The sequence below is a fragment of the Anas platyrhynchos genome, chromosome 14 (genome assembly GCF_047663525.1).
Source record: "Anas platyrhynchos isolate ZD024472 breed Pekin duck chromosome 14, IASCAAS_PekinDuck_T2T, whole genome shotgun sequence".
In the NCBI taxonomy this organism is placed as follows: domain Eukaryota; kingdom Metazoa; phylum Chordata; class Aves; order Anseriformes; family Anatidae; genus Anas; species Anas platyrhynchos.
Window position 1 is genome coordinate 6,887,582 of NC_092600.1, and position 1,149,112 is coordinate 8,036,693.

At 43.5% G+C, this 1,149,112-nt stretch overlaps 20 protein-coding genes and 2 long non-coding RNA genes across 70 annotated transcripts; 12 read left to right on the top strand and 10 right to left on the bottom strand.

Moving 5' to 3' along the window:
* The first annotated feature begins 1,646 nt into the window (after positions 1-1,646).
* On the top strand, positions 1,647-90,597 carry GALNT10 (polypeptide N-acetylgalactosaminyltransferase 10). 2 transcript variants are annotated; one of them, XM_072023543.1, is made up of 12 exons: positions 1,647-2,009; positions 45,169-45,271; positions 46,142-46,280; positions 49,714-49,880; positions 67,801-67,986; positions 69,908-70,091; positions 70,985-71,102; positions 78,385-78,492; positions 80,613-80,834; positions 81,495-81,611; positions 83,664-83,816; positions 84,534-90,597. In XM_072023543.1, the coding sequence occupies exons 1-12, from the start codon at positions 1,818-1,820 to the stop codon at positions 84,699-84,701; spliced, it is 1,857 nt and encodes a 618-aa protein (XP_071879644.1). In that variant the 5' UTR covers positions 1,647-1,817; the 3' UTR covers positions 84,702-90,597. The 2 variants fall into 2 exon arrangements, with proteins under 2 accessions (XP_071879644.1, XP_071879645.1); XM_072023544.1 differs by having other exon boundaries at positions 1,649-2,009; positions 83,667-83,816.
* A 3,214-nt stretch (positions 90,598-93,811) lies between these two features.
* SAP30L (SAP30 like) lies at positions 93,812-101,272 on the top strand. The gene is made up of 4 exons (XM_038186405.2): positions 93,812-94,331; positions 96,061-96,183; positions 97,598-97,696; positions 99,688-101,272. Exons 1-4 carry the CDS (start codon positions 94,146-94,148, stop codon positions 99,814-99,816), a joined length of 537 nt encoding a protein of 178 aa, XP_038042333.1. The 5' UTR covers positions 93,812-94,145; the 3' UTR covers positions 99,817-101,272.
* Positions 101,273-113,514: 12,242 nt separating this feature from the next.
* On the bottom strand, positions 113,515-115,185 carry HAND1 (heart and neural crest derivatives expressed 1). Of its 2 annotated transcripts, none has more exons than XM_038186404.2 (2): positions 114,465-115,185; positions 113,515-114,042 (listed from the first exon to the last, which is right to left on the bottom strand). In XM_038186404.2, exons 1-2 carry the CDS (start codon positions 114,966-114,968, stop codon positions 113,941-113,943), a joined length of 606 nt encoding a protein of 201 aa, XP_038042332.1. In that variant the 5' UTR covers positions 114,969-115,185; the 3' UTR covers positions 113,515-113,940. The 2 variants fall into 2 exon arrangements, with proteins under 2 accessions (XP_038042332.1, XP_027324462.1); XM_027468661.3 differs by having other exon boundaries at positions 113,515-114,045; positions 114,465-115,180.
* A 38,965-nt stretch (positions 115,186-154,150) lies between these two features.
* LARP1 (La ribonucleoprotein 1, translational regulator) lies at positions 154,151-197,303 on the top strand. Of its 6 annotated transcripts, none has more exons than XM_072023324.1 (20): positions 154,151-154,697; positions 169,485-169,511; positions 180,118-180,179; positions 181,451-181,516; positions 182,423-182,591; positions 183,326-183,457; positions 183,618-183,761; positions 184,518-184,680; positions 184,912-185,056; positions 185,278-185,452; positions 185,968-186,137; positions 186,301-186,660; positions 187,657-187,780; positions 188,335-188,540; positions 188,639-188,745; positions 189,125-189,276; positions 189,550-189,694; positions 189,835-189,944; positions 190,405-190,532; positions 191,594-197,303. In XM_072023324.1, exons 1-20 carry the CDS (start codon positions 154,280-154,282, stop codon positions 191,813-191,815), a joined length of 3,225 nt encoding a protein of 1,074 aa, XP_071879425.1. In that variant the 5' UTR covers positions 154,151-154,279; the 3' UTR covers positions 191,816-197,303. The 6 variants fall into 6 exon arrangements, with proteins under 6 accessions (XP_071879425.1, XP_038042434.2, XP_071879427.1 ...); XM_038186506.2 differs by having other exon boundaries at positions 154,152-154,697; positions 182,420-182,591; XM_072023326.1 differs by lacking the exon at positions 154,151-154,697 and adding an exon at positions 155,357-155,610 and having other exon boundaries at positions 182,420-182,591.
* FAXDC2 (fatty acid hydroxylase domain containing 2) lies at positions 196,084-212,833 on the bottom strand. Of its 6 annotated transcripts, none has more exons than XM_038186511.2 (12): positions 212,650-212,833; positions 209,458-210,004; positions 209,230-209,261; positions 206,416-206,480; positions 205,933-205,980; positions 203,068-203,159; positions 202,862-202,965; positions 202,003-202,124; positions 201,467-201,672; positions 200,672-200,777; positions 199,465-199,631; positions 196,084-198,300 (listed from the first exon to the last, which is right to left on the bottom strand). In XM_038186511.2, exons 5-12 carry the CDS (start codon positions 205,978-205,980, stop codon positions 198,144-198,146), a joined length of 1,002 nt encoding a protein of 333 aa, XP_038042439.2. In that variant the 5' UTR covers positions 206,416-206,480; positions 209,230-209,261; positions 209,458-210,004; positions 212,650-212,833; the 3' UTR covers positions 196,084-198,143. The 6 variants fall into 6 exon arrangements, with proteins under 6 accessions (XP_038042439.2, XP_038042438.2, XP_038042437.2 ...); XM_038186510.2 differs by having other exon boundaries at positions 209,230-209,347; XM_038186509.2 differs by lacking the exon at positions 209,230-209,261.
* LOC113845165 (uncharacterized) lies at positions 198,326-209,038 on the top strand. Of its 3 annotated transcripts, none has more exons than XR_005269370.2 (5): positions 198,326-198,488; positions 198,798-198,856; positions 203,028-203,161; positions 203,799-203,991; positions 208,900-209,038. It is a non-coding gene; the product is annotated as an uncharacterized lncRNA (long non-coding RNA). The 3 variants fall into 3 exon arrangements; XR_011803366.1 differs by lacking the exon at positions 198,326-198,488 and adding an exon at positions 198,500-198,715; XR_011803365.1 differs by lacking the exon at positions 198,326-198,488 and having other exon boundaries at positions 198,500-198,856.
* Positions 212,834-212,898: 65 nt separating the features above from the next.
* Positions 212,899-218,021, top strand: CNOT8 (CCR4-NOT transcription complex subunit 8). Its single transcript, XM_027468501.3, has 6 exons — positions 212,899-213,034; positions 214,227-214,420; positions 215,094-215,255; positions 215,489-215,633; positions 216,277-216,387; positions 216,709-218,021. The coding sequence occupies exons 1-6, from the start codon at positions 212,918-212,920 to the stop codon at positions 216,856-216,858; spliced, it is 879 nt and encodes a 292-aa protein (XP_027324302.1). The 5' UTR covers positions 212,899-212,917; the 3' UTR covers positions 216,859-218,021.
* Positions 218,022-219,221: 1,200 nt separating this feature from the next.
* GEMIN5 (gem nuclear organelle associated protein 5) lies at positions 219,222-238,434 on the bottom strand. 2 transcript variants are annotated; one of them, XM_027468492.3, is made up of 28 exons: positions 238,266-238,434; positions 237,978-238,132; positions 237,161-237,342; positions 236,239-236,390; positions 235,732-235,848; positions 235,409-235,541; positions 234,790-234,949; positions 233,951-234,163; positions 233,164-233,249; positions 232,623-232,717; positions 231,863-231,996; positions 230,662-230,735; positions 230,086-230,267; positions 229,850-229,989; positions 229,111-229,282; positions 228,629-228,856; positions 228,021-228,131; positions 227,476-227,604; positions 226,755-226,850; positions 226,319-226,456; positions 225,622-225,769; positions 224,956-225,075; positions 223,897-224,107; positions 222,951-223,208; positions 222,159-222,321; positions 221,143-221,719; positions 220,594-220,690; positions 219,222-219,866 (listed from the first exon to the last, which is right to left on the bottom strand). In XM_027468492.3, the coding sequence occupies exons 1-28, from the start codon at positions 238,432-238,434 to the stop codon at positions 219,711-219,713; spliced, it is 4,596 nt and encodes a 1,531-aa protein (XP_027324293.3). In that variant the 3' UTR covers positions 219,222-219,710. The 2 variants fall into 2 exon arrangements, with proteins under 2 accessions (XP_027324293.3, XP_027324292.3); XM_027468491.3 differs by having other exon boundaries at positions 235,732-235,851.
* Positions 238,435-238,461: 27 nt separating this feature from the next.
* MRPL22 (mitochondrial ribosomal protein L22) lies at positions 238,462-245,038 on the top strand. Its single transcript, XM_027468502.3, has 7 exons — positions 238,462-238,572; positions 238,681-238,726; positions 239,995-240,130; positions 242,063-242,128; positions 242,617-242,694; positions 243,471-243,540; positions 244,758-245,038. The coding sequence occupies exons 1-7, from the start codon at positions 238,509-238,511 to the stop codon at positions 244,967-244,969; spliced, it is 672 nt and encodes a 223-aa protein (XP_027324303.3). The 5' UTR covers positions 238,462-238,508; the 3' UTR covers positions 244,970-245,038.
* Positions 245,039-259,265: 14,227 nt separating this feature from the next.
* Positions 259,266-802,456, top strand: SGCD (sarcoglycan delta). Of its 22 annotated transcripts, none has more exons than XM_072023537.1 (11): positions 259,266-259,414; positions 350,946-351,074; positions 389,415-389,553; positions 573,149-573,209; positions 648,808-648,864; positions 702,617-702,718; positions 726,209-726,296; positions 728,674-728,793; positions 743,439-743,511; positions 774,875-774,998; positions 802,059-802,456. In XM_072023537.1, exons 5-11 carry the CDS (start codon positions 648,808-648,810, stop codon positions 802,365-802,367), a joined length of 873 nt encoding a protein of 290 aa, XP_071879638.1. In that variant the 5' UTR covers positions 259,266-259,414; positions 350,946-351,074; positions 389,415-389,553; positions 573,149-573,209; the 3' UTR covers positions 802,368-802,456. The 22 variants fall into 22 exon arrangements, with proteins under 22 accessions (XP_071879638.1, XP_071879630.1, XP_071879623.1 ...); XM_072023529.1 differs by having other exon boundaries at positions 259,267-259,414; positions 648,808-648,993; positions 802,059-802,444; XM_072023522.1 differs by having other exon boundaries at positions 259,267-259,414; positions 573,149-573,327; positions 648,808-648,993; positions 802,059-802,440.
* LOC139998705 (uncharacterized) lies at positions 410,675-429,633 on the bottom strand. The gene is made up of 4 exons (XR_011803428.1): positions 429,551-429,633; positions 415,685-415,844; positions 413,819-413,984; positions 410,675-410,859 (listed from the first exon to the last, which is right to left on the bottom strand). It is a non-coding gene; the product is annotated as an uncharacterized lncRNA (long non-coding RNA).
* A 22,757-nt stretch (positions 802,457-825,213) lies between the features above and the next one.
* Positions 825,214-847,763, bottom strand: LOC101802211 (uncharacterized). The gene is given in 17 exon segments (XM_038186534.2): positions 825,214-825,711; positions 826,821-826,851; positions 827,314-827,398; positions 828,023-828,075; positions 829,760-829,819; positions 831,339-831,428; positions 831,524-831,877; positions 832,212-832,556; positions 836,546-836,762; positions 839,594-839,705; positions 840,676-840,715; positions 841,310-841,424; positions 842,209-842,265; positions 842,502-842,575; positions 844,534-844,584; positions 845,173-845,517; positions 847,480-847,763. Coding segments are annotated over 17 exon segments (2,223 nt in total). The 5' UTR covers positions 847,601-847,763; the 3' UTR covers positions 825,214-825,638.
* Positions 847,764-850,617: 2,854 nt separating this feature from the next.
* MED7 (mediator complex subunit 7) lies at positions 850,618-852,118 on the bottom strand. Of its 2 annotated transcripts, none has more exons than XM_005029904.6 (2): positions 851,981-852,118; positions 850,618-851,583 (listed from the first exon to the last, which is right to left on the bottom strand). In XM_005029904.6, the coding sequence occupies exon 2, from the start codon at positions 851,562-851,564 to the stop codon at positions 850,872-850,874; it is 693 nt and encodes a 230-aa protein (XP_005029961.1). In that variant the 5' UTR covers positions 851,565-851,583; positions 851,981-852,118; the 3' UTR covers positions 850,618-850,871. The 2 variants fall into 2 exon arrangements, with proteins under 2 accessions (XP_005029961.1, XP_071879643.1); XM_072023542.1 differs by lacking the exon at positions 851,981-852,118 and adding an exon at positions 851,781-851,974.
* A 9,714-nt stretch (positions 852,119-861,832) lies between these two features.
* Positions 861,833-891,716, top strand: ITK (IL2 inducible T cell kinase). Its single transcript, XM_005029903.6, has 17 exons — positions 861,833-862,053; positions 874,535-874,639; positions 876,419-876,500; positions 877,904-878,032; positions 878,670-878,710; positions 879,544-879,695; positions 880,275-880,340; positions 880,519-880,573; positions 882,590-882,669; positions 883,307-883,443; positions 884,190-884,264; positions 884,982-885,153; positions 885,421-885,637; positions 886,073-886,137; positions 886,221-886,339; positions 888,478-888,635; positions 889,162-891,716. Exons 1-17 carry the CDS (start codon positions 861,883-861,885, stop codon positions 889,231-889,233), a joined length of 1,896 nt encoding a protein of 631 aa, XP_005029960.3. The 5' UTR covers positions 861,833-861,882; the 3' UTR covers positions 889,234-891,716.
* Positions 891,717-893,373: 1,657 nt separating this feature from the next.
* On the top strand, positions 893,374-946,812 carry CYFIP2 (cytoplasmic FMR1 interacting protein 2). Of its 7 annotated transcripts, none has more exons than XM_027468114.3 (31): positions 893,374-893,587; positions 899,561-899,701; positions 901,775-901,864; positions 901,944-902,021; positions 904,125-904,226; positions 905,123-905,304; positions 905,632-905,728; positions 906,437-906,565; positions 907,913-908,017; positions 910,669-910,760; positions 913,528-913,645; positions 914,527-914,646; positions 915,275-915,400; positions 916,207-916,373; positions 916,660-916,807; positions 917,187-917,340; positions 917,884-918,040; positions 918,772-918,868; positions 919,437-919,513; positions 920,445-920,553; positions 920,937-921,056; positions 921,735-921,934; positions 922,400-922,487; positions 931,054-931,197; positions 932,647-932,737; positions 933,432-933,562; positions 936,612-936,684; positions 937,206-937,300; positions 941,030-941,268; positions 941,742-941,889; positions 942,426-946,812. In XM_027468114.3, the coding sequence occupies exons 2-31, from the start codon at positions 899,585-899,587 to the stop codon at positions 942,591-942,593; spliced, it is 3,762 nt and encodes a 1,253-aa protein (XP_027323915.1). In that variant the 5' UTR covers positions 893,374-893,587; positions 899,561-899,584; the 3' UTR covers positions 942,594-946,812. The 7 variants fall into 7 exon arrangements, with proteins under 7 accessions (XP_027323915.1, XP_071879704.1, XP_038042221.1 ...); XM_072023603.1 differs by having other exon boundaries at positions 893,384-893,587; positions 910,672-910,760; XM_038186293.2 differs by lacking the exon at positions 893,374-893,587 and adding an exon at positions 896,821-896,959.
* Positions 922,500-957,861, bottom strand: FNDC9 (fibronectin type III domain containing 9). 2 transcript variants are annotated; one of them, XM_038186299.2, is made up of 2 exons: positions 956,431-957,861; positions 922,500-923,982 (listed from the first exon to the last, which is right to left on the bottom strand). In XM_038186299.2, the coding sequence occupies exon 2, from the start codon at positions 923,973-923,975 to the stop codon at positions 923,313-923,315; it is 663 nt and encodes a 220-aa protein (XP_038042227.2). In that variant the 5' UTR covers positions 923,976-923,982; positions 956,431-957,861; the 3' UTR covers positions 922,500-923,312. The 2 variants fall into 2 exon arrangements, with proteins under 2 accessions (XP_038042227.2, XP_021134562.4); XM_021278887.4 differs by lacking the exon at positions 956,431-957,861 and adding an exon at positions 925,517-926,153.
* Positions 951,728-961,726, top strand: NIPAL4 (NIPA like domain containing 4). 3 transcript variants are annotated; one of them, XR_005269322.2, is made up of 7 exons: positions 951,728-951,870; positions 953,253-953,501; positions 957,042-957,098; positions 958,067-958,157; positions 959,195-959,355; positions 959,462-960,933; positions 961,455-961,726. XR_005269322.2 is itself a non-coding variant. In XM_038186298.2 (7 exons), the coding sequence occupies exons 1-7, from the start codon at positions 951,729-951,731 to the stop codon at positions 960,508-960,510; spliced, it is 1,296 nt and encodes a 431-aa protein (XP_038042226.2). In that variant the 5' UTR covers position 951,728; the 3' UTR covers positions 960,511-961,726. The 3 variants fall into 3 exon arrangements, 2 of the variants coding, with proteins under 2 accessions (XP_038042226.2, XP_027324402.3); XM_038186298.2 differs by having other exon boundaries at positions 959,462-960,045; positions 960,499-961,726; XM_027468601.3 differs by having other exon boundaries at positions 959,462-961,726.
* A 363-nt stretch (positions 961,727-962,089) lies between these two features.
* On the bottom strand, positions 962,090-994,348 carry ADAM19 (ADAM metallopeptidase domain 19). Its single transcript, XM_038186297.2, has 23 exons — positions 994,161-994,348; positions 993,833-993,918; positions 991,410-991,480; positions 982,418-982,496; positions 981,451-981,527; positions 979,188-979,380; positions 978,662-978,727; positions 977,261-977,332; positions 976,220-976,386; positions 975,010-975,094; positions 974,638-974,777; positions 973,499-973,676; positions 972,726-972,815; positions 971,747-971,942; positions 971,357-971,465; positions 970,628-970,832; positions 970,019-970,099; positions 969,300-969,408; positions 969,063-969,198; positions 968,769-968,835; positions 968,004-968,219; positions 965,477-965,623; positions 962,090-964,618 (listed from the first exon to the last, which is right to left on the bottom strand). The coding sequence occupies exons 1-23, from the start codon at positions 994,219-994,221 to the stop codon at positions 964,544-964,546; spliced, it is 2,706 nt and encodes a 901-aa protein (XP_038042225.2). The 5' UTR covers positions 994,222-994,348; the 3' UTR covers positions 962,090-964,543.
* A 6,173-nt stretch (positions 994,349-1,000,521) lies between these two features.
* On the bottom strand, positions 1,000,522-1,007,741 carry SOX30 (SRY-box transcription factor 30). The gene is made up of 5 exons (XM_072023243.1): positions 1,006,945-1,007,741; positions 1,005,503-1,005,742; positions 1,003,917-1,004,096; positions 1,002,119-1,002,611; positions 1,000,522-1,000,963 (listed from the first exon to the last, which is right to left on the bottom strand). The coding sequence occupies exons 1-5, from the start codon at positions 1,007,516-1,007,518 to the stop codon at positions 1,000,588-1,000,590; spliced, it is 1,863 nt and encodes a 620-aa protein (XP_071879344.1). The 5' UTR covers positions 1,007,519-1,007,741; the 3' UTR covers positions 1,000,522-1,000,587.
* On the top strand, positions 1,007,714-1,011,956 carry THG1L (tRNA-histidine guanylyltransferase 1 like). 2 transcript variants are annotated; one of them, XM_027468602.3, is made up of 6 exons: positions 1,007,714-1,007,923; positions 1,008,271-1,008,447; positions 1,008,906-1,009,075; positions 1,009,822-1,009,910; positions 1,010,501-1,010,608; positions 1,011,162-1,011,956. In XM_027468602.3, the coding sequence occupies exons 1-6, from the start codon at positions 1,007,742-1,007,744 to the stop codon at positions 1,011,321-1,011,323; spliced, it is 888 nt and encodes a 295-aa protein (XP_027324403.3). In that variant the 5' UTR covers positions 1,007,714-1,007,741; the 3' UTR covers positions 1,011,324-1,011,956. The 2 variants fall into 2 exon arrangements, with proteins under 2 accessions (XP_027324403.3, XP_021125130.1); XM_021269455.4 differs by lacking the exon at positions 1,007,714-1,007,923 and having other exon boundaries at positions 1,008,307-1,008,447; positions 1,008,910-1,009,075.
* Positions 1,011,957-1,013,045: 1,089 nt separating this feature from the next.
* LSM11 (LSM11, U7 small nuclear RNA associated) lies at positions 1,013,046-1,026,315 on the top strand. Its single transcript, XM_038186252.2, has 4 exons — positions 1,013,046-1,013,619; positions 1,015,782-1,015,921; positions 1,016,643-1,016,726; positions 1,018,325-1,026,315. Exons 1-4 carry the CDS (start codon positions 1,013,184-1,013,186, stop codon positions 1,018,727-1,018,729), a joined length of 1,065 nt encoding a protein of 354 aa, XP_038042180.2. The 5' UTR covers positions 1,013,046-1,013,183; the 3' UTR covers positions 1,018,730-1,026,315.
* An 11,782-nt stretch (positions 1,026,316-1,038,097) lies between these two features.
* On the bottom strand, positions 1,038,098-1,086,554 carry CLINT1 (clathrin interactor 1). Of its 2 annotated transcripts, none has more exons than XM_027468599.3 (12): positions 1,086,341-1,086,554; positions 1,061,678-1,061,782; positions 1,060,940-1,061,036; positions 1,059,368-1,059,476; positions 1,058,311-1,058,475; positions 1,054,603-1,054,777; positions 1,050,775-1,051,009; positions 1,049,716-1,049,797; positions 1,045,349-1,045,426; positions 1,041,165-1,041,460; positions 1,040,323-1,040,527; positions 1,038,098-1,039,842 (listed from the first exon to the last, which is right to left on the bottom strand). In XM_027468599.3, exons 1-12 carry the CDS (start codon positions 1,086,379-1,086,381, stop codon positions 1,039,481-1,039,483), a joined length of 1,950 nt encoding a protein of 649 aa, XP_027324400.1. In that variant the 5' UTR covers positions 1,086,382-1,086,554; the 3' UTR covers positions 1,038,098-1,039,480. The 2 variants fall into 2 exon arrangements, with proteins under 2 accessions (XP_027324400.1, XP_038042179.1); XM_038186251.2 differs by lacking the exon at positions 1,086,341-1,086,554 and adding an exon at positions 1,082,890-1,082,908.
* Positions 1,086,555-1,149,112: the final 62,558 nt, after the last annotated feature.

The window sequence follows — 1,149,112 nt, forward strand, 5'->3', positions numbered from 1 at the left end:
TTTAGTCAAAGAGACTGGCCTCAGCGTGGCAGTGTTTCGGCAGTGCGTTTCCCTGGTGCCATGGAGCACAGCGAGGAGCCCCTCAGGTGCCAGCAGCTTTCCTGGGGCTCCTGGAGATCTGCCCGTGGCTTTGATTGAAGCCAGGCTTGCAAACACTTCTCGGGGGTCTTTCTAGACCCCCCCCATGTTCCTGCTGCGATGCAAGGAAGTCCACCCATTTATTGTACAGGCGGCTGCATGGGTATAAATGGTTTTCCTTGGTAACCCCAAGGGGATTCAATCCATCACGAAGCAGGTAGGAGAAACCCAGAGCATCCATTTCCAGTGTGATCACCAAGGAGCAGCCACGGTGCCCTTGCTACGAGGCTCTTCAGACGCTTTGATTGTTTGGGATGCTCCCAGGTACAAAACTGATCTACCTGCAGCACCGGCCAATTCCTGCCCCAATTTGAGCTCGTGCGACTCCGCTGAAGTCAATACACCAGGCAAACATTTCATTTAGCAAGCAGGCTCAGAATCCCACATTTAAGCATGTGTCAAGCCAGCCAGTAGCTTTGTTTTAATTAACTCTCCAACTTTGTGGCTGTCATTTCTTTATATAAACGAGGATGTTCTGCCAAGGGCAGAACGCAGTCCCGCGTGCCTACCTACAGACCTCTGCTGGGGCACGAGCACTTCTCAAAGGGGGCAGAGGCAGGGAAGGGGCTGGGGATGATGCTGTCGGGGTCCATATGGCTGCAGGATTAAAGCAGAGGCAGCAGAGCTTTCCAGCCTAGGTGCTCACAGAGAAAGCAGGGATAACATCGCCGTAGTTTTTTTTGTAGGATTTTGGTGGCCAAGCATTATTCAGCAGTGGCCAAAGCCTCCGCACTGCCCAGGGGTGGTTTGGTGATGCTGGAAGACCCCTCCCAGGCAGGAGCAGAGGCATTTCACGAGTCACCATCTTCTCCGCCCAGGAAGGAACAATGGAAGGGAAATCAGCTGGCGACAAATCCTCATTTATAATTAAAAGGGGAGCAGGAGCTGCCTGAACGTGCCGCAGCTCGGGAGCTGCAGCCTGCGCCCCCCAGCTGCTCCCCCCCCAGCAGCTGCCCCCTGGCGGCCCGGGGAACTTTGGGGAAGTTCAAAGCCCTTTGCTGCCCTTCTGCGAAATAACAACTTCTTTATGCTGGAAAAGACCAAATATATTTTTTATTATTATTATTTTTTTAAATTATTATTTTTAGCGGAAGCCCCAGTGGTGTCACAGCCTTGCTGCTGGCACCAGCCGAGCCGGGCACCTTCCTAGCTAAAGGGGCAAGTTGGCTCGTAAATAAGGACCAGATCCACCCCCCCATTTTGGGGGAGATTCCCCAAATTCCCCCAATTTTGCTGCTGTTAAATTTAATTAAAATAAAAAAAATAATAATTAAAAAAATGAATTAAAGGAAAAAAAAATAGAAAAAAGAACACATGCTGAGCCAACCCATCCAGTTCACGGGCAGCTTAATTAACCCCGCAACCCCCCCGCAGGGCGCTAATTGCCTGGGGGCACCTCCAGGGAGGGCGGGGGGGGGTGGCACAGGGGGGAGGGGGGGCGTGGCTTGTGCTAAGCCCCGCCCACTTTTGGCGTTTTGTGGGCGTGTCCCGGCGAGGCCCCGCCCCCTCGCGCGGAGCGGAGCGGAAGTGCCGGAGTTGGCGCTGCTCGCGCGCGGGGCAAGTTGGGCTCCGGCGGGGCGGGGGCGGCTCCGCGCCCCCCTGCTCGCCTTCATCCCCTCCTCCTCCTCCTCCTCCTCCTCCTCCTCGCCGTCGCCGCTCTCCTTCTCCCCGCGGCTCCCATGCGGCGGAAGCAGAAGCGGCTGCTGCAGGCGGTGGGGCTGGCGCTGGCCGCCCTCGTCTTCTTGCCCAACGTGGGGCTCTGGTCCCTCTACCGGGAGCGGCAGCCGGACGGCGGCGGTGGTGGTGGCGGGGGGGGGGCTGCAGGGCAAGGGGCGGCGGTGGTGGTGGAGGTGGGGGCTGGAGAAGAGACGGTGAGTGAGGGGGGGGGGTACTGGGAGGGTGTGGGGGGGGGTAATGGAGGGGTACTGGGAGGGTACTGGGAGTGGGGGGGGTACTGGGAGGGTACTGGGAGTGGAGGGGAGGGCTGCTGGGGGGGTACTGGGAGTGTAAAGGGTCCTTGGGGGGGTCCTTGGAGAGTGGTAGGGGCTGTGGGGGGTACTGGAGGGGGGCTTCTGGAGGGGTACTGGGAGTTTAGGGGGTGTTAGGGGGGTGCTGGGAGTGTATGGGGGAAGTGGGAGGGTACTGGGAGGGTGTGAGGGGTTTGGAGGGGGTGCTGGGGGGTTCTGGAGTGTGTATGGGGCTGCTGGGGGGGTCCTGGGGGTGATTGTGGAGGCATAGGGGGTGCTGGGGGGGTCTTGGGGGTGATTCTGGATTTGTGGGGGATGCTGGGGGGGGGGTCCTGGGCGTATATGGGGTGCTGTGTGTGTAGGGAGTGCCCAGCAGTGTGGGGCTGCAGTGGGTGGGGGCCAGAGCTCAGCTGCGGTGTGTTGTGTTCGTGCATGCCTGGAGGATGGGGCTGAGCTTTTGAGGACCCCCGCCCACATCTCAGTGTTTGGGGGGTCTCGTCTGGCCCCTCTGTACACGGGGATGGGGAGCAGCTGCCCCACAGCAGCAGGGATCTGGTGGTTTGAGCCCAGGGGGAGGCAGCCCCCCAGGAGGCAGTGGCAGGAGGGAGGCTGCCTGCAGGGAGGGAGCCGAGCGCGGCTCCTGTGAGAAATGGGAGCAGCTGAATTGACGTAAGCTGAGGAGAGAAGGGGCTCGAGTAGGGGATGGGGTGGAGGTGGACGGTGAGTACTTTCTTGGCAGCTTACGGATCCAGAGACCAGAGGTCTGCTTGCCTTTCTGGCCGGGCTTGGTAAGGGAATAAAGCAGGATCTTCGCTCTGAGGAGTAAAGAAGGGAAGTTTGCCCCCTCCTTGCAATGGAAAGAATAGTAAATGTGTCTCCTGAGGGCATCCCTTCTGCTCCATTTCTCCTCACCTGTCTCAGGAAGGTATGGGGAACGCGCATCACCAGTTACTTCAGGGTCCCCACGGACCTTGTGGCAAGGGCTAGCAGAAAGCACCGGGTGGAGCGTGAGGGCGATGCCTGTGCCCTGATCCTCCTCTGGGGAAAGAAGAGCACGGAGCTGTTCCCATCGAGGTGGGGAATGCCCGCTGGGTACCTGCTGCTTGGTGGTGGTGCAGCAAAATGCATTCCTTGCTCGTCCCTCTGGGGTAGAAACAGGCAAACCCCCTGCTTAACGTGAGGGACACGAATGCCAGATCACCCGGATTAGACATTTGTAAGCTCGGTTTAGCTGCATTTACTTTTGGCTCTGTAATTGCTTTATCCCATCCTTGCTTTGGCTTCGTACCATTACGAATGATGGGGGCTTGAAAGCCTGAAATGTCAGTGTGTAACTATCGGTTCAGCTCCTTGTTCAAAACCACTTAAAACTCTCAGTTGTCTCAATCTTCCCCTCCTCGGAGACTTGCCATTACGACTGCACCGTAAAGGTGGAGAAACTTAGCGTGGCAATTTCTGCTCAGAGAGCGAGGAGGCTCCAAGAATGAGGCGCTGAGGTTGAGCTCTTCCTTCCCAGCAGAAACGTTCAAATTCAAGCATTTTGGGTATACCCAGGCATAACCGTGATTGTGTCCTGGTCATTTGCCATGCTGACAGGGGAAGAAAAGAAAAAGTCAGTAGGTACCTGCCGTAATGTGGGGTTACATAGCAGACCCCAGACCTGCCCAGGGATCCTTTTAATGCACAGTGATCTTTGTGTGCCCACAGTTCCTGATGCTATTGCCTTATGCTTGTATTTCTGTTGCATGCAGGCGATCTATTTTGCATGACTGACAAAATTAAGCCCTGTAGGCTACTGCTGCACAGCTCCACATAGTACATGAAGACCAGTGTAAAATCATGCCTCTTCTAGAGGTGGCGAAGGAGGAAGTCGGTAATTATTCTCAGGCTTCAAAGCTCCTCGCTGGAGGTAGCAGTTAACACTGGTTAAATCTACCAGGGCTGAAAATACAATAAAAAGCTGACTTTTTATTTTTCGTCTTCCAAAGTCATCCCTGTGCTGCGGGCCTTGGGTTGGAGCAGCTGTAGGCCAGGCAGTTTGTGCAGTGCATCACTGCTGGTTTCAGTGTGTTGTCTTCTCAGAATTAAAAAATGTCATATCACTTGTTATACAGAGCGCTCATCCTATTTTTCTTTGTGCTATGTCTGTTTGAAGTATGACGGCTGTCAATAAACTGAGATCTGCTACTGGTTTGGGTGTGTGGTGAGCTGGGCAGCAAATGTCTGTGCCGATTACAGGAGAATTTGAAATAAAAGCTCTCTGCTCTTGTGTAAATCAGGATTGCTGGGTCTTAGGCTGAAGGCTCAAATTTCCTGCCTAATTAATGAGGAACTATGGGTTGCAGTGGGGCTGACAGTAAAGATACACATCTATCACAGATATTTTTTTAAGGACTGCGCCCTGAAATGATAGCTTGTGTTACACTGAGCAAGGCAAAACATACCCTGAAGGACAGCTGGCTGTCTTGGTAAAAATAATTTCAGATGATGCAGAATAAAGATAAAACATTTTTTTTTACTGTTGTCATAGAGTTATCTGCCAGCTGACTGCAGAGAGTTTGTCTGTTGGGTGTCTTCAGTTCTGGTGGTTCCCGTCTCTTCTCCTATGGTCTTGACAAATACTCACGGTTTTGGTACTCACTAATCAACTTCCAGCCTGTAAATTAATTTGCTGTTTGTCTGCTCGTTCACGAAGCTGTATGGAACAGCCAACTTCTTAACACCAGTACTGTAGTTTAAGACCACAGGAGGCTATATCATTAAAAGAATGATGTGCATAGCACTCAGGAAATATTTTTTTCTTTCTGGCTTTAATTTGCCTACTTGCGCAGGCTTAATCTGTGAGTTGAAGATGTTTCAGATGTGATAGAGAAATGAGCTTTTCCATGAAATCTCTGCCCGTGCTCATTCTTTTGCTTAAATAGTGTCTGCTCTTTGGTAATTTTATCTTTCAGAGTAACAGCAAAAGGGCAAAGTTTTAAGAAACAGTTGGATTAAAACCGTAAAAAGGCAATTCTTAGAATATACAGTTGCAAAGTTTCAATACTAAAATTTTAAAGTTCAAATTGTGCCAAGAATTCGTGTAGCAGTGTGCCTTGTGCAGCTTCTTACCTTCAAAATGGCAAGGTATCAGTACACGCTATTTCACTTTATTTAATCTTTCTAGTGGCTGAAACAGACGTGTCAGAAATTAAGCAATCAGGAGCCGTGTAAATATATTCTAGAAAAGATTATGCTAAATTGTTTCTGCAGAAGTGCCTAGGCAGCTAATTGCTTCTGTATTTACATGTTGAGGGGAAAACACGGTGGCTGAAAATAATTCATTGCCTTAATACCGGGGTTAGGTTGGCGTTCTTCCTTCCTTCTGCTGTTGGGTTTCTTCTTCTGGAGCTCTGCTGGCTGCCTCTCCATCCCTGGGGACAGGGGATGGCCTCGAGTTGTTAAAGTCCTGCTAGAGATGTCATTAGGAAAGCAGATTCATTGAGTTTCTTTCTAGTACACCTGCATGTGAGGAAATTTCCTTTATCATTATGTATTTACAGTTGCTCCTTGGATGATACGAACTAGCAAGCCCTTTTTTCATGGGGTGTGTAACAGCTTTGGCTGGTGTGGTGGCTTTCAGCGGGGACGATGGGCTCAAGGTGCTAAAATGTTTCTGCTGACAGCAAAAGTATTAGCTTAGCTTCTTGTGCTGGTGAGAAAAAATGGCAGGATGTGTATATTGGCATGCTCACGGAGTGCAGATTGACTCCGGTGTAGCTTCATCTTTTTTTAACAAGTATTCGATAGGTAAAAACATATGATCTGTAGGTGTGGGGGATTGCAAGAGAAATTCAGCCTGTTCCTTCTGTCTCGAATCCCCGCTGTCCGCCTCAGAGGCTGCTGGGCACCGGCAGCTGAAGCGTTTGATGTGTGGTCCTGCAGCCTGCAAAACCACAGATGAGGTGGGCTGTGGGCTGGAGGTTTATGCTTGGGCTAATGCAATTATTTACGTGGTTTTTAATCCTCTGCAGAGATGCTGCTCCGTACCTGCCAGGTCGGGCAGGAGATCTGTGTGATGTGCCCTGTTAGGGGAATGGGGCATATGAACTCTGGGAGAGATTAAGCTTGAACGTCTCCTTCTCTGAATTGCTGGATAAAAGCATTGGAGCAAATTAGCAGCCTTTCATTTTACGCATTTCATTTGGTATGATGCATGCTTTATAAAGTCACCCTGTAGCTTGTTGTAATAGTAATTTGTGTTCTATAAATTCACTCGCGAGCATGATGGAAGTGTATAAATCACATAGCTGATTGTGTGGTGCCCTCTGCTGCCAGCTGTACCTGGCTGCTCGTGGCTCGGCAGCGAGACACGAGCTGCAAATGGGATGGAAAAAGCCTTTGCGAGAATGCAGCCCTTGGATGATTTGGGGTTGTAAACTTTGGCTTTCATATAATTAAGCTTAAAGAGTCTGGGCTGTATTGCTGAGAAAGGAGCCCTGGTTAGGGGCTGGGAGCAGCGCGGTGCTGCCTGCCCAGCTGCTGCTGCTGCTCTCATCCTCGTCAGCAGGGGAAGATGATCGGCTTTGCCATCCCGGCCTCAGGGCAGCGATGAAACTGTCACCAATTGTCAGCTTCACCTCGCGGCTGGCAAGCACTGGCCGGGAAGGGGGTGGCTTAGCAGGCTTCCCCTGCTGCCAAGGCTTCCTGAGGGCTTGGGGAGAGGGAGAGGAAAACCTTCCTGCTCTCTGCCAGCAGGTGAATGGAAAGCCAACTCATCGTGCTTCCCGTGCCCATGTCTTTGACAGCTAAACTGGTGGTGCCATAAACCTCCCTGCCTGGTGGCTCTCTGCCCTCTGTGGGACGGCCGTGTTATCCCTCCTGTTTGCTCGTTGCTTGTCTGCTGATACAAAGGCAAACTTTGGAAAGCTTATTTTGATAAGCACAGCGTAAAACAATTGACAACTGAGAGCTAAAGTGCAAGTGCTCAAGATAAAAAGCATTTTTTATGCCTGATTTCTAGTATAGGCTACTCTAAAGTTCATTATTTTAGTGCAGCTGCAAAATGAACATTTTCTCCTGGACTAGTTACATGTGGTACTGCAAAGCGAGCTGAAATGAAAGCCCTGCTTCCTTCTCCAAAGGACAGAAGACAAGAGTTTGGAGCACATGAAGTGGCTAAACCATCTTGCAGCCGTGAAGTTTCAAAGCCCAGCCGGGAAGGGACGTTGGCTGATAAATTAGAGCTTTCCCTGGTCTTGTTATTCCTTCTGGTGGTCATAACTGTGATGGTAACACGGAGCTGAGAGCACAACCAGGCTGTGCTCTAGCTCCTATGCTGCATGAAGATGAAAGGTGTGTTGTATTTGCTGTTCTGCTGGGGTTCTCCTCTTCACCAGCCCTGTTTACCAGCTCCTGTTACCAGCCCAGCCGTGCCATGGCTAGCTGTTCAAACGTGCTCTCTCTGAAGCTCTTAAAAGCTGTGATGCATAATTCCTGTCCTTGATTGAGGACTTCAGCAGGAAAACTTTCTGGCTCCTGACACCCTGACTGCTTTGTTAGGTCACCAGTAAAAACCGTAATCATACAGGCATCTGCGGAGCCGTTCATTTTTCCCATATGAACGGGGATCAGATGGTGAGACAGCGAGATTTGGGAGCAACTGCACTTCCAAATACCCTGTCAGGCATTTGACCAAGTGGGCTGAGAAAATAATGGGAAGCTTCTTACTACCAGCGACGTGTTGAAGTCAGGCAAAAATGCTTTCTAACAGGCCTTTAGTTACACAGTGCTACCTTCCACTCCCTATTTAAATACAATTGCAGTCATCGATATAAAAAGATAAGGAGCAGTTGTTAACTTTGCTGTCTCTCTTGTTTGCTTCCCTTGGGAGCCACCTATAACCGCACTTGCGTCACATAGGAGCAGGTCTGGGTTAACTTAACACAGGGGAAGCTGTTATCCTTGTGTTAGAGCACCCTGTGCACTGCTTGTGTCTGTGCAGCCCTGTCCTGGCATGGGCAGGAAGCCCTCGGGCTCCCCCTGAAAAGTACGGAGCTGCTGGGGAGAGTTAGGAGTTGGTAGGAGGTATTGTTGCTCCCTGTGCTTGAAATATCACTAGGGAAAAAAAAAAAAAAAAAGACCTGTACTGCATAAACGTATTTGGAGCTCCTGTGGAAGCAGGTGTTCCTACGTGCCAGCTTGGCATCGTGCTGAGCACAGCAGAGCTGTCGTTTGTAGGGTTTTACGGAGCGCACCCCAACCAGCATGCAGCGTGCCCGGTTTTATGGCACAGTGTGCTTCAGGGTGGCAGAAACGTGTGCATGAACAAAGCTGCTGGGGTATTTACCATCAGAGGACTTTGCCTCTCTCCAGGGTCCGTCATGCCTCATGTTTTCCATGTTATCTCTGTAGAGCGACCTCGATAAGTTGTGCAGCTTTAAGTAGCTTGATAACATAAATACTGCACGATACCAGGCAGACACGGGGACAGAGGTGGCTGCAGTAACTTTGTGCATGTGAAATCCTTGACGAGTAGCAGAGAGGCACTCTCAAGTTAAGTGACTGGAATGCATGTGCACATTTTCTTCTGAATCACCTTTAGTGGAAAATTGGAAAGGAATTTTTCCAGAGCTGAATGAATTAAAAACTGGGAAAATCTGGTAGGATATACAGGGATGGTAGTGTGCAGCTTGGCCTGAGATTCCTCCGCTTCTAGAGAGAACTACAAGAGAAACTGTGATGACTTCAGATCCCAGTTTGCTTGCAAAACTGATAACTCTCAATGTTTTTTAGCAGTGAACAGAAAGCATGAATCTGTTATCTGATTTCAGACTTCTGAACAATTCCTGATGCTCAAGTCACTTTCAAGAGTATAACAGTGATACTCTATTCCCTAATCCATAGCAGGTGCCTCCCCCTCCTTTGTTTTATGTTTTTTTTTTCTTTTGTTTGCCATGAAAAAAAAAAAAAACCTTTCGAGCTTTTCATTATCTCCTTTAGAGTTTCCTTGTGGTTTTACTTTCAGATCTGGCATGCTGCTCATGCCTTCTAACAATCCAGAGAGCCAGAAGTGTTACTAGTCCTGCTTTATTCAACTTGAAGCATAACCCCTGGGTGGTAATGGTATCTCTTCTGTCAGGGTAACTGACACCGTGGTGTTATTTGCTGCATTTTGTGTTACCTTGCCTGGATAATGGATAGGTAACAAGGATGGGGGTGTTTATCTACACGGCTTTGTTACGAACATAAGTAGTACTGGATATCAAATTATGGCTGACGTGTCAGACTGTGCCTCTTTTGTGAGTAGATTTAAAGGGTCTGGCCACGATTGCAGAAAGCTATAGATAAGTAAATCGATGTGTAGTGCAGTTAGCAGGCTGCCCCTCCTTCCCAAATGCTTGGGTAGAGGAGTAACCTGCTGAGCCTGAGATCTGCTGGCAGCTCTGCTTCCAAGTCCTGCGTGCCCCCGAAAATATCAGAAATATGTCACTTGACACTTCTGCTTATTGTTCATAAACTTGATAAAGCTTTAAATTGCAGCTTCAAAGAAGGGAGGTCTACCACATCTTGGTCCTTAAATCTGCTTTTCTTTCTAAATAATTAGCTCTTTTCCCTGCCCTTTTGCAGTTGCTTCATTTTCTCTAATCTTAGCTTCAGGGTTAAAAGAGAGCTCTCTAGAGCATATATCTATAATTAAGGCTTCTCAACCACAGCTACAGCAGAGTATAAGCAGCGCTCCAGTCTCGCCAATACTCTGGGAAGAAACTCATTTTAGTGGAAAAGCTGCTGATTTTATTGAATCTGAACTCTTTCAGCTATCCCACTCATGGAGTTCCCTCTGATGCTATTTTGTGCCTTCCCACTTCACAAAGTTACCTTTTTCAGGTCGATGATGTTTTCTATAGCTCACAAGAGAAAAGTTTGTTTATTCTTCCTGTCGCTTTCTTGGAAGCACAAACTACCAGCTACAGCAATTAGCGTCCATCACTGGTGTATTCAGAGAGCTTGAAACATCATTGAATTCATTTTTAAGGTCTGACTTCTTTGGGTTTTGCTACAACTCTGTGCAGGCATCTTAAGGAAAACTGGGTTCTTCATTTTTGTCTATTGGAAATCATGATACAAGCACACGAGCATATTGCTGGGATGAAGTCTCTCATATTGTCTGGGTGCTCTCAGATGTCTTACAACTGCTGTGAGCAAGAGCATATTTACAGGCAGCTACTACATGCTGGCTGATGGGCTTGAAATTTGTTCCCTGCAAAACGTGGCTTGTATTTCTGTAGCTTTTGATTTCTTTTATTGTTGAGTCAAATTAAAATGACAAACAGTTAAACTTAGTGAGGGTCTCAAATGGAAAACCCGTTGCAAGAGAGCTGGTGTAACAAGCGTGGATATTGTGACTCTTCCCTTGGCAAGAAACACAAAATAAAGGGAAGAAAAATGGAGTCAGCCGAGACTTGAATGCAGAGCAGCACCCACCCTTTAAGTTTGCTCAGTGTTTATTCAGCGACTGTGTCTTCCAGTCTCAACCTCTTATTAATCTTTCAGCTGCAATGCTTTTTTTCTCTCCAATTAGCACAAGAAGTGGCAGAAAGTAACTTCTAAAAAAATCGTCTCAAGGCAGTGGATGCTGGCATCCTCTCCCGTTACACTGAGCGCTGCTTCTGCAGTGAGGTCACTGATTTGTGCTCAGAGCTGCTCCCCTCAGCACTAATGTGTATTTCTTGCATGTATGTCATGCTCAGCTGATGTAGCAGTGACTTGACATGTTTCCCTGATGTAGCTTTTGAATTCAAAACTGTCTATCCTGTGTGGCTGAGGGTTCGCAAAGTGACCGCTCAAGCTAAAATCCCCAAAAGCATTGCAGTGCATTTTTTAAAATGCACAGGAACTTCAGTTGTTTACTGAAATAATGACCAGCCAGGGTGTTAAATTTCAAAGAAGTGTTGAAGAGTGTTTTTTTTTTTCAGGTACAAACATCAGAACTTCCATCCTAACCTTGCATGAACTCTTTCTGCTGTAGAACTTCTATTCAGTAATAGAAATAAAGGAGTTGCAGACTAATAACTAATTAGTCTGTCTCCTGCAAGAACTTTCTGGATAAATAAAATCTGCATCAGTGTATCACTACTCTTTACCCAAGTTCTTGGAAGGAGAATGGAATATTTTCTTTGGTCAAAGCCTCGCCCTGATTTTGGACTTGGGATCTTATCTGGAAGCACTGTTAGCTGTGTCTCTCATGGGTAGAGCTGCTTTGCTTCCGCCCTGTTGAGCAATTATTTTTACAGGGTTGGGTTGTTAGAAAGGGTTCTGCTCTGCTTTATCTCCAACATCTGCAATCCTTTGCTTGCAATTGTATGTGCAAACTAAGGTGACTTTTCAAGGGTAAGTCATCTCCTCCATCTTTGCTTATGCTTACCTAAGAAGATCTAACGATTAAAATCTCTAATAGCCTGTCTTGTTTTTCCAAAGTAGAAGATTGTATAGCCTTGTCTTTGCGTAGGTTACTTGTGTTCAGAGTCATTTGGGAGGTTACTTTTATCCAGTTCATGACACTAGCAACAAAACAATTTTTCTCCATGATGGAGAAGAGGTAATTTGTTCTTTCTTTCGCATACCTAACATTTCTTAGCCTTTAGATGAAGTCCTAAGAAGAAATTTCAGAGACTAGTAAGCACGAGCTATTGCTTAATGAATAAAACAAGTGAAACAGTGTGCAAGTGTTCTTAATGTTTAGACTAAAGTTTTCAAAGGTGTCTTAGGGTGTGATGCTCCTTTGAAAAATAAGAGTCTTAGTGACTTTGATCTAGGGTATGATACAAAAATACGGGATGCCAGACCTGGTTATGTATAAGATTATTTGTTGTTTTTTTTAAAGAAAGAGCAGTTCCTTCACTTCTGCTCAGACTGACTTTAATCTCAACTCTGCTTCCTTGATAGTGGCACTCTTTAGAAACTGTACTTTCAACTTGGATAAGTAAAAGCAAAAATATATTCCTTCACTGAAGAAAATCAGAACCCCCAAAGGTAGGTAAATACAAGCATAACTCTGGCAAGGGCCTCAATTAGGCAAGTAAGTTTCTAGCTGTAACATTACAGAAGGTCACTTAAATTTAGCCAGACTGTCAGTTCATATTAACTACTACTGAAGATTATTCAGTATCTCAAAAAGAAGTGAACGCTGATTATCTTTTTGTCTTCTCATTTATCTTGCATGTGATCAGTTGGCAGGGTTTAGTGTGTGATAGCCAAGTAATAAGGACTAACCCTTTTCTCACTCATGCATATGGTAGTTTTGCTTAGCCGCCAATACACTGATGTGCTGCTTCTCTCGTATTCTTAGGCTGCAGCTTGCTATGATGGAAACAGCAACAACAAAAAATTAGTTTTAGATGCTAACTTTTTTGTGATGTTTTGGAATCTGTTTCAAGGAATTGATTTTAGTCTGGAAAAAAAAAATCTCACTTCAAAAAAGCAGCATCTGTTCACAGGTCTCCTTCACAGTGGCAAAGAAGTAATCTTGGCACAATTAAACTGTTTAGAATGAGACTTCTTAAATTTGTTTTGTTTGCCTGGGACTGAGGGCATGGAATTAAACTGTAAAAACATCTGCAAAGTATTGGTAGACCTGTTTTCGATGCAGAAATCTATTTGTATAGAGAGAGACCAAAAGACTACCAAAATCATTGTCTTTGCTACCATTTTCCTGCTGTTGCTGCTGCTACTTTAGAAAAGTGGAAGGGAGGTCAGCCTTTAAGGAGTAAATTGTTCCAGTAATTGCCATGTGTATATCTCTTTCCTCTTCCTTTAATCATTCAAACCAAACATGTTTTTTTAATTTAGGATGCACTGAGGAATAAAAAGAACTTTCAATAAACAGCTGACTTCCAGTACGGGCAGTTCCAGCTACAGAAAAAGGTGCTAGTGAAGCTGGAAGCATGTGATGCTGCACTGAAAGTGTAGGTGCGTAGGGCTCAGTTCTTTACCAAGACACTAGCAGTTTATCTGAACTCCAGTGTTTACAGAATTTGCATCAATTGCATTTGTCTGTTGCACTTTGCAGAAGGATCTGTTAAATTACGGGTGCTGGAGAACTCCTTTGGAGAGAAGCTGGAGAGGAGAATTGTGTGCTGTGCTTCATGGAGCATATACATTGTAGTTAAAAATACATCTTTGACATCTTTGTATTGAAATTTGGCCAATTCTTCCTGTAGTGCAGTTAGAATGTGCAAAAGCTGCATCTCCACTCTTCCAATTAGTCAAGATTTATCAAAATGTCCCAGCCTGAATTTCATATAAGAATTAAAGGCATCTTTGCTCAAATACTGCTAGAGGAACCATTTCTTTTGTGATGTCTTCTATCATTGTTGCTTATAAAACAGATGTTTAAAAACATTGTGAGGAAAAATATCAAATATTTACCGTTTCTGTAATTGACTTTAAAAACAGCAACCACAATTCTACTGCAAAATCTATCTTCTATTTCAGTTCACGGATTTCAGCCACTGTTTTGACAGGATAGGCATTGGTCTCTTTTTTTTTTTTTTCCTGTCCTTGGTAATAGATCCAGGGGATCTCTTCCCTTATTGTCTCTTGACAGGACTGTTGTCCTATTTGACCATCAGTATTTTGCTGACCCATGTAAGCCAAAGTTTCTCTTACCTTTTCTCATAGTCTCCATCCGCAGGTATGTGTTGGGGAGGGCGTTGTTGCTGGACTGCAAGATGGAGTTTAAGAACTCCCTCGGTCATCCTGCCAGATGTGTGTGGTTTGCTGCTGCCTTGTGCTGTCTCAATCGAAGAAGAAATGGTGCTGCTGCTACATGCAACGTAGCATGGCTTCTGCACACACAAACTTCAGTTAAAGCCTCAATAACCACTTGTAGGGGAAGTTGGTTCTCTTCTTCCTCTGTATCCTGCTAAGCAGGATGTCACGGGCACCATCACCTAAACTAATTCTTATGTTAGAGCTGGACTTCTGAATTTAAATTTGCTATCTATAGCTGTTCTCTTCCAACTGCGGTCTCGTGGATCTGCCTGAGGAGAAATTTCCCTCTTCTGCCTCAAATTTTCTGATCTTCGCATGCAGATTGTATGCTCTGTGAGTGGGGATGTGGAAGATTGGAAAAGTCTTATCTGAAACAAGTGAAGGTGCTACTTGAGTTGTCCTTGATTTCAATTGCTGCAGAGTGTGTATAAAAGATAATAGGTCTCCTTCTACCATAGTTGCTTATGTTCTGCAAATACAAACTTGGGCCAACTGATTACAGAACAAGAGTCCTTGACAAAGCCAATTGCAAACTAACAAAGTGTCTCAAACTTCAGTCTGTGCCAGGATCCTTTTCCTTGCATTTTGGCCAAAGCTGTTATCAGTTCAAAATAACACTGCTTTTCAAGGGTGAAAGGCTTAAGCTCTGGAAACAAGTAGCGTGGTTGTGCCATTCAGGGCGCTGATATTTTTATAACAAGAAGCTGCTCATAGTGGAAAAGCTTCTGAGAAGCATTCTGTAAACTGATGCACATGAGGAGAGCACTGGTGTTTGCAGGTAAATTAGCTGGGAATTGTCAGTCATGTAAGAAAAGTTAAAATATTGGCTTAACCTGAAAATGTTAAATGAAATAAACTATGGGTTTTCTCTCTGGATATTTGAAAACAATAAGTCATCTGAAAACTTGTTCTTTTAAAATTATTTCTAGAGGGTATGAATCTTCAAGCCTTATGCAGTGAAGTCTATTTTTGTAGTCCTTGAAAACAAAACCTGACAGACCATATTTGCCAGCACTTACATTGCTCTGGTGACAGTGCTTCTTTTTAAAGCATGCCAGAGGAAATGCTTTGTGCTGGAGCATATGTCAGTGATTAGAGGGACCGGTGCTGCAGGATAAAATGGGAGAATATTGTGTGTAGGAAACACTGAATGGGCTGAACATGAGAGATATAGTGGTGTATGGATTAGTTGTAATGTAGGAAAGGAAAATAGTTATTTTAGGGTTATCTGCTTGTAACTAATGTACCTTCTTGTAAATCAGTTCATATTTAAGGAGGTGGACAGCTTGTTCCCTTCTCTGCACGTTTCCTTTAATTTCTTCATTTAGATAAGTGTGTGCCCTTTTATCTCCCGTGTTTTATATAACACAGATACTTGCACACTTTGTTTATGCCAGAGTGAACTGAAAACCCTAGAAAGTGAGAGCCTTTGGTACCTAACTCCTTCTGTGGATTTCGGCCTAAGTGGGTTTAAGGGCTTAGGCTGACAGCGATCCTCAGAAACCAGTTGATCCTCCCCAAACCTTAAGCCCATGCTCCCAAGGCTCTTACATGTGTTTTAGGTCTATTTTTTACTTTCCTGTAAAGTTCTTGCTTCTGAGTAACTGTTGAGCTGATTAGAAAAACCATTAAATTCTCTGGGTTCATTAGGGAAAAGTGATGGCTTCATGAGAATTGATTTGTGTTTCTGCAGTGCACAGGAGACCTGGTCAGAAATCTGTAAGGAAAAAAAGTAAAATGCTCAGAGGAAAAAACATGCTTCTCGTAAAGTCACATCAACTGAAAGTACATTTATTTTCCTTCCCTAAAGTTTTTCTATAGAAAATGCCTTAAAAGTCAGATTGCTTGCTGGTACTGGTACAAGAAAAGCAGCTTCAATAATTTGACTTTATATTGTATCACAAGTACACCACAGCTTCCTGAAGGGGCTGGCTGGGCTTTCACTGGTTACTGAATCCAGTGTTTAAAGGTCTTTGGCATTTCCAGTCTTCTGACTGGCGCAATTGCTTTATGCTTTCAGTCTCCCATCTCAGACATGAGATTTCTGGATCTGGTTTCTTCCTTAGCTTGTCAGAGCTGTGACAGGATCTGACTTTGAAACCTTGTTGTTTTTAATCCCTTTTTTAATTCCTTGTAACTGTTAAGAGGTTTAGACATTTAAGAGGAGCACTAGCTTACCTCATAAATGAGTCACATCTTCACATTAGCAGTGTATCTTTAAAAAATGTTTTCAAGCTCATTGAAGTTGTGTTTATCAGTAGTGAGTTCATGTGGGCTGTTTACTCTATGTGCAGGTACAGCCTATTTTTGCAGAACTCTGCAAATGTGTGGCTATTCCTCCCAGAAATAGCATCTTTTGGAAAGGCAATGGCTCTGATCAGATCAGCAGTGAGGCGCCCTTCCTTTTCTGGTGGAAGCTTGTTGAAACGAAGGTATCTGTATCTTGCTCAAGAATTGTCTTGATATACTGCTAAAGTAAATTTGTGCACAGACTCTAGCAATCTCTTCCATTTTGGATGAGGGAATCATTACCAAAGAACGGTTTCTTCCATCCTATTTATAAACCGTTAGCTTAACATGTGGGTTTGGGCATGTCTGGTGCTCCTGGATTATGCAGCCAGGCTTCTCTTCTTGTTTCCTAAATGAAAGCAATGTGTACCACATCACCATTCGTTGTACCTGTAAGCTGTCCTCGATTCTGTGCTGTGTAGTCAGCAAGAAGGGTTAGGAATTAGAGGAGATGAGTTTGTGCACCTGCGTCTTGTTTGAAATCACACTGTGCAAAGCTTCTAAAGCCTATAAAAACTCCCAGCGGATCCTCAGAGGAAGCTGGCTGGTGGTGAGGACCCTAAAAGCTGCTCGGTTATAGAGTACTCTTAAAATTTAATGAAATGTAATCCAGCATCCTAATTGCATGTCTGGGCTTATGAATTTGATGGTGACTTCTAGCAACTCCACTTAGTACCTAATGCATTGAAACTCCCTGTGTAACAAGAAATCTCTCACCAAGAGATCTTAATTTTAACACATAATACTTGGAAAAAAAACAGGGAGGGAGAAGCAGCAGTTGCAAAGATATCCACTGATTTCTTGGAGCTCCTCAGGTTTTAAGTTTCTTTTGTGGTTCAAAGCAATCTTGCCTTTAGTGTATGAAAACTACCTCCTTATTTTGCAGAATGGCTTGGACAACTTAGAGGATGTATGCAAGAAATTACTGTGCTCTGTAGCCAAAATAGTAGAAGCATTAAACAATGCTCTTCCACAAAGGAACTGTGGAGCAGCTTTCCAAAGGGTTTTTTTGTAATTCAACAAGTAGCTACAAATGCTGGCTAGTATCCCTGGAATATTTGGGAAATGGCACAGTTTTCAGTAGGAGTTGGTGAAGAGTTAGTTTAGGTGGATCTCTGCCATGTAATGCCATGCTATTGCTTTGGTCACCCTGGCTTCCTTGCTGTTGACTTCTGCTTACCAGCCCTTTCTGAAGGGTGGCAATAAGACTATAGGGAATGCTGCTGAGCCTTTTATCCTTTGACCTCTGCACACAAGTTCTTTGTAATTCATCTGTTTGGGTGTGAAAAGGTGGGCAGGAAGGTTATGTTATTCCCTGGATTGTCAAACTGTTCTGGTTATTCTTACACTTTTGTTGTATAGCTGTGCCCCAGTCTGAAGTGAGATGTTGCTATAGTGATTCTTGCTCTTCGTGGTGGTTTGCATTCAAGCCCAGAGTAGTCCAATAAGAGAGCTGGTGTAGTTCTTGCCAGTCATGTATTTGTTGACCACAGGAGGGTCACTGACTGTCCTCCACTTCTATTGGGGCTGCACGGGCTGATGTGGAAATGCAACTGCACACATCTCTGGAGCATCCTCTCCACCTCAAAACCCGGTGCAAGTGCCACTTTCCTCATCTTGCCATCAGACAGCATCCTATCCCAAACCCAGCTGGCAGAATGGGCTGTGTTGGGCAAAATTCTTGGCACCAATTCTAGCAAAGCTGGTGGTTTTGTAGTTCTGGACAGCTGGCATCCCCTGGGCGCAGCCAGCAGGATGATGGTGCCCAGCTGATGGCAAAGTGCTTGTGCTGAAGCAGCAGTCCTGGATGTGATGGATTGCATGTCCTCTTGCTTTCGTTAACAGAATAGCTCTTTTCTTTTGTATATATCACAGAAACTGGAAATGTTACTGTTGATGCATTGCAGTTCTGTGTGCAGGGGTGTCAGTTGGATGGGCAGCTTTCTCTTAAAGAATAGCTGATGAAGCACTGGTTGTCAATTGAGGACCAGGCAGGAAGGAAAGGATCTCTCTGCTGCAGCTCTTGCTGCCCCAACCTTGCTCCTGTTGTGAGGAGGACAACTGCTGTACTTCAGAAGGTCATAGTTAAAAGAAGTTACAGAACAGGACCCCAGCGGAGTGTAATCTCCTCAAAAGTAATCTCTTGGGAACTGTGCCTGCTTGATAAGCAGACATTTAAAGGAGGCATAAGCATTCCTAAAGAGTAAGGGAAAGTTCATTTGCATCCAGACAAAGACCCTTTGGCCATCCGGACTTGTCTGCGATGTTGTTTGCTGCTTGCTTGTAGGCGACAAGGTGCTGTCTGAGCTGTGGATATAAGGTGCTATGCGACGTATTTTAGCAGCACTTAAGCTGCCTTGACCTAATTCTCTTGCTTTTTAGAGAAGCGTGGATTAGCAGCGGCTTGCCAGGAAAAGTAAGCGGCAGTTAATTCTTGTAAGTCAAGTCCCGAATGACTGTGATTTGGGTAACATCCTTGTAGGAGAAAATGCGGCAAACATCGAATGACTGTGATAAAGGGTAGACGGAGTGATCCTCGTGCCAAGCAGTGACATGACAGACAGGCAAATTGCACGGTGAGGCTCGGATTGTGCCGGCGACTTCTGGCTGCTGCTTTCTTCCTCTCAGTCGTGGCTGATCTCAGCTCCGAGCAAGAGCGGCTTCCATGGAGGCCTTAAGGCATTCCACGGGATTCCAGATTGTTCTGCAAATGCTTTCTAAATGCTGTCTTAATTAAAGATTTCTCTAAGTCAGAATTAAGTTATTAAAATGTTCCAGGCATTTTCTAGAAGTCTCTGAAAGCTGACTGCACATTCCTTTCCAAGCTGATCTACTCCTTGTTCTGGGCTACAAAGTGATATTGTGCTGCTGGCGGGTTACAGATAAGTTCAAATAAATGATTTTTTTTCTGAAAGCAATTTTTGCCTTTTCTTGAACTAATGCTGCCATTGAGTAGCTCTTTAGGATTTTCTAATCTTGTAGCTGTGGACATTCAGCAGTAATGGAAAAAAAATCTGGTGTTCTTTGGAGGGCATTTCCAAAATCCCTGGGCATGTCAGCATAAGGCAGCACAGCATACAGACTAACAGCCATTTAAAATGTTTTCCTTCTTTTCCCCACAGCCTGTGGCTGCTTATAAAACACTGGGTGATCATACATGATAGATTTAGTACTTTACGGAAAAATTGCATTGTGTGGAGCTGCAGCACGACAGCTTTGTGGGATGCCAACAAGTGTTTAATACACTGTTTGGGTGATGGGAAGGTAACGAGGGCTTGAGAGACCTGCCCGTACACAAGTTGTGCTGCCCTGGGTCTGTCCCTGCTGGGAGCTGAGAAGCGTGTCTCTGCTGTTATAAATGGTGATTAAAGCCCTGAATCTAAATGATGCAGTGACTTCTAGGCATGTGTACGTGCATGGATTGGGTGCTTCTGTAGGACTGTGCTGTTGGTTTGGGGTTTTAATTAGGGTCTTTGAATCTTAAGGGTACATCCCAAGTAGCTGTATTTTAACTTTCTTGGCCCCATGAGCTGTGTATGAAATTCCTTGTCCTAAAGCCACAAGCCACTTCTGCATTTTGAAGCGTAAAACTCTTCATGCCCTTCCCAGGACAGTAGTCATAGCAGCTGTATCAAGAAACCCCAGTACAGAAGCAAGATCCGAGCAACACTTGGCTGTGTCATGCTGAGCGGGCTCAGAGCCCTCGTACGCTGTGCGGTGCTGAACTTTGTGCCAGGCTGCTGCGAGAGAAGCAATTACAGGCTGAAAGCAGCCCTTAGTGCTGAAGGGAAGGTGCTGACAGATCAGCAGCAGAAATTCAGGCTTCATAGGCTGCTACAGAAAAGGCTGCGTACTGGAGGGCAGTGCATTTCTGTAACGGCAATGCGGAGTTCTCTGCTTATAAGCTCTCTTTGTAAGAGAGCTCTAGGTCTGCTATCTTCCCATTTCATGTTCTGCATAGATTTTGATGCTCTTTGCATTTTAGAGGTAGCTTGATAGAACTAGTGGCTTCAGAGTTGTATTTTCCAGGTGAGAGCAGGTAACTGCTCTAGAAGCTGACATTCAACCTCCCCTTACTCAGCCGGCGCTAGGAGTGCTTGGTGCTTCGAAGGTCTTCCCAAGCCTGCAGTTCACCTTTGACTTCTGGCTGCTCAATTTTATCAAGTTGCAAAAGGTATAAGAAACAAAAGCAGAACCTTGACAACTTGTGTTGCTGCTTTTGGGACCTGTGAGCAGCCGTGAAACTGCTCTTCAAGCTGATGTTCGGCTTTTGACTGGCAACTGCAAGAGCACATCAAACAAACCCAGCCCGAAAACCAATGTGTGGTTGTAAAGAGCTCTGTTATGTGCATCGTCTGGATATTTTTTTTCCCCAATAAACAAAAAGCTAATTGTGTTCTTTATATTTCCTTTCCCAATAAATGAAAAGCTGGTTCTTTATATTTCCTTTGCAATCTTCTGGTGTATCAACAGCCATGTAATTATCTATCCTTATTAAAGGTTCTGCGGGGGAATGGATGACTGTCTCTGTGTTTGCTGTGCTATTACTGTTAAGTAACAGGGAAGCCTGCTAGGTGGTAAATCAGTAAAAGCATCGCTGGGAAACTGTGTGGTTACTGAGTGCTTAAGCCAAAGGCAAATTCTGAAGTGTCTTGCTCTGAAAGAAGAATGGAGGGTGGTACTTTCTGAGCTTCACACAGGGCAGAGGCTATGCAGTGAAGGCAGAGTGAGAGCATTAGTCTGTGGGGCTGAGAACATTTATCTCCTAGAAGGAAAAAGTATGACGGGACTATTTAATTATATCTTAAGTTTCCCAGGAGATATGAACCTAAAGTGTTGTGTTCAGCCCCTTCTATCACTGTATTTCATAATTTCTTTGTAAAGCATCTTACCTAGAGAAGCTGGTTTTCTAGCACCAGCTTTGCTCCCCTATTGTTGCTCTGCCCTGCTCTTGAAAGCATTTTTGCAGATTTGCTTGGTGTGAGAGATGCTTCCTCCAGAGCAGCCTGAGTGATGAGGCTTACGGCTGCTCACATTAAAAAGTCATTGAGTTTAGATGCAGAAGAGTTGCCTCCCTCTGACCAGCACAAGAACGGACATTGGGAAGGTGAGGAAGTGGGAAGGTTTATGTAGGTTTGGGACCACTTCACTGCAATCTGAAGCACAAGTTAAGTGTTTATTCAGAAGATTTCCACTTGCAGTATTACATGCACATATTACTTGCAGATATCCACAGCTTCTCGGGGCAGCCTGTGTGGCCATGGTGATTTGCACAACTCAGGACCCTTTGGAGGAGGCAAACAGCCTTACTGCTGCCTTTGAGTGGCTTTCAGAGGGAATAGAGGACCTGGGTTAGAACCGAGTTTCTCACTGGATTAAAATCCCTGCTATTGTTTCATTTTGTAAACCCCTATTTGAGATGGTTTAAATATTAAAACCATAATGGAAGTTCCTCAGGAGAGGGATATCATTTTGTGCACCCATAATGTTGATATCCTGGCTAAAATAATAATCAAAGGGAACTCCTTTCTAGGGGAGAAGTGAAGGGAGATATTTTGGGTATGGCACTTGTGTCAGAACTTCTGGAGCTTATGCCTCTTACTGGTAAGATTTTGGATGTTTGACCTGTAGTATCAAAGCCAGCTGGATTATGGGAATTTCAGGTTTTTTAAAAAAACATCTTTCTAAAGAAGCCCAAGAAGCCCAATTAGTAGAATTCAATTCATAGGACTTTAAAAATTAATGGTAAGTTCCCTTATAAAATATAGACCACTTGAGAATAACCTAAGAGCAGGCATATGGTTTTGATTTTATTTTTTCCTTCAAACACTGGCACAGTACTGAAGCCAGACAACTTTATTTTCCTGATGCATTATAACCAGCTGCAGATGTTTTAGACATTGCAAGTTTCTAAATGTGCTTTGACAAATGTCTCCTGGAAGCCAGGAGTTCTAAATATTACATGCAGTGTATTCGAAGGAAATGTTGAAAATAAAGTTTTAGGAATTAAATGTTCAGTGGCTGAATCAAGAAAATTTACTTTCTGCCCTTGTCAGGGGTTTTATTGGCTGCAAACTCTTTTATAAGACATGCACAGATGTTAGTAGGGGGGCATGCATAGAGACCAGAACAAATATTGCTGTGGATGGTCTTACACAGTGTTATTTATTGGCCTTCAATAACTAACACTTGAAGGTGGACATTTGTTTGAGATGGTACTTCAACATATATCTAAAGGCTGGACTGAGTTTTATAACTGCTATGAAACTCTTAAGCATAAAGTCAACAAAATTCTGATGTATGTGTTTGAACCTATGGAAGCATTGAGTTCTGCACACCAGTGGCAATGGCATGACCCTCTACTACAGAAGCTCTTGTGATATTTCAATTGTTCTGTTTGGGATTGAGATAAAGGATTTCAAATAAAGATATTTTGGTGCTTTTTTTTTTTTTTTTGTCTTTGCATACCTTTGGAGTGAACACGTGCTCAGAAAGGAATCTTCATTGGTTGCACTGTGTGTATGCACAATATGAGATGTTGCATGTTCATGTATATGGCTTTGTGGTGGAGAGGAGCTACTTGATTAATGACATTGGGGAATTACATCAGGTGTCCTCGGTTTCCAAAATTCAGACAGCTTGACTCACTGCTACATAAACCATTCATTCATTTCTGCATAGCCTGAGAGAGGTTGGAGAAATACCTATGCTTTGCTACGCACACCTCATTAAAAAGTGATGCAGCATTCATCACCCTGAGTTCTTAGTCTGGGTGATGCAGAAATTGAGAAAAGAGGCAATGTTAGGGGATAGGCTGAGTGCCTAAGGTTAATTGCTCAAAACTAGGTAGCAGAAATATCCCTCTAGGCAGTGAAGTCCCAGACAAGCAATACATTTGACATGGATTTAATTGCTTATATACTAGCAGTTCTTTAAGTAACAGTGGTCCTAATTCTTTGAAATGTTTCTAGAGGATTGGAAAGGGAAATATGAATTGTTTAAATGTTATCACTAACTTCTTGTGCAAGGTCTTTATGGGTAAAAGATGTTTCAGAACAAGACACATACCTTTACGTTTAAAGATTAATGATACATCTGATTTATACCCTTCAGGGTAGCCAAAGGCAGTGGCCGTGCCCGTCTGTTACCCCTAAAGATCATTCCTCCGGCTTTGGACCAGTTTAAGTATAAGCCAGCTTGTGCTTGCTGAAATCCCTAGAGGCTGCCTGGCACTGGGGAACAATTCCAAGAGAAGATTAGAGGTGGCAGGCGTCAGTGGGTAACTACTTGAGCAGGGACCTGGCTGCTTGCTGCAGGAACATGGCACGCTGCCCTGCGCTGGGGAGCCGCATTGAGCAAATGCAAGTCTAATGATTTGGATTTTGTTACTTCACATTAGTGTTTAAAACTGCTTAGATATAATCCTCACAGCAAATCTCTCCATACTTTGAGATGGTGAACATTCACTGCCACACACTGGTTTTTAGGTATGAACTGGTTACACTGAATTCTTGTGCAGCTGAACAAAGGCTCTCGCTGGTGCCTGGCAAAGAGAAGATTTCTTGTTTTGATTCTGTTTGTATAGAAACATAAAATGGTTCTTTGTATTGGTGGGCTATAATAAATGAAACAGCCAAATGTTCAGGGTTTGATGCTTCCCAGTCATGTAGCAACTCTGGAAAATGATATATACCCAATGCTTGGTCGGTATGGGAGCGAGGGGGGAATTCTGCTGACTGTGGCTTGCTGTAGAGGTGCTGGCTGCATGTGCTTAGCTGGGCATATTTTCCTGTCTAACAAAGTATAATTGGGAAAGTTTAAACTAACGATTACCATTCATACCACACATCTTTATTAGTGGTTGCTCATCTGAACCACAGAGAAGTTTTTCCCCCAGTCACACAGGATGCTTCCGCTGTCTGCAGCACTCGCTCTGCTTTTTTGCCTTGACTTCATCAGGAAGATCTCAGATAGCTGCCAGGGCCCCTCAGCTGCAGAGCTGCTCTGATGTGTGCTCAGAGGTCCACTCTGTTGTTGTGTGTGTATCGTGGTGTTTTTCTTCACCCTTACTTCACTTGGTTGTCCTTCAGCCAGGCTCCTCTTCACCAAGACTTTCTCCCTCCCTTGCATAAGGAGGTGCCACCACAAGCTAGGGGGACTGTCACTTCTCTGTCGAGGTAATTAAGGTTTTCCTGCTGTCACGGACTACAAGCTTATGTGATTTGCCTCTTCGAGTAGCTGTGATTATCAAATAAAGGATACTGTGTTTGGCCCAAAGCAAAGGTGGCTCTGCTGGCAGGTAACTTCGTTACCCCATTGACGTGTGGGCCATCATTTGAAGGGCCTGCATTTTCTAAAGGTCTGCATTTCTGATTGAAAGACAAGTCACAGTTCATTTTCAGAAGCATCAATTTAAAACGGAATATTCAATTAAAAACAAAGCATTTTCAGGCAGCGCTCAGAACGTATCAATACTTTGAAATCCGTAGTAGCTATGAGTTCTGGCTTGCATCTTAAGGAAAAGAATATGATCCCACCTTTAATGGAAACTAGCAGAAAGTTGGCTTCTGTTTGATTTTAAGGAATTTGGCATAGTTTCTTGTCCCCGTGGTCTAACTGGAATATCTTGGCTTGTCTGAAACCAATGCTGCTTTTTGAAAATGCATTTAAGAGAACTGCGGAAGTAGAAGTATTTGATTTTTCCCACATCACCACCACCGTGTACTATAGTTTCTTCATACTTTCCTTCTTGGATGAAATGTTTAGCCAACTCTAATGAGAGCTGCTGCATAAGTTATTCCAGACAGTCAGAATGTGCCTTTAACTATAAGCATTTTCCATTTTGGTTTGTGGGGTTTGGTTTAGTTTTTGGGGGGCAATGATTTTTCTGAAGCTTGTAAAGATTGTTTAAATAGAATAATGTTATGGAGTCACGGTTAATTAGGATCTTTGTTACTGAGACTAAAATGTTAGCATGGGCTCGGTGCAGTTCTGAGAACTAAAGCCGTTTAAAGTTTTATATAGGGAGGGTGGTTCAAATTGCTGCAACCAGTTAAAGTTGCCTAGGCGTGTTGAAACTAGGTGTACTGAGCAGCCAAAAATGTGCTGAATTTCCCACCTCCCAGTAAGCATTTATGGATTCCTTTAAGGCTGGCACTGAGGTTTCCCTTTTTCACACAAGCGGTTTTCTGCTTTGCAAGATTTCAGGCTTAGTGAACCAAAGGGGTCTGCAAGTTAGGGGAAGCTGGAGCCTGATACAAGTTCCTACATGAGGGAGTATCAAAGTGTGAATTCGAGGTTGCTCGTGGTAGCGATATCAAGAATGGCAAATGAGTTACCTTAATATAGTCTCTTCTAGACTACCAGCAATCCAGTAACCCAAGAGCATGTGTTACGTGGGGTTTTGATGCACATTGTCGCAGTGATGGAGGCGATCCCATGGTCTGCCCTCGCCTTCCCTCACTTCCCACTCTGTTGTGCTGGTACAGATCTGTACGGGGACTTACTGTAAATTAGATCGGGGAGATGAGCTGGAGTCAAAACAGGGAAAAGGCTTTTTAAATAAGCTTGCTCCTGAAAAAGATGAGTATAAAATAGCAATGAAATTCAGCAAAAACACTCTTGTGGTGCTGTGTAAAGCAACGAGTCTGCTCTCACCTGCTCAAAGCTGCAAGGGTTTACCTCAGGCCATGGAAAAAAAGGTGTCAGGATTTATCAGTCTAAGGCTAGTTTTATTTGAAAGTACACAGCTGCCTTGATTTGTGTTTGTTTTGTGAATTGGAAAGTAATTTCACCAGACTGAGTATTAAGAATCTTATTATTTTTTTGTAAGATTGACGTCTCATCTCTTATAGCATGTGTTATGGTCCTTCCTCCTCCTAATGTCATTTGTGAGAATCTGGTCCTACGGAGGCTGCTTCAGAGCTGCTGTCCCAAACGAGATTATTGAAACGTTGCCATCTATCTGAGCTTTTTAGGGTTCATATTAGGCAACTGCTCTGGTTTATGCTTTTTGGGTTGGTGAACCTGTCTTGCCTTTTTGCACAGTGGTAAACTCATGGGAATACATAAATATTTCCTAATCTGGAAATGTCATCTTGAGACTTTAAATTTTGAAGTCTCTTTGCTTGTTACTTCAAGTTTCAAGAAATGTTCTTAGAAGTAAAAAGAACCGGATCACTTTATGTGTGGCCCCTGGAGTGTTTTATAACACGAGGCATGAGAAAATGGGTCTAGTTGAGGGCATCTGCGAAGCAACACTGAGAGAAGTGAAAGCTTTGAGAGAGGTGAAAGTGTTTCCTTGCTCTGTATGCATGTCGAAGGGAATTCAGATGCATTTGAAAGACCACTCTGGCAACTTGCTTTGCCGTACTGAGGCTGACTTTTAATGTTAGATATGAATTATGAAGCGATCTGAGTCTGTATTCAGTGTGTATCTCTTAATAGCATAAAATTATTCAAAGTTGAGTTGTTCCCTAGCATTAGATGCCTGGCATATTTATGATTCTCGCCTTTCTAGCAAAGGTGGTAACTTTTACATGTAGCATTTTCAGAAGACAGTTGCTTTTTTATATTGCCTTAAAATATTTATCTTGTCTCCCAGCAATCTCAGAATCACAGAATCTCTAGGTTGGAAGAGACCTCAAGATCATCGAGTCCAACCTCTGACCTAACACTAACAGTCCCCACTAAACCATATCCCTAAGTTCTACATCTAAACGTCTTTTGAAGACTTCCAGGGATGGTGACTCAACCACCTCCCTGGGCAGCCTGTTCCAATGTCTAACAACCCTTTCAGTAAAGAAATTCTTCCTAACATCTAACCTAAAACTCCCCTGGCGCAACTTTAGCCCATTCCCCCTCGTCCTGTCACCAGGCACATGGGAGAACAGGCCAACCCCCATCTCGCTAGAGCCTCCTTTAATATACTTATACAGAGTGATAAGGTCACCCCTGAGCCTCCTCTTCTCCAGGCTGAACAAGCCCAGCTCCTTCAGCCGCTCCTCATAGGACTTGCTCTCCAGGCCCCTCACCAGCTTCATCGCCCTTCTCTGGACCCGCTCAAGCACCTCGATGTCCTTCTTGTAGCGAGGGGCCCAGAACTGAACACAGTACTCGAGGTGCGGCCTCACCAGAGCCGAGTACAGGGGGACGATCACCTCCCTAGCCCTGCTGGTCACAGTGTTTCTGATACAAGCCAGGATGCCGTTGGCCTTCTTGGCCACCTGAGCACACTGCTGGCTCATATTCAGCCGACTGTCCACCATCACTCCCAGGTCCTTCTCTGCCTGGCAGCTCTCCAGCCATTCCTCTCCCAGCCTGTAGCTCTTCTTGGGGTTATTGCGCCCCAGGTGCAGGACCCGGCACTTGGCCTTGTTAAACTTCATACAGTTGACCTCAGCCCATCGGTGCAGCCTATCCAGATCCTCCTGCAGAGCCTTCCTACCCTCAAGCAAATCGACACACTCACCTAGCTTGGTGTCATCTGCAAACTTACTGAGGGTGCACTCAATGCCCTCATCCAGATCATTGATGAAGATGTTAAAGAGGACCGGCCCCAGCACCGAGCCCTGGGGGACGCCACTAGTGACTGGCCTCCAACTGGACTTGGCTCCATTTACCACAACTCTCTGGGCCCGGCTATCCAGCCAGTTTCTAACCCAACGAAGCGTGCGCCAGTCCAAGCCAAGAGCAGCCAGTTTCTTGAGGAGAATGCTGTGGGAAACGGTGTCAAAAGCCTTGCTGAAGTCAAGGTAGACCACATCCACAGCCTTTCCCTCGTCCACCCAGCGCGTCACTTTGTCGTAGAAGGAGATCAGGTTCGTCAAGCAGGATCTGCCTTCCATAAACCCATGCTGACTGGGCCTGATCGCCTGCTTGCCCTTCAAGTGCCGCATGATGACTCCCAAGAGGATCTGCTCCATGAGCTTCCCTGGTACTGAGGTCAAACTGACAGGCCTGTAGTTCCCCGGGTCTGCCCTCCGGCCCTTCTTGTAGATGGGCGTCACGTTTGCTAGCCGCCAGTCAGCTGGGACCTCCCCCGATAGCCAGGACTGCTGATAAATGATGGATAGGGGCTTGGCCAGCTCCTCTGCCAGTTCTCTCAGTACTCTTGGGTGGATCCCATCCGGCCCCATCGACTTGTGCACATCCAAGTGCCGTAGCAGGTCACCAACCAGTTCTTCGTGGATGGTGAGGGCCACATCCTGCTCCCCGGGATCTTACGCGTGCTGACATCCAAAATTAAAATTGTATGTATTTAGTGGGTTTAGTTTGGGATTCAGATCAACACTGGGGGGGGGAAAAAAGTTTGCAATACAGCATAATGTTCCCTGATCTCATGGGCAGTGTCTGTTTCTTGCTTGCTTGTGTAGGTGTGGCTGATTTTTGGTGCTATGGTCCAAATAAACTGCCTACATCGTGTTACTGGTTTTGGTAAAATGTGGTGCTTATTTTTTTTTCCCTGAAGCATGACAACCAGCCTTTCCCTTGCAGTTCCACTGCTACTTAAGAAGTCACCTTTCTTACCCCCAGCCCGTTTCATCCCTGCATCCATTCCCTAAGAGAAGCACTGCAGAGACAAATGTTTTCCATGATAGGTTGGTTGATGAAATGTTATGACATGCTATAGCCACTTGAAAGCAGTTGCTGTTGTCTTTAATTTTACGATGTCAAGTTGCTCTGCTCTAAGTAAGTGCCTAAACTCTCCTACTTCCTTCTATAAAGGTCATTATATGTGGCTCACCTGTAAACATGTCATGTTGGTGTGTCCTCTCCTTTCTGGAGGAGAGAACAGATGTTCCAGCTCACCGAAAGGTGTTTCAGTCACTTGCTGCAGAAGATGGTCATCAGGCTGTCAAAAGCAATCTTTATAGGCAGGCTGGTCTTTCGCAAGGAGATGTGTTTACAGAGCATGAAATTAACATTTTTGCACAGAGGCAAATAATTGCTTACAACGGAGGCTTTAGTAGCAGATTTGAAGCTTGAATGATTATGAGTGAGGTCAGGTGGAGCACGGAGGGATGTCCACCTCCCGAGCAAAGTCACTCCAAACTTTTTAGCCGATTCACTTATGCCAAAAGGTTTGAAGATGTTGCAGTGTTCACGCCTCGTTTGTCACTTGAAAAGAACTTGTAATGAGCTGTGTTGTGTCTGTATATGTGGTATGCTTCCTTCAAAATTGTTCTTGAACAGAAAGCTTTTTTGATTTGCAGGGAGGGAACCTGCATTCCCATATTAGTCTAGAGTTATTATATAGTAGTGCTCTAGTGCTGTCAATATTTTTGTTGTTGTTCTTTTTTAAGAGACTTTGTAGAAAGTGTCTGTGAAGTAGGCCTTTGTCGTGAACAAAAGGAAGCTCTGTAAAAGCTTTTTGTGGTCAGGAGATCGGTCTGAAGGGCCAGTAGGTCTTGGAGAGAGTCGGCTGCCCGGAGCTGCTCCGGTGAATGCACTTATTCATCGGGTCAGGGCTTTTCCTTGAGCAGTGATGAAAAACATTTCCAAAGAGCGGTTATTGGCAAAATTAATCAGATTGATTCCTCACTTATGACACAGATCGAGTTTTGAACTTTGGTCTCTTATGGTAATAAGAGCAGTTCATTATCACTGACTGTGTCTCGTCAGTCCCGGTTTGCTCAGCCTGCTTTACTCCCCACTCAGCAGATACACGTCTTACAAAACATTTGAAAACCACTCAGCTTAAAATAGAAAAAAACTTTCTAAAATAATTTTGTTCTGTTGCAATCAACTGTGGCACAGAATTTAGGAAGTCTGCCTAATGCTAGATGCAAGTGTCCAGTCGGACTTCAAAGTGGAGGAGGCTCTCTCTGCATACCGCAATTGCAAATGATGCTGAAGACTTGGAGCGCTCCATTTTCAAAATATCTCTGCTTTTACAGGGAGAGGAAAATGAAAATGTGGCCAGCATTGCAAACACTGGTTTGAAAACCTATTATTTACATGCTTCATGTTACATCCATGATTTTGCCATCACTTTTCTGCAGGACATTATTCTTCAGAGGCACTGGAACTCCTTGCATCATCCTTATCATTCTGAATGGCTCTAATGATAACACCTTTCTGTAGAGTTATCTCCGTCTGTACTAAAAGCCAGTGACAGGACCATTTAAACGAAACATCTGGTCACCAGTAGCAGTGATTGAAGAACTAGTACTCGTTTATATATCCCAGGGTCTTTGAACTGGGCGTATCCGTCCATGTGGTGTAAGGAACAGCTCTGCATCTCCAAACACCTGGCAGGTTTGTCCTGTGTGTGCTGAGGTTCCTTGTGCCCTCCTGCACTAAAGAGGAGCAGGAGGAGGAGGAGAAAGGTAACGTTGCTATACAGTGAGCAAGGTTCCTGTCCTCTTCCTGCTGCAAGACTAGGGGTGTTTGTTCTGTGTCTTTGTTTGCTTGCAGCAGAGCAAACAGCACAAGCTTTCATTCTGATTTCTGACTTATCTTAGGGAGGAGAAATAAAAACTAAACAATACACATTCAGCAAGGTCACCACACCAAGCATCACCTGAATACTACCCGGAACAACTGTTCTGGAAACACCCAAAATCCAGGATAAAGGATACACCTCACTTCTTGATCTCATTGAAAGAAGGCTTAAAACAAAACAAAACAAAAACAAAGTTTACCTTTAAAATTCCTCCAGACAGACAAAAGAGTGCCATGTCTCTGTACACTTCATGTAAGCTGTGCAGTAGCACTGTTTTACCAGCACCGTTTTTGCTTTGAGGTGTTACACCATAAATCTTAGGAGGACACGAGATGGTGCATGCAATGAATTGCTCAGATGCACCTCAACAAGACCTGCTAATAGCCTTCCCTATTTAAAATAGTCCCAGCGGAACAAACTTCTTTGCCTGTTTAATAAGACTTGGTAGAACAAACACGTAAGCAAATGTGAGGAGTTTATGTAGGCCATTCTCTTCTGTACCTTATATACAACTGTGTTTTATTTCTTTATTGATTTTTTTTGTCCCCACTTAAACAGTGTTCTTTCAGTATGAAGTGAGACTCATAAAAAAAATAAGTATAACATGTTCCAGTCAGATTGGTTGCTTTATTCTAGCACAACAAGCTACAAAATCTCCATTGCAGAGAATGTCATCCTATACAACAATTTTTCTCAGTCCCATGGAGCTTCATTATAGTGAGGTCAGGCTATGTGCTGTGGAGAAGAGAATTTAGATTTTATTATAGGGCTAACTCTGTGCTGTTGTAATGATACTGAAGGACAGTAAATGCTCCAAATAATTCAGTTTCTTTGGAATACAGTTCTGTGCTGTAGGAACTGGAGCAGACCTAGGAAAAAGGAAAGCATTGTAGGATGTTTTAGTGTGATTCCTACTGGATGCTCGTGAGATTGTCCAGCTGCTACAGCCCTTGCTTATTTTAAGTTTCTAGAAGCCAGTCAGTGAAGGTTACCAGAGCTGGGTGTTCTCACTGTACATGTATGCTCAAGGGAGAGATCTCTCTAAAGACCCTTCTAAAATGAGAGTCCTCAAAGTCTGGCTTATGGCTTAAGATGGGACACATTAATTTCTCGTGTGATTGAAAAGCCTCTGCCACAGTTCCAGCTTTTAATCTCATGCTTCTCGATTTTCTTCTTGCAGCAGTCTGAAAAAGCAAGGGGGCTTTCTGCAATGCTTACCCTTCCTGTCCACCCAGTCATCTCTGCCCTAGTCAGCACCCATAACTTTACATGCTTTTGTATGTGATGTTTCTGTAAATATCTCAGGATGAAATTTTTTTTGAGCAGTAGGAAAGAATCATAAAGTCAGTGATCTGTCATCACCCATGACAAAATGACCAAACAGCTGCTGAGCAGCATAATAAGTGATTCATATCCTGCATTTGTTTAGGTAATGTTGTTTTCTTTACCCTTTGAATGGTATCCTAATTTTTTGACATGTTTTTTGGTTATGTTAGGACCACTTCAGGATTTTAATCCTGTTCTCCACTTAGCTGGCAACATCAGCAGACTTAAACATGCTTTTTATCCCTGTACTGAAATCAATACGTAACCTCAAAGGGTCTAGAAAGGTTCTACAAAATCTAATTTTGACACGACGTGGATGTTTGCATCAAAACATGTAGGTCTTGATTAAATTTCAGTAAATTACAGTCTGGATATCAAGAGTAACAAGGCTGTTGCCTACTCATGTTTGCATTGCTCAGTGGAGTGATGCCTTCTCTCGCAGAGTTGTTACCTGTCCCAGAAGAAGCTGCATGGCTCTTAGTTTTTGTCCTGATGCTGCTATAGGTAGTACTTGTTTGTCACTCTCTAGGTGACATCCAAAAATGATTTGTCACATTTGTACATGTACATAGTATTTGTATCTGCATTCCCGGTCCCTCTTTTCCATAATTCCCCAGCTGTGCTTGTGCTTTTCCAGTTATTGGGAATCTCACCGGTCTTACACAGGCAGTTGGATACAACTGTGAGTTGACCTCAGACTGTCAACAGCCTTCTTCCCAGACCCAACCAATTTATGTCACCAGATTCAATTTTTTTCCTATTGTACCCTAAGCAGGCTCAGCGTGCTGCTCTTGCTACCCCTCTTGACACTTTGAGCAGCCAGGTAATTCCTTGCTGTGTTACCACTTGCAGCTACCTGGGTCAAGTGGTGATCACTGCTAGAGAGCATCTCCAGGAGGCACAAATCTGGCCTCTAGATTCTTCATTTCAGCATAAATTGCTTGATTCTTTCCTGGCCTTGGGCCAGCTTCATCCCAGTTTCAGGGTAGAGGTAAAAGCCTTGGGACAATGTAAAGACGTGTGATGTTCACAGTTAAACATGTTCAAAAGGGGGAGAGGCATAGGGGAGAGGTATTAAACTTGGGAAGCATGACCAGATGGCACATAAGATAGGATTTGGGGGAATTCTGCCAATTCCCTTTTGCCATCCCTCCCTTGTGGTAGACACTGCCTTGCTGGGTACGCGTGCCTGGCACCTCAGTGTCTAATGGGGTAGAAGTCACCACCCATTTATCGTAAACACAACCTCCTGTGAGCGTGCCCAGAGCTTTTGTGGGATAACTTCAGCAGCCAGTTCACGGTGAGATTTTGGTCCTTAACTCTGTGATGTCTCCTGCAAATCTTTGTAACCCACCAGTGATGGTTTGGATTTCTAGAAGGTGTTTGAAGACTGAAATTAGCTAATTCTAACTAAGTTAGCTCTACCTTTTGTTCCAAGTGGGATCATGCAGCTTTTGCCTGGTCTCCAGGAGTGGCTCATGCTTTTTGACAGAGAAAGCTGTTTTCAGGAATGCTCTGACTACGAGTCTCCTACAGCCTCTCCGCTCTGCAGCGCCCAGCAGGACTCCTTGCCATCAAGGGCAGCGACTCTATTTACTGCCTTCTGCTCAAGGAGAACTTGGCAATGCAAACAAAACACGAGTATATCAGAGGAACTGACAGCACAAATGGGGAAACTGGAGGCTTGAGGATGGCTCAAACGTTTTTTGAGTACCAGAGGTAATAGCAGGAAGTCTGATGGTGAGAGGAGCGTGATTAATTTTGGCATCGATCTGAGCGTTTGCTATTGCTAAATGCAGTGTGCTTGTTGTTTGAACCAGCAGTTAAATAACTTGTTGGGAAGAAGAGGCGTGTAAAACGTTGCCTTTTAGTGCTGATGTTTTCAGTTTAGCATAACACTGTCAAGAAGCACCAAGTCTGCCAGGAAGTTGGTAGAAAATTCTCCTTTAAAATTCTTGAAATATCTAAAAGGAAAATAGTGCTATTCTGTTTTAAACAACAGCAAAGAGGGATTTTACTGTGTTGCTACTAATAAAATGTCACTTGGAGCCTGATGCTAGACGCATGAACTAGGGAGCAAAACCTGGAGTACCACCTGAAGTAATAGTGATAAACACGTTCAATTAAAACTGAGGCTTTTTCTAACCCACAGCTGTCACAGCGGTTGTGACAGGTCCTGTTGGCTGAGCAGTAACTGGAAGGCAGGAAAGCAGAGTCAGCACTGAAGTTACTGACTGAGGAGTGTGGAAAATAAAACAAATGTGTGCGGTTCCCCTTGCTTTATTGGCGTTGGTTAGAATTACTTTGTTCAAGTGGTGTGTAAGTATTACATTAGCAAGTTACTGTTCCTGTAGCAGATGGTAACGTGAAAAAACAATCTCTGAAAATACCTGCAAGCCTTCGGATCTCTCAGGTTCTTCTTAGATTCCTTTGGGCCTGGGTCTTTATTCAGCAGGTGTCTGTAGCAGGGAAAGCAGGGGAGGTCCTGTGTCACCCGTCTGCATTTCCAGTGACAGTTTGTTGTTAGACTGCAGCTGTGACCTGCTGAGGAGGGTGAGCTGGCAGTGTCTGGGGATCCTCTCCTGTGCTAGCAGGTGAGTGCGGTTGGTGGCTGCTTGACATCCCCCAGCGCTGAGTCTGACTTGCTGGCAGATGTTGTTGTCGCTCCTGGTCACATCATGCTTCCCCACGCATTCCTGCTAGGAGACACTTCTATCGTTTTATGGGATTTCAAGTGATGGATAAAGCCTCTATTAAAAAAAAAAAAAAAGCTGAAATACAGACTTCTTTCTAGTATCTTTCAAAATTTTGGGGGGAAAGGACAATTTCTAAGCTTCATACCCTGCTTGCTAGGGAAGCAGCAATGCTCTGTCTATTTTTCCACGTAAAATCCAGATCACTTCTGTTTTGTGTGGGTTTTTTTGGTTGTTTTTTTTTTTTTTAAAACTATCACTGTCAGCAAGCTTTCAAACTGCCTAGTTCCTCCTACTAAGAAAACATGTTTATAATACAGTCTCTTGTCTTACTAGTGGCTGTCTTTATCACAAAATGCGAGGCATCCTAGTAGCATAGTTTGCACATTAGAAAGTCTCAAAATTGAGATCTGTGCAGCATGGTTTCATCTTGGTTTATCAGTCTGAAGGAAAATACTTAGACCTCTCTCTGGACATCTAGATAGATTTCTCTGATGGATAGATTTGTCAAAATGGATAGATTTTTGTCCTGTTCTCACTTCAGTTTGTTGGACCTTTAGCAGCCGTCTCAATTTTCTCAGCAGTTACACTAGGATTTCCCAAGGTCTGTCCATTCCATTTCATGAAATTGAATGCTATTTGCAAAAATAGTGGTAGCTCTTCCACCTTTCCAGTCACAAATGTATTTTTTTATAAACCGAACAAAGTAAAATTTGCAATCATGTACTTACCAGGTCCAACTACTTGCAGTACCTAGCGTATGTGTAAGTTTGTATTTGCTGTCTGCGTACTGTAAATCTCACCTGTGTAGTATTGATGCTGAGGATGGTACACTATGTTCTTTGTGGTATCAGCCATGAGATTTCTGAATTTCTGCTGGTATGATATAACGTATAGTGTGGTTCTCTGCTAATTTTCAAAATCCTTGGAAGTTGTGTCCATCTGAGCAATCTTTGACTGGCCTGATGTTCCTCTAATCTGATCGGGTGTTCATAGTTTGAGTACAGGGAATTCATGGAGATGATGGAATTAATAGGTTTTACATCCAGCGTTTTTCTTAAAGCATAATGCAGATTAGTCAAGTGTTTCTGCTTATGCAGCATAGTCTGTAAGTCAGAGATTCCAGAAAGCGTGTACAGCAGAAAGGGAAGGAGAAGAGAGATGGGAAGGCTTTAATCTTGTTTTGAATGGCAGTTGGGAGATGACTTAGATAAGTCCTCATACCTTCCATATTCGCTGTCAAAGCACATCGTGGTGGAAGTACCTCGGGCAGTGTGACTAACGTGTTCCCAATCTCAACACGAGGATAGCCCAGGGAGCAAACTCTTGTTTGGGAAACTTAGAGCGTGTTGCTGTACATTAAAGCAAGGTCACTGAACCTGTGCCTGTCGCTCGAGGGGGAAAATGAGGAGGTTTCTGATGCAACTAAATGCCCGCAGGAGCTTACTCCACGACTTTGAGCAGAACCCTTAGACATGCTACTATGTGGGAAATCCAGCATTTATGCTGATATCAAGGGCTTTAAACATTTAAGTGAATGGAAAAGACGAGTGCTTTAATTTGCCCACAACACCTATGAGTCCTGTTCCGAAGTCTAAAAATGTTTCAGCTGGGTTTTTGACAGCTGAAAGAAATCTTGAGCCTGAAACTGTGCTGTGCTATCAGGTATGCTCTAAAACCTGGGGAAGAAGTCACTGTTTGCACTGACTTTGAGATGGCATTGTGCATTTTGGAGGCTCGGATTGAATTAATCAAACACTAGGTTTAGAACAGCAAACACTGCAAAACCATAATATTATTTCTAAAGGTAAGTGAAGAACAAAGTGTAAAGTATTTGGTAGAGAGAGATGACTAAGCTGGATGTCAGATCACTGTCCTCAGCTGATGTCTTTAGATTTTAATCAGCTGATAAACCAGGATGTTTTTGCAGATAAACATTTCTTTGTGGTAAGGGCTTTTCAGCAATTGAGGTCGAATAAAACTTAAACGAGGGAATTTAAAAGGGGGAAAGTTTTGGTTCCACAAAGTACTGCCCTAGCACTTGATCCAAAAAGCTTTCTGCATTAAAAAGTATTGTGTCAGCTAAAATTGGGTAATGCTTAAGCAGTAGGCCGTCTTGTCCACCAAGTTACAGCATGCACGGCCTCTTGAAAGAATCCTGAAATTATTTCTTTAATAGCTCTGCAAACAGTTACCAACTGTCCCCGGGTATTCTGCAGAAAAGGCTCTGCTCTGTCCTGGAGCACTGATTTCTTCAGCTGGTTCGGGTTCAGCTGTGGTTTAATTCACTGACACAGGCTAAGAACTGCTCAGGAGTACGGGCAGCAGTTCTGCCTTTAATTCCTGAAGGAGCCAGGCAAGTTATCTCCATACCCTGAAGTGTGACTGTCTTAAAGAACAGCACAAATCCGAACATATGGATTTCGATTTTCGTGGTGTTTCTGGTGGGAGAGAAGAGCACGATGGCCAAATTGTAGGATCTTGGCATTCTGCAGGGAACCTCTAGATCTGATTCAAACTTGTTGCTTGGATCTGAGTCACAACATAGCTGTGAAGATGTACTTGACTTTTTTGTCTTTGAAAGCACTTAATCTTTCCGCATGATGTGCTGCCATTTAGTTCTGCCTTTCCTTTTAACAGTTCCTGAAATGCCGTAGATATGGATTATATTAATGTAGCTTTTAAATTTTTGATGGACTGAAATAGCTTCAAAAACTAACCTTTTGAAAACACTTGGGTAGGATGCAGGACAAGCTTTTAGCAGCTTCCTTTTTCTACTAGTACGCTATCTCCCGTTCCAGTAAATGAGGAGCTGCGACTGACTGAGGTTATGCTGGGCTTCCAGGCCCAGGAAGAGTGCCTCCAACTGACGTTGCAGATTTTTATTTATTTATTTTTTAGATCTGAAAATCTCAGCTATTTTCACAGTAGTACCAGGGATGGAGTCTGGTTGCACTGCATGGGTGCTGTACATAGTTGTTCAATGCATGCTGATAATCTAACACATTTCATTATAAAAAATAAAATAAAAATTCCCCATGGTGCAATAAAACTTTATTTACGAGAAGGTTACCACCATTTAGTGTTGATGGTCCCACAATAATTAAAATGTAGGCTTTCCTTCCTCCCAAAGCTGTTTGTCTTCCAGGATTTGGAAGACTGGAGCAAAGCTGGTGCTGCATGCTGGTGAGGTTACACGTTTCTTATTTCTGCTTTGCTGGGGCACGGCTCATGACAGGCTGCACACAAAGTGCGTGCTCTTGAGTCTTGCACTGTGTCCTCCGGAATGATGGAGCAGTCTGCACGCTGTGCCCTTATTAATTGCAACTTGCCAGCACTGCAGCTTGTGCCAGTGACTAGATTTTGAAATGATAGTGTCTTAGCTCTGTCAAATGTTCGGAATGCTGCAGAGGATTTTTTGGCTGGTGGTGTCAGCAGCAAAGAGAGGAACCTCTGAACCATGTCCCCGGCTTTCCTCGTGTAGTTTAGGCACAGCTGTCTGGGAAGTGAAATGCTCTTCCTTCTGGCCTTTCAAAGCTCAATTTCTATTAACAACAGAGGAGGAAATCCTGCCTTTTTTTGTGTGTGTGTGTGCTGTCAATTGCTGGTTTAAAATATCTAGTGGCTGCCTGGAGTGCTAATGGAGTTATAATCAAAACTGAACTCTTGCAGTGAATTTCTGCTCAATATTTTTGACCTAGCTCAAGTTAGCACACAGATACATTACCTACATCTGCCTCAGGCTAAAACTTCCTGTAATAAATAAAGGAATGCTTTCTATTTGCTCTCCATTTCTGTTGTTTTTCTGGATCGTTTTGTCATCTTCAGCATTTTGTAAGGTATAAATGCAAGATATACTTGCTGAGTTGCTAGGATAAATGGAGAGACCTAGGGTGAATCTGCCATTCTTTTAATAACATCTGAAGATCATAGTTCCTTGGGTCTCATTATAGCTACTTGGTTTACAAAAAAAAATTAAAGGAAAACTCAACAGAGTAAATGTTTGAACAGGGTTTGAAATCCATACAGCATTATGATTAGCTGTATGCACTTGAACAAATCTTTTTTCTTCTTGTATATAAAGCTCTTGGCTTACATCTCCATCCACTCTTCTTGTATTCTGGCTGGAGCCAGGCACACTAAATAGTGATTACAGAAAAGATTAAAATTCCATTTTTGTGTTTGGTGTTTAAATGCTGATCGATTCCTTTGGTGGCATATTAAGTAACAGCATGGTAGACAACAGAAGGGGCTTATTTACAGCAATCTGTCTAAATCCATTTTCAATATATTGTTTAATATGCCTTTCTACTTCAATTCATTTTTACTTTAAAAAAAAAAAATGGAAGCAGGCAGGAGATTAGTTTAAGGTATTGCTGGAGAAGTAATCACTTAGTGGTAAACAGCTTCCAGTTTTTAAGGAAAAGTTAATGTGCTTGAGCTGAAACAGAAGTTATGGGCTTGCTCTAGGAGTTAATGGATAAAATTCAATGGCCCGTGCACTTACATAACTTGACTAGATGATTGCAATAAACCTTTTGGGCTTTGAAATCTCCCCTTTGTTTTGCTGTTTACAACTGACCATTTCAAAAAATGGACAGATTTTTGCAAAATGAGAAGCTAAGGTAGAGAAAAACAGAACTACAAAGTCTATAGCCTGGTACTTCTGTTTGCTGACCTGTTTTACAGGGGCAGAAATCCAGAGCCTTAATGCCAATTTACCCTAACTGTGCGGAGCAAATAACTTCAATGTTCAAACAATGGCCATTAGAATTGGCTGAAGTTGTGCCAGGGGAGGTTTAGGTTGGATGTTAGGAAGAACTTCTTTACTGAAAGGGTTGTCAGGCATTGGAATGGCCCAGGGAAGTGGTGGAATCACCGTCCGTGGAGGTCTTTAAAAGATGTTTAGATGTAGAGCTTAATGATATGGTTTAATGGAGGACTGTTAGTGTTGATTGGGTGATCTTGGAGGTCTCTTCCAACCTAGATGATTCTGTGATTCTGTATTTCACAGTTAAGATACAGATAAGGAGGGGATTGTGCTTGTGGGTTTTGGACAAAAATGTTAGGCCTTCTACTATGCAATTAGAATTCATGGGGAAAAAGGATGAAAGTGAAAATTTACATGAAATGCAGTATTCCAGGTAAGACTTAGCTCCCCACAAGTGAGATGCTTGTTTAATAGCGAAGGCAAAAGTTGGTCCTAGAAAACTTTCTGTGTTTTGCAGACTGCTTAGATATCCGTCTAGAGCTTCTGTTGAAGGAGTATCATCAAGTTATTTAATTTGCATAAATGAGTCAAATCCCATGCAGCATCCTTGAAGAAAACCACTAAAAAAAGTAACATTCTGGTCCATGTGTGCTGTCTGGATTTCTAGAGCTCAGACATAAAATTTTTATAAAAAAAAAAAAAGAAAGAAAGCTTCCAAAATAATGTCAATGTCAGGAACCTGCTTATTTTGACAATGAGGGAGACTGGGCGTATATGCACATATTCCCTGTGACAGTGGTGGCATGCTGCCTGTACCTTTACACACTGCTCCACTAATCGTGATGACATGAGCATAAAAATTGCGTTTGGGGGGAAGGTAAATGTTTATCACTTGCATTGACTTTTTTTCAGTAGTCTGCTTAAGTTGGTTTTCAAAGTGTGATTTCTAGCACAAAATGCTTTGCTACCAGACTGCTGCGACTGTACCTTCCCTGCAGGGCTACGCTGATCGTGGGTGCTGGCAAGTTCACTGAAGCAAAGACACTGACGTTCGTTTTCTAGCACTGAAAGTCACTTTAAAATTAATGTTCAGACATTGTTGACAGAACTTGTCAGTGACTCACAGCAGGCTTTTCAGATACGATGCTTTAATAGTGACCTGTGAAAGCAATGTAAGTGTTGTAAGTTTGCTTGCAAGTGATACCGTTAAGAGAAATATTTTAAACTCTTTAACACTTACCCAAGTTGAATTAAATTTAGTGGAGCATTTCTGAATTGTATTGACTCGTGTGACTTATCTGCCCAAGGCTAAAACAGCTCCACAATGCAGCATGTCTGTCATGGCCATCTGCAGCTACGTCTAGCCTTAAAGATTGAAAAGGTGCTTCTAGAAAGGTATGTTGATCCAAAGGAGATTAACACCAAGTTTATCTTGTGTGAATCTTTTGTCTGGCTTCGTTTGTACAGGGCAGTAATGTTGTAAGAAGGGAAGGCAGAGGAACAGATGAGTCACGCTGTGCAGACCTCTTTTTCCTTCGCCAGTGCTAACGTAGAGAAAAGTCAGGCCTTTCGAGTCTCCAGGAGTGAGAGCTTACAAAAAGGCTCTGTGCAAGACTTAAGGATAAATAACTCATATTCTGTCTCTCCAAAGCCCAGTGCTGTAGTTTGGAAGGGTCTGAATGGCTGATGTCTGTGCTCTGTCGTTTTCCCCTCATCCTTAATGTGAAGCTTGCAAATTCCTGAAGTCTTTCTCTTGACGTGTGGCTTTGACCCAGCTTAGCTTAGCCAAATTCAAAGATTTTTACGCATAAATTTGAGAGCAAGACGTGATGTCTCTACTAGACTTCCTGCTGTCCGTATGCCTCATTTGGACTCCACATAATGCAGTGGCAGTCTCTGTGATTTCTTCTTTTTAATGGAACTGGAGGATGGCATGCTGTCGTGTCAGGTTTGTTTGCTTGCTCTGCAGGTATTTACATGCACATTGCTGACCTCTATGAACAATGGCTTGAAGCTGTGCAGAAAATTTATTTCTCTATTCCTAGTATCTCATATTGAAAACAGAAGCACAAGGTCAGCTCCAGCCCAGTACTTGAAGATGCTCACCCCGAGCATGGAGGCTGAAACTGCTTTTTAATGGCTTTCAGATTGCTCCTTGTCCTTGGGAGAGTTAGGTGCTTTCTGTAGGCTTCATGCAGATGTTGGTCTGAGTCCTTTGAGGTATAATTTGAGCTGGTCTCCCATCTCCTGAGCTGTTGTGTGCAGGAGCTCAAGATCCACCTTTCCTTCTTAGTGTATTTCAGATAGAGCAATCCCCCTGGGATGCTTTTCCTAAGGGACATTTACAGGCTAGAAGTCGAAGGGAGCGAGATGCTTCTGCAATTCTGGCTCAAGCTGCTGAAGTCCCAAGGAGATGTGGGATGTAAAACATTCTTCCTAACTTCTTGTCAACTTGGATGTCTTTTTGCTGATTTGTTTGTTTGTTTGTTTGTTTTTTGTTTGTTTTTTATTTTTCAATTTTCTTCATTGTGCCTGATGTCCCCTGGTCAGTTCGTAGAGATTTTGACATCTGGCATAGGGTGGCGCAGTGGTGTTACAAGGCTCTGAGCTGCACTCTATATTTCTGGTTAGATCTAGCCCCTAAACAGCCTTATAATGCCTTGTGGTGGGAGGGATTTCCAGAGTAACTGCAGGTAGCAGGTTTTACAAGTGTTGGATCACAGCAAATGGTGGAACAGGCAGTGGCGTTGTAAGCCATTCTCCTTGTACTGCTCATCCAGTCCAGAGAGCTATAAAGAGCAGACAAAAGACTTTAAAATACTGAGTTCTCAAACTGGCCAGCTGTTCCCGTGCCCAGTATGACACTTCTGCACATGCCGAGTGTGAGGGAGGTTGGCAAAAAGCTGCTGGCAGGGAAGGTGTGTGGTGTGTGAGGCCTTCCAGGGCTCCTGCTGGCACAGGAGCATCCTGGGGAGGAGAGGGGCCCATGAACAGGCCTGGCAAAGAGGAGATCTTGTAAAACAGAGGCACAAATCTCAAAGAAACAGTAGCATGTGCTGTGGAATATTTAGTGGGGTTGATGGGGAGACCTGGGGAACAGACAGCTTTATGGCTGGTCTGGGCATGAACCCCCTGGTTTTCAAGATGCTCTGATTGTGTTGTTGACACCAGCTTCAGATTGACCTGAGGACAAGCTTTATGCTTACTCTTTTCCCCCAGGTGTGCTGCTGTCCACTGTGTTCAATTTGCACTACTACTGAAAGTTTTTTCTTTCACGTTTGGTTCCTGGTGCGCGTGTTCATTTTCACACTTAAACATACTTTTCATATCAACAGGTGATACGTCTAGAAATCTGCGTAAGAACAGTGGTGTTTAATGGGACAGTTATCCAATTTAGTTTGATATTTATATCTAAGTTCACTGATGGTCAGAAACCCATCCAGAAAGGGAAAAGGGACATTGTGCTTCTTCACCACAGCTCTGCTGCTCTGGAGCTGCAATGCCCCAGTACCTGTGATTTGGGAATAGGTGATGCCTGTTCCCTATAAGAGTGCCTCTTATAAAGCCTGTTTCCCTCAGCAAATGCCAACAGGTGAATTGAAGATGTTAGATCGCTGGTGACAATCTTAATTTTGTGCCCTAATAGGTGCAGATTGGAATTTGGGAAGGTACACCACACATTTCAGCATTTGAACGGAAATAAAGATTTAGAAGAGTAGAATTAATAGGCTAAAGGGGCAGTGATTATTAATGTAAAATGAGCTATCAGTTTTGATTCAGGTAACTTCATCAGGTGGAAAATAAAGGAACAGATGATGAAGATGAATAATGATGGGCAGGATGAAAGAAATCGGATATACCATCTAAATACAACTCCACCGGGCTTTTTCTTTGAAGTGGTCACTTCTTCTGGATATAACTGCCCTTTCCTGATAACCAGCCTTTACTGGCAGCTCTGTTTTTCACCACTGTTATTCCTATCGCATAGTGTGGTCTCACTCTCCCCGTGAAGCCCTGAGAAATTCCTTTCCCTCCATCTTTGTGTCACGTATATTTTTCAGAGAATACCCTTGTTAGCTCCAGGTGACAGAGGTGGAAGTTCAGTAATAGTTCTTCACGCTGAGAAGTAGCTGCGTGACTCCTTGTCCATTTTGAGTGCCCATCAGTGTTCCTGCGGTGAAAGTACATCTGAATTGCAGGGAGGGAAATGCTCTGATATTGATACTCGTTGATATGTGTAACCGAGTGTCTGGTTTCTTGGATGAAACTCAACTTTTGCCAGGTCTGTAAAATGTCTTGCCAGATAAGTCAAGCAGCTGAGTGTAAATCACTCTGTGATCCTTGATTTGAAAGGATCTCGAATGATTTTAAATCTCTTGCATGGAAAAGAAAATCCCAAGCAAGTTCTAATAGTTCATAGGGCAACTCTTAATCAGGTTGAGCTCTCTTTCTTGTGGACCACTCATTTATTAACCTCTGGCCTGGTAATACAGCCAGCACAACTCGTGCTGTTTGTGCAGTTCCTTTGCTAAGGGTTACCACCCAAAACCAGGCAAACAGGGTATGCACCTTCAGCTTCCCTGCTTCACTTGGACATCTTAGCTTAAGTCCAACTTTGATGCGCTGAGGGTGCTGAGGGTGCTGAGCTTGAGTGGAGAAAACACTAGCAGTGTGCCTTTCCTACTGACTGTAAAAAAGGGTTGCTCTGATGGGGATAAACCTGCAAAACCTTCACAGCAAGGCTCAGCAGAGCTTGTCTGCCAGACTGCAGTGAGATGTGCTTCAGCAGACAGAAGGGAGTGAAATAGCAAGTAAAATGCCCAGATGCCCTACTTGTGCAAGACAAATCTAGGCATGAAAATAACGAGTTTGTAGTTTATTAAAGCAAATGGCATCTGTGCTTTTAATGCCAGAGATATCTGGTAACCATGCAAGGTTACTATGCCAGCTGTTGCTTTTTATTGGTGGTGGTTTAGTTTGATTGACCCATTAGAGTGAGACTTGAAGCCTCTCGCCCTCTGAGCACTTCCCTGCTTTAGCTTTTTTTCTTTATAGAAATTTGTATTCTGTGGAGCTTGCTCTGCAAGTTGGAGGCATTAAAAAGAAAAATTCTCATTCTTAGAGATGTTCTCTTCTTGATCCTAAAGCCTATTTAAAATATATATACATATGTATCTCCCTTGTTTTCTGGGGATGTCAGTGTTTTTAGAGATGTATTGCGGTTTTATTTCCACACACCATAGTCTCTTTGAACCAGAATTCACCCCATCTTTCATTTGCTAACTTGTTCCCAAAGCACTCATTGCTTTTGAATTTCAGAAAAAACATCATGAAAAGAGCAGCTCTAATTGCATTCGGTGCAGGCTTATGCCTCATGTGAAACTTGCTTTTAAGTTGAGCAGCAAGAGTCTTAATAAATGACCTTTTAAATCTTATTTTTATTTTATTCAGGTATAGTAGTGTGCTCATTAATAATGATCCTGCAATAGGTCACCCATTAAAGCTTTATTGTTAATTAAATAGGAAGTAAGATGTATTAGATGTTTTCAAAATGAAAATGGGAGCTTTTAATAGGTTCTCTGATTAAGAATACTGGTCTGCATACATGATGTTGCACTTGGAAAAAATCACTTAGCTATAGATAAAGTACTGTTTTGAGGCAAGCAAAACTTGCTTTCTTCCTCATCCCTTTCGGGGTTAAAAACTGCTTGCTTGTGAGAGTCTGACCTTGAGGAAGATGTATTGTCTTCTCTTACAGGAAGTAGGAGGCTATCAAAAAATGTTTCACAAGCTTTTTTTGTTGTTTTTTTTTCTTTTTTTCTACATATGCAATCTTTTGTTTAAAAGGCATCATACGTGAGGCAAAAGAGAGACCCTTACTTTGGTGATGGACAAAGGAAAAAGGACTGGCATAACAAAGAAGCCATAAGGAGGGACTCAGAGCGTGTGGGTATGTACGTAAGATTACTGTGCATGTTCTAATACAGTTTGTACATCAGTTTGATTCTATTTAGTAGTCTGAGCACAGAATGTATTGTTGAACTTGAGGGTCAAGATACTGTTGGCATGATGCAACAGTTATTGCATGGTAATCCCAGTTAAAGCTGCCTCCACCAACTCTAAAATAACCATTATGAGATGAAAGGATGTTGATAACATTCTAGTATTTTTAGGATAGGTACAGTATTGATTTTTAGAAGCTTACTAAAAAAAAAAAAAATACACAAAACACTAAGCCTTTCCCAAAAGTGGTAAGGGATCCAGAAAGAAAAGAGGTGTAAGAAAAATATTGTTGATCATAACATTCATTCAATTTTTATTCCATTGTTCTGGATTTTGTCTTGCATTATATAGAAGGCTCCATTTTGAGCATCACAGCTTTACGCTGGTGTGTCTGCAAGGGCTCTTCCTCCTCTGTACCAGAACTCAGGTTGTTAAATATACATATCCATCTGTGCTGAAAAAAGCAACATCGAGGTATTTAAACCATATGTATTCTTCCTGCTGTGAAACAAAAAAAAAATACTCTATAGATCCTCCCCAGCATTGCCATAGCCCCTTCATCTGTTTCTGATGTTAGAAGGAAGACTAACTTGTAGGATTTGCACAGCTGAGTAGTTTGTAGCAAAATCTCGTATCAAATAAAATTGTTAGGCTGATATGGTTGACCTAGTGCTAAGTATGACATACAGCACAGAACTAATGAAGGGGTTTTTGAAAGGGCTGTAAGGTAACTGCCGTCCTTTTGATATATGGATTGGTTTCTGGCCAGTTAAGCACCAATTAGTAGTAATGATGCATGTTTACTTTCTGTCTGTAGGAAATGGAGAACAGGGAAAACCTTACCCAATGACTGATGCAGAGCGGGTGGACCAGGCATACAGGGAAAATGGCTTTAATATCTTTGTGAGTGATAAAATTTCTCTGAATCGTTCCCTTCCAGACATCAGACATCCAAAGTGAGTACATAGTTTGCTTTTCAACAAGTGAAAGTTTACAAGCTCTAAATTACCACATCTGCAGGACTGTGCTCTTTATTATGGTCTTTTGTATCTTTGTCAAATACAAGCCTATCACAGCTGGGTTCCTGTTGGCACTGCTGTCTTATTCATAAAGGACAGTGTATAATAACTGCAATGGGAAATGCAGGAGACGAACCAGGAAAAAAATAACTTTCAATTCCAAAATAGTTAAAATTACTTAAAACTTGCAGCCCTGCACAAAAGGAATCGCGAACTTAAACGGGAGGAGTCGCATGTTGCAAGAGATGAAGGAAGTAGGCAGTTCAGTTCCTGAGCCCACAGACATAGCCAACAACTTTTAGCAGCTAACAAGACAGAGCTGTTTCTCTCTATAGTACAAGCTGGTGTAAACGTCTGACTTGCTTCACAAGTGCACTAAGCACAGTTGGGTAATAACTTTGTCACTAAACACTGTTCGGTTCTTAGGTATGCCTGTAGCTGGAAATGACCATGAAATTTTTAGGAGCAGAACAAGACTTGGGTAGCTCCACTCTATGTGTGAAGAAGAGTTTTGTCAGCAATAACATCTTCCTCATAAAAACCTTTCCAGGGCTTTTAAGTAGAGACTAGTTCCAATTGAATTTTGGATTTTGATTCACCTGTTTAACTCTTGTTGATACTAAGCTGAGAGGTTTTTCAACTGCAGATTTTAATTTGAAAGCCTTGTTAGACATTTGAGTGAAAGCTTGTTTTGTGTAAAGCCATTTTTATCACAACTTAGTGAATCTGAATCCAGCATTCACTTTATGCATGAGGTATAATTTGCAGAAATTGGTTTTTATAATTTGGGCATTTGAGAGCACCTCTTTAGCTGTCACAGCCACCTAACCATATACTCTATCTTGACATCCTTTCTCAATGTATACCCATAAACCAGCGTAGCGAGTATAGCTCTATAAATGCTTTTGGCATGCAGCTGAAATGTTTAAGTATAGAGGTTGTTCAGGTAACTAAAGATGTTTGGTCAGCTAATACTGAAATTCTAGGAAATAGTTTGAGATTGCTAACTTAAAGAGTTTCCTTTTGGGGCTGCTGTGGGCTTTGAGAATTTAAGCTTTTGACAATACAAGTATTTCCTCACCTGAGGTGTTAATATATCACCTTATATTCCCCAGTGCTTCACAAAGTTGCTGATTCCTCATTGCTAATTCTGCAATTTAAACTTTTTAAAAACATGAAACTTCTGACTCTAGTCCCCAGTTAAAATTAATAAGTGAAGTGTCTAAGTCACCAACACCTTAAGCTGGGATTAATGATCCTGCTGCAGCTGGTTTTGCTTGACGTTTGACACATCCTTTCCCCCAAAGTAGTGAGTTATAATTGCGGAGGTCTCAAGATGAGGATAAACAGCATGTATATAATGGTTGCAAGGATTAGGTGGGCAGGGAATGGGGCTGCATTTAATGGAGATCTTCAGTAAAGGAATTCACAACTGGAAGGGTCTGTTGTGCATTCCCTGCCCATTAAAAGAAAAGATACACTTGAGGTGCTATGTTTCATGTTATTTGGGAGCTGGATGGGGGCAATTTATAATGAAGTTTGGCTGAGGTAAAGCCCATAAAGAGCACTACAGAAAGAAGCAAGCTGTGCTTTAAAGCACTTGCTTTACCTAGCCTTTTATCTTTGGTAAGAGTATGGGAATTCGGAGGTTCGGAAGTATGCCCAGAGGTAGAAGGGAGTGTAAGCACAAGGTGAACTGGTGAAAAAGAGAGATCTACCCTGCCTTTTTACTATGCTTTGGGACCATGGTTGAGGTTCTTCCCAACAGCTGGCCTGAGGAGGGACAGAAGCAGCCACTGTTTGCAGCAGTGAGGTGCTGGAGCTGCTGTGCAGCTCTGCAGCCCCAGGAGAGGGGAGAGCCCTGTTATCTCCACAAGCTCTGGCCGACGTTCCCCTGCCTGGGCAGAGCTGCCAGCTGGCTTGCATCGCCTGTCAGGGTCTGGAAATCCCGTGGATTTCTAACACTCATGCTGACACTGAACCAGCTCACTTCTGAGGTGTTCTGTGTGGATGTGTGTGAACCAGTGCCTCACCTCTGCTTTTAAATGTGGAAACTGCAGGGCCCTGGGGAAGGGAGTGTGCTGGATCTACCTTGTGCATCCAGATGATACAGCCCTTTGTTCCAGCAGTCATGTCTTCCCCAGCTAATAGTTCTTTTAAATGTCTCTGTTTTTTTTAAATATTAATTTTACAGGTCTTGTAAAGCAATTGCGGATGTGATAGCTGGAGGGAAACTTTCTTTCCATGTTTAATGGTTAAACTTAATAGCTAAAGTTTCTACTTGTTCAAGTCAGAAGATGAGAATTGCAGTTTAAGAAGGGTTAGAAGAGATTTGGGGGATCTCGTTTCATCCTGTTACAGAATTACAGCTAGCAGCTACCTCAGAAGAAGGTTGATTGCAATGCCAAGGACTGGATGAAAGCAGCCATAGCCTGCAAACTCTTGGCAGTACCCCAAGACAATTCATTAGACCCAGAATAAGCCACTGTCTTTTCACGCAGGCACCACAGTCACTTCCTGTAACCACAGATTTATTGGGCTTGTATCACATAGGTGTATCCTTCTCCATTCCCTGGGAAAGGCACCAGGAAAAAGCTGCCAGTGCCAGGGCTATTTTGTTCCCATCTGCCCTTCTGAGAGCAGGGAGAGAACTACCTGTGTGCATGCACTCTGCTGTGCATGTGCTAAAATCCTACTCTGCAAATGAGCTCTTGTGCGTGCTGTGTGATAAGCACAGTGTTGTGGCAGGGCAGCGAGTGGAGGATGGCCTCCCTCCTGTGACAGTGGAAAGAAGACAGCCCACCCTGCTAGCTCTGTCATTAATATGTTCCAAAAATCTGTGCTCATGTACTTAACTCTGTCGGTTTTCAACTGGACTGGGGTTCCAGGAAAGTAATAGATTTACCTGCTAGTGAACAGCTGTTAGGTAATTTTAACTGCAGCTGCGCTTTGTGTGGCCTTGGATCTTACCTGTTTAAAAAAGTTCAAACTCCACTCCCAGGGCTGCACCTGTAGGAAAATAAACACTGCACTCACTGCTGTAGTCTGAATGTTCTTCATGAGGCTATCTTGAAAACACACCTGCAAGACGAGGGAGCATTACCCCTGTTTCAAGGTTAAGGGAGACTTGGGGGGATGCCCACAAATTCTAGGAGTCCATATGGTGACTCTGCAAACCTGAGTTTCCAGCCTCATTCCAGTTCTTCTGTGCTTTGTGTTCAAAACAAGGGAGGCTAGACCAGGTCAGTGTTGTCTTGAGTAAGTTTTTTTCATGCAGTTGCATAAATTGGATGAACTGAGTTGCTTAATGGCAATTAATATGTGCTAGAGTTTCTTGGCACCACCTTTGACCTTATTCTTCTATGTCTAGCTGCAAGAATAAACTATACCTGGAGAAGCTTCCAAACACCAGTGTGATCATACCATTCCACAATGAAGGATGGTCCTCTCTCCTCCGCACAGTGCACAGCGTCCTGAACCGCTCCCCTCCCGAGCTGATAGCAGAGATAGTGCTGGTGGATGACTTCAGTGACAGAGGTATGATAATACACGTGTAACATTTTATCCTATCTTTATCTCTGCTTATCTACCTAAGAGATCGATGAACCTGCAAACAGGTGTATAAGGAAGGTGACTAAAGAACTTCTTTCTGGCCAGCAACAGAGTTCAGGTAAATCTTGTTCCAGGATGTTTTAAAGGCCAAAAGTCTAGCAAAAATTATGTTCCATATTCAGTTTGTGATATTTAGCTACTGATGGCATAGACTGTCCTGTGTTTTGGACACCACAAAGAGGGAGCCAGCTGAGCAGGATTAGGTGTTTGGCATTCAGAATTCAAAAAAAAAAAAAAGGGGGGGGGGGGATAGGGAGGGAAATAGCTCACTCCTCCATCTCATATTTTCTTCTAGATACAGAAAAGAAACCTTGATAGAAATGTTTCTACCTTAGACTTGCAATGATTTGACTTTTCTCCTGTGTGTTGTGCCCCTGGAAAGTAAATCTGCAGCATCCAAAGCTTTGACTGCTTTCCCTTGCTGACTTACACTGTGGTGCAAAATAGGGAGAGGGGTCTCGAGCAAAGAGCAATCATTTGGGATTGGGTTTAAGCGTTAACATTTGAAGACAAAAAACTGCTGTCATAAGACATCACCATAGATGGAGGAACCATTTTTAGTTGTTGCAGCAATGTATATGTGTAGCTGCTGAATGTACGTGTTCTGTAGCAGAAAGATGAGATCTTTTTCTCTGAACTATTTACACACTGTGTGATTTAAATTAAGATAGAATTTAACTTATATCTTGAGGTAAAACGTGTAGTTTTTACTGTTGCTATGGTGAAAAAGGCACTCAAGTGACGGAGGAATGAATGTCTGTCCAGTAGACATTACAGAGTTAATGAGATCAGGTGGAATTTGAAAGCCCTGTGAAATAGCTGGCTCTCCAGTGTTGAAGAGGGTACAGTGACTTTAAGGGATTTTGGTCAGATTTAGCAACTGTTTTCTCCATTAAAATTACTAAGATTATTTAGCTTTTTTACGAGCTGCAGAGTTTGAGTCCTGCCACTGAGATTATACAACTGAGGATAAAGCTCTCTGTATGGATACTAAAGGAGGCATCTTCAAAATTCTGGCATATAGGAAACTCCTAAAATGAGCTTGTGAGTATTTAGTGTTCTGACCTTTATTGACTTTAAAATAAGCACTACCCAGTAGCTACGGTATTTGTTCTAAGGTATGTCTCTAATTAGTTTGCAAGCAAGGCATGCTGGTTGGAACAAATCAATCAGTTATATGAAGTATTTCTTTAGAGGATTTTCAGACTAAGCTGGGAGATAAAATACCCTCCCAACAAGGTCTCCTTATTGCTACGCAGTCTAGAAGCAAATTAGACATGCAGTAACCACAGCTGGATTGTACAAACGAGTTTCTTATGGGAGAAGTAGAAGTAATGAGATCTGGTCTTCCATGGATCTGTTTTCCTTGTTCTCTAGATGTGTCCTTCTGACCAGGTGACAGCACTTCTGTGGCTCTCCCATCACTACCCCTCCTCAGTCCATGCACATGCCTTCTGTCCCTCTTGCTCTGTTCCACCTGCATCTGGCGAGATGCAAGCTCTTCTAGTCAGTCATCCACCTTCCATACTAAGGTTGCAGGAAGTAGCTGATATCGATTTGCATGCAGCAACCATTTACAGATGGACACAGAAGACTGCTGGTGTTGGACAGGGAGCTGAATTGTCAAGGGAAGAGAACGAGACACAGGCACAGTGTGCTAATGAAAACCTTTTTTTGAAACCGATGTTTTCCTGCTAGCTCAGTTGATCTATGCGTGTTGAGACAATTACTGGTTAGGATGAAGCATATTTCCTTCCCTGCTGTCAGTTCTGTGTCTGCACCGTGGCGTTTCCTGCTGGCTGCTTCTCCTCCAGCAGTCAGTGTTCTTCCCTAACCACGCTGGAGCTGGCTTCCACATGCCTCCTGGAGCTTAAATAGATCCTTAGTCTTCAGGAGGCAGGAGCACTAAGTCCTAAATACATAATCTTGACTCAAAACACTGTTGGCTAGAAATTTCTGGTTCTAATTTGTTGCATGTTAAAAAAAAAAAAGTCTTGCTTTAACCCAAGACCTGAAAACTGATCATGTAACACCTCAAACTGAGTTGTGTGAAGGAGGGAAACTTTTACTTCATATGTACACTTGAGAAGTCTACATTCTTGGATATGGGCTCTTTGATCACTGCTCTGGTTATTTATCTCCTGTCCTGAGCTGATGACCATCACCACCTCTGTTCCACAGAACTGGTGAGCAGTTAATAGTGAGGAGAGATTTTCTTTGAAAATCATAAATGATTAGTCTTCAGTGTTGTCTGCCAAGTGGAATGCTATGCTTCTGTTTCAAACACTAGTCCCACAGATTTGTAACAATCTTTCTTCTGAAATTATAGAACCATTGCTGAACATGGTGATAGCTGGAGGGCCTGTTTGAGATCAGAGAAGCAGAGTAAGAACAGTAAATGTCAGCCTCTTTCCCAAAGAGATCAGTAAACAGTCATCGTAAACTCCTGTGAATAGCAAAAGATGAGAAGAATAATCGCTCAATAAAACCCTATTATTTTTTTTATCGAGAGATTACCCAGACAAGATAAAATATCAGATACACTCTGCTGTGCCTCCTGGTGGCCTTTCACTTGAGGGTTGTCTAAACAGACCTCTAGCACCTTAATAGCTCATTAAAATAGACTAACCTTCAGAAACTGGGCTATCCCCAGCAAGGAGGCTGTATCCCTCTTGCTAGTAGGTCTTGTGAACTGACCTGCATTTAGGGTTAAAGGCACTGGAATTTGCCCAGCTGCCCTTGGGGTTCTCTTGTTAGTGTTGCTCTATTGTTCTGCTATTGCACTAGTTTCTGTAGGTGGTGATTAGTGTCAATCCATCAGCCTTTTTTGTCTCCCTGGTCAATTCTCATACACAGAGAATCTCTACTTCACATAAAGAGGGCTTAATAATAGAAATAGTGAGTATGGAGACACCAGTAAGTATGTGGAGACACATCACATAGTAAGTATGCTGCACACATCAGTGGTTTTCTGACTTTCCTAAGTTTTTCATCTGTTTTCAAGCTTGAGAGTAAGAAATTCTTGCTGTGGTTATGAAGAGAGTTGAGAAGTCAGCTAACAAAGTGACAGGAGAGTGAAGACAGATTTCTGGGTTAGCTGGCGGCTGCTGTGCTTTCCAGCATACCTGAGAGGCAGCTGGGTTGCTTTCATTATTGGAGCTCTTGGACAGATGAATCATCTTCTGGAAGTGTCAACAGCCATTTATTTCTTAATTTGTTTGAGACACAATTCTGTGACCTTTAACAATAAACATTTTTCAGCCAAAAAAGGCTGTCCCGATGACAACAAATCGTAACAGCAAGGAGCAAAAGCTTTACAAGTCATGCTTTTGAAATGTTTCCTTTGCTTTGTATGTGAAAAATCTGAATGTGCTGGAACAACTTGCTGTCTGGAATTTTATTGGATGTCTGGAATATAAAGCAAATGATCAAAATCGAGCCCTATTTCAAAGTTAGTGCTGGATTCCATATCAACCACATTGCTCTGGGAAAGCCCAGCTGTCTGTGGGACCGGTCTAATGCCGTGCAGCAGTAGCGTCCAGTTTGCCTGAGCTGCAGGGCATGCGGTTGCCTCCAACAGCTGCCTTTCCTAACACTGGGCTTTCTTTGTCTGTGGGGATACCCTTGTTAGACAGTCTTCATAACCTAGTTTGGTTTAAAAGAAGCTGCTTTCCAGCATGTTCCAATGGAAAGAAGATGCTTTACAGTGTTCCCAATAGGGCTGCTATGATAATTTATGCTTTTTTTCCCCCCAAAGTTTGTGGGGATGTTTGGTGATACAAGGATTCTCTTTTTCTGACCATGAGTATTTAAAAGCAATAGGAAGGCTTTAATATGCAGAAGAGTATAGATTTTATTAGAGGGAGAAACCAATTCAGTAGCTATTTTTGGAGAGTAAAAATGAGCTGCCTGGCATTGTCTTTTCCTGCATCCCAGGGAGAACTGCTGAAGACCCATGCTAAAGACTCTCAGCTATATCATGGTGGTCCAAAATAACACCCTCTGGATAAGCAGAAATCAGAATGCTATACATGTAAATTATAACTTCAGAATTCCTGATCATAAAAATGCTTAGTTGTGGCAGTCCTCCGTGGATTTGTGGCTTCGCTTTTCATTTATATGGCTATTCTTTACTTCTGATCTCAGTTAAATTAAGCCTTTTCATATGCTGACTTGCAGGGTACTAATTATATCCCTCAGAGCTTGTTGTTACCAGAATGGCCCTAAGTAAACTAAAATGCTTTTTTCATGTATATCAATTTTCTCCTGGGGACTGTCAGATGTGAAACTTGTTTGCTTTTTGATTATTTAATTACAATGCTGTTGAGCGGTAAGCGAGTTCCATTATATCATAGAAATGAGGAGGGGAAGAGAAGTTGAAATGCAGGTCAGTCTGTAACACTGCAGGTTTTCGTATCGACTCTGGTGTTTTATTATTGCCAGCAGGCAGTGAATAGCAGACAGGCAGTTTGTGGCGCTTCGGGGGCTGCTTCTGTTTCTAGGTGAACAATCTGAATCTATGGTTGGGAGAAGTCAAGCTGTTCATCTCAAGTGTGTCTTGTGCAAAATGGATTGCTGGTCTCCATCTAATTCTTGTAGCTTGCATGAGCAAGTGTAAAGCTGCCCTTGTCTCTTGCTACATCAATGTTCAGCCTTGAGTTAAAAGAACAGGGCAGAGTTCCATCATCAAGGTCTCAGATAAAGATGTTCAATGGTATTAGCCCTGATATCAACCCCTAGCGTACACAACTAGTGACTGTCCAGCCCCCTAGCTGCTGATTACAACCCTCAGGGCCTGAAAGCTCAGCCAGCTTTCAATCCACTGTCCACTTAACTAGCAAATATTTCAATTGGTTTGTCCATAAGGGTGTTACGAGAGGCAGCATTGAAAGCCTTATATAGGTAAGAAAAACTCCAAAATGAGGGAATTCAAATGTACTGGAAGAGCAGACCTAATAAAATGGGCTGCACAAGCACATTGTATGCCCCAATGCCCTAGTTGCCTTGCTAAGTCACCAAAAGGCAACAGTCTAGGCAAGACATAGCTCAAAAAAATCGAAGAAATTGTTTGTGTTAGTATGATTATCTGGAACAAACTGATATCATGTATTTTCTGACCTTCCTTTAAATGAAAAAGTCATATTTTTACCTTTTCACCCTTAGCAGTAATTGAAAATTTTAAATTATTCAAGGCATTGTAAACCTTGTACTAGAAGGCTGTACCTATTGTTGAATGTCATTTGAAACAAACATCTTGCCATGTACTTGGGGTTAGCTACGTGCAGAAGAAAACCTTCACACAGGCAGTTCAGAAGTACTTTGGGTAGGTATTTCTTATTCTATGGTCTAGCTTGACAGAAATCAGTGACTGTGGCTAAGTGCTTAAATTTCATATGCATCACGTTTTACCATTCGGTTATTTGCATATTGCCTGACAGCCCGTTCGTGCTCAGTTTTAAGACTCCTTTTGTGTAAATGACAGTGTTTTAGTACAAGTGTTGTCCCTTGTTGAAGAATGAGAACCGCAGCATCAGTCATCTCTGAAGCATATGTTACATGCAAAGCACTGTGGTGATACAGTGCTGAAGCTGAACGTGGCAGCACTGAAAATGCTGCAGTCTCGGAGCATCAGGGTTGTTCTGGAAGTGCTAGCTCAGCTGGGCTGTCAGCCTCACGGCGTGGTGTGTATGTACAGAGGCAATACATAAAGACTTAACGTCCTCTTTACAGTAGCCGGTCAAAATCCACACCTGTGACTGAAAGGCAGTAACAATTTTGAATGAATTTAATATATTTAATACAATATGACAATGCAATTGCAAAATCAACCTTCTGGCTCAGAGATTTAAAAAAAAAAAGCCTTTCAGAATGTGGCATGCACACTCAAATATATTTGATTTTGAGGAGAAAAATGTTATAAGCAGCGTGCATGGGATTTTATTTTTCCTTGGGGGATCATTAGGGTGGTTCCAGGTTAAAACTTTTGTCTTTCTTCCACCAATACTTTGTTCCCCTGGGCTGTATTTTGTGAAAATGTAGCGGTTCTGAAAATGTTTCTGTTCATTCATTTTTAATGTCTTTTGCTGTTTTTACAGGCTCTTTGCTTAGCTGTTTTTTTCAGCATGACTTTGTGCAATAAGAATTAGAGCAGCTGTTTTATGGTTGGAAGATACCTAAGTGTTGTGAGCCTAGAATGCAACCTGCAGCCACCGCTCATCTTTGAAAGACAGCAATAGTCTTTTAGACCTTTTAATAAAGGAGTCCAAGGAATGTTTTCCCTGAGTAATGTCATCTGTCTTCACCTCTGATAAAGTTGCCTTTGACCAACTTTTTTTCCATTTGATTCATGCTCTCATCCTGTAGGGTTGGTCACTTTTCCTTGTTTGTGCTGTCTCCACCATTCTGTAGCTTGTTTGAAAGTTTCCTGGTGGGAGTCTTGGAGCTTATCTCTTCAGTTAGTGTCAAAGGTAGCTGCAGCCAAATCCCTTTCTTCCCTTTTAAAGATAAGTCCCCATGACTTTTTAATATTTATATTGCAGTACAAGTAATTCGGAAGGTAACCATATGGGATAATCTGAATGGAAAAACAAATGTGGGTAAGGCTACTTGGCTTAACCACATGTAGCATAATTTGGTCTGAAGGGCATGCCACAAAGCACAGCGTATTGAAAAGAAAAGGCAAGGGATGATTAATGTGTAATTTGGTGCAGCATCAGGTATGTAGCAAATACAACTCTGTTCCATTAACCACATCTGCCAGGCTTTAATTGAAAGAAATCATGCTCTTAGTATCTGAAATAGAAAAGGGTTTAAAACCTGAATTCGTTTTGATCTTTAAATGGAACAGTAAAGGATTTATGCAGCTAAAGAGATTATCTTTTCATCTTTAGGCACAAGCACTGTAAAAGTCATTTTTTTCTTCTTAAATGCACTAAAGTGCATCTGGTTAGTACATCTCTGAATAGAGTGACTGTGCTTAGGACAAAGTGGTGACAGTTTTTCGTACTGAATTTTGAATATGATTATTTTAAAGCTTTTAACCTTGAAGTATTTGGGGGGAGGGAGGGAACAACAAGCTTTTCTTAGGCAACTGTTTTTCTACAACCTTTTCTTAAATGTTTCTTTCAAATTCTGGTTTAGAAGCCGTGAAAACTGTCTTGAACAACTTATAAAAGGATTATTTTTGTAAATTAAGTTACAGGATGAAGAGGTGGTTCTTTTTGCCCTTAACATTCATTGAAAATCATCTCAGGTTTATTTAGATTTTCATAACAGCTTTGAAATAACTATCAGTGACATCTCCCCTTGGGTAAGTGGCAGCAGGTTGGTCCTGCTAGGCATACACATTTGCAAGTCTGAGAAAAACATACTTTTCACTCTCATTAGAATAAAATTATCACAAAACATACTCTCATATTTGTATTTCATTAAAATTCAGCTTCTGGATGATGTCTGGTTTCAACATGGTCCTCTGCCTTGTGGTTTAATGCTACCAGGTGCATGAAGTCACAGTGTAAGGAGTTAAGTAATTCAGACTGCAATCAAGGTCTAAGACTTCCAATGTTAAAATGCTTCTGATGGAAGCCAATACCTTGCAATTTTTCCATGATGACTTGACTTTGGTGAATATCACTCACTCAAGTAGTGGCATGAAATTACAAGTGAAATACGATTCAGGCTCCAAAGTCACTTACATGGTTGTGACCTACAGTCTAGATGTGATGTTCACTACCAAAACTCCTGTGTGGATTCGGGATTACAGCAGAGCGTTTGTATTGTTGTAGTGAATTTGTGGACTACGCAATATTCTATTCTATAGTGAGCACCAAGGAGAGAGGAGCATAAAGCCGGGTGCAGTTGTCCAATTTCAGTTAATGAAAACAAGTAATTTGTTCTCTACCTCCGGCCATGTCTTGTGGATGTGAGATATTTCAGACAAGCGAGTGATAAAATTTGCTTTGGATGCACAGCGAAATGTGGCTGGGATTCAATTTTCTAATTTTTTGCTTTTTGAGTATTCATTTTTTAATGTCTTCAAACACTGTTTCTGTACCTGAGTGTACCTTCATAAAGGGATATCTAAAAACTGCATTGTTCATTAAGCAATATCTGGAGAGTATTAAAAGTATATTCTCTAGTGTTTTAAAGGACCTGAGAGCCCATTTTAGTTGTTTACTTGAGTTTTTTTTTGTGACAGCCTAAATTAACTCGCTGCTTTACTTTTCATCTTCTTGTATTTATTACTTTAAGATCCGTTGCTACTGCTGAAGGATCCTTCTGGAAAGGAGATGAGGTAGATTAAAAGGGTCCAGTTTACTCTGACCTCTTTCTGAGCTAATTATTTTGTAGTGAAGGATGTCTGGCAAACTAAAGTTTAGAGAAAATAATTGAGGAGCAGGCTTTCCATTACAGCTCATTAAATAAATCTAACTGCATCGCTTGCTATTATGATACCCAATGCATGTAGCTAGCTATTAGTGCAAGCTGCAGGAAAACAGATTTAATTTTCTTCTCCTCACCTTGAAGTATGTGTCCTCATCTACTAAAAGTCAAAAATATCTAGATACCTGTCAGCTGCAGTGCAAATCAGCATTTTAATGCTTTACAGCTGCTTCTCCATAGAAGCTAATTAGAAATGTGATTTGAACACCCTTTGCTAGAGCTCGTATGTGATGTCTGCTATTGGTAATCACACTTTCTGCTATTTAAGTGAAAGTTTTCAGTGGTATTGACCAAGTAGCTGTTGTAACATAGAGTCTTTGATACAGGTGAACACTTCTTCAGTTTGAGAAAATTGAAAGATAATGCAATTTAGAAATACAAGTGATAATCTAAAACATTTTCTGCACAGATTTAATTGCAGTGATATTTTCTCAATAAAGAAGTGGGACACTCATTCTTTCGAGATAGCATCTATTCATAAATATCATGAAAACTGCTGTTGCCTGTTAGCAATAAGCTAAGTGTGTGACGTCTCCAGTGGAACATGGTAGTTTGCTGTGTTGGACAGTGGAAGCCAAGGCTGAAGATGTCAAAGCAGCACACCTTCAGGTATCAACACTACCCTCTCCTCTGTGTAATCGAGCTAAAATGAATGTGTGAGGTGAGAACAATATTGTTTTCCGTTAGATGTTTTAGTTGTGGTATCAGCACAGCTGTGAACAGTCCTGGATTTGTGCTTCGGGAGTTAATAGATTTACTGACCTTTCTGGCAGATGTCAGCAACTTACTTTAATAGTTGCATCTCTTGCCAATAAAATAAACAAGAGCATTGGGAACTGATGGCAAAGAGGTCTGGAAGAAATGAGCGAAGTGTTAAGTTTGGCATTTAGGAAGTTTATTTTACAGAGTTTGTTACTATAAGTCTTTTTTTTTTTTTTCCTGCAGCTGTATTGGTAACTTTTTGTTTGACAAATATTTCATTTTTTGTTCTAACTTACTATAATGCAAATGTTTCATCATTCATGGTTGCTAATATATGAGTATCATTGTAAGAATGATGGATTGTCAGTTTTCTAATACTCTGTTTGGCTGCAACCCCAAAGCAAAATTTTTGTAGGTCTGTGCTATTAATTTTAGCCTTCATAATTATTCTTCCTCACCTTAGACACTTGAGATCAAAGCTTTTGGACTCCAAAGGGTTGCGTTCCTACCAAATCAAAGCAACTTTCAAATGGGTCATCTTGGACCTAATGGCATATTCTCTAACAGAAAAGTCCAGAATAGATTTTTCTGTTAATTCTTGCACTTTCTGGAATCCTTTGTTGTTGTTTTGCACAGACCAAATACTTTCAGGCCAAGAAATTCTCTTTGCCTTTATCAGCAGTATTCATGTAAAGCCTAACCTCTGTGGACTCGCTTGTTTGTGGTTGCTTTTTTTTTTTTCTTTTCCCCAGCAAAAATCAGTAACTTTTAAGGCTTTAATCTCCCAGCTTTGATATGTTCCAAAATGTTTCAGCATGAAATGTCTTAACACTTTATCTGCCTGCATCTCTCCAATTGATGGCAATTTGAGGGTTGTTTGGTCTCAGTCATAGGTTTTAGTCATGATATCTTACCTAATACATCACTCTCTGCAGTGCAAGTATACTGATACAGTAACCAGAAGTAGAAGCAGCTCATCCTTCTAGCACAGCAGCTTCCTCTGACTCATTCATTCCCTGTGCATTTGTTCTGTTTTGAAGCCTGCTGATTGCAGAGGAATTGTGTTGAGTTGGTTATGTCCTATGAGTAAACTTCTGAAACACTTTTACACCCTCACTTGTCTCTGTAGTGCTCAAAAAGCAATTGATAATGTAGATTAAATGCAGTTAAAGATCAATCTGGTCTTGTGATTTTTAATTCCAGTAGGGAAAGCGAAGCATAAACTTTCAGGATCCTGAACCAGTGTGTGGTGCATACATGAGCCTCTGATTGCTGTCAGTGGTGATGCCATTGGTGCAATGGCTTGTCTTAACAATTTTCAGTGTTTTCATCTGCCCATGCAGTATTTTTCAATTTAGTGAAAGTATATTAGCATTGAGCAGGAGTACAGACATCCCCATGGTTAAGCAGCTAGATAATCAAAAACACCGATTTGGCCTTAAGATGAGGGCACAGATTCCCCACTTTAAAGGCAGTATTTGGGACAGTAATGCCCTTCCTGCTAGTCACCATGGCTACATCTAACTTGTGCTGAATATTAAGTGTGCTGCAAGGAGTTTGCTTCTGTTTCAGCTGCTGCGAAGGCTATGTAGCTGAAAAACTGTAGCTATGTAGTATGCCAGCAAAATACTCTCTGGTATCAAAAGCAATTAACAGGGAAATAACTGAGTCACAAAATCACCTCTTTAGATCAAATACAGTCAACAGAGGAGGAAAAAAACGAAGTGGGTGCTTTAATCTTGATACATATTTAATGAAATTGGAAGGGAGAAGAGTAAACTAATGAGAATGACTGTTTCATCCTAGGAAAGACTGGCGCAGAAAGAGAAACTAATATTGTAGATGAACCAGGGAGTCAGTATGGAAGATGTAAGAACTGATGCTCTTAACAAACAAAAGGTGTTTAAACCTTACAGCATGAAGGAAGGATGAGTAAATGATTTTTTTTTTTCTGGATTCCCTCAGGAAGAAACAGTTGGAGTGGACTCCTTTACAAATTAAACTTTCCTGAAAGAATAAAAGGTTATGCCATAGCTCAGATAATCATTCCTTATGTATTTCCCTCGTTGGGAAATGCAGCCTGTACTAAACTTTCCCTGGGGTCTAGGTGTATTTATATGTTATGCCAGTAAGTGAATCTTCTCATTTCATGGTTAATCCTTTATCTCTGTTCACTCCCATTATCTCCTGAAAACATAGCTGAGCAGGGTTTGGATGTCAGCTCTAGGGTGGAGGAAGCTATGAGAAAGTTCCCTTTGCAAATTCAGGAAGTTATTGATATGTGTAAGACAGCTGACGTCTAAACAACTTGGGATTCTGAAAGCACGCAGCACAGGTTTGCACATGTGGTCTTTGCCCCCAGCAACTTGCAGTCTGCCTTATTTCTTAGGTCTTCTACTTTTGTGCATTTTATTGAACGTACAGTTAACATTTCTGTCAGTGGACATCTAGGAAGAGAACAAAGCCAGTTTGACTCAAAGATTTCCAGAAACCTAATTTATTGTCTCTGTATATTATATATATTAGCAAGTGGGGTAGTACAGCTTCCCCAGGGCTCAGACCCAACGCTGATGCAGGGTGTGCTGTGGAAACTGGGCCCTGTCCCTACTGCCAGTGAAGCAGGACAGAGAGCTGGCAGAGCACAGGTCTGCAAAGCTAAATGTCATTTTTAGACAATCTACCACAGAATTATAATCAGGGAAGCAACAGCTATTGATATTCTCCCTTCCCAGGCCTTTTCTTCTTCCTTTGTAAGAAGATTCTGCTTGGAAGGCTGTGATCAGCTTAATCAGTTGCTATTATAGGGACTGGTGTTCACAGTAATTTATTAAATCAGTTTATTATCCTCTGAAACTTCACTGATCAGAGGGTGAAAACACTGAAGGAAAATTAAAACTAGTGTAAGTGCTGCCTGTTTGCGTAACAGCACATTTTGCTGTTTAAAAGGATTACTCATCTGTACCAAAACAGGGGGAGAAGTTAATTTCAATGATGTAGAGCTTTCTATTTCAGGGAGGCCTGGCTTGCACATTGTGATAGATTCAGGAAGAAGTATAATTCATTCTTAAATTGTTAAACAGCAAGTTAGGCCCAAGTATCTAAGTAAAGATGAATGGGCTCGTTTGTAATCTTAAATGAGCGTGTCTGTGTGTGGGAGGCTGGGATAACCAGTAAACAAAGGCTGGGCAAACAGTTGCTTTTGGTGCTTAGAGAGTAGCCAAAATAACCTGGGGGAAAGAAAAACTAGCCCTGTGTGGCTGCAAGGAGATCCCGCAGGTCCTTCAATTCTCCTGTGCCATGTGCCCTACAGCTGGAGGGAGAAAGTTCTCTGGATTTTCAGAGTGTAGCAGCTCTCTTTTCTTCATAATTGAAGTATCTCAGCAGGAGGTAGGGCAGAGGGAACTTCTGTGGCATCTGAATAATGCAGGAAGGTGTCTGGGAAGGTTCCTGGTTTCTGCAGCGCTGCTCAGTCTGATGAGGTCGATAGTACTCATAAGAGCAAGGGCACTGGTGTCACAGATGTGCTGTACAGTGTAAAATGCAGAAGCCGAACTGATAGGTCTGAAGTAACACATGAACCATGAAGCACTGCACTAGCAGAATTAAGGAGGGAAGCACTTCCCCTGTCCTTTCTCTGGGCATAAATCTTTGTCGTAGTTTCAAGCCCTGACTGGTACTTACAACGAATGAATTTGTTTCTGTGCCCAGATCACAAATGTTGGTACCCCATTCCCTTCCAAATATTGCAGAGATCTTACAGGGACATATGCAAAAAGTCTTTATGCCAACCACGCCATTGTCATACAAGCTCTGCGTTGAGGCCTAGAAGCTTTACCCTGCCCTCCTCTGCAGAGGACACCTCTTCCTGAGTGAAAGTAAAGTGTAATTTTTTTCTGCAGCTACTGTGAGTTCAGGCATCTGTGAAAATAAAGGTTTCGTGGAATGGGACCAAAACACTCTGCTGTCTTTTCAGCCCTGTGACCGGTTAATAACCTTGACAACTCAAAAGCCCGAGCAATGGCCGCGTGATTCAGAATGTTTGACTCGAACCCTTCCAAGCACAGAAAGCAGATGAGCACTTCTCAGTTGCCTGTCAATCCCTGCAGCTGGAGGTGAAGGCCTTCTCGATCAGTCAGGCTCTGGAGAGTCCCAAACTGCTACTGAGCATGGGTCTGCCCTATAAGAGCCCGGTGTCTTCCTCAAAGCAACACCTACGTTTGTGTCTCAGGATGAGAATGACCAGACCGATCAGCTCTACTTCCTGCAGGGCCCCTACTTAAAAGCAAAACCAAGCTCTGGGCTGCTCAGCAGGCCTGATGGGAGCACTTCTTGTCAGAGCTCTCGGCCTCTGGCAGCAGCCTGCTGTGTGCGCCCAGCTTGCCTGGGGAGGGATGGCTGCAGAGCCGCACGTAGCAGTGGGTTTTGTAGCTGTGTCCCCATATGCGATTGCTTCTAAGCAGGTGCTGCAGCTCTTGGTGTGTGATTTGTGGGAGGGGAAAGGGCACAAAACAGACGAGGCTTCATCTGTTAGCTGTGGCAATACAGTAGCTTGCTGCTGTCTGCAAAACCACACTGTGTAAGCTCAGGGGAATACGGTTCCTTTGTGTCCCATGGCAGCTCTTGAGAGGAATAGCTGTTTAACTTAAAGTACACAGGGAAAACAGTGTTTAAGGACACGTTAAAAACTTGACAACTGCTGAATCTTATTCACTGATAGCTGAGGGAAAATACCTTTGGTCCAAGCCAAATCAATTCAAAATAAGCTATAAAGCTGCCGGTGGCTTTGCACCTGCCTCTCTGAAAATGTGGCTGAGCCACTGGGAGGCAGAAGAGATGGGGAGGGAACCTTCCCACTGGAGAAGATCCAGCCACAGCTGCATGGAGACCGAGGGAGAGGATGGGCTCGGGTAACTTCTGCTTTGCCTGAGCAGTTTAGTCTTATGGATCCTGGGACTGCAGTACCATTTAAGCTGGTCTGTGCTGTGGATCCATGTTTAAGTTGCCCCGTTTCTCATTTATTTGCCTCTCTAAGCTTTAAAGAAGATAATCCTTGGGCTCCTCTGTCTGCATCCAGCTTCTACGGTTTTGAAGTGGTAATGTTTCCTACGTGCCTGTTCAGTAGGGAAATGTGCAGTAGCTGGGGTGAAAGCTCAGCTGGATGTAAAAAATCCCAGCCTTGGAAAGTCCTTGCCATGCTGCAGGTGGTCACCAGCCTAATGGTGTCTGAGAGTCGCTCTGCTCGGGTGGTGAGGCCAGAAGAAAGAAGTGCAGTAGCAAGACCACAGGAAGGTGTCCCAGGGAAAAAAGCTTTGGGACTGCTTACCTTACGCAGGCCTGCTGAAGCTTCTATTCTTCCTTTGCACAGATTTTTATGTACAGTTCAAAATAAAGGAAACTATTTCCTGACTGGTGGTAGTTTTTAGAAATTCTTGGCTGGCACTGTTAATGTATACACTGTATATCAAGTTTATAGCAAAGTCTGTTAGCAAGCTACCAGCCTAGTTTTTAATCTAGAGATAATCTTACTCTTGTTTATATGTTTGGGCTATATTACTTTGCCCAGAGTAAGCACAGCCATTGGAATCCATCCAGCTCACCTAACAACTTTCATTAAAGAAAATTGTCCTTGTAATAAAAATTACTCAGTGTGACAAGACGCTATAATATATTTTTTAAAGCCTCATAAAATTTTGTAGCAGTTAATGCCTCTTGTTTGTTTTTGGAAATTTTCTTTTAAAAGTAAAAATTGACTTAATTTTGACAATATTTGTTTCATTCTTTTACAAACATCAAACAACTTCCATCTGGGTTCCTGAAGGCCAGGCTGGAGCAGTAATAGAGCAGGGTTAAGGAAAGAAGAAAAACTTCTCTTTGAAACGTGCATTTCCCTGCGTTTTGTATTTTTTTAGTGAGGTTGCTTCAAAGTCTGTGACTCTTCAGTAAAAGGAAGTAAATATGTTAATAAAGTCTTTTAGCTTGCTGTTCATAATATGTGAGTCTTAAACTTATAAAATGCAATGATCATGCATGGATTTTTCTACAGCTATTGGGAGCAGCTTGTCTGAGCATCATCTCTCCTAGCAATGAGGACTGCACTAGATAACGTGTGGGCACTGCATCAGTGAGAACAGGCATGTGCAGATGAAGTACCTGCAGCTTGTCCTTGCCTCTTCCATCCGTCAGAGATATAAGACGACTTCTAGTCTGTGACACATTTCTTGTCAATGCAGTGTAGAGCAGACCACTTGCTACAAACATGAAATGTTTTGGTACAGTGTTTTTTTCCTATGGAACAAGAAACTGCTAGGCTGCCTGGAGGTGTCATCGCAGAAGAAATTGCAAAACAAACCAGGGTAGCTCAGAAAGGTAGATGATGACAAAACATAAAATTAGCCACACACAGGTGGAAGACAAACCTCTGGGATTTTTCACAGTCTCATATTCTCATTTCTGTTGAAACAGAGTCACAGGAGACATGAATATTTTCCATTGTTTTGGAGCCATGGATTTTTTTGGACTTTCCCATGTTTTATATCTCTGCTTTAAATAAATATTGCAGGATCTAATCTTGCAAATGCTACCGTATCTGGAGTTACTGGTAGGGGAATCAGATCAGACACAAATCTTCTGTGTGACAGTTTCCTCCTTTTATTATAATGAGCACTGGCAGCTACTCTTTTACTTAACTTGTCTTTGGTAGAATTATTAGGCCGTACCTTATAGTTTTTGCTTGAAGTGAGGACTATTTTTCTCTTCTGTGATAACCTAACAATGGCAAAGGATGATCTGTGATGTTAGACAATGGTGGCGGTCGCCTTTTTTTTTCTCCCCTCTCTTTTTTCTTTATTTTTTTCTTCTTTTTAAGTCTATATGCTACCTCATGAGGAAGGCAGATGTACTAATAATGAACCTAGTCTCTATGGAAGCCTCTTATTTGAAAAATCTGTAATTGAGTGGACCAAATTTCTGGTTGCTTGTGAAGATCTATTCATAAAGGACTTGAAAAGGATGACGAAAAAGTGTGCTAGACAGCAAAAAGTACTAAAGGCCTTATTGAGCAGGCAAACCTCTGTGGATATTGTGGGACAATTAGACTTGTTAGGCCAAAGAGTAAAATGCATTTGTGAGAATAAAATCCTGGGGAATGTTAAATAAAGCTTTGAAAAAGGTAAAGAGCTTGCTAGTATTACCTCCAAAGAAAAGAAGTCAATTTGGGTTATCTTCCAATGAAGGTAGGTATAATTGCTTGAAAGGGGAGGTGCAGAACTTAGGTAGTCAAAAGGATTTTGCCTGCTTTTTCTTCCAGCAGCTAAAATGCTAAAGCATAATTGCTGGGTCAGCACCATGCAGGAGAGCTCATAACTTATTTATTTGCCCTGCTCCTCTTTTCACAGAGCTATTCCAGTGCTGGACTTCCCTAGCACCCTATTCAGGGGTGCTTTTACACTGTCTGCCTTTTCAGCCCCTACCTTTTGTGCCTGTTTTGGAGTCGAGGAGGACTCCACTACACAGCCTGTTGGTGCAGGGGTGGTGTGTGTTCTAGGACCACTCACTGCACCTAGGCAAGCTCCTGCTTGGTTCCCTGAGGTCAAGGCATATAAACTGCAAGGTTATTTGGCTTTGAATGATCGCTTCCGTTGCAGTTTTTAGTGTATGAGATTTTAAGATTAGCTAATTGCTTAGATTTGACTGGCTGGCTTTTGCTTAGAGAGGCTTGTCTCCCTGATCTTTGGCTGATGGCAGCAGATAGTACGAAGCATTAATGAACAGTCCCTGGCACACTGTGAATGGGGTTTGCTGTCAAGTCAGAACTTCAGATGCCATTAGTGATTAGGCTAGCATCAGCTCTTAGCCCATTTTTGGGATTTTCTTTGGTGCTTCGCTCTTTGATGTAAAGACAGCTGTATGCCCCTCACTCTCTGTGTAGACCAAGCTTTTATTTCCACATCTAAACAAGCTATCCATTGTTTTGATCTCTCAGTAATCTTTTTCTGCAGCGTTTCTATCTGAATTCTTGTTAATCATGGTGACTGCAAATGTTTGTGCTATTTCAAATGTGGCTTCAGTCCATATTCAGTAGCATGAATATTCCCGTATTTAAATGCAAATATCTCCTCTGATAAGCATTTTATGTAGCCATCCAAATACATACAGAGGCTACGCCTGCCTTGCTGGCTTGGAGGGACATCTGGCTTTTTGCTCTTTTTGTATCTAAGCATGAGTGGATGGTCCTGTTTTGTGTTTAGAAGAAACCAAACACAACTTAAATGCACTGAGTGCAGTTTAATTCTAAACGTAAATTCTTCCATGTCTCTTCAAAGCTATGTTATTTTTCTGCAAAATGCAGAAATCCCTGCAGCCTGTTCAGATGAAGTTCTCCCAGAGGTCTGCTAGTTGACTTTCTTCTTTTCCCTTTTCTCTGTTTTTTTCCTTTCTTGTCTTGTACTCCTCCATCTTCTCCTGGTCCCTCCTTTTTTTTTTTTTTAATTACTCCTGAAGTTTGAGAACATCTTCAGAAGTCTTGTTTAAAATGTTACATTTAAAATTTGGGTTCAAACACTATTATTATTCTTTTTTCTTGTTACTGCATTAGTTAACTGCTGTGGACCTACCTACCAGAGGCATCATTTTCTGGTAAAGAAGGAACTACATTTTGATGAAATTACTTGTTAAAGTGTTTTACTTCCTCGTTTTCATACAGAACACCTGAAGAAACGCCTGGAAGATTATATGGCCCAGTTCCCAAACGTGAGAATCCTCCGAACCAAAAAAAGAGAAGGGCTGATAAGAACTCGGATGCTGGGGGCCTCCATGGCAATAGGGGATGTCATCACCTTCTTGGATTCCCATTGCGAGGCCAACGTCAACTGGCTGCCACCACTGTTAGGTAAGCATGGTGGTGCTGAGTGTTGTACGTGGCTGCAGACTGAACTGGTAAAGAGCTGGCAATGCCTAAATGCCTATTTATGTTGATTTTTTTATTTCTACCTGCTGCTGTCTCCTCACGCTGTGAGTAAATGGACAAAAACACAAAATATCTTAAAAAAGGAAGAGAAAAAAAAAAGAAAGATGAGTGAATTGTTGGCAACTTGTTGCCTGTATTACAAGATTTTTTTTTCTGTGCTAGACTGTTCAAAAATCCTCTCATATGCTTAGTTTAATTAAAGAGTAAAGATCATATTTTTCTATTTCCTCGCTAAACAAAATCTTAAATAATTTACAGCTTGCTAGAAGAGTAAACAATAGCATGGTCATTCTGCAGCTTGCAGAGAGGAATTGCTTTATGATTCAGAAAAGACCTTTATGTACAGATTTTAAGTAGCTTCCAGTTTTTTTTTCTCCTGTATAACTATATTCAGCTTCATAGTCTGCTAGCCTGTGGAAAACACTTCTTGTGAATAACAGCTGCTGGTATGTATTTGTGGAAATGTGTAGTCCTTTCCAAGGCAGTTCTCCATCTTTAAGGAGGCATCAGTTTTATGTTAGTTTGTTGCAAGGATGACAAATTGAAAGGACGGTGCCTTCTGCTCCTGGTGTCTCTGTGCCTCTGGCCAGCCACACCTCTACCCAGGTGCTTCTTGAGGAAATTTCTGTTTTAAGTAGCGAGCTGCCTTTTTTGTTTGTTTTTGCAGTGCTCAGCTGAGTGGAATGATGCTATCTGGATTTTGTGCTTGTTTTGGAGGGGTGTGTTCTCTGTGATCTGTGCCCTGCTGTAGATTTGGTAGGTTTTCCTATGCACTGCTCTTCCCACGTTATTTAGAGTGGGCATCTTGCAGTATCCAGTTTGCTTTGGCTGCCAGATATGATGCTGTATGAAAGTAGAAACTTCCTCCTAAAGAAAACCAAACTCCTTTACAACCTCATTGCAAGTGATGTATCCAAGTGCTCTCTGAGGTGTGGCTTTGTGGAATATGCTGGCAGCAGCAATCAAGTGGAGGTTTGAGAAAGAAGTCAGATTTGTCAGCAGGATTGCTGGATGGTAATGCTGTTGCTTTCACAACAGTTTGTATCTGGTAATAACGTAAAACATTTGCTGCTTCTTGAGCTCTAGGGAGGGAGGGCAGAATTAGCTCAAATGCCATTTAAATGAGAACATGTACAGTGAGCTTTAATTTTGAAGCATAGAAAGGATTTCTGTTAGACGTGCATTGGAAGCTGAGACATCGTTTGTCGCCTCGGCTCTGAAAGTTAACTTCCAACAAGAGACCTTCTCAGTAATAAAGTATTTAAGAAGTTCCAGATGTTTATTCATGAATTAATCCTGTTTTGTATTATTTGATTGGAAGAAAAGGCTGAGAGGAGGAGGTGAACTTGCATTTCTTGAGCCTGCTGAGAGTAGTTATGCCATTAGTCTGGATCGCTTCCTGCCAGATCCTGGCATAGCAATTAAAGTGAGGTGGTACAATGGGTTATTGCCCTGGTTTTGAATCTGTGCAGAAAGGGTTCACATCCCGGTCACTCATTAAAACAAGGCTGCTAACTAAGTAAATGATTGTTGTTTTTTTTAAACCTGGTGGTTTGGGTATCTGTGGTGGCATGACTGTGTTTTTCTATTCTGCCTCAGAGCAATGGTCATCATAGCAAGAGTGCCCGGTGTTTTGATGTCAATAGTTTTAGCTCTGATATCCCAGCTATCTCAGAAACACCAGATAAATTGATAAAATTGGAGCATCTGCTCAAAAGAGAATGAAAGGGGAGAAAGCTATATTGCTCTCGGACGACTTGGTATTTTGGTGCTCTTTTCGGTAATTTGATGGTCAAAAGAACCAACTGGTGCAGGTCTTCTAATGTGTTTCTCCAATCTTCAGATCGCATTGCCCGAAACCGCAAGACTATCGTTTGTCCAATGATCGATGTTATTGATCATGACCACTTTGGATATGAGACTCAGGCTGGAGATGCAATGCGAGGTGCATTTGACTGGGAGATGTATTACAAGAGGATCCCTATTCCTCCCGAGTTACAGAAACCCGATCCCAGTGATCCCTTTGAGTAAGTTACTGAAACGCAGCGTGCTAAGAGCTGGCTAACAAAATAACACCCTGCTACGGGGTTGGTTTACACCTCCGTGTATTAGAAGCCAGAAGCTGATTGTAAGCTACTTGGTTTTTGGCAGCTGTTTGCTTTGTTGATTTAAAAGAACTGTATTGTGTAGTAGCTGTGAACACTCTCCTTTTCATTGCTATTTTTTGCCACCTTAATTCCCGCAGAAGTTAACATTTCATTTAAAACTGTAATGTGTAACATTTAATGTGGTCATTTATTACTGAGATCTTTCAAACATAACTTAGTATCCCTAATGCTCTGCCAAAAACAACAAGCCAGTGGCAGCTTATATGTCATTCCCAGGTGGGGGGAGAAGAAAACCTAGCAGAATAATTACAGCAATTTTGATGATTGCAGTGCATTGCAGAAGTAAATCTGTGATCAAGTTATGTTCTGCTGTTGCTGTGCTTGCCAACATTGAGACAGTTCTGCTGTCCTTTTTACTTCTGCGGCATAAAAAACAACGACAAAAAAACACCCTTGGAGGTCAAGCTCAATGACTTGATCATACAACTGAGACAAAGAGCACTAATGTGCAGGATATGGGTCCCTCTGGAAGAGGTTATGTTCTGTCACTTAATGGTGAACTCTCTTGCCTCTTTGAAGGAGAGGCATTTATTGCTTCTGAAATGAGCCTGGTCTAGTCCTCCTCATTTGCAAGTGGGAAATTACTAGATAATGCAAAAACAATTGCTTGTTCCTGCAGGGTAGCAAATGCACTGTGAACTCTGGGTGGTGAAAAGAATGTTTGTGAAATCTTGCTTTTGTTTTTTAAATGTTTAGCTAGAGATCTGTATCCTTGAATATGTTTGTAATATGGAGTCTGGTTTTTCCTTAAGGTCTCCTGTAATGGCTGGAGGACTGTTTGCAGTCGATAGAAAGTGGTTCTGGGAGCTGGGAGGGTATGATGCAGGTCTGGAGATATGGGGAGGAGAGCAATATGAAATATCCTTTAAGGTGAGCTATTTTCTCTGGAAATTACTTTTGTTTTGAAAAGTAAGAATTGTTCTGAGACACAGAATGTGAATGATCTATCTTGTCCTTGCTTTTGCGTGTGACTAAAGGTGAAAGAGCTGGGAGTAGTAAGATAGTGTGCAGAAGAATCAGCGATGATGAGGGTCAGTTTTGGAGCGTTAGCTGGGGTGCCCCCGTTCTGTGCTCACAGCTGCAGATGCATGTGCTCTTCCCAGCAAGGGTAAGTCAGCTTGCGTGGAGCTATCTGTAACTGTTAGGCTTTTTGCACTCACCCTAGCAAGAAGATGAAATATTCTCCTTCAGTGAAAGGAATCCAGGCATCTCATTGCTCGCCTGGTTGAGTACCTTGGGCCTGAACTTGAGTTTCCCAGCGATGAGAGTAACTTACTGTCTGTGCTCAATCCATCTGAGTCCTGGCTGCGAGGAAGCGAGCCTATTAATTACCCTGAAAGAAATCATCAACAATCGGAATAATAGCGCTGCTGCTGGCAGTGACTTCACATCATTATCTACCTGGCATGGGGACAGCTCTGTTACTTACTGCGTGATCAAGCTGCTCAGTTCGAGGGCTTTAAAGTAAGAGTTAGCCAAAAGCGCATACTAATAGTAACAAGGCACTGTGACCCAAAAAGACCACTGGTAGCTGTGTTATCACGGAATATGGCACTCTGAAATATACTCTAGGAAACCCACTGAGTTGCCCCACATTGCTTCTCTTCAGTGGTGGGAATCCTTCCCATAGCCTGTGGAGGATTAAGTAAAGATTTCAACATTTAACTCTGGGCCACAGCAAGGTTTCTCTTTCAGAGATTGAATATATGGTGGATATGGGATATATGGGTATATGAATATATCTCATAGGTGTCTGGGTGCCACTGAACTAAGCTAGTTGGCCTCAGCACAGGCCCAGAAGTCAGCAGCAATGCTCGTATAGTGCACAGTTTAGCTTCAGCAACCGAAATTTCTCATCTGTCTCCCCTGACAAAGTCACGGATGATGTCTAACAAAACAGATTCTGAGATCTCAATGCCTCTGGGCAATATCAAACTATATACAGCAAGCCGAGTTACCATGCATATGTACAACATAACACCATACAGCAAACATTTTTTTTTCAGTCACAAAAAAATCACAAAAAAATAATAAAGCCAATGTGGAGATCCCTTCTCCTCTGTAACAGCAGCAGGGAGGGAGGAAGGGAGGGACTCGCTCTTTGGGGATGCCATTACAGGTAGTGCCATTTATTCATTGTGTTGCATGTAACAAAATTGTGTAACGGTGTCATTCTCTGCAGGAGGGGTAGTGGCAGCATTCAGCCTCTTTTCCTTGGCCCTTTTCGAAAGTGCTGGTTTCCAAGAGTGATGACAGTGGCTGGGCAAGCCCTTTGTCTCTAGTGCCCCAGCAGACAGTCACACTGCTTGATCTGCAGGAAATAAGACTGCTTCATTCATCTGTTTGCTTATCCTCTCTGAAGCACGCTGTGTTTTATTTCAGGCCAGAGATGGTAATTTATGGAGGGATAAGTTTGCTTTAATTAATCTCTGCAAAGAACCCCTTTTTTTTCTTTCATTGTGCAACAGAAAAAAATGAAGTTTTAACTGAAGGAGGCTTCGTATATTTTCAGAAATTGAGATAAATTTGATACATTCATCTGTGGCTGATAGATTTAATAATTCTGCTGGAATTGCAAGAATAGAAGGTTTGTTCATAGAATTTATGAAGCTATGACGTTTCCTGGAGAGCTTAGAGCTATGTTCTTACCTTTGGAAGCAGACTGAGATTTTGTAATTAAAGGGGCACTGTCAAATAATTTAAAGCACTGGGTATAGACATGGGGTACCTACTTTCACATTATTTATTATTTAATGCAGATTCAGATTCTAAGCGTGCCAAATTTACAGCTCAGCTTTAACAAAGAGTCCATTCCTATGGCTGGGAGTTGTGGGTGCAGGTACTGGTTTATACTGATGGTCTTTCAACCACTGCATCAGCTCGGGCTTTCTCAAGCCTCACCAGGAGGAGATTTTTTTTCCCCCTCAAACACATTCTTTTTTTTCAGCCATGTATGGACTGTACTTTGCAGTTTTTTCCCTTTATTTTAAAATCCAGAACTCTGTGCCTGAGAGACTGCAAATAAACAAGTTTATTTAGGAGTCTCATGCCTTTCTGTTCTGAGATCCTATGTATTTCTGCCATCAGCTAGCTCTGCTGCATGCATTGAAGGAACGTTCAGGCTGAGAGCAAGCCAGCAGAGAAACCATCAGTCTTTAGCACCTCAGGAAACATTTAACCAGGGGATGGATCAAATTCCATTAATAAAAGCCTTGTTTCTTGGATGAAACGTGTACACAAAGCTTCACTAGAAAACACAGCATACAGTGGGGACAAAAATAATTCAGGCAAATGTTAAATTAGAAACAAACTTCCTAACTTGGGTCCTAACCCTAAATACTGGCTAGCAATCTCGATCCCTTAAAACAGGAATTTGTAGATTAGAAATGACAGTCAGTCTATCCATTTAGGACAAAAATGTGTGCTCTTTTGACTTGTGTATATGCAGAATAGCTCGGTGTATCAAACCAATTCTTCTAAAGGTCTTCCTGTGTCAGGTCATGTTCAGGTGAAACCGAAGATTTCAGTCTTGAATTTTAGTTGCTGGCATTACACCTATTCGAACGAGCCGCATCCTTTTGTAAGCCTTACATGCAGGATGCTCCAGGCAAAGTGCTCTGCAGGTCTGTGTGGTGTGAGAACCATTTTCCTTCATCTCAGTGGATTAACAAATACTAACCTTTTAGTGCACTCTTGGATTTTGAAGAAAGGATAAAAAAGCATGCACAAGTGTTTCTGTGCAGCACTGGCTACATTTCCTTTCTGCTGCCCCTAACTCTACAGCCCTAGTTTCTGTGTTCAGTGGTCTCTTCTGACAACGTTTCTGGTTGTGTCACTGAAGTTAGTGCTGACTGGGGCCTTTGCTGCTTATTCCAGGCACATACTGGCGCTGCTTCTCAGCAGCTCACGTTTGCCCACACTGAAACAGGCCTGGCATTTTGCTTTTTCTTTTTTTAAGCAGCACATCCTGCTTAACTCTAAGGCTCTCAGCTTCAGTGAAGGGTGGCTTCTTTCTCCCTTCCTATCCTATTGATGCAGAGATCAGTTTCAGACTGTCAACTAGAATTTTTGCTCTCTGTTCACCCTAAGTGCTTAGGTCAGATTTCAGAGTAGCCTTCCACCAAGCACCAGCAGGAAAATGGGCATGCACACACCCCTGTCCCCCTGTGAAATGCAATTATTGGAAAGTGCTATCGTTGTGCAATTATTGGAAAATGCTCCAGACGATAAGGAGGAGCCGTGCTGGTGTGTATTGTGCAAACACACAGATCCCAACGCCTCTTTAGTCACCTCAATCTTTTATAGAACCGTAAGTCCCAGCTGTAATGGCAGCTGATGCTTACAATGCAAAGAATTACAATTTTCCTGAATTACTGTTTGCCCTTGCTTTCATCCTCTCACTTACCTCGTTACGCAGAGAACCCCCTTGGCTTCTCCTCCGTGTCCTTTTCTTCCCACCTTTCAGTGTATGCTCAGACACCCAGCCAGCTTCTCTCCATTGATCCACCCCATGCGCTTTATATTTGTTGTGCCTCGCAGAAGCAGCTTTCTTTTCAAGGCTTGACTCACTCTTTTGTGTGTGTGTGCTTTTGTGTTTTTTTTTTCTTCCTGTCTTGGGAAGCATTGGCTCATCGTGCTGCAGTCTCTGGAAACCATAAACCTTGTACACCCAGATAATTTGTGTTCACACACCAATCGTGGTATTGTATTGTGTGTTTGAGAGGAGAGGTTTAGCTGTCTTACGTGTCATTGTTTTCTGAAATGGCAGAACGGGAATTGGATCAGAATAACATTCCCATGTAGAGAATAGGTGCCGTGTTATCTTCTGCTTTCATAGCTAAGTCAAAGGCTCTTGAGTCACTTTATGAATATGGAGTTATGGCTCTCCAGGCCACTGAGAAGACTGAAATAATACCACCTGTGTTACTTACTTCTGTATATGCTTTAATGATTAGGGAGAGATTGTAGCCATAGAGAAATCTGCTGCAGTATTCCCGCTGACCTCACTGTAGCCAGGTTTTCGGTTAATTCCAGCAGATCTGTCAGCTGCTAGGTTCCTATCTCAAAATGTAGATTGGTGAAATTGTGCCTGGGGAGGAAGAGAGATTTCCTGCTCTCTCCTAATGAGATCTGATTAGATCATTTTGTAAAGCCCAGCCTGCCGGACCAGCTTTAATTCTTGTTCTTGCAGCGTTCCAGTAAATTGTTGTTTGGAATTAAGCGCATCAAGTTCAGGCTCTGATGTTTGCTGTCATGTCAGCTAGTGAGGTTAGGCACCAGCTCACCCTTCTATAAAACAGCAACCAAAAAAAAAAATAAAAGAAAAAAAAAAGGAAAAAAAAAAGCAACTGGCTCCCTGGCCTAAGGAGGATGCAGTAAGTGGCAGGCAGTGTTAGAGCAGAGGCACCAGGAGCTCCCCCCAGAGCAGCGCCGCTTCAGCTGTTTGGCAGCGCTGTATTTTTAGCAGTGTAAGTTCTGATGTGTCATGCCTGTGAACTGTGGCCTTGTTTAAAAACAACCAAATATTGCCAGCCGAGTGGAAGTGTTCTCTCAGCTAACGCGCAGCTATTTCGGGTTTGCTTCGCTAGCAGTTATTCCTTGACAGGCCCTCGAATGTGATTCCCCTGACCTTTAACTTTCTAATGCTTTTGCTAGCTGTGTTTTACTGATACACGTCACACTCTTCCCCTCTCTCCTTTCTTCCAGTTTTATAGATAAGGGCTGGTAATTGTCTTTATGGAGGTTGTAATGAGTTCTGTCACTGCACAAAGAAGCTCGCTAATAAAATAAATCAAAGCAGCAATGAATGAATGGAAAGCGTGCTTTTAAAATTAGATTTGTACTGCGAGTGCCACACTGTCACTTGCAGCATGAGACAATATTAAAAAAGCACTGAGTTGGCAAAGTACCTGGAAAGGGTCGTGGAGGTGTCTGCTAGCAGGAATTAAGAAGCCTTCTGCTGGCTTCACACAGCGGTGTTGCAGCATCACTGGGGAGTAAATATTGTAAGGCATGATTAGGAAAGGAGCATGTAAAACTGATCGTAAATTTCACTTATGCAGTAAGTCAGTTGAGTGGCTTTTCTTATCATGTCATTACATGGGTTTATGTAGTGTCCTCCTGTGGGCCTGGAGTCTTTTTGTACCAGCAAGGAGCTCTTGGCCCCACATCTCATCGCTCTGTCTAGCCTCCCGTACCCCTTCATCCCGGTGTGCCATACAACGTTTGGGCAGGCAGCAGGGCTAACAAGCTGGTGTTTTCGTTCAGGGTTGCTTTACCCTAAAACACAGCTGGTTGTGAACCAACGGGGCTTACTTGGTGCTGGTGCAGTGTACGATGTGAAAATACAGGTTGGTGAGGGGTGTTTCTGCCTGTGCAACTGAGCTCTAGGCTTCTCAGCTGTTCCTGCAGGTTTTTTTTTATAGTTCCCAGGTTCTGGACAGATCTGTTGCAGCTCTTACAGCTTTGTACAAACCCTCTGTCGTAGAAACAAACAAACAAAAAAAAAAAACATCTTAAACTATTCTTTTCTTGGTCTACCTGTTAATTTCCTAGTGGTGAAATCACATCGTGGCTCTCTGTAGTAAAAAGCGCAGCAGACAGAGAATAGGAAGCATTTCTAATTCAACAAGAAACTTCACAGAAGCCGAGTGCAAGTTTCTTTTTTTATATTCATCTCTTCTGCACCAGACTCTTAAGACACAGCAGGGACAAAAGGAATGAAATTCTGTAGGAGTGTTTGTCAACTTTCTTCTTGTCTCTCTCTCGCCGTAACGGCATGTAATTAAGTACCTTGAACTTTAGAAGTTGTCTGTGAAAAATATTCCACTAACTGAGAGCAACCAGCCTCCATTAAGTTATACACAGTCAGCAAATGACTGTAATTATTAGGGCCAGTAGACAGAGCTGAAACTCCAGAGGACTTTAGTGTCAGAGCTAATAATTATGCAGCAGCCTTGGCCAAATATTTCTCTGCCGAGCTAAGTATTTAATATTGTCACCGTGGAATATTAATAGAATTGCCTGCTATGTGTGAAGCTGTTGACTAAGCTCATCGTACGGTGAACTGTGGTGGCTCAAATTAGCCACAGTGAATGGAGAGCTCAAGAGCTCTGCATCAGCTTGCAGCACCAGCAGGCCTTCTTTAATACTGCTGCCTTGGGGGTATTAACACAAGATCTAGGGACAAAACGAAGGCCATTCAATGTCATGCTTCAAGAATTTAGAAAAGCATTTGGCTTGAATAGCGAAGAGTACTTTTCACTATTGATTAGGTATCTCTGGGAAGCACGTATCGATATATTTCTTAAACCTAATGGAGCAGATGAGCTGCTGCAGAAATGTCTCCTTTGGTTTCACTTGTTTGGGCAAAATGACTACACCCAGGCTATAAATAAGGAATAGCAGAAAGTTGTTGCAGACTGTTGGCACAAAGTGAAGTCTTCCCAGATGGGGAAGGAAACATCTGGGTGTAATCCAGACATTAATCAAGCCTCAAGGTAGTCATCTTTAACTAGCAGTGTGTTTCACTGACTTTCTGAAGACTTTTTTTTAAGGCAAACTATGTTTTTACCAGGAAGGGATTTCTGCTTAACTGTAAGGTTGCAAGAGCAATTAGTGCCTGTCAGCAATAAAACCATAAGAGTGATATCCCAGACTTTGCAGTGATAACCACCAGGAAAAGTAGCAGGTCTTTACTGCTTTCTGGCACTGGCGCGGGCTCATGAATTCCCCGGAGCATTTTGCATAAGACCTGACCTGTACTATATATATGGCCTCCTTTATAAACAGTCTAAACCCAGGGTCTTATATGGCAGTCCAGTTTAATTATTATGATCACTATTGCTGTAATAGCATGTGTCAATTGAAAGTGTGCTGTTCTCTGGATTATTTTCTGTTCTTTCCTCTAAGAAATGCAAAATTAAACTGTTTAGCCATTGGGCTTGATAGTACTTGCACTAAATCAGGGCTTGCATGGCTCTAATCACGTAGTTATAGGATTTGAGACGAAAGCAAGGAGGGAGGATATTTCAGAGTGTGTGTACTTTAAAGTTAAAAAAAAAATCTGGGTTAAGCTTTTTCATAACTTGAAAGTCTTTCTTCTCTTTTTCTCCATATAACCAAGAGTGAATCCATCTCTGCTGTTTCACAGGTATGGATGTGTGGGGGTCGTATGGAGGACATCCCTTGCTCTAGAGTTGGCCATATCTACAGGAAATACGTTCCTTACAAGGTTCCAACAGGAGTCAGCCTGGCAAGGGTAAGTGGCAGCGATGTTCCCCCTCACCGTGCATGTGATCAGACAGCAGCCTCTTGGAAGGTTTTGCAAAGCAAAAGCTCTTCTATTTTCTCCATCTCAAGCTACAAAAGATGTCCATCCGCAATGTGGCTGTGCTATTGTCTTCTGTTACCCCACAATGGGAGGAAAATTGAGGCTTGTAGTACACAAATTGTACTCATACGGGGGTCAAACGAAGCAGTTGTTGCAGAGGAGGATGTCTAGCACAAAGGGAAGAGAGTCTAGGGGAGCTACAGACACGTACAGACAGCTCCATGCTCAAAATACCAGCTATTGCTAGGTGTTGAGAAGGAGCTTTGCAATCAGGCACTTGGTATGGAATCACCAATAAAAAAACAAGGTACAGTTTTATTTGTATAATAATTCAGTCATTTTAGCTGTGCTCTCCAGGAGCAGCAGGCTTCAGCGTGCTGATTGTGTTTCGGTGATTGAAAGACCTCTCGGTTTCAAGCATCACAGACCACTGAATGAGCAAGCTGTAATTCTCTGCAATGGAAGTTCTGTGCCATCTTATTTTTTAATCTAATGTACCCCAAAGAGGAAAGAGCCTTTGCTTATTGTGCAGTAGCTTTGTCCAATTAATTTCTCAAATTGAGAAGGGATTGCATTGCCCTCTGGTGGGGAGAAGAAAAATCATAGGAGCAGGAAGGCTGCAAAACTATAAACCACAAGAAGGTACCCTGCTGTCGTGCAGTCTTACAGCTTGCACGGTGTTAAAATGTTTCTCGGTTTGATAGCATTGCCCTAGTTATAGAGTTGACTTTATTACCCAGCCCAGCAATGACCTGTCAGAGGGACAGAGCGCTCTCCTGTCTGTGCCATCTCTTCAGGAAGGAGCTATATTTCTTCTGATTCAGTATTTGTCTCTTGCATACCCCCACAGTGCTGGAAGGAAATGGTGGACAGGTGCAGGGAAGGCTGTTTTTTGGCATCTAAGATTATAAAAGTCACCTTGAGGTGAACGCGTGCTCTTGTTTTGTGTAGGCTGCACTTGGGGCAGGGTCAGCACACTGCTCATTCTTAACACCTGGATTTATTTTGGCAGTGGGTGACCACTGCTGGACTGACTGCCTCCAAGCGAGGTGATCAGTACTGTTGGGTCGCTGAAGTCGTGACTGAACACGTCACGTTTCTGTGTGGCACCAAGAGTATCCCTGGTGCTGCCAGAGAGCACTCGAAGGTCCGATGGTCTCCTGGGTGCCTGATGGCAAGCAGCAGGGCTGACTCTGGAGGCTGGTGTGTGCTCATTGCTGGGATGGATTTGCTCAGTCGATTAGGGTGGTGGTTTAGGGTGTAGCATTACAGCGATACATGAATTCAGCATGTGCAGTTATCTGTATTTTTCCCAGAAGAAAAGAAGTCTCACTGCAGAGCCAGTGCAAAGCTGGAGTTAACACTGATGTGACAGGCATGATCTGGGGGGGATATTTGGTTTTGTGAGACTGCTGTGCAGATCAATGTGAAGTATTCTGCTGCCAGGGAGTAAACCCTTTGCTTCTGTTCTCAGTGGTCATCCCCTGAAAGCTGTGTATTCCTACTGTATCTCAGAGTTTCTCTTAAACAGCTTTTTACACAAGGAAACCAAAAAAGAGCGGTAAGAATATTGTGAACTGAAGCTTTCCAGAAGGGAGTAGTACAAATCCCATTCCTAGGTGAATATAAAATACAATAGGAAAGATATAAGAAAGAAGCTTTTTGTCAGGGACCTTTGAATGGCCAGTGGTATTTACCAGCATCCTTCTCTGAGTTGCTTTTTTTTTTATTCTGAAAAATAAAATAGAAAACCAACTTTTGATTAATGTTGTTTTTCTTAGCCACAAGGAACTAGATATAATGGCCAAGTGCCAGGATTCTGTTTTGACCTCAGCTGAAAATATCTTTCTAAAAGTCCCCTGGAACTAGAGAATAATAAAAATAATCTCTCTCCTAAAGCTGGAGAGAAAGAGTGGATGTGAATGAAAATCCTTCCTGAGCAAAAACAGGGGAGCTGTTCTGAATGCTAATGTTGATGGTTTGTACAGAGATCTCTCATCTGTTTTTTTTTTCCCCTTGGTTTTCCCACATGGCTGTTGCCCCCACAGAACCTGAAGCGGGTGGCCGAGGTGTGGATGGATGAGTACGCAGAGTACATCTACCAGCGCAGGCCTGAGTACCGGCACCTTTCTGCAGGGGACGTCACGGCTCAGAAGGAGCTCCGCAACAACCTCAACTGCAAGAGCTTCAAATGGTTCATGAGCGAGGTGGCCTGGGACTTGCCCAAGTTTTACCCACCGGTGGAGCCTCCAGCAGCCGCCTGGGGAGAGGCAAGTTTGGGGTCTGAAGTCGGCAGTGGGCAAACAGGCTCAAAGCGTTTCAAAGACCAGCATTCCCATACCGTTGTGTTGGCCTGCTCAATGAAAGCAGTGAGACAACAGTTTCTATTAGTGCAGAAATAGAAAAATAAATAAAAAAGGAGACTTGGCTCGGTCTGCATGTTATGTATTTAGTAAAAGGCAAAACACGCCAACGGGGAGAACTAGGAATAGGAGGCAGCTGAGCAGTAGTAGAAATGTTGTATTTCCAAAGGGCTACACAACTGTTCTGAGCTGCTCTGCTCGTTGGTTTTCCCATCTGGAAGCCAGGAAAGTCATCCCTGGTTTGAAAGTCAGCTGTGTTCTGGGGGAAGAGGCACCTCAGGAGTGAAGTATTGGATTGTTGTACACAGCACAGCAGGCTCTGCAGTTGTGTAGCTAATGGTTTTTGCTGTGTCCTGCAGGTTATTTTACAGCTGGCAGTGGGTCCCATTTTGAGCTCCTGTGCTTTCTTCTAGCTGCTATCTGCCAGCTCAGATATATAGTTAAACGAGGAATCGTAAAACTGTTTCCATACAAATACCGCCACTATTTGAGGCAGTTTAAGTCTTCTTTTCTTTTGGCTGTCACTTGATAAGAGCAGGAGATTCAGCGACTAATTTGCTGTTTCAGATTCGCAATGTAGGAACTGGGCTGTGTGTGGATACCAAGCACGGAGCCCTGGGATCCCCTCTGAGGCTGGAAAGCTGCGTGAAGGACAGAGGAGAGGCAGCATGGAACAACGTGCAGGTAAGGGTTTGAGAGGCAAGGCGTTTGCAGAACTCTGTCAGGTGAGCAGAGGGTGCTGTGCACCCCAAGACTCAAATGCTGATTTCACTTGATGGGCTTGGTAGCCCAATGTGGCATTTTAGCTTGTGGTATGGAGCCTGGCAGACTGTGCAGGGCTTTTACCTCCGCTTTGAAGTTCTCGGAGTAAACAAAAGAAAGCACAGGAAAACAATATGCCAAAATAATAAAAGAAACCGGTAACAAGGCAGCTGTAATATGTAACAAAGTGAATATTAACTTCAAAGGTTGTGCTGAAAGAAGTGATAGAGGAGCATCATGCATATTAATAAAGCTGCAGGAGCATTCAATAACCGCTCACTATCATCCTCCTGACAGGAGGCAAATACATTATAAACACCCAGCCGTTGCTGGAGAGAGATGAAACTAGCCGGGCTATAGATTCACCCTCTCGACATATAAGGTGCCAGAAACGACAGCTTTATTGTAGCAGAAGGGAGGGAAATATTAGTTTGTCTAAAGTGTAGTAGCTGAGCTGAGAAAAGATCAAGAAAACAATGCCTCTATTACAGAGCCATGCGTAACTCTTCGGGGGAATGGCTTCAGTACTAGGAGATAACGTGTTGCTGCATATCAATTTTGATGCATGAAAACTAGAAACCAATTTACTCGGGCACGGTCCAAAACTAAGCCTCTGTTGTGTCAGGAGGATCTTAAACAATTAGTGTTGGCTTACATTGAGGAGGAGAATGCGTTTGGGGTTTTTGTGTTGCCTTGAACCTAAATGATTATGGTAATTTCTCTCACAAGAGAGGCTTAAAGGGAGACAGGAGCAAAGCAGCTTCTTTGTGCCAAAGGTTTTGGCCATGCTGCTTCAAGTAGTAGCGCTCTGTGCATTACTGGTCTTTCTTACTGTCCCACGAGATCCTCTCTGAAGAGAGAGACATTCCCTCACCTGGGGCCAAAAGGAGCCCCCAGAAGAGCCCCTTCCCCGTGGGGTCTGAGGTGGGACATGCTGGCCAGCAGCCCTGCAGCTCCACCTTGGCTGGTGCCAGTCACAGGGGACGCTTGCACCCTTGCCAGAGACGCTGTTCTGTCAGAGTGGGAAGCAGAAGCTTCACACCAGCACCTGCATTTAAACACGTCTGTTATCTCTTGTAAGATTCAGCCTTACAATGCTTAAAGCATATGTGATAAGCAAAGCCGTGATCATCATAAGATGCAGCTAGACCGTGCTCCTGTTTCAAGCTGTGGCTGAAAGCAAGAGCCGAGCATGAATGGGGTGGTACATCCACCGACAGTTCCCCCATGTTCCAACACTATAGATTCAAGATGTGCTGGCATCCAGCAGCTTTCATTAAAGCCATGATTTTGCCAGGCATTTGATAGGTTATGCTTAGTCATTAGAGCTAAAACCTTTTCTTTTCCTTGGTATCCCTCCTTTCACTTCACCCCAGCAAAAAGAGGTCTGGAAGGACTGAGTCAGTGCAGGGTCAGTAGAAGAGAGCACCAGGAAGCACTGCCCTAGCGTTTACCCTTCCAAAGCTCCCGTGAGCTGGGGTGGGAAGCTGTGGACCTCCTGCTGTCTGGTACCAGAAGGCACGGGGCAAACTGTTCTCAAGGTGACTGCAGGCTGCCTGTGCAGACTTGGATATTTACTGCTGGTGTTAACTCAGAGCTCCTGTAGCTCTCTCCCCCTTTTTTTTTTTTGCTAGCTGCGAAGTGCTGTAATTGGTCAGCTGCTCACTTAATCCATGATGTATGTCTGCATTGCAGAGACATTCAAGGCTGCTATTAGTACCCAAGCTAACTAGCATGGCTGTGTGCAGCAGCACAGCCTCATTGAGCATGCTGCATGGCAGGCCGCGGGGTGGCTCTTACGGATCCCCCTAGTCAGCAGTCCCTGTCCCCAGAGGGGGAAGCAGTTTTTCTCCAGGATAGTTTTGTCCTTTCCTTGAAGCAGTCTCCACTCTGTAGGCAAAGAAGGCGATGTCGTAGTGCTGGTGGAAGCGCTGTGCCCAGTACCTGCCGTCCTGAGGGTCTGCTTTGTCCCAGCAGGTATTCACCTTCAGCTGGAGAGAAGACATCCGTCCCGGGGACCCTCAGCATACCAAGAAGTTTTGTTTTGATGCCATTTCCCACAGCAGCCCTGTGACCCTCTACGACTGCCACGGGATGAAGGGGAACCAGCTCTGGAGATACAGAAGAGTGAGTGTGTGCTGTGCGCGCGTGCACACGCGTGTGTGTTCATTAAGGTGGCAAGGTGCCTGTAGGCACCTGAGTTCCCTTCAGATGACACCACCCGTGTTTTATTCATCTCTCAGTCACTGTGCCATTAATTACCCTTGATCAGAAAGAGCTGACTGCCCTGCTTCATGGGTTAGGAATGGTGAGCGCAGCTTCTTCAGGGTAAAAGGGCATTGTCCGTGCAGTCCTGTCCAGGGCTGGCGGGGAGGTGATGCAACACCCTTGCAAAACCAGTTTGCAAAGGAGTGTGCTGTGTTTACTGGCTTCTTCTGAGCACTAGAAGGTCACGCCAAAAGTAGATAAGGGTTTATTCATCCTCCTGCTAAGCAATGCTTTTGTTGCAAACAGGTAAGCACATTCTTGATGAAATGCCGTGTCCTAGCCCTTGCAATCTGCACGCACAGTGCTGCAGCAGGAAGGGAGCCTGGTGCTGGAGCACCTGCTCTCAGCAATAGCTTTGGACCTTCCCAGTGCAGGTGGGAGGATTGGGTTCAGTACTGCAGCAAGGGAGGGGGTGGAAATGGGAGTGCTACTTACCCACCAGTTAAGCGTGGAACTTCTTCAGATACATTCAAGTGACAAAATGGCTTGCCTTAGTTTTTAAGACTTCTTTCAGTCAGTTTTAAAACAGTTCTGCTTCTCGGCTTAGTGCCCTCACCTGAAATTTCTCTTCTCCAGGACAAGACCCTGTACCACCCAGTAAGCAGCAGCTGTATGGACTGCAGTGAGAGTGATCGAAAGATCTTTATGAACAGCTGCAACCCCTCGTCTCCAACACAGCAGTGGATATTTGAACATACAAACTCAACCGTCTTGGAAAAATTTAACAGAAACCTTGATCTTTAAAAAGACTGACTGTATATATATATACATATATATATATATATTTTACAATTATAGTTTTTACTGGGGAGGGTTACGAAAAATTTTTTTAAGGATACTTTTTTTTAACAGTTAATGAAGGTAAAAGGGAGAATCTCAGGAGAAGGTAAACTAGCAGGCCAGTCTTTATTGTGAAGATGCTGCATCCTTCTCTTCTGGGCATGGTGGAATTCTAAAGGCTTTGCCGGAGCCATTTCTGTGCTGAGACTGGAATAGAAACTCTGTTTTTAGAGGAGTCTGAATGTTGATTCCAACTGCTTTTCTTTTTTTTTTTTTTTTTTTTGATGTTTTATTTCCCATCTAGGTCTGGCATTAAATGATTTTTTTTCTCCAGGACCCTCAAAGTACCGTACTTTATGTAGCTGCTATGCAACCTGCTGAAGCATTCCCGCTTAGGTGCTTTATCTTCCAAAATCCATCTAAGTAAAATCTTGAACACAAAATTTAATCCTCTGATGTCATAGACATTAAAAAAAAAAAAAAAAAGACATCAAAATGTAAAATGAAATGATTTTTTTTTTGCCTTAAACCAAAATATATTTCAAACAGGTTGGCTGTTATTACTTTCCCAATGATGACTGTGATAAAGGAATGAGCTCTAGAGGAAATGCAGCCAAGTGTTGGGGTTATCACCGTGGTTATTAGCGATGAGGAATCTGGGTTTCTGCTCCATTCACTTTACAGTCAGTTTGTCACTCACTGTTGAATCCTCAAGGTGAAAGATTAGTAGAGAGTTTTTAAGTGAGCACAGTTCTTACAGGTTAATGTTTTTGTTAGGAGCCTTTGGATATCAAATTCACCTCTTATACCACATCTTTTTAGCATGGACACCTCCAGAGTTTCTCAGAATTAAACACGAAGGCAACTTTATTTTTTTCTTTAGAGGCTAACTTAATTCACAGGTGGTGTGAGCGGATTAATTCAGGATAATTGAGTCAGGGCCGGGATTAGCCATTGTTTTGTATCCACTTATTCATCAGTCTGTATGTAGTTTATTCCAGTGATGAGTCCTGTGGTCAGTGGTGGTGTAGGTTTGGGGGAGCATGCTCTTAATCTCTCTCTCCCTTTCTGTACAGCTCACTGTGACAGGAGATCTGTGTGCTTAAGCAGAGGTGTGGGATCAAGGGGCCGGTTTCACTGGTACCCTGTCCTTGTGTAGTCAGGTTGCAGCACAAGGTATTACCCTTGTGGTTGGGCTGTGGGATCGACCAGACACTGAAACAGAATTATCTCATCCCAGAAGCTGCAAAAAGAAGGTGCTGACACTGAAGGATGAACAGAGGACCATCGGTTTCAAGTCTATCTAAAAGTGAGTGTTTAAAAAAATGAAACAAAACACTGGTTTCAAACGAAGTTGTTGTGAAAACATTTAATAATTCAGTTAACTTATATTGAAGGCAGCAGTGACATTTTCTAGCAAAAGCTGTGAATGATGGTGCAGTTAACCTTTTGCAAAGATGCTTCCTAAATCAATGCAACTAGGCCTTTTCCAATAATGATCCAGCTCCACAGTTTGTCCAATCGTCCTTTCAATAATGTTGCAGCAAGAGGTAGTGTGCAATCGCCTCCAGGAGTGAAAGGCTGAATCGCTCAGGGCAAGAGCAGTGTACCCCGTTGGGACTCTAGATAAACACGGTTAATGGACCTGCCCTCCTCGTTGGGGCAGGGAAGCTCTGCTCTGACATATCTTTTCTGTGAAATCAGGATTTTTGCCTAGTGTCAAGAATTGGTCAGGCTGGCTCCCACCTTTGCAGAGCTCTGCAAGAAGCCCTTTCTCCTGTTGCCAGCTGTACGGCCACTACCTGTGTTTTAGATGTCTTTGAGGCCTCGCGGTGCTGTCTGTAAACTGGGAGCAGACTAGGGCATGACTACCTGCATCTCTAGTGCTCGAGTCTGATGTATTGACTGTGAGGTCAAAATCATTTCCACCTTTGTATCCTCACAGCTGAAGCTGTATCTGAGCTGTGCTGCCAATTTACCTGCTTCGTGCTGTTACAGAGCAGGGGGAAATGGGCATTGCATTGCGGCTGGGACTGGGGTTGCCAAATGTATTAGTGTCTAACGTTTTGGGAGTGAAGAAAGGCAAAAGGCTCTAGGCTTTCCCTGTGACAGTTCTGCAGCAGTATTGAAATGGAATTGAGACCAGTGTCGATGTTGTTTGTTCTCGGTACCTACGATCTGTCATTAGGATCCCTTTTCATTTCTATGGGAGAGAGCACCACTTCCCAGTGCTTTGTGTCCGACTTGCTTTCCTTAAGTTATTAATGCTCTCGTTAGTCTAGTAACATTGACTGTGGATCGCTACATGGCCTGACTAGGTGTCTTTATGAATGTTTTAGTACCTGTGGAACAAGAAGCTGTTTGTCCATGAGCAGTGCAATTTTTTTTATATATATATAATTGGAACACAATCAGCAAGTGATATACATGGACATAGGGCATTCTGATTGCAGCTTGCAGCTTTCTGTGGCTTAGTTTTCTAACAAGAGGATTAGTTTCTGTTTCTAAAATGCATGGCTTGCTTTGTACTTGGGCTCACCTTGCAAAGAGAGCTTCGAGTCCTAGCTGGTTAGCTTGCTGGATGCTTGCTTCAGAGAGAAATATAGTAACAAGCAGGTCTTTTACCACAGAGTGATCTTAATTTGGTGAGAAAGGACAGCTCTTAGTAGTATGCACCAAAAGGTTAGGGATTGTTGAGGCGTTTCCTGCTTGACAGACAACCACCAGTACGAGGAAACCGGAGCTGTGGGGTGACTGGTCCCACTGGGTCCTTCTCAGTGTGGTTGATCTCATCTGTTTTCTCAAGGCTTGCCATCTGAATTTGTAAGTACCCCACAAATTCTGTACACTTCTGACTGGCTCACTGTGCTTTGAGCTGTTAATTTATTTACATCAATTAAAAGTTTCAATACCCTAGAGGCTTTGCTGACTAATGAGAAGACTTAATATAGCCAACCATTCGCTGATTGAGAAATAGAAGCTGTATTTCACAGTCTACATCTTTTAATCGAGCCTTTGCTGGGCAAACTGGTTAATTATTCCAATTACCTTTGGTTATTTGTAAGCAAAATTGCTAAAGCATGAATACATAAGCAAATCTTCATATCTGCATGCAAGTCAAGACTGGAGATTAAATACCAGTGATTATCTAATGCAAAATAAATGCTTTCCATTTTCCCCCAGAAATATTCAAACAAACCCTCACTGTATGGCTGCATAAATTCTGCTGCTTTTAAATATCAGAGTCCCAGACGAGAGTGGGATCCCTGGATGTGTGTTATGTCGCATAATAATACTTTGATTTGCTCTTGAAGTTCTTGGTTTATACAGGTGCTAATCTCTAAGGTCTACAGACAGTAATAGGTTTGGGGACCTCATATGTGCAAGGTGCCCTTTTTCATGCCTGGGCATTTAACTTTCCTTTCCACAGCATAATAGAAGAAAGTGTGACCCTTACCAAGTGGGGGAATACAGCATCATTAAAATAAAGATGTGCCTTTTTAAATGTAAATGTACAGCAAATGCTTAAACTTGAACCATTTCCTAGTGCCTTGCTGGACAAGAGAGAAGAGGGGAAAGGGTTGGGGGGGTTAAGGATGTATGAGAAAGCTTGACTCGTGCAGTGTTTGTGTGCGTGTGCTTTTTTTTTAAAATGTTTGACTCCAAGTGCAAAATTTGTGTGGATGACAGTAATTCAGAAGCTCCCGAGTTTCCTCTGTTAAATTGATGTCATTAATGACTTGGGGGCGGTAGGACAGATGGTGTCTCTCCTCATAGGAAGAGTTGGAAAGAGTGGCAGCTTCCTTTTGGTACGCTGTGATGACTAAAGCTAGACCAGAGCATGTTTCAGTTAGCTGCTGGATGTTTCACCTCATGGCGAAGGCTGACACATTTCACTGGCATGCAAGGTCCTGCTTTTTATGTTCTAAGTAGCCAAATCAGAAATCACAAATAGTCCCAAGGACACATCAAATCTCTGGCGAAAGTGTCTTACAGACAGTCGACACCTTCCGTCACTGAGAAACCTTTAAAGGGTGTGTTCAAATCTTTAATACAGAAGTAGCAAGAAAGCAATTTCTCCCCTTATCTTTCTTCCTGGTTTGTTTTATTGTAATGTCTGTGCTCGGGGCTTTGCTTTCCTTTAGTGGAAAGTTCCAGTCAGCAAACTTTGCTCTTCCCTGCTGCCCTGAGACATCAATGTGCTGAAAGGCACAATGGCAGCACCAGCCAGCAGTACTGCAGGAACACGGTGCGGATCATTAGAGCAGTTCTGCTGGCTCGCATCGCTGAGGGGAGATGAGGGATATATCCTAAAAGTCATACTGGGCAATTGCGTAACTGCTGGGTTAAAAGGGAGAAGCCTATATCTTAAATTGTCCTTCAGGATATGGACAGAGACTTGAATGGTTTTGACTGGAGAGAACAGCCCCCAGCAGTCAGCCCGTCATGCTTGCTTGCAGTCAAAAGAGTGCTGGTAGTTATGTCTGAAACAGTCTGGCTTTGCTAGCAGGGGATTCGAGTGTGCCATCCATTCCCACCTGCTGCAGTTCATGTTCCCACTCACCTACCGTGTTTCTATCTACTTGTGACAAAGCCTGATGGTGCCTAGGTCAGTCCTTACCCGAGAAGCAGCAAGCTGGCTTTCCATTTAACAGTTATTTAGCATGGCAAGCTTCTTAAATCATTGGCAAGTTGTTGACAAAATGGTGAATAGCTTTAGGTTATTATCAGAGTCTGTGGAGGTATGGTTTAAAGGCCTTTCACGGGATATGTAGTAACAGGGGAGGTGGACTGGGGGGCAGGAGCAGGAGGTCCTTTTCCATTTCCCAGTGGCTTATTGCTTGATCCTAAGCAAGGCGAGTCTGTGTGCTGCAATTTCCCAACCTGTGTAAGATTTAGCTTTAAGTGCTTTACTTGCCACCTTAGTGTCGAGTCCATATTTTTAAAAGAAGTTTCAAGTCTTCGCCTGGTTCAAGTGGAGGGGAGAGATGCAATGGGTGGAGAACGGGAAAGCTGAGATCCAAAATTTCCATCAGCGTTCAGTGCTCAGTTGTCAATTCATTTCACGTTCTTCATTAACCAGTCAGATTGACTTCCTTTATAAGTTTAAGGTGTAACTGAAATAAACTCACCTTCTGCTTCAATTGCTCCTTTATAGTGTCACACTTTAACTTGGAGATCTGTGTATGAAACTAGGCAACAATAGATTATGGAAATCCTAATAAAAATTCCTGTCTGTTTTTTAACTCTGCCTCGGCTTTAATCACTGCATTTGAGCTTTCTTGATGCTTCTGTATTACCCAAAAGGCTTCAATGATTCCAGCAGATGTGAGGGATTTGGGAGTTTTATTTAAAGATACTGGATCTGTGTGGTCTCACAGCTACTGGTTCAACTCTAGGAAAAAAAAAAAAAAAAGTTCTAATCCCAATTAGTAAGCAAGCAAACGTGAACTTCAACCACAATAAAATCATGCTAAAAAAATGATCAAGCTAATTAGTCTAAAACATTAGCCCTTATTATAACAGTAACAAATAGCTTTAGCCTGTAGGGTGGTGAAGGGAATTTGTTTTAAAATGCATTCTCCACAATCTTGGTGATAAGGTCTAAGTTTGTCTATTTCTTGTATTGCATGCATTTTATCTGTAAAACTGGATGGTGCCTCTTGAATCAGTGTATATTTATTTCTGTGCATATTAGGACCAACAGCCTAATATCTGGGGGTGGTAAAGGACTTGTAGCACTTTAATGTAGTAGCTTTCATAAACTGGGAATCATTGATAGAATGCCTAGTGTTTTTAAAGTTGAATGGACTTCCTTTTATAATATATTTAAAATAAATTTTTAATGTGTTTTCTGAAACTGTGTATGCAGAAATGACTGTTCCTGCCCGTTTTGCTCTGGTGATTGATTTCCCTTCTCTCTGCTTCTTATGAGAAGAAGCTTAGTTACCCTGGTCTGACATTTCTCTGCTGTAGGATTCCGGCCACGTTACGCACTGCTTTCCTCCAGCCCCACTGGGAAACATCCCTCCCAGCTGCCCTTTGTATTGGGTTATAAATTTGCAGGGTTTACTGCTTTCATGCCTGAACACTGCTGGGCATACTTACCAGGTTCAGGCAGCTGGGGTGACTTCGGGGCAGGAGCTGTGAGTTCCCGTCTGCCCCTCAGCTGCTTCCAGGCAGCTCTGAAGCCAAGGGGAACACCCCATCGCACCCCAAAACAGCAGCCCATCCAAGGAGCAGCATCTCACCTCAGCTAAGTTTAACACAAAGCAGCAGCCACAAGGGAAGGAGGATACCTGAGGAGAAATCTAGGGAGATGTGGACTGTGCTGGAGGATGTGGAAAGAGCTAAGTTTGTGTAAGGGGGTGCTCTGTGCCATCCTGGAGTCACTGGGGGCTGACACCTGGGCAGCAGCTACCATGCCTGGGACACTTCCCTCCCAGCCTGTCATCAGCCACATGTTCAAAGCGACAGAAAGCTTTCCTGAAAGGCAGCTTGTGTGTTTGCTGACATGATAAATGGCCATGAGAATGGAATTTAAAAAACACCAAAGCCTGTAAGCACGTCTTTTCTGAACGCTTTTTCCTGCAGTGAACGTGCTCCCCCTTTTTTGGGGGAGCACAGTGCTGCACATCAATTGTCTAGCCTAGGGGAAGATGGAGCCCTCAGTTTCCTTTCTCAGTGTGCCTAACTTGTGTACAACTGCTGGTAGATCCATCCTACACCTTGGTTTTCAGGGGAGGGCTTTCAACAGCTCACTGCCCTTTTTGTGCTCTGGTCTTTGGGCAGTGGGAGCAGTCTTTTAGTCCAAGACTGGAGGGGGTGTAAGAAAAAAAAAAAAAAGCTTCTTTCCAGGGCATCTTCTGCAGCACGTACTTTTTGGAGAGTAGCATTTCTGTCTCAAAAACCTTGAATGGATGCTGTTAAAACAGTAGGTTCCAGATGACAGCTACATTGCAGACTTATCTGTAGGAGGTAGTGCTGCTCCAACTAAGATTTAAAGGCCTGCGCAGGTTTCCCTAATTTGATTAGGGGGCTGACTTGGATGGGCAGGCTATTACTGCTTCAAAGGCACTAAAACTGCCTCAGTGCTGATGGGTTTATGAAACATTGTTTCTCACTTCATTGCAGTTCCCACAAAGAATTATTAGATCAGGTTAGTGATAGATACCTAATAAAGAATGTCTCTGTGAAGCAGTTTATTTTACAGCAAGCTACTTCTGGACTACCAGACTGTGAAATCTTGAGGTTCCCATGAGGATTAATATGCTGAAATAAACTGCAATTATACGAAGACCTCCATTTACTTTTTTTTTTTTTTTTTGGAAGACTAAAAAAAACATGTCATTGTGTTAGGCTGAGCTGGAGGTAGTTAGCATTGAAACAGCAAACAGAGAGTGACAAGAGCAAGTTTGTTTTTATTTTTCTGGTTGTTTTGTTTTTTTTCTCCTCTCAGTAGGTGTTGCAAAACAATTTTAAAAGAATGGTTTCATTTGCATGGGATAAGATTGCAGGCAGAAATACAGCCTGATGGTAAGTACCGACCTGTTCAGGCACTGTTGGTGCCTGTTCCTCCAGTTGCTCCCAGCTTCCCATGGAGCAGTCAGGGGAGCACCTGCAGCATCTCCTTGTCACGGGGACAGGAGGAAGCCCTGCCTGACACAAACACGCTCCCTTTTATCTAGTTGCTTGCTTCTGTTATCATCTGCCCCTGCGGTTTGTGCTTTGAGCTTCCCAAAAGTCAAGGCAGTCCTGCCTGACAATCCAAGACTATTTCAGTGATCTCTTTGCCCCTCACTATCTGCTTGTTGGTCTGCAGGTGAGTTGTGTGTTTCCACCACCTTCCCCTTGGGGTGGCCAGCTTCTGGGAGCGTCATCCCTGTAAGATCACACTGTAGTTCTGCAGCACAAACAAATTATTCATCGCCTGAGCGCACCAGCAATAAAAACTAAGACGAGTCAGAACTTTTGAGGAAGTGGCTGGAGACTGGGCCCTGCCCTCAAGATTTATTGACACACGTGGTATTGCAGGAGCTGCCTGGAACACGGATATTTAGGTGTAGGACACCCCTGTGGGTGCTGCTGGGGGCCCGCTGCTCCCACAGGGCTGCGAGCGGCCTCTTCCCTTCAGAGGTATTTCATGGGGGTGCATGCAGCACGGTTCCCTCGGTACTAAAGCACACTGAGCGTATGATTTCAAACTTTACAGAAATATTTTGTTCTTTAGCACCTTCTGTTTATGCACAAAGCCTTTTATTCAGATAGAGGCAGTGCTTTTCCCCTCTCCAATATCTGCTGTCTGGTGTCCCGCAGCTGACGGCACCTCCAGAAGTGATGCCTTGTCTCCACAAGGCAGTCCTTTTATTTTTTATTTTGCCCAGAGAGGAAAGAAATGCAAACTTTCAAGTTATCCTGCATTAGGAAGCACTTTTCCAGTTTCAATCTTTTCACTGTCCACCTCCTAATTAGAAAAATAATTTTTTTTACACCTCAGGTGCTGGTGGCACCAGGACCAGGCAGGAGCGTGTCCCGGGGACTTATTTACGAGCACAGGGGGAAAGAAACGCACACAGTTGGACGTTTGCTTTTTATTTTGACCACTTTTTTTTATTTTTGACCACATTTATTTTTTTAAACGTCGGTCGGCGGGCGGGACGTGGGGCTGCCAGCCTGCGGCCGGGGCCCGGCGCTGCGAGGCGGGGGAAGCCCCGGGGCCTGCGGGGCCGGGTCGGGGGGCGATGGGGGCCGCGGGGGTCCCCCGGTTTCCCCGGGGGAAGGGCCGGGGCCGGGGGGGCAGCGCGGGGCCGGGCCTCGCCTGAGGGGAGGCCGCGGGGGGGGGGGGGGGGGGGGGGGGGGGGGGAGCGAACCGCGTTGCCCTGGCAACGCCGCGCGCCCCCCTCCCCTCCCCTCCCGCCCCGAGCTTCCGGCAGCCGTGCGAGCGCGGGGCCGGGCGGTGCAGGCAGACGGGCGGCTCCTTCCTCCAATCGCCTCGCGGAGCGGCGGCGGCGGGTTCCGCCCCTCGAACCTCGCGCGGCCAATCGGCGAGGCGCTTGGAGGGCGGCGAGGGCGGGACTTCCGCCGCCGGGGAGGCGGTTTTGTGTGTGAGGAGAGGAGCGGGCGGCGCGCGCGGGGTCCCGGCTCCCCCGCGGGGTCGGCGGCGGTGGCGGCGGTTTCGGGGCCCGGCCCTGCCCGGCTCCGGCCTCCTCCGAGCCGAGGGGCGGCGGAGCGGCCTCCTGCGGGCTGCTGAGGGGGCTCCCCCCCGGGAGGGGGCCCCCGCGGTGTGCGGCGGGCGGGCGGCGGGGTCCCCCCCGGGGGCTGAGGGGCGGCTGAGGCGGTTTGAGGGGCTGAGGCGCTGAGGCGGTTCTCACCCCCCGGCGGCCCGGGCGAGGGTCGGGCGGGCGGGCGATGAATGGTTTCAGCACCGAGGAGGACAGCCGGGATGGGCCTCCCGCAGCCCCTTTCTACGGCCAGAGCTGCTGCCTCATCGACGACGGGGACCGCTGCGTGCGCCCCGCCGGCAACGCGTCCTTCAGCAAGAGGATCCAGAAGAGCATCTCGCAGAAGAAGCTCAAGCTGGACATCGATAAAAGCGTGAGTGCGCCGCCCGCCGTGCCCGGCCCTAAAGTTGCTTCTCCGCACGGCGAGTTGGGCTCTGCCCCCCCACCCCTCCCCGCGGTCCTCTGAGCCTCAGGAGCTGTGGGGATGGTTTGTGGCAGGAACTGCGGTGCTTTGCTTCGCAAACTTGCTGCCTCTGGTGCTTCTGCGCTAGGGCACAGGGTTTCACGCCTGGGTGCAGAGGCAGCGGTGCCTGATGGCACGGAGGGGCTCCTGAGGCTCACTGCGGCAGCCCCGAAAGCCGAGGCTGAGAGGGAAGGCTCTGCGCAGAGGGTGCTGTTCGCAGGGAGCCAGGCAGCAAGCCGGCTTTGCTCCGGGGGCTGCCGCGCTGCTTTAATTTCGGTTTCGTACTGGAACGTGCTTGTGCTGCTAGGCGAAACCAGCGATACAGCTCACTATCTCTATATACGTGTAGCTAACAGCCCTTCTTACTAATTAAAGTCACAGCGGAGCAGATTACTAAAATATAAACCGCTGCATCACGGCCACAATGTGCAGCAACGTGCGGTGTGCTGCCTTACAAATACAGTACCCACATGGTTATTTGCTGTTCGGCACCGAGCAGCCCGGTTTGCTGCTGGCCGCTTAATTCCACGAAGTGACAGCTGACAGCTCAAGATAGAAGCGGGTTGTTTGCCGGGTAGAGAGCAGGTATAGCGCAGCAGCTCATGAAGACTGCAGGAGGAATTTCTCAGAAGCGACTCTGTTTCCGGAAGTCTGCTCTGCTTGCCTTTCTTATCTGATCTTTAAAGGTTAAAAGCATTAAAAACAAAGAAGGTGAAGTTCTGAGGCTGGCCATGTGGCAGCGTCTCCAGATGGTCAGGTCACTTTTATACAGCCAAAATACAAAATGTCATGGGAAGAGGGTGACTAAATTTGAAACCTTGTGGTTTTTAGGAATAGAATTAGATTTTTCCTGGTCGTAGTCCCCAGCAGAATTACTTAGTGGCATAGTTGTTTCATTCTAGGAAAAAACTCTTTGTTGTTAGATGAAAGGCTTTATAAATAAAAAGAGAAAATCAGCCTAATGAGCTCAAAATGAAGGGAAAGTATCAAGTATGCTGCAGAAAGGGATTCTAAATGTAGGGTGCTTGTGTTACCTGGAGATATTCTTGCCTTATTGGCATCAAATAATTTTGATCATTTGTATGTATACGAATTTTAGTGTTACAATATCTGTTAAAACATCAGTTCAGGGGTAAGATAAGCTGTGGAAGGGAGATGCTTTTGCTCTTACTTCGTCTGTTTTAATTGATGTAATTAGCCAAGTTTTGTTTTGCCTAGGTTTCGAAACCCTTGTGTTAATAATCTGATGTGCTATTCAAACCAGAAAGTTCACCAGGGTGAAGCAGAATAATATTTTACTTGTTAGTTACCTGGCTACTCCTAAAGAAAATGCATTTCCTGCAGGCCATTCACTGTGTCTTTCTGTTATATGACTACAACCATAAAAAAGAACTATGTTATCTCTGAGATTCAGGTTCAACTGGAGCTCTTTGGTATTTGTAATGTAAATTATCTTTAACAGAAGTGTATGATACCAGGCCTGGGGTTTCAGATTAGGAATTTCTTAATGTCAGCCTCTTACCCTCAGTCATGAGGTAGTAAGAACGCACGCTGTGGTTCTGGTGTCTAAGGGCTGCTGTTGAGTACTGTTTTACACTACCTGTTTTGATTGCTTTTTTTTGCCACTTCTGATCCGTAGGTGAGACATCTGTATATATGTGATTTTCACAAGAATTTTATTCAAAGTGTCCGAAACAAAAGAAAAAGGAAGACCAGTGATGATGGAGGTGACTCTCCTGAGCATGACACAGATGTCCCAGAGGTTAGTAGGCACCGAGTCATTGTAGGATGCTTTACCAGTTTTGAGCATGATGAAGTTTCACTTGGATGTTTTTGTGTATCAGAAAATAATTTAATTTGCAGCTCCACTGAAACTACTGTGGAGTTGCTCTGATTTTTGAGGGGAGACTCTTATTGTGTGGTATCCTCATTTTCTTCTTCATCCCTGTATGAAATCTTTGAACCAGTCAGTCTGTCTATGTTTGGGAATGTGATCCTCAGGGCTACTAGGCTTCTGCAGGCCTTTGCATGTACTATTTTTAACACTATTTAAAATTACCTTCAAATTACAGACCGTATTTGTAAGGCTTTTTATTTTAAGGAAACTGGCATATTCCTTTCTGGATTTCAAAACGCTAGAATCATCTCTTCTCTGTCCCGTTGCGTGCAGTGTTTGTTTTGGTGATGATTCTGGTACTGTTGACAACGCAAAAAGTTGTGCAAAGGTAATGTTCACAGAGCAGCTGAGTTGTGGCCATGTCAGCAGAGCCCTCTGCTGGAAATGCCACCCGTGCTGGGAAAAGGCATTCTTCTGAATTAAAATAAGAAATGTTTTGCCAGCAAAACTGTCTCCCTGCACCTCCTGCGTGGAGGTTTTGAAAAAGTAGTAATGTTTGTTTTGTTTTCAAGGATATGTGACCCTTTGTTGTAGCTGTTTGTGCTTCCATTCCGTATGGATCTCTGCTGAAACTTTACAATACAGAGTTTACATCAGTTAACCAGAAGGGCTGGTGGAGGCCCAGCTGGCACCTAAGAATGCTAGTGCTACAGGGCGTGCAAGCTGTTTGGTGATTACAAACGGAGGGATGCACGTCACGTAACAAAATATGGATCTCTGCAGTGTGTCATTCTTCATGATGTTTTCTTCTTGGTTTCTGGCAGAGCTTCCTTTTGTCTTTGAAACGTGGCATCTCCCACCTGATCTTCATCTTCCTGTAGCCTCCCCCTGCCCCCTACTTTTAAACTCTGCACTTCCCATTGAAATATTTGAATTTCATTTCTTCTCCATACTCTGTTTTATGTCACAAGCCCTTTGTTCGATGCCTGCTAAATTGATATTTTGTATGTGAGTTTTTTAAACCTTGTGGGAACAAAAGATTCCCCTTTGCTCAGAGGTTGCAGAGGTGTAATTGAGAGCAGAAATTGGCCAGCAATTCTGTTGACAGCATGTGAACCAGAACAAAATTTTGTATTTCCCTGAGGCTATTTTGGTCCTTTAACATTAACAAGTACAAAATAGATTTAGATTTGTCCATAAGGCAAGCTGATGTGGTTCTAAATGTGAGCAAGGAACTTTTTCTCCTGAAGAGGAAATAGCTCTTTTTAGATTATTCCGCATTTATGCTTAATAGATGCTAAAGGTAGTGCTTATCTCCTGTTCTCTGTATCACTTCCAGGTTGATTTGTTCCAGCTCCAAGTGAATACTCTGCGACGTTACAAGAGACATTATAAGCTGCAGACAAGGCCTGGACTCAACAAGGCTCAGCTAGCAGAAGTAAGTGATGGCAAGGGGTACTATTATCTTCATCATTAAAAATCGTTTTCGCTCCTATACTGAGGTGCCCACTTTCTGGACACCAGTACCTGTGGTGGCTATTGTTAGCACGTCCCATGTGCTCTGCAGTAGTTCTCAGGAGATGGTGCCAACAGAAAGCTGCGTGCTTTCTTTCACTGGAGATGGTCATGGAAAACATGGAAGCTGGCTATTGAAAGCATGTTTTAGTAACTTGCTTTCCTCTGCTTCCTTTCCCTCCTTGTTCATAGTCCCCATTCTAATACCTTTAGGAAAGAGAAAGAGAACCTAGCTTTGAGTGGCTTGGATGTTATCTGAAAATCACTGTTCTGCTGGAACTCAAGCATACCCATTAATAGTCACCTGAAGTGCCCCTATTATTTTCTCTTTCCTCACAGCCACTTGAACTGGTTGGAATTGCTTATTATTTAAGGCAAAATCTGACCATGACTTCCGATTGCTTATTTCCCTCTCTTGTCCAGATTATCTTATGATTCTCTAGTAAGTTAACATGTAAAAGTCTTTTTTTTTTTTCTTAAGGTCTTTTCCTGTGTTGTTGTTTGTTTTTTTTTTTCCACACCATACTTAAGAAATAACTGTGCAACTCTGTTATTCAGGCTAGTTGTGCATGGTGTGCATCTGCTCTGCTCTCTCTCCTCACTTGATCTGAAGGTTTTCTCTACGAAAAGTCTTTTCTAAACTTGGAGGAACTGTAGCAGTTAAGAATGATGAGGTTGTTTTTGTAAGCTGAGGTTGTCACAACTGTCTGCCCAGAATTGAATAGTTTTGCTGCTGCTTTAAAGAACAACAACCATCAGACCAAAAAAGACAGTGAAACACTTTCTAGTTCTTTCCAAGTCAGGGAATGAGTGCACAGAGTATAGAGAATGTGTAGTGTAATGCACGTAGGAGCAAGGTAAACGAAGTAGGGTGGTTGTGTGTCCACATTAGTAGAGCTGATTTATCATGTTATAACGAACTGTCTGCCAGTTACCTCCTGCCATGAAAGGCTACATACTTGAGCAATTTACCATTCATATGCTCAGGAGGAAAAAATAATAAATAAAACTACTGTGCAAGCAGAAAATAACCTTAAAGGGAGCCTAACTTAAAGTTGTCACACACTTCCCAGATTTCCTGTGAAGTCTGAGCAGCTTTGACCCTACGCTGGATCCTCGTCCAGCTCCCATGCTTGAATCACTGCTGCCTGAGGCTCTTAGACTCCTGCTGCTACCCCACCGTAAGGAAAACTCAAACTTCCATAAATCTTCTTGGAGTGACTTGATGCAGGCTGAGGAATAAAATTCAGCTTTGGAGCTGTATTGGGTACCAATAAGAGCTTATTCCCTATTAGAGGCAGACCTCATCCAGCTCCAGTGGTTTTTTTTTATTCACTTTCTGAGGAAAAAGCAGCTAATGGTTCAGGGCTTATGCTCAGTTCAGAGAGGAGTAGCCTTAACTGAACTCTAATCTTCCCATTGCAAATCCTCTGGTGTACCTTTCAGTAAAAGCTTAAGTAAAAGCTTATTTTTCTTTTGACTCAAAATCTTCGCTACATCTGGTTCACAAAGCAAAGTGTTTCAGTATTTCTGACACTCTCCTTAAAATACCATGATGCAGGGAAAGCTTACTTTTCCAAATAATCTCGGCATGAAATGCCACTGAAGAGAGAATATGCTGCTTTGGCAGGAGGACATTCTGGCTTCCAAATTCTGCTTGTAGGTTGGCTGCAAATAGTGCTGACGTAGCAAGACTGCTCGGTTCATATGCGTATTGCAGCTGTAAAGAGAGAGAGACAGAGAGAGAGAGAGGTAAATGAGGACTGACACTTTGAATTGGTGCATGTTTGCCTAAAAGCATATTATGCTCAGTGGCCATAAAATAATTTTAGGAAAACACAGAAAACCCGTAGTTCTGGATATTTCCACTTTTTAATTTCCGAATTTTTGTCTTTCTGCATGTTCTCCTTCTAGACTGTCAGTCGTCACTTCAGGAATATTCCTGTGAATGAGAAAGAGACGCTTGCATATTTCATCTATATGGTAAAGAACAACAAGAGCAGGCTGGACCAGAAATCAGAAAGTAGCAAGCAACTAGAATGAAGATTAACAAGACTCGGAATAAGAGGGATCTTGAAGGAACAGATGGTATTGTGCATTTTAGGTATATAAAAACTGTTGAAGTATATTGTAAATTTTTTTTTAAACGCAGTAAGTCTGGATGACAGGAAAGTATAGACATTCTTATCAGGAATATATGAAAACATGTGCACAGCATGTTTCTGAAGACTTCTCTTCCCCTCGTTTAAAAGTCACATTGGAATCAAGAAATGAGGATAATGAGGAAACAAAGTAAACTCGTAGGACTGCAGAGTCTGCCAACTCAGTGTTTTAAAACATTTCTGGAAATCTGCATCTCAATGTAATTTAGATCACAGATGGATTTTTTTCACTGAATTTAGACTGCATCACAAAACACCATGCAGTTTGTCTTGGCACAGGACTGGAATAGCGGCAGAGATGAAATTCATTATCGAGGTGCGTGGGTCAGAAGTTTGTCTGAAGCTTGCTCCCCACCTACACGTGCTCTGTCTTGCCTTGAGTCAGTGCTTCAAGTCTCAAACTTCTACAAATGCTCCAGCTCACCAAATGTACTCCAGTGAACGCTACTTGACTAGTCTGAAATTTTATTTTTTTCACCTTGTTTCACCCGACATGGAAGCCAAACAACTTTCTACAGTCGCTGTTTTTCTAAGTTCTTTTATTTAAGAACTCACTACTTAATTGTCTGTAAGCATTTAAGAACTTCTGCAGTTCTTCAGAATGTGGTATCAAGGCAAATACAGCTTATTTGCTGGGTTTGATTGCGTTGGTAGAAATGCTCATTTAATTCACTTGTATGTGTTTCCCTTGTATTCAAGGCTGGGTGATGATAGGTGAAAGAATGGGTTCAACATCTGTCTCTTAATCTCTGTGCCACGTCAGCTATCAGTCACAGGTGACGGGATTTTCACACTGAAGCTAGGCTTCGGCAGATGTCCCAAAACTGCTGTGTGGATTAAGAGGCTTGGCAGTGTAAAGACATGCTAACGGGTGTAGTGCCATAAGCAGGGTAGCAAACTGGCTGGAGCATGATGCATTTCATCTGCCTTTACAAGCAAACAAAGCATCCTGAGTATTGAAGCACTTGCCTTTTATGAGCATTATGTGTGCTTTCTGAGAGTTCTCTGAAGCAGAGGGTGGCATGCTGGTGCTCGCTAACAGGGCACTGTAGGAAGAAATAATATCCTGTTATTTAAGGCCGAGGTGTCCTTACAACTAACACAGTAGTTATTTTGGCAAAAGGAGCTTATGAAAGTGTTGCTCGTGACTGTCTGTTCTCCTGTGACCTCAAATTCTACTCAAGGGGATCTCACGATTTAAAGCACCACTCTGTTTCCATGCTGTCCTAACCAATGTCTCTGCTCTGTCAAAAGATGCCAAGACTCCGCGTAGAGAGTGTATTCTCAACAAGCCTTAAGCAATGAACTGAACAGTAAAAAAAAAAAAAAACAAACAACATTGGCTAGCATTTTGCCAATGGCAGGTTTTAATATTCCCAAACTGGATGAAGCTTTGTTGAAGAACAGAACACACAGGTCACAATCCCAGCTTTGTACTGCATCACGTGTTTTGTAAGGCATGAAGGGTTCACGCAGTGAAACTCTTGCTGAAGCTCTCCCAGGGTCTCTTTAAAAATCACGTCAATTTAAAGCAAGCTGTTCACATCAGCTGTGAATTGTGTGCTAATATTCTATCAAGTTAAATGAATTTCAGTGTGTTTAAAGTCCTGTGTCATAGGCACAATAATCTGTTATGGTACATGCCCCATTTGTGAAGTTTTGGAGAGTGTGATGGTTTCAGCATTTCCTTGTTTGTTTCCATATGGATTTTAAGAACATTGGACATGAGAGAGGCTTGCGGAATGAGGAGAGGATGTCTTGCATTGGTATTTCATAAATGTTTAAAATTTTCCCAATTATCCTGGTCCTTTCCTTACTGAAAGGGTGGAGCAATTCCCACATCAGTCAACATGATCTGGCTTCTCTCATTCAAGACAGATAGGTAAAGTGGTACGTTCTCTGACTGCATGTTAATATTCCAAGTGCTCATGTAATCAGAGGATATCACCAAGGGAAAACGAGTTTCTGAGTTGAGAGTTGTGCCTCATCGTAACTTCTAGACCAAAACTGTAAAAAATGTAGTTTGGGGGTTTCTTTTTTGTTGTTGTATTTGTGTTTTTTTTTGTTGTTGTTGTCATTTGATTTTATGTCTAAAAGTAAATAAATCTGTTGGGGGTGTTTTAGCAGCCAGCAGCAAAATGATTCTTTTCAAGGAAATACGGTGGCAGGTTCCATCTGTTCAGGTGTATTCACTGGAATGCTTTGTGCAGAGGTGGTATCCAGGAAGCTTTTTTTTTCTGAAAATAATCAATGGATGTAAATTGTGATTCTTGGTTTCTCTCTTAAAGCAATTATACTTTTGGGGAAAAATTCTTAGTGAAATATGATGATGAAGAGATGTTTACCAGCCATTAGCAGTTGTTTATAAGGTGGAAAGCTTCGGGGCAGGATACCAAAGAAACAGAAGAGTCTTTGGCTGTCAGACCCCATAGCCTTATAAACCCTTGCAAATGCCTTATTACCTTGTTCTCAACTTAGCCAGAGCAAAAACGCCTTGAGCAAAAGAAAGCTGATGTCTCGCTGGAAGGGTTAGCCACTTTCTGGCTGCCACACTATAAACTGAAATCACATGTCAATTCAGTAGCAATATCCATGTTCAGGGTGCCTGTGATTCTTGAAAAGCATTTAGTGTCTAATAACCAGAAAACGCAACAATGCAATTGTCATTCTGTATAATACCGTTCTGTGTATTTGATTCCTTATGCTGCATGCCAATTAAAAACAGACTTTCCAACTTTTTTTAAAAAAAAACCTTCAAGTAAATGTGTTTGAACCTCACACTTGTGAAGCCATGAGGTAGGACATTTTCTCAGCACTTTTAGATGGGACTCGTTGGAAAGGTGGAAGACCCAAATTGCTTTGGCTGGTGTGATAAGTTGTTGGATTTTTTTTTTCCTTTTTGCATTTTGCTTTTCACAGATGGGCCTTAAATTCTGTCTAGCTTTGAACCATGGAGCTCAAGCCTTGGGGCATGGGGGATGACCACGTCATCTTCTGTTCATAATAGTGGAAGCTTCCATCTTCCAAGCCTGCATAGGTGACGTTCACCCAGGGGCAGAGAATCGTCTTTGAAGCCCTCAAGCCATTACATAGCCAAACTCAATTACATAGACTAATTCAATTCTCACTGAAAAGTTGTATCAACTTCATTAGACCTCTGACCAGATCCAAAGCCATTAGTAGGAAATCCAAATAATGCAGAAACATCTCTAAGAGTTAATTTCATCCTCTATGCTGACCCTCTGCTCACTTTAAGGGAAGAAGAAGAAATCATTGTTGGTAGTTATTGGCTTGAGCTCAACTCGAGGGAGTTTCAAGTATGTGAAGACTGGAGTAAGCAGCAATCTGATGGCTGAAAAATGCAAATATATCCAAGGAGGCTGTGTTAGAATGCATTTAAAAAAAAAAAAAAACTGCATCATGAATATCGTATATCAACCTGAACTAAACAATTGCATCAAAAGCTAACGTTTCTTTTGACAGGCACTTTAGATGCTCAGACTGAGAAAAGCAGAAGGGGCAGGTTTGTGCTGCTTGTCCCCAGTACTGTGGTATCCCAATTTTCCTTAGAAATCTGGGTGTAAAACAGTAGATACTGTGGCATGCAAAACTTGACCTAAACACGTTAAGTCTGGCATTTTAAGTTAATCTAAAGTGCAAGCTGGCTTTGGAGAGGCTTTGGAATGAAGAGCAGAAAAAATCTGCAGTAAGTGCATTTTTTGAAGTGGGTCACAGTGGCGAAGAGACGAAGAAACAGGACACGTGCGGCCCACAGAAGGAATGAGCAAAACACCCTTCCACTGCTAGCAGCACGGGGAAGGTTTGTTCTGTGTCGACTCTCGTAATGGATGTTTTATGAGAGGGGAAGAAGGGGGGAGCTGTGCACTTTACGTCTTTTGGTTGAGCCAAATGTAAATACCAATGGGAGATCTTCAGCAGTAACTGCAGTTGGAGGGGAGAGGAGCGGTCTGCTGGGGGACTGTTTGTTTACACTGGCCGATCGTTCCGCTTCCCCAGAGCACTAGCGTCACTTTTCCTCCACACATTAACAGAGTGGGTAACACGAGGTGGTCTCCCTTCCGAAAGGAGCCCTTGCACTGCCCGCAGCGCTGACTGAAGAGTCCCAAAGGCGAAGGAATGTTTTTGATGCCTCACTCCTCTTGTCACTGACGCCCGTGAGCCATCTCTAGCTTACCGAGCTGGGGAGGGCTCATTTTCCCCTTTCAAAGTGCAAATGAACTGTTACAACGGGAGGTACTCCTCGCACTTCTCACAGCTATTCCCGCTCTCGCGTTTTTGACTTGCCTGCGAACACATCTGTTTGGAATGAATTAGTGGTTGAAGAAAGAGTGGGGAGAGAAGGGGGGCTCCTGCCTTAAACTTGAACTTCCCTCGCGAGCAGCTCTGCAGGCCGTCCTGTGCTTCAGCAGGCTCTGGGATCTCCTGCTGCACCCCGACGGGGCTGGGTGTGCTCCTGTCCTAGGTACAGCTCTCTGCTCCACGGCCACGGTGCAGGGGAGGTAAATCGCAGGTAACTGGCAGAACGGCTTGGAGTCTCTTAATGGGCTTACTGGGAGAGAAAAACTGTGTTCCCTCTTCTGTTTCTGGCCTCCATGTGTTGTGCTGATCTTATGCCAAATGTTTTGGACACCTTGTATTTTTAACTGTAAGATAGCTGTGTATTGTTAAAGCGACTTAGTAACTTATAGCGAGACTGTAGAACTCATTTCTCTGAGGTGTAGGAAATGTCCTGCTTCCACTGTGTATGAGACTTTAACTCTGTACTGTCTGACAAAGATCAAATGCTGAATTTCACTTTAATAAATGATCTATCTAGCAACAAGGCCTACGTTCCCTGCTGCGTTTGCCTTTCTGCCCTTAGCATTTTCAGTTCCAGAGCCAATGAAGTTTTGCTTTGCATGGATGTTTTGTGCCAGGCTTGTCTGATTCACCGTCATTTCCCACCCACCTTCCTAGGGCTGAAAATATTGCAGACGTGGAAGGGAGAATGGCACCTGCTGACTAGGATATGCCAAGCCTGAAGTAGAAAACTCAGGTCATCGGCTATTTTGTGACATAACTGTGTGGGTTGCTGCAGGATAAATCACGGAGTCTCTGGAGTGCAACAAAAAGCCTCAGGAGGAAGCTGGAGTTAGCTGGAGAGTTGGGGGACCTTACAGTGCAGGGAATTTGGGGCTTTTCCATGACAGTTTTTTTTTTTTCCCCTCCCTGTCATGAACAGTCAGTCAAGTGCGATGTCTCATTTGATTGTGTTTCCTAATGAATCTTCTTTATGCAAAGTTCAGCCTTGAGCTTCTGTTTCCTTCTCGAGAACACCCTTGGCTGCGTTTCATGCATGACTTCCAGCTCCCGTCATCCAGTCACAGCGGCGTGCCCGGCTGATAAGGTGGGTGCTACTCCTGAGCAATGCTGTCACACAGCATCCCAGCATTAAATCCATTGAGAGATCCTTTTCTGTGTAGTGCTTTGTTTCATTTTCCTGTAGTTTTTCATCTCAAACATCATTTTTGTACACCAAAGATGTCTAATTTTTTTTTTTCTGCAGCAAGGAAGTGAGTGATGCCAGAAATTGGGGATTTGGTACTTGTTCTCCTGAACTCTGTCATGGCGTTTCCTAAGTCTCTGCTGGCAGTGTCTGAGGTATGTTTTAGCCTTGATTTTTAGCCAGGAAAGAGGTTGTAGCGTAGCTTTTCAGACACTTGGACTCTCACAGAGGAGGATGAGAGGATGTTGAGAGTTTTATGTTCAAAATACCTGACCTGAATATATCATTGTCAAGTTAAATCACACTGTTCATGTGCAGTAAAGATTTGCACAGATAATTCTCCTTGAAACAATCACACACCACCTCCTGTATCCCTATTCCTTGGTGCTGTCCTGCAGCCAGCTGACCTGCGCGCTCCTCATTGTTTGTTTTCAGCGAAATGCCTGCAGGGAGGAGGGTGGCAGCTTGTGCTGCTGCTCTTCTGTTTGCTGCTGGTGGCTTCCAGCCATGCGGAACATGTCTGGTCATACTGGAGTGGTGCCTGTGGCGGCGTTCGGTCCCCCCCTGCCCTACGTCCAGGGTGCTAGCTTTTGGCAGGGAGGAAGTGAGAATTCTTGGGAAGCGACCTTAGAGAACTGAGTCAAATTGTGATGATCTTTCTCACTCTGCTGTGAGAAACAGCGATCAGTAATTATTCCTGAGTCTAATCTCTTGGTTAAAGACAGACCTCGATGTATCGGAGAGCTGGGAGAGACTGAGCTGGCACACCAGGAACATCCCAGTGTCCTCACCGTCTGTGTTTGTGGATATGTCTGGAGGCCTTAGCAAAGAACTGGGAGCTTTTCTGTGCGAGGCAGCGTGCTGCAAATGTTGTCCCTGTCCCGGGGAGCTCACAGCTGAAGAAGACCAGAGGTGGCACAGGCAGGCACCACAGCGCAAGGAGCAAGGGCAGGTCGCTCCGCAGGGCATCACTTGCTTGTTGTCAGGCTTTTCTAGGAGGTAGCAGGGAAAGGTCTTCAGGTGAGGACAAGGGCAGCACACCCCAGTGGAAAGGGAAAAGCTGTGTCATTTATATTCCCAAACAGGTGAGCGTGGGTTCTTCTGCCAGCACCGTGAGGTGTCTCGTGCAGGGAGGAGAGGCAGAAGGGCTGTAGGAGAACAACCAAGCAGCAGTTATGCAGGTGCCATCTTCAGCAAGAGAGAGTGTACTGGAAACTGCAGTGATAGAAACAAACTGCTGGTGAATCTGTGATTTGTATAGACAGACAGATAATGTCGCTTAATCTCATTCTGGCTCCCCGCCAAGCAACCCACAGAAGATTTCATGCTCGAGCCCGGAGAGGAATCCGCTCAGTCTCTTTTTAACGCATTTACACTGAGAAACTGCACCAGCAGCAGATTGATTTGATCAACCCGAACCCACACGCCCCCCTCTGCGCTCCTGGCTGCCGTGCGAGGGCAGTGTTAGCTCAGCAAGCTGGGTGCTGGGTGCGCGCTGCCTGCACCTCCCAGCCCGGGGCTGTGCGGCTGCCTGGGGGGGACCAGGGACATTTTCCTGTCCCAAGGATGGCTCCTGCGGAGGAGCTGCCCGTACTTGTCAGATACCGGAAGAGGGATTACGCTGTAGTGGGATGTGGAGATCATAAAAATGGCTTGTTTGGTGTTTTTTTTTTCTCCCTGGTGGAGATTGAAATTGAACATGTCCGATTCTCTGCGTGAGCCTTCGTACGGCCTCCTCGCAATGTTGATGGAAACCAGGCTTCGGTTCTCTGCTCCTCAGCAGAAAAGGGCAGCGCAGAGGACTGGGGAAAAATGTGAATGTGGATTTAATGGTTTTATGTTTTAGAGATGTGGTTGAGCAGGCTGAGTGTGGAGAGGAGAACCTCAGAGCTTTTTTTTTTTTTTTTTCCTTCTTTTAATTTATTTCCCTTGTACCCAATAAGGGATGACTGCACAGTTCTGCCAGCACTCAATCTCACTTTGCCAGGAGTTGGAGCCAATTTCACATCTCTTATCCTTGCAAGCACTGTTGGCTTCTTCCCTAAGTACCTCAAAGCCCCTTAATGTGCTTTTACTTAATTGTTTTTGGAACATTTTCCAAGATCTGCTTCCTTTGCGTGTTGCAGGAAGTGCTCTGATCGCTGCGGCATCCTCAGCAGACAGCACCGAGGTGGAAGCAGAACTGCCAGAGTACAGAAAAGCAGGGGCTGAGACTGGGAAGGAGAGAAGCATCAGGTAGGTGGATGTCTCTGCTGTTCCTGCCACAGGTGGGGATCACCAAGGAGCCTTAGAACAGCAGGCAGCACGTCCAGCCCCTCCGCACAGAGGTGGAGGGGAACAGCCCAGCACCTTCCCAGCCACAGGGGGCAGCCAGGATCCCACTGTCCCAAAATGGGGCCGTTCAGCTCTTCCCTGTCTGGTTTGCCCTGGAAGGATCCCTGTGCCCCCTAGGTTGACGTTTTCATTGTTTCAAACCCACCTTCTCAACAGAACCAGTTTGTTTTTCTTGGAATTTCCATTAGCTTACTGAGCATGAGCCCTGACCCTCATGTAAAAAGCTGGGATTTAGGAGTGTTTGGTGTTCTGCTGCTGGCCTTGAGTCACCTCAGCTCTCTGTTTCTCCATTTCCCCAGGGATTAAAAACATGTTAAAGGCCCTTCACTGACCATTTCTTATAGGCTAGAACAAAGTACAGTGCTGGGGGAGCCACTGTCCTTCACCAGGCCACTTCTCACCCTCCCTTTTCTCTTTTCCGTGACCCTGTTTTCCCCATTCCTCCCTGCTGTTCATCTGATCCAAGTGGCATTCCCCAAAGGAGGCCAGTAAAGGTGTCTCTGCAAGGACTTTCCCACCTCTTTACGCCATGTTCCTACAAATAGGAGCCTAAAAGTGCATGGAATTGCTTGTTTTCGACCCTAAAAAGCTGGCTTGGTTCCTGGCTGTTTTGCAGCGTGAGTTGTTGAATGCAGCAGCCCAGGCACGGGTTTGTGTCAAGCTGGTGATCCTTCAGAGCAGAGCCTGCCCTCTGCTCTCTCTAACAGACATGGGACCAAAGTAGTAGGAACCGAATGGGAAAGGTTGAGCAGGTGAAGGAATTTTAAGGTTAATACAAACCTTGTGCACTAGCTTAGGTTTGTAACTCCTCCCAGCTTCTTGTTTTGGGAAGGAGCTCCCAGCTGAGGCACCTAAACCAGGCTGCTCTGACCCCCATGTCTCCCCCAGCTGCTCCTGCAAGTCAGTTATGGGCCAGGAGGATTTTTTTCAAGGTAGCTGTAGCCTAAGAAAAAAAAAAAAATCCTTTTTCCTCTCAATTCCTCAGCTTTCAGCCACTGGTGGCGCCATAAATTCCCCTGGCTCTCTGGTTACTGTAAAGTCTTTCAGGGTGGTCAGGACCTGAATTCCTCATGTGGAAGGAAGAACAAGCAGGCAAAAAGGAAGCACTGCAAGCAGGGACCTTCCCCGCCTCCTCGGTCCCTCTTGCTTTGTGCTCCCTCAGCTTGAGCCACCTGGATAACCACCTGCACGGCCACCCCCCAGTGAACACCCTCCCACCAAGCCACACTCCCCGCGGGGGCTCCAGTACTGATCCTCCGTGAGACAGCCCCAGCTCCCACCAGATTCCATCCTGGAGCCTAAACCCAGCTGCTGCGTGGGACACGAGTGGGCTGCTGTGTGGCACGTGTCATCCAGCTTCACCTGAGGGCCGTGCTGAGATGCTCTGAGAAGAGCAGCAGGAAAATGACCACGAAGGGTCACTGCAGGAGAAGGTGCTTGCTGACAGGGTTGCTCCACCACTGAGCAGGACAAGGAAGGGTCTTCCTGCAGAGAAAGCCATGGTAAGCACATGTGCCAAATCCTCTCCAAGCACAGGTCTTGTGAGAGGAGTGAATGCTTCTCCCAACACCCCGCACTGGAGAAGGGGCTTTCGTGGAGTGGATGGAAGTAGGGGCAGCCACAAGTGTACAAAGCCAAATTTATTTAAAAATAATTAAAAACAAAAATGTGGGAGCCTTTATCTGCCCTCGTGGCTGCAGTCTTCCCAAGCCTGGAGGCTCTTTCTACAGCTACGGGTTGGAAATGCATCTTCCCTTTGGGTGGGTCTCAGAACCACGTGATGAACCGGGCATGGAGATTTGAGGAAAAATCCCCTGAACTTTGCAACTGAGGGGCCCTCCGCTGGACAGCAAACCTTCACCTGAGTGGTACTCGCAGGAGACAGTCTGACTTGGGAGCCAGCAACTGGGCTCAGAGGCTCCGAGTGTTGGGAGAGGATCAAAAAGCTCCCCTGGCTGTAAATCTTTCACCTGCCATGTTACTCACTGGGGCTTGTGGCCATTCCTCCGAGGTCGGCCCCGGGTCAGGATTTCTCCTGTCTCTTTAGCCCCCAAACCTGGAGATTTTTGTCTTATCTTTGACGCCATCTTGACACCGAAAACAAATTATGGCCCAATTACCCTTCCCAAGAGGGGCTGGGGCTACCCTAAGTGCCCAAAACTGTCGGGCGCTTCCTTAAGAGCTGGTAATTAGTGGGGTGCAGGCTGGGGAGTGGGGACACCCCCCTTGGCATGGGGTCCCCTCCTGCACGGGGACATCCATCCAGCCCCGTCCTGCCTGTGCTGGCCGTGCTGTGCCCCAGTTTACAGCAGGCAGAGCAGAAATGGGGCTCCTGCTGGCCCCAGCCAGGGGATGCAGAGGTTTGGGGGACACCCCCAGACCAACTGCCCCCATCCCTGCCCCGTGCCACCACCCGGGGCCTGGCTCTGTGACACCGCAGCTGCCCTGGCCCTGGCCATGACCTTCGGGGCGACCTTGAGCGAGTCCCTGCTGGGGCTGGGGACCGGCGCTGCCGCTGTTTCGGGTGCCAGCAGGCGCTGAGCTGGGTCCCAGCCCACAGCCCCTGCCCAGTCAGCCCCAGTGCCTCTCCCTCTGCCTTCCCTTCCCTTCCCTCCCTGCCCCCAGCCGTGCAAGGGGCACCGACACCCCCAGCCCTTGCTGTTTTGCTCCAGCTCCCCTCTTGCTCCTGGGTGAGCAGTGGCTGCGTGTTTCTTTCCTTCTTTTTTTTTTTTTTTTTTTTTTTTTTTTTTTGTCAGATTGGTATTTTATTTGGCTCCATACTGTCTACCGAGCTGTCCAGCGTAACCCTTCCCTCGCTGCTTCTGAGATAAGGCCGGGCTCCCCGGAGATCAGATAAACAGGCCCATAAATACCTACAACAACAACAAGCAGGGTCTCGGCTCGGCAGGAAGGCAGAAGTATGCGAAAGAACGCGAGGAGCCGAATCTCCACGCACCAAACTCGGGCGGTGCAGAGCGTGGGGTGGGAAGCGTGCCCCAACCCCGCTGCCCCCAGCTCCTGCCCCTTTGGCTGGGTGGGGAGCCGGGGGGCAGCGGGGTCCCCTCCGTCGTCCCCGGTGGCTGGATTCCAGCGGAGGGGATGCGGCACGTAGGATGCTGCCCCGCGGCCGTGCGAGCGTGTGCTTCTGCCCGGGCAACCCGGGAGGCTGCTGCTTCCCCGCGGCATCAAGTTCACGGCAGGGTCGAGCCGTGGGTGTGCGGATCCTGGCCACTGGGCTTTGCTGTCAGGTGGCCAAAACCGTGGAGCCGGTGGCCGAGAGGTTCTTGTGCCACTCGGGAAATGTTTCTGGGGGAAAAAAGAGGGGATGCTGAGGGAAGGGGGGCTGGGAGTGACCAGCTGCTGCCTGCCCGAGGCTGCCGGGGCTTCTCTTCCTGCTGTGGGGTTTGCTGTGGGAGCAAACGAGGCTGCTCTGGGGCATCCCCCAGTCTGCTTTTCCCCAGCTCGGTGATCCCCAGGCACTGTGCTGCTTGCAAATACACCCCATCCAAAGCCTGCCTTTGGGGCAGGAATGTGGCACAAGGGGACCGGAAAAGTTTAGCGCTCGTTTTCACCCACCCTCAAACACCATCTGATCTAACCTCGCAGGAAAATCCCCTTGCTGGGCAGGGAAACCCTCTGCGGAAGTGGAAACGGAGCATTTGCGCTTGGAAAATCACAAAGGAGCGAGGGAAGCTTGCACGGGCAAGACATTTCCCAGAAGTGTGCTGCCGGCAGGTACAGCTCACCAGAGACAGGGGGTGAGAGCAGCAGCGATCCCCCCGCTGCAGGCAGAGCACCGCCCGCCCTGCTGCCTGTCCCCGTCCCAGGAGCAGAGCTGGAAACCCACACGAGAAAAAACACCGGGGACTTTTGGTGGGGCAGCGCAGGGTCCCCGGGCTGCAAGTGACGTTCCCAACAGATCCCGTGGGGCTGGGACTGAGGACACGGCTCCTGTGCACGTCCCCTGCCCTCCGCAGCAGAGCAAGTCCCAGCACCCCGTTAACCCTTTGTCCCACCCAGTGCCACGGGACAGCCCCGAGTGGTGCCATATGGGCAGGGGGATGCGGGCTGGCACGTGTAAACAGGGGCTGGGCTGGGCGCGTTTATGGCACGCTGGATTGCAGCATTATGGAGATGGTTTGGGAGCGTTCCCGTAGAAAGCCAGCCCTTTAAGGGATTGTGAAACTTAGCCATAAAATAGGATATTTGGGGCTGATCTGCTGTAAATGTTCTTTTTTTCGTTCTCCCTCAGATGTGTTTGTTTTTGGAAAGGCCCCGTTCTAGCTTCGCTTGTGGAGTCAGAGTCGCGCTGAACTTTTTACAGCCCGAATGAAAAAAAATCCCCCCGCGGGCGGGTTGCTCCGCTCCGAGAGGCAGCTTTCCTCTCCGCCTCGGTGGAGGAGATGAGGAAACAGCCGCGAAGTGGGGCTGGGGAGGCTTGGGAGCAAGGGGAGGCTGCACACAGCCAGGGTGCTCGGTGAGCTTTAGTCGTGCCATTTGGGGGCTGTGCACACACCCCGATGGGCACGGCCCTGGCTTATGGACATCACATCGTTATTAATATTCCGTTAGTCACAAAAAATAGGTGTTTTCAAATAGAAAAGTGAACGCTTCCAGCTCGTATTAGCCATACAATTAATTTCTGGCTCTTCCCCATCCTAGTGTTCTTTGCCCTGCGCAGCCTGACGAGCGTTCGGGTTGATCCCGGCATCTCCAGGAACGGCAGCGGGGCCAGGCTGGGGATGCAGGATCCGGCCCTGAGCCCCTGTGCGCACGTCGTAGCAGCAAGTCCTCGGTAACAAAGCCGCCGCACGGAATAAAGGAACGAGGATTCAGCTTTAATTATTAACGATTATTAAAGTTTTATGCCTGAGAAGCAAAAGAGCTGCACGGGGATGATTTGGGGCTGCGTGAGCATCGGTGTGTCCATGGCTGGCTGCGTCTGTCACGCTGGGACAGCGAGGAGGGGACACTGCAGCTTCCAAAACACGTCCGAGGCAGCGCTGCAGGGATCGGTCCCGCTGCCACAGCACTGCCAGTGCTGGAGCCACGCAGGGGGAGCAGGGTCTGGGTTTTCCAGTGAGAGCAGGGTCCTGTAAGGGGCAGGGGAGTCGGTGCCTGTGCTGCAATGAAATGGGCTCCATCCAGCCCGCAGGGAGGCCTCATCCTGCCGTCCTTCCCCAGGATGAACGCGGGTCGGAGCTGGCTCAGCAGGGAAGGGGCTGCAGGGCAGGGGCAGGCTGGGGACGGGTCCGTGGTGGGGACCCGGCCAGCTCCTGGGGCGAGCAGAAGGCAGAAAGAATCCCACTGCCCCCAGTCACCCTTCAGGACCCGGGCAGAGAGCCGAGCCCTCCCGGGGTCCGGCTCCATCCCCATGGCTGCGCTCACCCTGCGGACATTGCAGCCTTGACACAAATCGTTCCCACACAAACAGCACAAAAACAACCCCGAAGGAGACGTGCGGAGAGGATCCCGGCCGAGCCGTAGCGGAGACAATCCCTTAGCACGGCTCGACCCCGCGGCAGCGCACCGACAGAAGACCCAGCCTCAACCCCACAAAACCCCTCAGCAACACGGGATGGAGGCGGGGGGCCCGGCTGGGAGCCCCCACAGTGCCCAGAGCCCTGCAGCCCCCCTGCCCCTTCCTTCCCCTGCCCCTTCCAGCACCACCTCGGCCGCTTGGCCACGGCTCTTCGCGCGGCGGGGAAGGAGAGGAGGCTGGAGCCGAGGCCGTTTGCATGAAGTTTAAGTTTTTATTCGTTCGCTTTTGCGGCTGGTTTCGAAGCAGTCAGTTTTTTAAATACGTGCTGCGGCGCGCCCGGTCCCTCGGGAAGTGGTCGTGCGGAGCTGAGGTAGAAAACCCGGCCCAGGAGCGGTCCCAAATGCACCTCTAGGTAGTTTCAACGCAGCCACGCGGCTCGGGGCTTTACAGCAGCGACCGAGTGACACCGGCCCGGCCCGGCCCGGCTCGGGAAGGGAAGAAAGAAGGAAGGAAGGCAAGAAGGAAGGCGGCGGGGCGAGGGTGGATTGAGCCCGGCCGCCGACGGGGCGGGCAGGATCCGGCCCTCGCTCGCGTCCCGGCGGGGCCCCGCTGCCCGTGCCCGGGGGGAGCCGCCGCGCTCCGGGCAGAGCCGAGCCGGGCAGGGGTCGGTCATGGAGCGGGGCTCAGGGGTTCAGTTCCAGAGCCCAGACCTGCTGGGGCCACCCCGTGCGGCCCTTCAGCTTCTTCTCGCCGTGGCCCAAGGGCTGCGAGGAGTAGACCTCGGGCTGCTGCGGGAGGGAGGGGAGACGGGGAGAAAAGAGCGGTGAGGAGCGGAGCGGGGATTTGTTTTCTCTCTCTCTCCCTTTTTTTTTTTTTTTTTTTGGCTTTTTTCTGCAGCGGGGAGACCCGCGGTTCCCCCCGGGCAGCAGCCGGGACAGGGGCAGGACGAAGCGCCCCCCGCCCGCCCGCCCCAAATCCCTCGGGGAACGCGCCCGGGAGCCGGGAGCGCAGCCCCGGAGCCGTCGGGGCGGCTTTTCCTCCGCTTTTTTATTCTTTTTTTTTTTTTTTTTCTAGGGGAAAAAGGGGGGGGAGAAAAAAAAAAAAAAAAAAGGCAAAATCTCCGGCAGGGTGTCCCCCCAGCCCCGGCGGGGCGCTGGGCAGCGGGGCCGGGCAGCGCAGGGGAAAGGGGCCCGGGCCCCCCGCTTACCGTCTCCCTTTTCCTCTTGTTGTCCCGGCCGTCGGCCTTCTTCAGCTCGGCTTTGAAGCCCTCGGGGTCCCCGGGCTGGCTGTCCTTGGCCAGCACCTCCATCAGGTAGGCGATGTAGCTGGTGGCCAGGCGCAGCGTCTTGATTTTGGAGAGCTTGGTGTCGGCGGGCACGTTGGGGATGCACTCGCGGAGCTCGGCGAAGGCGCTGTTGATGCTCTCCGTCCTCCTCCTCTCCTTTTTGGGTCCCCCGACCCCTTTCCTTCGACCCAGGCGACCGCTGAGAGCCTCCAGCCTCCCCTGGCCGGCCGGGCCGTACTCGGCGGGGCCGTAATTAGGGCTCTGCCCGGGGAGCTCGGGGGTCACCTCGGCCGGGCTGAGCACCCAGCCGGGGAAATAGGTGCGCTCCTGGTGGCACCGCGCCGCCGGCCCGAAGAGGAAGGGGTCGTGCAGCATGTGGTGGTGGTGGTGGTGGTGGTGGTGCTGGTAGCCCCCCACCAGGTTCATGGTCCGCCCCGCTGGCCCCGGGGGCCGCGCTCAGCACCGCACCATGGCCGCGGGGGCCGCCCGGGGAGCGCTGCCCGGCTGGGGGCGGCGGGGAGAGGGGACGGGGACAGGGACAGGGATGGGGACAGGGATGGGGACGAGGATGGGGACGAGGACGAGGTCGACGGCGACGACGGGACGCTCCTCCGTGGGGCTGCGGCGGCGGCGGCGGCGGCTGGCTTTGGGGTTTGGGTTGTTTCGTTGTTGGCTCCTTTTTTTTTTCTTTTTTTTTTTTCTTTTTTTTTTTTTTTTAACCCCTTCTGGAGCCTCCCCAGCTTTGCCTTTATATAGGGCCGGGGGGCCCCCGGGGCTCCCCCCCCCGCCGCGGAGCCAATGGGCAGGGGAGGATGCTCGGGGGCCCCGGGGGGAGCGGGGCGGCGGAGGGGGGCGTGCGCCGCGCTCCCGGCTCGGTTTCTTTGGGCTCGCACCTCCGCCGCTCGCTTTCTCCTCCTGCTTGGTCCCTGCCCGCGGGGAGAAGGGGGCGAGGAGTGACCCGAGGGGGGACCCCAGCTGCTGCCCCGTCGCCGCTCGATCCCCTTCGCTTTTCTGCTGCCGGTGGCGGGGGTGCCCGAGCCCCCTTCCCCGGAGCGCAGCGCCCGTCGGGGGGCGAGGGGTGGCAGCGGGGAAGCCACGGGTGCTGCATCCCCGACGGCCGGGCCAGGAGAGCCCCTGGGGGCCGCAGTCCCGGGGCAGGGTCCCAGACCCACGCAGGGGAGACCCCACGGGAGTGTGATGCGGTGTGGCCAGGGCACGGCAGCACCCGGAGGGCCAAGGGTGCTTGGAGCACGTCGGGGAGCGGGGTGAAGGCACCGTGGGGTGTCCTTTGGGTGTCCGTAGGCTGGGCGCATGGGGTGGGCTCCCATCACTCGGGGCACGTTGCACACGCGTGTGCAGCACACCGCTGCATTGCACGACTGCACGCCGCACACACACGGGTCCGCCGCACACGTGCAGCTCACACAAAGACCCCCACGTCTCGAGCGGGAGGTGCTGCACGCCTCGCTGGGCTGTGCACAGCACAACCGGCACGGGCACGGGCTGCGGGCACAGCTCACGGGCACGCACCCACGCGCAGGGTGCTGCACACTCCCTCAGGGCTGCACACACACACGTTTTGTGCACGTGCACAGTGCAGGCCTTGCACGTACACACGTGTGCAGCCATGCAGACACTGCACACATATAAATATATAAAAATTATACTCTGCATGCAAACATATGCAACACAACAGGGCAATGGGTTCAGGGGACGTGCCCTGTGTTACCCCGTCCCAGTTTGTCCCAGTTTGTCCCACTGGGGCTGGGAACCTGTACCCGCCGCAGCCCCAAACCTGAGCCCTGCTGGGGCCATTATCCCGCTCTCCCCTGCACCCACGGGTGACGGCTGCTGGGGTGACAGCACCCAGGTCCCAGCCCGGCCAGGTGACACTGGGACCTTCCCCAGTTTGTCCCAGTGAGGACAGCCCGGGCACTGCGGTGGTGATCGCGGCACGGCGGGGCAGGAAGGGGCTTTGGGCCCGAGGTATGTTAGCGATTAGCGGCGCTTTGCAGCGATTCATCTTGCAGCGGAGGGTGGAAACGTTGGAGGGTTGTTTGCAGGCGCTTGTATTAATCATCCGGGCTAACACACCATTAACGTCCTCCTGCATTTTAAAGATGACAAATTTTATTTGACTTCTCTCAATCACGGTTCCCGGGCGGATTCGGGAGCCACTTAAATGCCTCGGATTTTCCATCGTTAGCTCTTACAAGGCGAGTTGCAAAGGCAGGAGGCCGGGGGCCAGCCCCCACCCCGGTCAGCCGGGGCAGGGTGCGAGGGGGTCTCTGCTGCTGCCGGGCCCCAGCAGCTGGGGGGGAGCAAACTGGCCCAGCCCCGCTTCACCCCCCTGCTTTTTTCTTAGATGATGCAAAGCCCCCCCCTTCCCCTCCCGCTTTATACAAGCGCCCTGCAAACATTTGCTAGCGATTACCCCGCCGTTGGAGTCGGGCCTTGGATAAGTCATCGTGTCCCCCCCTGTCCCCCCCACACCGCCCCATTCCCTCCCAAACTGGGGTCTGGGTGGGATCCCCGAGCCCTGCGTGGGGCCGTGGGGTGCTGGTGCCTGCCTGGGAGAGCCGCAGGGTGCGGGCACAGCATCGCCTACGGTGCCCAGGTCCCCTTGGCCTCCTCACTGAGCCCCTCCCCAGCCCCAAAAAGCCCTGATTCAGCAAACCACTGGGCTGGGGGCTGCCCAAAAGCCTCCCATCACCAGAGCCCGGCATTGCACAGCCTGCTGACAACCTCATCCTGCTGGAGCTGGGCGTTACAGCATCGCCTCGGCCCAGCAACACCAGAGGGAAGTGAGCCCAGCCCCAACCTGGGCATTATCCTGCTTTATCCCCCCCAAAAAAGAGGTCCCCGGACCCTGTGCTTTTTGGAGGGGCTCAGCTGAGCAAATAGCGGGACCAGCGTGGTGCTTTTCCTTTGGAAAATCGTTCTAATCTTTTCGTGTTTTAATAAAATAATAAAACCGGAGCCCTTTTCACTCCGACACCTTCTAAATCAAACCAGACTGCCTTTGTCATGGCGTCCAAATTTAGCACTTCTCAAGCTTTTGGTGAGTTTCTTTAATTTCACGTCTCCCCGCTCGTGATTGGGGGGAAACGCCGAGCGTTTCGGATCGGGCGATTTACGGCTCGCATCGCGGAGGAGCCGGGTTTCTCTCCACCTGTTTTCCTTCAAATCCTTCCTGGGGAAAGGCTTCCTGCCCTCGCAGCCAGCCGGGGGCGAGGGGGCCGGTGCCACACATGGCCACGGGGGGAGGTTATCGAGGGTCTCTGCAGCCCCCAGCACCCCGGGAGCCTCCCCGCTCAGCTCCCATCACCTGCCCCGCGCGGGGCTGTGGATTCGGCCCCAAACCCTCGGCCACCTCCTTATCAGCGCCCGGCGCGCGGCAGCGCAGGGTGTCCTGTGACTTTGACGCCAGCTCTTCTCCCCCCTCCCCTGCTCCCTTATCTAAATAGGAGCGTAAATCAGGGCCTTGGCAGATGCCCTGGCAGGACAGGGACTCCATAAAAAGGGGCTCTGCTCCAGCTCTGTTTACATTGCAGCCCCGTAAAATATTCCCCTTGTCTTCCCCGCTAGCATCTCCCTGCAGGGGCGCCGCCGGGAAGGATCCGGCCCTGATGCCCCCCTCCCCATGGGGTTGTGCCCCCCCCTCCAGGGCAGGCTGTGCCCCCGGGTAGCTCCGCACCCAGCCGTGCCTCCGAGCCCCCCCTGCAGGAGCGGGGCTGAGCCCGGGGCAGCTGGGTTGTGTCTGAAGGTGCCCCCGGGTATTTATAGCACCGGCCTGGAATAACGCAATAATAATCACTCAGCACCTCCCAGCCTGGCTGCTCCTCCGGGCCTCGGGGAACGGCTGCAGAAGGCCTGGGGAAACTGAGGCAGGGCGGGCTGTGGTTCTGGGGAGGGTTTATGGGGTGGAGCGGGGCTGGCTCCAAGCGCTGCAGCTTCGAAACCCTGCTTGGGTGCACAGGTGAGTGCTGGAGGCACGGGGGCTGCTTGCACCCAGGCGAGGTGCTGGAGCATCACAGCAGAGCACCACGCAGCCCTTGCAGAGCTGCTGCCTGTCCCAGCACGGGCTCCAAACCTGCTGCTTGTGGTCCCGCTGCTGCTGTCACGGCACCGGTGAGGCCGCCGGGATGTGCCCACGCAGCTGGGCTTTTGGAAACGCAGGGCAAGGGACCTGGGGTGCAGCACGGCTCTCCCAAAGCTGAACAGGCACAGCCACGGCCCCTCCTCGTCCCGCTGCCTTCCCAACCCCAAATTCTGTCCCGAGGTGACAGCAGCACAGAGCTCTCGGCCTCCCTAGACTTCTGGAGAGGACTCCAAAAGGGTTTTCCTTTCCTTCCCAAACTATTAAGCGAGCGCGGGGACAGGCTGCTGCTTGCCAAAGCCCTGCCAAAGGAATGGGGGGGGAATCTGGGGACAAACCCCGTGGCTCCTCACCCCCAGGCACGTCCCGTTGTGGTGGCCGTGGCGTGCTGAGCCCGAGCCCCCCTGTTCCCAGCAGTTATCCCTGGCATCTCCTCTGTATACACGTCTCCCGCGCCTGCCCTCCCCGCCACATAAAGGATGACTGCAACCATTGCCTCTCGAGAAATACAATCTATTTATGGCCAAGCAGCCCCTGCCTTGTCTGGATAAATCAAAAGGAAAACAAAGCTTTATGGAAAAAAGATTATTAAATTTTCCATGTGCTCCTGAAGGGATGCGCCAGGCGCTCGGTGTTTATTTTTTTCCTCTCTCCTCGCGCGTACTGTAAATGACATCGTGTTTACAGAAGTTTTTATGTCATCAGAGCAAAGTCACAGCTCAGCTTCCTCTCCTGTGTATTTTATGTAGATGGATGTGTCTGTGAGGAACATTCAAGCTAAACAGAGCGCTGGTTTATAGGAAAATGTATTTATTTGAAAAATCGTAACTCACAATTTCGGCAAAACCGGGCTCCACATTTATTGCCGCTAATGGGGTGTGGCGGCCATAAATTAACCTGGAAAATTGCTGCGGCCGTATCAACAACGGCTCATTGTGCTGACGGAGCAGGGCCGATCCCCAAAGACGTCCCGTGTCAATTTGCAGTTGCGTTTGGATGCAAACAATAGGCAGGGGGGGGATTTCGTGGCAGCCTCGGCGCTCCCTGCTGGATCCCATCCCCAAATCTCTGCTCTGAGCTGGTGAGGGTGCCCCGAGTGCCATTCCCTGAGCTGACGGCTAATGAAATCAGTGGAAGGGGTCTCTACCTGCCACAGAGGGGATTTTCTCTTTATTTTCCATTACCTGTTACAGGCACATGGTTGAAAAATATGGAAAAAAGGATCTGTGAGCGCCAGGTCATGGCGCAGGTACCCTGTGCGCATGGTGAGCCCCAAGTGCCCATGGTCAGCTCCAAGTGGCCTGTCCTCATCCAGAAGGAACCTGAGCAATGAAGCAGGAGCCGTGCTGCTGCCCTAAATCCTCAGCCTCCCACCCAAATTCCCTGCAGAGACCTCACTGAGCCCCTCAGGGCAGCTGCAAGAGGTGCCCTGCAGTGGGTTTGGGGCCGCCTGTGGGTTTGGTGGCATCTCCCCGGCTGCAGGGAGAGGCAGCGAGGAGCCACGGGCTGGTGCAGGTCCCTGACAAAAACCAGCGCCCGCCCCTCCTCCGTACTCTTTCCACTCCTGAAGCAAATTTACAAGGGCTCTAAAATGTCATGCTCCAGGGCATAAGCCAACTGCTAATGGCTGGGGATTGGGAAAGACATTTCCTCCATGAGAGAAGGATTGCATAATCGCTTATTAAGGCAGCTCCTGGCGTCTTCGTCTCCAGCATCTGGTTTGGGGCATGGCTGGAGACAAGCTGCTGCATCCGGGTGGGTGAGAGCCGGGCCGGTGCCTCCAACTTTCCCTTCGTCCTGATGGGAGCGCAGGTTTGGGCCGCCTCGCCCGCATGTGCGTGGAAAAAGGCGAGGGGCTGCGGTGTGGGGAGCTTCTCCCCTTCCGTCTGCCCTCCTGGTGGTGCCAGGTGCCCTGCCCACGGTCCCCTAGGCTTAGAGCATTTCTGAGGATCGGGGCTTCCCACCCTTCTCTCCATGCCTAGCCACTGTGGTTTTCTACTACATTTGGACTAGAAGCGGCCTGGAGCAATTCCAGGTCCCTTCGCAGAGCTCCTGGTGCCATGATCTGGGCTAAGCCTTCCCAGCACTACACAGCAACAAGAACAATCTCTGTTTGGGGGCATTATCAGTGTGGATGCTCCTCTATTACTGGTGTAGGAATCGCTTCTCCGCTGTGTGGGGGCAGAGGAGCTGCTTTCCTATAGGCAGCCCAGCCTCTCCGCGACACCCCAAGCCCTGCTCCCTACCAAAATCTGCAGATTTGCCACGGCTGTGCAGCTCAGCTGCAGCCGCCTGCCTCAAATGATCCAGTTGCTGGGGATACTGATGGATGGGAACCAGTGCCCCCACATTAGACCAGAACTAGCGTTATGCCTCCTGATATAAACCCTTCTTGGAGCCTGGTTTATTCCCACAGCTCCTGGTGCAGTTTCACAGGAAGGGTAACAAGAATTGGCTTTATCAGCCCAAACGGACCCGTTCCCCCGCTGCTATCCCGTGAGTGTGAGCGGCTCGTGCGCCTCTTCAAATGTGGTGGGGGAAAAAATGCAGACGAAGCACCCTGCGTTAAGCAGAGAAAAGGCAGATGCCACAAATTTATTAAAGTGGTCAGGAGGCTCGAAAGCCGGAGGCAGGAAATGAAGCTGAGCAAAGATGAAAACCTGAAGGAAACTCGAGGTTTGGGGGGAGAGACGTAGGGAAAAGGGGGAAAGAGGGGCTGGGATGGAGCTGGGGGTCAGGGAGCATGGGGACCCCGCTGTCCCCAGATTTGTACAGCCACCAGGCTGCTGTAAGGCTGCAGCAAGTGGTGCAGGCTGGTTTTTCAAGACCAGGTTCATTTTCTGCCATTTGTGATGATTTTAAAAATTAACAAGCATCTGCTAAGACTTTTTCACAACTGAAAATTATTTGGGGGCTGGGGGTTTTAAATAATTTTAGTGCTTTTTTCCACCCTCCTTTCCCATTTCATAAGCGGGAGATGGCAGAAGCAGGAGTGCAGCCGGGATCAGACCAGGGCTGCAAATATTTTCCTTTTTAGGATGAAAAGCTTGGGGGGAGGAGATGGCGAAGGAGCTGGGGGTCAGTCAGTTTTGTTGTTTCTTTGAGTTTGGGTTTATGATAAAAAATAATAATAATAATAATAATAATAATAAAAAAATAAAAATGGGGAGAAGTAAAAATCTGGAGATTTGCAAAGCAACCGTATCTTTGGTTAAAACATTTCAGCACAGAAATTTGCGTTGATCACTGGTTGTACCCAAGCCTCTGCCTCGCCATCCTGGCTTTTATAGGTGCAAACCTGCACGATAAGGAGGGGGGTGGCAGGAGGGGCTGTCCTGGATGCCTGGTTCATCCCCATCCCGTCGGAATGTGCTCCCAAAATACCATGTGGGAGAAGCATTGCAGACACACCGGCCCCACACTGTGCCCAAGGAGGTGGCGAACGTGATGCTGTTATCTGCCGTGGGCAGCCACCCCAACACCCCATGCATGGCTTTTGGGGTGTCCCAGCTGGGGATGTGCTGGGAATGGAAAAGTGAATCCAGAGCCGTGGAGAATAATGAGTACATTTATTGTATGTCAGTGTCTGAGCCCTCCTAATGTGCTCTGGAAAAAAAAAGCTTAAAATCTAGCTTATTTGGAGGAAAACTCTTCTGTAAAAATGCTGATGGTCCCCACCCCACACTTGTCAAAAATGAAACAAAATACTTTGCTTTGAGCTGAAGATATTTCTGCTCTTGGCTCCTTGTTTCCCAGAAAGTGAACGTGAAGGGAAAACAAGCCATCCCCATTAAAATGTCTTTAATCGAAACTCCAGTTTTCTGTTAAACTTTGCTTGGAAACATTTGGGGCAGCTTCGTGCAAACCAGTCCTCCCCTTTGAGAAACCAGTAAAAGAAAAATAAAATAAATAAAAGCCATTTCTGCAGGAAGCATCTTGTTTGGGCGAAAGAAAGAGGTTTGTTTTACGCTATAAATGCCCCGAAACCCGCCCTCTGTCTCGCCGGGGATGTTTTTACAGAATCCAGGCGAGGAGAGGGGCACTGGCGGTGTTTTGCCTTCTCCCCTGCTGCTGCCAGCGCTGGCAGAGGGTAGCAGGAGCCTGGCTCTGGGTTCAGCTGCATTTGGGGCCTGATTCGTGGGCGAACAAGCAGCCTTTTCCAAGGAGGTGCTGTCAAGGCCCCTTCGTAAAATCCTTGTTTTTAGATGATCCACTCCCAAAAAATCCCGGTAATTCCTAAGGCTGCAATTAAAACATCAACAATATCATATACATATATTAAATATATATATTATATAGGAATATATTTATATGTAATATATATTAAAATATATTTTTAGTATAATTATATATATTATATATTAATATATATTTAATATAAATTAATATATATTAAAATACAGAGGGACAAGAGCTCACTTAGCTGGAGGGCCGCCCTCCCAGTGAGTGCCATCAGACCCCGATTTGGGCATAGATGCCTCTCTATGGGGTCTTTGGCTATGTTTGTCATGCAGCTGGCTCCCAAAAACCCAGCCTGATGGCTCTGAGCTCCCTGCCCTGCCCTCTGGCAAACACCATCAGTACAGATGGGGGTGAACCTGCCCGGCCATAAGGGTGCTGCTCTTCGCGTTCCCTCACCCGGGATGAGCCGGGGGCCAGGCCTCTCTGCTGCCACATCTCCCTTTCGGATGGTTGTTGTTGTTTTCTCGAGCCGAAACCGAAAGAAATATCATTTCTGAAGATGACAGGCCTAATTTACAGTGTCATTAACCAGAGCCGAAACCTTAGATGGGCTGGGTCTCCTGTGTGCGGCGGGTTTCCCTCGCGCGCTGCAGCTGATCTTTCTCTGATTATGCCAGATAAAGGCCTCTGCCGGTCCCTTTCCCCTGCTCAGTCCTTGGCTTTCTTCATATGGATGTCATTATTCAGCATGTGGGACGAGGAAGCCATTTCTCCCCCTCTCTCACACACATCCCCACCAAATGAAGGTAACTTCCCCACAGCTCCCTGGTGAGCTCGCGCTGCCCCGATGTATTTGTAGGGGTACAAATAGGCACAGAAATGGAGGCCGGAGCAGTGGCTGGGAGCAAAACTGCTGGACACAGAATAAGGCCCCAATGGGCTGCACCAGGCCCACAGTCATTGGTGTTAAATCCAACTAGGATTTTTGGGAGAGTGGTCGCTTTGGGCCTGGAGCAGCAGGAGGCTTATGAGCGGTGCAGCTGAGCGTGCTGTGCTGAGGAAAAAACACCTCACCAGGCAAAGAAACTTCTATTTGCCCCTCTGCCCAAGTTCCTCCTGTGCTGATAATGAGCCCAGTCAGTCTCCCTAGAGCAGCAAGGACATTTTTCCCCCCCTCCTGCCCTGGCGCCTGGCAGGACAGGGCTGGCAACACGCCTCTGTCACCGCCGCCCCATGGGGAAATGCCCCGGAGCAGATCAGCCCCCAGCTGGCCGAGCCTCCCCCGGCCCCCTGTGGGAGCAGACAGGAGCTGTCTCCTCGCTAATCGCCCCCCTGCAGCCCTCTGGCCGAGCCCCTCGCTGCTATCTGGGGCCATCGCAGCCGCTGCGGGCTGACTCAGGCGAGATGCAGCCAGAGATGCTGCAGGGCCTGCAGGGCTGCGGTGTGAGGCCGGGGGAGGAAAATCCCAAATATACGTGTCAGAAATGGAGAGCTGGGGTGCTGGCTGGTTTCCTAGATGTTGTTTCATGACCAACAATCAGAACTGGACCTCTTTGCTGCCCAGGGGACAGAGGGACAGCCACAAGACCCACTCCCGAGCTGCCCTGACAAACCACACCTCGCCGAGCTGGGTGCTGGCCCGTCCTCCTCGCCCTGAGCAGCAAACGCCAGTGTTTTTCCTCTTCCTCTGTCAAATCCCCCATAAATTTCCCTTTGCCGGCTCCACCAGCGCCATGTTCCCGTTAAACTTCCAGGCTGATTCCATCCGTCAGTGTCACTGTCTGGAGCTGGAATGTGTCACCCTGCTCCAGAGGAGCCATTTATTTATACGTAGCAGAGCATTTCAGGACAAAGTGCTGGGCTGGATCACGTTGGGAAGGTTTTTTCTGCGGTTGTGAGCGCCGATCCATCTCGTGCAGCAGGAGGAAAGCGCCGCTGCTGGATTCTTTCCTATTTATTTTTCCTAAACAGAAGGCTGAGGAGGGGGAGAGTTGCCTACCGGCGGGATCCTGCACTTCGCTGAGTGCCCTAAGCAGAGTTTGGTTTGTAAAGGCTTCAAAATCCACAGGTCTGCAGGAGGAATTTCTTAGTGACCAGGCATTAGATGCAACCGTCAGAGCTCAAGGGCTGAAGAATAAAATGAAATGATGCTCCTGCCCTCAATAAGCATACAAACATGAAGCCAAATGGGGAAACCCTGGGTGCTGGGAAATGCTCTGTCCTTTCTACAGCATTCCCATCCCTGCCTGGTGTGTGTTTGGGGGATCTGAGTGATGGAGGTGAGGAGCCGAAGGGACAGCTGGGCACCAGGAGGACAGCCACCCATCGGCACCACGTCATCTTCAGGGCAGCAGTGGAGGACTCAGCTGCCTTGTTTTGGACTACCAGGCCCTTAGGTAACAGCATGTCACCAGTAATAGGTTTCCCGTTGCTTTTTCCCAAGCTACCTGTGGTGGCTGCTGCCAGGGGCAGGCTCAGATGCGCTGGAAAAAGCCTCTCCTCGGGGTGCTGCCCGGTGACCTGCATATGGTAGGGGTGGAAGAGACAGTCAGTCTGTATTGCTTTGTTTATAAGAACATATTTGCAGTGATTGATGTCCAAGCTGTGGAAGTATGCTTGCAAGTGGGACTTTAAAACATGAATCAAACGATGTTTGGAATACGTATGCTGCTCTGTCAAACATTTCTCCGCGTTTGGAGTCTGCAGAGCCCGTGCATCCAGAGGTACCGATGCTTGTGCAGAGGTGTCTGGTGGGAGAGCGTCTGCCCTGAGCGTGAGCACGGGCATCCTCCTGCGTCCTCCCTCATCCTCAAACATCCTCCTGCATCCTCCCACCCCAAGCATCCCCTCTCCACACTGGCCAAAACAGGTCAGGGAGGCTGCTGGGGCTGGCAGGGTGTGGGGATGCCACCAGGGACAGGGTTGGGGTTTGTGCCCCTGGCCGCTCTGCTGGGCGGTGTGTGCCGAGGTGTCCCATTAAGCCCTGTCCATCAGGGGACATTCCTTTCCACGACGCTCCTTACTGCCAAATCCTCCCTCGGGAACACCGAGGAATGAACACGGCCCTGGAGGACAGAGTCAGCTTTCAGGCTTCCTTCCCCTTTAGATAACCCGCGGAGAGAAGAAAGGTCTGGAAGGGGCGGGCGGTAGCCAGATGTGCACGGAGCGCATGGAGACCTCGGCCGGAGAAGCACATGCTTCAGGTTAAGCCCCTGAGCAGTCCCAGCTGCACTGGTATTAATGAAGTCTTTGCTTAATCGCATGCTGAACGCTCTCCTGATAAGGGCCAGGATGGTTCAGAGGGGATGGGGAAACTGCACGGAGCTTGGCTTTGCGTGTCCCACTCAGGATGTCCCACGTGGGGACATGCACACATGGCTGGGTGGCACCAAGCGATGTGCCAGGCTGAGATGAGAGCCCTACCCTGGCCTCCCAGTGTCAGACACCAAAACCACCCTTCCTGGGCAAGGCACTTGTGGGGGATGCCCGGAGGTGTTTGGGTGCCAGCTGGATGCTCTTTCCTAGCTGTAAATGACATTTCCAGTGCCAGATTCAGTGAGGGCATTTGGGACCTGAGAGAGACACCAGAACCCAGGCATCCCTCCAGGATGGGCAGAATTTCCTCCCTCCAGGCTTTCTGCTGCCCCTCAGGGACACCGCATCCACCCGCCTCCTTCCTCCACCCATGACTTTTATTTTTTCCCCCCAGGAGCCCTAAGAAAACCATCGGAAAGAGATTTCCAATCGATGAAAAACAGAAAGCCCTCTGTTCCTCCGCCCAAACGCGCTGCCCTTTCGCGAAGCCTCTTTAAGTGCGTGCACGGAAAATGCATCCAGTTAGCAGATCCCCTTCCCTAGCAGGTCAGCTTTCTGTGCCTTTTAGCACAGGGGAGATTTATTCACTTCACGGGTATTTTTAAAAGGTATTTTCTTTATAGCTGGGCTTCTCCTGCTTAGGAGAGATTAGGAGATCGTATTTCATGACTTCTCGTGGATTCCCTTTCTGAAGCTCTAATGAACTATGGGTGAGTGAACGCAGTAATCCAGTCTGCGCAGGAGCTTGTTAAAGTCGCTGATTCCATTATAATAACTAGCTGCATCTGATCAGATTACTCCTTTAAACCACCGATTACAGCGGCGTATTAGTGCTCCCGGAGCGGTCAGCGGCAGCTGCAGGATGCGGGCGCTGCCCTGCACGGCGGTGGTCGCCCGACCCCTGCCCGCTTTCGTTCCTCATCGAAAGCAGGAGTGAGCAGCTCTGAAACCATCCAGAGCATTAAAAAAAACCAAAAAACAAAAAACAGCCGTGCCTGCAGCCAGACCCATCTGCCGGCGCACAGGCAGAAATGTTTCTTTGTCTTGGGAAGCATCAGCAAAAGAAATTCCCTTTGAGGATCGGGTTGTGTTTGCAAGCCTTCAAACCCCTCATCTGGACAATAACAGCTTCTGTCTAAGAGAGCCAGTCCCGTAAGGCACCGGCCAAGCCCGCAGTATTATACTTTGGGAGGGTAATTAGGGCTCTGGTGCTGATAAGGCTGCAGACCTCACCCACCTTCTGCTCTGGCCATGCCGGAGGGATGAGTGTGCACGGGGCGGCTGCTGGCCGGGCTCCTGGCTGCACGGACAGCAGGGATGGGAGCAGCACAGGCAGGGCTCTGTCCCTATTTCTGCCTCCCAGGTCTCCAAAGCCGCCTCTCGAGCTCCTCCGGGGCTCGCAGAGGTTTCCGTGCTAGCGCCGCGCTGCCCGAGCTGCGGAGGAGGAGGCTGGATGCTCGGGCTCGCAGGGAAAGGCACGCCACTGGGGACTCCTGATGATCTCATTAACTCACGAGAACAGCAGAAAATAATTGCTCACGGTTCAATGCAGTCCATCTGTGTGGGATTTTCTCGATAATAAGTGCATACGGCCTGGTTTTAATGGTTTTCAATGTTTTTAAACTGAAACATTTACTCGTGCCGGAGCCCGGGCAGAAATCAGTTCCAGCCATCGGTGCAGCGAGGGGATTTGGAGGCACAATTCTCAGGTTGACTTTTTAACAGGGTTCGTACAAACTATCCTGCCCGTAATGCTCGTGTAATTGATGCTTTTGAATACTCGGAGGAGGCCAAAGCCCTGTGAGACTTTGGAAGTATGTTTTATAGTATTTTCTGTTGTGATACATAAAAAAACCATGAGTCAGGCAAGCAAAGCTCCTGGGACCAACTCGAAATTATTTACACACACACAGACACACGTTTTTAAGTGATTGCACTTAAAGCTTTTCAAAATGTACTTTTTTTTTAACAAAAGCTGATTTTTCACATAATCACAGGACTCCAGCAGTTTTGGTGTAAATCCTGCCCTGCAGCCAGGGCTTGCAGCAAAGGCAGGAGGTGCTGGCCAGCCAGGGCTGACTGCGCTGTCCTGCAGCAGAAATGCTCCAAGGAGGAGCTGATTTGTCTAATTTCCCTGGAAATTGGGAAATACAGCAGCTGGCACAAAGCAGAGAGGGACTGTGGGGTGTTTTGGTGGTCAGGGTGGGCAGTGATGGGCTCGGTCCCTTTCAGAGCCGATGTGTGAGCGCCAAGTGGGTACTCGGAGCAATTTCCAGGGGAAAAGAGAACTTCGCAGGCATCTTGCAAACACACACTGACTTTCCTTAAAGTAAATCCTATTTAAATGATGCTCTGCCCCCTGCCAAAAGCCTGTCCTAATGCTCTCCCCATGCGGTGAAATGCTGGGTGTTTTCTTTGGTTTTACGCTGCCACGCTCCCTGAGAACAGAGCACGCTGGGGCTCTGCACCGCTGGCATCCACTCTGCACCCGGCCAAAACCTTCTCTGGCACCTCTGGGGGGAAAATAACCCCCCTACACCCTTATCTTGTAGGCTTAATCCCTCCTTTAAGTGGCACTGGGTTAGGGGGCTCCTGTTCCAGGGCATTGCTGAGCCGCATCCCCAGGGGAGCGATGCTTCCCCCGGCCCCCTCCGCGCCTGGCCCGCCGCGATGCTCAGTGCTCGCTGCTCGGGTGCTGCCTCCCTGAGACAAAGCAGACCCCGTCCCGCTCGCTCCCGGCCGCTCTTGGAAACCTTGGAGTCCGAATCTGGCCCGAAGCATTTCAAATATGCCCCGTGCAGGCTGGAGCGCGGAGCCTGCCTTAAGTGGGCAAGGGATTTGGTAATCGCAGCCTCCCGCCGCCACCTCGGCCCCGCCAAGGGCACGGCAGCCCGGCTCCAGCCTCTGCAAAATGCTGCTGGGAGGCTGGGTTTTGTGTGGTAATAACAGCTCATGTGCAGGGTGTCCCTAAAAATCGTTTAGGCTCGACGGAGCTGGTTTGTGGTGGGGAGTAATGCTGGGGTTATTTGGGAAAGGGCATTTATTTGTTTGCTTTGGAGATGTGCTTCCTTTCCCTTATGGGAACCCAAGAACTGCTGCAATATTCCCTGGGTTTAGCAGTCACAGAGGAAACTGTCGTAAGGAAACTGCTGAGAAATAGCATTTTGAAAAAAATAACTCTGTCACGGGCTCCCAGAAGCAGCCCGGGGCTGCTGGGGCACTCTCCACCCACCCGTCTCTGCACAGGCACAATTTCCACACACCCCCAAAGCCCCTCATGGCAAAAGGGGCTGAGCTCGAGCTGCTGCACCTGCCTGAGCTGCAGATCTACTGGGCACGGGGTTGCCAGGATTTGCAGGGCATGGGGGAGCCTTGGGTTTATCTGGTATTGGGATTACAAGGTCACGGTGCTAACGCCTGCGGAGCTGCCTGCAGGTCTTGTATGTCTTGTGCTGCAGCACCGTGTTCAGGGAAAGGGCCAAGAACTTGGTTTAAAGGTTGAGAAGTGCTGTGGGTGACTCCAGCAGGTTTTTGTGTTCCAGTTTGGGTTTGAAGGAGCTGCATTTCAGCTTTTAACTTTTTTTTTTTTTTTTTTTTTTTACCTAACTCCTTAAATTACAGGAAGTGAATTCAGTGTAGGGAGGGAACATCTTCTGGGCAAGAATAAAGCTGTGTTTTAAATAGCTGAAATGAAGCACCTTGCCACAATCCCCCTATGTCCCAGGCCTCCCCCTGGCCTCACCAAAGCTGTCTGGAGTTTGGTCTGAATTTGTAAATCACTTTGTTTACCCCCAGGTTTACATTTTATTTTATTTTATTTTATTTTATTTTATTTTATTTTATTTTATTTTATTTTATTTTATTTTATTTTATTTTATTTTATTTTATTTTATTTTATTTTATTTATTTTTAATTTGTGAACATTCTTTTACAATCTTTGCTGTCATTTATCAATGTGATCTCTGCTGGCCAGGCATGGATGATGGAAATGAGCTGGTGGCAGTGGGGATTTCCCTTCGTGGCTTTGCTAAGGCACAGGGACTCCTCAGATATCGATGATTTGTCCCAGCACAGCCCAGCCAGCAGTCCCAGGGAACAGGGTGCTCCATCCCCAAACAGGGTGACACGTGCTGGGAGTGGGTGACACAGCGGGAAGGGGCACCGTGTCCTGCCACCGGGGTGATCCACACCAGGAGGGGCCGACACCTGTCCCAGCCCAGCAGCTGCAGGGTGGCTTTTGAGGGCTGGGTCCCAGTTCCTGAGGTTTTGGGAAGGTTTTGGGACACCTTGGCCATCAACGGTGTGTGCCCACGCAGGGCATCCCCGACGAGGAACAATGATGGACAGCGGGGCCGATGCTTTTTTTTACCCACAAACGATACCCGCCACCGGCACTCCGGCTTCGGCTAATGTCCTTTCACCGTGCATTATATAAATAATATAAATAACTCGTCCTCGGACTTCAAACATGCCACTTCAGATGTATGGCGGGAGATTACAGAGTTTGTTAAAGCTCAGGTCTTCAATCATCCGGGCAGCTTCGAAGCTGCTCACTAAAATACAGATCAATGCTTCAATTTTATGGGAGGCCTGTCCCATGTGACCAGACCCAAATCCCTTATTTTATGGCTTGCTTATACATTCCTGGTGAAAAACGGTTTACATTTTGGGCCCCGGGAGCTCTCCTAAATCAGCTGCCAGGTTTTTGCAGCTGGTAGTAAAGGGAAGCGCTGTCATCGGGCTGCCCGGAGGTGAACAAACGAGCCGCCAGGCACGGGACTGACGGCTCGCCCCGCGGCACAGCGGCTCCCAGGGATGCTACCGCGGCGAGGGCCGGGGTCTGGCGAGGGGCAGCACCCCGGGCACCCCCGACCATGCTGGTCCTGCAGCAGCATCTCCCCCCCCAGGAGTCCCCAAAGCTTTGGGGTTTTGGAGATGTGGATGAAAGGGTTAACGCCGGGCTGGATGGCTGGAAAGGGGAGCGCTGCTAATCCTCCGGCTCTGGCCCTGCTAATTATTTGCTGATTCAGCTGCCGAGCTGAGCCCAGCCCCAACGCGGGGCTTTGGCCCGCGCCTGCTATCAGCGCCGGGATGTTCTGGGCTCTGCGCTCGGCTTCGCCTGTTTTCTCTCTGGAGGCAGAGCTGAGCACAGCGCCCCGAGCTGCTGGTCTGCCTTACATCATGAGCAGGTTTTGCAGGGAAACTGAGGCAGGGTAGGGGCATTCAGGTGGCTGGGCAGACCAAAGGAATCTTGATCGCATCCTCCCACAGAGCCGCAGAGCTCCATCCTTCCCCATCAGCGCTGAGCAGGTACATGAGAAACAACTGAGGTGCTGTAGGGGGCAAGGGGATGCCCCCACAGCCCACTCAGAGCAGCCCCAGTGGCACGGGGAGCTGGGGAGGCTGCATTAGGGCAGGGAGCACAACGCAGTGCTCCTGCCTTTGCAAACCATGTCGCTTCCCTCGCTTAATGAGCAGAACGAGCATCCAGCCTTCTCCGTATGGCTCAGCGAGAGAAATCCCTGGGGGCACAGCTAACTAAGCCCACTCCAAAGTCCATAAACCCCCTGCTGCCGGCCACTGCCCCACTGGGGCGGCCTCGGCGCTGAGTTATGGCCGGGAGGGCTCTCGCCGGCAGCGCGCAGTCGGTAGCAAGCAGTGGCCGTAACTCCTGGCCCTGTGAGCACACGGGGCCACCCCTCTCCCAGCTCCTGCCTGGTGGTATGGGACAGAAAGCAGCTGCTCGGCTGCTGGAAGCACCGCGGGCTGCGGCTGGACGAGGTGGAAGGAGCACGGCTGGAAGGAATACGGCAAATGAGGCGCGAACCCAAAGTGGTGGTTGGATGTGGTACGTCAGGCACACGGCTTTTCTCCCTGGGTTCTGCTGGCTGAGGCTGCTGGCACGGGGAGCAGAGAGCCCAGCTTCCCTGCACAAGGGGTTTTGTCTCCCGTGGGGTTATTTGTTGCAGGATTTCCCTGATGCGATTGTTCCCCTGGCCCTGCAGAGTGTGCATTACCTGCAGCACCGCAGGAAGCAAAGAGCAGAGGCATCCGCTGGTACCCAAAGCTGTGACGGGACGTCTGAACAAGGCAGGTCTGAAATCCCACCGGGCTGAGCTCCTCTGCCTCCTGACAAATCCACTTCAGTGATACCCCAGAGGCACTGCTACAAAACCCATTTATTGCAGTGACACCACCAATATCCCGCACGGAGGAGAAGTTTTGGGTTGCGTTTGTGCCTTTTGAAACAGCGGGCAGCACAGCTGGGGGGCATGGGGACCCCACAAATGGGGTCCCCCCAATTTGCCCACACACTTGGCTTAGGGCTCTGAAGCTGCTCGTCAGGTGTTAATTAACAGCAGAGGGATGGAGTCACTCCTGCAGGGGCAGAGGCAGGAGCCAGGGCAAGGATGCTGCTGGAGCTGGATCCAGGCAGGGGCTGAAGCCAAGTTCTGGCCAGGGCAGGGCTTGCAGAGAAGTGCCAGGTGATCCTATCGTGCCCTTACTAATCGAAGCTGAATTTCCATCTCAGGGAAAGCAGACAGCATCCTTCCTCTACCTATTTAGGGGCTGGTTGTTTTTTTCTTTCGCAGATGGGTAAGTTTGTTTAAAAAATAATAAAAAAATAGAAATAAAAATAAAAATATTCATCTTGCTTTGAAAACGCTGTAAATAAAGGAGTTCACTCGCAGGGCGAAGCTCTCCTTCTCTTTGCAGTTGCCTCCTGCCAGCGCTAATTGGAGCCAACAGGCACAGCACGAGGGGAGCAGCCCCCTTCGCAGGCAGCGCTGCAGCCCGGAGAGCTTGTTTGCAGCCCGATTTCAGAGCCGTAAGGAGGAGGGATCTGTCATAAACCCTGGCAGCTCTCGCCGAGCGAGCGGTGCTGCTAGAATATTTAAAACCCGGCGTTTGGGTGGAAAATATAGAAAACACGTGTGTTTCCATGCGAGCTCTGCTGCTGCTCTGAGCCGGGGCGGCAACGGGGGCACGGGCTCGGCCCAGCTGGGGATGGGGACGGCGCTTTGGCAAGGTGAGACCTTGGGGTGGGGTGGGCACGGCAGGGCCTGGGGGCACTGACAGGGGCTGACAGCCCTAAGCAGCCTCAGCTGGGACCCTCACCCTGCCCACGGGCGGGATCCCTATAAACTCAGTGCCTGGGTGGGCCTAGGCCCCCCTACAGGCTGTGCTTCTCCTTGGGGACCCCACAGCTCCACATCATGGCTCATCTCCAGCCCCATCTCCTCCAGGGACCTTGAGGAACGCCCAAAGCCCCCCAGGGGAGCGGTGCTGCTCTTTGGGGTTTCATCTGGCAGGTGCTGGGGAGGGGAAGAAGTGATTTGGGGAAGGAGTCAGTGTTTCTTGTGGCCTTGCAGGTTTTGGGGGGAACTGTTCTCTGTGCTCATCCTAAAACGTGCCCTCAGGCTTCTGGGGTTCTTCGAGATAATGGGGTAGAAAATGCCTTTCCCAGTTAATGAAACTCACATTTGTGTCTTTAAAAAATAAATTAAATGTAATGGGGAAATGCTGTAACTTAGTAAAGGTACTTCCAGGATTACTTTCATCAGCAGAAAACAAGAAGAGACTTCCTGCATTGAATATGTTGGTAAGTTTTTCAGGGAAAAGTGTGGGGGCTGCTGACCTGATGCTGCTCAGGGTGAAGGACCGGTGCTTGGGGACGTGGTGGGGGCAGCCTGGGGTTGTAGGGGCAGCGGGACCACCCTCAGCACCAGGATGTGGGATGGGCGGTGGGCATCCCGCGTGGCCTCACCCAACACCAGCATCTCCTCTGTTCCCCAGGGACAAGCTGAGCTCAGGGAACCCAAACCCCGGGTGGGGTTGGGACCCCTGTGGGGGCACTGCAGGGAGCAGGAGGTTGGGGGGGCTCCGGCGAGGACTCGGCCGTGCCCCAAAGCGGGGCGGCTGCCGGCTCCCCTAATCCCCCCGCTCGGGAGGAGCTGTTTGTTCTCCTCCGGCCTCGAGCGGCTTCAAAGGGGCTCCAGTCTAGACTGTGCCAAGAGAAATTACGGCCCCGCCGCGCTGACATAAAGCACGGGGGAAGGAGTCATTTGCTCTGATGTAATTAAAACAAGATAGCCCCCCGCGCGTCAGCGGGCTCCTCGGGGCTGGGGGCTTCGGCCCCACGCTTTAAGGGGTGCTGGCACGTCCCACCCCCAGCTCCGCCAGCCAGTAGGGTGGGCAGGGAGCCCTAACGTCACCTGCAGGGGTATAAAGGGGAGGGAGGAGCTGGGGGTCCCTGGGGGTCTTTGGAGGGGGACAGGGGTTGGGGCAGCCCTGTACAGCCCCGAGGTGAGGCAGAGCGGGTCTTGAAGTGCTTGGAAGTCTCCCGTCGGAGTGAGTCTGGGGGGAGCCTTCCTCCAAGGCTCCTGGGGTGCAAAACTTGGGAAAAGGGTCTTTTCTCCCCCCCAAAATAACTATCTGAAATCACTGCTTCTTCATTCAGATGCCAAAGGACACATTCTTCTGATGGTAAAAATAAAATCCTTCCCCTTTCAATTAGATGCAACTGAAATGGAAGATTGTTTCTATTACTGCCCTTACACCTAAATTCTTTTTTTTTGTTTTTTTATATGAAAGTGGAGGGAGAGGAAAGAAAAGATGCAAGGAACAGATATTTAACTTGACTCAATTTCCATTTGCACAAATTTAAGCTAGCAATTCTAATTTTTGAGTGATGTTGTTGGCAAATGAAAGCAAGAGCCTCTGATCAGTACTCAGAATTTAAAAATTATTATTATATTAATATTTTAAAAGACTTCTTTAAAAGTTAGTGATCATTTATTTGTCAGCAAGATGATGTCCAAACAAAGCTTGATGACATTTCCTATAAGGAGAAGGAGGCAGTTATCAGCAAAGCGATTTGAGGCTCTGCTTCAACAGCATTGTTACACTTCGATATGTGAATACAGCTGAGAGGGAACTCATATAAGCTGTGACAACTGTTTTTTTCCTGTTTATTCCCAAAGTGCTGTGCAGCTGCACCTGCCCCAGGGGAGCTCTGAGTGCAGAGGGACCCGATCCCAGCTGATGCTCATGGGGTGTTTCCAAGGCAGGTGGAGCGCTTTGTGCCTGGGCTCCTCATTTCCCTGGCAGCAGCCTGAAATCTTCCACCTGGCAGCTGGTTGCTGAAGCTACTTTGAGAGGGCTGCATGTGGACAGCAAACGGCCTTGTTGCTGGTAAATCACTCGGAATAAATGTCTGTGGGAGCTTTGGGAGCCCGTGGGTGCAGGCAGCAGCACTGCCCCAGGGTGTTCCCATGCACAGCCATGGGGCATGATCCTGCCTGGAGCTGAGCTGTAGCTTTTACTGGGTTGTGCCCGGTGCAGGACAACGTGCTTCACCCCTTGCCAGCATCCTGATTACACCCACAGAGCTTATCCAAACCATGGCTCTGCATACATGAACCACAGCAGATCATCCTACCCGCATCCCCCCCCAACGCTGGGGGCTGCCCCCATCTTCCCAGCACCAGCACGGGCTCCGCAGCCACATAAATTTCAGCTGGGTGCTTTGAAGTCTCCGGCCGGGCCAGTTGTTTTTGTTTGTGGCGTGGCTTATCGCCCCGCTGCCTCCTGCCTGTCTCTCGCCGTGCGGCCCTGCTTGCCAGGGCCCGGCGGGCTGCCAGCGGGGCTGATAAGGATGATGGATGGCGAGGGTGCTGGCTCCACCGTGGCCCAGCCGCTTCCTGGGAGCCCCAACCGGCCCAGCTCTCCCCGGGGAAAGTGGGTCTAAGGGATGCGGAGCTGCCCCAAGGATGGTGTGGGTGCGAGTGGTTTCCTTACCCCAAAAGCAGGTTTTGGTGCTGCTCGCATGCCAGCCCTGGGAGGGGGCAGGAGATGTCCCCCTGCTCTGCTCCATCACCTCTAGGGTGATGCTGGAGCCCTGCCTGGTCCCCTCCATGGGATGAGGGCAGGGGATGGCTTTGGTTGGCTGCATTTTGGTTTATGTGGGGCTTTCTGGGGCAGGAGCTTCTCTTAGAGGGCTCTGCATGCCCTGGTCTGTGTGGTGTTGTGGCTCCAGCACTGAGAGCTCCTTGCTGTGGGGTGTGGGGCATCCCAGCTGGGACACATTGCTGCATCACACCACTGACCCTTTGGGAAGCTCTCTGCGGTGCTTTTTGGAGCTGAGTGGCTGCTGCAGTACTCAGAGAACTCCCCCCGTGGTCGGCTCTAGTTCCCGGCTCAATGCAAGCCAAGGGAAATATTTCCATGCTGCTACCGCAAGGACCACAGAGTCGTTTCCTTGCGGTGCTGTTCTTGCTTCTCTCCCTTGCTAGGATTTTCCTTTGCCTCTTTTTGACCCAATCCTTCCTTCCTTTTGTATTTATTTCCTATCCCCTTGTTCCCTAACTGTGCCTTGGAGGACTGAATGCCTCTGCTCCCAGATTTGAGCTGCACAAAGCAGGCATCCCGACCCTTTTACCTAGTAGGATTCTGGACTTGGTCCCATCTAAGGGGCAGGTTAAAGCACTGCTGTGAGCTCAGGAAGAGCCCGGGGTGTGGAGATTACCGCTAGCCCATTTCCCCAAAGCATCACGAACCGACCCGTGCCAAATGTGAACACGGGATAACACGTGCTAATCGCAGTGCCTCGGTCAGACAATGGAAAACTTGGGTGCCTTTCCACTCCAGCCTCATTACAAGGGTTTCTTAAATGGAGGCTGTGCTTGTAATTAAATAGCCATAGCTTGGCTCCCAAAGACAGGAGGAAAAGGCAATTTAAAAATGTATTAAAACAGGGGTTTTGGCAATTCTCCTGGATTTAGAACAATTCAAGGATTTAAATTGTTCCATTTCAAATATGTCAGCTTGCTTTCAATGGAATTAAATAAAGATGTGCAAGATGGAGGGAAGGCAGGATGCTTTCCTGGACGCTTTCCCTTCTCTGGCTACCAAGGGACAGGGTAAAGAGGGGCTCACAGAGCAGATTCCATAGCACTGGGTTTTCTGTGCTGCTCTGCGGCTGACTCTGCTGATAAGTCCTATTAATATCAAATTTTCCAACATTTTTTAGCCCAGCTTCTGGTTTTACCCTTGCCTCCCGCACTCCCTGTTGTGCACACCTTCCCCTGGAGGGACCGGCTCCGAGCATGAGCTGTGCCTGTCTGGGGATGGACAGAAACCTCTGCAGCTGCCTTTTCTTGCACTGATACCATATTTCAAAGGATGGTCTAAAGGTGGGTTAAAAAAAAAAAGAAAAAAAGGCTCCCTGGGTGCTGTGCCTTCACACACGCCCTTCTGCCTGGCACACAAGGTGGGTAATATTGTCATGACACAACTTTCCACGTCCATAGGGAGAGATGTATCAAACATTTGAGAACCACATGAAAATCTACCACCACTTTTACTTTGGGAGAAAAAGATACAGCCCTTAGTTGCTCTTCAGATAGCAGCTGTTGTACTGGGGAGGCTTATCTCTGTGACAGCAGCCGAAGCTCCTTGCTTGAATACGGGTAGCTGCTGGGGAGGAAGGGTCAAGCAGCCAGCAGCACCCCAAAAACACCCCTCTGGTGTCAGTGGGCAGCTGAGAGTGAGCGGGAGATGCACTAGGAGATGGCTTACTCAGAGAACAGGGAAATAGAGCAGCGGTTTGAATCCAGCCCAGCTCCTGATCTGCGAGGGCTTGACATAAGTATTTAAGCCTTTGCTTGGGATCTGGTGATAGAAGAGGGCTGGAAAGCACATTTCTTTTATGGTTAAAGGTCCTTTTGTCGGTCCATAAATTCAGACCGAGGTCTGTTTATTCTGTTTACTGCAGTTACCTAACCTGTGAGCCTCCACATAAATCACGGCGAGCAGTGATTTAGAGGGGAGCTGCTCTCCCCGTGGCGTGTGCACCGCGTCCCCTGCCCAGACCCCCACGCAGCCATCCCACTCCTCCAGAAGCCGGCAGATAAGAGCAATAAAAGCCACAGCTCTCTCTAGCATCACTCCTGCTTAATTCTTTTGGCATGATCAAGCCACTAAATGATGGAAAAAGGAACCTGAGCTGCCTTTTTTTTTTTCCTTTGTTTTTTAAAGGAAGCAGCAGCTGTATCCCTGGGCTTCTCAACTGCAATGTCCCATTTCCACCCCGTCACCCCTGGGGATGTCCAGGCACTGCTATCTGATGGGGTTTTACTAGAAAAGGGGCTGGCCAGGTGGATTCCCCTGTGGAGCAGCTCCTGACCAAGCCTCCCTCACCTGAGAGGTGCTGGCTCCCTGCAGCCAAAATGGGAGCCAGATAAGGGAGTGATGCCCAGATAACGGCACCGGCTGCTCCTTGCCAGCCCCCTGGGGAAACCAGCGACATCAGCTATCGGCAGAACGTGTCAGCGTTGGGGGGGAGAGCAAGGTTTGGGCAACTGATGGGGGAAAAAAATCACTTTTGTTAGCCCAGCCCCCCTGGCACTCCAGGCTTAGACCCTTTGGTGATGGAGGAGGGATGAGCCAGAGCTGCCAGCACACTTGGGAAGAAGGGGGTGAGCCCCCAGCATGGGGAGATCCCCGCTTCCCACCGCCCAGGCTCCATCCTCCAAGTCCCTTCAGCCCTTCCTCCGCCTCCTCCCACCCGCCTCACTCAAGCAGCCTCAGGATCCCCTTGGCCTTCCCCGTTGCGGCGTTGCTGCCAGGTTTGATGCTAACCATTGCGCTCCCCTCCCCGAGCCCCCCCGGTTTTCCTGCCCGAGCGGCGCAGAGCTGCATCCTCCGAGAGCCCCAGCTGTCTGCCTGCCCGAGACTCGCCTCCCCGGGGAGCGGGACGGGGGGATCAGCCCGGGTCCTCGCTGTTTAGTCTACCCATCAGCTTGGTGACAAGGAGTCTAGCAGCTGGCAGAAAGCGCTTTTATAATTGCCGGGATGCCGGCTTCGAGCTGTTTGCCCGGTGGCTCTTTCTTGCTTTAAATCATAGAGAAGGGGGGAAGGGGAGGCTGATTGGCAGGGGGTTGGATGAGAAATGCTACACCCCCGGTGTGGAAGTTTTGGCAGCTGGAGACAGCTCTCGGCTGACCCCAGAGGGATGCCGGGTGTTGGTGTTGGGGAAAATAAAGTCAAGAGGCAGCTGGGCAAGGCACAGCATCCTCCGGTCAGGGCATGTTGGCTCTGCCATGGCTGAGGCAAAGCCAACAGGAGAAGCATATCTGCCGTGAGGGCTGATCTTGTCTTATCCTAAAACCCCATTAAATCCCACTGGGGTGCCAATTTAGAAAAATCCTATCGGCTTTGCTGCATGCAGTCTCAGAGAGAGATGCTCAGAGGCCAAAGGGTGAAGCTCTGATGACCAAAAATCACTCAAAATGTAAAGAGGACCAAGTGACCTATGTTGGTCTTTGGGATGTGAGGTTTCCTGCCTTTAAGGGTGCCATCAATCCCGCTGCAGGGCCCTGCAGTGCTCTGGCGGATGCAGACGACTCAGAGGAGCCTGCAGAGCAGCAGGGATGACAAAGTGGACGGCACGACCTGGCCAAAGAGACGGGGTTTTGTTTTTCTTTGGCACAGCGAAGGAGGAGGACATGATAAGAGCCTCCCAAGACCTCTGAGATGACAGTGATCAATCGCTCTCCGGAGCTGGAGCTGGGCCAAGATGTAATCAACTTAATTTGCAAAGAGAAAGCTCAAAGGTTAGATATTAAGACAGATGTTTCATGCTCTGCAGGAGGACAGGGAAGCCCGGCCCGGGTTACATGAAGGTTATTCAAAACAAGCCGGGCAGGGCAGCGTGGGAGCAGTCAGGTGCAGACGTGGGGCTCAGGAGGACGTTAATTCCCTCAGCTCCAGGCAGGGGACATCCCTGTCCCACATCCCTGTTCCTGCAGCTCACTCTGTCTCCACATTGGTCAGCCAATCTTGACCCCAACCATCTGTCCCCTTGGCCAGGATCCCACATCACAGCATGGCCTGGATCCTACAATGTCCCCACAGCAGCTCCTGCCCTGTGGTGGGACAGGGACCTGGGAGACCTTCCCCAGCCCTCCCTCACCCCGCTGCACCGCCCTGGAGGTGGCATTTCTGAGCCCCAGAGAGGGAAGCCCGGAGGCTTTTAGACACTTACAAGCTATTTTACAGGAGTTTTCTAAGCCTTGCTTTGGGCTGGTGCCTCTTGGCATTTTAAGGAGGAAAATTATGAGGGGGCTGAGGCCTATTAAAATCCAAAACTCGACCACTCCTGCAGAAACAACCCTGCTTGTTCCAGGCTGGGTTTTATGGCTGTTATGTGTATGTGATAAAAACTTGCTTGGGCTAGCATTAGAGCGGTGTGGCTATCGCCCTGTTCCAAACCGCATGTTCACGGGCGTGTTCCCGATTTGCTGAGGCGCTCCGAGTTTGGAAACTTTTCACTCCAACAAAGCGGGTGGGGAGCGGCGCCCATTTGGTGTTTTGGTGGTTCTTTCCAAGCGAAGTTAGATCTGGTTAAGAAGCTGTATGAATCGAGATGATGTGTGGTTAAAAAGAAAAGCACTTTGCCTCCTTTTTTTGGAGCTTCCACAAACAAACTGGTAGCTCCGAGGTGCCGGGGCAGTGCAGGCCTTGTGGGGTTTGCCTCTTTGGGCTTCAGGGGGCTGCCAGGATTGGTGCTGGTCCTGCTCTGCCCTCCCAGAGCTCCCATCCCTCCTGCCCAAGGTGCTTCAAACAGCTTCCGAGCACCATGTTCCCCCAGGGACCCCAAATCCTCCATCTCCCTGTCCTACGCCCCCTCCCGCATCCTTTTGGCTGGTGCCCGCCGCCTCCTGCTGAACACGGAGGGCAACCAGCCGGAGTGGCAGGGCTCACAGCCAAGGTGCCGTGCTAGCCACGGCAGGATGAGGCCCAGAAGGGAAGGAAAATCAATCCCTTGCTATCCTCCTGCCTGCCCCACCAAACGCCGCCACCCGCAGGCCTGCGGGTAATGGCGGAGGAGCCCCGGCCTTGCGGCGCCCATCGCCCGCCTCGGGTCTGCTCCCACACCAGCCCCTTTGGGAGCCTGAGGGGACGGCCCCGGCCCCGCAGCCGTCCCCAAAACTTCGGGGCTCAGGTGCAGGGAGCGAGGGGATCTGGCGGGCCGCTGGCACCATCTGTCGGCAGGCGGCTAGAGCAGGCAGCTCCCCTTCCAAGCGGCTGAGGGGGCTCGTGAGGCCACCCTGGGGCCAGCCCTTCAGCCTCCCCTGCCTCATTTTTGTGGCACCATCCACGGCTCTGCCCCTCATATGGCTTCCATCCCACGGCGATCTGTTTGAAGCTCTTCCCAGTCGCCAGATTTTCTGAAAGGCTGGCTCTGCTTTCTCTCCAGCTGCCATTTACACCCTGTGTAACCCCCCTGTTCCCCATCCCAGGGCAGGGGTCTGTGGCTGGCTGTAGGGTGGGCACTGCTGTTTCTGCAGATCCCCCATTGCTCGTGGCACCGTGCTGGGGTGGACAGGTCCCTGTTGGGCACAGCCTGGCCGTGTCCAGCTCAGACACAGAAAGGACGAGCTGCAGGCTGGTGGCACAGTACTAGAGACACCCCTTCCCTGGCTAAGGGAGCTTTGATGGGAAAGGTCCTCTCTTCGCAGCCCTACATTTCCTTACAGGAGGAGCTGCCCGTCCCTGCCCTGTCTGTGAGCCATCCCACAGGGCACGGGTGCTGCAGGCTGAGCTCTCGTGATCCAGGGCCACCCCCTTGGGCTCAGAGGACTGGGAGCCAGAACATCCCGCACCGATGGCCCTGCCCAGCTGGTGGCAGGGAGCCTCTGGCCTCTAGCACACCTCCAGAGCATCAGCGACTGGGGAGCTCAAGGCTGAGTGCTCAAGGCCAGTGCTTCTGCGGCTGTCTTCTCACACATCCCTCAGTGCTGTCCAGTCACACTGGGGATGCTGCAGAAATGTGACATTTCTCCAGCCTAGGCTGTTTCCATGCCCGCTCAAGCAAGTCATTGCCCCCCTGCTGCAAACTGCTGCTGGTCAGAGCCCCAGACCCTGGATATGTAGCACCACCGGCTCTCACCTCCTGGGACACCTCTCTTGGCTCCATAGCCAGCCAGAGGTGGGGTGAGGGCGGAGATGAAGGCTGTGAGGGGCTGGCTGCAGGGAGTGAAAAGCATTTTGCACCCCTGGGACTCAGCGCCCTGCACCGCTTGGTTTGGTGCCAGTGGGGGGAGTTGAGGAGCTGAGACTGGGGGGAAGGAATCAGCTCACAACTGCCCTGAAGGCAGAGGACATGGAAACAGCAAAAATGCCTTTCTTGGGAACCCATCACAAATGGGATTTTATACAAATTTATTGCATGTATAGATGTATTTGCAGCCGTGTTTATGTAAAGGCTGCATCTCTTGATGAAATGGTGCTGTTGTGCTCGGCACCTGCGCTGTGTGATGCCTGCTCTGGTCACTGAGATGCTATCTTGGGGACTTGCTGCCAGTCCCGGGCAGAGCCAGGGCGGCTCAACCTGTACCGTGCTGGGGACACCTTGCAGACGTCCGATGTGTTCCCGAGGTGGATTTCTGGGCTGGCGCCAGGCTGGAGGCTTTCTGCAGGTGCCTGCCAGTAAACCGGGAGCTCTCCCTGCCCGGGGCTTGCTGCATTTCAAGTAAACCCTTAGTCCCTGCAGGTAAAATGTGTCTCTCCTGAAAGAGGGAAAGGGCTTGCGTTCAACATTTTAGATCAGAGGGGATCCCCCGGCTGAGAAAAGCTCTTGGCTGGGTGTCTGGCTGAGATGGGCGTCCCAGCTCAGCAGGCGGCAGATGGCAGCAAAGCCGGGCTCAGGCTGTGCCTCCCCTGCCTGAGGCTCCCAAATCCCCTCCTCGCTGTGTCCCGGGTCAGCAGCAGTATTTCTTTCCTAGCAGAGTGTCCTTGCAGGGAGAGGGGCCTTCAGCCAGCCTCTGCACACCCCCAGTGCTTTATCTGCAGGGACCCACGGCTGGGGCAGTGCTGGTGAATTCAGGCCCGAGCCGTATCCCAAAGCAGCCACCTCTGCTTCGCTGCGTCTCTGCGGGATGTGGGGAGGCACAGTCCCAAAACCTCCCTCCTTTACCTGTCCTGGGGTCTTTCCCCTCGGGGAAAGGATTAAAGAATTTGCACTGTGCTCCCTGCTGTTTTGCTGGGGGTTGCTGGTCCCTCTCAAGGGAGATCCTGAGACCTTGAAGAGGGAGGAGCCCCCCAGAAATAAAATAAAAAATAAAAATAAAATAAAATAAAATAAAATAAAATAAAATAAAATAAAATAAAATAAAATAAAATAAAATAAAATAAAATAAAATAAAATAAAATAAAATAAAATAAAATAAAATAAAATAAAATAAATAAAATAAAATAACAACAAAACCAGCAAAGCACCAGGTGGGGCAGCTGTATCAGGTTTGCAGTGTTTGTTCCTGCCCCCAGCCAGCACAGCCGGAGCCACGAGCCCCTCACAGGGTGACCAAGGCACCCAGAGACGGGGTGAAGGCAGAGGGACAGCTGGGGGGGGCGAGGAGACGCCTGTTTGGGGGATTTTGTTGAGTCACGGTTTGGGACTGGCAACCCTCCAGCACTTCACAACCAGCTGGAAGGAGTTTGGGGCCGTGCCACCCTGAAAGAAACAGGAGGGGAAACGAGCTACAGCCCTGACAGGGAGCTGGGAGCATCTTTTCCAGCCCGCCCAGCTCCCACAGCCCCCTGCTCGGTTAAAAGTAAATGGGGAGGGAGCAAAATCTGCTCTGCGGGCGTGCAGCCCCGCTTGTGGGGCAGCTGCCACCGGGAGGGTGGGCACAGGACAGGATCAGGCTGTGCCTGGAGGCATGGGGGGCTGCAAAGAGGGGACAGGCCCTGGCCACATGATTTTAGGGAACTCAGCCTGTCCATAGGAGCGTAGAAAGGCTGCAGCAGACCTTGTTTGGCTCACTGCAAGCCCATTCTTTGCTAGCACCTGCCCTGGTGGGAAATTCTCCCTGCTCAGATGCAGCCCCTCTCTCCTGCCTCCTGGGGCACGAGTTATCTCCGGCGCTTGGGTCCTGGGTGCTGGCATCACCCCACCCAGCCTGGCTTGCCTGAGATGCTGTTAAGAGCCAGGGCTGCCCTCTCCTGATTACACACGTGTGTGAAGCTGCGTTTATCGTGGGCAAAGCACTGCTGGCTCATTCATCCTCTCTGGCCGCCGCCTCCGCTGCCAAGAGCCCTGTGCTCGGACCCCGGCTGCGCTATCTCCCCTCTTCACGTGAACTGCACTATTTGCAGCCTGCCTATCTGAAAAGCAGCACCAAGCAGGACGGGGGCCCTGGCCTCTGCCCAAGGCAAGGTGCCATTTCCCAAAGCCTGGGGACCTGGCTCCTGCAGGCAAGGATGGATCCTGATTGCTCCCTGCTGGTGCTGCGACCCCCTGGGGGCCAGCAGCTGCTCCTGGGGTAGAAAGACCTCCCAGGTGAGACGAAAAGGGTTAAAAAAAAATAAAAATGTGAGCACTCGACCTCACTGCAGTTTGTTTGGGAGTTTTTCTGGTGTTTGGGAACACCTTGCACTGCGTTGGGCAAGGTCGGTGGCATCCCAAGCGGTCCCCAAAGAGCAGCTGGGGCGCCTGCATCAGTCAGCAGATCCCCTGCTTGGAAAAGGGACAATGTGGAAGTGTTTGGTCCCCCAGTCCATCCAGAAATCTTGGGGAGGGGGATGCAGGGACAGCTGCTGGAAGCTGTGGGGAGTTTTTCTCTGGGTTTGTCTGAAGATCGATCAGGTGTGCCTGGGTGCCCCGTGGTCAGCAGGAGCACCAGCAGCTCGATGCCCCAGCCTCCACCAACATCGTCAGCAATCTTAGAGTGTTGTCACCACACACAGAAAGGCAGGAGGCACCTTAACGAGGCTCACTAACGTACATTAATTAATTAAGAGGTAAGGCAGTACCCAGAGAAATGGCCAGCACAGAAACCACAGTGCCACATGGCACAGGATGGCTTGTGCCTCCCCGAGGGAGCACAGCGGGTAAAGCAGCCTCAGCACCACCAGGATGAGAAAACGGAGATTTGGGGCTCTGCTGCTGCCGTGGTGTGGTCCCAGCGTGGCTTTTGGCTTTCCCTCGCGTCGCACCAGCTGCAAGCAGCCCCTGCTGCTCCGCAGGCCCTGGCTGCCGTCCTGCTCCGTGCCCCAGCTGCCTTCACGTGTGCCTCCACGCTCAGATAAACTGCGGGGATGTTTTGGTTTGGCACAAGCTTCAGTTTTGCATCTTTAGGAGAGGAATTACAAAATAATAAGATAAGCCTGCAGACTGGAAACAAGCTCAAGAAAAGCCTTCTCGAGTGTAAAGAAGTCTCCGCTGCCCTGCAGACCTCTGGGGTGAGTGTGATTTGGGGCCATAAATTCCTGTAGAGGGTTTCTGAAAATCTGGAGAGACCTCGGCATTGCCCTGGGGTGGGACTGTGTCGAGCTCAAGCTGGCTGTGCTGAATAGAGAGAAGATTCTGCAGCAGGAGCAGCAGCTTGCAGGGGTGGAGAAGGGAAATATGGGCTTTTCCCCCTACTTGTTGTCTGTTTGTTTTATTTCAGAGGTAGGAGAGGAGAGAAAAGGTGAGGAGGGTGAGTGTGGCAGTGTCTGGCTCCTGGTGTCTCCACTCTGAAGCTCCGGCCCTGCTTGTCGTCAGATGAAAAAGGGTTTAGGAACAAAGGGTGTTAGCTAAGAAGCATGAAAATCTAACAGACTGAAACACCGGCAAGAAATCTTGGCTCCGACTGCATGCAGCCTCACGTTGCATTCATTTTGCTCATGATTTAACTTCAAAGTCTAACAAACACCCTGGCAGGAGGTTGGACTCTTACAAGCCAGCGCCGTCACTCACGCCGGATGATGAAAAGCCCTCAGATCACCACAAAAGCTGGCAAGCAACATAACAAAATCCACCTGCGAATTCTGCTCTTCTGAATGCAAACAGCAGGAAAAATCTTTGGCTGGTGCTGCCATGTGAGCAGCACTGATCCACAAAGTGCCATGCGGCGAGGTGGCATCCAGAAGTGGCTCGCAGCCCTGTAGCCCCCACCACCTGGAAGAGGAGAGGTGCCACCACCTGGAAGAGGAGAGATGCCATCACTGGAAGAGGAGAAATGCTTCTCCGATGGCGCTGCTGGAGATTGTGAGCAGGGAGAGCCAAGGAGCTGCTTTAGTTGCATTTCTTCCTCTCTGGGAGGGAGAAGAGGCTGAAGCAGACTCCAGTGGGAAGTGTCACTGCCTACCTGTGCTGTGTCCTCATTTGTCACCGTGATGTGCTCAGGAAATCTTTCCCTTCTCTAAAGCAGAACTATTTTACCCAGCCCCTTCAGCATTCCCAGTGCTTACACAGAGGTCAGTGGGATGAACCCATTTTGCAGAGCAGGTAACAGAGGACAGCACCAGTCCTGTGCCCAGGTTCAGCTCCCTGGTGCTGGGAACATCTCCAGTCCCTGGGCTGGGTCCCTTCTTCCCTTGTAGCTTGCTTGGCTGCCAAGAACCAGAGCTCGTTTGGAGGTGCAGGGGTAGAAGAGGCAAGGGCCAGAATCAAGGCATAAAACGGAACCTCTCAGCCTGGATTTGTGGTCCCTTCCCCGTGCCTGTGCTGGCTCTCCATGGACAGTGGATGTACGAGCCTCCTGGATGCTTTGCAGGAGGGTGTCCATGAGCATCCCGTGGTCTTGCTTGTCCCCTGGAGCCATGCCATATTCAGAGGTTAAGTAGAAGTGCTGCAGTTTGTGCCTTTGCAGCTCTTGAGGAGCCACCACTTAGGGCTGGCAGCAGTAACATCCATAAGCCACTGACCAAGCAATCCCTTTCTCCCATCTTCAGGACCAAGTTGGGTTCTCCAGCCCTCCTGAGTGCCCCTGCACAGCCAGGGCATCCCATACAGCCCCCTGGGCCCTGCAGCACCATTTTACACCCCCAACCCACATCCCTGCAGTCTGGGGAGCAGAGGGACAGCGGGTTTCCCATCACCCAGCCCAGTCCCACTTCGCACTCACCCAGCCACAGCTCGTTCCCATCCCCAGTGACCTCCCCGGGGACAGAGCATGAGCGTGCGCCCTCGTAGCTGTCCTGTTTGTATACACAGGCCCGCTGTTGACACAGATCTCTTAATCCCCCTCTCTGTCCCAGGGACTGTGCTGGTACAATGGGAACCGAGGCTGGGTGCTGGCACTGCACTTTGCTGAAACCCTTTTACCTCTGACTCGCTGATCAGCTGCTGACGGGGTGTTATCGGCGGCCGTGCCCACGTGCTGGCAAAGGGGCCTGTCCCCAGCTCAACCTGGTGGCACCGGGAAGAGGCTCAGTGCAGAAACCTCAGCTGTGGGCCATGAGAGGATATCCGAGCACCATGCAGGAGCACTGGACTTCTGCACTGCTTCGTGAGAGCAGGTGGCTCAGCCCCACGTTCAGGACAGATTTTCAGTCGGAATTCCTGTCCTGTTCTTGCGATGCCCATCAGAGCCCAAGTCATATGAACCTGAGGTGTTTGTGCCTGCTGCTGGAGTCAACACGGCTGCAAAAGTGGAAACAAAAGCGCAGTGGAAGGATGCCTGGTGTCCTTGAAATCCTGGGCCCAGAAGTCTGAACTCACACACAAAATAATGGGAGAATTTTAACTTTCCATCTCCCTGTTTCCCAGTTCCCTAGCTGTCAAAGAGGGAGAACGGCACCGGCCGGGTCCGTACGCACTGGAGCAGCGCACAGCTCCCAGCACGCTGCCTGCCAGAGAAACACCCGGCAGCAATGTAATTATGTTGTGGTTCAGGGTAAGATTTGAAAGGCAAGGCCCAGGGCTTTGCTTTGACTGCAGAGGGGTAAAACAATATTTAAATAGCTACCAGCCTCTGAAAGCAGCAGGACTCCCATGGGAAAAGAGAGAATCTGCGGCCATGCGCTGCTGATGGGTTTGTCACAAACACGCAACCTGCAAGGGGGGAGAATGGAGCTGCTGGGAGCTGCCCCTGATTTAGTATTTCATAAGGCTGGTGGATGACTCTGAGCCTTTTGGTTGTTAATTATCCCTAGGTGCTTAGAGAAAAATATCCCAGGAATCCCACTCGTAAATCTTATCGATTCTCACCTTGAGTCTTCGGGAGCTTTTCGGGCACCTGCGCAAGCTGCCGCCACGTGAATTAATTGAGCTCCGTGGACCAGCTGCTGGCTGGTGTCTCCCTGCACATTGGGCACGAGGCAGCAAGATGCACGTCCCCAGCCAGCTCTAGCACGAGGTGCTCCTGGCAGGAGAAGCGCGGGCTCTAGGGACTTGCAGCCCATTTCCAGCCTGCTTTGTTTCTCGGTGGGATTGGCACGTCCTGAGAGGGGGATGCAGGATGTCTCATCTGAAGCACAGAGACCTTGAGGCATTCTGAGAAATGATGGCAAAGCTTTTATACCTCATCTCTGTTTGTGAAAACGTCTGAAAGATTTTTGCTGAAATTTCTGAATGTGGAAGAAGTGCAGGGGGAGGAGGAGGCAGTGTCCTTGGCAGGTAAATATCCATTTCAGAAAATATCAGCCTCAGTGGTCAACTTCGGCTGTGTTTGCCAAAGCACCTGGAAAGAGAAATCACTTAGGGGGATAAGTTAAGGCAGCCTCAGGTTAATATATCCACAGCAAAGTATACAAGGTGGGAAATTCTCATCTAGAGGAGGTATGGCTTTCTGCAGACCATATCATCAATAACAAGGCAGTGGGGGTGTTTTCACGATTCTTTTTGAGCAGACAAAGTTATTTATTGGCTTTAGGAAAGTCCCACAAGAACGCCGACTTTTGGAGCAAAAAGTTGTGATGATAAAAGCAGTCACCTACCAATAGATACATTTTCCCACTCGATCTATTTATTAAAAACATGCAAAAACTGCCGAGCAGCCTTAAGATGATTAATTCTGGGATTTTTACACCCATTTAAATCTCACTTTTTAACACCAGGAATAGACATACGGAGCATTGCTGACACAAACCTGTTTGCCAGGGCATTTTCCAGAGGACTGAAGATGTGCATGAGCTGAAGAGGAGTTCGGCAGAGCAGATGTGAGCCGGTCTCTGTCCCACTGGTGGGGCATGGGGCCTGAGGAGCACGGTGCTGCCAGGCTGGTCTGCAAGACTGAGCTGCTGAGCCAAGCCTGTGGGCTGCGGAGTCCTGCTAAGCAAAAGCACTTGGTAATGGGAATGTAATGGAACTCGTTAGTGTCTGCCATTTTATTAGGCGGGTTGAAAATTATTTATCGGTGCGGATGCGCTCAGTCTTCCTGCTGATCGCTCGTATGTTTTGCTAGAAGGGTACAAGCACATTTATCTCAGAGCCAGGGAGTCTCTCCTACCTCTCGGAATCACTTGGCCGCAGATATAAAGGGACCATGGGACTGTCTGGGAGCACTCAGCGTATTCTGATTAAATAGCAGAATAAAAGGTTTGGGGTGTTTCCTTTTAAAATACTCAACTTCTTTGGGAATGGCTCCACACCAGCACACCACAGCGCGAGCTTTTTCCTTCACAAATAAGATCTTTGGAAAATCTTGCCTCGGTGGATGTCAAAGGTAGCCCTGCAATTTGATCGATCACGCTGAATTTGCAAGTCTCGGGGGAGCAGAACAGATATGGCAAATATCTGGGACAGCTGAGCGAGTCAGAGGGCAGCAATGTGAAGGACTGCTGGAGAAGAATTTGCATAACCTTGAGTGTGTCGTCCCGCACAGCGTCCCTGCCCGGCAGAATTCACAGAGCAGCAACAACTACGTAAATAATTCAAAGCATATGACTCAGGATAGGAAGTTTGGGTTTTTCTTGGCAAAATCCCCTTTCTCTTTTCACAAGCTTTAAGGTGCCCGATCCTTAATGTTCTGCTGTTCACGTTTAAAGCATGGGCTTGCAGCTGGTGGCCTCACCAGGGGACAGAGCGATCACCACTCGCTGGTAGCCAGCAAGCGGGGCGAAGGTGCTGGGGAATGGCACGAGATTCGCTTTGAAAGTGTGCTCCTGGTCCAAATGACCTGCGAGGTTGGCACAGCTTTGGGATAGAGGGAAAAAAGATGCGATGGAGAGCACACCCAGTGTGCTGCAGCTGCTCACGGGCACTGAGGAGCAGATTACAGCTAAAGCAAAACCCTGTAAAACACACTTCACATTCCTCCTCCGAATCCAGCGCCTGTCAGGCTCTGCTACTTGCTAATATAGCTGCTGTCGTTTTACGACCCGTGGTGTCTAGCTGGGCTCTGATCTGGTTTTCATGTTGCTGAGAAGGGAACAAGGGTGGGAGAGATGTTTCTTTTTTTGCTGTTGTTGCTTTTTTAATGTTAGTTATTTACAAGCACATCTCTTTCAGGAGAAACATACTCCTGGTTTGGCCACAAATTGCTCAGGGGTGTTGATATCATCTTAAACACCAGGCAGTTCAAAAACTGTTAACCTAAAGGTGGGTGTTTGGAGTACATCAGCTGAAAGGTTCAATGCATCAGGAGCTCGGTTTAAAACATCAGCCACCCTGCTGGACCCTTAGCAACTTGCTGTGGGTTTTTTGAGGGCTGGGGGAAAATTCATGGGGCTGAAGGGGAACAGCTCAAACTGCTCAACTCGGGTCAGAACCACACATGGTACTTGTATGAATATAGATAAAATCAGGCAATTGGAATATGAAAAGGGGGCTGAGCTACATCAGCTGGCAGGAACGGGATGGTGTAGCTAAGGGGTACATCGGTCACGGCTGCTTTGAGCTTTCCCCATGCACACACCCTTAGCAGGAGGCCTAAGTGCTCCACTGAATTAAAGTGAGTCCCAAAGTGAGGATCGCTGCCCCAGGCAAGGTCGTCAGCCTGGCAGATACAAAGCTGGGGATATTCAGGGTCAGGTGAGGCTTGGAAGTGCTCGGAGAGGTTAACGGCCACCATCAAAGCGCCTTTAAACCTACAGGCCGGTGTCAAAGCAGCCGTGGTGTCTGTGACAAATACGCAAGCCATGCTTCACTCAGGGAGCAAATAAGTAAGCTGTTGTACTCAGATCAAGGGAGGCTGGGAGCTTCTGCCCAAATCCCAGCTCTGCGGCTGCTGATGCCGGCAGAGGAGTTTCCCCTGAGACTGCTTCCTCAGGGGCTGCTCGGTGGCCGGCTGCGCTGCTGCGCTGAGGCGAGGAGCACAGGGCTGGGAGGCAGCCCCGCAGCCGCTCAGCGAGGTCAGGCAGGCACGGGGACACGGCCGGGGTGAAGGATTAGCTGGAGAGGCAGGCTTGGGGATGGCAGCTTGGTGCTTTCGTCGAATTTGGGGAAAGCGGAGCTGGATTCGTTCCCAGCGCCGCGGAAATGCAGCGACTTCTTGGCTGCTTCTCAGCGCGTCCCTGGAGCCTGGGAAGAGAAAATTCCAGCTACTGCCACAGTAAATGTTGCCTGGTGGGCAGAGGAGGGGGAGAGGGGCCTGGCAGAGGTGAGGACACCGAGGGAGGGCTGGGGTGCCTGAAATTGCTGGACATTGCCAGTCTGTTTAGGCTGACTCAAGTCTGCGTGCACAGAGCACAGCTCGCTTGCAGAACTGGGCAGGAGCTTCCCTTCACGTAAGGCTGTCTGAGAGGTGGCCACCAAGGGCAGCAAGGCAATTTGTCCTCTTGGCTGCTGCGTAAAGGCTGTACCTAAGCCCGGCTGCTTGCGTGGATCCCTCTTGCCCATTAATTTATATTTTAGCATTCAAAACTATGACAGGGTTTGGTCTGGCTGGCCACGGGGTGAGCGTGGAGCACGAGACTCACTCAGCTCGCCCCTGCCTCACAGCCCTTGAGCCACTTTGGCTCTCACCCACTGCGGGCCGCTTGCTGCTCACGTGGCAGGCAGAGCCCAGGCTGTCATCTGCTGCCCAGCTGGGACTGGCACCGCATGTCCCAGGGGGACTGAGCTCAGTAACGCTGCACCCGGCTGCGGGAAGGGGAAAGGGACCCCACCAGGCTGCTTGTCCCCCAGAGTGCAGCCAGATGAGGCTCCTCAACCAGCAACGGGTTGTGCTCACCGCCTGGGGACCCGCTCTTTGCAGAGGGTAAATGTGTGAGCGGGGCCCAAATGGACAGGAGTTGTGCAGTCCCTGAGCTAAGCTTGTAAGAGAGTAGAAACCCCCCGGAAAACATGGGACGGGACTACCAGGAGTGTAGGACGTGGCCCTGTTGTTGCAGCTCAGATATGACACCGTCCACTCCGGATCTTCAGCCTGGCAGCAAGGCCAGCAGCCACCTCTCCTAGAGTTATAATCAACTTACATAAATTTCCTTTTGCAATTTTACCGGGCAGATTCTTACACGGTATTTGGGGCCGTGGCACGTGCTGGTGATCCCTGAGGCTGTGGTACGTGGTGACGTTGTGTCACACACGCGTGCTCTCTAACTCGAGGGTAACCAGGAGGATCCCGAGGGAGAAAACCCTTTTTAAAGCCTGTGTGGGAATGGAAGTTTCCTCAGGCTCCATCCTGGTTTCAGGGCTGGAAACATGAACTGGAGAACTAGGCAATGAGGTTATGGACCTGGAGCTGGCTATCAAGGGACGCGGGAGGCCAAAATGGCCTCAGCGGAGAGCCAAAGACTCCTCCCTGTGGGGGTCTGTCAGACCTTTGATTCTGTCACCCTCCTGAATGAGATGCTGAGCTACGTTTGCCTCTCCCCTCTCCTTCCCTTCTAATAGCTAAGCTGTGAAATCAGCTTTTCATCCTTCTCCACGCACCGTCAGCTGGAAGCTGCGTTCACAGAGCCTTGTCATGCTGTCAGTTTTCCCGAGGGGTCTGCACAGATGCCTCACTGGAGCTCTATTACAGCCAGGTTTCCTGGATGAGCATCTCCGGGTACGAGCGGAGCACGTGCTCTTTGTCGGAAAGAAGAGGCTGGGGCAAGGCTTGTTGTCAACCAAAGCGTCACCGAGAGGCACCGTGAATCAGGTCTTGCTACACGATAACAGCAGCAGCGCAAGTTTGACATCACGCCTTGCTTTTTGTGGGGGGGTAATTTGTGTGTACGCAGGATTTGGCCTCCCTGCCCGGCCTGCTCTAAGTATTAAGGGACGAGGACTTGAGGACATCAGAGACAATCACGACCGAGCAACATTCCGTCCGCGGGAGATTAATCAGGCATTTTAACCTCCTCAAATGAAAGTGTGCAGGTTTTGCTGGGTACAAAAGCCAGTCCTTTAATCTCCTTCCATGAAACACATTGCATTCCCCAATCATCTTTGTAGTCCTTGCTCCATTTCATCATCCCTGAATGTGGATAACCACAATTACACACACTGCTCCAGAGGAAGGTTCATCAGTGCCGGCTGTAATGGGATAAAGAGCTTCTGATGCACTCGAGGCTCACGCTTGCCTTTTTCATGTCTTTTGACGTGGCGCAGTCAGCCTATGACAGGGACCAAGCCACTCTCCCCCGGTCACCCTCACCAACCGGTCTTTCTCATGGTCACATTGAACCCTCCTGGGCCAGGCGCTGTCCTCACAGACCTCTGCCTTGTAACCTCTCCCTGACGGCCCCACAACCCGCTCCCATCCCACGCTGGGCCCCGTGTCACCGTGCGGGGTGCAGCCAGGAGCGCACCCCTCTTGTGGTGTCAGGTGCGGAGCCCCCATCCCAGAGACCCCTCTTATGCTGTCAGGTGTGTTGTCCCATCCTAGAGACCCCTCTTATGGTGTCAGGCGCGGATCCCCATCCTAGAGACCCCTCTTATGGTATCAGGCGTGGAACCCCATCCTTGAGACCCCCCCTCTTCATCCTTCCTCCTCACCCTCCCCCCCAACACCCTCACCACCAGCAGCCCCCATTTTAGGGCCGGGCACCCCCAACCCACGGTGGGCGACCCCTTCCCACCTCCCCCAGCCCCACAGCAGACACCTTCAGGTCCCTACCTCAACCCCCCCACACCCCAAAAAGGCCCCTTTAAGCTCCCCCCTCCCGCCCCCAGCCGTTGCATCAGGCACGTGCGCGCGGCCGGCCCCGCGGGGGCGCGCCCCGCCCCTCTCCCCGCCCCTCCCCTCCCTTTCCCTTTAGCCGCCGGGCGGGCGCGCGCGCGCGCTCTCGGGCACGCGGAGGCCGGGCCGGGGCGGCGCGGTGCGCGCCCCCGCGGCTTAGTCGCGTGGTCCCCGCGCGGCTCCATATTGCTGCGGCCGGCCGGGTAAAGGGGGGGGGGGGGGGAGGGAAAAGAGAGAGAAAAAAACCGGGTAACAGCAGCGGGAGCAGCAGCAGCGCTCGGGGGCGCGTTCAGGGGAGTTCCCCCCGCGGGGGCGCGCAGATGGCGACGCAGGTGGAGGCGCTGCTGCCCGGCGCCCCGCTGCTGCCCGCCGAGGAGCGCGCCCTGGTGCTGAAGCCGCCGCAGGACGGCGGCCGGGAGAAGGGCGAGCAGCAGCAGCAGCAGCCCCAAACCCAAACCCAAACCCAAGCCCAGCCCATGGGCCCCGACGGCGGCCCCGCGGCTCCGCGGCCGCCCAGCGCCAAGCAGCAGAAGGAGGAGAGCAACAACCAGGAGAAGGAGAGCCTGCTGCGGGGCGCCGAGCCCGAGGAAGGAGCCGAGCCCCCCGGGGGAGGAGGAGGAGGAGGAGGAGGAGGAGGAGCGGGGGGGCGCAGGGAGTTCATCGAGGCCCCCCCGCCCAAGGTGAACCCCTGGACCAAGAACGCCGCCGCGCTGGCGGTCAACGGGCAGTCGCCTCCAGGTAGGGGATTTGGGGGTTAGATGAGATTTAGGTTTTTTTTTGGGGGGGTGGAGGGGTATGGAAAGGGGGGGGGTTGCAGCGCCGACCGCGCCCCGGCCGGCCGCGCCATGCGGCACAGCGTGGGGCCGGCCCCGCCGCGGCCTCCGGGGGGAAAGGGGGCGGCGGAGGGAAAGGGGGGAGAAAGCGTGTGTGTGTGGGGGGAAATAGGGGGCTCAGGGGGAGAACCGAGGGGTCGGGGAGGATGCCATGGGTTGGATTTTGGGGGTGCCCGGCGGGGTTGGGGCCGGGCACGCGGCGGCGGCGGCCTCCCCTTCCCAGCATTCCGCCGCCGCGCAGGCAACGTGGTTGCTGCCCCGGCTGGCGGCGAGCATGTGATTCCCCGGGAGCGCGGCCTCCTCCTCCTCCTCTTCCTCCTCTTCCTCATCCTCACCCCCCTCCTCTACCCTCACACCCCCCCCTTCCCATAGGGGGGCTCCCCGCCCGGCCCTCCCCACGTGCGCGGCTCCTTTCTCTGCCCACCCGCCCCCTCCTCCTCCTCCTTTTTATCCCCCCCCTTTCCCCTTCCTCCTTTTTTTTTTTTTTTTTTTCTCTCCTCCCGGTATTGTGGGGGCCGGGCGCTGCCTCCCAGCCTCCAGCAGGATCCCCCCCCCCCCCCCTCGGGGAGCCTTCCTCCCATTTCCACGGCCTCCCCGAGCCCCAGCAGCAGGGCCCTGGCGCGGGGCTGGGATTGCAGAACTCCATTTTCCTCCACGGGCGTCGCCTCCACCACCGCCGCCTCCATCGCTCGCCCCTGCTGAAATCGCCGCTGTTTGAAGCAGGGCGGCGAGCCTGAAGTTTGCACTTTTTAATTCTCCTCGGCCTCCCCGCCAGGCTGCCAGCCAGATCTGACATCAGGCTCCCCGCCGTGGTGGTGGTGTGTGTGTGTGGGGGGGTTATTTTTTTATTTATTATTTATTTTTTGCAAGAGCGGCGTGCGGGGCTCGGCCGCGCTGATTCATCGGGAGGGGATCGATCCCCGCCGGGCGCTCAGCGCGGCTCGGGGCGGCTTCCAGCCGGAAAGCTGTCGGCGTAATGGTGGCGAGGAGGAGAAGTTCGGTGTGCCAGGTAAAGGGCTGGGTTTGTCGCCGGCCTGGTGCGCCGTGACACGCAGCTGGCCGCATCGCTCCTTTGTGTGGGAGCCGGGCCCCGCCGCGCTCCCTGGAAATCAACCCGAAGCTGTAGGGACACAAGAAAAGGTCCCTCAAAATCCCGTGCAGGCGGCTGCAGGCCCTTCGGAGGTCAGGGCTTTGGGGCGTAAGCCGGCACTGTGGTGGCTTTGTGGTCCTCCAGGTGATTTTTGTTGTGGTAGGGTGAGGGGCTGATCCCGCAGCGCACGGGGTTTTGTTGGGCCCGGCCTGATTGTGCCGCTGTTCCCGGAGGTGTTTAAATAATGGAATTGGTTTTGCGACGCTTGGCAGCAGTGCCCCAGACACTGCCGCTCGGCTCTCCCGCACTCGGGGCATTGTTTCTTCGGCCGCCTGCTTCGTTAGCAGAGGAGAAGATGTGTCAGGCGAGCACAGCTGGCTCGCTCCCACGAGAGGCAGGGTAACGTAGTGGCCTTTTACCCAAGTGCCCCCTTGGAGGGTTTGTGGGCCCTTGCCATGTCTGTGCTGCTTTGGGCGGAGGGTTTCTGACAGCAGATATTTGTAGAAAGAGACTCGAACGTGAGTTTGTGCAGGAGATGTGCTGGTGAGGTGAGCTCTGGTCTTGCAGTGACCTCCAGGAGATCGCCCAAGAAAAGTGACTTTGCTGTATGCTTGAAACGCGTTGGGTGCTCATAAATTGTGGAAGGGCATTACTGAATGGTTTTGGTTTTTAAGCATCGCATGGAGAACCGTGGGTTGCGATCTCAGCACTCCCAGTGCAGTGCTTGTGTGCCAAGATCCAAAATATTTCCAACCCTGGTCCTGCCAGGGGTAGCGAGGAGACCTAGGAGCCAGCGAGTGTCAGGTCAGCTCTGTAAAGATGCGGAGATCCCTCTGTGACTAGTTTTACAGGCTTGGAAAGGCCTAATTTTTTTATAATGATTGTATTAATCATAGGCCTGTAGAGCAGATTCAATGGACGAGGCATGCTCCTGAAGGTGTTCACCCCATGTGTGTTGGAAGTGGTGCTTGTAAAAGTGAAGGGATGGAGCTCTGCCACAGATAAAACAGCCGCGTTCAAGATCATCCCGAGCTTCTGCTGCCCGTGTCTGAACACAGATGTGGAAAAGCTTGGAAGTCCATGGGATTGTGCAGGTTTCTGAGCCGCTTGACTCCCTGCTGCTGAATGCCACCGGGGAAGGTTGGCTGCACGACGGGGGCTGATGCTGGGGAGCTGTCTGGATTCGGTGGGCCAGGCTTGATCCTCGGAGTTGGGTGGCTCGCGTACCAAGTCTTGGGGTACACCGAGGGCTGGCAGCGAGGTCTGCGGTGGGAAGTTGGAGTTAACCTTCCTGCGTGCTCAGGGAGGTGGACTGCTGAAGCGAAGCCTCTCCTCGCTGCTTAGCCCCTCCTCCCAAAAGCACGGCAGCGTGGCGTTAAGTGGAGCAACCATTAGGTCGGGTTAGGCAGCAGCGATACTGCTGATGCTGGAAGCTCGGGCGCTGGCAGAGAGGCGCACCAGGAAAGCTCCCTGGTGCTCGGCAAGGTGCGCGCCGCCTTGGTGAGCTTGGGGTGGGAAGGGGGGGATCCTTAGAGCTGGACACGTGGACATGGCACACAGGAACATGACCGAAGTGGCAAGGCTTGCGTTAGCACATACTGCTCACGAGGGACGCTGACAGGGCTGGTGATGACTCCTCATTTTTGCTCGCCGATGATCAGGTAGCGAGGGCTGTGTGACCGTCCCCTGGCTGAGCGTTCCCTTATCACATAAAGCAGCCAGAGCCCGACGTGCGAAGGCAGGACGGCAGGGAGGGTGCGCGCAGTAGCGAAGGAAGCCTTTTCTGACAAAAACAGCTTTGTGCTTTTGGCTATAAACCAAACTTGAAATATTTTCTCCAAATCCTTCTATAGAGGAGGAGAAGTGTGGCTTGCAGTTGAGACAGCTCGACCTTCTGGAACATTTTGTGCTCCTCCGTTGTGCCCAGCACCAGCGCTGGCGGTGACGCAAGCGTTGGTGCAGGCAGGTGTTAACAGCACCCCGTTTTGAAAACCTTCTGGATTTCTTTCAAGAAACGTTGCATCAAGGCACTTGGCACTTAATTTTTAAAGCCGTTTCACATCTTGGAAGGAAGAACACCCAGGTTTTAATGGCTGGCACCGCCAGCTCTGGCTGCGCTGACTTCTATGCAGTTTCTCCTCCTGGTTGCAGAGGCTCTGCCGTGAGAAAGCAGCAGCCGGTATCTCCTGGTGGAGGTGCAGGAGGTGCTCTAGCTTCTTGAAGAGAGTTTGTTGCCTGCCATTTGGCAGATGCACGGGGAGGATAAGCAGCGCCTTGCGGAGGGCACACCTCGGTTCCTAGCAGCAGGCACCGGGGGTGAGCTGACTTCAGAGAGCGCCTGGTGGTTTATGGCTGGTACTGAGGAGAGGGCAGGGAAAGAACGATCCGGGAGCTTCTCACCCCTCGCTGACTAACTCCCCAAAGGGCTTTCCTTGAAACCAGCCTCCAGTATAGGAGATAAGCTGTATGGGAAGCTTGTTTTACCCCTGGCATTTCTTCACATTCGGAGCAGACACGCACATCTGCCTGCCTGGGTATCCAGCAGGGCAGAGCTGCACACACCTATTTCCAAAGTGTTGGGCAATTCTTGCTCTGTCGTGGCACGTAATTGTGGAGCTCTTGGGGCTGTTGGTTGCAACAGAACTGCTATCGCAGCAGGAGTCCTCCCCCCGTCGCCCCCAAGTTTCCTCTCTGCCATACGGTTTTGTTCCGATCCCGCAACTCGCCTTTGAGTAACGCTTCCCGTTTCAGTGGGGAGCACGAGGGCAGCTGGAACTCCCTGCTCCCAAAACGTGAAGGAAGGTTGGTGCTTTCCCTCCCCCGCGTGCCTTTGCCCTTCAGCTTCGTGCTGGACCTTTGCCCTGTTGTGCACTGTTTGTTTCGGGAAGGCTGGGGAGCGCGGCGCGGCTGCTGGAGAGCTGACTCATGGGCTGTGGTTGCTGGGATTTGGAGCTTTTTTTCTACCTGGACCTCTGTTTCCCGACTGCCAGCCACGAGGTATCGCCGGGTGATCCTCACCAGCCTTCTTTCACCCCCACCGCCCTTCCTTTAGGGGTTTTATTGCCTGTGATACCACGGGGGGGTTGTGCTGGGATCGCAGCTGGGATCGTGGGGCTGGGCGGAGGGAGGGCGAATCGGGTGCAAAAAGGGCTGGGAATCGGGGCGCCGGGCTGCAGTGCTCTGCTCTGGCTTCCAAATTATGACACCTGATCCTTTCACTACGCTCAAATAGTGTGAAATTGTCCTCAGGGGAATGCCAAATGCCGGCTTGGATAGAGTTAGGTTTCTCCTTGCATGCTTGAAACTACTCTGTAAGGAATCTCCGATCCCACCTCAGCAGTAGCTCGTTTGGCTAAATAAGGAACGGGCGTTTGAGTAGAAAGCCGTGCTCTCTAGACCAGATTAGATATTGTAATCCTTACAGTTACCGCAGCTGCAAACAGCAAGCGTTAAAAATATAATCACCTTAATGAAAACCTAAATACACTTGCACACTGCCGGAGGATTGCGGTGTCCTTTGTGACCATGCAGCTCTCGGAGGAGCCCTGCTCCCAGCTCAGCAACCAGGTAAACCGAGGTGCAGCTGCCTCGCTCGCTGTGGGGCTCGTAGATAACCAGGGGCAGAGCTGGGAAGGCTTTTTGCTCTGCCCTCCCGGTCTGATTGGGAGTGGTGAGCTTTGTTCCTTCCCAGCCATGCTGCACGTTTCCATTATGGCCTTTGAAATGTTATTTATCTGGTCGTTTTGGCACTGGAGCCTGAACTGATGCACTACCGGCAGCTTAAATCTGTGTGCTGTGCGGTCTCCAGAGTGGCCAGCTCTGCTTTTGCTGCTGTCTTCAGTCCCAAACTTGTTCTGTAGGGCCTAGACCTTGTCACGTGGGGTTGGGAGATTTTTCTCTGGGCACTGAAATAAAAGTGGCTGATGCGAAACTCCAGTAGCAAGTGGTCGAACTGCGTGGCTTCAGGTAGGAGGAGAGAAAGGAAGGCTTCTTAGAAGTCAGCGCGGTGTTACAAGAACCTAGCGCAGCGGTTTGTGTATTTAGGCAATGCTGGTTGGTGACCAGAACAAATGGGAACCGAATTTGCCCTTGAATAAATCAATTATCGGGGCTGTTTGTGGGAAGAGTCCCGGGTCAGGGTCAGGCTGGGGTGGCTGGAAGGGGCGCACAGGGGGTGCTGCAGCAGCGAGTGCGACCTGGCGCGAGGCGTTTGGAACAAAGCGGGTTTGGTGGCAGCTTTACTGCTGCACAAGACATACGGTTTTTTGGGAAGGGTTGTGGAAAGCGTGGCCAAGTACAGTGTCACCGTGTTTCCAAACATAGGCTCATCCTGTAACCGCAGGTTCCCAGAAAGCCCTCCTGCCTGACCTTCCTCTATCAGGGCACGTGTTTGTACAGCGCTGCTGGGGGGCTCCTGGGGGCAGGGCGTGTTGCCTTTGCCCAGCAAATCGGCACTGGGCACGGGGTCGCTCTGCCAAACCCAGGATCCCAGCGGGCTGCTGATGGAATCGCGGAAGCCGTCCCCAGCGCCCAGCTCAGGTGTGAAGCTCGCTGTGGGTTTTGCTGGGGTCAGGAGCTCTCCGGGCAGCATTAACGCTCCGTGCACTCGAGGACGTTTCTCCGTGACTTGCACAGGGAGGGAGGAAGGGCTGTGAGTTGCTGGACTAATGCCTGCATTAACAGTGCTTTACCTTCAGCGTCCTTCTGGGGCAAAGCTGACTTAGGAGCAGCCGCTTGCCTCGATGCTTTTGGGGTCGTAGCACCGTGCGGGAACACGTGGCAAGTGGTGCTTCCTGGCGGGTGCGAGGGTTTTTTTTTTGGTGTTGTGTTTTGAGCCAGCCTATTTCTTTCCATGGTCACAAGTCGGAAGGACTGGCGGAGATCTCAGCTGCAGATAGCCTGGTGCTGACGGGCTGTGGGAGGTGACAGTGGCAGCCCTGGGTCAGCTGGGAGCTGCCGTTTGTTTCGGAGATGGCCGAGCCCTGGCTGAGCCTCTGACGAGGCCCAGGAGCAGAGTCCCTGCCCCAGGAGGGCGATCGGGGAGGAGAAGCATCTCTGCTGCTCCACAGCAATTTTTTTTTTCAAATTTTTTTTTTTGGTGCAGAGAGCCCTTGGTGGCGATGACAGCACTAGCCAGGGAGGTCCTTGGGGCACCTGGAAGAGCCGTGGGGCTCAGATGGAGCTCACCAACATCACTCACATCCTCGCCACGCCAGCAGCGACAGGAGAGCTGGGCAGGGAGGGTGGAAACGCGCAGCGAGAGGGCTCGGCACACACGTGCTCTGTGCCGGTGCCGATCCAAATCCACAGACCTGAGCCCATCCCCAGCTTTGTCAGCCACAGGGGCACAGCCCCGAGGGTCTCTGCAGGGCAGGGGGCTCGGAGGAAGCAGCATTGGTGTCCCCAGCACGGTGCCGAGCGCGTTGTTCCAGCCGAGCGGCGGCGGCGCTCCCGCAGAGTGACTCTGCAGTCTGCAGGGCATGGCTGCATGGCGGGGAGCAGCAGGAGCAGCAGCAGCCCCTCTGGCAGCAGGCGGCAGGGCACGGGGACGGCTCGCTTCTCCTCCTCCTTTCCCAACACCCTTTGGGTTGGGTTTTTTTCTCCCCCCACTCGCTGGTCGGTCGGGTGATAGGTGGAGAGAACGGGGTGTGTGGGGGGGGTCAGGGTTAGATTCGGGAGGTAGGAGTCGGTCTGAACCGCTGAGAAAAGAGGTGAGTTTTTCCTGCCTGAAGTATGCGGGGAAACGAGTATCAGATTGGAAAAGCCACAAAAATGAGGGGAGGGGAAGGGAGGGGAGGCTTCGGGCGGTGGGAAAGGGAGAGGAAGGTGCGTGGGGAGGAGGACCGGAGAGGTTTGGGGGTGGTGCCGGACCTGCCCGCTAACTCGGAGGTGCCGGATGGGGGGTATGGTGTTAAATCCCTCCAGCTGGCTTGTTCGCAACATCTTTTCAGCCTGCTTCCTTCCTCCTCCTCCTAACCCTGCCTCTGTAAGAGCCTGGTTAGGGAGCAAATGAGCGATTACTGATGTGCCGAATGTTGGTTACCAAACTGCCTGGGTTGCACGCTTACAGATGAAAGAGGCTGGTGAACAAATGGAATCGAATTTATAATTAAGCAAGATTTAATGATTGATAAGCCAATGCTCGCGTTATGCTACAGGAAATTAGTTTCTTCAGATTCTTCAAGGTCAGATCTTCCATTTTTTTTGTACGGAATGTCGCAAAAGCGGCGCTGAATTTATTCCTGCAAGGCCGTTCAGATTCTCATTACAAGGATTTTCTACCTTTTGCTGGAGCCCTGGTGGATATTTGTGCAGTCAGCACAGTGCAGGAACAAGGTCCGTTTCTGTCAACCCCCCAAACCCACTGAGCAAGCCTCCTGAAAATAAAGACCCTAATACCAAATTCCTGCGTGCCTGTGGATGGCAATGCCCTTGGTCTCGTCTAGCACAGGGAGAGATTTAAAGGGGTGACCAAGGTACTCGGCTGTGTCTGGGTGCCGACAGGCGGCCACAAAGGAGAAAACAGAGCAAAGGAAGTGTGAGGATTGATACCGGTACACACTGACCCAGAGAAATGTGGAAAAATGAATCCTAAAAATGCTGCTAGGAGGTTTTGCTCTGACTGGAAGAGAAGCGATAGGGTGTTTGTGCTGGAGATCCCACCCAGTAGGACAGGAAGCGAATCACGGAGGTGGCTCCGCCATGTGCTCGGATGACAAAGCATGAGGTTTTCCTGGCTGTAATCACGTTAAATTGCAGCTTCCAATTCCCTGCTAAACCTTGAAAGCTCGGGGGAGTACCTAATGGGATCTGATGCGGCTGGGTGCGCGGGAAGCCACTGCACAGGGTCTTGCACTGAGCTGAGCAAAAGGGGGACTGGTTCCTTTTGGCTTCCCAATCCCAAGTGAACTGTTACGCTGCTGTTTTTTTTTGTTGGTGGTGGTGTTTTTTATTTTTATTTTTTCAAATCAGAGGATGGTGGATGTGACACTTGCACTCTGAGCAGGGAGGAATTTGATGCAGGTGACCCTCGTCTTTAAAGCATAGAATTAAACCTGGAAGCACAACTTTGAAGAAGATGTGGAAGGGACGTACCAGATTACGGCAGCCAGCACTTGGCGTTGACATCTACATTAAGCTAATTAACAGCAGAGAAGTGGAACCAAGGAAGGACAGAGGTGGAGGGTGATCAGGAAAGCTCTGAGTTTAATTAAAACCAACCAGGTAGCCTGGACCGGAGCGGGGAATGTCTCAAATAGGCTGTGAGCCTGAGGATTTCTAATTCTGTTAAGGATTTTAATTGTTGTCTTTACTGTGCTGCCTCCTGCACCCTATAGACCCCTTGCTTGACCCTCTACCTGCAGCACTGAGGTGAGAGCCTTGGATTTCAGTCCTGGGGCTTTCATGGGGACTTATGGCATCCCTGCCTGGTGTCATGGGCATATCTCTGATACTGGGGCTGTTGGGGGATGAATTTCTGGCTACCGTTTGCCCACTGGGGTGGGAGAGAGATTCTCCTACTCCGTGGGGAGAAGGATGTGCCTCGCTCACCATTTATTGCGCTGTCCTTAGGCAAAACTTTGCTGTTGTGTGTTGGAGCACTGCCTGCCCTCGTGTGCACGCAGAGCGAGCAGCAGGGCAGTATGCAACAAGCCTGTCATAGGGAGACCCCATCCTCTATCAGTCGCCATAGGGTGGGATCCAGCTGGCTTCTGGGCTGCACCAAAATGGCTCCTGTAGCTCAACAAGAGTCTCTTCAAACACCTTAATTCTGCCTGGTCATGCCTGAAACTTCACTGCCCGTTCAACATCCAGTAGCTTCAAGAACAATTTGGGGAAGGTGACTCTGCCTGTGCCGGACCCAGGCTGGTGTAGGCTCCTTCTGGGCTGATCTGGAGGGCTGGAGGCTTCCAGCAGTGTCACTTCAGGCTTACAGGTGATTAAGGGCCACAAAGCAGAGAGCTGGGTCACCGGCTGCTTCATGGGAACGGTAATCAGACTTCTCTTTTGCTCCTTCCCTGAAGGTGCCACCTGCTTTCTCCACGGCTCCTTGTCTGATGCGTGAATGGAGGGGTTGGAGCTGTAAGCACCGTGCTGCTTACCCGTTTGGGGAGTGGGGAGAAGGGGTTAATGGCAGGGAACATCAGTGTTTGTTCTCTCCAGTACAAGCACTGATAAGTGGATGGGAGAAAAAACAGCCGTGACCTTACAGTTATTTTCTGTGTGTCTGCGCAGATGTGAGCGGTGGGTCCGCGGGGCTGTTTGTTTGGAGAGCTCTCGTTTTCTGTGGTCAGGCTGACCAGGCACATTCCTCCGAACCCCTCTGGCATCGCTGACACCTGGCGAGGAGACCTGGGCCCATCTTTTGAGCAGGTCCCCAAAAGGTGCTTTGGCCGGGTCCCACCAGTGGCTGTGCTCGGGTCCGTGCTGCACGGCATCAGTCGGCTCCTCTCCCCTGCAGTCAGGAAAAGGCTTACAATCACCAATTCAGCGGGGTTCATCGTGTGATTCAAAAGCTAGGGAGCTCTCTCAGATAATAATGCTCTCATTTTGCAGCAGGGGACTTCTTCAGGGGGTGTTCCCCTTGCAGCTCGGCGAGGCTGGAGCTCTCCGTCCCTTTCCAAGCACACGAAGTTAGCTGGGGAGTCCCAGGTGAGCTCCACCAAGGCCACAGTCATTTCTGCACTGAAAACCCATTGCAGTTTGTGGGAGATCAGTGTCAGAGCTCACCCTGCCTGCAGCTCATCAGCCTCAGCACAGGCAACTGGGGCATCCCCAGGTAGTGGCCCATCTGTGAGAGAAGGAACTGAGCCTCTGCTCTGGATGGAGATCAGAAAACACTTCAGAGGGTCTAACAGCCTGGTCTAACCCTTACAAAGAAGGAATTTGGGAGCTGACAAGTGCTTCTGCATTTTTTTTCCCTCCCATCTTTTTCTTGAACTGACCTTTGAGGTGCCTTTGGGCCTGACCGCCGTTGGTGTGCAAGACCTTTTATCTGGGTTGCATCTTCCACCCAGCTCCAGCTTCTGCTTCCCTTTGCGGGGGTGAGGAGCCTCCTCCTTCCTGGCGTTGTTAGGAGGTGCTGGAGCTGGCAGCGGGGCAGGGTGGGGAAGAGCAGGACCCTCCCCGAGCAGGCTCAGCAGGTAAGGAAGGAGGGGAGCAGGAAGCGAGATCTCAGCAGGGACCTAATTGGCCTTGCTAATCTCTGGGCTTTGGGTTTCTTGCTTTGCTGCTTTTTCCTAGCAGACCTCGCCCCCTTCCCTGCCGCTTTGAAGTGGCCGGTAACTGTCTCAGGAACCTGTGTGGGCACCGTGTGGGCCTGTGAGGGGACGCCAGGGGGTGGGATCCGAGCTGAGAAGTCGCCTGGGGATGGAGAAGAGATTGAAGGAACGCCGGTCTCTGCAGCAGATGCTGGACTGCGTAATTGGGACCTCTTCCCTACCAGTGCTGTTAGCATCAGGAGGATTGCCTGTGTAGCCAGAGGAGCAGAAGTGAAATTTCCCCACCGGGTGGAAGCTCTGGTCTGGGGGAGATGCCCCCAGTGGTCCTGCCGTCCACCAGCATTTCCCTGCCCCGTCCCTCTCCTGGGCAGCCAGTGCAGCCTCTGAGCCATCGCGACCAAGCTCTGGTCACAGCTCTGCTGCCGAGTCCCTGTGTGACCTTGGAGAGGTCATTTTTGTGCTCGCATCCCAGTCTTTCGTCTGCAAACCATGAGGGGTGAGTTAGTTACAACTTCCATGGTCTGAAGCCGGGACAAATCAGCCGGTGCCTTTCTATAGCTGGGAAGAAGCGGTGAAGGACGCGGGCTGCCCAGCTGCTCGTGGTGAGACAGAGGCAGCAGGGATGGATCCTGTGTCCTGCTGGGAATGACTGAGGACCCTGCTGTGGTGGCACGAAGTGCTGGGGCTTTCCTGGGGTGCATGGGGCTGGTCCTCAGGCTGCAGCCATGGCTGTGGCTTGGGTGGCGGAGCAGGGGGGAGGCTCTGAAGGAGCTGAGGGTGTCTGAATTGAGCACTCGGGCATATCTGGAGAGTAGGGGCTTGGGGGGTGCAGCAGGAGGAGATGTGGGCTCCTAAATAATGGGCTAGCCTGCCTGGAGCTGTCCCAGATACCTGGATGGTGGCAGTGGGCAGTTAGCCCCCAGGGAGGGGGTTTGTGTGTGCACGCAGCAGCGTCTCTCTGTAAATGCCCCAGTTTAACACACGGTCTCCTCCTCTGTTTAAAAATACCACCAGGCAAAAACCGCGATGCCGTATTCCCCCCTCCAACCCCCTGCGCACCTAAAATAGGAAGGACTGTCCTCAATTCGGTTACGTTTCTTGGGCTTCCAGCGCTGCAGCTCTGGGTGGTGGTGTTCAGAGCCGGTACCCCCGTGTCGTGCCCGCGCCCTGGTGTGCGGGTGCTGCACGGGATGCTCAGCGCCCTCCCAAACATCCTGCCGGCTGCCACGCATCCTTGACCTCTTCCTGCTCTCGCTTTTCCTCTACCCCCTGTGCCGATAGCAGGGAGAGGCACGAAACTTGGTTTCCCCCGAGATGCAGGCGGCGAGGGTAACGCATGGAGCTGAGCGGGATGTTCACGTGCCGGGGAAACACCTGGCTTGGCGGAGGTGGGCACTGTGACAGAGATCTCCACTGCCTGCTGGAATTATAATCCTCCTGCTGAGGCATCAGCTCTCGGCCTTCCTGGTTGTGTTTTTTTTTTTTTTTGGGCCCAGGGTGAGAAACGAAAGAGCCTGCCTGCGAGAAGGGGAAGGAAACGTGAGACCACAGGGCCCGAGTTCTCTCGCATCGCGATAGCGGCGCCGTCTTGCCCCTTCCCGTTGGGTTGCCTGGGGATGGTTTGGTGTTGAGCTGGCACGGCGAGGCTGGGCGTAGCGGGGAGCTGTGGGGTAGCAGGGGCAAAGCTGCCTCCCCTGTGTGGGGAAACCTCCATCGAGTGGTGTGGGGCTGCTCCAGAGCATCATCCCCTGGCCTGTGGTAGGGCGCCTGCCTTGGGAGCCTTGGAGGGAAGCGGGTGGGGAAGCGCTGCGGGAGAAATCCTTGGGGCTGGTGGGTTTCAACACTGAGGCTTTGCTTGAGCAAAAAGCTGTGTGGTCAGTGTGTTTGGGTCCTGTGTGCTTCATCTGTAACCTTCAGGGACTGAACGGGGCAGGCAGCTTTGGTTCTGAAGCCTCAATGGAGCCCTTTTAACACACAGCCCCAGTGAGCTGTCTGTGGCCTGTCGGCCACACGTGTTTGTGCCTCCTTCCCCCCCCCTCCGTGGCTTTTCTGGGGAAGAAAGCGCTGCCCGATTTAGGCTTCTCTTGGGCACACCAGGTGCTGCCTCTAATTGGCAGGCTAATTTCTAATCTAGTCACTTGTGCTTGCAGGGAAGGAGGCGTCCCAAAGGGATGTCGTGCCTGGCAGTCCCTGCCGAGCCCTGCCTTGTGCGCATCCTCCGAGCACCTCTGTGTTTCAGAAAAGCGAGTCCCAGGGACAGATTGCTCCGTGCTCCTTCCCTGCAGGGCGAGGAGCTGCGTGTGGATTTAGACCTTCCCCAACCACTGGTGTGATGAGTTGGGTGGGCTCAGCTCAGCTTCCCCCGGCCATGAGGGCTGGAGGACACGCGAGCCCCGTTCCTCAATGGGGGTCATGCTGGCACCTCTGGGGGAGAACACGAGCTTTATCCACCCCTGGGCAGCACGCGTGGCCCCTCGTTTTTTAGTGGCATAAGGCACTGAGGTGTTCCCACCCCTTCTTGAGTTGTGATGGCTGGGTGAGCCTTGGTGTCCTTGAGCCCAGGGTTTGGCTGCAAGCTGAGCAGCGCCCACTTTGCCTTGGGGTGGTGGCACAGCTGGTAGGGAATGTCCCAAGGGGACCTGGCAGCAGTTGTGGCTTCTGGAAGGGGCATCCTGGGCCTCTCGTGGGCTCTGCAGTGTCTGGCCAGGCTGAAGGTGCCTCTGGTGAAGAGTTGGTGGGCCGGGCTGCCGGGAACGCAGGCTGGAGAGCTGCGTCTGGCAGGGCCGCACCGAGGGGATCGTGTGCCAAGACCTGCAGTCGCTGGCTGGCACAGAGGAGTTCCTCCCCTCAACCAGTGTTTTTCAGTATTATTTTCTCAATTGTTAATCTTTTTGGTGGTACCCAGTGCCGCCAGCTGACCCAGGCGGGTGGGATGTGCGGTAACCACCACTTCCATCCCGGTCCTCCTCGGAGAACTCGGCTGGGAGCAGGGAAATAGAGAAATGGCCTCTGCTTTGGGACCTGATGCTGGAGCACAGGGTGTTCCTCCTGGTTGTTGTGGGAGCCCTGAGCTCATCAGCAGTCCTCACAGAAGCGCAAACTGTTGGGATGTGCCTGGCTGAAGCGCTGTGGGAGGGCTGCAGCAGCACCTGCAGTCTGCACGGGCTCCAGCCTGGTGCTTGGAGGCTTTTCTGGACCCTTTGGCATTTACCCAAGCATGGCCACGAGCCCTCTGCACGATGACAGAGGGATTTTTGATTCTTTTTGCCACTTGCTTCCGCTGCTCCCAAGTGGGATGGAAGCATCCCTGCCTGAGGACGCCTTGAACTGTGCTTTTTGGGGGCAGAGAAGCAGCAGCTTGCGGCTGGGGGTGTGTTTCGGCTGCTTCTGCATTGGCTGAGCCCTGGCCAGAAAGCAGCGCCCTGCCAGGGGGAGTCCTTGCTGCAACTGCTGTGACTTTCCAGCTGAATGTGTGTTTTGGGCCGCTGATAAGCTGGAGCCAGGGGCCTGCCCCCTGTCCTAGGAGGACCTTGGCTTGCTGGCAGCCTCCCTTCCCCCTATTCTTCCGAGTTCCTTGAAGAAAATATAACGTATTGCTCCCAAAAATATGCTGTTTTCGTAGCTTCTTAGGAAGCCTCTATCCACAGGGTTTCTCCACGCGTGGTGCCTGCCCTGCCTGCATCTCCAGAGAATGGATCTTACCTCTGATCCTCCCCAGCTGTTCAGTACACGTTGTCCTTCCAGTGACAAATAGGCTCCATTAGGAGACTACTTTTTTGTGTGTGCTTCTAACTGGGAATTTCCCCGGGGTGGGAGGGGTGAGTAGGCTGTTATTTCGGGACCTGAACCCATCCAGATCCCAGTACCTCTGCTCCAAGGGCTGTGCTTGCTGAGAGCCATCTGAAATAGGAAGGCCATTGCCCAGGGCCATGTGTGATGCTCCCCTGGCACCCTGGGGGTGCTGAGGTGGGTGCCAGCTCTGGATTTGGCTGCCCCCTGCTCTCCCCTGGCTGGTCACAGCATTGTGCTCTGTGCAGGTCTCCGTTTGGTAACGCTGGGCAGGGGGCTGTCACCAGCTAGGTCGTGGTGTGGGACTTTGGACATCTCCCGAGCTTTTTATTCCTCACTAGAAGCCAACACAGAAGGTTATTAATGAGAGCAATACACTCAAGTAAACACTAACTTCTTCAAAATCTTTCTCGCAACAAGTGGTTGAATTGAGGTGGGTTCCAAGCAGATTGATATTTAACTTGGGATACTAAGAAAATACTTCCTCTGTTTAGCTAAAGCAAACAAATCAAGAGAGGAGGGACCTTTTAAATGTGATTTGCACTCCAGCTGCAACCAATACTGATATTTTCTTTTTTTTTTTCTTTTGCAGATATATTTCCAGCTGACGGCCAGTCTGGTATGTATTAATTAAAAATGGAGTTCTTCAGTCCTCCCTCTCCTCTGCCTTTCCTGCATTTCTCTTTCTGCAGAGTCAGCATTAACCAAATGTAGATGACTGGTAGAGAAATATGCAACAGATGTTATTTAAAAAAAAAAGAAAGGGGGGGGGGGAACCTACAATTTTGTTATTTCTGTATGGCAAGTGGCATCTTCATGCTTTCTTGTAGTGATGGTCTCGGGCTCTTCCTCCAGGCTGATACCATTGTGGTGCCAGGACTGACAGTGGGGTTTTTGTTTTACCCAGTGATAGCACTGGGGCAGACGCTGTGATCCCAGGAGCTGTGGTGCCTTTTGGATGTCCCATAGCAAAGGCACTGGGAGTCGGGGCAGTTTGTGAAGTGGCCTTGTGCGACCACGGTCGCATCACCGTGTCCACCTCCTGCCCACATTTCAGGCTTTGCAGTGGGATCCCGTTTTCCAAGTTCCCAGCAATAGCGGGAGGATAAATGGCTGCTGATGGTGAAGCTCTGCATGATCGGGGTTTGGAAGTACAGAAATCAGCTCCGTTGCCTTAAAGCTGGTTTCAGTTTAAAAAAAAAAAAAAAAAAAAAAAAAAAACCACTATTTTTGAGGGGTCTGGTGTGTCATCAGAGACAACTTGGTTCATGAACTGCACAGAGGGTTGGAAGTTGTGCACGTGGATTTGTTTCCAGAGCTGGCTAACGGGGCCGTCACACACAACTAGATCCCCTGGAGCTGCTGAAGATGCCTCTCTGGGTTTCAGAAAAGTTTAAAAACGCTTGGGTTGCTTTTCACAATTTTAATCACTTTCAGAACATGCTTGAAAGTGAAATATTAAGTACGGTGCAGAAGGAGGAAAGGGGTATATCCACGCATTAAGTACAGCAGGTCTGAAGCCAGGACGCAGCAATGACTGCACGGAAAAATTCCCATGGCTTAGAGGTTTTTTCCTCCCTCCCCTCGTAAGATGCTTTCCTCCGCCCTGCCTTCATCGGTTGTTGTGCTCTGCCTGCCCGTGCTGCAGACTCAGATGGCCTTTGGCTGGCACCTCTCCATGCTCTGCAGCTGCTGGGGACCTTCACAGCTGGCTCTGGGGTGGAGCCCAGGCGTGCGGCTGCGGCCGGCGATAGCGTGTGGCGTGGGTTGTGTGTCAGGAGGGTCGCAGAAAACATTGCCCGCAGAGCCGGGGGGGCACCCCTCTGTATTTTTAAGTAGATAAATGGAAGCTGAAGCAGGATTTCTCTTAATGATAGCTTTAACACTGCACAGTTCTTTCTCATTTCTTCTTGAGAGCAGCCTTAAAGCTGGTGCTGCGCCGCTTCTTGCCGTGCGCCCTGGGAGCCCCGATGGCTCCACACACAGCCCTGTGGATACACCGAGGGCAGGGTGGTGCTGCCAGCAGGGTGCTCCCGGATCAGAATCTGGTGTCCTTTAGCCCAAGGAAGCATTTTAGCACAGTGACTGAAGGTGCTGGGTTGTGGTAAAAGGGTTGGGACCTGCACGGGCCAGGAGCCTGAGCTGAAGCACCAGCCATTTTGTAGGCACGGCAGCAGCAGCGTGCCCCAGAGCGTGCGGCTGCTTGTTGGTGTGAGGCTGCTGGAGGCGTTGTGCCCTCAGCCTGGTGTCACGGGCAAGCACAATGGAGGTGGAAAGGGAGCAGCGTTTGCATCCTGGTTACCTAACAGCGTTTGGAAATGAAGCTGCTCCCTCGGAGAGAGTACCAGGGGCCTGCCTCGTGTCTGGCACAGCCGTTCCCAGGCCTCTCCCACGCTCAGCAGCCAGGCTCCAGTTGCTTTTCAGAAGAAGCCACTTGAGACCTCGTGATCCAGAGTTGAGGTGAACCTTGGAGAGATCTCAGCACCCTTGAGAAACGCGTGCTGGGCTCGTTGGTGTGTTGGCAAAGCAGGAGGAAAGGCTTCCTCCCACTCGGGCTCCCCACTTCTGCTGTCAGAGGAGGGCCTTGAGGATGTCTCCGCTCTGTGGATGTGTCAGCCGTGAACATCTAACCCCCCACGAGGCTGCCCACCTCTCAGGCCGTGTTGTGCAGGAGGTGTTGAAGTTTGCTGCCTGCTGTTCAACGAAGAACTTCTGCTTGCTCTGAGCACACCTACCAGCTTCATGCGATGCTCCCGCTGCCGATTTGTCAGGGGATGCCTTCCTGACATCGCTGCAATCAGCACATCTCCCTCAGCAGTGGAGAACCCCAGCCTTTTTGGTCACACCTCCTAAGGGCTGCTTCTGCTCAATTGAATTCCTCTCCTCTGTACACCCGTAACACTGCTGTGCCCTTGTTGAAATGCAGAGACCAGACCTGACTGCGGGGTTCGGTTTCATACAGCAGCAAGTGATGCTCTTTGTCTCATTTTTACTACTCCTGATGATTTTTTTTTGGTCGTCTCCATCCTGAGCTGATCACTGGAGAGCTGTCAGCAGGGCCTGATCCACCTTCCCTGAGTTATAAACGCCACTTTGAATTGAATGCTCTTGAAGCTCTTTCATAAAGAGATGTGGGTGATGCTCCCGCTGCAAGGAAGCGGTTTTTAGTCCTTTATAAAGAAAAGGAGGGGAGACGGATCTCTAAATTAGCACAGAAAGTGCTGTGCTGCGCTCCCTTCTGTGGCCGGCTGCTCTCAGCTTCCTTTGGGAAGGCTCGCTCTGATTAAGGGCTTTTTGCTCTTTTTACTTTTTTTGTGCCTTGAGAAAGGAGAGGCAGCCGCCTGCAGCGCTGGAATCGCCTGGATGGGCGAGCGTAGTTTGTGTAGCAGGATGCACGGGGCTGTGAGCCCTGGAAAGAAATAGTGTTTGTTACAGCAGGTTACTGAGAGGCTTGGATTGCGCTGCCTTTGGCTTGAGGTGGGGGCTCGAGTGAGGGTGTTTTATTCTGTGCCTGGAGAGCGTGCCCTGAAATTGGCTCAGCTGATTTCTGGAGAAACACTGCTTAGAGGGAGACTTAGGTCTGGCCTCCCCAAATCTCAGTGTTTGCCGTTCCTGGTCCAACCACCCCAGGACAACTGCTTTCCCCTGCCCCCAGAGACGGGGCTGTGTTTCTGCCTGGTGGTGCCATTGTCATCCTGGTCCCTCAATATGAACTGCTGCTGTTACACGGATTCGGGGAGGCAGATCTGCGGCTGGTTTGATGCAGGCTTCAAGCACAAGGTCTGGTGGCTGCTTTGTGAGTGCCCGGTGCCCAAGGGAGGCGGCTGGTCCCGCAGGGAGGGCTCTGCAGGAGCAGGGCTGGGCAGAGGAATCACAGCAAGGAAAGACTTAAGAGCGATGTTATTTGGATTACCTCAGTCTCCTTTCTAAAAACGCGGCCTCTGGATCTCCTCTTGGAGGTGACAGCTCCTCCAGAGGTGTGCTTTGTGTCAAGTTTGCACCTTTTCCTTGCGCGACCCCCTCTCCTCCCTGGGCTGCTGCCTGCGGTGGGAACCGGGCGGTCCCTGCTGCAAGGGGGCTGGCGGCAGCGCCCGGCTCTCGCTCCCTGTCTGATCCCTGTTAAATATTTACAGTGAGACGTACCAGATGCTTCTGAGGAAGGCTTTTTGTCAGCTTCCAAGTCCTCGGTCGCAGCTGCGGCGAGGCTGACGGCCATTAAAGGGCTTGCATCTGTGCGGGGCTGCGGCACGGTGACCTCGTGCTGCTCGCGCCGCGGGCCCCGCCGCTTGTGCTGTCTCATCGGCTGCAGCGGGCTGCGGGTGGAGAACACCCCTCTGCGGATGACAAGAGATTAATGATGTCTGGTCCTCGGGCTTTTTTTTCTTTGAAGCTCCTCCACTGCAGCGGGAGGGGGAGCGGGCGCTGCTCTCGCAGGACCGGCCTTTTGTTGCCGCGCACCTTTCTTCTGGGGCTGGCTCTGCATGGAAACATCACACGCCTGACCCCCGCACGGCTGCTTCTGCCCCCCTTTTTGTTCCAGGCACGGCCGTGTCTGCCTCCTTGGCTTCCACAGAAGGAGGAACAGGCTGCTCCAAGCGAGGCAGAGCTCCTGCTGCCAGCTCCGAGCATCGCCACCCAGGGCTGGATGCCCCGCTTCTCCTTGCTGCCAGCCCAGCAGCTGCAGCCTTTCTGCCCAGTGCCCCCCCCTCCCCATGCTGGTCACACACTGGTCAGCTTCCCGGCATACCTCCTGCTTTCAAGATAAGCTCCAGGACCTTGGGCTGGGCCCTGTTTGCTGCTCTTGCTGCTTATCAGCTCTCGGCCGCTGACAAGGTGACCTGCAGCACCAAGGACCGGGCGGGAGGGAAGGGCTCCCCAACCCGTGCCGTGCTTTGGGATGGCACCGCTGGGACCCACAGCACATCTGTGTGTGTCTGTGTGTGTCTGCGTGACCACGTGCACCCCGCATCACTCGTGTGCTGAGCACCCCGGCCCTGGTGCCAGGACCCGGCTGGATGCGGGGCTTGCAGCGCGCCGCGGAGGTCGGCTCCTCGGGAGGGGCGGCCTCGCTGGGTCATCGTTTTTCAAACTAAATATAGTTGCCTGCGCTTTCATAAGGCTGGGATTTTTGCGTCACGTGATTTGTCTTATCCCTCCTGGCCGGCAGTCAGTCAGAGTAGGGGATCTTGTGTCTGAATGGGTAATAATTAACTGTTAACTAGCTTTTCATTAGGGGCTGGCAGAACAGGCAGAGCGGTGCTGCGGAGGGAAGCAGGAGCGGAGGAAACCCCTCTGGGTCTGTCCTGGAGGGTGGAGGCCGGTGCCGGTAGGACACCCCCCTTTAATTTGCAAATCAGCAGCCCCCAAAGGTGGGTGGGTTGGTTTTTCTTGTGCCTTTTACGAGGAGTCGGAGTCCTGCCGTGTCCTGCGTGTCTGTCCTTGCCGTCCTGTACTTCCTGCTCGTCGCCCCTCCCTCTCCCCAGCCGCTGATTTTTTTTTTTCAGGTCACGATCTATCAGCTGGGCTCCGGGCTGCCCTGGAGGAGAGCCTGACCCCCAGCTCCTCCATGACTTGGCTCCTCTGCCTGCCCTCATTCTCCCCCGGGCCCCTGCGGCCTCGTCTCGGTGCTGAGCGCTCCGCGGCGTCCTCCCCTCCCCGCCCCGCCGCGGAGGTGCCCTTGCTGTGCCTCGGCGCCCCGAGCAGCAGCAGCTGAAGCCACTCGCCTCTTTTCTCAGGGCTCGGCCTCTGCAGCCCCAGCCTGCCCCTGACGGACGTCCACAGGTTGCAGGACCCGTGTGGCATCTGCTGCGGGCGCCGCCGGCTTTCCCAGCCCTCTCCATTAACTGTTTAATCCGCCGGGGAGCGTTTGCAGATGTCCTCGGAGGCATGGGGGTGGCTGGCGTCACTCTCCTGCGGGATGACAGGGGAATTGCTGGCTCTGTGCTCTGCCGGCCAGGGACGTGCCTGTGCCAGGGAAGCCGGGTCAGGCACTGGGGCTGGAGCTGTGTGGTAGTGTGGGCGCTGCTCCCCTCGCCCAGGGACAGCGAGGTGGCTCCGTATTGCGCCCTGGTTGTGAGATGGGCATCCCTGGCTGAGTCCCCACCGCAGTTTGGAAGCCACCAGCTCCCAAACTCCCCCAGTTCTTGCAGCAAAGACCATGGGAGAAGTCAGCTTTCTGTAGAAAACTTAGGAATTTCTTGTTGTCTCCTCCTGTGCGACCCAGGGATCGGTGCAGGGCGTGCGCGTTTGTCGTCGGTAGTGAAAGTTTCCTAGAAATCCTCTTGGGGGAAGGACGTCACTTGAAAAAGTGGTTGAAAGATGTCACTTGCCCTTAAGATGGTTCATTTGCTACCTTTAATAGCAGTCAGCTGTGCCAGGAAAAATCCACGCTGTCCTCAGTGGTGCTGTTCCCGGTGGCGTTTTCCTTACCCGCTCCTTCCTGATGGCTGCGAGCAGCAGGGCTCCTGCCCTGAGCTGGAGGGCTGCGGGAGAGGTTTGGGCAGCGCCGGTAAATCCACCCCGGTCCTGGAAGCAAACTGTAGTAAGACGCTGTGGATGTGTGCGTGCAGGAGCTTGTAGCTCAGTTACAGGCATCAGCCAAGGGATGCAAGATGTTGTGGAGCTGGGAACGCAGCTCCAGTGCCATGGTCCCAGCCCGGCGCTTTGGCTCCGTCCCGCTGCCTCCCATCACCCTGCCCTCAGCCTGCCCCTCTGCATCTCCCTGGGGCCAGCCCCCATGCTCCGGGATCCTGCTTTAGGACACGCAGGTAGGAGTGTTGCCGTGCTCTCTGCAGCGCTGTCAGATGCCCTTTTTGAAGTTATTTTTAGCCAGTGATCTTTGCAGCCGTCGCAGAGCTTCCATTGCGGAGAAGTGTAGGCAGCTCCTCGCTTCCTTCCCTGTGACAGCAGGGCTTGCGAGGTGGAGCTGGCTGCCGAGGAGCTGCAGAAAATTGCTGGGAAGGCTTTGAGCCGTGGTGCCTGCAGCTTGTCTGGCTCCTGCTGAATGTGCTTCCCACGTGCTTTGTGGGATCCTGCTCCGCTCTGCAGTTTGATGTCTTTTTGCTTGATCCTTGCCCGTTGCACAGCAGCTTTTCTTCCACGTGCGAGAAGCTTCCCAGTTGCAGGGCTGTTGAAATTATCCCTCCTAGCATCTGGCCCTGGCCGTGAAGGTGTGCTGGGAGCTGTGTGACCGCTGCCCTGAGCAGTGTGGTGCTGGCTGCAGCCGCTTCCCTGCAGTCCCGGAGCAGGAGATGCCAGCTGCCAACAGCTGGAACATTTCCTTGCGGCAGCATCTGGTTTAAAACTCCTGGCGAGCTCTGTTCTGGTGCTCCCTTGATTTTCCACGCTCATGCACAGCTACAGCTGAGGTTCGGTGGCAGGCAGAGCAGAGCAGCGCTGGAGGAGGTGCAGTCTCTGTCCTAGTTTGCCCTGTACCATGCGGGTTTCGTGCACCTGATGGTGTCCCCAGCAAAATGTGGGCATGCGAAGCCAGCCGCTGCTGTAAGTCCCGGAATTTCCCTTTGTGTGCAGAGCTTTGGGACAAGTGTCACAGCACTTGTAACGCTGGGAAGGCTGCTGTCAGCTTGCAGGGCACGTCTGCCCTGCGGGACTGATCCTATAAACCTCTCTGGAGGAGGCGTGGTGCTGGTGGGCACAAAGATCACCGGCTGTGGCCTCTGGCACCTGGGCTCGGTCAGGCTCCTGCACCAAGCTGGGCTTGGCCCTGGCTGGATCCCTGCTGGATCCCTGCTGGATCCCTGCTTCTTGTGGGAACTGCTCTGCAGGGCTGCCCTGCACCTCGTGTCCCCGGAGGGACTCGTGCCCTGCTCCAAAAGGCTCTGAAGGTGTTGGCTGCCGCCAGAGCAAGCAGCTTACCCCCAGGCTGCTTTTCTGTGGCTGCACGATGAGTCTGCAGAAAAACGGAGTGATGGAGCAGTGAAGTAGCATCCTGCACAGCTTGGGAAGGAGGGAGGCTGCTCCGGGGAATCCGGGGCTTCCAGCTCATCGCCTCCGCCCCGGCAGGATCCGCAGCACGGAGCCGTGCCCCTGCCTCAGCCTCTGCAGCACAAAGTCCGAGCTCTTGGCTGAAAATCCGCCTGAATCAGCAGTTTTCCCTAGATGCCAGCCCGCGGACTAGCAAGGCTCTGGGGCAGGCAAGCTCCCTTCAGGGGGACTTGAGTCCTGGGGACTTGGATCCGGGGGAAGGAAGGATGTGCTGTGTCAGGGCTGGGGCACGTGCAGAGCCCCAGGACTCTGTGGACTCTGCATTCCTGCGAGCATCGGCTGCCTTTGAGAGGCTGGAGCGGGGTGCCAGGAGCAGGCAGGACAGTCACTTGCTGGAGACGCAGATATTTCTGCTGCGTAATGCCCCAGCCCTGCCCAGCCCTGCAGATCTGTTCCCCCTCTCCATCTGCCTTTTCTAAATATTCTTCACAAGCTGCAGTGGATGTAAGGGGCAGCTGGGAACCAGGCTGGCTGGTGGAGGGGTTGATTTCCCCAGGTAAGGTGGTAAATGTCTCCTAGGCTGCATGCAGCAATCCTGCAGCATGTTCCATTGCTCCCCATTTGCCCAGCTGAGCAGTGACAGAAGGCAGCAGGATTTCCTCAGCATGGCTCAGCAGGGGCCCTCCCAGCCGTGTGCCACGCGACGTGCCGCTGTCCTTGGGGCAAGGTTTGCTTCTTTTTTCCTAGCCTGAGCGCGTGGCTTAGCCTTGTCTGCCTGCCTGCCAGCACGGTCACACCCCCTCGGTCTCCTGCCTTTGTGTGAGCAGCCCTGATCCCATCCTGATCCTGTCAGAGATCTCGATGGGTCTCGGCTCCATCCTCGCTGGCCTGGCTGCGCTCCCTGGATCGATCCCTCCGTCAGGCTGCAGTGCCCGCGCTGCTGCAGTGCTGTGCTCGGCGTGTTTTGTCTTCCCCAGAGCTCTGCACACGCTAATGAGTCCTCCCAGCGCCTCTCAGCTAGATAAGGGCTCCCTGTTCCTATCTGGCTGATAAAAACGAGTTCTGCTGCTTGCCTTAAATCTGCTCCTCTCTCCCCCGCAAAGATGCTGGAGTCCAGGGCACCCGCCCCTCTGCGCTGCCTCCCTCTGTCCTGGCACGGGGTGGGGGGCCTCTGGGGCCACAAAAGGGCATCTTGCCCCCAAAGATGCTCAAAAATATCCCTGCCTGTGAAGCTCTGGAGCTGAAACAACTGGAGAAGAGGGCAGGGGGCCGTCCCCATCACCACGGGGCTGCAGTGGGGTGGGAGCAGGCGTCTAGCGGGAGGTTTGCAGTGGGCTGGGGAGCCCTGCTGCCCCCCAGCCCTGTGCTTAGCCGGTCTGTGGACTGACTTTGGTTATTATTTTACTTTTTTTCAGCAGTGCCAGGTCCCTTGGTATCCATGTCAGAGTGGGCAGGTGCTCCCTACCTGTGGAAAGCCAGGCTGGCTGCGGGTTTGTGCCATAGTGCTCGGTGCCTTTTGAAGCTATATTTAGTTGGTGACATCTGTGGGCGGCAAGTGGAAGATTTTTCGGGGCTGGTTTGGTTTGGAAGCGCTCTTTCTTCCTACGCCGGTAGGGAAGTTTTAAAAGCCTCGTGGCAGGCTTTGCGCCGCGGAGCCGGGATTTTCATTGAGGTGCACGTGGAATAAGTGAGGCGCACGTGGGATTGCCGCTGTTGGGTGGCGGGGGCAGTGCCAGCGGGTTGTGCTGCTCCTGGGGGAAGGGGAAAGGATTTGGGGACCCAGCTGGGAGCTCGGGCTCTCCCTGGGGTGAAATCCTCCCATTTTAATAAAATTGCCACGTGGGAGCGTTATGAAAGGGGGCTGGGGAGGGGAAGCGTGGATGGCTCCGTGCTGCAATGCCTGACTCGGCCTTAGTGACACTTCAAAGCCTCCAGCGCGGAGCAAGGCAGGACCAGCGGGATGAATCACGCGTTTCGAGGCAAGGAAGGGGACCGGTTTTGATCATCTAGGCAAAGTCGACCTGGCTTATGCAGCAGATCAAAGCCAGCTTTGAATGGAGCTGGGTAGGCTATCCGGGGTGGGTCCCGGGGTGTCCCCGGATAGCCCCAGCAATTCCTCGGGGCTCTTTTCCTCACCTTCCCCTCTATACCCTGCTCTGGAGCGCTTTTGTTTCGAACAAAGCCAGCGGAGTTGGTGCTGCAGGGCTGCTGGCGCTGTGCAGAAACGCTCCCTGCTGCCAGAGGGATGGCCCCAGGCTGAGCAGTGGCACCGCCAACAGCGGGTGCCTGGCACCTGGCTCAGGCTGCCCCTCAAAACCCCTCGGCCCTGCTACTGCTCAGAGACCTTCAGCCAAAAGCAGGAGGCAGGAGAGGAGATTTTTTCCTGGTTTTGGGAAGGTGGTGTGTGAACAGAGGCTGGGACAGGGCACAGAGGGGCTGGTGCTGAGCTCCCTCACCCGTCCTGCCAGGGCCCAGGGGAGGCACCGTGCCTGGAACAAAACTTGGGTGAAAAGCTGCGGAGGCTGAACCTCATTCTGAGCCTCGTTTCAGCCTTTTTGGGACCGGTGCCGCCGCCTGACCTCGTGCCGTTCTGGCAGGGTCAGTTCTGACAGCAGTTTCCACGCCAGGCTTTTAGGCTACGAACCTCAAAGCACCCCAGAGGCGCTGGGCTACCTAATTGCTTCTGGCTGCGGCAGGGTTGAGGAGCTTCTCAGATCCGGCTCCTTCTCCGGCCGTTCCCTCTCGTGAACTCGCTGCCCCGTGCTGGGACGCACCGGAGATCAAAGCGGGCCACGAGGCGAGCGGCGTCCGCGTGCTGCGGGCTCGGCCACGTGGCTGCAGGCACGGGGAAGGCCGGCAGTGCCGGGGAGACGCCTCGCCTGGTCAAGGGCATGTTTGTTTGGCTGCGCCCAGCAGCGCATTGGGCTCTGCGTGGAGCAACCTCAACTCCTCGCCACCTCTCTTCCCTGCCTGGCAGGGCCGAGCTGAGCATGGGGTGCCCAGGGCCGGGGCTCAAGGTCCCATCTGCTTGGGGAATCAGCCACCTGGGTGAAGCAGGAGGGGCAGCTTAGGCTGATGGGCTCGCCCTGAACCTCTGTAGCAAGGTTGTGTGCTGGGCACCTTCCCTTCATCCTGACGGGCCCTTCTGAAGCTCTTCTTGCTGTTCGCCTTTCTGTTCGGAGCCCTCCTGTGCTGAAGGGGGAGGTGGCTCGCTTTCCCCCTGCCTGCTTCCACAGCCCTCAGCTGGGTGTTAACACTTCTCTCTTCTCCTCCTTCTGCAGAGCAAACGACTCCTGCGAAAGTGGTGAGGGCCGCCAACCCCAGGCAGCGGAAGGGAAGCAAGGTAAGTGTGTGTCTGCTGCCTCCAGCTCCTGGTGCGGGTGTCGGTGCTGTGTGAGCACCTCGGGGGGCTGGCAAGGAGACCCTTTCCAGTTGTGGAGGGGTTGATATGCTCACCGGGCTGTTAGCAAGCAGGAGAACATCCTCACTCTCCACCTCTTAAGCATTTTAGCATCTTGCACAACATGGACTGGGTCCTTCCCACCTGGGCTGGGGGAGAGTTGTTCGTGTCCCCTCTTGAAGGGAGCACTCAGAGCGTGGTGCTGGTTGTGGGAAGCCTGTATCTGCAGGCCTGCTTTCATCCCTCTCCAGTTTGTTCCTTACTGGTACACAGAGAGCTAGGGAAATTGAGCAACAAAGCAACTGCTCTGGAAGATCCAGGGCGATCTGTTCCAGCGGCTCGATGTGTGGTGGAGGAACAGTTGCTCCTTGAGAGCATTGCGTGCAGCTGGGGCACAGTTAGGGAACCTGCCTCCCGGGGAGACAAGCGTGGCACCTGGACAGAGAGACATGGTCTTATGGGCAATTTGGTGACTCCAAATGAAATTAGAAATAATAGGCCCCTCAAGGGCAAGGAGGAGTTTCTGTGCCCAGATCATTGTGAATTCAGTGCCCAGCTGTGATTCATTGCATACCCCGGCAGCTGTTCTTAGGCCCTGTCCTTGTGCAGCTCTTCATCTCCATCCTGCTTCCAGCAGCATGTTTCTTCCGAAAACTGGGGGAGGTGGAGATGGTGATGGTGGCCTGGTCGTTCTGCTGCCAGATCCCTTTGCTTTGCTGTTGCCAACACGTGGTTGCAGCTGGGCGCTTAAATGAAGCTAAGCCTGGCTGTAACCTGCCACCAGGTGGAGACAGCTGCTTTGGTGGGATGCCAGGGCTTCAGGTGGATTAAGGATGCTGAAAGTTGTGTGCTTTCCCTGTCCAAGGGACAAGGACTACGATGAGTTACCTTGGGCAGCTTAGTGCCTTAAGCTCTTGCTGAGGCAAAAAGCTTGGTGGGAGCTGGAAGCTCACAGGGCTGGTGGCAGCCCCACAGCAATCCGTGATGGGCATAACCTTACCTGCAGCTATCGGGGATTAATTTGGGTGTTACGTGGGTGGGGAGAGAGGTTTGTGCAGTTTGGGTGTGATGCCCAAACCTCCTGGGGACAGCTGTTTGCGGGACACCGGTGGGTGATGGCAATGGCAGGGAGCCTGGGAGGGCTTCTGGCTGCTGATCCAGGGAATGGCACCCGCAGGTTGTGTACTAACGAGACCTTTTTCTTTGGATACAAGGTTGGTGACTTCGGTGATGCTACAAATTGGCCTACGCCTGGAGAAATAGCCCACAAGAGTGTCCAGGTGAGAACACACAACCCGCAGCTGGTGTCTGACCAACAGTATTTCGCTCCCCTTGTAGCGTGCCTGGAGAGGCTGCGTGCTTGGCAGGCACCTCTGCACGCTGATCCTCCAACACAACAACACCAGGGGCTTGCTCAGCTGAGCAGGTCAGGCCCTTACAGACCTCTCTGTCCCTCTGTGGCACTGGGAACTCTGCTGATCCGGGCTGCTCGGGGTGCTTAGTGCCAGCGTGGAGGCATCCAGGAATAGCTGGGTGCAGGGCATTGCCTTTTAGGGCTGCCCGGCGCATTGGGCTCCTTCCCTGGGCGCTATTCTGGGAGCACGGAGCCTGGTCTAAAGCCCCGGGCTTGGCAGAGCAGGTAGGGCAGCTCCCGGACCCGCTCTCCTTGGGGCTGCTCAGTGCAAGGGGGCCTGGGCAGTAGCTGCGACTTGCAGTGGAGAAACTGGGAAGAGCTGTGAGAAAGGGCTTGGGGCACGGGGAGAGGGGGAGCTTTCCTACTGCAGACACGGGTGGTGTTGAAACCTTTCTATTTTGGGATGCTGCTTCGCCAGCTCCTGGTCGTGTGTCAGGGCGTGAGGGTCACTCACCCTCTTGCCCCTGTCACTGTCTGGTCCCTTCTAGGAACCACCCGTCTGGGAGCACCAGGCTTTCCTGGCAGCCCTTCTCTGTAACATCTGTGCCTGGGACTTGTGCCTCTGCTTGGGCACTTCCCAGCATCCGTGGGGCACCTTGCTCTGCTCAGACACGAGCCCTTCCCCAGGAACAGGATAGCTCTAGGGAGCATGAAACTGGGGTGCCCCTAGCCTAGGGCAGGGTCCTCCTGTTCCTGCTCTGACCAGCATTGCTGGGCTCTGCCTCCAGCTTCTCGCACCCCTCACATTTTTCCTGTATTGATATCTCAGCAGCCACACAAAGCTCCTTCCCTCCGGAAACTGCCTGTCAAGAAAGACATGAAAGAACAGGAGAAAGGAGATGGGAGCGATGGCAAAGAGAGCCTGAAAACCAAATCGGATGAGTCCGGGGAGGAGAAGAATGGTGACGACGACAACCAGAAGTCGGCCCAGAAGAAGAAAGGTAACACAGGATGATGCAGACTCCTGGCACAGACCGGCCCTGGGCTTAGCCTGCCTCCCCCTCTGCAGCCCAAAGCCAGCTGGAAGTGTCTGCTGCTTACCCTGTGGGCTCAGGGTTACGGTCTCAGTGCAGGGATAGCCGTGGTGGGAAGGTGTTTGCAGGTTTTAGCAGAGCCAAGTGCTGTTTTGGTGACTGGAGAGGCTCAGGCAGGTGCTGAGGGCTCAGATGGCTGCGTGGGGTGGGGATGAGTACGGGTCTGGGGTGGCCTGGCCAGAGAGTGCCTGTTCAGCACCCTGTTACAGGGGAGCAGGGCCCAGTAGGTTCATCTGTGTCTGTCTGGGGACAGCAGTGTCTGCCTTCTCGTGTGTGTTCCACGGAGGCACAGAAAAGCCTCTGGCTTTGGGTTGCATCACCTGTGGTTGACACTTGGGCTTGGTTTAGCCTGAGCCTCCGCGGGTGGAAAGGAGGGGAGGAAGGACAAGTGCTACAGAGCCATAGTAGAGTCTTGTACCGTGCTGCTCCAAGCCTGAGAGCCCCAGCTGGAGCCATTCAGCATCCTCGTGGTGCCCCACGTACAGTTTTGGTGACAGCAAGGCCCTGAGGGATGTCCAAGGAGAGGTTTGGTTCGAATGGCCCTGCTGCTCCCCACACTGTGTGTGTGGAGGAAAGGGTCTGTGGGGTAGTAGTGTCTGCTCTCTGAACCTGTGTCACACCCAAATTCTGTCCTTTTGCAGGCAACAAACACAAGTGGGTCCCTTTGCAGATAGACATGAAGTCAGAGGTGCCTCGGGACAAAACGGCCTCGCGGAACAACCGGCAGAACGAGCAGCACAGGCACCCCTCCAACAACCGCGGCGAGCTGAAAGGTGGGCGCTCGGGCTGGGACCCCGCTCTCCTTCCCCGGCCACGGGGAGGGACCCAAACTTTTTTGTGCATCCAAAGAGCTCCGAGAGCAGCTGGCTTGATCCAGGGAGCTGTCTTCCCCTGTAACACCCCTCCTGCCTCTCTGTTCCCCGTCTGCTGCAGGCTGGCACCCGGACAACAAGCACGAGCGCAGCTGGCAGGACCACGACGAGACCTCCAGCGTGAAGAGCGAGGGGGGAGCCGTGCGAGGAGCCTTCCGCGGCCGAGGCAGGGGCCGTGGCAGGGGCCGGGGCCGTGGCAGAGGAGGTACTTGCTGTTTGTGCTGCCTTGTGGCAGAGAAAGAGAGCAGGACACGTGCCGAAGCATGCAGGGCTGTGCGTGTGAGCCGGGCTCTGAAGCAGGCTGGGAGGGCAGGGTGCTGCAGGGGGCAGAGCAGTGCTGAGGCAGGTCATCCCCGCTGGGCAGCGAGCTGCTGTTCTCTGGCCAAGGAGGGCTCTAGATGTGAGATCCCCCGCGAGGAGCTACGTGCTGCTGCGGAGGCGGCATCCTGCTGAGCTGATTTTACTAACAGCAAATTATTCCTGTTAGTATTTTAATAAAGGCAAACGTCTTTCCATTACTCGGGCCAAGCTCCTCCACCTGTTTTCTGCCCTGTGCAGCGGTTAAAGCTTGCTGGTACTCTGCACGGGCTTTGTCACGTTGAGAGCCGAGCAGGAGGCGTTGCTTTTATGGGGAAGAGGGTCTGCAGCAGCGTTTGGTAGGGCTGTGCCTGTGCAAACCCTGTCAGAGCTTCAGTGCAGAGCCTTGCTGTGTTATCTAGGCTAGCAAGGTGCCCTTGGATGAGAGGGTAAATGGCCTCCCTGCGTTATGGTGAGGCTTTGCAGGGATCCCTTCTGCAGCAAAGGCTGAGGGATGGGTCGGCAGTGCCCTGTTTTGTGCTGTCACGGGGGCCCAGGGATGGTGCCGAGGGAGCTGTTGGTGCAGGAGCCTGGCCCCACGTAGCAGCTGGCAGGTCCTGGGCCCTGTGCTGACAAGGGGGCTTCCCTCGTTGCTGTTTTGCAGCGCACTTCGACTACCAGTATGGGTACCGGAAATTTGAGGGCTCGGACGGCTCCCGCACCCAGAAGTACGCGAGCAACATCACTTACTACTTCGACAACATCAGCAGCACCGAGCTCTACAGCGTGGACCAGGAACTGCTCAAGGACTACATCAAGCGCCAGATGTAAGCACTGCCTCTCCTCGTGGGGATGTTGTTTGGGGGGGGGGGGGGTGTTTGTTGCCCTCCCTCGAGGCTGTGGCTGATCCCTGGGGCAGGGTTAGGGCCGAGGGGTGTTTGCTTTCTGTCAAGGGATGTCTCTGTTCAGCCTCGAGCAGGCGTGGGAGGGATTGTTCCCATGGGGGTGGCCCGAGGAAGGTAGCAGGAGTGCATCTCACTGATGTGTTGTCCGTGCAGAGAATATTACTTCAGCGTAGACAACCTGGAGCGAGATTTCTTCCTGCGCCGCAAGATGGACTCGGACGGCTTCCTGCCCATCACCCTGATTGCCAGCTTCCACCGGGTGCAGGCGCTCACCACTGACATCAGCCTCATCATCAAGGTGAGGGCAAGGACAGCTGAACTTCTGCCTTCTTTGGCTTCTTACTGTCCCCGTGTGAGAACTGTTTTCCATCTGGGTCATGGGTGAGATCTGAGTGGCACCTTCCCTTGTCCTTCACCTGCTCCCTACTCCTCCCGGACCACCTAGGGAGGAAAGGCTGGGGCTGAGCCTCTGCGGGCCAAAGCAGGGCCTTGAATTAACTCGGTATCACTTCCTTGCAGGCCCTGAAGGACAGCAAGGTGGTGGAAATCGTGGACCAGAAGATCAGAAGAAAAGAGCAGCCAGAAAAATGGGCTCTGCCTGGCCCTCCCATGGCAGACTACACACAGACGGACTTCTCGCAGTTCATCAACTGCCCTGAGTTTGTGCCCCGGCAAAGCTTCCAGAAGGAGACAGGTGAGTGTAGGGGGAAGTGTGGGACCAGCGTTGGTGACACGGCCAATGGGAGAGACTGAGTCACGAGTGTTCCCCGAGTCAGGGCTCTGCTGTTTGGTTTCAGGGACTGGGCTTGAGAGGCCAAGCAGGGGATCTGCTTGGTGGTGTTGTAAGAGTTGGTTTTGGCAGGAGATCTGTTAGATCTGGTCTCACTGGCTCCAGGCTGTCACGGGAAGGTTTCCCTGGGAGCAACAAAGTCACCACCTGCTTTAGGGCTCTCTGCATTTCTGGGAAACCCACGCCCGCAGAGTTCTGTGGTCACCACCAGCATCACAGCCTTAACCAGAGTTTGTTTTTCTGCACTCTGGGGCAACGCGCTGGTAAGCAGGGCTGATCCTGCCTTGGCTGCTGGATGTTGACGTGTCCCACAAGCTGTGCTGTCAAAATAACCCCATCTAGGTCGGGTGCTTTAAGTATACAGCTCCCCAGGCTCTCTGCCTCCTCCTAAAACATCTTGTGGCTCTTCTCAACTCCAGAATCTGCTCCTGGCTCCCCGCGTCCTGCCAGCCCGGTGCCCACCAAGACGGAGGAGGTCAGTAACCTGAAGACGATGCCCAAGGGCCTGTCCGCCAGCCTGCCCGACCTGGATTCAGAGACGTGGATCGAAGTGAAGAAGAGGCCTCGGCCCTCTCCTGCCAGGCCCAAGGTGTGTAGCGGCTGTTGGGGTGGGGGCTGCCAGTTGTCTGAGTGACTTTAGCTGCAGGCAAGCAGCAGTTTTCAGACAGCATGACATCTGTTGGTCATGGGAGCGATGTCCTGGTCTCTCCAGTCCCCACTCACTGCATCACCGTTGCCTCCCCCACCTACAGAAACCAGAGGAGTCGAAAACCCCGCAGCAGCAGAAGCAAAAGGACCAAGATGAACCCGAGGAGTTGGATTTCCTCTTCGACGAGGAGATGGAGCAGATGGACGGCCGCAAGAACACGTTCACCGACTGGTCAGACGAGGATTCGGATTATGAAATCGACGATCGGGATGTGAACAAGATCCTCATCGTGACGCAGACGCCTCCTTACCTGCGCCGGCATCCTGGCGGGGACCGGACTGGCAACCATACATCCAGGGCTAAAATGAGCTCAGAGCTGGCCAAGGTGATCAACGACGGGCTGTACTACTACGAGCAAGACCTGTGGACGGAGCAGTTTGAGCCAGAGTACTCGCAGATCAAGGTGAGGGCGGCAGATCTGGGGAATGGAGCTTGTGGCTCCTCGCAGGGAGCCTTGTGTGCAGCACCTTGGCCTTGCTGGCAGCTCGGGGTGATAGAGCAGGTCCCAGCCCGAGCGTAGGGTAGAGCTCAGCTGGGATTAATCCTCTCGCAGAGCTCAGGATTCCTGGCTCCCAGTGTCATGCTCTGCTATGCGGAGGATAAATACAGCTCAGCAAAGTGCTGTAAGGCTGCAGCCAGTTAGACGAGGTGCTGGTAACGAGGTGACCTGGAAAATGTGCTGTCTGCCAGGGTCTGGGCTGTTGGAGACCAGCAGCTAGCGTGCGGGCAGTGCCAGCCTGCTGGAGGGAGCTGGCTGTCTGTAGTGCCCAGCACTTGATGACATGGTCCCTTGAGACCTCGCTGACTGGGGATGTGTTCATTGACGACTGGGCCATGCTTGGCTCCTTGTCTTCCCCGGTTTTCTGCCAGTTTCCATAGACTTGGGCTTTTTATAGAAAGCCCATCTGCTTCTCTGAAATACTCGAGTCCTATGTTGGTGGCACTCACAGTCAGGGACTTGTCTAGCCTGCAGTGACGGTGGTTATTTGGCCACGAGGTGGAATGGCCTGTGGGAGCTTCCAGCTGGGCTCCGTGTCCCCGTGTTGGTCCCTGGCACACTGCTGAAGCCGTGCTGCTCCTGGGGGTGGCTGACACTGCGGGTACAAGGGGAGCAAGTGACAGGGGCTGCTGTGAGGGTGCTTCAGAGAAACGAGAGCCTGGGCCTAATGGGAGAAGCAGGCAGCTCGGATATGGTCCGTGCAGGGCCCTGTTGTGTGTCCACTGTTTCCTCTTAACCTCTGAGCAACGTGGCACCCTCCTGGGCACCCGGGCCCCGTTGCTGCGTTTTGTGCTCAGCGTTGCGGCTGTTGCACAAGCAGAGCGGTGGTCACAAAGAGCTGTTGAGATGAGGGGAGAAGAGGGCAGTTGGTTGCTTCATCGTCTTCCTCTTCCAATGCAGCAAGAGGTGGAGAACTTCAAGAAGGTGAACATGATCAGCAGGGAGCAGTTCGACACCCTGACCCCAGAGCCCCCCGTGGATCCAAACCAGGAGGTCCCTCCTGGCCCCCCCAGGTTCCAGCAAGGTAAGAGACAGCGGGACAAGAACAAGTAGGGCTGAATTTGTCTCCGCCTTCCTTCAACAGCAGCTGGGGGGAGGAAGGAAGCAGGGCCACAGGGTACTTCTGGGCGAGGGAACCATCCTTCCCAGAGCAGTGGTGTTGTCCCAGCTGAACATTTTGGAGTTCCAAAAGCAGGAGTGTCCCCACTGCGTGAGGAAACTTGGGCACGCCTCCATGTAACACCAGGGATGTGACTTCCCTCTTGGACCCTCCCATCGCACTTCCCTCGCTGGGTTACCTGATCTGCTGGGCCTTGCTTGCCCCTGCGTGGGGCCTGGTGCCCAGGCAGAGCTGCTGGCCTGCCCTTCTCCTAGAAAATACCTTGGAGGGGCCCTGAAAGCTCAGGTTTTGGGTTGCCTGGCCAGGGTGGTCACAGACTGGGTGTCAAGCTGCTTGTCTCAGGAGGGTTGGGATGTGCCCATGAATTCGTGTCCTCCCCAAAACTCCCGTTCCTTGGCTGTGGTGGTGCTCTTGTGCTCAGAGCTCCGTCTGACACGGCGGGGGGTTTATCTCTGCAGTACCCACAGACGCGTTGGCTAACAAGTTGTTTGGAGTCCCCGAACCTTCCACCATCGCCCGGTCTTTGCCTACAACCGTACCAGAATCACCCAACTATCGCAACGCCAGGACCCCCCGGACCCCTCGCACGCCGCAGCTGAAGGACCCGACCCAGACCCCCCGGTTCTACCCAGTGGTGAAGGAGGGCAGGACAATAGATGCCAAGGTGGGACCAGGGCTGGGAGGCTGGGGCTGGGAGGCTGGGGCTCCCAGGTGGGGCCTGGAGGGGCAGGGGACGCGTTCCTGATGCCCTTTGTCTTGCAGACCCCACGGAAGAGGAAGACGAGGCACAGCTCAAACCCCCCGATGGAGTGCCACGTGGGCTGGGTGATGGACTCGCGGGAGCACAGGCCCCGAACCGCCTCTATCAGGTACTGGAGATAGGTTCCTCCATGACCCCATGGCTCCTGAAACAAGAAAGGAAGGGAGCAGGGGAAGGAAGGGAAAGGGCAGCTTTTGGTCTAGCGGGGAGATCTCCTGTTAGGCTGCAGACGGGGTTGGACCTCTTGTGTTCTTCCTGGAGGGATCTAAGGGAAATCTGAGACTTTGCAATAACAGTAAGAAACTCGTTTGAGAACACTGGTTCCAGTCCTAATAGGATCCCCATTAGCTCAGGTCCCAAACCCAGAGCAGAAGCAGTCACAGGGAGCTGGTGGGAACAACAAAGGAGTGCAGCGGGGTGGAGCAGGATCCTGCTGTGCTGCTGGCTGGGTACAAGGAAAGGGCTTGACCGGGGTCTTTTATGCACAGCTCCAGCCCCTCAGAGGGCACCCCAGCTGTCGGAAGCTACGGCTGCACCCCGCAGTCCCTGCCCAAGTTCCAACACCCTTCCCATGAGCTGCTCAAGGAGAACGGCTTCACGCAACACGTCTACCACAAGTACCGTCGGCGCTGCCTTAACGGTAGGTGTGGGATGCCGGCACCACTGGGTTTGGGGCCGGGTGCCTTTGATTTGCTGCGCTGGGGCGCAGGGTTTGGCAGCAGAGTTTGCACACAGAGGTAAATGGGGTCCTACAGGACAGCCCTGCTGGTAGCTTGTGTTTCCTCATTGCCTGGAAAGCGAGCTGTGGCTCAGGGTGTCCACTAACAGGGGCTGGGTGTAGTCCCAGAGCCCTCCAGTGTGTGAGCCCCTGTGCACTGATCGGTTTTCTCATGAGTCCCTCTCCCCGAAACAGAGCGGAAACGACTGGGCATTGGTCAGTCCCAGGAGATGAACACGCTCTTCCGATTCTGGTCCTTCTTCCTACGAGATCACTTCAACAAGAAAATGTACGAGGAGTTCAAGCAGCTGGCTGTGGAGGATGGAAAGGAGGGATACAGGTAGGAGAGGAGGGACAGAGTGGCCTTTCTTGGGAGGGGAGTGAGGGAAGAGAGGTGTGGTTTGTGTTTTTGTGATACACAGCAGGACCCAGGTGTTCTGTGCACCAGTGTCTGAGCACTGCATGTTCTCCCGTTCCCAGGTACGGTCTGGAGTGCCTTTTCAGATACTACAGCTATGGGCTGGAGAAGAAATTCCGGCCAGACATATTTAAGGACTTTCAAGAAGAGACCATCAAGGATTACGAAGCTGGTAAGTGCCTCCTTTGGCTTCTGCTGTGCCTAGCAATGACGTAGCCCAGATGTGTGGCTGCCCCGTGCCTCCTTTTCTGGCTTTATGGCAGCCAAGGAGTGCTGGGTGATGTGTGAAGTGACGGGCTGTCCCTCAGCATTGCTGGTGGTGAGAAATGCTCCTGTGCAGGGCTCTGAGATGGAATGGGGACTGCTCAGTGGCCTGAAGGCTGTTGGGGGTATGGAGGTAGATAATGGAAAGCTGTGGATTTCCCACAGCTCACCACGATCACCTACCCAGTCCCAGAGCCTGGGGACACCCCCGTCGAGAGGGCTCCCAGTGCCTGTGTAGGTTGCTTTGCTCCAGGTTCTCTGCGTTGCCTCGGTTGTGCCAGCCAGTGGGACAGGAGGGCCTGTGGGGCGAGCAGTAAGCTCTGAGGAGAGAGCTCTGACTCCTGGTTTGATTTTTCTCTCCCCTTCAGGTCAGCTCTACGGGCTGGAAAAGTTCTGGGCCTTCCTAAAATATTCCAAAGCCAAAAACCTGGACATCAACAGCAAACTGCAAGAATACCTCAGCAAGTTCAAGCGCCTCGAGGACTTCCGAGTGGACGTGAGTAGAAGCAGTGCCCGCACCACGCTGAAAGCCCCCACGAACACCCCGACCCCGCAGCCTCTGCGAGGACAGAGGGCTTCAGGGGCCCTGTCCCCAGCAGTGCTGGCCAGGGGGTGGGTGACACCTAGTGTCGTGCCCCATCACTGCAGCTGGGCCAGGAACCAGCAGCCTCAGCTGAATCCTGCCATTCCTCAGCAGCTTCATCGCTGAGACAGCGATGTTCAGCCCTGCTCAGCCCCTGGGATTTCTTTTTTTTCAAGCAGCCCTGCGAGGTTTCCTTTCCCCAGGGCCTTTCCCTGTGCCGTGGCTGGGCAGTGAGTGAGGCTGGGCATGGCAGGGTTGTGCTGACATTTCTGATCAGGTGCTGAGGCTCGCACAGCATCCATGGAGCACAGGGACATGAGCAGACAAGGGTGAAGGTTAGGAGAGGTGACTCAGATGGGGGCAGAAAACCATTCGGTGGGGGAAGGAGGATGTCTGTTGGTTGGGATGGAGCAGCAGAGCAGCACGTGCTGCCTGTGCTGACATGCTGGGAATCTTCCTGCTGCTCCTTGGGTCTTTTGGATGCTGCCTGAGACACCGGTCAGGCTTCCAGTCACTGCTGCCTCGCTGTCTCTAAAGCAAAGCAGTTGCTGCAAGGTCTGAATATTGCGCATCCACTTCAGGGCAGCTCTCTGGGGAAAGGGATGAGTGCATCTTCCCTGATGAGCTGGAGAGAGAGGAGGAAAGTGAGCCTTAATGGCTTGAGTGAAGCCAGCCTCATGCAGACTTCGGCTCCCAGACTTCTGCATCGTGCCCCTTTTGTGGAGGAGGGAGGTGCCTAAGAGCAAGGTGTCCCCCTTGTGCTTTCTTGGAAGGCTGGCTGCCAGCAAATCTGGCAGTGGGAGATGTGGAGAGGAGGGGCAGCTGTCCCAGTCCTGTGTGCGTGGGGTGGGCACGCGTGATCCCTGTGGGCTAGAGAGGCTGCAGACAGGCTTGCAGCAGGGCTGCCTTCTAATCCGGGGGGAGGAAATGCGTTTTGAGGCGGCTGTGCTGATACTGGGGTGCTTCCATTCCAGCCACCCATGGGAGAGGAAGGTGGACACAAGAGATACCCGACGACATCGGGGGGAGACGGCAGGAAGCGCTACCCATCCCAGTCTTCCAGCAAAACGGTCAGCCAGTGCCCAGCCAGCCAAGCCCACGCCTCGCCCAGCCAGCCTGCACAAGAGGATGCCAAAAACCTGAGCCAGCAAGTCCCTGCCCCTGCAGCCGCAGAATTGCAGACAGTGGGGAAGTAGAGGGGCTGCAGCTTCTGCTTCCCTCGGGGAGACGGGGTGGGGTGGTGGGGGACTGGCTCGGAGAAGGGGAGCCCCGAGGGGTGGGACAGGAAGGGAGTTGGAATGTGGGTGCCCAGGAATAGGCTGCTGGGGAGAAACTTCAACGCACACGATTTTTTTTCTCTTGTGGCTGGAAAGCAAAGACGATCCGCATCTAAAACACCGTTTTGCTATTACAAACCTGACCAGAGCCAGACCTACCCCCACCAGGCCCACCCTCTGCTTTTCTTTACTGCCCCCCTTCCCTCTCGTGCACACACTCATGTCTTAGTGTCTTTAAAAAAAAATATGTTCTGGCTGGGTTGGAAAGGGGAAATTTTTTTATTATTATATATATATATCAAGTTTTAAATTATTGCTAGAAGTTTGTCCAGATTTACCAAAACAAGTCTGCTCTCTGCGGCCCCGACGACTCCCCTCTGTGTCCCCCCCCTCGGACCGCTGGCAGCCCGATCAGGAAGCTCGGAGGAGCGAGGTTCCCCGCCGGGGACCGAAGCCGCAGCGCGTCGTGGTGCTGCGGAGCCTCTGATCTCCATGACCCCGCCGGCGGCTCCCCTTCCACTCACGGCGCTGCCTCGGGACCGACCACCGCAGAAGGAACGCGTCCTCTTCGTCCTCCCCGTCCCTCCTCCTCCTCCTCCCTGGTGTCTTCGTCTTCATCCTTCCCCGGGGTCTGGCTCTCCCTCCACCCGCCTCTCCCTTCCATCACGGACGTTTTGAAGCAACCAAAGGACCTTTGCCAAGGATGGGTTTGTTCTGACTCCTTCCTGCGAGGATGGCTTTTGGGGGGGGCCAGCAGGCGCCAGGACTCGAGCCTGCATGGACAGTGCGCCTCCCCGGGGCTGCTCGTCGCACGCAAAGACAGGACTTTGCCGAAGGAGGCTTTCTCTTCCTTTTCCCTTGGAAAAATGAAACAACCAAGAAAAAAAACAACACATAACCCCCCCCCTAAAACAACAAAAAAAAACTTTGAAAAGACACATCTCCTTTTGCTTTCTTCCTTGGAAATATTAATTGAAGAAAAAAAGACAAAACAAAAAAAAAAACACAAAAAAAATACAAAAAAGAAAAAAGAAAACAACAACAAAAAAACAAAACAAAAAAAAAGTTGCCTTACGGTGGAGCTGGAACAGGGAGGCTCGCTGGCTTCCTGCACCCCGGGGTGTGCTGGGTGCTCTCCCTGCCTGCCCAGAGACTCCTCACGGCCCCGCTGCCGAGCTTCCCCGCGGCCTCTCCTCCGCCCCGCACTCGCTCGGACCTCGCTCAGCTGCACCCTGCTGTGGAGAACCCCCCCAGCTGGCCCTGCTCCTGCAGGGGAAGGTGCTGAGGGCTGTCAAACCCAAGACTCGTGCTCGGGCCGTAGCTGAAGCCGCTCCGTTGTGTATATACCGTTGTAGCATCCTCCCCGCCACGGTGACTGCGTTCGGGGCCTTGGGGGGGCGAGCAGGGACATCCAGCGGGCACCCTGGGGACTCCTTGCCCTGTCTGTAGCCTGATGAATGGCGCTGCTCCTGTGGCTGGGGCGCTGCTCGTGGGACTCGCTGCGGGGACCTCTTGCCTGGGGTTCATCGCACGTCTCGTCTCAGCGGGAGGCTGCGCTGAGCCCTCCGAGGGCTGTGACAACGCCCTGCTGCTGCCCCTTGCTCGGCTGAGGCGAGGGGGTGCTCACAGAGCTGCTGCGCCGTGTCCTGGGCTCCTCCGTGTGGCACCAGGGGGGCTTCGGCCGGCAAATCCCTCTTGAGCTGTGCTCCCCCAAAAGCGCGTGGCTGAGGGGGCGAGTTCCAGGCTGAAATCTGTGCCCAGGGTCCAGAAGCAGCGCTGGGAGGTTGTGTGCCTGCTGTGAGGGTGGAAGCCCCTCTTCAGCGAGCTGTGCTGGCCTTGCTGCTGCTGCTGTGCTGGCTCCTGGGTTGGGATGTGTGCTTTGCAGCTGGCTCGGTCGTGGCTCCGGCGTGCTGGCCTCATGTACCGCGAGCGTGCTTCTGTGCATGGGGGCTACTGGAAGATGCAGCTCGTCGCGTTACCCTCGGCAAAATCCAAAGCTGGTAACGAACAGCATCTTCCTCGAGTATCCGCTTGATACAGTGCTGCAGCTGGTAGCTGGAGGAAGGAGTCATCCCTCCAGGGCTGCCTCCGTACGGCTGCAGGGCTGGTGGACAAGAGCAGCTGGGAGCACAACTCGGGGTGCTGAGCACGGGCACGTTGGCCAGAGCGGCCAACGGGGAGCCGGAGGTCAGGGGTGGCTGCGGATGCTTGCTGGGCCCTGTTATCACCTTCCCAAACTGCCTCTGCACCGAGCAGGTGGGAAGGGAGAGGAGCGGGGCTGGGCCGCGTGGAGCAGCTTCGTGACCTGCTGCTAGTAACTGAAAGCACAGCTTGGGTTTGAGCGAGGCTGGGTAGCTGCTACTTTGCCATTTCCTCCTAGTGTGATCCCGTTCTGGTCCGTCTGCCCCTACCACGCCATCCCGCGGCTCGGTACCGCTCGGAGGCCCCGTTCAGGGCACGAAGGTGCCCAAGCCATCGGCGTGCTCCAAATCCGCAGCAGCGCTCTGGGGCCTCGGAGCGGTACCCGGCCCGGGCTGGCGAGTAATGTCTGTACAGCGCTGCGGCCTTGACTGTTACCTCCAAATTTCTCTTCTCTTGTGAGCCGGAGTCAGATTTGTCACGTTACGGACCTGGCAGGGTTCGGCCCTGATTTGGGAAGGAGGCGCCTCGGAGGCTGAAGCCGGGGGTTGGCCAAGGGCGTTGGAGATGTTTTGCTGGTTGTTGGCAAGTGGAAGCGGGTTCGAATGTGCCACAGGTGGTCCTTGCTGCTGTGTTCCCTGTATTCCTCTCGTTGGTGCGTGTTCTCTTTGGAAGCCGGTGGTCTGCTTGTGAGCAGGAAACGAAATAGGAAAGGAGGAGAAGCGAGCTCCTGCTGCGGAGCTGTTCCTTGTGGAGCAGGCTGGGGAATTGCCGGGGTGGTAGAGAAGGCTGAGGAACGTCCCAGAGAATTTCCCAAATCCTGAATTGATTTTAAATTATTCTTCCTTTAATTTCGAAGGCCGAGACTGTGTAGTCTAGGCACAGAAGACCTTTCCCCCCCCCTCATAGTCAGTGGTTTGTTGCATCAGTGTGGCTGAGGGCCCTGGGGAGCGGCGCTGCCGGCCGGGTTTGTGTGCCAGCGGCCTGGGTGAGCGGCCACGTGCTGCCGTGCGCCTTGCTCTGCCCTCTGTGGGACAGCAGCGGCTGCAGGGAGCCACGGGGAGGTGGAAAGAAGGGAAAGAAGCAGCCCCAGGCGGCTGTAGCTGGCTCCCGGGGCGGCAGGGCCTGCAGGCCGCCACCGAGCAGGGCTGCGGTGCCCGCCAGGCCCAGCCCCACACAGGGCTGGCTCCGTGAGCCCCATGGCACGTGGACACCTTGTGGGGTTGGGACTGCTGTGCTGTGGTCATGGATGGGTTGTGGGGCTGCATGAGGTGTTTGGCCTCCCTCACAAAACGTGCCGGTGCCACACATCGGGCAGCACACGCCGCTTGCCGCACTGCGCCCCCAGGGAAGGCGGGCAGCTGTCCGGAGAGGGGTTTGCTTTCGAGGAAGCTTTGCCCTCCAGCTGAGGAAGGAGTTTGGCCTTGCTTTTAGCTTGGATGCTTCGCCACAATCATATTTCATGATTATTATTATTATTTTTTTTTAATTTTAATGGCCTGGATGATCAGGCATGCTTATTGCCGGGACTGCAACGCCGCTCGTGGTGGCAGCACCAGGCTGGTGCCCAGCCCCCAGCACGGCCGGAGGGAGCCATGGCTGCTGGTGCAAAGTTTGGGGCAGCCAGGGGAGTGTGTCCTGTCTCCTCCTGGCTGCTGTGTGAGCCCTCTCCTCGCCGAGGTCCTGTACATCCACCCCCCTTCGGGGCCCAGGCACCTGGGACAGGTCCAGACCTCTTGTGCGGGTCAGTGGTGGAGGTGGGTGGTGCGTTTCAGAGGAGGCTTCGTTGCTTAGCCACGCTCATTTGAAAAAGGAAAAAAAAATAATAATAATGCTGCTGATGCTCCATTTGCTTGTCTGTCCTGCTCCCTGCTGTGTCCCTCGGACCCCTCCCCGTCGGCAGCCTTGCCCTGCAGCCCCTGGGTTCCCTTGAGTTTTGGCAACTGCTCGTTTTGCTTCGGCCGGGTCGCCCGTACTGCCCGGGGTGAGGCGTTAACCTTGGTGTCCTGCCACGTGTCTGCACGCTCAGCATCGTGGTGCGGAGGGGGCCTTTTAGCTGTTAATGCCTTTCCAGTTATTTTAACAAAAGGAAAAAAAAAAAAAAAGGAAAAAAAAAAAGGAAAACTGTAAATGTAGCAAGCTGTGTTTGCAATGCTTCTTTTCTCCTGTCTCTCCTCTGAGACTGGTTATGTCACTTTGTCACTGTTTTGAAATGGATGCTAGGCTCTTCTTCAGAGAGGGTTGCTACACTTGATGTTAAATGCCTCACTGACTTAACTTTTTTTTTTTCCTCTAAATGAAAATTCTCATCTCAGTGGCGTGGAGTGGGTGGATGGATGGAGGGCAGTGTTTCAATGAGTAGTTTACAGTTTCACTTTCTGCAGACACTTGAACATAGGACCGATGTATCTGTGACAAGCACATCCCCTCGGTGGGAAGCTCCAGAAGAGCGTGGACCGGCCCGGGTGCCAGCCACCCCCTTGCAGTGCTCGGGCTAACCCCAGAGTCCCCCTGCTGTCCCTCTGGCTCCCTCTCCTGTCCCCATCTCCACCACGTCAGCCCCGCACGTGGGCTGGCGGGGACGGTGACACCCATGCCGGGATGGGGTTTGGCAGCCCTTGGTCCCCCCCGAGCTTCGTGTGCCTGCAGGGACGGCAGCCACCCCGCTCCCCCTTCCTCTCCCAGCCTGGCCCACTCCTGTTGGGGTTGGAAATCCTCAGATCTGTGACTCGGAAGCAAGCACTGGTGGCGGTGTGCTCCGAGCTGCTCGGGCGGTGTGGGTTAGAGCTCGGCCTTCGGTAGCTCGCCTGGAGCAACAGGGGTGATGGTTCGATGTGCTGGCCCTTCTCAAACTGTGTGTGTCCCAACCTCAGCCTTCTGTTCCCAAAACTAGAAAGTGTGTGCAACCTTCTTCAGCTGCATTTATCGTAGAGACAAACTTAAAATGACTCATCACAGACCATTTATCACTTGGGAGGAAAATCTTGTTAATATGGCCCGCTGTACATGATCCATCTTCTGTCGATAGTACATAATCTTTGACCCATGTGCTAGGATCATCATCACATATAAAAGGAAAAGAGACAAATGTAAAATACTTGAATGAGAGCTTGTATTATAACATTAATATTATTCAGAGTATCTGCTTTCTAGGCTGATGTGATTCATTATTCTAGTAATGCTTTAGTCCTTTGTAATTTGTGGTAATTATGCTTTTTCCTTTTTAATACAAAAAAAAATGTATAAAAATAAAAACTTCAAAAGACAATGCAGTCTGGGCTGTCTGTTCTGCTAACTGATGTGCCCTCCCCAGAGGGCTGTGGGTTGGACGGCCGGGCTGGGTCGATGCAGGTGCAGTTGAAGGAACTGGAGGAGGGTGGAGGAAGAGACTTGGCTTCCATGGGCTGACAGCAGGTAAGTGCAGAGCAGGTCAGCTCTACAAAAAACTTTGCAGCATATCTTGATTTTTATTGTATAGGTACTTGTGGATCTGCATAAAGGGGTGAGTGCTGTTTGTGTTGGTTTGTGGAGTGGCCATGAGGACGAGACAGCCCCAACCTCAGATGCACTTCTATCTTGCATAATGAAAAACTGCTGAGGGCAAATCAGGCCTGTGTGCGTATGGAAGGGAGTATTTCTAGAGCCGTGGCTTCACTGACTTTTTGTAAGGCCCACATGCGAGGCCGTCTGAGGTTGGGTAACACTAAGTCTCAGAGGAACGGTGGTTGTAATTCCTACAGTATGTAGCCGTAGTGATCTTGCTGGTATGTCTACACAATGCTGCTGAAAGAGGCCAAAATGTGATCTGTGTTATAACCTTAATGAGGATTCAGTAACCCCCCAAACCATGTGGCTTATGTGCAGGCGGCTAAAACCAAGAATCAATACAAGTTTAAAAATAGCTTTCTAGAGCAGTTTTTTCACGCTTTAGGTAGAAAATAACAGGCGGTGACTGTGGTCATCTCAAGTCGCATGTTTCAGTTCAGTTTTGGGAACTGTTACTCGTGCCCAGTAACTTGTTTCCCAATTAAGGTACTGTTTGGCATGAATTGTCCCCAGCTCTCCTTGTCGCTGGGCTCTGCAAGAATGCAGGCTGCAGGGTTGGAGGTCACTCTGCCCTCTTGGGTGTCTCTGGGATGCTTTCTGAGAGAGGTGTGAGGCTGAGGAGGACCCTGTGCCTCTCGTAGGCTTTGGTTTGTCTGAACACCGTGTCTGTTCCATGCAGGTAATCCAGCACTCCGAGGACACCATAACACTGGTTGAACCTGGAAACCAAACAGAATAAACAGCACTGGAAGTAACTGAGGTTACCTTGCCCTTCCTATTTCTATCTTCTTTCAGGGCCCTGATAAGCCATCCGTGTGATTGCTGCTGCTGTACCAATTTTCCTCGCAGCCCTAATGAAACCTGGGTGAAATCTATGCAGCTTCCCTCCTGCTGCTTCGTTATCCAGGTACGGTGACACCGAACAACAGCCGTCCCTGCACACAGCAGCTCAGAGCTGTGGGAGCAGTGGGGCAGCCACCTTGCCATGTCTGTGCATCCAGCCCAGGCTGCCCAGAGACGTGGAGCTGACGTGCTTCCAGCACTGCAGATGCTGGCACAGCTCTGCCCAGACAGCAGCTGAGCTCTGCGGCGATCTGTGTCCTGACATGAGCCGAGCTGCAGAGGAAATGACTGGTAACAAGAACTGGCTCCATGTTCTGGGTGTTGCCCTGCGCTTAGGTTGCAACAGAACGATCCCCATTTTCTATTTCTGCAGGAGAAGCAAATTGTGTTCGAAGAAGTACGGCAGATGGGGACAACTCTTCCACGATTTTGGTATGTTTCCCTGAACAGCCTACTGAAACAATACTCCTGTGTAAAAGGGGGCTGGGAGTCTTTGCCAGGAAGGGTTAATTGAGATTGTTTGTGCAAGGTGTTATCTGATCACTGTTGCTAATCCCTGTGTATAGGAAAGGGACAGACAGGGAGGCTCCTGCAGCAGATTTGGTTTTGCTATGTGATTTGTCCTTGCTGCCTTGAATCTAGATCATATGCAGTGTCTTTTGGGCTTCCAGGAAGAGCCTTGCGGAGAACTGTCTCTGCACTTGTGCTGGGGGAAGTCCAGCACTGTCTGCTTCCCTCCCATGTCACTTTGGGAAACCTGAACCACCCAGCCTCAGCTGTGCGTTTGTGCTTTGGAGGTCTCCAAGTCAGCTGATGGAGAAGCATAGAAGTCAGCGAGGTGGCTGGCAGTCGGGTGGGAAGTCAGCAGGAGCCCGGTGAGACCAAAGCTCTGTTTAACTGCTTTGAGAACTGATTTTGGTCTGCCAGCAGGTGAGCTGCACAGGCTTCTCTGCTTATACACGAATCATGCTCCAAAAGGAGCTTTGCCTGTCGGCAGTGACAGGGTGCAGGAAGGAGGGGGAAGGGGAGCAGGGACCTACTTGAGGTGGTGGAAGTCGTGGAACTCCGGCGATGGCAGGAAGGGCAGGTGGTAGCCGCAGTGCGAAATGCTGGTTGTTATAAGAGCAAGGGAGAACCACGCTGCGATTGAAACAATGTGGGACCCCATGATCATCGGGCCAGTCATGACAGGCAGCGTGTTGGAGAGCTGGAAATGAGAAGCAAACTGCCTTGTTAATGGGTCCACAACAAGCAGGTTCTCGCCTAGGAGCCAAATTGTTTCGCTGGGGTGCATTAGTTCTCTGCAAACAGCATAAAGGGCATATCCCTCTGCAAACATCTTGCTAAAAGTACATAATTAGCACCAAAGAAATAATTTTGCTCTGAGTCAACTTAGTTTTACTCACTCTGAAACGTAGTCACAGTACAAGCTCCCCAAACTAGTAGTAAAACTTGGACATGAGAGCAAACGAGGGGCGTGAGGGCAGCATGGTTCTAGTACCTCACCCTGGAGTCAGAGGTGAGAATTTCAGCAGCTTCTGGGAAAAAAGCTGAAGCTGCTCTAGGGAAACCTAGCTGTAAAGGGGCACTGGCCTGTGGACGTTTGCAGACAAGAGTAGTGGTGTGGTGATCCCAGCTGCAGCACTTCACTGTGTCCTACCAGTGCTACTGGTAGCTGCTATGGCCCAGACGAGGCTTACTGCACCGATGGGGCTCAGCTTGACTCCTGGATTTAACAAGCTCCTCTGCTACCCAAAGGCTGCCAGTTAGGGAGATTCACAGAGCTGGAGCTGCAACCCAGTCCTGTTATTAACAGGAGGTGGTATTTAGAGGTATTTAGAGGAATCTTCTGAAGGCGGGATGCGTTTTTATGAGAAGTCTTGGCTGGAGCAAGGCTGGGAGACACTCAAGGGGGGTTTGCAAGCACTGACTCCAGCCACCAGCATGAAAATAATGATAGAATTGAGTCCATGCAGTAACCTAGCCTGTGTAAATATTACGTTTCTTGCTGAAAGCACAATCTGTGCTCCCAGCTCTTTCTCTACTCTTAAAGCTAATAGAGTCTGGTATAAACAGGCACTGCAATACTTCCACAGCCAGGCTTCTTGGAAATGCAGTTTAGCTTCCTCTTCTCAGAAAGAAGATTCTAAGGAAGCATTTGCTTTTTGTCTCTTACCACTCCTCTTCCTCCCATGGAACTCGCACTCCACGCAGGAAGTGGAAGGTGACCATGAGGAGATCACTTACTATGTGCTCTAATGGGTGAGCGTAAATGGAGACCACACCAATGGGGGCTGTCCATTCGTGGTGCTTCTTGTGAATGTGCTTGTACAGGAGGGGCAGATGAACAAGCCTAAGTAGAGAAAACAGAAATATAGGTTTTGAGCCCCCTAAGAAAGGAACATAGAGTAATGTAACAACTTTTCCTTGGGCCGGTCTCATGTCTCCTCTTGAAAATGGGTTTTAGAACAGCTGGGAGTGAGTGCAGGACTCCTGGCTTCTCTCTTTCTTCATCATTAAGTCCTCGTTCAATGGATTCAATGTCTGTTGGTTGATGTTGAACTTAGGTTCAAGTACATCCCATAAATCCAAGTCTCTGAAAGACTGATTCACTCAAACCTTCCCCTTAGGGAAAGACTCACTGTATTTTTTGCTGTTTTGACTTTTCCTACTGGCAACTATTAGAGAAAGAATAGTAAGTGGCCATCCTTTTTTTTTCTTTTGTGCCTGTGTCCAAATGCTTTTTTTTTTTTTAACAGCTTTTGTATAAAGCTATCTGTTTACTTTATTCCTGAATCTCTAACCTGTTCCACATTTGTAGTTTTTATCCATTTCTGCTTACTGTAGCAGCATTGCAGCAGCCAAGCCTCATGTAGTAAGGATGTTCCCTAGTATAGGAACTTATAAGTAAGCTCCAGGACCTACATCTTTCCATACAAATACAAGGTTGTTGGAAGAGGGACTGTTGCTGTTTCCAGAGATGGGTATAACCTTAAAGGCAGAGGGGCAAACCACTGAGTCCCGTTCCAGTGCTCAGCTCACCTGTGTGAATAATAGAAGAGAATTTCCTCAGTTATGGTAAAGATGCTCAGCTCGACAAGAAACCACTGGAAGGTGGGTAATTCCTTGCTGAAGGTGTTGCCCCACCATTTCATGACATGGAACATAGGCACAAGCATGGGCAAGGAGATAAAGAACTGATTAAACAGCGCTGTGTAGATGGCTTGTCGCAATTTTTTTGTGTCCACCTGCAAAAAAGAAGTCAGGATTTGAGGCTACATCAGAAGCACTGGGTCCTTGATTAGGAACAATAAAGAGCTTTTAGATTTGTAGGATGCTTTTGTATTAGTTAGTTTAGGGGTCAACTTTTTAACAAGCAGTCTATCAAGATCTGATCCGTAGCCTAATTACAAGAACATTTTTTCTCTCTGCCGTGGATATACAAGACTCAGCTTGACTCTCCTTGAATCCTATCTGGTTGGAAGAGAAAACCATAACTGGTTCTTCTCCCCTCTCCTAACCTAAGAGACTCCAGGAAGTGTTTAGCCAGCAGAAGAGGCACAGTGACAATTACTTACAGGATCATTCTTGCCCAGCTGAATGCGATACCGAGTAATGAAAGTTGGCTTTCCTGTTACATCAGCCACCATAAGGATTCCATTGAAGCACCAGAAGGCAAGGGCAGGAACCAACGCAGCCCCTGTGACATGAGGAAAGGTCAGAGATGTGTGAATACATTGAGAGCTGTGGCTAAATCAGAAAAAAGATACAGTGGATTAGTATCCAGAGGACGTTGCTTGGACCTAAGTATACCAGGTGCATAATCCCTGCCCTGTGATGCTTTAAAATGGAATATGGGTAGGTTCTGGCACCCAAGTAAGATCTAGGGAATGGTGAGGTTAAACTGCACAAATACCCCATAGGCTAAAACCTGCCACAACACGCTAAGAAAAGATTTTTCTAGGAGGTTGGGGAACCTCTGTCACGAGTTATTTTTAAATACACATTAGATAAGATCAAGTTGATTCCTGGGACCTTGCAAAATCCCTACCGAGCCTGTTCACCAACTGCTAATCACAGACAGAGAAGGGTTGTACACTACGGCGAGCGTAAAATTTACTAATTTAACTTTAATTTTCAGTAATTAGTTCTACTGAGTCATTCATTTCTCACAGGAGCAGAGAGTATGTTTACACAGGGAAGCCGTTCTGTACTTTCAGAAGCAGCAAAAAGATCAGGTTTTTAATCCCTGTAGTAGGTCTAATGAGGAGCCACTCCAGAGGTGGCACCGTTGCACTGTCACTTACAGCTGGCTTTGAAGCCTACATGTGCTTTTCAGCAGGGAAAGCAGGCTGTTTGGGATGGAACATCCACGTCCCATTTTAAATACAATACGTGCCCTTGTACAGCAAAGGGTTGTTAATCTGAGTAACTCACCAAAGAGGAAGAGTGACCATTCCTTTCCCTCAAACCGGTTGTAAAGATTTAGCCATGCTGTTTGCCAGAAATTGCCTGAGGTCTCCCAGATCTTCTGTACATACCTGTGGGAGTAAATGTTGTTAGTGACTTATCTTTTCACAACGTGCTTATCCCCTCTCCACAGAAATGCTTCTCCTCAAGCCCCTTTGTTCTAACAATCTCACCAAGAAGCAGAGTTCATGAAGGCAGTGAATATGAGCAGGCCTGTACCAAGGACCATGGCAGAGGTCTTCACGGCATCCCAGAGCTTCTCTTCCTGTGAGCAAGCAACAAGAGTAATTAAGTATATGCTGCGGGGCCCCGTGCTAGGCTTTCTGGTATTTGAAATGCGTGGTTAGAGGCGGTCCCATGGTGGTCTGTTTTGCTTTACAGATTCTAAAGAACGCGGTAACCGGGCTGTTCTGGGATAGTGTGTGTAACTGGGGGGGAGAGTTCACCCACGTCCACCTGATGTCTTCACAGAGCCCTGAAGTGTCACTGACATGGAATTTCTCTGGTGTAATCAAAGGGAGAGGATGGGCCACTGATCTTTCCCTCCCCATTTTTATTGGGTATATTTCTGAGTACCTGGAGGACTGTAATGTAAAGGGCTTCTGGATAACTCAGAACAGTAGCAATGGAAGACCTGGGGGTAAGGAACCGGGCTCCATCTCTACATTTCCCTCACTCTGCCAATTTATTCTCCCTCCCAGTATCCAATATGCTATCCTCCAGCAGTAATGAAGAACTGTTATGGTCAGGTGATCTGATTAATAGCTCCAGTTAATTCAGAACCACTTCTTTCAACTTTTTTCTTAGCTTTGAAGAGTGCTTCTGAAGAAGCTTAGCCTTTTTTTTTTTTTTTTCCCTCTAACTGTAACAGAGGTCTAACAGAGGATAATACTTTGCCTTGCAGATACAGCCCATCGCAGATACAATTTGATTCTAGTACTGGGAGTACGACTTGTCTAGAAGGTACCATGTGTGATCTGTACAGAATAACTGCCCTATAACAAGAAGTTAAAATACACAACTTCAGAGAAGTAGGAAGTTCACTACATTTCTGTTCTCAGTCATGGAAGTGTTACCTACTAAACAAATATCCCCATGTAAGTATAATGGCACCTGTGGTGTTAACAGGACTCCTAGGACAGTAAGGATTTTAACCACACAAAGCAATCAGACCAGTGTGACTTTTTGATTCTAGGAATAAGAATATTCAAAAAGCAGTATTTGATATATTTGAACAATTAAATATGCAAAAATGATTATCAATTATATGACAAATATATAATTAAGTGTCTTAACATAGCCCAGATTGGTTGTGCAGTTCAGAAATCTTAGTTTGAGTCTTCTTGGGTGAATACACATTATATTTATCTGCAGGATGATTTAAAAAAATAAATAATAATTCTAAAATACTATAGCGTAATAACCAGCTAGTGTTTTGTTCTGTCCTTCCTGGTTTTTTTCAACTGTGTTGTTTAGCTGCAAAAGCAGACTGGAGTAAAAATAGTATGATTCATAGTTGCTGTCCTGTTTGTCTCCTGTCAGAGAGGCCAAATGAGAGACAGCTCACTAATGCATACTAATGCATGTTGAATGCAGGTGTGTGTAGGGCAATGCAATACAGGGAAACCCTCTCGACATAGCTTTCAGTGTGAAGAGTTTTTTTAAGATTCTGTAACAGCTACAGAATATTAATCATTGCCCAGAACTTGTCAGCAGTGTTTATCTGTCCCAGGACAGAACTTTGCTCATTAGCACTGAAACTTTCCTCATTAAAACAAACATTTGTTCCTATCGTTTCAGTTTTTATCACATTAGCAACTGGGAAGAAAGTAATTTACAGGACTCCTGCCCTACAGCTTCATGTTTGTGAACCTTGTAGGCTTGTATTTGAAGCAATACAATCAGTTGCCAGCATTATGGCTGGGTGTACTCAACTGAAAATGCAGGGCTGGTGAAAGAGCCATCTATTCCAGCTTCAGATAGTACATGCTCAATTTTGGGCTGGAGGTTTGCCCTCAAGTTTCAGACTTCCAGTTGTATCCGTGTTACGCCTAATGTATACTGATATAAGATAAGAATTTCTTAATATTTAAACCCTGGAATATCATCTAGGTATTCTTTAGAAAGAAATATTAAAAGCTATAAACATTTCTGAGCCTTTTAACAGAATTGTATCATTTAAATCCTTCTTTTTCATAGGATGACAAAAGAATATACCAAAGAAAAACTTTGAAGTCAGAATTTTTAGTTAGACCAAATAATATTTCAGATTCTTTAGCATCCTCCAGCCAGAAGATCTCAAATAATTTCAAATATTAATAACTTCTAATACACACCAGAGACCATGTATGCCCTGCTTTAAGACAGTAGCCACTGCTCTGCAATCTTTAAGCAATTTTAAAAGCCATTTGGACAGAAACTGTCTTGTTTTGAGACTGCTTTTATTGCATGTGAGGAAGTGATTACGTGAATGAAGCCCACACAGTATAATTACATGAGCTGTAGAAGCAGAGAAGTTTACATTAAAAAAAAATCTTGTTCATCAGGTCCAAGTGCTAACACCCTGTTTCTCTTCATGCCAGCGGCTCTGGCACAGTGGTTTCCAAATTCTGCTCCACTGATCGCCTGAGACGTTGCCCTTAAAGGGCTTATACAAGGTGACAAATTCCTTAAGTGCAGAGCAGGGTTGCTGCCTGCAAGGTAAAAAAGAAGCTGCACCAGCTGCGAAAGACTCTGCTCAGCTGGCCCACCACACTGGGCCTGGTTAGGTAGCAGAGCTGCTGGCTACAGCAGAGAGTTGTGGTCTCCTGCCATACAAGCAGAGGTAACAGGCCCTTCACCACATAGTGCTGTAGCCACGGTGCACTGGAAGTGAAAAAATGTGAAAATGTTGCTGTAGTGATGAGCGATGAACTCCTAGTTGTGTTAAAGCAATTTGAGCGTTGTCTGTCACTTCTCTTGGGAGGTTATTCAACACATCCAGCTTTCCAAAGCGCCTGCATAACGCTTCCTTTAAAAGGTGAACTTTGAGTCTTTACCTGTTTCTGCTGTGCAGCCATGGTGGAGTATCCAGAGTCTCTCTTCATCTGAAATAAGAAGTGATACAAGTGAACTTTGTACAGCTGGAGGGTGGAAGAACACAATGCTGACCGTAGCAAATCACTTCAAGCTCAGTTGCAAAACTGTACAATAGTAACCCTCTATGCTCTGTCCCTCCTTCATTTTTGTCCATGGCACAAAACCGAGCTCTTTAAGTCTTACAGCCCCCACATCTCCCATATTTCCCGATGTGTATTAGTATTTTATGAACAGAACACATCAAGTCTAATAGTGTAAGTGACAGCTTACTGAGGACTGCAGAATTTAATCTATTTTGCTTTTCATAGTTGGAAGAATATTCAAACACAGGCATGCTGTGTTACCTAAGGTAACAAAGGAAAGTGGAGAGAAGGTACAAAGGCACCTGTCTAAGGTACAATGAAAATCAGAAAATGATCATTAGACAGATGATATTCTATTACCTTTACGATGATAGCAGGCCTCCTGGGAGCGCTCCTCTTGCAGCTTGTCAGAAGGGGGGAATGCACTGCCAAAAAGAAACCATCACAGGAGCAGAGGGATTAGTGATAGCTTTCTGGGTACAGCCTTCCAAATGCAGTTCTGTTTATTTACAAGCATTTCCAGCTTTGTTTCCCTACAACATGCTAGTGTGCAGGTCAATGGGCAGGAGACAGAAAAATTGGACACTTTCTTCCTGCTTGGGTTCCTGCTTACTCATGGACAGAAAAAGGTGAGGCCTTTTCTGCTTACTACTGATGTTAAACAGTTCTGGGAAGACAAAAGAAATCAGACAAAAAGTGATTTGACACTGGAAACCACAAGCCCCAACTCCCAGCCCTCTATGTCAACACTAGGGTTGCAAATACTCCAAGGGGAAATGCTAAATTTTGGTAGCAACCTTAAAACAAACAACTTCATGTTGTCTCTCTTTGCCAATAAATAAAAAAATAAATAAATGGGTGAGAGGTGCTATTGCTTAAAATCAGAATGTGTTAGGGAAGTCCCCATGTCCTAGTACATCTCGTCATTCCCCAGATTGAGAGCTCCTCTATTAGACTTTGTGAGCTACTAGAGTCAGTCTTTGAGATCTTTTTTGTGTTTTTTCCCCATTATATCTAGTTTCCCAGCCACAATCTTACTAATAAAATATCGTGGGACTCTAACATATCTGATGAAGAATGCCTAAGAGTTACAGTAACAAGCAACCTGCTAGTCTGAATAGAGCAGGGTAAATAATTTGCCACCGGACAAACTGAGCTTATCTTCATTTGCAAAGACCTCCTGATCATGATGAAGCAGTCTGTTATGCAATGTGCAGTGTGTTCCCATCTTGTCACACAGGTCTTCTCGGTGCAGGTGTGCCTGCCGTCTCTATGAAAACACTGCTAATAGTTGTAATAAGTCAAATAATCCATTACTTTTTGGGCACCTTGCTCTATTCCAGACCCTGTTTTAACACTCCTTATTCTTCAAGGATGCTCTACCTCACTACTTAAAATCACAACATCAGTTGGAAATAACTTCTCGACCCCTTGGTCCAACCCCTTGCTCAGCATGGGGCCAAGTCCAAAGTTAGATCAGGTTGATTGGAGCCTTGAACTGTTGACCTTTGAGTACATACATGGAGATGCTACAGCTTCTCCAAGAAATATGTTGCAGTGTTTGACTACCTTTACTGTAATTTTTTTCCTAATATCTCATCAGAATTTCCCCCGTTATAACTTGCATCCCTCATCCTTTTGTTGTGCACCTCCCTGTCTTCCCTACAACCACCCAGCAGGGAGCTGAAAACAGCACTGAATTATTCTGCTACAGCAGTACAGAAAATAGTATTGGCCATAGTTATCTGTGATAAAAGAGATTATTCTACTCCTAGATAATCTCGTAATAGACGTTAGATCTTAGAGAGGTAGATATCTCAGTTACTATTTGCAGCACCATACAGCAGTGCTGATTCAATCCCTGCTGAATCTTTGCATGTCAAAGGCTAAAGAGCAGAGCACAGGTGAGAGCGTGACTCTGCTTTGAGTTCCTGGGAAGAGAAAGAGCCAGTGCTTGACCGAGTCTCACATGGTGTGAGTTTGGAAGGAGTTAAAATTGTAATTGCATTTCTAGTCCTCCTCCTTTTTAAAATAATCAGATTATGATAGAAGTCTTTGTTGGGCAAAGCCTTCTAGTTTGAAACATATTTGCTTAACCTTCCTCTCCCCCAAATCTCAGTCAGCTACCTTTACTGTCACATTTACAGAATAAATTTTATGTTACTTATATTAAAACAAGACAAATTTTGATGGACCATATCTTTCCCCAGCATCTCATTGCCTACCCCCTTTTTCGCTGGATAATATCTTTTCTGATTCAGAATACACCAAGTACATAAACAAAAGCATTCATATCACCACGGCTGTTTCAGCAAACAAAAAAAATCCTTCCAAGTACTTGGCACTGATCTCTTTTGGCATATTACACAGCCCCGAAGCAAACAGCGAGGACCTCAGCTGCCTGCAGTTATTTGCTAGCATTAGATAGAACTGGTGCTATGTAAAATAAAGGCTCTGTTTATTTTTTTTCAATCTAGTTAACACAAAATCTGATCAAACCAAATTCTAAATCCTGCAGTAAATGTAATTGTTTTTCTGATCATGCTCTTAATGGCAAAAGGGAAACAGGCACCAGCCAGTAAAGAATTCCAATACAAACCTTTTTTTAATTGCCATGTATTTTATCATTTCTCCAGCAACTGTGTATCAGATCTGCTTTCACTGTATTTTCCATTTCAACTATCAGAAAAGGCTAGTTTGTCTAAGTCATGTTTTAAAATCCATAAAATAATCTGGAATAAAATAAACAGTTACACAGCTTTAATAAAGGAACTGCCATACTTTTTACATCTGTTTTAAAGTTTACATTATTATTCAAGTCCCATCTTTGCTGTCCCCTTACAGTTCCTGCTGCCCAGATAGTCCCAAGCTGAGACTGCACAAGCGCCTGCTTCTCCTTGTACTGTACCCAGTCTCCTATTGCATCGCATCCTTCTGACACCAGCTAAGTCCTGCTGCTGTCAGGTACAGCTGGATAACTGTCTGCAGTGATGGAGTGGCTGCCAACCCCGTTGTTTGGTATTTTTTTCCTTCCTGCTTGAAACTTCTACTTTAGAACTTCATTGGAATCAAGCTTTGTAGTACATAGACAGTGGAAATGTTGCCCGGGAGAAATAAGAGTATGACTGTGAAAGTACAGAACCTATAGAGAGGAGAAAAGTAAGGACAACCTACCTGGTCACCCCTGAAGTTGCATATCAGCCACACTGTATGGAGAGAGACAAGACTAGATGTGTCTGGTGGGGCTCCTACTGTGCCAAGCAGTGCACAGATTTGAAGGCAACTACAGTTCCTATTTTAAATGTACATATGACATTGCCTTTTAATTATTTCTTCAGAGTTTCAATCATATATTTTCCAGCCACTATGCCCCTGAGCTCTGGCTGCCCGCTCTTTGCTTACCTCCTGCTAAGTGTAGCCTAGGAGAGGTCCTTTGTGTTTATCCAGAGCCCAGAGTTCAACTCCTCACCTTTCACTACTGCTGCGGAAACTTTATGAGGGTTTAGGCAAAGGAGTCGGGGGTGTGTTTCCAGGCAGGAGTTGGCTGTCCCCTCCCAGACAAGTCATGTGAAGCCAGGGCCATGTCACTGGCAGTACTGGCAGCGTTCCCTGTGCATGTGCACATGCTGTCATTCGGTTAAGCATTCAGAATACATCTCTGCAGGTAAGGGTTTTTCACCAAGAGATAATGACCGTGTCTGAGAATAAAGAAGGCAGCTACACCTTAAAAATAAATAGTTTTTGCAATGCCCTAACTCATGTTTTAGGCACAAAATAGCTAATGCCAGTGCAACTGAATGAGTCAAAGGTGTATTTGTTAAAAGCATAAGGGTTATTGCGGATCGTGGCCAAAAACAGCAGTCCAAGATTTCGTTGTGTTGGCCTAACTACAGATTTCACCATGAGTTGCTGCATAGTGTCTTCAGGCAGTTGCAGGTACTGGTTCTATCTGTAAGGATGAGACGCAAATAGGTTAGAATGTGCTTGGGCTCAGTTGTGTTTAAATATGCTTACAGACCATAAAGTCTGTAATTACAGTATTGCAAGATGTAATTTGCAGTAGTATTTGTCTTTATTATGCAGATGTGGCCCTAATCTACTACTTATCTAATATACAGTGTCCTATTATGAGCTAAACTCTGAGAATCATGGAATCATTAAGGTCGGAAAAGACCTCCAAGATCATCTAGTCCAACCGAAGAAGTGAGGGTGTTACTGGACATATGGTACCAGATTTATTTTTCCACTCAAGGAAAGACAAGGACCATCTCCTCTCCCTCACGGTTAGCTTTGCATGGCCATACATGTGTGAAGCAATATATGTTGTTGTAAGCAGCATCTCAAGCTAGCAGTAGTTAATGCTGCATAGCACAATAGTAGATCTGCAAGCACGAATAGTGGTGGTGCCTAGTTGTCTCTGCCTGACTTCTTCCACCTACCATTATATCTATATTTTTATCAATTAACTTTTTCTTGAAGGAATATTCCTGAACTCCCCCCTCTCAACCAGTGCTGTGTGTCATCAGTATGGTACACTTTTGCTGCTGTTTCATTTCAGATTTAGAAGCTTTGCTGTTTTTATCGCCACTTTCTCTTGACTCATAGCATCAATTCCCTGGTGGGGAGTTTTTTTAGTTCTCAGCTGTTGCTACTAATTGTTATTTACTGTAGACAGCAGACTCAACAGGGAGCAACGCAATTCCTCCAAACTATTTGCACATGTACCGAGGAGGAAGTGGGAAATGGCACCTCAGGAGAGTGAACGCTGTCCCGTCCTTTTTTTGGACTTGATCTTGCACTGGGAGGGCTGTTCATCCAATATGCTAAAGACTGTGATAAGCCCGTGAATTTCACAGCCCTCAGTGTTCTTTTTTAACCTCTGTTCAATTCAGACACGGGTTATATCTGAAAGATTTATGCCCAGTAGTAACAGACAGATTAGAGCATTAGTCATAAGGATGTAAACTTCATTTACCTGCTGCTGCAAGTCTGGGTCTAGTGCAGGTCAGCAGTAACCTGAAAGCTGCTTCTGTTGGTTAGCCTGGGCCCTAAACTGGTACCGTCACCAGAAACCCTCCAGTTAATGCAATCCCTGCCAAAGCTCAGCTCTGAGGAACACACAAAGTTCTGATTTTCTCTTAGTAGAAACGCTTTTTTGATCAGACACTTCATAAAATAACTTCTCTGTGTTAAAGGTGATAACTTTCTGCCAATTTAGCATGTTGCGTGACTTGCACAACCTGAGTGAAGTTCTGAGCTGAGGAGGCAAAATGGGAACTATCGCCTACAGAGATAAACGTGGCATCAAAACACAGCTCAGAAGATGCTGACAGCATCAAGGTCGCTTGATAGAGAGCAGCGTCCAGAAAAAACCCTCTCCTTTTACATCTATGTTTCTGCTGAGGCATGAATGCTAAATCTGGGAGACTGAACTGTGCCTGGAGTGCGAGAGATACCAAGATTTATGTATTTTTTCCAGGTACTTTTATTTATCTGATTGGTAAGCAGGCAGCTGAGTCAGTGAAGGCTTCCAGCTGACCCCGAAGGGTGGGCAGAAGTAATTCTGCAGCACTATGAGGAATATAACCTGTTTTTAACAGATGCAACCCTGCCCGGGGAGGCTGGCAGCCTGAGGGTGAGGCAATCCAACGGCAGCGCTGTGACCAGAGAACCTTCCACATCAATCACGGATCTGCCATCAGCCCGCAAGGCAGCGGTGCTGGCGGCTGCGTGACACCAGAAGCCGTGTCGGGCCGTTTTGGGGAAGTTTTGGTGTTAATGGGACTTAAATAACGTGTCTGGGGCAGAAGCAGCTGAGCGCTGCCACACGGGGCCGGAACAGAGACCGCTGAGGCGAGGCGGAGCTGGCAGGGCAGGGTCGGGCCGGGTGACAAAGGCCCGCAGCTCCCCCCCCCACCCGCAGCCTTTGGACTCGCCCAAGCTCCGCGCTCTGTGAGCGCTGGGCGAGTCCATCGCCTGCCTGAGGGGGAGGAGCCGCGGCATCCCCTCAGCCCAAGGGCAGCGGCTTTGCGCATGCGCACAGCTCCCCGCGCGGCGCTCCTCCCTCCCAACTCCCCTCCCCTACAGGCGTGCGCGCGGCGGGCGCGCGGCACAGGGCACGTTGCGGCGCGCGCGCGCCCGCTCCCCTCGGCTTTCCCCAGCGCTTCTCGCGAGACCCGGCGGCAGGGCGAGGCGGAAATCCCGCCTTAAAGCCCCGGCGGGAGGCCCTGAGTGCGCCTGCGCGGGGCGCCACAGGCCCGGCCCCGGCTTCCGGGCAGGTAGCGGCGGGGGGAGGGGGAAGGGGGGGGCTGGGACCCCTCAGGGACCCCTCAGGGACCCCTCGGAGCCCCCCGGCCCTGCCCGAGCTCCCCGCAGCCCCCCCGGGCCTGTCCCGGGAGCTTCCCCCCGGGGCCGGGCGGGTGGCGCGGGGCCGCCCCGAGGCGCTCCCGGGGCCGTAACCGGGCTGTGGGGGCGGCAGGGCCCGGTTGGGGCCCGGCTCTGCCTCAGGGTGAGGCCGGGCCTCGCCCAGCGGCCTGCCGGGTGCCTCAGCCCGGGGTGGGTTGGGGTGAGGGGCTCCGGGAGCTGCGCTGTTACCTGTGTCCCCCGCAGCTTCTCCTTCGCCGTGTCTGCAGGCTCCTAAAACCCCCCAAATCCTCTAATAAACTTCACGCGGGCTGTCGGGAGGTGCAAACAGAGCCGTGAGCTGCTCTGCCGGATCGCTGCTTCCTTCACGTAGATCTTTGTTCACGTAAAACACCGTTTCTTCTTCCTATTTAGCACAGCACACTGATCAGATCGCACAGCTTGCAGCTCTGCCCTGCCATCGGAGTTTGTCAGCTGTCCTTGCCCTGGTTGCTGCAAGATGCCAGCAGCCCCTGCAGAGAACAGCCAGGTTATCTGCGAAGTATGGGCAAACAACCTGGAAGAGGAGATGAGGAAGATTCGGGAGATCGTGCTAAGTTACAGCTACATTGCGATGGTAAATGTTTCATACTTGACCTATTTGTCTCAGCGAATGGATTTTGGGTGGGGAAGGGGAATAAGCTGGTTCTTGGACAAGAATTGATTTGCCCTGTTTCTGATCTAACTAGACTAGAAGTGGTGAAAAACCAGAAAACTGTTTATGTTCGTTTCCAGAACATGGTGCATGTGCAGTGTTCTGTTCCTATTGATTGATAGGCAGGGAAGAAAGAGAGCACCTGAAACAGCTGAATTAATTTAATATTTAGTCATTCAGTGTGTTAGTTTATGGAACAGAAAGTGGAACGGGTCAGATGTACAAAGTCTTTAGTGTTCTGCTGCCCTATTTGTCCTTTGAATTTCCTTCCCCTTTTGGCTATGGAAACTGACGCAGAACTGTAGGACAAGAAACCTGCCAGTGACAGCGCATTAGCAGGAGTGCCTCTTCTTGGTGTGGTCAGATGTTGGTTCTTGTGGAAGAAAAATGTTCTGGTTGTAGATAAGATGGTGTGTTCCAGGAAGTTTTATTTAAGAAGACCAGAATATCCTCCAGTTGGGAGGAATCTCTGCTCTTAATAGCCTCTGTTCACTTGGCAGGAGCTGGTCAGTTACATACGTATTCTTAGTGATGTACTGTAAGTTATGCCAACTTTGGCTGGGGATACTGAACGTAAAGATGTGACAAGTCCGTTATAAAAGTGTGGCATAATAATACACGTCCCTTCAGAGTCTGTAAAATCCAATGTAGAACAAAGTTGTGCAAATAAATAGAATCTTTTGTTGCCATACACTGATAGGAAATGAGCTTTCACTTCAATTGTTGTTCTGTTTCATCTCATCGAGACTGTTTATCACCTGTTTTATTAGCTGTGTTGTAGGAGTGGACACAAAAAGATGTTGGGCAGGAGAGAAATGTTGTAAGATATGCAGGACTGTGTTCTTTATGAAAGTTTTCATGTATGCTGTAGAAGTTATGTGATGTAATCTAAGAGTAAAAATAGTCTAAAAGTTTGGGTTTCAGCAAAGATAGTATACAATCACTGCCTAAAAAAAAAACAGTTTCCATATAGTAGGTGGAAATGATAGGACACTTGTAACAGTTTTTAATATCCATAATAGAATATGAAACAGGATTACAGACCTGCAAGTGTGGAATTGAACATACTCCTAGTGGAACAAGTGATGAAATAAGATTTGCTTTTCTTTCCCAGGACACGGAGTTTCCAGGGGTTGTTGTAAGGCCGATTGGTGAATTCCGCAGCTCCATCGATTATCAGTATCAGCTCCTTCGGTGCAATGTTGACCTTCTGAAAATTATCCAGCTGGGCCTCACTTTCACAAATGAGAAAGGAGAATATCCTTCTGGGATCAACACCTGGCAGTTTAACTTCAAATTCAACCTCACGTAAGTCTTCTAGGGAGTAGTCTGCTCTCTGCTGCCGAAGCGGTGCTTGTCTTTGGGAAATGCAGAAGCCTGTATGTTCGTCATCAGTGGTTTGTTTTGGGCAATAACAATTCAGATGCTAATACTGATTTAATGGGGCCCTATTTTTGGCATGACAGGAGTTGCAATATTTCTGGAAGTCAAAGCCATGCTAAAATGCTGTCCTTAACACCCTTTCCCTTGTTAAATAGCCTGTGCCCAGTAATTCTGTGTGCCTTAAGCTTTGTACACTTTCTGTATCTACCTGTCTCTATATATTATGTAATCATTTAAACAATTAAATCTATCTCTTTCTGCTAAAAAGAAATGGATATACTGTTTGCAGCAAAAAGGAAAATCTCTCTGCAGATCCATGCTAAAATATAAACTGGCATCTAAAGAAAAAACGGTGGAATTGTCGTATCTGTTAAAGGGAATGAATCTTGTTAAAGGGAGTGTAAATCTCAACTGCAATCCAGTTAAGATTGCAGATTAGCTTGTTACATATTTAGGAAGGTGCAGTGATGATATTGAAAGTGATGTGATATGAATTGTCTAGAGACACAGACGTGGAGAGACAGCCTAATGGTCACTCCAGTTTTTCAAAATGCAGTGGGTGGGGAATTTTTCTGAAAAAGCTGCTTTTCTCCTTCAGGGAAGATATGTACTCTCAGGATTCCATAGACCTCCTTGCAAGCTCTGGGCTGCAGTTCCAGAAGCACGAAGAAGAAGGGATCGATACCCTGCATTTTGCTGAGTTGCTCATGACTTCAGGGGTCGTCCTTAGTGACAGTGTGAAATGGCTGTCGTTTCACAGGTAGGTTGGAGGTGATCACTGATGCTCAGAGGGTTTCCTCAGAGTGTTTTCTGCTTTTCCATGTTGCCTGGAGTTTTATGAATATCAGATTATGTTAAGGTTTGAAAACTATAGGATATTAGAAAGCAAACTCCAAACTACTGAAAACTACTTTCTTGTGAAAAATGTGGTATTAGTACGGATGAGTACAGGTGCTGCCTGTTTATCTAGTTCCTGTATGTTTTTGGTTTTAGTGGTTATGACTTTGGCTACATGGTGAAGTTGTTGACAGATTCCAGGTTGCCAGAAGAGGAACACGAGTTTTTCCATATCTTGAACCTTTTCTTTCCATCTATCTACGATGTGAAGTACTTAATGAAGAGCTGCAAAAACCTCAAGGTACTGGCATCTCCCCAGCAAACAAGCGACGGATAGATAGATATCAGTGCTGCAAACGGACAGTAAGGCAAATGACAGAACTGCTACCCATACCATCTCTAAACTGGAGTGCGTATCAAAGCGAATAGCCATACATACACACCTAGGCTTAAGTTTGTATCTAGCAGATGCTGCCTTCCCAGTTTTAAGCATACCAGTATGTTTATCATGTATGGGACTTTTGCATAACCTTGTGTATCTCTAATTTCAGAGGACAGCTGTAATTCAGTATCCTTTATTCTTTCCTATGCAAGGTGGGGCATTTTGTTTCGCGTGAACTACTGCATGACTTCATTATCTGGTAGACACTCAGAGGGTAGAAAGTAATTTATCTACTGAATCACAGCCTTGTTTCAGGAAAGGGTGGGAAAGGTGCAGCATTTGTAATCTCTGAATATATACCCACAGTCATCTCGAGTATCTGCAGCAGGAAAGCAAGCTACCTAAATCTAGGCAGAGTATATTTACATTCTTGAATGGTTGTCACCATTTGAGTTCACTCACAGTTGGCATGTGTGTTGCTGGAAACTTGTGTTTTGGAGAAGTGTGGCAATCTTGGTAAGACAGGGCTTGTACAAAACAGTCTGGTCTGTTTTCACTGCAGGGCGGCCTTCAAGAGGTGGCAGATCAGCTGGATTTGCAGCGAATTGGACGACAGCACCAGGCAGGATCAGATTCTCTTCTCACAGGAATGGCATTCTTCAGAATGAAGGAGGTAGTGCGTTATTCTTCTTTCTGGTTCTTTTTCCAGTCCCTATCCATCAGTGCCAATAGAACTGATGTCGTTGGCATTTTTGGTTTTTGTTTGAGCCTTGTGGCTGGCACACTTCAAAATGTCAGTAACAGGAAGTGTTGATACTTGCACACACTTTTTCCATTCATACTTCTTTCCAGTCCTTATTTTACTTCCCTTGCTGAATCCTAGAGGTGGCTGACTTCAGACAAACTCCTTGATTAAGGCTAGGTGCTTTCCAGTTTAGGAAGGAACAGGAACTGTTTAATTGTGCCTCTCTTTTTTTTTTTCTCCCCTCTGCAGTTGTTTTTTGAGGATACAATCGATGATGCAAAGTATTGTGGGCGGTTGTATGGCCTTGGCACAGGAGTGGCTCAGAAACAAAATGAAGATGTGGACTCAGCCCAAGAAAAAATGAGTATTTTGGCTATTATCAACAACATGCAGCCATGACAAGTGGGTACACCTCAGCAGGACATGGTTACTGTATTGGCAGCTGCTGTCCTCAACTATTTTCCCTAAGCGTGTTTCAAAGGGCATCTAAAGTATACAGTCTGCAGAAGGCCTTCAGTTTTGCTGAATGAAGAGCTGCATCTTCATTTGAAAACCAGAAGGAGAGAGTTGACTGAATTCCTAATGCCAGCATTTGTGATTTGCCATCTTTTTAATGTGAAGGGCAAAAGACACCAACTACTGTGTATACCTCTTTTTTTCCCTCTTTATACTGTACAGAATCTGCAAGGAATACTTCAGAGTAGAATATCCAGTAAAGCTAAGGGTCTGGAAATCCAATGAAATCGGACATAGACATGCACATGAATTTGCAAATTGTGCTTTAGAAAGCTTATTTTAAAACTTCTGCATGTTGTGAGGGTCACAGCTTCACCTCATGGTTCGCTTCTTTTATCTTTGTATAGCCTGTGGAAACTGTTCCCTTTGATCACTGTGGAGGTTTCGGAAAGGATAACATTAAAAATGATCCTTGCAGCTAAAACTATTCAGAGATTTGCTTTAACAACACTGGGGATGGATATTACTGGAATTGATTTGATCCGCTCCATAGTTTCTAATTCTGTGTGGTACAGGTTTGACTCATGCTGAGCTTTGGCTTAGTTCTTACAGGCATTAATAAACTGTTCTGGAAGTAGATTAAGTTAACCTTTGCTCGAGGACCTCTTGACAGGACCAATATTCTGACTTCAGTCTCCTTCAGCTAGACCTACAAATTTTATTCTTCTTGTTCTACCACAGCTAGTTCAGCAGATGGGTAAACGCTTGTCCCTCTTCTCCCCTACTCCTCCAGTCCCTAGTTTTACTATATGCTTAACAAGTGACAAAGTAGCTTCCTTCCTTTTCATTATAAACAGCTGAAAAGCAGCTAGAGGATGGAAGAAGAGTATGGGATTCTGACTTTTAAAATACAAGCCAGTCTATAATAGTTTTTTCTTCCCCAACAGCTCTGTAATGGCATTTCTTTTTTTAAAAAAAATCTTAAACGTAAAATGCATTTTAAACAAGCTTAACTCTTACTTAGGAGTGATGGTTTAGAGCTGGTATTTAAAATGGTTGTAAATAGTACTTGTTTTTAACTTTTGTAAAATAAATTTTTTTAAAACTGGCTTTGTTTTGGATTTTCCATCAAGTACTAAAATTCCTCAGAATTGAGGATTTGTAAGCTGAATTAGTGCTACCTGCATCCTAAAGAGGGAAGATGCTCAAGTTTCTTCCTTCTTTTACTCTTTATGATATGCTGCCGCAGTAGTTCTTAATAAAATCGGCTTTTAACTTTTGTCAGCCACTATACAGTAATTTTGAGTTTAAATGTACTCATTCCCTTTTTACTCTTCTGTCAGCACAGGAAGCAGTACTATGGCCTATTTCAGCACAGCTTAGCCACTTGAAGTGACAAATCCATTTTGCTCCTGTGAAGTTCTACTGCTTCATCTTGACTACTTGTTTTGCTTAATAGGAGAGCTGTTTGGTTAAGCAGTAGCTCCCCCTCCTGGTTTTTAAGTGCATGGTAGAGAATTTAAGCAAATTTGAATCACCAGCTTATTCTGCAGGTGGATTAATCTCTTTTCGTATAACCCCTTACTTCTGTCTACGGCTATTTGAACTGTTTTGATGCTGTACTTGCCTTGAAGCAGGAAATGTATCAGTGTCAAGTCTGTGTTCTGACTACGTGAATCTAGAACAGTTCCTGATCATAATTTTTTTTTTTAAGAGAAATCTTTTGTTTACCAACTTTCTAAATCTATGTCCTCCTATACCGTGACTTTTTTTTCTGCTGTACTTACGTTGCTTCTAGAAATTACTAAGATGCTATATTCACTAAGGCTTTCACAGGCTTGCTTTTTCAGGAAGAGTTAGTTTTTATGTTAAGATGGGAGAAACCTTAAGTAGGCTCTAAGACTGGTCAATATGTTGCATGTTCAAGACTCCATAATCTGGGATCACTTTAGACATGTAAGTTACAGAACCTTTACAGAATTTACTAGTACCTTATTTTACCCTTGCTATAGTTGAAAAAAAAAATTTGGGCACAAACAGTTTCAGGAACAGGTACTTCTGCTTTTCCTGACCTGGAAAAGTCCCTTATCTCTTGCCAGTTATGCTGGAATCAACTGTAACAACTCTTGCCTTCCCTTTTAACTTGTATACCTGGCTTCATTCCACACGGTTTAAGTCATAGCACACAATACTTGCTCTATCTAGCATGTTCAATTTATGCTGTACTTAAAACAACAAAAAGACTTGTTTTTAAATGCACTCACCCTTGATTGACATCGATTTATATTCATCAAATTAAATGTCAATTCCTGCTTGTAGAAGACTTTATTTAGAGGAGGGAAAATAAATTCACAATGCTCCTAAGAACAATACTGGTTGGAGGGTCAGACTACTTAAAGGAACCATTATTTTTTTCTGGAGGGTGGCTCCTATTCTTCCTCTGCTGAAAGACTGATATAGCTGCTCAAAACTGTTTCTCTTAAACATAAATTCCAAGAGCTTTCCTTGGCTTAACTTCCAACAAATAAAAAAAGATAATACAAAAATCCTCTACTGTTTCAAGGCCACAGTCTACTGCTTTTCAGTTCTCTAACAGTCTCTTTAGTAGTAGTCGATGACCATGAGTGTCTGTATATAAACCTGATTTTTTTTGTATTTTTTTTCCAAAACCGTAGTCATCAGTAACCACATCCATAGAAACAAACCTTCAGTTGAAGGAAGAACAGCCTTGGCGGTGTTAATTGGTGTTAAGCAATTGAGGATAGCTCTGAGGAGCTGTGCCTGGTCCCAAAACGTCATGTCAAGAACTTCCCACCAGCCTTCTTGTAAACGTTAGCACTACCGTGTTTACGGAGGAGATCCAATGCCTGTTCACGGAGTTCAGGAGGACACTGGGATCCCATGTGAAGGAGTACAAGGCAACACTCCAGCACATCAGGGAAGGGATAGAACTGGAAGAAAAAAAAAGGTAAAGTGATGTCTGCTCTTTCAGTTAGAATAGTTCGACACGTTCAAGCAGCCAGCTCTAAAAACTGCTTTACAGTAGCCTTGGAAGAGACAGTCAGGAGTCAGATGGATTTTTTTTTCCTCTAGGACATTAGCACATTTAAGCAAGTTTGCTGCCTTAGGTAATCGCAGTGATAGTGCCTTTAGTTATCTTACAGACTAGAGAAGAGAGGGGACAAGGCAGACAAGGAGACATGGTTTTGCAGCACATGGTGTGGTTTCAGCAGTTTCTGATCAATACAGGTCATTTTATACTTGACATTCAAAACTCAACTATCAAACCTGTTTTTGCAAACATAGTAAGTATCAAGGGATTACTTCTAAAACACATCAGAAAGTGTCAGTCAGGATATTCCATTGAGAAGCTTTATCTGCACTCTCCAACAGCATGGAGACCTGTTAACTCTTAAAGCTGCCATAGCATCAATTCAGTGAAAAGGAGGATGATCCTGCTCATGTACGTGAGCCAGCCTGTATTTACACTAGCACTTAGACAGCAGAGTAAGACATCTTTGTCTTACAAACCTAGAGTGCAACTGTGGCACAGAGTCACTGCTCCTTACCTTATGTTAAAAAAAAAAAAAAAGGGTGTGGGGAGCATTATATGGTGAGACTGCCCTTACGAGAAGACTGTCTTCTTTCAGAACCATACTACCTCTTCTGAAAACTTACCTTTAAACTGTCTGGAAATTCTGCTAGTTTCTGCTTTGCTTCTAGAAGTCGCTTCGTTAGCTCAGGGAGGGTAATCGTTTCCTTTACTTCATCTTTACTGTCAAGAAAAGAGCAGGTGTAATGTAATGAATTACTGTTTGGCTTAAATGACTACACAGCCTCCCTACTGTAGTCAGAGCACAGGAGCGTTAGACAAGCGTTACACACACCCTTTAGTTCTTTCTTGCTGAAGTCCCAAATAATTGTTCAGCAAAGAGACAGCGCTGTTAGATCACGGTTTGTCCTTTTCATTATCCTCCCCTTTTTCAAGTTGCCCTGCTTACTCACTGTATCAACACAGCCTGTGCATCAGAAAGTTGTTGAGCTGTGTTAAATTCATGCATGTGGTGATGCCCCTGGGATATGCAAAACTTCTGAGCAGTAGTATGTTAAAGTGTCCCTGGGCAATGAGCTTGAGATTAGAGGGCATCTGAGCTAAACAAGAAACCCACTGCACAAACAAAAAAAGCAACACCTTTCAAACCCTTTGTTCACGTTCTGAAAGCTTACCCGTTTATCTGGCTCTTGTCAGAGCTTGGTTTATCTGATTCATTCTCTGAACTCTGCGGCACGTTGCCTTCCTGGATGCTTCCATTTGTGCTTTCCTGGAGATTGTTCCTCTGCTGCTGATGCTGGTGTATCATGTCTGCTAAAATCTGCTGGACCTCAGCTATATCTCTCTGCGTGTTCTGTAAAGCAGCAGTCGCTTCTGAAAGAAGCACTTTGCAGCCATTCAGTTTTGACTGTCTGTCTACCAAATCGACTGAGCTAGTTCTCGAGTCACTTTCTGGCTCACATCTCTGAAATTCGGTTGTACTGCTGAGATTTTCATCCATCTTAGTTGCAGTTTGATCAGGAGTATCTTCAGGAGAGGAGGGACCTGATACGGAACTCTGCTCAAGAGCTGGCTGCTCACTGGGACACAGCACAGGATCCAAATCAGTCTTTTGCAAGACTGTGGAATCTTTGGGTGGGTTCCACCACAGGTCATACAGCAGTCCATAAGCCGCGAAGCCCTCTAAACTTCTGCAAGCAGCCATGCTTTGAGAATTTGTGCTGTCCAGTTTGTCTCTCAGGTTCTCACAACCTAATAATGACCAAAAAAAAGGATTACAAATAGACTATAAGATCAAGAGCTGCAGGGGAAATGCATGACATGCTTTGGAGGAGAAAGAGAGGAACAGTCCAGATGATTTGTTAAGTATGAGAGGAACACAGCTTTCCCGTGTGCCCATTGCCCTTATGGATCAGAGCATGCTGGATTTCTAAGGTTACCAACACTGAGTGATGTTGCTGAGCTTCCTTCCAATCAGGAATTTTCATCTCCCAGTGGCCCTTGCACCACCCCGATTCCATAGACAATTAAACAAACTCAGCGTGGGAGCAGTACACTTCCAAAAGTCACGGGTTTCTTTATATATAGGAATATTTTACTCCTGATACTATGCCTAGTAATAAAAATGGGCACGTAGCTCTGAAGGTCCTCTTGTTTGTCAGTGCCAGGAGATGTACCAGAAAAGCCTTACCTTCAGGAAGGAAGATACTGCAAAGCTCTTGCATCAAAGTAAAATTGCCAGCATCGTAGCTGCGGGTCACAGCACCAAGAATACTTTTAACTGCTTCATTCCAAGCAGCAGCCTGATAGCTCAGTGCTGCAAGGGTCAGGTCATGGGAGATATGGAAAAGCACCTAGAGGAAGCAGCAGAGAGCACAATGAATAATTTTACTGCTAAGCATGAATGACTCACTGGTTAAAACCATTATAGAAAAGTCCAGAAGCACATGACTGACTCAAAAGCAATTTTCACAATGATGCAATTTACATAGTTTCCTTTATGTAGGAAATCAGAGCGCTTTTACATGACTTGCCACTGTGCTTGCATGTGTCCTACTAATTTGTACATCAAAAGTCAGTGACTCACTGAGGTCAGAGAGCTGCAGGAGCACCAGTTTATGACCAGACTTTCTGAACTCCAGGATATTTTGACAAGCACTCCTGCTTCTCCTGACAGTTCTACACAAAACCCCGTATCACTGCTGAGAATAGTCAGCTATGCCAGTCAGTCCCACCCAGCCAGCACGTCAGTGCTCACCACTGACGCCATACGTGAGTTCTTACCCTGTGCAGAAACAAACTGGTAGATATGGAAGCTGCCCCAGGTGCCTCTCATCTACCTCTCTCTGACTATAACCTCATCTTTTAGCAGGATGCAGAAAGCAGTCCCCTGGAAACAGCTCACCCAGCACCACAATATGTCTGTGTTTTACTGCACGTGCCGTAGCGAGGCTTAGTGTCTATACAGATCCAGTCCAATTACCTGTTTTGGGTGGGTGTTGCTCGTAGAAGGAGGATGCTCAATACTCCGTAGCTGCTCCTGTGCACATGTGGCTTTTTCAGCGGTGTTCATGCCCAGCTCCTTCTGCCACACTTCTATCACCATGTCAAAAAATGAAGCGTCTCTGTTCAGCTCCCAGCTGTGGTAACAGGGAGGCACAGGGCTCTTTCGGTTACAGGGATTTCTTTCACTAAGGCACTTGCAAAGCAGTTCGTTGAGGCAGAAAACAAGTCTTTGCCCCTTTAAAAAGAGGGAAAAAAAAAGCATTGAGCTGTTGCAAAATGAAAAACAATCCCTTACTGACTACAGAAGTGGTCAAAGTTAAAAACGTGGCTAGTAGCAGCTTGCTCGTGATGGTGCTTCACAACAGCAGCTACCAAAGAAAAGTACTGACAGACTGAGAGGCTCTAAGGTCAGAAGGAAGCCTCAAAATGAGTTAAAGTAACCTTCTGCTTCACAATCCATATAACAATGAATTCCTGGATTAAACCTGTAATAGCAGATGGAGTTACAGTGAGCACGTTCATTATGAATGACTTGAATGACACTGAACACCTTTTACCTCTTTCTTCTGATTAGTATTATGTACTGATAATAAATAAATTAAAATGAATCTGAGTAAGAAAATGCAATACATCATTAACAAAAAAAAAAGAAAAAAAAAACACAGAAAAACCTCCACTACCTCTCTTACATACCTAATATGCACAGAGCCTATGTGCCTCTCCACCACATGTCCTTTTCCTCTGCAAATATGCATTTATTTATTTAAGTATTATCGCACAAACTTTTACCAATTATTTTGAGGCAAAACCCATTCAGGGCTTCCTGTGGATTGTTAATATATGGGCAGAGGTACAAAGTTCATCAAGTTAATCTGGAGAGAGACAATGCTAAAATGAAGTGGAAAGGAAAGAACCAGACTCACAAATAATGTTTTCTGTTGTTGAAGGACCTCCTGAGCTCCAACCCAGTTTCTGGATAACAGCAGCTCTTGGGCACATCTGAAAGACAAACTTGCCGACAATTCCTCCTCTCCAGATATCAGAGCAAGCTCAGCAGCAGCTTTAAGGGATGTCACATCCCCCTTTTTTGCCAACACCTTAACTGCATCATAGGGTGAGGAAGCTCCCAAATAACTGAAGAGATACAAGCAAATTGATCTCAGGTTAGTACTAAGATACCACTTCGAAATTGCATTGCAATAGTTCTAGCACAAACTTACAAATGAAGATAAACTTTTATTTTCCACAAGGAGTCAGAGTTCTCATCACTTTGCTTTAAAAAAGGTTGCTAGAGACAGAGGTGCCTGATCCAATGCAAAGCTCCAGAGGGAAAGTGACACATCCTACTAGTCTGGATGGTGGGACACACGCCATGCATGGCTTAGAAGAGTAATACAATAAACAGATTCAAGAGACAAAAATTAGTGCATTTGTCCAGATTCCAGGTGAATCTTTTCAGAAGTGTAAACACTCCAAAAATGCCAGAGCTACAATCAACATCAAGCAAATCCAGTACAGTAGTCCAAGCCAATATATTTCAAGCATAATTAGTAATTTTGGTAGTCACAAATTTGAAACATTCTAATTAGAGGAGGGAGACCCACTGATTAGGATGTTAGCTAAGGCAACAAGAAACTCAAGTCAATTGTTGCACTGCATATTTCCAGTAGAAAGGTTAGAATGCTCATACAGATTTTTTGCATACATCTTAATTTTAGTCTTGTCTAGACGAGTTTTCCAAGACTTCCACTAATGTCTCTGAGAAGAGGTGGCTGCACTATAGCATGGAATTTGGGCCTTCTGCTCTGAACTGCCCCCTGGCGCTTCTTTTCATACTGCACTACAGGGAGTCAGTTTAGTGAGATCAGCCTCAGAAAGCACCTTAGACAAATAATGAACAGGCCAGTCATCAGATCCTACTGCTAAGAAGTCAAGCGTTTCAGGTATTAAAACAATTCTGTCTTCTTACCAGTAACACTTACCATTTGGCAGCCATGGAATAATGACCATCTTTCTCTAACAGAGCTGCCCAACTGGTGTAGAGATCCTTCAGAATTGGATCTTCTGGACGCAACCTGGCCTTAGCAATTACAATTGCTTCCCTAATGCACATAAGAGAAACCGGACAGAAAAGTTGATTGACTGTATAAAAACCAAATACCTCCTCCTTTTGTAAGGGAAGTTTATCTTGCACTTAAAAAGAAACTGCCTCAAGTATTTTATGTCCAAGATCAAAAAAGAAAACTGGTCTCATTAGATCAGAAAACCAATGCCATTACATCTGAGATCCTATCTTATTTAAAAAGCACCCAACACTTTGAGAAGCTCCAGAACACTAACACCTGTATCTGGCTACGCAATCCACCATGGGGAACATTCTACAGAAAACGTTTTAATTCAAAGTAAACAAGAACTATGTTGTTTTATTCTATTCTTTTTCAGTTATTGTGTCTTAAGCATTAATATGTAGCGCAGCAGGTAATTTTTTTTACATCATACTTGTATGTAGAGTTGGTAACTTCCCTATAAATACTCTTATGCAGCTCCCACGGTGCAGATGTTACAGCACAATGGCTGTAACCCACAACCATCAAAGGAAATCTACCCCACTAGAAAGTACCAAAATCTAAATATAAATATACAACAACCTGTAAAAATGATTCACTTTCAGGAGCTCAACAGCCTCATATACTTTATGGATGGACAGGAGATGGGAGGCAGCTTTCACATATTGCTCCTGAAAGCACAGCTGCTTCGCAAAGGCTTCTACTGTCCAAACCCAAGCCTGATATCCAACTGCAAAAGAAAAGGCAATACAATTTACATGCAAAGTTTTAAGACTGAAAGAATTCCTGCAAGATTGACATAATCACTAGTTTCTTCAACATGTAACTTTTCTCTGCCCCATATTAGTGTTTTTGTTGTTGTTTTTTAATCATTCTAATACAAACTACTGAGGAAACGGGACAGGTAAAAGCTTGGACTTGAACACAACTGTTAAGACTTCAATATCACAAAAAGGTATTTAAACCAACAGCAAGCCAGAGGGACTGCTACCAGCTTTAAGTACCAACTTTATCCTTGTAAGTAATGCCTGCTCCTCTGAGAAGTCCCAAAGGAAATAACTTTATTTTCTCCTACAGCAACCTAAGGGTGCTTGTGGGAACATCCAGGTCTTTTCCTCTGTCATAAGCAGGATTTGTGTTTGACTTTTGTCATCATGCAGTTAAAGAAGCAACTTCTTTCCAATCCAGAAAAACCATGAGTTTCCAACTCATGAAATCATAATGCAGTGACCCTTAGCAGCTAATTCAACCTACTTATGTGTTACAAGAACAAACATACCCATAGGCGAGATTGCTACCAGCTGGTCTGTCAGCTCTCCCCTCTCAGCAGCTGCCTGGAGGACGCCCTTCATATCTCCTTTCCACAACATGAGCTGCTGATAGAGCTCAGGATGTCCATTCTCCAAGTGATATTTTCCTGTTTGAAGTAAACACACTTCCTAGTTACCTATTGGTGTGAATGCAACAGTGTTATTCACCATGGCAAAATACATTGGCAAAAATGAATTTGTTCTGGCATAAGACATTGCAGATTTGCATCTGAAAGCCATAAAAACTGTTTGGGAAAAGCAAGTCTTTTGTTCTCTTCACAAAGACCTGCATTCTCAAACCTACACTGTGCTCTGCAGTAAAGAAAATTCAAGCGTTTTTCCTAATCTGTTTTCTCCTTGAATGTCACAGTGACAGTGTCAAATTGGTCTCATTATTCCATTTACCTTCCACATCAATCATGTTGTGCAGAGAAGCTCTGTCTGCGAAGAGCCCCAGGTGGATACGATCCCCGAGGTCAGGGGACACTTCTTCATTATGATCTAACACAGATAAAGAGAATGAACATTCAAGATTTGATACAACACAGGGAACTAGGACCTGCCAAGTCACTGTTCTGCTCCACTACACTCAACTATAGCAAATATCCGTGTCTTCCACTTTCTTACACATACAGGGATTTAACACGTGCTCACATTCACAGATCATTACTCAGAATTTGTTTCTGAGCTCGATTAGAAGGACTATGTGTGAGCAGAACGTTTATTCCAAATCAAACATAGCAAGTTCCCTTGCATTCGCTGAGTCTAAGGAATCACACCGTGAAAATAAAAACATCTTCCACATGGCTTATTTTCTCCTGCACATGTTGTGCTTCTGAAGGTGAAAAAAATCTTTGCAGCTCTACAGACAATTTTACCCCTACCTCCACTATACAGGATCCTACACAAAACTTGTCTGGAGCATCTACAGAATGCTGAAACACTTCAGGAGAAGCGAGATAGGAGGCTATAACCAGTTGCACAAAGGCCAAAATACTCAAAAGTTAATGCCTACTGGTCCAAATCAAGTCCTTAGACACTTACTTCTGAATACTTTGGAGCAGTTACCCCCTAAGTATTTTACCCAGTTGATCAGATGGAGGAAGCTGCAGTTTAAGATCAATACCTTTGGTTTTCAGACATGTAGCCAGCCTCAAGCAGTCCTGATGCAATTCATCTTTTGATCTGTGATCCATGGATGTGGTGAAGGGTAGAATAGAGCGAGGCTTCTTCTTCTTCAGAGAGGCATCAAAAACTGAAAAATCAGTCACATTTTAGTCCATGCTGCACAGTTACAAGTCTACAGCAGAGCTCTCAGAAATACTCAACAACAACCCTGTTCCTTAAATATGAAAATAAAAAGTGCATTCTCAAATGCCACCCGCATCTCTTTTATGACAATTCTAACATTTCAACACTGATCATTTAGCATATTTTTCTGCCCATCTTGCCTGGACAAGAACTAGCAGCTACAAGGCAGGATCTCAGCCCACATTAAACACCAATTGACCTGACAAGCAGGGAAAATAAAAGAAGAAAACTGAAACATTACAGAGATTTTAAGAGATTCTCTCTTTCTTCACCACTTATTTGGTGTCTTATTAAGAAGGGAAGCTACAGCCAAACTCCATTCTAGCAGTCCCACATCAAAGCAATCTGAAACATACTAACTTGGTTTCTCTTTAGGTGGATCTTTTTTCACGGGAATGGCTTTCTGGGTAACAAAAGGCTTTGACAAACTGAATGGAGATTCAGATGCAGATGAAGATACATCCTTGGATGCTGTGGAGTTAAGTGATTAAAAAGTGATTAAAAAAGGAAAAACCCATAGAAAGATACCTGACATACACATTCTGTAACAATAATTTAAAAATACAAAGAAAATAAGCTTTGCTTTGCCATACAACTGAATAGTATTTTAGGGAAAGTAAATAAGAAGAAAATGTTACAGAACTGTCAGAATGCTAAGGAAGATGTCAGAAGGCACTAATGAAGGTCTATCATTACAAGACTTATCATCAGAAGGCAACACTGACCAAAAATGATGCTTTTTCAAGACATGGTTAATTTTGTTCACTAGTCCAGAATCTCTTAAAGACAAATAGTCCCAAACTAGTTTATAAAATTATGATTTCAGAACACCTTTCCTATTTCCTTCAAGTGGACTACTTCAATAAAACAACATTATGAGAAAATCCTGCATGAAAGTACTAAGCTTGCTGATGCCCTGAAGGCTGAGCAGTCTGGGAACCATTAAACTAAGACAATTTAATTATTACCAGGTGTGGAAACTTTATCAGGCAACTCCATCTCCCGAGCTTCTTTTTCTCCTTCATGGTCTGACACTCCATTTTCCTCTAGCAATACATCCTTCACGCTCTCATCTCCATTCGCGACATCACTTAGATCCTGTTTGGCTGGACTCTTTCCTATAGGCTTTTTCTTCTTCTTGGCTTTGACTTTTGGTTGGATACTTCTTTTTTTCTCTAATTCTATACTTTTTTTGCCTATAAAGGTCACAAAAATTACTTTCATATTATTTGTAGAGATTTTTAGTGTACAAGCTGTCTGCCTCCCAAAATCAACATTTAGTTTTCCAATAGGGATACGACTCTATTTAAAACTGGAAAGTTTACCCCTGAAGGGGTAGCAGGCAGGCTTGAATTTAACATAAAAACTTTACTACTATTTCATGGCAACCCTCTATTTCCCAGCTCCCACATCCTCTTCAGGAAAGGATCTTTTGTTTGAATATACTTACCCTGAGGTGGCCGTGTATGTTCCTGCTTTGAGATGTACCACTTGTGAACATAAAAGTCATCAGCTCCAGTATAAACAGAATCTGAATCCACTGGTGACCACTGCACACACAGTAGCCGGCCCTGGTGACCTCGATAGTTGCAGAGTGGCTCTTCCTTCATAACATCCCATACCTTATGAACCAGAAAGAAACCCAATTACTCAAGAAGTCTCATCTTCCCTTAAAACCCTGCATTTCCTCTTCAGTGATTTGCATTTTATGATCTTCTCTATTAGTGAGCTGCAGATATATTTCAGTTACCGATAGGTAAATGGAGAAAACTCAAGAGCTTGCTTTGTTCGCAGTGATAGATCTGTGTAGTATCTTTCTTTTTTAAAAGATCCAAAAATGCTAATACGAAAACAGTAACAACTGGACTTAGAAATCAGTTTGTGAGGCACAAAAACACATTCACTGACCAGCTTCTCTCTACAAATTCTCATAAGTCTGCACTAAAAGCCTTCTTTGCAACATTCTCATTTGTGCAGCGTATAGGAAAACCAGAAATAAACATAAGGCAAAATGTATCTCTCATTTTCAGCTATCCAGAATGAGATTGTTGCCAGGGGAAAACATGCACTCATTAAGCAAGTTAAGTTCACAAAAGCTTTGTTGTTCACTCAGCTGGGTTCTAAAATACTGCAGAATGGATGATTTGAAAGCAAAACAAATACATTTCTGAGTGGCTGCAGAGCAATACCTGTGCAGTGCCATCATAACAAGCTGATACCAGTCTGCCCTCATGGTGGGGACTCCACGAAAGACTTGTGATTTTAGCTGTGTGCCCCGACAGAGTTCGAAAAGGCTCTGTTATTGTCAAAGGACTTTCTGAAGTGTTCTCTGAAAGAAGAAAATGATAAGTATGGCTGGCAATACAAACCAGGAATAGAGCAAATCAAGATGCCAAGACTTGGAATATAATCTGCAATCTATTACCTACGACACTCTTCAGATTATGCACATAAATAGTGGCATTGACTGAGCCTGAAGCTATCAAGTAACTCAGCTCTGGCTGGCTCCCATGCTCGTGATGCCATCGAATAGCGTTAATCAGTTTATGATGCTGCTGGATAGTGCAGAGCAGCTTCAAGCTTGGAGCCTGAAATATTTCAATTGACCTGAAATGTAAGAACAGCAACATAAGAAATTTATGTCAGAGAAAATGGGATTTTTTTCTTGTTGTTATCCTGCATAAAAACGACAATCCATGAAAAAGAATAGCTGAATTAGTTTTTCTTTTCCAGATTCAAGTCACACCCTGGTTTAATATACAAGAAAGCGTGTTTCAATCAGAGTAGATCCTTGTAAAAATGACCTAACGTGATGTTGTGGATTCTCAATGTCACAAGCAACTACACTAAACATCAGCAAAGAATGCTGTATTATCACAATTCAGGCACACAGGCAATGAATCAAGAGACAAACCAGAATAACAAAAATACTTTTGCTTCACTAGAGTGACTCGACTCAGGATCAGCACATACACAACCTTAACCTACAAACAAAACATACCCATCCTCATTGCCAAGAGCCAAGAGTTTTCCATCTGGTTTCCAGCTAATCTCTGTACGTGCAGGCAGTTTGTGCTGTGGAAAGAAGACACAACTATTACCAACAATCACACAAACTCTTAAGTCTCTTTTGGATGCATTTAACAGAAGACTGGCAACTGGACAGAGTTACGATTACCCTGCAAAATGGAAGTCACAAAACTGCTGGTTGAGTGATGTAGCAGTGACATAAGCTCAAGCAATTAAGAAGGACTGCAAAATGATGCAAGTACCAGTGATTATTTTTATCAGTTCAGTGAAATGTCTCAAAGGAAGTCTGTCTGGATTCCAATAAGACATTAACACTCAATTCTCCTTATGCTCTGTAGAAAGCCCCAGACTTTCTAAGAAAATTCTACTACCCTTCAAAAGAAATCAATGTTTACTGTAATTCTTCCTATTCTTTCTAGTTTGGATGCAAGTGACTTGCAGTACAACTATGATTTAGATGCCTAAAAATGATTATTTCATTGCTTATGACACTAGTCTCTTAACTTCCAGCTAGTCTTTTACTCAAGCATGAAGCTACAACCTAGCTGACATAAATCAATATAGCCTGACTGACTTCAGTTGATTTATGCTGTCTTACAGCAACTGAAGACTTAACCCACTTCACTTTCTTTATCCTTTCAACTAAGAAATGACTGAATCATACCAAAGAGCTAGTTATGGTCAGCTATCCCCAACTGATCTGCATTAGCAGAAGTGTAACAGGAAATAGACTCCTGCAGAATCATGAATGCCTTTACTTACTGCTATGTTTATTTTAAAAACTGAAAAAGTCAATGTTTGCAACAAAAGAACCAGAGAAATTGAGGTAGTTAACCCATGCATGCCCACCACGCAGTCTAAGCTATGACATCACTCAGGATATTACTTCAGCTGTGTTGAAACTGGAAAGCTCTGTATAAATCAATTAAAGAGCCATGTACAGCTTTATAAAAGAAAAATAGAAAGGTAAGTAACTCGTTCCAGGAACAGATGTGCCATGTTGACACTGGGGAAGAGAAGACTCTTTCAGTGGCAAACACAAACTGTCTAAAGTGTTTCACGGGTAGAGATTAAGGGTTTTATTTATTTTTTGTTACAGATTCATCACGGAGGCTACAAAAACTATGACACGGTTACTGCAGATCCATAGAAAAAGACAAAATCATACTCACTTTGATTGAATTAGTGTCTCTGATGACCTTGTTGATGTCATTTGCCTCCCCACTAAGCTTCCAAGGGTTGTGTTGAAAAACAATACCTTCTCCAGCACAGCTATATAAAGTTACAGAGGGTTGTTCACCTTCTCCTGTTCAACAGGGGAAATGACTAAATATATTATGTTGTTCATTAGTCTTAGCAAAAGCAATTACTCCCACTATAAATCAAATGTTATTTTAAAAAGCTGTATAAGTGCTTTGATTGCCTGAGATGTAGCAGCAACAAATTCTCACAATAGAATCCTCTGAAATGACCCCTTATTTCTAGGTATCTCCATAGTACAATCGCTTCACATATTTACACTCCCTTTAAAGCTTGGTCAGTGGAAAAAAGAAACAAGCTGTATAAGAGTAGCTACTGGCACTGTTCTGTTTAGTCTGAATGGTAGAAACATACCTATGGAGCTACAGAACCCATATCTGACCCTAAACAATTACAACAGAGAGCCCATGCAGTTACTTCTTTGTAATACCCTGAGATAAGTGCAGAGGTGCTGTACTCTACTCCCACTTACTTCCTTTAAAGCTACTGGAATTCAAAAACTAGAACAGATTGTTTTGCTCCGTTGCAAAACTATTAACGATTCCTCTAGCAGAACACACCCTGAGTAGCTTGAAAGGATGGCTACCAAGCAAAGGATGGTGTGCCAATTTCATGGCATCTGTGGGCTCTGTGCAGATGTCCTACTTTGTCACGAGACATTGCAAGACTCACCAGAAGACAGAGGTGGAGTTGGAGGCCCCCAGGCTAGTGTGTACACAGTCTTCTTGTGGTAAGTACTGGAGATCTGAGGCGGCTTGTTCTTTGCACTGGGCAGGAATATAAGGAAGAAGGGGTAATCAAATTTCAGCAAAGGGAAATACAGATGAAAATAAAATAATCAAAGCACTGTATTCCAGTGGTGAAAATAGACACTGCCTTCTGTAGGACAGTACTAGAAACAGAACAAAACTGTCTTGATGAACTGCACATGCATGTTGCTCTTCATTTTCTGATAACATCTTTCTAGTTAAAGATTTCCTTGACTGATGACCTCCAAGAGGTGATGGTTATGCAATTTGAGCAAGGTTACTTAAGAGCTACCAGACATAATGAAGAGATGAAAAGATACACTGAAAATCCATCTGACTGCTTTTAATTTAATCCTATCTCTTACCTAATACAAACATATACCTCAGGAATGACCATATCACCTAATGCATAGTGACATACCAGCAAGATCTGACACTAATGAACTAGAAAGCTTCTTTCTTACCTGCTGGAAAAGGTGTCAAATATGCCAACTTTTCCATCATCTGTTCCAAAAGCCAAGCAACCTTCCTTAGTTGGATGCCACGATAACTGCAAGAAAATGAGAAAGGAACCCAAAATTACACAAGCCACAGACAATTTATTTTTAAGTAATAAACAAAAAGTTAAACATCGAAACTGATAAGCAAGCACTGTCTCTTATATCCACTCTTCCAACTATAGCCACTTGATTTGATCACTCCACAATGAGTATCAAAGACTCTCCCCATATCAGTTATTGGGACAAGACGAAAGGTACTAAAATCATTAAAATACTACTTGATATCTACATTAAAAAATAGAAATGGGGGATACTGTAGGACAATGAGAAATCTTTTGGCACAAACAAGAACAACTACCATGTTTTAAGGCTGCCACCTTTTACCAGACCAGATTAGCCTCTGGCAAATCACTAGTCATACCCAACCTGAAGATATCCATGTCGGGCTTTGTGCATGTCATAAACCTCCCAGCAGAGCAAGAACCATGGATGAAGCAAGAAACAATCACAAAGGTGCATAAAAACAAAAACGCGAGGAAGTTTCTAGAGCTGTGAAAAGGTCTGAAAGCGTGTTGCTTGATTCCAAAATGTACTGTATACCAGAATAATTGAGCACAAAACGCATAAATTAGCTTTATATGCATTTGGTTGGGAAAAACCTTTTTCAGAGTGAAAGACATTCTTCAATGAGAAAAACAGAATAAGAGGAAGAAAAGAGACAAGAAAAAAAGGGAATCAAAAGCACACTTACTGCTGTAACCTTGGATTTTATGCTTTGCCAGAAGGTTTTAACGTCATAGATATTGCTCATGGACAAAGTATTCCAGACACGGATCATGCTGTCCCCAACACCAATGGCAAGGCAGCCTGGGTCCACAGGGGAGAAGGCAAGACTATAGACAAATCCCCCAAGCGAGGGCATTGTCCAGCTACAATCAAGAGTTGATAGGTCCCAGCACTTCACCTAAAGAATATTTAAGGAAGAATAAATGGTAAATGTAGTGACCGGTATGACACGGAAAAAACAAAGCGAGAGGAAGTGAGGGGAAGAGTCAGAGGGTCAAATTCAAGACAATGTATGCCATTTCCACCCAGGGGAGTACATCACAAACGGCTGTAATAATTGGAAGACTGTAATGGAACAGACAAAATGACTATGCTTTAATAATATGGTCCTCTTTTGACCTCAAAACAGGAGGCTCTCTGCTGCTTGTAAACGGCAAACAAAAACAACAAAAAAACAAACTTCAGCTTGTACAAGTCAGTACTATAAATGAATTTAAGAAGGAAAATAAAGCCACATTAAAGTGGCATACACAGAAAGACCATGGTAAGCTCTCATTATTTAATGTTTACCATTCAAGTCCAGAGGGGGATAATCATTTGGTCCATGATGGTAGTAAACGCTTGATCTTACAAACTAACAAAAACACACACAGTCTGTGCTCAGAACAAATTTTAAGCCATGTTATAAAATGCTGAGATAAACCCACTTTAAGAGAAAATATACAGCCAGAAAAGGGGCAGTTTCACTCAGTCATACTGTATAGCCACTGCTATTTTTACATTAATTTCAAGATGGGTTCTTACATCTCTATCCATTGAAATGGAAAAAAGCAGCTCTTTGTCTTGATGCTTCACGGAACACAGATTGAACACAATACGGGAATGATTTTGTCCTTCTGAAGATCCTAAAAGTGTCCACTTGCGTTTTCCAGGTTGGGTCAAATCCCAGAGCAGCAGTTCTCCTCTGTAAAATTTAAAGTGTATACTTCATTATTCACTTCAGAAGAATAACACAGGTTGTTGATGGTAACACGTGAACACGCTACAAGAGTAAAAGTAATGCCATACTAACTCTAGACACACATGCGCTACATGTCCCTATACACAGATATACAAGACCCTATAGATACCCATACCTAAGCACACTGAAGACTGACATGCCATTTTCTCCCATTAAATGGGCAAAACCACAATCAGTACCATTAGCAGTTGATACTCAGATTATAAGATAAATAATGGGACAAATAATACTGTTCTAGAAGTCTGAACTCCCACTTTAACTCTTGGCCCGTCCTGTCTCCAGCTAGATCAACAAAGGAAAAAGATGGGAGAGTCAGTGTTTCCTACCCAGTTCTTCCTTCAGTATTGAATAAATTAACCTACAGTTACTGTCTGTACCCAAACTGCTGTGTGTCCTACTTACCCAAAGGAGCTGGATACAATTTCTGTGGAACGACCAGAAGGCCAATGAACAGTCAGCCAAATACGCTCTTTGACAGCAGGATCAATAGCTCCACCTCTTCTCTTTGTGGGTGGCAACTTCAAAGTCATAACACCTATGGAACCAAAAGGGATCATCTAGACCTTGTACATCAAAATCTGACAGAAAAAGAAGTCCTGTAAATCTGAAGCTTTAAGCACACTCCCCACACTTTAAACTATTGGGTTACAAATGAAACCTGAACTTAGAGAGGAGCTCTTCCCCCATATTGCTATTGTTTATCTCACAGTATTAATCGTACTTACTTCTGCCTCTAGTACAGCTCCATATTCGTATGGTCTGATCTTTGCTTCCTGAAGCCAGGTAACAACCTTTCTTCGTGGTTGCATCTTGACTCAGCTCCCCATTTGGAACTTCACCTGCTTCTGAAGGAAATACCACAGAAGTGAAATTATTATGCTCTAAAATTCAAAGCTCTGTAAAAATTACCTGAAAATACATTGCTCTGTATCAGAAAATAATTGAACTCAGCAGTTGTCTCTGATTAGCTACTTACTGACTTTCTATGGATAAGGAATTCAGTTCTCTAGAAAGAATCATAGAATCATAGAATATCCTGAGTTGGAAGGGACCCTTAAGGATCATCAAGTCCAACTCTTGACACCGCACAGGTCTACCCAAAAGTTCAGACCATGTGACTAAGCGCACAGTCCAATCTCTTCTTAAATTCAGTCAGGCTCGGTGCAGGAACTTAGAAGGACATCTAAGTGAACTAAAAAGCACTTCACAAACTATTAATCACTTCTACATACCTTGGACTTCATCTTGCCAAGCAGGTAACCTTTCTTCACCTGGCACAGGGCACCAGGCCAGACAATGTATTTCATCGTCATGACCTCTTAGCCTATGAAGAATTTCTTTTTTCCTGCTGATGTCAATTACAATCACCATGCCATCCTTGTAGCTAAAAACAGAGATTTCAATTAAAAACTAGATTCTTGGATCCTTGTGGAATATCATCTAACCTGACTGCCAAGCTATTTAACAGGATCACTATCTCCGTATTACAAATAGAGATGTCAATTTACAAGCAATATGAGAATAGCTGTCAACTCTGGCTTAAGCAGAGCACTGGCATACATACAGCTGCCTTCTCTTCAAGACGTGCAACCACACAGCACATTTGGCTTCAAGAAAGACACCAATTTAGTAGCAATACAGCTCTCAGAAATTTAAAAATTAACAGTGGCTTTTATAAAAGGAACATGTTTTCTTTACCACAAGTTACTTCCATTCCCTTACTTCTCTTGTGTTTGTTATCCCTCAAGAGAACTGTATGAAGTCTAAAGGGCTTTCAGGTTCCATACAGTCTCAGGTTTGCAAAGGACGGGAATTGCAACGATTGACAATGGCCTAATAAAAACTACACAACTCTATTCAGATAGTAAGCTACAGATAGTTCAGAAGTAAGCTACAATAGGATAAACACCAGTGAAGTCTATTCAAGAAATATGAGTTTTCAGTAACTTCAGGGTTTCAAACCAAACCCGGTCCTGTGAATTGTTACAGAATTCTACATCTTGCACATTTGCTAATCAAAATGTTATTTCTAAGTTGTTGTATGCCAGAAGAAAAAAAACAGCCAACAAAACCTCTTAAAAATAACCTTAAAATTGTGCAGCAAAATATCCAAACAAGAATCTTTCAGGAGAATGGGAAGCAAAGCATATTTACCCAACAGCCACGAGGTTTTCATTATGAGGAGAACAAGTGAGACAAAAAATTGTCCGAGGCTCTGGGAAGAATTGCTGGCTGTCGCTTCTGCTATGCCAGTAACAAACAATTATCCCTTTTTCATCACCGGATACAACCAAATCTTTCACAAGGGGTGACCAGTGCAACGCTGAAACTGCATTCTGAAGAAAGACAAATGAATACATTTAAGGCTGTCTAGTATGCTTGGCCACTGAATTTATTTTATAGGTGGTTTAAAGAATTAAAGCACAGAATAAAACAAAGTGCATTTAGCAGTGGTTTCTTTTGGATGGAAAACAGACAAGGATACTCTAACAGCTTGCCTTCATTCACGACCTAGAAATTGTGTAACACTGCACAACTAGCAGAAAATACTGTGAGCACTCCCCAGTTATCAGTTGGGTTAACTCTAAACTTTTTCAATTATTTTGGGCTTTTGCACATTTGACTGATTTGCCAGCATCCTGAGACACAACAGCTGTCCATGTGTATGTTTTTACCCCTGTCCTGTGTGGGATGATAACTTGCTGAAAAGATTTGAGGCAGGCAGGGTCTGGATGAGTGGCATTGAGCACGTGCTACAAGCACAGGCATGCTCCCAAAGCTCTGATGACTGCTTGAGGGTGTTATAACAACACCACAGACCTAAGGCTAGGACAAAAACCTGCCCAGGAGCATTCACTCACCCCTTCTAACTTCACCACCTGGGGATTCTCCCTCGGGTTAGGGTGAGACCCTGACCTTTAGGGTGAGACCTGAGGTATAAAAGGGCGGCTTTGGGCCTCTTAACTCCCACCTGGTGCAGGTCGTGCTCCGCCAGCGGGCCCAGGCTGTCGGCGTCCCACAGCTGCACGCTGCCGTCGTCGGAGCCGCTGGCGCAGAGGCCGCCGTGCGCGGGGTGCCGGCAGAAGGCGAAGGCGGCCACCCTGTCCGTGTGCCCGAGCAGCTCCCCTGCAGCGACACCGAGGCGAGCCCCGTGAGCACCCCGAGCCTCCCCAGTGCCCCCTCATCCCCCTCCCCAAACCCCCTCACCCCGTGAGGCGAGGTGAGGGGAGCAGCGAAGCCCCCCGCTTCACCACGGTACCGTAAAAGGCGGGCGCGGCGGGGCTGCTGACATCCAGCAGGCAGATGCGGTGCCTGGCGGCGAAGCCGAAGAAGCGGCCGTCGGCGCTGGTGTCGCTGCAGCGGCTGCAGTACCAGTTGGGCGAGGCGGGCAGCACCCTGCCCGCTGCCGTCCCCGCCGCCGCCGCCATCTCGCCCCCGCCGCCGCCTCTCCCCTCAGGCTGGGGGCGCTGCCGTCGGGCGCCGCGCCGCGAAGCGTCGCGAAATGCCCGCCCCCCGCCTGCAAAGCGCGGCCGGGAAGATGGCGGCGGGCAGGGCGCTGGGTGCCGGTGAGCGGGGTTGGGGTTGGGGTTTCTCCTCTCTAGCCCCGGGCTCCTTTGGTTTTCTCGGGGCTCTCAGGGCTCTCCCCCGTCTCACCCCGCTGCTTCCTCTTGCAGGTGGCTCCTGGCTGCGTGGGCTCCTGGGCTGGGCGCGGCCGGAGAGGTGAGTGCGGGTGCCTGGGGCTCGTTCGGGGCTGCCCTCGCTTCTTATTTGTGTATGAGTCGGCCTATAAAGCCTTACACATATAGCATGAAACATATTTTTTTTAAAACCCTACGTGTGAAGTATAGAAACTTTTGCTTGTTACTTCTTGTAACGCGTTTGTGTCCTCTTCCCTCTCCAAAAATAAATAAGTAGAGTTGCTCTCCACATGCGGCCGGAGCGCCTTAAGGCAGGGAATGCGGAATTCCTCAGGCCGTCAGGCGCGTTCGTGCCTTGTGCTGAGGCATGAAGGGCAGCACTTATTGTTGGTTACATTGTTAAATTGCGAAATGACGTTCATGTGCTCGTCAAGTATTGTCCTGCGTTGGTAGGTGGTGTTATATCTGGTGATGCTGAATTGTTGTTTCGATAAATAACTGAAAAAATAACCCATAACGTTTACATTTATATAGTGTCCTACTTCCTACTGATGCAATGCGACAGCTTTCCAAGGTGTACAATGCCTTCTTGAAACTAACAATTTGTGTTCTGCTTGTCAGTCTCTTTTTAAAATGCTTTACACCATTTGGCAACCCAGACAAAGCTGCTCAAGGCTCAGTAGAGCTCAGTGTCTGCTCTTGATCTCGGCTGTTTCTTGGTATTGCCAGTGGCTGCCTGGTGCTGCCCTGTCCAGTCAGCAGGGGGCAAAATGCAGCTTGGTCTCTGAGGTGAGCAAACCGAGTGAAAACTGCGGAAGTATTTTTGCTGTCAGCTATCTTACAGTGATTTCATTGCATTTTGAAAGTAGTTGAGATTATTTTCCCTTTCAAATTTCAGATAGGGTGAATGATTAAACACTTCTAATATTGTTAGTACTTAGTCCCTTGAAAAGGTAGAAATGTTTACTGTTAAAATGTTGTTAGAAGTTAAATAAGTATTGGTTAGTCTTGGAAAACTGAAGATGTGAATTGTTTATGTGAGTAAGGAACTCCTCGCAAGACCAGAAAGGTAATAGTGTCTTAGTATGATGAACAGGGGACATTAACTGTAAAATCTTATGCTGCACAAATGCATTTAAGGTTCCTGGCATACTTTAGGAATCCTAAAGCTTTCTGTTGAATTAAAAAGCCTTTGCAGTGTGAACTGTGAAAGACTTGAGCAGTTTTATTTGGAAGTATTCAAATGTAACAGGTCTCTTCATCGTGATGGGTAGATTTGCAATTTTCCAGATAAAATGAACAGCAAGAACGTTTCTGTTCAGCAGCAAAGACTCTGGTTTTGTCTTGCAGGTGGTTAGCATCCAGTAGTGTTTTCCCTCTGTCATGCATCCACACAAGTGCATGTCTACAGAAAGTTGGGAAGTGGGAGAAAAAGAACAGGATCGTTTACCCTCCGCAGCTGCCTGGAGAACCTCGCAGACCAGCTGTAAGGATACACCTGTGAATTTCTTTACCTGTTCATATTTAGCAGTTTCAGAGCAGATTGTCTCTGCATATATTCACAAGGCACTACTCTGGTAGTTTATTCATTTGTTTTTTTAAACATTTTAGTTTGCTTGGCATGTTGATATTGGAAAAATTAATATCTCCTGGATGTTCTCCATTTCTAAGTTATATTGAAACTGCAAGTTGCTGTGTAGCTATTGCTTACTTAATGTGTTGCTCATGATAAAGATGCCACCTTCCTCTGCTTGTAAAATTTCTCTGAACTACAAAGAGATAAAAGTTGTCGGATGTATCACTGTAAACTTGTCCGGTACATAACATCAGCAGTTAACTAGGGAAGAAGACAGCTGGATTGTTGCTTTTGCACGGAACTATAAACGTGACGTTCTTTAGTAGTGGAACTAATGGTGCCTCTTTACTGTTAGTATAATAGTGTATGCTTTCCATTTCTTTTTTGTTTTTGTTTTTCCTGCTTTGTAAATTCTGAGGTCTGATGCTTGCCTCTTACTGTGGCCTGCCTCTTAATGGAGCTGTTTGTAGGTTGTCTGCTCTCACAGTAATTGGTTTGCTTGCTTGATATGGTCTGGAGGGTTCTGAAGTTGTGTGGGGATGGACATGTGAGTCAAGCATGGCATGTGATTGCAGAAGTCTTTTTTTCTTAGGAAACCACTTTGTAAACACAATACAGTGGGACTGTTGCTCTTCCATCTGTTGCACAGCAACTTGTGTTTGCTAAACCATAAACGGAAGTAAAGAATCTAAAATCCTTTTGTTACCTGTATCCTCAATAAAGGCCTTTTGCTGGTCATGCAAGAGAATTTTTGAAAAGTCAGCTTTTTAAAATGCAGTCATAACTGATGGGATTAGGTTTGATAACATCAAGTTTATGCAGTTTCTCCATGTCTCCTCTTCCTGGTCCTTTTAAAACTGCGAAGTACAGTTAAGTGTGAATAGAAGCAAGTCCTTTGAGTCATTCATGAAAGTTAAGTGTTGCGCCTTTGGAGGGAATAAACAATGCTGCTTTCTCTGTACATCAACCTGGCAGAGTTTTAGGTGAATTACTCAATATTTCATCATTCCTGAAAGCTGATGTTTTTTATTTCCATTTTCATAATTGTACTTCATTGGGAAGTAAGCTCTTTTGTCCTGTGCTAGGCATACTGCTCAGCAAAATAAAGTATTTACATCTCAAAAGAACAGATTTATTTTTTTTCTGACATGCTTTGTGGACCATGAGCACCTGTCACTTCTATCAACATTATGGCCTAGAACTTAGAAATACATGCTGTGAACTGTAGTGACTAATGCAATATATATGAAAAGAGTTATCAACCAACTCAAATCAAATTCTTTCTGTGAAGAATGCCACGTCCTTCAAATTTGTATTGCTGTTAAATTTTACTAGCTGCTTTTGTTCCCTGTTGGTAGAGTAATAATGTTAAATGGCTCTTTGGAGACAACTCTCAATGCCAGTCAAACTTGAAACCCTCCTCACTTCTGAAGAGCTAATTAGTTTCATTCTGGTAATAGTGCTTTGTTGCTATCCCAGTAAGTTCACTTGATGTCAGAGTAATAAAGACTGTATGGGCACGTGAGTCTTAGACTGCTTCAAAAGGTGGGAAGGAGGAGAGGAAAAGATGGAAAATCTGACTAGGCTTTTCAGGGACCTCTGTTTATAACAGTTTAATTCTTAAAGATCGTATTAAAATTCACTGTGTGCTAACTATTTCTTTTGTATAATGCTTTCAGTTTAAAATGGCAAAGGTATGCCTGACTTGGTGTGTTCATGGTACAGTAGGGAGAGCCATGCTTCTTTTATTCCTAGAATGAGCATGTGTTGCAGAGTGAACGTATGCTTCATTCTTGTTTTCACAGCAAAATTACCAGTCCTTTAACTTTTTTTTTCACCTAGGAAATATATCACTGTCGGAGGGACATAAAATACAGCAAAGATAAGATGTGGTATCTGGCAAAACTGGTAAGCAAAAGTACAATTAAATTTTGCATTCTGAAATTCAGTATTTGCCTTACCTGCCTAGTTTAGTCAGAGTAATCACCATCTTAATAACAGAGTCCTGAGGAAGAGCATGCACTAGTGCAGGTAAGCGGCTGTTCGTAATTTTGTTTAGCTTTGTTTATCTTAGTATGCTCTCAGTGCATACCCAGGATCATACACAGTTCATGCACTGTGGAAGAATTTTCATGCTAATTTCGGCCTAGCAGTAGATGGCAAGGGGAACTTGGAAACAGAGTAATGGGCTGTTTTTTTCACTTAAAAAAAAAATAATTATTTGGTTGAGAAGTACTGTATGTAAGGTATTGCATTGAAGAGATGATGATAATTAAGGAAGCTAAAGTCTTCTGACTTGCTCTTTGTAGTGGTAAAGTAATTTAGATACTGTTTTTTGAGTAAGAGAATGGAAATATTTGTAATTGCAAAAGTTAACTAATGCTTTATAATTGCAGATAAAAGGAATGTCCATTGATCAGGCTCTTGCTCAGTTGGAGTTTAATGATAAAAAGGGAGCAAAGGTGATCAAAGAGGTATGCAGTAGTATTCTCTAACCCTCCTAATTTCAATAAAACATTTAAATCAATAAATAGCACCAAAGATTTGGAGATGTGTCTAAGTCTACTGGGAACACATTCAAACCACATTCATGTAATGTGACAAAGATATACAGAAATAGTTTGTGCTGAATGTTTTATTTTGTAATGATAACAAATAACATGGGGGTATCATCTTCTCTGTAATGATGCTTGATGTTAAGTTTGTAGTAAATAATGCAGAATCTGTCACTGTCCACTATATCAATGTGTTTTGGTTCTTCAAAATCAGACGATGAGGGATAGTGTCAGGGAAACGACTGAGTTCTATAAAGGCATAAAAGTTTTTCATACACAGTAGTTGTTAGGAGTCTCAAATTGTTTGCTGGCATAATAATAACAAAGAAGAATCACACATTAGCCGAAAGTATTGAATGGCATATGTTGATTTTTTTTTTTTTGGTCTACCTTGAAGTTTGTTTTTAGTCTGTCTAATTAGATGAAGGTCCATGGATGGAATACTGATAATTGCTCGTGGGAGCCATCTTCCCCATGTCCTCTCCTCCCTGAAAGTGTAATAATTGTCCTGAAGCTTTTCAATCTGTGTGCAGAGAACACATTTATGTAAGGGATGTCTATTTTCTAATAGTTTTGATGTCTCTAGAATACTTTTCTGTAATTGACTTAAACTTGCAATTTCCTCCATCTTATCCAGAGATAAGAAACAGCATTGCTTCAGTTTCTGCTCATACTTCTATCTCTTCTTGTTACAGGTTCTGTTAGAAGCTCAAGAAATGGCAGTAAAAAATCACAATGTGGAATTCAAATCAAATTTACATATAGGTAAGTTTTTTCGTATTTCTGTACACAAAAATACCATCTTACATGTACTTGATGAAACAGTTTATTCTTAAAGGTTCTGTTGCTTCAAATCAGTAGAAGTGGATGGATAGTTTCTGTTAAACATGTCTTTAGCGAAACATTAAAGACATGTGCTCCCTATTTTAAGCAGAGCTGAAGTTAATGTGGTTGTTGGTTTTCTGGCCATCAGTTTCTCATAGTTGGTTTCTGACAAGTGGTGTTCTGGCACTGACTAGATGCATTGTTTTTAAAGATACTCATCTGTGAATGGAATTTCTGTTCCCAGTGTGGAAACAGTCCCAAAGAGGAAGCTGCTTGACATGAGTATAAAAGACTAGATAGCAGGAAGTAAGCTGGTATTACTTTTTAATGCAGCCAGTGAACATAGGTTGTGGAAATTTGTCCTGGAATAGTACTACTGCCTTTGAAGAATCAGAAATTTAGGCTTCTCTTAGAAACATTGTGTGCAAGTAAATGGGTATTGACAGGAGACTTCTTAATAAGACAGATAATTATGGAATAAGGCTGTAAAAGCTACCACGTTTTCTTGCCTAGAAACATGAGAAATACTTACGTATAGGTGTTTTCAGTCTCAAAGAAAAAAAAATCTGCTATCTTGCCAAATACGATGTGTTATCAAATTCACCTCATCAGCTTAAAGAAACCTGGATTGTAGAGATTTGATTAGAATTCTTTGGACCCTTCCAGGCCTCTGCCATAAAGACAGCTTATTTGCTAGTGCAGGACTGGGTGTGTAGATAATGAAAATACTTATAATGAATGCAGTATTGGTCAAGTGGAGGAAAAATAAAGTCTATTAAGACTTGTCCAGGAATAGATAGACAAAGTACTGAAAAGCAATTGAATTAGTACCACATTTGTAAGAGCTATATAAGTTAGCAAGCTTTCTGTCTAACTATGTAGCTTTGCTTGGTTTTCTTGTTTATTATATATTCACGTGAATGCTTTCTAAATACACTTTTTTGGTGCTCCTGAAGAGTGTAAACTCATCCCTTGGATTTCTCTGTAGCAGTATCTGCTAAAAGTAATGTAAGCTGGAGGGGAGAATCATGAATGGAAATAACTTTTTCTATGCAATTATGAAAAATACACTGAGACAATGTTTTAATTGCAGATATGTAGTAGTTTATTCTGAGACTTAAATGGTCTTTTCTCTCCTTCCCCCTTTTTTCTTTCAGCTGAGTCATTAACAGGCAGAGGCCAATATACGAAACGGATTCGTTACCATGGTAAAGGCATGTTTGGCATCATGAAACTAGTCAGGTGCCACTACTTTGTGAAACTGGTGGAAGGTCCTCCTCCTCCTCCAGAGCCACGAAAGACTGGTTTTGATCAAGCAAAAGAATATGTGCAACAGCTGCGAAATAGAACACTTGTTCATACACTGTGACAAACTCTTGTGACTGTATTGGTACTCCTTGTTTGACAGTGTAGTTATATAAAATAATAATTAAAATCATGTGTTGGGTGTATTTTAAGTGCTGCTGAAGCTGGATTCTGCAAGAATGACCATAGTCTTTTTCTTAATTTTCAAGCAATAGAGAAAAATCTTGGAAAAGCAGCAACAGATCTTGAGTTACTTGGACCACAGCATTCAAACTTGTCCGCGCTATCAAATCTAGAGCATACAGGGCACCTACACAATTTCTCAGGAACTTTGGTTGTCACAAAACTGATGCAGCTATCTTTTTGTTATATACATTTGGGTCTTTTGTTGTAAAAATGCACAATGGACAGCTTGCAAGGTCAAGATTTTGAGTAAAATGGTCAGAATTGGACATCTCAGAGTAACTACAACACTTCAACAAAGCTGGCAACAATCCTAGATTATCATGCATCATTTTAGGATTCCTTTTGCTGGTTCCTTACTGTCTGTTATGTGTCTTAGGCATTGTGTCTGGCAGTAAGTAAAAAACTTAAAGTTCAGGTTTTGAGAGTGTCAGTAGGTGGCATTGTTTAGTTTGTCTGAGAGGGACATGGCAGAGAAAACTTGCAGCATGTTGAAACTGTTCTTGATTCTGACTGTGGCATTAATAGTCCGATATGTATTTGGAGCTCAAGCTGTTCTCTGTAGAAACTCAATAAGAGTAGCAGGCATTATAGGGAGGAAAGCTTATCTTGGTGAAGAGTGAGCTAATTATTCTGTGGTGTCTGGGAACAAATTGCTTTTGTAATGCTGAGGCAAGTAAAATGCTGTATGGATTTAATATGGAATAGCTTGTTGCATACATGAACCAAGCTTTCAGTTCTCTGAAAACAATCTAATTTTTATGAAGTGAAAAAGGGGGCAAAAAAAAGTCAATACGGAGAAATCTGTCTTTACCCAGTCAAACTTTCAACCCAGATGGCCAGAGATCATGAACATCAGCATAAAGACAGAATGAGTAGTTGCTTGTTTATGAAAATAGTCTGGTATTTAGACCTTTTCCATTCTGGGAACATTAAAGTGGGAGATTAATTGCTTACATCGTTTGGATCATTTTACCACCCTGATAAGTGGTGGCTTTTCTACATTCAAGTAGTGGTGAAAATAAAGCCATATTTTCACCACTACTTGAATGATGGTCAAGGGACAGTTCCCACAAGGAAACAAATTCTTTGTCTTAATGAAGGTGTCATACAGCTGATTCTTTGGGCTACCAAAGCAAAGGGAGTGCTAGGGGATTGTGAAGTTACACAAGAAGTACACACATAGATCATACCACTAAATGGGTGCTTACTTGCACTCTTTTTCTGTAGTGCACTTACAGAAGCATTACTTGTTTTATTGCAGGGATTTAGTAACTTTTATCTGAAAGGTGTGTCTGAAAGATGGAAGAAACTTCTGTAGGTCCTGATGTGTTTAAGGAACTGTTTTTGGTACGCTATAATAACTGTGCTTTGCTCTGCCAGCTGCCCTTACCTCTTTTGCCATATTGACTCTTAAAAGTTGTAGCAAACTTGAATTACTTTTATTTTGGGGGGCTGTGGGAAGCCAGTGATTTGGGAAAACGTTAAAGAATTGCAAAATAATTGTTGTTTAACAGTGCTTTTTCATCTAAGCATGTAAAACCTGGCTCCTGGATACTTTATCCCATTGCTTCTTTCTGCTGCAAACTGTAGATTTCCCTTCAGATCCCTTCTTGACCTCCAGACAAGATTGAGTCTATACATGGATATTCATTACTCTAGTTTTCTCTAAAAACTGAAACAGAAGTGAGAATGTGACTGTCCTTTCCAGCTTCATGATACAGCAGGTGGCCCTGATGCTCCTTTAATCAAACAGTTTTGGTCTTTAAAATTTTTCAGGCAGAAGGCAGGATGCTTGCATTCTAGTTTGGCTGCTTGTCACTCCTGTTTTCCTCAAAACAAAAAGTAGGATTCATTTTTGACATACTTTTCAGCCCACACCTTACACCTTAGTACCCTTTTCTTCCCTCTTAAAGGTGTGTGACCCACAGTGGATCCTTAGGGTATTGGCTAAAGAAGCTCCACAACTTTGGCTGTAACAGTACAATGGGGGATTTGCAAGATAAGGAGCTTGAACTGACTTCATCCCTGCCTTTCACTTGTAGGAGGGTAAGAGTGTCTGAAGTGCTTTCATTAATGGGTGTACCAGAGCATTGATATGGGAACCTGCCTGAATCTGTTTAAAAAAATCAGTAAAATCTAGTAATAAAACTTTATACCATCAAGTTTTCTATGTAAATGCTTTTTTGATTCTACTGTGTTTTCTTAGTAATTAGTATGTCTACACTTTAGATTTTTTTTATATGGATTCAGAAAGAAAGACTTGTTGCAGTTAACAGTACTTCACCAGAAGATAAATGTTTTTATTACTGTGCCCTCCAATAAAAGGTTATTCTTAAATGAGTTGTCACCAGACACGAGGAGGAGAGGGACCTAGGCCTCTACTTGATGCTAATTTTGTTGGTAACATCTGGGGGCAGTGTAAACTCACCACTTGTGTGTGTATGTGCTGACACTGCAGAAATAGGGGGAGGAGCAAGTATGCGTGAAGGTGTAGTAAGGCTTCAGGGAAATCTGAAGAGAGCAGAACTGTGAGCTGTGCTCAGCAATGTGAGATTTAATTGAGGAAAACTTAACCTGCTGTTGGGCTTGTTCATAAACATTTTAAAGTATTTAGTGAGAAAGTCAAAGTACTTCAGTCAACCTGATGTCTTTCTGCACGTGTTGTATGTGGTTTGTTTTCCTTTTTAGAACTCCAGAGCAATTACTGAGGAGATTATTTATGGATCTTCCTAAACCTACTTTTGAACTTACTTGAAAAGTGTTCATCAGCCTTCTCAAGAACATGGAAGATAAAGATGAGTGATAAACAGTGACTGGACCCTGATCTTCGACAGTGTTAGGGCTTAAAGGGTAAAGGGGCAGCCAGGCCTGTTCTGCCTGGTGTTACAACAGCTGTGTTGCAGTACCTGACATGAATTTGGCTAGACCAAGGTCGTGCAACGTAGATCTTCTGATTAGCTCTGCTTACACAAATACGAGAGCTGTGCTAGCAGTACTGCCACCTCAGCATTGCAGAGATGCTTGGGGAAATCCTTCACTCACTGGAGCATAGGAACAATAGGAATTGCTCTTGGCCTTCTGTCAATCCCCATGAAAACCCATCAATGGGATGTTGGAAGGTCACTTGCAAACAGAATTCTCCTCTAAATGGGAATAAGGTTACTCCTAATATCCTCAATGAACCATGTAAACAAAGTGACATTCTTCACCATATGATCTATTGTTCTCTTGAAAATGACCTTATTTCTCACTTTTCAAAGAATGAGTCTTTATTGCTGAATGACAGCTATCCAGCTGTATTTCAGCCTTTTAATTTAAAATAATTACTAATTAAATGAAATAGGAGACTGTAATAGCAATAATAATCACACAAGTTACTGTGTGCTGGAGCCTTACCTAGGGAAAATAACTTCAAAGGAAGGGAAAGTTTCAGGAACAAGATATCTCTTGAGATTAGTCAGCAAATGCAGAGCTAATTTTATATTTGCTCTATACCATCAACGCTCTCCTGTTGTTTCAAGGAAGTTGTACGCTAATAGAGAGGGCAGGCTGCCATTGAGGAGAACAAGCCAAGGAGAGTGTACCTTTATATTGGGCGAATTATGCGTCCACCTCAGAGTATTAACTGGGGAAATGAACCTGAAAATATGAAATACACTTGAAGAACTGAGCATTCTTGCAATTAAAGGCAACTTGGGGCAGAGCATCTGATGAACTAGCACATGTGTGGGTGCTGCTGCTGTGTATTGCTGAGTAGTAAAACTGTTGGGTTTGTGTGGTAGAATTAATTTTGTCATGCATGAACCTAGATTTTTTTCCCTTTTTTCCCTTCACCAAAAATAATGAATTGGAGCCTTAAACTGTAGATTTATGTGATATTTTATTTTAAATTAGCTTGGAGTGGGACCATTGTCAACACTACATCAGGTCACTTATGCCTTTGTCTAACAACACTGGAAAACCTGCAAAAAATGAAATCCCTCTGCCACTTGGTAGCATGTACTGATACTGTGCTACTCTCCCTATGCAAACTTCTTGCACAGCTCAGCCTGAATCTTCCAAGATGTACGTTATTGCTGTCCTTTGTTCTGTTGCCTGGTGTTACAGTGACATGTTTGACTCTCCCATTGTGACTGTCCTGTTGCTATTGGTGTTAACCTTTGTGGCAGATGAACATGCCTAGCTTCAGCCTCCCCTCATAAACCTAGCTCTCTGGGCCTCATACCTTTATGCTTTCCAGTTTCCCCCTCTCTGCTGCAGTTGGGAGTCCAAGACCAAGTCCTTCACCAGCATTGACTTTCCTCAGTGTGCTGGCCGTGCTTCTGATGGAGCCAACTACACAGTTTGCTCTATCTGTGAGGGGAGAGTGGTGTTGGCTCGCATTCAACCTTGATGTTCATGCAACTCCCAGCTCCTTTTTAGGTTGCTCATCAAAATTGCAGTAAGTACCTTTGGCACCTGTGTTCCAGCTCTCATTGCTTTGCTGTATACACTAATGAGGACTCCTTTACTACCAGGAAATTGTTTTGTTTTGTGGATGATGATCTTTCTTTCTTTCCCAATAGAAGAGTTGCAAAACAGTTTTCTGGCTTCTGTTATTAATCAAACTCCTAGGCTAGCTAAGAGTGGAATAAAAGCATTTGTACACGCTATTGTGGTTAACCTCTATCAATGTATGCAGCTAAGAAGCAGTGAAACGTGTCTACATCTCTCCTATTGATTATCTTCTTCAGAGGAAGACAAACATAGGCCCTTACTGTATGCTGGCCATGTAAATTAAAGCTTTAATTAAAAGAAAACAGAGTGGACTGTGAGGCACACTGCACTGGGCCATTAAAGTATTGCTATTCAAAACCAGCTCTTCTAGATGCCCCCGATTCCTTGCCTTAGTTTTCCCCGCTTAAAATTCCCCATAGTGCATTAAGATGAACTCAGTAGTTAGTAAATTTTCCCCTGTGTAGTTTACAAGCTCAAGGTTATGGGCTAGAACAAGTAGTGTCATGCTATAAATCAGGTGTAATGGAACAGCTGGAGAGCATGCACACAAGTCCTGTTTCCCCTTACACAGCGTGTGTCCTAAAACTCCGAAGGTAGTGTTGGCACAAACAGAGAACCCCCCACAAATGGCTAATTAAGTTATTAATAATGAGCTTTGCCCTGCTACCATCTCTCTTGGAGTAAAGAGTGCTGGGAAGTTCTTACAGGGCTGTAAATCAGGAAAGAAGCTCTCAACAGAAAGAGGATGCAGCTGAGCTCCGTGGTGGTGCAGAATGGAGGATGGGATATCTGCTTCTCAGGAGATCTTTTTCCAGCAATTTTTTTTTATCATAGTGTTTTGTCATAACTTAAGTGGATTTAGCTTTCAGCTCTCCCTTATGGTTCTTGTTCTTAGAAAGTGCTTTTTTTTTTCTTTCTTCCTTTTTTTTTTTTCCCTCCCCTAGGCCTGGAATGTGCTGGAATGTGTTACAGTTCAGTGAGCCTGAATGTTGCTCTGTCTTCAAGCAAGAACTCTCCTTGCGCAGGGTGGGATTGTCTGAAGGTCCGTGGATGAGTTCACATTGTTCTCTCAGCTCAGAGCACAGGCAGCAAGCAGCAACCTGCAGCCCTCTGTGTTGCGACAGACATGCCCTGAACCTGTGGCATGGTTCTTGCAAGAAGACGACGAATGGGAATATTGAACCTTAAGTTGGAAAGGTTCAGTCACTGGGGAAGAGCTCTATGTAGAGGTTATATTAGAGTAGCAGAGCTATGTTAGAATAGCGTAACTGTGCTTATGCTCTAGCTATGTATTGTCTGCCCTGTTCATGTGAATTGTGGAAGCATCCAGAGATCTGCTGGCAGTGACCTTTTTTAAAAAAACAACAACAACAAACAAGCAAACAAAAAAAAACACAAAAAAACCAAACTTTTTTTTTAATTAAATTTTAAATAAAATATTAAAAAAAAAAAATTACACTGTTCCTTAGTTTTTTAACCTAGTGTGGCCAGGGCATTAGGTAAATGTAGAAATGTGGTTGCAGACATTTGAATGAGGGAAGACAAATGGCACCTTCTCGACCAAGAGATTCCTGGAGACATTTGCATGTAAAACAACTGGAAATGTAGTGCCCTTAAAAGGGGAACGTGACTTCAAAGTCAGCAAAGGGTGGTGGGGATAAAATGATGAGGAACTTGGGTTTACTGTGGGCTGCCTGGAGTCAAGAATAAGGGGAAGAGGTGTGGTACAGTTACACCTTTCTTACCTACAAAAATCTGTGGCAATTTCTGCTGGAGAATGAGGCAATACCAGCTAAACTACTGGCTAAATAGCTACAACGGTCTGTAGCATGTCACGTTTCAATGCAGAGATTCCCACTTGTTCTCAAGTCCTAGAATTTTCAAAGATGCTCTTAATTTTTATTTTTCTTTTGCTATCCATCTCTTTTGCTATGCTCTCTACTTTTGTGGGGATGGATGTTTGGAAAGCAGTTAGTGTTCATCTTCTCCATCTGTTCTGATTCTGGCTATGTCTGCCTTTTTGAAGATTTTCTGAGTCTGTGCTGGGAATGCATTTCTTTTGCTAGTGTTGAGAGATTTATATTTTTAATGGGTATTTGTTTTATCTATCTTTGCTAGATTTATTCATTTGATAATCTTAATGTTTCAGCAATGTAGGCAATCTTCTCATGTCCTGATCTAGCATGCAGGGATTTTATAAATTTAACAGTTTGGCTTTTGGATCAGATAGTCAGCAGAGGTAAATCCTGCAATGTGCTGAGTATGTTCAACACCACTGAAACTGAGGGTATTGGTAACTTGCAGGGTGCCTGAAGCATCTTTGAGGATTGTGTTCTTAGTATCTTTCTTTACACATGAAGCATGTGAATAAGTTACTCTGCAGTGCACGTCTTTCCTTGCTAGACTCTGTCCTTTAATATGATTTCTCTCTAGTAAGTTACTTTTAAAATATTTCTTGTTCTCTGATACAGAAACTACTGACTTATTGCTACATTAAAAAATAATCAATATTTTAATACTTAATAATTCAGATCCTTTATCAGAGAGCATAATACCTCCACTTTTTAAAACTAAGTTTGAGATGTTATATTTAGGGCCAAAATTCTAGGTTTCGGAAGGAGGCCAATAATATATTTTCCCGATGTCATGCCTGGAACAGCAGGGGAATAGGGACAGTGATCCAGGGGTGCTTCATATACCTACAAGGTGAAATGCAACAGCAGCCCCAGCAGCAGGCTTGGCAGAGCTCTGACTTTGGCAGGCCAGCACACTCGTGGCACTGACAGCACAAACATTTTGTGGCAACTGTGCAAAGCAGGCAGCCAATTATTTTACTAATGATTGCTTCTCAGTGCTCTCCTCCTTCATCTGCCCTAGAGAGGAAAACTTTCTCCCCTGTATTCTGTCCTCTTGGATAATGGCCTGAACGGATTATTTCTGTAAAGATGTGGTGATAACACCGCAGTGGTCTGTGCTGTGTGGGACTCAGCTATGTAATTACATTTCTTCTCTAAATTCCCTCCTTTTCTAGACTTTATTTGTAGACCCAGTCAGTGACCATAATAATTGTAGCAGGAATAGTCTGAGAGTTTATATGCATGCTGAATTCTCTCTGAGCTGTTCAGTCACTTTCTGCCAACCAAAGTGATTGGAAACTTAATGCTTAGAATGTTTCTAAAATTCTTTGCCTCAGAGCATCACAGTTAATACTTTGCATAAGAAGGTGGTGACCTTCTGCTGACTCATTTGCACAGCTGGTCCAGGTTGACTCCAGGAGTTTCAACTGAGGAACTTAAAAAGAGGTTTCTGTGCCTAGTGAATTCTCAGAGTAGTCATGCCCATGGGGAAGTTTAAGCTTAAAACAGCATATACGTGGATACAAAGGAAGAAAATGTTTGGTGTGGTATGTGAGTATGCCAGGAAGAGTGGTAATTCTTCCTGCTTGAAGGTATGTTCTTGATCAGTGAGCTGAAGGTTAGCTGTTATGCTTTAAGCAGGAGTAGGATGGCAGGAATCCCAACTTAAAGATCTGTTTCTCTTTGCTGAAGTCCAGGGTTTGGCTCTGTGTTTGGAAATTCCTATAGGTTAATTCTAAGTCTTTAAGTTATACAGCAGAAAAAGCTCAGGCAGTTTCTGGATAGCCTACTGAAAAACTTCTCAGCTTCCTTAGCAGTCACACAGTACTATCTTCTCAAGCAGAATCTTTGAGGATTCCTGGGCAATACGACCGTGACATCACTGTGACCTTAATTCTGATAAATACAGTGATAAATACAAGCTGAGCTGCATCCTGCTGGTGCTAGACTGCTACTGGCCTCTGTGCTAGCTAGATTAGAGCTAGCTGGAGTGTTCTGCAGTGAAAAGCTAAATTCAAAAACTGCCCTCCTCCAACAGTTTTAAACACAGAGGGGTATAGCTTCCTAACTGAAGACTATCCTCTACCTCACTACTGTTGTCAGCTATGGAATCCAATACAGCCCTTTCATCTAGTGACAGTGATGAAGTGGTTATTAAATGCAATGGAAACCATTCAGCCCCCTTTTCATTAAAAGCTTCACTCTTATCTGTGGCTTTCAATGTTCTTGGAAAAGGGCTGGATGGAAATACAGAAATAGGGAGCAAAATGCTACCCTATTTTTTGGGGAGGGAGGGGGAGAGAGTGTATTCAAGTGCCCACAAATAGGCCTTAACATTTAAAGCCAAGGACTGATATATATTCTTGAGACACTGGGGCACCACTTCTCTCTAGTTTGGGCACGGGACTTAAGAGCAATGATCCTAGTGGATTAAACTGTGTAGAAATGTCATCTGTTGGGGACTCATCATGGAATAAAGCACCAAACATTTGAGAAATAACCATTGCTTTTCATATAAGACATGCCAGAAAAAGTCCGGAAAAAATGTCAGAGCCCTTCTATTAGCCAGCTCTTTTGCATACAAACATAAAATATTAATTTAAATCAACTGAAAGGCATTAAAAACTTGATGTTCTTTCTTTGCCCCAGAAGTACTCTGCTGATAAGAAACAAATTAAAAATGCAGAGTTTTTGAATAGCAAAAATGCTGCATATTTCAAATGAAGTTGGTCTTTTTATGTGTAACATTTTGGACTAAAAAAAGTGCACATAAAAATGATTACTGTAAATGGTGAAGACATCAAAGTTTGGCATCAAAGTTAAATGAAAGCACTTGGAAGTCTGTTTGTTTGATCTGTATATAAATAAGCTTAAAAAGAAGCCAGGGCTTTTTTACACAGCTGGAACTGGGTAGCCAGTTCAATTCTGCTGCATCCTAGGGATTCCCAAACTAGGTTAGATCCAAACACGGTCATTATTCATTTATTTATTTATTTTTATGTTTTCCCTGCATAGCTCTATGGTGATACACCAGGGGAAATGAGTTGGGAGAAGCCCCAAGCCATAGGCTCTTGTAAATGCTTGAGTTCATTTACGAATGGACAAAGTTTGGGATGCTGAAAGAGAAGTCTGCTTCCTCTTCTAGACCTGGAGCAAGTACTACCAAAATCAGAGGAAATTGGGTCCTTAACCTTCTTGAAGGAAAGGTGTTTATTGGTAACTAGTTGTCCTGGTTATGTTTCACCAAAGATCCATTCCTGGCTTGGCAAGAAGGTATGGATTAGGAAAAAAGAGTCAGAGCTATGTTAATTTATATCAGCTAAGGATCTGCTTTAGAACTGAGCCATATTAATGTTCAATTAACTTAAATTCTCTCTTAGGAAAAAAAAATCTTGAAAAGTGGAATTTGTATGAGGAAATTGCAATTTACTTCTTTAGCGCTTTTCACCGAAAGACCCCACTGTGCTTTACCAGTGATTAATTCTTACAGGAGGACTGCATGGTGCAGAGGAATTGCTCTGAACTCTAGGAACCCTTTTGGTATAGTGCAAATGTCTTTATCTACAGAGAGCCAAACTTCAGCTCATTTATTTTGGGAGCTGAAAGTTGTAAGCAACTAGAAACAAGGCTTTAAAGAAAAACACCTTGACCTCTGTAACTTCTGCTTAGTGTCCCAAACCTTTGGGATCAACAAACTTTCAAGGCTTAAGCGAGTGTGATCGTTAGTAAGATGGGATAAATTCAGAGACTGTTTCGTTTGGCCACTAATCATGGCCTCTGCGAGCACAGACCTTTCACCAAGAACCTGAGCTGGAGCTACACTCAGTGGTCCAAAGGAAGACGCACAGCTGTGAATACAAAATTGAAACGTTATTCATTACCTGATACAGGAGAATACACTGCTGCTTCACCCTGACACCTGTTAGCAGTGCAGGAGTTGGGTGTACATCCTCTCTGGGAGGGCAGGCTGTCTCAGGAGTCACACCGTAGCCTGATTACTTCAAGACCCCTTCTGGGAATGTTTTATGAGGTCACTGTGGGGCAGCCGGCAAGACAAGTCTCACAGGAGGACTTGCCCTTCAAAAATCCAGACGTATCCTTAGGGAGCATGCCTCTGACTTGTAAAGGTATTGTTTTTCCCTGCTGCAAAGGTTGAAGTTATTCCCCCATGTTCTCTTCCATTAAGCAGTTCTACAAGACTTTCCAGAACACACAAAAAAATCATTATCTTGTTAAGGATGGGTTCCTTCTTTCTGGGAGATTTCCCCTGTGAAGTGCTAGAAGGAGAAACCTAAAGTCTCCATGTTGCTTATCCATTTTCTTGCTGGGAGTGGGAGTGTATGAAAGCTGCTCTATGTGAAAACAGCCTTTTTTTTTTTTTTTTTTAAGTGAAAGAAATAATAAAAATCCTCACCTAGAATGAAAACATTTATTCATACTTCACCCCAAGTTTGTGGGCAGGAAGAAGAACCAAGAGGACAATGCTATCACCTACATCTCTCTTACCTGAGAACTTCTCTGCAAGTGCCAAAAATCTGTTTTCCTATGAATGCAGGAGAGTTCTTGAAATAATCTCATTTCAATCTCTCATGATATTTTTAATGGATTCCAGGATGAGCTGGTTGTTATGTGTAGCTTTTTTACATACAAATTTTGGTTTGAACCCAGCTGAATATTGTGTCCAATTAAAAGCAGAATCTCTGCTAAACTAAAGGCAAGGGGCACAGTGGGGAAGGTTTCCATGCAAATGAACCAAACAACAAAACCAGGAGGACTGAATGTTTGTTATTCATACACACTCTTAGAGGCAATTATTGTTATTTCATTCCTTAAAAACTGCCTGTTCTAAAAGGAAATTATTGTATTCTAATAAGCACTTGTTTATTAAAATTGCAGGAACTGAAGTTGAGTATGAATTATTAAAATGTCTGTGAGGTGCAGAGTTGTTTTTCTTTTGCCAGGCGTCTATGGAAAAATAGAAACAACAGGAGAACATGCAGCAAAACAGAAGGGGCGAAGCACAAGTAAAGAATTGGCCCTGGATCAAAGGCCCCAATCCTGCTGGCCACAAGATGTGATTCCCAAAGTCTGCCAGGGCTGCAAACCCATGCAAGGTGCAGGGTGGTCCCTCTGCTGGTCTGGGGAAGGGCCTGGGCTGCCTCCGTAAGTTTGCTGCTCTCATCAACTGGTATAAGGCTGAGCCATAACTCTCCCTTGAGAAATAAGGGGAAATTTTAATGGGAAGAAGAATGCCAGGAGGGCAAAAGTAACAGCAGGTGGATTGCAGCACATGGCAAAGAGGAAGGAGGGAAAGAGCCATCTGTGAGGATGGCTAGCATCTGGTTATCTATAAAGGACATGGCCTACCCCACAACTTCCAAGTACTGATGAGGTTTCATCAGGGATGTAAGAGCAAAGCAAAGGAAGCCTGGAGAACTCGATAGATTCTGCCTTTTAAAAGTTAACAGCTTAGCCCTTAAGATGTAACAGAAAATGCAAGGATGTTGACGTGATGGCTTTGACGTGTTCTGACAGTAAGCACAAGTAAGGGTGTTTCCTCCATTTGCTCTAAGCTTTTGACTTTGCTCTGTCACTATGGGAAATTCACCATAAAAAAAGAAAAGAGAGAATCTGAAGTTCTGTTGCAAATTTTTCTTAAGCATAATTTACCACAGAAAGGAAGCTTATCCAGCTTATTGCACCGCCTGCATATCTCCCAAACTCCTCAGTGGTGTCAGAACCTGCTGACCACGTTTCACAGATGGAAGAGAAGTCTGGAAGAGCACGAAGTTTCTAGAAAATCAATGATAGGCAGAGTAGAGATCCTATAAACCCCTGAAAAAGTAGCGATGACCTCCAGAAAAGAGACCTTATCACCATCCTAATTCAGGAAAACCTTCTACTGGAGTTCACATTTTCCTAGAACATGACCTCCAGCAGTCACTTAGTGCAAATCAAGAGGAAATCAAACTACATCTTTTCTTTCCGTGCTAGCGTGGGTGAATTCTGCAGAACCACCAAACCTAAATGTCCTCTACAGGTAATCCAGGTAATCACTGGGACATCCTGTCTAATAAATGAGTTCACCTTGTTTAAACAGCACCTGTGCAATGGCATTCTTTAATTGCCCTCTGATTCCTAGGAGTTTGCTATATGGCTGTATAGTTTTGTCCAAGAGAAATATAAATCAAGTGACTTTTCTTTAAGCAAAACAGCCTGCCGTGTGACAGAACACAGGTACAGCCATATAAATATTTTTCATTGCTGTTATTTATGCAAGGTGGTGAATACATCTGTGCCATTTTAACCAAGTTCCCTGCTGCATAGTTTTGCTTCTGTCAGTCTCCCAGCAGAAAAACATGTTTTGGCCTAGCGTTGTCTGCATGTTACTGTTTTCTTCATTGCACTCATTTTCTTCACATTTATAATTTAAATGTCTCCAGAAAGAATTGACAGTTGCCTTCTCCAAAGTAAAGGACAAAATGACTTGTGTTAATTATTCCTTCTCACTTACCGGGACATATATTACTCCAAGGCTTTTAGTGCCTTCAGCCAAAAAGGGTCATTACAGCAAGCAGCATAATGACCTGACCAAAAAATGTAAGTGGGGAAGAGTGAGTCCTTCTCTGCTGAGCTCTCTGAAGTCATTAATGGATGCCTTGGGAATTCTACAAAGCAACAGCTCAGAAAACAAACAGAATTGTTCAACGTTGGATATCACTCTCATGACATCTATGCTATTACAAAGATTTACAGCTGGAATAATTTGATCTGGGTTTTTCTCTTTCCCTCACTGACTCACATTTTGGAAGGCAGTCAGACCCTTAAAGTTGGGTTTTGCATAATTGAAGCACCAGAACATATTAAATGGAACGACTAATGGGGACGAAGCTTTTCCCTTCCTTCCAGCCTGGGTTATCAATTATGAATTAGCGGCAATCTGAGATCAAAGGGGTTCCATTTTTTGCAGCTGAATTTGAGGATTTTGGAACTGAACAGATGAAATGCAGTTAATGACTCTTTTCAGGAAGGCAGAGACAGGAGTTAACTGACAAGGGTAGAGTTAAATGTTTGCTTTTATGTATTTCTGAACATGGACACATTCTCAAATGTAAAACTGGACACTGGGATCAAGTTACTCATCTACCATGATTCTGTTAGAACCTAGATCCTCTGTGGGGCATGGCAGATGGGAATCTGATCTGTAGCATTTTTCTTAATGCTGCATGTGACCGAGTTATTGAGACATCCTATAGAAGTGCATTAGGGTTACAACTGTATTTTGTTGCACAGCTGTTTTGCCCTAACACATTTAGTTCCGTTGCTGCAGAGAAAATACATCTCTGCAGCAAGAATAGTTTGACACATACTTAACACAAAAAATCTGGAGGGTTTTAATTTAAGAGCTGCTATAACCTGAAGGAGGGAAAAAAGAGCAGTCTAAGGCAGGACTTAGCTACACACTCCCCAAAGTAGCAAACAATAAAGCAGTTTATGATTCAAGATAGAAGATTGTGCCACAGAGACCTCAGAAACCTTTAGGGAACAAATGACAATCTTAGACCTGCTGCGATTTCTGCAAGAAATGTGCACGGACACTCAACAAAACACACACATGCATTGGGTGCTGATTGTTTAATTATTATTTTTTTTTTTTTCATTGAAACACTCTGGTTTTGAATAAGCAGTACCCACATCAAACCCGCTAAGGTGTGGGTGATTAGGGTGCTGAAAAGTCAGATTAGCCCAGCAGTGAGGAGGTAAAGGACACTGGAAGGGGGATGGGAGGCTCAGGTGATGCTTGTGATCACCTGAGGGGAGGATTCAGAGCCTGCTGGGGCTCATAAGGGTGAACACAGGAGCTGTGCTGGTTCTTTGCAGCTAGAGAGGAAGAACTTCTTCACCCAAGGCTTGAAGGCAGTAGGAACCTATGAACAGCTTCCTGAGGAGTCCTGGCTGTCCTGACCATAGTAAGTGATTGCCGTGATAACTCCCTGAGAAAACATTTGGGATGCTGAAACAGTGTTATGGGCTGGAGTCTGGGACCTGTCCTGCGGAGTTGTTATGTCCATAAGAGGCTGGACTTGTTGCCTCTCTCACTGCCTGGCCTCTCTTCTATCACTGTTACTGGCAATGTGTTCCCACTTCAAAAATACTGCAGAAAAAGCTAGTTATATCATATATATGCTTCTAAGTAAGATATTTTTTGGCCTCCAAGTCATCATCTTTAATAGAATTTTCGATATGTTTCATGGTATATATTGCTTTTTTTGCTTGGGTAATGCCTTGTAAGTAGGACTTTAGATTAATTTAATTTTAATTGTTTCTTATTTTGTTTGGATAATGCCTTATAGTAAGATTTTTTTAAATTAATGCAAACCTATTACTAAATTATAATAGAGTAATTATGGAAGTAATGAATTTATTATCACAGCTGCTGTTAGAATAAGTAAAAAGGAGATTCTAATGACCTGACTCTCCCTTGCTTTTACTGATCTATCAGAAGAAAGCGTGGTTTGGAGTACTATATTCTTATATTCAAACAGTTTAGTGTTTGGGGAAACTTCAGAAGTTCATGCTTACCTAGGATGTCAGGGAAATATTTATTACGGAACAAGAAACCTTTTGTAATTGCGCTGAATGCAGAGGCCAACTAACAAAGCCTGCTTCAACTTTTATTCATTTTTTTTTCCTTTTTTTTTTTTCTTTTGTCTTGGAAACTTCAAACACTCCTTTTGAGTCTTCTTAATGACTTTTTTTTTTTAATTTGTTTTTACTTTGAAAAAGTTCTGACTTCTGGGGTGTGTGTGTTCTGTTGCTCTGAGTTGTGCAATCCCTTTTTTTTGATTAATTGATGGCTGTGATGAAAAGCACCTGGAAATGAAACTATCTCCCTCAGATAGCAGGAAAATGGCAGGGAAACAATTTCAAACAGTGGCTTACACTATTCACTTGCTTGGGTCAATCTGGGTTTGTTCATATGTTGTTCATGTTTCTCCAAGGGCTTCTCTAGTTCATGATGCTATTTTAATTCAGTTATTTGGGAACCTGTAAATCTCTGAGGAGACAATAGAAGGTATCACAGAATGGTTGGGTAGGTAGGCACCTTAAAGTCTACCCAGTGCCACCCCCTGCAGTGGGCAGGGACACCTTCACCACACCAGGTTGCCCCCAGCCCCATCTAGCCTGGCCTTGGGCACAGCCAGGGATGGGGCAGCCTGTGCCAGGGCCTCACCACCCTTATAGCAAAGAATTTCTCTGAATATCTAATCTAAATCTCACCTGTTTTAAAGTGATTACCCCTTGTCCTATCCATACACTTCCTGATAAAGAGTCCCTCTCCAACTTTCCTGCAGCCTCTTACAGGTACTGGAAGGGTGTGAATCTACGTGTGACCTAGGTGGGGTCTTCTGGAAAAAAATATTTTTGAGAAACCACATGGATAAAAGACGGAACCCTCATTTAAAATGCTGTGGTAAATTTGTCCTTGATGACTCTTTAAAATCAGTGTGAGGTTTGTTCCTTTAAAGGCTCTTCTTGTAGAAGCACAGCTATTCCTTAAGAATTCAATATTCTGTCTGGACAGGGGTGCTAACGGGTGTGCTGAAAATAGAGACAATAATAACTTTTCTGTTGATGTGTTATTTTCTATCTGATGGCTTAAGTCTGCTCCAGAAATGGGCAGCTCTGCCCTCTCACCTCTCGTGTAGAAGTGGTTCAGCTCTTTGGCTTTAGCTAGCCGGAGGAGTTGTGCTTGTGGGATGTGGAGGCTGCTTCCCTGTGGGTGTTGGGAGTTTGTACCTCAGGGGATCTTCCTTAAGGAGAAGGTGAAGAGCTCTCTGTGGCACCCAGGTCTTCAGAAACCTGCCTGCTTTGAGTTACTCATTGCTTTGAGTATGATGGGGTGGGACGTCTTTCCATGATTAGGGAGAGGGATTTGGCTGATGCAAGCAAATAAATTGTACACTCCCTATCAGGCCCATCTTTGAAGGCTGCTAGCTGCTTACTTACCTCCTGGCAATATGTGTAATCCTTAATGCTTTTGTAATGGGTTCTCCTCAGTGGTTTTGGCCTTTGATCCTAGATGTAGGCTCCCTGCGGGGAGGTAGCCTTGTGATCCTCTGTGCTGTTTCTCTACTCTTCACCCACATGCCTGGGCTGGAGATAGAGATGCCACTTTCTTTTGAGGCCTGATCTGGGAAAATGTGTCCTTGCAAAGTGCAGAGCAAGGCTGTTGTGCTTGGAGGGCTGCAGAGCTGTGGGCTGGGGAATTTAAAACCCATTCTGTATCTGCCATTTCTAAGGCTCTGCATCCTCTGGGCTCTTCCCTGCTGCTGCCAGACCATGCAGCAATTTCATTCCCTGGAGCGTGTCAGTGATGTGAGCGAGTAGGTCCCATCCCCTCTGCTTGCTGTTTGTTTTATTTGGTGTGTTGTTAACCTTTACTCGCTGCACTTATTTACTTCGGGTTTTAATAGTGTGATAAGGTCACAACAAATTTAGTGGGAGGCATTTTAAGCACTTACAGCAATAAATCACAGTGTACATCACTCTTATGTGGTTTATCCGGAACCAGGGAAATCCAATTTGGTCCATAATATGAAAGCTGAATAAAGCTAGGTATCATAGGAGAAAGCTTTGACGTATGGCTTTGAAAGAACCTACACACTTCTCCTCTATAAATTAACAGATATTTTGCAGAGCTGACAAGTAGCTGATATTCTTGGAACCGGTCCTATTTGTGTTTTTTTTTTTTTTTTCCTCCCATTCCAGCCTCTAGATCTTTCCCTTTTGAAAATCCAAAGAAGAAAAAAAGGTTGTTCTCTAATGTGGGTTTTAAAACTCTGGTGGTATGGGCACATCTCACAAGTACAATGAACTAGCTGGTAGTGCATGAAACCCTAAAACCCTGGGGACTCAACTCTGCAGGAATATCTTATCTATTCCTTTATATGCTGATTTTATCCTTAGATAATACAGCCTTTGTAGGTGTAGGATCAAACCAGCCTGCAGGTCATCTGAAGAGCTGCAAAGTCCTAGTGACCAGAATGAATAGCTACAAGCTCTCTTCAGGACCTGCAGATAAAGCACACGGGAATGTGTCATGGGCTGCTAAACTGCACTGGCCAGGAAATGGGCTTGATAATCTAGTATATATATCCTGCTTTAATTCCTGTTGGCTTATGGCCCCTGCAATATCCCAGGAGCCCTGTCAGATGCCTGACCTTACCCCTGCCTTTAGTCCAGCAAAATTGAAAGGATGTTTGAGAGAGGAAGAGGGGGAGGAAAGCATTAGTTGCAAGCAGTAGTGCTAGACTCCTGAACTCTCTAATTCTCAATAAAGGAGACAGATTTCGCTGATAAGTAAAGTCTAGCAACCACCTGGGTTTTAAGTCAACATTAAAAATTAAATACCAGTTTCCACGTTATTACAGGTGGAATAAAAATGTTGAACCTTACCCTGTTCATAGCGAGAACAAGCTGGAGGCTTTGTAGGGCTCAGCAATGCCATTACCATGAAGCACAAAAGCAGTGTGAGGAGGAAGGGCTGTCTCCTCATGTTTCTCCTTCGTGTGGGTAGTGACAGAAGAAGAAACATTCTCTCTGAGTGAGAGACAGCACTGTGATATCTGCCAAACATGCCAGGTAGCAGCATGTCTTGGCTGTGTGAGCAGCACACCTGATGGATGCTCAAACACAGCCCCTGTAAAAACAGGCAAGTTGGGTTTTGCCAGGCAGTGCTGCCCCTCGCTGTGTCAAATGCTCCCTGCAAGAGAAAATCCTCAAGCAATGGATTAAAAAGCAGTGAGAGCTCATCAGAATCTGAACACATAATTTCGAGGTAAATAAAATCTTGTTGTAGGGGGAGTGGATGAATTTGTGTGGGCTGTGAGAAAGGCAGACTTCACTCTCACCATCATGGGGCGGGGGTTGAGTTCATGTAACCATTGCTTATTCTGCCATTTTGAGTTCTTGACTGATGACTTCCTGATGTCTGTAGCTCCTAGCAATATCTGTTGGCTTTTAAATGCCTGAACCTCCTACTTTCATCTACGTATCTGACCTGTCTGCTTCAGTCTGGGAGTGAACCCAAACTTTTCTTGTCATGAAATCCCAGGATTTCTTATTTAAGTGTGTGTAGTTTTAGAGTATTTTTATTGAGAATACTGAAGAAAGAAATAGCTGGTGCACAGGACCTGTGTAAGCAGGCAGAGGTTCTGTTGGCAGAACCACCTGTGAAAGCGGTCAGTCCTTGCTGTAACACTTAAGGAATGAGGCAGCAGAGCTTTAAATGAACTGGATGTGCCCTTGCTGGAGGTGCAAACTCCATGGTTGTCGCTGGCCAGGAACAGATGAGAGCGATGGCATCCCTGGGAAATGGAGCACCAGTCTTTAAGTGGTCTGTGCCGCCACCTGAAGCCCTGCATCCTGGGCACCCACCAACAGCAGTGTGCCATGGACCGAAGGCACCAGCTCGAGCACTTTGCATGCAGAATAGTCTCACTCAGTCTTTAATACCTAACTATTCTGATCATCCTCTTTTAATTTTTTTTGCTAACTACACCCATAACTTTGCTCTAGTAAAAATCTGCTTAATGCATAACCATGTTGTAAAGTGGAGCTACGATTCAACTTGCCTAATCCTAAAAGAGGCATTTGTTCAAAAAAGGTCCATTTCCCTAGGAAATGTGCTTTGATTTGTGAAACAGAAAATGTATTCATTTAACTGAGCCGTTCATGTGACAGGTCACTATTTCACCCTTTTGGTGCAGTAAAAGTTTATTCTTTTAATAGGTTTATTGCTTTTCAGTTATTCGTTTCCAAAGGACTCACTTGAGTGCTGCAGCTCTGATCTGAAGTACAGAAAATTAATTCTTTTTATGGTAGCCTATTCCTTTCACAAGTCCTCATTTTAAGTGTAGCTCAACTGTATTGCAAATAACAGTATGTGGTCCTAGAGAGAGTACCAGGACTCTAATTTAATAGTGTGCTGGAGGCCTTATAATGTCAGCACTGCTGAGCAAAACTCCTCTTTGAGCCCTCCTTTGTGTCCCAAGGGCAGCCACAAGTGGATTGCAGTAAGGTACCAGGCTGGCTGCTATTGACTTGCCTGGCTGCTGCTGGGTGAGTGGGTTCACTCTTCTGCTTTTGGATTTTGTGGTTCTTAGCCTCATTAGTGAAAATGAGTGTCTAGAATGAACCATTGTCTTAAGCTCTGAGATGCATTTTTACTGCTGAGATTTATTCTCTGTTGACTGAAGTACCTGCTGGGGTTTCTGGTGAGCTGTAGGGATGAGATGGTCCTCTCCACCCTGTTTGGTGACAAGACACTGAACACTGGCTTATTTTCATTTTGTGTGTCACACTAGTATCTAATCTCATGTGAAACCAGAGCCCCTGTTTATTTTGCAGCACTGGGTCCAGTATGTACCTAGTGGTTTGACATGTAGGAAATGATATGGATATTGAAGATGTGCCCTTTTCCTTAGGGAATCTAAGGTGGAAAGAGCAGAAGAGCAGCCTTCCCTAGGGAGCTTGCTGGAAGCCCTAGCAGTGACCTCAAGGCTACTTTGGGTGCTGGTGGCAGTGCAGGTATCAGTGACTGTGTGTGGCCCTGGCTACACAAGAAACAGGCAGCTACCATCTGTGAAATTGAGCACTTTCCCTCAAAAATTAATTAACTTAGCTGAGATTCCATAAAGTAATACAGCTAGATCTCCCTGGAGCCTCCCAGGAGAAGTCTGTTTTAAGTCAAGTGTACTGGGAGACCATACTTGGAAATGAGGCAATTATTAGTTTAATTCATTCATCAAATTAATTTTATGGAAGCAGAGGATGCCAGGCTCTGGGGGAGGTGGCTATGGCCTGTAGCACATAGTGGGATCTGGCTCTGGTGGGCCTGTGGCAGGCAGGGCATGAGGATGGACCACTCTGTCCTACTACTGGTTGTATCCAAACCACCCTTAGCTGAAAGTAGCCCCTTGGTCTGTTCTTCCTTTGCTTTTACAGGTGGGTTTTTTTACACTGCCCTCAGCACAAGAGCATCCAAGGGCTGTAACTGCACCAGCCTCAGCATCTTCCTTTGCTGCAGCTGCTCTGTCACCTGAGTTCAGGAGAGCCTGGAGAGGATAGCATCAGGAGCTGGCCAGGGCTCCCAGACAGCAGCTTGCTCATCAGCTGCTAAAGGGAAGGAGTTCTGACACCTAAATTAGTCTGATAGTAGGTAGTTTGACTACAGCCCTGAGCACCACCATGAAATGCATTAAGTGAGCTGTCACATGCTGTTTGCTGTTTTGATCATCCTCTGCCCGGGAGACAAGTGTGTGCACAGCGAGTTATTTGTAGCAGTAGGCATTTATTTATTTATTTTAAACAACCATGCACCCATCTCTGCTGGAGAAAGCAAACTGAAACGTGGAGATGGTTGCAGCAGAGTGTGGTGATGGTCCCTTAGTCACAGAGAATCTTCATAGGCTCTGACTAGTTGCTGAGAAGATGGCCATCTGCATCTAACCCACCCAAATAAACCTGCTTTCTGTGAAGCTGTTTGGCTGTTCCACCAAAGCCAGTGTGTCACTGCTAACATAACTACTGCAGGTTTGCATATACCTTGGTCTCTAACCACTTGCTTGCCAAAACTCTTGGAAAAGTCCTACAAGTGTGAGCTGTTTCTTATCTGTTCTTAAAAATCTGCCCATGCTGGAGATCAAATCTGACTTGTTTAAAACATTATTGTGTGTGACAAATATAGCTGTATAGATTACAAGAAATACTGTCTAGTTAATTAAAATCAATATAAATATTTTAATCCACACAGTACAAAAAGAAGGGGAAGCCATGCTACCTCTAATTGTCAGGCACTCTAGTGCCAAGAGGTTCTTCTCCAGCTGAAGTGTCCCAGGATTTACTAGCAGTTCTGTCAGAAAACCTGTACAGTTCTTGAAGAGTTTTGGATAGGTACAGAAACACATGTATGTAGCTCTTTTCATTTTATTCATTGGTTGGCCTGTTTTTCAGTTCTTTTACAAGAATCAGAACTAGGTTTAAATACTATTATTTCAGTACCCATACTAACTGCTGCCTTCCTGAGAAAGCGCTTTTTCCAGGTTCACTGGGGGCACTTGTATTTCCTTACACCAGTGGATGTGCTTATTCCATCTACACTCAGCTTGTCCTAATTTTTGTTGATTTCTTGAGTCCCTTTACTTGCTAATTGTCTCTATTTAAGTCTAAAATTTTCACATTTTTTTAAAGGCATTTTGTTTTCTGCCTAGCCCTTACAGCTATATTTTAGCATTGATGTTATGTTCAAGTACTCATCGTTTGTTTCAATCTGTCCAGTGCTGTTTTTTTTTTTTTTTTCCCAAGTGATTGCTCTGACTTTCCACTCCTTGTATTTGTCTCTATGTAGGTTTCTCTGTGTGGTAATGCCAAGTGGTTTGTGGGCTACCTGCTTGAAATGCTTTCTGCCATGATATTTCTGGATACTTGGGCTCCAAGGATTACACCTGGGTAGCTCTTTGTGACTTGCCATTTATGCTAGGCTGTTCACCATTTTGCTTGTACATGTGTGTATTTCAGGCAAAGTAATTGAGAGCGTTTGGTGATTGGCAAAAATAAACTCTTGTTTAGAATATTCAGTTACAGTAAAAACAAGAACAAAAACCAAAAAATCCTATAGGCAACTGTTTCATGCATTAAAGAAAATCTTCAGTCCAGATCTGTAGTCAGTGTGGGTAGTTAGGGTCTGGCGGCCGGAAGATGTCGTGCTGTACGGAAAGGTGGAGCCCCTCCCTTGATGGACAGTAGCGTGTGGCCTGTGATGTAAGCAAGCGGAAGTGACGCTATGGGCCTCGGGTATATAAGCCCATGTGACTCAACAATAAATGCCATTTGCCATCCACCACATTGGTGTCTGTGAGCTGATGGACCGAGCGGCCTGGGGTTGGCCGCCGTGCCGTTCCTGAACCAGGTCGCCACTGCCCCCTGAAGGCAACAAGTGGTGCCTAAACCCGGGAAAACTCCTGGATTCGGGTGAACGGCGGCCGGAGCGGCGGGACCAGCCCGGCGGGGAGGAAGCTCCCGGACCAACAAGGAAGATGGAAACCCTTGTGAAGGTCGTATCAAAGTTTTGGAAGCTATGGGGTGGCTCAGCTGAGGAAGCCAGGGGTGCCGGTGGGGAACCAGAGCCTGGGGAAATCTGGGAGAGACCACGGCCATGTGCGCCCCAGTACGGTGCTGAACTAGAAGACGAAGAATTGGGTGAAGAAGCCTCCGGCGGGAACGGGGATGAAGCGTTAGGTTTTACTAACAAGTGGAAATGCGAAAAAGAGAACGGTTGCGGGGACGACCGGGGAGGAGGTAGAAGCGTGAGAGAGGGGCAGAGAGCCGATCGGAACAGCCATCCGAAAACACGCTCCTATGGCGCAAACGCCTCGCTGAGAAGGCGGCGGGGCGAGCCACGAGGCAGGGAGCGGCCCGCCCGCAGGGGTGGGGGGCGGGGCCGGAACTCGGAGGTGAGCAGTCAGTCAAGCTCTGACTCCGGATCAGATAGCGATTCAAATTCGGAGGAGGAAATGGGGACAGATAGCAAAAATATCCCCATCCGAAATAAAGCTGCACCGCGAGGCAGAGAAATTCCTCTCACAGATTGGAGGAAAATTAAGATTGCGTGCACCATCTTGGCTCTATCGGCCATGCTAGCGTTCCTGGTCTGGGTGACAGACGGGGGGCAGAGGGTTCACTCACCAACAAACCCTAAGGAGGTACAAGCGATTGTTAAAGCCATTGTGGATAAAGGGCTTCATTCTGCAATGGTCTCCACCCTCGTAGATGGTGTTGTCAGGGGAGACAACATGCTCCCGTTTGATATCAAACAAACTTGTAGACTGATCTTTGACGGGGGTGGGATGATCATTTTTAAACGAGAATGGGGGGACAACTGTATGAGACAACTGGCCCAAGTAACTGGGACGGATCACACACTGTATGGCTCTAGCCTGCAGCGGCGAATGGGTACGGACCCAACAGTGATCACCCCCCAGGCGCAAGTCCAGGGCCTGAGGGCCCACGAAGGTATGGCAACTCGTGCGGCCAGAGAAGCTCCAAACAGCCGACGCCCCAACTTCAGAACAAAACTAATGAAAACTGAGTTTCTGTTCACAGGAACGGGTCATCGGGCACCCCTGTAATCTGTATACCCCGGCGACATGAGAAGACAATAAGTCAGCAAGCATCCTGTCTAAGCCTGAGAGTTCCACACTGGCAGAATCCAGACACCAGCGAAGCGGCCTCCGTGGGTGGGGGGCTGCAATGCGTTTGTGTGATCTTATCTTTGGACCTTGTATACTAAATATGCTTGTGTTGTTTGTTAAAAGTTGGTTAGAGAAAGTTAACATTATGTTGGTAGAACACCAACAACTACTTTAAGAGTGTATTTACTCAGGGTTACCAGTTACCTCTTAGTTTTCTCCTGGTTATTGTGCCTTTTGTTTTTTAGTTAAGTTATGATGTCTACATCTTAAGATTGTTATATTTTAGCTAATTTGGTTGTGCATAGGGAGGGGGGAAATGTGGGTAGTTAGGGTCTGGCGGCCGGAAGATGTCGTGCTGTACGGAAAGGTGGAGCCCCTCCCTTGATGGACAGTAGCGTGTGGCCTGTGATGTAAGCAAGCGGAAGTGACGCTATGGGCCTCGGGTATATAAGCCCATGTGACTCAACAATAAATGCCATTTGCCATCCACCACATTGGTGTCTGTGAGCTGATGGACCGAGCGGCCTGGGGTTGGCCGCCGTGCCGTTCCTGAACCAGGTCGCCACTGCCCCCTGAAGGCAACAAGTCAGACATCATACCTTGACCTCAGTGGGCTTGAAACTTTGAAATATGTAACTTTTGCTGGCTAGCACCTCAGTCCAGGCTTGGAGTGAAATAAGACCAAAGGGAGCACTTGGAGGTAAATATTCAGTGCTGTATGTGGGGAGTTTAGCCATCCACATGATTGCCACTAATGGTAATGATAGTTGTGAGTTTACATCCTCATGCATCAGGTTGCAAAATTACCCCTTTGGTGCCATTCAAGAGTCTCTTAAGGTTCCCTCTTCCCTTTCTGCCATCAGCTGGAGCACCTGCCTCTCCTCCAGAGCCCCCCATGGGATCTGCTTCACCATTCTCATGTAACAGGTCTTGTTATCCAGGGTATTTCATTAGTATTTACCTTAAGGAGATGATATAAATAATCCTGCCAAGGCACAATAATACAAATGGGAAGAAACAATCAGGAAAAAAACAAAAACAACTACAACAAAAAGAAACACGCCACACAACAGAACGATGTTTAAAACAATTTCTATTTCTCTGGTACCCAATATGCTGGGCAAGACCCCTCTGCGTTCACTTATGACATCTGCATGGATCCTAAGTGACCACTTCTGCATCTGCAGGAAGAATCCCTACTGACTATGTAGTTACCTATGCACACTGTGGTCACTTCAGCAGCAGGAACTGCTGGGGACTGCCAGGCTTTCCACCCAGGGGGTTAATCCAGGCAGCTGGTTAATCTGCACCACAAGTGGTGTCCATCAATTTATCTGTGCACAGCACGAGCTGCCTGGGGCCATCTCCAGCACTGTCCAAAATTTGCAGTCTTGTAACAGCCAGTGGCTTTGTGTGTCACTCCATTGCAGAGATAAGCTGGGGGGTTCCTGGACCACCCCAGGCAGTGATGACCAAGGTACCTGCAGACACAGCCTGGAGGCTGAGTTGCATTGCTCTTGGTTTTCTTGCTGAAATCATAATTATTAATTCACAGAACTTTCCACAAACCCAGTTTAGGTTCTGGTTTCCATGCCTGCTCGGGGAGTACAAGGAGTTCATGCTTTGCCTTCCTGGGAGGTTACACCACTGTGCAGAAACCCCTCTGCTAGCCTCAGAAAGGGTTGTGAAATGCAACAGCATGCTGCTCTGTTCTGATGCTTCAGTTCAGCATGGGCTCTCTTCTGGGTGAGTTAACCTGTGCTGAGCTCGATCATTTGCAGCTGGGTGGTTTCAGGCCTCTGTCATGTATCTGTTATAGTTCCTAGTTCGTTCATACCATCAATCACTGTGCCTATGTAAGATTAACCAGCAGCTCTCAGTAACCACTTAACCAAGAGTGGGTAAGCACTGCACAGGGGAGGTTGCTGAGTTGAATATGGATGACAGAAGATATTTTTCTCTCTGCTTCCATGCACTGATGATCAGACCTGAAAGTCTCTTGCTTTCTTCAGTGAATTTTAATACAGAGGTGCCTGCACAGCCTCTGATCAAGGAACACAGTCACGGTGTAATGGTGAGACGGATCATGGAAAACATCCCATGGTTCCACAGAAGTTTTCCTTTATTGTCTTCTTCCCTTTGCTGATTCCTTTCTGTTACAGAGCACTGATGTGATGAGGTGTGGCACTCTAATGCTGCTGACAATGTTCTGGGTTTGTTGGTCTTGCTGGGAAATGTCGATATAACATCAAAAGCAATCTGGCATAGGATGAGCACTGAGGTGATCTGTAGACCTGTCAATAGCTGATCTATAGGGCTCAACGATGCTTCACACCCTGGCAGCTGAGTGGGAAGTCAAGGAGTCGGTACATAGGTTTTGCTCTACCAGAGGGTTTTAAGTCAGCCCTATTTTTCTTCACATTGTTCAGACTCAGCATGACCATTGTGGTCAGATAACCTCCAAAGTATGCTTAAACTGTGCTGGAAAATAATTTTTTTAGGCTGAATCTAGGGCTTGGACCACAGGCATGATCCGATTTAGCCTCTAGGTTTGTTTGTGTTGCAGGTATGTTGTTTGATTTGGCTCTAGATGTGCTGAGGTGGGAAGGGATTTTTTGGTGTTGCAATATCCAGCTTCATGCTGGCCTTTTTCTGCTTCACAACCTATTTGGTGCAATCTGCTAAATTCATTGTTGATGCACCATGAAGGGATCTGACCCCCGCTGCAGTTTTCTTGCCCACTTAAGCATGTTTACTTCTCTTTGCCAAAAAGATGGTGTGTGAAAATTGCTTTTATTACCAGAAAAAGAAGCTTGCAATAAAACCTGTCTCCTTGGGTGCACTAATTCTATTTTACGAAGAAAGAACATATTGTTTTAATTAATCATATGAAAGCAAAATTAACATGATTATGTGAAAGGTGCTGTAAATCATTCTGATCCACATCAGTGAACAAAGAGCACTTAGTTATTCCAGAGTTGTTAAAGATTTTATCTACCCAAGTGAAAATTCAATTAGCACAACCCAGTCTCATATAAAACTAGGGATTCTGACTGCAGGAAAAACTTTGTGTGTGAATACTACCTTGTGCCACTTTGATAAATTACTGTAATTAACTGTATCCCACGCAAGCTAAACAAAATTTACAGAAATGGTGTTGTACAAAAAGAATATCTCCTCTCATTCTTAGGCAGAAATTTGAATAGTCTCAGTAATATTGTTTTGAACACCCGATTCTACATCAAGGTAAAAAAATAAAAATAAAAATAAATACTACCAACAAATGCAGACAGCTCTGGAACTTTTTTTCCTTCTGCTGTACTAGAAACAGGCTCTGCACTTAACATGTTTCAATTAAGCAACTTGAATTCAATTAGTTAACCCAAGACATTAATAGTGATAGGCAAACTAAGAAAGAAATGAGATTGCTTAGGAAAAGAGCTCTGTTCATATTCCCAGGCCAGCAGGGAGACTTGTGTATGTGTTAAAGATAAGGGCAGAATTGTTGGATGTGGCAAGTTATGCCAGAATACATCATCTTAATGGAAAAATAAGTATACAAATAAATGGATTTGTCGTCTTGGGCATGTCTTCCCTCACCTGTTAATTATATTTGTCAGGTTTTGGCTGATTCCTCCAGTAAGGAAAACCTGCTGTCAGTGTCTGCAGGGTTGGGCTCTTTTTTAGCCTGTGCATAAAGTGACATCGGCACAGCTCTGGTTCGAGGCTGGTTTCTGCGCTGCTCTCATCACGTGCGGCTCTTCATATGTGTTGAAAAACACTGCTGGGGAAATAGTAGTGGCCTTTTCTAGTGAGAGTAGTCGAATAGGGTTAAAGTGGCAGGATTAAGTGTGTTTAATATTCCAGGGAGGTATTTCTGCTGTAGAACATTGTTTTCTGACTCATGTGCAGAGGGGTATAGACATGGTATGCAGTGTCCTGTAGCAGAGCTCTCCCTAGAAGTCTACCCTTCTACAAAAGACAGAAATTACAGAATAATCCATTTAGGCTGGACCATGTGTACTTGGAAAGCAGTCTTGCAGGATCTTGAATGTAATTGCTGTATATTCGTATTGGAAAAAGTAGCTGTTTAAGAAATGATCAGGTGGAATCTGGGCTTCCTTTCTTCATCTTGTCTTGCGCAGTTTTTTCCACTGAGAGATAGGAAAACATTCATGCTAAGGTTGTGCGATCTGAAGGAAGAACAGGAAAATGAAACCCTCTTTTCTGTGCTGGGTGCTTGGGTGTGCAACGTGTCCCCTTTCTTGTTTCAGTTGTTTACTATGGTTGGGCTTTCTCTGAGTAGCTTTAAACTCCTTTCAAATTTAGCTTAATTGTCCAAACTTACAACTGGAGAAGTGTGGTGGGGGAAAAGATGACAGCAAACACTGGAAGTAGGTGCCACTGCAATTTAGATTAAGTGAAAACACCTGGCTGTGGGGCTCAAGTTATGTTTCAGCATGTTCCCTTGAAGGTAAATGTGTAAGGAATTGAGTGAACTCCAAACACCCATGCTGGAGAGGGTATCGTTGGGATCTGCTCCTGCACCCCCTCATAAAACTCCCCCAGCCCGCAGCAGCTCTGCGGATCCTCCCCAGTTCAGTTTGCTGTTTCTCAACAGCTCGCTTCCATGCCAGTTTAATTTCAACTCTGTACCATTTCAGACTTTTTCCTTTTAATCCCCTGCTTATTTCTTTAGCAGAAATGGCCAACACTTTTGGGTCTAGGTGGATTAGTGAAAGTGTGTGTGCGTTAGCAGCGAGCGATCTCACTGCGTGGGAAAGCCCACAGCGTGTTTCCTGTCGGTGCCAGATTAGCTTCACTCTTCCCTGCTGAGCGAGGAAATGGGTCATTGCTAATGTTGTTTAATTTCCTTTCTCTGAGGTGGGCTGTGGCTGCCTTTAGGTCCATGTAGCTCTATTACATGCGGTTTGCTGCTCCTAAGCCTCTGTGTCTTTTGGTAATGTCATAAGGGATGGTGCTTGCACAGAGCTAAAGAAGGTCAATTGTGGGACTTATTTTTTAACCTCTCTCAGATATCAGTCTGCATTCCTCACTAAAACAAAGTTCATTTTATCCGAGTCAGACTTGCTTGATTGTGAACCTAATCTGTCATCCTTTTTCCTTTTTAAAGCCTGCAGTGGTACCTCATGAAATAAGCAAATGTGCAACCGCCTGCCTGAAGCATCCCAATCTTAGGGCAAGGTTCTGGGGAACAGTTTTAGGTTAATTTCCCCTTTTAATGAAGTCTGTTTCCTCTGTTGACTTTCGAGTCTTCTTGGACATGCTGCTGCTCTCTAAATGACATGGGACAGGCAGTTTGCTTGGGTTTTGTGCAGGGAAGGCACACGATATTTATTTGGAAATCGAAATGACAGCAAGAATTAGCTAGTCCAGATTTTTTTTCTTCAACACTAGGTTTTGCAGGTAAATTATTCATGTAATTCTAGCAAACCTCTGCCACGTCTGCAGATGCCTGTGTGTTTACATGTGTGTGGGCAGCAGCAGATGCTGGAGGCAGTGACCATCATGTATTACCCCCCACTGCTGATCTGTTTTGCCATCGGACATGGAGTTCCTGGTGTGACTGGATCATTCCTGTACCACGAGTTGTTGAAATAAGGGCATTTGCTCACACTTGCTGTTCCAATTGCTGTGCAAACCCATGCAGATGGCTGTCTTCCTTGTTGATTGAAAAGCAATGACAGCATGGGCTGGGGCTGCCCTCCCCATCTTTTGCACTGATTTAAAAGTCAATCGTATATTGAGTAGTTTATTCTTCCTTTCCTCCTTGCTCCCCCTTGTGTTTTCTTGGTCTGTTTTCGAATCAAACATTAACTTGTATAATTTCACTGGCTGTCAAGCTGTGGTGGAGTTTATTTGGCTAGTCACTTTTTGTTTTGCAAAATTAATTTGCTAAAGCTATATTTAAGTGTCTGTGGAAGTCAACAATGAAACATCACATTCTTATTAGCAAAAATAATACAGCTGCTCTGCAGGGATTTTGAAGGCTGCAGTACAGCAAATGAGATGGACGCTGGTGTGAGGAGAGGAAGCTCTGCAGTGATCGTTCTCTGCTGGGGGTGGTGGTGGGCTGGTCACTTGTCATCATTATGCCTCCTTCCAAAAGGGTTTCCTTCTTGGTTGGAGCTGCAGAATTTGACCAGGAGGCTGTTCCTGGTGTCCAGGATCATAGTCAGCACTTTAGGACCGTTGCTTTTTGTCTCCTCCTCCCATTGTTGAAGGATCCCTCTCTCCATCCCAACACTGCAGATTCCCCACTGGGTAAGGGTGAGGTTCTCCTGGGGTTTGCTGTGTTGCAGAAAAGTTATGAGGAGGGAGAAGAAAAAGAAAGAAGCAATAAAGAAATTCAAATGAGACAGAAGAAAAACTCCAGCATATGTATTGATGATATACATATATATCTATATCGTCATATCTTCATGGGGGAGGGGTGTTCATTCATGTTTTTGAATGTTCTGAGATGTTTTGTTGTTATCATAAATATATTCTGGAATAAAAGAAATAGTCTTCTGTTGGGACAAATAAAAAGCCTGATTTTATATCAGTGTAGAATTTCAGTGTCCTGCTAGATTCTGGGGTTCACCTTTCCCAAATTAGAGTTCATCCCTCAATTTGGAGACCAATTGGAAATCTTATAACTGGTAGGACGGAGCTCTGCTGCTACAGAGAGCACGAGCTGTTGTGAATGCAGAGCTGCACTCTGAGCAGAAAGGTGATTGAATTCCTGGGAGACAAACAGCTGGAGCTGTACTGACATACGGCTAGGGGCACGGATCCGGGGGTGGATGAGTCCCTTCTATAAATAATTGAGGAATACAGCACAGGACAAAAAGGACAGAAACCAATGGCAAGGACAAAAATGCACACCTAGGGAATATGTGGAGAGTGGAATGAATCAAATAGAGAAAACCAAACTAGAACGGGAAAGGTTCTGGGGTTACAGCAAATAACAATGCTCCTCTCCTGTAGAGTGCTTTGAATGAAAGGCACTTGGTGAAAGTGGTTTATAAACTGTACACTGGATTGAATTCCCACTGAAACCCATGGAGTTGCTTCCATTTATTTATTTATCTTTAATGATGTGATTTGGGTCTCATGCTCTGATCTCTTGTACTTTGTGCTTTCTTACTTTACTCAGCAAATGTATCAATTGATTTCAGCTGGACTGTCTGAGCACTAAGGCTATGTTAACTGCAAGTTAGGATATTCCTGCTTGATGCCTATGATTGCAGGCTGTCACAGGATCAAGAACCTCTTTTTTCTACTGGAGTTTTAAAAGGACTTTCTAGTACCAGCACAGCTAACTTCCCAGTGCAATGGTGGGTAGGCTTATAGCTGACGGAATAATACTTTAATGAAAGATGAAGAACTGAGAGGGTTGAACCTATTTGCAAACTTTGGGAGTACTCAGAAGGTGTTTTCAGCTGAGAATCCTGAGTTAGGGGTCAGGTTAGTGGGAGAATGGGCTACCAAAAAGGAGTCTTGCTTTGAATTCAAAGCATCATTAGAAATTAATAAGAAACATCACTGCTTAACCTCTTCAGATTTTATTCCTTTCCCTCTAAATTAAGTAAACCCAACTTTCTCTGTTTCTTTTAAGGTATGTGACCATGCACCACATAATGCACTTCAGGGTGTAAATCAGGGAAGGGAACCTGGGGCTTGACTTTCATTGTCAATAAATACTCAGAAGAATCTGGGAGTTGCAGCACAGTGAGGAAAATCTGTGGGCTGAAGGGGTAGGACACTGAAAGTGCAGTGAAGCAGAGTGGAGAACAATGTTTATTGAATAAAACCATTCTGCTCTTGATCTGTGAGAATTAGATTTAGAAAGAATTAAATTTCAAAGAGACTCAAGCAAGCTGATTTGGTGATGTGGGTTTTGGTGTAGCACAAAGGCCTGTCTTGTTTGCACAAGTGTGGTTGCCAAGGTCATGTCCTTGAGCTGTATGTGGTTTTATTAGGGATAAAATTAGAAGACATTCTCAATGTCTTTGAACTGGAGGGCACAAAGTACAGTGAAGTGATAGGTGCTCCTGAAAGATGTGATGAAAATTTCTCAGCTGGACAAAATTTGGTACTACACCGTACATCAGCTACCTAAAAACACCCTGCAAGAAAGCTCTGACAGGGAGCAGAGTGGGTTTGTGCTGGGAAAACAGCACAACAGCACATACATTAAATGTTGTGGGGTGCTTGGGGTGATGGCTGGGTGGGTGCTGCAGAGGTCTGCTGTGGGAGGCAGCAGCTGCCATGTCACAAAGACACCAGAAGAGGACGTGGTACCAGGGGTGTTTGTAGGGAATGAGTGCTCCTCTCCCATGCAGCTGGCAGGGCAGGGAGGTCTGGTGAGATGGTGGGTTGGTTTGGTGAGAGGCAGCAGGAGGTGTCTGAGATTAGTTGTGGTTTCTTTCTTCCCTGTGCTCTTCAGCAGCTTGCGACCTTTCCTGGCCACTTCCTCACCCTTCCTTGTAATGTTTTCCTCCAGTCTGTGACTGTCTGCATTATCCATCCATCTAGGAGGAGTGTTGGCAGAACGGGCTGTCACTCCTGATGATTGACAAAAGGAAGGACACTTGTCCTTTTGTCTACCAGTGCGATAAGCAAATCCAGTGCCAGTCATTTGCATGCAGGGAGAAACGTTTCATTAAGAATTTCATTAAGATGGTAATGTTTAATGTTTCCTGGAAAAAATGAGTTTTTGGGTTGTTCAATTATATAATTAAAGTCAGAGAATTAGGGAAGATTGCAAGCTGCTTGCATAATGTGGGCAAGTTTAATGGTAAAACTTGTAAATAAGTTCAAAGGAAATGAGCTCTCTTTATGTTAGCTGCCTTGAATGGAGTTTGTCTCCTGCAAGGGTGAGGGATGTGGAGGAGGGCAGACGTGGAGTTAAGAGGCTTTGACACAGGAGTGTTTGAGCAGGCAGCTCCTGTTTTTTCTCTGCATTTGGGCAAGAGGAGGCAGGTGACCTGGTAAAGCACACAAAGCACTGCTGAGCCAGCCTGCTGCAAGAGCCGTACCCGCGGGTCCTGTGGAAATCATGTAGTGCAGAGGCTGAGACTTGAGAATATTTCTTTAGAACAAATTCAGATATTGCAGTGCTGATTCCATAAGCTACCAGAACATGTCCTATCTGCTTTTACAGAATAGGTTTACTTCACGTAAGATCTCAAGGCAATGGGAATGATGTAAGATTGATCCTTCTCTCTGTAGAGGATAAGCTCGGATGGTGACTGTGCCCTATCAGCATCATTTCCACTGCAGCAGACTGAGGCCCTCTGTCTCCCCAGTCTTCCCAAATTGTACCTGCTATAAGGGGCTCTCCTTTTAACACCCTGGGTTTCCCAGAGCACTAGAGGAGCTGAATGTGGAGTTTGTTGGCATCCAGATAGCTTGTTAGGCTCCCTGACAAATGTCTTGCACCAACGCTGGTTATCATTCAAGTGGGGTGTGTGACAGGGAGCTGCTGGGCTTCTTTCTGCTGAGGGTTACCAGATCCAAGTAGTTATTCCAGAAGCTCTCTGAATCTTTGCATAGAATCCTATAAATGACAGTCCTGAAAAGGAACATAAAAACAGGAATTTATTAGAGAGAATTCCCAACAGAAGCTCAGGCAGTATAACACCTTAAAAAGAACGCGGTGACCTGACAACACTGCAACAATAAGTCACGTATTATGTCCTTCTCTTTTTAGTGCCTTATATACTTTAAGGAGATGACCGTTTTGGATGCACCATTATTCTTTATAAAGAAGATCTATATTTGAGTGATTGAAAATAGCTGTTCCTTGCTTTAGTTCTTTTTTTGTGTGTGTTCCAGTTCAGTTAATCATGGATGTTTATTTTAATTTGTGACTTTTGAAAGTTAGCCAGCATATTAATATTTCACATGCAATAACCATTTATACAGATTAATTAATTCATTACTATTTTCCTCATTCAGCTTGTGAAAGATCTGCAAAGATTCCCTTATCTCTTAAACCACATCATTTTTCTAATTATTTCCTAAATTTGCAACCACACCCTAGGTTGTGGGATAATTTGGAGCATTTAATTTGGAATATGCGGTTTTGACGCTATATTTTTGGGACATGAGATCAGGCCATGTATTTGTTAATGCTAACAGTCTGGTCTTGGTGGCAGGGTGCCCTTACCCATTTCTAGTAAGCCTATGCATCAATATCTATTCTCTTTTCCTGCAGATTAACACTTAACTTTTTTTCCCCTGACCTCTGTGCATTCAGCAAATCTTTTCAGCACATTGACAAGAATGATGCATGGGTCTTTCCTTATTATTTATCTGTAAGGTATTATGAGTCAATGAATCACACATTTGCCTTCTGCCTGATAAATACATGACTTCGGGGAGAAATATACCCAGTCATTACTAGTCAAATAATTGTAAGTCCTGTGAGTTTACTATTGGGTCATTAAAAATGTGTGTAGGCATTATACTGGTCAAAAAGGGATTACTGGGTTATTGAATGGGAGGCAAGTGATTATAGATTAAAGAATTTAATTTGCAAATAGCTTTAAATAAATACATACCATGCACATTGTCATCTGGCAAACTTCTGGGTTCTTTGTGATACAAGTATTTCTATTATGTTGCCTATTAACAGTGGTATTACTCTCCTGTTACATCTTGCAATGGGACCTGCCATAGCATTTCAGACCTGATTTGCTGGCCAGCTCTCAGTTCTTTCCAAAGAAACTGCCTGAACTCTGGGATTCATGAGACCCAACAGGTGATGCATGGATTTGCCTGTGACCTGCAAGGTCCCATCCTTGCCCTACAGCCCAGTTTGGCAGCAACACAGATCTAGAGCAGCTCTCTGCTTTATAGTACTACCCTCCATTTAACATTTCTATAGTGACTGTCATTATTGTGTTGAGAAGAGCAGAGTATATTTTGCTTCCCACATTACCTGAAGGAACTGGGTCCATTACTGCAAAGTAGTTGAAAATGCTTCATAGATGGGGAAGATTGATGAGCAATAAGTTAAAAAAATTTAAAGATGTGTATAAGTCAAGCTTTGCACGGTATCTATTTATCATGTTGAGTGGATTTCATCTCCAAGATGAGTTCAGACCTTTAAAAGGAGGAAACAAGAGCATTTGCTCTTGGAGCAGCAATTTTAGAGAACTTGAAGGAGCAGCAGCCATCACAAAATTAGTCTCTCTCTGGGTTTTTATTGAACTCTTACCAGTTACATGTTTATTGCTGCAAAGGCTTGGTTGCTGCTGTTGGTAAGAGGCACACAATCAGATGCTTCAACAGTGTAATTATTCTGGTGTGGAGGCAACAAAGTTGTTCCAAGGTCATGTTGTCACATCAGAGCAGGCTGTTTCCTGCATCTCATTTTTATGCCCACACACAAAGACGCTTTTCTGGCTGATATTTATAGAGAAGTCCTACAGTCATTTTAATTATGCACAACATACTGATGCCTGCTTCACTGATCATAATTGCAGCTCTGACCTGTTTTATTTTGTGATTTAGATGCCTTCTCTTAAGCATTGCTCTGGGGTATGATTTACAATGGCGGGTACTGGAAGTGAGGAGACAGCCATTGATAACACAACTTCAGCTGGTGGAGGCTGAAACGTGCTGGTGGGCTGTCGCTGAAGGGCTCCTGCATGCTCTTGAGGAACACGTTGCCAAGTTTCAAACAGCCAGGAGGGGACAGACTGGGACCTGCCTATCCCATCCTGCCTAGATGACCTGTCTTGTCCGTCCCTTTCAATTCTGTTTCTCCTCCCAGCACTTCCCAGCATAAAAAGTCCCCATGCCAAAATTTTCACTTCTTGTCTGAATCACTTCTTCATTCTGAAAGTGATTTTTTGGGATTGGAGGGATTGGTCGCACAGAGGCAGGTCCAAGAGCAAAGTGAATGCTTATCCGTAGGCAGCCTTTGCTCTGTGCCTCTTGCGGCGCAGTGCTGCTGAAGAGAGGCACTCCAGCACTGTTGCCTCATCCCCTCTGTTTGTCACATTAAAGATTCACTAACCAGTGAAATCCATTTCTTGTAAAACAAGGAAATGTGGGAATGTGGCATCTCACGAGCAGCAGCGCTGCCAGCCTGCATATCATAGCAAAAGCACCCCCAGGGAGTGTCTGGGAAGACTTAATTTTTTAAATCCCCTGTCATGTTGTTATGTCACTCTTTCATTTGCCAGCAGAGGTGTCAGAAGACAAGTCCCGTGGGGCTTCTGCAGTGCTTGGCAACAAAGCATTTATCACCTAACGTGTTTAAGTGGTTTTCCAGGGCAGGAAAGGCACGAGTGTTTGGGAGAGATGGCGATGCCTTTCTTTATCTTAGAAGTCTTCCTCAGAGGGAAGTTCTGCTTGGCAGCATTCTTGCTGATGGAAGGAAGCTGAAAGAAAACATTCTCTTTTTGGAGAATTGCTCTTCCATGGAGTGTAGTCTGCAGGGCTGTGTTTTAGATGCTTTAGCCCTGCCAACAAGTCAGGGGAGGCCTCGTGTGTTCAAAGCCACCCCAACCAGCGCTGCAGGATGCGGCCTGTCCTCATGCAGACACTGTGGTGGTTCTCACAAGCTGAATCTGGAGCCCTAAAAATGACTAATCTTGTGTCCTGGGAGTACAAATAAGGCTCTTCTAGCTGCATTAAGAACTTGGGCTGTTCCACAATGTGAAAAGGTCCTCATACTGTGTCAGTGCAGACCACTGGGCCCGTCCTTATCAAGGGGCAGATGAAAGGTAGGAGCTGGCTTCAGTAAATGCTCTCTGAAGTAGATAGGGCTGGTTCAATTTTTTCTACGTATTTTTAAAGGATTTAAGGCTTCCAATGAATTCTTCAATTCAGGAAAAAAGTGATGGGGTGGTAGACTAAGGAATTGTGTCTGCAGATGACTGAAAGAAATCTAATCAAGAAGCGATGAGGAAGGTGGCTCATTGCTGCCTTTGGTTCTCTCCTGGCATCAATTTGATTACATTCCTTTCTGTGGTGATAGTCTGCTTTTTTTTTTTTTTTTGGTATGTCATTCCCTTGTATTTTAAGAAAACATGACATGGCATAGCTATCCATACAGAATTTCAGGAGAAGTGATGATCAATAATGTAACGCTAATTGCCATGGAAGCATTCAGCACAGGGCACCTAACAGCCTGTTGGAATGGTCTATGGCTTTTCTCACCTTCAGGTTAATGGTTTGTTGTGTGCTTAGCCGCTCTGAAATGGGTTTAAAGCCACACGCTGGATCTAGTTTGAAGAAGCTATAGTAAAAGATGAATTGAGATGTTTCATATTTTTTCTTGCAGGGAAGAGAAATGTAGAAAGTATGGATCATATTCTGCAGCATTCCCAGGCTGCTACTGCTAATAATTTCAGGAGTAGCTGAGACAAATTTCCCTTATCTTGTGTACCTCAGCAATGCATATTTGTCCCAGTACCATTAAAAATAACGGTATGGTTATTTTTGCTTGCAGAGATGTGAGCTGTTGCACCAGTTCAATCCTTTCAGTGTCGATGCCAGGGCTTTGTGCTTCACCCTGTGCTCCCCAAGCTGGGTGCTTGGGGGGTGAAAGCAGCACTGCGGAGGGAGGTGGCTGTGGGTGCCTCTGACTCCACCTTTCCCCCCTCCTCTGATGGTGTGTTCTGTGCTTTTCTCAGCAATTTTGGTGCACAGCTCTTGAGGCATTATGTATGCTGTACTGCAAGCGTGCGTATCCTTTCTCTGGTACGAAGGCTCTTGGATTGGTCTTCAGGTGTTTCTTATTGAAGGAGGTGAGGTATGAGCACCTTGGGGAGCTTGGTGGTTGCTGAGGCTGTCACCACTGCTCCCTGTGAGCTGATCCTCATCAGAAGCCACCTTATTACACCATAATCAGCAAGGGAATGTGCCAGTATGAGCAGCTTACTAAATTTTATCAGATGACAAATATTTTCATTTATTCTCCACTGCAGAAGAAGCCTTGGTTACTCTTTGGGAAAATTGAACACGGATAATAGGTTCCCACTAATGCTCTTCTTCTATCTTGCTTGCTCAGAGCCAGTCCCCTCTCTTCAATAGGAAGACCAGCTTGTCTGTTAAACATATCGCTGCCAAAGCAAACTGTGGAAATCTAATGATATTACATATTGCTCTCAAAGATGGAGAAAACATTTGAAATACTCCAGCTTATCACTAAGCTGCCCGGTCATGAAAAAGTGGCAAGTTAATGCATTCAAATAGTATAAAAATAATAGAAGAGGATAAAAATTTTTCAAGAATTCCCTGCTTGGTGCTTACTTTTCCTATCAAAAAGACCAATGCTTTGGCTAGATTGGTATGATTGTAATAACATCTCTGAGACGTGATTTGATGTGATATTCATGGAGGTATTGTTTGGGAAGCTTATTCTATTTTTTCCCTACTGATTTCATTCCCTCTGTAGTTATGCTGAAAAAATAATTGAGTGTACATATAATATCTAAGTTTTTAATCATAGCAACTAACCACTGGTGAGCTTTAGTAACAATTGTCTTTCTCCCCAAGTATAGGACTATACAACAAGGGATCAGATTGGTTTTGTGACTTTGCAAAGAACTTTTTCTAACCTTGGGCAAACCTTTTGATCACAGTTACATCCTTGTTCCCAGTGTTACTAAATCTAATTTAAACCAAATACTGTGGTAATAATGGGTACTTTGATATAAACTGACTCTTCCCCCTCCCTCCTCAAAGATCTCAATTTCGAGTATTTCCTGACTTTACTGGCAGGCCACCTATCTTTGTGTCTTGAGCTGTTGGGTCACGTCTCTGTCACCTTTCTTGATTTGTATGAACCGTGCACAAGTGTTTGTGTGGCTGAGTGCTGTAGGATGTGCAGTATTACAGGGCTCAGGGAGCATAGCGTGGCGTCTCTGCTTTGGATGGTCACTGCAGCTCCTGCTGCTTCATTGCAGATGGGGCTGTGCAGGATGGGTGAGGGGCTTCAGGAGCACTCAGTCACAAACTGCAGCCCCTTTTTGCTTGCTTAGATCTGGGAGTGTTCCTCATTGTGTCAGGAATATGTCGTTCAGCACTGGGTAGTTTAAAGTATTTGAGAATTAATTCAAGAGCCTCGCACTAACTATGGCTCGCAGCCAGGGTGGTTTTACATTCAGTGTTACATCTGTTGATGGATTTGTTGCCTTTAGCCAGATTGACTTGGTGTCTTCTGAGAACAGGAGGGGGGAAAAAAAAGTATAAAGACCCCCAGGGTGCCCAGAGTGTTTGACGTGAAGTTTGGAAAGAACAGAAAACATTGCTGCAGCCCCAGTTTGTCTTCTCTTTGGCCATTCCTGTTTCTGTAGTGCAACAATATCTGGACAAAACTGTCTAATTGCTAGGAAAATCTTGTGTCCAGGCTCTCTCCCAGTTCACTAAGGTACCTGCTCCAGATATGAAGCTGATAGCACAGGCAAGATGTAGCCCAAGGGAGATCTTGGGATCTCTACATCTTGCCAGGTTCCTGCTTTGTGAAGAGACTTGAGGGTACAAGGAGGGGTTCCCAGCAATGGTCGATCAGCACAGTAAATCCTGGCAATTCCTCCCCATCACTCACAGGAAGGGGACACCACATATAGATATTGGAATTAATTGCTTCCCAAATGACAACACATTAGGTTTAATTATCCATAAAATTGAAGTACAGATACTTTTGGTCCAAAATAATTTTCCAGCTCAATAATCTATAGTGGCCAACCTCTCAGCATTGTCTTATTTTTCCAAAGGTGTTTTAGGGTGCAACAGTTGAAAATGTATCCATCAAAACACTTTTACCTGGGGTAAATCTTCTTGTATTTGGCAGGTTTTTTGTTTGTTTGCTTCCACAAAGCAAAAAGCCTGGCTGTTGGATAGACTAACTGAATGACCTCTAGGATTATGAAGTAGATGTAAAGTGCTGCCAGATCGAAAGAGTAGGGTTATCTTCTACTTTTTAGCTGATTGCTCTTGTGAAAAGTAGAAGTGGGAAGAAACAAGCCCGTTAAAATAGATCACACTCATCCTTTTAAACTATTTGTATTAACTGAAATAAACCAGATCAAATGGAGAGAAAATACCACAGAGAAACTTTAATCTACCTACAAAACTTTCTAAAACTAAAATAAAAAGCATCCCTCAGGATCCTATGATTTTCCCCATCAGGTTCTCCTGGCCAGCTTCTATGTGGGGCAAATCTGGAGCACTTTCAGCTGAGTGTGGTATCTTCAGGTTTTGTGACAATTTGTCATTTGCTGGGGCTGTGTAAAGAATCAAATTGGGCAGTGCTTAAATTACATTGAAGTATGACTGAGATGAGGCAGAAGAGAATGAAAATAGGGCCATTCAACTTGTGTTTGTTTCTTTGTTTTTAAATACAGCTCACACATATCCATTGGAGTTATCACTACACAACCACATGCATACCAGAGGCCTCAAGAAAGGACCACTTTTATCTGAATATGAGCACCTGGAATTAAATAGTATTAGTAGCATCTCCTAAGAGATTGAGAGAGATGACTTCTGCTTCTGGGGGAAGTCCTAAACAGTGAGTTTTGAGCCAGCTGTCCATGAACAGGTCACACCACTGAGAGTTGGTAGCACTGCTTCTAGTATCTTCACCTATTCACTATTTGATAATTCCTCTGCTGGAAGGAAACGTGTAGATACTGATCTCACACTGTTAGTTTCCTTTCCCATTTCTTCCTCAGTGTGTGGGAAGAAAATGCAATATAGCCTGTTATTCGTGATGACCTTGAATTCAAGGAGTTAAACAGGAGATAGGTATGGGATAGGTGAGATCAAGCATGGAAGTATATTAGTATTTCCATGGTGGCAGCTTGGATCCTGCTTGTCTGTAGCCACGCTTTTTGCTTATGTCTACTCTGTGTCTCAGAAGCATCATGTGGTTTCCTATTGCTTTCCATCTAAATCATTCTTTGTTGAGCAAACTGCATACTTCACTGAACAAATGCTAAGCATTCCCTCCTTAATTTGGAGTATATATTATTCTGCTAATGCTTGTATGGCTACTTTTTATTTTTTTTCAAGGTCATTAGTCACTCACCACAATGGTAAAATGTGATGAACAACCCTATGAAAAGTTCAATGAAATGAATAACTAGCTTTAAACTATTTTATGGGCAAAAAATGGCAGCAGTAAACTGGGCAGTGTTTTTAGGCAGATGGATTTTCTATGATTAACCTTGCAAGGCTGAAATTCAGTCTTCTGCATTGTTCTTTAAAAACCCTTAGGAAATTACTCTAATTATCAAGAATTTCTATTATTTTCTTGTACTCTTTTCTTAAGTAAGACATAGTTGATAACTGGAACTTCCCTGCCTCTCAGATATAGTACTAGACTTCTCTCATTTCTATTAATTTCAGATTTTTTCCCCCATAAGCCACAGAGTAGGTAATGAACTGGTGCAAGTTGGAGCTGTTCTCATGAATACACAACATACCATGATGAAATAATAAATTTGTGATAAAAGGTCTTACCATAGTAACGGGCATCTTGATATAATGAGTCCCTGGTATTTCAATTAGAATGGTAATAAAAGTATCAGCCCTGATGTTTGTATTTACTTATTTAGGCATATAAGTAAATTATGTGCGGCAGGTCTTAAAAAATAAAAATAAAAAAATAATACAGGAGCCATCAGGCTGAACAAGAGAGTGAACTGTGATATGGTACGATAAAATGATTCCATGCCTTCCTGTGAACACATCGATCTTCTACCACGGAGACACAAAGTATTAAAGCAGCTCAGTTGCTTTATCTAGGTAGAGGTGTCCTGCAAGACTTGATTAGGTTTAGCAAGTTGATCTAAGGCTTTGAATGGTGGGTGTTCTGTCTGGGTAAAGCATTGTCTTTATGATCAGAAATGAAAGTGAATGCTAATTTTTTTTCTTCCTGTTGCCTTGCAGGCTTTCATACTCCAGTGTTTTCAATTCCTTCTTTTTTTGTTGTTGTTCTAGTTCTTTTTTTTTTCCTAAATATTTTGCTCCGATGCATGTGAAGGTGAAATTTGCCTTTCTGGAAAGAATCTGTTCAACAATGCATCTCCATCCTGAAGGCTTACTAGATTGTCTCATATGGATCTTGATTCATTTTTTTTGCAAAGGAGTGGATTCCTGCTACAACTGTAATTGAGCAGCAACTTCAGTGTTGTCTTTTTGTTTTTACTGATTATATTCTAAATCTTATATTTCATTTTATCTATAAAGGCCCCCGAGAGGGCATTTCAAAAACATTCAATTATATTGAACAAAAATTGTTTCTACCCTTCATAGTTACACAAGAAGTCTTGAGAGCACAATCAGTCTTTCCCAAAAGACCATAAAAGAACAAGGAGAACTGAATTTTTACTGATCTTGTTTGAAGCTGCTGTAACTTTTGGAATATGGAAAGTTCAGGTTTGTTTGTGTTTATTGATGGCAATTGCTATAACCCTTGCATTTATTCCAATTAAAACATTGTGCAAAAGTAAAAAGGTGCCTGAGCAACTTGTGAAATTTTGGTGAACTACCTGCCTTCAATTGAGCTGGGAGGTAGTATTTATATGAAGAGAGTCTTCTGGTCCCTGAGATAACAGCATAGCTGTAGAACTGATCGCCTTGGAGCCGGAGAGTTTTTTTTTTTGGGGGGGGGGCGTTGGAGATGCCCCAAGTGAACACCATGTGGCTAGGTATCATCTCCTTTGAGTCCTGTTATTCTTGAAACATTCATTATATGATAATGCAACCATGTAAATAAATGAAGGGTAAAAACTCTGATTCAATGGAGCTAGAACAGCAATGTTTTGGAGCTGATGGCTCCCAGCCTTGGAGTAATCAATGTTGGACAGGGCCAAATGTGTTCCTTTGTGAGTTGGCCTGGTAAAGAAATACTTCTATTTGTTTCTACTGTGGTTACAAATGGCTTGAGTTTTCTAAAGATGGCTTCTTGTTGTCAAATTATTGGTTATTATACTGTTGTTGAAATGCTAGACTGAATATCTCAAGTGCCACTTGAATTGCAACAGCAGATTTGTTGGCGAGGGATGGAGACAGCGAGAGAACACAATGCTCGCCCAGGGAGAGGTTGAAACTGTCACTTTGCTTTTTAATGGAGACAGGAAAGGTAATTAACAGCTAGTGTTGTGTACAGATTCGTATTTCATAGGGAAGATGACTCATTTTGGCTCTGAGCAAGTATGAGAATGAAATTAAACCAATGCCTGGTGTCATGCCAGCAACTTTGGCATTTTAAAAATATCTCCCCTCTGTGTCCCAACACAAGCTCACTATATTTTCAAAATCAGTATATGCTTTGTAGGAGCAGGGTTTTCTGTGGTCTCTCTGTAGGTGAAATACGGATATAGTTTTTATTTTCCTCCTTGCATCCAAATTAATTTGGTAACCTCACTTTGTGTTAGCTGTATGGCTTTTATGTGCGTTGGCCTGTTTCCACAGAGGTCTTGAAGTTGTGCTAGCTCAAGGTTAGATTTACTAGGAGCAGTAAAGGAATTTGTGGAAGAGTGTGCTGGGCATATGCTAAATCTGACATGAGGAAAGGATGTAATTAGTACTTGTGTTGGGGTCATGATACCTAAAACCACGGAGTCCTCACTTCTTTGAGTCTCTCCTAGAGGTAAAATAGCTCCAGGCAATCAAGACAGAGTGGTTCTTATCCTGCTTATTCTTTGGTCTCTTCCAACTACTTGGGGCTTCTGATCCCAGGGAAAGTCATTGAGATGGCTCTTATATATTTCTACTTGCTCATTATAAGTATGATTACATATTGAATTTCCTAAAATTTACAAGTGGAGACAAACTCATAGAAAAGCTTTTCCTAAAGCAGCTGCATAACTCAAAGAGGGCCTGAGATCCGAATGCAAGGACTGTTATGTCTAGGAAGGATGAGGAGAGCAGTTCTCTACCTTTTTTTTTTTTTCTCTGCCTTTTCATTCTGCAGAATTCCCACCCTCCCCTTTCTTTCTCTTCTCTTTGAACAATACGTTTCCACACATGTGCCGGCAGTGGGGTGGGTGGCTGGCTGCGTATCATCACCAATTAGTGGAGAGACTCAGATCTCCCTTGGCCAAGGATCAGTGAACAATCTTTGTAGTAGGTGAGATGAAAGAGCAAGAGGAGTTACCTTCATCCTCAAGGAGGCAATTTCCTACATACTGTGTCACAACAGGTAGAAGTAGAACTGGCCCTCAATGTGCCAGGCACGGACTGAGAGATGGGGGCAAGCAGCAGGTGGACAAGGACAGGACTGTTCCCTGCTATTCACAGCAGCCATGGGACCCCAGCAGTTTCTCCATGGTAACTTCTATCAACACCAACAAACTGTTAAGGAAGTCACAATTCCAATATGTATATATTTACCTTTCACAGATGTAAAGGATTATCATTACCTTTTTGATAGAGTAACAGACAACCAGTAATGAGCCACATTTTGAGGAATATTTTAATATATTCTAATGTTATCTTTATTCTGAACTCAGTAAAAGTTAGTAGGGACCTTGATTTGTTAGAAAAAAACATCATCCATAAATAAACATCTGCTGATGGTCTGATTCATTATCTCCTCCCCCACCCATTTCCAAAATAACAACCTAAATCCACCCTCCACACACCCCTCCCAGCTTTACCACAGCAGGAACAGAATTCAGATAATGAGGGCATGTGGAAAAGGTTACCAAACAAAGCTAAGGGAGTTAAATTTAGAGAAGGGAGAGCTAACAGGTGGCCAGAGAAAAGGAAGGGAGGAAGACTTTGGAGAGGCAGTGAATAGAAATGTGATTGCATTTGTTATGAGGTTTTTATATTAGGGAAAATGTTGGGAGTAAAATAAACCCTATAAAGAACTATTTAAAAATGTATTGTTTGCAGAGAACTGTAATCAATCTAACTGACAGTCAGAAAGGTCTATTTAAATTACAGGGCTTTTCTCCCTTGTGCTCTTACTAAAATCAGCTTTGAATTGGGAAGAGTATAGAAACCCATAGTGAACTCATCCATGGACACACTAAACTATTTCCAAGTCTTAACTGCATTTTATGCCTCTCTTTTTTACAGTATGATCTGACCTGGTTTTGGTCCAAGGGTTTATCTTGGGATGTTAACACCAAGATCCAAGTGCCTTCCAGACCTTTGCTTGCCTGTGTGTCTTCAGAGCAAGCAGTTTCTATGTCTCAAAGCTAACCTTTATCAAAGGACCAGTGAAAAAACAGATATCTAACACAGTCATCCACCCACTGCTTTCACTTGGTAAAGACAGCTTTGAGAGTGACTGACTCCTAAAAGAGTGATTCTTCATGCAGGGGGCTGAGAAGTATCTAAAGAAGGAAACCAAAGTTTGGCTCATAGTGTTGTATGCACTATGTTGGGCTTCTTGTGATGTTAGAGGATATTTTCTAAAAGACAGATCTGGTTCACTTTGTGTGATGAGAGACTTTGACTAACTTGATGCTATGTTTTAGTGAAATGATACTGAAGCTTTCTTAGCTTTTATAGACCTATTCAAAATTTGTATAAACCACATGTTGGCCACAGAGCTAGCTTCCTTTTTTTTTTTTTTTTTTTTTTTTAAATGGAGAAATGGGATTTATCTTCAGCATTAATAATCTCTGATGCTGTTTTTGTCTATCCATCAGTCCTGGAATGAAAGGGGTTTCCCTTCAGAAATATCTATCTGTATATGGACTCTAAAAGAATTTTCATACATAAATTGCACATTGTATGTATCTGACTTTGGACAAATGAATCCCATATGAAGTGATTTTGAACTGAACCGTTTTGAACTGAAATTTGGAGTCAGAAGCCACATTAATTTTCAGTCTCCTCCCCCTCCTCCAGAATAACAGTGTTAAGGCCTTGGGTGATATATTATTATTTATATTAGTGGAAATCCTCTGAGGATTGATTACTTCCTTCTTGTAGAGTCTAACTAGATTAAGTAGGTGTATTATGATGATGCTGTATTGCTACTTTGTTTTATGTGAAGAAATAGCTTAAAACTTTACTGTCCCTGAACCACGATCGGTTGTGCATTGATGTGGCCGGGGTGCCTTCACATTATCTCAGTGTAGCTTGTGGCTGGTGTGTCAGAACACAGCGTTGTGCTGAAGACAGTGTTTTTAGGTTTCTTTTTATGATTGAGGGACAACTACTTGAATTTCTTCAATGTGATGGACACTGACTCCATTTTCAGAAATATTGATTCTGAACAGGAGCATTTAGATAGTGACAGAGCCATTGTTACAAGGACAATAACAAGGCTTTTCTTTCTCTCTCCTTTATATTAGTCCCTGGAAAACATAGCCTTGGCTACCTCAATCAGCTTTAAAGTGGAAAATGCAGCATGCAGCCTCTGTTCTTTACTTGGTGGGAATAATTTTATTTTGGGTGTCCTTTTTGTTCAGAGGATTGGCCCAGCCTCAAATGGCCTTTCTTTCTAATTCTGCCCTGACTTTGATTAATGCTATCTCTCTATTTGGGGATTGACTAATTAAGGCTATCCTATTTGAAATCAGTTTGCTTTGCTTTTTTTCCCCCAATGATTATTTTGAGTTTGAAATGAAGCAAGACATCCTGTTGTACAACTTCTTTAAAGCGTTTTCTTTCCCAGTGCTAGAAGCAAATCAGATTAAAACTCCTTTGCTTTACTTTCGAGTGTTCCCTGATCCAATCTATCTGTGCTTATTTAACCAAATCATCTTGTTTCATATTACTGTGTTACTAATTATAGTATTGATTACCTCTTCCTCTCATTCATTCTTTTCTCAGGCTTGTTAACCAGTAGCATGAAATTCTGCAGGGTGAGTTTGCTTAGCATATCCTTGAAATTACACTTGGAAACTGCTACTTGGACAGTTACTTTAGAGGCATTCTTGGAGGTCATTACAGTTTTTGTCAAGAACAGTTTAATTCTCTGCCATTTTCCACTTTTGTTGTTATTGTGGATTGTCATGGGAGCAAGTTAATTTGGTCCAATTTCCTCCTCATGTTCCGTCCCTCGTCTCGTGAATGCAAACACATGAAAGCTGGACTCTGCAGAAAATTAAACTTGTGACAAGTAATTTTTGTGACAAACGGTTTAATGAGAAGAGAAAAATACCTCTAAAAAATCTTCTTTCACTTAATAAGGATAATCTAAGAAGTTGTATGAAAATCCCTGGAGGACAGCTCTGTCCTGTCTGCTGGTCACGTTACGAGCCATTCTAGGACCAGTCTTGGGCATGTACAAACAGGAAGGAAAATTAATGGGCAAGCAAAATTAAAGTCTTTCTTTGAAAAGCAATCAAAGCTCCTCCGTGGTGATCTAGGAGAAGATAGATCAGTGGCCCTGTCATCTGGAGACAAATGTTATATGTGAAGGGGCTGAGTCCCACAATCTGCAGCAGCTCAGCTCCACACTGTCCTCTGGGCTGGCTCACTGCTAGGGATGATGTGGAAGTAGCCACTGCCTGCTCAAGTCTAGTGGCAGATGTATAGAAAAATGTATGAAAAATAAATAGATGTTGAGCCTGCCTCAGATAAACCTTTCCAGTTTTTGGCAGCTGCTGGTTTTAGAGGTGTTCAAGCCAGCACTGGCATCCAGACCCTTAGGTACTAAGTCTTCATGACTTTGTCTAGTCCCTCTTAAAATCCTTTGTCTTCTGCAATAACTTGTGTCAAGGAGTTCCATAAATTAGCTGTGTATAAAAGCACTTTATTTAATTTGTGTTAGACATGCTGCCTGATGGTTTCATCAAATTCCATCCCTTACTCCCACTTATTCAGATATGAAGAGTTGCCCTCTCACGGCCTTCCCACTCCTGGCTTTACAGACCTCCTGCTCTCCCCAAGCTGCTCTCCTGCCATGCTCCAGAGAGCCCTGAAGGAAATCAGGGTGTATTAATGGCCTGTCTGGAGCAGCTCAGGATCAGATCCATCAAGCAGTGCTGTGGACTTCAAAGGGAGCACTCTGTAGCAATGAAGGCAGCAATCTTATCCATGCTATTGAAGGATGCTCTTTGCAGGGGGCGTTTACCACAGTCTTGCCTTTCTTGCACAACTACTCACGCAGGCGTAAGCATGTTTTTAGGATAACTTTCTTACAGTGGGAATCAGTGGTCTCCCTGCAGGTGGTTCAGTTGTCACCCTGTGTGTTGGTGTCCTGGGAGTCAGCAGGCTGGGGCGCTTGGTCCTGCCCTGCTGCACAGGCTGGGGAGCAGTCACAGCCCTGCTCCCTGCTTCCAGGTTCCCTCTTTGTGACCTGGATCAATAGGTGCTCAGCCTCCTTCAAATCTACAGTGAAACATCTCTGTATAAGTTATAGGTGTTACTAAAAGACTGGCGAGGCAGCAGCTAGGAGATTACATGCAGTATCTGAGAGGCTTTTGTTGTTGGAAGCTGGCTTGTTTAGATGTGAAGAAATCAGAATTTTTATAAGCAGATTTTTTTTTTTTTCCCCAGGTCTGGATGCTCCCAAAAGCAAGAACATTTCCGTCGGGTATTAAAATCTGGCTTTTGCTTTCAGTGGCAGGCAAGGACGTGTGTTATTACTGTACTTGGACAAAATGTCACTCAGGATAATACAGAGCTGCAGACAAGCATCGCTTTAAAAGCAGGCCCTTGTCTCTCTGTATTTCCTCAGCACACTGAACGTTTGGCTAAGCTCCAGGAGCTTTCCAAACACAAACAAGTATTTATGTATTAAGCCTTTTTATCAGGCTACGCTCTGTCTGAGCTGGGATGTGGGCAGCCTTTCTAATAAGGTGTATGCAGAATTGTTAATGGCTTTCCCATCAACCTGTGCAACAAAAATATAAAAACATTTAAATATTAAAAGTGCTTAATACTTCTGTTTTGTAGAAGTAAATTACTGTCTCTCTTCCACTAAACGCTGTTAAGAAGAATGAACTAATTGTGGGTTCAAAAGAAACCCTAAAATTTTTCCTAGATAAATGGATTCCTGTATGTGTAATGGTGAAAGTATGAAAAGAGGGTTGAAACTCGGAGGTGGCTTGTGTCTGATGCTGGAATGTGCTTCAGCATCTCTGGTCCAGCCCTGGTCAGCAGGTGACACTCCCTCCAGCTGTTTGGTTCCTTATATTAAGGGAGCTATTCAGCTTGGGCCTGGCTCCAGGTAGCAGGTGATAATCAAACTAGTAATGCTCGTGCAGTTGTTAGCATAAGCCAGGCAGCAATTTAGGATTTCTAAATGCAGTTCAAATAGAAGCAGCACTGGCTGCCTTTAATGGCGAGGGTGAGTGGGAGTCAGGAGCTGTACAATGCTGTGTGATCTCTGGTCCACCACCCTTATGCAGTGGGTGACTGCCCTGGAGCAGTTGTAATCACGCTGGCATTTCGAGTTGATGAAGTTTGAATTGCTGGTGCTCCGGCTGAGCTTGTTGCAAACTCCGGTAAAGGATTTCAGGGCTGTTACTCTACTCTCCTATCCTTACCAGGCTCACTGGAATGAAAGGGATGCATTTAAAATATGTTTAAATATTTAGATATCTTTTAGAATTGAAGATGCAATCTGTTGTTCAGACCTTAGTTTCCATGTTTTCTGTCAGTGGAATCATCTCCAAAATAAGCTACTAACTCTGAATGCATGCCACAACAAAAGCTAGCCTCAGATAGTACCTTGAAATAGTCTAATCAGCTGTGAGATGTGCTTTGTATTCACAATTTCAGTCATATTGACCCCCTTTCCATACATTTATAGATGACATGCTACCTCCTCAGCCCTTAGACAGGAGGAGATAGCTCTCAGAAGGAGTTTCAGTGTAAATGTTTGTCTTTATGGATTTAAATTTCACTTGCCTCAGATAGTATCTAAAATGATGTCATGTTTTCATCAAACAGGTAAGTAAGAGTTATTGTACCTCTATGGGAGTTTAATGGAAACAAGTTATATCTGCATAGGTATTAAAGGGGACAAGATCAGGGCTGCACTATTTCATTTCCCCTGCCCCTTCACCAGGGACAATCAGGATCCTTATCACTAAAGTTGCTGAGAAAGGGACACGACAGTGGGGGAAGAAACCTGGCAGTGCTCTGGAGAGCAGGGAGGGCGGTGGAAGGTGGGTTAGACACATCCACAAGGTATTTTTTGGCTTCTGGTTTGAGGTTTCTGGGAGCTTTGTGGGGAGACCCTTTCTGAGGGAGCTGCTGTCACAGAAATGGATTCATATGAATGTGGCTGAGAAGTAGTCTTTGATACACCACGCTGTCTATAAAACTCAAATATTTGGGCTCAGTCACAGTCCACTTTTAAACCTCTAAAGGATACTGAAGTTCATCATATCTCTTTCCTTCCAGGAGTATTTATTTACTTTTCTTTCACCCTTGTTTCTTGCTGGTCCCTGTTAGCATGCAGCTCTCCTTGCATCTAGAGATCAAAAAAACCTGTATATGTGGCAGGGTTGTTGAAAGTAAAAAGGGGATAAAAGACTGATAGCTGGGAATAAAGCCAATGTTGTGGTTTCTCTAAAAACACCTTTCTGAAGCATAAACGCTCAGGAGAAAAGACCAGATGTCGTGTGTGTGTGCATTTTTAACATGGCTTTGACTAGAGGGAAGTGATAAAGATAACTACCTCTAGAAAGAGGGACCTGGAGCAGGTAGGAAAGGATTATGAGCTGAAGACCAAATGCTCCCCTTTGCTTGTACTTCCTCTTGTCAGGGAGAGAGGGAACTTTTTGGCTGATTGATCCTTGGGCCAGAGCAGCTGTGGCTAGTAGACAATAGATGCTTTAACCACAAGTTTCATCAAACACTCTCAACAGAGCCTTTCTTCCTCAAATGAAGAGGAGACGCCCTTAGCATCTGCTCTGGCTGAGGATTGCTTTCTCTTGTGCTCTGGGATCCCCTCGCATCTGCTCAAAGCAATGAGCCTCCTCTGTAGAGAAGGTTTCTAGGCCTGCCAAGCCAGAAGGACAAAGTGATGCTCAGCCAGCTCTTCCCTGTCCTGCTGTTCTGTGTGACTTGCACGGGCACTCAGTTTGGGGAGGAAAAAGGCTGCTGACCCACAGCATGAAAGTGAAGGGTGCCAGCCCCAGAGCCTCTTCCCCTAGCGTTTCAGTAGGGCACTAGCTCTGTTTCCCCCCATCTGGGTGATGCACTGAGCATGACCCTGTGCATCTTTTTTGACAAAAAGCCAAGACCACGGAGAGCTCAGGGAAGTGAGCTGGGTCACACTGTACTAATGCTCTGTGCTCACAATCCCCATGTTAAATGGTGTGCAGATACACAGCTGACACGAGCTCCCTGAGGTCAGAGGAGCTGTGGCAGTAGAAGTTTCTGCTCAGTGGCTGTGAACAACGTGTGTTGCTGCTGCAGGATGAGCTGTGAACAAAACACGGTGCTGGGAGGAGGGAAGGAAGAGTCAGTTCAGAGTAATTTTTCTAAGCAACTTAAATTGCAAAATGGAGCTGTTAATGCCAATGTAGCCTGATGGGCACAAGGGGCAAGGAGTTGCTGTGCTTCTCAGTGCCAAATCACTGCTGTTCTGTGCAACTTCAAGTGAGCCAGGTCTCCCTTTCTCTGTTAATCTTCTCTGCTGCAGTAGAAAACAGAGGGAGGAGAAAGGGAAGGAGCAGGAATCTCCTGGAAAATGTCAGAGACTGCACCAGAGCATGAGCTGTCCTGGGACACCTGAACAATCTCAACGTTGTAGTTGTGTTGTTAAGGAAGTGTGTCTAGATATTAGCTCTGCTGCAGTTTTTCTATGTAGAAAGCTTACTTAAGCATGATTTCTCCCAGGACAGTTAGTGCTTTCCTTCCTTTCTTTCTTTCTTTCTTTTTTTTTTTTTTTTTTTTTGGACAAGCATAGAAGGATGAAATGGATCCATCCACAAAAGCCCCAAAAGCTGCTGTTTTCACCAGCAGAGCTGGCTGTCACCTGGGATGGCCAGGAGCATCACTCATGGAGCATCTCAGTAATTGGACTTTGCCAAGAAAGAAGTAAATAAAAGGTACCTGGTGAGGATTGCTCCAATAGCACAGATTTCACAAATTGAAAACATATTAGCTTCTGACAGCTCTGTTCTTCTATAGACAAAACAACTACATTCCCAAGAGCTCTGTGCTTAAAGTTCTAAACGTTTTTCATTTTAGTGAATTCTTCGTGCATCTAAAGAAGGCTTTTAGCATCTAAAGAAAGCTCTTAAAGCCTGAATTTTACACTGTTTTGCACCTTGATTTATCATTCACACCAATGCCAGGCAGGCTCAAAATGTTCCTCTGCATCTGATTTGGCAGCACTTCACATCCACTTGGCACTGGGGCATATGTTTACATCTTTTGTTCCACTGGGTATGAGGCAGTCAGAAATTTGGGCCTCTAGATACTTCTAACAGTTGAACCCAGAGTTGGGCCTATTCTCTGGGACTTGGCAAGATTTCAATTCATTTCTTCTTTGCTCTGCTCATCCTGCCTCTATTTTCAGCTTCTGCCGATAAAACTGGAGAAGAAACATGGTTTTGAAAACAAAAAGCAGAAGGTGCATCTTAAAAACATGTTTTTATTTCTATTTCATGGCTTCATCCTTCCTGGCTGTGTGCAGCATACTCCAGACTGGAGAAAGGTTGGGAGGAGAAAGCTTGTGCAGCAGCTAGTATTTCATAACAGCCTTTTCTTGGGCTGGTAGAGGGAAAATTTGGTGCTTTGGCACCAGTGTGCCAATATATAATTGAGTCAATAGGTGCCTTTTTTTCCCTCTCCACATGGATGAATGAATTTGGCTTATGGATTTTCCAGTAAATCACTAGGAAACTACTCATGGCTTAGCCTTCTTTGTAGGGCTTCTGCTCTGCCAGTTACATCAAACAGAAAAGCTGGCAGCCTGGCAGATCCATACTCCTTGTCCCAGTATAAACTGGGGCTGCTGTTTGCCTAGCAGTGGGGTGCAGCCAGCCCCTGCTGGTTTCTGTGAGAGGCGGAGGCAGGTCCAAGGTCGTCCTATTAACAAGCAGAGACCAGTGGAGTGTGAAGGGCTCTCTCAAATCAGGAGGCACGCATGGTGTAATCTGCCAGGCTGTAGCTGGGCAGCTTTGGGGCAAGCTGTCATTCCCAGTGTGCCCTGGTGGCCAAGAAGGCCAATGGGCTCCTGGCCCGCATTAAAAGAAGCGTGGGCAGCAGGCCAAGGGAGGTGATCCTACCCCTCTGCTCTGGCCTGGTCAGGCCTCACCTGGAGTGCTGTGACAGTTCTGGGCTCCCTGGTATGAAAAAGACAGGGATCTCCTGGAAAGAGTCCAGCAGAGGGCTGTGAAGATGATACAGGGCCTGGAGCATATTTCCTTTGAGGAAGGCTGAGAGACCTGGGTCTGTTCAGCCTTAAGAAAAGACGACTGAGAAGGGATCTTATTAGTGTATGCAAATACCTTAAGTGTGAGAGACAGGGATTTGGCCAACCTATTTTTTTTTTTTTTATTCATGATTCCTCCGGGAATTCATGTCTCAGGAAACCTGTGTTGTAGAGAGGAATCCAGGAATTCAATTCATTGTGTATTTCCAGGCACTGCTAGTTGGCTTTGAAAACTACAGCTTATAATTATTTTTGATTATATCGATGTTTGTATGCTAGTGTGCATGCTATGGGCCAGATGGTACAACTGTTGTTACCTGCATTGCAGATGTAATTTGGCCCAAATGATGGTGTAAGTCACCCCAAGTGTCTCCCCAGCGTCAGAATTAAATATTAGTTTCTGTGAATATTATTTTTTCCCTCCTAAAAATGAAACTGGAAAAGTAGATATGGTGAAAGGAGGGGGGAAAAAAAAAGAAAAAGTAACAAACAGTACAGCTAATGCAAGGCTAATCCTTGGCTGCAGCTTTGGGCTTTTGCAGCACAAATTAGAGAGCAGCCTTCGGATTTCAGTGGTCATCCCAAAAGAACTGGTGCTAGTCACCCACGATAGGATTAGGAGAGCACAGAAGCATAGAGCCTGTACCAGTTTTGCAATCCTTCCCATCCCCATGAGCTGCTCTGTGCAAAGATAACCTGTAGACAAGTCTGTGCGGAGAGGAGAGGTTTGACGACAGCAGGAAATTTTGGTACTGCACAAAGCGTTACGCTCCCTGATTCTTCCTCTTAAAGAATTCAGTGTAGTCTCTTTGAGAATAGGCTTATGGATTGATTTAATAGCTGTGGTACGTGTGTGATACCTAATATAGCTGGCATCTGATGGATGAAAGGCAAAAGGAAATAAAAATCCTGAGGCAGGATGGAATGATCTGTAATCACAGTTGCTAACACTTGTGATTTTATCAAATGTCCTGGGGTATGTGGTGATGTTTATGGAAGTCCTGTGACTATATAAGAATGTTCCTTTGCAAAGAGGAAAAAACAAAACCACAAACCAAACAAAAACAATTTAAAGAGCAGAGCATTATGCTGTGGACCTGAAGATTCAAACCACATGGAATAAAAAGAGCATTGCATGTACTCTGTTTTATGGGAAAAAAAAAAAAAAGCATACAAAATACTGTGACTTTAACCTCCTGATTTTCTGGTCTATGCACAAGCTCTTGGAGTCATTCTAGACCTTTAGCAAAAAGTGTAATAACGTTTCAATGCTCTGTGGGTTTTCAGTAGTTTGTGTTTCCAAAGCAGGTAGTCCACGGAAAAGGGTTTGGATGCTCTTTGTCTGCCACTGGCCTAGGCTGTAAGCTTACAGGAATCTAAACCTATTTCTGGCTTAATCACAGAAGTCTGGGTTACCCCTCCTGAGAATAAACTGGATTGTATATTGTAACTGCAGCTCATGGTGAGGAGAGGAGAGCCTACTCTGGATATCAGTGTAAAGCCTTTAGTCCTTTCCCTGCCTTTTGCTGTTTTCTCCCAGGTGTTGTGACAACCTTGGGAAACCAGAACAGCTTTCAGAACAAACAACGCAAACAGTGAAGTAAAGATCAAGGATGCTTTAAATGAAGTGTAACATCTTCACACTCCTTCCTTTAATGTGCTGGAAAATAAGTCCAAAAAGAGAAATATGAAGGGCAATGAATTTTGACTCCTTCAGTACTTAAAGCTACCAACGTTTCTTGCTGGGAACTGGATTTCAGGAGTCATTGCTGAGTTAATACTGCAGTACCATATGCATTTCCTCTGATCTTGTCTTGCAATGTAATTGTATTGCTGTGGTCATCTGCATTCTCTCTTCAATTGCTTTATGCTTCCCCTGCAATAAGAATGCTGAATTCAAGATCTGCATTTTGAAAAGTAAATCAGCATAAAACATCTGCATACAAATGGCTCTGAAATGAGTGAACTTTTCTTCTTTGGCATAGAGATCCTCAGAGCTGTAGCAGTGCTGTGAATGTTTTCTTTGCTTGGTTTCTAGCAACTCATGTAGGCACGAGTCCTTTTGCATTGAGATCAGAAGAGTCTTGTGATGGACTGGGCTTGGGAGTAGACTGCTGGAGCCATGCCTGTCTTTGCTACAGTGCTATAGCCAACATAATATAGTGTTATAGCCAACATAATGGGTAAATCAAGGCACAAAGAATTTAGGTGGTTGCCCTAAATGCTAAGGCCAGGTAGAAATGTGATCCAGCCCTTTGGGTGAGCACTTCTGGCCTATTTATGTGTAACAGGGCAGTGCTTCCACTGTCTCCATCAGTACTTCTTTCCTCAGGGGAAAGCTGCTGTGCTTCTGAAGGGCAGCTTTCCTAGGAGTCCCTTTGAAAAGCCACTCCCCTGTGGATAGCGGTGATGTGGCAGCATCTGTGCATCACTGGGTTTGGCTGACTTGAGCTTCCTGATGTGGTCTCTGACACTATGTATTCTCTGTTTTTACGTAATAAGAGATACCAGGGAATTAATAATTGATTTTGTTTCTCAGATGTAATGTTTCAGTTCCTGACCCCTCCTAAAAGTAGACAGAAGTCTGAAGTAGATGGAATTAGGCAGTTTGTATCTGGATAGATTTTCTTAGCGCCTGGCCTGTCAAATGTTAAGTCTATTTGAAGATAAAAGACCAGTGCTCATTGTAGTTATGCTTCTGTAAGCTGGACTCTGTTGATGCTAATGGGAGCTGTTTGCAGGATATAGGGTCAGCACTTAACACCAAAGTATTTTCAGAGAGTGGGGTCACTGATCAAATGAATTTTGAAAGTATTCACTTTATCAAAGGTGGGTCTCTGATCCAGCCCAATCCTGAGCTCCCACATCTGTGACTTCAAGCAGAGGTGGAAATTTCTTGCAGGAATCTTGCTTTTGTGGTTGGGGAGGTGCTGGGACTGCTTTGCTTTGATTTGGAGTTTAAGCAGCATCCCAAAAGCCAAGCACAACTAACTCCTCAAGATATCTGGCTTTATTTCTGTTGTGTGCTGTCCTTACTTCTGGTACGTGCTTTCCTTATGTGCCACCTAAATCAGCTCAGAGCCCATGGCAACACCAGAGCGCTATGCAGACAGGCACTGTTTTGCAGATACCGCAAGGGAGGCAGCGCAAGGTTTGCACAAAGCTGCAGAGCAAACACGGTCAGAACTAGGGTTGCTTCTCTTCTCCTGTCTTTAGATCATATTGCGAAACCAATTTTGTGACCTGCTTCATTTTCTGGCTTTAAAAGGAAAAGAAATTTCCACTGTACTAAAAGCTTTGACAATACTCACAGGTGTCTAGGGATTATGTGACTTCTTAAAATCATTGTGTGGCACAGGAAGATATATCAGGGTGTTTTTATTTTGTTTTCCAGAATTAGCTTGTCGAGGCATGATTAAGTAGACTTGATGTGTTAAGTGCATTCATTCTTTTCCAATTCTTTTTTTATATGTAAATCATGTTTTCCTGATGCATTAAATCCACCCTAAAAAAAAACCCTCAATTATTTAGACTTCCAGAAAGTTTCAACACCTGTTAGCTCACCATAGAAAATATAACAGCTTTATTTATTTATTTATTTACTGCTCAGAGTTATAAAACCCCTCTTAATGAATTGAAATAGAAGTGAATTGTGTCCTCATTTGTGGTTGCAAGTTGCTATTATAAATAACGTAAATGGATGTTTGTGAAGTGGTGTAGATTTTTTTTTTTTTTTTTTTTACAGAAATGTCAGGAAGAGAGGCAAAAAAGCCTTTTGGTTGGCTTGTGGTATGCAATATTGCAATATCACTTGTCTGAGCTGTGCATAAGTCTTTGTAAACTCACTGCTCTTTTTGTTCCTATCCTTTTGTCTTAAGAAGTGCTTCTATTCCAAAATCCCATTCTGATGTTACCTCAGCTTCCCTGTTAGAAACAAGAAGTATGTTTTTAAAATAAATTCAATTTCAGAATTTGTTTGTAGCAGGAAAATGGGAAACGCGCTGTATAAATCTTTGGCAGGGACTGCAGAAAGAAATAGTTTTTTACAGGATACAGAGTGCAGAACTGGTTTTGAAATCAGTGAAGCAACACGGATGATTTCTAGTACCTAAAATACTTCATTTAGTATTGAAATATATCATTACTTACCAGAAAAAAGTTTTATATGTTTATTTTTTAAAACATTTGCCAGATGCATCCTAAGAACAACATCCTTAATAAGTACCTGGACAGTAAGATATGCTTGCATAACTTCTTTGCAAGGCTGTTTTTTTTTTTATCCTCCTCCATCCAGCAAAAACCTGCTGCTTTTAGAAATGAGAAACACATAAAATAAGGTCTGAAAAGCATTCAAAATTAGGCATTAAAAAAAAAACCTGAAATTAGTAGGACTTGTTAAATGTTTCACATTTTTCTCTTAAATATTTTGTTGAATTGCAGCTCAGGCAGTAAGATCTGGACTGACAGGGGGTCTAAATACTTCTAGCTTTATTCTTTCATAATTGAAACAAAAGTTAGTGTAATTCTTCATTATGTGCTAAACTTCAATAATTTTTTTTCCAGAAAAATACACATGTTAAAAACTTTCTGAATTTTACAAGTATTACATTAAAAACATAATCCTTCTTTTTGGCATTGCATTTTTCTCCTCTGCTTCTCTCTTATTCTTCAATGCCAGTTTTGACTGCTTAGCTCAGTTACGGGAGTTTATCAAAATAAAAAATGTTTGAAATGAGTGTGAACATCAGCTGTGAAGCAATACATGAAAATGGGAATAAAAAACAATACCTTGTACATCATCAGCTATTGAGTGTTTTTTTGATGGGTTTTAAACTGCCCATTGCGTTTACATTAAAATGTTCCAATTAGCAAGTCCTCCAGCTATTCCTGATGTTTGCATTGTTCAGTGTAACTAGTATCACTGTTAAGTTTGGGAAGCACCAAGGTCAGCACCAGGATCTGGGAGTCTTCAGTCAGACTGGAGCAGTAAAACATGCCTCTGCAGTTGTTTAAATCTGGATTGAGCCCACGGGGGTATGTTTTCCCATATCTGGCACTGAGATGATGTATTTAGTCTCTAGCATGCAGTAAGTTGCTATTTTTTTTTTTCCAGCGAAGCCAATTCAGTGGTGCGAGGCTCAGCTAAGGATGTATTTGGGGCTGCTGCTGTGTTGCGGCAATAGACATGCTGCCACTTGCAGTAACTCACAGCTTTGGGAACGTTTTGTCTTCTGCTCTCTCTCTGACGGGCCTGCTGGAGAGCGAATTCGATAAGCGTGCTTTTCAGATGATGATGATGGAAGGAAAAGACTGCCATGAAATCACTACAGGATCCTCTCCCCCTCTTTGCCTTGCACTTTGCCTTCATTTATCTCGGAAAGCTTGAATTGCAGTCCCGTTGCTATTAACCTTTCGATTGCTGGCATTTTACCCGGAATGCTTGGCTCCAGCTGGCAGCGGACAGGGGAGGATTTGAGCAACTCTGTAGTGATGAATTGGTGCTGGTGCTTTACTCAGCAGCTGCTCTCTGGGACGTGGGAGTTGAGCTGTGCAGCTCCACAGTCTTAATGCTGCCTCTGCCCAGGCAGAAGACTTGTAACATGGGAAGGCTTGCCCTGATGGGATTTTTCTTTCTGCTACCTGTGCTTTGCTTCTCTTTGTACAAGGACACAGCCTTTTTTGGCTCTTAAGACAGCAGCTGCCTCGCAGCCCCCTAAAGCTTTGCTTTCTGCTGCAGGGCTGATGCTGGAGGGGGAAGCACAACACCAGGGTGTCCCTCCTAAAGGCTGGCTCCTCTCTAATACAAAAAATACTTTTTGTCTAGGCTATGTCACTGAGTTTCAAGGTGCATTGTGGACCAAGGTGTTAGTGTTAGCACTGCCATGCTGTTTTTGGCCTTCCCCAGTGCATCCCAGCACCACGGACACGTGGCGTGATGCTGGACATGCAGCTGCCAGTCCTGACATCTGCTCAGCGCAGGGCAGGGGATGCTTTGTACCAGTTTTCTCTAGCCTGTTGGTATAGCACGCAGCAAGAGGTACCATAAAGCACAGAGGTGGGACAAAATCTGGTCATGTTGCTTGCAGGGGAAGGTGGCTGCCATCAGCAGGGCCATCCCAGGTCTGTCCCCAGTGAGTTGTTGGTGGATCTGAGCGAGATATCAACTACTGCTCTGAGCCCACAGGGCTCTCACAGGCACCTGACTGTGTATGAGCAGCCTGTGTTCTGGTATGGTTAATATTCTGCTCTGGAGAATCATGCTAGATACATGTCAACAAAAAACTTGGTCTCCAGAGAAGCTTTTATTTTAAAGAGGTAATTGCCCATCTCTTCTGCATAATAAATGCTCTTTTTTTTCCCCCTAGCAATGCAGCAGAATTTACCAATGTGCAAACACTGTGGGCAACATCTATTATTTAACTTTCATTACCATTAATATGAATTAAATTGATGGTGTTTGTTAGGATGTTTTATGTGTTGTAGCAATGCCATAGGGAATTCCTTTTGAAAGGGGAGAATTTCAGGAAAAGGGAAGTTGATTTAGTGGCTGGAAGGAAAAGACTCTGGAGAGTTGAATTTAGTTCTCAGAACTGAGAACTGAATTTGGTTCTTTGCACAACCTTGCGTAAATATTGCAAGACCAGAGTTTCTCTGAAACTCATCTCCTATTCATACAGCTTCCAGAAGCACATGGATTTTCAACACAGTTCTGGTAACCCAAATGAGATATGAGTTTAACGATGTTGTGTCCTGCTCAGGAACAATCACAAAAATGCAAGAACAGATGGCAGCTAAAATATGTGTAATTAGTGGGATGCGACCAAGAAGCATTGGCTGTTCTGTGTATGCTGTAGAAACAATTGTGCAGTGATGTAATTGGAATTTATCAATCTAATCAGAACAAAAGATGCCACACAGAAATGGACGTGTCAGGTGAGAAATCACATACCCAGATGTGTGATTACTTGAGTGTGGGAGTTGCAGTCATTCTCAACTCCTGGAAGCATCAGAAGGCATTGCTACCTGAAAAGGCAGGTAGTTTAGAGGCTGAGTGACCTCTGTCCAGTCATTGTGCATGTCCCTCTGGTACTGTCATCTGTTGAGAGAGCAGGAGAAAGTTTGAAAAGAAGAATTTTAATTTAAGGCCAAGGATGTTCTGCAGCAGGAACCATTTCCCCTCTCTGCTGGCTCCTGCAGGTGCTTGGCCAGGCGCTCTCTGGTGGCATTGGGCAGCCAGTGTGTGGTAGTGCCTGTTTCGTTCATTATTTGGTGTTCGTGTGGGCTCAGTGTGTTGTGGTGCAGACAGAAGGCTCTTGATCCTATTTACATTTCAGATCTCAGAAACATTTTCAGAATAATATTTTCAGTTCATTTAAAGAAATAGGAGGTAATGAAAAGAAAACCCAAATTCAAAGCCCCAAAAACCCAGTAGCTGCATTATATTTAACCTGGGTTGATGAAAATGGCTCAGTATGAGATGGATTTACCCACATGTCTGGTTCTAGTAATGCATATGCTACCACAAGTGAGACAGGTTTGAGCTGCCATTATTTTCTCGTTTCTCTTCTGGTGTTAATTTTATTTGCTGGACAATAAGTTCTCTAAGAAAAACAATGGCTTGCACAAGAGACTATGAGAACAAGCCTCTAAAAATACACAGGTATTGATAACAGGCTAAAAGGGAAAGATGACCCCTGTTACTGTAGTTATTGTAAGGTCAACCTAAAGCACTGGTTTTATTTCCAAAGTTGTGTGGAGACTGACAAACGCATGAAGGCGCTACCTTCATTGCATCGAGCATGAAATGGCAACAACTTTCTGAACGCTCTTGGGCCAGGATAAGGAAGAAACTTCCTATCTCATTGCCAATCCCCAGACTCCTACTATTGCATTTTTAATATCTACTGCAAAAAACTTCTGTGGCTACGGACCACATATTTCTGATCCCTGTGTGCTTCCAAGGGAGTGTTTCCATTAAAAATTCAGAGCTTCTGCCTGCCACTTTGGTTTATATATTCTGTCCATGTCCGGTAGCAGTTTCTGTGAATGTTGGGCCAGCAGAGTAGTTAAAGCTTCTGTTTATTTCAGTACAAAATATGGACAGGAGCTCATCTGAGGAGCCAGCTCCCCAGGCTGTAATCTCTTACAGCATAAGCTGAAAGGTCACCAACCTGTCAAAATCTTCAGAGCACTGGTTTTTCAAGTCATTGCTCATATGAGGATGAATTCCAGACCAATTCAATCTTCTCATAGCTCCTAAATAGTAATATTGGTCTTCCTTCCTCCCTTGGATCAGGGCCCATGAGCAAAACCAAGATTTGAAAAAGACTCTCACTGTTTCTTCTGGGGCAGGAGATGAGAAAATGAGCTTTTCCCTTTGGCTTGCTTGCCAAGGCAGGAATGTCACCTTTTTCTGAGAAGGCCTGGGACAAATGCAATTTATCAGGCCACATGGGGTTGTAGCTGGAGTTCAGACATTGAGATCTACAGTTCTGTGATTCTGTGATCTATGGGAGATCTCCTCAAGTACTGAGGGTCTGTCTGCAAATTCTGGAGAAAATGTTTAATTTTACATTATCAGCATTTTTTTTGGGGGGGGGGAATAAAAGAAAGAAATCTTGTCAGAGAAAATGCTTTATCTTTGACGAAACTGTCATTTTTCCAGGGGGAGGGGGAGTCCCTTAGTTCTAATTTCTCTGGCCCATGTTTTGACCTGACTGCCTCAACCACAGCAGTTTGCTTCCTTACTGAGGCTGTTACTCTGAGGATCAGAGTAAGAATTTAACTCACATTATGTGCAATCCATGCAAGCGTCTTCCTTTTATATCAGGAATTTTAGGATTACACTGTTGCAGAATGAGAACTTGTGAAATTCTTGAGAGATTTCACAAGTTCCTGAATTTCATGTTCCCCATTTAGCAGTACTGTCCACCATAGCATGAGATGAACTGTCTGTGTGAAAGTATGTGAAAACCTAAATGCTGGTTCATAATGTTGAAGTTAATGCCTGTCTGTGGAGACTTCACTGAACTCCTACTTTCTGCAAAGCAACAAGCATGGAGATGTCGGTCATGTAGTAACCTGGTATAATACCCAATGGGTAATTTGTTCTGACAAATTTTATGAGCAGGAAAAAAAAAAAGAAAATCCTCATCAGGTGTGTGTCACACTGTCTGACCCTTCTCTGTGGTTCATTTACCTCCTGGAAGAACCACCTGCTTTCTGCTTTGATGCTCCATTTGCAGTACTTGAGGGAGGAATGATTACAGTGGCATGCAGCCACTGCTTAACTTCTCTCCAGATGTGTGCTCCAGATGGCTATCCTGAGAATCCACCCCAGACCCAGATTTCCTATTTAACACTGACAAGCTTGATTCAAACTGAAACAGTCTTCTGTCGCACCTTTCTTCTTTCTAACTGGTAGCATCCACAGTGTGGGTGGTGTAAGCCAGATGTAGTCCATAGAAGGGTACACTGTAGCTGTTGTTGACTCACGGTACCATTAAAGATGAGGGTATTAGACTATTAGACTCCAAGTGTACGGCTTCTCTTCATTTACACGAATGGCTACAATCTGCTGCATTTCAGGAAGATCAGAACAGACCCTCTGAATCCCAATGTGTTGGCACTGGATAAACTGTTCAAGCAAATGTTTTTTTTTTTGTTTTTTTTTTTTTTTTTTAGCATTCATTGGGCTCGTACAAAATAATAGATTGCTTCCTTGTTGCCTCTCTCAAGTCTTCAGTTTCATCTCTCTGAACAATAGCATCAGCCTCTTTCTTCCTGAGCTCTCTCAGGATGTTATTTGTTTATCATATTTCTTTAGTAGCAACCAGTGTAGCTGAGTGATATAATTTAGCTTTGTGAAGTCCCAACCATGGTGGAATTCAAAGTGGCTTCTCTGGAGTTCAGGAAAGCTGCAATGAGAGGAAGAAAGCAAGTTGTGCTCTCTCCATATACTCACTTCTCTATCCTTCTTTAGATTCATAACAAAGCTCTTGTATTTATTTATTCTACTGCGGAAAAAATATTTTTTTCCTCAAGTTCTGTTGATCATCTCAGGGTACGTAGCAGAGCTATGCTTTTCAAATCATGTCCCCTGCAGGTGTGACATTAGTTATGACAAAGCACATCAGATCACTGAGTTTGTCTCGGTGCTCTTGATTTGGGGTCAGGTACTCCCTGGGAATAAGGTGAGCTCTCTGCACGAGGACACATCTGCTGTGACACCAGAATGCAGTGCGTATCACCAGTTTCAAGTGTATTTGGTTCAGGACAGGTGTTCAGGTTTGTTTGGAGTTATCTTGCTATTTGCACTTTGCTAGTATGTAATGGTCTTGTTTCCTCCTACGTTTTCTCGCAAACCCAGCATGTGGCCTACTCCATCCTTCTGTAGTCCCAGAGATCCCCTGGCTTTTCGAGTCACCAAATGTGATGTGAAGCCATCCCTGGGTAGTGCTGGGCCTCAGCAAGTGGGTGTAGCAGTTGCTTGGAAAAGGTGAAATCTGCAGTATTATAGGAAGATGAGGTTTGGTGTTGGAAGGCCAGGTTGTGCCAAGGAGCCTGATGAACACCAGGGTTGGCTGGAGTCATCGGACCACAGCTATGTGGTCACAGCATGGAAACAGTTTTCCGGAGGCTGTGGAAATAGAAGGGTAATTCTGCACATGATGCAATGGAAGGGGAGCAGCAGGGCTTGCTGCTCTGGTGTATTCCTCCCTATCAAGTCTCTGGGAGTACATTCAACCCCTTATTCCAGGAAATATACCAAGAAAGGGCAAATATGCTGGATATTTATAGGCCTTCTTATGGGCTTCCTTATTACTGCCCAGAGTCCATCAGGGTAGGCATTTACATACTGCTTTGACCTTTTCTGCCTGCTCAGAGAACACAGATCCTCTGGTTTTCCAGTGACCTTCCAGTGTACTCTTTCATGGGAAGACAGAAATAAGAAAATTCCCAAAGGAGCCACAAGAGAAGAAACATTTTTCTCTCATTAAAAAAAATAAATAAAAATCCACTTTGTAAGTATTCATAATTGGCAAAGAAAGAGGTTTTGTAGGCTTCTTTCTTTCTTTTATCATGCGTGTGAATCAAACAGGGAATTACTTTCTTTTTGTCACCTCTGCTTGAGATAATAGGAATAATTTTTATCTGTGTGAAGCCAGTGTTGAGAATATTTCTAATACATCCTATGAAGAGAAGCAAAACTTCCACAGCAAAGACTCCATTAATCTTTGCTGCCCTGATCTAGATTGACTTTTTCAGTGCATGAACTAAATCATTAGCAACACCAGGGATTTCCCCTCCACCTGTGGTGGAGAGATCAGTGGAAATAATAAACAAATGTGAGCTAACGGGCAGGCTGATTAGTGTACACATACTTGTTCATGCTTGGAGACTTTTCTAATATCTCTCTTGGCTTTACATGCCGTGTATTGACTCTTGTGTGGCAAAAGGTCAGCGGTACCCACTCCCCAGGGTCTGCTTATCATAGAAGGTATTTATGCTTGACCAAACTTCAACCAATTTTGACCTTTTTATTATTATTTTTAAATATCTATTTTAAATATCTGTGCAATTTATTTATTCATTTGGAGGGTGAGGAGAAGAACAACTCTTTTGCTAGCCTTTCCAAGAGTCACTCAAGGGAGCAATTTTTTTTTTTTTGCAAATGACAAATTATCTCCACCAAGACATAATTTCTCTGAAAACAGAATAATTTTAAACCTAATTTTCTTACTTAAAAATTTGGAATCTCTTGTGTGTGGGTGACGAAGTTACAGATGTTTTCAGATATTTGGGAATTGTTCACTGGTTAGCTTAAAATATTTAGCTATTTTCATGCTTCATTTTGAGGTATGTAAAATAAATGGAATCATAAATCACTCCTTAAATATTCTATTTGTTGCTGGGTGACTGGAAATAACAGATGGATTCTTACAGGCGGGATTTAATTTTGCTCTAAGACAGTGAGGGGTTAGAAACCGGTACACAAGATCTCAGCCCCATAAAGCTTTGGGTCCATTTGCATTTGTCTTGGGAACTTTGTAAGGCATGAGACTTGCATTAAATGGGTACCAGCTGTAACTTTGGATCAGAGTCATCTTCAGCATCGGGGTGGTTTGCATCCAGGTGGAGGCGTTTAAATAGTGTGAGTGAAGTTGTGATTCCTGCATTTTCCAGAAGCTTATTGAAAATAATAAATCTGGGGAACAGGAGGGACCAGACGTTTGCTTGATATATTCATTGTGTGTCTGCCAGCAGTGCCAATGCCTTCTCTTCCTACAAGAAAAGGAGAGGGAGGGGGAAAAGAAATTGTGGTCCTCTGCCAGGAGGCTTGCACCATCTGTACAGCAGCCCCACATATAGATTGCTGTAGGGTGGAATTAGGTCACAGGGAGGGGTTTCATGGGACAAGAAAAGCAGCAGTGTTTTCCCATGTTTCTTGCATTAATAGAAGTTACCTGAGTACCCAGACGTCAGGCATTGGGTTTAAATAAAGTTTAAAATGCACCTTCTAAGGAGGTCTCCCTTGAGTGTGTTTCTAAGCAAGATCACAGCTTGCAGCAGTGTCCAGAACTGAGATGCTGTGCAGGCAGCAGCTCTTCAGGTGATCAGGGTGCAGGCTTGCTTGTGTGCGCATATTGGCCACGGTACCATTTTGTGTTGCAAAGCTTAAAGTGCTGAGTTTGGGCACTGCCCCTTGCAAGCAACGCTTTTGTTGTGCTGTGTATTGAGTCAGAAAATATCTTGCATTTCCAGGGTCTGGCTGCACCAAAGCCAGGTTTGTGAAGATACCAGGATGCAACTTAGGAACAGCAAATCTCTGTCTCCAGAGGATCTTGAGCTGTGACAGTGGTGTCTGGGATACCAGACACAGCAATACAATGCTCTAGTGACCAGTGAAAAAGATTGTTCATCTTGTACGTTGTCCTAATTTGTCTTGTATCCACTGTGCACAAACTTGGAACCAGTTTGTCAGGCTCATTTAAGCAGGCTTCTGCTAACATACCTAGACACTTGACTGACCTCAAACACTTTCCCATTCACTTACCTGCTCTTTTTCTTGTAATGGGATCCTTTGGTAAGAGTGAGGTTGAGAAAACTGCAACTGGTTTAGTAGCAGGCACGGCTCCCATTTCCATTTTCCAAGTCAGTGCCTAGCTGAGTGCAAACATTTAGTTTTCCTTGTAGCTGAAGGCAAGAGTCTCTCCGGCAGTAATCCCACAGAGCCCAGTGTACACACTTCATCTTCCGTGCTGGGCCCAGCTCAGTGACATTTGGCTCGGAGAACTCTTTCTGAGTACATTTAAAGTTCAGCTTTGACTGGGAAGATTCTCCATCACAACAGCATCTTCATTACCACCAACTTGCAAAAGGGGAGAGAAGCACAGACTCTGCTGAGGTCAATCTGCAGTCACAGCGCTCTTGGCATGCTGAATAAACTAAGTTTCAAGATGGTGCTGATGATTTTGCTTGCATCCACCAGAGAAAGGTTATTGAGCATTCAGTAAATCTCCTGAGGATCAGTTATAAAGAATGGTATTTACAGGAGGGTAAACCATAAATCTTTATGACCTTCTTGCAGTTAGCAGCATTTAAAGTTGCATTATTCTTTTCTTTTCCTGTAGACAAGGCTTTGATAAAACTATCTGTCAGTTAACTTAAATAATCCATGGACAAATGGGGGCTTTGCTGGAGAAGAGGAGAAATGACTTAGTTGAATTTCAACGTGCTTGTTTATTTTGCTTCTTGCCAACTTTTTTTCCAGGAGATTAAAGATGAATTTAATGTTTTGATGGATTCTCTGAGGCACATTTACCTTGACAGGAGGTAAAAAAAAAAAAAAAAAAAAAAAAGACCCCCCTTAGGTCACCGTTGTCTTTCTTTCTGATCTTCTTGTCATATAGGTGATGACAATAGGTCTGTGGAGACTTGAACAGGGGAATCTCTGTCATTCAAATTATTGCATGTTTGATCCCTGCTGTCAGGTTTTCATGAATTTCACATGTGCAATGTGTGTCTCTACTTGTTACAAATTAGTACCTGGTATTTTTCAAGCTACCTGGAATAACCTCTCTCTTTTAAATAACTGAAAGTTATGTTATTTTGATTAACTTTATTTAGTTGAGACTTTATTCTAATTATTTACTTAATAAGTTTAAAAATTACGCTTTCCTTGTTCTTTCATTGGTCTCAGCTAATGCTGTGATTTCTTTTCGATCAAGTTTCACTGGCTTTTTAACACCTATTGAAGAGATTGCATATCTTATTTATATGCTCCTAATCCTTTTGCTTCTGTTGAAACCATACAAAGCTGTCTGGCATGGCTATTTTTATTCTCTGTTTGTATTTGGGCCCAATATTTATAAAGAAGCTTTCAAAAAAACTAAGCAAGCTACACTGATGCTTTCTGTAGTACAGAGGCAATTAGATGGGTAAGAAAATGCACTATTCTTATTCATTTCTATTTCTATACAGGAATATTTATGCTGCTATAAAAGACTTTTATGCTAGTAAAGTTGCATTCATATTTACAGTGCTAAGGTGGCGTAATTATACTGGAGAGCAGGTGTAATTCTACTCGGGGAGTTGAAGCAGAGCAACCTCTTCTTGTAGGCAAACCTGCAGGTGCCATTGAGGCCAGGCTGCTCTGTACAACTTCAGCTGCAGGAGTTGTAGATGTCTCCCAGGGACATGGACATTTCATTTCAAGCTGGTGTATTTATAGCAGGTGCAACTGTGTAAGCAAAACTGTATAAGCATAACATCTAGGTCCCTGGGCAAGATATATGCTGTTTAAACCTTGCTAAAAGGCAACTTTGTCACATTAAAAGAGTCAAATTTTTAATCGAGGTTCTTCACAGCCTTATACCTTTGGTGTAGTAATAGGTTTGTCTGGCCAAAAAAAAACTGCTGAAAGATTTTCAGCAAAACTTGTTAGTTTGAGCACAGAGGAGATAGGCATTAGGTGGGAGTTTGACATTGGTCTATTCAATGTTTATTTTTTAAGAAGTAAATGCCAGTGCAGGAAACCTGCCAAATCATAGTTTGTCTTGTTAAAAATATAGTTTTAGGATGTGGGTGGCTGAGACAGAGCACATATGAAGCCATGTGAGGCTCCCTACCAAAGGCGGCATTAGTATTTTAAAAGGAAGAGTAACTCTGTGGCTTACAAGTAGAGAGCTTAGTTTTATCCTTTGTAAATTATGTAAAGCAAAAACTTTCATAAATAAGTGGTAATATGTAAACATTTACCGTCTGGAGCAAGGTTAATGCATGTATTTGTTTGAAAGAAGTGTACACATTGCTCCAAGGGTCTGGTTTGTGAAACATTTAAGTACTTGCTTATGTCTTGCGGAAGCCAAAGAGATGCTGTAAATACAGATGGAGCCAGCTTTTCCTATCAACTTCTGCTCAGGTGTGATTTGCAAATGAAGTATTTTGGCTTGGGGGAACATTTTCTCTGGAGAAGCTAACAATGACACATGGTACAAGTGTTTATGGCTCTCAGGCATTGTATGGGAAAGTATCACAGCACAACAATAGGGGAATTAACTGATGCTGACACTTGAGTAATTGGAAGGGTATGGCACAGCATGGATGTAGTTGGTAGAGCTTCAAAGTTCTTTTTGCCCTTTGCTTTAAAATTAAGAAACAGATGGCCTGTTGGAGCTACTTGCTTTTCCTTCCCTCCTCAGGTGCTCATTCTATGCTAAAGGCAGCCATCTGCTTAGAGCTGTTGACTTGTACCTGTGGAAAATAAATACCAAATGGGTTTCATTCTACTGTAAGTGACTTTTAAGCTCAGAACATCATACAGAAGTACTACCATGCTCCTATTTGCGTGTTGCTGCTGTGACACAGAAATGTATATTTAACATCCTACCTGCGTGGTTAGCAAGAACTAGTTCAGAAATACTAGTGCCTGACATATGTTCCCCTTCTGTGTAGGGGAGAGTAATATGTTCTAATAGGTGTCTCACTGTGCTCCTTTGTACAGGGCAGCTGGGCTTCTCTTTATTTACTCTCTTTATTCTAAGTTTATCTCCCAGTGCTCCTTTTGCTTGTGACTGTCTGCAGGCAGATGGGAGTTGCCTGAAAGTCCCCACTGAAGGTGGCTGAAGGTACTGGTTCACATTGCACCTGCAGTTTGCTCGTTTAGGAAAATACTGTATCATACAATTTTCAGGCTCCAAAGCAAATATCTCATCGTTTCCTTTAGTCTTCTAGGTCCCTGAGGATCCTCCTTTGTTTCTCTTTTCGTTGCTATCGATGGATGCCAAGCTGCTGGTCAAACAGCTCTAACTCGTCTTTTCATTGGTAGTTTGCTTCCAGCTCAGAAATACACCAAATTTGTTCTCCTGTTCTTACGGTGTTGTGGGAACAATGTTATCCCAGTGCTGCACACCTCTGTGGGGCTCTGTATGAGGATTCGTGCTCAGGTTCCTGCCCTGCTGGGCTCTGTGCCGGTGGCTGTGCTCCCTGCTTGGTGTGTGAGGGTGCAGTTGCGCTCCGGAGCTCGAGTTTTGCGGGAATGAAATCATGAATTACAGTGGCATGAGCGAATTCATACAGCTGCACAGAATAAAGCTCAGAGCTTTAGAAACTGGCTCAAAACCTCCCTGGGAATGAAGCCAAGTGAGCTAGATGTATCCCAGGTGTAAAACTGGGGTCTTACCACTGCTGTGACCCCATTGCAGTGGCTGTCTGATATGCTCAGAGATGATTCTGGAGCAGAAATCATGGGCATAGGTTAGGGACCTACAGATTCCTATGCTAACAGATACCATGACCTGGTGTTTTTGCATGGATGTAGGTATGTATGCAAGGAGATCATTCCTGATCTTCTTACACAGTGTGAGGATTAAATATTGAAGATCTTGGTAAAAGGTTCTGTCACAGAAAGGAGAATTGCTGTGTCACCACACAATCTCCCTCATAAATGGTGTTGCTTCTCCAAATGGAGGACAACTGTGAAATAATGAACGCTGCTGTCCATCAGCTCCGAGCAGCAGGTCAGAAGGGATGTGAGATTCCTGCAATCATTTAAAAACTTTACTGAGGAAAATCATAACGGAGGTGGATACAATAAATAAAAAATGAAGGCAGTCAACACTATATAAAAGGAACATGACTAAAGAGAGGAGAAAAACAATTTGAGTAGTAAACAGTTTAGCAAAATCATGTTGTAATGGGCTGAGTTTGTAGGTAAGAGGTGCTCTCTACTTATGTGTCAGAATTGCATTTTGGTTCTTTTGTCTGCTGCTTTGAGTAGTTCTGCTACTTCTTCTCAAGATTAAGAAAGCGTCCCCAAATGAGCATAACTAATCCTTGCTTGCCTACTTAATGTGTTATCCTTTTTTTTTTCTTTAGTAGAGCATCTTTTAAGAGAGATGTGGCTGCTGTTGCAGCTCTTAATTTTGTCCTTCTATGCTGGAGGAAGAGAGAGTCTGAGCAGCAGTCAGTGACAAAGGAACTGCCTGGCTTTGCTCCTGGGTCTGCATAGTGCTAGATAATTCTTTTTTTTGGTCTACGTATTGTGGTCACTGGTCTTGAATTGTGAAGCTGAATTATTGAAGGTGAAGCAATGTTTGTGTGAGACTTGTAGAGCACTGAGTGATGCTTACAGTATTAGTCTGAGATGAGTGGCTGCAGCAGGACCACCGTGGTGGCAGGAGCTGCAGCTCAGAGGATGACCTCCAGACTTGTGGCAGCAGCAGGGGAAGCAGGCTGCTTTCTTGCATTTCTAAAATTCACAGTACCAATGTTTGTTGCCACAGAAAAAGCAGGACAGCATGCTGTACGTTGTGGCATAGGAAATGCTGTGTGGGGGCATTGAGATATTTGGTCTTAGATAACAGACCCTCTCAGATGCATGCCTTTCTCTTCCATTATAGCAAGCGCACCAGTGCTGCCAATCCATGATGAAAACTTTGACCATGTTTTCCTATATCACAGCAGGCTGCCAGTGTCTTTGAAGGCTAGAAGTCTTTAAGACAACAGTGCAGTTTTTCAGCATAGTTTAGGGGTCCGATGGTAAATACCAGTGTCTGGTTTGTACGTGGTAAAATCAATTGTGTCCTGCATCTGTCCTCTGAGGCCAGTTCAACTCCTTACCCTGACCATTTTTTAGCTAGGAATTATTTGTTTTAGTAGATTTCACCAGTCAATATTATTAGTCTGGGAATCAACAACTTGTTTATTGAAAAGCTACAAAAAACGACGTTCCCAGCCTGTACGCTTCTGCTGCTATGTTCCCTTTCTGCCCAGAAGGAAGGCAAACAAAAGACCTATTTACTGTAGCCACATCCCACATTAGTAAAGAATTCAGAAAACAATACGGTACTCCACAGACAAATCTGTACCCACAAAAGACACAAACTAATTTAAATTAATCACTTTGGAAGAATTAATTAGTGGCTGATAAACCTTTTAGGTGCTGTTACAGTGAGGAATAGAACTGTAGTCTGGGATTTATCTGGAGTGTCTTAGGTGAAAAGTGCTTACCAGTGAATTGTACCAAATTAATTAAAGGGTGCATAAGCTGGACTCTGCTCCTCTCCCAATTTGTCACTACTTTGGGCTTTGTTAAATGGAGCGAAGTCCTGGGCTGGACTTTTTCTTATTTACTACGGAGCTAGGAAACCCTGTTGATAGCTCAGTTCTCCTGACATGATTACAGGTTTGCCTTTTGGAGGTGTTTCTTGCATGTTGCTGCTCCAGCAGATGGTCTCTTGTTGTGACACTGGGACTTATTTTTATGTACTAAGATAAGAAACCAGACTGAATGTGTATGTGTATACTTTTTTTTTCCCCCCTGTAATGTTCAATCCTCATTTTAGGACAGCCCAGGAACCCTTAGACAACTCAAGGATTGTATATAAGTATTTTAAGTGCGAATATAAATCATGGATTGTTGTCGTGTTAAAGGGGTGTAGCTGATTAACCGTTACGGGCCCGTTTGGATTCAGAGTACTGAACCAGTCGGACATTCACCAAAACTGGGGGTCCGTTCGGACATTCACCAAAAACGTAATAACCACCTGGGGGTCCGCTCAGACATTCACCAAAAACGTATTAACCACCTGGGGGTCCGTTCAGACATTCACCAACAATGCATTAACTGTCTGGGGGTCTGGTTAGATTCAGAACACTGAACTATCACGGATAACCACCCTCACCCTAGTTGCATTAATGAGAGCTATCACAATGCAATCAAGTATGGTTTATTACAGCAACAGATAATCAGGTTCTTTTGGATTGCCAGTGATAGTGACTATCTGCAAAAGCAAGCTAGTATGCATGAAATACACAGGTGTTACAGGTGTTCTAGGTGTGGGTTCTAGGTGTGGGTTCTAGGTGTGGGTTCTAGGTGTGGGTTCTAGGTGTGGGTTCTAGGTGTGGGTTCTAGGTGTGGGTTCTAGGTGTGGGTTCTAGGTGTGGGTTCTAGGTGTGGGTTCTAGGTGTGGGTTCTAGGTGTGGGTTCTAGGTGTGGGTTCTAGGTGTGGGTTCTAGGTGTGGGTTCTAGGTGTGGGTTCTAGGTGTGGGTTCTAGGTGTGGGTTCTAGGTGTGGGTTCTAGGTGTGGGTTCTAGGTGTGGGTTCTAGGTGTGGGTTCTAGGTGTGGGTTCTAGGTGTGGGTTCTAGGTGTGGGTTCTAGGTGTGGGTTCTAGGTGTGGGTTCTAGGTGCGCAGCCTAGAAATAAACGCGTTAAAAGGATCAAAGACTCTATAGAGATTTATAAGCAAATATTCAGATCTCACCCAAAGGCGTCCCAATGGGGGGGGAAGAGAGGCTCAGCCCGTCGACTGATCCCAGGAGTCAGGAGGTCCTAAGGATGTTGTATGTCCTTGGGATGGTATCTCCCCTGACGATGGTATCTTCCCTAACATCCCCTCTCTCTTGGGCCAATTTATATTATTTTCTATCTTTTAGGTGGAGCTTGAGTGGCTCTAGTCAAGCATATCTTAGTTATGATTGGTGTAAAGTTTTCCCGTTTCCGTTTAAAGTAATAGGCTCCGAGAAATTCAGAGCGCATGCTCAGTGAGGGGTGGTCGCACCTTGGAGGCGGGTAGCTTTTGGGATGGAGGTGTGTTTTGGTATTATAATGATATTATAATGAGCAAAAAGTACACTAGGGTACAGCATTTGTCAAAACATGACAGGTCTTTGGCTTAGGGTGGCAAAAAGTGCAGCTTTGTGCACAAGAACAATCGAGGCCCCACCTGATTACAGAGCCTAGCCGTGGTGTCTCCACTCCACTCTACGCTCCGTGGTGTTCCTTAGAGCTAGCACACCAAGTTTCCCCAGCGCGATAGCATCTAAGGTTGGGAGCCTAGGGAATGCAGTTATGCCCTACCCTGAAAGCCTCTTCAATGCTGTACCTTTTCCTTAAAAGTGTGAATGTTAGTTTTATTTTCCTAGTTACTTCAGGCATTTACACCACAATTGTATACAAGTATTTTAAAAGTAAATATTTATATTCTATGCCTACTCATTTGCTTTGTGTATCTAATTTCTGCAGATTTCTAAAATCCTCTGGCATTAAAAACTCCTTTTTGAGGGACTTTTTGGACTGAAACTGTTTCAGTATTGGAGGAAATGAATTGTGAATTCTGTCTCTGTCTCTCTGCAGCCCGATGCTGCATCCAGCCCAGGCTGATCTGCAGGTGGACTCCCAGGGTAAGGTCCAAGCAGCATCTTTAGCTCTGAACCAGCTGCCCTGCAGCCAGAAGCAAGGGCTGTGTTGTCCAGCATCTTCTCTGGTTGTCTCAGTCCAGGATTTGCGTGCAACTCAGGTGATGAAGAGAAGTAGGATAGCATCCTCAGGTTTGGAGACAACTAACATGCTTCAGGTGGCTCAGGGGAGAAATGTTTCCTGACACTGCAGAACCAATTATTTTGAGAGATGCTCTTAGGTGTAAAGACATCCACACCCATACTATATAGTAGCTGAATGCAAGCTTTTTGGCTTGGCTGGTTTCTGCCAGCTGGGGAAACTGGGAAATAAGCAGCTGTGGACCAAGGCTTGTGTGACACAGTAGAGAGTTATCTTGATTTATCTTGATCTTCTTCCTCTGTTAGGATACTTGGTTTGGCACTTTCCCAAAGGTAGGCTCAAGATATGAACTTTTTTTTTTTCGCTTTAAGTGGCTTAGGTATTCTGGGCAGCAGTGAGTGAGAGAGCTGTAGGATATTAGCTTTAATTTTGCGGTATTATTAAATGTTCATACAGTTTGGGTGGCATGTTGATCTTGACCCATGAAGATTTGTACAAACAAAGTAAGTTGAAATGAATGAAAATTAACTTGGCAGTTTTCTGAAAGATGTTCTCCTCAATTTCATTAAAGCTAGAAAGGAAATGGCTAGAGGTGGAACACTTTAAGCACACTGAATTGTACCATAGTCCTTTCCCACCACATGAGCATGGCATCACCCAAGGACAGATGCTACCTCATTGCAATTGATACCTAGAATTGAATTTGGGTAGTCTTTGGATTTGGATAGGTTTTCTCTGAAAATCTGACTGAATCTCATCTGGGTTAGTCTCAGTGATGTGTTCCAGGCAGACATCGGTGTTACTTCAGGGAGCTGCAATGGGCATGTCTGGAAGTGCTGGGCGGTGCAGGGGACTGGAGAACAGCTTTTGGAGGTCTTCAAAACTGGGCCTATTTCTTGATTTCTGCTTCAAAGTAAGGTCTATTTTGGATGGTGTTTGAACTGTGTGATCTCTCAGCTGACCTTTTTTTTTTAAAAAAAAAACAAAACAACAACAACAAAAAAACAAAAACAAAAAAAACAAAAACAAAAAAATCAGGAAAAACAAAACCAATCCCAACAAACAATGCAGGCTTTTATTGTATCTCTTCTTAGCAATGAAAAGTGAACTAACTGCTAGTTCCTGTGAGATTACTTCTACCTTGATGATTTCTTAATATCTTTCGTTTTCTTCAAAGGTTAATCTCCTTTAGCTACGTTGTGATATCTGGCTCCTTTCCACATGCACCTGCTTTTCTCAGCTGGGTCTTCAGTAGTGACCTTATAACTCTGTAGACAAACATGATCGTTGTTGATCTGTCAAATCCAATATCCCTTTGCTTAAATGTTAGGTAGATTTATGTTATTGCTTTGGGAGGCAATAATCCAGAAGGGAATTCATTTTACGGAGAGGTCTTCTGCCTCGCTGAAGGGCTGTTGGCTGGATGAGTCACCTGCCTAACATCATCCCAGTTGGTTTGCTTCTTCATTTGCTCGTACATCTATTTGTTTCTTGCTCGTAGGCTAGGAAGCAAAGTCTGATCCCTCCATCTGAGATTTGGTAATCCTCACTCGCAGCCAATGGAGGAGTGTCTCTGACCTAGCAGTGCTGTATTTACATGCCCGAGGCTTTGCTCTGTAATGCTGTTGCAGAAGGGCGATAACAGATGAAGGCTAGTTATCATTTGGATCCTGCTGCTTCTTCCATTGCTTACAACAGCAGTTTTGGAAGCCAGGAAAGTGAACATTAGGGACAGCAAATAAGAGTTAACCCAGCCAAAAGCCACAAAACCAACTGCAACTGGCTGTGCTGCAGGCTTTAGGGAACCACTGAGGATGTACAGCAGTGATCTGTGCTGTGCAGACTTTGAGAGCAGTGCCAGAAATGTGGATGAATGGCTGCTCGACTGAGCCTTATCTTGTGCTCTTCATTCTAGGGCTGGTAGAGTACACTGAGTTTAATGGAATAAAAATCCATTCTGACAAAATGTGACTGAAATGAAGTTTGTTAATGGAATGACATTTAATGATAACTTCTATGGCTGTTTAGTTTGGAATAAGCATTTCCCATCTGGCTGCTGGGTTGGCTTGACTAGAAGAGGAATACACGTGCATCCAGGGCTTGTGAGCACTTACCTGAGTAATCATGGGCAGTACCTGGGCTGTATGGGGATGTCTGCTTGACCTGGCAGACCCCTTGTTCCTGAGAGCCTGATGTCACCTTTGGGGTGTCATTTAGCATCTTCTGCCCTGTGGTTTGAACAGAAAATTTTACAGCCTCACTTTAAATGTGCCCTTTTAACATTCAGCTGAGGAGTAGAAACATCTTAATGTGACTCAGCATTGCTGCTTGCTGACCAGCTTGGACTATTGTTTCTCCTTCTGGCCTAGGAAATAACTAAATAAATCAAAATTGCTAGTGCTTCAAGCGCGGGTTGTTTCTTTCATGGATATCCATGTGGAGGCCAGCCAGCTCAATGCAACCCAGCTCCATAATGGAGCTGCTGCTCAGTGCAGGAATATAAATATTAAAGAATGTGAAAAGCTTTCTCAGAGTGTTAGAAAACCAAAAGTAGCCTGAGGTGAGGTTACTTTATTTTACTGCAGACTTGTGAAGGGATGCAGGGACCCGAGCAAACTGATGAGCTAATTATTTTTCAAAAGTGCTTATAGCTTTGGGTTATTTGTCTTGTAAAACTTCACAGTACTGTAGCCTTTGTATATAACTGTTTATTTGACACACTGCTTGCATAAACCTTCTCTGTTCTTGGATTATGTGTCCGGATTTAGCTCAGGCAGGATGTGGTGTGATTTTTTTTTTGCAACTGGTATAAAAGCAAAAAGGTCATATTAAGGACATATATGCATTTATTTTCTTAGAAGCTCATCTATCTCAAGATGCATAGTTGTTTTACCAGGGCAGAAGCAGGGCATGTGCTGAGTGCTTTGTGCTCTGTGATGACCAAGAGCAGCTGGGCTTTTACATTTGAAAATTTCCACAGACCATTTTGCATTTATTGAGGTAAAAATGGAAGACGTGGATACCTCTGCATTGTGATTATTAGGAATAACTCTCAAGTGAACAGACATATCTGCTCTTTCTTTTCTAGTTTCTTGCTTTTCCTCTTGCTCATTCCACCAAGAAAAGAGAAATAGCTGGAAGCTGCTCTCTACCTACATGCAAATTATTAGAGACATCCAGTGGTCATTTAGCTGTACTTTCATTTTTTGTGTTTTAGGTACAGAAGCCAGGTCCCATTGCAGACTCAAGCTACAGCAAGTTCTTCTCTGTGCAGATAAAGTATGGTTTTATTCTGTAGTACTCCGAAGTTTCTCAGAATGTTTTTATTCTGATGTTATCTGTCTAGGCTGCTTGTAACCTCTAGGCAATTTTCTTTTTTGTCTTTTTCCTGGTGGCCTTTTTTTAAGGGGTTATTTTGCCTCCCTTGACCTGATTAACAAGGTAACTTTAATACAGTCATCTGTTAGAGATAGGATTATTTATGAATTAGGCAGACTGGGGGCCTAAATTGACCTGGAAAACAATTTGTTGTGCATCCCCTAAAGGAATGTTAAAATTTCAGTAGTAGAAGATTGCTCTCTGCTCACCTCTGCAAGTTGTAAGTCATTAGGGATAGATTCATTTTGTAAGGAGAGTATTCTGCTGTTAAAAATTCATCCTGCTAAATGTTGCAACACAAAATACACTGGCAAACTTGGAGCTCTTCAGTAGCCACAGGGACTCAACTTCGTCTGACTTTAAATGAATACCACAGAGGCTAGGACACAGTTTCCATCTCTTCTTAGGTCCAACCTGTCATGGACAACTAGGCAATTGGGACAGTTAAAGTCACCATGTTAATGCCAGCAGAACTTGAAGAAAGACCTAGGGTTTTCTGAAAGTGTTTTGAAAGAAGCCATTTTCTGGGTAGGAGCAGTTGGTCTCCACCCCAGAAAAAAAAATAAATCTTAAAGCTTTTGCAAGGTCAGGCAGAAGGTTGCTTTCCTGTATTTACCTGGAAAAGTGAAGCAGCTGTGCCAGCACTGTGAGAACATCCTAGTCTGAACCTCAGTTATTCCATTATATTCTCCAGTTTGTAGCAGTACAGCTGTACACAAAGCCAATGGCATTATCAGTGTTTGCTGCGTTTTGTTACCAAAGTGCTGAAAACATCTGTTGGTGCATTCTTTTCTGCCAGATGACTTAGATGACTTCAGAAAACCTGAAACCATTTTTTTTTTAAGTTTCCAATATTGAAGGAAACTTCTGAGTCATTCCTTTAAGTGAAAACTTTAAATAATCTCTTTGGATGCTGCAGCCAGTTTTGAAAGAGATTGATAGGGTACTGTAGGAAGAGATGGAGTAAAGTTTGTAATTCTGCATGCTACAGTACTGGAGAGATATTAGAGAAATAAAACAAATGGAGGTCAGTACAACTGGGAGGAGTCTAAGAAGTGGAGCTGTTTGATTTTTTTGTTTTTGTTTTCCCCCCCCCCCTGCTAAAACAGAGCAATAACTCTGGGTGAGGAGGACTGCCTGGAGCAAGTTCTCAAAGAGAATACCTGTCTGAGGCTGACCCCTGCCCGTTGACTACCTGTGACTGGTGCCTCAGTCAAGAAGGATGAGTTTTGGACTGAGATTCCATAAGAATTTAGAACTATGTGATTGTAATTCATCTTTTTGGCTTATCTCCATGGAAGCCATGATCTTCCTTTCTTCCTGAGGCACCTGAAACATAACATGTAAGCAGCTTGTACTCTTCTAGAGCACGCATACAGTCCTTCCTGGTGCCCCTTCTCAGTCTGTGTTACTGGTTGACCATCACAGGTCTCCCAGTGTTTAAGTTTTTCAATGAGCAAAGACCTCTTCTAACACCTCCAGCCCCTTACTGTGGAGTATTGAATGCACAGATGTAAAAAGCCTGTCTGGGTGGGCAAATATGAAAGGAATTGGAACAGAGCATAAATCCCAGGGGAAAAAAATGGTAAAAGCAGGGGAGGAAAGCGAGTGCAGGGCCAGGGCTGCTCTTCCCAAGTCTGATCTACTCTGTTCTACACCTCCATCAGCAGCTGCACGTATTTGGTTTTGTGGGATTTTGCAAAAGGAATAGGGTCAAGGACCTGGGGACCTTCTAAGCTGGGATTCCTCTGGAAGCTTCTGCTGAGCGTGGATAAAGGCTGGGGTCATGACAGAGCTCAGCTCAAAGCATGTGTAGGGCGGCGCACCTGAAGTCAAACTCTTTTCTCTCTGAGAAAGCAGATCAGCAGCTGGTGGTTTTCTGGGTGAAGTTTTTTCATTCCTGACCTGCCCAGATCATCTCTGCATCAGCCACTTGCCTGTTTCCTGGATCTGCTCCTGAAACCTGTTGGATGAGCACTTCTCTTTGGAAGAGTACTTCTCACAAGTGTGAAGCCAGTCTTTGGCTTTCACAAGGAAGGAATTATTTCAAAGGTCAAACACGTGCTCCTTTCATGTGTAACCTTGCTCATTGCCCTGCTCAGCTCACGGCAGCAACAAGCACTGTCTGCCTGGGACATCTCCTGTGTTTTTTTTTTTTTTTTTTTTCCACAGAGAGTACTGAGGATCATAGCTTTTATTTCAAATTCCATGTGTTTTGATTTGAGTTACTTGAAATATAAATACAATTAGAGTTAGGAGAATACCTCTGACTTCGATTTTTGCCCTCCCGCTTATCCTCCAGGCATTATGCTTTAGGCAGTAGCTAAAATGGGATCTAAACTATTAAAAAGCCCACAGGTCCTGACTCAAAACTCTGTTTCATGTTTAAAAGGAAAGGTTGAGTTATCAACACTTTGTAGTGATGTCTAGTCAGCAGGGATGGTGCATTGAAACTTGCAGCGGGTTTGGAGCCTGGTTTCTATCTGCAAAGAAAGCAAAAGAATTAAGGTCTAATTTGAACTGAATGAGTGAATCTCTAGAATGCATAATAAATTGTACCTGGAAACTTAAAAAGACTTTTTTTTTCCCTCCACAGACTCATCTATAAAAATTCACATTTCTAATTTTTATATGCAGTTACAGAGCTTTGCCTGCATAAGCATTTTTGTATAGTTTGGGGCCTGTGCTGTCTCTGGATAGAAATTAAGTTATAACAGGCATGTAACAAGTTCCTAGAAGGAAGGCTCCTACTTTCCTCATGCTGCCCTGTCTGTCTACCTGGTTCCATGAGATTTGCAAACCACAGCTTAAGCACAGATACCTCAGTTTTACTTGTTCTGCCTTTCCTGTTTTTACAGTCATATGATTCAGGATATAATTTTCTTATTCAGTCCAATTTGCATTGCTGCTATCTCTTTTTACAGCTATCTATTTCATGCTATGCCCTCTCACTGCATTAGCCTGTAAATGCAGACATCAGCTACTGGAACTTCCCAGAGATTGATTTTATGGAACTTAACTGGAAATAAAATGATACCAATAAAATCTTTTGCTTGCTTCGCCTTGACAAACTGCAGGCAAAGTCTGCCCTGCAGCTTATGATGGTTCTCCTTTAGTCTGCAAGTGGTCCCATTTTGCCAGGAAAAAGGGACGTGCTGAGCACTGCTCACTGTGTGTAGCAGAATCCATAGCCCTGTAAATAAGGGGGCTGGAGCTCTCAACTGGAGTCATAAACTCTTCCACTTTTCTTTCGATTACCAGCAGTTGCCATCATTTAAAAGGTGGTAGGAGAGCTCTGGCTGAATAGAATTGTTTAAAAGATGAGAGAGAAAATATTTTTCCTGTCTTTATTCCTAGTGGGAGGGGACGGGATGAAAAAGAATCAGCATCCAGCATAGCTGAGCGTTGGAGCTCTTTGACCTTGGCAGAGCTGGTGTTTGAACTGAACAGTTACTATAATCTGTGTAGGAATTAGTTACATAGGAAATAGGTAGAGAGAGGATATGAAAGATATTATCTGATGAAATGAGTCTTACAAATATTAGCAATTGGAAACCTTCCTTTTTAACAGGGAATGCTGCAACCTGAAAGCAAGGTGGTAAATGTTAGCAATGCCTCTGAGTGAGGTGGGTGCTAGGGAGAGGTTGTAGAATGAGCATCTTTGTATGGCCTGTGTGGTATGGGCAAAACAGATTGCTATGGACTCTCAAACTCATCAAGAATGGAGAGCCATTTCTGTAATAACACCTCTCATTTGCTCATATTAGCTGATTATGCATCTTTCTTCTAGGCAGAGGTTTTATTTGCTTCATCTCAGACCAAAGATGATTTTTTTCCCCTTCTTCCCTTTCAGATATGATCAAAATGCATTTATTTGTCCTTGAGAAACAGTGTTATTGTTATTTATATAGCAGTAGCTGTGTTCACAGGAGTAATGAAATTTCAGCAAATTGGAGCTTTGCTGATATAGAGAAATATGATACACAGGAAAATAATAAAAGTAGGAAAAAGCATGGCGATGGGTTAGGGTTTAATTCTTGATTTTTAATGATTTTTCTTTGTAATATTTCCTATGTAGTCTTTGCATTGGAATGTTTCCTTTTGTTCTTGCCATTTTACTTTAAGAAATCCAAAGATCAAATGTTGCTAAGATTGCTGTTTCCTAAAAACATGGAATTTGGAGTGTGGATCTGATGGAGGTGATGGCCCGTGGCTGAGGGACAAACCCTGCAGTTTCTGAGCACATCTGGTCAATGCCCACATGGGAAATGGAAACTACAACCCCAGCTCCAGGACAGTGCTGGTGTCCACCGCTATGTGAATGCTGTTTTATTTGTCTGCTTTCTGTTGTCTAACATCATCTCTTTTTAAAACATTTTTTAAAATACAGGTAGCTTTAAATGTAAGGTGTAGACCCCTAATCAATTTTCCTGTATTACCTTTCTAAGCATCTGGACTCTGTTTTGTGATTTTCAGTCGCTGCTGGAAGTTTGTGGTGCTGCAGGTCTCTGAGTGGGCTTGTGCCTTTTAACAGAAAACACGTCAATGGAGAGAATATTCACTGATTAATCTAATGTCCTTTCCAAAATTGGATGCTTCTATCACAGCCCACTTGTGCCTGCCACCAAGTACATGAAAATAGTCTTGTTAGACAAGAGAGGGCCTGTGCAAGCAATGCACTAAATTTATCTTTTCAGTAGGACAATGAAATATGTGATGTTCTTGAGATCAGTGCTATTTGCATCCTATTGCTCCATCATTCCTAGAGTCCTGGATTTGGCTAATGAATCCCATGCAAAGTGCATGCAGGCACTGGCAGAGGAGAGAGGGAAGATGAAATTTTGAGAATCCTCTTTTCTGAATGTGTCATGAAGGCTGATAGTTTTAATATATTTTTTTTATAATCTAGACTCCGCAGGGGTGCATCTTGGTCAAAATGATCCTAATATCAGAAAATATTCCCTAGTTGTCTACCTAGGGGGTCCTTGCACCTTACTCTGATGCCTGCTTGCTATCTAGTGAGGGACAGCGATGGTCACACAGGATATTGACCCCTCAGCCTATGTTGAGAGTTCCAAAATTGTGGAAAGAAGCCTCAAGTACTGCCTGGTTCTTGGGTACCTATCTGAGCACGCAGGTCTGCTCAACCAACCTGAACCTCATCCTGCTCCTTTCGGTGTCCCTCACTGGACCTGCATCATCAGCCTCCATGTGGACTAAATTGCACACTGCATTTTATTAGCTAAGACCTCCAGGGCACACTTGGCAGCAGATAGAAATGCCAAGGCATCAAACAATACAGGTTAGTAAAATCAACGGTAAAGCTACTGTCTTTAAGAATGTCTTGTTCAATGGTTATAATAACTCTTCAGCAACTATTGCAGTTGCATCCACTTGCAGCACAGGCTGTTTCATTTCAGAATGACTTTATTGGGTCTATTTGGGTCACTTGCACTAAAATGTGATCTTAAAAATCAAATCAGTGCTAGGCTATTGACAAGTATTTACTTGATGGTTTAGGTGGGGACCAAGAGGACACCTTTATGTGTCAGACATACTTTTTGTTTTGGCTGTCTTTGTGTACTGTGCTTTCTATCAACGTAAGGTCTGCCTCCCTATCTTCTAGGCTGTTAGGTAGAGATGGTATTCAAAATTATGCTGGTCTTCCCTTTGAATCTGTGCTTTTATTATGTGTTTAGCTGATAAATATTCATGTTAGCACATCTCCTTTCTTTCTTTTTTGCTCATCCTAGCAGACGTACTGCTGGCAGGCTCATACCCAACACCCGAGTCTGGTCCTACACCAGAATAAATTCAGATCAATTCCAATGAACAAAATGTACATGTGGAAAAACAAGGTGACAGGGCCTGAATATTTGCTTTTTCTCCTTTTTTTTCTGAGGGCAAAACTATTCTGATTTAGTCTGTGTTTCAGCTTAGTGCTTCCTTCCCTTTTCTGTCCCATCAGTTAGCGGTTCAGTGCCTCCAAGAATTAACCTGAGATCTCTGCAAAGAAGAGGCAACAATGACAGGTCAAAGGAAAGGCCAAAAATACACAGGTATTTTTATCTTCATTTGATCTGTTTTCAGTGGCCCTGTACCACGGTCAATGTTTCCTGTCCATCTTTCTGCACAAATTCTTCGTCCTTCTGCTTTGGTGATGGTACCTGGGGCAGGCATCTGGGATTAGGAGAAGGACTTTAATGGGCTGATTCTGTGTTGACTGTATGAAAGAAATGACATTTTTATTGTCAGACCAGCAATAATGTTTCAGCACTGTTATCTAGCACTGTAGACTGACAAAGTGTCCTCCTTAGTCTCTACCCCCTAGTAGACTGGGAAGCTGTAGCATCCTAATTTTCCAGATGACAGTGCTCCCAGGCCACCCGGGGAGCTGCAGAAGGATCTGTTCCCAGCTGTGTTTGGCTCCTGTCAGCTTGCCGGGGCTGAGCCAAGAGGCTGCTGCTTCCTCCAGAGGAATGTATGCCTTCCAGACTTGCCTGTAAACACAGGCACTGCCTCAACCCCGCAAGCAAGCAAGGAACAAAAATTTGTAATAAAACATATTAATATGCCAAGTGTTGGCCAAGTTACTAGGGTGCATATTGGCAGAGCTGTAAAGCAGAGAATGAAGTTCAAAAATGCTTGCAGTTATTTACAAGCTTCACATTGTTTTTATAGAATAAATTACTTTCTGGCGTTTTTATGTGGAAAAGGAGACAGGACAGCTGCTCAGCTTTCTTTGAGATGTCCTGATCATCGTCCAGCTCTCCTGAAGGGTTTTAGGTAGCAAACCAGACATGGATAAGGGACAAAAGAGTAGGAACTCCAGTAAGAAAAGGTTCAAAGACACTTTCTTCTTTGCCAATTTAAAAACCAAGTTCTTTGCCCAAAATTGCAGCATCTTTTTGCCCGGGTTTTCTTGTTCTTTGATTCTAGATAAAATGCCACCTTTGGTAGAGGAGGCCCATCCAGTGTTGATGTTTGCCAGTTCTGCCTTCAAACCTCTAGAGCAGCTTGAACTTGCATCCCTTCCAAGGAAGTCAAAGCCCTTTTTAAAGGGAAGGAGTAAAAATGGGTGTACAGCTGTTTTTTAATGCTTTCCTGAGCCACCAATCTGAAACATGCTTTCTGATTAATGCACAATTTCAGCAATCCTCCCCCACCATAACTCAAATCTTTTTTTTTTCCCCACAAGATGCACATTTGGTACTCATCCACAGCATTAAATTTTGTCCTGTGGCATTTTTACCCATTGCTTTTTTGTTACCAGATGCATGTCTCTGATTGACAGAATTACTAATCCATTATAATCATATTTTCATAATTAGTCCCACTGAGCCTCCCATGCCTGCACGCAAGCAAAGGTAAACTACAGCCTGCCACAATATGTTTTTACTTACTGACAGCTCAGTGTGAAGGAAATGCCTGTCTAGTTCCTGAAACGGTTATTAGAGTTGCCTTTTGTTTTTCTTTTCACTCTTTCTTTCTCATGCTCACTCTTCCCCCCCCACCTCTGCTAATGTGGACTCTTTGATTATAAGTCACTATTATGCACTTCTAATCCTTGAGAATATCAGGAAATATTGGAGATTGTAACTTCAAAGTCACTTCTGAATAAAAACACATGGAAATTCATCAATTATTCACAAGGTAAAGCCTAAGCAGACATAGATGCCAATACCTGTTTGTTTGCCTGATGGAGGAAAGATTGCCAAATCTTTCACATTTGTCTTTTTGCATCCTTCACATCACATCTTTATGTCAGTGTCCTATGTACCACAAGATCTTGCATCCTGTCCAGCCTTTTCTCAGGCTTGGATGACTTTGATGCTTTAGCTCATCTCTTGGCACCTCACTGTGAGTTTGGTTTTGCCATTGGGAATGGCATGGATGATGAGTCTCCAGGAAGAATTCAGGGATGGTTAAGCAGAACCCATCTGAAGGGCTCTTGGGCAGCAAGCACTATCCCACTCACTGCTCTGCAGGTCTCCTGCCATTCCCAGCCCATTGCCCTATTCCTCTTTGCAGCCATCTGGGCTACTCTGACTTTACCATTGGTTCAATGACATTTTGAAATTGCCTTTCTATCCCCAACATATTTAGTGTAAGTCTTGGATACTTCTTGATGTATGATCTTTAATATAAATTATTAAAAAGCATTTAATAACCTTTAAAAAAAGCAGTCTGCCTAATGGAGAATTCGTTTGGCCAAAACCTGAATTAATCAGAATATATATATATATATATTTTTTTTTTTAACAAAAAGCTTGAGGTTAACTTTCAACCTGCCCTGACATTTCTACTTGCCTGAACCAAGACTTTTCCCCCAACAACTTAGTTTCAAGCAGTGCATCCAAGCATGTTAACTGTCCTGCAAGTCCTTGGTTAGGATGGAGGGCTGCACTCCCCAGGCAACAAGGAGAAGTGAAGTACCTCATGCATTCACTGATAGAAAGATAAATCACCGCTGCAGGGATCATAAACAGTTACCTGACTGGAGAGCAGCAAGGGCTTTACATGTGAAAATCAGCAACCTTCTTAATTACTGCCATCATTAGTCATCTGCACGTGTTGTACAATCTATTCTGATCGCACAGTGAATAAGTAGGACAGCCAGAGAGATAAACTAGCAGGGCTGGTGCCTGGCTTGGTGTTTTGTTTGGCAGACAGCTCTGCTGATAAGTGTAGACTTCACTTCCTGCTCCTTCCTTAATTTTTAGGTTGGCGCAAGGGAAAGTTTAGTTTCTACTGTTTTCTGCCTCTGGTTTCCCTGGTATTCACAGCTGCTGGGGCACCCTGTGTCTTCTCTGGATCTCCTCCAGTGACAGGATGTGAAATCCCCAAACCTCAGAAGCTGCTGGAGATCTCTGTGGAGAGACCACATGGGACTCTTCTCCAAGTGCTCTTGTCTGCTGCAGCTGCTCCTTGTGCTGCTCACCGCTGCTGTGCAGGCAGTGCACACAGACTGAGCACACCACTGGCACCAGTACTTTCAGGGTTTTGTTGGGGGTGTTGGGAGATGGGCACCTCTATGCTTGACTCCTTTTAAAAAAAAAAAAAAAAGATAAGGGTAACTATTTCTCCCAGATTCCCACATCCTCTTGCTGTTATGGCATCAGAGATATCTTACTGTTCAGCTACCAAGAGCACCTTTATGGACTTTAAAAGGAGCATATGCTTGTGTGAAGCCTCAGTAACAAATGAGTGCTGTTCTGAACACTGGGGGCTTCTGCTGACACTTTAATTTCCATTAAGGTACTGGGGGCTCCAGGTGGAACAAATCCCATCTTAGGTGACTTCGGACTTTGCTTCTTCTTCAAACTCTCAGTGTTAATTCCTCAGACACCAAAGTGTGATTTGGTTTACTTTGATTTTTGTTCTACATTCTCCTTGCTTAAATACTGACCTTTCTTCTCTCGTGCACTTAAGTTCCAAGCTATGCTCTTTAGCCAGGAACAGAAGCTTCTCTGAGCAATGCCTGGCCTACACCTTTCTTTTGTAATGGGACAGATACAACACACAAATAAGGATAAGATGATCTTCCACTTCACTTTGTGGTCAGAGATCCAGCCATACATGGGCCAAGGATCTAGTGATAGAGTTTTTGTTTTGTGTGTGTGTGTGTGTTTTTTTTTTTTTTTGTGGTTAGATCTTTATCTGTAACACTATGAGATGCTTATGTTTAAGTAGGCCTGACAGACCTGTCAGCCTGACCTCGGTTCCAGGGCCTTATCATGATGCAGTGGTTGAATTTGCAGCCCCCAAAGACCTATGTAATAGATCACGCAGTCTGCCTTCTTCATATACTTGTCTTTATTTTGGAAAATACTAGAATTTTCTTATGCCCAATACAGGCTAGTTGGAGTGTAACTTTTAATTTATTTTTCAGAGTGGCTACTTTTGTAACTCTGAACATTGACATTCTTGAAAACCAAAGTGGGATGGAGCCCTTTGGCTTTTGTTGTGTTGTGTCTTGCAAGAAGTCTTGAAGCACAAGAAGTTTAGGAAATATGTAAGATCTGTTAGAGCGTTCACTGTTGCCACTCTAATGTGGACATGATCAGATCTCTGGCTAAGATGGTTAAAAGGGTAGTGAAGCAACCGGAAGGTAACATCCTGGCTTGCTTAGAAAAGGTTGCAGGTGAGTACTGTTTAACGAAGCCTGTGCTAATGGAAAACTCAGACCTTGAAGTCTTTCATGAATAAATTCATTAACAAACCCTTTAAAAAGGTCTAACTCAATTTTCCTTCCCATTACTCCCAAAATGGATTCTAGCACAAAGTCAGTTAAGAAGAGTAAGGAGGACAAAACCTGACCAGAAACTACACCAGCTGCTTTTCTGGGGTGAGGCTTTGCATGTGATGGGAGATGACTGCATCCTGATATGTCTGTACTTTCAGATTTAGAGCACATGAAAGGGCTGCTTGGGGGACAGCCAATGCTCTGGTGCTCTCCCCAACTTCCCGTGATGACATGAAGTCACATCATGCTTGAAGGTGTGAGCTGGTAGTGTTGCTTCTGCTCTCTCCTTGTTAGTATCAAATATTTTACCAGTAATAGCATGCCAGTGGCAGTAGAAATCATTTGGTGTAGTGTTTTCCATTGGCACATAGCAAAGATTTTCACATCCAGCAGGCCAACTTAGTTTGCCTGAAGTCAGAGCTCCCCTATCTATACAACCAGGACACTACAGAGCATTGCTATGGAGAATTCTTCATGAAGTAAAAAGTGGGCATTTTGCTTGTAGTATGCATTTCCATGCGCTGTGTGGAGACATGGGTAGGCGTTCCTTTTTACTTACCCCAAGGCTACAGCAGTAAATCACTCCACCTGCCTGGGAATGCCATGGATGGCTGATCTTTTGAGGACAGTTCAGCTCAGGGTTCTTTCAGTATATCTGTTAGATACTGAATAATATATCCTGGCAGCAATGTTTCGGCCAGTGACACAAATGTGACATTTGCCTGCATCATGTCTTTTCTCATCCTACTGCCTTAGATCAAGACGGCTGAAAATCTCTCTGGTGTTTCGGATGATTGGTCATCTGTGGAAAGGGGGCCAGCTGAAGGTGAAATGGCTGAGAGAGTCGCATCAAAACATCCTCAGAGAAACAATCCCAAATGGACGTGGCCCCTTTCCCCAACAACTTGCATGTGGTGTACAGCAATGAAATGAAGCATACCAGGAAATAAAAGCAGTGTGGCATGGTGCATGCTACTTGTCCAAGGGCTTTGAGGATCACCTGACTGTCAGGGACATAAGGTTCTCTATAACTCCTTGGGGTGTAACTGCAGGTTTAATTGAGTTAGATCTGCAACTCGGAATAATTCTTACAATTGATAAACTTGCAGAATAACTTATTGGGGTGGCTGGTAACTATGAGGTTTGTTCTGAGGTTGAGAAAAGGATCAAGATGAGAAATTAGTACAGGCTAAATACTAAAGCCCCCCCACGTATCTGTAATTTGTACTTAAATTTAATGTTTGGCAGTCCCTCAGAGCATTTCTGGTATTCTATGTTATATTGATTTAAGTAACAGAGGCAATAATGTTTCTGTACTGGAGGCAATGAAGTGTGTTCTTGATAAAACTTGGTCAGTGTCTGGATTTTATATGGTTCAGCTCATCTTCTGGTGAGACTTCAGGGAAAGGAGATTTCATAAACTTGTCTTTGGGGCACTTGGCCTCCCCTGTCTGCTAGGGAGATCCTGCTGAGGTTCAGCTTAGAAGTCATCCAGGTTTTTTGTCTTATGAAGAGAAAGAAAAAGGAATCCTAACTTGTGAGCTAAAAGGAGCTTAATCCTCACAGATTTTTGAATCACAGCCCTCAACTGTCCTCCTCAAGAGGAGCCTCCCGAAAACTTTACCTTCCCTTCATCAAACTCTATAAATTCACCCTTTCCACCCGTTTACTAGCTGTACTAGTTCCATAATGCTGTTTCCACTGCTATTTGTAGAAAGTAGATCTAGATACTAATGGACCTACATGGAGAAGAGTTCAGTGAATTGCTTCCTCTGATGGTGACTTCTGGCCATCACCAAGATTGGGCTCACATCTCAGAAAGGATTATCTGTGTGGGGAAACTCAGGCAGCAATTTGGCAAGCACTGTGGGAGGATGTTGTACGGTTGTTTTCCTAATTGCTCTGCACCACAGAATAGTGCTGGGCTGCTCGGTTACTTGTGGTGATGAGCATAAAACACACAGACTGAGTGAAGGTGATCGGATCAAATGAAAGCTATTGCAAATAAACTTCCTGAAGAGAAGAAACTAACTTAGCTGAGTGTTTGTCAGCCTGTCAGTTTATCTCCTGCGCTCCATGCCAAGCTATCCAAGCACGGAGCTCTGTGGTGATTGCTTCAATTTACTCATGTTATCTGTGCAAGAGGGGATGGGGGTAGAAAAGTTGGTATCTGCATCAAAGGAAAGCAACTGGAGAAGCACAGGAGTGCACTGAGCAGTTCCCAGAACTGTAGACTCTGTGGGTTAATTGTAAAAAAGACCAAATGCGTTGTAGGAAGACTAATTGTAATAAATTGGCCAAGAAACTTAAAACTTTGGTTGTGCATTGCAGCAGAACACAAATTAATTCTTGGGAGCAGACAAGGCCCCAGGTTGGCAGAAGGCTAATGTAATTGGCTCTGGGTGCACTCAGACAGCACTGGCATTTCAGTGCCTTGGCATTTGAGAGGTAACAAAGGCGCGAGAGCCTGCCCTGCCAGCTACAGCACTAGAACTGATTTGATTTGGTGCATGCTAAAGCGACAATGATCCTACTGTGTGGCCTCCGGATGATCACAGAACAATGAACAAATGCAGATAATCGCACAGCAAGAGCTGTGGCAGAGGAAAGGCCAAAGAGACCCCAAGCAGGGAGAGTGAGAGTAGAGCCAAATGCAGGAAATGGCCTTGCTGGCTGAGAACTGGGGCTCCACCTGGACTGGGAGCATTGCAGGCATCAGACTGGTCTTGTTTGGCTTTTACCAGAATAGAATAGCAAGGATAAGCCAGAGCATGTGTTGGAGATGATTTAATGGTTTAATATTTTTTGTTTTAATTGTAGTTGCTCTATCTTTCCATGACAGAAAGGAGACTAAATGTTGTAGTGTGGAAGGTGGAGGTATCAATGACAGCTTGCTGAAAAATCTGAATTTAAGAATGCTTGAATTAATTTACTGTGGGGAAGGTGGTCTGGGGTAATCTACATCAATTAATTTAAAACGTTCTCCTCCTTTGGTTCTGCCTGGCATGTGGTGAAGGCATGATACAATACAGGATTTTCCATCCTTTACAAACCCTGAAAGAAGTAAATGATGCAATCATCTTCATGGAAAAAATAATAGACTTAATATAACTTCTCAAATTTGCCAGTGTTGTGAAAGTGTATCTCCCATACTACTGCAGTCTTGTCCTGGGGGCTACAGTGCCCAACACCATTGTTGCCTCTTCTGAACCCCTCACACTGGGGCAGAATGTCCTGTGGTAAATAATAGAGACTTTGAGATCTGCCTTTTTGTCTTTGGCAATACACAAGAGAGCTGATGTGCTTATCAGCAGTGAGATATACCTATTTTTGCAACCTTTCATATCTAGTTAGCTAAAAAAAAATAATAAAGTTTCCCCTGTTCTTCCCATTAGTCTACCTTCAGTAGTCTTTCTGTGCCTGTCTGAAGTTCTTTATGAATCAGTAGTTGCCCAGGGTTTGAAACACCAGAGCTGTAGTTCTGCCTTACTTGTTTGCTGCCTGTGACCCACAAATCTGTCTGTTCCTGGGATGCTGGGTGCACCCACAGCAATGCCATGCTCACAGTGAGGGCTGCACTGCATCTGCAAGGCAAAGGCTAGTTATTCCACTTGAGCCCAGGAGCACAACTTGGGAAGATTGCTCAGAGCTGCTGCATGTTGTTTAAGACTTGATGAATCCCCCCAAATGACATACTTGATTTTCTGTCTTAATTTCCTTGTCCCTATAGTTTATCTGAGGGATGGGGCTCTTTCCTTTCCCTGGACTGTCTCATTCTTGAGAGCAACTCTGTACTGGGGGGATGCCATTGCTCTCCTGTGCTCTTTCCAGTGCTGGACGCTGCTCCCAGAGATCCGTACTTGTGCAGTTACTACAAAAGACCCAGAATCCTAGCATTGCTTTTTCCTTTCATCCTGCCACTGCAGAGCTAACAGAGTGGTGTGCTGATCTGGTGCACAGATGTCTGCTGCCTGAGAAGAGCTTTGCATGCTCAGAAATTCAGAGATGACTTTTGTAATAAAATGTGTGACAAGATATAACCTGATACTTCTTCACAATCATAGGAAAAGACCTGGACCAGGTATTTAGAAAACAAAACAGAAACAACAAAGTAAATCTTTTGTTCATTGACTTCCCAGACCACTTCAGTGTATGAAAATACCACCATGAAATGTTTCTATTCAGAAAGCCGTAGGAAGTTCTCTGTTATATTTACAATGCGTATCTCCCGGGTAGTTGTTAAATGCATGAACATTACACTGGCATTTCCTCTTTAAATATTGTCATTTTATTGCTTTATCTATCTAGAGGAGAGCAGAAATTATCCTTTAATTACAAAGAATTTAATGGTGTTGGTTATGCAGCATTTTAGTTGACACACAGCATGACAAAGCTTAGAGTTTAGCATAGTCCTATCATGCATCACTGATTCATCTTTTTCATCCTGGAGTGCAGAGTCTTTCCAGAGTCTCTGCTAAAAGCAGGTAAAAGACTAAGTTGGAGATGTTTCGACTGCCTGAGTCAAAAAGAGTGGAGATGGGAACTACAGGGAGCTTTGGGCAAGGTAGTTCATGTTGCTACTTTGCTGTGCAGCTCCTGAGAAGGGAGAGGAAAGCTTGGGAATAAAAAGCCTGTCATTATCAAAACACAACACTACAACGTGAAGAGGTGGAGTAATTTATCTTTAAGTAACAGGCTGACCTATTCAGAACTGTAATTTTAATGTAAGGCTAACCTTTGAAAATAGAACAAGTGATATAAATTATTAAGGAACAGACATTCGTCAGATAGATGGTCTCTATTAGTAATTTTATGCATGAATGGTTATCTTCAAAGGTAGCATTGCTGTCTGCTGAGAAAGAAAGTGCAAAAGCAGGTTACCTTAAACTGATGTGTAAGGCTGACTTTTAATCAGTATTTTTCCAATCCAACTGAAAAAGACTGAAACAATGTCATCTCTTTGCTCCCTAGCCAGCGTAAGTCCTGAATATTTTTCCTAGCAGAGTATTGCTTGGGAAACTCCTGGTAATTTTGCTGATGGCCCAGCAGTTTTAGGGTTCAAACAAGTTGCCGTGTGTCCCCATTTGAGAATGGAATGTCCCAGTTGCTGAGCAAAGCAGAACTGGTGCCTTGAGACCCCAGATGGGATGGGTTGGTAGAGGGCAGTGCCCACCTCGGCTTTGGAGTTCTGTGTTTGAATCCTTTTAGGAGAGGAAAGATGTGGGTCTCTTTTATTCTGTAAGTCTTCAAGAGGAATGTCTTACAAAACTTTAGCATCTGTCACTCTGATGGTGTTTGGCCCATGTTTTGAACTTCAAACGGGAGGAGGGAAAATGGCAGTTCAAGATATTTGTGGAAGCTCTTTTCTTTTATCAAGCAGCCTTTTTTTTTTTTTTTTTTTTAAACACCCTCCTGCCCCCCACTACCCCCCAAACTAACTCCATGACCTTGTGAACTTGCAACCAAAGTCCTGCAGTGCACTTAATGGAAAACTAAATTTGAGGGAAAACTAAATTTGAATTCTTTTGAGAAACTGTTGGTAAGAGACGCATCATAAACTTAATTTTCCCCATCCTCCATTCTTTGCTTATGTTTGGCATGGAAAAGTAGGAAAGTGAAGGTAATCTTAAGCTTTATATTTCTAGCTTGTTTGCCCCTGTAAATAGAAGCAACTTGAGGTTTTTCTTATTTATTTTTCTGCCTGAAGCTTTTGCTACGTCTTGTCTCTCAGTGACAGACATTGCTATTACTAAGCTTTTGAATGGGATGTGCATAGGTGGGCTTATAGCCCTACCTCTATCCTTTAGCCACACTCAATACTTCTGGAGGAGTTTAGTCTATACTGAAGCAATTCCCTGTTGAATGGGAGTTACATAGCACAAGTGCTGCTTCGTGCAGCCCCTGAACGTCTTTTGCACAGTAACTCTTAGCCCTTGTGGATCAAGGGCTATTGCCTCTACTACAAGACTGTCTGCTTCTAACTTCCAAAAGAATCTGGGAACTGCCTGCATGTGTATGAGCATCTCTTCTCAGCAGGATTCCTCTTTTTCTAAGGTTTCTAAAGGAAATGGAATTTATCACCCTTTTGACAATATCTAGGAAATTTATTTTCTGAATCCTATTTTCTTCAACCTCACTTGAGCAATTGGCAGGGAAGAAGACTGGAAATGTAAGCAATTACTCCAGTGTGTTGGAATCTGACTGACTTCTCTCTTTTCCTCTTTTATCTCCATGTAGTTCATTGCTGTGCCAGGATGAATGCCTCATGGTTACAGCATTGGAGTAGAATGCAAATGATGCAAATTTAAATCTGCAGCTCTGTCAAAGGCTTCCTCTGTGACAACATTAAATAGTTCTGTGATTTCTGCATGTAATTCTGGATACGAAAGGTACCTGAAAATATGACCTTTTCTCCCATTCTTTTCAACTGTTTAGACAATCATGATGCAGGCTCTCTGAATATTTGAAACCCCTTCACTTTGTCTGTTTGAACAAAGTGTCTCCTGTTTGTGTTGAAATGATACAGGGTTAACACTTTGTACAAGAAAAAAAGATAAGCATTTGGTGTACTAATTTCAGGAGCAACTGTTTTCAGTAGCCTGGAACCTTTCTGCAGTATATTGATGTTTCAATTTGCACAGAGCAGCAGCTGCCCTTAATGATAAAGAAAAGACTGCTCTGCTCCGCGATGATTTGACATGGCAGCAGTAGTCTTGTGGAATGTGACATGACAACTTGAAATAATGATATGTAGACATGGTGCCACAGACATGTCATGAAATAACATAAATTTCTGAAAATGATAGGAAGAGAAAACATCTTCAGAACAAAAATATTGAGACAAAATTTGTCACTTAACACATTTGAGGTTGAGATGAATATGCCAGTTAATGTGATTCCTACTAGAAAGAGTTCAGTTTAATTGGTGTTTTATAATTGGAATCTTTAAAATCAACACCATCATCTATCTTGTCGTACATTAAAGTAGATGATTTTCTAGCATTTGCAAAACCTCTTAGTGTAAACTTTTCTGATTCTGGAGATCTGTGCGAACACACTCCAGAGGCCATGGAAGCTATGTACACATTTTAACAAGTAACAAACCTCAGTGGAACCACATCTGTAAAGCAAAACGATGCTGAAGGTCCAGCTCTGACATAATGCATACTTCAGAGAGTTTTACTTTAGGTAGCTGCAGTCTGACCCTCTGATCTGCTGTCCACCATTTATTGGAAGGCCCTATGTTAGTTCCTAGACTGCATTTCTAGTCTAATTTTATCCTGAATAAAGATTGGGTGCTCCAAGCACAAGCTGTGATGGGATCCAAATCCCAGTAAGTAGAGACAAGCAGAAGAGTGTCTTCAAAAGCGTGAAGATGCAATCCAGACTAAAACACTAATACACTGGCACCCAAAGACATCTAGTCTCCCCTAATGGTCCCAAAAGATTAATAAAATTGTTTATTTAAACAACCAGATTAATCCTGCTGGAGGTAAAAGAATTACCTTTGTGCTGATTACATTTAGATCAGTAGTTGACCCTTTTATCTAGGAATTTCCTTCATTCTATTGGGCTTTGATGGCTTGAAGAGTAACGGAAATTGTTTGTGAACCATCTCTGATGTTGGGTAACAGAAAAGCCAAAACCTGACCTTTTTGAATTATTTCCATTACAAATAACGTCAGCGTGGCCCTTAAACACTGCTGGACAAATGCTTTAATGTATGTTCAGAACTTTTGTCCCCCCTTACTCTTCTCTTCAGCCTTCCCTTTCTGTAAGAGAAGAAACTATGCTTCATTCTTCTGTGTAGGCTTCTGCTGAACAAAAGCAATTGACTCTGAAAGTCATAGTGTGACATCAGACCCTTAGGCTGTTCAAAGCACTGCTCAGGGTTTTAGATGTGAAGCTCCTATTGAATTTAATTGGAGCTGTGCAGCTGCACCAAAGCCTCCAAGATGCACATCACAAACTATTCACGTTGCCTCTGTCTCAGCCACATTTGTTATAATTTAAAGGAAGTGGTTTCCACTCCTTGTAGGTGCAAATTTGTGCCTGCATAATCTATGAAGACATTAGCATTTAGACATTGAGCAACCTTGAATTGTATGCACCACTCACTTGGTAAACAGCTGAACTGGGTGCATATATGCTGTCAGTTAATTCCGGCTGCAAAAATGGATTCAATTTTTTAAAAAGTCAAGCCCTATCAGATATCTGCTCTTCTGTTACTTGCACATAGAATGCTTTAAATTCTAGCATTTTAACATCTTCCTTGTCCACGTAGAAACTTCCAATGGCAGGTTTGTTTGCTCTCAGTTTGCTGGTTCTCAAGGTTATTCAAAGTTGCTTTCCTTTCAGCAGGAGAACATAACACAAGACAGAAAAGTGGCATGAAAATACGGATGCACTGCCTCAATTTGTGTAGCACTCTTGAATGGAAGGTCTGGGGGCATGGCTTGGCTTTCTGAGATAAGTTCTTCAGAGAAAGGGTAGGTGAAAACCCTCCATGAGAGGAATACAACATAACCTGATATAACAGAGTAAGGATGATATCACCCACTTCAAAGCCACACAAATAGGGGGGTATCTATATATGCATCTACAGAAATTATTTCAAAAAGAGTTATATTCTGTTCTGACTTAAATATACACCCTATAGCATTTGTCATCATCTAGTGTTAAAGCATATCCACCTCTAAAGGCTGCTTAAATTGGAAGAATTAACTGGTTGACTGCAAAGCAAGTCTGCTAATAATGCAACTTGCTAAAAGGGGAAGTGCTTCTGTTTATAGGGAAAAGCCCAGGTGTAGAGAGAATAAATACAGCTTTCTTGTCTCCACTTCTCTGCTGACTAGCATTGACTCGGTAACCTGGTGTCATCTCATTCTGCTCATCTCATTCTGCCCATCAGTAAAATGGGTATAAGACTAAAAGTAATAATATAGAGCAACCAGTGCCAAAAAATGACTTTTTCATGGTACTTTCCTTCTACAGAGTTGCTAAGATTGATACTAAAAACACGTGTTACTATATTTTATAATTCCTTGCTTAACTGTACTGAATTAACTGGCCACATGTATAGCCCTAATCTGTTGCAAATAAAAAGTAAAATGTGTTATCTTAAAACACTGTGAAGGCAAGCTGGCTGATAATCAGAAAATGAAAAAGATCTGATTACTCATTTGTTTGTAATTGCTGGTCCACACCCACAATTCATGTTTCTGGGCTGAGCTGAGGCCTTCAGAAGTAAAGTATATTAGAAAAACTTGTAGTTCAGTTTGTTGCTGTCAGGCTTTGTAAAATCACTTGCATGAACAGGTTTCAGAAATACTGTTTTATCCTTCAGTCTGGGAAAGATTTGCCTCATCAGCAAGGTGTTGCTATTTTAGCTGCCTACCTTTCTAATTGAATTTAAAATATAACAGAATCATCACTAGCACCACTGCAAACCTTTCTTAGTGTGCTTTGGATAATTTTGTCTTGCTGCTGCAGGGTTTTTTGTGTACTTTTGGGAATACCCAGGGAAAAATGCAAATTGTGACATAGAATTGCTTAGCTCTCCCCAACAACTGACAAGATCTAAGTACATTCTCTGCGTTTATCTCTGACTGCTTCTGATTTCAGTTGTTGTCGTGTGTTTAGATTGAAAATTGTTTTGTATAGATAGACCTGTAGTGTTAATATCCTGCTTTGATGATATTACTCTTTGGGAATATTAATGAGTGGCTTCTCTGTGCAGCACCTTTAAAACCTTCTACTGTTGGATTTTTATTTTTACTTTTAGTGGTGAAAGAGCACTGCTGAAGGCCCCTTGGGTAAACAGTGTTTAAAGTAGTCCGTGCATTTCAATTAGCAAAGAAATACATAGATAAGGATGAAACATTTGTTTTGCTCAGGTGAACCATGAGAGCATCAGTCCTTACAGATAGCTTAGTTTAACACCAGAGAGATTACATTTCTATCTCTTCGTTTAAATCTTAGAAATGCCTTTCTGATACAAGCAGTACAAATTAAGGCAAGAGAGAGGTGTCTTCTCTGCTGGAGGTTTAAAGTCCTTTTTGCTGCACAGCATTAAGGTGCCCTATACAGGAGGGGAAGAAAAAGCAGAACTAGGAAAAGAAAACTGCAGCATGGTCTGTGACACACAGCATATTTGTATGTTTTAATAATCAAAAATCAATTTTCTGTCTGAGCTTCAGGGTATTAGAAGATACTGCTTCTACAATGTACTTGGCATTCCCTGATCTCAGAGCTGAAACTGGTTTTTGCAGTTATATTGGTTTTAAGCTCAATGGAAAGTGGACAACTTTATAACATTCTTTTTCTCTGTAATGCACAAGTGAATTGTGCTCTAGGCGCCTCTCTGCAAACAGCCACACACGCTCCCGTCATGCAGAAAAAATGTATTTGAGATCAAAGAACTTCATCTTTGGAGGCTGGCACAGCTCCAGGTCAACCAGAGCAGAATCAGGAGTGTAAGTCTTCTCAGTGAGGTGGGTGGGTAATGAGAGGCATGGGATAACTGGATATTCAAAACTACCACCAGAAGCCGGACCTCTGGCACTCACACCTGCTATGTAGCCACAAGCTGCTCATTTGACCTTGCTTTTAGCTTATATAAAGTAGAGCTCCTACGGCATACAGTAAGTAGCTTTTGAGGCAATCGGTAAGCAAGGACTCTTTGAGGCAGGTTTGTTTTCTGAACTTCCATCAGTCTGGTTACTTGAGCTCTAAGCTAGGGCTATTATTGTTTCTCAGGAAGGGTAACTTAGAGATGGGAAGACATTTAGGCAATACATGGGTCTCAGAAAATGTGTTTTGCTGTAAATTATTTTCTTAGTTGCTGCGGTATTCTCCCTCTGCAGTCCTCTCTGAAAGTTAGGCTATGGAAATTGCTATGTTTGGAGATCAGCAAGGTTTGTTCTTAAAGAATATCAGGATGACAAGGAAGGTACTGCACATGCAGAGCTCCTCATAGGGTTCCATCTCATTTCCACGCTGTTTTCTAGTAACAAGGTAATTAGCTCAGGAACAGGGAAATATGCATGATTTGTTTGAGATCAGATGGTAGGGATACAAACTAATTGGAGGCACCAGAGGAGGTTCCCAGTAAGAAGGCTAAGTCATGGATGTTGCCATTTCCCCTTCCTTCTGTCTTTAAGTAGCAGCTGGACTTGCTCATGCTAAAACAGAGTGACTGACTGATAAAGATAATGGTGAGATTTTACTAAATGTTTGCCTGAGACCGTTGTCTGCACAGAAACTGTGCAGACATCTTGTAAAAAGATGGCTCTTAGGTTGGAAATAAAAGGAACCCATCACACCTTGCACAGCTCAGTGTGTAGGATCTGGTCTTAAAAGGTGACTGGTTTTGTGCAGTGACAGGCAGTGTATGGACTCAACACAGCCCATTGTTTTGCTTCAAGAGGAGGCTTAACATCCCACAAAACTTGACTGAGATCCTCTGATAGAATAAACTCATGTAGATTGACTGTGCGTTATAGCATTCAATGAAGCAAAACAGTTCCAAAAGGGATCATTTCCATGTGAATACAAGGTTGATTCAATTTCCAGACCTAAAACCCATATGGGAAAAGGACAGTGTCTCCTCTCAATGTATTGCAGTCTTTGGGCTGCTCTAATTAATTGTCTTCCTGCTTTGGGATATTCAGAGCAAGAAGGGCAGGCTGGCAGTCCAAACCATTAGGTCTGTGCCAGACAAGGATCCCGTGTGCTGGTGAGGCCTAGAGCTCTTCCCTCAGCACTCCCTCCTGGACTCATTGCTGTACTGATACCATCACAAAAATGTAAGCGTTTACAGGAAAGGCTTTGAAGAATGGTTGCCAGGACCATAGTCGTCATCATATGCAACTGGGTAGATTTGTTAAAGAAAACATAAGCTGGAAGAGCCTTCCACTTCCTAAGGAAAAGCTTTTTTTTTTTTTTTTTTTTTGTAGAAACTTTTGCCATTCACTGGTCATTCGTTATGGTCTTTTCAGAAATAAGTCAGTGCTGTCTCCAACCTAATTACTAGTGTAAAAGACAATTTATCACTTACCAAAGCTCTGATTGCTTTTTCAGCCTCACATGGCCTCTTGGTTGGTAGATGGAATTGTGTACAAGATTGGCATTTTTATTTTTTTAAGAGAAAGTTAAAGAAAGAAAGAAAAAGGTCAAAAATTCAACTCAATTCTATGCCTAAATGCCTTCCTAATGTTTTTAATTTTTTAAAAATATAATCTCATAGCTGTTCTCCTTTAGAAATCAGGCAAAGTAAATCTTATTTAAAAAGTTTATCTTTGGGTTCATATTTTTTAAAAGATATTGCCCCAGAGAGTGAGGATGCAGATTCCCATAGCCTGAAATGTGCAAGCATCAGCAGGAGAAATAGTTCATTTAAAAAATATCTGAGGCATACTTATTAATTAACACACAAAAAAAATATTTGGTGTGCAAAAATCTCTGGCTCTTTCTCATTTTCATTGCTGACTTCCTCTTCTTCTGGACTTTAGATGCAATTCTGAACAAGCCATCTTATGTTATATTTTTGCAGATTTAATAATCAGAAGAAAACAGGTCATATGTTTTGATAGAAACATTAAAGGGAAATGCTTAGACTGCTATAGCCATACTCAAATTTGATTATAGGGAATTAAGTTTCTTCAAAGCAAATGGTTTTCTTTTACTCCTCAGTATTTCTCATGTAATTAGCAAGTTGGTTATATTAACTTGGTTGACAGACGATATTACTGATATTATCAACTTCCACTTGTGTATACAGGGCTTTATTAATTTCTTGTTTGCTTATGAACTTCTTTGTCAACAACGGAATTGGTGGGTAAATGTGGACCATACGTGCCATAGTAATGTGTTGTTTGCTTTGCTTATCAGTAAATAACAAACTCTTGGCAAATAAAAAAGAGCAATGAGGGAGCAGGTGGGTCTTCGGGGGGTTTCTTTTGCCATTGTTGGCACTTTGTCATGTTGCTAAGTTACAGTAGCTTCTACTTTAGAGAGCAGAAGTTATTTTTAAAGTATAATGAACATCGTACCAGGGATTCCCAAAGCTGTTTGGGATGTGGCTGTAATACAGGGGGGATTGAGAATGCGTTCTGGAGGCCAACAGTGCAAAACACTGGTCTGGTACAAAACCACTCCTGGCTTCTGCATTACAATTACAAAGCCGTGCCCATTACTTATTTTTTATAAAATGCCTTAAAAATAGCAGACAATAACTAACAGGTGGATCCAATGGCACATGCCTGAGGCTCACAGAGTACAGGCTGAGCATGGTGGGTTTTCTGAGAACGTAGGAATGATCGTGACTACAAGGAAAACTTTCAAAGTAACAACTTCACAGAATACTCCCAGAACAGAAAATATTTCCTTAATGAAAACTTTTCTGAAGCACCAGAGGGGAATCTGAGTGTTTTTACTTCAGGTTCAACTGCTCTGGTAACCTTACAGAACTGCAGCTCTGACCTGAAAAATGGAATCAACATTTAAACTGTGGAAAACATGTGCAGATTTTAAACAATATTCCAGTTGGTGAGAGGAAAAACATCATTTTCATGCTGGTTAGAAGTTGTGCTCTACCATCTGTTGTTGGGCAGTGTAAACCCTTTGGAAGGGCTGGAGTTCAACGCCACTTGGCTTGAGGTGTAGCCTGCTCCTGGAGCTGAGGAGAGGAGTCCAGGGGGTCAGATGGTGGGCACATATGACTGAAAGCTGCTGGGAGACACGGGGGGATGGCCTGAGTCCAGGCAGATGAGCACAAGGTGGCTTAAAGCAGAAAATTGCTAAGTAATGTGCTTTGGCAGCGAGTTGTCTGTACAAGGCTTCTGACGAGCTGGGGAAGAAATTGTACAGGGCAGCGAGAGGGGAAGGGCTGCCTGGTGTAGGCCACAGCAGGGAACCGAAATCCAAAGGGAAGTACAGGAAACCAGTGCATCTACAAAAGATGGGGATTTCTGTCCTTTAGCTTCTCTTTTCTATCAGCTAACAGTTTCTAGGTGCAAAGACTAACTCAATACGCTACTTGCTAGAGTTCGGTGGTGTTGGTAGATCCCAGCACAGTGAGAGGTAGGACTTTGATAGTACGTTCTCTAGGCCTCAGTTCTTCTGTCTGAAGTTATTCTTTCACCCAGACTCTTCTATCTTCTTCTGCTGTTCAGATGAGTCCTGAAGAAGAGTATTTTATTTTTTATTTTTTACAGTTTATAAGGCTGTCTCAGCTTTACTTTTAATGAAGTCTGTAGGCTTCCTATCACTGCTAAAGATATTTCCATGGGGGTGTAGGGAATATTCTAGTCTATACGAGGGAAATGCTCTTCTCTGCTATTTGGGAATCTGATAAAAGGCTGCCAATGTTATTTCTGGGTTTTCTCCCAGGCTGAATTGTCTGTATTCTAGATTCTTATGTGAAACCTCAGAGACCCAGCTGGGGAGAAGCAGCAAGCCCCAGGACACCTGTCTAGGGGAAAAGCCAGAATAGCTGTAAAGATGACATTAGTGCTAAGCATTTCTTTTGCAGATGGTACAGGCAGAGACTGACTTGCACTCAAACTACCTGAGGCACTTCTCCCTTTGTGCCCCCAGGAGCCTGCTGGGATGTCTGATTCATCCTTGCAGGCTGAGACAGAACTGTCAGGCTCTGAAAAATGGATTTGAAAGGGGTTTCACTCATTGTCACAGCATGGCACTCCTCAGGACAGCTAGCCCTCTGCTGAAATCATAATAATTGTGCCTTGGCTTCTCAACAGAGGCTGTGCTGGATTTCCACCCTCCCCTGGGATGTGGGTTCCTTATGCATGACATGGCTTCAGAGACCTCCTTCGAATAGATGGAGTCAACAGGGGGTCTGCAGAAACAGGCTTTTGAAAGAGTTCAAGAATGTAATGGGGAGCAGGAAACTTTCCATATGGTTTAAAACCTCCCTCTGGAGTATGAGAGGATTATGTCTCTGCTCAAAATTTATAGGTAAGTCAGCAAACTGCAGAGTGAGGGTCTGGTCATGTCTTTGTCCTCAGCTCAATACTGCAGGGATATTACCAAGATGAGAGTGACAGACAGCAGTGGTGCTGCCATGAGTGAGCCACATGGAAAGTTTTTTGTTTGTTTGTTTGTTTTTGGCATAGAGCTGAGAAATTTTTGCAGGTCTGATCAGGGATATTTGTTAAATAGGAGCCATGGCTCCATATTCTCAGTGATTCAAGAGCAGTCCCAGCTCAGAGCCCACCACCTGTCCCCTGTTCCTGGCACTATCCCTCCAGGCAAGGCTGCAGTGGGTCAGTGCTGCGAAGTGGCTCCAGCAGCCAGCTGGAAAGCCATGAGTGGTGGGGAGGCAGTGCAAGAGGTTTAGTCACTGGTTTTCTTACCAAGGGAATTAGGGAGTACTGAAATCATTGAGAGGGTTTAAAAACTCATAAGAAGCATTATTTCCACATAGTGCAGAACAAAACTGTGGAGTTTGTTGCCCTGTGATTTGGTGGGGATAAAAAGTTTGGATGGCTTCCAAAACCCATTGGGAAACACTGCAGAAGGAAAATGCATTGACTAATAAGCACAGTGTTGCAGAATTTTCTGGGACTGGTGACTTCTCCCAGTTCCTAATCATAGAAAGATGAATTTAGTCCTTTTCTCTGTGCATCTGCAGCTGATGACTCTCAGATACTTGGTTAGACCCCAAGAGCACATAACCATTATGGCAGTTCCCATGTTTCTTCTGCTGGTTTTAAAGCCTGAAGCTATATGGATGGAGGTAATTTTGGACTCCTTTCAGTGTTTAGTCTCAGGCTAAAGAATGGCCAAGAATGATGAAAAAAGGAGGGGAAGCAAATGCGTGTAGGATTTATTACTTTCATTTGTTATGGGGGACAGTCTGGCATTGGGCAAGCCTTTTAATTCTACACTATGTTTGAAAATAACAGGCAGTATTTTCCTTTTGTATGAAAATGAAGTCTATACCAAAATATTTTATGATTGAAATAGTCACACATGATGGTGAGGAGAGCCACAAAGGCATTTCAGTAAGGTGGTGACTGGCCATATAAGACAAGGAACTGGTCCTGTTTATCCTTTCAGATCAACATGGTCTGCAGGCTCCTTCAAGCAGTAACAGTTTGTACAGATGCTTGGCTTGTCACAGATCCAAAGTAAAACACATTAGCCTCAACCTAATGAAAGAGGTTAAGATAAACAAATCTTCATATTTGTTGTGAGCTAAGAGTGTGCATATGAGCAGTTACTGCAGATCAACCAATGTGTGCTAGCTCATTACACTGCAATAGCTTGATCGTACTTCTGAGCCCTTGGGCTTCTGAGTTTACTGCAAGGATCTTTGTTTACTGCCAATCTCATACCTCCTCTTTGTTCTTCTGCAAGTACTTCCACTGGAAGTTTACACTCTTCTCTCTCATCACCTGTGATTCCTCTGACATTTGTTTGAAAGACACCTCAAATCCCAGAGGCAAGACATAGCAGCAAGTATATCTTGTTGTTGACCTTTTTGGGAACCTCCCAAGGAACAGCCCTGGAGCTGTTTCCTCTGAAGTACGCTGACCCGTTTATATCTGTGACAGACGCCTGGGAGGTGCCAAGACACAGGTTTCCTACCTTAGGAAGGAGCAAAGGTCTGTGCTCATTCAGCCCTATGGAGGGTTAATTATTGTTTTGCTTAAAAAAGCATTCAGCTGCCCTTAGGTATAGGAATTTATTTAAGCCTTATCTGCATAATTATCATGTTTATTGCTCAACACAGCTGGATGGATATGAAGAGTATGCAGTTTTTGATACACACTTTATGTCAGAACCATTACAAGGGAAAATGATCATCTCTTACAGCCCCTGCAAAGAGGCTGGCAGTAACAGTTAGTTTTCTGACTTTAAAAAACACATCCTAGGAACAAATTTATTGGGTATATTTACATATTTTTGATGCTAAAGCCTTTCCTCCCTTCATGGAAATGCGTTTTGTGGTGATGAACAGCCAGGATTTTGAAGGGTGATTGGTGACCCAAGTTGCTTGGCTTAACAGACTCAAACTGCAGAGAGGAGGGAACTGCATTCTATGAAAAGCATTCCCCTCTTTCAGGGACTCCTGTAATGCACCCAAACTCACCCATTGTCTTCAGAAATCTTAGCCAGTTCTAATCTCAGCACTGTGGAGATGTTTATCACAGAAGTTGTGGAGTTGCCAGAAAAAATATAAAAAGCATTGTAATCTATGATTTTTTAAAAAATCTTCTCGCAAAATGGCTGTTGCTCTATTTGAGAGCATAGCATGTTGTATCTTCTACAGGTGAACTTTGATGAGGTGATGGTGGGTATTTCTACGTATATGAGGGGATGTAAACGTCTGAATGGTTCAACTTTGATTCGTTCATTAGAGAGTGCTTACTATTTAAAAAATTCATACCACTGCAGTAGGCAGCATGCTGCAGTCTGAGGGCTTCCCGGGCTAGCCTGCATTGTACAGAAGCCTTGTAAGCACCTGCATCGCACAACCCTGGGGCAGCAGCTGCCTCACGCCAGTGTGACTGCCAGTGATCTGGAATAACACTTGAAATTGAATGAGATGCAAGCAAGGGCAGGGATCTCCGCTCTGTCATCAAGCCTCTAACAACCCCTTTTCTGTGAAAGGTGGGGATGGGGTGCTGATGTTATCAGATAATGTCTCATGCAACTGTGCTATGAAATAAGAATATAAAAAAACCCCAAAGTAGCATTTCAATTTCTATCATCTTCATCAGAGATATGAGAGCTATGTAATTTCAAATCTCGATTGCATGTGGTAGGAGTAGATACATCAGTCTGTTATTAGCTGGAGCGCTAGCTACTTCTGTTTTCTGTTTGTTTGTATGTTACACGAATGAATGTGGCTGGTGAGAAGATGGAGCTTTTGCACAGAAGTCAACAGTTAGAAGGGATGGAGGTGAACACCCATCGACTATGACTTTGCATCTCCTTTGCTCCACTAACCACTTTGTGTTCCACAGATGATAAAGTACCTATCGCCACTTTTCAGCAGGAGACATCTCTTCTCATACTGACATCCTGGCCCTACTCCTCAGTTACCCAGCTGTCGTCTCTTTGGGTCTGATCAATATCTCTAGTCAGACAAATTGCTTTTGACTTGCTTGCTCTGAAGAAAAGCATGCATGTAACTTCCAACTGCATGAGCGCTTATAGAAAGTTGTATTATTTCCACATGCAAGCATCACATGGGTCTCAGTTATAGCTTTGTCCCTACAAACTAGTGGTGTCATTATGGACTGATGACCACGGTAAAAAAATAACCATCAGATTAAAAGGCTGTGTAGCAGGAGATACTCCTTGAAACTCTTACATGTATATAAATCCCTTTGGCAGTGAAAAGAAATCCTGGGCAACAGCACAGAAACTGACTTGCTCTTCATCCTAAAGGCAGTGAAATCAGGGAGATGAAAATAGAAAGTATTTGATTATTGTTATCTCTCCAGAATGCTTTTCCAACTCAAAGACATTTCAGAACTGAGCATTTGTTTAATCTCCTTTCTCATTTTTGCTTTACAGGTTTGCAGATCAGAACAAAGTGCCAGGTGGGCCAAGGGATTGGTGTCAAAATCAGAAGCCTGAATCTGGTCTGTGAACTTCGGAGCATCTCAAGCTGAAGGATACAGTACTCTCAAGTGAAACGAGAAAGTAAGTGTTTAATTGCTCCTGGACACTGCCAGCTTCTGTTCATGGACAGATTAATTCACTGGGTTTGCACATGGAGAGCAGAGTGCTGTAGGCTTGCTGAACCACCCCATGTTCTCTGCAAAAGTGGCAAATGGGAAGTCTCATTAGTAGCTTATATATTTGACATCAAATTTTAACAAGGTCTGCAAGTACTTCACTAGGCCTATCATTTGAAGATTTTTCTGATTTTTTTTCCATCCATTTTTTCTTCTTTTCCTTCTTTATCTTAATTTGAACCTTAAACTTGCTTGCTGTTATGATTCCAAAGTTTCAGTAAGGGAAGTAGGCGAGGTGCTTCCAATCCTCATTGCAAATCAAGCTTAAATAAGAAGAAATGAGAAGTAATGGTATATTCCCAATTAAGACACTTCACTCAATATCTAACAGAACTATTGTTCTAGATTACTCATTAAATTAACAACGCTGAACTTTTGAGATGTTGATTAGCTTAAAAGAGTCTCCAGTTTCTTAAAACTTCTTTTTCTCTGCTGTGGCTACGCTGCTGCATTTACTCACCGTGAATTAAACAACCCTTCCTACAGGTGATCTGCACTGAGGCTTGGCCATTTTCCTTGTTGAATAGTACCTTAATACAAATGGGGTCTCATTGGAGTGAAAGAAATCCCAGGGAGGAAAGCAGAGGAGCCTCTCCTTAGCTTGCTTTTATTTCAATTCTTGATGTGCAGTTTGCAGGGTGCGTTCTGTGTTGTCTGAGGCTCTCTATTACAAGCTTTTCATGTCAGGGACAGTTATTGCATTGAGTGCCCTACATGGGAGACTCGATGGAAGCTTGTTGTTTGAACTTCTCATACTCCAGACTTTGGTTATAGGGACTGGAATTCCTTGTGAGAAAGTCATGGAGCTGTGTGAAAGTAGGGGAAAACTGGTTTTATTTTGTGTAGAGTAAAAGATAAATATGGAAGATTGGAAGAATGAAGCTCATAAAAGTTTCACATAGTCAATGAAAAGTGTGGTTTCCTGGGGAATATTGCAGGATAAATTTGAGATACTTAAGGCCTGCTCCTCACTAACTACATCACAAATAGATCTTCCTTTTTCCGTTTAAAGCCTATCCCTACAATCCTCTGACAACTTGCATTACATTCAGCAAGGCCATGTAGTATTACATCATGTCATGTCTTTTTTTTTCTTCACTGCCTGGTACTAACAGGAGGTGACATTACACGAGTGAGCTAATGTAGCTAAAGTAGTTGTGATGGTGTGGGCTATCAGCTGAACTGAAGTCAAGAGGATGAAAAGACTAAAAGAAAAAAGTATTTTCTCTGGAAAGTGCACTAAGTTTACAAACATGCACAAGACTCCAGGTTCAAAGTAGATGTTGCTGAATTATTGGCTGAGATTTCTATTTTTTTTTTTTTTTTGGGGGGGGGGTAATTTAATGCAAATTATTTCTGGCTTTTCAGGATTTATTATCTGGAAGTATTTTACAACAGCTTATAGAGTGTTCTTTGTATTCGATTTACTTTTTTTTTTTTTGTGGCAGTTAGTCACTGAAGGCATATGTTATCATTTCTGAACCTTGGTAAGCTAAAAATGAACAATAAATAAACATGGGATTCAGGGATGTTTTTTGTTAATTGCAGGCTTCCTCTTAAGGAAATACTTATGACCTGTGGTGGTTGAATCTAACAGAAAAAGGCCCTCAGGAAGAATTTGTTGATGCTGTTATCAAAAATATCTTGAAATCTTTTTGTGTTAATTCCAACAGCTTTCAGGGGAGACAGCAGCACAACTGGTTCTTCAGAGTAGCAATCTATTAACTTTTCTTTCAGGAACAATCTCTCCCCATGCCATTATTCACACAACTGCAGCTGCAGCCAGCCCTGAGCAGTGGGGGCTCTCTCTGATGCCAGAGGTTTGTGCTCAGTCTGATTGATGCTAACTTGCACTTCTGTGTTGTGTATCAAGTCTCATTCCAGATTAGCTGAGTCCAGCTAGTGATGGTACTCATTTAACATTTAAGTCTGCTTGATTCAAACAGAGAACAGAACCTGACTATCCCCTTGGCTGGGCAGTGTGTTGGGCTATGTTACATCCCTCTTGGATTAAGGAACAATTATTTATATTAAATTAGGAAGACAAAAAACAAAGCAAAACAAACCTATTAGGAGTTAGAGGTATATGTGCAATGACATAGTGTAAATCTCATAGCACATTGGAATGGAGTGCTGATCTGGGAAAACAACTTTTGGCTATTTTGGAGTGGCTGAATCTGTCTGATTTGACCACAGACTGACTTTCCTAAGGGCTTGTCTAAGCTGATATATTTCCAAGAAATTTTGGATCACAAAGTCTTCTAATTAAAGCCCATGGTCTTCTTATATTGAGAAATAAATTCCTTAGATCTTCCATTATTCTGGATTCTTATTGCTTTTTTTTTTGTACTCCTCCAATGAGGCACTGCTACACAGAGAACACCTCTAATTTCAAACATCTCACTCCCTGTTAGTTAATGTGTTCCTGATAAAAGAATGCAGAGGAAGGCAACAAAATAGTTATGAGCCCAAATAATTATACAGAAATTTTAGGATCATACAGTGTGGTGTATGAGTAAAGAATCACCGGGGAGGCAAGAATTATTTGCAGATAGCAAGTGTAATGGAGAAGTGAAGTCATGAAATAAAAGAAAACTTGGATCAACTATCAGCCAAACTTCTGACAGAGAGATGTATTGTGTTATGAAATGGTCTCCCGGGGCATGTGGCAGTAGTTCAGTGTCTGGCACGTTTAAAACTAGACCAGACAAGACACTGAAAAATGTATAATAAAGAACACTCCCACAGCAGCCAAAGATGAATAGGAAGACCCAAGTGGTTGCTACGAATTTCAAGATCCCATGTTATCACTACACATATGCAGAGCCTAGGAAAAGAGATTTTTCTGCATTCATGCAATGTTATGAGGTTTAGCGATGTCATCTGTAGTAACCATGTCTTGGCTGAGATGAGAAGTGAGAATTCCGGTAAGCTTAATTTTCTTAAGATAGTATTAAAAATATATATATTTTCCTTATTAGTATTCTTAAAATTGTCTCAAAAAAAGGGGGGGGGGGGGGTCAAATGAAAGAGCACTTCATATCTGCTTTCCTCTTAAGACTGAGAATAAGGGATAAGCAGTAAGGAAAAAAAAAATTAAAAACCAAACTGCATTGTGTCTAATGGATAATACAACCAGAGCCTGGGGATGTATTGTCTGTCTGAAGCTCAGCAGAATTTACATTTATAAAGTAGCAACAACACCAAAAAGTGCTAAGTAATAATTGCAACCATCCAACCAAAAATAAGAAACTTTCAAAAATTTGAAACTTTCTTTTAAAAAATAAATTAGAGCTAAGCTAGAAAACTCCAAAAGTTCTTGCTTTATTTCTCAAACATCAGGGTGAGCACTCAGTGCTTTGCTAAAGCAGATGCTTGTTTTGTCAATAAACTAAAGAAACGTTCAGTGCTTTTGTGGGTTTTTGAGTTGTTTATCTCTGAGGATGAGGTGCTGAGCATCACCTTGCTCTGAGCAGGGATCTCATGTGGTGCTTGGGGCATAGAGGTGCGGAGCTGGGAACAGCCGCGTGTGTTGGCTCTGGTGGATGAAACGCTTCAGGGAGGAAATGGAGAACAGCAAAGTACAGCACTGTGTGAGTCTTTAAGATGTTGGAATAAGTGACTCCTTGGGAAACTGCTAAACTCGACCTTCAGCTTTCGTTTTTTTCCACCACCTCCCTCCTGAAAGAGGACTTGCTAGGCTGTATGGCTTGTGACATATGAGAGACCTGAGTGACTCGCCCAAGGCTGCGCTGAGTTTACAGCTTCGACAGGATGTAAACCCTGACCTTGTGTCTCGCTTTGTCTGCTTGGACTCTGATCTAGTGGTTGGAGCTTGCTGAACCTGAGGTCAGTGGTAAATATCTCTTGATGTGCAGAGTGGCACAACGAAAATGGCTTGCTCCAGACTCACCCTGGAGCAGGAACCCAGCTGTTACTGTGAGCTGCAATCCTTCCCCACTGCTGCTGCAGCACTGCTGTGAGCATCACATGGTCCTGGTGTGGAGAGCTGCAATGTTGCTCCATGCTGTGGCCAGGTGCAGGCAGCAGCAGTGGCACTCCAAGTACTGGTGGGTAGCTGTGTTCCTGCTGCGACCTACAGCCCCCTCCTCTGCTCCCCAAGGCTCTTCTCAGATGCCTTGCTCCAAATTCCCTCGTGCCTCTGGCTCCTTTTTCCTCCCTCCCCTGCCCTCTCTAATCCTGTCTCAGAATAAAATCTACACAAGGCATTAAAGCTCTTACTGAGGAGCTTTATAGTTCCTCTCTCCATCAGCCAACATTTTGGTGGTTCATTTCTGGCTTCAGGATCATTAAAACAGACCAGGATATGTCTTTTTTTTCCCCCACCCAAGCCAGTGGTGAGTTCATGTTGTCCCACTTGAAGGGAATGTCTCCAGCTCCTTTTGAGGAAGGCAAGATCTGAGAAGGGCTTGATGAGCTCAGATTGCACATCGGGTGTTTGCTGGTCCCAGTCTGCTTCTACACCGATTAGACACGGCTGCCACTCTCATGGCTGATGCATAATTTCAGGCAAGGGCGTTTGAATAAGTATACTGTTCTGCTGAATTTAAATGCTCTGACTTAACCTTATTTTAACCTTTGCATGACTGTGGAGGGCTGTTGGTTTGAAGAGATCCCAAGGGTGTGTTAAAACAGTCCATGTGGGAGAGTTCATTTTATAAACATAAACTGTGCAGACAGTTTGCTAGGAAACTACGTAAATTATTTAGCAATAAACAGCACTTGCAATTTTAGGAGAGTGCTGCAGATTGATCAGCTGACTTCAGAAAGGTCAGCAGCCGTGACTTAATTGCTCAAGGGCCTGCACTAATGATCTCCCCAGTGCACCCAGTTCTGCAGCACGTGTCCAGGCAGGGAGCAGGAGCAGCATCTTCCAGAAGCAGGTGTGCTGATGCTGTTAGAACAAGTTATATAAGGTTTGGTTTTCAAACTTCACCACCCAACAGCCCTCAAGCTGCCATTTAAATCTAAAAAACCCCTCCAACAGCTCTTGTGTGGGCCCTATAAAGCACAAGTCTGGGCAGTAGAGAACACTTCTTTAGAAACTGTCTTTGATTTTTCTTTGTTCCCTCCTTTTTCACCTTTTTCCCTGGTATTCTCTGGCTTGATGGTATAATCCTGATTTCATCCCAGAGTAGGCAATTTGCACCTGTTCTTTTCTTACCAGCCTTTTATTATGTTTTGACAAAAAACACCAATTATGGGCACAATTATTTGCATTGCAGATGGGACTTGTGTGACCCTCTAAATCTCATGTGCACAGTTCTATTAAATTTCTGTTTTAGTTACATGTTTCCCAGGGCTCACACTGGTGGCACTAGCTTGAGAGTGGTGAAGCTCCAGTCTTCTGGAATTTTGAAGGGCTTTAGGCAAACAAGCATGGCTCTCACCATGCTAAGCTCTGAATTTTGAGAGATGATCATTAGGAAGTGCTAGGCTCTTGAAGAGGCTGTACGATTCAGTAATTTTGGAAGTCGTTACTTGGCCGTTTCCACACCGCTGACTTGCAAATTTGTTTTTTGCTGAGTGGTGAGTTTTGATTTTGCCAAGTTGTGACCTACAAAATTAAAGAGTTGTGCAGTCACAACTTGCTGAGAGCTGGAGATATGCGAGGTGCTTGTGTTCCTGTGAGACAGCAATGAAGTATTTCTGTTGAAGCTCTTAAACTCGCTTCCAAATCAGGTCTCAGCTTAATTGTTACGTTAACAAAAAGACATAGAACAATATATTCTTTATTATTATTATTATTATTATTATTTTCCCTCCAGGAGGAGCTGTCTTAACTCTTCTAAGGAGAGTAGTTCTTGCTGGAGATCTCTGTTGTCAGCAGCTAATGAGAGAGGAAATACATTGATTCCAATGGATGCCACGTTGTGCTGGGCTTTATAGGAGTCTGTATTTTTCATGCTTTTAGTCTTTTTTTTTTCTTTTTTTTGTATGTAGCAACCTAAGTATTAGACCACTTGCCTTTCAAGGTGAATGATAATGCTGAGGCCTTCTGACAAGGCAATGATAATGCAAACAAATCTTTAACGTTGTTCCAGAATTTCCCTTGAAAAGATCCATTTTAAGAGCACAGGTGAGCAGGGAGCATCCAGGGCTAAAGAGCATTGAAGTTCATAAATGGTCCTGATGTCAGCCAAATGAAGTGGATCATCCAATTATTTTCAATTACAATTCCAATCCTTTCTTTAATGTTTTTCTATGCTGATATCTGTGTTGGTAATGCAGCCAGCTCTGGCTTTATGATCCCCCTTGTTTCAACGTGCTGTGCTTAATTACTTTGCCTCCATAACAAACAGACATTCTGAACAATTAGACAATAATATGAAAGCAGGATAGGAAAATAGTTCAAGATACTTTCATTTTAATTATGCTGATAGTGCACCCCATGGTTTTGAATCAATGCTGGAATAATGTTCTTTTGATAGTCTTCAATATCTTTAAACGAGACCTAATAAATTTGTATTTTTATGTGAAATTTAGAAGGAAAAATTCCATTTTGTTGATTTTATTTTCAATTGAAAATAACTCCTGTGATTTGTACACTTTTGTTCTAATTGGATGTCCACCCCCGTTGAATGAATCACTTAAACACCGTAATTACTATACCAGAAGGGAAAATACTTTGAGCATATATTTAGTGCTTTCCTGAGTTACTGCCCTGTTGCAGAAAACAGCCCTTTTGCATTTCAGAAGTTGGTGAAATTTAACTTAGTTGTTTTTTTCTATAAACAATTTCAAATTGCTGTGCATAATTTTTTGTAACGTACAAGCTGACCGTAAGCAGGGTAGATTCAGATAGTGTGAAGGAAGAGTGGTGTCAGAAAATGAACGTCAACCTGCTTTTTTTCATGCAAAATGAATGAGGATAATTTTGGAAGGGTTGCTTATGAGCCATGCTGACACTGACACACAACTTTGTGTTGTGCTATGTATCCACGTGTGCACATTTAGATCCTTAAATCTTCTTTACCAATGTCACAATAATAAAACAAATAGCACTCAAACAGCCAGTTTTCCAGGATGACATGGGAAGATAACAAATTGGTTCATTTAGTATTATTATTGGTTCCTGTTAATAGAATTGACCTAGAATTGCTATAAATTTAAGCTATGAATCTATGAAATCTGACAGGTCTCCTAATATAAACAAATGTTTAAGGCATTTGGGAAACCTATGTCACCTGCACCTGCAGTATTTATTTTATTTTATTGTTTAAAAAAAGTAAGAAAAATATCAGTATGGCATTTGAAAGCTCAGAGGATGTGATGAGAAATCCGTTTCTTTTGCTGGAAAATGTTTAAGGTATTTAAGGAGATACCTGAGTGTGCTGTGTTTTGTTTCTAATGAACTCAGTAAGAGTCATGCCGGGATACTGCTAAGCTAAGGTTCATTTCACACATCTTACACTTCCAGTCTCTCAGGGAAGTGTCTGGAATTCTCCATTGTTTCTCTGTCCGAATTCAACTTTGCAAGATTCAGCACCCCTAGTCACGGTGTATAAAACTGAGGGCAGAATCTGTCTTCAGAGGCCTTGGATCATGATGAGCACTCTTGGGAACAGTTGGTTTGTGAAGGGTTTTGTGCTGGTAAGTCTGGTTCTGAAAGCTCCAATTTAAATTTGCACAGCAATGTAGGAAAAGAAAAAAAAAGGCCCAAAAAAGCTCTCAGTGCCTATGGGATGCAGTGTGGTTGGCCAGGTTTGAGCTCATGTGCAGCATCTCCACCAAGCCCTTTGGGTCTCTCTGCTGGCTGCTTATGCAAGTGTGATTGCAGTCCTTATGAGCGATATATCGGTTTGCCTAAGGAACCAGAAGAATGACTTTTAGTGGGTTCAAATTATTACAAAATGGGTGTGACTTTAAGAGTAAAAGAAAAAATTCTTTGCTTATTGGGTGATTAGTACTTTGAAACTTTTCCTCATCTGAGTTTCTGAATGAACTCATGTTCACACACTTGTGGTGCCCCTTAGAGTAAGACAGCTCTCTTGTCATTGTTTTAGATTGTACAACTTTTTTGCATTCTTTTTTTAAATAGTTTCAGCAGAGGGTTTGTAACCAGATGATCAATGTTAGAGTGTGTGTATATGTATGTGCAGGGTACAAGCTCAATTTGAGATTTTTATAAGCAAGTGAATGGTACAGCCTTTGAAAAAGTCTCATGAGAGTATGCGACGTTGGATCTCAGATAAAGAAGGCTCCAAAATTATTGCTAATTGCTGGTTACGCACACTGAAACACTCACTTTGCTAGATCAGACTAAACCAACAAGATTATTTTTATTGCTGCTCCGCATAATGGTTTGAACTCAGTTCTCCAAAATTGAGTGTAACAACACTAGTGCCTAGATGGATATAGCATGTAAAATGATTTTACAAACATTAATGTATTATGCTAACCTTTGTACCATTTGGTGTACAACTGAATGTAGATTCCAGAAATTTAAACAATAGTGTTCCTGCTATAATCTCTAGACTGACTTCTCAACTGTTCACTTTGCCCATAGGATGCCTTGAGCAAAACTTTTGGAAGAAAAATTAAAGATCTGCTTGATTTACAGTGATCAGATAGACAAGTACTTTTACTTTCCAGACCGAAAGCTGTTTTCTGTTAAGCAGCAGATATAGCTGTCAGTGGGGAAAATTATTTGATATTGCTTGAGTTTCTCAACCACAGCATAAGCAAAGTGCTTTCTGTAATATGGAACATTTATGGATAATATTTGTAGAATAATTGACATGCAATCACTGCTTCACTGCCAAAGATTTTAGTTGTTATGAATCTTGCAGTAAAAATCCTATCGGGGGCAGTGTGATGAAAACATCCAGAAGCATTTGGGAAAATGATGTGAGGTCAGTTGGTTTGATTTGACTTGATGGGGGCATTCAGTATGCTGCACTGCCTGGTACTGAGAGAGTTTTCAATCCAGTTTGAAATAGGAAGCCTTTCAGACAAAAAATTAGTGTGAAGCTGGAATTAAATTACCAGTACTCTCGGTTATCTGGAAAGAAGCAAGAACCTGTTGTAATTTGGGTCACTGTCTGTTGTGATCTTCCAGAAAAGGAATGTGAAATCCAAATCATTATGTTTTTTTTTTTTTTTCTGCATAGTTTATTTTTGATAAGCTTTCTTCTCCTTTTCTTGAGTAAGAAAAATCCTTTTCTTTTTACTCATGAAAAACAGATTCTTGATGGCAAATCCAACTGAACTTTTCTTTGATTTATTTTCTGTCTAATAGTAGACAAATTTTGTTTAACCTAAATCCAATGTCTAATATATTTTGATTTTTCTTACCTAATGTGGAACAATGGCTAAATACAATTGTATTTAATTTTAATTTTGAGATTTTGTTGCTTTCTTAGGCAGCAAACTCTTTGCCATGGAAGATCAGTGATCTGTCCATGCAGGATACCCTTCATCCATAATTTTAAGCATGTGAAGTCTAACTTCTTTGACCACTTTCATCTGAAAAAAAGTTAGAAAAGGGTTCTCTTGTCAGTTTCCTCTATGACTTTTAGAAAGTTGAGCCGGGGTGTGGTTTGCCTGCTGTTCTGCAAGCCATGCACTTTCCCCATTCTCTTGTGCTGAGTCACCAAAAAGGATCTCATCATGTAGCTTTTGCTGTCTACATTACCGAGCTACACGGTAGTCAGTGTTTTACTCCTTAAACTGAGCTGTCAGAGTAGCAAGCTGATTGTTTCTCATTAAGGTTCTGCAAAATGTTCAGCTGTGTTTGGAGGAATTTGCTGCGCGGTGACTGCAACTTTCCCTGACCTTTCGTTTAATTTATTTGTTTTTCTTCCACCAAGGTTCTCAAAGTCAGCAAAAGAAATATTCTTACTGGGCTGAATAACCTGAGGAAGTGCCTCACTTAAACAAGAGCGTAAGTTAGGTGAGGGACTTCTAAAACAGAAGAAATACAGTGAAGGTAAAGCAGTCATGCAGTAAAGACTTCCTTGTGAGTAGTGAACCAGGGTGTTTCAGACTGGCTTCTGTGGCAAGGAGTTGGCCTTACCGTGTCATCACATTCAGTGCTCAGCCAAGGCTGAAGTGCTCAAGAAGGTCTGGTCTTCCTTCCAGCAGAGGGGACTTCAGGGTCATGGAGGAGCAAAACCTAAATGCTTATATTTCCTTTTTTTTTTTTTTTTCTTTTGTCCTTTGAAAGTGAATGTTCTATCTGTTGCTTTAATATCTTCAGTTCCTTTGCAAAGGTCTTATGCCCAGAGAAAGCATTGCTTTGGGTACACTGTGACTCTGTTTCTCATGGTGTGATGTGGAGCTATCCCGTGTGATGTGTTTTGGAATTCCAGTCTGAATGTGAAGTCATAAAGGAAGCTGACAATGGATCCCGTTTTCTTACTGTTTTCATCTGAAAGTGGTCAAAAGTTGGACTACATGTGCAAATTTTGGGGCTGGATTTTGGATACTCATTCACTCTCTTAGATTGGCTATGTACATGCACCATGTGTTCATTGAGATCTGATAGTATGCCCACTGAGCCTTTATTTTTTTATTTATTTTTATTATTTATTCCCTTTTCTCTTGATGTGCTTGAGAAATTTCCCTTCTCAAAGAGAGCTATTGGAGAGTCTTGTTCCCCAATGACCTGTGGATGTTCCTATTGCTATTATTTTCCTTCAGAAATGTTGTTTCTGAAGCCTTATAATCTAGTGTCCAACCTTGCCCAGGAATTAGAAAGATCAATTCTTGTATTAATGGTGATGGTTCTGCTATAAGCTGATTTTGTTCCCTTAACCTTGGTAGAATTCCAGTGGGGATTTGTCTCTTATATTTGGGGCAACTGCTTGCTTTTACTCTTCACTGATCTATTTTTCCTATCAGTATTTGCCACGCTTCAGCAATGTTATATTTGTTCTTTCCGCAGAACACCAAGTTCTGTTTTGAAATGTATGTATTTTATGCTCCACTAAGGTAGGGAACGGATTTCCTCTTGTTATATCGCAGGGATCTATACAAATATCCTCTCCCTGGCACTTGGAGGAATCTGATAGCTTAAGCACTTCATTAGCAGACTGCCACAGTTCCTGTTGTTCTCTGGGCAGAATGTGAACTAGAATAAATATTAAGCGTTTCTTTTACCCTTTGGTTTTTGTGCAGCCACGGAAACAAGCCCGTGTTCAGCTTTCTCCAGCATGTGGTGTTGGAAAGGTTGGCTTTTTTTTTTTTTTTTTTTTAATCAGGAATGTACTTTTGCATTCAGTGGTTGCAGAATTCAGTAAGATAAAGTGTGTAACATGAACTTGTAGAAATCAATTCTGCGGTTGAAGAAGAATCGATGACCCTAAGCAGAACTAAAAATAAGAGCAGCGCTCTTTGAAATGTTTGCACTGTCACTCTAGAGTAGCTGTGAGTACAGGGCAAGCTGGATAGTTTGCTCATACTATCCGTGGCTGCGAGAGTAATTACCGTTCATATACATGCAAGGGTTCCTGTAGTTTTAAGTAAAATTGAGGGCTTCGCATCTAAGTTGGAAAAAACGTTCTGGAAAAAATGTAATATCCCCTATCTGATTAGCTCCAGAGTACATGATACTAGTGCCGGGATGTTTGTGAGATCTTTTGGAGACAAATTAGCTTAAATTTTATTGAAAATTATTGATTTTCATGGTCAGAGGTTAACAACGTTTGTCTTTCATTTAGCTTCCATGCTCTTGGGGAAATAATGAAATTGCCTGAAGATACAGACCATTCAATTAAAATGAGCAGATGAGTCAAACATTTTAGTGTTCTATTTTTTTTTTTTTTTTGTGCATCTTGCTATCTTGGGCTTTTGAAGAAGCGTGTAAGGGGTTGGTTTTTAAAAGACACTGCATCTATCAGTTTGTCTTCTATATGTGTGAGACTCTGATAAGAATGCATCCTGAAAACAAAATTATGTGCACTAGGCAGACAGATCAGGATTGATGAAATAAGTGTGCTGGTGAGAGGGGATGCATATAGAAGACAAGGGACAGAGAAAAAAGCATCAGAAGACAGCAGGATTTTATTATTATTTTATATTTTAAATCTTAATTAAGTGTTTCTGGTACAGTGGCTATAGAAGGTAGGAAAGACTGGTGATCAAGTGCAGACATGAGTACTAACTGGTTTAGTATTACACGCGACCAGCCCTTTTCTGTCTTTTTCTGCCTTTCTCTGTTTAATGTCCCTGTTTTCTCCTGTGAAACAGAAGTGACTGTTCAGCCTAGTGAGGTGGATCTGAGGGTTAGCTCGGATGACTGATGTTTTTGCAGCATTTTTGACCTTTTGCATAAAGGGATAGTTGAAGTGCCAAACAAATCCAACCTGTTTTTTGTCCTCTCTGTGGGCAGAGGCAGCAGAGAGCATTGTTTCCTCTTAAATCGTGCTGATTTCCTTATAAAAGGCTCCAGGAAAACTTTTTTTTTTAAGGGGAGGTGGGGAGGCACAAGATCTCAAGGACTTAAAATTCCATCACTGTGGGTACGAGATGCTGTCAGATAACCAGTAAGGAAACTCTCAGTCCAAACCAGACTGGAGTAGCTCATGTTTTGCCTTTTCAGGCTGGTAACATTGATTAAATTTGTTTAAAGTCTCTAAAGCTTACAGTCATGAAGTCCCATCTTTGGACCAGGGGACAAACCAGGGTCACATCAGGGACATGCAGACCCACACAGCCAGCTGGGAGGATGGCTCCTGTCAGTGCTGTGGAACTGCCTACTAATAGCAGATTGTCAAGCAGCAATGATGCCTGTCAAATGGAGGATCCTTATGAAAATCTGCATCTGTTGCAAATTAGTTTTTGGAAGCTGTGTCTGTTTTAGTACACATGATTCCTGTCAACTGCTTCTTATTATGGAGTGGGAGTTTTTTTTTTTTTTTTTTTTTAAATGTGAAGCAAGATATTTGCCACTTCTCAGGTTGAAATCTTCCCTGGTTCAAAGTAGGACGTGTCCTTCGTCTTTGAGGGCTGTTGTAAATGACTTGGAAATTTCAGTGGTAGGCAAAGACCAACAACTGTTTTTTTTTTTTCCTCTGTGTGTTTGTGCATGTGATAAGCTTTTTTGAAAAGCAGAACCATTTAATTATTAATGTTCAGCTCATAAGAAGTCACAGTATGTATGGTTTCTATACTGCCAGAGAACAGCATTTGTTAGTAATCAGCCAGGTTATACAAATGAAAAACATGAGTCCTTCGAGTAATTTGGGTAGGTAACACTGATATTTTATCTGATGAGTTTAAGGCAAGCATGTGAAATGTATTTCTTAAATTACTTGGCCACATGTATGAAGTCAACGTGATACCAGTCAAAAACAGTGCCAGAAGAAGGCAGGCAAAGTATGGTGGACCCATCTGTAGCCCCATCATTACGAACAGAGAATGTGTTTTGCCATTCACATCCTGTTCCACAAGGTTGTACGTTGAATTGTCACACTGTTGGGAAAGTTAATAATCTTCATATAACTTGAAAGTGTTGATTTGAAATGTTTGTCATTGAAATTTTTTATTTTATGGGTTTTCCTTGTGTTCAGCTTCAGCAGCTCTGGAGTGGTCCAAAAGATGGATTTCCATAGATGTCCTGTACAGACACTCCCCTCCCCTGACTAATCATGGACTACAAGAAAACTAAATTTAATCAGTCTCTCAGAAGCATCAAAACTGAGGCTGTTTTTCAAACTGATTTCATTCCTAGGGTGTCCATAGCAGCATAATGTTGCAGAAAAATCAGTATTCATGCTCTAGCTTTCAACAGTTACCCTGTGTGAATATCATGAATGCTATTTCATCATCACAAAGATTAACCAAATGAAATAGAAAGGTCAAATACTAAAAAACAATTAAATGAGCATTTCCATCCACTGAAAAAATCAATCAAGAATGAAATTTGGTTTTCCACTTCCAGTAACCTCAAACATATTTGAATGTATATTTCTGAAGAGCTGAAAAGACAAACTGCTCCTGTCCCACCACTCCCAGTAAAACATGGTTTGGGATAAATGGAAAAATGATGGGTTTATTTCAGAAATGTCAAGCACAAGCACCTTCCACTCAGTTCAAAACCGGCATCTTGATGACTTTGAACTACAGACCACTTGCAGGTTTCTACTTTCCAATTTCCTGACACGTTTTGAGGTTTCTCTCATTCTGTGATGTGCTTGTAGTGTAAGCAGTGTCGGTGCAATGAGTCTACCTTGATATTTCTCTTGCTGTTTTGATTACATTGAGGATTACTTTGAGTTTTCCTCTAGTCATCCCTACCCTGCATGGCAATAGCTAGTATAAACGCTAACAATGTGCACATATAGTTATTTTTCCCAGCGTTCAGTGTTTTCCTTTCTCAAGACTGGATTACATCTGCCTTTGTATCATCCAGTTGCTTAGTGTTGCAAGTTCCTTATGCAATAATTTGTGGGCTGCTTTAGATTTGATTATCCTGAATGATTTTGTATTGCCTGTAAATTTTTTCTTTTCACTATTCATCTCTTTTTCCAGATCATTTGTGAATAGAAGTGTACATTTTCAAGTCCTTAATGAGCCACCTTCAGAAGCATTGATTTCTGCCACTGAAATTTGCCTTTTGAAAAAGCATTACAGAATTCAATAAGAATTGGCAACTTTCATTGAATGTTTTTTTGTTCTGTTTCATGAAATACATATTTTCAGTAGCAAAAATCATCAAATGCCACCACTTCTGAGCAGCTGCACTATAATTTTTTTGATGAGGAAGAACCACATGTATGCAGCAGGCTGATATTGAACAAGATCAGCGGTGAATCAAAGTGACTACGTAAATGTTTCAAGATATTTTTTCCCTTTTTTTCTACATGGGTGGTAGGGAAAGGGCCAGAAATTGAGAATCACAAAGCCTTACTACCTGCATGTTTGTTTTCCTTAGGTTTGAGGGACGTTTTTGCATTCCCTTAGACATACTGTGATTCTCTCCAAACAAGGAAACTTCAGTACCTAAGCTTAGTAGAAACGAGCAATATGGCTTTACCAGGCTGTCTAGCTTTGTGAGAACATGCTATGTATGTGCACAATTTTGAGCATAAGGTAGATAATTTCCAGTCAAAATAGTTGTTTCTTTAGGAATAAAATTGTTTTGAATTTCTTTTCTTGCACCTGAGCCTACTAGTTCCAGGGAAAATATGGTTATTAACTTTCTTGATGTTAGCTAATATTCACAAAATAGCAAAAGCTGTATCGAACCTTTTTTTTTTGTGTGTGTGTGTGCAGGCATGCTTCCTTCATTAACTTCTGTTTCTGTACCCCTGTTCCAACCAGGCCTTCAGTTTTGGCACAACTGTACTTTGTGCCCAAGAATCAGCCTTTTCTTCCTTAAGATTTTTGTTTTCCCCCTTTCTTTTCTCTTTTTTCCCCCCTTTTGTCATGTGCCATGCAGAAAATCAGAGTTCTGGTGTCATTCAGCCAGCACTTGGGTGATGATTATATTAATGTCATCTCTTTTTCAGGTGTGTTAAGGTTACTTGTCAGGAGTGCACCATAAACCTGCTTTGACAAGATTAAGCCATACTTGATTCTTATCATAAAACAGTGCAATTTGATAGAGGCACAGTTCATTTTGACAAGGCACCCAGATCTTGAATTTATTTTTATAATTCACAGAATTAGTTCAAAGGACTGAAAGTATAAAAACGATACATCAGCATTTTCTGGCTATTTAGCAATCTGTTGTTGCGGTTTAAAATAGTTTATTAAAGTCTTCATTGCACTATTACTCAAATAGATGAGCAACACTAGCTATTATGCAAATGTTGCAGCCCAAATAATCCAAAAACAACACTAACTAGGCACAAACAACTTCACCTCTCCTGAAGCTAATTATTTTGGTACGTGTCAGGTACTCAAAAAAATACCAAGATTCTAGAATAGTGGGTAATTGCATGGTGACTATGGAACATTAACTCTTTTATAGCATGCATAATATAAAAGAATGGAACAGTTAATGCTCAAGTCACAGTGAATTTTTGATGTTTTTTTTTGCAATGGTAGTGGTTAAGTTGGAATTTGACCCTGCAAATTTGACACTGTAGTCACGCGTTGTCTTTAACACGCTAACTCTGTCAGCAAAGAATGAATCAATTCTGCATTAGTGCTTTCCAGACCCCTGAATAACTTTCATTGGAGTTGCAGTTCTAGAGAAGCAAGCTTCAGGCTGAATCGGATTACCTTCTGCATGCGAGCTCATCCACCAGAACGGTAATTCCACCGTGGTGATTCTGCCTTGCCTCTAATCCTGTTTTCCGTGCTGTAACTCGGCTAACAATTTTGTGATTATTTCTGATTTAATTTGCTATGCTTATTGCATCCTGTTTCTTTGGCCTGAGTGTGGGCAGAACTATTCTTTCTTATGGGAGACTTGGCAACGGGAGCAAGAGAAATAGGTTTCATTTCTTCTCTCTAGAAACTTGCAAAACGTCTCCTGTGATGCTTTGCAGTTTCATCTGCAGAGCTCTCGCAATGCCCAGCTCCAGTGTAAGACCAAAGAGGTCCAAGCACTTCACGGAGGTGTCAGGGTTGGTGACAGTAACACTGGACTTCGATAAGACCCATCCAGAAAAAGCTCAGTGTCTGTGTTGGAACAGTAAAAGATGTCCTTACACATGTGCCAACCTAAAGTGACATGTCTTTGGCTTCAAGACAAGGATATCAGCGCCATCTAGTTAGCTAGGGAGTTTGGTGCAAAATCGTTTTAAGCAAAGGTGACACTTCTGGCATTAGTTGTGACAGCTGACCTTTCTTTAGATCATTGCACTCCTAATGGATCCCTTAACATAAATGGCACTGACACATGACAGAAGTCCTTAGGCGTTCAGGCGCTCTGCACGAGTCCATTAGATGTTACAGTCTACTGTCAGCTCCAGTCAAATCCTGCAGCTGCTGCTGGGGAAACAGGGCATTTCTGCAGGTGATGGCAAGAATATGTCACCAAACAAGTCGTCTGCATGGTTGGTATGGCTGGCAACTCTGTCAAGTGTGCTCAGCTGAAGAAATCTGTCTTTCTGGATAGGAAGGGACAACTGTGCGAGAGCAGCTGAGGCAGAACTGGAGTTATTCTTTTCTTTGTGTCTTGGAGACCAAGTTAACTTTTCCGGTTATGCTGTGTTACACTTTTCAGACAGCCCAGCACACATGCTAGCCTGAAAGATCATGGTATAGAGCTTGACTTCTTATAGCTCAGTAAGCGTGTGGCAGGAGTAAGACTGAACGAATGCTAATGGATGCAGAGCATGCTTAGAGGTTTGGCTTGGGGTATGGCATTATGCTGGGCTGTGCAGAGCCCACCTGCAGTATTATTTGCCCGAAAAAAAGTTAAAAAATTTTTCAGTTTCACCTCTCTTGCCTCACTTCACTGGTGCAAATCTTGACTGTGAAAAGACTCCTCCTTGCAAGGAGACTGGGTTTTTATTTCTTGGGTTTTATTTCTTGGGGAAGTAAATTCAGAAGCTTCTGCTCTTGCCTGAAGAGGCTCTCCTGTAGTATTTCCTGCTGATCCTGAGCACATCAGGATGCACACATCTAACAGTGGCTCATTAGTCATGGGGAGCTTTCAGGTTCACTTGAAAATATTTCCAAGTTATGGGTGTATATTGCAGCATATCAATCAGCACAATCCGCTCATTTTGCATTACATTACAATAGTTTTAGGAGTGGGAGAGCGATGGGGTGTTTTACCTGGCACTTCAAGAAGCTTTCTGTTGACTGGCCAACTTCAAAAATATTTGCTATTAGCAGGGCTGGGGATTTTCACTGATAAAAAAATCTTTTGATATCTAGCTGGGCATTGTTGTTTACTTCAGTGAAATTTGAGTGTTAAGGATCCAGAGATCTCCTGGACCACGTATAACTGATCCAGATAATCAATTAGCTGGTATGCACTTAATCTTTCTGGATCGAGTGCACATACTGTTGTGGGCTGTGCAAGTTAAGGAGTGTTGTTTTGTGCTACAGCTTTTCTCAGACTGCAGTCAAAGCTCAGTGGGCATTTTAAGAATCCTATTTGTGAGTCTTAAATATTTATTTGTGGCAACAATAAAAGAATATTCTTTCAATACCTGTCAACTTTCTGCTTAAAAGTGCCAATGAGAAATGGGTCTGGTTACTGAATCACAGAAATTGGAAAAGGCTAGAATAGTGATTGATTGAAATTCAAGCTATCATTCATGAATGCACTCTTTAAAGTTGCAGACTATGCACACAATGCATGTATTTTCTCTTGGAAATACTGTGGGATACAGTATATGCAATTTCAGTCTTGTGCTTATGAATTTGAGTTTTTTTTTTTAATCAGTTAACAATTAAAAAGTATTCCTTCCTTACCGTGCTGTATTTCCTATCCCTTTTTCTATCACCTTAACATTTATGCAGTCTCACAGTGAGTTGTATCTGCCCATTGTTCTAACTAAAAATGAGCCCTGTAAAAAAAATAAGTTTAGCTTTCAGTCAGAGCAGCAAATTGATCCAATTCAGTGTGCAGCGAGGGGCAGTTACTGAAAGCCAGCAGTGAGAGAGGCAAGGCAGCCCCTTCTGGTGGGCAGATTGCAGAGATTACAGATGGCTGTAAAACTTCACCTACAATGCAAAGATATATTTTGAGACTGTTGGAAAACTGTGGGCCATTTCTCTTGAAGTTTAGGGACTTTTTTTTTTTTTTTTTTTGAAGTTTTTCTTTAATGGAAATAAGACAACTTCTGTAGTGTAGTATATTGCTGTAACTTCTAAGTATGCATAGAAGGTCTTGTGTAAGCAGAAAAAAACATCTCATGTTCCAGGAAGGAACATAAAACCTTCAGGAGAGTTTTTTTTGATTCTTCTAAACAGAAGTTGTTTGGCCCTATATTGCAAAGAGCTGATGTAATACCTGGCATAGTCGCGTGCATTCAGTGGCATGTGTATGGGCATGCTGCACCCCGACAGTTCCTAAGGTGATGCTTTCCAGACTTCTTTGAAAGCAAAGTAGGTAGTTTGCACTGTTTCCACCTGTTCTAATAAATCTAGACCAGGTGCTAAGAAATAATGCAAATACCTGTCTGCTCCTCAAGAGTCTAAAGGCATTAGTGTATTTCTCTGAATGAAATATGTTCCTTTCGTATCATATTACAATACATCATGCTGTAAAACAACATGACAGCGTGTCAGGATGTGACAAACAACTGGTACAGTGCATTAAGAAATTTAAATGAAAATTAGTTTAGACCATTTTTCTTCCCATCAGCTGGAAGAACAAGGGCTTGATCTGACATTTGTAGATCAGTTAAGTAACAGAGAGGAGCTGCCTGATTTTATCCCTCTCCATTTCCTAGGAGGTAGTCTATGTACATGGGCATCTTTGGACATGTTTAATTGAGTGTAATGATGGAATTCTTTAAGAATATAGTATGCAATTTGAGGTGGAAATGATCAGTTATTACGAACTTCAACTGCTTTTTAAGATGGATTTCAATAGTTTCAAAGAAAATACTTACATATGTAGATAAATTATTCTGCAGTCACCAGGAAGTCTCTGACACACTGAAGGTACATACGCTTTCACAAGAGTTACTACCTTAAAGCTTCTCTTGCTTGATCTTCTGCTGGACTGTTTGTGTTAAATTTTATTCTTAATTATTTTGGTAGTAAGCATATGCAATTCCTTAAAAATGATTTCCCATTGTTATGGTAAACAAGGAACAGAATCTGAGTGGTAGAATTGTATATTCTAGGAACTAGATTCAGACAATCTTATTAGAGAATACTGGGACAACAGCTGCTAATATTATGCTACAATGAAACATGGCCACTTCTTGAAATCTGCTCCTTAGTTTCTTACTCAGAACTCAGTCCTGTTTCTATAGCTTTAGCTATAGTGTCCATGACTGCTTTGTTTCATTAATGAAGTCTTATGAAAATCTTTGGGAAAGGCTTTTAAGAAGTTCGAGTTTATGGTGAAGTAAGTTTTCAACACTTTGCTGACCCTTTGGAAGAGTTCCAGGCTTCATTTTCATTTATAGACTTTGTGCTGATATCTATTATATGATTCTCATCTAGATGCTTTATAATTCCATTTTTAATTGGCTTTGAATTAAGTATCCATTTTTTCATTCAAAATCACTCTCTTATCAAAAACTCCTTAGTCAGTCTAGATGGCACTTAATTTACTATTTCAGCAGCTTCTTGCAAGAGCGATATTACGTAAAATGATTTCAAATGTTAATATTTTCTAAGCTTGAGGGGAAAGGAACCGGAAAAAGTAATTCTTTGAGAAACAACTTATGAGGCCTGTTTCAGAAGTTAGTGTAAGAAGACAGACAAAAAGCGTGACTGCACAAACCTTATTTCTTTAGGAAACTAGGCTGAAGACATCAGGTCTCAAAGCAGCTGGACATCTCGTAAATTTTTGGTTTGGTATGGAAGAATGCGGGAGCATTGTAACGTGTTTTTACATCAAACGTTTCAAAAGGACCTAAAGCTATGCAATTTATTTTTATACATAAAACTGGAATATTTAATGCTTACTGCTTTGTATTCAAAATGAAAAACCTAACTATTTATAATTTCTTGGTACCTGGGCCTTAAAGATAAATAAAACTTTAGGCAATGTTTTCCATATTCCTCAATAAAGAGGAGAAAGAAGATAGAAAAGATAGGTCTTGCCCTGTTCCTTATCATGAATTGAATGGAATGAAGGTCTGACAGGTGGTGTTGAATTTTCTTCCAGTTCAGTGGATGGCCTGGTCAGTTAAACTCAACTCTGGGGAAATACTTGAAGGAAAAAACTCTCAAGGGAAGCTTTTGCCTATCTTAAAATAGCAATTTGGAACATGATTAGAGTTGGTGAAGGAGGTACAGGACTTGGAATAGTATGTCCTTCCCCCAGGAATATGAAAAGTTGTGCTATAAATGATGTTGCTTGTTCTAGAAAATCTTGTAGAACTGAGATTACAGCATTTCAGTATGTTTTTCTGTAAGTAGGCTTCCTTTTTGTGGATAAACATTTCACATGTACCTATAAGCGCAGGCAAAATAAAATAAATCTGGACCTGTTTGTTGAGGTACTGATTGCAAACATTTGCTGTGTTGCTTTGTAGGTATGGAATTGTAAGAGCTGACATTAGTGTGCTATCCTTTGGAAAAATGTGTAGTTCTGTGCAGTCAGAAATGGCCATTTCCTAGTGCTCTGAGAGCTACCTTTAATGTGTTAACCATAAAAGAAATGTTCATTCTGGTAATGTGTTACATCAAATACTCTCTGGATATTATAAAAGGAGATTATTCCAGCCTCTGTTTTTTTTTTTTTTTTCCTTCTTTACCCTTCAGCTTGTATGTAGGAGGCAATGTGACAGAGCTGGAATGGGACATTCTAGAGAAGGACCAAGGAGCCCAGGGCATCGTTGCTTCTCTTTAGGGACCACATGCAAATTCTTCCAGTCTCTGTAGGAGAAATGTGTAAACTGGGAGAGCAGTAGCAAAGGAGTGCAGCCACCACCTGCTTGCTTCCGATGTCCCATTTCTAGGCTTAGCAAAAGTTAGGCAGCCATAGTTCCCTGAGCTGCACATAAAATTCCTTCAACTGATTTCACAACCCACCTCTCCTAGCCGGACAGTCGTGTTTCTGATGTACATTTACCTCTCACTGGGTTGTCTGCTAGGACTGCTGCTGAGCCAAGGAAGCCATCTCTCCAAGGAAATATTTCCCCATGATCTAGGGACAGGAAGGTTGTGCCCTGTGTTCCTCTGAGACATTTTTGGAAGAAAACTAAGTAAAAACCATCCTTGCGCAAAAATTTGGATGATATTTAGAATAGATAGTGATTTAGTTGCGGCATTGTAAAGGTTCTCCCTTTTTCTCCCTGTCATGATGAGTACTTTCATGCAGAGTACTTCAGTCCATGTTGAAGACAGTCTCTAAATGTCAAACCTGAAAAGATACAGTTCTTTAATTACCAGGACCATTTTATTCCATGGATGCTCCTTTAAAGCTTCCCCAGACCCTATAATTTCTGCTCAGATAGATTGAGATTTTTTTATGTTCACTTCTAAATGTCTTTGTTTCTTTTGTAATGGATTAAATGAAGTTTTAACAAGGCTTATGGTGAGATTCCTCATCATTAAAATAACAAATGGTTGAAAAGCTGCCTTCTGTCTTACAGAAATCTAACAGCATTAGTGGACCATAATCCAGCTGGTAACTGACTGCTGAACAACTGCAAAGCCTGTCATACTTTGAGATTCTATCAGTACATAAAATATGTTTTCATGAAGTTTATTGAGCAGCTTATTAGAGGAGGTTAAGGCGATGGAGCTTCACAAATTCCATTTAGCATTCAAAAATATTTTACATGAGAGTTTCAGATAAAAACCTGAAGCTCTAGTTGTGCTTCTTTTATCTATTCTGATTATATCACGGTAATGTTTCCTGAAAGATTTGCAACTTTTTCTGGTTGTAGCTTGCTGGGGTTTTCTTGGTTGTAACCAGCCCTGAGGAGCTGCAGATGTGTGCAGCCTCCAAAGATGGATCATTTTGTTCTGCTTGTGTTGTAAGGTTCTTGTTTGACCAGGAGTTGTTGTCTGGTCTCCTCCTGGAATTTTTTGCAAATCACTAAAATATTGTTAATATTGTGCCAATTTTTCTGTCCCATTTTACTGCTTCCTTAAAATTGTCCTCAGTGAAAGTGCTCCGTGCTAGCTGACTTGCTCAGAGATGTTCTTCCCAGCTGCAGGCCTTGCTCTCCGTTGCATTGCAGCTTGTTCATGCCATTCCTGTCATTCCAAGCTGACACATTGCTAGGATTTCCTTGGACCAAGGGGCAGCACTGGGTGAGGCAGGGCTGCACGTTCTCCATTCCTCCCAGATACAGAAGACTCAGCCATAGGCAAAGCACACACATCTGCCAGCAATTTTGGCGTGCCGTAAGAGTTTCTTGGGTTCATGGGCACCCAAGCACAAACTAAGGTTGTCTGGAGGCTGTACTTGTTCAAATCACTGATCAGCAAGGAAGAGTGCTCCAACCTGCTGCATCTATCTGAGGGATGAGGGTGGGACAGAATGCTGGAAGCATGACCTTTGCTATCTCACTCTATTTTGGGCAGCCGGAGTCCCTCCATCAGGCAGCTAGATGGACGCAATCAGCTGCAGCTCCTGATCAGTCCCTCTGTCTGTCTGGATCCTTTGATTGGGAGAGCTGCAGTCTGTGGAGCTCCTTTTAATCCACCCTATTTTACACAAATCAAATCCCTTCTTCTCACCACCATTACGATCTCATCCAAATTTCTTCCCAGAGAGTGCCAGCCTGTTCTTAGTTTAATCTAGTGATCAAGCCTTTTGTAGCACGTTAGCAACAGCATAAAGCATTTTTTGACACTTCTTATGCCTCCTGGACTCCGAGTGCTTGACAGCAAGTTTTATGGATTGTTGGCAATGAAAGTTATGAGTGCTCAGTTCACAGCTGAAGAATGGCACCATGCAATTTCCTCCTGGAATTGCAATTTCCCTTTGTTTTCTTTAATACTAGGAAGTTGGGTCCTGCTTATATAACTTTGTGTGCAAAAGGAAAACCAGGGAAGAGGGTACTGTTTTAATGTTGCCAAGATATCAGGTTTAGCATTCAGCTTACTGGATCCTGTACAGCCTCGTGGATACCAACATTTCCAAGAATGCTAATCATTTTTTGTCTCATTTATATGTGCATCTTGGCTACACACAGAGAAATAGTTATCCTGAGGCTTTTCCAGGAAGTGTGTGTCCAGTTGTTTATTTGTTTTTTCTCCGGGATTGCAAACACCTTCTCACCTAGAATGTCACTGGGACTATGTAGGAATTTCTGAAATGTCTTTTGAGCTTAATTGTCCTCAGACTGTAACTTTTGGAGTTAATGATCCCTCCTTGCTACACCAAGGAGGTCTGGTGTCAGAACCCAGTCTAAAGTGTTTGGAAATTTAGTGGAACTAAATACTTCTTTCACTCTTCCATAAACATGAAGAAATCCTCTGTTGCAGTTCTGTAAATATCTGCTATAAATGCCCTTGAATTTTAAAATTATTCTTTATTTCTTAGATAAGCAGTGACCTGTACAGATGATTAAAAATATTTTCACTGAGCTCTGGCTAGCTGCACCAGAGACATAAATGTGGAGGAATTTTTACCATCCAGGATTTACATTTGAAGCAATTCCATTAATTTGGTATTAGAGACTATAAATGCCCTATTAAATTTTAATTGAAAGACTGCTTGAAAGCCTGTATTACCCCATAAGTTTCTTTCTGATACAGCAGTGGTAGAACACAAAACTACAAAAATGTGAGGTTCTGGTTTTCTTGAGAGGTGCTTTGAAAGAACTCAGTGTAGGCGAGCTCCAAGGTCAGCACAGCGCTGTTTTGGAATGCCTTTAAAAACATGACTGGCAAGAGCTCTTCCAAAATGAAAAGTCTCTACACAGATAAAATATGACAGCGCTGTCTGCTGTGATTACTTCGGTTCTTCAGGGTCGTCACTCATTACCAACCATTCCCTTTAACTTTACAAGTCGTGCTTTTCCTCCCCACTACCTGCTCACCCTCGGGCACTCCTGGGAGAAGAAAGGTCCCAGTCAACTCCTTGGTCTTACCTCACCTCCCTTTTATTTCTCTCTTTGCCTTTTCATCTTCCCCAGGTAATAAATTTGAATTTTGCCTGTCCTCTCCCACTAAATCTTGAAATACAAAGATGCTCAGCCAAAAGGGATAAGGTCTTAGAGGAAAAAAGGGATTTTCATCTCTGCCCTTCAGCTCGTGAGGGGACCTGTAAGCTCTACCAGGCTGGGAGAGAAAATCCCTTGTAGGTATTTATGTTGCTCAGGCATAAAGATTTGAAGTTCTCACTGCACAGTTCTGTTTATTTTCAGTTACATGTGAATTTAATGCTAGTGAAATGTGTGAGATGTCCACGCATAGTACAGAACTGTGCCGTTGGGGCAGGGCAGGTTTACCTTGGTTGTACATCCCCATGTGCCTCATCCAAATGGAAAGTCATCACTAGGCAAGGAGAAAAGGTTTTGTAATTTTTGAAATAAAATGTCCTTTTCATTTTTTAAATGTCCCAGAAGCTCTAGGCTTGTGTAGCTGGTGTCTGAAGGAACACTATGGCTTATCATACCTGCTGTGCTTGGTAGCTTTCTCCTCTCCCCTGGCATGTCCCAGTGATGGTTTTTGAATGTCAAGGGAAAAGGTTAGTTATACTTCACTCAAGAAACTTGGTTTCTTTTGTTCAAGGCCCGGGTGCCATCCGACATCTGCTGTGCTGAGTATCTTTGGGCAGTGAGCAATTTCTGAACAGCAGGAGGTGTCTGTGTGCATTCAGAGAAGAAAAGGGGAAGATTTTTCTGTCCTTCCTGAAATAATTCTAAGCTGCTGGTGACCTGTGTACTAAACAGTAGGGTGCAGAACTTTAAAACTCAGGCATACACGTGAGTATTCATTTAGTGCCTCATTACAAGAGGGGATAATGGAGAGAGGTCAAGGGATGAGGGGAAGGCAACTAAGAAGTGAAGGATTAATGTTTAGCATTAATCAGTGTGGCAAGCAGTAGAGATACCAGTGTGGCCTCAAACGCATCCAATCCTGAGAAAACACAGCTAAGTTCTTGGCAGAAATGCTGGCTGACCTGCTTTGGGAGTAGGGGAGGAAGAAGGAAAGGGGACAGGCATCTCCTCCATGCTGCTGCCAGTCTCATGGAAGCAACCAGAGACCTGGCTGAGATGTGACAGCTGCCCTGTCTGCAGTAGCTGGCCTGAGGCTAGGCTTGTGGCAAGAGGAGGGAAGAAAGACTGCTGCCCTATTAAATGGAAGTGTGTTTGGAGATTAAATTTAGAAACTGTTCGTGGTGCTGTAGAAATTACACCAGCAGGAGGAAGGGCCTGTTACAGCACAGGGTTTTTTGTCCTGCCCTACTCATCATGGCTTCTTCATTTTTCTCTATGTAGCTTCCTGCCCTTCAATCCATTCAGAGAGATTGCAATGAGGAAAGGATATGAATGTCATCCCAGCTACATGCCTGTCTGTCTTGGTTTGCCAGAATCATTTGTTTCTTCCAGGGAAAGATGTTGGGAAAGGAGGGTGTTTCAGGTGGCTGTCACTCAGGGCAGTGGTAGCAAGCCATGCATCTCACTACTATTGATTATGCGAGGTATTTGAATTAGTCAAATACCCTCCAGATCTTTCCCATGGACTGGCAGGAATAATAAGAGAATATATAAAGGCATCACTCTTCCTTTGGCACTTGCTGTTGCACTGAATTCGCATCACTAGGAACCAATGAAGGATTATTGTAGTAATAAGGATAATTCATAAAGAGGCTTTGTGCTGTTGAGAATTCTTAGTGCTTGAAGTACAGTGGGGCTGTTCCCAAATGAGTGGAACACACACACATGAACTTTTGAGCCTGTGTGTCTGGGGCTTAAGCACACAGAAATTCTTAATAGCATTAGTGACTCAGAAACATCATTTCAAGCCTGCTTCTAGATTCTGCTGCTGCAAGTGAGCATGCTCTTTATTTATAGGCTTCCAAATTAAGCATTCATTTATTCTGTGTTTGGAATAAATGGAATCAACAACATGCCTTTTGGTGAAAGAGCCACAGATGCAAACAGAAGCATTCACAGCTTTCAAGTCTTGTGTTTGTTTACGTCAGTGAATGTGGACTGTTAGAACAACTTCCACTGCTGATTATTTTCAATTAAAGCTTCAGGGATTTTAAGAGGAAACTGTCACAATACTGTGATCAGGGATATTATAGCCTCTGGATGCAAATTAGCTACCAAACTTTAAAACAACAGATTTACAGGATCTGTTTCAAATTAATTGCCAACTGGCCGTAAGCACCTCCAGCTCTTGAAGTCTGCATCCACGGCTGATGGAAATGGTACTGTGAGTTTGCCCAAGCTGTTGGGCTGTAGGTGGTAATTTGCCTGGGAGGACAAAGGGATGTGAATGAGTTTCTGAAGTGTCCTTCAAGAACCTTTTTCACCAGAGTCTTCTCAGCGGAAACTCTAGATGTAAACCCAGCTTCTGGTCTAGCTTTTTCTCCAGCAGTCACCCCTGAGCATCACACAGCTCCCAAACACTGTAGTCAGGCACAAGGAAAGCAGGGAGCCAGGTTCAGATTGTACAGGTTTGTTCCTGCCTGGAACAAAAGTGTGTTGTTTAAAAAAAAAAAAAAAAAAAAAAGCATGGTGGTGGGGGATTGAAATAGAAAAGACTGATGGTGTTTAACATTGAGGTACTATAACACAATTAAATGCAAGGAAAAATGTACATCTTGCCTTTTTGTACTGGACAATGCTTACATTCTGCTTCTGTAATCATTTAACCATTCTGTAAAAATATAAGTAAGAGAAAATATGATTTTCAAAGTTCCTTTAAAACATAAGCACCATTTATTAGATTTGTATCTAATGCATAGCCAGCAGAAAGGAATTATTTTTCATTCTTCTTTACTATTAGATCTCATGCCACAGAAACTTCAGCTGTTTAACAGTTTGTGCTTTCATTTTTAAGGCCGTAAAATGGAGTCATTTATTCCTACTAAAAAAGTCCTAGTAAATTTTGTCGGTTAGTGTTTTTCTTCCTAATACACATTATTTATTACTATTTCTTAGGGGAATCAAAGTCATTTGCCTACTTAATGTTATCTTTAGTAAATCAAAATAAAAGGAACTTGAGCAAGATCTCCTGTGGCTCTGGTAGATTTATGCTTTCTTGTGTCACAGTTGCAGAATACAGACATGAAGTTGTTAGGGAATATTTTATTTTTTCTTGTGCTCTGAGAGGAAAGTGTATGATATGCATAATGTTTACTGACACAGTCTGCTGCTTAAATTCAGCATGGTTTTAAAGGCCATCAGGAGCAGCCGTTGGTAAATATATAGAGCTCATACATCATCTCAGGTAGAAATATGCAGAGAGTATGAAGAAAGGATGACTTGTGTATACTTTGGTGCCAGAGCTTAGACCAGAATAATTTGAGGCTGGTACAGTAGCTGCTGGTAATCTGAAAGAATTGAGTGCCATTAGTGCAGAGACCATGATACAAAATGCAAATGAATGCAAATCAGTAACATATTGCTGACAAAAGAATCAACCTGTATATAAACATATGAATATTTAGGTGTTTTCCTGAAAAAAGGGAGGTTTTAAGAAGGCGGCTGCATATCAGATACAGCCCATCACTTTGCAAATCCCGTCTGGCTGCTTTGTCAGACTGTAATCACACCACATGGAAAGTCTCTGTACCAGGATTTCATTCCTTAAAAGGGAGCCTGCAGGAAAAGGAAAACGAATAGTGGGCACCTATGGCAATGATAAATCATAAACCTTAGCATGAACAACTTTACGAGAAGCTTTGTCTTAGCACTGGGCTGTTTAGCTCTGTGATGGAACACAACAGCTACAAATGGTCGTACTCTGTGTGCTGCTTCATGCTTAGGCAGTATATTGATAAGCACAAAACAGAAGCTGCAAGGGAGCAGTAAACAACTAAAAGTTTGGCACTTTCTGGGTGGTGCTAACTAGTAAGAGGGCTCAGTTTTCCTGTCTATTTTACATGCCAGTAAGGAACCTAGGGACAAAAGAACAGTGCATGGGTTTAGCACTAGCACATTTAGGAGGATGTAAAGGCGAAGCAGAAAAGTGCTGTCTTTTTGCACTGCTCACCACAAAGTTTCTTTTCAACCCTGCTGTAGCTCTTAGTTTCCCTACTTTCTCTTCATCATAAACCAGAATAGATTAACTTCTCCAGCTGTGTGGATTGTAGAGCAATACCAGTAGTTTTATGTTCAGGTTTAATACAGTAATCAGCCTTTTAGAGGATGATCAGCAGTAAACAGCATGCAGTATTTGAAGACAGATGCCCTACTATGACCTACAGTAGGGTAGTTGTGGCAGGGTAGCCAAAATGTTGTTAAAATGCTCAATATTTAATTAAAAAGTTATGAAAGGTATTATGCTATCTACTGATTAACATTGTCCCCACTGAGACAAACTATTTTACAAGTCATAAGCCCTTTCTTCGGGCCTCTTGTATTTTAAAAGAGATGAGAGAAGCAAACATTTTGCAAAGATTGTGTGAATGTAAATTAAGCTAGGAACAACATCTTACGCTCCCAGCTTGACCCTCTGGTTCATTTTGTATGCGAGACAGCTATGGAGAGCTGCAACTCTGTATTACAGCAGCATAAGGTAGGAGTAGAAAGCATCACTTCACATTTGTTCAAAATCAGTGGTCAATTTTGATTCAGCTGTCATTGTCATTCCTTTGTGTTTGTTTTCTGTAAATGTTTCTGTGCTCAAGCTTTACTAATGAAGTGACATCCAGAAAGTAAATATTTATCTAAAACCGTCACCAAAATCAGATTGTGAAATCCATATCAATTGCTGGCATTGTCAGTCTGCACTGTTGTGACCATTACAATCCCAAATCCGTGCTGGAAGTCCCAGGGTGTCATGCGACATTTATACAAATTACAGTGCAGAGGAGGAATTGTGAAAAATTGATTGCAATATACATTATTCAATTAACCTGCCAACTAAGATTATTTACTGCTGACAGGCACAGGCAGATGCATCAAAGTGACATACTGGATGACACTGAGTGGAGCAGTCCAAGGAAAGTTGGTTTTTGGAGAACTCAGATAACTATACAGCCTTCTTCAATGGCTGGTGAAATCAAAATGCAAAATCTTAAAGAAAATGCAAGTTTTCTTCCTTAAATAGTTTTTTCTTTTCTTTTCTTCCCCCCCCCCCCCCCTTCATTCCAGAAGACATTATTTACCAGATGTACAATACAAGCCATATAACTTACCATCCACATTTGTAGTGAGCTTTTGGCTTCCAAATAAAAACGTGTTTGAGAAAGGCATCCACTCTTTAGCCAAATCCAAATAAACTGCTCTTCTCATTTTAGTAGAGGACCAGGGGGCTTTTGGATCTTGCTCCAAAGGTTTAAGAGCTCTGCTCTTTTTTACTTGTGTGAAGTTCATGCTGTATGTTATCTACCTGGGAAAGATGCAGATCAATGGGATCCATTCTGCAGCCATGAGACATACGTAGCTTAGACTAATATTTTCAGGAAAACTTAATAAAATGATGTATTTTCCTTTTGGAAGGGGAAGCTTTGAAAGAAGACGTACAATGTTGTTCTCTAAGTACACTCGCTCTATAAGAAACACATGGTGGAAAGGCATAAGGAGGAAAAAACTTGGCAGAAGCAATAATCCGTGATTTAGAAATGATTCTGTTTTATTGCATTTTGCAAATATTGTGCATACCGGGAAGTTAAATTACTGCGTAGTGAAAGTGTAGGCAAAAAGTAACGTTATGCCTCAGAGGGGGCCGTGCTCTCACCCATCTGTGGGTGCATTGCCCTGGCCATGCGCACAGCTGGATTAGTGCCTGCGTGCGGTCGGTGTGCTGCTGCAGTGCTGCGTGCGTGCCAGAGCCCACAGATGTCTTCCACCTCTCACTGTGTGAAAAGCACTCCTGAAAACTCTGATCTTTTCACAGGCAAAACTGTCCTTGCTCGTGAGCTTTCCTTGCTTTGTCCTCACAGTGAGAAAAAAAATTTCCTGTTTATATAGTTCCTTAAAATCAAGAGGCAATGCAAAATATTTGCAAGGTGTAGACTAAGGAAAGCAACAAACAATAGGTGTGGGGTAACTAGTACCAAAATTTGGTACGTTTAACTTTAGGCTAGGCTGTTGGCTTCTGTGGTTGCAGTTGATCTGTACCGCAAGAGCAGTTCATGACTCCAAGTGAGCAATAGCTGCCTCAGGTGCTATGCAGCAGATGTAACAAGGTTACATCTCCTCTAAGGAAATTGGAGAACAGCAGAATCGGATGTAGTTACCTTTCTCTGCCTCAGATCTGACCTGCTCAGGCATAAGCAAGCTCTAATCTTGAGCATGGCAAGACTTGTGTGCAAGACTGCAATCAGCTGTGTTCCTGCGTTTGGGAGTGTAACCACCCTAGCCCCATTGTCACGCTATCGATCTTCATCCCAGAGCTGGCCCACATCTGGCCAGAGAGAAACATCGGCTGTGGGGCTCAGGTCCTCCTGCACCCGCCTTGCAGAGGAGTCTGTGGGCAGACTTCAAACACAGCTTAATTTTCAGGAATAAGGGACAGAAATGTTCCTGTTAAAAGTGTTTCTTAATTAACTACATCCGAGTAAATAATTCACAATGAATAATTAACTGATGAGTTTAGCCTGCCTCTTTTTCTTACTCTTTCTTCTTTTTTTTTTTTTTCCCCCCTTCTATTTTTCCAGTGCACCAAACGTCCTTGAGCAGGTTGCAGGGTTTCTTAACTTATCTTGCTACAGGAGCGTGCCTGATATTTTATCTGCCATCTTTTATTGGGTTGTTTGAAACTGGTCTGTTCCCTCCTTGGTTTAGTGAAACTTTTAGAGGCAGGAATTGAAGAACAGAAATAGTGCTCTCTGCAGGGCAATTTAAGGACCCATGCTAGGGGAAAAGCATTAAGGAGTTTATAAGATTTAAACACTTTTATTTTATGTGTAAAGCTCTCTTCAAGGTGCTAATTTTATGCCCATGTATAACAGAGAACGGTGTTTCCTTTGGTGAAGTCCTTTGGTTTGGACTTGTCTTACAGGAAACCGAATGCAATGTCGTACCAGGGAGGTGGGCATTTCGCACTAGGTGAAGTGGCTGTATTCCAAACCTGGAATTTATTCCTTTTGATCTTTGCAGGCCTTTTTCCTGAAATCTCCTGGTAGAATCAAACCCATTGCTAAACAAAGTGCCTCACCCTGTGCAGAGGCAATGCCATTAGTCAATCCAAAACTGCCCTGCAGGACAGTGTTATCGCAGGAACGGCGTGCTGTGAGGACAGCTAGCTGAGTCTCGGCAGGTTATTCCATCGAGAGGCTGGGGCTCGTCTTTTACTTGGGAAATCATTGCTTTTTGGGATTAGATACTCACCGCTGGCTCAACCCATCTGTCTTTGTGTTTGTTGCTTTTGCAGCAGTGTTATCCAAATGTAGCAGCACCTCTTGCTTTGCTTGCAGTCAGACAGATGCAGCGCGTATACCTCCTGCCTAAATTAGCGGAGCGTTTTGCATAAATCACTTCTGGGCACATCAATGTGAGCGGGCCCTGGAGCCTAACCCAGCTGACTGGCATGTTGGTGCAGCTGAACTGACACGGTGCTTTCACCTGTTGCTGTGGGGGGGGAAGAAAAAGAGGCCGATATGCTGCAAGTCTCTGGACTGATGTAAATTGGGGTGGAAAAGGTGGGAGATGGAAGTGTCTGTGTTCAGGCCATGGGAAGCTGCTTGGAGGTGTCAGCAGATCTTTCACTCCATCCCTTCGGGCAGGTAATCGAGGTTTCTGACTTCCCGATGAGAAACATTCTCGTGACTTGTTATGGGGCTGCAGGCACTGCTCTGATGGACGCAGGATGCTGGCTTCAGCCCTCTGGGCTATGAGAGCCTCAGACCAAGAACAATACGGAGTAAAATACCCCAAACCTTTGGTGCTCCTTGTTGAATTAGCATAATGCAAGAATAAAATAAAGTAGGGCATTTGCAGCTGCTTTGTATGCCGTAACTGGGGCAGGGTACTTTAGCATCCTGCTGGAGATATTAGCCTTGTAGCATCCCGTAGCTGCTAAGAGAAAGGGCTCAGCGATATCGGTTAATGAACATTGTTTCTCACTCAGGAAAACCAACAGAGAACAGCATATGGACTCTGTGACAGGAGCAACTGTAGGGTGCTGGACTCCACTGACTTGATAGTTTTCCCTACATCCTACTTAGCCATAAAAGTCTAATAAAGAAGAAAGAGGCCATTATATTAATGGCATTATGGGGATTGCAGCATCATCTCTAGGACCCATGGGGATTTCTCTGATGTCCAGAATAAATGCTCTTCTATTCTAATGACCATAAATGACCTCTCTCCAAACCTGGTATTGATGAAATAGCTTTAATGTTTCAACATCAATACTCCAAGCTTTGCTGAACAGTGACATTAATCTGATATTGCATAGCACACAGGGAAGAACAGCCAAAAAAATATGCTGGAGCTTATAAAGTTATGCAGCCTTCTAGCCTGACAGCAGCTTTCATGCTATTTTCCCACCAAGTGGAAACAAGTCGTAGGATACAAACGACAGAGACATTTTCTCTTAAAACCTGATGGAAGGAAATCACAGGTGGTTTGAAACTACTCATAATTTCAAAGGGTGCAGTGTAAACACAGGAAGCTTTTTGAAAAGTTGCTGTACCACGCTTTTCTGTTTGCTTCTGTCAGGTTACAATCTATTTTCTTTTTCCTAGCAAACATTTTTGATTACTTAGCATATCTTAATTAATATGCAAACACAGACATGGATTCTCACAGCATAAAAACAGAGGCATTGGCTGATTTATGATTTTAATCAGGTCAGCCTTAGCTGATATGCAGTAAGAAATAATTAGCTGGTTGTTTGTACACAGAATTGCATTGTACTCAGCCCATAGGAGATAGTTTTTCCTGACACTTCAATCCCCTGCTGACTTTGTTTTCTTAGCTTTCCTTCTGGTTTCAAAACAGAAGTGTGTTCCACCTCTGAGATTATTTTCTATTCTTAACCAAGGGTAGGTAGGCCATTTACAGGCCTTAGGCTAAAATATTAAAATAAGAATTTGATTAGTAGTTGCAGTGGTCAAAATACATTGTTCAGGGAAATTTCTGTGTGTTTAGTAGCAACTCTCACTCTCTGCCTTGCTGTTTCTTCTATTGCCATATAATTTAAAGCGCATCTCCAAATTTCTGAAATAGCCCAACTGTCACGTAGACTGCACAACTGGGACGTGTTGGTATTGACTGGCCTGAACTGGCCACCAGCTTTTCTGAAACTGAGGCACAGACCCAAGATTCTTCCAGAAGAGAAGTATTACAGCCACAGAGGGGCCTTTTCCCCCCCTCCCAGATCCCAGTTGTGCCCAGATCTCAGCTCAGCCAGTAATCAGTCATGCTGCTGTATCTGTCCTGTGAAAAGAGAGGTTTAGTCTGCAAGGTTATCAGTTTAATCACATTTATCAGTAGCTGAGTGTGGATTTTGTGTGCCTGCCACCACATCTGGAGGTGCTGGGCAGTTCTTGCCATGTCCTGCTATCCATGTTGGTAAAGATGGCATGCAAGTGGCTCTTGCTCGTCACATCTGTGCTAACATCACTTCAGTTTGTTGAGTGCCCAAACTGGTCTTGATCTTTAGAACTGCATAAGGTTTTACTAACACTTTGTGAAAACCCATAAACTTCTCCTTGCCCAGGAGATCAGACTAACAACATGGTTTCTGATGTTGCTTCCCTGCAAACTAATTGATGTATTTGGCACCAGCTAACAGACATCCAAACGTTTGTACAGATCTGAGTTACCGAGGGTCTGTCTAGACTAGATAATTACTTCCCCTTTTGGCTTGATTTTGCTGGTTGCCAAGTTGGGTAATGTTTTAACCTTGAATTCTGCAGGCACAGTTGCTTCCAAAGCCCTTGTAATGAGCAGCCATCTAGCAAGTTGACATGACAAGACTCTGCTAATCTGAGTCTTCTGCCTGTGAATCTGGTCACATCGCGGTCAACGCTGATGCATTTGCATTAATCCTGCTCCTGTCCATACATCTTAATTCACCCCGAGAGCTCTGCTAAATCCTTTTGTTAATCGTTTTCTCCCTGTCTCCCCCCGTGAAGCGAAGTTCATTCTGTGCCCAGCGCTGACGCAGCCAGGTTAATAACTATCGATGTTGCCACGTTAATAACGGCCTTGCTGCCCGTGAATCGGAGCCTCCCCCTGATGAGGTGGTGGACATGACCCACTTAATCATTACATCTCTCTGTCCACGGATCTCAGTTCACCCTGTGAAATTTTAATCATTCTGACTAGCTAATCACGATAATTTCTCACTGTCCGAGGTTGTGAATTCACCCTACGAGCAGCTCCGATGTCCTTGTTAATCATTGTAACCTCGCGCTGCTCACAGACTGCAGAGCACGGTGATGTCTGTGCCGTGATGTCCGTGCCGATTGCTTCCACACCTCGCTGCCCAGGGACGGGACATGCATTGCGAGGGATGCCCAGCGCGCTTCATTCTCTTTCTGCCCCAGTTCCTGTGGTCATTGCAAATCCTTTCCTCCAGCAGCGAAGCTTTCTGGTGCTGCCTACACGCAACCAGCTGTGTGCAGCCCCTCCAAAGCAATGTGTTGAGTAACGGAGTGCGTCTGCATGCAGAGCAGCCCAGCTCTGTTGGTTGCCTGGTGCTTTCTTGAAAGGTGAGCTCAGAGAACAGAGATGAGCATTAACTGAAGGAGATGTTTTGGTTCATGCTGCTGAGTTGCACCATTGTGCTGGGTTGGTCTGACACGACTGCAAAACTAACTAGGTGTTGATGCGGTGCTCCATGCTGTTCCCTTATGTTGGCTCCAGCATGGGGCCCAGTGTTTTTAATGAGCATTTATGGCTGTTACTGCCTCTGCCTGCACCATCCTGAAATGTTGCTGGAATCTAATGGACAATGAGAGGGAAGATCAATCACTGTTTTAGGGCACGTCTTCCACACCAAGCTTGGAGAATGTGGCTCAGGTAGAAGCTTGGAAAGGATTCAAGGAAGTTTGGTGGAACCACAAAAATTGCAGGTGTTTTGCAAGTGCAAGTCCATGTCTTAAAGACAGGCATGTGAATTGCAGCAGAGGCCATGCAACTGCCCTTAACATTTGGAAAAGAAACTTGGCTCATTTTAGGCAGGTTTCTCCCACGTGCTCTGTACTGTCCCTCCCAGGCTTGCTTGATGGGCTGGTTTTGTCTCTCCAAAAAACAATCTAGCTTCAGCTGCAAGTAGAATTGACAATCAGCTTCAAAAGAAGCTGCTTACAGGCTTTGCGAGCCAAAAAGGTAGAAATAACAGCATAACACAAGTCTAAAAAGATCCACCTCTGTTTTCAGAGAGCTGCAGAGCCAGTGCCATCGGTCAGCTTTGGGAGGCAGCACCAAAGGTCACCTTCCCCGCTGCATCCTGAGCCAGTGCAGCTTTCCAGAGCCTTCTGGTTGGGCAGCTTGGTACAAGGTATTAGATGACACGGAAAACTTGTTGAGATTTTATTTTTACTTTTTTTTTGTTTGTATTTTCCTCCCTCTCATCTTTAGAATGGTTTGGGAGTTTAGATTAATGAACAGAGAAGCAGTTAGTTTGATTAAAAGTGGCATATGTTCTGCTGTGGTGGAGGCAGGCTCAGGGGTGTTTCATGCCCACATTTTGAGAATAAGAAACCACTTTTACTCTTGGGCACAATGGTAAATAACATTTTTTTCCAGCGGAATGATGGAACTACTTTCATGCAGATGATTTTGTGCTTCCAAGGGAAGGGAAGACTGGTGTCTTGGAAAATCGAAAATAAAAAAAAAAAATAAAAATAAGGGGTGGGGAGGAGGAATTGGGGGAGAGAGAAAGTTATACTTCAGTGAAGCTAATTAGCATTTAAAGAAAAGCACACTATGAAAAGGTGAACGTAATGCTGCAGAAATGCTGTATTAAAGGGACAGAAGTTAACAAAGACTCAGCTTGAAAAAATGTATGGGGATATTTCCTGTTAGTGTAATCAGGGAAGTATGGAGACCAGTACTGCTGCTTTAGTACAGTGCAAGGAACAAAGCAAGCAGGTATATCTTTTTATTTGTGCTGGACTGTCTGCACCCTGGCCAACGCAGGTGCAGAGGAGCCGGAGCTTCTGCATCCACTCCAACTTCTGGCAGCCCCTTCCAGGGGCATCAGCAATGCCAGCCTCCTGCACCTCAGATTCTTCATTGTCAAAGGGAGACAAGTAAACACTGCATGTTTTCATAGTTGTTTGCAAATGTCTCGTTGGCAAATGCAAAATGTTTTTAGGACTTAACTTCTGGGAGGCACCAAGCACACAGCTGCCAGCCGCCTCGTCCTCTGGAGAGCCCCAGGTTCTGAATAATTCCCTTCACCCTGACCCATGTCGACTCTCTCCAACTCTGCAGCAGAAATACTGCACGCAGTCAAGGAAGTAACATTTTTTAAAGGAGTTCAGGAACTAAAATCCCATTTGTAAAGATAACTTCAGCTACGTCTGCACCGTAATAAAGCCCAAGACTGGGAGCATGCCTGCTGTTTATATTCACCTTAAATCTTACAGTACAAGCTTTTAAAAGTTTTTTTTAACCATGCCGCGAAGCTTTCACCAAGCCAAGATCAGAGCACAGTGACTGTATTTACCACATGTAATTCATTCTAAGGAGAGTGACAAAAATACTTATCTTGAGAAACATGAAAGCTGGATAAAAGAAAAGGCAGCAGGGACATGAAATATGAACTATCAGAGCTTCTCTCTGAAGTGTAGCTGTGTGAGAAGTAGAAATATTTAGGTTTTGAATTTGGGCATGTTACTCTGGATAACCCCCTGGTTTCAGATGGAGATCTACTGCAAACAGACTGGTATCAGCATCGAGAGAGATAAAGTGATCTTATTAGTGCATTAGAATATATTCGGTGGAATGAACAATGATAATTCACTGTCATATGTCATAAATGTCACAGTTTGTGTCTCGTGCTGCTGTATTCATGTCACACAGCCCTAACAGCAAAGGCAGATTAAGCGGGGTGTAAACTTGTTTATTGATTTTAAAAAAAAAAAAACATGTTTGTTTATTGATTTTTTTTTTAAAAATGATAACAGGTTTGTTTGTTCATGTATATGATGCTCATGGCATGTGTAGGTTATACTTGGCATTTATCAGTGCTTCTTCTGACTGTGCATCACGATTTGTTCCTGCTCCCTAACCTTGCCCTGATGGTTATGGTCCTCTGAATAAGTGCGGGGGCCAGGGGTCTCCCCACTTGGATACCCACCGTGTGACTACAGCTGTGACTTGTACACCCCCTTTCAGCCCCCTCCTCACACGCAGGGGTAGACGAAAGGCAGAGCAGAAAATAGAGCTTCATCAAAATGAAGCAATTAGCCTGAGACTAGAAAATCAGGAGCCAGGCTAGGGCAGAACTGTAGTTTCTGACCATCGATGGCAATGCCCCCAGTCTCGTTTATCTTAACTGGTAAATGAAGTTGGTATAACCCAGTGATGGTATCTGCTCACGTGCAAACTGCAGGGTGATCTGAGCCCTGAGTGGGGTGGAGTCTCATGGGGAGCTGAGGTCACAATGGGACTCAACTGCGTTTTGGATCTTATGTCTTCAGATCGTGTCTGTGACAACTGCCTGCTGGTGGCAGCTGCAGGAGCAGAGGATTTCAGCCCTCCCATGTTCAGCGCTTGGGACGCACGTGGCAGAATGGCGCTGGCAAGAGGAGATTCTCTTTCCTGTGGCATGAATTGCAGGTTGGTCTTCACCCATTCTGTATCCTGTGCATGGAGGTAGGTGTTTGCGGTCCCCAGTACTGAACATACCTCAGCTGTTCTCTGGGTCGGTGAGGTTTTTCTGGTAGAGATTACAGCAGGATCTTTCAGTGTGATAATTCAGGTATAATAGCTTCTCCTCCCCTGATGAGGCTGACTTGTGAAATCTATTAAACTATGTGGTTCTGGCTTTATTCCTGGACTCCTCAAGATAAAGGCTTTTAAGTGTTTTTTTTTTTTTTTTTTTTTTTCTTTTTCCTGAAGTAAATCTTTATTTGTTATCAACAGTTTAGACTCGCCAATTATCAGCATTTTGAACCTGAAGATAGTTCTGACTGGAAAACATCCATAAGTTGATCATCTAATGCTTGTGGTTTAAGTGGAAAAGCCAAGCACAGTACTTTATCCAGTCCCCACAATTTCCTCCATCTGAAACTCTGAACTAGCTTAGAATCAAGGGGTAAAATATAGCAGAGGATCTTCTGACTTAAGAGATCAGAAGGATTTTCTCAGGGTATGAGAGCTTCCAGCACCACTTCAGGATTTGATTCCTCAATACCCTGTTCCTATCTCTGCTTAATACAAAGACTTTCCAAGTTATTAAATTGTGCACTTCAGTCTCCCCTTGTCCTCCTCCCTGAGAGCTCTGCAGATGCACTGTCACTGGACGCTGGCTCCAGGTGATTACTTTCAATGAGTTTGCCCACGCCAATGCCAGCCTGTCCCATCCGATTTCCAGCCCATCCCAGCTGCACACATGGTACAGGCTCCTGCACCATTACAAGAGTGTTCCTCTAATTCCCAGAACCCACTCTCTGGGATGGATAGGTGAAAATGATGTGGAAAATTGGAAAATGCTGTTTTTACAGTGCTGCTGCTGTCTATTTTCCAGTAAGACTTCTTCAGGGGTTAAAGAAAAAAAAAAAAGAAGAATGGGAAATAACCATCAACTAGGTTATGCGTAACAAATATGGTTAGGGGTTTGGTGCAAATGAAAATGAGGAGCCTCTTGGGAAAAGTACAGATTTTGTTTTGATTTTATACTGAAGCCCTCATAGTCAGTGGAAATGTGCTTGGATTTGCACAGGCTTCTGCTAAATTACTTTGAAAGAAAATATCATTTCCAAGCCAAATTATCTGCTGGGAGGAATAATTTTCCTGATTTTGAATGGATTTTTTCCAGGAGAAAATCTGGCCAATCTTACTTAACCAAATCACAACTTGGACCATAGGCCTGGAAGCAGGATTCATTTGGATGTTTTAACCTCTAGTGAATAGCAAATAGAGAATGCAGTGCAAAATAAAATGAAACAATATGTGTAATGAGCAGATTAAAAATGCAGCTTAAAAAAAATTGCTTTCCTTTTTCTCACAATCTATCAGGGCATCAATAGGTCTTTCATTGAGCCTGTACATCGTTATTAATAGTGCAGACAAATGCAAATTGTAGGTTTTGGGGTTCTCTAAGCTTTGTATGGCTGCTCCAGGAAAAGTAAAATGCAAGTTGAATATGAAGACCCAAAAAGGAGCAGAGACCAGGATGGGGCAGCATGTGGTGCAAGGTGACGCACTGATATGCTCTGTGTGGAGATGTTCAGGCTTTGTCCAGAATAGTTAAACCTCTGAATCAACTAAATCCAGTAAAGCCTCATGTGGGTTTCCTAGTTCATATTTGTAAGTGGCTTTGAATAAATTTGGTATAATTTGCCTCCAAAGAGAATAAAATTAATTCCAGTATGGCCATTCTTAATCAGAATTTAAACTGGCCATGATTCTGGTTAATACAGTAAAATAATTAATTTCAGAAGTTAATTTGGGTTTGTCCTCCTGAGGGCCCCTATGTGTGCAAACTTGAATGTTTCTTGGTATATCCACACAACCTTAAAAAAATATAGTAGTTTCCTATCTGTTTGTATTACTTACTGGTGTTTGGTAAATGTCACACCTACCAATCCGTCCTCCTCACCAGTGCAAACCTCCACCCTGTGAGCTTGGTGGATTTTACCTCTGACTGTTGAGTGCCATTCTAAATTTATCACAAAAAATCAACAAAAGATTTTTTCTTTTGTCCCTGATGTCAGATCTTATTTTCTTTTGAACCATAGCAACTACATACCCGATGGAGATAGTGCATTATGACTTTGAGGTCTCTGCTGATTACTAACCTATTTATAATGAGTACCGTAGACTGCAGGAGTATTTTATAACCTTTAAGAAGATGTTTCTCTGAATGGGTCAATTTAAGACCTCTATTAAACAAAGTTCATGATCTCCTTTAGATTCTGGTTGTTTTTGTCAGCCAACAAGGCATAAAAACATAACTACACTTCATAATATTAATGACGGGCTGTAAAAACAAAGCATAACATTTTATAGCTTTATAACCAATCTTTTTGTTATCAATTTACAGTGATATGCATCAAATATATATAATCTGTAGTTAACTTCCAAACTTTCACAAGTTGATGGTATGGAATACTGTAGTGAACTAATGAAGTTTATAAATATATGGCTTTGTTTGAAAGACTTAGTATTTTAGATGAAGTATTTTAGTATTAGTATTTTAGATGCAAAAGCTGTGATTGAAGCCAGCACGGTATATCAAAGTTTTCCTGCTGGAACAACCACAACACTGTGTCTGTTTGCAGATGGAAGCAGGGCTTGGGAGTTGAATCAGAGCTTTGCCTGTGACGTTAGCTTGGGGTACAAATCTCTTTGCTGGGTTGGTAATTGGAACTTTTTGGTCACTTGACCCATGAATAGAGTTTAACATTCACCAGTGCTGGACTTGAAGGGTTGCTGTGTTGCCTTGAACTCCTGGGCATGTGGCTTCCAGAAGCCCTGTGTAGCCCCATTCCTCTGGAAATTTTCCTTCTACAGGAAATATGAGGGAAGGTGGAGAGGCAATGGAGGGAAGGCTGAAAGAAAAGCTCTCTGGGCTCGTGGATAATAGACTTTGGGAAAGCAAAATGGGCAGAATCACAGTGCCTTGGCTAAACTGTGCAATAGAAATGCTTGAGGGATAATTAAAGGTTATTTTAAAGTGCTTCACCATGTTTATTTTCAGTGAGTCACAATTAAAAAAGACCAGGAGAGGAAATTGATATAGCAACCGTTTTCTTCTTTTATCAGAGCAAGGCCTGGCTTCTGGCTCATGTTCAGACAGACATACCTACCCCACTCCCACACGACATCTCTTGCTCAGAGTCTTACAGGTTGTGCACAGTCACAGCCTGGGTCCCCGTGGGCCTGCATTTGAAGGGGTTTACAGTAGAGTGGAGAGACCTTTTCTGTATCCTTTGTGCCCACTGGTTGAGGTGTTGTGGTCCCGTCTGGTCACGCTGTCTGTGCAGACTGGAAATAGTTCCTGCAGAGCTGGTGTGGATGGGGGTGGTTGAAATAGTTGCTTAGAGCTGCTGTAATTGTCCCAGCAGTGGCTTGGAAATAAAAGACTATATTTTTTGTGCATCAACTTGAACTGCTTAAAAGCATTGCAAAGGTTTTATCCTAGATATATTGATCCTTGATATATTTGTGCTGGCCTCTGGAGAGAAAACCAAAGTAGCCTGCATGTTCCCGATGTTTTTTTGTTGTTGTTGTTTGTTTCCAGCTGATTAGAGCCAATGGTGCAAAGCTGTGAATGATCTGTCTGGCTGACCAAGCGTACAGCACTGGCTACATCCTTTTAGCAAACGTATAAGTGAAAAACCTAGCTGACTTGAGAGACACCACAAATTGCAGCTTAATTGCAATGTGTTGAAGAAATGCAGGAAAAGCTCAAATGATTATGATTTCTGGGCTTTCAAACCAAAAGGGGGACTCACTGCAGTAATTTCAGTTCATTACAGATATTCTAAACCTGCCTCGCCTAAGTGAGTTTAATTTTTTTCACCTGTCACTTATCTGCTTTTGAGAAGTGTAATTACTACATTTGTTCAAAGCTGTAGGCCTCTGAAATGGGAAAGGGATTTTTTTTCCTATGCAAACATTAAAAAAAAAAAAAAACAAAGGGGGAAAGGGAAGACTATTTTTGAGACAGGCTTTGCCACACACGTGCCTATGCACAGATACATGGCCTCTTTTAGGTTGTCTTTCTTTATTTTAATATCTTAAAAACCGCATATATCCCTGGGGGAAGCCTAATAAGAAATATCAAGCCGAAGCAAAGATTTTAGGAGGAAAAAGAAGTCAGGGGACCTTTGCTGTAGAGACAGCAGTTCAAACAGTGAAAAAGAGGACACAGCTGTGCACATCAGAAATCCACAGCTGGGGAAGTGGAAAGAATATTCCCACATCTGCCCTTATAAATCATCCCTCACCTTTCAGATCCTTTTGTTTTCTGTTGTGTTGAATAATTTCATATAGAGGGAGAGGTATTTGCATTTTTCTCCTGCTGTTGTATGTGATATCTAGGTCAGTTCTACCGACCAAAGCACCAGAAAAGCACTGTGGATTTCTCTGGTGTCCTTTGTAGCAGGGGTGTTTTTCTTACCCTTCAAAGTCAAGGATTCTCCAGCAAAACAACAAGGCCTTAGCAGCAGGTGCATAAACCAATACACAGACAAAGCCGAGAGGAAAATGCAGTACAGGCTCTGTCATTAAAAGCCTCATGCTAGCAAGGTCTGAGGAGATGGTGGAGCAGCACTGTACTAAAAGCATCTCTCCAGACCACAGCAGAGCAATAAAACAAACCAAAGCTTGGACACTTGCTGTAACTCTTCAGGGAGTGGATGTAAAGGAATAAAGCACTGAATCTTTTCTAGCTCCAAGAATTACTTAATTCTTCCTCATTCCTAACACATCTCAAGACAGAGCAGCACAGATGCTGTTTACGCTGTTTCTCAAGGTTAAGAGTTTGAGCTGGAAGCAGCCAAAGCAGTTTTGCTAGAGGAACTTTTCTGGCTGCATGAGCACTGGCCATGCTTTAGGACCAGGCTAGGATGAAGCACTTGCAGCCATGGTTCTGAATTGTCCAGCAGTCCACAGTCCCTGCGCTGGCATAAGCTGAGACTAGATCAAGAAGTACAAAACCACTACGTCAAAAGGTTTTGCTTAAATTTTCCACAGAGCTCTTCAAGCTTGATACTAATACAGCAGGTAAACAAATGTTCAAATGTTGAACATACAGGTTCTTGTTCAAACTGAGCGTGAACTTGGAGGCTTTCAGTGTTCTTGCATCCCTGGGTTTTGATTTGGAATAACAGCTCATAAAATCTGGGAAGGGCTGGTCTACATCTGCAAAATACCAGGTAGCAAAGCTCATACACCAGTAATTATCCTCCAGTGTTGAAACTTAGTAGTGGCTTACATGATAATGGGTACAAGAAAGTTTTGCTTGTTCTGTCTAAAATAGGTTGTTTCCACATGAAGTGACATTCTGAAATGCCTTTTGCTTGAATAATGCATTCTGTCCCAAAGCACAGGGAATAATTTTGAGTATATGTCAGTATAATAAGAGTATATCTATCTTGTACCAAATCTGTCTAAGAGAGTTAATATGCACTTTAGTATTGCACAGCTGGGACGAATACAATCCCTGATATAATGCCAGTAAAGTTATGCCAAGGTTAAATTATGTTGAAGAAGTCTGTAGATAATGTGGGAGAGTGAAGAGTGGACAGCTAGAACCAGCCACATGGTAGAAGTTCTGCTCCCCTTCCTCCTCCTGTCCATGCTTTCTGTTGAATGCATGTAAAATTTTACTTCCTCAGAGGTGCTTAGAAGTTCTATAATCCATCAAAACAAAACAAAAATAAGAAAGAGAGAGAAGGTGAAACTTGTTGTTTATTTCAGAGCTTTTTGGGAATATTAAAGAGGAAAATGGCATGAATGAAAATGTTTTACTCTTCTGACAGCTCCCTAGGAAAAAAATAGTGATAAACTATAACTATTCTCAAGTTTCTAGTTAATTCTTTTTAATGCTTAACTTGAAAAAAAATCTGTGAAAAGGCAGATTAGGTCTTGGCTTTGTAGATATAAACACCCTGAAGACATTAGATAGCAATTTATAACAATCAACCATTTCAGTTTCTGAAAGAAGTCCCTTCCGAGAAAATATTTTTAGCCGCTCAAGTCAATGTTTTTCAACAAGCGAATTCACCGTAGGAAAACATTTTAAAATATGACCAGAAAGTAAAAATCAAAATAATCTGAACTCACTTCTCCCCAGAATCTGTGAGTCTACATTAAGTGCAAGGTAGGCTAAAGCAGAGGGAAACATAATTGTTACTGCACGGAATAGCAGAGTATTGACACTCTGTTGTTGGATCAATCGGAGCCATTCTGTAGGTTCAGTTAATAAATTGCTGTGTTAAATTATGGTTTCTCCTTATAAAATGCATTTATTTTCTCTCTCAGCATTTATTTTAATAACTTCTCATACCGAGAACTTGTTTGCACCTGCTTTTTTTCAACACGCCATGCGTAACACCTTGCATAAGGCCATTTCAGAAGGGATGCAAGTCTCAGCATTTATGTCTGCACGTCCTTGGGTGACGAGGGAAGAGTGGCAGAACAGTTTGAAATGTGTGGCAGGGTGCCTTCCAGCAGCCTAATTATCTCATGTCTGGGTGCATATCTACAGTAATCTAGACAAGTTTCTAATTTGTTTTTCAGTACTGTAGGATTAGTCAATTTAATTGTAATTAAACATTGTCCATTGCATAGTGTGGCCAAAGAGCCAGACAAGATCATGAGCTGACATAATTATTTATTATGGCCAGGCTGCTTTGCTTATGGGTTCTATACAGGTCCAACACAGTTACAAATGCGCAGTAATGTTTGGGGCAGATATTATTTTGTGAGGCGTAGGAAAACACTTGTGTGCCATTTTGCTGGAGGACTGTCAGTGGGTGTGGAGAGCCACGGTGATGTTATGGGTGCTGCTTCCTCTGTCTGCAATATATGGATCAAAGTTCTCATTTATACGAGGACTCAGACTTGTGAATTTACATTTTCATATCTATGTAACAGTCATCCTACTGAAGCTCACTTGAGTTAACACCTAAGCAGCCCAGGAACCACACACAGGAATGAAATGTCTGGATTTCTCATCCTGGTGGTGGAAGTAGCTAATGGAGTTCATGTCACAATATTTTCTGCTCTCTCCTACGCTCAGTGATAAGGCATTCCAATTTATTGTTCCCTCATGTAAGGGATCGAGTGACTAACTGAATTACGGGAGGGCACTAGATATGCTTGCTGCTTGATGGATGTGCCCTGTTTGCAGGAGTCACAGCTGGTCTGGCCCTTTCTCCTCTCGCTCACTGCTCGCAGGCATGCCACTGCAGACAGCACGCGTCATCTTCCTCCAGTCTGCTTCCTCGATAATGCACATCACTGGGGTCTATCTAGATCTTTTTCTTCTGCACCCACCAACCTCCGTGCTATTTTTCTTTCTCCTCTGCATATTCTCTTCCCCACTTGCTCTCTTTCCAGCACTTTCCTGGCCCCAGTATATCAGTCTTCTGTTCCCATACGACTCCCACTAATTACAGAGCTATCTTGCTGTTTAATGCTACCGCCTCTTTTCTAGTTAGTTCTTTAAAAAGGCCGTTAGCTAGAAATACATCATCCTTCAGCTCTGAACCTGCAGTCCACTTGGTAAGCATTTTATACAGGCTTAATAAATGAGGAGAGAAAAAGAAAACAGCAGAGGAATACAAAAAGGGTCCCCTGGGAGTAAGATTGTCAGAAAGTCATGGCTACTTCATAACTCTGGGCATTACTCATTTTTCTTACCATGGGTGGTCCCACTATGGGCTGAATTTTGAAAGGTTTTTCTTACTGCTCAGCAAAGAAGTGACATTACACAGTGTGGGAGGAGAGGTGAGACCCTCAGGTGCTAGCTCTGCCAAGCCATGTGAAGGACAACTCTTTCCCACAAGCTTCAGGGCTTATTCATTCTCCTGGTTGCTTTTGTACTTTGTGGGAAGCTCTGGCCCTGCCGAGAGGAGAGCATCATAGCTGGGTCGCAGCAGGGTAAATAACTTTTACTGTTTGTGGGGCTGGTGGGTTGAGTGCTGTCATCATCATCCCTCACCTCCAGCATAATCCCCACATGAGGGGCCACTGGCCAGGTTATGAGAGGGAACCAGGGAATGGGTCTGAGGGTTTGCTAGTCTGCGTGTGGCTACATGACATGGGGGTGTCTCCCATCAGGGGACAGGCTGTCTGCATCTCACCTGGGCAGGGATGGGATCTCAGCCCTTTGCTCCTACGGGCACTTATTGTGCGTGTGCTCAGTGCTGCTCCCAGGCACTGCGATGCAGCGGCGCTGGCTCCTTGCAGTGTGAATGTGGTTGCAGGAAGCCAGGAGGATTTTGGAAGCTGCCAGCTGTGTGCACAGCAGCTGGTGGGGCAGCACAGGGCTCCCTGGGTGCAGCATCTGCTGAGAAGCTGCCCCAGCAACACGGAGCCTTCCCAGCGGGACAGAGAAGGCTCCTTCCTGGGCTGTGCTGCTGCAGGCTGCCTGTGAGGAAGCAAGTTCAGGCTCTCCTCATGCAGCCATGGTCTGGAGGTAGATGTAGTCTTCAGCTTGAACTGAAAGTATCCTGTAATACAACTTACCCTTTCTGTCTCTCTCTCTCCTTTTTTTTTTTTTTTTTTTTTTTTTTCTTTTGGGTAGCCATTTTCTTAGCAGTGGGTTTGTGCTGTGCCATTTTCTTGTCTGCATTGCCAAAAAGCAGTGTCAGTGCTCTAAAATTCTAGAAAGGACCGGACAAACTTGCTTTGTTCGGTACTGACTTCTCAGTTGTGCCTAAGCCCAGTTTTTTGGCTGTTTCCAGCCTCGCTGACCCAAGAGGATGATTGACCAATAAGACAAATGTCAAGCTAGAAAAAGGCAAATTAAGTGGTCTGATGAGTTGTTGTGGTAATTCAGATGAATGAAATAAGAGGAGTGTCAGAGCTGCTGGGGCTGTTCAGATGATGGAGCGGTCATTGCTCCAGAGCACACACGATTTTTTAAAAATTTCTTTAAAAGGCTATTTAAACCCTATTGAGATGAGTGGTTACAGTGAAATTCAGATGCATTGTGCCTTCCTACTCAGTGTTACCTGAGCAGGTCATGGGGAAACATTCCCCCTATTTTGCTCTCTGTGTCCCAAGCATCATGTGCAAACGCTTGTCCCACAAAAGCTGAAAGCTGCTGGAAAATGAGTGGCTGTGCTGTCTGTCTTCCACCAGGCCTCCGATGCTGTGGCTTGGATGACTGTGGAGCCCATTGCAAAGCAGACCAGGAGGCCTGGCCCTCTTGCTTTAATTTGCCCAAATACTTCTACACTGGTCCCAAATGGCTGTATCTAACTGCGTCCCTCCTGAATTCAAATTAGGCCCACAAGCAGTACCATGCATTTACCGAAGCTCATTAGAATGAAATGGGAAATACACATATTTCAAAAGTATTTTATTTGGAATACTAATCTTATTTTAGAATTCACATTAAGCTGTTGAATCCCTAGCAACTAACATGAAAACAAACTGAATCATAATGAAATACAGTGCTACTGTATTCCATTATACTCTATGCCAGCATGACAGCAGCTTTTTCTCTAGCTGAAAATAGGATTGCTTACATTTTGTTTTTATTTATTCTAGAGGAACAAGTAAGAAAGCATTTAATAATAAAATCCATCCATTGGCTCATATCCTTCTGTATGTACCAGGTACTGTTGGGCAGGGAGAGAGGAACTGATCTCTGCACAAAACTCTTAGAAGTATTTCACTGCCTGGTGTTTGCTTTCTGGGCAGTCTGGACCTCAAATTGTGCTGCAGAGAGTCAAATTGCACAAGGCCGTGTTGCAAGTGCTATGCTGGGGCTGCAATACACAGCACATCAGCCAGAGAAGTGATCCAAGATGCTGTACATCATAATAACCCTGTAGGTAAAGAATACTGTGGTGATATAGGGGAATAATGCATGGCTGCCACTGCTTTATGGCAAACAGTTGCTGTGCAGTCATATATAATGCTGTAGGAGTCAACACACCGCAAACTTCATCCTCTGCCCTCTTGTGGAAACAAGCAGCTGTGGAATAAGGATTACTGAACACACAAATCAGTGTAAAGCTCTTCTTATCCCTTTCCCTGGCAGATGTAAATTGTGGTTGAAGACTGAGGCTCGGTTGCTCTGGGAACTACAATTCAGAGGTACTGAAAGTGAAGAGAAGAAATATATAGCACCCTGAGTGGGCTGAATCATCCCAGTTGTTTCACTCCCTTTTATGCTCAAGCATTTTATTTTTAACAAACAGCCTGAGAAACAGAGATTTAAGGCCCAATAATAGTGTGATGTGAGTGAATTAGTCTACTACAGCCAGAGACTGCCTTGGAAGTGCACTACCCTCACCATGGTAATTAGTAATTGTAAGAAAGTAGATTAGTAGATTATACCAACTGCCCTATGTGTTTTTTTTGTTGTTGTTGTTTTTTTTTTTTTCTTCATGAGGAACAATTCTTGTGTGGAGTACAACAGGGAAGCCATCAGGCTTTAAGAACCAGAGAAAAATGTAAAAAGCTAAAGGACAGAAAACCCTAAAACATAAGGGTTTTTTATATGTACTGTGACTCCAACCAGCTCCTATTTGCATACAGGCTGTGCACTCCTTTCCTCAAACATGGGTAAAGAGAGCTCATGGGAAATTTTAAGGACCATCAGGATAGGGTGGAGAGTATTTTCTCTTTTTTCCTATAAAAGATCTCAGTCATTAGTTAATTTTCCTCTGGACTTCACTCTCCAGTTCCCTCTACTTACTGAATCCTTCTTCCTGGTGGCTAAGCAACTGAAATATTCCCTTGTACCTTCTTCCTCTGCTTCATTAAAGAGGTGTAAAAACAGGAGATGATACATAGACAAAATAGGAATTAAAAGAGCAGAAGGGACCCTGGGAGATCATCTAATCCATCTCTCTGCCTCAAAGGAGGTGAACATGTAATTAACTGCTCCTAGTGGCTGTCTGTCTGATCTGTTCTTCAAAACTTCCTGCGTGGGGATTTCCATCACCTAGGAGTTTAGCCCAGCATTTCACTAGTTTCATGCTAGAGAGTTTCCCTTAATCTCTAACTAAAATCTCCTTTGCTTTTATTTAAGCCCCTTGAGACTTATCCTTATGCTTCTCTCGTGCTTTTTAAGGACTTTGGTTATTCTTGTGGTTCTTTGTTGGACTTTTTCTCTCTGCTTGGTAAACTTTCATCATATGCTCAAGCTAAATCTAAAAGTGTTGCCCGCAGTTCTGGGAAGATGAGAATTATTATTTTGTGTATCAGATGGCTGAATCTGTAATTTACATATTCAGTTCTGCTGCTGCAGTCTGGTCACTAAGATCTGCATTTCAGATAATTTCACTAACTGGTGCTCTTAAATGTTCAATTTTCCTTTTTGGAAAAACATTACTTACAGACTTTAACTTTGGTTTTAATTTGAAGAAAATCAGCTCATGTTGATTCACTTATAACCAAATTATTTGTTACGAGGAAGATTCCTATCTGATGTTATTGCTCCCTAAAGCCCAGTATTAAGCATTTTGTTTACTCAGAGTCTGTGTTGCAAAGAAATGTGTTGGTAACCACAGTCGAGTATTTGAGGCCCACTGTAATAAGTTGCATTTGTTTTCCGATCTCTATCAGAAACATTAAAGCCTTCCTATTACTAAAGCCTTCCTGTAACCACAACTCTGGTATCATTCATATCTCTAATAACATCGTACAGATTTCTGTTCATATCATATCAGATATAACAGCGACTCATCTTGTTTTTCATCTCTCTCTTCAAAGAAAAGACAATTATTGTTCTGAAGATGCAATGATTGGCTTATCTGAAGTGTCCCGAAGAAATACCGACTCCTTTAACACCATTTTTATCAGCTCTTTAATTACTTGGAATTTTGTCATGCAATCTGTGAAGCCATGTACCCATCATGGAGAACATTCTGACTTTCCCTCAAGCTGCTAAAACAAGAAGGGGTTTTAGACAGAAAGCTGCTTCGGATGATCTGCTGCTGTGCTATGAGCCCCAAAGGAGTTTTGCATCCAAGGACTTTGAGCTTTCTCAAGATACTACCTGGATCTCAACACCAGTGGAAATACCCTGCTATAGATCCGTATGCTCTTAATAAGTCTCCTAAAATGCTTCTCAGTTCTGTGCAATGCATTGGCACAGGATCCCAGACTACTGCACTCTCAAAAAGTCTTGTTGTACCTAGATGTGCACCTGAAAAGCCTTCAGCATCTTCGTGCACCCTCTTTATCACTTTACTTTTAACCTTACCATTTTCTCTGTGCTCCTTTCCTCAGCCCAGTGCTTATATATTTCGTGATGAAGACCAGTCCCCATATTTTAAGCCAGACAGTACTGGCACAGATTGTCGCTTGCTGGCATAGAAGAGCCTATTTATCAGCCTTATCTAAAAAGTGAGAGTCTAATATTTGTAGAGCTTAGGGATATGGTTTAGTGGGGACTGTTAGTGTTAGGTTAGAGGTTGGACTCGATGATCTTGAGGTCTCTTCCAACCTTGAAATTCTGTGATTCTGTGATTCTGTAATATTAATGTAGTCAGAGAGCCATTTATTGTTTATTGGAAACAAAGTTCCCATCTGAAGTCCATGGATGGTTCTGCCTAAATGAACGTTGTATGTTAGCTGCAGTTAAAAATAATCACCTGCCTAGTTAAAGTCAAAGATTTAAGTAGGGATTTTCTCGTCTGAAAAAAAACAAAGTTGAAAGGTTTGTTCAACCTTGAACTGTGAACTCGTTGTGTGTTTCCATTCAAACAACCTAATCCATACCAACCTGATTTGTTTAAAATTATGAGTTTTCCTGCATGGCAACAACATCTAGATGCTCTTTGTTACCCTTGTCTGGTAATTCTGTGTCAGTCAACGCAGCACAGATCTGGACCCTGTAGTGAGAACCACAGGTCCTGACCAATGCAGCTGAGACCTCCAGAGATCCCTGTGGGTATGGGGTGTCCCTCTACGAGTCACAAAAGGGTGACTATGGCCAACAACCCTGGGACAAGGCCGAGATACAATACAAAGTGCCTAAATGTTTTCAGTTCTCCTAGCCTTCCTCCGACCTTACTGTGTGAGTCAGACACACCGCAGCAGTGTGGCAGACCTGCCTGCTCCTTTCTGAAACCTCTTGAAGATCAAGAAAAAGGTTTTGCCATCCATAGGGGATATCTCCTCTCTTGCCTGGGAGCAGTGGAGTGATAGAGCATTTGGGGGTTGCCTAATAAGCCTTATTAGAAAAAACAAAAAATAGATCCGAAGTAAGGTATGTCCCCAAGCTCAGGGGAAGATGATTAAGGTTTACATGAAAAGCACTGGATATTTCTGTCCTGTGTGCAGACAGCCCAGGAAGCTCACTGCTCAAATGTGCAGCCGAATCATGGAGAAGACAGAGACATAATTTCCTTTTTTTTTTTTTTTCTCCCCATAAGGTAGGTAAGTTGAGGAGGCAGATGCAGAGATCACTTAATTTTTAGACACTATTTTTGCCTGTGCAAGGGTGCCAATTCCTGCATTCCAGAACTGTGAGAACAGCTATTAAAACTGCACAGAAAGCAATGTAGGGCTGTGCACTGCATATCTGGGTGGAGGAGGCAAGCTGGCATCAAAGCAGTGAATAAAATCCAGTAAAGAAGGCTCCCAGCCCTTTGTCGTAACCACTGCCGCTAGATAGGAACATGGCCAAAGGTCCTGATCCAATTTATTCCAATAATTTCATAACAGCACAAAGAGACTCTGAAGCCCTCAGCTCCAATCTCAGCTGTAGCAGTAATGGGTAAAGAAAGAAAGAGTTGATTACAAAATCTGTCCTCAGACTGTGAATATGGGCTCAGATGTCTCGAGGTTTTAAGTGTCTGAACTTCGCTGACTCCTCTGAGAATTAGGCCTTCAAGTAAGGGGAGCCACCAGCACATCTTTACAGATCTGAAGGCTGAGGTCCAAAGCCCAGTCTCACATAGTGCCTTGGGGGAAGGAGGTAGGTGCGTGTGACCCCCTAAAAGAACAACGGCAGAAAAAAATAAAGTGCTCAGCAACTGGAATATAGGGTTTTATCATGAATGTCCTACCAATCTCCACTTTTCCCTAGGTTTCCTAGAGGTCCCTTTGCTCCCACAGCACAGTTGGGCCAGAGTGGCATAAGAAGGGACAGGAAAATCTCTGATGAGAATGAAGACGGTTGCTCTGTCAGGTGTGATTAACACCAACACGGTTAAATACCTTACCGGTGAAGACCTGCAGGATGTGCCTGAAATTTTAAAAAGCCATTCTCTTTGCAGTCATGCCCTCTCAGTAAATTATAATTTCAGTAAATTAGCAGAATGCTGATGAAAAATTTAATGTGGTGGAATCTGGAAATTCTGACAGCAAAGTCTACGAAAACCCTTGAAAAACTCTTCCTTTTGATATCATGCTGCAGCTGTGCAACACAGCCACGTCCCTTCTGCTGTGCACTGCACGTCAGATGCTGATGATTACAATTAAAATTAAATGCTTCTCAAAAAAAAAAATAAATCACTACAAAGGCAGATTTCCTTGGCATTATCTTTCTTCTGTGGAAATCCCCCGATGAGAAAGTTCACCTCTCATAATGAAATTACCGGCTGCTTTCTGGTCTGGCGTTAGCTGCAGAGCTTGTGACAAGCTGAGCTCTGAGCACGGCAGCCTACACCGGATGCCGTGAGTGGCACGATACGGAACCACATCACTAATAGTGGAGTCAGGGCTCTCGAGCTGTCATGTACAAATCTTGTTATAATGAGAAGAGCATTAGTAATAGAGGCTGAAATTTTCAAGCTGCCTAAGGGATTTAGATGCTCAGTTCCCATTAAATTTAATGGGATGCGTGCCTCAAAATCCCACCCACAATAAATTTTTACCAAACATTCTTGATGCAGGAAAAGGAGAAGGGAGAGAAAAATAGAGAGGGGTGGAGAGAATCAGGTACAAGAGTGGTTCTGACTGGGACTGGAGGCCAGCTGGGTATTGTAAAATTGTGTCCAAAAGGCAATTGGAATGAAATACTGCATAGAGGTCTCTTCTAATACTTGGGCAATTTGGGTTTGGACTTCGCTCCAGCCTGCCCTGCGAGGTGGATGGGAACATAATGCCCTTTGTGCTTTGAGACTTCTATTTCTGGACCACAGACCTACTTGCAGTCATTAAAGCACATTTTAAAATGAAAATTAGGTAGGGAGACGTGGATGGGATAGCAGTGGTCTTTAGAGATACGTAGGAAGAGGATGAAAGGAGGCTGTGAATTGAGTAAGCCTCATGTAACGCAGGTTGGCTTCTCTAATTAGGCCCAGTTACATTTTCTTCTTCAACCAGATTTATCTGTATTTAAAGCAGGTGCATTTTTTCAGTGTCAAAAATACTAAAGATCAACATGTTTCCTTGGTAACCATGGATCCCATTACTTTGCTTCCAGCAAGCTACCAGCTCCTAGGGTTGGCTTCCTCCTATCTACATTCAGGACCCAAACTGAGCTGGAGTCACTGGGGGATTCCTCCATCAATTAGGAAGAGAAAGAGGCAGAGTGACACCCCAGTGGTGCTGCTCTTGCCCTGGGGAGAAGGGGCACCAGCCCTTAGGTCTCTGCTTAAGCCTGCATGGACAGGCAGGTGCTTCCAGGAGGAAATTCCTTTACCTGAAGCTGTAAGTGAGGTGTTCTGAGAGACGCCTACAATTGCACATTCCTGGCTCGAGTGAATGCTGACAGCCAGAACGAATGTATGTCCAAATATTCAGTTAAAAGTGAATCCTGTTGAGCTTCAGTCGCACATGGGTTTTATCATCATGCTTACATTTGTTCATAATTAGGGTTTTCCTTGTGCCCATACTGGTCTTCTCTTTTACCAGTAAGGAATTTACCTGCCAGAACCCTAGGCTAACACCAGGAGACAGCACAGGTGTGTATTCTTCCAGATTTCCAAATTTCAACCCAAACAAATTACTCGTATTTCCTTTTTTATTTTTTTCCCAAAAGAAGAGTCTGTCTTCAAGATGGTTTGAATTATTATTACTATTTAAATACTTTTTATTTTTTATTAGATCTTTGCATGCCTCAATTTTCCATCTGGAAATAAATAAGGATAAAGTGCTTTCTCCGCCCTGTGCTTGCCCTGCCTGTTCAGCGTGAGTGATGTGGAGGCGGGTAGGAGGGATTCCAGGCAGCCTGCTGCAATGTGGCATCTGGAGACGCAAACTTGGAGGGGTTCCCAGGAAGGGAATATAACATTTGGCAAGGAAAGAAGGAGCTTAGATGAGAGAGGGCTCTGAGGTTTTCCCCTCTTCTATCCCCGTCCTGTTGCTTATTTCTGAATATTTGTTTTATTCCCCTGCCATATTAGAAGTGTAAATTACACAGATGAGCTAATGAGATCATCTGTGTGTGTGCCATTTGGGGAAGAGGGAAACAAGGAGCTGCTTTCTCCTTTCTATCCTTTCCAATCATTTACCTTTATTTTGAGACTAAAGATGCTCAGATTCTGCACAGTGCTCTGCAGGCCTGGAACAGATCTTACTCTGTTTCTTCTGTGACATGATATATATTTCTCCTCTGTGTTTAGGTGGCCTGCCCTTCACCCCAAACATCTCTGGTGCCTTGTTATGCCATACATATGTGATGAAGTTCTGGTCCATGGAAGTTTTGCTTTTTATAGGAATAGGACCTGGATTTTACCCACGCAGAGCTTTAGGTTCGATAAATACAATGAGTCATTGTAAGAAAAAAAGGGGTTCATAGCAATCTTCTTTTTGTCCCTAAATTCTGTTGAACAGTGATTGTAGGCAGCGCAGGGTAAATGTTCAGCTGGCATAAACACAGGCACCTTCACTGCAGCCTTGCTGATTTATTGGGATGTGACCCTATGTTTGCAATTAAGATTATGTCCATAGAACAGATGGGTCAGAGTGATGCATTTGCCTTTATGAGGCACTGAATCAGATTCACTGCAATAGATCATTCATATCGCAAATTGGTGCCATGCTGTTTTAAATAGCAGTGGTGCAAGGGAGGAATTTCTTGCAGCAGTTGACAACATTCAGGCTTTAGTATGTGAAGTTGCTTTTCTTGCGAAATGTTTAATTGCATAGAAGGGAATCAAGTCTGTAAGACATTTTTAGTTTCTGTGCTGAAGTCGCAATTCTGTTTTTAAATTGAGTTTGAAAGTAAAAAGACTTTTGGTGGGAGGATAAAGACAGTTCTTTATTCAGAAATAGTTTGTACAGTTTGGTTGTGAATCCTTCTACATAGCCACTACCATCGCATCTATCCTCACTGTTGAGAGTTGCCTCAGAAATACGTTCTCAGAAATACACAAACTCGAATTGGGAAACACTTTCTGACTTGCTCAGCTGAGACAGAGGCATCATTACTTGAGTGCTGTGACACGGTGAGACGTGGAGTAAGGGGTAACGTGTGAGAAACTTCCATGGGACATCAGGATTCTGCCATGTTCCCCATTACCTGCTGCTTCTTAAGGAGATTGCCTAGCTGGAAGGTGCTTCTACTTAGGCCAGAACCAGGGATGCCAGTGTCTGTCCTTTGCATCCCCAAGAGCCTTGGATTTCAGTATCGATCACACTTTAGGACACCACACGAGAGATTTAAAAGAGACAGAAGGAAGGGTTATGTCTTTTCATTTTTCTCCTTAAGATCCTTTGACAAACTCTTTTATGGTACACCTTAATTTCTGGCTTCAGGCTGCTTTTCTGTTTGGCTGCTTTCTGCGTGATAACACAGAGAGGAAAATGGGGGAATGAAGTAACCCTTGCTGGTGCCACAGGCAAAGCTTCAGGGTCACCTCACACCCTGGGACAAGGTTACTGGTAACCCAATTTTTTAAATTTTAAGTAGGAGAGCAACGTAACGCCTCTTCCTTCTGAACAGAAGGATGGCATCTTCTCGCTGTGACTTCTAATCCCTTGGCAAGCAAAAGTAAGAACAGAAGTAATATCAGGAAGGCATGGTTTTGATCTATGAGCAAGTCCTGAACAGAAAAGCCCTGCAACTTTTGGCTGCCTGAATGAATTTTCCCAACCAACCTGGCCAAGCTGCAACTCTGTTTTCTATGTCTTACTCTGGGGAAAGTCAGGCACAGCACAGAGGCTAGTGAGAGCTCAGCCTAAAGGCTCCCCTCCTCAATCTGAAGTGCAGTGGGATTTTTTCCTCTTGCATAGGAGTCCTCTGAATTCAGCATGCTTAACCCGTGGCAGAAATAATTCAGGTCTGAACACATTAATCACACCGGGTCAAGGTAACGGTTGTTCTTTGCGTGGATCGTTTCAGAATATTTTCTGCGGGTGTTTGTAGCAAGCAAATCATAGGATGCAGTTGTTGCTATAGCAATAAGCCTCCTTTGGTGAGTGAGGTAGGGTAGCCCCCCTCAGACAGACCCGCGCATTCCCACCAATTATCACTGCAACGTCAGGGCCTGACACGCTTTGCTTACCAGGGGTGTGATAGGTATTGATAAACCGTGAATTCTAGGAGCAGAATGGATCCCATGGGATTTATAAATTTCTGAAAATTCTGCTTTGTCTGAGGTTTGAGGCACCAGCAAACCTGAAATTTGTTGGCTATAGTTGCACTAATTAAATTAATGTGTTTTGTTTGTTTGTTTGTTTTCCAGTTGTGTATGATCCGTGTATGGGACATGTAATATTAGCATGTGTGATACGTTGTATTTTAGACAACCTCTCTGATAGCTCTGCAATGAGGCTGGACCAACAACAGAAATAACACAACCAAACCTGGCCTTAATTCTGATGGAGAAGATTCAGTAAAATATTCTTGAAATGTTTCATGTAGAAGAGAAAACTTCAAGTATAAGCAAGGCTATACTAATATATTTTTTTCTTTTTTATTTTATTTTATTATTTTTTTTTTATTTTCTGGTGTCAGCTTTGCTTATCAGTCATGTAGCATTTGCGGTGTGTGGTCTTCAGGAAATGGATGTTTGGAGTGAGGTGGGCTGGGGGCTGAGCTTGGCGGATCGGCCAGGCAGGGCTCCCAGCAGACACACCATGTGAGGTCCAGATCCTTGCTTCTGCTTTGTGAGAAAATGGGTCTGGTCCAAATGCTGTTGAAGTCAACACACAAATGTCCTTGGATCTTTTGGAAGGGTCTTTTGGATTGTGCCCAGCGAATGTGATTTGAGACTTGACCATCAGACTAATTCCAAACGTGCTCCTGAGGCAGTGGAGTGGTTCTGAACTTACACTGATGTGAACAGGGGAACTAGTCCCTTCTTCCTAAAGTTATCATGAAACAAGGGATTATCAGCTCAGTTCACTTTACCAGTGTCATGTTTTCCATTTCCTCTTTTCTCTCCCTTGTGCTCCGCACGTACTCACAATGGCTATGAAAAACAGATCCCTTCAGATGGCTCCTGTAGGTAGTAGCTAATTTATGGTGATGATGGGCTAGTGGCTGTAGGAGAAACAGAATGAAAGAGAAAGCAGTTGTAAAACTGCTGCTTTTTGTGGGCTGCTTGCACTAGTCTGTAAGTATTTATTATCCTAGATGGCAATCTAACTGATTCTCCTTGATGTACTCCAACACTAATAAAGGAATTTTGCAGTATTATTATAGCAATTTTAAATCAATTCACTCAGTGAACGCTGTTGTGCTCAGAAGTCAATTATAGATATCACTTAAAAAAATAGATATCCGAACTCAGACCTGTGTTTTCATCACTATGTAGATAGCAAAATAAAATTACAGCTAGGGAAAGGCACATTAGCAAGCTGGAGGCATTTGAAGGGAGGGAACTAGCGTGAAAGGTGATGTTTCTGCTGCAAGGTTTTCTTCAGGCTTCAGAGCATTCCTGACACTGCCACCTGCTTTGCTTTCCCTTCCAGCTCCCCAGTGGCCTTCAGGCAGAAACATCACGTCTTGTCATGGCTTTGCATTCTAGAACAGGTCTCGCTAAGGATCATCATGAAAGCATCCAGGAGCCATGCCTGGATCTCAGGTGATTTAAAAGATAGCGCCTGAAGTTAGGGATGGGTTCATCCTTCAAGGCCAACAAAAGCCAGAACTTGATAAATACAAAGCTCATTCCAGCGTGTGAGTTTGATGCCTACTTCTTTAAAATTACGTTTCATTTCCTAGGCACTGAAGGTTTATATAATTTTCAGTTCCTTCTGTCACCAGGTCCTTCATAAAAGTGATTTTTTTCTTGTTGTCGGGTCTCCTGGGAGCATTAAAAGGATTTTTGTTATTGTATTGCTGCGGAAACAGGGGCTGTTTTTTCATTCTGAAACCCCCTTTTCCCTGAAGCCTTGGAAGATTCTTGGGAATCAACTTGTGTTTAATGAACGAAGGTCCCTAGAAATGGGGAACAGAGACAATTTGTAATTGTTCATGTCTCTAGGAAATGAGTCCTGATTATACAATAAAATGTTACCAAAAGCAGGGGATGTAGCAGGCAAATGCTGGTAAGAGATCTGTGTAAATTCAGTGTAATAGTGCCTTTTCTTTTTCTGCTTAGAAAATCTCTTCCCCTCCCCCCAGCAAAATCCTACTTTATCTATAAAAATGTGGTTCCGATGCCTATTAGTTTTCACACTTCTGGGCAGGGGGAGTTTGAAGTTTCAAGGCAGATACTACCATGCCAACACTATGATAAACAGCCAAGCAACTGTACTCTATCTCTGGTAAAAGATAAGCTGGAATATGGAGAGTGATTAAGAGTTGTGTTCAAGATTTATCTAATCAACTTGGAGAGCAGGTCAGTGTGTTGTCTTGATAAAATAGTTATGGTAAAGTTGCAAGTTTGACCTCAGCATGCTTGCTGTGCAGCCAGTGCATCTCTTTTGATTATTCCTTGTGAAGGTTTAGAGGATAATGAAATGAATACAGAGGGGAAGGTAGAACATAAAGTAGAGTTGCTTTTTTCCCTAGTCCCACCCCATCAGGAGCTGTGCTATCACACAGGGTTTGTCCTGGTCCCTGTCGGTCTTCATGCTCTGAACCAGGATAGATGAGCTGCAGCATGAACAATTTTACAGAAGGAGAAGAAGAGTTTTTTGGTCCTGATCAAATAAGATTTACTCATTTCTGAATCCAGAACATGTGTGTTCACAGCACCTGACTTTTAAATATCAGTTCAGCTTTTTCCTCCATTCAGAAAATGTACATGTGCAGGCATGGATGGGCGAGGAAATGGAGCTGAAGAAGCAAGTCCTCTGTGGTTACCAGTCAGCTCAGGTCCATTAGGCGTGGTGCAGAGGCTCTGATTCAACTGAGAGTCAACCAGATGACAGGGATGGCTCCTGGAGCGGGGAGCAAGAAGGCACACCAAGGGGAGAAGAAGTAACAGAGTGTGAAAAGCAGGAACATCAATCAGAATCGCAGTATCAAAATATTTTATACTATTTCCAGGGAACTTTGTTCTGCTCTCCTTCCACTTCGAAGCCCTCTGTACATACCAGGCTGATAGAAATTTTCCAACAGCCTTCTTTCTCCTGCATCGAGGTAAATTGCTCAGGCAGCCTTGGGGCAGAGTGCGTAGAGCTGCTGTCACATTTCACCCACTGAAAATTGGCTCCATTATTTATCACCGATGGAGATGCATACAATGGAGAGGAGGGGAGAATTATTTAATATAAATGTGGCAATATAGACCATTCCCACTTAGAATTGATTTTTCCTGCGTGAGATATGCTGTCTCATTGAAAGAGGGAGAAAGGTATCATTTGAAACCTGGCTCTTCTAAGAGGAATTAAACAGGGAAAAAAAAAAAAAAAAAGAAAAAAAAAAGAAAAAGCTAAACATATGGAGGCATTATCTCAGGGGAGCTCTTAATACATTTATTGGGAAAGTGTAGTCTTGCTGTGCTCCTTACTGAGCTCATGAAACAACCTTTTCTGTATCTTCGCACTGTAATATTTACTACTGAGTCCCTCCAGCTCTTTTCCTCTGCATTCAACACCAGCTTGGCTTGTTTGTTGCAAGTGGCAGATCGGGAAGAAGTGGAGGTTACCTCTGACAGAATTGTCAAATTAAATTTATCCTGCTCCTTGTACCTTCTCCAGGAGACCCCATATTTATAGTAAAGTACACACAGCTCATAAGCATTGCTTCTCAAAAACACTTTGACAGCAAATAATAAATATAAAATAATACACAATGCAATATGCAATTGACTTATATGCCTCCCAGTCAATGATAGCATTATCCAGAATACATAATTACATTGCAGGCAGCACATCCTTTACCTGGGAATGACATAGTCTGATAAAAAAATAAATAATAATAATAACCCCCCTAAGTATGCACCACTGGGTGCCTTGTCTAAATCTGGCTATGAAGAATGAATGTGAAATTAGCATTCGATTAGAAGTGAAGGAAATGCAGGATGCGAATGTAAAGCAAAGGACTATATCAATGTCTAAATATGAATGTGACATTTGTATGGCTGCATAAATTGTCTCCTTATGCAGCATTGCTTAGAAAGATCTGCCACAGGAATAGCAGAGTGTGGTTTTCCACAGGGTAGAGAAATCTGGTTTTAAGGTGGTTTTCTCAGGTGGAAGATCTTTCCTTCACTTCGGTTCTCATCCTCTTTTTTCCCCTGGGATCAGCAGAGACCTGGCAGTGCTGCATTTTTTTCTCCCTGCCCTGTTCATCTGTTGTCACTATATGAGATTCACAAGTGGTTTTCTCTGCAATTTCTCCCTTCCATTTTTTCTCTCAGGTTTTCCATAGAGTTCAGACCTGAGCCATCTGTTTCACTTCTTCCCACTCCACAGCCTGAATGCATATCTTAATATATCTTCTGAATGTTTTTGCAATATTTATCTTCATATCTTGCTCTTCTTCCCCAGAATGTAAAATGATGAAGGCGGAGGGTCAGACATCCCTTAATATTATTATTTTTTTAACTTCATTCTCTGTCTTTTGCTCTGAAAACAAAAGGATTTGTACATTTTCAGCTACAGGAGTTTTTCTAGAGGTTTTGACCCCGAGAATTAAGGCAGGTGGGACTGAAATCTTTTTCCTCTGACCTGTCTCCATTCCTGACTGATGGTATATTTTGTAAGCCAGTGTGTGTATTTCCAATTGTGTTTAAACAAGGAGGTGAGATATGTAACTGGGCAGGGTAGGTAGCATTAAAGGTAAATTCATAGTTTGCTTCAGGTATGTCTGATGCCACCCTTGAATCAGATCAATTTGGGACCTAAAAAAAAAAAAAGAAATTGTCCCTTGTTCCAAAGCTATGAAGAAAAATTTGCATTTGTTCTGGCCAACTTTGCCATCTACTTGACCTTAAATTGGAGCATTTATGCGCTGTTTCCCAAAATAAGCATCAGTTAGGTTTGGGAGAATGCCTTAAGGGTGTGCAAGCCAAATTGTACCAGTCAGAAAGATGCTGTTTTTAAAATCAGCTTTACGGGTGAATCTTCCCATCACTGTTAAAGTTTAACATATCCCCCTAAGCCTGGATGCTCTTTGAAGCAAGTTACCAGCTTAATTGGGACTCTTTAATAAATTTAATGCTACTTTTTTAATGAAGAAAGATGAAAAGTTGCCTGGAGGGGAATCCTGAGCACAAGGTATTTAAAGAAATTATTCTTAGAGAATGTCGATCTCTTATCTCATTCTCCACAAATCATTTAACGAAATAACATTAGCATTTCAATTCTCATACTTGTGTCTCCTCCTTGCACACATTATTTCATTTTTGTTTTTCCCCTTTTCGAGAAAAAAATAAGGCACAACAAGGCTCTTGAACAACAACTATTGTTGCTATTGAATGATGATTAATATTGTCTCATTCTTGCAAACGGGGAGCACAGGTTTATTATTACATATTTTTTTTCCAGACAATTAGCTAGATAGTTTGCTCTTACATTTATTAATGCTGATCTTAAGTTTAACGTGCTTGGCTTTGCCTCTTGGATAATTACTGCAAACCTGGGCATCTGCAGCCAGGCTCCTGATACAGAGCAGCCCTGTCGCCATTCCCTGTAGGCGATAACCTAAAACAGGAGATGGCCTCCTGCTCCAAATGTAGATATTGAGTGCTCTCTCGTTAGATTAAAGAATTATTTGGGTCCTGCTGTCAGTGCCTATGTTTGTCATTGAAAGAGCCTGATTCTGTGGATGGGAAGAAGCAGCATTAGTTTCTCACTGCAATTTCTTTAAAAGCTGCAGATCTCCATAACAACCTGTTAGAGAGTGACTCCTGTATTTTGAACCAGGGAAGGGGAACATTTGTGGCCTCCTTACCTTGATGAATCATTGTCTCCTTTCTCTTGTTGCTGCTTTGTCTGTTGTTATCTCAGGTCTGGTTTCTTGCTCTTAGATGAGGGCATTGTCCAGTCTTTGTGACACGGGTGGCACTGTGATGGCAGGGGGTGATGGCAGCAAATTGGCACAGTTCACTGCAGGTAGACTGGGGAGAAAGAAGAAGGATGGGGTACAGAAACACCAGGCTGAAATATAAATGCAGCCCGCTGGCTTTACCAACCAAGGCAAGAATGTCTTTATTCTGGACCTGCATATAAATAATTGTCCTTTTCTTTTGACCAATTCATAGTGATTTTTCAATTTTTGAAGCATCTTACTCTTCTCCACATATTTATTAGTGCTTTATCTCTGTTCCATTTCTCCCCTCTTTTCAGAGGAAAAAAAAAAAGCTAACTTTATGTAATTTCCATAGAACCTGGCTCAGCCACATTTTTCTCTGACTTTTCCCCCTAATTTCAAGGCCCTATTATTTTCTGTAACACTGTAATATGATCTTCATAGTTCTTGTAAGATTTAGGAGGGAGTGGATTATATGAGAATTTCCTGAGCAGTCTCCAGAGTTTTGTCTTACATACAAATCACCATATATATCCATAGGAAATAGAAAGGAAAGAAATAGGTCACAGAGTTCCTTCTCCCCAGGATATTAGTTTAATTCCTCCAAAATCATTGGGAATAGTTATCCTTCAGCATAAAGGGGAATTAAAACACATCCTGGAGTCTGACTGGTGATGTTGAGACTCCTTATCAGTCTACAGTCCCATTGATTTTGAGGTCTGATTGTAGGACTGGGGCATAGCGTTACACTAATGTAATGTTTACTCAGCTTTCCAATAAAGGAGACCCATTTTTAAAAGTTGAGGATTTTGTGCACACACAAATGTACATGTATATAAATAAAAACTTTGTATTTTTCATGCCCAAGAGCAAACATACATCACTGCACCCCTGGAAGCAAAGCAACACACTCAGGCAGAAAGGGAAATTTTTGTCTTCATTCAGACCCAAAGTTCTTGAGTATCCAGCGCTTGTAAATTATCTGTAACCATCATGCACTCAACAGGTGACCCAATAAACACTAATTACTAAGCCTAACCCTCTTCCAGTCTGCCAGATCTTAGCTCTCCAGCAGGAGCATCCCTACAGAAGCCCCCACGTACCCATCCTAGGCCTGCCTGGATGCCTGCTCCAGAAACGACTCTTCAACTGAGTAAGAAGCCAGTCGATTAATTAAGTGGCACAACAAGCACAATTAATCAAAACCAATCTTTTGCTTCCTAATGAGCACTCATAATAACTATGCTGGATTTCCTTTCCTTTTATAATTTTCAAGGTATGATTTAATTGTCATGAACATCCAGAAGACAAAAAAAAAAAAGTCCTATAAACTCAAACTGACAGAAAAGTCTGGGGTTTTTTAGGTACTCTGTTGTAATGATTCATGCATTTGCAGCTGGGATAATAATAGACTAATACCTTGATCATATTGCATTTTACATTATTTTACATAATTGTTCATAAGGGCTACAATTATTGAGACTGTGGAGTGTAAAACTACAGGAAGGGAAAGAAAAAGCCAGCCCAAGCTAATATGTTTAGCCTGATTTTCCTCTACTAATTACCAGTGGGGAAACACATATTTTAACCTAGCAGCGTCTGAACGTTTTTGTATTATAATGCTGCTACAACTGAAATGGTATCAAAAATATAGTGCCTGTCATCCCAAGTGCCAAATTACTGAGAACGGGTAAGTGTGTTCACAAGGCAATGGAGGTGTTCAGGATTTCTGAAGTATTTCTAGCAAAGAGAGAGTTTGCTAGCAGTTCAAGTACAGATCGTGCTTACCTGTTTGGGTATTAAGCCTGTTAATGTTTCTGCTCTCTGCCATACTAAGCAGCATTCTGGCTGTCAGTGTCATGAGGAATATGCTGGGTTTGTGTTATTTTTACCATTTTCTCATTGCTGTAATTGTTCCCCAGTGCTCCTGAGGAAAAGCAATGTTCAGCTGTAGGAAAGAAGGAAAAAAACACCGATTTGTAAAACTAAAAGCAAGCCTGAGGAAGGAACAACTAGGATAGCCATGCACTTTGGTAGATGCAAATTTACATGGAAACATCATCCCTGGGACTGGGCTTCTCCATGTGATGGTTTGTGTACAGGTACGTGGGGTCCCACTGGAGGTGCTGTTGCCTGTCCCAGCTCCTTCGCCATAGGTGGATGCTGGCTGGGGGGCACCTGGCACCCCTAGAGCTGTAGCAGTGCCTGGCTGGCTATTTCTGCACTGCCACCAAACCAGTCCCAGAGCAGCTTGGCCAAAAATCCTGCAGAAGTAGGAATGAAAACTTTATGTGCTGAGGGGTGGCTCAGAGGGCACAGAGAGATGGGCTTAGTGATGGGGCGGGAAAGGTCTGTTCCCCCAGCACCAGAAGCTGCCCAGTGCAAAGTTCAGTGCTTCTGCTGTGGCCAGCGACGGGCTCACATTAATATGCCAACCTCTGTGCTGAAGCCGTTGAAATGCAGGCACACACTCGCTTCTAATTGTTCTGGGGAGAGTGGACCACTGGGAGCAGTAACTTTTTAAATTGCCTCCGCCAGGCTCCTCAGAGCTTGGCTGCCGGAGCCGTCATCCCCATTTAAAGCTGTGAAAAGCCCAGCTCTCTGTCCCGAGGTGGAAATAGGCCTTGGGCATGGCCTTCACACCATGCAAGGAATGAATTTTGCCCCCAAACTCGCAATACTGTGAAACGTGCTAAGGGCACACAAACAGCTTCAAAATGGTTTCCATTTAGAAGGGGTGATGGAAGGCGAGACCAAAAGACGTACTTCAGGTGCACAGAAAACTACTCTTTTGCCTTATTACTGGCTTAGTAAAGTAGTCGTCAGGTGAGACCAGTCTTTTCTAGTTCAAGAAGACCCACTGGCTTGTTGGGCAGAACAGATTTCTTTACCACACTTATATTTGTTTCTTAGGTGCCAGGAAAGCCTCATCTCTGCATCGTTTTCTCAGTGAGTTCACACGTGGGAGGAGGCTAGGCACTATGGGCACTGACTGACTGTCTTCATAGGGAAAGACTTTCACAAGGATTTACGCAGGCCTGTCATTATGTTTCTGTTCTCCATTGGCTCCTGCAATAATGGGAGGAGAGAATATTTAATAAACCATCCCTGCCAGAGCAGAAAGGCCAATGTGGTAATTGAGTCTGCATGGGGCTTGAGTGAAGAGCTCATTTTCAGAACAATCCCTTGAGTTCAAAATCCTTCAGGATGGATTAAAACAAAGTTTGTGCAGTCCAATATCTTCAGGAGGCTGAACGATCATTAAAGTACAGGCTCCATGATCACAGTTCCCCAAGTCATCTGTATATCTTGAAGTTAACCAATTTTCTCTTTTCCTATTTTCCCATCTCTCAAAGGCAAACAGCAATGTGCTGCCAGCACAGCAGTTGGACTTCCCAGGACCTGCTGTTCTGGCAGATCCGAAATAGATTTCTGTGCCCCTCTTATGTCAGTCTTTGATCTCCAGAGACTGACCTGCACGGGTTTAAATTAGCTTGTTCAGGCAGTGTGTAAAAATTAAAAGAGGCAGCCCGTGGGTAACAGTCAGTGCGCTCCTGCAGCGCCCGGTGCTCCCAGGACCAGCTTGGACCTGCAGAGTGCTCCTGGGGGGGCAGGTGGGGAGGAGGAGCACGAAGCTCAGAGGAGATCTGGAGCTTCCTGCAGAAGACGTCAGGGGAGAGATCTGCCTTCAGCCTCCCTCTGCGTTTTCCTCTGTGGGTTGTTCTTTACCTCGCCCATTCGTGTGTTGTCTGCTGACACGCGGTGTTTTCCATGCGACTGACAGAGGCGTTTATCTGCACCAGATTCCTGGATACTCTGTCAGATGATAGCTAAGGAAGGAGTGAAGCTCCATCGTCCCTGCCTAATGTGGGACACTCTGGGTGTCCCCAGGGCATGCGCTGACGCTGAGTGGGGTCATGAAGCACGAGTTATTCCCAAGCACGTTGGCACTTCTCCTTGGCACAGAGGGGTGGCGAACAGTGATACTAGGTCAGGTCTCGAAGACAGCATAACCGCATTCGCTTCATGTCACAAAAGCATGTGATTCTTCCCTCTGTGGGATCAGGCAACTGTTTTATTCAGTGCAGTGGTTGCTTTGAGCTATCAGAATGACAGGAAGCAACAAGAGTGAGGAAAGCATCTGGCTCCCAATTTATAAAATGCTACATTTAATTTAACGTATTAATGTGATTGTGTGGTCTGCAGCACTTGTTGGGTGTCCTGATCTGAGATTTCATCCTGCGTGTGAGGGCATGTCCAGGAGTGAGCACCCACCTTCCCTCCTGCCTTGCCTACCCTACAGAAGTAAATATAGGGCACATTAGAGCGAACTACTGCAAATTCCCCTATTAGCAATGTGTAGCTGGCAGTGCTGTATTGTGTTCTATATTACACGTAAAGTTCTTCTGAAGCAAAAAGACAAAAGCAATATTCTTTGTCGTCATTCTCAGTTATTTCAAAATTGCTACCCACAGCAGAGCATCATCAGTCATTAGAGTCACATATAGGAGCATTATATTCACTTTGCGGTCTCCCAGCTCCATCGCCAAGGACATCACAGTCACAATGAGACATAATCAGTGTGCTGTTGCCAATTTTGAGACATTGTAATTTAGCAAAAATTTCCTGTGTTCAGAGTCCTCTGAAGTTGGAGGAGCTATTCTGAATTTCTCTGCATTCCTTTTATCAAGTTCGGTGTGAATGGCATGGAGGGAGAAATAAGGCACGAGGACCCTCTTTAGCATGCCACCGTGACGCCTGTGAATTGCAGGGCACGTGTGCTGCATAATATCAGGCCCAAGCAATACAACAAGGGACAGCAGGAGGGAGCTGAGGAACAGCCTCAACCTTGAGTGACCTTGATGTGGTGAATTTTTAACTTACTCTTCTCCCTGTTGCTTTAACAGTTATGATAGAAAGATAGTACACTAAACCACTTTTTTTTTTTTTTTTTTGAATAGTAAGGGAGAAGCTTCAAATGACATGAATGTGGTCACTTACATTTTTTTTTTCAGATAGGATTTAGCAGCTCTGACCTTCATTCCTCACTCTGGTGACAGCTTGATGGGTGACATCAGGCAAATCGCACACTCCATGCCCTGCTTTCCCTGGGCACAGCTGTATTTACATGGTGCTTGGTGAGCTAAGGATGTTTTTACATGCTCTGTTAAGAGCCAGGTAGCATTGGCCATCAACAGCATGCTGGAATTTCATGATACTGCATCTTGCAGCAACATTTTGTAATGTGCAACCATTTAGAAATAATTTTTCACTCTAAAAAAAAAAAAAAATAAAAAAAAAATACTGATGCTGGCGCTCAAGAAATTCCCTATCCTATCTACAGGGAAATTAAAAATGTGAATTTTTACAGCCTGGAAGCAGGACTGTTCCCAGATTGTTCCCCTTCTCATTAGGGGGGATAAGATCATGCAGTTCCATAAAAGAGCATCCCCTTCTAGCCCGGCCAGGCTGGGTCATTATCTTTTTTGATTACCAGTACTTTGACTTTATTTACCCTCTGTGAAATGCTTATGAGCATTTGGCTGCGCATTTAATGCATGCAACTTACTTTGGGGTCCTTTGAATACTTGAGCATGAAGGGATATAAACATAAACGCAGACAGATTTATTGCAGTCTAATTTAATAAAAATGTCAACAAATAAATGCATGTTTGGCAGGGGAATAAATATCAAATAGGAGTGAAGCAGACAGTGGAGTACGTTGTAAGGAATTAACATGAAACGTTTTGGTTTGACAGCGACTATAAAATAAAACAGTACTTTGGGGACTTTGGGAGTGATTTAGCAGAGGTGTGCTCCCAGGGCACGCACAACCCGCTTGCATGAACCAAGTGAGGGGAAACAGCTTCAGGATGAGCCCATTCTGCTACCGAGGGGAATGGGTTGTGATCTGCTGCTTGCATCCACAAACTGGCATTTAACGTCAGGAGAGCACGGTGCTGCCTGGGCTGCTTTCCCTGCACAGGGCTGTGGCTGTGTGCATGTGGGCAGCCCCCTCCTGTGCCAGCCAGCCCACTACTTCTGCCCGGCTTGTTTGGCCCTGCAACTCCAGCTTTAGGCTCTCTTGTGCAGTTAGGCTTCAGGGACGAGGCAGGGAGGAGATGTTTTGGTGTTTCACACCCACTCCAGATGGGTGTTTGCTTACAGAGTGATTTACCCAGGGTGAAATAAGAGGAAGAGGCTGTTTTCCCTGGTACCCCACATGCTCAGATTTCTTACATTTTAAATATTTCATCCTCCGCTGCCCCTTCCTCACACCCCCCTGCATGACAGCTCCCTCTTGGGATGCTCGCCAAGGCACACAGAAGCATCCTGCTCATCCCAGGCCCTACGGCCAAGTGATCACCACAGCCACTGAGCCCCAAGTTCAGCCCCATCAGAAGGCAGCTTGGAGAGCCTCGGCTGGGGGCCCACCTCTGGGTCAGACAGGCTTTAAGAGGGCTGCACCAGCAGAATTTGAGGGCTCCTGTGGATATCAGCGAGCAGACCCACAGCACAGCAGCTGGCTGCGATGCTAATGGATCCTTCTAGTGCTCTCCATTGATTTCAGTGAAAGCCAGAGCATTGGGATGCTGTTCCGAAAGAAAGCACGTGGTGCTTCCTTTTTTCTGTAGCAGTGAAATAGCTGTTCAGGTATCTTGCAATATTTGTTTTCACCTTTTTTTTAATGGTATTCCCTCTTTCCTTCATCTTTTGGGCTTCGGCTTCTCATGAGGTCCCCAGGCAATTACTGTGGCTATGGTTGCCACAAGCATTGCTCTCTCCTCTTTATTGCAGAAATGCTCTCAAATCCTGGGAGAGATTTTGTTTTAATGGCACAGTCGATATATGGTGCTTATTCTGCCTCAAGCATTACACGGAGGTTTTTAAAAAATACTTGTTCATCTTAATACACCTGCTAAGTTTCTGAAACGCTCAATATATCCTATGTGTTTCTGAACATTTCAGCACAAATTCAATACAATACTTTCTCTGTAGGCATAGAATCATCACTCACTGTATTGGAGACCTTATCTCAATGTGTGCACGCAGAAATTCAAGGTAACCAGTTGGTACGGGGCTAAAAATGCAGTGGCTACTGGGAAAGGGCACATGTGAACAGAGTCTGCCTCACCACAAGTGGATGAAAAGCTTAAAGATTTCCATGTGCTAAAGCTGGGGGGTGACTGGAAACTTTTGGTCCTAAAGTTCTGGAAGAATTGATGTGTGAAATTGCAAATCTGGTAGTAAGAGTTTTTAATAAATCTATCAATTCAAGGGTGGCACTGTGTGACTGAAGAATAGCAAACACAGTATCTGTATTTAAGAGAGGGAAGGAAATAGGGAGAGCAGCATGCACAGGCATTTTCATCTGACATCAGCTCTGCAGAATCAATTATTTTGCCCCAAATTTTTATGCCCACCATTGTGATGAGTTGCGAAAAGGACCTAGGCCATGTCAGGAGAAGTATTGGCTGTGTAGATAAGGAGCTGTTGACATTTGCGTGTGATACAGCCATCTGTGGAATATCTATGCTCGAAAAATGTGACTTAAAGCAGGGACACATGCAGATGGGGGTATTACAGAGATCAGAACAGAGAGCCTGCTTTACAAGAGGAGGCTAGAAGGGTACAGATTGTTTATCATAGCGAAATGAAGGCTTAGCAGGGTTATGATTACTGCCTGTAAAACATCAGGGAGGAGAACGGACCATTTACATTGGAGAGCAGTGTTATGGTAAGAACAAAGGGCCATGAATAAACACACTTTGGAAACGGAAAGAAGTTTTTCTAGTCTCTAGGCCAGGGAGGCTGGAACAGCTTTTTGGTAGGAATGGCAATGAACAAACCCCCGACTACGTTTAAGCCACATCTCGGTAAGTTTATGAGGAGATTACGCGATGCAGCACATATGATAGCAGGGACTGCACGCGGTGACCCCAGGGATGACTTCCAGCCTCTGCAAAGATGCAGAAACTCCATTTCAAAGTCCTCGTTAAACTTCCCGTGCATTTCTTTTTCCTTATCCTCCTTTAAAAAAGGATTATCCTGTAATAAACAGGGTGGTGCCATCTGCCACAGTCTCCGGCGCAGAAGGGAGAAATTGCTGTTTCATGGTAGTTAGCTGTGTTGAGAAGGGTGAGGGAAGGATTTGGGGCTGCTTCCATCTGGCATTGGGGCTGATTGAAGGTGAGAGCTGATCTCTTGAAATTCAGTGAGAAACGATGGGTAAGGCAGATACAAGTTGTGAAGAGCCTTGAAAATGCAGGAGCAAGCAGCTTAGGTTTAATGTGGTCATTGAATGGATGGAAGCGAGGGGAGAGGCGTGCAGCAGTGATGGGCTGAAGTAAAACTGAGGGAAATTGTCTGTACACTGCTGTTCTCAAAGGATACAAGCAGGGCAAAATGGCGTTTTGTTAGAAAAAATAAAATGTGAGTTGATCCGTGGTGTAAGGTGATGAGAGCCTGGGTGAAGCATTTGGCTGAGGGGGGAGACAAATGGCCCTGCTTCAGCAGAGGGAAGTGGTGTGATGATGCATTGATCTGGTGAGAGTATGCAGGGCAGATCAAAAATGATGCCTGGGTTACAAAGCTAGGAGAAACTGAAATATTTCTCCAAGGCATTGGTCTGCTTCCAGCACTGACTGTGCTGCTTCTGTTCAAATGGAGCAGATTAGCAGAAAAACCTAGCTTTTAATCTATTTGAAGTTTGGCTGCTGCAGGCTCAGCCCCCTCCTTCTAGGAGAGAAAAGTCTTTGGGCTCTGCTCCCTCCTGGGAGTGAGCTACCAGACCTCCTGCACTGAGAAGGGAGAACTGAGTCCTGAATAACCATGCTGAGACCAGGCAGAAATTCATGAGAAATTGAAAGAGGTGTCAAAAGGAAAAGGTGAAATCTGCGTTTGTCTTTTGATTCTGGTGCCTCAGGTGTTACATTTTCAGGTATGTTTTCTCAGCAGAAGGGTCAGAGGTGTCTTCCAGTGAAAGCTGAGGGTTTGACTAATTGCTGAAAAAGCAGCTCCCAAACAGAGCCACTTCAGATTAATGGCAGCCACAGATCCAATGGTCAAATGTACAACCAACACGTTTTTACACTGCACCACAGTAAAGCTGGAGCTTTAGGAATGTCACAAAGTTTGCATTGGATGCTTCATTTTCTCACTGCTCTGCATCTCCCTGTATCTGCAGCTCCTCTCCCCTCAGCACTTTGCCCGAGTACATTTCCTAAACTAGTGCAGTCTGCATTGAATCACTTCCTCATCTGTTCTTCAGAAGTAAGGAGCCAGAGATGGTTGTGATGTGTTTCTGAATTGCCCAAACCCAAATTTTATTATTCACAAGTCTCTGTTGGAGACTCCTCTTGTCTTCCCTGGTCAGGACTTGGCTTTCACAGAATAGCTGCTATGAAAATGCTTGTTGATAGTTACTCACATGCTGTTGTCCTTTTGCACTCTTTTATTTTGAGAGTAGTTGTGTGCAATGCTGCTGACCCCAAATTAAGAGTAATGGATGACAGAAATGGCACTGAGGGCTTTGTGCAGAGAGGCTCCATTAGGCCTTCATTAGCTTAGCTCAAATCGCTTGGGGCTATTTGGATTCGGAGCAAGTTCACAGAGGATTTGTGGATTAGTTTTCCTACGTATCTCCACCCAGCAAAGCCCTAAAAAATCATAAGCATACACAGTGAATGCTATGCCTTTGGGGAATGAGCTCTTCTAGGGATGAAGGATATTTCTAGAAATCTGAAAGACAAAGGGCATGAACTGGCAAATGGTGGTGATACGGTGGAGATAATGGGCAACTGCAGCCTTTTCTGCTACTGCAGAGAAGCCTTCCCCTGAGCTGGCACAGGCTCAGACTCAAAAACAGAAGGTGGCAATAAATTAAAAACTCTAGAACATGGCCTGGGACAAATACCAGTTTCAACTTCTGAGCTTTAAATACCTGATTTTCTTACTCCTTGGCAATCAGATGTTGCTCCTTGCCCCAGTTTCTCCAGCTGTAAAATGGGGTTAACAATATTGATCTTCTTCGGAAAGTGTTTTGATACCAGGCACTAGAGAAGTTCCAAGAGTTCATTATCACTATCCTATTAATTCTAATGCTGTTATCATTCTGTGGTATATTTTATTGAAGTAATGACCCATTAATATTATTTTGATGACTGTACAGATGATTTTTCAAAGCAGCAGTCAAACATGCCATTAAGAGCTCCAGACAACTTACTGTCCTAATTTATAAGCTGATGCAACCAATAATAAATAGGAGATTAAAATGAAGTAATGGTCGAGTGAGTTTTTACATAAAGAGCTATAAGCTCAGTTTGCAATATCCCCAACCATCAGTACCTCTGCGTGCACTGAGACGTTGGTCTGCAGATAAGAAAGCAGTTTTTATTTCCGTTGTTGTCCATCTAAATCTTTTGCAAGGTTAAAAAATAAAAAAATAAAAAAGCAAAAAACTACCCTCTGAATGAGCTTGTTCAGCTTGGAGGGGCTGCTGAGAAGTTGGCCAGTAGATAAGTGCAGGTTTCCTATGAGCTGCAGCTTTGCTGTGGGTTTCAATGGAGCTACTCCTGAGACTGCTTCCTACACATCCTGAGGGACCAGCATAGCTCATCTCTTAGGTTGCTACATGCAAGACCAAGTAGGTATTAAGAGTGATGCCAAAATATCTAATACAGATGCTGTGTTTTTATCTAAGAAACCATCATACACATAACTTCTAGTAGCATGAGTTGGTAGCAACCCACCCCACCCAGACACTGCTGAATATTTCATCAGCTCAGAAATGCAAAGTTGGCTTTTCCAGCAGAGACTGCAAAAGGTGATGGGGAACCTGTGATGAGGAGCAACTTTTATTCCATCTCAGCACAAAAGCTCGGCCAAAAATCTCAGCCCAAACAAGCACAACCAACAAGACAAACAAAGCAAAAACCCTAACCCAAACTAAGTGGCAATTCCTGAAATCTGAAAGAACTATACTAATATTTTAAGAAAAACATTGCCATTTTTTTATTAGCAAACTAACTATACTAATAGAAAGAATAGTACGATTTAAGGAATCCTAATTCCTTGTCTTTTATTTGCTTTAAGCGATGAGGCAGGGGCACAGCAGTTACCAGCATCTTTTGCCACATTTAAACCAGACCAGGATATAAACTATGGGTCATCCTTTTATGAACTTCTTTGAAAAATGAGGGATCTCAAAAGATAAATTCCCCCAAATCCTTCTGAGTTATGTTATGCTAACTACAATGTCTGCCCTGTTCCTAGCCCCAGGCTGTGGCCCCACTGTTCTGAGCAGTGCCTGGTGTACCTGGCGCTCTGCAGAAAGGGCAGGTTTAGGTTCAAGCGCACATAGGCAAGAATCATTATTTTCCTTTTCTCCTTTCTGTTTGTAAACTTCACAGGTCCAACCTAGAACATGCTACTTTGCCTTCCTTGTTCCCCACTGACTTCATTCCCCTGATCAAAGCTGAAATAAGTAGGTCTGGTTTGTTTAATAGAGAGGGTCTTACACAGTCACGCCTCTTTGTTCGCTGACATAATTGAGGAGAAGACAGCTTTGGGAATAGTGTTTCTTAATTGCTCTTACAGACGCTGCAAGGCACTCAGTGTCGGGTCTAGCTAAATTGGGCCTATTGTGGATTTTTGAAAAGCCTTGGTAACAGAGAAGTCAAGAAAAAAAGATTAAAAAAAAAAACACGCCCTAAGCCCTTATGTAACCAGCAGAATAACCTTCATCTCAGCATCGCTCTGTCTCTGTACAGAACTTCCTCGCAGTGAACTGGGCATCCGTGCAGCACAGACATTGCTACCCTGTCCCTGTGAATTTCCAATGGGCACAAAAAAAGAAGGGGTGGAATTGAACATCTGGGTGTAACTTCTCTGCTGGAGAGCTCAGCCTTTTAATAAGGCAAATGTACAGCAGTAAAAGCTTCCTTCCTAATGAGTACCAGAGTGCAGAAATCAGTTTCTTGAAGGAAGGCTGGGCTGTAACCCTCTTGATTTTAAATCAAAGGTTGGCTGTGACTTCTCAATCCTTCGCAGTCCAGATGAAGTCAGCAGAGCTGCTAATTAGAGCATCGGTTATGTTTTTTTTGGATTAAAACCCTGAAATGAAGGGCAGGTCTGCACTGTACGTTGTGACAATGAAGAGACCTTGGATTCCTGGCTGTTAATACAGAGGAAATCAAGAGGGGCTTCTAGGGACAGATCCCCCCCAGCTGTGGAGAGTACAAGCCTGCACCAGCTCTGAATGACACAGAGCATGGCACCTGAGGGACTGCAGGTCCTGGGAGAGGGGCTCTGATTTTAATGAGGGATTTCTCCCTGTTTAGAAATGTGTTTTAGCTCTGCGAAATGATTCTATTTTCCACTGTTTAATAGGTAGGATTCCAACATACTACTGATAAATATTCTTAGACTTGTAGGGGGAGAGGCAGATATTTTATATGACAACGGTGACAAAAGCCTCATTCTTTTCCTAGCATATTCACTGCATTTTCTTTTGTTTACAAGACTTTCTTACTCCATCAGAGGCATGGCAAATTGTCTCTTAATGGCAGCAATGAATTCACTAGACGTACACCTAAACCTTGACAATTATTGTCTTTTTGCTATATATTTTTTAAAGCCTTGAATAGTATTAATCACATAGCTGAGGAAAAGCATATGACCTTTTCTGTATCAATCTTAGAAAAATGTCACGTATAAAGAAACTGTCTGCCATCAAGAGAACTGCAAATGGTTGAGCAACTCCACAAGTCCCCGTGGTAAAAAAGAGAGTTACAGAGTCAGGAAATCAGCATCTCTGACAAGGCACTGAGAGCCCTGATTTAGCTGGGTACTGAAGTACATTATTAACGTTAAATATGTGGTTTCCCTGAGACTGCTCACAGCTTGGTTCTCTGTGCTCGCTTGTGGGCCTTGCAAAGATAAAATACTTGCAAGCAAATGCGTGAACACATCCTTCTCTCATCCTTATCTTCTTCTGAAGTTGTTTCAAAGCTTATCTCTCCCAGAAATACATCACAAATATCCTGGCCAGGTGGCAGGAGACATTCAGAGTGCAGAACTGGTTAGGAATTGCAGGTTGCTTCCTATTTTTGTCACTAACTTGCTGCCCCAATCCATTTGTTGGGTTGCTGCTTGGTGGGACTCTGTGGGGCAGGGACTACCACTGTGCATTAATTTATATTACAAAAACAAAACAAAAAAAATATAAACAATACTACAGTAAATCATACTAACAGATAACATTTGTCACATCCTTGAATACTTTCTGATGTAGATTAAAAAGCCTGACCAGGACTCAAATTATAATAGGAAACTATTACAGTTCAAACTTCTAGGAGACAGCTGCCATTGGTTGGCTTTTTAAAACTTTGTATTGATTGAACTTATCAAACATACAGTTTCAAAAAGAGAAGAGAGAAGGTTGGGAGGGTGATATTTCTTCCAGACTTTATCCTTTATTTTGCCAGAAATGTCAGCTCATGGTAAATGGTGGCTCTCCTCAAATCTGGGAAGATGAGAGACATTTTAACAAGAAATAGCAATAGGAAAGAGTTAACCAGACAATAATGTGACAGTTTCTCTGTTAATTCCTTATTTGTCAGAACTTAAAAGCCCTGAGATAGTTAAAAACACAAAACAAAACAAAAACAAACAGATTTAAGCTTTTTTTTTTTTTTTTTGTCTGCTCTGTGAAATTCTCCCTTTTTCTATTTTGGAGGCTTTCCAAAAGATTTTTAAATGGGCCTTTGATATGGCCTTCACGTTTACAGGTATTTTAGCTACATTACAGTAATTGGGAGCAGGGAACCAACATTCAGCGTGGTTGCTTCTTAGCTGCCCAGCAATCTATTTTTGGTTCAGTGTCGTAGAGCATCATTGTTGATGATCTAGAAGAAAATATCCAATTACTAATGACAAAGATTGCAGATGACAGAAAAATGAGCAGGTTAGTAAATAACAATAAATCAGTTCTTCAAAGCAATCTGGATCCAGCGTGCAAAGAGACTTATTTGAATGACACAGAAAATGTGAGGTCCAGGAACCGTGAAAATAGGTCATGTTTATTGGCTGAGGTGACTGTGGTTTTGAAATGATAAACACCTCAATGTGAGCTGGCTGCAGTGGCTAAGAAATTAAATAGGGACCTTGAATATAGAGCTGGAAAAGTGTGAGTTAATGCAGATGTTACCAATATGCAGGGAAATAAAGACAAACCGTTTCTGCAGTGCTGTGTGACAAATTTTGAAATACTTCTGAAAAAAAAAGATACACAAGAGTTCTAAAAGTCCTGGCTTATAAACTAAAAAAGACTCTGTCTCATTACTTTGTCAGTGTTAACAGTAAGGAAGATGTCTGGTAGCAGAGGACCCTTGGATGTCACAGGTGATGTCATAGCATAAGCCAAGACTGGAAACTGCAGTGGGAAACATTCAGACTAGAAAAAAGTCCAGTGCTTCTGATAACGAACTACTGAAACTGCTTACCTTAGACCAACGTGAATTTACCAACATTAAGTCAACTTTTAAAGTATGTTTGGGCATCTTTCTAAATTTCATAGTTGTGTTCAGCCTGAACTTTTGGGGTCACTCTCTATGGCCTCCTCTGTCCCCTTCCTCAAGTCCAGATGTCAGTGCTGAATCTCAGCCTTAGGCTCATGCTGTAGGTATCCACCCTTGGAGTCTCTCACAGGCTACCGCTGCCCCGAACCACCAGAAAGAAGCACCAAATGTTTCTGGGTTGGTTCAGCCTGGGGAAGGGAAAGCAAAGCAGGGGAGAACCTGATTGCTGCCTTCAGTTCCTTCATGGCTGTTGCAGAGGAGAGTCTTGGTGCATAGTGAAAGAGATGTGGGACACAAGCTGTAGCGAGGGAAATGAAAACTGGACTTCAAGATCTATGCATTGAGGGCAGCCAAGCTCTGCAGCAGGGCACTTGAGGAACCTCCATCCTTGAGGAGGCTTCAACATTGCCTGGACAAAGGCTCTGTGCACCCCAGCATAGCCAGGAAGCTTTGAAGAGGGTGTTGAACTTAAGCCCCCCAAGGGCCTGGGCAGCAGAGGCTGGATGGGGCATGTGGGGCCTGCAGGCCCAGAGCTTCAGGGTACCTGTAGCACGTGTGAGCAGAGATCAGGCCTCACCTGCTGCCTCCCACCATCTGGAAGCACTTGTCTGCCTCCTTTTAGGCCAATACAAAGCACTTCGCATTAGGCAATCAGTGATGGCAAACAGATAAATCCTTCCCTTTTGCAGTGGAGAGAGACTATTAGAATTACTTCTCTTGAAAAAAAGGCGCCCTTTCAGAAACCTGCTCTGGATTTAGGGACTCTGCACAGTCCTTCATCTGTCAGCTTCCTCCCGTGTTCCTCGCATTTGATGGTTCACTGCTTTTAGATTTGTTTCTGCTCGACTATCCATTCCCCCTCTCCTGTGACTAATATTTACTTGTACAGCACCACGGAGAGCCTTTGCAAGGTGGTAGCATGGCATATAAGGGACCCAAAGGAATTCTGAAATAACCCTTTTAAAAAACAACAACATAAAATAAATTAGGAAAAGGAAGCGGGAAAGGCTCAATGTTCATACCAGCAGCCACAGCAGGGACAAGTTAACTGCTTTCAGGATAGATTTTGCCCCACCTGAAGTTGATGGGGGAGCTCTCTTCAGGTGGCAGTGTTTGCTGCTGTCTGCCTCCCACCCCGCCTGCTCCACACTCCTTGTTTCATCCTCAGAACTAGAGCATTATGACTGCATGTTGTCAAGTTCCTGGTAACCTGTTGCTAGCTCACTGCGTTTGTGATCAGAAGCTGCAGCTCCTTGATGTGTGTGTCTGCTCTGGAGGTAATGTAGCAAACAGCAGGAGCACATCATATGGAGGCCAGAGAGGCTTTGTGGCCACCCCATGTCATCCTGGGGTTGGCTAAAGGAGAAAGATAATGCAATGATTCAGCCTTACACAGAATTAAAGCCCCAGTGATTTTAATATGGAACCTGAAACCCAGCAATCAGACCTGGCCAAGGGTCATGTCCCCTTCCTTCTTTCTTCTTTCAGTGGATGTGCCTCCAGAGAAGCTCAGATCCTGCTGGGTGCACTGGTTACTACACGAGTAACTGCTTTTCTGAGCAAGCCTTACATCTAGTAGGACTTTATACCAGAGGTGGCATGAAGGGGGTAGGAGGTGCTGCCACAACTAAGTTTCTGTCCCAACTAATTTATTCTAATCTGTTGTAAAGAGTCTGGTGAGTGTCTGGGCACTCCCTGGGCAGAGTAATAATCGCACCTTTGCTTTTCTGCTTTATATTTATAATCCAGAGCAGCCAGCCCTTGAGTAAGCATAAACTGCACTTCCATCATATTTCCATTTGGGTTATGAATATTTCACACACCTGCAGTCTCAAAAGCACATAATTGCAAAACCACACTCAGACAGGGACTGAATAAACACTGTTGCTGATTCTTAATGAGCCATTAATCAGATGTTTAACTACAGGTAATTCCCCTGAGTCCTGGTGTCCCAAGAAAAATCTGTATTCCCCCTAAGACATAGAAAAGCAGATGACTTATGAACAGGAAATTGCTAGCTGCAGACTGAGCATACGCCAGCTTCCCATGGCAGCTCCTAATGGTGAAAGGTAACATTTCTGAGTTTTATTTGGGAGCTGCCATGAGGTGTGGGCACCAAAGGGCTATGAGGACTTTGTAGGAGCTGAAGAGTTTTGTTTCAGTTGTTGAGGAGTACATTTTGGCAAGATTGGGGGAGTTGCTCTGGTTGACTCCTGTCTGTTGGCATTATTTGCTCTTCATGCATGGGAGTAAGAGTCTGATACTTCACACAGCAGAAAGCCTTCCTCTGGAAATCATTATCTAAGGAGGCCGTGCATTCCAGCTGCATTTTAACAAGCAATGGATAATCTTATAGCTTCTGTTATTTGTAGCTTTGCATGGTAAATTAAGGGTAATCACAAACTTCAGAGCCTGGAACCAACTTGGGGTGGGGGATAGGAAGGCAATTCCTTCCACCAACAATATTGTACTGCTGCTTAGATAATGCCAGACTGAAGTGGACATTTCTTCCATGGGAAAAATAACAATTTCATGATTTGTTTTAATTCCAGACAAGCCCAGACTTACATTTTGTGCATGAGATGGCGTGCTGAAAGTTCTTTGTTCAGGAGCACTGCAGTGTTCCACTAGAACACATCAACATTTTTTGAGCTTAAGGGGAAAAAAAGAAAAAAAAAAAAAAAAAAGAAAAGAAAAGAATGGTTTTCCTAATTTCTAAACTTGTGTCAAAATGTGGCTGGTTTCATTCCCAGTTTCACTGGCACTAAAATGTCATACTGCACTAAGATGGCTAGGTGAGTTACTGATGCTCATGACAGATCTGCTGTAAACAGCATTTCATAAAGGACACAGTGGTTTTAAGAGCTTATCCTGTTCTCTTTGTAAAGTAGTCACACATTTTTGTATTATCCAGCCAGGGAATGTAGTTGGTTTTCATCAGAAGAGTATGCACATAGTGATGAGGCCAACCTACACATGCTAGATATTAGAAGAGCTCCAGGTTATTAACTATGGTGAAAAAAAGGGTTTTAGACGATCTCTCCATCTGTTTCTCCCTCCTGTGCCAGAGACACAGTGTAGCAGACCGTATCTTTACAGACATTTTCCAGGTGGAAAATGTGCATACAAGAAGCGTGTGCATTAGCTCCTGTATCTCTTTCCCAAAGTGCAAGCTCCTTCCATCACAGCTGAAGGAGCCGTATCCCAACAGCAGACATCCATAAAGCTGACAGTTGGAGCCTCATTCATGCTTTTGCTCCCTAGATGTTATTTCCTCATTGGATGCTCAGTTTAGCAAAGTAGTTCTATAATAGCTTATTAATTAAATACTCATTGACACTCCATGACTGTCTCTTTTGCAGTGGAGTATACGAGGGACTGCTTGAGGGGAGAATGAAATTGCTTGTGGTTGCCTTCTCACAGAGGGACTCTGTGCAGCTGTGTTCTGCCTGCATTGGGCTCTTCCTCAGAGACCTGTGTAGAGACTGGACTGGAGGAAGCAGTAGAAAGATTTTGGGCAGCCAGGCCTGACACCAACTTGTGCCAAAGCACAAGGAATAGATGGAGAGGATACACAGGTCTCACTGCAAGTGAAGTCTGCTCAGCAGCCACCAGCAGAGCTGCCCTGGCAAGCAGGTCCCACCAGTGTTTGTGCTAAGGAATGTCATTGTGATACAAAGAAGTGAAGCTCATTGATGGAAAGGTATTGTCCTTCATCCCCGTGCATAGGAAGGGTGGCTGGCTGTCAGCAGGCTCTGGACATTCTGCTGCTCCACGGCTGGGGCTGCTGCAGCACAGTCAGAGCCTGTAAGGCATGGGCATGCTGACCTGCACTCACAGGTGCAATTGCCATCTAAAATTGTTATTTTACTCCTGGTTTTCGGAGTATCTCCAAAGCTGAGTGTCTATCGTCACTGAGGCTTTTTGCCTGCATGATTTTTCTGGGCATCTATTTATTTTTTTTCGCCAAAATGCAGATGTTTGCCCTGTATTGTTTTTGTATGAGCAGACCAGACAGATGGGCATTCAGCTGCTTTGTGCATACAAGTACAACTGTTTTGCATATACGAAAGAAAAAAAGACCCCATCAACTGAGGAAAATTTCAGCTTTTGTATTAAGGAGTAAAGAAGAAATAAAGAACATGGGTGCAGCGATAGACACCTAATCTCAGATTTTGGCCCTTTACCATAAGATTGATGAGGAACAGTTTTCAGTTTTGACGTTCTGTTGGACTCATCAGAGATTTTCCTGTCTTTACAAGGAGGGAAGTCTGGCTCAGCAGGTGGCAAAGTAAAGCAGCAGAGTAAGTCTGATATGAGTTTCCTACAGTACAGCCATTTGAGATTTCATTGGTCATATGTTGTCTTTTCCCTCAAAGGTTTCTGTGCTACCCTTGTTCTTCTTGATCCTTTTTGGGTCCAGCTCCTGTCACGTTCATTTGCCTTAGTTTCAAGGGTGTTCAGAGGCATGGAAAGATCACTCAGATACCTGAGGAATACTGGGGAAGATGACTAGATGACAGGGTGGGATGCTGTGCACACACAGCTAGGTGAAGCAGAGCAAAAGTTCGGGCTAGATTTACCACGGGGATTTAAGTAGTGGAATTTAATCTTGAGCTAATTTTGAAATAGTGAAACTTGATTTTCTATACTGCTGATTCTGCCTAAGTGAACAATAGAATCAGATTTCTCTAGACCAGGCACAGTGCAACCCCAAGTATTCAAGCGGAGTTGGAGTGTGACCGAGGGCTGTGGCTGCTGGTGTAAATAAGCTCCATCAATTCTCAGGTGCCTGTGGAGGTGAACTCTGAGCCCCATTTCCACCGGCACAGACAGGAACAGCATCAAGGCCTTTGTGTTCAGTAATTTTGACACAGTAATGTATTCAGCTCTCAATCACCTAAGCATCAAAGCAATTAAGCACAGGTTTTCTGCAGAGCATCTTAATTATGCAGTCTTCCTTGCGAATGACATGATCAAGCTCACATGGTAACGCAGAGCGCGAAGCATGGGTGCTTGTCCCCTGCTCAGCTGCTGTCCCTTGCACCAGAGCTGTCACTCCTCACAGAGCCAGGGGTTGATGCTCGGGGATGTGGAGCCTCACCTTGTTTCCCATTCAGTGTCTTTGATCCTGTTATTGGTACTGCTTGGCCTTGAAACATCCTTTATTTTTTATTTTTAAGTAGATTAGGAAGACGGCTTCTTGGAGGGCTTAAAAGACTCTATGCTAAAGATGATTTCTGCAACCTGATATGGATTACCATAGTTACTCCGTGTGAACATGGCAGCTTTCCAACTCCTCTGCCAGGAATGATCTAAAAGCTTTTCTTTTATTGTGTCTTGAGGTGAGAGCCTGGCTTTAAAAAGCTTTCAGAAATCTAATCTGTTCCTCCAGTTTGCTGGCACTGGGAGCCCAGTGCTGCTCCAGCTCATGTCCGGTATCGCCGATAACCTGCAAACGACGCTTTGGGGATCTCCGATTGTGCATGTCCAATCACTTAGTTAATTGAGCACACAGAGAACTGAGCTCACGGATCCCAATTCTCTTCTTCTCTGATCTCTTATTCTTCCGGCCTCTTTCCAGACACATTGTATGGGGCTCGTGATGCTCTCTCCCTTCTGCGTGGGATGTGCGCGTGTGCTGGGCCAGGTCTGTAGTTAGCGAGAGCAGCAGAATGTAAAGGGCAGTCTCTGGAGTCTTGTTATCTTCTTATGCACAGTAATAGCACAGTCTGCATGCCATTCATGATTTTTATTTAATAGAGTTTCCTGGTGTGTATTTTAGGATTCATTTAAAAATACATCAGTGATGAGCAGGGTAGGAAGAAGAAGCCGAGCCAAAAATTCTCTCTAAAAACAGACCAATAACTATCTTCTCCTGCCTGTAGCTGACATTTAGAAGTATTCTTATATCACTGGAAGTGATTTTAAAAAATCACTTAAAAAAAAAAAAAGTCGTTATCTCAGGGAGAGACTTTTGGGTGGATTGTGTGATGCCAACATGATTTGGGTGAAGAAATCAGAAATCGAATCCTGAGCTAATGTTGAATTAATGTTGATTAGTGATTACAGTGAAACTGGAAATGTCAGACTGTGTATGGACTAGCTCAGCATAGCTTACGGCACATTATTTATGACAAAAAATCCAGGTCTTTTTAAGTCCTGCAAATTTCTTCCTTGGGATTTTATCTGGGGCTTTGCAGCACAGCTTGTCCCCATGGCACCCCTCAGAGCACACTCGGAACTGGGAGCCTTTCTTCCATTTTATGTCTCTGTTTGGCAGGTCCAAGATCTGCCAGGTGGGGACAGATCCTCTCAGTCTCAAATCAATTCTCTTAACTATGAGGCTATTCTTTATCCTGCTGTACTGTCTGGAAGTGATAAATTATTGCTCTAGATAAATACTTTCTTCTTCTTCCCCACTGCTTACCCCTTGTTCATAGCACCGTCCTTCCTAGCATCAACCCTTAACAGCTGGGTTAAAGGCTGTGCAAAAACCGAGGTCATGGTGACATGTCAGCACAATTATACAGTCTAAAACATCTAGGTTGCTGATACAGACATACTGCACGTCCATCCACCTCACTCCTGAAACCTGTAGAAGTGCTCAGCCCCTGCATGGGGTCCCAGCAGCTCCTTCACTGGAAGTATTCTGCTGTGATCTTTGGTGGTGGGGTAGGGATTTGGCTGAGTGGCCATATGAGCGATCTGCTGCTGTCGAGGTTTTCACTGCAGGGAGCCCCACAGCTGGTTCAGCCGTTTATGATCAGGTCCACCAAGCCCAGCACAGAAGGCATTCGAAATGCCATGAATATTTAAAACAAACAAAAATCAAGCCCTCAAGCATTTTCTTTTCCAAATCACATGAGAGCCGTGACCAAATGCAGACATAGGTAGTTTACTTAATTAAAATTAAGCCTTCTTTTCCATTTCCCTTCTTTTCTTCTTCCAGCAGTACCCCTTCTAATGCCCGTGGCAAGATTCATCAGCTAGAGGCTGTTTTTTTTATGAGATTTGACAAAGATCATTCAGGAGTCAATATTTTGCCAACAGCTAAGTGATGAGTCTAGTGGCTTGCATATAATTTACTTTTTTTTTCTTTCAATTTTTCTCCTCTCCTCTTTTCATTGGGGTTTTGAGTTACTGACAGCAGAGCAAATGAGGTATGCTCATGAAGTATGAAGGCTTCACATTTGTGCCATGCTTTGCTCCCTGCCTCAGCTTCATTTTACATGATTTCTGAATAACAGTAGGAGCACTGAGAAACCATTGTGTCTTTATGTGCAAAACATACAGCTCTCTGCTGAATTCCTGGAGGTTTCGTTATTATTTAATGAGGTAAGCAACAGCAGTTCTGGCAGGACAAAATGAACTTGCTTAAAGGAGTAAGGTGGGGACTATGCAAAGCGTTCCCTGATGCCTTTAGGCTCCTTCAAATAACTTGGTCTGAACAAAAAGAGGTGGGTTTTTGATACAAAGAAATTTGTGTCTTTGTGTTCAAACTTTATAGAACTCCTCTGGGCAGCTGGATCTCTTCCTAAACATGTCCATCCTTCAGCCTGTAAGCTCATGGCAATGGCTTTGTACGAATGTAGTTAAAGAGCAGACTTATCTGGGGCCCTAACTCACAAGATTGCATGCAGCAGTGGCTGCGTGCTGCCAGGTGCATGCAGGAGTGCCACAGGTTTTCTCTTTTGATAAAGTCACTTCTCAGCTTTTTGCAAGGAAAACTGTAAAGAAGAATTGTTTGATTGTCTCTTTTCCTTGGAAGTGCTAGTGAGGTGCTGTCAGCAGGGTGGCTGTGAAGGGTGCTGGGAGGAATGGGGCACGGTACCCCTGCCTTAGCCAGCTGGTCCCACCAGAGACCAGTTTTTCTGTGGCAGCTTCCGAAAGGCAGCAAATTCAGCCCCATCCCCCTGAAAGTAAAGGCTGCCTCAGGAGTGAGATAACACTCAGCCGGTCGTATGAAAAGTGTCTGTGTTAATTTCAGAGAGAAGGCTGTTTTGAAGAAGTATTTCCTGAGAGCCAAGCAGGCTGGTTAGTTTGTAATCACTTGGGTTTAAATAATTCAAAAGCTGATGCAAAACTGAATTAGTAAATAGTCTAAACGGCGTGGCTTTATGGCAAACTTTATCAAAGAAACCTAATTCTGCTCTCTGATTATATTACATGTCTGGTTGACAAAACCGATTGTATAAATTTAGTGCATTTACACTTTTGTAAGGTGTTTGACTTGGTACTGAATAACGTGCTGATTAAACATTAGCACTATTCAATAATGCGGGAACATACATTAAGTGGATTAAGAGGTGTCTGATGGAGCTCAACAAGTAGCTCCCAATGCAGAACTGGCACTGAACGGACCTGGGGTTTCTGGGGCACGTGAAAGTTATGTCAGTATCAAAGCTCTCCAGAGTTTTTATCAATGGTCTGCTGTAAGACACAAGATGAAAACATTTTGCACAGCACGGAGATCAAGAAAGTGGGATGCTAAGAAGACGAAGGGAGAGTGACGCTGAGGAACCTGAATCTTTTGATAAAGATGATGAGAAATCCATCCAATATTTGTTGGTCTGTCCCCAGGCACAGCCCTGCACACAGGAGCACAGGGAGCACTCATGGGAAGAAGGGTGCTCCAAAAAGCCTCTGTGCTTCTGAAGAACCTCTGTGATTGTCTGGTAAAATGAGTTTATACGGCCTTTAAATGTATAAACTGGGGAGTGGCGAATAGCAGGGAAAGAGGTAATTTTAGTTCTATGTGCAGCACTGTTAAAATTAGGTCTGAAATAGCGAAGTACTGTGTTGAAACTTTGAAAGGATATGGAAAAGCTGGAGAACATGTAGGAAACAATGGTTGCAATTATTTGAGGGTCGGAGGAAATAGGAGGCCTGAAAAGCTCAGTGTGTTTGACCAAAAGAAGTTTGAGGTGATTTTTTTGTGCATGAGCCTGTTTCTGGGAAGAAAATACTACATCCTAAAAGTCTCTCTGATTTATCAGACAAAAATGGAAGAGCCAATGTTTAAAAACTGAACAGAATATGATTAAACGAGGTGTGTGTTTTGTTTTTTGTTTGTTTGCTTTTAACTGGAAAGTGATTTTGGTTGTTAAAGCAAATTCTCCACAGAAAAAAGAGGTTTCTGTGCTTTTTGATGGCTTCAGAGTGAGACTTGCTGCTTTTTTCTCCTGTTGGCTATCTTGGGCATTATAATTGTGTTCGATCAGAGATAGCTAGGTAAAATGCAAGCTTTTGCTATAAAGTCAAACGTAGATCTAAGGAGTCTTCCTGACCTTCAGTGTGATGAAGCTGTGACTGCATAAGTTGATCCTAACCATGATTTCACCTGTTTTCAGAAGGAATAAACCTTACCAGCGTTATTAGCTCCCTTGCGTGCAACAGTTGCTGCTCATACATTTTTAATGTTTTAATCTGGAAAACTCATTGACATTTTGTTTGGAAACACATGGTGCCGCTCAGCAGTGGAGTACATTTCTTCCCAACGCTGTGCCATCTGGGGTGCGGGGGGACCGGGGCTGCCTGGGGGCCCTTCTCCATCCAGCTGCAGAGTTTGAGGGGCCTGAGCTGTTCCACAGCCACCAACGTGCTTTGTGCTGAATTAATATCGAGGCCACCCTAGCTGCTGCTGGGCTGGGCTTTGTGGTGTGTTCTGGATGCCCTCCCTGCTCTTCCAGTGAGCTCAGCTCTCTGCTCAGGATATCAGCAGCGACAGGCAGAGGTATGATAGAAGGAAGTGATTTATGAAGAAAACCTCATTCCAGCATCAGACTTTAAAGATTTAGAGGCAAAAGGAACAACTACAGTTATGAAAAATGTCAAGAACTGTTTCCCATTAGGGAGAAGTCAATGAATTTGCTGCAGCTTGGCCAAGCTGTGCCTGCCACCTTACCCAGCCTTTCCTAGGGCTCTAGGTTTGATATCAGAGCAGTCACCACCTTCTGCTGGGTCTGTGCACAGGAACGAATGTCTCTCTGCTCTTCAGCTGCTAGCCACCCTGAACATAACTTATCTTTGTAAAGAATTACCCCATTTGGACACAAATCTTGCACTGCTCTCACTCCCAAAGGCTGCCCAGTGCATCGCCAGGCAGGGGATGCCATCTTCTCATGGTTAAAGCTCCTCCCAGGTGAAGTTTTGGCTGATACTGTCTCAGCTGTGGGCTCAGTGCAGGGCATTCATTGTGGATTTTCCCTCACATTGTTACCGTAATGACTTACCCATTTCCAGCAACTAAACCTCAAAGGCACCTGAACGCCACGGAGCTGGCAGTGACCTTACAGACCTCGGTTACTACAATTACGGGCAGCAGCCACAACGCGCTCCGAGGCCATTGAGTCTAAGTGGAAAGGAGAGAGTGGTGCAGGGGAGCCTTTAAATTCCAAAGCGAAACTATAATTAGCTGTAATCGCACCCAGAGTAACTTCACTGCTATAATTCTCAGCAGGAAAACAATTACATTGCTGCAGTATAACCAGACAGACACGCTGTAAATACAAAACATCCTTTGGAAATATATGCTCCATATTCTAAATACATTTAGAATTAAGGCAAACAATTCTTTTGTAATTGGGATTCAAGGCAGACATGCTGATTTATTTTTTTTTTCATCTTCTGCTTCTACTTTTTTTTAATTTCATAGACACATAGATCTTCAGCATAACTTAATATGTTAATGGCACACAGGCTGTTGGTGGAGGGGTGGCAGGAAGAGCTGACCCTTGTACTCGGTTTGTCACTCCCCTTTACAGCCGGTCGCTTCTGAGATGCGAAGGAAGATTTTTTTTTTTTGGGGGGGGGGGGGGGGGTTGCAGGTTCTAAAAAGGATGCAATGCTCCTGAAGCACAAAGCCAGAGCTGCTTCTGCTTGTGCCTGAGGGATGCAGCTGCTCCGAAGAGCTGAAAGGCTGCAGCTGATTCAATACCCTCGGTGCAATCCAGTCACTAGAGGGGAATAGAGCACCGCAGAGTGCGGCCCGACCTGCTCTGCCTGAAGCTGCCAGTGCTGCCCCGAGTCCTGCTGCTCTGCTGAATCCAGCAGGAGGGAAAGGGTCCGTGATATCCTTGAATATCTTTATCTGGGGGAGAAGGATCTGATGTTGGTCGTTCTCAGTGGTCAGATGTTGATTTGCAAAGTTTTTTTTGTTTGTTTGTTTTTTAAATTTCTGTGTTTGAAATATATTTCTAAAATCTCACTCAAAGAGCCTTTAACATACGTAACAGCAATTTTTAGGAGCATCATTCAGCTTTTGAAGGGTTTTATACAGCACACAACCTAAGCTGCTGAAGGAGGGAAAATCTGGTCATTTGCTGCTGCCTAACTCAGCTCCTCTTGGAGAAGGGGAACCAGAAAGTTTGAGAGAGTTTCTTAGTTTGTACCATACTTCTTCCAGTTCAACAGGAGAAGATAGAGTGAAAGAAAAAAACTAAAGTAAAATAAAATAAAAAGAAAGGCTCTAAAGAAATGCATTTGAAAATCTGCAGAACTCTCTAGGAACAGAGGTATCTTGAATATATATGTATATATATATATTTAAAATTGATTCTGGTGCAACATATTCAATGCGATGGTTTTATAAACCTCCAGGAAGTTTTTTCATTATCCATTGAATACTTCAGGTGTTTTTCTGTGGGGGCAACGTATGCGTTTACATGGTTAAATCCACCAATCTAAAGGGTACAGTTTCATGTGTTGCAATGCCTAACACGGATTCTGCCCATGACAGTTAAGGTTATTGTCAGATGTTTTTAGTATTTCCTGTAAATTTTCATCCTATTCCACAGTAGGACAGTAGGGTGAGCTAAGGTTAGGAATGGTGAGTACTAGTGTCCATCAGGAGTAGAAATACACATTATTACCCAAGTGAGAAGACTGGGACAAAGCCTTTATTTCAAAGACAGAAAGAACCAAAATTTTACATTTTGGAAAAAAATAGAGTGACAAAAAAGAAGGAAAAGAGAGATCTTCCAGAGATCACAATGCCAGACCTAGCAGCTCTTTATTGCAGCTCTGAGAAGTTCTGAAGTGCAGCCTATAACAATAAAATACACGGCTTGAGGGGAGAGCTAAATCAGGCTCCCAGCGCAGACCAAAGCCTTGCTCTCTCCGTGTTTCTCGCCTCAAGTAATGGCTGGGAAGCAAACAAAAGGGAGTATGGCTGGTGTTTCACAGCCGCTGTACAACCACTGAGCCACTTCTGCCTCGTATGAGGCACGAGGGACATGTGGCAGGTCTCTTTTCCATGCTGGCAGGTTATAAACCTGAGTTTCCTCTGGACATGCCTGTTTTCCATGCTTGCTCTTTCTTGAGTAGGGAAGGCAGGACCAGGATGGGGCTTTAGGTTTATAATCATTGAATTTCCACGCATGCTTTCTGAGAAAACACTGGTTTGCATGTATCAGAGCTGGAGTTTGTATGAACACAGTGACACTGAGGATGGATACATGTGTGAAAGTGCAGATACGTGTATGCACATGGGTATAATGGCACAAATACAAGCAAACATGCTTCTGCTACAGCTCACTTGCAGCTTCTGATCTGAAGAGAACAAGAATTTTACATTGAATTTGTAATCAGAAGTCTGTCTTTGCACTTATTTGCTGTGCTTAGAATCCAGGAAGGCACAAACAACACAGGCTAGGGAGGAAAATAAGCAATTGTCTTTGTGGTTTGCCTATATATATACCATTAGCTTCACACACAGAGTGACTCACCAGCAGCAGGTGTCCCGCTGTTATGCTGGGCAGATTAGTAATGCTAGGGAGGGGGCTGCTGGCCGTATTTGGCATCCCCACGGGGAGCTAAAAATAGTTGGTGGACTTCCAGCGAAGTAAAAGTGTTTGTGGGCTTTGAACGGAGTCTGCTTCTGAAGGTAAGAATCAGAGCTGATCTTTTTAATCTGCCATTTCTTTTTTTTTTTTTTTCCCTCCCTTTTTTTTCTGTGTGAAGCTTCCCTTGGCAGTCGATCTGCGAACACTGTCTGGCAGAAAGCTGGGAGATCCGAATTACAAGCAGTTATTTTTGTGGAAACAGGGAGGGGAATGACCAGTTCAAGGAAATTGGTGAAACAGGGGGCATTCAGACAACAGAGGAAAGTGTCTCAGATAGAAATAGTTGTGTTTTCTCTCTCTCTTTTTTTTTTTCCATCTCAGCTGTTAGAAAATACGAGCAGCACATGAGCAGTCCCAGCATGTGACTCCGCTCTGAGTAGCAGGCGAGCAATTGCTTGTAGTTACACCCACCGTGATACAAGGCCAGTGAGCAAAGTTTTCGGCGGAGTTACTGAAACAGCAGAATATGAACAGAGAAGAGCTGCGTGTGTTTCTGAGGCACGTGCAGATCAGTGTGCTACGTGTGCTCCATGGAAGCGTGGCTGAGGCTTTCCAGCATTGCTGCTGAGTGCCTGTGTGTCTGAATGTTCAGACATACTCATAGGCAGGCTACTGCCTGAAAGAAAAATGTTGTTGAAGGGGAAAACTGGGGAGGGTAATAATTATGTATGTGCGTGTGTACCTGCATGCATCCAGATCTGCGTGTATGAGGGATAAGGTGAGCTGTTGGCCTGCAGGAAGGCCCCAGGGGCACTGAGTTGTTACCCCCCTCCAGCTTTGCACAGAGCAGAGATGGAGACGTAAGGTCTGAACCTCATTCCTGGAGAAGGAGATACAAGGGCTGCCCGTTACACCAGCATAACCTCTCAGGTCATGATGGATTCTCCCAGATATTTCAAGTGTCATCCCTGATACTGATAACAAGTGACTCCTGTGGTCTGGAAGCCTACTAACAACCTGACAGACCCGGGCTGGAAGTCCCTGAGTGTCACACGCCTGCCTGAGCGCACCTGGGCACCCTCACAGAAAGCTTGCCGGCTCCCCTGACTCCAGCCCCCTGGGGATAACATTTTTCCGTGCGTGCCTCCTCCCCTGCCCTCCCTTAGTGCTGGTTTTGGCAAATGAGCTCCAGCGAGATGAGCGTGCCCAGGGCCCAGCTGCGGTGCTGCGGGGGCAGAGGTGGTGCTGCTTTGATCACGGTGCAGCTCCCGCTGCCTGAGATCCTGCAGTAGGTGTGAGAGCCACCTCTGGTGCCTTGGACACCCAGTTGGCTTTGAGAACTGGTACCAGCTCCCTGCTGGGCCAGCAGCTCCCTTCCACCCATGACGGGGAAAAGCAGCGAGCTGCAGAGCAGTCTCATTTTGGCCTTGTGCTGTTGGGTCAGCTTCTGCTAGCATCAGCGTTAACGGCCAAACTGACGTTAATTTGAGTGGGAAAAGGGCTGAACTCAAATTAATATACGCTGGCCTGTGTAATTATCTTTATTGGCTGCTGGGGAAGGAAGACCTTATTCACTGCATGCATTTCTCTGGCTGCCTGGCCGCGCTCCAGCGATGCACCAGGCTGTGGGCAGATGGGCTGGGAGAGCGGGACAGGAGGTCTGTGCCTGTTCAAGGGGGGCTGTAATTCCCTCTCGGCCCCAAATGATCATATCCAGCTTATGTCAGACCAACAGGTAATGAAGCAACACCCCCAAATATGGCGAGTGGTATTTAGCTCCAAGCGCTTGTGGAAAACTTTTCCTGTTGAGTCCAAAGTCCCAAATCCTGATCTCTGAGAACAGTCACAGAGGAGAGCACGTAGGTTTTACTTAGTGGTCAGTGCTGTGTTTCTAGACTGGTAAAGAGAGTGAGAATTGGAGAAGATAACAGTATACTTAGAAGCACAAGAAAACCGGGCAGCTTTGCTAAGTGCTTGGGATGGACATAAACTGAAGAGAAATCCTATTTGGCAACAGAGAGAATCTGCTGGGGTTGGCAGCCTGGAACTCGCTGTGCAATAATTGTTTCTTCCCCAATAAACCAATGTATTGATTGGGGTAGGCAGGAAAGATTTGTCCCGCTGGAGCTCTGCAGGGCGCTCTTATCACACTGCTTACCTCTGATGGTCACGGTTGATACTCATGTGTTTTTCTCCGCTAGGCAAACTGGATATGACAGAAGACAATGTAATTTAGTTTCTTTTTTTTCCTCTTTCTGAAAATGAATTGCTACATATGATCTCATATGCTCACTCTTGCATATTTATGGGGAGTCCCAAAATCTAATTTCCATTGTGTCTGCTCCTGGTTAGCACAGATTTCATTTTGCAACTTCTAAACAAATTCTCTTGATGAAATAATGCTATGGCATATTGAAAGACGGCAGACATTTTAATACAAGCATGCTGAATAATCGATTCTTCCTGAAAGCACACATCAGTATTATCCTTGTGGTAGCTGAATGATCAGTTAATGCAAGGAATGTGGTCCCAAGATGGCACAGGAACGTTTGGAAGTTGTTGTTCCTGAACCTTGCATAGATTCCCCAATGCCCTTGACTATCTCTGCTGTGAGAGGGTGCACAGATGATTTGCAACTGAGAGGGCTCTCCAGCTTGTTTGCTTGTCTTAATAATTCAGGGCAAGGACACCAAGGTCCAAACCATGCCAGGCACGTTCATAGGAAGGAGGAAACCACGGTGGATGCTGTCAGTAATCTTACTACGAAGACTACAGCGATTCTTTGGGCTGGTCTTCTTTAGCTGGCCATCTGCTTTGCATTCCCTGGTGGTACTTGGGCTTGGATCTCCAGTTTGTTTGTCATTTCAGTCTCCCACTTTATTATTTCCAGAGCCAAGTGAACCGCTGCCAATGCCAATGCAATGAGATTGCATTGTGAGCTTTGCGACATGGTATACTTTTTTTATCTTCAAGCCTCAGCTCCTGGAATTAGTTGATTATGCTAGAATCCCAGCATTCATTTGGAAAAAAAAATGAAAAAGGGAAAAAAAGAGTGGATCTCTGCTCCTCACGAACTGAGAGAAAAAGCTTGAAAAAGGATCCCTACAGACATAGTAATCACGAGCTAAATAAAAAGAAGCTTTTTTTTTCTTTTTTTTTCCTTTTTTTTTTTTTTTTTTTCAATATCAGACTGTTTTACAGACAATCATCCTATTTCTGAGTCTCTCACTCACAGTTTTTGAGTGCTGGATGCTGGCAAACCTGAGCAGCAGCTGTTCATTTCGAAAGGCAGGGAAAACAAGTAGAGCCAGCCCTAACAGAAAAAGTTATTTATCTTCCCCTGCACTGCCTTTTCCTCTGCCTCTGCTGCACGACCCAGCCTGTGGTTCCTACAGGGACCCCATTCCAGCAGCTTCGAGCACAACCCACACCCCAGTAAGTCCAGTGAGAAATGGGAGGAAGGGAGCTGGTGTTAGCCAGAACCGTGATTCCCTTGAGGTCAGGAGCAGCAGCTGCTGCTGTCACTGACCCCATAACTTTAAATAAGCTTAGCTACAGCCCTACGGCATTTATGTGTTTGTGGCACCTCTGAAATGTGATGAGGGCTTGCCCAGTTTTGGGGCGGAGACTGGTGCTGTTTCCCCAGCTTGAGGGTATAGCTGGGGTGCGATTTCCAGAGCTGGGAAACCGAAGTATCCACCAGTATGCCTCAGTGTGCAGAGTACTCTTCTCATACTTCTATTTTTCGGTGGGAAAAGAGATGATATTAAAAACTGATTTTAAGAAAATATGCTGCTGGTCTGGATTTTTTATCATCCTGGGCTGGGCCCTTAGGGAAACATACTTGCTTTTATAGTTTTTTCCAGTCACTAAGTGGAATTATCTTTCCCTGCCATTGCTGGCCAACTGGATCCAGTGCACAGTGACACGGTCAGCGGGAGGAAAAGACAAAAACTGGGATGAGTTTGTGGGGGAAAGAATTAAAACTAAAAAGAATAACAAAAAAAAAGTGAAGAGCCATAGGTCAAATTTGGTGCTGGCCTCACTTGATGTGTGCTAATGAAGGATATGGTGCTTGATACTTCCCAATTTTTCTTCCTTTTTTTCTTTTTCATTCTTGAAGACATTCTCTTGAATTCTTCAGCAACGGTCTTACAGGCGTAGCTCTGACACTGCTGCCTGAGCCATGTTTCAACGTAATGCAAAAGGAGGAAGGAGTGCGTGCCTAGAGGTGCATGTGCAGGGCAGGACTTCAGTGCAATTTCCTTGCACTGTTGAAAAAACATTTGTCATCAATTGCAAGTTTTTTAGAGTGGTAAGAAAACAACTTCATTGGGGCTCCAAACTGTGTGATATTGAGATGGAAAAAAAGAAACTTATTTTTGGTTAATCTAAGCTCTTTTTATATATATTCTTTTTTTTCTTCTTCTTCTTTTTTTTTCTCTCTTTTTTTTTTTTTTTTCTTTCTTTCTTCCCGGTGTTGTTTTAGTGATATTCAGTGGCCATGAAGACTGCAACATCCACATTGGTATCAATTCATTGAGTTACAAATTAAAAAAAAAAAACAAAAACTGACTTTTGATAAACTTTTAAAAGACCAAAATTTCTATTCTGCCAGTGATTAACTCCAAGGTCCAGATGTAGCAGCTAACTTAAACTGATGGAAACAATCTCTCTGATTTGTATGTACCTACTGGTGTTTAAGTTGTGCCACAGCTTGTCAGTGATCATTCCTCTTTCCCAGAAAAGAAAAATAAATCGAGTCCTTAACCCAGAGAGTGGGAAGGAGACCTGAAACAGGGTAACACCTTCATCTTAGGTTTTGGTTTTATAACTTTAGCCCTGCTTAATGTCCTTTTGTTGGACACTGATTTTACAGATCTCTAGTGAACCCAAAACTTGGCACTTTACTGGAATTTTCAGGTTGTCTGAGCTTACTCAGAGGAGGGGAAGAGCAGCAGACAGGCATGGGATGGACGAGTTCTCCGTGAATGCAGGTGCAACCTTGTCCTAGTGAATACCAGTCTGTAGCTACTGAGTTTGCTGTGAACTGTACCAACTTTCCACCATGATTGTTAACTCCACAGTAAAACATGGAGCACAAACCTCCATTGCCATCTGGTGAAACCAAAACATTTGCTTGTAGTGGCAAAACAGTCACCATTTTATGGTGGAAACGATGTTTCCACTGATCCTGTCTGTAATGAATGAAACTTTCCCAGGAGAAGCCCTGTTGCTGCAGGGATGCCATGGCCCAGTGTGCGGGTTGGGTGCTCAGGGGCCAGCTGGACCTGGTGGCTGGGCTCTTTTAGGGCATTTCGGTGCAACCAGGAGTGGGTGGGCTGCCTGGGCTTAACAGAGCAGAAAACCTCTCTTCTGATTTGTGCTGGATGCTCTGGAGGAAGCTGACTTCTCTGTAACCTCCGAGGGCAGGGGGGAAGGATGGCCCTGGAAGTGTCCTCTGGTGCCAGCCAGTTGTGGGTCGGGGTTGGCTCTGTGGGGTGATGCCCATCAGGGCTGCTGTAGCCCCCACCCCTGGGGACATGCTTCCACAACCCTTGGCCAGCTCCTCGGAGAGGGAGGCTGCTGGGCGCCTGGCCACAGGATCCTGTGCTGAAATCTTTTGGTAGGGAGAGGGATGGGGAAAAGTGGACAGGGGTAGAAGGGGATGGGGGACAGGAAAAAGAAAAAAGAAAAAAAAAAAAAAAGGTGGGAAAATGGGAGGGAATGAAAACAAGGAAGGGAGAAATGGGGAAACGCGTGGAAAAGAAAAACGGCTACCAGGGAGAAAAGTGGGATGAAGAGGGGAGAAAAAAAAAAAAAGGAAAAAAGGGATGGAGGGGGAAGGAGAAGGCACCCCCTAGACGCATCAGAGGAGCCGAGGCTCTCCCGGGGGGGGGCCGGTGGCGGCGGCGGAGCGGGCGGGGCGAGGCGGGAGGCGACGGGAGCGGGGCCCGCCCCCATCCCCGCCGCCCCCCGGTGCTGTCCTCCCCCCCCCTTCTCCGCCGCCGCCACCAGCGGGGGCCGGGGCTCGGCGGCCGCGGATGTGCGGGAGGGAGGCGCGGCTGAGCGCCGCGGCGTGAGGCAGCGCCGCGCCCCCGCTGCCGGAGGAGCCGCTCCGCCGCCGTGATGTCCTGAGAGGGGCCGAGCCCCCCCCCCTTCATCCCCCAATTTCCCCCCTTCCCCACCCCGCACGGCGTCCAGGTGAGCGCAGCGCCCGGCACCGCCCGCGGGAGCTCCGCTCTCGGACTTGGCGGAGTTGCGGGGCTCCCCCCGGGGATGCTCGTCGTGGGGACACGCAGCCCCCAGGGGTCGTGCGCCCCCTGCCCCCCCCGCGGGGTGGGTAGCGGTGCCCCGAGCATCCCCTCCTCGGTTCCTTTATTTGCGCTCCCGCAGGGCGAAGCGGCTCTGGGCGTCGGGAGGATGCTGCTTGGCGCTCGGCGAGGCTCGGCGGAGCTTTGCGGGGTGTGGGGGGGCCGTGTTTGCATGGGGGGGGGGGGAGGGGGATCCTTCCCTTCAGTCCCTTCCCTGAAGAGACTTTTGGAAGCGGCGCTGTGCGGGGCTGCCCCCCCGGCAGAGATGCGCGGCAGGACGGAGCTGGGGAGCCGACCGCCGCCAGCTCGGGGGTGCGACCCGGCCGGAGGGCTGGAGAGCCGCGGGAGCAGCAGCAGGTAAAAACGGAGCAGCTCCGGGGGGACCCGCCGGCTGTGCGGGGGGCTGCGGCACCGGCACCCCCCCGGGGGTTTCCAACAGGTGCTCCCGGGGCCGCTCCGCGGGTGCTGAGCACCGCACGGCACCGCACATACCTGCACCGCGGGAGCTCTTCGGGCTGCCAACTTCTGCTGCTGAAATGCAAGCCTACGGCATAGGTGTTTCCTTCGCTGATTTTTTTTTTTTTTTTTTTTTTCCTGTTGGGCAGTTGGATCTAGCGAGAAAAACTTTTTAAGGAAAGTAACAGGTTTGCAACGAGGAGCTGATAAAGAATTAGAGAATTGCGGAGGTTGTTTGGTTGTAGTGATGGTGTGCTTGACGTTGTGGTGGTCGTCCTGGAGGAGAGCTGCAGGAGATGCGTTTTGGGCTGCAGCGTTAAGAATGTTCACTGAGGTGGCTTTGCTTTAGCAGCTGTGAATTTCAGGTATAGCGTATAAAATGCAAAGACAAAAAAAAAGTTAGATAAAAATATTTATTAGGCTATGGAAGGGTATAAAATCCGTAGATTCCCAAGTTAAATCAACTTTTAAAATAGCCTCTCCTTAGACAGCAATTCACATTTTTCAAGGGGAGAAAGGATGGGTGAAATTGACTTGTCCAAATTAAGTCAAAATGAATTGCTTAATATTCAGAGGGGTTGATAAATGAACCATTAAATCAACACTTGCATAGTGGCTCATTGAAAAGAAAAATGAACAACTCTCAGTTGTGTGCTGCACAGAATAGGGCAGCCAGCGACGTTACGACATTAGTTTGCTGAAGTGAGTCCTCCTGCTAACAGATAGATTTGCTCCGTGACACTACATAGGCGTGGGGATGGGCTCTTGTGCCCTGTGCTTTCAAGAGTAGAATTGTCCCACTTCCAGCATCTCCTCAAAGGAGGGAAGTCTTGGTTGTGTTTCATTTGGTATAAATTGACATAATCCCATTGTCTTCTCATTGCAATGTTTATCCAGTTCGGTATTTCAGACTTTTTTTTAGACTTTTTTTTTTTTAAGGGAAGAGTTTTATTTTGAATGTCAGTTTGAGACAAAATGATACTGATAAATGAGAAATGGGAGTTACAACTTTGAAGCAACCCAGTCAAGATTACTTGTAGTAAAAGCTCTTTACTACAAGAGAGCTTCACCTCTTAGCAATACAGTGCATGAACTTTGCTTCTAAACTCTTTGATTAGCAGAGGTACAGCTGTTGCAATATTCTGGTTGCCACTGAAAGATTACCTTTGTCTTTGCCCCTTAAGTCCTTGAAATTCTTGCACTGGAGTGCAGTGAAGACATTGACTGTGTTGTGCTTTCTGGAAGCCTTTAACATTTTGTTTGAAGAACTGTGAATCGCATGCCCCGATGTGTTTCATTTGTGCCTCTTTGCTTTTGCAGGTAACTTGGAAACACTTTTAAAACTTAAAATGTGATAGTTGTTTCGCTTTGTGCATTTAAAGCAAGTATTACAAAGAGGAAATTAGAGAAATAGATTCTCCAAGCTCCAGCTGAAGGTGGGATTGCAAGCTGCTTCTTGGCTTTGGAAAGCTCCTTGCCTACATTTCCTTTGGCCAAGAGCTATTCTGCATGCAAACCTGCAGACAGGCAGGGCCGTTTATTCAGGTGCTGATAATTATGTAAAAGAGTGTTATATAACATGGTCTGTTGCTCCTTATTTAACGTGATGTGTGTGGATGCAATATGCATGCACATATCCGCTGGGTGATAGGTTATTAGGTGGGTGCATTAGAAGTTGGTTGAATGCATAGGAAGTTTTACACGATCTGCAAGGAGGCGGATGGACAAGTAGATGCGTCCTCTTCATCAGAGGAGGTCCTGAATGTGGAAGTGCCTCTGGATGGTTAATGCCTGATGGTGGTGTGCGTTTCTGAGTTGTTTTGCTGTTCTCATGGACCAGGGTAGCTGCAGGTATGTTTGTGCACCAGCAACTCTGGTTCAACTAGTCTTAATTTGCTTCTAATCACACTTAAAAATAAACGTAGTACAAAATTTTCCTGAAAAACTACCCTACCTTATACTTTTATCCTGCTGTTTCTGCTTCCTTGCTTGCTATTTTCCCTTGAAATCATAATGCATTTCTTTAGTTCTTTTGATAAAGACTTTAACTCAAGCTTGCTGGGAAATGGTCACTCTATGTTGAGAAAGTGCTGGCATCTTATTGACTTATTTTGGAAATACTGGAGAAAAATATAAAAGATTCACTTGCATCGATTAAAGCCTCCAGGGCAATCTTCTAACACTGTCGCTCTCTAGGTGAAAAAATAACTTTCTCTCTTGTCTACTCCTGCTTTTATTTCATTTGTGAGAACCTTAGGCTTTGTTATCTGTTTACATCGAGTCCCCTAGGGGTGCTTGAGGAGGAAAGTATCTTAGCCTAAAAGCTCCCATACACCATCACCCTCGGAGTCCTTTTGTCTTTGGACACCAGCTGACGTACTTCCTGACCTGCTTCCCTGCCTTGATGCCATCGGCGTCCAGAATCCTAAAGGAGGCAGGACTTGCACCAGCCCCCAGCTCCTGGCCCTGGAAATATTTCCTGAGTGACTGTCAAAAAAATAATTAGCAGCTACCTTGATGCTTTAGCAGAGGTTTTGGCAAGATAGCACTTTAGGTGTTGCTTAATGACAAACTTTGATTTATGAGGGAACTGCAAATGTTTGAATTTTTGTATCAGGAATGAACACATGCGAACTTTCTGCATTTCATCTGCAGCTTTCCAGCACTACATGCAGCTAACAGCTTGTCTCGCATTGATTTTAACAAGGGATTTTTACTGAGGATGCTCTTTGAAAACATATTGTTGGTGGTTTTGTTTGTTTGCTTTTGTTTTAGTTTGATAAAACATTGAAAAGAAACCAAAGAACTTTTCCTGGCCCATTAATCAAGGGGTGGTGTAAGCACAACTGTGTGTTTCTGTGAGTTCTGCACATTCTTCCTCCCAGCCGTGATCAGCTGCTCGCAATAACAGTGCACCTGGACGTGGCTTGTATCTGGCTGGTTTTTAAACGATTCCAAAGGACCCAATTGACATTACCAGGTGCTGGGTCATGCTTGAAATTATGCTCTTCAGGTGTCATGTCTTTACTTGTTTCTTCTTTTCTCCCCCATTTCTGCCATTTTTAGCAGCTGTTTTGTTGACTTTGAGTGTAGCTAGTGAAAATGGATGGTTTTTGTAGCCTTCAAAAAATGGAGGATCTTGCTTTTCAGTAAAGACAGAGTGCTACGGTCATTATCTGCTCCTCTGCTTAGCAAGGAATGTTGTCTGGTTCCTCATGCAGGTGAAAATTCTGTAAAACCTCAGCATTGCACTCTGTTTACCAAAAAGCATTAAGTTTTGATTATTTTGGAATTTAGTGGTGTTTTTAAGAATCTGGTGATGTACGGGGAGCTCACTAAATGTAGCGCGTTTTAAGATGGTGAGCTGGGCTGCCTCTTAGAAAATCCAACAGAGGGTGGAAAGCCCGAACATTGGTATTATGCTTCAGTCCTGCCTCCTCCTGGGGATGTGATCTCAGGGAGGCTTTGAGAAGGGAGGCGTGTATCTGCATCTTTTGTGGCTTGGGGTTTCCTTGTTTTCCTCCAGTGTGGACATGCCAGGACCATCAACCAGGTTCTAACGCTGTGTCATATAAGTTCTCCTAAGGGAACAAAAACACCCAAGTGTTCACTTTTGGATGCCGACCGTTCCCGTTACTGTCCCTCTTAGTCCCCATGGGTGTTGGAGAGCTACCAGCAGTGCAGAGCTACCGGTGCTGGGCCCACATCCAGGGGGTGTTGCCTGCTGCTGGGCTGAGCCAAGATGTGTCAGGAACCAGCCCAGCAGCTGAAATGGCAGGGTGGTGTTTTACACCTTCCTGTTGTGGAAGGCGTGCAAGCAGTAGGACAGGATCACTTCTTTGTAAATGTACTTGTCAGACCTAGCCATTTAGGTAGGATCTTTCCTGCCTTCTCTGGAGGTTTGCCCAGTGTTGGCCACCAGCTGATGTACTGGTTTTGATGCAGTGGGAAACATGAGCAGGTACCAGCACCATGGGGGCTTGTGTTGGCCGTGTTACTGCTGTGGGGAGCTGCTTGTCTCTTTACCCCTGTGCTTGGCCATCAGACTGGCATGGTGTGCTTCTCTGTGGGGGTGTGGGGCAGGCAGCTCTCTGTGGGCATTTTTTCTTTTTTCTGGTGTTAGCCTGAGAATTACAGTTTGTTCCCTTGCAGTACTGACACGACTAAAGGACCTTTTGCTGAAAGGCAGCTTCGTTATTCTCTGTAGTGCTTGAATTGCTCAGCAGAGGGAGAACAGACCGTATTGCACGAGGCACCCAAAAATGCCAGCAGCCAGAGCCACAGTGCTCGGACTGATGGCAGCAAAAGGTGTCCCAAAGCCTCCCTCTTTTTTTTTTTTTTTTTTTAATTCTTTTTGTTTTAAAGCTCTGAGCTAAGCTTTCACCTCTTGATTAAAAGTAGCAGCATCAATCTGTAGGTTAATGAACTATCTCAAGTGGCAGAACAGGTGGCTGTGATTAAAAATATATATTTGTCCAAATCCAAGAAGCAGCATGCCTCAAAGTATCTTGTAGGTCTGAGTGGAGCTTTCCAAAATATCCAGGAGGAAATGCTGGATTGGCCTTCACTGACTGAAGCTTTACTGCATATCCAGAGGCTTGAAACAAAACCAAACCACCAAAACAAAACCTCACAAACCAAAACCCCACAAAATTCCCCCCTTGAAATTGCTGAAATTCAAGCAGCAGGTGATCCAAGTGACTCACCTCCAGGCCAGATCTTTAAGAGTCATAAATCGCCGCAGCTCCACTAACTTCCCTGGCGCTCCGCCAGTTGTGCTGCTAGCTGGAGGCTTGCCCTGCTATTTTGGGGGAAAGTTTCAGCAAAAGATCCTCACTGAGGTGTGTGTTGTGTGTGAGTGTTGTTGGTTTTGTTTGAAGGTGAGAAAATACTAGGTTAAAGAGTGAAATCTGTGCTTAGGCAACCAGATAACGTGGCTCTGTAGAGATTTGCTCGCTTGTAGCATACTCTGCAGAAATACGGGAGAATTAGACATTTGTTTTTTGTCAGAGATGTCAGTTTGGTGTGATAAGAAAACAGTTGTTAAAACATTGCTGGCTAACAGTAAGACGATAATCATGAGGAGGAAAGAAGCACCGGGAGGTTCCTGCAGGTGGGTTGAACACGGCGCTGTTTTGTGGTCTCAGCTTGCTCCCTGCCCCCTGGTAACCTGGGGGTAGCTCAGCCTGCTCCAGGGCTGGGTCCTGCAGTGCTCTGCATCACCCGCATCGCTGAGGTGCTGTTGCTGAGGTCTGTGAGTGCAGCAATGAAACTGCTTGCCTGGGAGCACGGGGCTGTTTACAGCACTATCTGCTCGTCCAGAGGCCTGATCGGTCCCTGCGGTGGATATTTGCTAAATCAATGGAAGAGTCCTTTTAAAGATTGACTTGAGAGTCTGCAGAGGATGATGGTAAGGGTCTTAACTCTCTTCTAGGTAGCTCTGAGGAATCTTAGACAGGGAAATGTGTCCAAGTGGCAAACGTGGAGCACGCGACTTGGCAAACAGAGCCTAGGAAGTGGCTGCACATCAGAAGAGGCTCTTCCATCTTCTGTGCTCCTATTCCTACTAGATACAGCTTACAAACCAGGCTGTATCCCTGCTCCTACATGTAGCCTGGGTCTGCCAGGTCCTTCCCAGCAGACAAAGCGCCTGTATCGCCTTCAGGTACCAGCCGTGCCCTGCCTGGAGCAGGTGGTGGGGGTGATGGTGCTGAGCGGATGCTGTTAACAGCAGGAGAAGAAGCTCTCTCCTGAGGAGAGTTCATCTCTGCTGGATAATGAGCTCTGCTTCACTCAGGACTGAATTGCTGCTGTACGGATCACAGCAAAGCGCAAATGAGAATGCAGCACTGGGCACTTCCTCCAACCTCTCTTATACATGGCAAATAGCTAATTAAAGAAGAGCTGTTTTGAGCTATTGGACTGCTGCTAGCCTGAGTTCTCACAGAAGAATCTTATGCAGTTTGACTTGCTCCAGTAACTTTTTGAAGCCTTTTAAAACGGTGTGTTGCTACAACCCCCGTGTTTTGTTCTGACTTTTAGCCTGTGTTGCAAGTTCAAGATGCGAAGAGTTGAGGTGCTGGCTGAAGCTCGGTCTGTGCCGACTGTCCTTGTGTATGTACGAGGCACATAGCCATGGAGTGGGGCAGGAGAGGCATTCCATGATTTGGAAAATAACCTGTAAATCTGTCTCTTATTTATTTTATTTACAAAATTCTTGATGCAGAACATATGCACTCTTGGAGTGTCAGCATGTGTAGCTATACTCTTCTTGTGACTTATTTTATGGACACAAACAGGATGTAAGTGGATTTTCTACCTTATGCTATCTTTCCAAAGGAGGAAAAAATTCACTGTTTTTGCCGTCACGTTCAAGTAAATCATTAACCCTGAATTTCACCTCTTTTATTTTATCAAATTCACAATTATTCCAACTTTAAAATTTAACTTTTTGGTGTACGTGACTGTTCAAAAATGTGAATACAAAATGAACTTTTGAGCAACAATACTTTGTTTAACCTGATTGCTTTTTTTTATTGTTTCAATAAGACCAGAGAAGAATCATAGCCCTTACAGAGCAGAGCGTAGTCTTCTGCTTACAAGTTGGTCCTGAACAGCTGAATTATTTTGCAGTTTTGTTTGCAGAGCTTGCCCAAGCATTTTGTGTTAAATAAATAAACACAAGATTATTTACTGTTTTAGAATAGGCACTGAAAAATCCACTTTTATTAGTTCCCAGTTAACAGAGGGTGCTCCAAAAACCTTGCCTTGTGTGCACTGAAGTATGATTTTATTTTATTTTTTTAATATGTGGTTTCTTTTGTTTGTTTGCTGTTTAGGGGCTAGTTATGAAACTGCAGTGCTTTGATGGATTGATTTTTATTTCTGGTGGAGCATAAAATATACTGAAAAGGAAATATTCGATGTGAATGAGATATTCAGAAGCGAGTTGTAGGTTTGAGTTTAGCTAATAGGGAAGAGGCCAGTCCTCCTGTCACCGGTGTCAAGGAAAACACTGGGAGTGGAGTCAGCCATGCTGTAATTACCAACAGATGATGACTTCTGGAGGTGCGAATAAAAGACTTGATGTATTGGCTGTGTTGTGTGAAAAACAAATCTGTTAGATACTCCTTCTCCTGGTGCTGTTTGTTCTCCTTCTTTCTGTCTGACTTCAGCAGCAGAGGTCTTCAGCTGCTGAGCAATGGGCGCTTCTACATTCCTCTGCCCAAGCTGGTGGCTGCTTAGGAGAGGTACTGCATGGACCCTACGCATGTCAGTGTTTAATGCTGTTACGTGCTTTAAGTCACACTTTGAAAATAATTCTGAAATCTGGATATTTATATACTGGTTTAGACAAAAGGCACCTACACATTAATTTCTGAAATGGTGTTTTTCATTTACAGGTGTTTCCTGAAGCACCTGTATAAAAACTAAAAGTTAGAGCTGAATGATTTTAGGTGTGTTATTTAACAATATTATTACTACCATAGAGGATGTTAGAGTTCTTTGAGTCAGAAATAGCAAAATAGTGAAGTTAAAGTTCATCATTGCTCTTAATTTTAACTGCACTGTTAAGAAAGGTTCACGTGCCCTGGCTTGGGTAAGGACCTGGAGGAGGGAGGCAGGGTGCTCGTGGTGTACAGCCAGCATGCCCCAGCACCGAGGAGGGCTCCATGCTGTGTCACCACCCTGTGACCTGCTCTGTGACCTAACCCTGGCACAGTCCTCTCTGCAGTGACTGTGGGTCGGTTAGACTTGTCCCACTAATATTTTATGCTTTTGTAGATGATGTTTGGTGTGTTTTTTTAGAAAGGTCGCATGGGGCTAACAGTGGTAACACACCCTCATGCTCTGAAGAGCCGAATGTTTCCCTTTGTGCAAGCTCAAGAGTTCAGCACTCCCGCCTCTCCACTGGCTTGCCTGGGTTGTGCTCTGTGTGAGCTGTGTTTCTCCAGTATCCTTTTATTCCCTCGGCTCACTTGGTGCCTGTGATATCCTTAATGCAGCATCATATTCCGCCAGATGTGGATCCTGGTGTCTGCTAGCCCTGGAACCACTGGTGCAGTTGCAGTTCCCGTAGCACAGTCCAGCAAGCCCCAAGTTACCAGGACAGTCATCAGTCAAGACGTTGGCAACAGGGAGCATTTTCTATCTCCATCTTCCCTCAGGAGCATACAGGCAGTGCAGTAGGCTGCCCGCTGTGTCGTTACCTTTGGATGTTATATTTGGATGGTACCTGGGGGCACATGAGCTCAGCGGCGCCTCCGGGCTGCAGCAGAGACGTGTCCATGTGTCCCCGGCAGCTCTCGATGGAGTGGGGGTTTACTGCAGTGGCAAAGAAGGGATCTGAATTGGAGTTTGAGGAAGATAAGCCTTTTTATATAACCAAAGGGAATCACAGGATAGTGTCTGTAGGGCTGAGCTGGTATTTGTGGGCAATGTATAGGCAAAAATACAGCCTAGGGAAAAGCAGGGTGTGTTTGAGAGATGAGCAGAGATTCCGTGAGTCAGCTCCCTCGCCTTTCTCACATTGCCTTTATCTTCATTGTGTTGGTGGGAGCTGCATGACATTTTTACCTGGTCTCACCCCCGGTATATTTCATTATATTTCTAAACCAAAATGCATAATAGCCTGAAACTAGCATGTGCGTGTTACTCTGCAGTGTTTGGGTCTATCTTTACATCGGCAGAGTCTATTATTTTGGTATCGAAATGGCACTTTGTGAACAGTTTTAGTGCATGCTTGTGTATTGCTAGTGGTCTCTGTTCTGTCTTGAATAGTGAAGCTGTCTGACTTAGATGAAAACTGGTTTAAAAATGAGGTGGAGACCATCTCAGGGTGGCTCTAAAAACCTTGGCAGTGTCCCCTTTTAATTGGCTACTGCAGAAGTGTATTTGTTCAGACAAATCTTTTGAAAAACGAGGCAGCGTAGAAGCTTTGTAAATAGCAGAAGTGTTTCTTACGTGATTTAGTGAATTCATAGTTTCTGTACAGGAGGAGTGTTCTCAGCATCAGAACGTGCAGTAAGTCAGGGCTTTCGTCATTCTACTATATTTTGGTTCCTTCATAGGGAAGAAAATGCATTACGAGAAATCAGAGAGATTCATCAGCTGAAAGATGTCAGAGACATTTTCCTCAAACCTCACATCTTCAGCAGCTGGTAATTACTCATGAACACGGTGTGGAAAGCTATGGTGGCAGTGGAAATGTTGCTTCCAAAGCCCGGTGCAAAGATGAATGTGCTGCTGATGGTGTGACAGCAGCTGCCTCAAGTGACTGGCTCCATCCTTATCCATTGCTTATATCAGGATTTAAAAAAAAAAACAGAAGTGTTGGCCCTAAGGTGGGAAAAAGCTATTTTATAATTAATGATGCACAGCCTTTTGTTCTCCATATGCTTCTCAGACCACATGATACTCTTCTGACAGGGACAGATAGACTTTTTTTTATTATTATTATTTTGATTCTTGCATTTTCCTCTGCTAATGTGAAACTTCAGAACTGCTTGAACCCATGCTTGTAGCTTCTGATCTTCTTGAACCTGGCTTTTCACCCAGCTTGGTCCTGCACCTTTTGTGCTACAGGAGTGTAAATTGCCTGATGACAGTTTTTTGGTTGCTGCTGAGCTGATGTTTCCAGAAAACTGTCTGAAATGACTGCATCTCTCTTCTGAATTAGACCAGCTAATTCTCAGCCCGTCAGTCTGTGTGGACAGTCATTCTCATTTTTTCAGTGTGATACTTTTGCATTTATTAACATTTAATTTACTCTGTTATTTTGCTGTCCAACCAGAACATCTTGAAACTCTTCTGCAGCTTTCATAGCAGTTATAATTGTGCCTACTCTTAACCATTCTGTTTTGTCAGTGTCATTTGGCACTTCATTACCTCCCTCCCCCTTCTGAGACCATTAATGGATGTATGGAGTAGTGTAAGTCTGGACACAGATGCTGAAGTAATATGTGAAAAACCTCCCATCATCATGACAAGTTACTTAAAAAAAAAAAAAAAATCCCTTTATTTATTGCCATTTGTTGACCCTCATTGTGTCCTTTTCTTTCTATCTACCCCCGTTGTAGCCTAGTTTTTTTGGTAGGGTGTGGTGTTTTTTTTCTTTTGTTGTGTGTTTTGTTTTGTTTTGGTGCTTAAGACTCTTTGATGGCTCCTGATGAAGGATTGGGGAAAATTCACATGTACTGCATCAGCTCCATTTATGCCATGTCACCTTGTTCATATCCTTTGGGCAACTCTAATAGACTTGTGGGCCACGATCTCAGTGGTCTGTGGTTTTGAACATTTGGCTTTTTTAATTAAATGTTCAGCTGTAGGAAGCCAAGGGAAGAAGTGAGATATGTTTTCTATAACACTTTTTTTTTTTTTTTTTTTTTTTTTGGTCCCTCTCTGCACTGCAGCTTTACAGCTTTGTTCAGAGTTGAAGGGTCCCAGAATCAGGTATCATGAAAATACGTCACCATGGTGGTATTATGTTACACTCCATGGCACTGCTAAGTTTAACATGGAAATTTTCAAAGCAGTGCCCTGAGGTGTACAAGACAAGATGAGACTTTATCAATGGTAATAAGCTTAAAGTATTTATTGTGAGGAAAAATCAAACACTTGAACTAATGTTGACTGAAACTTGTTATTGTATCACAGTTCTAAGCGGTTCCTGTATATAGAAGTAGTAAGTCATAGAGCTATCTACATTCTTCACAAAGAAACTTTGAGTGTTTCCAGTTTTATTTCTGGAACCTGTAATTTGGGAGAAGGGACTTTTACTTGACTCTCTACTTCTTTGTTCATTGCTCTACAAAACTCTTAACAAAATGCCAGTATTGCAGGCTTCTGATGTCAGCATTTGTCACTAGCCTTGTATAGTAACTCTGTTTTATGGAAAAATTTATGTTAGAAGCTTATCTATGTTCTCTGTGGGAGAATATGAAGTATATATACAGAGTCTGTAATGAAAAGCAGTGGGAGAAAGCTACAGTCCTCGTAAATACCCACCTTTGAAGGAACCTGTTGACATTCTCAAATCTTTTCTTTTGTTTTGTGCTGTTAGTCTCTACTGAAGTAACAGGCCATCGCGGTTACGTGTTTCTTCTGACCTTACGTGCCCAGGCTAATAGAGCTATCAAACCTTCCTGCTGTAGCAGCAGAAAGCATTTACTCACTAACTGTCATTTCATTCACCAAAGCATGGGGAAAATCTTGTCCAGAGGTTACAAGCCCCTCAGTTGCAAATCAGCATGGTCTCCAAATTTCATCCAATCAAGAATTTTTCTTTCTGGTCCATGATGGTGATCCTGTGTGAAAAAACAGCATTTGTTGGGAAATGCTGTTGTCTTAATGATGAGAGCTAGGTTATCTGGTTGTGGAGTAAGCAGATTTTTTAAGATGCTTGTGTAATAGCCTCAAAATATCATGATAAAACTGAAACATCCAGTCAACAGACAACTTGCACATAAAATTAGTTGATAATTCCACTTAAACGAAGGAAGAACGATGGAATTATTATTTCTGGGATTAGTTATGCCTCAATTGCACACCTGCAATAAGAAGTGAAACAGCTTTTGTCTTTCATGGAACAGCTGTGTTCTCAGTCATAAACCATCTTGGTGCAGTGGTAGCTGAAATAAATATTTCTGCAGTTTCAGTTACTTGGTCCCAAGAAGGCAGGGCCACGACTGTGACAGCAACTCCACACATTCTTAAATGCTGCTCCAGGTGACAGGGCTGGAGTTTCCAAATGAACACTGTCCACATTGCTATCCTTGTGCTGTCCCTGCAAAGCTGAGTGGTGGCTCTGTTCACTGCTTGCTGAGCCAGCATGCTGGTGGGGTAGCTCAAACAGCCTGGTGGATTTACTCATTGTGTTTTCCAGAACCTGAAAGTCAAGAGATCCTATTTAGGGTTTGTAGGGTTGCTTGTCCCAGTGGGTTACAAACTTGTTCGTGGTTCTGAAGCCTTGCTGGCGCTGCAGTGACCTGTGAGAGGGATAGGTGCCAGGAATGTTCATAGAATCATTAAGGCTGGAAAAGACCTCCAAGATCATCAGGTCCAACCATCCCCCTACCAGCAACATCACTCACTAAACCATGTCCTTAACCGCTGCATCCAACCTTTCCTAGGGACAGTGGATTCAGCCTGGATTCATGTTTGGGATTGCCCTGGCCCAGGTGCAGGACCAAGGCGCTTGGCCTTGGTGAACTCCATGAGGTCCACAAAGGCCCACCTCTTGCTAAGGGTGTGCTCAGTCCCCCTGCCCATGTCACTGACAGAGATGTTAAATAATAGTTGTCCCAGTACAGGCCCCTCAGAGACACCACTCATCACTGGTCTCCACCTGGGCATCACAGTTGCTGCTGACCATCCTTCCAGTTCCTTATGCCCTGGAAATACGGACACAGAGCTGTACGGGTCTGGGCACTCAGACGTTGTCACCACAAGTTTGGTGACCCACCCCTGCAGCTCCCTTCCCACCCACTGCTTGGTGGCCCTGTGACAAGGGGCTGCTGATGGGCACTTCAAAGAGCTGGGGCACTGGGAAGCCATGAGGGGTGGGTGGTGGGATGGCTGGAGGGGCTGGGGAGGCTGGAGGCTATGAGGGGCCAGGCTGGTGGGAAGCCATGAGGTGATGGGGTGGTGGGAGGGGGCTGAGGGGCGAGGCAGGTGGCAGCGGGTCATGGGGTCCTTTGTGACCTGCCATGATGCAGGCTCTGCCCAGGCAACGGGTGTGCAGCAACGGGTCACGGGGCCCTTTGTGACCTCTGTGATAAAAGTGCTGCTGGCAGCCTGGTTTCCCCACTTTGCCTGGAGGATGAGACGGGAAGGAGTGGAGCTGCAAGGTGTCCCTGCAGAGCTGCCCCATTCCTGCTGCTTGTGTCTTTGGTGCTTCCTGGAAGCATTTCCCATCCCTGTGGTGGGAGCCCTTGAGGCCAGACCGCAGCAGCATGGCGGGGAGAGACTCAAGCAGGCCTGGATGGAGGAGGAGGAGGACAAGGTTAATGCCACCCCGATGAGCTGCCCGAGGTGCAGGTGCTGCAGGCAGGTAAGTGGCAGAGCTGGGCTGAAGGGCTGGCAGCTGAAAGCTGCATCTGCCCCTTCCCAGCCTCACAGGAGCTGCTGTCCCATGTGGCGTGGCACCCCCAGGGGCAAGGGGAACCATCCACCTCCATGGGATGAGCAGGGAGAGGCAGGATGAAGCAGGTCACGGGCAGCCATCCTGTGGGTACAGATCTTTCCTGCGCAATGGCAGCAAGAACCTTGTGGGGTTGCAGGGCTCTGCCCCCTTAACATGCCCCATCTGCTGGGGAACACCTGGCTCCGATGTACGACCTAGAGAGAATGTTGGTGTCTTTGTGTGGAGAGACTGTCCGTGCTCTCTGCATCCATCTTGTGATAGTAGAAGGAGAAATTTTAAACATTTCACTTGTGAAAAAATAGTGAAATCTTGGTTTTAAAGGAGTTTGATTTCCTGCTTAAAAATAGCTGTGCAGAGCTGAATGCAGTGCCTGTGCTTACTGGTCTCAGGCTGCCCAGCCCCACTGTTGGCAGGGCTGGGCAGGGACATTGGTGGTGTGGGATGGAAACTGCTTCTCCAGCTTGACAAAGGTGTTGCATGAGTATGTGTGTGTGTGCCAGCTGCTGGAAGGTGCTTCGATCACATCCGTTCTCACTGGGTTTCATTGCGCTTGTATATATAACAAAATCATTGCATCAGCTTTTTACACAGCAGGGCTGATACTGGCAGTGGTACCTTGTTAAAATGAAAGACTGTCTATCTTATTGCAGATAACGTGAGACCAGCCTGCGTTTTCTGTTCTGACAATACTCTGTGCCAGATAAAGCCCAGTGAGAGATATGTGCAAGTGTAGTCACTTCAGTGCTTTGTTGTTGTTTTCCCCTCCAAGTAATGCAATGTTTTAAGAGACATTTTTTAAGAGGGAGGAGGTAAGGGTTTGGTGCTTACTTTCAAAGTTGTACAATAATAAAAGTGTTGTTTCAAAGGATAAATGTGTTAAGGACAGAAACAAGGAGTTATGAGACTTGTCTGCACAGAACACTGTCATCAATGTGATTTGAATCATTGCTATGTTTAAAACAACTTCTGGGTTGTTTGCACTCAGCCTGTTCTCATGAAGTTTGCTTCATCCATAGTTGTGGCATATGCATGTCTCTATCTAAATTTTTTGTAGATATTCACAGTATCTTGTACTTTAGTGCAGTATTTCCTTCTCCAAAACAAACAAAAAAGAACTCCTGAGACTCTTGAGACTTGTTGCTACAGTCACAAATTTTAAAGGAAAAATGATATTTCCTACATTGTGATTTTGATTCTTGCCTCAGTGCCATCACTCAGCTGTTAAGCCAAATTAAAAGGAGTATTAGGTGTCCAAGTCCCTGCAGTGTTAAGTGGAAAACTAGGTGACAAAGAGCTGTAGTAACCTCCAAGTACAGGTGTGTAGTTTAGGAGCCATGAAGCCACATGGAGCCTCCAATCAGTGATTCAAAGCTCTGAATTAGCACCTGATTCTCTCCTGTGAGTTATGTGAGGAGCTGAGGTTCCTGACTTAAATAAATTAGCTGCCTAAATTAAATTGATTCTCCACCTCTTTCCTTTGCTTGACTCTTGCATCTTTGAAAACACTGTTTCCCCCCACCTTCCTTTTCTTCTTTTTCTTTCTGAAAAATTTCCAGGATTCATTAGTGATAATGGATAGGGATAATGGATTCAAGCGGTGGAAGATCTACCCAAGGAAAGTGAAGGTGGAAGCACTTTTGTCTCTGAAAAATTGCATCTTATTTCCTTCTTGAGCAATCATGGATCTGGCTTTGATTTCCAGATGCTGGAAGTCAGTTAGATGAGGCAGCCATGCAGCAGATGTACTTTTCATGTGCAGGAATTAATTAGTTGTGAGTAGGTTCCTTCTTCACCTTTTTATTCATAAATCAAGTATCTTGAATTCCTTTACTTTTTCAGGCATTTTATTTTGATTCTGATTGATAGCCAAGTATGGTAATAGTGTGAAGCTCTTCCAGTTTCAGTGTATTTTAAAAGTGCTGTAACGTGCAAGAGAGGTGGGGGAAGCTTTCAGCATGGTATTTGATCCTCTGCACTCCATACAGACATCATGATTTGAGAGGAGCTGTGGAAAGATGGATGTTCAATATCGATTGTGGATTGGAGTCTTCCCAAAAAGCTGAGTGCACTGGGGTCAGGGACTGCCAGCAGCCATGAAAGAGAAAAGCAGAGCACTTGCCCCAAAACATGGGAAGGCAGGATGTTTTTAATAGTAGCTTGTGCTTATTTTCTGCTTTTTCTGCCTTGAAGATAGGAGTTGGGGAGGTTTACCAGTGAAAAGGAGGAGAAAAGAAAAATATGCATAGGGAGATATATTTTTGCTCTTGAGTTTCTTTGATTTGTAATGACAGTGGTTTATGGAGTTGAAGCAAATTTTGAAGCCAAATGCTGCCATGCTTGGAAAAAGTGACCTCGCGTTGGTAATACAAGGCAGGGTGCAAGGTCGTGCACTGAAGGGCTTGTAAGGATTTGTCATGTAAGCTGGGAGCTCTGCAGTTAAAAGCAACAGAGGGGTAAAACAAGTATCATCTGTCTATCAACTGTGCCTGAAATGAAGCTGTGGAAGGTCAGAGGCAGATAACACATCAGGTGAGGTTTTTCTACTGAGGACTGCGGAAATACCCCAGGTGGTGCTTCCACTGGAATAATTCCAGTACTCCTAGTGACTGCTTCTTGAGAAGGATGAATCCAAACTGGGCCAGGGCTGGAGAAAAGCTGATAAAAGCCCTTGAAGGGAGCTCTCACAGGAGATGTATAAAGGAAAAGGAAAGCTGGAAAGAATCCGCATTGCTTATTAAAAACATACTGGTGGCAAGCACAAAGGAGGATAAGAAGTAAATTAGTTAAAGCGAAGTACTGGAGCAAGAATAAAAAGATGTACTTTGGCTATGAATCAATTTGGACTAGAAATGAGGAGGAGGGCTATATCTAGCAGAGTGCTTTAGAGAGGGTAATAAGGTGTAGTTTATGTGAAAATTAAGGGACACGATGGCCCTCAGTAGGGCTGTGCCCCTGGAAGGCTTTGCTGGTTCTCGATAACGTGTTCGTCAACGTATCTTCCAACCAGCAAATTGATGACTTTCTCACTTCCCAATCTCAAACTGCATTTTTTTTTTTTTTTTAATATATAAAAAAGACAGTTCACAGGTGCAGTGCTTTGAGATGATGTGGTTCACCTTTACAGGCTCTTCTGCCCAAGCACAAGGGCCAGAAGTGTTTTTGCTGTGTACAACTGTGAAATTTAACAACACTGCTGGTTTTGACTTGCAAGCTGGAGGGAACCTGAAGGGAGTAGCTTCTCTGTACCAGCCTACCTCTGCAGCATGCACAGCCTTTCCAAGGCAGAAATACATTTCTGGTTATCCTGTTCCTGGTAGGAACTGAACTTGTCTTCTGTTCACAGTGACAAGGGGTCATTTTCTGTTGCATTCATTTATTTTGTGCAGAGACAGTGAAATCCCATCTGCTTTTGTGTTTTGGTACGAATGGATGACAGAGCCGTCATCTTCAGGGGAAGAAGGCTTGGATAAAGCAGCTGCTTCTTTCTGTGTTTTCATGTCTGAATTCTCCTAAGCATAATCCTCTGTTCTCTGTGGTCAACGCGTACTGTACAAGGAGGCAAAATCAAGATTCCCAAGCAGGCTGCAAATCAGATAAACCATTTCTCAGTTTCCTGCCTTTCTTCCCCCCACAAATGCATGCATGGAGCAAACTGTGCAAAAACTGATTTGAGTTTCCATTAAAACCAAACAAAAAGAGAATAGAAAGTTAATATGTGGCTCTTTAATGAAGCTGGGAGAATGAAACCATCACCATTAGGGTCACAGGAAATAAAGGTCAACATAAAGAAAATACTGGGATGTCAGAGCAGTTATGCAGAAGGTAGCTGGTCATCCTCAGGTTCACTCTGCATCCCGATACATGGAATTTCCCAGCATTATTTAGCTGTGCACATGGCTTTTGGTTATTATTACTTTTAAGCTGAGTTACGCAAGAAATACTGTACATTCCTTTCAAGAAGTTTTTGCTAGGAATGCCTAGTCTTCACTGAATAATAATCAATAATAAGAAAAGAAACCCAAGTTATCTGTTTCTTTGTCTAATTAACCCTGCGAATTAGCTCCCTGTGTTACAGCTCTCTCAAACAGGATAAGCGCGGAGTGCAGGCAGCATTAGTACTAACGTGGTACAAGCAGCTTAGGAAATGTTTTGATGGCTTTTTAGTATTTTGGATCAGTAATACTTTTTTTTGGCAGCATCAGATGTGGGGAATGCATAATCTTTCTGAGCAGCCAATTAAAATAATGACTTGTATGGCAAGTTCCTCTCCTTTTTCCTCCTGTGTATGGCTGCACCCTTCCTATCAAAGAAGTTGTATCTTAATTGGCAATCCCCCCTGCATCTGCTCACTCCGTCACCCCCTACAGAGAGGCACACTGCTTAATTAAAAGGGAGTTCGTGTTTGTTTATCTCTGGAATTTCACTTGAGCTTTTGTAGATGTTTCAAAGGCAGATCATTTTCTGAAGACCTTGCTAAGTAATTAATCCTATAATATCCTTACGTTAGGAGGGGGGGAAATAAGCTGAGTTCACTGGAGTTGAGAAGAAGCCCCAGAGTTGATGAACTTGGTATGTGTGTAGCAAAGAGAAGTGTGCTAATACCCATCAGAGGAGTCAGTCTGCTAGGAGGGTGATGTGACCGCAGTGGCAAAGCGAAGGCTTTGCTGCACAATTCCTCTAAGATGTTTCTTCCTTTCAAGGAGTGGCTGCATCTGGATGTGGTGAGGTCAATTTTGTCTTTACAGAAATTTAGTCTGTGGCCACTATAATGAGCCTTTACATGAGTGAACGTTTCATAGTCACGAAACAAACTGATGCCAGCAACTCATTATGTTTAAGCCTACAGTTTTACAATCCAGTGGGTCTCAGACACTCTGGAGTTAGGCATCATCTTTAACGCTCTAAATTACTTGTAGAGGACTGTGCACTTTTGTCATCAAAATTTTAATTAAAATCACTGCTGAGGTGTGATAGGATCCCCTGAGACAGCTCTGAACTTCCTCCTGTGGCTTCAGAGACCAGTAGTCTGGAAAATACTGCTCTTCCTTTTAGAAGAAATGAGCAAATGAGATTCTTGGGAATGGCATTTTCCCAGTGCTTTAGCTTTTTTGCTCCCTCATACCCTCCTTGTTCTTCCTGAAGGAAGTTATATTGCCAGGGATCCACAGGCTGGGCTTTGGGAGCTGTTAGAAGTCATCCTACCAGAGGCTGGGCTGGATCACACTGCCCTTGAGCTGGAAAAGCTTCTGTGGCACCAGTCTGCTGAGCTGCCTTGTTCCTCTGCTCAGGCCAGGTTCTTCTGAGGGGTCCAGCTCCTGCCATGCGAGATGTTGCATCGCTTTAGCTCCCTGGGAAGCTGAAGGGGGTTAGCATTTCACACTGCATCGGAAAGTGCTTAAAATCAGATGATAAAATGTCCAGTCATTCTATCGAGTCCTGTCTCCCCAAGTATTTAGCCAGAAGACTGTTCAAAACAGATGCCTATTTTTCCAAAGGCTAAAATAAGAGCAGTGTAGGCACAGCTGTGACTGGGAACAGGACCACATATGTATTTCATACACCTGTAAGGGACAAGGTTGTAGTTTTCATCTTGCATATGAAAATGATAAAGTCTCATGACTGGACCATGGTACATAAATGGGTAAGCAGCAGTACTACATAAATGGGACTGCTCTGACATTGTTCAAACTGGGTTCAAAGTTAGAAATTTCATTTTAATAGAAAGCTGCTGAGTATGTGAGACTGATTCACTGGTGTTCTCTCACATGTACTTGCTGTCTGCTTGGCATGAAGTGATGCATTTTGGCCCCTTTGAGATTCTCTCAGGGCTTAACCATGAGAACAGCACATCCAAGGAGGGGGGGAGGAAGAGTGAATTAAGAGTGAATTGAATCTATACTTCGTGTATGTACAAGAAATAAAGAGGCTTTGTAGGTTGTTGGGAGAGCTTGTTGTACTTCTGCAGGCTCACTAAATGTGATAGACCTTAACAAAGGCTGTGCTTGCTTGGGGCATCTGACTTGTCGTTGGAACAGGGTTGAAGTGTGAAGTAGAAAGTTTTTGGCTATGTTGTGCTCTGAGCTGCATTTCTGCTTCCCTGAGCCAGAGGCTTTAACTGCATGCCTTGTGTAGTTAGTGTGGAAGCAAGTCAGTCCCTTGATGTGCTTGCTTCAGTGGGAGAGGAGGAATTCAAAAACCAAAAGATTAATTGCTTAAAACTTTGATTCTCCTTTTTTTTTTTTTTTTTTTTTTTTGAGTTAGGGGAGAGAGCATTGGGAAGAAGGGGCTGTTAGATGGTATAAAGAGAAGCTGTTTCAGAGTGGCAGTACTACAAAAGGAATATGAAACCACCAAACAAATGGATTTTTTTGTGTTCTCTGCTTTTCAGTTTCATTAGGACACATCAGACTTATAAGGATGACCAGTGAAATTGTCTTGACAAAGGCTTCTGTAAGGAGATCAAAATAAATAAGTAGGGAAGAGAAGAGTGGCTGGAAAGACCCTACCAATTAGCAGTTTCCTCAACCTCTCTTCTTAATTTTCTCACAAGCTAATGGGGGAGGAGGAGGAGGAACACACCTTCATCAGAATGCTGCACAGGAGAACTGGCTTGCTATTAAAAGCCCAATAATGACTTGTATCAGTTTATGCAGATTTGCACTGCTGGGTTACTCTGTGCCTGGCACTTGGCAAAGCACAGATAACATTTAAATCAGGCAGTAAGTGTAATTAAGTACTACCCTTCAGCGCATCTCTCCTTTTAAGACATTTTTATACACTGTGATTTAGAACATGACAATTGGGTGAGATTAAAGCAGCAAATTGTGCCTATAAAACAAGCCCTGAGAATAGCATGGGACTGTAAAATTTTATAAAAGGGAATACAGCACATGCCTCCGATCCGATAAAACTTTTGTGAGTGGGGAGATTAACTGTGAAATACAAATAAGATGATACAGTACGTGTAGCATTCAGATAGTAAATTGCTTGTTATTGTAACAACTTATTTCCTCTACCCAGAAGATTTCTTACTTAACTTTTCCGCAAAATCTCACTGTGTGAATGATTCATTAACCACTGGAGTTTTGAGGTGGAAGGTAAGACGTCAAACAAGTGATGTCCCTTTGAAGAAAAGAGTAATGTAATTGTAGTGTGAGAGATCTTCTGTGCTGAAATGCATGCAGCTGATTTTGTGATTGGTTTCTTCCCCAGCTTCAGGTGCGATGTATTTAGAAAAGGGAAATAATCCTTACCATATTTCAAATCCTTAATAAGAGCCATTGGAAGGTTTTCTTGGAGAACAAAACCGCTGCTTTCCAGGAGAGGTCTGAAATGTCTTCTGTGATAGGTGGCAGTGCACAGCCATTGGGTTTCTCCTGCACTGTCATTGCACCTGAGAATTTCCAGCAGCTAACCTTGGCACATCTTAAGTAAGAGAGAGCTTTTTTAGAAACTTTGTTTGCAATTCTTGGAGCTGGTGGACCACAATTCATGCTGAAGCTGTTGTCATTGATAGTAACTGAAAGGCAGAAACTCCATTGGCATCTCTGGTTTCAGTGTCTTTTCCTGCTTATGAACTGTTGTCCATGTGTTATGGCATTGCCTGTCATTGTCTTTCTCAGTGGCCTCATGTGTTCTCCCTTCCTTGCACAAATCCGACCCTGTTCCATCTTGCACTGCTTTTTTATTGACTGACATAATCACCTTTTATTAAGAGCCACGGAGTCTAAATACATCCAACTTAAATGTCCTTACCTCTTGTTAGGCTGGGTGAAGGGATGCAGAACCCCAAAGCCTCTCCATTACTTCCCAGCTGCATTAGCTGTAAAAAGAAATTGTAATGCCTGTCAAACTATTGTATTTCGGTCACGTTAGAAAGAAGATCATGTGCATGGCATGGGGAGGGTGATGATAGTTTGTTTCCTTCCTGCCTGATATTCTTGTCCTACATTAAAATAAATACGTTATAATCCTTAATTGCAATGATATATTATACAAGGAAACAGCAGAACTGGAAGGAGAGGCTTAAAATTCTAGAGGTGTTACAGGACAGCTGGGTTTTAAACACTGAGCAGGCACTGCATTGCAAACAGTCTAATGCCAAGCCATGGACACGTAGCAGACTGAGGAAGGAAATAGAGAAGAAAAAAGTGGGAACTTCTGAAAATGCAGCTTTGTTGTCAGCTAACCGTTTTGTGGGTACATCATACTCAGACCTTCTTCTGATAAGAAAACGTTTAAACCTTTCGTTGTACTTTTGTGCTTGATGTCCTTTTAACTTTTGGTTTTATTATTCAGAACTGTATTTATGCTTAAGATTGTTTTGATATTGTTAGGGAGATGTCAATAATTCTGAACCAACATTTAAAAAGTTCTGTTGTATAGAAATGTTGACCTTTTCTTCTTGCTTGGTTTGAAAAGTCAGTTCAAAATGGCAAGGCTTCATACAGAATGGAAATTCCCTTTTCTGTGAAATGCAGGTAGTAGCAGTGAAAATAGGGGCTGCTGTCCCACCAGTACCCTCCTCCATCTTTCTTTGCATGTTTTTCCTCATGTGGTGACAGTGATACCAGTGTTCCCACCTCAGTCTCGACATGTCTTTCCTTATATTTTCAGTGAAACGATTCCTTAGTTTTCCATTAGATGTGTTCTGTCTCAGTCTATTTTTGGTGAGCAAGAACTGGGCATTGGGACCGTGCCTCCCCTGTTCTCTTGTAGGTTAGTGCCTATAACCCGCACTATGGAATTAGGTACCCAGGCTGCAGTGTACTTCAGAGTGAGTTGGACCCCAATTGAAACTGCAATCTGAGAGTTGCCTGCACTGATTTTGTTTGACTGTGACCTGAGTCTTTTAGTACTTTTTTTTTTCCTCTAGTTTTTTCCCTCTAGGTTTTAGCAGTATTCCTTGTTGCACGATCTACCTTTTAGAAGAATCAGCTTAATTGTTTGCATTATAGTTGGTAGGGAGTAAACACAGAAAACAGTGGAATATTTGTTCTCTTTGGAATTGAAAGGCATCTTCTCTAAAATGTAGCCTGTAAGCTCTATTTGTCTTATCTGTATACTCTGGTATTAAGAATTGTTTTCTTATTTGGATTTGTTTATAATTGGCCTACTGGGATGGGTATGCTTGTTGATTAAAAACAAAACAAAAAGCAAAACAGTGCAATTTTTTTTTCTTAAGGTAAAGTTAATCATTTTTAAGGTTTACATTTTAAAGCCGCTGAGATTGAGCAAAATGGGCAGAGGTTAAAATGCTGTGAATGCTTTCCTTTAACCTTGGCCAAAGGCACAGCAGTGAGAGTGTCTGTATTCCACCTTGGGCAGTGATTTGTAAGTCCAGCTCTACTAACATTAATGGGAGTTACGCAAGAAAATCTTTCATAGGTGGAGAAAACAGACCTATTGGATGAAATTGCTGTTTGTACAGTTATTGTCAGCCAATGTGTGAGCACTGCTATGTTCATTAATGCATTCTAATACTATAGAGATACGTTGGTGCTATGCCTGTGACTCCTGTTTGGGCTGAAGCAATGAACACAGCTGGGGCTGTCCCATGTTCTCTAGGGTTTAGAGGAGGTACCGTGCTGCTGAGTCAAAGGATCTTCTGAATTGCTGTGAGGTGTGGAGTTGCTGAAACTTCACAATGCTAATGTATGCGGGACTTCACTCCAAATAACTTTCCCCTAAGGGCCCCCTCACAGTATTTTGTGGCTGTTAAGGACTTCTTGAGGCTGATTTGTTTCTCAAGAAAAGGCTTAGAAAGTGATAAGGAAGTTAAAATTCTAAACACTGCCAGAATTGTCTAGCAAATTGGTCATTCCTTTATGCATTGCAATGATTTGTCAGGGATTATTGCATAATTAAAGAATTAATTAAAAATAGTTTAAGAGTTGTGCTTGCTCTAAGTTAATTAAGCCTAAGAGTACTGATGGCTCAGATATTCTTTAACTGAAAAGTCAACAGCTCGTGTGATTTGTAGTTATAATATGTGCTTGTGTCATATAAATCACTTTTGGTCTCCCTCAGTTAAACTGTATGTTTTGTGAGGTTTTTGACCTGTGAGGTATTTCTGCATTAGATTATAATATATACTTTTCAAACTTGAATAGTTTGTATAGTTTGGCTGATAATTAATTCATGGGTTAGGTAAATGAATGCAGGAAGTATATACCAGGCATGGCATAATGTCAAAATATGAATCTGAGGTCAGTTTGAAAGCTTCGGTATTCCTGTCACCTCCTGCCTCCCCTGAAGATAAAAAGCATTTAAATCATGTCATTATGGAGAGAAAGATTTTGGTTTGTGTCCCGTCCACCATTCATCCCCCGACCCCTAACAACAAGAAGTAATGCCCCTTACCAGTTGCATTTCAGTGATAAAAACCTCTTTTCAGTGCTGGGTCGCAAGTCCCTAGGAGTGCCATCAGTGAATCGTTTCCCTTAAAGATGTGCTTCAATACTTAAGGGTCTCACTAAGACTGAATTGTGAAACCATATAAGAACCCATTATCTGTTCCTGGGAAGAACGATGGCAACAAAATGCATTATGAGATCTCTTCTTCTGGGTTAGACACTGTTGTGAAGAACTGGCTACAGAGGGAGGAAAAGAGGTGCAATTGCTTAGGGTATTTGCATTCTTAATGTTTTCTGTCTCTTATTAAGTAAGAGAAGTAAAATACGTTAGTTGAAGCATTATGATATTATCATATATTACCTACCTACTGCTGCAAATTCAAGTGATGTTGCTCTTCTGTAATCTGTTTTGGAGGAAGCTGTGTTTGCCAATATGGGTCATTAAAAGCCCAGAAAGCAATCCAACAACCCAGACAAATGTTTTAGCACACTTGGGTTCCTCGGATTTTATTAGCACTTGGTATTACATAGCCTTTCAGGGTAAAATTATGGTTGCTGTGTAGTTTATGAACAAATCATCAACTTCATGGTTCTCAGATAATTATGCTCATGTCTATCTGCTTCAGATGAGGCACCCTTTAAATGGGTTTCGTGTAAGATTGAAGCCAAACAGCAGTAGGTTTGGATAAGCATCTGGCCCAGTATCTCATATGCCTTCTTTTATTCAGAAAGTCCTCCCTTGCTGCTTGTAAGCGAAGTATTAGCTTCTTCATGCCTCTTTATATTTGAACATATTTATGAGGTCATGTCAGGCAAAAAGATTTTGTATAATTACTCGTTTGTAAGAAGCACTGGGACGTGAGGACAGAAAGGGCCTGGGTGTGGTGGGAGGAAGAAGATGAAGCTGGAAGTTATTTTGGAATTTACACTGGTGCCATAAAGCCTGGAAAAAGAAATCCTTCGTGTGCTGTGTGCTTGCTCGTCTGGCTGCGTACCTCTGAAGAGGCAGCTGGCTGAGCGGGCAGTGTCTGGGCAGTGTCGTGTGTGCAGACAGAGGCTTCGTTGTGTGCTTGAGAGCGAGCTGCTAGCACAAGGCCTCAGTGATGTGGATGGTTTAAATGGGTTTCCCACCCAGAGAACTCTGTGAGGAGAGTGCCACAGGTAATCGATCTTGTCTTCACACCTTACTGATTTCCTAAACAGAAGCATATTTTGTCATCTTCAGATGAAACGTTAAGGAACACCCTGTGCCTACAATTGGTTCAAAATAAATGGCTATCTAATTAGTATTATTTTTAATATATGCAGGCTGAGGGGCAAAGCTTGTGGGAAGTTAAGTTTATTTAAAAAAAAAAAAAAAAGAAAGAAAAAAAGAAATCTCTCCTTGCAGAATAGCGAGAGTCATGCTAAAAAGTTTTTGCCAGGTCTGTACTTAATGGCAAAGCAAGTAGACTAGACTGTTCCTTTTTCTTTTTTCTTTTTTCTTTTTTCTTTTTTTTTTTTTTTTATATAGTGAACTTCCATCTCTATTGGTATAAATTTACCTAGTCATTCTTGTCTTGGTGCACACAGGTAGCAGCTGTTCTTCCCCCTTCATTTTAATCATTTTAATCATTTGATGATGGCTCTTGCCTGCTTTTCTGGTCTTCCCTTTTCTACCTCGCTTGTTTGGTTATTTGTTTCATTTAACATGAAGTTTTCATTTAACATGTTGGTGCATCTGGAACACTACCACTGTGCTCTCCCTCATTTGACTGTATTTGTTTAATGAGCAGTGTATAAGGCTGTGAACTGCCTGCCTCCCAAAGTTGCATCAGTGCTGTGCAGATAAAGATGTTTTGACATGAAACATGGCTTAGATGGCTACCGCACACTGGTTGTGGCTGCACTGTTTCAAAAACAGGATCCTAAGCACTCCGGATTTGACCTGCAGTGGCCTGAAAGCATAACATCTAAGTAGGAGAGGTTAGATAGAAACCCAGATATTGGGTGCAAGACAATACGTCAATTAAATCCAAGCACCCCTGGCTTCTGTGCAGTGCAGACCAGAAAAATTTACCAGGTGATACTCCTATTGGGTTCCTAATTTCTGGCTGACCTAGATCATGGGTTCTTTCCGATCTGAGTCAAGTCTGTTTAAACCCATAAAATGAAGAAACATCTCCAGAAAGAGAGCCTGTTAAAAGAGGGAGGGGGAAGCACCCCAGTTGTGACAATTCTGTGCTGATCTGTAGCCTTTGGGGCCTTTTTGAACAGCTGGCAGTGTGTTAGAGACTAGGCTGATCATAAACTGAAGAGAAATGGACATTTTCGAGCCAAGATAGCAGAACTACAAGTATGTTTATTTTTGGAAGGATTGTAATGCCAACTGGCAGTGCAAACTTGGCTAGGTTAAGGGTCTGGTGCGGCTGTAATAAAACATAAGGATACTGAATTTAGCAAAGGAGCAACAGGAATTATCATTGGTATTGTTGCTGGGGAGTGCAGATGCAGTCTGGCATTTTATCAGCATAATCTTGGTTTGAACTTCATGAATAAAATTTAATATAGGGGGCTTGGAATAGCTGGTGCTGGATTTATACCCAGGAGCAGGTACATTTAATTTCAGTAAGTACATTGCACTCCTCATCATTTGTGTAATCTGAATGTTAACTCTTCAGATTCCATCAGGTTTTGATTTCCAGAAAACTTCTCTGGCACCTATAGTTATGTTTTTTCCTGTGTATCATTCTGTAACAAACGAAAACATGGATTATATTTTAACTACTGGCTAAATGTTTCAAGTGGAAACACTCCTCACTTCAGTTCATAAAAGAAAATGCTTTCACTTTGCCATTCCTGAGTCTAGAAAATTCAGTTGCAAATGGCCAGAAGAAAAAAAAACATGTAGCCACATCACCACATCCCAAACCAACATGAATAGATGTGAGAAATCAAAATGACAAAGGGGAATACTGCAGAAATAGAGAGTGATGTTGGGAAGTCTGAAATGATGAAAAACATCTGACCTGAGTTATTTGTTTAGATTGGATTTTTTTTTAAAGCTCCTCTTGCATTGATATTTAAACCAGTATAACAACTGTATTTGGCAGCAATCCTCAGTCACTACAGCAACTCCCCTTCCAATTTTATTTCCTTCTTAATGATCATTTCATTTTTTTTCTCTGTCTTACTGCTTCCAAGAGCCTATTCATTGATATAATCTGAGGCATAAAAAGTTTCTCCTGAGTTTATAGCATTATTTTGGAACTTGATCATGGTTTAAATGCTCCCTATCTGAGGAATTTTGCTGTTTATTTTACAGAGTTGTCCTCAGTTTGTTAAACTGCAGCACAAATTCAGATATTTCAGTGTGTTCCTCTAGCTTATACAGGATTAGCATTTTTTTTCCAGTAATTATGCTCTTTGTTGTTGTTGGATGAGCTAAAGATGCTTCAAAATTTCAGTTGACTTCAAATTTCAGTATCATTTGCCAGGTCACATTTTACTCTTTCCTTTTATAAGCCAATTTTGCAATAGTTTTTGAACAACTTGGCTTAAATAACTAGCAACCAGGGAAGAGAAAGGAATAATGTTTGATCAATCATATGTGCTTCCCTGAGTAGTGAAGCTAAGTACTTCGGTGATAAAAATAGGAGAAAATACAAAGGATCTGCTGCATGGTAGACAGCAGTTATTGCCATGGTGCTTAGCTTGGGCCTTGTTGAGTACTTCAAATTCTCATTTCAATGCCTAACCTCCTGCTGGGATGGAAAGTATCTGAGGTACCATGTCCTTGCCCCAAATCCTTCTGTAGCTTGCTGGTCTGGTTTCTGATGCAAGTAGTGGAAAGCTGTGATATATAAAAATAATGCTTGGACATGTCAGATTGACTGCTAGTATTTGTAAGATTATTTATCAAGGAGTGGATCTTATTATTTGATATTTTTTTTCTTAATTTAAGCATGATCATTAATAAGGATTTGCACAGTGAGAAGTAAAGAGGGATGGTTGCATACTCAGAGTGCTGTGCTGTGCTGCCCGGATGAATACTCCTGGGCATACCAAGACCTGCTGCTGATGGGGAGCTTACAGCCAGGAGCGTTAGAGGGTGTTCCTGTGCTCAGCACTTGCAAGCTGCCTGATGGATGCGGGTCGGTGTTTAACTGAAAGGCACTCCAGTCACGATGAATGTGTCACAAGCTGAAAGCTTGACCCTGAGTTGCTGCTTAAATCTGTTTCCAAATCCTCAATGACACGGTGAAGCTCTAAATCCCACTGATTCCTATGGGTGTATACTTCTGCAAAATTTTGAGCAAGCTCTCTCCGTGAGTCAGTGGAGCTGAGCAGACTGTGTGAATGTGAGACACCTGGTTCGGTCTCCTCCAGAACAGAGGAATGAATCCTGGCAGTTTCCCTCAACTTCGCTGGGAAAAGAGTTGAGTGCTCAGTGAGACAGCTGCAGCTCTTGCCCGTTATTTAAGAGGGTGGTCAAAAATAGGAGGAATCTGCTCATTGACTGGAATCCCAAACAGAGAGAGCTGCACAGACCTAAAGAAAGGAGAATTGCACACCCTGAAGGTAGAGTGATAATCTTTAGGAAGGATAATCAGCTTTTGTGTGTTAGCCATCATCAGCCCAGAGGGGAGCAATTTCTGCAGTCCACCTCTACTTCAGCCAGAGGTCTCCGTGTATGGTTTTAATTGCAGCTCGGTTGATGAGAACATCAGATAACTATAGAGCCTGTAGGTGCAGCTCACACATTTCAGGTTAAAAGAGCAGGTTTCGTAAAATCCCTACCTAGCTCTTCGTATCTGACAAGGTCTCTAAAAATATTTTTATTCTCTTAAATGCTTCACAGTCCACTTCACGTGTGGGAGATTTTCTTTAAGCAAACCATTCTTTTAATGATGGCCACTCTTTAGCACTTTGCTTTCTGCTCCAAAATGCACAGCTCTCAAAAGAACCATGTATTTTAACTGTTTTTTCTTATGCCTTTAATTAGATTATTGGTACTTTTGAGCATTCTGGAAAAAGGCATGCTTTACAGTGCAGGATAGGGAAGAGAAGAAAAATACTTAATAATGAAACATTGCTGTGAACCTGGTAACAGTACGCGGTGGCTTTTTTGACCTCTCCTAACCCACATCTCTGTACTTTCATCTTTCTTTTAGATTCCCCTCTTTTTTTCAGTAAAGCTCATCACAGGAAGAGCATTGGAGGAAATTCTTTTGTAATGTAGATCTTCAAGTGACGGGCTGGGAGGCAAGTAGCTTGGGATGCCTGCCATGTTCAGTTCTGCTTTTCTATCAAGTTTGTAGTTAACCCTGTGTTAGTGGGTTTCGTAACTCTTAGTGTATGTCATCCTTGTGTCTAATGTCTTAGTCTGTTAGGTTAGAAATTTCATGCTGGAAAACCATCGCTGTTTATACTCACCTATGATCTAGGGTAGAAACTTTTTATTTATTTTATTCCCCCCCCCCCCTCTCCCCGGCATCATAGTGGTTGTTTCTTCTGTAACGTTGGCATCCGCTACCCAGGTTTTGGTTCCCTTGTGTTAAGTTCTGTCCCCGATGCACTGTGGAAGTTGTTCCTTCCTTTTATAAAGTGTTTGGGAGTTGTTGCAGAGGAAAGGTCTTGCCCAAAGTCAGTGGAGCTAGTCATTGTCTAAGCCAAGTTCACTTTCATTAGTGAATTCACTCATGCTGACTGGGAGCATAGTAAAGAACATCATGGCCCAACGGCAAAAAGCCTTTAATAAGTGAAGTCATTTATTTCCAGTGAGATGTCATACACGCAGCTACCTTTCAACTAGACAACTGCACTGACGATGTATTGTGTTTCCTGCTCGGACAGAGTGTGACTGCTGTCTTGCAGTGACACTCTGGGAGGAATTCATTCAGCAGCACACTGCCGGGGTTGATCCCAGAGAGGGAGGTTGGTCTCACCAGAAATATGTTCCCATGTCAATCCCTCCCCGAGGGAATCCCCTCCCTGCACCCTGCCTTCCACTGAGGTCTCTTTGTTACTGCTGCTCTTTCATTTCCTCCCTTTTGGTGTGCTTAAATCAAATTAAAGGTAAGAGTAGAGTTCCAGCTGACTTCTGGTTTAAGTCTGGTCCTTCATCATTTAAAATCTAAAACACCCTGTAGGAAGTTAATGCTTTATGTAGACCAACTGCAGTCCCATTTGCTGCACAGATAATAATAAGCCCTTCCTGAGATTAGTGAAGGTTCCTTTCTGAATTAAAATATCACTTTGGGGAAAAGCTGTCTTTCTTCGCTTGCCGTTGTGCATAGTCAGTGTCTCTTTCAGCTTGGATTTCTGCCAGAGCTCTGGCTCTGGGCTTTTGCCTGACCCTTACAGGTTCTTAATAACGTTGCTTGGGTTGTGCATGAAGAAACTGTGTGGAGTGCCCTTTGTGAAGGGGGAATGCCAGGGGATGTGGGGGATTAATAAGCTGCAGTACAAGATAGCCCAGTGTATCAGAAGGACAGCACTGAAAAATGGAATAATGCCACAACCGCTTGAATTGTGGATGTGCTTTCTTTTAAAGGTGGCTGTGGTAACTTACTGTGCTAGGAATTGCTTTTCTTCCTCTTCTTTACTTGTTATAGACACTGCGCATAATTCTCAGATTTGAACCAGTTCAATCTAGCATGTCTGTGGACAAGCATCCAGCTTCTAAAATGGAAAAGAGAGGGAAAGGAGAAAAAAAACACTATCAACACAAAAACAAACAAAAAAACACACCACCAAGAAAAGTCTTGCACTGTTTGACTTGTAACCCTTCCTCACACCTCAGCCTCTTAATTTTTTCTCTAGGGGGTTACTGCAAGTTTAGAGCTATGAGGATATTGAATGCGTTTTTCCTCTTCAGAAGAGGTGTACTAGTCCCCAGCTGCACAACACATAAATAATGCATGAGGAGTTTGCTTGTGCGTGGGAGAGATCTTCACTTCCTGTTCAACATTGGCCTTGACTTTTCTCTTGCGTGTGATCTTTTTTCCTCTTTTGCATTTTTTTTTTTTTTGTTAGCATCTAAGCAGGACATAATTCACTTGCCTTGGTATTTTTAAGTCCAGTATCTCACTCACTTCTGAGTTTGGCTTGATACACGTTTTCTTGTCTGAAGCAGTTGTTGAGGGCGTAACGCTGCAGCAGTGTTGAGCGGTGCAAATGGAGCAGCTGTTCCTGTGGTGGCAGTCCCCATGGGAGAACGGGAGTGCTTGAAGTCCAGCCTACTGGCAAAAGCGGATCAGAGAGCTGTGTCTACAGGCACTGGTACTGCAAGGATCATAGACCTGCTGCTGGTTTCTTTTTGGCCTCCTGACCAATGAATCTTGCAGACAGTGGGATGCATCTGAAAATAGGTTGGTCAGCTTGTTGAGGGATTCACCTCGATCCATTTAGACAGCGGTTTAACTTCCATGAGAATGAAGAGAAACTGACTTCAGAGCTCTGTGAGTTGGAGAAAACTCATTTTTATTACGTGCAGAATTAATTTGATGGATTATGTTTGACACCAGTCAGGGAAGAGAAAGGTATTCAGGCTGAGAGTGCAAGAACATATTCCAGGAATTTTTTTCTCTTCTGTATCTTCCAAATACGATGAGTATTTTTTCCCCTCAGCTGTCATATTCCTCTAATGAATGCCTTTCCTCTGTTACATTTAAAAATAAAAATAAAAGATGAGATTCTCTATAGTACAATACACAGTTTAAAAATAACTTTGGTGATGTACTTTCTAATGGTGGCAATTTCAAAGCCCATGGAGATGGTGCTGGAAGAAGCTTCTAATCTAATAATGAAATGTGTATGGCACGGAAAGAAATGAGGGGACTAGCTAGAATCAGTTTATTTTTCCTTTCTTGTCACTTGCTTCTTCAGCTCTTTCTGGTATCTTCCCCTTTTAATTGCAGGGCAGAGATGAGAAATGTAGTAGTTGTCATAAAAAAAGTAGAAGCAAAGGTCTGTAATCTTGTAGTTTCTTCTGGTGCAGAAGTCCACTGAAATCCTCATTTCAGAAACAAAAAGTATAGTCTGCTTCATCTCTAACTGCTGTCAAATGCTTAAGCGTTCCTTTTCCTAGCACTTATTCAGAACACATTTTCCGTTCAGCTAGGAATGTTATTACTAACTGATGAACAAGCCTGAATACTGAACGTGGCGAACGATTGACATTTCTAAAGTTAATCACAGAAACTTTTCATCTGGAAGATGCTGAGGCTGCTCTGGATGCTGATATGCCATCTGACACCAGCAGTGAAGAGTGCTGTACAATGTCAGTTCAAGATGAGTGGCTATAAAACAGTGAAAAAGAAATATGATTCCCACGACACTAAGTCATCATTTGAGTAGGGCAGACATATCTGCCTGAAAGACTACTAACAAAAGACATATTCTTGCTAATACCCCTATGCTCAAAGTGCTGTAGTTTTAAAAATTCCTCTTTTACAAAGTTTAAGAAGTTTTTGCCTGTGCTTCTCATTGTATATAGGATGGTCTTCAGATGAAGGCCTGAGAAAAATATCTCTGTTCTTGTGTGTTGAAAGTGTATCTATTAATGAAAAAGTAGGCTGTTAAAAATCTGTCTATATATATAAATACATATAGAAAGGGTCGTCTTTCTTTAATTTCTAGGTTGTCCTAAGTGAATATGATCTCTCTTATATTTAAAAATTATCAGATTGAAGAAGTTCTCACATTGAGAATCTTAGATTGAAAAAGAAAAAATCCTAGACATGAGGATAAAAAATTAAAAGATTAATAGATGCTTCTGGATTTCAAGATTTATAATTCAGCACTTGGTGCTTGTTTGGTACTTTTATCTGGCCACACTGAACATCTTTATTCATCATCTTCCACTGGATTCTCCTGGGCTGTGTGGGATTTGCTGAGTACTTTTGGTAATAGCGACACTACTTTATTTCTGCCCTGGTATTCTGGGAGATTTGTTCGAGGGCACATCTTCCAGGAATTTTTATAGAAGAGGCGACAAAGAGAACACTTATCTTAACAGAGCCACAACTTCACTGTCAACTATAAAAGAAAAGCCAACAGATTCCATCTTAGATTAAAAGTCAACTGTGAATAGAGGCAAATATTCCCGTAGGCACAGGGCATCTCTCTGAAGAGAAATTGTTGAAAATGCAAATGGCTGAAAGAGAGTTCAGTGTGATGATTTTGTATTTCACAAGCGCTGTGGTTTCATGTGCCCCAGGTCAGCTCTTATGAGATTTACAGAAGAGATTTCTGGAAGACCGATGGCAACTTTCCACATACTGTCTTCAAAATCCTCGTGTTTTCTTTGCAGGCAGATTCACTCTTGTGAAGGACTCCTTCAGGGGAATGGATAACAGATGCCAATGTGGCCTTCCCACACAGCATGACAGTACAGGGCAAATACTGGAGAAGAGGAAAAGCAACTTTTTTTGTTTCCTCCCATCTCTCCAAGCTCAGAGCTGTCACATTAGCTCTTTCACTTGTTAAGGCATTCCTGACAAGACATCGCATCTTAATAATGACAACAATGTCTTGACCACAGCTTATATAAATAGGCAGGGGGTAATAATCAGTTCAGACTCCATCAGGAAGCCATCAGCTGGATGAGGAACAATTGACCTTTCAGGAAGAGCCATACAATTAGAGGCAAACTAAATAAAGTAGCAGACAGGGTAGAGTGGAGTTGGAAAGCAGTGTTTTCATCAGATTGGAGGAAAGGGATGCTGGGACTAAAGTTCTTTCCATCTTAATGTAGAGAAAACGCATCCAAAACTTCATTTCCAGGTGGTAGGTTTACCGCAGTTGCCTTCTTTGAAGAGTGACAGAATTAATGACTGTTCTTCAGTTTTACTGATAAATCAGTCAACATGACGAGAAAAGTCAGCCACATGCATGATACTATTAAACTTACCATACTAATTGGCTAATTTAGGGAAATAGTTGGTTCTTATGTCCCTGTTTCATATTCAAGGCTGTCTAGGAGTTCAGAGTACAGCAAGAGTTGTTTATTTCTGTACCTTCTACTTTCCTGTCATCTCTTGCTCACGGCATATAAGAGAGTGCCCTGAAAGTGAGAAGAGTGAGCCTAAGGAGGTAAATGTGAGCAAGGCTGTAAGCTGGATAGCGAGTAATTGAAGAACGCTGAGATTTGGCATACTGTGGAAGGAAGATGTGCTCTGACCTGTGCTGGTGGCTTTGATTTCTTCAAACAAACTGTTGTGGTCCTGTATCGGAATGAGGGAACATATGGGGAAGCAAGCAGCCAGCAGAGAGCCTACTGGTAGGCTTGAGCAACGCTACCTGGAAAACTTAATGAGGAGAAAAATAATTATTTAGCTTACAGTGGGCAGCATTAGGAAAAAAATAGCTCTTGCAATAAGACTTAAAGCAAGGTTTTTGTAAAGGTGCTGTTAAACTGAATTTGGGGGAAGAGAAAGCAGTGGTCTGATGCCTTTAAGGATTTAAATTCAAAGGGGGAGGGTAAAGAGAGAGAGGTTCACAAATTCTATTCATGACATTTTATCTCAAAATGTCAAGTGTTAAAGCTCTGGAAATACAGCTTACATGGTGGATGCAGTACTGCATAATTGAAGCCACTGGAGAGCTAAGGAAATCTGTACTTTCTGGCCTCTATTTATTTAAAAATAAAAACTTTGCTAACACTGTATATACTGCTGAGTACATATGGTGCTAAATCTCAGTGCAAAGCGCTGAGATTTCGGGGCCTGATCAGAGATGCTCCCTATGGCACCATTCCTTCTGATCTTAGAGGTTAACAGTTGATAACCTTTGCTCTTACTTTTCATCCATTCTGTCCTTTCCTGAATTCCTGGGCATAAAGACCATCAGCTGATGCAATTTTGTTCTGCAGCCAGGGAATATACATGGTTGGTTTGAGAACATAAAAAGATGGTGAAGATGCTTATCTTTGTTTCTACCACTGAGAAAAAGATCTTTGCTTGTGAATGTGTAATGCTTAAACCCAGAAGTCTGGAAGGGTCCTCTCAGCAAACTTTGCAGATTTGCGTTTGAGTTGTTTTGGGTTAAGTTTACATCTATGATACAGTAGTGCAAGTCATTGTCCCTAAGCTGGCTTTATTCTTCATGTTACACATCCCCACATGAGCAGCGGTGTCAAGGGGTGAGAGCTGGGCTCTGCTGATGGCTGTGTTGCTGTTAACAGATGCACCAAGAGCAAATGTGGTCTTGTGCTAAAGTCGTGGCTGTGATCTCAGCACAGATCCCTCTGAGGATCACACTTATGAGTGAAAGTATGGCGACCCAAGTTCCTGTACTTACCATTTGCTCACCTGTATGTCTGTGGCATCACAAAGCAAACCTGTCATTTACATAATTTTTTTTTGTAGATGAAGATGCCCCAAAAGCTCATACACTAAGATTAACTCCACTTTTATTAGTCCTTTGGCTTTGGTTAAAGCAAATTGGCCAGCAGTTGTCTCTTCTGGTTTTAAACTGGGAACCAGAAATTAATGATTTTTTTTTCCTTCCTCAGCCCTTTAGAACCCCATAAAAATGCACCTACTTTTCTCTAGGAGTGCATCTGAGACAATCGCTCTAGAAAATGGTGCCAGAGGCTCCTCACCCACCTGTCTAACTCCAAGACTTATCTGACCCCTGCACCACTATTAGAGAGAAACTCCCCTCCAGAAATATTGCTGGATTGTCCTCAGTAATATTATTCAAAAGAAACATGTGGGACATGCTTTTCTGTATTGGAGGGAAGCCCGTTTGTGTCTACTGTATTAGAAAGATTGCTCAAGACCAGTTCATCCATGTGTAAAGTTGCCTCCTATAATTCTGCCAAGGCTGAGGAGTTTGGGGAGATCTGCTGGCAACATTGCCAGCGGCTCTTCCATCCACCCACTTTCCTGAGATTCTGGAGGTCAGAGAGGAGTGGATGTGTAATTTGCTTGTCTGAACTAGTTCTTCTGCCTTGTTTTGTGTAGCTAGTGAGTTTTCACATCGTGTACCGAACTCAAGGAAAAAAGATTGATGCTGCATAACTTAAGTGGGAAACGGAGCCTTCTCGCTCTGCAATTTGCATTATGCAGAAACCCAAGATAAAAAAGGTGAGAGCACATGTTGTGGGCTTCCTTTGGAAGCTCGTCAGCATGACAAATCACCCAGCACACGGTATGATTTACAACAAGCCTTCCTAGTTGTTTACCTTCATATAATTACACAGCATGGGCTTTTTTTTTTTTCTCCCCTCTATTAAGGGAAGAATTACATGAGGCAGTTTTGTTTGTTTGTATTCTAACTTTACCAGCAGTTTTTCTAATGCATATGTTGGAGGAAAAAAATGTCCATTTTGTGTTGGTAAGAGTAATGTTGGTGTGTTCATTGTTTGTAACAACTTGGAGGCTTATGCACAATTAACATTTATTTTATTTTTGCCCACATCCCAGAAAGACAAGCTAGTTCTCTCCTTAGAGGTATCACTTCCTAAAGTCTTAAGGGGTGTGCTGTTTGTGTGCTTATTATACAGTATTATATTTATATATATATATATATATATATATAAAATAAATCGAGGCTTTCACTTTGATGAAAGAGTTTTGTTTTCTTTCAGCTCCAGCAAACTGGATTGAATTGTAGCTATATTGAATACACTTCTATAGCACCTTCCCTCAGGGATCTAAAACAATTTTCTTAGCACCGCTAAATGCTGAACCTTCTCTATGCATTTGTAAAGTAGGATGCTGTTATCTGTGCTGTAGGGTGGAAAAATTAAGAAAGAAATGTTGAAAGGAACATGCAAACTGTTTGGGAGAGAAAAGGGTAAGATTGTTAGCTCTTGGTTTTGAGTGATGCTGTCTATTCTCAAAATCATTCCCTTCTTGGAGAAGAATCTTCTTGAGTTATGACAACAGTTGTATTAATGTGCCAAAATGAAGCACAATCTTTAACACTTTTGGTCAGTATCGAGCATATCTTTTTGGTAGTTCAGAAACAAATTGTTAAAAAAAAAAAAAAAAAAAAAAAGGATGAAAAAGTAAAAGGCATTTTTGGAGCAAATTTGGAATGTGTTCCTTACCTGACCATGATCTGTTGTAGCTTAACCAGTCACAGTGTGGACTCTAGCTCTAAAAAAAGAAATGTGTAAATATAAAAAGAAAAAGGATGTGAGTTAAGCAAGGAAAAAGGAGAGAAAATCGCTCCGATTTGCAGGTGCTTGTTGGATATTCTGTGCCACTACCTCTGGCTGAGGAGGTCGGAGGTGCTGCTGCATGGGAAAGGAGTGAAATCTACCCATCATATCTAGCATGGAGATTTGGGTATATGATGGCAAGGACAGAAGATTTGCTTCCCAGAATTTTTCTTTGAGCGGCTTCTAGTACAAGCTTTCTGTGTGTTTAGAAAAATGAATGGAGAATGCAATAATATTAACCATAGTTTGGTGATTCCACAGTAGTTGTGTTCCTAATAAACTATAAAAAGAAAGCTGACTACAGGAAGGTTGATGGCTAGGTTAATGTACACTGTAGTGGAGTCATTTTAAAATAATCCAAGCAAAGAAAGTAGATTTATATAAAAGTACATTTCCATTACTTGTGCCTCTGGCATACTAATGTCTCATCCAACAGAGGGGAAAGAAACAGCAGCAATGCTATTTTTGTTTCTTTTTATAACATTCCTACCCCTGAGTATTGCTTTTTTTTGGTAATTTTTGAAAGATTACTAGTATTAATTAAGAGACTTGAAGGACTGAAATGCAGGTCTTGGTTGAAAAGCGCTTGAAGAATGTAGCAAGAGTCCCATGTTTTTTTTTTTTATAAATAACATCTAGTTTTCATGCATGTCAGTGTTTTTGTTCAAAATTTGATACTAAGGGTGGGATGCAAGCACATATAGATGGCTTCGTTGCAATTGCAGTTTCTCCTTTTTTCTTAACTGAAACAGTGGAAGATATAACTGAACTCCAGGGCAAGTCTAATTTTTCAGTCAGCAAAAGAATTCCACTTTGAAACAAGGGAACCAGCCTAAAGGTGCAGTTAGTTGTATGGGGTTTTGTTGTTGCTATTTTTTTTTCCCTTTTCCTTTTCCAAAAGATTGAAGATCAGTTCTTAAACACTCTATACGTATGGAGGCACATCTTAAACCTGCTTTCTGTTACTCTTTTCAAATGAGCTTAACACCTGGTGAGCTCTTAAGAGGAGTTACTGCTTAGAAATTCTGGCCACTGGCTTTGGTACTGAAATAGAAGCACTTTCTTCTAAAAATCTATCTGGAGTAGCCAAGCCTTAGTATTTCGCATTCCCATTACCTTCAATGGGAATTTCTTCTCTAATGGAGGAATTTGGCTCTTTGAGCAAGGCAAATGCCAGGTACTTTTTATGCAGGTCCATTAATTTCGATCCAGCTAAATGTATATTCCTAATTGTGCTAAGTCAATGTAAGTAAAGAGATCAGAGGAAGGAACTGGTCCAGAAGGGTGAATGTTCAGTATTGTGTGCTTTGAAGCAGTGGGACTAAATAACTGTATCATCTTGGATGTGACCTTCAGATTGGTAAAGTGAATATATCGCTTTTAAGGGCTACGTGGTAAAATTAATGATTAATCAGGGTGCTTTGTTTTGCATATTTTTGAATTCTGCAGCTAAGGCTTGTGTGTATAATGGATGTTTTTATTTTCTTTCTTCTGCAACTCATCTTTGCTGACTGCACCCGTTTGCTCCCTGATGTTGGTAGGCTCTAATAAATTGAGGAGTTCAGGCAGCCAGCTCCTTAGGCAAGAGCTCTCACTTGGATGGTAATGCTGCTGAGATCTGCCTAGACTATAAAAGGCTCAGAAAAGGGGACAAGCTTTTGGCTGGGAGGTATAAGAGAAGTGTGACAACTTTGATGTCCCCCTCCTTCCCTTTTCTTGGATGTTTAATTGGCATTAGGAAGCAGAGTAGGTCACTGCTTAAGAAAAAAAATAAAAAAGAAAAATATTTGTGACTCAGTCCTGGGAGCCTGTTTTGGTAGTGCTTGCATTGATGCTATGAATTGCATGATATTTAACAGTTTTCATAAATACCGTAGCTGTCAGAGTGATGTGATAAAGCAAAAATCTGAGTTCCCATCACAGGAAAGATATTTGTCCACATGTTTGGGGAGAACAGCTTGAAGATATGACAGCTTTGGATTTGAATATGCAAAAAAACTTTACCCAAGACCACAAATAAAAAGACGCCCCCCATCTTTCATTCCCATGATGTTGCTGTAACAGTCTCGTATAAATATCCAGAGAGAACTGGTTTATAATTTCCTGTGTGTATTAGGAGAACATATCTTTCGCCAGCTCCTGCTTCTTTGCTGTCAAAAGCCTGCTTGACCCATTTTTAATGCCATAACATTACAGGTCAAAGAAGAGATCCTATATAATACAATCCATAATAATTTGCCCAGCAGTATCTGCATCACGCTAGCATCTTTCAATTACTGGAGCACTTGGCTTGCTTTCCTGTCATTGCCTGGAAACTTGCCACTTGAAATCTTTGTAGGCTGTTTCTCTTTTGCCTTTAAAAAAAAAAATATATATATATATATATATATATATATATATATATATTTTTACTTTCCATATTTGAATATTGTCTGCTGGGGCAGAGCCTGTGGCTGGAAAGGGAAAGGTTCAGAGAGAAAAGAATTACTGTGCATGAGAGCACTAACATCCTAACAGAGATGCAAATACTGGTCATTGGAGAAAGACTTGAGATTCTCACTTCATCTTTAGGGAGAGCAGAAGATGTTCTTCCAGATTTTAGCCATCTGTGGACAGGACAGATTAGTTAGGATTTTGTCCTGTTACCATGGTGCTACCTTCAGCATCCCTTCCAAAAACTCAGCATGACAAACTAAGTAATGTAATAGGAGCAGCAGTGACAAGAACTAAAACAAAGCTGAAGTCGGGGCACCGAGGACATTGCTGTTTTTCTCCTGGTGACAGGCTGCTGTGCAGGGAAGGGAATCACCCTTCTCCTTGTCCATGGGGGACAAGGCCAGAAATAACGGGTTTAAATTGCAGCAGGTGAGATTTACTTCAGGAACAAAAACTTTTTAGGATGAAATACCACATTTGATTGCTTATGGGGGTTGTGGCATGGCCATTGTTGTAGGCCTTTAAGAGTAGGTTAGAAAAACATCTGTCACGAGCGATATCTGTAGAGCTGCTCCTGCCTTGGGGCATGGAGATGGACTCAATGACCTCGTGAGGTCCCTTCCAGCCCTGTTTTCTATGATCTCTAATCCAGCACTTTTCATTACTTATCCCTCAGAGCCCCAAAGGTGACAGGACTATCACACTTCATTTTTACCCTTACACAGTCCTTTTTGCTGGATGGGTTTTAGTTATTCTGAGAGACTGGCTTCAATTGCATTTGTCACGTGATTCCCCTTTCTTATAGCCTCTCTTTTTTTCTTTTTTATTTTTCAATCTGTCCCCTCTAGGCCTTTTCTCGCTGTTTTTTAAATGGATCCTGCTCGCTCCCAAACTTTCTTAAAGTAAAACTCACTCAAAACTCAGATCTGTTCCGTGCTTTTGGAATTTTCAATGAGACAGAATAACTCGGAGGAGCTGCTAAGCACCAATGTCATACTCAGGGCCACAACAGATACAGCAACAGGAACAGTTGTTTTTTTTAAACTAAGATAAATGTGGACAAGAGCAGATGGTGAGATGGTGAATTGCCTGGGATAAAGACAATTTTGCCTGTTTGTACAGGACTTCATAGACTTGATACAGCGTTGCCCTGAGCCTTGACTGACTCCTGTAATAACCTTAATTATCAGAAGCACACGAAATACCAGATGTATGTGTATTTGCTTACTTAGCGCCAATTTCTGTTTTTATGAAATGAACAAAATTCCTGTGAATTGGGAGACTTGCATATGGAAAGTACTGTACGACTTTACAACAAACAAAGAACCAAAACCAGAAAACCACAAAAAACAACCCAACTTTTCCTTAGCTCTCATGAGCTGTCTGAAGGGGCAATGTCTGCAGAGGACTGTACATACAAAGCCCCTGGAAGCACCTGCAGTTAAGAAACACTTCAAAAAACAAAACCAAACCCTCTGAAACTTAAAGTTCTGAATTTAAACACAATGAATTCCATCAAATAGGGAGATTTGTACTATTAAAAGTTAAGCATGTGCTCAGATGACTTATAAATGAGGATTTTGAATTTGAATTTAGAGGAAGGAGCAATGAGTTTTGGTATTCCCTAATTGCTGAAGTTAGGAGGTGACTCTGGGTGGGAGCAGGCAGGTTTTCGTGCATTCTGTGTGCATGCACAGCATCCATCTGCACATGGGATTGCTGTAAGGTATAAATGAACTAAGGTTTGTTCTCTAAAATGATGAAATATGATGATAAAAGGGCGATTAAAAAACAAAGCACATGAAAGATAGCCAAAAGAGTGTGATCCTGGAGGTGATAGGGTTTTACTCCTCTATTGTAAGTACCCTATGCCACCACACTGTCCTCTTTTCCTGACACAGTTGGATGTTTCACAAGCTGGAGTGAAGCTGTAGGTTCCCATTATATTTGCCCCTTTTCATCTGCTTCTGAAATTGAATTAAATTTGTTCGGTTATTGGCGTGCGATGGTTTTTAAGTGGTTTCCTTGCAGGTTAGCTTTAGGGCTTCCCCAGCTCTTGCTTTGGGTTAGCAAAGTGGAAGATTACACCATAAAAGCGAGGCGTCAGGCCAGGATGAGGTAAACAAACATCCTACTTTATTGCAGAGTAGTTTTCTGGTTCAGCTCCGGGATGCCTTGGTCTGTGAAATAGCTGTGTTAATTCTCCCTGTGTCTGAACATAATTGCTGCAATCAAAGCTGCGGAGAGGAAGGTGCTCGGAGCAGCCCCTGCCGCGGTGACTGCCTGGCACCTGCAGCCTGTGCCTGGAGGGGAGCAGCGTGCTCTGGGCAGCCCATTTTCCACAACTGTCCCAAGCTTTCAGCTCCTTCCTCTCCCTCCATGCTGACAATTGGAATCTAAGAAATCCTTTGAGGTGTTTTGCGCAGGGCTGCCCAATGGAGCGATTGACCTCAGTGGTTCATGCTCACCTGACTAATTTACATTGAGTGGAAGAATGCAGATTTGCAGTAGTGGAGGAGAGGTGCAATTTGGGGCTGACAGGCACAGTGTTGTGATCTGAAGCCTGTTCACAGCACAACTTGTCTCTGGTACAAGGGACAACGTATTTGCAGGGTATTTAAGTTTATCTTGGGTAATAATAGTTAAATCATGAAATTATCAACTGTCCTACCTCCTGACTTTCTAAAACATTGACTCACCCCATTGTGTTTTTTATATAAGGAGTTAACTTTTTTTGTATCTAATTATCCCGTGTAAGCATTTATCTGTACATTCTGAGTTCTGCTTGCTCTTTGGCAGAATTGGATGCTCTGTATTGAAAAATGTACTTAAAAAAAAAAGACTGGAGGGAGAAACTCATTTTGGAAGCTCCAGGCTGCAGGAGTTTCCATGTCTGCTTAAATCTGTCCGCGTGCTCCAAAGCGTCTGGTTGCTGGCACCCGCGGACCCCTTCAGCAAAGTTACGAAGACAGAATTGGAAGAGCATGTCTTTATGGAAACTTTGATTAATTTTTCAAGTGGTGACCAGAGCCTCTGTGTTACAGAGCTGTCAAATACCATATGTCCAGAAGCCTTGTCATCTGAATTTCAAAGTCAGAGCCATATTTTAAGAGACTTGCCCTTTTCATCCTATCTGGTCTGTGGGGGAGTGTCACTGGGACTGAACCCTGTTTGGCTGCATGAAAGAAGCATGCCAGGCTTCCTTTGCCAGGGACTTTGAGTTTAAATCTATTTCAGGCCTTTAAAAAGGTCAGTTGAGGCTGCCAGCCAGAACCTGTGTCTAATTCAACGCTATTAGAATCGCAGAAAAATAAAATCCCCCATCTTGGGCTGGAGGGCAGGGAGGTATCAGCGACTTTATAAACTGCAGAATATGCTCTTGTTGCAAACAGCTTGTGCAGGCGGCAGCAAACAGACCTGTCCCTGCGCACCAGGAAAGTCACTCAGGCTCTGCTCTGGTCTTCGGGCTCCACCACTGGGGATCTAGTTGCAGGTCTGGGACCTGAAGAAGCTGCTTATCTTTGTCAAGAGAGGTCAGAATGATGTTCCTTGATTTGTCTTAGCTGTTGGGTGTCAAATCTTTCAGAGGTCAGCTGTACCTGGCTGTTGAGGCTCCCTACATCTGTACCCCTTGCGCTTTTGCTTTGCATCAAGGTGAAGGGGAAGCAGAAGTTGTGTGGGATTTTTTTTGGGTATGGATTAGGTTTTATTGCACCACTGTCTATGGCTGAGGAGCAGGGGTAGAAGCAGAACTTGATGCCTCAACGGTCCCTCTCTACTCTGTGCTGATGACCCTGAAGAAAGGTACCCGACTTATTTTTCAGTCTGTTATCTTCTGAGATATCTATTTTCCTCATGAAAATATTTGTGGAGAGTCCTAGCAGAGCATCAGGAGCTTCATTTCTCCTTTATTGTATTTCTGCTGTGCTGCAATCCTTCAGCTCGTGCTCTTATTTGTAACATAACGTGAGTTCTTTTAAAATGGGAAGGAACTGACATCAGCGGTTTGGAGAGCCAAAGGAAAGATTTCTTATAACGGTAATCAGGCTGGCTAATTTCCCAGAAGCATCTAGACCTGCCGAGACATAGAGGAGCAAGTGTGCAGTACTGAGTCTGTTGTTCCACAGTTGGGTCTAATTTAATAATATTTTGTTGATTTACAATGTAAGTTTGATTCTGGGTTTTGACTGGTGTATTGGAATGCAGCTTTTGTGATCTGGAAAATATTATATTTGTTTTATTTCAGCAGGGATTTAATTTTGTTGTCTGCTTTACTGAATAATCTGATGAATATGAAAAGCAGCTTTAATGTGATTTCTCATTGATTATTTTTATATTAAAGTCTGTGATCTGAAATTAATAAGTTTGTATTCACTTGCCATCCTATAAGTGGGTCTTAGTTTTAATCTTGTAGGTTTTTAAAATTGAATCAGCAGAAATTGCAGAAATTATGTTTATATTCACTTGCCACCATACTAATGAATCTCAGCTTTAATCTTCCTGATTTTCCAGATTGATTCAGCAAAAATTATATAAGTAGGATTTAATTAAAACATGAAGTTTGAGCTTAATTCTTCCTTAGAGTGTTAAATTTTCATATGCCAATGTGAAAGGTTTTAGTAATATTAGCCTCTTATTGCATAGATCCTTATTTCTCAAAGTATTTTGAAGTCTGATGTTAAGTTTATTTTTTTTTTTATTAAAACATCAACTGCTATTAAAATGTGCTTGTCTATTTTCTAGTTAACCACTAGAAATAAAATTGGGATGTAAGTTGGGTATCTCAGTATTAAACAGCAGCAGGCAGCTCTTGCAGTCAGAATGCCGTCTGCTAGCACGCTTATCTCTATTAGGTAATTGCTCCTTTATTCACCTCCAGCATTTTGGCTGGATTAAATCCAGCCTGCTATGGTAATGGCTGGAAACAAGTGGGATCTGAGTGCAGGTGGATTTAAGAGGGGCACTGGTGGACAGTTTTGCACTACTGAGCATCTGATGCCTCTGCTGGCCATAGCATGTTGCCAGTACTGGGCATGGGCTGTCCTCACACGACAGCGCGATAACGTGACGGATGCCACACCTTTGCTGTGTGCCTGCTGTAAATCAGTGGTTAAGGAGATCAAAGTAATTTGGTCAGCCTGCCAGCACTGGTGTTGGCTCCAGCAGCTCTCCCAGCCTTCCACAGATAAGAGTGGAGCAACGCTGCCTTTCCATCATCTTGCGCTTCCTCGTATTCCACAGCACTAACTACCTTCTAGAAATAGATCACACATTGTGGCTGGCATGCATGATTTGTCTTCTCATTTTTTTTTTCTTCCTTCCTAGAATAGATTTGAGATTTGTTTGTTTATTTTAATTTAGTTTCTCCCAGTTGTTGTATGGGCTTGCTGCGGAGGGCAAGGCCAAAGAAACACAAGACAGGAGGTGAAGTTTCAAAGCTATTCTGAGGAGTGCCCAGTTGGCAGGGATACCAAACGAGGCACTGCAGTGGTTTACTGGCCAGTTCTGGGACTTTGTTTGTCACTGCCTACGCTCTTTTAGCAAAGAGGTAGCTCTGATAGTTGTTTTACCTCCCATGCACTGTTGGGCAACACCAGAAGTTTGTTCTTGACTGAGTCACTTTTATAGGTCTGTAGGGGTGAGCTGTGTCCTCCCGAGGGGCAGAGAGGTGATGGACACACAGCTGCACACAGTGATGGGCACTGGCCTCTGCAGAGGGATGGAAATGGAGGTTCCCTTCCAGGCCCTGGGGGAAGAAATGCACCTGCAAGCTGCTGCTCTGCTGGTTCTTCCCCAGCCTCGGTGGTGCAGCAGCTCCATGCTGCAGAGAGGTTGTGCAAGGAGCTGCTTGTCCTGCCCATCCCAACCCGTATCTTGTTCCGTGCTTTAGCTTTGAAACACGGGGACGTGCTGACAATGAGTACTTTTCTCCCAGTTTCTCTGGGAGAAACAGGTATATGCCCTAAACGAGAGGTAGATGAGCAAGTAAACCTTTAGGAAAAGTAGAGAGGACTATTAATTTCTTTCTCTTTGTTATTCTCTTTGATAATATAAGAAGCATTAATAAGTAAAAGTAGCCTGGTAACTGTAGGAAGTGATGTTTTTTCGATATCTTTATACAACACTAAATTTAAAGCATGCCCTCAGATGAGATAGCAGATCGCGTGATAGCAGCATCTGGCCAATATCTTGACTGAGCACCAAGGAAAAAGCATTAACTACTTCTCAAGCCAGTGTGAATGCTCACACCAGGGCAGCTTCAGAGAGTTTCTGCATGCCCCCCTCTCCTGCTGTGCATGTAGAGGGCTCCCAAAGCTGCCTCCTTAAATTATTCATCCTGAGACTGCACCTCTGTGGGTGGCTGTGGTACCGACAGTGGGCTCTGAGCGCTGGTGTTGGGGTCAATCTCCCTGGACTGGATTATAGGGCCAAGGTTGGACAGTGTTGTGGTATAACATGATGGGCTATCGGTTATTTTAGGAACATTTTGCTTTCATTTTGTACAGAAGGAAAACCATCGGCAGGTTAGCTGCTTGGGTTTTATATGCAGCTGAAGCTGAAAAGGAATTCTGAGAATTTCTGGAAGAAATCTGACTTCTGTCTCGCATGCAGGGAGCAGTACTGTCCCTAACGTACAGCTCTGAAGTCCAGTGCTTAGCACTGCCTGGACGTGCCTTCGGTTTGCTTTACTGTTATCAAAGTAGAAACTAGTAAAACCATGCCAAGTCCCGGGAGACCCTTGAGGAGATATCTAGGAGTGCTTGCAACATTTCATGTCTCCCGCACAGTCATTTTGGTTGAAAGGCACAAGCTGATTGTGTGAGCATTGCTGCTATTTTTGATGCATGGCTGCAAACTGTATTTCTTACATTCTCCCCTGGGAGCAATCACCTTATGTGTACTGAGAAATCATGAAAACATGAAAAAAAACACACCAGGGTTTTGGGGGCTTTTCTAGGTTTCCTTCCTGGCACTTCTGCTATGTTTAGGAAGTGCTTTTTTTTTTTTTTTTTAAGTGGGCTGGGGCTGGGGAGGGCAGCCTGGTGTAAATAGGGGATCATTTCCTGCTTCCCTTGAGGAAGGACCTGCATACTGCTCTGCCTTGTTGTGCCCTTGAGATATTATTCCCTGAAAACCATCATTTTAAGGGAGGTTCTTGCGATGGATGCATGTGCTCTACATCGTGGGTAGTTTTGGTCTGTTTTTCCCCACTTTGCCTTGCTGCCACCTCCTACAATACACCCACAACCTCTCTGTCCTGACGTGGCCATTCTCCATCACTCTCTGGCCAGTGCCAAGAGCTGTACCCACCACTTGGTTTAACAGCCTCTGGGGGGAGCTTTTTGATGAAGCACAACGCTCTGGGAGGTTGTGCTCATGGGTCAGGTTTTCTGACTTGTTAGGTGTTAACTTCAGCAGCCTCGGCATTTCTGTAAAACCTTTTTATTATTATTTTTTAAACTTTCTTCATGAGCTTGACCTGCCTCTCCATTAGTGAGTTGAATAAAGAGGAAAAAAGCAGAATTGAACAAAATGTTTCTGAATGAATATTGCAATTCCTGTTATTGGCATGTAATGGAAAATTGGGCCCTGACACCTGCAGTAGCATGTGATATGGAGGAGCACTGTGTGGGAGCAGGGTTAGGTTAGGCAAAAATGATTTAAGGTCATGGAATCAAAAGCAAAAGATCATTTTAGAGGCTAAAAACCACCAAGTTAATGTCAGTTCTTGCAGACTGCAACAATGTCTTGATTGTTATGAAGACTTCCACCACTTTCCAAAGCGAGATGCTGAAACCGTCCTGTAAGTGGCTGCTAGTGAGAGCAGCGCAACAAACATCAGTGAGGTCAGACTGCTGACCTTTGAGAAGAGTTCTTGAGTGCTACCTCCTGAAAAGGCATCTTTCTAACTCAATTTTTGGTGTTTTGTGTGCAGCATCCATAATTTGCAAAATGGTTTCTCCCCTAATGAAGGCTCAACACCAACTATTTTCCTGTAGTATGCATTTATGGGGATGTCGGAGAGGAATGTTTTAGAAAACGTTAGTTTGGAAATTAATTATGAAATGACCGAAGAGAAATCATTTTAGGGAGAGAGAGATGGTAACTGTGTTCAGAAAAATGTCAATTATGCAACTCTACAGTACTGTGAACAACAGAGTGAGGCTGTACAAGTAATCAGTTTTGTGAAGATTTTATAAAATGACACAACTCACTGCATGCCTGAGCTTACTTTAGTAATAGATCAGTGTCCTTTCTTCTAGGCAGCAATACTATTTATGTGGAGCATTCATTATATCATGATAACAGAGATCTTCGGAAAGCTAAATAATTGAAGACAGACACTGGAAAAACAGTGAATAGATACTACCGTTTCAAAGACTGCATTTGCTGAAAGCCTCCTAATTGTATTCTGCTGCAATTAATAATCATCTTAATGGCTTTGCATATTTATGAATATATAAAAATAAATAAGACAATGCACAGGCTTGGATAAAATGTTGGTTCATAAACTTTTATTGCTGAGCAGTAATTAAGCATGCTTCTAATCACAGCATTGTGTTTCATTGTGGATAAGCTTGAATGAGGTGGGATGTGAAATTCTGAGGAAGAAAATGTAACTATTGTGAATTACCTTGCATGAAAGATTTTAAGTTACAAATATTTAAAGTGAAGCATATGTTTGCTCTTACCTGTTGCGTGGCTTTTTGGCTTGGTATTCCCAAGTGCGTGGAAGAGCATCAGTTCTCGTTCCTCCCCTCCCCTGGGAGATGGCTGGTGGAGTTACCTGCTGCTTGCTTTTAGTCTGTGTCGAACAGGAGGTTGTACTGAAAGATTACAGAAGCCCCTTCAGGCCCTTAAACAAACTTTAATAATTTCTGGAATTTTGAAGTTAAAACTTTCTCATGGCTATGCAAGTATGAGTTTAGGATAGGGCCACAGAGAGTACTGCTTGAAGTTTTGGTCCAAGTGGAATTACTCACCACTTACCTCCATGCAGCTGAGAGATGAACTTGACTGCCTGGGGTTTCTCCTCAACCTGCACAGTAACTTCTTAGCCTCATTAGGGTGTTTCCCCCCCCTTTGTAGCCCTGTGCATCACAAAGTGTTTTTGCTTTGTTTTGACTTGACCTTTCATAGTCACTAAAAATCAATAGACTTTAATGCATTTATTAAATAACGAGGATTCTGGGGATTAACACGCAATACTCATTGCTGTAGCAAGAGAAGGTAAAGAGTAAAATATTATTGCACAGCCAAGACAGGCTCCTGTGGTTACAGGAGAGCTCTGTTCTGGTGACTGATTAGGAAACCTCAGATATTGCTGCTGTCTCTTTCTTCACTTTTAAACTTTTTTCAAAGGAGGAGACTTGCACTTTTTTTTTTTTTTTTTTTTTTTTTTTTTTTGTTCTGTGAAGGGAAATTACTTTTTCTTCTCCTTTGGTTGGACTGTACTTGACATTCTAGTGCTAGAGAGTGATGGGACTTCAAACACAGCTGGATGCCACTTGAGCTTCAAAGAAATCAAAGAATTTAGTATAGACCATGCTCTAGTGATGCTGCATGGACCTTTACACCTGTCAGGTCCAGGCAGTTAGGGAGAAAAAGATTCAGCTGATACCATGATGCCAGAGTTCCTGATTGTTGTAGAGCCCTTTAAAATGGAAGAAGGGTTGGACTAGATAATCTTAGAGGTCTTTTCCAACCTAAATGATTCTGATTCTATGATCACGTTTAAAAGTGTTGCTTGAGTAAATGACAATCCAGTCATTACAGGAGACTGTTGTCCTTTAACGTAAGAGTTATTATCCATAGTGATGAGAAAGGAGATCATACCTTTTTCCCTAGAATAACGTGTAATAGATGAAACAAAAATTTGAAAGCTCTTTCTTAGACGTAGGTTTTAAATCTTCTCAGCATTCATATCAGCAAATTCTACATTCAGCTTTACTTTAGCCTTAATGTCTAGTGCCATCTGTGATCATCTCAATATGCATGTGAATCCTTCTCAGATTCATGGCCTTGGCTTCTTACCACTGTGTTGCATCACATCCGTGTTGCATTGACCAGCCTGGTGCAAGAAACATAATTTACTTGTGAGGACCAGCAGCATGGTACTTTCCTACTAACTTTGCAGCTTTAATTCTGACTTGCATTTAATGAAAGTCTTTGAGATGAGCAAAGAAATGAGTTCAGTAAAAGCTCAAGGTGCTATGCTGAATTACTTCAGCAGGGAAAATAAAATGATTTTTGCCTGCATTGCTGATATGCAACGCATATCAGAATGCAGCCAGAACTTCCTAAGTGTCTAAACCATTTAGCTGAGTACTCAGAGTTGTAGAGGGATATCAGTGTCTATAAGTAACTTCAGGTGGCTTCATAGCTCCAGTTCTTCTTTTGGCCTGTCCCTGTTCCCTTCCATCACTCAGATTTGTAGAGCTCCCATTCCCTGTTGGGCTGTAGATTTGGGGTTTATTTGCTCTTCTTTTCAGAGTCTCTAAGCTGTATTTAGCTGTGCTTAACTTGAGGTCTGTTGGCACATAATGTAGGAAGAGTATGTTTGTGTGTGAGAAGAGGAGGTGGTGAGAAGATGCCAGGGAAGTCGGGAAATAGGAAACTGGCAGCTCTTTGTGGTAGCCTTTGTTAAGAAGTGGAGCTTAATTAAGTATATTTACACTTTTGGTTGTGAAGATGAAAGTAACTTGGATTCCTGAAGATTTACTAACTGCAGGAAAGTCTTTTGTTTGACCAAGCTAAGTCAAAAGATTTGAGCATATGAAGAGCTCTCACTTGCCTCGCTTTTATAGCTCTGAATTGCCTATCAGCTTATTCTAAGCAGTAGTTTTTGTTTCCAAGAATAAACTGACTTCTGTGACCTGATTTTTTTTTCAAGTAACAAGATTTTTGTGCAATGTTTATGCTCAATTTAGTGTTCCATAGGATGCATATGTCTGTCTGTTTCTAAGTTTATCTATGCACATTTGTGCAAATCTCTGGCTTGCATGTAAATAAAGGATTGGTACTCCTTAGCATGCCATCAGAGATGTGCATTCATATTATTACAGAAAGTTAACCCGCTGAGTTTTTAGGTCCTTCAGAGAGTGGTGGAGCTTATTATTGCTATGTTCTAGTCTCTAGCCCCAGATATACCCATATTAGCTAACATCCTTTCTGAGTGGTGAATGGAAATGCTATTGGCTGTAGCAGGAGGTTGTTTGAGCTCTGTGTACCTGCTAGACCAACGTACCTAACTGCCCACATGTGCAACGATGTTAACGATTTCTAACACAGGTTTACAGCAGGCTTTTCTTTAACATTTTGTTAAGCTATCCCTCATGGACTAGTATTAGAGAACATGGGTGTCCTGGCACATCTTTTCTCTAAATGTCATTATCTGACACAAGACTTTTTAATGCCTCTTACTTATGTGTGTTAGTGAGGGAAACACAGTCATTGTCTGCTTAAAGCCAGTCATTTTCTTACGTGGCTGACGCTTGGCAATGTCTTTGAAAAGATTAGAAGCTGACCATGCTCATGACCAAAAAAGGAACACCCAAAACCAAAGTCTAGGAATGACAAGCTGTTTATGGCATGATCTGCTAGGACATATTAAAACTGGAGTACATATATGAGCAGTTTTCTTTCTGTATGTGACAACTCTCATGCAATTGTATCTTGATGCGTCAACGTGTATTTGGATCTCGGCATATTAAGATTGATTTAGAAGGAAGCAGTGTCAAACTGTATTGATCAAATTTAGCTGTTTCAGGATTTTTTTTTCCTGCTTTTTGGGAAACAATGCACTGAGAAGCTTTTTTTTTTTTTTTTTTTTTTTTTTTTTTTTTTTTTTAAAAAGACCAAATCATGCAAAACAAAAAACCCAGCACCACGAGTTAGCACTTAAATAGATTCTTATACAAACCATCAGAAGTGGGATTGTAGCACATTTCTGCTTTCTTAAGACATAATCATTTGTCTAATCCACAATAACAGAAGAGTGATAGATATGCACGCAGAGGTGGTTAGATGATCAGCAATTGTTTTCTTCTTAACTTGTGTTACAAAATGTGACTGCTTTCCTTTTATGGGGTCAGCATTGATTCTACATAAAATATGTCATAGAGCGTGTCTGGGAATGGTAATTAAAGTTTTAGAGTTTCAAAAGTGAGCATTGATTGTATTTTGGGGCCATATCTCTCAGTTAAAATTAAAGAGTAAACAACAGTAATTCAGCTAGAATACTCTGAGGCTTTTGCATCAGCGTAAAGGAACAGCCTTGAAATGACAATTTGTGTCTTGTTTTTGTAATAATTCTGGTGAAAAGTAGAACATCACAGCTTAATTACATTTATAGAGAGGAATTTACCTGGTTTCCTCCTTTTGAACTTCCTAGCAGGATGTTAGTCTTTAAAGCCCTTAAAGAAGTACTTATAATTTTTGTGTCATGCAGCTTAGGTGCCTAAAGGGAACCCTCTAGCGCTTGGCTTGTCCAGTAGGTAGGGAAAGGGGACCACAAGGCGTAATGCTGCTTAAATGACAAAAGCTGGTCTCCAGTGTTATACAAGAGTGGGGTCTGATGTTCAGCAGGAAGGCTTGTATTCTAGACTATTCTCTTACAGAAAAAAAAAAAAAAAGAAAAACAAAAAGTAACAAAAAAAAAAGAAAAAACTTCGATCGTAATAAGTCAATAAAAACTGAGTTTACAATGGAGAAATGCATGAAGTCCTAATGGCAGTACAGCTCCATAGCCTCCATTGCAAGGTGCTGGCATCCTGTAATTTAGTCCAGATTAGGATGTCATCCTGACACCTCGCTCCTGACACAGCCAATGTGGGATCAATACAGCTCGCACAGCAGCCGTGTCAGTCTGAAGCACGCACAATTGCTTGGTGAACGTTGAAAGAGCCACATCCAGGCTGTACCTTTGGCTCGTCTCAATGCGCCATTATTTTGGCAGCTTGCGGTGTTAATGCCAATTAGTGTAACAAGGTAATTTAAAGGAGGTTGAAAGCTGCTATGTTCAAGGCAGCCTAGCTGTGTTGGAAATAACTCTCAGTTACAATGATGCCCTTATCTTTTTAAGGCAAAGGAGCAGTTCCTAGGACTTTGATGTACTTTTGCATGCAGAAGTCATTCCTGAAGGATTTTTGTGTTGTATGCCATATGTACAAACGTGTCAGAATAACTTTCCCTGGAGCTTCAAAGATGCTGCTAGAAGTTTCCAGAACAGTTGGCATAAAACTAAATGAATCTAAAGTTCTTCCAGCCTGCTGTGTAGTGTGTGGAAACAGGTTTATTCTACAAACCTTCATTCCTCAAGACACAAACCAGACAGTAGCTAATAGGGGTTAGAAAAAACTTTCTCCAAAGGATAGTTCCACTGTTTTCCAGCATGGATTTTTGTGTTTTGTTTTAGACACTTCCTTAAGAAGCATTTTGTATTATCTCCTTAAATGCAGGAGATAGGTTGCGTGATGGCTCAATGCTGAGCTTACTTGTCTCTTCCTTACAAGTTAGGGCCACAGATCCTCAGTTCCTGTTATGGTATATTCTTCTTGCTTGCTCCCTTCTTTGGATGAAATACTCTAGTGAGTTGAATAAAGCACAGCCAGGTTCACAGCAGAAGTACAGACCATGCATTCCGCAACAGACTTGTTAATGGGAGTTTGCATGGCCTGTCCGAGGCAAGAAAGAGCAGAGACCAAGGTGCCACCCAAACCCTGTCACTTAGGAAAGACAGAAAATTAATTGGGTGGAACATGTCCTGATGATTGTTATGGTAGTGCAAGCCCTGCTAGCTATTAACATACGTGCACTTACTCTGCAGCAAATCTCAGAGCATACAAGTGACCTAGCACTCAATAAATTAAGTTGAATTATCCTTCTTTCACTCTAGGTGCATAGGTGGTTAATGCAGTTCAGTGAATTTGGTGAGCTGTGGCCAGGCTTTGAGGCTGATTGTCTGCAAGGTACCAGCACAGCCAGCTGACCTACCCACTGCATGCACAGGCTTTGGACTTACTACAGGGGTAGCAAGACACACACACGAGAGACATAGGCTTAACACATTGTCTGATCTGGTTTAAAAGATACCAAAAGAGGGAAAGATTATCACGTTCTGTAATAACCCATGTGAGTCTTTAATAACTTGCCCAGTTAAGAAGCTTGCATTATATTTGAAGGTTGAATTCATGTCACTTTGCTTCCCAAACACTAGACCTTATTCTGTCAGCATGGTGGAAAAAATCCCTACTACCACAGCGTCCATTTGTGCATAGATATAGGTGATGATTAAATCATCTTGTAGTCTTCAAATTGCGAATCCGAACAGCTCTGGGAACATAGGATGTCTAGCTTTAGTCTTTGGACTCACTAGTGTTTGACATCTCTACTTGAAGGAATGTAGATGAGAAACTGGAGCACAATATTATAGCAAACGTGGTATCAGTGCAGCATACAAAGCTCATATGATGGTCTATTTTTACTGAATGTTCCCCTTTTTAGATGTTCAGGGTTGGAGTATTTTTTGCCATCTCACTGTATGGAGAACTCGTCTTGTGGACAGTAGCTGCAGGAGAGAAGGAATTGCCTTTCCTACATGTGTACATACTGTTGAATGCAGGCAGTGTATTTATTCATCTCATTTTGAAATCTTGAAATTAAAGGACTAGATCAGCAAGCCACAAAACCTGTTGCTGTAAATCAACAAGAGTTCAACAGAACCACACCGATTTTCATCACATCAGAAAGTAGCACAGATGCAGTAAATTCTTATAGCTGCATACAACTAGAAGCAACACAAATTGCTTTAAAGTGGTCTTATGTTTTGTTATAGATTATCTTTAATTAAGAGCAGTGCATGTTAGCTTTGGCTTATTATACACTTGAAGGTTAAAATAATAATAATAATAAATTGTCCTTATGACAGTACCTTCAGTATGAGACTTAGTGACAAGCTTATAAGTGGGTGAAAATTGAGAGTCAAGTGTTTTCTAGGAACCTGTACTCTTCTGTGATTTAACTAGTTGTTAACATCGGGGCACAGTGCTTTTGCCACCTAAATAATACACACTGCCAAAAAGCCCCAAAGTGGTTTTTTTTTGTTTGTTTGTGTTGTTTTGTTTTTGTTTTTGGTAGCACAGGCAGAAATAATCTGACTGTTGATCTCAAATCAATGGATACCTGCCATACAGAGGTTGCATCCATAACTTTCAGACACAGATGAGAATATATCTATCTGGCAGCCTACTGCAGACAAGCACATTCTATTTTCATAGAAAAGTATATGCTAAAACTAAATTTTCATGGCAAATGATAAGACCTAACTGCATTTGGAAGTAAAGTCCGTAATGGTCCTTGTACTAACATATTGGCTGCTGTTAGTTCCTGCCTTACATAGCAAGACTTGGACTTTAGACTATCTTACATCTATACTAAATTATTAGACCCCTATGAGAGCAATAAAATCTATAGGGCTTATTTTCCCTCCATACAGTATTGCTTGTCCAATGGCAGCACTTGCATTATTTGGGATAACCTTGGCTGTGAGGTATTTTTAAGAGCCGAGAGTTTTCTGCAGAAAACCTAAATAAGCCCAATTAATATTAGTGTAGCAACTCAGATGAGCTTGGTACTTATGGTGTATGACCTGATTGCTAGCCGTCTGGTTTAGATCCCTGGACTAATAAACAGTGTCAGCCCTGGAAAGGGAATTTGATGCCTTTAATGAAGTTAAAGACATCAGATTCCTTCCCTCCTGTAATAGCATCTGTGCTCGAAAAAGGTAGTGTGTTTTTTTTTTTGTTTTGTTTTCTTGTCTTTTTTCCTTTTATTTTTATTTTTTTAAATATATATCTCCTCCACCTTTGCAACAAGAGGGCAAAATCCTGTTCTGTAAGACTCCGTGGCTGTGAGCAAGCTCCTCACAACCTGACTTGCTGCAGTCAGAGTTTTATTTATTACTAGAGGAACTCTAACATCTCACAACTGCTGTGTTTCATTATTAAACAGCAGAGTTTTCAGTTTGGGTTTTAAACCTGGTGTTTTTAAGTCTGCAGTCTCTCATGTGAAGGAGAGAATGGCTTCCTGCTTTCTGAATTAGTATTTAACATGTGGGAAGTACATATCCCAATTGAAGTTTGCCTTCAGAAGCTTCTAATTAGGACAGAGTGATTTGATTTTTCAGGAGGTACCTTTGGGGTTCCTGCAATAACAAGACAACCACAAGGGTGATGCAGAGCAGGTATCACAGGTTACTGTCATCTTTGCAGCTGTCAGAAGTGTTTGGGTGGTAAGTAAACCCATGCATTTGAATAAATAAATATATTTTATTTAATTTATGGTTTTCATGCTGAAAAAAGCTGTCAAGTTTGAGATGTAATGACTGACTTTTTTTTTCTTCTTTTTAATGGCATGAAAATTTTCAGAAAAACTGAGTGATGCTTTAAGCAACTTCACAGCAGGATGTGCAGCCACTTAGGTATTATTTTCCATATAGCTTTATACAACAAAGCAGGATCAGGGAGGCAGGAGAGCAAAGTGTAAAGTGGCCTCTCGGGGGGTAATAATACGGTATGCATTGCAGAGAAAAGCAGGCAAGGTAAAGTGTTTGAAATCACTGCAGTCAGGCTAGGATGTGCGAATAAAGACAGGAATTGCCCTGTGTCTGTTTTCTTGACTCAGCTGATAGGCTATTTGTGTTAGTTCATAGATAGCATTTTATTTGGTAACTAAGTTTTTGTGGTCCTGGACGCAGAGGCAAGACTTTACAATTGATGGTTAAATTTCAGCGGGAGCTCCTCAGCAGTGCTGTGGAGAAGGATAGTCTCTGAGCTTTAAAGGCTGGTGCTCAGCTCTGACCATGGCTGAAACACATTTCTTGCAGAAACTTCTGGACAGATTGGACAAAAGTGTCAATCAAGTCTTTTAGTCTCCTCTCCAAGAAGAAAAACAGCATGTTTGTTGATTGTCGAAAGAACCATCTTCATGTTTTCTTGACTAGTATCTGGAGGCACCTTGAACTCTCTTATTCCAGCAGATCCACAGTGATAAGTGATATTTCTTGAGGTTCTGGTCTTAAATCAGTGATGTATCTTCTACTGGAAACATCGCTTCAAAAATGAGAGCTTGTGAGTGATGCAAGTCTCCAGGCTTATGCAGCGTGACCACAGCCTGGTTTGTGGGGTGCTACGCATGTCACTGGGCTCTGCTTTCCTTTGAAGTCGCTCTATAAAAGTGAGGAAGGATTTCAAAGCAAAGCAGCAGCTGTGGGTCTTTGCCCTTGTAAATTCGTCATTGTTCTCTGGCACTGAGATCCTCTGTATCAGGAGAGGGGGATCATTAGTGCAAGATGTAGTAGGTGGAAACACAGAGACTTCTTGTTTCTTTCTGAAGTCACCTCATCGAGCGTTCAGGCTGGCGTGTTGGCAGCTGAGCAAAAGGCTGTTTATTCTACATGACTCTTAGAACAGTTTCAAATAGATTCCAAATACAAATCAGTGGCTTGTTCCTCAAAAAGCTAGTCAGAAACTTTTATTGCATCTGTCAGTCATTGCTCGTGCTTTATGGGTCAGCTCTGAAGAACCAGTGCAATTAGAGCATCGTGTGTAATCTCTAGGCAAGCTTTTGACTCTGCCAATGGAATGCAGATTTTGCTTATAAAGCTTCAAATTATTAGCTGTAGACTTGTCCAGACCTTGTTTATTTAAGAAAGCTGCTTGCCTGGTCTCAGCTGGCAGAAGAGAATCCTTCTTCCTTCTTTCCTTCTTGCTTTCCCCATATCCTTCAGACTGATGCAAGTCAAGTCCTTTTTCCTCATTGTCCCCAAAATACAAATTTTATTTAAGAACTACAAAATTGCAAGAACCCTCAGTTCTTCATCTTTCCTTTACAAAACTATTTCATGCAGTTGATCTGTCTGTTGATCCCTGCAGGATGAAATGTGTGATTCCTCCTTTTTCTCCTCCCCTGTAAATCCCCTTGCTCGCTGCCTTTGTGTGCAGTGTGTGGTGCGGCAGGCACTCCCTCCCCGTTGGTGTTGGTAACTCCTTGGCAGTCTGTTATTGCTGGAAGCTCTACAATGATGAGAGAGAAGGGTGAGGGTGGGGAATAACGAACTCATTTGACATTTCTCACAGGGTTGAAGCTGTATGTGTTAGGTGTGTACTGGGAATGTGTTCTGGAAGGTGTAAGGTGTTACTTCTGCTATTTAAGAGCCACAAGAGCTTGACACAGAAAGGACCAAGGGGCTCCTTAGTACAGGCTGTACTGGCCCCTTCTGATACCACACTTCCCAAACTGCATTTTCCAAAGTCTCCACCTTCCACTGCTGTTAAAGAGGCAATCCCCAGCTTTGGCGGGGCAGAGGGAGGATGGCTGGCTGCAACAGAAAAGTGCCTAAGCTTTGGCACTTAAACAAAACTTTTGCTCTTGGGATTTTAAGTCCCATGTTTATGAAGATAATTTATACTTGCAGTTTCTCTCTCTCTCTCTCTCACACACACCAAAGATACAACTGCAGATTAAGTAATGTTACCCATGAGAACTCTCTTGACAGGTATTGGCTTCCTTTGAAATCCTGAATTGTTCCTTGTTTCACAAACTGTAACAGTGGCAAACAGGGATGTGGCGATATAAATGTTTGCAATAGCGTCTATTCAACCACTGTTTTGTTTGAAAGATCTTTTTTTGAATTACTCACTCTTGGGCCTTATGAAAAATGGTAAAACCTTTTCAGTTGAAGAGGGACAGTGAACAAATAGACGGTATTAGCAGCGAAATGTGAAGTGACTATTCTGCTACACTCCTCCCCTGTGCAGGCAACCTTCACAGCAGCTTGGTAACACAGGTCAAGTCTATTTCTTTTCAGTGACGACTACCCATCTAGGAGCAAAAGAGCAAAAGTAACATGTAAACTTCATATATATAGCTTTAAGTCAGAATGGTAACCTTAAATTTAAAATCACTTCAGTGTTTAATTTGTGAGTATCTTTGTTAGCTCAATAAATGGAAACTGCAAGAGCAAAGCAGATTGCTGCTGCTTTCATACCATTAAAGAACTAATTTTTTCTAGCTTAGTTTAAAAGGAGTTTACGTGGAAATAACCTGTAAGAAAAAATAAATTACATGACTCAGTAAATTCACAGTGACTGTGAACATATCTACTAGCACAGGTTCCATCTTGGAGGAAAAGAAAACCGCAGCTAATTAGTGAGAGAGATGAATGGTAAGAAGGAATGAATAAAATGGACAAGAGGAAATTCTTAACTCCTGGAAGGTTTTGCTCTTTTCAAAGAATTTTTGACTTAATTGTGCTCTGTTGCTTCATATTACTCAAAAATTAGTTTGTACGCATTTGGACTGTAACTCCTGGAAGAGGTGAACAGACCTTCTCCATAACACTGCACCTGACTGATAGGGGTTTCTCCTGGAAACATTTCCTTCTACCAGATGGGCTCTTGACAACTTTTTCTTCCATGGGATAAATCATTCGCAAATGTTAAATACAACTGTTGGACTGTTGGTTTAGTCTTAATTCAAAAGTTGAGTTAAAGTTGGAAATTCTTTCATTGTTCTGGTCTCCGTGCTTTTGCCTTACTTTGTGGCCTTTTTATTGTGCAACTGTAAATTTGTCCAGGAAAAAAAATCAGCTAGCAGTTAGGAAAATCAATTTATTGATTTATATTATTATTGACTTCAACAGTAATCTCTCTTTTGAGTTATAGTTCACGTGCTCTAAGCTTCTATGGTCTGAATGCTTGTAATATATGCAGTATTCCCCCTCCCCCCCCCCCCAAAAAAAAAAAGTGAAGGGGAGAATCAAACAAAATCTGTTTTACTAAATACATGCAAGTGGAAGATTTTGTATTAATGTGTCTTTAAAGAGAGAAACTAAAAACCTTGAGAGGGGAATCTTGCCCTGAAAGAAAACTAAGTGAGTGCTGTCAGCAGTACTCCACTTGGAATCTCTCCATGTGTTTGTGGAAATGTAAGTGGATTTAAGTATTGCTAAGAAACGTGCGGTTGATGAAATCAGCTAGATTCACGGATGGGCATGCATCTTTCTATGGTCTGTTTTAGAATTTGATTAATACATATTTCTTGCCTCCTACATTTGCTCTCATTAAAACTTCTTAAATAGTTGGGAAGTGACAAACTTTGAGCTTTTTTCCTCTGATGCTGTGTTTGAACAGTTTTACACTTACAGTGTGCTGTTGAAATGTAGTAATGTGCAGGGTGATTAACAAGAACTCTGAAATTGAGAAGCAAACGTAAATTTCTTTTTCTTTGAATCTTGCAGTTTTTTTCTGATGATGTGGGCTTAGTCATAGCAATTGCTATGTAGTAAATTACTACTAAGTGTTAGGTGGTAGTGGTGGTTATTTCAAAGATGGGGTGACCTAGAAGAGACAGCTTGCAAGTCAGTCATATGAACAAAACTGACAATAAATGCCACAAAACATCATAATCTTTTTATACTTCTTTTCATCATGCTGTTGAGCCAGGTGAACTATGTCCTTGTTTGTGTTTCAGAGAAGAAAGCTGAAATATGGTCACTTCAGGGAAAATGCAAGTGTCTTGATTTATTGATGTTATTTTATCAATTTTGCACAGGTTTTGAGGGGTGGAGGGAAGGAAGGAAGATTAACAATTTCAGATGAAGACAGGCAGAAATGTTCACAAATGCCTGTCACACCCCAAAAGCAGTAATCAAATTACTGCCACGAAGGAAAATGATATAATTGATTATGAAAATTGAAATCAGTGCCTAGAGCATTAGGAAAGCTGTCAGTGCAAGCCAGTGTATTTAAAAAGAAGTCTGGATGCAAATCTATTAAATAAGTTTTTAAAGGGAAAGAATCTTCTGCAGGAGGGTACTGTATCAGTAATATATGGGCACATACCAACTGCTACTTCAGTGATTTATAGTGTCAGGCAGGGCTATTAACATGATTAGAGTTCACTCTAATTCACTTCCCTTTTTGAAAGAGGAGAATTATCTCCTGTGAAGTCTCACATGAGTTGCTTCAAATGGGGTGTGAGGGCCCTTCTGGGTTAAGCTGGAGGAACCATTTTATAGTAGTCAGAGAGGCACTGAGCATTGCGTGTCCCTGCTCATTAGACATGTTACCCACACTCAAGCCTTTATTTATTTATTTTTTTTCCCGTTTTCCAAAGGCAGAAACCATCTAACAGAAATCCTAAGTAACTTGGTGGCTTTTAGTTTGAACACTATCAGTCTGCCACCAGCTCCCCCACTTACATACATCCCTACAGCAAAAATCAGTATTTGTGTAGGACGTGTTGTAGTAGAGGAGGCTGGTTTTACATTGAGTATCAGCAGTTAGTGTACCTGTTGCTGACAAAACTGATTTCAGAATCAGTTGGTGTTTGCTTTAGGCCTTTTCCCCCTAAATCTCTGAGTTCACATGCCTCTGCAGGAAATAATTGATATTACCACAATATGTTATCAACAACTATCAGTATAAAAAAGCAAACTCAGCAAAACCTAGATGGGAACAATTCGTAATGTTCGTGGAAGATGGCTAAGGTTGGGGTTAGTAACCCAGAAGGCAATTCAGGTGGAAGCCACAGTTCTGTTGTTGCAGTTCATCCCCCAAAAAGGAGGACAAGGTTGCTGGTACCACTGGGTGAAGCTGCATTGACTCATGGTCCCCGTAGAGCACATCTCTGCATAGAGCAAGCAGGAGCAGCTTGGTGAGCAAGATGCACAACAGGGGCTCGTGGCAGGAGGTGCAGTGGACAAGTCTCCAGCTGAATAACCTGCCTGGGAGCTTCTGTCTGCATGCAGAGCCTTCTCTGGCTGCAGCACAGGAGGGGTCCCCATGGGGCTGCAGGTAGCTTGCTGTGACTTAGCTGCACAGCGTGTCTCCTGGTACACGACCTGACACAGCAGATGTGTCTTGTGACCCATGCCGGAAAACAAGATATTCAGAATTAGGCTGAAAATGTCAGTTAAGGGATTGAAGTATTTTCTTCCTAACCTGAGAGCACCATTCTGTTGGCACAGACTTGACTTTCTTAAAAGAAGAAAAAAGAAAAGTGCTCCCTTCTCAGTATCAAATGACTTTATTTCTTCTGAAGATCCTAAAATCAGAACCATTTCTGAAAGTCTCGTTATGACTGTCTTGGTATCTTCTGTGCTTATAGGAATGATATTTTCATGGTTTGTCACACCTGGTAAGGTACTGCTGGCATGAAGACCCTGTGAGTTAGGCAATGGCATCATTACCCTTGTTTTATGGATGAGAATTGAAGCCCAGAGAAAATGCTAGCTTTCAGGATTGTGGAATCCAGAGACTGCAGGAAAAGGAACCAGGCTCCCCAGAAGCAAGACTAGTATAGGTTTAAAAACAAACAAACAAAAAACAGAGACTCATTGCTTCCTTCATTTTGTGTTTACAGAGATTTTTAGATTTTAGGCACTTGCTACCCAATATACAAAATCTGATTTTTGAACACAGTTTCTTTTTCCTGTTTTCCCTCCAGAGCTGCTGCTTGCTATCTTGAGCATCCTCCTCTTTGTCAGTTTTCAATTAATCTCTCCCCACTCATCTCAGTTTATTCCTCTCTGGCTGGCACAGAGCACTCCCGACAACTCTCATCTGTGGGAAGGAAGTGTGATTTAATGGGGAGCCAAGAGGAGCTGAGTGCTGATGGCTGTGAGTGGTATTTGAGCTGTAGGTTTATTGGCATATGCACCTCAATTTGCTTAAGGTCTCCTCCAGTATCTTGGGAGATTTCTTCCAACTCTCGCAGCTCACTTTACACTTTTACTTCTGGACTGGCTGGGTAAAACTTTAGGCAGGCGCACTGCTCTTGCTCTGACCTTCAGTATTGCTCCCACAGCTAGTATGAAATGCCATGCAAACCTCGACGCAATTTTCCACGGCTGCTGTAGGCACCGTAGGCAAAGTGTCTTATTAATGGCAGAACCACAGGGGATTCTGATTGCACTGCTCCTCCTGATTGTCACACTGCCTTAGAGACGAGTTATGCTTGGGGTACTCTGGCCGTATCTCCCCATGCATTTCTCTTGTGTATAAAATAATCCACACATAGATGCTTTTCTATTATCAAAATGTTTTAGGAGAGCCTGGAATTTAAAGCTGTCTGTGTAAGATTGGTCTCCTGGGGGGAGATCTGTGAGGCAGTAACGCTACCGGGAACTGGAAGGGGGAACTGAGACTGCAGAGTGGAGGTGTGTCAGAAGGCAGTGGGGAACTCGGTCTTGAACAGGGAAATTTTGCTGGGAAGCTGGGAGGGAAGGCATTTCAACACTGAGGTTTGGATGGAAGTCAACGTACTGGTCCTGGGTGGCTGGTGAGGATTGCACGCACTAGGTGGGCTGAACATCTGTTGGCATTAGAGAGGTGGAATCCCTGTATTTTAGAAAGCAAATAGTTTGCCTTTGTGTGAAGGGGAAAAACAAAATAATTCTTCTCATCTAAATGCTTGATTTCAACGCAGCCAGAGTGATCGCAACTTTCAAAGTGCATTTTCCCCAAGATGAAGTTTCAGCTGGCATAAAAGCTAACATTTGACATCTTTTTCATGTAATGACTATATTAACAAAAGAATGCCTCTCTGTTGGCTGCCTTTGTAAAACAACTCCAGTGCAGTTCTTCGTTCTCTTAACACTTGTGAGTGACTTAAAGTCAGCTCAAATCTCCCACTGAAATGCAAGCGGGTCAGCTTGCGTGCACACAGCTAGAGCATTAGAAAGTGCTCCGCACAGCTTGAAAAGGCTTCTTTGCAATTGTTCATTCCTGTTACGGTGGGCAGTATTAATGCACTGATGTTTGCTGCACTGCAGCATTTAACCTTCCTTTCCCGTAAGTGGTGTAACAAGCACCACGCTCTGCTCCACCAGTTCAGGCGTCCAACCCAAGATGCCGCAGTACAGTTCCATAATGTCTGCAGTTATTAGGAGTTCCTTCATAATTAATGATATGTTTTAATTGGTGTTGCAAACATTGACTTTGTCTACTTGCCGAAGTATTTTCCTTTTTCCGTGTGGGATGCAGCCACAGCTAGGTGAACCTTGCGCCTTTAGAGGAGGTCTGCAAGACCTTTAAAGTTTGGGGCTTTTCTCCAGTGCTCAGCTGAGTGTCTGATGGGAAGTCTGGTTTAAAGAAAATGTGCAGGGAGTGTTTTATGTGCTGTGTAATTTAAATAGCCTTCCTGATTTCTTCTGTGTTTTTTTTTTTTTTTTTTTTTTTTTTTTGTCCTTAGCAAAATAAATAAATAAATAAAATTAAAAAAAAAAGGCAGTGCATGACTGTATAAAGAAGGAGCAAATTTATATTTTAAGCCATGCCACCAACGCAGCCTGGCAGGGTGTATATGTGGGAGGAGATTTCTAAATAGAAAACTGTGATGTGAGGAATATTAGGAGCCATGAGGATTGTGTGAATGTTGTCTCCTTAAAGCAGAAATAGTCTGCTTTCTATGCTGAAAAAACTCTGTGCTTACACAAGAGAACAGTTTATGAACTGTGATGACTGGAAATGAAGCAAAGGAATGGGACTCTTATTCTAGAGACTAAAAACCCCAAAGAACATTACTGTACTATCTTGATTTATTTTATAGTAATTTTATCTTCATCATTTTTCCATCGTTTGCATAGTCACTGCAGCTGTAGGGAAGCACAGGAATTCTGAACAGAGCATAAATAGCAGAATTAACGTTTGCTTCATTACTGTGAACGTTGTCTGGAAAGGTGAGAAGAAGAAACGTGAGATAAGTGCTAGACATCAGCTTCGTTATAATTCACATTTTATTAATAAATAATATTGGAAATGACATTTTCCTTAGCCTCAGAAGCAGTTTACAATAGGTGCTACAGGGGTCATATTTCCTGCTGGTATAAATTGGCGTAGCTGAATTAAAGCATGATGATTTTCCACTAGCCTTGGAAACTGCTCCAGTTGGACGAGAAAAAGTTATCTCGCTTTGTCAGGCTGAATTGCAGAACTGGGCTTTGCTCTTCTCTGCATATCGCTGTGACAGATAACAAGCCTTTAATTTAGTGGAGAAAGGCATATGAATAACCAACAGCCAGAAATTAAGGCCAGACAATTTAAAATTAAAAGTTAGGCAGTGGTGGATAGTGGAAGATGATGTAATGAATTACCAGGTAAAAGGAATATTTCCTTTCTTTTGACATTTTCAGATCATGGCAGATTGCTTTTCTGGGAGATATGGAGTTAGACTGAAGATATGGGCTTAATACAGTGATCAGGTTAAGTTATCTAATGGTTTGTACTGGTCTTAAAAATCTGTGATTGCCAGTACTAGGTACTTTGCTGATGATGTAATATTCCAAGTCCTCTTAAAAAGCAGGAAACAGCGAGGTGAAATCAGTATTTCCTAGACGCTTTTTGTAGTTCTTTAAAAATATAATTCCAGATTTCTCTTATAATCTTTGTTCTGTGAAAGTAATGTTGTCTTCTTATTAAAGCTAAATTGAGGCTTATTCACAAAAGCCTTTTTATTTTACTCATTTTTTTTTTTTTTTTGCATGATGGGTGGAAAATACTAGACCAAAGCATCTGCTGCATGATGGAAACTCTTCTAAGGCATCGCTCAGCAGTTTTCATCAGATGAGATTTTGTAAACTCATCGTAACATGATATAAGGGAAAAGTATGACTGAGAAGCAATTTAGGTTAAAAAGGCAAAAGGGAACTGGGCTAATACAAATGCAATGGTGAGCTGTGTCTCAGTGTCCTGTTCCATCCCTGGATAAAGACTGCTGAAGTCCTGGGAAGGTTGTGTTGACATCTGCTTCCTTTGATGCAGATGAGTAAGTGTTCTTTGTAGCTACTGTTTGTTCTAGATGACCAGAACTGTCTGACAAATGTTTCTGCATGAGGCATGATGTCTTTAAGCAAACCATATGCAAAGCACATCATTTTGAATAATTATTCCTGGTTTGTTTCTGAGGAGTTCTAAATCTTCCTCCAAAGAAATTCACTAAAGAAGGATCCCTGATCAGCTGCTGAGTTCCTGGATCTGGGAGGGTCACAAGGCACTTAAAGGGAAAAAAAATATATTTATTGAAGGCTAGTGCTGAAGACTGCTGTCTCCCACTGCAGCAGGAAACCAAATTTTGAAAGGAGCTATGTTTCCTGGCTGTGAAGTCATTAGCTCATTTTGTTTTGAATTAGTGCTCTTTTCAGCTGGGTTGAGTCAATCATCTTCACGTGGGGTAGAAAAGAGTAACTTGGTAACTTTTCATAAAGCTGTAGCAGCCCGGCTTGTTCACATAGAGTAGAAATCTGGCTCTCCTGCAGACCTAGGCAGAAGTCATTTTCTTCAGCAGATCAGAGCTTCACTCAGTGTCTGTTATTACCTATTCTTTATACTCGTTGTGCAGGCAGACCTGTAACCAGGAGAGTGTGTCTGGGAAGGGACCACCAGGGTCACTGAGTCAATTTTTGTGCTATTGTGAGAAATCCCATCATATGAGCCCTTTCACTAACTGATCAAAACTCTTCTCAGAACAATGAACACTTTTGTTCCCACTACTCCCAATGGGAAACTGATATAGAACCTCATCTGATTTTTATCATATATTTATTCATACCTGTTTTGCATTCACGTGTTTTTAAGCCAACACTGTCCTTCATTGTAAATAGGCAAATGCCTCCTGAGTGTTTGCTCTCATCTGTTGTTACCCATAAGCAGAAGTTAAATCCCTTCTTAGCCTTCCTTTGCTTTGTTTGGTCAGGCCAGCAATGATCATCATCTTCTCTCCACCCACTCCAGAGACAAAACTGAAATTACCCGTGTGAGAAATTAGTGGTTGCTAATGCTCTAAAAGAGAAAGCTAGAGGAAACTTTAAAGGACGGCTAGTCTGAGAGTCTTTATTTAACTTCTGTTTCATGACTTAAAAAAAAAAAAAAAAAAAAAAAAGTCATCATCTTTCTGTTTTGTTGAAGCTAAGATAACTTTCAAGCTCAACAATATGAGGGACGTATTTATTTTTCATCCCAGAAAGTTCCTTGAGAAAAAAAGTCAAAGAGGAGAGAACTGGTATTATGTTCTTCATGTAGTAGAAGCAATTTGTGGGGTGTATTGTGGAAAATACTACTGGGTATGCTGGTGTGAGATGTTGCTGTAGTCTTTGTGTCCAGAGTTGTTCCCTGTGAACTGATTTTTTGGCATTTTGATGTGATCTGGAAGAATCTGTGCTCTTTAATACCCCTGTTCAAGGATTTATCCTGTTAAGCAAGCTTTCATACAGATATATTGTATCTAGATATATATTTCTTTGGTTCAATGAGAAGGCAAATTTCAGAGCACTGATAGCAGACAACTGATAATAGCTTCAAGTTTAAAGAAAAGGATGGAATGGCTGAATAATCTAGGGTATTAAAAAGAGGCTCGACTAAGAGATGACTGGGTAAGGGCATAGTGGTGAAGGTCTGTTAATCATGAGATGAAAAAAATAGGGAAAATTTGTTTTCTTTTGTGATAGAAGAATCAAGAAGCATCATGTAAAACATCAGGTGACATAAAAAGAATTATATATATATACAAAAGGAGATTATTCTTCACACAGAACCTTATTGTAGAAGTCCCTGTAAAGGATAACCTGATTTCTGAAAGCTTATATGGGTTTAAGACATGCATGTGGGAAAATGCATTTACGGCTTCCATAAGCAAAGGCGACTTCCACTGGCTCTGGAAGTCCTTGGACCATAAGTAGGAACTATTTTGGTAAAATATCATGATACTTTGTCCTCTTACATTTGTCCCAGGTCATTCAATGTTTGTGACTCTCCAGAATATACAGTTCAACAAACCTTGGGGCATGAAGGGTTCAGCTGTTCTTAAGGGGTTTTGTATGTCGTTTATGTTCGTGCAAGTCTCATAAAGTTTTTTTACAACTAGTGGAAAATGATTGTGTTGATATTAATATGTCCATTTAAATGCTGTTATGTGACATGCGACTTGACTGTTGATTTCCCAACAGAAATCTTTAATACTGAAGAAATCCAAACCGCTCTTGCTGAGAAGTCATAACAGGTTTTATGGGGAAAACTGCCAGAAGAACTAGATAAAGAGCCCTGAAAAGAGGGAGAGGGGAAGAAGTATTACATTTTGTATTTATGCTCAAGCCAGTATGTTTGATTGCAGGAAGACATTTGAAAATAGCTATACTGGAGCTCTGAAGGATCGTTCAACCTACTGATACGAGCTCTGGGATCTGGGCTATAAACTCCTTGAAACATGAACAGATGTTTTGGAATATAGCTTCAAAGCTTTGAAAGACTTTTCCCCACATGCCTTTCTATGTGAGGAGACTTTTAAGAGCTGCTGAATAAATTTTATTATCTTTTCTACAAAAGCACTATCCACACGGAACAGGCAGGCTTTGAACAGTCGTGGGCTCAGAAGTGAAACAATAACAATATAATGCAGGCCCAATTGAACAAAAATGGAATAGAAAGGGGAGAGATGCATGTCAGCCTGTTCAGGACCCAGAGGGGTGCGAGTTTTGAGATGCTTCAGTAGCTTCCTCATGAAGATAAGTAAACACAAGGGAACTATATTGGCTTCAGCTCTGCTACATTAGATAGAAGAATTCTTAATGTTGGAGAAGAACATAGATGAATAACAATCGAGATGTTAGTCGTGTTATTTTATGTGCATTTAGAAATGTATCTGACACTGGTAAAAGTGAGTTGAGAACCTAAAGTTTTGAATGGGCTGGAGAAGTGAATAAATCTAACTTGTTCTCCATGTTTTCACCCCCTCCTCACGCATGAAACTGCTTATCCTACTTCTTTTCTCTTCCACTTCATAGTAGACTGAACACCATTCCTATTATTATTTTTTTGTCATTCCCTTGTGGTCAGTATAGGTGGGGGGACAGTAATGCCAGATTATGTGGAAATATTTCGGAAGACTAAACTCTTGTTATGTATTGGTACTGGAGACTCAGGGAATTATAATCCCTGCTGTAGGAATTCATCAAATTTAAAAAAGAAAAGGCAAGAGAACCATCTAGAAGTAGGGGACTGAGACATAAGAAATTAATCCAACTCAATTCATCTTTTCAACCTGGAAGTCTAGAATTAGTTTCAACACCTACAGCTTGCTGCTACTAGGACAAATAAAGCACCAATATTGCTTTGCAATATTATCATGGGTTCATTAAAAAAAATGATTTTATAGTTCCTGGGGGGAAAAAAATCCAGGAATTCTTTAATTAAAAACATCATGGATAACATTTTTAAAATTATTATTATCTTTTTAGCTAATCTTCAGAATACATGTCAGAATATATAACAGGCCTTTCCCCACTGCATGTACCTACACCTCTCCTCTGATCCAAAGCCTTGTTGAATGTAGCTTAATGGGGAAAAAAAAAACACACACACAAAAAAACAACAAACACACCATAACGTCTGTGTGTGCATTTCTGTTTCATTCAGCTATCCCATAAAACTTATTTCTGCCATTTATACATGCCCAACAATGCAGTGGGTGGACATTGATGTGTCCTTGGTGAGAACTGTGAGCTGTTTTCTGTAGCCAGAAAGGGCAGACCAAATCATTTTGAGAGGGCTCCTGTCAAGAGTCTCCTTATGCTTACCCTGTTGCATTTTGGAGGGTTTGTTCTCCTCTATTTAGGCATTTATTTGCTGTGTGCCATTGCAGCGAGTTGAGACCACACACACAAAAGTTGCAATAGGGATTTTCCAGTTGGAAGATCTGAACCAGTTGTAACATCGCTTTGCTTTTATTACCGAAGGGGAATGCACCCTTCAATCACATAGCTGCCAGAAACTCTGGCCCATTTCTTAAACTCCATTTTGCCTTTGTTAGTTTATTTGCAAGGTCAAGATCTACTTCTAAGTAATAGCACTTCCTGTGGGGAAAAACACTGACAGAATCTGTGGCAGTTATTTTACTTGATTTGCTATCAAGTTTATATTGACCACGAATAGGGTACCTGGCTGTGATGTGACACACACAACAGCGTTTATGTAGAAGTCTTTGTTTTTCTTACAAATAAATGTATTGATGGATTTTCATGTGGGTGTTTAACTTTAGATGAAGAAATGAAATTACAGGGTAAGATAACAACCCAAACAAGCTACAAAAATACAAGAAATGTGGCGGCAGAAGTGTGTGCTCACTTGGAGAAGACTATAGCCCTTTAGACTGCCAGGTTTTCCTTAGCAGCTACTTTTCATTGTGGGTTTATGTGGCAGAAGGAAGCTGACAAGGTTGCCAGCCTGCCTAATGATCTTCATCTAACATTTACCTTATGAAAGAGGAATAATTCTGTTAAATTAACATCCTAGCATATTTGCTGTCCAGCTAGCTGATGAATTAAATAGCCGGAAGAAAATGTTTTATGACTCGTTTATCCATAAAAATTGCTGAATTTTTCATGCAATGAAAAAAAAAATGGAATGACATTTCAGTAGTTGTGTGCTACAATGTCCTACACCACTTGCCTATATATATAAAAATATATTAAATAAAAGCTATATCTCTTTGGGAAGTATGAGAGCACGTGGAGGGATACCAACTCTTTGAGCAACCTGGGCTCATGCAAGCACCAGTGCTTTGCTGCACGGTGTTCTGCTGCTCTGAGGAATTAGAGACTGTTAATGACAGCCTACGAGTCTGTGACACTTGGAACACGCTATCAATCAAACGTGGCACCTCGTGCCAGCCTAGCCAGCTGTCCTCTTCCATCAGTGTCTGAAAAGACCTCACAGAAGGCTGCAGGTGCCAGCTGCCATCCTCAAATAACCGCTGGATCTGCTGCGGGATATGTTTTTTTTTTTTTTTTTAACCAAATCTGTTTAGATTGAATCTTCTGTCTTGACAGTCCCTTTTGAATTTCAGTTTAGAAAAGGAGAATAAACAAATTATCAGCTAATAAACAAAGCAGCACATCCATAACAAGAAACCTTAGCCTGGGGTTTTGCACTTATCTGTTGGAAGCCCATTGTGAGACATCACCGTAAGTGTCTGTGACAGCAGATGATGTTGCTGAGGATGTAGTAGACTCATTCAGCTTGGTTTGACTGAAACTTGTAGTGTTGCAGTAAAGTTACAGATCCACAGATCTGTGTCACAGATCACAGACTCACCAGATTGAAATTTTAAATTGTTTCTTTTTAAATTGTTTCTTTTCCTGGACGTTGGATGTGCCAAAGAGGTCAATAAAAGGAAGGTTCTCAAGAGGAAGAGGTTTTTTTTTTGAGAAATATATTGAGAATATGTTCTGTAAGCAAATTTGCTTTCTTTCAGTCATTTCCAGTGTGAGAAAGAAATAAATATGCAAATGTGAAGAGCTTGTCTGTAAGTCCTAGATGAGCTTCTGATATTGCTGCATCACCTGAAAGCCTCCATGTATGAGAGGCCTGCCACAGAGGGGTAAAACAGTGCTTTTCAGATCCCTAAGCAAGAAAACTTGAGCATCTTTAAGTCTTGATGACTTCAAAGCTCCAGAGCTTGAGTATGTCATGCTGAGGAGCTTGCAGGCACAAGAGGCTTGAGCAAGAGGAAGATATGGGCAGTCAGGTTTCAGTCAGGTTTTCATGGCAGAAACCTATTTTTCAAGGCAAACAAAATTTCCTTCTGCTGCTGTAGCCTCCGATAGTACACATGGTAGGCAATACAAGCTGTCTTTGCAAAGGGGGTCTACTGCTGTTCTGGATTGCAGTGGTTCTGAGTGCAGCAGGTTGCCCTGTACATCTATATTGAGATTTTCTCTGCTATTATCATCACCAGATTCTTGTCCTTATTCGCTGCTTTCTAGGCTGCTCATTCTTATTCTCCAGCGTGCATGACTTTTCTATTATTTGCTTGCTGAATGCAATTGCTTGCAATTTTCCAGGTTGAAAAGATGAAGCTCCTTTGAAAACTGTAATGGAACATCCCCAGGTTGAAACAGGCCCTGAGCAGAGCCGATGGCATAGGGCCTTTAATTTACTAAACATCAGTGGTTTGATGGCAATTCAACATGACTGGTGATTGCCTGCATCATGTTACTGTTATGGCTCAAAAGGCTGTTTACCTCTGGCAGACAGAAAGCTCAGCTGAGCAACACACAGAGCAATCTCCCCTGACCTGCCAATATTTTTTTTTCCCCCCCAAAGACTCACCAGTTGCTGAGGAGCATAAGCCCTTGGAGAAAAAATGATCTTTCTGTGTCTGTTTGTTTGCATATCTGTTCTGAATAGATCAAACTAAAAAAAAAAAAAAAAAAGGTGTATGGGGCTTCACGTGGAAAAGAGCACTTTATCCCTGTATATTTCTTGGCTGGAAAGTGTTTCAAACAGTGGAAGACATTTGTTTTTCAACAGATTTTTCTTACGTTTATCCTCCCTGTCCTACTCTGCACCAAAATCTTTCTCTATTTCTGATGCTTGTTGTGGAGCTACTTAGATGTATGTGTGGCCTTGTATGAGTTGGAGAACAATGGTTCAAAAAGAAAAAAAAAAAAGCCATCTGTTCTCATTAATTTGGCAAAATGATCAGAACATTTTCTCAGAGAGACTATGCTGCATGTAGGGAAAATAGAGGCAGGAGCTCGTCCATTTATGCTAACGGCTCGGTGCAAGTGAATGCAAACTCACCTGCCAAAGAACAGTCATGCTTCTAAAAATGAATTTGGGGTCCAAGGTCCTCAGACAATACCAGACCTGACAGTCTTTTATCCATAGACTGCCTTGTAGGCAGTGGTGGTGTTAGCTTCCTCCCAGTGCCATACTAGTGATTATGGAGGGAATAATTTTTTGTGGTAAAAAGGCAGCTTGGATCTTGCATACTCTTTGAAAAAAGAATTTAATAATTTTAAAAAAGCCCAATTTTTAGAGGCGTGCATTCACAAGTAGTCTAGTTCAGATTGACACACGCATGCAGTAAGTTTAGGTTGCTGCTGGAGCAGTGTCCCCTAAATGGCAGACTTTATAGCTTACCACTAATGGCTGTATTTCCAATGTGCCTTCATCCTTTTAACACTTGGCTTTTAGGCCTTGTCTTCTGGGCTTTTGTGGGTACACAGCAAAATTTGTTGAAATACTTGCGTGTGTGTTCTCATTCGCAGGCTGAGCTGTTTGCAGGCTCCTGCAGTCCTACGTGGCCCATCTGTTGCTGGTGCAGGCGCTAACGGACATGACTTGCATTGCTCTTGCTGCTGCTGGTGAATCTATCACACAGATTACCAGCTTGCTGAAGATGATTTTATGGACTCTGCAGCTGTTTTTTTAAAAAAAAAAACTAGATTACTGTCGCATTTAGAAACATTTAGCACCACTGGACCAATGAGGAATAATAATTTAGAGAGGCTGACTGGATTTAATCAGTTTTTAGAAGATGAGACTTAATCAAATATAAGAGATTGAGAGGGCTGATAGAGCTAATGATTTGAATATGTAATGTAGGTCCTGCTTGAACCATAGAGCATTTTCTCTGGCCACGGTTGGATCATAATAATGAAGCAATTGCAAAAGTTATCAAGTCAATAGGTGTAAAACGCTTTGTGCAAGGAACCTTGGAGGTGGAGGGAGGAAATCACCTGAGCTGAAAATCAAAATAGACGTTGTCTGAGATTTCTTTCAGTGTCAGAATTCAAAGTGTTACCTTTCTCACCATTGTCATGGTATATAAGAGAAAAACCGGGAATTATCTTGGAGAAGAAAGATACCCTTGTGACCTACGCACTAAAGTAAGGCTATGGCCAGCTGCTGTTGGTGCAGACCTCCACCATACACTTACACCTACCTGGGTAGGTGGTTTAACTTCCTTGACACTCAGTTCCCCATCTGTAATGTGGATGTTCTAAACCTTTCCTACTTTTTTTTTCTTCTTTTTTTCTTTTTCTCTATCTTGCTTGTTATTGCTGTAGATAGGGAAGTGCTGACTTGATGCAAGGAAGACAGAGGCTTACTGAGGTAGATGCTGTGCAAATGCACACTGATACAGTCTCTGCCCTGATATTACCAGTCTAAGCAATGTATATATAACTGTTTTGTATTGTTGCTATCCTAAAAATAAATAAAACATGAGTTGGTCAAGGACAGCAACAGCACTAAGATCAGAGTTTGTGTTATGGGCAGTGCTGTTTGTAAGTTATAAACTGGGGTAAAGTTTTAAGCAAGCAAGCAGCCTATGTAAGCTTATCTTTTGAACTCCTCGTGTAGTAGGAACCTGACCCATCTCTTACTGTCCTCAGTGGGAGCAGAATTCTGCCTTTGTTTTCTTCAGCAAAGGCAGCAATTGTATATATTTTTCTGTTTCTGCTGAATTAATTGTGAGAGATGCTGCTCTTTTGCCCACCTCCTTCTGGCAGTGCTGGCAGGGCTTTTGTGGGCTCTGGAGAGAGTTTAGTCTCACACCTCTTTTTAAAGAGATGCTTGATGTGACAATAGAAGGTCCAAACTCTTCAAAGGTCCTTTCAAAAAATTCAGAATTTGGGGTGCTTGAGATGTCTTTGCCCCCTGCAAACCCATCATTTCTCCTGAAGCAGCTGGTGTGGAAATAAAAGTTTTCCTGCCTCATTCAGGTCAAGTCCTTCACTCCTCTAGAAGAAGGGATAAACTCAATTGGTGGTTGACACCAAGGTCCTCTAAAAAAGACAAATATACTATAGGAGCTCGATGAGGGAAATTGGGTTGGGATAGGGATTTTTAATCAACATCAGATCTGACAGTGAACTAACACCACAACTAGCTGATTGATTGAGAGTCTTGAAAGGTGAAATATTCAGTAAGTGCCATATTTTGTGTAATACTCTATCAGCTGCTGAAGCTATGACTTTGCTTCCTTTTCTCAATCGAGATCAGGGATGCCTTGTTCCATTCTGGCTTTTTGATGTGCTTTTGTCACAGTGCTCAGTAATGACGGGGCTGCATGCTGATTTTCTTTAAATCAGTGTGCTTACTAGACAGATTTGGTCACAAAAAACATCAGGAATTGTAAAGTTTTTTATTGTTATTATTGCATCAATATTGCAAAGCTCTGTTTGAAATTAAATTTTTATTGTGCCATATGCTGTTGAAGGCAGTCTTTTCTGCATAGTTCATTCTAAGTTGACCATGGATAGGGTGAATCATGGAGGGAGATGCGGCATCCCAGCTTCTACCTGCAGATTTGAGATGTGGATTGATCCATGGCCAGCTTAGGTTCACTAAGGTAAAAAGGCAGTATTTGTCTTGCTTAGTCTTAGCCAAAGAAAGCTGTGTAGTCAGTTTTTTATATTCCCTCTGTAGTTGCTGGAAGTAGACAAACCTCCACATACAGCTGAACCCCTCTACCTTACACCTCTGTGTTTGGTTATAATGAAATGCACACTAGATAGTGTGGTCTTTTTCTACTAACTCCAGAAGGAGCCTCAAACTGGTTTGAATACATGACACTCTCTTAGCTGGGTGAGTACAATAAGCCCCATCTTAAGTAGATGGGGGCAACCCTGGTTTCTGTCTGGGTTCCTCATGAATACCATGTTCCTTTTCTGTGCTCTGTCAATGTAAGAATGTACATGTTTTACCTCCAAATTTGTTTTATTGTCAGGGAGTTTGTAGGAACTTCCAAAATCTTACCACTTTTAAAATATATTTTCATCCCCAAAGCACCATAGATTATACCTACTTAATATTTTGCATCTGTGGCACAGGAAGATGTCAATTGTGTTGGTCACATTTTGCTAGAAGTCATGCACAGTCCAGTTCATTAGCAGTTTTCCTCACGTTTCTAATAGTGTGTAGCATGCTGAGCTAATTAAGGGACTACGGGAAGAAGTCACCGATGAGTAGAGATTGAATGTCTTCAGATGAAAAGGCTACAAGCTTCCTATTGAGTTGAAAGAACAGCCCTACTGAAGCTTTGATGCTCAAGCAGATGCAGCATGTAGAAGCAACCAAATCAAGGGTTAGAGGGGGGATGAAATTAGTTCTGTTGGCTCTTATTTCCTATGTGTGCATTTCTAGGAATGCTTATTACCTTGTGGGTAACTAAATATACAGGTGATTAATTTTTGCTCAGTAATTATACAGGTTGGTACAACAATTTTCATTAGCTCTTAACCTCCTGCTTAGTGTTTCTGTTTTAAGGCTTGAAGTGGGCAAATAGATGGGGAGTTATTTCTTCTCATATTTTCAGGATATTCACTTCTTCTTTTGATTCCTGGTAATGTAAAAATTAAGCAGGATGAACTGAAGAGCCATTCTCAAATGGATTTCTTAATAATATTACACTTAAAGAGTTCAGACATTTTTAGCTATTCTCCTTTCAAATGGGGAATATAAAGGTCGATGGAATGGTTGTTGATGAATCTCAGCCGGATTGTTAACGCTCAAGGCAGTAGTTCTTCTCTTTAGAATGACATAAAACACAAGTATAAACAGCCATGAAATTCAGGTGGTAGCTACTAGCCTGTTTCTGGTTATACCATTTTTCTGCTTTGGGGTTAGGAGGTAGCACAGAATGGGACTGTTGTCACTTGGTTGTCCTGCTGATCTGTGGTTCAAGCAATGCTGGTTGAACAGGAGTGCCTTGTGACCAGATAGGTATTTCATCAGTAGGAATATTTCTTAACCTGACTAGAAGTGCACCCTCCGACCTACAGATTGAGTTAGGACATGTCTCTGTTTCATGTCCATTTTCTGAGAGTTAGAGGTAGGTGCCCTTGATATGCCCCACCAGATCCAGCCCGTAGCAAGTGTTGACCTTTCCTTCATAGGGAATCCCAGGCTGTTCTGTGGTGGCAACTTTCATTCTGCAAGCATTTCAGACTGGCACAGTTTCTCCATCCAGATCTCAGCCCAAACCCTGCCCTGATTCAAGGGAAGGAGACATCTGGGGAACAGACAGCCAGGAAGTGGAGATGGAAGGGTTTTCACCATCAGGTCTACTTGATACTGTTTTAAAACCGTAGTAAAAGTACCACTTTGGTGTTTACCCCAGTCATCAAATTTGCAAGGAAATCTCTGAGTTATGAATCCTCCTAATTTCAGTATAAAATGCAGGGATGTTAGTATGGATCAGTACTGTGAATAAAGGAGAATGCCAGCATTGCTCTTTACAAAGCTCAGTTTCTATTTCTGCATGAATTTATTCTCTAAAAAGCTTCCACCAAGATAGCAAGTGACCTCATTATTTGCATGTAGGATGAGAAATACTCACAGTTGGATGTGGTTCAGCTGCAGGGTTTTGAGCTAATACTCGATTTCTCTTTTTGGAAGAATGTTTTTGCTGTGCTTCCTGCATTGACCTAGTTGTTGTTGATATCTCCATCTTCCCCCTGCTCCCTCCTTGACTTTTTGGGAAGGTTGCATGCCTGGGATTTACAGCTTTTTTTTTTTTTTTTTAATATATATATATATATAGTGACTGTTGTAGAAAAGATGAATGGGGAGGAGAGCTCTTGTATGTTCCTCTGCTTGGAACCTTGCTCAAGGTTACAGATCTTGGGTGACTTTTATTGTTACCTTTTCTGACAACAGCCTCTCAATATGAAATAAAAAAATAAAATATAAACCCTGAGAAAAGTGGTGGACGAACTGGAGATAGAACTGAAAGGACTGGCATGGAGATACAAATTGCTTATTGTTTATAGTATTTGTCTACTTAAAGCCCACTTCTCTCTTGAGAGCCTGGCTTACTTAAAGAAGAATTGCTACACTCTGAGAGAAGTTTCCTATATCATAACAGTGTTATAGAAACATGTTGTGAAACCAGCTGCCATGAAATTGAATTACAGGTGTTGTATTCTTCACTGCTTAAATTGCTCTATTATATCACAGGCCTCATAGTTTTGTTTTGAACAAATAACTGCAATTTAGTGGGAGCCTAAGAGATGACGGTATAAGCAGTCAGGGGTTGTTTAAGGCTTCCCTAATGATGGAAAATTGTTCCTATCCATCTAAATGTATCGTCTTTGTCAAAATGCATGTTCAGTGAATGGAAAACTATTTCCTCGTGGCATCTTTTTTGAAGTTTTCTTTTATATTTTTTCAGTGTGCAAAATAATCCCCTGTAGCTTTTTAGACTAGTCAAAGCAATATGGTCATTCATATTTAACTTTGACACAGCTCCAATATATCAAATCATGGCACTGGATGTAGCCAGATATTTCACTTTCTTCACTTTCAATTTACTGGAATTAAATAGATGGTCACTCAACCTAAAACTTCCCTGGTTTTCATGGGATAAGATTTTAAAAGATCCTTCAGGAAATATTTAAAAATAACTCCCAATGCAGAAAAAAGTTACCAAATTAGGTCATAAATTAAAGATAATTTGTTTATGTTTAGATTCCAAATCACTAGCACCCACCCCTTTGCTTCTTGTCACCCAACCCACCTCACATGGTGACCTTTCCTCTGATGTACTAAGCAGTTTCCCCTGGAGATTTATGTATGTGAATCTCCATATTTGGCTTTGAAATAGCATAATGCCAACAGAAAAGGCATGCTTCTGAGAACCTTGGACTGCTGAAAAAGAATCTGTATTTCCCTACTACCTATCCAAGTATATATTATGCTACTGAAGTCCCTACACACTGAAATTCATAAAGAGAAGCCACTGTACTGCTGGGCTGGAACAAGCCCTATTAGAATCCTGTATACCAATCTGTTCCTAGTCTGACAATTTGATGAGATGCTATGCATACATATTCCTCCCATTGTCATGGATTTCACAGAAAAAATAAGACTAGAAAGGAGAGCAAGAGGTCAGGTTGCTCATCCCATTGCCTGAAGGCAGGGCCTGTTCTTCCTAGGTTGTCCTGACAGATGGCTGTCTAACTTGCTTTTAAAATTCTTCACTGATAGAATTTGCTTATGTGCTTCAAAGTGTCATCTGTGCAAAGGCAATTAAATCTGCTTGAATGATCTGACTTTGTCCATGTTCCATTAGCAATTAGGATCAGTTTCCTTGCTTGCTTCATTTTTTTATGTACAGGCTTTTTACTTGTAACTTTCTGGATTAGCAGTGATTGCTTGTTTTTCATTTATTTTTTCTTCTGTTCATCTCCTGGTTTGAAGTGTGATTTATCAACATCTGGTTTAAGCCAGTTTGTCTTAAGCTTCTGATGCTATACCTACTTGGTGGGAGGTCGCCTGAAAATCCCCTTATGTTTCAGAAATTTCAATTTCATGGCTTTTTTTTTTCTTTTAAAGGAAAAAAAAAAAAGAAGGGGGGGGTGATTTTGGGTGCAAATTCTTTTCAATGCAAATTTTTGCTGATGAATCTTACGTAGGTACTTTTGTCAGATCCCTTCGTCTTGTCACTTGAAGTGAGATGTCAGAAGATAAAACTACGCTCACAAAGTTCTGTGAAAAATTAATGCATGCTGTAATTCAGACAATGCGTTCCTGAAGTGCATTTAAATGTTATGTGGTTTGGTTTGTGCAAATCCTATTTTGAGAGAAATTGCATGTGTAGTAAGGGTTCTTTCAGAAATTCAATGAGTTGCTGCTGGTCATAAAAGAAGAGAGGAGGAAAGAGGGGTACAGGCTGGACAGCCTAATGAGGGTACATAAGCCTACTGATGCAAAATTGCAAATTGCAGAAATCACAAAGCATTGTCCCTGCTTTTATTGCTCTTAGGGCTGCTCCAGAGCTGCAACATCACATTGGGATTCAGATGTGCTGGCAATGTACCATGGCCATTGCCAGTCACAGCATCCGCAAAGCCTCTGCCTGACTCAGAGCTGGTGCTGGCACGATGAGCTGGTACCACATGCTGATAGAAGTCATCAGACTCTGAACTACACTGATGGATTAAAGTGCTCTTGGGCAAGCTAGGGAATAAACTTGTGGGATATTAGGAAATGAAGTGATGTTACAGCATAATATCACAGGTACAGGTCCCCTTGTTTATGCACCAGTTTGCCTGTAATGTCAGAAAGTCAAGGGTGTGCTAATTGACAATAAAGCTTCAACTTCCCCAGGTATGTTATAGAGAAAAAAGAGATTTCTGATTTTTCTGTACACAGTACACTCTTCAAGTGTGTTTCTTCTTGAAGCCAGGAAAGTGTTTGGAGCATCTGTTATGCTGCAGGATAAGTGTCCTTACCTGGATAAGGCAGTGCTTTATGGGGCAGAAAAATTTGAGCCTGGGGTTGGAGGTAATAAGAAGTAAAAAAGGAAGTTTTACAGAGAAGTGCTTAGAAATGTTGGGAAAAAAAAGTGAATTCTGCTTTACTTTCTCATTGCCTCCTCTTCTTCACCCATAGAAACTGCCAGAGGTGGTGTTAAGTCTATAAAGGCTTAACACAGTTCTAGCCAAATCAGTAAATTTTAAACAAAAATTCAAGGAACTTTTGTCTGGTTTGTTGGGTGCTCCTCTAACAGGACCTTGTCCACAGAAGGATTTCTTTGCACCAGTGCTGAATTTAAGTCTAGCTCCTTATGCCAGTTATATCAATTATATGCATGCAGACTCGTCCCTTCTGTCAAGAGCAGATCACAGGGATCGATGGATGTATTTTCTAAGCATGGTGTTTCACAGCTGGATTAAGAGCAGCAAAACTGAGCTAGCACTTTTTTTCTTTCTTTTTTTTTTTTTTTTTTTTTGGCCTTTCCCCCTTTGGCAGGAGCTATGATCACTTGGATGAAATTATTACATAAAATATGTAATGAGTGTTTGGGAGAAAAAGAAAAAAACACAAATTGTGTATTTTTGTAAGCTAGTAGAAAGAATTTATATAGTCTGCTGGAAAAATAAAACAACGCCACACCTGCCTGTAAACAGTTCATCCAAAGAAAATCTTATCCTTGCAGTATTCAGTGTCACAGTTAATTAAGGTTATGAGACACAAATTCTGGCTGTTGAAGTCAGATCTCTTCCTGGAAGCTGCATTATACACTGATTTGGAGTAGAAGTTAGGGGAACCCTCTAAAAGGGTATTATTTTCAGTGATTTTGACTACTGCTTTTAAAATTCATCTGTATGAGTATGTCTGTCTCACCTTTGGGATGTTGGTTCCTCCTCCTTTTGTGCAGGTTAAGAATGTGGTGGCAGCCTTAGCTTTGGTTTTATCTGTTTTGCTAATAGTGTGATACCTAATAGTCTAGTGCAGCTTGCATACATTGGAGATATGATCACCAGATATTTCTGCTGTTGATGATGGGCTATTCATCTTAGCAAACTGGGATAATTTGGAGGAAGCATTGGGTTTCTTTTTCCTCTAGAAAAGAACAAAACAGTTTGCACTGAATGCAAAACCATTTGAGATAGGCAATTGAGATTACTCGGTCATAGCAGAATAAAAACTGGGAGGGATGTAATTCATAGTAATTCATGGTGTTTTTTTTTGTTTTGTTTTGTTTTGTTTTTTCAAGCTGTGGACATGATGCTAATGCAGTATGAAGTACAAATGGTATGCAAAATTCCCTGATAACTACCTGGGAATTCTCATTCCATCAGCAACTTCTGTGTTATCATAAATGAGACAGCTTGAAAGGCACTTGTTGCGTTTTGTATTGCATGCATAAGTCATTTGCACTTCAAATGAACTGGCCTAGATTATTTTTGATGTTTTTTCTGCAAGGCTTTCATAAGTGATGGAACAATACTGGATTACTGCTCTCTTTCACATTTAACAATCCAAGAATCACAGAGTGAGGAGACATATGACAAATGAATACCTTGGTGCAAACTGCCTAGCAATTTGGATTGTAAAAGCTAGAAAGCTAGGCATCAGAGAGTCAGATTGGGATGTGTGATCACCTTTGAAAATGTTGAATGTCTGGATTTTAATTGTAATGTATATTTACGTTCAGATTACAGCTGGTACTTCAGTGCTCTTAGCATGAATGTGTGTGGAACGAGCTTCTGTATTTCCCTGGAACCCCAGCCCCAATCCCAGTGGCCAGTCTGTATGGCTTGAGAAGCAATGGGGGGAGTTAGGAGGACAGTAGATTCCTTCACAGGCTCCAGAGAGCACTGTAGTGGTTCTCACACAACCAGGGGTACAGGTGCAGTCACAGCCAGTTCCCTCCTTTGAGCAGTCGTCGGTTGCTGGGTCAGCGCTGTCCTTCCCCTGGCCCCAGTGCGCCAGGCAGGAGCTGTTGGATGGCATGAGGTGTGCAGGGCCTCCACAGTGGGCAATGGTCTTCACCATAGTCTTTCTCCATAATCTGCATCAGGGTCTGTTGCAGGCAAACACTACCACGGCAAAATCCATCTCGAGTTTTTGGGAAGTAGGTTGCTCCCCCCCGGAATACACAGGGAGGAAGCTACTGTGCATGCAGTGTGAGTGGTCAGGGGGCATGAGCCCAGGAGCAAAGTTCAGAGTGAATCATGCTGCTGAGTGCAGAGTCTGGTCTTCATCCGGGAGATGAAATAAAGCTAACAGAGTCTGCCCAAAGCTTCAGGGCTTGATTCTCAGCTGCTGTAAATCAGCGTGGTTTGGTATAACTAAAGCTGCAGATCTGGCCACATGGCTTTATCTTTGCAGCGTACAACAGATGATTAAGTACAAATGTGTGTTGAGGTGATGTGGGCAGTATGTAAGGATGACTCAGGAATGTGTCTAAAAGCTTCCTAATCTACAGTTAGTTCAATTTGTGCCACTCATCTCTCCATCGCTATTTCAGTATCTCTGTATTAATCTGCAACGCTCCCCTTGCTGAATATGATGAATGTACAGAAGCCCAGAAAGGTTTGGAATGCTTATAGTTGCTGTGTTAAAAGTAATTATCCAGTATTTCTAGCCCAGATACAATCCTGGAAAGCACGAATACTATGGGGGATGTGTGCCAGGAGAGGTCAGCAGGAGGTAGATGCGCACAAACTAATTGGACTTCTGGGATCCTGTTTTAAGGAATGCCTTCATATGAAACAACGCACATACCCAGGGCATGGTTGCTGCTCAGTCAGTTGTTTCCTAAACTGACAGTTGTTTTAAGATAAAAGATGTTTTTATTTCACTGAAACCCTTTTTCTCCAGGCCCAAAAGAGCCTGAAAAATATTATCTCATGGAAAAATACCTTTGGGTATGCGTGTAGGAAAAGGTGAGCGTGTTCTGCAATGTTAGCAGGATCTATGTGTACCTCAGTCTCCTTTCTGAATGCTGGTTATGAAGGAGAAAAACTGGCTTGAAATGCAAAGGATGCGAACAACTGCAGGATGTATCTGAAACGGTGCAAAGTGGCCCGTCGTGAACTGAGCGCAGTGATGGTGCCTGGGGGAGGCACTTCAGCCCCGCTCAGCAGCTGAAGGGACATAAATGTTACATGTCGACTTTTAATGAGTTCTCATCAGTTGCATGTACAATGAGGGCTGTATAGCCTGTTGTTACAGGGTTTTCTTACACATTATGGAGAGACAGTAGATCCCACATTTGCTCCTGTTAGACCTGGCCAAACACCTTCACCTGCAAGCCTGGAAGGACTGAGGCTTGCTGGGTGCTGCAAGAGAGCTCTGCAGTGCTCAGAGAATACTAAGCAGGGAGTATCCAAGGTCAAGCAAACATAGGAAAATAAAAAAGAATACTGAGCAGGCAGTAAATATTGCACTGGGGAGGCTTCTGTTCTCATCCCGTAAATTTATGGCCTCGGTGCATGCTCTTCCTGACTCTCTCACATCACTGCTGTCCGGACCTGTCTAGGTGTTGTGTCCTGCCTCTTTTCATTGTTTAGAGTACATGCCAGCATAGTACAAGTGCCATTCTGTGACACCTTTAAAAAAAAAAAAAAAACAACAAACAGAATTGCTTCTCTTTTCCCTCTGCTGTTGTTAGGCATTCCTGACACTCTAATGGTGTCCTTGCTCCTAAAGGGTGCTTTGTAGTTCCCAATTCCCTTCCACAAACACCTAGAGGTGCTGTCCTCAGGATTCCCAGAGATATTTGGATACTGCCATCTTCTGCTGTGCTCTCCTTTTGGGCAGTTGAATGGTGAGCAATACAGTATGGGTATTGCTGCTAATTCTTGTTGGGGTTCATCTTGTCTGGCCTAAGCTGTGTATGACTTGAAGTTCATCCTAAACTACTTGTGAAGGCTTCCCCTACAATGAACGGGTAGAGATGGTTATGGATGCTTCTTGTGTTGAACGCTTGTCTCTTTTCTCTCTTTTTTTGTACTGCATCTGTTTAAAATTTGTAAGGATTTGGTGTCTTATGATCCACCTCATTTTACGGAAGCAAGCTGTGCCCAACAGCTGTGGTAGTCTCAGGACGTGCAGGGTTGTAAGCTGGCTTCCCCTGAGGCTGGGCTGAGCCCATGGGGAGATGGCTCCAACATCAAGGGGTCCCTACCTTCCTTTCCAGGTGAAGCAGCATTTAATTGGCTTTACCTTCTCTAGCAAAATACAGAGCAAAATTCAGATTAAATTTAAACCAAAAAGTCCATCTTAAAACAAGATCGCTCCACCAACTTTTTGCATAACAATGCTTAAGGCAGTGTTATAATATTCTTGCTTTGTTGAGGGGGGTGCTCTAGTGAAGACTGGAAGAACATAAAGCAAATTGTTTCTATAAAGCAGTTACTGAAGCAGATGAGCAAGATTTTTCTTGTGCTTGGACTGTTTGTTGCATAGGTTTTGCATGTGTCTTTGTTTTCAGGACGTCACATCTTAGCTGATTACTCCTCTTTTTTCATAATACCTTGTGTTTGGATAAAACTGCTTTTTTTTTTTTTCGTTGTTGTTCTTTGTTCTTCCTTTTTTTCCTTTGGATTAACAAAAAATCACTGTTTGTTGGGTGATAGAAGAGGTTTTATTTTTCCATGTTGAAAATCACCACCAGCTGTTTAAATGAAAAATCTGTTTTGTAAGAAAACAGAACAAAACAAAAATTACCGGTAGCTAAAAAGTACTCGCAGCATCTGTTGTTTAACTGTATCCATGTTGCAATTAACAACAAACCATAAAAACATATCAGCATTCAACTCCATTAATTTTATTTTTTTTTTCATATTGTGTTATTATTCTTTCAAGCAGGCTTTGTAAAAGTACAAGATGACATTAATAATGCTGAATGAATGTAGAGCAAACTATGTAAGCTTATTATAGTCCTCCGTGAAGTCTATCAAAGATCTATAATTTTTTAAAACGTAAACAAATTAATGCAAAGTTGCACCAGGAAAATGTCTATAAGCATGGATTGCCCACACCTGTTCAGCCATGTCTAGATTCATTGCTCATGTTTTGTGTTCAAGACTACTTCCTAACTCCCTCCTGTCATGATGTTCAATTTGGAATCTGTATTATTACTGTTTTCATATTTCTTACTCACATATTGCAAGAGAGATCTGGAGATATTGCCCAATATGAAGACATACCTTCTTTGAGTTATTACAATATTCTATCAGCTTCTGAGTTTATTTCTAACTTTGTTTCAGCTTGGTGTAAGGTGGCATAAGATTGATTTAAAATAATTGAGACAGCTTTGTGGGTCATGTTTGAAAGAGGTGCACGATGAGTGCCCCAGGTATGGTCTTGGCAGTTCATAGTTCAATGCACTATATACACTGCTGGTTAAAGGTGTGTGATTTAAAATCAGGCTGTGGGGCTAGAGGCTGGGTGCCTGCTCTGCAGGGAGTGATGCCCCAAAGGAGCTGCTGGTGCTCTCTGAGACAGGTAATCCCTTGTTACCCCTTGACAGCGTTTCCGACCCCTTTGGTCAGAGGTTCAAGAGCATGACTACAAGCACATGGGTCTGCCTAGTCTCTAAGTGCCCACACAGCCTCTGGCAGTAATTTAGCTAATTGGCTTAAATTTAACATCTGAACTTGCATGAACCCCTGAGTGCAGGTGGAGTCTGGGGCTCCCAGCCTTACACTGCCTGCTTATACCAGTGTATGCGAGGTCTGACTGACACAAATGTTCCTAATTTGTAAAGCAGAAAGGGATCAGACACTTCCACTAGCAAATAGTTGGTTTAAGTCAGAGGTGTTTGCCTTGTGTGTACAAATACCCTACCCACATACATGATACATCAAATGCAGACACTCTAACTGGTACTGCAGTTTGTGCTGTTCCTTTGTAGCTGTTGGGGGAAGGAGATGTCGTAGGTTCTTTGTTTTTTACTTTTTTTTTTCTGTGTGGTGGGAAGAAAAGATGGCATGTAATGTATCCATGTCTCTGGCTTCCACAGTATTAAGTGTAAGGTCTGTATATAAATGCAGCTAATGAAATTGGGGACCGTGTGGCCTCAAACCATTTAAAATAATGGCATGAGCAATCTCACTCCATTACGTTTGAGTGGAAGCGGTTCACACTAGAGCCCTGGTTCCCTGAGGATCCAGGTAGCCCTGATTGAATCTTACCCACAAAATGGACAGTGAAGACAAGTTTGTTGCACGGCAGATGACAGATCTGACTCAACAGAAAATGCAGTGCTAAGGGGGAGGGTTGCCTTGAGCCCATAAATACATTTTCATTTCTTTTCCTTTCTGTGCTCTCTCTCAAGCCCTGCAACAAAGACTTGTGCCCAGGGTTGGTTTCCTGGAAGCCCTGAGGTACAGCACCTACTGGGGGTTCTGGCAGGGTTCTGCTGGGTGCTGCTGCTCTGCTCTGCTCTTCGGTGCAGCATCTCTCGGTTTTCATCCTTCCAGCATATACAAGTCAGTGCAAGCAGTTAAATCAGGGGGTGGTTCTCCAGCATTAAAAGCTCTGTCTTGTCTTGTAGTGTATTTTTATCTCAAGACTTATTTAAATATGTTGGGATTTTCTTGACTTCTGTGAAGTACCAGGAGGTCTTACTAGCAAGGGGATGGCCACGTGCTGGCCTGGTTGCTCTTAGAGTGAGCTTGCTTTTTATCCTATTGCAATGTCTTTTAAAGTACAGAAGTTGTAGGGAGGCACTAGACAAATTGGCTTTGGCATAGATTAAAGAGCTGTTTTTCTTTGCTAAAATCTGCACTTGTGGAGCAGTGCCTATCACTGGTGGGTGCGTTATTTTCTGGGGGAGGCCTTCCCTTTGTGACCATTTAGCAAGCAGCGCTTATTTATGCACCGATACCGGTCATTTACTGTCTGGATGAGGGTCCTGAAAATACACGATGTTCCTGCGCTCAGTTGAAGATTCGCTGTGAATTTTAAGCCTACTTTCCTTTCCTGCAGAAGAAGTAGTTGGACAGTATTTCTGCATTCTGGGAAAGTTGCTGTGCATCACACAGCAATGTAATACGTCCCATTTCTTTCAGAAGAAAAATAAATGCTCCCAGCAAAGACCTGTAATATTTAAATATAAATACATCTGACAAAAGTGCAACTGCATGCATATCAGGACAGGACAGTGCTCAACTATAATCAGGAAGACTGGCTAGGAGAAACAAGACTCACAATTAAGTAGAACGCTACAGAAAGCAGCTTGCAGGCTGCCGGCCTGTATCAAAAGGAAACAGGACTTCTGCAAGACAAATAGCGGTTCACAAATGCTTATCTAGCAAAAGCACATTGAACAAAATAAACTTGACTCTTCACAGTGAACATTTCATGCTGATGAGAAAACTCGGTGACGTCTTCAAAGATGGTAAATAGTGGAACAGAGGGAAAATTGGGAGGGAGAGAGGAGCAAAGCTGGAGATGCAGATCTGGAAGAGAAGCAAAACACTGCACAGCAATGAGAATGCAGCTTCACCATGAACCCTTCACCCCTGGTCCATCCCAGCCTGGACTGGGATTGTGGATGGGCAGGGTGTGATGTGGGAAGCACTGGAGTGGAGAAGCAAGGTGCATCCTGCTGGACCTGAGTCTCCCTGGATGCACAGGATCCTCCTGTTCTGTCTCATCATCATTGGTGCTTTGTGTTTTCTGTAGTGACACAGGGAAAGGCAGGCTCAGCCTTCAGGAAAGCTGTGGCGGTTGTTATATATTGTTTTCAAAAAAAAACTTGTGTTCGCCAGAGTTCAATCTGAGTGGCTTTTGTATGCAGCTTTTCCCAGCCTTCCCACAGCTTCACAGGAATATAATGATTTTATCAGAATAAGTATTGCAAATCTGAGGAATCAAGATTTAAGCTTAAACCTTAGAATTAAGTATAAAAGATTTAAGTGTAAACCAGACCTCAACTAGAAGGTTATTTTGCTGTACAGTTCTGTCATATTGGGGAATTCATTTATCAGAAGCGCAAAGAGGAGGTAGGTGCTTCTCTCTTATGTGGCTTAGAAATGCACTGTGACTGTCAATATGAATGGAATGGTGCTTCTGAATTTCCTGAGACTGGGCTGTGATGCATTTTTTTTAGAACTACTAAAGGCCTCCAGCTTCTATGTGTTTTATTGGAACTGGATTGTGAAAAGTGTCCCACAGACACGGATCTCAAAGCTTTCAGCCCTGAGAATCATTCTGCAAGTTTGGGAAGGGAAAGAAAAGCAGCACTTGGAAAAAATGATATTCTGCATGTAAATGACGTAGTTATAGGTTAAGTTAGGGAGGAGTGCTCACTGAGATGAAAACAAAAATCCTTACATAGAAAATGCTATATATCATTGTACGGAGACCATTACATTTGTATGCCATTTAAAAAATGTGATGTTTTAAGTGCATAATGGCAAATTATCTCATGCTTTTATATCAGTTTTGCCAAGGTAAATGCAGTTAAACCCAGTGAAGTACAATATTTGTCCTAGTGTTAGATGGTTGGTTCACTTAATAATGGCTACAATGAAGAACTCATTTCTCTTCTCAATTTGTTTCCAGTTCAGTTTCCTTTGGCTTTGAAGAAGTGATGGCTTGCTGCTGGTTTGGGGGATCACTTAGTATTTCTGTCTTGAGAGGCACGGCAAAACTCTGGGTAGTACAAAGACTCTTGAGGCTGTGATTCACCCTCTCAGACCATATTAGGATTTGGATTTCAGTTGTGTTAAGGACAGTGATCATATGTAAAGCACGTTTCTCAGTTGTTTCTAAGTTTGGTGTGGCTCACATCTGTGTTCTTCATTCAAAACTCCTCTGACTGCAGGCTAATAATGACTGCAGGCTAATAATTTTTAAAGGGATGCAGACATAAGTCAGAATCTCCATAAACCGTCACTGTCAGAAGATTTGTAGTATTTAGGACACCATGACACTGAATGCACTTGTGCACTCTGAAAAACTTAGTCATTTTGTGTTCTTCAGGGCAGTTCCTTCTCTCAGTTGGGCAGGAAATCTTAATTAAAAAATACTCCTTAGAACAGGAAAACACATTGTACCGGCACACCTGAGAAAGTGGTCCCTGTGGGATCCCCCTCCAGATGGCAGGAGCTGGGGGCTCAGCACTGCTGCAGAGGGGCTGGATGAACGAAGCCGTGAATTCCTTTTGATGGGGCAGAGGTGAAGTTGTGCTTTAATTCAAGGTTTCCAAAACTGGAGGAAAAAGAATCATAGAATCATAGAGTTGGAAGAGACCCATAAGGATCCCCTCAGGTCCTGTCGCTGTCCCCAGAGAGCAGAGCTCAGCGCCTGCCCCTCCGCTCCCCTCGTGAGGGGGCTGCAGGCCACCATGAGGCCTCCCCTCAGCCTGCTCTGCTCTGGGCTGAACAAACCCAGGGACCTCAGCTGCTCCTCACTCTCCAGACCCTTCACTATCTTTGCAGTTCTCCTTTGGATGCTCACTAATAGTTTTCTGTCCTTTTTAGATTGTAGCATCCAAAGCAGCACACAATACTGGAGATGAGGCCACAGCAGGCTGAGCAGGGGCAGCATTGCATTTGCTGTCTTTCAGGTGGATGTGCCTTTCAAGCTGCCCATCGTGTTTTTTGGTTTTCCCATTTTCCTCCTGTTTCAGTACTTGGTTTCTGATCTTCCATCCTTCCATCCACAGCACTTGCTTTATTTCAATCTTCTTGACAGAACCCTCTTATCTGTTCTTAGCAAGCCCCATTTAACCCAGTCTGCCTTGAGCAGATTTGTATTTCTGCCTTCTGATGTCTCCCCGTGGCAAGCTGGGAGCAGGACCCTCTGTCCAATGGAACTATACTTTGATATTTTTAGACTCTTGCATTTTAGGGTTTCTGTTCTTCTGGAAATATAAAACAGGTGTGGTTCTATGATTCTGTGAAACTCAGTTGTTTCTCAGTCCACTTTTCCTCCATACCAAGTCCTGACCTCCATCGATCCAAGCTCTTCCTTTTATTTTTCTAGTAAAATATGTTTATTATTATTTATTATTAATATTGTATAAGTCACAGAGGCACAGGAAGAGGAACTGAATGGCATGTTGTTGTTGAAAGTTTCCGGGTAAGAAATTTCCTTGCATAATAGAGCTTCTCCCACAGAGACTAAGAAGCATCCGTGATTGACGGTTTAATCTCGGAGGCATTAGACTCCTACTATAAACAGCAGAGAACAAGATGCATCAGCTAAATGCGAGTTCAGTCTCAAAGAGATTACAGTGCAGGTGAACAGCAGGTAACAGCAGGTGGTTTTTACAGGAGAAGGCGTTTTCCAAAGTGCCGCAGCGGGTGGAGGTGTTCGGGAGGTGACTGGGATGCCGAGGAGAGGAGCAGCCCCTGGAGCAGAGCTGGGCTCACCCTGCAAACTCCCATCCCCTTAGAGGGTTTGTTTTCAAGTATTTGAAATATTTCCACGTAGTGTGAAGAGAAGAGCTTTTTACCCACCTCAGGCGTTTTCTTTTCAAAAGCCGCTTTTGTCAAAGTGTGTCTTGGCTCTTGCATTGGTGAGTCTTTTTTTTCATGTACCCCTACCTGTGCTGGCCAAGGTTTGCAGCAGAACATGGGGCAGAGGGCAGGTGCAGGAGCTGCATTTTGCCTTTGGTAGCACGCTCAGGATCTGTCTGTGGTCTTGTGCCTCCGACTGAATTTGCCCCCTCTGTTTTTAAGACCAGGCTGGCCACCAGCTTCATGGGAATATTTAGAGCGATTGGTAGAAAATGATTTTATAGCAGTGAATTATTGAAGGGCTGGTGGCCAGCAGCCTCTGTCTGAAGCCTCTCTTTTGGAGCATGTGAAGATTTATGGATAGATTTAGTAAGTGCTGAAGCACATTGTTGAGTGGTGGTTCAGCTGACTTAGCTGCCAGTGTACACCTCAGAGTTTAAGATCTTTTTTAGCAACTGAAAAGTATTCGTGGGGGAGCTTGGAGTAGTCAGAATGTGGTGGGGGTTTTGTTTCTTGTTTGTCTTTTTAAGCTTGCTGAAAATACTGAAAAGGAAATGAAATTGGATAGAGCATTCACATTTTCATTCTTTCATTATTTTTTCAACATATATTAGGAGGAAGAGACTGTTTAGTTTCTTTTTTGTCTACTCCCTTGTGGCTGAATCCTTCACAGCAAAGAAATGCACTTTCTTTTCTAATTCTAATCCTTGATATGTGCCTTTGAATGATAATTTCCATGCTTTCCTGCTAAATACATATTTTTTCTTTTCAGAGGGCCTTGGAATGCTATTTTAAAATAAAATTGAAATTCCATCTTTGTGTAATTAAAATGTGTGAAGTCAGAAGGAAATCAGATAGGATTAACAAACCTGGCATGTTATTTCCTCTTTTCTTCCTTGTAGGTATTAAAAATAAATAAATAAATAAAAAGCCCAAACAAAACAGCCATGGAAAGCAAGGTGTCTGAGGCAGCAAGGGATAAAGACTTTAATATCTAATATAAATAAAGGAGATTTTTTCCCTCTAACAACATGAAGAGGTCACTCAGACCCTGGCACTTGAGTTTCCTCGTGCGGTATAGATTTTGAAATTGCAGTGCAATTCCTCACTTTTTAATAAGCAGAAAATTGCATGAGAACTTTGACAAATTAGCATCCCTATCCAGTGACCTACCTAAGGGTGAAAAAGGAGGAAAAAAGCATGAGAGTAGGATGATTAATTGGATGAAACATTATACCATAAAAAGCAACATGAAGTCCTGTTTAAAGCATGTCTCAACTGGTAGAATCCACATCTTTTGTTTACGGTGCTTCAGATTGCTGCAATCCATCAAAAGGTACGCAGAGGTCTGCTCTTCAGTTCTTGGTGTGTCCCAGTGCTTAGTTCCTTTCAGTGTTAACATAAATATTAGCTATAAGGAAGCAGGCAGGCTTTAAATTTCTCTTCATTCCAGACAAAGCATATAATTAGCTTAAGTTTATCCTTTCCTAAGGGAGAAATACTGCAGTTGGTCTTTTGTTACTCTTCCTCATTACCAGTGTTTGACCAGAGTAACGTGCTGTGGCCCAACAGTGATGCGATGCTTTGCATCTGTGATACTCTGCATATTCGAAGGCTGCTAGAAATAATATCCTATTTTTGTCCTAATGTGACTAGAATAATAGCACTTTTTTAAAGAAACCATTTTGATATTATGAATACAAACTCCACATTTTTTTTTTTTAACAGACTAAGCTGTTGAAGCTGGGTCAGTACAAAAGCATCTTTCCCTCCCAAGCAGCACAGGGACTTCAGTGTCTTCAAGAAGCACATCTTGGGATACTTTAGTACATCACAGGGATTGAACAGATGGATTAGAACAAATTGCATCCTCCTATGGTTCCTAAATTCATGGTGGTGTAGTAGGACAGTACAAAATTCCTCATTTTATGATGATTAAAAACTGGTAAATGTTCCCTTCCATTTAGCCTCAGGTCCCTAACCAGGGAGGCCAGGGCTCCCTGTGTGCCTTGTACCCCTAAAATGCAGATTAAATAGATTAAGAATTTCTCTGCTCAGTTGTGTTTGCCTGCAAAATGCATAATTTACATCAGGATTGGGCTACATTTAATCGTTTAACATTTAATCTTGTTAGTCATGTGATTTAAACATGGTTTATGCATGTGAAAACAAGGAAAAAAGGTCTTGAACTTGTAGAGAAATATGAGCTTGCTGCAATTCAAATAATAGAGGGTACTTATTGTATCATGTCTATTCCCAATTTTCTTCAAAGTACTGTTTCTCATTGTTCCTTTTGTTGTTTTGGTGGCATAATGGCATAGCTGGGAGCTGTAATTCTCAACATTTTCTTTCAGAGCAAACTATACAAACATGCTATGGATGTTTAGACGTACTGTTTCAAGGTAGCTTTGACAGCAAGTTGTTGTTCCAGTATCCACTGAGACGTTGGCAGGAGACTGGCTGGGGAATGGGGCAGAGATAGAGAGGAGTGGTGCAGAAATGCACGAAACTGAGGAGTGCTTTTCAGCCCACGGCTGCTTCTCCCAGGGGATACAAAACTGTATGTTGCTCTGCTTCACTGCAAAATAAGCTATACTGTAAAATATAAAGATTAGTTTAAAAGTACTTTGACAAATTAGAAAATTGGTTTAAAAATAGGGGGAAATTTGGGGGAAAAAAAAAAAAGCATTGCTTGTTTTCAGTTTCTCATCAAAGGCGTGAAACAAAACAAGCAGTGGCACATCTCCAGATCTGTACTAGTTATTTTTCTCTTCAGTCCTTCAGGACCAAATCAACAAAACACTTATTTACTTGTTCTCCAACTTTACCCCAAGTTGGCTAAACCCTAGAGTAGACACACTAGAAACTTAAGTGTATTCTCTGGTCTTCATTCTTCTCTTTAATATGCTTTTTCTTTATTTTTTTCCTGTTTAGCCTCTGCCTGCCTTGGCTGCTATCAGCACATAATGCTGAGAGTATATAGGTACTTGTGCTCCTACACTGCCAAAGAACTGCATTTCCTCTTCTCCCTTTATTTTCATATACCCCTGTATCAAATCGCTTAACTTAATCCTTAAATAAATGTATTCAATCGTTATATAAATTAGTATAACACATTTCACTCCTTTGTGCATCCTGAGGTACAGAAGTGGACTCCGGGTAATACTGGATAAAGCCACATGTGTAAATTAAACATTTGTCTGGGTACATTACAAGCATTATTTGAATCTGTGAGCAAAGGAGGTTGAGGTTTGTTATTGTAACTGGAATGAGCTAAAGCAAAGTGAAACCCCCAGTTCCCACCAGGGATTTGAGAGGCATCTACTTCTGCAGCTTTAAGCAGTTTGAAATACATCTTTATTTTTTTTAGCTGAATTCAGCCCTGAGGGCAAATGAGTGGCAGCCAAATTAACGTGATAGTCTCTAAAGGCTCTGAATAGATTTCATATCCTCTTCTGAAAGATCCGTGCAACAGCATTTATCTGGAGGACAATAGTGGTGAGAGTTTTGGTAGGAAAAAAAGAGTATATTTTCAGTAGAAGACTTTTTTTTTTTTTTTAAATATGTATTCACTTGAGTAATAAAATTACTTGATTTGAATAATAGTGTTTTCTATAAGAACAGTAGTTAAGTACTGACAAAACTGTTAACAGTAGTTCTTTTGTTGGGGACAAATGAAACATGCTGCTGTTAGCACTGAAACTTGCAGCTGAAGCAGGGGAATTAACTTTCTTCTGAGGGGAAGACTGTCCCTCCCCTGTGCACCCATCCTGGGCAGGGTGAGGAGCATGGTGATTGTTGGATTCTCATCCTTCGGGCTGGCTGATGAATTGTCTGAAGATCTGCCATTTAATTCTGCTTTACTGGTTGGTTATAGGGCTAAGGCAAACAGCATCCATGATTTCAGGCTGTGGACTGAGGTACCGATTGCATACAGGCTGTTCTGAATCTGTTATTTTCAGAATTTCACTGCAATTAAGCTCTCAAGTGCTTAATGAGATGCAGGTAGAGAATATCTAGTATTTTTGATGATACTGAAGGATGCTGAAAAGCTGCAGAAGGAGTTAAGGGAAAGGGCAGCTTATTCTTGATGAGGACAGAGTGGCTGGTGAGGGAACACAGCCATGTCTCTTCGTGGGGTCGATACCAGTCCTCATTTGTTCCCCTTAGCACTGCCCAGCATTTCTGTATGACATGGGTTAAATGCCTGGGAAAATGTGACACACAAAATCTATCCTTAAAGATGAAATAGCTGATTCTTTTCTTCAAGGGATTTGTGAGGAAAAAAAAAAAAATCTGTTAAAGATGATGAGGTGCTTATCAGTGCTACAGGATTGGGGCCAATAATACCCCAAAATAGGGAGGTTGTGATGTGCCTGGAGCAGGAGGTGGAAGGTGGCTTTTGTAGCGAGCTGAAATTTGTGTGTAAGAAGTTTGTATCTACGCAACCAAGACAAAATTGCTGCCCCTCTTTCCTGCCTAAACTGTTCCCGCACAAGACAACTGAAACAGAAGGAAACAGCTTCTTAAACTCTACCCTGTTTCTTTATCTCAGAATAAAATAAAGCACTGAGGTATGCAGACTGTCCTGGGCAGTCAGTTATACCTACACCGGCAATCTCAGTGGTGCAGAGGAGCCAATCTTTCTCCATGAGAAATCTGAGTGTTAATAATTTCTGGCAAGTGTTGTGCTGAAGCAGACAATTTTGTAACGCCAGCCAGGTGTGCTGAGAAGTTACACTGGGCAGTGCAAGGAAAACACTTCATTCACGTTTGAATTCCTCGCCTCTTTGCAGCCTCCCAGGGCAGTGGTGTGATCCAGGGCAGAGCTGTTTCACACGGCTGCTTTCCTGTGGAAATGCCTCCAGCACTGTTCTGGTACATGGGGGATGTTTATTTTTGTGAGAATACCCCCTGGGCTGTCGAGTTTCTTTTTTTTTTTTTTTTTTTTTTTTTTTCCATTTCTTTTCCTTTCATTCTTTTTCCATTTTTCCTTTTTTTTTTTTTTTTTTTCTTATTGTTTCTCCTTTAAGTGAATGAAAATGATTAAAATAACCATAAAGATAACCACCCTTAATCCTGTCTAATGATGGCTTGTATATGGTCCCCTAACATCAATAGATGGATGTCAACTGTAGGCTAGGAGTATTTGAACGGGGTGTCTCAAATGTAAGTTTGTTTGCCTAAATGTAAGCCCAGATTGTTATATTTTGTTAAGTTATATTTGAAAAGAGACTCTTTTTCCCTTTACCTATAATATTTCTATATATGTTTTTTCTCCATGATATTTTAAGGCTATTTTGTAAATGTAGGTTAGAAATTTGGTTGACTGAAAAAAAAAAAAGTTATATTTTATTTTAAATATGCATATATACATAATAATATTATAATTTATGTATTATAATTTAGGAAAGGGAAAGCAACATGGGCTAAAAAATCCAATATTTCCTCGTGTTGTCTTTCAGTTTAGAAAAAATGGGTATTTTATAGTTATGAATAAATCTCGCACAAATATTGGCTGTTGCCTGATCCCCAGCGGGATTTCTTGAATGTGGTTGCTTGTGCCACAGAAGGATCTTTCATCCCTGGCAGACATGAGGTGTGTGAGAAATTAGTATCTGTGCTATGAAAATGTTATTTAATATATTGTTTGAATCTAGGAAGACCTTTTCCTATTCTTTAGGGATGATGTCTTAGAGATCTACCGTATTGATTTGCCTCTTAAGTCTAAGCTACTCTGGGGTAAGCGCATGTGTGTGGGCTCTGGGATAACAAGCAGTTGTATCCCAGTTAATCCATAGTATCTGCCCACAGGTAAATACAAGGTAATTCAAGGCTGCTTGGCTTAGCGTTCTGAAAATATTTGTAATCATAAATATTTTTTTGATATCAGTAAAGTTCTTCTAGGCTGAATAACTCCACGCGTTTATGGAACTGTTTCAGATTTCCATTGTGTTGCATGAGTAGGATATAAACGCCCAATGAAGGGGGTTTAATCTTTTATGTCCTGATGCAAAGTCTACTTTTGCAACACGTATTCTTGAAAATTGTTGAAATTGGTAGAATAGTTCTCTTCTTAAATTATAATATATTCTGAGCAGTGAAATCAATGTAGTGCTGTTCAATGCTGTGTAAATATTTGTTTATAAATAAAATAGTCCTTTTAAACAAACAGCTCTGAGGAGAATAGATTTTTTGTTGTGCAAAAATTATGCATGTAGTAGATTTCAGCTACCACTTTAGCAATACGTTCACGTTTTAATTTTATTTGCACTGTACTGTATTCATACAAGGCAGCAATGGTAGAGGAAGGATTTCTCCCTACTTGAAAACAACAGTTTAAATGCTTAAAGGTATCTTGCTGGTGACACTTCTCCTCTTTTTCTCTTTTTCTCTTTTTCTAATGGATCTGTCATTAATACTATTGTCCAGCTTTCGGAAAGACAGTGTTACAATTCATTTTTCATGAAGAGGTTTCTAATAAACTTTGAAAAGCTTCAAAGTGATTAGATCAAAATTCCCTAAGAAAATGAATATTCTTTCACAGCTAACTTAATTTTTTAAAACTAATGAGATGTCTGGATGCACTGTGCTTAAAATGGATACCCTTCAGATATCTAGAATTTATCAGCATTTATATTTAATATGATACTTAATTTTTATTTCCCTCTTTTTATTTAGAACAAAAGTGAAAGTGACACATTGCTGTAATATTTCCAAACTACTGCATTATTCTTGTTAGGTGGTTGGGTGCTATATATCTTCTGTGGCAATTTTGAATAACTGTTGTTAATGACTTAAATTAGGAAGAGTTTTCCCTTTAAAGATGCTAGAAATCAATCTGTGCAACACAAGTACTTTTTGAGAGCAGTGTCCAGCACAAGGTTTGCCCATGCCCAAACAAGATGGTACAAGTGAGTGATGTTTAAACTGAGTTGTTAGGTTCAGTTCTCCACACTATAGTTTCCTGTTGCTCTCACTTTATGCCATACAAGCTGGTAGTGAAATGGCTGTCCTAGGATCTGATACAAGATTTTTTGTTAACATATGGTGGTAGCTTTGGCTGGAATTTGATCAGAATACCAATAGCTGCTGCTGCTGCTGCCAGAAGTGAGGTTGCAGGAATAGCTTCAAGGCAAACACCAAGGGTTGCTCAACAGAGGTGAAGCACAGCACGTCCCAAACACAAAATCCAGTGGCTGTGATGCTTCTCCTACTCTCCTACATATATGTATGTATGTATGTATGTGTATATATATATATATATATATTTTTTTTTTTTTTGTCAGTGTTAAACAATTATTGCTAATACTGAAGATCAGGTCTTAAACATCAGCTTTGATACAATTCCCAGTCTGAAAATGAAGTCTGGGCCTAACCTGGCCATGGAGCTTCTGCTTGCCAGTTAGAAATGAAGTGGATTACTGTTTAGTTAGAAAATCCTGGGATAATGCCATGGTGTTTCTTCTCAAATCCAGGTGAGGAGAATACTGGCATCTGCCTGAGATAGGAAAACAGTTTATGTGGCCATCCAAATGAATCAATTATTAGGAGAATAATTGATTTCGGGTCCAAAGAAGGGCGACGAAGCTGGTGAGGGGCCTGGAGAGCAAGTCCTATGAGGAGCGGCTGAAGGAGCTGGGCTTGTTCAGCCTAGAGAAGAGGAGGCTCAGGGGTGACCTTATTGCTCTGTATAAGTACATTAAAGGAGGCTGTAGAGAGGTGGGGGTTGGCCTGTTCTCCCATGTGCCTGGTGACAGGACGAGGGGGAATGGGCTAAAGTTACGCCAGGGGAGTTTTAGGTTAGATGTTAGGAAGAATTTCTTTACTGAAAGGGTTGTGAGGCACTGGAACGGGCTGCCCAGGGAGGTGGTGGAGTCACCATCCCTGGAAGTCTTCAAAAGACGTTTAGATGTAGAGCTTAGGGATATGGTTTAGTGGGGACTGTTAGTGTTAGGTTAGAGGTTGGACTCGATGATCTTGAGGTCTCTTCCAACCTAGAAATTCTGTGATTCTGTGAGAAAATTTCAATGACCAAAATAAAGAAGAGTATCTGACGTAAAACCAACCTCTGCTTGAAGACATTCCTGCTTCTGCTGCTCCTAGCTGGTAGAAATCCTTACAGATTCATTAGTTTCAATGGGTTGAAATAATTAACATGAGCTGAGATCTAGTCCTTCAGGGCCCCTTAAAATTAAGCTAATTTGAGTATAACTTTTGAGCCAATGACAGCTAAAATTAAAATCCTGCTTTAGGAAGAGTAGACTGGTATTAATTTGTTCATTTTATTCCCATATACCTGTAATACAGTTGTGCATGAATCAGCATATGAGAGTGAATCCCGCAACATTGATTCTTTCTGGAAAGGGGTGCTGGAAATTGGCTAAGAGAAAGTACTGAAATATTAAGTAGTTTTCTAAATATATTGTATCTGAAAGTAAAAATTAGAGTGACAAATGCTGAGGCTGAGAGCCTGACCCTGAGGTATGCAGATGGAACAGAAGGTTTTGTTTTTCTATTTTATTTTATTTTATTTTATTTGTAGAGCAGCATAAGGTGTGAGGCTGTAGCTATGAAATGCTTCTGTTTGATGAAAATCCTTGTGGAAGTCACCAGAATTGGTTTTCCTTTGTATGGGTGTGTTTCATTATCTTGTTCTGACTTTTTGGACATGAATGTAAATTTTATTTCAAGTGTGATGTTTGGAAAACATCTTTTTCAAAAACAAGAAACATCTGTTTCTTTTTTTAAAGAACGACTTTTTTATTTTTATTTAGATAAGCCCAATCGTAAGGTATGTGTTACAGACTACAAGTGATACTGCGAATGGAGGCTTTTGACTAGTACAATATGATGTCTGGCTTTAATTAATTAAATTAACCTTGTAACTGGTTATTAAGACTCTGGTTGCCTTTCTGTGCCTACTAGAATAGCCGTTTTGTTGGTCATATATTTTCTGGTGCCTTGGGGCCATCGCTGATTTGCTCACACTAAGGCACAGCTTCCATTCTGCCTGTCCTTTATCCTTGTTTAGAAACATCCAATTTTTTAATGGGAGCACTTGGCAAGGTGACGGCTGGCACTTGGATCTGCTCCTGGTTCTCCTGGAAATCTCATCTGCCTGGCAAAAGTGCTTTTGTCAAGACAGCCAAGAGATTACCCAGAATTAGTTGAGCTGCCAGATTTGAGGTGAAAAAGAAATGTTTCTCCAGGTCAAAGTCAAGAACCGTTGTCAGGTTTTTCTTGGCTTTCCTATTCTGCATGGGACCTGCTGCTCTTCTGGGCACACCTGGTCGTTTTCACCCAGCTTCTTTTCTTGTGCTGATGTCTGGTGTTTTCTTCACGAGGTACTTTCTGTATCAGGCCTGGGCCCTTGGTATTAAATTGCAATTTGCTGTCAGGAATGTCAGTGTTGGAAAATGGGAAATAGATGGTGGCTGCTCTGAGGCAATGTGACTGTACAGTTTTGCCATGCAGTTGCTGGGGATTGCTGGGGCCAGACCCAGTCTGCTGCAGTTTTGCATTCCCTTGATTCCTCCTAAATGTGGAAGTCACAGCTGACAGCCAAGTTATTTTAAAAGCATGACTCTCCTACCCTTTGTCATGAAATGTTGCTATTCAGGGTACTTTATGCGCTGGTGTAATTATATGAAACTGTATAAATTGGATAGGAGGAGTAGCATCTGTAAGTTTTAATTTCTGACGGGAGTGTTGGAAAAGCTTGACAGTGCGATGGTAATTATCATAACATACAACTGCTTTTATTAAATATATAAGTGTCAACTGAATATTAAAATCACATCATTAAATATGGATCTGCATGTGGTTGCTAACTGCGCTTTTGATCAATTCATATAAACATGATACATGACTCAATTGTATTAAATTTAAGTTAATTTAAAAATTAATCTTCACTTCATTAAATCTGTAATTTTGGCAACATCCCATTTACTGATCGTTGTAGACTCTTTCAAGCAGCCAACACAAATGCTCTTGATTTTTTTTTCTGCTTGTGTTGGGGGGTCTAAATCTTCCATTCCCCTCTGCGATGTGGCCTTTTGTTGCATTCTGAGGCAGGAGGTGTTTTCAGCCTTTTTTTTTCTCCTTTTTTTTTTTTTTTTTTAATCAATTTGACAGCGTAATTTACAGTGTGAAATGTAAAGATGTTGCTCTATGTAGGAGAACTTGTGAATGGCGTAGTGTAGGACCCCTCTGCAGGGATGCACATACCCGGATAACTTTGTCCCAGTGAAAGTGTAAATGGCATTTTCCTGCCATAGTCGATAACGTATTATACCCACATAGCTCTGGGCGCTGGTATTCATCTCTTGTTTGAAGGTTTATGTAAGTTAATTAGATAGTGTTATAAAACACTTTGGCAGATATGGATGATAGTTCTTACTGCTTTTTGAGAGGATGTGTTTGAGAGAAGCACCTTTTTATGTAAAAGCTGGAGAAATAATTTAAAATATATATAGCTAAAACATTGCCGTTAACAGCTGATCTGGCTTTGAATGCATTGTGCTGAGTTACAAGTATGCAAGGATCTTTCATTTTTCTCTTTGAAACATTATTTGTAGAGACTGTATGGCAATCAAGCATCTTCATACTGCTTAGAGAATAAGTGCACAGCTACAGAGATGAAGAAAGCTTTATTATTTCCATCTCCAGTCCTTCAGCCTAGTTGACTTCTGACATGGCTACTGGAAAACCACTGGCATGTTCTCAGCTGAATGTTCCTTTTTCGGAAGCATTACTAAGAGCACTGCAAGTGCTTTTTTTTTTTTGTGTGAGAACCCTAGGTTGAAACTCTATGGGAGGAATTTAGCGAACATTAAAGAAACAGTCATTTAAATTATGGAGAAAAGGCAATAAATCACTGTGCTTGGTATTCATTCTGAACTTCATCTCATTTAGAGACTTTTTCTGTGTTGGCAGAATTAAAATATTAATTTGGTTTTCAATGGATCTCTTTCAGCTTCACTTTATGTTTCTGCCTGAGGTTTTTATAGATTTTGTCACTTTAAAAAATGTATTACTAAGGGCAGGGGTTTAATTATCTGATTTCCTTTTCCATTTAAACTTCCTGACTGAGTTTCATCTAAAGATACTATCTGCAATGTATTTGATTATTGGATGTAGATCAGTCATCTGGAGATATGTGTTGTCTGACACGTGTTGGGGAATGGAGTTCAGAAATGAGGATCTGCTGCCACTCATTTTGAGTTGTTCCACTTGGACTTAGTGATTTGCTCAGGCAAGCAAACCCTCCCCCAGCTGCACTACTGCATCTGCAGGGTGGTCGTGCAGCTGGGCTGGGAAAGGATAGGGGCTTGAGAACAAGAAAGTAGCAGTCAAAACTGACTCCTTTTAAGTGAAATAGATCAAACAGGGTAAAATGTTTCTAGATCTTAAGTCTCCAAAACCAAAAGCACCTGCCAAGGTCATACAGCATTGTCATTATGTGTGGATGGTCTTAGGAAAGGAGGCAGGCAGGATTATACTTAACAAAGAACTTGCCCAAGCAATCCCACAGGTGGTACACTGAGCATATACGTCCTTGCAAACTGTACAATCACTGCATTTCTTGCACAATCAGAAAAGTAACAAAATAGTTTGGCAGAGAGAGGAGCCTCTTCAGTACAGTTTTTGTGGTGCAGCACATAGGCAGTCCTTCTGTCTTGTATAGCCACAAGTAGTCTCTTGCTTTGTAGAAAGTGGCTTCTCATCAGCTAGTGCCAGTTCTTCTAGTTTTCCCCAAAATTAAATTATTTCTTAAACATCTATAGTAATTTTCATCATCATAAAAATCTCCATGGCAGACAAATGCAATGTTCCCTCAAAGGAATTGCACCTGCAGCATGCAACAGAAATGATTGTGAGGTGACGATTAACTAATTGTCTTCAAAGCTTGTTCATGCTATTTTAATAGCCTGCAAGGCCTTTCTTCCAGCATATATAGAGGGTGAAATATCGCCACTTGTGTGTGAGCTGTCAATTGTTGGTGATCCTGCAGCTGCTGCATCTGAGGTCAGAGATGGGAACAGTGCATGAAGAGGGTGGGGAGAAGAGATGAGACATAGAACAATGAAACAATTTTAGCTTAATATAATATAGCAGCAGTAAAGGCTTTAATTATACCAAGCTACTCTCCTTTTGAGGACCATGTGTGGCCTGGGTGCACACCCAGGGTCTGCAGTACAGACTTGGGTTCTGTGCTCCTGACATGAATTGCAGGCATAACACAAGCTTCTTAATGAGTCTTCCTCCACGGGAGCACTTACTCTCCACTTAGGTAATGAACTTTCTGTAAGTAAAAGTGTCATACAATAATTGTGATGCATGATGGGCATGTTTAGATAACCCTCCTATTATTTTAGGAAGTGCAGTACTTGAAAGAAAACTTATCCCAAGGTGTCCCTTAAACTTTTCCTTTGTATTACCCTCTGGATTACTCTCCTATCTCCTTCCTTTGATATGTTAATTCAGTCATTTTCCCTATCAGGGCTCATTTCTCCTGCTTTTTTCTTTTTTTCTTTTTTTAAATGTAATTTAATTTTGTGGAGAGTTAATGCTTATCATCCTTGTTTTACTACTTGAGAATTTTTGTGACCGTTTTTCTTCTTTGAACTGAAAGTCCACATACTTCTCTGACTTATTTTGTTTGTTTACTAGTACATTGTTATTTTTTTAAATCAATAAATCTTCCCAACTTTTCTTTATTCTTCTAAAAGCAACACCACCGATTTTAGTTAGTGTTGTTTGTGTGTTCGAATGCCCTAGCATAATTAAGAAACATATATAATAAAACTCCTGACCAGAAGGTTTTTCAGGTTCTCTTCTAGATATGTACTTGATAACTGTGAGTTATCCTGGTTAGTGTTTCAACTTGACCCCCAGTTTATGAAAACCTTACTCTGGAGGGAAACAAATGCTTGTTGGAACTGCAGAATGATCACAGACTAAAAGCCTGGTGGTGTTAGGTACTCCGGTCTCCAAAAGCATCACCTGTCAGATTTCACCACAACTTATGTAACGTATGAGAGAGAATTTATTTTTCATTATCTACATAGGAAATAAAAATTAACCGATTTACAACCCCTTATTCAAGCCCTTTAAGCAAAAGCTTTAAATATCTACCATTGTCTCAAAAGTTAGACGTCCAGCTGTGCCACCCACACACAGCCTGGATGATGCTGATTCCGCAGAGCTGGGGTTGCCTCATACTGAATTGGAAAAATCTAGCTCTTTATCCTCTTCTTATTCAGCATAAAGCTGATGAAACAGTTTTGTCATTTGTGTTTCAAATTGAGCAGAAGTCATATGGTTTAGCAGGAGCTTAATTATATTTACTGTACAGTTCAGCCAGCTCTTTCACATTTTTTTCTTTCTTTTTTTCCTTTTCTCCCCCTCATGGTACTGCGGAAGCCTGCTGGCAGTACAGCTGAAAATATCACTGCTCAATTCCTTCTCAGCAGACAGTGACCCTATAATTCTGAGCAGATGCACTAATATAGCAGAGCTTCAGTGACCAAAAAGAAAAGGGCAGGAGGAAAGAAAGACCAAAATTAGAAGTTCATTACACATGGCCCTTTTGGTCACTGCAGTGATCTCAGTGAGATGGTGCTATTAGGAGACTCAGGGGGTAAGTTTACAGTGTAGTCACAGCAGTGACTGAAGTAGCATTAGGGCTTTAAATCAGCTTTTGTGAATGCCAGTGCCAGCACGGAGTCAAACCCTTGGTTTTCTGTGGGTCTGCTTTCATGGTATTGGTGTGGTTTGTCCTCCTCTCTCTAACACTGATGTATTTAACAATGTTTTTAACTTATTAAGTGCACTGTGTCTTTGCCTCTGGGCACTTGAATAGCAATTAACAGTATCAGTATGTAATGAGGTACTGTATATAGGTTGAAAGAGAAAGTTCTTTTCCTCCTATGCATCTAACAAACATCAAATGAAATTCAGACTTCTTGGATTGCTGTTTTTGTTGTTGTTGTTGTTGTTTTTGTTTTTTCCCCCCCATCTTTTTGCTTTGTGCTGGTGTGAGTGAATCTTGGTGTCCAGGGGTTATCACTCACACTGATAAAATTGGGTGTCTGTGGTCTGTAGAAACTGAAATTCTCAGCCAAGTAAGTGGTGGTTTGAATGGCTCCACATCAGAAGCCAGAGTGGACGAATGCTGAACTTTGGGGATATCTTGACCTCGTGGAGACCCACATTTTTTACTGGGCCGGAGCTAGATCTAAGAGCCAGCTGTTCTCAGGGGAGGATTGCATCAGGAGATGGATTTCAAGCCTTATCTGTGCTTGTTTCTCTCTGACTCCTCCGTGAGCTGCGCTGTACGACCGTGCGGATGCTCTGACAGGCAAGACGGAGATTTTGTAATTAGGAGCTTTCCATCATATGGTGTCCCTGCTGCGTTTCATCCCCAGCTGTCTTACCAGGGCTGAGGAAGCTCTGCTTTTACCATGCTTCACACAGCATTAAACTGTGTAGAAAAGGCTAAATATTGTAGGCCAGATGCTGCTTTCCCTTTGCCTTTTATCAGCCTAGAGAGTAATTTCACTCCTGGGATGGCACTTTGCTCGTGGTAACTGGTGCATGACTGCAAAAGGCTCCTGTTCGTCAGTCCTCCTGGTCCTCTGGCACAGAGAGGACTCTTTGCAAAGGAATATTTCCATAGCGGGCAGGTGCTGTGGGACCACCTTTCCTTTTCCATTTGGACATTATTTTGGCTTGGGTTTAATTCCAGCTGTAGGATGAAGGCAGACAGAAGTAGTGTTTTTCTTTCCAAGGAATCTTTAAAATGTGAGTAACAATGAGATCTTTTATCACCAATGTGTTCTTTGACTGAAGCTAACCTCTTTGGGTATTTGTATAATAAAACTGAAGTTTTCTTCAGTATCCACAACACCAAGAGGCATTCTTTGAAGATGAACTCCTCCTACCCATTTTCCTGCTGCATTTCTATTTGCAGATGCTCCTTCCCCTTCTTTTATCCTGCGAGGGAGGAATTTTCTGAGCCTGAAATGAAGAAGCAGCCCCTGAGGGAACTTTGATACAGCGAGGTTACAACTCAGACAATAATTTGGGTCAATTTAAATGGCATGTGGGTGTGGGTTTAAATAAATAGCTTTAACCTTTAGCTAACTGATGGAACTGAAAATAGATACCGGGTTGGGCACATTGGAAGAGCTGCTTGTGAAATGTGTACCATTGCTGCCAGCATTACTTTGAATAAATAGATCACTCTTCAGGGCTGTCAAGCCAGCACCTTCACCAGTAAAAGGAAATGTGTTTTTTTGTTGTCTTCTTCTTTTTAACTGGCAGCCAAGTCTAAAAGAAACTCTTACCCTTTTTTTTTGATGGCTTTGCATTTACAAGCCTGTACTTTGTGATTTGCTTCCATCAACTGGACTTTTATAACATTTTTAGATCTTCACAGTTATGTGTTTGTCCAGTTAAACCATTATGTAGGCTCTACTCTAAACAGTTATATCCTAAAGGAAAGTATTAGAACATGTGTTGATCATTACTGGGTATATTAATACCTTTTTGCAGCCAGGACCTGCATTTGTGAACTCCATTTTTTCTCTTATTTGTGGTTCAGGAGCTAGAGGAGAGGAGAATGAAATTATTTGATTAGTTTTTTGGCCAAAACGTGGTGGATATACTCCAGCCTAGTGGTAGTCCTCTCTAGGCTGAGCTCTATCACTGCTGTTGCTCAGATGGAGGGTGCAGAGTAGGGATGAGATCCTGTAGCTTTTGTCAGGAGAATAATAGAAATTAAAAATAACCAGCACAACTCTTATGCTAGCATAAAAATGTGTATCCAAAGAAAAAATCTAAGTTCGGGTTCACATAAAGAACTACCAAGTTAAGATCTTGTAAAAGCAGTAAGGAATTCTTGGAGGAGTGCACAGATATTTTAATCTGCTGATTTGCGCCTGTGGTATAAATGTAGGCGTGATAAAATATGCAGATAATATTTTGTAGTAACAATCTTCTGATAGATAATAACAGCAAAGAAAAATAGAGTTGTAAGCCTGTTGTGGGCTATGGTTTTAGTACCATTTCCTTCTGCAGGTTGCTACTACTGGCTATACCCTCTGTGAGAGGCAGATCCATAGTTAAAAAGCATACCTAGGACAAACAAATGAATTGTCACTTTTTTATACTTGCATAGATCATTGCCCCATGTCAAACAGGGCAAAACCTTGTGTTCTGTAAAGCGTACATCAGTTTCGAACCTTTGTAACTGCGTCATACCATGGCAGCATCAAGTTCTGTGGGAAGATATTTTGGCATACATTTCCATAATAAAATACCTTAAATTTGCTTATGCAAAACAGATTGGAAGTGATTCACTAATGTGTGAGCAAATCTTGCAAGGAATCTCTTGAAAGAGCAGCAGATTGGTCATGAGCTTGTGATTTCATATTTTGTGGGAGTGGAAGGAGCTGTTGAGTTGCTGAGACTGGGGGACAAATTGCGACAAGGTGCCACCAAGGACAAAAGCTGAAGTCCAAAGGGTTCGAATTGACAGCAGTGAGACCAGTCAACGTACGATGGTAAGAATTAAAAGGGAGATGCATGAGAGGGGTAGCGAAAATTCTTCCTTTTCAGGTTATCTGCCAACTCTGTTTTATTAAGATCAAGAAAATAGCACAGGTGGTTTAGTTATTCATTCTATAGCTGTTTGCAGGGTTTCCTCAAACCATTCCCTGAAGCATCTGCTTTTGCCGCTGTCTGATTCAGGTTTTTGGTCTAAACAGAGCACTCATCTAATCTACTATGGCAGATTCCAAATTCCAAATATAACATAGCGTAATCCGTAAGGACACAGTGATATCCCCTGCAAGGTGTTTATCTTCCATGCCCTGGGCATTTTTGTGACTTCTCTTGGAGGCCTCTACACTGCTTATCAGGGAAGGATTCAGGAATCTATACAACAAACAAATGCTGGCCAGAGCCAGCACTAAAGGCCAGCCAGTGCATTATCTTCATCAGCAAATCTGTAATAAAAGGTGATTTAGGTCAGTTTTTAACTTTTCCCTGGTAATAGGAATATTAAACATGTCCTTAGGTGTATGCGCACACCCACCTGTGTATCCATGCAGGGGACTGTCTGCCATCTGCTCATATCAGAGGCTGTGTGTGTACCTGTTCATGGACAGATGGAGGGCAGTTTGTCCAAAACATAATATGGGCAGGTGTGAATTTTCAGTTATCCGTGGAGAATATAAACGCACGTGTCTATGTGGAGCTGTAATGAGTTAGCACAAGTATCAGGTAGGTAAATACTGCAGTATGCACCTGGGAGGAGCGAGGCACCCTGCACCTTCAAAGGCCATCCTGGCTAAATCACTTAGTGCAGAGAGCAGCAGCAGACTTGCCCCCCGACACCCAGCGCTCAGGTTCGCCCCCTTTGCTCGCTGCAGAATGGGAAGGGTTTAGGAGGGAGGGAGTTGTTGGTTATTCATGCAACAATTTGTATTAAGTAGGCAGTTTTTTGTTATCTCCTTTTAATCCTTCCAGCCACCCTAATTATGGATACAGCCTTAACAAGGATGATAAAGGGCCTCAGGGGTTATAAACCATGAGGAGAGGTTAAGAAAATTATGTTTATATGCATTAGAATAGAGGAGATTAAGAGGGGTTGTGACCAAGGTGTACAAAATCCAGAAGGTATTGAAGAAAAAATGATGCCACCAGAATATTCAAGAGAGAAACTGTGAAGAGAGTGGATGAGGAGGGCAGGCGGCAGCTTGGCTGGAATTGGTTTGGGGAAGTTTTTACAAGGGTCTTGTTTTCAGGAGGGACAATAAATTACACTAATCTATGGGAAGACAGTTTGGGACATAGATAAGGTATAGGCCAGAAATACGGGATATGTCTTATAATTTATAACTTGAAGTATCAGAGCAGGTTGGCTTTGAGCAGAGGGTAATGAGTTAGAAAAAGGATTTTTAGTTTTGTTTGGAGCTGTGCTTTTCAGTTTGTTGGAACTTAGTTTCAGATGCTAAATGTTAGAAGAGGGAAAACCCCACACTTTTCATATATGAGTATGCCTTTGCACAATTTTTTTACTTTTCCTGTAGAGCTGAGGATTTGGGGAAGGGGGGGGGAGGGGAAGGGGTTCTTCTCAAAGACTAGATAACTTGAGGGAGTTGCAAAGCAAAGGTATGAAATGTGATTTTTTTTTCCCCTGTGCCTTGCAAGTTTGTGACCTATTTTCTTAATGCCTTCCTTGGAGGAAAAAGGAAGTGGAAAAAAAAAAGTCCAATGGAGAACATTCAAACCTTTTACCCAATTGTACTTTAACTCACACATATATATTTCATAGCTGTGCACAATCCACTTCCCAAATTTCTTTTATTTAATATCTGATATACATTTCCACAAAATCCCATTCAAAATCTAAAGCCAAAGCTTTGCTACTCAAAAAAATGATGTAAGATACAATATTTCAATCAGTTTAGCTGAACATAAAATAAATTGCTAGCTCTTGGCCCTGTTAAGTGACTGCAGTCCAATAAGAGAAAGCAGTTATTCAGTTATTTTTGGACTATTTTTGTTAATGATTTTTTTTGTTGTTTTTGTTTTGTGAAGGAGATTGCAGAGGTCGTTTGAGAAAATGCACTTAATCATGACTAAGGAAGCTGGCAAGCTCCTGCCAAACTCATACAGGTTCTTGAGATTCATCCTAAAGTTAGCTAAAGCTGGTCTGTTTAAGGCTAGTCTTCAGCAGTGTGTATGGAGTAGGCTCCTGGTTGGGTCAGGCACATGGGGACTGTGGGGCTAGGAAACCTGCATCCTCTCCTCTGGTTATTTGCACAGTGGTTCATTGGATGGAAATGTGGATGTTTGCTTGAATCACTGCACATGGAGAAGAGGAGGGGAAGGATTGAAAAACTGAAGTTTTTTTTTTTTGTTCAGCCTTTCCCTTTGTGCTGTTCAGTTCAGCTGTGCAGCACTTTGTGGGAAGGCAGATGTTGGCACAGTACATCATGTCTGTGTTGGAGCAGTGCATACAAAAGACATATTATGGCTTCCAGAGTTCCTCTGAATCCAAAGTTTGTAGCCAAGCCCCTTCTGAAGTCCATACATCTGAACCTAAATCAGTCTGTAACTTAAAAGTCATAAGGAACTGGAAAGGCTGCACAAAGATATTTCCACTAATGTGAAATTGTACAAAACTGGCAAGCAAAAGATGTATAACTGAGAACAGCAATTGTGCTACTACATAGGCTAAAATCAGAAGGACTGAGAGGCAAAGTCATCTATAGCTATAAAGGGTTATGAAATGATTTACAAAAGCACTGGAAGTAAGAGGAAAGCAAAAGTCCATCAGTAAGAAAGGGAAGCAAATAATGGACTAGACAGAAGGCAGAAATACCAAATGCCATTATTTTGCACTGCTCTTCACAGAAAGGTTAATAACTGTGTCAGAGCTATAAGAATGTTCCCTGTAACAAGGGGTTATGAGCAAAGGCAAGAACAAGATAAGGAGTATTTAGATAAGTGTGATATATTTGGGTCAGCGTGGCCTTCTGAAATGTACCCACAGAATTATTTACGATGACTCTCAGAAGCTTACAGAGAACAGGGCAATTGTCAGAAGTCTAGAGGAAGGCAAACATAGTACCTGTCATCGCAGAGGACGGTGCGAAGGAAACAGAGGCTTGTAAATACCTAAAAAGATACAGAAAAAATTATCGAACTTGCAGCTACCCATGAGCAGTGAATAATATCTAACATGCTTTATTAAGTCAAAACAAATGAAATTTCCTTCTGTGATTGGGTGACTCATCCAAATCAGAGGAAAGCAGAAGTACTTTGTCTTTAGGTAGGTGTCTGATACCCTCTTAAGCACTGTTTTCTCATGAAAGTTGAGCTCAAACTTGTAGCTTTCAAGCTTTTTGATTAGTGAATCAGTAGAAGCTTTTAGCAAAGATGCACGCTCCTGGGTAGCAAGGAGTTCACTGGTCAGTATTTGTTACTGTCTACACACCTGACTTTAACAAAATATTTAAGTGCAGATATGTGCAGTGGCATAAATTCCTTGAGAGGGAGGGGACTGTGCATTAACATGTTTTAAATGTCTACTTTATAAATGCTTTTCCCTTAATGAAAATTGCAGTGTACAGCAGTATACTCTGCTGTTTCTCCACCATTCCTTTCCCCAGGGTATTTACTATGAAAGAGTTTTGCCTTGAGCAATAGCCTGTACTGCAGTAGAGTATCACATACAGAAAAGTTACCTAACATCATACAGAAATGTAATAGCTGGGTGGAGGATGGGAATCTAGAAGTATGCCTTTAAAAAGTTGCCTTAAAGACAATTCTTTTTAAACATTTTTCAGGCTTTTGCATAAAGATTGCAGACTAGGTATTACAGCATCTAATATGAGCAGTGGATTTATGCTCTATAATAAATGTATCCATAGGGTGCTGCGTTGTTGTTATGATAGTGAATTATAGTAAAATTAGGAGAATTAATAATGACCCAGCTGGAATAATTTAGCACTGTGATAACTAAACTCTAACCTAATGCTCAGTTTATTCACAGAACCATTTGTAAAGAACACTGAATGCGAGTGTCTGAGGGGAATCTTCTATAGAAAACAAAGTGAGACCCTAATCATAAACAAATGCCATAGCACATCATTAAGAGGATTAAGTGGCTTGAAATTGATGTCTAAGGCATTTTGGTTGATTGTTGCTAAATATACTACATGCTTGACAGTCATCTCCTGTTCGCCACCCTCCTTCTGCTAGTTGTATGTCATGCAGTATTATCCGTGTTTACCAGGACTGCCTCGTACCAGGTCTTTATCTGTGAGGTTTTCTGCTTCATGACAGACCTGATCTGAATTTTGCAGTCTGATGTGTTGGCACTGGTCAGTGCCAGCCCATTAATACCTTAATAGTGAGTTAGTGGCCAGTAAACACCGGGCTAAAAGCAAAACGGAAAAGCACAAGACTTCTGGAGTTTGCTAAATTTAGTTGCCTCCATAGTCTTTTGAACTTGGGTTTTAGTTTGGGTCTTTGGCTTGGGTTTTAGTTTGAAAAAACTTTTTTTCTAATAAATATATTACGTTATAGTTAAAAAAAAAAAAAAAAAAAAAAAAAAGTTCAAAAATAATTTAAAATTCAGTGAAACTTTACACAGAAAAATGAGTATTTCATTGACTAACTCATAATACCTTTCTGAATAATTAATATTTCTGAGACTTTTGTCTATTTATATATATGTTCTTTAAGTAACAAATGTTCATAAAATATCCTGAATTGGAAGGGATCCACAAGGATCATTGTGTCCAACTCCTGGCTCCACACAGAACCACCCAAAAATCAGACCATATGTCTGAGAGCATTGTCCATATGCTCCTTGAACTCTGGCAGGCTCAGGGCCATGCCTGCTGCCCTCAGCAGCCTGTGCCAGTGCCCGACCACCTTTCAGTGAACAATCTTTTCCTAACACCCAGCCTGAACCCACCAGTCACAGCTCTACTCCATTCCCTTGGGTCCTGTGTCTGTTCACAGGGTCAAATAATGGGTAAAATGAATATATACATAAATAATATCCATAGGTAAAATTAATGCCCTACTCTGCCCTACTTAGTGCTCCCTTGCTGTCATACCATTGGGCTGTGCTCTGTCAGGAGGAAGAAGCTGCTGATGTAATTTAGACAAGTCAAATGTTTCTGAGGAGCAGCTTTATGATAGTGGAGTCATTGCATCTCTGCAAATGTCACCATGACGATCCTATCGATCTGTTCAGGCTATCGCTAAAAGCCCATGGAGAAGTGGGTTGCACTACCCAAACTCCTAGATAAATGATATAGCAAGGCAGGAGATAGGGCTGCCTCCACGGCTATTTAATATGCATGAGCTTGTTGTAGCCATGAGCCAAATGGGAAGTAGGACAAACCCTGCAATGCTGATTGAAATCGCCCAAAAGTTAATGGGGAGTCTTGCGTTGATGACTGCAGCCTTTTGATCGGCCTTAATAAACAGGGTGCCAAGTGTGTGCTCGTGCAAGAGGATAAAGGGAAAGTGCATAAACAGCCAGATGGAGGTCTGTGCACACAGATTGAGGGTAACACGGCCTGCACCCGCACTGCACCCACCTCGTTGGTACAGGGCTGACAGCAGCAGCCTGTCACACAGCACGGCTCTGGGATGTGAGCGGGGAATCCTTCTGGTTCCAATCGGTGTAACATGTTCACCTGAAATACCACCACTTCATTTTTTTGGGGGATATTGAATTAAATTGTCAAAAAATGTCTCTCGAAGGTCACAGGTTGGATTTTGGAGTTAACAAGTTCTTCTGTATCTTGCAGGTTCTTACCACTTCTGTGAAGGAGCTGTCTTGTACCCACTCAGTGCACTGCTGTACTGAGTTGTGTTTCTTTTATGTTTAGAAAAAAATGTCACTGAGATACACTTGCATGTGTGCTCTGGTGGTGTCCAGGCAATGTTCTGTGTGATTTGACAAAAGGCAAACGTTGGATGATCCTTGCTGTGATCGGTTTTATTGTGATGCAAACTAATGCCTGGATAAAGAACTCCCAAATTTTCAGTTAAGGGTGTTTTTTTGGTTTTGTTTTGTTTTGTTTTCATTTGTTTTGTTTTGTTTTATCAGTTTTATTATCAAAAACCAAGCGTAAGGCCTGATTCCAGCCTCTCTGTATGAGACATTGACAGCTTAAGCCTGCTGATTGTTCCCTGAGGCCGAGGCCCCCGTGTTTCCTGCTGCTGGCTCTGCCCCTGGGCTACAGGCAGCTGCAGAGGAATTGCAGGAAGAAATTAAGGGCAGTAATGTTTTCAGCCATGGTTTGACCCATTCCATCTCATGTAAGATGGATTGCATGCTAAATCCATTGACCCATTGCCTTTCTTTCTGGGACACTTCTGTGCGTCCTTCACAGCGCAATTACACCTCTGTTGGAATTTTAGATTGTAATTTAGAATTAATCATCCCATTTTGAGGACGCCCACGTAAACAAATATTGACTACAGTAGTCACTGTCTCTGTGAACACTGTCTCAGAGTTGTCTCTTTTATTCAGTTTGTTTATGCACTCTGCAGACCAATTATTAGTAGGCCTCAGTCAGAGAATGTCCACAGAAGCATGAGCACAACTGAGGAGCTCAGCAGTCCGTTGTCTCGTGACGATGGCTGTGCCATGGCACCTTTTTAGTAATCCAGTCACCCTCTGGGAAAGCCACATGTTTAAGGAAAGAAGAGGTATCTGCTTTGTGCCAGAGTGGAAAGACATTGCCAAATGGAATTAAAATTTCCATCTAGACAGCAATCAAAATTAGCCTTTCATCATGCATTAAGGTAACACTCTAATTGTTCTGTAAGCATTAGTAACCTAATTATATTATTTTGGGATACATGCATAACTAAACATTGAATATATTAGTTGCTTTGTATGTAGAAATGAAGCTAAATTTGTTAGTGAAGATGGAGACTCCTCACTACTAGGTATTGCTTCTTAATAGTTCTGCTATTCATGGGATGGATTATTTGGGATTCGTGCTGTGGGATGGATTATTTGAGTTATTGTTTCCCTTTTTGGTTGATTTAACCCAATGTATTCCTACATTCGGTGAGCATTTAAACGACTAGGCAAGATGCAATCTTCATAAATTATTACAGACCAGTGGAAGTCTATCACATTGCATATAGGATTTTGAGTACAGAGTAATGAAAGATCTTGCTCTGAGTCAGAACTGGCATCTTTATCTAGAAAAAAGTCTTTTAAAAATAATATGTGTAACAGACTATAAATGAATGTATATCAATACAATCAATTAAATACACGCAACCTGCTGAGATATGGCAGTATCATTCCCGTATAAATCAGTTCATAAACTCGTTTTTAATTTTTTTGGCAGAGTTATGAAGCCAATTAGCTTGGTAATAAATATTCAGCTTTAATGGGCAAGTAAATAATTAATGTTATTGCCTTTGTAAATTTAGCTTTTCAGTTATAAATTAACATAATTAAGAGTAATGTTTCAGTATGCATTTTACCAGCCAAATCTAAATCAAGCAATTAAACTGTAGGTTTTCCACATCAAATGAGTTGCGTTTATAATGATACAAACTGCAGAAGTAAATTTGTTTTTCATGGTCAGATTCATTACAAAAACATGAAGGAGAATATTCTGTAGGAGATGTAATCAAGTATATTATTTGAAGAACCATTAATATATACTTTAACTACTTTTTGTTGTCCTTCCACAATAAAATAGAAAGGGGAAAGCACACTTCCCATCAGTCTCTGGCACTGGGATAATTGTCTGGGTGTAATTATAACGCTCACTGAAAAATGGTTATTGCTGAAGAACTGTTGTCACATCTCTTTGTTGAATTGATTGCAAATATGCAAGGTATGGATTCGAAAAGATAAAAATTGCTCTGTAGTCATTAACTTCAAAAGCTCCAGACTGACTTGGACCAGCTGAGAGTTTGATCGTACCTCCTTCCCCCACCCCGCTTTGTATTGCTTCTTACTTTCTGTGATGTGCATGTGCCATCTTCCTGTGCCATTCCTCAAACTTAGCGAGCAACCAAAGCAGTAATGCTGTTCTTGGGGAGAACAGATGGGTTAATAGGAACATGTAACTACTAGCATTTCTAATTGGGATGCAAGTCAGAGCTGCTGAAATCCAGCCCTTTCAGCAGCTGCTACAGAAGAACAAAGCATGAGGCTGTAACTTCAGGTGGGCTCCGGAGGTCGCATCGTGATTTCCGAAGATGCATTTGAGGGGTGGTTAGGGCATGTCTGAAGCCATATAGCTCATGAAAGCTTTCAAGCTTCTGGAACATCAGACTGTATGAACTCAGGCCATTGTCTCTCTCTCTCTCTCTTTTTTTTTTTTTTTTTAATATTGAAGTGCAGAACAATTCTATTTCTGTGAATGGTGCCAGTTTGTGACTTTAAAGTACTTTTTTTGGGTGGAAACAGGAAATATCCAGGAGAAGTGACTCTAGAGCACATGCATGTGTAACCACATGCATGCATCCTCACAGAAAAACTTGAAGTTTGAAAATATGTCTTGAGTCAAACAAGGCCTGAAAGCCCCCACTGAAACAGCAGAGCTATAGACATTTCTAATCTTGCAGGCTCCACGGATTGCAATTTATCATGGGCTGAGCAGTCTATTTATAGCTCTTCAAAATGTTTCTGAGAGCAACATTTCGCAAACTGCCAAAAGTTTGCAGATTTGTAATGAGAAGAGTTTCTTGATGCACAGGCTTGCCCACATCCAAACCTGTTCATTGACATTTCTAAAAGCTGTGATTTCATAGTCATTTTATGTCCCATAACCCAGGGGGCAAATTTATCACTGGCAAAAGCCTACTGAAGTCGGCGAAGTTACACCAGAGATAAATTCAGGTCAATGAACGTCGTTTTAGTGTTGTTCAAACTGTTTGCGGTGCTATGCAGATAGATAGCTGTAGGCTTTTTTTGCTGTATCCAATTGTTTAAGGGTGAGTGGACTGAAAAAATTTATCCTTGAGCTGAATTTCTGCTAATTGATTTATACATGCAGAACTGCAGTGCAGTTTTGACAATGTTATTTTGGGTTTTAGAAGGACTTTAAAAAAAAAAAAAAAAAAAAAGAAAAGAAAAAAAAGGCAAAGCACACTAAATTCTCTTGCCTGATATCTACAGGGTCATAATTCCAAAGAGATTTTAAATGAACACAGTCACTTGCTGGGTATACGAGTTTGGGAATATAAGCGCCTGATGGCACAGACAGTTATCCTGCAAGCACAATTAACTCGGTGTAAGTGTGCATCTATAGCAGGCAATCAGTGATAAGGCAGATTTCTGTTTCAAACGCTGCACTGTGCTGAATAATTGTCAGCTGTATTTTGTAATTATTCCTTGTTAATGCCTAGATGCAGAGGGGTTCAGGTGCATTGTATTCTTTCTATGGTGGCTAATGGGTCTTTTCATCTGATGTCAGGCTTTACCCGGACCCTGTAACATATTTCTGGCTGGGGCCTGCTAATCAACTACTTCAGAGTCAGCAGTCTTGAGCTGTGTCTGAGGAGAATTCAGCATATTTTATAGCAAGGTTGCATCTGATAGTCTACTTCTAGCTGCTTTGGTTTTCAGCACAAAAAGAAAGATTGCTCTAAGACTACCGAGAGCCTAATGAGATTGAAGGCAGGTCAGGTACTTGCTGTTCAGGCTGGCTCAGCCGTGCGGTCTGCTGGATGCTGTATTTGTGCTCCGTTCATTAAGCCTTGCAGTGTGCCGAGGAAAGCAGCTTCTACCAACTTGAAGCAGTGTGACGCTGCCTTATTTTATGGATGAATGAGAGTATTTTGGTTCGTTTGGAGACTTGCTGGAAAAGTCCATCTAACCTGCCTCCGGGAGCAGACAGCAGGAGGTGTTTACATGGGTGAGCTCTGAAGATTTTTCTCATGTTGGAGGCGGGGATGCCTCCAGTGCCAATACTGGATTGCTCAGCACTTTGCACTCATTACTGAAGCTTTTCTTTAGTTCAGCATGTAAGGATAGGTGGCCTGCTTGTGAAGCTGTAAACTAAAGCAGTGTGTGTGCTTGGAAAAGGGAGAGGGCATTAAGGAAGTCCTAGTTTGCAATTGTATTGGTGTCTGTACACCAGAAGGTCCAGTTCTGGAGCTAGCAAGCACTCCTGTTTCTTTATGGTCCTTTTAAACTTGTATCAGCTTTCTTCAAACTCTCTACACTTTACCTAGAAAACTCTGACATCCTCCTGCAGCCCCAGGTCTGCTCTGGCCTCTCCTTGACTCTCTGGAGCACTCACCCAGCCCTCCTGGTCCTTGTCAGCCCCTGCAGGCACCCTTTCCTCCTCCCTGATACTCCAGCAGACCTCTGTGTGCCCTCTTCAGTATCCTCCTGGCTCTGTCCCTTTTGTACTAGTTGCTGAAATTAAAGCACTTAAGAGCTCTAGAGATTTAGCAGGCTTTTATGCTGGTTTCCAGCTTGAGTTGAGGTTATTTTTCTTCAAATATATGATCCACCTTGGATAAGCTACATTTCAGGAGTTAGTATGGTGTTTTTCAAGTGTCAGTGAATTTGATATACTTTGCAGGCTAACATGTCAGATCTGTGCAGTAAATAAGGCTGCCTTTTTGTGTCATTTATGAACTTGGTTGACTCTTACTTTTCCCTAAGGTTGTAGCAGTGTAAAACCAGAAACGAGGGGTGTGACTTTCGGAGTGAGAGTACATTGTGTACAATTAATTTATCAAACAAAACTTTTCAAAGTTGGAGAAGTGGTTAAAAACTATTGTTTTTACTAACGTAACTAAACTTGGCTGAATGCGTCAAAGGAGAATCACACTGTGGACTCAGCAAAAGCATCAGAGTTTGATGCTCTGTGTGGATTTTAAAATCGAAAAGTGAGAAGAATAATCTGAATTTATAATGGAAATCCCTGCTCAGATTCCAGGCTGACAACTGACTGACAGCTGTGTGTCCTCTAGGTGCCACAGAATCCAATATATTTATATTTTCTCAAACATTTGACATACCAGCTTATCCCAATATGTTCCACAGAGATAAACAATAAAGTTACAGTTAAATAAATAACTTCAGAGATAAGCAACTTTAGCAAAGGACGAAAGGCTTGCTTAGCAATGACATTTAACAGGAGCTGGAGATATGCATTTACTTATTCATTCTTCAACAATTAAAAAAAAAAAAAAAAAAGAGAGAGAGAGGAAAAATGGCAGTAATACAAATCAGAGGTCTCTTCAGCATGACAGATTAGGACAGCAAAACAGTGACTTCTTATGACCAGTCTTAATGCAGGCTAGTAATAAATCTCACAATTCCAGTGAGAGCAGAGTGAGGACAGTGCCAGGACTGTTGGGAAATTTCATCTGCACTTTATAAAGAGAGTCCTGGGAAGAATAAATAAATAAAAGTGAAAGCATGTCTGAAGGAGATACAAAGAAGTCAGCCACCAGTTTTGGGTGGCAAAATGAAAATACACTGAGTTGAAATGAGATTAAAGTTCATAGTGGTCAAGCTAATACTTTTGCTACAGAGAAAGAGAAGTACAGTATGTTTATAAAAAGCTTATGCCGTAATGCCCTGATCCTGTAATATGATCCACTTATATGCTATCAGCTGTGGTAAAGAGATCCAAGGGTATTTGAATGTTCTAGTAATAAACAGCATTCCTCATCCTGGCGTGCAGCTCTATTACAGACTACTGCAAATGCCCCAGCAGAGTCTCTGTACGCTAACTTGGTGCAGTGCAAGTTTATTTTGGAATGGATCCAAAAATAACATCTTTTCCCTTGTTGACATAATTTGTTTTACCTTTTGGCATATATTGACAAACGTTTCCCTTGGGACAGTTGGGGCTGTCACAGCACATCCCACCTTTGCAGCCCTCTGGATGCAGAGTGAAGCCCTCACCCTGGTCGCTTGTGAGCCCTGGGAGGAGAGGTGGCAGAAGAGGAGATACCTGCCCCGCAGTGGCACGCAGTCTGTCCCAGGCATGAGGAAAGAGGAGATAAGGGAAAAGAAAGGCACTGGCTTCACTTTGTCAGTGAATTAAGGACTCTGCCATACTAAATTTGGAAAGGAAGCCTTTTAGCAAGCTGGAAATAAATAAATAAGTAAATAATGCTGGCATAGTGCAGTTCAGCTGGAGAAACATGCTTCTCGTTTGCTCTGAATGGACCTGATGGAGCCACTTATATCACACATGAAAGTAAGGCTATTGGTTTAAATGTGATACCAAGACTATGACATGTTTGCTTGCTAGTTACACTCCCATTTTAAGCTTGAGTAAGAGGAAATCCAGTTAGATACTGCTGTATTGACAAAGGCTGTACCACACAGTGCCTCTGAGAGAAACCTGTTGGCCCTTGTTGGCAGAACTGGCTTCATTTCATTATTGAAATATTTTGAAGAGTACGTGCAAGCTGTTTGGTACTCGTTCTGTCCTAAATCCAGAAAATCAGTTAAGCTTTGCCCCACTCCCCCAAGAACATGCAGTCATTTGACAAGGACATGTGCATTGCTGGAACTTTGTCCTTACTTTTCATTGAACTGACAGAAGAAACAATCTCACAGGAGAGCAGCAGTACAAGGACAGATGTGAATGTAAGCACTTTCCAGCATTGGTAGCCCAAGAGATATTATTTTATACTGTAACCAGACTGTAGGAGTAGTAGTAAAAGTAATAATAATAATAAAATAAAAAACCTTAATGGTGTAATGCAGTGCTAGCAGCTAGACAGTTAGACAGTAGCTTGTAACTTAATGCTTTCAAACATGAGTAGCAGCCTTTGTAAGCAGATTTTTTCTTCAAGATGCACATTTTATTTCAAAAGGGAAATATTTCCACAGTGTATCTGGATTTCATTTTCAAAAATTATTTACTCTTATGCAGCAGTAGCAGCAAGACTTGTGCAGATTTTAGCATTTTACTTTTTACCTCATCACATTAATACTTATTTCTTCTTTCCCTGGATACCTTTATTTTTCAGTTAGATGACAAAAACAAACAAAATAAAAACACAGCATATAATTATATTAATTTCACCCAATGTATTCTCCATCTTGTTACTACCTACATTCTTTCATTGAGTTATCTTCTTGAGGAAGCCCATCACACCACCAGCCTCCACTAAATTTCTAAATCATGGGCGTTATCACCTGAATTACAGTTCTGCTATTTCACTATTTGTTTTGTTGGCAGGGAAGGAAAAAAAAAAACTCAAAGCAGCTGAGTGCCAGTATTGCTGGCAACTTCTGTTTTATTTATGTTTTGTACTGAGCCTTCGTGAATGACAAAGTATGTCTGGGGACACGGTCGTGGGCAATGCTCTAAGTGTTAGAGTTGGAAAGGTGCCATAGTTGCATTGCTACCAATTTTTTACCATTAGCCTTCCGGAAAGAAGGATTCAAAGTCTCATTTTATTCTCTTATTCACCAGTGTCACCTCTACACTAAATTAATGTAAGATCTTTACCAGAGATGGAGCTGACAGAATGAGATGTTGATCCTACAGCTTCCTTGGCGTGGCAAGAGCAGAGAAACAAATCCTATAAAACATAGAAGCCAGCCTCCCTTAGCTTTGAGCTATGAGGAGTCATGGGCATCCTTTGAGATAGTCAAATACCCTTCCTTTCAGCTGAAGCCACTGAATGTGTTGGGAGCATTTTAAGCCATATTGTCCTGAAGCTCCCTAGGAAACAGTGAGCTTGATCCTGAAGACAGGGCAAAATGCAGCAGCTGTTACTTGGCTGTACAGGGGCTAATGTCCAAGGCTGTAATTAGAAGATATATCTGCTAATGAATTGTTGTAATCCCCTGCTGTGTTCTAAGTCTGCTGTGGGATCTTTTTCTTGCACTTACAGAAGATACTGACCTTGTTAAATATTTAGCAATAAAAATGTGTTTTTTCCCTGCCTGTTTCACAACCTTTTTTTCTGGCTCTACCAGCTCCCCTGTATTAGTTTTGCGTGTTTGCCCAGGTGTAGCTCTAGGGAAGGAGGGTATTTACAAGAGTGCATGTGCTCGTGCTGCATATGCCTGACTGTTGCACGTGTCTGCATGGCTGTACACATGCACAGAGTTTTGATTTCCTAATGTCCACACTACAAGTAAAAGCCAAAAGAACTTTAATATTTAAGCAAGGAGATACGGTTTCAATTATTTTTAAGTCATCACACTCCTTAAATATTTAATCTTTCCCAAGCCCAACTAATTTCTTCAATTGCAGTTAGGTAGGTTGCAATTAATTTTTGATGAGACAAACTGATACTAATTTGAATATCTACTATACTGTAAGATTTGTTTGCAAATATGTTCAGCTTTCAGATACTGCTTTTTTGCCCTATAAAAAGCTGCAAATTCTCACTAATATAGTCACATCTGGCCACGAGGCCTGTACCTTGAGCTGTATGACGCCCAAACACAAGGATGACTGTGCTGGGTCAGATAAAGGTCCAGCCGGCTCCTGTCCTCGTCTTGACAGTGATCAATAGCGGACGTCTAAAGAAGAATATAAGAGCAGGACAAAGGTATAGCAAGGCTTCCTTTGAGATAGTCTCCCGTCCATCATCGATTCGTGGTCAGGGAACATTTCAAGGTAGAAGTGGCGTCTTCAAATTTAATATTTGAGCTGATTTGTTACATCTAAAGTGTATGGTGATTTTGTATAATTCATGCTTTTTATCAGTAAAGGACTGAAGTTCCTCTAAGGGAAATACTGTCTTTTTACTGGAAAACTGTCTTGTCTGCCTTTCTGATTAATGAGAACGTTTATATGCCTGCTTTTGTAGCTTGAAGACTGATTCGATGCATTTAACTATGTTAATTTAGGAATGTACCAGAATATTTAATTTAGGGTTCCTGAAACAGAATGTAAAACTCTGAATTGGTGGTATAACAAAAGTAATTTGTAGTTTGTCAGTAGCTACCTCCACACATCTGATTGAAGGAGAATGGGGGTGGTACTAAATTTTAGAACAAAAAGCAAATGGAAATGTGGGACTTCTAGTACAAGGGGCATTTCTGTGTGTTCAGATTTGATTTGATTTCAGATTGAAGTAATGCCAAATTTCCTGTATCTCCTGTGAACCACCCATCAACAGCTACCTTTACAGACATTTATGTGTATAAATGCATAAAATACATTTTGGATTAGAATCTTTCACATTTTACCTTTGAAACAAAGTTCCTGCAAGCTACGGGAGCTGCAGACTGGAACGAACATTTGTCAGCAGGGATGCCGGTGTCTGCCTCAATCTCCATCCATCACTCTGGGCTCAGGCAGTGGCTATCAGGATGGTTGGTTGCTAGAGCTGCCCAAAGTCAGAGATCCAAGGAACAGCTCAGGAGCTGTGTGCTGTGTTCTCTGGTTCCTGGCTTCCTGTTCTATGGTTTCCATGCACTTTAAATTTACTGTTCAGAAGCATTTGTCATCAGTTGGAAGCCTTTTAGATTGGTAAGAAAACTTCATTGGGCCTTAAAATTGTGTGATACTGAGATGGAAAAGAGAAAGTTCTTTTTGATTAATCTGATTTTTATTTATTTATATATATATATATATATATATACACTACACACTATTTCATTTTATCTGGTGCTGTTTTAGCAATAGTGGTGCTTGGTGGTCATGAAGACTGCAACATCCACATCAGTATCAATTCATCGAGTCACAAATTAAAAACCACAACTGACTTTTGATAAACTTTTATAAGAATGAAATTTCTATTCTGCCAGTGATTAACTCCAAGGTCCAGATGTAGCAACTAAATTAAACTGATGGAAAGAATTTCTCTGATTTGTGCGTACCTACTGGTGTTTAAGTGGTGCCACAGCTCATCAGTGATCATTCCTCTCTCAGAAAAGAAAAAAAAAATTGAGTCCTTAACCCAGAGAGTGGGAAGGAGACCTGAAATAGGGTAACATCCTCAGTGTAGGTTTTGTTTTTTAACTTTAGCCCTGCTTAATGTCATTTTGTTGGACACTGATTTTACAGATCTCTAGTGAACCCAAAACTTGGCAGTTTACTGGAATTTTCAGGTTACCTGAGCTTACTCAGAGGAGGGGAAGAACAGCAGACAGGCATGGGATGGACAGTTCTCCGTGAATGCAGGTGCAACCTTGTCCTAGTGAATACCAGTCTGTAGCTACTGAGTTTGCTGTGAACTGTACCAACTTTCCACCATGATCGTTAACTCCACTCCTTCACTTTACTGCTCACAGGAGCCCTGGCCACAGTTTTTATTTAGTTAAGTTGTACCGCGGGGGTGAGGGATGTCTGTAAAAAATGCTTGTATTGGAGAGATGGAATCAGTGCACAGTCACTGCATTTCATTGTGACCGAAGTTATTTTTCCCCATCATTTCCCTAACTCCCGTTATTTCCCAACCTCCAGCATCACAGAACATCAGGATTACTCCTGAATTTCAGACTGGCTCAGACAACTATTTGGCTGGAATCTGCAGCAGTATTTTCCAGCTCACTGCTGCTGCTGTGCTCTCATTCCCGTAATGGTAGTGGTTACAAGTGAGGGAAGCTTTCTCATTCTTTTTCTTTTTTTTTTTTTTCCTTGTCTTTTTTTTTTTTTTTTTTTTTTTTTTTTCCCTGGTCTTTGCCAAGAGCTGAAAGTGCACTCTCCTGCCCGTGCTGTAATTTATGATCCGCCCAGCAGTGCAGGAATTCAGAGAGCACAGAAAGTCTAAGTGCATGCATAGCAGCTTATTAAGGCAATGTGCCAACTTCTAACCAAAGAGATTTGCTTCAGATGAGAATTGGCAAACTGTTCTAAATAGGAGCTTTCAAAAACACATCTTTTCCAACCTGAGACCAGGCTCCTGCACTCAGTTTGCAATGATGATCTAGTCCTATTACTGGTTCTTCTACTTTTCAGCTCAGATAATGCTGTAGGTAATGCACAAAATGTAGAACTGATTTTTTTTCATGATTTTTGTGATACATTTTTATGAAGAAAAAAGAAAAAAAAAAAAAAAAAAAAGTTGTAACTGTGGTCCTCAGACAGAAAGCCCTTGAAAGCAGTAGAATCAGGTCTTGCTGCTACCTACAGATCTGCTACTGCCCATAAGTCTTTCGGGAACCATTTCAGTCAGCAGTCTGATTTCTCATATGTCTGTTGCAACTAAAGGCTTTACAGTTAGCCTGGAAGAGGACAGGAACTGTGAACTCCACTTTTTTTCCTTCATGTCTGAGTTCAAGAGATGCAGAAGACTTGAAAACGTGTGCCAAGAAATGCAGGGCTGGGCTCTGCTTCCCACCTCCTGTTGCAGGTATCTCACAGGCTGTTCCATACACCTTTATGTATGAGACATAGCATAAACCATTTGTCTAAGGTTCAGTGAAGTATTCAGTGCTAAATAAAGTGACTACACTTGGCTGTTCTGATCTGTGTGACCATGATAGCTATGTATACCTTTGGTAAAATAAATTAATAAAATATTGATAATGATTTTAAAAATGTAACATGATGCTAACTTTAGGTATGGGCAGTTTTGCACACTGATTAGTGTAATATTCTCTATTGTAAGCCCCCAAACTGACTAGGATTTCCAGCTGTAACCTGTTCCTGAGTTCAGGATTTTTTGTGAAGAAAAAAATTACATTTTTTGTAATGGGACTTTGTGGTATTTCAAGCTGTCACGGGCTTTCTCCTGTGTAGGAGACCTCTGAGAAATAAATGTATCCGTATCTTTTTTTTTTTTTTCCCCTTCTCTTTGCGTGTTTCTAAGCAAATTAGAGTCTGACTATGTTCATGGCTGCTGTGTTGAGCTAATGTTAGACAAATCATCTCTGAGCCTTGTTTATGGATACAAAACACCTGGCACTTCCACTTGTCACTCAGAGCTGTGGCTGTGCCCTGGAGAAGGCAGCAACAACTACCTAGGGGCAATCCCTTCCCTCCTCTTCCTCATCACCTGTGCTTTTCCTCCCTCGGGGAGCAGAGCAGGAAGAGGACCCTGACCCTGGCACTTCTGGAAGGGCTGTATGGCAAGCTGAGGCCAGCCGAAGCAGCCAGGGGATAGGGACTGAGGTGAGCTCACATCCTGGGCAATTGCAGTCCAAGTGAATTGCTTGCCAGCTAGTCAGGAGGCCAGATCCTGCTCTTCGTTTGCTCCTCATCTCACTTTGCAGGCCATATCGTCTATCTGAGGGAAGAACAATCCTTTGAATGTTTTCCCATGTGCCAGAGGAATTAGGGGTGACTAATACATGGCAGCAATGAACATACAGATGTTTGAACTTCTTAGTGCTTCTCCAAGGTTTTTGTGTGCTGATCGTATTGTTTCAAGGTGGTTGTGTTCAGTGATGGTGAGCTAGAAAACATGGTGATATTGAGCTCTCACCCTCCCAGAAATCCTTAGGATGTTTTTCTGTCTCTGACAATTGGTTTGGAAACAGAACTTCAGGAACATGTTGCTGAGGGTTGGGCTGACAGCCACTGCTTCCCATTGACTAAAAGACCTAATTTAATTGCCTGATTGGGAGCTTTGAATTTCCTGAATGTGAGCCATTTTAACAGTACAAAGTATTAAGACTGAGGCTGCATCCCTGCTTTTAATATGAAAGTTCTGTTATTCTGTGAAAAGTGCCATAGTGAATTAAAATATTCCCTATGGAGAAGAGTATTACTTACTTTCTTAGTATGATATCTGGCTGGAATAAAATGCAGCCAAGCTGGCATTCGTTTCATGGTGCAGTGGTGCTATTAAAGTATTGTAAAGCAAGAATAGCTTTGCACCACCGTTCCTGAATTCAAAGATTGCCCTCTGAAGGTGCCATGCATGATGGATTGTCACAGACTCTTTGTCCTGCCTTGACATTTCATTCCTATCAGATGTTGTCTTATGCTCTGCTCTGAATCTGCCAAACAACTGACCCTAGAATTTAATTCCACACCTTCTCCTCTCTCCTTTTTCTGAACAGCATCTTCTGCAGCTGAGGCTCTAACTTACTGGAGGACACTGCATCTTCCTCAGGGACAAGGGTGAGCTGGACCCTCTGGGGACCTTAGGAAGGAATTGTGGTTGGTGGTCACCTGGGGAACTTACTGCACACCAATGTTGCTCTGAAACGAGTTGAGTCCAACATTCACGTTTAGTAAGGTATGTCATTCCCCCCCCTGCTTTTGTCTTTGTACTGTTTTTTGGGGGATATCTACATACCGTGAAAATAGTAAGTTAGCAGCCTTTGTGTTTGTTGTTATATATGTGCCATGCTCATACTGCCTCAGTAAATAACCTTTGCTCTCTCTGAATTTGGAGAGCGTTCATCAAAACTGAAGTGTTTTTAAAGTCTTGGGCTCAAGGGGGTGCGTGTTTGTATCAAGTGTTTTATTGAACACAGTGCTCATTGATGGTTGTGTTTTGTTGATGATGTATACGTGCTGATAGACACCCTCATTTTGAAAGTCTCACTTGTTGTGTTTCACTTATGTCTGTAGTTCAGAGGGTCAGAGAGGAAAATAATAAACAATGCTGAAGTAGCCAATTTGTAATACAGCCCTGTGCTCCCCTTTGCGCTTGGTATATTTTCATTGTTTGCCAAGGACAGTAATAATACCAATTTCTTGCATAAGCTTACATGCCCTCTTTGTTGTGTGGCTTTTATAATTTTTACATGTGTGGAAGTTCTCAAATAACACAAAAACATTTCCTTTGTTATACTGTAAACATAGCAAGAAAATATGTAACCCATCTTTTAACAATAAATTGAAGGCCAGGACTTAAGGAACATACAGTAGACAAATCCTGTGCTGTAGAAGCATTTAGGGCAGTGTAGCCTCTGATACTGCAGTTTCTTTTCTGTAGGCCAAGTTGTTTCTGTGGAGGCAAAATTTGCTTCCAAAGAATAAAATTTAAAGTATTGGTTCCAAGATGCTCATAGAATGGCATCAGATGATGCTATCCTTTCTTATTTAACACATAGGTATTGACTTCTCTTTCATGACTGAACCAGCAGTATGGTTTGTTGACAAAATTATAGCAGCAATATAACACCCGTATTTGGTGTTAGTGGGGAAAAAAAGGAGAGTTAATACTTACTTAAAAGTCTCTAAGAAAACATGAGGCTATGCTTTCATTCTTCAGCTTTTGATATCATCACACCTGTAGTGTTACCTCTGGAAATTTAGGCTCAAATTTTCATGCTTCAGCCCTGCAGGTAGTGCTTGTGCACACAGGCAGCACTTGTTGGGAAGGGCTCTGGGGGAAGGGCTGTGCTGCTTGGAAACCATTGGCACCTGAAAGCTTGTACATTGCCAGAAAAATGCAATTCCTATATACCTTATGGTGCACATGTATATCCAGTGTTGCAAATACAGCTATTGGGAAGATCAGAAGGTCCTGGTGAGGAGACCAAACCTGTGGTTCTATCTGCTGCCCAGATGGGTGGTAGCTGAGACTTCTTACATCCCACAGCCCCTATGACATGGTGAGGATGAGCCAGAGTGACTGAGCAATGCTGCACAACCCGAGACCTGTGTCTGCTTGCCTCTGCCAGGCTGTACCAGAGCACTGGATTCCTACAGGTAGACCCAGATCGTGATGCCAGCTGGGATTCATTTACCTAGATTTTTGCTTAAGCTCCCTGTGAAGACAGGCATTTCTGGGAGGTGATTTGTGTTGAACATTTTGCATACCTGCCTTAAAATGGCTTCTGCAGGTACGTGCCTGTCTCCAGTAATTGTAGAAAAAAAGTTGGAATAGCTTAAATTATGTCCTTACCTTTTAAATGCTGAGAGTCAAGAAAGGTCTGTTCTGCCTATAGTATATATTATTAATCTGTTCAGGTGTTTCAAGAAAACCACATTGGTGTCAGGGAGGAGAGGTTTCTATTGTTAAAACCCCTGCAGTACTTGTTCTGTTTGTCTGTCTGCTACCATAGCATCTGTTTTCTAGAAGAGAAGCCTGTTAAACATCACTTAGGATTTTGTTGTCATCTTTACTTTTGTTTATTTCCAAGCTGTTGCTCTTGTGATTATAATACCTAAAGGAGAAGGCTGTAAGGGAGGTATTTCATAACCAAGAGAGCTTCTCAGCTCTTATGGAGAAATATTTTACTCTATTATAATGTAGAAATCACAGCTGTTTGTTTAGTTCTGTGTTTGAGATTTGTAGGTGAAAGCAAATGTATCTCCCCTTCTCTGTGTGTGTTCCACTGGGTGCACTGGGTGTCCCCTGGTGTGTGGGGATCCATTGCAGGTTGGTGTCTGCATTTGTGCAGTTGCAGCACAGGGGAATGAAGGGAGGACAAATTCCAGGGGAGTTACAATGTCCTGGTTGCTGCATTGCTGGTGTTGTTTCATGCAACAAAAGCAGTATTAATAGGATGGCCCAGGGAAATGTTACAGAGAACTATTAGCCTGTTCATAGGAACTATCCCTTAATGGTGACAGTAATGATCTCCAGGCCTTGGCTGTTCCATTCACCTGGACAAGTTGAGTTTTGTGAGGTTAGGATGTTTGGTTGGCAGTGACCTCAGTGCTGTCCCTGCTTTGAGCAGGCCAGCAGTGTGACGGACTCCCCACATCCTTCTCATCAGAATCAGCCTGACTCGGTTTCTGAGACTCACACCTCGGACTGCAGAGGTTGTGCGGGTGTGTTTGATACCCACGGCTGGAGGCATGGAGATAGCCTTGGCTGAGCTGCTGAGGAACCTATAGGGCAAAGAACGAGATTTGGATGTGGATCTGTTTGACTGAGGTTCCTGCTCTGATCTGAGCCAGCTTCTTTCATGTGTTTAGTTTAGTTAAGCAATTACAGTAACACCAAATGACATCACGATCCACATTTGCTCTGTATCTCTGCTGGAAATGGCAAAATATGTCCAGATAATGTTAACTGAACACATTCATCTTGCAGCATAAGTTGTTTGCTCACATGAGACAAGCTGATTCCCTTTTAGCAGCACTTCATTGTTTGTGATGATGGTATTCTTATTGTGTAAGGATTTTTTTTTTAACTGATCTGTAGATGAAATGTAGAGCAATATTTTTCCTTAAATTGCTTTAAGATTAGATTTTTAGATTAGTAGAATCAGGTTAGTAAAATGCTTTGTTCTGCTGAAAAAGCATATTCAATAAATATGTAAGAGAAAAATTTTAAGTAGACATTAACCATAGTTGATAAATTTTATCTTGCAAGTAGAATTGGAAAAACAAACAAACAAAAAAAAACCCCACCTACATTCATTTAATGTTTTATGGATCTCATAGCAATTAATTGTCTTCATTACATAGGCATAAATCCTCAGTGTAATTCAGCTATTTCAGATGAATTGCTTTGGATATTTTGCTTCGTTTAGGCTGTAATTTTTTATTTTTTTTTTAAACTTTAATTCCAACATTACATTTTTTATTTTAACCGCTCCAAAATATTTTGTAAATCAGCTCAATTAACAAAATTTCATTTTATTATAGGACAGTGTAGAGGCAGTGTTGCAACTGTGATGGTATGATACAGGTGAGGCAAAGAGAGGGTGTAGCTGTATATGCAAGCCCTTCTTGACCTATAGCAGTGCAGTAAGCAGCTCTGCTTTTCTCATTCCCTGTATTTGGTCAAAAAAATTACTGCCTCTCTCTTCAAATTATTCTTGCTTTTTACGTAATTTCATTTATGAAATCAGAAACAAACACTGATTTTGCATGTCTCTAAGTGTGGATGTCAGTAAGATCATAATGTGATTTTTCCAATGGCTTGATGAGGGGTGCAAGTCTACTGGCTGTGTCTGAATACATCAGTGAAATTCTCTTTCTGTTTTATTGAAGGAAACATTCACTTGGAGTGTGAGGGGATATCTGCTTGAATTCCTCAAGTTACGTTTTCAGTAAACTCTGTTTTTCTCAATTGGATTTTCCACACCAAATAAGAAAATAGAACTGGATACAGAATCACTTTCTCTCTATAAATATATATATTTATCTATTAATGAGCACTCTGAGCTTGTTCGTATGAGTAATATTTATGCAAATATTCTCTAGTGTTTATCTGAACTGTTTTGCCAGGGTGAGGAAATAAAATGGCTATTATACTTGCATGTTTTGTAGCAAGATCAGCAGACTGGCTGTTAACGTATCAATTCCATTGATGACACCACTTCTGCAACCCTATTCACTCTGCTTCTCCTGACAGGGCTTTTATTGAATCCATCAACCTGACACATATCAAAGCACAATTTCTGATAAAAAATATCTTGGTGTAAAATGAATTAAAAGCTGATATCAGCAGCAGAACTGAGTTGAATTTCTGAAAGAAAATAAGAAACTCCAAAACTAACATCGAATTCTTAAGATATCAATCACAGAACAGTAATATAATAGTCCTTTACCTGTAGTCTTGAAATACTGAGAAGTCAATGGATCTGCCCTAAGTCATATAAATGGGCTTGTTCCTGGGCTGTCACCTTACAGCTCTGCCTTCTGGACTTCAGAGAGCGTGATGAAGTAGTGGTTAATTTTCTCCTGGAGACCTTTCTCCTGTAAGGACCAAGGACCTCCTTGTAATTACTTTGCACTCTGGTCTTTGAGAAATTTGAAGTCTGAAAGGAAAATGTTAACCAAGGTCTGAATGGAGTAAAGCTTCTTTCTCACAGCAGATGCAGCAGTTCAGAGCCCCGTACCACCACTGAGCTGCTGCTTGGCAGCCCCTGGGCCACGGGCTGGGCAGAGTCAAATTAGGGTGGAAACTTTGGGCTGCAGACATTTTGGAATTGCCTGGCTCAAAACCTTCTGAAAACACATTCCCATATCTGCTTGCAACCTTCCCGTCTATCTGTCTCTCCTCATCCTGCTTTTCTATCCCCTTCATTTTGCGTTTCTTAGATAAGCAGCTTCAGACAAGGCTGCATTTGCTCTGGTACTTCTCTCACTGTGCCCCAGCTCACTTACCTCTTATTTTTGGCTAGCCCATGCTATAAAGTGCAGCTAATAATAACCATGCTTTTTGCTCTGTGGCATGTCTGCTCTTGGATAAGTCTCCACTGGCAGTTTGCAGCCTAGCAGCGAGGAAGAGGAGGGCAGCCAACAGTTGATGTGGAAAATTAATTATGAACTACCATCCTCCTGCCATGTGGTTAAGGCAGCTCTGCTTTCCAAGCTTTACATCCAGCCTTGCAGAAAAGAAATGAAAATACTGTCTTTCCTTCCTAGAACAGTGGGGGTTTTGCCAGAACAAAGCTTAGTGGAGAATGTCACATGTGGGCCTGATGATTCAGGATGCTTGAGAGCCTTTACTGCTCCGCCCGTACTGTGACATCACCCAGGAAGTCATTTTTACATCTTGTTGGACAAATGCTGGCTTAGTTGCACATCCAGTTGGTTACAGCTTGTGTCTGTGCTGAGGAAGCCACCCGTGTCCCATGTCAGTAAGTAGTTGGGAAGCAACATTTTGTTTTCTTTGTCGTGGCAACTTGGGTACGTTCGGGTTCAGATGAGCTACAGCTTGTCATGTTTTCTGAATTTGAGAGTGACTAGGAAAAATCCCATCAGGATGACACATTTATTTTACAATGATCCACAAAAGTGGCCTGTGATGTACAAAGGGAGAGTCTGACAGGCATCACATAGCCCTGGGATTGTAATTACCAAAAGGAGCAGTTCTTTCCCTGAACAACCTCTGTCTTAAGGATCACAGAAATAATTGCTGGAAGCTTCAGTACCATGTGTACTTTGGGAGCCGTTCTGGTCTCATAATTGCGTGCTGGGTCCTGCTGGTTTTAGTTGAGCACTGCAGAACTGACACAGCACAATTTATTTAAGTGCCAAAGATGCCCTTCCTTGGATAGTTCTGTGAAGTGCATGAAAGAGCCCAAAAGAGCTAGAAATTTGGAAAGCCCTGACAACTTTTGAAAGGGGGCATTTGGGGCTTAGAAATTATCATTTGTTTTAACTTTCTGCAATTAAACCTTCACTTAGTCTGAAAGGATTCTAGAAGCATGCAATGGAAACAGACTTGCAAAGCCACAGCAGAAGCTGGTGTGGTGAAGCTACTTTGCTGTGTTAAACATGTCTCTTTAGCCCAGAAAAAATTATCTGGGCTCTTCAAGTTTTCAGTTAAGATACCAGAATTCTCCACTTTGTACTTTTTTATCATGAAAAATGGTTGTGGCTCCTGACTAATTTGACAGTTAACTGAAAAATGATGCTGTGAGAAAAGAGGTAGGATTTTGTAATGGGCCAAATTCCTGCCTGGTAGAAGTCACTGACTTAAATCACAATGGGATGGCTCCCAGGTTTCTCTGCCCGAGCTCTGCCTCCTGATCAATAGAGACCTCTTTCTAGTGCTGTTGAAATGTTTTGTTTGTTATTTATTTAGTTCAGCCAAGAGTCTGTATTTGGAAGCCCAAAACTGTTGTACAATTTCTTTAGATGCACTGTTAATAATTATGAATATCTTTAATGAAGGGAAGCTGAAACATACTGAAAACGTTTGAAAATAAGAGAGAATGTGTGCAGCCAAACGTTTGCTGTGAATTGAGAGGTCTTTTTGGCATCATTTAATGGGAGCTTTCTAGTTTGTAGTTTTTATGGTGAATCTATAGAAAATGGCAACAATTAAAAAAGTGGGATAGCTGGTTGTGAATGGAAGAAGTTGTCTCTGGGAGGAATGGGGTGTTGAAGTGAGCTGGGTTTTTGTGCCTGTGCTAATGCCACCAGCAGCTTCTGCCTCCAGGTACTGGGAAGGGGTCGCAGAGCCCCTGCTGACTCTGGCATCCTCTAAGCAAGGTAGCTTCATATTCCTTCACCACAGAAAACTCAGTCTTCTGTTTTCTCCCAGTAGTTGGTTGATGATGGGGGCATGTGTCTATGTTTTGCTTCTCTGTAAGGTGGTTTCAGTAGCTCCATTTATATCTTGCTAGTCAAACTTAGTGCCTCTGGATGTTAGCAGACCTCTGCCTTTTTCCCCACCTCAGGAGCTGGCCCTTGATTTTTTAGGAGATAACCCTCCCTTCCTTTCTTCTAAATTTTGTCGTGCTTTCCATTTTTAACATGGCATGGGGGAGGAATTCTTCATTTTGCATCAGATGTCATACAGAGTCCTGGGCTGGGGAGCAACCTCACGGATTGATGTGTGCTCAAGCTGCGTCACGATGATGCCGTCACCCACGCAGATTGAAAAGCTGAAAGCCAAGGCATACAGAGCAAAGCCTGCAGAAGGCAAGCAGAGCAAGGCTGAGATGCACGCCGTTCCCAAGCAGGCCTCGAGCCTTTGTCATGTACGGTAGGCAGTCAGCCTCCCTTATGCCCAGCAGTATTCTGGAGGTCTGTGCCACTATTCTGGTGTAGAATAAGTAAAGGTAAGAATTCAGTGAGGTTCTTACAGAACCTTTTGTTTTTACTTATTTATGAAATCGGATGTGAAAAGTGATGTTGGCTGCCAACTGAGGGGACTTTCCCAAGGGTTACCATGTTTGTGGCTGAAGTAAGGAGGCTGTAGGTTGTGCTGGGCTGATGCTCACGTCCCAGTCTTTGTTGGCTTTTCTCCTGACATTTTCACTGCCTGTTGGTCTCTGCTGGAGTGGTACACGCACTGCGACTGATGACTGCCACCAGGGAGGAAGCTCCCTGAGTTAGCAGGTGGGGCTAAGTGGTGGGTGCTCGGCTGTGTAGTCTGGTACTAAAGACAGGCACCCCCATAAAGGATGAGTTCATATGAACAATCAGCAGCAGGAGCAGGCTGGGTGCCCCAAATAACAGCCACTGTGCCTTGGGTGAGCACTGTGAGTCTGTGTGTTGGAAAGCAAGCGTGCTGCATACCAGGTTGCCTTTTTCCAGAAGGTGAACCATTTGTGCAGGTGTTTCTGGGATGATGGAACTCCGTCAGTATCAGCAATGAGGTTTGTGCTCGTATGTGAGCCCACGTTGTGCAACTGCACCTCTGTCATTCGCCCATCGAGGCCCCTGTACCTGTTGGTGTGCTGGAGCTGGCTGGGGAGGATGGCCAGGGAGGTGGGAGGACATTTAGCCCTATGTGCTCTGCAGCTCGCTCAGATTAATGCCTCTCTCCTCATTTTAGGAGCACTGAAAGTTTCCTCTGCAATGGTCTTAAAGATGGCAAAACAACAACAAGAAAGTGTTCCTCATTAGGAAGGCTTGCAGGCACCTCTCCTCGGCTCGGGAGCAAGGGAAAGAGGGGTAGGCAGCCCTGCACTCTGCTCACTTTCTGTCTGGGAGGAATTTCTCGTTGTTAATGATTAATTCAAACGTTTCTTGTCATGAGTACAGTGTGCACAGAGTGATAAATCTGTGGTGGGTTAGAGGTTGAGGTTGCTCAGTGCTGACAATTAGTTTGAGCCACAGGCTTTGCTTTCATTGGCATTTTCACAGCATTAACCCAGACCTTGTCAATTAAAATCCAGACACATTTTGATGAGGGACATCTTCTTCTAATGATAATTGTAATAATATCACTTTTATTCATTTAAGACCTGTCAGGCAGGCCGTGTTTCCTGGAAAATAACTGCCCAAGTTTCACATTGCCTAAATAACTAGGAACTATCTTTCAGTTTTTGAGCTGACATTTCATCAAAAATAACAAAAAGCAAATGAGGCTGTAGCTGTTCATCTTTGAACACTTACCAACTTCAGTCAGGGTAATTTGACTTTATCTGCTAAAATAAGCAGATTTATTAGCCTTCACTTTGGAGGCTAATAAACAGTGGATAATTGCCTAAAGTTGATGATGGGAATTTATATTATTTATTATTGGATTTTCTAGCTATTTTGACAGCATAGCTCCAGAGTATGTCCTAGGCATTGATCCATTTATGCACCTCACCTGTTCATTAGATGGAGGAAAAAACTTGAGTAAGGGTTGACTCAGGAACTTGTTTGAGTTGCACAAGTCTGCAGTAGAATAAAACCCAGAAATCTTGTCTTCTAGTACATTAACTGCAGTAAGTTTTCTTATGTCATTGTTGTTGTTGTTGCTGTTGTTGTTTGTTTTCTGTGATTAAGTGTCTGTAAATATTATATTTAGAAACTTTCTCAGGCCATAAAAATTAATATTTAGTTGGGATGGGAGTGATGTGTCTATCAATTGAAAACCCTTTGTAGTTTTATTTTAGCATGGTGTGAAAAATAAAACAAATGTCATGTTTAGTTTTGTACAGAATAGTATTTTTTATTTCTCTGAAAGGCCGTTCATAAGTGAAATCCTTTACAAAAAGCTAGGGTAGCAAAGCAAAAAGCTAGTATCAAGTAAGGCTATATCTAGATCTAGCAATGTGTTCAGTCTGTGCTCATCCATATGGGTGGAAAGTGCTGCAAATCTTTATTTAGACATTCCCTTATTTCTCTGCTATGATGATCAACAGCCCCCAGCAAGATCATATTTATTTATTTCCTTTATTTATCATCTCACTCCTCTAGAATCTAGGTTCTTCAAATAGTCAGCATTTGTTTATTTAAAAATTTCATCAGTGTTATAAACATGCTTCTTCTCTGGCCCTTCTCTGAGCAGTGTAGAAGAAGGAGCTCTGATTAATTAAAAGCACCTCTAGGTGATGCCATAATATAAATAACAATAAGTCTGTGTTATTTCTATGGCAACTGGAATAATGCCACCAGTTGTTAGTAGTTCAAAATTCAGGACATAGCAAGGACTCTGAGTAGGAAGCCCAGTCACAAAATATTGCATTAAAAGCAGTTGAGGAACAATAACCAAGAAGTGAATTGCACTTGTGCTGCAGTGACAGTATTCTAGAAGTTCATGGCTGTACTTTTAGTAAATTGAAATGCTAACCCACCTCCTTTCTGGTAAGGCTCTGATTTTGGTGGTTGGTTTGTTTTTCTGTTTGTTTTGCTTTTTAATCATTCCAATACGAATTGGCAAGCCTACAGTCTGCATTCTGGTGCGTATATAAATTGTGCAGACAACAACATAGCTCGAGGGCTGTAAATATTATCACACATATTTCTAGTGAGCCTTTAGCAACCGAGCTGTGTGCTTGTCTATCATTAGTCTCGTTCTTTTAAGAGTGCATTTATAAGCACTGGAGTGATCAATAAAACCTGACCTACCTTTGCAAGTTAAATAGGCCTGATTTAAACGGCCAGCTTAAACAGATTCAAATTTGCTAACAGTGATTTAAGAGCAAGCAAGGTCCATTTACATTCTATTTTTTTTTCCACTTCTGAAGTTTGGATTGCATTGGAAAATCTGTCACATTGTACATTTGAGCACGGAAGTTGCAGCTACTACTATCGAACATGCCATTTTGTAGGAACTGCCTTCTTGTCTTGCAATTCAGTGCATCATACTGGAAAGGTAATATGATCTGTAGGCGTGGAACTGTGCAGACTGAAGTCTCCATGAACCTTGACTCTAAGCAGCGTTTTCTGTTGGTTGCTGTTGGTCTTAGGGAGGTGTCTGAGGGGAAAAAAAATGAATATAAAATAAAAAATGCATATAAAAAAATCCGATGACTGGATTAATGTATTAGTATCTGCTGAAGCAGTTACTAATAAGCATTATTATTAATTAACCATTTCATTCCTAAATTGTTTCATCTATCTCCATGACCAGTTTAAGCCCTACCATGCTTGGTGCTGGAGGGTGAGGTGGTACATGACTCCCTGGCCCAAAGAGTTTTCATGCTACGAGATGAAGTGCAGTGGGTGAGTGATACACATTTGCCAGGGAGCGGGGGGGGGGGGTGACAGATGGAGCACAGCGGCGAAGATGAAGGATGCGCAGAGCTCCGTGTGGTGCAGGGCATCGATGATCAAAACTCCTCTTTGTTGTGCCTGTGCGATGCTCATGGCAATCAGGGATTTGGTTTGCTCAGACTAACTCCTGCCTTGTTAACTAAAATTTCTTGATTATTTCTGTCTATATCCATCTGCTGCCTCTGTTCTGTTAGAGCTGCAAATTCCTTAGGGTTCAGAGCTTTTTGGTTTTGTGTTTGTGCACTACCTAATTCAGTGGAGTCCTGGCCCAGGGTTAACACAAGAAGCTGTTAGCAGGAGCATTTACACATGAAAATAAGACATTGGAAAAACAATTATTTTTCACTTTCTGATTATTTGCATTCCAATATTTGCTAAATTTTTGAAACTGATAAATGATTTAAATAAATGATACATGATTAAAATTATTATAATAATGTACTTTACCACAAATAATTTAATGCAGGAAATGCTTTTTTTTTTTTTTTTTATTTGTATGTGGTTGTTTATGTATGCATCTGTATTTGTCTGGCAAATAGATTTTATCCTACAGCCTGCTGGCTGTCACTTGCCTAGGTGCTTATTCATATTTTATATAGCTCTCCCATACATTTGCATACATAAATATACACTTGTTTTTAACACCTGTTGGCATCCTTTAATTATATATCGACCCTGAGGCTGCTGGCTTTGAGGTTCGGGCAGCCAGAGATAGCTGTATGTTATGTATTGTTCTTCTTTCCCAAGACCTGAGTCCGCTTTGCACTGACCTGCCAGCTGAAATTTACCCTCCTGGCGCAAAGCCACAGCTAAGTGCCTTTCAGCGAGTTCTCAGCTATAATCCTGAGCTGATTTCTGGGATGCAATTCACTGCTACGGTTATCATATCAAAAGGGAGTGATTTACATTTCCTGCACGTCTCGGTGTTGCCAGCCTCAGAATGCTGCAGAAAGAAAGTTAACACAATTTGATAAAATAATGAAAATGAGACTATTTACAGTGTTGCATCTTGCAGTGTACAGGAATTTGATGCAGACACAAAGTTGGCACTAAATACAAATTTAGGATGTGCATAGATCTTAATTTTGGGACTTTTTTTTTTTTTTTTTTGGCTTGGGAAAAAATAGGAAGATTGTATGTAAAGGCTGAATGCGTGGAGAGCTGTATGCTCGCCTTTGTGTGTCTTTTCTCTTTATCTTGCTCTCTTATTGTGCTGTCCCTTAAACCGCTCTCTTCTCTATATTCTCATCCAAAATAGTGTTAGCATAATACATTATCTTTGTTTTTATCTGACCCTCTCAGTCCTCTGCAGTTTTCTCTCTGAAATGGCATTGGAAATTATGCCGGCATCATTTATACAAAGTGAAACACTTTATGTTGAAATATTTTAAGCACGTCCATAGTGGAAATGCCATAGGAGTGGAAGGGCTGCAGTGTTTGCTGCTGATTCACATTCAGCTGCCTGTATTTGTATGCAGAAGCAGACTCGTCGGAGGCCTTACATTCATTTCCTGTATATCAATTACTTATCAGTAATACTCAAAGCCAATTAAGGAATTGGAGGGAGGTTGTAGTGCTGAGTGTGGCCATGCATTACCTGTCTGAAGGTCTACAGAGCTTGGATATGAGTTGAAAGGTCCCTTTTCAGAGTTTTTTGTGGGTTAGGCTGCATACGTTTGAGTTTGGAGAAGTAAAGGATTTATCTGCTGCAGATGACTGAACTGGTGACGTTACTCATCGCTGAGCCAGATTCCTGCAGTCTTGTCTAACTTCTGCTTTATTTTCCTATTTTTATGAGCACCTCTCTTGAACATAATTCATTGTGCTGCAATGAGTAGTTGTGTAAAACGAGCGCTCAATGAAAATAGAGTGGGCAAAGCACTGTCAAATTTATTGCACTTTATCCTTCTCACTTGAGGTTTTGATGCTGTGCATTTGCTGCTGAAACCACAAAAAGGTGCACCACTACTGGAAGCTTGCCACCACTGGTCACTGCTCCTCTGCAGGGTTTCCTGTAGTCCCAGGTCATGTTGGTTTTAGTTATTAGCAAGCTGCCAAAATTTACTAGCAGGTTGTTCTGGACCAGATATTCATTCCCTCCCATTTCATTTTTCTTTTCTTCCCTGCATCTCAGCAGAGAAATCTCTTTTTCATGTCTGCATTTTACCTAGCTTTAAAAGGTTTGAAGCTTTTCTTCATTCTCTCTTACCTTTAGCAAACCTTTTAAAAGCAGATCATCGATGTTGACTGCACCAGGAAAATACCACTGTCACCTTGATTATTTTCTGTGTCTGACCTCCTCTTCCTCCTAACTTTAGGTACTGCTTCTTGTCATCTTTGATTTCATCATTTTCTTTTCTTTTTTATTTTTTTCTTCTTTTCCTTTACTGTCCACAAAGATTTGCACTGCCTGCTACTATCACCTCACTGCACTATTTGAATCTTAATAGAAGTGCCTTGGGAAGAGACTACCCTTACTTTTCAACTTAATACTTCTCTTAATGTATGATATCAAAAGCAAAGATCATTTCAAATTCTGGATCCTGGAAATTAAAATGAACATGATCACATTTTGCTATCCAAGATGTAATGTAAACTTCAGTGGAAGTAAAACCACAGCATTGGTGCTTTTTATCTTGGCTGGCATACAGCTACTAAGGGCACTTCTTTGCATACTTCATCCCTGATAAAAAGGGATGCTCTGCATCTTACTCTCCATCCCTCGCACTCACCACCCCCCACCCCAATGCTATCTTTTTAAGAACTGATTTCCTTAGGGAGTTGTTAATGTTCAAGGCTTTTTTCCTTGACATTTTGGACAACGATGTGACAACACCAAGTGCATCTATTACTCTTCGCTGGAAGCTGACTAAAGCAAAGGACTTGATGGATAATGGCCACATTTTCCAGCAGTGCCTGATGTACGTGTGAGAATGACTGAGTGACCTGCATATAAAACCAAACTGTGTCGTGCATAAGTCTAAGTGCAGAACTAGGAAAGAAGACTGAGAACAGGTAGTCTTTCATCACAAATTCCTTCTTTTGCTCGCCTTCTCTCTCTTGTTGGAAATCTGGTGCTTTGTGTTGCAGCAGTGCAGGCGGTGGTATGGGAATCTGTAATCTCCTTCACGGGAAGGGAAGGCAAAGGGCAGCAGGTTCATATCACACAGGGAGCTTTGAGAAAAGGAGGTTGTACAAGTGAAAACAGAGCATCTCTTCACCTTTGGCTGCTGAAGAAAGCTGATTCTCTCTTGCCTTGAGTTGTCGATTTACACCTGTGCAAATTGAATGTAAAGGAGCATTGGCTGGAGCTTGTGCTTGGTGTTGCTATGGGTTCCTGAAGCTTTCAGGAGAAAAGGAAGGGAGAGATGGAAAGTGCTGGGGATGGCTCTGGCTCTGTATGTGGGAGTTGGACAGCTGTTGGAGTGCTGTGTCCCACCAGAGCTCCCTTGCTGGCTGAGCTGTGAGGTGAGGTGTGCTGGCTGGGATGCTGTGCGTTTGGTGCTTTGCTGGGTGCTGTAGACATTCTGCTGAAGCTGATACTGCTCTGCTTTATATTTAACAGCGTATAATTGCCAGAGTTGGTTTTGAACTCATACAGCCAGGGTGGTGGGATTGAGGGGGATTAGAGCAGAGAGGGAATGGGATGCTCTTCTTTCCTTGTCCCTCAAGACATTGCCTAGGCACGCTCTCCAACCACTGAGTTATGTCCCCTTCCATTTTCTCTCTCTGCAAGACCATTATGTGAAATGATTGAGGATTCAAACAGCTTCCCTGGAACTGTGAAGGAAAAGTGTGAGTGCTTTTACCAAAGACATAAAGGGGGTAAGACCAGCTGCATTTGCAGGTGGAGAAGCAGGACACAGGGAGATGATGGATAGTGATTCAGCTGTGTCTAACCCCTGAGCAGCACGTCAATAGTCTCTGGCATGGTCGAACTCCCCAAACCTTTGCTTTGCTGAACTGCTCCGGAATATAATGAAAATACATACTTTTTATGACCAATTATTGTACGGGCTTTTAGTCTCAGGCAATAACTTACAGGTGAGATTTCTGTGGCACAGTGAAGTCCATTTCATTCTTGATGTTGTAACAACCTGAACTACAGTCTCTGCATCAGGAGAAAAAGGTGCTCCAAGCAGACCTTGAATGTTTAATTTCCACAGAGGACACACTCATAAATGTTTGTGAACAAATGGAAAATTGCAATGTACCAAGAGAAGAAAATAGCAGAAAAGAAAAACAGAGCCCAGGTTGAGCACCTGTTTCTGGAACAATTTTTCTGTGGATAATTCAGCTGGCATCTAGGTGCTTTGGATATTCTGGCTTTCCAGGAGTGCTCCATCACCCTTACCTGGCATTTTGTGAATATGAGTAATTTGCCAGATGGGAGGTAATCAGGGGCCCTGTCAGCGACCCCGCATGTTCCTGCATCAGGTATAGATGTACAAGGGAAATCAAAGAGCACTCGGCAAGCACTGCCTGCTGTCAGACTTGTTTTTAAGTTTGTAGAAAACAGCAAGGTCTGCAAAACTTCCTTTCCTCTACCTAATGGAGATTATAAATGTAATAATGTTTACTTGCTGTGCTGTAAACAGGGTGCTGTATCTGTGATTGACATTTGCAAATCTGCAAGTAATTCCTTGCATGGTTTCAAACAACAATAACAAAAAATCACAAAAATGTTCTGCAAAGAAATGATGATATCCCTTGTGTCTTATTATACAGCATTTTGCAGAGATACTGGTGGCTGTAATGAGGAGGTTGATATACTTCCCCACTGTCACAGCATTAAAACCTAATTGCCCCCAGGTTTCTTGATTATCTCCAACACAGCTGTCATGTTGCCCCTTTGAAAAATGAACTGACATCACACGCACAAACTTCAAAAGGTTGTTTTTTTTTTTCCTGGAAACAGGCAAAATGATTATCAAGCAGTCTCTGGTGTGTTTACCAAACTTGCTGGAATATTGTGTTGAATTGGGCCCCTGTTGCTTCTATATCACAAGATAAGCGATTATTCAGGTTTCCTGTCACACTTGTGCATTACCACACTGTGGCTCCTGCCAATATTTTCTGCTTGCTGCCTACATACATAAAAGTGTTATTCAACAGGTGGAACAGGGGCTCTGCCTTCCCAGGACATAATCCTCTCTGTCGCTGTAGGAAAGGTGTCATCAGAGCCCTCCCATTGTGCCGCCTGTAAAGTGGAAGCGGTAATGCTGTCCTTTTCCTATTACATGTGAGGAGTGCTTGATCCAGGAACAATGTGTTGCTGCTGTTCAAAATGGGCCCATTTTCCAGGAAAAAGTAATATAAGAATAGTGAAAATAGCTCATTTTTTGAACTTCTGCTAAGTATGAACTCTCTTCCTAAATAACTTACTATAGCTTTCCCTTTAATTGGAGATATTTCTAACCCATCTCGTCCCTTAGAATAGCCCCTGATTGATAAGAAGGATTTTCAAAACACTAATCACCCAGCTGCCTATGGCTTTTGGTAGGAGTTCAGCAGCTGATTTCCCTTTATGGCTTTACTGTTAATCTCCCATCGGTTTAATCTCCCAAGCAGATTCGTGTGCTACACGCGCGCACCCAGCTGGTTCCAGCACAGCACCAGCACTGGTTTACAACTCAGTGAACCACGCTGGGCTGAGCAGGAGCATTAGGTTTGAGCTTTTGTAAGAGTTCAGGGGAAAATGGCTTGATTGTAGGTTCCAGTTGTCATTGTATACCCCTCAGAGGGTTAAAAAGAGATTTTTACAATGGTCAAAATAGATGTGGAAAAGGACAAAACAAAGTGCTTCAGCACTTTGGAAAATCTTTAAATTTGGCAGGTATGGCTGTCAGGAGCAAGTTCAGTTCAGGGTTAGGGTTAGTGTTGGTGCAGGACTTTGGTCTCATAGCCAGGTCCAGGGCCAGTGGAGATGAAGGAGTGGACAGAGACTGAAGATGCTTCCTCACCGGGACATGCTTGGTCTCGGTGTTGGGAACCTGCTGTGGCCCCACAGAGCGGCGTGCCCTTACCCTGGTGCAATGGGAGGGAGACTGCAGCTAGCAAAGAGAAATCAGGTTGCCTCATCCTCAGGAAGACTTTATTTCACTGCTTAGGCTTTAGTTTGAAAATAAATCCTTCCCTGTCCCCCAAATCCTTTATGTTTATTTTAGAAGGCAGAAAAGTGCTCAACCAGCTGAAAAGAGCATAATGATGACAGGTAAGTGATGCCTAGCCTGCTCCAGGTTTGTTGTGCACAGCACTAAGTGGTTTTGTTTGTGTAAATGACTTACTAAAAAAGAAGAAAGCTTGTAGTCATTTATAAGCCACGCTGCGACTGAAACAACCACCAAGTGGGGTCGCCAAGGGAATTGCCCTCGGCCTGGGAATCGGGGCTGGCATGGGCAGTGTTGCCCTGACTAACCTGCCTGCCTGCAGTGGGGAGGTGGGTTTTATTTTTTTCTGGAGGAGTGTGAGGGAGAGCAAATGAATTAGCAGCCCCCCCACATGCATGCGTAGGGAGAGAGGGGAGGCACCACCGTGAGCATCAAATGCAACAGGGTGGCAGCTGGCAGCCATGCGTTAGCGTGATGAGAATCCTGTAAATGCAAATGCTTGCATGTGAGAAAATCTGAAAGTGTGTAGGTGCTTGTAGCATCCTTGTTAGCACGTTATCGTGGATCTTTAGGGACAGAATAGCCACTCATGCGTGGAGAGTAAACAGACACAGAATATGTATAAGTAATGTGTGGAAGAGGGGCTTGTGAATGCAATTTCCATCTTTATTTAAAAACCTGCTACTTAGGCAAATTATTATAATTCCAGTGACACTAACTAATCTGTCAGTAATTAGGATGGGAAATGGGAATATATTACACAGAAATGATCTTGATATTTCACTAGTCCAATTGTACTGCAGTCTTCCCAAAGAATAAGCTGTCATTTGCCCAGAGTTTTTTGGAGGGATAAAATTTGGCTGATTTAAAAAAAAAAAAAAAAAGTTAGGAAAAATCCCCTGGAGAACTCCAAATTGGGTTGAGAACACTGTGAGCTAAGTTTAGAATAATATAATTAGTAATGCTTTTGCTTCTTTTACTGCATCTTGTCTCAGTATTGCTGATTATGTAAATAGTTACAGTAATTCCATCTTTTCTCAGCATCAGTGGCATCCTGCGAGCTCAGCCCTTCTCCAGTCTCAATGGAGGCACGTGGTCTGGGATTTACCATCAATGCTTTTGTTGCTCTCTTTGGAGAGAGCTCTTTTTTAGCGAGGCTCAGACACGCGCTTCCTGGATTTAAAAGAGAATATTTATCAGGCAGTTTTCAATAGTCTAAACTGCAGATGAACTTCTCTAAGCTTGGGGTTGTAGCTTTGGCAAATGAAACATGTAGGAGAAATGTACTGTTTTGAGAGGAAAATAAAAACTATTTGAATACATTTCTACTTTAACAAGTGCTGGCAACACAGCAACACTTGTGTAATTAAAGATGATACTTAAGGAGTAACCCCACTCACCTCTCATCCAAATAGCCCTTTTGGCCTTAAGTTGTTGGGCACATTAAAACAACTTTAGGGAAATGCTTCAGATTGCACTTGTGAAAAGACTGAAGAGCTGCAGTTCTGGTGTCTTCTCTGTCATTCAACACTAGGTATGCCCCACATTGCCCAGAATATCATCCTTGAAATATATGTGTTTACATTTAAGTACATATTTGCCAAAATAACAAAGGACTCTAAGGAGAAATAGTTGAGAGAGAGATGGCATGACCACATGAGATGAGAGGAGTGGAGTTCCCCATGTGGGGAGTATTTAACCTTGCCCTTTTGATCTGCCAACCCCGTAGCTGTGTCTGCTTTTTTTATCTACTCCGAAATGTGCTGTAGGGATCAGCTCCTCTGTCTAGTACAACGTGCTTCCTAATGTCAGGTTCAGTACTTTGTGCAGAACCTAGTAATCAAGTGAGTTTGTTCCTTGGCTCTGCTTTCTGTGGGAAATAGATTAAGATCACCAGACATATTTCACTTGTAGCCCCAAACGGATTTAAATATCTGTTTTGGAGGAGTAAGGCGAATACAATTCCTGCCTTACATCGCGTGCCCCTATTGAAGCAGGTCATTGCCAATGAAAAATTTTCTCACTAACCTTTAAAAATGGTTTTTCTGTAATTCTAGTTCTGCTGAAGGGTAAAGCTGTATACAGTAATTGAATCAGTGGTGCATGCAGACTGAAATTTTGCAGGATGAAATTATGGGGCTGTAATGGATTGTCTCTGTTTTCTTCCTCTTCCACCCCACCCCCCGGTGTCTTCTTTCTCTTTGCTTCTTCCTTCTCTTCTTATTTCTCTGTGTTGGAAATTGTGTCTGTAAATGTTGAGTTGTTTAGAGAGGAAAGCTGAAACTCTCATTAAGGCAAACCCAGATTTGTGAGGGTGATCCCCTGATCCTGCTGCCAGGAGGGGACGTGGGGCTCTGGGATGATGCTGTCAAGCCAAAAGGGCTTCTTTTTTTCCAGCAGGCCAGAAGTACAGTGCATTCAAACAGCACCACACCACCACTGGTGTGTAAAGACAAGTCGTAAGTCTGTCCACACACAAGCATGGCACACCCTAGTGCAGGTTCACTGGTGGTGGTGTCTTCTGCAAGGACAAATTCTTGTGTTTGGAAGTCAGGAGTAGGAATGTGCGGAGCTGCTTCTTCCTGCTCGGATTGCTGTAATGTAACAATGCTGGTTGTTCAGCCTCTTGTTTTAAGATGTATTCACTCCTGATAAGATGCCTGATTACATCTCTCTCAGAGGACAAAACTGCTTGATAGTTTTAGCTTTAATTTGAGGAAATTTGCTGGAGTATCTGAGATGGGCCTGTAGCAGATGTTGGCTCCGTTGGGCTTCCCTTACCCCAGAGAATGGGAACATCTCCTAAATTTTTTCAGCTTTAACATGAATTATTTCAAATAAGCTATTACCCTTGCTAGTATATAGGGGAAATGTGCTATTGAAAAAAATCTATTTTTTTCCTTTTTTTTTTTTTTTTTAATCTCTTTCTTTTTTCTTTTGGCTGTTCTCTCCTATCTTTCCAAAGTTACAAGCCAAAAGCTCACGTTAGCAGTGTCATACTAGACCTAGGCTGACTGGTGTCCAGGCAGCCCAGAATTAAATCCCCATTTATTTAGCAACTGATAAAACAATGGAAGCTGCTTTGCAAATGCCAGATCAATTGTGGATGTTGGAACAAGAAATTGAGTTTCATCAGGGTTTGTCTGGGTGAAATAAGACAATGGACAACATAGTGTTCTCAAACAGAGCACAGACCTATGAGAAAGCCCCCCAGGAGAGTCTCTTTTTTGGCACAGCTGTGGCCAGAGAGCATGTTGCTTTGGCAGAGAACAAAGCAACAGGTTTCTGTTAAATATTTTTTATATCGTAGAAAAAAAATATGCTGTACTTATTTGTGGGAAAAGGGGGATGGGAGGTGTTGTGCCAGAAAAATCTAGTGCTGTGATCAAATTTTCCTAGTATAGCAAATAACCCAAAAAAGCCCTGAATACGGACTACTCATGTGGAAGAAGATGGAAAACAACAGCAATTGCTTCTTTGTTCCCTACTGATATTCACTGAATTGCATCTCTCTTGACATTTTGGCTTCTCAAAACCTTCGCTTCACACCTCTCTGAAATCTTTCATAGCCATGCTCCGAGAAATGTCCTACATGGGTCTTTCTTTCCATCAATCCTCTTGCCATTGCATGATGTTGAGCCAGCCTTTCCAGGGTTGTCCTTTGCAGACACCAATAATAGATCCCGGCATATAGACCAGAAAGCTTCACACAGGAACTGAATTCAATTCACTTGTGGAAAGCAGATTCAGCCAAGAGATTTTTGTTGCCAGGATGTGCAGGGAGCCAGCATTAGGATTTAGGTGTAAAGCTGGAAGTCTTACATCCAGACAAGTGGTTCTGCTTTCATTAGCACGTCTTTTATATATAAATAAATAAATAACAAATTCCTCCTTTTGGTGTTTCTGCCTCATGCCTATGCCATAGCCTTTTTTCCTTGTAATTAATCAACCCATATCTCTCATGCAGCTCTACTTGTCAGCAGGGATTAAAGCCTGACAGTATTTAATCATCTTGTATTTCATAGAAGACTAACAATCTCCTTTTGCTTTTGCTTCCCTCCTTTCCCTTTCATTTTCCTGTCTTTTCTGGGCATGTAGCAGAGTGTCTGCTCTGACTGTCTGAAGTTTTTGTACAGGGAGTGACAGGTATAAAATTCTTTTCTTGGCTCTATTCTGCAATGACCCATGTAATTCCCTCATGAGATCATTTGCTGTGACATTTTGGGTGTACCGTGACCTACCCTGTTAGCACAGAGGTCCACCAAAAGCTGAGGCTGTAGGAGTACATATTGAATCATATTCTACCATTACCTTTTTATTATTTTTTTCCCCAGCAAATACTCTAAAGCTGGAAGCCAAGTGGATTGACTATCTAGATCAATTAGGACATTTCATGTTCTAGGGCTATTTAGCAGTTTAAATTGTTTCTAATCTACTTGATGGACATGGACACTAGAAGTGGGATTCATTTTATTAATTTAGACATCTCAAAGTCTGGATCTCAATGTCTGAACTCGTCAAAGAGCCTCATCACAATTGGGGTAGAAGCAGATCCTTCCTTTATGCACAATACTTCTAGTACAAGGTATATATCTAAGTGAATCAGATGACTCATTGCAGATGGGCTTCTTTGTTCAGATGATGGTAGAGGTTATTTAAATAACTTGTCCAAATAGTGATGCTTTCATTATAGATGTAAAGTGAGATGAAGCCCGTATGGTATCTTAATTCCATGAGATGGTTATCCATTTCTGCTGTGATCTCATCCTCTTGGACTTGGAGGAGCTCAACTGAGCCCCCCCAGCTGCATGCTGTGAAACCTGAGTGTGCAGCCTGGGGGTGGTTCTCTGCTCCAGACGGGGAAAATGCTTTCTTCTCCTTAAATTGCCATTTTCGCAGCAAGTATGGATTGCTAATCCTTCAAACATAAGTCAAAACAATCACTATCTTAATTTAATTAGACACCCTTATTAACACAGATGATGTCAGATACTATAAGGTCTGTAGATCGAAGAAATTGAATGGATTTTTTTTTTCTTCTTTTTAATTTGTAGGTTAAGTAATGTTGACACTGGCTAGTTCTTATATGGGAGATTGCCAAGAAATCCCAGGTACCATCAATGCCAGCTGCATTCTGCTTGCCCCTCTACCAAATCTCATGCCACTGAAATGCATTTGCTCCCTTCTGCTTTGCTGTAATTGCTGTATTGATGGATGAAAATTGGAGGAGGGTGGGAAGGAGAGGAAGAGGGGAGCAAACTGAAAACAAAGAAAAATACAAATTATTTTAATGTTCTACTAAGTGGTTTCTTCCTGCAGAAGTAAGTCCTGTTTATAACAGGGTTTGCAGCGCTGAGAGAGGGTGTGGGAGGTAACCATGCAAAAACTTTGGCAGATGTTATTGAGTCCAAAATTTATTTATTCTTGTGATTCAGTTCAGATGACTTAAACTTCAGTAAGTCATGTTGTAGAAGGCAGTGTATTGTCTTTGGCCTCTCTTAAAACCAGATAGTGGATGAGACGTTTGGCTATGATTTTGGTAACAGAAGTTTAAAAAACAAAAACAAACAAACAAACAAAAACCTTCCCACAAACATTGCAGGAAAGTGGGCGTTCTCCTTGGCTGACTGCACGTAGTATAAAGATGACAAAAAGAACAAACAAATCAAAACTTTTTGATCAATAGAATATCCTTCATTTTCATTCCACAGCTGAACTGAATAGCTGTTTGTGTTTTATAGGAAATAGCAAAAACAGCAGGTTAAGGTGAAAGCTAACCAAGGTACCAACACAAAGTGAAAAACTAATGTTTTTTTAAGGAAAGGATATATTACATTTAAATGTCCGTTTATAAAATAAATAGTATCAGAAGATGTTCCTAAGCATATTTGCCAAGGGAAAAAAAAAAAAAAAAAGAGTTAGAATGATGTAAAATAAAAATTAGGAAATGATAAATGCAAGCATCTCTTAATTAAGAAAACGAATTCTACTAGCAGAGTGATACAGAAAGGAAACATCCGTTACTGAGGAAGGGGCACCGAGGCAGAGGACATTTGTCATCTCAAGTGACAATTAGATGAGTTTCCAAACAGCAGGGCAAAGAAGGTAAAAATATGAGGGAAGAAAATGAGGCAAGAAGAATTGAAGGAATAAAGAGCAGGCGTTTGCAGGTCTGCTGGCCTGATTTATGCTTTCCTACCTTTCTTAGCATACAAACATCCCTGAGATAAAGAGCCTGTTTGGCTCTCATTATTAAACAGTCCTGGGAGCGCCGGGCTGGGTGAATGCAGTCAGCAGCAGAAGCTGAGGCCAGCGGTGGGACTAGGCAGAAGGTGGTTCAGTGGCCCAATGGTGACCAAATTCGCCGTGCTTGTTTCCTGTCTGCTTTCTGAAGGGCTGGTTAGGAATCAGGCAGAAGTCAAGCCATCAGTCTGCTGTACTCTAAGGACAGGGTCCTGTGCAAATCTGTGGTCTGCTTAGAAAAACTCTTTGCAATGGTTCAAGAACACAGAGGTCTCTCCCATAGCTCCTGCTGACCTGTTTGCCAAGACTTGCCCTAAAAAGTCAGCTTATCTTGTGAAGAGATCTGAATGCAGATAAGGAGATATTCTCCTATTAATATTCCTTCTTCTAGGAGCATTTTCTCTTTCCATTTTATTTCTTCTTTACACTGAAGTAATGCATTCAGGTGATAGGAGACCTGCCACACACCCCCAGGGTGTAGTTGCTACAGGTGTCTCAAGGTTTTGGTGCTATAGTTTAATTTCTGACCAAATATTTGGTGAGAGAAAAACCATTTTGGTTTTGGCTCTAAAGCTTTACAGGGAAATAAGGAATGGGTGAAGTGATCTGAAATAGGAATTTCTGACAAAACATGTCAGTTATCTGTTTTTGATGCAATTCAGACATTTGTGCTGGCTCGTGCTATCAAAGAAATCTTACAAGCCTCTGTTTCCCTTGTGCTTCAGATCTGAAGCGGCTCCTGTGTTAACAGCCAGGTCAATTCCACCTCCTAAACACTTTTGGAGCCATTTCTCAATGGCTAGATGACATGAGTAGCCCACAGCTCTGCTTGCCAGCAGCTCCTTTGCACAGAGCTCCTTTGCTGGGACTCTCAGGAAGAGCAATTCAAACCTGAGTCGGGCAGGAGAACAGGAGGTACCAGCTGGGCTGGAGTTACAGCCAGTTGGTCTCCACACCATCCTGGAAAAGCATCTGGCCAGTGATGGGAAACCCAGAAAAGGTACTGGGACAGCACAGTTAAACTGTGCCACAAACATCATGGCCAGCACTGGGAACAAGGATGGTAGTGTTTCCAACGTGGGTGATTGCTCCTCAGGTTATCCACTGCTGCCTCAGTAGGCACCAGGCCTTGAAATGAAGTCTTTAGTTCCTCTACAGAAAATTGGGTGGGTGATTGCTGCCCCATCAGGCTGTTTCAGTTTCTAGAAATTGAGTCTGTTTTGAAGATTTTAATACGGTATAAGCCAAAACAAATTCATTCAAGGTCAGCGTCAGTTGCTTGAGCATATCGGTTAGAACTGTCCTTCTTGTTGTTCTTTTTTTTTTTTCTTCTTCTTCTTTTTTTAAGAGTTGTGTGAATGAACTGTTAAGGTTGCATTCGTTTATAACACTGTTTCAACTTGCAAAGTTTGGCAGAAATTGAATGCTCTGCAGGACAAGTGGCTGTTCAGTCACAGGTCAAGTAGGGTTTTAAGTTCCAAAAGCTGAGTAATCCTGCATCAAATACTTTGGCATTGGTTTTGATCCAGCTTTTAGCAGCTCTGCACCCATGATTAGCTCTATAAAACAGACAGGAAAGTCGAAACTTCTGTAGTTTTACAAAAACAGTTAAATTTGGCTTAGACCAATGCAGCTCAGCTAAAGCCACTGGGGCTACACTCTTACAAACCTTATAAACTTTTCAGGACTGCAAGCCCCATGTTTGAAGGTTAATATGATTTTTGCTTGTGAAATGTTAGAAAGGTTAATTTACCTAATATTTATTTCTTTGTCCTCTTTTGTTCTACCTATCTTATTACAAAACAAAGCAAATTACAACAACATCAACAAAAAACACCCAAATCATAGTTGCTTTAGGCATGTAAAACAGCAGCAGGATTTGTTCAGTCTGGTAGCCAGCAAATGCATGCTGTGGTTACATTTTTTAGGCAGGTTACACGTTAGATCTGTGTGCTGATTGTACAACTTGCATTTCTCGCATATGAGAGCGTGAGAGGAAGTGACTACTTTGGGGTCTCTTCTGTGTCTAATAACTCTAAAAATACACATTATATTTTTTAGCTGTAACACTGAAGTCAGATTCCTCTCTACACACTATAGATAAAGACTTTATGGTCTGTGGCTCTGCTCTTTCAATCATATTTATACATCATTTATTTCAAATTACTGAATCTTAGCAAGAGTTCAGAAATTTGCATCTGCCCCAGTATCAGGGCCAACATAGCTGAAAATAGAGCAAAAGCGCAAAAGCTACTAAGAACACGGATGGTATTCCTCTTCTTACAATGTTAAATGGCAGTACTGTGCTTAGGGAATGCCTTTAACTGCCCCTTTCTATTAACTATACCAACTATATGGCAAGACATAGAATATGAATGTGTTAATGTGGAAGTTACTTTAATTGGAGGGCAGTAGGGAGAATGTTTTTAGCTGCTGTGGAGATGTACTGGGTTACACCACCTAGCAAGCTGCTTACTGGCGTTCTCTGTCATGCCAAGAGCAGCCTGGGGAATACATTAATTATACATTCCTGTGCATTTCTGATTCAGATTAACACATTAGCTTAATCTTTCAGTTTAGTTATGAAATTTGCTAGATGAAGTATCGCTTGCATTCTTTGTATTAATGAAAAACCACTCATAATCCCCATGTCCTAAGTACCTGTCCTGATTATCTACTGCGTTCATAAGCACTACTTGCAAAATTATTTCGCCTAGTTAAAGTTTTATTTTGTATTTATTCTAATTGCCAGTGTTGCTATTTTAAAAGTTGTTAGCCGCATTGGAGGATATTCTGTTGTTATCCTTTTTGCTGTTCCCTACCAAGTGCCAGGTTGCCTGTTTCACAAACCCATTATGAGTTTCTGTACAGAAAGAACTGTTTGCTGGGGCTGGCCTGTGCTTCCATATGGTGCACATTAATCACAATTTAGCTATGTAAACAAGAACTTGTATTTCATGCTGCATGCAGTTGCCCAGTTTAGGATGAATGAAAGATTTCATTTTAGTAAGTCGTATAAACACACCTGAGACTCTGAAAACAATATAACATGATTTTCTGTTCTATAGAACACATCAGTTTGCTAATTAAAAGTCTGATCTCATGGTTGATGATTGTTACTTTTTATAAAGCCCTGGAATGCTATTAAGCCTGTTGGGAATGGTAGTGCGTGGTTTATTGTTTTTCAAATTGTTTCCTGCCTATTTTGTCTGTGATTTCATTGTATTGAAGAGTTAGTCTTTGCTTTTCGGTTATGGTTTTCATAGAGTAAATCTACAAGTATTGTTTATTGTTGAAATGTTCTCAATAGTATATTTTTTGAACAGCTTGTATTTAATAGCTGTTTTATGTTTGAAATAAACAAGGGGGGAAAAAAAGTAAAGGGCTATGAATCAACAAAAGGAAAATAAAACTGAATTCCTGCGAGGAATAGCTAGCAAAACTGTATGATACCTTCCAACCCAGCAACTTCAAGTCACTCCTCTTGTCTGTGTATATGCGCCTCTTATTATTTAGCTTTGATTCATGTGTACTTCAGGGACTCTGTCAGGCTTACTCTAGGTAGGAGCTATCAATAGAGCTCTTAAAATAAGATAGAAGAAACAGCCTGTCGCAAGTATTCAAGTGTCTTTTTTCCTACAATATCGCAAATAGATAAGCTGGGCCATGTTACTTGAGCATAAAGTTATCCAGATTCAAGAAAAGCTGGGTATTAGTATAGATTAGAAGAACTTCTGGGTTACAAAAGCAGAGACTTAATACTAGTATAACAACTAAGAACACTGAAAAGGATAAAAATATTCAATTTCTAGAGAATTACATGTTTTTTAATGCTGGAAGCTAGGCATAGGTTTTCCTAGGGAAATGGCTACTTTATGGCTGCCTTTGGCAATTTTTCCACAACCTTCTGTGCCACGTCAAATGCATCATTAGCTGAGATGGTAACTCCCTTGTTTTGGTCAAGCACAATTGCAACCTTCAATGTGCAATGTGCTTTTGCTAACATACATATTGGCCAAGCTCTCAGCTCTAAAGACAGAGTAAAATTAGGTGAAACTCTATGCCATCCTTCTGGATTAATGATGGTATGAGAGTGCAAGGTGCCCTCAATTATTTCTGATGCTGTTGGTGTAGTTGTAGCACCAGAAGGTCTGTCTCTTGACATAAGGCAGCAAGGAGAATCCAGACACACCACAGAGAGCAGAAAAGTACAGTTGCAAGGAAGGGAGGGCACCATAATATGAGGTGCAATGATTTCATAGATAATTGAAAATTAAGAAAAGTGTAAGAATTCTACATATGTGAATACGTAGCAGCTGATGTGTCTTTTTGTACTGGCAACTTTTATACAATTTACTTTAACCAAGGGATACACTTTTCTATTTTATTCTCAACTTCATAAATTCACCCTTTTTTTTTCCTGACCACTTTAAGTGATTCTTAAGTACAAGCACATGAAAAACATTGTTTTGTTCAATGGTTTTTATGGCGAAATCAGTCCTCACGTACAACTCAGAATAATTCAGATTACAGTCCCTGACACAATTTCTGCTTAAGCCTGGCTGGAAGATGATGCTCTAACATGCAAAGTGGAGTTGTTTCACACTGACATTTAAACATAATTATAGGAGTAGATGGTTGAGGGCCCAAAATAAAATGAGAGCCCCAAGCGACTGAGGAAGTTGCTGGCAGCAGAGCTGATGGGAAGGACTGCAGTGATTGCAAATGAGCCATGTGATTAGTGTTTTCTAAGAGCAAAGTACATTGCAAAAATCAAATGAAGCCTGGAGTGGGGTGGAGCAGTGTGTGTGTTGAGGGGAATCCCATAATTCCTCCGGTTTTGTCTAATAAGAGCTTTATCATTTTCATGTTTTTTCAGCCTTGTGCTGGGGGTGTTTTAGAGTTATGAGATTTGAAAAAAAAAAAAAAAAAAAAGCTGAGTTTTTGATCTTGTCACAACTGAAAGTGCTTTATAAATGTCAGAGTTGGTGTGTGAAAATCTGGGACGATGCTCAGCTGCTTCGCTTGCGAGAGCTCAGCTAATGAGGCCACAAGAGAGCAGGCTGCCAAGCAGCCTGGCGCGGTGGCCCTGCCCCGGTGAGCCCTGCACTTCAGCACACCTTCCAAAAAGGGAGGAATGCCTTGTGTTTAGTGGCAAACAAATTGCTAGCCTTCAAGAACTTTCTTTTTTCCACTCTTCTCATACTTCGGAGTGCTGCTGCAGCAGAGGTTTTTGTGTTGTGTAATGGAGTTGTGGGGTTACTCCCATCTGTCCTAATTGTCAGGACACGGGGCAGGTGTGTTGAGGGCTTGTTGGGGTAAGGACCTTGTGTTGGTGGTATGACTGATCTGCTACATCCACATGTCATCAAGGTTGGTCAAGATGACCAGAGCAAGGCATCTAGAAGGGCCATATGGAGAATGTGGCTGTAGTAAATGATCTGCTGACATCTCATGTCAAGAAACACTAAGAAGGTGTAAAGTCAGATGCAATGCTGCATTTTTTTTCTGGACAATTTCTCTGAAGTTTCATAAATATGTACAGATCTTAAATTGTTTCTAAGAATCATGCTTTTTTCACAAATAATGTTTAAATATTTTCATAGTCTGTTTAAGAGGAATGGTAGAGTTCTCCCAGGAGATACTATCAGCAACCATTCACTTGCCTGAATGACTGATTTGTGTTGGAGTCTGACAAAACTATTTTGTGAAAGTACTGAGCAAGGACAGTAACTTTTCTCTGGTTTAGGATAGCCATCTATTGATGATTAGTTTCAAAGTTCTAGGTTGGATGGAGGAAATCAATGACGTGGCCTGGTCCAAAAGTGTACTGCAGCCCAAGTCTTCACTTGGCAGACAAATCATTTGACTGAATTCAAGAAAACTACATGTGCTTTCATTTATCTGCCTGTTGTCTTTTGGATTGAGTTGTGATCAATGACACAAATGTAGTGTAGGCAGGATGTTACCTCAACCTCTGTTACATTATTCTGCCAACATCTGTCTTTACTGATCTTGAGAAGCTTGGAAGTAAAAGCCTGTGCTTGAAGGGAGAAAACAAAGGACCTACCGTTAGCTGTTAGCTAGACAACAGCAACCCTATTAAACCACAGCAACGTGACATTGCTGCTCTGGAATCCTTAGGGAACCAGGAATCTGGTGAGCCGAAGGGTATTTAGTCATTCTGGCCCTGACGCTTATGTTTCTTCTCCATAAAGAAGCATGCAAACAATGATTTGGAATTTATTTTCATTACAAAATGGATCTTTGATCCAGAAGCAATAAATAGGAAAAGAGCAAGCAGCACAGAATAAAATATTACACGAACTCATGTTAAAACAAAACTTGAGATTTCCATCGGGAATTTAGCATGGCTTTTCAGAGGCGGAATCTCGGATGCATCAAATTCTTGCAGTGTGATATTTTTAACAATTACAAGGCCAAATATGTGCAATTACCAACAGTAGGACTTTTGTCAGGAATGACTGCACCAAGCTTAATTTAATGTACTCAGCCTTGTAATTGTTTTTTTTTTTTAATCTTACTGTGCCAACAAGAATATTTTTTGCTGCATAGATTTTGTTTATTTCCTCCACAAATCACACACTGAGACAGTTTTGTTTTGCAGCATCACTAAAACGAAGACTTATTAGCAAACTAGTCCATCCCAAATTATTTTAATATTGATAAATTATTTCCACAGTTGAGACAGAAAGATGTGTTCCTTGTGCTGTTTTGTTAAACTTTAGTAGGACTGCAACACAAAACATCACTCTTCTTGGATATTGAATCAAAAATATACATCTTCTGTAAGATTACTTGTTTAGAGAAAGCTCTTCCTGTGTTTGGAGATCTTGGTGGTTTTCACTTGCAGTTTGGGTGCTTGAATAATAGGCAAGCCTGATGTCTATCAGTTTTTTGGTCTGTTGTTGGTGGTGGTTGGTTTGTTATTTTATTTTGCTTTGCATCAAAACACTTCCATGTTCGTTCAGGATATTACCTATTTCATTCTGTCACTTTTAATATGAAACTTGCCAGATTTTTATCATGGGCTTGATGAATGGTAACCTACTGAATGTTAACAGACAGTGTGCCACTTTGCGGGGTTGTGTTAAAAGTGCCTTTCAGCCTCTTGTACCTGTACCTCCAGAGGCTTATGCCTGCTTATAGGGGATTACAGCAAATAAGTAGTAAAAACAAGGCTATTGTCAGGAGATTTAAATACAGTCCTGTGGTCTGCCCTTTCTTTGGAAATTTTGTGGGGTTCCATCAGGCAAATCGGGTTGATCACTGCTGACTATGGAGCACTTCCTTTGTAGCACAGATTAATGGGCATTTCAGCATGTGAGCATGTTACAGTGCTTGATGTTAGCTGACTGATGATCTGCATAATCTTGTATATGCACCTTTAGCAGAGAAGCAGCTATAGAGCTGAATTACTCAATAGCTTTAATTGTTCAATATATAATAAAATTCTACCTGTATTCCCAATCTCCTGAAGAAGGGGAAAAAAACTGGGGAGTGGGGAGAGGGAGTGAGAGGGGAGGATGAGGACTCAAACTCATTGTAATAAAAAATTCAATAGTTCCTAGAATCTGAAGTAAGAAGAAATACTCTTGGACGTCCCTTGTAGGCTTTGTTTCAGAATTTTAGGGAAAACCTAGCTCATTGTCTTTCATGCTATATGTCAGGCCTTTGACATTATTCCTTTATGTCCTTTGGCAAATATTTCACATACAAAAAGGATTATATGCCTGGGGGGAGGGGGAGAAAAAAGAAAAAAAAAAGACAATTGCAGTGACACAGGTTAAACTAATAGGGACCATGCTTTAGAGAAGGTGTGGAAGTGTATTTACACTTCCCTGTCTTAGTGATTGTTGCTTGGACCATGGCCAGTCAGATTGATTTTTCTGTTTTTTCAGTGGGTTTCCCAGGTGACATCCCTGGATGTGTGCCCACTGTGTGCACAGCCAGGCGCAGCGTGGATTCCAGTGCACATCACTTGTGACTGGACAGCTCAAGAACTTTGTACTTCTGCATGAAAATAGAAAAACCCAGTACGTCTGCTCTGCTTCTGCTTTTCCTCATCCACACTCAGCAGCTGGATGTTTTATACCCTTACAAATCTTGGAGACTCCAAGAAGTCCATGGTTGCAGGCTGGTAACCCAAGGACAACAGACTCAACCGAGGAGCTGTCTCCTTACAAATTTGGGTAGAGGTGCAGCTGAGCTGGGCAAACACATGCCTATCCTTTCTTGTGAAGAACTGGAGCCTTGTCCGTCTGTTTTTCTTGCAGGTTATTTTTTAAACACGTGGTTTTTACACTGTAATCTGTTGGGGTGATTTTCTGTGCCCCTCCTTTTTCCTTGCCCTTTCAAGCTGATAGGGAAATGTGCTTCTGTGGAGCACAGGCACTGAGGTTATCCACCTTCCTTGGTCCAGTAACTGCTTTCTGCATGTTTTGTTCGTGGATGGAGGAATTCACATCTGCACAGAGAAATGTAGATTAATTTGTTTGATCTATGGCTGGGGATTTTTTTCAGAAGACTAATCTTCATCACCAGAATCTGTTATATATAGGTACGCTGACATGATGTGCTTTGTTGAATCTTTAGGAGTTGGTTTGGCCAGCTGGGCTTTTTAAAATTACTTTCGCGTGTTTTTGGCAAAAGAATAATCTTCTTGTCAAAGAAAAATGAGTCTCATGGTCTCATTTTGAGCCCTGAAACAAAAGTATTGATTTCATAAATATAGACAGTGTCCAACTTGAGCGATTTTTGTATATGTTGACTTTAATCCTTAATTGTTAATAGACCAAGTTTTTTAAAGTAAAGGGAGATTGTGCATTTTGACGGATTATATCGAGTAGTGGTATTTGCTCTCACGAGGCAGGAGGAAATTCCCCAACCATGTAATAGTCTGGTACCGGTTAGTATTTAGCTGGTACCAGTTGGTTACTGAGTATCACAGCTATAAAAGTGCAAGACCCTCAGCTTTTAACACCTGGATATAAAAGTCTCCAAGAAACATATACTGCAATTTTTCTAAGCTGTAGGTCTGTCCCCCCCAGTGTGTATTTCTGTGTGAATTATAATCAAAATCTAGGAATTGGCCAGTACTTTGCTACCTTCTCTTGACAGCTTTTGGCTTTTTGGAAAATATTTTAGCTTCACGCATACCGTAGCTGTCAGCATGATTCAGAGCCTTTGGAAGGAGAGCTTCCTCTTTTATTTGTTATTTGCTTAGCAAAGCTTTGACTTTATGGCCATGTATTTCAGAATCTTTTATGCCAGGGAATCATTTATATTTCAGAGATACGGGAAGGCACCTTGGAGCTTGCTACATGTCTTGATTGTTTTTTAACCTTAGCCCAGTGTGATACTCTCTCTAAAGAATATTCTCACGTAATCCTGCAGGGAAGAATAAAAGCAACACAGTTGCCTGGCATTAATACTGTAAATCAGAAGTACATAATGACAAGGCTGAGAAATATACTAAAAATAATAATAAGACACGATTGTTTCTGAACAGGAAATGCTATTAAGCTTTGCTTTGAATTCTGACATCCATCTAAAATCCATACCCACTACCCACAGTTATGTGCTGGGGGGCTGTTTGGTTGTTTTGTACTTCAGAGGAACTGATTTAACTTTGTGCACTAGTCCAGGTGCAATTCTCCCCAGAGAAATTCCTTGGTCACACTAGAGGAAGATCTTTCTGAGAACCCCCAGAGAAATAATGTGAAAAACATGCCCCAGGTGCATTCCTTTCCCTTGGAGAAAAGCGAAGACTAGGGAGGGAAGATGGCCCTTTTCCTATACCTGCAAACAGGATGGCGATATTTTCACAATCAGAAATGGCTTTAGGCAGTCTGGGCTCCTTCTCGAGTATAGTTAACATGGGACAAGTGTGGTTGAAAAGTGGTTAAGGTGAAGATTTCTGGATGAAATCAGTTCATGCTGCTCATCTCAGCCAATGCAGGGCAGTTTTGGTGGGAACTGGGTGTTGGGCTTCTCCCCTGGGTGCTGGGGAGCGGGGCAGGGAGAGTCCCTGGGGGAGGAGGGCATCAGGGATACCTGGTGTAGGGTTTTGGACTGTATGCAGCATTAAACCTAAAGGTAGCATCCTTGTTTTGTAGGAGGAGAGAGAGAAAAAAAATTGCTTTTAAATCTTTTTAAAATTTTGGCATTGGATATATGTGACCAAAAGCTCCTAAAAATTTACGGGCAAATCATACATATAAAAAAAAGGTCTTTCAGTTGCTGGAATGGTGAGCAGACATTTGAGGGACTGTGGCGTTCTTCTCCTACCACTGCTGCGCAATGTAACACCAGCCCAAAGCAATGTATTCACTGGCAGCTCCAGTAAAGGCTACACATGGTCCTGCTGTATTGCAGTGGCCCCAAGGAAACCTGATGCACAAACAGATACAGGACTTAGTATGAGCAGTGGATGGTGGTTGCCTTGAGGCTTTTGGCAGCCAGAAAGGCAGAGAGCTGGAGACAAGATCTGCTTCAAAAACCTACAATAAATATGTTGGCTTTGGATGAAGCCATGTGGGCAGAAGCGAGGGGTTCAGTCTGGCTAGACGTGGTTTGTTTCTAGAGAGCTGTCTGGGAGTTATCGCTCGAGGCATCTCAGTCACTGTGTCAGATGGGAAGGTACCCATATAAATGAATCGTCTGGCTTTTTTTCCTCTTTGACATGCTGAAGAGGAGCAGTGGGTCCATAGCCATGAGACAGAGCAGTCAAGAATATGATTTAGCCAGATGTTGGAAATGAAAACAACATAACGTGGTCCTAGCAAACCAATGCTAAATAAAGTGACAAGCTTCAGGCTGGTCTGGGAGGGAAACTGCCCCAGCAAGCCTCAAATGCTGGCTAATTTGACCGTGTGTCTAATCAACTGGTTCTTTCAAACTGCTGTGCAAGGAGTTACTGCCTAAAAATCCTCCTTAAGTATGCATCTATCTATTGTGGCAACTGGCTTCTGGGCCTGATGGACTAAAACCTGGAGGCAAGGTTGGCTCCTTGGGTCCAGCAGGTTTGCTGTGTGGCTGCAGGCTGTGGGAGGAGATGGTGGAAGTGCTGCAGAGCTGTGGCAGCATGCACAGCCCAGACAGATCGCTGACCTCTGGAAGATAATGTGCTTAATTCCCACATGAGCATAGCTGTGGATTGCATGAAATCCCCTGGGAAATTGGGTAGGAAAAGGGAAGTGTTCAGGAGCTTGACCCATGCAGCTGGAGAGGGGCTTGCTGACAGAGCAGTTCATGGCATGGAGGCTTTAATTGCCATCCTGAGGTGATGATTCATAGGCATCTCTCTTGCCGTTCCCTTTTTCTCAGCAGATCCCGGATGTCCTATTGACAACTGAAGCCCAACAGCTCAAAAACTGAACTCTGTACCTACCCTTCAAAATCCTCCTCTTCCCATTAATGTTGACAGTTCTGCTGCCACCTCATGCCCCACAGGCTCGGAACAGTGGTGTCACTTCTCACTCCTTCGCTGTCTCCAAGGTTTTGTGAAATCCTTTTGTTTTTCTCCATGCAGCATCTCATGACTGTGTCTTGTCAACATCCCTCTCCATGGCTTTTATCACTTTTTGCGTTGTTTTTCCACATGTGAACTCAGGAGAATCTATTACAACCTGCATTGCCCTTCCCTTTCCATGCTCTTGCCCACACAGACATCCACTGTGGTCTGAATGCTGGGCTGGGGGAGAAAGGACCAGAAAGGGAATGGAAAACTGATTTTCTTTTCAGAGGACCACAATATTCTTGTTGTTATGCCTTGGGGAACACAGGCTTTTGTATTATTCCAAACACGAGTTTTCTTGGGTTCTTCATGCTGCTAAATCTTTTTAGCAGAATACGGGAGATGGGCAAACTAAGTGCTACTGGTGTTTCACTGAGCTGCACAAATGGACTTCGCTGCCTGGGTGAAGTCACTTCACTGGGGGCTGAAAGATTTGTATGAATGAATTCATTAATCTTTGAGATACTTTTAAAAAAGAAGCAAACCAAAACAAAAAAGCGCAGCTAGGAGTATTTCTGCCCTCAGTTACATGCAAAGCATATTAAAATAGCCACAGCATATTCAAATTCTACCTTATTCCTTCAGCCTCAGGCCACCACATTTATGTCAAAGATTTCCCATAGAGAAATATGGAATTGTGCTCAGTGTAATGTATGCAGAGGAAACGCAATGCTTCTAGGGTGCATTTATTTGCAACTCTTGGTCAACCATAATTTGTACAATGGCAACCATATAACATTCCTGTGTGGGTTTTCATTAGATGCCAGATGTTGTTTATTTAGAAGTATCTAAATACATTTTTCCAGTTAAAAGAGAGACAAAGAAATGAGCTCGTTGTGTTTCATAGGGTTGCCAGGGTAGCAGTAGCAAAATATAGCAAATCAACAGTGAGATCCACAGGAATGAATACAGACTATGCCCAGAGGCTATGGAAGGCACTGGGACATATTTCAGGCTTTATCAGTATTGAGGCAAGCATTTGCATGGCCCTGAAAGAGCTTCTGGCTTCTCAATGAACTGCCATAAAGTGGCATAATTAAAAGTTACATTCTGTTTGAGCCTTTTCTAACACTCAGTAATCAAACACCATAATCGGAATGAATTATTGCATTTGTATTCTGCCATCCACTGAAAAAGATGCATTGCTTGGCTTATAGCCTTATCGTGATTTATTAGGTCTAGTTTCAGAGAGTGGCACAAAAACGAGTCAGATTTCTGAGGGACCTGTTGCATAAACACAGTGGTACCTGGAAGATGCATGGTTAGAGTGGTTTAAAAACAACTTCCTGGCCATTTTTATTTATTTTTTTAATCTGATTAGAGTGTGCAGGCAAAATGGAGGTTAAGGTGAGGAAGAGCTGATCGAGACATAGATATGCAGGCTTCACTGAGGTTGGCAGCTTCACCTCTGATGTGACCTCCAGGCACTATGAATGAAACCACCGGATTAGTAACCGGGCATATGCTGAGCTGCCAAGTGTCTTGTAACAAGACAGAGAAGCGGAAACAGCATTTCTCTTCAGGTTATCAAAATCAACCCTTGAAACACAGCGTGGCTGGTCGATTACAAATAACGGAGACACAAAATGATTTCTGCACTGGAACGTGCTGTTTAACTGTGGTGCAAACTACATTCCTCACCAGTTTCAGCATGCAGCTGGGAAGTGATGGCCATAAATTATTTACCTTGCTATAAGTTTTCTGCAAGTAGAAAACAGAAATAGAAATCTAAAGCCAATGTTTTGATGTAAAAATTATGCCTATAAGAAAAGGTAAGGTGTACCTAGTTTAGCAAACTATTGGGGTACCTGTTAAAGCATCAGTCCAACTGTGCCCTTTCTGAAAGACACACTGTGACATGTGCTGGCATTTGTCAGTACTCAGAAATTACCAGGAAGACACAGACAGTGGTCTATTTCCATGTGCTTTTCAGTAGATGTGTGACATACAAATTGAAATAAGCCATTCCAAAAAAAAAAATAAATAAATAAATTTGGAAAACATGCTGCAACCATTGGAAATGTATGGGAGTAATAGTCTACAGCAGGCAATATAGACAATTGGCCAAGTGAACTTAGTGTTGTGCTGTGACTGATGATTTCATGCCTGCCAGTTGCTTGAACAGAGGTCACTTTTCCACAAAAGTTTGCCAGAGCCTTGGGGAGAGGTTTCTTACTTGGGTCTGAGTTTTCTATTCAGACTGCTTTCTGTTCAAAGGCGTCTGGAAGACTAAATTCATATGTCAGTACTTAGACAGCACATTAGGTCCAAAGTGTTGTGACCCCTTTAGAGAACAGGGGGCTTCTGAAGAGGATTGAGAGCCTTCTGTGGGTCTTCTCTCTCCGTGATCCTCCATCACGCCTGGGTACAGCCAAACCATGACCTTGGTTTTCAGCTCCATGCTGTGGGTTGAACTCTTTGAGCAGAGGTGTGTGGCTGTGGCTTCCTCTCTGATCAGATTCACTCAGGTTAATGGCCTCCAGCATCTTGAAACAGGCAACTGCCAGAGTTTAGGGGTTGCCAGTCATTCACTCAGTGCCATTCTTTTCTGACATTCTTCATTTTTCCCAACCTGTTTTGGCAAATTTAAGCCACACAAGCTATTTTGAGGAGGTACAGTGTTAGCTTACTGTATGCCTTGACCCCATGGGCTCTGATTTCTTTGCCCTTGGGTATTTATTAATTGGAAAGTTGCCCAATCCTTCCCTGTTTGTGTAATACCCAGGTACATCTCCTGCCAACACTTCAAACACTGGGGCTTGGCAGGCACACCCTGCTTTTTAAAATGTCAGCCTTAGAGGCAAAAGTTTTTTGAAACTAACAGGTGCCTCTGAACTTTCATTTAAACTCATAACTGTCACCTGGGTTTTGACAGATGGGTAATGAAAGATCAAGACAAATGCTGGTAGGAGTCTTTTGAGATGTGCTGCTATTAGCATTTGCTCTGAGCACATTTTAAAGAGAACATAAGACTAACAATTTAATGTCTGTTAGTCATCTTACACTGGAGAACTCCTGCCACTGGAGGTGAAATGCCTGACTTAAAATTCATGAGGCAGGGGATTGGTGATAAGGTAAAAGCAAAGGGAGGTACCAAAAAGATGAGCTATAGCTTTGGAGGGAGGAGAGGCTGGCTCGGTGCCCCAGACCAGGAAGAGAATAGCAATGAAAAGACAGATCAAGTCAGAGTTCACAGACGTGGGGACAGGTCAGACAAAGCCACGGGGCATGGGCTGGGATAAAACGCCTATAATGGAGACTCTACTGGATGTTGTGCTAGCTACAGATGCATGGGGACATGGTGGAGGAAATAAGACATTTCTTGCAGTGACTGTTAGAGTTGTCAGCGGAGTGTAGTACAGAATAATGCAGATAAGCTTCTTAAATCACCCCTGGATGTCAGCTTAGTTGCACCCCTGCTTATACCAGGTCTGGCTTTTACAGATTCTTTCATATAATACTTTTACAAGGGCTCAGAGTGTGATATTTTGGCATGCTCTGATAGCCCCTTCTTCTGTAAGTAATGAAGTGCCAGCGAAGTCGGAGGGATTGTCTTTCAAGGAGGGAGTCACTCCACAGACCCCGCTCTCCTCTCCCACCAAATTTCATCGTGTTTCCCCTCAGCTGCTGAAGTCTGGCCCCAACCAAGCCAAGTTATTTCTCTTTGTGCCAACCTGTGCGTATCACTGATAACATAAATCTCCTTGTGCCACGGTGATCTGTGCCCAGGTATGTGCAAGGGAGCAAGCCAAGAGATTTACACCATTTCATATCCTCCTTTTTCCCCTTGAAAAACCTGCACTGCCTGTTTTCCCCAGAAAAGAAGAGAAGAGGCTGTCTTGGACAGAGGGACTGTGCTAAATTGTGCGCTCCTCTTTTCCCAAACCTGCCAGAGACCTGTCAGAAAACCCTTAGCAAATGAAGGCTGCTCTAAGTGCCGCTGACTCCTGCTGCACGCTGTGTGCTTGCAGCTCCTGCAGTGCAGGTCCTGCAGCTCCCAGCACTGCTGGTGTCCCCAGATGAGCTGCCTGGGCTGTGGCACCAAGCTGGGGAGGACAAAATGACCCTGAATGACTGGGGCTGGGGCATAGAGCAGTGGGATTTTAGTTCCAGCTCCAATCCCATATGACCAGTTCCCGTTGTGCTGAATGAGAGCGCACAGGCTGTGCCCCACTGAGTTCCCTTTTTACCTTCAGCACTTTGTTGTGCCTCTAAGAGGATCCAAAGCAAGAATAAGATTAACTACGATAATTTTGCAAAAGACATACACTTTTCAGTTCGTTTCTCCCTCAGTGTTCCCTGACAGTTATCAGTGTATATCCTAATGGTGTGTCTGTCAAAGTAACAGATCGGCACAGGGAAACTTTCAGACTCTGGGAGAAGTGCTGGCGGTCACAGGGTCACCTCTTTGAGGCTATCAGCATAATTCAGAGCCACTGACATCAACAGATTAATTGCCCTTTTATTGATTCTAAATTGACTTCCTTAATTAAGGAGAGTGCCACTTGGTTGCATGATTGGTTTTGTCATTTTCAAGTTATTAAAACAAAAGCTTGGAAGTGAAATCCTTTGCCACGCATAGACACTTCTCAGGGAAATGTCCCGATACATTTAACAGACTCCCCTGCCCACAGTTTAAATTTCCCTATGCAGTTTAGGTTAATTAGTCTGATTATTCTGGTATAAAATGCAGCGAGGACCGAGGACTCAGCCACTGGGGCTGCAGAGGCAGCAAGAGGCTCCATCTGTGAGTGGTACTGCTATGGAGATGCCTTCCTCAGAGGAATCAACATAACTGGCAACTTGGAGAAAAACGTTCCCTTCTCACACAGCTTGTCAATATGTTAAGTGCTCTGGAGACACTGCTTTTGTGCTTCTGCAGACATTAAATCCTGTGCATTTCACGGGCTGTGACAGTCTTGTTTTCAAATGTTTTAAGCATTGATTGTATGTACATTGATGATGTATCCAGTGGTGGAAACACTGCTGAAGGGACAGGGCTGGTGCTGGGAAGAAAGGGGTGAAGCTTTTTTCCAGGGGTAACAGACTTCAGTCCTTCCCTTGGGCTGTGCTTTGTTGTGGATGTTCAGACCACAGACGGAGCACACAGTCTCACAAAGGGGAGATTAAATCCATAGCTGGCGATTTATAAACTCCCACATAGCTTCTCCCAGCCCAGATGCTACTTCCCACATCAAATTTCAGGTGGTGGCATTTTGTGGTGATTCTCATATGGGGATGCTCCTCTTCTTTCCTACTTGGCCAAGCATGGAATGGAAGAGGTGACATTGAAAGTGTGCTCCTAGACCTCAGCGTGACTGCAAGGCTGACAAAGTTTTCCACAGTTTCCACAGCATCTCTGGTTCACAAGACTTTCTTTTACTCCACTTCTTTCGTTTTGCTGCATTTGGTCTCCACCTACCTCCTTTGTTGGATCTTGCATGTGCTGCAACTGCTCAGTGTAAATAACTGGTATTTATAGGGCAACGTAGGACAAATATAGGGCAACGTAGGACAAGTTGGACGTTTTGGTTAACTAGAAAGTTTTAGGAGAGCCTTCACTGCAGGTGATGTGAAATTGGGTGTTTTACTCGCTCTTCCCTTCTTCAGGATTTAACATCAGAACAGAGATTTGCTCTCTGGGGACAGATCAGGTGCAACCCCTGCTGCTTATTCCTAGTCAGAAGCAAAGCGCGCTGTTCCTACCACAAACCCTGCTTTTAAAATAAAAACTAGTCTGTAAATGTATTATTAATTTGTTAGAAAGAAACATTAGAGCTAATGAAATAATCGTAGTCCAAAGAGTTTCAAATATATTGCCATACATAATGGCTTTCTGAGTATATATATATATTCCACAGTAAATATATATTCAATTTAAAATTAATTTATATAGTTATAATGAGGCTGTTGTGGTAAAAGTTTGTTTGCTTCTTGAATGGTTTGAGTTCTAGTAGGTCATGAAAACCATGGGGTTTATCTCCAGTGGTTGCAAATCAGCGTAGCCCTATTGAACTCCAAACAGGATCCAGCTCCGCAGGTACCTGTTACTCTTTTCTGTATCACATTCCCTAGTTGAAGGCAATCGTCCTACCTTCCCTGCTTAAAACTAGAACACAAAGCTACAAAGTCAGTGCTCTGGGGTTAGTACCTTAACTATACCTGTTCAGGTTGTCTTTTTTCCACCTTCCTTCAGCAAATTTCATTCTATCAGCAGAAATCTGAAATGGGAGATCTTCTAACTGAAGGAGTTCACAAGGAATGCTTGAGGGTGCTGAAGGGAGCCACCCTTCAGACCTCCTGTGTACCCTTGTCTGAACTGGGCCAGGTCCATGAATGCAGCAACTCCGTGACATGGTTCTGCTCCCTGACATGCCGAGTGCTCTGCGAGATGCTGCCAGGTGGAGAAGTCAGGACTGTAGCCATCATAAGTTTGGCAGTGGAGCAGGCATGTGATGAAGAAACAGAATAAAGAATGTGTAATGAGCCAGAGAGGAAACAGGTCAGGTCCCGCTCCCTGCCTTTTGTCATCCATTGTGGATGTTCCAGAAAGCTGAGGCTGGATGCCCAGGTTTAAGTGGCACTGAACACAGTTTGAGGAGGAGTAGGGCTGCAGAAAATGAACAATGGCTGCAGAACACTTAGAAACATATCCTAATTGCATCCATGAATCAAATGGGCAGGGTCCTACTTGTTGCTTTTCAAGTCTTCTCTGTCTCCCTTCCAGAATTTGCACATAAATTTTACCAAAAATCTGTCCTGAAACATTTTGTTCTCTGAAGATATCTTGAAACAAATACAGCACAATCGATGTGTGCTGCAAAAAATCCCCTGAAGTCATACTGCAGTGATGGCACTGTCCATCCCAGTGCAGCATCTTCCAAAGGGAACCCAGAAAGCCTGATCTGTATTAGTCAGGCTTTTGTAGAGTAAACCACAGGGAATTGAAACTGGAACAAGAAACCTCAAGAGGAAAACAAATCCCAGCTGAAGATAGACAGGAGAGCTGGCTGTTAAAAAGAATGTCTTCTCCATATTTATAGCTTTTCACAAATTTAACTGCATCAAGCACAGGTGAAGGTCATTACCTGGTTGAAGCAGAAAGGAAAGAAACTGTATGCACCCATCAGGTATATCACAATGAGCACATCTTGTTCCTACCCTGGTGGCTGAGCTATGAAAGGCTTCTCCAGCTGCTACAGCAGCCTGCCACAGCTGCTAGCCAAAGATGATGCCTTTAGGTTAAACAAGAGAAACTCATGCTTTTAGGCTTCAGTCGCATAAATTATTGAGTTGCTTCAATAAATCCATGCAAATTCAGTAAGGCACTTAAGTACAGCTTTGTCATTAGGCACATTAATGAGCCTTAAGCATGCATCTCATAAAGCAGATGTGGATTTATAGGGCAGGGTTAAAAGGTCTTCTCCCTCTTTGCCCATTAGGATGGCTGAGAGAGTGTCTCGCAGACAGATACCTCTTCTCAGACATGTGGCACAGATGTGCTGGGTTGGCTGTGCAGTTCTCTTCCCAGTCCTGCCTGCCATTTGGCTCTACAGAGCATCCTCTAGCTTTCTCAGCTCATGGAGGGGTTATTCCTGGAGGTCCTGGGTTATGAAATGCATAAGAACCATTGCACCAGTCTGGCTAAACTCCAAAACATTTTTCTTCAGCTATCACTAGTGGTGGATGCTGAAATATGAACAGTAAACAGGATGGACAAAGTGATCCGTCCCAGGCCATATGCTTCTAATTTCTGACAGTCTGTAGTTCACACTGACTTTCTGAGCCAGCAATTGTATTTGGACCACAATGAATCTGCTCTCTAAGAACATGTTTAACTTCTTGTGAAAAGCCTTTATACTTTTCAATAGTTCATGAGCATGGAAAATATCCAATATGTTGATGGCTTTGCTAATTGCAGTAGTTGCTAGGTATATGTTTTGAACTAACTCAGTTTGCTTTGGTAGCCAGCCAGAGATTAGAGGCTGAAAGCAGGTAAGAAAAATGCAGAATTTTGCCATCTGCTCATACATGAGTCCATTGTTTCCAGTAAGCGGCAGTCCGTTGCATTAATTGTCCCTTGCTGTATGCACAATACCTAGTGGTGTTGGCATATATTTTTTGCTAATAGAAGATGTCATAGTGTAAGTACCATGTTCTAATTGCATTGGCCGATTTCCATCACAAGCATTAATTTATTGCAATACTGTTTGGAAATCGCAATGAATTGCTGACATGAGATTTGCCAGCTGCTGGAGGTACTGTAGTTCGCCTTATGTCATGTACTAGTGTTACTCTGTTGTTCAAGTAGAAGTGTAAGGGCTGAATTGAAACAGCATGTTTAAATGTTTAAAAATAGCAAACATTATTTTTATAATTGGAGCCAGGGTAGGAAGAAGCATTGACAATTTGCATAGGGAACGATAGCAGATCAGGGTTTATCGAACTCTGTTCCAAAGCTGCAACAGTTTTAGTGTAGACTAACACTAGTTTTAGTGAAAGCCGTGCAAATGCCATGAGAACCAGTATGCTCAAGTCTAAAATCAAATTTGGCAGAGCTGCATGAAAGGAGAGGATGATTTACATTCAAACAACAGCAATTAAACTAGGGGTACAAATTACTCTATAATGAGACTGAGCCAAGGCCGCATGTCAGCGCATTAGACTTCTAGTTCACGTGTAATCATAAATCTTCTGTATGAAGGTTATAAAACTCTTTTCACCAATATTTGTCTGCCTGAAAAAATCTATGAAGCATTAGCAACAGCTTGAAGCTATGAAGAGGAACCACTCAGCTTAATTTACATGTAAAACATATACAGTAGAAGCCACAAAAAAAAAAAAGATCTCTTGATGTTTTCCCATGATATAAATATTTGATGTTGTTTAGATTTCTTTCCTGTTCTTTTGTGGAGGGTTTTTTACTCAATTAGAGTTGGTGGATACACATTTTCTGCCCAGTTTTATAACAGAATCATGGAGATTGATCAAAATAAACGGGTTTTAAAATTAAATTTATTATTGAGAATGAGATTTATAGATATTTTCTCCTTGGGGAATATGTTGCTTTATTGTTTCCCTCAAAATAAAAATACAGATGTGCACTATTAGAAGCCATAAGGAGGTGAATGCAGGTCCTGGCAATTTTTCTTTTCATTGCTCAGAAAATAATTTGTTCAGCTAATTCTTGCTTTTGCTGATAGGAAGTAAACATGAAAGTCTCTGCACACTGAAGGGGAGAATTGACCTCTTCAGTCTTTATCCCGTAACACCACAGACTTCACAAAATACTCTCTAGAGAAAATTTTCTAAATGGAAAAGTAATCTTGGTTTTGCCTGTTTTTTCAGATACTGAGAAGCAGCCTTTCTGGGTCCAGTGGTGTGGCTGTCTTTAAACTTCTGTAGAAACATAGTTGAAGTCATGGTGGTTCAGGGCCCAATTCTGAGATGAACTTGATCACAGCATAGTGTACCGTGGAATTTGGTTAAAAAACAAAACAAAACAAAAAACTAGGCTTGTAGAGTGAAATCCTTCTCACCTGCCTAATGAGGGAATTTTTATAGACTACATAATTATTCCCGTAACTTAAGTGAGAAAACGTGGCCTGGTTATTCCAGCACCAAGTGCTGCCATTCAGTTGAAATACTTGTAGTTTGGACCTTTTAACGGAGGTAGAATGGCAACTCATCACCAAATGGAATCCCTACTTCCCCTGGTCATGGTCATAATTCAGTGAATTTTTGGTGTATTTATTTATGCAGTTCACAGGAAAGAGAAATTCTTGGATGTGTGGTAATGTCAAAATCAACTGTGCAACCATGCAATTAAAATTTTTCAGATTTTCTGTGTGTTCTTGTAATATTCCAGTAGGCCCAAGGAAAAAAAAAAAAAAAACATTGCACAGAAATGCACATAAAAACAAATAGGCTTGGAAATCACTGCTACCTCCCTTATAAATTTAAATAATGATGATTCTAGTAACAAACATATAACTAAATTTCTGGCACCAGTGTTTTCACTACAGCAGAGTAACATTTTAACAGCATTCCTAATCAGTGTGTGCAACAAAACAGAAACTCAGCTCAGTGCTACTTAACTTGATGCTTTTTTTTTTTTTCATATAGTGTTTCATAAATAACTTTAGGAAGTGAATCTGATGATGATAATAATTATACTACTGCTTTATGCAGCTGAAGACTTCTTCCACAATAACAAATAACCTACTAGAAAATCTCTAAGAGCTCCCCATGCCTGCCTACACTAATAATATAGTAGTGCTTTGTGTGTACATAGCCTTTTTAAAGGCACTTTCATGTTAATTATCTAATTAAGCCTTACAATTCTCTTTGAAAGTAAGTAAGTATTATTATGCCTGTCTTACGGAGGTGGAAACTGAAAAATAAAGGTTTGATGTCATTTCATCTAATGTTAGGGCTCTTGCTGGAGGGTTAGCTGGGAGCATGGGTACCCGCAATTCCCCTTTAGGTGGCAGAGAACCAGGACTCTGCAGAGGGTGCTTTGACCCAGCTCAGTTCTGCCTGGCTTTCTGCTGAGAAGTGCCCTGGGATCAGCAGCACATAATTTGGCAGGGAGAAGTAACTCTAACCTTCTTCCTCCTTCCAGGCATCCAGCATCAGACCGAGGTAGCTTGCTGAGCTGTTTGCAGTGTTCTGAAATTACTTGTATAAACATTGGTGAAAGTGTTATACTGGAGGGTCAGTGATGTTGTTTCCAAAGGAGTGAAAAAATATATATCCAAGAACAAAGGTGTTTAATGTAAGAAAGGAAATGTGTATTTTCGATGCAGGTTTATATTGATGTCTTGGTAATGGAGTGGTCTCTGACCTTTCATGGGCTGCAGGTATGATATGGAAGGAGCAACACAATGCAGGTAGAGTTTTCTTTTACTGATTTTGGTGGTAAATTCTTGATTTTCCATGGATGTCAGCAGTACTGGAAGATCTTGCAGATAAAGTACTGCTCATAAGCCACAGGTTGGGGGAACTGCTTTAAAAGCTGTATTTCCTCTGATTCTACTGTGCAAATTCAATAAATAATTCAGTGTATGGTTGTGGCTGATAGAGTGAGATTTCTTCTGTGCTTGTAATGGTTCAAGCATCACTTTTATCTTTTCCAAGTCCTGATGTGTAGTTACTGAGTGACTTTGCCTGTCCAATGGGAGCCATAGCAGTGGAAATTTAAGGCTTGGATGCCTAAGGGAAAAATAGAACCAAATTAATCTGGATGTGTTTGATGCAAGAAAGTGCAGCAATAGAGGAGATCCAAGCAGTCATGCCCAGCAAGAACCACTGTAACTGGGAGCAATTCCTTTGGCTTGGAGGATCAGGCAGTGAACAGAGGTGATCCCATCTTTGGAGATGTCCACTCTGGGACATCCATCCCCTCTGGCAGGTAGGTCTAGGCAGCAGCAATTTCTTTAGTGATTTCTAAATCTACCTGTGATGATGGGATCAGTGGCCTCTGTTGCAGCCATCATGGCAGTGCTGCCAAGAGAAGTGTGCTATTGTTGACAGTGATGAAAATTGCCTGTTAAAACTGCGCATTACATCGGGAAATGGGCCATTTAACGGCACTGCTTGAACCTGCCAAGAATCCCAAGAATCTTCTTTTTTTTTTTTTTTTCTTCCCCATATTGAACTGTTTCCAATAAAGAAAAAGAGAATATTACAATGCTGTTATTTGTTCAGAAAAGTAGGTGAGTCTTAGAGGAGGGGTCTGTAACAGTGGTTATCGGTATTTGCTGTTCCCCTGAAGACTTCAAGAGAAGTATGTGCAAAGCTGAAGAGATAGCAGAGCTTTTCTGTTTCCTTTCAACTGCTTGCTGCAGGGGAAACCACATGGACTTTCTTCTTATGTTGACTGCTGTAATGATGTGCTATCCTATTGAGCTTCCAGGTCTAACTGACATGGATCAATTATTTGAGTTTGATGGGCCACCTGCTTGGGAAACTTCTGTAGAATTTGTAAAAGACCTGGCAGTGCTCTCCTGGCAGGAGATACTTTTACATTCCCTCCTGTGGAAGTGCTGTCCAGGTTGAATTATAAAATGAAACATTGCCGTGCTGGTAGTAGGATGTTATTTGGGTTTTCAAAGACCACCATATGACTTTCTCAGCATGTGTGGTACCAGATAAATGATTAGGCTTGAAATATGTGCTGAAACTTGAGACCAAAATTACACTTTGCACATAAAGGTTTTGTTGCGTTAGAAACGCTTGTTTATGTGTCAATACAGGATAGTGCATATGGATTATTGCAGGGTATCATCTAGACTATATGGGTGGTAGTGTCAGTTGTAAGAGACATTTGCATTTTTGCAACAACTCAGCCAGGTTTTATCAACCTACTTTACATGTGAAATACCATCAGTGCTCCTCAGCAGCAAACTGCTCCACTGTTCACACCCAATGGGAGGAACACCCTCCCTGTGCAGTTGTGTAAAAGACAGTGTTCTGAGTCCTCTGAGCAACCTGATGTCTGCAACACCCCCTTTGCAGGGTATGTTTCTGCACAAGGCATAGTGGAGGTGTGGAAAAAATCCCTGAATGCTTCAAGTGTCTCATTAAATGGAATATTTGTACTCATGAAATTGCAGCGTGTGGAGGTCAGACTCCTTTAAAAAAACAGAAGTAGAAGTGTGTATGGTGTTTTGTTCTGTATTGCTTTGTTTTTCAGCTTGTTTAGCTTCACTTCAAAGTGAAGAAGTGTATATGATGTGTATATTGCCGGCTACTTGCTATTTTCCTGGAGAAAAAGCGGTGTGATCAGAGTCCTTTTTGGCTGCACAGTTTTAAATCAGCGCAGACCTGAAACCAAGTTAGTATTCCTGACATTTCATCAAAGCACTGATTTGGCAGCTCTTGACATTTGGATCAGTGACTAAACTTGTTTTCCTGTTGATACCAAGTCGTCTGCAGTCATAGCAAACCATGGCTCCTAGACCTGACAGATCTTCCTTTGCGTTGAAAATAAAATCCTAACATTACAAGGTCATTTGAGGGCTGTCACTGAGAAAAAGATTTTGCTCTTAACCCTCATCTGGGTCACTACTTCTGCTTCTTTACATTTCTATGGTCTTTACTTGAGGATCTGAAAGCACTTTATAAATATTAGATAATCGTTCTGCCGAGGCTGGTGGAACAGTATTTCCCTCATTTTATACTTTAGACTCCGAGAAGTTAAATAACTTACCCAAAGAAGTCTGCGATAGAGCTCCTGATAAAATTTATGGTGGCACCAGATTGACCTTCTGTACTGTGCTCTTCATTAAAAGGATGTATTAACTGGTTCTACTGATTCCAAGTTGAAATAGGATATAATTATACTTTATAAACAAGCTCAGGAACTGACGAGGAGGAGAGAAAATTATTATTGAAGTTAGAGGATAGTATGTAATTTTTCCAGGACGAAGCACGAGGGGTTAGCCTGTTCAGCTGCTCCCCTTGGTGTTCTAACACTGGGGGCTGAACGCAGGTGTGATCACAGTCCAGTTTAGTTATGGCACTTCAGGCGAATTATAATTCTTGTTTACATTGCCAAGCAGCCCCATGTTGCACAGTGCATAGTCCTAACCGAGACATCATCTCAGACACTTTTGAAGAGCCTGAAGAATGATATTTCATGGTTGTGCTACAAAACTCCTTTTTTAAGAGGCAGAAAAAGACACTGACGTAGCTGGCGTTATTAATCATGTGATACTAATCTCATATACAATGCTATACATAATAGTAGCATTATATATTCTCTGTTCTTCTGGCTTCACCTTAATCAGCCTCCTTATTGATGCTTGATTAGCAATTTTGTGATATCAGATGGAATTCAGCTCAGCACTGGGTCGTGGACCTGGGGTGAATGGTTGCTCTCAGTAGGAAGATATTTTTTCTGCAAAATATCAACATTTGCATCAGCAATTCTCTACATGACCTCCTTGCTTTTGATTTCCTATTTTTGCAATATCAGCTTTTTCAGACAAAATCAATGATGAGATGTATAATTAATTTTTACATGTTTTAATTAAGTTTTCAGCTGCTCCAATACTTTTCATTATCTTAGTGCAATCTCTTGCTACAACCAAACATTACAATGAAAAAAAGCCCCTTAATTAAATAATATAATATTTAAAAAGTCCCCTGCAAGTTGTTAAGCTAATTAAAGTTCAAGGATGCAAAGTGAAGATTATCAGATATTGCACAAAGAAATGTCAGGTAGAGCGAGGTATTTAGTAGGTCTCAGGAGCCTACAACAGCTTGGGGCAGATTCTGTCATCCTACAATATTTTGTGTGTCATCTCATCATCCTTCTGATATTTGATGCCATTTTCAAATAGCTGAAAGGCAGCATGACAGTTGCCTTGGAGAGCTCTGTGGTCTCCAAAGTGCTTCTGCTGGAGGAACGGAGGTCACCTAGAGAAGAAGGAGCTGAAGCTGATTGAATCTTCCTAGGATATTTCCTTGGGGAAATTCCATTTCTGGGTTCTGGGATTTGATGTTGGCTAGTGGGACAGGGCACTGCTTCATGTCTGGAAGTCAGCACTAGAGGTTAGCCAGTGTAGGTTAGCCAGTGTAGGGTAGCAAATGCCACTTTCACAGAGCACCAAACTGGAACTTACTCTGGCAGAAGATCACAAGGTTGAGTGACACGTTGAAGTCTTCATGAGCTGAGGTTACAGGTTGAACTGATATCACCAAGATAAATCTGGGATAATACAGAAAGCTTCAAACTGCCTGGTATTTTGAAGGAAAAAACAAAAACAAAAACAAAAGCAATACTTTTGCTGCTGCTGGATAGGGAAAAAATGATGGTGCCTTGATTCTGCCAGTTTTTGTTTGTTTGCTTGCTTGTTTGTTAGTTTTTTCAGAAAACTCATCTTACTCTATTTCACTTGTACATTAATCTCTTCATTGGATTCTTGGGTAGAAGACAGACATTGCTTAGTTGTTGTCTGCTTAATTATACCCTGTAATTTTGATTGACGGTGCAACATGCACTGAGAAGCAGCTGGAAATGTCTGTCAGCTAGTTTAGAAACTGATGAGGAATCTCTGTCTTCTGCAGCTATTGCTTACTCTGCTGAATCTAGCCCAAATGAGAGGTGGGTAGATGGATGTAGGGGAAAAGTTAGCAGGCTTCACCCTGTTTCAGACAGCCAGAAATGTCTAAAATATGCAGCATCTACTCACAGCAAACACTGGGTTCCCAATCCAAATGTGAGGGTTATTCATGAAGATCTTGTGTTTCTGTTTAAGGCATTAATTGGGATTCCTGCCTGATGGAGTGTATTATGAGGATGTGAGAATGCTTTTATTGTGATGACTCATGATTCTTATAATGCGTTTGGCTTCTCTGTGTGTATTTTTTTTATAACTGATGCTCAGTATTTTAGTAAATTGTGCAAGACTCCAAATCATGAAGGTAAAAGGCACTTTCAGTGACTTCTGGGCAGGGGGAAAGGAACAATGAGCACATTAAGTTGAAAGCTGTGAGCTGAAAAAAGAAAAATATTGAACGTTAATGATACTGTGCCAAGTGAGAAGATATTAAAAATGGCTGGAAGACAATCTGGGCAGAGACAAAGCACCAAATTTGGTGCTTTCAAGACCACCTTCAGTGTGATGGTATTTGCCCTTTCTTCATCCCTTGCTTCTATTGCCTCGCCTTTCTTCTCTGTCTCCTCTTGATCACACTGGCAATGTGAGGGAGAAAAAGAACAAAACCAACAGGTTTTGTCAAAACTGTGGTATTTTTATCAGCAGACACTATTTCCTTGCTCTGAAAGATTCAAACCAGGGGAGTCTTTCCAGTGTGGAGGCTAAACATCTTTGCAGTTCTCCTTGTTTACTGGGGGGCCACAAGCCATTGACTGGAGAGGGAATATCAGAGGCTGATGAATGTGTAAACTCAGGGAGAGGGTTAATGAATGTCACACACTCAACAGACTTGTCCAGGCAAAAAAAAAAAAAATACTAATCCTCACCCCTTCTTTGGACAGCATTACTCCAGTGTATATTACCAAAAGGGAACAAAATAGGTCGTGTTATGTGTTTGCAGGGATGCTGCTCTCAGGTCTGGGACAGGAGGGAGAGGGGAACATGAGGACAACACTGAGGCCAATGTCATGTTGTGCCATTTGCAGCAGAATTACAGCTCTGGTTTTGACTTCAGCTCTCATTTTCAAAACTTTTAAAAGGACAAAAAGTGTAATGCAAAATAAGCAGGATTCTCCCTTCAAAACAAGGGGTGTAGCTTGCACGGTGATTTAAATAACTGTTCTTTCAGAAATGTCTGTGCAACATGACTTGGGTGATTTACCTTATAGTGGCTTAAAGCCAAGAGTATAATGAAAAAATTACTCGAGTGCTTTTTCCTTTTTGCTATCTGCTGATTTATTGGAAATGTCTTTCCTTCAAATAACTGTCTTGTTAACCCACGTGCTGCCAGCACTGTAGTAAAGTAGGTGAAATAGAGAGGCAGTGAATGCTGTTCTGTGAGAGAGGAAGCTTAACTATGGTTACTCTGTGTGTTTGTAATTTTGAAGGGAGAAAAAAAAAAAAGTTTATGGAGTCTCAAGCATAACTGTTGCTCTGGGAATCTGGAAGCTCAATAGCCCAACATGTAGGGGGGAAAAAATAATCCTTTTTGATGGCATGCCTCTGCTCTTCTGACATGGGCTGGTTAAGCCCTGGACTTGTACTGCAGTAATAATGCAGATACTCCTACTTCTGTCCAGTTTGGGGCTGCTTGCAGTGTTTCTACCTCTTGCAGGTCAGAAACATGGGTCCGGACCTCCAGGGCTGAGTTTCGTGCATGGTTACATCTTGCTAGTTGCCATGCAGGTACTTAGAGTAGCAGAGATGATGAGAAAAAATAAGGGAAACCAGTGCCATGTTAAAATGGCCCTTGTGCCTTATGGCTATAATCTCACAGCCAGCAAAAGACAGAAGAAGGAGGGGAGCTCAGTCCTGGCAGGGAGGCTTTGCTGTAACCCACTTGCTGCTAGCATGGAATACAAAAGCCTCGCTACCTGCAGTTCTTTTGTAAGAGACAGAAAATAAATTGCTGCTGTTGAACATTTTATTTGCACTTGCAGAATATTCATCCAGGGAGCAAAGGAAGCACCAGAGGAGAGTGATGAGGGCTCATTTTTTCTTAACAAGCCAGTAGGAAATAATGCCAGAATCAGGCACAGTGGAAGATTTTTGACAACATGGAAATTCCTCTTTGTGCGTTGCCAACTAACTCCAGCTCAGTGTGACTCCTCTCACCTTGAATCAACAGCAACTCCTAGCACTTCTGCAATTTCTTAATCAGTGGCTATTCAGAACAGCTTCATCATTTGAACCTTTCCATTGTAGAGACAGACTGAAGGTGATGGCTAAGTAGCTCTTGTTTCTGTCCTTCTGGGAGATCAGAAAGAGACAAATACTGGCAGAGTTTCTGGATAGTGCCTTTGTTAGTTGGTATGTGTAAATACGTCTGGAAGGATTCTTTACAGCAATTAAAAAAAAAATATGCAAAGAGGCGTCATTGATTTGAATATGTTTACACAGAAAATTAGATTTTTTTCTAACTGTCAGAGTTGTTGAAAGATTTTCCTAAAAATATATCAGGGACTAAAAGGCTATGTTTTTTTGGGCAGGACTTGGTGGGGTTTACTTACCGGAAGGAATGAGGTGGTGTCTGAAATAACAGATTCATAGATAGTGATGCTCCTTTTAAAATGCAAGTCTTCTTTGGTCTCTCAAAATGGTTCACGTCCACCTCATGCTCTGCTGGTTTCACATATTGCTTTGTCCATCTCCCAGTTTCTGTGTATACCTGTGCCCACATCAGCAGATGGAGACCATATCCATGGCACAGCAGTGGCAGATTTTGTAGCTGCAGCCATTTCTCACTGTTTCGAGACTGAACAGGCATCTGCTGTTTACTTCTGGTGGATATCCAAAATACAAATTGGAGGATACCAAAAACAGACTAGTTTCAGGTTCTGAAAAGTAGGTATGCTAATGACAGGGTCATGGCTGATATTTCTTGTCACAGTTACAAAAGTTTTTGTGTCCTGTGATGCTTATGGGTTTCTAACGTAAAATTACACCTTCTTTTTGTGTATTTTGACCTTTATTATGCACAGACTCCAGCACAACAAGAATTTACTGCATGTGGATTCATGATTTTTTGCTTTGTTTTGAAGGATGCACATTTAAGAATCCATAAAGATTTACTCAAAGCAAGTCCCAAAACATGAGCTGAAGCCTTCACAAACAGAATTAGGAGTATTATCAGAGGCTGGAAATTCTGCAAAAGGGAACAAACCCTGAGACAGGAGCTGGTGATTGAGGGAAAGAATTCAGACCACATCTAGAATTTTCCTAGTGGGAGTTTGTGAATGATTTGAAGATGTACACAAAATGAGGGTTGAATCAGGGATTTGAGAAGGTTTAGCCAAAGGAAGTGGTCAAGCTGCAACAGTCTTTGCAATTGCAAGACCAAGGCGGAGTGTGACCCACAGTCTGACTGCCTTGGGCTTGCCAACACAGGTGAACTGCCAGGGGAAGGGCACAGAGAAAGAAGTCAAAGCATCCCTGGCAGTGCAAGTCAGCTGTCTTGATGTGATAGGATTCAGTAGCAATTTTCTGCAGTCTCCCAGAGATGAGAGAATACACAGATGTTCTCAGTTCTCTAAAATAACACAGAAGCACTCTTGAGAGTGATGCTGCCTTTGGGGCTCATTTGTTTCATCTTGCTGTCATAGTGCAAAAGGCATGGCTTTGACGACAGAAGGGAAGAACAGGTCTAGGAGGCAACCCAAGGAGCTCATCTTTCTCCTGGAAAAGGAACTGCCTTTTTAATGTCTGGCACAAGTCCTTCGGGGGGTGTTACAGAGCTGGCTATAAATCTGAGGCTCGTTGGGACAAGAAAAGTAGCAACACCTTTACAGTTAGCAGGCAATCCTTGGAAATGGGTCTGTGCATACAGATAAGAGCTGTGTTGTGTTGACACTGCGGCCACTTGCAAGGCTTGCTGAGCTTAGGCTCACTGATCAAGATAGTCAAGGCAGATTGAAGAGGCACCAAGATGACCTGGAATTTGACAAAAATTAAGTTGTTTTTTTCTCCTTGCGTAAGACAGTGGCAGCTTGTGGGAGAAGAATAATGACAGTTCAAAGTCTTGTAAATATATGTTCTGCCTCAAAGTTGTGTTGGAAGGGGAATTTAATTTATTTTTTTTCCTGAAGCCTTGCAAATTAGAAGAAGTGATAAATATTTGCATTCACAAATGCCCTGAAATCCCTATTCAGAGAAAAAAGGAAAGACAGAACAAGATTTTGAATTCAGTGGTTGATCAAAAAAAATAATAATAAAAAAAGAAGTCCTGGGGCTCTGAGCAAAACCTTATTTAATCTTTGTTGTATTCTCTGTTTCATTTGACTTTTTCCTGCTACTTCCACTGATGTCTGGTAGATGGCATTAGTGTATAACAAATTTCTTAAGTCCTTTTCTTATTGGAGGGGTTTTATTTTCATCCATTTTACAGATAATAATGCTGTCTTATTCAGTCTGAGCAGTTCTAAAGCATTTCTTTTCTCGATGTTTCAGTTATGTTTTGACTAAATGCTTGTATCACTCAACATGCCTTTTTTCCTCCTCCTTGTGCCATATAATTATTATTTCTTCTAGAGGGCATCAATCACTTGCAAAGAAAACAAACTTGGTATCTTAGGCTGACTCTGAATTTAGAAGGCCTTTTATATTCTTCATTGTTTGTATGCAGTACCACATTTATTTCACATTCCTTGGGCTTAGAAATGAGGACAGTACTCTGAAGGAAAAGAAAAATTTCTCACACAGAGAAAAGAAGATCAGATACTCAGAGTAGTAAATGGAGGTTCTTATGTACGGGGTTGAAGACACATCAGACTGCTCTGGAAAGACAGTGAAAATGAGCTTCATAAATATCCTTTATCTTTTTTTAGTACATATAAACATTCTTATAGGACTTAATGGGACCTCCATGACACAAAGGCCATTTTGCATAGGAAAACAGGCAATTATTTCTGTCTATCTCCTCCTAGGGATTTTCTTTGTCTGGATGAGGAGATGAAAGTTTCATCCACAGGTGAATTATGGCAGTCAGGTTTATGAGGCTACCAGTAGCTTTAGCTTCATCAGTGCTCCCTAGGTAAGAAGTCTTTTGTGCTGAGATGCACATACTTGCTCTTGCTTTTAGCTTCAAGAAGCAGCTAATATTTCAGCAAACTTTTTAGAAGTGCTGGCTGAGACATTTGGAGGAGTGGGACATGAGATTATCGATTATTCTTCCCCCCTCCTCCCCATTCCTTCCAATATTGAAACAAGACTTCTTTCTTGATAGACAACCAGGCTTTCAAAAAAATAAAAAATAATTAAAAAAAAATCCTGGTTCCATCATCGATTTCTTTTCTTAACAGACTAAAGCCCATTTTTCTCCAAGCTTTACATAACAGTAGTAGCAGAAAAAAATGGAGTGCTAAGGAACTGTTTTGTGGATAAAGTAACGATTTTAAATATTCCCCAAGAGGCATCTGTTTATAGAAGATGAGCCTTGCCAGATCAGATGTGCTTGATCGCAAAGCAGTAAAAATGATAGTTATCTCTTTGAGATTAATTTTGTATTAGGAGTATATAGGTGTCAAACATGCTAAATACCAGATCTTATTGAATCCACCTAATAATGAGCAAATCATCAGCATAATTTTCTTGCATTTTCAACTACATTTTCTTGAGAGTGAAGCAGTTAGGAAAGTTATAAAGAGATGCCAGAATGTAATTGTGACAAATTTTATTGCTAAGGACTCCTTGGGTTCATTTCCATAGAGGAATGCAAATAGGATAGGTAGGGCTAACCTCGCTCTGGTCCTTGGTGTAAGGGCGTTATCATGTTGCAGACCTGCCAGACCCTGCATGGTCCCAACCTCAGTGCCTGGTCTCACCTGTGCAGAGATGTTCTCCAGATAGGGAGTTTGGGAGTTTGGCCCTTACTATTTCACAGCATTAAGGTTGGAAAGATATCGAACAGGCAACCTGTTTGGATTCTGGACTTTGTTTAAAGAAGTCACTGAAGAATATTAGTCATGAGTTACTCCAGTTGTTTGTGGATAGCGTTGTGAGTAATTTGAGTCATGCAAAATGCTCACATATGCCTCTGTTAGAGAAGGCTTTTAAAACACAAGATGTGCTCAAGCGCTTTGCTTGCACAGGGGCTGCAGCCTGCTGGATACCTCCACTGACCTAGGAGGCTCCATTTTACACCATCAGCAGCACAGCACAGCCATGGGTGACAACCAGAGCTGTGCTCATGTTGCACAGGCTGATGTGGTTGACTGCTCCTGGGTAAGAGTCAAGTATTACTCAGCCTTAGCAAGGCTGCTTTAGTAAATGCCCTTACTCATGTTTAAGCATGTTCAGGTTCGCTGCTTCACCATCATGATGGGGGCTGATTTTAGCCTAGTGACAATCTCTCTTCATAAGGTGCTTAGATACACTTCATCGAGATGTATGAGGCTTAAGTATCACTTAAAAATTTGTTATTCACTGCACTGCAGTGGATGAAAAGATCTGGTAACCAGCTTTTTTTTGTAAAAGCTTCTAAAATATGTTGGTTTAAAAAGCATGTGTCTGAGAGATGTCTCAGTGCCTGCAAGCATTCCTTGCTGCAAAATACACAGACAGCTTGAGTGTACAGCAGATGAGGAAAGTGTGTGGGTGTATTTCTGTCCTTTTGCCTGCAACAACCTGTAACTTTCAGCATAAAGGTGTTATTTCTCTTAGGAAGACAGCAGTGGGGCTTACTGAAACCCATTGAGGAAAGATTGACTAATTTCACATGGGGGTCACCGTCTGCAATATGAGCAGACCTGCTATAACAAAAGATTTACTTGGTTTCCAAAGCTAGTAGTCTTTATGGTGGTCTTCTATTATTATTTGCAGGCAGGTTGTCTTACAACTGTTATTGCACCTTTCCTTGGCCTCTGTCATATCTCACACAGTTACCAAAATACTACTGATTGTGGACTGCTATCAGGTATAAAAATAGCACACTTGTAATGTAGAGCATTAAAATTCATAGACTGTAGCAGGGCTGTTTCTTGTGCTTTCTGGACAGGCCTGTTAACCTTTGACAGATTTGCCATGGAATTCCAGCTGTAGAATAATAAAAACAGGTAAGTGAAAAGGGGCCCTACTGGGAGAAAGTTTATGTGGCAGGATGATAAACCCATAAAATTCAGGGACTGTTCCAGACCACGCTCCCTGCAAACACGCACGTTCCCCCACCTGCTCTCCTTTAAAGCCTAACTACCTGGATGATTTAGGTTAAAACAAACGCACTGGCTTTGCTGTTCTGTTGCAGGGAGATTGGTTTAACCTCTGTGTGGCAGCAGGCATGGAGACTTCTGCAACGCGGCGCTAAGTTGCTTTAGATTTTCTCTGATGATGATAAATAGCTGAAGGGGTGAAAGGGGGAAGCTTTGCTCAGCAGCGTTGATGTGAATGCAGGGCGCTGCTGTTTCATACAAGGGGCAGATGCTCACTTCCTAGAGCAGCATGTTGAGAAACACTTAACCCCTGCCCCTGTCACATAGGAGTTGTTGCTGCAGAATTCACATCTAACCCACTGTAACAATACATTTTTTGTTCCTTAATATCATTCTACTTAAATATATATACACATTTTCACACACAGTAGAGAACAAATGTCTGCACTGATTTCTCCTTATGCTGATATTTTGTAAGGAAAGGAGTTAAAAAACATTAAGCCTTTTATTAGATCATCTTTGCCTTTGGAAATGGTTTTATGTGGGAAAGAGATTTAATTCTTCATTTTGCATGTTTCATGCTTTAGTGGAGGGAAAGTTTACTCTAGGTTGCATATATCTATAACCTACAGAAACAGAAACTGTAATTGTAAATATATCTCTGAGTAATTGATATCTTGAAAACTATGCTATTTTTTGAGAAGCATCCCAATTAACTTTTGCTTTTCATTTTGAGGAGAAAAAATGTACAGGTAAAGTCACTCAGATTTTTAAAAGGAACAACTCCTAACTTGCTGACAGCTACTTTGCTCAAAAAAATATGGCTGGGTGCAAGACAAGAAGCCTCTCTCTCTCTCTTCTTCTCTCCTTGCCCTCGCTCCCTCTGTGATTCTTGTTAGACAACATCAGGAAATCCAGGAGGACATTTTTAGTCTGAAAGAATGGAGAATTTAGGGCAGAAATGATGTTAACATTAATCACAGCAGTGACGAAATTTCACTCCAAAATATACGAATGAGACAAGATTTCCCCTGTGTCCTACTAAGGAAAAAAAGATTCTGTGGCTGCCAAATTGTAGGGTACATTCACCTGGTTAGGGAAGGAATCAAACAATGAACCAGTCATTTGTCTACCATATAGAAATGAACGTTACAAGGTGAAAGTTGTTCCCTTCCTTCAGCTCTGCAGTAAAGATTTCTGCAGTATAGTTGGAGGATCCAGGGGCCGCTGTGCTCACAGGTAATCTAAGAGCATAACTGTAAGGGTAAAGGAGAAAAGATGGTGCCAGGAACAGAACTGCTTTTGACTCTGAGCTCTGCAGAGGAAGGGACAGGACATTTGTTTCTCTCTTCCTTCTGTCTTCCATACTCCTCAGGGCCACACATTTTTACACTTGTCCTTAGAGTGAGTCTTTGGCTTACAGAGATTTGGAAGGAGCAGCAGCCTTCACTGACAGTGGAATGAGGGATAAGCCTTACCAGCTGCTGAATTAGAGAAACATTTGGAAAAGAACAGCAGAACCAAGTGCAAATGGTCTCATCGACTTTCTTGGACTTTTCAGCCCTTATGGCTGCTGCTGAGCCACATGAGAAAACCCCTAGCCCAGGCTCCAAGAAATTGGTCATGTATGTAAAGGCATGAGGAAGCATCTCAGAAATTAACGGGTAATTAGCTACAATGACAAAGGGATTTCCCAATCAAATTTATTTATTTAATTATTTTTAATTTTTTTTATTTTTTTTTTTTTTACTGTTTGCAACATCCTGCCAATAACTTAAGCAGAGATGCTGAGATTGGTAGACCTTCGGCTAGATTTCTGTAGGCAATTCTGAGTCTGGAATTTTTGCACAGTGTCCTTTTCATGGTCCTCACAGATATGCCTCTACCATATTGAATTCTCTGGCAGGGTTTAAGGTCAGTGGGATTAGTGATGTACAAACATGCTTTTATTTCTCAGACCATTACATCTTTATTTTCTTCCCTCTGTCTCACACATTCCACACAGTCTCAGTTTAGCTTAATGTTCCTATTAATTTGCTTTCTAAAGCTTCCCCCTCATTCTCTGTTGAAACTGAAAATATGTGAGTGTATGTGCATGTGTGCATTTATTTTTATATAAGCATAATACTTCTTCACTCTGCTACATCCAAGTGTCTGCATACTGTCATGAGCTACTCTATGAACAGTATGTGTCTTATCACCTCCTGCAGGATATAAGCAGAGAGAAAGAATTTGCAAAACTTGGCCAAAGATCGTCCATAATTTTGATTACCAGAACTGCTGTCTCCTTGCTTCATACTCTAGTGTGTATAGTGTGCATCTGGCTTCAGCCTGATGCTGAGCAGCTAGCGTTGTTATGGGAAGAGGAGGGCAAGAGCTCTCCTTTGGCACAGGTATTTTGTGTGAAGGCCACTGCTGCCCATCTCAGGGGGCTTACACAATCATGGAGAAGTCTCGGTATCCAGACTGGCATAGCACAGCTCATTAAAGCAGGTGGCCATGGCCAGGGCTGTTTATAGACAGACAGTCTGCCTTCCTGGTGTTCTGCAAGAGTCCTGCTAATTGCTTCGTAAAAGACAGGCTGCCTATGAAAATTGTTTCGTACAGCCAAATTTGGATGCATCAGGTGGTGTTAAACTTTGTGATATAATAGGACGTCTAAATGTAAGAACAAGCAGTGTGTCTTTCTTGATGGAATAAAAATAGGCAGGAATGGAAAGGAAAAGACTGTGATATGCAGAGACTCTGCTTGACCAGCAAGTGCTCTCTGCATTAAATGCAAGCAGCATGGCATATCCATACTGCAAAAATCCCCATCACAACAGACCTGACAGAGAAACTGAAACTCTTCCCACCCCCTAAAATGATGATAGCAGGCTAAGGTGAGGATTTGTCTTCACTGGGGCATACATCTAGCAGCAGCTTAGAGAGCAGCTGTGTGCCTTGAACCTGATTTCCGAAAGAACTAAGGGTGAGGCTGCTCAGATAAGAGTAATAAATTTGGGTACCATTAAGACCGTAATAAAAGAATAATTATTGTTCTGGTCAACTGCATAGTTGCTGTTATGTCTGTATGAAATTAATCTTCATGGTTATTTTTTCTTTGTTGTGTTTTTTATGCCAGTCCCATAAGAAAGGGAGCAACCAAGGAAGTTGTACGCCTTTGCACGGTGACATCCATTCTGCTTCCTTGTCGTGCTAAACGTGAAGAGGTTCTACTGTTTGTAAATGAAGACCTTTCTGATTATTGATAAATAACTTCTGGATGGGGAGTATGACACACGCTGGCTGGAAGAACAGGGCTCTGTAATAGTAATATTGCCTTGAAATTACAGCCCACGTAGTTTGAGAATGATTCAGGATAATTACATTAATGTTGCCAGAGAAATGAAAAGGAACACTTTCCATTTTACCTATTAACTAGCTCTACTGGCCTTAAATTATTTCTGCGAAGAGCCTGCAAATGGCTGAAATCATCAGAATAATTATAAAGCACTGGTTGGGGTCGGGGGGTGGGCTGGATGTGGTCCCAGCTGCATCTCTTTGGCCAACAGGTAAACACTGCTGCTGCTTTTGTGGAAAAAGGAGCACGGCACAGAGCTTTCTGATGAGGTGCGCTACAGTCTGCAAATGGGCTCAGGGAGTTTGCAGGTCCCAGACCCTAAGGAGAAAACAGCCATTAGGAGTAGGTTGCTCTCAGTACAGGTGTTACACATCAACCCCTGCAACATTATGCATGAGCCTGCTGTTATTCTGGCACGGTAGATAGTTGAATTGAATTTCCATTCTCCCTCCCCCTGTTCTTCAGGTCTCCTGAGCTTGTGCTGTGGAAGATTTCTGCCTTTGGTGATGACTTTTTGCCACCTCAATCCTTGTATTATAGCAGTGGCAGAGATGTGGGGGCACCTTTTCAAAATTCCAGACCCTGAACTGCAGCTCTCTGGGTCTGGCCTCTCATAGGACTTCAGTCCTTCACTTCCTTGAACCCTTCACCTGAGTTTTTCTGATGTTTTTAGCCCTGTACAAGTGGCACTGACTGCTGGCCTCATCTCCCATTCCCCAGCTCACCTGTCAAATGAAACTGGGACTTTTTGTTTCCTTTACTGTCATACTTCTGTTGGCAAACTCGAACAGAAGGGGCAAAATTTAGAACACATATCTAAATAACTCAGTGTTGAGTGAAGCAAGGTTTCCTCTTCAGGTTCACTTCTGCCATTACTGAAATTTCCCATCTCCATGATAGTCAGAGAATTCTTGAATACTTGCCTGTGAGAGCAGGGCTGCAGAGGTGTCATCTCCATGCCCCTCCTTATTTCTTTGCCTTTCAGGGAATTGGAAGATCTTGTATCTCATAACCAGTCCCATATTTATGTTTTCCTACTAAAATGTAGCCATATTTATCTCTGAAGAAACTAGGGCCGTGGGTGAGGATGCAGACGCTCCAGATCTGGCTCTCCCAGCTCGCTGTTGTGTGCATGCAGTTGGTTGGTCTCCAGGCACAAGTTGCAACAAGCTCCTTCCAAACACAGACACACCACAAGTGCTTTTTCATTTTCTTCCATTTCCTTTTCACTTGTCCAGCAAACCCATTTCGGCCCTGTGTGTGATTACCTGATGACCTCTGTGCCTTCATCCACTTCATCCAGTCGCAGCTGCAGCCCTTAAATAGGACTAGCTGCTAATAGCTCCCTACCCTCACATCAGACCTTCCTTCCCTGCACAAGGATTTTCTCCCTCTGTTGAACCACTCCTATCCTATAACTACTGCCATTAGCTAAACTAATTTTGGCATCCCCTTTTTCCCCTTCCTTTGTCACTAGGTTGCCCTCTGTCCCATCTGAATGCTCAGAGCTGGGCAAATCCGTGAGGAATGCCCAGAGCTTCCCTCCAGCAGCTTGCTGTTCCTGGCCCAAAAGAGTTAACTTTCTAATCCATTAGCTACCTTAATTCTGCATTTAAGGAAATGAAGCTCAAATGAGTCTTGAATTCTCCCTGTACACATGGATACGCAAGAGATCTGTTACAGGAGTCCAAGGCTGAGTATGATTTAAAATAATAATAATTAGGCAGATAATTTCAATTTAGTGTTTAAAAACATGTGAACATTTATATTTATTTGGTTGTGATGTTTCAAGAGATTGAATAGATTAAAAAAGTCATTTGGAGAAAAAGCTCGTACAAGGAGTTGCTTAATTATCTCATTCAGATATTAAAATTTTCATTTTGAATTCTTCCTCCAGTCCAGGTGCACATACACCTGCGTTTACATGCTGCTACTTTCTGCTTGGTTGTTTTGCATTGATTTTCTTAGGAAGGTGTTGGGAATGCTTCAGCAAGCCCCTAGAAATGTGCATGGCATGAAAATCCTCTGAGTTTTGATTTGTATGCAAATAGATATTATCAGTTAAACAGAATTAGTTATGTATATTGCTAAGTCAACAGTAAATATTAAATCATTTTCAGCTACATCCAGAAAATGCTGGAAGGCAAAATGCAGGTCAGGTACAAATGGTGGAAAAGGAGCTTTCCTGTTTCTGAGTCCTTTTTGCCAGTGTTACAGATTGGTGTTAGGGGGTGTGTTTCCAGTCCACTTTAGGTCTGGTTTTGATCTTTTTGAATACTGAGGTTACTAATGCTAAGTGGCTAGATAAGGAGGTTGGGTTAATTTCTGTGATTCCTGGTGGAGCCCTGTCCTGGGGGTTAATGCAGGGGAGGTTGTAGCAAAGTGCCAGCTGTGGGTGGCTGCAGGGCACACTCCAGACTGCCAACTGCTGCGGTTCCTGTGCTGCTGTGAGTAACCGCCCAGTGGCCAAGGAAAAGATGTAGAAAGGTGTGGTGGAGAACGACAGCATGCAGCATGTGGAACAAAACATGTAAATGTTACTGTGCAAGCTGCAGGTCTCACAAATTTCCTGGTGTAGAAATTCATGGATCTGGTGGAGGGGTTCTCCTGCACCAAGTGGAAGTTCCTACACATTGCAATCTCCAGCTGCAAAGATATTGGAGCTTTGGGGGGTTAATTTGTTTTTATCTTCCCAAAGAGGTCTAGTAGCTGCTTTTTTTCTTCTTCTTTTTTTCGTTAATCCTCATAACCCTGCCAGAACTGACAAATAATAGCAGTTACGCAGGTAGTTATGTCGACATCAACTTAAGTTTTACGCTTGCAAGGTTCATATATTTCTGGTAGCACTGGCAGTAATACAAATAATAGCTCAGTGATAGAAAAAAGAGCAGTCCCTAAGCCACAGTTCTGATGCTTGAGCATCTTTAAACCCCATACCCAAATGAGAAAGAGATAAAAACAACCTAGTCAAAGTGGCTTAGCTTGAAGGAGCATTTTATGTGTTACTTGATGACAAAATAGTTAGACATTAATGCAGTTTACAGTAAGACACCCTTAAGTTATCAGTGAGGTTGATGTGATGCCTGACAGATTTAATGTAAATATTTATAGACTTGGCCTACTAATTATGCCAATGGAAAAAAATGCAATATTAATGCTGTCACCTCCCCACATCTCTACCTGCCAGCACGCTGCTAGCTCGTATAAATATTCTGAAGTTAGTAAGTAAAGCACATAAACAGAAGAGATCATTTACATTTTTAATAAGGGATTAAGTTATCTCCAGCGGTACTTTCCAGCCCACAGATGTATGGGAGGCCTGTGGACTGTTCCCCAGGGAACTGTGAAAAATGACAGAAAAATAGAGTTTTGCATAGAGTATCTGGAAATCTCTCTCTGTGAAATCGTTGAAGGGGTATGCACCACCTTTGGCAAATATTTGGGGATCCACACTGAGATAAATTTGAAAACCACTGATTTACCATATTTGTATAAAGAACTGAGTAATTTCAGAGTACCCTACTGCCATGTGGTAACTGAGCTGACTATTAGTCCTGCTGGGAGCCAGCCTGCTGTAAGAAGCCCTGGACCACAAAGCACCGAAGCACGTGCTTAAAGTAAAACCCACACCTTGATCCACTGAAGTTCCTGCCTGTCACCATACATACATGTAACTGGTTTGCTGAACAAAAGCCATGGGGAAATTTAAAGCAGAAGGCAAGGACTGCTATCATCTTGCAAACAGCTCTGCAGATGCCCGATTGTCTTGTAGGACTGGAAATCTAATTACGTGAATCTGCAGCTCATATTTTTCTATTTCAATTTATTTATACTAAGAGACTCCAAAGACTTTCGGCGCTGGTGGTTTCAGCCGTTACTGTCTGCCAAGCCAACGAATATTATCATTGCCATTGTAGCCTGTTTAGGAGACTCTCTTTTAGCTGCATCAATGCTCTCCTGATTTGCGATCCAAGAGTCTGTGGTTTCTGTTCTGGCACAAACTGACTCCTCACAAGCTGTGCAAATAAATCTGAAGCGCTATCACCACTGGTTGTGTTTGTCGGCTTGTGTGCCTGCCTTTTGCTTGGCTTATAGTCTTGAAAACTGAGGCAGAAGGATCAGGTGGTTTCATATTGATGTTTCTTCTGCAAAGCAGCATCTTGTTCTGTGTATTGTCCTGCTGAAGGTGGTGTGGTTCAGGTGCTCATCCAGGCTGTCAAAATCTGGCCACGCACACTGCCAGGGCACATTGGCAATATTGCCAAGCAACGTGTGCTCTTTGCAGGAGTTACGAAATGGGCATTTTGGGGCCAGGACAGGGTGCAGACAAAAACCAGGCGTGGTGCTACCACAGTAGCTCTTAAAACAGGTTGGATGGAGGAAGTGGGGCAGGTCGGCAGTACGGGCATCCTGCGTGTGTGATGTGAGCTCTCATCCCCAAGTACAGATCTCTCCTTCCTGCTGGGTAAATAAGTCCTAGCTGTGGACCTAGCCCAAAGTCAGTGGAAGGCAACAGGCTTTCTACCACATTCAATGAGCCCTGGTTCAGACCATCCACAAGGCACTCTGTTTTCAATCCCCAGCTGCATTTGTCTCTTGTAAACACTTCATCCAGACTCCACACCTCTGTAAATCACAGAACAGAATAACCTGATAGAAGTGGAGTGCACGGTTTTGAAAAGGAACATTAAGAGGGAAAAAATATAACTCTCTCTCTTTAAACTGTCTCTTTTCTATATTGTTACCTTGACAACTCTGCTGCTGTGTTTCATCTTTGGTGGGACTTAGCTGTGGTGGAATAAGGAGGACATCCATGTGCGTTCCCACATCTACTCCGGCTCTGCTTCACAGGCACATGCCAGGCACAGGGCATCTCGAGCTGCAGAGCTCACGTTCGCTGCCTCGACCCATGGTGCTGGCTGGAAATGATTACAGATATTAAGAACTGGGACCCATTCTGATTAAAGGTATAACACTATATCTTCTATTTCTTTTCCTTAAGCCAACACCAGAGCAATGTTAATGCTCTTTGGGAAAAAAAAAGATGCAAGGTGCTTAAAATATTTTTAAAGGGTTAGGACAGCTGGAAAGCAGAGAGGGATGAAAGTACTCAAAAATAGTTGTATTATTTTTAGTATAAGCAGATATGGGACTATGTGTCAAGATTAGGATACAGTCCTGATGTGCTGAATTGAGTCTAGAGATGCTAAAAATATGCTTTCTTTTCTCACAATTTTTAGAAGTGGCAGAAGCAAAGGTATGAGGAGTGGTGGTGAATTGGAATTTTAGTTCCTGTGTTTCCTTGCGTACTGGGGTTTGGCTCAGCTGACTGTTAACCTAGGCACTCATGACCACTGATACCAGCAAAACATGATGAGGCAGGGCGAGGTGTTAGCTGTGGGAAGGGAATCCCTCCCGACCCCTTTTCCTTCTTCCCAAAGAAAATCCCTACCAGCATAACCTTTTTATTCTTTTAGACAGAAATGACTAAAATTTAAGAGAATAGCTGCAAACGCAAGCCACGCAGACTCCTGGGCTGAGTGCAGAAAGGGGTGTCTGTGTGCGAATGTGTGTGCAGAGAAGGGGGCTTTTAATGCAAAACACATGTGTTTTCAATTGCTGTCTGGAGCCAGACCAGTAGCTGTAACTTGGCCTGACAAAGCCTTATTGAAGTACAGACACTGTGGTTTCAAAGCAGTTAGAAAAAGAACGGGAATGCTGTTCAGGAAATTCTTCAGGCATGGGCAGGGACTTGGCTGCAATTCTGCTGGTGGAAAATCTGACAGGGGCAGCTCATGAGCACAGGCCAGGCCTCGTGCAGCTCGGAAAGCAGTGCTGCATCTTCCTCCGAGCCTCCAGCGTGGCTCCGGGCTTTCATCTCCCACCGAGAGAGAGGTAAGAGCCGCATTGTTCCTTCCCGGGGCAGCCGGTCGGATTTGCTGCGCAGCTGCGCTTCTGCAAAGAGGCTTCTTGCTTTCAGAGCATTGTTTAGTGAGAAAGTGGAGAATGTGTAGCTGTGGCATATTTGCTGAAGGATTGGAGGAGTTCGAGGCTGGGTGTTGGTTTCTGGCTAACTTTGCTTCGGCGGTAATTCTGCAGGCAAAGCAACTCTTGCGCTGCATCTCTGGCTGGGTGAGCGCTGTCACAGGATAACTCCCAACTTGTGCATTTTGGGCAGTACGTCTGCTTATAACCTGAAGCCACTGAAAGGCTGGCTCTGTACCATGTGTCACTAGCAGATTTTAATGAAAAATGCTACTCAGTCGTGCTAAATATGTTTATACATATATTGTGTTACAGTTGTTTGATGGGTTGAAGGCACATTTGTCCGGGATTTATCAGGCAGTTAGTGACTACCCCATCACCTGGTACGGCCAGGCAGGGCAGAGAGGCACTAGTTGGGTAACATTCATTGCCTTGTGATTTCTGCACTTATTATATCTGTGTTTTATAAAACGCTAGCAAATTGCAACAGCCAGCACAGTCAGAAACCACGTACTGCAGATTAGAAGGAAAAACATTAATTCAGTGCCTCTTCTATCTGCAGCCGCTCTTCTGATCTGCGTTTCTTTCCCCAAATAACTTTAGAAACATGATAAAAAGCTCACTGTCTCTTTAGGAGCCTGCCAGAATGAGGCAGGGCTCTCATCCCTTTAGTTGCAGCACTGAAGCCTGCCTCGCCTTGCAGCAATCTCTCCACCTTATAAGGCAGCCTTGGGGCCAGGAGCTCGGGCACGGCGCGTTCATCGGGGCTGGTGGAGGTGTCAGGGGGAGTCCGCCTCTCGCAGCTTCGGAAACTTTCTTACTTCTCCCAGTGCTTTCTCCTCAGATTTTCATAAGTTATTTAATGTATTGATGTAAACTTCTTTCCATGTTTATTTTTTTTTTCTTTCAACAAGGAATGAATTAAGGATATTAAATTTCAGAGGGGAACAGTGCTAAGTGTTTCTGGCTGGGTTCATGGGGGAAAACCCACAGTTTGCTTTTCCCACATTCAGCAGGACTACGTGTACAGGACCTAAATACTCATTCAGTCTGGTGATCCAAGACGTTCAGTGACAAGGTGAGGTTGGCCACAAAAGTGCATCAGATCCAGTGAGGGCCAGGGTGAGATCTTTCTCCTGGTCATGATGGGGAAGTGTGTACCTAGGGTAACTCCAAGGGATGGCAGCAGGTTCAGGCAGGCTGCAAACCCAATCTGGATACAGCAGGAATCAGTAGATTTAGATCTTCAAGGGGAATGGTGTCTGGCAAATGCACACATTATATGTGTGATGGAGGGGAAAGGAGGAAAGGGGTTTGGGAATATCTTCTTGCTACCACACCTGTTTGGTCCTGTAAAAGTGCTGGTCAGCTGAAATGAGCTGGTTTGAACCAAGTCAGGGCTTTGTTGGTTTGGTGTGTAGGAAGTTTCCTGGAGGCTGATGGGGGAAAATGTTACAAGAGGAAGGACAGAGATGAGCTGCAGAAGAGGGAGACATATGATGAAAATGAAAAGGCTCAAAGCTTGCTTTGCAGATAATACACCTGTGGTGAAAATGCTGTGTTAAATGAAGTTCTCGTATGATCTGGACTGTTTGAGCCTGCACAGCCTGCCATCTTACCCTGCAGACTTGGAGCTTTATTGCTTATCTCAGCAGCTGTTAATTCAGGCACCCAGACAGCCTGTTAACTTCTTCACTGCTAGGTAGAAGCTTAGTTTTAAAAAAAAAAAAAATTAGAAAAAAAAATCAAGTTCCTGCCTCTGGTCATGTATTATCCTACCTCACAAATCTGATCATCTGGCATTTGAAGAGCCAGAGAGACAGACAGGCTAGAATATGCCTGTCAGCTCCTAGCTTTAGGGGTGCAGTGTCTGGATTTGCGATGACTGAGCATCCAGATGGGCTGTTCGCTATACTCCATGCTCTCACAGGACCCTGCTGGAGACATAGGTGAGTTCAGGCAGAGCAGGGAAGGCTCTTTGCAATGCCTGGGCTGGATTTGATCGAGAGAGATGGCTGCTTCCTCCCTGTCTTTGGCAGCTCCTCCTGGGCCTCCCTCTGCAAGAGATGTCTTTTCTGCATCCCCACCCAGGTCAAGTATTCAAACTTTGCTTTGTGTTCAGAAGGACTGAAGGGTGTGTGCATGCATGTGCACCTGTGGACCATGATCTTAAATCTATAAGGTGAAAGAGGAGGATCCCATCTTCTTGCAAGCACACAGATGAGAGCCACAGGCACACCCTAAAATGTGCATTCCTTCTCCTGGACCTTCCCAAGACCAAAGTAGGAAGCAAGTGTGTCTGTGCAAATGAATAAATGGATGAGCACAGTAAGCACATTATATGGAGGGAAGATGCAGCAGAACAAGGTTTAACTTCTTTAGAGAGCGTATATCCAGGATCACTGCAGAGACTTTGCTCTGGCTCTTGGCACACGCTTAAGCCCACAGTTCTTGCTTCGTGCCACGCTGTTTGGGTTCCAGCCACATAAATCCATATTATGATCCTGCTTTGCACATTCCTACAAGTCGTATCTCTTTTCTTGGTACTGTGGGGTGAGAGTATGCTGGGACAGAAGTCTGGAAAGTATCACCTCCTGTAGCTTGCCTTCTGATTCAAACTCAGTTGATTATATCCCTCTTGCTGTTCTCACAGCCCCCTATAGTCACACCTGCCGCTGGCTATTTTAGTGTAGTTCTCATATTTGTTCATCCTGCTTTGAGACACTCCAGTGGGAAAGAGCTTTTATAAACTTGGCACAGATGGACATAGGCTTATGATTGCTTCACATCATCTGAGTAGTGCAAAGGAACCAGTGTGTGAGGCAGCAAATACAGGACGATGTTTGCATGCAGTGTGAATGTACTGCTGCAAATTGGGGGCCTTTTTGTGAAAGGCATTCTTGCTGGCTAGCTCAATATGTAACTCACTGAAGTCATTTTTTTTCTTCCTTGTTAACTTTTCTTTCCATTTTCTCTTTAATTCTAACAAAGAAAAATATCAAGAAGAGGTAGCTATCAAGAAAAAGTCTGAAATTTGGAAGAAACGCTCATAAATAAGAAAACAGACATGTTTGTCTTCTCAAGAGAAGAGAAACAATAGTAGCATCATGTTGTTCACAGACTCTTGCAGCACTTTAGAATAAAATACCACCTTAGGTTTAGGAGAGACTATTCAGAGATGGAGCTGCTTGTTACTTTGTTTTGTTCTGGCAAACTCTAATATGTTTATAGCTTTTGCTGTAAGTGCTCCTTGAATGCAAAGCAGCAACCGAGCAGAGCAGAAGCCCCATGCTCTGCTTTTTGTTCAGTCCACCTTCTCAAAGCTTCTGGTTTATAAACTGAGGCTTTTGTGGTGCCCTTGTTGAATTTCCTGTTGAAATGCTGTTGGCCCTGGTGACTGGGGAAATTACATGAGCTCTTAAGACATTAGAGGTAGGGAATAGCCTCAAGCATTGAGGGATTGGGATCAGAGATGCTTTATCGGTAGATGAATCCCCAAGTTCTCCGCAGCTCCCTGTGCTGAGTCCAGTTTAGTAGAGATAGTTCAGAGGTGGGAAGGGCAAAAGAGGTATTTCTTAGTGGACTGCTGGACTGTGCAGACCAAGCAAAGTTTGTTGATGTGCAAATATCGGGCTGGATGTTTGAAAAACCCTGCATGTGACGTACCCTGATGAGAGAAACTAGTCAGAAAATAAGAAAATGTTATTTAAGATGTTTTCTTCCTTTTTTTGTCTCTCTGGATGTGTAACACAGTGCTATGACACCCAAGAAATGCATGTTGACTGTTGATGGTCTTCACTGCTCATTGGAGAACCTGCTCCACACGTAGAGGAATGGGAACTATTGACAGAAGCAGAGGGACAAGCACAGAATGAGGATTTCAGTTTTGGGGACCATAAATTACTTTTGGGTCACAATACTGGTAGAAAAACAGACCTGGGGGTGTCAAGCTTGAGAGAGTTTTATGGGGAGTGAAGAGGCAAAAAGTCTTGTTGATAGAAAGCTCAAAAAAGTGTTCTTCATGCCAAATTTTGTTCTCAGTCACACTCCAGAAATGTCTGTTGTTTTGAATCTGGTGGATGGTGTGCAGATAAAAGGCAGAGAAATTAAAGAGGTTGAATCTGCAGAGCATTTAGAGCTAGCGAACACAAGTACATTGCCTTCCAGTGATATGACAGAGAACACCTCTGCGGGTTTTTTTCTCATTTTAGCCAAAAGAAAAGGTTTCTGTTTCAAAAAGCAAAGGGAGAAAGAGAAGAGGATGTCGGTTACATGGATACAAAGAGAGGGCAGATGTGGGAGATGTAGGTCCAAGGCCCAAGGGAATTTGAGCCCATCTCTCTCATCTCTAGAAACGTGTTCCTATCACCACGATACAGGTTAGCCTGGGGTCAGATGCTCTTGGTTTTTCTGATGAAACTGTTACACCTCGGTTATATGCAAGCAGGCAGCTAAGCAAACTTTCTGCAATCACTCCAGCACATTTCCCGTGCCAGCCTCTTTCTGGCCTATGTTCACCTTCTGTACAGCTGCTGATTTTGACTAGAGACCCTTTTGTCCCCTATAAATATGGGTCTGGCTCAGCGCTCACAGTTTCCATGTAAAACTTATGGAAATCAGTTTGGCAAAAAATACATGGAAATAAATGCCGCCTTCCCCAAACCTGCCGCATCCCCACCTTCACCACCCCTGCAGTCCCCACGGGAAATCTCCATCCCGTCCAACCCACTTTGGTGCACGCTCCTGCCAGGCTGTGCAAGGAGGAGGGGGGACGCAGCCCCACACAGCAGGGTATGGGCACAGCCACAGCCACCGTCACTGAGCTAGGACTGGCCTCAGCAGTGCTGCAGTGCCAGCGGGGAGGTTGGCGTTTTGGCTGGGGACACAATACACCAAGGGAGGAGAGGTGCTGTGTCAGCTGCACAGGACTTAGGAGCTTTAGGTCTGTGAAGCCGTGAGTCATTTTGATGAGCTCTAGAGCATTTTCAGCTGTAAATTTCAAGTGGGCTCGAAAGGGAGAAGGCACCTTCCCCGATTGAATCCCCTTTCAGCCTCAAATTATTCTATTACTAAACACGCATGATTTAAACACTGATCAAAGAAACCCCTGTGGCACAGAAACGTTATTGATTCCTCTTGTTATGCCTCACCCTCTTGATAGCCCTCATTGAGCCTACAAAGCTGGCATAGCTGAGAAACATTACAGCTATGGTATTTGCAAGGGAAAGATGTTTATCTGTCTTGGTGCACATAAAATATTTTTTCTGATGAACTGGTGAGCCAGGTTGTGTCCAGAGCAAGCGGTGTTCTGCCTGCGAGATGTTACTGCAGGGGCAGGAGGAGGCGGTGGAAGGGCAAGGGGCCATGTGATGAAGACCTAGTGGCATCCACTGCCTTAACTAGCAGCATCTGATGTGAGTTCTGGAAACTGAGTGCCAGTTCTGACTTGTGATGCCTTTCAGCTGAGACTGATTTCAGCTTTACTGAAGGAATGTGCTGAAGGTTCTTTGCCAGAAGGAGTCAGCAAGCAGTCAGTGCGGATCAGGGCATGCAGCGCTGTTACTCTTCTGGTGTTCTTAATAAAATGGATAAATCTTTCTTGTCATGGATTGGATCTTGAAGGTATGCTAAAGTAAAAAGATGAATAGTTTATCTGACTGGGCTGGATTTTGTATTGGGCTCTGTTTGCAGTGTTTGCATCCAAGGACTCTGTAAACTATTGTGCAAAAACTTATTACCCATTTTTATGGTTTGTGTTTTTTTAACAGCAAGAATTCTTTGAAGAGTATCCAGGTTCCAGGCTATGTTTTTGTAGTCATGGTAATGCTGTCTGTGGCTAAACTGTGATGATTTGGCATCCTGTATTTTTTGTATGGTAAATGTGGTGCTGATAGTCCAATGTGGCGTACATGTGGTCGGAAGTCTTCTTGTGGCAGGCAGATTCTTTCAAGCCTGACTTTTGGGGAAGGAGTGCCTTCCCCCCCCTCCCTGCTATGTTTGCTTCAGTATTTTGTTTTCATAGCTATTATGAAATTAGGTAGCAATTCCTAATAATAATAAAAAAATCCCATTAAGCAGATAGCAGCCTTTCCCCTTAGCTCAGTAATTGAAAAGGGGGTGTACCTTGCTAAACAGAACTACTGGATGTCCTTTCAATGTAATGCTTCTTTTGTGGTGCCTAATTTGCTGGTTATGCCTTCATACTGTTTGAGTCAAGAGAAATTGGTAAAATGTAAATTATGACTAGTGTACTTCTCCCTTCTGCACAAAACAGATTATTGATAGTGGGTGCTGCTTGTTCCTTAAGCAGGTGCCTTACAGTCCTTGTTAGCCTACACATTTGCTTAACATACCTTGGCACTCATCACTCCTCACTTTTTTCTCTTGCTGAAGAACTACAAACATGAGCATTTTTGCTTAGTAGCCTCAATTTAGGAAAGAATGCTAGCTAGAAATCATGTAGCTTTAAGCGTAGCTGCATGAGAGCTTATACAGAGGGAATGTCCCATCTATGATTTCCATGTTGTTTTCTTGTTATAAATTTATACTGTATTACTAGGTCATGTTCACCATGTGTGTTGTAGTACTTCAGTTGCTCTATCTCTGTCAGGGCAGCTGTGAGCTAAATATTTTATCTAAACCAGAGAAATTCTCAAGATCAGGCTCCTGCGTGGATGCAAGTTGCTTTTTGTTGTTATGTTCTGTTCCTATAAATTTCTTGGATGTCTGCAAAATTTTCCCCCACCTGAATATGGCATTTTTGCTCTCGTAGTGATTGCAGGGGGGCAGTGGGAGGAAGGGAGGTGGGGAGAAAGAATAAACAAGTTTTGCAATAAATATTTTGAGCTGGGTATTTCATCCTGTTTCGTACTGTTCAGACCCCTTTCAAGATGTGAGAGGGTTAGACGTGCAATTTATTCATTTTCTCCAAGGGAGAGGCTGCATTTAATATGTGCTCTCCAGGATCCCCTGTTAAAATATTAGGCAATAAAATCCTTGACGGTACAGTAGTTGTTGTTATAATTTCCCTCAGGTAGTGCAAACTGTAATTTATTGTTTTTTAAGATTTCCCTTGCACAGGAGCTGAGTGATTGTAGCAGCATAAAGGCTTGCTTTTCTCCAAGTACATGTATTTGTTTGTGACCTCACTCCTCCCTTCTGGCAAGCTCTTTGCTGCAAAGCCCTCCACAGTTTACAGTTGCTGACTTAGCATCTGTGAGCCAAAAGACCCATGAAAACGAAGCTGGATCTGCTGTGAGCAACTTGCTTTGTGTCCCCTTGTCAAAAGCTCTGGACCTGCCAGTGCTTTGGCTGGCTTTGCAGAACAGAGATGGGTACCCCAGTTGGTCTGAACAGCAGATGGGATTTATGGTGAGCCTGCTTGCACCAAGGAAAACTGCTCTTTAGTACAGACATACCTTTCTTCTGTGACGCGTCCTTAATGCTAAATTGGCTGAGCCTACCCATGCTAAGGATGTGTTAGCTGGGGCAGGACAGGCTGGGGTTGTAAGTGAGGCATGGTTTGTGCCCGGATGTAAGATCTTTTTTTTTTTTTTTTTTAGACACACCAAGAAAGCTAGGGGGGGAAGGAAAAAAAAAAAAAAAAAAAAACAAAAAAAAAAAACCACAACAAACAACATGTCAGGCTTGCAGGCATGGAAGAGCTGGCTGAGGCTCACGTTACTGTAGTTTTGTATTGTATTATAGTTTTGTGAGCACGTGAAGGCCCTTTGTTTGAGAGGAGGGAGCTCAGCCTGGCAGGGTTAAGGAAGGTTACTGGTTCTTTAGGCAGTTTTTGTCCCAGTCATGTGGGCTTCAGCATTGGGACAACGAAGATAGTGCTAACTTCATCCCAAGAGCAGTGCTTGAATAAAAGTTGTGCCTGGGAGAAACTCACCTTATGTTGACCCTTTCATTGCAATGGGCTCTGCGCCATTGTCTACTGCACACTGTGTTTTATTAGGTGCTGGAATATGAAGCTATTAGCAAATTCCTCTAAAAGTAAGGAAAAACTCTGAAAATAATGGTAAACAAACGCAAGCTGCTATCAATGAGCATCTTATTTTTACCATTGTTTTGTTCTGCCCTTATGGATCATGCTCCCACAGAGAGGAACTTCCATTGTTTCCCCCTATTTCATGATTTTTGTAATTCACTGAATGCAAGCATTGATGGCAGATACCCTGAGGAAGAAGCCCGTGATGTTGAATCAGTAGCACAGGAATGTGTCTGGTGGCTTCTTATCTATCTAAAGTCTCAAATTCAAAATATCCAGCAAACTGCACGTTATTAGAGATGATCTGATATCATCAGCCTGTGTGGCCAAGTCTGAAAATATATGAAGCTGTTCCCTGGGGGGAAGCCTGTGAAAGTGGCTTTCCACACTCTAAAGGTGGAGGGCAAGAAGATGAACGCTTACATTCATGGGGCAAAAACACCTCCATAGGAACATCCATTCACCACCCTCCATCCTTGCTGGTTGCAATGCCATTTAATGCTTCTGTCTTTCATCACCAGCGGGCAGCCAGACCCTGACTGCCCACAGCAAGCTGGGTACCGGGGTGCACAGGGGTGGCTGTGCTCGCCTTGGCCATGGGGGACCGAAAAGCAAAATTTCCTGGGGATGCTGCCACACCTCATACCCCTTTTGTTCTCCTTGGCACCAGGTTTCCTTCCTTCCCCCTTTCCTTGCTCGTGGCTCCAGTGTTATCCTAGTATGCTGTGCCTGCCTGTCCATGGTGTCAGAGTCCTTGTTAAATCAATGTAGATATCTGGGGACAATTCTTTAGGGCTGTGGTAGCTGGAGAGCTTTGTGCTTCAAGTTTCATTGGTTAATGAAGTTGGAGGTGGGGAGAAAAAGACAAACGTTTTCCCCTTGCCTTTTTTTCTTTGGCTAGAAGGAATGATTTTATTTGAGATGATTTTTTTTGTTGTTGTTGAATTAAAGCCTCTGAGAAGTAATATTGCATCTTCAAAACAAACTGCTGAACTCAACTTCTTTTACCAAATGCATGCAGAATTTTCCCCTCAGGATCCTTCGAGGCCCTGGAGTGCCAGCCTTGCAAAACCTGGGGCGGTGAGCAGAGTCATTTGAGAGTGATCTCCATAGGATACCTTTAGACAGTGTGCTTATGTGTGTTTATAAATATATACATCTAATACATAAATTTTTCTCAGCGTGGTACTGCATAGAGTAAGCAGCAAGAAAAATAATGCAGAACCAAGGTGATTGAAGATGCTGCCCAGCTGGTAAACTGAGAGAAAGAGGAGGGGAAACCAACCAAACAACTAAACCTATAAGAGGCACAGACACAAGTCCTCAGCACTTTTTATCACTGGGTTTGTCTTGCTGCTTAATACACGTGGTTGTTTTCTTGTGATTGTTTCAGATGCCTCAGGAACAGTACGCGCACAGGAGCACCATGCAGACCTCGGAAGGACCCCAGGTATACAAAGTGGGGATTTATGGCTGGAGGAAGAGATGCCTCTATTTCTTTGTGCTGCTCCTAATGATTTTAATCCTGGTGAACCTTGCTATGACCATCTGGATTCTGAAGGTTATGAACTTCACAATTGTAAGTAGTGGGGGTTACCCTAAAAGCTGCGGGGAAAATGAGGGAGGGTTGTTTCTCTGTGCATGAATTCAGATATGGCTTCAATGGGTGTTTTAGTTGCTATGGATAGCTGTTGTTACAGGGAGGGGGAAAAAAATTATCCAACAATCCTTTTTTTTTTTTTTCTCTCTCTGCTGGAGGACGACTCTTAGGGATGTTTGCAGAATTGCCAGGCTGAGGAATCAGCTCAGCATCACAAATCATGTTCTTCCTTTGTGATTTTGTATCTATACACACTTGCGTATCAATACGTATCTATACACGCTTACATAAATACATATATACTTTTTTAATTTAACCCCCCCCCCATTTATTTATAACGTATTTTTAAATTAATGGATAAGGGTATTTTTAACTGGGGATTGGGAATGAGTTTGAGCCTTTCTCTTACATGTTTTGTATTTTTCTCCATGATTGGGAAGTCATGAAACTTGGTTTCTTCACGTACTGAAATGAAATGTATGAAAGGTCATACAAATGCAGTTCAAAAAGCTTCATAGAAGTAAGACAAAAGACTCAGTGTCCCTGGGTGGAGCATATGCTTATTTTTGTTGTGTTGTGGTTGGCAGGGGTGACCCATGCCAACCACAACTCACTTGCTGCACAGGCCCCCTGGGCTGGAATAAGCTCTCCAGAAACCCCTGGAAAAACATAGGAGTTCTGTACTGAGAGAAAGGTTGCACTGGGGCAAATAGTGGTCTCTGAGCCTTAAGTGCCCAGCACATTGTTTGAGCTCTGCTCAAACTTTTGGGGATAAAAAAGGGTGCCTTTTTTATAGGGTGAACTTTGCCCCCCTTGCTCAAACACACCAAAAGTCAGGATGTTGCAAGCCTTTATACAAGGCAGGCCCTACCAGTTTGTCAGTAGATAATTTGATCAGGCAGAGAGAAAATGAAATTACTTGTACCCCCTTTTTCAAAGCAGCCACTGCCACCCTGGTCAGGTGGAGCTATTTTAGGATCATTAGGATCTTCAAGAGAAACCAAGTTTGAGGCTTTAATCCTGGATTTACTTTGTGAGAGAACTGTAAGGTTAAAATCTCCTAGACCAGTTTCAAGGACTTCCCCAGCCAGGCTCTGATGTGAATACTCCATTTGAAGTCTCCCAGCATTTCTCTCTCTGCTTTGGTCTTGTGAAGTCCTGCACAGCTGCGTCCAGTGTTATGTCATTAATGGGCCATGAGAATTGAGTAAACAATCTCTGACTTACAGTATTTTGTCCGCTGGATACAGCATCAGGGGAACATGTAGAGCTCATTTTCTCTAACTGGTATGCTGTCAAGGTGTACAGAAGGCTGTAATGCATGTATGCTTAGGGAGCAAGCAATTATAAAGCAGTAATCCACAAAAAGCTCCAGCAAGTGGGTGAAGGGTGAGCCAAACTGGAGCAATTAATTCTTAACCAGGCCAGTTATTTATTCTTATGAAATTGATGCCACTTTGCTATATATCTGGTGCTGAATTGTGGTCATTATATTAACGTAGTAGGAAAATTGGTATTTCTGAGGTGATAGTAGATGTGGTTGTATCCTAGTCATACAGACAGCAGAATGATTATTAGCCCAAGCATGAGATTGTAGGATTTCGGTTACTCACTTTTTAGGAAAGAAACTATCCAGAATAACTGAAGTTTGGGATGCTAGTCCCATCCTTTTTGCTATTTGATGGTGGTCAGTCTGCTCTCTGCAAACAATTTGGGAAACCAGGTGAACTTCTCTGATCCATTTGCCCTCGTAGCCCACTCCTGATCCATTGCATTTTGTAGGCCATCTGCTGGAACATCATCTCCTAGGGACACTTGCAGAAACCTCCCTCTTCCAGCATTTCTCCCTTCCCCACAAGCCTTTATGCTGGCTTTTTAGGGGGATGTGCTGATCTTCAAGCTGTTGTATGAAACTATTTAAATTTCCTTAAATAGTCTGTCACCCTCCGTGACTCACTGGGGATTAGTCCAGGGTAAAGTATATTTGTGTATGTTTTTAGTTAGTTCATATGTTTTAAAGTTAGTGGGTGAAGAACAGCTTTTGGTGATGAAAACATACACTAGCACCAAATCCTGCAATGGGAACTGCTTTATGGTTATAGGGCTCACTGAAAGAGTGGTGAGAGCCCAGCAGCCAAGTGTGAGGCTCTTACACCTTAAAATTGCAGCTCTGCTTAGCCCTGTTGGGACCTAATGTCTTGACCAAACATTACAAATAGACCAGTAGGGTCCTCTGGGGTAGATGGTGTGTGGTCTTGAAGAGCATTCAGCCGAGGATGCTGCTTTGATGACTGGCAAGGTCTGTGGGGAGTGATGGAGCTGGGGACCAGGAGGGCCTGTCACACTGCAGGTGTGGCCTAGCTGGTGCCAGGAGTGGTGCAGCCATAGGTTAAGTTATAGGTATGTTTATGTGGCCCTCTGCTTGGTCAAGCAAGTCCTGCCACCTGCAGCACGTGTATTTGAGGTGCTGCATGTGGGCACAGCTCCGTTCATCTGATCTGCTCTTCCTGCAGCCTCACCAGCTGCTTTGGATCCCGCTCTGCAATTCCTCCTGTGCTGCTCCCCGAGGCTGAGAAAACCACTTTGCTAAGTGAATTTTTAGAAGTACTTTTATCTCTAAATAACAAATGTAGGGATATTCTCAAATGAGGAGATGCAAATATGCAAAATCTTTAATTTGTTCCTGTTCTGATAAGGGGAGCTGGGAGATCTTCTGGGGCCAGAGAACGACTGGAGCAGTCAGTAAGCAGGAACTGCTGCTTAGAAGGTCTGAGCTACCCCAGTGCTTGCAGAACAAAAAAAAATGAGGGGAAAGTTTTATGGTTTTGTTGTTGCGGAAAACGTATTTCCAGCATCTTCCCATTCCTGAGCTCTCCTCCCAAAACCAGGGTGTATTCAGCTCCACAGGCCAGTCCTGGCACTTAGAAGAATGCAATGAGTGCTAATAATAGCCAATAAGTACTCACTGTGTTTTAGTGAGCACAACAAACCTGCTCCAGAAAACTCAGGCATGTCCTAAATGCTGATAATAGGTGGGAAGAAGGGAGGAGAGGAAGTGAGACAATCTTAGAGGGGGAAAAAACATCTTGTGTGGTTTCTACAGCATGTTGGGCACTATGCGTCCATTCCATGTCACACCCTGAACTCCCTTTCTGTCCCCTCTGCATGCCCTGCTGCTTCTACTCAGGGAGGAAACTCCTGTGGAATCAAAGCTTCCAATCTATGGCTTTAAAGCAAAACCTAGAATAAATTAGTTATGCCTTGCATATTAATGTGAACATTGAAGGTGTAAATGTAAGTGTGGCTATCACTTTCTACACAGGACTGTCAAAGCAGTGTCATGTTCATGTGGAGCCAGTTGGTCACTGTCTAGTCTGTTCTCTGGTGCAGTCACTCAGTCCTTGTGCAGTATTTGATCCTCGATTTGTTTTTTAAATGATTTTCCCAGGCATAAGCTGTATGAAAACAGGCCTGGAGGGGACCTGAAACATCATCTGCCTGTTCTGCAGCTGGTTCACACAGTCAGGTCCATTTATCCAGTTCATTTGCATTAGAGCTATGCTGCAGGAAGCTCTGTGAAGGTTGCTACCTCTAAACCTTACTTTGATTTTTAAGCCAAACCACAGAATGAATCTGAACTAAAGCCGCCAATTTGGGTTGAAACCCAAATGCACCCTGAAGGTCACCAAACCTAATTGAGGTAGAAACCACTATCCAGCACTAAAATTTCTGATGATACAAAGGTAAAAGGAATTCCATTTGGATTTTGGACAATGTGGTTTACACATACTGGGTTTGGGGAGAAAACACTAATGCCTGTGGGTTGTGTATGTAACTTACCACTGTGTGTGCCTACCAGGCACTAGCTTAGGCTGTATCCTGCAGGGTTATGTGTTACTCAACCTTGAGCTATGCAGGGCTTGGTTGAGCCCCTCAAGGATCTGTAGATGCCAAACTAATTACAAGGCTGGAACCAGAGTTCTTAATGGCTGTCTTCTTTATGGTCCACCTGCATTAGCATCCAGCGATGTAGCTTGTTAGTGTTAGCATTGCCCATGACTGCAGATGAGCACATGCTATAAAATACTTGCCTATGAGATGCTGCATATTTCTGTTCTGTTGTGGCTATGTTTAAATGCAAATGTCCAGCTACTTCTCTGTCCATCTGTCCATTTGCTCTGCCCTAATGTTTCTGTCTACAGTTGCCTACTTGTACACTTTGGACTCTATGCTCTTTGGGATAGAAACTGTTTACATACAGCATCCTGCAGTGCTATATACTGTAATAATAAATAATAATAATAAATAAATTCCTACAAGTTGGATTGCAAGGCTTGAAATTCCTGAAGAACTGCTTTCTAAGAAACATACAGAGCAAAAACTGTAGGAAAGTCTTTATAAGGCAAACATTCTGCAACTTTGATATTCAGGAGAGAATGTTCAAGAGCAAAGGTTAACATCTTCCCCCAAGCCAGGAGAAATATGTGCTGCTTCCATATCTGAGCAAATCCATGCAGACAGCTTGTGCCACCCGTGCGTGCACCTTTGAGGAAGTGCAACATAGAAATGGACAGACAATAACATGTCTTGCTCCGTCTTCCTTAGGATGCAGAAGAGTAGGGGACCTTCCCTTCCTCGCCTGGTCAGGCTGTGATTGGGGTTCTTCCTAACCATAGCATGTTTCAACTCTGTTTTCTACTTCCAGAACCACACAAGGTTTTTTGAAGGTTAGGGTCTTTTAGAATAAGGTTTCTGATTTAAGTTGAACAAAAACAAATTACTGAGGTGGTTGAGATATTTTATTTTTGCTTCAGGCAGCATTCATAGTTGAAAAGATATGTTTTAGCATCACTGAATGAATTGTTAACAATTTGGAGAGACAAAATGCTGCTGTAGGTGGCAGAAAAGCTAAATATCATTATTATCTCGCTTCCTTTATTAAAAGTTGATAAGAAAAATAAGCTTTTAAAATTTGGTTATGAACCGTTATTTCCAATACAATTACTCCCTCTTGTGTGTAAACTACCTGCCACATTTTAATTACAGGAAAACAGTAGGGTAATAACACAGCAGTAAGGATAGATTAGAGTTAGGAAAGCTCATCTCTTTAATAGTCTGGATTCTTTTATTAATGATTTAAAGCAATAGTCTGTTCTAATTTTTTTAATTGAAAATTGCCTCAGAATAAAATGAGTGTGCAGTTTGTATTCCCTCTTCATGATTTCTCTGGGGTCTTTTTCGGTGCAATGGTAAAGCCAACTTGGGAAATAAATCTGGTCTGCTTTTCAGCTTCTGCTTTGGAGTGCAACTGAGATCGGTCAGCTAAAATTGTTAGACTTAATATTACTGTATGCTTACTGAGGAAAGAGTGAATGTTTTTTTCTCTCCTTTACATACATAAAATTATGCACTTTTACATCTTAATTCATGTTGCTTTTTTATAAAACAAGCAATTGTTTATGACTGCCCATATTACCCAAGAGCTTTGTGTATTTCCTTTATTTCCTCATTCACATGGACTGCATCTTCTGATATAAAGATGTTAATCTTGTAAGCACCTGACAAAACCAGCAAGACTCTGAGTGACTGTAGTGTTAAGTGAAGAAGTTTCTATGGATGTAATCCTTAATCATTTAGGTAATTCTTTGTTCTTGCACAAGGCAGTCTGTAGTATACAGTCTGTTATGAAGGTAGATGGCCCTTTTCCCTCAAATACTTTCATTTGGGTTTCACGGAGAACTGAGGATTACGGGGTTGTGCTTTCATCCCAATGAACAAGCTTCCAGCTCTCACTTTGCAATAATTTTTAAGCCACTGTTTGTATTCAAGCCCTCTGAACAGAAGTACATATCCAGGAGGCAGGAATACCTCAAGCATATTCAGTTTGTGTTTTACAGAGGCAGAAAAAAGCAGTCTCACTGGTGTCCCCACTGTGGAAGAAGCTGCTGCATTAGCTCTTGTGCTTGCTACCTGCTAGGAGTGGGGGGTATTATGAATGCTTCCCATACCAGACAAAGCTTTTATCAGTGCTATTTTCTTGCCAGGAATTTAGCCCTGGGACCTAGATACCCTGGGATCCCAACATCCCTGCATTAGTACTGCTTCTGATTCGAAAGAAGCTGTCAGAAACATGCAGCAACACCCCTCTCCTTGTAGTTACAGTTCAATGTATGCATAAGGTAAATGTTATCTGGCACATCTGCTCTATGGGCCATGTTGTCAAGACTGAATAGCCGCTCTCCTGTATACCTTCTCAGCAGGAGAAACCATCACTGTATTAAAAACGCATTATGGCTTTTTTTGGCTCCTTCAAGACCAGAGGGACAAAAATAGTTGGGGAAAAGAGGGCAGCACAAACCACGCAAATCCCTACTACTGTGAAGCTGAGCATTTAGTTTGTGGCCTAATGCTTCATTTCCAGGAATTCCTGCCTGTGAACAGAGAGGGTCCTGGCTGCTGGTGCCCCAAGTCCCTGCTGTGCTGTGGGGAGTGCGATGGGAAGCAAGAGCAGCAGGACCAAGGGATCAGCGACCAAGGGTGGGCTGCGCAGGGGGGTGAATCAAACTCTGGATTTCAGATCCTGCTTCTGCCACCTCCCTCCAGAGGGGATTGTTCTCAGCTTCTCTTTCATCTGAAGAAATAAGATATTTCACATTAGCATTCTTCTCAGTGCCAACAAAAGATCTTCAGACTAGCAGTTCTGAAGCAGAGAGAGATTTGTCTCTTAAGGAACATGTAAAAGGTATTATTATAAATGTGCAAAAGAACAAAAACAAGCTCACTGCTAAAATGCCAATAATCAGTTAGTCCTCTGAATAGCTTACAATCTGATCCCTCCCTATATTCTCACAGTACAGTAGGAGAAATGATTTAATTTGGGAATCTACACAGAAATGACGTGCCAAGCAGATCTTTGTAGTAAGTTTTCTGCTCCTCCTTCCCTTGTTCCCTGGATTTCTTTTTTCTTTGAGTTCCCTGCTGAACTCTCTGCATGTCAGAGAGCAGTGACCTTCTCAGTTTTGAAAACTGAGCAGTCATTTCCATAACAAAAATGTAATTCTTCTGAAGCACCTCTTCTCTGTGGCTTCCTTAAGGCTGAGATGCTTCTTGGTGTAGCCTCCGCACCTCTTTCAACTTATGCTGTAACCGCAGAGCCATCAGCTTTTCAGAAAGCTGATGCTTAAAATGTTTCTTGGCATTTGGTCCTGAACCCCTGTTGTTTTGTATCTTGGGCACATAATCTGTGAAAAGGGGTTGGAGGCAGCTCTCCATCAGCAATGTAAATTCCTGTGCAAAATATGAAGCAGAAGCCAGAGCTCTTTGTATGAAGCCCCAGTTTGCAAACTAACTGCTGCTCGTTAGCTATGACGAGCTTCTGCTTAGTCAAACAGGAGGAGAAGGGGAGTAAGAAAAGTGGCTGATTTTCCCTACCTTTGTGTGCATTTACCTTAAGTAATGTTCAGAATGGATTGTAAAATTTCACAGTTTTGTGGACAAAATTACAAATCTCTGCTTGTATGGACTGTATGCTTCCCCTTTCCTCCTGCAGATGCTATATTATCTCTTCTTGGATGCCTCTTCCATACTTACGTACTACCGTACCTGATTTGAGAAATGTCTTTAAGATACTCGTTAGCGGGAGCTGCCATTTCATGTGCTTGTTCTTCCAGAGCTCTGCTATGGAGATGAGCCTGAATATACCATTTGAATTCATCACAACTTACATTTTAGTTCTGGTCATTTCCCCTTCAATTACATCTTCCCCATTACCCATCCCGCTTTTGCTGCCGTGGTCAACAGTAAGATGGACTGAGGTAATTATTTGTATTGAGGCCTGAGTTTCTATGGGACTACACTCCAGTGCACTTCCATGAAGGACGACCTGTTAACACTGAAATGATATGGTTGCAGACAGATTTATAGGAGAGGAATAGATTTACACAGGTAATTCAGCCCTGACCTCTTGAGTTCTCATTACTTCTCATCCACCCAGCACTATTGCCCACCTCTTTCCTTTTCAAATGAGATCCAGTAACTAATAGTGAAGTTATGGCAATCTGCTATATGAAATTTGTGATTATTTGCATTTAATTAAAGGCTTCTCTTGAGAAAATGAAGGGCGGCTTAACCTCAAAGAAGCCTCTACATCTCCAGTAATTGCTTCTAATTGAAGTCTTTAGAGTTTCCACCCCACCACAGGAAAAAGGAAAAAGAAGTTTACTCCCACACACAGGGTCCCTGAAAATTATTTTATCCTTGTGTAATTAAGGTGACTGAGGGTTCTTGTAAAATATTCCTCAGTGTGGGTTAACCAGCTAAGATTAAATTTAGTTACTCAAAAGCCACATTCGTGGCATGTTTATGAGAAATCCATGGGCATTGTCCATTCTCTCAAACTGTGCTGTGTGAAGGTGTCCCCTGCAGCTGGGTGCTCTTAGCACAGGGGGTGCACACACACGTCTTGCTTAAGTCTTCCTGGCTATTTTACTTCCATCATGGGTTTCTGGTGTTGTGCAGTTTTTGATGGCTTTTGGTGGTATTTTGACTGTAAGAGGAAAAAACTTGCAAGTGTTTCTGATTAGTAAAAGTCTGAGCTGCAAAGCCCAGGAGAGCAGCCCCACCAGTTCAAGGTGTGTGGGGCTGGGCAAGGCAACTCGGATCTTGTTCTTCTTCTGCCCATGAATCCAAGGCCCCATCCTTAGTTTTTGTGGCTATAATTTCACAGAATTTCACAGAATTTCTAGGTTGGAAGAGACCTCAAGATCATCGAGTCCAACCTCTAACCTAACACTAACAGTCCCCACTAAACCTAAGAAGCTGATAAGAAGCTGATCTTTCTCACAACAATATGATTATAGTTTGGTAGTTATCTCAGCATGGTAATATGGGCCTCGGCAACCTTTCTGAGGATGCCCAGAGACCCAAATCACTTCATTGCCACATTAATCCTGATGTACATGGTGCATTCCTAAGGCAAGCATAGCATTTTATAAGCTAGTGTGGCCTCTTCCAATTCAAGGCACGCTGTGAAGGGAGGGCACAGGTGGAGGGAACCTGTCCTGCTCCACTTGCTGAGGTGTGCTGGTCTCCGGTTGGCACAGTGGGCTGAGCTGTGCTGGGTGCCTGGAGCTGAGCCCGCAGAGCACCGTGTCTGGTAAGAGCACAGAGCCTTCCTTGCATTACAGCCACGGTCTCGGATGCAAGTGTGCGACGTTTGAATTACACATTCTGCCTAATTACAACTATAAGCATTTTCATGCTGCTTCTGGCAGCACAATCATTCTGCCTGCGCCCTTCGGCTCTATTAAAATCCCTTCTTGTATTACACATCCGAAAACAGCCATGACAAAAATAAGTGTGTGTGTTGTAACAGCAGATATGGCCATTTTCTGCTGTTTATCCTCTACGCTGAAGGTACGATGTTGAAAAACATGACTGTTCTGCTCTCCTGTGTTATTGCGTTGTTCATTAACGCCTTGTATTGCACGAGTCAGTAGGAACATGTTTCTGCTTTCTTCTTTTTATGATCTTGAAGCTTGTTGTTAACATGGTGAAACACAAAATATCTAGATGCACTGAAATCTTTCAGTGACCTCTTGAAAGTGCTCTAGATGAGCTAGAGATGGAAATGTCATTGTCAGTTGTAGACTTGTCATAATTTTTGAAGTTGCAGCTGCAATTAAGTACATGAAAACATACTTGAACTTCCTCTCATATTTCTTAGCAAGGAGATATGTTTGGCAAAGCGCACCTCTTCATTACCTTCATTACTCTTCATTCTTAGGGAAAAAATGAGAAAAAAAAAGTGGTTTAGTTCTGTATGCAGAGCTCTGAAATACTTGTATGTTGTGTAGGTGCGAGTCATATAGACGTGTGTAGGTGCTGAGTTTGATTGAGATTATTTAGTAGGGTGGTATTGTTTCTGACAACAAATACATCATCTTTCAAAATAAGACATTAAAGCTCTTTGTTCTGGGAAACTAAGAAATGAAATGCCTCTTACAGTCTTTACTTCCCCTGCATGCTAGAAAGGGAATTTCTGCTCATTGTTTATATATATTTACTATATATATATATGTAAATATACATTTATATATATATAATGTAAATATATAAAAATATATATGTATGCATACAAACCACTTCTGAATTGTGCATTTACTTATGAAGAGGTGTTGTCAAATGGGATTGATAGAAGGCTTGCAGCAAAGCCTTGAATCTTGTGAACAGAGGAACCTTTGGGTGAGCAGCTGATGGCTGGGCTACAAGAAAGATTTGGTGGATCCCAGCAATTCTGCTGTGGTTTTACAGAAAACTGCATTGTCTAGAAGGGAGAATGATTCAGTTCACCAGCAAGTATAGATTATAAAGCAAATTTCATCTTTGTTTGAAGCTACTTGTCAAAACCTATTGACCAAAGGTATTTGTCTTTGCTAGTATTATGAATGATTCAGTCTCATACGTTGCAGGAGAAAAATCCTCTGTGTTACAAGGCAGATGTGTTTAATTTTTCTTCTTCCCAGTGGAGTTACATTTATTGCCATTGCACCTTTCTTTTAATAGGAAGCTGTTCTGCAGAGCGGATTGCCCAGACAGTCCTTTTTTTCTTTTAGATGAGAATGAGGAGCTGTTATACATTCAGGGCTGAGATAACAATCTTCTGTATGGGAAGCCTGAGGCCAGTAAGAGACCTTGGTGCCACCGCTGCACTTGCAATGTCAGGAGCCCTGTGAGGCAGCGGGAGCCCATGGGAGCAGCGCTGTGGCCGTGTTCCCCATCCAAGTAAGAAAGTCATCAAAATGGAAGGCATTTAGAGACTGTGCTACAGGAGCAGTCTGCACAAGGAAAGGGTTTCACGCTTTGGGGAAAAATCTGTTCTGCGGGTGAGGTCAGAGCCTGGAGTTGGGAAGTCAGTTAATTCCCTTTTGCCTGTAGAGTATGCTAAATAAACACAGAGTAGCCAGTTGTTTGATGGATGACTTAGTTCTCCTCTTACAAGGTTGTCAGTCTGTGGCATCGCTTCTGGGTTACACAAGTATAAATGAGAGGAGAATCGGCTGGCAATGTGCAGCTCCAGAAGGCAGGCAGCAAAGGAAAGGGTTTTAAACTTTGAAATACAGACAGCATCTGGGCAATTGAAAAGAAGAGCATATCCTGATTGGTTTGTTGGTTTTGTTGTTGTTGCTGTCATTGCTTTGGGTTAGTAATAATCTATAGGCTGACATGTTAAATGGATTTCACTCACCTATTATGTATGTCAGTTTAAAACAAATTTATGCAGTACAAAACACAGACAAGAGCCCAAGAGAGCTTTGTATACAGAAAGCTGGAAACAGCTACAAATCTCTGCTCTGAAATGTTACAGAACCTGGCGCCAGCTTTGGAAAGTCTGCCACAGAGCCTGTAAGTGGTGGACCACTACACGTGAATCCCAGCAAATGAGGGTAAAATAATCTGTTGTAGTCTTTTTTTTCTTCTTTCCTTTTCCTGTTCTTAAAATGAAACCTTTCAATAAGAAATGTGAAGTTGAATGGCTAAGTTCACTGCTCATCTGTAATCATCACTGATGCTTATACTAGATGAGTTGGCTGAAATGCTCACTGAAAGTGAACTTAGAGAGGTGAGATTCATGATGGGGAAATGACCACCATTCATCCCAAATGTTTTCAGTAACAGCATGGGGAAGGGATTACATTGGTGCAATCTGTAGTTCTTGTTTTTGTTTTAAAGGTCTCTAATGAGCCATGTGTGCAGTGCATTTCTCCCTGGGAAATCCCACTGAAATCTGGCACTTGGATTTCATTTCTCGTGCTGCTATATTTAGAGCAGAAAGCAGATCTCCCAGCATGACTCCTTCTGGCTTATAGAAGCTCTGTGAATTGTCTTAGTAATATACACTAATCAGTTACCAAAGCTGCCATCCCTCAGTGAAAATCCTTTAAAATGATAAAGATAAAAAAATAAAGGAGCAGAATAGTTGCATCTACTTTCTGGCTGCAGTCATGTGTCAGTACCTGGTCGTTGTATTTGCACTGTGGTGATGAGGGACAGATGACCTCGATGGACGTGGTATGTTCTTTGTTACTGTGGCCTCTTGCTCAATCAGTATTTTTCTGCGACTCCTTTTTTATCCCGTGGGTAAGGAATCCGATCACAGTTGTCTCCACTGAGTTTTAATGAGAGAATTAGTTTTTAAAAGTTTGCAATCAAGAGTAGTCTCAGAGTGTGCATGTTCCCTTTGTCACAGTCCAGCAGTGCTCACTAAAAAAAGTAACAGGCGGTCTGATGTATTTATTTTTAATAAGTTCCCATTTTTTCTTGACCTTAGTTCCATTAAAAATCATACACAGCCATGCCAAGTCAGGCATCGAACACAATCTTGTTATAATCAAAGGAATGAACCTTTCTGCTTCAATATAATACTTTTCCTGTGCTGGCGTCTGCCAGCCCAGCTGGACCCATATTTTTGCAGTCAGTGCCAGGATGGTCCACGCGCTGTGTTGAAGTAATATTGTGACATGGATATTTATAAACTATAGTGAGCGGAGGAAGGTAATACGCAACAGTGTTTGCAGTGTTAAGTTGGAATACTGTATTTTGGGGTATTTTGAAATGTATTTCAGGTATTTAATTCCCTTTCTGTGCTCATCTGTGTAGGAAAAAATCTTTAAAACTTAAGAGCAACAAGATTACTACAGCTTGGTAGAAATTATGTTCAGAATTTCCTAAATTAAGCAGAGAACATGTCCATCCTAGCAGCTTTTTGCTATCTTTCACAGTTGTTTGATAGGGATGTAATTTTCTCTAATCACTCAGAAAGATGGCTGGATATTTTTTCTATTAAATTCTGAAGGACTTAAACCTTTTCTGGCTTACCTTTGCTATTTTTCATGTTTATATACAACAGTATAATGCATCAGCATTTTTATATGTTTCCCATATAAGAATGAGCCATGCTTATAAAGGCTGTCAGACTTCCTATTCCGCAGAATAACTGGAGCATCGCTATAAGTTGACACCAGCCTGAAAATCACATATATATGCTGAAATGTCTTATTTTATGGCTGTGTTGCTATTTAATAGCTAAGCTGTGCCCTTTCCTTAATTTACTGTCGCTATCCAGAAGTACCTTAGTGCTGGAGGATGCTGCTGCAGGTCCCAGGTTAGCTCCACTGCTGCTGTGGGTGACCTGGGTGCCCCAAAGTTGGCGAAGTTGTGCATTAGCTGAGGAGCTTGCTGCATTGCGATAATTAACTAGTGAGTTAAAAATGGAAAAGAGACCAGTCTACAGCACCTTAACCTTCTTTTAGCAGGTTTTTCCTAGTAGGGATTGGAATATAAAACGATTACTTTCTGCTCTCTCTTCTGTGTTTAGCCTCAGGAGGTTTCTGATAGGTTTTGGCTATTAAAGACAGCAGTAAATGCCTAACTGGAAGCTATCCGGCTTTCATAACCTTAAGCCATTTAGGAAACCAAAAAAGCTGAATGGATTCCCCCTTCCTCCCCCCTTTTTTTTCTCCCCATTTTTCTTTTCCTAAGGAAAGAACTCCAAGAGCAGAAGGAGCTGCCTGCCTTTCAGGTGAATTCCACTCAGGATGATAAATTATGTCTGAACCGAACCAAAATGTTCCTAATAGCCCTAGTCAAAAGGCCTATTACAGGATGTCTAACTCACTTAAATTCCTTTCTGCTTTAAATCATTAATGATTAAGTATTTTAGGGCTAAAGTGATATGTGCTTAAAGGGCATTTTTCTTTAAGGTTAGCCAAACTTAAAGATGAACACCTGAGCACAGATTCCAAGTGACCTTGTTCTGGCGATGGGATAAGGATGTTGCTTCTGTCGCGTTAAAGGGGTGTAGCTGATTAACCGTTACGGGCCCGGTTGGATTCAGAGTACTGAACCAGTCGGACATTCACCAAAACTGGGGGTCCGTTCGGACATTCACCAAAAACGTAATAACCGCCTGGGGGCCCGCTCAGACATTCACCAAAAACGTATTAACCACCTGGGGGTCCGTTCAGACATTCACCAACAATGCATTAACCGTCTGGGGGTCTGGTTAGATTCAGAACACTGAACTGTCACGGATAACCACCCTCACCCTAGTCGCATTAATGAGAGCTATCACAATGCAATCAAGTATGGTTTATTACAGCAACAGATAATCAGGTTCTTTTGGATTGCCGGTGATAGTGACTATCTGCAAAAGCAAGCTAGTATGCATGAAATACACAGGTGTTACAGGGGTTCTAGGTGTGGGTTCTAGGTGTGGGTTCTAGGTGTGGGTTCTAGGTGTGGGTTCTAGGTGTCAAAACATGACAGGTCTTCGGCTTAGGGTGGCAAAAAGTGCAGCTTTGTGCACAAGAACAATCGAGGCCCCACCTGATTACAGAGCCTAGCCGTGGTGTCTCCACTCCACTCTACGCTCCGTGGTGTTCCTTAGGGCTAGCACACCAAGTTTCCCCAGCACGATAACATCTAAGGTTGGGAGCCTAGGGAATGCTCAGATAATGCAGTTATGCCCTACCCTGAAAGCCTCTTCAATGCTGTACCTTTTCCTTAAAAGTGTGAATGTTAGTTTTATTTTCCTAGTTACTTCAGGCATTTACACCACAGCTTCTATACGTGAATAATTCTGTTGGGATATTTACAGGGCACCAGGAAGGTTTATGGAAAAGGAAGAAGGGGAACATTTTGGATCAGAGAGCAAAAAACAGCTTTGGCTTGCCCTTGTGGTTTGTAAATCACATTCCTGTTCTTACAGTGAGAAAGCTTGTCCTTTGTTATGACATTTGGAAAAGTAAACCATGTGGTGACATGAAAGACATTTTCCCAGAAGAATGACTGGTAAATTGCAAGTTTACCGATCCTGTGCTGACTTGCAGTTACTTGCATTTCAGCATAGTTTTATAGCAAAGTGGATGCTAAATCCATCTGGTAACCAGAAAGATGTGGACTCCAGTCCAGTTCTGTGCTGCTGCCTGAAATGCTTCTAATCAGCGAGCGATGCTACATGCTTATCTGTAAGGGTATAGAAATATGTAGTAGATTAACGTCTCCTGACAATGAAATGCAGAAAGTTCCTTGTCACTTCAGATAGTCTCGGTATTTACAGAACCTGTGTGCTCATAGCAGCCGTGTTCATGTGGGCACTAATGCCTGCAGGTCCATTTATACTTTCATTAAACTCATCTATGAGTTTATTGGACTTGAGGTTTGCTTTCTAACCTTTTTGCATGAGTGTTCTCAGTGTGCTAAGTCAGCGATTACTTGCACTGTCTTCTGTTCAAGTAAAATCAGATGTGACCTTAAGATCGAGTATCTGTGATCAGACTTGGACACATCTTCTTTCAGAGTCAAAGCTTTGATTCAGGGCTGGTGTGCAGCACACACACACACCTTTTCCTGCAGACACTAAGCAGAAATACTGAGACCGGCCACATAATAAAACACGTGTGCCTGACATGCTCATAGAAGTGGGTAAGCTTGCAGAGAAAGCTGAAAGAGTATATTTCCCAAAATATTTAAGTCAGTCCTTGTGGTGTACAAACAGGTTCCATGTGCCTAGGACCATAACACTGCCCTATTCTGTCATCCGTATTGCAGTATAGAGGATGTGTTTGTTATAAACTCCAAAATGCCCTTTTTCTTTTTGCTTTTTCTCTCTAATCAGTGCAGTTCCCCACTGGGGATTTTAAGCAAACGTTGTCCTCAGCTTGTTTGGGATGCCGTTAATATCAATTCTTGGCCTAGTGCAGTGCAAACGTCTGGCTCCTTCGGAATATTTCTATTCCCCACTGAGTCGCTTCCCCTTTGATACATGCTGAGTCAGCAGGTCTTTAATTGCTCTTCTTCTTAGCTGGGAGTGCTCTCGTTCAATACGTTAAATATTTGATTGCCCCAGATTTCCAGATAGAGCAGGACACTCGTTTGGATGAACAAGCGCCCAGTGTAAAACCTGTTGCCCCTCCAGACAGCAAGCTCGGGAGCTCAGCCCAAGGCTGTGTCTGCAAAGTGTCTCCTGGAGCTCATAGGAACTGTGGGGAGTCGTGTGGCCAGGTGGCTCGGTCTGCCGGGGGACAATTTGGGATGGCAGCTGCTGTGCTCAGGATGACTTGCTGCAGGAGTTTGTGCAAGTTGCCTGGGAGGCCCCTGCATGGCCAGGAGGCATGCAAGCATGGCAGTGCACTGTGCTCTCAGCTGTTCCCAGGACTCCCTTTTGCTCTTTTTTAGAGAAGCAATGTAGACTTAACCACTGGGATACTCCTGTGCTTGGTGGATTATGGAGTCTGCCCTAAGGGACTCAGTAAGACAGGATATTATGGGCAATAAAATTATCTTCATGTAACTTTACTGAACATTATGCATGCATTTCATACTCGGTGAGCTGAAATAAGGGCACTTTTTAGAACGCTTTCCAAGTATTTTTAAATGAATGTGTTGTGCAGGGACAACTTCTGGTGTCTTGCATAAGAAAGGCTGACTTCCAGATAAGGCTGTTACTTATTTGGCACCGCCACTGGGCCAAGTGGGTCTTCAGCCTTGTGAGTGGCTCTCTGAGAGGAGAAATCCAGTTTAGCATTCGTGAAAGTGCAATACCTGCCCACAGAAAGCTGGGAATTGCTGGCTGTAAATACCTCCACACTTTGGGAAGGTATCTCTGCATGGTGCTGTGTAGGAGAGTGCAGGCTCTCACAACATGGCAACGTATGAACAGTCTCAAGCATCTTCAGCAAAGTAGGTTTGAGGTTGGAGCTGCACTGCAGTCTGTGGAGGAGAATATCCCAAATGTACTTCTCTGTATCTGCCTGTGGGCTTCATTCCTCTCTGAAGTCTCACTGCCTCTGCATTTCTAGTGCAGCGGAGTATGTAGAAGAACATCAAGAAATGTAGAGAGAAGTGCGTACTTAGCACACACGTTCAGTCACTTGTGGGTGGCTCTGGGGAGAAGAAAGAACTTTATCAGAATAATGGGAAGAGGAAGAGCCCTACAGCCTCACTTTGTTAATCTTATTATCCTGGTCCTAACGTAAGAGAAGCTGCTGCAGTGCACACACTCAAGCAATGGCATGAAAAAATCGCAGAAGTTTCCCTCCCACTGAGTCAAAGAGAAGCAATCTCACTCCCACTGAAAGGATGAAATAAATGTAGCTGCTATTAGAGCAGAGCAGTGAGCACCAGCACTATCATTTTGTAGAACAGATCTCTTAAACAGACCTTTAGATTAAGAAAAATAGGTACAGAATAAAATTCTGTCCTGAAGCAAACTTGGCAGTACTGCAGCAGTGAGACAGAGGAACCCTCTGAATAGCTAAGTGGCATTTTCCCACATTATTCAAAGTGCCCACTTGCTGAACAAGTGGAGCAGAAAGTTCTCAGTAGATGAGAAATGGGGAGAGAACACTCCATCTGCATGGAGCCTTGACTTCCACCAGACCATTAATATCAGGGATGTTTATGACCTTCCAGTCAGGCAAGGAAGGGTAACTCATCAGCAGTCAGGTTCAATCCAGCTAATGTTTCCAAGATTAAATGCATACTTGCAGACTGGATCTGATTGCTGATTTTTATGGTGAGCCCTTTCTGCTGGTGTAACTTTCAGCATCGAGTCTGCAGCAGGTTTTAAGCTCTCTACCATAAGTAATGGTGCTATACACAAAGAGAAAGCTGGTAGAGCTTGGAAGTCTTCCTTTGCTTTGAACAATGCAGACAATTCATGCTGTGATGCATTGTGTAAGCCATCCTGCATTTCGTTGTCTGGATTCGGCATACATCCTTGACATGAGATGCTCACTCTCATGCCCCTTCAGCAACACACGGCTCTCCAAGAGCTCTGAGCAAGTGGCTCTGCCATGACTGGTATGGGACTGGTGGGGCAGCTGGTTTGTGAAGAAGACGTTGTGTGGACTTCAGGAACAAGAGTGGCCACTGTAGCGCAGTGCAAATGCAAGGCTTTGTTTGGAAAGTACATCACTTTCTGCAGAGCCAGTTTACCTGTCTCCAGTTGATAAAAATAATTGGAATTATTGCACCTTCCAAGCCGTGAAGAAAGTAATGGATGACCAGCTGCACTTCAAATGAAAAAATAATCTGTGGAATAATTACTGCCGGTCAACCTGAGCCCAACTGTGAAATATTAATGGGTTACCTGATCAGTCAGTGCAGAACTCCCCATCATTCTCCTGGAGAGCAGCACAAAACCAGCAAACGACGCAGGATTTGTGGCTGCCCAACTTACTGACAGGAGCAGAATAAGATGTTCTAATGGGATATTTGCTATAAGCAAGTAACAGTTACAGGTTCCTAACAGAAAACTTGTTCTTAGCATGTATAAGTTTGGAGATGATCTGTTTTATGCCACCCTTCAGACACCCACCATCTTGTGGTGGACAGGCCTTGTGCTCCACAGATCTGCGCACAGCAGTGCTGTAAAGCTCAGCAGTATGTCAGTCTCATAGAACAAAACTGAACAGAGGGCTTTCTATATTTAACACTAACCCATGTACCTTAGAAAATGTCTGAACAGAACGCACAGAGCTTGGAAAGACTGACAAGAAGTGAGCTGCTACCCTGATCCAGCAAAGGGCTGCGCTTCAGGCCTCTGAACAGGCCCGTTTGCTTCAGAGAGACTTTGCATAAGCTTAAACACTTTGTGAGACTGAGGTATAGTGAGTAGGAGTTCATAAGTAAAAAGAGAAAGCTCTGAACCAGATTTCTCTTTCAGAGCCCTTGAACTTAAGGGAAGCTCGGCTTCAAAACGGGGAGCTAATCAGGGAATGAACACAGGCTGCTTTGATTAGAAATGCCACAAAGTTTTGATCATGGCATGAGATGTGGGCCTTATGCTGCATTTGTTAATGGGAATGATATTTTCTTTGGTGTCTCTTCCCTGCCTTACCTCCTCCTGGTCCTAGCAGATCTGTATATCTAAGTCTCCAGCCTCCCACATTGTCTGGATGTAGGAATCAGACAGTGTTAAAAACTTCAGAGATCAGCCAGACTTTTCTCTGAAGTGGATTTCAACTTTGAGATTAGGGTCTGCCTTCAATGCATTTTGCAGAAAAGGAGACAAATCTGAGTAAGAAACAGGGTCAGAAGGAAATTTAGCTGGTATGAGGAAAAGCTCTTCTTAATTTTGTGTGAAGGTCAAGTAGTGAATGGAGGAAGAGCACCAAAGACATGATATACTCTGTTTTATTTCTACGTGCCCTGCAGAGTCAGGGAGAAAACATCCCCTACATAACATGAAGGACTGTGACTGGTTGGGTTTTATGTGTGCAGATGGTTCTTTCTTTGGACAGTGCCAGAGTAGGATGTACATCCATAATGAATGAACACTGAGAGACAAGAAGGCATCAAAACCAATTTCTGCATTCCCAGGATGGGGGTGAGGAACTATTTCTGTTATCAACCCATTTTGATGCCTGGAGGGGAGTTTCTTAATGTCTTCTAAATAGTCAAAAGAGAGCATTAAGAACCTTCACAAGGTAATTCAGTTATGCTTCTGCACTGAATGGTGCTTGAAGGAACATCTCTTTGTAGGAAGGCTAGCTACTTTATTTAAGCACATAAGTTATGTTCTAAATTTAGTTAGCGTGGATATTCCCCATACATCAAATTCAGAAACTTATTTTTAAAACTAAGAAATTCTACACTTAGAACTAAATGTTCTCACTGCGAAAGCAGAGAGACTTGGATCTGTGTTGTCACGCTGTATGGCTTTGAATTTGGCCTGGGACTTTTCATTCCCTTAGAAGCAAGTGGCCCGGCCAGAGCACTGGGTAGTGCTGTGGTCTCCCTTCAGCTTTATGGCTGGCCTTCTGCATAACCTCATGTCATTCCCCCCCCCCCCCTTTTTTTTCCTTCCAAATCCTTTGCAGATTGCAATTATGAGACTTTTTTTTTTTTTTTTGGAAGGGACATTTGTATAAAAATGTGCATTATTATTTTGGTTATTATTATTAGAGTTGCAAATGTTGCAGTTATATATTTTTTATTTCATATACTGCAAAATCAGATGCAGATTCAATATTAACCAGTAGTCTCTAGCCTGACTGTTCCATTTCGTAGAATATGGAGCAAGTAGTACATTACATGCAGGAGCCAACTTTGCTGTTCTGGGCAATGTGGGGTAGAGGAGCAGAGTCTAACAGTATCTGCAGGCAATGTCAGAAAGCCTGTTGAGCTGCATGTTTGAGATGACTGCTCTAGGTAGTATTGCGTTATAAATAGTAGCTAATAATAGTAGCATAACAGCAAGGTTCTCAGCTGATGTAAATTGGAAACTGTAATTCCGTAGAAGTTAATGGAGCTCAACTGATTTACACTAGTTGGCTGTCTGGCCCCTAGCAAATGATTCTAAATCTGATAAAATTAAATGAGATTCAAAGCTCCCTCATATAAGAGAATATTAAACCCTATCTCTGCTGTCAGACTTCTGCGTGGCTGTCAGGCTTTGTAGCTCAGGCTTTAAGATCCTGTTTAAAGTTCTTGATTTTATTATTTGATATTTTTTCGCATCTCTGTCTTTTATTCCATTCAGTTAAATCTTTACCCCCCCAAAACCAAACAAGAAAAAAGAATTAAAAAAATCACCCATTTCAATGGATCATTAGGTGCCACTTGTTAGTATTCACAAGTTGTTGGCAGAGATCTTAAACCCATTGAGATTTGTGCCCTTTAATTTCAGTTCAAAATGCAAATAGACATTGAAAACATCTGTTCAGCATCCATGTTGGAGAGGTCTGTAGCCTCAATTTTTCCCTTGTTCTTAGTAAAGTATTGTAAATTTTATTTAATAAGACTGCCTTCAGCCTAAAAAAAAAAAAAAAGTCTTCAAACATGTTGAAAGTTGAATTATTTTATAAACTCTCTTTACTGTTGACCAGCTGGATGTATAACAGGCTACGGGCTGATGTGTAACTTTGATCAGCATGGTGACTGGTCCTAGGGAAGGTTAGACACGGGTCAGAAGTGCTGAGATGGTTTAGGAGAGGTTCATCCTTTGAAGATTTCTTGCTTGTCTCAGTTCTAGTGGCATAAAGACATAAATAATTCCTCCTCTTGGCTCCATCACAAAGATTCAAACTGGCTTAAACGCTTTTAATAGCAGATTTTAGAAATGCAGACTCTTTTTTGACAGAACTGGGTCGAGGAACGGTTGGGTGTGTTGTGCCCTCCATGGGGGTGGCACAAGGAGTGGCTGCGAGTGGGTGTGAGGTGGTAACGTCGCAACTGCTTGGCTTTGTGTGGAACAGCACATCTGACCGCAGCGTCTGTTCTGAGGGATATATTTAGATTTGCTGGTTTTCAAACATAAACCTAGTCTAGTGGTTGCCCTGTGATTCATTACTGCACTCGTACCTGTATGCCTGAATCTGAGCAAAGAGACTTGAAATGAAAAAGCTTCAATGCAAAAACTTCCCCGAAACTTAGAACTGGAAAACTGCTAGAGGTAGCAGCTGTAAACAAGTCCCAGGACTGAAACTACTCAGATCGGTGGAAAGCATCACTCACTTGATGCCGTGATGCCTTGAATAGTTTTGGACAGCTTCCACAGATGATGATGTGAGATTAAAAGCTGGAAGGCTGAGAACAAGTGCAAGGCTCAAACTGTAGATTTGTTTTCTTTACTACATTGCTGCATGCTTAAGTCTTCACTAAAGTAGAGGGTAAATGAAATCAAGAAGAACTCTAAATTTGATTTAAAACAGCATATGTATTTAAAAATTCATGGCAGTTGCTCATGCGCAGATGCAAAGTGTGACTATGCAGGCTATATTCGTTGTAGGAATGCAGCATTAAAATCTGCATTGGTCCTTGCTTTGAGTTAGAAGGATTTGGTGCAATTCTTTCTCCCTTAATTTATGTGTCTGGTCAGTCCATTGCACAAACTGCTTCAGATTGTATCTTTTCTACTTGATTCATTCATTGAGCTGAAAACTCAGGGTAGGCATGAAGGAGTAAAACATACTCTGATTCATGTATATTTTTCCTAATTCTGGTAGTGAGCTCAGAAAATCTACATTCTTGGAAAAAACAGAATGTTGGATTTCCTGAGGCATAAAAATATCCATAGCACGTCTTATCATAAGTGAGAAATGGCATCCCTGCGCAAGGGTGGCTCCTTCACCAGATGGAGTGGGCTCCATGCTCATGGATGCAAGCAGCAGCTACAGGATGGACTTTGTTTCTCTTAAGATTGGCCGAGTGTTGTATTTTGGTAGTGAGCAAAGTTCCTAATTGCTGCAAGAAAATAAAGAGTAAACAACACTAAAATATGCATACTTAAAATGAAATTGCGTGTGCACATCTAATGGAGAATGAACCCTAAATGGGTCCCTAGAAATCATAATTCACTAATTTTTGTAAGACTAAGCAAAATTGCAGCATCACTTTGTACTGAGGTAGTTGAATTACTTTGTGTGAATAAGGGTAACAAGATTTGAACAATACTAGGAGGCAGACAGGGAAATTAATTTTCTTGGTGTGCTGCTTGTAACTTTCAAACAATTCTGGGAGACTCCTGATAAGGGCCGATGAGACTTGTTCTGGGAACAAAATGATGTTAACCAATCTGCGAGTAAACTGCGGCTCGGCACTCCACTTGTCATTATTCAATCTGTCCTGAAGAATAACACAGATAAAAGGATACTCTAGTCCCATGATGCAGAGGACTGTTACACACTGTGAATCATAATCAAGCCAGGGATTCTTTTTTTTTTTCTTTTTGTATTTTTCAGGTAAGAGATGCAGTTACCAGGTTTTTAATGGCATCATAAATTCTTTGTTCTTTTTTTGGCAAAAATGCTTAGTTGCATCTCATAAAGGAAATCATTTGGGCTTTTGAGAAATTATTTAAGACTTGGTTTAGTGTGCATTGTTATTTTTTGTTAGCCAAGTGTAATTTACTTAATATTAATTAGTCCAGAGCTGTGAAATGGACATAATGAGCCAAATTGCTTTTGTGCTGTATTATGCAATTTTTAAAAATGAATCTATGAATCCCCAAATCTCCCTCATCCTGTACTTCAGATCACTGCAAGTCCAATATTTGGCTTTGTAAGGTATCATTTCCTTATTGCTAAATACAATAAATGTATTCCTAAGTTAGACATTACCTGTTCTTCTTGCATACATTTTGAGAAATGTTTGAAATGTTTTGTTTTTTTTTTTTTAGACTTGTGTATAATCAAGGTATTATGAAGTATGCTTTTAGGGCTTGTAATATATCCCCAAAGACAGGAGAAACACATTTCCTCTTATTCCGACTGCAGTATGAAGGCTGCTGTACAGTACTCCCAAAGGAAGGGTATAAGAAGAGAAGCACAGCCACTAGAAATTGGAGTAAATGTTCTTAAATTTATTTCTGAGTAAGATTTCATGGAGAATCAGTTACCCAATATCAATGAGTGCAGTATCCATGAACAGGCAGTATTTGACATCCTTATGTGCTGGTGGTGTTCACCAAGCTGGCTTCAGTCTTCAACACTTGCTGCTCCCCTCTCTCCAATCATTGCCTTGCAGCCTCTTGTGCAGCCCTCAGCTCTCCTGAGCTGACCTTGGAGAAATAAGATATTCCACCATAGACGTGCATTAAGGAAGCTATTGCTTTCTTTTTCCTGTGATAGAGAAATCGTGTATTAATTCGTCTAGACCAAAGACATAAATATTTGATTTTCTTGGAGCCACCATATTAACAAAAAGCATGCGGAGTTCACTTTTGTTTTATTAGTAGAAATAAGCTAAGGCAAGTTCAGCTCATAAGTAGGGTTGTTGATTCTATTGGCACAGCTTTAAAATATATTAAAAATCTTGTTACTTGAGGTCTGTAAACAAAATATATTTCTTTTATCTAATTTATGTTGTCAAGAGCAAAGTAATTTACATAAGAGGTTTGATAGACTATCAGAACAGCTATACTTTCAGAGAGAAAAGCCTATTAGATCTTAATCCATCTGATAAGCATATTACTTCCACCAAAGCCAAACTACTTTTGTATTCTGTATAAATAATTCCATTTAGTGTAATTGATTATTTTACAGCAGGAACCAAGATAGATATTGTTGGAGGACAATCAGCCTATTAGTCATGTTTTGGAGGTTGTTCTGGAGAAGACGGATTTCGATAAGCTCAAGCTAGTCTGAACGATTTGCAGAACAGATCACTAGCCAAGCTGTCATTGTGCAGCTTCTGTTTGCACCCAAGTGTCAGCTGAGCTATTGTAGTTCAGCAAAAGATAATAGCGGTAGCTGTACACAGAAACAAACAGCAAAGTGATTAGCAAGCTATCTTGCTTTGGTCTGGAACTGTATTATACCTTTGGAAATTGTTAGGAACTCAGTGCAGAACAGCTGCAAAAGGCAAGGTGGGGGTTTTGTTTGTTTGCTTGTTTTCAAAAGCATGATTCAGATTCAAGAATATGTCATAAATGTTTGGTCCTCGGTCTGTGGATACTTGCTGGGTACTCCAGCAACCAGATGCTCACATGTGGTAAAGTGGGATGTCTCAACAGAGGTTTGAGAAGAATTGTCTGGGTCAAATGTGTGTTGAAATGGCCTTGCTGCAATGCAGCAAAACTTATTTTCTGTAGTGTTTTTTTATTTTAGTGTAATTAAAAGGTTAGCATGAAACTACTTTGTGTGTCTGTTTTGTCTTGCTCATTCCTTCATGTCCCTGCTTTTCTTTTTCCTTGCCCTTATATTCTTTTTTTTCCTAACTGCTCACATTTTGTTTATTGTATTCCTACAGCAAATGGATTCACACACTTGCGGTGAAATGTGTTACTGCCAAAGAGCACGAAACCATGTTTGTGTGTGAGGACTTCTAAAGGTTCTGCTAAAAAGAGTGCACTGTTTTTAAGCATGAGTATAATCCGAGTGTGGTGACATTTCAAGGCTATGGGACCAATTTTTGCACTCCCTATTTAAACTTCAGATATGGGAACAACTGTTGTCTTTATTGTAGTGGGCTGCTGCAGCAGATTAATGTACCTTTAGCAGAAAATAATTGGGAAGAGTGGTGCCTTCAGGGAATGCTAAACATGTTTTTAATTGTAGTATAAATATGTCATTGCCTTTCTAATTTGTTATATATGTATGAGAGGTTACAAGGTGCCAAAGGGCCTGCCATCATGAAATATTGCCCCTCAAAGTAGTGCTGAAGTAAAATAGCCCTGCTGAAATTATAAAAGGTCCTTACCAACTCCCTTTTAGCAGATGAAGAATTAGAAATTGATGCATGGTGTTTCTTTACAAAAGTCGTTTTTTTGTTTTCATAAATGCCAAATGGCTTCCAGGGCAGAATGAAAGTAAATGTAATGGCTCAATATTATTTTTTTTTTCCTTTACATCATAAAATAATGTGGTTGAAGGATTTGAAATAGGTTTGTTTTTTTTTTCTTTCTTTCTTTGTGGAAGTGCTGGGAGTTGTGATGCCCACAGGCTAGGCAGTGTTTGAGACTGAAGTTTACACTTCAGCTAGGCTCAGTTATTGGAAGGACATTCAGTGTGTTTCCCCTGCAACTGTGGCAGCAGCTCAAACCTTTCTAATGAGCAAAAAGTGGTTCTGGTGAAATAGTCCTGAGTGACATTCAAAAATAGTCATTTGAATGCTAACTAGGGTTGTCTCATGGGTAACCCATGGGCTGTTTGCAGAACATCTTGTCAAACCCATTATCAATGCCAAGAACATTCAAAAAAAAAAAAAAAAGGGCAAATTATTCTCATATTTGTAGGACTCAGTTTGTCCTATCTCCCCTCATATGCAGCATGCTGCTGAGCATTTGTTTGCCTTCTGAAACCATGGCACACAATGAATTGTGGCAAGCTGGACTCTGGTTAGGGCTGCGGGTTATTTTGCACCACAGCACAGCTGAGTTGATGGGCTGGCTTCCCACAAACCCTCGTTCATGCTCAGACCTGACCTGTAGAGGTGAATGTCATTGCTGAATTCGTTGCACTCACCCCTCTGGTCTCTCTGAAATGGAATTGTTCCTTTATTTATTTTTTAAATGGAGCAAGTAAAACATTGTGTATGAAAAAGATGCATGAGTTCAGATCTTCAGATAGTGAAATGGAAATGAACTTTGAAGAATTTGTATCAGCAACTCCAAATCATTAAGAGAATCACAATTATTGCAAAAATTCTTTGGGTAAAGACACAGCAAGACATTTTTAAGAGGAATTTCTCTTCTGAGTAAATCCCTTTAAAAAAAAAACGGGGAACGGGGGGGGGGGGGGGGGGCAAAATTGATCTGTTGCGCGGGGTGTTTGGTCTGTCCATTACATAGTCCCATTTAAAGCCCAAAGTGAGTTTACTTGTTAGTTAGGTTTTGACCTGTGACTTTCTGAAAGGAGCTGTTTCCCTCCTCTGCAGCTGAACATGCAAATCTAAAATCACCAATCACAGATGCTACTGTGTACAGGTATACACAGTTTTGTTGTGAAATCCTTAAAACAAACTTCTTGCAAAAACATTGGTGTTGTGTGGGTTGGTGTGGTATCAGACTGGTGGTATCCCATAGATTTGCAGTAACTTTTCCCAGATGTGCTTTTGTGTTCCGTCCTGAAGAAGAGTGAAAATGTGATAAAGTCAATCTGATTAGCAAAGTTTGCTTTACGTGAGAACACATTGATGAATTTAGGGGGAATATGGAATCAGAATTCAATTAATGGCTGATTGTTGTTTCTTTGAATGGATTTCAGATTTTTGGTAGCCTTTAGGAACTGTTCTGCAAGGTTCATTTAGTTTACTACGTTAAAATCAAGCAAGAAAATGAATCACTAAGCTGCTCCTCAACTTTTGGTATGATCTTATATAGCTGAGGCAGGAACAGGAGAACAAATCATAGCTTTGCCATCTTGTGCACATCTTCAATTTTTTTTTCCTAAATATCCGGTCTTAATTAACTTTTCTTTCTAATTATTTGTCAATGATGGATGATATGAGTTTGGATGTGGTCACTATTTTTAAGTGCTTCTCTCTCCATGCGAATTACAAAAGGGCTGCTTATCAGGTTTCAGAAACATGTGACTTTATACAACCTGTCATTGTGTAGAGGAATTGTTAGCTAGTCACCCAAATTTGCCTGATATCTGTCTTGGGGAAAACAAAAGCGAGAAGCTTGAATTTGCAGCAAGGAGGAAGAGGCTAGATGCAGGATGATGGTGGTTGGGTATGTGTAGGCATTGAACACGTCCTGCAAACTTTGGCCTTTCTGCAGTCCAGGATGAATTGAAAATACTCTGTACAGCTGAAGATGGTATTTTTTTTATACCTAGAGAAATGGATGTGTGAAATTCTAAAGGGGTTAATGGCTCCAACGTGCTTATAATGAAAGTAAGTAAAAATATTTACTTTTGAAAATATGAGAACTTAGGAGCAGCATTAGTTGGAAAGTAGAGTTCACCAGAGGAGCACAGTGAGAGCTGAGAATGTGTAAATATTATCTGGCAGCTTGATAAATGAGGGAAATTAAACATGCCTTTGGAGATTGGTAATTGTTAAATACTATGAACTGCTTTATGAAAACTAGGAAAGGTTTTCCCTTCAGGAAGGAAGGGAGACCTTTATAAAGTTGCTTAAAGCAAGAATTGCAATCTAACATGTAACACGTTGCCTTTTATGTGGCTTAAGAATTCTTTCTTATGACACAAGACAAAATTTAACCCAGAAAAACTCTTACTCTATGTAAATACATTTATGGCTGAACTGAGTAAGGTCTCAAAATTTTAAACTATAAAATATGCTGAGCATGTAAGCAATTTTTTTTTAATGTAAAAATTTTGAGGTATATAGCCAAAATGTTTGTCTGTGCTTATGCATCTGTTGTGTTTGGAAATGATTCTTTTGGTCTTTCAGAGCCCGCAGCGAGGCAGTGGTGTGTGGGTGCTCCCTGCCCTGCGCTCTGCTCGCTGGGCCACCGCCTCCCTCCCCACTGCACGCAGCGTCACAGAGGTTGCATTAAGAGTGCCAAGGCATATTCAGGACTAGTCATAAATTCCCCAGGGCTCCCTTTTGGGGCCAGTTCTCCGCAGTGTTTTTATAAATGATCTGGATGCAGGACTTGAATGCATACTAAGTTAGTTTGCAGATGATACTAAATTAGGAGGAACTATTTATTCCCTCGAGGGTGGGGAGGCCCTGCAGGGAAACCTTGACAGACTAGAGAGCTGGGCAGTCACCAAGAGCGTGAAATTCAGCAAGAGCAAGTGTCAGATTCTTCATCTGGGACAGGGCAACCCTGGCTGTATGTACAGACTGAGAGCATCCAAAGGAGGGCTACAAAGATGGTGAAGGGTCTTGAAAGTGAGGAGTGGCTGTGGTCCCTGGGTTTGTTCAGCCCAGAGAAGAGCTGGCTGAGGGGGGGGCCTCATGGCGGCCTGCAGCTCCCTCACGAGGGGCTGAGCTCTGCTCTCTGGGGACAGTGACAGGACCCAAGGGGAAGGCATGGAGCTGGGACAGGAGTGGGTCAGGATGGGTGTTAGGAAAAGGTTCAGAACTGAAATGACACTGGAGAACAGGCTGCCCAAGGAAGTGGGCACAGTACCGAGCCTGCTGAATTTGAAGAAGCATTTGGAAAATGCTATCAGATATAAGGTCTCATTTTGGGTGGTGCTATGTGGAGCCAAGAATTGGACTTGATGATCCTTACGGGTCTCTTCCAACTCTATGATTCTTATTCTGTTTGCTTCTGAATTTTCTGTCAAGAGCAAACCAGATTCTCAATCTACAGATCTTCAGAAGTGTGGTGGTGCAGTCTTCCTAAAACAGGGCTTCACAGTGCATTGCAGGTTACCGCTGCTGCTGTTTGTGCAAGTGCTGAAACAAAGCATAACTGTACTAGTGTTGCTCATCTAGATAAACTAAGTACTGAAATGTTTTTGCTATAAAAACAAGTAAATACTGAAGTTAAATGTTTTCAGTGTGTCATGAAAACATACGAAGGGCACATGATGTCCTCTCTTTACTTGCCAGTGGTAGGGTGTGGGTGAATAACACTGTTCCCGGTTAGGGAATTTTTGGTGAGTTAGTAATGAGATGAAGGTGACTCTTCCTACAGGCTCCCAGCTGCTGGACGAACCTAGCTGTGAATATCTCTAAGGTGCCACACAGTCTCCATGCCTACCTGTGCCTCAGCGAAGTGTTCAGATGTATTTTCAAGAATTTGTGTGCTAGCAAAGCCTAAATAACATGCCGTGCAGCTGAATACTTATCCTCAGTGTATGCAAGATAGCTGATGTTAGCTTAACTCTGCTTAACTGCAGAATACTCTGTATAGTTACCCAGCTTTTACCACAAGTTGAAGGTATGGTAAAATAACCTGGTGGACTGTCACCAGTTCAAATGGGCTGACTTGCTCGTGTACCAAAACTTTTATTATGAATAGGGACTTAGACGCGGAATTATCTGGCAGCAAGTGTCAACCATTTATGCATCATTTTCTCTCAAAAAATAAAAATTAGACTGCAACTTCTGAAAGAGGACAGACAGAACTATCTATTATTTGATAAAGTTAATAGCCTTTTGGGGGCAGGGATAATAATGAAAGTAATTACTAATGGGGGGGTTGGCAGATTAAATGGAGTCTCCAAATGACATGAGATACAGTTCTTCCCTGTGTCAGCATGGATACGGAAATATCTGGATGTGCTTTTCAGATATCTGTCAGGCCATCATTTTTATTTTCTCTGTAGCCATTCACCTCGAATGGTTCATGAATAAGAAAGAAAAAAAAAAAAAGAATCTAAATTATATGTATGCACCGTTCTTACAGTGACCTCAGGGTTTTAATAGCATCTCTAAGGCCCAACTCATCTTATTTAATAAATTCTAGATACAAAACTTCACTTACACCATATTTTAAAAGTTTGGAACATTAAGGATAGTCACTTCTACAAGTCTTTTTTACTAACTTTCCTTGCTGTAGTACCATATATTACAGAAGTGTGGTATGAAAGATTTTGCCCTGTGGAACAGCGGTGAGGTGGATTTGAGCTGGTTTCTGTTGGCCACAGACAGCTCCAGTTGAATCTGGCTTTCACGGACATGTTGCTTCGGGACAGGATGCGCTGGCTCAGCAGCATCCCACCAACAGCTTAAATCCCTCTGGGCTGCCAGAGCAAGGAAAGAGGATACATTGCTGGATGAGTCCTGACCCAATTTTTTAATGATGCTTCCCTTCATTATATGTTGCATTTCTTCCTGCCTTATGCCCCATGCTATATATTATATCGATCTCTTTTCTTGACTTCTCTGACCGTGTAGTGATTTGTCTTCTCTTGCTTCCCTGGCTTCTCTTTGAGCATGCCATTATTAGCTCCTTGTCTCCCTGTATTTTTTCTTTTTCATGTTGCTGTCCCTCCTTTTTTCTCTTACTGTTGTCTCATTCAATAACTTTCTCTCTTCCCTGTGGCAGGAATTGCCAAATGAAACATGATAAAACAACCCTTTTGCAATATGTAGTGATGTAATTAATTTCTTCTGTTGCACAACTAAGTTGAATAAAGCTACTTTTTATACAAAATTGATTTTTCTCTTTATAGTGACTGATGTTAGAGTCTCATCTTTTCACAGTTTTAGCATTTACATGTGCATCAGGGAGTATTTAATAAGAAAGGTTTTTCCCCATTTTCAATGAATATTTTAAGAGATGTAACATCCATATTTTGTCTTGAGAAATTTGCATAAAATCTCAGTGAAGCTACTATGTGCTTTCATCAGACTTTGGAGATCACTTCATTGCCCACCAAAATATATGTAGTGTATTATACGGCAGTTGTAGAATATTACTACCTGAATATGTAGCCTGTAAGATTTAAACTGTATCTTCAGACAACCTTAGCTAGTCACCACCTTGTCTGTCAGCTCATCTATCCAGAAAAAACTCAACCAAATTCCCACTGAGATCAACAACAAAGTTCTTGATTACCTCAGATCATTTTCAATTAATGGAATAATGAATTTAATTAAAATCTATTAATGTCTCATAGGACTTTTACCCATGATTTTAAGACATCATGAGAGAATCAAACTGTGTCTTAGACAAGCTTGGAAAAAAAATATATTTTTTTTTAAATAATTAAAAGTACAAATAAAAAATGCAATGGTATTAACACTGCTGAGTAGATGAGCCCATTGGGTTATTTTTTAAAGATCTGATAATATTAGAAATCTAATTTTTCTTTGCCAAATTTCAGGTATCTGAAGAGAGGGCTGATTTAGCACATCCCACAGTAGGCATCTGATTTGGGCAGGATGAATCACCCTCTGGTGACTGCTTTCTATTTTTGTTGGCTATAATGTTATCGTGAACACCTCACCGAGATTGTGCACCTAACGTTTAGATGACTAATGTTTTGTGAAGGTAATCTGGGCCCAATTTTGAAAGGGCAAGAGCACAGGGAACAAAATGTAATTTCTAAACTAAGGGCAAAAAGCCATCCAAGTTATTTGGACTATAAGTATCTTATCCCTTGCCCAGGTAAAGAGAAAAGTATAAGAAAATGTTAAACAGCCTGACCTGATGCTGATTTCTAAGCTGAAATTTCACAGTTGTCACTAAAATGCCTGTGTCCTCTCAGCTCTGTACTTTCAGGTCGATTTATAGTGCTGACATTTTTGTTTCAAATGGCCCTAAGTCTTCAGATCTCTCTTCACCAAATTTTTGCAAACTTCAGGCTACTTGGTTTTGCCTCATTATGGACAAGCAGAAAAGATGAATCCTGATCCAAACTGCTTTGAAGTTTGAGTGCTTTTTTTGCCTGTGATTTTACTTTGATCACACAGATTCTGTAATTTCAAAGATTAGGAGATTGAGATATATGAAGTATGAATTGTCAGCTTGGATTCAATGGGCTCTTTTAAAAATCACAGAGGTGGCTACTCTTGGCCACTTATGCCACTAAGAATATCCTATATGAGCTTCTTTGGATGTCAATGCCAAAATGAATAGTTCATACCTGATACTGGGAGGAAAATTACCAGTTTGTAATGGACCACTCCGTTCGTTGTGAGCCAGCAATGCACGGCACTGGGAAATGAAACATGGGGCTGCCGGTTATAATTTGAGAGCTCAGGAGAAGCAAACTGAGAATAGTTATATGAATATTATAATCCAGACACTCTGTTATCTACTGGGTGCATCTGTATCGATAAGTGGTTATTATTCTGTTCTAGCTGGCTGACATTTATGGTTTTCAGGATTTAGACTGGGGTTTTCAGTTCAGTTAAGTCAGATGTCTGCAAATAAGCATCTGTTATGTTTAAAGTTTCCCAGAGCCTTTCTTTCAAACCTGTTATTTTCTCTGAATCAAATGCTTAGTTCAGCAGAGCCTGAAAATGAAAACAAACTCCAAATGGTCTCAATGGGATATTTTGGGGAAAAAATCTATTTGAAAAGATAAGAACAAACTAGGACTGGGATAAAATACATACACTGATATTTATTATTTATCCAGAGCTTTATAAGAAATCATTAGTAGAAAAAAAAATGTGCTTATGGTCCACTAAATTATACAGTAGAGGTGTTGAATTTTAATTTGGGTTCTTCAGCAGTCAGAAGGATAAACGGCGTGAAGGAATACCATCCTATCATGCCTTCCCACCACCAGGTCTCTTGCACATTGAGCTGGGGTTCCCACCTGCTGTAGGTGGGTGAGTGTCTCGGTGGGGACCATCCATTGGCATTGCTCTGCTACAATTCCCTGGCCTTAAGGGACCCTCCCTTGCAGTTGGGAACTTACAGAGAAAGCCTTGGTGGGTGCGGGCTGCTTTTTCTTCTGATTTGTGAATAAATAAATCAGCTCATTTTCTTTGCATTAAGAAGTGCTTGCTTTATGCCCTCTGCAGTGCAGGAAAACCTTGAGGTCAGCCTTTTCTACAAAACTTTTTGGTCATCTGCTCTGCTGCCTTTCTGGAGGCATGGAACCTTAGCAGTCCTGGGAGCACGGTCCCTGCACACTGGAATGTCACTGTGTCCCGGTATATATGGTAACACAGGAAAATGGACCTTTAATAAAAGTCCTAAGAGGTACTCTCTGACACCCATCCAGATGTTGGATTTCCTATAATACAATAAAGGTAACATAAAAATTGTGAAATGTTTTGAGAGTTTCTAGAAGAGGTTAGATGAAGAGATCTTTGCATTTGGAGAATAATATTTCAAGACTTCAGGGACACTGGTAATGAAAGAATAAAGCAGATGAAATCAAAAACCAAAGATGATGTTTGAGATAAATATTCTTCTGTAGCAGCTCCCCTGCACAGGATTTTCAGGGCCTAAAATACCAAATTTACAGTGCAGACTTCAATAATTTGCTACAAAATCGAGCTCTAGCTCTCCCTTGCTCTCTAGGTCTCCCTTCATTAACTTTAGTCACATTTTTACCCGCACACTACACTACATGGAATCAGCTGGTGCCTGATAAGAGTAATCCCAGCAGGTTTACTGAGGTGCAGACACTTGGACAGTGTTTCAGATGTTTTGTTTGGTTTTGTTTGTTTTCAATTTGTAATGTACTTGAAGTTTTGTTGTTTTTATTTTGTATTTAAATTTATTTATTTATTATTTTAGAAGTTGCTGGGGGTTGCTTTTACAACAAGCTGAACAGTAGAGAAACAACACAATTTTATCATGCAAATAATCAATAGTCACTGTATTAGCAGGGTCTATTGAATTGTCTTCAAGGGCCTTCTCTACTTGTCTCTGCAGACTGAATTAGCAAGATGGTTCCACTAACTTTTTTCTAGTGGCAGCTGCCTACCCAATTATATATATTCATTAGCTCTGGTATGATTTCATTAACCAATGTACATTAAGTGCCTTTTAGGCAACTTTGCTTACGTTCCTAGACAAGCAATGATGCATCTTCTGGTGAACATACTTATTAGCTCATTGGTCTGAATAAACTGTTTTTTTATTTATATTTTCAATTTGTCATTACTCATGAACTGTACCAGCTGAGGGATGAATGTTAAAAAGTAATTAAGCTGGTTAGGTTTAATTATTTTTTGTTTCAACTGTCTCTCAGAACCACAAACCTGGCCAACCAGGCAAATGAGCACTAATGAATGAAGCCACATGATTAAAACATCTGTCAGTGTCCTACCGGGTCGATTGAAGGCTTGGATTGGCTGTGTGCTCCAAGTGCAATGATTGCTATGAAAAGCCAAATAAGCCAGAGTTAATGTTCTTCTAATCCTTCGCCTGTTGAGTTGACAGTGATGGGTTGCAAACATGCACCAATGAACAGTAATGAAGTCACTTTTAGATTGGTTCAGCACAGGTTTTTCAGGCTAATTAGGTAGACAAAAATGTGAATTTAATCAAAGGAACATGTATTCATTAAAGAAGGTGTGTAGGATAACTGAAGTAGAGAATTAGCTGACTCAAGAGGTAGACTGTGGCTCCTGACTAAATTGTCCGGTTTATAAGAGGAATGAGGTATTTATGTATAATATCTCCTAAAAAATAAATAAATAAATCTGTGGTTTTGTCATGGGAGTCACTAGATTTACATCAGGAATCAAACCCGCCTTCCTGTAGTTGTGCGTGTTTGGAGGTTAGGACTCAGAGAAAACAGAGAGTGAACTAAAAGCTCATTCTGCATTCCAGATGGCATAGACCACATTACCACATTATTGCTCAAATGGGCTCATTAGCCTCTTACTTCATGGGACTTTTTTTAGCAGCGGTGTAGCGTGGCTCTGTTTGTCTGATTTTTCTCGGTCTTCCTTCAGACATGACTGATGTGTAAGTCACAAATGGAACGATCTTGTTTGTACTATAACCCTGATGAGGATGTGTTGAGTGTTCATTGGGGGCAGATCAGTAAAAAACAAGAAATAAAGATTTTCAACCATTAAGAAGTAAATACAAAGCAGAGCATTTTACCTAATTTGATTGTATCTCATCTAAGCCCAATAAAAAGGAGGGATGGCTGTCTAAGATTACTTGTCTTCTGCAGCACAGAACATAATTAAAATGTATTAGAGTTTTGTAATTATTATAACCTTCTCCCTCCCCTACCCTGTGCACAATTTAATTTTGAGTTTATACAGGAAGGCAAGGATTTTGTCTGAATAATGGTTTCTATTAGGGGATTTGAACCTTTTTGGTGTATTCTGAACATAGCTGTTATCCTGAAGCCCATTGTTTGCCTTCATCCCACGATATGGAGGGGGGGCTGAAGATCATTGACACAGCATTTCCAGGACATGGTAGTGTCTGTAATTGTACGAAGATGCATGGTGGACCTATGAGAAAAGCATCTATGAATGACAGAGTGCAGAGTACAGAATCAGTGTCTCACATAGCAAGTTCTGAGGATTGGCCACAATAAATACTATTTAAATATAAATATTTATTACAGTTTAAATACTTATGATTTATAATATATCTAATGAACTGTGTAAGACTTTGGATAAATGAACAATCACCTATTACTATGGTAGAGTTTGTGGTATTTGTCATGTTGGCTGGATTTTTTTTTTTTGTCTTATTCATTCTGGGAGGGTGGTCTATGTTCAGTGTCATGGGTCAGGCCCCATTTTTATATATCCCTGTATAGGATATTAGGTTGTTTGTTTGTGAAGATGTCTGGAAAGAAGGAATATTGGCATGTGCTGGCATACATGGATTAGTTTGCTTTATAACATAATTTTCAGTGTAATGGTTAATGGGACTATTTTAATTCTTTGAATGTTTGTTGTGTTGTGAAGCAAAGTTAACAATTATCCCTTTTATTGTTTGTTTGTTTCATTAGTCCATGGTTTCTGGGACGGGTCTTGTAGGGCAGCAGATGGCAAAAAGGAGATTGAGGTAGAAATTAAGGTTTCTTGTTACAACTAACAGTTTTTATGGTTTGTAATAGAGGTTTCATTTCTGTGGTTAAACAGTGCAAACAGTTTTCATTAGCATCTAAATTTAACATAATTTTCAGGAAGATGCAAGTTCTGGTAACTGAAGACAATGATTGATATTGATCTAACAATGAAGGAAGAAACAATTAAAATGCTGAAAGTTAAATTTGAGAGAGAGGGATGAAGATGAAGCTTTTTAATTTGGTGTAAATGAATCAGCAGCATGCATGACTTTGTTTGGAAATGCACGATGCTTTTAAAAATGCTTATGAATAAATTATCCTGCAGCTGTACCGTGAGGTGTCAACAGAGCCCATGTAATTGGACCACATGGGCAAAGCAGTCCTGAAAGAGATGCATGAGGCAATTCACTGTGGGTTCTTGCTTTATATAGTGAAATATGTGGATATTTCAAACCGATCATGGTATGTGGTCCTTTTACTTTTGCCTGATCCAACTCAGCCATTCTATGAGGGCTGATTTTCAGATGATTGATATTAGTGTGTTCTAGATAATCCCAATCCTCTAGACTTTTTGTTTGCAACCTCCACACTTGAAGTGCCAAGTCTCTAGTCATCTTTGAAAATCTCTTCAGATTAAGTAATTTGTTTTCAGAAGGAGAATATTAACTTGTTACTTGAGTTTTACCTAAAGGAACTTGTATGATTTCGTGGATTTGGCTCTAGCTCCTGCTGCTTTGCAGGTTGCCCTTCGTGGGATATTTTGCATGCGGGAACTGAGCCTGTGGCGTCAGGACATCCTGCAGTGCTTTGGCTTGGGGAGGGCTGGAGAAACCTTTTCCCTGGGATCTGCACAATGGGGGTCTTCTACACTGGGGAAAGAAACATTTTGCATGGTTTGGGGGCTCTGAGAGAGGGGGCTGGAGTTTTTCTTCTTTCAGAGAACCAGAGCCATTGTAAAGATTTTTGGAAGATGGGTCATTTAGCACCTAATTCCCAAGGTGCTGTCATGGAGTGGAGGTGGTGCTCGGTGGCTGTGCGCAGCCTAGAGATTTTTCCCTTCCATTATGCTGATATTAGAGATTGGCAAGAATTGATCCTGATGGGAGCCATGTGTGAAATTCACAGCAAGTGCTGTTGCTTTTTGGCTGCTTTAGGAGTGCTAACCATATGCTGTGCAGCTCAGCGCAGCCCTGGTGCGGCCTCTCGTTGGCTTGGCTTTTCTGCTTGGCACTGGAGGTGCCATAATTCATTACTGTGCCGGGGAGGAGGAAGGGGGAAGAAAACATGTCAGTGCGAAGGGAGCCCTGGGCTCAATCACATTGGGAAGTCAGTGGGTGTGAGGGATAAAACACAAGGATTGATTGGCATCTCCCAGCCCTCCAAACCAGGACTTCTCCAACCCTTGGAGCTCACCACGCTGTCTGTTCACTGTGTAATGATGCCCCAGCAAGAAAGGCAAAGTAAATAGGGACTAGAGTCCATTCTGCAGTGTGCAGGATCATATCCTCTGCCTGAGTGCCTTCGTCCTATTGCTCTAGCTCTGTTTCACTTCTGTGCAGCTTTCTATAATATGGCTCAGTGAAGGGAAGGGCCATGAACGGCTGATTTCTGTCACTCCAGTGAATATAAGCTCCTAGTTCGTTTTTGCATGATTTAGTGTTAACCGAGCTTTTCCTAGCAAAACTTCCTATTCTAGTGCTTCTCTTATCCTTTACTTGTTTTATTTTCTTCCATTTTCTCCATTCTTTCTGCCCATCAGGTAACCATTGCGATGCAGAGGTGCACACAGAGCTTGTAATGCCACCTCTGCCTATTTCCCGGTAACACAGAGGAGACTAAACCCCAAATGATTTTCTTTATCAGGTTGACAGGTGCCGTAACTGGAGCCTTGCAGGCTGCTCTGGCAAGTCTTCCACACTCATGCACCCAAAAACCAGTTTCATTACTTCAAAGGACTTGATAATAAGTTTGCAAAATATGCAACCCCCCTCTCTTCACATGGATTAAAGAATATTAGGAGCAAATGGGTGTTTACAATGTCTTTGTTTTGTTCATGGTAAGAAAATTCTCCTCAGGACCAAAGACCTTTTCATGGGTTGATTGTCAGATGGGAAACTGCTGGGATGGGATTTTCTCCTCACATTCCCAGCCCACATCAGGAGAAGCTGCAGAGCTCCTGTTGCATATAACAACTCTGTGTTCCTGCATTTTCTTTGTTCATCTGATGTAAGTGTCTAGGAGAGGCCCAGTTAGTTTCAGGAGGACATATTAAATAGAAATATATTCAAACAAAAATAACCAATTTTAAAAACATTTTTTGCTACACCTTTGTCTCTTGTCTTAGCTCCCACTGTTTATTTTTCTTTTACCTTTGTAATGGAGGGATTTTACATTTGTTTTTATTTTTAAGAAGTTACACTCCCTGGCCATTGCCTTAACTTCTGTATTTTTTGTTTTTTAAATACTACAAAGGTGTTGAACATTCTTATTTTTTTAAACACATTTCAACATTGCAGAGGGATGTCAGTATATTACAAGTTCTCTAGTGTTCTTTGCTATTAAAAATTTTTATTTTCTTACTGCAATGACTGTCTGAGATCTTTGTCAATTGTTCCTAGCTATTTATCAGAATTGCTGTAGTTTGTGAAAAGAAAAGCTTGGCCATGCTGTCTTTCCATTACTGAAAGTCAAAAAATCAAAGCATATGGTGTGGTACCTTTCTGAAATTTCTGTAAAAAGTATGTGGAAAAAAATCTTAGAAAACATTTGAAAATTAAAAGAACCCTAAAATTTAAAAAACATGTGCTACCATAAGAATTTCATTCTGAAATAATCAGAGACCTGATTATCTTTCTATCTAAACAAATGGATTCTTCTTCTAAACAAACAGATTCTTCTTTCTATCTAAACAAATGGATTATATGAAAGAAAAAAAAAATGATTGCAGGAACCATCTCTGGCCAAGTGCAATAATAATAATATTAATGCAGTTGTACTTTATTGCAAGGAACAAGTTTTATCACTACAATTACCTATAAAGGAGTTTTGAAAAAAAATCATAACAGGAAACATTTTAAGCAGGAATGTGAAGTTATTACTTCAAAACTAGATATAATCATTTACCAGCAATATGGAGTATGCCTTAGTTAACAGTTGAAGTATATGATATCTCTAGGGGGTCTGTTTGCAGTGGTGTTTAGGGACATACTATAACTCAAAGTAATTGAATAGCAGTTGATTTGAGTTAATGAGCATGTATTCTTGGGAAGACACACAACAGTTAATGGATCAGCCCAAAATGAAGGACACAGACGTTTGTTTTGCTGAGTAAGCATCTACTGAAAGTCCACACAAGAATATATAAGGACGTTAATTAACCTGAGTTAATAGGCATTCATCTCTATAGCCATTGCAAACAGGGGGCTCTGTAGATAATCCTAGGACAACTGTTGATGTTTCATGGCTAAGCGGTTCGAAGATATTGTCTATTATAACCGTGGCATGAACTTTTGTCAACTATGAAACAGAGAGGCCTTTAAAACGATGTGAGCAATAAACAGGACTTTGAATGATAGGATCTGGAATTCATGTTCCATCAGTGAACTAATTGAACTAACGTGGAAACCCTCTTTTATCACAACTTCAGACAATACAGAGGAGAAAACCTATTTCAGCAATGCCATATACATACAGTGTCAGGTTGTTTTGGAGGTGAGTACTTGAACACACACAGCTGTAAAACATGTAGTCAGGGGCTGAGCTTATCAGTGGGAAGGGAACCTGATTGTTGAGTATTTTCTGTTTGTTCAGAAAATAAAAGGCAGTTTTATGCTGAAATTCCTTGAGTGATTGTAGGGACAGATAAGATGTTTCTTGGAACTTGAAGAACACGAATACTTGAACACAGTCCCAAAGACAGCTGGGAGCCAAAACATAGAGATCTTACAAGTTTAAATGACTCCTTCTGAAAAATTTATAGTGAGCTTAACAAGACACTAATAACATACAACTTCAATAGCCAGAGGAGAACTTAGAAAGCAAATGTATAAATAAGTTGTGTGCATTATCCAACAATTAGGTAAACAAAGTTGTATTTTTCAGTGATTTAGGAATCTCCGCCTTTAACAAACAAGGAAAAAATAGAAATAGAAAAAATAGAAAAAAATAAGATTCAGCAGGAAAAAAAAAAAAAAAGAATTCTTAAAATTTAGCTGTTGTGTATGCAAAGCAATTGCCTTTAATGATATAGCAAAGTGGAGTTCAGTTCATTCAGTGTAAATGAGAAATGACAACAAGATCCTGGTAAAGTTTGGTGCACCGGCTGACCTGAGTTGTTTATTCAACTGTAGCTGCATTTATTCTTCATCGTACTTTTTAAATAAAATGTAGTTTCAGTGGAAAAGAAAGGCGTGTAATGAAACAATGATGACAAGAGACCTGCGGGAAATGAAATAGCTGAAGGCTCATATGAGTAAATTTGTACGGCACGATGCAGCCTTGTGTAGGGAGCCACAAGGTCACTTACTCAGAGCGCAGTGAAGTGCTGCACCAACGGAGCTGTAGCGCTGCTGTGGCTCCTCCACCTCAGGTGCTTCCTTGTGACAGAGCCATGTGGACATCCCCACGATGGATTTGTAGGCATGCATGCCCTCTGCGAGGGTTAGCGAGGCTGCAGAAAAATGGGGATTGGGGGATGCTGAGCACTGCTGAGCTCACTGCATGCAATGGAGCAGTGGCGTCAGCCTTCCCCGACAGCCCAGCCCTGGCTGCACTGTGCTGCCTGGGTCCCTGGGCCCCTGGGTACCTCAAACTGTTTAAAACGGGCTTTGAGCAAAATTCTCTGACTGCAGTAAATGTGTTCCATTTCTGTTACCCACGTGTCATTCAGAGAACTGTCTTGAAAGAGACAAATTAATGACTATTAAGAATTTTATACCCTGCTATTTTCTCTATTTACTGATGTTACATTCTTCTCCAGAAATGCTTAGTCTGATGTTTAATAAGTGAAGCTATTATTATCTTAAATTATATAAGATTTTCTTACCCCATCATAACAATTGAGGAAAGGATTTAAAAAAAAAAAAAAAAAAAAAGCTTTGAAAGCTTTGGCAGGACTTTACCAAACTTACTGCACAGTTTTATAGTAGATGTGATATACCTATATTGCAGCAGTGCAGAGCTGCAGAGAAATAAAAAAGATGACCAATCTGAGAAAATGGTGATATCAGAGAAGCTGGATGAGGAATGGATTTGAATGAGAGTTTATTTTTGGTTTTCCATAAGTTTACTGTAAATTTCAATATTTCTACTGAAATGTTGGCCCTAGAAATTTTACTAAGCTTTGAAAATACAGGTTGTTAATGTGTTTGCAGCTGAATTCCAATTTTCTTTAGTTTTATTTAAAGTTTAGTTTTATTTAAAAAAAAAAAAAAAAATGTAAAATTTGTGTTAATACCTCTCAGTAACAAAATCATTGACTGCCCTTCCTGTGGTTATTCTTACTAATAACCCTATTGAAGAAAGGTATTCATGGGTGTAGTGTTTTACCTAGATACATAAGGACTTCACAAGGTATCAGACAGCTGACATAGAACAATACAGTCAGAAGCATATCACCAGTAATCCATCTCAATTCCTTGTTTATTACCTTGGCAACTTCCTAGCAGTTTTGTCAATAAGATGCTGCTTCTAGCAGTGTAACTTTATTCTTACATTTATATCCCAAATTTATCATAACCTTATAAATTTCCTCCAGTCACCAAAATGTCCCATTAAGCTATTTAATCTTCCTGAAACTACATTCTTTATTGGTAGCCTGGAAAAAATATTTTTTGCCCTACATCTCTAAGTATTTTGAGATTAAATTCACCAAAGTTGTCAAATAGGTCAGCGACGAAAGCCAAAACGAGAGAAATCTGGTTTAGGATTTAGGTGGATGGAAAGGAGAGGAGGTGTAATAATGCTGCAGAGCTCCTGCTCCACTGTCACTGCCACGTCCCAGGCAAAGCTGCTGAGAAGCTCCCTTCAGGAGTCTTCTCCTCAGTGCAGAGGAGAGAAATCTCATGGCTTCAGGCAATGTGGTCTGAAGACAGGTTCTGGATGCTCAGCCAAAGGTCAGACAAAGAGAAATGCATCTGTTTGCCTCAGCGTTTTGCTTTATGCTCTGTGTTCTTTTAAGGGATAAAAATTCCTTGTTGAGCTTTTTCGGTCCCTAACCAAATGCAGCAGTTAGTGATTATGTGTCATTGTTCCCCGGTGGTGATTCTTACGGAAAGGAAAGTCTTTCTGAAAAGTAACAGGCAGTAACAAACACAGACTGCCAAAATCATGAAAAAGCTGTGTCTCAAGTGCCTTCTGAGCTCTGTCCAGACCGTGATGGAGAGCTAAGGCACCTCTTGCCGCCTTGGAGCCTGACTCCGCTACAAAAGGCTGCATGGAAGAGCAGCATCCCATTGCACTTCCAGCAAACAGAGCTTCCTGATCAAAAATATTTCACTGAGTGCACTGTTTTTGCTTAATTTTAATGTAGCCTGTTCCTGGCTACCATCTCCCCGCGTGCTGTGATCTGTATGCAAAGCTGCCTCGTACCGACCAGGGCTGTCCTGTGGGACAAGGCAGCAGCTCCTGGAGAGAGCCGCATCGCCCTCCTGCAACTTGTTTATTTTCTTTGAAAGGTTCCCGGGGAGCATAACCAGATGCCAGAGGCTTCTGCCAAACTTTGCAGACACCCACTGGAGAATATATTGCTTTTAAATTTGCAGCATCAGGAGCTGTGCTAGCTGCTCGCTCTTGCTCATTTTGTCACACCAGAGGGAGTGGGCATCGCTTCTCACTTGTGCCAGAGATGCTGCAAAACTGCACCGGGAGTAGCTCACCTCTGAAATGCACGTGGCCTGAGAGAAGCTTCCACGATTTTTCATGATAAGGGAAATCCAGATCTGAGGCACTCTTTATTTTGAAATATTTCATTATTTAGATGATCTTGGTGCTTGTAATAAATAAATAAATCATCTAAGGCGAGGCTGCACGCAGCAGATAAATAGGTATGCAGACTGAGTCACCTAATTTATTCCTGCTGATGTCCTGTTAGAAAGGAGTAGAAAGAGGAAGAAATGCTAATAGCCCCAAATAAGACATTTTTCTGTAATGAAATGACACCCAAAGCTGTGTTCTCTAAAGGCAAAACCCTGGTAGGAAAAATCGCTTTCCTGTGACTTTAAGGACTCTCTGTTTCAAAAGGTGTTAGAAAAAGGCACGGTGCCTTTCTCTGTTGTAGTTTGCAATCGGAGCCGATGCCAGTTGTATATTTTTGCATGTCATTCTTGGCTATGTCATGTAACTGCCTGATTTTCACCCACGTAATATTGTACTCCTTGACTTCTAAGAGAATCTCTTGGCATCTGGCACAAGTCCCCTCTGACTAAGTAAGCCCCCACTTGATAATAATTTGAAATTAAAAACACCCTACGCGTGGGTTCTGGTTATGAATAGAATAAATGACATTTTGCCTTTATTTTCCGCAACAAGTAAACAGTAGGAAAATTGCCTCAATGTTTTCCAGTTACTTCACAGCTCGACAAGTATAAACTGCCATAATGATAATTTTGGAAATCATGTCAGGAAGTGCCGTCTTGCAGGATAGTTCTGGGCTCGAGTTGCTGACTAGCAAGCTCCTCGTTCCCTTGCTGTATAAGTTATTTTCATTCTTCAAAGACTTTCTTGAAAGCTCACTAAAAAGTTTTGAAGAAGACGGGGTATTAAGCGTAATGGGCCTTCTGGAAGGGAGGCAGAAGAATGCAAAACACAGGGGAAAAAAGGAGTGTATCTGAAATTAGAGTTGTTGGCATTTGAAAGTTGATAAAATTAACCTGTTGTTTCTCAAGAGAAGTAAATATTTAGCTTCTTAGCTGCAACACTGGCATAAGAAAGGGCTGGAGAGAAACCTTCAGAAGCTCCTCCTTTAACACAGCTTTCTCTTGTGGCTGTGCGTTGATCCCTAATGTTGTGCCTCAGTTTCCCTTAAGAGGATGCTCCCATGTGAGCATGCACTCAGATAATGTCTGCCAGGCACAGATGTGAGGGCATGCATTAGATGTTAGATGGCTGTGTGGTAGTTCTGACACTAAATATTTAGGAGCAGGGAGTTTGGGGAGAAATAACTGATGACAACTAATTAAACTGCTGCTTATCCTCCAATCCCTGTTTGAAATGAGCAGATGCATACCACAGATCTGACCACATTCTTTGCCCACCATTTACACTGTTGAGTGACCCTAACCATACCCATGCATTTTGCTCTATGAATAGTTATTTGCTGGCATTTGTTCAAAGGCAATAGAAGCAATATACTTATTTCTGCCTCCTTGGGAGTAGCGCTTTCAGTTCTTTCATTTCTTTGCTGTCTCCAGAGCCTCCCTGCTAACAACAATGTCATATACACACTGTAGATAAGTCTGGAAGACAGTTTAAATTATTTTTCAGTATATTCTGATAGTGGAAGAGCTAAATCATATATTTTTGTGTCAAATACAGCTATAAAAATTCTGTGGTGGTTCCATAGTAGCTTCTTAACAAGGGGACTATGGATTCCTCTTAACACAATGATTTTGATTCTAAAGCACATTTCTTTTTACCTAGCTGTGCAAATAAATTGAATTTACCCTATATCCTGTCTCTCGCTAAAAGTATGAGATTTGATTAAAAAACAATAATCATTAAAGTAATCCCTGAAGTGTCTCTATATCAGTATAGTTGGAATCACATTTCAGAAGTATATTTTATTTCATGATCTATGTTTATCGTTTTGCCTGGCAATCTGTTTATTTTGTTTGTTTGTTTGTTATAAATGCTATTGCACACTATTGAGGTCTAGGTTTATCCCAGCTATCCAAAGGCATCTAGAAAATATGCCTAAGTCACCTTGGAGAAGCTCCCGAGCAGCTGGGAGGAACCACTTCCAGGGAGCAATTCGGGTGCTAGGTAGGCTTGATTGCCATTTTCTCTCCCCTGCCTGCAGAGGTACCCTGGGATGGGTATCTTCCAAATGCAGGGTCATCAGTGAACTGCCTTATATTAACTGAATCTGAGCTCATAAACAATTATTTGAGTTGCATTGAAAATATTCCTTCACATCATGATTATCCTACCTTTGGAGGCTGATGTTGCTATAGCAGCAAGTATATAATGCAGGTGCAGTGCCTTTTGAGAAGGTCAGTGCAACAGGCGCCTCCTCCATCTTTCCTTGCAGCCTGTAAATCAGTGTGCTGAGATGGGGTTGTCAAATGTGCTGATAGACGGGACTTGCAAAAAAGGCCATGGCCTTGCCCCATCTCTCTGCACCAGGATTTGTATTTCTGGTAGCTTGAGTGTTGGTGTGGACCTCGAGTGGGGTTTTGAAACCAGAGTGTGTTTGCATGAGCCTTATTTCTTTGAACAATTCTGGTATTATGCTCTAATTAATGCCCCAAGTTGTTTTGGCACTTTCACATCAGACAAAAATGACCCAATAATTGGCCTCATTTTCAAGAGCTAACCTCCAGAAACTCTGCTGGAGAGCTGTTACTTCCTTTTTCAAAGTCAAACCTTAATCTGCCTGCTTCATCACTGGTTGGAGGGAATTGCTAAATACTAGGTTAGCTAGAAAATCTTACTCCAGAGTGTAAATACAAAACCCAAAAGGAATCCATTAAGATAAAGAAAGGAGGAAAAAAAAATATTAATTCCTCCTTCTCCCTGGATACTTCTTCCAACAATATAAAGATAAGTGAGTTCTTCAATTCAGCCTTGGTGTAACTTGAAGGAGTGATGCCACAGAGAATGTTTTGTCCAAGATCTTTATAGTTGTAAAAAGGATGTGTTGATTCTTTCCTTCATTTGGTGATTGACAGACTATTGTAGTTCAAGAGAATTAAACCGGAATGTATAAAAACTGATTCTGCAACCCCTTGAACTCTACAGTGAATTTACGTGCTGATTTTATTATTAAATTGCTGCATTATAAGGAAAGTACTTGTTCCTGTGAGTATAAGTATCTTTTATTCCACTTCTGAGTGAGCACAAATTTCTGCAGGATGGGACTTTTCCCTTCTAATTAGCATAATTATGGTAATGAGCTAGACTAAAAAAGACAGAGAATTCAAGGGACACATTTGGAATATATGTTGATTATAAGATATTAAACCATGGTATTTATGTTTGAGCAAAAAAGCGGAAAAATGCTCAAGAGAATGTGGCTCATTTTATAATGGTTCAGTGCCAAAGTGCTCCATAACAGGGAGCTGGGAGGTATGAAAGGCAAATTTTGAACTCTTCCCTGCTATATCAATGGAAAGTGAAATTATTACCCTAGAGAGGAATTTTGCCTGTGATGGTTGTGTTGTAGTAACAATGTTGGGATTCATAAGTGTTTTCCCAAAAGATCTGCTAATCCTTTTCCCTGCAAAAATGTTCTCTCAAATGGAGTGGCTTATTTCATACAAGTCCGGATTTTGTTTTGCCACACATCATCATATTTTGAGTAAATTCACTAGGACTTCCCTTTGAAAAGAAATACCTCCTGCCCAAAGTAGTTCCAGCAATATGCAATAAATCCGAGCTAAGCTTTCTTCAAGCACTGGTTGAATGATTTGTTTAGAAATTATTCCAGCACTAGTCTGGAGTTGTTTCAAGGGATGGGATTTAGAGCCTTTGGTCAGCCGTAACTTGTTCTTTCTGCTTAAGACTTTTTTTCCTAACTCCCTCTAAAGTCAGTGCATAAGTTTCCTTTGCTTTAAAAGACAATTGTATAGGGCTCTTAAAGTAATCATAATAAATAGTTGGTGAGTACTTAGTTAAAGTGGAAGGAACTGAGAGAGGAGAAAGGTGCCATGGGACTGTACACGTGGCAGCTGTCCCTAACGCCAGGATGATGTGCAGAGGTGTTGTATCGCCCGAGCACACATGCTCACATCTGTGAGCTGTCAGGTTGTATCATATTTTTCTCTGTGAACTGCTAGGGACAAGCAGATTGCTGTGACACTAAGTTAGTTGGATAGATGGATACTGCCTTATTAATCACACGATGGATACCTGCCTTGTTAATTGCAATCTGTGTCATTTATTCTGTTTTGGAGGAAGCTGGAGGCGTGACTTGAGAACAGGATGTCAGTGGCAGCAGCGCCAGCTGCTCCCTGCTGCCCTGTGTCCCCGTGCACACCATTGGCACTTCTTTCCGTAAGGTCTGGGGGAAATGTCCTTGCTGCTGGCCCCATTTGCTTGGCAAGGAATGTGGTGTGAGCACCCAGCATTGGATGCGAAGCTTGTGAGGCTGCCAGGAGTAAATTCAAGGTTTTCTGCCTCATAGCTCATTGCCCTAATTGTGAGACATCCTCCTGTTTCTTGTGCTCTCCTTGCTACATACCCTCATCTCATCTTCTGCTTCTTATTCTCAGTCATGCAGAGCAACTCACAAGACCAAGAGTTTCCACTGGAATTGAAGGGCTCTGGTCTTTGCGTAGGCTTGGTTTGTGCTGAATTTTGCATTAACCGTACTGGTCTGCAGGCAGCTTCCTCCTTTTGTACCCAATTCCCTGGTAAATTAGCAGCCACCTGACTTCTGTGGAGCTGTCACAAATTACTTTATGCTTGTGAAAGTAAGCATAAATGTTTCCATAGCTGCTACAACTTTAACAGCAGCTTCTGGAGGTCATTTTCCTGTGGGTAACTCCCACAGCTGGTCTTTGCTCATTCAGCTCCATGTCTCCCTGTGACCGATTGCTGCAATGCCAGAATTTTATAAAGGTGTCTTCTCACAAAATGTCACGAGCTTCTGGAGGGAGCCTTCTGTGAGCTAGCTGCTTGCTAGTCTTGCAATTTATAGCGTTGTTTTAGTGCACCAATTTGCAGCGAAGGTTTTAGCTGTGCTTCATCTGTCTCTCCCTCCGTCCTGGGGGAGGACGCATCGACTGTCCCACGTTGATGCAGGGCACCTGGGGTCACCTTCCTTCACCCACCGATGTCTCAGAGCAGCTGTCCTGGGCTGTGCTCATCACCTTTACATGGAAGCACTGCCTGAAAGACACCTGACAGGGATACCTGCGGTCCATAAGGAGGCAGAACAGGGAGGTGAATCCCAGTTGTGGACGTGAGGCCTTGCAGTGCAATTCAGAGCATATCTGTACATACAGGGGTATAACCATAGCTGCTATGCAACACTGCATTGGTTTGTTTTTTTCTACTGTGCACACAAACCTGAGCCCATGGGTCTCAAAACAAGGCCTTATGACAGAGGAAGGAGCTGCCATGCTCTCCTTACTTTGGAGGTTATGTTGCTCTGGGCCATGCTGCACAACCAGCTTTAACTCTCCAGGCCTGAGGCTACTGAGGGGTGTTTGGCTTCCATATTGAGAGACCAGGGTCTTGATTAAGAGGACTAATTAAATAAAGAAAGTGAGGAGAAGGAGGGAGGGCAAATCCTATCAGAGCAAGTAGGTGTTTGAGGCCCTGAAGTGATGTGTATCTCTGCAGATCTTCCTTAAATCTATGGAAACTAGAAACATTTAATATCTAGTCAGAGGTAGAAGAGCACAGAAATCTTCCAGGTAAGAGAAATAAAAACAGGTCACTTGCATTTGCTGGTTTTTTTCCCTGAGTTTGGATGTATTGAGCTGTGTAATAAATCGCACATATCTGGAACCGATGCAGAGCACAGCAATCAATAATACAAGCAATGATAATCAGGTGTTTCAGCCATCTGACATGAGCAGTCTCCAAAGATAATTCTATCCCACAGGACATTACCAAACATAACTTCAGTTTATTCCCAGGAAAAGAAGCAAGTGCTTACCTGCCATGCAGAGACAAATCTTGTCAACAGTTTTGCTTCAGAAAGCTGAAAATGGATGGAAGTGCAGGAAAAAGCACGAGGGGAGATGCTTTTTCACAAAGCAGCCCACAACGCTGACACATGTTGGGGCTGGTGGTGGCCAGAAGGCAGCTGCTGCTCACAGTGTTTGCCTTCACCAATGTCTCTAGAAAATCCTTAGGAAAAATAAAAATCAGGAAATGGCAAATTTGCCTTCTATGTTCAGAAATACCAGAGGAAGTGCAGAGCAGTGTGAGACTGAATTTATTGTTTGTAAAGAACAAAGCATCCTGGTGTGAAGGGCCACAGTGAACACATGCTATCACCACTTTGTTTCTTAACTAGGCTAAGCTACAGTAAGAGCCCAGCCTCATTTAATAAAGCTACCTATGGATGGCAGACACCACTGAAAACTTCTCCTGTTAATATGTGCATGTAGCTCAGATCAGTGCAGTTTATGCAACTCCCATGTATTTACAACACCAATTACGTGTCTCTGGTTACATGGGCTACTTTTTTCTTAATTTTTTATTTTCTTATTAACTTACTATTTTCTTATTTTTCTTGTATTCTTATTAACTGAATTTTCCTGCTACTACTCATATAGTTATAAACAAATAAGAAAGTAGTCTACAGCTGTTAAAAAAGAAAACAAAAAAAAGCTAGATTTTGCCCATGTATATGGCCACAGGGCTGACTACAAGGCAGCAAGGAGCCTCAGCATTCAGGTAGCATCAATACTGAGCTCTTCCTCTAACACCAGCACCATCAGTTCTAATTGGTTGTTAAACTGAACTCCTTCTCAAGCTAATAAAAATGAGAAAGTCTTCTGTCATTCGGCAACACCAAAATGACATTTATGTTATTCAGGATTTTACCATTGCTGTCCCATTTTAACACAGAGCAGTCAGTGATAGCACATAAATTTTTATGCCTGCCCATTACAAGGCATTGTATAAAAAGAGAGGTGGTTTAGATGATAAAGTTGATGTGAAAGTTTTCACCACGCTCTTCCAAAAAAGCTGAACAATTCAGAGCAGGTGGTAATGGAAAGTTTCTGACTCTGTGCCTCTTGTTTTCCAGCAGTTAGCCTGGGTGCTCCCACAAAGCTGGTTTGTGCCTGCACAATAAAGTCATTCATTCTCTGTCGAGGAGTCTACTAATAAAAAGGGGAGAAACTGAGATAGTCAGATGTCAGTGTACCAAATAATCAATACCACATTGTTTTTTGTTATTCACAAACAACATGATGGCAGATAAGGATATATACCAATTGCAGACACAGTGTTTAATAAAAAAAAGTCATGGTATCTGTCTCTCTGGCCAGCTTTCTGCTACATTTTATAGGTCAAGGTCCATGAAATTTCATAGCACGAGTGCTATACATATTCACTGTAGCAGAGTATGACATTTAGTTTCTATTAAACTATATACTTTAGGGAGGAGGAAGATGCTTTATCAAAAACAACATGCAAGGTAGTCTTTCACACAAAGATTTCTTTCTAATGTTTCTGTATTTTGATACCTTTATACAATTCTGCAAGCTGCAGATTTTTTTTTTTCCTAATGGGAAATAATAAATGAATACGATTCAATAATTATTTTACTGTAAGAGATCAGAATTTCTCATTCACTTTTAGTCTCAAATTACAATCTTTGCGTGTTTTTTGCCTTACCCAGAATGTCACTACAAAAAGTTGTCATCTTTATCACAAGAAACATGAGCAGTAGAGAGTTAATGATGGTAAGAGTCAGCACTAAGCATTGCACCCTGATCCCAAACCCCAGCAAAGTCAGGAGGTAGTGTCCGGTGAGTGGGGCCGGAGTGAGTATGTCAAAGGCTGAGAAGAGTAACGTGGGGAAGTGCCTTATTTTCTCCCACCCAATGGTTTTGTAACAGCATATGTTGGCTTGTATGGTATAAATCAAATGTGTTCTTGATGTTCTAGTTGTAGAACATGGTCCCATAGGCACAAGTCTTTTGGAATGTATAGGACCTGCTAGATATGTGCTATTTGGCCCCTATGAGTGTTTTTGACCTGCTAGATGTGAGCTATATGGCTCCTACAAGTGTTTCTTATGTGTAATAGTCCTGTGGGGGTACTTGGAAACAGAGGGTGAAGGAGAGAAAGGAAGAGAGAGACTCAAGAGAAAAGTGGAATGAGAGATATGCATCCCTACTCAGGATAGACTGAAGCCATAAGCCACTGAAATTGTTTATTTGCCATGGCTTCAGTCATGACTTGACCAGTGCCTTTATAGGTCCATGTTGCTGGTGGAGTATTGCCCCACGTCAGCTCAGGAGTGAGCCCTGGAAATGGTCAGGATTGCAAATCCCCAGAGATGGTTGTTCTTGCAGCTTTGTGTTGCATACACCTGCACACCTGACCTGCAACTTTTCTAATGAAACCAGGGAAGAAGCTGCAATGTGAAAGCCCTTAGGGCTTACTGAAATATCTATTTTGGGAAATATTTTTATTTTTTTTTTAGCAGTGCAAAACATGTGAGGGTCTGCAGATAGCTGTAATAATTTCTTCTCACTCAAATCGCAAAGCATACCGCTATCAAAATTTAATCTTGGCTCTTTGGTGCATAATCATATTTCACTCATTTTCCTTCATACTTTTGCTTGAGATAAATGAATCCCCTTCTGTGCCACCACCAACCCAGAATTCATAAGCCAGTATTTTACACCTGGGAAGGGGAATGTAGCAACAGGCATTTTATGACCCATCTCTCATTCCCCTCCCTTCAGCAATCAATAGCATTTTCAGTATATGTCTCTATTTAAAGTTCACTTAGAGCTTTCAATTCAAAATGATATGACAGCGGTCAGTTCATCAGCCAGCACTCCTGAGCCTGCCTTTGTTCGTAAGACATCACGTTGTGGCAAAAGCGATCTTTGCTTGGCAGGGTACACCCTGGGAGCGATACTTCTTGCAACAGGGGAACCTCTGGCAAGTGACCAGCATCACTGCTGAGACACACTAGGGCTTTGATTTGAATCCCTCAAAATTCCCATCATTTGGCAGTGGTTTATGTGAGCCTCGTTGGGTTAGTCATTCACCTCTAATGGGATCGATTCCTCTTGCCAAGATGGAGGGGCATACACAGCATGAGGAGGAGGAGGTAGATGGGTTTTAGTTTTTGCATCTGGATTAGGAAGCATTCAAGATTCACGCACCAACCTTGGTGTTCTCTACAGCCTCCTGAGGAGGGGAAGGCGACGGTCTCTTCTCCTTGGGAACCAAGGACAGGATGTACAGGAACAGCACAAAGCTGCACCGGGGGAGACTTGCACAGAGCGTTAGGAAAAACTCCTTCACCCTGAGAGTAGTTAAAAGCTGGAACAGGCTTCCTAGCAAAGTGGTTGGTGCCCCATGACTCACAGCGTTAAAGTGGCATTTGGGTTATGCCCTTAATAACATGTTTTAACTTTTGGTTAGCCCTGGTGGTTGGCCTCCTGATCCTTGTAGGTCCCTTCCAACTGAGTTGTTCTGTTCTGTTCCTTACATTAGATTTGGTTTTGATGATATTTGTTTTTGCAATTCCCCCCACGCATCATGTTTCTTAAACACACACATACCCCTTTCTAAACAATTATAGCCTAAATGAATCTAAGTCCCACATCTTATTAAAAGTTTTGACTTTCTCTCACAAGCTAAAGGTGAAATATTTTTAGTTTGGCCCGATTCTGCTCTCTGTTAATGTATCCATATACCTGTCTTATTGCATAAAAACTGTAAGAAAAACTCATACGCAATTTTGACATACATTTTGCTTGCTATTATGGTATGTCAGATGTTTCATTACATCCTGGACGTACATAACTAAACAATTTCTAAAGAAAATGGACTATTTGCAGTCATCTGCTGGAGGCCTGCAGCCAATGCTTCGTGTCATTTGTCAAGATTTCTCCCATTGAAGCACAGGGAGCAGTGGGGACTGGGGGAGCTTGGCACTGTGCAGAGCTGGGGAGAGTGCTGATGGCTCCTCAAATGAGGAGAGAAGAGAGATGCATGTTACAGCAGTCACTTAATGCCTGATCTCTCGAACTTCGCAATGGTTATTCGAAAGGCAGGAGACACAAATATTTGGATACAGAGGTTCGGATTGTTGGGATGCATTCAGGCTGTGCAAAAAGCAGAGGGAAGGCTAAAGTCCTGAGCCAATCATCTCAGGAAAGAAAAGTCAGAATTTAGCCCAGGACAAGAGAGCAATCCATTAGAAAGATATTCCTGTTGTGTAGTTACTTTTCCCAGAGCACGTATTTGCAGAAATGTATATTTTGATCGAGCTGTGCAGTGTCTTTACAGCATCGAAAGCACAAGAAAACCTGTGAGACTTAAAACTAATCAACAGTTTTCCGCATCTTTTTGTCATAAGCCCTAAGGACGTCACACCAAAGAGTCTGTGTTTTGCAGAGATTTCCCCAAACACTGGGGGTCAGGTTCTATAACACATTTTATTGCAGTACTCTTACATAGCCCAAACTTACTTTGTCGGTTCAGTGGAATTAATCACACACTCTCCATATGGAGTTCAGTAAAATTAATCACATATTCTTTGTATGGATTTGTCATGAATGAGAAGGTATATTAATATATGGGCACACGGTTAATATTCCAGTGAATAGTTTCCTGTTAATGCAGAGCATCACTGCATCTCTTTGAGTAGAGATGACTAGCTTAAAAGAACATCTTTCATCTGTGTAAATGGTTTACTGGGGGGCATTGCAGATTGCTCTGAATGGATTTTTTTTTTTTTCACAGAAACAGAGCTAAAAGGATAACACGAGTAATTGCATTCTCTAGTGCCTCCCAGTGCTTTACATGTTCTCCTCTGCAGGAAAAAGAAATCTTTCATTTATTGTCAGCCTGATGAATTTAGTAATTGTAACTAATGGGGTTGTTTCTTTTTGTATGTGTTTTAGGATGGAATGGGCAACCTGAGAATCACGGATAAGGGTCTAAAGCTGGAAGGAGATTCAGAATTCTTGAAACCTCTCTACGCCAAAGAAATCCGGTCAAGACCAGTAAGTTGTCGGGAAAAAAATAATCACGTTTCTGTAGTCCTAACCGTAAGAAACCTTGAAGTGGCAGGGTGACACGGTTACCGGATAAATTACTTTGGCCGTTCTATACAAATGTAATCTGGGGAGAGAGACAGTGGGTGTCCCTTGGGTACTTCATCAAGATACAATATCATCTGGGCAGTTGCAAGGTTGATATATGTGGGTTTAGTTTGTGTAAGTCACAGTTAAAATTCTCCCAGGACCACTGAGATTTCACATTGTCTTTTGGTCTCCCTTTAAGATAAATCATAAGCAGTACTCGACTGAAAGACCTAATATTTCTGAGGTACAGTGGTAGCAGGCAGTTGTGAAATCCAGATTGTGTTTAAAGTTAGTCCTTTTCTGCAAAGAGCTGATGCCTTGGCAGAAGGGCCTGATCTGTTAGCTGTCACAATAAACCCATACTATGTACTCAGTCCTATTTCATGTTGTATCTTAAAATTATGTGCAGTTAAAATTCAACGCTGCTCAGTGAGACTGCTTGACAAAAGTGGCAAGGATGTTAACAACTGAAAATGAGAAAGAACCCAAGTGTGATTGAAATAGCATTTTTGTGGTAGCGTTTCGTTGACTGTCAGTGCTTTTTGTTCTTTCTAATGCAATCCTGTTTGTCCTGAGCAGCTGTAGCATAACTGAAAAGATTACGTATGGTTTCCAGAATCCTCCCAAGAAAATGTAATCTATCTTATTTCCTGATCTGAAGTGTTAATTTGAGTCAGATAGCAACCTTCCATTTTGATAACAATGGCAGGTAGCTAATTAAATAGTTAACGCCCCTTTATCCAGCATTTCAGTGGTCTTGTAGAAATTGGAACTTGTAGAATAATCAACATAACATCCAGTACAATATCCTATTTAATTATTGAAGGTTGTAACCTCTCTAAGATGGCTAGGAATTGATTTCAACAAACATAATCATTTTAGGAAGAAAAGTTAATGAGAAAACGTTCATATCTATAAATGTTTTCATCTCCAAATTAAAAGAGAACTATAAAACCTTAACATGTCATACACTTTTTAATGTAAAGTGTGTGGAAAAGGTGCAGCACTCAATTTGATAAATAGACTGAAGAATTGCCATTTACATTTCTTTTTCTTCAGTTAAATGGCTAAAAATAATATTTGATTACTGAGAGAACTAAAAACCCCTTCTTGCTACTAGGAATTTACTGTTTACATACCATTGTACTGATTTACATTTTATTAAGGTGGGGGGACAAAAGGTGTCTCCTTCTTGAAGTTATAAAACTACTTTCCTCACCATTGATAGTTTAATGAATGCAAGGAAAAACAAATATAAGTTAAGGGCTCCATGTGCTCCTTGCTTTATCCATCCTCCAGGATTAGACTTATTTTTGCTGTTGCCCTGATAAGGGTCTAGTTGCAAGCCAGAAAATGCTGATCTACATCCTAGTGAGTCAAAGGCTCTCTGCTGACTTCAGTAGATGAATCCTGGATGCTATATTAACTATTTAGTTGCATAAACCATGTGTGTAGTTTCTCTGACTTCCTAGTGAATTTAAACTGGAATAGCCTGTGCTGGCTTTCAGGTTGCTCACAACAATTCTGGAATTATTAATGGACTGAGAGCAACAGGGACAATCCTATTGATTTCAGTCAAATTATGCTTCCTTGTGCCGTGTATGAATTTGGCCTGTAGTACATAAATCAAAGGGTTGCATTCAAAGGATGATACTTAAAGTCTATTTAAAAATATTATTAAATAACCAAAGCTATATTTGTTTAAAGCACAGTAGTATGACCCAGAATTCTCTTGGAGGGAAGCATAGAAGGAGCTCCTGATCTTGATGAGTATTGCTAAAATAAAGTGCCAAACTCAGCACTCACTAGTGCTGATGAATATCCAGACCAATACCATAGTAATCTTCTCTGGGTTTTCAGAAATGCATAATACGGCTTTAAATGTGCACAGTGTAACAGAAACAATATGACAAATCACAGTACAAAATATCCAAGAAATAAGCTGGCATATAGTATTTTCCTTATGCTTAATTAAACAAACTAAAAGTTGTGTGCAGTAATAGATAATGGTTTTATTTAAAGCTCAAAAGTCTTTCAAACACTGGTTATTTACAGTAGATTTTCAGGGGAAAAAAAATTGCAGTGTTGGTATTGTTCTATGTTCTAGATGAAGGGGCTCGGTGAGCTTCATGGCATTGATGGAAATGGCAGGGAAAGAATCATGTTTTGCCATTCCATAACCTCCACGGATTGGATTTTCTAATGAACTCTAATAATTGGTGCAAGCCTGAATTTGTCACATTTTGCTATCTCTTTAAGTCCCAGGAAAGTGGTAATTAATATACACGCAGACTTGCTTTTTTTTTTTTTTTTTTTTCTTTTTCAGGTTTAAAGATAGTTTTCGGATTTCCACTTCAAATGGTTCTCTTTTGCAAACTAATTCGGCAGGAAGGGAAGACCAAAGCATAGACAGGAGCAAAATCCCCTCAGGTGTCATCCTAGGAGACTGTAGCTGTGCTAGAACCTCTGAGTTTCTGTGATTTGTGCCTTAAAGAGCTGTAGCAGGTACCACCCCCTTTATCACCTTCTGCAGTGAGTGGTTGCTTTCAGCTGCTCTCCTTTTGAAAGGACAACTCATTGCAACTGAAATTACATCTGGGAAGAACAAATTTGTGGTACTGTGGCATGCAATTTATGATACCAATAAAGGTATCTTTTTGGCCTTCTCTTAGAAAATATGAGCAGAAGGATTGTGCCAAAGTGTTTTGGTCCTATGCTGGAGATGTGGGCTTTAAAATCCCAGGCTTGAACTGGCTGCTAAAAGCTACTTCCAGCCAGTTTCCTTCTGCATCACCGCTGCCTCCTGTCAGCAATGACCTGCCAGGCTTACTCACCTTTTCCCTCACCCATTCAAGAATGACACCCCCAAATACCTCTCTCTTAGGAAACAAAAGGAACAGAGGCTCTTTGTTATTTTGAGTCCTGGCTCAGTAACACATGGTTTGTAGTGCCTCCTGGATTAGGATCCTATTTGTAAACATGAGAGCTTGCAAATAAACATAGCCTTGTTATCACACAAGCCTGAAGTTTATCTGGAGAGTAATGAATAGTAACTGGTGGTAGCAGTATTTGCACCCTTGTAGTCTTGTTTTAAAGAAACAAGATAGAGGCATTCACTTTTCCAGGAGTGATCAGAGCATCTTAAACTCCCAGCTGAACATATTGCACAGTAAACAGTATTTTCCATGCCACTTGCATGGAACATGAGCATCTTGCTGCCTTTAATTAGGAAGTTAACTGGACCATGAAGTATTGCCTGTGTAAATAAAAGTGATTTGTACTTAGTCGAGAAGGTGCATTAGGAATCCTCACGTTTCTTTACTCGCACATAAATTATGGAGATTATTAAAAATTGGAAGGGTCATCTATAAACCCATCTGTAGCTCAGCTGCACTGTCACTCTCAAAATGTAGCTGTCTTTCTAACCGTTGTAATTTATTGTGGACTATCGTATGAACCATCTGCTCACTTATAAATCAAACAAACTTTGACTGAAAGTTGCACATACCAGCACAAATTGTTAATTTTATGTGCTGGAAAGCAATAGCAACAGTTTTGTGGTCTGCAGTCTTCACTGATTTAATTTGAATTGAAATTTTAAAATGGAAATTTTCCTGCTTCTGTCAACAAGAACTGCTAACTAGTAGGTTCCTTGAAACTTACTATAAGCAGGTTTAGCTTTCTTTGGTGCAATTGTGTTGCTTTGAAGCTTGCCACTTCCAGGACTGTAAGTAACTTAAAAGGGGCAAGGCAGCAGGCTATGTGTATTTTCCATTCCAATAACAATAGACATATGCTGAGATTATGAAGGAAAATCAAGTGAATTACTTCTCTCAGGAACTGTGTGACAACCAATGAGATGATAATCTCAGCTTTAGGAAACAGAAAAAAATGTTGCTTTGACAGGATTAGGACGTTTTTGCCCTCTCAGTGTTCATTTCAAGTGCAAAGATGGAAGAAAGAAACCTCAGTTTGCACATGTTTACACCCAGGCTTAAATTTTCTTAGCCTGTATCCTTTTAAAGACATGATCACTCTCAAGCATTGATTTGTCTGATCAAGATCTGCAGTATAAAGCTTGACTGGGGTCCTGCCCTTACTGTATTTTTCCAGTTTCATGTTGAAGTTCTGCTTCCTGTTATTTAATCAATTGGAAGAAAAAAAAAAAAAAAAAGAAGAAGAATTGAAAAGCAGAATCCCATACATTAAAGAAGAAAAAATAATGGGGCAAAGTAATGTGTCTTTTTATATTTTCCTTTTTTTTTCTATAATGCCAGAGGTCCCAGTGCTGCTCACTGTCGGAAGCACCTTGAGCACCTTGGGACCAGGCAATGAGAGTGCCACTGAAAACCACATGCTTTGAGTTGAAGCAAACCCCGTCCCATTTAAAGCTAAATAAAATATCTAGTAACTGCCATGGAAAAAGGTCTGGGCCTCTTGTAGCACTTGGCTGTGATTCTGCAAGGGCATCTGTTTGGCCTACAGAATTCACAGTTGTGAATTAGGGCTGATAACTGCTATTCCCTTTACTGGTGTTTAGTAAGTTCTCATCAGCATAAAAGCTAGACTAGTGAGTGCATAAAATATGCTTGTCTGTACTTTTCATTTTTCCCAGCCAGTATTTGAATGATAGAAATTTTGAAGGAAACTTTTAAGACTAATAAATAATTATTTTGCCAATGTACTTGTCTCACTATGTTCACATCTGGAAGAAGAGTGGCGTAGTTTCAAAGCACAGAAGCAATTCTGTAATGCAGGTATTCTTTTGTATTATTTACTCTGCAGGTCTACCTGCCCCAAAGCTAAAAATACGTACTGAAAAACAATAAACCATGTATTTGGATTGCAAAATGACATTTGCCCTCTGTGGGGGCATACCTGCCTCACAGCCATAAATACATATTTATAAACAGTATAACATACTAATTGGGATTAAAAAGCAACATTTACCCATGAGGTAAGGCAATGCAAATGGCAAGATAATTGCAACTTTACGAGATGTTCAAACTGTGTGGTAGAAATCTAGCTTTCAGCAAAGGCTCAGATAGATAAAATGAAAGAAGGCTGCTTTTCTGAGGAAGGGGATGGAATGATGCTCTTTTTTTTTTTTTTTTTTTTTTTCCTTGTCAGAGTTTACAGAGCAATAAAAGGATATTGAATTAGTTCCTGATGATTTGGTCTAGCAGAGTGCTTAAGGATTTCGGCATGCTCGCTGAAACCATGGCAGGGTGGAAATGAAGTTTGTCTCACCATGCTGCTGTCACTTAGCAGTCCCTGCGCACTCCCACCACCTCTTTGGCATTACTCCTGTCAGCGTTTAGCTATTCCCTCAGTGACCAGTTCTTCAGAGAAGGGAAGAATCTTCTCTTATGCACATTATGATGTGAATGAGCCTGGCAGCTCACAGAGATGTTGGTCCCCCAGCATTTGCCTCTGGGGCAGTTCAGCTGCCGTTGTGACTTCAGGGACGAAAGCACTGTCTCAGGTAGGCAAAACTCACGCTATCCAAGGTCAACTTCTGAAGCATGATACTTCCTTTAATTACATGTTCAGAGCTTTCTGCTTCTCTGAGTTGATTTTTGGCAGCAGATCTTAAAACAGTGTTTAAAAGCCCTAGATGTATTTATTTATTTATTTATTAAGTACAATTTTGCTAGTGATGGCACAGCCAACGAAAGGAAGTGTCTGCAGCCCTGCCTGGCCACCTCATGTTCTCCCTGTAGAGTTTGTTAAGCATCCGCTGTGGCACCCCTCCAAACCCCTTGTCATTAGAATGTGTGCCAGCATGGGTTTGGTATAAAAGTCTCTCTCTGTTTGGTCAGTCTAAGTCTTTCTTGCCCATTAGCTATGAACAGAGAGAAGGGAGCGTATTTAGGGGCAAAACAGTAAAAATGAACAGAAGCGGATGAGCAATTTGATAAGAGCATCATTTTGGTAGAAGCACCCTCCCTTGATGCACAGGTACCCTCGCCATCCAAAGCACATTCAAGTCTCTGTATAGCAGTAGGCTGTAAGCATCCACTAGGATTGATAAAACTGATATGCTCTCCTCTTAATAAATTTAATTCTCAAGCAATAAAATCCAGAGATCCTACTTCAGACTGAACTTTGGTTTTCCTGGAGCCCTGGAGGCAGTTAGTGGCTCTGTGATGTTTCCAGTGTGCTAAAAAGGTGGAAGTTTAAACAAATTTTACAGCAGCTGTGAAAACATTCCCCTCTAGCTTCATAGTAATATTGGCCAGAAGTTTCCTAACTTTGAATTTTGAAGGAAATTTTGTAGGATAGCTGAAGGGGTACTTCCAATCACACCAGAATTAAATCTTGCTTTGTGTATTCCCTGTGGTTTGTCTAATGAGCTGGTGTTATGTGCTGCACACTGAGAGCACAACAGGGAGCTGAAGTATCTCGCCAGCTGCAAAATGTGTTTGAGTAGCCCAAAAAAGAAAGAGAGAGGAACTTCTGAAGTGAAGAAACTTTTTGGAATGACTCTACAACTTATATTTCAAAGCAAAAATCTCGTGGAGGCTGCCCATGGCATTTTGAAAAGGATTCCATTAAATGTTGCTAACATGTCATAAGCTCTTTTAAATGGAAGGGTAATGGCTCATAACATTTGTAAGCATTTTAATTTCATGCAATATGAGCAGCGTAATCAACACCTATTAAAGTCAATCAGCTGTGCCAAGTGGGCTACCTACCTCAGCTTTTGTCTATATTTTTCATCATGGGCACACCTCTAAACTAGCTCTGGGAACAGTACATTTGTACTTTCTTACCCTAGAGATTTTGTGTCCAGAAAACCCAGTATGGTCCTTGCAGAAGTATCTGAACCCATAAGCTGAATAAGCACTTCTGGTCAGTGGTTTTTGTCTTCTAGGTTGGAAGTTTGGGCCACAGATTTTATGCAGGCTAGTTACAGCCCCAAAACTGAACAAGGAGAGGGAGAATTTCCCAAATGATCTCTGTTTCGTTGACTTTTTCCCTTTGACAGGTGAAATTTGTCTGCTTGAGTTGCTTGTGTGAAGAGAGGGGAGCTGTTCAGATCATGTTTGTTTTGCTGCTGTGATCTGATTCCCTTCTCTTCATTTTCAACATTTGCAGCTGGACTCTGCGGTCATGAAAACAAGTGATGTGCACCACAGCTCAAAGTGAGCTGCTGCACTAAGGCTGGGTGCTCTGTGGTCTCTAAACTTTTGAATTGCATTTTTACCATGATCCCCAGAATTGCTTGCATCTCAGCTGTGAGGAGGACGACAGCAGGGCTGAGTTGTGTGGTAGGGCTGTATTTCCACAGAAATGTTGCAAATCAACTGATGTGTTTTTAGCTGAGTTGTGAGCCTTAAGACGGGAGTGCAAGCACTAGAACCTAAAAGGGAATAAACATTTGATTTAGTTTATTCCCCCAAAAGGAAAAAGAAAATACACAGAATTACTGACTTTAAAGTTGAAAGAAAAAATGGCTGAGCTGAATGAATTTGGCAGGCAGTTTCTTGTAGTCCTCAAACATGCACAACATTTCTAGTGTCTGTTAGTTCAGCTTAGGTTTGGCATCTCAAACTATCTATATGAATTAACTTGCATGCTACCTATATGAATTAACTGCAAAGCTGCTGTGAAGCTCCCTTTTCTTAATTAGCCATTTATTGTGGCCTGTCAGTGTTCCTGTAGGCGCATTAACCTCTAGGTGCTGTACTTTATTCTTAGTTTTCTACATTTACTCTTATGCTTAAAAAGGGGGGGATGGGGGAGGGTGGGAAGCACAAGGGGTTTACTGGGAGTTTTATGAGTGTGGAATGCATCAGTCTCATCTACCAATGATGCTTACTTGGCTGTTGCTTACTTTTACTGCCAGACAGGCATTACTGTTAAAAGAGAAGCAATGTTTCTCTTGTTGACTACAGCTGACCTGAACCAACATTTGGGATTGAATGCATTTGTGGGTCGTCTTGAATTTTCAGTCAGAAACTCGATCCAACTTTCGTCTTAACAAGCTGTAGACTCAGAAAGAAGTAAGCCTTACAAAGCACCTGAAACTGCTTGGGGAAAAACGTGCGGTTGTGTACGGCTGCATTTCTCTCTCTCAAGGGCAAAGGCCTTGAGTATAAGGATTTACTATGTCTAGACAGCTCTGCTGACAATCAGGATCCTGGCTGCTTTGGAAATGCTGAAGTATATAAACAACTTCTTAATACTAAAAATCAAAAAGGAGTAAAACTTCGTACAGTGCGGATAGAGACAAAAGGACTGAGGAAGCGCTAAAAGACAAATAGTGAGAGCCAATTATAAAGAAACAGAATGTTTTTTTCTGATGTTTCCAGGAAGTCTCAATAGCAGAGCTTCATGTCCTCTTACCACAGGACAGCAAACACTTCTGCAACTCTTCTGCTGATCAAAACTATTTCAGAAACAAAGTTATGTATTTTTTAAGGCAAGTGTTACTTGACAAGACGAAATGTGCTGTCATTAGTAAGTGCAGGCACACACCACTGGTTTTACAGACAGTTCAGTTTAGCTGCTCTTTGATTTGCAACAGGAAAGGAAAATCAGACCTTCCAGGTTTCATTTACAAGCTGCTTTGCCAGTAATAAGAATTTCTCTGATTGTTCTGCTTCTAAATGACAGATGTTAGATTTGGAGAAAGAAGAACACAGGGTAAAAACAAGAACAACTCTGAATTTGCTCCTATTCTTTTAGGGCAAATTGGTTGAGACTCTTGGGGAAAACTGACTTGCTTCTTTTGAAAGTAAAAGTGAGATTTCTTTGGCTGTTAACAACTCCCTGGCTCGAACATCTCTATTTTTGATCTCTATTTGTCTGAGGCTGTGCCTGGCTGTCTGCTCCCATGTGCACCAGTGTCTTTCAGGAAGGGATGGTCCCATACCAGCGTTAGTGGCACAGTGTTGGAATGCAGGATGCTGCTGTACATGTGTGGTAAAGATGGCTGTAAGTCTAGTCTAAGAGATTGGCATTCTAATGTGAATCATTGACTTAGTCTTCAGTCCAACCAGATGTTTAATTACGTGCATAATTTACAGATATAAGTTACTTCACTGATGCCAGTAAGGCTATTCACATGCATAAAGCTAACCATACGTTGTGTTCTTTCCTGTAATTCCTACATACACTGCATGTAAGTGGCAGTGTGAAGCCACTGGCAGGAGTCCTTCATGTTGATCTCCGTGCAGACACAAAGACAGGCCTCTCCAAAGGGTTTTATGGTGTCAATAAGTAGACCGAGAGTGGGACAGGAGATGGGGATCATGGTGGGCCAAGTGGCTTGTTCGTTTGCTCCTACAGGAGCTGAGGAGTTGTGTGAGGAGTCCTGTATCCATCTGCATGTTCATTTTAATAGATCACATGCCCCAAGTATAAAAGAGTATGGTGATAGAGCTGACAGATATTTTCAAATAAAACCTGACATGGTTAAAAAAAATAAATCCTTCAGGATGATGGAAAGCAGTTTCCAAGATGATGGCCTTTCTTCTTTTTCTTTTATTTATTTATATATTTTTTTTTACTGCAGGGGTTAGTGGAGTGCTTGAAATGCATTCCTGGGTCTTGGGAGCCCTTAATTCAGTTCCCTTATAAATTGATTACTCTGTGGCATCAGTCATGGTGTCTCTAAATTCAGCTTCCGTTCTTCAGGGTGGAATTACAGCCCTTTCCTGTCTTGCTGGGATGCGATGAAAGACTGGAGAAGCTACAGAAGTGGAGGCAGGTGAGGGCAGGAGATGTGATGTAGGAGTTACAGATAGGATGAAGAACCACAGAGAGCTTTGGGTAATGCAGCTTTGCATTTCTTTCCCTAGTGTAACTATGAGAACAGGTGAAGAGCGTGCTAACAAGGAGAGCTAGGCAATTCTGGAAGGGAGCGAATGAAACATTGCAGCTTTCCCTTTTGAAATGCTGACTATTGTATGGCATGCTGGCACAGAAACTACAGTCATTGAAGGACATCTTCCTTTGGAAAGTTCTTCATTATGGTCTAGAAGGAAAGGTTTTGTTTAAGGTTTATTCCAAATGATTCGATGCTAAAATTGTAAATCTCTGTTATGAAAATGAAGAGTAAATGCACACCAAGACTTGCGTAGTGTCTTAGTCAATACCAGACAATGCTGTATTCTTAATTTTTAGTTTGAAACTGTGCAAAGAAAGTGGCTTTTATGATCCAGGCTTTTTTCTTTTTCTTTCCAAGCTACAGCTCTCCTAGTTCTTTTTCTACTTGAGCAAAGCAATATACCATTCCGTTGTCTCTCTCTTTATTTAGACAAGGAATGGATTTGTCATGGGGCATTTAATGAATAAAAGTGGTTAATATCTGAGTTCTGTTCTCTGCTAAGAAACCAAGAGCAGCTGCAAAAAAGTGCCCGTGGCACCATGAATGGGTGGTGACTGATTTAGAGAGAAACATGCTGTTCACTGAATCATCCGTATCACTCTTCACGGTGCCTGGAAAGTCGTCTTTTCCAAGTACTGTTACAAGCTGAGCCTTCCTCTTGGATGAGATCTGACAGGACTGCAGCCCAAGGCACTATAGCTGAAGAGTAAGATGCGTTTTTTCCAATGAGAAGCTTTGTAAGACATCAATATTTAAAAGCAGAGAAATAAATAAAGTTACAGACGATCGGGTTGATTGAAGGGAGAAGAGAGGTCATTTGTTTGACAGAACAAGCATACCTCTGTGGTGAGGTTTGCAGTTCTTTAGCCGAAAGCTGCTGTCTTTCATTTGATGAGGTTGGTCTCGAAGAGTGTGAACAGCTCATTGTTTTTCTTAAAATCATTTTTCTAGGCATATTTTGCAGGTTAGAAGTACAAAGTGGATGTAGCTGTTCATCACCTTAGAGCAATTGATATCGTCCTTTAAGCAGATTCACTGATGTGAATTCACCTCTGTGTACAATGCGCTGGGAATGGCCAAATAATCCATAACCCAAATGCACACTAATTGCTGTAAAAGTTCAAGAGGAAGTGATCAACCTGAGCCTTGGTTTCCAGAGAGCTGTGGCTGTAATTCAGTGGGTTGATGGGGTGAACCTAAACATGTTTCCTCTGATGCTTCCTATGGCATGGTGTTCAAAGCCGATTCCCTCCATGTTTTTGCAGAACATCTTTCAGTATTTCAATAAAATAAAGGCCACGCAGGGCAATGGTGTGTATGTTGTCAATACTGCTGGCTTGAGGAGTACCTTTTAATTCATGTTTACTGTTGCTTCAAACCAAACTACTGTATTGCTTCTACAAACTACTGTATTGCTTCTACATCCTTGAAATCCCCAGCTACTACTGTAAACTGACATTCGCTATATATGTTTCTTAAGATCCCAGCTGTTATTTATAAATGATGAACCTTGATGCTGTACACAGTTGGGAGAGCAGCAGGCTTTCTGTTTCTCTCTGCAACATTATCTATTATGCAACAATCTGGGAAATGTAGCTTAGCTCAAGTAGGGGAAAGAGGAGCATGCAGACAGGACCCTTCCTGTGCCCAGTCCTGGTGGGAGCCATGGATCGGATGGATGTCCACTGATCAGTTCTGCTCCTCCAGAGTTTTGAAATAACTTCAGGAATAAAAACATTAGGAGGCACATGTCCTCTGTTTAAAAGTGGTGACAACCAGACAGGCTCAGCCATCCTGTGGATCGCCCAAAGAGTAATCCTGGGTCCTTGGCTTTTATATGTCTCCCTGTGCTCTGTTTTACCTTCACACATCCTCATCTCTCTGGCTGCTTTTGCCATTACTCACCATTTCCCCAAACAACATTCCTGTCTTCTTCCAGGCATGGAAAAAGCATCTGCTGCTCTTTCTATGAGCCTGACAGCTATTGAAATAACACCCCCTGGGCCCCCAGTGGTGTTGGTTAGGGATGTATTTTTGCTCATTGGCAATGCCCTGCATTTCTCTGCTCTCTTAGCCCTGAAGTAGATACCCAAGAGTGTCTATTGAATGGCAGCTGCAGGACGCAGTCAAATCTCAGCACAGAGCACCCTATTACTGCTTGTGCAATGTCCCACTGGTTAGATGTTTGCTGTCATGTTATCTCAGTAGGTGCATGTGTTCTGGGTAGCAATGTCCAGCAGGATTTAGCATCATTCCTCCAAATCAATTCAATTTCATGGTCACACGCGTAGCTGCATCTGTCGTTTTATCTCTTCAAGTGTAGCACTGTCTCGCCTGTTCAACATTCTGTCTCTCCTGGGGTGTGGGTTCTCCCTCTCCAAGATGGTTCCTGTCTGACACTAACTCACATGTGGACTGTTACGACACTGCAGGTCAGGATTTGGCACTCTGTGCTCGTTCCTGTGGGGAAGGTTCTGTATAGTCTTGTAGACTGACAGAACATCCTCCTTATCGATCATTTCAGCAGAAGAAACAAAGTGGTTAGGTAAAAAGAATAAAAACCAATCTGTGCAATTGTCTATGTGACCCAATAACCCTGTGTCATAATTAAAACAGATGAAATTACTTTTGTATCAGAGGCACGGATATGGGTCCAGCCTTTCTTTATGTCCCATTTTCCCAAATATGCCCCTACAGAGTTAACTCAGCATATTTCTACAATAAATATTCCCACAACAAGGCCAAAATATGTTTTTCATCAATCATTTTATAGCTGCTTCAAACCTGTCACGCCAGTGTGTGTGCTTGCAGCAGCTTCAGTGGAAAAATAAGGAGAAAAAAATGACAAACCACAAATAAGAATTTGAATATAAAAGCAAGAATTTGAATAGAAAACCTGAATATAAAACATTTTCTATCACCAAGAATGGTCAGATGATCTTTCTTTGTGTCTTGTAAAGTGGCAAGTCTCCAATGAATAAGTAATTGTAGTTCCTGGAATCGAGATTATTGCTCCCATGAAGCTATTGAAAAGGAAAGCACGCTGAGCCCTTCAAACACGTTTCCTTATGCACAGACAAATGTTTGCCTGTGGCTCATGGCAAACCTGAAGGACAGGTCTCATAATGAAGAGCCTTATAATTGTAACAGATGCCTAGAAACAGAAATGCTTGGATTGCAGGAACATGTCCGGGCTGAACCTTGTCACTTCACAGGCCAGATGCATTGGAGAGAACTCCGGTGGGTAATCACAGAAGTGAGGATGGCCTTCTGCGTCCTGCCTTCCAGCCGTAACTGTGCTGTAATATAGTTGCTTTTGCAGTGTAATTGCTTTCTCTGCAGGGCTTCTTCCTATTGATTCTGCTTGTGTGGATTTAAATTGTTTGCAGGTTGGAACTAGACTCAAGTTGGTCTGCATCTCTGCTTTTCTGTGCAAGGCAGCACACGTGACACTTCTATCTAAGAGACTTTAATGATGTCTAGATAGCATCACTCTCTGGCCTGCACGCATGTATTTGATTTGAGGAGAAAGGCTGGATCAGATAAGTTCAGAACATCAATAAATGCGTGTATTTTGTTTGGTGACACTTGTTCAATTTGAATCTTTTTCCCAGGAAGCAGCTTGTGTTGTGTCATTTTTTCAGCATGCTGTGTAAATGCTCTGCATCTGCAACTGTCGAGGATGGTGCCATCCCATAGCAATGCCATCTGCTCGTTCACAAAGTGCTTTTTGCGTAGATAAAAAATGTGAGGTGTTACTCATAATTAGGCAAATAGCATGCTGTGATCTGTGATTGATTTGATTTGTGTTGCTGGCTACCTCGCATATGTCTATGTGTCCATAAGTATTGTCTACATATCAGCATATGGACGCAGACATGGATTCTTTTTCTCAATCCAGACAGATGGAAATGTTTTCCGTTCTTCTTATTAGCAGCAGCTAAATTTCAGTAACACCAGGGGCCTCAGCTAGGATCTTGCCTGTGTTTCCTGCTGTATGTGCATACATAAGTTGGCGTGGCCATCTATAATGTCATACCAGAAGTAAGTGATCCATGACCTGCTGTGAAGGAAAGTTAGGATTTCAAAGCCATGGTCAGGGATAGCCATGTTATTAGCCTTCCTGGAGAAAAATATCTAGGTATATAACTTGGAACTATACAGTGTAGTAACAAAGTGCCTAAAAGGTGGTGTGAGCATTGCAGAACCCCAGTATCTCAGGTGAATCAGACTTCTAGAAAATATTACTGTTCCTTTCTTACTAGTAAGAATATGTACTCTTAAAAGTCTACGTATTCAACTCACTGACTGACAGAGATCCTGATTATTTCTGGTTGTACTATGGTCCAGGTAATGCTGGTAGTAAGAGAAAGTAAGTCAGAAATTACTGGTTCCGTATAATTTTAATATTGTCTTCAAATGCCTTTTATAGATAGTGAGGTGTGATTTACCAGTAGTTTTAAAAGATGTTTAAGGCAGGCAGTAGGCATACCAGAAAGGCCATAAAAATGAAAACACATGAACAGAGATCTGCACACTTGTCTGGAGTAAAAGTTACGAGCACTGTAGTAGCTATATAGCCGGATGATTTAGAATATTTTAAACCTCAGCAGAGTTCTCTTCATTTCTCACTCTCTCTCTTCTATGGTCCTGTGCATACCTACAGCGTGTTCACTTCAGAAAGAGATCTGTTGCCACTGGAGTCTGACCATAACTAGGGCAGCCCAAGGCAGCAAATAGGTTGTAACTTAGCACAAATCCATAGTCCTGCTGCTGCGACACCTCCTGTGTACAAGGATCAGATCAGTGTGAGCTGCCTCTCAGCCTGCATGTGAGCAGCCACTGCAGTTAGGCGTTTCAGTGGAAGAATTCAAATAAATGAAAATAATGAATGCTTGGCTGATTTCTAGTGGGAAGTGGTGATCAGCATGCTGAGAACCCAGGACTGCTGCTCTCCTGTTTAAGAGCACTGCAATTTCTCGTTTCCTGCTTGGTTTGTGCAAGGGAGAGCCATTCCCCAGTAACACCAAGTTAATCATCTGAACACGTCTGATCAACTCCAGTATAATGCCTTTGGGTGATCTCAGAGTGCAGCAAAGGTCTTGAAGCATTTTCAAACTTATTTGGTCGTTTTACAAGCTGTGCTGTTCTCTTGTCTTCTTTCTTCAGATGTTGGCTGAGAGTGTCTTGCCAGAGGACTTCTGGTGCTGAGCATGTGTAGTGCCTCTGATTCTTTCAGGTTCCAGCCCAGGGAGCCAGCAATGCTCAGCTGAGTCCTTGCCAATGCCAAAAGTTTTGTGGATGTGCAGCAGCCTTCAGATGTTACAAATCCAGATTTTATACCCCACGGACACTGAATAGAATTCTAACATGCACAGTTGCATTTAATTTTCATGTGTATGTCTATTGGTTTCATCATGTCTTCTGTGTTTTTCTTTGTATTATAAGCCAATGGGAAAAAAAAAAAAAAAAAAAAAAGGAAAGAAAATAATGGCAAAGAAGTCAAGGCATATGTAATGTTTCAGAGATTTTTTTTCAGTGTTGTTTTTAATGTCAGCAGACATGGTGTAATTTAATTTTCAGAAGAATCTCAGCTGCAAAGCAGCTGATTAGGCATCTTGAAGAAGCAGCCGCGCTCTCTAAGTGCTGTGTTTGTGAGATTATTACAGGAATTCTTTTAAAGAGAGAAATCCCTAGATTGCCAAAAATGAATCACTTTGAAGGATACAAAACCCCTTGGGTAGCCATCCAAAACCAGAATCCAGCCATTTAGATCTCCCATCACAGACCTGCTTTCTTTGCACTTTAAAAGGAGAGTCAGAGATGTAATTGCTTTAATATATCAGTGGGAAATTTATCTTATGTTTCTATTGTTATTAAAATGAATTCCAAGAAATGCCATAAAAAGGGGGGGAGGGGGACTTGTAGTGTTGGACATAAAACTCCAACGTGTGTATTATCCATTGTGTATTATATATGCTGTGAAAATATGTTGGATGAGAGTAGTATTTTTACATAACTTTTCAGAGCTGCACGGTACAATAACAGATATCTTTCTGCAAACATGACTGCACATTGTTTGCATAGAAGGGACTTGAGTGTTTTGTTTTTAAGTATTTGAGTACTTAATAAAATGTCAGAGGTTAGAATCCAACGCATTGAGTCACCTCACGACTTTCTAGATTTATGTCTTTGAGTGCCGGTTGCAGGTCAGGGCTCTATCAGCTCTGTCACTGATCCAGGTTACACGACTTGGGTGCATTACAATTGTGAAAAGAGTTTGTTTCTAGGAAGAAACGGCTATGGACTGCATTTTGTTACCTCTGCACTCGACCTATTGCTTCCTTCCTGAAAGTAATCATCTTTAGACATAAATATAGCATGTACTGGGGCATTTTGTAGCTTTCATTTTAATCTGTTTGTTATCAATTCCATTCACAGTTTGTTTTCATTCTGCTGTGACAAGTTTACACTGTCAAATCAGAAGTTTTACTGAAAAAGGGATTTAGTTACATGAACATTATATCCAACCATTTGAAGGACAAAGTTAAGATCAGAAGAGACTCGGTGATTAAACAACAAAAAGCATGTTCAAATAATATTAAAAGATGTTTTCAATCTAACACCTAGGGATTTAGCTACTGACTTAAATTTTTGTGCCAGAAGGCTTCTGGGCAAAATCCTGTTCTTGTTGTAGGGAGCTATATCAGAAACAGAAGGAAGATCTATTGGTTTTTCTTTTGTATGGCAACTTAAATGGAAACAGTGATGGCTGGCTTGCAAGTTTGGCCTGAAGTCCATGGTTTCTCTTGATGCAGATGAAAGCTAGGCTGCTTCCAAGCAGGATCTTAGGGGTTCCAAGCTGGATACTCCCAAATTTGTCTTCTTCACAGCCAAAGATAGATGCTGCCCAGCGTTCTGTCTGTTCGTTTTTCAGGAGCTGTGCGATGTCTGTACAGTGTTCTGGTGAGGTTTGCTGTGATTCACAGTGGTGCCAGTTGCTTGATCTGCAGCATCTGTTCCGAATTCTGAGGGTTTTTTTTTCAACCTGATTATTTCCTCACTACTCTCTGTTTTATGAGGACAGCCCTGAGCTTCTCAATCACCAAACACTCTCCAGTGTATGCTAGGGATCAGGTCCAGGACTGTTTTGTTTGAGTCTGTGCTCGCAGCATGCTCTGGACTTTTCTGTGGGTAGGAAACTCTGCATTTAGAGTTGTGTAGTGAGAGCTTTATTGGTGCTTCCCTTTGAAGGATGAGCAAGTCATATCAGAACTCACAACACCGGATCAGTGATGCTAATTGAAGCTTGTCTGTGTCAACTGACCAGAAGGGACAGAGTGAGGGTTACAAAGTCACCTTTGCTGGTAGGTCTCAGGATGCACCTGACAACTGCAAAGACGACCTTGCACGCAGGGCTGTGCCACGGACAGCCTGTGCTGCTGGGTCTGGGCGCGTTAGGAAATTGGCAGAGGCGATATTTTTGTGAGTTTTCATTAGAAAAGTTTCCCATTCTTGGCGAAGGTTGTCTTGCACCCTGAAATGATTGCTTTTTGTCTCCGTTTACAGGCAGTGACTACTTGCTACTCCAAAACAGACAAAACCGTGAAAAGTTACCTCATACCCCAAATATCCGGGAAATGAGATTTGGAATGAACCGAGAACAGGAGATTTCTAGCAGCATGTTGCTTTCTGTCCCCAAACCAATAACAAAGCAGTAGAGCCGCAGCAGACAGTGAGGTAGGATTGTTGTTATTCACAGGCAAATGTGCCCATATCTGATTGAAGGTGAATTCTGGGTGAAGCACTGTAAGTTTGCATAAAAAACATATACGTACATTTTTGTGTGCTCAGCCCATGCAAGCTATGGGTTATACCCAGTCCACTTCCTCTTCCCAGTCTTCACAAGAAACTGCTGTCAGGATTTCCCAATGATCTTTTAAGGGAAGAGTTTAAGCATTATACAAATATTTATAGAGTATCTTAAAATAACAAGCCTCTTGGGGGGAAAAGCAGCTGTCTGTGGCACCACTGCACGACACTGATCTGGTCGATTAGAGCTGTGCTGTCTGGAAAGAGTTTAAATTGCTGCTGGTCCTGGGCTCTGTGCACAGGGGGTTGTTTGCAAGTAGTTTCACTGCCTGCCTGCAAGACACAGCTGCGTGGCAGCTTCTCCTTACCTGCACCATCAGCAACAGGGGATTTTTCTCCTCAGGACTCAATCTCCTCCACCTGTGTGTGTCTGTGAGTTGTCCCCACCATTGGAAACACAATGCAAAGGGCAGGTACCATCGCTGTTCGTGCAGTTATTGCACGTAGGTGTAACAGTAGGACTGCTTGGGCTTCGTGAAGGGAATGTATTTGATATAACCCCCCACAAATGCTTCCTCTCCATCAGCAGCTCTTTAAAGCAGCACTCAAGGGTGCAGGGAAGTGAATGAGCTGTCCATGGCTGTCGGCCAGGTGAAGAAGTGCTTTTGCTCTAGTAGTGGGCTGTCTGGTTGCTCTCCAGAAAACTAGCTTTTGCCCTCTAACAGTCCAGCTGTGTACAGAGCACTAGGTTTTCTTTTGTATGTCAGTGAGACGTGTAGATGAGCAGGAAAATGGTGCTCTGAGTGGCTTCTCCAGACTGTTCTTTGCCAGGCTGGATTAAACTTTAATGTTTTAATTTTTCCCATTACTATTTTCAAGCCTGAAGGAAATCCACCATTTTCATTATTTCCACAAGCTTCATGTGCACTTACCTTGAAGACTCTTTGAATCCATAAGATCAAATCAAAGCTATTGCTTTTAACTGTCCAAAATACACAGGCATGGACTGTGATGCATTATTTTAAAATTGCCTGTGAAAATTTAGAAAGATTTGCACCTGCTTTTAATAGTTCCTTAAAACAATCTAAAGGCATCTATTAAAGTATTGACTTTTCTTAAAGACAGCACTGGCTGAGATTGCTTCAGCTGCAAATTTGGGTTGTCAGTCAAAGTACTTTTTCTGGTTTGGTCTTTGATCTATGAGTTTTTAGCATCTCTTCCACAGTGAGACAAAAAAAACACCTAGTGAGCTGTTAGGGCTTGTTTTGCCGTGTGTTTAGCCTAGCAAACAAGCAGTCAATACCTTTTGCAGTCTTCTGTGTTTTACTGAATACCTCACTGCTTAGTGGGAAAACAAGCTACACTATTTTGATGTAAATTTGCACTTTACAGATCCTTTGTTCTGCAATGTATATCCAACATCTTAATGTATTGAATAGCTGGGGTGACTTCTGCCTGCAAACGTTTGCATTATTGTTGGGTCGGCTAATGAAGGGCAGGAGTAATGGGCAGAATGATGTGTTTACTATGTAGGATTTTCTGCAGAGGTGAATAATAGATTTGCCGTGGGGTGGAGATGGATAACCAACCTAGAGAGTCCCTAAAAGACCCCAGCCTCACCTTTTCCCCAGAAATGGAACTGCAGGTGGAATCCTCTGTCAGTATTCTGCAAGGAAAATGCTTGAGATAAGCCAGAAGCAAATGGGAAAACATGCAGAAGGGAAAAAAAAAAAAAGCCCTATTCCCGTCCATGTCTCTAGTTCAATTTCTTCAGCCAAATGAACAAAGCGATCACTGGAAAGAAACAGTAATGTCAAATGGCATCAGAAAGGAGTGACTGCTGATTTCATTTGCAGTGTCACACAGGAGGGTGGATTGGAGGCAGCTCGGTGCAGTGCTATGGGGTGGCTAAAATGGACATGAACTACAACTCTGCTAACTTGCTGCAGCACTGAAGTTAACGGAAGGCCATGGTAAAGGGATTAAAGTTTCAACAACCAACTCTGGGCATAAAGAGCATGTCAGTGCCAGCACCTGGCTGAGAGCAGCCCATGTCTGTGCTAAAGAAAGGTGCAGGGAAACCTTGCTGTACTATTTGTGATTGAGGGGAAGAAGAACAAATGACAGAGAAAGAGATTTCTCAGCACATCAGATAGCATGCAAGCAGTGGAATATGTTGGATTATTGTGTGATCAGAGATATCAGATTTAGTTTATCTAAAATGTGCTTTCCTGAAGAATGGGGTAGAACCTCTTTTAGAGAAACTGGTAGACAAACAGAAAAAGATTATTTTCTCTACTTTCAGAACCGAAAAGAATGCTAAATCCAGTTTTCAGTTCACTTCAGTTTTCTTTGCATCATGTCCCAGAATAAAATATGTATAATTTCTTTGATATTATTTATCTGGAAAGATTCTAAACTGGTTTGTTACATATTGTACTTCAGAAACATGGTATGTCTCATACTTGCAGTCTTATAAGTACAATCATTCTTGTTTTTTTATTACATGCTAATATTCTAACTTTAGGTCTATAAAGTTTGTGATGATATTACTTCACTGCAGGTAATTATTTTTATTGTGGTGATGATGCCATGTTGATATCTAGATTTCCATTTGCTCAAGCACATCAGCATACTTAATTTTGTGTCATGATAATGTGAAATGCTAGGAGAATTGAAAGGTTTCCACTTTTCAGTTATAATTTCTAACCTCTTTAAGAATATTTTAACGTGTTTTTTTCCTATGTGATTGAAGGAAATTGGCATCATCACTAAGCTTGCAACAGGGGACTGTTTTTTAAATGTTCAGTGTGTAAAATATGTCAGTGTTGTTACCTTTGTAAACAGAAGATGATGGACACAAAGTCTGCAGAATTTTCAGCAGAAGGGAGTAATTTTTTTTAGCTTTTTCATTACTTAATGGAAGAAGAATTATGGAAATGAGAGCGGGCATTGCATTAAGTGCTTGAAATGTTCCTTCCCTGCAGACCAATAAAAACATAACTCTTCCATTAGAGAAATCTAGTTTTTTGAAGGCTGCATGAATCTGAGCTCTGAATCAGTGAATGAGATGACTGTGCTAGGATAAGCGTTTCAAGTTCTGATTATGTATTTTAAGTCTTCCGTAGGTGGATGCCAGCTCTTAGCTTGTCTTGTAAGACTTCTTTGGAGCAACTTTTTCTGAAACTCTTTTTATATCGGTTACTTGGCTTATCGTGCGCTACTTCTGTAGTGAACCTCCTGTTATGAAGAACAGTAACAGAGCTTCAAAGCCAGCCAGTCATGGGGCTTGAGTGATTTTTCCTACCTTAATTTGAACTAGAAGGTTTCCTGGCCTTTTCAAAACACTCTGTGTTTACATAACTCCATAAACAAAAGTCAAGTAGTGCAAATCAAAAATGTGACCTTTCTGTGCTACATATCGCGTGTTTTTATAGTGGTTATAATCTCATCTGCAGCTATAGTTCATGTGGGTTGTAGCTATCTGCCTTTAAAAATATCCTTCATCTGTACATGTGAAATGAAAATGTAGCAGTAAACTGCTATCCCTAAGGGTGTTCAAATTAGGTCTCTGGTCAGGGCTGCAGTGAATTAATGCCAGAGGAGAAGGGTCTTCAGGTGAAAGTAATCCTTTATCTATGCTATTAACCATAAAATGGTAATCAATGTTAACTCCTAGGTGCTTGGGAAAAGAACACAAAAATTAATAAATAAAAATAAAAAAATAAAAAAAGCAAAATCATTACCAGTCATTTCTATTGCTCTTGGAACTTATTAATAATATTTCAGTTTCAGATACTGTAAAACATATCACAGAGGTTAGAAGGATGATTTGTCCTTATTTAGTGTATGAGGAGACAGAGACACCAAGAGTTTTTGAAACTTGACCGAGGTCTGGAAGTTGTTATGTAGAATTCTCTCTTTTTATTATTTTTAGTTTTGCATTATAGTTTAGTTGCAAATAGTCCGAATGAAGCCATAATGGTCTAGCTATAACTGAACAAATAAAACCCATTTCTTCCTTCCTTTTTTTCTGAAAGGTTGATCTCCTAGGTACATGCAGCACAAATACTTAAAGCCACAAATGTAATTATTGTGAATATTTGTTCACACGTGGGGTTGTTTTGGGTGGTATTTTTATGTGTTGTGTTTTTTTTTTTTTCTTCAAGCACTGCTGCTGGGAACTCTTCACCCATCACTACAAGTGCCTCTTGAAGCTCTGGTCCATCACAGGACCCCAGTGAGTGCATTTCTGTGCTCCTGTTATGCTTTATATGCAGGCAACATAGTCCTTCTGCCATGACCCAGAAAGATCGCATTTATACAAATATTTATTATATTCCTTATAAAATCAGGAGGCCAAGAGAATATGCCTGACCTATACACACCTGAATGTTCATTCCTAATGGAAAGACTTCGAAGCAGTGGGAATAGACTTTGATGTAAGAAGTGCATGAACATCAAATTTTCACCTCCTTGCTGTTTTTCTTACTGTTGTATCCTCTCTACCAATCCTCCGGCTCAGTTGATTAAAGAATTTATTCAGCTGTTTGCTTTAGACATTATGAAGACATACTAGCAGTGAATTTCCACCTCACGTGTTAGACTTTTGGCTGGTTTAAGTTGGGGTCATCCTGTGTTTGTGCCTTAGGTGGCTAATGGCCCCTAAGAAAACCACCTGTGTGGACTGGGGCTGCCTGTAGAAAACACAAATTCCCAGGTGTCTTGGACACGTTTCCACACAGAAGGAGCCAGATGGTTTTCGCTGTGGGTTTTCTTTGGCTTCACTCAGCGGGAGAAATACCTGAGACGGATGGTGCCAGGTAGCTGTGTGGCTCCTGTGTGTTAACAGCTGCTCTAGCTTCTTTTTCAGAGGTATATTTAAAGCATAAAAATGAAAAATGGGAAGAAATCTGTGTGGTGTGGGGAAGGCTTCATGTCTTGTGTATCTCCAGACCTGATGAGATGGGTCTGGTATGAAGCAGTACGTGCTGGCTTCCCAGTCTGGATGGTGGTGGTTGTAAGTACTGGATGGTTCATAAGTGCTTTGGGACCAAAGGTAGTTTCAATACGTAATAAGGTTTTCTCATTCACAGCTCCCTGGGCACAGCTCACTCACGTGTCCGTGAAGTACTTATACACAATCACCCATTGTAGTCGTCTCAAGCTGTATGCAGTATTGCAGATTTGACTGTGAAATGCACTGCTGTAATCAGCCTCCCCAAATACCCTGAACTTCAGGACGCTTAGGTCAGGTCCCATATCATCTGCATGTTCTAAATAACAGGTTGGTTGGTTTACACCAGCAATAAAGCTAACCATCCCTAAAACAAGGCTAGTCTCTAAGATGTTTTCTGAGCCAAAAAGAGGTGTGGAGTATGGTTTCAACCGGACAATAAAAATTAATGCAGCATCAGGAGCTGACATAAATATAAGAGGTCTCAGAAAACTCCCCTTGCACCAGCATGCTTGGAGGAGGAGTGGAAGGTTGCAGGAAAGGAAATTTGCCTGGTTTTGGGCTTCATCTGCTGCCCCTTCCAGATAAGCTTATTCTATTCTGGGTTACATCAGTACTGTGCAGTGATGGGACACACACAAATCAACACACAAGAGTACAAGCATGGTAGCCTGGCACTTCAAACTCGTCCCCAGTTCTGCAGTCATTGATGGCAGCCCAGCAGCAGCCAGGTGCCTGGAGCAGGCTGGTTTCGGGCTGCCTGCCCCCATCTCACGTGCATGCTCTCATGGTCTCGTTCCAGGGCAACCCACTGTACTTCCAGTCTGCCAGAAATGTGACGGTGAACATCCTCAACGAGAAGACTAAAGTCCTTACTCGCCTTGTAACAGGTAAGGAGGGGGAAAGGCTGCGTGGAGTTGTTAAGACGAGATGAAAGAGGGTGTGTTGTGGGATGCTGCGCTGGCTTCCGACAGCTCGCCGGAGGGGAGCCCAGGTGTCTTGTGAAGTACAAATGAAAACTTTGCTCTACTTTGTAGAAACAAAGCTAGAGACATGAAAGCTGTGCTGGAGAGGCAGCTGGCTGGTGCTTTCTGATAACGAAGCAGACCATCGTTTTCATTTGAAAGCCAATCCAGAGGCAGAAAGGTTAGTTGTACGACTTCAGGGTCAAGAAGAACATATGCAGGCTGACATTTCTGTCATAACAGGCAGGATTTTCCTGAGAGTCTTTTAACTTGCCTAAGATCTTGGGAACTCTGCTGGTTGACTGGGGCTGGGTTCGGACACTCAGCAATTTAGAGCTTTTTATGCTCTTCTTCAGATGAAAACTGATATTTCCAAGCATTAGTGTGTTTGATGGGTGTATGGGTGTTTCATAAATCCCCAGCACACAGCAGCCTTTGAATGGATGCATATATAATTTGGGTTGAAAGATGCTAAAATACTAATATATATAATATATATATGATATAGGATAGATATTTATTTATTGAGATTAATATAGGGACTGGGAGAAGTATTGCTCTGTGGCAGAAACAGTAATCCATAAACATGTTGTTTCTATGTGAGACCAAGTTGTTTGGTTTGCTTAAATAACATTTTGGCCTCTAGTCACAGTATTAAATAATTAAATATGCAGCTTCAGTAAGCAATGATTTAAGTGGCATGCATGAAAATTGCCTGGAGGAAGGAAATAAATTCAACCCCAAGCTCTCAGATTCTCACATTGAAGAACTTCTTTAGTTTGTCGGTTCTGCATATATTTTCAAGAGGGTATTTGGTTCCCTTAAGTGCCTTAATTTCATGAGAGCTCAGGAGGATGTAGTCAGTGACGTCTCCTGGCGTGATGTTGTGGTCACTGAGCTCATTTCTGCATTTGGAACAGTTTTGGTTCATGAGTGGACTGAAGGTGTCATCCCGCGTTGTGTGTGCTGCACTGATGAGTATGGAGGCAGTTAATGAGTGAGGCACAAATCAAACGTAAAGCTTGGAAGTACTTAATTTTCTCACAATGGCTGCAGTTGTTTTTTTAATATAAGTTTTGCTGCAGAATTAGATGTACAGGGATCTCACCTTTCTGCAGCCCAAACCACACACGTGACCCTGTGTGTGCCCTGATGCTAATACGGATGACCTGTGCAGGCAAACACTGTGTATAGATGGAGTTAGAAACTGCTTATAAGAAAAGACTCGCTTTTGAGAAATGAGACTAGTCAGGAAGATGGCAAAGTACAGCAAAGTCCAGTCACAGCTCTGTGCAGTGCATGATCCAGGGAGGCTGTGGACTGGGTTGCACAGGGCCGTTAGACGGCAATTTGTAAGAAGCTTAGCCTAGGTCAGGTAACAGAAGGGCCTGCTCTTTGTAGCCTTTTGGCCACAGACCTGCACAGAATTGCTCGTTTGGGCAGTTGATGTTTATCAGGCTCCACAACAAAATGCTTTGCCAGAGGCTTTTCAGCACTGCACTGCACAGCAGCCTGCAGGAGAAGCAGTGGAATTAAAATAAGAGCTAAGATGTATTCATCTAAAAACTTTCTGAAATGTGAGAGACCCTGCTGTTCATCTGGGCCTGCGTACAGTTCCCTTCCCTTCATGGCTCATCCTTCTGCAGGGCCAAGATGGAAATCCTCAGCACTTCCCAGGAGTTACCTCCCTGTGGAGGTGGGATCAAGCTCTTAAACTGCAGCTTTAAAGCAAAACACTTGTTCCTGTGGTGTTTGTTGTTGTTGCTGTTGTGGTGGTTTTATTTTTTTTTATTTTTTATTTTTTTTTAATTGGATGGTGCGTGACACCAGTATCATTTTAATACAGGCACACTTAACAGGCCAAGAATCATTTGCACTTCAGCACCAGGAAAACATAGTCAGGAAGCAGAAGTCCTGATGCCTCTTACAGCTGTACCAATGCCTTCAAAGTGTGGTTACATTCATTGCTATTTCACATGTGGATCTGTCTTTCTGTTAAAATTTCCCAGCTATGCCAAACTTAATGGTGAATTTAAGACATGCATAAGCATGAAGAAAAAAAAAAAAAAAAGTTGAAATAGTTGAGGGGTTGTTATTTGGGTAGAAAACAGTGCCCTTTTCTATGGAGAGGTCACCCTCTGAAAAGCACAGACGTCCCTGCTTGATGTGTCAGATGCAAGTTGTGCATGCAGAGCTGTTAGGGTAATCTCAGAAAATGGGGTTATTAAATGTATGAAGCTACTGTGTGATTTTCTTACACTTTTTCACTAAAAGCTTATGCTAAATCTCTTCTTCTCTCTAGGTCCCCAAGCAGTGGAAGCACACAGCCAAAAATTTGAGGTGAAAACCCTCTCTGGAAAATTGCTGTTTTCTGCAGATGACAATGAAGTAGTAGTCGGAGCAGAGAGATTGAGAGTTTTAGGTAAAAGATTACTTCCTAAATCGCTGTTTTAATATGTACCTCTTCAAATTTTAGAATAGTTTTGCCTGACTTTCCTTCATGCTTGTGGAAAGCTTCATTTGGATACAAAGCCTTTCACTGTCTTTAACACTTTGAATCTTCCCCCGGGAGATAATGGTCAGGAGTTTCTGTCTGAGGAGTTTCTTAACTTGCACAACATGTTATTTCCTCTGCAGAAAAAAACTCCCCTGTAAGTGGTTTATCTGGAGCAGCTTTAAAAATGGCTTTGGAAACTAAACAACTTTATCTCTTGAGTTTGGGTTGAGGGACAGTGTGGGATCACTGTAAGGATGCTTCCATTGCTACAGTTGCTCTCTGCACTTAGGGAAACCTCAGGCTTTGTATTTTTAATTTCACCAATTTTCACCAGTTCCTTCTTCATTCTAAAGCAAACACTAAGGGGGAGACCTGCAGTGAAAATGTAGGTATGAACTAGGATCCCATATGCATTCTCCAAATAGTTTGCTGGCATTTATACTGATTAATCTTTCCTAAGCCAGATGTGAGACCATGTTGAGCATCACTGAGCCATCTCCAGCTATGCTTATGAGTATGGTTAAATGTCCATGCATGGGATGAGAAACACATATTACCTGTGATGTGGCCTCCCCATCCCCAATTTCCTTTCAAGACAGACAGGGCAGCTTGAACGCTTCCTTTCCTATGCTGGGTCTGCCCCCCCAGCTGTCCTGCCTGCAACACATATTGGTAGTTCATCATAGAAACTGGGGATATACTTTGGGTTTGAGGTTGGGATTGTTTAATGTTTTGTTTGTTTGTTTGTTTGTTTTTTAGAGAAAATAAAGTTCTGGTAATTGTAGAATTTTAAAATGCATTTGAGAGTTCTGAAATTACCTCAGAGGAACTTGAATTCTTTTGCTCTCCAGTTCAAGCCAAGCTTGTGTCTAAGTATCATAAATGAGACTTCATATCCAACCCTTAACATTTTTTGTTACCCTATGTGCTGCTCTAGATGGTTTCCTGTTTGTAGAAAGGCCAAGTGTGGCTCTTTTGACTTGTAAGTCACTGTTGGCACGTACTGGACCAGTTCATTCATCGGGTATACCAAAATTAGATGAGTTTTATTGGATAAATGTTGAACTTCAAAAAGTTACAAGTGTCTTTTTTTTAGTAGAAAACTTTGAAAAGGACCATTCAAAATATGTGCAGTATTTCAGAGCTGGGGAGTGTTTGTCACAGTCCATGTTCTACTAATCTCCCTTCACGCTGCACCCTTCAGAACTCTGTAATCATAGTCTTTGTGCAGGGTAGATGAATTCAGAAAGCAACTGTTTTAAGTGTTTTCCTGGAAAACTTAAAATGAGAGAGATTTATATAATTGATTCTTTGAAAAACAAAACCAAACTTTTACTTACAAATTACAAGTGCTCCTTTTCAGATTGGGTACTTGCAAAAATATTGCTTCTTATTTGATTTCTGCTTTGGAGAAACCTGCAATTATTTTTAATAGTTATTTTGAATTTCTGCCTTGTCTTAGTCTCCAGAATAAACAGCATCAAAAATATTGCTAGCCACTGTAGTGCACTTTATTTTTATTTTGCAACTGTGTGTTTCTTAGGGTTTGTTTAGCTTTTGCAGAGCTATCAGAAAAGAAAAGGTAGAATGGTATCACAGATTATGTTACGTGGTGAATATTTCAATGACCTTGAACTGAAATGCTTTCAGAGTTCATGCTTGGCTTTGTTTTTCTCCAGCTTTGCTTCCCCAATCTAATTATAACTCCAAAAGTGGTTGCCATGGCTGTTTGCCATGCTGGGAAGTATTACACCATATGTTCATATTTCTTCCAGTGTTTTTGTCTGCACTTGAGGCTAGTCCAACTTGTAGTACACAGACAAATTCCTTTGATCATTTTTCTGGTGTTTGGGATCTCAGGTGCTGCCGGTATGTGTCTGCTGACACCTATCTACACTATGTAAATAATCTCAACTTGTTCTTGTTATTGCTGAACACGTACTTGTTACAGAAGGAAGTGTGTGTCTGCAATCTGGCATGAAAGTCATCTCACAGAGGTTAGAGCAGCAGTTATTGGACCTGTGGCTAGCTTTTAATCTTGTTAACGATAATTACTTTTTTCTTTGTATGCTCTTCAAAGTTGATTCTGAAAGTTTGTTCTACAAAGTAATGCTGAAGCTTTGACGTGAGACAAGAGTTGCTGTTTTTTTTTTTCGGAAATAGACTCTGTTTTGGGTAGCTAAAGGAGTTTTCAACATTAGCAAGGCATTAAAAAAGGAGGAATATACAGAATTATTGATAACAAACAGATACAAGTAGGATGTATGTTACATTTGATGGGGATTCAAAAATTGCATTGTATGGATGGTGCAGATTATCAAATAAAAGTGCTTTTTATTTTAATTCCTTTTGGAGGGGTTATTTCTGAATTTTAACCACTAAAGGACACAGAACGACAGAGCTGATCTTCTCTGCTTTGCTTGCATGATACAGTTGGGAGTACTTCGATTATTGTGTTTGATTTAGTGAATCCCATCAAACCTGTCATCATAGATGAGACTGGAGGACAACAGGAACTTCTGTTTGAACACAAGTGCAGTTCTCTGAGCCCTTTGGCCATGGTCAGCTCTGATATTATCTACATAAGCTTTTCCAGACACAAGCACAATTTCCCTCTGCCCCACTCAAAGCCAAGCGGGAGCTCAGCAGCTGTCCAGATGACTCAGAAGGAGCTCGTGTTTGCCCATAAAAAGTCATGTAGAAACTGAGTCTTTTGCGAAATCTGGCTTGCCCTTTTTATTCCAAGCTCATTTGTCAGTGCCTGCAATTGCCCAGCTGTCTCCTCCACTCTTGTCCAGGGATAGGATGGCAACACATCCTCACTTTCAGCGTTACTTTCTTTTACAGTCCTCACTCCTGTAGCATTTGAGCAACTTGTGATCTTTGAAAAGATACTACCATAAATCTCAGAGCAGTTCTCACACCTCTGAACTGCAACTCTTTGTTTCTTTTTGCAAGGTTTAGATTTTGAAGGCAGACTCTGCTGCCACTCTTCCAACCGGATGGCACTGTGGTGCTGCTCAAGGGGTGCTGCGTGGCACAAAGTGCCTGGGCTGAGCCCACAAACCTTCTTTCCTGGGCTCGCCTTTGCCATGCTCAGTGGTCTGCTTTGGTAAAGACAGAGTAGATGCAAAGCAGTGCCTCGCTGGATGTTCCCTGCGGGCTCATAAACACATACGGTCTGCATTATGGGAGATGAATGAGCTGGTCCTAATTGAATTCGCATGTGGTTCGTCATACGGCGGTTCCCCTTCCCTCCGTCCCTCCGCCTCCCTCCCGTCAGAACCGAAACATGTTCAGATCGTGTGAAAAATGGTTCATAAGAAATACTCTTTAGTTAAAAGAGCATTAAAAATAACTTTGATATACATTAATTACCAATTTCATTTAATAGCATATTGAACATTATAGCATTTATAAACAAAGGACAATCATAAAGCATTATTCTGACTGTTAATTAGCTCTATTTATTCTCCAGATTAGTTTTTAAATATGCCCTCTAGATGCCACTTGATACTAATTAACAGAGTTACATTATTATCTCTATACAAAAGCATTTTTAATTAAATCTAAAGCAATTTAAATTAGCATGAGTTTTTACAGAAATTAAAATCTGGTCAGATGCTTAATTTAGCCTTATAAGACAACATCTGATGACATGCCAGTGTCAGTTCTCCCAAGGGCCATGACATCTCTTTTGGAGATTACTTTTTGAAGTTTGTGTTCAGGGCAACTTGCCAGGGTACTCTGGTGTTTAATATTTATGATGGATTTATAAACTGATTTTTTAAAGACTAAAATTTGTAGGCAATCCACACGCATTACAATGAGCTGAGCTGAAAACACAAAGGATGTATTCTTACAGGCTTTTGTGTTCCCTGCCTTTGAGTGGTGGAGGATGGTTTGCATGAGAGGTAGGATTGCATGGGTTGGACACTGTCCCGTTGCATATCAACCACACTTTTTAATCTTTCCTAAGATTGCCTTTTTCCTTGTGATAAGGATAGGATCAATTACAAAGCTAAAAGGTTCCTAGTCTGTAATAGAAGAATGTGAGGATTGTTCCAAAAAATTGATCCCACACTGGATGTTTGGAAAATGTACTTCTCACTTAGACTTTTATACCACCATAGCATAACTTTTCTTCTAATGTAACATAACAGCAGAAATTTGGCTAAGGCCTTTCTCTGTGGCAAACCCTAGCTCAATTAGTCCGGCTTTCATTTTTCCAGGCTCTGAACCTGCTCTTTCTCCATGTGAAGCATGTAAGTGCTGGCCACTAAGGAGACTTTCAGAAACATTAGTTAGAGAATATTTTTATACTAGTTTCTCTTCAGCTGCCTGGGAATGCACCTGAAAAGGGGAATCCACTGTTGAAATGTTATTGCAAATTTATCAGTAAATTTGGAGTAACTAATCGCGAGGCACGTTTCTAGCATTTTATTTATGAGAGGTATATATTAAGGACTGTAGAGGTTTCAGTGGAGAAACATTACCAGTTAAAGCCACATAGCCCATGCTTATTATTGAAGGGTTCACTGCATGACAGTCGTATAGGAAGATCTGTTTAAATGGGAGGCTTTGGGTTGGGGTTTTCTGTTGCTCGGGGTGAGAGGATAACTTGTTCTGTGCTGCACCTTCTGCTCACAAGTGCTGGGTTTTAATACCCATGGAAGGGTTAAAAAAAAAAATGTAATGTCCTTAACATTCTTGATTTGGACAGAAGGAGAACACCACTTATGAACGTGGTTAACACGTGTGTCTGTGCAAACTGGCCCTGCTGTCTTAAAAGCTTCACATCCACAGACATTTTTAGGGAGAATTGTACCAGCTTGATCTGGGAGGAATAAGAGATATCCTGCAGAATTGCTGTTGCAATACCATCCTCATTAAAGAACTCTGTTCATGTTTCCTTAATATTACAATTTTAGTAGCTTCTTGACATGCTCTTTCTAGCTTGTGTTTGCTGCAATATTTACAGCAGAGTAACTTTAATGAGTACAAGAGCAGTTATATTTCATGAAAGCCATCTGCAAGGCTATTTGACTGGTATCAGTCATTTTGGAAGGTGGTGTAAGATAGAAATTTTACAACTTCCAGGAACTACCACCCATTTTTGCTGCCCGCACCCTTCTTCAGAAATGATTGCTTATGGGTCAGGACATGCACAGTTGCCCTTACAGCAGCCATTATGGTTGCAAAATGATATTTTGCCGATTTGTTTATTGCAGACTGAGGAACTTTTGTAGCCAAATGTTGAAATCAGACCTGAGCCAAAGAGGAAGCAGAACTTTCTGGCTTCACCATTGTGTCTGCTGCAACTTTGTGCCTGGGGGTAAATGGCAAGTTTGGATCTTTGTGTTGTGGAAAAAATAAAAAAAAAAATTAAAAAAAATGTCCTTTCTACAGGCTTGTAGGTGGCTGTTTCAGGAGAAACAGTGATACAATATTCATTTTTTTTGCAGATTGAAATATTTTACCACTGCTATTTTTTTCCTATGCAAAAGCAGCTGAGAGGGAGTTGCATCTTGCAACTGACTCAAAGCTGGCTTGCTGCAGCCGAAACATGGCTGTGGCACCGTGCTGTGCTTCTGGAAGCAAACACGGTACCATCAGCCCTGTGTCAGAGGCCTTTCCCAGTTCATCCAGTTGCAAATGAGCTCCTGCTTGCTCGAGCTGCTTCAAAGGCACCTGGACACAGCAGTTGCTCCAGAGCTCCCTTCTGTGCTCTTGGCAGGAGAAACAAGTGTGTCGTGACCGTATTAGCCATGCTGCTTGCGAGGTTTGGACAGGCATTTGACCTTTTGCTGAAGATGTATGAACTTCTTTAGGAAGCGGTTATGAACACTCCCTATTCACTCTCTGTAGGTAATTAAGCAGTAATACTAATGCAGTCCTGAAGCAGTTGCCAAGCTGTCGTGTGGTCATTGGTCCTACGGAAAAGGGACAGAGAATAAAATAATGAAGCTAGGGAAAGATGCTGACAAATGCAGGTGAAAGATTTCAGCACAGGCATCACCAAGGCTGGAAACAACTGTCTGTAGCATTCAGACATGGCAGTGGAGTTTCATCAAATCTCTTTGCACTCATTGCATTGCTGTGGTACTGAAACAAAATCTTGTTTAGCAAAAGTAAGGAGCAGCAAGAAAAAATAACATTTTTCTGTCAGTGATTAAAACCGCAAGAAAATTCTTCTTTGCTCTCAGTTAGGAATTGTGCTGTTGCTGTATCAAACTAAAAGTCAGGCATGAGAAAGTGATTTAATCTATAATCAGAAGTGACAGAGAAGGGATTCAAAACCCTTACAGAAAAAGAAAAAAAAAAAAAAAAAAAAAAAAAGAAAATGATTTGGTTGAACTGGGTTGTTTATTCCTCCCAGAGATTGGGGTGGACTTTGTGGATTCTTTCTTATAAAAAAAAAAAAAAAAACTCTTTCTCCCATTGTATTGCGGAAGAAATTAAAATGACCAGATCCCCTTTGCTGCCTTGAGGGCAATAGGTATATGTAGGTATATCTGTTGTCCACTCCTTTTAATGGTGAATTCAAATAACATTGCCCTTCTTCTACAAAATCCACTTATCCAGATTGTAAACTTGTCTTTTGTTGGGGAGAACAATGTGTGTCGGGAGGGAGATACACCAAGATTTTTTTTGCATGTTTGCTTTTACTTCAAAGTACATCCCAGGAAAAAAGGCTAGAATTTATGTAAAGTGTATAGGCTTCTAGTCCAAGCTGAAATGTGTGTTCAGATTGTGTTACCTTAATCCTGTTTAAGGAAAAAGAAGAATCATCCACCATCAGATTAATATTGATTAAATGTCACAAGGATTATGAAAGGAGCATACTGTACACTTACCAAGCACTGAAATCAAGTTTAAAAGTATGGCAGATTTATGTTTTATTTCCTAAGTGTCTTCCCCAGCCTTCACAACCCTGATCTGTTTGAAGCAGAAAGAATATTCTCCTTGATAAATTTCCACTGGGTATTCCCACTTCAGGTGCTCTCCTGAGTTTCTTTGCAACATTACACAAGAATGCCAAGAACAGCTTCAAAGGAATTCAGTGATGACATTGCTATTGTTGAACTGCAGAAAGTGTTGAAGGACCCCAAAACTACAGGAGATGGAAATATCTAGAGGTCAGTGTAGGTTGTATCAACTCTTCTTCATATGTATTTTCTCAGTTTGGGTACAAGCCCTTCATTTCTTTTATATTATTGCCTTTGTATTTCTCAGACAATCAGCCACTGAAGCTAGGCTGTTGAAGTTCAACATGTCTACAGCCACACGCACCACTAATGATCTGCATGCTCATCTTAGAGCTTTCAGCTCATCTTATTGTTTGCAAGTTTTCTAGCTTAAAAGCAGGCTCCATTTATTTCTTAGGACTATGAGTCGGATAACTTCTTCTCCTCCACCCAGCAGAGCTGGTGGTGCTGGAGTCACAAGGAGTTCCCATCTGGCATGACTCAACCACAGCCCAGTGCACAAGGGTTGATTCACTCCCCATGTGCATACAGTGCCAAGACAAAAACATGAAGTTTGTATCCTTCAGATATAGATGTGAATGAGACAAAAAGATATTTGCTAACAGATTCTAAATAAATAATATTGCATTTTTATTAAAAACACTTTTGATGCTGTACATGATTCATTATATGGATTGTCCTTAAAAGAACAACTCCCCAACACTTTGACAGTGAAGGTAATCAGACAGACCTTTGAATAAACCATTTTCATCCTATACTAGAAAGAAATATGAATGAAGCTTTATGTCTTTTGTTCAATGCAGTGGCTTAACCTAGCCATGTTATTATTGTTAGGCCCTGAAATAGCACTCATTGATTTCAGATTTGATGGGATTCAAGGGGAGCAACAGCAATTACTATGTTCATCCATTTAAAAACATAAATTAGGGATGAATAAGGCTTTTAAAGCTAGGAATTAAAAGAAGTGGGCACAAATCATTTCTACCTGTATTGTATTGGATTTACTTCCTGGACATCTGTTTGCCCAGACACCTTCCTGAGACTACCACATATTACCCCAATGAGACTTACAGAGGAGAGAACCTCATCAGATGAGTATTTTCATGAACAAATTGCTGGATGCATCCTGATCAATAATAGTGGGAATGAAGGTAGCTTCTGGAGATCATCAGCATGCTATACATTGCCTCTTGACTTTAGCTAGAAAAAAAAGTCAGAACAAATCTTTTTTTCTTCTGCCCTCATTTGCACAGTACTATGTTAAGGTAGTGTGCTAAGGAGAAGACAGACTTAAGCCAACTTAATCACCAAGTTTGTCACAGGGCTTTGAGATCCCGGTTTCATTATAAAACAGTGATATGTAATATTCAGGTGTACTCTGGATCTGGAATTATTACTTGAAGACCACACGGAGTGGGAAAGGAAAGCGTCCTTTACAAAGAACAAAAAAAAAAAAAAAAAGAAAGTGAAGGAAAGTGGGGAATGGCTAACCAGGTAACCAGGTGTATTTCCACCTGAGTGGAAACCTGATTTTTCTCCCTTCGTGTTCTGTTCACCCCCAAGTGCTGTTCAGCTGATTGCCACCTACCCTTGACAGCAAGAGCACCAATCATTGGTCTAAAAATATCTATCGTGACTTTGCATTTGGACTCTTCTCTCTGTTCCAGCTGATAACAGTGGAAGTCTAGAGCAACAGTTTTGTACAGAGGGAGCAGGATGTGAGCAGTGTCTTGTCACAATGGCAGGAGCCCAGTTCTGGCTGGAGGGAGACACCTTGCACTAGGGAAGGTGCCAGGACAGTGTCATTCAGCTCAGGAACCTTTGCAGAGCACAGGAAAAACAAAAGGCAGCTGGGCAAGCTCAACTGTTGGTTCCTACTTTCCATTGGTTGGATTTGTTGCTGGCTAAGAAGATGCGTGATCTAGCTGAGATTTGCTCCTTTCTTGGGGCATTTGTAATTTCTTTCTCTCCTACAGATTTGCTGACGTCCAGCCATTACTGAGGTCACACCAGAGCCTTTGCCTTGCTGGGATGTTAGTAAACTCCCATATTTTTTCTCACAAAGCTCATGAGATTGATCAGTTAATTCCAAATTGGACGAAGAGGGCTAACGCTTCAAAAGATGCTCTTCAGCAGGAGACTGGTAGACCAACATATAGATACTTAACGTAACGCTTCTGCTTTGTTTCAATGCAAAACTGGGACTAAAAATAAAAATAAAAAAAAAAAAAATAAGAAAAAGCCCACCCCACTGACTATTTTTGTTGTTTCCACATTGGAAACAGTGAGGGCAGCTTGCCATGCCTGGCATGTGCTCTGCAGCAAGAAGACAGTGTCTTCATGTGCAAGAACTGAAGCTGCTGAAGCCACGTGTTGGTGGCACTGTAGGCTCCCACAGCAGGTGCAGAGTAGAACGAGGGAGGCAAAAAGAGATCCAGAAGCTGGATGTAACTCCAGCAGCTCACTTGTGGTGGTCCAACCTCAGCCAGGCTTGTCTACTGGATGTGGCAGTGGGCTTCTAAGAAACCTGAAGTGCCATGGAGAAGTCAGTCTTACTTGGTAGACCTGTTCTCGTGTGGTCTTTCTTTCGATTCTCAAAGAAAAGAAGACAAACACAAATAAAACCAAACAGAAACAAAACTGAGACTGAACACTGAACGTTCCCTTGCTATAAAGCTCTTGTGTTCTGTTCTCACATGAAGTGAACGCATACAGGGGTCCTGGACATTTGTTCCCCAACACCTTATGCACCAGAGGGGAAAAAAGCATTCACGGAGTGAATCTTTATGGAGATTCAGAACACTTTCGGTAGATTCTGTCATATGCTTTATAAGTTCCTGACTGATTGTGTGGAATTAAGTTATTGGGCAGAGAACCAGCTAATGGAAACACATTGATGAAATCATTTTTGAGGGACATTAAATGGAACTTAAAATAAAGCTGAAATGGCTTTATGGATTTTTCAGTCAAACTGTTTATGAACATTTATTGGTGGTAAATTACAGAGTGTCAGAAGAAGGAATCAGTAGGTATGGCTTTTAATAGAAGTCGCTCAGATATAATACTGTGAGAAAGAACAGTTTATTGCTTAGGGATGTATGATACAGTATGTTTAAATACAAATTGAATGATTGTTTTCTCCTAACTGTCTTTGGCCGTTTGCAGGTAAGTTGCCTTTAGCAGCAGCAAGTCTCATAAGCTGAAAAAATATTTTCTGTAGTTTGCAATGAAATGGAAATTTTATACTATGCATTTTTTGTGGTAGATAGCAGATTTTTTAATAATATAACTCAGGAAGCAGACACTGTTATACAATAGTTAATTTAAATTTGCTTTATGCTTAGTAAAGGAAGAAGAAGGATAAAGTAGCTTTGCCTGAGAAGGGAGATTGTAACAGCTAATTCTTGAACAGTGGGAGGCACGCATTAGTACTGTTTGCCAAAACCCTCATTCCTTGGGTAGGGAATAGTGAAAATATGTCTGTGGGAGTGCAAGACTGGAAGGCACCTTCTGGTCTTGCAAATCCTGTCCCCTCGTTTTGAGATTCCACACCTTATAATCGTGATTTTGTCAAATCTGTTGCTGTCTGTCACATCTACTCTAAGAGAAAAGCTGTTTCCATTTTTTGCTCCCCTGGTGGCTAGAAAACACCTCCTTATCTTCCAAAATGTATTTGGGACCAGTTTATTGATATTTGCTTTCGTGCCAACATTGGCCTGTAGCCAGTAGTTCTTTTTCCTTTGTGTTATTTATCCTCCTAATGTATTTATACACAACGTTCATATCCTTTCATTGTCATGCTGCTGAATTAAAAAGTCAAGTCCTTCTAGTCTTTTGTAAGATAGGTATTTTCAATTTCTGATATCAGACAATATTTCCTTTCTCTGCACTTTCCTCAAATGATGATGAGCTGGAGGCTGCTTAATAGTTAAGGATTCACTGGTGATTCTTAATAAATGTGACTTTTGATTTTTTATTTTTTTTTACGTTTCTATGTTCCCTTTCAGTTTAATGGTTTCCTTCCCTTTGGCCCTGTCCTGCTGCTATGACTCATAAGTAGCCCTTGGCCCCTTTATGGGATGTTCCCATCCAGGAAGCATCCAATATGGAGAAGAAATCCTCACTACTTTCTAAGCATATGGCCTTAGATTCATATTTTTATCTTTCACCTTCTCCCTCTCTTCTTCCACTCCCTAAGGTCATTCATTTATTTTTCCATGACATCCCAATCCTCCTCTGCAGACCCAGCATGGCCTAATTCAGTATCAACAGCATATTTCCCCCAAACTTTCCTTCTTTTTGTGCCAAGGCCTTTAGTAAAAATTTTAAATGAGGTCACTTCCTCCCTTCCTCCAGCCTAACAACTTCTCTTTCAACACAGTCCAGCACTGATGCTATCATAGCCTGGCTGGGGACTTCCATAGTGGCCAAGAGCCAGACTTTGACACAAATGTCTGTATGGAGGACATCTGGGGAGCTGCCGATCTCCCAGGCAGAGACTGAGGCTCTTCATTGTGCAAGAGAGAGGGGTGGTGGCATTGGGCACACTTGAGGTATATACAATGTCAGGTAGGCCAGAAAAGATTAGAGAATGGATATTTACGGTTTCTCACAGTCCAAGGCAGAACAAGCATCCAGTGAAATCAGCAGGCAGCGAGCTGAAACCAAAAGATGAACTTCTGCAAAGTATTTAGTCCAGCTGTGAGTTCCTTGGTACAGAACTGGGGATAAATAAAATGATAGTGAGGTACAAAAAGAGGTGAGAAAAGCTTGTTGGTGTCTCTCCAGTGGTCACAGCCAGCTCAAGGTGTCCCTCAGCTGCTGGCAGCCAGAGTCAAGGGAGGCATGGGATGGCTCAGTCCTGGTTCCTCAGCATCCCCTTGTGGCTGTTGTCCTACACAGTGACAGGGACAGGCAGCCCTGTGGGAGAGCTCGTGTTCTTAAGAGGGAATAATAAGAGGTGATACTGTCAAGGCAGTGAGCCTTATCAAGGTAGGTAGCCTTCACTTCTAATTCATATCAAAAGTGTGAAACAAAGATTTGGAAATCTCATTCCTGTTCTCAGTGCATAAAGGACTCTTCCATGGATTTGGGAATGATGAACAGAGGAAAAGAGGGTGTAAGATCTGTATGAAGGGAAAGGAAAATGAGATAGATGAAAGGAATAAGAGGGTTTCTTTATTTTCGGCCTTCCTGAAATGACTACATCGGAGTCTCCATTGGTTTTGTTTCCAAAGTTACTTCCTGTGTTCAAAAAAAAAAATAATGAACATCTGGAAAGTTCCAGGTCATTAGAAATATGCAAAAGTTTTCCCTTATTCTTCAGACAGTTCTGGTTACTTGCGGATCATACATTTAGTGTGTAAAAATGGCATAATACCCGCATAAACAGAGTCATCAAATAAGCAATGCAAGTGGAAAGGGTGCAAGAATATCTATCTGCATCTCTCCAGCTTCACTTTCTCATCTTTCTCACCTCAAAAATCATTGTGCTATTATGCAGATATGTGCAGGCTGCGTCTTTTGCTAAGTTTCATTGCAAAGCTAATAACCAAGGCAATTGTGTGGATAAGCAGAGACTTAAATCATTTGGAAACTGTTGAGAGAGGACAGATCAGATAATAATAACCTTCATGGTTGGCAAGATACAGCTGCTTTTGACAACTTGTAACAATGAAGACTTATAGTAAAGTTAAGAGCTAAATATCTGTATTGGGCCATAGGATCAATTTTAATTCCTGAGCATAAAGCCTCAAACTTTAGGCTGCTTTCATCATCTTTGAGATTACTTTGCTGTTCTCTCCGTTAAAAAGTAGGAGTTGCTTTTTGTTTTACAGAGTGCTTATTTTTATTCTGATTTTCATTTAACACAGTGGGATGGTTCGGTTAATCTATTTCACTGTAAGGAAGGAGCAGTCGTGGAAGCCACGTGTGTTTCTCACCTAGAACAGTAGTTACAGAAGGATGTTGTGTTTGTGTGTTTTGCATCATCTCAGAATATTTTTTTATTCTGTAGTGCTGACTTCCAGAGTGCACAAAGGTAACAAATTTAATAGCACATCTTAAGAAAGATCTCAAATAGTGTATCTAAAAGATCTTGTCAGGATCTGCAGTTGGCACCAATAGCTTTATCAAAGAAAAAATTAAGGATTTTTTTTTTTAATGCCACCGTTAAAGTTTGCATTGGATAATTGGTCACATTGAATCTGAATACAAGACTGTAGGTCCAGATTCAGGAATATACTTGCTCACTGAGTAGGCAGCTATATTGTAGAGATCAGGAAACATAAATTTCTAGTGCACTGGTGTGGGTAAGGCTATCATTCACATGTGTTAGCTGTGGAAGTTTCAGTGGGAGCAAGAAAGTGCCGCTGTGCTGCATGGAGCGGTAGTGACACCCCTTGGGGACTCCTGCACACAGCCCTGAGGTCTCGAGTGTTTTAGGAGTGGAATGAGTTCAGAAAAGGAGCAATAAAAAGCCCAGAAAATGTGAATCATTCATGTTCACAGGGAATGATTAGAAAGATGCAACTTTCCAAGAGAAAGTTGAGGTGGTTGGGTCCCCATCAGTAACCAGCTGCGGAAGTTGGGGATTTCTGTTCATGCAGGACCCATTGGTTGGCATGCAATGGCACGAGAAAATGTAGTGTCTGAAAGCTTATGTGAGACCAATTCAGGTTGGATACACATTTAAAAATTGGAACAATTAGACAGGAAAGGCTTACCAGAAGATGACATAGGCTGGTTTTGGCTTAAAAATTAAATAGGAAGAGCACATCTTCCTCAAGAGACAGTCACAAAATATGGACCCGATGCAGAAATGGCTGGGTGAAAACATCCAGCCTGTGTAATGCAGGTGGTCATATCAGGGGATCAGAGTGGCCTGAAACTCATGAAAGCTGTTTAATATTACCTAGCAGTTTGCAGCTCGTAATCTAAAAGTACTCATCAAATTGGGATAGTGCTGTCCGCCCCACTGTCTGTACAAGAAAGGGGAAATGTGCAGAAGTTAAATGACTTCTGGGTCTCATGTCAAACCAGTGGCTGGACTGGGACTAGAACCTTGTCTCCTGCCTGCTCGTGCTGCATTTGAGCCAGAGAACACCTCCTTCATTTTCCCCAGGAAAAGCGCAGCCTGACCTGAGACACTTCCAGTGACTGAGCCGAAATTTGGTTTTCTCCTTTGAGTATCTCTCAGAGCAAAAGATAATTTCTTGACATGCATGCAGGTTCATTAATGAGGGATGTAGCTGGATTAGAAATCTGGTTACCAAGGGGGTATCTTTTCCAAGCTCACTGCATCAGCTGGGTCAGCAAACACTTCACACGCTCAGGGTACAAGCAGCTGCTTTTTTTTTACAGCCAGGAGTGCAGGTTGCAGGCAATTCCCAGTTGTAATCAAGGCAACCAATTTCAGGTAATCAAGGTCTGGCTTTTCCCGGGGACAGAAGCGATGTGTGCAAGAGAGAAATGGGGTCAGGGAATGGGTTAAATTGCACCTAGGTATGATTTGACAATCACTCCCCTGATAACAGCTTATAATGTTTACAATTTGTCTTCTGTTTTGTTTTGTGATTTCAGGAGCAGAAGGCACAGTGTTCCCTAAATCTATAGAAACTCCCAATGTCAGGGCAGACCCCTTCAAGGAACTAAGGTAAACTTTGGAATATGGTTTAACGGTAACTCAGGGGCACCTTGCTGGAGTTGTGCATATTGCTGGGCATCATTTCTGCTTTTGCACAGGAACTTGGGCTTTGCTTTGGCTGGCATCACCAAGGGGATGCCATGAAAGAGAAGGGATCTTCCATGTTTTTGTCTAACGTGACCAAGCTAAAGGCAATCATGGGTAATGAGAGCATCGTTTCTCCTCTGTAACACACTCTGCTTGCCCTGAGCTCAGCCTTTGCAAAGAAATAGAGAAATCTTTTGCTGGTTGTGCAGGGAGGTATGGGAGTCTCTGCTGAATCACAGGGTGTAAAAATAGCCAAAATGGTAATGCTCTCCAGCATTATCTGTCTTGAAGAAATGCAAACCCTCTCTGACCTACGCTGGGTCTAGCTGTGCATGTATGTCTCTGCTGAAACTTCCAGAGATACCTCTTGCTGACAGCAGTGTATCAGGAGGGAAAAAACTGCACAGTTCCTGAGAACCAGCTTTCCTACAAATTAATGCTATGCATTATATAAAATAAAATATTAAAAACAAATAAAATATAAAAAAATAAAAAGAAAAAAGGTCACTACAGGTTAGTTTTGATGACTACTCTCTGGAAAAAAAAAAAAAAAAGATCATATGATGACTAAATCTGCAGTGAACCTTCTAGCCAAAAGGGCTGTAGGGGTTTTTCACCAGTGCTCAAATTATTCTTGCTTAGAAAGACAGAAAAAATGGAAAAGGACATCTTGTCTTTATATCTTGGGTTGCAAACACTCCTCTCCTGGAGAATGGTGGGGATAAAACAATCTTCAGACAGCTGAAGTTGTGTGCAAGCACTGCAGATTTGCTCTGGACGCACAGAGATGGGAGACAACCTCTCATTAACTCTCTCTGCCTTGATACTGGGGGTAGTTGTGGTCCAGCCTAGATTACCGTGAAAGATGAACAACATCCTGGCTGCCTTCCCTTGTGTCCATCACTAGCTTTCAGTTTCTCTCCAGAAACACTCTAATTGTTCCCAATCTGCACTCTGGGGATCACATGTCAGACCAAATGTGCACCAGTGATGTGACTCAGTTCATTATGAAAGTTTGTTCTCTTTCTCAGAGTTGTGTCATAAACACCACTTTGTGTTTTTTTTCAACATTGGTATACTTCCTTTAAAAAAATAAAGAAGAAATTAGGTCTTTGGTCAGCCTGCTGTGCAGCTGCTGGGGCAGCTCCAGAGGCTGCTGTGGTGGAAGGAGCTCCAGGAGGGTACGGGAGGGTTGTGCAGGGCACACATGCCCTCCTTTCCTCCAGGAAGAGCAGGCGAATGAAGCACTCATGAGCTGGGTGGAATTGTGGGTGAGGTTCAAGATGCAAAGGCTTTCTCACTCAGCCAATCACTGCAGATATTTTCAGGAAAAGAAAAAAAAAAAAAATCAAATAATAAGATCATGTATTGTATAAAATATCCAGCAGCATCAAAATGATTTAGACAATCAGGTCCCATTTCTGGTAGTGATTTAGGTCCAAGTTTGTGCTTGCTTAGGAGTTTTCTAAATGTGGGAAGGGAATTTAATCCAAATAAATGTAAGATGTCACATTAGAGGGGACAAATGTAAATTAAAGTAGCCTTAATCTGATTGAGTATGCTTCTGTTCCAAAGAGAATTAAGCTAAATGAAATTGAAATGAATTAATGGTGGTATCCATGCAAGGGGTTGATCAGTATATTCGATCTGCTTTAAATTCTTGTTATTTCACTTGTTCTAAGTAGAAAGCTGTTGGATAACTGGCTTTCTTTGAAATTAGTGGACTGTCTGAAAAAAAAAATCCTGTGTTAAAAATCTGGTGATTTTATTTTAAGGGAAAATAATTGAAATTTAGTAGGACTTAACTTTGGAAAAGGACCCAACAGGTCCCAAAATATTTTATGTGCTCCTGAAAATTTTATCTTGGCAAAAGATGGAAGCTTTTTCCACCACACTGAAAGGAAAAGAGGCAAGGGGTAGCATTGTGTAGAGAAAGTAAGGTTTCCTGAGAGCAAATGCTCTATTCCTCCCCAAACCAAGAACCATCCTTCTCTCTCTACACGTATGCATGCCCAAGTTTGTTGGAGCACTGCCTGCCTTTTAGGTGAAACGGATCCTGTTGGGTGAAGCACAGAGTTCTTACAGGGGTGACATTCTTTGGCACCTTCCTGTTTTGATAGCAGTGTATGTGCATAAGGTGTCCTTTAGCCTCTTTTAAAAGATGCTGCAGGGAAATGGGACTGAATGAGGTAGCTGCCTACGGGTCTAGAGCTGTTGTCTGTTACCACTAGGAAAACAGCATTATAAACATGGACTCAGTGGCTGGCTTGACACTAAAAGACCTTTTCCTGTAATAAATAGTACCGACCTTTCTTTCCTCCTTCGGCTGAAGTTCCTGGGAAGAAGGTGCACGGTCTGTTATTGTGGGCTGTTGCCAGCACCTCAGTCACTGTTCCTAGACCAAACGGCTAAGATTAGTTACATGATTGATCCATTTGCTCTTTTCAGTGGCGTAGAGACTCCCACTTTTTCTTTAGGAGACTTCAAAATAAGGTGACAACGACTGTCACTAACAGAAAGAGAGGAGACCAACTGCTCCTGTCACTACTGGGAGTCAGACCATCTGTATGTCTTCCTTCCCTTCCTCCTCTACTTAACAGACAGACTGATTTCTCCTTCGACACAGGCAGTATGCCATTGTGCCAATCATTTCTGCTTCTTTCCTTCTTTTTCTCCCATATCCCACAGCCCTTCCGTCATGCCCAAGTGTCACAAAGACTGATACACTCCAAGCGATGGCATATATATTCTCCATAGACTTTCTGTCCCCGCTTAGCTGATGAACGATCTTTAGTTCATACAGTCCCAATTCCTTTATTAGTAACTGGCTGCTCTACAAGGTGGCCACGTTCCTGGAGAACAGACGAGGTATCTGTCCTCTCAGAGCACTAGCAGGCTCTGTGTGGTTCTTTTTTATATGTGCCCTTTTAAAAATACTTTGGTCTACAGTGGTTTAGATGGAGGAAATTCATGTGGCAATATGTGCTCAGCTTTTTCTTACGTGCTAATCCCATATGAGAGCTGTACGGCTGCAGGAGTTGGTTGAGTGCTGGTTTGACCCAGGTCCAAACTTTACTGCTGTCTTCTCAGGAGATTTTCCATGATTCCCATGCTACAGAAAGGCTCATGTGTCCCAAAACAAGAATCCTACACAGCCCAGTACCAGTTGTATTAGGAACGGCAGAGCTCATGAATGCCCTGTTAAATGCAGGGGATGCAGGGGTGGGTGTTATTAATGGTTCATATTTTCTTTGTTGTGATCTGGAGTGTTCTTTAATAATTACTTTAGAGTAGAAATATATGAAAAACTATTAATATACTTTTGTGGATACTTTCATGTTTTTACTTAAAAGTTTTGGTAGTCGTTCATAGGGTTGTAAACTGGTCAAAATAGTAAAAATGAAAGCAAACAAATTCAAATTATGTTCTCTCTTTTTTTTTTTTTGGACTGCTTACCATTCAGTATCATTCCAGAAGAGTTTAGGGGAAGGGTTTTGGAGATTTGTTTGGGGCATTGAAATATTTCTAGCAATCTGTATTGACTCGTTAAAATGCAAGTTGGTGTCCTTATGATTGCCTGTATATAAAGGTTGAATTCCTGATGCCCTTTTCTCACAGGATCGTTTAAATAGAGACCAAGTAACTTGGTGGGAGCCTGTCCTGAGAGCCTCACCTTGACACTGACAGAAATCACCTGGCCTCTGCTATTTGTATTCTTCCAAAAAGGAAATATATATTAAGGAGTGTATCAGAAGTTGTCTGACAGTCACAAGTTCAGCACTTCCACTGCCACTGAGACATCCTTCGAGGTGAAGGATAAGGGGTAGACTAGCTGATGAGGAGGAAAATAATTGGTGGGTAGGTAATTAAAAAGTGAGTTGCCCGATACAAGAAAAAAACATCAGGAGGGTGATATTAAGCTGCTAAGTGCCGGAAGCTAGGAGGATGTATGCTGGATGGGTGCTGTGTAATACCATCTGTCCCTGGCTCTTGGTAAGATCCAGTGCCTGGGCTTGGTGAAGCCTTGTACTGACACAGGGTGAGAACATGTGGGCTTCATCTGCTGTGACAGGCACCGGGAACGTGCCTCCTCAACCCAAACTCCCTCGCTCAGACACAGGGGTAGGTATCAACCCCATGGCCAGGTCATGCCAAGCAGGGGCACCTGGAGTGCGTTGCTGGAAACCTGTTTTAGGGCATTTCTGTTCCCAGAGTTAAATAAAAAGAAATCAGCATGCAGTTCCCTCCATGAGGAGCAAGCACAGACCTGGAGTACATATGCTGTTATTGTAGGTTAAAAAAAAATGCAGTAAACTGCTTATCCAAGGCCAGGAAACAAATGGATGATTTTTTTTATTATTCTTTTTTTCTGTAATACGAAAATATAGTTAAGGGAGAATTAATCCCTTGGGCATGAAGGGGTAATTTTTGACCAAAGTTAATTATGAAGCACTGAAATTACCAAATGGAAGATGAAATGCACTCGCAGTTTGATTTTATTAGTGCAATTCTACCTTAACATGTACAGTACTGAACTATCCAAATAGTCCAAGTGAGACCTATTGTACCAAAAAGCAATTTAAATACAGTGCTTAGCTAATGTAACAATAGTCGTTTTGTAAAATAATAATTCTTATCGAATTAGGGTTTCTCTCAGCTCTGTTTCGCAAAGCAGCAGAGACATTTTCAATAAGTATGAACACAAATAATGTTTCTGTCTAAAACCCAGTACCTTAATGAAGATTAAGAGAGCAAAAATTAGAGAGGGGGGAGAAAATTGTATAAAAGAGGAAGTATTTGGTGGGAAACGTGTCATTTTTAAAGAGTAGTGTGTGATCCTGAAACATAGTTTAGTTTACAACAAACACTTGGGGATTTCTGTCAGGTGTCAGCAAGGGAAAAATAGTAGAAAAATGGTCATTTTAGCCTTGTATCTAACTGGTGTTATTTTTGGACTGATATGCCAGAAAGGATGCAATTATTTTCTCTGTTATACCAGTGCAATCCCAGTAATTTTGGCAGTCCTATCAGCTTAAACTACAACAGACTTTTGCCTTGGAATGAGCTTTACTTTCCACTTTGTAAGAAATATGTGATAACTATTTTAATGTGACACAGCTAGGGCAGGATTTATAACACTATCTCCATTCAAGTCAATGCAAACCTGTCAGTGTACAACTGAAATGAGAGAACAGGTTCTTCATTTCTAAACTTCAAGCTAATTTAAGTGGACCCTGATGAGTGTCTTTTGAACGGCAGAAGTCCTCATCACTCCTAGACAACTAATCTAGGAGACCATGTGCAATCTAACAATTTTCTCATGACAGCTAAAGCTTCCTGAAGAACTTGCTATTGGATGAGACTTTTCCAGAGTAGCATTCACACTGATTTCACAGCCACAGCCGCTTTGCTTTAGCCTTTCCTCTTGTTGACATCCCTTCAAACCTGCTGCCCATCCATCTATTATAGAAGACAAGCCACAGCCCTCCCAAGTCAAAGGAAGCCTTTCCATAAGGCTTCTTGTGGATGGTGTACTGAACGCTTTACACAATGCATTTGATATAAGGTTTGGGGTTAAGGATGCAGTTGCTTGCAGGGGCTTTCCATCTGGTAGAATATTCCCATTGCAGAGGGGACTTACTGTTCCCTCTTGTTGCCCCAGCAGATCTCCTCTTAATGGCTGTCACCTCTTTCACACCCGGCACCAGACAAGGGGGTTAGCTCTTGGTGTGTTTTCCTTCCCTATTTTTAGCAGGTGAAGCCTAGAAACAGATCAGATAATCAGGAGGCACACACCTGGCAAATGGCAGAGGCATTGACGGAGCTTTGCTGACTTATCCCAGCTGTATAAATCATGGCACTGCCCTGCTCACTGTGCTGCTAATAGGATCTGTCCATAGACAGGCAGATCCTTTTCAAGGAGGGCTAATGGACAGTGAAAGCAGGCTTGGCAGGAAAGTGAGCCTGGCATAAAGGTGCTTCGATTGCTGAAGTAAAAAATGAGATCGGCTCAAACTAGGAAAAAAAAAAAAAAGAAGTCAGACTTTGTGGTTGAGCAACCTGAAGCTGGGTGCATGGCTCGTTTCAGATGTAGTTGTGTCCCCTGTGCTGAGGCTATGTGTGGGTGCAGGTCTGTGGGCACAGGAACATCCACCAGAGCTACATGGCCCTTCAGTGAAAACAGAAGAGTGGGAACAGGGAGGTAAGGGGCAGATTTCTAAATTAAGTTGCTGCCAAATGGCATAGCGTATGGGGTAGACAGCAATGGAAATCTCTTTATTTGGTGGTTGGTTGGAGGATATGCAAGGTTCCTCTCCTTTTGTATATATTTAAGGAGCATAGTCATAAGTGTATGCTTATTACATTTCTCTAGTCAGAGACCAGGGCAACTTTTCCTGGTCTCTGAACAAAATAGCACAGCTTGGTTCATTATTTTCCTTCTGCATTTATTCCATAGTGGTTTCCTACTGCAAACAGTCTTTTTTTCTGGGAAATATTAATCATCAATCCTGCGTGTTATCTCAGACTGAATATCTTTCGTGTATACAAGATCTGTGTCCTGCCTAGGTGCGTTACGCCTGTGATTGTCATTAGCTTTCAACAGCAGAATATCACTTGCTCTGTAATCAGAGCATTCATCTAACCTTCGAGTGGCGTTCGCAAAGCTGTACAAGCCAGAAGTCCTCTGGGACTTGAGAGAAGCCCTATCAGTGTTAGTAATCTGTACAGTCATATCCACATCCATCCACTTGAATAACAAAAATGTAAGCTGTTTTTCCTTTTTTTAACTCTCTGTGCAGCACACCACTAACCTTGAGTAGAAAATAGATGCTAATAAATGCGAGGTCTTAAAAATGTGAATTATAGCCATTTCACACTTCATGGCAGACTCATACTGGTGAAATGGCTTAATACTTAATTACAATGCTTGTCCTTCTCTCAAGTGCAGATGACATTCCTCAGATAGATTTTTTAATGACATCTGTGGAAATAAGTTGAGAAACTAATTAGTTATTCATATAATACAGAGTATTGGCCGTGTTCTGATTAAAAGGATGTGGTGACACCCGGCTAACATGATGTATCTTTCTGGTAGTAGTTTAGTCTGCTCCCTGAGGTGATGTTTTTTGGAAGGTCTTAGAGAAAAAGATAAAAATACCCCCTAGCCTCTGCAACACAAATGTTTATAAAAGACATTGCCTTTCATTTATATTTTGCTAATGATTAATCAGGGCTACTCCGGTCAGGAGCAGCATACCTCACTGCTTGTGCCCTAGCAGGAATGCCTGGTCTGCAGGCTCTAAGGACCATTTTTGTAGCGTTGACTTTAATGGGATCTGTAGGTTATTGACTAACTGCAGCCGTAAGCCTCCTGAAAGCGATCATTAGACAACTACCCAGAGAGAAGGGCCAGCAAGCCAGCATTTGTTTCAGTGCAAGGTGGGCAATGTGTTTGCCTTGCAGCAGAGCCTTGCAAGTGCTGCATTAACGTGGGGTAACTGGGAGGTGGTGGGCTGTGAATCAGCTGGTGTGCTGGTGTGGGATGTGGCATTTGTAATACTCTGTGAGAGTCTCAATAACTATTGTTTTAGCATAATATTTGCATTTAGAAAAGAGCTATTGGCATCAAGGATTTTGAGCATGAAATGCAGAAGTAAACAGAAAGGAGACAAGGAAAACATCTTACCCACCTGTGGTCCCAATCCCATCTTTAATTCTTTTGCAAATAGTGTGATATTTAGGATGTAATCATGTTCAAAATGACTGAATAGCTCTGAAGAGAATGAGGTTTTCCTTTGAACATAGTTCTTATCTCAAAGAAATGAGACGGATATAATCCACTGAGCACCATGTTTGCTTTTGAGTAGAAAAACTCCTGGCTTTCTTCAATATTTCTCCCTATCTTTTTATATTTCTCTCCAGCTGTGTATCTTGCATTTCTAAAACCTGAAGTGAAGAGCAAAGCAGGCAAAATAAAAATCTTTGCCTTACTCAGCACTCAGTACTTGCCTTTAAGGAGGGACTATCTCCCCACTGAGCCTTTGCACGCGAGCCTGGACGCTCTCTCGCAAACCAAAGCCAGCTCCCGCAGCCATGCAGAGCACAGCATGGGAATCACAGCTGGGGTTTCACTGCTGAAGAGCAGCAGTTATCAACCAGCTTCCTGAAACCCGAGTGTTTAATATGGACTCCTCATTAACCTGGTACAAAATAGGAAAGGACAGTTTAGATTCTTTCCTGCCCAAGTGAGAAGATGCTGGGTATTTTGTTTCCTACTGCTTTCTGCTCATGCCTGAGGGCTTGGCTGTATCAAGGCAATAGCAGTTATTATTTAGCGTGAGCGAGGTACTTCGAGCTGTATGAGTCCATTGTGATTAAAAAAACACTTGTACAAAAACATTAATTGTACTTTAGACTGGAGACAGGAATTGATAGCTGTTGTATAACTATATTAAAGAGAAGACAAATGTATCTATAACTATAATGGGATTCTTTCTTTTGAAAGCAGTACTTTGTATACTTATTAAGAGAAATCATAAATATTCACTGTGCCTACAGAATCTTTATTCTGAATTTATGGGTCATATGTAATAGAGTTGTTTTCTTTAGGCCAGACAGGGTGACTGTGTTGTTTCCTCATTACTTGAACTGATTTTATCTTCTTAATGTGCAGTGTGCTGCTGCTCTGCTCCTCATATATTATATAAATCCATACTATATTTTGCAGCATGGATTTATCCCATAGGTTTATGCGGCACCTCTGGCAGCTTTGAATAATAATAATTTCCTACCAAATGGCATGGCTGAGGTCATACTACAGGAATGTCACTCCTTGCTTTCAGATGGTGTTTGGACTCAATTCTGCCTCTCTCACAGACGCAGTGCATGTCTGATGAGAACCCGTTTCTAAATATGACTCAATAGTCAAACTCGTGTCCCTTAGGCAGCAGGGCAGTACTTAGAGCAAGAAGGGGGCTTGCTTGGCTTTCTGCAGTGTACCATGCAAGCCCACCATCAGAATTAATTGCCATATCGTCATTGCACTTCGTAAGGTGCATTGCAAGGGAGGCTGTCGTTTTGCCTTTAGGCAAATCATAGCAATTCCCATGGGCAGGAATTGAAAATACATGTGCAGATTCAGCTCAGAAAACAGGATCTTTATTTTTTCTGTACACACGCCTTACAAATGCTGCATGGAAAGCGTCAAACCACAAGTGGTGGAGCTGATTGTGTTTAGATCCTGCAAGCATTCACACTAGAACCCAGTCTTGGTGGCCAGTTAGCCCATCCTGAACAAGCTCTCAGGCCTCCAATTGAATTAGCAGATGGTAGCCATAAAGTAAATAGGGGAAGCAAATGCATAATGAAGTTGTGGACGTGTTATCACAGGATGTTCTGCACATGATGGATGAATTATAAGAAGGATTACACTCTCACTCTTCTTCTCACACACCTTCCTCAAGAACATGTTTCTGCCTGCTTCTGTCAGAGGCTGGATGGACCTCACAGCTAACTGCCAACATTACCAAGCATTATCCATGTCTGTCTCGATCTCTATTGGAAGGTTATTAGGATTTCTTCCACCCAGCAAAGGTGTTTGCTGAAAGCTGGATTGCTCTGTGAGGTACCACCATGAGCAATCAGGTCCTGCTCATCATCCATTTCAGCTTTGCATCTTTGGGGATCCCTACACAACTCATAGTTGCTCCCATGCCCTCTACTTCATCCATAAGGATAATAATATATTATTAGTGTGTGACCAATATCTGCATGCTATTTCTGGGTTCAGGAGTGAGTTGGCATAGTGGTGTTACACTGGAGGTAGTTGGTGAACCATCTTGTCACTTTTGCATGCTCATACCCCATGAAGAGAGGAATTGGAAATGCATCAGCTACTTGTGCTAGCAGCACAGGCAGAAGCTTGCAGGTGGTTCCTCTTTCTCTTTTCCATCTTAGAAAAGTTGAGAGCCCAGGGACTTCACCATCTTATCTCCAGATTCTGATGATGCCTCTGAAATCGGCAGTCCTGAGTTCTTGTTCCCAGCTGAATTGGGATTAGTGTGACCAGCTTAAAAAAATAAAAAATTACCAATACCAAATGCAAAAGTGCCATATTAAAGGTGGAGCATTGCTGGTTTGAAAGCCAAAGTGCCAGCCGCCATTTCTTCCAGCAGCAGATGTGGCTGCTATAAATACATACGTAGCATGGGTTTGCTGGCAGCTAAAATAATGTTTTACTTCAGCTGCATGAGGACATGGTGTCCTTGGATAGAAGAAGTCAAACTCATAAGCATGTATTTCGCACAGTGTTGTATGGCTTTGGGTTCATGCAGGAAATGAGGAAGCAGAAATGTGATTACAACTCAATAACAGCCAGAAAGTAGGTGAGTGTCTCCAAGAAAGCCTAAAAAACACATTCAGAAATGCAGCTCAGTTCTCCAGAGAGGATAAACAAATTTCTTGGGGTGTGGGCAGTAGCTGCAGAAGGAAAAGAGTTTTCTCCCAGGGCTAGACTAACACGAATGGGTGTCAGGCTCATGGGACCCAGCAGCTATTTCACCAGCTGAAACTCTCCATCTAGGCTGCAATTCTCTTTCTGTTGTGTTGAATTGACGTTGGTTCATGAGTTCTCTCTTGTCTTTCACAATACAAAAAGGAAAACACATTCTCTCCCTCTTTCTCTGGTTTCATGTCATTAAGGACGGCTGTGGGAAGACTGGCTGAGGACATGTTATAAAGTGACACTGGGGAATCAAGCAAGAAAGTAAACCAAAAAAAAAAAAAAAAAAAAAAAAAAAAAAAAACTTAGGCCATCAAGAATCATAAAAGAGGTTGTAAAGCAGAGGGGAAATGGCCTCCTGGTGGGTTTGAGAACAGCTGAGATGGCTGGATAATGAAGGGATGTGCTGCTGTAAGGAGATGTTCTTTGCCAGTGAACTCAGTGAAAATCTGCTTATATTTGATATAATAAGTGCAGAAAGCAACACAGAAAAGGTTTATGCTGCTAGTGCTGAACTGCGTGGCAGTGATAAAAATATGTCGTGTCCTGTCCACTTCCTTAAGTATTAAACATTTTAAAAGACAGAGAAGGAAGTGAAGTAAAATGTCTTTTTTTTTTTTTTCTATAAAGGATTTGGTGTCTTAACTTTAATGAAGGAATAATAAATATAAATGGATATTAGTAGAAGGTTATTAGAGCTGTTCATTTTGATCGAAAATATGCAGTATCTTCTCAAGCGATGCCAGAGGTTAAAGATTGTTATTGCTTCCTAAGGTTTCTGAAATTAAATTCTCTCTCTTATGACCTACAAGGTATGGTTGATTGAAAATGTGTGCATGTGAAATGGTTTGTAATAAATTCATATTGCAATTAAAAGTCTCTTTAGAAAACAGGCTATCATACACCAATCAGCTGAGGAGCTGTCTCTAAAAGATCATAGAATCATTAAGGCTGGAAAAGATCTACAAGATCATCTGGTCCAACCATCACCCTACCACCAGTGTCATGCACTAAACCATGTCCCTAAATGCCAGGTCCAACACCCCCAGGGACGGTGACTCCACCACCTCCCTGGGCAACCCGTCCCAATGCCTGACTGCTCTGTCTGAGAAGAAATGACTCCTCATTTCCAGCCTGAGCCTCCTCTTCCGCAGACTAAACAACCCCAGCTCCCTCAGCTACTCCTCACAGGCCTTGTGTTCCAGGCCCTTCACCAATTCTTCCTTAGCCTCTTTTTTTAAGACACCTGACAGGTGGGAGGTGTGTGTGGTGCCTCATCTCTCGATATTCCCCAGATACACCACTGACAGCACACAGCATGCTGTGGTTTTAATTTATTGAGCAATTAATTTGTATTATTTCTTTCTTTCTTTATTGTGATGGGGAAAGCCGCTGCTACGGCAATGGATGGGACAAGGCACGATACTGAAAGGAGGGAATTCTTGAATGCGTTACTGCCTTTTTATTGAGGTAACAAAGGCTCTGTAGGGCCAGCTGATGACAACACCATGTGGAGGGGGATGTTTTTCCCCAGCGAGCTTCCACACAGGGAAGCTGACAAGCACATAAAGTGTCTGGAACCACCACTTCTACACACAGCAGGGCACGTTTACCCCTGCCGCCTGATCTCCCTCCTCGTCTCAGAGGCGCAGCCCCAGGGCCCGGCTCTGCCAGCACGGGGCCGCCCCTCACCACACCCGGGCCCTCTCCTCCTCCTCCCCCCTACGGGGCCGTTCCCTCAGTGCCCGCCAAAACGGCCTGCGGTGACGTCACGCCCCGCTGAGGCGGGAGGCCATTTCGAATAAGCCTGAGGGCTTTGGTTCTGGAAACTGTGGTGTTTCCAGAGTGATCACTGGACTTTTATCCAGTTTATATATATCTAATTAATTACAAATGACATTTCTGACAGATACTCTCAGGGTACAGAAACTAAGTCCTTCATAACCACCATTTCTGGCTAAACCCTCCACACGACCCAGTGCGAGGTGTGATCAATTCTTGTTCCTGGAGGGCAAAAAAGCCCGTCCTGAGAGGGCTGTGCCAGCTTCCAGCAATGTTTTTCTGTTCCTCACCAAATCTAAAACCTTTAGGTCATAAAGCAGGCATCGGCTTTTTTCACTATATTTTTCAAGTACAGAAACTGTAGTAATGTGGGATTATCTGTGCGTTTTGTGTTAGTATTGACACAGTAAATCCTGCAGGCAACACATTGCCTGTATTCAAAAAAAAAAAAATTCCCATTTAAGTTATGAGGTAATGATGTATCTACACACCCAGTAAATGTCTTGATTTTATGGGTTCTTAGTTCAGCAATGGGGTTATTGTTTAATCTCTGCATCCATTGGGATTGTTCTAAAGAGCGAGAGGACCAAGCAATGACTTTGTCAGAAAATTTTGCAGATCTTTGAGATGCATGGCATTCAAGCAACACCACACCAGGAGTCTAAATCTATGAGTATAAAGGTTAGTTACAGATATAAAGAATAAATCAAGCAATAAAAGATGCCTATAAAAAAAGGATGTTGCCTCTGAAATGAAGACGCTCCAGAGTTCATCATAAACCTCTGACATGCATTCAGTCACTGCCTGCTGTCACAGTCTGAAATTCATTTCAAGGTGCCTGCATATTTTATGCAGTAACCTCTAATAAATACGTACACATTTTCAATGATGTTGCATCATACTTTGTGAACTGATGTGCCATGAAAGGGGAAGCCGTGTCAATGCAATGGGAGTTCTGCAGGTAGAGGTGCACAGATATGCATTAAAAATATTTCCCTGACTGATGCAGTATGTCAAAATGTCTGTGCGATACCAGAAAGAGTGTTGCTTTCATAATCATCCCTTTGAGGAAGCTTTCCTCTGGCTGGATGCAAGTTCTCTGTTTCTGAGGGAAGCAAAACACATACTATTGCTGTGGTGTCTGGCTTTCCTAGTCTAGCCTATGGTAGGTAATGGCTCTGGCTAACCTGCCAGTGTGACTGAAGGATTCCACAACAAATAAAATACTCTTTTGTTTTAGCATTCTGTCATATATATATATATATATATATTTTTTTTTTTTTTTTGTTTTGTTTTGTTTTGTTTTGTTTGCATTGCGTTTTTAAGTAGAGTGATGAATAGCAAAATTAGCCTTCAAGAGCTAGGCTGAAATTTTGACTGAGCCACCATATGCTTGCACGTAATGGTTCTCTCACTCCCCAAACAGAGATTATGGCACTTTTGAAAGAATAACTACAAGAGTTTTGTAGGACTAATCCTTAAAAATACTGTCCCGTAATTTTTAGAAGCTGTCAAGAATTAGAAGTGTGGCATTGAATTATGGAGATAACTTGGCCACTTCTGAAAAGTTTCCTTCTTTTCAGAAAGCAGTATTCTGAGAGGCTGCTGGTGTCTGTGTTACCCATCAGAATCCCTCAGCCATTCTCACTGTGTTTTGCTGCAGTCAGAAAAATGCAAAGTTCTTCCCAAGAATGTCATTTTCTATAATTTAAAAAGTGCACCTTCTCAAAGTACAAGAGAAATTAAGAGTGAAGAAGAGCAGGCAATAATTATTTATTATTAGTCAACATTTCCAAAAGTAACTTAAGGCATTTGAGCACCTAACTTGAGAGATTCATTTTTTATAGTACTTGTTTCTCAACATATGACGGTTCATACTGTGTAAATATCAGAGGGTCACAAGCTGGTCAAATTAAAAAAAAAAAAAAAAAATGTTGTCCAAGTCTGGCACTTCCTACTTGGTTAAAAAATAAACAAAAAAGAGGAACCAAACTTGGAAAGCATAGCTGATGCTTTAAGTGCTTGTGGTCACTATAGGAATGTGCAGACCTTGCAAATCTGTCTCAAGTACTTGAAAAATGATGGGATCTACTTTCAGTGAAAGGCTAGAGGCATCAGGAAGAGACCAGGATAATCGGTCACTGTACGAGAGCAGTACAGTGTCTCCCTGTGACATGGCACTACGCTTCTAATAAGAGATAATGTAATCTTAAAAACATGTCAGAATTATTGTTGGTTTGGTTGTTTGTTGTTTGTTTTACAGAACGATGTGTATGTATAAAAAGTCCTGAAAAGGAGTAGCAAGGGAGAAGTGATGCCTTCTATTACTTTTATTGGTTTGTCTGGTTTATTTTGGCATTAAAGTTCCCACAGTAGCAATCTCTGAAGAATTTAAAATAATATGAATTGCAGACATTGGGTAGTGTACGAGGTATATAGACAGTATGGATTCAGTATTCCTTTCCAGCTGAATAATCGCTTTATCCTGGATGGTAGAACAGCTCCAGTGGTGAACCATATTTCCAGTGTCAAACATTAATACACTCATGCAGATGGTGAGGCTGTGTTGCTTTTCAGACTTATAACTTTGAGTGATCTGTGGGCAATGCCAGGTTTGACCATGTGGAAATTCCCTTCCTCTGTGATGTATCAGGCCCAGATCGCCAGGGAGCAGATGAAGCTGTGGAGTGCAGAGCCCCAGCAGCATGTGGACAGGCAGCCAGTGAGCACACCACGCCGTGCTATTAAGCAAGTCACTCAGAAATATACTGGCAGCTTCGCCATTAGTACTGCTATACTTTTCCTGCTGTGCACTGTGCTAATATAAATATTCCCAAGCTGCTTTTATATATACTCAGGCCACCAGCATGTGTCCGCGCTTTTTTTTCCCTGAAACTACCTTTTTTATATTCAAATGGGAGAGTTTAGAGCTATTTGAATTCCATTTCTGTATTCACAGCACAAAGCAGAGAGCTGGATGTCACAGTGGCAGGACAAGCTGCATTCCTGTCCCTGAGTACACCCACCAGGCCTTTACCCTTCTGGAGCAGGGTGCCAGAATCCTGCCATTTCCAGACCAAACCCTGTGACAGCACTGAGTGCACGATGCAGAAATAACTACGCTGGCTTTGGCACTGGAAGAGGGGCAGCACAGGTACCTGGCAGCACTGTGTGGGATAATTTAGCCTCCCACATCATGTGTTGTTCCATGTAGAAACATTCTCCATCCATCAGGCCTGCCTACCCCGTGGCTGTAACTGAGCTCAAGGGCTGGAGTTCCTGCTCCTTGACAGCAAGTGTTCACAGCACAGAAGTCCCAGGCACGACTAGTAGCTTTGTCATCTCCAGCAGCAGAAAGGACTGGAGAATTTGCCTCAGAAGAGGTCTCATTTGCCAAGCCAAGTGCCTACAGCGTAACCTAGTCCACTGTCTTTGTGGAAAGCAAATATAACAATCCTTTCCACCGTGCCCAGCAGTGTTTATCTTCCAGGTTGACTGCCTGCAGTGACATTAGTGTCCCCAGAGCTTCTGAACTTAATCATTTCCAGTTGCTGCTTGCCTGCTTGAAGCAGTCCTGGTCCACCCTCCAGTGTGTTCTTCCTGCCAGTCACTATGGGAACAGCAATCAAAGCTCGTATTTATGGCTCTGTAGATGTCCAAGGTCACAGAGCACAGGTCTAGTGGGAACAATTAAAACAGGCCTGTCCAGTTACATCTCTTGAAGCTTGCCCCACATTATACCTCTAACTAGAGCAGTAAAGTTAAAGCAGCATGACTGTCAGGATGTGACTGCTTTAAAAAAGATCCTTTAGAGGAAATAAAGATCCTCCATATATCGTCATCTGTGGAACTACACTAGAGTGTAGTCAGTGTCAGTAATGTTGGACAAAACTTGCCCCCAGGTTTCTCTCTGCATCCCTGATGGAGCTGCACCCTGCCAGCCCCCACTGCGCCGTGCAGCCCTGGGCAGGCAGCAGCACGTCCCGATGGTCCTGAGGAGGTGCTCAGCTCCCTGCAGGCTGCAGCAGGGCAGGTCACTTGCTCTGTAATAGTACAGAAGGAATCTTTAAAGAGAGCTCTGTGGGAATCGTTGTGGCGAGTCGTGAATGTTGAGTACATCCCTTATATGTGTTGGAGAGGGGGACAGGGGGTAACCAGTTCTAACTACTGCCTTCCCCCTGGGGAAAATATTCCACGAAAGGCATACAGGTGAAGGAATTTGGGAGCTGTGAGAATTCCTCCACAGAGAATCAGCTATGGGGATTTCTGCCAGAGCTGACACTGAAACTGAAGAGAGGAAACACTTCACTTGTGTCTACGTATAAGCTTTGGGAAACTCTCCAAATGCACGCAGTTGGCATCAATCCACAGCAATTCCCTAACCAGTGATGGGCCCCGGTCAGCACTCCAGCTCTGACTGCCAGCACTGTGCCATATGAATAACTGCAGATGTCACAAATTCCTTATCGAAACACAGGAAAGAAAATTCAATTATCACCCTCCCCACTATTTTCTGACCAGCTCCTTCCTTGACTCAGCAATTTAGTATCTGTATTTGTCTGATACAGATATATAGATTTCTCTGAGCTTTATGCAGTAGGCTTGATATTCGGTGTCCAAACAAGTAATTTTTTCAGCTGACTGGTTTGGAATGGAAGGTCCAGTATTGAATGTGGCTCTTCAGCATGGTTCGTGGAGGTGACACACACAAGTCCTCATTTCCTTGGGACTACAGCATGAGGGCTGCATTCACTATTCTGGAGCAGGAATCAACTGCTCCTGGCTGCTGGGAGATGGGGATGTTGCAGGGAATGATAGATTTCAGTGTTCCTGGTGCGAGGGGTGTGATGTGCCAGCCTTTGTGTATAGCGCGTTTGTGTCGATGGGAAGCAGGAAATATTTGGAAACTTGTCATAGTGACAGATGATGATACACCTTTTGCTTGAAAGAATAGAAATGCACCAGCATTTTAAAGAGAAGGGAGGAAGATACCTTGGCTTCTGCCCTCAGTGATGGCTTGGCATTGCCTATATTTGGCAACTGATGCGAATGGAGACTGTGGTAGTAATTTCAGCAGGAAAGCTTCAGCAGAGTGGTGGCCACCCACAGAAGATTGTCCAGATTCCACGTGCACTTGAGGAACCCAAACAGATTTTAAGCTCTTGCATGGTTTATTTTCCCTCCTTCTGCCTACCAAGGAGACAATGAGTACATAGTATTAATGTGACCACTGAGAGGTACCATGAGAGTGCAGGCAACTTAGAAAAAAAAAAAATCTGTAAAAAAAAAAAAAAAAAAAAAAACAACCACCAGAAACCCTACCTTACAGCTTTGATTGTTGTTTTTGAAGCAGTATAATAACCATGATTATTTTTTTTCTCTTGCATATTTCTTTTTTTTTTTTCTTTTTTTTTCCCTGGCAAAGGAAGAATTAAAGGTCTGGAATCCAATTTGCTATCCAATGTTATGTTTCCAAGGTAACTCTACTGACTTCTTTTGAAGGCAGTACTTAGGAAGTCAGTGGGGTTACCTCTGTCTACCTGGGGGCATTCCCAGTACATGAAACCATCTGGTGAAGTTCCATGTGGAGGCAGTGGTTTAGGGCCATGCTCTGCAGTGGAGGTGGCAATATTCTAGGAGAAAGTTTTTTAATGAGTTGGCTTGGGTACTAGGAGCAATCAGCAGTGAAGAGTTGCCTGTATCACTTTGCTGTGTTGAGAAGGGTATATTGCTGCTTCTGGGCTGTGCTGAGCCATCCCCACTGCTGCTACACTGCAATAAACCCAGGGAGCACCAAACGTGCCCACCTGTGGTCACAAAGGCAGTTCATCATGGGGCTGGAAATTGAATTCCAGTGCTTCAATCGGAAAGCCAGTCCTCCTCCCTGCCTGCCTCTCTTTTTAAAAACAAAAAATAGAGTAGAAGGAAATGAAATTCCCACCTAAAAACCTGTTCAAGGAAGTGATTATGCCACTGAGGGGTACTGAGGCTTTTCTGACATTGGTTCATTTTTTTTTAATCCATTTAATTTCACCTCTGCTTGACCTGCTCCGTTAGCAGCTGTAATTGTCTCTTTGTTATCTGGAAAAAAAAAAAATAAAAAAAAAGAAAAAAAAAAAGAAAAAAAAAGGAAAGAAAGAAAGAAAAGAAAGAAAGAAAGAAAGAAAGAAAGAAAGAAAGAAAGAAAGAAAGAAAGAAAGAAAGAAAGAAAGAAAGAAAGAAAGAAAGAAAGAAAGAAAGAAAGAAAGAAAGAAAGAAAGAAAAAGAAAGAAAAGAAAGAAGGAAGTCATACAAGGAAGGTTACTACAGCAAAAATGCAGACTTGCCCAAAGAAGGAGTGAAGGAACCTCATGGAAGTCAAAAAATGTTGACCATTTTCTCATTTTGCTGTGTTGACCCAAGGAGATGGAGAACAGATTTCTATACCTTAAAACAAAGATCAGCAATCTACAGCATGGGTGCTGCCATAAACAGCCAAGAGCACCTGTGAAGCAGTGTTGCTTTGTAGTTTCCAGTTCCACATGGAGCAGGACAGGAGTGTTGCTTCCCTACATCCCTGCCTTTGTGGTGATCTCCCATGGTGAAATGCCACCACCAGGTTCAGCCTGTCTCGTAGTTACAAATACCATCTAGCATATCTCTCTTGAAAGACTGCCAAACCGTACCTTAAAACGTGTGTTTTACTCGGCAGTGATTATTTGCGAAAGATAAACAGAAAACAGTTTCATTTATAGCTAAAGATAAATTGATGCCTTGAATTTGCAAAACATCCTATTCTCAGAATTAAAGTAGTCCCTTTGGAGACATCTCTGTACTTTCTTTTACAGAAAGTTGGCTTTTTTTTATTGCTTGATCTCTTTCTCTCTGTGCTTCATTCCTCCCTCCACCCACCCACACAATCCCTTTATTTTCTTCTCTGCACCATTTCCCAACCTATTTTTCCTTTGCATATTTGAAAGCAAGAAATCAGCTGGAAATCTCAAATGGCTGTAAGATTTTCATTCTAGGCTATCAAAGAGCTTGGAAAATAACTTATTTGAATATTACCTGTCTTTCCCATTGCCTTGCCAAACTCTCCAGTGCCCAAATGACAACAGTGCCAGTGCGTGGCTTAGAAGTAAGAACGCACAAGTGTGTTTCTCCTTTCTCAATCTCTCCTCAGCAATCTTGTCCATTCCTTGGCTTTTTCTTGACATTCCCCCAGAGACATTGTGTTCATTTTTCATGTATTCATATTCTCTGTTGGACAGTCTTCACAGGAAAATTTCCCTTATTATCAAAACAGGCTATGAAGCAGTGCTATAATGTAAAGAGGGATGTAGAGGAATCTTAGGTCCATGGTCACTTATGAAAAATTAGCTATCTTTATCAAAGACAAGTTTCAGGTCAGCTAGTTTTGATAGAGGAATGAGCAACTAATTTTGAGGCTGTTACATCATAGAAATCATACCAGGGATAGTGGTTAAATCCTTATCAAGCAGTGGTATCCTGACTTAGCATGTTTTGTGATTCCACTTTGCTATCGCAACTAGCAAACAGCAATAAGTATGGTAGAGTTAGGTGAAGTTTAGTGGTCAACAGTGGTATTGGGCCAGTAAAAGGTATTTCTTTTCCATTTAGCCAAGTCTTCTATATCTATGGATGGTCTAGTTGCCTGTACTAGGAAGGGTGTGAATGCTTGTGATTAAATGCTGCTGCTTTGGGTCTGCCAGGCAGCAGGGCAGGGGCAGAGAATTTCAGCTGCAAACACGAGGAGCGCCTCTATTCACAGAGGAAGTCTGTCAACAAACCATCTGTTGGGGCTGGTGGAGGGTGAAACACCTCCCTAGTTCTGAGCAGGAGCCCAGTACACAAAACTGGATGGAGCCATAGTCTTGTATACCAGTGGGTTGTATTTGAGGAGTTTGGGTCATTCCTGTCTCCTTATGCATGCAGACATCAAATTGTATTGCTGGTGTAAATAGTGACTGTGAAAGAGGCCACAGCTTTGGCATATGCATCCCTTTAGATTTACAAATTATGCATATTTACCATTTTGTGAGGTACACTGGGGACAGCAAATGGTACTTTTTCAGCATAAAAATGAAAAGTAACTGAAAATCTGTTACATGCTCTATATAGCTCTGATCAGAGGGGAAAAAATGACTACAGATTTGTGGTTGACATGCTTCAGAAAAGGTTCAGCAGAGTGTGAAAATTGACATTTAGCAAATAGCAATTCAGCCTTCATTTTTTGTGAAGTTGCTTGAAATAAACTGCAGGTTTAAAACAAAATGTTTGGTCAGTTGTTATATTGGATGTTGCTTGTCTCATTACTGCAGTTAATTAAAAGAGGGGACAAAAAGTCAAAACCAGAGTCAATAAGATTGTTAATAAAGATTTAATTTGGTGGAATCATTATAAATTGACTGTACAATGAATGAATATGCCACAGGAGTATCAGTGTCTGAAGGTCTATAAATGGGTTTTCAGAAATAGCCACCAGGTTGTAGCCAATTTGTCATGCTAAATAAGCTCTTCAAATCCACTTACGGCAGTCTGTACGTGTTTCCAAAGGATATCGCCACCAAGTATATGATGCATGCAGACACACCTCTTTTCCAGCAGGTTTTATATTCTACCATTTCAAATCCTTTCTGGTTGTGGTATCTCTGTATTTCTTATTGTAAGTAATTTACTATTAAGTCCAATCTTTTCAGAAGGAATAGAATAAATCATCAAGGAAGTGAAAAAAAATAAATCAGCACTGCAGAAAGTGCCATAGGCTGTACCTGTGCACTGACCACGTAAGATTTTAATCTACCTGACCCTTTTCCTTTATGTCTGACCAAATGGCAGGTAAAAATCCCATGGTAGATAGACTACAAAAAGAATTTTAAAATGGAAATCTGGATCAACCTTTCTTCTTTACATAAAACAGTCCCAATGTAGAAGACTGCATGCAAACTGCTGGTGATAATGACTATGATATTTGCATAGCACTGCACCCCTGCCAGTAATCCTATCACTTGAGTACTTGGGTTATCACAAGAGTGATTTTTCTCTGTCAGTGACAGCATGCTTAGTAGGGTTATTTAACACCCAGGAAAAAAAAAAATAAAAAAAGATTTTAAAAAATATAAAAAATTTGCATCGTTCAGTCTTCTTCTGAAGTAGGACAGAAGAGCAATCCTTGGAAGGAGCAGAGAGTTAGCCCAAATTGATTCAGTGGTCAATGGCTGCCTGTACTGCACATTAAAGTCACCCCAAAGTATACCTAGGTTAATAAATACTTAATGGGTCAATCTAGCAAGTTTTATCTGACTCAAGTACCATCTTTCCATTGGATTTTCTAATTATACACCAATTTAGGTAGCAGTTGTCCTCCTGCAGCCATGCAGAAGCTAACATAAACTTCATTGCGTGCTCCAAGAGCTAATATACCACTTGTGCCCGTTCACATAGACCAGATCCAATTTACTATAATCTTGCAGAGTGATGGGGGTGTCCTGGAGCCAGCATGCCTCCATGCACCCTGCTCTCTAACTGCCCAAGTCATGCTGCATTTTGCCAGCCTTTCATTCTTGGAATCATTAGAGCTCTTTGAAATGCCCTAGCCTGAAAAATAGGGTGGCTTATTGTGTGGCTTATTATTTAAATCAATGTCCTTCTGTCCTTTGGAAATGGAAAAAGTCCATTTAAGCCTCAGCTGTTACCTCCAGGCTACAACACAGCTATCCCTGTCCCCACTCAGGTGTCTCAGGGTTAGTATGAAACTTAGTGGCTCCCCAAATCATCTTTGCGATGTGCTCGTCTGCTCCATGTTCCTGATGGCAGCAGTTTGATGATATTCGATACTAAGCGGTGCCAGTGGCACAGCTGAAGAGCTGCCATGCTCTGTTTCTATTTCTTTATCTTCTCCCTGGCTGGGTGACAGTACATCAAGATAATACCCAATCTTAGCAGCCTCTTCTGTAATTCTGGCTGAAAAGGTTTCTTCCAATTTATGTCGTTTAATTAGAAGCTTTCAACCTGTAATTAGAAACTTACACCAGCCCAACCTTTGTTTCTGAAAAATGCATTTGTGGTTTAGGCAATTATGGTAACATAAAAAGTAATTAATTTTGTCCATGTGTGAAATGAGTGTGCTCATTAATGCACCCGACAGGAGGAGGATTTTATTTTGTTTCAATTTGTTTTATTTTATTGCAGTAAGTTACATAACAAGGTATAGCAGACATGCCGAAGAAGGTGGTTTATGGAGTAGCTGGGGCACGTCTGACTCCTGAGGCTGTCCCTTGGCCATGCTGAGAGCACGGAGAAGCTGTGGGCAGTGGATATGGCACTGCCCAGTTAACACAAACCCCCATGAAGGAATTTCCAGCCTGAAACCATTACTTGACCAGTTTTGACCCAGGCCATGTAACCTTGTGCCAGGAGACATTTGGTGGTGAGATTTTTGTAATAAAAGCAACAACAGCCTCTTAAGTTCCAGCCATGGGCATCAGTAAGAGTGCAATGGTTTAGTTCCCAGCTCTTACTCAACTGCTTGGTGATAATGTCATTTACTGTCCCACTTCTGACTGTGCCAGAAGTGGGGACATCTGTCCCTTGCTTTTCCTCCAGCCAGAGGAGACTTTTTGCTTCTGTATTTCATAGCATCTCCTATGGCTGAATCACATTAATATAAAGGGCTATGTTCTACAGGCTGAATCTTCGCAGTCCCACCTACAACAGCCATGGGTTTATCAGTCACCCCCGTGCTCCTAGCTGATAACACCTCTGCCAAGGAGTGAAAATTGGCACTGTGCCTCCAGCATCGGCACCCACCGGGCTGTGCCTGCTCAGGATGCGGCCCCTGGCCCTGCTGCTGCTGCTTCTGACCACAGCCAGCCCTGCCTGCGTGGGTTTCCCACCACTTGGCCCTGTAACGGCTCTGGGTGTTCGAGCTTATCAATTAAGGCTGAAAGATTGAGCACGGCAGGATGGAGGTAACCCTGTAGACTGCTCTCTGCTCAGGTCTGTCAGGCACAGTAGGGATTCGGAGCAAGACCAATCTGCTCACAACCCACCAGGTGAGGAGAGTGTTGTTGCAGTCGTCTCTACACTTAGAATAGGAACAATTCATTTTGCATCCCTCATCCCCTTTCCTGCCCACTTAAACACATCATCGTCTTCAACCACATCTGTATTTACTGCACATCATTTTGTACTGTCTCCCAATTTCTATGATAATTTCCTTCCTTGATTTATAAGCAACAGAATTTTTTAATTATCCAGATGATTTTAATTTTCTCAGTCATTCCTCTACTTTGTTAAACATTAATCTCATACTTCTTTCTTTGACACTTTCTAACCTTCACCACTTCCCCATTGCTAGTTCATAATGAAACTAGATCTCAATAGTATTACACGATTTTTTTCTCCCTAGACTAATTTGATATCTTCTGATTGATCTCTCTTTTTGTCCACTAAATATTATATTTGGCTTCTTGTATACCATTTCAGAGATTACTTTAAAAAGAAACACCAACATTTAGGACAACTTTGCGTAATTACATCTCCTTCATCTCCTCCAGCAATTCCAGTGCTGCACAGTAGGCAGTCACAAAGATTTTACAATTGTATTTTGATTCATCCATGTTTTTTCTGGTTTTACTGCTTTTTAGTGCTCTGAATAAGCTGCAGCTATATTATAAGTATGCAAAGTGTCCTGGAAGACTACAACAGGGGACTTGCAGTGTTCTTGGAAGAATGTCATGCTCACATTTTTCCTTTTGCTGAGGGATGACATTTTTTCAGAGGGAAATGAAAGCTGCTTCTCTCCCACTTAGTGCTGCCAGCAGTGTGCTCCTGTGAGCTGTACTGTACCTCCAGACTCCTTTGGTTTCTCGTTTCTCTAGACCCACTCAAATCTTTCAATATTAGCTGAGCATCTTTGTAATGGTTTCAAGCTGCTCATATTACTCAATTAGCCTTCCTCCCAGAATCGTAAGCTCTGAAAGAGTTTAAAGTATTTCCGTTATATTGTCAGAAGGGTATTATTTCAGCATGGACTCTGTTTAGGAAAAGTTCACTAAACACAATCTTTGCAGCATAAATTTTAAGCACAAGGGCAATTCACATTATTTTCTCAATTTCTTTTCCTTTCTCCTCACTCAGCATTGTACAAAACCTCTTTAGTGTCTGTGTTGTCCAAATGCAGAGCAGCAAGTTGTTGCACCCCTTGCCATTTGAACCAGAGTTATCTCTGGCTCAATTAGAAAAGTGTAATTTCCAATAAAGCATCATTAGACCTCTGCTCCTGTCAGGTCTCTGACAGGTTTAATTGGATTTTCCTTAGGAATTAACCATGGTTTGTGGATGATAGCTGAAAGAATTCTCATTCATTGTCCCCCAGATCATGTTAGGAATTAGATGGGCTAAAAATCAGGCCATAAAAATCTATTTTAGAATATGGCTGCTCTGGAATTGTCACTTAACAGATTTGCAGCATAAACATTGGAAACTGTATTGTGATGCCTGCTGTCAAACTAAGAAGTATTTACAGCTATAGCCAGGATTTACAATTGGGTGCCATGATAATAATATATCATTGTTTACTTCTGTAATTAATGTTCCTAAAGAAAATACCCTGGAAACCTTTCATAAGCAAGATTTATTTCTGTTGATTGAGACTATAATCAGATGTCCCCATTCAAACAGTAATTGGTGTGCTTCATTAAAGTGTAATTGAAAACAAGATTTATGTCAATGCTAGGGAATAAATAACAGGGATACATATTTTATTATTAGTGATGATACTTCTGTAAGCTCTCAGAGTACTTACTGCTTTTGTACTATGGCATATGCGACAACATATTTTGTCAAAATTTTGGTATCTTGGTTAGGAATGAGAGAGAGAGAGATTGTGCATTTTCTTCTTTTTATTTTAACATTTCGTTCTGATGTATCAAGGCCAGCTCCTTTTTTTTTTTTTCTTTTTTCTTTTTTTTCTCTTTTCCTATTTTATCTTAAGCTTGGTGTCATTACCATATTTTAGCTCATTTTGTTCTCATGAAATAGCAGTCTCTTCCAGGAGAAAGGAAGCCTGGGCAAGAAGTGAATTGCTCATGGCAGAGCCTTTTGCTCCATGTAAGATTAGAAGACTGCTTGAACTTCAGTTTAGGTTTTGACCAGGTGAGATGCAGATCCGGCCCCGTATTTCTTCTCGCAAACATTTTCTGTTGCACTACAAACCAGAGTTAAGGCAATGAAAAAAAAAAAAAAAGTTTAAAAGCATTTTGGAAATTTAAATTTAGCATGGTTTCTTTTCAAATCAGTTAAAGCTAATTACCTTCCAATTAATGGGGAGAAAATTATTGTGTTTTCTTCTATAAATAGATATGTGTAAGATAACACAAATAATGGAGTCAGAAGTATAAGTCACAGGGAATAGGTGATCCCATTGATTTTATTGAAACATGGGAGTTAAAACTGAAAACAAATTTCAGCCTGAGATACTGCTTCATTACCAGCAAATTGATGGAGCTCTACATTTACTTGCTAGCATAATTTACCAATTGTATGAGATGTAAGCAGACACAGTGGTAACATTGGCTAATTTTATGCTCAATGTGAAATCTTATAGCTGGTCAGATGGATACCATAAGAAATAATTAGAGTCATTAGAAATAATGGGCTACAGCTGCAGTAATACATGCTCTATTCTCAGTCCAGAGGTTTCTAAGCAAAATTAAATTAGCTCATGTTACCACACTGCTGCATCATATGCTCCTCACCTCCTGAGAGCAAACTTCTCTTTCCATTTCCACACTGCAAGCAAGTTTGTGGCTAATGCAAAAAAAATCCCCTGCTGGGGACAAGAACTTCTGAAGCTTGAGGCCATTGCTTGTATTTTACCAGTGAATTACAAGCCCTGTTTGTATCAATGCTGGACCCGAATGAGTATTTTCCCCCTGAACTATTTACATTAAACTTTTTTTTTTTTTTAAGGAAGTGATACCCATTTTATTGGAAGCACAAGAGCAGCCCCTAGCTGCTAGTGTTACTGCACTCACATCCGTAATATCCTCTCTTCTCCCCATATTCCAAAGGTCATTCATAATCGTAAGGCAAGCGATGGATTGTTCTGGAGGGGAGTGAGGAAAGGAGAGGGACAAGAAGGAAATATAATCCATGCTGCTGGAGTGATTAATGTGGCTGTTTATGATGAAGGAAATGAAACCTAGAAATCTGGGCAAGTAATGATCTTTCCAGGAGAGTGAATTTCACTGGAACCGCAATACAAGCTCATATGCTGACCTCCTTTAAATTATTGCTGAAGTTTTCAAAACAAACAAAACCAAAAATTTTGCTCTCCTGCTGACTGTCAGGACCGCAGAACTTCCAGCGATAGCCAGAGAGGGGTTCATTACCAGATGCACACAAGCCATCAACCTCTCTTTACAATCAGAGCTGCTTTGGCGATAGGTTTGAGTAAGAGGGCTTAAGAGGCACATTTAGCACTGTCCATTAAGCATGGTGAGCTGGAGGAAGGCTTCCCCTGCATACATCATCCTGCACATTGCTATGCGGGCCAAGTGTGCTCAGTGGGAGGAACGATATTTTTGATGAAGGCAAGAGCTTAATACTGCAGCTTTGGAAAGATCAGTTACCCATCTGCCAGCCATCTATCTTTGGCTATGGTACTTACCTGGCCTCAGTTATTACAGTATGTAACCGCTTCACAACCACTAATATATTTTTCTTTTCATTCTCCCCGTGGAGTTGGGAAGTGCTATTACCTCTGTTGCAGAACTAAAAAGTGAGATTAAGGGTCAGATTTGTTATGGCATTTAGATGCTCAATGGGATTTTCAAAAGTACCTGATGCCTGGTGTAATAAGATCGTGGATCGTGGGCTTTTTGATAGCTTTGAAAATCCTATTACTTGTGTCTTTTACTTTCCTTTTTTACTTTTACTTTCCTTTTAAAATTTTTGACTTGCATGAAACCCTGGGACCCATAAGAAAGGTTCCCCTGATGTGGGTTATCACCCAGACAGAAGATTCTTCATCCACCTACCAGGAGGTTGGTGGGTAGGGAAGATGGGAACGCCTTTATGGCAGGGGGAGGAAGCAGTTTATCTAAGTTCTGAATTTGTCATGTTTGGAAATCAGTGTAACTCTGTGGATAGCAGTGAACTTACCCTCCTTGCACAGCTCTGGCAGAGAGGTCAGAGGCTGGTCTTCAAGACACTGGAGCAAAAAATAAGCACCACCCATGGTCAATAAAAAGGGCTTATGTGCCAATTGCTGGGATGGAAAATTCAAGAGCAGGAGCAAATAATGAAACAATCTATATTCATGCAGCCACCTTTCCAGCCTACTGCTGTAAGTACAGGCTTACACCTCGCCGGATGTGAATCCTACTGAAAGCTCCAGAGTATCATACTGAAAAACAAATGTTGATTTTGAACAAATTATCTGTTCATTGCTAAATCATTTTCTTTCATTATTAGTCTCCAAATTGGTTCTGCTCTGGAAGACAGAATTAGGTTTAAAAGCAGAGTGTCTCTTAAACACTTGCTTTAAATGAAAGTATTCGGTAAACATTCCTCAAACCCCCTAGAGCATAAACTCTTCAAATGTTTTCTCTGGCTTTGCATAGATTTTTCAGCTCCTGGTTTAAAGACAGCTGTCTCAGGGATTCATTCAAGAAATCAGAAAATAATCAAATTAAATCCGTTGCAATCATATGCCCCTCTAATGACAAAGAAAGCTTTATTAAGACCTTTCTGTCCTTGCTTACAGGAGCATAAATTGGGACAAAAGTCCTTTGCAAGCAAATGGAGTTACACCGCTGTGAGAGAGAAGAGTCAGGCTCCAAGCCCACAGCATAAGTACAAAACCACTCAGGCTGCAAGCACAAGGTTCTCAGCACTGGAAGAACTGCACTTTGCTGTTCAAGTACTTGCATTCATTTCCATAGTTTTAAGGTTCTTAAAACCAAAACAAAACAAAAAAAGAAAAAAGGAAAAAAAAAAAAACCTCTGGGCTTCAAAATGTTATTTTTTATATTAAAAAGATGGATTTTGGTTAATTCAGCATGCCAGCAAGATTGCAGCTGTCTGATCTAGTGATTTAGGATGATAAGAGTGGGGGGCTCAGCTCAGCTAACTTTAAAAACACATATGGGGCTGCAGGGTGTTGAATGCTTGTCCCACGTCACACCAGGGACTATCAGGAGATGCTTGAGAGGAACACGTGTCTCCAGGGTGTAAAGAGCTGTGTAGGGACTAGGATGTGTCTAAAATTGCATGGGTTTTCATCACTGTTTTTTAAGATTATCCTGCCTGTAGGGTTCTGTTGGGTGGAGGAGGGAGAACAACTCACTCTCTTTGTTAGACATGAAAAGAGATTAAAACTTTGGGGTGATGTTATCTAATAAACTCCCAGGCGCTTGTTAGCTTGTTCAAAGCACAAATTTAACTCATTTTGAGGTTACAAGGACTGGAAGGTATGGAAGAAGAAGGTCCCCTCTCGATCCCCCCATCATGGGAAATTATTCTCCTATTTCCCAGCTCCTCACACGCTCCAGCAGAGCACCGGTGGGGGAGTCGGAGGCTGCTCCCGCAAAGGGCAGGGACTCGAGTGCTGCTGCTGCAGATGACTGCATTTGCACTGTGGTGTCTGAGTGCTGTTTTGCACTTACAAGATTTATTTCTCAGTGGGCAGAGAAGCTACAAGATTAACAGATGAACAAATATGTTGAGACAGCCAAGACATCAAAGAAATTGAAGAGCCACTAGGATGCTGGAGAGCTGAAGAGTTGTCTGGCTATGGTTCCTGGGAATTATTTTATCCTCGGATTAGCTCAGCTGTCTCGGGGTTTGGACACATCCTCTGGTGAATTTGGCTACAGTGACTTAAGACATTACTGGCCCCAGACATCTGCTTCTCCTCTGGAGGATCCTGCCTCTGGAGCAGAGGCAGCAGGAGGGAATGTATACCTGCATCCCAGCCATGACACCTCGATCCTGGGGGCTCAGTGCAAGCAGAGGGTTCTTAGTTTTCAGAGTAGACACCAGCTTGTGGGCTGTGCTACCAAGGATAAGAGCACACTGTATCCTGGGGTAGAAATTTCCAGTGAAAATGTGGAGCAGACAGCGTGTTAGGCCATTGTAATGAAAGCCACCAGAGAGCATGTGCCGGAGCCCTAAGGCTGTGTGCTATGACTATTTTTGCCATAAAGAAATTCTGCAGATTCTGGAAAGGCAGCTATTGCAATTGGGAGGTCAGAGGGAATCACATCTCAGGTAGCACTACGTCATGTCAGTCATTCTTTGCAGGCTTGCAGGCTTTTTTTTTCCTCTATGCAATCTGCAATTCAATCAGGAAAAACAAAACCAAAACAAAATAATAAAATAAAATAAAATAAAATAAAATAAAATAAAATAAAATAAAATAAAATAAAATAAAATAAAATAAAATAAAATAAAATAAAATAAAATAAAATAAATAAATAAAATACCAGCAGTTTTAACCTTAGGCTCCTCATACAGGAAACAGCCAAGGGGTGATACCAGCAGAGGGATCAGAAGAAGGTTTATGTAGGATGTAACTCCCCTGTGGAGAGCAAACAAAAAGCATCTCAGAATAGTTGTGCAGAGGCTGCTAACCACGAGACAGTGCTTGCTCCTTGGGCTATATATCCCTCACTCCTCTGAAATTTAGATTTAGTTGAGTCAGCCAGGAAATTACGGATCAGTTTGGGGTCTTAAGGGAAGGTGTTTGAAACCCAGCAATATGAAGACACCAACAAGAGGGAAAGTCATAACTTGGAAAGTGCCACACAGAGGAAACCGTGCCTCTGCTTTATTGAACTGTTGGCTGCAATAAATACAGCCGAATTCCCTGTCTCCCATAATGTTGTCTCAGTACCAGCAGGAGTCCATTTAAGAATACACTTACTGGCACAAATGATTATATATGAAGAGCAGAGAAACAGCTGAAGTGCTGCTGCAGTAATGCAAGCAAATCCTAAAAGATGCCCAAGAAAGCTGGGTGTTGGATTCTGCCCTTGAATTTTCCTTTGTCACCTTGATCTCTGCTGCCTGACCAAAGCACTCCGAGCAGAGGCTTTTCTGTTCAAGTCTTCCTGCTCACTTCAGCTGGTGAGACCATAGTCTGGATTTTCTGATGGCACAGTAAATAAATCGTGATAAAGTCAACTAGGAGGACATTCCTGGAGAGGGTGGAATGTTTTTATTATTTTCAATACAGAAAGTAATAAGAGACTGTTTTATAAAGAAGAGAAGAGACAAGTAGAATACAAGAGCTATGAAGGAATGATTAGCAAGAAAGACTGAACCTTGCACTTCTGGATCTTAAAGCATTAACCTCAATTGCCTGAACTGAAAGGTTTGGCTGTGTTTAGCCAGTGCTGTAATAGGGTTGTCAGATATCTCTGGCATATCCACAGTTAGGAGGGGTCAAAGCACTGCAGAGGGTGCTGGCTGTGAGCACTGTGATGTTAGCGTAGGACTGAGGTCAAAGAATTTGGGGGCGTCTGCATCTTTTTCATCAGTTTTCTTATGTCATTAAACTTTCCTATACTTCACATTATAGGGAGTCATGAGAATGATTTTTTTCCTGTTTAAGCAGTGGTTTCAGGAGGAAAAGTGCTTGCACTCTCTGTGTAGCTACACTGCTTTGCTAATATCCCCCATTAGTATTCATTAGTTACAAATGTGAGCTTGTGTATGAGGGAGCTGATCACAGGGGAAGCTTTATTGCACCCTGCATCTCATTCCAGAATTTTTGGCGTAGGAAAGTTGATGTGAATTGTTAGCAGATTGAATTTGTGATGTATTTTACCATGATTTCTTCAATATGATTGCTTTCCACTGACTAAACCAGGCATGGATCTGAACTTCAGTAGGTCCTAAGCTGCCTTGCAATGGGCAGCCAGGCTGTTCAAGCCTGAGGTTAAGCACGCACATTGAACCCAGCAGGCTCTGTAACTCCCTTTTCTGTTGCAGACTGGAATCACCTACACGCGCGTTGGTGATGGAGGCTCCGAAAGGCATTGAGATCAACGCTGAGGCCGGCAGCTTGAAAGCCACGTGCAGGACAGAGCTCAAGCTGGAATCCAAAGATGGAGAGGTAAGCGAAGAGTGTCAAACCTTATGGCAAAAGCAAACCAAGCCCCAGATCTGCAGTTTTATAAAATTTATAAGATTCACTTAGCAGCTCCATTTGGAACAGTCATTTAAAAGCACTGGTGAAGCAGCCTTCCTAGCTTAGGCTGTGCTAGGAGTGATTGAACATATCATATGCAAACAAGGCTCACTCTATGGAGAAGGCTGATTCATTATTTTTAAAGTGCTTGGATAATAGCATCTGTTGTTCAAGCAAATTTATGCAGCTGTAAAGTACACAGTGCTCCTAAATTCTTTGTTTCCTTGTCACTTTAAAACAAGATTTACTTGGCCAACATAATTAAATCTTTTATCATACATTTTTCTATAAGAAGAGCTTAATTCACCTGTATTGATCTGACAAGCTTTTGTAGCTGATGTTTTCATTTTGGAAAGAAAGGGAATATTAGGAGACAGAGGTTGTTACACTGGGAAGCTTCTAAAGGGAAAGAGAGAATATCTAAAACTGATAACAGAACAAAAGTAAAATAGGTCTTGAATTAAGCCTCTTCTGGTGTCTCACGAATATGTGTGCACACCAGTTCTCATTCCTTCATCCCGCCACAATTGTGGAAGACACTGAAAGGTGGGGATGATGGGGAACACAAGGAGAGCCTTGGCAGGAGGCTTCCCATAAAACACAAACCTGCCACCAGCAGAGCTCCAATATGGCCTGATGTTTTCCTATCTTCGGTGTGATTCACAGGTTGGGATTCTTACTGCAATTCCTGTCATTTCTAAATGTTGGCATTTTAATATATTCTGAAGCCTGATCAGGGTTTTAAAACAAAACAACAAAACACAAAGCAAAACAAACAAAAACCCCTACCTAATATACTACAATTGAAATCCAAGGCATTTCATGACTGAAAGCAGTTCTCTTTATGTTTTCAACACTAATTTGCCTTTAAAATGCATATATTGACCTGTCTCTTTCAGGCGATTAGATGGTTGGATACTAAAACAGAAGTGGCAATTTTTTCTGTAATTGCAAGATAAGAGCAAATACTGTCAATCGCCCTGTAATATTCTGGACTGCAGGTTATCTGACGCTGCCCTTCTCAGTAATATTACAACACTTCCCTGCAGTCTGAGAGCTGCCACATGTTCACTTTTATGTGCTGTTTTGTAAAGAGAAATTTGGGTCTGTTATGGAATTTAAATATTTTTTAATATACATAAGTGTACATATATGTTTACATAAAATATATGTAAAAGTCAGAGCCGTGAGCCTGTAAGGAAAGGGGATCACAGTGCCAGAAGTCCCAGCAGAGGAGAGGGGTTATTGTGTGGAGCTGAACTGTACATTCTTCCCCAGGCAATGAGGCATGTTGCTGGGTGCTGCAAGGGTTAACCCAGGCACGGACATGCCAAAGCTATGAAAACACAGTGGGTAGATTAACAGAAAAAAAAAAAAAAATGAGGTCTTAGGAGGCTCACAGTAAAGGCAGGTAATACACTCACCCAGATTTATATCAGACTTTCCCCAGCTTCACACATTTGCCTGCCAAGTTTCTGTAGCAGCCCAGTTGTCCAAAGGATGCTTCCTTAAACACAAGATCTAAATTAACAGCAGTAACAGAGATTTCACTAATTCTCTCTCTTTTTTCTCTCTCTCTCCTTCTCCGACTTCAGATAACATTGAATTCTGCAAAAATCAAACTACCTAACTTGCCTCAAGGATCTTCCTCTTCTGCAGGGTCCAGGCAAAAAATCTACGAGCTCTGTGTGTGTCCCAATGGGAGGTTATTTCTGTCTCAGGCAGGCTCTAGCTCGACCTGCCAGATAAATACAAGCGTCTGCCTTTGAGAGACAATTTGCAGTGGGGCATTGCAGGCAGCACAAAAGCTAATTCTGGTCTCGCAGATTGCAGCTGCCAACTATTTTTACTAGAACACAGAAAGCCTATCAAAGACTTTTTTTGTGTGCGCGCGCGTGTGTGTGAATATATATATATAAAATATATATATAAAATTATATATATCCTCTGTGTAAAATGATGTTTCAGTACAAGGAATCCCAGGGTGACCCTGTTACATTTCTGTAGCATTTCTGTTTCCCCCACCAAAATTTACTGGTACGATCTACTGAATTGGACTTGATGCTCCCCTGGACCCTTTTGTAATTACATAGTCTAATGATCACCCCTTGTTTTTGATCATCTTCTAAGAGCAATGGGATTGCTGGCTGGTCAAGACCCTGGAATCAAATGTAGACCCACCAACATACAAAGGGGAGAGTAGCGTCTCTGATTATTTTTGCACCATTAAATCAGTGGCATGAGAAAAACAAAATGGCCACATGTGCTGTGCTGGTTGCCTAGAGTGATCCAAGATACCTGTGGTTAAACTACACTCTTTAATTTTCACCTGAAGCATGACTCCCTGTTGGGAGAGATGGATCCTACCTGGCCAGTAGGAAAGTCCTGATCTTCTTGCTGGAGTGAGCGTTTGATGAAAAGATTCGATTCTTGCCTTCACCTGCAGTGGATGCCTTGTGCTATTCAGGTGTGACTCATCAGCTCTAACCTTAACCTAAAGTCATCTCTGTGCTAACAGAACTAGCCTTGTATTTAGTTCTTGAAGGGAAAAAAAGAGGAAAAAAAAAAAAAAAGTGAAGGTTGGACTAAAATAGAAAAGCCTTGAACCTCTTTAGTTAACAGGTGTACTGGATCACCCTTCGTGCTCTCTATTACCACCTTCAAATTTGAAAAGACCTAATGTACCTTGTGAAGGTAAGATTTAAGATTTGGACATTACCTACCAATACCTACAGAAACAGAGAAAATTGCCTACTCTCTCCATAGAAACATAGAAGTTCCTACAAATTGGATGTATAATATGAATGCTATACCAGAATTTTTGTCATCCTTCTATTCAGGATATGCAGTCCAAGATCACATAAATTTTGCAGAGATTGCAAATATCAGAGATGCTGACAATGTAACAGATTATTATTTTTTTCAAGAATCTATAAAGACGGTGACAAATTCAGATTACTGGAAAGCAAAGGCTTTGGATGGTGGTTCATCTGGAATTTGAGTTCAAAAAACTCTGTGGTTGAATCTCTTCATGGGTTCATTTTTCCTTACTGGATAAAACATGCATCTGATCCAGTAACATATTTTCCCTTGTTGAAATTTTGAAAATTACTGAGAAGAGCCCAGATTTTTGAATTCTGACCCATAACTGCATCCATTTTGCATGCAAAAATCCTTGAAAAACAATGAACTAATTATCACAAAGGTGCTCAATTCACAGTAAATCTCACAAGGACCGTAAGGTTTCTAAGTCACTGAGATGCTATTGAAAATATTACCTTGTATGCAAATATGACAGATCTGTGCCCATCCCTAGTCATATCTAAGCAAAGCTGGTATTCCTCAAGAAATTTTCAAGATAAAATGTAGCTGAAAATAATTTTTAGAAGTAACTTAGCCCTTTCCTTTTTTTTTTCTTTCTTTTTTTTTTTTTTTTTTACATATTTCCACACATTTTTGTATGGTCTGGAGAGTACCAGGGTTTGATTTATTTATTTATTTTTCTTAAATGATCTATTCTGGCCTAATCCAAAATTGGCTGGATTCAATTGGAAGATTTCTATGAACTTTGGGTTAGACGTTGTTGCCTAACAAAGCAACATTCCCATAAAATTTATTCCTGAAAGAGTATTGAGTGATTTACATTTATTTCAGTGATGCTTTCAGATCAACGAATGAATTCAAACTATTTGTTAATGAATGATTCCTGTAATTATTATGTCTTGAGTCAATGTTCGAATGCAAAGGGTCACCCAGGATAACAATTGTATTGGGACACAGGACTATACCATCTCTGTTCAAAGAGGGGAATTGTGCCTATGCCTTAAGTCAATGCACTCAGCAAGGAGAAGCACATCATATTTATCTTGTTACTAAAACTAGTTCATCTGGGGGGAGGGACAGGAGGGTGTCTTGGGATCCGGTTGTGCAACTTAGATGTTAATTAAATGCATTTAGACTGTAGGGGCACCAAGAATGATACTGATTTTTTATTTTATTTTATTTTTAACATATTATATACAGCAAAATACTGTGTACGTTACCTCTGGGACCACAACAGAAGTCCCATTCATAGTCCTACATTTACTGTGGAATTTTTTCCCTGTTTCATTTAATACTGATCATAAACCTTATAGCAAGCATGGCCCAATTCATAAACAAATCCTGCATGCACAAGCACTTGAGTGGTTGTGAAGACAGCTGCTGCAGGAAGAGTATCCTGTACAGAAAACGAGTTGCATTAACTTTCCCTTCCATTGGGGTGTCAGTGCTAGTGAGAAACATGGGGCTGAACACAAGGACTGATCCACCAGGGATGCTGCCTTCTGATCTCCATGCTCTGCTCCCAGGAGTCTGCTGGCTCAGTCCTCATCCCCACACACCATTTAGCTGCTGTGCTGAGCACTGCTTTCCCAGCAATTTTGTTCTGAGTGGTTGGTCTTCTCAGCTGAGCTCTTGGACGAGGTTATCACCTTCTCGTATTAGGAACACTATGAAACTGCCTGAGGACATTCAGCCATTTATTTTGGTATGAATATCTATGGGGGAGCTGTTAGGGAACAGCCTTAGACATCCGTGCCATCACTACAAAGTACCATTATCTGCAGAAATCTTCTTGGACATGACTTTAATTACGCCTGTGTAAAGGAGTTCTGGTTACTTAGATATATTTTACAATCATGTTCCCATCTTAAAAAGCATAACATGATATGCTGTGTTGCTAAAGAGATCGAACCTATATGGAGACTAGAAAACCATCTAAGCCCCACTTGAGTGTTAAGACCACGGTTTGGATGATGATGCCCATTCTTGCCCTGGCCTCATGACTCATCCCCTGTTGTTCAGTGAGTGGCAAGCCAGAGCAAACAGGACTGCAGGTCTGAGATCCCAGGGGAAAAAAAAAGGCACTTTATTTAAGAGGCGGCATGCAAACACATCCAGCTATCTCATGTTTCATAGTTTGTTGGCTGGGGGCAATGGTGGAGTGGCCACCTCACCTGTTCCAAGAGGCAGATGCATGAGTCTCCCTGTTCCTCCTGCCTTGCCTGGAGTCCACTCACATTTGCTTTACTTTATGGGTTGGTTTTCCTTGAGTTCATCCATGTTGCAACCTCCCTGCCTGGCATTTTGTACATATGCTCTACCTGCCATTGATAAATGCCAAAAAAAACAACAATGGCTTGTGTATTTCTTTATGAATTGGGCCTGCAATTTTGTTCAATTGAGCATTTGCTATTAGGGGAGATGTCATTTATCTCAAATCAGAGTTTAGTTTTACCTCTCAACACTAAGGCAAGGCTGGGGTGGATGGTGAATTTGTTTATACCAAGCTCAGTGGAAGAGACCCCAATGACTTCACAGCCTGAGCTACAGCAGGAGCTTGATGGGTGAAAATTTGCGGCACTGATGCCGGTGGAGACACTGCCAGCTATTTCGGTGGCTGTGGAGCTGACCTCTGACTCTGCACTGTGTGCAATCCTGCATTGCAGCTATGTGCATTAAAAACATTGAAATGCTGATCAAGGGACTGTGATACCAACGTCAACATACCTTAGGCAACCAGTTAATGATAAATGCTTTTGTGTGTTGTAGTTCTTGATTTTACAGGGCTTTGGGACCTTGTTAAATTTGCTTTAAATGCTACACTGCAGTACACAGTCGGGAAAATGGCTGTCAGTGCTTACTTGTATTCCAGTACCTGAGCCATATGTCATGTATGACCCTTCTTTGTAGATGTGGGGAGGGTTAAAGCAAAAAGACTTTGCCATTAGAAAAAAAAAAGAGATCCTAATACCAATTGTACAACTGTATCCATTCTCCATGTATTTGGGTTTGTTTCTTTTGTTGTCTTATTTTGTTGTTTTGTTTTGTTTTTACTCTTGTATGAAGAATCTTACCCAGTAGTCAGTGAAATGGGCAGCTTTAGAGTAAAAAGAAATGTTAACACTAAAGGAAGTCCTTGAAACGGGAAAGCCAGTAACTACTTAAATAGGTATAAGACCTCTCCTAGGTATACATTTTTAGAAAACTAAGCATGTGCAGGAGTGATTTTTATTTGTTTCTCTCAGTCATGTCTTGTCAAACATCTGTATTTTAAGAGTTAGGTTTTTTGTTTTTGTTTTTGTTTTTTCCCCTCAATTATAAATATTGTAATGCACAAGCAAAGAAGTTTAAGGCATAAGCCTAAAAATACCATCTGCAATATGTGGTACAGCAAAATGATGTCAAGAAAACCCTCCCTAGAAATTGTTTCAAGACTAAGGAGCAATTCCTATGGAACTTCTGAAGATGTCCAGTCAGTTTGCATCACACCTGGTTTGCAGTGAGATACGATTTTAAAGGAAATTAACTTTTGTTGTCATAAAATACATGCATGCATGCACATATATATATTCACATGCTCACATACAATTTTCTTTCTATTTGCTCTTATGGCTTTAAGTTTCACATTGCAAAAGACAGTGAGACAAAGACCAAAGACTTACAGAAATTAATCCCTTCTCTGGTTGCCCTCATGCCTGAAATGCATTAACTTTAATGGTGCTTTTTGGAACTGGCCAGGAGAAATACAGGTTTATTGCATAGCTGCATTTGAGAGAATACAGTGGCAGGAAAACTTTAATTTCCTTAACAGGGAGGAAAGGAAATAAAGTGAAGTTCTTTAAATGTATACAGAGGGTAAGGTTACCTGAAAATTGAAACATGCAGAAATAGCCAAAAAAAAAAAAAAAAAAGACATGCTCCCAGGCTAAAAGTATAAATAAACTGAGGAAATATTACTGGCTGTGCACTTTCCTGCACTTGAGCATCAGCCAGTGAGGGATGCTGGTAGGTTTTGGCAGGGGGGCTTTGTGGATTTCTCAAGGGCAGGCAGGCATGGGGCTCTCGGGCTCTGTTTCAGGGAGGACATGAGCAAGAGAAGGATGGCTCCTGTAAAGCCATCTGAATCTTCAATCTTAAGAATTCTTAATACCCTGCTTGGTGAAGAAGAATAACTGTGTTGTAATGATTTAATGATTTCATTTTAAAGTGCATGTAGTAAAAATAAGAAAGTTAGGAGCTGTTTTTTTTTTGTGTGTGTGTGTGTTTCTTTTTCTGTGTGTTTTTTTTTGTGCGTTGTTTGTTTGTTTGTTTGTTTGTTTTGCTTTGTTTTGTTTTTTAACAGCTGACATTTTAAATTTGGAAATGTCATCACCCAGAAATCACCTGAAATCACCTGAGCAGACGCAGGGAGCATTCCTGTCAAGCTCTGGCAATCAGGAGATTGGTGTTTTTCAAATCTGAACACAGCAGCTTCTTTATTCTCATTGCTGTTGTTGCTGAGGAATGCAATCACAGTAACATTTCAGTTTTCCCTGTTTTAAGCTTTTCCATCCCTTCTGAAATTGCTGTGTAATGTTTTGGTAGCCGGTGTTGTGCCACACACACGGGGCTGTGTTCAGGTGGCTGCGGTCCCCAAATGCCATCTCAGCTTCTCATGCCTCCAAAGACCAAAATCAGCAAGCATCAAGCATGAAGCAGTAGCACTAAGGTGAAATGTAGGCCTTTTGGGTAAATACTCCATGGCAGTTGCGGTGTTTACACCGCTGATGCAGCCAAGTTTATGGCTGTGATTGGAGCAGGGTTAAACACTGATGTGGTGCTGATGAGATTATTCAAGCAGGAGCGGAGTAAATTAAAGAAGGCAGGTAGGAGGGAGAGGGAAGAAATGGCAAGAGACATCACCCTAATCATGGTAATCCAGCAAACTTCTTTGTCTGTTTACACTATTATACTTTAAATTAATAACATCCATTTTACTAAATATGGTAGCAATTATGTTTGATCTTTCCTAGTGCACAGTGGAATTGCTGTCACTGAAAGCACTTACAGCCTGTGCTGGATAAGATTGCTAGGGTGTTGTTTCCGTCCACAATAACCACAATGGCTTGGGGCTTGGATGGAAATTATAGTGAATAGCTTGTATTTAGAAAGCTTTTAAATCTACTGTGGTTGAGAAGCACATGGTTATGCACATACAGCCCTGAGGCTTTATCATTTAAAACTCTCTTGTCCTGCCACTTGAATTGCATTGTGCCCTTGTGAAAAGTGACACGCTTTCTTTATGCAGGAAAACATGGATATTTTAAAGCTGCAGGATTTTTTTCTGAAGTGAACAAGAAAGTATAACCAAAGTGTACCACTGAGATTTCCTATCCAAGTCACTTTAAACTAGAGATGTGAGTACCTTAAAAATTAATTTGCTACAAGTGTAATTCCTGCAGCTCTGGTGTCACTTCCAGGAAATGTCTCACCTTATTACAGCTCGACGTCTGTGGTGGCTGGGATCTTCTGCCACTGGTAAATCAGTAGCAGTGGGCTGCCTGGTCAGATGAAGCCACATTTCCTTTGGGGCCACTCATCTCCATGGACAGGGTGAGTTTTGTTAGCTTTTAACCAGTACTTAAAAGTAGGAAGGATGTGTCCACTGTGACGCAATATGTAGTTGGTCAAATCTTTCTGCTTGCAAGAGAAAATGTCGGAAAGAAAAATTTGTGCAGAAGTATTGCATTTACATTGTTTCCTGCTCTCAATGCTTTAGATAAAAACCTGCAGCCTTAGTAAAAATGTCTTTTCTTTTTTTTTTCCTAAGATTAAAAGGACATGTTGGAGCCTTTCGTCAGGTCCATCCCAAATAGAAAGTCTCACTATTTCTAACACTTTCACTATGACAGGAATAGGCCCATTGCAATGCATAGGTCATGTGCATCTTTGCATGTAGCAAGAATTTAGAATTGCATTGTTCTTTTACATTTTTGCCCCATACTAAAGGCTTAACCACTGATAGGAAATAAAGCTTTCTGAAGCCTGCCTACAGCTAAATGCGTTATCGCTTTCTAAAGCAATGTAGTTTCTTTGTTCTTTTAAAGATTTCCTCATAACAGAGTCCTTGAAACATCTTGAGGCAGGCTTACGCTGGAGAGCAGAAGAATAATTATTTGTGGGTGGTTCTATTTTTACCGAAGGCTGGATTATAGTTGAAAAAATGTTGCTGTTAGAGTTTCTCCCACACTTACTTAGCTGCAAACACCACCACCCCCAACACTACAGCGAGATTTCTCCCAGGATAGCCGCCTGCAGAGCAGGGAGTTAGCTGCTCCACTAAGCAAGAGCCTGCTAATTTTGTCTTCATTTGGGTCCTCCTCTGGGTTTGCGCACTCACTACCAGTGCTATTTTTGATGTAGCAGCTAATGAAACACTTTGGCAATGCTAATGATTTTACAGATGGATGTGTCCATGCAGTCTAAGTGGTATAAATTATGGTGGTGGTTATTGGTTGCTGTTTTAACAAGGCCTTGATCACCTTGAAGGCATCCAGGGGATGCCCCTGGTACGCTGCCTGCCCTTGGGCAGCCTGTGAGGAGGGGAGGCTGAGGGCTGGCCTTGCCCTTTCTCATTGATCTCCGTCCCATTGCCAGGTCCTCTGCACTAGAAACAGCAGCAAGGAACGGTGCCTGCCTTGCAAGGCTGGGCTGGAGCAGTGCAGAAGCTTTCACAGGACAGGCTCTTGACTCTGTAGCTGGTGTAAATCAGGATGGGGCTCCGCATAACTCACAGGTAATCTATACTGAGGGTTTCCCCCTGAAGGTTTGAGTACCCTGTCTAAACCACCACGATCCATGCTCAGCCAGGTAATTTCATGAGCAGTACGTGCAGCAGGAGGTCTCGCCAGGGCTCTGAGGCTCTGCTGCTCCCATGGTCGGGGCTACACTGTGCGTGGAGTGGCTTCCGCAGAGCATACACTGCAGGAGGAATTTGCTTTCTTGTCCCCTCCTGTGGGTTTTCAGAGAGAGTACAGAAGTTAGGAGTAACAAATCCTGCCCTTGCTCAGCAGAGTGAGAGCGCGCCAGAAGCCTCATAAAGAGCAGATCTGAGCAATTATCACACCCGGTGTTTATCAAAGAAGGGCTTGGTTGATAGCACTCACACCCGGATTTCTCCCTAGATCAGAGCTTTTCCTGAGCCATGAGCCAGATCTCGATCTGGATCTGCACTGTGCAGTACTCTGGGTGCAGGGAAGGGATTGACCTGCTGGATCTGACTCAGATCCGTTTGATTTTTTATTTTAATTTATTTTAGTTTTTGCCCACCCCTTATCGAATTAGTTTCCTTGTGCACGAATGCCGATAGAGTTGCTGATATTAACCCAACACATGCTCCGCGTAATTAGACCCAACAGCAGAACAACATTCAGTGTGAGTTGAAGCAAATCCCCACTCATCTACAACAGTAGCATAAAGGCATGACCCATATGCTATGGCAGTTTTCATCTGTGATGGTTAAAATACCTTGTCTGACCTCTACTCTGATAACCACCAATGACCTTGATATTGTAAACAGGACGAAATGAATTTAAAGTCTTATCATAGTTCTCATTAAGAAATTCAGATTTGTTTGGCTTTTTTCTTTTTAATTTATGTATGTGTGTGGTTGTGTGGGAAAATATAAAGCTTTTTTGTATCAAATAACATCAATCCTTGCACACTCTATGCAAAATTTTGTAAGCATTGCAATAATGCTATGAATTACACAAGGAACTATTTTAACTTTATTACACTTTCTGTATAAAAAAAATTTGTATTTAAATGATTTCAACTGCAATCTTGTAAAATATATTAATAAAATAATGATTGTTAAGAAGGAAAGAGATGTTGAGTTTTTTTGTTTTTATGAGCCTGACAAATACGATTTAGACCTCAAACACTCATTTGTCTGTAGGGTATGGTTAGGATGTGTTTGTAAGATATGTCTGTATTATCTGCATGTATCTGTGTGTCCATAGGATGTGCCAGACTGCTTCATATGAGTGATCTGTTTCACAGCATCAAGTCACTGGATATATTCACACCAAAACATGCCGTAGAGGAAGAAATGGTGGGGAAACTTGAGTTACCGTCTTGCTTATTTACAGTTTGGTTGAGCTTTGCCCTTGTTGTACAGTAGGAGTGTCTCAGCCAAGCAGTGCTGTGGGCACTGAGATCCTGCCTGAGCACCACAAACCTCTCAGCGAGGATCATTTCTTGGTGGAACTGGTGCTGCTCGTGCTCCAAACCAGCAGCACCTTGGGGTTTCCACAAGCTAGGGGGGACCAGAGCCAGGTGCACACATCCAGGAACAAGCCCCTGCCTGCGCACACTGTGGGGAGCATGAGCTCAAGTCTGCCTGAAAATAAATAAATAAAAATAAATTGGAAAAAAAAAAAAAGCAGCTTGGACCAACTGGTTGCTTTAATGATCCATCAGTTCTATTTTAATTGGCTAGCTAATCAGATGGTCAGGGTGACTCTGCACATGCCAGGCAATCACTTGTGAGGGCATTTTGCAGGAGCTGGATTTTAAATATGAACTTGTTCACCATGGATTTTGTCGGTAAATGAGAACATTGATTGAGGCTCATTAGCTGAACGAATAGCAAGAATTCAGTCCGGCTGAAAAGACGTGCGTGCCTTCCAAATGCACAGAGCGTGAGCCCAGTCATCACAGCTGAGATACTGCCAGAGTCCAGGCTGCAGGGATACGTGTTTACCCATTTGGGAGAGGTACTGTTTACCAGGCTTCAAATAAGTTCACACAGGTCTGTTCGGCGGACACACACAGTCTTTTGCTCTCTGGGTTTTGGACTGTTTGCAGTTTTAAACAAACAAATAACAACAAAAATATTTAAAAATAAAGAAAAAAAAAAAAACATATTTCAGCTGAACTTCAGGTGTCATTCTTGGCCTGAGTTTGCAGTTTCTAGCAAATTGACAATGAAATGATTCATAAGTTAACCCCATTTCAGCACCATGCTGCCGGGGACTGCACAGCACCAGCAGGAGATGCAGCCAGCACTGCCACAGCAGGCAATGGCTGCCTCCTTCACCAGCACCAGCAAACTCCTCCTCAGCTGCCTCACGTGTTGCGATTTATGCAGGGAGGAGTTATGAAATTCAGCCTTAGCAGCAGCATTTGCAGTGCCCCTACATTAGAAATGCTAAGTGGTGGTACTCAGTATCAATGATATTTTAAGTGGTTTTGAAAGCCTGGAAAGCTTTGGTTAAAAACAAGTTTCATTTTGCGAAATCCACTCCCTGGAAAATTATCAAGATGCAATTTCTTCCCAGATTTTTTGCCTTTCCGGTTTTAAGAAGTACTTCCTGATTCTTGCTTTCTTTCCTTTCTATACCTATAGGTAATTCATTCTTTCTTCTTCTTCTTTTTTTTTTTTTTCCTAGCTAGCAGAAAAGATGAATCAACCAAACAAAAAAAAATCACAAAAGCAGAAAAGAACCATTGAGTCCAAATGAATCCATTTCATACTCTTGTAAAATGATAACAACTTCAACATTTTAAAATTTTATGTGCAGCTGGATTTTTGTATTTTTCATCTACATCTAGTACAGGCAAGTTTCTGCTATGGAAGTTCAGTTGTTAAATCAGGGTGATTATTTTTATTTTTATGAACGGAGTCCAAAAATCAGTGATGAGAAGTATCTGTTTTAACAGCTTTTCTCTGGTGCTGTGACCTTGCTTCTTCTGTCCTTAAACTGAGCAGAAAAATCCTCTTGAATTTAGTGATGAGGGTTCAGACCTAAATAGCTCCAGTGCCAAATGTATCCCTGAGGAAAATTATATGGCCTCATTTAATAGAGAAAAAGCAAGAAGTCTGGCCAGCAGCTGAAACTTGGCTTTTTCTTTTTCTGCAGTCATTCCCGAATAAAAAGCAGAGTGTAGGTAGTCTTTAAATATGTGATTCACACTATCAGGCTATTGTAATAAACATTACTGATATGATCTGCACTTTTCACAATTGGGGTTTGTGAATAGGCCTTCACATAACAGCTCTGCTTCAGGCCATCGTACAACCAAGCTTGTGTAACACCAGCTGTGGTATTTTCCCCTTCACACCTACAGGGACATTTTTTCCCCTACTTCTAGCCTCTGCTTTCAGTCTCAAAAGAAACATCGCAGTGCAGGCAGAACACACACCACTGCCTCCTCACTGAGGAATGCTTGTACCATCTGCTTGGCCCTGTTCAGTGGGTGCATGCAGGGAGGGAATAGCACAAAACACCACTGAAATCTCTCAAACAACCTCATTTGGCTTGGTTTCCTCCTGCTGCTGGGGCTGGACCCCTTGTGGGGCTCCTCTTCCCACCTCACCTTCCTCAACAGCCCTGGGCCTATGCTGCTGCCTGACTGTGACCCACCTGCAAGTATTATAAATGGCAGCAACTCCCAAGTAGACGGGAGACAGGAAGGCCCCAGTGCTGCTTGTTATTTCAGCACCCTTTCAGACAAACTGTATCTGCATTGCCTGCCATAAACTCTACCTACAATTTCAGCTTAGCATCCGAGTGCTCCAAGTCAGCCTTAGGATGCTCTATGTGATTCAGGTGGGCTTTTACACATGGACTACAGCTCTTGTATCTGCTTTGCTAGAATGGGGAGATGTAACAACAACAAAAAAAGATTAAAGAAACAATATACAAATGCCGGAAAATGATGCTGTATCTGGGATGCGGCCAAGCAAATGCAGGGTACCCCATAGCAGGACACCCACAGAAAGCAAGAAGTCTCTCAGGAGAAGCAAGCTAAGGGTGTGACCCCGCTGTGTCCCACATAACACATTCATATGGGTTTCAGTGCTCTGACAGGAACAAACTGAGGCCCCAGGGCTGTAATAAGCAGTGCTAAAGCTAATGCTGGGTGCAGGAAGGGCTGCGCTAATTTAAACGTGCCCCCTCCCCAAGCACAACCTTTTGCAAACCATCCCAACAGCAGCCAAATGCCAAACGCAGTTTGAGAGCTGGACACCCAAAAACTTGCATTGCTTTCCAGTATCAGCAGTCTGATGAATAATAAGCACCTTCTTAGGAGTGTGTGTGCACACAGACATGCTTGCTTGGGGATGAGGGGAACCCATTTCTGAATAACGTGCATTTCTGTGTTGGTTGTAGGACCTTCCAAAAGCATTTGGTTATTTCAATAAACCCCAATCTCAAAAGAGAGGTGTGTTTTTTTTTTTTTGTAACAAAACCCTCTTAAACTATAATAACCAAATTTGAAAATAACTATCATCTAACATAAAGAGGCTAATAGAAAAACAGCTATAGTGGAGCCATCAGGCTGTGAATACTCTGAGAGCTCTACACACACATGAACAAAGCAAAAAGAAAGGAGAAAAGCACTGTCACTTCCAAGAAAACCCACAACCCACCACCTACACGATGAACTTTTAAGCACAGAATGCAACATGCAATGAATTATTTATGGATTAATCTGCAGTGAACGGTTTAGAAGGCAAAGGAAACACAAACTGGTGGCACAGCCCTGCCAGGGTGAGGGCAAGGACGCGAGTGCTGGGCGCTCCTGGCCAGAAGACATCTAAGAGTGCATGCGAGGAGTTGCACGCTAAGGAAGTTTAAAAGAAACAGTTTCTGGCAAACTCCAGCCTGCTATTCTAGTAGCCTCCAACCCCATTGAACCGCCACATGTCATTGTTCAAGTGACAGACACAAGCACTTTTTGGTCAAAGGCTTTTGGTCAAAGGATTGCTCCAGCAGGACGGTCACTACCGCTCACCTTTCTCCCCACTGCACTGGTTTTATGCAAAGGTAAAGCACAAGTACAGTCAGTTGTGTTTAAAGGCTAATGACAGGAACAAAGAAATCACAGATGTAAAGGCCACATCCTGCTTTTACAATAATTCTTTGCAGCCTGCCTACAAAAAGGGGCTGTCCTGCCTGATGCTGTGCAGGCTCTGCAGTACACGGGCCTCTGAGCTCCACAGGAGGCCTTTAGCACGGCATTGAATTAACGCTTCCATGGTGGACCCTGCCCCCAGGCCCAGCGTGGTGGGGCACAGCCCTGCCACACAGATGGGGCTTGGGTGTTTTGCAGTGCCAGGATGGAAACCCTGTGTCCAGACAGACTTAGCAAAATTGCAGGGGAAAAATAGCCAGACACAGAAAGGTCTGAGTAGGCCTCAACTCAACATGCCTCATTCATTTCCATTTTAGTTTTCTCCTTCTGATTTGATTTTTGGATCTCTGTAGATGACCACTGTTAGGGAGGCCAGTTTGAGACATACCTGCTGCTTTGCTCTTCCCTTCCTCAGAAAGGTGATGGGAGACAGCAAAAATAACAGTGGAAACACTGAAAGCTCTGCAACCCTAGGGCAAGTGCAAGCAGCTCCCAGTGAACTCAGTAGGCATTGTGCCTACACAGAGATTGTTGCTCCCGTCTTTAAGATACCAAACAGCAGGCTCAAAATGAAAGAGCCAGAGGTTGGCGTGATGTGAATGAGAGGGTTTAGATCCAGATTCATCAAAACTATAGGCTGCTTTAGCTCAGGAGAATTGGTCTGGGCTACACACTTCATCAGAAATGCAAGACTAAAACAAAGAGCCATCAGGGCTAAAACAAGAAGATGAAAAAGGGAAAGGAAAACAGAAAAAGCAGTAGAACAGTTTGGGAGTGGGGTGTGTTTCTTTTATTCCTCCAGGCTTCTGCATTCAGGCACTGATAAGCCCATGTTTCCTGTTTCTCTCTAAACTCCGCTGCTCGTACAGAATACTGTAGTTCTCTGTGTTCTCAAGGCTTCCACTCAGAGCTCTGGAGAATCCAAAGCCCCAGGGAAAGAGTTTTGCTGAGGCGGAGGCAAGAGCCTTACTCCCAGGGCAGCCCAGGTACCCTGAGATCCTCTGCTGCTGCCCTCAGAAGAATATTTTCATCCACAATTTGCATGAGGACTGCAAGGAGGACCTTAAGATAAGCCTAAGAAAGTGTGGGAATGTAGATGGCAGGCATAAACAAGACATTCATTAAGTTACAATGAATTATTTGCAATTAGAAAACACTTATAAGCTGCTAAATTCCATTAACATTTCATGGCCCATATAAAGTGACCCCTAATTGCATGCTAAAGAAGGACCTGTCTTTTTATGTTTCCATCTCACCACATAAAAAATAATTAGGTGAGGAGCACGTTGCCCAGACTGGCCCACCACACAGCAGGAGGCTGGAAGCGGCAGTGCTGACAGTCCTGAGCCTGTGGCTGCAGCCAAAGCCTGGGTGCGAGGGGGATAAATGCAGCACACGTGGGACTGCCTGTGTCTGTGAGATGCTGAGCTGATCTAGGCTTGGGCTGGCCTTGGTGTCGTGTGCTTGAAGTCACTGCCAGGCAGCTGTAAATGTCCAAGGACTCCAGAAAATAACTGCATCTGACCTGGCCACAATGACTCAATTTATGAGAGTGGTTGGGGCCTGGGGATATTGTTATGTTACCTTTGAATGGAGAGAACAAGTTTCATCACACATACCTGTCTTAGCTTAGGAGAACCTGAAGACAAACCAGAAACGTCAAATTCACCTCCTAATGTCCCAAAGAAATTGAGAATTAGCACTCACTGAGTCTGTATCACCCTAATATCCATCAGTCCAACACCAGTCAGCCTCCTGGTGCTGCTCAGGAGCACGGGGTAGGTGGGTATCTGCACCTGAACTAAATAGATAAAAGCCATCCTGGTGATGCCTGGCATGGAAATCCAGAAACACTGGCAAATCTAGAGGGAATTGCCCTTTGCCTGCTTGCTTTCGGTCAAATCTAGAACAGAATGTATTCCCCCGGGGGATATCTTGATAAAGTGACCCTCATATTGCCCCAGCATATTTACATTTGTTCTGTGCTGAGATTGTCACATATAATGTTCTTGTGATATACATACTTGGTATCAATTGGATAAATTGCCAAATTCTAAATGATCCTTGCTCAACTGCAAAAATTGATCAGGCAGTGATTTCTCATCTTTGATTTTTTTATACTCTTGAAATTTTCTCACTGTTGGAATTCATGTCCACAAGAAATTTAACATGGCTGCTTTGCTTTAGCAGTAATTTCCCTGGCTTTTCCTCAGTATGAGAAAGCAAGTGAAGCTTCATGAAGCAGTTTGCTTACAGGAGGAAAAAAGAAAGAGAAGAAAAGAAAAGAAAAAAAATAGAAGAAGAAAAAAAAAGCTACGAGTTTTAACTGAGAAAAATAAATGAATAAATAAATGAATAAATAAATAAATAAAGCTTTGATGAAGTTAAACACAACACTCAAAAAAAAATAAGTTTACACTAAACACACAGAAACCCTGAAACATGGCACAGGAAAGGAAGTCATTCTGTACTAAAACAGCAGCAAACTTCTTGCTCAGCTCAACGCAGGCGATGGCAGGCAGGTTCCTCCCTCAGCACCATCCTGCACCCAGCAGTAGCCCCGTTTCTCGATATCTCTGGGCTGGGGCTGCATTTCATGGGCATCATCCCTGCCCTGCCCTGCTCCTCACCACTGATTAATGAGGACTGGGAGCTGCAATGTCTTGAATACAGCAACAGGTCAGCTAACAGACATTAGAGGCTTGTTGGGACAAGAAAAAAGCCTGTCTGCATTTGATTGCTAACAACTAGCTTTAACATGCATTTTCCAGGGAATATTTTTTATGTTTAAGCCTCAGGATACTGGCGGCATGAGCAAAAATCCCTTCAAAGAAAAAAGGCGCAAGCAGAAAGATAATTAGTCATGTAAGAATTAGTGGTGAAATCATATTTACTGAGCCAGAAGTGCCAAGGCTTGGTTTGATTTCAGTGGAAGCATCCACGCTTTAAAGCAGGGCATATGCTTCTGGAGCAGCCACTGGAGGCTGCAAAGCAGTTCCCTCCTGGGGGTGACTGCTGCCGTGCCAGCATGAACAGGATGGGTTTTCTGTACATCAGCAGGAGACAAATTTGGAGAGGGGTTTTTTTGACATGCTGTATGGAGAGGAATTTCCAGAGGAATTCAAGCTGTTTCTCTTCTGGCTCTGGAGGCAGTGTTCAGGACTTCACCCAGCATTCAGATAGGAGATTGTTCTGCCTGAGTGAGAGTTTAAAAGCCTCAAAAGAAAAAGAAGACCTGCTCAATCATTTAGTTATTTAAAAATCCCAGAGACCAGGTATGCTGAAGGAGTTGGGGAAGCACATGAAAGTCAGAGGTGAGACTGGAAAAAGCCTTTTCTTCCACTTAGTTTCAAGACCACACTAAGGCACTTCAATTATTGGTTGGGAAAAGGCTGCACAAATCATAAAGGAGGTGCTGGCAGTTCACTTTTTGGAGCATGAGCTCTGCCAATGGCATCATTTGGATGTTTAAAGCCCTTGGCTCTAATTGTAGCATGGCTATGCTTGAATAAACACTGCTAGGATTACAGTCATTGTGGAAAATGGGATGGATGGTGTCCCAGTCTGCCTGAGACGGGAAGCTACTTCTGGCCCAGCTGGGAGGGGGAGCTGGCACAGAAAGCTCCTGACATCATGACACCTCTCTGCAATGATTTCCCCCAAGATAAGAGGGCTGATTAGGTCCAAGGAGAGAGGCTAAAGCAGATTGAAACATCCCTCATGCAGATGTTCCATCTAAAGTCAACTGCATGCAGCCTAGGCTGACTTGCAGGCACTTCAGCAGCCAGTTCTGCAGAGGGTGGGAGTCAGAGGTGTCTGATCTCCCCCTAGATCCAAGGACCAAGACTCCTGGGGACCAGGGATGTTCCCCACTTGTGCAAAGAAACCCAGCCCTCAGTCACATCCCTGGCTGGGAGTCCAGCTATATCATGACTCCACAGCCAAGACATTCGGCTCTCACACAACTTCTCTGTCACTTTGTGGTATCCATCGTCTTCAGGAATGTGTTCCATCAGCCACAGGTAGATGGCTGAATATATGAGCTCCATCCTATAATAAAGAGAGCCACAGGCAGTGCTGGGAGGTCCAGCCCTACGTTTCTTTATCTTTGTAGATGAGCAAGTTTTGTGTCCTTGGAAGAGATGCTGTGGCTACTGTTAATTACTGATCACTGAAGCCAAGCTTCTATGCCCTTGACATCTGCTGCTGCCTGTCAGATGTCAAGATGCTGTAAAAATAGGACAACTGGGTTAGAAGACAAGCCAGTGTCATCATTGTAATGAGAGCTGGTATTTTGTATGGCTGGCCCATCTTTCATGCATTTGATCAGTCAGAAGCAGAAAGATGAGCTGTATGCACAGCTTCATAACTTCTGCTGTAATTTGTCTCCCACATTAAGTGCAACAGTCCTAAAGATAGTGACTTATATCTGGTGGCAAATGTAACCGCAGCAGCTGAAGTTCTGCCTACCTGTCTGCCCAGTCCATCTGCCAAAGCCTGTCTTTCCTGCAGCAGGGCTTGGGGGCTGTACCAGTGCCCACACCCCAGCTGCACACACTGCACCTGGGAACACGAACCTGAAAGAAGCAGAGCTGGCACGCAAAGACCTGCTGTATAAATGGGACAAACCTGTTCCATTTAGCTGTGCCTCCTGGAAGAGAGCAGGGAGGAGTATGTTGGGTACCTGAGCACTGCCAAACATGACTGCAGTACCAGTTTGTAGACTGATGGAAAGCAAAATACATGAATTTAATGTGGAAATAGCATTCTTCCATCCACTATCCAGACATGAAGCAAACACAAAGAATAGCATACAGGAATCATGTCTGGTTGTGCTGTCCCTGAGCCTGTGAGCCTTGTCTGTGAGTTCACCTAGATCTAGCCCAAGAATTTAGAGGTATTTGAGTTACCTCCAAGGTGGAATTAACACTTGACATATAGCTAACAGGACAAATGAATTGAGCATTTCCGTTCAAGGCCTTAAAGCTTCTTGCTTGACTGTACTAATGCATCTTGCTCTGTTTATCAGTGTATCCATTAGCTAGCACAAACTTGGAGGAGCTTCCTTGCTTGGGAAGCCATTAGTATTCAGCAATGTGCTATTACTTCTGGCTTCTAGCTGCAAAGCAGAACTCAGGCCAAATTTGTGAATTTTCGGTCCTATGATAAAAGTATACAGCACAAACGATTTGAGGAAGATTGACTTTGAGGGTAATGTACAAGGCCAGAGTGCTTAGACCAATTCCATATAAGCCATTTAGTGCCTCTCTCTGTCTACAGCTCTGTTCTGGGATTTCTTAGGAGATACTCCCTAACACATACTGGAATAACACAAAGAAGCTTCAAATAACCCAAATTCCAAACCCCTTCCTAGTTCTACTGAAGTATCTATGATATTAGGAGAAACAAACACAGCATTTCATAATGTTGAACACAAACCCCTTCAGTTTGCAACACACTTCAGCAGTATGTACTGCCAAAGCTGTTTGCTTAAAAGGTTCTGTCAAAATCATAGAAAAATAGAATTTGAGGAGGAGAAGAAATAAAATTCTTTAGCCTATGCGACATCGCTAGAAGATGCCTGTAGCAGTTATCTTTTGCTGAAGCCTTGCATTGAATGAGCTTTGCGATGTAAAGAGACAATCTGCTTCCCACCATGTCTAATTTAAAAGGCTTTTATATTGGCGTCCTGAATGAAATGTCCAGTGGAACTTGTTCTACAATGTGCTAACTGACCAGGCTAAAGAAACCTACACTTACCAAGAAAGATTATAAAAGATGTAATTCCCAATAACATGGAAGCTGACCTTCCACTGTAAGCAGGAGGTCTGTCAGACCATATAATTTTAGTTGTCAGTTGCAAACCATCAAGGAGAGACTTTAAGCCTATACTCCACACACACACAAAAGAAAAGGCAAGCACTCTCATAAAGCTGAGCTGTTATTTATAAAAATTCATGCGTGCTTTTATGTGTAGGTCTACACTTCTATTTTCTGGATGAACACTGGTACTTCTGCACTGAATGAAGCTTTGATATACTATTCAACTATATGAAACAACAGCATTTCATTATTTCCCGTGGAGGTTTCCAAGTGAAACTGGTTGATGATCATCACAATTCAACACACTGCTGTTTTTCAGTGCTAGGTTAGCATTGTGTTACGTTAATGGCTGAACAACTCAGTTGGGACTTACAAGCAGTTGTAAGCAAATGCTCTTGCCAGACTCAGTTTTGTAGGTTCTACTCTGTAAAGTAATCTGCTAGTGAAAGATGCAGAACTTCATTAGATCAGAGGATACATCAGCCAGTGTACACCTTGCTGAGTAAACACTGGACAGAAGACACCAGGTCTGAGAGTAGGAAGGAGAGGAGGAGGTGAGGCACTGTTGTCCTAGATGGCTGAGCTGCCTTTTTTCAGAGGACAACAGAGAAGAAATCTCAATGTTTGAGGTCCAAATGAGCCTCCTTTATGCTGCCTAGAGATATTCACAGAGATATTTTGTATATACTGTGGAAAGCCACCTTTGAGTGGATTATCTAGATTTTGGCAAGCGTACAGTGGTTGCCTTGACTGCATATAAACCAGTCAGATTTTTGCTCTGGACGAATCAGCCCAGCTCCCTCCAAGACATAATAACTCTCCAGAGATCTGAAATAAAGTTTGGAGAATAAAGTTCATATCAGCTTGGCCTATCATAGAATAATCACAAAGTTAGTCATTTAAACTTAGTAATAGATGCTTCCAGATGTTTTGAGAAAAGAAAAATCAAAGTCAAGAACAGTTTTGTTATTTTTATTTGAATTTTAGCTGGGAAAATATAAAAGGGAATTTTTAAAATCTATTTCCATCCTCTGTAGTTAGTGCCTAGGGAACAGATCTTCAGCAAATATTCATAGTAATGAAACATTTAGAGGCATGCTTGTTAGGTTTACCTGCAGATTTTCTAGCCATGTTCAAGAATTGGCATCCAGGTGTCATTAGTCAAATCTGAAAACATGGCCTACACAACTTTAGTATTTCATAGAAAAGTCTTTCTAATGATATAGCAGACATTCTAGAAAAGTATATTGACAAAATTTCCTGTAACAAATGAGCTTTTATAACCAAGATCACAATTTATATTTGTAAAATTCCTGTTGGCTTCAAAGAAAACTGAATTTGGATCTTTGAAGCTTTAAAACAGATAAAAAAATATTCACACAAATGAGCATCTCTCTGGGCAGAAGACTTATAAAGCTAACCTTTTCAGTGCCTGGTTCAGAAGAAAAACACAGGTGAACATCATTCTGACTTTTAAAATGTATGTATCAGAACCAATCTGTCATCTATGCATCTTGCTTTATCTAACCACTCTCTCTATTAGCACTCATCACCATGGTATCTGAACTTCTTCTGCTGGAGGTGTTATTCCAATTACTTTGGTGTAGTTGCTGACATGTAACTGAGAGCAAAATGTGAGTTTCTGTTAAGAAAATAATGCTTCAATTAGTTGTTCCTTCTTTGTCTAACGATGTACAAAGTCACACTGTGAAGGATTATTTCCAGAGCTTGCTCTCTGTGGTAGTCTCTCCTCCCTTCTTTTTTATTGTTGCCACTGAGATGTTGACACAGAAGTTTGGCAGTCTCCCATCTGAATCACACATTGGCACTCAAGCTACTCGTGATAGTCAATACAAATCAAATTCCTCCCATGTACATTAGCTGTCTTTCACTGCCTCTCCTGTGCTGACCCAAATCTTTGTAGGAGGCAGAGAAAGCATTTTTCATATGTTTCCTGACTCTTAATTGAAAGAGGCAAACTCCTGATGGGGAAAGCTGTAAATATACAGAGTCTGAATAAACTGCTGTTCTGTGATATCTGCAAATTTCTTCCTTCTCAGTAATTCTCTGGGATATAGAATAGAATCATAGAATCATTAAGCCTCCAAGATCATCTCATCCATCCATCCACCAACAACCAATATTGCCCAATAAATCATGTCCCTAAGAATCCCATCTACCCTTTCCTTAAACACCTCCAGGGACAGTGACTCCACCACATCCCTGGGTAACATATCCCAATGCCAAACCACTCTTCTGAAAAGAAATTTCTAAGAAAAAAAAAAAAAAAGAAAAAGGAAAAAGAAAAAAAAATGTTAAAATGTTAAACAATTTTGAGAAACATGCTTTATAGAGGTTCTTAGAACATGGCCTTCACCTGAATTTAGCCAACAAGAGCACCTTGCCTGGACATTGGTATTGACTAGTATTGACTTCCAGAACCATGTTAATACTGAGGAAATTTCGTTGAATTCTCAGGCCTAATTAACAAACAGCATCTTTCCCAGGACTGTGGGGTTTTTCTGTTCAGACTGTCATGGCTCTACGCATACATCAGCCACCATTTGGCCCACTGAAGGAAGGTGTTTGTTCTGTCAATGGAGTTGATACCCTAACAATTTTTAACACACAAAGGTCATGTATCTCTCTGAGCATAGACATGAAGCTTCTCAGGTTAACAATGAGCAGGAAAAAGTGAAAAAGTCTTCTACTATGAAATCAAAGTGAAGGAGCAATAGTTTTGTTGATCAGAGTCTTTTTCAGCAGCCTCCTTTTTGGTTAAAAGTAAGTGTGATTGACCTTGAAACCCTTCCTAAGAAATTCTTCTTTGAGAAGTCACCTTCAAATTGGCAAGTGCTGACGCTTTAGTGTTCTGTAGTAACACCCCCACCCCCACTCCCCCAATGTAATTAATTTCAGATTAAGGCTTTAAACAGCTGAAAATGAAAGCATATACTTTGGCTTGATTCTACAATTCCTTTGGCAGCTCTGAACATGTGGGATGATTTAGTATTTAAACTATTAAGATTTAAGTTTTTCCCCAAATAGGGAGAATTATGATTCTAACAGCACTACAAGCTTGCAACAAGTCCAGTGTCACCACAGGTATATGGCTACAAGTGGAACAGACACACTAGCACTTCTAAACATGCTTATCCTTTCAATTAGTTTAAAAAATATAAATAAATTAAAAATTCATTAGCATTAGATCTGAAGGAAGGAATTTAGGGACTGTTAATTGTGCCTGACATCTCATTATATCTTTTATCTCAGTCATATTTCATTTATTCAACTCCTTGTGCAGACTTCGTGGCTACCTTCATGTCTTATTTCACAGGGAGGCAGTGAGCTCCCACTTCCCATCAGCTGCACAGTTCACACTGAAACCAAAGGAGCACTGCTCCCAGCACAGCGAGCCAGCTCTTCCCGTTAATAAGCAGAAAACCCCAGACCCTGCTCTATTTTATGTCTGATGATACGCTATGGAAAGTAGATTTACTCTTGCAGAGTGCAGAGCCTGTCACTGCACCTTTCTTTTATGCTGAGAACTGAGGAGATAAGAAACTTTTCTTTGGGGGTAAGTTGTAGGTGTTTTTCTGACAGCCTCTGTATCTTGTACACTTGTACCATAGTTAATGTAGATAAAAGTACAAATATTTTGCATAATTACATGGATGCTAACATTCATAGTGCCTGTGGCATCAGTTCTGATTTAGCAAAGTGAATCAGTTCCTCTTCCTAACAATTCATCAGCGCTGTGCCAGAGAGGCTGTGTCGTGCGTGGCTGTTACCACACGAGTATTAGCAATGCTAATTACAAAACTCTTTTAAGTGTTACTCTACTGGAAAAATCAACTTTTAAAAATATATAACAAGGAAAATGTTCTGATTCTCAGTCCCTAGATGCAACCCAGCTGTTCGCATACAACTTTCCACGAAGGATGGAGAGAGAAAGGTTCATTCTCTACAAACTGTTGTGGTAATACTTTAAAGGGAGTATTCAGGGAGAGCATTGCAGGGAGAAGAAATGGGATTAAGTCTCTTGAAAAAAAATACAGAAAAATTATTATTGTACTATTACTGCTGTTTTGTCACTTCTTTAGCAAACAGTATGCATGCTATGGGAGTTCCTCTTGAATGGAGGAGACTCAGGATAGACGCTCAAAGCAGGAGCACATGGGAAGAGCAGTGGATGCTGCATAGCCTTCCCATGCTATTGCTCCAAGTCAGGAAAAGATCACAAGTTGCCTGCTGTCTGAGTTCAGTGTACGGTGAGAAAGTTACCATGGCCTCACTCACATTCCTCCTCAAATGTCAGCTTTGACATTACACAGGCAGCAGCAGCAACAGCAGAATCAAGTTATAATCATTGCTCTGTTAAGGGGTAAGAAATGCCTTATTTTCCTCTGACATCATTGCCCTGTCTCACTGAGCTGTTTTAGCTGGCCATGTATAGTCTGTGCTGTTTTTCTGGACACCATTACCATAGCGAGGACATGTTAGAAGAGCAGAAAGTTGTTCACAGAATTTTCTTCTCAAAAGTGAATTAAGGCAATGGAGCAAAGTCCCAGAAAGTAGCAGAAAAATGTCTGGAAAGTAGTGGGTGACATCCTCAAAAGCAGTCACTGAAATTCTAGAAAGCACAGGGGAAATTCCCTCAAAGCACTACCTGAGTTCCTGGAGAGCAACTGATAAAGTTCTTGAATGCAGCAGAAGTCATAGAAAGTAATGGGGAATTCCTGGAAGGTTTGGTGTGAATTCCTACAAATCCAATGATAATGCCTGGAAAGCATCAGGTGAATTCCTAGAAAGCAGTGAGAAAACTCCCAGACTTCAGTGAGCAATTTTCTAAAATGCACCCATACAATTCCTAGAAAAGAACAGATAAATTGTTTCCTATGGAAAATAAATAAGTAGATAAATGAAAAACAGCAAGTAAATTCCTAGAAGGAAGAGTTCCTAGAAAGAAACAGATAAATTCCTAGAAAGAGCAGGGCAATTCCTAGAAAGCACAGAAAGCAGTCACAAAAAGCAACAGAAATACTTCTAGAAAGCACAAATTGAAAGGCTGAGATAAAATTGCCTTAAAAAAGTGTTTTGTTTTGTTTTGTTTTGTTTTAAAAAAGTAACAATAAAATGCCTAGAAAGCACCAGGAAAATTCCCAGACAGATCCTAGCCCAAGAAATTGTTGGACAGCACTAGGTCTGTAGCTTGAGGATTTCCTGAAAAACTAAGGAAGTTCCCCCAAACCTTGTTGCTCAAGGATTCCTTGAAATATACTGCTACGTTCCTAGGGAGCCATGGGGAGTTCCTAGATAGGTTATGGGTGGAGGGATTTCTGGAAAGCTGTGCAAAATTCCTAGAAACGATGTAGATGAAAGCATTGCTGAAAACATGCCTGAGAAAGCTTCGAGATTGGGCTGTTCCTCAAAAGCCCAGGTAATCCACATTCCATTTTCCTTGGACATACTTTCTTTAGGCGTAGCACTGCCTTGTTCCCTGAGCTTTAACAGCCAGCTACCCTCACCAGCAGGGAAGCAGCCCTAGCAAAGCATGCTGGCTCCCTGGGGCACTGCAACAACCGGCTGCTGCATGGTGACAGTCATCAGGGAGGAGCAAAGAGCTGCTGTGGGCCTTGGTGGCATCTACGAAATATTTGCAGCTTTTGTGTTGAAAAACACAGGGTAGGGCAGTGGAATCCTTATAAACAGCCTTTTGGGGAAGGAGAGCGCAGAGCTGTCTGAGAGGCTTTTGTTGCTGCCTATATTAAATTAATTCAAGAAGCCCTTACTGTAGCTCAAGCAGAAGAGAAAAGACCCACTCATCAGAACTTATCCTTTATGGAGAGCTGGTCTTATCCCTAATGAGGTTTCACTGTGTCGTGCAGCTAAACAAATTCCAAAGAAGCCTTGGCTGAGGAGCAACCCAGCATGAGCTTGAGCTCCCCCGCCAGGGTGCCAGCTAGCTGCACGACCTGATTATGCCAATAATTAAAAAAAGCAGCACTGGGCACAGCTGGGCATCCTGGGAGTCGGACAGGTTGCTGCTGTGGGTGCAGAAATTTTTAATCTCTTCCCTCCTTCCTCTACTCCTCTCTGTGTTCTGCTGTTCTTCTTCCTTCCCTCTCCCCCTTTCCTTTCTCTCCTTTATTTCTTTCAGCATGCCGAAGCCTTTGGGTGAAATGCATGCATGACAGGGTGGTAATGGAGGCTTTACGGCACCAGTGTGCCTGAAGTCACACAGGATCTGATTTGAGCCTGGTGCAATTTAGAACAATCTTGAAATAGCCTCCAAGGGTCATCCGAGCAGCTGGGAGCTGTTAGGAAGCAGCCACGCTCTGGTCGCACCAGCTTTGCCTCCGAATTGCCTTCTGTCACGGGGGTGGCATCTGGCCATTACAATCAACTCCTTAACCTTGATGATTTCTCTGCTTCTAGCAGAGCATCCAAGATGCTGATGAAGAAAGTGCTAGAGACTGCACAAAAAGACCAAAGATTTGTGCCTGCCAGCTCCTGAGCAAGCACGATGCCCGCTGCCGAGATGGACGGGGAAGGAGGGAGGTGCTGATCCCATCATGCCAGCAGGGTGTCCCTGCCCTCTGCCACCTCTCTACCACTATTTCTCCAGCTCAAGTGCTGCACATTGCTTTGATTTTATGCTTCCAGTGGTATAACCCGTGGCTAGGTGTTTGGTTTATGCAAGGGGGAATTGTGTCTATATTCACATATAAATTGAGAATGTATTAAAGCTGTCAGTTATCCCATTTTATGTACATATTTTATTTCTGCTTCATATTCAGCTCTTTCACAGCCACAATATTTTGTGTTCTTTATATGAAAATTAATAAAAAATTGGATCATCATGAAAGACTTCATTTCCTTAAGCTAGCAGTGGTGAGAAAAAATTCCATCTGCTTTATGTCACCTCAGTTTCAATCAGTCGAAAGTAAATTTCTGTCAACTCAATCCATATACTTTTCCTCTCTGTTTACTCTTCCTGTACTGCATGGAATCAAACTAAACTGCAGGAAGATTTTTATGGGCTTTTTAGATTAGTGCGCACAATGTTGCACACAGGCAAGAGTATTTCTCACTCATACCCTCCTGTTACCTGCCCTGGGTCCAGCTTGGATTTATCTAGCTTCAATTTACAGCCTTTGAAATTTATTTATACTCTGTTCCTCAGATTAAAAACCTATCCTGCCTGCTGTTGTTACTTACAGGCTGTGACAGGGTCATCTCTTAACCTTCCCTTGGATAAAAAAAAGAAATAAGAACTTTCTTATCTTGTTCAACCCCTCACAGGTAAATCTTATGATTATTTTCTGGGCCCTTTGTGATCTGATGGACAATTGTGGGCAGGTAGATCTGGTCCAAACACAATATTCTGTTGGTGACTTCTTTGGGATGGTGGGATGAACTCCCACCACCTCCCTCCTCCTGCCTGAACCCTACCTGGCAATTGCATTTATTCCACTAACTGTCGGCCGTGTCCTCCCCACCACCACCCCAACACAGTTCACAAAGGAAAGCAAAGCTTCATCTGGATTTTAAGAAATGGAGTGAAGCAGTTTGCAAACTGATTGCCCTGATTCTGCTAGGAAAATCTGACCTTGGTCTTCCTATAGACATCACCCACATGACGGGTCCTGAAGATCTGCATCATGCCTCCAACACATCAGCCTGGAGAAGAGGCAGCATTACCATGGTGCGTGGAGGGCTAATTTTCATTACGTCCTCAGAGAACTTAGGACAAACCTACTGGCACTTATTACGGGGAACTGGTGCTGCAGAGAGCTGCTACTCCAAGTCAGGGAGAAAAGGGTGATCATTAAATGCAGAAGGGTGCCCAGCACAGAGCTGTGAGCACCAGGCTGCTGCTGCTCAGTGTCAGCTGCAAAGCTGGTTGGGAAGTCTCGAGCCAGCTGAGTACACACTGTGCTTGTGCAAACATTGTGAAATTCATCTCCTTCTTCCACCTGCAGATCACAGTTTTTGCCAAAGAGACTTTTCTGATTCCTCTCCATGCCTCTACCCCCATAGCCATTACATGAAAGTTATTTGCTCTCTGTAATTGAGAAGGGATGGGCAGGGCAAGCAAGTCACTCACATTTAGTTCAAAATCCTTTTTGTGCCCTTCTGGTTTAGTTAAATTTGGTCAGGCTTTTCTGCTGCCCTTTGGACCATGGCAAATAACTCATCACTTCAGATTTGGGATGGTTAAAAGAAAAGGAACCGTAGTGCCACCTGCAGCAGAAAGACTAAAATGTAGCTCTTACAGCCTCCGGGATCTAGGGCTGCAGGCTGAGCATTGAGCAGGCATTTTTATTTGGTCCAGATACAGAACTGACTTTCAGGGAAGCCACCCTTTGCAAAGATAGCAAGCTCAGTGTATTTAAACATGGAAATCTGCATTGCTGTCTTCCTAAAGCACTAGCTGAATGAAGGCAGACTAGGGTGCTTGCAGCAAATTCAAAGCACGCTCCAGCCAGAAGTGGACATGCAGGTTTTGACTACAGCTCCTTTTCACAATGTCCCCTTAGGTTTCAGGTGCCTTTTCCCACTAAGCTCTTCTCTTCTATTTGCCCAACCAGCGAACAGCCAAGATCAAGACCCCCATGCTGCTCCTCCCATACCGGCCTGTAGGACTGTAACTTCTGCCCAGTATTTTCATAAGAATAAGCAGAGATTGCACTTGGAGCTGCCACTGCCTTAAAATTCTGATTAATATCAATTTGCCAATGTTAATCTCTCCCATTTAGAGGAAATAGTCTTACAGACTAACATCTTAGTTATGTTTCAGTCAATCAGCTGGCAATTAATGGACAATCTCCATCATGCTTTGTAGTCATAGGCAGGACAGCAAAGAACAGGCACAAGATGGCCACACTGAGAAAAGACACCAGACAGACCACAGATACACAACTAGAGCAGGGTGTTTTTCTTCCTGATGTATAACGATGCAGAGCAGTTCTCATATGCACAACATGCCCCAGCCGGCCCACTTCCAAAACCCCAGGCTTTGCAACAAGACAAGCACAGAGAGTTAAGCCAGAATGCACAGATGTTAATACACAAGATTTCCACAAGCAGCCACTAGAAAATAGTCTGTGGGGTTCACCCCAGCTCCAGCATCTGATCATAAACCTGCACTGGTGGCTTTCCACCAGCCCTGAGGCTGCAGCCAGCAAATCTTTGAAGACACAACTCACGTACTTAGAGACACAACTCACGTACATATAGGCTAGCCCAAATCCCATTGCACCTGTGGGGAAAGATCAGGCAGCTCTCTCAGAGCATCTCCATAGAACAATAAGCTCCTGGGGATATGGCATAGAGCAGTATGCAGAGCTATGTTTTCTGGGAGGAAGATGCTGTGATCAAACCACACCGGTAGGATGAAGGGCATAGCATGTACTGTACAGAAAGGGTACTCTGATTATCTGCAGAGAAAAAAAGTAACAGTAAGATTCTATAAAGCATCTTCTATCAGAAAAATCACATTTCATTAAAGTTCAAACCTTCTGTGGACATTTGCTCACTAATGATTTTTCATTAAAGAAAAAACACAAGCCATCCCAGAAACATCTAAGTAACATCTGTTTTCTATTCTGAAAATGTCAAGATAGAGCACTTCAACCACTTCAGCCACAGTGCGGTTCAACTTTTCACTCCAGTATTTATTTTACATTATGAAAAAGATCAAATATTTCAATGGCCAGACCGAATAATAATTAATAATAATAATAACAATAATAACTACCTTAGCTTTGTGAGACATGAGTCTTGCTTTATAAATTCATTTTGCAACAGAAACAAGTATTCCAAAAACAATTTCTCAGGTTTGACAATCCCACCTTAGCCCTTGCTACTAGAAGAGGAGTAAAACCATCTTACTGACAGGCAATTAACCAGCATCACCATGTGAGGAAGGACACAAATCTTGTCTAACTACCAGTCCAGTTCTGCTTCACAGAGGCAATGCCCAATAGACACAAGTCCTACAAACTCACTAAGGTCAGTAAGCAATGTGTACTTCCTCGTATCTGGGAGCTCAGGTCAGAAACAGAGCAGGAAGGGAATCCAAAAGGTATTTTTGTTTTATTGCAGGATCTAATGCACCAACTTTTGATGGTAATGGTCTAACCTGCTGTCAAAATCATCCTTCAGCTCTTTTCAATTAACTTTTAGTTAGAAAGTTTTCTATAACAACCAAACAAACAAACAAAAAAACTTCTTCGAGTTAAGCTTTTTTTCCTCTCTTTTTTTTTTTTTCTTTATTTTTTTTTCCTACAAGGATCGGAAGAATCCATCCAGACTATGGCCCTTTTTTACATACCGAAGGACTCAGGGAATACAGCTGGGTCCCTAGGATGACCTCTTAAATCTTTAACATGCCTTTCAAGCAGGCGTATGGCTTTAAATGTACCTTCCCCAGAAGCAATTCAAACAGAAAATTGCCTTGCCTGCTTCACACAGATGCAGAAAGGAAGACAGCAAAAAAATACCTAAAGTGTTGCAAAAAAAGTAAATACGAGTATGCCAATGGAATGAAAAACCAACACCAAAGTCATTGCAGATTAGTGGAGCATATCTGCAAAGCTGATTTTTCTCTAAAAACTTGTAAGCAAGCTCATGAATACTAGCTAGGCTGGAGCGGGTGTGTGAATCCTGTTCTACGCTGGTTCCTCGCGGAGAGGAGGCACTCGGCAGCAGGAGGCTGAAGGCTGGATGAAGGCCACTGCGGTGAGGGCACTCGCTGCTCTTTTCATATTTCTTGTTCTGGAGTCACAGCACACAGATAGTGTGATGGGAGCCTGTGTGATACCCAATGCCCCCTGCCATACAAACTTAAACCTGGCATAGAAGAAAGCACAAGACTGACTTGACCTTGTGTTTATGAACAGCACAGTGAGTGGGAAGCTCTTAGCAGATGAGCAAGTGGACTTATTCCCAGTGCTGTAAGAGAACACGATCATCTGCATTGGCTGCTCAGTCCCGGTCTGTCACCCTGACTTCCCTTAGAGCAGGACTTTGCTCCAGCATCAATGACTCTGTTAAACCCACAAAGCAAACAGGATCCAGCCCCAGACAGAAAACAAGCCAAAAACAGGAACAGAAGCATCAGAGTGCCCTCCCAGCAGAAACCAAACCTCCGTTCTTCAACTCCTGTCAAGTTTAATTATCTTGAAGGGATGAAGAAAAAGAAACACTGGGAAGGGTTTGGCAGTCCCCTATTGGATTCTGTTCCCTATCCTGTCCTCACTGAGTGTAAATCGCTGCAAGACCAATATTGTTCAGGTGCACGTGGGAGCCCCAGGCTTGCACACAGTGCCCCGAGCCCTGCATTTCAGCAGTCTGAAGCTGATTGCAGCACTGAGCCCTGGCTGCCTCCTGAACTCATTAAAGAGGGTTCCCAGGCCCAAGCATGCTCGTGAATTATTCAAAAAGATAGGTGGGCTCCAGAGCAAACAGAGAGGTAGAAATAACTGACCTCAAGCAGGGGCACTCTGTCACCTGGGGAGAGGTCACTGCAGGCTCTGTGGCCCTTCTACATGGATATTGAAAAGACAAAAAAGGAATATATAATGCCTTCCCCACCAGTCTCCTTCACTTATTTTGGCAGTTCTCCTCCCAGTAAAGTACAGTGCAGAACACAGGGGTTTTCTATTTGCTGACTGCAGCAACAACAACTAAAATTTTAGTCATGAGCAAAAGCCAGGAAATTTTATGTCTGCAACCCATAAAGACCTTTTTTTTTTTTTTTTTTTTAAATCTAAAATATAGATTTTGCTTAGTACTAATCTGGTTACTAGCCTGGAACTAAGATGTAAGCTTGCTACAAATCTTTAAAATGCTCCTGAAAAAAATTAATGTTACTGCTTTTTCCATGTAAGCTGTCATTCTCAAGTGAGTCATTATGATGTGGATGTAATCTGAGAAGTCACTGCTGCTCTTTCGAGGGATGGCCAAGCATGCATTTATCTTTTGTTATACTTGTAGAAGAGAGTGGGAAAGTAGGTGGAACAGATGCACTTACTGAGAATTTGCTGCCAGAAAAGAACAAACTAGTTTCTCTGACTTTGTGGTTATTCTGTACTGCTTCCAGAGGCTTTGTTTTGACCACAGTCATTAGAGAGGTCAGTGGTGCAGCCAGAAATATTAGCAAAATAACTCCCTAATTGTCCCTCTCCTTGTTATTCCTGCATCTTTCTCGAACTCCTTTACTTTCCATGGTGCTGAAATGTCACCCTCCACACAAACTACATAGTTTCTCCCAGGAGCTGATGGCTGAATTATTTCACAATACCAACCTAAAGAGATTTAAACTAAGCAAAATGTATTGGCAGCTATTATTCTGAATGCAAGGGGTTGGATTCCTGAATTTTCAATCACATTGAAGTGGAGAATCAAATTATTCAGGAATTGGATGAAGTGGAAGGCTCTTGATCAGATTTTTATTATTATTTTTAAGTCCCAATGTGAATTAAACCTGAAGACTGAGGAAACAGTTATATTTGGCTTCCCCAAAATAAGAGTGTGTGTCCGACCAGAGTACCTCACACAGACTTTATCGAATGCCTTTCTCTCCATCAACAGTGACCAGAGGTATGAATTCACACGTGCATCTCTTTTCATCTGCAGCCTGCAGACCTGCACCACTGCAGTTCCCTGCATGCACCCTGGGCCAGGCAAGGGGAGCAGGAGATAGCAACCACCTGCAGCCTTGGCTGCTGGAAACGTAGCAAAATAGTGTCACCTAATGGCCAAACACACACTACATTTTCAATGCACCACTCTGTTCTGCCTTTTCTCCTTTTCAGCACCCAAATCATTCACATGTTGCTGCTCTGGCCTCCTATTCTGTACCACACACACACAGAGGGAAAATAAAAAAAAAAAGACATTTTTCTTCCCTGGCAGAGATGGCACATATACATTTCAAATAAAAACAACCATTATCTTATATTCTCCTCTGCCCTGTGTGTGACATGGTCTAAACATGTGCATAATGCAACGCTCAGCTTTTCCCGACACAACATGCATGGGAGACCTGAGCCAAAACTAAAACCTCAGTGGAGAATGGCCACCAGCCCCCTCCTGGCTGCTATGGGTTAGTGCTTATGGCACAAGAGACAATCCTGCTGTCACTCAGTGGATCTTCCTCCCCTCCTCACAAGCCCGCTCTAACACGTCTGTGGCTGGCTGTTGCTGCATGAAAACCTCCAGAAATGTAAACGCCAATACAGCCACCTCGTATTCACAGCTGTCAAACGAAGGTGTGACAACAGCCAGGCACTGCCAAGAAAGGTGCAAAACCTCCTCAGCAGCCAACTGCTGGACAGCCCGGTTCCAGGGAGGGTTCCTCCTAACCTCCCATAACTAGAAGTGATTTATGTCCACCAGGCAAGACATTGTCCCCTCAGCATGGAAGAAAAGGCAGAGCCAAACCTACCTTCCTCATCTCACCGACACGCTGAATTGCCAGCTCTGCTATTGCGATCTGAAGGGGTTCAGTCACCTGGCATTCCTTGAGCTGATCTGAAAGGGCAATGAATAACTCTGTGACAAAACTCATATAGTAAGTTTCCATTTTCTTGGTGCAGATTTTCCTGCAGGTAGTTTTTGCAGCAATCTAAATATTAAATGTTTCAGCAGCCCATTCCCACGTGAAGGTCAGTACCAGAGGGGAATGGAGACACTGTGAATTCATCCTATCATTATTTTATAACAAATGAAAAACTTGTAAAAGTAAGTTCCATATACAGCTTATGAAACTACAATGCTTTCATTTTTCTGTGTCCAGAAACTATATCTTATTTTTGCAGAAAACAGCTTTAGACAGAAAGGAGCATTTCTTGTCCTTGCTTGGAGGTCACTAAAACCATGAAATTCACTCAGCCATGCTAGCATAATTCAAGAATCTCCCAAACCTCATAGGATTTAAGGGATAAACCATGCCACCATCCTAACAGTACTCTGCTCCTATAATCAACTTCTTATTAATCTAGCCTCTGGTACTGACATTTTGGACAAGGAAATTCACTTAGGTTGGAAAACTCACAGGGCAATGATTGTCTTTTCATTTATATTCATTTCCAGGCCTAAAGAATAACAGCATCATCAGGGCTCACTAGCAACACTGTTAGCAATATGGGGAAGAGCATGAAGAAAGAGGGAAGGACAGGAAGCCAAAGAGGCTAAGAAGGGACGATGTGACATACCAGCCTGCCTGCTGGGTCCCAGCATAGCCCTTCTTATCAGATGCTCCCCTTTTGTTCCTCTTTCCACCCTTTCCAATTGCTTCACCTGAAGAATTTCCCATTTTAATCATTTAGTCCCATTTTCCAGCACATTTATCATTTAATTAACAGTAAATGTCTTTATTAAGTTAAATATGAAATGCAGCACTAATCTGTTCAAATGGGTTTTTAGTGGTACAGACAGGTTTCCTTTTTCCCTCCTCCAATCTTGTAGCATCCGTATTCAAATCAGTCTTCTTGTATATATTCACATAATTGGATGGCCTGGATCTTTAATTAACTGTATTTGTATGGAATCTCAATTTGTTCATAAGAAAGTAATATTTAATGTAGTTTAATGATCACCTGCCTTTCCATGAAGGAGATGTATGAAATAGTACCTGATTAATTTTTCCATTAGTTCTCTGTTAATTTGAGTCATGAAGAGGGAAGAGATGATATGTATTTAAGTGCCCAATCTGATTGGAAAACCAAATCCTGAAAGCTCCCTATCCCCTGTCACAATCCATCTATTTTGGGTTTCCAGAAAGTGGGCCAAGAACATAAATATTTTTTTCTTCATGATCTCTGACCTGGACCCTGCTGGACTGCCCTGACCCTTGTTAGGAAAGCCTGCCTTGCAGTGAGAGACCAAAGAGCTTCCCTTCATTTCATTTCACCAGGAGAAGGCTCAGAGGTCACTAAAGTACCCACATGGCTCTCTGTTAAGAAAGAGCTCTTTAATCTAGCAGACAGGGGCAGGATGAGATCCAATGGCTGGAAGCTGAAACTGGATCAATCCAAAATAAGTATGGGGAGTTATTTTTAATTTTTGTTTTTATTAAAAAAAAAAAAAAAAAAAAGGAGATTAATTAACCATGGGAACATTTTCCATTAGCCTGATAGATTTTCTATCACAGGCAGTATTTGAATTAAAGACTGGGGATGTATCCAGCTCAACCACACAGGAGGAAGCAGGAGGAAGAAGGTAAATTTTGCCCCTTGACCGTGCCACTGGCAAAACAAACACAGGATGCTCACTTAACTCTGGTGCCGACAGTATATTTTAAAAGCATATTAAAAAGATTGAACTGTCTGAAAAAAAGAGAAGCACAAAACAATTTAAGATTTAGAAAAGTAACAGGCCACAGGACGTTTTAAAGGTCAACTTTGTTTATCAAAAAAAAAAAAAAAAAATTGAAGCCAGGCAGTATTGCAAATGACTGTTTCATAGGGAAGAAAGATTGATGCTCGATGGAAAAAGGCACAATAAGAAACTACAGCAGTGGTCTGGATGCAGTCAAACCAATTAAAGAAACAAAACAATGAGAGGCCTTGAGCTAACCCTGGTGGAGTTCCCTCATCTCTGAGGAGTATCTCCAGAGCAGGACCTATTGCATCTCCAGAAGGCAGTTTAGTTGAGATCCTGTTCTCTCAGAGGAATGGAGTTAAAGCTCATCTCATTACAGTGGGGTCAGGCTTTTACCAGATGTCACCAACAGCACAGGAAACAAGGATGGCATTTGCTGGGAGGCCAGGCCTGGTGTATGAACAAGGGAGGCAGAAATTGTCGTTCTGGACAATGTGACCTCCTTTCCATTCTGGTTAGGGATCCCATAAAGCTGAGGCCCAAATGCATGATTAGCTGGGAAATAAAAGAGGAATTAAAATTTTGAGAATTCTTCATGCTCCTTAAAAGACCAGCATGGATTATCTGCAAGACCTCTGCATACATGTTATCAGCTGTGGGGGGAGCCCAGAGAGGTGTTTCTGAGCAATAGCTAATTCCAGCAGCCAAACCTCTCTATCTGGCCATGGGATGGGACTTTGGCATTGTCAGGCTCCTGAAGTCCTGCATTTAAGACATTGCCATGTCCTCAAAACATGAGAAATGACATTCTGGCTGAGAAGAAAGGTGTTACATGGCACAGCCCAGTTGTCTCTTATTATTGCCATTGTGACTCCAGAAGAAATTAGAGGAATAGCTGCAATTAAGTGAATTCACAGGAATTTCTGTTGATGGAGAGCCATGCCAGAGGTATTGCTGCTGTTGCTCAGGCAGTCCAGCAAAGGAAAACAAAGAGAAATCCCAAGAGAAGACAGTTTCTTTGCATCTGCCATGTGTTTCAGCAGTGCCTGTTCAGATGAGAGGCACCCTGAAGGGATGCAGATGAGAATGAGAAAGAAGCCTGCTGCATGGGGTGGTGGTGCTGCACTGCTTTGCCGGGGGGAAGATCCAGCCCAGCTGTTATGAGTCCATTTGAAACTAAACAGAAGTGCTCTGCAGTCCCTTGCAACACTACTTTTACCAGCCTAGGAACATTGAGGTAAGGTTTTATCGCTGTTGGAGATGATACATGTTCTCTGGCATTTTAAAATATTAAAAAAAAATCACAACTAACAAGAGGCAGCAAGTGGGTCATGCCCAGAGAGATGCAGATCAGTTCCTTTTCAGAGGGACCAGTCATTGAAGAAGACTGGAGATATGTGGAAAGTCAGAGGAGACAATAACAGTTCCTGATGACATTTTGCAGATACTAAGACTGAAAGAAAAGAGAAGGCACAAAAGAGTTAGCTTTGGGTTTAGGCAGAATATGACCAGCTATAATGGGCCAGTAAGATGTTGGTGTTATTAACCAAAAAAAAAAAAATACTATTAAATGGGGTCAGATAAAGAAGGGTCATCTATGCTAACAGATGCCACCAAACACCAAAGAGAGTCAGGAGACAGCTAGATAATGTATTGTAATATCAGACACACACTGGTGACCAGCATGAAATGGAAATGAATCAATACAAAGTAATGAGAGAGAATAATACATGGATTAGTGAGGACAGAGATGGATTTCTGATCCAGGATTCCCCCCAGAAGACTGCTGTGTGCTCTAAGAACTATAAATCTTTAATCAGTTCATCAAATAGCTCACTTACTCCAGTGCGCAAAAACTCAGGGCTGGATGAAAGTGCCTTCTGCATCTGAAATTTAGGCAGGGCAATTTCTGGGACTGAGTAAAGGTGCTCGGCTATAGGCATGGATCCAGATCCCAGAGTGAAGAGCCTGGGCAAGGGGCACTGCACTGGGATTAGCGGCTGCCTTGGAAATGAGCCAGCCAGAGCTGAAGCAGCCAAAGGGATGATCCACCTGCAGTCTTCTTAACAAGCAAAATGGGCATGGGGTTTACGTGGGTATAAGCTACTTGCTAAGTCATTCACAGAGAGGGAAAAGGACTTTGTTCGTGGTCCAAAGGCTTATGTATCTGGCCAAAGATACATAAATTTGGTCTTGGAGGGGTTCAAAGATGGTGCAGCAGGAGGAAAGCAGCTGAGTCTGTTAAGACTGTGGATTTATTAACCCACAAGGAGAACTGCTGAGAAGGACAAATTTCTAGCAGTTGGGGGAATTTAATGTGGAAAAACAGCAGTGGTGGAGTTTGGTGACAGGTGATAGCTTGTGTGAGGATGAGCCACAGAAAACTTTGGATTTCAGTTTCTAGCTTGCCTTGGCTACATTTGTGCCTCTGATGAGGGCTTTTTAGAAAAGCTTTGTGAAGTCAGGAGATTTATATCTTATTTCCAAATAGAACAGACTTTGCTGAAAATGGCATGGATTTTACCAGGTCAATACAATTTATGGGTAAATAGGAGACATTTAAGTCTAGTTCTATTAGACTTAAAAAAAAACAAAAACAAACAAACAAAAAAAAAAAAAAACACTAGCAGGAAAGTAGTGGAGCCTGCTTAAAAAATAAAAAAAATAAAAAAAAAAGGAATCAATTTTTAATGAATCTCCATCAGAAAATGTAGCATCAGCCAAAGAGATCTCAAATCCTTCCTGCAGAGGCTAGACAAAGGAACCCACTGCACACACCAGCATACATATGGGCAGACTCACTGGCTATACTTCTAAAAGGATTTATACCAGCCTATCCAAAAGTGAGGTTCACATTTGGGTTTATTAATCACTGGTTTCGGTGCCAATATTATAGACAGTTAAGAGATCACAGTTTGGAATCTGACCTTCCAAATTACAAAACAGCTGAGCACATCTGACAACTTCAAATGCTGCAGCCACTGCTTGAGAGGTAGAGAAGGCCACAGGTTGGGGCAGCAGCCAGCTCCCTGCCACCTTGGCACACACGTGGCACCCAAAATCCAGGCTGCTAGAGAAGGGAGATTAGCTGTGATAGCAGTCTGGGGAACAGTTCAGTACGCTTACATTTGTAGGTAGAGGGGACATTCTGACAAGCACTGGGGTAAAGCCCCACTGGGCCTTGCAGCAAGCACCTTGTACTCACTCTGCGCTGTGGCAGGAGCTGTACCACTCATTACCAAGTGGCTTGTGAGTCATCAAAAGTCATCACATCTCTATCCCTCAACCTTGCACCTCTTTGACAGGAAAAAGGGAAGAAACTAGCTTGAAAGCTGGGCTTTACTACCTTGAGCCAAGATTCACGTGATGCTTACCATTTAACAACCTTCTCTTCCCTGGTTTTCAGTTAACTGCTCTACCCCAATGATTGCAATGATTGCCAGTTAATGCAAAAGCAAATCCATTCCTAGACCTTTCAAAACCAGGCTCTCAGGCTTCCTGACTGCAGAGGTCTTTGAAAAAATTGTTTGCAGAGAGAGGAAAAAGAAAATCAAGTGAATCGGTAGTTGCGGTCAGCAGTATTTCTCCCAGTCTACCTGCTTTGCTGCTACAAGGAAGAGGAGCTGTCACATCACAGTGGACGATTTCCAAACCAAGTCATCAGTTTTCTGATTTCATCATATTTCTTTCTGGGTAGATGAAAATTTCTCTAGAACAAAAGAAGCTCTGTAAGTAGGTAGGTGTCTTTCCATCATATGCAAACTGAAAGAGATGAGGCTTCACAAGAAGATACTACAGAATTTCTCCAATATGTTTCAGGGCAAAAAGATTCTGAAAGTGGGGAGAAGGGAACTTGAAATGCTTTTGTAAAATCTGATACTGATCATCTCTCAAGTGATAACCAAATAGAAGTGAGATTTGAAACGGATGCTTGATTTTCCAGGAAAGTCTTTGAAAACTAGAGATTGCCATATTCCAGTAACTGAAACCTCCAAACAGTTGCTGAGAAACATGGGCTTTAAAGAGAATCCACAATTCTGGGGACATAAGACAAGCTAAGGTAAATCAGAAACACTTTAGAAGTTGGAGAAATTGTTAAAGTGCACTCCTGTAGACTGAATATATTAGTAATTTGCAAGAGCCTGAAAGAGAGTAGCTGAATATTGGGAAAATCTTTTTTTGTTTGTCTGAGTTTTGTTGTTGTTGATGATTTTTTTAAACTTCAAAAATTATGTGTGTGCATATATACATGTATATACATATATATATGTATATATAGCACCTGACTTTCCAAACATGGCATTCTAAATAAATTTTTAATTCCATCAGAAAAAAAGCAAATAGGAATAAGTAATGGCAGAGGAAGCAAAGGAGAGCACACCTGCCATTGCTCTTGCCTCTGGAAAATACAAAAATATATATATATAAAAAAAAAAAAAAAAAAAAAAAAAAAAAGCTCTAGAACAATCTTTGAGGTTCAAAACAAAAAGCCACATTTACCATGGATCATAAAGCCCTGTGTGCTACTCCAGCTTTCCATGCTGAATGTCCCTTTAAGAACTCAAATTCATAGCATTCTCCACTTGAATTTTGCATTAATATCATACTCAGAGCTCAGAAATATTGTCTCAGGGGCAAAATGCTACGAAACAGGATCACACTGCCAGCTTATAAACAAAAGATTGGGGTTCTCAGTAAAGCCTTGGATTTTTTAAGGCATCTATGGATGCTGTGGAAGCCTACACAAATTCGATGCTCTGCTCCTAGAAATATTTCTGCTAATAAAATAAAAACTATATATTTCTGCTAATTAAATAAAATAAAATTAGAAATTTCTCTGAAAAAGACAGAACAGAACTATTTCACAGAGATGGTAGAAAACATGAAGAAAAAGCAGCCTACTGGGGAACACTGAGCCCATTTCACCAGGACAGTAGCAAAGCACCCTCAGTAACCTGAACCTCAAACTCCTCTGGAGTGGCAATTCATCCCATAAATCCTCATGCTTCATATATAGCAAAGGTCAAATGATCCCCACCTGGCAGATTTCACTTCACAAGGGTGGAACCTTGTGTCCTGGCTTGCATAAGAAACAGTGTGACCAGCAGGGCTAGGGAAGTGATTGTCCGCCTGTACTCAGCTCTGGTGAGGCCGCACCTCGAGTACTGTGTTCAGTTTTGGGCCCCTCACTAAAAGAAAGACATCAAGGTGCTCGAGCAAGTCCAGAGAAGGATGATGAAGCTGGTGAGGGGTCAGGAGAACAAGTCTTACAAGCAGTGGCTGTCTACAGGTACCTTAAAGGAGGCTGTAGCGAGGTGGGGGTTGGTCTGTTCTCCCACATGCCTGGTGCCAAGATGAGTGGGAATGGGCTAAAGTTGTGCCAGGGGAGTTTTAGGTTAGATGTTAGGAAGAGCTTCTTTACTGAAAGGGTTGTGAGGCATTGGAATGGGCTGCCCAGGGAAGTGGTTGAGTCACCATCCCTGGAGGTCTTTAAAAGACGTTTAGATGTAGAGCTTAGCAATATGGTTTAGTGGAGGACTGTTAGTGTTAGGTCAGAGGTTGGACTCGATGATCTTGAGGTCTCTTCCAACCTAGAAATTCTGTGATTTTGTGATAACTTTATTGGTCTGACTTTCCAACCGGTTAACAGCCTTTATCAGCAAATAAAAGCCTCCAGAAGCAGATGAGTAAGGTGATTGAGAAAGCCATAAAAACTCTAAGGAGAAATCTGTCTGTATTTAAAAAAAAAAAAAAAAAAAAAAAAAAAAAAAAAAAAGCCTCATCTCTTTCTCCCTAGCAAACTCCCCCAGCATACACAGAGAACTAGAGAACTAGCAGGTTTATTATCCTCCCCTTGATTGTATGTCATTATTATAGCATTGTTTTCCCACATACCAATTCCTTCTTAGCTCCCACTTGCAATAAAACACACAGATTTGGGTTCTTTTTAAAGATTAATAGACACAGCTACCCTCATACTCCAAACTCATGAAGTGGCTGAATATCATTCTTGAAATTCCAAATTCAAGACCCTGACAGTTATCTGCTGGGGCTGGATGTCTGCTAAACTGTGGATTACAGTAGGGTTTTGTAGAGGGAAAGGGCTGGCAGCAGACCAGTAGCAATGTGGCTGCAGAGAAATGAGCCCTTTTGGAGGAAAATTTTTCAGAAAGAAAACACACAGCTAGCTACAATTTTTGATGAAGAATTGGAAGAAAACATTTTTTAAAAGTTAAAATAATTTCCTTATAAGTTTTCAAAAGCAGAAATGAGCTTTGGCACTGAATGCCTTGAGAGGGTGGGGAGCCACATATCCTACACTGCACATGGGTCAGCACAGAAGGTGCAGGGATGGGCCAATTTCCAGCGAGAGGAGCCAATGAGGGAGAAAAAAAGTTAATCTGGCTGGGAAAAATAAGCAGGAGAAAGAAGAAACTTGTTTGCTTTCTTTTGCTGGTGTGAGACAGTTTGTAAGCAAATCCTTGCAAGCAAGGGTTGACTTCTGGTCGGAGGTTGCTTGGGGGTCTCCTAAGTGCGGGGATGTTTGTGAGTGCCCTGGTCCCTTAAGGAACCTGTTGTCTCTGCACAGCATTCTTGAAGAGTCTTGCTGCAGAGCTGCAAGGAGCACAGAGCTGCTCCCTGGTCCAGAAGGATGACCCTCAACTGGCAGGCTGGACACAGGCTAGCAACTGATGAAGACAGATGACTTCCTGCAGCAAGCCCTGATGTTTGCAAGACTCAATAGGGACAAGTAGGTAACCATGCCAGGGGGGCGCCTCTCAGTCCCAGGGTAATGCTGGCAGGCAGGTGGGAAGGTGCAGCAGGGCAGCCCAGGGCACCTTCCTGTTCCCAGAGCTGGTGGCTGGTACCAGTGCTGGCCTCGGGCCTGGCCCAGTCATGGGGCAGCGTGAGCGGGGGTCTTCTTAAAAGGGGGCTCCTCGCTGGCACCATTTGGGGTGGGAGGGACAAGTGGCAATAAGTCTAAGGTGGACTTCACTGCAAGCCAGAGTGGGCTTTCAGGAAGCAAAAGAAACACATAGAGCAACAGCAAGCCCACAGGCTCTAGGAACTCCCTTGCCGATGTAGAAATGCTTCACTTTAGCTCTAGTTATGATGTCTGCATTTAGTATTCATTACTAATGTCACCGATCCTCATGAATTCCTCCCATGTGCATGTGCCTCTCTCATCCGTTTCTATCAGTATTCCACCATAATTTATTATTAGTTAAGAATTAATAGACACTTGGAAGTATAATGTTACATTTTTCTCTTATCTTCTGGTGCTCAGAAGCATTTCATGGAGCAGATCAAGCATTAAATCTGTCATGTAAACACATTATTTTGTCATGTAATGCATTATGATTGCACACTACCAGGAAAATGAAAAGCACTTAATGGTTTGTGTTTGATGTGTACTGTCAACAAAACTCAGGAAGAATTTATAAGGTGTTGTAGTTTAATGAGTACCTATTTAATAAGGTTTGCCGTATCATTCAAAAATGTGGCTATACAGGAGACATGTGATACAATGAATTTTGATGTGAATTATAAAGCCCAACCTAGATCTCCAGGCTTCTACACAGCAAAGATAATAAGATCCAGAGAGCTGTTTATAAGCAATAAATCATGACCTTTCCTCGTTTTCTCCCAGAATATTCCTCTCTCCTTCATCAGAATTTGTGAAGATGCAGGCATCATGTCTGAAAGCACCATCTAGTATCCTTGTATTATAAAATTCATTTATTTTGTAGAATAACTCAGTTGAAGACAGGCAATGAATGAACTAGAGAAGCAAGAAGAACAAGCTGATAAATGAGAACTCTACCAAGCACCTAGCCTGTCAGCATCTGAAGTAAGGGAAAGAAGGAAAGAGAGCATTTAAAGGCTTGGGAAAGCTTCAGTGAGTGGATATTGAGGGGTAATCTCACCCCACCAGACTTTTAACAAAAGGCTCACACACCTTTGGAGAGATCATAACAGTGAAAAAGGGACAAAAATCTGAACGCAGTTGGAATTTCTTCTCTCATTCCTGCCCAGGAAGCTGCTGAGAATGCCTCTCACACGGCTTAGCAAATGCAGTGGGATGCAACGTGATGTGACTAATCCCAGGGAGAAGCCTGAAGACAAATCCCAGCCCAATCCCTGTCATTACCCCACAGAAGAACCAGCTGAGCCATGTTTATGCTGCAAAGAGGGACACCCTGTAGCTTCCCAGCATCTTGCTTTCAGTATCAATTTTGGTTTAAACTATTCCTGTGACACTGCTGTCACAGGACCTCCCTGGGCTTCGTAATCCATACATCCATTTAGGGCATCTCTCAACAAGCTTAATAATCTAGCTCCATTTGTCATCACCACTGGAGGGTTTTTGTTCCATATGAAGCCTGTGTGAAGGAAGCACCCATAGGAGAGCAGGCTCCAGGGGAAAGCAGAGCCTCTGAAACATCACATTTGTATCTCCAGCTCACTCAACTGTGGCCTTTGCACTCATCCTTCCTCAGTGTTTTACTTGTACCCTAACTGCATCTCAAGCATGGGTATGGTGAACTTGTTTGCCAGCTTTGTAAACTAAGTGACTTAGAGAAAGGAGAAGACATTAGGTTGCTCAAGAAACAGCACTAAAATTCACTGTCAATGGCCTCTTGTTCCAGTTTATGACTGATTCATTTAACATGCTTCTGCAAATTTCAAATACTCTGCAGGCTCCATTTCTCTACCATTTCCTCATTTCCTCTGTGCTGTGTGATACAGCAACCACAGAGGCCATAGAGATGCTCAATCAATGATGCTGGTGGTGTTCAAAGTAAGCCTGTTCACACCAGAGCCCTGCCATGGACCATGCCTGTCAGAAATGTGGGTAGACTGATAAAATTGGTATAAATCAGCAGGTTTATGACATCCTTGCCCACAGCTGATAAGCTAGCTTTCTACAACGTGATGTACTTTATGAGGGTCCTCACTTGATAGCCTACTGTGTACTATTAATTATTAATAAAAAAATTGATATAAAATTTTACTTTTAATTTTAATTTGGTCCAGCTAGGGCATTTCTAAAAAGGGAAGGATGTTTTATACGCTGGGGACATTTTCTCCCAACAGTGCTATTTAACCTAACTGTGCTGTCAAAGACCCACAACAGACACAAAACTTATACTGTAAGTCCCTACAACTTGGGTCCAGGTCTTGCACATAGTTAGCAATGCCCAGCTGAGTTCAGAAGCTCTCTCACAGAAGGAAGAGCTCATCTTCCCTTGGGTGGGCTGGGACACCTTCTGGACCAGTGCCATCCTTCCTCCCTTGGCTATGGAAGCAGCCACGTGCAACCACACACCAAGCAAAGCCAAGTGCAGAGCTCCCCTTGACCTCGTGGTACACATTTCACAGGGCAAAGTCTTTAAAATCTCTCTTCAGAGGGCTTTGGTTAGATTTCATCCAGACCTGATGCAATTAAAAGCTCTAAGTTATTAATATTAACAAGATTTACTGCTGCTCATTTACAAATGATTTGCATTTTTATGCATTCTTTTAGCACAGATCATCATGAATTTCTTTGGTATTCATGAGGTTGCAATTTGTGTATTTCCATAATTACCTCATCATATTCTTCATTAGATAATGGACCAAGGGCATAAAACACCAAGTAAAATTCAAAAGAAGCATCATCTCACCTCTCTATTGAGAGATTGATTTCCCCTTGTCCTTGAAGCAGAGCTCAGAGGTCTGATCGTGGCAGTCTGTAGGAGTTTCCAACTCCCCACACCAAGGTCCACTGAGAAGTTCTCTGAACAGCTCCCTGGGGCTCAAGAGAACTGTGCCATGTGCATTACAAGCTAAGAAATGGCAATCATTTCAGTCCACAGTTTTTAAACTAAGACATAACCAAACACCAAAGTACTCATATGAACACCTTCTGCACCACAGGTCCAAAACTGTCTGGGACACACGGGTCCCGCAGGCCAGGTCACTGCTGCTGCCTCCCCTGAGGGAAAGTTTGGCTACATCCAAAACTAGCTCAACCCAAACTTCATGGATAATTCACTGCACTGGAGAGACAGGGAAGAAGAACGAGAGATGAATTTCATGTACATAAAATCCTTTTTTTGTACTTAGGAATGGATATGAACAGATTTAAAATTAACTGGCTTAGTTCACCACTGGGCAAGCAATCTAAAACGTTCAATAAATAATTCATCCCAGCAACATACATCACCATGAAGCTTGGTCTGTGACGCAGACCATGTCAGGGAGGTCTCACTTTGTGAAAGAGAGACAACTTAATTCAGTGCAAAGTGAATAATCCAAAATCCCATAAATGATTCATCACTGGATTAAAAGCTATAGATTTCTCCATAGAAATTCTCTGCCCTGCATTAAACATGCAGATGATTGTGTGATGTGTATTAACTACTGGATGGCTTAGTTAAGAATGACACCAGCTCTGGCAGTTGAGAGTAAATTTGAAGCCACGACTCTTCGTTATATGTAAATCTGAGCATGAAAAGGAGTTATCTGCAAGGATTCGAGACGCACTAGGATCAGTACGACAACACTGAGCACACAACAGTACATGAGGGAGGAGAGCCAAGCTTTTGTACTTTTTGTTTTAGAAAGCATATCTATAGACAGGACTTATTCCCAGGTTTGGATTACAAATCCTATTCCCCTTTTCCTATAAATTTAAAAAAAAAAAATGCCATTTTGGGAAGTGATGGATTTCCCTTCCCCATGGAAAATGGTCGTCATTTCAAAGACTAAAGGAAGTCGATGAGCTGATACCAGAGATCACTTCCCAACATGTTCTCCCCCAATCCCTCCAATTCTTTTAGCTCATTCCAGTTACATCCATCTTCTCAGTGTCTTTGTGCCTCTTACCTCAGCTTCTAACCAGTGGGAGCTCTTAAGCTGAGGCTGTCAAAGGATAAGGAGATGAGCCTTCCTACTAAAGCATTCTGTGCAGAAGAAGCCCCTCTAAACTCACTGTTTCTCTCAGCTATGAGCACTCCTAAACCTGACCATTTGGAGAGCCCCTTACAAAGATCACCACCCTTTCTCACGAGCTTCACAGCAGGAGGGAATGGATGCTAGGATAACGTATGGGGTGGCGAGAGGCTGACATCCTTTCTGCTGGGTCACCACTGCCATGATGTAATTGCAGGAAAAGCTAACTCTTGGGGTGTATGTTTTAAATTAGCAAGAGAAACCAAAGCCGCACTGCTCCCAGCTGGAAGAAACCAAGAAGTGCATGGCCAGCATGTCCTCAGGAGCACAAGGATGCCAGGATGTTCCTGAGACTTGCAGGAAATTGGTTTCCTAGAAGACGCATGAGGCGGAGCGGGCCAGGAGGCGAGCTCCTGGATGGTGGCGGCCAGTCTGCATCACCCTTAGAGTCGCGCCTGAGCTCTCCAGCTGTTTCTCTGCAGCTCAACTTTGCCATCTGCTGCCACGTCTGTAGCAGCACGTCCCACTTACGCTTTCTACCAGGCTAAAATTTTCCACTTTTTCATGCATTCACCTCACACTATGTGGTTATCTTTGCTCTTTCCCCAAGTCCCATGATGCTATTTATTCTTATTTCTAATTTCCTATGTACTCAGCCACATTCTTTCCTTCTGCTTGCTCTTTCTTAAGCTCCAATTAGATTCCACCTTTGAAACCCAGAGATTTATTTATATTAACCTTAAAAATGCCTAGAAAAGCAAATTAAGACTAAGAAACAAACCCTGAGACATAATGAAATGTGCTGCTGAGATGGAAAGGGGCCATCAGAGCAGTCAGTTCCAGTAAAGTCTATTAAGAGAGTCTCTTATTAATCTCAGAATGATATTTAATTCATTCCTCAGGTTTCTCTTTAAAGGATTTGTATTCCTAACTCAGTGTCTGCCTATTTTTTTTTCAGTATTTCTTCCCGTTGTTCTTTTTTTTTTCATTAGCCAATCCCATGTTCAAAACATTCAGATTCCCCGTTTTTAATTTCTTTTCTGTACCTGCTCCATACTAATCAGGCAGTTCAGTCATTATCTCTTCATGTCAGACCTCCTTCACCCAATTTAATCAGTCATTTTGATAGAGACAATTGTCCACAAAGTGCCAGGGGCCAGTGAAAATTATTACTCAGACCAAAAGCTAAATCCTTCATTAATTAACCATCTTGCTCCATGGAGCAGAGCCAGACTCCCCAGATATAACACCATTCAGGCTTGACACTGACTCTGAACAAATTAAAACCCACACTTGTCTAGCCAGAGGCTCCTGGTGCAAGCCCGTAAGCACTGCAATAACTCCAGCAGCTAAGAGCACAGGAGGGAGGTGTTAAAGCCAGGTGATTTCAGGTCCTAGTTCTTTGCAGTTTGAGAGGAAGCAAAAATTGGGAGAACTGGAATTTTGTGGAGATGCACTGCAGTATTAAAGGAAATGGCTTTGCTTTTTGGCAGCTCTCCATGAGGTTTGGGGGGGCCAGAGTGAAAATAGGTGCACGGGCAGACCTGGCAGGGAGACCAGCGTGGGCGAGTTCAAAAGGTACCACCAGCTGTAGCAAAACCGTTCTCAAGAAAAGTTGCACCCCACAACACAACAGCACAAGCCCTGCAGCAGCTGCCAGGTTGCTTTTCTCAAAGTTTTGCCAGCCTGAAGCACTGGTCACTGTCAAGCTCTGCAGCTTATTCTCTGAGTCTTGTTTCAAGCTGCTTACGAGGAGGGTTTTCTTGGCTGCAGTGCTTTATGTTTATGCAAGTGCATTTCTTTGCTTTCCAAGGTGAAAGCTTCAAAAATATAGACTAACATTTCCTGGTGCCAGTGACATACCCTCTGACAGCCTTTTCTTTCTAAAAAAACCGCTGCTTTCATGCAGTTTTTCTTCACTAGTCCCAGAAATGCATTCTGGGCTTTCTGTTACTTTTGGAAAACTGTGTTTGTTTGTTTGTTTTTTCCTCCAGCTGCATTTCAAAAAGGCTCCCTTTAACCTTTCACTGAATATATTGACAACCAGGGTCAGTTCCTCAGAAATTACTTCAATGCATTTTCATTTAAACGTAACCCTTCCAAGATTCCTTGCTTGCAATTGCCACTCCAAACCCAAACCTCAGTCTCAGTAATTGGGGTAGATGAACAGATAAATAAAAGCACTCTGCAACATAAGTTACACTTAAAGCCTCCTTACAGCATCTCTGGGCTGCATTTCCACATGGCTGATCAGATCAAACTCACTTTGTTGGCTCCTATTTCTTCTGCCCTTGTGCAGCTCCCCAGAACAGGGTCTCCAAATCCAGCCAGCACCACAGCAAACGTGCAGGAGCATTCTCCAACAAGAGCCAACTCTGCTCTACAGAAGTCTTTAGTGCAGAGCTAATTAATACCCACCCACAAAAAAAAAAAAAAAAAAAAAAAAAAAAAAAAAAAGCTGTTTTGTTTGTATTCTCTTAAAGGAATACATGAAAACTGTGTGATTTTTTTTTTTTCCCCCTTTAATTCTTTACAGATTTGCACAGGATTTGTTCAGAGAGTCTCTTCATTTTCCCCCAACCAGGGTGCCAAACTCGATGTGAGATGGAGCAGGACCCCAGAGAGGAAACTCCTCTCCTTCCCCAAAACTCCTGCTGTGCCAGCCACTGCACGGACCAGAAGAAGATACCAGGGAGGCAAAAAGTCTCACCGCAGCCTGAGCATTACTGATGGGGAAGTCCAGGTCTGCCACGCTGCCCAAGTGCTGTTTCCGCAGCATGCTCTTGCTTCAAGTTGTCTTGACCTGGCGTGGCTGTAGCTCTGTAGTGTATCCCATAAATGATCCCCCCCAAGCATGCCCCTAGAATCAGTCCTTTTGCACTGACCCCACCAGGCAGGCCACCAGCACACCACTGAGGGGAGATGGGGGTTTACAAACAACTGGTATTCAGGGGCTATGGGGACAGGATAGAAAAATTTCCCTGGGGTTGGACTTCTGGGACGTTTCCCACCACTGGAAATGTGGCAGTCCTTCATTGGAGAGCTGGGATAGCACATCAGTCATTTCAGTGCCTGGGGAATAACTAACTCCTGTTTAAAGGCCTTAGGATATGGCAGAAAGAATGCAATTTCTAGTGGTAAATTACAAAGTTTATTAACGTAATCTCCAGATTGTAGTCTCCAAGGGTCATTCAAACATGCTGAATCACAGGCAGCATCAGTAACCCTTAGGTCATCTGCATTTTTTATTTATACTCACAACATTCCTGTGGCTTAATTTTTCTCTTGATTACATAAAAGCAATAAGAAGCTTTGCACTTGCTAATTTTTTATTTATTTATTTGCAGTTCAAAATTAAGTAGCATTCATTGTTATTTCTCTGCTCTTCTGTTCCTCACAGTATAGGTTGTATTCCAGGAAGAGCATTAGTAAAACACAGAAACAAACAAATTTAATTCTGTAATGTGGTGTTAGTAAGAATACAGATCCCAGAAACACCATTGAATAATGCATAAAACGCCTTTGAAAGAAGCTTCTTTATACAGAGAGCTTTAAAGGTGACATGGCAAAGGGTTTAAATTTTCTCTTTGAAGCTTTGGCCCTTGGTTTACAGCCATTGATATTTTGACAGCTCATAAGCATCTCTCAGTGCCGCTTGAAACAGGCCCTTTTCATTTTCAGTGCAGCCATCCTTTTCTTTTCCCCCCACCCCCCTCCCCCAGTGTCTACAGATGACACAGGAGCTCTTCACAGGACAAACATGTTGTTTTCTCCTTCGGCACCACTGAAAACTTTTTCCTGATCTTCAGCTGGTCTAAGGCTGCAGTGAGAAGCATAGACCACTATGGATGGAGCAAAAGCACTTTGGTGCTTCACAGCACCCTTTCTTATTTGTAATGTTGGCAAATTCCCATTGAAACAGAGACCATAAGCTACTGAGTCTGTTGACTTCAGTATTACAATGCCTACTTCTTTACACCAGTGAAGTAATGACCTTGCTTGCATTAGTCTAACAGATAGGAAAGGCATGTTCAGATCTTATAATGACAGCTGTTAGATAACCACTATGGGATTCAGAAAAGATCCCCTCCTTGGCCCCCAAGCTTTATCTCCTAGATGGAGTACGCAGTGGGGGGGGCATCTGTCATTAAAATAGTATCAGTTATTGGCAACTGGGGTGATACTTCACTGGGCTAACCTGTGGACAGTCTAGAGAAAATCCAGATGAGCCAGAAGACATGAGCTTATTAGGAACACCTGCACCAGGCAGTTCATCATAATTATATATTTCTGAACTCCATTGAACTAGTGACCTTGATATCACTGTGTATAACTTCATGTAACCCAACGAGGATGTGACAGGGTGCAGTGGCCCCACAAGGGCTGCAAGATTTATCTACTGGTGAAAGTTTTGGTTTCTCACATTGCTGCAGAGTGCCCTTCCTTGGGCCCTTTTTTGTGTGTGTGTGAATTGGCGTGAATTGCCACTCCGCGAAGGACTGCCCATAACCCCCCATTTTCTTTCTGAGCAATCACAAGCAGATGAGATAAGTTCATCTTTACAATCCCCATAACCATTTAACTCTTCATTGCTTCAAATCAACTTCACTAGACTCATGCCCTGGTACATGATCAAATAATAATGCAGATTAGGTATTTCCTTAAGCTGGGCTCATTAGATTGCAAAAAAGTGTCAGTTGCTAAAGTTCTCCAGTGTCCTGGATGTCTGTTCCTCACTACGTAGAAGCAGTTTCCAGGAACCACTGTTTAATTTTCTGGAGTGAAGCTGTCTGAAGTTTGCTTGAACCACAGCTTCGGTAATCAGCACCACAAACCAGTACCACTCCCACTACAATTAGCAGCAAACACCTTATGCCTCTAACAAAAATTACATTGGAACTTTTAATAGGAAGTGACAAAATGGATTACCTTTTCAATATGAACTTCCTTCTGTGTTTACCTAGAAGCAAAATAATATTGTCACAATGGCAGAAAGATACCTATAGTTCTACTGAATCAATCAAATGTTTTCATAAGCAAAGATAGCAAGTTACAAAAATTCTGTGGGTTAAGCAGGAAAGATAGGACCTTGTTCTGTTTTCAGTTGCACCAACGTCCACCAAGAGCTATTCCATTAAACTATGGGACCACATTACGAAAAAGCAAGGGCCTACAAGATGGGTCAGGACCATGCCCAGTGAACAGGTTCTTTGCACAGGTTTCCTCCTGCTGCCTCCCCACCATCTCCTCATCCTTGTGGTGGCACAGTCCTAGAGCATGGACAACAACTCCCCTAAAATTAACTGAGTGTTGTCACAGGGTCCATGGCAGATCTACCAGAGGATTAATCAGAGATACAGAAGGACACGTGCATTAGGCCAGCATTAGGAAGATTAAAATTTAAGTGCTGAAGGATACTTACGTTTCCAAAACAATGATGTCAACATCGTTATCAAAAGAATGGACACCACTAAGAGAGATACGCTGAGAATGACAGAGATGGATAACTGGAAAGAAGAAGAGGAAAAACTGAAAAGTCTGAGAAAGCATGCCTACTTCAGACCTATTCATGCAGGAGTAGGTTGCTGTAGTGGCTAAGAGCTCTAAAATATCTGCACTGGGCTGGAGTTTGCAACACTTTTCTGAGCTTGCCTGTACAAATTATGGAGAAAATGCATCACGATGATCATGATAAACAACATTAATTGCTTGTTAAATATTTAATCAATCTGTCTCTGAAGCATTTGAGCCTAGATTCATCCCACTTAATATGAACTTCTTACTAAGGTATCTAAACTAGCAGCTTAGTCACCTTCATCTTTCCCTTAGCTAGGGACAGGGAAGCATAAAAACCATCCCAGGTGCCTGGTCATGGCCTGAGGACACTACCTCTGCCTCTCATACAGAGGTGTGACGGGGATGAGTTTTTTTTGAAGTGTGCTATACAGGTGGGATGCTCACAGGCTTTGGCTCTGTTCACTGGACAAGAGGAAGATGAATCTTGAGCTTTAAACAACAGTTCAAGCTACTGGTTTGCAAATATTGCCCATTTAGTATGAATGCACTGAAAATCACTAGAACATCCTGCTGTCCTTTTGGCAACCAATTAGTCAAACACTCTTGAAACTTACTGGAAGTTTTACATCAACTTTCTGAGCATTGTTGTCTGAACTTGCTGAAGTCTCTGAAAACAAAAGAGACAGAAATCATTACTGGCACAGTCATCTGAAGGAGTGAGGGCCACTGTGGTTGTCATGGATTTAATCAAGGAAAGAGGAGGGCAAAATTTGGTCCTGGGTAAGAGAAATAAAGCGCCTTGCAACCAAAAGTGAACAATCTGTTTCAGCCACAAACTGCATATCAGGCGTTCATCAGGAAACATCAGTCTGCATCAAGGAAAGAGAAGGCTTCCAGAGATAGTCAGTGAAGTAAGACAGAAGAAACTTATCTCCTGTGAGGGAGTTTTAACTTCTGTAAGCACAAGATGGAGCAGAAAGCATAGGTAATAAACAAGGTATGAGTCTAACTGGAGGAATTGCCAAGGTTTAATTGTGGTCAGAGTAATATGTAATTGCTTTTGACACCTGCCTTAGTGCAAGAAACCACAGGAAATATATTTATATTCAGATTACTTACCATATATTTAACATAGGTCTATGAAAATTATGTTGGTTTTGGTTTCTTTCCTTTTATTCTTTTTTTTAATCTTAAGGAATTAAAAAGAAAACAGTTCTTGTTTTTCTAAGCTTTGGATATAGGAGTGAACTAAATGAATGCTCAAGTAATCTTGCAGCAAACGTTGCTGCTGCTGCTGTCCTACCACCTTAAATTGGCTAGTGAATTTAAAGTCACAGAAAGATTAATCTTGGCTTGGGCCTTGTCTCATTGTGACATGCTATGAAATACAGAAGTATTTAAGCATTTGGAGCTCTTCATCCAATACTTAATGTCATCTTAAAAACAGGAGTTGCTCAGCTTAGTGAATCAAAACCACAGCTGACATCTTATGACAGGAAAGTTTCTGTGCATTAGAGCATACCCTAACATATAGAAAGACTGTGATGAGTAGTACTTTCAAGGGTTTGACAAAAGAACTACCATGGAGCCCCCATGTTAGCAAAATGTGATGGGGACCAGATGAGTCATTCGCCAGGGCATGTATATGTAGCATGCTTATGTCCTCCAAGACCACAGAAAAGGAAATGCTGTATGTATGAGGCTCACAGAATGTCACGTGGCAGAGAGAGTGATCTGACGGTCACAAATAATCCTGTTAGAAATGTGGTGTGTTTTCTTTTTTTAAATCTCTACAAATTTAAGCAAATGTTTCTTGCTTTGTTTTGTTTTGATTCAGTGAATAACCTAATCTCCCCCAAATTTTTCAGTTCTGATCAGTTTCCTTATGACAGCTGAGCTGATTTGTTTCCATGTACCAAACAACGTGTTTGAATATTACCAAAGACATGAACAGGGCACAGGTAGCCCATATGCATGCAATAAAAATTTGTGTTGGAGTAGAAAAGAGATTCTGGCTGATAATAAATACAGCTAATAAAATCCTAGCAAGTTCTGAAAATCCCAGGGAGGTGTCAACATTGCACTTTGCCTTATGCCTGTCTTACAACATCCAGCTTTCCCTCACTTTCTCCATTTGATACACAGTAAGTAATTTAAAAAGAAAAAAAAAGAAAAAAAAAAAAAAAAAAAAAAAAAAGAATAGTTTAAGAAGTTCAGCAGGAATACCCCCAAATACACAAGGCGTGCATGTCTCACTCTGACACACATGTCCCACAATTCAAAATTAAGCCTTCTGGCAACATGCTTCAACCTGGTTGCTGGCAGCAGCTATTGGTGCTTCCTCTCCGTACCTGAAGGACCAAGGGTTGTCTCCTGTGTCTGAAGTTCGGTTGGCACCAGCAGGGCTATTGCTGAGGAAAGGCAGGCAAAGACAGAAGAGAAACTAAATGAGAGCCTGGTCAGCACAAAACAACTATCCCAGAGCTCAGTTTGCCAAACTGTCTGACAAATACTTACGAGAAAATATTTAACAATAAAAAAGGCAGGATTCTGCCTGGTCTTTACTTAAGCATGCCTCCATCAAACACAAACTGGACAGCATTCACCTTCTTTTCTAGTTCTCAAGCGGCCTTTCAGTACCTCTGAAACACTGCAATAATACAATCCTCATGCAGGAATATGTGTTTTTTTATTAACAGACGGTGCTTAACCGTGCTGCAGCGTTTTCACACATCGTGGTGGTTTGGCTCTCGGAAATAGCATGACGCAAGTTATTGCACGTGTGGGAATGTTCATTACTCAGTAAGTGTGATATATTGTCTTCTGTGACTCGTTTTATGGTGGCTCTTTCTAGCCCACAGTGACAATTTAAGTTGCCCCCAGAATCCTGGAGGTAAGACTCTTTCCAAAACTCTCTATTTACAACAACAACAGAACATAGGCATTATCCAGCATGATATCAGAAAGACAAGAAGTAAAACGATGTTGAGAAATGCTCACGAATGCTCAAGAGGTCAGTTAAGTCACTTTCATAAACTCTCTCCACGGGCATTCAGGAATGTTTTCCTAAACCCTATTTCTTCTCTAAAACTCTATATCTGTCAAAAGAAGACCTGCAAAAACCTAACTACTAAATTTCTAAGAGTTCAGAGACTCTTGGCACTAGTTGAAACCAAAGGTTCTCTCTTAACAGGTAAACATGACATATCCTTGATATGTCCTTGAATACAATTTATCTTTGAATACATTCTTGAATTTTAGCTTTCATTTTCTAAAATCCCCATTTGCAGGTATCAGGTGGGCAGGCTGTGACACCTGAATAACATGGGCTATTCTGCATTTATATTTGGCTGAGAGACATGGCGTGCAATTTCATGCAAGTTTGTTCATTTCTCAGTATGGTATGATTTCATATCCCATTTCCTTTTCTCTTGAGGAAATGACTGATAGTTGTGGCAATTTGCTGCTTTTTGTCGGTACCAAGGGCACGTGTTGGGCACTGGAGAACTGAGCCTACAGGCCACATCTGGCCAAATATAGTCAGTGAGTTTCAAAGCCAGCCAGTCAGGGAGTATTTGCAATGGAAAGCTCAGTGGATTCACAGTGATGACAAATGAGTTATCAGACAATTCAGCTTGGATGGTGACAAAGAGCAATTTTTAACTTCACTCAGACCTGAGATACCCAACAGTAGCGAGTGACTCAAAATCTACTTCCTTTAGAGGCCTTGAAAACATGTTTCTCATCTGTTGCTTCATCCTGATTTCTGACAATTTCTGAGTGGACCCCAGATACCTATTTCTGCCAGATGCAATAAATAGCTCTCAGTAAATGTTTGTTACACTCTTAAGAATTGTCAATGTTTTTGTTTATGACATCTTCATTTCTCTGAATATGCAACTTCTGATTTTCCAAAGTTATTGTACTCACCTACAGTTGGCACATCTTCTATCACAAAAGAATTGTTGGCCCATTCAGTTTTGTCTGCAGTCAGACCTGTACTGGGGAATTCAGTAGTCACTGAAACAAAATAAATACAAACGCTGGTAAAGATCACTGACTAGGGGGGTCTTCATACCGTGTTCAAATGCTTCTTGCCCCTGTGTTCTTTGTACCTTCAGGAAGAGGGATGGGCTCTGTTGAGCAGAACACATCATCATCTTCAGTACTCGTATCAGCTGCTTGGAAACCAGTTGAAAAGTCTGGGAGAGTAACCAGTCTGTTTGTAACCATTGTTTCTGGAAAAGTCTCACTTGGTGTCACATCAAACACTGTGGAAGCAACTGTCTCCAGCATTTCTACTGTTGGAGACTCGGTGGTTGCAGTTGCTGCCAGGGGGACATTGGTTGTCAGGAGGACAGCAGCCTCTGTTGTTACTTGAAAAGCAGAGGTTGCTTCAGGAGCAAGAGTTGTTGAGAAGACTCCAAAAGTAGGAGTCTTTCTCGTTGTTGTTGTCTTCACTGAAGGTGCTGCATGGAAAAATTGTAAGCAAGAGAAAAGTTAGATCAGAGCATTCACAGCCGACTGTGGGAAAAGCCAAAAGAGAAGTGAATGGAAAGTATCTATCTAGTAAAGTATTGTGAATGAAAGTGGGAGAATTGCTATTTAAAATGGTTGTCTAATGAGGAGAAAACAAGCCTCAGCCAGAACAACTCCCAATTCCCAGATTTGTGAGTTTGCTTTTATTTATTTTTTTTTTTCTGCAGGTTTCAAGCACCCACTCCCTGACCCTCTCACAGAAAGAGAAGGACCAGAACCTTGTGTGGCAGAGACCAAAAACCTGCAGAAGGCCCCAAAACTCACCTCTAGCCACCACCAGCTTTATGTTCTGTTTGATGTCGTTGAACCAACCCGGGATTTCTATGCGGCAGCAGTATGTACCTGCATCTTCTACCTTCACTTCCCGTATCGTGAGAGACACATCTCCATAGGAAATATAGCCCTGAAGATTGTACCGCTGAGATTTTCTGAATGTCACCCGATCCCTAGTGGTGTGCAGAATTTTGTTATTGCACTTTGAATTTGGGCATGGGCCTCTTCCCCAGCACATATCAGAGATGTCCTTCGCTCGTGCCACCTGGTAGAAGCAAGGCAATCTGACAGGTTGTCCTATTATTCCTCTAACAACAGTTTCAGATGTGGTGTGCACTGTCAAGGAAGAAGAAAGACAAGTGAGGGATTTTGGTGGTCTCAGACGTGAGACTGCCTATGCAGCACAACTTGGCAGGAAAAGAAACACCACTGCCTGCAGGCTGCCCACTTCTTGTGATCCTACAGGCTTTCCCTGGGAGCCTGTAGCAGCTGATGGCCTCAAGCAACATGGGCATCAACCAGGAGCTTGCAAGCATTGGCTTTTTGTTGCTGCTGCAGGGCTGAGTGCTCTAGCCCCAGCCAGCTGCTGTAGAGCTGCTCACAAAACACATCTCCCACATCAAACATGTGGTGACGTCCCAAGCGCAGAGTAGACCTGTGCAAATGGAATTTGGGAATTCTGCTCCCATCCCACCTCCTGTTCTATGAGACTGTTTGAAAGCTGTTCAGAAACCTGGTATGAAACGCATCTGGTTTTCTCAGTCCACCATCAGCTTCTTCAAACAGACAGAAAATGTTGTCATGGTTGCCTTTTCCTGACAGACTCAATAGCAGGATCCAAAATTCTTGTGTGAAATTAGTGCCTAATTAAGTTGGCAGAGCAGAGGGATCTGTCTAAGAGAACCTATTCTCATAAAGTGCACTGCTTTCTGTCCCTGAGAAAGCCCTGCCAACTGTCTCAGTTACCTTGCTGAGCACAGTGTACACAGGAACCTTAACAGCAAGTGTTAAACCACTGTTAAAAGAATAGACACACATTTTAATTATGCTTTTACTCATCATGACCAGCTTTACTTTGTGTTTAGAGCCAATACCCACTTTAGCATCTGGTTTGAATCTTTGCTACCTATTGTTCCTCCTTAACTGCCCGTGCAATTCCCAGATTTCCCTAAAAGGGATTTTTTCTTCATGAAAGGTACTGTACGAAAAACATTTACATACAGGGATAAATCTCTTCTGGTTTATATTCATCTTGTATGTGTTGGTCCTCCTATCTTGCTGCCCTTTTCTCCTGTATTATTATTTACATACAGTGGAGCAGGAACTAAGGGACCTGGGAAACATCCAGACCTGGTCCTCTGCTGCAGCAATAGGATCATCCCACAGATCTGATATCTCCTGGTCAGTTTGCTCACCCCAAAGAGAGACTTACAGCAGTTGCTGCTGTTATCAACAGCCTTGGCACTGGTCTACCAAACATTTCTATTTTGCCAGTTGTTTAAATGTCTTTTCTTTTGGCATGACTCCCAGATAGCAAACAGAGATGCTTCCAATTGTGTCCACGTCTCTCTTGTTTTGTCTTTAATGGACTATTCCCCAGGTGAGGTTTTAGTCTGTGGCAGGCTGCCTCACGACTTGTTATCGGGATGACATTTCAGCTTCATTATTGCTTATCCCATTGGCAAGATAAGCTGACTGGTTCAGGTTTCCACTGCTCCAAATGCTAAAAGAGTAGAAGCAGACAAAACAATGTGCAATATGGTCTGAAGGGCAGGAGCTTTTGCAGTGAAATGAATGTAGGATGTGCCAGAAAATGAATTTCCAAGTAAGGCTTAAGGTTTTGCAAGATGGCTGCTTGTTTTTCTTGTGGAAAGAGTAGGTTCATTTGCCTAGTTACAAACAGAGAAAACAAACAAACAGAGAAATACTCTCTTTATATGACAACAGAACAAAATAATTCATCCAGTTGACCTTGAAAGTATCCATAAAGGAGCAAAGAGTTAGTTTCTGGAGCAGGTTAACACATCTTTTCAAGTCACCAATCAACAATGATGTGTATAAAAGCAAGACCAGCTTGAACTATTCTTGGAGTTAACATCACCATTGTTTGAGGAGAAAGGGCGTATCTTCTGCTCTCGTTTCATCTCAGCTCTGCACAGTGCCGAAGCAGCTTCATTAAGTAACTCTTTAACAAATGAAAATCTGCCTGCCCTTTGTAAAAGGAAAGGCCTGAACTTAAAAAAAAAAAAAAAAAAAGGAAGACACAAGGCACCAGAGTGTCTCCAGGGTAGCTTCCCACCAGTACCACTGCTAGGAAGTTATTGTTTCTGCAGTTTCAAGTCCTCTTTCAAGAAGCTAGCATCTGTCTTCACTGCAGATTAGAAGGAAAAGCTTCAGTACTGCAACAGCCTCATTTCAACAGTACGAACATCTGCAAAGACTAAGTAATTTCCTTCTCAGCTGCAGCCTCTTGCACAGACACATTTTCCAGAAGAAATAGTAAGCAGGGTTGAATTCAAATTACTTTGAAATTAAGAAAGAGGTTCCTGAGACTGTTAAATTGTGACACACTAGTCTTACTGTAAGAGGAATCCTGCTCTTGTGCACAGCAGCGACCTGCCTAGGCATCCAGATCTGACCCAAGGCACTCTGAGCATCAGCTGTACCCAGACAGTCCCACTGTAGTCAGCAAGGTTTGCCACTCTAAATCCTTAATGCAACTGAGAGAGAAATAGACTCCAAATGTTTAATATTTCTTCTAAAACCATAATGTGTTCATAACTGCTCAGATCATATATATATACACACACATTTTTGTAAACAGTTTCTCTTGAAACAACCTTCAGTGATTGACAGCATTAAGCAGTAACTCCAATAGTTGCTGCTGTAATGGTTTTTTATCCTGTAGACTGGTCAATGGATGAACAAAGACATACATCCCCCAGTCAAGGCAGTTGGTTGAAAAATTATTTTTTTTTTTCTTGATCTCTTTCAGGAATAGCTTTTTCCATTTTTATCTAGAAGATACTTCACATCTTTTCCCTAGCAGTTCTTTTTTTTTTTTTTTCTCCTTAAAGCATTTGTACTGATGAAGTTGCAAAGAAAGTGTCTGATAAACAAGAAAGAAGCCTAAAGGCTAAAACTGCCAATCTGCTGTTTTCCAGAGTCTTACGACTACCCATTCTTATCATGGAGCTGGGTTAAAGAGAGGAGAGTAACAAAAAGCCACTCTCACTCTTCAGTAGCTCCCCATGCAAGAAAGTTTTTGAAGAGCAAATGGAGGCCAGTACCTCCCGTTTATGTTAAGAATGAAGATATGGCAAAGAAAGAGGCCTCCTGTTTCTTCTGCTGAGTCTGGTAAAAGACTGAAAATATATGGAATTCCCTGAGCTACAGCAGTGGTGGCAAAGCTCCACTTGCACAGCAGACACCATGGAAGTTGTTACCATGCCTCCATGGGGAATTAATCGCTGCTTGCCCTTCAGTGTCTTCCACCATTAACCAAACCTGTCCGCTACTTTTCAGAGTGACTTAAGAGCACTGAAGCTGCTGTAAATGCTATATTTGTATATCGGATGTTTCATCCTGGCAGAGGTTGGCCATTGGTATTTAGTTGTCTAAAATATTTCCTGAAATGCCTCAGTGATTTACAAGCACATCTCTCACTAGGAGCTCATGTCCCACTGAAAGTTGGTGACCTGACATTTCTTGAGCCACATTCAGCAATTTGGATGCTGCGTTTCTGAAGCCTAAATATGTATGCAGAAGTGCAGCTGATACCAACCGCACTTGCAGGACTCGGTCTCCCAAGTTACTCTTCTTTGACAGATACTTCTTTTAGGATTCAGATTCTAGATGGATGAGCACTGAAAGTTTGGGTTTAGAAGGAGAGGAATCTCCAGCCATGCTTTCCATGACAGTACACAGTTCAAGCAGCAGACAGCCCTCAGAGTTTCAGAAAATCCTTTCTTTATGATGTATATGCATTCATTATTCTGTCAATATTTCAATTCCCTGGCTCAGGCTGCGTCAGGCTTGTACATAGCGGAGGGACAGATGGATGAGCAAAACCAGCAGTACTTGGCAATAGTAAATTGATAATTTAGGGGAATAGAAGGAACTTACCAAATTTACAGACAGAAGAAACCACATACATTTTTTTAAAAGCAAAAAAGCATTAAGTTGAACTTTTGAAATTCTGAATACAATTACAACCTTTTTCACTGTAATGCATACATATACAGGAAAAACAAGTGCTGCTGTTTTTAACATTACAATTTTTTTGTTTTCTGAGCAAGCACACAAACAAGTGGGTAAAGACTCACCTATAAAGATCTGTATCATAATCCATCGAAACAACATGAAATGGAACATTTTGGCTGATGGAGACTCTGGGTCAATGAGCGGAAGGAAAGAAACCTAGATCTTATAGCTTCCAGAGATGCTGAGTGAGCCCCACTGAAGTATCATTTCTCCATTTCCAGATTTTATGTATTGCAATTGCTTCTTCCTGCCTTCTGGATAATAACTTTCTTCTCTGCCCTTCCAAGACACTCAGCATGGTACTACCACCAGAAATTTCTATATTATTTTTTCTTTGGTCTTTGCATGAATCTCTTAAGGTCAATTACTGCTGTGTGGTGCTGAGCAGCAAGCACAAGTTCTGTGTTTTTACAGTCCTAAACATGTGGCTTAATCTCCACTTCTGTCTTCTACTAAATTTTCCTAACCCGTTCACTGCCCGCGATTCTGCCCTCTGCTTGAAGGCCCCTCTATTTCTTTCCCCAGCTTTGTATTTTCTATTTCCAAAGACAGACTTGAAAGGACTCTAAAGATCTGCCACACCATCTCCAATACTCTTTTTTTACTCTGACTTTTTTTTTTTTTTAAACTCTCTCTGACCAACTGATGAAGATATTCATCAGAAGTTCTACTCTGGAAAAGATGAGTAATAGAGTGGGAATAACTCAAGGCATTCAGGACTGGACAAAGCATGAAGGAAGGGAATGGAATGGAATAGTGCTGTTAGAAGGGACCTACAAAGCCCCTTTGAGCCAATGCTCAGCTGATGTCACTGCAGGGAGCAGCTGAAACCCATCTGAGGCACTAATTTGATATTTGTCCAGCTACCAATTGCCATGACGTTTTTCAAAACAGAATTGGCCAGCGTGTTGCAGGTTGACTAGGGAAGGAAGAGGGTGAACGTGGCATTATGTCAGCTTTGTTTGTTTAGTGAAACTGGGCTTGAAAAAGGCCACTCAAAATCCAGCTGATCCAAGTATGCTGGGAAGAACTAGTAAAATCTGCCTCACTTTCTGCACTTGTACTGCTATCTAGTGGCTTCCTGCAGGCAGAGAAGGAGAGGTAGAGTGCTATCCCTTCAGCTCGTTAGCTTTGTAAGGGCTAATAGGCTGCCAGTTTGTGTGCAGGTGGATAATCTCTTAATGGGTGAACAGGTTCCAAGTGGCACCTGTACATCTCTGGGGCTTGTTTTGAAATACCTATTCCAAGATCCACTGACATGAGTGGAAATAATGAAAAAGCAGAGAGAGCTTCTGCCTGTATGTATTATATTGGTTATCTACAGTGAAGTTTTTGCTTTGCACAATCTTTGCAGTCTGTTTACAGAGTAACCAGTCAGCAGCAGAAAGGAAACTTTATTTAAAGTTATGGTTATCAAACAGTCTATAACTTTATTTTGCATAAAAAAAAAAAAAAAAAAAAAAAAAAAAAAATCTTATATAAGAATTAGCTTGAATTTGTCTGTAATACTAAGGAAAAAAATTCCTTATGAGCAAGCAGCTTTCATGATTAGCAGTCCTCAGGCTCCTTAAAAGCATGAGTGGTTGGAATTCAATGATTTTGGAAACTCCACGCTTTTTGTCTAACTGAATCCCAGTAGAGATGACTTAAAAGGTCAAAGTTGCAGGAAGCAGAAATGGTTAAGAAAGTTTTCTGAGATCTATTTGAGAGATCAGGTGAGACTTCCTCCAGCTCTGGTCATGGGCTAGAGCCCACAGACGCGACATATGCTCAGCTAGACAGAAGGAGAACAACATCTGCAGTGGGGACAGTAATTCTTGTTTGGTAGTTTTTGCTAATAGTCCAACAACAAAACTCTAAAACTAATAGATCCATTCAAGTTTCAGTACTTTCTTACACAAGGCAGCACATGACATGAAGACAGCTAATGGCAGAGTTGCCTTTCCTGCCCAGAGGGGTTGGTAATCACCTAATACTTGTGCTCCCACACTGAGTTCTTTAGTTAACCATGAATTCACCTCTGCACTTTGAACCTTTTTGGTTCAAAATACATCCCAGCTTGCCCATTTCCATCTCTTCCTTCCTCAGCAGGATGAGGAGATTTTCCCCACTCTGTGAGCCTCTGCAAGCACACTCACCTGCAATATCCCACCTTAGCCAGGCTCTCCAGGACTGCAGGGGAAAACCCTCCCAGCTCTACCAGCTGGAGGATGGAGGGAGGGATAACTGCTCCACTGACCTCAGCTCCCCACAAAAGCACAACCAGACCGTGGCCAAAAGTGTCTCAGCTGTTAACATAAATACCTCCTGATTTTATTATTGTTCCTTTACACCCCAATGACTAACACAGCTTTGTTCTTTGCATGGCTCCCTTGAAAATGGTCTTAACGTTAGGAGTTGGCTGTGGGTCAGCTATCCTTCCCTGTGGCAGCAACATCTGCTTTAGGTATTCCACACTGCTGCCTGGGCTGAGCTTCAGGGTGAAATTTGCACTGGTCAGTATTTGGTTGAGAGCTGGTCTCTCTCCTGCCTGTACCGCTTTTCTGTGCTTTCAGGAAGTCCTCAGCATCTGTTTCAAAACATGTTCTTAAGAACAGTCATAGAAAATTGTCCTTCCAGTGAATGCTGATCTGAGTGGGTTGTTTCTGCATAAACACTGCATGAAGAGTTGATTCATCCCCACAGGGCTCCCTCCATCTCTCAAATAAGCCAAAGCTTGGTGTTACAGAGAATAAAAGTCTAAATGGGGAGCAATACGGGAAAGGTAGTAGGCCACAGTTACCATTTATCAGCCAAAAGCCATCAAATAAATTCAGCACAAATTAGAGTTGTTTGGAACCTACGGAAGTGTAAAAGCAGAACTAACTTTCAGCTAAGATTTTGTGTAATGTCCCTAACTTCTCCATAAACTAAGAGAAAAAAGAATTTTTAAATTGATTTTACAGGGTAGTTACATTTTGTCTAGTTGCTTTAGAGGCCTGGAGGTGAGACTTTCCACCCTGAGAATTCTCAGGGCATATACAAGCCTGAGAAGAAAGCCACAGCAAGTGACATATTTTGCAGAGGAAAATGCACTTAGTGATGGTTCCCTGAAAGAAAGCAGTGAATACTCCATAGGCTCCAAGGAGCCATGAGGGGATGAACTTCTCCAGTTTATACTGGGGGTAGGCAGGAATTAGTACATTGCACAACTGAGCTGTTACCAGGAGTGAGCATACCCAGCTTTAACAAAAATTCAATGAAATGTATTTTGAATGGCATATATAATGCCATAGTCATGGCAGCTATGAGATTACTCCTCCCTTCAGATGGCACGGATCATTTTGTAGCTGGCATATACAATATGTGGTAAAGACAAATTTCAAAAATATGTGGGTTGTTTTCCTTTTGTGATTGAGTAGCCATCCCAGCACCTCCTCTTTTTCCAGAAAGGAAGAGAGAATTTGAAGCAGATAGTATCTGGTAAATTTATTTATTGTTTCTGGAAATTTCCATTCAAGCAACTAGGATTCCTGTCTCTGGAACAGGATGATAAAGGTTTTAATTAGAATTGTAGCTTTTATTTACTTTATTAGTATGGGGTGAATGATGCTTCAGAAGCCCAGTCACATTTAGCTGCAGAGCAGAGAGAGCAGCTAACATTTTGCAAAATTTTTAATGTCCCAGTGATGACAAAGGCACACATGCATCCAGTCCTTAGTGTATTGTATAAATGTTTTCCTCTGCATGGATCTCAACTTCCAGGGCACTTTGGTTGTCTGCACGTTTTGGTTTCCAAAATGCAACAGAGCTGCACAAAAGTGAAAACAATGGTGTTAAACAACAGACAATAAAGAGACAAAAGACCAGATAGTTAAATCAACCACCTCACTGGAAAAAATGTGAAATATGCAAAAACGCTTACTTAAATGTGACTAATGATGAATCATTTTTCCATTTATGAGAACCCATACTTGAAGTTTGCCTACTCCCTAATGCAATGAATTGGCAGTTACATTCATTTTTGTTTATTAACTAATGATGAATAGCAGTATTTATTAATTTGTTTTGCAATGTTTTGCATTAACTTGAGATTAAAAAAAGAAAACAAATTTAATGCATGTACAATGAGCATGCATCTAGGAGGAGTCACAATTGCTTCCTTCTGGGACCTAGTTTGTCCTATTAGCTAAAGCAGAAACAGAATACTTACCTTGCAAAGTTACTCATCTTCTTCATATTATGTAAATATCCTAAAGATCGTGCAGAATGAAAAGAAAGAAAAGCAAATAAAGTTCTTTAAACCATCAGGAACAACTAAAGTAACAGGTTCAGTGAGGAAAACAAAATGCAAGAAACTAAATTAGGGAACTTTAAGCAGAGGTTTTCAGTGTAGGAAATCCCCACAATTTCCATGAGGTCAAATTCATATGGATTGGCCTAACCAAGAGCCTCCAAGGAGAACATCTGGCACATGGAAGAAAACTGGACATAGTTCCATGAAACCAGTGCAGCTTCCTTCTTCATTGGGAAGGACCTGGACAAGGTGGCAGCTGAGGGATGGGTAGTACCCATGAGGAAACGAGCAGAGAAGGGGATGTGGGATTGTATCGCACATCTCCTCATCAGACCCCAGGTCAGCTGGTAGCTGTGGTGTCTGAGATGGTGAGACCATGCTGGTAGCTGCCCCAGGCACTGGGCAGGAGACCCAGGCAGGCAGCTGCAGCACAGCCATGAAGAGACATCAGCTTGTCCCCGTGACACAGAAGAGATATATGGCATTTCTCATGGCTGTGATTTGACATACCCAGCCCATTGTTGAATAACCACCTCCAAGAAGTACTTACGTCTAATGAGCAACAGACCCAATACAAGGACGACTAGAAATACCACGCATACTCCAGCGCTGATATAAACTGCCCCTTCTGAATGCTGCTGACTGTGAACTGGTATGGACTCGTTCTGTCAAACAAAACAGATTAGGATCAGTGGGACTAAGAGCAAAAAGCCCATACACGACCCAGAGGCAATTTGTGTATTTTGCAGCCCTGCGGTAAAAACACATTTGAGAGCAAGAGCCTAATTTGAGATAGAGGACTAGTTTCAAACAGCCACAATGCAGCAGTTGTGTGAACCATCCTGTTAAATATGTTTCTTAAGATTGTCAAAGTATCTGAAGTTATGGCCAAACCCATTTGTTCAGGTTCAATACTATTTGGTGAATATTTTTATTTAAATTTCTGATTAAAATATCTCCTGGTATGTTCCCCCCACACACATACACGTCTTTTTTTTTTTTTTTTTTTTTTTTTTTTTTGTCAGCTTATTCAGCAGCTATTCAAAGCTTTATCCTTGTAAGTGAACATGCCTTCACCTTGTGCTGGACTTCACTTAGGCAAAACTTCTCTCTGACACCAGCCATTAGGTATCTAGCCTCTAAAAAAGGCTTCCCCTTAAAAGCTGGGAAGATGTTGAAAGGCAGTGTGGTCCCTGACTTTCTGCACATGCAGCAATATGAATGCCCACAGTACATACTAGCTCATAGTACATAATATCAGGCCTTCCCGAAGGCTGTTTTTTCCTGACAAAATTTGGGTGATGCTATTGCCTGTTAACATGCAGCACGGGCTGGAAGACTCAGCAGGCAGACAGGGCTGCCTATTTGAAACCCACCCCATGGGCAATGCAGGTGTATCCCTGCGCTGTCAGGTAGCCCAATTTTGACTCTCCCCTATGTCCTCCATACCTGCAGGCTTGAGGTTACTTCTAAGTAGTCTGAGGTGCTCAAGTAAGAACCAGAGGCCTGAAAGGCAATGTAGATGTTGCTAAATATCTTCCCACCTTAGTAGGAAGGAAATACTTTATGCAAGCAAAGCGTTTTTCCCCCTTTAATAATGACCACATAAGTATTCTTTAGTAAGCAGTAAATGTGCAGACTACAAAAAACACATTATTTTGCAATCAAAATAAAGCACTACAAGTGAACTGCATGGCTAACCGCTTAATCTCAATATGCTATAGCACAACAGAAATTCTTACAGTCTGAGGAGTTTCTGAAGCAGAAACTGATGGCCACGTTTCAGCAAAGGATGCTTCGCTGGCACTCCCAGGAGCTGAGCAAAAGCAAGACAAACCAACACATCACTGTCACAGAAAGCTGTTCTGCCTAGACAGAGAGGAATTCATACTGCTGACCTGGGACCATCAAACCTAAGTACATCTTTCAGGAGTCTTGGATCTGCGTATCATAAAGAAGTTTGTGCCTTCAGAAGGTAGCACAAACCTCCTGATACTGGAGCCTCTACTGCCTATTTCAAAGCTTTGAGTTCCTTCCAGGAAATGCTGCTATCTCAACAAAGAGCCTAGAAAGTTGGAGTTACCAAGGTGGGCTTCGGTTTTCATAGCCCAGAAGAGGCAGTGGATGCCTAATGCAAAATTAGATTATCTGATCAAAATCGATTAACAACAGCTCAGGGCCTTGAAGGAATAAGTGGTGTGGGGCTGCAGAAAGCAAGTGACACTTTCGAAATCCCAGATCACAGCTATGCGAGAAACAGCCTGACTGAAGTGTGATATGTTTCCATAATGACATGCAGCAGATTTTGAGGTAATTTCCCAGAGTAGTTTTCAGTATTTAAAACAGAGCTATGAATGGCTGTCTTCCACATCATCTCAGTTTCTCCGTGCTGTCTGATGATACAGGCCCTCCTGAAAACAAAAGTTCCTGTTCAATTTATGACAACCCCAGGTGGTTCCTGATGTTTCAAATGGTTAACCTTATCCTAGAAGCTTTATTCTGAAGAGTGCAGTATCATCTACTTCACTATCCTCTTTTTTGAGGAAGACGCTGGAATATTCCTACATCAGAGGAACAAGGCCACCTGCCTTTTCAAATCTCCCTCTGCACAAATGTGCACATATTAACTTGCATTCTTAAAGCACAAAAAATTGTTCCTTGTTTTCCAACAGCTAAGATGTCACATGGTTAAGAAAACCCGTGAGCAGTAAGACTGGAAGACAGATTATTTGCAACTAGAATAAAAAAGGTCTGAGAAAGTTTTCACTTCTTCTTCCAAAAAGGAAATGCAGCTGTTGTCACATTTTAGTGTTGCTTAACTAAAAATAAAAATATTGAGATCAAGGGATAAATACAAAGGGCATCCCTGATTATTTTTTTTTCCAAAATCCTAAGAATAAGCTATCATTAGACTACGAACTCTCCCACATATACTGAAAATTAAAGTTGGCTTTTACAGACTGAAAAGGATACAGCTTAGTGGGTATATGACAGAAGTGTACAAACTTACAAGTGGAACAAAGAATCAGGGTAAGGAATAGTCGTTCCAACACAATGAAGGGCATCACCTGAGACTATTAAATATACATGTACTACAGAGGATACATCCAGCCTCTGAGACAGTTTAGAGCTGGGTAAAACAATACTTTGGTGCTGTATCATAAAATTCCTGCCCTGTTTCTACTGTCTGCCTTGATAATTTACAGGTAATGGAGATGGGATCCTGAATTAGCCCAATAACACAGCTCTATGTTATATTACATTGAGCAACAAATAATTTGTTTAAATAGTGAGCACACATGCAACTCCTAAAACCTTGGATTTCATTGTTGATGGGATGTGTTTTCAGATGACAAGGTGAAAACAGTATTTATTTTTTACTTTTTTTGTATATAATATATAACATACATTAATATATGATTATATGTGATGTTTTATAATATAATATTTATATATTTTATTTTTATTATTATTTTCTTATACCACATGCTGAAAAAACAGCCACCATGAAAACAACACTTGCAGCAGCAATGTATCATCTACTTCAGCCTAAAAACTGGAAACAAAGTTCCTCTCACATGTACAGGTTCCTTCTGCTGGGCCTTCTATAAAATGCCAGGTAGAATTTACAAGCCAAGTTCTGATCTCAAATTCTGTGGTAAAGTTTAGTAAATTTTAGCCCAGACATTTCTAACAACTTGTTTCTTTCTTAAGATCTCCATTTGCAATAGAGCTTATATATGCTATTGAGATTAATATTTGGAAAAAAGTTACCTGAAGTCTGTGTAGAGGTGTAAGTGTGAGGGCTTGCAGTAGAGATCCTAGCTGATGTGGTAAAATAAGATAAAATAAATAAAATAAAATAGCAAAAAGCCAATACACATTATAATTAATTTAGTGTGCATGCATGCAGTGAAAAAGAGAAAATGTTTCTGTAAAAAGTGTGCTAACACCAGCTACACATGTACACCTGTGAGCCACTTACTCCATATATTAGCATGCTTTTTATAAGTAGAGAAAAACTAGAATCAAAGGAGGAATCGACTTTAGAAAACCTTGTTTATATACATTTGTGTCCCTGGGCTTTACTCCAGAATCTAGCAGAAAAGGATGGAGCACTGTCTTCTGTGAACACCACCCTTTCTCTGGAATTCTACAAATAGTGCTTCTAAGAAAACTCAGTAGCACTGCACACCATGAAACAAAGCACCATGTTTGTTTGTTTTACTTTTTTTTTTTTTTTTTGACTGCACTGGGATTACAACATTATGAAAGATAGCTTAATTTAAACAGCACTCGTGGCAGTTCTGCCAGTCATCCAATGGATGACCACAGAAATCATTTCCACCACAAGCCTCAAAATCCAGACTTTACCAAAATAGTACTCGCACAGGAGAGCTCATCTACACTCACCTTTCTTGATCACAACCTGAAGATTTGTTAGCTGATCATTGAACAATCCCGGGATCTCCACGCGGCAGCAGTAGGTCCCGCTGTCCGCTTCCTTGGCGTTTATGATCGTGAGGGACACGTCGCCCGCATGCAGCTTCCCTCTCAGCACGTACTTGCTGTGGGACTGATATGTCACCTTCCAGCCGTCTGTCCAGACAAGAGTCTCGGAGCATTTGGAAGCAGGGCAGGGGCCACGACCCCAGCACATCGACGTGGTGCCGCTTTTCTCATTAACTGTGTAAGAGCAGGGCACGGTGATGTTCTGTCCAACCTCTCCTGTCACAAGTAGCTCTGACACTGCGGGGCCTACAGGCAAAAGCACAAAATGTAGTTGTTGAGCAGAGAGTGTGCAAGAGGAATTTTCTAATACATCTTGTGTGATAAATGAATCCATCCTGACAACAACACCAGGCATTGCTGGATTAGGTTTTTAACAAAAAGATGTGAAACCCAGCGGGACTGCTGCATGGTGAGGAATAACGTTCTGGACAGTGCTTTTGTTCAGAAAGTGTCTGTAGCCAGAGGAACAAGAAAAGTGTTTTCTGCAGTCTCTGTTGGCAGGCAGAAAGGTGAAGCCAGTACAGAGTTTGGATCTGCACAGCTCTGTGGCTTCTCTTTAGCCATGTCCAGTTCGATAGTTCTTTATTTTTCCCTTAGTTCAGATTTAATCCAAGCCAGGCATAGGGGAACAGAAAGACATTGACTTTCATTAAAACCACTGTAGGAAACACTTTCTCCCTTTCAATGAAAGGTCACTGATTGGCAGGTTTTATCAGAATTACAGCTGTTTCCTTTCTTTCTCTGATAACAGATTTGGCCAGTTCCTATCAGATTTTTCAGAGCTTTGCTGAGAAATTTTATACTTTCTTTTTACACTAGTTTATTTTTTCCCCTCATTCTTAACAAGTTTCTAGCTTGTTCAGTTCCCATTAGAGGCCATTTTGGGGTTTCCAGAAAGCTATTTCACACTATTCAAGTCAAAAGACAGAGATACAGCAAGCCATAGCCCATTCATCACAGCGAGATTATTTCTTTTGCTGTATTTAAACCACTTTGGTCAGTATTCCATTTCAGATAGTTTTAATAAAAGCTCTGTTAAGTGCCAGCCAAAATCACATGTGCTCTGGTGATCCAGACTGTCATAGCCATGCTGTAACTGCTTTCTTTTAACAGGTCACACAGGAGGGCTCCTGAGATGTACATCCAGCCTTGAAGTATAAGGAAAATTTACTACTACGTTTTCCTTATCAAGTCCATTAGCATTGAATCAACTGTGTACATTGATCTACCCACATTAGTATTTCAGGGATAGAATTCACTTCAGCAAATATAGAAGTAGTTAATATTTTAACAACTAACTATCTCTATTAAAAGTCTAACCCTATATATCGCTGGGAAGGAAGGGCTCTCCCCTAGGCAGTTCAGCCAACATATGTCGGTAGATCCCAAGCACCCTATGGCTTGACTACAATTGTTCCTTGCGAACAAGCTATCTTGGCCAGCTCATCTCAGTCATTTTTCTCTAAACTAATCTATTATAAATAATTCTCATACAAAAACTTTGCCACAATAACATACTAGAAACTAATATCTGGAAATAATGTAGTTTATTTAATATAAAAAGTAATCCCTAAATTAATCTAATCATGAAAGGCTTTAGAAAGAACTAGAAGAAACAATGTCCATAATATCCCTTTTCTGTCTGTTGAGCATATCCTACCACCAAATTTTTAATGTCCATCTGCCTATATCACTACCTTTCTGCAACCTGTTTTCACTGCTAGTGACTTTAACAATGTTTTCCTAGAGGGATGGTTGTTTCTCAGAAGAAGAAAAAAAGGAGAAATCATAGATTTGTCTCAATACGATTTCATCTTGTCTGAAAACCACTAGAAGCTGCAGCTGGCCTCTTCCTTGTCTACCTAAGCGTTCACATTCACAACGCCTGTTGAAGTGAAACATCCATTTTACATCTTTTCTAAAATGATTTTAAGATTTCTGCTAGTCTCAGAACATCATTATCTAAGAAAAAGAAAAACAAAAGATCGTTCACAGTAAGACTAGCAGATGACCCAAGAGGCAGTGTCTTTAAAGCCACCATAGCTCCAACACGATTGTTTTAAAAAGAACTTCAGAAGAGTATTGAGCCACTGCGATGAAGTTATATTTTATTGCAAAACTGCAGTTTCTGTGCCAAGCAACCCTCAGAAGCATTGCTGCATGTTACCTCCATCCACTCCCGGCTATTTTTTAGGCCCGCTTAGTTACCTGTAAGCAAGGTCAGAAGAATCCAGTTCAGGAAGAAATGAAGAGACATTGTGGCTGAAGATGAGGGACACTCGTGTTCACCCTTTGTGCGCCTACATTCAAGAAAGCCCGTCTTTTTCATAAACTTCTGGTTTTACTTCTCAGTATTAGCACGTCAGCTTCAGACAGGATGATGCCCTTTAGTCTGATCAGGATTGCCTTTCCTGTGGTTAGTGTTAGTCTCTAATGTTGCTGTTGGTGATACACACAGCTGAATGCTTGCTGACTGTGGTTTGACTAATAGGCTAAAATACTTAGCAGTACTTCAAAAATATACTTCTGTTTTTTTGTTTTGTTTTTTCTTCACTAATCCGCGCAATTATAGTAGGAGAAACTTTTGTCAGCTTCACCAAGCCGAGAGCTAACAATAATACAATGCTCTGCATTGCTTCCCATACCATTTTCTTGCCATGGTATGTAAAATTAGGGGGAAAACTAGTCCAGGCAATGGACTGTCATAAACAGAAAGTGTTTGACTTGGAACTATTAATCTAGCATTTAATAATTAACTTTTGGCTCTAATACTTTTAAGTAGTTCAGAGCTACTTTGAGCAAACGTGATTTTTCTTGTCAAGCTGTAATTTGGTAACATTAGAAACTTCCCTACCATTTGAGAGTTGTAGCCTAAGCAGAGCTGCTATCGATCATCATCCTACTCTTCAACGTCCTGCATATATCTGGGCTTTTACACTATAAAGTAACACAACACAGAAGTCACTTAAAAAGTAGGGTGGAAACTATGTTTTCCAGGCTCAATGCTCACTTTGATAAAATGTTATTGAAATGCATCTTTTGAAATATGGTGTTGCCTGCCCACTTCCCCTGTCCCTGGATTCCCTAACTCATCTTGAGGATATATACTATTTTAATATTGTTTGGACTAGAACTGCAGATGTGATAAAGCGTGCTTGATCTCCAGCCAACAAATGTTCTTTGCTGAAGCAGATAATCTACCTCATACCCTTTTATACAGACAAAAGCAAGTTGTAAGGAATTATTTTTTATAAATAACAAGCAGCAGAAGTGCTTCCAAAAACATACCCTAACCATAAAGCTAGGCCTTATCAGAACCAACGCAGCCACCTGGGACTGAATACCTTAAATGCAAGCAGAGTCACTGAAGTAACAGTTTCTTTCAGTAAAAAGGAGAAAAAATAAAGGACAAAAGTAGTCAAGGGCAGAGGAACACCAGCAGCAAACCTGAGAGAGAAAGCTGAGAAAAAAAGAGGGAGAAAGGGTGATTTTTGTACAAAGTGGGTAAAAGCAGATTTAGGTCTCTGTGTAAGAAAACGCTTCCTCTTTGCTTTTTTTTTTTTTTTCTGGGGAAATAGAACACTGCAGTCAGCTGTTACAGGAATTGTTCTGAACATTACCAGCAGTATCCTAAAACTGCTCTGCAAGGGTGGAAAAGGCAGGGCAATCTGACCCTGGCAGAAGGTTGAGGACTGAACTCACCCCAGCCGTGTCAGGGCAGGGTTCAGCACCAGCTGAACTCCTCCTGGTGGCTCAGCAAGTGACCAACATCAACCAAGAGCACAGCGCAAGTCCCCTCTACCAGCTACCTCTAATAGCGAGGGAATCATGACATTTAAAATGCTTCAGGTTGTTTTCACTTTCCAAGAAGTGTCCACAAACATGATCCCCATTTACTTCAATATTTTCACAGAAGAAAAAAAAAAATCATTACAATTTTTAATTACTTGTGGAGTATTTTGAAACTAGACCCACATACCATACATGCATGATGAACAAAGAGGAAAGAAAGAAAGAAATTAAACATGACAGCTTTTTGAATGGCAGAGTAGAAGCACCTGTATTAAGCTAGTTCCACAGCACATGACCAGTTATCCAGGATGCACTGAATCTATTACTTCCATCCACTTCAAAAAAATTGCAAAGTAGATACCCAATTAATTCCTCTGACTTGTGATTGTTTTAGCTACCTACAAACAACATAATTTAGATCTAGTCCAGGAAGAAGGAAGGAAAGAGTAGTGTTTGTATAGAGGACAGATGTGTTAACTTTGTAAAGTTATACGTTTCTGAAAAACATACTTCCACTTCTTATTACTCATATTACACGTACCTAAATTAGCAGGTGAGATCCTCCAGTGAGTCATATGTTTGCATCAGTTCATTCCATCTTCATCTGCATTGAGTTCAATTCCCACCACCCAACAGCTAAGTTCTGTCTGCCCATTTAAATAAATATGCATTTCTATAAATAACTGAATTATCCAATAAAAAAGAGACATAGCTTGCAAGATCACTCTGTAAAACTGAGTTTGAATGAGTTCCCTCACCCATGAAATCCACCCATTTTCTCTTTTAGCTGTATACACTGGAAAAGTTTTGCATGGCAAAAAGACAGAAGTAGGATTTCCCCAACAGGACGCGTTGGGTAAAGAAGCCACTTCCTCATTACGAAATCCTCCTTTCCCTTAAATAAACTAGTTTTATTTAAACATGGATGATACAGCTTCCCCTTGACAAAATATTTCAAGGGTCTGTCAAACTTGAAGTTCTCAGTTGGTGTAAAGGCTAATTACCCAATCAGACTCTCCTTCAAAAGAAGTGCTCAGCTGGGCATACAGCCCACCTGAAAGGCAGATGCAAAGCACCCACACTGCAAAATTATTTACTTCATACACATTTATCAACTATGCAGGAAACAAAAAGTTATTCTAAGCATCAACAGAAAGTAGGCATTTCTGTACTTTCAAGACTGATTATAATTTATATCCAACGAAATTAAAAAAAAAAGAATTCATTTAATATAGATTCCTGACAGCATCTCCACAAGAGAAATGACACTGTATTACATATGTAATAAAGTAATTCTTAAGTTGTCTTTAATAGTTATATTACTACAAGGTGAGAGAAGAATAAATTTCTCAGAATTCCCATTAAATTAATTTTTAATATTGAATTATATGTTCCTGAAAAAGACCCACTGAAAGTGTAAACACCCACCATGTAGTTGGAACGGTGGAACTGTCAGTTTAAATTTCTGTCAGTCAGATCCCTCGCTTTCACAGCTTAAAGCAATTTAAAAAAAAAAAATGAAGCACCCCCAAAAAGGCTGCAAACAAATGGAAATAAGTCAGAATAAAAAATAACTTTAATACGTGGCTTTCACCTCACATGAATCATTTAACAAAAAGCACACATATTTGTTTTTTAACAATACACATACAGTTCACAAAATATTAAACGTTCTCATCTGCTTAGTCACAACCTCCCCCCAACAGGTGCACTATAAATGCTTTGACTGCTTGTATAACAGAAAAACAAAACATAACATACACCCTCAGAATTTATTCTGCTTCTCCTTGTAGTGAGCTAATGTGTTTTCATGTCATTTCATCAATAATGCTACACATAGCTGCATCTTTGTCTAAAACCTGATCTCTCTTGCAACCAGAACGTTCTCTCTGTTTTTCACTCTGTCCAATGCAACTGTTGCCATCATCAGTGTCCATTGGTTCTGTTTTCACTCGCAGCCCTCCCTCTGAGTGAGGCAGGTCATCAGGCAAAGAAGCCAGGCAGTTCTGAATCATCTCTACAACTCGCTCTAAATGCTTCTGAAATCGTTCTGCAGTTTCCAAACGCTGACGTTTCTGCACTTCCATCATGACTCGCAAGGTCTCCCTAGCTTGGTGAGGACGGTACTCGTTTATAAGATGATGGACATGAACAAAAAGCAGTTTCAAGTCCTCCAGTTTCTCTTCTCGCTTTATACTCCCTGGACTCCTTATCAAGATATCCAAGAGATCCAGAAAGTTGACCAGGATAGACATATTAAGCTTTCTTAATTCCTTCTTGTGATCAAACTGCATCGGATGCAAGCGCTCAATACCCTGGCTTTCCAAGGGTCGGATAATTAGATCATCACACTGAAACTGATTACCAAACATCATGTAACTGTCTTTCACAGGCGGAGGTGGCTTTGGGGCCAGGCCCTTACGGATATTTTCATCGGTGTATTCTTTTATGTATTGCATTGGAGGCGGAGGAAGAGCACTCACTTGCTGGGGCTCACCCATTATTGCACGATGGAAGAACCTAGGGAACGCCAAAGAAACACGTTATACACCCTGTGTAACAAACCTGTAGTACAAATAAAGGTGCTGTGAGGGCTATGTTGAGACACCGCACCAAGCAGAAGCTGTCTCAGTGTGTAACACACAGGGAGCTCCCCAATAACCCCAGGTTAGCGTTACACGGAGACACACCCCCACCCCCACTCCCCTCAGACGCACACAGCAGCCACAGGAAGAGGGGTTTAAGCCCTTCCCTGGCCACGGCCCGACCCAGGAAGGGGGGAGCGGCAGCAAAACGCCGCCGGGAGGCAGGCCCGGCCCGCAGGGCGGCCTCCACAACGCAGCCCCCCGGCTCCGGCCGGGCCCTGACAGGACCCGAGGCGGCGGCAGGACGGAGCTGCCCGGCCGCCTGCCCTCACCTGCGCGCCGAGCTCCCCTCAGCCTTCCGCCAGCACCTCGCTTCCGCCGGCACCCCCTTTTGTTCCTCCTGGCAATTGGCTTGCTGAGAGAGGGTTGGGAGAGAAGCGCGCTCTGATTGGTTCTTCTGAACGCCGGTCTTCGGTTTGCTCCATTCAGAGAGAGCGCTCTCTCCGGAGGCGGTGCCGATCGGTGGCTGGGGCGGGGCGTCGCCATGGAGGGGGCGCCATGTTGGGGCTCGCGTGGCTCTTGTAGGCCAGAGGCCCCCTCGGTGCTTATCCTCGTGTGGTGTCTGCCAGCCCAGAGCAGCCGGGGCTGCTTGGAAGGAAAATACTCGGAGTGGGGTCCCCAACGGGATTCTGACGTTGAAATATGCCACTGAAATATGTGGTGGTCACACGTAGCTCTTCCGCGCATCAGAAACTTGGGTGTTAGCCCTGGTCACGAAATAAAAACATTTGCCTGCAAAGTGTGTGCAGTGTGCTTTAGCTGAACATCCGAGCCTGAGCACATACAGGCTGTCACAGCTGGGCTCCAGTGGTCTCCTTTCATTTTCGTTCCACAAAGAGCTAAAGAAAAAAAAAATGTGGATTTATGTTTTCCACTTTCTGGGTCTTGGGCAGCGGGGCTTGCTGGCATCACTTCTGCAGGAATTTCTCCCTAAATGGACAACCAAAATACGGTTTTTGATACTTAGGCATTTATGTTCTGTTCCTTCTCTTCCTCAGCAGGTGGCAGTAATATCCTTGGTTTTGCAGGAACCCCTTGTGTATACATGCAGTATCATTTAGAGTTTCTTTTCAAGATCACTTTGGGAAAAAAGAAAAAAATATATTACTTTGGATCCTGCCAATTATTTATAAAACAATGCAAAGGAACTTCAGAATTGTTAATATGACTAGAAAACCTGAAAACATTTGCTGCTTCCTTTTTGCTGATTATCTAAATGTTTAAATACTCCAAAACTAAAGCACTCTACAGCTGGGGCAGGGCTGATGATGAGTGCAACCCCTTCACATCAAAAGAGTCTGGCAACGTATATTTTGGCAGAAATGAACCCCTTTGTGACATCCATGATTTAGCGGGAAGGACAATGTCTGTCACGTAGGAAGGAAGGGTAGCCTTCAGTGAACTTACTGAAGAAATCTCGCCCATTATGAAGGCTGATGCCCTTATTCTTTGGAAGTGCTGTGTTAGGATTTACACATATTCAAAGATAATCGCTGATGACTTCAGTTACCTAGTCAAGTATCTGTTCATATGGCCTATGTCGTGTTTACAGATATAGACCCATGGATTTCTTGAGTAACTGGGCCTCGGTGTAGACATGTTGTCCAAAAGAAGATATGTCCAAAGGAGGAAATGACTTACAGCTTTGATTCAGGAAGAACTGATGCTACATTGGTTTGGGTGCAATCTGTATCTGTCAATAATTTCTAGACTTCCAGATCTGATGTTGTCTAATACCTGAAGTAATGTCTTCACACTTTCTACCCTGGATGTCAATACTTCTACTTAAAATGTGAAACAAAGCTCTTTACATTAAGGATTTTGTGGTTCCCCAAGATGTGAATTAATCTAGTGTTCTTTTCAGGAACAGATCCATAATGACTGAAATGTGATGAGCACCGAGTAGTGTAAGCTCTGAATGGATTGTTCAGACACAGGAGTTTGAGTACAGAAAGCTCTTATTCTTTACGCATAAATATCCTAAAGGCCAGCCATGTTGGGCAACACAATGCAGAAGGAACAAAACAGTATGACACGGTTTGGCCATGTTGCTTTCTGTTTTCATCATTTCAGCACTGTATCTGGGGAAACCAACCTTTTGAAATGTGTGAGTTGTGCTAGTATGGAACTTGTTAGTAAAAGCCACCTTTAAGAAAACCAGTCATTTGGTTCCCAAATAAATATATACTAAACAAACAAAAAAAAAATCAAAAAAAAAAAAATAAAGAATGAAGAAGTTTAAAAAGTTGCCACCATTCACCACTTTCCTATCAGTTTGTGATCATGTCAGTTGAGAAGCTAAACAGTTCGGAGCAGAAAATCACATACCATCAGTAAGGAGGGATCCAAGATGACTTTTTTTTCCTGTTTTTGGTTTTGTTTGTTTCTTTTGTTGTTTGTTGTTCCCATAGGGTGGTGGTTTCTAAATACTACTTCCATGCATACAAATAATCATTTTGAAGAAGGGAAAGTGTTCCAGGATGAAGATACGGATCTAACCAAGACACATAAATATGGAACTGAGAACATGGTTTCAGATACAGGCAAGAGGGTGCTTCCGTGCTGCAACTAAACAGTTTGCTGATTTGGAAAGAGGAGTTCTCATTCCTTCACCATGCATCTCGGTCCTGCTCTCCTTTCTTCCTACACTGCTCCTCCAGTCTCAGTTTCTGGCTGTGCAACATTTCATTCTCATTGTTGGAATGAGACAGGAACGAGACAGAAATGAGACAGTAAGACGATGTTTTCATCAGTGTAAGACATTGGATTGCAAAGTAAACTGATGCAACTCCAAACCCCACAGAAAACATGACTGTAACTTTCCTGGATTATGTTTTCTGCTCTTCTCTTGAGTTGAGTAGACTCACTGTGCTATCCAGTATCAGAGCTAGCTTTTAAGTGAGGAGAAAACACGGGCAGAAGGAAGGGAGGAGGTCAAGGAGATGGTGAGGGGAAGGGTTCTCCTCTCTGTGGCAGCAGCTGTTAGTTTGTCAGATCATCTTGGTACTACAGACAAGGAATAAAAAAGTACCACCTCCAGAGAGGCACGAGAAAACCCAGTAGTAGGAGGTGCTAACCTGCCTCTGGTTTTGTTGGACTTTCCAGACTTTGATTTCACATTCTTTTAACAAGAGCTGAGCTTGATTCTCGGCTGCCTTGCACTCTGTGAACTGTACAGCAAGGCAGTAAAATTCAGTGACTTCAAAAAGTGGAAGATAGTGGGGAGCCAAACATTTGTTTTTCAAGTGATCTTGATCTTCTTGAGTCAATTTCCCAGTCTGTATGTAGCAGCCAACAAATGAAAGAAGAAAAAAGGTTTTGATTCTCATTCTTGGTAGCATGGCCAATTCTCAGAAGGCCCATGAACGACCCTTTCCAGCATATAGGGAGCTGCTAACATTTCCTCTACAGTGCTTCCAAATGAGAAATTAAGAACAGTGGTGGGCGTCATGCACAGCACTCTACAATTTGCTTTCTACTGCATTTCAGCAGTTTCTAAAATGAGGATGCTGTCCAGTACAAGTCCACTACATGTGGACAACTCAATACAGCTCAATTACTACAGCATCTCCATTTTGTAAATTGTAGGAATGAACCTGGACGCTGCTTCGAGAGATGTTGAATCAGTTCAGGGATGTTATCTGCCTCAAAGACAGAAGATCTTGATTTATTGCTATGGTTAAGTTTGTTCTGGTTTTCTTCGTAACTAATTTTAGGCAAATTGGCATGTTTAATTATCAGCCATTCCTGCTCTTTTAATTCAGCAGCAGTGTGTAAAGTGTGTGCCACTGAAGCATGCTAAGTTATCTTAGCAGAATTTTGAGTCCAAGCAGTGGATGAGCACAGTATATACAAAACTCATTTTCATGCACAGTCTTATAACAGCCCTGCTCCCTTCTGTGCTGGAACGTATTTCTTCAAATTTTGATTACTACTGCAGTTTAAGTAGTAAATAAAAGGGTTTTGTGTGTGTGTTTGTTTTCTAAGTAGTCTGAAAAATAACCCCAAAATGATACTCAGTTCCAGTTGCTTGTTTTGTTTAGGTTGTGTTGCATCTTATAGCTTAGTTAAGCAACAAGCTCAGGAATTTCCTTTTTGGTGATTCTTACAGGCTTTGCTGCAGGATATACAAGGGAGGAGGGGAAGAGAAAGGGAGACAGTCGGGGGTGAAGGGGACTTAAGCTTTATGTCTCCATCTGCTATGGTTAATTCCCATCTCCATATCTCCCGCTGTGGCTTTGGGAATTAATGAATTTGCAATGCAGTGCTATGCTGCCCTTTCTTTCTGACTCCTCAGACTAAAACATCAGCTGCAGCCTATGTGTGCACTTGTAAATGTAGGAGATCAGTTTAGCGTTCCTCCCATGTAGAAATTGGGACACACCATTCTTCAATTTACGAGTCAAATTGCAATTTGCTATACAACCTATTAACACAGGTATGTGAATAGATACAAACCTCAACGGAGTCTGGACAGTTATTTAACCATGAAACAGATATCTCACTACTTGTTCATAGATTGACATGGCTCAAAATCCAGGCATATTTTGTTGGAATTAGCCAGCATTCTTTCCTATGCTCATACTCACAATGTTTCTGGAAACAACCCTCCTACCTGATGATTAAGTCAGATATTAATGCTGGGTCTTTACACGGTCACGAGTCTGTGGTGACTGCCTGTTCTACCTTGTAAATGAAAATGTGTCCAAAACTGTGTCTGTGTGGCATAAAAAAATACTCCCTGTACAGCCATCAGCAGCTTGGGTAGCTGTAAGCAGGTCATGCTGTCAGAATAAACCACAGGACTTGAAGTACTGCAGATTTGCCAGCAGTGTAAGTCTTCAGAAGAAAATAATAAGGGACAGCAACCCCAATAGGCAGGCACTAACAAAAGGGCCTGGAGCAAATTCCCAGTTTGGATAAGACACAGTGCAACTGGGTTTTTCTTTCTGCATTTTTGCCTAAGAGAAAGCAGCTGAGCAAAGAATCATTTGTATCACAGAAGAACCTGTCCTAGCCCTGTGCAGGGTCACTGGTATAAAACATGTTCTCTGTGTTCCTGCCAACATCAGTAAGCCCGGGAGTGATTTGCTCCAGGCATTCAATTCATGGATAGCTCACTTCATCCTCCTAGCAGATGCTCAGAACAAGGCTCTGCTTTCCAAGGGCTCCTGAACGGTTCACAAAAGAATCTTGCTCTAGCTCTACCAGAGCAACTCTCTTGGTCACTGGGAGCAGTGTGAGCACATTCAAAGGTACAGTTGTAAGACCCAGGAGAGAGCTAGATGCATCTGGCTCGTAAAGACCAGGCTAATTCTTTCCTTTATTCTGCAGCTTTCTGTCTGGTTCTTTGGGTCTACTGGAGACATCTTTGTTGGGGGAATAATGAACGGCCGAAGAAGCAAGACAGCTGAGCAACCTAAATAGAGTTTCTCACACTCACTAAAAAAGCTAAGTAGCAAAATGGGCTGAATTCTGGAAGCTTCGGAGTTGAGTGATAATCATCATATTGAGCAGCTAGTGAAAAGGAAGAGCTTGCACCCAGACAGAAAGTCTGTCCCAAATATTACATGTTAAAAGTATACAGGTTATCATGTGAGAGTGAAGATGTAGTTGCTGCTTTCCGCTCTGTTTTTTACAAAAACAAAAACTATATTTAACTTTATAAATTTCTCTGCCGCCTCTAGGACATAAGCATTGGTATCAGAGCAGGATGTGCGGGTGGGGAGATTTCCACAGTCTACAGTAATAAAAGTGTGAACTGCATAATCTGGGTAAATCCCCTAAGAAAAATCCAATCCCTAAAATAACATTTTTAGAGCAGAAATAGAGCAGTTGCAGGAGGTAGCAAGGGATGAACAAAGGTGATTAAAAGAAAAGAAAAAAAAATGGAGGCCACTGAAGCCACAGTTGATAAGAATAACTTTGTCGGTAACCTCAATTTGCCAAGCAGAGAAAAGTATTTAATGCACACAACAGATCAAATCAAAAAAAAAAAAAAAATTCCTTTTTTTCTTGCATACGAATGAAATGTGTGAAATGGGGCATGTTAGCAGACTTTATAAAGTACATACATAGAGAAGATACCTAAAAACTTAATTAGGTTGTCTCCTCATTTACAGGATATACTACAGTGGTTTTAAGATACTTAGGGCAGTCCTATTTAATTCCTTTCCACTAAATATACAAATTTCCCATGCCATGCAATATACAGTGGAGCAAAAAGCCTTGAACAAAAAGATTGTGCACATACTATCAGCGTACTCCTGCACCAACATACAAGATTCCAGCAGTGAGATATCTGTGTTAGTGGGACATTTCAGCTGACCCACAGAGTCCTTTCAGGAAGCTGTCTAGTTTGTATCTAGAGTCTACAGACTTGTCTGCACTTCTTCCATCTCTGAAGCCAACTTGGTCTTAGCCAAGTTGGGTATTTCTACCTAAATATACATATTTTCTGCTCCACTGTAGGTGGATCTTGAATCCCTTAAATGACTGAGTCTTTGCTTAAATGAATATAAACCTTTAGTGATAAAATTTCAGTCACCAGGAGGATGATGACATATGGTTTACATCTACACTTCATGTCTTGCAAGCAACAAAGACTTTTCTAAAAAATGTACAAGCCATCATAGTCTTTGAAATTAAATACAATTCAAATACACATAAACAGGTTAATGTCTCGTAAATATGTAACTAAATATAAGTCTTAGGCTTTGTAGTTTTGTATATACATGTAAACCTGGCCTTAAAATCATTAGAGTGCATTCATATTCTGGTTTTGGCTTGCTACACAAAGGTTTGCACGCTTACCACACATGGTTTGGGGGATTGAAGTGAAAAAGGAACATGAAGGTGTAGGTCTGTAGCAAGAGTGGATACGAAAATACCTCAGTCCCTACCTCCTTCCTCAATTCAACAGAGAAGAGCTACCAGTTGACAAAGACACTGCAAAACAGGTAACAGCTCTCGCTGATATCAACTACTGGGTCTATGTCAATGACATACACATCTGGATGTGTTGACTTGTTTGCTTCTTTCCATTCATTCATTTATTTTTATTTTTTTTTCCCTTTGTCTAGTATCTCAATTGGGCATCCTCAGCTTGAATTCACCATAGAAAACTCAAGATGGCTAATCCTGAGTTTTCCTGCCAGTTATGCTGACATAGCTAGGAGACACTCTATCTCTCTAGGCCAAAGTTCATGATTATCTCCTTATAACAGTTTTTTTTCTTCCTACACGTGTTGTATCAGATCTGCAACATCTCTTCTGGAGGTCAGCCTGCCCAGTTCTTCCGCATTCAGATCCAAATCTCATTTGGGCCTTCATTGGCTTGACCTGCATCATCTTCCCATCAGATCTTCTCCTTTGCATCATACCATGCATCATACTATGCTTACACCAAATAAACGTAGTTGCCAAGGCCCGTTATCTGAACATTTGATCAAATCGCTCCCCTCTTCATACCCCTCTACTAACTCATCTCATCTAAATTCTTATCTCATGAAGAAATCAAGCTGTCTGCCACTATGTTCAAAGAATTACATAGCTCTGTCGCCACTACATGCCACCCCTGCTGAATCTGTTCTCCCCCCACATCCTCTTGCCTCCAGCACCGTTGCTCCTCTGATGCCTGCTTGCTGCCTACTTGCTGGCTTCTCACTTCTTTGCTGTCCTGTAGGCCTTGCTTCTTCTGAAGAGCTGCGAGGTCACACCCTTGAATTGCTATTTATATTCAATTTTCTGAAAATACAACATGTAAATCTTTGCTAACAGACTGCAAACCTATTTGGCACAAACTAGGCAAGCTTTTCAGAAAGTCCTTAACGCTGCAGTCAGTGAAACTAGGAAGAGTACTATAGGCCTTAAGAAGTGCTCATAGCTACAAATGCAATGGCATTACAAAGTATGGTTATAAAACCATCTGTACTGGCACAAATCAAGCAATGCCGTTGAAATCCATTGCCTTTTTTGGCATTCACTGATGCTACCAGAATAAAGTCTATACAGTTTTTCAGGGTACTCTATAGCAAATGTTTTTGCTTATCAGTTATTAAAAAAAAAAAAAAAAAAAAAAAAAAAAGGATCTCTGAACATTATTTTAACCAGCAAATTCTCAAGGACAAGGAAAGTTATGCACACACAAACGTAGTCCTATATTTTAGGGATGCAAGCACCTAAATTAGGCGCGCTATTTCCTAGAAGAACTGGGAAGTTAGGCCCCAGTATTGATCCTAGTCTATGAACAGGTAGGAAATCCTCCTAGGCAGCAATGATGAGTTTTTAGGGGACTGCAAACTTGTGTCATCTTTCTTGTTCAACCACAAGGGTTCCTTGGAACTCAGTCACTACTCAGAAATGAAACATTGCTTCACTAGACTTGCGTGTAACGTTTCAACCCATGCTGTGGCTCTTCTGCAAGACCACCAGAAAGGGGTATACGTAGGGGCGTACTGTGCAACAGCTCACTTTTCTCCATTTCTGTTCCATGATACAGCGTGACCTTTAGCAAATTCTCTATCGAACCTATGTATCAAATGCTATCTTTAAATTGTATTTTTACAGTAAATATTGGTTCTCAACTGGCATTGAACAAAATTGATAAGGGATTTCTGAGGATCCCTAGAACATTCTGCCTAAAGAAATGCTAAATATAGCATCAAACAGCAAAGAAGCAATTTGTTACCTCGTGGGTGTGTTGTTTTTTTTCTTTTTGGTTTGGTTTGGTTTTTGTTTTCTTGAAGACTAATAAACAGTATATTCTATTGAGAAATACGGTTTCTAAGTGTGTATCCAGTATATTTTTTTCACACAAACTGAATTTAAAATAATAAAAAATAAATTAAAGAATAAAATAAAATAATCTTCTTTGTTTTTTTCAAGGAACTCTAAAAATACATCAGGATTAGGAAGACCTCTACTTATGCCCTGATGCTACTGGAAACCAAAGCAAAAGTCAGCACTGGTAAATGATCTAGACTACAACAGCTTTCAAAAATGCCTAGTTGATGAAAATGTTTGTCTTGTAGTTTCCCCACATCCCACTAGACCCCACGTCTCCAATCCTCAGTAGCTTCAACAACACAATTATGCATCTCTAGTACATACATACAATATTAAAAATGGAAGGGCAGAAGGAAATGGAATGCATTTCTTTTAAAACATAACAGTGCTGTCATACTGAGCATTAGTGCAAATTCATTATTATTATTATTATTATTATTATTATTACTATTATATATTTAGCCTGGTGCAAACTACCCTGAATGGTGCCCTGAAGTCCTGAGGAAACCAGTTACATTGCTTTTGATGTTTGTGCTCGCTTTGCTGCTGATTATAGGGGTCTTGATTACATCTGCAGAGGGCACGTTATGCCTCTGCTTCCTGGAACATCTATACACAGATTAATTAGAGAGCACCGGTAGCAGACAATAATCAGTGAATAGTAACGTATGACAATTAGTTAGTTATAATTTATTGTAACCAATTGTTTTCCATTTAAATGTCTAATGACTACAAATATTTAGCAATTCTTATACAAGTAAATCCTGGTTATTGTTTTCATTTAGATAGTATGCTCAGTTGCTGCCTTTTGCTTTTGCTTGCGGAGTAGGAACTTTCATGTTATGTGGCAAATTTCCTTGGAACACTTTGTATGAAATCTCTGAGACACAAAGGCAACTGTTAAATACTCTAAATGGGAAGGCACGATTCCTTCAATAACCAATATGGATACATGACCTACTTCTAAGAGGGCCAGAGACACTCATCCTATATATCCATGCTCAGTATGTGCATTTATAACTGTATTTACTAAATGGCCAAGTCGGAGACAGATGCTTCATCATGCCACACCCCTTTAATTAATCCTTAATCACTGATTTACTTTTATCGAATGTCCCTCAAGTGTTATTTTTTCCACAACATTTGCCCTAGAGTGTATTTCGCATGTGCTGTTCGTTTTATGACTTCAGAGAGGATGTGGTTATGGTTTGACAGAAAGGAAGCTTTGCTGTAGATGGGAAGATAAAGCTTAAAGTACCTACGCTGCCTTTAGAAGAACACCTTTTTTTTTTTTTTTTTAAAAAAAAAAAAAAAAAAAAAAACTTAACTGCCTTCCTTATTGTGTCTCTTTCTTGGACGGGTGCTCAGCTCACAGGGCAGGCATCCCATGTCCCAGGAGAGGACCATTCTTGGCCCAACCATGAATAACTGTGTGCTCCTGGAGGAACAGCTGATCAAAAAATCCCAGCAGAAGAGAAGGACATCGCCCTCCAACTTTAAAGTGCGCTTCTTTGTCTTAACCAAATCTAAGCTGGCTTACTATGAACATCGCCATGGGGTATGTCAGCCATTTTCTTTGTCATAGTAGAATAACGGAGGGAAGGGTGAACTCTTTCTTAAACTTTATTAATTTACCATTTCTGGGTTTTGTTTTAGCACCACTCACCGAAATGTGTAGAGTGGTCGGATGGGTCCTTACAAACTTCTGGTCAGTGAGCATTTGGTGCATATGGGGGAATAAGACTAACTTGTTATCTTATAGAAAGTACATAATTTTGTTGTAGGAATTTAGCATGTTCTGTTAAAATCGATGTGTTTGACAGCTGCATGAGCCTGCCCCTTGCTGCCTGTGTGGGTACGGGAGTGACCTCCGGTGTGGTATTGCAGAGACTAAACTATGTCTAGCCACGTCTTCACTCTCCTTCTTTTCTTTAGGGCAACAGACTGATGGTTGGTAGACCAGTCTTACAATTCAGAACAAATTCAGCTGCCATTCAGGTCTACTCTTCCAAGTTAGTTTCAAAAGGGATGTGATGATGAGATCCATGCTCAGACTAGGCCTTGTTTCCCCAGGCTTGCATTACCTAATTTGCAAAATACGAAGAAAATTAAAAGTCAATCTATGCACCACATTGTGCTAAGTGTTCTAGTGAAGAGAGGATTATTTCCCTCTTGTGCTTAGCTGGATGTTTGCTGAGCCTTATCATGGTTGTAAATAATATTGCTTGTTTTCTAACAGTCACTTAACATGCTGTTAATCCATTATGTTTAGGTGCTATTATTATACACAGACCAGTGCTGGGGATCTTGTTGTGTTGCTATCCAGTGTTGGCACCTTCAGATCATCTGATCTGATCTTGTTTAGAAAAAGAAAATTAAGTTAAAACTGAACCCAACGAGAAAAGCAAGGTATAATGTGTCCTTGTATGGTATCATTCCCCTGTTGAAATTCTATACCAGCTTCAAGGTTTAACAGTCATTTTTACTTGTAAGCTATTTCTCTGAAATGTGTTCAACAAAATGTTTTTCTTGCTTTTATTTTATAGCCAGTGTTATTCTTACCTTCATATTTAAATAGGAAAATATTTGTTGTTGCCCAGTGTGTCTGTATTTAGTCTGAGAGTCTATTTGACTGCTATCCAAGCTATCTTTCGGCTGTCATTATGTTAAGATTTTAAATTCTACTATAACTATTCAGTTGATTAATCTGGTTAAAATTTTCAAGTTTCATCTGAGTGATTCTGCTGTAGGCATTTACAGAAATTTTCATACCTAGGGTTTTTTTTGATGCTTGCTGAGTCTTGATGGACTTGAGAAGGACTCAACATACACTTTGCCTAGATAGCTTTGTGGAACCACGCTAGGTGTTTGCATCTTTAGTCACTTAAATAGTTTGGAAAATCTGACTTGGCGGCTTTCAGTGGGGCATATATTTCATATGCAACATGACTGTCTTTGGAAATTTTATCCTCTAGTCTTCCTAAAGGTCAATTAGGCCACTCAAGAACATCTTAAAATACCTGTGAAGTAAACATTTAAGAAGCTTTCAAAGGCACATTAGTACACTACACATACAAAATCTGAATGGACACCAAGTGACAGCTGACAAATACCTTTGTACATATGTGTATGCAGTATTTCTGAAAATTTGATCTCCAAAGTCAGACAACAGTGGGCCAAATCTTTAGGTGTGGCAAAATTCCAAAGTACAGTGACATCAAAATTAAGCTATGAAAAATTGGACCACATAAGGGTTTGTTGTATTACGTAGTTTACCTCATATATTATCTATTATAAACATTCACATGTACATATGTGTAAATATATAAAAACAGACTTTTTTTCTGAACTGTCAAAAGCAGGTCATTACATGAATAGAAGGACTTCATATCAAATGAGGAGAAAAGACTTTGTCCTGTGACATACTCCCAGAACCAATCTTCAGCCTTTTCAATACTACTGCCAAAAATTAGCCCACTGTGGTCAGGCTTCCTTGTGGTCAGATCACGGCTTTTCTGCAGGGACAAACTTTGGGTAGGCTATGCAAACACCCTCTTGTTCCATGCTAAGAATGGACTGAATGCCCAGAAGAGGAGTTCACAGCCCATGACGGGAAACTACAGTACCTGCCTGACACATGGGCTAGGCCTGTCCCAGTGAATCAACCAGGAACAGGGAGTATACGCTGAAATCGATGGTCTAATCCTCTAGCACAGGTTGGGCTTTGCTCTGTGGGGACTCTCCAATAATTTATGGGGCTGGCAGGGGTTAGGAGAGGCTGGGGGCCATTGCCAACATGCATTGCTTTCGGTCCCCTTGCTCTGGGTGCTGGCCGCAGAGATGGGGAGTATCCACAGGCATGCGTGCTGCAAAGGATAGATGGGCCCAGCATCTGCCTACGCTTTTGATGTATTTTTCAAGGGAAATCTCTGTGGATGCTTGCTATGAGAGGTTTCAAAGAGTTTCTTTAGGAACCCCTTACCAACATGTCTACTGGCCTACTCTACGCAGAGTTCAATACTGTATATACCGTGTCCACTGCTCCAGTCCCCATTCAGTCAGTGACAGTGTAAATTCAGGTAGAACAATTAGCAAACTGCTAAGCAATTTTAGAAGTCCTGCTGATTTCAATGGAGCGTGTTGAAGTAAAGCATACTCTTATGTATTTAACACAGGCTTACATGTTTTGTCTGTATTTAACAGAGTTTTACAGCCAGTCCTTTTCCCTGGCTTCAGACACTGTGAGTATAAAAAGACGTTTAACAGTGTATTGTAGCAGTCCACAGCAAAGAAATAACCAGGTTGAAGGAATACAGGAATGATTATGTAAATGATACCAAAAGCTGTCAAGACAACCGACATCATAAAGGCGAATTTTTGCAATAACTACGATGACATTTTTCTGTCGTAACAGCACATAGCTAGACAGAAGGCACTGTTTTCCTTAGGGGCTAAGCATACAATCGCCGTTAATGTTAATGAAAGATATTTACATGTCTCATTAGGAGAATGAGCCCCCAATAACTGACAACAATAAGAAGCTGTGTTTTCTGGAATTCATTAGCCAGTACACAATGCAGGGCTGTCTTAACATAAAGCTAAGCTCTGATAACAGGCACATGTATTCAGCCCCCGTCTACTAAAATAAATCAGAAGTGCCTTTATTATGACATGCAAATCAATTCCATGGGCAAAAATTCTTCATTTCCAGGGTCTGATTTTATAGCTACTGTGCATGTGAGTAAATGAGCACATGGGAGTAATCATTTTAGCTATTTCAATGAGTTTGATCCTCACTGGAGTAACCAATAATGCAGGCACTTCTGTGGTACTCTCAGGATCCCAGTGCACTTGCCTTACTGCAAAAGAAGCAGTCAAGTGAATCCCTTTTGGAGAGGTCTCTAGGACAGTTTCAAATGTTCTTACGTAGCCTTAGCAAAAACAAACTAGTGAGTTACCTTTATCTCCTTGGCTTAACGGCTTGTGGTCTTTGGTAAATCCTTCAGTTTAGCAGACAGAAGAACAAAGAGAGATTGCGTCTGAAGTGCTAAGCTACTCAGACACCAGAGTAGTTAGCATTTCAGACACTGAGTAGAGGTTCATGAATAATCTTTGGTATATCACATTCCTACCTGGAAAAGGACAGAAACAAGCATGGATCTTTGCCTTTCAAGCTGTAGTCTAAAAGTGGCACAGATGTCTGAGGCTGATGCCACACTGACTGAACAGGCCACTGGGCTCTGGGGTGGTGTCGCACTGGTGCAGCTCCGCCGTTTCTGCATCGGAGCGGCTCATCTTGGTACGGCTCGGACCTGTGGGGAGTGCCGGAGCCTGTCTGTACCATGTATGCAACATGTGTCCCTATGCCACAGTTTTACCTCTTCAAAAATATGGATCTTTGTAATGCCTTGCCCTCTTTAGACATTCTGAGAATTACTTCGGAACTGGGAAAGTTTCATCTAACACCTGGGAGGTTCAGGCATGTAGCTATTCTTAAACTTCAGATCTTCATGCCCCTATGTGCTACTACTAGTGCAGCTTTTAAAGGCAGCAATAAAAGGAGCACACAGAAAAGGACCGCGTTCCCTCTTCATTTACAGCAGTTCTATTCTTCCTACACTGGTCAGATTCTCAAGAGGTCACAGAGCATGAGTCAGCCTTGTCCTTGGCTTTTCCATTCAAATCTTTGATATTCAGACATAAAGGTGACACTTCAGTGTGTCTTGGAATTTGCTTTCAGTCTGTTGTTCTGGGAAAATAAAAGAATAAACGTGACTGAAAAGCCTTTTATCAGGATCCTGAAAAGCTTCAGCTGCTTCTGCTGTATTATCTACACATTGTGTTACTTGCAACAGCCCAGCTACCCATGGTAACAAAAGAAGCTCTTTATTCCTCTTTCCAGCAGTCCATTTTACCTTGATTATTCTAAGCAGAACCTGACTTGTCCATCTTGCCCTGGAAAGGCTTGTTTTTCTCACCAAGTCTCTAAAGTAAACAGACTAAGACTTTGCTTCTGAAAGTCTTGGTTTTGGTGTTCCTGTTAATTACAGTGGCTGTCCATACCGTCCCTCGTTGTTTAATATAAGATTTGCTTTGTGTATTCTGGATACCTTAACAGTCACAAAATTATAATCTTCATAGACGCTGAATTTAAAGATGTTTCTGAAGTCAACCTCCCATATAAATATGTATCTGAGTAAATAGATCATTCTTCATGACTTGTCATGTATTTATTAACACGTCCTGTTTGCTTGCCAGAATTTGCAATACCATCTGTCTTCTGATGCATATCTCCAACTAATTTATTAATAATACACATATCGCCCACAAAGAAGTCAGACATGGCATCTATCTTCATCACAGCTGCTTCAACATTGTTGTTTTGTGTTTTTTTCATGAGAAATACAACATAACCTTAAATAAGATGGAAGCAAGGTACAAACTTTGTACCTAATGTTAAATGAACCCTTTCGCATACCTCTGTGAACTTATCATGGATTATATAATAATCATATTATTGGTTGGAGGGCACATCTGAAATTCATTTAGTTGGACCTTGTGCTTAGGGCCAGGCAGTTATCATTAGATCAACACTCAGAGCAGGACCGCTGCCAACACTAGAACAAGTCAGCTATGGCTTTGAGTAGCCACTGCTTGAAAACCAGGGACAGAGAGAGATTCCACAACTTTGGGCAACCTGTTCCATTATATCTTAACAAATGTTTTTTTTGTTGTTGTTGCTTCTTTTTTTTTTCTGGATATTTAGAAAGAACCAGTCTATTGCAATTCTTTCATGACTTTCTTCTGCGGCATGATTGACGGTGATGATACTGTCTAGACAAGATCGCTTTAAACGACATATAGTTTGTTCTACGTCTGTTGTCTGTGGTCTTTCTAATTCCACAAATGTGAAGTAGAGTCTGGTAAGAAAAAATAGCTACTTTTTGCCAGAATAACTAATTCGATCTTCCACAATTTGGGTTATAATAATTTCTTCTTACACTCGCTGTGCATACCCGGTTCTGCTCCTACTAGGTATTTGCCTAGGCATTTATTGGTCTTTAATCTTCCAAGATTTTTTAAAAATTACTTCTGAGCAAATGTCAGATACTCCCATCTTCTTTAAATTATGAAGCTCTAATCTTTCATCTATTGGAAAAAGTTAAGGATGCAGCAAAAATGTTCAACACTTGTTTTCTTTTATATCTTTAAGAAGGAAGGATTTCTTCTTAATATGAATATATTACAATAATAATGGGATTTCTTAATCTTTTATTAGATTTCTTTACTGTAACCATATTTGTTTCCAGCATCTGCCTTTGCTTTATACTGTAATCAATATTGTAACTGATATTGTTGCAATGCCTGCCTATTGCTTTGTACACTTTCATCCTTTCCGGGCCAATTTTTCATCCTTAAGACTTACACATTTTTAACGAAAAAAATCATGCCATTTAATAGATTTAATTTAGTTTCCTTCTATCACTGAATCTTTTATTCACTAATACCTACTCCTCCCATCTAGTCAAGCACAGTTTTCAAGAAACTAATGTAATATGCAGCAATTGTTCCATACTCTTTTTGTAACATAAGACTTAATTTCTTTATATTAGAAAGCTCATTTGAAAGCCAATAATTTTTTTATTTTTTTTTAGTTTCCTTGACAGTGTCATTGATTTTCTTGTCAAACCACTTGTTCTGATAGCAGGGATGCACGCCTTGATAATATCTGAGACAGGACTGTGATATGAACACTGGAAGTGGCTTTGCATGATATTGAAATTGGAGATCAGTGAAAACACTGGAGTATTGCAAATGTGTGAGGCCCTGTGATGGACAAAGAGAAAAAATGATCTTACGTCCAAGCGTGCTTTTCTACCAGATCTTTGTACTTGAAACTGTTGAACTTGAAAGCCCGTGAAAATGTACTCTTTGTACCACTGAAGCCTTGCAGACAGGTTATAGTTTCAATTTTCCCCTGCGTGCCTTCTGTTTTAGGCTCATGTAATTCTGAAAGCCAGGCACCGCAGGAAGCCTGGAGGAATGAACAGTGAAACAGCCAACTCCTGGCTGTGAGCAATGTCTGAGGTCCAGGTCTGTAGTGTAGCTCCATTGACTTTTCTGTCCATTTTAAAGAATTTTTACACTTCTCTGTTTTTAACTGATTTTTTTTGGAAAAAACAATACTGGATCTGGCCTATAGGACTTTATAGGGATGGGAGGAGTCATTTCTTTGCAGCAGTGATTCCCCAGGGACACCAATAATTTGGCCGAGTAAATTGATAACAGACTGAGATTGTTTGCATGGAACAGGCTTTGGCTACAAACAGCATCAGGCTCTGTAAACAAGATTTGAAGCTGAAATTAGTTATTGGGAGTGACATTGCGTGATGAGTTAGCTGATAGCCCACAAACAATGTGTACTGATAGCATGCAGCACAATTATTAAGTTGCACTGTGACATATCCCTGGCAGATGAAATATTTCCTTTCTGATGTGGGAGTCTGCTGTGATTCGGCTTCTTTACCTGTGTTTGGCCACATGTCCTGCACTCCAGGGAAGGGTGCAATCAAGGAGATCTTTGCAGGTTCCTGGAAAGGCAGCATTGCAAAAAGTTCCTGACTGCAAATGCTGAAGTCAGCCACGGCAGCAACCGAGGCCTGCAGGGGACTTTCCATGGATGAGTTACAGCAGTGAAGCAAACAGCTCTCCAGTTGCCTGCCCCAGGCTCCTACATGTGCTTCACCATCTCTGCTGCTTAGATGCATGGAGGCATCTTCATCACTTTGCGTCCAGGTTATGCTCAACTCTAAAACACCCTTCTATTCTTTCGATGTGAAAACAGCTATAAAACTATCTCTATGTTTTATTTTTAATTCAAGTGGGAGGACAGAATAGTCATAATAGACATATGAATCAAGCAGCTACACTTAGGAATTTAAATATCAAATATAAGAGGGTATCTTGGAGGTATCACAGCACAACGCAACAGTCAGAACAGTACAGAAAATTCCCAGTATTACCAATTACCACCTCTTTTTGCTCTTCCTTTGAACCTCTTACTATTCACAGGCAATAAAATAATCTCTTACAAATTCATTTTAAAGTCCAATTTGCTTATATTAGGTTTCAAAATTAATTTTAAAATTGTTTAACTTATTTTAATTTCATAAAACCTCAAACTACCAATGTTCCTTAGAAGAGTGAGAACTCACAAAATACTGAACAATGTTAGGGTTCAGGCAAGATCTCTATCAACCAGCAGTCAACAGTTTTTATGTCCTATTAATGATAACAAGAGCCCATGCCCCAATGTATAGATAAGGAATATGATAAGGGGTAGGAAGTAATTACATTAGTAATTACATTAGCACAGTTTTCAAGGAAGTTCAAGTTCAAGCATAATATTTTTGATCAGTGGAAAATACTTCTCAGGAGAATCACCATTAAAATTAGTCCATCTTATTGCAGTAATATATTAAAGGTTCCTAGTTACTATAGTCTGTGTTCTTCTCCGTTGCTACCTTACAGCCAACGCGTGTTTATAAGAGACCTTATTCTACTAGTTTTTCTACTAATTCTACTAGTTAGAATTTGGGTTTATATGTTTATAAACATATAAACGCCTGTTTATATGTGTTGATAGTAATAGGACAAGGGGGAATGGTTTTAAACTGAGACAAAAGATTTAGGTTAGATATTAGGAGAAAGTTTCTCACTCAGAGGTTGGTAAGGCACTGGAACAGGTTGCCCAGGGAGGTTGTGGATGCTCCATCCCTAGGAGCATTCAAGGCCAGGCTGGATGGGGCTCTGTGCAGCCTGCTCTAGTGGTTGGCAACCCTGCCCGGAGCAGGGGGGTTGAAACTAGATGATCTTTATGGTCTTTTTCAATCCAGGCCATTCTATGATTCTATGGATTCACCACTACAATCGCACAGTGTAAGAAACCCTCAGATCAGCCTCTGCCTCCATCCAGGTTGTGCACTGAGCCCGGCCAGAGCAGAGGGACCAGGGTGAAGGTGACAAGGCCCAAGCGGGTCATGCCAAGGGCTGAGGCCAGACCCCCCATCTATTTTATCTCCAAGAATTAATTAATTAAGAATGGCTCCTAATCAATGCAACAAGTGAAGCAGGGAACGAAATTCAGCTCATAGTCTTGCAGACAAAAACCTGGCACTGCCGGAGCGGTCATTAAGTGCTTTTATTGGCGGAAATGTTTCTGCGGTTTTGCTTACAGGGGACTGGAATTTCCTAGCTCTCTCCACCGCAGCTATAAACTTGCCTTCCCCTTCCCACCTGCAGATGGAAAGTGTCCAGCTGCAGCTGGGCCTTTGGTGGGTCAAAGGCAGACCTCGGTGGGCAAAAGGATGCCCCTATACTGGGGGACCTGCTCCTTTTCACAGCGAGGGTCTGGATGGGCTAGGAGGAAGGGATGGGGCAGGCGATGGGGATGAGGATGAAGAAGGGCGATAAGGAGAGGGCAGAGCCAACACCAGAGACGTGTGGTGAGGAAAGTCCAGCTGCAGCACTGGCCATGGGCAGTGACCGCTGATCAGGAGTCTGGGGCCATGTGAATCCTAATTGCATGCTTTTCCCTTCCTTCACACCACAAAAGACACAAGTTCTTACACAACTTTTGAACGCAATCTGCTTTGTGAAACACAGCACTGCCTTTCTGCCTGCTGGAAGGTGCTGTCTGCTCTCTCCTTCTGCTCTCCTTGAGGTAAAGCTCTGCCCACCCCACCTCCCTGGCACTTGGCCTCCTTCTCTGCCCTCTGCTCCTGCACCCGTGACTACTTCTTCTGCCATGGCCCTTTGATAAATAAATACAGTGGGGTTTAGCTCAAATTTCAGCAGCCACCAGGGTTTGTGGCTCCACGGGACCTTAAGCCCCAATGGTTTTCGTAGTACATTTGATGAATTGGGACCACAAATAGCAACAGCGAAGTGTTAGCCAGAAAGTAGCAAATTCCCCAGACTGCATAGCCCCATATCTCACAAAATCTTAGACATTTGTTAAGTTTATGAGTGCAGAACCGCAGTCAGGAAGCATATTCGTGACGTTGCCCTGTGCTCACTGACGGCTCGTTGCCCTCCTGCACCCAGCTCCACGTCCCCGCTTCTGCCCATGCTTGCTGGACTCAGGTGTGGCTCGAATCAGCAGACCACAAGCTGATGCAAAGTGATTAATTGTGTTGCCTGGCCAGGCTCCCATGGCTGGGCAAGTACAATGCTGGTGGTAGCAGAGGCTTAGCATGTGATAAATGCCGGTTGTTCTGTATCTAAGACATCTAAAAAAAAATACCAGATCTAAAAAAAAATACCAGTTGTTCTAGTATCTAAGAAAAATAGGGATCATTGTAATCATTTAGTAGACACAAACTACAGGTTTTATCAGGGAAAGAGCTGCTGGAGCTGCGTGGCAAGAGGAGGTGAGATACTGGAGATGAAGACCGTGATGCACGGAGCTTGTGATGCACCCAGCTCCACTCAGTGCTGTTAGCTTCCCCTCCCCATTTTGCAAGTAATGGCTCAATAGAAATAAAACAGGACATGGTGATCTGCAGCACACTGTGCTTCTCCTCGTGGGACAGCAGTGTACCTCCGTTATCTCTCCACACACATTACACAGTAAGACCACTGATGTTTTTTTTCTGACCAACCAGCTAAAACGTCTATTTAATTATGCTCCAGGCAGACTGAAAGCAACAGAGGACTGTCAGCATGTTTTGTCTGGCCCTTTTAGGAACAAGTTTCTGAGGTTTTTGGAGACAATTTTTTAGAGGCTTTTCCTCTTCCCTCCCTTCCAAATGGCCTGGTTGCTTTTGTTAGATTAAAGTGCAGGCAGATATCACAAAGCAGGGGTATGTTTAGTGTCCAGGCCCACTTCTGGGTAATGCCTGGTTTGTGAATCATAATTCCTGCTGTTTGTGCTGCTCCAAGGCTGTAATTGCTTTTTGTCAGTAAAGTCCCATTTGTGGAGAGTCTTCCAGGCAGTGCAGTGGCTGCGAGACCCGGCCTGACGTTGCACCTTGACTTGAGATTCTGGGGGCTTCTGCTGTGGGAATTACCCAATTAGCAGGAGTTCAGCAGGTGAAGAGAGCTGCAGGACAGCTGTGTAAAGCTCCTTGTGAAGGCTGGACCCTGTCTTTTAGAGCAGAATGGAAATGTATCAACAAAAAACAATCTGCAGTGAAAGAGCAGAGTCTGTGACCAGCACAGCACTGACTCCTAATGCCTCAGAGAAGAAACGTGTGGTTAGGCCCTGGGACTTCAAAGTAATAAGCCAAAAGAGAGTTCTCTGTTAGCAAAATTGAAGGTTTTTGTAGGAAATAAATGGCTTTGTGTCTCATGGCAGGGTACAAGTCCCAGGGGGAGAAAAAATGATAGAGGAGGTTGTGGAGAAGAGAGAGGGGAAGCCAAGTCTCAAAGAAAGAAGTGAACAGACAAGAATGAAAGAAAATAGAAGGGGAAAATAGGGTTCAGTGAGGCTTTCTAAGACTTGCCAATACTCTTGCTAGCTAATTGGTATTTACATTTAGGGCTGCCTTACAGTCTTGGGTTTATTGAAAAAAAATTCCCATTCCACCTGATGGAGCTACGTAGGCAGATGCCACCGACGAGAGACAGTCCTGGCAGAAAACCCAAAGGCGCTGGTTAAACTGCCAGCAACTACAAAAACATACACCAGCAAAGTCCAGCAGGAGCTATGTGCAACCACACCATAACTTCCCTCTCTTTCCTCAAGTCCAAGTGCACAAGGACAAAGTACCCAGCCAGTCGTACAAGAATATAAGTTTTAAAACTTTAGGCCTCTCTGTTTTGAAGTTGGATAGCTCACAGTGGCAAACCACCCTGCATCTCAGCAGGGCAGAGCTGCGGGGCCACAACAGCATGGGGAGCAAGCGGCAGAAGGGAGCCAGAGGGTGAAGGACACAAGGGTTTGGGTTGGGGCTCTGAGGCAGGGCAAGGAGGCCGCCAAAGTCTTGCCATGGCTCCTCGTGACAGTCCCACAAGGGTACAAGTTAGTCTCTGAAGGCTCTCTCATGTTGGCAGTAACCCTTGTTTGCAAAACCAGAAGATTTTGCAGCATTCTTCAGGTTCATACATCTCACAGTCTTTCATCATGTTGTCACAAAACTGGGCTGGGAGTGGATTAGCGTTTCATCCCTACTGAAAACGAATCAAAACAGGAAACCAATTTGCTTCTGAAGAGCGAACATTTGTAGCAAATCCTTCAGCAGCGTGCACCAGATAGCAAGCATCAGCTTAGCTCTGGCCTGCGTCTTCCCCACCCATCTCTCCTGCAAGAGCCTAGTGCCACTTGCCCAAGAGCTACGGGGCGATGGCTCAGTTCGAGGGCAGTGGGGATATCAGAATCCTGTTCCTTATCTGAAAACCCAGACAAACCAAAACCAGAGACATGATTTGTTTCTTGGAAAATAGAATCAGTGCAAATGTTATATTTTAGATAAAATGCTTTGTTTTGAAAATCAAATTACCCAAATGTTTTCTGTGTGTGTGTGTGTGTTTTTAATACTTATTGTTTTATAGCTTTTCAGTATAAAACAAGTGTTGATAAGCTGAAAGTTTAATGAAAAGAGGTTGTTTGTTTTGTTTTGTTTTGTTTTGTTTTGTTTTTGTTGTTAAAAAGGCATCTAGTTTTGTTGGGGAAAAAAATGAATTTCAACCGAAGATTTTGACTGGTTCTCTAAGAATCCATGTGCTGACTTGAAATCACAGAATCACAGAATTGTCTAGGTTGGAAGAGACCTCAAGATCATCGAGTCCAAACTCTGACACGATGATCTGAAATAAATGTATGTGCATATAAATATGTGTATGTGCAATCTATATAGAGGTGCCATACATGAGAATGATTCTTTATACTTTTAAATGTTGTACTTTTAAGTGTTGTACATTGTCAATTAATTCACTTCTGCTCCACAGAAATCTCCTGCGGACATCTCAGTCTTATCTAATTATTCACTTAATCCACAATCACTAGCTTTGACCAAGTGGTTTTATCTGTCTTTCAGAAAAAAAGGACTCTGAAGGGTTCTGTAGAACTTTCAAGGATTAAATGTGTGGAAATTGTCAAAAGTGACATCATCATCCCCTGTCAATATAAATACCCTTTCCAGGTGAGTCTGTCCATTGACTACATAGATAAGTGATATCATTTCATGTTGAATTTCAGTAAAATTCTCCTACACAATGCAAGCCTTAATGGACCCAACACTGCAGTGAAGAACAACAAATGAAGAAAAAGCAAATTGATTTGAAATGAACTGGGGAATAAGAAAGTGATTAATCAGAATCTTCCTTTACTCTATTCCCACACTATAACGTGGCTTCCTTCAGTGAGAATGGATGAGTGAAGGAGCAAACGCTCAGATCTACTTGTTCTGGGTCTGAATTTTTCAAGCTGTTTCTCCACTGCTTATAGGAAGAACAAAATCAAGTGAAGGTTGTGGCCAGTACTGATGTGGTAGCAGTGGACCAGACATGCTGGACAGTGCTGAGCTGACATCAGGAGACCTGCTTGTAGCCTGTCTAAATTTTGTCCCAGAGTCAGTTTTGTGGTATTTTGTAAAATGATATTGTCTATTTTCTTCTTAAGTATCTCAACTGCACCCAACTGTAAATTTTCTGTGGAACTGACAAGTTTGGGGTTGTTTTGTTTTCTCTGTGTGGCTCATCTGGCAAGTGAGCCCATTGCAGAGTGGCTGAAATGAATGATTTTATCCAGTTGTGCGTGCTCGTGGCTACGTCTTCTGGAGATCCGCTTACTGCAGATTTCAAAAACCATCTCAGGTTGTCAAAACATTAAACAGACATATCAGTAACATCAACAGGAGTGGCTTTAAGCAAGCAGGAATTATTCCTCTTTCAGTTTTTTTGTAATAGAGGTTATAACTTATCTCTCTGTAGCATGCAAAGCAACTGAGTCACACAGCTGTCTGCGTGTGCCTGCAAGGGCATCAGGCCAAGAGATAGCAAATATTTCCTGTCCTTTAAATAATCAACGTTGCCTCATTTATGCTGCCGGATAAACTTGAAAAAAAAATAGCTGCTGTCATGTAGAAATCTCTGTTTAAAAACAGTGGTCAGTTTTTCAAAGTTTCTCTGAATCAAAGAGACTAGATCCCATTTGGATTTAAATTGTTGAGATAAATATTGGAACAAAAATATAGATTATGTGTTATATCGCATTTTCTGTTTAAATGTAGTCATCCAATTAAGTTTCTGAGTCATTTTTATTCTTGTGATGATTTTACTCCATGGTTTGAAATTTCACAAATGTTCTGTATTTCTCTTCCATCATTTGTTCATTATTAAGAACAAGAACAATCTTGACTGTTCATTGTTTGCTCTAGCTTCTTATTTCCCCGCTATAATCCTCATAAAAGCTATTAGAAACTGAAGAATGATAGTAATCCAAAAAATCTCCAGGGAGTTGCTTGGGCTTTATACTTACACAAGAAAAGTTAAATTTGGCTCTTAGATTTTAAGTGAACATGCCTTGAAAGAAACTGCTGAGAAACAGATGGCATCTCCCCAGAGGTACTTGAGAAGAATAAACCACGGTCAGCAAGAAATGGACTGGCTTCTGTGCAAATTAAAATTGCTACATCTCCATTGATTTCCCTGGCATTTCTTAACAACATAAAATTGATCTAAAATATAACTTATATGGAATTCTTCCTTGATCGGGTTTTCTACTCAGTTTTAGAGAAGCAAAAGGCACTGAGGTTATGAGATACATCTGAACAGGGCCGGTGTACTCCACATGCTCACAGCATTATTTTGTAATTTGTTGGTATGGGGTCTGCTACCTGTTTCTTTCAATGACTCCACTGTACCCAGTGTATCTGGGATTGTTTCTAACAGCTGGCTCCCTTCTTTAATCCCCTCTCCAGATCATCCATGATAACTACATACTCTACGTGTTTGCACCCAATCGTGAGAGTCGGCAGAGATGGGTCGCTACACTGAAGGAAGGTAACAAAACCCCTGCACCCACCTAATTGATAAAGTTACTTAATCCAGAGCAGTTTTCTCAAAAGCTATAATGCCAATAAAATGTGCAAGAGGAGTTAAGTTTTGCATCTAAACATGCAAAGCAATAATTGGGAGTGCAGTTATGGAATCAAATGTATTTGCAATTTTTGTGGGTGTGTTTTCAGCAGCATTAGAAAACTTGGACATGAAATGCTTTTTTGCCTCTTTCAAGGATAAACTATTAATATGTTACTGTAATTTGAGGTTTCTTGTGTGGGAAGAGATGAGAAATTACATTAGGCTACTTTTAAAAAAATAAATTAATATGTTCTGGGTAGAATTCTCAGCTCTGATTAACAGAGTTGATGTTTATACGACAACCTTATTACAGAATCATGATTAAGAAACATTTTTGTGGGTAGCTTTCATTTCCTGTTCACCTCCTGAATTGCACTGTGGTTCATTACAATGGTTCTGAAGTGAAGGTACAACACCTAACCACTGCTTGCAGAAATGAAGCACAGTACTTGACATAGGAAAGGTGGTGTTTAGATACATGAAAATTGCATCAGGCTTCCCTCGTACCTTTCTCCTGCTCTATAACACAAGCTGCTGCATTGTTCATTGTAAAAACGTTGTGCCTGACTGAGATATTATTGAATTCATGCACTAGGTCTTACAACCAGTTATTCCCCTTCTGGGAAGCACCTGCTCCAAGTTTCTGATTTATCACCTCCTCTAGTTCAACATTTTGAGACCACCTCCTCCCTTCAATAATTTGAATAGTATCTTGAAGCAGGCCAGCAGATTTTTTTTGTCTTTTTAGGAAATTATTATTGCGGATAGAGATCATGAGCTTCAAACAGAAGGACCTTTAATTGCTCATACAAAGATTCAAGACTGGCATTTACATGCACAAAAAATATTTGGAGTTGGCAAATGCCAGCTTGTTCAGCTCCTTCTGAACACCAAGCCAAAGCAGCAGAGTCTGTATCCTATGTATATATATACTGCAGAGCTGTAGTTTTTTATGAGAATCATCATGACATGGTGTACCAGGTTTTCTTTCTTTTTTGAGACCTTCTTTCTGTGGTTTTGGTGTTTAACAGTTTAAAGAGATAGTCACGTTGGTAGGATTCTGCTTTTGCACAGTACAGAGGTATGAGCTGCATCACAGGTAGGAAGGCTATCCCTTCACAGTGATGGTGGCATTCACTCCTTTCAGGAGAAAGGAAAATATTAATGGAGAAGGCTGATAATATTCAACAAATTGGTTCGAAAAGAATAAGAAGCTTCTTTAGTGCAGATTATTTACATTCAGTTTTATATGTCTTTCAGACCTGATGTCAATACAAATAAATCAATTTTTTACTCCTTCTTTCTCTTCCTCTACCATTTTCCAGAAACCAGGATCAACAACAGTTTAGTCTCAAAGTATCATCCAGATTTTTGGATAGATGGCAAGTGGAGATGCTGTGCTCAGACAGAGAAGATGGCAGTTGGCTGTATAGAGTATGACCCCACCAGAAATGGTATGGGATTTTTTAAGACCATCCTGACCTTCAAAATATTTATTCCTAGGAAAAAGTAAAGGATTAAATCTACCTTGTACAGAATATCAAGGAATACCATGTTATATCTGCAGCAAGCGATCTTGCTGGCTTCCTGGGACATTCTTTATTCTGGCTCGTCTTTCACTATGTATGATACTCTTTGTTGTGAATTAACATTTTCTTCTGTGGGATGTTTTATGCTCAGGAATGAGATTGAAAACTAAGAACTTGATCAGCTGTGGTCTGTCAATAAGCTGTAACAACTTCTTTAAGATATACAGATTCATCCCTCTGTGTCCTATTTTGTCCTAATCGTATTTCCTCTGTATTTTCAATGACCAAGTGTAATCTTTACTTTATCTACTAAAAAAGCCTGTAGGTACTGGCAGATAGGGATGTCAACCTTTCTTTACCCAAGACTTTTTCCCTTATGTTGGCATGATTCCTTAGGTAATCTGTACATCAGTTTCAAACACACACTGTGCGGCTGAGAGTCGCTTGTGTAGGTGCAGGCTGCTGATACATCTTACTCTAAAAATCCAAGGTTTGATATTCACTATTTCTGTATGGTTTTGTCCAGATCTGTTTCAAATTACCTTTCTTGATTTCATTTCAGCCTCAAAGAAGCCACTTCCTCCCACTCCTGAAGATAACTGGGTGAGTGCAGTGAGACACAATAAGCTGTCCTTAGTGTCCTGTGTGCTTAACTAGGTGAAAATACATTCATTAATTTTCATCATGGTGCAGTGACCTAGAATATCACCCGTGATAATATTGCCTGGGCTTTTCTCTTGCCTTTTCATTTTTTTCTTTCATTTTCTTTCCATAAGTTACAAATCAGCAGCATCCCACTGCAGCTAGATTCAGTCCTGCAAAGACAGCTTGGTTTTACAAACAGATTTCCAATGGTGTGGGAAGCTTCAATGGTTGGGGCTTTTTGTTTTTGTTTTTTTGTTTGTTTGTTTTTTCAAATTATAGAAAGGGAAACTGGGAAAGGGAGCGGATATGAGAATAGTATTCATATCTGCAAAAGCTGCTGTGGAGAGGAACAGAGTAAATCGTTTTGCAAACCCACTTGTGGATTTGGACAAAATCTGATAGGCTTACATAATAAGAAGTGAGAAGTAGGGTCAACCTAAGTCCGTCTAGGGAGGTCCTGAAGATTTTGTCACTGGAGGCTTTTAATCAGAGTTTAAGAAACATCTGTGACAAACAGATCAGACAGAGGTAATCCTGCCCTAAGCTTCAGAGAAGGAGTAGATAACTGTTTTCTGTGCAAGTGAAATTTTTGTATGAAATTCACATTATAAAAACTCCCATGTTGCTAATGTACCCCACCATGCACTTTGGGTACTTCCCTAGCTTTGAGGATTTTGAATCCAGCAGACCGGGTATAGCACACAGTGCTGCCAGGGAAATATCATTTTAGACAGCATGCCATTGATGTTTATGAATATGAGTATGATGGGCCTTTTTCCTAATTTGTGCAGAAATTGTTGCTAGACACAAAGGAAGCCTTAGTGATGGCCATATATGACTATGAAGCCCAGAACCCGCAGGAGCTGACATTACAATACAATGAGGAATATTACGTGATTGACAGCTCTGAGGAACATTGGTGGCTGATTCAAGATAAGAACGGGTAAGTCCCTTTTCCACAGCCAATTTACAAATCCTTTCTAAATCCAAGTTGTTCATCCATTAACATACATGCTGGCCTCTATTATAACTTTCATGAAGCATCTTCTGATATGTAGAACAAAGAGCAGTGGAAGACTTACTGCCTTTGATGCTGCTTGTATCTGGGCAGCTTAAGAAAATGGATCCAAAAGTTAATTTTTTGAAGCGTAGTCCTTAGTTCAGACTGATACTTGCTGTCAAACATGGAGAAAAAAAATGTGAAAACTGAAATGCAAAGAGCATATTTGTGTGTTCTCTTTGGGGATAACTAGCACACAAAAAAAGAAATTATAGGATCCTGAATGTGAACAGTGATGGAGTCTGTGTGTTACTTCTCTTTAATCACCCCTTGTTTAACCAGTCTGGGGAGGATATCAGTTGTTTCCTTTTCCCTGTAAGCCTGCTAAATACATAAAAAAACAGCATTTATGTCATGCAAAGAGCAAGACTTCTGGCAGGCAAATCTTTCAGGGCTGACTCCCACAGATGTAGAGAAAATCCTGTCTGTCTAGCATGCTCATGCTCTATCGCATTTTAACAGGCATGAAGGCTACGTGCCAAGTAGCTACCTGGTGGAAAAATCACCCGAGAATCTGCAAATATATGAGTAAGTTGTGCCTATGTTTGCCTTGTACCTCCAAGCACCCTGGATTTGTTATAGAAGCTACAAACCCCACACGTCCCCACCCCGCAATCTGTGCTAGTGTTGGGGCTAGCGCAGAGGCTTTTTGGCAGGAACTTTAATAGCCTAGAAGTGCTGACTCGGAGTCCTTTGATGTTTTCAGATGGTACAATAAGAACATCAGCAGAAGCAAAGCAGAAATGCTCCTCAAGGATGAGGTAAGCCTGTGTTACATGTGGGTCAGATGGGCAATAATTAATTAATGACAACTGAGGAGTGAGGTATGGGACCAGCAGGGATCCACAGCAGCTGGGTGTGGGTGGTGACCTGTGCCACCCTCCTCCAGGGCAGGAGAGGGTGATGGAAAACACCGTTTCAGAACACCGTGTCAGCTGAAAACTGTGATTTTAGCTTATAGTTTCTGTCTCTGCAGGAGGCTGAAAATGCCAGTAATTCTCAGAAAATCTAACTGGTCTCGTGCTGAAGTATTTTGGGTGAAAGCCAAAGTATAGGTTGGCGTTTTGTTTAGTTCTGTCTGTGTGTGCATGCGTGTGAGCGTGCATGTTTAATTTTTCAGTGGAGACACAGTTTTCCAGTGAAGACTGTCATGAAAATAAAAAGTATGCACTGCTTGTTCAAATTTTCCACACAAGTTCAACCTCAGTTTTTAAATCAGCTCTTTCACTAACAGGAGATACAAATAAGATGCTGAATGATAGTATTTTATGAAAATAAAAGCTTTTCCATGCAGTTTAAAAAAAAAAAAAAATCTTTTTTCTCCTATATACTCCTAAAAGACATATCCACACATGGTTTAGGGAGCTCATTTTTCCTTTGGGTCCTACCAGAACAGCTTTTCTGTGGCAGCACTCACCAAGAGAGCCAGAAGACCTCTGATTCAAAACCTCCCAACCCTCACAAGTCCCTCAAAAAATGCGACCAAGCACATCTTTGGCCAGCCTTGCTGTCAAGTGAGAGGGAAGGGCAAGAATGGAGCTTAAAGCATCCCAGGCAGGATGCTGCCTCCAGCACTTGTCTACCTGTGTGAGCAAGGAGGCTGAGGCAGGGCACACTCGGTGGATCAGCTTTGCACCACGTATTGTGGGTGATCTTTGTCTGAAAAAGATGATAAAGCTTCTTCCAGCTTTATCAGACAAAAGACATTCACGGCTTGCCGTGTGTCTCCTACCAATATTAGCACAGTGCTGAAATGAAGGAAGTCTGGTATTAGGTAGATGTTTTTATGGATACAGAAATGGATAGAGGGCACATACAAATGGAGGAACTCTGCCGGGTAAAACAAAGCAAAACTAATCTAGCAGTTGGGATACCAGACAAAAAGTATCTTTGTGTGCAAACAGAAGGAAACCACGTTTTTTATTATCAGTGTATAGAGCACCACAGCACATAACATCCAAAATGTTATGTTAAATCTTCTCCTCTGCCATCTGATCCATCACTGCTTGGCCCTGCCCGATCATGGCCTAGGACACATTTCAGCATTCAGATGAGTAGAAAGCAATTACAGTGAAAAATTAGAATGGAAAGTTGTTTTGTAAGTTCCAGGGTAGAGGAAACTTGCTTTTCTAAGCATTTATATTTAGATACTGGATGACCAGGGTACCTGAGAAAGCACAGGATCTTGTCCAAGTTTTTTACATTTCTGGGAAACTGGTAAATTATCTTTCCTACACTCCCATATGGATTTTCTGGTGTTGAATAAATTGCATCTTTGTCCTGTAGTTTCTCTCCCTGTGGAGAGCACTCAGAGGGGTTTGTCTTTCCACTTGGCTGCCCATTTTAATTGAGCTTGCATGAAATTAATATCGCCACTGTTCTGCTAGATAAGGTTGAAAGCCATCAATGGGTTCAAAATTTCTAGAGGAGAGGCTTGGAGGGACAGAGAGACACGCACTCACATGTATCCACCCCCACACATACTAAGCACGGTCTGATCACATAATTCTCATTTCCTCAGGAAACTAAGCTAAAAATATGTAGCACCCAAGAAAAACCAGCTGAGTGTACCTGCAGGCCCTTGGGCAGACACCAGAGCAGTGCACGGAACAGCAGCCTCCATCGGTTGGCTGATGGCTCATTTTTTTTCCTACATATTTAGCACATCCTCATGTCTGAGCAGTAGAGAGGGCTGAAACAAGCAGAGCTTGCCCCCGGCCCACTTCTTTTTTCCATGATGTCTCTAACCAGTTTTCTCTCTTTTGCTCTTCTTGCAGGGTAGGGAAGGAGCCTTCATGGTGAGAGACTCGAGGCAGCCTGGCATGTACACAGTCTCTGTTTTCACCAAAGCATTAAGGTACGGCTGAGCTCAGCAGCTTTTCACATCAATTACATCAATGAAATGGCTTCTGAGAGTGTAATCTCTGTAGTTGTTTTGGCATTATAAAGAGAGAGCAGAAGGCTCATGAAAATGGTAGAGAAAAACGCTTCCAAAAAAGGCAGAAGAGTTAGCTGCCTTTTGTAAAACAAAGGGTATTAAAGGCTCCACTTCTCCCTGCATCTAAATAACTGCCTATAAATAGCCCCTTAAACATCACCAGGGTTGTAATTTTGTTGAATTGCCATCCCAGCTGAACTGTCTGTAGGATCAAGATAGACTCATTTGAGGTGGAAAATATAAGACTAGTGAAAGGGTTTCTGTCATGGGGCAGAAAGTTTTGTTTCAGAAAGAAGGGGCAGAGAAACCTGGTACTCAACCTGCTCTAATCAGGAAACCTCAGCCTTTCTAGAGATGAGACCATCTACGAGTTACGGGGAGAACACACAAATACACAGCTGTGTTAGCAATTGCAGCTCACTCCTTGCTCCTCTCCCATTCCTTCAGTGTAAGGAAGGTTTTGCCCTTTCTTGCTCTCTTCCCCTCCATCTATACCCCAAATTACTGTTTTTTGTTGCAACCTGTTTTTTCTCAAAGAATAACTCATCTTTTCCAGCACGGATAACAATCCTGTTATAAAACATTATCACATCAATGAAACAACAGACTTTCCCAAGCGATATTATTTGGCAGAAAAGCACGTGTTTGACTGCATCCCTGAACTCATTAACTATCACCAGCACAATGCAGGAGGTGAGTGAAGGCTGAGGCCAGCCAGAGAAGTCGTTGTTTTGCCATGCAGCCAGGTGACTGTTTTGAATGAAGGAAGCCTCTCAAGCCTACTGTCCTTACAGTGAAATGCTATCTTGGCACTTGGATGTCAGTATAATGATCATCTTGACTCAGCTTTCAACATTACATCTTCGTTTTGGTGGTCCTTCTGAGGCTGAGGATGACCAACACAGATGTTGTATGTCATCCAGATATACCACAGAGAGCCCTTTCTTTCTCTGGAGTCCATGGGAGTGTGTCAGCACTGCCAGACCATGCTACCTGCTTGAGTTACACTGCAGCACCTTCTTGCTCATGAGGTGATATAGCCCTGGGCCTTGACTTGACACAAAGTCAGGGACATGGCCAGGATCCATAGCCAAATGTGGGAGGCATCAAAGATTCCTGCCCCTACAGCTCAGGTGCACCAAGGGAAACCTTGGGTTTCGAATATACCTACAAATCAAAGGTATTCTTTGGAATCCCGTCAGAGTTTATAGAAATTCATATTTGCTGACAGAGCAAAAATGGAAATTGAAACTGCTCAGAATTGGCTTCCTTTGAGCAGGCAGGAAATCACACTGAATAGAGGTTCAGCTGCCCTCAAGTGGAGCTGAGAACTCAGTACAATAAATCTGCTTCCAGTGTACGGACTCCTTTCTGAGAGGGAGCCACACTTCCCATGACTGTGCCAATAACTGGATCCTACCTTTTCCTCTGTTATTCAGGTCTTGTCACTCGTTTGCGATATGCAGTCTCTTCTTGGAGGAAAAAGGCCCCAATCACCGCAGGTCTGAGCTACGGTATGGAGCAACTGTCTTGACCATTTGGGAATCGCATTCCTCCCTGGTTAGCTGGGTGATACGGAGTATCCCCACTGATACTTACGAATACTTGTGTGACTATCACAACAACAAATAGTTTTCTTCAGATCTTTACATTGCACCATTCCCTAGATTATCATCTTTGCCATTACCGTTGGTGATCAAGTGATCTGATCCTGCAAAGTCAATGTCTTGAGGAAGGTGCTGAGGCCCTCACTAAAGTCAACATTAGATACTGAAATTAATGCTGAGCAAAGGTGATGGGAACGGGAGCTTAGCATAGCTTAATAAAAGCTGAGTCCCTCCTGAAAGATGCTTCCATCTGACTACAGAATTTTGCTGGTATCATCTTTATTGTAATTTTTGTAGACATCACAGAAACTTAAACATGTTGTGCTTAGTAGTGCGCATATGCATGGTAGATACAATCCTCCCCGAAGAACTAGTTAGACAAGAGAAATAGGAAGACAAGATAGAAATAGGATAGACAAGAGAAAAAAGGAATGTTGTTATTCCTATTCCTGAACATGAACTGCAGCACTGACTAGCCAAATGAGCTACCAAAGGTCAGACAGATAATTTAAGGGAGAGTTAGAAACTCTCACTCGGAGTCCTGTCTTAATGTTTAACCCACAAAAGCTTTTTCTTTGACATTTTAACATTAGATCCTTACTCTTTCTTCTTTACAATCAACAGGAAAATTGGTCATTAATCCCTCAGAGCTCACCCGTGTACAGGAAATTGGCAGTGGTCAGTTTGGGGTGGTTTACCTTGGCTACTGGCTGGAGAAAACAAAAGTAGCCATAAAGACCATTCGTGAAGGAGCAATGTCTGAAGAGGATTTTATTGAGGAAGCTAAAGTATTGATGTAAGTAGTAGCTTGATTGGATGATTTTCCATGCAGAAATGTATTTTGTTAACTACTACGTTTGAAATTGGATTATATTTAATGCAACACCAGCTTGCAGTTAGACTTGGTCTACATATTTTCTCTTTTCTGCATTCATAGTTCATAGCTGGACTTTGCAGAGTGCAACAGAGTGACAAAAGTGGGTTGTTTATAACAATTTCTGTAAGGACAGATGGGATTGAGCATATTTCAGCCTCTTTTTCCACCTTCCCTCTTTGTCCACAGGAAGCTGTCCCATTCCAAACTAGTCCAGCTTTATGGCGTGTGCTTTGAGAACACTCCCATATGCCTGGTGTTCGAGTTCATGGAGCATGGTTGCTTGTCTGACTACCTCAGGAGCCAGCGGGGCACTTTTTCAAAAGAAACCCTCCTGGGGATGTGCCAAGATGTGTGCGAAGGAATGGCTTATCTGGAAGAAAATTCTGTCATCCACAGAGACCTGGTATGTCTCCCAGACAGACTTTTTCTCCACTCCAGCTGGCCTTGCTCCCTTAATTTCAGCTTTAATTTAATTTTATTTTCAATATCTTCAGTTACATAGTGGGCAATCGAGCTGTCTCATTCACTGCTGCCATTTTTGCTAGGGAGCAGGATTGTGGGTGGCTATGGATAATCACAGTCTGTCTGCCCCTTCTGGGCAGCAAAGGCCTGCTGGTCAGACTGATGGCTGACCGTGATCCTGGCAACAGGAGCATGCAGGCTGTAAAGCATACAGAAAGCATTAGGACTTCAAGTTCTCACCTTTTTTGTATGGTATGATGTCACTTTGATTCTCCTATTTTTAAGCACTGTCTGCTGTACTGGGCTAAAAGCAGCTAAGTGTCTATGACAGCCTTTCAGCACTGACCTTCTGCCTTTGCATCTTCTTTTCTTGCAGGCTGCTCGGAACTGCCTGGTGGGGGAGTCCCAGGTGGTCAAAGTGTCTGACTTCGGGATGTCAAGGTAACGCCACCGGGGCTGCACATGGGGGGGCTGGCAGGGGGCAAGAGGGTTGCTCAGCACGCTCCCTTCTTTTTGTTTTCCAGGATTGTCCTTGATGACCAGTATACCAGCTCCACGGGCACCAAGTTTCCAGTCAAATGGTCTGCCCCGGAGGTTTTCTCCTACAGTAACTACAGCACCAAATCAGACGTTTGGTCATTTGGTAAGAACCTCTCATCAGAATACAATTACATTGAATAAACACTAGCTCAGAAAAAAAACAGGGGCTCAGTGCTCATGTAAAATGTCCTAAACAGTGCATCTTCTGGGTCCTAAGGGTGTTTTGTCTGAAAAGCAGCTTAGAAAAGCAAGCCTAAATCAGTAAAGTGAAAGGAAAGAATAGTAAACTGCCTAGATACTTTGACACACCTCAGATACTTTCAATTTTATATATTATACCTGTACGATGTGATATAATACCAAACAACAATCTCTATTTCATGATGCCATAGAATAAGTGACCAAGAAAATGTTGGAGAGTTGCTGACAAGTTCTATAAGGAAAAGAAAGGAAAGAGATGTAGGGACTCCATCTCTCTGCATGTCAGTCCTGGGCACTCAAGCTTCACTCAAACCCTCTGCTTTTCAAAGTTTGCATTGCTGACTCCGTTTGCTTTATGCTGATCTGAAAATATTATTTCAGTGCTGACATTTTCTCACCTAATTTCCTGCTCCCTGATGCATTGTTTTACGATTTGCATCTGTTCTTTGGTCTCCCTTCTGGACCCTGACAGATAAGAAAGCTGTTGTATATTTTTTCCTCAAAATCATTGGCACTGGAGATAACAAAGGCTATTCCCTGGCCTGTTGATCTGGCACTCTGATGTATCTGGCCCATCTCCAGCGAACATGCAAATCACGGCAGTGCAGAATGAAGTGGTGCAGTGTGCGGCGCACAGCACACAGTCAATGGGGTGCCACTCAGCTCCGGGCCTCGCAGTAAATAATGCAGGATTATAACCTTTGCTAGTCTGTGCTCGTGAATTCTGTGCTTGCCTCTCCCCTTACTGTGCAGTTCGTGCTGGGTGAGGCTGTGCAGTCCCTGGGGGGCTGAGCAGTGCTCAGAGCTGGGTGCTCAGACACACGCGGCTCCTTTGAGAACCCAACCCGGAGATATTCCATTCCTCTTTGGTGTCCCCTGGCATGTGGAGGAGGCTGTCAGCACTGTCCACATAATAACAGGGGGCAGCACTGCCAGTGGAGCTAGCTCTGACACCTCACAGCAAAGTGGCAGTGACATGGGAAGAGATGCTGCCTCAGTAATGCTCTTGTGCTTCACAAATCAGAAAATGCTGAGCTGATTCACATTTAGGGCCCCTGTAAGAGCCAGATGTCTCCAAAAAAGTGTGTTCAGCTTGATTTACAGTCCAGCCAAGATGGCTCGCACCAGTTTCAGGACTGAATTAAATAGTTATGAGTTTTGCACCGGTCAGTCCTCCTTGGTGAAACCTGCAGGCACCAGTGCTGCACATTGCTGGCATTATTACCTGTCCCTCCAGTGGCATTACACAAGAGGATTCCTCTGTCATCTCACGGTCTCATGACTGTGAGATGCTTTCTACTCTGCTCTGCAGTGTGTTCACCTCTCCTGCCAGGCCTGAAGTCCTGCTGTGCCCAGGAGAAAAAAATGGGTGTGAGGAATTCCCAGTGCCAGGAATCTGCACCCTGGGGGAGTACAGCTGCTTGGCGTAGTCTTCAGCAGAGCCAGTGTCACTGGTGGGGAGCTGCAATCTCATTGCATCTTCCTATTTGAATAATTAGAAGCTGGAAAGCAGGCATTCCCCAGCAAAGTTGACTGGGGAGCTACACAACTCTATTTCAGATCTGCCTGTCTGTCTGTTTTCTTACACAGCATGAACATGGTTTACCAAGACAGTCATATCAGGTGAATGAAGGAATTAAACCTAATAATAACACAAGTAACTGCCATTCATTCCATCTGCAGACCCTCTCTGATCTGATGGCCAACTGCAATGCATTCCACCACCATTTTGTCTCTGTCTGTCTGTCTGTCTTCCACCACACTAGAAAAACACGAGTTTCTGCACTGCTCTGAACAGTAATCATAGGAAATTATTTCAGCGTTTAGGGAAAGGGAAAATACGGGCTGCAATCCTTTGACATTCCATCTACAGGTTCATTAGGGCCTGAATTTTCAGATGTATGCTCGGAATCTGGGTGAGAATGCTTTTTTAAGTAACAGACACCAACACTGACCTGCAAAGGGCATGTGAAGGGGGGCTGTGGGCCTGCTGAAGATGTTATCTGCTTCCTTGTGATTGTTCTCATTTGTTTGCTTTAGGAGTGTTGATGTGGGAGGTCTTCAGTGAAGGTAAAATGCCCTATGAGAACCGCACCAACGGAGAAGTGGTGGAAGAAATCAATGCAGGATTTCGGCTCTACAAACCCAAGCTGGCCTCCAAGGCTATTTATGAGGTCATGAGCCACTGCTGGTGCATGGTTAGTATTTCACCGGGAGAGCCCTAGTTCTCACCAACAAGAGCTCTCTTCCCTTTAGTGTTTAGGAGATGCTCACATGCTAGCACAGGATCAAATCCTGGACGTGAGGCATTTTGTAGCTTTCATCTGTGTTAGCAAGCTGAGTTAAACCCTGGGCTCTTTGGTTTTTATTTAAGCTGCTATCTCTCTAGAATGTGTTGACTCAACTGAGAAGTCTATGTAGCACACTTAAGTTAATTCAGCAGTTTGCTTCCTAAAAAAGCTACATATCAGTGAAGCTTGGTTTTAATACAGATGGTAAAAATGACAGCCAACCCATTACAAGGTCTTAGTGGCCTCTAGGGAAAACTCACTGCTAGTAGAAGAGAAACTGCACAGAAGGAACTTCATTCTTCCATTGGCATTTTCTCTGTGAGAATGGGTTTTATTTCTGTAAAAGCTCAGTCTTGTCACAAAGTTTTCCTTTGTAACCTCACCATTCCTCTCAAGCTGACGTTAATGTTCTCCCTCTCTCTCCCCTGCTCAGAGGAAAGAAGACCGCCCATCCTTTTCTCTTCTGCTCTATCAGCTGAGTGAAATCTCTGAGTATGATCTGTAATCACAGCACTGGCCACTAAGTGAAGCTGAGAGTCCTGAGAGGGCAGATGGCTGGATTTTCCCCACATGAGCATTAACAGGAATCCTCTCACCATAGACACTTGCCGTACGCCTGGGGAGAAGGAGAGGGCAAAGGCCAGTACTTCCAGACAGACAAGATATCCTTAGGTCTTCCAGAGCACAGGCACGGGCTTAGGACTGGCCAGGAAAGTGGTTTGCATCTTACAAGCAGAACCAGCAATTGAGCACAGATTCCTGCGCCACGCAACCCAGCAAGCGTATTTCTCATGAAGATACAGCCTCAAAAGTAAGAGATCTGGCATTGCTATTCCAGTTCTGTGAACTGCCAAATTAAGGTCTTCCTGGAGGAAGAAAAAAAAAAAAAAAAAAACATCTTTGGCTGAAGATGAACATTTAGACATTTCCATGGCTCTCTAATTCAGAGTAGGCTGGACCTGAAAGCTGTGAACAGGAATAAACCTGGAACACAAGGGAACAAACTGGATTTAATGTCTGCATTTCTGATGCTGATATTTCAAGGTGGTTTTGTTCTTTTACATGATCTTCTCTGAAACTGTGGCTGAACAAAAACAGGGTTGTGGTATCCCATAAGCTGAAGAGGTGCCTGTATGTTCACCCAAGTTTGTAAGGGAGGAAGAAAAAAAAGCAATGTGCTGAAGAGTCTTGAAATTCTCTCAAATTTGTGTAGTGAGTGGGAAAATGGGACTCTCCGATGGGGAAAAAAAGTCAAAGCTGAAAGTAAGTATTCATTTTTTCTTCAGTCCTTCTACATCAGAAAAGAGACTTCCACCAATTTCTTTGAACCAAGCATGGAGGACTCAGCAGGGCCGAGTGCTGGGTGTCTCTAGCCCAGGAGAAGACAGGATCCCACGATCTGGTTGCCCCTGAGAGGCACAGGAACCTACTCCAGAACCAGTGTGTTTGGAGGGAAGGAGCCAGAGGGCGCTGGAAGGGTAGCCCTGAGGAGGAAACATGGAGTGTGTGATCAGTGCGCCAACGATAATGAGAAGTTTTCGCTGACTTCAAAGAGCAACTGAATTATCAAGTAGAGAGTTTTCCATCTCTTCTCTCAACAAACTGGTGAATCCTCTAGGGACTGATCAAGGAAAGAAAGGCTTATGCAAACGGACTGCCTGGGTACTTCTTGATGAGTTCCACATTATGAGGTGACAGCGCGGGTACTTCAATTAAAATCTACCTTTTCTCCGCAAGACAGACACTGATTTGACGTAACCAGCCTCCAAAACAGAAGCATGCATGTTAGCGTCCTGTAGAATTTGTAAGATCAGGATTTCTGCTAAGCATTAACTATAACTAGGGAAGCCAAAAGGCCTCACAGATGCTATGTGCATATATGCAATCTGTATTTTTGATGTTCCTGTGTTTGGGCAAGCTAGGACATGGGTAAACCTTACGTGACAACAGTTTACAAAAAGTCTGAGGTGCAAACTTCCAGCAGCAATTTCTCATGTCATTACAGAAGTCAAGTTCAAAGATGTTTGCCAACAAAAATGGAACAAGGAAATACTGTAATCCTATGATCTCACATATCCTGTGTCAGATTGTTTCTTCATAGAAGGAGGACAAATTTTTGGTATTTTTCAGACCTGTGGTTCTAAGGTAGCAGCCAGCATCTTTTCAGGTTTATGGATACAAGCAAGACGTAGTTCCTGCATCTTCCCACTTTGCTTTGTTTCCATGTTATTCTCCTTCTACAAATATAATCCAGAATGACTCTCCCAAGCAAGGAGAATCCTAACATTCAGACCAGAGGTTGTCAATCCAAACCAGGGTCAGAGTGCTACCTTCAGGTCAGGATTGCTGCCAAAATCCCTCAGCAGTCTGAACCTACATGTGGAATATGAACATCTACAAAACAGATTTTGATTTCTTGCCTACAGTGAATTTAAGCTAAGTTTCTCCTTGTCCCTCTCACCCTTTTAGTCTGAATTAGCCTGTTGTCATGTTCCCATGGTGCTAACTTTGGTGTTTAGCCAATGCCATTTTCAGTAGCCCTACGCAAGTTGAACTGCATGCACACCTATGGCTAAGTTTCAGGCCAGCTGGCCATGACCCCACTCTCTCCCCCACCCCACTTAGAGGAGCTGTACAACCGCAGCATGCTCTGAAATGTTTTTTTTTCCCTGGGCACAGCCACCCAGCCCACGGCAGGGATATCCACAGGCTCACAAAGCCCAGCCTCTGGCTTGCTGCCCTTTCCATCCAGGGAGCAACCAGGGATCTGTCAAGACTGAGGAAGTTGCTATTATGTAGCAGCAGTGTTGCTCTTCTAAGAATTGTTTTGGAGGCTATATTTATGTTTGATGAGATAAATGTAATATTTATTAGCTAGGGAGCATTGCACGAAATAATGTTGTAATGTCTTACGTTTGGTCTTCTTTAGCAGGAATTTTTATGTACACAATATATATTTTTACAAATAATAAAAATACCTTGTCCCAACTGTGGCTTTCACTATATGTCAGCAAAAATGCAAAAAACCACCCTTATGCTTTCATAATCACACACCCTGCCCTTTCGCAAAATCCTCCCCTCCAAGAAGCAAACAGGCTTCTTCTGGCTTTCTGCAACATCCTCACTTCCCATAGCTACGGCTGCGCTCTGAGGCTGGCTTGGGAAATATTAGGAAATATTAGGAAGTTGTGGCCTGGTCCCACTGCTCTGTCCCAGCACATCCCCAGCCTGCTGCTATGGTGAGCACTGGCACAAGGCTGGTGGGCCTGCCCCACTGCCAGTCCTCCCATCCTGCAGTGATCTGCACGATAAACGCAAAGCTCGTTCCCTTATTCTGTAACCTAAGACAGCACAGAACAGAAAATTAAACTAGTGTCACAACATCTGTCGAATTCCCATCACCCTGAGCCTGGCTGATAACAGGAGCAGGTTAAACTGTACAAACACACACACACAAAAAAAAAAAAAAAAAAAATAAAATAAAAAAAAAATAGTCCACAGCAGTTTTTACTGCCACAGGTTTCTTGAACTGACCTTGTTTCGCCCACGGCCTCAGAGCAATATTAGCTGTGAAATCTCCCAGATCTGCAATAATAATGTTCACTTACTGAATTTTTCTGACAAGCAATAAATAGTAAAAAGAGGAATGATGGCTACAAAATGTTCATGTTAAAGGTGAGATAGAAGAAATGCCGCAGAGGGGAATGAGAAAAGTCTACACAGAGAGATGCAGATTTGTTTGGGTATGGTCCTATCTGCTAAAACAAAGGCTGTTTCTATGACTGCCGTACTGCTTTGTGGTTTGCAGACCCCATGCCAAGCTAGCACGGACAGCAGAGCCGCAGCCTCTAAGGAATTGGGAGCAGTTACCCTAACACAGGAAGGGCCAGATGGCAACCTGCTTGTAGCACAGGCTGATGCTTAGGGAGGGGACACTGCCAAGGCCACCAAGGAAACGTATCTAGGCATAAACACCGGCTTTCAGCAGTCTTGCACATCCACCAATGTCTTTCAACCAGCAGCAGCAGCTGAGAGGGCTGCCGAAAAATGAATGAAGGCCCCATCCAGGGTTTGCATCAGTTACGGCGAGGAGCTGCTGCTCTGCAGGTTGTAAGAGGTCCAGTTTGGATTTCACGCCAGCTCTGAAGAGCCGTATCGAAACCTTACAAAGCAGCGTGGGCAGAAGGACTGGAAACTCGTCCCCGAAGAAACGCCAGATGCCAAAAAACGCCAAAAGGAAGCTCTTTGGCATGCAGTGCTGACTCAGAAAAAGCTCGGAGCAAAGGCATCGCCTCCTGCCTTCCACCCCTCGCACTCCCAGCCACCCAAAGCTCCGCGGGCATTTTAAGCACAAACCTTTCACCGCCACCCCGGCTCACACCCCCGGGCGGTAACCTCGGGGCGGCGGCACCCCCGGCACCCAACAAGGGGGTCCTGCCTCCCCGGGACCCCCGGCAGCCCCTTCCTCCTCCCTACCGCTGCCCAGCGGAGGAGCGCGCATCCCCCGGGTACCCCCCGGGTACCCCCCGCGCATCCCCCGCGCATCCCTCGGGTACCCCCCGCACATCCCCAGCGCACCCCCCGGGCTCCCCCCTTGCAGCCTGGGGGGGGGGGAGGAGCCGCTCTCCCCGCTCCAGCCCCTTCCCTCGCCGGGGGCCGGGGCTCCCCCCGCCGCCGTGCGGAGGGGCCGGCGGAGAGCCGCGGAAGTGCACTTGCTGCAGCCATTTCCTGCTCTTTGTGCGGGCGGCGCGGAGCATCCCGGCGAGCTGCGGGCCCCCCCTTGCCCCTTTACCCTTCCCTAATCCCCCAGGACCCCCCCTTTTGGTCCCGTCCCCCCCTTCATCCCATCCGAGCGCCAGGTGAGCGGGGCGGGGGTGGGAGCGCTGCGCGGGGGCTGCGCGGGGGTTGCGCCGCCGCATCCCTGCAGCTCCGCGGCCCCCGGTCGGGATGGGTTTATTTTTTTTTATTTTTTTTGGGGGGGGTCTCGCGATGGGGGTGCCACCCGGAGGGGCAGGTGCTGTGTCCCGTCCCCCCACCACCACCCAAGGGTGGGAGGCCCTGGATGTGCGAGGATGTATCCCATAATGCTCCGTGCTACCTGCGGCAGGCAGCCCCCCCCGCCGTCAGAGCACGGCGCCGGAGGGGGGGGACACACAAAAATCCCCTTCTCCCCTTCTAGGATGGGGGGGGAAAAGCGCTGAGCCCCCGGCCCGGTGGGCGCTGCAGGCCCCGGGGTGATGGCAGCGCTCCGCACAGCCCGGTGGCGGCGATGCTGCCCCCACCCCAAGGGGGGGGAAATGGGGGAAGAGGCGATGGAGGGGGGCGGTGGGGCCAGGGGCAGGAGCTGGTCCTGGGGGGGTCATGGTGGGGGTCCCAAAAGGGTCCCCAGGGGGTCCGCATCATTGCCTGCTGGGGGAAGATGGTGCCCAGGGCGAGGAGGGGAGCGGGGGGATGCTGAGTCAGGGGGGCTGCGGTGGGCTGGGGGCCTTGATGGTTATCCAGGGTCGTGTTTTGGGGGCGGTGGGAGCTGGGGGAACGTCCCCCATCCCCAAAATTTCCCCCCACCCGGGTGGAGGCCGTGAGCGGGGAGCGTTCCTTTGTAGGCAACTTTCCAGGTGGGGAGGCTGGAAATGCATCCCGCTGGGAGGAAGGGATGGCTGCTGGGGGGGGCTGGATAGGGATGGGGGGAACAAGAGGCACATGCTGGACCCCCCCCCCCGCCCCCCGTGCTTACTGGGCCTTATTCTGCCGGCTGGGTTGGGGAAGGAAGAGGGTGCCGGTTGGGCGCCCTACGAGGAGGCCGCCAGCACAGCTTGTCCCCCTTCGCCATCTGCCGCTTTCCCCGGGGGGGGTTGAGGCCGCCAGGCTCAGGCCACAAAGGTTTTGCAGAATTAGGCTGGGCTGCAGCACCCTCAGCACCCCCCAGCCCTGCATGGCTAGCCAGAGGAGAGCGCGCTCGTGTTCGGCACGGTGACAGTTGTCAGAGGTTGGGCACCGCGCTGGGTGGCCAGCCCGCTATTTTGGTGTCTGTCACAGCCCTGTAATTCTAGGGTAATTCCCTACAAAGGATAACGCCTTTCTCCTTTTCTCTGTGCAGCTAATTGCTGTTAATGAAGCCCGAGGAATATGGAAAATCTTCCATTTTCTGACCCGGGTCTCTTTAGCAAAGCAGGCTATCCTATCATAATAAGAACTTTATTAACAAACAGTTATCATATTTGCATGAAAAGAGGATGATCATTTCTGGAAGATCAGTAATTGTCCGACTATAACAGCTCATTTCTGTATGGTTCAAATTCTCAATAAGTGCTTTGACTGTCAGCAAAGGAGCTTGCCTGGAAACTTGCTCTAAATTTCTCAACTATATTGGAAATGTAGCTTCCTATACCAGTCTTCTGCCTTGACCCTCTTTCTTTGGCACCAGAAAAAAATTTGATCAATTTATTCTATAAGAAATAAATTCCAAATAAAATGTTGCTGAGAAACAGAGACAGCAGAGATGGCTGGAACTCCACCATAACGAGGTGGCTGAAAATGCAGAGTGGAGATGCAGACCAGCAGCTTCAGGAGTTGGGCATTTTGGCTTCCTTTTTGATGGGAAGAGTAATTTCATGGTCATTAATGCCTGTGTCCGTGCAGGGCAGGAGCCCAGCTCTGCCAGCCTTGCTCATCCTGGCTGTGTTTATCTGCTTATGCAAAGAACCTCCTGACTGGCGTGGTGTTGAAATTACAAGTGATTCTTAGAGCATGCGAGGAGGGTTTGATGTCATGCATCCTAAACCACAGGGGACGTTAATCTCGTGAACTTTAGGCAAGGGTAAAACTAACCTTTTGCATCCCAAAGTTACTCTACTTAACTGAAGGTACGTTGTCAGCCAGCAGCATTCACCCTCCTCTTGCTGTGAGGCAATGGGTACCAGAAATGTCCTGCTGTGTGCCTGAGGCATCAGGCAGCTGGGCACTTGGTCCAGGATGCTTCCTGACCATGGATTAAAGGGGTTTTTTTTGGAGTAAGGGGGAGGAACATTGTCAGAGGGGCATTCATGTATTACGTGATGTTCCCAGGGTTACCCAGGGGCTGGGCATCAGAGCTGGAGACAAATGCCAAATCCTAGGAGGTGACCAGAAGTTTGCCCTTTTTCTCCGTATCACCATCTCCCCATCAAAAGTCATTTTGCTGCTCCTCTCACCCCAGGCGTGCAGGACGCAGAGTTACTGCCAATCTCCAGAATTCCTGTGATTTCTTTCCTCCTTTCCTGCCCTTGGTCGCTCCTGCAGCCCCAGCGTGGATGCCTGCTGTAGGAGCAGGTGAGCTGCAAACCCGAAGCAGCCCGTGCCACTTCCCCGGCGCTCTCAGCTGCGCAGCTTCGAAGCCAAGCACACATGCATGCAACATATTCATTATGGCCCTGCTTTTAGAAGTCTTCCTTTGTTCCCCCATGCTGCTCTAACAATAAAGGCTTCTTTGTTCCTCTCGCTGTGAAGAGGATGATGCTGCACAGACACTTCTGGGCGAGCGTTTCAGCGGGGAAGGTAGGACCGGCCCTGAGACTGTGAGCTCAGGCACCAGGGATGTCCATCCTCGCTCCTTCTCAAAACCTTGCTATGCTGTCTAGGCTGCTCTCACAACAGATTTACCATAATTTTAGCTACAGAGTGGTGGGGCTGGGCCTGTGGATCCTGTGTGGCTGGCGTGCCTGGGGTTGGCGCTTTGGGCAGGTGGGACAGGGAGCACCGAGTATCACCTGCCCCTGGGGGACCACAGGAGGAAGAAGTTTCTGCAGCGGATGGGCAGGAAGTATGTGCAGCTCTTGTTAGCACCGCTGCTCATCCGCAGAAGCTGTAATTAGCCCTTTGGCCATGTCTCTGCTCCCCAGGGTTTCACCAGGGTGGGGCCGGCTCCTGCCAGGCTCACGTTGAGTTCTACCAAAACACACGTTGCCGGAGGAGCATCAGCCTCTGATCAGAGGCAGGATATGCAGAAGAAAATAGTTTTGAGAGGCAGCTTGTTGCAGCCCAAGAATCCACACAGGCAGGATATGTTTCCTGTGTGAGAAGGAAAGCCTTACCCCGCAGCCCATGAGCTATGGTAATAAAAAAGCCCCGTTTGGGGCACGCCGCTGTGCTCCACCTTGGGCGGCGCGGCCGCAGCCCCACGTGTGCTGGCACAGGAAGGAAGCGCCGCTGGTGAGCTGCAGGCACAGCTGGCACAGCTCTGCCGGGGTTGGGGGGTAAGGCTTAACGAGGATTTTTCGGTGGGTGCCCCCAGGACCCCTGTAGTTCCCCGGTTGTAGTCACTTGGTTGCTGAACGGAGGGGGTGAAGCTGGATGTGACAGGGCAGCGCCTGCGCCATGGGGAATTGCTTGAGGCTGCTCCTCCGGGGATGCTGTGGGGTGAGGATCCTGGTCTGACAGCCCAGGGTGTCCCCTCCATCGTGTGCTGCCAGCTGCAGGGCTGCCCTCTGCCACGGCTTGCCAAGGGCCTGTGACCCAGAGGAAGTCCCGAATAACTTCACTGTTCCCCTTCGTCTCCTTTGCTTCTGCCATTGCGCTGAAGAAAACATAGAATTGAAACTGGGAGTCCCCGTCACTCCCGGGGATGTTGCAATGAGGACTCATCTGGTAAACCCACAAAGTTTGGGCAGTTTTTCCACCTGGACCCCGGTTCTTGCACTCTGCTGAGCCGTGGCAAAGCAGGGGGTGGGCTGTGGCCAGGGCTGATAGCTTGCCGGTGCTCGAGGCTTCCTCTTCTGTTCGTTATTTCTACGTGGTGCCTCCCTTCCTGCAACGGAGTGCCAGACCTGTGGGGCAGGGGCTGTTGGCTTCTTGCAGGTTCGTGCCATGGCCGGCACCACAGGTCTGCAATGCCAAATTGGGACCCGGATCTCCTGCTCAGAATAGGACAGAGCAGCTGCTTTGGGCAGTTTTTGCACCTTGTTACAGGCAGCAACTGGGGCCAAATGGGGTGACGGGGGAAAAAAGAAATTTGAGCGAGTAGGGAAGGGGCTGCTTGAGAATTCTTTTCTCCAGATACTTATTTCGTGGTTCTTCAAGCTGCAAATACAACCAAGCCTGTTCCTCAGCTGCCTGGTGCCCTGGGGAGGCGTATGGGGAGGTGACGTGGGTTTTACCAGGCTCAGAGATATTGCAGCTCCTGCGTGCAGGCAGCAGGCCCTCTCCTCACCAACACGAAGCCACCCCAGGACTGCAGGCTGCCCGCAGCCCCCTTGGCTGTGCTCCTCGCTGAGTGCACGTGTGTCTGTCTGTGGCCATCCCACAGCCATTGTCCTCCTGTGCTCCCAGTGCTGGAAATGAAAAGCAAACTTGTATTTGGGGAAACAGTGACTCAATTAAAAACAACAACATGAAAAAAGGACCTAGGGGAATTGTAGCAGATTATCGGCTGAACGGGAGCGCCTGTGGAGCTGCTGTTGTGACCAAGGATATGGTGGTGAGCAGGAAGGGACATGGTGTTATTTTTCTATCTGGCACTTGTGCAGGCGTTGCTGGAGCCCTGTGTCCTGCGCTTTGGCAAAAAAAAAAAAGCTGCAGAATTGGATCAAGCTTAGAGAAAAGCCAAAGAGATGAAAGGATTGGAAAAACATACCCAGTAACAAGGCAGTCGAGGAGCTTGGCCTGCTTGCCTGAGCAGAAGCGAAGGTTGCAGGGTGTTTGTATTGAAATCTGCGAGTATCTTGATGGGAACTTTGAGCTCTATTGAGCTCTACTGTCTTGCAGATTAAAGTGATAAAACCCGATGGCTCACATTAGAAACTAGACAGGCTCCAACTGGTAAAAAAAGTGCTCCTCGAAAGAGGGGCGATCTGCTAATCGAACGATATGTCAGTTCTCAAAGCCAGTTCTCTCTCTACAAATACCTACATGCAGCTGCATGTTTTCCGAGAGGACAGACTCCAGGTCAGCCACAGCTCCTGCACATGGATTAGGCATTAACTGGGGAAGCCTGGTGGCGGTGGTTATACAAGTGCTCAGCCCGGATGACAGCAGCTTCCCTCCGTGGTTGCGCATGCAAAGGTGAAGAGCAAAAGAGACCAGGGACAGAGAGCTTGATCCTGCCTATCAGCTTGTCCGCGTCGGTGCTCGGCACAGGGGTAATCACCAGCGAGCTCCTTCAGAACCGTTTCCCTTTGCTTTTTATTTCGTGTGCAGCTGGCACCATCTCAGGACACCGCCGGTGGCAGCTGCAGGGCAGGCTGGGGCTGGACAGGGGCCACTGCGTGTCTGGTTAAAGCAAGGAAATTTCTTATTTTAGCAGCAACTTTTTTTTTTTTTTTTTTTTTTTTCTGCTTGAGCTGCCACAGCCTGACTGTGCAGAAGCCGATTCTTTCCGGTTCACCTGTGAAAATCGCTTCGGTGTTTACAGTTTCCAGCTCTGCTCATGTATGTGGGAAGGCGATCATGTGAGCGTCAGTGCTGGTCATGCTTTTCTAATCATGCTGCTTCAGGAGAGATTTTGGAAAGCACCACTTTGCATTTTGGAGCACAAGCTTTCACTTGAGGCTGCTTAAGCTGCGCTGCAGCCCCCAGCTGTTTCGTGTCTCCAGCAGTTTTGCATAGAGTTAAGTAAAGGAGGACATGGGTGGGTGGCTGTGTTCCTCTTATTCTGCATTCCTGCTTTGTTATTGAGTCATGGAAGGAGAGATGACACAGAGATATAGGTTAAATACACAAGAAAAGGAAAACAAGATGAACCAGGATCATACCCACTGCGGTGCAAGCTAGTCCTGGTTCCAGTTTTATCCTTTGGTGCTTTCCCACTGAGTCTTCTGCCTGCTGACTGTCTGTCACCCTCTCTTTTCCTTTGGATCTAGCGTGGAAACTGAAGAGCCAGAACCATGACCACCCACGTCACGCTAGAGGACGCCCTGTCCAACGTGGATTTACTGGAGGAGCTGCCCCTGCCTGACCAGCAGCCATGCATCGAGCCGCCCCCTTCCTCCATCATGTACCAGGTACCTCCAGCCCCGGCTGCAGCAGGGCATGCAAAGCGCAGGGGTTTATGCAAAGCAGGGGGGCGCGTGGTGCTGTGAGAACGAGCAAAAAATGTTCCTGGTTCGGTGCGTTTAAGGAAATATTCACAACAGACCTAGCCACAAATCTGCTCCCAGAGAGACTGGTGAAAGGGATCTTGAGCACTGAGCAAGATGTAGGGAAGTTGACCATGAGGACAAGAGGGCATGAACCAGTGAGAAGCCAGAGATAAGGTTTGTGATAACAGCAGAGAGTTCTCAGTGATGTTTTATTGTGCGTGTATTTCTGTGCTTCCTTTTCATGGTACTACACGTGTCCAAGTAGGCCAAAATCAAAATTCTGCCTGAATTTGGCTGGCCTGTGCTGCCAGCACAGCTGGAGCTGCTGCTGGGGGAAGCGGAGGGCATGCAGGGGAGGGCAGTGCCCACAATCACTGCTCTGCCTCGAACACCCACAGATTTAGCTGCAGCTGCGCTGACCGAGCTTGGCGTGATCCCAGGGCAAGGCTCAGACCCCTGCTTGTGCATCCACAGCGGGATGCCTCAACTGCTTGGCCACCACACCCTGTCCTACTGCACACACCCGGGGTTAAAAATAACGCGGGGTTACTTTCTCTGTCCTGCCACTCCTGTCTTCGTGGTTTACCCGTGACTGTACATAAATGCACCCATACAGGGATGGCTGTGTTGTGTAGGCAGGGCTCTGGAATTACAGTATCTCTTTCAGCAGGTCAAGCTGCGGGCTTGTTCAGTAGCGTTAGTATCTCTATGGGTTATCAAACCCAAAGGCATTTCTGGGCTGTTCAAATGTCAGCTAGCCCTGGAAAATCTTGGTATCAACTCAGCATCTCTCTTCACAAAACAATTTTTTATCTTCACTGGCTTGTGTCCTGCGGCAGGCTGAAGGTCCTGTCTTATGGCACAGCCTCACTCATGTCTCATATCACAAGTGTGCACTCATCTGGACCTAAAAACCTCATCTTAACCAGATCTGGAAGCGTTTGCCCAGCTTGGTTCCTCGTCACAGATACGTTGGGGTTAGCCCCATCCCTGCTGCCCAGAGATGCACACACAGCCCCAGCTTTTGCTTTCACCTCAGCCACATGCGCTGTCCGAGAGGCGCTTCGAAAAGCAGCCCTGCGGCCACAGGTCTGTGCTCTCAGCTTTGCCTCTCAGGAAATGGGTTACTGAGGTGAACACGGCTGCTGCAATGCTGATGACATTGCAAGGAGCAGCTCTGGGCGCCTGGGACTCGCGTGTGCTCTGCCCTGCAGCAGATACCATCAGCGTGCCTTGGCAGAGGAAATTGCCCAAGCACAAAGTGTGTGAATGGGCGCTCGGTGCCGCGAGGCCAAGGAGCTGCTTTCTCACCCCCCACCTTGCTCTGAACTTCCTCGCTCCCATATCCAGACCCAAAGCAGTAGCTCAGCTTCCCAAACAACTTTTCCTCCCAAAGCATCTGCTTGCAAGAGCAACACTAGCACTGCTACTGGCATCTGAACGAGTACTGATTTTTGTATTTATGTTTTCCAGACATCTCTTTCCCTGCCCTTTCCACGTGTTTATCCTTTGCAATTCCTGCTGACAGGATGTGGTCTTCCCCTAGCAGTCAGGGGCACAAATGGATGTTAATGAGGTTGTGTTTGTCTTTGAGTTAGCAGACTAAAGTCTTCAGTATAACCGCTAGAGGTTTGCTCACTGGTGTGGCTGCAATTCCTTATAACTGATCCCCGCTTGGCTTGGATTGATTTTATAAGGCTGTGTCAGTCTTGATTGCCACATCTTCACACATATAATCTGCAGGGTCTTTTCTAGGGAACACGTGTGGTTCAGATGCATTGCAGGCTGCCCGTACAAATCTACTCCAGCCCTAGAGAGGCAGTCATTTCCAGCACCTCAAATTTTTCATAGGCTGACCCTGTGCCCCAGTGCCCTCGAGCCTGTGTCTACATGGGGTTCCCTGGATATACTCCCGAAACAATTTGCCAGTGCACAGCATCAGGTGAGACAACTAGCATGTATGTATGTTAATCCCAATCCCTGTTTCACCCACAGGCTAATTTTGACACAAACTTTGAAGACAGAAACGCCTTTGTGACCGGCATAGCCAGGTACATCGAGCAAGCGACGGTGCACTCCAGCATGGTGAGTCCCCTGGGCACTGCCCCGGCGATGCTGAGCCACGGTGCGTGCCCTGTCCCAACAACACCTCTCTGTGTTTCAGAATGAAATGCTGGAGGAAGGCCACGAGTACGCCGTGATGCTTTACACATGGAGGAGCTGCTCACGAGCCATCCCTCAGGTACCAGGGCCCTTTCTATACAGAGCTATGCTCAGAGCACCTGTGTGGTTTTGTCTTGCATGGGTTAATTTGGGCTGAAGACTGAAGCAGATAAAAAAGTTGAAAAGAGAGGCCATTGAGGGTTCAAATTATCCTTCACCTAAGTCTCAATCACTGATCTCAGCAGCAGGTAGCTACTCCAGAAGAAGCAGGTCCCTGCTGCTGCCCTAGCAAAGGACATCGGCTCTGCACCCTTGTGTATGACAGGGGCAACTCCATCCCTGACCCTCTTAGCAGCACCTCTCAGCTAAGTCACACTAGCCACAAATGAAGCAACTGTTTGTGGCTGACAGTGTTACATATATGTATATATTTCCTGGTTTCAGGACTGTTTCCCCAGCTCCCCAAAGCAGTCACACTTGAAGTCACTTCACAATCGCAGGACCAGCCTGTGTGTCCCATAGCTGCGCAAGGACACAGCTGGGCACAGCTCTGGTCCCACTCAGCGACTGGCATAGTGCTGTGTTTTGCTGCTTGGATCCCTATCCACTGCTCTGTCTGGAGATTGGGTAGCCTTTGCTTTAATTAAAACAATGGTCTTATTTCCTTTCCAGTACACCACTGGAATATTTTTCCCTCTCATGTTGTGGGGAGATGCAGTTTGCTACAGGCAAAGGCAGTTAGTTTTTGGAAGTTGAGAGTCAAATGATCAGATCTGGTTTATATCACACTTCCTGACACCACTGCATGCTGTGTCTCAACTTCAGTTAAAAATTGCTCCAGTGCTGAGTGGGACTCTTGTGTTGCATGAAGCAAGATGGCTAGCTGTGCACCGCAACGGCCGGTGCTCTCGAGACGTGGCAGATTTGGGCTCTCCCTGACTTGCATGGAGCAGAGCGGGCAGCTGGGGCAGCTTTCTGCATCCCAAACTGGTGCTGGGGCGCTGTCTCTGCTGTCATGGAAGCCCTGGAAGGGTCAGTGTTGAGCCAGGATGTATGAAGGAGCTCTTCACTATGTCAGAAACATTTTGGGAGTGAAGATCAGCCTCCCAGCCAGGTCTCCTCCAAACGCCCTTTTTTGCTGCTTCTGTACCTGATGGTCCTGGGTTTAACCATTCTGCTCTACTGCTGGTTCTCTTTCAAATGTTTTTCAGTCCTCTCTCCAACCAGAATCCTGCAAACACCTACAGACATGAGTAAGGTTGCCCATGAGGCCCACTGAGCCGTGATTCAGACTCCAGCGCAAAGCTTGTCATCTGCAACACAAGCAGTGCTGGAGCACTGCAAAAGCGCAGGCTGACGAGGCAGCTGGCAGATGTAGTGCACATCCATTAACTCTACTGATAAAAGGGCTTGCAGCACTTCCGTGGAGCCAGGAAAAAATATTTCCACATGGCTGACAATGCCCATGTTAACGGTTCCCTGGGAAAGGTCAAACCTCAGTTCCCCTGGGTTACACTCTGCTGATGGTCTGACGAGATCCAGCCATGGGGAGATTGCTGATGGTGATTAGATTTTTGCTTATCTCCCATTTACATCTGATGCTGTGCTGCTGTTGCCTGTGCTGGCCACGCTAGCAGAAGGCAGGCTATGGCTGAGCTGATGGCAAGACAGAGTTACCTAAATTTAGCTTCCTAGGACTCGCTTAGGATAAAGATGACTCACTTCATTGCTACTAGTCATGTCCAAGCCCAGGGATTTTTAATGGGTCTGCAACAGAACCAAAGTGATCCCAGCAGGACTAGAGCAGAGCCATAGCATGGTGCCTTGTGTTGCAAACTCCCCCAGACACAAAATCTAAAATAAATCTATGGTACAACATTCCCACATTGTATAGCAAGTGCAGACTTCATTTTTTGTGTATTCTACTCCAGACATTAGAATATTTCATTTCTCAGAGTCCAGATTGTGTCCATTTATAACAAATGGAGAGGATTTCACATCTGAGAAAAAGCCCTTTCTGCCATCACCCGTTGCCTTGAAAACAAGCTCCCTCTGGAGTCCCTCTGTTGTCCTCAAATGAGGACAGGATTCACTGTGAAACAAGCAGAAGTTGGTGGCTGGTGCAAGTCCACAGCTATGTTAGAAACAATGCTGATGGAGATGGTTTGTCTTTGCACTGCAGGTGAAATGTAATGAGCAGCCAAACCGAGTGGAGATTTATGAGAAGACAGTAGAAGTCCTGGAGCCAGAAGTCACCAAGCTTATGAAGTTCATGTATTTTCAGGTAAGCGGTCAAGGGGAGTAGTAAAAATAATTTCTTACTTTGGTGTGAGGTTCCTCAGCAGGGCTGTGCTGTGCTGTGCCCGCCACGCCAGCCTGGAGAGCCCTGATCTTGTGGTGCGTTTATTACTTGCAGTTACCTGTCCAGAGCCAAATCTGTGCCGTTTATCCCTTGCTCAGCCCCAAGCTGGGAGCGAACACACCTATGCCCTTGAAGTTCATGGAGGACCACAACTGTAGGAGCTAGTTGATGCCACAGGCTCCTGTTTTTCTGGGGTGCTGGCTGGTGGAGGCAAGGGCTGTTTCTGTGCTGACAGCCTGGTGCCAGCACAGCTCACTCTTCAGCTCTTCTCTCTGAAGCAAAGCTGTAAGGAGTGGAAGGCTGATGGTACAGCTGATGTGTTAATCCTGGCCACGGTACCTGTCCAGTGTGAGAGCACTGAAGCTTGCATTTAGCGGTTGCTGAATTTGAGGCACCTGAGAAGATAACAAGCTTAGATCCCAGCAGAGCAGTGACCACATAGCCAGCAGAGCTGCTCTGGGCTTAAGGGAACTCTCTACATCACCACCTGCATTTCTAACTGGCTGCAACTGGGTTTCACTGGCATATTTGGGTTTTATGTCCTATAAGTTGTAACACCCCACCTAAAGGACCAAAGCATGATTTGGCAGAACACGCTGCACTCAGGGCAGGCACAGAGGATTCAAGCCCTGCTCCTCCCCTCCAGCACTGAGGACATTTGTCTGTAGTGGTTTGAAATGCTGCTTCGTTGCACGGTGACAATGGAGGGAGACCCTGGAGCCTCTGTCCCTGTCAGGACAAGGAAGGAGAGGTGGGTGGAGGTGGTGCTGTGTGTGTGCGAGCCCCTGCTGTGGTGACCGTGTCCTGCTGCCTTCCAGCGCAAGGCCATCGAGCGGTTCTGCAGCGAGGTGAAGCGCCTGTGCCACGCCGAGCGGAGGAAGGATTTTGTCTCTGAGGCCTACCTCCTCACGCTGGGCAAGTTCATCAACATGTTTGCTGTCCTGGATGAGCTGAAGAACATGAAGTGCAGCGTCAAAAATGACCACTCTGCCTACAAAAGGTGAGGGGCGAGAAGCAGCCAGCGCAGGGACGGGGCTGGTCCTGGTCTGTCAGGAGGCATTGCCCAGCTGAGAGATTGGGCAGATGTAAGGGGGCTGGAGGCTGGGTTTCTGTGCTGTTGTAGTCTCTCCGTGTGAGTTTAGCAAACATCAGAGCTCTGTGTTTTGTTTCGCAATTGGTAAAATGAAGAAAGAGCTAAGCTGTATTGCAGGGGGGCTCTGAGGCTGCAGCCCTGCAGCTGCAGGTGAGGTGAGGTGAGGAAGGTGGGTGGTGAGGGCACGCACTCTGTGAGCGGGGGCCTTGGTGATGCCGTATTTCTTCCTTCCAGAGCTGCCCAGTTTCTGCGGAAGATGGCAGACCCCCAGTCCATCCAGGAGTCCCAGAACCTCTCCATGTTCCTGGCAAACCACAACCGCATCACGCAGGCAGGTCCCGTTCCTCCAAACCACTTCACCTTCCCACGTGTAGGCAGAGGCAATGGTCTTGCCAAGGCTGAGGGTGTTTCAGACTGGACTGCAGCAGTATCTGCCTCGTTTTTTGGGTCATTTCCACTGACTGTTGTTCTTTGGGTCAGGCAGTATAATTCCAGCAGTATTTCTTTCCAGTGGATCATCCTGGGTAGCTTTGGTGGTCTGTTTATGTCAAGACAAGGATAAAGGTCTAAAAGGTGCAAGAAGAGCTCTCAGGGGGCTTTCTCACAGAAACTCTATCCCTGTTTTCCCCAGAAAATCTCTCTAGTCTGTCTGCAACTGCATGGGGACTGCAGATCAGACACCAGGGGCCTCCACACTCCAGGCTCTATAGCTTCTGCTAATTAGATAAAATATTGCACAGAGACAGCAGACAATCAGAAAGTCTGCTTCTGAGGCAGACCCTTTCTTTTCATCTCACTGTGATGCTTGGCTGCTGTGATCAGTGTGAACGGGAGAGCTGTCCTACAGAAGGAAGCTTGTTCTATACTGGTAGTACCGTGAGGTTGATCTTCTATCTGTGACTTAAGGAAAAAACAGACTTTTTTTTTTTTTTTTTTTTTTTTTTAGAAAACCTCTTATCATTATGCTCTTAATCTTTTTCCACTTATTCCTGCTGTTCCTTTGGCCATGTGGATAATGTGACCCCTATTGCTGTTTCAGTGTCTGCACCAACAACTAGAGGTTATCCCTGGCTACGAGGAATTGCTTGCTGATATTGTCAACATCTGTGTGGATTACTATGAAAACAAGATGTATCTCACGCCCAGTGAAAAACACATGCTTTTAAAGGTGAGATTTGGTCATATTTATGGGTCTGAGTGTTTGGGCTGTTCCACTTCTGTTTTAGTAAAATGAAATTCCCTTCCAGGACAATGCTTCTCTTCATTTTCCTTATTTTTAACTCCTTTGGGTTTACGTGCATCTCTTCTCTGCAGAGTCAGTATCTTCTGGACACAAGGCTTGCTATGAAGTGGGAAAGTTTTCTGCATGAAGCACCAAAGCTCCTTTCCACCTCTGCCTGTTTTCTTTCCGATCTCAGTTACCTTTTGTCTTCTGCTGGGATACCTCCATTCCTCCATTTTATCCCATTTACCCCTTCTTTGTAGCTTTGTAGACTGAGCATGGATGAGGGTCAGAGATGTCCCACCTCAGTGCTCTGAAGTGGCACCTCTGCTGGGCAGTGCCATGGCTGCCTCTGTTCCCACTGTAACTTTGAACTTCTCCTGTCATTTATTTTCTGGCTTTCTGACCTTCGTGCATGTTCTCATATAAAAATTTTCTTTCCTCTCTCCCTTTCATCTGCTCTTCCCCATCTCCATCTCTGTCTTTTCCCCCAGTTCTTCCCAAGGTTGCCAGCAGCTCTGCCTGCTTGGCACTAAGGTGGTGCCAGCTGGTGGAGGAGAGCACCCGGGGTGCTCTGCACTCTCCAGAGCTGGAAGCGCTTTTTCTGTTGTACATGGTGTGCAGGAACACAGTTTTGACCTCAGTAACCTTATAGGATATGCTAAAATCACCACCAACTTTGCAACCCTGAATTTTCTTCTTGATACCCATCTCCAATAATAATCAGAAGACAGATCACCATGCAGGTTTGGTTTCCTGACTCTGAAGAGCCCCAGAGATGAACATGCCAAAGTATCTGCTTATTTTTTATGTTTGTCCTTACTGTAAGTCAGTTATTACAGTGATTACAGTCACTATTACCCTAAAAACTTCATTACCACGGATGAGTCAACTGAGGTTCTTTGAAGGACAATGTTGGTATGTTTAATATCTATAATGATCTGTACTGAAATAAAGGGAAAAAAACAACCCAGGAGAATATTTTAAAAGTTTTCAGTTCTCTGGGAGCAAATGTTTGCCTTTTTAGTACGGGTGAAGAAGACTTTTTGGTTGTTATGTGTGAGAGAGGAGGAACAACTGAGAGTTATACATTTTTACAGAAGCTTTCCATCATGTGTCCCCTGTCTGCCACACATGTCCTTGCATATATGTGCATGTTTTATACAGTTTTCTCATGAGTGTCAGTTGCCACAGCATTCTGAAATGGTCTTCCTCATGCTAAGCAAATGAGAACTGTCTGACTTATACTGCTGACTTCATGTTATTGAAACCTCGCCTTTCTGTCTTCTCCAGGTGATGGGTTTTGGCCTGTATCTCATGGATGGGAACGTCAGCAACATTTACAAACTGGACGCCAAGAAGAGAATCAACCTTAGCAAAATAGACAAATTCTTCAAGGTCAGTGACCCGTCTGGGTAAGGCTGGAATTAACTACAGACCAATGAATTATGGACTGGTATCATTGCACACGCTGCCAACAAAAAAACAAACCACAGGAATCACTTACAGTTCCAAAAAAAAACCACCCAAAGGGTCAAGAAGTTACCTAGACTGAAGGATGAGAAACGGGATTGCTGTGAACATGCATAGGTGGGTGTAGCGTGGGAGAGATGAGCGATGACAGCCCTCCTGCTGAGGGGTGAAGGACGGGGATGGCATGTGGGAAGTCCGTGTCTGTGGATGAGGGAAGGGTGTGCCAGACTGACGCACACTTCTAGCTCTGGGCACATTTTTGAGGCTGGCTTGCAGTCTTTTGAAAAGTACCGTGATTTCAGGCCACCAGCAAACCTGGATAGGTTTGCTGAGGTCTGCGTGGGTGATGGTTGCGTGCTCCTTTCCCTCAGTTCACTGCTGAGCTGATGTGCTGAGGGACAGGGGACAGAACTGGCCAGCCAACATGTCACTGGCAGTCTTACTTGGTGTGTAAGCTGTGCTCCTTGTAGGGCAGAAAAAGCTGCTTGAGGAGATTGTGTTGGCTGCAATTTGCAGGTGCTCACTGAGTTCCTCAGGGGGCTCGTCTGGTGGTTTTGGTGCATCCTTTTTTCTTTTGAGATCATTTTTTTGAGGAAAGGTCTGCAGGAGCTGGGTGCTCCCAGTGACACTGTGGGAAGCTGCTGTGCAGCCTCCTTCTGCCCCATTTCCATGTGCAGCTGGCATCAGCCCTGGGCTGGTCCACAGCTGGAGGTCAGGCTGTAGGGAGGATTTGGGATAACCCTGTCTGCTTCCTCCCCAAATGCGGTGTGTGTGCAAGCTGTTAGTGGCATATGGAGGGGAGGGATGAGACTCCGATGTCTCTGCTTGATTGCACGGCTTGCGTGAGCTCAGCACAGTGCAAGCACCTCCTGCGGCATTGCAGGGTGAAGTCATTCTTCTTGTCTATTGCTTCTGTACACAAGGCTGGGTCTAGGAGGCTTTTTGGGTTTGGAGAAGATTAGTTCATGGTGGGATATGGCAAGGGACAAACGTGTTGGTGAGCCTGGGTGGCTGATTTCAGGAAAGGCTGATGTACCTTCTGCTGCATCCTCAGCCCGAGTGAGTGGGGACTTGTTTACCCATCTTTGCATCATCTCCTGGAGACAGCTCTGGGAGCAGCGCTCTGACACCTGTGTAGGGAGCTACAGTCTGACACCGTAACCTCACAGATGGGCAGATAATGAGATGGCAGAATGCTTCCCAGTCACTGGGGAGATTGCTGAGGACTGCAGCTCTGCAAAGGAGATTTATCAAGCCATTGCTCAAAGTCTTCTGAGTTTTCCCTGGTTCAGCTTTGCTAGTTTTACTGAATCTTTGGCTCAGTTTAAATCCAACCTTCAGCATTGTGTGGTAGAGTTTGGTCATCTTGGTGTGTTCAGGCAGATCTGTTGTTCATTGCAAAGTGGCGTGGACCATCAGAGAATCGGACTGGTAAAATATCTTCCACTGCATGGAATAACTTTCTCCTTTCCAGCTTTTTTTTCCACTTGCACTTCTCCAACATCTGCTGTGGTTTCACCTAATCAGTTAAGTACCACTCCAGACTATCAGATCTCAATAAGAAAAGGCCAACTACTCCTTTTACTACATCTGCTTACTGCCTTCTGATTAAATTTCTAGTGGATTGACCAGGAATTTGAGTGCTGAAAATGAACTACCCCTTCATTTAAACCATTTATGAAAGTGCCACTGGGAATCTCTGGTGACAGCATTGCACATCCTCCACACAAACCAGCCTGAGAAGTGTGATATTAGGACAGTGAATTTGCCACCATCTTCCCTGTATTTTGGGGCTAGGCTTTTGTATCTGGGTGACATTGAAGCTTCTCTTTTTGTTTTTGAAGAATTGTAGGTAGCTCTTGGCTGAATGTAGTATGCAACTGAAAGCTTAGTCCAGCAGGGACCTGTCTGAGCTTGAGGCACATTCACTGCACTTAGAATTTGTTTCCCTTCAAAATTCTCCTGAGATGTAAAGGGAGAACAAAGCCGTGTTATATAGCAGACAGACACTGACTGTGTTTTTGTTTTCATGGGGAAATTGTAAGACACATCACTAACAGCCACAGTGCCAAAGTAAAACCTGAGTCCCAGGAGAAAGATGCCACATCTCCAGCAGTCCAGGCAGCAGAGCAGCCAGCAGCTCCCCTCCCCAGCATGCAGTTTTTATCCCTCAGTTCTGTTGAGGATTATGGCGGGAGGCAGTAAGTGCTGTTTAAGAATATAATTCTCTCTTTTTGGTATAAAAAGACCTTTTTCTCTCACAGCTGATGGTGGTTACAATACTGAACCTTTCTGGTACTAACCAAGCCAGTATCAGCAAATCCTTGTATCTAGAGCACTTGCAGGGAGTGATCTCACTTGCACAAAAAACAAAAAAATAAAAAAAAAACAACACCTTGTGATAGTTTTCAGTTGCTTCCTAGGTGTGAAAAGGCCCTGCATCCAGGTTTGCACCTTGCTTTGAACAGCCTGACACCTCCTGTAGCTTCAGAGATGCAGGATGCCACTTCGTAGTCCCTTGTGTCGCCCTAGGGACTCTCCGCCGCGTTTCAACCATCTTTTGTTTTCTTTTCCAGCAGCTGCAGGTGGTTCCTTTATTCGGCGATATGCAGATAGAACTGGCCAGATACATTAAGACCAGTGCTCACTATGAGGAGAACAAATCCAAGTGAGTGCCTGCCATAATGTCTCTTGGCTTTGTGTGTGTCCCGAAAGCCGTGGGAGCTGCCACTCTCCCTCCCTGGCGTGCGTGAGGTCTGTGCACGGGTACCTGTGTGTGTCCCCAGGGGGTGCACACCCCAGCGTGCCTGACTCTGAGGCCACCTGTGTGTGCACGTGTGTACCTGTGTGTCCCTGCATGGGAGGACGTCCTCGCCGGCTCCGTGGAAGCGTTCCCATGCGCGCAGGCAGGCGAGCGGGCATGGTGCGCGGTCTGGGGCGGCCGCTGAGTGCTTGGGACGTGTGAGTGTGAGCAGCGTGTTCCTGCTCTGGAGAGATTTTAATCCACAGTTTTCACCCCGAGGACAAAATCCTCCAGAGCATGAACACAGCACCAGATCTATGCGGTAGGCAGGGCGTCTCTTCTAGCTCAGGCACTTTCCTGTGTAGAAAGGGAGCAGGGATGAGAATTGAACAGGGTGGGTCAGATGCACTGGAAAGGAATAAATATTGTGGGAAAAAGACAGAAATGGAGTCTTTCCAGGCGTACTCAGTCGTAGTGGCATGGGGTACGTAGCGCGGCTTCACAGTATGGGTTCAAAGCTCGTTTGTTGCTCCCATCAAGAGAGTTTGCAGGTGTCACTTCAGATCACACCACTCATGTGCGAAGGCCCAGTTGTCTCTGTAGCTCTGCATGGTGCTCAGTTAGCGTTAGAAGCATCACTGGTAGGTTTGGACATCCTCAGAACAGTGTTTGCATCCGCACATAAGCAAAGCCCATCCAAGCTCCATTGGCTGTAATCACTGATTGCAGCCTGGCTTTCACCAGCGAGCGACCATTCGTCTGTGGGACCAGGCTGTGTGGAAGTCAGATCTCTCCATCACCTGCGAGAAGCAGTCTAGCTGAACAGCCACCAGGACAGGAACTAACCAACAGCCTCATCGCTGCGCCTGTTTGCTTTTCCCTTCCCCACGGCGGGTCCTGCTTTCTGCCGCTGAGTGGCTCGCCCGGGAGCGCCCTCCCCTGCCCTCCTGAAGGCTGGTTGAAAAGTGCCAATTGATTTTTTTTTCACAAGAAATCTGAAAACAGCTTCACAGAATTTCCCAAGCAAAAGGTTTTCGATTACAATTGAAAATAAAAAAAAAAATTCTACAAAATGTAAATTTTAAAAATATTTTGGAAAAAAAAAAAAAATGGAAGGGAAGATTATCTAAGAATTGACACCTTTTTATCCCAAACTGTTCAGAAAGCACATTTCAACGAAACATTTCAGCTGCATTCATTTTCTCATCTCAAAACCAAGGTAGCTCGCAGGCTGTTTACCTGTGCACAATTTAATGTCTGTCTCAAAATCTGTCTCCCAGGTCTTTGTGCTGCACCTTACTAACTGATGTTTCTTCCTCACTCACTTGCTTTCCCAGCAAATTGCATGGGGCTTCCGACACTAACTCTGCCAAGGTGGTTCCATATATTCCCCATTTCTTACTAACACTGTTTTTGTCACTTTCTTTCCCTCCTTGTCTCCATGAAAATGGAATTAATTGGTGTTTTTCCTGCATGGCGTTTTGTTTCTGCACTGTGGACTAGATTGTATGTGGCAGGGAGGGCTGGGGCAGCCCTGGCCACTCCTGCCAGCCTGCCGCTTGTCTGGTGGGGAGCACGGGACATTGAAACGGGTAAGAGTCGAGCGATGGGACTCGATGGTGGGAGGCTGGATTTCACAAGGGATGACATGGTCCAGCACTTCCAGGACTTTCCATCTCCACAAGCATTGGCAACAGGAGCCTCACAGCTAACAGTGGGAATGCATTTTCATGTGTATGTCCATGTCAGAAGCAGGTTTCTCACCTCCCTTTTGTACAGCCAGTCTAGATTGGAGAAGAAGACTATCTTAAGACAGTCAGTCATTTAGGGGAAAAAAAAGCAGGATCTGAACATTTAAAAACCATTGTGATGACGGAGACAGATGTGAGAGTCTCGCTGACAGACATCTGTTTGCACAAAGCATTTTGATGGAGCTGTTCTGGTTCTATGCCAGTGGCTAATAAAGGTCTGGGAAAAGTGCAATGTTAAATTAGAAAAACCTGGTTCATGCTTATTCTGACCACTGCTTCATATGACTGTGCCACTGGGAGAGCTGCCTTCCCTTTAAGACTCCTTTGCACTGTTACAGAGTACATGTGGCTCAATGCAGATGAAAATCTAGTGCTTTTAATCATCTCCTCCTCAGTTTACTCCCAGGGTTGCCCACTAAGTTAGTAATGTGAGCAGAACCAAAAAGAGCAGGAGGGCTGTTTCCATGATGGCCCCTTGCAGGGTCTTTCCTGCAGCAGAAGGGCACAATGACCAGCCCTATAGGACCCAGAAGGATGACCTCTAAGGAGATGATTATCCTTAAGTTTAGCAGAAGGGATGCAAACGGTGATGGGGCTCTGCAGTTTGTCCTTCCCTGAAAGCTTGCCAGACAGCAAACAGCGAAATAACCACGTCTGCCCGTGGGGGTAGGTGAACCCAACAGAGAGAGCAGCCTTTAGGGGGGATGGAGCAGAGGTGTTCTAACAGAAAGGTGAGGCAAACATCCTTGTCGTGCTGTTGAGATCACCTCTGGAAGACATCACACACCCTGGGGATGAGAGAGAGGACACAGGCTGCCTTGTAGGTGGCATGCCATGGGCACGTTGAGGTGAAGAGAGCAGTTGAGCGAAAGGCTTTGTCCCTGGGGGTGTCTGAGAGGAGCCCCGTGTCCCGTTCTTGAAGCCGTTGCTTTTTTGCCCAGGTGGACGTGCACTCAGAGCAGCATAAGTCCCCAGTACAACATCTGCGAGCAGATGGTGCAGATCCGGGACGACCACATCCGCTTCATCTCGGAGCTCGCTCGCTACAGCAACAGCGAGGTAAGCTCAGGGTGGGCGCTGTGATCCTCAGACAGGCGAGGCTGGGAGGGGACAAGTGTGGCAGTAGTGTGGACATACTGTGCCAAGGACATATGATGAGGGGGGAGAAGAATACACATGAAACTATATCAATCCACTGTTCGATCCAGCAATAAAAAAGCAAGTTATGAAAGGTCCCTGCCCGTTCAAAATCGCGTGCACTGGAAGCCTGCTCTGCAACCTCCTGCTCCTTGGCCGCAGCTCAGTTCAAATAAGAAGGAGAAATATTTTTGCAGCTAATTGTTTATCATCGACCGTGGGTGGCAGAACACCCGTGTCTTGCAGATGGGTCTTTCCTGTTACGCTGAGCTGTCGGTCAGGGCTTTGAGGAAAGTTCTCCCCAGCAGCTCTGTTGATCACTGAATGTCAGAGCCCTTTCTGATGGGATTGAGACTGTTTTCTTGCAAATGTGGGTTCCTCATTCATCACTTTTAATTTAATGATTTGTTAGTGTTCTTAGCCTTTCTGTTTTGGCATTTTTATGTGCTTTTTTGAACTTTAAATCAGTAAAGGCCTCTAGAGGAGTTCAGTGGTATTAGACCATCACAAAGAAATGGGAAAATGGAATGAGAGGATCAGTTATTTGCTCTGAGGTTACAGGTCAGACTCATTTTTCTGTAGGAAATAAATGGACCACCTGGGTAATAAGAGTCCTGCCAAGTTATACCTCTTTTCCCACGGGACTGTATATGCACAGCGCTGTTTTAGCTTGATCATAAGGTCATGGGGAATTCTTTTCAGATGGGATTTGAGAGAGAGAGATCTGCTGCTGCTGTTTGGCTGAGCCAAGGCACCGCAGCGAGCTGCTGACTCTAGCCCTGATGTGATGTGATCTTCTCCAGGTCGTCACCGGCTCAGGGCTGGACAGCCAGAAGTCAGATGAAGAGTACAGGGAGCTCTTTGATCTCGCTTTACGGGGGCTGCAGCTGCTGTCCAAGTGGAGTGCTCATGTCATGGAAGTGGTGAGTGCATCAAAGTGTGTAATTTCCTCCTTTTTCTGGAATAAGGTGAACATTTCAACACAGCACACAGTGCTGATTGTGGAAAGGTGAGATTGCTTGCATGCCACCTAACTTTAAGCCTTTGACAAACATGCTAAAATCAGACAACTAATCACCCCGAAGCCTCTCTGAACCAAATGGAGAAGCAGAGCTCGCTCATCTCTCCTTAGAGCTGAAGTGCCCTTTGCAGGTGCAGGGCGCCCCCAGTAGCATTAGAGGAGGCTGGTGACTTCTCACCTGAACACCTCTGTTAAGTACCAAAAGAAGGGTGATAAGTCTGGGTCTTTAACACGTAAATTTGTAATTCAAATAATGATGGAAATTCTTAATTTGGAAAGTTTTGACCACATCTTAACACAAGTCCATGAATGTCAGAAGCCTGATGTGACTGGCACCTCCCAAATAAACAAAACCAATATTCAGTACAGTGATAACACAGCCACAAAGAAGCATAAATTAAGTTCTCAAAGGAGTCTCAAACAACTGTAGTAAAGTTTGGGGAGTGTTTTTCTGACAGAGCCCTCTTTAATCCCTCCAGCCCTTTGTCTTACTCATTGCAATGTTAACAGTGCATGTTTCCATCTTCCAGTACTCTTGGAAGCTGGTTCATCCCACAGATAAGTTTTGCAACAAGGATTGCCCAGGAACAGCAGAAGAGTATGAAAGAGCCACCCGGTACAACTACACCAGTGAAGAGAAGTTTGCCTTTGTGGAGGTAAGTGCCAACTGCTGCCTTGTTTTGTAGTGCCATAGCAGATAGAGTGGCCTAGAGATCATGTTTTGTGCACTTTGCCCCAAATTATCTAGGTCACTTGGAAAAGTCGCAAAGTGCCAGATTTTTTAAAGTGTTTCAGAGTATTTGGACTGCAGTTTTCAAAGGTCATCTCTTAGCTGCACCTCGCAGGTGTCCACCAGCAGTGTGGAAGTCTGCTTTTGAAAACCACTGATTAAATTCTTCCCAGCTTCTAAAATGGAAATAGCAGTCCTTCCTTCATCCAGGTATTTTGTTTATCAGTCAACAACTGCTGCTATGGATGAGCAGTGAGCAGCATGAGGAGGGGGCAGTGAGCAGAGTGGCTCCACATTGAATTGTACCTTTTACTTAAAGTTTTGACTTTGCTTAAAATATAATTAAGAGTGAGTAAGAGCCAGCAAGGATTGTTTTCTTATCCATATTCTGTTCTCATCAGATCTGTCCAAGTCACACAGCTGCACTCACATGGGGCATGTGCAGTCTCCCAGGACTGGGTGTTATTAAAGATATCAAGAGATCAGGAGTGGAAGCAGGGTCTGCCAAGGGATAGGGGCCATTTCAGAGACAGTGGTACTGGAAATGTTCCACCAGTTCATGGTGATCCTTAAAGCAGAAAACAAAACAAAACAAATAAAGCCACGTATTTGCTGTACCCAAGTTACTTGAAGAGAATTAATTTAGTACCAAGTTATCATAATGGTGGATTTATGGACCTGTCCATACAAAGGAAAACTGGGAAGTACATCTGTTTTTAATTTTTGCTTCAGGTAATTGCCATGATCAAAGGTCTGCAAGTGTTGATGGGCCGGATGGAGAGTGTCTTTAACCAAGCCATCCGTAACACCATCTATGCAGCCCTGCAGGACTTTGCCCAGGTGACTCTGCGAGAGCCGCTCAGGCAGGCAGTCAGGAAGAAGAAGAACGTCCTGATCAGGTTGGTCTTTCTTGAATGTAACACAAAGCCGGTGTATTTATTTGTGTAATACATTTGTACTATATAAGCATGTGCCCCTGCAGACAGCTTAATGTTACACTACCAGCCAACATACTTTGGCCAGCAACTCTTTTCATGGTCAGTTTTGGACATGACTCCCCCCAAAACAACTTTGTGTCTCCCCACCTCATATACTTCCCACCTTGTATATGCACAGCAGTCAGTATTTTCACCTTGCAGTAAAATCAAGTTTAAGCACTAATTTCCCTCCCCCTACCTATTTCAGTGTTCTTCAAGCAATTCGGAAGACAATCTGTGACTGGGAGGGAGGTCGTGAGCCACCAAACGATCCTTGCCTGAGAGGTGAGAAGGATCCTAAAGGTGGATTTGATATTAAAGTCCCACGAAGAGCAGTAGGACCATCAAGTACACAGGTATGTAAATTTCTGTCTCCTGAGTAAGAAATTAATGGTCTTACTGGCATGTAGGAGTCTCCCATCCCATGTGTTGGCAGCTGTTTCCATGGGATTTTTAGTAACATCTTATAACATTATAACTCAGTAACGTCATAACTTACAACATCGATAATTCACATGCTATGTGTTAAATGTTGCTTTGATGCCTAGTTTGTTCCTAAAGCCTCCTTTTTTTAGGTTTATGATTATTTCTAGTTCAGAATGATGGTGGCCTATAGGGCTGAGAGAGTAGAGTAGAAACCAGTCAGGAGAAGTGTTATTTTTTGCTGCAGAGCACCATGGCAGTGTGTGGTGGTATCTCACAGGATAGTAACTCCATGTTAACTTCCTTCCAAAGCTCTACATGGTGCGGACCATGCTGGAGTCCCTCATAGCAGACAAGAGTGGCTCAAAGAAGACTCTGAGGAGCAGCTTGGATGGGCCGATAGTCTTGGCCATTGAGGAGTTCCACAAGCAGTCCTTCTTCTTCACCCACCTTCTCAACATCAGTGGTGAGGCTATGGCACGGGGAGGCTTGAATCCAACTTTTGCACACTAGCAAAGTATCTTTGCTCTGTGTTCACCTATGCAGAAGATTTTCTTTGATTTTTCCCAGATGTTCTACTTCTGCCTGATACAGGCTTGCTTGTAGGTATTAATCATTATGTGAACAGGAATGAGTCAGCAATAGCGAAAGAGACATAAACTGTAGTTTAGTTTCTAGGAGTGGGGTTTTCTTTCCATCTTAGCCAAGCTTCTGAGCCACTAGGCACAGAAGAAATCTTCCCAAGTGATTTTGAGCTGTTGAAATTTTCTTCCTGGAGCTCTAGAGCAAAAGGAATGATCTCTTCTTCCTCTTCTATTACAAAGTGCTCAGACAGCATGAACAGAGTCTTTGTTTAAAAGTGGAGACATCCCAGAAAGCAGTTTCATGCCCCAAAACAGTCCAGTATGACACCACTGGCACTGCTTCTTGTGCTCTTCCCTCTCTCTCTGCCACCCCTAGAGAGTAACTTTGGTGCCCTCCCACTGGGGGGATCTCCTCTGTGTTTCAGAAGCGCTGCAGCAGTGCTGCGACCTGTCCCAGCTCTGGTTCCGGGAGTTCTTCCTGGAGCTGACCATGGGCCGCCGCATCCAGTTCCCCATCGAAATGTCCATGCCTTGGATCCTTACAGACCATATTCTGGAAACCAAAGAACCCTCCATGATGGAGTAAGAGCTGATGGGCTGTGGTGGGTCTGTGCCTTCACTCAGGCTTGCAATTTTCTTTTGGAGAAGGGTAGGCTGGTGGTGAGCAGTCTCTTTGACAAGGAAGGAAAAAAACAAACTGTATTTCTTGCCTTGCTGTCACATGAGTGTGCACTGTGTGAATAACTCATTAGCAAATGCACACTGCCTGCTTCCTGACACTGGCACTTGCTTATGCATCATAAACCAACAATTGGCAACTGCTGTATTAGGATCAGCACACAGCTTGGTGATAGTCATCTGCACACAGCAGCCAGCCAGCATGTGCAACCAAAGGGATGTGGGCCCTGGCTGAAGCACTTAAGCACTTTTTTTTCTTTATACAAGTGATAAGTGATCAGAGGAATTGCTGTTATGCAAGTACAGTTATGTTCATAATAATATTCCTCATTTGGAAAGCTTTGTTTACCATTTCATAACCACTGTGAGGGCACTCTGTGGAGTCCGGGCAGAACAACGTTTTTTAATGGCAGAGAAGGAGCAAGCATTGATAGAACAACTCACAATTAGGACACGTCCAGGTCTGTTCTTGCTGCTTCCAGCAACTCAGACAGAGGGAGTGAGGTGGGGGGATTTGAGGGACTGAAGTGAGAGGAGGTGAAAGGAGTGAGGTCAGAAAAAAGCCACTTCTTGCACTGAGTCGCTGCTATTTTTGCTGATATGCTCCAAGGCATGATCTGCTTTCTTGCCCTCAGGTACGTACTGTACCCCTTGGACCTCTACAATGACAGCGCATACTATGCCTTGACCAAGTTCAAAAAGCAGTTCCTGTATGATGAAATTGAAGCTGAAGTAAGTCTTTTTCATCTTCATTGTATGGAAGGAGCTCACTGGGGTCACATTGCCCTGTTTGACAGCCCAGCCCAGTAGTGCAGTGCATTAGTTGTAGGCATCTCCTGAAAAATACACCCCATGAGAATGAGAAATTTTCAGAAGATCAGAATATTCTGAGAGCTGACATGCTCTGCTGATTAAAGGCTTCAGCTCAGCAGTGCCCACGGGGACCAGTGGAAGCCAAATGCTATTAAACACTGGGAGCCTGGAAGAGTCTGTCTGATGGGCAGAAGGTTATGAGGCATCAGAGGAAAATGAGAACCCAGAGATCCCTGCAAGAGAAGGGTGACTGTGGATGGGGGACGGGGCCCTCCAGGAACATTTAGAAACTATAGGCCAGAAACATAACTGCAAATTTCTGCTTATGTTTAGCATGTGAGATCTGCAGTGTGGTTTTTAGATAACCTGACATACATGTGTGTATTAAATTAGAGCTCTGTATTGCGTTGTATCGATCTTGCATGAGTAGGAAGGAGCTATTCTGTGTCAGTGACACCCTCATGATGTCTTGTTTTTTCTCCCCCAGGTGAATTTATGCTTTGATCAATTTGTGTACAAGCTGGCAGATCAGATCTTTGCCTATTATAAAGCAATGGCTGGCAGGTAGGAGAACCTGACTGCTTCTGCTGAGTGATGATAGTGCTGCATCCAAGTCGCTGTTAACCAAAAGGTTCCCCTCAGGGAGTAGCCGCTGTGGGTAGACATAACAAAACAGATCATCCTTTCCTCACAGAGCGTGCTATTCGTGTCACACCAGTGTAGATGGGAAAAATGAATTAATGGTGCCAAGGCAGACATGGTTAAAAGTGAAATAAAAATAATTCATATCCTATGTATCTATTTGAGTACAATTTGTGAGAGCAGCAGCACAGTAAACCAAGCCTATTGAAGACATGTCCTTGCTTGACACTTGTACCAGACAGATAAGTGGAAACCTCCCATCTCTAAGAAACAGGGATATGCGCTTGTCCTCACCCTAGCAGAGCAGCAGGACTTGTAACGACTAGAGGGATTCTCACTGTCTTAGATCACACTTCAGACAGCTGCCTGCTTCCAGCTGGAGAGAGAGGCCCTTGGTGACTTTTCCTCCTAACCACTGAAAGAACGTGGATGAACTCTAATGAGAGTCTTCCTCTCATGTCCCCAAAGGTGAACCAAGTCTTCAGTCTAACTCTGCCAAGAGTTTTGACTCTAATCACATCAGACCTTAGAGAAGGAGAGCAATCAGCACCACCAGCAAACTGTTCCTACAGCAGACCGTCAAGGAGGGAGCATACCTGTGGGATCACCCCACTTCCTGGCACTAGTGATATCTTCCAGCACAATCTTTTTGGATGATTTAGCCATAAGAGCCAAGAATGATAGCAGCATGGCAGTCCCTAGATAACTTCTGCTCTGTGATTTAGTAGTGTGCGGAAATTTTCTTGGCATTCAGAGCAAGTTGAAAGGAAGAATGAAAACAACTCTGGAAAAGATCCACAGAGTAGCTGGTTGTGCATGTTTCCTTTCTCCTGACATTGTTTTCCTTTTTCAGTGTTTTATTGGACAAACGTTTCCGGGCCGAGTGTAAGAATTACGGGGTGATCATTCCATACCCACCATCCAACCGCTACGAGACACTGCTCAAGCAGAGGCACGTCCAGGTACACTGCAGGCAGCAGACTGTGGTATTCTCAGCTCTTGGTCTCTTATCCTTTTGTTGGCAGCTGGCATCCTAGTGCTGGGCTCAGTCAAGACCAGTGCTCTAATGTGAATGGTTGAACCTGCTTCTGACACACCACGCTCAGGACATGGGGCCGGGGGGGGCAATTAATTATGTTATTATAATTAAGTTATGCTTCACATTTCCATCCTTACTTTCCTAAGTAATAGTAAACCCAACAGAGGCATTTGTATTACCATTTTCACATTTAAGCAGCACTGGATATTTGGCTTTAACTTCTGTCTATTAAAAACCAATCAAAATACTAAAACAGCTTTTCCCCATCTGTATATAGCAAACAAATATTTTCTCTTCTTTTCCCAGTTGCTGGGTAGGTCAATTGACCTGAACAGGCTCATAACCCAGCGTATCTCAGCAGCGATGTACAAATCATTAGACCAGGCCATTAGCCGCTTCGAGAGTGAGGACCTGACATCCATAGTGGTAAGAACTGTTCCCGACTAAAAGAATAAATATTGAGAATAATACACTGCTGTGAATACAGAGTCAGCTGTCTTCTGCCAGAAGTCCCACCTACAGTAGGTTTCAGCCAGGCGTGCATTCTCCGTTACGATGCTGAGTCTCTACTGTTTCTACTTTTAAGCCTTAATTGCATTATTATTGGGCCATATCTGTGTAAATCGTAAGGTAACAGTCAGCAGTTAAATTTTGCAGACATTGTAGAATAGAGTCCTGTGATCTGGGAGTGGGAAATCTTAACTGTAATTCCCTCTGTTGACTGCAGGTAACTGAGATCGCTTACGTGCGTACAGGATTTGCTGCCTTTGATACTTTACAGGAGCATCACAGTCAAGTAGTGTAAAATTACCAGTTTCCACCTCCGAAGGATGCTGTTGTGAAAGCCAGCCAGCACTCAGTGGGGAACAAATTATTTTTTCTGCCTGCAAGTTTAGGAGATACTGGAGCAGGACCCCCTTGAGTAGAAGTGCAATTGGCCTCGGCCACTGAGTTAAATTGATGCCTTTAGCATTTGCTACATCCTCACCTGGGAAGTTGTGTGTGGGGTGTGGATATAGAGTCATCCCCTTGGCAATTAAATCAGCTGTTTCTGTTGTCATCTTGGTAACACTTTTGCATCTGCCACTGCTTTATGTGCTGCAGGAGCTGGAGTGGCTGTTGGAAATAAATCGCCTGACTCACAGGTTGCTGTGCAAGCACATGACATTGGACAGCTTTGATGCCATGTTCCGGGAGGCCAACCACAACGTCTCCGCACCCTATGGCCGCATCACCCTCCATGTCTTCTGGGAGCTCAACTTTGACTTTCTACCCAACTACTGCTACAATGGATCCACCAACAGGTGAGGAGGAAAAGCATGGCAGGGGGCACCCAAAGACCCTGTGTTTCTTTCCAACACATCACACCTGGCACATAAAATTCACATGCATTGTAGTGAGGTTTTTATTCCAAATGAAATGCAGCATCAATGGAAAAAGTTAAACCCCAACAGCTCCGGCTGGCCTTGAAAGCTCAAGTAACAAATTCGAGCAACAAAGTTGGACAGAGACTGCAAGCAACTGAGGTAGTTTGGTTTAGAGGGCTGTGACTCCACAGCAGAACTGTGTCAGCTTCTCAAAAAAAAAAAAAAAGGCAACAAAACCACCTTTGTAATATGTTAAACCAATGTATTTTACATCAGTGATAGATTGGAGCTCATTCGTGTAGCTCAGGTACTGCAGTTCATCCCAGACCGCGCAGTGTCTGCACTGACCGTGGTTAACCAGGCACTGACCGCTTTCCTCCCCGTCTCCTGTGCCCACCACAGGTTTGTGAGGACAGCAATCCCCTTCACGCAGGAACCCCAGCGGGACAAACCAGCCAACGTTCAACCCTATTACCTCTATGGATCCAAGGTCAGTAAATGAGCCACAGCAGCCAGCAGGGGTGGATGTTGGAGTCCTTTATTTAGGAAGAAAGCAATGCAAGAACTAGTTCATTAACAGTGTGATGGATGCAAATGTACCGGGTCACATTGCCGTGTGAAATCAAAAAGCCATGCAAGAAGCAGCTTCACTGTGCTTTTTGCTATTGCTTTCTCATATTTTTCTCTGTAACATGCCTGTGTTAGGGGGCACTGACACTGCTCTGCGCTCATTGGCACCAACACCAAGTCACATCCACCTAAATGCAGAGAGAGGAGAGTGAGTTGGAGCTCCAGAGCAGTGCTGCTCCCCGAGGAAGGTGTTACTTCAAGAATCCTGTTTGTAGTTCAAAAAGGGAATTACTAAAATACTTCTGTGCAAATGTAGACAACTTATTACTGACAAAAAGCTCTTTTGTCAGGCCATGATTACTGTTTATACAAGCATTACGAGGGCTTGGGGGGTGATGCTAATGGAGAATCACTCAAGCATGAAACTACTGGAGTGGAGTTTATTTCTTGTGTACATTGGTTGATGATTTTGAAGTGAATCTACAGTACTGATGCAGATTAGATAATGACACTACAGTCAGCCTAGCCTGGCTGTTCCCAGAAAGCTGACTTGGTTTCCTTTTAAAAACCGCTCAGTAAATGAGAATATTTTTGTCACTTGACAAAAGCCTTTCTCCCTGCGGCTAATATTTCCACCTCATGTTCTGCCCTGGGACAAACAGTTCCCAACACAGATGCTTGTGTTGGCAAGAGCTTGGGAAAAACAGCACGAACCAAACTTCTAAGCAGGGCCTCCCTTTTGCTCTCACTGAAGGCCGTGCTGTGGCAAGATGGCCCTCCTGTCATCGCTGTTCTTATAGGGAAAGAAGCAGCGGGGGGAACTATATGGGCTCTCCCTCATGAAACTGGAGCTCCTCATTAGCACGGTGGTCATGGGCACTTCCAGAAGCTCCTCTTTCAGTCCATCACTCGAGGGACCATCCAGCGAGCTGCTGCCTTCTCCCACTTCTTCTGAGCTGCCATCAGGCTCCTTCAGCCTTGACGCCCCGCGGCACCGTGCCGACCAGAACTGCAGGCAGCCGTAGGCCAGGAGAGCTATGAAGCAGAGCAGCAGCAGGCTGCTCACCATCCACATGGAGGTGGTGGGCTCGTGCTTCGAGCCGCCGAAAAGCAGGGGGGGTTGGTCCAGCGTGTGGAACGTGGTGCAGTGGTTGCTGGAGGGGTAGGAGTTCTTGCACGTGATGCAGAGGACGTAGATGGTAGAGGGCGTGAGTCGGTGGAGGACGAGGGAGCTGAGGGAGTGGGGAACTCGCTCCTCACGGTGGAAGTTTTGGCGTAAGTAGCCGGCGAAGACGCTGTTCCAGTTGGGGCGGTACATGACGTGGTAGTAATTCTCCGGACAAGGGTTGTTTGTGGCCCAGGAGACCGTGGCACTGGTGTAAGTGATGTTGTGCACTTCGATGTTCATTGTGCCCCTGAAACCAGAAGCAGGGAGAGGCTGAGTTCCCCAACGCGTGTACGGGCTCAAAGGCCACTGACATCAGTGCAGTCTTTCCACTGGCTTTATTAGCCTTTGTATTGGACTCTTATAGGCTTCAGGAGAATTCCCTTTGCTTTTTGTAAATGACTAGAATGTACAGCCTATCAGATAAGTCATGAATGTCTCTGCACTATTTTTTGTTTGTTTTGCAAATATTAGTCACTAAAAAAAATGTATTTTGAGAACTGTTAAGCACTCTCTAACAGAAAGGTTCCTCACAACTGTCTTTAGACTTTTCAGCGAACTTTTAGAAATTGAGTAACTCAGGTGACTGCTTTGAAACCTCCCCATTTTGCTGTAGGCTCCTACGCTCACAGGGAGGTTGTGGAAATTAAACGTAACCTGTTGAGGCACCTGCCACAATCAATATTTTCATTTCTAATCCTGCTGCTTCCATGACTTCCATGCTCATGGCTGTTACTGTCTTTTCTCTCAGTCACCACCTCTCTTCCTTGAATGTAGAAACTGTTATATGCCCCTTTGCAGCTGCAAAGAGAAAGCGACTGTAGAAATTGAGCTGCCCAGGAGGTAGGAGGGAGCTTTCTCTACTGACAGGAGGAGTGTTCCTGACAGGCTTAGATTAGATGCTAGATTTTAGGTGGCTAAAATTACCAAATTTGAATTCTGCGGGTGCCCAGACTACTCTATCATCCTGCTGCTTCTTGGAAAAATAAATAAATAAATAGATAGATAGATAGATAAATAAATAAAACACCACCTGGGACATAGGGCATACTTTATGCTCTAGTTAGATTTTGTACAAATCTCTTTGCGACTCGTTGTCTATATAAAAAGCTTTTTTGCTTCCATTCCCATGGAATAGAAAGGATACTGCAAGTGTGATTAACATAAACTGATTACTAGGCTAGCTCCAGTTTGCCTTGTGGAGTTTCCAATAGAAATCTTGATTTTACACCTAAATGTCACATGGAAAAGCTGCATAATGATTAAATAACTGTTTTAAGCTGTTGCTGCACTTTGCATACCTAACTTGTTGCTTAATAAAGTCTTTCTGTTCCTACAGCATCTCACACTGTGTAATATCAGGATCTGAAGTGTGAGATCTGAAGTCTGGTGAAATGTAATATCAGTGTCTTCAAAGCCCAAATGTACAAATAACAATTAAATATCTCTCCCCTGGATAAAAGACTTCAACCACTAACAAATTGCTGTTTAACAGCAGCCACAGACTGGTACATTGCTCCTTCAGGTCACCAAAGTGCCCTCTGAGCCTTCTCACAGGGCTCTCTCTCTCACCCTGCCGAGCACCCCAAGCAGGAGCTGCATGCAGTAGAGCTGATTTCTTTTTTCTTTCTTTTTTTCCTCCTCCCCTTAATAAAACTAACTTTCTCTTAATTCACTCTAGAAGCAGATTCATCTTAACGACTGTTTTAAGCATTCTTAGGAGCAGAGCAGGAAAGCACAGCACCCGTCCCTAGGCACTCCCGGCGCCGCAGGCAGCAGCTTACCTCCCCTGCAGGTCCGCAGCAGCCCCTCGGTGCTGGTGAGCAGTGTGGCACCTTCCCTTCTTCCCCTCTTCCCACCGCCAGGTCCCTCCTGCCTCTAAATCCCTTCCCCGCGCACTGCCTCGTGTTATACCCATCTCGGGCTCCGTCATCTCTCACCATAGCAACCAATAGGAAAGGATGGGCAGGCGTCTTCCAATGATTTGGGAACGTTATCCCTAAAAGCTTTTGCCTGAGAAAAGTGGGTCTCTGAGGCAGAAAAACAAGACAGGCAGTTTTGTTTTCTCTTTGGTTTTGTTTTTCTTTCCTCCCTACCTGCAGCCCCGCAGTGAGAACGCTGCAACCCTGCTCCAGAGCCACTGCCCCCCAGCAGGGTCTGGGGTCAGAGCCACACTGGCACGGGGCATGACATCCAGCTCCTGGCCTTTTGATAGATTATTATTACCTACTGATAGTTGGTCACTGAAGGGCTTTGTCTTTAATGCTTTTTCTTGCATATTTGAACTGCTGTTTTAAATCAAAGCTAGTTGAGCAGTAGGTTTTCAACCCTGCTGCTGCAGCACTACACATTCACTTCTTAATTGTTCTTCAAGCTTTGTAGTAGGAGCAGGAACTGGATTTTCAAAGACCTTGATCCTTGCTAAACTCCTGTGGGATTAAGACAGGCTCTTTGAATGCCCCTGCCTTACAGGAGACTCGGGGATGTCCCATCAGCAAGGTGAGAGGACAGGAGGGAGAGACAGAGTCGGCAGCAGCAGGGTTTGGGGGAGCAGCCTGAGCCTGTGGCCAGGAGGGGACAGATACGGCAGCAGAGCTAGTAAGGAGAGGCTCTCAAGAAGTGACGCACTGCTCTCTGAAGCCAAAATGTATTCAAGAGGGAAACTTTCCCAAAAGAAATGTTGATTCTGGGTCTGGAGTTATTAGTTCCACATCCTTACTAGAAAGGTGATTGCAGTGTTTCAAAGATCTTCCAGACTGTATTAATGAGGAAATGATGCAGACTGGATCAGGAGAGGCTGTTAGAAGCCTGGGCTGTACATGTCACCCTTGCTTTTGATTGATGCTTTGCAGTTCTGGGTGTTTTATCTTCCAGGTCCTGCTGTATTTTCGTCTGTTTCTGAGTGAGCTGCAGCTGCCAGAGAGCTGAAAACTGGGATTAAGGATGAAAATAATTATGGGTAGGGATGGAAATGGAAGTGCTCCCAGGTGGCTTCCTGCCTTTTATATCACTTGGTCCTCCTTGCAGAAGCAGGGGGAGACTTCTTAGCTGCTCCCGTGCTGTGAGTAAAGTACATCCTTGCCTGGAGGGAGAGAGCTGAGGATACAAACCCTTGCTCGGAAAGGTGGTATACACCACGTGATAGTATTTTCATGGGAGAAGTGCTTCCCTACTGCAGCTGGGCTGTTGAGTTTACTGATGTTCACAGTTGCTTCAAAATTAAATTTCAGTTGTTCACAAATAACGTGTTAACAGGAATAAAAGAAACCAAGGAAAACAGGAATACTTAATTAGGTCAGCAAAGGGTCCTGCTAAGCTTTCTCCAGTCAGCGATTCACCACTAGCCCAAAGGGAACCACACCAAAGCTTTCAGTGGTGTTGGCACTGCCTGCTCCCGAAGTCAAGCTGGCACCAGTTTACCTGGGGGATGAGCTTGAAATTCTCATTTCCTAGGACAAAAACCCACCAAAACCGTGCCAGTGCTGTAGCACTGGTGTTCCCTACTACCCAAATAACACCTGCTGGTGTCCCCGGCTGTCCCTGCCTGCCATCACTCCCTGCAGCAGGCAATCCATGGGTGTGCTCAAGTGACCGGCAGAAAGTGAGCCATCCTCTGCCATTCAGCCACTTAGAAAATGCAGCAGGTGTTCACGTCTCCTACAAAGAAGCTGTAAAATCACCAGCAACCCACTTCTTACTGCTCGTTAACCGCTTCTTAGCTCTGACAATGCTCTAGATGGAGCTTAATTGATGTATTTTCATGAATGCTTCTGTTTTGGCACTGCTGTGCCCAGGGTTGCACCAGAGTCACTGAAGATCACTGCTTCCCCTGGGGGCTGAATTTGCCCATGAGTTCTTAGGAACATGCAGGCAGACGTAACCTGCAGGGCAGTGCATGCTGCTGGCACTTGTATAAATAGTCACGGCGTGCGAGTGGGATGGAGTGGCTCTATTTTCTGCTGCCAGGGCTGCAGCAGTGGCACAAAGGCGTTACGGGGCTGTGCTTGCTGCAGGTGGTGTTGGCAGCGGGGGCTGCTGAGCCCCTCCAACAGACTGCATGTGTTGTGCTGCCTGTCCTGCCATGGCCAGCAGCTCATTGTAAGTAATAGCTCTGTGTGTGTGTGTGAGTAGCAATCGGCAGCCAGTACAGCAAGGCATTATACTGAAGCACAGAATATGCACGCAGTTCATAGTCCCTTTTTTTTTTGTCTCTAAATCTATTCCTCTTTTGCTAGTTCTTTATTTTTTTTTTCCAAGGGACTTCTGGCACAAGCAGTATCACCTATTATCACTTTGTCTGATCTATTTTATCAGATAAAATTCTCCCTGCCTTCCCTCAGGTGAGCTCAGACAGGTCTGGGTGATAGCCAACAATGAGCTTGAAGATGTGGAAATGACACCGAGTTCTTGTTTCCCTTCATTTGCCACTCTAGTGTTCAGTGCTCCGAGGCATTCCTAATAACCTCACTAGCTCCCAAAGCAATGTGGGACCTTTCCTACATGCTCCCATGCTTTCCTCTTATGTCCCAAGAGATCTGGGACACTGGGAGCTCTGCCCACTGCTACAAATCCCAACCTGCCTGCACACCCAGCCTCCCGGCCCCCAAACCTGCCTGTTTGGCCCCAAACCAAAGCTGGGGCAAACCTCTTCAGTGTCCTCAGTGGCTGTTGCTCCTGTGAACAGCAAAACCTCCCAATAGTCTGTGAGATTGGGGCTTTGCTCCTGCTCTCTGAGGGGGTGGCAGCAGCCACCCAGCACGGGGGAGTGAGCCGTGCTGCACAACCACCTTGTATGTTCAGCTGGTTTCTCTTAAAATACACCCTGGTGTCATTTTTTACATCCTACAGTCTTTTACCCAAGCTGTGTATCTCACCCTTAAATGGAGTTATATTTTAATTGTTCACAAGGTATTATTATTAGATGCAAGCCTGCTGCTGATGCACTGTGTGGCTCTGCGGAGAGCTCAACAAACCTACCTCATCTCACAGACAGGCGGGGATGAATCATCCTGCTCGTCTGCAGCCAGTGCACATCCCAAAACGATCCTCTCCTCATCAAGCTTATTGCTGGGACCCCCACTTGAAGGAAAAGTCAGCTTCAGAGCTGCTCTCCAGCCCCATTATCCCACTGCTAGGCAGGAGGCTGCATGGCAGCACCAGACGCTCGATGCCCGTGCAGCAAAATATCAGCCCCATTACAGGGAAAATGTGACCAGTTCCTCCATGACTGGGTACTGGTCACATCCCAGCTCAGGGACCACTGCACATGCAGAGCACCGTTTCCTAGCTGTGGAGCAGAAAAGGGGCTTCTAGAAGTGAGTACTGATTCATGAGCCTACTGAAATGGGGATATTTATCCCCCCCGGGTCTCTGTTGTCTGCAGGGGCTGTGCTGGGGCTATGGCCGTGACTCTGCATGGAGGTGCCAGCCCTTGGGCACTTGTTGCAGGCTGGGCGTCACCTGGTGGTTAAACAAGCATGCTTCTCAAAACAGAAGCTATTGCTGTTTTCTACTCGTATCAGTGTGTGTATCTTGTGGCTTTGGATCACGCCTTAACAGACAGATTTTTACAGCCTTGGATATCTAAGGATGCAGGTAGAAGCCTAAGCAGGATATTCAAAAGCAGATCTCCTAACAGGACTTGGCATTGAAGGAGCTCTGAAAGTCGGCTTCTATCTGCCTAAATCTATTTTAAACTCTGGCCCTTAGTTATTCATGAGATGGGAGAGAAAGTTTATGCACGTTGTGAATGAATGCAAAGCAGAGCCTACAAGGTTGCCTTTCTATACCTAAAAGTATTGATGCACAGGATAGAGTAGAAGGGTTTTGTTATTTATCTACCAGGGCCAGGAGGTGAAGTTCTGTTTCACAGAATGTAGGGGACTCTCTAACTTTGTCTTCTTTCTGCTAGCTGTTTCAGAGAGCGCCTGTGAATCATAGTAGGTGATACATCCCTGGAACAAAGCAACAGGGCTGTAACAAAATGAGGAACAATTAATTAATTGATTAAAGCAACTGCCAAGTCTATGAAAGTGCCATCAGTGCATCAGTCAGCAGAAATTCTGTAACTGCAAGCAAAAGAACACACTTTCCTGGTGCTTAGCAAATGACTCCCCTTTGTAACTCGTTAGGCGTTTTGTGTAAGTCCCAAGGAAGTGAGCAAGAAGTGGAGGACGAGCTGGGTGTACGACAGCTGTGGGATGCCAGCTCCCTGCTGCGTGAGGATGCAGCACACCTCCGGCATGCCATGCTCATGTCAGAAGCGCAACCAGCCGTGCACGGCATGCTTGGGATACAATTTAGTTCCAGAATACATGAGCCGGGGGTATCCGTATTTTGCTGGAAGGGGCACTGCACGCCTGAGGCTCCTCAAGCTCATGCTTGGTGCTGTTTACTGAAGCCGTGGTTGTTCCAGATCGCGTGGGGGAGGCTGCAGCCCTTCCCTGCTAGGGCTGAGTCACGGTGCCAGCACTTCTCTTGCAGAGCCCAAGCTGAGCATGCACTGCCTCAGCTAAAACTCATTTTCTTTTTTTTTTTTTTCCTTCTGATCACACAAGTGAATTAATTCCCACTTCTCCTTTCCTTACACCAAATGGATCCAAAAAATGTTCTAATGACCAAAAATTGCAGTAATTCCCTGCTGCTATCGTTCTAACATGGTACTGACAAATTACGCTCCTGGAAATCACCTCCTGTTTTCTGCTGCTAAAAATTTTCTGGGGGCCAGAGCGCCAAGGGTGTTCCCTAGACAAAAGCCAGATTCTTCCCCTTTTTCTCAGTCACACGTGGATGTCTTAAGTACATGTAGGGTTCATGGGGTGTGGAAAGGATCATTTCTGTGTCTCTTCCCACTGCTCTTAGGCTCAGATGCTGGAATTCCTACTTTTCTTAGTATTTCTTATTTGAAGCGAGTGCCAATAGGAGGGGAAAAAAATCTCTCCTGTTATCTGTGTATAATGCTTTCAATTTTAGCACAGAAGAATTTGAGTTTGAAGAAACAAAAGGCCAGTGAACTGAAATCTTTGACTGGGAATATATGGGAGAGCAAATTACCTGGGAAATGAAAGCGGTGTTGGTTACACAGCATGATAATAAACCTTGTGATGTGACAATTTGTTCAGACTCAAATATATTTGACTGCACGGAAACAAAAGCAATCTCTTCGTGCCACAAGAAGTCTTACAATAAATTTCTTACAGGGATTTTTATTTCTCCTGCTTTTCTTAAAAATTATTTCAAGTGTTGGAGCCTAATACTAAGATAAGAGAATTACTTACAGGTCCTGTAAATGCTAACTGTCATTGTGCTTCTAACTTCTCAGCCTCTCAACATTGCCTACAGTCACATCTACAGCTCCTACCGCAATTTCGTGGGGCCGCCTCATTTCAAGACGATCTGCAGGCTCCTTGGCTATCAAGGGATCGCAGTGGTCATGGAGGAGCTGTTGAAGATCGTCAAGAGCCTGGTAATTGTGACCCTAACCCTGGCGATGGAGAAACCCTGATGCCTTGAGAGGGTTAGGTCAGGCAGTCAGCCTGGGCTTTGGGCCCTGGTTCAGGGTGTTCAAATCTGTTCGTAGTCTTCCCACTGTCTTGAAGTGCTGCCCAGATCTGGGCGTACTGGTGCGTGCATTTTGCTCTGCTAAAAGCCACCAAGAGGTGATCAAGGGGATGTGGTGCTCGTCCCCACTGCCCCTCAGCACCACTTGTGCTGCAGCCTGGAGACCTCCAAGACGCATGCTGGTGCTCAGCAGTGGCACGAAAGCCTCTGTCTCACCGCTTTTTGATACCCTTGGGGACCTGCGGGGAGGTAGAGAGCAGGACACAAAACTGATGAAAAAGGCTTTAAGAAAATTCCTGCTGTAGGTGAGTTCTTATGAGTTCAAGCCATATGGCCGTTTCCATCAGACACTCAGGTGGCCAGTAGCTCCATCTGCTTTGTAGTTCCCTCGGAAGAGAGATGTGATATCCACAGGGAAACACTCCCTAAGGGTGCTAGTAATACAGAGCACTAACAAGGCAGGAGGGGGTATGCAAAAATGTACAATTTTTCAGGTCACGCTTTTCTACCAAAAAACCTGCTTTACTGGAAAGAAGACTTTAACTCATTATAAATATTTAAATTCTGCTTTGGCTGCAATAATGTCATTCTGAATGTGTCTAGCAAAGCAATATAGGACTGAAAATCTCCAGCATATATCCAGTTTCTCTACGGTAAAGTACTGTAGCTATTGACGATGTAATTTATGTCACTTAGTTGAAAATGCTGTAGCTGGTGTGCGAGATCAGACAGCATTCCGTGCCAAGACAGAGATCTTGCATTTGACTAAATTGTGTTTAGCACATAATCCCATATAATGTGTCTACAGGATGCAGGTATATAATTCCAAATGACAGCAAGCTTTTCTAACTAAGAAATATATTTCACTCTTGTCCGTGTTAGTTCAAAACATCCAATCCGCAGAAACTTGCTCTACGTGCATGTAAATTATTTATTTATTTAAACTCTCAGTATCTAGTGATCATTCATCAGGTGGAAAGAGCATTTCCTGTGCTGTGGAATTACTCCTCTGGCAGCTCTGGTCAAATGTTCTGTGGGTTAGGAGCATAAGCCCTGCTGGATCCAAGACTGAGCCTTGTTTGGATTTCAGCTGCAAACAACGCAAACACAGCAAGCTGTATTTTGAAGTTCAAAATCCAGGCAACCATGATTTATTCTTTGGGAGGAAGCAGTAAAATCTCCGTGCACTTGGGCTGGATTTTCTGTCTGGGTGAAATCCAAACGAAGCAAGCTCTTCTTAGACTCCAGTTTCACCGTTTGTTGTCAGACATGGCCCTAGTCACAAGCTGTCCTCTTTAAAACCTGTGCCAGGAGAAGCCATCCTTAGAGTTTAACCTCCCTTTGTCTCTGACAGCTGCAAGGCACCATCCTGCAGTATGTGAAGACTCTGATAGAAGTAATGCCCAAGATTTGCCGCTTGCCAAGACACGAATACGGCTCTCCAGGTGGGTGCTACAGAGAGATGCATAATGCTTTGAGCAAGAGCTCGCCCACGTGTTTGTGCAGCATTAACTCAGGCACCAACCAGTAATTAAACAAGGATTGGCACCTGGGTGCAGCTTCCAGCCCTGTCTCCCTGGAACAAACCTCCAGCTGGTTTGCTGTTGACACTGGAACATGTATGGAAAACTTTTCCAGGAAATTTCCTGTTAGAAATTTCTCTTCAACACACGGGTGATTCATAAGGGAACATCTGCTGGTAGTTTAACTTTTGTTTTCAGGACTTTTTTAAAGCTTTTGTTACTGTGGGGTCACTTTCATTTATTTTTTTCAAAAGCTCTGCTTAGTTGCTGTGAAGATTTTTTTGCTGCATGGCTGCAGTCTGCAGTTGATCCGGATGGGGAACTCTGTTATACATGAACCAGCACAAGGACAGCCACGACAGCCTGGAATCTTTTTTCCTCTGATTAGGAAATGCAAGGCCTTCATATGAATTACTCCTTATTTCCCAAGGGTTAGTGAAAGCAGGATGAGACCCTGCATGCTAGCTCTCCCCAGCACTGATCTGTCTATCCGTTTAGCAGTCACGGCTTGCAGTTCGTGATGTAGGACACACCGGGCACTGACTGTCCTTTAATCCAAGTCACTGGAGGAGGCTTTGGCTCTCACTTTTCTGACTGTCCTTCCTTGTCTTTTAAGGCATCCTGGAGTTTTTCCACCACCAGCTGAAGGACATCATTGAGTACGCAGAGCTGAAGACTGATGTGTTCCAGAGCCTCAGAGAAGTGGGCAATGCCATTCTCTTCTGCCTCCTTATTGAGCAGGCTTTGGTAAGGCAAAACCCCCTGCACCAACAGACTGTACTTGAATTTGCCAGCTCAAGAGTATTGGTTCTCTAACAGAAGAGTTTGGGAAAATTACCAGCTTTTTGTGTGCTCAGGGTCTCTCTAGGGCTGTGTTACTGGGATCCATGGGGATGATTTGCATTGGTGCTGTGTCACTGACATCTGGGATTGCTCAAGGAGAATCTGAATACTGGAAGATCTAGATTTAATTCTTGGACCCAAAGCTACCCCATGTTTGTCCTTCTGAGAAATAAAAACAACTGGGGCTTATTTCTAGATTGTAAGCTCCTTGGGGCAGGGATTGTTACTATATATATTTATATATATGTATAAATATACATACATACTCATACAGTGAGGAGCAGATTTGAGCCCTTTGCTTTTTTGGGGTGCCAGTGCAAAGGAAAAACTGATTGGTCCTAATGATGTTAAGGATAAAGCAATCCAACAGGAAGGAAATCTCAGAGCGGATGATCCTGTGATATTTCCTATGACTTAATCTTCACCAAAACTTAGCTAGAGTGATAACCTGGTATTTCCCCTTGCCCAAGTGTCTTACACCTGCAAAAGACTCTCAGCCTCTTAGCTCCTTTCTGACTTGATTGAGCTGGTGTGGGATAAAGGCTGGGGCTGAATGCATGTCGGAGCCAACTGAGGAGTGTTGAACAGGTTTGCATTATCATGCATATGTCAGAATGGTATTGACAGAGTTTTATCAGGTCTTAAGGATTCTTTTTAGAAAGGGTTCTCTAGCGCAAAATGGGATTTCCAAGCAAAGCCATACATTTCCGTTCAGAGTGAAAACAGAAGAAAGTTCAAAGATTCCAAGTTTATTCAACCATAGAATACCAGGAAAACTGAGAATCTCTGCATATCCTCAAAAAGGATATGTCTGCCCTTGCCCTCACATTTTAAGCCCAGCTATAGAGCCTTCTAGTTGCTAATATGGTGCATCACACACATTCAGAGAGCAGCAGTTGTGTAAGGTTAAGAAAACCAGAGAGATATCACCTAGCAGCTTGGCTTTATTTAATTGAATGACCAGAGTTGCCAACAGTATCCTGGCAGTTTCTATCCCTTTTGTGGCTTTGTCATTGCTCTTGGCTGTTCTGTGTTGAATTTTATGCTAGATGTATTACATTTGCCTTTTATGTCCCATCTTCCAAATTGATATTTAAGGGACATGTGATGGTTTCTTCTAGCAATGTTTCAATGGAGTGCAAAAACATTCCTCCTGTTTTTGCCAGTTCCAGGAGCTGTACGTTGGCAATATAATGACATTTTAGAATAGCATAAAATAAGGGACACAGTGAGAATTTGGGGGTCCTTTTAGGAAGGCTGCCCATCAAATTCCACATCTGCCCACCTTCCATGCCAGCAAAGTCCTTGGACTCTCTGATCCTCGTTTTTTCCACACAGAAATTGATTCAGAATATAAAGCAGTTTTGCATACAGCAGGCACTGGTTCTTGCTTGCTGGAGGGTTGTCAGATGCTTGGAGACACTGTGCAACGAGATCTTTCCTCTAATGGAGCCCCTGTGCTGGAGGCACAATTGCTTTTACGGTGCAGTTATCTTCATAGCTGTCAGTCTAATCTAAGGCTGGTGGTATTTGCTGGCAGAGACTGCTCTAGGGAAGATTAGCAGTCTGCTCTGTTCTGTACCCTTTTTACTGTTTAAATTTGAGGGATGAGGTGTTGCTTGGGACTAAATTTCTAAGAGGAATTCTTACTCTCAGGTAATGGGCCTTGGGGAGAAAATCTCCCATGACTGATTTTAGGACAGATATTAGGTGAATGCAGGCTGCAAAACCAGAAAATACTCTCTTTATCAGAGGGAAAGAGCAGTGAAAGAACATTCATCTAGGGAGGAAGAGCGCTTTGCAAACAGAATAACAAAGGCGATACGCACGCTCTAGTGGCACCAACACCTCTATGCCCAAGGAGGGACCCCGTGCTGTTCCTCTCCCTCCAGCACTGTCACAGACTGCACTCGCACAAACACGCTCCCATGCCAGCATCCATGACGCCAGTACAGCCTCCTGCAGCTCCATGCCACTCTGTCCCCTCCCTCTGGGCTGGAAGATGGGGTACCCACCCGCGCATCCCAAGCAGACCCAGCTGAGTCATTCCATCTGGCCCTGAAAATCTTTGCTGCTCTGTCATGACCTCCTCTCGAGTGTGTCTAAATCCCTATGGTAAGCTCAGAACTGAAAGCATGTCCTAGAACTAGAGTTTCACAGGAGCAAACTAATGCCGTGTCGTGACGCAATGCCTCTGTGTCGAACAGCTTTGGTTTTCCTTGCTGCTGTTTCCCATTGCAGACTCGTATATGATGTATTGTCAGCCATCGCTCCTCAGTCTCCACCTTCCTACTTCCAGGTTTCTCCTCCTTGTGCTTCTATGTTTGGGATTATTTTTTCTCTAGTGCATTGGCATGCATCCTCTCAGGTGGCATCTCATGATGTTATTGCTCTCTGGACTTCTGTACTATTCTCCCCAGGGCCTGTACCACTGGGATTTTGGTTGGATAGCACTGGCTGTGAACACCATACAAACAAACAAACAATTTCAGCCAATATATTACATACCTATTTGCAATGGAGCCATGCATCAGTGTATTTTACATGTACACATCCTAGAATAACTAAGCCAAAGGGTAATTCCTACCTGGGCATACTCAGTAAAAACAACAGTTACAACAAGGGGTAAGATAAAACAGATCTCTATGGCCTTTATCCCCCCTTACTTGCAGTATTAGTAAGTGGACCAGAAAACAAAATGAGGCTCTGGCCTTGCATAGGCATAAGGTAAATTGAGTTATAAAAAGTTCCTAGCTTAATCTGAGAGCTGTTTCTTCCAGTTTTAGTTCATTTAGATTCAAACTATTGGATTTATTAGTGAGCTGGGTTGGATTTGACTAGGTGCTGTAGATGTGATTGGGTTGTTGAATTGTTGCCCAGACCCCTGAGCCATACAATCACCCCCTATAGGTGTTTTTTTAACTTACTGTATCTTTCTTTCTTCCTGCCTCAGTCCCAGGAAGAAGTTTGTGATTTGCTGCATGCTGCTCCCTTCCAAAATATTTTGCCCAGGGTCTACATCAAAGGTAAGAAGCTCAGAGGGCAGCAGTGGACAGACTCAAAGGTCTCTGTCAAGAGCCCTTTCTCTCCCATTTCTGCCGAGGATCAGTTCTGGCCCTGCTTCCCCCTCTAAGCATATCTATTTAGATAGTGGATACAGCCAAAAGTCAGGTGGAAACAAATGCCAACAGTGCATTTTCTGTAGCCTAGTTACAGACTGAAACCTTTGTCAGTTTGGGGGTTCCTTTCAACTTCTAAAGCCATTTTGCAGCCTCTTTGGAGAATGACAGCATGAAATGTCCATCTCAACAGGAGTGATCAGTAACAGGGACATGCTTTTGGACATGTGTGATTAAGCTGCTGCTGAGACTGCGATCGCACATCCCGCCCTTCTCTGCATCACTGGTCCCCTCATTTGCTGTTGGTTTGGCTCATTGATCCAAAGTCTCATTGGATGGTTGCTGGGGGGCAGCTCTGAGCAAACTCGGCGGAAATTGCGGGTCTCCACTTCCTCCTCTCATTTCACTGTTTGCTGCTCGCTTGACAGAAGGAGAACGCTTGGAGGTGCGCATGAAGCGTCTCGAAGCCAAGTATGCCCCACTTCACCTGGTTCCCTTAATAGAGAGGCTGGGCACTCCGCAGGTAAGGATTTCATTGAAAGGGATGGCTGTTGAAAATTCATAGCAGTCCCCACGTGGCCTGTTTGGCCTTGGGAAAGTGATCCTTTACTTAGTGATCCTTTACTTATTTATTTATTCCAAAATGCCAATCGGACAAGAAAATCAGAATCCTTGCCCTAGCGGACACATCAAAGGGAAATTTGTGAGCAGGTCCAGAGGTGGTGCGTTGCTGCCTCCGGTCTCGAGTGCTGGCAGGGAGCTGTAATGCAAGAGTGTGAGAAGCCAGCTCTGAATATGGACAGCTTTGAAACCCTCTTTCCTCTCCGTTTTTAAAAAGATGGAGAATTGTTGGGATGGTTCATGGGGAAACATCGCAGGGCTGTCCCTGGCTTAATCAATTGCTGTCACTTTTGGGGATCCCATTTTAGGACTGCCTTGTGGTATATTTTTAAGCTCATCCCTGTCAAGGAATACATCTGAGAATGGTTTCCCTCCTAGCACGTGCTTAGAGCTTCGGCACATGCTTAAAATTACAGCTCCATTTAAGTGTTGTCTTGAGGTGGGGTCTTAGCTTGAAAAAAAAATAATCTATGTTGTGCAAAAATTGAGTACTGCTGAAATTATCCCAGTGGATTGATCAATGTACTGAGCATGATTTGAGTCCCACTGATACCAGTAGCCAAAATTCCACTGCCCAGTTAGTGGAGTTAATAGGATAAAAGTCATTGTGTTAAATAAATCAACACCCTTTTTCTGTAATCTTCTGCTGAAGGAATGGAACAAATGCTCAGTTGTATGAGGTGACAGATCGAAGGCAGGCAGAAAGTTACTAATTTTGTCTCATTTTTATAATGGATCAAGGATATTTAGAACTTTGCTTCATTGAAAATCATATGAAACAAAGAAACTGGCCGGATAACTGAGAGCTTTGTCTTACTTTATAGACAGTTCTCTCACGTCCCCATTGGCTTCCTTTCAAAGGAGACACTCGAGAAAAAGAATTCACCTCTGTGTTTTTGTGTCTTTGTGTTGGTCTTTCTCTCTCTCCTTCTTTCCATGCAAAACCATCATTGAACTCTGCTATTAGAGTCCACTTGTTGCTTATCCTCGCCATAGTTATGATGATGAAAACAAAGGGTATTTCATGTCCCGCTAAGAATTAATTTTTCCGTAAACCATTCCCACATTCACCACACGGGTACAGTTGAGTACCAGAACTTTTTGAGCTCAGGCGTAAATGAACACAAGAATGACTTTCTGTAGGTGCCTCCATAGCTTCTAGCTTGCTCCTGGAAATGCAGTTTTGGACACAGGCCATACAGGGTTTTTCCTGCAGAATGCATAAGTGCCTTAGAGCAATTGTCCAGAATCTGAGCAGAAGTTGGCTGCTGCCAAAGGTGTCCCTCTGCACATAATTACCTGCTGTGAAGGGTCTGAGCCAAATGCTGCAAGTTAGTGGGGATCTTTCCCAGCAGTCTTGTAGCTTTGGGTACGGCTCTGGCAAGTTTGCAATTAACAAACTGTAGAAGGGGTATGGCATAACTGAGTCTGTGCAACGACAGGAAAACTGTCAGTGAGTACGTGGTAAATATTCTGCACTGGAAATCCATAAGTATCTGTTTGATAGGTGATTCATAAAGAACCAGGGGGGTCATAGTGGTTGGTTAAAGGAATCATCTCCCTTTTAATGCTGAGTAGATATTTGGCAAGGGATTTTCAAAAGTGCTTCGTCAATTAATTTTTTCATTGGAAGTAATGGGAGTCTTTCTCGTTTGAAGACACAAGGGAATAGCTGAGCTAGCACAGTGGCATCCCTTGACAGTTTATCCTCAGATCACCCTTCCTCTCTTTATCGTAGAAGTCAGTGAAACCCCAGGCAGATTTGGCAAAAGACCAATAACTGTCCAGCTGCCTTCTCCACTTTAAAAATCTACCAAATGAGAGTAGTGCTATGTCAAAGACTGGTCTTAGGGAGGTGAATTTTAGAACCAAATTCTGCCTGCAAGTGTGAGTGGTATCACTTTTTTTTTTTTTTTTTTGAAAACTAGATACATCCTTTCCTAGATGGTCATTTCTGAAGAAAGCTTACTAAGATCATTGGGCTAGTTCTTTCAAAAATATCTGTTTTATCACTGCACCTTAGCAAACAGTAATGCTAACATTTAATTTACATGTGAACTGGCTTTACTTCTGTTGTGTCCCCATTTTGCCGTCACAGACTACTGTGTGCAGACACTAATGTTTATCTATTATTAGAGTTTGCAGCAGGTGAGGAGAAAAAGTGTAAGTACAGCCTTTAGCTATAAAAACATACCGGATGAAATAAATCCTTACTTGCTAAGAAAACACGTGCCGTGAAACTCAGGTGATAATTATTCCTGAGTTTAACAAATCTAGAGATCCCAGACTCAATCTGTCCTCTGTAGAGCAATACAGTGTTCCCCTGATATTTGCCAGTAGTTAAATATTAATTGCTCCAAGGTTCCCGGAACGTCCTTGGAATTGTGGCAAAAGCAGGAATTGTAGCACTTTCAATAGCTACCAAACTAAAAATGCTTTAGGTTAATACCAGCATAAACCAATAGTCAGGAAAAATAATATATGCACACTCAGATATTATTTTTTCTTTGTGCAGAAGAAGGAATACCCACATAAACTGAGCAAAATTCATGTTCTTAATGTCTAGCTGGGACATATGCCTGTGCTTTTTACCTGAGCCTCCGTTGTGATTCTGGTCAGGATAACTGATTTTTTATAGGCATTAGGCAGATTGCTGAAAATGGAGCAAATGCTTAAAAACTACCTGAAGCTCCGGGAAGTGCTCTAGGATAGGCGGGGGGTCGCTAAGTGTCACGCTTGCTCTGCATGCTGCCGCCAAAGCAGTGAAATAGGTAAAAGGCTCTGCCTGCACAGACAGAGCCCCGTGGCTGTCACCCATCCAACGGGGTGAGCTGGAGCCTCCTACCTCCACAGCCACCGGCACGACTCTGACAGCACTTGGCTGTTCTGTTTCCCATGGTATTTTTGGCTGCACTGCAAGAAGTCAGTAATGGCATGTGGGGCAGCAAAGAGGACATCAGGGCAGTCAGCAAACTCCACGCTCCATCCAGTGGAGCCATTCCAGATTTGTTTGTGGAAATTTGAGTGGAGACATCACAGAAATTCTATGCATGTGGAAAGCTTCACAGCTGGAAAAAAATGATTATTTGACTTTCTTATAAACCACAGGTTTTCCAGTATTAAGGTTCCAGTGGCTTCTCATCTTCCTCAGAGCTTTTCAACCCTAACTGCAAAGGAACTCAAGGAAGTTGTAGCCTATCTGTGTTTTAGAGATGATGGTAATGCCCTGGGAAGGAAAATGTCTGTGTTCTCTCCTGTTTCATTTTCATAATCTGCAAAAATCATGAAATTAAGCCTGGCAACATCGAGCAGTGCTCACATAACAGAACAGCATGCTAGCAGAATTAGGGATCGGTATTTCTGATCAGAGTTTGGCCTTCAGCTTTTGCTTCCTGATACGTAGTTATTCCAAAGATACTCAGCTTGCTGAAATATAATTGAGCACAATAGTAAGTCATCTTCTATTTGAGGGTTGAGCCACTTCTGATGGGGAGTGGCAGAGGAGCAACCATCAGAGGTAAGGGTGGATCTTGCACGGGATATGCCAGGGAGACGAGGAATCGTTAAGTCCAGCAGGAGGGTTCATCTGTATTACATTGTCACTTGTTTCTTTGGTTCGCCTCCTTCTCAGCAAATAGCTATCGCCCGGGAAGGTGACTTGCTGACGAAGGAGCGGCTGTGCTGCGGGTTATCCATGTTCGAGGTGATCCTGACGCGAATTAGGAGCTACCTGCAGGACCCGATCTGGCGAGGACCCCCCCCGACGAACGGGGTCATGCATGTGGACGAATGCGTGGAGTTTCACCGCCTCTGGAGCGCGATGCAGTTTGTGTACTGCATCCCCGTGGGCACGAATGAGTTCACTGCAGAGTGAGTGTCCAAGGCTCTGCCCTTAGCACCGCTCATGAGGTAGCGGGGTGAGACAGCCCCTGGGATGCCCTCAGCTGCAGCAGTTGCCTCAGCCAGCAGAGATGTAGAGGGAGAACATGGGGACCTCGGGACAGGACTTTGTTGTGCATAGACATAAAGAGATGCCCAAAAAGCTTCCCCTCGGAACAGATGGGGAGAAGAAGAGCAATACAAAGTGGCATGCCCAAGGTAACATGGAGAAGAAAATGGGTAGATGGGTACAACCCAAGTCAGAGGCAAGGTCCTCATCCATCGTGCTAGGTGAAGCACCATGCGCTGGTCCTGATGTAATTCCGCAGGTCTCCCTGAGTTTTTCTCTAGGTGTACACCCACTTTCCAGGGATAGGACTGAATCTGATTTTCCCCCACCAAGGAAAGTTCCTGGTATCATGGTAGGACAGCTCTTACCTAACTCTATTCTGTCCTCCCTCCAGGCAGTGCTTTGGAGATGGTCTGAACTGGGCAGGTTGCTCGATCATTGTTCTCCTTGGACAACAACGGCGCTTTGACCTCTTTGACTTCTGCTACCACCTGCTGAAGGTGCAGAGGCAGGATGGGAAGGATGAAATCATAAAAAACGTGGTAAGTTGAAGGGTAAGGTCCCAAAAGACCTGAACCAGCACACCTCTCTCTCTCTTTTTTCTGCCTTGCCTGGTGTTAACCTTATTGAAACTGGATACACTTGATATCAGATTTCCATCTGCAGTCTCAGCAGAGAGGCCAAGGTTTTAATTGGCTTGATAATCAAATCTTTTTTTCTCCCAAAGCTTTTACCTTCTTCCTGGGGTTGGAAAGCTGGAGCAGAGAAGCTGGTATTTCCAGCAACCAGCCTTTGATCTCAGTGGCTTTATCAATAAGCAGTTGGGAGTCCTAACTCTAGATCGGTTAACACAGGACCACTCACTGACCTTGTTAATTCTCTCTTGAGTCATCGAACCCTATAATGAAGTGAGTCACCGGTCCCTGGGAGGTGCTAAGTGGAACTGTAACACGTGTTATAGCTGCTTTGCTTTAGCAGAGGTTTCTTAGCAGCAGGGCAGAGGTACCAATACTTCTGGCTGGTCAGATGACATGAAATTCTCTTCACTGACTGTTTTTCTCCTTCGCCATCCCTTCAGCCCTTGAAAAAGATGGCCGACAGGATCAGGAAGTATCAGATCCTGAACAACGAGATTTTTGCCATCCTGAACAAGTACATGAAGTCGGTGGAAACAGACAGTTCCACGGTGGAGCACGTGCGCTGCTTCCAGCCCCCCATCCACCAGTCGCTGGCCACCACCTGCTAGTGTGGACACTACCCCCGTGCGTGTTGGGAAGGGAGAAGAGACTGAGCCCAGAACAACTGGGAGGATGAACTTGACGGCATGCGACCTTGCAACAAAGCAAGACTGGATATGCCTACGACACAAGGACGCATCTTCTCATCTGGCCCTGTTGAGTGCATGTTCTTCTGTACCATCCCTGTGACCCGTTTTACTTGTAGCTTTCAGACTTGGGGGCGGGTGGGAGCGGGCGGGCAAAATGTGCTTTTCTTCCATGAAGTGGTCTGTTTTTCCCTGTGATTCGTCCAGTCTAACCCAAAACTCTGAAGCCATATTGCAGCCCCAGAGGTGGGGCTCCTGTTGGAAGAGCTGCATGTTTCCGCAGTGCTGGGAGCCCGCTCCCACCACAGAAGCAATAGGGCAAATCAACCCCACCTGTGACATGTGCCACCAGCCATGGGGCAGGAAGGTCTGAAGACAAACCCTGACTTGCTCTTTTGGGGAAAGAGGGGATGAAGGCAGGATTTTATCCGTGGCAGCAGCCTGAGGACCAAGGATCGGCACAGAGGGGCCGGGCCTGGCCAGCCTTGGTTTGCTTCATGCCTCAGGCTGGGGCTAGCTGAGTGCTCTCTGTCGAGTTGTTGGCCTGTCTGGCATCTGCTAAAGGGAGCTTTGGCAGTCAGGATTCACAACAGTGATGAAATAGCTGTCAAATAACTCCTTGGCACTTCAGAAAGCTGGAGGAAATTGAAAACGGCCTGGCTTTTTCACTGCTATGGGACATCCACTTATTTTAATTCAAAGGTTCTCCCCTGAAGACACATCTTCCATAAAGTAAACAAGGACCATGGAAGAGATTGCATTCATGTGAATATGCTTTTGTCCATGCTAATTTGGGTAGAAACAGTCACTGATTCTGACAGCAGGCAGCTGTAGTTACCTCAAACATACGTGATCTTTGATTCAGCTGAGGATGAGAGCTAGAATGTGTATCACAGAATGGCTTGGGTTGGAAGGGACCTTGAAGATCATCTAATTCCAACTCCTCTGCCATGGGCAGGGACACCTCCCACCAGACCAGGTTGCTCAAAGCCCCATCCAGCCTGACCTTGAACACCTCCAGGAATGGGGCATCCACAGCTTATCTGGCCAACGATTCCGGTGCCTCACCACCCTCTGAGTGAAGAATTTCCTCCTCACATCTAGTCCAAATCTCCCCTCTTTTAGTTTAAAACCGTCCCCTCTTGTTCTATCATTATCTGCCCAAGTAAAATTTGTGTATGCTCTGGAATCCTATTTCCCCTTGTTTTAGACAAATTCCTAGTCATCAAATATCTTTCTTGAGAGAATGGTGTGTACCAGCAAGGCTTAGTAAGCTTCCCATCACTCAAAAATGACAGAAACAGTATTTTCCAGACTCAGAAGCATTCTGAGGGAACACTGAAGTCTGTTTCCTTTTCCAACTCAGCTCGTCTAATAGCCCTAGAGTTATCAGATGTTGGGGAAAAAAAAATCAGTAGGAACTTCAAGGAAGAATTTCAGAACTCATGGTTTTTCCCTGCTCCCCCCATAGAAGCAATACAAAACCTTGTGCTTGAAGCTAACAGAGATCAAACCACATGCTCCAGGAGAAGATAATGATAGCATCACCACTGGCAATATTTTTTTCTCAGCTTAAACCAGATCACAGCAGATATTTGCTTTTACAATATACAGATGTTATAATATATTCTTTTTATGCATCTCATCATGCCATGTAAACTGAATGCTACTACAGATGTTAAAAAGGCAGAGTCTGGGCATGCATTCTCTCAGAGGAAACATACTATTAATTAGTAGAAATGTCCCACATGGAATATTTTGTCTTAGGAAATAACAGCCAGCCCTGCATTATTAGCAAGACAAGACCTTGCTGTGTGGGATGAATTTGTTCTCCCAGACACTCTCCTATTTCCTTGCTAATCAACAAATAACCCACACATGCAAAGTGCTGGACATTTTCACACCTTGAGTCTCCTTTAATAGTTGAAATAAACACTTAAACTGCTGGGAGGAACTAGCGCGGCACAGTGATCTGAAAGTAAAATGAAATCTCAGGAAGTCTGGCTGAAACCTTTAAGTGGTGGGGAAGGACCAGCCTCGGAAGGTGAGTTGTTTCCCTCACCTTGTAAGGAAGAGCAGCAAAAGAGCAATAAGGACCTGGGACTCTTGCTCTCTATTTACTTTCTCTACTAAGGATGTTAGTTCTGGTTTTTCATTGTGTTCCAACACTTCTACACTGCTGAAACTACTGGAGTGTGTCTACAGCTATATATATATGTATATTTAAAGGAGGAAGAGAATCAAGCACTTTATTTTTTTGTGGAGAACAGGATACAAGCAAGACAGATCCAACCACAATCCTATTTTTCATCACCTAAATAGCAAATGCTTGTTGTTTTGGTATGAAAGTGTTTCTGAAAAGGTGGCACAGGTCTCTGGCTCTCAGAGCCATCTCTGAGCACAGCACAAAGTGAATGTCCTACTACTTCTGACATGTTACAGGATGTTGGAGGCTTGGTAGAAAACAGCACGAGCAAGAATACAGAAGGATAAACTGTACCACACTGCCCAGTCTCAAATAGCTAGACAAAATAGGATATTGTAAGTTGAATATAAACATCTGCTTTCATCTGTTCAGGTTTGGAGTGAGTCATGAGATTTTTACCTAAACATCTCTCTTTACATTCTTCTGCTGTAGCTTTGGCTTGATAATTCTCTGAAAACCTGCAAAACACAGTTGTGTACTTGAACAAACAGGTGGATGAATAGACAGGTGGGTCTATTTTTTGCCTTCAGATTTGCTGGCAGAATGGAACCCCTTCAGATTCTGAGGGGTGAAATGTTTTGAGCAAAACATCCAAAGTGCATGAACAAAATGTGAAATACTTTTGGCTGTAGAGTGGATGCAGCTGTTTTTGCCTTGTTGTTCAAGGAGTATGAGATCAGCTAGGGATAATCTTACGGTCTTCATTTCTGAGACTGAATGTTACTGTCCTTTTGTTATCTGAAGGATTCAACTAGTCTTTAGTTTCAGTTTTCTAATCCTCCTTGATTGTATTTGAGAGGTTCAGGCTTAGGTCTTCAAAAAACTCAGTGAAGTGTAATTTTTCCCCCTTTTATTTTTTAAACAGCATAATTGTTGGTGGAAATAGGGAGCAAATTTCTGACAACAGGGCTAAATAATAACAGATTGTCAAAAGATCAGGCATATTCTCCACACTTGATTTTTTTTTCTGCCAGGTTTGTATGTCTTCCTTGCAGATGTACTCTTACCCTCTAGTTTGCAGCCTTTCATGATCTGCAGACCTCTTACTTTTTCCTAGGAAAATGTGGACCCCTCCATGGATATTTTTAAGTCAACTGACTACGGGCTCACTTTTGTTAACCTACATTCTCCTGATTACTCTGAAGTAGTTGCAAACTTTGGGGTTTAACAACCGCCAGTTAGAACGTCTACTTCAAAGACAAGTTGTTGACTCGATATAGAAATTAGAGGGGGGCAAGGATGTTTTGCATAATGAATGAAGTCAGACTCGATTGTAAAGTTCCCTCCAGCTTTACCATTGTGAAATGTGACTGACTATTGGCAGTGCAGATGCCTTTCTTGGATGACGTTACACTTGACTTTCAATGATACAATAGAAAGGGGAAGCAAACTAGTTCAAACTCAGCACTTCAGTGGTTTTCCTTTTAAACTGTGACAGCACTTATTAGCATTGAACAAAATGTTAGTCTTTTTTTCCTCCAGCATTACTCCAGTCAATAGGTTCATGTGTGTTTGAGAATAAAAGAAAAAAAGAGTTGAAGGTGTAAAAAAAAAAAGGAAAATATTCTCAAAGGCTCTTGTCAGATGTACCATATTTGTATGAAAAGCTGCTTGAGTTATTTTGTACAATGAGTTTTATTTATGGTGAGGTATATTTACGCTCGTGATCTGATACAGTGTTAAATTTTTGATCCATATTTGCTATGCAGCTGAAGATGATATTTTGTTTTTGTATTATTTTTTTGCTGTTGTTCTAAAATTCAGCTAACAGGAGCTTCCATCTCCATTAGAAATGCTTCTGCAAGAGTAAAGCATCTGGTACGTAGTGATATGTCCCGTAACACAGCAACCAACAGTGTGTACAACAAATGTGGGATGACTTTTGTGATGAAGAGAAATAAAAATTGGGCTCATTCATGAAATGGGCAAACTTTACCTCGTGGTGTCATTGCCATTTATGCAGTTATTCAAGGAAAGCCTCTGATTGCACCTGGCAAAAAGAGAAAGCTAGGATGGATGATGGTAGCATTTTGTTGCTAAAAATGTCAAGTTTGCCTATGAGAAAGTTGATGATTTGAGGAAAACATACTTCTTCCACAAAATTTAATTTGTAAACTTTTTTTTTTTGGTGGGGGGATGTATATAATTAATAGCTTTGTTTTGAGTAAATCCTGTCAAATACTAAACGGAGGAGCTCATTTCCTCTCACTTCCACAGCCTTACCATCTCAACAGGGGACTTTGTATCCCAGGAGGCAATCCTTGCTATTTTTTTTTCCACATTTCCATTTGAAACCATTCTTCACATTGTATTAGAAGCATCCAAGGAGTGGTTCTGTAGTGCAGAAGGAGCAGTGGGGACAGAGGGGAAAAGACCTTTTGAGAGTTGAGCAGGCAGGGTGACACAACTGATGGGGCTCTGTGGCAGCAGGAGTGCCTGCGCTCCATCAGCTCCAGGCAAAACGCTGTAACTGATGTTCCCTTTCATAGCTTCTTCCCAAGGTTTCCTCAGGGGAACTGCTTCCTAGCTTAACAGAACTGAAAATGCAATGATTCTTCATGTAAAACTGGAAGTGAACGTCACACCATGACCAGGCAGCTCTGTTGATCCTTCTGATGTGTTCAAGGGGCACACAATGTGCCTGAAGCTGTGTGTAACACGCTGCCATGAAGATTATTTGCCTGCTGGTTGCAAGTTGCCCAATGTTTACTAATTTCAAAGTTGTTCTGCAGTGGAGAACGGCAGAGAGGAGGGCAGGATGTTCTTCCTGACAGCTTCTGATGCTAGGCAAGTTCTTTCTTCCATCAGATTTTTGTTGTTTTGTTTAAACTCGATAGCTGCTGTCTCATGGGCACCCCAGTGCTAATGCCAGCCCTAAGAGGTGGTGAGCGCTCACAGGCTGCACAGCCTCACCTGGAGCCAGATGCACCCCTTGCATTGAGCATCAAGCTGCAAGAGCCTGAGTTTTGGACAACAAATCTTGGGGACCAGTATCAAGAACACAGGCCCATATTTTAATTCCTCACATTCCTAAATAAATGTCCTCAAATTAATAGTGCTCTGCCATTGAGAAGAACAGTTCATTAATGATTGTTTCCCCATTTCAGAAGTGTAACAAAATGACCCTTTCTGTAACCTCTTCTGCAAGCCAGCAGTGCCCCTCACATCTAGTTTTGCTTCATTGAGAGTTTTGATGCAAACTGGCAGGTAAGAGGGCTGCAAACACACAATCTGCTGACTGCACGCCACACCACCTCACAGCACCCACTGCTGGGATCCCTCCAGAACACAGAACATCCCACAGAACATCCACCTCTCTGTCACCAACCCTCCACTCCTGTTCTGCCAGCGTATGGGGCCTCAGAGACCTGTATCACTGAACTGATGTGGATAAAAAATAACCCCGCAAGTGAGGCAGGCTGTGTTTTCTGGCATTACGAACCCACATCACTCAGCTTTCGTACAGCACAGAGCCACAGGTACTTGTACTGGCACAAGGGGTCAGCACAAAAAGGGTGCAGACCCATCATGGGAGGGACGGGTTTGGGAACTCTCCAAGCTGGCACTGTCATTTAAAGTCCTGCAGCATGAAATGACAGCCTCAGCCTGCTGCAGACACTGTTACCTTGAGATAACCTGAATTAAAAGCTGTCTGCTCAACAAAGTCCAGTCTTTCAAGCCTTGAGCATCCTTTCATGTTGCTGCACTGCAATCATCTGAACACCAGGCAATTCCCTTAGCCCCTACACAATCAGGTCACTGTCAGAAAGAGAAGGATTTACCCTCTCTTTGAAGCAGCGAACTGTTCCTTGGGGCCCTCGAACTATACAAAGCCAGAATATTGCAGCCCTGTTCTAAAAGTTTCCACAGGAACTTGGCCTAGCCAAATCCAAGGGCAAAAGTTTCCATCACCTGTTAGCAGGATACCTCCACCATAATATGTAACACAGGGGAATTGATACCCAGTATTTTTCCATCTTTTTTTTTTTCTCCAAGCCAGAAGAGATGAGCAGAGAAGAGCAGGGGAAAGAAAAGCCTTTTGATGTTGCTAAAGATATTATTTGCATGCAAAGTTCCCTTGCTATATCCCCTGGATTCCAGTCAAGTTTTTTTAGCCTGGAAACCAGTATTTCAGGAGGAACTGCATTGTTAGGAGATGAGCCACTATGGAAGACTCCCTGATTTCTGATGAGTTGAGCCTTATTTTTAAGGAAACATCTGATGCGAGTATCAACCAGTGAGGTCATAGCTTGGAGCTGAATTCCCTTAATTACAGCCTTGCCATTAAAATGAGGATGTGAACCAATAACAGAGGCACTGGTTGCACCCCAGCTTTATTACTATCAGTCTGAACTTGCCCTTGACTAAGTGTAGCAGGCAATTCCATGCCAATCCTGCCCAGCTTTGAAATCCCATATTGCCATATAGAGCCTTGCTAAATCCATCAAATGCAACTCCTTTGACTTAGTGATTTTATATACCACACCCCCACAGCCCCTGCTCAAGAGAGAAAGATATGACACACATCCCATGGCTGATTGCAGGATGGAGTGAAACTTCTCCCACGGTGGGGACAGCTACACACGCTCCTTCCCTGATGTCTAATAGCATGAGCCCATGCTGTGGCATCCCCTCCTTTTGGGACCTCTTGACTGTCACATCTTCTCTTCCTCCAGAGCTCAGAAAAGTTTCTGTTTGAGTTCTTGCCCCTTATCAAATACCTTTGGGGTCAGAGACACACACGTGGTCACATGAGCCCAGTTCCCTTAGGAAACCAGGCTACCAAAGGAAGGTAAAGCTGTGACCCAAAGTGCCTTTTGCTTTCTGCTGTGCTGCAGTCATTTATGAGGTCGCACCATTCCCAAAAGATTAGTTTAAGCTCATAGCCCTGCCATAAAAACATGCTCCCTTCCTAACTCATCTAAGCTCTGTGCATAGTGAGGAGCTCTCCTCTGCACAGGTATCAACAACACTCACCCACAGAGGCTTGGGAAGGGTTTTGGCCACACCTTAACTGGCATCACTAAATCACCATGGGGACTCCCAAACCCTGGGGACACTGGGCAAGGTCCAGCCAAGGGCAGAGACCCACAGTGCAGAGCGGAGCAGCATGCAGAGGAACATGGGACATGGACAGTGCTCATCCCACTCAGCCATCGCCTCCATTTCTGCAATCAGCCTCACATTTACACACTGCATGAATGGCTCACAACCAGCATCAGCAGGCAAATTTACAAATAAAGGCCAAACCCTGCCACCACTATCTAGCTCAGGGTGCCTTTCACCTGCATAATAACAGCAGCAGAAGTTGCTTTCAAATCACTGATTAATCAACATACATTCAATTTCCTACATCAGAAATCACTGCCAGGCCATTTGGATTGTTTATCAGGTGCTCCTGTGATGAGGGGCAGGACATGGGATTTGGCCAGTACAATCTTTCTCAGTCACCCTCAGGTTTGTGGCTGATGAACTGAACCAATTAAAATGAAATGACTCACAAAATGCTGCAACATTTGCTGGGGAAAACGGTTGTACAGAGATACGATCAGGTGCTGAGTGAAGGACCCATGTGGTGCCAGCAATGCTACAGCTTGATGGTCTGAGAGCAATTTCTTAGTAACGTGCAGATAATGCCTTTTATGGTGAAAAAATGCAAATTTTCAAGCATTAAATATTGCAGATCTTACATTTTATTGCCTCATGAAAGGTACAGCGTCTACCCAAAAATGCAGGCTTGCTGAAGGAAACCTAAGCAGCTTCTATTGGTTTCACTTATCACTACTGACCTACAGCAAAATCTGGTGATTGGATCCTGCTGCAGTGAAAGGGCTTTCGTATCAGCAGTAGGTTTGTGTACACACGGTCACTGTGCACAAATACGGGGAGGACGTCAGCAGAGGAGGGTGAAGATGAAGGTAAAGCACATTGGAGTGCAACAGCCTCTGAAATGTTCGCACATCAAATATTATCAGCAGGGACAGGAAGCTGATGAAGTTAAACTGCCAATGGCATAGCCACGAAGTGATGTAAAATGAGTTCAAGTGATGGAGGAGCTCACATGTGCGGATGGACCACCCCAGGAGTACAGCAGGAGAGCCCCTACCCATCCCAGCAGGGCTAAAGCTGATGCTCTCAGGGCTGGGATTCAGCACAGAGGCAGCAAAGCCCTAAATCACAGCCGCTGCTGGTAAAATTGTGCCCTGCCCTCGTGGCGCTCAGCACCTCACAGCACAAGAGTGCCCTTGCTGCTGCACGCTCGCCTTCTGTTGGTGTTTGTTTTTCAGATGTGCTTTTGCCGGCAGCCTGGCCTTCTCTTTGACTCGAAGGTCAGATGAGGGAAATCCGCCCTGACCTCCAGCACAGAGCATGGCTTCGCAGTCAGCACACGATGCGGGGAACCCTGCACCTGCCACAGAACCTCCATTAGGATACATCCATCTTCCTTACACTGTGATATGTTTCTCAGCCCCCTTAACCTTGCCCTTCAGTCCTAAAAACTACTGAACCCAGCCACAGTAGTAAATAGGGAATAATAAACACTGAAGCTTGAAGCAACAGGACGCTTTCTGAAAAGTTTCCTTGCTACCCCGATACCTCCTGTGACAGTCTTAGTTAGAGCAGCTGTGTTCAGGAGCACTGACAGACCTCAGGATTTAATTCCTCCTGCCTACTTTTAATTTGTTTTCCCACTCTCAGCACACAAAGAGCACCCACAGCACCCCAAGACAGGGTCCCCCTCCACCCTCTCCCCATCCCGGGCACCCGAGGGGACAGCTCCGGGGCAGAGCCGGCTCCCTCCCGGAGCCGCACCGGGCTGGGGTGCGAGGTTTTTAGGGGCGGTGGCTTGCATGGGAAGAGGCTCCCGGAGCTGTGAGCCTGCCCCGTGCCGGAGGAGGAGCCGGCTCGGGGTGCCCGGGGATGCCGAGAGCCCTGCGGAGGGCAGGACGGAGGAGATGGAGCGGCTGGGGGCGAACGGCAGCTGCAGCAACGGTGGGTGCACCCCGGGGCGCGGGGGGAGACCCGGGGGCTGAGCCTGCTGCGGGCTCACCCCGGCTTCGGGGTTCGCTTTTGGGGTTGGGTATTTTTATTTTTAAGGGGCAGGGAGAGTTCTGCGTAGGACGGAGGAAAGCCCCTTCATTTACAAGGAGCGCAGAGCCCAGGCTGCGAGCACCGCGCAGCAGCGTGCCAGCCGCCCAGCAGCTGCAGAGGAGCTGCGTTTGAGGCTTTTTCCCTTACAGGGTGCCTAATCCGGGAGGTAACGAACCCCATCCCATAGCCCTGTGCCCTTTAGCACGCCAGAGATTTCCACCCAGCTGAGGCAGAATTGCCCCCGTGTTTCCCAAGGAAGTTGTTCCACAATGAAGGTGGTTTTTCCATTAGAAAAGTAACTTTGTTAGGGGAAACTAATTCTAAGTCTTTAGAAACTAATTTCTAACTTTCCTTTAGAAAAAAAGTTTGGAGCCAAATCCTGAGCTCTGTGCGCAGGGGACAGGGCTGGGGGCTGCAAAAGATTTGAGGCACTTCGTTGGGTAAGGAAGAGGTGGGACCCCTACTCGGGGAGCACTGTCAGCAGTTCAGCCACGGCACACCCCCATCTGCAGAGAGAGATCCTTGCTCTGCAATCCCAGCATGTGTTGGGACAGAAGACGAGTCTTTTAGTAGAAAGAAACTTTTCCTGACACTACCTAGCTGCTTTACTCCAGAAGACCACAGTCACACCACCTTTACTACACTCAGTTAAGACTGCAGGAGGGAGATGTGCTGGGTGTGGTAGGAACATGAGGGTAGGAGGAAGCTCAGCAATTTTCCCACCCACACAGCCACACACACCTCAGCTGGGGACAGGTTCAGTGCTTTTGGTGTGGACAGAGAACTGTGCCTGCTTTCAGCCCCCCCAACTCCAGCAGGACTTGGTGTCCTTCACAAGCATGCAGCTACACCGTGAGTAAGTGGAATAAAGCCATGGCAAAATAAAGCAATGCGGAGAAGAAACTTCAGTCCAGGATGAGCCTGTTGTCCTCATACGAGCAATCACGTGGCCCTGCTCAGTACACAGAGCCAGGACAAATTTGCAGTTGCAAAATGCTGGCAGTGCTCCATGTTAAACTCAAAGCACTAAGCTGCAGGCAAGCTGGCAGATGCAGGGTTAGGTGACCAGGAAGCACCAAAGCCTTTGGATCAACAAGGCTTGGTGCTGGTAAGCTGAATGCTGCCATTTCCTTGGGAGATTATAGAGGCATCCAAAGTTTGAGCTGGAGGTGTCAAGAAGCTGGGTATGTGTAGTTATGGTGACAACATGGCAGTCCCAGGGCTAGCAGAGGCACACTTGAGGGTCACATCAGTAATTCTGTTTTATCTCCATGGTCTCACAGGGTCTCTGCTCACCCTTTCGTGCCTTTCCCACCACGTTGTGTGCCAGGTGATCAGTGGTGCTGATCCTGCTGGCTCAGTCCATGACAATGGGACTTTGGATACCTCCTGGGTAGCTCGGCTGGAAAGCAATTATGGATTCTACATCGGCTTGGGCCTGGCTGTCTTCTCCAGCTTCCTCATCGGAAGCAGCGTCATCCTCAAGAAGAAGGGGCTGCTACGGCTGGTGGAGAAGGGAGGCACCAGGGCAGGTAAGGCTTTTGTGGGGGCCAGGAAGGGGAGGTCTGGCTGCTCCCAGAACTGCACACATTGTCCAAAGCCCAGCACTCAGAAGGTGACACCTCTGGGTATACGCACTAGCTTTTTAAGAGCAGTGTAAATATGACTTCTGTGAATGTATATTTGTGCATGGGACCCAGAGACCAATGCTGTGCTGCAGCTGAGGAGCCACTTCATAAAGCCTCATGTTAAAGGGCTCAGCTACAAGCAGCATTCCCTGCCTTGCACCACAGACAGCAAGATGCACACACTGTGTGATCAGGTGTGCACCCCTCAGAAGAGCAATACGTGCCTACTGCATGGAAAAATATGGGTCCAGGACAAAGCAGACAATTGAAAGTTCTTTGAAATGGGCTTTTTTGCACAATGCTGCAAATCACAGAATCACAGAATCACAGAATTTCTAGGTTGGAAGAGACCTCAAGATCATCGAGTCCAACCTCTAACCTAACACTAACAGTCCCCACTAAACCATATCCCTAAGCTCTACATCTAAACGTCTTTTGAAGACTTCCAGGGATGGTGACTCCACCACCTCCCTGGGCAGCCCGTTCCAGTGCCTCACAACCCTTTCAGTAAAGAAATTCTTCCTAACATCTAACCTAAAACTCCCCTGGCGCAACTTTAGCCCATTCCCCCTCGTCCTGTCACCAGGCACATGGGAGAACAGGCCAACCCCCACCTCTCTACAGCCTCCTTTAATGTACTTATACATAGCAATAAGGTCACCCCTGAGCCTCCTCTTCTCTAGGCTGAACAAGCCCAGCTCCTTCAGCCGCTCCTCATAGGACTTGCTCTCCAGGCCCCTCACCAGCTTCGTCGCCCTTCTTTGGACCCGCTCAAGCACCTCGATGTCCTTCTTGTAGCGAGGGGCCCAAAACTGAACACAGTACTCGAGGTGCGGCCTCACCAGAGCCGAGTACAGGGGGACGATCACCTCCCTAGCCCTGCTGGTCACAGTGTTTCTGATACAAGCCAGGATGCCGTTGGCCTTCTTGGCCACCTGAGCACACTGCTGGCTCATATTCAGCCGACTGTCCACCATCACTCCCAGGTCCTTCTCTGCCTGGCAGCTCTCCAACCATTCCTCTCCCAGCCTATAGTTCTGCTTGGGGTTATTGCGCCCCAGGTGCAGGACCCGGCACTTGGCCTTGTTGAACTTCATACAGTTGACCTCAGCCCATCGGTGCAGCCTATCCAGATCCTCCTGCAGAGCCTTCCTACCCTCGAGCAGATCGACACACGCACCTAGCTTGGTGTCATCTGCGAACTTACTGAGGGTGCACTCAAACTTACTGAGGGTGCACTCAATCATCACCATACCACAGTCTGGAGCAAAACAGCACAGCTTCACGATCCCCCTCTTGCTGTTATTGATGCACTAGGAGGCTTTGCCACCAAGTCACTGAGACAAGAATGCATCCCCACGTGCTTTAATTGTATTAGCAGGAGCCATTTATTCATGCAGGACTACACGCCTGCAATTTGTGTAAGCCTTGCTTGTGGTTTTCAGAAGCGATACATCTGAGGTATGTTGCTCAGCATGTTGGCTGATAACTTTCTTCTAGCACCAAGGTCTTGGGGTGAGGTGTGTGTTTGTATGCATATGCATGGATGGGGAATGGTGGAGGAGCACTGCCTACAGCTGAATTGCACTGTGGAGTTGGACACAACCCATAAGCTTTGCAAACATTTGCTCTAGCAGCAGCTAAGTCCTACCTGGCAGGTGACCTACTTACATAACTACAAAATGATGATTAAAATACTACCGCTTCCCAGTCCTGGTCCGGGAACAGCTCTTAAGTCATTTTTACAAAGGAAGCCAATATCACTGTCTCCACATGGGGACACAAATGCATGAAAAGGTAAATGACCATACATTCAACCCACAGGCAAGCAAAGCCACCAGTAGCACCTAAGCCGCAGTCCAGTCTCAAGTCCGCTCCCATCCCCATCCCACACATTAAGCCATCCACATGTAAATGCCAAAATCACATGGGTTTGATTTTCAGCATTGTATTCACACAATGAAATATCAGTGCTGTTTCAGTTCTGCCAAGTTTCCCTCTTCTCCCTCCCCACATCAACTTCTCACACAACAGAGCCAAGCTAGTAAAATGGAGCAAACCTCCCCCCCCATTTTTCAAAATATTTTACCAGGAATTGATGACAAAAATCACAGCCAATAAAGAATTCTCCAGAGAAAACAAAACAAAACAAAAAACAGCATCTGTGAACTTAAGAAACCAGAGGATGAATTCTAGCAAAAAAAAATTCTGCATATCTCAAGCTTTTCTTATCCACGCCTTCATCCTCCATTTCCCTTTCTTTTCCCTTATCTCAGTCCTAGTACTTCAGCCCCGCTGAGTACATCCCATTTCTCCAATGGGGGGGTCAAACAGTGCTGTTACTGACACTCCTGTAAGGCTGGACTTAGCAAGCACATGGGCTCTCTGACCCAGTAAAAAGAGTTCACAATGTTAACAGGCTCAGGCTCTTACCATATAACATAACTTGTAGCTTAAGACCACAGCTGGGTTAGTTCCAACACAATATGACCATTTTATGACCATTTTTTCCTCATTTATACGCATGTTTTCCTTCATTGAGGTACAACAATGCCAGGAATCATTTGTCATCAGAAACAGTCACAAAGCAACAACTCCACATAAGACAACCTTGGAATTTCTGACAGTTTGGGCTGAAGCCCTACTGCACAACACAACGCACCAAAAAAGCAGAGCCCTTGTAGGACAGAATGCCCGGAGCCTTTACCACAATAATGCAACAACATGAACTACCACAACCTCAGACAATGCAACCAGCCAGCTCTCTCCTTTTATCTTTCACATAGCCATAACCTTGACTTGAGCTTGATTTAGAAAAAACTCATTGCCTTACCTTAGTACCCATGTGCAGGACTCCACAGCGACCCAGTGGGGTGCAAGGTGCAGCACAGCAGCTTCCCTGGGGAACAGTCTTTGGGTGGGGGGCACCCAGTGTGGAGCAGCCCCCTCTGTCCTTCATCCCTCTGCTCCAGGATCCCTCCTCCCAGGGAACGGGGCGGGCAGGTTAGTGGGACATCCAACATGAAGCACAATGAGCCCACAGAACTTGAGCTAGGGCCTTCATTACTGGGTCAGGGCACAGGGTCACCACGATGAACCAGTGAAGATGACCACTGCTGCCAAGGCTGAAGGGCAGCTGCTGCACCCCAAGCTGATAATCTCTGTTGCTTTGGAGCAATGGATACCACTCCCTTTGCCACACAGGATTAAACAGCTGCTTTTATTGTATTGGCATCATCCAGCCCCAAGCATCGCTTTCTGTTCATCCCTTTACCCAGCATAACTTTCATGCAGGATAGCATGTCTGCAGCTTCTGTCCTTCCAGGACACTTTTTTTTAGTCACACTTCTTGTAACTTATCCTCTCCAGAGGACCATTTGTCACCTCTTGCTCTGAAGAACGTTATCGTTAATTTCTGCATATCTGTGTGCTTCGATTCCCCAGGAGACGGAGGCCACGGCTACCTGAAGGACTGGCTCTGGTGGGCTGGCCTGTTAACCAGTAAGTAGAAGCTGTTTTCCTGGGTTTGCAGCTTTTCCAGGGTCTGTCCCTGTGCACGAGGTGTGGAAGGAGTCCAGCATCTGGCGGCACGAGGCCTTATTGCTGATATTCCCCTGGGCCTCTTAAGGCAAGCAGAGGCAGCAGGCCTCACACTATCTCTGTCACCATCCACCAGCCTTGCAGGAGGGCTGCAGTAGGATTTGTTAGCTCAGCTTTACCTCATCAAAAGCATGAAAAGCCAGATTTTAATAAGGCAGCTGATTGGTATGGCTGTGTACCATGCACAGGGCAAACATCTCCTGTGGGTGCCTCAGGTCACCAGGAAAGGTTGTTGCTGCAGCATAGGGGAGATAATGAGGCATTGGTAGCAGCTCCCTTCGTAAGGAAAACTTGTTTTCCTTTAGAACAAGCCTCAAAGCCTTCACACACTGTAACATTAGAGTATTCCTCCAAACCTGAGTCAGAGCTGTGCAGAGAGCAGTAGTCTCACAAGAAGGTTCTTCAGAGCAATCTTCCTTAGCTCTCACCCCAGCAGCAGCCCAAGAGGCCTCCCAGGCTACAGCTCTCAATCCAGAGGACAAGGACAACTCCACCAAAGGGTACCCCTACCCCTTGAGGGGACATTTATAGGTGGAGCAGCCTGTGCCCTCCCAGCTCCCAGGGCTACCCACCCACTCGCTACAGTCCCTGATGGGCTCTAGCTGTGTGGCTGGGTTTGGGGCCTTAATGAGCTGACTGGGATTAGCTGTGACATGGCCCAGCCCTGGCACCATCACCCCAGCCCTTCTGCTTGCATCGCTTGCACCAGGGATGTTTTCACCACCATCTGACCCTGTTCAGAAGCTGCAAGAAGCACCCTCGTAAAACCCCCTCTCTAGTAGACCTCTTGCTAGTCTGCAAGCCCTCAAGCGAAAGCACAAAAAGTATATTGTAATTCACTGGTGTTTGTTTTTCTTGTGTTTGTTTAGTGGGTGGAGGGGAAGCTGCCAACTTTGCCGCCTATGCCTTTGCTCCTGCGACTATTGTCACGCCTCTGGGAGCCCTGAGCGTGCTCATAAGGTGATTTACGTGTCCATGGCCTGCAGCTGGACATCTTTTATTTGCCTGCTTGTCTTTTAAGACAGGATGACTTGAAATAGTGCTAATATGGTTTATTCTGCCTAAAGGAAAGAACGTCTTGGTGTTTTCAAAAAAATACAGTAACAGTTGCTGTCCTTTGGGGGGATCATTCAGAAAACAATGAATTAAGTAGCATGCCCTTGAGATATTGCATGTGGCTGTGATTAGCAGCTGCACACAATTCCATGCAAAATTGTTGTAACTATCAGTGTTACTTCTTTCATTATCCTAGCTCTTTAGCCAGTAAAAATATACATCTCTCCCTCTCTATATATGTTTTCTTGTCATGAAGAGAATTAAAAATCTGAAAGTGTCAAAAATATTAAGCTTGATTTTTACTGTATTTCTATGTTTGCCTTCTATTTATTGGGCTTTTAAGGTGTTCTGATATTGTGTCTTTAAAATTTTGACTGTTGCTAAAACGGCTCCAAGTACTGAAGGTCATATGGAAGGGCTGTTACTGTAAAATGCATGAGCAAATTGAGACTTAGGACTGCTGTGGTATCTTGTCCTGGAGTGTTTCACTTTTATACAAAACAGCTAGATATTTTTTTGCAGACATATTGAGAACCACGTTATGTTCGAGTTTCTCTGGACTTAATATTTCTGATATCAAGTTAAAATTAACATAGCTCTTTTGTGGTTATTTTTTTTCTCTCTATTGCAATGCTCCTTGAATTCACTTCTTTGGGCTCTAAAGACTTCACAATGCCCAAAAGTTCACAAGTCAATCTAGAACCCCCGAAAATCTCTCTGAAGATGTGCTAACACATTAAGTATTTTTTCACCTTGCTGATATGTGAGCCATGATCTGCAGAGCTGCATCTCTGCAAGTCCAGATGCAATGTGAATATGTGTTAATATATTGCAATCTAACAAAATTGTTACAAATCGGTGTCCTTGTATCATGTCTTTTACGTTATTTTAGCTTTAAGGACTTTAAAGCACCATCAGACCTTGTTTTTCTGTTCGTGCAGTGCCATCCTGTCGTCATATTTGCTTGGAGAGCGGCTCAACCTGCTGGGAAAGCTGGGCTGCATGCTGAGCCTTGTGGGCAGCACCATGATGGTGATACATGCTCCAGAGGATGAGGAGGTCACCACTCTGGATGAAATGTTGTCTAAGCTGAAAGAGCCAGGTATGTAGGAGGTTGTATTTTCTTTCTCAGGGTTTGACAGTAGGTACTGCTCAGGCACCCATGCCTACTACCCAGATTTGAGTTGTTGTTTCTTTTCCCCATTCAGGTTTCCTTGCTTATGCTGCAATCCTCTTGGCTGTGTGCTTCCTCCTGATCTTCTACCTCGCACCCCGCTATGGCCAGAGCAACATCCTCATCTACCTCACCATCTGCTCCGTGATCGGTGCCTTCTCCGTGTCCTCAGTCAAGGGCCTGGGTATTGCCATCAAGGGCTTCTTTGCTGACCAGCCTGTGCTGCAGCACCCACTGACATGGATCTTGGTCATCACACTGGTAGCGTCTATCACTACCCAAATTAACTACCTCAATAAGTCTCTAGACATTTTTAACACCTCACTGGTGTTTCCCATCTACTATGTGCTATTCACCACCATCGTCATCACAACTTCCATCATCCTCTTTAAGGAATGGGTCGCCATGACCGTAGTGGACATCATTGGGACAGTTTGTGGCTTCCTCACCATCATTTTGGGAGTTTTCTTACTCCATGCCTTCAAAGACATGGATGTCAGTTTAGGGAATCTGCCACAGATCCTCCAGAACGAGCAGCAGGCACCAGTCACCCGAGATGACAAGAACATCTTGATAGAGGTGGACAACTCCAGCATCGCTCCAGAGGATAAACCTAAAGTATTCATGATTTATACCTAGCACTTTGTATTCAAGTGTTTGAAGGTTGGGTGAAAACTGCTCTGACTGGGTTGATGTCAGTATTCCAGACGCTGTTGAGCAATTTAAAAAAGGAACAGCAAAGGCTAAAACCAGCAGTGTCTTATCCATGGTTTGGCAGAGTCAAGCCAAGTCTTTCAGTGGGTTTTAGACAGGATCTTTGTCATGGGGCATGCTTAATTGTCACCAGGCTTTAATATGCACAGCCATTGAAAATGAAAATCTTCTTGAAATCAGATGCTCCAGGGACAAAACCCCTCTTCGATGCCCCTTCCCATCTCTTATTGTTTGCAGGGCTAATGCTTGCTCTGCACTCCTTCCCCTGGGTGGAGATACCATTGACATGTTTATTTCCAGACCTTGATTAATTCACTGATTAGTGTTTTTCTGTTTGTTTGCTTTTTTCCTTTCTAGACACTCGCATGAACTCTAAAATACACACCAGTATCTCAAATGGAGGTGAAAGAAAAGGACTGAAGGATGTACTCCTGCTATTCAGATTCTGCTCATCCATGTTTAATTATTTACTCTGCAAATATGAATTCAGAATAGTGGTAAAATATGGTGAATTTTGGAATAAGTGTTCACTGGCAGGACCTAAGCCATAAAGTGTTTATGCAGGCATATGGAAGAGAAATCTTTTTACACTTTTGTTTTTGGTGAGGTGCAGGAGTTTCCCTGCAGCACAGTGTTAATTAGTTTTATGTGTTGTGGTTTGTTCTGATTTTTTTCCCCCATAGGAACCGTAGTGCCTAGGCTGTGTTGATGCTGTTGGTGAAGCTACAGAACCTGATATAGACCTCACCTGAGTGAGGGACAGCCCCTGCTCAGGCTGGAGAGCTCTGACAGGTAAACCCCATGTCAGGAGAACACCTGCAGGATTTTTTTGGGGTCAATGAAAAATATTTTCAGCCTGAAAGATCAAACAGGTGTAAATTTTAAGGTTGTTTTTCTTAACAAATGTCTTAACCTTGGAGAACTCCCCCCAGCTCTTTGAGAGGTGGCATTTACTGTTGCTTTTCAGCTTTCCTATTACCTGTCCTACTATTATTTAAGCTGAAAAGTTGTTTTTGTTTAGAGGGAAGTCTGAGCTGCATGTGAAAAGCCAAACAAGCCTAGGTGGGCGATACTCTGCAGAGCTGTCAAGTTGCAGTTTATCCTAGAGTGGTCCCATCCACCCCCTCCATCTCTATGGATCTGATTTAAATGTTATATGAACTCCTGCTCTCGGGTCATTTTTCGACCTCCCACCCCCTTGTATTTGCATTGGTGGTGGGGATGAAGGGATGGAAGAAATAACATTTTGAGCTTGGAGGAGGAAAAGGGAAAAAAAATACTGCATTTAAAAGTTTCTCCCATTTTGCTGCTAGGTCCCATAGAACAGGGAGACTGGAGCCCATTTTCTCACAGCAGATCCTAAATCGGGAGCAGAAAAGCCTAATCCAGGTGTGCTGGGTTTACACAGTCTGGAGGATGCTGCTGACCTCGTTTTAGCCGATCTGGATATTAATAAAGAAACGTGACTTGCGGTTAGAGGTGGGAGGAGGATACAAGCTCTTATTTTAATAACATTTCAGTACTTTTTTTTGTTTGTTTTTTGAAGGTGTAAAGGGAAATAAAGACTTTTTCAAAAACCCTTGAAGGTGGATCTGAGAGATTAATGATTTCGCTGGTTTTACTGGTACAGCCCCAAAGGATGAACAAACTGAAGGAAAGCTGAACAAAGCATAGAGCAACTAGGGCAGAGTAAGCCAGCAGCGCCCTCCTTCGGTCACAGAAAATAAGCCAAGTAATTCTCTCCAGCTTTAATTTTGGCATCCTAATTGGCACAATGCTTTATTTTAGAAATTTATTTTAGACTGCAAATAGGACTCGTTGCTCTCAGTGCCTAGAAATACATTTTAGGAATATTATTCCTTCAGAAGTCGTACCATCTCTGGACAAAAGCCACATTTTAAATGAAGGACTGAACCGATGTTAAAAAAAATCACATAGTAACAGAACATTTGTTAATGACAACTGACAAATTTATTAAAAACTAGGCAAAAGGCACAATGAATTGCATTCTTCAAGTATTTGCATAGATGCACAGAGAGCATTATTGTAAACCTTTACTGTGTGAACATAAGAGAAAGTGAGATGTATTTTTGTACGTTCTTCCAACTAACATGGCATTTAAAAAAAATAATCATATTTTAGCATCTTTATTCCTCCTACAGTTCCCCTATTATTGTTCATTCAACTGGCACACACGTGAAAATTTGAAAGGACTTAAAAAAAAAAACCTTTTAGAGATTTTAGGATATTCCAGTAATAAGTTTTCCATCAGGGTTTGGGCATCTCTAGATGTTCTCCGAGCTTTGTATATATGAGGACGTTTCTTACAAGCTTGACCCCATACTCACATGGAATGCAGTAAAAATATTCTTACTGATTTTTGGTGGTCATTTGATAAAGATCAGGGGCTGTAGCAGAAATATACTGTTGTCTGCAGTTAAAAAATCCAGTTCTGGCTGAATCTGTACTAACTACAGCAGACACTGTGTGCACCCAGCTTACTGCAGATAAGACAGCTGGGTCTCCACCTGTGAGCAGTAAACAACAAATCTGGGGGTTTGAATATAGCTTGTTTACATGTAGAATAACCCAACTATAGAAAAAGACAATATAAAGATTAGAAAGGTAAAGCCTTTCACCTGACAGCCATTATTTCAGAGAGGAGTAATTTAGGTTGGTTTCTTTTGTGGGCATACAGAAGGCAAGAAAAAGTCCAAAATGATCACGATAAGGAATAATCAACCGGAAATTCAAGATACACCCTGTATACTGTTTCCTTGTGAAGAAAGAGGTAGTAAAGTTGTGAAAAATGGTGTGGTTTCAGTCATCCTACAGATACACTGCTAAAAATAACTTAATGAGTGCTCAAGGCTTTGTCTGTTGCTGTTGGTTCTCCCTCTTCCCTCCATCCCATCAGCAGAGCTTTGGTAAACAGAACCATCAGAACAACATTTCTTTTTCTTTAAGCCAATAATACAATTTCTCACATGTGCAGCAGCAAGCACACTGTTTGAAGAGTTGTCCATAACAAAATCACACACAGCACCATATTATTATAACCATAGCTCCAGAACTCATTGTGTTCTCCTAGGAAATAACTTAAAGGAAAAAGAGGGAAAAAAAGAAAAAAAAAGAAAAAGTAAAAAAGAAAAAATGGCATAACCAAAGGTCTTAATTTAAAACCCTGAGGAAGAAAACGTACAAAAGCCCAAACAATTAGGAGAAAAAAACAAATTCAGAAGGGAGGGTCCTCAGAGTTAGAACCATCAGCTGTTTAAAGTGCACATGGACAGCTCTCTCCATCTGAGTCCTTGAGAAAAATCCATGGAGTAAATAAGCTGTGCTAAAAAAGCACCATGTGTCATATTAATATTTCTGCTGTCTTACCAATATTCCTGGGCAACATTAAGGTAGATTTCTCACTGGTACGGGAGCAGACAGCCTGTGCTGAATTATTGCTCAGCACAGACCAAAATCCTGAAAAGACACATGCAAAAGTGTCTACTGATTATCTGTGGTACCGCATGGTGGAGAGGAGGTTTCAGCACTGCTTTTGCTGTGCTTCCTTCTGGCCATTTGCTCCATGTCTTGGCTGGAGTGTGTCCCTGTCGTACCTTGGTTGTGTCCCAATGACATGGATGAGAGTGCATGAGCCACACTGCTGATGCTGTCAGGTCCTACAGCACCAAGACAAGATAAGCAAGTGCTGGAGGACAGACAGGCCGCAAAGCCCTTGCTGAAGATGGTTTTATGGGGAAATAATTAATCCACTCTATTAAAGCTAACCAGATTCCACAGTGACTCACAAATGATTTTAACCAGGAATATTCCCATGGTTTGCTCTCTGTTGTGGCCCAGTTTGCCAGCCACTGTAAACTGAATAAATTGAAGAAAGTTATCAACAGCTGCCTCCTGGTCTCCCAAGAGGCAATGGTTTCTCTATAGCACCAACATATGCTTCTGCAGCTGCTTGGATGGGCTGAGAAAGCAAACAGGGCTTGCTCTCACATGAAAACCCATCAGGGCCATCACCTGCACTGCCTGAAAACACTTAAATAACTGTTAAAACCACTTGAAGCCCACATCACCCCATCCCTGCATTGGATATTGCACAATAATATATAAATACCGTATAAACAAGTCATCCCTATATGGAAAAGGATATTAGCAGATAGGGGTTCAGCTTGGCGTGTACCAGCTCAGTTTCTGGGCACACTCCTGCCAAGCCTGACTGCAGCTTGTTGAGTCACATAGGAAACAGATGAAACCGAGGGAGAGGAACTGAGAAATCATCTGTGGCCCTTGATTGTGTTTTTGTTTTGTTTTGTTTTGTTTTGTTTTTTGGGTGACGAAGGCCATCCAGTCCCCTGTGAAGGCTAGAGTCAGCTGGGAACAGACTGGTTCATGGGTGCACACGGAAGCCCGACTGTCCCGCTCTCAAGAAGTTTCCTGCTCCAGCTGTCCCAACACTGGTATTCTGGATGAAACAGAAAATAGGGAAAAGAGAGGGGTGAGCACTGATGAAAGAGAAAAGGCTTTCCTGAGCTGCTGCTACAGCAGGCTGGGGAAGGCTGTCCCCATTCAACACTGCACATTCACCCTAATGGGTCACATAGGAAACTATGCTGCTCTCTGCCCATAGCACGATGATGTTCATGCAGGATTTGTCACTTTAACAGCCAGCCTCAAGTATGGTTCAGGCTGGAGGCTGAACCTATGGTGTGTGGAGTGGAGGTGTTTTGTCTTAAGGGGTCCAGATTGCTAGAGCTGAACTCAGCAGCACAAAGTCCCTTATTAATTGTTCTTATTAAGGACAATTTTGGTAAACGTTCCTCAGAGAAAGCATATCAGAGTGGCTTGAGAGTGTTCCTGACCCTTAGAGGGTCCTCAAGCCTTGTCTGGGCCTTCCTGTGTTGCTGCTCTTCGTTTTGCGTCACACCTTGACTCCCTCTGCTCAGCCCTACTCGCATGAAAACTTTATCTGAGGAAGTGCCCAGCGATGTGGAGAACTGAATCGGTTGTTCCAGAATGTGGCATGGCTGCTTATAGTGCCTGCACCGAGCAGTTCTTGGAGCCTGATCCCTTTTAGGATCAGCCACTTTTGCTGCAGGATTTAGGATCAGGCATATGGTTTGACGCAATAAATGCTTCACATGTACTAAGTGAAAACAGAGGCCTCTGCACCAAAGCCATGCAACACAACAGCCGTTCCACTGCCACCCGCTGGGGCTGTGCAGAGGTGTTTTACAGCATGAGAGCGAGGTTACTCCCCCGACAGTCAGACCACGTCCTGTCAGTGAGGGCTTGTGGCCTTGTCGCCACGCTCAGTGCCCACCTGCCCCGCAGGCTGCAGCTGTCCCGGTGTCCTGGGGCGGGCAGGAGGCAGCGGGAGGGCAGGGCTGTCCCCGGGCCTTCCTCTGGTTCTGTTCGGGACTGGGTTGGCTGGCAAAGCTCTTTGGGGTGGCTGCGGCCTAGAAACATCCTACACAAGAAAGAAACAGTTTTGAGTTGTCAGCCCAGAGAGACATCCGACCTGAAAGCAGAAAGAATGTTTGTATTCACTTCACGGGGCCTGAGCTTCTGAGCATGGCCACAGGTCCTTCAGACCTCTTGGGTTTTTAATTTCTGAGAAGTCAGAGACAGAAGGCTGGGTATGCTGCTGCCCAGCTTGAGGTCTCTGCTTTGGAGTTAGCACAGTGATAGTACAATCTAATGGCTGCGTGGTGCAAAGCAGGAGAAACCTTATAGACCAGGCAGGAGGCCCCACCACACCTCAGCCCACAGCATCTCTGCATGAGACAAAGGACTGATGGAAAAACCACGATTACCTCCTGGCGTGCAAAGACCTCTCTGTCTCCGACACAGGGAGGGTGTACGGGGGCTGCTGCTATTGCTTATAATATTTGTGCAGGGGATTAGTGGTTTTCAATCTGTAGCTTTTCAACTATCAAGTTTCAGTGAAGACCAGATGGTTTTAGGCTGCCGGGCAGCTGGCTTCTAACCAAGCACAACCAAACAGGATGACATGGTTACCTTGCTTTGCCTCCTAAATGAAACTGTGGGCTGGAAGCACATTATGTTATAGCTACTAAGGGATCCAAAAGTTTTGAGCCTTGAATTTTCCAAGAAATTGGGAAAACTATATTCTAGAGCCTTTAGATTAGACACATTATTGATGCATCTGAAGTTGGAAGTGAGTTTCACGTGCATACATTCACTACACAATAGTGAACCTCACATAGGATGTATGGGCATGGCCATACAATGACTGTAAACCCTGCGCACATATGTTTGCCCATACACAAACATACTTTCAGACCTCCTACATTCAGTTATTATTTTGTTTGTTCACACAGCTGTCCCTAATAGGATACTCTGAGCATTATATTTTCCATTTGTCTAATGAATTTCGGCATAAAGCATGCCCCTGGGGAGAAGTTAGCCACACGAGAGCTGACTGACTGTTGTTGCTTAGTTTCTGTGCTAAGTCACTAGCTTACAGGTGTTGATTTAATAAACACAGCTGCGTTCAAACTTGGAGGGCACCCAAAAACCCTGCAATCTCCTTAGACTATGTATAAACGCAATGTTTGGTGGCTGCATCGGCTGATGTCTGGGGATTAACTGCTCTCCAAGAACCTTGCCCTATGACTGCAGGAGGGAGAAAGCAGGCTAAACACCACCGAGAGCTGGGTCCAAAGAGCTCATACTGGGACTGCAAGTAAGCAAATCTGGCAGATGCTGCAAATGTCTAGGAAGGACACAGACACTAGCAAACAGTGAAATTGATGACTTCCTCTCTATATCTTCTAGATCTTGTGGCTCTTCTCCAACCCAGAAATGGCAAGGTTGCTTTTGGAAATCCTAGGACAAATGTCCTGTCTAGTAGGTCTGACATATAAAGAGACTGGATGTGTTGGAGAGGGAACACAATGGAGACTGTGGGGAACTTGTCAACAAGCAGCTGGGAAGGATACCTATTCCTTATTGATTAGAGTCAGCTTCCTGCTTTTGTTTTAGTTTTCTTTCCTGCCGAAGTGCTGGCTGTTCATAGGAACAATGGAGCTAGAAACAAATCCCATTCAGTAAAATATTTTGGTTTTGTTTTCCTCTGTATCCTTTGGAGAGACTGCCTGAGCCAGCCTCCTGCTTTCCCCTACAACTGAGGCCTTTCCTTCTCTTCTGGGCCTAACAAAATAAAGCTAGTTGGGGAATATTTTGGTAAAATGGGTTTAAGTCAGTCTGAGTGATTTGCAATTTTTTCACAAGCATGTGGGATCTTTATTAAGCTGAGAACAAAACCACCAGCAAGAGAAGTAAATAAGTACCCCATAGCCTTAAAACCCTCAAAGTAACTTGTGGTTAGGATGCTCCCATAAGACAGGGTCAGTCTGGGTAAAGCCTTACATTTCCTATGCAACATACTAATGATCCCATTTTTGTTCCTCATCCGAATAAAAAATAATTTGCTCCATGTATTTTTTGTGAAACAAAAGATGTTTCACAATGCTGATACTGACAAAAGGGCTTTCAAAGAATTGTAAACACTTTAAAAGCCAGAGTTTATGGTAACTTAAGACAAAGAAACATCTTCGAACAGCCCAAGGCTCCAAATATGCATTTGATCTGCAGATTAAAAAATGTTTAGATGACCTTGGTAAAGGGAATACCACCTCGTGATCCAGGTTACCTGACTTCAGCTCCAGCTCAGAGGTATCTGGGGACCTGAACTAGTAATCATGTGTGCTAACAGCCAGCACTGCCATTGTCAGCTACACAACAAAGCAAGGGTTAAAGGGGCTTCACTCAGAACAAACCTCCCCATCCAACCATATCTGTAGGATGGCAGAATGACCTCGTACCTGAGAGCCTGGTGGCTTGGGGGCAGGAGGTGCTGGCCTGCTCGGGGGTGTCCTCCAGGTGACGTCCTTTGCTGGTGCCAGCTGTGCCACCCCAGCAGGTTTCCCCATGCTGTGGTTGTAGCCGTTGGAGAAGGCAGACGGCTGCTGCATATTTATTTGGAGGCAGGGAGGTGGCCGGGGAGGAGGTTTTGATGGGATTTCAGGGAAATCAGTCACCTGTGCAGAAAAGCCACAAATCCCAGGAGTTAGATATGTCCACCTCAAATGACCTCTTTACTCTCTACTATTCTTTTGAGGATCTACGTGAGGTCTTTCAGTCACATAGCAGGAAATATCAGCTGCAACACCTGGGTGTTATGTGTCTAGTAGGTGTTGATTAGATAGACTAGGACAATTTGGGATATTGTGAGGCAGAAACAGGAAATGAGAGAACAGACTATCTCAGGCATTAGCACTGTAAATAGCTCTTGCAAATCAATCCAGGTTTGCGATTGCTGCAGTTTTGAAAGGGGGGATGTGACAGATCCATCAGGACAGACAGGTGGCCACAGGCCTGGCCAGGTCCCATCTCTCTCCTTGTAAGAAACAGCTGGAAGTAGATGCTATGCTCAGTTCCCACTGACTTTCAGCCATGGGGGCACATCTGTCTATTTTCCTCATTCTTGGAAAAATCCATCCCTTAACTACAGTTTGAAAGGGAACCAAATCCCACTTTGTAGGGCAGCTGCAGCTCCCCTGGGAGGTGGAAGGTGACGTTGCCTCTACCTTTCTCTGCATCTGAGGGGTTTTCAGCTTGAAGGCAGGGTTCGCATGGCCATTTCCAGAGGTGTCACTGACAGTCAGAGAAAGAAAAGAAGAAGAGTTATTTCCTGGATTTTTCTCATTTTTCTTTGTTGTATTTTGTTATAATTTAACCAAAGTCAAAGAATGAGAAGCAAATACTGACTATACCAACAAATCAATACAGTTATTCTCCTCACAACCACTGCAATTTCTCTTCTGTGCTGACACTGAAAGGGAGCGGATGGAAGCAGACAAGGCACAGCACTGATCATTTACCTGAACTGTGGGGCCTTCTTTTGAGAACAGATGACAAATTTATTCCAGCATTTCAGATAATATAACAAAAGCATGATTCCAATGAGAAGGAGAATGGGAGCCAGGATTGACAGAGTTATCACTGCTGCTGAAGAGCCTGGGGGCAAGAAAATACAGTTTGTTAAATGGGAAATCCTCTGCTTCTAATTTAACCCAAGTCTTTCTGAAGTGCCATCACAATGAGTTGGTCCCACTCACCTTCTGGCATGGGGGGGCCACTGTCCATGCTTCCTCCTCTCCCCTGCTTGTTGCAAAATGGGGGAGCCCATCCTGGGTTGCAGTGGCAGTTCTTGTTGTTGTTGCAGACCTGGGGAGGAAAGACTCAGAGACTCAGTGCAGTGTTTAATTTCATTCTGTGGAACAGCTGCCATTTGCTCCCTGTAACCTTAAGGGCCATATAAGAGGGAACAGACTGAGAATGAAAGAGTGGGATGGGTCCTGCTCCCTGTTGGGCACATCCTGGGGCCTCCCAAGCTGCCCAAAGGCACACACTGCTGCACACCGCAGTATTTATTGCTCCTCTTCATTGCCCAACTAGACCATGGAGATGGAGAGATGCTGATGTTAAATGTTTTCTGCTAGAAACGTTAGCAAAAGCTCTAAAGTATTCCCACCACCCTTTTCTTTCCATCCTCTGGGGGAACAGCAGAGCAGAGCTTCGGATAAACTGTTCTAAACATGAGTTTTCACTTTCTCTTAGTAAGCCTGATCTTTTTGGATTCAGTCTAAACTGGGCCCAGAAGATTAGAGCAGAAAGTACATCAAACATGGCATGAAAGTGCAAACTAATGATTAGGAAGCAGAAATCCAGAGTGAACCTAAGTGTGGTATCAGAACTGAGCCAAACAACCATGCACAGATGAATGGCAGCCCATCCTGCTTCAGCCTGAAATGGAGACAAAAAGGAAGACGCCTACCCCATTGCCATGGCACTTCTTGCTACAGCTTTCAGACTCAAAGATGGTGGATGTGTTCTGGCAGCGTCCCTCAAAGCAAACCTGCAGAGAAAGAATCCCAAAAGCTCAGTGTAAGCCCTTTGGGTTGCATACCATATGACTGCCTCATGTTAGTTTGTGATTTGCAGCCTCCCAGACGCCCTGGAACACAACTAATACCACGGAGAGAACAAAACTTTCACAAGCAAACATTTAATCACTATTCTAAATCCCAGCAAACACACATCGGAGAGAGGAGTGGGAGCTCAAAAGTAAATATATTGGTCATATCCCTGTGGCAAGTCTGTGGTGGAGCTCTTGGGTGTCTTGATTTCTAATCATGTATCTCATCTCTAAGACAGCCTCAACAAACTAGCAACCCCCTAATTTTGCATTGGCCCACTCTTCATCTGGCAAAGACTTAAGGAATGGCCTTTGGTTTGCCTTCTTCCACTGCTCAGAAACATCTAAGAAATTAATTTCCAACAAACATAATAATCCCCTAAAAAGACATTAGACATCAGAAATGAATGCCTTAAAACCACAAAGCCTTGAACCTCCCCACACCATTACAGGCAGGACTGTACCTACATGATGGCTCCCACATTTTGTTCCTGTCAACACCAAGCCAGGGTCCAACATCTCCTTGTCTTCATTCTCAGATCTGTGCACGTGGGTCCCTCGGCACTTCACCTGTATCCTCTGCTGGGAGATGGTTGTGTCTATGGACACGGCATTGGGCTGCAGGGGTTTGGAAGCATAGCTCTGGCACTGGATCTTCCCGCATTTAGCATCTCTGATATCAAAGGAAGGGCTAAGTGATTATTTCTGGCTTTTTGAATGTTTTGCAGGCTTCAACTCTATGCGTAAGTTCAAGCAGCAGTGTTGAGGAATGGCTGGCTCAATGACAAAAGAGCAAGCACCTCCTGGGGCTAGCCCAAGCATCAGTGTTTGAAGGGTACTGATAGTATCACTTCACTGTCCCCATGGTAGGCCAGCCTCAGAAAAAAAAAATCACAGAGAAGACTGAGAAGCTTTTGTCTCGGTACTATGTTAGAAAACTACATTTCCACTTACAGGATTGAAAATCCCCTGTTCCTGTGCTTCAAAAAAATACCAACTGAATGTTTTAAATACAAAGGACAGGGAAAATGGTAAACTGAGAGTCCTTATGACTGAAGCGTTAAGTCCTACCAGGAAGCAACTGGTTTCCCAGTGGTGTGAGAGGGACTGAAACCAAAGCATGGCTCAGTTTAGTCTATTGACCCATAATTTTGTAATATGTGAAAAGATCTTCTCCAGCCAGCAACTGTTCTCTACCTTTTCTCGCACTTCCTGTAGTTGCCGTACATGTCCTTCCCACAGTTCCCATAGGTGTCTCCGGCGGCATTAACCTTCTCAAAACAAACATCTGGTGCTGGCGTTGCTCCTGCATGGGAGAAACTCATGTGGCTGGTCTCTGTGGAGCCTGGCAGCCCACCTCACCCTATGCCAACTACCCAGCTGTCCTTTTTCTGTCATGGTTTGAGCATGGGAAATTTTTGCTGCCTCCTCCAAGCAAGAAAGGCAGGAGAGAAGGTTCCTCAGGCTTTGTCACTGATAACATATATGCAAGGTACTACTGCCATACACAGGGTGAATAACAGCAGGATACTACATAATATTGCCAGTTCAAAGGAAAACATGTTTCACTGCAAGTAGTGTCCTTACCAGGCCCCCACAGCTGCAAGCACTGGTCTTCATACGTGAGGCACATGCCACTGTAGCAATATGCCCTTCCTCCTTCGCAAGAAGCCCCATCAATTTGGTAAGAGTTGGGGGGACAAAATGGTGACTGGCCAGTGCAGTATTCTGGGAGGTCACACAGTCCTGACTGTTCCCTGCAGAGAGTTCCTGGAGACATCAGCTAAAGAGGTACAAAGAGAAAAAATGGAATTATGGTTTGACTACTTGCTGGTTTCGTGTTTGCATGATGTCTCTAATGTAGGTAAGAAAAGAAAAAACCTTCATCCTTTCATCCACCTTGTGCTAGGTTTTCTGAGGTCAGCAGTGATCCAAATGACTCTGTAACTTCATTAGCTGTGTGAGCTGTGTAGAATCAAATTGGTGACTGGATCTCTTCCCTAGGCGAGGATGAGATCACGCACAGAAAATAAGGCTGCCAGATCTCAAGGGAATGCTGCTCCATCTCTCTGTACCCAAGGGTGGGATCTGATACACCTAAATGATTTCTGACAGATGCATGCTTGTGTAATCTGTTCTCCAACACCCCCCCCCCCCCCCATCTGGGAAGTCTGATTCAGTATTTGCCTGTCATCTCTGCTGGTGACATTTTCCTAATGTGTAACTTACATCTCCCTTGCTATGAGTTTACCATGGATGCAGAGGAAGGCCATACACAATTACATCTAGGAGGTTTATTTAATTTTTTTTTTGAAGGGAGTGAGAGTCCAAATGGATTCCTGCAAAATTATTTTTTCACACGTTCAGGATAGGTCACTACGAGCATGCAGTTCACATGCAAGCATAAAAATGAGCCGAAGAGAAATGTTTGCCTATGCTCATTTTGGAGAGGATTTGGAGACAGACTCTATTTGGCTGTGTTTGCTCACATTTCCCCTCTGTTTCACCTTCATGTACCTACCACTGTTATTCCCTCTCCTCTTTTAGAAAAACCCAGAAAGCTCACCTTGCACTGATGACAGCAGCTGCCATGGGCACATTCGGCACCCAGCTTTAGGGTGCAGTTGTTGGCATTGCAGCAAGGGTTATTGCATTCCTGGAAGACAGCAAGATGCAACATTTTACAAGGCAGATGTTCAAGACAAGAATAGTGTCAGAGCATTGAAGTGCGAGGGTGAGAAGATGAATTATATTCAGTGTCAGCCTTTCTTCCACAACAGGCTCATGAAACACAACATTTGCTGGTTTACACTATTGTATAATCATATCCTCTGTTGGATGGACTGGGTATGATAGGCTATGCTCATTACCTCTGGTGAGTCTGGGCTGCTGGCTTCAGCACTCTTTTGGCTTACTAGTCAAAGTTTGGGTTTGGAGAAGCAAGATCCAATTCTAAGAGAAGCCTCATCGTTATCAAAAATGGAGCGGTAGTTAAAGTGCACTTAAAGATGCATGAAAATGCAATGTGTAGGAAGATTTTCTTTTTTTTTTTTAATGAAGCTTTCATGCGCTCTGTTTTATCATGGATTGCACCATCCCTGAGTTCTGGGATGCACTGTACTGTGCGCTGTAAATTTAGTTAGGTATTTTAATATCTATATGATATGATACTTTTCAACCTTGATTACATTGCATATACATTTACATATAGGACAGGTATGCATATCTCCTGCACAAAGAAAAGCTGCTACCATATCACATAACGGTATTTACCAAATATATAATAAAATCATTGTGTCCCAGCTAAGTCCCAGATGGTTGGATCTGAACAACTGTTACCTCCACCTCTCCACAGTCACACTCCTCCCCCTCTTCCAAGTAGCCGTTTCCACATTTCTTCCCTCCATACAAATTCTTGGTGTCTGGCATGTTGGAGAGGCACATCCCTCCACCAGACTGCAGATACTTCTCCAGCTCTTTCCTGTTGCACTGGTTGAACACCTTGGGGAATGGATGCCTGAATGCAGAAAAACATCATGACAGATTGAGGCAAGGGTTCAGAGCACCAAAAATGAGCAGATGCCAATATGTACCTGCATGTGTTCACTGCTCATCTGAACATTTTCCATATTTGGAGGAAATGCATCACATAAAAGAAGGTATTCAGTGGAGACAATTTTGTTAAAAACTGCTGAACCTCAAAGGGGAAGGGCTTGAGGAAACAGGGGATGTGGCTTAAAGTGAATGTGTTCAGCTATCATTTTTACGTGACTGAAATATGAAAGCTGTTGTCGTTCCTCATCCAAAATGAGCTTTAGAATCCTGGTGGTTTCCAGAGTCATTCTCACTTCCCTTTTCTCTAGAAGCCAGTTACTCTTTCCCTTTCAAACACTGGTTTTCAGTGTCTTACTGAAAGCCATATTCTGGAGACAGCAAGCAACAGATCTGTTTTCATATCTCCTTGGTTGGAAACATAACCCAATCACTGTTCCTTTTAATAAAATCAGTGATCAGTTCTTTCCTGAAGTAACCCTTTTTCCTCTCTCTACCACATTATTACATGTTATCTTTTCTGGGAGATTCTTTAGAAACCCTGTGAACTATATAAGCATTTCATGTGCAACACAGCAATGAAACCACCATAAACATCTATGTGTCAAGGTGACACACCATAACATTTTCTGGTCACCCTTCATTTCTTTGTGCTTGCTGGCAATAGCCAGACAGTTCAGGTTTTGGAGAAGGATGCATGTGTGTGCACTAAACTTGCTTTGGAGTGACGGATTGCTTGGTAGGACACAGGGGGAAGCACAAACTGAGAGATGAAGGCCTGAGACAGTCTTTCAGGAAAAAAGATAGGAAAACTTGACTTTATAACAGTGAAGAACATCAAGCAGACCCACCTCATTCTGCATTTCTAGTTCTTCCTCCCCTAAGCCCCCTGCATTTCCCAGTGAGACCCAGTAAGCCAGACTCACCCAATTGCAGAAGCCATGATGCAGCCTCCATCCTCCGCACGGGTAGCACAGCAGCCAGCAGAATCGTGATTCATGCCAAAGTTGTGTCCCATCTCATGGGCAATGGTAGCAGCAACACCAATGGCATTATCAGAGTGGTCCTGTGCAAGGTCAAAGAGGCAAGTCAGCGTTTTACCTGTGCCTGTCCCATGCACCTCGGGGTCATTTCTCAATGCTACTTGTAGAAAACATCTGCTGAAGGTATTTCTGCCTGTGAGCAGGTGAGCTACAGGCCTTCAGAGGAAATATTTTATTCCTGGGATTTAGGAGGCACCTGTTGCATATATTCACTGCTGGCAAGAAACATCACATTAGGCATTAGCAATAACTTACCATGTTCACTCCTCCTGACTGGTAATGAGAGCACATGGACATCACGGGAGCCAAGCCTACTGTGGTACCTTGGAAGGACACACCCCTAAAATCAACCCAGAAAGAGCATGAAATGGCACTGAGGCAACCTGCAGTCCCAAGATTTGTACACATACTGTGTCTGAATACATTTTCTTTAGTAATATCTTCAGGTACAAAACATTAGACCAGAGGTATAAAGCCTTAGGCCTTAAATTTCTTGGACTGGTCCTTTATTTTATGGACCTGCCAGCCAATCTTATTTTTCGTAATGGTCTAGTGCCAAAAAGTGTCCTCTGCTGAGCTTTGCAGCAGGTACAGAAAAGACTATTTCTGAATCCTTAATTGGGTACTAATTGTGAATATTTCATTTACCCTATGCCTGCTATTTGCTGGCTTGGGATTCAGGGACATGACAGAGCTTGGTGACACCCCCATGGTGCAGCCGTGCTCAGCTCCTGCCTGGCAAGCTGGAAATCTGCACTGGCCCTGCCAGTGTCTGATGCAGGAGCCCTGTTATTACTGTGCAGGACATCACTGCATCAAGAAGAAATATAGAAATGTTAAAGGGGAAAAAAAAAAAAAAAAAAAAAAAAAAAAAAAAAAAAAAAAAAAAAGGAGGAGAGGTGTTGTATCTCTGCGTTTTGCTCCCACAGGCTCCATCTTTGAATTTGCTCATCAGTGAATTACTATGGGAGAGGCAAGAAGGTCTAAGACTTGCTGCAGATTTTTCTTCTAATGACTTCTGCATTGCTGGCCACAGTTACTGGCCCTAATGAGATCAGAGGGATGAGTCACAGACCATCAGCTCCCAGCACCATGGCTGCTGTGTCTCAGCACAGTGAGCTAGGAACAAATGCCTTCTGCAAAGGGCTTAGCTCCCCTTCACAGGCCTCGCTTATGGCTCAGAATTTCTTGAAATAGCATGTGTAGCTGTGACAGACCATGTGCAGCTGCTTGTGATATGCATACATAAAACTGATGCACACTGATACACGTGCATTGAGATTGCCATATACCCGGAGACCCACACTTTTCCTAAAGTCATTGTGCTCTGGGTGCCATCGCTGGTGGAGCAGCCACTACCTAAATCTGCCTCGCTGAAGCTTAGAACAATATAATCCAAGATAATGATTTCCCACCCACACAACCCACTTTCAGAACCGGGTTATTTCAGAAGAAATACACCTACGTGACTAGTTGGACATTATCGTATTTTCTGTACACCCGCTCCTTGTTACTCCAGGCCAGAAAGGAATTCAGGGTGGAGTAGGGATTCTCAGTTACATCGCATCTGTTCCCTTGATTCCAGATCTCCAGCCCCACCAAGGCAATACGGATATTCAGGGACCTGTAAAACTGACAGATACAGGAGGGAAAAGAGAGGACAAAATGAGCACCACTAATTTATTTTATTGCCTTTTAAACCTTGTGTATAAACACTGGTAAATGCTACTACCGAAAGAAACACATGATCAGAGATGTTCTCTCTGGAAATGCATTGTAACTTAGCTCCATGACTCTGCAGAATGAAAAGAAGTGCACCACCCACAAGACTAAATTGGGTTGGACTAGAGATGCTAAACATTCATTTTCTTAATGAATGATAGAGATATCATCTAGGAAAAAAAAAAAAAAAAAAAAAAAGAGAGAAAAAAGAGAAACAAAGACTGGAGACTGACAGACTGACATCATGTTAATCTTTAGATATGTCAAAATTCCTCCAAAAGGAAGGAAATAATCTGCTGCCCACATCAAGTACAAACAGGACAAGTCTTCCTGGGCAGGGAGCAGTGGAAGGAGTTTAAGGAGAGATGGGGAGTACGAAGAGGGTAGATCTGAAAAGCAGTGATGTTTACTTCAACAGCACTGTGTACCACTGCAAGGATGACCTCTGAAGGCTCCTACTTGCCAATATTTCTACAAGTTGAAGTGAATACCTTAGTCCTTTACCAAAAAGGAGTGTTTAGGTGACACAGTTAATACAGAGATGCATTAAAATAAAGAGATGCTCCTGCTGGCTTCATGTTAAGGAAAGGAGACTCCCCCACCCCATCCCCAGTGTCCAACAACAGAACAATTGGGAAAACAGTCTCCACTCCCCAAGTCTCTGGGGAGAACTAGCAAAACATTACTCTCTCTCCCAAGAAGACAGCCTTCCTCTGCCACAATCAATTCTCATAATTGGCAATCTGAGCTTTGTCTTCCTTAGATCTTGCACACCTGATCTCACCTTATCTACGTAATTAGCAGCCTCCACTAGTTTAAGCCTTGTTGCTCCAATGTTGAAGTGATGCTTCTGAAACTGAATAAAATGGACATGTCAGCAGCACGAAGAGAACTAGGAAGAGATGAAATGTGTTAAAACATATCACATTATTTTGAGAATTAGAAGATGATGCCCAAATCCTTCCTTCACTGTACATCTCCCTATAAACCCACCTGTACATGCAAATTCAGAATTCATCCCTGGCATCCCACGGCAGGGATGTTTTTCCAGTGGTGGTAGGAACTGAGTGGAGCAACCCAAAGTCATCAAAAAAAATCAACATTTTTTAGGTAGAATATATGGTAACATCCAGGAAGAAGAAATTTGCCTATTTAAGCCACACAGTAATTAATGGTTTAATTTTAGTGAACAGTGTTTGATTCAAGGAATTAGTGTTGCAAAAGGTTGAGATTTTTATTAAGGAGACTGAAAAAGCTAGGACTTTTCTCCTAGCAAGGGATGCAATAAAATAAGGGCAGTTCACAGCTACACTGCGAGGGTGCCTACCCCAGCTTGTCTAATGAAATGGTCAACAGCATATGGCAGTTCCTGGGTATGATGTGTTTTCTCATACTTTCTCTGGCACCCTGCTGCCTTATAGAGGAGACTGAAATGGCTTCTGCTCTCTGGTTTTGTTCAGAATAAATTATAGCCCAGAGCAGTACGTGGCTTTCACTGCTGGAGTTTCATGTTGTAAATTATAAATAGGATCAGCTCGACTCCTGTCTGTGCTGGAGATTAAATGATCAACGAAACACTGCACAGTTTGCACTGTCAGTAAGTACATCTGGCATGCAGTCCAGGCTGGGCACGGGGGAGGGATTGCTGGCTTCAGTGGGTCTCTTCCAGCCCTATTCTATCACCTGGAGCCTTTGAAACACCTATTTCTATCTCTGCCAAGAGCTCAAAGCAGAGGGTAATCTTGGTTATCTTCTCTAGAGATGAAATAGAGACACACATCATTGCTAGACACCCCCAGGTGACCCAAGGCTGAAGGCAGTCTCTCCCATCCTTAACCAAAGGGGCAGCAAAGGGGCTCCCAAACGCTCATGAAGATATGGGAGCATTCAGCTCTGGATCACTGGTACCTCAGGAGGCAAAAACTGACCCCCAGCCCTTGTCCTTCATCCCAGTCATAACCTGCTAGGCAAGAGTGGCTGATGGTGGCAGCAGAGGGGACAGCAGTGACGGAGACTCAGTTCTCCCCAGCTGCAGGTGGGGGCAGGACATTTGGGATGGCAAAGGGAAGCCTGCCTGCCCCAGCTATGGCACCTGTCTGATGTCTATGGCACCAGCAATGCTGCAGGCAGGATGCTCGCCCTGTGCCCAGTGCTCATCTGGTATAAAACCCATCCCTTTTCTCACCTCCGCATAATCAGCCACAAGCAGCAGCTCCACATACTTCGTAGTCTGCAGAGTATCCCGCCTCACCTACAGCGGCAGCAACAAAGGTTATTTCCCCAATATCCCCCAAGAAACCCTTTGCAAAACATACATACAGGCTATTTTTCACCTTTTTTTTTTTTTTTTTCTCCACTGGCCATTCACCCCACCCCACCAGGGACCTCAAGATGCGGTTGATTTAGAGCAAACAGCATCACAAGTCAGTTATAGCACACGCTGATGTGCATGTTCTCAGCCCATCCCAGTTTGCTCATGTACCGGCTGCAAAAATTCATGCAGGAACAGCCTGGTTTTGTCACCATTCTCACAGCACTTATTGAGTTCCCTGCCAGAACCACTGTTTGGCAACCAGCTTGCTACAACGCTCAGATATTCTCGCCCATTTCCCTTTCCAAGCTGTGCTCCTGCAGAGCAGCAGGATCCGCAGGCTGGGAGCCAGGGGGAAATCTGGAGCATCACACGGGGACCCGGTCAGAGCCCTCCTCACCCTGAGGTGGGGTGATTTCACCCCGGCTGTGAAGTCCCTGAGCCAGCCCTCAGCTGTGACCGTGCTGTCCTGGTGGCCGCAGGCTCCTCTCTGCAGCCTCAGGTCACCCAACCTGTAGATAAAGTGCTGGTCTGGACTGCCGGGGACAGGCTCCACGATGTAGCTGGAGTTGCTGCTCAGCATGATGAGTCCTCTGTTGGAGCAGGAAGCAGAGAGACAGAAAACTAGTTACTACTGCAGCAAAGTGAGCCAAATCCTTCCTCTGCTGCTGCGCTCCCAGCTGTCTTGGGGAGGCATTTATCCCTACCAGGCTGAGCAGCTCATTCAAAAGAAGGATGGGAATAGTTTGAGTTCAGAAGGGGGAATTCCTGAGCTTGCATATATTAAAAGCTGTTAAAATGGGCTCTGACAATCAGATGAAAGGCTGTAAGAGCACGTGCTGCTGCAACAAGGACTGCTTTTATTTATTTATTTATTTAAAGTACAGCTTTTTCTTTAGTGGCAGTGGAAATTTTTCAGCTGATCAGAGAAATTTGTCTGCAGCAGAACTGCCTAAAAAAAAAAAGTGAAGGTTTTGTTTTGTTTTTTGTCAATGGGAAAAAAAGTTTGTTTTTGCATCCTTTTTTTGCAGATTTTGTCTCCTTTCATTTCCCTGTCTCACGGTCTCATTGTAGGGAAGAAAAAAAAGCACAACACCAATGTGGACAAATAGTGGGTGCCACCATAACCCAGGTATTTTTCCACTTTCTTCCATCTCCTGAGAAGACCTATAACAATTTCTAATTAAGAATTTGTTTTTTACTTTCTTTGTTTCCTCTCACATCAAGTGCCATTTTGGCCACAACCAGGGCCTGTCCCCCAAAAGCCCCACGCCCCACCTCCTCATGGCGGCTCTCTCCAGCTGCCCATCCCACCCCGTGCAGCCTCCCTTTGAAAAGAAAACCTGCTTCACACTGAAGAGAGCAAGTGCCTGACAAAAGGGGTCATAAAAGGGGCAATAAATAATGTATGTGACTGCAAAGTGCTTTCCTTGTGGTTCAGGATCATATTCAAAGCACTTTCCCAGAGGCACATCTTATAAGCCTTTTTTTCCATCCCACGGCTACTTATGGGAGCAAGCGCAGCCACACAGCTTTAAGGAGAGCAGGGAGCTGTTGTTATGCTTTGTCCCACTTTCCTTCCAGTTCTTCCCAAAAAGCCTAAGCCATGAATCAGCTCAGAGCTTCCCCGAGTTCCTAATAATACTCGTAGAGCCCAACAACATCTTAAGCTGGGATGGTCACCTTCTCCTCCAGAGCCTCTGGTTACAGCTGCCTTCAGGTTCAGGACCTTATCCTGCCTTCTCTCCTCTCCACAGGGCAGCCCCCAAGCAGAGGCTCCATGTGCATACGAAAAAACCCTGCAGTGGCCCAGTTGGCTTTCTAGTATGAAACACTCAGGGCATTGAACACCCTGAGAAGATGGCCTGAGGGGTGCAGGAGCTGTTACGTGCACCCCCAGACATCTGTCTCCTCTAGCTAGAAGGGGACGAGGCAGGCTGGCAGAAGCAGAGCACACCTGTGACTACTTTTGGATGACTTACTGCAAACCGCAGGTGGCCACACTGCCCTGTTTATTTCCCCGGGCTCTTTGGCCTGCTATACATCCACTTAAGATTTCTGGGGTTTGCTTTGGCAAGGGCTGCTTCCTGGCTGGGCCATGTCCCATCAGCACAGCTCCCAATTACTTCTTGAGAGCAGATGACCGCTAATATCAATAAAGCGCACATGGTATTTTGGAAACAAACTCAGAGCTGGTGTAAATGAACACATACGGACCGTCTTTTTCTGCCAGAGACTCCATTATGACCAAAGCCAAGGTATTAAAGGCGGAACACACAACCCCTGCACCACCCAGGGAGAAAGCGGGCAGTGAAGTGAGGAAGCAGAGCTGACAATGCTGGGGGAAGTTCAGACCTGAAGGCTGTCCCCAAACACAAAAACTGGCCAGTTGGGAGAGGCTGGGAGAAGGAGCTGGGTTTGGTATTAACACAAGAGCATTGGGTTGGGACAGGGTGAGTCCTGTCCCCGTCTCTGTGAGGGACACAGCCCTGGGTCACTACTGGGAGATGCCTCTTGCTCCAGACGATGCCTGAACTGAAGATATTTCCCCTGACGTGCTCCCTTTAGTGCCCAGGACTCTTTGCTAGGTGGGATTTGAGGACAGGCCATCCTGCCCAGACAGACCCTGAGGTGCATGGCACAGCACTGACCCCCGTACTTACCGCAGGCCCCTGCACGCACTGAGCGCCACGCTGGAGTGCTCTCTGCCCCGCACTGTCCCGTGGTAAAAGCAGTGCTCCTGCAAGGCAGAGGGCAGCAGGGTTGGCAATTTACTTCAGGGATGGACACACACTATGTTTAGCCATCACTGAGTCCCGTTTGAGCCCCAGTACTCCACTAATTGCTCTGTTTCCGCTGCAAGTGGTGCCTGTCTCCATCACATCCCCAAGGATGCAACTCGGATGGCCTCAGCATGAAGCAGATGTGGAGCTGACTGTAAGGGAGCTGCCTGTCGATGGCAGCTGGCCCCGGGTCAGGCCCTGGAGGACATGCCTGGGAGGGTGACGCCATGGGCAGTGGGGAAGTCCCCGCCTGGGGGTTCCGGGCAAGACAAAGGCAGCCTCTGGCAGGGACAAGGAGGCTTTGGGGTAGAAACGCCAACATGCCCATCCCGGCCCTTCCCCTTGCCCCGGGGCAGCACCAGTAAAGATGATCTCATGGGGACTTTATCTCTTATTTTTATATCGCGACCAATGCGCATCTTTGTGCCGCTGCGGCAGTCAGCCAGCCAAGGGCAGTGTGAGAGCAGTAATTCATGGGGGGCTTAGCTGGAGAGCAGCCAGCTCACTCGGGCTGGTTTTCCCAAAGGCTGCAAACATCCCCAGCATGGGGTGGCAGAATTAAAAGCAAGAGGGTGAGCAGTGGGAGGAATGGACAATTCTCCAGCTCGCAGAGATTAGGGAGCAATGGTGCTGGCTGACCTCGGCAGATAACAGAGCTCAGGCAAAAACAGGAAGGTGTTTTTACCATTGTTTGGTGACGGAGATGCTTTCTCGCTGGAAAACCCCAAGCCAGTAAGCCAGACTTCCCTCCCCTTCAGCTTCCAGCTGTGGGGAGCCTGGCCTGGAAGAAAGGCTCTGGAGGACAATGCTCCCCTGCTGCTCCCTGCACGCCGGGGTCTGCACTCACCGTATGGCTCAGGGGCATGGTCTGAGCTTGTCCTGTCTGGTTGTAATGAGTCTCGGTGTAGCCTGGTGCAAAGAGGTTTCTGCAGATACCAGGGAAAAAAAGGGGGCAGGGAAGGAAGACAGTAAGAGATTTCTTTAGACCTGGATTTATTTTCCTACTTGTACTGGAAAATTTGCCTGACCTCACCACATCCAGCTATATACTGCCCTCACAGGAGCTCTGCACTTCTCATGTGGAGCACACCCACTTCCGAAGGGATGTGGCAAGCCATCTTCCTAAGTGCTCTTGCAAGCCATTTGTTAAATTAAATTAAAACAATAATGGAGAGGCTATCCCTCAGTTCAATCAGGTGCTGAACTGCATTTCTAATAGCCTCAAGTGAGCAAGTTTTTATGTGAAGACAAAAAAAAAAATGAATAAAATATCATCATCCTCCCTTAATGGGTGAAAGTCTCTGTGCAGAGTCTCCTTTCTGCTGCAAAGTTCTGCCCCAGATTTACTGGAAGGAGGCTGAGCACACTGAAGGCCAGCTCAGGACACATCTTGGCACTGGAGCATGGGTGCGAGTTCATAGCTCAAATCCAGATTCTCCAGTGCTCAGATCTGAGCGCAATTATAAACCAATCTGCATCTGCGTTTCAACCTCTGACCAGCAGCTGATTCACATCTTTGTTCTAGAAAACTGCTGATTCCCCAGTTTGAATTTGATCATGCCATCCTCATATAGACAATATTCTCCCTGTCTTTAGCCCAGGATCAGGCCAAAAGTCTATAAAAGGCGCTCCTGTGCACTGAATAGTAAGTGTTTTGACTTGGTTCCAGAGGAAACAGCCTTCCCCTTTTTTTAAACATCTGCATTTACTAAACAGTGATGTAAAAAAGTACAGTAAGTCAAAATCTGGGCCAAACCAAGAAGGTCACATCCTGTGTCCATCTCAGCCACAGTATAACACAGCTTTAAAACTTTTATTTTTTTTAAACAATGGTCTCATTTCCAAAAAATTGGATCCTAGAACGTGCCCGGTCAATCCAGCACTCTCGCACAGCAACCTCGTGCTGCTGTCCCCCCAGGAGGTACCACCCGTGCTGCAGCACGAGGATGCTGCGCGCCCCGGGCAGAGCGACACCTGCAGCGCCCAGCTGCAGCTCGGCCCCTCTGCATCGCTGCTTCAGGCTCTACATGAAGGAAAGGAGCAAAAGGTTTTGTTTTTTTGTATGGTTTCTTCAGGCTGGGTAAACATGACCTGACAGATCAGTACAAGAAGCAAAATTGAAGATTTTTTTTTCCCCCTCTTTTTTTTTTTTTTTTTTTTAATACGTGGCAATCAGGTCTAATGTACCTTCAAAGCCTCTGTTTCAATAATGGAGCGTGTGTGTTTGTGATAACAACTGATTAAATTAGGCCTGAGCCTCCGGAAAGAAGCACCACCTCTTATCAGAGTGTATGAAAGTGCTTCCCCATCCCGCATCCAAAGGGCAGGACACCCGAACAAGTAACGATGCCTTAGTGTCAACCAAACCCGTGTGCCACTGCTTTACTTGATAGCATTTGATGCCAGGAATACAGGAGCTTTTATCTCCACTTTCAGAGTTCACTGCAGCCCAGGAAAGCTCATTTCGTTTCTTTCTGATGTGCTAATTCCTATCACTAGATCTTGTCAGCGATCCGGAAGGCTCAATTGCTGTTTTCCAGCTATCTCCGATCTGCAAGACGAAGATAAACCCAGAAGTGCTATCCCACAAAAAATAACTCCCTTCAGCTCCCTGACTGCAGTAGCTTGCTCAGCAGGAGGCTGCAAGAAACAAATGTTTAATCAACAGATTGCATTAACTGGAAGGAAATTGCCTTGAGCAATGTGCTCTGGCAGGTATCTGGTCTCTGTAAGAGACTGTCATCTCGAGAGGAGACGTGAAACCGATGTGAATCTGCCTGGTGCTACTGCAGCCAGAATTAGACACCAGCCCATAGATTTCCAGTAGCAGAGGCTTGCACAGCCTACTTTTTCATTCCCAAACAAGCACGCCTGTGTTTTCCTCCTGCTCCCTTATTCTTGGAAAGCATGCGCTATGAATAGCTAGTTTTTTCTCTGCCCCAGCGCCACAAAACTGCCCAATGCTTTGACTCTTGGTGCCCACGACTCATCTGCCCCTCCAGCTCCCACCCAGCCCCATGGCTGAGCCCAGCACACCAGGTTTTTTGGGCACAAGATGATGGTACAGTGCACACAGTGTGCACTTCTCTTCCTACCAGCAGACAGAGAGGTCTGGAAGGGGATGATGCTGCTGAGCGGTCTGTCTGTGCAGTTAGATATCTGTGCAGCTGCTGAGCAGTGCCATCTGATGACTTTCAATTCCCTCTCCACCAGCAGACTCCTGTACTACATCGTAGGTTTCCCATGCAAGACCCAGCTTCTTATTCTGAGCCTAAACAGCCTTGTTTTGAAGGTCTTCCCTCGCTGTAGCACAGGGGAGCCCTGGGGCTCTTGCAACACTGCTGCGGTGTGAGGTGGGGAGGGTAGGAAAGAGGAAAAACAACAGGACATCTTGCAATACTCTCAAGGGGCTACCGCACTTCACAGCCTGTGAAAGTTCATTCCCAGCCCGGCTCACTTCCTCAGCTAGCATCAAGTTTACCACCAAAGCGTAAACAAATAGAAGAGAAACCTTCACAGCTCCAAGTGCACCAGAGTCATCAGCCCATCAGTTCCTCTTCTCCATGTGTTGTTGGATAAACAGGAGAGACCAGCGAGACACCAGTACGCCAAAGCCTTTTATCTGCTTAGGTACCTCCGTGGCCTTCATCTGCCACCATTTCAGGACACTGCCAAGCTCCCAGGGAGCTCAGCCCTGCAAATGCTGTGGGACCTGACTCACGGCTTCCATAGGAGCACAAGGTTTACGGTCTTAATAGAGGAGGAGAGCACAGAAAAACACAGCATGATTTGATCCTTTCTTTCCTGTTATGTTATATAGCCCTGCAGCCATCTCTGAAACAGCTTTAGATGTAGGTGCAAATGCCTGTGAGGTTTGGATGTGAAAACAGCATCATGTAAAGGCTTCAGAGAGCCACGCAGCTGACAGACTGCTAGCACACATCTTCACTAAAAGGCAGCACAGAGTTGGCCATTAGATGGATTATCAGCAGAGGGAATTGATGAAATCAGAGTGAAAGTGGTTTGGGGATGGGAGGGCTCTCCTTTGTTAAGCCCTGATCACAGCTGCAGCTGTGTGGGGCTGTTTGAGCACTCGGGGTGTCCTCGAGGATCCCACACACCTTCCCAGCAGCAACCAGCCTTCGGCAAGATCAGTTGCTCCCCCAGATTCAGCTGGGGCTGCACACACTGGGTGGAAGAGCCGGCTCTTGGCAGGCCCTGCCCTGCAGAAAGCCTCAGGACCCCGCTTCAATGCAAGCAAGGAAGCCAAATGAAGCACGAGTGGCTCGGTGCCATAACGTACAGATGGCTTGAGCCTGTTTCTGCCGATGGCCGGCATGGAGCGACCTTGGCCCCGCTCCAGGCTGTCAATGATATCATTGTTGGAGACAAAGCCCCGCTCTCCACACCGCCGCGTGAAGCTGGCAGGCCGGGGCAGCGCCTCGCTGCCTTGCCACATTGAGATGCAGTCATGCACTTCACACGCGAGCCGATGGCATTCGGTAGCAGAAAATGTGGGGGCAAACCCAGGTTTCTCAGCAGGCAGCTGCCCCCAAAGGGAACACCCCAGAGCTCCCCAAAACAGCAGGAGGTTGTTGGGGCTGTTCTACTGCAGCCGTGCTTGCCTGAGGGAGTGCACGTCGCCCAGCTGCTCTGGGGAGCCTCACCCGTGCTCTCCTGGTAAAGGGGAGCAGTTGTGTCCGCCTGTGAAACATCACTTGCCAGCAGAAGCCTCGGAGGAGCTCAGAGGCCTCCATCACAGGGGGAGCCATGGGAGGTGTGTTTTCCGCAGTCAGAGATCATCATGGGCAATGGCAGCACCCCACCAACACGCTGCTGCGCTCACCCATGGGAGCAAGCCCTTTTTTTTTTTTTCTTTTTTAAAATAATTCAGTCCCACCAGCTACTTTATTTGGGTTCATTTTACAGAGGGACTGGTCTGCATGGACAGCTGCCACTTTTAAAATAGGAGACAAAAATATTTTTTGTCCCACCTCACCACCACCCTCCCACCCCCCCCCCCCAAAAAAAAAAAAAAAAAAAAAGACAGTCCACAAGCCTCTTGTGAGAAATATCTGCTCCTCATTTTTAAGTCTTGGGACTAAGAAAAATGAAGCCTGCAGTCTCTGACATTTCTTTCCTTGTCCCTTTCCTCAAATCACAATAAATCTGTCCAGCCTGGCTGCCAGCATCTGGGGATGGAGGGAATTGGTTCTCCCAAGAAAGTTTTGACATCAGATTTCCATCTACGATTTGTGGTCCCTCTCTACTGCCTTCCAGTAGGATCCAAGTAGGGCAAGAAGGGGAATTTGACTCCTCACTTCCCAGACTCTTAAACGTTCCCCAATGTCAGGATTTATGATGAGAACCTGAGGTGACCCCATCTCAAACACCACCAAAATGGCACCCCTGACAATGCAAGCAGGCAGCCCTGCTCTCTGTATACACCCCTAGTGGGAAATCAGGGATTTCATTCACCTCTCTGCAAGTCTCCGGCCAAAACCCAGCACTTCATTAAATCACTGAAATCCAAACTTTTTTTTTTTCTTGGTGCTGATGAATCTCATCCAGACAAAGCTTAAAGCTCTTAAGCTCCCTCCCTCAAGAGCCTTTGCTGATGTATCTGAGAACATGTTTGTTGTGCAAACTGCAGCAGTTTGGAAGGAAGAAATAGTTTCCCAGCTCTTTAGGTGGAACTACAGTCCTATTTCTGTGACAGTTATCATGTAAATCATGTTACAGGACCCAAGCAAAATTTGTCACATTACCCTCCAGCTCACCAATGGGAACCATAAAACTTGCCTTGAGAGGAAAAAGGAAATAAAATAAATGGGAAATTAGCTGATAATGAGTCAGGGAGCAAAAGATTTAAAGGGTTCCATTTCCTCCTCTCTTCCCCACACAGAAATCACCAAATGTCTCAGGGGAACCAGGAGGCTGAAAGGCAGTTATGGCTTTCCAGGTCCCACCCCTGTTTTTCTGATGACTCTGAGAGACAACAGAGCAGGATAAACTCGATTTCCCTCCTTTATGTAACCCTTAACCCCCCGTGCAGGAAGTCTAATAGACACTGATAGTGTGCAGCTCATCAGTGGAATAATCTCAGATATCCTTCCTGCCTGGGGGTGGGCAGCAACCTCCCCTCTTCCTCATTCAGCTGGGAGAAGAGGCACTGGAAATGAAAAAGAAGGAAACCGTGACACACAAGTGACATACAAATCTGTCATCGAGCCGCTGAGAGCATCAAATAGGGCAGGAGTGATTGTCAGCTACCTGGATGGGGCCAGAAGGGCTTGGACATGATACTGCTCCTTATCAGATCCAGCTGACCCAAAATAGCCATCTGGATTGATCCCAAGCTCAGGCCAGATAGGTTTTGGACTTTTTGTGCTGTCCTCAGGCCAATGCTGCACATCTCTGCCAGCCCTGCATGGGCTCTGCCCTCACCCTGCCACCAGCATCCCCTGTGATCACGGGTGCTGTGGGAGGGCAGCAGGCAGAACACAATTCAAGCACCCAGGCAAAACACACAGCCATGTCCTACAGCACCCATGGGATTCACTGCAGGCAGGGACACCCCTGGGGAAGGTGACTTCTGGAGGAGCACCCACTGCCCCTTGCAGCAAGTCATCCTTCCCCGTGGGAGACACGAAAAAGAGGAGGACAGGGAGAAAAGTCTTGTAGCTATTTCTCCTGCATTCCAGTGAAAAAAATTCCACACAGGTTTCTGCTGTCCAAATATCAACTCCCCCTTTGCTAGAAAGGGCTCACACCAGGCAGCTCTGCCACATATTCAGACCATCCCAGCATCCCCTCCACGCTTGGCTCAAAGCTGCTTTTTATTAACAAATGTGAATGCCTTTAAAATAGTCTCTTCTGATCCAAGATTTTCAACTCAGATTCTTCCGTTCCTAAGCCCCAGCCAATTTTAAAACTGTTTTATAGGCATCTCTCCATATATTTGTTGTTTGTGCAGCTTTGAGCTTTCCAATCCTGCAGCTGCACGACATGGTTTTGGGTCACTTAAAACAAGCCTAAGTCATTTGGGGGATATACTTTTGTCGTTACTCAGAGATGTTACATGGTGTTGTGAACTCTACTTGGAACCGCGGTGTGGTTCCGCCTTTGTATTAAATGCCTGAACAGGAAATAATGCAATATTATGTTAACAACTAATGCAATAATTGTATTCTTAGATATATGAAGCCCAAACACAGATGATGTACCGAGTCTTTCAAAATACAGAATTGTGTGCAGTTCTGAAGAAATACATGCAATAATGTTTCACCTCTGGATGAACACCATGTCCTTTTCATATAGGATATGAAATTACAGTCTTCATGTGAACATTTCTTCCACATACTCAAGACAGCTTGTTTCATTTAAAGCTAGTTTATCCCTACAAAACCAGTATAGATGATTGTATTTCCCCCCTCCTTTTCTAAAGCAAGCCTGTATTTTCATCACCTTCATCTCTTTATGGGCTGGTGAGCATGTGGACATGTAACAAGGTTGCCTAACCCACCAGCCTTCCAGAGCTTCTCTAAACTGGATCGATGAAATGACCCAGACCTCTGGGGCTCATTTGAACTCAAAAAGCCATAAGCACCTTCCGCTGCCAAGGGAACTCAAAGCAGAGCAGCTAGCCCTTCAGGTGGCTCCAAAGGGACACTTCCCAATGGGGACCCGCACCTCCTCTCACATTGCCTGGGTGCCTGACAAACCCCCTGGGGAAGATGCCCCAATCTGTCACCAGTCAGCACTCCAAGTCCCAGCTGTGTTAAGCTGCTGGGCACTGGGAGCTACCCCAGGCTGGACTCCACATGCAGCAGCAAGGAGCAGCAGTTTTCCTTCCCTTCTCGTACAAGTGTTCTGTGGATGCTGTTGTTATCAGGGCTCCCATGCACTTCATGCTCTTCTGGCTGCCTCATCATTGCTCTCTCAGTTTGAGAGTCTCTGAACTACTTTTGCACCTCTGCGAGTCTGAGAAGCGGTGGCTCTCCAGAGCCTCTCCTAATCACATTCACAGACTTGCACTTTGGGATGGTGCCATCACCTCTCCTGCACGAGGACTTGAGGCCTGGCAAGTCTCCCACATGAAGTGCTGCTATCAATAAAACACTTGCATTTTCCACAAAAATAAAATAAAACCAAAAACTCCAAGCCAGTCGCCCTATTTCAGCAGTCCTTGTAAGGGGAATTACCCTGCAGTGGAACCGTGTGTGCAGACTTCAGCCTGCATGTATATATCTCAATGAATGAAAATACATTTCAGGAAATAAGCACAATAGAAGCCCTCTATTATTATCATGGTGTTTACCAACACCAGCAACGTGTTTGCCTGCACTGGAAATAGCACGGCTCCGCTCCCAGGAGGCACCTGGAGTTAGGTCACCACGCTGCATACAGACTGGTTCTGCAAGGCTCCTTGCTTCTGCCAGCAGTGAATTCACTTCTGCACAGTTATTGCTGAATATTTTAGACAGCCCTTCCACTGGGAAGAAGACCCCCAGCAGGCACATCACCTCCAGGTCCAGCTCAGAAACCATCCCTGGTGAAACTGCTGTCAGCACCAGCTATAGTTCCTGCATTAGACAGGACCAAGTTGGCAGAGCTCATGCTGCCTGGTCTCTTCCATCCCTTCTCTATTTTTCCAGCTGTGACACACCAAGACACAGAATTTATGGCTGGTTCTGTTTAGCCCCACACGGGTGTGGACTGACTGGGAGATGTGTCCAGGTTTTGCTGCTCTGAACCTCCCAGCAGTTTCTGTAGTCTATTACAGAAAGCACCTCGTAGGATGTACGCTCCTCTCATCAGCCATCAGGCTTCAGGCTTTACTGCACACAATGCCAAGAAAAATCTGTTTTTCTTCCAAGCCACCCAAATATTATTTAGATTTATGCACTGCCATCAGAACTAATAAGATCTTCTGACACTTCGCCCTTTCAGGAGGAAAGCTGAGCCCTGAGCTCTGTGCTTGGCATGCCCATACAATACGTTTAAAATACTGCCAGAGTTACTATTCCAAGGCTATTATTCCCTCTGCTGGTTCTAGCTGACATACAATCGGTAGTGTTTCCACAGATAAATCTTCAGATCAATTCAAAAATAAAACACCAACAGGGCAAGTGGACTGCTTGGCAAAAGCAGCTTATTGCAGCTACATTTCCAGCTGCTTTTTTACCACTGGAAACTAATCCACACACTGGACAAAGCCAGTGGAGAAAGCCTCAAGGCAGGAATCTTTCTACCTCCCTTTGTCTCCTGCAGTTTCAGCTGAATTCAATACACATCATGCCCAATGCTATCACACAGCATTGCTGGATCATGCCTGAGAAGAGGCTGCATTTCAGTTGATGTAAAAGCATTTTTTCAGTCTATTTTAGCATGAAGGTCACTAATGGAATAGAAACTGTCAGATCATTTCTCCTAGGAACCAGGGAGCAGCATCACTTCTGATCACAGCAAATGAAATCCTCATTACAGTCACACTGACTCTAAAGCAGGGAGCCATTTGGTAAATAGAGAGCTTTGTATCAGCAACATTTTCTGGTTAAATTAAGAATTATGATGCAAAAACAGCTTCACAGGCTGCAGGCCAGGTCACTACCTGCTTTTTGCTGACAAAGCTCTGTTGCAGTCAGGGCTGCCTGGCTGATTAACATCAGTGGGTCTCGGACCTGGAATAACCTTGAAATCCCAAAAAGGACTTCCTCATCCTGTCTTTATCAGAACCCTGTTAAGTCAGTGGTGGTTTTCCTGTTGACTTCACTGTAATCCTTATACATTATTTCAGTGAGCACACAGGTCAGAATGCAATGCTCAAGCACACTTACCCATTTTTCTCTAACTCCAAGACAAGTTCCTGGCCTTCTGCCTCGATCGTAACTTCGGCTCGGAATGGATGCTGCGTGCAAAAGAGACAATGCCTGTTACTCAGAAATCATCACTACAAACGTATCCACACACAGCAGTGCACCCAGGGGTGCACTGAGCCCCTCTGGGTGCCCACCATGGTCAGGACCATGTCATGGGACACCCCAACTCGTCCCAGAGGTTTACACGTCAAATAGAGGAGCTAGCTAACCAAAGCTTCATTTGTTGTCACAGCAGGGAAAAAAAAAAAAAAAAAAAAAAAAAAAAAAAACAAAAAAACACATTTCTAGAAGCCTATTTCAGCACAAGAGCAATCACGCCTCTTTCAGAGATTTTCACAAAATTCTTTTACTCCCAGATGATGTCAGTAAGATGCAGGATCCCTTAGACATCTTCAGGCCCTCACTGTTTTGGGGACGGTATTTCACAGCTGCTCCCATATTAGTCCCAGGCTGCAGAGGGACTGGAAACCATGACAGCAGCTTTCTGGTGTGTTCAAGCACGCCAGCCACAGCCCTGGTTTGCAATCTGCATATAGCTCGGTTCCAAGTGAGGATGCAGGACAGCTGGCTGTGTTAATGCTGCTATTAGTGTTAACGGGAAGGGCCCCAATTTCTTAGCACAATGGCCAATGTATAACCAAAACCACCATTAAAAAAAAAATAATAATTCAAGGATAGAATACATTTCCAGGGGCCCAACTAGATGGCCTCTGCAGATCTCCAGGGTTTTAGCTCCCTTTCAAAGCAGAACCACTGGCTGAAGGCAGGTTTCTGGATCTGAGTGATTACACATAAAGGAAATGGATGAATAACTCCTCAGAAGAGAAATAACCCATCAGATAAAAGACTTCTCTATTCAGCTGAAACCGCACCCCCAAAAAATCCTGAAAACTGGTGAGAGACGATCAACTCTATTATTTCCTCATTCAGTGTTAGCGGGGATTTTGCAGAAGAGACCAACTGAAAGCATGACAGATTTAACAGGATGCTCTGTTAAAAGGTTTGTCAGCCAGAGCCATGCTTGGGCGTCACTTCATTGATTTCAAGTTCAATTACAAGCTCCTCTGAAATCAGCTCCTTATATTTTTTTTTTTATCTGTCCTTTGTTTTTCAGGGCATTGTATCAGGCTCACACAGGTGATGCAGAAGTAAATACATTCAATCCATAAAACAATGGCTAATTCCAAGGGGCTGAGCTTTGGTTTACTGACTTACAGGTGCTCAGTATGGCCCAGGGTGGGTCTGTTGTTCTGCTAATTTGTAAGCAAGAGAGGCTGCCTTGCCCATAGCTAGGGGGTCTAAGGGCCTATTACTGTAATTACTCAAAGGTTGTGCAAACATTGTTATTACTAATAATGCCTTCCCTTCTCCTTCAATAAATACACTGCTTCAGAGTGCATTGATTGCAGTGTAACTGAAACATCCCAGCTGTACATACGCTTTGCTAACACTCATTTGGGAGCCAACAGGAATTTGCCTGAAACAAACCAAGCGAGACCCCTGAGACACAGCAAATTTATGTCAGGGCAAATGCTGTCCAGATGTATTCATATTGCTATCAATATGAGAGAGAAACAAAGCTTCCAGGCTATGTTGCAAGAATAGTTTTAAGAGAATTAAGAGCATGAGAAAGTCATTGCAGCTTTTTCTTATATAAAGTTTTGGAAATTCCCATTATATAGGGTGGACAAAGCCTGGAATAACAATGCTTATCGAGAGCCACCATAGTTTTTCTTTAGAATAATGCTGTAGCTTCCCTTTTCCTGGTTCACCATTTAAACATCACTTGGATTGTCCTTTCCCACTTCATTATGCAACTGATAACTTCTTGAAAGCAGCAACACAGATGCTGGGAAAAGGAACTGTGGTTTGTGGTTGATGTTCAAATCTGGCATCCCAGCAGTTCCCAAAACGGCTGCAGACTACTGACACGCCGCTGAATTGCCATGTGTAAGAGGAGAGCGAGCTCTGCACCGACACAAACGGTGTGCAAGGCACAGGCTGCCAGAGGAGCTGCAGATGCTCCATCCCTGGAGGTGCTCGAGGCCAGGTGGGATGGGGATGAGGCTGGGGCTGGGGGCAGCCTGGGTTGGCAGGAGGTGCCCTACTCGTTTCAGAGGGCTGGAACTGGGTGGGCATTAAGGTCCCTTCCTTCCCAAGCCATTCAGTGATTCTCAGACCTGCACCTGAGCAGGGCGTGGGGCTTTGTGTTTGCAGTCAAGCACCCCCCAGCTGCGCTTCTGCTCCCCGCAGCCCCTCCAACAGCTCAGGCAGCAGGACCAAAGCGGGGGTCTCCCAGCCCTCGGCATTAGTTCCCCCCCGCCTCCCGAAGCCCCCGTGGGTGCCGGCAAAGCAGACACAAGCCGGCTCTCACCACCCACCTTCTCGCCGCCGGGGCTCCCCAGCGCTTCCCAGCGCGGCACCACCACCACGGGCTGCGGCTCCGAGCCGGCGGCCACCTCTCCTCCTGGGGAAAAACGAGGCGAGCAGCTCACCAGCCCGGCCCCTGAGTGAAAAAACGAGGAACCGGGCCGGGGGGAGCCGGAGGAGACCCCCTCCATCCCACCCCATGCCATGCCATCCTCCCCATGCCATCCTCTCCATCTCACCCCACCCCACCCTATGGCATCCTCCCCATCCCACCCCACCCTCCCCAGGGCTCAGGCAGCAAGATGCACTTGTCCCCCACCCGGTCCCCCCCGCACTCACGGCGCGGTGGCTGCAGCAGCAGCGAGAGGGCGATGCCGCAGAGCAGCCCCCGGCCTCGCATGACTCCGGGCAGGAGCAGCTCCCCAGCCGCCCCGCGTATAAAAGCTGCCGGCGCAGCTTTCCCCTCCCACCCCCGGCCCTACAGCCGGCCCTACAGCCCCCTGCCTGGGGGTGGGGGTGCTGCTGCCGCCGGGTGTCTCCTCCTCCTCTTCTTCCTCCAGCCCGGCTCGGGGATGCGCCTCGGGTACCGGTGGGGGGAGCCCTGGGGGTCCCCCTCCGCCAGGCGCTGTGCCAGCACAGCAAGCTGACGGCCAGCAAAGGAGGGGAGACCTGCTGGATTAAGCAGACAAATATGTGCTAAGCTCCTGGAGGAGCTGTGCTCTGGCTCTGTTGGTGTATTTATTTTATTTATAGGTAACGCAGCCAGCCCCTTCACGGCTGAACCCATGTCCCCAGAGGCATCCTAAATCCCTTCTCTCCAGGGTAATGCATTGCCAGCGGGCGGCTGAAGGGATGCAGGCTGTGATTTATGCTGACCAGAAGCAAAACCAACCTCGTTGCCTCCCTCCCCTTTAGGCAGATGGAGGGACTGGGGGTGAGGCAGGGTTTGGAAGCACCCACAGCTCCTGGGCCCCGTGCTGCCCTTCAGGGATGGCCACTCACTCCTGTGAGGCTCCCAAAGGGGTGCCCCTGTCCTCTGCGCCCTTCAGGGCTGTCCTATGGGCTGTGTCCTCCATGCACCAGCTCTTTGGGATCTCAGCATTTCAGGGGGATGAGCCCATTTCCAGGTGGCATCAGCCCAGGCTGGGACACAGGGACAGGGACACTGGTGCAAAAGGTGCTGGCAGCCCCCAGCCCTGCCCTAAGGCAGAGCACAAACTGGTTGACGTTGCTTCTGCTGAGGGGAGTCCCCCGACCCTGGGTGCCGAAGATGCTCCTTGCTCACACTGAGCCCATGAAAGACAACTCCCTGCCCTATATCAGGTTATTTCTGCTCTGACTGCCAGCCAGCTCAAACTGCAGGCATGTTAGCAAGGCTGTGAGGGTGAACTGAAGTCCCTTATTTATTTATTTTTTTACTGGGCTGGGCTGGTGATACAATGAAAGGCATCACCTGCTAGTCATAGTCTTCACCTGCATTATCCATGAAACCCTTTCCATCCAGCTCTGTACTTCAAGTGCCTGTGTAGGTGAACCACCAGGAAAGCAGCATAAGACATGGGGAGAAATTTCACCTCGCTATATTTCTGAGTGAAATATTTAATTCAGAGAGGCCAATAGGAAATTAACAATCCATTTAGAATAAAGGCTGGCCAGATAGCACTAATGCTTTTGTCTCTTGTCCAGGGGTTTTCATATGCTCTTGAAACCATTGAGCTCTCTTTTATTGAAGGTCTATGCTTTTTCCTGTAACTGTGCCCACAGGAAATGTGCACGTTTATGTCTGCAGACCCCTTTTGCTTTATGGCAGTCCTACATGACCCCTCTCTCCCCTAGCACTTCGCACGCTGAGCTGAGAAACCTCCTTCGTCTTGTGAAGGTCTGCGTCCTTCCAGTATCGCTCTGGCAGAAGAAAGCGAGGACATCTTGGAGAGCCCTAGAGGGACTCGCCAGGGTGAGTGGGCCATAAATGACCTTTTGTCAGACCCACAGCCTGGTCACGCGTTGTCTTCACACAAATCAGGCCCTTTCTCAGAGCAAAAATTCAGGGAACAGATCAGCTCTTTCCTAAATATGTGGGGTATGTTGAAGGTAACATTATGAATAAGTAAATATGTAACCCAAATTTAGACAGCTATTCTGCTTTCATCCCTGAATTAAATTTCCCTCTATCCTAAGAAGAAAAAAAAATACAAACACACACACACACACACACACAAAAAAAAAAAAAAAAAAAAAAAAAAAAAAAAAAAACTTTGAAGAGGAAGATATTTGCTTGCACTGAAAGATTGTCACAAATTTTACCAATGTTATTAATCTTCGCAGGGGTTGCTCCATGTATTTCTCAATAAGAAGATCAGCTCAAAATAAATAAATAAATAAATAATGCGTTGAATGAAAGGAGCATTATTTGCATTACTTTAAAATTTTATAATACTTGGACCAATAACTAGCTGTTGGTGATTTCTGTAATCATTCAGGTATCATGAAAATAAAATCTGTGCAGTGTTTGCATTTGTTATATAGTGATATTTTTATCACTGGGTTTTAGTAATGTGAGAATTGATATCTTAATTTATAATCACCAGAAACTCCCTCTATAAAAATATAACCACAGACTGTGCTGTTGTTATAAATAGTTTAATCTATATTTATATGATATATCACTTACATTGCTCAGACGTGGTTGCATGGAAAGATTTGGGGTATTCTAGCCCTATTAACAGCGCTCAGAAGCTGTAACGCTACCTGCCTCTGGCATGGGATGAGTCAGATCCTGCCCTGGACTATTTCTTCAAAAAGCTCTTGCTGAACTTAATGGGACATTTGCCTGATTCACAGAGCAAGATCAAGCTTTCGGTTATCTGGGAATTACAAAGGCTCAAGCTCATTTCCTCCAGAAACCTGATTTCCTGATTAAAAGTATCAGCTGGGAATTTGGGAGTCTGTTCCTTATCTCTGACATCCCTGTGATCAAGGCAAGGATACAGCTATTAGCTGCACCCCCCAGACAGCACCCAGAGCAAGGGGCTGTGTGTGCAGCCTTTGGAAATCAGGTGTTTCAGTTTGCCCAGGTCAAAGCTGCTGAGCATGCTTTTGCATTGGGGTTTCTGCACTTACTCCCCACTTTAACACTATTATTGTTGGCTGGAAAGCCAAGGATGCTGATTCTCCCCTTACATCCATAGTAATTTAGGAGTAAATTAGGAGTTAACCACTTAGAAGGAAAGAGGGAGGTAGACCCACATTGGAGAGTGCCTGCTAAAGAAACAGATTTATGTAGAGAATAACTTGGACATCTATCAGACTAAATGTTCAGTAATATTTCACTGGAACTCTCGATTCAGAAATAGGAAAAGCTGCTGAATGAACTGCTCTTGAAAGCCTTCTGCTGACGCTGGAGGAAATGTTACCAAAAATCAAACTCTTAGAAAGAGAAGATGGAAGACGTTTTGTCTTCCGTCACAACCTCTACATTTCAGGCACTTGCACCAAAGAAAGAAATATTATGTCTTTGCCTGACTTGGGGGAAATTTGAAATCTTCTGTTTTTCAGAACATTTTTCCTCTTTCAGATCACTTGAAATGATCAAAGGAGGAAGACTGTGGGTCTGTGACGGGAACTGGTGATTTACCAGCAAACGTCATTATTTCAGGCCTTAGCACTTGAGAGAATGTCTTCGGCAGCCCCAGAATCTCCTGTTTAGCTTTGCTTTTCCACCGTGCCCGTAGGATAGCAGGAATACTTGGAAGAGCCTTAGAGCAGCTGCCCTGCCAAAGAGGGAGCAGTGCTGTAAGATGATCAGGTACCAGGCAAGGGCTTGTCCCGATGTGCTGCTAGTGAAATCCTACCAAAATGCTCCCTACGCTTTTTTTTTTTTTAAGGGTGGGCCACTGCTGCTACTTTTGCTTCATTCCTACAGCCAAGTGGACCTAATGGTACGAGGCTGGATGTGCTGACACGCTGCATCTCTTTGACTGTATTTGTATATTTCGAGCACTGTGGTCCTCTCCACACTGACTGCAAACTTCTCCAAGCTTGTGTTTTCTCTGAGAGTGAATATACCGAAGCAGTTTACTCTCATAAGAAGAGGAATGGGTATAATAACATAAGGGTTTTAATAACATCAAGGCCATAAAAATGTTCCATAACTTTGGAGCAGGAAGCCATCTCTGCAAAAGAAAAGCCACAGGCAGTGGGCACGTCAGGAAGCACTACTAAATATCTTGAGACTTTTCTAGAAGAAGGAGAAAAACAAACTTTGGAATATCTGCATCTGATATATATATATGTATCAATTTGAGAGGCACACAAGGTGATTTTTAGTTTAGATTAAGGTAGATTAACAGCAGAGATGGCTGGGTCCAGTGCTGTAGTTCTGCAGACACAGATCCCATATAACTGATCCATGACTTCAGCTCTACCTGGAAGGACGGGAAAGATCAGCCCTACATTTTGTTTCAAACTGACATATCCATGATGTTTTAAACCTCAGTCTTCTCTTCTTATGGCCTTTGAGGTATTAAACAGAGCAGATTTCCACTGAGGGTATAATACTGTGTTTTGCTAAAGGAGCAGCAAAGATCCCATTAGCAGATGGACCTGGCATAGCAAATGCTGAATCCCTTGGCCCACTGAAGCTCATGTAAGTCAGCACCAGCTTCACCATTAGCACTGGGTACAACTGAGCAGCTCGGAGGCATTTCCCTTTAAACAGTTCAGGACACCCCATATAGGACAAAGTAAATGTGAATTGTTTTCTGTAAAGCAACCATTCTGGATTCTGCACTAGAATATGCACTGCAGTATGTCTTATATCCTATTCCATTGTGTATAAAAAGGAAAAAAGGGGGAAAGAAGTTGGATCCAGAGAATAATCCCACCAACAGCTGTTTTATACCCCGAAACGTACTTGTTTAGGAATTAGTCTGTTTGCCCACATGCATTCCTACAGGCCAGATCAGCTTTCAGTGAGAAGATAATTTAGTAACAGACACTTTCTACTATTTATAAGACTTTCTTCTTAACAATTCATCTGCATTACAGATGCAGTAGGAGCTGGGGGCTATTTACAACACAGTTGCAATGTAGTGTAGGCAGCATTTACCCATACTTTTACATGTGGTCTTTAACTACAAAATGCAGTGGTTCACAAATGATCTTAAGCTTGGAAATGGAGCTAAGAGCCCAGAGAAGCATTCAAATGTTGATGTAAGACTAAAAAGCTAAAATGCAAAGAACCCCAAAGGATATCTACTCTGCCTTGATTTAGGCTTACCTTTTGAGGCATATGGAAACTTCATTGGTATCTGCCTTTATCAATAATGCTGTCCTAGTGGATGGATATAGGGGGCCTAAGTGTTAGGTTAGACAGGGCAGTCAAGGTGCAGCAGGTCTGGTGTGACAGCCTACACAAGACAGGATGTGTGGGATGAGACATCCGTGTAGCTTCTTCTGAATCATTTCTTAGAACGCTGCCAGCCCAGCATGGATGTACTTCTCCTTCTGCGGTTTTTAGCCCTTCCCATATTTCTGTGGTAGCTGGATTTACATAATTACAAATATACGTACACACACATATATGGATACACTTCCGTTAGTTGCAGAAATTGTCTAGAAAAATGATTTGAGGTAGTCGTTCTAGGCATGTGCAGTTTAGCTGCACTGTAAGTCTTCGAGTTAGATAAATCATGAATTACACATTCCCACTCAGTTCCATTGTTCATGGCTTAAAATGAAACACTATTGGTTTGTTGTTCAGGTGAGTTTATTCAAATAAACAACAGTAAAATAACAGGATTCCCAGAAAGAAATGACCTCCCTTTCATAAAACAGAAAAATAAATGTTAGTAACATTAATTACATATTTTGGTCAAAAACTTTTGAATTTCTTTACTCTTTGAGTACAGTACAGATATTCTTTCTATTAAAAGCCTTTGATATTCTTCAGAGAATTTGGTATTCTATGGATAATTCTTTACAGTAATAACTACACTCAGGGATCACGTCACAATCCATTCGTGTAAGTCACAGGGCTAGATCCCATCCACTTTCCACTCTCTGGGTGCTACCATACCTCCCCATACCTTCTGGACAATCCATTTTCATTAATGGAACTGGCTACAGACTAAGATATTACCGAAACCAATCTAAATTTTCAGTGCATTGTATAACATTCATACCACAAATGCAGAGTAGAGTTAAAAATTAACCAAATTAAGCTTAAAACTGACTTATCAAAGCAAAAATATAAAGCATTGCAGAATCATTCTTGACTTCACTTTCCAGGCCTCATAGTATTTTACTGTACTAAGAATTACATTACAGTCATAAAACAGAATTATTTCTCTTGCTAAAACTCCTAAAAGTAATACCTACAAAATTACAGTAAATACCATTACAATGTCTGTGAACAATAAAAGGCAGTATCCTGATTCAGAGGAGCATTATAAGGATGTGCTTAAACATATCTCTCCTCAGAAAGTACATTATCACATGCTTAGAGCTAAGTTCCTGTGTAAGCAATTTCCTGAGCTAGAGTCCAAACAATGCCCTGATGAACCAGGTGAAATTCAGGGGCTTTTACACACCCCCAGTTTTTTATGTGACCTCTGAAAATACAAACAGATCATCAGAGTCCTCAAAATGACATGCACAGGTTGCTCAAGCTACATAGGTTTCCCATTGAACACACTCTGAAGATGATACTGACAAAAAGATTTATTTCCAATTCTGTATTTCCTTGGCTTATCGTTTGTTTTAAGAATTACAGCTCTCGCAACACCTTTTCTTCTTCTTCCTCCTCGTCACTGTCAGTCACATTGACTATCTGGATGCTGGAAGGAGTAGGCGGGGTGGCTGACAAAACATTCTCAATTGCTCCAATATCCAGTTGTGGCATGGGGCTTACACACTCCTCCTCACTGCGGCTGCTGCGACAGGTCACTTCCTCCAGGCTCTCACAGTTGTGTGAGTCCTGATGTACGATTTCCTCTGGGTATTCCCTGAAAGGATAGTCTCTGTCCAGAACCGAAAACTTCATCTCCTGTGTCTGGTACCTGTTTTCGTAACAGCCAAGACATTCTGGCACTGAGCTGGAGAAATTCCCACAGCCAAATGGAGGCCGGCTGAATGGGCACGTGCTGCAATGAAAGAGATTGAAGGCGTTGTTCAGAAATGCAGATTGCCTAGATTTCCATTCAGCTAAGACAATCAGAATGGCGCTCATTTTTCTAAGTTAGTCATCTTTTTTTCTTATATATATTAATTAAATAATATGCTGGATAAAATAGAATCAGGTAAGCCTGCAGTACAGTAATGTACATGCTCAGAATGGTAAGATGAAGTATCCAAAATCAGTTTGTTACTTCTATATACCAAAATTTGTGACAGAGCTAGGGTAAAACACTCTTCTTTATTCTTTGAATGACCTCTTGTGTCTATTAAGTTGTTGTTAAACGCGTGGACTGAGAGAAAAATCTTTGTGCCCAGTATGTGGTTGTCAATATATTTAAGGAATTTACAGTGATTGCTACTAATAAATACACATATATATAGTAGATTGCAAGAAGTTACTAAGCCAAAATATAACTGTCGTTGTTGTGTCCTCTTGGAATTTTGATGACAAAATGACACACATATAATCTACATGGTGTTACAGAAATTGAGTGTGAGGACATTGGTACGTTCTGTGCATACTTAGCTTTGGAAATACCCACAGGATATTGCATGTGTTAGCTTGTAAGTTCTTTGATTAAGTGATTTTCTCTCATTTACTTCCCGGAGACTGCAAAGACAAACTAGCAAGGACTACTTACTTACGTAAGAATTCTGAAGACATTTCCCACTAGGCTGAATTTCAGAAATACTGGTAGTTATGACAGCTGCAATCATAGTAGCTGGAGACATCTCACACACCTACTTAAACTGACTCTGATCATTCTGAAAATATATTTACACTATCTCTACCTAACACTTTTCTGTCAAAATCAGATATAGTGCATCTGAGGTGCACAAAGTGGGGAGAGGATACTTCTATTTACCGTGGGCTTGGGAGTGCCAATTATTAAATTAGTATTTATTTAGTATATATAAATTAGCCTTCAGTAACTGGGCATGTGTTACAAACAGCCTCAGGCCGGTAGGTCCAACCACAGAGGAGCTATAGGAAGGTAAGAGCACCTCTCCTTCCTAGCACTGCATTCTTGCCTCAAGAACTGAAAGCTCCATCTACTTTCTGAAAACTGAAGCCCTTTAGCACTTAATCTGGCTGGTATTGAAATTAAGGATTGCATTACCTTGAGGGGAAATAGTAAGGTCCAGGTACAAAGTAAGGGTGATGAAATGAAAATCGAGGAGGTGCTCCAAACAGATTAACTGGCTGCCCAATGGGAGGACTCTCATAGAGACGTGAGTGAGGAAGAGGAGTAGCTTGGGAAAGAGGTACTCCTCTAGGACAAGCAGAAAGCCCTGAGTACTCCTTTGGGAGCTCAATGGTAGAAACGGAAAATCTGCCATGAGCAGTGACTGTGTTACTTGAGTTTCTACTGGAGCTCTCAACAAAAACTGGTGTAAGTCTCTTCAGAGGGCAGTTGGGTCCAGAAGATACATCACAAGCTCCTGTCTGAACAGATTCAGCAAAGTGCTGTGATGCAATTACAGGGTGCATGGGCAGGGTTGGAGCTGGAACTGCCAATGATGTGGTGCTCGCAAAAGTAGACTGGAAAAGGGTAATTGGACCTGGACGTTGAACAGAAGAAGCTGGCAGACGGATGGCAGAAAGAGCTTCACCTTTCAAAAGGAAACAGAGCAGTTATTTATCAGACACGAGTAAAGGAAGAGATGTCACAAACAGTGGCATAACGAAACCAAAATCACTAGGGCCAAAATCACATTCTCCAAATCACTTGCTAGCATCACTTCCCTGCAACTCTCAGTCACGCATCACTTGGCCTATGCATGTTCTGACCGGTGGTTTTGGAGTCCACACACTCAAGCTTCCTTCAACAAGAAAAAAACGGTGAACAAATAATGGATTGGCTGGTGAGTGTTGAGGCTGTGAGACTAGTGGGGATTGTATCTTATTCTGAAATAGCCACAGAATGGGGCTGGAGTGTGCACTTAGTGCCTGAAGCTCAGAACACCTCCCACATTTACCATCTGAGATGGAATAAGCCAAATTCCTAATAAATCTGCATGGTGCCAGAGCAGCAGTGAGGAGCAGAAGCAGTAATTAAACACACAGCTCTCCAATATATTTTCTTACTTGTTTCACCAATGAACGCACTCGCTAGCCAATCTCACTGAAACATTTTGCAGATGCACACCTGAGATCATGTTGTATGTTAAAGGCTGCCTTTGTACAGTAAGATTTCAAAACATGTTGCATTAGTGTCTTCAAAAACCACTCCCCAGTCCAGGAGTCTAGATTCCGAGTCAACTGGACTTAAATACTTCCAGATTTTACAATTTGTATTTAAGAGTGATTTCAACCACAGTAGGATAGTAAACTCTAGAATGAAACATAGTAGCTTGTGAGGACACCATAATATCATAGAATCTCGGAATCATAGAATATCTGAGTCGGAAGGGACCCACAAGGATCATCAAGTCCAACTCCTGGTCCCCAAAGGACCTCCCAAAGGACCACACTAGCATAAGAACACAAAAAAATACCTTATTTAGTCAAATTTACAGAATTATTTGGGAAAGAATCACATCCTAAGCCAAAACTTCACCTGAACAACATAGGGTGCTCTCTTTTACATCTCCAAATACCACCATCTAGCATAAACAGGCATTTAGTTTTCTTGTCTCATTAGACCCACTCAAATCAGTATATGTAAAGAGGAAAGGTCCAGTGCTTGGACCAAAGCTACTTGTTGTGATCCACTGTCCTTGCACTCAGAGACAGAGCTCTTTCACCACAAAATGTGAGGAGCTGCAGGTTAGCTGCTATATTTGCCTGTGGGCTTTCATGGCACACCCTATTTCACTGCCCATACGGACTGGTTATAAAAAGGATCTTTCCAGGTTAGATGCAACTTTACTAGGCAGATTCCTAATTTTAAAAATCATTCAGTATTGAAAACTCACAGACTGGATGTCCAATACTGTTCTGAACAGTGGGGATGACAATAGAGTATCCAGGTGATTGGAAGGGAAGAACAGCAGCTGGATTTGTAGTGATGATACTCTGAGTGGTGCCGGAAAGTAGACCAGAGACATTCAGTGGAAAACGCTTCCTTTTGCCTGGCCGTGGCTGATAAACCCAACCTGTCAGAGATGAAAAAGATGCAGACACCCCGTTTATGGGATGGTCTCTTTTTTACGTAAAACCACTGTAGCCATAATTCTGAAATATGTAAAAAAAGTGTATTAAAAAAAAAAAAAGAAAAAAAGAAAAGAAAGAGGAGTCCCCAAACTGCTCCAATATTCAATGGCAAAACTCCATTTGTGTCAGTGAGCTAGCAAATGGGGAATTTTAGCAGAGGAAGAAATAAAATGGACACGTTTGGGCACTGTTTTTATGTTACTGAATCAAAATTGTTTTGTGACACACATAAATACAGAACAGTGGGATGTGACATGGCACAACTAAGGAAAGCGTGCAATGGAGAACACAGCACTGCATGGTGGGCTTCCAGTCCAGAAGAAAACCATGGCTGTATTCAAAATGTGGATCTTTCCTGATTTTTTTCCTTACCCTATAAAGTTAACATATACCTGCAGGTTACAAGAGGCAATGGAAAATATGGCCCACTGGGAATCCTGTAGAGATTTTGGCAATAAGGAGTACGTTGGCCTCTGACTTACAACACTGATAAAGCACTAGCAGACTTTTAAACATATTGTTTTTTACTGAGCAGCTGTTTCTTACACAGGCTAACAACTCAGGCTAACTCTCAATGCTACCTTAAAGCCCCTCCCCAACCCCCTTTTTTTTTGGAAGGGTGCAAGGAGGGAGTGCGGCTCTTCATTTTTTTTTTATTTATGACATATTAATCGTGTCTTATCTACCAGCATTACTCTAACAGTGAACTAGCAGGATTATGACATCACAAAGGATTATGACACCTGATGTCTCAACAGCTCTCACAATGTGTTCACAATACAAACACTTGTGCTTTGTTTTGTTAGCGTCCTTTTAATTAACTGCAGTGCTATGAACAAATTAATTTTTTAAGGGTCCAAATTTTTAATCCTTTTGGCAAAAGGTTGAGGAACAACATATCCCACACTCTTACTTGTGAATCCCCAGTCTAAAAGTTGAAGAATCACACAGAGTGCAATGCCATCTGTGCTTCCTGCGCACTTTCCACTCATTGTTTTTAAGGAATGGATACATGTATCACCACAGACCACCCGGGCAGCTCTTTTTGTATCCATGTTCAGAATAAACTGTATCTAGCCATGAGGCCTTTAACTCATGCAGGAGATGCTATAGCTGTGGTGGGCTAAGGATGTATGAAACCTTAGAGGCTATAAAGGATGCCATGTCATTTATGGATGCTTTACGAAAGGAATATGCTTTCAGGTACTATAAAGCTGATAGAATGACTGAGTGCTTGAAATTTTTGTCATGTTTTCCAACTCTACTATTTACTCTAATAAAATAAATAATTTTTTTTTCTAGAAATCCTGCACTTCTAAACCACTAAGATAAATAAATAAATGTTTACCAGGAAATTCCTCTCTGTGCCTTTGTTTTATTTTCCGAGCTTCATCATAATAGGGCTGTTTCTGCTCTTCACTCAGTTTGCTCCACTCCAACCCGAGCTGAACACTGATTTCTGCGTTATTGGCAGTCGGGTTAGCTTTGGCTAGAGCAGGCCGATGAATCCTAGCCCACACCATAAACGCATTCATCGGACGCTTTACGTGGCCACTTTTGTCCTTGCTAAATGGAGTATCTGGCATTCCTATGCAACAAAATGAGGAAAGAGGATTATCTTCCAGGCAATATATGTGGTACAGGTTACACTCAGTAATATATCGAGAGGATATTTGGCAATAGTTTAAAGAATTACTAGAGCTTTGGGACACATAAAACTCAGTGCATGTTTGGAGAGCACTTCCTGAAAAGTGCAACGGAGTAAGTATCTCTATAACCTCCACTGAAACACTGCATAAGGAATCATTTACATGGACTTTGTTGTTTAATCTATTTTTAAAAATATGATATGTGACTGTTAAAGACAGCTTGGTTTCCACTTGGCTAGACTGTTTTCTGTAACTTATCAATTTATAAATTAAGCACTGTATAGCACAGACATATCACTACAAATTTGTCTTCACCACTAGAACAACGTATCCAAAAGCCCTAACGATGCTGGGATGGGATCTAATGATGTTATATCTCTGGTTTCTCAGCTGCTGCTGTTGCTGCTCGAGGTTTCTATTTATTCATTTACCTTTTCCTCTCTCTTTTCTCGGATACGGACACTCAATTTGCTGGGTGAATCAGTTTTACCAAATGCTTTACATGGCACCCAGCTTTAGGTCTTTGCAAACAGACTGCATTTGAAATGAGCTGCTGACATTACGAACATCCAGACCTTTCACCACTGATCCCTCAGCAATTTCCTCTCTGAAAAAGGCTTAGAAATAGACTGCTGTTCCACATTATCAATAAGGGGCTGAAGTATTTTGATCTTTAGGATTCCACTTTAAGTCATTCGTTTCAAAAGTGTCAGAAGTATAAATTTTAAAAGCCTTTTCTTTCCAAAAAGGGTAAGCTTTTAATCCAGATGATATGAAGTTTGTCACTTAACACATCCAAATTCTCTGGGAGAAGCATACGAATGCTTCATTTTAAGGATCAACAGATGTCTAAACTTAAACTTGCCATCAAAACTCAGTGTGATTCTGAAGTTATGAGGGGGGTTAATACAGTCAGGGAGCAAACAGACAAAGCTGAATTGATTTGAGCCAGCTACCAGAGCTCTGTGCTCCTGAATACACACACCCTACCTTGAATTAGAGTCTTACAAGTGTCGATATACTCAGAGAGGTGGCTCTGTATCTTTTTTTTTCCACTCTACCGTTATTTTTTCCATTTTTTTTTTCACGTTCAGCCTGCCAGCTGCTGCCCGCAGCCCTACAACCCTGCTTTCCTCCATACCTGAGTCGGAGGGCAGCACAGTGAGGGGCACGTTTTTGGTCTCGATTTTCACCGCCGGCTCGAGCAGCGCCTGCGTTTTCAGCGGCGCTTGCTTCGGGGCCACCTGGGGCCCGCGGAGCAGCTCGGCGGCCAGCGGGCCCTGCACCTGCAGCGGCCGCAGCACCAACGGGACCCGCAGCGCCTGAGGCACCACCCCGGGGGGCTCCCCGCGGGGCTGCGACGCCGTGAGGCCGCCACCGGCAGCGGGCCGCGGAGGGGAGCCGTGAGAGGAGCCGTGAGGGGAGCCCCCCTCGCCCGCCTCCGCCCTGAGGGCTCCCCGCGGCTCCCCCGCGCTGCCCCAGCGCCCATCCCCGCCGCCCCCTCCCCGCCCCGCAGCCGTTCGGGGGGCGCCCAGAGGCTCCCCCGCGCAGCTTCCCGGCTCCCTGCCGCCCTCCGCAGGGGCCGCGGCTCCCCACGGGGCTCGCTGGGCGCTGAGGGGAGGCTCCGCCAGGGGCTCCCCTCGCTCCCCGCCCAGCCGCTGAGGGCCGGGGCCGGGCCCCTGCCCGGAGCCGCCGCCGCCCCCGCCCCGCTCCATGACGCCACGGCCGTTGCCCGCCTGCGGTTGGCCGCCAACGCTCGCCGCGCCCTCGCGCCGCCACCGCTGGCCAATGGGAGCGCGCCTCGGCCCGCTTCGCCCCGCCCACTCGCCTCGCAACGCGGTCGCTATGGAGACGGCGTTAGGAGCATAGAGAGGTCCTCCCGGCTGCCTAGAAGGGCCGCGGGGAGGGGGTGACGGCACTTCCGGTTCCGCCTCGGCCATGCGGGGGTGCTGGCGGGCGGCGGCGGCGGCCATCGGAGCGGGTGGGGGGAGGGCTGCGGGCCGCGGTCGCTGCCTCATGGCTAAAAGCAAGTTCGAGTACGTGCGGGACTTCGAGGCGGACGACACCTGCCTGCCCAACTGCTGGATAGTGGTGCGCCTGGACGGCCGCAACTTCCACAGGTGGGGGGCAGCCGTGGCCGGGGCGCGTGGTGCGGGGCCGTTGCCATGGCGACGGGATGGGGGTGGGGGGGGTAAGGAAGGGCCCCTGAGGTGCTGACACCTCCCCCAGGGTGCTGCCCCCCCCATATCTCATCAGGGTGAGATGCTGATGGGACAGAGCACGCGTTATCCCGAAAGCATAAAATTAGTTTTCGTTATTTTTTGCCTATCTGCAGACAATTCGTCATTGTTTCTACCTGGATACCACAAATCAATATGCATAGAAAATAAATATGGTGAAAATGAGCAGAATAACGTTTTCGACTAACATCTTAAAAGGTTCTTATTGTCTCCTTTTTGCTTCGAAGGTTTGCTGAACAGCACGAGTTCAAAAAGCCAAACGATGACCGCGCTCTTAACCTGATGACCAGGTGTGCCCAGACAGTGATGCAGGAGCTGGAGGATATCACTATCGCTTATGGGCAGAGCGATGAGTACAGTTTTGTTTTCAAAAGGAAAAGTAAATGGTTTAAAAGAAGAGCAAGGTAACAGCTGCTTTAATACGGAATTGAAATTGCTTTTAACATCTCTCTGTAAATCTGTCATTTGTTCCCCATCTTTTGATCTGCTTTTATCTCTACGCAGAGGCTAGGAGCTGGGCTGTGTTTAGGTATATATTTGGGTGTATATGCCACAAGTAGTTCAAGTGCATGCAAACTCATCGCATGCATTATTTCTGTAGTTTTCAGTGATGTGGAGCTTTTAAAAGTTTTGATTAAAACAAGACTTATTCTAACAAAGTGTTTCCTTTTCTAAACTCTTCTCCTTGGTTCCTAGTACTTCTTATTTTCCACAAGACTCTACTGTTGCTGCTCTTTTGCACTGTTATTTAAGAAATGATGTTGTCCATGGGAATTACTGCTATTGATACCTCAGAAAGTCATGGATATATAGAATCATATTGACGGATTCCTTTCTTTTTCTTTTGCTTTATCTTTGCAAGTAAGTTCATGACGCACGTGGTCTCGCAGTTTGCCTCCAGTTACGTTTTCTATTGGAAGGATTACTTCAAGGACCAGCAGCTTCTGTACCCACCAGGATTTGATGGACGAATTGTGCTGTATCCCAGCACCCAGAACTTAAAGGACTACCTCAGCTGGAGACAAGCAGACTGTAAGCGTTTCCAGAGACCTGTGCAGTTGAATTCTCTTCCTGAACAGAAACATCCTTATGGGCAATGTGTCTGCATATGTGCTTAACAGTGAAAGCACAATTTGGTAGGGTAATAGTTATAAATAATACTGAGATCCCCATGTTGGGATTTTGTGGAAATATTGGCTAAAACTTTTAAGTCTTTAGACTAGTACTGTATTGGTGCATGGTGGCAGTGAATTCATCATAAGAAATAGTGATAGAATTCATTTATTTTTTTTTATAAGTTTTTAAAACCAAGATGGTCTTAAAGGAAGAGATGTGAATGTTACAATTCAAGTCACATAGCAAAAGCATTGCATATTTCATGCTGAAACAGACTGCTGGGTTTCCTTTGTAGGCCTCCACGAATATGCAGTCCCTCTTGTTCAAGTTAAAATAACCTTTCTTACAGAAGCACCCTTCTGCCTCTGCTCTACCTCTCCCTTTTCAGAAGCATCATGAATCTGTCTTCTAGTCAGTCGTTGAATCATAGAACAGCTTGGGTTGGCAATACCATCTAGTGCCATGGGCAGGGAGGCCTCCCACTAGATCAGGTTGCCCAGGGCCTCATCCAGCCTGGTCTTGAATGATACCTGGCACATTAAAAATTAATCAGAAAGATTCTGTCTATCTCTTTGGTTACAATTCTGGAAGTGAAGTTGCTTTTTTCTTTCTCTGCATATTTGGTCAGATTTAGTAAACACTGTATCTCTATTTTTCTATAGGCCATATTAATAACCTTTATAATACGGTGTTTTGGATGCTTGTACAGCGAAGTGGTTTGACACCAGTGCAAGCACAGGATAGACTCCAGGTAAAAATCTGTTGAGGTCATGTTCTTCTAGGTACAGAGAAAATCACCCAGTTTGCGAAGTTGTCTTGTATACTCAGCTCAGCTCTGCCTTTTCTTAGGGTAACCATTTTGCAGATACACATTCAACAACTTTTTTATTTTGTAAAGATGATCATATGATCAGCAAAGAATGCATTTTAACTGGAGTTCTAACAGGACTTTAATTTTTTAATTAGTGAGTTCAGAAATCTTAAAAACATCATGTGACCATCTAATATCTGTAAGCAAGAAGTAAAACGGGAGGATTCAGATACTGTGGATTTCCAGACCCTCCTGTAGTACTGTCTTAGTGTGCAGATTTCAGCAGATCATTACTGGTTTTCTGCTGAATTTTGTTGACTTTTTCCAATTCCTCTTGAAAATGTAAAACGGATTTGGAAAAAAAAAAAAAGCAACAATCTTTTTTTAATATCCCTGTTCGGCTGTTGAAATAATTACTCTAGTTGGAAAGGAAACTGCACCTTGTAATTTAAAGATGAAAAACATGTTTATTGGTTTGTTTGTTTGTTTGTGTCTTTGACAGTTGTTGTTCTTTTTTAATTTTCTCTCAGGGAACGCTGGCTGGAGATAAGAATGAAATTTTATTTTCTGAATTCAACATCAACTACAACAACGAGCCTTTGATGTATAGAAAAGGAACTGTCCTAATATGGCAGAAGGTAAAAACTGTATTACCACATACTTCATGTTCATGTTTGGGGTAGCTAAACTGGTATGGTAATCACTGGGGCCTGTGCCAGGCTCTTCGGAGGATTGGTTCTCAAGTGTTTTCACTGCAGAGGTACTAGAAACTTTCGGTCAAAAAAAAAAGTACCTCAGCTCATAGTATATTTAATACTTTTCCTCTTATGGAAAAGAACATAGTAAAGATTGCAGCTCTTATTATTTTTTTTCTTGGTAATCTTAGACGCTTTTGAGGTTTCCTATTTGCTTTAAGTAGCTCCAAATTAAATATTTTACTTTACTGAGGAATAGTTGGAATGAGTTACGTGAACTTGTAGGTAGTAATTCAAGCCACATGATGATGATGTGCAGTTCCAGCTACTCATGTTAGTCATCAAACTGACAATAGATTCTTTGAAAAGATTCATCATTCAAATTCTATAGCATGCTATAGGGTTGATGGTTATTTCTGCTGTATAGTTGTTCCTCGTAAGACTTCAGAGGGGATTCACAAACAGACATGTTTGCTAATGCGTCGACTATTTTCAGGTTAATGAAGTCACGACCAAGAAAATAAAACTGCCAAAGGAAACAGAAGAACAGGAAATTGAAGTGACACGGACTAGGACTAAAGTTGTTCCCCTGCACTGTGACATTATTGGGGACCAGTTCTGGGAGGAATATCCTGAGATTCTGGCTGAGGATAGTTGATATCTCTGCTGAGTGTAATTGGTAGTTAATGTTTTGCTCTGCGTGGGTTGTTGGCATCTGAGGAGCATGGACGGTGGCTGGCAGAGTTTGACTTACATTCCCCTTCAGCAACTTCAGCAGAAGCTTTACAGCGGCTTTTAGCACTGTGGTTGCATGAAAAAGAGGCACTGGAATGTTATCTGACATACAAGGATACATGTATATCCATTTGGAAAATCCAAAATCATTTTAAATGTTAAGAACTCATCATAAACCAATTGTTCCTTGTAAATGCATATTTGTAGAAAAAGCGTATAAAAATGGCAGCTATTTCTATAGCATTTAAATCATTGGGTATTGTACTGAACTGCCAAATGATTAAAAACAAACAAAACTAAAAAATTGTACATCTGAGCAGTTAAAAGCAGAAGAAAAAATACTACTTTTTTTCTTTCAGATAAGAGACATTTGGCATTTAGTATTAAATTTCAAGGCCACTGTGTTTGACTGACCTTAGCAACAAATTGTTCAACTGCACAATGTCTTATCCTTACAGAAGGGAAAGCCTAGCAGTTTCTTTGGCTGATTTTAAAAGCTTTTGTCAAATGTACAGGATTTTTATACTTTTTAAAATATTAAAAACTAATGATTTATCCTCTGCTGTGTTCATTATTTGACTTTCTCATTACTAATATTTTTAGTAGTAATTAGCGAAGGTTTCAAACAGTTAAGCTAATAATGAACCTTCCTTTTTCTGAGAATGGAGGATAAGTCTGTGCATTCGTGATAGCAGTTTCCTGTCCCCGATGTATACTAATGCTGAGCAATAAGAGAATGTACACCGGTTTTAGCTTGTCGAAGGGCCTGTTTAATTCCTCAGGAAGAGGATATGAGGGAGTGTGTGGTGGTGATTCTGAATGAATCATTGCACCGCAGTCATTTAGCATTGGGAACTTCCCATCTGTTGTTTTTTTTGTGTGTGTGTGTGTGTGTGTGTTTTGGTCTTGTAGCACAACTGTGACTTGCTTGACTTTGATGTGCCATGTTGCTGTCTAGGGTGTGACTTGGGAGCAACCGCTCCAGAGGTGGTAGTGTCTGGATTTTGCATTCTGAGCAAAGATGAAAATAACTTTGGCAATGACAATCCTCCTTGAAAAAGCATCATGTAGGGATTTTTAATCATATGACTTTCTGATAGATGTGGAGACATATTATGGTATGTCTGTATTAGGTTCTGTTACGTGTTTTTCCATTTAACTCATGCTGACAATGATGCATAGTAACTAAACATTATTTATGTATGGATATAGAGTTTTGAACCAAGATATAGATTGATTTTAAATGCTGGGGGTGGGGTGGAGGGGGGGTTGAAGAACGTCCTGGACTCAATCAAGCACCTGGTGTCCTCCTGCATGAAGTTTCTTTGGGGCTGTGAAGAAACAGATGCTGCCTGAGGGTGGGGAGCAAGCTCGGCCTGATGTTATACTGCTGTAACAACAACCATTAAACTTATGGGAACCAGTTATGAAAGGCTAATGGTAGGTGGGGGAATCTTACAGTAAAACCCCCGCAGCGTTACCGTGTCCCGTGACAAACGGGTCTGTGCTCTCAGAGGAGAATGAGCCAGCTCCCTGCAACACCGGGACCGCCAGAGGCCTCTGGCGGCTGCAGAGGGCAGCAGCAGCGGCGGGGGAAGCCTCTGCTCGCCGCCAGCACCGTTAATTTCTCATTAACTCACCGTTAATTCGCGCCTCCCCGCGCCCCGCCTCCGCGGGCGGTGCCTGGCGGTCTCCCCTCCCGGCGCTGCCCGGCCCGGGCCCTGCTTAGCTTGCGGGGCCGGCGCTGCAGCGCCCCTTAGCGGCGGGCCGGGCGCCGCCCGCCATGGAGGAAGCTGAGGCGGCCGCGGAGCAGCAGCAGCGGCGCCGCCGGGCGGGGGCCGAGCGCTCGCCGAGCCCCGGCCGCTTGGACGTGAGCTCCAACCGCTTCGACCCGCTGCTGGCGCTGTACTCGGCCCGCACGCCGCTGCCCTTCCCCGGCGCCCCGTGCTTCAACAACCTCGCCGAGTACGAGAGCTTCCAGCGCGGCCTGCTCCGCCCGCGGGGCCGCCGCCCCAACGCCGCCGCCTCCTCCTCCGCCGCCGCCCGCCGCGGTCCCTCCGCCCGCTCCGCCCGCCGCGGCCCCGCCGCCGCCGACCCCGAGCGCATCCAGAGGCTCCGCAGCCTCATGGTCAACGCCGGGCCCGAGCAGGAGGCGGCCGCCGGGGGAGCGGCGGCTCGGCGGAGGAGGGCACCGCGAAACGTCCTCACCAGGATGCCCCGTAAGGGCTGGGGGGGTGGGGTGAGGTGTGGGGGGACTGAGGTATAGGGGGGATGGAGAGAGGGGAGGGGGTTCAGGGTGGGTCGCTGGGTGCCGGGGGCTGTGGTGGGGCGTGGGGGTAAGGAGTGGGGCGGGCAGTGTGGGTGATAGGGGCATGGAGAGGGACTGAGGGAGCTCGGGGGGAATGGGGACGGTGGGCTGGGTGAAATGCTGAACAAAAAATGCTCACTGGAGGTGATGCTCGTGGTGCTGTGGTGCCGTCCTCCTTGATCAGTTGGTTGGTCACATCCATCGTCTTAATGGAAAGGAAGGGTGAGAAAGTGTTGTGCTTCCAGAAGTGCTGTTCTGAAACCTGGAAGCAGATTTCAGCCCATGGAGCAAGGAGTTAAGTGATAACCACAGCGTGAGCCTGCAGCATACTGTCCTCTCTCGGCTACTAAATGTGCATCCTGGGGGGGTAAATGCAGCGCTGGTGTTTGTGCTGACGCGATGATAGAGCAGCGGGTTGAGGCAGGAGGGAGCTGTGATGATAAATTCACCGTCTGTGGGGATGATACAAATTTCTTGTGTAAACTTCCATATGCAGTCAGGGAAATAGTCCCTGAACGTAAGGGGTGCGACTTGTGGGCCCACACCAAGAACCAAATGGGATGCAAATTTAGTGTGCTTAATTAAAAATACTGCAGGTTTATTGCAGTCAAAGTATCTCTTCTCATCACTAGCATCACCTTAATGCTCTTTATAAAAAGACAATGCCCAAAATGTTCAATTCTGAGTGCCTAAAGCAGAACCTTTTTCTTGCTCAGACACCAAAACAACGTATTCCTGTCCAGAGGTGCTGTATGATCCGCAGTCTCATGTCAGTTGAGGGTTTTCCACAAATGCAGAGGGTCTGTTTAAGTAGGATTTCCAATATAATTGACCTTAAATATTGATTCAGGATCTTAGTATAAAGAATTTGTATTTGGATTACTGTGATTGAAACTGAAAAAATGCACTGTGAAAATTAACTGTAGTGGTGGGCTAGTGAGAAGGTTACATGTTTCCATTACGAGCACATATTTAATATCCACACATCTAAGATGAGACAGCATGGACTTTGAAGAAGACTGGCTCGACTGGCATCTACAGTGCTGTTCAGCAGTCCAAACAGTTTATTTTTTTTCAAAACTGTGTGCTTTCCCTGCAACTAGGGGGCCTGTCTGCATAGCAGATTGGCCTGTGTTCGAAGCTTGGATCCTAAGGCAATAGCTGCCTCTGGATGCATGTAAAATATGTGTGGTTCATGCTTTACTGAGTCCCACGGTTGTGTTGCTGTGCTCTCAGGCAGCTATGATAACGGGTAGCTTGTTTCTTAAATTCTGTGTGTCAGAAATGTAAAATGGACTCAAAATTTTGCCCGTTGTGAGGAGTTGGCAGTGCCTGTTTGGAATCAGCTCAGGAGAAGCAATTTCAAATCATCTCGTATTTACCAAGGGGCAAAGAACTTGTGCAAGCAGTTACCGCAGAGCAGCTAGAAAGAATAGGAACAGGATGGATTATGCAGGTAGAGCTGTATTACCCAGGTAGAGCTGCAAAGCAGTGTTTTCTGTGAGGTCTAATGGGGTGCTGACAAGCCAAGGCATAGTTGTAAATAAAGGTTCTACTTGATTCTACTTTTTTATAAAAGTTGGAGATAAAGTTCTTGTGTAAAAGAAACATAGCAATCTAAATCGGAACTCTAAAAATCCTAAATCTAAAAGGATCCTATAAATTCTCTGGGTTGGCTAGAAACAATACTGTGTCCGATTAAAAGCATCAATCCGGTATAGTGACTGTCACCTGTGGTTCCTGTGATGGATCTCTGAGTTTGTTATCAGTGGGCCAAAGACAGCACAGAGACTTAGATTTTCACCTAAGGTTGATTTGGATATATGTTAAGTAAAGGAAAACCTTTGTATTTTTTAAAGCCTTTGCTGTCCACACTGTAGAAAGTGTTTTGGTGATCTAGTAATTACAGCCACAGTACATCACACCGCCCTGGGGCTTCTGGTTTCATTTGCTGTGAAAACTTGTGTTGTACCAAGATCTGCTCTACTTCCACAGTAAAGTGAAGTATTTCTATATAACTTTCTTTATGAATGTATTTTGTTGAAGACTGATGGTGTTCTCTTTCTGTTTTAGTCCACGAAGGCAGCCCCCTTGGGGAGCTCCATCGCTGCGTCCGAGATGGCGTAAAAATTAATGTTCATATCCGCACTTTCAAAGGGCTTCGTGGAGTCTGCACAGGGTTTTTGGTTGCATTTGACAAGTTCTGGAATATGGTAATGACTGTTCCAAGCCCTTGGTTTGTAACTGCTATATTGAACGTTTGAAGTTTGCAACAGTTTTAAACAAATTACATTTTGAGAAGATTAATGTGATTTTGTGGTCCGTAAATGCTTGTTTGCTCTTGCACTGAGTGCTGGGTTTCAGACTTCTGCTTGGTGTTGAATTGGTATGTCTGGGAGATACCTAGGTGTTATAGACTAGGTGAGGGTGAAGGAGTACACAGCAGCTTCAGAGATTTTACGTAAGAACCCAGGAAGGTGATATATGAATACCAGAAGCTTCCAAAAAAATCTCTGCATATTCCAATCTTATAGTGGTAGCCACTTCTCTGATTTCTTTCACCAACAAGTCGCTTGTATGTCAGCTTTGCCTTTGTTCTGCCATATGAAGATCTTAAAGACAATGGCTGGAACAGCAACTATTACAAATTTTTGAGGCTAGGGGTGTGACAAGCTTGGAAATTGGTGGAAAAAATAGAAGGATTTTGCAGGCGAGGCTCGGATTTTGTAAATAACGCAGAATGGATGCTAGGCTTTGCTGTTGCTTTTATACCTCAGTACAACTTAGCTGATACGAAGCCAGCTCCAAAGAACAGCTTGTTCCTAGGACAGATTTTCTCTGAGTGTAATTTCATAATGCTATGGCACAAAGATAGCCTGAAGTCTCTTTGTGTCTTTTTATAATTTTGAACTTTCCATTTCTTTAATCTTCTAGGCCCTGACAGACGTGGATGAGACATACAGGAAACCAGTACTGGGCAAAGCTTTCTATGCAGAACCTCAGCTCACACTAACCCGGGTAGGTAACCATTGATGTTTTAATGTTTGGAATATCCCAGTTTTCAAAGCAGTAAAAGGGGAGCATTGGCTGGAAAGCTATATTTATATTTGAAATATTTAACCTCCTTTTAGTACAGATGACACTAAAATTACTTGAACTGAAAAAGAAGCATTCTGACCTTTTTGAAAGTGCTTTGGCCATAGTTCTCTGTTACAGAAGTTCCGCTTTAGAATTCCTAATATGAGATCACAATTGCTGCCACTGCTTAGTACAACACGCTGATCTTCTATAAGGTCAGCGTGTGGTTTTTGATTTGTCCTGTACTGTCTGGCTTTACGCTGGAACTATTTTCTGCCCTCTGATAGCCAACATAAGGCCAGCATAGATCCAGTATTTTGTGCTCTAACTAATATGGTAGAACAGTTGGTTATTTTTATTTTTTTCATTTGTGATTGATGCAGTTCTGTCAGGTGATTTGGCAGCACATAACTCTGATAGTGAAGTTCACGGAGTGGCAGTCCTTGTCTCTAGTCAATGGTACTGAATGTTTGGTCACTTGAACTTCTAGTTTTGCTACTGTGAAGCAAGCCCAAGATTCTTTATGCCACTCCAAAGCAAGATGCTTTTTGGGTCCAGCTGCAAAAAAAAAAAATGTTTACAAAGTTGAAAACTGAAGATATGATAGATTAACTTCCGAACAATGAAGGAAAAAAATATGGCAGGGCTGTGCCTGTTGAATGGCATAGCATGGGGCCTTTTGAACATCAGGGAGGCACCACAAAAACTTTTTAACGGTTTCATTGCAAAGAATTTGCTTTTAGATTCCTGCCATTTAAATCTATTTTCTGACAGATCCCACTCTTCCAAAGTTAAAAATAATCCAGTTGTCATTGCTCATCTTAGCCCACTGTCACAGGGACTGGCTTTCCATCCTGTTGTTAGGAAGAGACAGCTTAACCAAGAATCCTTTTCATTTGTCAGCATTTCATCAAAGCTTGCCTGCTGCCAGAGTAAAAGCAGTTTATCTCGCAGTTTCTGTGCTATGTATTCCCAGATTAATGAGTTCATCCCGTGCTTTGGGCCTGCTGCTGCAGCTTTTATTATTTTCCTATTGTTTTTGGCCTGCTCACCTCCCAGAAGTGGCCTCCTTCAGTTTGTTTGGAGAGCACGAAGTGTCATTTTTTCAGCACATACTCCTTGCTGTTTGACGCCCCTTATCTTAGGGATTCGTGTCCTGCCTTAGGACACAAGGGTGGGAAGCTCTCTAAAACAGTTTGAGAACAGTACAAGAGGTTTGGGGAAAGTGAGCTAATGGACCAACTTGGTAGCTTTCTGTTGTTCTTGACCAAAGTTAAATGATACAGCATATCAGCATTGCTCCCCAAATTAAATTCCCTGATGCTCACGTAAAGATGCTTATGAATGTGCAGGAGATCCATTTACCTTACATCATGGCTTGATTTAGCCAAAAAATATAGTATTTATTCCTGGTAAAGATTCTTCACCAGCTGGGCATCTTGAGAACTGATTTGGGATCATATACTCAAATGAAATGCAGAACACGAAGCTTTTCTTGTTTTATGAATGTGGTCATATACACAAATGTTCCTTTACAGCTGTTTGACAGACTCAAACTGCAGGAGTCCTCAGTAAAGAAGGGAGCTGACTCAAAGACTGTCTCGGGGGAGCTGGCCTTGACAAATGACTCTCAGATGCTCGGATGGAAAGGTGGATCAGGACGAGGGAGAGCAGAAGATGAGCGTGAGAGGCAGAAGCGCTTGGGCAGAGCTGGAGAAAAGAAGACAGCAGGTGACAGTCTGCATCTGGCAGTCAGAGGTGAAGCTGATGTGGGGAGCGGGACTGCTCACACAGAGGGTGCCAGTGCTGGTGGTACACGTGCAAGAAGCCAGTCACGAAGAAAAAGGAGGCCTAAAGTGGATTATCAACAGGTGTTCACGCGTCACATAAACCAGATTTTTATTCGAGGAGAGAACGTCTTGCTTGTCCATTTAGCACATTAACTAGGCTGAGCCTTCATCAGTGTATTTATTTGATAGCATGAATTGCCGCTGCAGCTCTTGTTACTATTTAGCATTCTCGTTAAGTATCATGGTACTGTGACTGGTTTCCCATTACCTTAACAAGGTAGGGGAAGTGTTTCTAACTGGAGCACCCTGAGCTTATTGCCAAAGCAGCCTCCTCTGATCTATGCTGGGGGTCTCGGGACAATGTCAGCAGCACAGTTTTATTCTGTGAGACAAGGGAGGTAAACACAGGCCCCACTGCTCCTTCAAAGTAAAATGAAGCAACGTCAAGAGGATTGGTGGGGAGTGTTGGGTTACTCAGTTATAGGAGCTAATTGTGGCATACATTTAAGGATCTTAACATTAGTTCTCCACCTAGAATGAATCACAGATGCTACTTTCCGTGTTCTGAGTAATCTCAAGAGAAAATAGCTAATGAAACCAGCAGTTTATCTACCACCATTATGTGGATGTCTTCTTTTCCAGACATAATTCTGACAGGCATTTTGAAACAAGTCTATAAAAAGGTGGAGTGACATACTACTGATGGCTATTAGCCTCCTCATAGTTAGCTCTGTAAAGCCCTGTGTGATAGAAGACCTCTTCCCTTAATTGGACTGCTCTTTTTCTGTGAACGATTGTAGGATTTTAACTTGTTTCCAATGTCAATGCTTACGCTTCTATTTGTAATGCTGTGCTTTTGCTGTGCGTCACCAGCAAGCAGCTAACGTAGCTGATCCAGGGACCTCCTTTTATGGAGTTTATCTGTGAATGTTGTGGGTGCGTATGGAAAGTTGTACTTTTATCTTTCACCCATTTGGTTCTTATTGTGATAGTGAAGTTTACAAAGACATAGTTTTTCTTCTCAGATATAAGCATTTGTGCTGAGCACAGTTGTACTGTATCTAAACGCCTTTAGAGTTCCCTCTAATGAAACTAGAGGTGCTCTGTCTTCAGCTGTTCTCAGAAAGCAGAAATCTCCACTAGTCTTTCCTATCTGTATGAATGATGCATCACCTTGTTCCAGCTGAACTGAGCTTTGAAGGTGTGCCTAAAATTGTTATGAAGTATAAAAGTCAAACTCGCCTCATCAGTGCTTTTATTTTATGATTGTTCTTAAACTGCTGCAGATCAGCTCAGGCTTCTGCAGGTATAAACTGCTTTCCAAGAGCTACATGGAAAAGTTTGAGAGAAAATGAAGCTGTTACATTATCTAGCCTGTTCTCTTGGATGTCAAAGGACACTAGATTTCACACTGCTATTCCTGGATTCATCTCAACCACCTTAGGCTTTGCAGCAGCTCCTGTGTTTAAGATGAAGATGTGAAATTGCCAGGACAGTGGTTTGATGAGACAATTGGTAGAAGAACTTTCTAGTACTTTATAGCAAGTGTTTTATTGCATTTTGAGGTTGTAAGTCCTTGAACTGAGTGACTGCATTCTTGAAAGCTGTATTTCTGTTGCTTCAAGTGCAGCATATTGCTTGCTTGTCATTAGGAATATGTCTGGTGCTTGGGTGAATTACAGAAATCATTTAGCAGGAGTTCCTGGACACGCAGAGCAGCTTGTATGCCTCTGGGGGAGCCTGAAACTTTTATGTCGACGTTTCAGATGACATGGGGCTTGGATGACTGATCAGCTCAGCCCCTGAGCTGCAAATCCAAGTTCAGACTGGGACAAAAGTGCCTCAGATTAAAAAGTACTGTAGAGGCAAAAAAAGAATATTTCCAATTTCTTATACATTGTTACATTGCTGTAATCCCTTCTGACTATGAACTGAAACTAGGCACTGAAAAGATTCTTCCCTTGGAGGTTTTTGCTTCCTCTCCTTTCGTGCTGTTCTTGTTTGTATGGTTGTAGTCCACTGTTGTCCCAGCTCCCTTTTTCCCTTCTCCTTTCAGTATTTTGTCTCCTTGGGATGTTCCTTTCTAAACGCTGGTTTAGGAAGATTGTTCTTTTATTCACCCTTATTTGTCCTGGTTTTCTGAACCTTCCCTGGTTGGCTTCCTGTGCGCTTGACAGCTGACCAGAATCCTTCCAGTCCCTTTAAACAAAGCCTTTGTTTCTGCTCCTGACTTCTCAGCAGCTTTTATTGCAGATGAATGTTTTTCATCATTTTGGTTTTGGTTGTGTTTTTTTTTTTTTTCTTTTTTTTTTTCCCCTGTGCTTTCTGACTGGTTTGGTTTTATTTCAGTTTCATGGGATGACTGTCTTTGCCTCTTCCATTCATGAATGCCAAAGGCTACTGATTTTGACACCTCTCCTCTTTTGTACTTGACCAAAGGGTGTCATATCTCCCACTCAGGCCTATGTACTATGCCATCCCATTGAATTCTTGCTTTTCTTTACCTCAGATTTCTATTTGTCTTTGTCTGCCTATGTTATCCTTGTGCATTAAATAAGATACAGCTACCTTGAATGTTCTTGCAGTTTTATGGCCCTCTTTCCTTGCCAGCTGATACTTCACCAAGTTTGCAGTTTCTATTAGAAATCTGTGTTTCCTTTCATCAGAAGGTTTTTTCCTCTTAAATCTAACAAGTGTTTGTTGTTTCACATCTACAAGTTTATTTTTTTAGGTTTTATGAAAAATGCTGGTGCTTAGACTTGCGTTTGTGCCTTGATTTTTATATCACGACTGATCCGTTCTTCCAAAATCATCACCTTAGTCAACAAACCTGGTTAAGAACTAGACCGTATGTTTGTTTTTTTTTTTTTTTTTTTTTATCCCTCTACCTCATTATTAAAGTGTTCATCCTCTTTTCTCATTGTTTTCTTATCTGTGGAAATGGTTTAAGTTCTCTCTTCTATTTTAGGTTTAATGGTTTGTTTGGTGGCTCTTCTTTTCTTTCCTACTTTCCTATCCACTTCTCTCAGTATTTCCAAGCTGCTTCCCAAATACAGGCTCCTCTATAACTTCAGATCTTTCAAAGAGTCTTCCTATTTCCTACTTTTTCAGATACCGTATCATTTTAAGGCCCATTATCAAAATGCTGTTTTATGAACTTTGTCTCTTTGAAACATAGTATTTGATTGTGACTAAGCAAGTGATCCTGCATGTGTGTTGTCACTTGCATGTTTAATACTTCAGATAAAGTTGCTCTTTAAATAAAATTGAATGTGATGTTCTGAAGTGGTCTTCTACCTCACTTAAATATCCATGTACATGTTTAAAAGAAAAAAAAGAAAACTACTTTGTTATTTTTTGTTGTTTCTGGTTATTTCTTGCCATGTTTTTCCTTTTCAAAACTCAGCATAAAATCCCGGTTCTTTGTTCAAAAAGCTGTCTGCCTTTGCCATTCCTCTGTTGCTGCAATGTTGCAAAGAAGGTGATGTGAGCAGGAGGCAGTCTTAAGAAACAAAGAGCTGTGTGAGTGAAAAAGCTTTGAGCTGAGTATAAAGAATACCTCAAAGGATCAATATGCTGGTAGCATTCTGCTCAGTTCTTACGTGACATTTTCAGCCTGATGCTTAGCAGCGATTCCTAAAGCGTATTTATTGTGAGGTACCAAATTATTGCAACGAGCAAAGTTTTCTGAACTACTTTAGAAGTGTTGTGATAATTTGAGAATTTTTTGGAATAATTTCTAACATAGCAGACATGAAACTTGTGAAATGTTACGATGCCAGCTGCAAAAGTGACATAATGAGATAGTCTTGGAGTTAAGCTGTGCTGTCACAGGTATTTCTTGCCGTATTATCACATACCCTGTAATTGCCAACATAGTTCACTAGGGAGCAAAGTCTCACAGTTATGAGTATCATGACTGGGATTATTTCTTGGGAAACTTCTGCATAGGTGTTTCATTTTTATCAAACAATTCTTAAAAATGGCTGTGGTAATGCTAAAGGAAGAAAGCTTGTAGAAAGTGTGGGTTTTAGTTTCTTCTCTCAACTGACTAGTCCTGCTTGATAATTGCCTGAAAATTTTCTGATCTAGAGACAGATGCTTAGCATGTTCTTACCAGCTGATTACTGAAATAGTCAAGAGCAATAGTTTTCTATCTGCCTCTGGTTTTTCAGCTGCTGGATTCATTGTTTCTGATGCAGCTTTCACTTCTGTATCATTCGGAAGCAGGGGCAGGTCTCAGCAGGAGAAGGCTTGGCTGCCCACTTTTTCTTATTGCCCCTCCTTCAGGAGAGTTACCCAGTCTCATTTTGTGTCCAGATAGCCTTAGATTATTCCTCATTTTCATGCTATTCTCTGTGAAAATAGCAGCAGACTTTTGAAATTGCTTGGTCAGAAAAATTATCTATCTTGGGTCTTTTGCAGTAAACTCAATTTATTTTCTACTCTTTTCCTTCCCAAGTGCTAGGTTTTCCCAGTTTGCTGTTGCAACCACTCACGTGAACTTATGAATTGCAATGGGTGAAGAAGTGTTCAGAAAAAAAGAAATAGAGAAAAAATGTCTAATTTTTCTTAATACGATGTTCTGTCCAACATGCTCCCCATGCTACCCTTTCTATTGCTCAGTGACTGACTTAAATGAGCCAGGTGGAAACACTGATTTCCTCTGAAGTCTTGAAAGAAAACGGGAAGGCAGGAGGGTCAGGAAACTCTGAAAACACAAATATCTGAAGTTATATATATCCAGGTAAACTTTCTGTCTTTAATTAAACAGATCAGGTAAGAACCACTAGCTTACGCTAAAAGCTTTTCAAGTGGATAAAGCTGCAAGGCTCAGTGCTACAGCCATTCAGTCAGTGCAGCAGCACTGCTGCAGTAGCACTGATGCAGAGATTCCTTCAGCCAGGCAAGCTCTTTTCTGAGACTCTGTTGAGTAATATGTTTGTGTCTGCCTCAAAGCATAACTGCAAAATCCTGTGAATTAATATAAAGATGTTTTCTGTTCTTCCTGTATTGCAAAGTGTAAAATAGAAATGCTAGACTATGCACCTTCCACAGCCTGGAACTATTTCGGTTCACACTTTTGCTTCTTGACATTGGCTTAAAAATTGGAAGCTTGTGGTGTAGCAATCCTAAGACTGCCTTTGCTGAGACATTACAAAAGGCTAACATGTACTAGAAGTGATTTTTAAAAATGAAGGGATTATACAATTTGTGTAATTATGTGATACTGACTGATATGGTGACTAAAGGTCATGTTATTGTAATTAAGGTGTTGAATACCAAAATCTTTATTCTCAAGATATTAACAAGGTGCACAGATGGAAATGTGTGAAGCCTCCACTGGAAGGAGAGGATTAAAAAAAAATACTTCCCTTCTAGTGAAGGAAGATGATCTCCCTAGAGTGAGGTAGTTATTTCAAAGCTATTTATCCCAGAATTTCCAGGCTTGCTAAGAGGTTGGTCTAAGCAGGACAAAACCCTAAGTGAGTTAGGCACACACAAAGAACAGAGCTCAGAGAGACATGGGTCAGTTTGTAGACTTGAGTATAAACAATCTAACCTTATAGTGAAAGCTTCCAGAGAAGCAAATCCAGTATGTAGTAATCAGATGTCTACAGCATTATCTCCATGCAAAGTTTTCTTGGTATTACTATCTTCACCCATAAGAAGATGGCAAAAAGAATGGTTCATGATGTGTTGTCGTTTTATCTTGTTCCAGTCTTGTTCAAGAAGCTGCAGTGTACTTAGTGGCGAGATCTGAGTAGGTGGATTTTTCTGTATTTTTCATCACAACTTTTACTGTGATGTTGCTGATGTATCAGCAGGAAAAAGCATCATTTGTTACGTGATAGAAATGTGCTGGTTAAAAAGCTTCCTTTAGAAAAGCATCCTTTGCTGCCATTTATTACCTGTTAGTAGCCTGGGCAGAATTAAAATGAGGCCACTTGGGAAGAGAGATGCAAGGCAGACTGGTGCTTTTCCTCCATACGGGCACTGCAGGATTAATGCACTGGATGATGACTTTTTTTGATAGAATAAATTGTGTGTAGTCTACCGTAAATATAATACGTACCTCTCTGTACATTTTCCCAACCACAGGCTTTCACAGCATGCTGAAAGTAGGAAAGCAGGCCACAAAACAGGAGGGGAGAGGAATTACTTTACTGGGTGATAACTTCTCAAAATGGGAGGTAGCCTTCACAATTCCTGCTTGTACGTTTTGGTGTAATTTGGCCAGCACTGGGCTGTTGTGCTCTACAAATGAAGCCATGAGTATGCAGAGACAATTCTGCAGTGCAGCCGCCGTTTGTTGTGAACATTTCGCAGCACATGAACTGTGCCCCAGGAGTCTCTGCCAGACTCCAGCCCTAATAACTGGCGTGTTTGATCCTGCCTCTCAAATTTTGCAGAGGAAATCCAGTGGGAGAAAAAACAACTAAGCAAATTTCCTCTTTTGAGGCAGGGATGGTAGGAGGCTTGGTTATCCTTGTTAGCTTTCTGGGGGTGCAGGAGAAAGGACTACTTTAGTGGAGGAATATCAGAGATGGCTTGTCTCATGATGTTTACAAGTCCTTTTAGATGTCACTGTAAGTGCTCTTGCTCTTAGCTGGTAGAAGTGAAGGCCTGTCAGGAAAGGAAAATGGCTTCTGATGTTCCTGGATAACTGTTTTATTAGCTGCTACCTTCACAGTGTACACTTGGATGACTTAGCTGAAGAAAATTAGTACACCTGAGACTTTCAGTCAGTCTTGTATTCGTTTAGAATGAAAAGTAGTTTGATCAGTTTGTGTAAAAACATATCCATCCTTTTTTCCTCTCAAAAGATCAGTGCTCTCCCTCAGGAAAGAAATGAAAGCTGCTCCTGCTCCTTTAGCGATTGCTTCTGATTTCCACTGCTTTAGAGCAAAGTGCAGCTGTGTCATTGTATCTTCCGCTTGACAGATCATCCTGAGATGAGAAAATGAAAGAAGTGTTCAAACCAAAATGGGCATTACGAGGGGAGCAGTTGTATTGACCTCTTTCCAAATGCTGCATGCATCCAGTATCGCTGCATGGGTTGGGACTTGCTAACCAATTAGTCATTTATAAAACTTCCTAAGTGAAACACAGAGGAACAGCGTGACCTACCAGACTGATACGAGATTGGAAGTCAGATGCTGACAAATTCCAATCTCACTACTGCCACTTGCTCACTGAATGGCCTTGGCAAGTCACTTTCCCTCCTTCTCCCTTATGCTCCAGAGCTGTAATACATCTGAGAGCAATCCTTGCCTGTCTCATGAGGATTTGGGGGAGCAGTGAGTGCTATACAAGTGCTGTGTATTGTTATTAAAACTATAATATGTCAGGTAGTGCAGATACATAGATCATCTGCCCTCTTCAGGCACTTGACTGTTAGCCTTATGTCTAGGCACACCAAAAATGTGCAGGATATCAGGTATAATGACGCATTTCAGTCTTGAAATTACTCGTGTCTTCAAGGTCAGATTTGGTGACTTCAATATCTGTTTCACAGCTGCAATACCGTGTTTCCGTCTAATGGTGATAAATGAAAGTGTAACTCGTTTGTAATTCCTTCTCTGTCTTCCTAAATATTTTGTTTCTTAGGAAGCTGATGCTGCTATGAACATATTGAATAATACTGAATTTGCAATATTCTGCTTTCTAGATATAAATGTTTATATTTAAAAGTGCTAAGACTGCATTGCAATAAATAATGCCCATGTAACAGTTGGCTTCAGAGCATGTTTTCTTGTGTGTTCTGTCAATACGCTTGTGTCAGTGATGAAGCTGCTGCTGCAGCAGTTAGGACAGGTGCCTGGATGCGGAGACCACAAGTTCTGAATGCGAGTGCTGCTATCTAGTCACGATTTGGAGCAAACCGGTTGTCTGGGTGTTCAAAACTGTATTAATCTACAAAATAAGAATATTATTATACCTGTATTTTAACTATAAAATCAGAATATCATACCTGTCTTTTAGAGATGCAGAAAATTGAACTTCATATTGAAGAAGATAAGAAGTGCTGTCCTGATCACTCGAAGGGCTGTGACCCTAGCGCGTGGTCTTCCACTGTGCCATCAGGAGGTGGCTTGCCAGGAATCGGTGAGGTCCAGAGCCAGCATCCAGGCATCTAGTCCAGCGTGAGCATAGCCAGTGGGGAAACTGTCCTCCAGGAACCTGTTTAGTCTCACGGTACACGATGCTGATGTGTTTGGATCACAGGTGCTAATTCTGTGGATGCAGTTTACCAGAGGTGGAAACATATCTGTGCTCTGGAGCTCAGGTATTTTCTAAAAGGAGTAACTCTCGGTGCAACCTGCAAGCTGTGTAAAGAAAACAAAATCTACAGTTTAAAGCCATGAGTGGCAATACGAGGATGCATATAATGAGAAGGATCAGAGGGGAGTCACGAAGGTCTGCCACCCATTGACTTTCATTTGCATTTTAACATGCTTTACACTGGGAGTCTGCCCTTTCTTCCATGTGTCTGATATTTCCCTGATGTCTCACAAGGCGATTTACAGTCAATTTACAGTAGACTCTTGCTCTTTTAGACTACAATTCTGCCTATTTCATTTCATTTACAAGTGCAAAGGGCAGAGTTTTTCTTTGATATCCACGCAGGTGCTTAAGGGTAAGCATATGCTCGGTACCCTCCTAATTAGAGTCAAAACACTTGATTTGACTGCAACAGTTGTACTCCTAAGCTGCTGGTGAAACAAATTCTGTACTGCCACAGAAATGTTTTTTGTTTGTTTGTTTTTTGTTACTTGCAGGTGACATCTGAGAGGGCTGAAGCAGAGATTTCTCTCATATCTGGTGAGACCATTGCTCAAGTCAAGGAAAAATGATAGCTGGAGTAGTAAGGCACAGTTAGAATTTCCCCTCCTGAATTTAGTTGCTATCCTGGAGTTCTATAAAGCGTATTTACCTGCAGTTCTGATGTCAATTTGTCCCTGTTTTGAAAAAAATAAAAGGGGGGGTTAGACATCCCTCCTCGCTATAAGAAGTTAGGTCTTTTCTGGTGCCACTGAGGCAATTATTTTCCTGATCAAATGTTACCTGAGTTCTCTGAATGATTCTTCTCAACTTCAAGCTGCATCTTTTTGCAGTGAATGATTTATTATCCCAAACAACTAGCTTATTCCCCGCAGTTTCTTATCTGCCTTGGAGATCTCTCTCATCTTGGCATTTATGAGCCTGTCCTGTCATCTTTCATAACACGGGGCACTTCTTAGGTTTGATTATTTGTTTTCCACAGCCTTGCAGTCCTTAAGTCCTTAAATGATCTGAGTGACAAAGAATATGTCAAGAATGAAGTTTTAATAATACAGATAAGTATGTTGCTGTTTCACATGTTCAGTTAATGAGTCAGTCTGGGTGGTGCTCAGAGCCTGCTTGAAATCTGAATAAGTATTTGAATATTTAAAACAGGTATCATTAGGATTCTGAGTTAATGGAGAGTGGATGCAAATTGAAGAGTAAATCATGACACGGTCTGGGTTGGATGTTCAGATAACGCCAGTCTGCCTTGGTTCTGCTGAACAGAGGTGTGTTTTTTGTGAAGATTTTTCAAATTCATACCATCTCATGAGACTCGTTTCCTTCACAAGCCTGGGCTGTGGCTGCAGCTTTCAACAGGAGAAGGTAATTGGTGCCTCGATGGCTGCTTTGAGGGAGGGCCTTGCTCCAACTGCCCCTGCCAGTACCTGGGCAATTCTCTCCCCTTCCTCACCTCACCTCACCTCACCTCTTTGACCAGCAGAAACATTTGAGGTTGGGATCGCATTTAATTTGCTCGCCTCATTCCCTGTTACCCAGTTCGGCTGTTGTCCCCCCTCACTTTGCTCCTGGTGTCCTTGCAAACTGCAGCTGCTGCCGCGATGGTGCTGCCTTCGATGCCGTGCAGCTCAGTGGTTTTGCTGCCCTAAACTTGGACATGTGGAGACAGGGGGAAGGCTGGGCACAGGTACATAGCTCGTAATGGTCTCATTTTACACTGCACAAGAAGCTCACAGGTTTTGCTGTGTAATGATTGCTCTGGGATGATACTGTTTATGCAATTCCTTTTTAATGGGTAGTTTGGGTTGCTTTTCCTTCACCTGGGAGCTGGTCAGCCAGATCCTCCCTTTGTGATCAGGCAGTGCAGGTGAAGATGTCACGCTGGCTCTCTAACAAGCAGAAAATCTGCCAATCTCCCCACCAGAAGGGATTATTAAATAAACCTGGGGCAGGGGGAAGCCTTGCTGTGGGAGCAGCAGAGGGGAATGGCCTTTGCCAGCAGGGCTCTCACAGTCTGCTAATGGCAGCAGCTGTGTGGAGGGGCAGCAGGTGCCCTGTGCAGCATGGAGGATGACCCTGGCTGAAGGAAACATGGGCTGTAAGAGGAGAGCAGGAGCTGGAGCTGCTTGGTGGTAGCTGCACTAGGACACAGCTGGAAACAGGGACTGGTGGGGCTGGGACACAGGCAGGAGTTAGTGCTCTGTGAGTATCTGCATCTTGCTGTACATTTACAGGCTGAGATCATTTAGTGTTTATGTGCAAGTGATGCTGTGGAGGAAATACTATAAAGTAATATTCCTCAGGAATATGACTTATTTTTTGAATATTTGAGGATGCTGTAGTGGTGCATTCACAGACAGCTCTAGCATAGGCTTGAAGGAAACCCTCCCTTTTCTTTGTGGGACAATGCTCAGGCACAATAAGGTTTTCCCATCAGAGTGCAGTCAATGGAACAATTGTGCAGTGTGTTGATCAGGAAAAGGATGTGGGAGTTTGAGTGGAAAAACTGACGCTATCAGCCTAATGGACTATAGCAGCAGGAAGGATGGCAAACAGGATACCACGCTGCATTAGGTGGAAAGAGTACGAAACAGGGCTGCGGCCACAGGCTTGAGTCAGCTGGGGTCTGTACTGCAAGCATGGGAAAAGCTAAAACAAAGTAGAAAGTTACTGATTTTACATTTCTTTGGTGGGAAGAAGGATTCTTTGTAGGTTCTTCTTTGGGGAAAAACAGATAAATAATAATCAACATCAGAAAGTTTCCAAAATCACGGAAGAAGCAAATGGAGGAAAACTTGGTTTTAGTTGCTTGGAGGCTCCAGAATAAGAACTTGAGGAAGCTGAAGGAAGGTAGAGACTGGTGGCAGGATGTCTTTGTGCCAAGGACTTTGCTGGGAGGCCAGTTCAAACCCAGGCATAAACAAGTTAGGACAGCCCTGAAGGGCCCAGCTTTATACCTCTCCTGCTAGCTGCTCTAACACTTTGTGGGCAGGGCCAGGAGTAGAAGTGTGCCTGTCCTATCATTCTTGGAAGTTGTACAGTACAAAGCATTAGGACTGGATGTGGTATATGAAACAGTTACTGTGTTGGGCAGAAAAATGTGAGGGTAGAGGAAGGGCTATCTAGTGCACCAGCTACATCTGCTTCTCAAATTGAACGTTTTCCTTTTTTTTTTTTTTTAACTGGATGTTTAAATATTAAAACCCATAGCTGTGCAGAGTACACCAGTCCAGGTGACCCTGTGCAGGGTGATCTTGTGCCTCACTGCAGAGGGGGCTCCTGTTCACCTCCGTGTGCTGAGTGCTTGCCAGGAGCTGGCAAACGCCAGCGTTTGATGTTGCAACGTCAGAGTGAAACGGGCTGGTAGAGCTAGGGTGCACTGGGACAGGTCATTGACCTGACTTGCCCTAAAACCCCCCAAACAGTGTAAAGTGGTATGAACCTCAGTCTTTTCCAGTGTACCTTGTCACTCAGCATGGTGCTTGTACTGCGGTAATGCTCGCATGTTTACAGAACTGCCTTCCTCACGTGATGAGTTTTGTACCTGTAAGATAATGGGCAGTAATTAATTTATTTTAGAAGCAGCTGTGCTCTTGTCATTCCTTGTGGAATCAGGATGCTCTGAAGTCACCCCATCCTTAGCTTGCTGTTTTAATTAAAAACCCTTGAAAGCAGATTTGTACTGTCTCCAACTACTTGAGCCACAGCAAACCTTAGTGCAGCAGAGTGTGAATTACTTGCTGAGAGCCATCCTCGAACCTGGCCTCACATCTATTACCGAGCGTAAACTAATGAACAAAGAGCTGCTATTTGTCAGGATATCCAGTGTAAGGGCTTTCAAAGAGTGCTGCAGGCTGACATGGAAATGGTGCAAGAGGTTGCAGCCCCTGACCTCAATCAAGGCTTCAAAGGAAGCTCCTGAAAAGTTTTGCAGCACAAAAATGAATTTCTCCTGGTACCACCCAGCGCACTTTAATAGCTAAAACTACATCAAGGCTACTGCTGACTCGGTGGGAATGACAGCCTTGTTTTGTAGGGAAGTGTGGTTCTGCGATGTCTTTTTTGTTCCAAAGAAAAAGGACTTGAGATTTACTCAGTGAACACATCAGCTTATGCAAGCAGCGTGGCTGCAGCGACCAAGCAGGCAGCGGCAAGGGGAGGAGGAGCTGGGGAGCACAAACCCAGCGTTCCTGCGAGGGACTGGGACAGACTGTAACACTGCACGTATCAAAGGAAGAGGTGGGAAATTAGAAACTGATTCACTGACAGGCTGTCCCTACAGCGGGCACGAGCAGCCAAGTCCTGGGGGCGCCAGATGGAGCCAGGGGGCTGCGCAGCACAGGGAAGAGGGAGGGGACGAGGCTGCTGAGCTTAGGCTGAAGCCGTGCTCTTGCTTGGCTGTAGCTTTGTTTGCTCTCCCTCTCATCAGCTTTCAGCTGCTCCAGCCGTTTAGCTGACCGATGGCAGGGTTGTGCTCTGCTGCACACCAGGTCGGTTGCTTGTAGGCGGCTGGTTTTGCCTGGAGCAGCAGCTCCCTGTCAGGCTGCTCGTCTCTACAGTGGCAGAGCCGCTCTCTGCCTGTGCACTGGACCATGCCCCGCTGCAGCTCAGGAGCTGGACAGCAGGCCCGAGGCCAGGAACCATCACTGCAGAACCGCCGGCTCTTGGCAAGAGAGGCGAGCAGGGGCAGATAGCTGGCCAAAGCGGTTTGTCTCTTAATTAAGTTGAAAACAGGCATCATGGCTCACCTCCTGCCTGCAGCCAGCCCCAGAGCACAGACACGGGCCGCAAGCAGCTGACCCTCACTGCCCCAAGCACACAGGGAAGGGGCTGTGCCCAGTGAGGCCAGAAGACAGTTCCCCATCCGTGATGTTTCTGCAAACCCTTCACTGTCAGCAGGTGCTTCAGGCTTCCCATAAGGCTGGAAGGTGACAAGCGGTTGGTTTAGCCCTTCCCTGCAGCCCAAAGACAGCATCCATGGGACAAAGCTCAAGTACCACTGCCTTGTGGCAGCTTGCCCTTTGCTTGGTGCTGTTAATGAGCTTGGAGTGCAGGTGACAGGGAAGAGAAGCACTGCTGTGACAGGCGTACGTACTGGGACAAGAATGCAGAATGGCCCGGCACCATGTAGGAGAATTCCTGCACGTTGAACCAGGCTGGAGAAAAGACCCTAGGCTAGCCTAGAGATAGATGCTTCTTCATCTCCTTTCAACACCTTGTTGGGATTTGGGAGGATGGGGTCTTCTGGCCAGAAGGGCAAGGGACAATGGGTGACAGAGGCTAGTGCACAGAGACCTGTGAAGGAACTTAATTTCCATGTTTTTAGGAACTTAACCCTTAGCATTCTCTTATCCTGGGATTTGGTTGCAAGTCAAAACAGGAAAGATTTTGGTAATCTCATACTATCACCAACAGTTTGTTAAAAGACTAATTGCCAAGTAGCTTATGCATGTGGGACCATTAGTAATTCTGTAGCTATGCAAATTAAAACAGTGATGTATGATTTATAGCTTTAATAATGTTCTGAAGGCTCTTAAATTTTAATCACTTGCAACATCCTTTTTAATATTCAATTACTTTATTAACTAATTAGGTCACTTGCTGAAAAAGCACATAAGGCTCGTGCTATTTTAATATCAGCTGAACATCACAAAATACCTTTGAAATGGTATAAATGGTTTATTTATTTTAAATAGATCATTAAGATGCTATAATTAATAAATCAATTACAGCAGAAAGAGACAATAAATTGATAGATGCCAAACCACAATAGTGGCTTCTGCTTTCTTTCTAAATGGTCACGGGGATGCTGAACTCAATGAACATACCTTCCTAGATAATTTGTATTCAGCTGAAGGGATCAGGTTCAAGATATGCTTGGTTCATTATAGATGCTTTTTGTATGAATTTAGCTTTCTGATTGATAAAAGCTCCACAAATGACCTTGAAAAGTAAAAGTATTTAAAAGGACAGCCCTCCATTACAGTTTGCTCTTTTGTCTGTCTCAAAAAAGATAAAGCCATAACATCTTAGTCCTGCTAATTTGGGGGTGAAAGGTAGAGCTCTGGAGGGAGGGAAGTTGGGTTGCTAATCAGTGACCTACCTGCTGTGCTGCAAACGGTCGAGGAGTCCAATCCTCAGGAGAAACCAAAGCTTTGCTGGCTGGATTTGCTTCTTTGCCATGTCAGGGAGTACATTTTGACAAGGTGTTAGGGAAAAAAGAAATCTTTCATCTGTAGGCAATAGAAAAAAAAAACAGCCTAGCCTGCTCAGGGATGCTGTCAATCCAGCCCAGGTTCTCAAAAACCTCCAAAGGCTCTTGTGTGCCTCAGCTGCCAGATTCCCTGCGCTCCCGTGGCAGAGGGGTGGTACAGGTGAGGGTTCCAAGCAGGGAGGATGAGGAGTTGGAAAGTGGGACATGGGTGCCTTCAAAATAATTAGCTTTACAATCTGCAACCACCCTGGACAAAACCAGCCCAAGCTCCTTGGCTTCTCCATTTCCGCAGGCAGTGGAACACTCAACATTACCTCAACATTTTTCTAAACAAGGAAACTACCTCAGTCCCCCAGCACCCCAAATAAAAAAGATACACTCACCTCTGTCCCAGGGAGCCCGCGAACTGATAATTTAACAGTTGACAGTCACTCCTACTGGTACCATGGCTGAAGATGAAATTGTAACTTTTCTCTAAGGAGAACTCCACCTCATTAACATTTTGCATCAAAAATAACTATTGCTCAGGAGGCTCCTGTTCAGTGTGGTTACCCTTTGAAAAGAAGACAATACTAGACCAGCCAGGACTGGATTATGTCTGTTCAGAGAGGACATGGATGCTTAAAGTAATGCTAAATCAACCTCACATATTATGGGAGCTCCCCCAGGAAATGAAGGTGCAGACTAACACAAAAATAAAGATACCAAATGTTGCTACAGTTTGGGACAACATCTCGGAACAAGTGCAGATACAACCCTTCAAGGTTCAGACATTTATACAGTCGAGTGAGGTCACTGTCACTGTTTTTAAGTGTTTATTTCACCCTACACCAGTCCTTTTGTACAACGCAGCTCACAGGGTAGTCTTAGTTCCCTTACAAGCCCCAGTTCTCAGTCAAATAGGTGCATTTTTATCACATTCATGTAACTTCTCCCCAGTCAGTTGTTCACATGCTCATTCCTGTGCCTATCAAATCATTTCTGTAGCAAAAAAACAAACACATCCACCTTTGTCAAACCAAAAGAGTAATTGGTAAGTGGTCAACAGTGCCTCAGACTCAACTGGTACCCAGAGAAATAGGAACACAAAAGGCAGCAGAAAGCAGCCACAAAGCTTTGTGATTTCAGCCTTCTCACCACGAGGCTGCAGCCCTCTCCTCTGCCATGAAGCTGCTGGTACCAAAGAGCAACTGTTAACCTCCCCGGCTCGATTCAACGCGACAGTGACACTTCACAGCACATTGCATCCAATCTCATTTGAAGCTGACAAAGATTGTTTCTGTTTTATATCTATTGGTTTATTAATGGACTACAGCCTCTTAAGCAGATGCATATTCATTAGATAGCCAGCTGTTAGGAGGTTCCCAGATGTCGAAAGTAGCTCTATCTTGGAATGCATTCTTTTTTTCCTTCTCATGAAACAAAGTAATTGCAGCTCTATTAAAGAACCAGTTAATTACTGAACCAGTACCTTATGGCACGTGATAAAAAAATCTGTAAATTTGTGACAAGCAAAGGTATTTTTGAAAAACAGAGATGAACTGCGCCATACACATGGAACACTTACTTAAACAGAGAGACATGGATTATGCCATGTAAATTTTGTGCCTTTACATTTTCCACATTCAGCAGAATTTCATACTGCTTGTCCTCCCTGATTTGACTACAGGATCTAGAATCACATCAAAAAAGAGAGACATTTCAGTTTTTAAAGGCTGTTTTACTCAGAGAGAAGCAAACTCCTGCAGCACCCGGCTAGGTAAAATCGGAACCGTATCACTGAACAAGCCGTACAGATTGACTTCCAAATTCCACAGGCCACCCTTTTCAGTCTCACAACATTAACAGGGTTCACCTCACTTTCTTTGCAACTTAGTGTTTCTATTTCTTCCCTGTGGCTCTAAACGCAGCTCCAAAAAGGCAGGTCTTAGGAGTGCAGCTAAAACAATACCCATTCTCCCCACCAAGATCTCCACGAAACTATTTTCCCACTGAGCTGTTTAAAATGTTTGGTCAGCTCCAAATCCAAGTGCTTTGGGGAAAAAGGTTCACAGGGGTTCTGTGTTTCTGGCTGATGTGAAGGAGCTGCACAGCTGCTTGCTCCATCTCATCGGACAGCTACAGCCTCTGAGGAGCAGGCAGCACAGAGCTGCTTTGTCCCCACGAAGGAGCCGTGCTGCAGTTACCACTAATAGGAAAAAGAGGGCAACTCCCATTCCTCTGCTGTGGGCAGAGCTCCTGGGTGGAATAATTGGAAGCAGACAGGTATTCACTACTTGGTTTCCAATTCTCTCATTCTTTTTGCCAGTCAAATCTGTCAGCAAGTACCCAGAGCTGTACAATAAGTCATTTTTCAGCGTGCTGACATTTCTGAGTACTAACCGAAAAAAAGTTTCCCTTCCAGTTAAATTAAATATTTTACTTACAGATTTTCAGTGTGCAGTCAAACCCAATGGGTTTGCCTGAAACAATTCTGAATTTTAGTCAGTGATGGCTTTGAAGAACACTGGGTGGGTGGGAGAGGAGGAAAAAAATTACATCTCCATTAAAAGGTTTAAGCAGAACCAAATGAAGATACTATAAAACGTCACATGCTATAAAAGTGTTTACAGTTATGCACAAAGGAACGCAGAGGCAATTTTGTAGAGCGACTCCTGGAGCAAAGGCCTCGGAGAATAAAAGTGTCTTTAGATATTTGTTATCCTGTTAGAGTTGGTATCACCTTGAGTATACAATGCCTGCCTGCATTATGTAAACACTTCATTGATAAATCCCTCCCCCACCTCCCTGAAGCAGTGTCAGACTGTTCTTAGCTGACAGATATAGCTGAAACAGATGCTGCTATAAATACCCTTGTTTAGCTGTTTTGAATATAATTTCTTTTGTAGAACATAGTGGATGCTCTAGTCATCGCTGAACCTGCACCTGTGCTGGAGTTTATTACTCCTTTGTACATATCACATATCAGGATTGATTTTTTTTTAAAGAGGATTCCAAAAACACTCACAGGAGATGGATTCTGATGACCCTAACCACAGACATCTTTTACCAAATCTTAACTGAACTTTTAATGAGTTTACCACCTCTGCATTCTGTAGTTGCTAAAATTCACCTCTTACTACCAGTCAGTTCCCTCCACTTACTCCCTGTAAGCACCAAGCTCCGCTGACAGGTTGCTGCTTTGCAGCTTGGTGCGAGCAGGCCATGCAGCTATGCTGGCAGTGGTCACAGGACTTCCGATGCTGCCTTCAATCTGTTCTTAAATCTTGAGCACTTTGGGCACTATCATAGCATGAGCGCACATATTTTAGAACACGTGGAGTTCAACTTCTGAATAGTCTGGGGGGACAGAGCAAGAAAGTTAGATTTTTGCCCAGGACCCCTGGGAGAAAGCCAAACACCCATACGGAGCGCACGATGTGGTCACGCACTGTGTACCACAGCCACACCTAGGCTGCTGCCATGTTCACAGTTACAGCTGGACCTGGCTTTAAAAAAAATGAAGAAGGAGTTATACTAACGTAACAGCATGATTTAGGTTATATTCAAGTCATACTGGGGAGGAGTTGATGAATGGGTGATCTGTCACCATTCACGCAGTAGCTCATTTGTATTTTCACCTGAAAAGATAACATTAAGAATTGAAATTATTTTGCTCATACCTGAAATACTGAGAGAAACATTTTATAATATCCATCTTAATCACGCTCAATATTGTTTGCTGAACAATCACAATCCATTTGATATTTAGTTTTTGTCTAAGGACATAAACCATATCCTGCTAAGCTCTACTACCTATCTCTATGTCCTTTATTCTAACCGGGGGAGAACAGAGTGAAGCTCCCATGCAAAAGGCTCTCCTCACTGCAGGTACACATCGCATAGGGATGCACCTGATTTATTTTCTAAAGAGATATTTCTGCATTATCTTCTCTGATATTTATTTGGGTTTAAAGGGCTTCCTTCCCATCCACCTGAAGGCAATCAAGATGGATGAGGAACTTTTTTCACACTGCTTTGATGATTAGGATACTGACCCGTAAGAAGAACAACGAATGCTTAGGGCAGGGAATCAGTTCAGTACTACAGCTGGTCCCTAAGCCCATATTCCATTAACTAAGATATCTCTGACAGCCACAGAAATCCACTCTGAACTGACCAACTGTTTTCCACTGGAGTTATTCTAATCCCTGACAAATGTTTCATTATAATTAATTCCTTGATTAGAAGATAATCACTGGTTCCTCTGAAGAGAAGTGAGCAACCTAAACAGAGACAATTTCTAAACTCAAAGCCAACTGTTTAACCAGCTAAACTTAACTTAAAGGACAGTATAATGAATGGGCTCACCCAACTCACCTGAAAATCTGCTAAATACTATTCAAACATTGCACCCCTTAAGCAACACTAACTATAGGCTTAATTTTCCTTGCCACCCACCTACTCTCCAGAACTAGCTTTCTTCCCACCACAGTTTTGCATATATCAAACCAGTTTGAATCTTCCCATCTGTTAGAATGAGAGGTTTTGAAGATGGTTCTTCCAGAGAAGTTTAAAGGTTTCAGCACAGGAACCAGAGCGATCTCTCCTACTCAGCCGTTAAAGCCTGCCTTGATTACTTTGATGTAACAACACTTGAAAGCTCCTATTCTTTGAAACTAATTTAAACACATTGAATTGTTGAAAGATTAAAAACCGCAGTCAGCTAATTACACTCACTCTCATCTCTTATTCAGCAAATGAATCACTTTTCATTACCACTTAGCTGAAGTACATGAATTTCTGCCTAATTAGAAATGTTGTAGATGGAGCATTAGCAAGGCTGGAGCGGGTCAGGATATCTTGCCTGCTTCATTTTTAATTCCTAACAGTAGAGCCAGATAGGAAAGGCTTCAGATAAGAAGTCATTAAACAATTTTAAATTATTTATAAAAATTACTTTGCCCAAATTATAATTATTTTTTTTCCCAAATGCTCTCATAAACGTCAAATGGAATGAAAGGCAAAGCAGCCCAACATTGATTTTAATGAACATTTTAATGTTATGTATAACAGAACATTATGAATACAATGAAAACAAAGTTTTATCAATTTAATAATAAAAAAATCCAACATAAGAAAAGGGAGGCAATAAATTTCATACCTACAGTATAGTGCTTATTCTTACCAATATTCCCAATTTGTGAATATAACGATGTCTTTGTATTCCAGATTCTAGAATCATGATTCATGTGAACTTAGATGCAGAATTACAGAAGGAAAAACAAAACCCCCCCAAAATCTTAATTCATTCTTTTGTTTTCAGTAAGTCAGTAAAATCTTTGACTGCTACAGGTTTCCTTTATTAATATATATATTTTACTCCTCTATTGGATTCCACAGCTGCTAAATGCCATATTTACACAAAAGAATCACCAAGGGTTGTATGAAAGCTAAGATTCAATGCTGTTGGATTAGGTCGGGTTATAGATTTACATAACACGGTGTCATCTGCCTTGTTATTTTTGTAAAGACGCAAAAAAATAAACATTTTTGCTTTCAGACTGCTGCTGACACTGTAAACCAGTGGCTCCATAGGGATAATGGTGGTAAAAAGGATGCTAACTGCCACTGTAAAAACCGCAAGAAAGTGCATTTTCTGGAGTTTTGTAAAAGGAAACCTTCCAGCAGTCTCAGATAAATCTTCTCCCAGACCTGCACTGGATATCAGTTATAACAGAGGCAAGTAAAGCCCCAAAAATCTATTGGTCACCAAATTGCTGAGAGACGATGTTTACCATAAAAATTTGGGTAATATAGCAGTGCGACTGGAACATTAGCAAAAGTATATATACATTCCAGGTCCCTTTGAATTAGCCATAATCACATATGTAAGCCATTTTTTGGACAAAAATATATATTCTTATAAAAAACTGATTATAGTACTTGAGTGACTTCAATTGTGGACTCAGAGTGGTAGTAAAAGGAATGATCCAATTATGACAAAGCGATCAGGGAGAGGGGGAAAAGAAAGACAAGCTCTTCAAGAAAAAAGAAAAGTATAAAATTAGATTCAAACATTTTTACCCAACCCCCATTCCAGTCTTCCATCAAGTCCCAAAGTTAAAATTGGTTCTTCTACCTAGGAAAGGCTTTGATGGTCTCAATACAAATTATTTTGCAAAATCATCTAATACATTCCTTAGAAGAACCTTTCATCTCTCCAGAATTTGAACACTAGTTATTTCAACATTTAGAAAATAGCTTTTGGTTCTTTATGTAGATACTTTAACTGATAAAGAAAAAAAAAAAAAAGTAGTATTGATCAGTGTTTTCCATCCCTTCCCCAGCTATATTTGTGCAGCTAAAAATCCTTCATTCAGTCTGCCCATTTATTTTTAATTTATTTATTTTTACAATCTTTATTTGCTAAAATTGGCAAAATTTGCAAAGGCATCTTGCTTGGGTTGAACAGTCCCAGTAGTCATAGAGGTCATAGAGATATTGGGTACTCCCATTCCTATTGTGCCCGTCAAACCCATTCCTGTAGCTGGCAATCCCATGTTCATGTTTATTCCCATCATTCCCTGGTTCATCATAGGCGTGGGTCCCATGGAGGTCATCCCCATCGTACCTGACATCACACTCTGCATTCCAATCCCCATAGGAACAGACCCTCCCATCAGTGGGCTTGTCTGGGGTCGTACAGGCATCATGTTAGGTTGAGGATTGAGGTTCACAGCTGCAAAGTTTTGAGTCATGACATTCATAGGTTGTTGCATATCTGCAAAAGGAGAAAAAGGATGCAAAAATAGTAAATCAGATTCTGTTTGACGGTCCTATTTATTTTAAGTAACTTATGCAATCACTGCTGTGAATATGATATGATGGCCCAAAATGTAGCTATTTCATTTGTTTCTATGTGAGGACTCAGAAAACATTTAAAAACAAATTTTAAATAGCATTTGATAGCAACACATGCTACTACGCATATTCTAGAGAACTTCCAGAAATAAGGACGCCTGAAATCAAGATATGCCAACAGTGTAAACTCTACAGTAAAGACAAGCAGTTACCAGCCTCCTAGCTTGTCAGGCTCTGTTTAGAAAATACCATTTTTGTGTCAGAAGCATCACAGTAGTTTAAGAAACAATTATGACAACGTAGGAAAATAATTAGCAGAATACTCCATCTCAAGGACAGCTTACTAAATCCCTAGAGAGCTCAGTGTGCAAAGCAAAACAGTGCATCAACAATAACTCACTTTGTTGCTGCATCATGGTATTAAGTGATGGCTGCTGGGGTTTGGAAGGCTGCATCCCAGGTACTAAATTGTCCAAACTGATATTTACACTGGGATCTGACCAAGTTGAAGGTAGAGTTTTGCTTGCGTTCTTCTGGACCATCTCTGTGCTTGCATTATAAAGAGGATTAGGCTTCGGCATCAAAGTGTTCACGCTCTGCAGGGGCTAGAAAAGGAGGAATTGTTGGGATACACTGAAACAATTTACTAATAGGCTTCAGGACTAAACAACAAGTATTTATTTTTCCACAGAAGACAAGGAGACACTGAAATTGCTTTGTTTTTAGATGTGAACTTCAGCTCTTCCAAAGCAGTGCTGCCATTTGCTCTTACACCATTAGAGTGGGTTAAAATAGTATCAAGATCCCCTAACCCCTATGACATTGACATTGATCATCTGGAGTCAAGTGCTCAACTCAGACATACTGATGTTTAACTCCTAATACCAAATCAGCCTGCTATGGTTTCCAAAAAATCTGTGACTCTCCACGTAAGCAGTCAACTCTGGATTTTGAGACAACTGGCTAGTCCTCACTTCCATCCCTTTCAGACTGGAAACCTGTAACATTCACTGGATGATGGCTTTCGGCTTTAAAGTTTAAAACATCAACCTTCTTCCTCAGAAAAACAGCAACACTTAATACAGCAATGTATCAGAGAGGACTGGCACATAAAAAGAGGCTTTTCAAGAACTTTTCTAGAATTTCTATTATATTTTCTTTTCAGGAGACCCCTCTATCATTTTCAGACAAAACATTAAGGAGAAAGCAAAAGATTAGGAAATTGTACAAACAGCTGCATACCTGTGACCTCGACATGGGTAAACCAATGCCTACGGCATTGGAGCTCATCATAGAGAAATTCATACTTTGCGAAGAGGTCATAGTTGTCTGAGAGGGGCCCATCAAATCAAAAAGATCTGCAGAATTTGAAGCAGTTGGAGCCTGGCCAGAAGCTGGCTGCGAGCTACTGAAGAGCTCTATAGCTGGCTGCTGTGCCACGTTGCTGAAGAGCTCTCCAGATGAAGCACTAGGACAAGGAGAAGCTTGGTTGAAGGCACTCCAGTCACCAAAGTCTCCATTTCCACTTGTTGCTGTACCTGAAGGGAACATTGCAAGAGAAGACAGAATAAAAGGTAGAAGGCTTAGAGAAAGGCACTAAACAAGTCCCATATTCCATGAACTGAAACAAATGAGAGCTGATCTGTGTCTGTCCAGATTAACATCTGCAGGTAGAACCTCCATCTGGACATCATTCCCTCTCATGAATATTCCAATAATTTTAACAAGGTAGCAAAGGAAATATGAAAACACCCATATACAGAAAGAAGGACATTTGATAACGTGTCACCTGTAGATACGAAACAAGTAGGGACAGGTTTTCTTTAGACAAAATTTGAAAGAAAGATAACTTCAGAGGAGAGTGTAGGCAACAGGCAAAACCAAACCTAGAACTTGATGAAATTTATCACCTTCTTAGCTCGGAGCCCTGGTATTTGCTGAGAGAGCCGCTGTCAGGAACGAGCCACTTGATGAAGCAAATTCCATTATGATAAAAACACAAAACCAATTGTTTCAGAGTTCATTATATAAAATCAGTAACTCTTCATGTAAAAAAACGTTAAAGGGAATAAAAGCTTTGAAAGCAAGTTACCAGGGAATTCTTATTTGAGGTGATAGTCCCATCCCATGAAGTGTTCATGCAAAACACATCAAGTTTTCAAGGTGTCCCTTGATTTAAAGAAGAAATTGAATTCAATTTTGGATCTAATACATCTCTCAGCAGAAGTTTTGTTGAACTCATAGGTCATCACTACTCTGTTTCATTTCAGTATGTCAGGGTTTTTGCAAACAAGTGTTTTAATAAAAAAGACAGCAATTCAGAGTAAGATGCAGAGAGATATGAAGTGTCTAACAGTATAAGTTGTTTATACACAATCACACAGGTTCTGATTTCAGGATCACACACGTCCATAGACACAAACCAGCGAACTGAGAATATTTCATAACCTTTGAGTCAAATGGGAGTAGATGTTATCTCCCTTAAAAATGCTTTTTTAAATTAAAAAGAAAAGAATTACTTCAGAGCAGCGATAGGGGAATAAGAGATTAAAACAGCATCCACAGGAGATGCTAAAAATAAAGCAATGCCATTTAAGCTGCTCTCATTCCTACATCATGAATCTTGTTCCAAGTTTGGGCCATCGTACAGGTCAGCTTTTTGATTATGTCACTGATATTCTTGTGGTACTTGAGCTAAGTCACAAGCAATGTCATTGCCATGTGAAGTGAACTTCGAGTTCTAATGAACAGTAAATCATCCTCTGAATTTCTTTAGATGAGCTAATAAAAATTTGAGCACGTAAAGCTGGAGTAGATGAATCTAGTGTCAGCTTCCACTGCCTAACCTAAACAATGCCCAGCTCTATAATGGCCACCCAAAGCAATTTTCTGCAACTGCGCTCTACCTACTCAAAACATAACAGCAATAAATTACATGCAATGTGAAAGGCCATCAATGTTTAGCCCTTAATCATCTTTATCTTCATCAATACATTAGAATTTAAAAATAGTAGGAGAGTGAAACCGTTCACAAAATCTAAGTATTGCCAACAATATCATTGCACAAGTGGACTCATATTCATTAGCTTAGGGCCATGCTAGAACATTTGCTTTGATCTCCCTCACAAACATGGGCTATATTAGAATATTTCAATTAGTATTGCATATTAAAAATTAAAACCTACTTTAAATATTCCTCCTAGAAGAAGCACACTCAGCATTTACTTATCTACGTTCAGACCTGTGCACTGAGCACCAATAATGGAAGTGGGGATAAAACGTATATGGCTTTGCCCCTTCAGTAGAACTTCAAAGATGATTAATCAAGAAGGAAAAGATTTCTACAGGGGCTTACGCTGTTCAGGAATGATTAATCATTTTACAGGACTCCTTGTCCCTTGCATAATGGTGATTGGAATAGATTAATCATGTTAATGCAGATAAAGGATTGTATCAATTTAGGCTGTATTAACACACAAATTATTTGCATAGTAGGCGGCTTTGTGTTTGCAAAACAACTTGGTTTTGAGTGAGAAAGCCTGTGAAAAAATTATAGCAGTTCTTTCCTGATAAGTAAATTAAAGGTATATTATTAATACATGTCCAGTACATTTTCTTAACATAGCATGTAAAAAAAATGACGAACTATAAACATGCTGACTAAAAGCTGTCTCTCAGGTAGATCTGCTGATCTTTCCACATTCTAGATGTATTCCTGCATTCTCACTGAGATCACCCCACTACAAAACACCAACACTGTCCAAGTTAACTTCACAAAAAATAGCCAGCTTCCTTTCCTCTGTGTTCATTTGCAGCACTCTTCTGCCTGGGTAGCACTGGAAGCTCCAAAAACACTTGATCAAAAAGAAGTTGATTGCTTTAGGTGGCTTTTTAGCATTTATTTTTTCCAGTCCAGCTTTAAGAGAAATTCTGTGCGTGTTGTTTTTCAAACAGTGGCTGTGTGTACCTAGTAACTTGTCTGTTTGCATGCAAAATGACTGCACCAAGCCAGCTGCCTGGGCACAGGAAAACTCTGAAGTGCAGGCCATAGAGCCAGGCAAGGGCAAAACTGAGTGCTGTCCTAGTGAGCGTTACTAAAAACCTTGCTCTTCTGATTGGTAGGGACTTGTTCACCTTAGACTTCAGCAAGATCCACACTTTTTTTTTTTATAGGTTTCTCTTAAAAGGGAAATGAAAATAAATTGTTACTTAGCCAAGATAAAAGTGTTAGTCAGCTTCATCCCACAAATGCATATAGGCATCAGTCAATGACATTACATGGTGTGTACGGGGCACCTTGACAGAACTCCCCTCCAATGTACTAGGTTTTCCAGTAGTAACCAAGACACCATTGGAGACTGAAAATAGCTTGTTGCAGCCTTCCCTCATTATGCAATCTGACAAGGCCAACATAATTAAGTTTGTAATTGTTTAGAGATGCACACTTTTTTTTTTTTAATCTTAGGAGACAGATGGGAGCTGAGGGTATCCCATTTTTCTAGCACAAGTGAGCTCCTATTTTCCATTGAATGCGATTGTCTTTTGTTTTTGTTCAACTTACCCATTTAATTTACTGTTCTGCCTGTCTTGAAAGTTCTTAAGACCAATCTGAACTCTGTATGTATTTAGAAACTATAAAAAACAGTGTAAGACCCTTCTGTGTACTTCTCAGTTCACAGTCAGCATTACCACAATCGAGCAAAGCAGACTATCAAGCACCTCATCCAAGTCCTTGCCCCCCCGCCATGAGCAGCTAGTAGGTTCTTTCCTTAATTACCTACCTGTATCTGAAAAGCTTGCAAACTGTTAGTTGAAGTATTAGAAAAATGACTGCTTTTTATTGCAAATAGTTGAATAATCTCACACAAAGCACTGGGAAGACTATGATGATTAATAATCTGAATAGTCCTATGACTACAGCCAATTTTCCAGTCGTTTTGGAAACACAGATACTGTCATATCGAAGCATTCATCACTGTAGAATGCCAGTTAGGACAGCTCTGCCTACTATTACAGAAGTGGGGTGTGCTGGGCTCTATGATGTTTAGTGAGCACTCTTCAGCCAGCATTTAGACCCACACTTGTTTGTTTCAGGTTTTACTTAGTCACATTTTGTTTCAGTTAGAGCAAAACTCCAAATCTAATTTTGCAACTAAGTTTTATTATGTGCTTTTAAGTAAACAAGGATGTATTTGGAACCCCTAACACATTTTTCTGAAATAGAGTTGATAAAGAGTTTTAGGCCCATGAGACAAGTGCTTAGTGCTGTGCTAGACAACAGATCTCTTCCTTACTCAACATCAATGCTTGTGTCCAGTTAAACAGAGTTTGCCTTGGAAAGAGAAATGACATTCAATAACGGCACGTGGCATCTCTTCCCCTCTCTCTGACCTTAAACAGCATTTTAATCTGTAAATTAATCCTACCTTGCGATGATGGGAAACTTGCTGTAGCAGCAGCTGAACTAAAATCAGCAAATCCTCCAAATGGGTCAGTTGATCCACCTAGAGACAGAAGGAAGCCAAATGCCGTTAAAGGCCTCTACAAAGAACCATTGCAATAAATGCATGCAGAATTTATGAAGAAAAGCTGTCCTGTATTTAGCAGGATGGATTTATTGATTCTGCTCCATAAGTCCACAATGGTTTTCCTGTTCTTCACCATACTATATTTATACAAGCCTGAGCAACAATAAACTGGATTATTTCCAACTACACTGCAGATTTTGCAGTTTTGTTTTCTTAAGATCCGAGTTCTTGATATCTCTAAAAATAAATTTAAAAAGAATAAAAAGGTTAGAAAGGGTTCTCCTAACAAGGGATGCTGCTAGTCTGACAGTTTGTGAAAATAAAACTTTGGAAGTTTTTTTTTATATAAAAGCCAAACATTCTCATCGTAAGAAGAGTTAATTTATTATGCTTACTATGAAAAATTAAATATCATCTTATATTTATTTTTTATGTTACTTAAAGCATGAATGATTTTACAGTAATCTTGAATTGGAATCTCAAGGACGTGGCTTGTGTTTGTGATTGCCTTTTTTATTTTTTTAAGATCTTTGCATCCTTTCTACAGCATGAACATTAAGTTTTCCTACCAGACATCTGTACACAGCAAATAAATTAACAATTTTTGAACGTAGCATGTTTTTTCACAAAAAAAACACAGCCAATATATAGAAACAGAAGATTTAAGAATCATATACTAGAAAGCTTTTTTCCTTTAAATACATGAGAAATATTTTACAACAAATCTGTCAATTATCCTCACTATTGCTTTTAACTAGCTACTCCACAGACCCGAGAAAGCTAAAAAATTGACCTTATTTGTTTGTCCTCAAAGATTTCACCTCCAAACAGTCCTACCCTTAGAAGAAGCTGCAGCAATTCAATTATTTTGCTTTTAGTGTTATGCGTACATTATATAGGTTACATCACAGCTGCTTAGCCTGCAGTGCTTAGAAACTAGCCAGGTGGGACTGGAACATCTGTGCTGCACTCAAACACCACCAGGGACAGCTTCCAACATCTGGTGCCATTTCTGAATTGTCTTATCGCTGCAAGACATTCTGCCCCATCTGCTACTCTCAACTGGGTTAATTAAACTAGAACCATCTCCTTTTTAATAAATGGCTAGCGGTAATAAAAGGAACCATTCACTTTCTAATACATGCATACTTGTATTTCTTTTTAATGTTATTTTACTGTAGACATTGCTAGGAAGGCGACTGTTCTTCCAAGGGGAAGTATCTCTTCCTGCAGCATATGGTATAGAACAAGAGAAGGGAATGCAAGGACAGTCTCTTTAAATTTTCAGAAATACAGCGCTACTAAAACCATCTCACCACCTTTTCAAAAGGGAGAAGATTCCAAAGTTAAGAAATTTCTTCAACACAAGTTCTGAAGTGATGTAATAAGCACCTTTCATACGTTAATACAGAAGTTTTATACTGAATGCAAATTATGAATGAAAAGGGGAGGATAAGCCAGTGAAATATCAAGCTAAAAATGTGCTCTGATGAACACACGGCTTTGTCTACTGCAATGAATGTTTTCAAGTAATTTTTCCATCACATGTTCTGAACTCTGAGATGGACACAGTAATGGTTTGAAGGTTTATGAGCAGAGATACCACAATCAAATTTTATCGGACCACATCTTAAAGCAGAAACAAGCTCTCATGCTACACTTACTATCCCCTTGGTTGTTTGTCAAAACATCTAGTGATTAATTTCATTTTAAAAACAAGTAGGTTCAAACCCAAAATAACACCTTAACATTCTCAGCCAAGTCAATTTTTTCTCCACCTCTATTGCATGTTTTCAAATGAAACTGACTTCCAGAGGAAGATAGAAAAGCTTAAGCTGAATGCATCAACTCGGGACAAAAAAAAAGGTATCACCGGCTAAGATTAAAGAACCTAGTCTCCAGTAACACCAAAAAATTACTTCCAGCAGGTCTATTCACACATTCTACAACTCCTCAGATTCCTCCTTCATGACATCTCCCCTTATGTACAAATTGTGTTCCTTCAGTAACCTGTAAACCCCCAAGCTTCACCAACTTTCTTCCACATCTCTGCACCTAAAAATACAAAGATAAGCAAATTCTGAGTTCCCTGAATTCACATGACTTCCCTGCCAACTCCTTCACAGGACAGATCAAAGGCTGTGTGTGACCCTTTCCCTGTGTCTTGCTTGACACTGGGAATGTTCCCACACCCTGTGCTGCAAGGAACAGTGGTCATAACAAGTGACCTGCACGTGAAGGACAGTGCTAATCTTCTCAACATGAGCTATCCTCAAAGATTCCCATGCGAGATCTGTCACTATAAATGAACCCTTTCCATCTGCCTTCCCAGGTCAGAAGAGAGGTTATTTAGCAGGGCCAGCTGGTAATACGCCTCTTCTCAACACCATTTCTAAATGCTGCTTTGGGAAAAAAAAAAAGAAAAAAAAATCAAAAAGGCAAAAGAAGGGCTTGCTACGGAGAACCAAACTGATGAAAGATTCAAATATGCTGTAACGTCAAAGCACTTTACCTCTGGCTTGAAACACAGAGAGGCTCAATTTGAACTGAAAAATGTCTATTCTTAACATAACTTGTATATACACATATAAGGATACAGACTTATGTATATAAACAGTAAAACCAAAAGGGCTCCCATCTCTTTTTATAATAAAGAGAACAAAGGCTTTAAAATCTGGGTATTGAAGTTTCAAGTATTGATGAGGGGTAGCGGTTGCGATCCTGGATCTTAAAATTCCACCAAATTGTAGTAAATCCTAAGTACATAAACACCTCTGTATATAAAGTTAACTAAATAAAACAAAATACATTGCTCCTTAAATTTGTAGCTTTTGCGCAGAAAAGAAGCATGAATAGTATTTCTAAACCGTCAGGAATTATTATAAAATATTTTTAATATTTTTGTGATGTCAATTTTATATTGCATAAATATAAACTTGTATTTATATAAAATCAGAACACCATTTTGTACACTTATTTTTGGGAAAGTAAATAGTTTCAAAACTACAAGAAATAGAAAAGATTAAGACAGATCTCCGAGGGTGAGATTACCCAGAAATTGCAGTGACTATTTCCCTCCCCTCTAACAGAATTTTGATGCATTTTATATTCTACTACATTCCTGCAGAGGTATCATTTTGGTATCCTAGCGCTGAAAGGAATTGTTGCATATGATGCCGCCCATAATGTTGAATTTACTCAGAAAAAAAATATTTTATTATAAGATGATCTAGTGTGGCATAGTACATGGATACCCATTAAATTTTAAATAGAATTAAGTAAAAAGTAGTATTTATACATGTGTAAATGCAGCCACCTTGCCATATGGGACCCCAAGCCACTAGACTCCCACTTTTTAGAACAAAGTCTCACAAAATTTTACAGCTTCTTTAAAATGAAGGTGGAGCTGACTATCTGTGGTGCACAAGACATACATACACAAACTTCCACAAATATATGACTATGATCCCATTTCTAATAACATAATTTGCTTCTTTACAATGGAGAAAAGTTATATGAAAGGTTTCTATATATATAAAAACATGTGAGCATTTAATTCTCTATTCAAAGTGATCTTTAAACAAAAATTATCTTCACTGTTTACTCTTCTAACTGTTAGGCCATAAATGTATGGAAGTCCCTTTTCTCTTCCATGCTAGTTGCAATCAAAACTTAGTATTAAAAGAACCTGAAAGCACAATAAAAACCTAAAACTTGGCAGACTTGTAATAAGCAAAATTACCAAACTCCCAAATCCCTGTTTCAATCCTGTATACAATGCACTGATATTTAGCACACTCTGAAAAAGAAACTGCAATTTGAGAGTGTAAGAGTAAGTCCCTATGAGCATTAACGGACTTAAATTCAACTGCACACTTAAGAGTCTGAAGGGACGTCTTTTACAATGAACAGGTTTACCTTTATGTAGCTATTTCATCCATTTCTAGCTGTCCAGACTTTGAATTGCACTTTGAGAAACGCTTAAATGTGAATTGATTGCACTTGCTTTTAGAGTTAATTATAATTAATTGCATTACAAACAGCTTCTGACTGGTCTGGTAGTTAATCTTTGTCCTGCTAACTTTATTAATCCCATGCAATAACATTTACAATACTTTGCTGCAAAAGGTTCTAGGCAGCTCTAAATTTTTGAGTATTACTTTATCAGCTTATCTATTCCACTTTATCTGTGGAACATCATACAAGTTTATCATCAAAACTGGTGCATCAGAATATACATTAAGACAACAAAAAAATGCACTAACCTGTTGAGGCTGGCTGGCTCACTCCATCAAACAACAGATCAACCAGGTCATTAGATGACTTGCTGCCAGACGGTACAGAAGCCTGAAGAAGAAATCACACAGTTAATCTTTTGAACCCCCAATTCTTTTTAAACAAAAAAAAAATGGTTAGTGCATCCTTTAGAGGTTCTTGCCTTTTGAACTGCAAATTCATTTCTGTCATATGAAGAATCAAAAAACGGAACTGGACAGAACCATCATTTGTTCAAAAATAAGATATCTGCCTTTACAAAAACAGCAGCAGAATGAAATATTGACATTTGCAGAGCTCTTTTTACATCGACAGACATTAAAAAGCAAGTCAGAGGAAGAAGAGTTGCATTTTTTCTGTTTCACAATGATTAACAATCAATCACTCCTCATAAAGAGTGAGGAAATTAAAAGTAGAACAAAATATTCCATGTGACCAAGGGTTCCCTTAAGCTCTGCTATGTTACCTATACAGATGCACGAGGAAAACCAGGGCCCTGTTTGATAAACGTAAGCATAACATAGCAGAACTTCCTGTGAAAGCTACTGAGTCTGAGCTGACATTAAGACATGCTGAGCAGACAGCTCAAGTTCACGCCAGTTCAGAAAACAAGGCAACTGTGCTCACACAAGCAATTTGGTATGACCTTGTGAAAATGTTAGTTGTACTACCTACAGTAACTTAGAGAAGAACCTAAAAGGTATGTAATTTTAAAATACTGCATGAGATACACAGTTCAAAGTGCAGCTGTTTGCGATGTTGTTGGTTGATTTTGAAACAGACTAAAAATCAAAACAAAGTCATTTAAGATGAGTGCTTTGTAGAGATGAGAGGTTTGTCTCTGAAGCCAGTCTCTGAAACCTAGCTAAATTACAGATCAAATACTAAACAGCTGGTTTCACCGCCTTTGAAAACCCCACGTGCCTATTTTTGATAGAACGGTTCCCTTGAACGCTATGTAACAAAAAATTCAATTTCTAAACTAAGTTGTCTCAGCGTTTAGAAGAACAGTTTCCAAAGTCATATTTTATTTCACTCTGTCATCTCACCTTTGCCGTAGGCTGTGCAGTATGAGACGCAACATTCTGTTCTGGACTTGCTTTATCCCCTGTATAATGCGCTGCCGCTCCCAGGTCAATGGTTTTTGAAGGATTTGCTGTACGTTTGTGTATGGTCGTGGTAGCCTGTGTAATATGAATATGTTTGGTTGTCACAGTCTCCTCTTCATCTTTAAATTCAGCTTTGGGAGATTTACCTCTTCGTGATTTTTCCTCATCACTGTCACTAGAAAAATACAAGTGATAAAATATCATTCACAATGAATTTCCCTTAAGCAGACACTTGGCTTAAGCCACAAGAGTTCTGATTACTGCAATTCCTTGTAGTGATGGCTCATAATGAACAAAATAAAATGATACTTCCTACATTTGAGAAAGCTAATGTCTTATCCTTACATAACACATCTTAGAGCGTATAGCACTGCACCTAGAGTACATAAGAGAAGCAGATATTTTGCTAAATCTTAACTGCAAGTCCACAGCAGAGGTTAAGAGGAAATCACGGCTTAAATCCAGCACTCTTAATTACCTTCTGACAGGAACTCCCACACACATTATGTAACACCTCAGCAACAAAAAGTTTAGTTGGCAAGTCTGCTCATTACTTACCCCAACAGCCAGAAAGCAGCGCACAAGATACAGGTATTATCTTTCAGATTTCAAGAGCACCATTCCTATTTAAACTCATTTCCCCTTCCAGATAAATGGGATTTTATTTTCTTCAGAATGTTTATAGAAAAAATGTTCACAGAATTATGCACTAAAATGATACTATTCATTTTCCATAAAACACACATTTATTCTCAAAATGTAGAAGAATAAGAGCATCACCATTTCAGGTGAAAACTTTTTAGATGTCACTGCGCAATATCTGTTTAATCTGTTACGTTTTCTACTCTTACAATTCAGCCTTTCACAAGCAAACCAATTGCTCCTTCAATAAGTCATGTTGCTTGTAATCATCAGGATAAAATTTGTACACAACAGTGAAAATTGCTGTAGAGAAAGCTTAAATATATTGAAAAGTATTTTGAAATAGTAATTCCCTTAGCAACACAGCTGAAAGTAGAAGGTTTTTATATTTTAATAATGCATTAGAATACAAAAACTGCAAAATTTAAGAAAGGCTGTCCCTTTGTCAGTGGGAATATGACAGTAACTGCAATATACTCTGGAGGGTAGCCTTTGTTCTCTGTTAACAATAGTGTGCTTTTCAGAATACACTGGAGGCATCTTACTCCTCTATGCATACTTCCTTCTCACCACTGGGGATGGCTCTATTCATTATCATTAGCCAAGGTAAATGCTCAACGTTTTTAAAATATCTGCAGGCCAACCTAGTGACTACGGGAATTTGCTTGAACCAGCCTTATACAGACAAGTGAACTCAAACAGCATCTTCTAAGCTCCTACTTCCACTGCACTTCAACCTCAGCTTGCAACAGCAGGCTACTGCTGTTCCAGTTCTGGATTTCTGCACATATGCTATGTGCAAAATAAGTAAGATGGGACACTAACCTCATTTTTCAATTATGACATCAGGATTTAATAACAAGCCTCCAAACAAGGCTGATTTTCATGTTAGCACACAACATCTATACTCCTCCAAGGCTTTCAGAATTAATGTTGCCTTTGACATGTGTTGAACATATCTAAAATCAGGACATCACAACCAAGTCTATTGCAGCCTGCTGCAATGTAATTCTCATCATCACTGCAGAGTCTGCCTGGTCCACGCACACATTCTGTAGGTTGACAAGTGATTGATAACTAAAGTCTGATCAACGTAAGAATGGAAAGGGGTGAGTCTTTAGTGATCTTATTTTGTATCTGCTAAGACACACTAAGTGTCTAAAAGCTTCGGAGAAAAGAAGTTAAATATATATATATATGCCAGAATGCAGGCCAAACATTACAATACTCAGTTTTCTGTGACAACTTGTACCACTGAAAAACAGATCTCGTGAGACAGTTTTGAAGTGTTCCTTAACCTTCACATTAACAGCAATCAAACATTACAGATTAATGTTCCCTTGAAGTGTTTACCATGCTCAGAATAGTAAAATTACAGTGCTTTAACTGAAAATTGTAGAATTAACTCAAAAATAAAGCTTATAGCTTGCACTGTAGCAAGTAATTAAGAGTTACAAGCGAAGTGCATCGTTGCAACTTCCAGAAACCAAAGAAAAACACAGACTAGTTCACTCCAGTTAGCTACGTGAACAGCAATTTCACCAAAATCTTCTATAAACTCAAGCCAGCTATATCTCAAGTTAAGTTCTTAGTTACTTCAAACATTTTTTTCTTCCATGGAAACTGCCAGCTTACTGCCAGCTTTGCAAGTAGTCAGAAAGCCAGAAGTTGGGCCAAGTATTCCTAGTGCGTATATTGGAGGTAAAGGTTGTGCCATCTGAATTCCATTAACCATCTTGAAGATGTGCAAGTCAGATTCATATTTTGTGCTTCAAGACTTTTATTGGTTTTACAGTGCTAAAGAAAATGATTTATAAAGCTATTAAGCTAGAAACAACAGAACATAACAACAGCACATTTGCCAGATGAACGAGTATCACCACCCAGTCACCCTTCCTAGTGAAGAGACTGCAGAAAGGACTGTCTGAAACACTAGAAGGTGAAAGGCTTTATATCTCCACAAGTCATTCAGAAATAAAGCAAAAGTAGCAAGATTAAGAAGTTTACTGCACATTGTCTATGTGAACTGTGGCCAGTCAGCTGTACAGGCATTATGGCACATTTCAAAGGTAAGGACAGGAAAGTACACTGTGATACATCACGGTTAAGTGTGAAATTGTGTACTTCGGATCCCTTCTTCTTTGTAGTCTGTTGATAGTGAATTCTAAGAGGGAACCCAGATGCATGAAAAGAATACCAGTTTCAATATTTATTAATGTCCTGGTAAGAAGGCCATACCTTCTTCTTCTTGGAAATGCTACCATTGTAATTATTTTTATTTTCCTATAAAATTGCTCAAGTTTTGTAACATATACATATGTATGTCTGCGTATATAAATACACACAAATTTGAACGTATTCCTGTTAAAAATACCTCTAAATTCTCCTTGCAAATTTAAATTAAAATGTTTCCCAAAGGGGATTATTTCAATATGCTTAAACACTTCCTCTGCAGCGCTTTCAGACTCTTAAGCTCGAATTTGAACTCCAGATAATAAAATTCAGTGCACCTGTTGAAGAGTAATGCTTTTAAAGCTCTTTCTGCAGGCAAAGCAGGGTAGGTTTTCCTTCTTACTTTAAAATGTTTAGAGGCCACATGTAAAATACAAGTTTCTTAAGAAGGTTCAAATTTTTTTAAATTTATTTTTTAAATGTTTTTCAAGTAAGTCACCTGCAGTCTGTTCTTCCTGAGATGGCTAAGGGAAGATGCATGATGTCAAAACAGATCTAAGCAAATTACTATTATTATCATCATCTCCTCCTTTAGCACTTCAGCATTCAGAGTAACTGTAACATTAAACGACAGCTTCAGGTATACTGACTCAAGGAAGACCACTGAAATGCTGAGACAAGCAAAAGATTAAGAAACTTCAGCCAAATTCCCTGCTTCGCCAGCAGGCATCTAAGCTAGGGGCTATAATGGAAGGCAGCCAACAGCAGTTAACTATCAACAGAGCTATGTGATTCCCAGAGGCCAGCAAGAGCTTCCTAAGAGAAGCAAGTATTGACCCCACACACGTTTCCACATGAAGAATGGCAGCAGATTGTAACTAATAATCAGCAGTGTCAAGGAGCTTTATAATAACAATTTCACAGAATAAATCCATGTTAAAATGACTCTAGTACCTGCACCTTTCTGGAGAGTCCTCTCTATCTTTCCTTCGGAACTTGCTGATGGTATCATCGATCGTGCTTCCAATTTTGTCGCTTAGCTCACCTAACTTATCACTGAATGGAAACGCAGGTTTTTTATCCCATTCTTCATCCCACTTTGACTTGGGCTCAGGATCATATCTTTCACCTGTGTAAGGCATTAAGATTAAAAAAAATACTAAAGGTAACAGCAAATAAATGCCCGTAGTGTTTTCTGAATCACTCTCAAGCCTCCCTCCCCTGCAAACATAAAGCTCACAGGTTTTCAAAGCAAACTGAAAGCTCCCATAGTGCTGAATCAACATTATTACAGCAAGGCACAGCATGTAATGCCAATCATTAAGTGGCAGGAACGCAGAATCAAAGACTTTTGTTTATGACAGCCACACAACTTTAATGCACAACACAGCACATCAGAATACTGATACTGATAACATCCCTTCCAACCCCTTCAATTCTGTGGTTCTGTGATACTGCTGGGTCCTGCCAGAGAGGCACAAGAAGTACAGTCAACCCTGGCTACAAATAAGCAGCTTTTCAGAAATGGGGCATGCCAGCTTTGTAACAGTTATTTAACACATGATATTTCATTCTAGGCTAACCTGTGTGTTTGGAGGTAAAACAAACATTTATACATTGAGACACACAAACAGATAAAAGCAGAGTACCAAAATATTGAAAGACAAGCATGAAATGCATGATAGCTTTACTCTTTCTTTTCCATGCTCAGTGTACAAATAAAAGCTTCTTTTAAAAGGAAGAAGCAGTAAAGGAACCCACCTTTTCAGCCACTGAGTACCCTGAACATCTTTACTCAACACTTACAGATATCATTTATTCTTCTTCTATTCCAGTAATCAAGACCTCCACACAGAGCTTGCAAACAGCTGACGGTTTTACTTAGAATCAGTACATTTGCTGTCCAATCAAATTTATTTTATTTTTTTTTTAAGACTAAAGCTTGAACTTAAACGTACTCAAACAACCCAAGTTTAATTTAAAAGAAAAGACAGCACTTAATTCTAACGGACTTAACTATCAGAACCACAGCACGCTTTAATAACTAGCGTTGGGATCTTACACTAGACCTTCAGCAGAGAATATAGGTATATAAAACAACCCAGTATAGCTCAGTTTCTAGACAACACTAAGACATGAGCATTTTTATATTTTGGACCATCACACCCACGCAACAAGGGTGTGGTTTTTTGTTGTTTGTTCTTACTATTGAAAAATGTAAAACACTAAAAGATTTTATTACTTAAGCTGGGTAAAACTGAACAGTAGACAGAAAGAAAGGTGAGAAAATTGATACTTCAAATTACATAAAAATTATTGCATCTCAGGTTATGTTCAAAATGTATTCAATTAAGCCATTTGAAATAAAAAGAAATGATGATTCCAGCACTACAAGGTGCAGAATTTGAGATATAATAGGGTCTATTTTCTTATCAAAGAGATAAATGCAGATCTCCAATGATATCTTGTTTAGATCCATAATAGACTGACAAACTTTTTCTACATTGAGCTCTTGTTAGAAATCAGCTGGATACTCAGTAGGTTCTCTGTCATTGGAGAAGGAGAAATAGTTAGAAATACACTACTGTTAAATTTTGCAGGAGAGTGAAATGGCCTTATTTCAGCTATGTCAGGTTCTCCAGCATTTTAATGGAGATTCCATTAAAAGGTTTTCTTGTGAGATATGAATTTTAAAAAACGGACTTAAAACTGAGAACTCTGTATTTTCATCAGGACAAAAAGAACTAAGGAGAACTGTGGAAATACAAGCATTTTCTATTTAAGTAACTATAATTTTTTAGCTTAGAAGTCTGACCTGGGAAAGAAAGTTTGTTTTGTGCTGCTGGGAAGATTTTTAAGAACTTCACTCAACAAATGAGGGGAAAATTAAAGATCCTTTACCACAAAAATGAAATATACAACAAAGGAAAGAGAGAGTCCTTTGAATTCAGAAACTTGAATGATAACTTAAGAACATATGGAGAAAAATCTACCCTGCACATGGGGATGGATCACGACTCTGTACAGAGTAAGTCAAAAGAAAAGCTCAGAGAAAGAACAGAGGGGCGCGTACTTAAAAGTACAGATGAAGTGACTCATAAGAATTTCCTAAAGAGAGAGAATCGGTAGAGTTCCAAGCAAGTAGGCAAAAACCTGTAACAATATAATAAAGACATATCCTACCATGGAGATGGAGATTTCTATCTACTCTGCATATGACGAAAAGGGAGAATAGAGGAACATGGGGAAGTAACCTGTCAAAGGCAGGAGAGAGTAAGCCTTTAATTTTCCAAGGCTCAAAGTGAAGAAGAGGGAAAAAAAAATGCACAGAACTGAAGAGTTGCAGGTGAAGTCTAAGTCATACACAGTTCCTACTCACATCTCATCCTAAAGCCTTCTCTCAAAGCAGTTACTGATTCTAGCAAACCAAAGCTTTGTGCCATTGAGACCTGGGGAAACATCTCTTATTAAGAGAACCCAAAGATCCACTTGGGCCAAAGAAAACACAAACATTTCAGGACTGATAGCTGGATCATGGATGACATACTGGGATACATCAACATAAAAGCAGGTTCAAATTCAGCTCCCTGCTACAAATAATTAAAAAGTGTTTGTAAGTATTTGTTTTAAAGGTAAGTTTAGAAATAACTTTCTGGTGTTAACTATGACCCCTTCACCAGCAGCTACAGTTCTCTAGGATTTAGGGGTGAGCACTATGCACCAAGTTTCCAGCCTGCACATAAGGTTTGCTGTACAACATCTAGCCATGAGCTTAGGAGGGCTATATAAAGTAAATTCAGTATTACCTCTGGGAACCCTCCTCTGAAAAACACATGGGACCTACACTGCTATTCAAAGGTTTTAAAAACACAAACCAAGATGGTGACAACTGCATTGATAAACTGCTGATATATAAGCTCTGCCACATATTTAAATACAGGCCTGACAGACATCAGAATCCATAATAATACACATAATAATAATAATGTGATAATCCACAGATACCTTTCAAATACTCAAACAGCATGACATGGGAAACCAAAAGGTCTAATGGGACATAGTATTTACATTGTTTCACCCAAACAGCATTACTGCCCCCAAAGCCCTAACCCAAATTAAACAGTGATTCTAAAGGAGGTTGGCAGGCATAGGTGGATCAATATTCTTGTGCTGTGGGAGGTGGAAAGATCACTTTTTTTTTTTTTTTAATTACAGAAAGACTAAGAAACCCTGACTTACAAGGGCACCTATTTATCTAGTTCTGCTACAGCAGCATGCATTTCTCAGTGAGGCTCTGCCTAAGGCTAAAAACAGAATAGCAAAGTTCTGGCTAAACCAGTGCATCAATGTCACTTGTGTTTTTAGTTAATTTACCTGAAAACCCACCCACATACTGAAAAGTCTGCCAAAGGAACAAAGATTTTTGAAGTACTTCATTTAGATATATATATGGGGGGGGGGGGGGGGGGGGGGAATACAGGCAATACAGGCTTTATTTGATACTATTATCAACACTGACAGTTAAAGAAATATAAAGAAGAAACATCCAAAGGAGCATCTTAGAAATTCGCTAGTAGTTATCTGGTTTTCTTCTGCATATCTAAGCTACATCGAGAGTCCAGGTAGTCAATTCTCGACCAACAAAGCCTAGTTAGTACTCACTGTATCTGAACCCTCCAACACTGTCTGAAGAGACACCGATGTATTTGTCTTTGTTCTTCTTTGCTTTCTTCCTTTCTTCCCGAAGTCGATCATCATCTTGAGCAAATTCAACCATTTCTTTAACCTTCTGGCGTATATTTATACCCTGGTCTTTCCCATTTTCATCTGTATAGATAATGCAGGATAAAGAGTATGAGGGGGGGCAGGAGCAAAAACAGGAGAAGAAAATAAATCAGAGGCAACTATATTGAGCATCACAAACTGGTAAGAAAACTTCAATTATGAGCAGAGCAACCAAAGTGAAAAACCTTACTGGTACCAAGGTCCACTGTTTCTGTTTTAAAGGGGTCAAATATTTTGCTTTAACACAAATTTTTACCCCTAGATAAATGACAGTTTTCAATGAATGGTATGATATTTAGAAAACATCTAACTGCTGTTGAAACATTGAAAAGCTTGAAGACTGAGATAGAGATTGTATCTTCCACTGAATATTTTAACCCTCCCGAACATAAGCCTTTTTGGTACAGCTTTTACAACTTTAATTGCATGAACTCACTCTTATTGCAAAACTGAATTTTTGAAAAAGTGCTTTCAGTTGGGATGTACTACAAGCTAAGCGTGCTCCTTTCCCAGCCTTTTTCACATTCAAAACACACACTGGCCTTGCTGCCTTTGCACTGTAAATATTATTTGGTGGGAGGAAAAAAAAACAGCTTCAAACAGATGTGTGTGTTTTGGAGCTCTAACCTTTTCTTCCCATATGATTAAAGCTATTCCTTTACGGACACCACAGGGGACCAGTCTCTAGTGCATATTTTAATATAAACCCGAACACTCATGTTGTGTTGGTTCTGTTGTTATTAGCCAGTCTTTTCTGCAAGTTCTTGTCTTCACTAATTAATACTCTAGGGTCCCACGTCTTGGATTCTGCACTCTTCACACAACTGGCAACAGTCACATTCTAATTAGACTGGGGAAGCTTCTAAGCTGGTTCAGGTGACTGACAACTCCAACTACTGTTTTAATTTGCTTATAAGATTTTTCTATTGCTCACCTACAAAGTGGTAATTTTCCAGGGATCGCAAATCATAAATGTGTTCTCTGGCACTTGTAACAACACGCTCTGATCCATTCCTTATGAGGTAAGCTAGGAGCAGCAAAGACTATAAAAATACAAAGCACCTTATGATTGCATGAACAAAAGCTCTACCTTTTTTAAAAAAAGCAATAGAAAACCAAACCTGCCCCCACACCCCCAAATTAAGTAATAAGACTCTCCCCTCTTAAATAATGCTTATTTTATGGGTTCACCTATGAAAAAATATCCCCCCACAATGCTCAATCCACAATGCTCTTCAGGACATCAGAACTGCATTTTGTAAACTGTAATTTGTTGTTACCAAATGACAAGTAGTTGCCTTCATCAACTACTAATTGTTTTAAAACACAGCAGCAGAAGCTTAAGAGAACAAATTAACTGTGTGAAATGACACATTTTCTTTTGCCTCTCTTGTTCACTATTTCTGTCAGTTTTTACCAAAAAGCAACTCCTACAAAAATAAGAAGCCTTATGCAGGTTGCAATGGATATACAAAACTGCATTTCAGGACAAATATTAGCAAGTTAACAATATAAATGAAGTTTAAATAGTACTTTAATTGCGGTTTTTTAAATTTAGGCTTTCTATCTGGAAAAAAAATAACGCACTTTATCCAAAGTAGTGCCTTTTACAGCTAAAATCATTATATTTCAACCTATCACAACCTGATAAGCAATTCCACACAGTCTTTATAACATTAAGTAGTTATGTGCGATAGCATTAAATATTAATTTATATTGTACTTCAGGGAAAACAATTACTATGAATACAAAACATCAAGCACCTGTGAAAAGCACAAGCCATGCCTTAGAATTAATTCTGTCTTGTTACAACTTTGGCATCAACAAAATAAGCTAGTCTAATACATCAATTCTAAAAAATGAGGTTATATTTGCATAATTCAGTGAACATTCAACACCACTTTAAGTGCAGCGTGATTATCTTAAGCAAAAAGTTTCCATACCATGCTAATTAGCCAAAGACAAGAAAAATGCAAATGATTTTCAGTTTTAGTTCCAAAATGCAAGTAGGACATAACACACTCATATGACAAGATCTGCAAGAAAATTTGGTCCACTCAAAGCAAAACCACAATTTTTAGAATCAGTATTTGTCATAAAATTAAGATTAGTTTCTGATCTTATTTCAGCTATTCTTCAGCTCCTTCAAAAACTGTCATCTACTTCTCTTGGAGCACTCAACAACACATTTGGGTAGATTAAAAATGCGAATGCTACTCCGGTATGAGAATATCAGCAAAATATAATTGCTCTATTAAGCAGCATCTGAGAAAATTTCTAAAATCAGATATGTTTTTCCTTATACAGTACTTGAAAGACATCTTTGATTTCAGTAAGATCATTAAGGAAGGAGTTAGGAAAGAAATTATAGGCTGCTAGTGGAAAAGGTGATCTAGCAGTATCTAAACAAGATACTATATCAGAACATTATACTAGCATCAAGCATTACATTCTTTGTAGAACAATACGAAGTCCTACACACTTCTAAGTTCATGTAAATACACACCTTATAAACTCTCCTCCAGTTCTTTTTATTGTCTTTCAGCATTCGAGTCCAAAGCATGTTCATAAGTTCTGGAAACTGTTCGTACATAAAGGTAGCCCTACAAAAATTAAACAAAAGGAATAAAGAAATTTTATTCTTGGTGGCTTGCCATAATAGCTTGTTAAGACTCAGGACTGACAGTAGATGGCAGGCTTGATCTAAACCCATTCAAGTTTGACAGCATTACAAGCAAAAAAACTACCCCTGTTTGTTACTCATATAGAAGTAGTTTACATACCAGCACTACAACAGAAAAATACTCTTGAGAGAGTCTGAGACAGTAAAAGAACTTATGTTCTGAAGAAAAACACCTTAACCACAGCAACTGGTCAAACATGACTTCCAAACTCATTTTGGCAGAAAAAAATATAAAAAAGGAGAATGACTTGTTTTTTAGAGCATCACAGAAAAAGCAGCATGAAAATAAACATCCTAAAAAAAAAAAACAGACATGGTGAGAGAATTACGAGGCTACATACTTAAAGAATTTCAAAAATACTTTGATTACATTTTCTGCTTGACAGTTTCCAATATGTTGTGAAGCATTTAAAAAAATGATTTTTTTTTAAAGACTTTATTTACAGCAACTTTTCCAGCGTTATCAGTCAGCATAACGCAGAGTTGATTTAGCAGCAAATTACACTTTCCTCTATAAAATGTACCTTTCTTTCTTTATCACTGACTCAAATTATCACTTACTTGGCAATCTCTCCCATGAGTTGCCCCGAAGGTCCCCATGGATCGTCATTGGTTGCTTCTCGAACCTTAGACTCTATTTCTGAATAATTCATAACCACATTGGTGCTGCAAAGGAAGAAAAAAAATTAACACACACAAAGATTAGCATCAAAACTGAGAAATACATGAAAACTTAATAATGACACTAGTGGGTACCTTAATGAGATACCTCTACAGGGTGGGAAAGAAAACATCTTTAGTGCAGAAGTTACCCTGAGGACACTATACAACACATTTATGTTATCTTTAAGGTTTTAATATTCCATTAGTCTTCGAGAATACAGATGAGAAACTATGGATTACATTACAGCTAGATTCAGTCCAGTAAAAATGGCTTTTGGTCAAATGAAAATCCAAATAGAACTACTACAGTCAAAGCTGATAGCCTCCCTGACTAGAGATGGTTCACTTGCAGCTTTGTACGATGTGTTTATCTGCAAGAAGCTGAGTTAGACTCAGTCAACTGCATTTTTTTTTTGAATGATGAACACTGTGAGACACTCAAAAATATCAGTACCAAACAGGTGTTATTAAAAATACTACCACTAAAGAAACCAACAACACAGCACCCCATGCTTCAAAAGTCTAAAGCAAGGAAAATAAAATTCACTAGAAAGCGTGTTTTCTAGCTTAAAGTTATTCAAGGGAAAATAAAGGAAGAAAGTCTGCAGAGCACCCAGTGTTATGATTAAAGCAATGCAAATACTACAAGGAGATCAAGCAACCCCTGAGTTCACAAAAATATATTTTTAAAAACTGCTTTCTGTTTGTAAACGTAATACAAAATTGAAATACAACTTAGAATCATGTCTTTGTTTTTTTTAATGAATCTTGAGATTGTAAGTGGCAACGTTCAGCTATGATCCAGCAACATCCCCTGTGCCCCTAAAAGTGTCAAAATATATTCAATATCACAGTGACTTTCCCTGTATGTTGAAGTGAGTGAACAGGCCCCACGCATTTGCCTAAAATGTCATTCAAACAGAGAGCATTTGAGAAACAGCACTCCAGCTATGGGATAATCTATCAACATAAGTGAATCCTCGTTCACACGTATTTGGCACTGTGAAATAACACATGATAGTAATGAAGCTTCCAAAAGGAAACCTAGTAGCCTCTTTTTCTTGCATCCTTTGCAGCGTATCTGAAATAAGTTCCAAATTGCATGTTTACACCTATTGAATCAAAATTTTAAAATTTAGTTAATTGTTAAAGCACATCATGCAACTGGTTTCAGAAGCTAAAAATGCTGCAAGATGACTTTATAGCATAGTCTGCATATTGAGCAGTCAAACTGATTAACCGTAGCAGGAATAAAATGATTTTATAGTATTACGTTGAGAAGGTATTCGTTACTTACGAACTCCTCTGAACCTGAAGGGACTAGAAGAAAAAAAAAATGAAGATGCTTAACAGTCATCCCTCTGTCCTTGTAGGAGTTGGCCCATTTAATTTTATTTGGCGTAAAGACAGCCAAGGTTTGGAACAGGGAGCAGAAACAAGAATGAGATCCCCTAAGTCCAGAAGGGGACACAGAAGGTAATTGTTAAAACAGAATAAAATTCCTGGACTCAGTCTTGGATTCTCAGCATGAGAATTCCTGCTGTCAGATTCTGATGTATGATTTTATTCAACTTCGTGTCTAAAGAGAATGTAAGCTACATGACTGAATAAATAATCAACAAGCTAACAGAACCCATCTATACTTAAAAAAGCATGCAGGAAAACAGCAGTAGGTATGGACAACAGCAATTAGGGGTTTTACAAATTCATTTATGGTAAACGTGCCTCAAGCTTCTGGTTTTGACATTTTCTTTACCATCCACACAAACGTGAACTAATACCACCTTTATTTCCCATACGCATGGAACTTTAAAAAGATTTAAAAAACAAACAAACAAAGCAACACAACGGCAAAGCCACAGGCTTCAGAGCTGCGTGGCTTTCAGCACACTGGTTCCCTTGTCCAAAGCGAGGAAAAAAGGTTCTGTTTGTTTTTATAACCCCTCCTTAAGCGCTTGTTTGAGACTTGATGGGGAGCTGGGGGTGGGTGGGAGAGCATAAAGTTAAGCATTTCCTTCATTTCGTAGAGTAAAGCATTAATGCTGGAAAATGCATGAAAGATACAAACTTATGTAAAAAAAAAAAAAAAGCCAGCATTAGCTATGGAAGTGCTCAGTGCTGCACGGCTAAAGCGGCATCAGGGTTTAGAGGGGGAATGGAAGGGGAAATTAAGTCATGCCAAAAAAAAGAAAAAAGTGCAGTTAAAACCAACTAAATAGGGAAATAAACTCCTAAAGCCATTCTGCAGTGAAGTTATTGTTCTCAGCAACTAGGAGAAAACTTTTTTATAAATGTCACGATGAGATGTAAGAGGCACAAAGCATTCCAAAACAAAGCATCTTTAAGCCACATTTAATTCAGCAACAAATGTAAACTTCAAGAAGGAAAAAAAAGAGTTGTATAGTTTGGCATCGTTCCAGGTCACTTAAAAATAACCACTTCTAAAAAGGTGGAAATATAGTTTTATTCTTCCTTTCCCATGTTTTCTATGGCCCTCATTCCATGCCCTACCCATGATTCCTGTGACCTTTGCAACAAAAAAATAATTTATGTCCAGATGTGAAGGGAAAAAGTGACTAGCTTGATTGCCAAGACTTCCTGTGATTGATATAAATTTAATATCGGAGGACACTTTCAGACACCAGGGGGGGCTCGCTGATTAGTTTATACTGGGCAGCTTCCAGGGAATTGTGCTGGATTGCATGGACCCAGCCTGCTTCACAAGCAGATGGATGGATATACAACAGGCAGAAGAGACAGGAGCATTGTGGCTGTCAGTGTTTCAAACACCCTACAAGGCTACACTCGGATTTACCCCGAAGTGTTAATTGAGGCACAACTGGACTCTTGTACCAAACACATTTACAAAACTGTTAATGTGGACAAAGATACTGAATGCATGAAGTGGAGTTTGAGAGTTACATCCAAAATAAAGACCATCAAATAAATAAGTGTGTTGACATTAATGTTACAAGCTGGTGCATTCTTTTCTGCTTGTGTTATATTTAAGTCTAATCCATATATTTAATTATTATGGTTGTGTGCTATATTTAAACCTAAACCACAGAGTGGTGTCAGCCGATAATTTTTACTCTCTATTATTTCAGTGTTGCTTCTTACAAAGAAGCAACACTGAAAAGCCAAGAGTACTGTCACATCTCAATGAAACAAGTGTGGTGATGGCGACCAAAGTGTTAAAGTTTCTTACATGAGAACAATCAACTTTAAAGGTTTATATCTACAAATGATTGAATGATTGTAACAGTGAATAGGTAACACAAGTCTGAGACTGAAGGCCTCCACGGGAATAAATGCACAATGCCAGTGAAAAGCCAGTGGAGAAAAGCCATAAATTTTTGATCATCTGACTGCATCAGAGAGTAAGATACGCTTCTTCAAAGAAATAGACAAATATATTTGAAAGTTTTGCATGTGTTTTATACACTTTTAACATACTTTAAAACTGAAGACATACCACAGATAACACATTAAAAAAAATACTTTGCACAAGTTTTGCCTGCATTTCCCAAAGGAAAACCTCTCAAAGGATTCAAAAGCTTGCTAAATGACTCCAAATTTTGTTTTCTAAATGACTCCGAATTTTGTTTTAAGTTACACTGTGAGATTTGCAAATGGAGATAAAACTGTCATCTCCTGATCCAGGTCTATCCTATAGTATGCTAAAAATAGGGGAAAAAAGCAAGGAGAAAAGAAAGGGTTGTGACGTTTGAGACAAAGTTTTGCACATACTTCAAACGTATAATTTGAGACAAAAATAAAGCTTAATTGATGTTAGGGATGGTAAGCTGACAAGCAAGAAGAACAAGAAATTCTGTAGTAAACCTCAAAACTAAGGAGAATAGAGAAACTAATGAGGTCCATCAAAAATAAGTATCTGCTGCTTCAACCTTTACACTTGCAAGGGTCTGAAAAGCACTTCAGCTTTTTGTCCTAAAACAATAAAAAAACTACAGGCCTGGGATTATCCTCTGGGCAATATTCGTTGACACACGTAAATGAAATATAGCTTCAGGATGCCCTGCTCGACCACAAAGCCTCACAGAGGGAAGGGACACTCCCCAGGATGACAGACAAAAGGTGTATACTGTAAGTGGATTTCCCCCTTGTGATATCAATGGATAAGGAACATAACCCATGATATGGGCATAAACTCCAGTAAGTGTTTAAGTGTATCTGCGGAAAACTTTATGCTTGATTTCAACATAATCCAGTGTAAAGCTCCAGTACCTGTATTTGGTACTCTGTGAAGGCTTCTCACCTTACAAAGTCATATAGGAAACAACTGATGAATGCTCCGAGGGACAGTATTGCAAGGAAGAAGTGTACTCTACTTTTAGTAAGGTATCAGCACTTCTTCCGTGTTTTTGCATGAAATGCCACAAAATAAATGCTAAAAACCAAAGTTTTCTTTTCCCATACGAAGAGAAAAAAATCTTTATCAACAGGAAGGCAAAATCATTGTTTATTTTTTAAATAAAAATACAACCAAAACATTATGAATTCAGGGTTTGTTCCAAAGTAGAGTTCTTTCCTTGTTCAGAGAACAAACGCCTTGTGGCTCTACAGATGCATGTACAGTAACTGAGGACAGCTCAGTTAGGTGAGATTGTATTTGTACAGTATGTTATAAGTGATGCTAACTAGTAACAGCTTCTGATTGGAAATTTTGTTGTGCCTGAAATTGTTGTTATTCCACATCAGTAATTGCTGATTCCACACCAAAAAGACTGTCTCTCTATTTCATACCCCTTGAATAAAGAACGCTTTGTAAATATGTGGAAATACGAGGCTCTGAACACAGTCACTAATAAGTAGAAGCCGCCTCAGGAGTGGGGACAAATTCAAGCCTGAAAAGTTAGATGCAGAGAATCAAATCTGTTTTCTCACCTAAGCTACACTTTAAAATTAACCACCAAACCACAACATTAACCCTCAAGATAACAAACATTTTATAACAATGCTGTCTATACACTTTCAGCAAGTCCTGCTGAAGAATGAATGCACTACTATTTTTGTCTTCATTCACTTGATTCAACATCTCGGTTAGGAATTACATGCAAAAAGCTCAGTGCCCAGTCTTCGCAAAACGGCTCCATACAGTTAGGTATTTCCATCCCCAGCATTTCCTGTATCTTCCAGAGATTTTTTCCATGGTCAGCATCATTCTGTTCCCCTCATCACCCTGCCAATACATTCAAGCGCATGGAATCACAGCTCATGAAGGAAGCTTACAATTCACTGCTAGATTCTGGAAGTTACGTTCTTTTGAACAAGATAATCACATTCATCAGGATAGGAGTAGATAGCTACATCTTGCAGAATTTCAGAGCTCCAAATGACACCTAAATTAAAGTTTAACATTCAACGCTCAAGGAGCATCAGTCTTAAACATGCAGGAATCTTTAAATAGCGTTTGCATAGGAAACCTGTAATAGAGAAAACAAGGAGCATCATGAGAAAAGAAGGTATTTATATATAATGTGTAATGAAGGAGCAGTATATCCATCCATTTAGAATGGAACTTACTTTAATACATATTAAGGAATCAGAAAGCCTTACAGATCTTAGTCAATGTTTCTGTCTCAAACTTAAAAGCCTTGAATATGCCCTGGGGCGAGAGTCAGACCACTCCATTAAAAGCTCCATTAGGATTAGAGTTGCTATTGATGTGGGTGGTGTCACCGAGGACAAGTACAATTCTGGACATCGGATCCACAGAAGATTTGTGAAATGCCATGTCTAATCTCATGAAAACTAAGATAAACAGAAGTCACAGAGAGGCTATATTACAACAGTTTCTTTATAGTGATGATAAAGGTATTGGATTGGACAGGGTAAGGCTAATTAGAAACACTTCTCAAACCTCTGGGAAGCTGCCCACTGTGCTGGGGGACCCAGCAGCAGGAACAAGAAACCTGGTTACACAGTTAAAATTTTTTTTCAATGTATATTTCAAACCAATTACAATATCATGTATACATGGGACTCCTATGTGCATAATATTATGCCTTTAACTATTACTCCAAGGACATCACTGGATTATGGACCTTCTGTTTTCCTTTTTTAATTTTACAACTGGGAACACTAAAATACTAAAAGCTGAGATGAAAAACTTTCTCCATTTTACCACCATTAACAGTTTCCAGTGAGACACCATTCTGCAAATGTGTGTTTAAAGCCTAAACATGGAAGAAAACAATTCCTGCACACACACATATGCCTATCATACATACGGTTTGAACACTAATGCTATTCAAACAGAACAGCAACACTAAAGAACCTACATCTTTTAAAGAAAAATTTGTCTCTTGGAGGTAAAGTGTCTGGATGAACAGAGGGCAACACAAGCTGTTGCTGTACAGCACTACCTAATGTGGTAACAAAGCCTTGCAAGAAACAAGTTTTAACCTTGAATTATTCCCGTGCCAAACCAAACACCACATAATTTGTTCTTTAAAGAACACTGTTTAGCAGCATTGGCCTTTTAATAGGCAGTCTCATACAACAACACTTTAATCTCAGTATTTCTGTAATTTTGTTAGCAGCTTCCGTATTTTTAAGTCTTCTGCAGGTTTCCTGTAACTTCTCTAGTGAGTAAAGCATGGTGAACTTCAGGTTTGGTCCACAGCAGACCAGGCTGACTCCAAATAAAAGCTGCTCACTTCACTTGGTGACATAGCAAATGAGAATATTACAGTAACAGTTTCTGAAATCTACATTCCCAAACCCACTAAGAATACATTTAAATAGCTCTATGCTATCCTTCTTGGATTTAAAAATAAGTACATTGCACTGCCCATTCAAAACAGATGTCATTTGAAAATTAAATAGTTAAGAAATCCTTAAATTACAGTAAGGAATGTTTGCTTTGAATCTGATTCATTTGGGGTATGTTCATTTTTAGTAAGTGACCCAGCTGTGTCATCTCCATCTAAATATTGCCATGATTTTTATGGTGTGGTACATAAGAGGAGGAGTACTTTCTCACCCGGATGGTTTATTACAAGCATGGTGGTGATTTCAACATAAGCCTCTGAACAAAGCCAGCAGTAACTCATGTCTGGAGAACAAGCTGATGCTCTGCTGCTACAGCTGAAGTGCTGCCTTTGTCTTCAGCAGCTTATTTCCTCCTAACCTGTTGGGTTGTCTGTTCCACTTTCAGCTGAAAGGCTAGCAGGCTTCCACTACAAGACCAGATAAGGACCCACTGGCTGTTGTTCATCTAATAGAAGGTGCTTATTTTGGTAACACTACCCAAAGAGAAGAGCAGCAATTTATTTTCAGATTTCCCATGGAACTGTACAGGGGCTGAAAACTTAATGCAAATATATATATTTAAATACTATTATATATACACATTTATAACAGCTTAGCTTTTAGGTGCTTCAGACAGCAGCATCCATATTGTGTTTTTTTTTGTTTGTTTGTTTTTTAAAAGGATGCACTATGAAAGTAATATGAGCAAAGTGAGCATTAAAAATTCAAAGAGATGAGGCGAATCCCTAGTAATATTTTCACAATACTCAGTTACCTTGTAAAACCCCATCCACAGGCACAGAGGCATTTAAGAGGCAGCCTTTGGAAGGAAGGGAACATACCTTCTTATCCCCATCCAGCCTTCACCTGTGAGTCACGCATCTAAACTATTTTTAGTATCTAGATTAAGAGGTTCCTGTACAGTAGAAGTAGAAATTCATGAAAAGCTTTCTAAGAATGTTAAAAAAGTTATTTTGGTATTAATTGATCCAGTCTTAAAGCACGTTCTTAAGTTAACTTCAACTACTTAGAATACACAGTAAAATAAGAGACCATAAAAACTCATCTGAGTAAGTCCTCCCCACACCCAGGTGTGGGAATCTTGGCATTTATTAAATTGTGAATTAGTTCCAAGAAGCATTTTCATTTTTCAATTTAAAAATATTATTGAATACTTATCCATCTGGGCATAAAAACACTTTTAGTAGAACATCTGAATTGGTAATACTAAAAAGGTGATCCTCACAGCACTGCCTCCCAAACCACTAGGGGCCAGCACACCATGCAGGGAGCACCCCGTAAAAAGGCAGACTGCATTAACTAAGTTTCTGCTAGCATCTCTTCCAAACTCTGACAAATTAAAGTTGATTGCCGATCCAAACTTGGGTTTCAAGAAACTTTCAGTATTTACAGCAAACTGAAACAGAAAGATGCATTTCAGCACCAGAGTTCATGGGCTTTGACCTGTTCACTACGTCCCTGCATCAGAAAGCTCAATATGCACACAGAGGGCAGAAGACAAGACGTTTATCCACCTCTTTTCCAACACAGCTTAATGGACGTTCTGCAGTTTATGTACCTAGTGTTACTAACAATTATTCAGAGAAAAAGATATTAAGTAATCTCAAAATAAAGATGGCACTGCCCTTTCCCTCAGTGAATTTGGATAGTAAATCTCAACCAGCATCTCCGTCTCTGCTTGGTGAAGACGAACTAAAAAACATGCAATGAACTTAACGCATTTTCATTTTGCTCCTGTCAGTAATGTCACTTTTGTTATAAAACATGCAGCTTAGATTTAGAGCCTTACAGATGAAACATATGGATAACAAATATGAAGGCAGCAGTCCACACTCAACGAAGAAACAGATGGGCACCCATCTGCTGAAATGCCTGGTGAAATACCTCAGGTTACACAGAGGTAACAGCTCGACATTAGATGATACTTGACCATTTAAGTTACTTTTTAAACCACTCCTCTGAAGCATTCCAAATATGACACCAGACAGTTCAGTACATGAATACTGGATATTATTACAGACCTTCAACACAAGCTGCAATTATGCTCTTTCTGACCACCGATACCATCTTCATTACGCTACAGTAGGATCTAAAATACATTTCCAGCTTTTCAAGTTAAGTTTCATAATTTATGTGGCAGATGTTCAAGGCGAACTGCACAGAAAGAGATAAGCCAAGAAAAACATCCTGATGGCCACAAGTGAATTACGACTTGTGGGAGGAAGGAACTATAAAGCTATTTCCTGTGCCTTACAACTTCTAATCACAAAAGAGTACCAAGTAAACAAGATAACCCAAATCCACCACACATACACACTTCCAAAAAAAGACAGTGACTTTAAGAATTAAATTGAATCCTGTTAGAGAACTCGGAAGCTTTGTCAGTTACAGAAACGACCATCACACATTGCTGAAGCACCCTGCAGAAGGTACCCAATTACAGCTTGCTGTATTCTTTATTTATTTATTTTTTAAAAAACAGATGTTGGAAACATGAGGCAACCAAGTATGTGGTAGTTTTAAAGTGTATTTGTAAAGTCTCCCCAGAGCCTTTCCTTCTCCAGGCTGAACAACACCAGCTCCCTCAGCCTGTGTCCATAGGAGCGATGTCCAGCCTCTGAGCATCCTTATGGCCCTCCTCTGGACACACTAATAAATCCAGAAGCTCTCTGAGGATAGTCCAGTTGTAGTTGCATTCAAAAAGCAGCAACAGTAAACCTTGGAACTTCAAGCCGCTCATGTACCTCAGACTTCCTCTGCTTGACCCTAACAAACTTGAGTGACCTTCGGATGGAGGAGAAAGAAGGGATAAAGAGTAAAAGCAAAACTACCAGTAACTTCCTATGACCCTCCCCAAATGTCTTACGTTAAGTAGAGGTCATTACACAACCATTTGCCTCCTACTTCCAAAAAAAAATTATTTATTTTCAGTGTCAAAAGAGCTGTGTACCACTACTGTTTTAATATGGCCCCCAAAAGATACAGCTTTTGATAAGCCCAACTTCACCAGGAAAGCTTCTGCAGTTCTGAGCTGTTCACAACTGCTCACGTGAAACGTGTTCACCAAAGAATTCCTATTAAGAGTCCTCTGACACCATGAAGAACATACAACAGTTATTAGCTTACAGTAAGCAAAGTGGTCAAGGAAAACTCTTGCAGCTAGACATACTTGAGATACATTAGCTTAAGAGTTACAGTCAAAAGTTTTCACCATGAAAAGCAGGGAATACTGCCTGGTAATTTCTACACCTCTCAATGATGCAGAGCTGTTTAGTATTGCCAATCACACTGACTTCTAAATAATCCAAGCTTTCCTTACTTAAAGAACTAAACTTGGTTTGAGTATCTGTCAACTTACAGAATATTTGGTGTGGACAGAAGAATACATGTGCAATAATGCAGACTTCAATGTTGCCAAAAACCAGCCCCTACTCCCCCCGTAGGACCATGCTTAACGAACCTCGTAGTTTCAGATATTCCCTTCATTGCAGGCTGAGTACCATTAAAATACTGCCCTAATTCCAAAATTTATTGCAAATTAAGTATTACTCTAAACACAAGCTAGGTATTCCACTAGGGAGGGCCAATTAAAATTTAAACAGTGCCATTAAAGCTTCCAACACACACTGCTCATTCTCTGCTGCTATATATAATCACTTTGGCACTGCAACAACGCATGCACCCCTGTATTTTTGCCATACGAACCTAAGCCAACAGCAAGCACCTGTTGAATGCTCTTCTCATCTCAGCTCCCCTGGCAAGGAGCAGGTGAGTTTGCCAGACCTGAGCCCGGCTCTGAGAGTATTCTCCTTGCTGCCTCCAGCCTGCCCCAGAGCCCTGCCTTCTGCCAAATCCTCTCCCTTCCCCTTAGGCTTGAGGCAATTGGAGACAGGAGTCAGGACATGACAAGGGCATCCCACCTACACATAAACCACATGCTGCCAACTCACCCTGCTTTTACAACACTGGTTACACTGTCCCTGACACCCAGACTAGATCTGAATGGCTTGTGGTTCCCTTCTGCCATCACCTATAGAGCTATAACTTCGTACTGCTTTGTACTTCACCTGTGATGTAGCAAAGTATTAATGTTGTATTAGAAAGCCTGAGATACACACCTCACAAACTGGAAGCATGGTCTAAGCAGCCGGTAAAGCAACTAAACAAGAACACCTGCAGCTAGTGTTTTAATACAGCCTTGTGTCCTGGAAGATGTCTTAAGACATAAGATGCACTGCACTTTCTGGACTGGAAGACAGGGAAGGAGGTGGCAACAGTTTATACAAAGTTATCAAATTACAGGCTAATAAGCAGTTTTCTTTCAATTATTCATGTCTTTCAGTTAAATTTTCTATGCAGAAGATATTCAGTAGCAGAGGAAGAGATTAGTCTCAACTGTCTTGATCTTTGTTTCTCTAAAATGACTCACATTATCATTTACTGATCTTATTTCTAAAATAGTCCGGAATTAATTCTATAGTTGGCGGTGTTTCCAAAAAAACAACAATAAACAAACCGCAACATCCAATTTCAGACCTTTTTTGATGAAAATAAAACCGGGAACTGAATGCGTATGTCACTACAAAATTGCTTATCAGCTTCTCTTCTCAAAACTGGTTCCTTACAGTCTGCTGCTTACTCACCACTTGAGGCTGAAAGCAAGAATTGTGCTGTGAAGTGGAGCGCTACAGGACCTGCCACACTCAATAGCTCGATGTAGCTGCAGCATTTCCTTTCACATCCAATACTGAAATCCAATCCCAAACAGACCATTACATTTGTCAGAACTTAAGGGTGACGCCGACCTGAAGTAAGACTCCATGCAGTATGTCTGGATCCAAGAACTTTTTTTCTTGACTCCACCACAGGCAGAGGAACACAATCAAAGCCAATTACACTCACATTTCAGTATCTCCAGGAGTATCTCCCTTTTTCTAGGAAGGAAGCTCTTAAAAATCTAAGCCTTTCCCTGTACCTCATGTTGCTAACACATAAGAACAAGAAATTCAACATCTTAAGACTTACAGAGGAATTAAGACTTCACTGTCTCCCAGTGAGCACTTCATACTTTAACCTAAGCAGGGCTGTGCAAGGGCAACCTGGTCAGTATCCTAATCCCCAAGACTGTCAAAAGATGCCCATTATAATGTGTAAAACTGTAGAGGAAATACGCAGTAATAATTCTGCTGAATACACTGCCAGCCTCCAACAGTTTATAGCGAGCAGGAAAACCCCATTAATTTTTGCCCCAACGTTTTTGCCTTCTTCCAGTCTTCCTTCAGCATGTAGTAGCCTAAAGGCTTTCTCAGACTTGCATCCAATTTGCTTTGAATTAGGTTGAATGCCTCTTTGCAAACTTGCTCACATGCCTCAGTTGTGGTTTTACATGGGAATGATCAGCAGCTCTGCACTTCAGTCTTTCCTCAAGTGGACAATGTTTCAGCTTCCTAGAACACATTTTTTGCTATTCATTATTTCCTTGATCCTTCTCTTTAGCAATGCTGTTTCTTTTGTAGCATCTTTGATAAGCAGTAACCATCCTGCCAACTATGAGCCACCTACACAATCTTTATATCCGTATCAGCTGCAAGGACTCCATTCTTAGGAACACCTTGAAAGCTTAGTGTTTGTTGTTTGTTTGTTTTGAAACTGAATAAAATGGAAGAGTGCTTTCTAACAACTCAAAAAATAGACAACTTATGTTTTAATCATTCTTTTGCTCATGAAGAGACTTAAGTAAACTATGCTCGTTATTGCAGAGTGGCTCTGTTAGTAATAACATGAACCAGAACTAACATGTTTCAGGATCGAGTCCAGGCTTACTGCTTTTGTCTTGCCAACTAGCTGATTGATAAACCTGTCGCCAATCACCTAAATATGCACCGTTCTCAACATAAGATATTCTTGCTCTGCACTCACACTGTTAGTCCCAAAATTTCAGTTTCAAAGGAGCTCTGACTGGTTGACACAGCTTGTTAATTTGATCTGGAAAAGTTTCTTCAGCACGTTGTTCGTTCATTCAGCCTTGCTTATTTTGTGCTTGGCCTAGAACAGAGGGCTAACTGCTAACCACACAGTTTTAAAATGGGACACTGACAGGAAGTCTTATCCAAAAATTTCTGAAAGGCAAATAGTCAAGATTTACCACCTTATTCTTCAGTTTCCTGAACTCTTTTAGGAGACAAATACCCTTCGCATCAGATGCCCACCTCTTACCTTACGCTCATAAGAACTATTTTTTCCCCTTCACCAGCTTGAGGCCCTCCTCTTATGAAATTAAGCCAGTTGGCATCTCCTGATCAAGTTAATTTAGCATAATTATAACAGGTTCTGCTGACAACCAGAGCTGGCAATCAGCAGTTTCCCCAGAATTTCCCCTCTAATACCTTATTACATGGAGCAAGCACGTCATATATAGCCAAAAGCACATCAAAATAGTTCAACTGACACGAGAATTATAGGTGAGGCTCACAGCACACAAAACACTAACAAGATATTAGAGAAGAGTTGCACAATGCACCTTGTCACTCATGCTTCTTCCACTGGCAGAAGCACTGAAATGATTTTTTTCCAAAACCTGAGTGGTGGGACACACAGGCCTGTTCTATAAAAGGGGACCGAGAAGATATTCTAATCGATCTCCATTTCAGTGCTCTATAAGGACAGCTCTTACCACTCCAGGAAGCCAAGTTGGGCTCTGAGAACAGCCGAGGTTGGACAGGAGCTCATGATCCCCCAGGGCAGCCATCCTGCCCAGGCAGGGACAGCAGGAACAGGTTGCCCAGGGCCTTCTCCTCTCAGGTTCTGAAATACACCAAAGATGGAAACTCCACACTCTTCATGACACCTGCTCCATCCAGGATTTGGCAACCCTCACAGTAAAAAATAATTTTAAAAAGCATTTTCTTGCACATAGGAATTTCATTTGTTTTAGTTTGTGCCTGTTACCTCTTATCCTGTCAGGTTTTATGATTATTTTCTGTGTCTTGTAGGATTCTATAGCTTGGCACCTATTTTATTTTGCCATTCCATTTTCCTGTGAAGGCAGGTTACAAAGCAAAAAACCTTCTGTTATTGCATTAAGCAGCTGGACAAAGGAACTTAACCCATAAGGAAACAGTGGCTAATAGCTAACGGCTGAGTGCCCTTCTACAGCTATTCCCTGCAGGACATCCAAAATGAAATGGGCAGCAGCAATGAGAACACACCATCCAGAATAAGTGAAATATTAAGAAGTCAGTGTTCTAGTATTAGCATTCAGTATTTCATTAAAATTTTCAAATTAGCATCTCACATTACATAAAAAGGGAAGCTTGGCAAACTAAAATCCCACAAATTCACAAACATGCGTTTTTACCCAAAGCAAATGTTCTTTTGTGGAATGAGTATGGCAAATTACAGACAAATTAACTTTCAAAATGCCAAGCCATGCTTATTTGTGGAGGATAATAGTGTTTCCTCTCCTTTCATAGGTATCATTTGTTAAACTGGTTCCTCCAGGAGATCAAATAACTCTTATATCCTAAAAAGGTAACAAGAGCCGTTTCTTTTGCCTTGAAGCTCCAGTTTCTAGTCCCTGCCCATATCCAGATGATAACTTCAAATTGAACAAGCTACTTGCAACAAACCAACTTCACTATGGTTCAATACAGGAACAATTTATTCAACTCACTAATAGTAAGATTACAAGATCATAAAATTCTAGTATCTGCAGTTACATACTTAAGTTACAGTTATTTTAATTAAAAAAAGCCATACACTGGCAGTTTAAAGGCTAAGAGAACCCACTTTCTAATTAGAAATCTATTAGCACTAAGTCTTCAAGCTGTCTCAAGAAACACAAACATCAATTTGGTAGCAAGGAGAGAGAAGTTACATCCCAGCAGTCAAATCATTTAGACAATAAACACCTCTGAAGGGAGGGTATTTCCCCACCTCTCTTTGCATGATCATACAAACAGTTAAAATAATTAAATAATCAAAGAGGAATAATTAGAGTTGATACCTTAATGACTGCTGTCACTTTTACTGATGGATGTATACTAACAGGAACGACATTTATTTTTCAGAAGCAAGCACCTACCCAGAGCAACTGTAAAGTTATCTAAGGCTAGCAAAAGCCCTTTTCTTCTCTACATTCAAAATGGACTTAAAGGAACCTTCAAGTGAATAGTCTCATAGAAGACACAACATACACCTCCCAAGAAGCACAAGTAGATGTACTGATGCATCTCTTCACTTAACACAAAATTACAGCTTGAGAAGAAACAGATTAGGCTGTATGTATGTAGAATGCTTCTGAACAGCTGGGAAGCACGGGGACAGCAACCAACAAGAAAAACATTTGTTGTGATGAGTACAGACCAAGCAAACAAGAGCCATGCTCCCCAAGTCCCAGTGGGTCTCATTATTACTACAACAGATTTTTAAAATGCAGGTCAGTCTCATTAAACAAGTTGAATAGACACTAATATTTCTAATTGTATCCCAAATGAACCAGGTAATATCTATTAAGTGTGCAGTCAATACTTAACCAGTTAGGATAGGACACCAACTGGAAGAGAGGAAGGGAGCGTACAACAGCTTTGAGGTAGTTCCCTTAGAACACACAAATCCACACTAAAGTTGATGTTGTCACTTTAGTTTGATTTTAAAAGGTAAATCAAACACATCCAAGAGGATGTAATTCAAAGTCTATGAAGAAAACCACTCTTACCACTCTGTAACAAATATATGCCAATAGTATTTCTAATATAATTAGCTGCACTTTAAACTCATAATGAAAGCATCTCTCCTGCATGAAGATCTTCCAGATGGAATGATCCAAAGCAGGACCATACAAGACATCTGTCTATTTCAGTTCATATCCTCTCTCACAAACTGGGGCCTGAGAGCAAAGCCAAACCACAACGCACATCCCCCAGCACAGCAGCGACACAAACTTGGGAAGATTAGTGATACACAACATATAGATCAACAACCCTAAGAAATTTCAACTTGGAACTGAAGTATCATCTTTTGGAGCAGTTTTGTGGGTAACAAACCACTAATAGCTCAGTTTCCAAAATTATTTAGATCAGGTAACCTGAAAGTGCATTATCAACAAAAAAGGTCCCAGCCTATCTTCCTGTCCTTTCCCCTATCAAAACGAGCACTTGTAGTGCCACAAGCAGCTGCTTATGCAGCACCCTGCCAAACCAGTTACTAACCATAAAAGGTGGTGGTTTTGTGTCTGTGGTTTTTTAAGCTCTATCAACAAGTTAATATAAGCAAATGCTGAACTACGACAGCAGCACACAGAACGCAAGGACTAGAAATGGCCAGGTATAAAAGTGGGACACTCTCTTTTAGTGGAAGGATTACCCCACCTGCCAGGGGAATTGCATCCTAAGGGTGCAGCTCAAGCACTAAACCTGCACCTTGTCCTCCTTCACCTCTAGCCACTCATTCTTACCCAAATACCATTCCTTCCTTTATGCCAGAACAAATATTTGCGTGACCATGGAGTTAGCTATACCAGGGAACTGATCCAGCGGAGAATTAAGTTGGCAAAAACAACTGGTTAGCCTGAAAAACATATTCTCTGATCAAGCAGAAAGCGTGCTGGTGCCAGCAGCCCATGCAGACAGAAGGCTGTGAAACCTCTTTTACCATCATCCTACGCTTATACTGTGAAACTACAACCTAAGATTTCATGGCTTATACAGTGTTTTCATAATTTGCTGTAGTGCTGACAGTGTTGGAGACATCAGGGCAACCACAAGGGGAGTTGAACACTCTGCCATGTGTTCCTATGCCCTCTGCTTACACTGCTTTAAACTGTTTTGTCTTCCCTCCCACCTCAATACTGCTTCTTCAGACGTGCCACACAAACATTTGTATAGCAAACGAGTCCAGGGAATTCATCTAACTTAGAAACAACCTAAAAGTCCTTCTGTGAGAGAGAAAGTTTCTAATCAGAACGGTTTCTCTAACCAGTTCATTGCACAGCAACCCAAACCACTATACTTAACGCGGCACAAGATGCAGGAGTAAATAAGTAATGAATACTTTTTCCTAACACCTACCCCAAAAAAATATTCAGGAAACCACAGACTACACAGCTTTCTGAAAAGTGAACCACCAGCCTGTAACAGCTTCATATAACCACAGCTGAACAACACATGTAGGCTAAAAAATAAACCACACCCAAGCCTGAATTGGGTCTTATTTTTCAGAGAAGCAGAATAAAGGGTCTGTTCTATTAAGAACAAGTTAAGTTCACCTACACCATTACCCTTTCTGAAGAGACTACAGAAGCAAGTTCTAGCTATATTCCAGCTGTCTATTCCAAATGGAACATGTAAGAAAAAAATATCATGCTCTAAACTGAGAAACAACAGCAGCTACCAGTGCTTGTCTATAACTGGACCCATGTCAGGAAGATCAAGCACATTATAAGAGATGGAAAAGAGACTAACAAATTAAAGGGGGTAGCTGTGCTCCTTTCTCCCAAAGGAAATGAGCCTCAGTTTAGGCTCTCTACCTTCCTCTTTCCACCTTTTTCTTTTAAAATGCTCCCTTAACATTAGTTCAGAACAAACAGCAGTAATTTGGAAGTTGAAGTTTCACATCAAGTGCATGTAAATATTTGCAACGTGCTTAAAGCAACAGGTCACGTTAAAGATGAGTTCTCCAGTTTCAAGTGGGACATCTTGTACCATGACTTGTGAACAAACAGTGTCTCAAACTCAAGAATAAACCAATGAGGAAAATCCCAAGAATTCCACAAAGAAGCATGCACACAGTCCTTAAAAACACCACATGGCTGAGTCCTGAACTACCAGCCTTCAAGGCAATGTCTCACTCATTCTCCAGCATCTCATCTTTCTGCTTTTACAGAACCTTACCATTCTTACATAAATACAGAAACATATTTAAAACTTGAAACAAAGGGATGCATATGTGAGATACAAGAATCAGATCAAAAGTTCAAAATTGCCTTTTAGGCCCACTGCAATGCTGACCTTACACCCTCTGATAGGCAAGCCTGATGAAAGCAGGCTGCGGTGTATTCCATGTTTACACTGTGCTTTAGAAGTACTCTCGATAAAAATAAATATGCAAATCAAAAGCATAATATACTAACTGGCAACACAAGCAAGAGATGTTAGCACAGAACTGAGCTGAGCACCTCCATACTTTTGACTGTAATTGCACAGTGAGGTAGGTAAGGCTTTACCTTTGCCTAGCTTCACTTGCGTACCAAGCAGAAGCTTAGCTTTATTTCTAGAAAGGCGATGCAAAATTATGTTTTAAAAATACTTCAAGTACACAGAAGTTCTCAAGCACGTACACACCATTTAGATTCCCTAAAAGCACAGAAGGCTGACCCCTTACCTAGCATTAGAGAACAACACTACGGGCTGTTACCTTCCAGAGGGTGTGGAAGGGCAAGGCTGCATTTGAACAATGGCCTCGCTTTAAGCGGGTTGATGAATCCCATATATTTGATCACAGTTACTTTCTGCTAACTCTTAGTACATACTTCAGCTTGTAGTACTTGCTTACTTTTGATTACTCCAGTAATTGAATATTCAAGCAGAATGACATATCTATGTACATGAGATAACGGAGTGTGCCACTTTCAGAGATGCTTATCACCAATACTAAATTACATGGCCCAAAGACTACAACTATTTTTATTCCTTGTTTGTAAAAAGCAGTAACGGGTTTTGTACATTTTTAAAGGAAGGAGGAAAGCCCTAAGAACGAAGTGCTATGACAACCACTTGGCAGGCACAGCCACACACTGATGCAGAGCCAGAAGATATTAAACATCATCTTCCTCTGCATTCCCAAGACTTCTCTCTCTCTCTCTCTGGTAACTGGGCAGAGGACAAGTCCTTATGGGGCTGGAGATAATAATCATCACCTTGCTTGCAATAATGACACTAAATGCTGTTCTTAAAGCAGTTATCAGCAGGACATCTCTTAAGCAGCAATAGTAGGATAACTCATGCAGGGAGGGTTAACTGTCCCTTACATAAAACAATGAAAGCGTTCACTGCTCTCAAGACCTTGCTTATGCAAACCAAAATAATTCTCAAGTGTAGAGAAAAGTAAATGATCCTGGAACTGGAGCAAAGGAGTTTACAGGAAGGTCAGATAGCAATGGACTAGTGTTAGACAATTATTTACCCTTGCACTGGCTATATCATATGACAGATCATTTACCATAATATCTGCTATTACTAAACCAGCCAACGGTACTTGATTACGGGAGAGCTCAATAGTCTATGTGGACAAATCCACGGACCATAATGAAGTTACCTGTAAACAAGAACAATTACGGGCACATTGGAAAAAGGAAAGTAGTTAGGCAAGAGGATTTAACCCTCCCCAAGCTGAAAATAAGTAGGATCCTACTTATGTATTGGTGAAATACGATCATACTATAGAGTTGACTGTAAGGCACGTGATTGTAGGGTAACTTACTGGTATTTATACAACTACCAAGCTAATAAAGTATAATGCAGACATAACATGAGCCAGCAGACAGCAGCATGAGACTGGGACTCAGCAAATCCAGAGTTTATACCATTATCAGCTCACTGTTAGTTTGACACAGCTACTCTTTTAGTTTTCCTTATCTGTGAAGCAGGAGTAATCCAGAAACCTCTACTCCTCAGCTGAAGCACAATGCCTAATTTATTTGCACCGCTTTAGGCTACAACAGCTAAGAACTGCAATGAATATCAAAGCAGTAATTCACTCTATTTTACCAAGATTTTACCCTTCTTTTTCTAACTTGTACAATTAGAAGCACTAAGGAAAACACACTGCTCGTTAACTAGCAGAACTTTTCCCCTAGCCTGCTGTTCTGGAGCTGGTGACAAAAGCTCCTTCAGCCCTTCCTTTTCCACTTGTGTTAAAGATCCTCACAAAGACGTAACATCAGAACAAGCAATAGAGGACCCTAGTGCCTACCTCTACAAATTCGAGGGTTATAAATGCTTCAAGTATTTAGTATCTGTACAAACATTGCAATTAGTTTTAAGCAAGACAATTTACTCTCTGTTTAAAGACAGTTTACAATATTATACTTCGGCAATTTGTCAGGCTTGCAAAATGTATGAAAACATAGCTCTGTAACACTTCCACTCCCACCCTGCAACAGGAGGGAGTGCCACCACATTCCTGCTCTGCCACTAGCAAGGTGTGGCTAAAAGCAGTAAGTGCAAAGCAGTTAGGACTGTGTGATGGGGACAAACAACTAAACTAGAAGGGGGAGATGGAAAAAAAAATAAAATAAAATCAGAAGGGTGGCAGCTATCATGTTCCTAACACTGCCAAGAAATTCAGACTCTTTCCTTAAATATATATTCAAGAAGCTCAAAAAACCCGGTGACAACATTCTCACCTCCTTAACAAATTCCAATGAACATCTGGATTATACAGATCTATCACCTTCACCAAATTTTTATTTAGACTGTTTCTCACTTTTTGGTGTGTGGAAGGTGCTTAAAATGAGCTCTCATTCTAGGGTCATGCATTTAACAAAAGCTAAGAATGATAAAGAAACGTCAGAGAAAGTGGCTGTAAAATCACATCGTGACACAAGCAACAATCTAATCTCAAGGAACAAAAGGTTTTTCATCTTGCTTACTGCATGTCCTACCTGCCTGTGACAGAAACTAGTTAGAAAAAATATCAAGTTACAATCACACCTCTACTAACAGAGGAACATTATTTCTATGAGAAGTCCAGTTCCCCAGGTCTTCCTTTCTCACCTTTTTAGAAGTGGGAGTGAAGTTTCCCTTTCCCTACTTACAGAGGAGAAAAAGCAATTCAAGAAAGTTAGAGACAAACATGGTGGCCTATCTTTGAAACTTGGCCCTGAGGTGAAGCTAAGACCTTCCTGCTCCTGCCAAGCTAAAAAGTTGTTTTAAAAGGGTTCCTTGATATACCTTGATTTCTTTTGAAAATTCCACAGAGCTTTCTTTACAAAAATCCCCCAGAAAATTTACCATGACCACAAAACACAGCACATACTTGTCTAACAAGATTAAAAAAGGAAGTTGCCAAGTTGCATAATACTCAGTATTTCCATACCCAGGGCTTCAGAATTAGATCTCAGTGACTGCAGCTCCCTTTGACAGTACAGATATTTACACACACCAGGGAGATACCTGGTCAGGCCTTTGCTGGTTGGATTACCAAAGCACTGAAAAATTTCACATTTCTTGGGTAAGCTGCTTCTACACAGTACTGGCCAGGCCACAGGTCCTAAGCCTCACACAGCTCACAAGCAGTTCCTATATAAGACTTACCCAAAGCTGCATCACAGCCACAGCGCTGTTCAGAGCAGAAAGGAGGTAACCTGAACCCGGTGCCATAGGAGCAGCAGAACATCCAGGGTAACATTATCCATCTGAGATAAAGCTGCAGAACCCATCACGCAACAGAGCAGCGGGATAGCTGGTGGCCAGCATACTTCCCACATGTAAAATATTCTTAGAGCTCATGCTCCTACCAGCTATGTAAAGTATGTGCTGTGTGCTTCTGCGCTCTGCCATATTAAGATGTTGGTATGCAGCTTATTAGGTCAGAAAAAGCTGGCTGCCTTCTGCATACGGCATTCGGGCTACAACGGCTGCACATTTCCACCGCAAACAGCCCAAGTCCACGACACCACAGAATTCATCAAACTCTACTACATGACCTCAGCAGTGACTCAGACTGCTACCTGACTCACTAATTTTACATCAAGCACCACCCTGGACTTTTATTGAGCCATCAGAAACCTGTCATTTGAACTGAGCTTACAGTTACAGAGGGAGCGAATCGATCAAGGGGGGCTGCATTTGTTCAGTTTGCTTTCCAGTTCAGCTTTGATCTACTGGGGAGAATACTCATACAAGTGAACACTTCAAATTAACTTTAAAGGCAGTTTTTCAGTTTTTTTTATCACATAATAATGTGTAACATAGCTTATTCTAAAAGAAGTAAAGTTTAGATCTGCACTGTCTAAACTGCAAGCTAACCAGACAAACTCAATATAACTCCACACACTTGAATAATTCTTGTGCACATTGCAGCACCTGGGAAGAAACTGGAGAGTGGAAAAAGGTTGGCATTTATTTAGAATAAAACTGAGGACAAGCAAGTTTTACTGGGCACAGAGAAGCTTTATTAGTTATTTGGTTTAATCCTCAAACTTCTTCACAACTCCCAATTAGATATGAAGCATTACTGCTTGATCATAGCTAATCAAGCCACATAAAACTGAAGAGGGTGGACTTATACTAGAACCTAAGAGCTGTGACACTGCAAACAGGAGAACAAGACTCAAAGCATCTTGTCACATCTTAGAACAGTAAACCTAATGCTCTATCATAGTCTGAATTTCAAATATAGTAGGACCACCATTCACTATCAAAAATAACTGTTTTATGCACAAGAGGATGTGGATCCATACTTTTGAGCTTTCAGAAAGTGCTCCAAGGCAATTGAATTACAAAGGTAATTCTAGGTTCTAATTTTTAGGTTTAAAGCTATCAAGAAGTTTAATAGTCTATTTACCATTATTAAGTATTTTTTGTTTAAGTAGGAAGCAGACATGGACCAAAATTAATAGTAGCTTAATTGTGCATCATGGCTTACTGAACTTTCAAACACTGACAAACGTTTCATACGGGTCCTCCACCTTGAGATCTCTGATCTAAGCAAGCTCTCAGCCACTGAAGACCAAGTAAAGCTAAGAGACAGACGAGCAAGTTGAAATAAATACTAAGATGAAACGTAACAGCTGAATGTGGAACCAAGGCGTAGAGCTAAAATGCACCGCAAAGATCTTGGTTTGAGGCAGCAAAATTTCAGGCTACTAGCCCATTTTTCAAAAACCCCATATAAACATATTCCTTTTTTAAGGAAAGAGACATTCTAATCAAAGTTCAGTATGTTCCTGCCACAGCATCAGCAGTTATTTATGAGGCAGACAGCATTACCTAGTCTCTGTAGAGAATTTTGTAAGTTGTGGCCTTAAAACAGAAGACATTATGACAGATCTGCACTGCACACAATGGGACTATTGATTTTGATGTCTCTAAATACTGTTTACTCTCCAGGCACCGCACTTCCCTCCTCCCTCCCCCCTTTAAATACACAAATGTGTTTTATTTGAATAATGTTATTCCCTAAAATTGAAGTTTATTCAAAAAACATTTTATCTGAAATACTCACTTCCTGCACTTGGTTTGAAAATTGAATGTCTTTTCCAGTACAGATTTTGATGCACAGTTTGACTTAATAACTTACAAAATATCCTTAGAAGTAAACGTTTTAATTACAGTGGCAGTGTTACCAATGCTACACTGATCATTAACACTACATAAATAGAAGTACACAGGCAAAACTTTATGTTCTCTGGAGGTGTCCTTTTAAATCCTAGAACTCAAGGTGGGCCTATTTGGGTTCTCCTATCTATACAATGTCACATTATTACAATTACCATTCTACTTTAGCAACAACCAGCTTTTTTGGCAGGAAGCTGATAACAGGAGAAAAAAAAAGTAAGCCACTTCCTCAAGAGAAGTCCCGGCCTGGAAAAGCCTCAGTCTGGTACACAGCATCCTAAACAAAACACCTGATTATGATGAATAAGCTGCCATTTCTCCTCAGTTTGCTGCCTTTAAGGCTTTTGTAAAGAGCAGGTCAGTTTAAGAACTGTTTGGAGAAACAGAAGTTTTTAAAAAGTTCAGAACGGAACCTCAGTTTTGAAAGACTTACCCTTTGACCTCTAAGGCTAGACACAATTACTAGAGCACACAATCTCCTCCTGCATATACTAAGTCGTGACCTTCAGCAAGTTATTCCTCTAAGAAGTTCACAATTCATGGAAAAGTGCTCCAAGTTTGACCCTAAAGACATATTATTTAAGGAGGCAAAACCTTATCTTTAGTAAGTCCTCTCCTATAGTATTTTTTTCCCCTTACGCCAGCATTTAAGGAGTAGCAGAGAAACACAGCGATAACGTCACGCTCTCTAACAGCAACGCCGTGATCACGGTAACCAGCACAGCAGCCACGTCTGAAGGCGGCTCTAATCCAAGAAATAAACTTGCAAATACCTGAGCCATTTCAAAAGTTTAAGGGCTGGGATGGAGCACTGCTCTCCTCTACCCCACTCCACCTCTAAAACCAGGGGTGGCGAGTCAGTGGCGACCGCAGTAGGGACCTGTCCTTTAGCAGGAGGAAAGAGCCTGGGAGAGACGTGGCAGCGCTGGCAGCACTCTGCAAACCTCCCGTACAGGTGGTTGGCTCCTTGCAGCCCTCTTTTCTCTGGACGTGACCCGTCCGTTTCTCAGAAGGGACCTGGACATGAGACCATCCACCCAAGCCAGCCCCCAGGGGCTCCCCAAACCCCACAGCCCCCTGTCAGAGAAGGGAGCACCCCAAGAAGCGGCACAACCCCCAAGAAACCCACTGGGCCCTGTGGAGGGCCGGGCACAGCGGGAAGGCCCCGGGTTGACGGGGGAGCGACCCCCTCTTGCCTCAGAAGGGCCGAGGCCGGGCCGGGAGGGGGGTGCAGGCAGCGGGCTGCCACCCAGGGCCCCGGACAGAGGCTGAGGCGAGCGGGGGGCGGCCGGGAGGGCGCCACCTCAGCGGGGGCGGCGCCGCGGCCATGTTGGGAGGCGGCCGGGGGCAGCGCGGGCCCCGCTGAGGGGCCACAACCGAGCCCCCCCCCTTTCAATCCCCCCCCTTCCAGGCCCGCCGTACTCACGCCTTGTCCACCAGCTCCCGCACTTTCCACATGTTGAGCATGGTGCCCACCGCCCGGGCACCTCCTCGGCCTCGCTGCCCTCCTCCTGCTCCGCCGGCCCCAGGAGGCTCCGCTCAGCCGCGCTCCGGGCAGCCCCCGCCGCCGAGCCAGGCCCGCTCAGGGCTCGCAGCCGCCTCAGGAGCCCGGGGACGCGGCGCCGCTCCCGGAAATGGAGGGCCCGGCGCTGGCTGCCGGGAGCTGTAGTCTGCCCATCGGGGTGCGCTCTGAGGGGGCGGTCCGGCCGCCCCGCACCGCCTGCTGGAGGCTTTAGGTTCTTTAGGAGCCTGGGCTCGGCTCGCAAGGGTTGCGGGGAGTTGTAGTCCCGCTGCTTGGCCCTCAGGAGGTCGGTGGTGTCGCCTCGCACCGCCTCCAAGTGCTCCGAGGCTGTGCCACACGCTGTGGTGGAACCCAGGGGTTGTGCTCTCCTCGGCTTGTGGTGCAGCCACAGCCCTGCTCTGACCCGGCCTTAAAAGCACCACAGCTCCTACCCTGTGGTTAGCTCCTTGCCCCGCCGCCTTCTCCCTCACAAGAGGCAGATAGCGCTGTGCAGAACCACCAACCGCGGCCATAAGAGTCACACCTGACTGGAATATGGCCTTGCTGTGAGGAGCTCGTTGAAGGGCAGCATTCCATCTTTACAGCTCTGTGTTTGCTGGTCGTGGTTTGCAGCCTGATATGGATGTTGCCCAGACACCCAGGACACCTCCTGAGGGCCTCCAGCGGGTTCTGTAAGAGGTGTGACACAGCAAAGCGGGCAAAAGGGTGAGGTAAAGGCACCGGCTGGGGCACAGCACGGCCAGGAACCTCGTCCCCACTGCTCCAGCAAGACCAAGCCAACTGACAAAAAGCCAGGGGAAAGAATCGTACACATTAAAGCTGCCACCGGAGGATATTAACTGATTTAACATACTCCTCAACACGCATTGCAAGACCATCTTCAAATATTGTCTGTGCACGGTGTTGAACAGGAATCGCAGCTCCTTGAGTGTCATCAAAACAGCGAATTCAGTCAAGTGATTTTATAATAATCAGGATTGACAGACTGTTTTGTTACATACCTTTACTGTTGTTCTCTATCAGCTTGTTTCCAATGTCAGTTTTGAACGAGCAGTCATGAAGGAAGATTTTTTTCTCAAGAGAGGTGGAAGTCTGTTGGCTATTTCTTTGCAAGTCACAAGACACAAAGAGAGTGCCTGAGTACTATGGTCAGTCCATAACATATTCTTGATGTATCTTTCCTGTTTGTGTCATAAATGAATGTGTTTTGCCTCAGGACAACGTATGTTTGTAAACTTTTACCTAAAGGCAACATGTACCTGTAAACGTTTGCCTTTTGATTGTTTGGTTAGAGAGACCACAAAAGGCATGAGAAAGACTGGTTGCAATTTACTGGTCAAGTAACAGTCACCTCTTTTTATAGTTGGTATTTCTTTGAACTAATCAGGAGAACTGAACAGCAGATCACCTGCCCATTTTCTGACATCCCACTATCTCTTTTTACCAAGGTACTTTCACGGCTTCTGTCTTCTGAAAATCTCAGTGAAAGCTCAGGGAAATCTGCTTGAATAAACATCCCAAATCGATCATCAGATCCAGTCCGCACACTAACAGTGAGTGCTATATGTTTATGTAAATATTGTATGAACAGGTGAATGTCAGTGGATTAGTCCCCAGGTGGATCTTTCCCATTTTCAACTTCCTGTGCCTATGGGACTTAATTCTGGAGTATTCATCTTAAACTTTCATTTAGGAGCACTGGATGTCCTTTGCTTTTATGAATTTAACTGATTACATTTTGAATCCTCTTAGATTAGTCCCCAACACCTTGTTGCAAGAACATTCTGTATTAAACTGTTTTGTGTTTTGTGTTGTGTGAAAAAATATTTCCTCTTACGAGTTTTAAACCATCTGCTTAAAAGTATTACTAGTCCAAACGTCATGGGAAATGGTGTATAATAATTTTGTTTTATTCCTTTCACTGTCACTTGTGAATTTAGAAATCCTTAGATTTCTTACTACATTGTTTTCTTTACTATGCCTAAGACTTGAGGTATATTTATTTTCTTCTTGTTCAGAAGTTGTGCCATAGCTTTGGAATTCTGCTCTATCTTTTTGAAACTGAAGGGAGGGACGAGCACTGCATACAGCATTGAAGACACGCAATGGCCTACTTATGTTTTTTTTTTCTTGGTTCCCTTCGTAAGAGTTCTTAGCACTGTCTGCCTTTTTGAATGTCACAGAACTCTGAGCTGGTATTTTAATCTGCAGCACATCTATCATCTGTCTGTGGTTGTTGTTTAACTGAACTCAGCACCAGTTCTGCTGTCCCCACTGCTATGTGCCCTTCCATCATGGACTGGGAAGAGAGTGATCCTTAATTTCATATTGTAACACCTGGCAAAGTAAGCTGAGAGAGGACTCTTGATCTTTGTTATCTGCCTTTCACTTTTTCTGTAATTAAACTGAGGATGTTGGTCTCGGGATTAGGAAAAAACATTTATGATACTTGTTTAAAGAAGAAATAATAATATAAAGTATTGCAATTGGAGCTTGCAAAAGCACAGCCTTTCTGATTTGCTAGAAATGATGTTATTTTTAAATTTGGCTTCAGTCCATATTGGATCAAAACCAAATTTCTAAATACGTTTCTGATGAACTGCAAGTTCCCCAGATTCTGCTGCGGTGCTCTGAAATTGATGTTCTTGTCAGTGCAGTGGTTTCCTTGAGCAGCTGCAAGCAGCTCCCAGAGTTCTACGTGCTGGAACAGGCCTGCCAACTCACGATGGGCTGCAAAAGGCAGCTTTCAGGGTCCAAACTTTAGCCACACCTGAAGGTGCACATTGCCCAATGTCAAACAACCTCTTCCCTTTCTTCTCATCAGGGTTGACATTTAGACTGAAACAGGAGTCAGTAAGCCATCAGGATTTGGTTGATTTATGTGTTTGTTTTTTAAAAATATTTGTTTCCATGAGAAAAAAAAAAAACACAACCTACTCTAATCATACATTTTAGAAAAAGAGAAGAGTAAGGAGGAAGTATTTTAGATTCAGGCATAGGAGAATAATAGTAAAGGCAGAAGAGAGAATGAAGCTGGAATTTAACAGCAGTTAAGATGAAGGTGCAGATCTTTTAAGCATTACTAGCTATGTCTGGATGCAGTAATGGGGCAAGGAGAGACGACTGGCATTTATTGTCAATTTTAGGGTATAGTAAAAAGCAGGTCTTTATGTAAGATTGAATACAACATGACTGACAGTAATTTTGCCATCCCCATTCTGTCAGCTACTGATAAAGTGCATGAGCATATGTATAATTTCTGAATGATGTGAAGACACTTTCTGATGCATAAGTAGTTTCTTTAAAAGAGATCTGATCGGTGTAGATCGAGGGTAATGCAGTTTCAAAGCAATGCAATATTCAGCATAACAGGTAGTAGTTGTAGCATATATCATGTAGAGGAAATGTACTTTATTATAATTTGAGCCATCAATTACAGGAGAAGCAGTTAGAGAAATTGAACTAATTTGAACACTGCAATAGAGTTTGCACCTGGCTATTCCAGAAGTTAATATGGGCCATTTGGTGCACAAAAAGTCGTGCACATTCCAAATGCCTGGAGAGTAATATTGGTTTTAATTTCAACCATATTAATGCACAGCAAAGATATGTCCAAGTCAGTGATTAATTTACAATTAAAGCGAGGAAGAAAAAAAAAAAAAAAAGAAAAAGGAAATGTCAAGAAAAGACACATTGGGGCTGGGAAGGGAGGTAGTGGCAGAGGCAAGCTTTTCATTTGAAGCAGTATTTGTTTTCATGACTTCATAAAGATCCACTTTTTACCCACTTATACATCTGAAATCTGAATTTCATAAAGCGTATTTGTTTTAAGTATTAGTCAGTAGGGCAGAAGTAACACTGAACTAACATTCGCTGTTTGTAGTCTGGTTAGTGTACCAGACATTTCTGAACAATTGCAGCTTCTCCAAATCCAGATTTCTGCCTTTCTGTAACTCATCCCATACACACAAACACATGGTGTTACAAACAGAAGATCACTACACTAAGGCTTCCACCACCTGGTAGCTGAGCTCATAACAAATTCAAGGACAAGGAGAGAGTCTTGGGGTGCAGGCAGAAACAGGCAGTGAATTGGCAGTGAATTCTCCCTGTAGAAAGTGTGGGGAGGGTAATAAAGAGAATCTGGTAGCGATGTGTGCTGTTCTAACCATATCCCTCCTGACATTGCCCTCCTGCCTGTTGGTGGTACATCCATTTACCAACAGCACTTGCATGCCCAGGACCTGTCTGATTCGCTATAGAGGAATATAATGTAGATAGCAAAATTCAGAGTTGTCTAAGTGAAAAAAATCCTATTTTAAGGTTTAGAGCTGTCTACAGCTGCTTGTGTTATGCTTGTGGAATACCGGGAGTGCAAGGCAGAGGTAGTGACTTGTCTCAGAAGCTGGGCGGACAACTCTGCCACTCTGACAGTTTCTTTTGCCAAGATAACACTGGCATTTTTTTGCAGAAAGTCCCTGCAGGGAGGCTGTATCGAGTGTTAGCCTCAGTCAGAGTTCAGCCTAGTCCTGCCTTATTTCCTAGCCTGCAGAAATGAAGGTTGATGCCATACTGTGGCCACATGGATTTCACCCAGTTTCCTCACAGTCTTTTGAAACAGTTGAACCGTTTCACTTAGATGAGGCAGAGGTGGTTAGTTCTCAAAGGGAATTACACAGTTCTGCAAAATTCTTACAAGTTTCCTGGAATCAGGTGACAGAACGGGGGACACCTTGTTTTTACTGCTCCTGGAAAAGGAATGCAAGCTGAGCTCAGCCCTCGATAGAAAGCATTTAAGGTCACGGTTCTCTTCTCAGTGTTCTCCATTGCTGAGCAAGCACTAAATTCTTGTTTTTCCTGTGCCCATGGCATCCGTGATGTTACTGTCTGTTGTGGATTCTCTGATGTCTAGAAAGAGGTGAATTCCTGTTGCCAAAATGTTGCCATTTAATAATTAAACAAACCAACAGAGAGATAAATGTCCCCAGGGAAGCAGTCATCATTAGTTCCACTTTTTTTACAGAGCTACTTGGGACTTTTTGGTTTCCTATTTTCTCCCACATTAGCAGCGTGGGCATGGCTCTGAATTAGGAAGAAAATGTGGGGCTTGAGGATTTCCAACTGATGGCTGATAATAGATGTTCTGAGCTTTCCCTCATGACAATGATATGACATTACTCAACACTTTTCCCGGGGAGGCTTTGGAGCCGTATTTTGAATATGTGTTCCCACTGTAGGAAGTGTGAAACGGGAGGAAAAATGCTCTGACTGATGTCCTGATGTTATGATGTCACAGCTATTTCTGTCATGCCCCTAAAAACTTCCTTTAAATGACTGTGGTACTTTCCAAGGGCAATTTTAGCTCCAGTTTATGCTAAGAATCTTCATCCTGCTGGTATTTGTTACGCAGCTGTTCCAGTAAGTTCTTTTTGTTCACTGACAACAATCCAGCTCACTCTAGAATTTAAACTGCACAGGAGGAGGAGAAAAAGACAGGCAACTGTCTGCTTTTTGTAACAGTCAGCCCTTGACAGGTTTGCCTTGGTTAGCAGCCTGCATTTCACGTTCCAAAATTCCTGTGACACTGGCCAGAGTTAGAAAACTGGTAGCAGAACAGGGCTGAACCAGAAGCACATGCCAGACTGGTGAGGTCAGAATTCTTGGGTATGGCTGCAGCCAGTAAATGTTCCCGTTTGTTACGTTGTCAGTTTGACCCTAATCCAAGTCACTCAGCTCCCTGCCAGACTGCAAGCCAGAAAGGTCTTGTTTGCCTGATTTCCTAAGGATACAAAGCTTATGAGATCTTGCTGTCTATGTATTTGTGTCCCTCAGTCCCCTTGCAATTACTGTTGGGTGTAACAGCCAACCTCAAACAAATGAGATAGATGGGTTAAGGATATGAAGTTATGTTTTGTGAAAATGCACAGCTGTATAGAGAGATACCATATGAATGCCCCTCTTCAGGGAAAGGCTGTAGTAGGAGTTCAGTTAGATAGCTAGGAGTCCCCTTGGAGAGCACTGTGACCAGTGTTCCTGCTTCTGAGCGAGTCTGCTAATTCTTAAACATGGGAGAATCCAATCACAGGACACAAAACTGCAGGAAAACAAAGTTCCTTCATTGCTCACTGAAAGCCTTGTTTCTCCTTGGTCTGGCTACTCTCATATGTAATACCTGATATCATAAATGTATATCTTACACTTCTTATCAGATGAAGCCCTACTATGGCTTTTCATCAGATGTGAACTATGAGGGGACAAAGTTGTCATTTTTCCCTCTTGACAGTAGCAAACAGCCCTTAAACAGGTAAAAGGAATGGCATATCAAAATGATCTTCAACCCAGGGTCCAGGGCAACTGCTGTTTGATAAGCTGGTAAGACACAGTCAATTAAATCATTGCAACTTTTTCTTTTAAAGGTCATACATTTTTATGGGTTGAAATTAACAAACAATAGGAAGATACAAAAATGATGTTTTAAGAGCCAATATTAGTCATATTTTTATTTGGCTGGAAATAAAAACTGCCATGGCAACACTTTACAAGACAATCCTTGAATTACTTTTTCAGAATTAGCTGGACTTGGATTGAAACACAGTAGATGGAGACATTTTCACAGACTGGCAGACCGGGACTCTCTAGCCTGGAATTATCCAGCCAGTTTTAGACAGAGAAACTGGCTTTCTATCTCAAAGTTGGAGACAATACTTTAATTTTATTTTTTTTCCCTCCACATTTATTTTTAATTAGATCATGTTCCAAAGAAAAGAATGAAGGAAAGTGCTGCTGGTTTTTCTGTTAAAAAGAAAGAAAGAAAAAAAAAAACAGCAAAAACAAACAAACAAAAAAAGTTGTCTAATGAGCTTCTTTTCTCTTAGTTAACATATTTATATGCATAACCATTTATATGCATCATTTATATGCATCACCAAGAAAATAATGCAAATGCAAGTCCTGTAACGAAGAATTCCCACCTGAGTAACTTTTATAATGGGGTGGAAATGGTGTGTTAGCAACTTTTTCTTCCATGCTCCCTCATCCTTCTTTTCTATTTCAGTTGCTTGCTTGGAATACAGTTGTTTAGGTTTGTGGTGTTTTACAGAAATAAAGCTTTAAAATCTGCTGTTAACTCTTAGTATTTTACAAAAGCAAACCACAAGCACCATCACCAGCAAAAAAGTTACTGAGATTTTAATGAGTTAAAAGGTAAGCTGAAAGAGCAAAATCAATCTGAGATGTGAAACTGATGAGTTTTGGTGCCTAGGCTGAGAGGAATGTCAGAGGAAAAAAAATACTATAAATTAACAGCAGGTATTTCATGTGACATCTACAAGAAGCAGACTTGATCCTCTGGGATTTAAGTGGACATATTCTTGCAGCATCGAGTAACCTTATCCCACAGTCATTTACAACAGCTTCTTTCTCAGAACTATTTGGTCCTGGATGTCATTAGGTAAAAGACTGTGAATTAAACGGATTGATCATCTCCAGTTCCAAAGTTCTTCAGTGCAGTTCTTGACAATTCATTCAATATTGAATTTATCATGACTGGGTCCTGCTGTTATTAGATCCTGAAAAAGAAACTGAGAGCTACCATCTACTCTTTCTCTGATCTCAAAGATAGCTTTGGGAACAGAGCGATGCTAATTTCCCACTGCCTGTCTCCTTCTGGAATAATTGCCAGATGGATCTTAAATTTTGCCTTGCGTGCAGTACTGCCCAGTAAACCAAGCGTATTGCACAAGACCGTAATGCAGAGGCCTGGTTAATTTTGTACCAGTTGTTCTACTGCTTTCTTCATTTTCAATAGTTTCAATTCCTCTCTTGTTCCCATTGGTGTGGCTTTATTTACTGGCTCCCCCTGTGTCATGAATGTAATCCTGAACTTCAGATGAAGGCTGAAGGCTGAGTTCAGAGGGAAAATATTAGTAGCCCTTCAGCTTTGGGGTGATTGCTCATTAGAGTTCATCAGTTTGGGGACTGTTTGCTGTTTTGGAAGACAGAAACAGAGAAAAAGAGTACAAATGCCGCTAGCCTGAACAAAAGGTTCTGCTATTGGGAAGGGAAGAGAAAAACAAACAAACAAAAAACCCCACCACACAAGAAAAACAGAGGTAAGAGCTCTGCAGAGGCAGGAGTTGTCAAAAAGCTTTCCTCATCAAACAGACTTCAGAGAACCACAGCAGACGGATTTTCAGTTCCAGTCAAATGCAAGAGTGTAGGAAGTTGACATGCTGTCCCTTGGAGAGCCGAGGTATTGACAAAAGACATGCAAACTTGAAAAATGTACATTTGTGGAAAAATCCATCCTGACAAGTGACTGCACTTAAGTCGCCAAATGGACTTCACCCCTGGGATGAAACTCAATTATTGTTACACATCCAATGAATCCAACCATGGAGAAAGCACATGGCCAATAAAAGGGAACTGTTCAGTAATCAGATCTTTCAAAAACTATTTAGCTTTTTGCCACTGAGTACCTTCTATAAGTGATGTGTACTTCCCTGAAAACCTGCTTGGCTCCTTGACTAGCTGGTTAGAAATGCTGAGCCATTCGGAGCTGCTCTGGAGCACAGACACATCCCACAAAAAACATTCAAAAGAATTTATGAGACCTTTCTGAGGAGATATCTGTCTTGGCTTTTCAGATGCAGTTTGTATTTAGTACACTGAAGAATGCTTTTGTGTTTGGGGATATCTTTATGATACCAGCTGCAGGGGCTATTTCTTGCTAAAAGAATTGTGTTATGTGGTTTAGTCTGGGGAGTCCCGGTAAAGGCTCCATTAAATAAGCTTGCAAACCCTAAGTCATTAGGTCAGTCTTCCATTTTGAGTGAGGAAGTGTCCCGTGTGCAGCTCCTGCTCGGAGTTTATCTTTCCATAGGAATATTTGCCAGGTGCCATTTCTCTCCTTTTGAGATTACGTTATCGTTTGCACAATGTTTGTACTTTTTATTTGCCGCCTTCCTGATTTCAGCACAGCCACAGTTATGATCATGAATAAATCCTTACTGAAGGATCTGGTTTGGGTCATTTTTATTTCCTGCTTCATAAATGAAAGTCAGCCCCACTAATGGCATCTAAGCCATTTGTTTTAGGATGCACCTGCACACAAATTAGTTTTACAACAAAAACCATCTCTATGAAACTGAAACACTGCAACTGTTCTTTGCTAAAACAGGCAACAGGAGCTGGCAGATGCTTTTAAGAACATGGGTATTAGGTGCTAGTGTTTCATAAATCCACTTAGTTTTCTATGGTCAAATTTGAAACCTTTTATTCTTTTACCAGCCATCTAGTTCTCTGCTGCACCTGTTTGTTTCTTTAGCTTTGCCATGCTTTTTAGGTGTCTTTTTCTAGAAAAAAATGGACAATATTCTTGTCAATTCAGAATGCAGCTTCCCTCGTTTATGTGAAAATCCAGTTCCAGCAATGTGGACAAACACATATGTGAACATGCACTCAGAGACATCTGCACTTTCACCCATCAGTAGCAGGACAAGCGTCTGGGGACTAAGCTGTTGCTTTTTTTTTTTTTTTCCTTCTTCTTCCTTCCTTTTATGTTCCCATTGTTTCATTGTTTCAGCCAATTATTTTTTTTTCCCCACAATCTGTCTGCTTTTCTCTTTCTCCTTGCAAGCTAGTAATTTGGACTTGGAAGATTCTCTGGGCTGCCAAGCAACTAGCTTCTCCTTATTCAAATTTTCAGGGAAAAATGTAGCACATCCGTTTATACTGTCACCCTGACAAGTTTGAGCCCACTCTCAAGATGGGAGTTATCAGGCACTATCAAGTTAAGCAACAGCCATCGAGGATCAAGTGTCAACAATCGAGTCTGCACCATCCCAGCCTGAGAACAGAGAGCTGGAGAAAACTGTTCAGCACAGTTTTATTCATATATCATGAGTTGTTTTGAAGAGGGTACTGCATTTAACACTTGTTCAGCAGAAGGTATCCAGAACTTGGCTGTTCTGAAGCATTACGTGGGTGCTTTGATCTCAATCCATGGTAGGAATGCACATGGAAAACTCAGGGATCCACAGGGTCTAGCAAGATTAAGGCTGTTCAAGACTACTCTTCACTTCTTGATGTAATCAGAGTCAAAGACCGCTTAACATTTATAGCAATTATATGAGCAATATTATCTCAACAAAACAAAAAGTCCACAGTCTCCTTTCAGCTCCCCAAGAATCTCCTTGGGGAGCTGAAAAGCCTGACTTTGACCCCTGTAAGCCATTTTCATAAAAACACTCTATAACTGCTCCATATTTATGATGAATCTTCATCACACTCTTAAGTCTGTCTAGCTAAGTTGTTTCTCTAACACTCCTCTTAGCGTTTGCCTTCAGAGATAGAATGATTCAGCACAACAAGAACATAGTGTGCAAGTCTGCCATTAAGCAAATATTTTTCATTGTTTGCAGAATCCCTAGAATTCAGCAGAGGAATAGACTGCAATTTGAGCCAAGAAACATCTGAATGTCATGTAAAGTTCAGTTAATTATTTTCTAAATAGTCATGAGCACTACTCAAGCTTACAGTAGGGCTCAGATGGTATTGTTGTGATCACACTGTAGCCGTTCAGCTGAGGGGAATGTTTGCTTTCACTTTGGTCTGCTTAGTTTCACAGTGTGACAAAGCCATCTCAGTAAAGGATGCATTCTCAAAGCCTTACAGAAACTGTGGCTGCGGTCTTCTAAAAATTGCACCACTGTGCTCCTGGGGAATCAGCTTCGTCTGATTAGAACTCTGCACAAACCCCATGTACACTTCACCCAGAAGCACACATACCAGCTGTGGCCACAGCAAAATTCACATCAGCTGCATCTTTACCCTAATCTCTATCTATGTTTACGGCAGCATAAAATAAAGAGGAAGCACTTTTGAGTGTTTTGGTTCAGTGCCACAAGGACTGAGCTTTCTGGCTCTGCTCTGGGCTCTCTGCCCTGTTCCAGCAGTGCTGAGGGCAGCTGATTATAGAAGAGTTGCTCCAGCAGGAATGAATCAACACTAGTGAGCAACCTCTGAGCACACCTCATCATGCCTACTGCTCTAACTTCACAAGTTCCACAGGTCACTGGGTTTGTAGTTCCTACTCCAAGTCTTGAGATCTGCAAGATAAGCCAGAAGGTCTGACTTCATTCCATTACCTGAGTTGCCATACCAAACCCCTGAAATGCAACCTAAGGAGCACAGGAGCACATCCTTGCCCAGGTTTACAAAGGTATTTAAGCATACAAAGATGCAGACAGACACCTAATAGGATTTATAAAAGTGCCTAAGGGAGTTTGGGACCTAATTCCCATTGGCTGTCAATGGGAATTAGATGTGTAATCTACTTAGGCAATTTGAAAATCCCACTGGCTGCATCTTTTCATGGCTAAGTACCATTACAAGCCTTAGCCCTAATGAATAGAATTATTATTATACTTGGTTTCGTTTCATAAAACTGCGATCTTGGTAGGAAGGCTCAGAGGAAGCTTCACTGGGAAAAACTGCTTGGCTCCAGGCACAGATGGGTACCGTGGAAGTGTCAGGAAGGAATAACTGAGCTGCTGCAGCAGTCTTCAGTATCACCATTGTACCTGCCGCTAGCCCGGAGAGCTCCTAGGGTGCTTGTGTGGTAGTCAGTTTGGCTTTAATGTGTGTCTGTCCTGCAACAAATGCAAGTAACTTGGTGAAGGAAACTTTGGCTCACTCACAGCAAAATAATAAAGAAAACAAAACCAGAAGTGTGCAGAGGCTGTGACTAGACAGTTGAAAGCATTTCATTTTTCTTGCAAAAAACGGTGTTGGATTCGTCTCAGCTCTCCATGGACTGAATTAAGTCCCATCTGGTACTGGAGAGGCTTCACAGCTCTGGGCAGTACGAGGACTCTTGGGTTCTGCAGACATGGGCTGCGGTGCAAAGTTTAACTAAACAACAATCTATTCCTTTCCCTTTTCTCATCAGGCATGGACTCAAAAAAACAACCAAACTTCCCATATCCATACAACCGTTCAAAAGCTGTGAACAGCCTGGTTTCCCTGGATTTCTACAGGATGTAGTTTTCATTAAGCCAAACTCAACCCCCTGCTAATTGTTTATCCACTTAACTTTATATACCTAGAGTTGTGTGGAGAGAGTTGGTTCAGCATACAAAAGGATCTGAATGGGTAATTCAGGTGGGAAATAGCTGGGAAAGGTTTCTGCCTCGTCTGAAGCTGCAAGAAGATACTAGTTATTTATACGGTTTCCATGAAAAAACAAGGCGATTACAATACTTTTTGAACTTAGTGGAATTTTAAAATACTTGTTGCTGATATAATCATTGTGTTGATTAAAAATATCTCGACACTGAAAATTGTAACAATCAAAAATAATTTTAAAATATTAAGTGTATTTCTGGGTGAGAACCTTGCTTTGAATCAGTGTAATCCTTGACCAGCTAACACGCCATATACATGTAGGTAGTGGATGCTCCATACAATGACTAAGAGTGACCAAAAACCTGGCTGAAGTCTTTAAGCACACGACTTTTTGTCAAGTCTCACCAAGTGTGTAGAGTGGATAGAGAAGAAACTTGAGGGCTGCAAGGAGATGCGGTGTGATCTGGTGTGGCACAGGGAGCTGCACTCCAGAGCGTGCAACAATAATTTTGCAAATGCTGCTTGTTACGATGCCACTGCTTGCATTTCCTACAGCGAGTGGTAAGAACAAGCTAGGACATGATTGCATGCCAGCCTGGCACTTAAAACATAGCACTTTTCCTGAGTGTCATGCCAGAGAACATGTCCCAAAGCAGGATTTCTTCATCTCCTGACCAGAACCCTTGTTTACCATTTCAGCAGCTATACATGCCCAGAGCTAAACACAGCCGCTCTGCTGTGCAGGCTGCTATTGCCTGAAGTTCAGTGTAGTTGTTTTCGGAATCAGAAAGAGAAGAGCACACACTGAATGTGATTGCAGTGCCTGCAGACACACCTCAAAGCAATGTCCCGTGAAAATGGGCAGGTGGCTAGGTGCAGTGCTGGGGACCGGGGTTGTCTCAGCAGTCACCAAGAGCCCACACGAGGCTTGGCTGTAGCCAACTGAATTCAGTTTCAGCGCAGAGTGTTACTGCCTGCTGAAATCTTGCCACAGCTAGAGTTTCTTCCCAGCACACCCATTGCTGAGCAACAATGTGTGTCCTTTCCCAGAGAATGGGATCAGCCCAGTCTGGCTCTTGAGAAACACACCAGCTGCACTTGAGAGGATGACGGGATGAATGCTGAAGGAGCTCTGCAGACACAGCAGAATGCTGGGTTTTCATAGCTACAGGCAACTCAGCAGCAGGATCCCTTGTGTGGCAGAGACACCCTTGCCAGAGGGAATGACATTTAGGTGCAAGAGGGAAAAGGGGACACACCATTACAGGCAGGAGAGGGGAGGTGGATGTACAACTGATCTGTAGGAAGGTCAGCCAGCTGCTGCTTTTTTTTTTCCTTTTTTTTTTTCTTTTCTAAGTCTATTTGATGCTAAAGAACTGGAGAACTGGAGGGGTGTGAGGACTAACTGCTTCCTGGCACAGAATCCACAGTCATTGTGCAACATTCCTTTCAGCTCAGCTTTGCTGACATGCTTCGTTCTGACCTCAAATATCTCAAGTTTTTCCAGTCCTGAGTTCCTCTGCAAGCGCAAAGCCCTGTGTCAGTGGTACTGTGCCAAAATACCTGGGGAGCTGGGCCAGACTGGAAAGACTGGGCTGGTCTTCCTATGATCTCAGGCAGGGGGTCGAGCTGCGCTGCAGCTCTGGGAGGTCGGTCTCCAGCAGAGAGGAACAGGCATCAGGTGGGCTGCTGAGGGATAGTTCGAGTGGATGAGTGAACAGCACCGACTGCTAGCAGGCAAATGGCTCAGTTCCTTTTTTTCCAGTGGAAAATATTTCAATAACATTTTTTTCGTCTTTTCATCAACATTTTTCTTAGATCCCTTTTCATTCTCTGAATAAAAGGAAATCATCCTTGACAAAATAATGGGTGAACACTGCCGTGAAAAAGCCAGCTCCCACTGAATGTCCCCTGCTCTTTTAGTAGACATTTTCCAACAAAGTGTAACAAAGGCTCTGGAATTTCATCCGTCCTTGAGTGTGTTCCAGATGAGTTTTACTTGGAGTGGGTCATGTTCCTTCCAGTCTGTGCATTTTTTTTCCCCCACTGTTAGTCTGATTCAGCGTCCTTTGAAAAGAGTGGACATCTTTCTGGTGACTCCATCAGGACTAACTGAGCTGTATGCACTATGCAGTGAGGAGAAAGATGATATCTGGGAAAACCTGCCCAGGTAGTTTTATTTCCCCATGTATTCTCTGTTTTGACCTTTTCTTCCTTATCTTATTTGGAAAATGCCCTCAAAAAAGTGCTAATTTGCCCTCCCAGTCCCACAGCAGGCTCTGTGTTGGTGTATGTGAATGTGGGCACGTACACGTATGCGTAGCTGGTGGTATCTCTGTGAAATCTCTCTCTTTCTCATCTTTCCTGCTTGAACTGCATATCACAGCACATTGACTGACAACCACAAATAGATGAATTACTATATATGGGGGAAAAAATCCAGCATTCAATTGACAGGATCATTATTTTACAAAATTGCTTACCTGTAGCTGTAAAGAGTAGCTCATTTCTCCAGAGGTCTTAAAGGAGCCATGCCGGAGATGCTGGGGAGGGTTTGATAACGTTACTTGTTTATGCTCTTTGAGAGTTCTGCTTTGTCTTTGATCTGTGTGTGGGCATCTGTATTTACCACCTTTACTCACCATTTCTTGATCATGTTAGCTCTTTTAAGGCTCTGCAACGGTTCTAATGCTTTTTACTCAGGTTGCCCTGTGCAAAGTGTTAGTTCTGGTTTGGAAAAGGGAATACTGAGACATGAAGCTCTGCAAGGTCTAATACCTCCTCCTGCCTTGTTGCCTGTTCAGTAGTTTTTGACTGCTGGAACTCTTCCCAGCAGCTGAAGCTGTGTGACATAGAGACTTCACTCAACTTTAGCTCAAGGGGCCTGGGATTCATTTGAAAGTCTATTTTTGATTAGCTGGATTTAGCTAGTCAAAGTTTACACAGCTGTGGACAGATGCAGCTGTGCTGGTGGCAGACGCTGCTGTTCCCAGGAGACCATCCTTATCTACCTTGCCAGGGGTTACCATCAAGCCATTCTGCCAATGAAACACCCTACGAGTGGTCCTGGATTCAAGCAGTACCAGGTGGGTGGATGGATGAATGTGTAGATGGAGGATGAACTGATCCAGATGATTTCGCAGGAAGCAATCTAAAGCCCACTCACATAAGCCTGCTCCATCAGCAGCTCTAAAGAGGGGAAGGTGGTGTAGGTAGGTCAGAGTCGTACAGCTGGGGTCTCACACTTGTACAACTACATGGAGAAGAGGACCTCTTGCTGTTTTAAGCCATGAAATAACCTTTCTTGGTTTCTGCTTCACTCTCCTCCATGCTTTGCCAGGGCTGGTTAGAGCAGAACTGGTGAAGTTGTCCCTCGCTGCATGCGTATGCTGGGCAGACAAAGTGCTTGGCCCTCCTCCTGCCCTGTGGAGCGCTGTGGAACTGCAAAGCCTAGAGATAAGGCCAATTTACATCATGAGTGAAAGTGGTAAAGTCTGACCAAAGGTCAGAGAGAGACATGGAAACCATCCAGAATTAGAATTGATTATTTTTAGCAGGCAGTTCTATTCTTGAGCATTGATTGCTCTGTCTGGTTTGCACTAGCACTGGGGCCACTCCTCCTGAATGCATAAAGTGAAGGTTGCTCTTCGAAGAATCAGGGAGGTAATGGAGTAATCAGTACTCCCAGCAAACATACATGGTGCAGAAGAGAAAAAAGATTTGTCCGTGCTTTAAAGTAGCTAAAAATTGGCAGCAGGAACAAAAAGGCCTTAAACTGATGGGCAAATATGGAAAGCAAACATATTTGCTCTGCTGAGCAGGGACAGATATATCTAGATAAACTAAGAGAAAGACTTCACTTTTGCCTAATCTTAATGGCATTTCAAGCCCACAGATTTCTGGAAATCTAGTGGAGGCCAAATCATGTGACATTTCTAGACAGATTTGCTGACCAAGGCCTTTGGGATCAGCTCTGAACTTCGGACGATTAGTCAAAGCGAAACGCTTTGGGTTTAGCTATTAACAGAGCGTCTGGAGCCCTGTGCCGAGCACCAGCCAGCTAAGTGCAAAGCCAGTAGGGCTGACTGACTCTGTGGGCCTTGCCTTCATCTCTGGTGCACTCAGTGTCTGCTCTGGACTTTACCTAGGTCTCCTAGGGGAAAGGGTGTTTAATGGAAGAAGCCAACAAATACCTGCTACCCTGAAACTTCGCTACAGAGTCACTTGTTGGCACCTGCTCCTCACCCCTGGATTTACCAACTTCTCCCTCCTCTTCCACGCCACCCACAAGGTTGCTCCTTGTTCCCTTCTTCCCCCACTTCCAGTCCTGAGAATCAAAGGGAATCAAAGGCTGCCGCTACGTTTTGTCTTCTTCCAAACTGAGGGCTGCAGCTATGGCTTCCAGATCCAGGGCAACCCCTGAGCCTGGGCCTGGGCCTGCTCCATGCTGCTGGTACCCGGAGCCACGCCAGTGCTCCTGCGGTAGGCTTCCCAGCACCACGGGCTGAAGTTGCACAGCACAGAGCTGCCCTGCTCAGACCTGCAGGAGCTGGCTCACAGCTGGCAGGACTTCTTCATTCAGGCTTAAATGCAGCTGCAGCATTGGAGCCCAGCTGCCCAGGGAAATGCTGTAGCCACATGAAAGCAGCAGTGCATTTTATCAAACTTCTGGGGTTCAGGTAGTCTGCAGTAATGTTCCTTGGACATCCCAGAGCCAACTGTACTTCTCCGAGTGCCTGTTGCAGATACACACAAGGGCTCTTGGTGGGAGTTACTGAACAAGTACGATTCAGGCGTGCAACCTTCAGCAGGCCCGAGCATTCCTGGCATGAGGTCAAGGCTCTCAAAGCAGCTGTGCCCCTTTGCTAATGGTTTGACAAATAGGAGCATTTCTGCGTTTGTCACTGAATCCCCAGGCCTGTTGCTTTCATGTTTCCCAGGGCTTTAATTCCATGCCAGTATATTGGGCTGGCGGGGGAGAGAGGGAGAAGCAATGCTCCACAGATGGTCCAGGCTGGAATATCCTGGGAAGCATTAATCCTCTGAAGACAAATATTCCTTGAAGAGAGAGATATTAAATATGTGCTGCATTTCTACAAAAGCTTTGAGCTGGCACAAGCCAGCCCTGCAACAACCTCTTTCAGAGGGAGGTCCACCATTCATTCCCTTTCCTCTGCCTCCCCCTTCCTGGCCCAGGGCTGCTCCGTTCCCCATGCTGGCACTAGCACACACATGGCTGTGCAGTGAACCAGGCCAGGGAACTCTGCCAGGTTAAAACGAAGCAATTTCCTTTTCCCCAGGTTAGTTTTAACCTGGATGAGTTCCCCGATCTGGTTCACTGCAGGGCCACAAGAACACTTGCGTTGGCGCGAGGCGGAGGGAGAGTAGCAGAGGGAGCGAGGAGGAATGTGGGCTGGGGGTGTGGGAAGGAAGGGCCATTTCCTTCGGCAGCCGTGCAGGTTTATGCTGGCTTAGAGACTTGCTGTATCTGTGGTGTTAATTGCTGAAAATGATGTGCTCCGAGCTACGTGTCACTGCTGAGAGGTTTTCAGGAATAAAAGCTTCTCTCCCCTTTAACAGGGGAGCTTACTTAGGTTAATAGATTACAGTTTGGAGAGTTGGAGACAAAACTGTGTTCCCCAGGGTTATTATGAGAAATAATCAACAGTCTACCTAGGCATTATAAAAGGGGAGACGGAGGCAGTGGGAAGGGAAAATCTGTTTCTAAAATTGTACAGCAGATTAGGACCAGAGCCACAATGACCTGGGATGTCTCCTTGCAGCTTGGTCCCCACCAATGGCTTTCCCGTCCCTGTCTGGCAAGTAGAAGACGTCAGTTGTCTGCTGAACTGCCCTCAGTTCCCACGTGTGCTGAGGGTCAGACTTATTATGCATTTATTTAAATATGAAGGAGAATAAGTCTTCTGAGTGGCAACTTGGTGGATGATTTGTCAGAAGTTAACTCATTTACCCTAATAAAATGGGAATTAATTCATAGAACCAAAGAATCATAGAATGGATTGGGCTGGAAGGGACCTTAAAGATCACCTCATGCCATGCTCCCTGCCACGGGCCAGGACATCTTCCCCTAGATCAGGTTGCTCAAGTTCTCATATCTGAGTGGAGCTTTCTCTGGATGTACAGTGATGTAACTAAAGGCAATTCCTGAAAGCCTATAACAGGATCAGGCCTGTAATAATACTCGATAGCAGTCTATGCAGGTATTCTGCTTTCCCAATCATACTACTGGTGTTCTACTACATTCATCTGAGGAGCCCATTAAGTTCTGGGGAACAAACTCTGCCTTTAATTTATAGCTGCAGCCAACAGGAAGATATCAGAATCTGTCCTGTTAATGGAGAGATGAGCATCAGCAAAGATTTCCAGTGAAATATTTGCTCCTCCACAGCGGGCAGTTCTAGGGTCAGTGGGGCTGTTCTGCATTGACTTGGTTTTCTCCAAGGTGAAGCCATGTCCTGTTCGTTATGTTTGATGTGTGTGTACTTCACTCTGAATCAACACCTGTCTGTTGCATTTTGAAGGTGAGGTCCTTGTACACAGATTGTTATCAAAGGCATACGAATTTTCCCCCTTTTTAAGAAAAAAAGGTTAGTTTTAGTTACTTTCTTTCCCTTTTCTTTGGTTCCTTAGAGAATTATTGTCTTCCACTGAGAAGATAATTTAAAGTGATACTTGACCATATTCCCATACCTTTTCCCACCTGAGGAGAGATGTACTTGAACTGATTTACATATTTATTGAATATATGTTCCTAGGATGGCCACACTGCGACGTCGTATCTCATTTACAGCATGTTCCTGCTGGCTCAGTAGCTTGTTAAAAGAAAGACACCGTAAAAAGAAAAAAAAAAAGCAATGCGTTATATGTGAACTGCAAACATAAAAGTGACTGAAGTATGGAGAGAAAGAGATAGATTGGCAGCCTGGAGACATAATAAGCTATTAAGCCATTTAAGGGAGGCCTGCTGAGTTTGTTGTTCAATTACTGTTACTGATGAAGAATGTCAATAATTATGATTTTCAACCCTGTATGACATTTACATTTGTAAAAGTTTCAGAGACTGGCTTTACCAAAACCCAGTGAAGCTACTACAAGGAGCTAGGATGAGGCTCACAACACATATTATTTTTTTAAGTAATATGTGTATGAATGTGCTTGGGATATTTGTAGCCCACAGTCTGTAGTCAACTGTGGGGATCTGGAGCCAACCAAAGCAATAGGACGGTCTGATCTCACGCTTGCGTCAGGGGCAGAGATGAGTTGAAGAAATGGGAATATTTACTCTTCCCTGAGTCAGACGCATGGTTAAATACTTCTTTCTAGTATAACCTCATGAAAACATGGCCTAGGAATGATAGAAAAGTGCCAATTTCATCTATCCATCATGAACACTCTGACCATAACTTGAATATGTTGAAGAGAACTTTATGGATGTTTTCTACTTTAGGAATGACTGTTAGCTGAATCTCTGGTGCTGTAAAAACTAGATACTACACCATATCCTTGATTATAGATTGGAATCGTAGCTCTGCCTGTAATAAAATATCTGCATTGGACTTCTGCTAGTGGCTAAATTTTAGTCTCTGAGAGGTGGGTCAGGTCAATTCTGTGTTTGCTAATTGCTAACAAGATGGCACTGTTTTGTTTGTTCCTCTTCCCCCACATTCTGATCTATTTATCTTTCTACCTATCCCTTTATCTGTTTTTTTTTTTTTTTTTTTTTTTTTCCTTCTAGATTTAGAAATTTGATTTGTTAGAGAAAAAAATAATTGGATTAACTCTTTAAATAGTGGTTATGGGGGAGTCATTAGCATCTCTTGTTTTACGCATACATAGTTAATGAGAATTAAAGTGCCCTAAATGTTTGCAGTGACAGATTTATTATAAGAAAGGGTTAAAGGATTAAGAAACTCTGGGTTTGTAGAGGTTTTCTGGGGCAAGGTCACGTAATCCCACAAACCAACTTTTCTATAGCCCCTGTTACCCAGTGGAGATGACAAAACAATTAAGATGATCCAAAAAAGAGAAATGAAGGTAATTTTAAAATGCCATGTGATAATTTATCTGAAGGGTCTCATCGCTCCAGATTCATTTCCTATGCACCGTAATAGTGTTGGTCCTTATAACTGTCTTTGGTAGTCAGACAGATATTACAGCTGAAATATGTAAGCATTGTGCTAAATTTTAGCATAAGTTATTGGAAGCTATAAATAAGATCTCACTCTGACTATTATCCTTCACTGATATATAAAATAATCATCTGAAAAAAAAAATCACAGATTCATTATAACATTAAATAACATTCATTTCCAACAACAGTGGGTCTTACACCATTGTTTTAATGTGTGTACTTCATGAAAGTACACACTTCTGTTACGTTTTCCATACGTAACAGTGTAGCTTAGTAATTATTCCTTATTTATGCTGGTACAGGTGAGATTAGAACCTGATCCCAGATTCTCAAGGGCTTACTGTTTATATTATGTCATCTCATATAAATATTTTATGAAAATATATAACTTATGAAAACCTTCACTTGGAAGAATTTGAAAGGATTCTTTCATTGTCTTACACATCTCCACAGTTACTCTTTTTCAAATTTTTAATCAGAATGCCAATGAAGAAATTATCATTATTTTTATTTACTTAATGCCCAGATAATAAACGCTGTTGTAGGTAAAGGGAGAAAACCCCTTTTCACCCCCCCAAAAAATAAATATATATATATATAAAACTTGTTTTAAAGACGTAAGATGTTTTCTGTTAAATATTGCCAATGCTGAAAGATGCTGAAGGTTTCATTTGAACAGTTTGGTGCAAGGTTCTCTCTTTCAGCAAGCCTGTGTCTCAAACCCTGTTGTGTAATGGCTCTAGCTGCCAACTATTTTGAAAAATAAACTGCCTAAGTTGGATTCCAGTTAAGCAATCAGCTTTAATAGTCTGGAGAAAGGGTGAGCAGCTTTGTTCCTCTTCTTTGAAGTCTGGGTTAACCTCCTTCATTTCTTTGTAATCAGTTTGGTTCGTAGAGAAAGCCCTCCTTGTGCTAACCACGATGCTTGGACCCAGGGCACTGCCCAGCTCCCAGTGTGGTTGGGTTGTGAGTGTGTGTGGCTCTTGAACCAATCAACCCCGATCTTTATGGAGGGTTCTGGATTCCACGGAAAAGCAGTTACACCTGGGGAGTGGTTTCACAGTCATCTGGAGCTGATCTACATCTGCATGATGCTGTGAGGGCAGGTCTTCCCCTCCTATCTGTGTCTGGAGACAGCTCTGCCAGCGACGTAAGGATCTCCTGGAGCATGGCAGCAATGTAAGGATCTCCTGGAGCATGGTCTCACTATAGCCTGAGCTGGGTTGTGCTGGGATGTGCACAGCCTCTGGTTGTGTGTTCCTTCCATGCTCAGTGGTGGTTCAGAGTTCAACTTAGCAGAAACTAATGACTATTCTCATTATAGGGTTACTTTTCTGCCATCTTAGTGAGCTGAACTGGCTCGGGAAGGAGGGATCCTGATGGGCACTTCCTGTGCCAAGGTACAAATGGGAACACACACAAGAGTTCAATATTAGCATAGATCTTGACAAAGAGGACATCAGACCTTGAGCACAACAAATATGTATGACTCAGTCATTCATTCACCTTAGGACTTTCTTGTTTTGGTTACCCAGTACATTTGTGAACACACTTGTATTTACTTCCTTGTTTAAACACCTATCTTGCTGTTGTCTGGGACACTTCTGCTCCCTGGTCTCGCAGCTGACAATGCATTTCCTTCTGCTGAGGGTCATCACAGGCTCCCCAGGGTTGCCAGAACAGAGAAGAGGGTTGCTAGAGGCTCTTTCACACCTCCTAAGGGAAAAACTGGTCACAGGGGGAAATGATTCTTCCTGGAAGTGAAAAGAATTATATCATGGGTGGGTGCTTCCTGGCATAAAATGCAGTCCATGAGAAGTGACTGCTGCAGAGACGGGGTATCTCTTATTAGGGGTTTCTAAGCACCACATCTCTGCTTGCTTCTGTCTTACAAGAGTATACAGAAGATGACAAGTATCGTTTGCAAGAACTGCATCTGTTAACCGCAGGACTTGTAGGGGAAAGCAATATAGCCTCTCTGTTTTCCCTCTGAAACTGGGATTGTGAAGCTATTGCCTCACCGAAGGAACTGCCTTGCACAGGAGTTACAGCCAGGGCTTGGGTAAAGGGCTGATACCCATCAACACATCTTTGATGTCACTGTGCTGTTCCCCTCTATTTGAGCTGACAGCTGATGCCAGGACTTGGCTGCATCTCTTCGGCACCGAGAAGAGTTTGGATGTCAGATGCAGGGGAGATGGAGCGAGCTTGGGCAGCCAGGCGTGAGTGAGAGAAACAGTTGAGGAATGGCTCTTTGCTCCGGGGTGTGAGGTGCTGTTGCTAGTCTGACCTTTTGAATACAAAGCATTTGTCAGAAATCCAGAGAAAAGCAAGCCTAACCAGTCAGGGTGGCTCTGCTTCTCTTTTAGAGAGAAGCTGGTGTATTCAGGCAGACACACCTACCCTCAGGCCCGACCCAGCCATTGTAGGCGAGTGTCTCTGATGAAATGATGAATGGGGCTCATTCCTCATCTGGGGATCTGATACACGGCGCATCTCCTCCAGTGTGTGACGGGTCACAGGCTGCTCTGTGTGGCACAGCAAAGAGGCTGAGCAATCTTTACCTCCATCATGCCAAGTATGCTTTTTCCAGGAGCCTTTTCTCCCACCTTTGTTAGACCTGCTTTGGGCTGCACCCTCCCAGGGATCCTTGGAAACATTTGCAGCCACACGGGCGTGCGTTGCACACAATACATGGGCACATTCCAGGCTCACTTTTAACTCTGCTTTCCTCCACTAAGCCAATCAAGCACGCAAATCTCTACAGATTAAGAAAGGCAGGACACCAGCCGGGACGGGCCGCCGTCTGTTTCCTGAGCCTCTCTCCAGCAGCATGCAGAACAATTTGCCATCCTTGCAGACCCTCAAGGCCACACAGAGCTGCCTGTAAGTGCTGTGGTGATGAAGAATAGCGGTTGTTTTACAAGACCAGCTGAACAGGGAGCTGGGGCTTGTCTGATCGCTCCATGCTCGGCCCTGACATCTAGTGGAACAGCTGCACTACAGCATGTAAGAAGCTGGGGAGACCAGGGTTTGCCTCACTGCAAGGCTCAGTGGAGCAATCATTTCCTCTGAACGCTGGTTTATTTTATTGCACTTAATACTGCCAAAGAATTTGCTGTGGAAGAAAGGAGGAGGCCCCAACGTGAACAAAGGGCAAACCCTACGGGTAGTCGTTTTTTTTTCCTTTTCCTCTAAATATGAACTTATTTTGCTGCCAGGTGAATGATCTTCTAGCTGCAGCAGAAACATCAGTTTCACAGTTACTTCTTGATTAACACCATTAAATGAAAACCAACTGTGACACAATCCCAAGAGAGCACAGGGTAAAACTGTCAGAGAGCTCATAATAAACCCTGTGAAAAATGCAAAATTGCTATGGGCTAAATTTTCCACCCGGCTTCTCCGAACACAGCTGTGCTACTTGTAAGTACAACTGCTTGCACATGCGGCCCATGCTCTGTTTTCACAGGTGAGGAAGGAGCGCTCAGTGCAAGGAAACATTCCGCGTATATAAAGTGGATTTTTCAATTACTCGGCTGGAAGTGATGCACGTAATTGTCTTTCATAAGGAAATGCATAAATACCTCTTCGCAGCTGAGCGGATGAACTCTTGGAAGGCTGTCTGCTGGATGTTTGCAGTGCCCTTTGTGTAGGAGCTAAAAGCGTTGCGGTGACAGTGACAGCACAGGGGACCTGCTCTTATCGAGGTACAATAGGAATCTTTATTGTAAAATTTAGAGACTGGGCATTTGTGGTGCTTGATCATCAATCAGCACTGGCAAATGGAGTTTCACACCACCAGACAGCCCTGCCAGGGGCTGGGCTGAGGGGGTTCATACCCATCCTTGTGGCTCCTGCTTTGCCTGCGTCTGCACCTGGGAGCGTTCCTCATGTTCCCTGCACAGGGGTGGAGGCTTCCAACAGGGGAATGGAACAAGGGGCAGGAATCCCTTAATTTACCCCAGGAATTCCCAGTCCGGGACTGGAGGACTCCTCAGAGATGTCAGGTGCCAGTGGTGACAAGGTTTACTGCCTATCCCCTGACTCTGCTTGAGGGGCTCTCCTTACTTCATCACCGATGCCAGCAGACTTGGGTCCTGTGCTGGTGCTGGTGGCTGGTGACTTTCTAAACTGTTTTCAGCAGTGTGTCTAGACCCTACAAATAGGATCTGAGACAGCTGAAGTGAAATCAGAGCCAGAGCTTTTGTAGCCTTTGAGTCTTTGCTGCTTTTTGCTGCTTGATTCTCCATCAGATGAGGCCGTGACACTGAGTGCCGGGGGACATGCCCGATGGCTCCTTGTGTAGGGGAAAAGGCAGCGGCAGAGAGCCCCCGCGGAACCGTGGCATCTCTGCTGCTAATGTGCTGGGCAGTGCTGCTGTCTCAGGGCCATGGCTTCTCCTGGTGGGTTTATTTAGGATTTGCACAGTTTGATCACTGCACAAGTCTTAAACAAGCAATTAATTGAGATTTTAATAAATGGTCACTGCATGCTAATTGAATACCCACTTGATTATTTAAAAATATTATGTGAAGTTTGTGTAATTGGTTACATTGGTATTAAATTAGCATATAAAATCTCCTGCAACTCTCATATGATTTAATGAGGCTGTTATCGTGCGTGAATAAAACGGTGATTGATGAGTGAAAACCTCTTTTCCGAGCACGGAGACTCTTTAATAAGGTCAGGAATATTTCTGACACGTACTGAGTTACTCATGTTATGCAGGTCACTTTTTGACGACAGACTGACCCATGTGTATAATGAGGGCTTGGGGGCTGAAATGGATTCCTAAGTAACCCAGCATGTGGCTGGATTTGGACCCGCAGGCACACAGGAGCTCAGGAAAAAAGAGAGGTCACTGCTCTGTCCTGGCCGAACTCCTCTTCTTTTAATTGTCAGGCACTGAAAGGGCCAGAGCTGTACTTCAGGGTGCAAAAGAAGAGAAAATATGAAAGGCAAACCAGTAATCTGGAAGAGGAGGATTTGAAGCTCTTCCTCACATTGCTCTAGTCCTGATGCCACTTCTGTCTGGCAGATCAGAGCTGCCTCATGTGTGGTCTGCCTTGGGCATGCTGGAAATCCACCGCCAGCCCAGGGACAGCCCAGCCAAACCTCCTTTCCTCTGGCCGCAGCTCCTCTCTCCTACTGTTCTGGCAGGAGGAAGGTGGAGTGGTTTAAGAGACTCTCTGATGGCCGTTATGGGAATTGGCTTTGTGGTGTGTTGAACTGATTTGGGGCCACTGTGTGTGGATGGAATGGCAGAAGTAGATGGGACCTCAGCTGCTCTTGTTCTGTGTGGGGGGCAAGGGACACTGCTCTGCAACACCGTGCTAGAAGGGGATAGAGATTAGGGATTAGGATTAGGGTTCACTGGTGCTTGGCATGAGGAACAGTCACACAGGTAAGAACCGAGGGATGTTTGAGGGGTTGTCACTTCTACTCCATTCCTTGTGAGCTGTCCTGACTGCGGTGTAGTCAGCCACATAAGGTTAAAATATGGATGGTAGGATTTGAAGCAACTTAGCTCTGCTCTCCCTGCGTGGAAAGCAGATGTTCTCAGGTTTCCAGGTGCTGAGAAATGCTGTGTCAAGCTCACAGAAGAGCTTGCCAGGTAGTTTGAAGATAGCCAGTTTTCTCATCTCCTGGGCACGCTCCCAAGCCAGTGTGCAGTGCCTGATACAAGGCAGACAAACATCTGTGAAGATTGATGTAGGTATTGCTGCTCCTGCCTTGGGGCAGGCGGATAGACTAGGTGATCTCCTGAGGTCCCTTCCAGCCCTTGTCTACGAGTGATTTCCTGGGGAAATGGTGCTTGTACAGCCATTCTGCTTGTCTATCCCCCCCCTCCCCGGCAGTATTTGAGCCAGTTGGCCAATTTCAAGCACATTTGAACTCAGAGATACTAAATTCCTAGAGCTTCCTGGAAACCATCAGCTGGGCAGAGAAGAAAGACCCAAATTAGTGCCCCCACTGAGCGATGCAGTTATAGCTCATCTTATTCATTCAGGATCGCAGCAGCCAGCTGGCCGGGCAGCGCATGTAGTGGCCAACCTCCGGGCACAAGCAGAGCCTCGAAACACCCACGGCTCCTGCTGCCTCTCGCTCAGCTAACAGGGGATGCAGGGGGCAACTGCACAGGTTACTGCGTGGGATGGGAGGGCACTGGGCGACTAGAAGGCATGGCAAGGGCTTAGGGGGTGTGGAAAATAATGCTGGAGGGAAGTGAGCATCGCTAGCTGCTCTGCTGCTCTAACAAGTTGTTTATGGCTTCGTGGTTGTCCTGCCCACCCTCTGCGCTGTCTGTTAATGATCCCGTTCTTTAGATGCTTGGCAGAAGGTCTAACTTAAGAGAGATCAAGCAGCAGCAACACATTGTCCAAAGCTGTCTGACTTCTCCATCTGGTGATTCCTAGTCTAGCCCTGTGCTCACTCCGAATTAGGAAACATTATTGGGAAGGTGTCTGGGAGTATGTGGGCATGTAGTGGGAATAGCTGCTAGCCGGGAGGTTAAGAGTGAAGATTATTTACCCAAGGATGTGAGACTGTGCATGTCCACGATTCCTGGGAATATACTGTTTGTGCTCAGTGTGGGAAGGAAGCAGAAAATGTACCCAGGTTGATATTTTTGTTGCCACACATCTCCACCCCTCTGGTCTGGGCGCAGCAGCAGAGCAAACACGCGGGTTCCCGGTGCCTGTGTGTGAACGGCCTGCCCAGGCCTGCCACTGCTCTGCACATCTGGGGACAAAGTTTGAAAACACAGCTTGATTGCATTCCTTCTAGAGGTCTGATTCCTTATCTCTTTCCCTTCTGCCCACTGGCTTGGCTTTGCATGCTTATCTCTTACATCCTTTTCCTGCCCAATAAAAATCCATTTTTGGGGCCGGATGCGTATGTGCCTGACTGCTGGCCTCTGCAAGGCTTTCTAAATACCCCTGGCTGTAAGCACACGTTTAACTGACTGCTCTTTGAGTTAGTATTCGTATCTATTTGCAATTATGGCAGAACCCTGCCACTTGGCAGACCTAATGAACTTGGGTATCGCAAGTAATGGGGTCACCAGTTTGTTTCTGATTGCGTGTGGGTGCGGGGTACAGCCAGCTCATGCTGCTCTGTGTCACTGAGCAGGCTCTTGGCTGTGACTTGTACCCATGTCTGCTCGAACATGAAGGGCTCAAAATGCAAGCTGTGCTTTAGATCATCCCTGAGCTTACTCCAGGGAGGAGCAGAGAAATTCAGTTGTGTGTTGATTCATCCTGAAAACCTTTCCTTCAGTTTGCTACCATAGCTCTCCTGCCATTGCCAGAGATGGAATCCCAAAATGTCTCAGCCCAAGGAACCACAGGGACTGCCAGGCACCAGAGACTACTGAAAGAGCAACGACCCCAAGTCCTGCGAGAGGGGACCAGCTTTCCCCATGCTCACGCGCTTCAAGCTGGGGGTAGTTCTTGCTGCAGAGTGAAACAGAGAAGGGAAGAAATAAGGCAGAGCTCTGCAAAGTGATGAAGTGGCTCGCTCTGGGTCACACAACAGGATAGCGACAGAAGTAGAACTGAGCTTTCTTGATGCCTAGTTTAGTGTTATTTCAGCTCAGCTGCCTGGCTTCCAGGATGTTGTGACTGCAGAGCCTACAGTCACTTACGCCTATTATTATTTGTACTTCTGTTGAAGTAGGTTTCTGGATTTCACCCATGCTGGTCTATCCTCCTGGGAAGTCAAATGGAAATGCTATCGTCTATAACGATCTCATTCCCCTGGCAATGCACTGGAATCACAAGCGTTTACGTTAGCTAAATATAGCAAAGAGGGACCTGTGGTTGATCAGTATTTCTCCCATTAGTGCTGTAGGTGGAACTGCACTTAATAGGAATTACACTAAATGGATATAGGAGACATGGGGATAATTGACCAAACTTGTCTTAAATGTGTTTGTGGAGAGAAAGAAGCCGCAAAATGACAGGCATTTTCCCCATTAGCCTCTATAGAGAAGTTAGCAGGCTCCGGGGGCCAGATTCTCAGCCAGAGGGACTCACTGTTGCCTTTTTGTTTTCACTGGAATCCGGATGATTTACCCTCGACGCAAACAGAAAATTGGTGTCGCTTCAAGTATTAAATGTCTTAGGCTCACAGAAAAGTGAGGAAAAGACGTAACTACCACAAGCCCAGGTTTATTGTCATGAGTCTGAGCTTTTTAAATAGGAACAACTGAGCCTGCTGAATAGCAGAGCGGAGGCTAATATGCCCACAGGTGTAAATGAGCACACCACTGCACGGCCAGCAGTACAATTCTGCATATTATGCCAAGAAGTCGTTTAACACTGACTATATTATTTGCTTAATACACAACGTGTGTAAGCTGACAGGACCATTTCCCAGAAGGTATTTTCTAGTACCGCTATACCTGCAACTGCCAAATAGATGTGTCTTTTCAGTCTGCCCTCTCTACAAATGCAAAGCTGTTCATTTAAATGAAGGGGGACTTAATGCACCATTTATAGCTCTGCATTTTGCACTGGTATTTGCATTTAACATTGATTCCCTTTTATTTAAAAAGAGGTACTGACAGGATTTGTAAATTATTCCCAGCCACTATCCACATCAGTCTAAACATGAGAGATTTTATTTTTTATTTTTTCACTATCGCCGTGCTAAACAGTACCCTCCATGTAATGGGTCTGGACTCTGACCCACCTCCAGTGAAGTCTTCTGCAAACATCTTTTTATACTGCAGCGTTCATCTTCTGCTACCACGTGTATTTCTCAGGTCTCGGGATGATTTTCCTTTGGGGGGAGGTTATACTGCAGTGAATTGACACAGTGCTTCAAACACTTAATCCAAAAATAAAAAAATCTTGAAGTTAAACACGCTCTTAGAATAGAAAGAAGGAGCTTTATTTTTAAGAAACTTTCTAGCCACTGTAGTGACAGGGAAAAATAACATCCAGTTATGCTTTTTTTTCTTTTTCTTTTTTTTTTTTTTTTTCCCAAATGTCATGCCAGTCTAATGATTCTAGGACCTGAGTCATGATTTTGGAATGCTCCATTGACTCCACTGGAAATTAAGCACTTCAGGTTGAAGTGCTTGTATAAGTCTTGTCTTGAGTAAGATTAGATTTATACTTGTGCTTAAGTGCTTTGCTGATCTAGGGCCCAATTAAGTTAAATATGATTATTTTGTTTCCAGAGACAATCTCCTTTCACAAGTCTGCACCAGGCAGCTTCTGCAAAAGCATTCACCCTTAGGAATGAACACAGATGCCTTTACTGAGACCCAAATAAAAACTAAGCAATTTATTTTAAAGAGAAGCTGGATTTTCATCTTTTCTAATAAAAAAAGGAAACCTGATTAAACTCTTTACACTTATAAGTGCCCTACTTTCAAATCAGACCTGACACTAAGTAGGTTAGTGGGAGGGGAGCTTTAACAAATTTCCTGTAACAGAACTTGATGTGATCCTGTGACCTGAATTTTCAGACTTAATCTGCTTTAAAGAACAGGCTCGAGCCTAAGCGACAGTAAAACTCACAAAAGAGCTAAGTTAATTTAAAACAACAACACGACAATAACCCCCATCCCAAACAAGCAGAAGAACACAACCATATGGCCAGCCTGTAGTGATAGTACTTGTGCACGTGTGTGCATGAGTGTGTGTGCATGCCTTTTTTTTTACCTTTTTTTTTTTTTTTTTTTTTTTAAGGAAGAAAAGTTGCTATTGAAAGTGTTAAAGAAGCAAACCTGGGACTAAGCCCAATGCTACTGAAAGGGGCTTTTGATGATACATTCCCTGAAAAACTACAGTCCTCCCATAAGTCATCAGATATGGTATTGCAAAGGCATTTAAATGTGAGGTCCTGTCAAGTTATGCGAAAGCCCCATGATGTATGGCCCAAAGGAGTTTATCTTGCTCTGGGAAAAAAAGACCTTGGAACTGACACTTTATATTTCGAAGCCAATAAAAACATCTTAAAATAACGCCCCCTCCCTTCCTCAAAGAGTAACTGACAGTGAGAGAGAGAGCAGGGGTGGGAGAGCAGTGATCAGCAATGATTCAGTTTCTGGGTCTGAGAACTTTGTTGTGGGCAGTGCAACTCCAATGATTTATAATTAACTCCAACATGAAGAAGAAAATGCCAGGCTTTCATAACAGCACTACAAAAATAACCACATTCTCAGTGTTTTCAAAATTGGAAACAAATGTCCCAAGGAAAACAAGAGCTCTTTACAGCCCTATCCATGCTTTAGAGCAAGGAAAATACTGGAATTCAATCATGACCACAGATGATGAGCCAATATCATTTGTCATGGGAAATTCATCTGGGTAAAACAGGATTGCTCCATTACCCTTCCATCACTCTAACAAATAACTGGATTGAAATCTCTTAAATTAAAAGCAGTTAAGACCTTTTCTTCTTTCTGGCAGAGAAATGTTGTCATCTTCTGTACCCCAAGGACCTGAAAGTGAAAAGTGATAGAATTAAGTATGTACATTTCTTGCATCCAGCTCATGATAGAAGATTCCTGGGTGCTGGCTGATCGTATGAGTAATCTTAGGTAACAGTTCCGTAAAGACACCTGATGGTTTGGGGGTCTGCGCCCAGCAGATTCTGGTCTGTGTGACTGTAAGTAGGGCATCCTATTTCAATTTGGCAATATATTACTTTTAAATATGGGAGTAATCCCAGTACAGCTTGTGGGGCTACTAGGCAGAGATTTAAGCATCTTGCTGACTCAGGACCTGAATTAGACAAGTAGCAGTGGCGTAAAGGTCCCCGGAGAATACCAGTGAAAATCCTGAACTGGGTCATGAGGAAGTAGTAAAGATGAAAAGTTTCTCTAAGGAGGTTTCACGAGGGAAGCCCTGAACAGATCATTGCTGGCTTCCATTATGTTAGCAACAGTCTTGTGCTAATGGATGTATTTTCTTAAAAATTACTCTCTGGGGTCCTGGGATTTAAGAAACCTCTCTATCTCTGCCTCTGCCTCTTCCTCTACTTTTACCTCTCCCTCTTTTTCTTTCTCTGCCTCTCTCTGTCTCTGTCTCTGTTTCTATATCACGTAGGGTCTGACTAATTTTTCCGAAATTCCAGCGCCTGTCCGTGCTGCACAGAGACATTCAGAAAGGAACACACAGCAAAACATTCTTTCTGAATTCCTTTCTGAATCCTTATTTTGTGGATCCAGAGGTGAGATGTGTCAGGGACATGCTCAGCACTGCACAGCTGTATCCTCTGGGGGCTTCACCGTTTTTATTGATATATTTCATGCTAAGTACTATACAGAATGTAGTCGTGCCAAGAAATGATGACAGCCCCTGACCAGGAGCGTTTACAGTATAAAAAACACAAATCAATAAAAGTCACGGCTACTACACAGCAGAGCAAATGCAACACTAACCTGACAAAGGAAGACAAAAGCAAATGTATAATGAAAACATCCTCTCAATGTGTTTTTTATACTCCAGTGACCCTATAGCTAGCATTTATATCTACAGCCACCTATATAGCTGTCATACGATTTCTGATAGACATAGCCCTGTTTAAGATGACAGTTTCTTTGGAGATACTTGAAAGGAAAGCGCTGTGATTCACGGTCATTATTATTTTGGTCCAGACCTAACATTTTTCTTTTTTTCTTTTACTTCTCTGCTCCAGTTGAACTCCTGTCAGATGCACCCATTGGAAACAATAAGATAAACCACCTCTGTCATTTACTTCCAATGTAGGAAGTCTTAACTGTGCTCTCTGTTCATTAGCACCCCTGGCTTTCAGAGCAGCCATCCGCAGAGCTGCTGCAGGATTCAGTGACTACAAGCCTGTGAAACCTAATTTTGATTCATGAGCTGAAATCTCTCTAGCACAGCCCGTGTGAAGCTTGAAATCTAGCTCTTTTACCTGGTCTTCTGCATGCGGAGTCAGTATTTGGCCACATTTGGAAGATTTTGCAGAAGAAACCTAGAAATATCTAGGTGTTGGGGACCCTCTTTTAAGTGGCTTTGCATTAATGGGGTTTGACTGATGATTTTTGCATGGATGTTGTTTGGAGGTTGTTGTTAGATTGCTGCAAAAACTCGAGACTTTTCTGTTTTGCTCTCTAGTGCAAATTTTGTTGTTCTGCTTAATATACTCAGCTCTCAAATTAAGAATTATCAGCATCGAGTACTTTTTGCTCTTACAAAAGCAGAAGAATTTCAGTTTTCCATATGTTCTACAATGCAAGATATTTCAGTGTGGGAAATGCACTAGAAGTAATCTACTGGAAAATATCAATTTAACAAATCTGAAAATTTTTCACAAACATACTAGTTTCATCAACATTATCATGGGAAGATATTTGAAAATTCACTTTGGTAAGGCTGAAATGTTTCACCTTAATAGGAGAAAGACCTTTAATTCCAAGAGAGTGAAAATGTCTTATTTCAATTTCAATAAAATTTCTTATAATGTATGAATGAAAAGAAAAGAAAACACAGTTTGAAAACATTTTGACCTTTCTGATGAAAAACATTTTTTATACAGTTGAAATGAAGAACATTTCAACAGAAAGTTTGGAGGTTTTTTATTTTCTTCCAAATTCAGAATGAAACAGAACTTCAAAATAGTGATTTACCCTGTCACATTTTTATGTTTTGAACAATTTTAGTTTTCTCCAAGAGCTGCAAATGTTTATTATATTGACATTAAGTGGTCAACATTTTGCTACTTGATTTTTTCTTAGTGATTAGGTCCACTGTATTGTTTTAATTAATATTCACATTGCACCATAAGTGGAAATACTTGAGAAAGCTCAGTATTAACAAATGGGTTAGGACATTGAGCTGGGGTAATGATGATCTTTGTAAACAGAGGCTGATGAACAATCACAACATGTCTGTGAGGCAGGTGAGCATTATTATATTAATTTAATGGATAGATAATGTGTGATACTGAAACGCCTCGTGTCAAGCCAATACCTGTGCCATCATTAAGAGTCCCGACTAGGTGAAATTAGAGCTGCTACATCTCAGTGGAGGAACCGATAGTCGAATCTATCTAACCAGCCAGCTGCTCCTTCACCATCGCCTTAGAATTTAGACATCAGCACTCAACAAATTCTTGTATCTTTCCCAAATTTTTCTCAAGTACAGCGTTGTGCAACATGCCGACAGCTTCCAGTCCTTCTGTAACCACACACCAAAGTGAGAATTTTCCCCTGGGAGGAATTTGCTTTGTTGAAGGTAAAGTTCAGGAGAGTGTATCCCCCCTTCCTTTAGGATCTCTTGGCACACGGCGTAATTCTGGTTGTGGCATGGAGGAAAGCCCATACAGCTGCAAAGTCCTCCCATGCACATGACTTCATGGATTTGCTGTGCTCCCTGGAGTTTCCCTGATTTCTGTGATCTTGTAGAGTGGTTAGGGCAGTGCCCTCGCCTGGTGGTCTCTGGAGCTCTGCTAAGGATGCCAGTCATAAGGTGGGGCTTGGTGATGGAGAAACCTGCCTCCTGGCACTCATGAATCACTTATGAGACCTACATAAATAGATATATTTGGCCATATATTGTTAAGGTGAATTGTGCTATAAACAAATGTAACCTCCTGTATGCATTTTCTATGATTTTTTTTCCCCGTTATACATGAGAATTGGCCCATTTTTTATTTCCCTATGCAAAATGAGCTCTTCTATTTTAGACCTTAGAGATGCCTGTGTTGAAGCAAATAAGGAGGAGTTTGGCAGTGAAAGACTATCACGAATATGCCAAATAAAACTGGCCTTTGTTTTGTGCCATTTCCGGACTCTGCAGTATTATAATAACAAATCCTGGAACCATATGACAGTAATACAGAGCATCTTTTTATGATAAACATAAGTAATGATCCTTGTCAAAGAGACACGGGAATGAGTAATACATAGCAATCTCCATTCAAAGAAAAAGAAAGAACAACTCTTGGGAAAAAAAAAAAAAAAGTGAAAAAAAAAAAGTGATAGGCAAAAAAAGTGATTTTCCTAAATCTTTGCATATCGGTGTCCATAAAGCAATAAAATATCAGGACACTGTGAGCTTAGGCACATGAGGAGTAAATGGGAAAAAATGTTTGGGAAGACAATGTAACATTGTCTCATAATTTACAAACCCCTAATGATTTCCAAAGCTGGTATGCGAGATTTACCCTCCTTTTTTGGCATTCAGATTGACACAGGGGCTTTTTCTTGCCAACTAGAACATTCTTTAGGTGTTTTTTTTTCTTCACATGAAGTTCGTTGTGATCCCATGCTTGCTATTATTCATAAATTAATTTCTGGCATTGCAATAAATTCTAGGAAAACCAATAAACCACAAATGTACAGCTAATTCTTTGTCATTTTTCTGTCTTTCTTCCTTTCTTTTTTTTTAATAATTCTGTGGGAAAGACAAAAAAAAAAAAAAAAAGAAAGAAAGAAACAGTAAATGTTTGCCGAGGTGCTGGATCCACAGCATGAATTTATGTTTCCAATTGTTCTTCCTAACATGTCAAAGAAGTTTTATTGTAGTCGACAGTCTTTATTGGGTCTGTTGGGCAGGGCCAGCTTTAGAACGTATCATCGGGTGAGCCCGTGTAATACATGGAAACACATTTCCAGTGTCTGGAAAACTGGGGCAGATCCCAAAACTCTGACTCAGTTTCTGCTCAGTCCTTACTATGAGATCAACAGGTTTTCTATGTGAACAACCTTGCCTCTAAAAAACTCATGGGGTCCTTAGCTACTGCATGAAGTAAACGGTCACTTCTGTGCATAACTGAAATCTCAGCTCACCCAACATCCTCGCTGCAGAAGTGGAAGGGGCTGGTGACCCAGGTGTGCATTTGTGCACACGATGTTGCACGCCACGTGCACAAACAAGTATGCACAAATGATTTGGGGGGCAAAGTGGTACCTCTTATAGCAATCCTACCCAGCAGGCTGCCATGGGCCAGCCAATGGAAGAAAGCATCATTAACAACCAGGGGAGAGCCTGTCACTTACAGCTCATTCCCCAAGACAAAAGAAAATGTGTGTCTAGTCCATTAGGCAACTGAGATGCGAAAATAGCTCCATTTTTCTTGGTGTGATAATACAGATTTAGAGCCTCATTTCCATTAAAATTACTGGGTTGAAATGTCCACACCGGATCCTTATTATGATTAATCTATATACAGGCAGGTATGTACATATAGGAGCTCTAACTCATCTATCTGTCTCTTTTGGCACCGCTTGGTTCAGATTCAAATTTGCTTTGGGAAACAGCGGGCTGGGACTGTAAAGTCCTCTGCTTGGAGATTTTGCTCCAGAACTCAATGGTATTTAGGCATCAAATTCCCACTGAAATATTAGATGAAGAGTATCTCAGTGTCTCTGAGGAGCTGGGCATTTCAACTCCAGTTCTAATGGGGCTTCAAGTACTTTAGCTACTTAAAGAGTGCTACTTGACTAGAGATCACAGGAGTTTCCTGGCCATCTGGAAGCTGAGCTCATTTTCCTGCAAGTTTTTTCTCTTTGAGGTTTTTCTGCTACAGCTTGGGAAAGTTTGCATGAACTGCCTTGCCCTGCCCTTGAAAACATGGATGCTCCTTCAGGCTCGGTGGGCACTAGTGTCAGAAAGAACAGATTTACTGACAGAAGGGACGAATGAACTTTCAGTATCCTTCTTAATCAGGAATCGTGCTGCCTGAAGTTTTCCTATATAAGCTGACAAGTTTCAATTCGAGCATCACTGCAATTAGGAAAATGCTGCTACTTGCCAACAGGGAAGGATTAGCAATTTTTATTTATTTTTTATTTATTTCTGACTGAGCCGTGTCACAAATCAAGTGAGCAAGCAACGACTCAGAACCAGGTGGTAACACTAATCCAGAGGTAAAACTCCTGCAAACTGTTTTTATTGGAACGCCTCACCCTGGTCACAAAAGTCAAGTGCACACAGACTGAGTGGATTATCCCCAGGTAGGACATTTGCACAGGTCTGTAGATTCCTTCCAGTTGATGACCAGGATGGTACATATATGTCAGTGACAATCCACAGCCCTCTGGGGAGAACTGGGAAGAACTGCTGGGAAGAACAGATCAAGAAGAAGCTGCATTTTTTCCAGCCTCCTGGCCATGTGCTGCTGATGGGCGTGCCTGGGCTTTGCTCTGATCCGGTTAGCTTTTCAACAGCTACTGCCTTCAGCTACAGAATCTGTGGATTCAGTGATGTGCCAGAGTTACGGTGACCAAACAAGGTGTAACCCCTCAGCTGAGCTCCAGTAATACCCAGGCATGCACTTCCAGCATGCTCCAGCAGCGCAGTGCAGTTTCGTTTCAGCGCCTTTTCCTCAGGTCAAGTGGGATCAAAGCACATCACCAAGGGTGTTGGCTGTGAGCTTGTGCTGTCTGAGCTTGTAATTCAGCAGAACAGAGTAATTTGTCACATGAATGTGGATCTGCACCTCTGTCTGGCTTGCATTTTGGGGATAACAGTGACACTTGTCAGGAGACCTCGTTTCCTGGGGTAGAAATGGAAGAAATGGGCTGTGGGGGTGTGAATGTGATTTCAGGTAGACCATGGGGAAAACCCCCAACTGTGGATGGTGGAGCCTGGGCAGATCTGATTGCCAGGATGACGTGGATATGTGCTCCTCACTCTGGAAAAGACTCCTTCCTTTCCTCTGCTTCCTCCAGCCTGTTTCGTGTGCTCCTGAGTGTGAGCAGAACAAAACTTGATGGTATCCAGTGCGCTACAGGACTGAGAGCAGTGGACAGTCAGCTGTGGGCTAGCTAGAAATGATTAATTTTTCCAGGACACTGCACTGCTCTTTTATAAAACATATTAGTGTTGTTATAAATCAATGAACATGGTTTATAATAGCAATGATGCCCTTGAAATCTGTTAATACTGCAGTCGGTGGTGGTTTGTCAGAGCATTTAGTGCCCTTGGTTTCACCTTGGGCTATTAACTAACAAATCGGTTATTAGCCAGTGGTAATGACCAATTTTCTAGGGATGATTGCTTAAATATTGCCCACCTTGAAAAGAGAATTATTGCTCAACTGAAAACTGAACCCTTATTTTCAACTCGACAGAGCTAATGATCTTATCTGATTTCTTTATCTTCCTCCACCTACTCGAAGGTGTTCCGAGATCGTATTACTGGAGAACTGCTTCGCCTTCTGCCTTCTGTGACTCGAATCCAGGAAAAGTTCCATATTTAATATTTATTCCCTAAGCATCGGTGGATGAAGACAGATGGTAATGAAACCAGCGTTGCTGAAAGTGACCACAATGATAATAGATTCTTTATGATGTCCAGGAATACTGGACTCTCAGTCTCGGCTTAAATGTAGCATGGCGCCAAGCCCGTCACCTTAAGCTTAGTATTCCTGTCATCTCCCTGACCTGTCTTTAGACCTGATGAGTGCAGGCTGCACTAAAGGCATCAATCTGTCTTTCTCTCCCTATAAATGTTTTAAACACCCAAAGCTGGTCATAAATGACACATTCTGCAAGAAAACCTTTGCGGGGCAGGGGCTGGGAAGCAGAATATGTAGGGTAAAGAAAAAGAGAGAGAATTTACTCTGGACCTCATTGGTTGTACGTGTTTGTTAAAAATACTGTTATCTGCCCGTGTTTGTGTTTTCTACTTCTTACAGCCTTCTCCTTAAAGCAGCAAATTTTAAATGTTTTTGGCATCAGGAGCCTCTCAATTTTTTCAGCAGAGTTGTAAACAGCTATGTTTTGAATTTAGTATATGGATGGTGGAATTTGGGCTGTTAACTTTCAGGGATCCCTTAGGACTCACGCAGGTTTGAGGACCACAGGGTGAATGAAAGGGTTTTGACTAGGAGCTGAATTTCCCTCTCTTCTCAGGCTAACGCTGCTGCTAAATTAAAACTCTGCATTTCAGGAAACCAGATTCAGTTTCTGGTTCTGCCAGTTAGTAGTCTGCATGCTGGTTTTGTGACTCTTGTCTTCCCCTAACTTTGATTAACGAACCTTTACTTTAAAATCCTTTTTGTCCCTGATAACACCTAGCGATACGACTCTGAATATCAGATAGAACCTTTTGTCTGCACTGTAATTTCAAAAGCATGTATGGTCAAAGGAGGTGGAAGTGATCAGAAATCCCACTTCTTCTGTGAAGCTAATTATAAGTAGAGAGATGTGTTTGGCTGAGGACCACATTTCTGAGCCTTTGCAGTACCTACTGGGGGAGTGGTGGCTCCACACGAGTTTGCAGCACCACCAAGGGCCACAAGTCCTCTTGTGGTCTGCTTTCTGCCAGTGCTGAGAACAGTGGTTGGGGCACAGAAAAAAAACAGTGTGGTTGTGGCCAGCAGTGGCTGGGACCCTCTGCACATGGGGTGGGCTTGGAACAAAGAATCAGAGGAATAATTTGGGCAGCATGTCCAGTTCCTCAAGCTCCTGTGGCCAGCAGTGCAATTCTGCAACTCTGTGCAGCTTGAGCTGCAGTAGTGGAAGCTGTATGTGCAGCTGTACTCAGTAAAATTAATGGCAAAAGTCCCCACGAGTCCTAGCAGGCAGAGATGTGTATGTCAGATATTCGAGGAGAGGTGTTTCTGGGATGGAGATAACATTTTATTGAAAGGAGAAAGGCTCTTATGCCTGTGCAGGATTTGGACATCTTTGTCCAAATTTTCAGTTTTTGAAATAACAGCAAAAAGTCTCCACAAAAGGAGAGCAACTTGGGTTAAAGTAAATATACCTTGCAGGTTAGCAATGGAAAATCAGGCCTACTGAGCAGCGACTGAATCTTCTAAGATGCTGCTGGATAAATAAATAAGTAGACTTACTTTTTTCTTGCTTTCCAAGGAAGAGCAACATGCGGTGCTCTTCATCTGGCTGAGACAGCAGGAACAGTCTGCTGGGGACATTGGGAGCATCTTTCTTGCCTCCACTCTTTATGCTGCCAGTGTCAGGTCACTGGTGCTAGGTCTCATTGAGATTCCCAGTCCAACAGGAGTAAATAATGGATGCTGCGCCAGCTGGCTGCTTGGCCTGTAAAATTCTGCTTCTAAACACAGGATAAAAGGAGAGAAAAAAATGCATCCTTCCCTGTCTGGATTCCTCATACTGCTTCACTATAAAGTATATAGAAAATATAGAGTATAACTTTAACCCAGAGGTGTTTTTAAAAGATTCTCAGTGCATTAGGCCAAAGAATTATGCCATTCTGTATGGTAGGGCCATGCAGTTATGTGTTTTCTGTAGTTAAGTTAGATAAGCCACTGTTTTATGCAAGCTAAAGCAGTCACAGCCTGATAACCCTCAGCAGGGCTCTAAAAACCCAGAACCAACACACGAGGAGACTTTTCTGGGCTGAGCACAGCCAAAATATGAAGGTGACAGGGGCTGTGCAATTGTATTGCTACCACTTTATCACAAGAGACAAGGTGTATGTTCAGGGCATTCACCTCTTCAAAACCAAACAGCCTTTGTCCTGCCCTCGCTGTAAGCTCAGAACGATTCCTACAGGAGGCAGCTTGATGGCAATATAGAGTGAATTGGAAACCCTGCTCCTTGAACTAAACACCTTGAGGACGGGCACTTGGGGACAGACATCCTAAGTGACCCTTTGTCCAGCTGGAAATACCTGAAAAATGCCTGCATTTCAGAAAGTGGGTGCTGGGCTCTACTAGAAGACTCACTAAGTGATGTGATCCCTCAAAACAGAAGTCCTCATAGTCACTGGGCACCTTGGAATTCCTGGTGATTGTATCCCAGGCAAACTTCGGAGTGTACATGTATGAACCAGGTAAAAGCCAACTCTCAGAGCAGAACATGAAGTCTCAAGAAAAGCACTAAAATTTGGCATGATGAAGTGCAAAACAAATTAAATCCCAGTCATGCAGCTGAAGTTTCCTCCTTTCAGTAATCTACAGTACACACAAATGCACCTTAACTTGTAAAATTTATTGCTACAAGCATCATCACCTCAAGGAACGGAGATTTTCTTCCTGCTTTCACCCTCCTCTTTGCAAGTCTTATGACACTTGCTTGTGCCCCAAACCCAAAAGAACAGATTAGCCAGCAGAGAGAGGGTTAACGTGGTTCCATGGGGTAGAGCTCCACTCACAGCTGAGGGCCCTGAGCATTGGGGTGGGATGGGGCAGCTGCAGGGCATAACCTGCCCAATGCAGATGAGAGCGTTGTGAGAGAAACAGCTTAAAAAGAGACAGAAAGTTTTCTGTGGGTTTTGCAAGAGCTCTGTCACCATGGGAAGGACTTTCTGTCTCTTTATGCTTTTACCTGGCTTTGCAGGGGGTGTCTCTAAGATGCTACTTACAGGTAAGATCATTTCTTTTTAGAAGCACTAGGGGCTAGGGTTGGGATATGGTACACCTCTCTTCCCTTCCTGTCTTCTGAGTGTTTGCTGCAAAGCAAGGCAAGGTATTCCACTTTGTTTATTTATTTAACTGAAAGCTAGCTGCATTTATCTTAGTCCTTCTAGGTAGGTGGAAGATCTCATCCAAAAGCAGGTTCACCTCTCCAGAAGCGTGGGCTGCAATAATCCCTGCATGGGAGCAGCAGGCTTCAGGCTTTCTGAAAGTCTCTGAGTGGCTCTATGGGGGCAATGCAGCCCCTGTGCAGTGAGGTTGTCTGAGAAACCCTGAACAAACCTGTGGTAGTCTGCTGTGGCGTGCTCTCTGCTGCTGATAATACTTCTATTACAGCTGGATGTCTTTCTAAAAGATTACTTGAATTCAGCTGCAACTGCAGGACCTGATGTGGAATTTAATTTAGAGGAGCCCCATGGCACGGAGATTGGGTGATCAGTAGCACCTTCTGCCCTAAAATCATGAATACCTGGTTCTATAATTTATTTAGTCAAAAACCAGGTTTGGCTTTCACAGTGGCCAAGTTGCCCCCAGCAGTGTGTATTTTCTCAACCTTCTTTTAGAAAAGGCTGCCAAAACCTCATGCTATGAGGAGCACAGACAACCTCTCGAATGTGCAGTGTGCTGTCTGCTCTGTGTGATTGTGGTGAGCAAAATATAAATCTCTCTAGTAAAAGAACTCACAAGAAGTCTGTCTGCCAAGTTGCTTTCTTTCTTGGCTGGGAGTGTAAGGGAACACTTCTTTTTGTTGTTGTTTAAGTGGGAAAACAATTGAATTAGGCCCTTCAGCTCTGACCCCTGTTCTCTAAGGCACTTGTTCCCACCACCCTGCATTCTGAAAATCAGGATCAGAAAGTTCAACTCTCAGAGCTCATCGGAGCAGGGAGCTGCTGTAGAATGAGTCTGGGGGCATGTTTTGGGCATGGTGACTCTTCTGTGGTAGCTTCCAGAGTGGATGTTCTCCTGTCCTTCAGAGGTTTTCATGCAACCTGGTTTGATCCACTTTGCAAAAGGATTAATGTAAACTACAGGAAAGGTATTCCTGGTTTGGGAGTTTGTGAGATAGCTACTGCTTTCAATACTTGTCCTCCTTTATTTTGTGCTCCTTTCCAAATTCAAGTCAAGTCCTTAGTAGAGCAGTGCACTTGCAGAAAATCCTCATAAGTATGAAGAAATAAATTTGGAATTGTTGCTTTTAAACTCGGTAGACTTAAAGTATGGCCAGTGTCTTTTTGAGAATCTGTGGCTGAAATGTTGTGAGCTTAGCAGGTGGGATTTCAGGGAGGATCCCTATGGTACTGCTGCGTGGAAAAGCTTTGTCTACAGCATGGAAGGTGTTGGTAGTGTGACCCATTTAATGAAATGTTCTCCAAGTTGACCAAACCTTCTGGTACGTAATGTGATGACTTGTTTGTATCACAAAACTGTTGAAAGCAGTGGCTGGGCATTCTCTTATTGGTAAATGAGGTGTGCATTGGAAGTAGAACAGTACTTGAGACTGTTGGGGAAATGGGGTGATACACCCCGGAATTTCTTTTATGTGAAATGAACCTACTAGTGTGAATGCTAACAAAAGCTCACCTGTCCTTACCTGTGGCAAGCTTTTATCTAGATAACATTCCTGTGCCTTCTGCCGTGTGCTGTGAAGTCTTGATGTGCATGAAATGCCATTGTGGAGACATGAGATCTGAACTGAAAGAGCAAATGCAGAATGACACAAAAACCAGAATGACACAAACATCTGGAAACTCCATTAGGAGTGTGGTTTCCCAGATGGTGTTGAGAGAGGGGGGAAAAATTGGGCTGCAGACACCAGACGGTCTCACCTTGCCTTGGCAGCTTGGAGAGAAAGGAGGTGGAGGGGTCAGTAGCACCAGAAAAACAATGAGGAAGATCTGCTGAAGCTTGTCTATTCTCTCATCTCTTTCCATTGCCTTCCACTGCCTTGTCCAAGTTGCTTGATGAATTTTCCTACTGTCAGCTCTTGGCTTTTTTTCTTTGAAGTCATGCTGTGCTCTGTTCCCAGATGGCTTCTCCTGTGCCCCTGTGCTTCCCCTCTGTCAAGCACATCATTAAAACTCAATTCTTCCAAAAGGTAACTTATATACTCATAGCGCTTCATATCAAATATCTGTGGGTTTTCAAAGGGGAATAATAAAGACAATTTCCAAATATACTAACTTTGCTGTCACTTCAAGTCTACCATTCTCCCTCCCCTATCCCAATGTTTGTGTTGGTTTGACTCAGATTCAAGGATACCAGCCCTGAGGTGTCACTTGTTTCTTGAGAGCCTGTGAGACTGGAAATGAAAATCTTCCAGTGAATGATGCACTTGCAACAGCTAATGAACAGGTGAAGCCACCAAGTAGGGTTTTGCCTCAACAGCCTGGCTTTAGAATAATTTTGATCTCTGACTTCAATGCTGAAGGCTATTTTTTTCTATCAGTAGCCATGCTGGTACATCCTGCAAAAGGCAGCACATCCTATCCTTTGTATTAATGGGGAGCCTACTGTTTCTCTAAAGAACTTCCTAAAAGACCAGGAAGAGGTAAATGTTGAGCTTGGCTTGCTCACATATTAGTTTCTCCATGTGTCTGCATAGCATCTGATGGTTACTTGTTTTATGTAGGTCATGAAAAACAAAGTATTCTGGCTGGAACGAAACAAAGGTAACAGGTAGAAGGGTTGAATTAGCTGTTTTCTTGTAGGACAGGTGTTTGCATTTTTTTTTGCAATGGAAGAAGTGACCAAACCAACTATTAATACTCCTGCATGGCTTGTGTGGTGCCAAAGATCTTAGTTGGCTTGTTATGTGAGTGGGCCATGTTATTAGAATAAAGTTTCCAGTGATGTCAAGGATGAAAAGCCTCGTGCTGCATGATGGTTATCTTTATTATAAAATGGGTGATCTGAACCTTTGTCCTTTGCTTGAGCTTTTCCAAAGGCTAGGAAACCTCTGCTAATTTATTTAAAATTTTTCCCTCTGGTGTCTTTTTGTGGAGGTCTCAGCAAAGCCATGGAGGTGAAGGTGAAATGCATCAAATAAAATATTTTTGTAGCAGTGCTACAAAATGGTTCAGCCAGGGTGATGAAAATAGCATGAAAACACCAGATTATGTTTCCAGCACTGTTTGGCAGGCCAAATGAGTTTGGAGGAAATACAAAGACACCAACCACTGGAAGTTTGATAAAATCGATTTTAAATAATAAAGTATTCATTAGTCTTAAAAGTAATTAAGACTTTCAATAAGAGCATCAAATAGCAAGTAGTTCCAAAGGGGGCAGATGTGGAGCTCTTCCTTTACTTAAAAGACAAACCAACAAACCTAATGTGTAACCAAGCAATAATAGCATATTTTATAGTCTCTGGCAATAAGTTAATAATGGCTCTGCAGTGCTAAAGGCTCAGGACAATTTTAAGGGAATTTGATATTTTGGTCATCCAGGGAACCATTTCCAAAGTGAGGCTGCTCTGATTCACGTGACAGCCCTGAAATCGTAGAAGTTGACCTGCAACAAAAGCAAACAGAAAGGAGGCTTTCTGATTCCATCACAAACATTTGGCTGCAAATCACCACCAACCCACTTAAGAAAATGTCAAATAACTTTTTTTTTTAAGTGGTCAGTTAGAAAGCTTCAGCTTCCAGATCATACAAATGTAGTTTAATACAGAAGTACAGTAAGTTACCCCGTGCCTTTCATGATTATATCAACAGCACTTTCTGTTGGCTGACACATCAGGCTTGTTTAAAATCACTAGACCAAAGCAGACATGCTTTCCTTTGCTTTTTTTCTTCTCTTGTAATTTCTGAATCAATTACAGGAGATTTTGAGAAAAAAAGGAATTAGAAAGAGCAGAAGATGGACAGGTTAAGTGCCAACTGTTAAACCATCATCATTAACAACAAATGGTGTTTTATGACTTTGGAAATAAACAGATTTACTAATCTGAAAATTGTCTGTCTTCTTGCTGTTTTCTTCATGACTGCAATTTATAAGAAGCTGTACAGCTGCATTTCAGGGACATAAGAGAGCTCCTGTGTGAAAATTAGAAATAGATTTCAATTTTCTTGCTTCTGTTGTAACTAAACAGGCTGTTAACCTATTTAAATAGGAGAACATACTGTGTACTCCTGGTCTGGAATACATCAAAAGTAATGTGATTATGTCTGTTTTGATACAACCCTATCTCACTGCTACCTAGATGCTCTTACATGAATGATACATGGAATTAGTTCCACGTTTCTTCTCTTACAATTAGCATATTAATGTGCCAGACAGATAATGCTGAAAGCCTGGATGCTCGAGCACACACAGCGCCTTCATCGAGCTCTAACACTCAGCCCCTGTGAGTCCTCAGGAATGCATCTGTACATGCTCTGCCTCCTGCTTGTCCTACGGGCAGCCCTGACCTGCGGACCACAGCTGAGATGCTTTAGGTGCTTATTTACCTTGGCCTCAGGAATCCCTTTTAAAGAACTGGCTCAGTGTCAGGCTGCCCACAATGGGGCCTTTGCTTTCCCTATGTGAGTGTGTTGAGGTGTGTGCTCATGCACGTCACAGCCACGTGTGTACCTTGCTGGATGTGGGGGCTGCCTAGGGGATTTCTGAGCACCCAGCTCAATGTTTCTGATGTGTCCATGTGTATGTTTACATTAATAGTGTGTGTGCATTTCTTTCTGTACATACACTGCAGAGGCTTAGCCAGTATCCCATGAATTTATATGTCAGGAATTCAGCATGGCTGGTGAAAGTTTCTAATCTTTAGTCTATCTTGGTGCAACACTAATGAACTTGTAAAAACAGGAAGCAGCGGAAAACAAATGAAATTCAGCTGGTGTTTGAAGAGCTGTCAGATCCCCTTGCTGAAATGTTTCAGAGGAACATCTTTCTGATAAAACCTCTGAGAAAAGTGGAGGAGTTTCAGAAGAGTGATTGGAAAAACAGGATGCCGACTGGCAGGCTTTGCTAATGCATTGCATCTGTAAAGACTCCAGCAGCCGAACACAGCATTAGCTATGTGAGAGCCACGGAACTAGGGAAAGTTATTACATCTGAGCGTGATGGGAAGAAGGGGGAGGGGGAGAAGCGGGCTGTTTCCTTTATGCATCTTGAAATTTGCAGTTTTTTGAGCCTTTGACATTTTTCATTCCATCTACTTTGCTGTCAGTGTGCAGGCTTAATTCTAGCGGTAATGAACAATGCTACTTTGCTGTCTGACACCACTTTCCATCCCAGGATCTCACAAGAGTTCACAAATGTTAAGCAAGCTTTGCAATACCAGTGTGAGACAAAGCTAGGGCTTCCCGGTTTCACACAAGATGCTGCAGAGTCTGTACCTCGCTGGCAGATGTTGTCATCTTTTTACAATAATTTAAATCCTGGAATGGCTGGATCCTTGGGTTTCTACTAATTTCCCTTGTTTTCCATTACAGAGTTTCTATGACTGTTAATTAACCTACTGGTGCTGGCCACAGTGCTTTTGGGGGCCTGCTCCTTCCCCTGTCTGGGTCAGGAGGCCGTTGCTTTGTGTCTTAACTCCAGCTTGGCCCCTGCACTTGAAAATCAGGGCACGGGAGTGAGACTGGAGCAGGGCCCACGCAGATAAGGGAGCTCAAGGATACTCATGGTTCCTCCTGTCTAGACAGTCTTGCTTCAGAAAGTTACAGACTGGGTCTCTAAAATCAGGGGTGTTGAAGATATGGGGCAAAGTGACTTTGCAATGACTGTGAAGCAAACTACAGTGAAGGTATCGATTGCACAGAAGCCCTGGCTCTGTAGCTTTATCCACATCCTTTCAGTTCTGCTTCCTCTAGGATTGTCCCTCTGACTGAGCTCCATCCAAGGGACTTGTGTGAGAGCAGGAGCCTGTCTTGAGGGTCTCGGGTATGTGTGGCTGTGATACAAGACATCCTTACACCATAAAGCTTTGTATTTTCCCTCCTGTGGTCAGCTGGTTCTTGTTTCCTTGTGCCCAACCAATTTTCAGCTTGGCAAAATGATCGTGTGAGCTTTCCTTCCTTGCAAGGCACTGAAACTCATCTGCAAATTACCTTGCATCTAGCCAGAATGACTGAAGACACGCATGTGCCCCCTTGGAAGTTGGCGTGCCCAGCGTGCCGTGGTGGGGCTGGGAACTGCCTTCGTGATGTCTTGATCGCTGCCACTGCCCTCTTTGGGGGAGTGCCTCTGGAGGGGTTGTTTATGTCTGAGCGGTTTCTAACATCTGAGTCCCAGCAGCAGAGCGGCAATCCCAAACATCCTGGTCTCCACGAGAGGATCTAACAGTGGGCCCAGGAAAGCCAAGGACGAAGAAGCAACTGAAAATGTAAACAGGAATACAGCTTTAAAACAACATGATGCAGGGAAACATCTAACAAAGCTGGATCTCATTAAACCATTTCTCAGCTGTCTCTTTCAGCTGTTCCCACTGCCACTTCAGTGCATCTCGGCTCCTTCTGCTCCAGCAGTCCTTCCCTGGAAGGCAGATGCTTTGCGGGTGAAGCACCAGACTGGGAGCTGGGGGACGTGGCTGTGCTACTGAGTTGGGCAAACGCAGCGTCACGTTTTCCTTTTCAGCGCCTGGCCTGTGACTCTTCCCACCCGTAGCTCCTAAATGCCTGGGCTCCTGCTTCGTTTTCTGTGTGCAAGCAGCAGTGGCTGTAGGCGGTGGGTTTCAGGGTGTGGGGAAGGTGCAAGGAGAGGTGTGGGCAGGCTGAGGGCAGCTCCTCCAGCCAGGAGCTGCTCTGGGATGCTCAGGGCCCAGCTCAAAGTCTCTGCTCTCACTTGTGAACATCAGGCAGTGTTTACATAAATATAAACACACTTTTCATCACCAAAATACCTACTTCTTAATTTCTGTGTGCTGTGCTCCTTCTGTAGCTAATTAATCATCATGATGTCCTGAGAAAAATGTAATTATCTCAGCTGTTGTTGTCCCATTTCACAGGCAAGGAAAGCCCTGGGGACACCTCGCTGTATCGAACTGGTGTGGTGTTGGTTGTGGTGAGCCTGCCTGCCTGCTCAGCACAAGGCAAGATCTGCAAAGTAAATCCCACCTTAATTTTGTGAAGAATTGCGTGAAATATAGGATGTGCTTTTACTTATAGGAAAAGGACTTTTAATTTTGCCATGATGCTAACTTCTCTGTTGCTTTGATTTGATTTGCTTCATTGTTTTAAGGCAACTAGCTCTGGGGGCGAGGCCTGCCTTCGAGCTGCGTGTGCACCCCATGCTAGTGTCCAATGTGATGCTGGCAGGCCCTTCACATGGTGCAGTTGTTTTTGACCAGATAAATCATTTTTACTTTTTTTTTTTTGTAGTACTATTGAGCTGTTTGAAAGAGTTATTGTTACATTTTTATTCAGATTGCTGTTATGTTGATAGGGAAGGATCTTCTAAGTGACACTTTGTTCTGCCAAAAATAAAATGGGGTTCTGAGCCATGCCTGGAAAGATGTTAGACGTGTCCAATCACAGAGCTGGGTAACACATGCTTCTAACAGTAGTCAGTGCAAAAATCAAAGCTTGAAGCAGTCTGGAATTGTTTCTTGGTCTCAAGGCTCTGGGCATTTGAGTTCAGGAAAAAAAATGAATCTTGAAGCCAGGTTATTCAGTGTCAGTCATACATCCACCTTCACACCCTTATCTTAGTGCTGCCCGATGCTGGCCTTGACCGGGGTTCAGGTGTCAGATGAGAAGGGCTTTGTTCTGTGGGGTGGCTCTGTGGTTCCTTCCCCTGATGTTGGCTTTGACCCCATCTTAGCTGCTGGACTCCAGTGAACTTGGACGCCTCGAAATGGCCGTGGGATGGGATGTGTGACGTTAAGGCTGCAAATCTGTTTTGCTGTGAAGTCCTCTATTGTTCTAGGTTTGAGGCCTTGAGAATTCTCTCCATCAGAAGAAATAATTTGCCAGATGTCTTAATAAGCCCTGTGCATTGACGGCTCTATATAAGGAGGATTTTTAAAGCAGAGGATGTTTATTTTTGGCAGCTTCTGTCATTTAATGATTTTCCTGCTCCGGCTACCCTCCAGAAAACTGATAAGTGTATCCTCTTCCCATCTTTTAAATTAGAGATGAGCCCTAGTGCTGGGCCAAGTCCATATATTTGGCCCAAGTCCAGGTGCTGGCTGAATACCCCAAATGTTGGGGAAAGTTGCAGCCCGCGTGTAAAACCCCACAGGTCACACAACCTTTGGGTCTGGCATTTTGCTGTTGTTTGCTCTGGATTTAAAGGTTTAGTCCAGATTGGTAATATTTGAAAAGCATGCATGTGTGTACATAACCGGGAAGAGAAATAGAACATTGCCTTGAAAATCCTCCAGTTCTAATAAGGGAAACAGCTTTCTCATAGGTTCCCACATCATCAGTCAGCTCATCACATGCGTGCTGCTGCGAGACATTTTTCTTGTAATGAATTGAATAATCACATCTGTTTCTCAAGCTTGAGAAAAGTTTAAAGAGTCATTAACATTCTCCTGTTTCCATCATTGGCAGAACTTACTTTTTTTTTTTTAATCAGCATCTCGGCAGCGTGGACACGTGTGCATGTGAAAAATCTCAGTGCCTGCAGCTGGAGGGCTCCGCGCTGCTTCCACGCAGACAAGAGGCACTCTTTGTGCGTGCACCACTTGGAAGTACGAGCATGGGATGGGCTCTGGGTACCCAAAGACGCACACACACCTGCTCTTCTCTGCTAATTCTGCCTCTGTTTCCAGCCTAACCGCGCACCGCAGTTGGTGTGCGCTCCCCAGCACATGCAGGCAGGGGACGCGAGAGGGCAGGCGTTCCCTCCGCTGCCTGCCTCCGCCCGGGCTCTCGGCTATTGTTATGTTTATGCAAACAGGCTTTGACATAATAGCTTTGAAACAGTTGAAAATTGGATTGTGCCTTTAGGCCAAACATTCAGACCACCACCTTGGCTATATTCATCTGCCACAGTAAATTGGGTTCAGCGTTGGCTCCGCACACTGTATTTCAGGGAAAGATTACAGCTTGGCAATAACTTTTGTACAGGAAAGACAAATGCAAACTCCTGGCAGAAACATTGGAGCTGTTTAGTTGTGCAACCCCCTATCTGGAGGAATACAGATTGTACTGAGAATTTCTTTGGACATCGGAGGAGCAAATAAAACAAACTCCCAGGCTGGAATCTCCATTCCTTTCTTTTTCAGCTTCCTAATGCGATCTAATTATGGTTTAACCTCCTGAAATAAATACCTAATAAAGGATGAACCTATTAGAAGAGTAAATTTACTGCCCACTAGTTAACAAATTCTTGCCGTGCTCACTTCAAGCAATAATGTTATTGGGATTAAACATTGTTTTACTGGCTAATGGTCCCTCTACTGCAAGACAGATGATATGGAAAATAAAAGTCAAAACAAAGCCAGTTCCAGTATTAAAGCTCACAGTCAAAGGTGCCTTTTACATTTAAAAAAAAGTGTTGAAAAGAAGTGAGAGGGTAACAGCCCCTCCAACTGGGGATCAACAAGAGTCTAAGCGGTGGTTGGAAAGAGAGACAATGTTCCCTGGGTTCACTGTAGTCGGTGTTGCATTTTTCTATCGGCTGTTACAATTTTATTGCATATTTAGGAAAGTGAAGGTTTATTTGGGACTGATTTCAGAAGCAAGGAGCTAGTTTCAGCCCTTTCCCTTCCTTACCAGCAGATGTGCATCTGGAATTTGGAGGCTGTGTTCTTCCTTCTGTCCCCAGGAAGGGTGGCACCCAGGTGGAGGGGAGGCATGGGTGACAAGAGCTCTGAGGGTTGGCAGGAGGGGGCTGAAGGTGAGGTTGGGGTGAGAGCAAGGTAAGGGCTGGGGAGAGGAGAAAAACGGCAATTCCTCTGGCAATCTTCCCTGCTGCATCTCTAGTTTCCATCGTGGTGCTGGCCCATCAGCGAATTAATGAGGCCATTGACTTTGCCAGGGGTGGAGAATATAAATAAAAGCAATTTCCTGGCCTAGCTCCCACTGAAATCTTACCCAGTGGGAAGAGAAAGGCTCTCATCTTAAAACAAAAGCTTTTTTAGCTTAGGAGGTAGCTGAGCTGATGATAACTTGATTGCAAAAGTGAGATTTTTTTTTTTTGGCAAAAACATACCTTGGCCTTCCTGAGTGCATGCAGCTCACACACTGGCTACTTCTGGTGTGCAAATGAGGTGACACACATTGTTAGCAGGAATTAATAATAGCGGCTGCAGTAGAAACACATTTCTTGCATGAGTACCTAAGTGTTTCCTGTGCTGGGATTTGCCCAGATCTTGTTACGTTCTTCCCACAGAGGTCTCTCATTCAGACAGTCTTAACTCTGCTGTATTCATTGCCTATGCCAAGATCTCAGCCCCCTGCTTTTAGGGCTCCAGAATACAGAAAGAGACAGGCAAAGAACGTTCCCTGCCTCACACACCTTGCTCATGCCTCTGAATGAAGTGCTCCTTATGGTAGGGATGGGAAGTTAAAACAAGAACGAGAAACTCTTCTCTGCTGCATCCCCCATCAACTGTGATGGACCAAATTGTGAAGCAAAAAAAAAGTCCACGTTTTAAGTGGCATCTGTCCACTTGTCCCATGACAAGTAGCCTGCAGTACCTTCCACAGTCAGGTAGTAGATTGGACTGGGACAGCAGAGACGTTGCACATGCTCTGTTCCAGGACATGAGCTGTCAGTCAGTCCACCTGCCTTCTTCATTTTTTCTAGTCTGCTCAGTCACACTTCGCTGTCTTAAGCAACTTTTGCCTGTGGGTAAAATGTCTGGTACTGGCTTCTGCCAAAAACCAGATGTCTCCAGATGAAAATGGATAGGAAGTAACACATAATAGGGGAATCATATATTGCTGTAATACCAGGAGGAAGTTTTGCTGCTTGAAAAAGTGTTAGTTTCATTAAAAAAAATACATTTTTTTTTCTGTCTCCAGCTGTTTCCCCCCAAAAGAAAAAATCTCAGTAGATGCCTTCAGTATGGTGCCCCCCCCTGCTTATCAGGCCTCTCACTGAATAAGAGCAGTATTTTTACGGACAAAACTGAGTGAGCTGGCTGAATTTTGCTGTAGCAAACTGATGTGGTAAGGCTCTTTGTCATATATCACAGTCAGAAGCCATTTATTATCCTGCTTTCCTTTGGGAAGAGACTGGGGCAAAAGATCCAGATTTTACCTTTCCTTTTCCTCAAGTGTGTGTTTTATAATCATCACTTATTAGCAGGATTATGGTAGCATCTAGGTAATCTTGCCAGGATCGGGGCATTATGATGATGAACAATGACAGAAGTCTATTCATTAGAGTCCAGAGAAATTGTTTTGCTTGGCTGTAAAAGCACTTGGGCCAAGGAGGTCAGACAGCTTTATTCAAAGTCTTCTGCCCATGTTACCAACTCTCGTGATGTTATCAAAGTCTCCCACCATCCTGGGCTTTTCAGCGAGCAGCACCTCCTGCTGTCATGCGAGTCCGCGAGAAGCTCAGCCTTCATTAAATGGGAGAGAGGATTCAAGCCCTGTTGATTTCAAGTGAAAAGACTGAAAAATATGGGAAGCAGAAGGCAAAGAATCGTCCCTTGAGATATATATAAACATATATTAATTTTAAAATTTTAATTTGAAGGGTGACTTGCTGCTTTCTTGAAGCCCAACTTATAGGAGACGGGACAGGATGGGACCTTCAAAGCCACACAGCCCCACGTTTCTCAGTCTGCAAGCCTGTGCTCCCTGGTACTGGCACAGAGCAGCAAGGCAAGTGTGAAACTCCTCTTTGTGTGACTTGGCTCCCCTGCCAAAGCATGAAGAATTTCTCATCATGTGAAAGAGGCAGAAAGGAGGTAGGCTAAATACTCCATAGATGTTTACTCCATAAAGTGAGGCTCCATTTCCATCTAGACCATCCATCCCAAAAGTGTGGCTATTCCTTTTTCATTTAGAGTGGATAAGAAATTGGGAGCCAAGAACAAAATGAGAGGGGGGGGGGGGCTATGATAAAAATACATTTTTCTTTCTGAAGATTGCCTTCACCACAGCCAAACACACAAATGCCACTAACTGTGTCTCATTTATCCTTGGTTTCTCCTTTCCCTTGTCTAGCCCCTTTGTTTCCTGTCTCTATAGCTCGTCAGATATATTTACCCATCCAGGATCCCAGGTTTTTGCCCAACTTGAGCAATGCTTAAAAGGCTGGTTTTCAGGAAAGCACCACTTATGGCAGACAGAAGAAGGATCTGAATTAGAATTAGCCCAAAGAAAGCAATTTATTTCAGGAGAGTTTTTCTGATAGTCCCTAATGTAGTTTTGTTCTACTTTAGGAAACTCTAGATAATATCTTTTATGCCAACATGGAGCATAGAGGGAACCCTGGATTCCCTTTTTTTTTTTGTCACTTCAAGCCACAAATGCTGGAAGCCCAGGGGCACTAACTTGAGGGGAGAGTTTGCTGAAATGCAGAATGCCCTGCTCACGGGAAACTGCGCTGTTGGATCAAATGCTGGGGAAAAAAAAAAAAAGAAAAAAAAAAAAAAGAATGAGAAGGCTTTCCATGGATTGGAAATGTCAGTTCTCAGTTTTCTTTTTTTCTCAGAAGGCTTTGAAGCGTTTGGGTTGATGTTTTTGGTTTTAGAAACAAAACAGCTGCCTGGTCTCCTGAGGCTGTGCCAGGAGTCCTGCACTCCCAGGAACCCTTTTGTGCTGTCTCCACGTTATTTTCCAGCAGCAAACTACTTCACAGGAGAGTTTCCATCCAGTTCTGCAGGGAACCTCTTCTCGGCTCTAACAAGCCTGGTACTACCAGGGGAACCCGGATCCCCTTTTGAGCTCTACTTATTTCGTATTATTTCTAGCTTTGACCTTTGCTTTGCTGTCCCAAGCCACATATGACGAAGGGCCTTGCTGTCTGAGTAAAAACTTCCAGGATCAGAGTCTTCCTTCCTATTCTGAGAGCATGCAAGAAGAACTTTTGGTCCTGTACTGTCAGGCAAAGACTTTTTTTTTCATCTTTCCTTTTCCTTTACAATTAATTAGCTAATAATTTTGCTACTGATCCATTCGTCATTAAAAAGCCGAATCCCTTTTGTTAGATCTGGATGGAACAAAGGTAGGAGAATTTATGTCTTAATTTTAGTTCATTATGGCAGAGAGCATCCCACCCCATCACTCTCCCTCTCCCCCTCCCCTTCCAAGCCCTCCCTCTTCCTTTAGAGGATCAGTTATCACTTTGCCCCTAAACTCCTCACATTCTGCAGAGGCATTGGAGGAGCCTTCACTGCCCTTTATCTTCCGCTGCCTCATTAAGAGAAATGAACCTGAGTCTGAGAGAAATGACACAAGGGAAATAAAAATGTAATCCCTTGGTGCCACCTATAATGAATTGTTATGAAAACCATGAAAATATCTGTCTGCAGATATTGTTCTTTGATTTGAAGTCAGTGTTGTAAGCGGTAATTTTTGTCATTAAAGCTGTTAATCTGCACAGCGTTCCTCATAAGTTTTTATGAAGAAAAACAGCCCTGCTGCCTACATGCTCATGCAGGGAGCTTCTGAGCAGTGCTACACGAACAGGGTGCCTTTGAATAATTAGCTTTAATTATAGCCAAGGTGGTTGTCTCAGAGATGGGACTGTTTCATGGCAGCCTGCTGTCCACGTTGGGATGGGATGGAGTGAGCTGGTTCATCTGAACCTCACTGCCATGTTATTCCCCCACCAGGCTGAGGACAATGTAGGTATATCCCAAAACACTGAGCTGTGTGCACGTGCGATCAGCCTCAGGGATTGCCCCAGCTGCATGCCTTTGTGTTTGGGATGGGACCGTCAGGGATCGTTGTGTCATAGGCAAAGCTGAGCTGTGGTGAGCAGAGGAGTGCTGGAAGTATTATTATTTATCCTCTTCCAGCTAGCACTGAACTGACCCTCTTACAACCCCTTTTCAGCTGTTCTTGAGACAGGGGTGCTCTTTTACCTCATCTTAGTGCTTCTTGAAGGTCCTAGGCCACTGCTTTTCATGCTCTTTACATCAAGATGGGGCTGGAGTCAATACATGGTGGGGATGTTCCTACAGCCCCCTTCACCAACACACCAGGATTGCTGTGTGCACTTCCAGCACATGTTCACCATGCAAGTGCGCTCTGTCATCACAAGGAGTGAGCATTCTAGAAAGAAAACCCAGATATTGGGAAAGAAAGAAAACATGGGGATCTTCTGGTGTTTAGATTGCTCCAACTGAAAGGAGTTATGGCAGTGAACGTTTTCCTGAGCTATAGCTTCCAACTCTTACAACAGTAGGAGTTCTTGTCTCCAGAGCAATTAGCTGCAGCAAAGGAACGGGAAAATGAATGTAGCTCAGCCAGGGAAAAAGGACAGAGATGAGGACCTGCAATGCTGTGCATACCAGGAGTTTGCACAACCTTCCTTATGTGACCCCAGCCCATCACAGTCTCCTCTGGCCTTCAGAAGTGAGGAGGTCATTTCTGTGTAGCACATCCTGAAGGGCTCTTCAGGGAAAGCAGGCTGTAGGAGAGTGTAATGCAAGCACAACTTGGATTAGCTGGAGGGAGCACTAAATCTAGGACTGGTTCCTGTGTCTGTTAGACACTGAATTAGGAGAAAGGTGGCACTGACTGAAACGAGGCCCCTCTGCCTGGGGCTGGCCCTATTTTGCACCAGGGCTGAGGGCGGTACCTGTGGGAGCTGTGCCCCATGTGTGTTTCCTTGCCTGCGGTGCTAGGAAGCCTGTTTTGCTGAGGCCTTTGCTCTGTTGTAGCTAAAGGAAAGAAATCCCCTTCAGATCATGAAGGTGTTAAGCCTCAAACCATAGAATTCAAAGCAGCCTTTAAGCATTAAAGCTTTAAGAAGTGGTATAGGAGGGAAATCAGCCTTTGGAAGGTTTCATCTACCTCCTTCGAACAATTAGCTCCCTGCTGAAAATGGGATGTATGAACCTGCAGCCTGCCCTTGCAAGGATTTCCTTGTTCCCGTCAGAAATTAGGTGAAGTCTCAGTGCTGGTTTGCACCAGACGTGGATTTGGCTCAGTGGCTTGACTTCCCGGATCTTAGCAAAACCACAGACACTGCCATGCTCTGCAAACGTTTAGGTTTCCATTTGTGGAAGAGGTGAAGGCTGAGGCTGATTTTCAGTGACTTTGCAGGAAAGCTGTTATGTAGTGTATGAGACTGGAGGCAACATTAAAAACTTAAAAATTAAAATTTAGAGACCCATGAAGAAAACGAGTTAAATCTTTCAAGACATCAAGTTGGTGGAATAATGACAACTAGCAGAATTTGCTATGGCCTCTGCACCTGAAAGGAAGCATCTTCTCTGTTTGGTCTATGCCTTAAAAGGAGAGGAGATGTAAACAGCTCATGATTCAAAGCTTAAGCTTGTCTTCCCTTTTCTCATGCAACTGCCCACTCTGAAGTCCTGGAATTTTCCCCTGGTCCATCTGGAACTAGGCAGGGCCCAGTAAAGAATCCCGTGCAAAACAGATCAGACAATAGTTCTGTATATAAAACGTCCATAATCTTTGTAGAGAATGCCAGTTATGTTTCCTGATAATTTCAAGAGCATTACCAGCACCAGCTAACCTCTACAGGCAGCTGGGGGCTGCGTGGGTTCCTGAGAAGATATTTATCTGCTCTGCCTCGGGGTAGAGAGATCCAAAATCTGGCAAATTACCCTTTATACTCCAGGTACAGTAGTAGCATGGGATGGACAATTTTCTCCTTGTTTCTGGCATCATGGAGCACAGCAAGTATTTTCTAGCATTTTGGGGGACGTAAGAACAAGATCAGAGAAGAGGGCTCTGCAGACACCATTAACATGGTAGGCTGAACCTGCTGACAATAAGTCAATGATTCTTTCTGACATGACTCTAAGAGGAGCAGAAGGACGTCTGTAGGATGACTCATGTTAAAGTATGTATGACTTGAGATTTAGGACAGATGTCAGGTTCAGAGAAGTGTGGTGTAAAGAAGATCATTTTTATTGGCATAGTAGCAGGAGACAACTTGTCAGAGTGATGTTGACTCCTTTTTTTTTGTATTGTTTTGGAAGGTCCCTTGGGAAGATGGCAAATGGAAAGGGCAGAAGAAGACTTGGCAACATCCCCAGCCAAATGGAAAAGGTTGCTTTCCTGCAGACTGTTAGAACATGAGGTGGTGGCGATTCCATTACCTTCAGTTTGCAAAGGAACAGCCATGGAGAAGTTGGAAAGAGGGCCTCTGTCATCTCCAGTGTTGTCAGGGTGGTTCCTTCCTCTCAGACCTGCCTGTGTGTTTGCACCAGTTCTGTTGGCTTAAATAAGGGATACATTTAAAATACGTTAAACCCCTATGCAGACCTTCTTTCAAGGGTTAAGCAATTCTCTTGCCTGCCTTGCACAAGCATCCTCACCAACAGAAGTTAAATATTTGCAAGTCTAGTTTTTAAAATATCAGAGAGTGATCCACTGAGTTAAATCAGGTGTCTAATGAGATCAGGAGATACATGTCTTCTGCTGGCAATGATTTCAAGCTCCTGGGCTTACTTTTTCTGCTTTTGGAGAAAGCTAAGTTTTTTTTTTTTTTCTTTTTTTTTTTTTTTTTTTTTCTCAGGACAGCTTCATGGTCCAAGAGAGGCCCAATGAAGATGTTAAACAAAACTGCGATACTTCCTCTTCTTTGTTTGAGAAGTGTATGTGGGTTGCATTCTTATGGTAACTATAACAGTGAGATCTACAGTAATGATTAAAAAAGCCTTTGAATGAATTCCAGTCTCTCCTCCCACTAAAAGCGGGGAGTGAAGTCATATCCAGCTGTCACTGAGAATGAGAAATTCACCCAGACACCTTTACCAGCATTAGTCCTATATAAAAGTCAATTCTTAACGAATATTGATGTACAGTCTGTAAGGTGAGGATCAGGGCTGTCTACTTCTACCTCCATGTGTGACCCACGCCCTATCCCCAACCTTATTCCTTACCAGCCGCCTCTCTGGGTATGTGGCATTTATCTACCATGATCTCTGCTGCATTTTGTCCCTCTTGTTCGCAGAAATGATTGCAGCTGGAATTTGAGTGGAATTTCCTGCTTTTCCTGGTTTCCGTGTTCTTTCTTGCCATAGGGTCAGCACAGGAAGTGGGATTTGGGAGATTATTTTGAATGCAGTGTGAGAGACTTAAGAAAAAAGTGAGGTTAAAATGGTATCCACTACTGCATCTGCAGCTGTGCCAGTGTTTGTTCCATTGTGCCGCCGTTCATAGGTCTTATGTTTTCTGTGCACAGCGGGACCCTGACTCATGATAAGAGCTCCAGATATTGCTGCCTCATGCAGATAACATTAGGAACGCCCAAATTAATTTGCAAGTGATTAGCTAATCAATACATTTAATGAGGCTCCACTGACTAGGCAGAGTTGCAATTCAGAAGCAGAGAAGTCAAGACTTAAAACTGCATGCATCGCTGGCTTAGAAAGAGAAGGAGAGCCTGGGACATCACATGCCCTGAGCACCTGGCTGGCGGGCGCTCAAGCATGTCTCCGTGTCTGCCTCAGGTATGTCTGTAAGTGCCCTAAAAGACTGTTTGTTTCTTCCACAAGGTTATAACTGATTCCAGATTCAGCATGAGCTGAGTAAACCTATAATGCAGCATACTGTGTTCCACCCCGGTTGTCGTAGCAGAAAGATACTGATGGACAAAGCCCCTTGAATGTAAGCCTTTGGGTTGTGTTGTCTTTTTGTGGATGGAAGAGGAGGAGCGAGATGATTTGCAAAAGGGTCTGGGAATTGAAAACCACAAGATTCTGCATTCTCGATTGTGACCTTTTGTTTTTTTCCCACCTAAACAGTGAGATTTCTGGGACCTCCTCTCCTCACATAGGCGTTACAAGGAAAAACACGTTATAGGTTGTGAAGCGGCCAACATGCTAGGAGGTTGGAGGCCTTACAGTACCTGCTGTTATAGAGGGCTGCTCTGCATCACGTCCCTGTCCTCTACACCCACTCCAACTCTTGCAGCTCAAACATCCAGGGTCTGTAACCAGCTTCCCGTACTTTCACAGCGAGAGTCAGGCTCTGAGCTGTGGCCAGCAGAATCTGGCTGAGAAGCGTGGGAAACTTAACAGCAAGAGAGAAAATCTGCTCTATCAAGGGCTGTTTTCCTGGGGCTGCAATTTCTGATGCATCCAGCACATTTTTGGGGTAATCTGTACTCCTGGAGCAACACTGAAAAGAGTGGAAAGAAAAGTGTTTTATCTTCAAAAAACAATTCATCCAACAAATTGAGAGGTTCATGTCAGTCCCTAACAAAGTAAACAGATCTCCCCAGGACTCGTACTGCCACCTTTTGCTGAACCTATTAACCATTTCCTTAATGGCAGGAGAGTGAAGTGGATTTTCCTCTTCGTTGCTTTTAAAGTAGGATGCAGGCTTTTAAAGTGGATCCTTTCAGAAAGAAAGAATAAATTAAAATACTTTGGAGTTTTTTTTTCTCAGTTTAGTTTTTGTGTCATTGCAGGAGATGAACTTCATATTTTCTCTTCTGACCTGTATTTAAGTTGGAAGGAGACAGTTTTCCTTCAATATCCGATTGTAACCACCTCCTTTACTAGGATGGTTAAGGGGTATTGGAGTGATCATTGTAGACATTCTTTGCTCAGCTGTTTCTCCATTGTGAGTTGCTGTGGTTGTCCAATAACCAACATTTTGTAATGTTTTAGACTAAAAGTCAGGGAGGACTTAACTTGTGGGAGAAGCATTCGTTTAGGGTTGGTACTTGCGCAAGACCTAGGAACAGCTCTTAAGAAGCAAATGGCTCTGACCCAGCGCAAGCATTTGGGACTTGCCTCTTGCAATCCCATCCAGTCCAAAATTATGATATTTGCTTATTTAGACAATCAACACACCACCAGTCCTACATTAACAGTGCAGACCAACTGGAAAATCACTCTAGGAACCAGACGCACTTACTGGCTGTTTCTGTCAGGCAGATCCACAGGAACTCTACCAAACTTCTGCCCCTTACTCCTTCCATTTTATCTCTTGGGCTGGGATGCATCAAAGTATGCTGGGCAATAGCAGGTAAGCCCTAAAAAGGCATGTCTAGAAATAGCTTGTAAAACTGTTTCTAGAAGAGCCGTGCTTTGTAGGCAAGAAGCACCACATAAATGATTTTGACAAAGGCTGGGAGATGTTACAGAAAAGAGGAATATGAGCAAGCTGAACAAGACAGGTGCAAGATGACCTCAAAGTTCATTATAACCATGTGTGTAGCCATAACCTGAGTGGCAGGAGAGTAGCATACGTGAATGAATGTGGATGTTCAGCTTTCCTTTATTGGTCAGAGACTGTCCAAACAAACAAAACTATTCCCTGTCTCTTTGTTTAATTGTGGTTCCCGCTGCATAAAACCAATGACATTGTCTTCCTCATTTGCTAATGGGGTTTGAGAGACAAGATGTTATTTCCATTAGCGTGTATATGCAAACATTTCTTTAGCATTTGGATTTTCTTTTTCAAGGGTATTTTGGGCAATCTTTGAGAGGGTAGGCATATGGGACAAAGACTGCATCTCTTTTTTTTTTTTTTTTTTTTTTTTTTATAAATATTTTGACAACAAATGTTGAAATGTTTAATTTCTAACCAGTGGTAGATTTTACTTGTAGTACATAGGATCACTTGCTCCTTTACTTGCTATAGTCACAACTGATCCAATGTCATGAAAAACCTGAGCACTGCCAATTGCACAGCGCTCCTTATCAGATGGGGGCTGTTATCTTTGAACTGTTCTGCTGTATGTGTGTTATTGCTGCTTCCTCCTCGTATAGTCCTGAAGTAGGACTTCCCCCAGCCCTCAATTCTACTATCCAACACTCAATTCTTCTATCTAGGTCTTTGCCACATTACTATAGGTGTTTCATGATTATTTAAAGGTTTTATTTTCACCCCATTGCAGTGAGAGTAACTACTATTCCTACTGAAGACGTGGGGAATTAAGGTCACAGAAACAGGGAGGAGGGCTACACTCACAGGGACACCCAGGTATCTAATTTCTTTTTGGACCCTAACTAGAATTTAACATGTTGGTATCCCTTTATAGACTGGGCTCTGGAAAGCTATTTGCAGAACCTAATTTTCAGGTGAAGATGAGTATTGGCTTACAAAGAAACGTATGTGGTTTATGTCCTGTAGGAGTTTTCCAGCATCCTCCAGGAAGTCTGCAACTGAGCAAGGCACCAGATTCCCATCTCCTGACACCGAGCTGCAGTACCTAATTGATGCATTTCATACTTTTAGGAATGTATCCAATTTTTAATCTTTGATCTTGGTGTGAACTTACTTGACGTTATAAATTTTGAATTTTTAGTGTATTTTTGCACCGTTACAATTATGAAATTGGCTTCTCGTATTTATCTTCCTTCAGGAAATGGAGTAGCGTGATTATTGGAATCGGCTCTTTGAAGCCTGCGATTCCGCAGCCCTTTTTTTCTTTAGGCTGTCTCCAAGCAGTGACACCATGTCTAGGTCTCATCATAACAGCACTAATGAAAAAGCAAACCGAACAACCCATCATTAGGTTCATATGTCCTTTAGGATTCACTAATATCGCAATGAGTCAAGCTGCAGCGCTATCGTTTTGGCTGCAGTGTTTTATGGGCTCCCTGACCGAGTGAAGTCACACGGTCATCTGCGGGGCGCTGTGGGGCGAGCAGCATGCGGTCTCCTTGGAAACTGCAAAGTTGTGCACGAGGCTGGAGTGCATGTCCCAGAAAGGACAAGAGGAGAAGAGCGTCTGGTGGGAGATCTCCAGCCAGATTTTCACTGGCCGATAGAGGAAAGCGTGGCTGGTGACTCGGCCTTTAATCCGGCCTGCTGCTCTCCCCATCTCTCACTTTTCTGACCCCGCATTAAAAACAGCAGCACGTTTCCTGGCGGGCTGCACATCTGCCAGCGAGCTTTGGTGTTGCAGGGAGCTGAAACGCATGGAGATGACTGCAATAATAGTGTGTGCCATGGGCTGTCACCCCAAAGCATCGGAATTCAGCCGTTCACTTTCCCACCCAATGCCTGCCTCCAGAGGGGCCTCCTTCCCCAGGTTATATATGAGTAAAGAGTAGTTACGACCAAGGTGTTTCCAGGTGTAGCAGTGCATTAAAGTCAATGCCTGCCAAAAATTGACTGCTGATGCCAAATATTTCCCCTTTTGTTGTGATAACAGCTTCACATTCTGCAGAAAGACACTCACTGCTCTGAAAATGGGAAGAGTTGTTGTCCCCAGTTCCTCTGCTAAAGCTCGTCATTGTCATGGATTCTCCCTGTTTAGTTGGCAAATTGTTTGTTGTTTTTTATTGGTATTACCTGGGAATCCCAGTTAAAGTCTGCAGCTCCCTGGCCAGGTGCTGCAGAAGGCAGGTCCAGCTCGGGGAGCTCATGGTCCTTGTGCCAGGGTGCGGTGATGGAGGACTTGGCCAAACGAAGCAGATGTGGTTTGGAAAAAACTTACTGCAGTGGGATGCACAGAGTTTAGCAGAAAGGTCAGCTGGCTGCTTGAGAAATAGAAAGCAATGGGAACAATCTGTGAGCGCTAAGCACGAGTAAATGATAAGATATGGTTTACCAGAGGATAGGTAATTGGACAGGTTTTTGGCACAAATGGGTGGAGCGGTGTGGGAGAACACATGGCAGTGCTTAAGGGAGAAGTTGGCTTGCAGCTTTCTCAGACTTGTGTCTGGGATACAGTAAAGCTAGGGAGTTCCTAGGCTTTTTCCTGCAGGGAAAAAAATAATAAGAAAAGCTATTTTCTTTCTACCAATTCTACCAATTTCTTTTCATAGTGCCTAGAAGAGTTTCCTAACTTTGTTTTTGTTTTACCTTTCCTATAAAAATTGCGGTCATCAAAATTAAAAAAGGTATCTTTTGGTAAAAGTTTTCAGACTTCTTACAAAGCCACATTTTGAAAACCAAATGTGTTTTTAAAAGAGAACAGTTCACCAAGAAACTCCTTCTTCATTTTCTTTGTCAGGTTTTCAAAGGGAAAAATCTGAACAAAACACTAACCTCATTGAAGGTTTTGGCTAGTGAGTGTTTCAATGCCTGCTGAAAAGGTGTTTTTCC

What these genes read in the sequence shown, in the direction of transcription:
- FAXDC2 (XM_038186509.2), bottom strand. Translation starts at nt 205,980, where the DNA reads ATGAAGAGAGACTCTGGATACTCCACCATGGCTGCACAGCAGAAACAG. An exon ending in AGCTGGGCAAGAATGATCCT is followed by an intron (nt 201,673 to 202,002) that starts GTAAGTAATTGT and finishes TCTTTTTTGCAG; the next exon opens with GTGGACACAAAAAAATTGCG. An exon ending in CACGACTTCCACCACCTCAA is followed by an intron (nt 198,301 to 199,464) that starts GTAGGTCCCTGC and finishes TTTGGTTTCCAG; the next exon opens with GTTCAACCAGTGTTATGGTG.
- HAND1 (XM_027468661.3), bottom strand. Translation starts at nt 114,968, where the DNA reads ATGAACCTGGTGGGGGGCTACCAGCACCACCACCACCACCACCACCAC. An exon ending in ACAAGAGGAAAAGGGAGACG is followed by an intron (nt 114,046 to 114,464) that starts GTAAGCGGGGGG and finishes TCCCTCCCGCAG; the next exon opens with CAGCCCGAGGTCTACTCCTC.
- SAP30L (XM_038186405.2), top strand. Translation starts at nt 94,146, where the DNA reads ATGAATGGTTTCAGCACCGAGGAGGACAGCCGGGATGGGCCTCCCGCA. An exon ending in ATGACACAGATGTCCCAGAG is followed by an intron (nt 96,184 to 97,597) that starts GTTAGTAGGCAC and finishes TATCACTTCCAG; the next exon opens with GTTGATTTGTTCCAGCTCCA. An exon ending in ACAAGGCTCAGCTAGCAGAA is followed by an intron (nt 97,697 to 99,687) that starts GTAAGTGATGGC and finishes TTCTCCTTCTAG; the next exon opens with ACTGTCAGTCGTCACTTCAG.
- CLINT1 (XM_027468599.3), bottom strand. Translation starts at nt 1,086,381, where the DNA reads ATGCTCAACATGTGGAAAGTGCGGGAGCTGGTGGACAAGGC. An exon ending in CTCATGGGAGAGATTGCCAA is followed by an intron (nt 1,061,037 to 1,061,677) that starts GTAAGTGATAAT and finishes TAATTTTTGTAG; the next exon opens with GGCTACCTTTATGTACGAAC. An exon ending in CTGCACAGCCTACGGCAAAG is followed by an intron (nt 1,049,798 to 1,050,774) that starts GTGAGATGACAG and finishes TTTCTTCTTCAG; the next exon opens with GCTTCTGTACCGTCTGGCAG.
- ADAM19 (XM_038186297.2), bottom strand. Translation starts at nt 994,221, where the DNA reads ATGCGAGGCCGGGGGCTGCTCTGCGGCATCGCCCTCTCGCTGCTGCTG. An exon ending in CCATGCCCCTGAGCCATACG is followed by an intron (nt 981,528 to 982,417) that starts GTGAGTGCAGAC and finishes TCTGCCTTGCAG; the next exon opens with GAGCACTGCTTTTACCACGG. An exon ending in AGTCAGGAGGAGTGAACATG is followed by an intron (nt 974,778 to 975,009) that starts GTAAGTTATTGC and finishes GACCTTGCACAG; the next exon opens with GACCACTCTGATAATGCCAT.
- THG1L (XM_027468602.3), top strand. Translation starts at nt 1,007,742, where the DNA reads ATGCGGGGGTGCTGGCGGGCGGCGGCGGCGGCCATCGGAGCGGGTGGG. An exon ending in GACGGCCGCAACTTCCACAG is followed by an intron (nt 1,007,924 to 1,008,270) that starts GTGGGGGGCAGC and finishes TTTGCTTCGAAG; the next exon opens with GTTTGCTGAACAGCACGAGT. An exon ending in CAGCTGGAGACAAGCAGACT is followed by an intron (nt 1,009,076 to 1,009,821) that starts GTAAGCGTTTCC and finishes ATTTTTCTATAG; the next exon opens with GCCATATTAATAACCTTTAT.
- ITK (XM_005029903.6), top strand. Translation starts at nt 861,883, where the DNA reads ATGTCCCAGGAGAGGACCATTCTTGGCCCAACCATGAATAACTGTGTG. An exon ending in GAGGAAGCTAAAGTATTGAT is followed by an intron (nt 885,154 to 885,420) that starts GTAAGTAGTAGC and finishes CTTTGTCCACAG; the next exon opens with GAAGCTGTCCCATTCCAAAC. An exon ending in TCTGACTTCGGGATGTCAAG is followed by an intron (nt 886,138 to 886,220) that starts GTAACGCCACCG and finishes TTTGTTTTCCAG; the next exon opens with GATTGTCCTTGATGACCAGT.
- GALNT10 (XM_072023543.1), top strand. Translation starts at nt 1,818, where the DNA reads ATGCGGCGGAAGCAGAAGCGGCTGCTGCAGGCGGTGGGGCTGGCGCTG. An exon ending in CAGGAGTCAGCCTGGCAAGG is followed by an intron (nt 78,493 to 80,612) that starts GTAAGTGGCAGC and finishes TTGCCCCCACAG; the next exon opens with AACCTGAAGCGGGTGGCCGA. An exon ending in AGCTCTGGAGATACAGAAGA is followed by an intron (nt 83,817 to 84,533) that starts GTGAGTGTGTGC and finishes TCTCTTCTCCAG; the next exon opens with GACAAGACCCTGTACCACCC.
- SGCD (XM_038186535.2), top strand. An exon ending in AGAGAGATTGAGAGTTTTAG is followed by an intron (nt 728,794 to 743,438) that starts GTAAAAGATTAC and finishes TTGTGATTTCAG; the next exon opens with GAGCAGAAGGCACAGTGTTC. An exon ending in GACCCCTTCAAGGAACTAAG is followed by an intron (nt 743,512 to 774,874) that starts GTAAACTTTGGA and finishes TTTCTGTTGCAG; the next exon opens with ACTGGAATCACCTACACGCG.
- CNOT8 (XM_027468501.3), top strand. Translation starts at nt 212,918, where the DNA reads ATGCCAGCAGCCCCTGCAGAGAACAGCCAGGTTATCTGCGAAGTATGG. An exon ending in AAATGGCTGTCGTTTCACAG is followed by an intron (nt 215,256 to 215,488) that starts GTAGGTTGGAGG and finishes TTTTGGTTTTAG; the next exon opens with TGGTTATGACTTTGGCTACA. An exon ending in AGAGCTGCAAAAACCTCAAG is followed by an intron (nt 215,634 to 216,276) that starts GTACTGGCATCT and finishes TTTTCACTGCAG; the next exon opens with GGCGGCCTTCAAGAGGTGGC.
- LSM11 (XM_038186252.2), top strand. Translation starts at nt 1,013,184, where the DNA reads ATGGAGGAAGCTGAGGCGGCCGCGGAGCAGCAGCAGCGGCGCCGCCGG. An exon ending in CGTCCTCACCAGGATGCCCC is followed by an intron (nt 1,013,620 to 1,015,781) that starts GTAAGGGCTGGG and finishes TTTCTGTTTTAG; the next exon opens with TCCACGAAGGCAGCCCCCTT. An exon ending in TTGACAAGTTCTGGAATATG is followed by an intron (nt 1,015,922 to 1,016,642) that starts GTAATGACTGTT and finishes TTAATCTTCTAG; the next exon opens with GCCCTGACAGACGTGGATGA.
- LARP1 (XM_038186506.2), top strand. Translation starts at nt 154,280, where the DNA reads ATGGCGACGCAGGTGGAGGCGCTGCTGCCCGGCGCCCCGCTGCTGCCC. An exon ending in GTCGGCCCAGAAGAAGAAAG is followed by an intron (nt 182,592 to 183,325) that starts GTAACACAGGAT and finishes GTCCTTTTGCAG; the next exon opens with GCAACAAACACAAGTGGGTC. An exon ending in CCCCCCCAGGTTCCAGCAAG is followed by an intron (nt 187,781 to 188,334) that starts GTAAGAGACAGC and finishes TTATCTCTGCAG; the next exon opens with TACCCACAGACGCGTTGGCT.
- MED7 (XM_005029904.6), bottom strand. Translation starts at nt 851,564, where the DNA reads ATGGGTGAGCCCCAGCAAGTGAGTGCTCTTCCTCCGCCTCCAATGCAA.
- FNDC9 (XM_021278887.4), bottom strand. Translation starts at nt 925,665, where the DNA reads ATGACGGAGCCCGAGATGGGTATAACACGAGGCAGTGCGCGGGGAAGG. An exon ending in GCTGCGGACCTGCAGGGGAG is followed by an intron (nt 923,983 to 925,516) that starts GTAAGCTGCTGC and finishes TTCTGGTTTCAG; the next exon opens with GGGCACAATGAACATCGAAG.
- GEMIN5 (XM_027468491.3), bottom strand. Translation starts at nt 238,434, where the DNA reads ATGGCGGCGGCGGCGGGGACGGCAGCGGGCAGGGTGCTGCCCGCCTCG. An exon ending in GTTATGATGGCACTGCACAG is followed by an intron (nt 229,283 to 229,849) that starts GTATTGCTCTGC and finishes CTGGTTCATAAG; the next exon opens with GTATGGGATGTTATGAAGGA. An exon ending in GACAAGAGCCAGATAAACGG is followed by an intron (nt 220,691 to 221,142) that starts GTAAGCTTTCAG and finishes TTTTCTTGACAG; the next exon opens with TAAAGATGAAGTAAAGGAAA.
- CYFIP2 (XM_027468114.3), top strand. Translation starts at nt 899,585, where the DNA reads ATGACCACCCACGTCACGCTAGAGGACGCCCTGTCCAACGTGGATTTA. An exon ending in GACCACTCTGCCTACAAAAG is followed by an intron (nt 905,305 to 905,631) that starts GTGAGGGGCGAG and finishes TCTTCCTTCCAG; the next exon opens with AGCTGCCCAGTTTCTGCGGA. An exon ending in AGAGGCTGGGCACTCCGCAG is followed by an intron (nt 937,301 to 941,029) that starts GTAAGGATTTCA and finishes CCTCCTTCTCAG; the next exon opens with CAAATAGCTATCGCCCGGGA.
- NIPAL4 (XM_027468601.3), top strand. Translation starts at nt 951,729, where the DNA reads ATGGGAAGAGGCTCCCGGAGCTGTGAGCCTGCCCCGTGCCGGAGGAGG. An exon ending in GAACGGCAGCTGCAGCAACG is followed by an intron (nt 951,871 to 953,252) that starts GTGGGTGCACCC and finishes ATGGTCTCACAG; the next exon opens with GGTCTCTGCTCACCCTTTCG. An exon ending in GCCCTGAGCGTGCTCATAAG is followed by an intron (nt 958,158 to 959,194) that starts GTGATTTACGTG and finishes CTGTTCGTGCAG; the next exon opens with TGCCATCCTGTCGTCATATT.
- SOX30 (XM_072023243.1), bottom strand. Translation starts at nt 1,007,518, where the DNA reads ATGGAGCGGGGCGGGGGCGGCGGCGGCTCCGGGCAGGGGCCCGGCCCC. An exon ending in TGTGCTGCCCTCCGACTCAG is followed by an intron (nt 1,005,743 to 1,006,944) that starts GTATGGAGGAAA and finishes TTTGTTGCATAG; the next exon opens with GAATGCCAGATACTCCATTT. An exon ending in CCTTACTATTTCCCCTCAAG is followed by an intron (nt 1,000,964 to 1,002,118) that starts GTAATGCAATCC and finishes CTTTCATTGCAG; the next exon opens with CACGTGCCCATTCAGCCGGC.
- MRPL22 (XM_027468502.3), top strand. Translation starts at nt 238,509, where the DNA reads ATGCCCGCCCCCCGCCTGCAAAGCGCGGCCGGGAAGATGGCGGCGGGC. An exon ending in GGGCAGGGCGCTGGGTGCCG is followed by an intron (nt 238,573 to 238,680) that starts GTGAGCGGGGTT and finishes TTCCTCTTGCAG; the next exon opens with GTGGCTCCTGGCTGCGTGGG. An exon ending in GAGAACCTCGCAGACCAGCT is followed by an intron (nt 240,131 to 242,062) that starts GTAAGGATACAC and finishes TTTTTCACCTAG; the next exon opens with GAAATATATCACTGTCGGAG.